This window comes from Hyla sarda, chromosome 4 (genome assembly GCF_029499605.1).
Source record: "Hyla sarda isolate aHylSar1 chromosome 4, aHylSar1.hap1, whole genome shotgun sequence".
NCBI classification, from domain to species: domain Eukaryota; kingdom Metazoa; phylum Chordata; class Amphibia; order Anura; family Hylidae; genus Hyla; species Hyla sarda.
In genome coordinates this window covers 219,602,804-220,756,236 of record NC_079192.1, presented here as the reverse complement: position 1 = coordinate 220,756,236, position 1,153,433 = coordinate 219,602,804, and the positions used below count along the sequence as shown (strand labels likewise).

Here is a 1,153,433-nt window from a genome sequence, read left to right as displayed (position 1 = left end):
TGGAGGCGGGGGGGACAGGAGTTCCGGAACAAGTTGTTTCACGCCTGTTTGGCGCTTCCTCAAGCCGGTGAATGAATTACGTCTCCGGGCGATACCTAAAATAGGCGTCACTTCCGGAGACGTCACTCATCACGTGATACATGTAAACAGAGGATATCATGTGACTCCCAAAGGTAAATCCTGGCTCTGCTCATAAAACAAACTGAAATATACAGTGAACGTGAATATATAGACCAAAACAAAATCATGTAAAAACATATATAATCTACATTAACATTGAATGATAGTAATGTAATACAAATAATGATACATTATAACAAAGGCGCTAGTTCAACCCGGTCATTAAAGCCTAAACTGCCCGTGGCTTCCAATTTTAGAATCCAGTGGGCTTCACGGCGCAAAAGGTAGGCCTGACGATCGCCACCTCCTGGGAGATCTCTCACCCTTTCTAAACCCGCAAATTTTAGGACACTAGGATCCTTCTGATGGGCTTCTTCCATGTGGGCAACTAACCTAGGGACTCCAACTCCAGTCCGTATAGAGCGTAAATGCTCACGGAATCTCACATGGACGGGTCAAATGGTTTTGCCCACATAGAAGAAGCCACAGGGACAAAAAATACTGTAGACCACAAAGGAGGTACGGCATGTAATCAAATCTGTTATTTCATGCAAAAAACCTCCCAAACGTAGATTTTTGGTGCACAGGAATTGGGAGCAATATGAGCAATTTCCACATCGGAAATTGCCCTTGGGCGTAGAACCAGAAAGCCATTCACAACCTTTTAAAGCAGGTCTCTGTCCAACAGATTGGACATGCTTCAATTTATCACCTAGTGTTCGATTTTTTCTATAAGTGATGAGGGGACAGTTTTTGGCCACATCCTTGAGATCAGTATCTGACTCAATGATGTACCAATTATTTCTAATGGCATTAGCGACAGTACGATTCATATGGGAATTAGCCAATGAAAATATAAACCTGCTCGGTTTAAGGTCTACTCTACCTTTTGGTCTCAATAGGTCCATCCGTCTTGCTGTCGTAGCTCTGTCAAAACCGTCCTCAATTACACTTACAGGATATAGTCGTTCAATAAGTCTTTTCTTTAAGTCAGTTGCCTGAGTCAAAAAAAACGTGTCGTCACTATTTACTTTACGTTACCGGAGAAATTGGGAGTAAGGAATGCTGCGCTTAACTTGTAAGGGATGGGAACTATTAAAATGAAGCAAGGAATTGCGATCAATTTCCTTGCGGTAGCCCTCAGTGGTAAGCGCACCATTCCTCACAACCAAAATATGTAATAAATATGTATAGGGTACAATAATATATCATGACTATTAAAAGAGAAACTTATCCCCTATCCTGCGGATAATCGGGGGTCAGGCCGCTAGGGCCACCCGCAAACTCCTGTACAGGGCCCCAGCTCTCTTTGGAAACAGTGGTGTTCTATGACCCCTCCTGTGAATCCTACTGAATATCTGTGGGAGGATCTGAAACATGCAGTTTGGAGAAGGCACCCTTCAAACCTGAGACAGCTGGAGGAGTTTGCTTTTGAGGAATGGGCAAAATAGCTGTAGACAGTCTTATCAAGAGTTACAGAAATCTCTTGATAGCAGTGACTGCCTCAAAAGGTTGTTCAACTAAATATTAAAGGGGTACTCTATTGGAAACATCTTATCCCCTATCCAAACGGTAGGAATAAGATGTTAGATCATGGGGGTCCCACTGCTGGGGACCCCCCCGATCTCCGGGCCGGCAGCGGTGGCGTCCAGAACACAGAATCTTCTATAAAAATAAATCGTAATCCTTGCAGTACTTATTAGCTGCTATTTGCTCCACAGGAAGTTCTTTTCTTTTTGAATTTCCTTTCTGTCTGACCACAGTGCTCTCTGATGACACCTCTGTGCATGTCAGGAACTGTCCAGAGTAGGAGAAAATCCCCATAGCAAACTTATCCTGCTCTGGACAGTTCCTAAAATGGACAGAGGTGTCAGCAGAGAGTACTGTGGCCAGACAGAAAGGAAATTCAAAAAGAAAAGAACTTCCTGTGGAGTATATAGCAGCTGATAAGTACTGGAAAGTTTAAGATTTTTTATAGAAGTAATTTACAAATACGTTTAACTTTCTGGCACCAGTTGATTAAAAAAAAAAAAAAAAAAAAAAAGAAAAGTTTTCCAGTGCAGTACTCCTTCAGAGTGCCATCATTTTTGTCCAAACCAGTTTCATTATTTTGTTTTTCAAAATGGATCTGTTGAACCACAATTCAATAGCAATACATTTTTATTCATTATTACTTTTGTAAATTTCAAGTACTTTCGGGGAGCATCGTGGGTTTTTGTGTCTTTTATTGGAGGGTACAAATTTTTTTTGTCTATGTCTTTATGTCTGTATACAGCAGGTGAAATAAGTATTGAACACGTCCCCATTTTTCGAACAAAATATATTTTCATATTTTATATTTTTATGGTGCTCCTGACATTAATTTTTGTGTTCCATATGTACAAAGAGACCAAAACAAATATACTCAGAAATTAGGTTATGTGTAATAATGGGAAACGACACAGGAAAAAAGTATTGAACACTTTTACTGATATTTATTTGATACTTTGTACAAAAGCCTTTGTTGGCAATGACAGCTGCAAGACGCCTCCTGTATGGAGAAACCAGTCGCATGCATCGCTCTGGTGTGATTTTGGCCCATTCTTCCACACAGTCAAATCTTAATTGTTCCATGAGATCTTCAGTTCTTTCCATAGCTTTAGTTTCTTTCTTTGAAACTATTTTAGAGTTTTCTTGACTGTGTGTTTGGGATGATTGTCTTCCTGAAATGTTCACCCTTGTTTCATCTTAACCATCTAGGTAGATGCCAGCTGATTTTTGTCAAGAATGTAAATCTGCTCTAAAGAAAACCATTTGCTATAAAGCATCCCCCACACCATGATGTTCCCACCTCCAAACCCAACTATTGGTATGGTGTTTTTCAGGTAATGTGCAGTGCTATTTCACCTCCAAACATGGGGGGAGATTTATCAAAACAGTGTAAAGGAAGAGTGGTGGAGTTGCCCATAGCAACCAGATTGCTTTTATTTTTCAGAGGCCATTTAAAAAGTAAAAGAAGTGATCTGATTGATTGCACTCTTCCTCTACGCCGGTTTTGATAAATCTACCTAACAGTGTGTAATATGAAACTGAATTTTGCTCACATCTGACCCCACTATATTCTCCCAATATTTCACTGACTTTTCCAAATGTTGTGCAGCAAACTATAACTAAGCTTCAGCATGCTTTTTTTTCAGCAATGGAGTCTTGCATGGTGAGCATGCATACAGTGCATTACTTACTGTTTACTTTAACAGTACCTGCTAATTCCAGATTCCAGCTCTACACAAGTGGTCCTTGGCTCTTGGATAACTCTCCTGATTATTCATTTCACTCCTCTGTTAGAAATCTTGTGAGGAGCACTTTGTGGCAAATTTAACATTAAGGAGCTTAGAAATGTGCCTGTGACCAACACCATCATTATGTTTTGAAATACTTAGGTCTTGAGACAGCTCTTTGCTTTTACACATCATGAGATGTCTCTTGTGTGACACCTTGGCAATGAGACCTTTTTGCAAGCCTTCAGTTGGGACTGAGCCAGCTAAAATTGATTTGCATTGACAAAAAGCTGGATTGCTTTTTAACTACTGATAGATTGCCACAGTTGTCTTGGCTTTCCATGCCTTTTTGCACCTTGTTTTTTCATGTGTGCAATACTTTTTTCCCATGTCATTTCACATCATTATGCATAACTTAATTTATTTGCTTTGGTTTCTTTGTATGTATGGAATACTTGGGTTGTTGCCAACACCTGGTAAATCGGTAACGGGAGAGATATAAGGATTGGCACCACCTCTTTAATACTCCAGGAGGATTCAACTCACAGTAATAGTGGAGACCGGTGCTCAGCAAAGAAATAGCAACAGCAATCAATCGTTTGAATGTAGAGAAGCTACGGAATTCGGTCAATCCAATGCACTTAAGATGTAATTGTGGCACAGATATTACATAGCAAACGATGTGAGACGCACTCCCAACAAGCACTGGTTTCACGTTATGTGACCCATCCTCAGGGTCTGCTAGGAGGAGACACAGCTGTGTCTATAAACCCCTCCATTACCCAACATTCATAGCATAAAACATACAAGATCACATAAACAAATAAAAACAATATAACAATCACAATACAAAATGTCAAATGTTACCAATCAAAAATTAATAAAAATGAGGAAAGATTATTACGATCATTAAGGCCCAACACTCCCACTGCACCCGTCCGGATGATGATTCACACTGCCTCCGCCTGGAGAAGTCTTGTATGATGGTCAATTCTACTATGTGATTGCATGATTCGCTGGAGCCCCAGGAAACTTAACCCTTTTGTTTTGCCTGCATGTACTGTCTTAACATGAGAAGACATCAAGTAGAAGCACACCTAGAAAATAGTGATCATAATGAGGGACATTTATCAATGTTTGCTTATGTATTCTTTTTTTTAGTAATTTTTTCCTTACTTTTTTTTTGCTTATGTGCGACGTATTTATCAACTGCTTTCAGCCTGTTGATAATTTTCTTTCACGTAAGCAATTTTCCCTTTTTTACTTTGGTAGTAGCTTTTTCTGCTCCATGTTTGAGCTGGAGTAAATTTAGTCAATTTTTAACGCTGTTGCGACTTTTTTTTGCGCAGTTGCGACTGTCGCAGTTAATAAATACCTGACTACCCGTAGTCCATTTTAAAATTATAACTACATAGTAAATTTTAGGAAAACTTGCTTTTCTCGCTTTCCAGTCAAAATGTCGCACGAAAAATCGTGTAGTCGCAGTTGCGACAATTTTGCGACAATTATAGTAAAGAAAACCTGACTAAACCCGTTGATAAATGTCCATAAATATGATACATTATAACTTGTTCTTCAATAAGGGAATCTCTCGAGGGGCCACAAAAACAATTAACTTTAGGAAGGCAAAGTTTGACCAACTCAGAGAAGCCCTTAACAATATAAAATGGGATAGTGTCCTCAAAAACAAGAATACTGATACTAAATGGAAGACTTTTAAAAATATCTTAAACTCTCACTGTAAGATGTATATACCTTATGGGAATGAAAGGGTCAGAAATAAAAGAAAACCAATATGGATGATTAAAAAAGTTAAAGGGGCAATAAATGACAAAAATAAAGCATTTAAACTACTAAAAGAGGACGGCAGTGAGGAAGCCTTAAAAAGCTATAGAGAAAAATGTAAAATATTTAAAAAACAGATAAAAGCCACAAAAATAGAGACAGAAAGACTCATTGCCAAAGAGAGTAAAACTAAGCCCAAAATGTTCTTTAACTATACAAATAACAAAAAGGTCAAAATGAAAGTGTAGACCCTTTAAAAAATGATAAAGAAGAAATTATAAATGGGGATCAGGCAAAAGCAAATACATTAACCCCTTAAGTACCACGAGTTTTTCAGTTTTTGCACTTTCGTTTTTTCCTCCTCACCTTTTAAAAATCATAACCCTTTCAATTTTGCACCTAAAAATCCATATGATGGCTTATTTTTTGCGCCACCAATTCTTCTTTGCAGTGACATCAGTCATTTTACCCAAAAATCTACGGCGAAACAGAAAAAAATCATTGTGCGCCGAAATTGAAGAAAAAACGGCATTTTGTAACTTTTGGGGGCTTCCGTTTCTACGCAGTACATTTTTCGGTAAAAATAAAAATTATCTTTATTCTGTATGTCCATACGATTAAAATGATACCCTACTTATATAGGTTTGATTTTGTTGTACTTCTGTAAAAAATCGTAACTACATGCAGAAAAATGTATACGTTTAAAATTGTCATCTTCTGACCCCTATAACTTTTTTATTTTTCTGCATATGGGGTGGTATGAGGGCTCATGTTTTGTGCCGTGATCTGAAGTTTTTAGAGGTACCATTTTTGTATTGATCGGACTTTTTGATAACTTTTTATTCATTTTTTCATTATATAAAAAGCGACCAAAAATACGTTATTTTGGACTTTGGAATTTTTTCGCGCATACGCCATTCACCGTGCGGTTTAATTAGTGATATATTTTTATAGTTCGGACATTTATGCACACGGCGATACCACATATGTTTATATTTATTTTTATTTACATGTTTTTTTTATGGGAAAAGGGGGGTGATTTGAACTTTTATTAAGGAAAGGGTTAAATCACATTTATTAACTTTTTTTTACAGTGTTATAGCTCCCATAGGGACCTATAACACTGCACACACTGATTGCCAGCACTGTTCACTGCAAAGCCATAACTTTGCAATGATCAGCGTTATCGCATCTCAGGCTTGGAGCAATCAATCGCCGAGGGGACACGCCGGAGGCAGGTAAGAAGACCTCCGCTCGTGTTCCAGCTGATCAGAACACCGCATTTTCACTGCGGTGGTCCTGATCAGCCCTGCTGAGCAGCCGGGCAGCTTTCACTTTCGTTTTAGACGCGGCGTTCAACGCCGCATCTAAAGGGTTAATAGCGGGCCGCGCGCTATTAGCCTCGGGTCCCGGCATCAGATACATTCCGGGACCGACCCGATATATCGCGGGAGTCGGCCAAGGACGTAAATATACGTCCTTGGTCGTTAAGGGGTTAAACAAATTCTTCTCCACTGTGTTCACCGAGGAAAATGAAATGCCAGGTGAAATACAGTGAGATAAGGTAAACTCCCCAGTACAGGTCACCTGTCTAACCCAGGAAGAAGTACAGTGCCGCCTACAAAAAATCAAAGTAGACAAATCGCCAGGTCCAGATGGCCTTCACCCTCGTGTTCTAAAGGAATTAAGTAATGTAATAGACACACCCCTATTTTTAATATTCAGGGACTCTATAGTAACAGGGACTGTTCCCCAGGACTGGCGCATGGCAAATGTGGTGCCAATTTTTAAAAAGGGATCAAAAGGTGACCCCGGGAATTACAGACCTGCTAGTTTAACCTCTGTTATATGTAAATTGTTTGAGGGTTTTCTAAGAGATGCTATTTTGGAATATCTTGATAAAAATAAATGTATGACCCCATTTCAGCATGGCTTTATGAGGGATCGGTCCTGTCAAACTAACTTGATCAGCTTTTATGAGGATGTGAGCTCCAGACTGGACCAGGGGGAATCGCTGGATGTCGTATATCTGGATTTTTCCAAAGCATTTGATACGGTGCCACATAAACGGTTGGTGCATAAAATGAGAAGGATTGGGCTGGGGGAGAATGTGTGTAAGTGGGTAAGTAACTGGCTCAGTGATAGGAAACAGAGGGTGGTTATTAATGGTACTTATTCTGATTGGGTGACTGTTACTAGTGGGGTACCACAGGGGTCAGTCTTGGGTTCTGTCCTATTTAATATATTCATTATTGAGGGGTTGAATAGAAAAGTAGCAATCTTTGCAGATGATACTAAACACTGATAAATGTAAGGTAATGCACATGGGGAGGAAAAATCTGGGCTGGGATTATGTATTAAATGGGAGCACACTTGGGACAACTGATGTGGAAAAGGACTTGGGAGTCTTAGTTAACAGTAAATTTAGCTGTAGTGACCAGTGTCGGGCAGCTGCTGCCAAGGCAAATAAAATCATGGGGTGCATCAATAGGGGCATAGATGCCCACGATGAGGAAATAATTCTACCGCTGTACAAATCACTAGTCAGACCACACATAGAATATTTCATACCGAGGACTGTATCTATAACAAGGGGGCATCCTCTACGTTTAGGGGAAAGAAGGTTTCTACACCAGCACAGGTGGGGGTTCTTTACTGTAAGAGCAGTGAGACTGTGGAATTCTGTTCTGGAGGAGGTGGTCATGGTGAACTCTGTAAAATAATTTTAAAGGTATCTGGATGCATTTTTGGAGCATAATAACATCGCTGGTTATATATACTAGATTTATAGGGACAGAACGTTGATCCAGGGATTTATTCTGACTGCCATATTTGGAGTCGGGAAGGAATTTTTACCTCTAGTATGAGTTTTTTTTTTTTCAACCTTATGAACTGTGTTACTATTAGAAATCAATCATGGGCATCCCTTGTCCTTTGAGTAGATGTGCTCCCGAAATCTATGGAAAAGGGGACAAATAGTTTTACCTATATAAAAATTATTGCATGGACACAGTATAGCATAAACCACGTAGTCCGAGCGACACGTAATGAAGTCTGTCACCACGTGGTTTATGCAACCTAGTTGGATGGTAAGTGAAATATCCATAAATGTGCAATATGAGCAGTGTTTACACCTATGGTTACTTTTAGGTAGTCCATTTTGAATCCTGTTGTCTCTCCGTGTCACCAATTGACCCTTCACTAATTCATCCCGCAGGTTTTTGCTTCTGCGAAACGATATCAGCAGAGGCTCACAAGCTATTTCAGACAATTCCTTGTCAGCTTGAAAAGTATGCCAGTTCTTTCTGATTGTTCTCTTTACTATCTCAGACATGGGACTGTGTTCAAATGAAAAGAGAGCTTGTCTATTCTGTACCCTAAATGTTGTATATATATGTTTCCTAAAGATTAATTCTCCCCTGTCTAGTCTCAATACTTTTTAAAATCTATTGTTAATAACCTGCTCATTGTATCCCCTGTCACGTAATTGGTCCATTAGTTCACATGTTCTAAGAAAGAGTCACAGTCAGAATTATTTCTACAGAGTCTCAAGAATTGTACGTACGGTAATGCCTTACATACGTGACCAGGGTGGGAACTCTTATAATGTAGTAGGGAATTCGTGGAGGTTGGTTTACAGTAAACCTTCACTTTTAATCCCTCCGTACTCGCAAATATTGTCACATCCAGGAATTCCACTGTAGTATTGACAAAATTAGAGGTAAATTGCATATTAACCCCTTAAGGACTTAGGACGTACCTGTACGTCCTAAGCCCGCTCCTGGTGTTAAAAATGCGGTCACGCCGTGATCCCGCATCACACCAGGTCGGTCCCGGCTGCCAATCATAGCCGGGACCCTGGGCTAACAACGCGCTGCATCAATCGTGAAAGTAAATGCTTCCCAGCAGCTCAGTCGGGCTTATCGGGACATCGCGATAAAATCGTGATGTTCCGATCAGCTGGGACGCAGGCGGAGGTCTCCTTACCTGTGTCCGTGGCGTCCGGGTTTGATTGCTCCAAGTCTGAACTACAGGCTTGAGCAATCGAGCCCCTATCTCGCTGATCCGTGCAGAGCTATGGCTCTGCAGGGATCAGCATAGGAGATCAGTGTGTGCAGTGCTAGAGCTCCCTATGGGAGCTATAACACTGCAAAAAAAAAGTGAAAAAAAAAGTTAACAAAGGTCATTTAACCCCTTCCCTAATAAAAGTTCAAATCACCCCCCTTTTCCCATAAAAAAAAAACTGTGTAAATAAAAATAAACATATGTGGTATCACCGTGTGCGTAACTGTCCGAACTATAAAAATATATAATTAATTAAACCGCACGGTCAATGGCGTGCGCGCAAAAAAAATTCCAAAGTCCAAAATAACGTATTTTTGGTCGCTATTTATATCATGAAAAAATGAATAAAAAGCGATCAAAAAGTCTGATCAATACAAAAATTGTACCGCTAAAAACATCAGATCACGGCGCAAATTAGCCCTCATACCGACCCATACGCAGAAAAATAAAAAAGTTATAGGAGTCAGAAGATGACAATTTTAAACGTATAAATTTCTGTGCATGTAGTTATGATTTTTTCCAGAAGTACGACAAAATCAAACCGATATAAGTAGGGTATCATTTTAATCGTATGGACCTATAGAATAAAGATTAGGTGTCATTTTTACTGATAAAATGTACTGCATAGAAACGGAAGCCCCCAAAATTTACAAAATGGTGTTTTTTCTTCAATTTCGTCGCACAATGATTTTTTTTTCCCGTTTCGCTGTAGATTTTTGGGTAAAATGACTGATGTTGCTGCAAAGTAGAATTGTTGGCACAAAAAATAAGCCATCATATGGATTTTTAGGAGCAAAATTGAAAGGGTTATGATTTTTAAAAGGTGAGGAGGAAAAAACGAAAGTGCAAAAACCGAAAACCCCTCAGTCCTTAAGGGGTTAACATTATTATTGTTAATATAAGTACAAAAATAATCAAACTCAGACTGGAAACTTCCCCAAAAAATTATACAGTCGTCTAAATATCTCGACCAATGCTTCAACTGATTACCGAATGGATTACCAGGATTATAGATGTACTGTTCTTCCCAGAGAGCCAGGAAGAAAAAGAAAATAGGAAGCGCTGGTGCCACTGGCGTGCCCAGCGCTGTGCCTGTGCGTTGGGCATACCAGGTGTCACCAAAGCAAAAGCCATTATGTTCAAGCACAAAAAGTAACGCATCAAAGATGAAGTCGGTGCATTCCTTTTCACGCCCTGACCTCCCTAGTAGAGACCGCACTGCATTAACCCCCTCTTGGTGGCATATCCGAGTATACAGACCAACGACATCCACAGTCGCCAGGCTGTATCCCGGATGCCACTCAAGCACTTCTATCAGCTGGAGAAGAGATTTTGTACCTTCCAGATATGAGGGGACAAACTTAAGTGGTGGTCGTAGGAACCAATCTAGGTAGCGTGATAGGGGCTCAGTTAAAAAGCCCCTACCCGCTACAATGGGTCTCCCAGGAGGATTATCTCTGGTCTTATGTATTTTAGGTAAATTATACCAGTATGGATTTTGAGGACGTGTGGGGAATCATTTTTCTGCCATCTTTCTTGATATTACATTATTTTCTACTCCCTTTCGTAAAAGCGATTGTAATTTAATAGAATATGCATTAGTAGGGTTCCTGTCAAGTTTCTCATATGTTACTGTATCCCCCAATTGATGGTGGGCCTCTTGAACATAGTCACTCTTATTCAGAATGACTATATTGCCCCCTTTGTCCGCAGGCTTCAATATAAGATTGTCATTATTTTTCAACCATGTTAAGGCTTTTCTCTCTGCTTGTGATAAGTTGTCTGGAGCCTCAGGATAAATCAGAATTTTTATTTCAGAGCAGACAACTTCACTAAAAATTTCCAAACTGGAGCCTGGGGGACAAAGGGGGGAAAAATTTAGACTGCACACCACCTGTACACAATTCCCCTTTCTGGTCACTCGGTTTACATCTTTCATTGAGCAATTCAAACAGATCTGTGACTATTGTTCGATCAACCTCAGAGTAATGAGGAAACCCAATGGACCAATACCTACTGGAATTTCTCCAGATGTAGATAATACATGATCTTGAGCAGGCTTATTCTTGAAAATCTTATATAGATTGAACTTACGCAATGATTTGGCTAGGTCGATCTGAAATCGCACCTAGTCAAATTTGTTGGTAATACAGTAATTGAGACCTTTAGACAGTAAGGACATACAGTCCTCAGAGATAGCTATTTTAGATAAATTAACAATATTATAAGCAACATTACCTGTCCTCTAATCTTGGGGTATGATCTCCAAGAGACCTGTTTCCGCTTGGCTCCAGTCCCCAGGGGTACTTGGTTTCTTTCTGCGCCGCCCTTGGCAGGTCCTGCACCTAAAGGGGCGATAGGTATGGAGGAACCTGAAACTCCCACCTTCTCTTGAGAGGTTCGGACAGTCCGGTAATCTTCGGTGTTGCTAGAATCCAACCCCGAGTCGATTATCCAGTAATCTGGTTTAGGACATTGATTTTTATTTCTACATTTAGTCCGTCTTGGGCGTCTTTGCCTCTGCTGTGGTTGTGAATATTTCCACGGGAATATTAGATCCAAATCAAAATCCATCTTGTCCCGCAAAAACTTATCCCGCTTTCTCTCTTTAATCTAATTTTGGACCGGGACCAGGCATGTCTCAACCTTACGTTGAAAAGCTATCCATTGAGCTTCAGTCATCCTGCTCCTTAAAGGGGTACTCCCCTGCAAAAAAAAATTTTTTCAATCAACTCGTGCCATAAAGTTAAACATATTTGTTAATTACTTCCATTTATAAATCTTAACCCTTCCAGTACTTATCAGCTGCTGTATACTACAGAGGAAGTTCTTTTCTTTTTGAATTTCTTTTCTGTCTGACTACAGTGCTCTCTGCTGACACCTCTGTCCATTTTATGAACTGCATTTTATGAACTGTCCGGAGCAGGATAGGTTTGCTATGGGGATTTGCTCCTAAACTGGACACTTCCTAAAATGGACAGAGGTGTCAGTAGAGAGCACTGTGGTCAGACAAAAAGGAAATTCAAAAAGAAAAGAACTTCCTCTGTAGTATACAGCAGCTGTTAAATAGAAATAATTTACAAAACTGTTTAATTTTCTGACACCAGTTGATTTAAAAAAAAATATATGTTTTCCAGTGATGTACCCTTTTACTCCTTTCGTGCTTGCTCCATATTAGATTGTATCATAGTGTATTCCAAATTCGATCGATCCAGGATTAAACGGGTCAAGTTCATAGCATGATTCAGATGAGCTTGTTGCCATTTCGCCTCAAAGATTTTATCATCTTAACATTGCCAGATTACACTCCACATGTTTTCAGAGTGTTAATTGTCCAGTACAGTTTTACTTCTTCCTCAGAGGCTGTTAATACCCTGCTCTCCAGGGATCGGGTACTTAAACTGGTACTCTGCCCCTAGACATCTTATCCCTAACCAAAGGATAGGGGATAAGATGTCTGATCGTGGGGGTCCCGCCGCTGGGGACCCCCGGGATCTCGGCTGCAGCACCCCGCTGTCATTACTGCACAGAGCAAACTCGCTCTGTGCTTAGTGATGGGCAATACAGGGCCGGAGCATTGTGATGTCACGGCCCGCCCCCTTAATGCAAGTCTATGGGAGGGGGCGTGATGGCCGCCATGCCCCCTCCCATAGACTTGTATTGAGGGGGCAGGCCGTGACATCACGAGGGGTGGAGCCGAGACGTCACAATGCTCCAGCCCCTGTATTGCCCGTCATTATGCACAGAGCGAGTTTGCTATGTGCAGTAATAACAGTGGGGTGCTGCAGCTGAGATCCCGGGGGTCCCCAGTGGCGAGGCCCCAGCAATCAAACATCTTATCTCCTATCCATTGGATAGGGGATAAGATGTCTAGAGGCGGAGTACCCCTTTAAGATTTTACATTAATCTTGTAAATTGCATTGGGCAAAAAACATACTTTTCTCTTCCTGCTTCAATCGCCGCTATGATGTGAGATTAAACCTCCTGTTCTTGCACTGCTTCCATGCTGGTTGTTGCTTCCATAATTTGAGTAGGTGTGCGCTGATCCATAGACACAGTCTAATAGTCAATAACAGGAGAGATATAAGGATCAGCACCACCTGTATAATACTCCAGCATATCATGCACTAGGTCTCCCTAGTAGTCCCCGGCCGCAAGCTTTTGCATTGATTTCGGACTCATGCCGGCCTGGCAGTGAGTCCAAAATTGCAGACCGCTGGCTGAGCACATGACCAGCTCAGCGCAGCTCCCTGCCTGTCAATCAGACAGGCAAGAGTGCTGTGCTCACTTGCATACCCCGCAGGGCTCTGTATACTGAGGCCAAGCGGCGATCTGTGCAGTGAAAACAAGCGGGGCTCTGTACGCTGAGGACAAGCGGCGCTCTGTGCAGTGAGGACAAGTGGCGTTCTGTGCAGTGAGGACAAGCGGGGCTCTGTACACTGAGGACAAGTGGCGCTCTGCTGGCTCACTCACACCCATCACCTCCCCCCCCCCGCTGCTCCTCTCCTCAGTAGAGTGAGAAAGTGAGGGCGGAAGCAGTCCCCCCAGCAGGCTTCAGTGACGTAGCGCCTGTCCACATGTAGCGTCTGTGGCATGCCCACATCCTCCTGCCGGGAACTCACACTATGTGAGCAAGGAGAGAGGTAAGATACAGAGCTTTTTAAAGCTCTTAAAAATTTGAAGGGCGGGGGGGGGGGGGGGGGGGTTTAGAAGTAGTTAGGGAACATAGCCTGAGTTAGGCTGCGTTCAAACGGCTGTCTAGATCTGTCCCGTTCTTCTCCCATCAAAAATAAATACGGACTTAAAAAAAACAGACAATAACGGATGCAAATGGATCTTCCTCCTCACCTTCTAAAAATCATAACACTTTCAATTTTCCACCTAAAAATCCATATGAGGGCTTGTTCTTTGCACCAACAATTTTACTTTGTAATACCATTAATAATTTCACTACGAAATGTACGGCGAAACCAGAAAAAAAATTATTTGTGGGGCAAAATAAAAAATAAAAAAGCCATTTTGTGATTTTTTGCAGCTGCCGTTTCTACGCAGTGCAGTATTCGGTAAAATTTGCACCTTATATTTATTCTGTAGGTCCATACGGTCGCAAGGATACTCAATTTATATAAGTTTGATTTTGTTTTACTACTAAAAAAAATTATAACTACATGCACCAAAATTTATACATTGAAAAATGTCCTCTTCTGACCCCTATAACTTTTACAATTTTTTGTACAAGGGGCGGTATGAGGACTCATTTTTTGCCCCATGATCTGAAGTTTTTATCGGTACCATCTTTGTTTTGATTGGACTTTTTGATCACTTTATATTCATTTTTTTATGATATAAAAAGTGACCAAAAATACGCTATTTTGGACTTTTGGAATTCTTTTACGTGTACGCCATTGACTGTGCGGTTTAATTAACAATATATTTTTATAGTTCGGACACGCACGCACATATGCTTATTTTTATTTACACAGTTTCTTTTTAAATGGGAAAAAGGGGTGATTGAAATTTTTATTAGGGAAGGGGTTAAATCACATTTATTAACACTTTTTTTTCAATGTTATAACCCCCATAGGGGACTATAACATTGCATACACTGATTTCCTACACTGATCACTGCCATGCAATAGCATGGCATTGATCAGTGTTATCTCCGCTCGACTGCTCCTGCATGGATCTCATTCGTCATTCGGCAATCGGACAGCGAGGAGGCAGGTAGGGATCCTCCTCGTGTCCTGCAAGCTGTTCGGGATGCTGCGATTTCACCACGGCGGTCCTGAACAGCACCACTGAGCTAACTGGCAATGTTAACTTTAGTTTTAGACGCGGCGATCAAGTTTGATTGCCGCGTCTAAAGTGTTAATGCCGGACATCAGCCCGATCGGCGATGTCCAGCATTAGCCGTAGGTCCTGGTTGCCTATTGCAACCAAGACCCACCAGGTATGATGTGTGCTCACCTGCAGAGTGCGCGTCATACCTCGGGAGCCGCACATGGACATTAATGAACATCCATTTGTGGCAAGGGGTTAAAGGGTCACGTGTTTCCCATAGACTTCAATGTTAAATTTACTGTATCCGCTTTTTCTTCCGTTTTGGGACGGGAGAAAAAATACTGCATGCACCGTCTTTTCTCCCGTCAGAAAAAAAACGGAAATGAGCGCAGATGGGTGCAAACAGATGTGAAAGGGTTATAAAAAAAATCCCATAACATCAATGGGATTATTTTACAACCATTTGTAATTTGTTTACATGCTGCAACAACGGAACCTAAACGGGGGAAAAAAATGATGTGGCACTGGGGATCAGAGGGGGGAATAGTCTGGCACAGGGGAATTAGAGAGGGGGGGGGGACAGTCTGGCGCAGGGGGATTAGAGGGGGGAATAATGTGGTACAGGGTCTGATAAAGGGAAGATTTAAATGGTACAGGGGGATAAAGGTGGAATGAATGATGTGCACAGAGGGGATCAGAGGAAGAGGATGATTTAGCACAGGGGCTGATAAAGGGGGATTGAAATGGCAAGGGGGATAAAGAGGGAAATTATGTGGCACAGGGGCGGAAAAGTGGGGGGGAATAATGTAGTACAGGAGAAATCAAAGGGGGAAGATGTGGCACAGAGGGGGATCAGAGGGGGATGATGTGGCACAGAGGAGGATCAAAGGGGGAAATGATGTGGCACAGGGGGAATCAAGAGGGGGGATGATGTGGCATAGGGGGAATCAAGGGGGGATGATGTGGCACAAGGGGGATCGGGAGGATTAGAGGGGGATGATGTGGCATGGGCTTATAAAGGGGGGGATTGAAATGGCACAGGGGATGAAGTGAGAAATGATGTGGCACAGGTAAGGATCCTGGGGGGGCGATGTGGCACAGGGGCTGATAAAGGAAGGATTCAAATGGCACAGTGGGATAAAGAGGGGAATGATGTGGCAAAGGTGAGGATCGGAGGGTAGGGGTGATGTATCCCAGGGGATGATAAGGGGGGAATGAAATGGCACAAGGGGGAAAAAGTGGGAAATTATGTGACACAGGGGCGGATCAGTGGAGGGGATGATGTGGCACAGGGGCTGATAAATGGGGGATTAAAATGGCACAAGAGGTATTTATGGGAGGAATGATTTGACACGGGGGGTCAAAGGGGGGAGGAATGAAGAGGCACAAGAGGTGATAAAAGGGGGTAAGTTAAATTGCACAGGGGGATCAAAGGGGAGATTAAATGGCACTGGATAAAGGGTGAATGATGTGTCTCGAGGTGACAAAAGAAGGGGATGGAAATTGCACAGAGAGGATAAAGGGGGCAATGTGGCACAGGGACGGATGAGAGGGGGGAATGATATGGCACAGGGGGGGTTCAGAGGGGGGAATAATGTGGCACAGGGGAATCAGAGGGGGGAATTGTGTGGCAAAGGGGCATTAGAATGGGGAAAGATGAAGGGAGGATTGAAATGACAAAGGAGAAGATAAAGGTGGCATGAATGATGTGCACAGGTGGGGTCCAGAGGGAGGGGATGATGTGGTACAGGGGCTGATAAAGGGGTATTTAAATGGCCCAGGGCATAAAGAGGGAAATTATATGACACAGGGGCAGATCATTGGGGGGAATGATGTGGCACAGGGGCTGATATGGGGGTATTGAAATGGCACAGAGGGGATTAAAGGTGAAAAATGTGACACAGGGGGATCAAAGGGGGTGGAATAAAATGGCACAAGGGGTGATAAAAAGGGGTAAATGAAATGGCACAGGGGATCAAGGGGGGATGAAATGACACAGTGGGATCAAGGGGGGAATTATGTGGCGTCATGTGGGGCATCAAGAAATAGAATGAGGTGGCACAAGGGTGGGAATGAAATGGCAGAGGGAGGAATAAAATGGCACAGGGGGCCAGAAGGGGGGTGATAAAATGGTATAGGGGGCCATGAAGGGGGAATGAAATGGCACAGGTGGTTATAAAGGGAGTATTAAATGGCATAGGGGAAGTAGCAGCCACATCTGTAATGCTGATGTTGGAGACTGGCATCATGCTGTGTGTCTAGGACGTGCAATGTGATACATGCAATTGGCGGTATGGTGAGGGACGTGTCACCAAACTATGCACATAAAAAAGGCTGTCGCCAACATGAAAAGTTTGGAAAGCTCTAATCAAGTCCAACTCAGTAGTCAAGTTATGACACTAATATGGCAACAACTATTTTAAATATAATAATATAGAATAATCAGATGTTACGCCCATTATGTTGAGCAAATATTAACATCCACTCCTTTTGGGGTATTGTTCATGTACCCTTTGATCAACACAGAAATGTTTTAACTTAATGGTTCCTTCGCTGTTATATACAGTATAATTCCACAACATTTGTTTTTTTCCATGGAAAAGCAGAAAAAAAGATATTATTCTTCAAGTACACATAACATGCAGTAAATAAACACTTATATTAATACCATTATACAGATGGCTCAGGGTAAAGGCTTAAACTTTATTAACATTCATACTTCTGTTGAAGGTTTTATCATACCAGAGGCTTACACATTATTAACATAATGCTCTTCTTAATAGGGGTTTTGTTCTGTTGGATTTCATATAACTTTGAATATTAGCATGTTTATAGGCTATACAGGATCAGTGTAAAGTATTAACAACTTGTGTTCTGTTTCTTAGAATTGTGTTACAAATTCTGGAGAGGACATTAGTATATAAGGCAACTGGTAAAGTCTACAAATTAATGCATAATGCACAGTATAGCAAAATCAAACAGTTAAAGCATAGCTGTACTTTCATAGATTTTTCAAGACTTTTCATAGCGGAGACAATGTGCTTCTAGTGTCCTCACTGTTATTACTCAACCCCCGAAAGTCCCCCTCCATTGTGCACAGCCATTTTTCAGGGAGTGGGATCATAGTCGTGTTATTTGCGAGAAGTGCTCACATAGGGGTTTCCTTTTCCATACTTGGCTGGTCAATTAAAGGACAGCACTTACTCCTCTCTGCTGTGTCGTGATATATTGCTGATGAAAGTGCACTGGACTGAACAGGCTGGAATTATTTACAATACAGTTCTATAGATAGCATGTGGGGGTGGGGGGGGGGTTGAGTGGGGGTTACTGTTGTACTGTTGCACTGGGTTTGCAAGGTGCTATATGAACAGAAAGAAAAGAAGCAGCAAAGCAAGTAAAGGGTTTTACTAAGCACTGATCTGCTGCTGATTATGATAAAGATGATAATAAGCCTTCATACTAAAGGGAGGAAGAAAGAGAATGCATTTAAGGGGCTGTATTGTGTATATACAGTGGTAGGAGCATGATTATTTATGGGTGGCAAAAGATGAGAGAAAAGCATTGATTTGATCTTAGAGACACAGAGTGGAGATTCACTAGCTAAGCCCTGCCACACTTCTTGTGTTGGTGTCTCTGTTACTAGAGACAAACTGAACCTAACAACAGGAAGTAGATAGCAATTTGTATAGAAGTGAGACACCTAGTGATCAAGATTAGAACTTTTTTCTGGGGTTGGGGTAATTTTTGGTAAACAAATATCTCTGTTCTGCTGCTCACTCATTCCGACATCCACTGCTCAGGAAGAAGTGTGTCCCAGGCAAGCACTGAGCCTGCCTTCACTCACCATGCATGTCTTCATCCCTAAGTCTGCTGTGCTGGGTGTCTTTATCCAATCACTCCAGGCTGCTCTTTAACACACTCCTCTTTGTTTCCATGCTGCAGTCTGATAGGCAGGACAGGATTGAGCACACAATAGTGTTAGTCATGTTCTCACTTACAGCACCTGGTCCCAGCCTGTGCTTTACCTGGGACAAAGATGATACTGCAGCAGGACAGGATAATATTCTGGTTGACATGGGGACCCCTAGTGGTCTTTTTTATAAGTCATGATTTATATAAAAAGGAAATAAAAAATGTTTTATTAAGTATATTAGAAATACTAATGAATTATAATATTCCTGATTCCTGAGGCATGGTCAACGGTTTAAACCCCAAAAAATACCATATTCCTAAATTGCTGATTTATTGTTACATCACATTCCAGAAAAAAATGTAATAAAAAAAATTATCAAAAAGTCAGATCTACGCATAAGTAATACTAATAAGAACTACAGATCATAGGTCAAAAATAAGCTGTAACACAGCTCTGTTGGCAAAAAATAAAAAATTATAAGAGCACATTTTTCTGAAAGTTTATTTTTTTAAAAGTAATAAAACATTAAAAAAAACTATACAAACTGGTTATTGCTGTATTTTTACTGGCCTGAACAGTAAAGCTAATGTGTCAGTTTTACCGCACAGTGAATGGTGTAAAACATAAAGGGGTATTCCTGGAAAAAAAACTTTTTTATTTATATCAACTGGCTCCAGAAAGTTAAACAGATTTGTAAATTATTTCTATAAAAAAATCTTAATCCTTTCAATAATTATCAGATGCTGAAGTTGAGTTGTTGTTTTCTGTCTGGTAACAGTGCTCTCTGCTGACATCTCTGCTTGTCTCGGGAACTGCACAGAGTAGAAGAGGTTTGCTATGGGGATTAGCTTCTAAACTGGGCGGTTCCCGAGACACGTATCATCAGAGAGCACTTAGACAGAAAAGAACAACTCAACTTCATCAGCTCATAAGCACTGAAAGTATTAAGATTTTTTTAATAGAAGTAATTTACAAATCTGTTTAACTTTCTGGAGCCAATTGATATATAGAAAAAAGTTTTTACCTGGATAACCCTTTTAACTCTTCAAAAAGCTGAAAAATTGCGTGTCTTTAATTTTCTTTTCATTACATTTTATGGTAAACTGAATGATGCCAATAAAAAGTATAATTGATTAGAAAGAAAACAGTGCCAAAATGGCTCCATCCATGGAAAAATGAAAGATTTAAGGCTATTAGAAGGCAATTAGGAAGAATTAAAAACACAAAAATTAAAAATTTCCCAGTTATTAAAGCGTTAAAGGAAATCTGTCATCAGTGTCACCTGCACTAACCTGTCGGTACAGACAGGTAGTACAGGTGAGACTGATGACAATGAAACTTACCTTGTCCCGTTCCATGCTGTGGTTCTCTGGCTATCCTCTTCGACATCTTCAGTTCTTGGACAGACATGGAGCATGGGTGGAGCTTAGTGACGTCACTACTGCTATTTGCTAGCTGCTGGACCCAGCAGAAAACAGCAGCGGTGACGTCACTAAGCTCCGCCTATCAGGTTAGTGCAGGTGACACCGATGACAGATTTCTTTTAAAGAAAGAACCCATTTTCAACTCTTCTTTCTACCAATTTAACTGGTCTGTCCTGGCGGCTAAGCTCAGTCAGCCTTTTCTGGCTATCTTCGCTTCTCCTGGCCCCAGGCTTGAGCCTAGCCTCCTGGACAGCAAACTTCTGTCTGCTCAGCCGACCTTACTAGCATAGCTGAAAGAAATGATACAAGTCTTTCCCACAAGAGCTGACCTGAATGCTCATACTGCCCGCTTTGAAACATGCCATGCCCAGAACATGGCAGAAATCAAGCAGTCCCTTACCACTTTGACTAAATCTGTAGCCTCTCTGTCCTAGAAGCATTCTGTACATGCACAGAGTGGCGGGCCAACTGCCAGAATGCAATGAGAGATCTCAATGCAGCTGGGACCATAGTCACCAAGAAAACGATTAGTAACACACTATGCCAAAAAGGACAAAAATCCTACAGCACCCGCAAGGTTTCCCTGCTCCAGAAAGCACATGCACAAGCCTCTGAACCTCTGAATCATTCATCATTCAAGTTCATTGGCAAAGTTCAGGCGTGCCTGTACATCTGCTTTCTTGAGCAGAGGGACCTTGCAGGCGCTGCAGGATTACAGTTCTTTACGGCATAGTGGTGACTATGGTCCCAGCTTACATAGTTAGTATGGTCGAAAAAAGACATATGTCCATCAAGTTCAACCAGGGAATTAAAGGGCAGGGGTGTGGCGCGATATTGGGGAAGGGATGGGATTTTATATTTCTTCATAAGCATTAATGTTATTTTGTTCCAGGAATGTATCTAATCCTGTTTTAAAGCTGTTAATTTTTCCTGCTGTGACCAGTTCCTGAGGTAGACTGTTCCATAAGTTCACAGTTCTCATGGTAAAGAAGGCGTGTCGCCCCTTGAGACTAAACTTTTTCTTCTCCAGACGGAGGGAGTGCCCCCTCGTCCTTTGGGGGGGTTTAGCCTGGAACAGTTTTTCTCCATATTTTTTGTATGGGCCATTAATATACTTATATACGTTTATCATATCCCCCCTTAAACGTCTCTTCTCAAGACTAAACAATTGTAACTCCTTTAATCGCTCCTCATAGCTAAGATGTTCCGTGCCCCATATTAGTTTAGTCGCGCGTCTCTGCACCCTTTCCAGCTCCACAGTGTCCCTTTTATGTACAGGCGACCAAAACTGAACAGCATATTCCAGGTGAGGCCGTACCAATGCTTTATAAAGGGGGAGTATTATGTCCCTGTCCCTTGAGTCCATGCCTCTTTTGATACATGACAATATCCTGCTGGCTTTGGAAGCAGCAGCCTGACATTGCATGCTATTCTGTAGTCTGTGATCCACAAGTTCACCCAGATCCTTCTCTACCAGTGACTCTGCCAGTTTAATCCCTCCTAAGACATACGACGCATGCAGGTTATTAGTACCCAGATGCATAACTTCACATTTATCCACATTGAACCTCATTTGCCAAGTGGATGCCCAGACACTTAGTCTATCCAAGTCATCTTGTAACTTATGCACATCCTCTATAGACTGTACCGTGCTACAAAGCTTGGTGTCATCTGCAAAGATAGAAACAGAGCTGTTAATGCCATCCTCTATATCATTGATAAATAAATTAAACAACAGCGTTCCCAGTACAGAACCTTGGGGTACACCACTAATTACCGGGGACCAATCAGAGTACGAATCATTGACCACCACTCTCTGGGTACGATCCATGAGCCAGTGTTCAATCCAGTTACAAATTAAAATTTCCAAACCCAAAGACCTTAACTTACCTGTCAGACGTCTGTGAGGGACAGTATCAAATGCTTTAGCAAAATCCAGAAACAATATATCCACAGCCATTCCTCTGTCAAGGCTTCTACTCACATCTTCATAAAAGCAAATTAGATTGGTTTGACAACTTCTATCCTTAGTAAACCCATGCTGGCTATCACTTATAATACAATTATCCCCTATGTATTCCTGTATGTAATCCCTTATAAGTCCTTCCAACAATTTACCCACAATGCACGTTAAACTTACCGGTCTATAGTTTCCTGGGGAAGACCTAGAGCCCTTTTTGAAGATTGGCACCACATTCGCCTTGCGCCAGTCCCTTGGCACAATACCAGACACCAGTGAATCTCTAAATATCATGAACAGGGGTACAGATATTACTGAACTTACCTCTCTAGGAACTCTTGGGTGCAATCCATCTGGCCCTGGAGATTTGCTTACATTTATATTACTTAACTTACCTTGTACCATCTCTACATTAAGCCAGTTCAGTACATTACATGATGTGTTACCAGCACTGACCTGTCCAATGTCAGCTCCTCCTTCTTCCCTAGTATATACAGAACTAAAGAACCCATTCAGTAGCTCCGCTTTCTCTTTATCGCCTGTGACAACCTCCCCATTATCATTATTAAGGGGTCCTACATGCTCTGTCCTTGGGTTTTTTGCATTTATATATCTAAAAAAATATTTAGGATTAGTTTTGCTTTCTTTGGCCACCTGTCTCTCGTTTTGAATTTTTGCTGTTTTTATTAAATTTTTACAGATTTTATTAAGCTCTTTGTACTGTTTAACCCCTTAAGGACCAATGACGTACCGGTACGTCATTGGTCCTGCTCTTCTGATATAACGCGGGGTTACACAGTAACCCCGCGTCATATCATGGCGGGCTCGGCGTCATAGTGAAGCCGGGACCCGCCTCTAATAGCGCGCAGCGCCGATCGCGGCGCCGCGCGCTATTAACCCTTTAGCCGCGCGCTCAAAGCTGAGCCGCGCGGCTAAAAGTGAAAGTGAAAGTTCCCGGCTAGCTCAGTCGGGCTGTTCGGGATAGCCGCGGCTAATCGCGGCATCCCGAACAGCTGACAGGACAGCGGGAGGGCCCCTTCCTGCCTCCTCGCTGTCCGATCGCCGAATGACTGCTCAGTGCCTGAGATCCAGGCATGAGCAGTCATCCGGCAGAATCGTTGATCACTGGTTTCTTATGAGAAACCAGTGATCAATGATGAAGATCAGTGTGTGCAGTGTTATAGGTCCCTATGGGACCTATAACACTGCAAAAAAAAAGTGAAAAAAAAAAGTGAATAAAGATCATTTAACTCCTCCCCTATTAAAAGTTTGAATCACCCCCCTTTTCCAATAAAAAAAAAAACACAGTGTAAATAAAAATAAAAATAAACATATGTGGTATCACCGCGTGCGGAAATGTCCGAATTATAAAAATATATCATTAATTAAACCGCTCGGTCAATGGCGTGCGCGCAAAAAAATTCCAAAGTCCAAAATAGTGCATTTTTGGTCACTTTTTATATCATTTAAAAATGAATAAAAAGTGATCAATAAGTCCTATCAATGCAAAAATGGTACCGTTAAAAACTTCAGATCACGGCGCAAAAAATGAGCCCTCATACCGCCCCATACACGGAAAAATAAAAAAGTTATAGGGGTCAGAAGATGACAATTTTAAACGTATTAATTTTCCTGCATGTAGTTATGATTTTTTCCAAAAGTCCGACAAAATCAAACCTATATAAGTAGGGTATCATTTTAATCGTATGGACCTACAGAATACATATCAGGTGTCATTTTTACCTAAAAATGTACTACGTAGAAACGGAAGCCCCCAAAAGTTACAAAACAGCGTTTTTTTTCAATTTTGTCGCACAATGATTTTTTTTCCCGCTTCACCATAGATTTTTGGGCAAAATGACTGACGTCATTACAAAGTAGAATTGGTGGCGCAAAAAATAAGCCATCATATGGATTTTTAGGTGTAAATTTGAAAGAGTTATGATTTTTTAAAGGCAAGGAGCAAAAAACGAAAATGCAAAAACGGAAAAACCTCCGGTCCTTAAGGGGTTAAATGTTATAGCTGACCCATCAGATTTGAATTTTTTGAAGGCAATTTTTTTGTTGTTTATTGCTCTTTTAACATCATTTGTCAGCCATGTAGGATTTAGTTTTAATCGTTTATATTTGTTCCCCTTTGGTATATATTTAGCTTCCTAGAGATCATTGACAAGATCCTCAAAATTATTAAAACTCCACAAAGTGAATGGAGCCCACAATTCAGAGAGATTGGTAGTTACTTTGGGTTACTTCCATTTGCTAAAATTGCACCAACTGTTTAACACATCTCACCAAGCTGCTTGATGATGGTCATGTTGTTTATTCCATCCTTATGTAGGGCTACAGACTTGTCCCTGACATGCTTGGACAGCTTTTTAGTCTTGGCCATGGTGGAGAGTTTGGAATCTGAGTGATTGATTTGATTGATTGCTTCTGTGCACGTGTCTTTTATACAGGCAACAAGATGAGATTAGTAGCACTACCTTCAAGAGAGTTCTCCTTATTGCAGCTCTTTAACTGTATAAAATACACCTGGCAGCCAGAAATGTTGCTGATTGACAGGGAATCAATGAGTACCTCTCATGATCTTGTTAAATTTTATGATCCTCCCAGTTAACTGCCCCCATCATGATAAACCACCCCCTGCCTTTATTTTTTATAATTTTTTAGTGTTCTACCTTGGTATTGCTCTGTATTTTCTGCTCAGTCTCAGTCAGATTGACAGACTGGGAAGGGGCGTTACCCAGCAGGCATGACATCATCTAAAGCCATACAGGGGAGAACTTCCTCCTTCACTCTGCTACACACAGCCCAGAGCAGTTCAGTGTGTGAGATGAGCTAAGGCTGCACACATACCCCTTAGCACTCCAGACTGCATTTCCTGATTTTGGACTTTTGCCAGGCCAGCAGGAGTCCAAAGTCTGTGCAAGAGATGGGGGGAAATGTGCTCTGGACAAGTAGGGAGACACCTAGTGGCACCTTTTTTAAACACAAATAAAACATTAAACAAAATTTGAAAGATTTTTTATTTACCATAAGGAGTCCAAAAGCAAAAGTTAGTTTTAATGAGAGTGCCCATTTAACCCCTTAAGGGCCAAGTGTTTTTCTGTTTTTGCACTTTAGTTTTTTCCTCCTTACCTTTTAAAAATCATAACCCTTTCAATTTTGCACCAAAAAATCCAAATGAGGGCTTATTTTTTGCGCCACCAATACTACTTTGTAATTACATCAGTCATTTTACCCAAAATCTACGGCGAAAAAAATCATTGTGCGACAAAATTGAAGAAAAAACACCATTTTGTAAATTTTGGGGGCTTCCATTTCTACGGGATAAAGGCACCTTTAGACGCTGCTGTCAGCTTTGACAGCAGCGATCTAAAGGGTTAATAGCCGGCCGTGGCGATCGCCGCATGTCAGCTATTAATGCCGGCCCCCAGCTACAAGAATCAGTTGGGGCCTGGCCGGCATGACGCGGGATAGAGTTGGGAGCCCGCGTCATACCCAGTTAACGGCACGTAGACGAGCATAGATGTCCATGGTCGTTAACAGGTTAAAACATGTTTTTCTGTTTTATTTTATGTTATTCTGTCTCTCACTGTTCAAACAAACCTACCATTGAAACTACTGTATAGACTGATCACTTCTTTGTCAGTGGGCCAACATATAAAATCAGCAAGGCATCAAATAATTTTTCCTTCACTGTATATTCCCTAACTAAAGGTTTCCAGACATTTCTCAAAGTATCACAAGTATGCATGGGTCTGGCTCCACTCATGGTATATTAGCATCTGTTTGTTGATTTGCTTAGGCTGTGCCTCTATTTGTTATTTCATATAGTGTTGCTATATTCCTTTATTCTCAGGCAGTAGTATTCATCTGCAAATCTGGTGTTTCTCCTAGCATCACTTAAGTATGTATTTATTATAGTTTTTGTATGTACTCTCTACCTTGGGTCACAGTGTTTTTGCCTATTCCTTGCATACTGTCCATTATGTATATATGTATTTTTACTGTGATCTTAGATTACAATTGTATAAATAAAGATTTTGGGGGTTTTATTTCAAATTTTCCGTGTATAGTTTATTTTTTATGTAATATTATACAATCTACACATCCAGTAACTGTATTTGGTCATTTATTTTGGTGACAAAATTTTACTTCTATAAAAGCCAAAGCTTCCTTAGTTAAATGCAATATATATTTTTCTTTGAATCTGGCAATGAGCTGGGCAAACGTTGGCTAGAGGTCTTAGACTGCAATGATCACATTCTTTATTCCTCATATACTGTATAATTAAATTATGGTGCTAAGCTTTCCTTCTTTTCTCAGATTGCGGAATCCGGATGCCTTTTGATCCTATTATTTTCCTCTGTATGATTTCACCTATTCCTAGTCTTGCCTCATCTGCTCCTTCTCTATGAGCTTTAGATGATTATCTTACCCAGTCAGGTCTGTCAGAAAGTGATGTTCCTCCCAAAATAACCTATTTTTGGCCTGTAACCTACTTGGCCGATCAAGCAGTAAAATTTGGACAGGGCTCTAGGACCTCACGTTCTCTCAGTGGCTACAAGGCCTTTCTTCCACTCCTGCAGGAAAGCTCTGACATTTTTTTTAAGGGTGGGAGGGGTGTTAGGAGTAGTTAGGGAAGATAGCCTGCGTTAGTTTAGAAAAGTTTATTTGGTGACAGGTACTTTTTAAGGAATTCATTTTTACAGGATCCCAAATATAGAACCTATTATGTTATTCCATACTTCCTTTTTTTTTTGTATAAAGATATAACCTGCCCAAGAGAGGCAAATAGGAAATAGTTTTTCTTCTTTACTTCCTCAGGCTAAAGTATCAGTATAGATATGTTTAGCAAGTACTTCAGTAGTATTTCCAGCATATGCACTAAACATTAGTGCGGGGTTGTGAGGAAGCACTTTCAGCAGCTCCCGCTAGTGCGACTCTCACACACCCTGCCACCAGCTACTACCCGCATTTAAACATTGCCAGAGGACCGGGGGAGTGCGGGGAAGGTGCCGTGCTCACTTACATGGAACGATATCTCACCAAACCGCCGGGCAGCCAAAGAACTCAGGACGGACCTTCTGCGGCCTTGGAGGGCTCCGGCTCCGTAATGGCCGCGGCAGCTGCAGAGAAGACGGCGGCTTGCCCACCATCACTCCCCTCAATCCAGCACAGCCATACCGACGCTGCAGACTGAGATGGACACTGCCATTCCATCTAGGCTTGCCGTCTCCAGGTACCGGGAGGGAGATAGAGGGAGCTTATTCCGGCATATACTTTAAACTACATGCCGCGGCCGTTGCAGAGCGCCTCTTCCCTGAACTGAGGGCGGCCATGATTGAAACCCTTTCGGCCACCTTGCAAACAGTGCAGGCGGACCTGCTCAAAGTTACCCAGCGGGTGGCAGAGGTGGAGGACAGGGTACAGAAAGCAGAGGACAGCACTACCACCTCCATCCCAGCAAGAAAACATGTCATGCAGGACACTGCTTACCTCAGGGACCGCATTGAGGACCTAGAAAATAGGTCCAGGTGCAACAACCTGCGCATGGTGGGCCTCCCTAAAACTATTAAGCCCCAAAGCTGCAGCAATTGTGTGAGACAGAGTTACCAGAGGCACTCGGCCTACCGCAGCGGAGGTGGGTGGAACGAGCTCATAGGGTCATAGGCCACCCAACCTGGAGATGGTCCACCCACGCAGCAACCTGGAGATGGTCGTTTGCAATCTGACCCTCGCTCGAGACAAGTGATAATGCGTTACCTTGACTATAATGACAAGGAAGAAATCCTGCGAACCTTTACAGCACGCAAATCCCCTCTGCTGATACGAGGGTTTAAAGTGATTCTATTTGCTGACTACTCAGTGGAGGTCACGAAGAAAAGAAAAGCTTTTAGCCCAATATGTTCTTTCTTGTGTAAAAAAGGCCTCAAATTCCGGCTTCAATACCCTGCTATACTGCATGCTCAGTTACCAGACGGCTCCACCCGTACTTTTCACCACCCTAAAGATGCCAATGACTTTTTCCATGTTCTACCTGACAGACAGGACCCCATGGAAGAAGGCCCTGTTAATCTCGATCCGACTGTGGGACTCCCTTCATCAGCCCTGAAAAGAAGAGACGGAGGCGTCATCCAAGATTTCCTAAAGTTCATTCATTTCAATGGCCTCCTGCCCATCCCACTGAAGACCCTGTTGAGGTGAAGCCTCCTGGTCATCCCATAGCGGAGGACTGTCACCCTGCGGACTCCCCAACCTGATAAGCGAGACGGTGATGAAGGACTTTACGTCTTCTCTATGTTCTACTACCCATAACCTCTGGTTCTCAGGCTCTGATGGCAGGGCCAGTTGATACTACCGGAATGGGTATTCACTAGCCTGTTCCTTTTTTTTTGTTTATACAAGCAAATGTATATATTGCACAGGCGGGAGCCTGTACTCTCCCCGAAAAAAGTGAAGTCATGTGCTCTTGGTGGCGTTTTGAGACACGCCCTTTTATATATTTTTTTTTTCACAGGTTGAATACTGTCACACTGTTCTCTGATGTTAATATTCTTTTTTTTCTCTTATTATATGTTAAGTGTTGTGTGTTTCCTTACATGTCGGCGGCTGTCGTCCTGGATCTACCCCTCTACCTACTGCCCCTATGACTGACCAGGTATGCACATCTGTTGTACTATATTTTATGCGGATAGTCTCTTGGAATGTTAAAGGGCTGCGCTCCCCTCAGAAGCGTATGATGGTGCTTAGACACCTCCGTAAGCTAAAAGCGGATATCGCTCTATTGCAGGAAACGCATCTGCCAGAGACTGACTTCTCTCGCATGAAAAAGTTATGGGTGGGTACTGTTTTAGGTTCCCCATCTGTTGACCGTAGGGCGGGGGTTATTACGTTAATCAGTAAACACTTACAGCACTCCGTTCTTCAATCGCAAACAGACACGGAAGGCAGACAACACGCTCTTTTACTGAGCTCCCCGAATGGCACGTACAGTTTATATAATGTATATGGCCCAAACAAAGTAAATGAACCCTTTTTTGCATCCCTAGAGTTGACAGTATTGGCGGACCCTGTCCCTGAAAAGATTGTGGGCGGTGATTTTAACTCTGTCCTGAATTTTTTGGAGGATAGGTCACTTACAACTGACAGGGGTGAGTCGAGGCGGGACCAGGTTTTGAAAACCTTCATCGACCACTCCTCTTTGGTTGATCCTTGGAGGATATACAACCCAGCAGAGAGACAATTCTCTTTCTATTCTCATGCACAGTCCACCTGGTCCCGTATTGACTATGTGCTGATACACTCCTCCCTGGGATCGCAGGTTCTTGATGTACAAATAGAAGATATGGTTATTTTGGATCACGCACCTGTTACACTCCATTTAGCTGATAGACACCAACACGGCACTGATATACTATGGCGATTTCCAGCCGCCCTCTATAAAGATGACTCTTTTGCTGAGTTGCTACAGGGGTGGTGGTTGGAATATATTACACACAATGGAGACCATTTACACCATACATTTTAATTTTGGGACACGGCAAAGGCGGTGCTGAGAGGTCATATCATATATCCCAGGAAAAAAGAGAGCTCTCGCTCTTAAATATGCGGCAGCTAGTGATTCTCTACAGAAGGCATATACGGCCTTCCTGTTAGATCCTTCGTCACAAAATAAGCACCATTGGATTAAGGCCAAAGACGAATTTGATGGCTGGCTGGCAGAGGGAGAAAAATACTATCATGCAAATTTCCAGGCTCTCCTACACAGATTTGGGAATAAATCAGGAAGATTATTGGCCTCTTTAGCCAAGGGCCAACATCCTCCAGCTTCTATATTGTTGCTCAAAACCTCAAGTGGTGCCCTTCTCACAAACCCTAAACATGTTTCGGACTATATGGGTAGATATTATGCGGAATTCTATTCTGATAGGTCATCGGATTTCTCACCTATAGGCACCATCCTTAGTAAAGTGTGCTTACCGAAGGTAGATGAGGAGCAACTGGAGTCCCTTAATGCCCCTATATCTCCGGAAATAATTCTCCAGGCTATAAAATGCCTTAAAAACTTCAAGGCGCCTGGTCCTGATGGAATAACTGGAGAATTCTACAAACTCCTCCAGGACCAGGTGCCAGAGGTACTCTCTAATCTCTATAATCAAGTTCTACAGGGACAGATTCTTTGGGAATCGGCCTTGATGTCTTATGTTAGACTTATCCCTAAACCACATAAAGATCCATTAGACCCTGGTTCATATAGGCCCATATCTCTCATAAATGTCGATTCTAAAATACTGTCTACCATTATGGCTGATAGACTAGCGACTCTCATGCCATACTTGATCTCCCCGGCCCAGGCAGGTTTTGTTAAGCAAAGAGCTGCTGTCATGAACATACGCATGGTCCTCACGGTTTTGGATACTGTCCAGCATCGCTCCAGTGTGCCTGGCAACCCTGCCTTGTTGACTTTGGACGCCGAGAAGGCATTTGACAATGTAAGCTGGGCATGGCTGGACGCGGTGTTGGATGATATGTATATCAGAGGGACTTTCCGAACCTTAATACATTCCATATATCACTCTCCGAAATCGAGAATATATACACCAGGCTTTTTGTCTCCTGTCTTCTTGTTGAATAAGGGCACTCGTCAAGGCTGTCCTCTGTCCCCCCTCCTGTTTAATATTGCTATAGAGCCGTTGGTGAGATATCTGACCACATTGCGCTGTTCCGGGGCATCAGAGTGGGAGACATGGAAGTTAAAGCGTCATTTTATACATGCATGATCCTGTGGCGGATGTGCCTGGTGTCCTTGATGCCTTGAAACAGTTCGGTACCTATTCGGGTTACAAGATTAATGCTCATAAATCATCCCTGTTACCTTTAAAACGACCTTGCCCTTCCACTGCCCTCTTGCTGCACTCCTTGGGGATCCCACTTGCTCCTCAGCATATCACTTACCTGGGGATAAAAATTGGTAAATCGCCCCGATCTATATATACCCTTAACTACCCTCCCTTGATAAGTAAAATTCAATCAGAGTTGCACAAATGGCATAATCTCCCTTTATCACTTCTTGGTCGATGTCACTTGGTTAAAATGTGTAGTTTTGCAAAATTGTTATATCCTCTTCAAACTATTCCTTTACTCTTAAAGCACTCTACTTTTGACCTCTACTTTTGACCTCTACTTTTACCAAATTCATATGGGCTGGAAAACAACCTAGAATTGCCTTGCGGAAGCTGATGTTATTTTCTTCAGCTGGGGGGGTGAACTTCCCTGATATAAGATGTTATAACCTAGCATGTTTATTACGCCACATTATGGATTGGCATAATCATTCCTTATTCTAACTTGCCCCTTGAACAAGCTTTTGCTGCCCCATGGCACCCTTTTGCTCTGCTGCACTCTTCGATATTGACTCTGCCGCCCCAGCCGTCAAGCGTTCTCTGCTGTTCAAAGATACGATAGCTGCATGGAAGGCTCTCAGGAAACGCCTTGGACTGCCTTTCTCGTGTTCCAAACACCTTCCCCTCTGGAGTACGCCTGATTTCCCTGCAGGTCATGATAGCCCATTTTTTCATATATGGCACCAACATGGCATTCATACGATAGGTGACCTTATTCACAAAGTAGAAAGGAGGTGGTATACGTTCCAGGAGCTTTCAGAGATCTATAATATCCCTCCCACACATTTTCTACAATACAGCCAAATACGCTCTTTTGTAGGTCTAGACTTAGAGAACTTAGTAAGGAGGCCACTCCCACAGAGTTTAATTCTATTCTTAACTCCACGTCCGATAGATCCATTTCAACATTATACTTTAAATTATGCAAATGGTATATCCCTCCTCCTGCGAAAGGGGTGGGTTCGAAGTGGGTATCTATCTTGCACGACACGGCAGCCACAGAGCATATCCTAGCAGGTTGGTCAGATTTCAAAAAACACATTGTAAATGAGAAATGGAGAGAGACCCAACTTAAGCTCATACATTCCGCCATTTATGCCTTCACTATCCCACCTTCATTGAGTAATCCATCCAGAATAGAGTGCTGTCCGAAGTGCAAACTTTTTCATGCGGATCTATACCATTGTATATGGACGTGTCCACAGACGCAAGGTTATTGGAACTCTGTCTCCCAGTTCTTGAAACCGCTGCTTCCATCCCCTACTGATTTTAATTTGGGCCTTTATTCCACATTACGGTAGTGGAATCGGACTCTGGCCTTACATATGTTCATTTATCTTCTATTGCTCATGCTACTATTTGTCTCGCCAAGCTCCACTTATTGCGAGAATGGCTTTCCCCCTCTCTACCTACAATACCTCATTTATTAGAAGTGCTGAAACATTTATTTACTCTAGAGAGGAAGGAGGCGTTACACCATAAAGAATATAGCGCTAAAAAACTCTTCCTGAAATGGAAGATATTTTTAAATAAATATTACACTGCCTCAGAGATTACATCTATTGTACGCCCCTTTGACTCCACCCAATGGTATGTCATGTCATCTCTTGCTGGCTCCTTGGGTGCGCTGAAGGTGCCTTAATGCCATACATGTTTCATTATTTCGGAAAAATATATGTTTCTCCTGATTGCACCGGATGACGCTCTTTCAACTAGAAGATTATTTGGGGTGGGGATGCGGGTCCTGGACGGTGGCTGCTGGTGTCCTATGTGATGTATATGTCTGAATTGTCTTGTTCGTTTCCCCATGTCTTGTCTGCGTACAGTGTTTCTTTTCAAGTTATGATCTGTGTGTATATTCACGGGGTATACGATTATTATTATCCGGTTACTACTGTTAATTCTATTATTCAGCTCTATGTATGGATGCACCGGAGACAGGATATCTACCGTTGTCACTTTGGAGACATCTGTTAGTATACTTTGGACTGACTGAATCACTTTATGTAGCCCATTCATCTAGGTTTCTTAAAGAGTCCTTTCAGATACTGTGATGTACCATGTCCACTCTTTATCAGTCATTGTCCGATTATGCTTCGTGTCTCATATGCTATAGCTCTATGTATGACCATCCTGACAATGGTTGTGTTTCTCCTTTACTTCAGTCTTTATTTGGTCGTTCTACTCTTATTGCTGAATTAATATGTGTTCTATTCCAATAAAACAAAATTGTTATTTAAAAAAAAAAAAAAAAAAAAAAGGTGATATAAACAGTTGATAAAAAAAAAAAGATCCAGTCCAAATCTTTCATTGAGGTCACTGATCTCTAGAGTAGCTGATGAAACATTTACTAATTTATTGCCTGCTACCGCTCAATTTGCAGCAGATAATGGTGCCAGACAATGTTTTTTACAAAGATTGTATCTGATTTATATTTAACCAAGTTGATTTATAAATCATTATTAAATGTTCTCTCAGGGAATAGAAATGTTTCACTTTGTTTTTAAGGCAGTTTTTTTAGATTACACAGTTTGAACACTTCAAATGCTTTAAAGGGGTTCTCCGGTACTTAGACAACTTATCCCTATCCAAAGGATAGGGGATAAGATGCCTGATCGCGGAAGTCCCGCCGCTGGGGACCCCCGCCGCTGGGGACCCCCGCCACTGGGGACCCCCGTGATCTTGCACGCGGCACCCCGCTTGTAATCAGTCCCCGGAGCGTGTTCGCTCCGGGTCTGATTACCGGCGACCACAGGGCCGGCGGCGTGTGACGTCACGCCTCCGCCCCCATGTGATGTCACGCTCCGCCCCTCAATGCAAGCCTACGGGAGGGGGCGTGATAGCTGTCACGCCACCTCCCATAGACTTGCATTGAGGGGCGGAGCGTGAGGTCACACGGGGCGGAGGCGTGACGTCACACGCCGTCGGCCCCGTGATCGACAGTAATCAGACCCGGAGCGAACACGCTCCGGGGACTGATTACAAACAGGGTGCTGCGTGCAAGATCACGGGGGTCCCCAGCGGCAGGACTCCTGCGATCAGGCATCTTATCCCCTATCCTTTGGATAGGGGATAAGATGTCTAAACACCGGAGAACCCCTTTAAGAAGATGCAAGAAAAGTATTTTATACAAATGAAAACATCCAGACTATTAACCTCTTAAGGACCAGGCCAATTTCACTGTAGGACCAGAGCGTTTTTTGCACATCTGACCACTGTCACTTCAAGCATTAATAACTCTGGGATGCTTTTACCTTTCATTCTGATTCTGAGATTGTTTTTTTTGTGACATATTCTATTTTATGTTAGTGGTAAATTTTTGTCCATACTTGCATCATTTCTTGGTGAACAATTCCAAAATTTGATGAAAAAATAGAAAATGTCTCTCTGCTTCTAAGGAAAATAGACATTCCAAATAAATTATATTTTGATTCACAAATACAATATTTCTACTTTATGTTTGCATCAGAAGCCATCAGAGGGCTTCAAAGTTCAGCAGCAATTTTCCAATTTTTTACAACATTTTCAAAAGCTGAATTTTTCATGGACCAGTTCAGATTTGAAGTGGATTTGAAGGGATTTCTTATTAGAAATACCCCACAAATGACCCCATTATAAAAACTGCACCCCTCAAAGTATTCAAAATAACATTTAGTAAGTGTGTTAACCCTTTAGGTGTTTCACAGGAATAGCAGCAAAGTGAAGGAGAAAATTCAAAATCTTCATTTTTTACACTCGCATGTTCTTGTAGACCCAGTTTTTGAATTTTTACAAGGGGTCAAAGGAGAAAAATCCTCTCAAAATTTGTAACCCAATTTCTCTAGAGTAAGGAAATACCTCATATGTGGATGTCAAGTGTTCGGCGGGCGCAGTAGAGGGCTCAGAAGGGAAGGAGCGACAACGGGATTTTGGAGAGTGAGTTTTTCTGAAATGGTTTTTGGGGGGGCATGTCACATTTAGGAAGCCCCTATGGTGCCAGAACAGCATAAAAAACCCATATGGCATACCATTTTGGAAACTACACCCCTCAAGGCACGTAACAAGGGGTCCAGTGAGCCTTAATATGCAACAGTTGTTTGACGACTTTTCATTAGACTTTTCACAAGTCGGATGTGTGAATGAAAAAAGAAAATTTTTCACTAAAGTGCAGTTTTTCCCCCCAAATTTACCATTTTTACAAAGGTTAATGGGAGAAAATGCCCCCCAAAATTTGTAACCTCATCTCTTCTGAGTATGGAAATACCCCATGTTAGGACGTAAAATGCTCTGCGGGTGAACTACAATGCTCAGAAGAGAAGGAATCACATTTGGCTTTTGGAAAGCAAATTTTGCTGAAATGGTTTTTGGGGGGCATGTCGCATTTAGGAAGCCCCTATAGTGCCAGAACAGCAAAAAAAAAAAAACATGGCATACTATTTTGGAAACTACACTCCTCAAGGAACGTAACAAGGGGTGAAGGGAGCCTTAACACCTCACAGGTGTTTGACAACTTTTTATTAAAGTTGGATGTGTAAATGCTGTTTTTCCCCCAAATTTTACATTTTTACAAAGGACAATAGGAGAAAATGATCACCAAAATTTGTAACCCCATTTCTTCTGAGTATGGAAATACCCCATGTGTGGACGTCAAGTGCTCTGCGGGCGAACTACAATGCTCAGAAGAGGAGGAGCGCCATTGAGCTTTTTGAAAGAGAATTTGTTTGGAATGGAAGTCAGGGGCCATGTGCATTTACAAAACCCCCCGTGGTGCCAGAACAGTGGACCACCCACATGTGACCCCATTTTGGAAACTACACCCCTCACAGAATTTGATAAGGGGTGCAGGGAGCATTTACACCCCACTGGCGTTTGACAGATCTTTGGAACAGTGGGCTGAGCAAATGAAAAATAAAATTTTTCATTTTCACGAACCATTGCTCCAAAAATCTGTCAGACACCTGTGGGGCGTAAATGCTCACTGTACCCCTTTAATACATTACGTGAGAGGTGTAGTTTCCAAAATGGGGTCACACTGGGGGGGGGGGGGTCCATAGTTCTCGCACTATGGGGGCTTTGTAAACACACGTAGCCTTCAATTCCAGACAAGTTTTCTCTTCAAAAGCCCACCTGTGGGGGATTAAGGCTCACTATACCCCTTGTTACGTTCCGTGAGGGGTGTAGTTTCCAAAATGTGGGTATTTATTTTTTTGCGTTTAAGTCAGAACCACTGTAAAATCAGCCACGCCTGTGCAAATCACCAATTTAGGCCTCAAATGTACATAGTGCGCTCTCACTTCTGAGCCTTGTTGTGCCTGCGCAGAGCATTTTACGCCCACATATGGGGTATTTCTGTACTCAGGAGAAATTGCATTACAAATTTTGGGGGTCTTTTTTTCCTTTTATCTGTTGTGAAAATAAAAAGTATGGGGCAACACCAGCATGATAGTGTAAACATTTATATTTTTTCACACTAACAGGCTGGTGTAGACCCCAACTTTTCCTTTTCATAAGGGGTAAAAGGAGAAAAAGCCCCCCAAAATCTGTAGTGCAATTTCTTCCGAGTACAGAAATACCCCATATGTGGCCCTAAACTGTTTCCTTGAAATACGACAGGGCTCCGAAGTGTGAGAGCGTCATGCGCATTTGAGGACTAAATTAGGAATTGCATAGGGGTGGACATAGGGGTATTCTACGCCAGTGATTCCCAAACAGGGTGCCTCCAGCTGTTGCTAAACTCTCAGCATGCCTGGACAGTCATTGGCTGTCTGGCAATGCTGGGAGTTGTTGTTTTGCAACAGCTGGAGGCTCCATTTTGGAAACACTGCTGTACAATACCTTTTTCATTTTTATTGGTGGGGGGGACAGTGTAAAGGGTGTATATGTAGTGTTTTACCCTTTATTATGTGTTAGTGTAGTGTAGTGTTTTTAGGGTACATTCACACTGGCGGAGGTTTACAGTGAGTTTCCCCGCTAGGAGTTTGCGCTGCGCAGCTCCTACTTGAAGCAGGAAACTTACTGTAAACCTGCCCGTGTGAATGTACCCTGTACATTCACATGAGGGGGGGGGGGGCAAACCTCCAGCTGTTTCAAAACTGCAACTCCCAGCATGTACTAACAGACCATGCTTTTGCAACAGCTGGAGGCACACTGGTTGGAAAGTCTTCAGTTAGGTTCTGTTACCTAACTTAGTATTTTCCAACCAGTGTGCATCCAGCTGTTGCAAAACTACAACTCCCAGCATGTACTGATCGCCAAAGGGAGATGTAGTTATGCAACAGCAGGAGGTACGCAACTACAACTCCCAGCATGCCGAGACAGCTGTTTGGGCATGCTGGGATTTGCAGTTTTGCAACAGCTGGAGGGCTACAGTTTGGAAATCACTGTGCAGTGATCTCCAAACTGTTGACCTCCAGATGTTACAAAACTACAAATCCCAGCATGCCCAGACAGCAAACTGCTGTGTGAGCATGTTAGGATTTGTAGTTTTGCAAGATCTAGAGGGCCACAGTTTAGAGACCACTGCACAGTGATCTTCAAACTGTGACCCTCCAGCTGTTGCAAAACTGCGAATCCCAGCATGGCCAAACAGCAAACAGCTGTCTGGGCATGCTGGGAGTTGTAGTTTTTTCAACATCTGGAGGGTTACAGTTTAGAGACCACTGTATAGTGGTCTCAAACTGTAGCCCTCCAGATGTTGCTAGGCAACTCACTGGCTTCCGTAGGATCCAGGGAGCCGCATCGCGGCGGTTGATCCAGGCTGGATGGACCCCAGCCCCTGCAGGACCCACACCTCCTCCACCATGCAACACATCACCTGGGTGCTGTCCAGGCACACCCTGCCAGCCCTGTGCACATGCTATAACAGACAGCCTGCAGCAGCCAGTTAGGTGCAGAGAGTTCTCCACCAAGCCGGTATTTTACATGCCTGGAGCTGGTGTTGGTATGTGCACTATACAGTGGTCCCTCAAGTTACAATATTAATTGGTTCCAGGATGACCATTGTATGTTGAAACCATAACTGAAAACCTGTTAATTGGTTCTGAAGCAACCAAAATGTCATCCAAAGGAAAAAGTGAGGATTAAACAAAAATAAATAGATAACTAATACAGATAAGCAAGTCCTTATATATAAAAGTAAGAAAGAGCTGCTGGGAGCTGTAATCACTGTCTCTGTAGAGAACAGGAGCTTCTTCGGGGTCCTGTACAGTACACACAATTTCCCCAAAAAGAAAAACGAAGCTGCACTTACTTGGTGTCCAAAGGAGCAGCTAACTGTGGCACAGGCAAATAGTACAGAACATGTAATACCTCCCTGTACTGTAGGGGGCGCTACCAGACAGCCAGTCAGTTTATGCACTTCAGGAATACAGGTGTTTTACCAGTGAATGCCCATTCTAATTGGTCAGATGTTCCAGCCATTGACACGCTTCATAGATCTGGACTGTCCGTAGAATTGTATGTTGAGTCTGGTTTCAAGTTACAATGGTCCAGAAAAGACTATTGTATGTTGAAACTATTGTATGTTGAGGCCATTGTAAGTTGAGGGATCACTGTACTAACAATTAGCACAAGGTAAATAGGACAATCATTACTGATGTATGTACCATTCCTACTGGGTTTGAAGATTACTAAAGTGTGGGCTAAAAGGGTGGATGGGGGAAAGGAAACTCCCTGCCTATGAAATTAAAAGACCTAAGTGTGTGTTCATACCTTTAGGTTTTTTATTGCAATTATTTAATACAAAGCCTGAGAATTAATTTGAAATGTGAAGAAGTCTTGGTCTATCCTTTATACATGCCCTCCATGTATGATCTGTTCCTAGCTTTGATTTCAATAACTGCAAATAAAAACCTAAATGATGGGTGCCTAAACACCTCTTACCATTTTACAGAGAACTTCTCAAGTCCTGGACTTTTTTTTCCCCCACCTTCAGGAGTTTAATTGTCACAGAAAGTTCTTCATCTGAGAAATTATATTCTAGGGTTGAAGTGTCTGTGTCCAAAATAGACAGAGGAAAAAAAACAAGAAAGGTAATTGATCAATACAATCAAAGGGAAGGAAGGTGAGGTTATGATGAAGTCCCACTGAATACTGTAAAAAAAAAAAATTATATTTTTCAAACATGGAGAGTGCTAAGATACTAATTTGGGAATATGTGGACCTAGCATAAACTTGTGGTAGGTAGGTTCACAGTGCCCTAGAGGGATATTCCCAAGAAATGTTAAAAGTTGCAATTCAGAAAAACCCCACAAATAGACTATATAACAATGGCAGTCAACACTAAACATACTATTGACAAAGCAGAAGTCCTTGAGAGGTCATAAAAAGTGCAATATCCAGAGGCAATCAAAGAAATCCCACCCAGGGTGCATCATATTGACAGGAAGATTAGAGTCATAATTTGAAATGTGCTGCATTCAGGAAGACCTTACCAACCAGTGGTATTTTAGCATTTGAAGTTCCATGGCACTTAAGAAGCTTGAAATATGTGCAAAACAAAGCAGACAAACATCGCAACTATGTGCCGTTACTCTGGTGGAGCGGTGGTTGCCACTAGCAACAGAGAAAGAAAGTGCTCACCTTTTGGTGTTATGCTAAGAGCACAACACCTCTTGTAGCCTGGTATACCCGATCCACGGGTGTGATGTCAGGTAGAGAATCGGAGTGCAGCCTGGATCGTGCTCGTCACTGAAGCTGTCAGGACGGTCAAGGAATCCACACGTAGGAAGTTGCAGATGGCCACTCAAAGAAAGGCGATCCTCCGGGCACTCATCCGATGACAAATAATATCCAATAAGGTCGCAAGTGTAAGGATAGTAATAGTACTTTATTGTAAGCGCTTAGACTACGCGTTTCAAGGGGTGGGACCCCCTCTCCATTAGGTCATCTGATTGGTTACAGGTCATACACGTCAGTTATATATTAAAAAAAAGAACCGCGAAAAAAGGTTCGGCGGTATGGTATTGGTTAAAAGAAATATCCCATATAAATAGCATATAAAACATTTTAAATATTAAAGAGTGTAAAAACATCAATAGTGTATATTATATAACTATGAAATTACTAAAACCTAAGTCCTTAGACAAATAGCATCTGTTGTGAATCGCATATTGCATAGAGACCCCGATGGTAATAGCTACACACGGAGCATGTAGTGCAACTAATGTCCCAGGGGAAACTAGAGAGGAATGTGCCAAAAAAGACATACATCTTAGGCAGCGGCAGCACAAGTGGATGGGAGGCCACCACCCTGTGGAAAAAATCTGTATCCAATGCATGGTGAGTAGTTAACTTATTAATCTCTATATAAACCAATAAATTGAGGCCAGAAACAAACAAGGTATAAACCACTGTTCGGTGCCCAGAAATACTAGAAAGCCTATATAGATGCACCAAACTGACACAATATTATGAGTAAGTATAAATCTTTATTATAATCAAATAGGATAAAACATGATAAAAAATCAGCAGCAGTTAGAAAGAAAACGACTCCGAACACAGATATTAGATAATGTCCAATAGGTACATGGAATGGCACATAAATATAGGTATACAATACTTAATGAAAAGTGGACTAAAAACAAGCCACAATACATGTATATATATAAAGAATACACCTAGAAGTGCCTAAGTAAACCCAGTACACTAATGTAAACAAGAAGGACATATGAAGAAGTATAGCTAGTATAGTATCATTTGCCCAGTGCTATCGGCAGTATGAATACAGGGAGACAAGGATGTTGCCCATACATATCTGAGGGGAAACAAACCACCTCAGTAAAAGTTGGAGCATCGGTTGTCCCTGAAAAGAGTTAGATTAAACATATAAGACTGTCCATGCACCTAGCCAACTGACACCCAGCTATACTTACACAGGTCGGGAGCCTACCCCTACGTCGTTTCGCTCACTCGCTTCCTCAGGGAGTGTCATATGGAGGGTAAACGGAAGTATATATATATGATATCGACCAATCAAACAAGTTCTATAAGGATTAGATACCTAGTACAGCTGTGCGCGCTGTAAGCGTGACATGCAATGGTCTGCGCCATCTTGTCTTCAACCGCGCATGCGCGCGGCACCACCGGAGTGTGTACATATTGACGTCACCACGATGGTAGCGGGCGCACGCGCAGTGAACACAAGAAGCTAGAACTGGTAAGGGAAAAACCAACGCATGCGCAGTCAGACAGGTAAACTGCGCGTGCGTGGAGAGGATAAGCCCGTATTCAACGGGCGCATATAACCAAATAGTGGTAATAAGGGGAGCGCAATATTAAGGACATAGACAACACAAACCACATGTGGTGATGACAAGAATGTGCAAAAGTGCTCGTGCCCAAAATAAAATAAAGTGATCATGCTCGTGAAAAAGTGAAACATAGTAAAGACACAAAGTCAAATGTAATAATGGTATCACATGATGAGGAATAAATTTGTAAAAAGTGACACATAAATATATAATGGATAAAGTGCATGTGTGCATATGCAAATATGTGCATGTAGGTGTATCCATATTGATTGTACTTATACATTAATTATGTGTAGAATGAATAAGTGAATGATGAAATGTGTTACAAAAATATTTATAATAATACAAAATCACAATGTGGTGTTGAGTCGGTGCATATAGTCCCGCGCTGAGCTCAAAATCCGCAGATATGCCAGGTACCTAAGAAGAAAAGGAAAGGAGAAAGAAAAAGGAAAAGAAAACGAAACAAAGAGAAAGAAAGAAAAACCAGGGTAAGGATATAGATGAGCCGGAAAACAGAAAAAAGAGAAAAAAGAAAAGAAAAAAAGAAGAAAAGAAAAGAGAAAAGAAGGAAAAAGGGGAAAAGAAGGGGAAAGAAGAGAAAAGAAAAGAAAAGATAAAAACAAGAAAGAAAAAAAAGAAAAAAAGAGAACAAAAGGAATATAAAACCAATTAGTCCATAAAATCTCAAAAAGTAATAAGAAAACCAACCACAGACCAGACGTGGTCAGTACAATATTAAATGGAAACTATATATGAAAATAAAGATGAAAATCTAAATAAATATAAATAAAACTATGGGGAACAACCATGATTACAAAAATGGAGCATAGTTATTGTGCTCGTTGAGGCCAAAGGGGATAACAGTTTTTAAATCAAAAATCCACCGGGTTTCCCTTTGTGCCAAGGTACGCTTCCAGTCTCCCCCTCTGGGTCCCACAATCACCCTATCGATTCCTCTTACCTTCAATAAATGTCCATTGCATGCATGATGCTCTTTAAAGTGCCTAGCCAATGTCTTGAGTTTAGTGGCATCCTGTTCATTCTTGGCTGCTTCAATACTCAGAACATGTTCCCTTACTCTTCTCCGTAGCTCCCTAGAGGTCAAACCCACATAGATCAAATTGCAGGGACAGACAGCATAGTAGACAACCCCAGTAGTACAACAATCTATAGCGTGGGTGATTTTATACTTTTTGGACCCTGTGGAGTCCCAAAAGTCTGTGGCCCTTTCAATGTTGGGACAAGCCACACATCCCCCACATGGTTTGCACTCCCATTTGGGGCCCCTTGTTCCAAAAATGCCTTTCATAGATGGTTTTTATTAATTAATTATTAATCTCTATGACAAGTAAATAAAATGTGACATAGGACTTTCCAATGTAATGTAAGTTGTTTATATAATTAAATAGATATGTAAATATCAGCAGATTAATTCCGTGGCTTCATTTAATCCAAATGGCTGCAGTGAGTGCAAAACAAAAATCCAGTACATTTCCTTGCGGCAAAGAATTTCGAAACGATTAGATATTGTTGCTGGGATATGTTCAATTGGAATGATTGAAATGGTATTTAGTTCTTCAGTTTTATGAAATAAGGTGTGCCGAGACAGCCCATGTTGTAGGAATCCTTTTTTAACCCCTTAACGACCACGGACGTAAATGTTCGTCCTGGTTTGGCGGGACTTCCCGCACCAGGACGTACATTTACATCCTGAATATGACTGCGAGCATCGGAAGGGTGCTCGCGTCATACACGGCAGGTTCCAGCTGCTAGCAGCAGCTGGGGACCCGCCCGTAATGGCCGACATCCGCGATCACGCGGATGTCCGCCATTAACCCCTCAGATGCCGTGATCAATACAGATCACGGCATCTGCAGCATTGCGGTACTTTGATTGGATGATCGGATCGCCTGCAGCGCTGCGATCCGATCATCCAGCATGACAGCCGGAGGTCCCCTTACCTGGCTCCGACCGTCTCCCGGGGTCTTCTGCTCTGGTCTGCAATTGAGCAGACCAGAGCAGAAGATCACCGATAATACTGAGCAGTGCTGTGTCCTATACATAGCACTACACAGTATTAGCAATCAAAGGATTGCTATAGATAGTCCCCTATGGGAACATAAAAAGTGTAAAAAAAAAAAGTTGAAAAATGTAAAAATAAAAAGGGAAAAATCCCCTCCCCCAATAAAAATTTAAATTGACAATTTTTCAAAAATGAAAATTGACAAAGCATAATTAAAAAAAAAACAAAAAAACATATTTGGTATCGCTGCATGCGTAAATGTCCGAACTATCAAAATATAATGTTAATGATCCCGTTCGGTGAATGGTGTAAACATAAAAAATAAAAAAGAAGTCCAAAAATGCTGCTTTTTTGTCACATTTTATTAAAAAAAATTTATAAAAAAGATCTAAAAGTTTTATATATGCAAATGTAGTATCTGAAAAAAGTACAGATGACGGAGCAAAAAATTAGCCCTCATACCGCCCTATATACGGAAAAATGAAAAAGTTATAGGTGGTCAAAATAGGGTGATTTTAGATTACTGATTTTGTACAAAAAGTTTTAGATGTTTTTTAAGCGGTACAAAAATATGAAAGTATCTAGCCATGGGTATCATTTTAATCGTATTGACCCACAGAATAAAGAACACATGTCATTTTTACCATAAAGTGTACAGTGCGAAAACAAAGCCCTCCAAAATGTGCAAAATTTGGGTTTTCATTAAAATTTCCTCCCTAAAAATTTTTTTTGGGGTTCGACGTACATTTTATGGTAAAACAAGAGGTTTCATTACAAAGTACAATTGGTCATGCAGAAAACAAGCCCTTATATGGGTCTGTATATGGAAATATAAAAGAGTTATGGATTTTAGAAGGCGAGGAGGAAAAAACGAAAACGCAAAAATAAAATTGGCCTGGTCCTTAAGGTGAAAATGGGCTTGGTTATTAAGGGGATTAATGTTATTGCGGTGTTGGTTAAGGCATGATTGCAACTGTTGAGTTGTACGGCCCACGTACTGTTTACCGCACTTGCATGTTATTAAGTAGATAACAAATGATGTTTGGCAATTCATATGGGATTTGATAGGGTATTGTTCACCCGTATGTGTACTTAAAAAGTTGTAACTTTTGTGTCTAATAGACAAGCAACATAGGCATCTTAATTTCCTGCACTTAAAAACACCCACCCACTCAAAAGAGAAAATAAATACTGACGGGCCTTCAAAATGCGAAGAATCTATAATAAAAATGTCGACTAAAGAAGAAAAGGTAATTCAACATAAAGAACAAAAATTTAAAAACAACTTTGTTACCACGTACTCTGGAGGACACAAACTAATTCAAAAAATTTTAACCAATCATTGGAGTATTTTGAAATCAGACCCCTATTTGGGCAAACTACTGCCGTCTAACCCAGGTATTACATTCCGTAGGGCTCCTTCCCTGCAAAATATTATTGCCCCCAGTCGTAATAATAAAAAACATCCAAGAATTCCCACAAGTACCTCCAGCATCTATCAGACAAAGGGTGTTTTTAAGTGCGGGAAATTAAGATGCCTATGTTGCTTGTCTATTAGACACAAAAGTTACAACTTTTCAAGTACACATACGGGCGAAAAATACCAATACCAAATACCAAATCAAATCCCATATGAATTGCCAAACATCATTTGTTATCTACTTAATAATATGCAAGTGCGGTAAACAGTACGTGGGCCGTACAACTCAAAAGTTGAATTCACGCCTTAACCAACACCGCAATAACATTAAAAAAGGATTCCTACAACACGGGCTCTCTCGGCACATTACCTTATTTCATAAAACTGAAGAACTAAATACCATTTCAATCATTCCAATTGAACATATCCCAGCAACAATATCTAATCGTTTTGAAATTCTTTGCCGCAAGGAAATGTACTGGATTTTTGTTTTGCACTCGCTGCAGCCATTTGGATTAAATGAAGCCACGGAATTAGTCTGCTGATATTTACATATCTATTTATTTATATAAACAACTTACATTACATTGGAAAGTCCTATGTCACATTTTATTTACTTGTCATAGAGATTAATAAGTTAACTACTCACCATGCGTTGGAAACAGATTTTTTCCACAGGGTGGTGGCCTCCCATCCACTTGTGCTGCCGCTGCCTAAGATGTATGTCTTTTTTGGCACATTCCTCTCTAGTTTCCCCTGGGACATTAGTTGCACTACATGCTCCGTGTGTAGCTATTACCATCGGGGTCTCTATGCAATATGCGATTCACACCAGATGCTATTTGTCTAAGGACTTAGGTTTTAGTAATTTCATAGTTATATAATATACACTATTGATGTTTTTACACTCTTTTATATTTAAAATGTTTTATATGCTATTTATATGGGATAATTCTTTTAACCAATACCATACCACCGAACCTTTTTTCCCGGTTCTTTTTTTGTATATAACTGACGTGTATGACCTGTAACCAATCAGATGACCTGATGAAGAGGGGGTCCCACCCCTTGAAACGCGTAGTCTAAGCGCTTGCAATAAAGTACTATTACTATCCTTATACTTGCAACCTTATTGGATATTATTTGTCATCGGATGAGCACCCGGAGGATCGCATTTCTTTGAGTTGCCATCTGCAACTTCCTACGTATGGCACTTAAGAAGGTCTTCTAAGGTTTTGAAGTTGAATTGTAATAATTGCCTGTACACTTAATTGGAAGAGGAAACCTAGTCTGTAGGGCATCAGCTATTCTCTAAAAAATAGCATACACCAAGTCAAATGTAGGACACTATTATTGAATTTCCCCCAATGTCTCATATCCACTATACTAACTATTCACATGCACTAGCTCATTGCATATAATCAAGCTGCCATAAGTTACAGTAGCTCTGTGCCTGAATATCACATATTTGCATAAAGTTACTAATATAGGGAGGCAAATTACAGCATTACAGACACACTAACGCAGTCTGTTGGATCATGTATTAAAGTGTCTTACCCATATTGGTAATATAAGGACTTTTCTACCCCCTAAGTACATTTCATATGGGCATTGGCTATGAGACAGTGTGAGGAGAACTGAGTTACTTATATCAATATGTAATATTATGCAGCACCCCCTGTTCATACTGGTACTGCTGTGAAGATTTACCTGTCAATGCATAATTAATTACTGTTATTTTGATTTGTCAATAAAGAGTTACGGTTTTAGTAAAAGGTGGTTGTTGAACATTTTTTCATGTTTGTTAGCAATAAAGAAGAAAACACAATATATAATAGAATAATAGTACTACTAATCCCATCATTTAATGACAAGGAGTTCATTTCTTGTAACCACCTACATTACAGAGTGTCAACACTTAGTACAAAGAATAATGCAATGAAATCACTTGAGAAGACCACCACTTATATAGACAGGATTGGGTGTGACATAACCACTATATATTATGAATAGTGGCCATTTTCTTTGAGAACTCTCTAACCCCCCCCCCCCCCTCCTTTTTGTACTTGAATCAACAAACATAAGATCCAGGGACATAGCTATGGTGGTGCATGTGAAATGTGCAAGGTGGATGGGCACAGTGAAGACTTTCTAGCCCCGGTGGGAGCTCCACTCCAGGAGGCTTGACTCATAGTCCCAAAAGAAGATGAAGTGGCACTCTAATTGCAATTCAAGCCTTGTATTTATTCACACATCCTAAAGCATGCTTGAGAAGGGTCCTAATTGTAGGACTGAAACATTGCACATTTTGGATGTGTGAATAAATTCATGTATTGGACTACAATTGGAGTGCTGCTTCATTTTCTTTTTTGTTATGGGGGTGCAGAGGTAGCAGTCAAACCTTGCCCATGGTGTCTGAGGGCTAAACAAAATCCAGTGCTTGCAGTGTAAAAGTGAATTATGGCTTCTTTATTTTAGAGTGGCAATTCAATCAGAAATGTGGTATAGCTGACGACAACATGATTCAGGCCTCTGTGGCCCTAAGTCATGCCCCAAAAGCCTACTCTAACATATGAGAAGATATCAGCTGGTGTAAATGGCATTGTAGCTGGAGGGACCTGACATTAATTCTGCACTGGAGCCCAGGAGGTTAAAGGGGTATTCCAGGAAAAAAAAAAAAAAATTTTATATATCAACTGGCTCCAGAAAGTTAAACAGATTTGTAAATTACTTCAATTAAAAAATCTTAATCCTTCTAATAATTATCAGCTGCTGAAGTTGAGTTGTTCTTTTCTGTCTGGCAACAATGCTCTCTGCTGACATCTCTGCTTGTCTCGGGAACTGCACAGAGTAGTAGAGGTTTGCTATGGGGATTTGCTTCTACTCTGGACAGTTCCCGAGACAGGTGTCATCAGAGAGCACTTAGACAGAAAAGAACAACTCAACTTCAGCAGCTCATGAATACTGAAAGGATTAAAACATTATAATAGAAGTAATTTATAAATCTGTTTAACTTTCTGGAGCCAGTTGATATATAAAAAAAAGTTTTAAAGTTACACCGCTGATAAGGTTACTGAGACACCTATAAATTACACATACTTACATTTTTGAATACTGAGGGGAAAGAAATTTACATATGAGACCTTAAGAGTCATGATTTCCCCATTAAGATCCCTCAGGATCAATCATTTATTTTTAGAAAGGTCATTTATCTTATCTAACTAGACACAAATAAGTTTCTCTTTTTTTTTCCAGAAATAATTACTCAAATGTATCCATTACCTCTGAATAAGTTAAAATCTAACTGTTTCTAAATAATATAACAAGGACAAAAAACAACCCATGGTTCCTGCTGTTTATGTACTTTAGCTGAGTATGATCCTTTACCCAATGCATCATTTTCTAATGCCAATATAAACAAGAATAAGTTTATTAATTTTAAATTGATTAAAGGGTTGTCCATGGTTAGATTAAAAAAAAAAGGTTTGTTTAACTTTGTTCCAACTAAGGTAAGAGATGTTGTTCTATATGGCTGTATCTGCTACTATCTAATTCAGTGTATTGGGCTGAGCTGCAATGCCAAGCATAACACACGGACAAGATGGCTCTATTTCTGAAAAATCTAACCCTGGAAAACCATTTAGCGTCAGTATAAATGAAAGCACCACACAATAGTTGCCTTTAGTGCCTTCACTCAGTTTGGTGCCTCCTTAGTGCTCCTATTAAAAAATAATGCTCCTTAGTGCTTTTCAGCAATGGTGTCCTTTAGTCCCCTCACTTAGTAATAGTGACCGCTTCAGGGAGGGGAATTTATCATTGGTTTTACTCTGGTTTTGTGGTGTACATTTGTTTCACAGTTTGTCTCAGTTGTTGTTTTGAGACTTTTCATTGCGACTTTTGCTTTAGAAGGTTTTTCAAAAGGAACATATCAAGTCATGATTCCAGTTGATATCATGCAGTGGTCAGGAATTTATCATATGCGACTTTTCAGTTTGTCGCATCTTTTGTCGCAACTATGCTAACTTTGGCGCAAATCTACACCAGCCCTGACTTGGCTTACAGAACTAACTGTGGACAGCATTTTTAAAAAGTCACACATTTTGTCGCACTGAATAAAAAGTCGCACAAAAAGTCACAAAGGAATCACCATACAAAGCGGAGTACTGAAGTAAGAAATGTGATCAGCACCAGATTTATCACATGCCCTGCACCATGTAATAAATCTGGTGCAGGTGCACAGTTTCCACCACATGAATTAATGGGTAAAAAGACGTTCACCTACCCCACTCTTGATGAATTCCCCCCCATGACTCTACTGAGTACTAATGCCCCTTAGTGCCCTCACTCTAACCATAACACCTATATTTCACCCCCCACCCTTGAGGTGAAGACGCAGATAGAGGACAGAGATCGCCGCTGACAGACTCAGCTTGGTGTGGGAGAGAGAAACAGCCAGACCTTGATGCGGGTGGAAGGATCTGTCGGCTCTGCCCTCCTCTTTAAGATGAGTGGGGAAAGCAGTACGGTCAGACCACGCTGGCAACTGATGCTGCAGTGCGGCATGTAAGAGATCGCACTGGAGAGGGTGAGTGAAAAATGGATGCAAACATTACTGCAATCATTACTGAAAAGATGCACTGGACATAGCTGGCTGTGTACAGAGGGGAGAAAAGGATGGACTATAGCATATTTGAAGCTCCAGGCTCCTCACATAACGGCATGTATCAGATATATAAGTGAAAGAGGGGAAGAAGAATAATAAAGGATAATGGACAAAATATCTGTAAGTTATTATGCGCCAATACTGCTTCAATGGCTATGTGCTAGCAAGTATATGCAATATATTTTGGGGCAGTTACTGGAGCCAGATATATGGTTTTGTTTGACCTGTGGTGGAAACATAATGCCATGGACTGATGAAAAGTTATACAGTACACTTTCTCACCCATCCTCTAACGGTACAGTGGGCAGGGCCAGATTAAGGCTGCCTGGAAGACGGAGCACTTCAGTATGATGGGGTCCCCCTCCCACTGAGACTTGTTCCCTTCCCACTGAGACTTGTTGCCGGCTAGCAGGGGTGGACTGAAAACTCATGGGGCCCCCCATGCACCCACATTCATATAGATGCCCTGCCCACATACAATAAATACATTTTTCAATTCATAAAGAAAGTATAGCAAAATAACTGTTACGTTATGCGCTCCGGCCGCACACGCTGGCCGTGAGCGCATGGTCCCCTTACCTGCTGCTGCCAACGGGGCTGGGACTCGCATCGCGAAATGCGCCTGCATGCGAGCCCCAGTCCGTCACTCTCCGGGTGTTTCTCCTGCCTCCGCCTCTCTGCTCCGACACGTGTGTCCACGTCCCCTAGAGCACACACGCACCGGACCTTTAAGATTTAAAGGGCCAGTATGCTCATTAGTGTAATTAACCTGTGGCTCATTTATAAAGTCCTCCACCCTCCTCACTCCCCTGCCGGATCCTTGTTGCCTTGTGCCTTAGAGAAAGCGATCCTACGTATTGCCTTGCCGTGTATCTGATCCCTTGCTTTGTGACTTTGACCTTGCTCCTCTGCCGCCTGCCTACTGACCTCCTGCTACGTCCTGACTATGCTACTGGGCCGCCCTGAGCTTTTGCCCTGACCTTCTGCTATCCAGACTACGAGCTGCCTTATCCCTCCTGTGCCTCGCATCTCCTCAGCCGCCGGGGTTCCACCGGGGGTTCCTGTCTTCAGAAACGTGAGTGTTACAGTAAAATCCGGCCATGGATCCCGCAGAGGTACCCCTGCCTGAAGTCGTGGATCTTCCCTCCGTTGTGGTAAGTCAGGTGCAGCAGTTGGCCGACAGGCGCAGCAATTTTCTCAACTTTTAGCAATGATGCAACAGCTTTTGGCCTTACAACAGCCGCAGGTACCACAATCTAGCCCACTCCCAACTCCTGCAGTGTCTTCTGGCTCTATACCTGCCTTTACCTCCCAAGTATGATGGGGATTCCAAGTCATGCATAGGCTTTGTTACACAGTGCTCCATGCACTTGGAGCTCATGTCTGAACTGTTTCCGATGGAAGGTACGAAGGTGGCCTTTGTCATTAGTCTACTGTCCGGAAAAGCCCTGGCTTGGGCTACACCCCTTTGGGACCATGTTGATCCAGTATCCTCCAATTTGTCAGCCTTCTTGGCCGAATTTCGCAGTGTCTTTGAGGAACCCGCACGTGCCTCTTCAGCTGAGACGGCGTTGCTGTACCTCGGTCAGGGAAATTTACCATTGGTGACTACACGGTCAATTCTGCATTCTAGCCTCTGAACTTGCATGGAATGAGGAGGCCTTGCGTGCCACATTCAAAAAAGGACTGTCAAGCAGGATTAAAGATGCCCTTGCAGCACATGATCCTCCATCTTCTATGACAGAACTTATCCACTTGGCCACACACATTGATGTGCGTTTTACTGAGAGACAACAGGAACTGCGCTTAGAGCGGGAACCCTGCCCGTCTGACACCCATGTTTCAACCTCCACCTCTTCAGTTTCATGCGCCCCTTACAGAAGAGGCTATACAAGGAGATCATTCTCGTCTTACGCAACAGGAGAGATCACGATGACGCAATGAGAATTTGTGCTTGTATTGTGCTAGCCCGGAGTAGAAGGACTGTACAGTTCGCCTGCACCTAGGGTACGTGGGAGAGGCGTCCCTGGGTGTGAAAACTACCTCTCCACACTTAACTATTCCTGTACAAGTATTCGTTTCAGCCAAGTCTTCCTTCAACGCTACAGTATTTTTGGATTCTGGATCAGCAGGTGACTTTATTGATGCGGCTTTAGTCCACAAGTATCATCTTCCCCTTACTCGGCTTGCCAAGCCCTTGTTCATCGCCTCTGTTAATGGACAAAATCTGGACTGTAAGGTTCACTTCCGTACTGAGTCTCTCTTCATGCAAGTGGGAGTATCACATAGAGAAAAGATTGAATTCTATGTTCTGCCACACTGTACTTCTGAGATTCTTCTTGGCCTTCCTTGGCTGCAATGCCATTCCCCGCAACTGGATTGGAGAACTGGAGAAATAATTTGCTGGGGACAAACCTGTCAACATTTTTGCCTCCAACCAGTTCTGCGTAAAGTTGTTTCTCGTCTTCCTCCTTTACCTGGCCTGCCGCCACCTTACCAAGAGATCTCTAAGTTTTCTGCAAGAAACAGGCTGAGTCTCTGCCTCCACATCATCCTTACGACTGTTCTATTGATCTTCTGCTTGGTACCACTCCGCCTCGTGGAAGGAGATACCCTCTATCAGTTCCTGAGACCAAAGCCATGGCTGAGAATATCCGGGAGAATCTCCAAAAGGGTTTTATATTGTCCCCACACCTGTATCCGGCTCTTCTGACGTCTACAAAGTTAAACAGATTCTTGCGACAAAAACTGTGAGAGGTAAACAAATTTTTTTGGGTTGACTCAGAGGGTTATGGTCCTGAGGAGAGATCTTGAGAGCCTGAGGAGAATATCCTGGACCGTGACCTTCTCAGAAGTTTCCCTGAACGCATGGCCCTGAACGCATGGTCCCCTTACCTGCTGCTGCCGACAGGGCTGGGACTTGCATCGCGGGACACGCCCGCATGCAAGCCCCAGTCCGTCACTCTCCTGCCTCTACTTCTCTACTCCGGTGTGCGTGTCCCCCGCGTGCCTGAGCTTTAAGATTTAACCCCTTCACGACGAGCGACGTACATGCACGGCGCCGCGAAGTGTCACTTGGCGCGCGGCGACGTACATGTACGTCGCGGGGTTCCGGGAGCGCCACGTCACCGGTAGCGGTGATCGGGCTGGGATGACTGCTGTTATCTAACAGCAGGCATCCCGGCACATCGCCGAGGAGGGTCCTGAGACCCCCCCATAACCACAATGGGCGCAAATCGCAGGTCAATTCAGACCGGTAATCTGCGCGATTCTGGTCATACGGGTCACTGGTGACCCGGCAAATAAGAGGGATCGGGGGTGTCTGAGACACCCTCGATCCCCCTGAAGGGATAGAAGTTTGGTGGCAGGGGTGCCACCCCTCCTATCCCTGCTATTGGTTGGCCGAGCGACCGACCGATAGCAGACCGGGGGAGGGGGGGTTAAAGTTCGGTTCCCCCGCTTTGCCCACCTATCGGTGTCCTTCCAACTTTGGGGAACTGTCCAGGGACCGGCGCTGAAGGTCCCTTACCTGGATCCCGGAGTGCGATCCTTCATGCGGGGATCCCCCACGTGCGGTGGCGGCAGCAATTCATCCGGGTCCTGCCAGGTGAGTTGTTGCCTAGCAACATCCGGAGGGCCACAGTTTACAGTGGTCTCTAAACCGTGGCCCTCCAGATGTTGCAAAACTACAACTCCCAGCATGCCCAGACAGCTGTTCGCTGTGTGGGCATGCTGGGACTTGAAGTTTTGCAATATTTAGAGGGGTTAAGGTTGTAGATCACTATGCAGTGGTCTCAAACTGTAGCCCTCCAGATGTTGCAAAACTACAACTCTCAGCATGCCCAGACAGCAGTTTGCTGTCTGGGCATGCTGCGAGTTGTAGTTTTGCAACATCTGGAGGACCACAGTTTAGAGACCACTGGACAGTGACTTACAACCTGAACCCCTCTAAATCTTGCAAAACTACAACTCCCAGCATTTAGGAACAGCATAAGGCTGTCTTGGCATGCTGGGAGTTGTACTTGCGTGCCTCCAGCCGTTGCATAACTACATCTCCCAGAATGCCCTTCCGCAATCAGTACATGCTGGGAGTTGTAGTTTTACAACAGCTGGAGGCACACTGGTTGGAAAATACTGAGTTACGTCATAGAACCTAACTCAAGGTTTTCCAACCAGTGTGCCTCCAGCTGTTGCAAAACTACAACTCCCAGCATGCATGGTCTGTCAGTCTGAAACGTGAGTGTTACAAGAACGCAATTTTCAAAAGTTTTTGAGGGTGTGGGTTCGTTTCTACGCAATATATTTTTTGGTTAAAATTACACATTATCTTACTTAAAATTACACTTTATTCTGTAGGTCCATATGATTACAACTATACCCAATTAATGTTGGTTTTGTTATATTTTACAACTTTTTGTGAGAAAATTGACATGCATAACATTTTCCCATTCTGAACCCTATAACACTTTTATTTTTCCGTATATAAGGCTATATGTGGGACCATTTTTTGTGCCATGATCTGTAGTTTTTATGGGTATCATTTTTGTTTAGATGGGAATTTTCAATTGCTTTTTATAAATTTTTTTATGGTATATGATGTGACCAAAAAGCAGCAATTCTAGACTTTGGTATTTTTTTTTACATTCACGCCATTCACTGTCATCTCCTAATCTCACCACTAAGTGCTCGCTGACATTAACACCCAACAAGTAATGTAATGTATGTACACAGTGACCCCACCAGCAGAATAGTGAGTACAGCTCTGAAATATAATACAGGATATAACTCAAGATCAGTACAGGATAAGTAATGTAATGTATGTACACAGTGACCCCACCAGCAGAATAGGGAGTACAGCTCTGAAGTGTAATACAGGACATAACTCAGGATCAGTACAGGATAAGTAATGTAATGTATGTACACAGTGACCCCACCAGCAGAATAGGGAGTACAGCTCTGAAGTGTAATACAGGACATAACTCAGGATCAGTACAGGATAAGTAATGTAATGTATGTACACAGTGCACTCACCAGCCTCCAGATGTTGCGAAACTACAACTCCCAGCATGCCAAAACAGCCTATGACAGCCTTTGGCTGTTGAGGCATGCTGGGAGTTGTAGTTGTGCAACACTTGAAGGCACCCTGGTTAGGAAACGCTGATGTACACAGTGACCCCACCAGCAGAAAAGCGAGTGCAGCTCTGGAACTCACATGTATATAATGTATATTAGTGTCTTACAAACAGGGTGCCTCTAGCTTGCTGGGAGTTGTAGTTTTGCAACAGCTGAAAGCACCCTGGTTAGTAAACACTGCTGTATACAATGACTTCACACCAACAGGTTTCAGGAATAACTCACCACAAACATTCTACTCTCCTGGCTGCTCAGAGAACTTTAGCTCGGCCCCCAAGTCACATGATCGTGACATCACCACAGGTCCTCAAATAAATCATCCCCTCCAGCATTCAAAAGGTACAAAGCAGGTCCTGATTGGGCAGTCACTGCCATTATGTTCTGTGTGGAGATCCCTGTTTTTAGTGACTGCCGACCAGGACCTGCATGATGCAGAGGGAGCGGGCTCCCTTTCTTTCCTGGCTGCATGGGCCCGGAGCATGAGCTCCAAAAGCTCCAATGCAACAGCAATGTTAATCTTGTAATAAATGCAATGTTAATCTTGTAATAAAATAGCCTCACGTAAAATATATGGGCAGCAGCTGCTAACAAAATCGTCTTGTGAAAAAGGATGGCTGACTTGCCCATGTGCTGATACTGAGTGATGGCAGGAATCTTGGAAGCATGGGACATGTATAAATGGAATATTGTAATTTACCTTACCTTCCTTTTATTCTTAAACCCTTAAAGCAGTACTCCCGTGGAAAACTTTTTTTTTTTTAATCAACTGGTGCCAGAAAGTTAAACAGATTTGTAAATCACTTCTATTAAAAAATCTTAATCCTTCCAGTACTTAATCCTTCCAGGGGCTGTATACTAAAGAGAAATCCAAAAAAGAAATGCATTTCCTCTGATGTCATGACCACAGTGCTCTCTGCTAACCTCTGCTGTCCATTTTAGGAACTGTCCAGAGCAGCATATGTTTGCTATGGGGATTTTCTCCTGCTCGGATCAGTGCCGCGCGCTAATAGCCACGGGTCCCAGACGTTGTTTTTTTTTTTTTTAAATCAACAGGTGCCAGAAAGTTAAACAGATTTGTATATTACTTCAATTACATTTGTAAATTACTTCTATTACTTCTTTCAGTACTTATTAGCTGCTGAATACTATAGAGGAAATTATTTACTTTTTGGAACACAGAGCTCTCTGCTGAATCACGAGTACAGTGCTCTCTGACATCTCTGTCCATTTTAAGAACTGTCCAGAGTAGGAGAAAATTCCCATAGCAAACATATGCTGCTCTGGACAGTTCCTAAAATGGACAGAGATGTCAGCAGAGAGCGCTGTGCTCGTGATATCAGCAGAGAGCTCTGTGTTCCAAAAAGAAAAGAATTTCCTCTGTAGTATTCAGCAGCTAAAAAGAAATTGAAGGATTAAACATTTTTAATAGAAGTAATTTACAAATCTGTTTAACTTTCTGGCACCAGTTGATTTAAAAAAAAAAAAAAAAAAAAACGTTTTCCACCGGAGTACCCCTTTAACTCCCTCCCTCACAGCCCCTCGGGACTACTAAGTCTTAAAAACTGTTGTCTACAAAGAAGTTGAAAATCTTCTGCATACATAAGAGGTAACAGGCACTCCCCTCTCCTGCGACATGCCTACAGAACTGTAAGTAATTGATCTACTCTCACCTTATGATCTATTTTTGGTTCCTGTCTTGTTAGGATCAGTAAAAGCCCAGTACATGGCCCCAAAAACAAATCAGAGGAGGTTGGGCGGAGAGAGCAAAGTGTCAACAGGGAAAATGAACAAGTTCCTCAAATCACCAGTTATTGCCACCACAACTAGAGGCCGCGGCCATAAAGACCATAAAGCACCAAATGACATTCCTTCAGGGTCCCAATATGCGCCATGAGGAAGAAAATGGGGCAGTGCAAGACATCTATGAGATGCAATCAGGGACTAACTGCCCAATGGTTTTGGAGGATATTCTGCTGGAAACCCAAAAAAACTCTCAAACATTGGGTAATCTCATCACTCAAGTGGGTGGCATTATTGCTGAAATATCTCTGGTTAAAGCCGGCACAGCTAAAATAAGAGATAAAATAAAGGGAATAGAAGCAAAAATTCCGTTGTTGGAGAAAAAAATTGCGAAAATTTGTAAATCTGTCAAAAAAAAAAATCAAACAGATAATGTTCAAATCCAGAAGAAACTACAAGATATGGAGGAACCATAGATTCATAGGTTTTTTAGAGGACATTGAAAATTGAAAAGTACAATGAAAAAACTGCTTGAATTTTTGGAGGACTGGTTGAAATTTTCTTTTGGGGCTGAGGTGTTAATTAAATTCTTCGGAATAGCCTGTTTAAAAAAAACACCCCTGGGTGTGCCTCCAAGAACAGCCCTGGCACAATTCTTCTGCTCCAGAGATAGAGACCTGGTCTTGAGACTGGCCAGACAGAACAGGAAGGGTTTATGTACAACAATAATAAAATTGCAATGTTTCCAGATTATTCAAGAGCAACACAATTGCAAAGGGTTGCATTTAATTTAAATCAGTAAAAAAACGGCTGACAGATATTAGGGTTCTCTCTGGTCTTTCCCTCAAGACTCAGGATAATTTATGAAGAGTCAGTTTTTTTCTTTGAGACACCGGCAGAAACATCCCTTTGTTCCTCTTGTTTGTAGTGCTGCCCCTTATTTCCCCACTGTTTGTGGATCTGCCCTCTTAGTGCCACAATTTTAATGCAGCCCCAACTCAAAGGTGCCTTGGTTGAACTTGATGGACGTATGTCTTTTTCAACTGTACTATATATGCAAGTAGAGTTTCCTGTGCTAAAAAAAAAACCTCACCTATCTATGTTCCCACAAGACTGCTCTCCTTTTATCAGGGCTGCAGCCTATGAGTCAGGTCTCCCTGGTGGGCATGTTGGCATTAAATTAGGCATCTTGTCTCTGCAGCTCATAGGCTGCAGGTCTGAAGTGCCTGCAGCTTATGTGAGTGGATGGTGTAGCAAGGAACCGACATCCCTTGGCTCCGCTATACTACTTAGCCTTACTACTCAACTCAGTATGCATGCTCAGGAAAGGAGAGGTAGTTGACAGTGGGGCACCAGGCCAAAATGTGGGTGCTAGTGATGACCATTGTTTTGGTTAATCAATTCTTGGGACTACAGGCCATTTATTACTTGGATTTGGTGGGTGTAGCGCACCAAATACTATTTACTAATATTCTAGCAATATGCAATGCCTTAATATTATAGGAAAAACCTATACAGTCAGAATTGTACCAAATAGAGAGTTCAGTTCTGCTAACAACTAATATTACAAAAGTGTTTCTTTGAGGTATGATAGCTGTTGGGCCAATGGTTATTCAAACAACATATGATAGCTGTTGGATAAATGTTTATTCAGATAACAGCTATCTTTCATAATCCCTTTTTACACATAAACAGTGTTACCTCCCCATGAACATTAGGTTTTAGTAGTTGAAACTACCTGATTCTTCCCTTCCCCTTCCCTTACAGGGGTACTGCATTTTTCTTTAAATCAACTGGTGCCAGAAAGTTAAACAGATTCGTAAATTACTTCTATTGAAACATCTTAAATTTTCCAGTACTTATCAGCTGCTATATGCTCCAGAGGATATTTTTTTAAATTTTATTTCCTTTCTAGTCTGACTCGCGCCACTTGAGAAATGTTGGCGTTGGTGTGCAGGCTCAGGTATGTCCTTCATCTAAGGATAAACTGGCTAATGTCTGAATTTTAACATCAGTTTTGAGGGATAGCCAATGTCATTTCCTACATCTACCAAAGTAGTGCATCTAAATTCCTGTTTTGTATTATTCTAAGTGTTATACATCCACACCTTTTTATCTGCTGTAGGATGCCATTGTGGTACTTGTGGTGTGCTGCAGGAATCCCCCATTGTATGCATTTTATGCTGTGGATCGCCCTTAGCAATGGACCACAAGTGTAGGATCCGCTCCCCCCAATATATATGCACAACTGCATTAGGGGTTGAGCACCTCCTGCCATTTGAGGCCACGTCTTTGTTGTTAAAATTAATACTAATGCGCCTGTATCATCACTATAGGTAGCATTAATTTGCACCTGTGAGGCCGGCAACATATCAGCCAACGTGGGTGGGGCTTATAGCCTTTCTGCCACCTCCCATTGTATGTGTGCCTAGCCACACTGGAGGTAACCTGGGAGCAGGATGTGAGCCGGACTTAATGCTGCCGTAATTGCCCACTGGCCCCTGGTTTTGCCCATATGGCACAGGTAGGTTTAGTGTTAGGTCCCGCGCAACTTGAGAAACCTTGGCGTTGGTGTGCGGGCTCAGGTATGTCCTTCATATAAGGATAAACTGGCTAATGTTTCAATTTTAACATCAGTGTTGAGGGTTAGCCAATGTCATTGTTTACATCTACCACAGTAGTGCACTTAAATTCCTGTTTTGTATCTTTCCAGTACTTATCAGCTGCTATATACTCCAGAGGAAGTTCTTTTTCTTTTCTTTTTTCCTTTCTAGTCTGACCACAGTGCTCTCTGCTGACACCTCTGTCCATTTTAGGAACTGTCCGGAGCAGGAGAGGTTTGCTATGGGGATTTGCTTGTACTCTGGACAGTTCCTAAAATGGACAGAGGTGTCAGCAGTGAGCACTGTGGTCAGACAGAAAGGAAATTCAAAGAGAAAAGAACTTCCTCTGGAACATACAGCAGCTGATATGTACTAGAAGGATTAAGATTTTTCAATAGAAGTAATTTACAAATCTGTTTAACTTTCTGGTACCAGTTGATTAAAAAAAAAAAGAATGTTTTCCAGGGGAGTATCCCTTTAACCACACTAGGCTTGGCACTTTGCTGTAAGTGCTGTGACGCTACACTCAGCGCTGCATCACAGTGCCTACAAGGGAGCACCGTTGCTTAACCCCTTAACGACCACGGACGTATATTTACGTCCTGTGGCTGGCTCCCGATCTGTGAAGCGCTTCATATCTGAGGGGTCTAGGTTGCTATCAGCAACCGGGACCCGCTGCTAATACCAGACATCGCCGATCGAGCTGATATCCGGTATTAACCCTTTAGACAACGCGATCAAAGTTGATCGCAGCGTCTAAAATGGGAGAATACACTGCCAGTCAGCTCAGTGGAGCTGCTCGGGACCGCCGCGGTGAAATCGCGGCGTCCTGAACAGCTGAGAGGACAGCGTGAGGTGTCTTACCTTCTTCTCGGCTGTCCAATCAGCGTTTGATTGCTCCAAGCCTGATATCCAGGCTTGAGCAATCAAGCGCAGAAAACACTAATCAATGTATTCCTATGGCAATGCATTGAACAGTGACTGCAATCAGTATATACAATGTTACAGCCCCTAGAGGGGGCTATAACACTGCATGAAAAAAAAGTTAAAGGGTACTGAAAGGTTCTCTGTCTACTCAGTACCCCTGGTACTGGTTCTCTGTCTTTTCCATACCCCTGGTACTAGGTCCAATTTGGCTTAAGGCTTGTACTGGCCAGGAGAGCGTCTTATCAGGTGTGGAAAAAATACATGCACACAAGATGCCGTCTAAGTACGCTCTGTTTTACTATTTGCCAACGTTCATATATATATATACCATGTTGCTTAATAGTTACAAGTCAGCAGAACAGAAGAACAGGATGTACGTGCACAACAGTTAGGAATCAGCAGTTGAGAAAACGAGAAGTACGATACGAGCCTTGCGGTTACAAACGGCAGAATCAAGATATATATCATACAAAATTACAGAATTAAGATATATCATACAAGATTACAGAATTATGATACACATCATACAAGATTACAGATCTGTATTATTCTATCAAGACTCTTGTACCCTTCAATCCCCTCTTAAAACCAGTTGTCACTTTAGACAACTTGGTTTTTCTTGTATTCTATTTTCTTTTGAAAAGTCTTTATGTAGGCAGTATATGTAGGCAGTATATGTAGGCAGTATAGCCTTCTGCCAAGTGACGGTGAAGTAGAGGGACTTGGGTGTCTGATGAGGTGGAGAGGAGGATTTTAGTATCTGCAGCAGGTCTTGGCTTGCAGCGTTTCATACATAAGAAAATAAGTTTTATTGATACATATACTATAAGGGCAATGACAGTAATGTGTATTATGAGCTGCAGAACGCCCCCTATCCATCCTCCTACGCCCTTGAGCCAGGTAGCGGGATTCAATATTGAAAAGGTATCCCCCCACCACTTATCCCTGTTGATTTCATTGTCTTTGGCATATTTGTCCCTCAATTTTTGTATGTTCTCAAGCTGGTGGTGCATCTGAATTGTTCCTGAAGTGTCTATGTAATGGCAACAAGTAGGACCTATGATTTGACACATCCCTCCTTGAGCTGCTGTGAGATAGTCCAAGACTATTGCGTGTTGGTTAGTCACTATCATCAGTTGATTTTGCACGGACACAGAGGTATTAGTAATTTCTAAAATGTCATATATTTGGTCGTCGAGGTAGTTAGTGGCTTCGACTAACTTATCCCATATTTGCATCACCATTGGATATATAAAAATGGTGCTAAAAAGCTTGTTGGTTATTCCCATTTGTACAACATGTTGCCTACCGTTTTCCCTTTCTTTGTTATCTGCTGCTCTTCGGTATAACATATGTTTAGGAGCTGCTCTCATGTCAATGTCGTCGTTGGATATGACAAAGGTGGAGGGGGTAAGTCTAGCTAGGGTCCATGTGCCTTTGACCCCTACCGGCAACCACTTGTAGGCTTCCCTACCACATACCCAATAGATGTCTCGTGGGAGCTCCCAGAAAGAGGAATGTTGATTGATAAGTTTTTAACTATGTCAATGAGTCTAGAGGCATTTGTTAAGTAACACCAGGAAGGTATCTGCCCTAATCTACCACAGTAGCCCACATCTGGGTTATTCCATGTTAGTTCAGTAAGTTGGTATTCTGACGTGTCATTGCATGGTTGGTGTCCTGTTATATTATAGCAGTCTACGTCTTGAGTAGCCTGAGTAAAGAGGGTGTTATTTGGCCATTTTGGGTCATGTAAGTACCTTTCTATCTGGCTGGGCTTAAGAAGATCAGTACTTGCGGATGTCCTGTGGAAACTAACTTTTATTCCTTCTGTGGGGATCGCTCCTAGGTCTAGTATATGTGTGACCACTCGAGTTACCCAGGAACCCCCTTTGAAAACCAACATTTGGTGTGGTCCTGGGCCTGGGCTGCTTAAGTTTCCCTGCCACCATGGCTGCCCCACCCATCCTACTATAGGAATACCCACTGAGGTGTTTCAGTTCTTTGCATATGGTGTCTCGTTGTCAGCAAGCATGTCAAGACAGTCTCCCTGAAATAATTCATATGAGGGCACAGGGATAGCAAAGTAGGGCATGCTTTGGGCAGACACAGGGGCATGGGTGCATATCCAACAATCCTTTGCAGTGAGGTTTTGTGCTAACATTATATGGTGTTTCAGGAACTTATCGTTTGGGTGTCTCTCTAATTCATTCTGCAGAGTCACCGTGGGGTGAATCAAAGTCAATAAAGTCATTAATGCAAACATCATGAGACTTAGTTTCTTCAACCATCTGCCAGAACAAGGCCAGGGCATCAGCGGGTACATCTTTCGGTAGGCTTTCAAGGTCAGGGCTGTCTGCCCCCGTTATTACCTCCTTTGGGTGATGTCGGACGAGTTTGATCCGAGAGGCGTGGATCCAAGAAGGGCTGTCTTCCGTGAGAACCGCCGTCCTCGTCACGGCAACAACTGTGGTTGGGGGTCCAAAGGTGAAGTCTCCGGGCTTCTTTCCTTTCGACAGAGTCTTAACCAGGACAGTGTCGCCTTCCTGGAACTGGTGTGTTGGTTCCTGTGGGAGAGAAGGAGAATTACAGACAACATTTTGTTCTACTTTATCAAGGGTTTGGATGAGGTCTGTGACATATTGTTCCCTTATCTGGTCGAGGTCCCCTTCTTCTGTTATAAGTGGTCGTTGGGCCCATGGAGTCGGGAAAGGCCTACCCATGAGAATCTCAAAAAGGGGAGAGTTTTAAAGTCGGGGGGGGGGGGGTCATTCTAATTTCTGAGAGTATGATGGGAAGGACTTGTTTCCACTTCTCAAAGGTGCTCCCTGTGGCCTACTCCGTGGAAATGAGCAATAAAACTGTGGCACTGTGTTGGGGTATGCATGGTGTCCCCTCTTTGTAGATCAATCCTGTTACAGGATTTTTCTGCAATACTGGATAACACCAATCATATTCCTCTTGTTTGGGAACAGAGGACTGAAGAGAGAGAAGAAGTTGTGTGTCTACGAGTGAAGGAGGTGTAAGAACTGGTAACATCAGTGATACAGGTTGTTGTGTAGCAGCCAGTTTGGCGGTGTGGTCTTCTATAATATTGCCCTTTGAAATGTGATCAGTCCCACGTGTGTGTGTCCTGCAGTGAATGATGACTAATTGTGATGGTAGGGATGTCCGTCATCACATCATCATGAATTTTCAGGCCAATTAGTGCGCAGGGCCAGATGTAGGGGAGGCATACACCATTTTCAAGTATGGATTACTGAGGAGAATTACCTCATATCCAGAGAGCCGTTGTGTTTACATGTGTTGTGTATGTAGGCCTTTAAGGAGAGAGATAACATCATGAGAAGTGTACGAGGTAGTGTCATGTCCTAAAGTAAGGGTGGTAGCGTGTTCAACAATCATAGCACAGGCAGCAAGAGCTCGCAGACATGCCGGCATCCCCTGTACAGAGACGGGCATCACCTTTGAGAAAAAGGGCACAAGGACATAGTTTCCCTCCATGAAACTGTATCAGCACACCCGCCATGGTTTTACAATTGTCTCGTGCATACATGTGGAAAGGCAAATTGTAATCTGGGAGGCCTAGCCCTGGACTTGTCATTAAAAGCTTTGTACATTTATGAGGACCATTTGATTAGATCTGGTTTGCCTGATAGGGTAGCATCTCTATGAGCAGTCGGGAATCCACTGTCTGCAGTAGTTTATCATACCCAAGAAAGATAGCATTTCCTTCTGGGCGTGCGGGGTGACCAGGCCCGCTACAGACTGGACTCTAGAATTGCTCAACTCCCTTTTCCCTTTTGGCAGAACAAAACCCAGATATTCAACCTGTTCACAACACCATCCTCAAGGCAGGCCTCCTCAGAGAAACTACACATTAACAAATCATCAACATATTGGAGGAGAACAGAACCCTGGGGGGTGTGCCATGATTTAAAAAGGCTTGGAGGACAATGCTGAACACAACTGGTGAATCAGCATACCCCTGGGGCATTCTACACCAGGTTAACTGTAGTCCCTCAAAGGAAAAAGCAAAAAGGAGTCTGGTCTCTTTGTCCACTGGGATCGAGAAGAAAGCATTCTTCAGATCGAGGACAGAAAAATGAGTTGCCTGTGCTGGGATTGATGACAACAGGTGAGTGACATCAGGAACTATAGGGGCAATAGGCACAATTAGTCTGTTGATGGCTCTCAAGTCTGGTACAAAACAGACAGTACCATCGGGTTTGGAGACAGCATGTTCTAAAACTCAAGTTTGTAGGAAATGTTTGATTATAGGGCGGATACCTTTCATTTTTTTCCCGTGACAAGGGGTATTGTTTTTGGTAGACCGGGAGGATGTCTGGTTTGAGTCTTGCCTTGTATGGTGTACAGTCAATATGTCCTACATCATGGTCACCATGTGACCAGGCAATGGGGTCTACCTCAGGTGGGACTTGGGTCGGGGACATAACAGGATAATGTCCAGCAGGATAGTACCCTGCAGGTGTGACTATGGGTGCGAGGTCAGACGTGACATGTAGCCTGGACTGGGATGAAGTGATATGTAATTTGAGTTTACATATGAGGTCTCTTCTCAGGAGGTTTACAGGGCATTCAGGTATGATGCGAAAGGAATAGAAGGTTAAATGGTCACCCTCGGGGCATTGTGTATACAGGTGCTATGAACATACTCAATTTCAAACAGTAGACATATATATACGCATATATACATATATACACATACACATATATATATATATACACATACACATGCACATACACACATATCCCCTGAAAAACAAAATTACACCAGATCCGAAGAAGAGAAAGAGACTGTCATGCTCCCTGTAAACCCCGCCTTACTCCTCCCAAACCTCTATGTCACCAGTCACCACCCCTTTGAGTCTGGCTTCTTGTCTTTCCCCATTTCTGGTCAGTCACCATGAAACGTCTATTATCACATGTGTTACTGACTGTTACTTTACATCAAGAGACATACAAGAAACATAACATGTAACAATACCGACATTTACAAATACTTAACGTACAACACACAGGGCCCACATTCTCACCAAAGATATAAAAATAAAAGTGTACACAGCTCTCTTAAAAAAAAATTTAAAATGATTATCTCCAATGCGCATTGTTTATAATCCAGTAAACCATTAGCTTGATTGTAAATGCCTAAAGTAATGTTTATCAATTAAATAGTGATCACTTTTTTATTTATTTTATCTTCTTGGCCAAATTTCTTCTCTTATTACTCCTGTAATATAATCAGACAATTAATCGCATTTCCTGATACATTTCATTTTTTTGGCATCAACCCTGTGTTACTGTGAAGGCAAGAAATTAATGAAATATCATCAAATAGTTCAATTTAATACCACGTGAATATATTTTTCTTTTAACACCATTTTCATTACAACACAACAGCTTCACAGGGAAAACATTCACTGGTCATTTTCTATACACTCCTGATTCTATACACCTCACACATATATAACATACTTTATATCATAAGAACCATCCTATAAACGCCATCATATGACCACATACACAGGGCTTTTCTAGCGATTTACCACATCACTCCATTCCATAGCATTGAACACTCATCTATCACTTCATTTATTCCAGCAGTGTCAGCTCTGCTCATCCTACATTCCTCACACTGCTTCACATGCTTTCTCCTTCACAAATCACCTGCTTTTCCACCAAAACTTTGAGTCTCTATTTCTGACAACAATCTCTAATCCTATTAAACAATTTACACAGCCCTGCATCATAACGCCAACATGCTGTGAACCTTTCCCAAAATTCAGTAACAGTTTCACCTAGTTTTTTTGTTTGCATGCCACAGCAATAGGCAGTGATGATTTTTGTTTGAAAACTTGGTTAAGTTCCTCTTCTAATTCTCTCCATATACGCTCTCTACCCTTCTTGAGATTACAAATGTAGTTGTTAGAGTGGGGGTCAGGTGGTATTTATCATTGACCCCCTCCCTTGGGAATGGGCTGGAGTCCTTCATGAATTCTGACCAACCAGCTATATCATCTATCCATTGATTCACTAAATCTTATCCTGTAGGGCTAACTTGGGCCACATAAGCCTTACATGTTTCACCGGGAAGGGGAGGAGGATAGGACTTAGATGATTTGGAACCCATGTTCCATAATTGGTGCAAAGCCTCAATCTCTGGATTTGGATTCCTCTCAACAGATTAGGGATTCTCTGATTTAATTGCACCAATCACTGAGCATGCACGGTATCTCTGAACAAACTGTCACTTGCTTTCACCACATCCCGGGTCAACAAGTTACCTCTAGCCGGGAGGGTGGGGCGTCTTACAGATGTTTTGAGAACCAGCAGATTATTACTATTATTATTATTAGTATTAATATTATAACAGTTATATGCACCTTACTCTAGACATTAAAGCAATGGGTAGTATACTCACGTGTCTTCTTAAGCGTAAGGGGAAAAAAAGGAAGTTACAAGTAAAACACTAAACAGAACTAAACAGAAATACAAGAAGTTTTTTGTAAGCGTTAAGCCAAATTGAAACAAGACAACCACCCTGGATTGTCAAATTACTCTTAGTTCCTCATTTCCCCTGTTCCCTGAACAGAAGTCAAATACTGTAATACTGTGTCCCAGACACGAAATTAAAGTAACTGTTATACTTACTGGAATCGAGACGTGGCCAGTGCCCCCCGGGTCGACAATACCACACAAGGATATGGTTCTTACCGGTCCGGAGGATGACCCTCTCGACCCCGGACTGAGCCCCCAGCTGAAAGGTTCTCTGTCTACTCAGTACCCCTGGTACTGGTTCTCTGTCTTTTCCATACCCCTGGTACTAGGTCCAATTTGGCTTAAGGCTTGTACTGGCCAGGAGAGCGTCTTATCAGGTGTGGAAAAAATACATGCACACAAGATGCCGTCTAAGTACGCTCTGTTTTACTATTTGCCAACGTTCATATATATATATATACCATGTTGCTTAATAGTTACAAGTCAGCAGAACAGAAGAACAGGATGTACGTGCACAACAGTTAGGAATCAGCAGTTGAGAAAACGAGAAGTACGATACGAGCCTTGCGGTTACAAACGGCAGAATCAAGATATATATCATACAAAATTACAGAATTAAGATATATCATACAAGATTACAGAATTATGATACACATCATACAAGATTACAGATCTGTATTATTCTATCAAGACTCTTGTACCCTTCAGGTACCTCTCATCAAAAAAACTTTTGATATATTATAGATTAATGTATGCAGAATAACTTTACAATTGCATGTTATTAAAAAAATATGCTTCTTTCTATTTAATTTTCCACTTTGAAGAAATGACCACTAGACGTCTCCCTACCAGTCCTGGCAGAAAGCATTTCAGACTCATGCTGGAGTCCTAAACACTACGAGCTTCCAGTCTGCTTTGTTCACAAAGGAGGACACTCAGCTGTTTGGCTGTGAACAAAGCAGGCTGGCAGCTCTGAGTGTTTAGGACTCCAGCATGAGTCAGAAATGCTTGCTGACAGGACTGATCAGGAAAAATACAATAGAAAGAAGCATATTTTTCATTAACATGCTATTGGAAAGTTATTCAACATTCATTCATCTAAAATATATCAAAAGTTTATTTGATGAGAGGTACCCTTTAATAAATGTGATTTAACCCCTTCCCTAATAAAAATCAGAATCACCCCCCTTTTCCCATTTAAAAAAAAAGTGTGTAAATAAAAATAAAAAGAAACATATGTGGTATCGCCGCATGCATAAATGTCTGAACCATAAAAATATGTCGTTAATTAAACTGCACATTCAATGGCATATGAGCAAAAAAATTCCAAAGTCCAAAATCTGTCATACACCAGTGGGGTGTAAATGCTCACTGCACCCCTTATTAAATTCCATGAGGGGTGTAGTTTCCAAAATGGGGTCACATATGGATATTTATTGTTTTGCGTTTATGTCAGAACTGCTGTAACAATCAGCCACCCCTGTGCAAATCACCTCAAATGTACATGGCGCACTCTCCCTTCTGGGCCTTATTGTGCGCCCCCAGAGCACTTTGCACCCACATATGGGGTATCTCCGTATTCGGGAGAAATTGCGTTACAAATTTTGAGGGTCTTTTTTCCCTTTTACCTCTTGTGAAAATGAAAAGTATGCGGCAACACCAGCATGTCAGTGTAAAAAAAATAATTTTTATACACTAGACCCCAACTTCACCTTTTCATAGGGGTTAAAGAAGAAAAAGCCCCCAAAAATTTGTAAGGCAATTTCTCCCGGGTACGGCGATACCCCATTTGTGTCCCAAAACTGTTGCCCTGAAATACGACAGGGCTCCAAAGTAAGAGAGCGCCATGCGCATTTGAGGCCTGAATTAGGGATTTGCATAGGGGTGGACATAGGGGTATTCCACGCCAGTGATTCCCAAACAGGGTGCCTCCAGCTGTTGCAAAACTCCCAGCATGCCTGGACAGTCAATGGCTGTCTGGCAATACTGGGAGTTGTTGTTTTGCAACAGCTGGAGGCTCCGTTTTGGAAACAGTAGCATACCAGACGTTTTTCATTTTTATTGGGGAGGGGAGGGGGGCTGTGTATATGTAGTGTTTTTTTGCTTTTTATTTTAAGTTAGTGTAAGTGTAGTGTAGTGTTTTTAGTGTACAGTCACACGGGCAGAGGTTCACGGCAAGTTTGCCGCTGGGAGCTTGAGCTGCAGCGCAACATTTGCGCCATCTCAAACTTGCAGCACTCACTGTAAACATCTGCCCATGTGAGTGTACCCTGTACATTCACATTGGGGGGGGCAAACATCCAGCTGTTGCAAAACTACAACTCCGAGCATGCCCTTTGGCTGTCCGTGCATGCTGGGAGTTGTAGTTTTGCAACAGCTGAAGGCACACTGGTTGCAAAACACGGAGTTAGATAACAAACTGGTGTTTCGCAACCAGTGTGCCTTCAGCTGTTGCAAAAAACTACAAATCTCAGCAGAAGGGCATGCTGGGACTTGTAGTTATGCAACAGCTAGAGGCATACTGCTACAACTCCCAGCATGCCCTTTGGCTGTCCGTGCATGCTGGGGGTTGTAGTTATCTAAAAGCTGAAGGCACACTGGTTGCAAAACACTTGAAAGTTTATTACTTAACTTAGTATTTCCAAACTAGTGTGCCTCCAGTTGTTGCAAAACTACAACTCCCAGCATGCCCAGACTGCCCAGGCATGCTGGAAGTTGTAGTTCGGCAATATCTGAAGGATCAGATGTTGCTGAACTACAACTTCCAGCATGCTTGGGCAGTCTGGTATGCTGGGAGTTGTAGTTTTGCAACATCTGGAGGTCCACAGTTTGGAGACCACTGTATAATGGTCTCCAATCTGTGCTCTTCCAGATGTTACAGAACTACAACTCCCAGCATGCCTGGACAGACTGAGCATGCTGAGATTTGTAGTTTTGCAACATCTGGAAGAGCACAGATTGGAGACCATTATACAGTGGTCTCCAAACTGTGGACCTCCATATGTTGCAAAACTGCAACTCCCAGCATGCACAGAAAGCCAAAGGCTGTCTGGACATGCTGGGAGTTGCAGTTGTGAAACTCCCAGAGGCAGCGGTGAGATCGCTTTACGGCGATCTCACTGCTGCCTATGAAGATGCCGCACTGCTGCTGCAAACTCACCGCCGGGACACACCACCCCCGGGACCGCCTGGAGGACGCTGCTCGCGCCGGGACCGCTCGGGACACCGCATGGCCGGGTAAGTGATGCCGGGGGACGGGTCAGGGACACTTTGCAGAGCGGTGTGTGTCCCGATCCCCGTGATCGGGACTCACACACCGCGCTGCTAAGTATTCTGATAGCGAAACGCTGCTATCAGCTAGTCAGATTTGACTAGCTGATAGCAGCGTTTGCTAGGGGGGGGTGGGGGATGAAACCCCCCCTGGTCGCATGGTAAGATGGCTGGCTATCAGTGATAGCCACCATCTTACCAGGCGCTGCGGGATGCCGCGAGTAGCGGCAAAAATGTTCATGACGTACCTGTATGTCATGGGTCGGGAACACCTTGCCACTCATGACGTACAGGTATACCATAGGTTGGGAAGGGGTTAAAATGTAAGGAGGAAAAACCAAACTGCAAAAACTGAAAAACACTTGGTCTTTAAGGGGTTGAATTTGTAGGCCACAGGCTGCTTAACCCCTTAAGGACTGGGTTTTTTTCGGTTTTTGCATTTTCGTTTTTTGCTCCTTGCCTTTAAAAAATCATAACTCTTTCAATTTTGCACCTAAAAATCCATATGATGGCTTATTTTTTGTGGCACCAATTCTACTTTGTAATGACGTCAGTCATTTTGCCCAAAAATCTACGTTGAAATCGACAAAAAAAATCATTGTGCGACAAAATTTAAAAAAAAACGCTGTTTTGTAACTTTTGGGGGCTTTCGTTTCTACGTAGTACTTTTTTCGGTAAAAATGACACCTTATCTTTATTCTGTAGGTCCATACGATTAAAATGATACCCTATTTATATAGGTTTAATTTTGTCGGACTTCTGGAAAAAATCATAACTACATGCAGGAAAATTAATACGTTTAAAATTGTCATCTTCTGACCCCTATAACTTTTTTATTTTTCCATGTATGGGGCGGTATGAGGGCTAATTGACGCCATTGACCGAGCGGTTTAATTAATGATATATTTTTATAATTCTATAATTCGGACATTTCCGCACGTGGTGATACCACATATGTTTATTTTTATTTTTATTTACACTGTGTTTTTTTTTATGGGAAAAGGGGGGTGATTCAAACTTTTAATAGGGGAGGAGTTAAATTCACTTTTTTTTTTCACTTTTTTTTTTGCAGTGTTATAGCTCCCATAGGGACCTATAACACTGCACACACTGATCTTCATCATTGATCACTGGTTTCTCATAGGAAACCAGTGATCGCCGATTCTGCCGCATGACTGCTCAGGCCTGGATCTCAGGCACTGAGCAGTCATTCGGCGATTGAACAGTGAGGAGGCAGGTAGGGACCCTCCCGCTGTCCTGTAAGCTGTTCGGGATGCTGCGATTTCGCCGCGGCTATCCCGAACAGCCCACTGAGTTAACCGGCAACTTTCGCGCGCGGCTAAAGGGTTAATAGCGTGCGGCGCCGCGATCGGTGCTGCGCGCTATTAGAGGCGGGTCCCGGCTTCACTATGATGCCAGGCCCGCCGTGATATGATGCGGGGTTACCGTGTAACCCCGCGTTATATCAGGAGAGCACGACCAAGGACGTACCGGTACGTCCTTGGTCCTTAAGGGGTTAAAGGGGTATTCCAGGAAAAAACTTTCAACTGGCTCCAGAAAGTTAAATAGATTTGTAAATTACTTCTATTAAAAAAATCTTAATCCTTTCAGTACTTATGAGCTTCTGAAGTTAATGTTGTTCTTTTCTGTCTAAATCCTCTCTAATGACACCTGTCTCAGGAAACGCCCAGTTTAGAAGCAAATCCCCCTAGCAAACCTCTTCTAAACTGGGCGTTTCCCGAGACATGTGTCATCAGAAAGGATTTAGACAGAAAAGAACAACCTTAACTTCAGAAGCTCATAAGTACTGAAAGCATTAAGATTTTTTAATAGAAGTAATTTACAAATCTGTTTAACTTTCTGGAGCCAGTTGATATATATAAAAAAAAGTTTTTTCCTGGAATACCCCTTTAATGCCTGTGACTACAATCAGTTGTGACAGCTGTGACTTCCTCTTCCTGACACAGGTGGCACTTACATGAAGGGGACCCAGCACCCAACATGAAAGCAGTGATGCAGAGGTGAGTGTTTACATTTTTGTTATGGTTATCTACTTGTGGGGAGGCAGGAAAGGGGCTATTTACTGTGTGTGTGTGGGGGGGGGGGGGGGAGCACATAGAGACCTAGTAAATATTATTAGTGTGTGTGGCTTTATTAACATTTGGGGCATTATGGGTGAGGAAAAGCTGAGAAGGGTGCTGGCAATGTGCAGAGCCTAAGATGTTTGTCGGGCAGGTTCTGCAGAGATATGTATAAGTTGGAGGAAGTCTACTACCTAAGGGAATCATAAGTCAATGGAATGTCTGCAATCAAATGTATTGTACAAGGTCTGTAGGTCTTGGAGCACATGAATTAGTAGTGAGTGATTCAATTACACGCAAGACAAACGATCTAGTTTATGCACTCTTATGTTATTGTGGTCCCTTCTACATAGAAGACAATTAAACCACTATACAACACTTTAGTGAGCATTTAAGGTAGTTGAGAACAGAATAGGGATGCCCACAATTAATTGAGAACACAAAAATAATGCAAAAGAATTCTCATCCTTTCAAGATGCCAGGTTGTTGTGATGTTAAAGAACGAGGCAATGTTGTATATGTGATTGGGTGTCTGGTTGTTCTGTTCTACTAATGCTGTTATTTTTGATACTTGTGGAGAAGTCGTTATCAAAGTCATTTATTGTCTTGCTATGATGACCTACTTATTATGTATTTTGGACTGTGTGGGTACTGCGTTACTCACATCTGCGTTACTCACATAGCGTACTTTTTCGCTGTTCTTATAAAATTGAAAACATTTAATAAACATAGTTTACAAAAAAAGTTAAAAATTAAGGCAAAGTTAAAGGGGTACTCTGGCCCTAATACATCTTATCCCTATCCAAAGGATAGAGGATAAGATGTATGATCGCAGGGGTCCAGCGACTGGGGACCCCCGCAATCTGTCTTTGCGCACCCACCTTTATGAGCTCTTCACAGTGTTGGAGGCTCCGAGTGTGTAGCGTGACTACAACAGGGCTGGAGTATTGTGATGTCACGCTCCGCCCCCTCAATGCAAGTAGATGGGAGGGAGCGTGACAAGATTTACAAGGTCTTAAAGACAAAATCAATATGAGCATCTTCTTGTAAATATTGCTGGATATGTTAATAGCTGATTTTTGTATTGTTTTTGTTTTTATGTACTTACTCTATGCTGACGTCAGAGGAGGTTACATACTTCAAGGCTGGAGCAGCAGAGCGCTGATAACACTGATCGAGGCTATGCTATGGCATAGCATTGATCAGTGTATGCAATCAAAAGATTTCATGGTATAGCCCCCTTAAAGTAGTACTCCGATTTTTTTTAAAGAACTGGTGCCAGAAAGTTAAACAGATTTGTAAATTACTTCTGTTAGAAAATCTTAATCCTTTTAGTACTTTTTAGCAGCTGTATGCTACAGAGGAAATTCTTAACTTTTTAAATAAAATTTTTGTGTTGCCCACAGTGCTCTCTGCTGACACCTCTGTCCCTGTCAGGAACTGTCCAGAGCAGCATAGGTTTGCTATGGACAGTTCCTGATACGGGCATCAGGTGTCAGCAGAGAGCACTGTGGACAACACGAAAAAAATTTTTTAAAAATAAAGATTTTCCTCTGTAGCAAACAGCAGCTAAAAAGTACTGAAAGGATTAAGATTTTTTAATAGAAGTAATTTACAAATCTGTTTAACTTTCTGGAACCAGTTCATTTAAGAAAAAAATAGTTTTCCACCGGAGTACTCCTTTAAGAAGGCTTAAAAAGTTAAAAGTGGTAAAGAAATAAGAGAATAAATGTGAATAACCCCCCCTTAATAAAAGTTTAAATCATCCCCTTTTCCTGTTTTTAAATAAAATAATGTAATAAAAAAAATAATCATAAATGGTACCGCCGCGTGTGTAAATGTCCGAACTATTACAATATAAGGTTAGCTAAACCACATGGTGGATGGCGTACACGTAAAAAAAAAATACCAAAGTCCAACATTGTGCATTTTTGGTCACTTCATAAATAAAGCAATCAAAAAGTACAGTCAAAACAAATATGGTACCGATAAAAAACTGTCAATACAAAGTACCAAACTCAATTAGACAGATATACCAGGCACTGCACAGAGTAGCATTCAGTGATCCCGTTTAAATGGAATTGGACGACTGCAGGTGCTGTTGTACAGCTGACTGTGTCTTCGGGTGCAGACTATCATATGAATAGAAGGTAACTTCAAATGCATGTGAATTATAGAAAAATGAAGTCGCACTCACCCGGACTGTTGCTTCAGCATACGATAGTTTTATTCCAATATCGTAGTTGTACAGACACATATCACATATCCATGGCGGGGAACGAGAGCCGAACACGACTCTACTAGTTTTGCGTCACTGACGACGCTTCTTCCGGCCTAGGTGTACGCCTCTTTCAGGTGTCTTATATATTGATGATCCGCTATGTTCACTAGACAAAGCGCAACTATAACTAGTATAGTGTGAACTATCACCAAAAAAGATATATATAAATAGACAAAAAACACATGAACACTTAAAAAAGTAAATGTGCAAATAAATCACCTGTGAACACATATGTTAAAACCACTTGAAAAAGACTAAGCAATCACAGGAACGAAGACAAGTCATTTCTTTCATTTAATCCAAGTGGACCTGTTGCGTTCAACCTAATTATCCAGAGTGCTTCTCTGCGTAATAGGTAGGTATCTTTATTTTCACTTGGAACATCTGTTATTCTCTCCAGACCCGCAAATTTTAGGCATCTGCCATCGCTGCCTTGGCATTCAGCCACATGAGCCACGAAACGGGGGTGCCTTTGTCGGTTCGGAGAGAGTACAGATGCTCTCTTACACGTATTTGCAGTTTCCTTTTTGTCTTGCCAATATTGTAAGATTTACAAGGGCATAGAATGGAATATACAATGTAAGTAGACTTGCAAGTAATAAGCTGATTTACATAGATATCATTGCCCCACAGAATGAAGTTTTGTTTTGCTAAATTAAGCTGGCAGAAATTACAGTTTCTGCACGGAAAATTCCCTTTGGGTTCTATGTTTTGCAGCCAATTTTTATTTTTAGTAGCCTGGAATTTTTGTTTATTTCGTATGAGTATATCGCCTATGGAGGTAGATTTTCTGAATGTAATTATAGGTTTTTCCCTTGCATTCTCACCCAGCTCCTGGTCTTGAGCAAAAAAATACCAATTATCCATAATACTTTTTCATATAATATGATTAATAGGAGGATTTGCAAAGGAATAAACTATACGATTATCATTTTTATTCTTTCCATATAACTTATTTTGTTTGCGTCTTTTAGGTTTTAATAATTCTTCTCTTGTTTTATTTTGTGTTTTTATTAAGGCTTTTTGTAAAATATCCGTTGGGTATCCTCTTTTCTCCCATCGTAGTAGGAGGTTGTCTGCTTGCTCATTAAACGTGGCTTGCTTGCTATTCACTCGTTTCAATCTAAACAACTGACTATAGAGGATATTGTCTTTTATGTATGTGGGATAGGAGCTGCGGTAATGTAATATGGAGTTCTTCGTAATTGTCTTTCTAAAACCTGCAGTTTTAAGCTGGCCGTTCTCTATAGACAATTTTACATCTCGAAAATCTAGGGTAGTGCCACCATATACATTAGTGAAAAGCATATTAACTAGATTTTTTTCATTTAAAAAGTTACAAAAGCTTGAAAATCGGTGTCTGAACTGTCCCAGACAACTAGGACATCATCCACATATCGCAGATAATATTTAATTTAGCGAATATAAGGGTTTTTTTGTAGATAAAATCTAATCCTGTTCCATGATGGCCAAGAAAACATTCACGTAAGTACATGACACAGGCAAGCCCATGGCCATGCCATGGGCTTGCCTGTACCATCTGCCATCATGTAAGAAATCATTGTTGTTTAAAATAAAGAGGAGAGCTTCGCATATGAAATCTATACATTTTTTGGATTTCCCAGAATTTTTGAGAAATCTGCGCATAGCCTGTACACCCGCATCATGCAGGATGCGGGTGTACAGGCTTTCAACATCAATCGAAGCAAGGCAATAGGATTCCTGCCATGTGAAGTTTTCAAATGCCATCAGGAGTTCACTGGAGTCCTTTAACAGCGTGGATATACCTTTAACCCCTTAAGGACGCAGGACGTAAATGTACGTCCTGGTGAGGTGGTACTTAACGCACCAGGACGTACATTTACGTCCTAAGCATAACCGCGGGCATCGGAGCGATGCCCGTGTCATGCGCGGCTGATCCCGGCTGCTGATCGCAGCCAGGGACCCGCCGGCAATGGCCGACGCCCATGATCTCGCGGGCGTCCGCCATTAACCCCTCAGGTGCCGGGATCAATACAGATCCCGGCATCTGCGGGAGTTCGCGATTAAAATGAACGATCGGATCGCCCGCAGCGCTGCTGCGGGGATCCGATCATTCATAACGCCGCACGGAGGTCCCCTCTCCTTCCTCCGTGCGGCTCCCGGCGTCTCCTGCTCTGGTCTGTGATCGAGCAGACCAGAGCAGGAGATGACCGATAATACTGATCTGTTCTATGTCCTATACATAGAACAGATCAGTATTAGCAATCATGGTATTGCTATGAATAGTCCCCTATGGGGACTATTCAAGTGTAAAAAAAAATGTAAAAAAATGTAAAAGTAAAAGTAAAAAAAAAGTGAAAAATCCCCTCCCCCAATAAAAAAGTAAAACGTCCGTTTTTTCCTATTTTACCCCCAAAAAGCGTAAAAAACATTTTTTATAGACATATTTGGTATCGCCGCGTGCGTAAATGTCCGAACTATTAAAATAAAATGTTAATGATCCCGTACGGTGAACGGCGTGAACGAAAAAAAATTAAAAAAGTCCAAAATTCCTACTTTTTTAATACATTTTATTAAAAAAAAAATTATAAAAAATGTATTAAAAGTTTTTTATATACAAATGTGGTATCAAAAAAAAGTACAGATCATGGTGCAAAAAATGAGCCCCCATACCGCCGCTTATACGGAAAAATAAAAAAGTTATAGGTCATCAAAATAAAGGGATTATAAACGTACTAATTTGGTTAAAAAGTTTGTGATTTTTTTTAAGCGCAACAATAATATAAAAGTATATAATAATGGGTATCATTTTAATCGTATTGACCCTCAGAATAAAGAACACATGTCATTTTTACCAGAAATTGTACGGCGTGAAAACAAAACCTTCCAAAATTAGCAAAATTGCGTTTTTCGTTTTAATTTCCCCACAAAAATAGTGTTTTTTGGTTGCGCCATACATTTTATGATATAATGAGTGATGTCATTACAAAGGACAACTGGTCGCGCAAAAAACAAGCCCTCATACTAGTCTGTGGATGAAAATATAAAAGAGTTATGATTTTTAGAAGGCGAGGAGGAAAAAATGAAAACGTAAAAATGAAATTGTCTGAGTCCTTAAGGCCAAAATGGGCTGAGTCCTTAAGGGGTTAAGTAACGAGGCAATAAGCCATTCAAGATAGCTAGACAGATATTCGGTAGGTGCCCCTATACCTGCCATGATGGGACGACCAGTGGGATGAGACAAGCTCTTATGCACTATGGGTAGTACATACCATTTTGCAGGTTTTGGGGTGGTAGGTATCAATTTTTCAGCTGTTTTTAATGATATAACTGATTTCTCAAAAGTGAACCAGGAGGCTCAGGATTCTCCACACGTCCAACAGATGCACCTGCCACCCCTTGAGGAGGCGCACAAGGCAGGGAGGAAGAAGCAAGAAAAACCGCCTATATGCGATCCAAGAAGAGAAAAAATATCAGCTGGAGATCATAGAGGACATGGACAATGTCATAAATCTCACAGATACCCCACTAGATAAGGACTGCTGTTACGCCTAGCGCTCCGGGTCCCCGCTCCTCCCCGGAGCGCTCACGGCGTCTTTCTCCCTGCAGCGCTCCGGTCGGTCCTGCTGACCGGGAGCGCCGCACTGTCATGGCCGTTGGGGATGCGATTCGCACAGCGGGACGCGCCCGCTCGCGAATCGCATCCCAGGTCACTTACCCGTCCCGGTCCCCTGCTGTCTTGTGCTGGCGCGCGCGGCTCCGCTCTCTAGGGCGCGCGCGCGCCAGCTCTCTGAGACTTAAAGGGCCAGTGCACCAATGATTGGTGCCTGGCCCAATTAGCTTAATTGGTTCCCACCTGTTCCCTGGATATATCTAGTCTCCTCCCTTGCACTCCCTTGCCGGATCTTGTTGCCTTGTGCCAGTGAAAGCGTTTAGTGTGTCCAAAGCCTGTGTACCTGAACTTCTGCTACCCATCCTGACTACGAACCTTGCCGCCTGCCCCCGACCTTCTGCTACGTCTGACCTTGCCTCTGCCTAGTCCTTCTGTCCCACGCCTTCTCAGCAGTCAGCGAGGTAGAGCCGTTGCTAGTGGATACGACCTGGTTGCTACTGCCGCAGCAAGACCATCCCGCTTTGCGGCGGGCTCTGGTGAAAACCAGTAGCCTCTTAGAACCGGTCCACTAGCACGGTCCACGCCAATCCCTCGCTGACACAGAGGATCCACTACCTGCCAGCCGGAATCGTGACAGTAGATCCGGCCATGGATCCCGCTGAGGTGCCGCTGCCAAGTCTCGCTGATCTTCCCACGGTGGTCGCTCAGCAATCGCAGCAGATTGCCCAACAAGGACAGCAGCTGTCGCAGTTGACCGCCATGTTACAGCAACTTCTGCCTCTGCTACAGCAGCAACCATCTCCTCCGCCAGCTCCTGCACCTCCTCCGCAGCGAGTGGCCGCTCCTAGCCTCCGCTTGTCCCTGCCGGACAAATTTAATGGGGACTCCAGACTCTGCCGTGGATTTTTGTCTCAGTGTTCCCTGCATATGGAGATGATGTCGGACTTGTTTCCTTCAGAACGGTCTAAGGTGGCGTTCGTAGTAAGCCTTCTTTCAGGAAAGGCCTTGTCTTGGGCCACACCGCTCTGGGACCGCAATGATCCTGCCACAGCCACAGTCCAGGCCTTCTTCACTGAACTCCGGAGTGTCTTCGAGGAACCAGCCCGAGCTTCTTCTGCCGAGACTGCCCTGTTGAACCTGGTCCAGGGTAATTCTTCCGTTGGCGAGTATGCCGTACAATTCCGTACTCTTGCTTCAGAACTATCCTGGAATAACGAGGCTCTCTGCGCGACCTTTAAAAAAGGCCTATCCAGTCGCATCAAGGATGTGCTGGCCGCACGAGAGATTCCTGCCAATCTGCAAGAACTCATCCATCTAGCTACCCGCATTGACATGCGTTTTTCTGAGCGACACCAAGAGCTCCGCCAGGAAAAAGACTTAGATCTCTGGGCACCTCTCCCACAGTATCCGTTGCAATCTACGCCTGGGCCTCCCGCCGAGGAGGCCATGCAAGTGGATAAGTCTCGCCTGACCCAGGAAGAGAGGAATCGCCGCAGGGAAGAAAATCTCTGTCTTTACTGTGCCAGTACCGAGCATTTCTTGGTGGATTGCCCTATCCGCCCTCCACGCCTGGGAAACGCACGCACGCACCCAGCTCACGTGGGTGTGGCGTCTCTTGGTTCCAAGTCTGCTCCTCCACGTCTCACGGTACCCGTGCGGATTTCTTCTTCAGCCAGCTCCTCCCTCTCAGCCGTGGCCTGCTTGGACTCCGGTGCCTCAGGAAATTTTATTTTGGAGTCATTTGTTAATAAATTCAGCATCCCGGTGACCCGTCTCGTCAAGCCGCTCTACATTTCCGCGGTCAACGGAGCCAGATTGGACTGCACCGTGCGTTACCGCACTGAGCCCCTCCTCATGTCTATTGGACCCCACCTTGAGAGGATTGAATTTTTCATTCTCCCCAACTGTACCTCTGAGGTTCTCCTCGGTCTGCCTTGGCTCCGGCTTCATTCCCCCACCATTGATTGGACCACCGGGGAGATCAGGAACTGGGACTCTGCCTGCCACAGGAAGTGCCTCTCCCCCCCTCCCAGTCCCGTCAGGCAAGCCTCTGTGCCACCCCATGGCCCCCGTCCTGGTGTCACACTGCCCCGTGCCAGGTCTCGCCCTCTGCCCTCCCTCCCCATTCCCACTCCTGTTGTACTGCCTGCCATTGAGGAAACCCTCCATTCTTTCCCGGTGTCCTCATCCCAGGGGAGGCAGTTACTGGACAAAGAGAAGGGGAGACCTAAGGGGGGGGGTACTGTTACGCCTAGCGCTCCGGGTCCCCGCTCCTCCCCGGAGCGCTCACGGCGTCTTTCTCCCTGCAGCGCTCCGGTCGGTCCCGCTGACCGGGAGCGCCGCACTGTCATGGCCGTTGGGGATGCGATTCGCACAGCGGGACGCGCCCGCTCGCGAATCGCATCCCAGGTCACTTACCCGTCCCGGTCCCCTGCTGTCTTGTGCTGGCGCGCGCGGCTCCGCTCTCTAGGGCGCGCGCGCGCCAGCTCTCTGAGACTTAAAGGGCCAGTGCACCAATGATTGGTGCCTGGCCCAATTAGCTTAATTGGTTCCCACCTGTTCCCTGGATATATCTAGTCTCCTCCCTTGCACTCCCTTGCCGGATCTTGTTGCCTTGTGCCAGTGAAAGCGTTTAGTGTGTCCAAAGCCTGTGTACCTGAACTTCTGCTACCCATCCTGACTACGAACCTTGCCGCCTGCCCCCGACCTTCTGCTACGTCTGACCTTGCCTCTGCCTAGTCCTTCTGTCCCACGCCTTCTCAGCAGTCAGCGAGGTAGAGCCGTTGCTAGTGGATACGACCTGGTTGCTACTGCCGCAGCAAGACCATCCCGCTTTGCGGCGGGCTCTGGTGAAAACCAGTAGCCTCTTAGAACCGGTCCACTAGCACGGTCCACGCCAATCCCTCGCTGACACAGAGGATCCACTACCTGCCAGCCGGAATCGTGACAACTGCCTATCTGTTCTACCAAAAGGACTAAAGTATGGGTTACATGACAGGTTCAATCGAGAGATGCTTGAAGTAGATCTACACAAAGCATTGAGAAAAATTAATGTAAAAACACTTTTTGCACTAGCTACTAACAATAAAAATAATACTGAACATAACACTCTAGAGGGTGAAAATCCCTGTCGTATATCTGAATTAGGTTTTATAGTTTCTAACGAATTTACCGCACAAGACAAGCTATGTGCCGATATGCTCGTAGAAATGACGGAGGATTATGAACATCCACCTAGTGATGTTAATACTGAACATGATTGTGACAGAAACATATCTTCATATCACTAGAGCTGTTAAGGGAGGAGCGGTGGTGGTATGGAGTTCTATAGATTATACCAACGAAGATTATTGCCAGTTAAATGATACTAACACCTATAGAATTTTAAAAGAAAATCCTACTATAAAAACCATTGACCACCTCTGCTCCCTCCCAAGACACTATGTTGAGAGATCAGTTATATCCTTAAAAACAGCTGAAAAATTGATACCTACCACCCCAAAACCTGCAAAGTACATAAGAGCTTGTCTAATCCCACCGGTCGTCCCATCATGGCAGGTATAGAGGCACCTGCTGAATATCTGTCTAGCTATCTTGAATGGCTTATTGCCACATTACTTAAGGGTATACCCACGCTGTTAAAGGACTCCAGTGAACTCCTCCTGGCGTTTGAAAACTTCACATGGCAGGAATCCTATCGCCTTGCTTCGTCTGATATTGAAAGCCTGTACACCCGCATCCCGCACAATGCTGGTGTACAAACTATGCGCAGATTTCTCGAAAATTCTGGGAAATCAAAAAAATGTATAGATTTCATATGCAAAGCTCTCCTCTTTATTTTAAACTATTATTCCTTACATGATGGCAGATGGTACAGGCAAGCCCAGGGCACGGCCATGGGCTCGCCTGTATCATGTACTTACGCAAATGTTTTTTTGGCCATCATGGAACAGGATTTGATTTTTTTCTACAAAAAAACCCGCCACATATATACACCACATTAAATATTATCTGTGATATGTGGATGATGTCCTAGTTGTATGGGACAGTTCAGACACCGATTTTCAAGCTTCTGTTAACTTTTTAAATGAAAAAAATCTAGTTAATATGCTTTTCACTAATGTATATGGTGGCACTATCCTAGATTTTCTAGATGTAAAATTGTCTATAGAGAATGGCCAGCTTAAAACTGCAGGTTTTAGAAAGACAATTGCAAAGAACTCCATATTACATTACCGCAGCTCCCATCCCACATACATAAAAGACAATATTCCCTATAGTCAGTTGGTTAGATTGTAACGAGTGAATAGTGAGCAAGCCACGTTTAAAGGGGTACTCCGGTGAAAACCTTTATTCTTTTAAATCAACTGGTCCCAGAAACTTAAACAGATTTGTAAATTACTTCTATTAAAACATCTTAATCCTTCCTGTACTTATTAGCTGCTAAATACTACAGAGGAAATACTTTTATTTTTGGAACACTGTGCTCTCTGCTGACATTAATATAATAATAATAACTATTTATTTATATAGCACTCACACCTATTTGTAGATGTTGTTCTTAGTGGGATTTGAACCACCAACCACAGTGCTGCAAGGTAAAAGTGCTAACCACTGAGCCACTGTGGTGCCCCAACCACATACTTGCTAAAATGGACAGAGATGTCAGCAGAGAGCACTGTAGTCATGATGTCATCAGAATCTCCTCTGTAGTATTCAGCAGCTAATAAGTACAGGAAGGATTAAGATTTTTTAATAGAAGTAGTTTACAAATCTGTTTAACTTTATGGCACCAGTTGATTTAAAAGAAAAAAGGTTTTCACCGGAGTACCCCTTTAATGAACAAGCAGACAACCTCCTACTACGATTGCAGAAAATAGGATACCCAACGGATATTTTACAAAAAGCCTTAATAAAAACACAAAATAAAACAATAAAATAATTATTAAAACCTAAAAGACGCAAACAAAATAAGTACAATGGAAAGAATAAAAATGATAATCGCATAGTTTTTTCCTTTTCAAATTCTCCTATTAATCATATCATACAAAAAAGTATTACGGATAATTGGTATTTTTTTGCTCAAGACCAGGAGCTGGGTGAAAATGCAAGGGAAAAAGCGTTAATTTTTAACGTAAATTTGTTTTCCCTTAGTCCTAACAGCAGCAAAAGTGGGGTGTTCTGCCCCTGTGAAGCTGGCAGGACGTTGGAATTTTTAATTCCGCCCAAGTAATTAAACATTTAATTAGTACCCCATATAAGGCCTCCTCCCTTAGGCCACATTGCTTTATAACAAGTAACAAACAAAAATATACGGGCGGGAAATTTGTGTGCTGCTGTTAGGACTAAGGGAAAACAAATGCACGTTAAAAATTAACGCTTCCCTTACGTCCTAACCAGCAGCACAAGTGGAGACTTAGCAAGTAACAACACAAATAGGGAGGGACTACGGCAGAGTGGCACTTAGGATTGATTGCCCAAAGGCCAACTCTTCCGATCGTTTGGCATTAACCCTGTAATGACTAATAAACATATTATGGGTGCCCCAGGAGGCAGCCGCACAGATTTGTTCAAGAGGAACAGCTTTCCTTTCTGCAAAGCAAGTAGAGACTGCCCTAGTAGAATGGGCAGTAACAAAGGCAGGAGGAGTTAAGTCTTCAGTTCTGGAGATGTAGACTCTGAGAATTCTTGAGATGTCCAGAGTGTGGTCAGCAACTTCCTCGGGAGAAGCTGGATTAGGACACAGAACTGGAAGGGATATGACCTGGTTGGTGTTGGAAAACGTCGGAACCTTAGGAACAAAGGTGGGTAAATATCTCAACAGGACTCTGTCCTGGAGAAACAATGTATAAGGCTCAAGGGCCGAAAGGGCCTGAAGCTCGCCAACCCTTTTGGCTGAGGTTATGGCCAATAAGAAGGTGACTTTAAGGGACAAATACCTAAAGTCGACTTCTTCTAGCGGTTCAAAGGGATGAGAGCATAACCCTTTAAGAACAGTAGGCAAATCCCATTTGGGAATGGGTCTGAGAACTGTAGGTTTAAGTCTTTCAGCTCCCTTAAGGAATCTTTTGATTAGAGATTCTTGTGATAAGGACCTGCCTAACAAGGCAGAGAGTGCTGAGGAGACTTGTACCTTTAGAGTGGATGGGCTAAGACCCTTGTCAAGGCCATCCTGAAGAAACCGTAGTATTGCAGAAAGAGGAGGAATTGAGGTTACTACCTCTTTCGTAGCACACCATTGAAGGAAAATCTTCTTTATCCTGGAATAGACCTTATTTGTAGACTCTGCTCTAGAGTGTGCAATGGTTCTCAAGACCTCCGCAGGAAGCCCACTACTTAGTAGGGTCCTGTCAATCTCCAGGCTGTCAGATTGAGTCTCCTCAGATCTAGGCAGGAGCCTGTGTTGTGAGACACAAGGTTCTGCACGTGGGGAAGCCTCCAATAACACCCCTGACTCATCCTCATGAGTTGGGTGAACCAGGACCTCTTGGGCCAGAATGGTATGATGGCAATCACTGAGGTCTGGTCTTGCCTGACTTTCATCAATACCTTCGGTATCATGGAAAGTGGAGGGAATATGTAGGCCAGCCTGAACCTCCATGGAATGGACAGAGCATCTATCGCCACTGGGTTGTCCTCTTTGTAAAGAGAGCAGAATTTGTTCACCTTGGCGTTCAGAGGAGTTGCCATGAGATCTATCTCTGGCATACCCCACCTTAAGGTTATCTTCTTGAAGATGTCTTCGTTCAGGGACCATTCTCCTTGGACCGGAAGCCCGCGACTTAGACGATCTGCCACTATATTGAGATCCTCCTTGATGTGGATCGCAGAAAGGTGGGTTAGATTGAGCTCTGCCCAAGAGAGGATCAGTCCGGTCTCCTTGTGGAGCACTTGGGACTTTGTGCCACCCTGTCTGTTGATGTAAGCTACTACAGTGGTGTTGTCTGACCGGACTCTTACCGCCTTCCCTAAAACAAGAGGCGTGAAGTGGAGGAGAGCTAGACGAACTGCCCTCAGTTCTCTCATGTTGGAGGAGAGAAGTCTCTCCTGAGGGGTCCAGGTACCTTGTACCGGAATCTCGTCCAGGTGGGCTCCCCAGCCCAGAAGGGAGGCGTCCGTTGTCAAAGTGATCCAACGAGGTTGAATCAAGGACTTCCCATCTGTCAGATCCCTCCACCATCTGAGGGATGCTCGGACTTCGGGCGACAGGGTGCATTTTCTGTCCAACCCTCTGGGGTTGTGGTTCCAGACAGTCAAGACCTGATCTTGTAGAGGTCGTAGATGCCATAGGGCCCAGGGAACTGCCTCTGCAGATGCTGACATCTTCAACATCTTCATCAGAGTTCTGATGGATACCCTGCGAGGGACCATTAGAAACTCGGCGGCTCTTATGACCCGTTCTCTTCTTTCTGTAGTGACGGACAAAGTCATCTGAGAAGAGTCGAGAACGAAGCCCAGAAACTTTCTGGAGGTGGCAGGGATTATTTCGGATTTTTCCCAATTTATAATCCAGCCCAGACGCTGGAGAAAATCTAGAGCCAGATGAAGATGGGATTGTAGCACGTCTAGAGTAGCGGCCTTTAGAAGCCAGTCGTCTAGGTAAGGTATAATCTCTAGACCTCTTAGTCTGAGGGCAGAGACTACCGGAGCCACCACCTTTGTGAAGGTGTGGGGAGCAGAAGTGATGCCGAAGGGCAAAACAGCAAACTGGAAATGCCTTCCACACCTCTTATGGAGACAGCAACCCTCAAGAATTTCCTGTGGGCAGGAAAAATAGGAACATGAAGGTAAGCATCCTTCAGGTCGATAAGATATAAGATCTAGAGGGGCCAGAATGCTGATGACAGAGCGAATGGTCTCCATCCTGAACCTTCTTTTCCTTATGAACCGGTTCAAATAGCGCAGATCTATGATCATACGCCAGTCGCCTGACGGTTTTGGCACCAGAAAGATCGGGGAGTATACCCCTGAACCCCTTTGATCGGGGGGAACGTTTTCCAAAGCCTGCTTTTCTATGTATTGGAGAACAGAGTTCTCTAGAATAGCCTGCTTTGGCTGAGGGAGTAGTTTTGTTAACACAAATTTTCTTGGAGGAAGGGACGTAAACTCTATTTTGTAACCTGACTGGATAACATCCAGTACCCAGGGATTTTGGATTTCTTTCATCCAAGCAGGAAGAAATAAACTTAAACGACCTCCTACCGGAGGGGGATCGGTAGATGACTTCTCTACCTGACAAAGAAGGGAAGGGAGAGGGGAAACGTTGGTGGGTTCTAGAGAAGAGTCACAGCTCGGCTTTTCGATCTTTACCACGGCCACGGCCCCCTCCACGCTTCTGGTTGGACTGGCGCTTTTGGGATCTGGAAGAGCCCTGGTACCTCCCTCCCCTGGCTCTGCCCTTACCCCGAAAGGATTGGACAGGTAAGGTTTTTCCTTTTCTTTCCGCATATCCCTCCATGATGCGGTCTAATTCGGACACAGAAAGCCAATTGGGCTCAAGAGGCATACCACAAAGATTAAATTTGGAGGTATTGTCCGCCATCCAGGGGCGTAACCATAAGGGGCGCCTACTAGCCGAAGAGAGTCCCATAGACTTGGCCGCAAGCTTGAGGTGCTGTTGGGTCGATTCACAGAGAAAGTCCACTCCTAGAAGCAGTGTTTTAAAACTGTCCAGGATATCTTCCCTGGCAACATTTCCCTCAATCTCGGACTGGATCCGAAGAACTCTATCCTTCACGAATTCAGCAACTTCGTTAGAAGCGATAGCCACAGTAGCAGAAGCTGAAGTTGCAGTGTAACTGCGCCTCAATAATGAGTCCACCTTTCTATCAAGGGGATCCATCGTCCGCTGGAACAAGGACCCTCCTAGATAGTCTATTGACCGCCATGTCGACCTTAGGTGGAGGAACCCAGGAATCTAATTCAGCTTCTGGCAATGGGTACATGAGTCTGAACCTCCGGGTGAGAACTGCTGGCTTGTCCGGATGTTTCCATTCAGTTTTCATTATTTTCCTGAGGGTATCATCCACCTTGAAAACCCAAGGTTCCCTAGCGGTGGATGTTGAGGCTTCCCCCTGATCAACATCCTGGTCCCCTGACCGGATGGATCCAAGTAATCTCTGAATTTTCTCTATTGGAAAAAGTGGTTGAGAGACTACTTCCTCTACAGATAGATTCGACTGATCTCCCACTGACATGGCGGGGTCTTCTACAACCGAAGGAGGGCTAGATGAGGTTCTAGGCCTTTTGGGAGCTAACAAATTCTTTATTTCTGAGATAGAATTGCCCATAAACTCTTTCATCCATACAAAGATGTCATGGACAGTGGGTTCCGCAGGGTTAGCAGGTGGACGACACCCAGGACACCTATTATACTCATAGGAATCCGGTAGCGGGGTGCCGCAATCAGCACATGTCAAATGACGCTTCTTAGAGGCGGATTTGCGACCTCCAGACAAATGGTCACTCAAGGAAGGAGTAGACATTGTCTAAGAGAAAAGAAATCAAAGGGTTAGAAACAATTCTACCTAAACCTGTTGCAGCGCAACCTACAAAATAAATACCTATTAGGTAAATAGTTTTGCTCTAGCAAAAAACACCCAAGGTATAGCAGAGGTTTAACCAGTGCAAGTACTCCAGCTAGGGTAGCAGCAAGAGACACACTAATGGTTGTTACGCCGAGCGCTCCGGGTCCCCGCTCCTCCCCGGAGCGCTCGCCACATCCTCGCTACTGCAGCGCCCCGGTCGGATCCACTGACCGGGTGCGCTGCGATACCGCCTCCAGCCGGGATGCGATTCGCGATGCGGGTGGCGCCCGCTCGCGATGCGCACCCCGGCTCCCGTACCTGACTCGCTCTCCGTCGGTCCTGTCCCGGCGCACGCGGCCCCGCTCCCTTGGGCGCGCGCGCGCCGGGTCTCTGCGATTTAAAGGGCCACTGCGCCACTGATTGGCGCAGTTGTTCTAATTAGTGTGTTCACCTGTGCACTCCCTATGTATACCTCACTTCCCCTGCACTCCCTCGCCGGATCTTGTTGCCATTGTGCCAGTGAAAGCGTTCCCTTGTGTGTTCCTAGCCTGTGTTCCAGACCTCCTGCCGTTGTCCCTGACTACGATCCTTGCTGCCTGCCCCGACCTTCTGCTACGTCCGACCTTGCTCTTGTCTACTCCCTTGTACCGCGCCTATCTTCAGCAGTCAGAGAGGTTGAGCCGTTGCTAGTGGATACGACCTGGTTACTACCGCCGCTGCAAGACCATCCCGCTTTGCGGCGGGCTCTGGTGAATACCAGTAGCAACTTAGAACCGGTCCACTAGCACGGTCCACGCCAATCCCTCTCTGGCACAGAGGATCCACCTCCTGCCAGCCGAATCGTGACAGTAGATCCGGCCATGGATCCCGCTGAAGTTCCACTGCCAGTTGTCGCCGACCTCACCACGGTGGTCGCCCAGCAGTCGCAACAGATAGCGCAACAAGGCCACCAGCTGTCTCAACTGACCGTGATGCTACAGCAGCTACTACCACAGCTTCAGCAATCATCTCCTCCGCCAGCTCCTGCACCTCCTCCGCAGCGAGTGGCCGCTTCCGGCCTACGACTATCCTTGCCGGATAAATTTGATGGGGACTCTAAGTTTTGCCGTGGCTTTCTTTCGCAATGTTCCCTGCACTTGGAGATGATGTCGGACCAGTTTCCTACTGAAAGGTCTAAGGTGGCTTTCGTAGTCAGCCTTCTGTCTGGGAAAGCTCTGTCATGGGCCACACCGCTCTGGGACCGCAATGACCCCGTCACTGCCTCTGTACACTCCTTCTTCTCGGAAATTCAAAGTGTCTTTGAGGAACCTGCCCGAGCCTCTTCTGCTGAGACTGCCCTGCTTAACCTGGTCCAGGGTAATTCTTCCGTTGGCGAGTACGCCATCCAATTCCGTACTCTTGCTTCCGAATTATCCTGGAATAATGAGGCCCTCTGCGCGACCTTTAAAAAAGGCCTATCCAGCAACATTAAAGATGTTCTGGCCGCACGAGAAATTCCTGCTAACCTGCATGAACTCATTCATCTAGCCACTCGCATTGACATGCGTTTTTCCGAAAGGCGTCAGGAGCTCCGCCAGGATATGGACTTTGTTCGCACGAGGCGTTTTTTCTCCCCGGCTCCTCTCTCCTCTGGTCCTCTGCAATCCGTTCCTGTGCCTCCCGCCGTGGAGGCTATGCAAGTTGACCGGTCTCGCTTGACACCTCAAGAGAGGACACGACGCCGCATGGAGAATCTTTGCCTGTACTGTGCCGGTACCGAACACTTCCTGAAGGATTGTCCTATCCGTCCTCCCCGCCTGGAAAGACGTACGCTGACTCCGCACAAAGGTGAGACAGTTCTTGATGTCAACTCTGCTTCTCCACGCCTTACTGTGCCTGTGCGGATATCTGCCTCTACCTTCTCCTTCTCTACTATGGCCTTCTTGGATTCCGGATCTGCAGGAAATTTTATTTTGGCCTCCCTCATCAACAGGTTCAACATCCCGGTGACCAGTCTCGCCAGACCCCTCTACATCAATTGTGTTAACAATGAAAGATTGGACTGTACCGTACGTTACCGCACGGAGCCCCTCCTAATGTGCATCGGACCTCATCACGAAAAAATTGAGTTTTTGGTCCTCTCCAATTGCACTTCCGAAATTCTCCTTGGACTACCGTGGCTTCAACGCCATTCCCCAACCCTTGATTGGTCCACAGGAGAGATCAAGAGCTGGGGTACTTCTTGTTTCAAGGACTGTCTTAAACCGGTTCCCAGTACTCCCTGCCGTGACCCTGTGGTTCCCCCTGTAACCGGTCTCCCTAAGGCTTATATGGACTATGCTGACGTATTTTGCAAAAAACAAGCTGAGACTTTACCTCCTCACAGGCCTTATGACTGTCCTATTGACCTCCTCCCGGGCACTACTCCACCCCGGGGCAGAATTTATCCTCTGTCCGCCACAGAGACTCTTGCTATGTCTGAATACATCCAGGAAAATTTAAAAAAGGGGTTTATCCGCAAATCCTCCTCTCCTGCCGGAGCTGGATTTTTCTTTGTGTCCAAAAAAGATGGCTCCCTACGTCCTTGCATTGATTACCGCGGACTTAATAAAATCACGGTAAAGAACCGCTACCCCCTACCTCTTATCTCAGAACTCTTTGATCGCCTTCAAGGTGCCCACATCTTTACCAAACTGAACTTAAGAGGTGCTTATAATCTCATCCGCATCAGGGAGGGGGACGAATGGAAAACTGCATTTAACACTAGAGATGGACACTTTGAGTATCTGGTCATGCCCTTTGGCCTGTGCAACGCCCCTGCCGTCTTCCAAGACTTTGTTAATGAAATTTTTCGTGATCTCTTATATTCCTGTGTTGTTGTGTATCTGGACGATATTCTGATTTTTTCTGCCAACTTAGAGGAACACCGCCAGCATGTCCGCATGGTTCTTCAGAGACTTCGAGACAATCAACTTTATGCCAAAATGGAGAAATGTCTGTTTGAATGTCAATCTCTTCCTTTCCTAGGATACTTGGTTTCTGGCCAGGGACTACAAATGGACCCAGATAAACTCTCTGCCATCTTAGATTGGCCACGCCCCTCCGGACTCCGTGCTATCCAATGTTTTTTGGGGTTCGCCAATTATTACAGACAATTTATTCCTCATTTTTCCACTATTGTGGCTCCTATCGTGGCTTTAACCAAGAAGAATGCCAATCCTAAGTCCTGGTCTCCTCAAGCGGAAGACGCATTTAAACGGCTCAAGTCTGCCTTTTCTTCTGCTCCCGTGCTCTCCAGACCTGACCCATCTAAACCCTTCCTATTGGAGGTTGATGCCTCCTCAGTGGGAGCTGGAGCGGTCCTTCTACAAAAAAATTCTTCCGGGCATGCTGTTACTTGTGGTTTTTTTTCTAGGACCTTCTCTCCGGCGGAGAGGAACTACTCCATCGGGGATCGAGAACTACTGGCCATTAAATTGGCACTTGAGGAATGGAGGCATCTGCTGGAGGGATCAAAATTTCCAGTTATCATTTACACCGACCACAAGAATCTCTCCTATCTCCAGTCTGCCCAACGGCTGAATCCTCGCCAGGCCAGGTGGTCTTTGTTCTTTGCTCGTTTTAACTTTGAAATTCATTTTCGCCCTGCCGACAAGAACATTAGGGCCGATGCTCTCTCTCGTTCCTCGGATGCTTCGGAAGTAGAGGTCTCTCCGCAACACATCATTCCTCCTGACTGTCTGATCTCCACTTCTCCAGCCTCCATCAGGCAAACTCCTCCAGGGAAGACCTTCGTTTCTCCACGCCAACGTCTCGGGATTCTCAAATGGGGTCACTCCTCCCACCTCGCTGGCCATGCGGGCATCAAAAAGTCTTTGCAACTCATCTCTCGCTTCTATTGGTGGCCGACTCTGGAGACGGATGTTGTTGATTTTGTGCGGGCCTGTACTGTCTGTGCCCGGGATAAGACTCCTCGCCAGAAGCCTGCTGGTCTCCTTCATCCTCTGCCTGTCACCGAACAGCCTTGGTCTCTGATTGGTATGGACTTTATTACAGACTTACCCCCATCCCGTGGCAACACTGTTGTTTGGGTGGTCGTTGATCGATTTTCCAAGATGGCACATTTTATTCCTCTTCCTGGTCTTCCTTCAGCGCCTCAGTTGGCAAAACAATTTTTTGTACACATTTTTCGTCTTCACGGTTTGCCCACGCAGATCGTCTCGGATAGAGGCGTCCAATTCGTGTCAAAATTCTGGAGGGCTCTCTGTAAACAACTCAAGATTAAATTAAACTTCTCTTCTGCTTATCATCCTCAATCCAATGGGCAAGTAGAAAGAATTAACCAGGTCCTGGGTGACTATTTACGGCATTTTGTTTCCTCCCGCCAGGATGACTGGGCAGATCTTCTACCATGGGCCGAATTCTCGTACAACTTCAGAGTCTCTGAATCTTCTTCTAAATCCCCATTTTTCGTGGTGTACGGCCGTCACCCTCTTCCCCCCCTCCCTACTCCCTTGCCCTCTGGTTTGCCCGCTGTGGATGAAGTGACTCGTGATCTTTCCACCATATGGAAAGAGACCCAAAATTCTCTTTTACAGGCTTCATCTCGCATGAAAAACTTTGCCGATAAGAAAAGAAGAGCTCCCCCCATTTTTTCTCCCGGAGACAAGGTATGGCTCTCCGCTAAATATGTCCGCTTCCGTGTCCCCAGCTACAAACTGGGACCACGCTATCTTGGTCCTTTCAGAATCTTGTGCCAAATTAATCCTGTCTCTTACAAACTTCTTCTTCCTCCTTCTCTTCGTATTCCTAATGCCTTTCTTGTCTCTCTTCTTAAACCACTCATCATCAACCGTTTCTCTCCCAAACTTGTTTCTCCCACTCCTGTTTCCGGTTCCTCTGACATCTTCTCCGTAAAGGAGATACTGGCCTCCAAGACGGTCAGAGGGAAAAAAATTTTTTGGGTTGATTGGGAGGGCTGTGGTCCTGAAGAGAGATCCTGGGAACCTGAGGACAACATCCTAGACAAAAGTCTGGTCCTCAGGTTCTCAGGCTCCAAGAAGAGGGGGAGACCCAAGGGGGGGGGGTACTGTTACGCCGAGCGCTCCGGGTCCCCGCTCCTCCCCGGAGCGCTCGCCACATCCTCGCTACTGCAGCGCCCCGGTCGGATCCACTGACCGGGTGCGCTGCGATACCGCCTCCAGCCGGGATGCGATTCGCGATGCGGGTGGCGCCCGCTCGCGATGCGCACCCCGGCTCCCGTACCTGACTCGCTCTCCGTCGGTCCTGTCCCGACGCGCGCGGCCCCGCTCCCTTGGGCGCGCGCGCGCCGGGTCTCTGCGATTTAAAGGGCCACTGCGCCACTGATTGGCGCAGTTGTTCTAATTAGTGTGTTCACCTGTGCACTCCCTATGTATACCTCACTTCCCCTGCACTCCCTCGCCGGATCTTGTTGCCATTGTGCCAGTGAAAGCGTTCCCTTGTGTGTTCCTAGCCTGTGTTCCAGACCTCCTGCCGTTGCCCCTGACTACGATCCTTGCTGCCTGCCCCGACCTTCTGCTACGTCCGACCTTGCTCTTGTCTACTCCCTTGTACCGCGCCTATCTTCAGCAGTCAGAGAGGTTGAGCCGTTGCTAGTGGATACGACCTGGTTACTACCGCCGCTGCAAGACCATCCCGCTTTGCGGCGGGCTCTGGTGAATACCAGTAGTAACTTAGAACCGGTCCACTAGCACGGTCCACGCCAATCCCTCTCTGGCACAGAGGATCCACCTCCTGCCAGCCGAATCGTGACAATGGTCCAGCTGCTTTTTATAGGGGAATGGGCGCCTAGATTTAAGTTAAGCCCCGCCCCCTACAGGATGTGATGTACAATACCGAGCAAAACATCCAATTCATGGAGAAATGCAGATTATACAGGATGTGTTCCTTCCCACCCTTGGAAGGGGCACATACACAATAGGATTTGCAAAAAATCCTAGAAATTAAGGTAATCTGCGCGTTAGAAGCGCAGACGCCGGACCGGAAGTCGTCAGACGACGCACTTCCGGTCCACGGAGCTGCCGCTGCAGCGATGGAGCGACGCAGACAGTGCTGCCAAATAAGGTAAGGGCCCAAACACAGAGGGATCAGCGGACCCCTAACAGTTAGGAGGGGCGCACAGCGCCGCTCACGCCAACTCTCGCAACTTCGGTCTGAGACCGAAGTCGCGGATCCACTGAGCTTGGGACAGAACGCTGTCCCGCAGTCAAAGAGGGGTAGCCATAAGGCTGCAAGATAGAAAAAAATAAGTAAACATATATATATATATATATATATATATATATAAAAAAAACCTCTGTTAAAAAGTAGCAGAGCCTGCACCGTCCTGCTGTCCGCACAGGACAGAAAAAAAGCAATGTGGCCTAAGGGAGGAGGCCTTATATGGGGTACTAATTAAATGTTTAATTACTTGGGCGGAATTAAAAATTCCACCGTCCTGCCAGCTTCACAGGGGCAGAACACCCCACTTGTGCTGCTGGTTAGGACGTAAGGGAACCTATAATTATATAACCCAATTAAGGACCAATATATGGAGGGTTGTTTTAAACCAATTAACCAAAAGATCACCAAGGAGGTGATCCACTAATCCCCTATATTTCCCATATATTAAAATACTATAATCTTTATTGAACACAAAAACACCAAAAAACTAATGGGTTAAAAGTATCAGCGTATTTCTCTTCCCATAGTATTAGTTATTAGAGTGCCATTCTGGCGTCACTGTATCTCCATCTGTCCGTGCGCATCTGCAGTATGCGCACTATACGGGAAGAGTGTGCACTGTATTTAAAACCTACTCGCGGCCCCCCTCGACATGTTTCGCCGTACTATACGGCTTTGTCAAGAGGTTTTAGGGCACTGAGCGAGGAACGCCAATTCAGGGGTTTAAATAACCTCCTATTGTGATGTCACTGTTGGGGGAGTACTCATCTCTGATTGGCAGGACGTAATTATATCCAATCACGACGCACTATTTCTGATGGATCTGTCTCTCCACCTATGACTGTGTTTTTGTTTTCACCAATCCACATCATTGTTTAGTTGTTACTATAGTGATGTATCACATGATCGTTTGCGTGCGGCGCCGTGACCCCTCTGCCAGCACTTCAACTATCTTCATTGCTGCGCCGTGACCCCTGCGCCAATTCTTAGCCTCGCAGCTATTCCCGCTGTGTCTTCCTACAGCGGGGCTGCGCGATTTCACATGCGCAAGAACTTAGTCTCCACGGGATCCAAGCTCACATCAACAGACTATCCTGCTTCCTATATAAGAGCTGCGCGATTTCACATGCGCAGGGACTTAGTCTCCACAGGTACTCCGGGCTATCTATGTGTCTCCACATGCAGTGGGGGTGTGTAATAGAATCTGTATAGTGCCAATGTTCTGGGTTTAGTAATCTTCATAGGGCAAGACACCACTTATGGTATAATTATATAAGAATAAGAGATTCATTAATTCTTCATTAGACTCTATGTTCATTTATCGATACGGGGGAGTTATTAAACTTCATGTATTCAACTTCATGCATTTAATGCATATAATATAATATTATATTCTGTAGTATGTATCATAGTAATATGTTGGGTTCATGCCATTGGACATTATGCCCACATCGTGATGTTCTATAATTGGACTTTATTCCAATTCATCTCCCAGTCACATAGCAGTCATAAATCACATGATTATAGATGATACCCATAACTACTTCAGAACATCCCCCTCTCACATTCTAGTGATGATGAGAATTATACATCTTCCACATTCATTGATATGCGCATTAATAGACAGATCTATATCAATGCACCACCCTCATTATCTGTGGATATTATTTATATCTTTCTTAATCCATATGTTTGATTCTTAGCCACATCAATTGGAGACCTAGTGGACCCTTCCAATTCATCCCCCTCATATCCATCTCCCGTCAACAATGACAGCTTGGCGGGTGTTACGGTAAGTGTGTATATGTATTTTTTCTCTCTCTTTTTTTCTACTTAATGGCAGTGACTGTACTTAGATAAACGCAGAGAAGGTAAACCCTTCATTTAATCCGTTTGGGCTCAATGTTTTGAGCCGTTGAATCCATCTCGCTTCCTCACGGAGTAATTTTCTGTCCAGATTTCCACGTCTAGGGCCTAATGTCATCTTAATAAGTCCCCAAAATTTTAGGGTCTGAATGTCCCCTTTATGGGTCATTCGAACATGTCTTGCCAGTGGGGTATCTGCTCCAGTGCGGACAGTGCTGAGATGTAGGGAGATCCTTCTCCTCAACTGTTGTGTGGTTTTACCCACATAGAGCTTACTACATCCGCACTGGGCCACATATATCACTCCCGATGTCTGGCAATTAATAAAGTCTCTGATGACATATTTTTTATTGTCCATTGGATTTATAAATTCCTTCGTCCTCGGTAGGAAATTGCAAAATGAGCAATTTCCACAGGGATGAGACCCTTTTATTGTGGACTTGAGCCATGTTCCCTCCGATTTTTCAACATATAGGCTGTGAACAAGATGTTCTCGGATATTTTTTCCTCTCCTATATGTAATAGAGGGAAAAGATGTAATCACGTCTTTCAGATCATTGTCTGCCTGTAAAATAGGCCAGAATTGGCGTAAAATATTCATGACTTGATGGCTGTTTTCATCATATGTGCCAATGCATCGTACCATCTTACTTGTGATCTCCGGTATCTGTCTGTTTTTCAATAATTCCTGTCTTGGAGTATCACGAGCCCTAGCAAATGCTCTGTGCAAGACCTTCTTAGGATAACCTCTACTAATAAATCTATTGTACAAGGTCCTGTATTCCCGTAGGAATGCTTCATCTGTAGAGCTATTCCTCTTAGCACGTAGATATTGTCCTACGGGAATGCCTCTCTTGAGTGGGCCTGGGTGGTGGCTGCCCCACTCAAGGAAGCTGTTGGTGGACGTGGGCTTTCTATTGATGCACGTTTGAACGCTACCTCCGGGCTGCAGTGAAATTTGTAAATCAAGGAAATTAATAGTGGTTTGGTGAATTTCAGAAGTAAAAAACATCCCTATCGTGTTATTATTAAGTGTAGTGACAAATTGTTGAAAGAGTGCCTCAGTGCCATCCCAGAATAATAAAATATCATCAATATATCGTGCCCAAAATAAAATGTGTGAAGTGTACTGGTGGTGGGTATCAGTGAATACAATAGTGTCCTCCCACCACCCAAGAAATAAATTAGCAAAATTTGGTGCACATGCAGTGCCCATAGCTGTGCCTTTGTGCTGTAAATAAAAGTGACCATCAAATATAAAGTAATTGTGTGTGAGTAAAAAATGAAGAAGTGATAAGATAAATTTGTTGTGCTCAGTGAATTGTGTCCCCCTCGTGTTCAGGAATTGTTCAACCGCCCTCAAACCCAATTCGTGTTTAATATTGGTGTACAAGGCCTCAACATCGAGGCTCGCAACATATGTATTGGGCGGGAACGAAATTTCCTGCAGCCTTGATACAGCGTCCCCTGTATCCCTAACATAAGATGGTAGTGCTTGGACAAAAGGGGTTAACATCTGGTTGACATACTGACTAATACCCTCCGTGAGATTTTCATTTCCCGATATGATCGGCCGTCCTGGGATAGGTACTTTTCTTTTATGAATTTTAGGCAATGCGTACATTGTCTCTATAGTAGGCTTAGAATTAAGCATGTACCTAAATTCATCTTCAGTGATCAATCCATTACTTTTTGCTTCCATAAGCAATCCTCTCAGTTCATTTACATATCTTTCTGTAGGATTCGACTCAAGACGTCGATATGTCGCCTCATCCCTGATCAGTCTCCGAACCATATCAAGGTACTCTTCTTTATTCAAGATTACTAAATTGCCCCCCTTGTCGGAGGGCTTAATAATTATTTCTTGATTTTCTTCCAGCTCACGCAACGCTTGACTCTCCTCACAGGTAAGATTGTTGTTTTTCCTTTTTCTAGGTTTGAGTTCCTCCAGTTTTGTACTCACCATTTGCACAAAGATGCTTATATTATCAAATTGTGTAAAATTAGGTGTTGTACGACATCTAGGTTTAAGATCCGAAAAGGGTGGGGTTGATCCTCTTACACCGCTTTCACCTTCCTCCAATAATTCATATAGATCACTCACTACTTGATTATTCAATCTCGCTTCTGCATCATTGGCTTGTGGTTTATGTACTTTATGTAGAGCGAGTTTCCTCGCAAACAAGTTGATATCCTTAATCCACTCGAAAGAATCAAATTGTGGCGTGGGTGTATAAGACAAGCCTTTTTTCAACAGTTTTTCTTTACCAATTTGCATATTTGCATTTCTCCTTCCTTCCTCTCATCTAATTCTTTTTGGTAGGATATGCCCATTTGCCCCTGTCTCTCAACTGGATGCCCTCCCCTAAAAAAAGGGGGGCCATATTTGGAGTCTGACCTCCCGATGTTATCTGGGCTGCCGTGGTAACTATAGGTGGCTGCATCAAAGGTGTAAACTGCAAGGCAGAGGAATACGATGTGGTAGAAGTAGATCCCTCGCCATTTCTGTTCATCATTATCACGGGCATATTTGGAAGCATTCCTGTTTGTGTCGAACCTGCTTGTTGAGGGTGACTTATCTGCATTGGTCCTACCTGTTGAGAATGATTTGTATTTTCTCCCCATTGTTGTGGATGGAGATTTGTAGGGTTAGAAGGATTACTCGCTATTTGAGGGTTAGTCAAAGTACCACCCTGTTGGCGCAGGGGTCACGGCGCAGCAATGAAGATAGTTGAAGTGCTGGCGCAGGGGTCACGGCACCGCACGCAAACGATCATGTGATCCATCACTATAGTAACAACTAAACAATGATGTGGATTGGTGAAAACAAAAACACAGTCATAGGTGGAGACAGATCCATCAGAAATAGTGCGTCGTGATTGGATATAATTACGTCCTGTCAATCAGAGATGAGTACTCCCCCAACAGTGACATCACAATAGGAGGTTATTTAAACCCCTGAATTGGCGTTCCTCGCTCAGTGCCCTAAAACCTCTTGACAAAGCCGTATAGTACGGCGAAACATGTCGAGGGGGGCCGCGAGTAGGTTTTAAATACAGTGCACACTCTTCCCTTATAGTGCGCATACTGCAGATGCGCACGGACAGATGGGGATACAGTGACGCCAGAATGGCACTCTAATAACTAATACTATTGTCACGATTCGGCTGGAAGGAGGTGGATCCTCTGTGCCAGAGAGGGATTGGCGTGGACCGTGCTGGTGGACCGGTTCTAAGTTGCTACTGGTATTCACCAGAGCCCGCCGCAAAGCGGGATGGTCTTGCAGCGGCGATAGCAACCAGGTCGTATCCACCAGCAACGGCTCAACCTCTCTGACTGCTGAAGATAGGCGCGGTACAAGGGAGTAGACAAGAGCAAAGTCGGACGTAGCAGAAGGTCAGGGCAGGCAGCAAGGATCGTAGTCAGGGGCAACGGCAGGAGGTCTGGAACACAGGCTAGGAACACACAAGGGAACGCTTTCACTGGCACAATGGCAACAAGATCCGGTGAGGGAGTGCAGGGGAAGTGAGGTATAAGTAGGGAGTGCACAGGTGAGAATACTGATTAGGCCTGCTGCGCCAATCAGTGGCGCAGCGGCCCTTTAAATGGCAGAGACCCGGCGCGCCCTAAGGAGCGGGGCCGCGCGCGCCGGGACAACACAGACGGGGAACGGGTCAGGTACGGGAGCCGAGATGCGCATCGCGAGCGGGCGCGTCCCGCATCGCGAATCGCATCCCGGCTGGGAGTAATATCGCAGCGCACCCGGTCAGCAGGTCTGACCGGGGCGCTGCGAATGAGAGAACGCTGCGAGCGCTCCGGGGAGGAGCGGGGACCCGGAGCGCTCGGCGTAACAGTACCCCCCCCTTGGGTCTCCCCCTCTTTTTGGAACCTGAGGATAAGACTTTTGTCCAGGATGTTGTCCTCAGGTTCCCAGGATCTCTCCTCAGGGCCGCAATTCTCCCAGTCGACCAAGAAGAATCTTTTACCTCTGACCGTCTTGGATGCTAGAATCTCCTTCACAGAAAAGACATCAGAAGATCCGGAAACTGGAGTGGGAGAAACAACTTTGGGAGAGAAGCGGTTAAGGATGAGTGGTTTAAGGAGAGAGACATGGAAGGCATTGGGAATACGGAGAGAAGGAGGAAGAAGGAGTTTGTAAGAGACAGGGTTGATCTGGCACTTGATTTTGAAAGGACCAAGATAGCGTGGTCCCAGTTTGTAACTGGGGACACGAAAGCGGACATATTTAGCGGAGAGCCATACCTTGTCTCCGGGAGCAAAAATGGGGGGAGTTCTTCTTTTTTTATCAGCAAATCTTTTCATCCGGGATGAAGCCTGTAAAAGAGAATTTTGGGTCTCTTTCCATATGGTGGAAAGATCACGAGTCACTTCATCCACAGCGGGCAAACCAGAGGGCAAGGGAGTAGGGAGGGGAGGAAGAGGGTGACGGCTGTACACCACGAAAAATGGGGATTTAGCAGAAGATTCGGAGACTCTGAAGTTGTTTGAGAATTCGGCCCATGGTAGAAGATCTGCCCAGTCATCCTGGCGGGAGGAAACAAAATGCCGTAAATAGTCACCCAGGACCTGATTAACTCTTTCTACTTGCACATTGGATTGAGGATGATAAGAAGAAGAGAAGTTTAATTTGATCTTGAGCTGTTTACAGAGGGCCCTCCAGAATTTAGACACGAATTGGACGCCTCTATCTGAGACGATATGCGTGGGCAAACCGTGAAGGCGAAAAATGTGTACAAAAAATTGCTTTGCCAACTGAGGCGCTGAAGGAAGACCAGGAAGAGGAATAAAATGTGCCATCTTGGAAAATCGATCAACGACCACCCAAACAACTGTGTTGCCACGGGATGAGGGCAAGTCCGTAATAAAGTCCATACCAATCTGTGACCAAGGCTGTTCAGGAACAGGCAGAGGATGAAGGAGACCAGCAGGCTTCTGGCGAGGAGTCTTATCCCGGGCACAGACAGTACAGGCCCGCACGAAATTCATAACATCAGTCTCCAGAGTCGGCCACCAATAAAATCGAGAGATGAGTTGCAAGGATTTTTTGATGCCCACATGGCCTGCGAGGTGGGAGGAGTGTCCCCATTTGAGAATCCCGAGACGCTGGCGTGGAGAAACGAAGGTCTTCCCTGGAGGAGTTTGCCTGATGGAAGCTGGAGAAGTGGAGATCAGACAGTCCGGAGGAATGATGTGTTGCGGAGAGACCTCTACTTCAGAGGCATCGGAAGAACGAGAGAGGGCATCGGCCCTAATGTTCTTGTCAGCAGGGCGAAAATGGATTTCAAAGTTAAAACGGGCAAAGAACAACGACCACCTAGCCTGGCGAGGGTTCAGTCGTTGGGCAGACTGGAGGTAGGAGAGATTCTTGTGATCAGTGTATATGATAACTGGAAATTTTGATCCCTCCAGCAGGTGCCTCCATTCCTCATGGCCAGTAGTTCTCGATCCCCGATGGAATAGTTTCTCTCCGCCGGGGAGAAGGTCCTAGAAAAAAAACCACAAGTCACAGCATGCCCGGAAGAATTTTTTTGTAGAAGGACAGCTCCAGCTCCCACTGAGGAGGCATCTACCTCCAATAGGAAGGGTTTAGATGGGTCAGGTCTGGAGAGCACGGGAGCGGAAGAAAAGGCGGACTTGAGATGTTTAAATGCGTCTTCCGCTTGGGGGGACCAGGACTTGGGATTGGCATTTTTCTTGGTTAAAGCCACGATAGGAGCCACAATAGTGGAAAAGGGTGGAATAAACTGTCTGTAATAATTGGCGAACCCCAAAAAACGTTGGATAGCACGGAGTCCGGAGGGGCGTGGCCAATCTAAGACGGCAGAGAGTTTATCTGGGTCCATTTGTAGTCCCTGGCCAGAGACCAAGTATCCTAGGAAAGGAAGAGATTGACATTCAAAGAGACATTTCTCTATTTTGGCATAAAGTTGATTGTCACAAAGTCTCTGAAGAACCATGCGGACATGCTGGCGGTGTTCTTCTAAGTTGGCAGAAAAAATCAGAATATCGTCCAGATAAACCACAACACAGGAATATAGGAGATCACGAAAAATTTCATTAATAAAGTCTTGGAAGACGGCAGGGGCGTCGCATAGGCCAAAGGGCATGACCAGATACTGAAAGTGTCCATCTCTGGTGTTAAATGCGGTCTTCCATTCGTCCCCCTCCCTGAAGTCCAGTTTGGTAAAGATGTGGGCACCTTGTAAGCGATCAAAGAGTTCCGAGATAAGAGGTAAGGGGTAGCGTTTTTTTACCGTGATTTTATTAAGTCCGCGGTAATCAATACAAGGACGTAGGGAGCCATCTTTTTTGGACACGAAAAAAAAATCCAGCTCCGGCAGGAGAGGAGGACTTGCGGATAAACCCCTTTTTTAAATTCTCCTGGATGTACTCCGACATGGCAAGAGTCTCTGGAGCAGACAGAGGATAGATTCTGCCCCGGGGTGGGGTAGTACCCGGGAGGAGGTCAATAGGACAGTCATAAGGCCTGTGAGGAGGCAAAGTCTCAGCTTGCTTTTTGCAAAAAACGTCAGAATAGTCCATATAAGCCTTAGGAAGACCGGATACAGGGGGAACCACAGGGTCACGGCAAGGAGTACTGGGAACCGATTTAAGACAGTCCTTGTGACAAGAAGTACCCCAGTTCTTGATTTCTCCTGTGGACCAATCAAGGGTTGGGGAATGGCGTTGAAGCCACGGTAATCCAAGAAGAATTTCAGAAGTGCAGTTGGAGAGGACCAAAAATTCAATTTTTTCGTGATGAGGTCCGATGCACATTAGGATAGGTTCCGTGCGGTAACGCACGGTACAGTCCAATCTTTCATTGTTAACAGAATTGATGTAGAGGGGTCTGGCGAGACTGGTCACCGGGATGTTGAACCTGTTGATGAGAGAGGCCAAAATAAAATTTCCTGCAGATCCGGAATCCAAGAAGGCCGTAGCAGAGAAGGAGAAGGTAGAGGAAGATATCAGCACAGGCACAGTAAGGCGTGGAGAAGCAGAGTAGACATCAAGAACTGTCTCATCTTTGTGCGGAGTCAGCATACGTCTTTCCAGGCGGGGAGGACGGATAGGACAATCTTTCAAGAAGTGTTCGGTACCGGCACAGTACAGGCATAGGTTCTCCATGCGGCGTCGTGTCCTCTCTTGAGGTGTCAAGCGAGACCGGTCAACTTGCATAGCCTCCACGGCGGGAGGCACAGGAACGGATTGCAGAGGACCAGAGGAGAGAGGAGCCGGGGAGAGAAACCGCCTCGTGCGAACAAAGTCCATATCCTGGCGGAGCTCCTGACGCCTTTCGGAAAAACGCATGTCAATGCGGGTGGCAAGATGAATAAGTTCATGCAGGTTAGCAGGAATTTCTCGTGCGGCCAGCACATCTTTAATGTTGCTGGATAGGCCTTTTTTAAAGGTCGCTCAGAGGGCTTCATTATTCCAGGATAGTTCGGAGGCAAGAGTATGGAATTGGATGGCGTACTCGCCAACAGAAGAATTACCCTGGACCAGGTTCAGCAGGGCAGTCTCAGCAGAAGAGGCTCGGGCAGGTTCCTCAAAGACACTTCGGATCTCCGTGAAGAAGGAGTGTACAGAGGCAGTGACAGGGTCATTGCGGTCCCAGAGCGGTGTGGCCCATGACAGAGCTTTCCCAGACAGAAGGCTGACTACGAAAGCCACCTTAGACCTTTCAGTTGGAAACTGGTCCGACATCATCTCCAAGTGCAGGGAACATTGCGAAAGAAAGCCACGGCAAAACTTAGAGTCCCCATCAAATTTATCCGGCAAGGATAATCGTAAGCCGGAAGCGGCCACTCGCTGCGGAGGAGGTGCAGGAGCTGGCGGAGGAGATTGTTGCTGGAGCTGTGGTAATAGCTGCTGTAGCATCACGGTCAGTTGAGACAGCTGGTGACCTTGTTGCGCTATCTGTTGCGACTGCTGGGCGACCACCGTGGTGAGGTCGGCGACAACTGGCAGTGGGACTTCAGCGGGATCCATGGCCGGATCTACTGTCACGATTCGGCTGGCAGGAGGTGGATCCTCTGTGCCAGAGAGGGATTGGCGTGGACCGTGCTGGTGGACCGGTTCTAAGTTGCTACTGGTATTCACCAGAGCCCGCCGCAAAGCGGGATGGTCTTGCAGCGGCGGTAGCAACCAGGTCGTATCCACCAGCAACGGCTCAACCTCTCTGACTGCTGAAGATAGGCGTGGTACAAGGGAGTAGACAAGAGCAAAGTCGGACGTAGCAGAAGGTCAGGGCAGGCAGCAAGGATCGTAGTCAGGGGCAACGGCAGGAGGTCTGGAACACAGGCTAGGATCACACAAGGGAACGCTTTCACTGGCACAATGGCAACAAGATCCAGCGAGGGAGTGCAGGGGAAGTGAGGTATAAGTAGGGAGTGCACAGGTGAGAATACTTATTAGGCCTGCTGCGCCAATCAGTGGCGCAGCGGCCCTTTAAATGGCAGAGACCCGGCGCGCGCGCGCCCTAAGGAGCGGGGCCGCGCGCGCCGGGACAACACAGACGGGGAACAGGTCAGGTACGGGAGCTGAGATGCGCATCGCGAGCGGGCGCGTCCCGCATCGCGAATCGCATCCCGGCGGGGAGTAATATCGCAGCGCACCCGGTCAGCAGGTCTGACCGGGGCGCTGCGAATGAGAGAACGCTGCGAGCGCTCCGGGGAGGAGCGGGGACCCGGAGCGCTCGGCGTAACAACTATGGGAAGAGAAATACGCTGATACTTTTAACCCATTAGTTTTTGGTGTTTTTGTGTTCAATAAAGATTATAGTATTTTAATATATGGGAAATATAGGGGATTAGTGGATCACCTCCTTGGTGATCTTTTGGTTAATTGGTTTAAAACAACCCTCCATATATTGGTCCTTAATTGGGTCATATATCAATAGGGGTGAACTCCCCCATTATTGGACCTAGCCATATACGGCTCAAAAAGGAAGTCTTCCATATTATTGCAGGATTTCTTTCGAATATGCTGAATCCAGAATCGTTTATGGCTGAAGCTCAACACGTATTCTCCTCCAATGAATTACCCCTAAATCAGGTTGATATTAACACAGCGTTCCGCAATCTACAGAGATTGTATAAAAAATATCTGCACTCCTGGTGGGAAGTGGCGAGTCTTGAGACCTACCTACAACAAGGGTTGGTCTATAGGGGACTACGTATTAATATAGTGCCCAACTCGCACCAGGAGGACCCTGAATTTATTGCAGGGTGGCAAAAAGTGCTCACTGAGAGTTCACTACACATGATTGATTATTTACTTTCCTATGAGAAAAAGGCGTTCAACTCAGTGAGTACTTTGCTGGAAACTAAATTGGAGGAGATACAAACTTTTAAAGGGAATCCTGATTTCACCAACTGGGAGCAGCGGCTACAAAGGAATATTCAGAATCTTCAATCAGAGATTAAAGAAAAGAAACACAAAAAGTATATATGGGATAAAAAGGACTTTGAGTCCGGACAAGTATATACTAAAAAACCTGTGGATAATTCTTACAATAGATATACTGATATCTCCGAATCTGACTATTCCGAATCAGACGATCAGTCTAAGAGTAATACCTCTAAATATCAGTTCAATAAACAGGTGAAAAACAAATATCGGAAAAGACCTGCATATAATAATAAGAAAACAGGTTACAGAGGATCAAATAATCCTAACCATTATCAGGGACCAAATAATCACGGTCAACAATACTCACAACCAGTTGGCTCATCAGCTCATCCCCTATCTCTGGGTATTAACCAACTCCAGATACAACAGGGTGGTACTTTGACTAACCCTCAAATAGCGAGTAATCCTTCTAACCCTACAAATCTCCATCCACAACAATGGGGAGAAAATACAAATCATTCTCAACAGGTAGGACCAATGCAGATAAGTCACCCTCAACAAGCAGGTTCGACACAAACAGGAATGCCTCCAAATATGCCCGTGATAATGATGAACAGAAATGTGGAGGGATCTACTTCTACCACATCGTATTCCTCTGCCTTGCAGTTTACACCTTTGATGCAGCCACCTATAGTTACCATGGCAGCCCAGATAACATCGGGAAGTCAGACTCCAAATATGGCCCCCCTTTTTTTAGGGGAGGGCATCCAGTTGAGAGACAGGGACAAATGGGCATATCCTACCAAAAAGAATTAGATGAGAGGAAGGAAGGAGAAATGCAAATATGCAATTTGTCCTCATGTGTTCTCACTATTGGTCAAGAAAAACTGTTGAAAAAAGGCTTGTCTTATACACCCACACCACAATTTGATTCTTTCGAGTGGATTGAGGATATCAACTTGTTTGCGAGGAAACTCGCTCTACATAAAGTACATAAACCACAAGCCAATGATGCAGAAGCGAGATTGGATAATCAAGTAGTGAGTGATCTATATGAATTATTGGAGGAAGGTGAAAGCGGTGTAAGAGGATCAACCCCACCCTTTTCGGATTTTAAACCTAGATGTCGTACAACACCTAATTTTACACAATTTGATAATATAAGCATCTTTGTGCAAATGGTGAGTACAAAACTGGAGGAACTCAAACCTAGAAAAAGGAAAAACAACAATCTTACCTGTGAGGAGAGTCAAGCGTTGCGTGAGCTAGAAGAAAATCAAGAAATAATTATTAAGCCCTCCGACAAGGGGGGCAATTTAGTAATCTTGAATAAATAAGAGTACCTTGATATGGTTCGGAGACTGATCAGGGATGAGGCGACATATCGACGTCTTGAGTCGAATCCTACAGAAAGATATGTAAATGAACTGAGAGGATTGCTTATGGAAGCAAAAAGTAATGGATTGATCACTGAAGATGAATTTAGGTACATGCTTAATTCTAAGCCTACTATAGAGACAATGTACGCATTGCCTAAAATTCATAAAAGAAAAGTACCTATCCCAGTACGGCCCATCATATCGGGAAATGAAAATCTCACGGAGGGTATTAGTCAGTATGTCAACCAGATGTTAACCCCTTTTGTCCAAGCACTACCATCTTATGTTAGGGATACAGGGGACGCTGTATCAAGGCTGCAGGAAATTTCGTTCCCGCCCAATACATATGTTGCGAGCCTCGATGTTGAGGCCTTGTACACCAATATTAAACACGAATTGAGTTTGAGGGTGGTTGAACAATTCCTGAACACGAGGGGGACACAATTCACTGAGCACAACAAATTTATCTTATCACTTCTTCATTTTTTACTCACACACAATTACTTTATATTTGATGGTCACTTTTATTTACAGCACAAAGGCACAGCTATGGGCACTGCATGTGCACCAAATTTTGCTAATTTATTTCTTGGGTGGTGGGAGGACACTATTGTATTCACTGATACCCACCACCAGTACACTTCACACATTTTATTTTGGGCACGATATATTGATGATATTTTATTATTTTGGGATGGCACTGAGGCACTCTTTCAACAATTTGTCACTACACTTAATAATAACATGATAGGGATGTTTTTTACTTCTGAAATTCACCAAACCACTATTAATTTCCTTGATTTACAAATTTCACTGCAGCCCGGAGGTAGCGTCCAAACGTGCATCTATAGAAAGCCCACGTCCACCAACAGCTTCCTTGAGTGGGGCAGCCACCACCCAGGCCCACTCAAGAGAGGCATTCCCGTAGGACAATATCTACGTGCTAAGAGGAATAGCTCTACAGATGAAGCATTCCTACGGGAATACAGGACCTTGTACAATAGATTTATTAGTAGAGGTTATCCTAAGAAGGTCCTGCACAGAGCATTTGCTAGGGCTCGTGATACTCCAAGACAGGAATTATTGAAAAACAGACAGATACCGGAGATCACAAGTAAGATGGTACGATGCATTGGCACATATGATGAAAACAGCCATCAAGTCATGAATATTTTACGCCAATTCTGGCCTATTTTACAGGCAGACAATGATCTGAAAGACGTGATTACATCTTTTCCCTCTATTACATATAGGAGAGGAAAAAATATCCGAGAACATCTTGTTCACAGCCTATATGTTGAAAAATCGGAGGGAACATGGCTCAAGTCCACAATAAAAGGGTCTCATCCCTGTGGAAATTGCTCATTTTGCAATTTCCTACCGAGGACGAAGGAATTTATAAATCCAATGGACAATAAAAAATATGTCATCAGAAACTTTATTAATTGCCAGACATCGGGAGTGATATATGTGGCCCAGTGCGGATGTCGTAAGCTCTATGTGTGTAAAACCACACAACAGTTGAGGAGAAGGATCTCCCTACATCTCAGCACTGTCCGCACTGGAGCAGATACCCCACTGGCAAGACATGTTCGAATGACCCATAAAGGGGACATTCAGACCCTAAAATTTTGGGGACTTATTAAGATGACATTAGGCCCTAGACGTGGAAATCTGGACAGAAAATTATTCCGTGAGGAAGCGAGATGGATTCAACGGCTCAAAACATTGAGCCCAAACGGATTAAATGAAGGGTTTACCTTCTCTGCGTTTATCTAAGTACAGTCACTGCCATTAAGTAGAAAAAAAGAGAGAGAAAAAATACATATACACACTTACCGTAACACCCGCCAAGCTGTCATTGTTGACGGGAGATGGATATGAGGGGGATGAATTGGAAGGGTCCACTAGGTCTCCAATTGATGTGGCTAAGAATCAAACATATGGATTAAGAAAGATATAAATAATATCCACAGATAATGAGGGTGGTGCATATTGATATAGATCTGTCTATTAATGCACATATCAATGAATGTGGAAGATGTATAATTATCATCATCACTAGAATGTGAGAGGGGGATGTTCTGATGTAGTTATGGGTATCATCTATAATCATGTGATTTATGACTGCTATGTGACTGGGAGATGAATTGGAATAAAGTCCAATTATAGAACATCACGATGTGGGCATAATGTCGAATGGCATGAACCCAACATATTACTATGATACATACTACAGAATATAATATTATATTATATGCATTAAATGCATGAAGTTGAATACATGAAGTTTAATAACTCCCCCGTATCGATAAATGAACATAGAGTCTAATGAAGAATTAATGAATCTCTTATTCTTATATAATTATACCATAAGTGGTGTCTTGCCCTATGAAGATTACTAAACCCAGAACATTGGCACTATACAGATTCTATTACACACCCCCACTGCATGTGGAGACACATAGATAGCCCGGAGTACCTGTGGAGACTAAGTCCCTGCGCATGTGAAATCGCGCAGCTCTGATATAGGAAGCAGGATCATCTGTTGATGTGAGCTTGGATCCCGTGGAGACTAAGTTCTTGAGCATGTGAAATCGCGCAGCCCCGCTGTAGGAAGACACAGCGGGAATAGCTGCGAGGCTAAGAATTGGCGCAGGGGTCACGGCGCAGCAATGAAGATAGTTGAAGTGCTGGCGCAGGGGTCACGGCGCCGCACGCAAACGATCATGTGATACATCACTATAGTAACAACTAAACAATGATGTGGATTGGTGAAAACAAAAACACAGTCATAGGTGGAGAGACAGATCCATCAGAAATAGTGCGTCGTGATTGGATATAATTACGTCCTGCCAATCAGAGATGAGTACTCCTCCAACAGTGACATCACAATAGGAGGTTATTTAAACCCCTGAATTGGCATTCCTCGCTCAGTGCCCTAAAACCTCTTGACAAAGCCGTATAGTACGGCGAAACATGTCGAGGGGGGCCGCGAGTAGGTTTTAAATACAGTGCACACTCTTCCCGTATAGTGCGCATACTGCAGATGCGCACGGACAGATGGAGATACAGTGACGCCAGAATGGCACTCTTATAACTAATACTATGGGAAGAGAAATACGCTGATACTTTTAACCCATTCGTTTTTTGGTGTTTTTGTGTTCAATAAAGATTATAGTATTTTAATATATGGGAAATATAGGGGATTAGTGGATCACCTCCTTGGTGATCTTTTGGTTAATTGGAACCTATAATTACATTCAGAAAATCTACCTCCATAGGCGATATACTCAAACAAAATAAACAAAAATTCCAGGCTACTAAAAATAAAAATTGGCTGCAAAACATAGAACTCAAAGGGAATTTTCCGTCCAGAAACTGTAATTTCTGCCAGCTTAATTTAGCAAAACAAAACTTCATTCTGGGGGGCAATGATATCTATGTAAATCAGCTTATTACTTGCAGATCTACTTACATTGTATATTGCATTCTATGCCCCTTTAAATTTTTCTATATAGGCAAGACAAAAAGGAAACTGCAAATACGTGTAAGAGAGCATCTGTACTCTCTCCGGACCGGCAAAGGCGCCCCCCGTTTCGTGGCTCATGTGGCTGAATGCCAAGGCAGCGATGGCAGATGCCTTAAATTTGCGGGTCTGGAGAGAATAACAGATGTTCCAAGTGGAGAAAATAACGATACCTACCTATTACGCAGAGAAGCACTCTGGATAATTAGGTTGAACGCAACAGGTCCACTTGGATTAAATGAAAGAAATGACTTGTCTTCGTTCCTGTGATCGCTTAGTCTTTTTCAAGTTGTTTTAACATATATGTTCACAGGTGATTTATTTGCACATTTACTTTTTTATGTGTTCATGTGTTTTTTTGTCTATTTATATATATCTTTTTTGGTGATAGTTCACACTATACTAGTTATAGTTGCGTTTTGTCTAGTGAACATGGCGGATCATCAATATATAAGACACCTGCCACCTGAAAGAGGCGTACACCTAGGCCGGAAGATGTGACCCTGGGTGGCGGGTGGCTGTAGCGCTGTACTCCTTGCTCCACTTGGTAAAGTATTTCGTTATTTCTGTCTAGTTCAGGTTTTGTCCCACCTATAATGCGTTATTGATCCCCTGAGGCTCCCTTATCTGCTCTTTGATTTTCTGTACTTACTTGCGATCCGAGCATATTTGCTGGATCCGACTCTAATATTTAATCCACAACCTATGAGCCGTAGCCTCCCTCATTAATCCACGGGAGTCAATACTTATTGTGCACTATTCATTTAACCCTTCCCCTGGCAGACAAGCATAGCCCCCGTTTCTCTCTCAGCACTTTTTGGATTCATGTTTACTACTATATATGTATTCTTTTAAATTATTTTTAAATGTCTTGTCATTTTGGATTCATGTTAATAAAGTATACTTTGTGATATCTATGTCCTGTTTGACACCTTTTTCTTTATGAAAAGACCCTATTGACCTCAATGGGGTCTGTGGCTAATTTTCCACAACGGAGATTTGGAGAGTGGGAAACGTGCTGCGAGTTCAAAAGGAAAAACACTTGTGTGAACAAGCCCCTAGGGTAAGTTTACAGCGAGTTTCCTATTGCAAGTTTGAGCCACACCAATGTTATCTACTGTGAATTTTCAGATATAACAGTGATGTCCCTGCCTATTAGTACAACTACTCCAAAACCATGGTAAAATGCATTGGTTTTGATGTGATAAAAGCATTTTGCCACATTTTGTCAGTTATTGTGGCAATAAACCAAGACATCATGGACAGTCTAAAAATAATAATACCCATTATATCCCTGAAAAAACCTGAAGCAGCCACTGCGCAAAGCTGGTGCCTCTTTCAGCATTTGTTTGTTGTGTATTTTATTTTTTTTTTTAAATAGAGTATACTCTAGGTATGACACTTTTTTTTTCAGCCATATTTAAACATGTGGTGGTATTGTATTTGGGCACAATATTTTACAGTATTATATTCAGCAGCATAGTATGTGTTAGAATGGAAATCAGGGGTACCACAAGTGGCAGTATTTTAATCGGGCACAAAATTTGGTAGTATTGTTTTCAGGTACATAGTATGTGGCAGTATTGTTTTCAGGGGCACAACATGTGGCAGTATTGTATTCAGGGGCACAGTGTGTGCCATTATCTTTAGGGTCCCAGCATCGAGAAGTATTATATTCATGGCACAGTATGTGCCAGCATTATTTTTAGGGGCACCATCTGTGGCAGTATTTTATGTAGGGGGCAAGAAGTTATCCAGGAAGAAGGGGCCCAAGCTGAACATTTGCATCAGGACCCATGAGCCTCTAGCTACGCCCCTGCCCCTGCCCCCACCCCCATATACCTGACTGAGGTCAAAAGTGTGTAATTTTGGCCTCTGTTTGGGAAAAATGCTGTGGGGTCTGCTGGAAGGAATAGCGTTGTCCTATTCCATTGACCTTGATCCCATTAAAAAAATAAAAATTTAAAATACCACACAGTATATATCGTTTTACTATGGGACACTATGTAGGTCTGATAGACACTGCTTAATGCAGTGTGAAATAAGCCTTAGACTTAAAGGGGTACTTCCGTGGAAAACTTTTTTTTTAAATCAACTGTGCCAGAAAGTTAAACAGATTTGTAAATTTCTTCTATTAAAAAAATCTTAATCTTTCCAGTACTTTTTAGGGTCTGTATACTACAGAGGAAATGGTTGTCTTTTTGGAACACAGAGCTCTCTGCTGACATCATGACCACAGTGCTGACATATCTGTCCATTTTAGGAACTGTCCAGAGCAGCATATGTTTGCTATGGTGATTTTCTCCTACTCTGGACAGTTCTTAAAATGGACAGAGATGTCAGCAGAGAGCACTGTGGTCATGATGTCAGCAGAGAGCTCTGTGTTCCAAAAAGAAAACCATTTCCTCTGTAGTATTCAGCAGTTAATAACTACTGGAAAGATTTTCTAATAGAAGTAATTTACAAATCTGTTTAACTTTCTGGCACCTGTTGATTTTAAAAAAAAAGTTTTCCACGGAAGTACCCCTTTAACCCGGACCAAGCCCATTTTAACCTTAAAGGGGTACTCGGGTGCTTACACATCTTATCCCCTATCCAAAGGATAGGGGATAAGATGCCTGATAGCGGGAGTCCTGCAGCTGGGGACGCCCGTGATCATGCACGCGGCACCCCGTTTGTAATCAGCCCCCGGAGAGTGTTCGCTCCGGGTCTGATTAAGGTCGACCACAGGGTCGGCGGCGTGTAACGTCGCGCCCCCGCCCCCCGTGTGAAGTCACACTCCGTCCCTACGGGAGGAGGCGTGATAGCTGCGGGACTCCCGCGATCAGGCATCTTATCTCGTATAAGATGTGTAAGCACCAGAGAACCCCTTTAAGGACCAGGCCAATATTATTTTTGCGTTTTTGTTTTTTCCTCCTCGCCTTCTAAAATCCATAACTCTTTTATATTTCGATCTACAGACCCATATAAGGGCTAGTTTTTTTGCGTGACCAATTGTACTTTGTAATGAAACCTCTCATTTTACCATAAAATGTACAAAAATCTAAAACTTTATGTACAAAATCAGTAATCTAAAATAGCCCTATTTTGACCACCTATAACTTTTTCATTTTTCCATATATAGGGCGGTATGAGGGCTAATTTATTGCGCCGTCATCTGTACTTTTTATCGATACCCCATTTGCATATATAAAACTTTAAAAAAAATTATGAATTTTTTTGAATAAAATATGACAAAAAAAGCTGCATTTTTGGACTTTTTTATTATTTTTTACGTTTACACCATTCACTGAACGGGATCATTAACATAATATTTTGATAGTTTGGACATTTACGCACGCGGGGATACCAAATATGTTGATTTTAAAAAAAATTACGCTTTTTGAGGGTAAAATGGGAAAAACTGACAATTTTTTTTTTATTGGGGAAGGGTATTTTTCACTTTTTTTTTTACTTTATTTTTTTACATCTTTCAACTTTTTTTTTACACTTTTTATGTCCCAATAGGGGACTATCTATAGCAATCATTTGATTACTAATACTGTTCAGTGCTATGCATAGGACCTAGCACCGATCAGTATTATCGGTGATCTTCTGCTCTGGTCTGCTCGATCTCAGACCAGAGCAGAAGACCCCGGGAGACGGCCGGGGCCAGGTGAGGGGACCTCTGGCCGCCATGCTGGATGATCGGATCCCCGCGGCAGCGCTGCGGGCGATCCGATCATCCATTCAAAGTACCGCACTGCCGCAGATGCCGTGATCTGCATTGATCACGGCATCTGAGGGGTTAATGGCGGACATCCGTGTGATCGCGGATGGCGGCCATTACCGGCGGGTCCCCGGCTGCTGCTAGCTGCCGGAACCTGCCGTGTATGACGCGAGCACCGTTCCTGGTGCGCGAAGTTCCGCCAAACCAGGACGTACATTTACGTCCGTGGTTTTTAAAGGGGTTAACCAGCGGGAGTTTGTTTTTTTTCTAGAACAATGCTAATACTACAGTATGTAGACAAAAAAATAAACCTGTACTCCCCTCCAGCACTCCCGTGGTGTCTCCTAGTGTCCTGCTCCGGTCCCTGGTGTGATATTCCTACTGAGAGAAAGTCGGGCAGGTGATTTCTCCAGGCATTTAGCCCTGCTTTGGTAAATGCCAGATTAATTCACATATGACTGCTGGCAGAGGTGTGTGCGATGAGTGACATCATCACACGTGCTGCGCAGGATGCCGGGACACTGACGTCCTGCACTGCATGTTCGATGTCGTCACTCACCACGCGCACCCCTGCCAGGAAGTCTGGGGCCTGTCTATCTATTGGGGAGCCCTACCTGATGGGGTTTCATATCTATCTTGGGGCCTGTGTACCTACTGGGGAGCCCTACCTGATGGGGTTCATATCTATCTGGGGTTCTAACTACCTACTGGGGAGCCCAACCTAATGGAGGTCATATCTATCTGGGGGCCTGGCTACCTACCAGGGAGCCCTACCTAATGGGGGACATATTTATCTGAGCCTCTGTCTGCCTACTGGGGGAGCCCACCTTCCCTACCAACTGGGGGGGACATATCTATCTGGGGCATATTTACTTACTAGGAGGGCCCTACCTGATGACGCACCTAGGTGAGACGCACCTACCTTATAAAAGGGACATACCTCCCTAAAGGGACTACCTACTTAATTGGGCGGACTTACTTATCAGGGGCTCTATCCACCTAATGGGGTGACATACTGGTTTGCCTTTAAGTTTTTATTTATAAAGACCTTACTTACAGACTATTTTGATTTAAATTATTTTATGTTCTAGGACAAGTGGATTGTCATGAGGGACAAGTAGATTGTGCTCCGTTTTAGTCCCTTGGACAAGTAGTTATTTAAAAAATTTCCACGCCCCTGCGTATACCACGGTATAAGCTTGGAAACATTTTTTCCAATATTGTGACATAGACATGTGTCAACATTTCAGATGTGACTAACATTTAGAGGGGCTCAAGTACAAAATGTATATTACTGTATATTGTGACATGTCACACGCCTGTATACTGTAGTATTTGTACCCCGCTGCACTATATTATACAGTGTACAAGAGGGTAACAAATTTCTACTATATGCAATAACATATCACCTGGTGGGGTATGATATATGTGCATATATCATCACATATCATATTATTACATCAATGCTGAAGAGTGGAGGGCCAGGGAGCGATAGGGGACAGATTGGCCTAGGGCAACACAAACACAAAATACTCTGAGAGAGATCTTCCCAAGACTAGACTCTGGATCCACCCCTGTATCTATTTTATTTTACAGGGTGGGCCATTTATATGGATACACCTTAATAAAATGGGAATGGTTGGTGATATTAACTTCCTGTTTGTGGCACATTAGTATATGTGAGGGGGGAAACTTTTCAAGATGGGTGGTGACCATGGCGGCCATTTTGAATCCAACTTTTGTTTTTCCAATAGGAAGAGGGTCATGTGACACATCAAACTTATTGGGAATTTCACAAGAAAAACAATGATGTGCTTGGTTTTAACGTAACTTTATTCTTTCATGAGTTATTTACACGTTTCTGACAACTTATAAAATGTGTTCAATGCGCTGCCCATTGTGTTGGATTGTCAATGCAACCCTCTTCTCCCACTCTTCACACACTGATAGCAACACCAATAGCATACATTTCAAACACATTCAGGTTTGTATTTAAAGAGAATGTATATTCTTCAGTTTTATATAAAGGATAGTAATCCTAGAATTATATATACCATTATGCAGAAAATTCAACCCATGTAGATAGATGCTAGAATGATCTCCCAACTATAACTCAAAAGCAACATGAAAATTTGGAGTCATTTGTTTAAAATGTAATGAAAGTACTTTATTGATACACAATGTATTAAAAACACAAAAAAGGGGATTCCACAAAAAATGGGGGAAAGAAGGAAACAAATACGTGAACATGGTACCCTGGCTACATAACACACAGACTAGGTAGAAAGTATGCAAAATGCTATATAATGTAAACTACAAGCTATTGGAGAAGGTGCACACAATATGCATGCTACATATAATTATCACCATCCATAAATATACAGTGAGCTGAATACATACACAGTAGAGCTTGAAGTAATTAAACCTGCGGTAGCCAGGGACCGACGTGACACCACCCCTACGCGGCGTTTCGGTATTAACCTTTATCCCTGGATAAAAAAAACAAGTATAAAGGTCAATGCTAGTAAAATAAATAGTCCATAACTATTTATCCCTCTAAAATGTTTTGGTGAAAGGAAATATTCAACCACACTTTAGTTTACTAGAAGATGCAATGAAAATTGAGTGTAAATTATTTTTGGCACGTTTGTAACTCCTCACCTTCTAAAAGCCATAAGAGCCAAATGAGGGCTTGTATTTTTGTAGGATCAACTGTACTTTTTAAAGAAATTTTACTATAAAATGTACTGTAAAACAGATATTAGGTTGAAATTGAAAAAACTGATATGTTATCTTTATCCTGCAGGTCAGTATGAATACAGTGATCCCCAATCTACATCATTTTTGTTAAAAATGCTTTGTATCGCTATATTCTGACTCCTATGACTTTGAAATATTTTTTTTTGTGTATTGAGCTGTTTGATGGCTCTTTTTTTGCCCCATGATCTAAAGCAGGCTGCACAAGCAGATCTGCCATGGCAGGCACAGATGCCTTTAGAGAGCCTTCAACTACCATGGTAACCCTTCGAAACTCCAGGATTGTGTCAGTACCTGTCAATTTAATTTATTCTGAAGTGGCCTTCTTTGAGCCCTCATAGTAGCCTTCTATCAGAATCATATTCAATATCTGTGGAAGGAGCTGAAACATACAGTCTGGAGAAGACACCATTTAACTGGAGCAGTTTGGTTATGAGGAGTTGGCCAAGATACCTGTAGACAAGTGCAGAAGTCTCATTGAGAGTTACAGAAATCACTTGATAGCAGTGTAAATAGAAACTAGAAAGTGCAGCTCACAGCTATACTGTCCAAGGTGACTTAGCATGTTCGCCAATACCCTATGGCACAAAAAGAATATACAATAAGACTATGAATTATACAATACAATTGTATAAAATGATCCAGACCTCAAGGACGTAGCCAGACCTAAAATATCTGGTATCATGATGAACCCAATAATGAGTATATGGTAAGGAGACCTGTCATGCTAATTATACGCCCCAAAAATGAATCACTATGTCAAATATGTTTAATAGCATGATGTCAGCCATTTTGTGTATGTGCTAAATAGACCACAGTGTTTTCTAAAGTTCTCCTATTCAAGTGCCAGTCTGGGAGTAGAATATTTGTCTCTTTAGATATTTATGCCTGTATAGATGTCAAAAATAATCCCTCAATTGTTAATTATGGCTCCATATGTCAAGTGTGGAAGGTGGGTTTGAAACCAACATTGGACAGTTAACCCTTAATGGTAATGATGCTAATTGCTTATGCAATAGCACCCCCTAGCGTATGAGTAGTTGACATTACACTGTCAGGAAAGGCATTATGGGTGATATGCTCAATGCATTCTGGGTATTATAGTGATGTCCTGGTCATTACCATATGTACACGCCCAAACAACATTCATTGGGGAATTACAATTTAGGAGGGTGTGTCTAACCAATTAAAAAGTCTGGTAAACCAGATGTTAGGGACTGTAGACTGTGCTGTGCTGTAGAGAACACAAAGAGACAGGAAAGAGGTCCAACCAGGTGGAAAAGCCATGTGAGATTCCAGCAGATGGTCTGATCACACGGTACCAGACCAATGGCTGTCCATGGCGATGAGATGGACCGTTCTATTTTCCTAGGACCAGAAGCGAGGTTCTTACATAGACTATGTAAGAGACACAAAAAATGGTATTTCATTTAATTAAGACCAATTTGGATAATGTGGATGGAATTATACCATTTAGATTGGCGAATAAATTAATAAAATAATTAATTACCTCCACATTTAGATTATAGTTTTAGGATATTGTGAGACTTCATTTCACCTGAAGAAGAATCAGGACTCATAATTGCTTAGACATTGATAGAATTCCTACTCACCAAACTGTTATAAGTATTTTTCCCACACAGGAAACTTGTTCCAAGTTCTTCCTCCTAAAATATAGTCTAGCGAGATCATAAAGCTCTGCTATTTGTCTTAATGTCTTACCTAGATCATGTATAGAAAAATAATCCAGAATGGGGTGGAAGTATATCATAATTCTTCCATCTTTATATCCTTAGATGGATTTCCCCATTCATGGAGTCATGTGATTTGTAGTTGGTTAGAAGGGGGCAGGGAGTGTATTTAGCATTCCATATTGATTTGTCTATAATTAGATATTGCCCATCTTGATATCATGAGGTTCCTCTGGATAGAGTCATATGTTACCTTTTTCTTATATGATATTCCTAACCTAGTAGCTTTTGTTTCATTGTAACAAGTTACTTACTACTCACATGTATTGTTCTACTATATGTAGTCAATTAACAAGCTTGTAATGTTTACTAATATATCTAATTGATATTCATTTGCATATATCATTGTGTTTGTTTATAACCAATAAATCTGCATACTTTTATAATACCTGTGTATTATTGTATATTGCAAAACTACATCCTTAAGCGTTAATGTCATCCCGTCATAAAAAGAACTTGTTGACATCTGAGGAAATAGTCGGACTCAGATGTGAATTGTATTGATTAGCTGTGTCTACAATTCACCAGGTCATAATTTTGATATTTTTAATCATTTTAAATGTTTCATAATTAATATTTTTATGACCATAATTCCTAATTCAGTTATTACCGCACAACAAGATGGAGGCACTGCTGAGATATGATTGTGCGATCTGATTGTGAGATGATATTAATGATTTAATGCTATTTTTGTTTGGAAGTAATTTTGCGATATTACTAAGTGTGGCTATGTTAAACTAACTCTGTGTAAATTCCATGCTAAGCATTGCATTCCAAATGTCAGGGTGTGGTTAAGCCATGTGTAGTTTGGTTATTGTAAACTGTTTTAATGAGTACGCCTTCTAGTGGTTGCTAAGGTAACAGTGAGTCCAAAATTGTCATGTATGTTTTTGCAGGCATCAGAATGCCTAAAGCCAGATCACGTAAACAAACCTGTAGAAGGGCGTGGTCTATACAAAGTCAATATCACTGTCTGGTATTGAAGGGGTTAAACCCATACCAGAACCACAGATGTGTTTGCTGCTATAAGGTGTTATTATACAAATGCAACTAGTGCATGACAAGTAAATCAACTGCAGGAAGTTGTTTTGTCTGTGCTAAACACAATTGATTTTTATATAGCCTGAAATTAATTGTAAAATTGTCCCAAGATGTTCAAGATGACATAGGGAACAGATATAAGTATCATTAGCCTAAGCGGTAGGGTCTGGTTCTAGTCTTTTGTTTGACTCAGAAGCCTTCCTATTAATTCCTGACCCACCATCTCCAATAGTATGAGACTTACCCCCATAAGTGTAATGGACTGAAATCACAGTAGTTAATTTTTTTTATTGCGGTCCCAGATTACAGGGAGATTGAGTTAAGTAGCTCAGGGCGTGGTAGAAGGATAATAGAAAACTTTATGCTAGAGTTTGACCTGATATATGCAAGTTGGAGTAAACATGTTCCTTGCTAACAATTTATTGCAGAATTCTAATTGTACAATCTGCAATTGTCGCAGATATATAAATCCCCAAGGGGGGGATTGTTTTGTATACCTGTATCTGATTAACCCCTTAAGGACGCAGGACGTAAATGTACGTCCTGGTGAGGTGGTACTTAACGCACCAGGACGTACATTTACGTCCTAAGCATAACCGCGGGCATCAGAGCGATGCCCGTGTCATGCGCGGCTGATCCCGGCTGCTGCCGCCATTAACCCCTCAGGTGCCGGGATCAATACAGATCCCGGCATCTGCGGCAGTTCGCCATTTAAATGAACGATCGGATCGCCCGCAGCGCTGCTGCGGGGATCCGATCATTCATAACGCCGCACGGAGGTCCCCTCTCCTTCCTCCGTGCGGCTCCCGGCGTCTCCTGCTCTGGTCTGTGATCGAGCAGACCAGAGCAGGAGATGACCGATAATACTGATCTGTTCTATGTCCTATACATAGAACAGATCAGTATTAGCAATCATGGTATTGCTATGAATAGTCCCCTATGGGGACTATTCAAGTGTAAAAAAAAAATGTAAAAAAATGTAAAAGTAAAAAAAAAGTGAAAAATCCCCTCCCCCAATAAAAAAGTAAAACGTCCGTTTTTTCCTATTTTACCCCAAAAAAGCATAAAAAACATTTTTTATAGACATATTTGGTATCGCCAAGTGCGTAAATGTCCGAACTATTAAAATAAAATGTTAATGATCCCGTACGGTGAACGGCGTGAACGAAAAAAAATAAAAAAAGTCCAAAATTCCTACTTTTTTAATACATTTTATTAAAAAAAAATTATAAAAAATGTATTAAAAGTTTTTTATATGCAAATGTGGTATCAAAAAAAAGTACAGATCATGGCGCAAAAAATGAGCCCCCATACCGCCGCTTATACGGAAAAATAAAAAAGTTAGAGGTCATCAAAATAAAGGGATTATAAACGTACTAATTTGGTTAAAAAGTTTGTGATTTTTTTTAAGCGCAACAATAATATAAAAGTATATAATAATGGGTATCATTTTAATCGTATTGACCCTCAGAATAAAGAACACACGTCATTTTTACCATAAATTGTACGGCGTGAAAACAAAACCTTCCAAAATTAGCAAAATTGCGTTTTTCGTTTTAATTTCCCCACAAAAATAGTGTTTTTTGGTTGCGCCATACATTTTATGATATAATGAGTGATGTCATTACAAAGGACAACTGGTCGCGCAAAAAACAAGCCCTCATACTAGTCTGTGGATGAAAATATAAAAGAGTTATGATTTTTAGAAGGCGAGGAGGAAAAAATGAAAACGTTAAAATTAAATTGTCTGAGTCCTTAAGGCCAAAATGGGCTGAGTCCTTAAGGGGTTAATCGTTTCAGATTGTAAAATGTCTTTTCACATATTTGTGAGTTTCTTCCAAGAAGGTACCTGGAGTGAAAAATGGTTTGGTGCTGGACAGCAGAACGCTATTTCCAAACACTTTTGCAAGCTAAGTCTGTTTGTATAGTAAGTGCTAAGGTGACGTTTTTAACACTCACCAGCCTTTGTAATCTAAGGGGGTGAGAAAAAGTTGTAAATTCCCTCTGAAAGGTTGTGACATTGTTGACCCTGTGCTGATAGAGCATACGGTCCCCCTAAAAAGAGTGACTGCATTTAAATAATTTGATTTTGTTTCTGCTGATATAGTTTTGGGCATAGTTAAATTATTTTGTTTTGGGCCATGGTATACTTTGATAATGTGTAAGATTATTTATATTTCTTAATCCAATTGTTAGTTGGAATTATTTAGTGAAATACTGGTCTAGCTTTCACTTAAATACCCGCCTAGATGTGGATGTCAATTCTAGTTTTGTCATTGTAAAATTTCTTAATAGACAAATTCTGCAGATTTATTAAGGGAGCCAGGATGACATTTTGATGACGTGCCATCATTTTGAGATTGGATGCACTATAGCTAAATCGGTAGGCTGGTAACTTGTTGTATAATTCCATATTGGGTTAATATTACCAAAGTATCATTAGATTGGTCATAGTCTTCTCAGTCCAGGCAGATATCCGGTAGCCATGGTATGCATGGTTAGATATATATGTGTTTTAAATGTGTTCATATATGTCCCAGACAGTTAGATTGCCATCTAGTATTGTTGTTTTTTATGTTACTCGGTTGCCATAGTAAGATTATAGTTAATGCTGCCATATTGTGTTAAATTTTGGTACGGATTGCTCTTTATTGTTGCATATTTTCTATCTGAATTATATATTCTTCTGTATTATAATTGTCAGCCATAAGATAGTGTGCACTGTCTTATGGGTTGTTTGCTGAGGCCAAATAAAGAGTGTTTTGTTGTGGAGACACAGGACAGTAAAGTTAGAAGAAACTTAATTTATTGTATGCAATTCAAAATAATAAGTAAAGATCAGAAATCTTTTACAGATTTTACCGACCATTGTTTATGCAGCATTGAAAGGCTGATACCTTTTCATAGAAAATATACCCAATATGCCCATATAGCAGTACCGTATATACTCGAGTATAAGCTGACCCAAATATAAGCCGAGGCCCCTAATTTTAACCCAAAAACCCAGGAAAAAAATAAAAATAAAAGTTATTGACTCGAATATAAGCCTAGGGTGGGAAACACATCATCCCCCCATGTAATCATCCAAACCCCGTCATCATCCCCCCCCCCTCATCATCACCGTCTGTAAATCCCTTCATCAGTGGTCTTCAACCTGTGGACCTCCAGATGTTGCAAAACTACAACTCCCAGCATGCCCGGACAGCCATCGGCTGTTCAGGCATGCTGGGAGTTGTAGTTTTGAAACCTCTGGAGGTCCACAGGTTGAAGACCCCTAGAGCCTTCATCATCATCCCCCCCACTTCATCATCACCGCCTGTCAATCCCTTCATCAGTGGTCTTCAACCTGCGGACCTCCAGATGTTGCAAAACCACAACTCCCAGCATGCCCCGACAACCATCGGCTGTCCAGGCATGTTGGGAGTTGTAGTTTTGAAACCTCTGGAGGTCCGCAGGTTGAAGACCACAACGGCCTTCGTCATCATCCCCCCCCCTTCATCATCACCGCCTGTCAATCCCTTCATCAGTGGTGTTCAACCTGCGGACCTCCAGATGTTGCAAAACTACAACTCCCAGTTGAAGACCACTGCGGCCTTCGTCATCATCCAGCCCCCCCCTTTTGTTTTGTACTCACCCCCCCCTCGGCGGGAAGTTATGGTGAGCTGGTCCGGGCCATCTATGCTGCAGGGACCGTCCGGTGGGGATGGTTAGTCATTGCGGGCTGTCCATTTTCACCGGGGGCCTCTTCTCCGCGCTTCGGGCCTGGACTATTGACGTTGCCTTGACGACGACGCACAGGGACTTGCACATGAACGTCCCTGTGCGTCGTTGTCAAGGCAACGTCACTACTCCGGGGCCGGGCCCAAAGCGCGGAGAAGAGGCCCCCCCCCCGGTGAAAATGGACAGCCCGCAATGACTAACCATCCCCACCGGATGGTCCCTGCAGCATAGATGGCCCAGACCAGCTCACCCTAACTTCCCACCGAGGGGGGGGTGAGTACAAAACAAAAGGGGGGGGGCTGGATGATGACGAAGGCTGCAGTGGTCTTCAACCTGCGGATCTCCAGAGGTTTCAAAACTACAACACCCAGCATGCCCGGACAGCCGATGGCTGTCTGGGCTTGCTGGGAGTTGTAGTTTTGCAACATCTGGAGGTCCGCAGGTTGAAGACCACTGATGAAGGGATTGACAGGCGGAGAGTTCACTCGAGTATAAGCCGAGGGGGGGCGTTTTCAGCACGAAAAATCATGCTGAAAAACTCTGCTTATACTCGAGTATATACGGTACCTGAAACCAATTAATTGTTTTGTGATAAAAAGTGCAAAACTGTATTTAAATCTTTCTGTTACTTAACCCTAAATGCCTTAAAAGTCTCCTAAGATTGGGGAGGGGTGAGGAGGACATCCCTCAGAACCACAGTATGCTTCTAGAGGTCACAGAGCTGTGTCATGTATGCAATCAGTTCTTGCAGAGGCTGTATGTCCCAGAATTTTGCCCACCATCCTAGAGATGGGAGGGGGGAATGAGCACATTCCTAAGTCCTAGGTACATGTCAGTAAGAGGTCAGAGGTCGCAGCACTGCACTGCAAGCTGATTTCTCAAGTCAATCTGATGGAAGGGAAGAGTAAATACTTAGCAGATTTCTCTCATAATCAATGAGATTTCTTTAATTCTTAAAGTGAATTAAAAGAAGAAAAGTTTTATAGCTGAGACATAAGTGTCCAGTGAATGAAATAAATTGCTTAATTTAATTCATAATTATAGCAAGTCAATCATAATAATTAATGATTATTGATTACTAATCAAATTTTTCCACAGGATTAATATGATGTTTGTGTGAGTTTTGTTTATTTCAGTCTTAAAGACAGCAAAGAAAAGTAGCTGTGCTTTGTGCCATGCACAACCCAGAGGGATCCATAAGAGCCGGAACTGGAAACAAAACAATTCCAAATTTGAAGATGGAGACACATCATAAATTTCATATAATTGGTGGTTGGTATCATCAAACTGAAAATGAGCAGTTATACTAACCCATGTTGTTTTTGTCTCTCATCTGTGACTAACTTGTTGTCACTGTGTTCTTTTGAACATATGTAACTCTGTTTAGAGGTAGTCTCAAAATATTGATTGGATTATTATCCTAAATAGACATAAAACCTAGAGCAGTAATAGTCTAACAGAGGATGAATAGTTATATCTATTCTTGATCACCCTGTAGTTTGTTTTTGGTAGAAACCGAAGTATCCTCAACTTAGCTATTAGCTGAAATATGGCATAAGTTAAAAGGCCTAAAATAAGCAGGTATATGGTCCGGCACAGGCCTCACGGTCCGGCAGTGCTGAAGTCATTCCACTTCCTGGGGACGGGGACGCTGCAGAGCCGTCGGTGTATCACCGGCCGTAGCGATGTCCCGCCCCAGTCGGTGATAGGCTGAGCCCACTGTCATGTAAGAAGCCGGCCAGAGCTCCTTACATGACAGTGGGCTCAGCCTATCACAGGCCGGGGTGGGACATCGCTACGGCCGGTGATACGCCGACGGCTCTGCGGCGTCCCAGTCCCCAGGAAGTGGAATGACGTCAGCACTGCCGGACTGTGAGGCCTGTGCCGGACCAACGGGGGCTCGTAGGAAGGAATGTATGAGTTTATTTTGTTTATTTTTGAGGCCCGGGCAAGGGCATATATAAATGTGTACCACTGCAGTTGCCCTTTAACCTGTTGGGGACGAAGGGCGTATGCGCGCCGACGTCCACTTACCCCTCCGGAGGCAGCGGAGCGACGGGGATCGGCGGCGGCGACGGAGATCTGCGGCGGCGTGCGGCAGAAGAGGACGGTTCCCGGATGCGACGGAAGCCGGTGAGTAGTTGCATAGCAACATCTGGAGGGCTACAGTTTGAGACCACTATAGTGGTCTCTAGACTGTAGCCCTCCAGATGTTGCAAAACTACAACTCCCAGCATGCCCAGACAGCTGTTTGCTGTGTGGGCATGCTGGAATTTGTAGTTTTGCAACAGCTGGAGGTCTGCAGTTTAGAGACCACTGCACAGTGATCTCTATACTGCCCTCTAGATCTTGCAAAACTACAACTCCTAGCATGCCCACACAGCTGTTTGCTGTCTGGGCATGCTGGGAGTTGTAGTTTTGCAACATCTGGAGGTCCACAGTTTGGAGATCACTGTTCAGTGGTCTCTAAATTGTAGCACTCCAGATGTTGCAAAACTACAAATTCCAGCATGCCCACACAGTAAACAGCTGTCTCGGCATGCTGGGAGTTGTAGTTGCGTACCTCCAGCTGTTGCATAACTACATCTCCCAGCATGCCCTTCTGTGATCAGACATGCTGGGAATTGTAGTTTTGCAACAGCTGGAGGCACACTGGTTGGAAAATGCTGAGTTAGGTAACAGAACCCAACTCAGTATTTTCCAACCAGTGTGCCTCCAGCTGTTTCAAAACTACAACTCCCAGCATGTACTGACAGATCGTGCATGCTGGGAGTTGTAGTTTTGCAACAGCTGGAGGCTCACTGGTTGGAAAATACTGAGTTAGGTAACAGAACCTAACTGAAGGTTTTCCAACCAGTGTTCCTCCAGCTGTTGCAAAACTACAACTCCCAGCATGTATTGACAGACCGTGCATGCTGGGAGTTGTAGTTTTGCAACAGCTGGAGGCTCACTGGTTGGAAAATACTGAGTTAGGTAACAGAACCTAACTGAAGGTTTTCCAACCAGTGTGCCTCCAGCTGTTGCAAAACTACAACTCCCAGCATGTACTGACAGACCGTGCATGCTGGGAGTTGTAGTTTTGAAACAGCTGGAGGTTTGCCCCCCCCCCCCATGTGAACGTACAGGGTGCATTCACACGGGCGGGTTTACAGCAAGTTTCCTGCTTCAAGTATGAGCTGCGGCAAATTTTTCGCCGCAGCGCAAATTCCTAGCGGGAAACTCACCGTAACCCGCCAGTGTGACTGTACCCTAAAAACACTACACTACACTAACACCTAATAAAGAGTAAAACACTACATATACACCCCCTTACACTGTCCCCCCCAATAAAAATGAAAAACGTATTGTATGGCAGTGTTTCCAAAACGGAGCCTCCAGCTGTTGCAAAACAACAACTCCCAGCATTTCCGAACAGCCACTGATTGTCCAGGCATGCTGGGAGTTTAGCAACAGCTGGAGGCACCCTGTTTGGGAATCACTGGCGTAGAATACCCCTATGTCCACCCCTATGCAATCCCTAATTTAGTCCTCAAATGCGCATGGAGCTCTCTCACTTCGGAGCCCTGTCGTATTTCAAGGAAACAGTTTACGGTCACATATGGGGTATTAATTGCACTACAAATTTTGGGGGCTTTTTCTCCTTTTACCCCTTATGAAAAGGAAAAGTTGGGGTCTACACCAGCCTGTTGGTGTAAAAAAAAAAAATTTTTACACTAACATGCTGGTGTTGCCCTTTACTTTTTATTTTCACAAGAGGTAAAAGGAAAAAAAGCCCCCCAAAATTTGTAACGCAATTTCTCCTGAGTACGGAAATACCCCATATGTGGGCGTAAAATGCTCTGCGGGCGCACAACAAGGCTCAGGAGTGAGAGCGCACTATGTACATTTGAGGCCTAAATTGGTGATTTGCACAGGGGTGGATGATTTTACAGCGGTTCTGACATAAACGCAAAAATATAAATACCCACATGTGACCCCATTTTGGAAACTACACCGCTCACGGAATGTAATAAGGGTTACAGTGAGCATTTACACCCCACAGGGGTCTGACAGATTTTTGGAACAGTGGAACGTGAAAATGAAAAATTCTATTTTATTGTTTGCACAGCCCACTGTTCCAAAGATCTGTCAAACGCCAGTGGGGTATAAATGCTCACTGCACCCCTTATTACATTCCGTGAGGGGTGTAGTTTCCAAAATGGGGTCACATGTGGGGGGTTCCACTGTTCTGGCACCACGGGGGGCTTTGTAAATGCACATGGCCCCTGACTTCCATTCCAAACAAATTATCTCTCTAAAAGCTCCTTCTCTTCTGAGCATTGTAGTTCGCTCGCAGTGCACTTGACGTCCACATATGGGGTATTTCCATACTCAGAAGAAATGGGGTTACAAATTTTGGGGGGCATTTTCTCCTATTACCCTTTGTAAAAAAGTAAAATTTGGGGAAAAACCAGCATTTTAGTGGAAAAATATTTTTTTTTCATTTACACATCCGACTTTAACAAAAAGTTGCCAAACACTTGTGGGGTGTTTAGGCTCACCGTACCCCTTGTTACGTTCCTTGAGAGGTGTCGTTTCCATAATAGTGTGCGATGTGGGGGTTTTTGCTGTCCTGGCACCATAGGGGCTTCCTAAATGGGACATGCCCCCCAAAAACTCACTCTCCTAAATCCCATTGTTGCTGCTTCGCTTCTGAGCCCTCTACTGCGCCCGCCGAACACTTTACATAGACATATGAGGTATTTTCTTACTCGAGAGAAATTGGGATACAAATTTTGAGAGGATTTTTTTCCTTTTACCCCTTGTAAAAATTCAAAAACTGGGTCTACAAGAACATGCCAGTGTAAAAAATGAAGATTTTGAATTTTCTCCTTCACTTTGCTGCTATTCCTGTGAAACACCTAAAGGGTTAACACACTTACTGATTGTCATTTTGAATACTTTGAGGGGTGCAGTTTTTATAATGGGGTCATTTATGGGGTATTTCTAACCAGAAGACCCTTCAAATCCACTTCAAACCTGAACTGGTCCCTGAAAAATTCCGATTTTGAAAATTTTGCGAAAAATTGGAAAATTGCTGCTGAACTTTGAAGCCCTCTGATGTCTTCCAAAAGTAAAAACTCGTCAATTTTATGATGCAAACATAAAGTAGACATATTGTATATGTGAATCATTATATAATTTATTTGGAATATCCTTATTCCTTATAAGTAGAGAGCTTCAAAGTTAGAAAAATGCTAAATTTTCAATTCTTTCATGAAATTTTTGCATTTTTCACCTAGAAAGGATGCAAGTATCGCCGAAAATTTACCACTAACATAAAGTAGAATATGTCACGAAAAAACAATCTCGGAATCAAATTTATAAGTAAAAGCATTCCAGAGTTATTAATGCTTAAAGTGACAGTGGTCAGATTTGCAAAAAATGCTCCCGTCCTTAGGGTCATAATGGGCTACGTCCCCAAGGGGTTAATAACTCTGGGATGCTTTTACCTTTCATTCTGATTCCGAGATAGTTTTTTCGTGACATATTCTACTTTATGTTAGTGGTAAAATGTAATCGATACTTGCATCATTTCTTGGTGAAAAATTCTAAAATTTGATGAAAAATGTTTAAATGTTGCATTTTTATCACTTTGAAGCTCTCTGATTATCAGGGAAATAGACATTCCAAATAAATTATATATTGATGATTCACATATACAATATGTCTACTTTATGATTACATCATAAAGTTGACATGTTTTTACTTTTGGAAGACATCAGAGGGCTTCAAAGTACAGCAGCAATTTTCCAATTTTTCACAAAATTTTCAAAATCTTAATTTTTCAGGGACCAGATCACTTTTGAAGTGGATTTGAAGGGCCTTCATATTAGAAATACCCCATAAATGACCCCATTATAAAAAATGCACCCCTCAAAGTATCCAAAATGACATTCAGTAAGTGTGTTAACCCTTTAGATATTACACAGGAATAGCAGCCAAGGGAAGGAGAAAATTCAAAATCTTCATTTTTTACACTCACATGTTCTTGTAAACCCAGTTTTTGAATTTTTACAAGGGGTAAAAGGAGAGAAATCTTCCTAAAATTTGTAACCCAATTTCTCTCGAGTAAGGAAATACCTCATATGTGTATGTAAAGTGTTCAGCGGGCACAGTAGAGGGCTCAGAAGGGAAGTGACACTGGCATTTTGGAGAGTGAGTTTTTCTGAAATGGTTTTTGGGGGGCATGTCACATTTAGGAAGCCCCTATGGTGGCAGGACAGCAAAAAACCTCACATGGCATACTATTTTGGAAACTTCACCCCTCAAGGAATGTAACAAGGGGTCCAGTGAGCCTCAACACCCAACAGGTGTTTGACGACTTTTCGTTAAATTTGGATATGTAAATGAAATTTTTTTCATTAAAATGCTGCTTTTTCCCCAAATTTTATATTTTTACAAGGGGTGATAGGAGTAAAATTTGTAACCCCATTTACAAATAAAATTTTTCATTTTCACGGACGACTGTTCCAAAAATCTGTCAGACACCTGTGGGGCGTAAATGCTCACTGTACCCCTTATTACATTAAGTGAGGGGTGTAGTTTCCAAAATGGGGTCACATGTGGGGGGGTCCATTGTTCTGGCACTGCACTATGGGGGCTTTTTAAACACACATGGCCTTCAATTTCAGACACATTCTCTCTCCAAAATCCCAATGGCGCTCCTTCTCTTCTGAGCATTGTAGTTCGCCTGCAGAGCACTTTACATCCACATATGGGGTATTTTCTTATTCAGAAGAAATAGGGTTACAAATTTTGGGGGGCTTTTTTCCTATTTTCCCTTGTGAAAATGAAAAATTTTGGGTAACACCAGCATTTTAGTGAAAAATAAAAAAATTTTTTTCATTTTCCCATCCAACTTTAATGAAAATTCTTCAAACGCCTGTGGGTGTTCAGGCTCACTATACCCCTTGTTACGTTCCGTGAGGGGTGTAGTTTCCAAAATGGGGTCACATGTGGGTATTTATTTTTTTACGTTTATGTCAGAACTGCTGTAAAGTCAGCCACCCCTGTGCAATTCACCAATTTAGGCCTCAAATGTACATAGTGCGCTCTCACTCCTGAGCCTTGTTGTGCATCCTCAGAGCATTTTACGCCCACATATGGGGTATTTCCGTACTCAGGAGAAGTTGCGTTACAAATTTGGGGGGTCCTTTTTTGTTTTTACCGCTTGTGAGAATATAAAGTATGGGGCAACATCAGCATGTTAGTGTAAAAATGTTTATTTTTTTACAGTAACAGGCTGGTGTAGACCCCAACTTTTCCTTTTCATAAGGGGTAAAAGGAGAAAAAGCCCCCCAAAATTTGTAATGCAATTTCTCTCGAGTACGGAAATACACCATATGTGGCCCTAAACTGTTTCCTTGAAATACGACAGGGCTCTGAAGTGAGAGAGCGCCATGCGCATTTGAGGACTGGATTAGGGATTGCATAGGGGTGAACATAAGGGTATTCTACACTAGTGTTTCCCAAACAGGGTGGCTCCAGCTGTTGCTAAACTCCAAGCATGCCTGGACAGTCAGTGGCTGTCCGGAAATGCTTGGAGATGTTGTTTTGCAACAGCTGGAGGCTCCGTTTTGGAAACACTGCCGTACAATACGTTTTTCATTTTTATTGGGGGTGACAGTGTAAAAGGTGTATATGTATTTTTTTTTACCCTTTATTATGTGTAAGTGTAGTGTAGTGTAGGGTTTTTAGGGTACATTCGCACTGGCAGAGGTTTACGGTGAGTATCCCGCTAGGAGTTTGCGCTGCGGCGAAAAATTTGCCGCAGCCCAAACTTGAAGCAGGAAACTTACTGTAAACCTACCTGTGTGAATGTACCCTGTACATTCACATGGGGGGGCAAACCTCCAGCTGTTTCAAAACTACAACTCCCAGCATGTACTGACAGACCGTGCATGCTGGGAGTTGTACCTTTGCAACAGCTGGAGGCACACTGGTTGGAAAACCTTCAGTTAGGTTCTGTTACCTAACTCAGTATTTTCCAACCAGTGTGCCTCTAGCTGTTGCAAAACTACAACTCCCAGCATGTACTGATCACCGAAGGGCATGTTTGGAGATGTAGTTATGCAACAGCTGGAGGTACGCAACTACAACTCCCAGCATGCTGAGACAGCTGTTTGCTGTTTGGGCATGCTGGGATTTACAGTTTTGCAACATCTGGAGGGCTACAGTTTAGAGACCACTGCACAGTGATCTCCAAACTGTGGTCCTCCAGATGTTGCAAAACTACAAATCCCAGCATGCCCAGACAGCAAACTGCTGTGTGGTCGTGCTAGGAGTTGTAGTTTTGCAAGATCTAGAGTGCTACAGTATAGAGATCACTGTGCAGTGGTCTTTATACTGTAGATCTCCAGCTGTTGCAAAACTAAAACTCCCAGCATGCCCAAACAGCTGTCTGGGCATGCTGGGAGTTGTAGTTTTGCAACATCTGGAGGGCTACAGTATAGAGACCTGTATAGTGGTTTCAGACTGTAGCCCTCCAGATGTTGCTAGGCAACTCACCGGCTTCCGTACGATTCAGGGAGCCGTCCTCTTCTGCCGCCTGCTGCCCCCGCCGATTGCGTTTCGCTGCCATCGCCGACGGGTAAGTGACCTCCGGTGCCCAGTCCTTGTGGTTTCCCTTTTCTGCCCCGCCTATTGTGGGTGGGCAGGACGGGGAAAGCGAAAGTTAACCCCCCCGCCCACGATCTGCTATTGGTCGTCGCTTCTGATGACCAATAGCAGGGATAGGAGGGGTGGCACCCCTGCCACCTCACTCCTATCCCTTCAGGGGGATCGTAGGTGTCTTAGACAACCGCGATCCCCCTTATATTCTGGGTCACCGGATCACCATAGACCCGTATGACCCAGAATCGGCGCAAATCGCAAGTGTGAATTCATTTGCAGTTTGCGCCGATCGCCGACATGGGGGGGTCTGATGACCCCCCTGGGCATTTGCACGGAGTGCCTACTGATCAATATCAGCAGTCACCCCGGTCTGGTCTCCGCCAGGCAGGGACCGAAATTCTCCATGACATACGCGTACGTCCTTGGTCCTTAAGTACCAGGGAGCTAGGACGTACGCGTACGTCCATGGTCCTTAACAGTTTAAGAGTCTCATCTATCCTCCACTTGTTACCTGTATTAATGGCACCTGTTTGAACTTGTTATCAGTATAAAAGACACCTGTCCACAACCTCAAACAGTCACACTCCAAACTCCACTATGGCCAAGACCAAAGAGCTGTTGAAGGACACTAGAAACAAAATTGTAGACCTGCACCAGGCTTGAAAGACTGCATCTGCAATAGGCAAGCAGCTTGGTGTGAAGAAACCAACTGTGGGAGCAATTATTAGAAAATGGAAGACATACAAGACCACTGATAATCTCCCTCGATCTGGGGCTCCATGCAAGATTTCACCCCGTGGTGACAAAATGATCATGAGAACGTTGATCAAAAATCCCAGCTAATGATCTACAAAGAGCTGGGACCAAAGTAACAAAGGTTACCATCAGTAACACACTACGCCACCAGGGTCTCAAATCATGCAGTGCCAGACGTGTCCCCCAGCTTAAGCCAGTACATGTCCAGGCCCATCTGAAGTTTTCTACAGGGTGGGCCATTTATATGGATACACCTTAATAAAATGGGAATGGTTGGTTGTCACGATGCCGGCTGGCAGGTAGTGGATCCTCTGTGCCAGAGAGGGATGGCGAGGACCGCGCTAGTGGACCGGTTCTAAGCCACTACAGGTTTTCACCAGAGCCCGCCGCAAAGCGGGATGGTCTTGCTGCGGCGGTAGTGACCAGGTCGTATCCACTAGCAACGGCTCACCTCTCTGGCTGCTGAAGATAGGCGAGGTACAAGGGAGTAGGCAGAAGCAAGGTCGGACGTAGCAGAAGGTCGGGGGCAGGCGGCAAGATTCGTAGTCAGGGGAGATAGCAGGAGTTCTGGTACACTGGCTTTAAACACACAAAACGCTTTCACTAGGCACAAGGGCAACAAGATCCGGCAAGGGAGTGCAAGGGAGGAGACTAGATATAGCCAGGGAACAGGTGGGAGCCAATTAAGCTAATTGGGCCAGGCACCAATCATTGGTGCACTGGCCCTTTAAATCTCAGGGAGCTGGCGCGCGCGCGCCCTAGAGAGCGGAGCCGCGCGCGCCAGCACATGACAGCAGGAGACGGGAACGGGTAAGTGACCTGGGATGCGATTCGCGAGCGGGCGCGTCCCGCTGTGCGAATCGCATCCCCAACGGCCATGACAGGGCAGCGCTCCCGGTCAGCGGGACCGACCGGGGCGCTGCGGAGAGAGAGACGCCGTACGCGCTCCGGGGAGGAGCGGGGACCCGGAGCGCTAGGCGTAACAGTACCCCCCCCCTTAGGTCTCCCCTTCTCTTTGTCTGGTAACTGCCTCCCCAGGGATGAGGACACCGGGAAAGGATGGAGGGATTCCTCAACAGCAGGCGGAACAGCAGGAGTAGGGATGGGGAGGGAGGGCAGAGGGCGAGACTTGGCACGGGGCAGTGTGACACCAGGACGAGGGCCATGAGGGGACATAGAGGTTTGCCTGATGGGACTGGGAGGGGGGGAGAGGTATTTCTTGTGGCAGGCAGAGTCCTTAATGACCTTAGGGGGACCGGATACAGGAGGAACCACAGGGTCACGGCAGGGAGTACTGGGGACCGGTTGAAGGCAGTCCTTGGAACAAGAGGGACCCCAACTCTTGATCTCCCCAGTGGACCAATCCAGGGTTGGGGAATGGTGTTGAAGCCAGGGTAGTCCAAGGAGAACTTCAGAAGTGCAATTAGGAAGGACAAAAAATACAATTTCCTCGTGATGAGGTCCGATGCACATTAGGAGGGGCTCCGTGCGATAACGCACGGTGCAGTCCAATCTGGCTCCGTTGACCGCGGAAATGTGGAGTGGCTTGACAAGACGGGTCACCGGAATGCGGAATTTATTCACTAAGGACTCCCGAATAAAATTCCCAGAAGCTCCAGAGTCCAGGCAGGCCACGGCTGAGAGGGGAGAGCTGGCTGACATAGAAATCCGAACAGGCACCGTGAGACGTGGAGAAGTCGACTTAGCATCAAGAGACGCCACACCCACGAGAGCAGGGTGCGAGCGTGCGTTTCCCAGACGTGGAGGACGGATTGGGCACTCCACCAAAAAATGTTCAGTACTGGCACAGTACAGACAAAGATTCTCTTCCTTACGGCGATTCCTCTCTTCCAGGGTCAGGCGAGACCGATCCACTTGCATGGCCTCCTCGGCGGGAGGCCTAGGCGCAGATTGCAGTGGAGACTGTGGGAGAGGTGTCCAGAGATCTAAGTCTTTTTCCTGGCGGAGCTCTTGATGCCTCTCAGAAAAACGCATGTCAATGCGAGTGGCTAGATGAATGAGTTCATGCAGGTTAGCAGGAGTCTCTCGTGCGGCCAGAACATCTTTAATGTTGCTGGATAGGCCTTTTTTAAAGGTCGCGCAGAGAGCCTCATTATTCCAGGAAAGTTCAGAAGCAAGGGTACGGAATTGTATGGCGTACTCGCCAACGGAAGAATTACCCTGGACGAGGTTCAGCAGGGCAGTCTCAGCAGAAGAGGCTCGGGCAGGTTCCTCAAAGACACTTCGAATTTCCGAGAAGAAGGAGTGTACAGAGGCGGTGACGGGGTCATTGCGGTCCCAGAGCGGTGTGGCCCATGACAGGGCTTTTCCAGACAGAAGGCTGACTACGAAAGCCACCTTAGACCTTTCAGTGGGAAACTGGTCCGACATCATCTCCAAGTGCAATGAACATTGCGAAAGAAAGCCACGGCAAAACTTAGAGTCCCCATTAAATTTGTCCGGCAAGGACAGGCGGAGGCTAGGAGTGGCCACTCGCTGCGGAGGAGGTGCAGGAGCTGGCGGAGGAGATGATTGCTGATGAAGTTGCGACTGAAGTTGGTGCACAATGGTGGACACTTCCGACAGCTGGTGGGTTAGATGGGCGATCTGTCGGGCTTGCTGGGCGACCACCGTGGTGATATCAGAGGCAACTGGCAGGGGAACCTCAGCGGGATCCATGGCCGGATCTACTGTCACGATGCCGGCTGGCAGGTAGTGGATCCTCTGTGCCAGAGAGGGATGGCGAGGACCGCGCTAGTGGACCGGTTCTAAGCCACTACAGGTTTTCACCAGAGCCCGCCGCAAAGCGGGATGGTCTTGCTGCGGCGGTAGTGACCAGGTCGTATCCACTAGCAACGGCTCACCTCTCTGGCTGCTGAAGATAGGCGAGGTACAAGGGAGTAGGCAGAAGCAAGGTCGGACGTAGCAGAAGGTCGGGGGCAGGCGGCAAGATTCGTAGTCAGGGGAGATAGCAGGAGTTCTGGTACACTGGCTTTAAACACACAAAACGCTTTCACTAGGCACAAGGGCAACAAGATCCGGCAAGGGAGTGCAAGGGAGGAGACTAGATATAGCCAGGGAACAGGTGGGAGCCAATTAAGCTAATTGGGCCAGGCACCAATCATTGGTGCACTGGCCCTTTAAATCTCAGGGAGCTGGCGCGCGCGCGCCCTAGAGAGCGGAGCCGCGCGCGCCAGCACATGACAGCAGGAGACGGGAACGGGTAAGTGACCTGGGATGCGATTCGCGAGCGGGCGCGTCCCGCTGTGCGAATCGCATCCCCAACGGCCATGACAGGGCAGCGCTCCCGGTCAGCGGGACCGACCGGGGCGCTGCGGAGAGAGAGACGCCGTACGCGCTCCGGGGAGGAGCGGGGACCCGGAGCGCTAGGCGTAACATTGGTGATATTAACCTCCTGTTTGTGGCACATTAATATATGTGAGGGGGGAAACTTTTCAAGATGGGTGGTGACCATGGTGGCCATTTTGAAGTCGGCCATTTGGAATCCAACTTTTGTTTTTTCAATAGGAAGAGGGTCATGTGACACATCAAACTTATTGGGGATTTCACAAGAAAAACAATTATGTGCTTGGTTTTAAAGTAACTTTATTCTTTCATGAGTTATTTACAAGTTGATCACTTATAAAATGTGTTCATTGTGCTGCCCATTGTGTTGGATTGTCAATGCAACCCTCTTCTCCCACTCTTCACACACTGATAGCAACACCGCAGGAGAAATGCTAGCACAGGCTTCCAGTATCCGTAGTTTCAGCTGCACATCTCGTATCTTCACAGCATAGACAATTGCCTTCAGATGACCCCAAAGATAAAAGTCTAAGGGGGTCAGATCGGGAGACCTTGGGGGCCATTCAACTGGCCCACGACGACCAATCCACTTTCCAGGAAACTGTTCATCTAGGAATGCTCGGACCTGACACCCATAATGTGGTGCACTATCTTGCTGGAAAAACTCAGGGAATGTGCCAGCTTCAGTGCATAAAGTGGGAAACACATAATCATGTAGCAATTTCACATATCCAGTGGCCTTGAGGTTTCCATTGATGAAGAATGGCCCCACTATCTTTGTACTCCATATACCACACAATACCATCAATTTTTGTGTTCCAACAGTCTTGGAGGGATCTATCCAATGTGGGTTAGTGTCAGACCAATAGCGGTGGTTTTGTTTATTAACTTCACCATTCACATAAAAGTTTGCCTCATCACTGAACAAAATCTTCTGCGTAAACTGAGGGTCCTGTTCCAATTTTTGTTTTGCCCATTCTGCAGCACCTGAAACTACGGATACTGGAAGCCTGTGCTAGCATTTCTCCTGCGGTGTTGCTATCAGTGTGTGAAGAGTGGGAGAAGAGGGTTGCATTGACAATCCAACACAATGGGCAGCAAATTGAACACATTTTATAAGTGGTCAGAAACTTGTAAATAACGCATGAAAGAATAAAGTTATGTTAAAACCAAGCACATCATTGTTTTTCTTGTGAAATTCCCAATAAGTTTCATGTGTCACATGACCCTCTTCCTATTGAAAAAACAAAATATGCATTCAAAATGGCCAACTTCAAAATGGCCGTCATGGTCACCACCCATCTTTAAAAGTTTCCCCCCTCACATATACTAATGTGCCACAAACAGGAAGTTAATATCACCAACCATTCCCATTTTATTAAGGTGTATCCATATAAATGGCCCACCCTGTAGAGAGCATTTGGATGATCCAGAAGAGTATTGGGAGAAAGTCATATGGTCAGATGAAACCAAAGTAGAACTTTTTGGTAAAAACTTGTGTTTGGAGGAGAAAGAATGCTGAGTTGCATCCAAAGAACACCATACCCACTGTGAAGCATGGGGTGGAAACTTCATGATTTGGGGCTGTTTTTCTGCTAAGGGACCAGCACAACTGATCCGAGTAAAGGAAATAATGGGGGCCATGTATCATGAGATTTTGAGTTACAACCTCCTTCCATCAGCAAGGGCATTGAGGATGAAACATGGCTGGGTCTTTCAGCATGACAATGATCCCAAACACACCGCCCGGGCAATAAAGAAGAGGCTTCGTAAGAAGCATTTCAGGGTCCTGGAGTGGCCTAGCCAGTCTCCAGATCTCAACACCATGAAAACCTTTGGAGGGAGTTGAAAGTCTGTGTTGCCCAGCAACAACCCCAAAACATCACTGCTCTAGAGGAGATCTGCATGGAGGAATGGGCCAAAATACAAGCAACAATGTGTGAAAACCTTGTGAAGACTTACAGAAAACGTTTGACCTCTGTCATTGCCAACAAAGGGTATATAACAAAGTATTGAGATTAACTTTTGTTATTGACAAAATACTTATTTTCCACCATAATTTGCAAATAAATTCTTTAAAAAAATGTTCAAGAAAATGAAGTATTTCTCACAGAAAAGGATTGCAGTAACACATGTTTTGCTATATACATGTTTATTCCCTTTGTGTATATTGGAACTAAACTAAATGTTACGCCGAGCGCTCCGGGTCCCCGCTCCTCCCCGGAGCGCTCGCTACACTCTCGCCACTGCAGCGCTCCGGTCAGATCCTCTGACCCGGTGCGCTGCGATACCGCCTCCAGCCGGGATGCGATTCGCGATGCGGGTGGCGCCCGCTCGCGATGCGCATCCCGGCTCCCGTACCTGACTCGCTCTCCGTCGGTCCTGTCTCGGCGCGCGCGGCCCCGCTCCATAGGGCGCGCGCGCGCCGGGTCTCTGCGATTTAAAGGGCCACTGCGCCGCTGATTGGCGCAGTGGTTCTAATTAGTGTGTTCACCTGTGCACTCCCTATTTATACCTCACTTCCCCTGCACTCCCTCGCCGGATCTTGTTGCCATTGTGCCAGTGAAAGCGTTTCCTTGTGTGTTCCTAGCCTGTGTTCCAGACCTCCTGCCGTTGCCCCTGACTACGATCCTTGCTGCCTGCCCCGACCTTCTGCTACGTCCGACCTTGCTTCTGTCTACTCCCTTGTACCGCGCCTATCTTCAGCAGTCAGAGAGGTTGAGCCGTTGCTAGTGGATACGACCTGGTCACTACCGCCGCAGCAAGACCATCCCGCTTTGCGGCGGGCTCTGGTGAAAACCAGTAGTGACTTAGAACCGGTCCACTAGCACGGTCCACGCCAATCCCTCTCTGGCACAGAGGATCCACCTCCTGCCAGCCGGCATCGTGACAGTAGATCCGGCCATGGATCCCGCTGAAGTTCCTCTGCCAGTTGTCGCCGACCTCACCACGGTGGTCGCCCAGCAGTCACAACAGATAGCGCAACAAGGCCACCAGCTGTCTCAACTGACCGTGATGCTACAGCAGCTACTACCACAGCTTCAGCAATCATCTCCTCCGCCAGTTCCTGCACCTCCTCCGCAGCGAGTGGCCGCTCCAGGCCTACGACTATCCTTGCCGGATAAATTTGATGGGGACTCTAAATTTTGCCGTGGCTTTCTTTCCCAATGTTCCCTGCACTTGGAGATGATGTCGGACCAGTTTCCTACTGAAAGGTCTAAGGTGGCTTTCGTAGTCAGCCTTCTGTCTGGAAAAGCTCTGTCATGGGCCACACCGCTCTGGGACCGCAATGACCCCGTCACTGCCTCTGTACACTCCTTCTTCTCAGAAATTCGAAGTGTCTTTGAGGAACCTGCCCGAGCCTCTTCTGCTGAGACTGCCCTGTTGAACCTGGTCCAGGGTAATTCTTCCGTTGGCGAGTACGCCGTACAATTCCGTACTCTTGCTTCAGAACTATCCTGGAATAATGAGGCCCTCTGCGCGACCTTTAAAAAAGGCCTATCCAGCAACATTAAAGATGTTCTGGCCGCACGAGAAATCCCTGCTAACCTACATGAACTCATTCATCTAGCCACTCGCATTGACATGCGTTTTTCCGAAAGGCGTCAGGAGCTCCGCCAGGATATGGACTTTGTTCGCACGAGGCGTTTTCTCTCCCCGGCTCCTCTCTCCTCTGGTCCCCTGCAATCCGTTCCTGTGCCTCCCGCCGTGGAGGCTATGCAGGTCGACCGGTCTCGCCTGACACCTCAAGAGAGGACACGACGCCGCATGGAGAATCTCTGCCTGTACTGTGCCGGTACCGAACACTTCCTGAAGGATTGTCCTATCCGTCCTCCCCGCCTGGAAAGACGTACGCTGACTCCGCACAAGGGTGAGACTGTCCTTGATGTCAACTCTGCTTCTCCACGTCTTACTGTGCCTGTGCGGATATCTGCCTCTACCTTCTCCTTCTCTACTATGGCCTTCTTGGATTCCGGATCTGCAGGAAATTTTATTCTGGCCTCTCTCATCAACAGGTTCAACATCCCGGTGACCAGTCTCGCCAGACCCCTCTACATCAATTGTGTTAACAATGAAAGGTTGGACTGTACCATACGTCTCCGCACGGAGCCCCTCCTAATGTGCATCGGACCTCATCACGAGAAAATTGAGTTTTTGGTCCTCCCCAATTGCACTTCCGAAATTCTCCTTGGACTACCCTGGCTTCAACACCATTCCCCAACCCTGGATTGGTCCACTGGAGAGATCAAGAGTTGGGGCCCCTCTTGTTTCAAGGACTGCCTTAAACCGGTTCCCAGTACTCCTTGCCGTGACTCTGTGGTTCCCCCTGTAACCGGTCTCCCTAAGGCCTATATGGACTTTGCGGATGTTTTTTGCAAAAAACAAGCTGAGACTCTACCTCCTCACAGGCCTTATGACTGTCCTATTGACCTCCTCCCGGGCACTACTCCACCCCGGGGCAGAATTTATCCTCTCTCTGCCCCAGAGACTCTTGCTATGTCTGAGTACATCCAGGAAAATTTAAAAAAGGGCTTTATCCGCAAATCCTCCTCTCCTGCCGGAGCCGGATTTTTCTTTGTGTCCAAAAAAGATGGCTCCCTACGTCCTTGCATTGACTACCGTGGTCTTAATAAAATCACGGTAAAGAACCGCTACCCCCTACCTCTCATCTCTGAACTCTTTGATCGCCTCCAAGGTGCCCACATCTTTACCAAACTGGACTTAAGAGGTGCTTATAATCTCATCCGCATCAGAGAGGGGGATGAATGGAAAACGGCATTTAACACTAGAGATGGACACTTTGAGTATCTGGTCATGCCCTTTGGCCTGTGCAACGCCCCTGCCGTCTTCCAAGACTTTGTTAATGAAATTTTTCGTGACCTCTTATACTCCTGTGTTGTTGTATATCCGGCCATGGATCCCGCTGAAGTTCCTCTGCCAGTTGTCGCCGACCTCACCACGGTGGTCGCCCAGCAGTCACAACAGATAGCGCAACAAGGCCACCAGCTGTCTCAACTGACCGTGATGCTACAGCAGCTACTACCACAGCTTCAGCAATCATCTCCTCCGCCAGCTCCTGCACCTCCTCCGCAGCGAGTGGCCGCTCCAGGCCTACGACTATCCTTGCCGGATAAATTTGATGGGGACTCTAAATTTTGCCGTGGCTTTCTTTCCCAATGTTCCCTGCACTTGGAGATGATGTCGGACCAGTTTCCTACTGAAAGGTCTAAGGTGGCTTTCGTAGTCAGCCTTCTGTCTGGAAAAGCTCTGTCATGGGCCACACCGCTCTGGGACCGCAATGACCCCGTCACTGCCTCTGTACACTCCTTCTTCTCAGAAATTCGAAGTGTCTTTGAGGAACCTGCCCGAGCCTCTTCTGCTGAGACTGCCCTGTTGAACCTGGTCCAGGGTAATTCTTCCGTTGGCGAGTACGCCGTACAATTCCGTACTCTTGCTTCAGAACTATCCTGGAATAATGAGGCCCTCTGCGCGACCTTTAAAAAAGGCCTATCCAGCAACATTAAAGATGTTCTGGCCGCACGAGAAATCCCTGCTAACCTACATGAACTCATTCATCTAGCCACTCGCATTGACATGCGTTTTTCCGAAAGGCGTCAGGAGCTCCGCCAGGATATGGACTTTGTTCGCACGAGGCGTTTTCTCTCCCCGGCTCCTCTCTCCTCTGGTCCCCTGCAATCCGTTCCTGTGCCTCCCGCCGTGGAGGCTATGCAGGTCGACCGGTCTCGCCTGACACCTCAAGAGAGGACACGACGCCGCATGGAGAATCTCTGCCTGTACTGTGCCGGTACCGAACACTTCCTGAAGGATTGTCCTATCCGTCCTCCCCGCCTGGAAAGACGTACGCTGACTCCGCACAAGGGTGAGACTGTCCTTGATGTCAACTCTGCTTCTCCACGTCTTACTGTGCCTGTGCGGATATCTGCCTCTACCTTCTCCTTCTCTACTATGGCCTTCTTGGATTCCGGATCTGCAGGAAATTTTATTCTGGCCTCTCTCATCAACAGGTTCAACATCCCGGTGACCAGTCTCGCCAGACCCCTCTACATCAATTGTGTTAACAATGAAAGGTTGGACTGTACCATACGTCTCCGCACGGAGCCCCTCCTAATGTGCATCGGACCTCATCACGAGAAAATTGAGTTTTTGGTCCTCCCCAATTGCACTTCCGAAATTCTCCTTGGACTACCCTGGCTTCAACACCATTCCCCAACCCTGGATTGGTCCACTGGAGAGATCAAGAGTTGGGGCCCCTCTTGTTTCAAGGACTGCCTTAAACCGGTTCCCAGTACTCCTTGCCGTGACTCTGTGGTTCCCCCTGTAACCGGTCTCCCTAAGGCCTATATGGACTTTGCGGATGTTTTTTGCAAAAAACAAGCTGAGACTCTACCTCCTCACAGGCCTTATGACTGTCCTATTGACCTCCTCCCGGGCACTACTCCACCCCGGGGCAGAATTTATCCTCTCTCTGCCCCAGAGACTCTTGCTATGTCTGAGTACATCCAGGAAAATTTAAAAAAGGGCTTTATCCGCAAATCCTCCTCTCCTGCCGGAGCCGGATTTTTCTTTGTGTCCAAAAAAGATGGCTCCCTACGTCCTTGCATTGACTACCGTGGTCTTAATAAAATCACGGTAAAGAACCGCTACCCCCTACCTCTCATCTCTGAACTCTTTGATCGCCTCCAAGGTGCCCACATCTTTACCAAACTGGACTTAAGAGGTGCTTATAATCTCATCCGCATCAGAGAGGGGGATGAATGGAAAACGGCATTTAACACTAGAGATGGACACTTTGAGTATCTGGTCATGCCCTTTGGCCTGTGCAACGCCCCTGCCGTCTTCCAAGACTTTGTTAATGAAATTTTTCGTGACCTCTTATACTCCTGTGTTGTTGTATATCTGGACGATATCCTGATTTTTTCTGCCAATCTAGAAGAACACCGCCAGCATGTCCGTATGGTTCTTCAGAGACTTCGTGACAATCAACTTTATGCCAAGATGGAGAAATGTCTGTTTGAATGCCAATCTCTTCCTTTCCTAGGATACTTGGTCTCTGGCCAGGGACTACAAATGGATCCAGACAAACTCTCTGCCGTCTTAGATTGGCCACGCCCCTCCGGACTCCGTGCTATCCAACGTTTTTTGGGGTTCGCCAATTATTACAGACAATTTATTCCACATTTTTCTACCATTGTGGCTCCTATCGTGGCTTTAACCAAAAAGAATGCCAATCCTAAGTCATGGCCTCCTCAAGCGGAAGACGCCTTTAAACAGCTCAACTCTGCCTTTTCTTCGGCTCCCGTGCTCTCCAGACCTGACCCATCTAAACCCTTCCTATTGGAGGTTGATGCCTCCTCAGTAGGAGCTGGAGCGGTCCTTCTACAAAAAAATTCTTCCGGGCATGCTGTTACTTGTGGTTTTTTTTCTAGGACCTTCTCTCCGGCGGAGAGGAACTACTCCACCGGGGATCGAGAGCTTCTAGCCATTAAATTAGCACTTGAGGAATGGAGGCATCTGCTGGAGGGATCAAGATTTCCAGTTATTATTTACACCGATCACAAGAACCTCTCCTATCTCCAGTCTGCCCAACGGCTGAATCCTCGCCAGGCCAGGTGGTCTCTGTTCTTTGGCCGATTTAATTTTGAAATTCACTTTCGGCCTGCCGATAAGAACATTAGGGCCGATGCTCTCTCTCGTTCCTCGGATGCCTCGGAAGTAGAGCTCTCTCCGCAACACATCATTCCTCCTGACTGCCTGATCTCCACTTCTCCAGCCTCCATCAGGCAAACTCCGCCAGGGAAGACCTTCGTCTCTCCACGCCAACGCCTCGGAATCCTCAAATGGGGTCACTCCTCCCATCTCGCAGGTCATGCGGGCATCAAGAAATCCGTGCAACTCATCTCTCGTTTCTATTGGTGGCCGACTCTGGAGACGGATGTCGTGGATTTTGTGCGAGCCTGCACTGTCTGTGCCCGGGATAAGACTCCTCGCCAGAAGCCCGCTGGTCTTCTTCATCCTCTGCCTGTCCCCGAACAGCCTTGGTCTCTGATTGGTATGGACTTTATTACAGACTTACCCCCATCCCGTGGCAACACTGTTGTTTGGGTGGTCGTTGATCGATTCTCCAAAATGGCACATTTCATCCCTCTTCCTGGTCTTCCTTCAGCGCCTCAGTTGGCAAAACAATTTTTTGTACACATTTTTCGTCTTCACGGGTTGCCCACGCAGATCGTCTCGGATAGAGGCGTCCAATTCGTGTCAAAATTCTGGAGGGCTCTCTGTAAACAACTCAAGATTAAATTAAACTTTTCTTCTGCATATCATCCTCAATCCAATGGGCAAGTAGAAAGAATTAACCAGGTCTTGGGTGATTATTTACGGCATTTTGTTTCCTCCCGCCAGGATGACTGGGCAGATCTTCTACCATGGGCCGAATTCTCGTATAACTTCAGAATCTCTGAATCTTCCTCCAAATCCCCATTTTTCGTGGTGTACGGCCGTCACCCTCTTCCCCCCCTCCCTACTCCCTTGCCCTCTGGTTTGCCCGCTGTGGATGAAATATCTCGTGATCTTTCCACCATATGGAAAGAGACCCAAAATTCTCTCTTACAGGCTTCATCACGCATGAAGAAGTTTGCTGATAAAAAAAGAAGAGCTCCCCCCATTTTTTCTCCTGGAGACAAGGTATGGCTCTCCGCCAAATATGTCCGCTTCCGTGTCCCTAGCTACAAATTGGGACCACGCTATCTTGGTCCTTTCAAAATTTTGTGCCAGATTAATCCTGTCTCTTACAAACTTCTTCTTCCTCCTTCTCTTCGTATTCCTAATGCCTTTCACGTTTCTCTTCTTAAACCACTCATCATCAACCGTTTCTCTCCCAAACTTGTTTCTCCCACTCCTGTTTCCGGCTCCTCGGACATCTTCTCCGTAAAGGAGATACTGGCCTCCAAGAAGGTCAGAGGGAAAACTTTTTTTTTAGTCGATTGGGAGGGTTGTGGTCCTGAAGAGAGATCCTGGGAACCTGAGGACAATATCCTAGACAAAAGTCTGCTCCTCAGGTTCTCAGGCTCTAAGAAGAGGGGGAGACCCAAGGGGGGGGGGGGTACTGTTACGCCGAGCGCTCCGGGTCCCCGCTCCTCCCCGGAGCGCTCGCTACACTCTCGCCACTGCAGCGCTCCGGTCAGATCCTCTGACCCGGTGCGCTGCGATACCGCCTCCAGCCGGGATGCGATTCGCGATGCGGGTGGCGCCCGCTTGCGATGCGCACCCCGGCTCCCGTACCTGACTCGCTCTCCGTCGGTCCTGTCTCGGCGCGCGCGGCCCCGCTCCCTAGGGCGCGCGTGCGCCGGGTCTCTGCGATTTAAAGGGCAACTGCGCCGCTGATTGGCGCAGTGGTTCTAATTAGTGTGTTCACCTGTGCACTCCCTATTTATACCTCACTTCCCCCTGCACTCCCTCGCCGGATCTTGTTGCCATTGTGCCAGTGAAAGCGTTTCCTTGTGTGTTCCTAGCCTGTGTTCCAGACCTCCTGCCGTTGCCCCTGACTACGATCCTTGCTGCCTGCCCCGACCTTCTGCTACGTCCGACCTTGCTTCTGTCTACTCCCTTGTACCGCGCCTATCTTCAGCAGTCAGAGAGGTTGAGCCGTTGCTAGTGGATACGACCTGGTCACTACCGCCGCAGCAAGACCATCCCGCTTTGCGGCGGGCTCTGGTGAAAACCAGTAGTGACTTAGAACCGGTCCACTAGCACGGTCCATGCCAATCCCTCTCTGGCACAGAGGATCCACCTCCTGCCAGCCGGCATCGTGACACTAAAAAAGGGAGGAAAAAAAGCAAATTGGACATAATGTCGCTTCAAAAATGGTCTGGACAAAATTATTAGCACCCTTAACTTGATATTTGGTTGCACACCCTTTGGAAAAAATTACTGAAATCAGTCCCTTCCTATAACCATTAATAAGCTTCTTACATCTCAGCCAGAATGTTGGACCACTCTTCCTTTGAAAACTGCTCCAGGTCTCTTATTGGAAAGGCGCCTTTTCCCAACAGCAATTTAAAGATCTCTCCACAGGTGATCAATGAGATTTAGATCTGGACTCATTGCTGGCCACTTCAGAACTCTCCAGCGCTTTGTTGCCATCCATTTCTGGGTGCTGTTTGGGGTCATTGGAGTAGGTGAATGTCTTTTTACTCCATTAATTCATGTGGTGGATACTGTGTACCGGCACCAGATTTATCACACGGTGCAGGGCATGTAATAAATATGGTTATGATAGCATAAGAAATCAACTTCCGACTAGCGGAAGAATAGCAAAAAGAAATACTTAAAGGGGTACTCCGGTGGTTAATTTTTTTGACTATATGGCATCTTCTTTATAAGTTTAGTTTTTTTGCAATATACATGTGTTATATGTTTTGGCAGCATGTGTGTGTTTTGCTTACCTGTTTGGCTGGGTTCACACTACGGTTTGTAAATACGGTTCCCGTATACGGCGAGGAGGAGGGGGGGCAGGGCTTAATCGCAGCGCCTGCACTCAGCCGTATTCGGGAACCGTATTTAATGCATGTCTATGAGCCGACCGGAGTGAACCGCAGCCTCCGGTCGGCTGCTTTTTCGTCCGTATGCGGTTTCCCGATTGCAGGCAAAAACGCGGTCGACCGCGTTTTTTCCTATGGTCGGGAAACCGCATACGGCCAAAAAAGCAGCCGACCGGAGGCTGCGGTTCACTCCGGTCTGGGTTCACACTACGGTTTGTAACTACGGTTCCCGTATACGGCTGGGAGGAGGGGGCGGGGCTTAATCGCGGCGCTCGCACTCAGCCGTATTCGGGAACCGTATTTAATGTATGTCTATGAGCCGACCGGAGTGAACCGCAGCCTCCGGTCGGCTCATAGACATGCATTAAATACGGTTCCCGAATACGGCTGAGTGCGGGCGCCGCGATTAAGTCCCGCCCCCCCCTCCTCCCAGCCGTATACGGGAACCATAGTTACAAACCATAGTGTTAACCCAGCCTTTGTTGGGCAGGAAGTAGTTCAGAGGGTTTTCTTTTACTGTTGTTCACAGTTCTGAGTCTGTTGTGGACAAGATGTCACAGCTTTTTTTTCTCTCTCTCTGTCTGCATGAGGAGAAATAAGCCATGCCCCCTCATCTCATCCAGCTGAGTACACAGCTCCTCACCTCCGCTCCTCTGTATTCTAAGGACACAGGTCTGCATAGGAGAAGGACCTCACAGAGAAGATAAGTGTTATCTGAAGAGGAGGATGAGGAGGTGCACGGCTGGGGCTGTATGGACTGCAGGGGAATAAATCTCATACTGGGAATGATCTCTATGGGGGAGATTTATCAAAACCTGTGCAGAGGAAAACTTGCCCAGTTGCCCATAGCAACCAATCAGATTGCTTCTTTCATTTTTCACAGGCCTACATAAAAATGAAAGCAGCAAGCTGATTGGTTGCTATGGGCAACTGGGCAAGTTTTCCTCTGCACATGTTTTGATAAATCTCCCCCTATATGTGAAGGGGGGACTCCTGAATGACACATGCTGGGAGTTGTAGTCCCTGTAGTGTTTACAAACCAGTGTGCCTCCAGTTGTTGCAAAACTACAACTCCCAGCATGCCCTGACAGACTTTGGGCATGCTGGGAGTTTTAGATTTGCTACAGCTGGAGATACACTGGTTGGGAAACACTGTTCTAGCCTATTCAGCATACACATCATTTAACACCAGTGTTTCCCAACCAGTGTGCCTCCAGCTGTTGCAAAACTACAACTGCTAGCATGCCCAAAGGCTGTCAGGGCATGCTGGGAGTTGGAGTTTTGCAACACCTGGAGGCACCCTGGTTGAGAAACACTGGTGTATGCCCTACAGAGGTGTGGTGAACTAAAAGCCCCAGGAGACTACAGAGGCAGCATGCTGGTGTTATACCACAGACTGAAGACTTCTGAATGACACATGCTGGGAGTTGTAGTCCCTTTTGTGTATGACAGTGTATAAAGTGGCGTCTCCAGCATTCATAATTAGGGGGGGCACATGGGTGGCCAGTGACAAAAGTGGGGGGGGGGGCAATTTTAAAACGTGTGTGTATATATGTATATATATATATATATATATATATATATATACACACACACACACACATATATACACACACACACACACCATGCAGAACATGTTTAACCCGATAACAACCATGGACGAGTATAGACGTCCAGGTTGGCGGCCGTTCCCGCACCTGGACGTCTATACTCGTCCATTATTGTCGTGGGTGCTGCCCAGTGCACCCACGAGATCGCGGCAGGGACTCGGCTGTATCACACAGCCGGGACCCTGCTGCACTGCCAGGACCGAAGTAAACTTCGGTCCCGGCAGTTTTAACCTTTACAGTCGCGGTCGGAAATGACCGCGGGCTGTAAGTGTTATGACAGAGGGAGGGGGCTCCCTCTGTCTCCTCTGCAGCACCCCGCATCGTGATCGCGGGGTGCTGTGTGTAAAACATGGCTGTCCGGGGCCTGCCACACTGCCAGGAGTGAAGTTCTCTTCACTCCCGACAGTTTAACCCTTACAGCCGTGGTCAGAAGTGACTGCGCGCTGTAAGGTGTTCTGACAGAGGGAGGGGGCTCCCTCTGTCTCCTCTGCAGCACCCCGCATCGCGATCGCGGGGTGCTGTGTGTGGCCACACTGCCGGGAGTGAAGTTCACTTCACTCCTGACAATTTAACCCCTACAGCCGCGGTCAGAAGTGACCGCACGCTGTAAGGAGTTCTGACAGAGGGAGGGGGCTCCCTCTGTCTCTCCTGCAACACCCCGTAGCACCCCGGGGTGCTGCTGCATACCTGGGCAGCCAGGGGTCCTACAAAGACCCCCAGGTCTGCCCTGGGTATTGCCTGTAGGACGTGCCAGAGGCACGTCCTGATATGCTGCCTGCTAGTGAAAACTGGCAGGCAGCATATAACTGCAATGCTTTGGAATACTAAGTATTCCAAAGCATTAAAAAGTGTAAAAAAATAAAAATAAAATAAAAGTGCAAAAATAAATAAAAATGTAATAAAAGTGTAAAAAAAATAAAATAAAATAAAATATTAAAAATACATTTATTAAAGGAATCTAATAAAAAAAATGCATAATGTGTAGGATCGCATTGGCGGACATGTGATCCTACACATTATGCAGCAGTCACGGTAATGAGCTCCCTGCTGCGGCTGGGTAGCTTTGTGTGTCCACTCATAGCGGCGGATTTCCCGCCGGCAGTCATGAGCGGACACACTGAGCTACCCAGCCGCAGCAGTGATGAATATATTCGCCATGAGCGGGTGCTTATTCCCACAACATGGCGGATATATCCATCAGGAGCCTTAACTGTCACAGACAGAGGCGTTATACTGCCAGCCGACCAAGGACCAATCAGAGAGGTCCCTAGTCCAGCCAATAACTTGTAGGGGTGCGGTATATAAATGGGGTCACTTGTGGGGGTACTGTTCTGCCCTGAAAGCCAAATGGCGCTCCTCTCCTTCTGAGTCCTACCACGCGGCCAAGGAACCATATATGGCCAAAGCGGGGGTATTTCCGAACATGGGACAAACAGCTAAATAAAATATAGGGTGCATTTCTTTCAATATCAGAAGTGATGTACAAAAAATATGCCCCCCAAATGATGCATTTGTGAAAAATTGCAAATTTCGAATTTTTAACACTGACTTTGTAATAATTTCTGCCAAAAAACTATGGTGTTAAAATACTCACTGTACCCCCTAGCGAATACCTTGAGGGGTCTAGTTTTTAAAATGGGGTCATTTGGGGGGGTGTTCCTATGTTCTACTACCTTTTAATTTCTGCAAACCTTGCATAGCACATAAAAAAAGATGTACTTTTCAAATTTTCTAAATTTTCTAAATTTCAAGTTAAATTGTTAGGCTTCTAACTAATTTAAAATGTTAATTAAAAACTAAAAAATAACGTCAAAATAAAGTAGACATCTGAAAGTATAAGTTTCATAAACTATTTGGTCAGTAAGTATAAATATATGCAACCTATTAGTGTTAAAATAGCAAAAAATCTTAATTTTTTGTAAAAATTTCATGATTTTTTTGCATTGTAAAAAAAAACTACAAATGATATCGGCTTACTTTTACTATGTACATGAAGGACGACTTGTGACAAAAAAACAATGTCAGAATTATCGTGATTGGCAAAACATTACCAGAGTTATTCTCTAATAAAGACAGACATCCCCGATTTGAAAAAATAGGCCTGGTCTTTCAGGGGCGTACAGGTTTATTTGCATTGGTCCTTAAGGGGTTAAATTACCTTACCTTACCACAATACAGACCCCTGAATCATCACCACTTACCAGAAAACAGACCCCATAATCAGACCCCATTATAATACAGACCCCAGAATCAGATCCCTGCATAATAGACCCCATCCCCCTGCATAATACAGACACCCAGTCGTGTTGCGCAATAATATACATACAGTTACATTAACTGACTCACAATTCACATCTTTTATGGTCGGCATCATCCTCTTTCCTTCTGTTCTCCATCTGGCTCAGACCGCCATGATGACTTCTTCCAGCCAAAACCCATCACTGCAGCATCTGCAAGACAAACATCTTAGTTTCTGCATTTTTTCCAGTGCCCTTCCCAGAAGTGCAGAAGTCAGTGGAGTTTATTCCATTCCAAACAGTGTTACAGAGCAAGCAACATTTCAGCGACCTGTCTTCACCTTTGCCAAGTACTAGAAGCGACGAATCGTAGCCTGCTTTGTAACTCTGTTTAGAATGGAATAAACTCCACTGAACTGCACTTTATACTTTGGTGTGCTGAGATTTTCCTTGGATATAGGTGGCTTGCTAGGTTGGTAGGCAGCCAATTAGGTAGGTAGGTAGCTATGTAGATATGGAGGTTCATAGGTAGGTAGCAAGGTAGCTAAGTAGGTAGCCAGGTAGGTAAGTGGGTAGCTATGTATGTAGGTAGGTAGCTGGGTAGCTAGCTAGCTAGGTAATTAGGTTGCTATGTAGGTAAGTAGCTATGTAGGTAAGTAACCAGGAGGCTAAGTAGGTGGGTAGGTAGCCAGTAATAAGGTTGGAAGCCAGGTAGGGAAGTAGCCAGGCAGGTAATTAGGTAGGTTTCAAGGTAGGGAAATAGCCAGGCAGGTAACTAGGTAGGTTGCCAGGTAGGGAAGTAGCCAAGCAGGTAATTGGGTAGGTAGCCAGGTAGGGAAGTAGCCAGTGCTCATTCACATCATCACCCCCCTCTCACCTACACGCCCCTCACCTCCTCCACATCATCACCCCCTCTGCTCCTCCACATCATCACCCCCCTCTCCTCCTCCACATCATCACCCCCCACTCCTCATCCACATCATCACCCCCCTCTCCACCTCCACATCATCACCTCCCTCTCCATTTCCACATCATCACCCCCCTCTACTCCTCCACATCATCGCCCCCCCTCTCCTCCTACACATCATCGCCCCCCTCTCCTCCTCCACATCATCACCCCCCTCTCCTCCTCCACATCACCACCCCCCTCTCCTCCTCCACATCACCACCCCCCTCTCACCTGCACACAACCCCCCTTACCTCCTCCACATCATCGCCCCCCTCTCCTCCTCCACATCATCACCCCCCTCTCCTCCTCCACATCATCACCCCCCTCTCCTCCTCCACATCATCACCCCCCCTCTCACCTGCACACCCCCCCTCACCCCTCCACATCATCACCCCCCCTCTCCTCCTCCCCATCCTCACCCCCCTCGTCTCCTCCTCCCCATCTTCACCCCCCTCGTCTCCTCCCCATCATCACCCCCCTCTCACCTGCACACACACCCTCACCCCTCCACATCATCACCCCCCCTCTCCTCCTCCACATCATCGCCCCCTCTCCTCCTCCACATCATCGCCCCCCTCTCCTCCTCCACATCATCGCCCCCCTCTCCTCCTCCACATCATCACCCCCCTCTCCTCCTCCACATCATCACCCCCCTCTCCTCCTCCACATCATCACCCCCTCACCTCCTCCACATCATCACCCCCTCACCTCCTCCACATCATCACCCCCCTCTCACCTGCACACACCCCCTCCACATCATCACCCCCCTCTCATCTCCTCCACATCATTGCCCCCCCATCTCCTCCACATCATTGCCCCCCCCATCTCCTCCACATCATTGCCCCCCCTCCCCCCTCCAGCTGATGCCAGGATGATTAAAACATTTAAAATACACTTTTACTCACCTATACGCAGGCTTTCCTCAGCAGCACAGGAGGCTGCGTTCTTCTCTCGCTATAGTGCAGGCGCCGATGAGTGACGTCATCGGCGCCTGCACTGCATGGGGGCAGAGTTCACAGGTCTCCTCTCAGTGAAGCGGCAGGTCCTGCGGCTCACACTGAGAGGAGGCTTAGCTGTGTGTGCGTGTGTGCACACAGCTGAAAGTGGCGCTCGCTCGCCTGGGGATCCGGGACAAGTGTCCTGGATCCCCATTAGCGGAGTGAGCACCTCTCCGCCCAGAGCCCCTCGTGCCATGAGTGGTTGCCGACCCCTGACTTAGTTTATTTTAAATTGGGGGGGCACAAGGGGGGGCACGGCCCCCTCTGGCCCCCCCCCTAGCGACGCCACTGAGTGTATCCCAACCAAGGCTGATTATATTAGTGTGCTGTGTATAAGGGGGCCAACCCGGGAAAATAGTAGGGGGGGTAAAGGGTGGAACAAACAAACAAAAAAAACAAAAAAAGGAGCTGCCCCAAACCAGAAAGGCATGTGGCATTCTGGGATTTGTAGTTTTCAGCACAGCAAGAAACAGAAGCAAAGATAGGAAAACAAAGTGGGGGATAAAAAGACAACAAAGAACGGAAATAAAGTAGGCTAAACAACAAGAATAGAAATGAAACAAAACAAATCGGGTAAGTCAAAAACGGAAAAACACGTTGACCACCGGAGTACCCCTTTAAACTAGAAAGAGTGATCAGCATCCGTCAAAGACACACAGGGAGACAAACAGCACAATGACAAGGAGGAGGGGCAGAGAGGAAGGAGGAGAGAGAAAAAAGAAAAGGAAAAGAAGAGGTCCAGGTCCAGAAAAAAGGAGAAGGGGAGTCAAGGGGGTTGCCTATCGGTGAATATGTCCCAGTGGTCCCAGACTGAGAGAAACTTGGGGATGGTGTTATTGAGGGAGGCAGTAAGGGATTCAAGAGAGCGTATCTCACACACTCTAGCAGGAAGAGCCTAAACGGGTCCTGGGCCAATACCCTGGTCATCGCGGCGATCCCGAACAGCCCCCTGAGCTAACCGGCAATGTCTTACTTTTACTTTAGACGCGGCGTTCAACACTGATGGCGGTGCCGCGCGCTATTAGCCACAGATCCCGTCCGTTGTTAGATGGCGGGCCCGACCCACTATGATGCCGTAGCCACGCGTTATAGAAAGGGAGTGGGCAGAGGGCGTATAGGTACGCCCTCCGTCCCCAAGAGGTTAAAGTCCCTACCATGAAAAGAGACACCTGAGATGTTCGGATCCCCCCGGATCATGGTAGCAAGCGGTTCCATACACAGGGCAAAAATCAGGGGGGATAACAGACAACCCTGTCAAGTACCATTGCGGAGAGTCTTGAGGGACGCAGTGGGAGAGGAGTAAAGACCCCGTAGTGCTGCCAGGAAATTGCCAGAGATTCAAAATTTTTGAAGAGTAGCAAACATAAAGGGTCAACCCAGCCTATCAAAGGCCTTTTCGGCATCAAGACTCAAGAGCAAGGCCTGTTCCGACCTCCAATTAACTATGTCTATGAGGTCAACAACCCTCCTTGTATTCTCACCTCCCTGACGACAGGGAAAATTTTGGAGAACAGCTTCAGGTCAGAATTGAGAAGGGCTATGGTCCGATAGCTAGAGCAATCATGAGGGTCCTTGCCAGGCGTGGGAATCAGGGTAATCGAGGAATGTAGAAAGGACTGCGGGATCCTCTCTCTCCACCCCCCCCCCCCCACCCCCAAGAAGGAGTTAAACAGGGGAAGAAGTCTCGGAAGGAGAATGGAGGAAAAGGTCTTGTAGTAAAGGTATGGGAAACCATCAGGGCTGGAGAACGCTCTGCTGGGAGTGATTTGAGGACCTCTAGAAGCTCCTCGGAGGTTACAGGAGCGTTCAGGGTCTCCCGGTCAACCACCGAGAGGGCCAGAAGGCTACACTTGGAAAGAAAGGAGTCAAGCGCCGCAGCGCGTTCTCCAGGGTCCGAGGGGAGTTGCAAGGGAAGAGAGTAGAGCTTGGAGTAGTAGTCATTAAAAAGACGGGAAATAGAATCAGGATGGTAGTGCAGAGTGCCTGAGGGGTCTTTCAGAGCAGAAGGGGCCTGAGCAGCAGCACCATCCCTTGATCACCGAGCAAGCATAGTGTGGGCTTTATTGCCTTTCTCATAGAAACGCTGCTTAGCATAAAGAAGTTTCCGTTCCACCTTGTGAAGAGCAAGCTCACTCAACAGGGATCGGACCGCTACTGAGACACCTCAGGACCGAGAGAGAGGGGGCAGACAATAGAGTAACTCCCGGGAGCGAGCCACAGCATCCCTCTTAAGTCTAGAGCCCAGAGCAATACAGTGGCCCCTGACCAACACTTTATGGGCTTCCCACAGAGTCGCCATAGAGGACACAGAAGCCCCCATTGTCAGCAAAATAGTTGGTGATGCTCATCTGGATTGAGTCCCGGGAAGAAGGGAATTTGAGAAGGGAGTCGTTAAAGCACCAATGGCAGCAGCGGAAAGAGGAAGAAAAGGGTAAGAAAGACACAAGAATGGGGCTATGGTCAGACCAAGAGATAGGGTCCAGAGAGGCGGAGGAGACCATGCGAACCATAGGGAGATTGCCAAAATAATAATCAATACGGGTGTGAAGTTTATGAGGGTGGGAGGAAAAGGAGTGGTCCGAGGGGTGATTAATGCGCCAAAGGTCGTAAAGCGACGCGGAGCGTATCAGTTGTTGAAAAGGAGTAAATAAATGCCATTGGGGAGGGGAAGGCAACGCACCTACCGTCGAATGACGGTCCATAGAGGGGGAGAAAACGAAATTAAAATCGCCGCCCAGAAGCCAGGCAGACGGAGAGTATTTGTGTAGGTGAGAGAGGACCCAACGCAAAAACTGGATTTGAGAGGTGTTGGGGGCATAAACATTACAGAGGAGCAGTTGTTTACCCCCAGGGAGCCCTGAACAATAAGAAATCGACCAGAAGGGTCAGTATATGCAGAGGATACCTGTAGAGGGCATGTCCTAGATATAAAAATAGCTACTCCCGCCACTTTCCTACCGGAAGAAGCAGAGTACGCTTGTGGGTATAGATGGTACAAGAAGAGGAAGGAGCAAGTCGTGACTAAGTGCATCTCCTGAAGGAAGACTATGTCGGCCTTCAAGGCTATCAATTCCCTCTGCAGCAAACACTGCTTAGTCTGGGAGTTCAAACCCTTCACATTCAAGGAGACACACTTGGCCATGATAAGGCAGAAAAAGGGGAGAGAGCGTGTGTGTATGGGTTCTCACTCAGGTCAACTATAGTGCCACAGGAAGTCCGGGATGGAGGGAGGAGCCAGCAAAGCCACCACAACCGAGTACTGGACCAGAGAAAAAGAAGAGCCAGTAGAAAAGGCAGACAAGACAAGGGTGAAGAGCAGCAGGGTCAGAAAGGAGAGAGAGGTATAAAAAACAGACAAACACGAACAAAAGGAAAGGGACAAAAGGGAGACACAATTGTAAATAAACCAGTGGCCCGAAGGCCAGAGACCTTGCATAAGAATATAAACCAATCATAAAAAAAACAGCATGAATAAATCAGCGTTTTCCATGGTCTCAAAGGGGGAGGTAGAAGAACGCTCCAGGTGGGACCACTCACACCAATGTGAGTCCCGCTCAGAGGCCAGGCAAAGGAACAGCCCTACAACTACACCCTGGAAGAAAGAAAATGGCCAAACAGTTAAACACAGGGTAGACAATGTAACAATTTTTAGCAAACAATGAAGAAGGATGACAATCCAACAGTCCCACAGATCAATGGTGAACCCCTCCGCAGGGGTCCAAGGGATGGAGGGACACTCAGGTGGGGCCAGAACGGGCCTGCACAGGTTGCCAAACAGAGGGCAAAGGATGGGGTGGAGGAGTAAAGCCCCAGTCCTGGAGCTGAGGGACTTGGAGGTCCAGTGTAGCACAAAACCCTGGAAGGTCAGCAAGGCATCGGAGAACGGCAGAGAGTCCGTCACGCCGGGTCTGCAGGGCAAACGGGAAGGACCAACGATAGGGCACTTGGGCAGATTGCAGAACAGACAGGAGTGATTGTAGAAGTCTCCGTTTATGCAAGGTGATCCAAGACAAGTCCTCGTATAGCTGGATAGGGTCTCCATCAAATCAAAGTTCCCGAGTGAGCGTGATTTGGCCATAATCCTCTCCTTCAACTGAAAGTCAGCCACATAGCAGATGACATCCTGAGGGGGACCATTAGTAGGGCGGGGACGTAGGGTCCGGTGAGCACGGTCCAGCTTAATTTTGTGGGAAGTGGGCTCCCCAAGGATCATGTTGAAGACAGTTTCTAGGGTGACATGGAGGTCCTCAGCCTGGGCAGCCTTGGGAAGACCACGAACATGGATGTTATTCTGCCTGCCCCTGTTGTCCAGGTCCTCCACATATGAGTGCAAGTCAGTGCAGAAGTCAGACTGCGCTGAAATGGTATGTGGAAGCTGAGCGACATATGATCGCCTAGAGTCGTGCGCCTCTAATAAGTCCTCGACCCTGTGAGAAACATGCTGAAGATCTTGTTGCATCACTGTAATCTCAGCTTGGCAGGCATTTTTGACCTCAGAGACGAGGGCTTTAAAGTCCTCCTTGGTGGGAATTTGGGAAAACAGCTGACAGAAATCCATAGGCAGGGGAAAGGGTTCCTGAGCAAGGTAAGTCCGAGTCCAGCCCAGCGTCCCAGGACAGGTGGTCAGTGGCTGGGCAAGCTGTCCCCCCGGGTCCTATGGCAGAGGAGGGACCCTGCAAAGGGGAGGTCCTAGGGGAGCCCCCAGTATGCTGGGTGGAGGACATCATGCAGGGCTGTGGAGGGGGTCACCACGAGGATGACCAGGAAGGTACCCAGGACAACTACCCCCAGGGGCACAGGGGGGGGGTAGAGGTAATAGAACCAGCTGCAGGGAGCCCAAATGGTGTAGCAGCAGGAGATGAGCAGTGGTGGTGAGGAGGCAATGGAGGCAGTTGGGTTTTCACTGCAACAGGAAGGGAGCCCCCAACCAGTGCAGCACAGGTAGCCAGCACACTCCCAGATGGTAAGGGAGCCTGGGTGGGCAGTGGAGACTGAGAGGAGCGGGGCTCCGGCAGCAGCAGGGTAGATGAGGCACTGACCTGAGTCACGCTGTAGCCGGCCAGAGTGGTCCGGGCAGCGCATTCCTGCAGCTGCGCGGGGAGAGCAAGGCCGCAGCGCACGTGGAGGCAGGAGAGGGTGATCCCACGGCAGCGCCGCTTTTGCCGGAGACCGGAGGTCGGGACCAGCGGCGGAGGCAAGGAAGGTAGGGCATCTGTAGCTGCAGCCGGATCATTTTGCAGGGAGAGGCTGTGGCAGGCACCCCTAGTGACGGTGCCCACTGAGTGAGAGCGGAGGCAGCATGCAGGGCCAGGGGAGGCCAGAGGAGAGCCCAGGGCAAACAAGAAGTGAGGGCTCAGGTAGCGGGCAATGCTGCCAGGGGGGATCTGAGAGGCCAGACAGATGGACGGGTTCCTCCTGCGGCGGTAGGCACCCCTCTTCATGGGGCAGAGGGCTAAGAGGAGCCAATGAAGCAGATATTACGGCCGTGTGGTGCGGGAGCTCAGGAATGAAGCGGCCATCTTCGGCAGCGGCACGCCATGCCCCCCGAAGCAGCTCCTTTTCATGCAGCAGTCCTCTTTAGTGCAGCCACTAGTGTTAAGTTAACAAAAACTAAACTCCCTGGCTCACCCATAGTCCTCAGCAGGGACTTTCTTCTTGCCTTCTACTCCGGTCTATGCTCTGGCACATGATGATGTCACTCATACACTGGAGCATAGAGCTCAGAGGATAGATGCTCGGGCCTCTTGTAGACACCTGCATACTATGGGTGGCCATAAGAGTGATTAACAAGGCGATGAGCCAATGGTTCTTCACTCTGTCAATCAGCCAAGCCCTGCATTTACCTATAGGTGCGTTTGTTAGACACACTTATAGTTAAATTTGTCCTGGACCAGCCAGCCCGGTGGCCAGTCTGGCCCTGATTTAAAGTGTCTCTGTTATTAGAAAACTTTTGACATGTTACAGTGACAGTTGGTGTCTGGGCGTATTAGAACAAGCCAGAAGAAGCACGCGGCTGTGTGCTGGACTCCGCAGCTTGCTGCGATATCTGTCACGCTGCACAAGTCTATGGCGTAATCGTGTGCACTGAGACAAAAAAGCAGCGAGCTGGGAAGTGCTCTACCGAATGCTTTCCTGGCTTGTTTTGGAGATGAGGGTTTGAACTCTCAGATGCCGACCAATCAAAACTTTTGATATGTCTCTCACATGCCTATAAGTTTTTCTAATGACGGCACTTAAAACTATAGCGGAAATCTTAAAAGCCCTTATTCTATGAAAGTAATGTGGTGCATTAAAGATGTTATCCAGCATTTTAACACTTATGTCATATTCACAGGATAGGGCATGTGTTTGATTGTGGAGGTCCAACTGCTGGGACCCCCCACAATCTTCTGAATGCTCTCCTTGTGCATGAAGCAAGGTCCTATTGGTCAAATCCCCGTAATCAGACACTTATTCCCTATTCTGTGGATTGGGGATAAGATTTAAAGTTGTGGAGTACCTCTTTGCTAAGTGTTAAAAATAATATATTAAAAAAGTAATGCTATTGACAAAAATATCTATATGTAATAAATCACATTGTAAAAAATGTTGTCCTTTCTGTATATTTTTCATCTGTACATTACTTGTTATGAAATGCCACAGTCAATGCAGAATTTAATCTTTGAACTGTGAAACCTTAATTTATCTTAACTTATCTACACTTGATATGACTTAACCTATCATGTTTATGGCCTTAATTATCAGAAAAAGAATAGGTTCAGAAGAATGGCATGTGGTTTCTATGGGGGAATTACAGTAAATTTTCTTCTTTTATAGTCTATTCACACGTACAGTATTCTGCGCATATTTGATGCTAAGGATATGAAGCAGCAAATTTTTAAAAAGTTTTATGTTTTGGCATTTTATAATAACACCATACGGGCTGAACAACACCATAACGGGCTGTACAATGTCTAACAGAGGCAATCAGGAAAGATCAAACATCAAATTATAAAGGAAGATAACACCCTATCACTCCCCCTGTATCAGACAGGAACAGGCCCACACCGTGCAGCTCCTCGAGTAAAGTAGCCCAACACCACAGACACACAACCACATACAAACATCACACAGCTCTAAGGAGCCTCCCACCCACCTCCCTGCACAAATTAGCATCAGGGGACTAGACTATGCTAAGCCGGGACCCTGTCCGGACTGCAGGGTCAGTCAAAGCCTCCAATAGCAACCAGGGCATCCAGACTTTATTAAACTTTTTAAGACATCTGCGACTTCCATACAGAGCATGGTACAGTGGGGCATACTTGTAAACAAGAGCTATCCAACAGGGAAAGAGGGGGAGTAGTAGTATCCTTCCAAGCCATAATGATCTGTGACCTTACGGGCACATAATAAAAGGAGAGACCCAGATACAATGCAATTTAACTAGAGTATAGTAGAGGTGTAAAATGAGGCATGACTGAATAAGCATATCCCGAGCACTAACTATTGACGAGTAATAAGTCAGTTCAACCTCCCTCCACTGCTCCTCCGAAAGATTTGGCATATCCTCCACCCATTTCAAATAGGCCAATGCGAAGGGATCAAGTCCCACAGATTAAATAAAGCATAAGCTTGTGTAAGTAGCTTAGAGAGGTCGGTGGTACCCAGCAGCAACTCAACATCCGAAAATGCCGGAGCTACATTCAAGGAGCCAAACTGCGTGACTCTGCTGGAGGTACCGAAAATGGCACTCCGAGGGAAATTGAAGGGGGCCTGCATATCAGAAAATGAGAGAAACAAAGCGTTCTCCCCAAAAAAGTGAACAGTAAATTTGACTCCATGGGAGCTTCAAAATCCAGCGAAGCAGCAGATTTAACCCCTTAAGGACCAATACAAGTAAACCTGTACGCCCCTGAAAGACCAGGCCTGTTTTTTTCAAATTGGGGATGCCTGACTTTATTAGAGAATAACTCTGGTAACATTTTGCCAATCACGATAATTCTGACATTGTTTTTTTTTTTTTGTCACAAGTTGTCCTTCATGTACATAGTAAAAGTAAGCCGATATCATTTGTATTTTTTTTTTTACAATGCAAAAAATCATGAAATTTTAAAAAATTTCGATTTCTTTGCTATTTTAACTCTAATAGGTTGCATATATTTATACTTTTTGACCAGATAGTTTATGAAACTTATACTTTCAGATGTCTACTTTATTTTGAGAGCATTTCTTTTGTTTTTTTTTATAATATAATTTTATTTTATCAATTGAATTATTAAATACAATTTGCATAGTCAAGCAAGAAAATATTACATTACCCCCAAAACATATAATACCTGAGGGAGGACTACCATTTTAATTAACCCTATCCTATCTGCAATTGAAAGAGGCAATTTGATCTTTTTCCTAAACTTACTCATTAGCGGATAAAGATTAAACTGCATAAAAAAATCTTTTGCCGATGCTATTTTAATACCCAAATAATCCATATTCTCATCTTCTTTCAGAACTTTTACCCCCATGGATCCATTAATGTTACCTGTTACCAAGGGCATTAGAGACGATTTTTCCCAATAAATTTTGAGACCAGAAACCCTCCCAAAAGCCTCAAAGACCCTTATTGCTGCTGGGACCCATGTATATGCATTTTCTAAAAATAGAAGGATGTCATCAGCATACATCAAAAATTTCTCTTCAACCCCCTTAATCCCAAATCCCCTCAGATCTTCCGCTTTTTTAAGCTTTGTCGCCAATGGCTCAAAAAAAAAAAAAGAACAAATAACATAGGTGAGAGGAGGCATCCCTGCCTAGTACCCCGTTTTATACTCAAATGAGGTGAAAGGGAGCCATTTACTGCTACCCTAGCCCTAGGATTCTTATATAACAACTTAAACCATTCTAACATCTCCCCCTCTACCCCAAATTTCTTAAGGACCCTCCATAAAAATCTCCACTCCACCCTGTCAAATGCCTTTATAACATCAAGTGACAGGGTGGAGTGGAAGGGATCCGATCCCACCTTTATATTAACCAATGCTTGAGCTAAATTACAATGAATTGACCGCCCCGGGATGAAACCAGTTTGTTCTACTCCTACAATACTAGAGAGGAGGGGGGACAATCTTCTGGCCAAAAGTTTGGCCAGAATCTTGGCATCTCAGTTTACAAAGGATATTGGCAGATCGGATTCTATTTTCCGCTGTCTTTCTCTTTTTTAAGAATTAGAACTATTTTTAGTTTCTAGCAATGAGGGAGGCAATTCTCCTCCCTTCTGAGCCTCCTCCAGAACTATACAGAGGATAGGTAGTAGAACCTCCTTATATTCCCTATATATTGAGTAGGGTAAACCATCCAACCCCGGGGCTGATGCAGTCGAGCAACTATCTAAGGCTTTCTCCAATTTTACTGTCATTTGTTTATTAATACCCTCCAGGCTTATCTTATCCACCACTGGAAGTTCAATATCCTCAAGTTATGCCTATATATCACTACCCCCTACATCCTTCTCTGAGCTGTATAGTTATTAATACTGTAAGGCGATCCTCTGTATCTCCTCTTGCGACATTTGAATAGTATCATTTTCATCATATAGGGCCAAAATATCACTCCTCTCCCTTTGAGCTCTAACTATATTCGCTAGAAGTTTCCCTGGACGAGCCCCTTCTACAAATTCCTTCTGTACTAAAAAGAAAATCTTATGTTGGGCTTTTTACAAAATAATACTCTGACAGCTTCCCTTGTCCTAGTTCTAACTCCCTAAAATTCCTTTCGCATCTCTCTGCCTGATATTTCTCTTCAGCCTCTCTGACCTGCTCCCTCAAATCCTGTTCTGCCTTACCAAATGCCTTCTTTTTTCTTTGAATCTCCCTATATAGAATCCCCCTCAGTACTGCTTTTATAGTGTCCCAGACTACCAGATAAGGGGCTGAGTTCTTATTCAGCTCCCAACATTCCCATAGCGCTTTCAAGATTTCCTCCTTCCCCCTATCGATTTCAACCAGTGTGGGTTCAGACTAAAGACTCTCTCCCTCTGATTTACCCGGTCCCCAATTCTGAGCTCCATTACCACTGGGGAGTGATCTGATATGGTCCTACTTTCGTACTTAAAGCGCAACTGTCATGAAATTTTGGTACAATAACCTGCACACAGCCTTTGTACTGTGTGCAGGTGGGGGGTATAGCAATATTTTTACCTGAAATTTGCAGGCTTTCATGACTGCAAAAAAGGCTTTTATTCAAAGCCACTGACGGTCGGATAGGCGCCCACCCCAAGCCTACCCCGTATGTCCGCGCTGGGTCCTCCGTGTGATTGACACACAGGTCCCAGCGCATGCGCCCTTCAGCAAATCTAACCTGCGCGCCGCTGTGTGTCATCCAGCAAGCGCTCGCTCCGCCGTCTTCCTCCTCTGTGCACCTCCACAGTGCTAGATGCAGAGAGCGCGGTTCCTCTCTGCACCTAGTATCGAGAACTAACCTGATTGCGCAGGCGCACTGAGGTGGAAGACGGCGGCGGGAGCGATCGCTTGCTGGATGACACACAGCACGCAGGTTAGATTTGCTGAAGGGTGCATGCGCTGGGACCTGTGTGTCAACAGAGGTCCCAGCGCGGACATACGGGGTAGGCGTGGGGGTGGGCGTGGCAGCGGGGGGGGGCATCGCGTACCTCGTGCCACGCCTATCCGACCGTCAGTGGCTTTGAATAAAAGCCTTTTTTGCAGTCATGAAAGCCTGCAAATTTCAGGTAAAAATATTGCTATACCCACCACCTGCACACAGTACAAAGGCTGCGTGCAGGTTATTGCACCAAAATTTCATGACAGTTGCGCTTTAACTCCTTCAATATACCGCAACCCCTTATCATTAGAAAGAGCAACATCAATACGAGATGCCACTTTGTAGGAGGCCGAGAAACATGAAAACACCCTCCTATCAGGATTCATTAAGCGCCATGGGTCCCTCCAACCCATCTCTTAACATAATTTATAAAGGGGGGTGTCAAACTTTCTTCCAACCCTAATTGAGGACCTGTCCTGAATGGGATTCAACACACAGTTATAATCTCCCAACAAATACAGAGGGAAATGTTCCTTCCCTTTGGAGAAAGCAATTAGGCCCAGAAGTGGCTGAATAGAGAATGGCGGGGGGGACGTAAAAAAAGGCCAGCAATACTTCCAAATCAAAAAACCTAGCGTGCAAAAAAACATACTGACCCCTTAGATCTATCCCCTTGTAAAAATGTTTTTAACTGGGATAGCTTTATGTATATACACAGAAACCTGGAGAATAACTAGATGCCGAGGAGTGAAACTCCAATTGGGCTTATCTTCTGGAAATTTTCCCCCCAGATTCCCTAGTGACATGGGATTCAGCCAAACAAACAATTGCTGGTAGATAATTTTGCACCCTGTCAAAAATTGCCACTCTCTTACGTCACTCCGCCATTCCCCTAAAATTCCAGAAAAATATCTTTACTCTATCTCTCATAGTCATATTGAGTCAAAGAAGAAAAGAAAAAGAAAAAAAAAATAATAATAATAATTTCCCTCTTCTGGCAGTCCCAATACCCCTCCTCTTCCCCCCTCTAACACGACCCGCTAACATTAGCCGGTCTCTAACCTATGTCATCCTACTCCTCCTCCTCCCACATCCCCCCCCCCACTCCTTTCAAAAATGAATACATACAAAACTCTTCCCCAAATTAATGAAAACTGTACTTTTGCTGCCGCCAGCCGCTTCTTAATCTCCCTAAAGGAGGCCCATTTAATCTGAGTGGCCCTGGCATAATCTGGAAATATTGCAACCTTCGCCCCACTGTATAAAAGCTGACCCTTTTCTCAGGCCATACGGATAATAATGTCCCGATCATTAGAACTAAGGAGCTTAGCAATTATGGTTCTGGGGGGAAACCCAGGTGGAGGCCTCCTGGCCGGAACTCGATGGACACGCTCCAGGCCAAAAAATGGGGTCAGCTCCTGACGACCTACCAGTACCTGCAACAAATTAGTACAGAAAGATCTAATGTCCCCATTCTCCACATCTTCTGGGAAACCCGCCATCCTGATATTTAACCTTCTCGCTCTGTCCTCTAGGTCAGTAACTTTTGTTTTCAACTCCCCCACTTCTTTCCTTAAAAATGTAGTCTCCTCTAATAGAGCAGAAACTTCTTTTTCAACTACCGGAAGTGCCTTCTCCATTGCTTTAGTGCGGTCTCGAATTTTATTAGTCTCGTCCCTTATTATAGAGAGGTCAGAGACAAGAGCTGGGTATGTAAGTCCACCAGGGATCTCTGAACTTCTTCCAAGATCCTCTCTATCTTGGATTTTTTAACTCCTTCCACCTCCTCCTCCTCTCCGTCATCAGTTATATCTTGTAATACTGTAAACTGAGACCCTGTATTCTCCATTCCAGCTTTAGGGGGAGAGGTCTTATTACTTCTTGTCTTAGTCCAAACTGGGGAGGCCTTTACGAATTTATCAATCTTGCCAGTCCCATTTGCCCCCTTGGGGGAAACAGATCTTCTTACATTAGGCTTGGGAGGCATATTCTCTTCTCCCTCTCCCCTGTCTCTCTCTAGATATATGTTGTTAGCAACCTCCGCGATGTCCTTGCAGCACCAGGTTGATTTAATTGCAGGTTCACTTCCGGCAGCGGTCACTTAAAGCTCCTCAGTGTCTCCCGGCACGGCCAGCCCTCAAGACTCTGTTGCAGTCACTAGTTTGCAGAGTTTGTAAACGAAGCAGCGGGATGCCTCACCAGCACGTCTCCACTACAAACAGGAAGGACCAGTCACGTGGACACAGTCAGCTGACCGGGACCGTGCAACAGTCAAACTGGTCCGGTCGCTGACTCTTATATGATGCTGGGAGGAGAAGGGAGGGGGGAGGAGGGGCAGCAAGTGGGGGAGAGCCGAACCACAGTTCCCCCCCGAGCCCCCCCAAATCTTGCCACTACTTGCTCCAGCAGCAAGCACCAGGGGTGAGTGCAGTGTCCCTGACCGCCGGCAGGGCCGGGATTCGCATTGCGGGACGCGCACGCATGAGAGTCCCGGCCAGTCTCTCACCACACTCTGCTCCTGCGGCTCCTTCTGTCTGTCAGCTCTGAAATTTAAAGGGCCAGTATGCCCATAATTAGTGAATACACCTGACACCACATTATAAGTTGTTTGCACCTCCCACACTTCCCTGCCAGATCTTCAGTGCCTATTGCCTGAGAGAAAGAGTTCCTATTGCCTGTTGCCATACCTGTGTATCCAGACCTTCCTGCTATGTTTTTTGACTACAAACCTTTGCCGCTTGCCTTGACCTTCTGCTATGTTGACTACGGTACTGCTTCTTCCTTTGGGACCGAGCCTTGCCCAGTTACCTGTGTGGTCGAGCCGTGTCGGGGGTAGTGACCTGGGTGTCGCCTGCCGCAGCAAGCCCATCCTGCCTTGCAGCGGGCTCTGGTGAAGACAAGCGGCACCTTAGACTCCGCTCCCCGACACGGTCCGAGTTATCAGCCACACAGGTAGAGGACCCACATCCAGTTCCGTTACAATTTTAAATGAATTAGAAGTCTAACAATTGAACTTTAAATTTATAAAATTTGAAAAGTACATGAGTTTTTTTATATGCTATGCAAGGTTAGCAGAAATTTGAAGGTGATAGAACATAGGAAATCCCCCCTCCCCCAAATGACCCCATTTTAAACACTAGACCCCTTAAGGTATTCGCCAGGGGGTAAAGTGAGTATTTTAACACCATCGTTTTTTGGCAGGAATTATTACAAAGTAAGAAATTTGTTTTTTTTCACAAATGCATAATTTGTGGGAAATATTTTTTGTACATCGCTTCTCATATTGAAAGAAATGCACCCTATATTTCATTGAGCTGCTCGGCCTGTGTTTGGAAATACCCCCGCTTAGGCCATATTTGGTTCCTAAGCAGTGTGGTAGGACCCAGAAGGAGAGCAGCACCATTTGACTTTCGGGGCATCATTTTAGGCCGAATGGATTATAGGCATCACTTCATGCCTGCAAAGGATTTTAGCTGCCAGAACCATACAGAACCCCCCACAAGTGACCCAATTTGGGAAACTACACTCACTAAAGTATTCACCTAGACCAAAAGTAAGTACTTTGAGTCCTTTTTTTATGGCTGGAATGGTTACAAAGTCAGTGGAAAAATTAACATTTTCTTTTTTTTCACAAATGCATAATTTGTGGGAATTTTTTTTGCACAATGCATCTGAAAAGTAGAAAATGTGCCCCATATTTTATTACGCTGTTTGTCCCGTGTTTGGTAATATCCCCGCTAAGGCCATATTTGGTTGCATGGGCACATGGTGGGACCCAAAAGGAGAGGAGCACCATTTGGCTTTCAGGATATCATTATACAAATTATAGAACGCACTTCATTTTGCAAAGCATTCTAGCTGTCAGAACAATACTGCACCCCCAGAAGTGACCCCATTTTCGAAGCTACACCTCCTAAAGTATTCACCTAGGGCAAAAGTGAGTAAGTTGAGCCCTTATTGTGTGGCTAGAATTATTTCAAAGTCAGTGGAAAAAAATAACAATTGGCTTTTTTCCCCCACAAATTCTTTATTTGTGGGACATCATTTTGGTAAGTCGCTTTTGAAATGGAGGAAATGCGCCCATATTTTATCACGCTGTTTGTCCCAGGCTGGGCAGTACCCCTACCTAGGCCATATCTGGTTGCCTGACCGCCTGGTAGGACCAAGAAGGAGAGGAGCCCCCTTTGGCTTTCAGGGCATCATTATATGAATTATAGACCCCACCCCATGCCTGCAAAGGATCGGAGCTGTCAGAACAATACCGCACCCCTACAAGTGTATTGGCTGGACCAGGGACCGCTCTGATCGGTCCTTCATTGGCTAGCAGTGACGTGCGGCTGTCTGTAACAGTTCAAGTTCCTGATGGATATATCCATCATGTTGTGGGAGTAAGCACCCCTCAAGGAACGTAACAAGGGGTAAAGTGAGCCTCAATACTCCACAGGTGATTAACAAACTATCATTAAAGTGGGACGCAAAAATGACAAATTTGTAATTTTTTCACAAGGTGTAATAGGATAAAATGCCTCCCAAAATTTGTAACCCAATTTCTCTTGAGTTAGGAAATGAATCATATGTGGATGTAAAGTGCTCTGTCGGTGCACTAGCGGGCTCAGAAGGGAAGGAGCGACATCGGGCTTTTGGAAAGTGAATTTTGCTGTAATAATTGTTGGGAGGCCTGTCACATTTAGGAAGCCCCTATGGTGCCAGAACAGCTTAAAAAAAAATGGCACTATTTGGGAAACTACACCCCTCAGGGAACATAACAAGGGGTATAGTGAGCCGTAACATCCCACAGGTGATTGACCAACTTTTGTTAAAGTGGGATTTAGATTGTTTTCACTAAAATGCTGGTGTTACCCCAAATTTTTAATTTTCTCAAGGGGTAATAAAAGAAAAACACCAGCAAAATTTGTTACACCATTTCTTCTGAGTATGGAAATACCCCATATGTGGACATAAAGTGTTCTGCGGGCAAACTACAATGCTCAGAAAAAAAGGAGTGCCATTGGGCTTTTGGAGAGAGAATTTAGTTGGAATGGAAGTTGGGGGCCATGTGAGTTTACAAAGCCCCCATGCTGCCAGAACAGTGGAACCCCCCCCCCCACATATGACCCCATTTCGGAAAGTGCACCCCTAACATAATGTAACAAGTGGTGCAGTGAACATTTACACCCCACTGGCGTGTGACAGATCTTTGGAAGAGTGGGCTGTGCAAATTTTTTCATTTTTAAGAACGACTGTTCAAATATCTGTCAGACACGTATGTGGTGTAAATGCTCACTACACCCCTTATTACATTTAGTGAGGGGTGAAGTTTCCAAAATGGGGTCACATGTGGGGGGTCCTCGGTTCTGGCACCATTGGGGGCTTTGTAAATGCATATGGCCTTCAATTCCAACCAAATTTTCTCTCCCAAAAACTAATTTTGTTCCTTCTCTTCTGAGCATTGTAGTGCGGCCGCAGAGCACTTTATGTTCATATATGGGGTATTTCCTTACTCAAAAGAAATGGGGTTGCAAATTTTGGGGGGCTTTTCTTCCTATTTCCCATTTTTGCGAAAAAAAAATCTTTTTTTCACTTTTCCGTCCAACTTTAACCCCTTAAGGACACATGACATACCGGTACGTCATAAGTCTGCTCCCGATCTATAACGCGGGGCCACGGCGTCATAGCGGGTCGGGCCCGCCTCTAACAACAGCCGGGACCCGTGGCTAATAGCACGCAGCATTGATCGTAGTGCCGCGCGCTATTAACCCTTTAGAAGCGGCGTTCAAGGTTGAACGCCGCGTCTAAAGTAAAAGTGAAAGCATGCCGGTTAGCTCAGGGAACTGTTCGGGATAGCCGTGGCGAAATTGCGGCATCCCGAACAGCTTACAGGACAGCTGGAGGATCCCTACCTGCCTCCTCGCTGTCCGATCGCCGAATGACTGCTCAGTGCCTGAGATCCAGGCATGAGAAGTCAAGCGGCAGAATCATCGATCACTGGTTTCCTATGAGAAACCAGTGATCAATGTAAAAGATCAGTGTGTGCAGTGTTATAGGTCCCTATGGGAGCTATAACACTGCAAAAAAAAAGTGAATAGCCCGGTTTCGGCCGATTAACTGCTAATATCCCCCCACGGGTGGGGTGTTGTGGGGGGAGGTTCGTTCGGTCCTGCGCCGGGACGTTCTTTTGTTTTTCTTCTTCTTTCTTTCTCTCTCTCCCCCAAGATCTCTGCTGCTTCCTTCCCCTTTATCTTTTTTGTCTCTACTTGTGTTCCTTCTTGTTTTGTCTTTGTGCCTTATGGGTGTGGACCTACTGCATTCATATATAATGCATCTCTTTTGTTGCATATTTCACTCTCTTATTTCTCACCCCTCCCCCCATCCAACGTTTTATTAGCTGACCTACTTGGCTTGGTTATATAGGGGTGGGGTAATGAAGCAGTTCTCCACCCTGTGCCATCTTATATTGCTGTTTGATTGTTATTTTTCTGTTATTTGATGGTATTGTTACCTTGCTTACCAAATTGAATTCTGTGCTCACTGTTAACCGATATTATGCCTAGGCCTCCCGAGGCCGTTTTGTCTACTGTATCCTCTCATGTCTTACCCATGTACTATTTACTATGTTTAATAAATTCCTTTCAAATTGGAAAAAAAAAAGTGAAGATCATTTAACCCCTTCCCTATTAAAAGTTTGAATCACCCCCCTTTTCCCATAAAAAAAAAAACAGTGTAAATAAAAATAAACATATATGGTATCGCCGCGTGCGGAAATGTCCGAATTATAAAAATAAATCATTAATTAAACAGCATGGTCAATGGCGTACGCGCAAAAAAATTTCAAAGTCCAAAATAGTGCATTTTTGGTCACTTTTTATATCATGAAAAAACGAATAAAAAGCGATCAATAAGTCCTATCAATGCAAAAATGGTACCGCTAAAAACTTCAGATCACGGCGCAAAAAATGAGCCCTCATACCGCCCCATACGTGGAAAAAGTTATAGGGGTCAGAAGATGACAATTTTAAACGTATTAATTTTCCTGCATGTAGTTATGATTTTTTCCAGAAGTACGACAAAATCAAACCTATATTAGTAGGGTATCATTTTAATCGTATGGACCTACAGAATAAACATAAGGTGTCATTTTTACTGAAAAATGCACTACATAGAAACGGAAGCCCCCAAAAGTTACAAAACTGCGTTTTTTTTTCAATTTTGTCTCACAATTATTTTTTTTTCCGTTTCGCCGTAGATTTTTGGGCAAAATGACTGATGTCATTACACAGTAGAATTGGCGCAAAAAATAATAACTCAACTGAAATCTACCAATGAGGCCACAGATAAACACATTAAGCTAAAGTATATATTTTTATTATTAAAGATGATACTAAAAGAAAAACAATGCCTCACAATACAGTGCTCAGAAAGGTATCAAATCAGATATAGCACTAAATAATAAACACAAAACCAGGGAAGGGGGTTTAGGGTACAGGTGAATAACCTGACCTAACCAACCCTACCTAGTCTAACCCCTTGCCCTCACTACAATAAGTGTGGACAGGAAATAGGGATACAAATGATATCCATAGTAGAAGTCACATATACATTAAGAATAAACAATGCAATGACTCAATATGTATATACTCTTACTCCTAATGACCTACGCGTTTCACCCTTACTTGTGGTTTAGGGTTCATCAGGGCTCAGGGGAGCAGTCAACATATCACAATAGATAATAATCAATAAAACACTATGTACAAAAAATTATAAAGAAACAAAAAGTGAAGCCAAAGGTATGTCACCCAAGAAATCACTGTTTGCCAAATCCTGGGTTACTGATAATACTGGAACCTAATAAATGAATAAACCATAAATGACCCAGGTAAAAATACCATAAGTCCATAACAGCACCAGAAACCATAAACCATTTTTATATTTTATTTTTTTATGGTTTTTATGGATTCTGGTGCTGTTATGGACTATGGGTCATTTATGGTTTATTCATTTATTAGGTTCCAGTATTATCAGTAACCCAGGATTTGGCAAACAGTGATTTCTTGGGTGACATACCTTTGGTACAAGGTTTGGCCACCTTATGTATACCTAATTTCATTTGGAGGTACACATTATTATATATATTTCCTTTTCTTGTATTTTTCATTATGCTAAATTATGGGACATTGACAGTTTTTTTTTTGTTATGATTTTATCTTTACAGTACTTACTCTGGGCAAGGAACGTATTCTTCATCTACTCATAGTACAATCAAGGATTCATATTTCTATCACTATGGCCTGAGTGGATTGATTTATCTATTTTCATTTATCTACTCATCATATACTCAGTATTATCGTGCGGTTATTACGCTTTTGTATCACGTGTGCTTCACTTTTTGTTTCTTTATAATTTTTTGTACATAGTGTTTTATTGATTATTATCTGTTGTGATATGTTGACTGCTCCCCTGAGCCCTGATGAACCCTAAACCACAAGTAAGGGTGAAACGCGTAGGTCATTAGGAGTAAGAGTATATACATATTGAGTCATTGCATTGTTTATTCTTAATGTATATGTGACTTCTACTATGGATATCATTTGTATCCCTATTCCCTGTTCACACTTATTGTAGTGAGGGCAAGGGGTTAGACTAGGTAGGGTTGGTTAGGTCAGGTTATTCACCTGTACCCTAAACCCCCTTCCCTGGTTTTGTGTTTATTATTTAGTGCTATATCTGATTTGATACCTTTCTGAGCACTGTATTGTGAGGCATTGTTTTTCTTTTAGTATCATCTTTAATAAAAATATATATTTTAGCTTAATGTGTTTATCTGTGGCCTCATTGGTAGATTTCAGTTGAGTTATTATTTTGTAAAATTGTCTCCAAGAGCATGTATATCATTGGCTGAAGGACCATATATTTCCTCTTCCTGGTTTTTGTTTTTTGGCGCAAAAAATAAGCCATCATATGGATTTTTTGGTGCAAAATTGAAAGAGTGATGATTTTTTAAAGGCAAGGAGGAAAAAACGAAAATGCAAAAACGGAAAAATCCTTGGTCCTTAAGGGGTTAATGGCAACTTGTCAAAGAAATGTGGGGTGTAAATGCTCACTACACCCCTTATTACGTTCCTTTAGGGGTGTAGTTTCCAAAATGGGGTCACGTGTTTTTTTTTTTTTGCATTTATGTCAGAATCACTCTAACTATCAGTCACCCCTGTGCAAATCACCAATTTAGGCCTCACATTTACATGCTGCGCTCTCACTCCTGAGCCTTGTCGTGCACCCACAGATCACTTTACATCTACATATGGGGTATTTCCATACTCCGCAGAAATAGCTTTATAAATTTTGGGGGTCTTTTTCAACTTTTACCACTTGTGAGAACAAAAAGCATGGGGCAACACCAGCATGTTAGTGTAAAAAAAAATTTTTTTTACACTAACATGCTGGTGTAGATTCCAACTTTTTCTTTTCACAAGGGGTAAAAGGAGAAAAAGCCCCCCAAAATTTGTAATGCAGTTGTTCCTGAGTACAAAATTTGTAATGCAATTTCTCACTCCGGAGCCCTGTCGTATTTCAAGGCAACACTAAACTGTTGTCTTAAAATACGACAGGGCTCCGGAGTGAGATAGCACCATGCGCATTTGAGGCCTAAAGTAGGGATTTGCATAGGGGCAGACCCCGGATGCAAGTGTTACACTTGCCTCCGGCAACCAAAAATACCCTACGGCAGTGTTTCCCAAACAGGGTGCCTCCAGCTGTTGCAAAGCTCCCAGCCTGCCTAGAGTCAATGGCTGGAAGTTGTTTTGCAACAGCTTTGTTTTGAAAACAGTGTCGTACGAGACGTTTTACTTTTTTTTTTTTTTTGGGGGGGGGGCGGTTTAATTGTGTAAGGGTGCGTGTATATGTAGAGTTTCACTTTTTATTTTGTGTTAGTGTAGTGTTTTTAGGGTACAATAAGTAAAGAGGAGAGACAGCACCGATCTTACACGATGTGTAAGTAATCATCCGGGAATGCCAACCTGGAAAGGAATACAAAAGTCCAAAGTGGATACAGCACCAAATAGCTGAGGACTCAGGCTAGTAGATGGAATGAGACTTTATTTGCTATCCATGTGCAACGTTTCGGCAACAAACTGCCGAAAACGTCGCTTGAAAAAGGCAGTTTGTTGCCGAAATGTTGCACATGGATAACAAAAAAAGTCTCATTCCATCTACTAGCTTGAGTCCTCAGCTATTTGGTGCTGTATCCACTTTGGACTTTTGTTTTTAGGGTACATTCACACAGACGGGGGTTTACAGTGAGTATTCTGCTGGGAGTTTGAGCTGCGGAAGTAAATTTGCTGTATCTCAAACTTGCAGCGGGAAACTCACTGTAAACCCCCGCCCGTGTGCATGTACCCTGCAGTTGTGCAAAACCTTGCGAGCGGCGGTGATCAGAAAAACGGAGGGATTACAGGAGGGCATACGCCCCTTCGTCCTTAAGAACCAGGACGTGAGGGCTTACCTGTACGCCCTCCGTCCCCAACAGGTTAAAATACCATTTGAAATCACCAATGCACCCATAAAGACAAAACCGCTGGGCCGTAGTCCGGAGTCACTAATACCCCTATTTGCTTCCCACCACAAAAAATGTAAGAAGAAAAGAAAGAAAATCCCTAATGTGAGATGAAAATCTTTTTGTGATGGTGCTATAATCTATACACCAAGTGGTAGAAAAGAACACCGTCCTTTGTGTAAACAAGTATTAGGCGCTGCAGTACACCTAATCATGCACCATACATAGAGGATACATAGAGGGATGAAATTACAGCATAATCTGAACATAGGCTGTGTTTTTAGTGTGTGACCTACAACCAGTACTTATATAAAGAAATATATAAATCATTGATTTTAAAGTAATCACAATAAAGTTTAAAGTTTTTAAGGGGGGGATTTTTAGTTTAGGGCTAGCCCCTCGGGGGTGACCCCTAAAGGTTGTTGTTAAAGTTAGATTATAGCACCATCACTGTCGTGTGGTAATAACGCAACTATGAATTATGGTCATAAAAATATTAATTATGAAAAATTTAACATTTTGAAAATTATCAAAAAATATCAAAATTATGACCTGGTGAATTGTGGACAAGCCTAATAATACAATTCACATCTGAGTTCGAATATTTTCTCAGATATAAAGTTACTTTTATGACGGGATGACATTAACACTAAGGATGTAGTTTTGCAATATACAATAACACACAGGTATTATAAAAGTATGCAGATTTATTGGTTATAAGGTTATAAACATAAATGAGTAACAAACACAATGATATATGCAATTGAATATCAATTAGATAGGTTAGTAAACATTACAAGCTTGTTTTACTACGTATAGTAGACGAATACGTGAGTAGTAAGTAACTTGTTACGATACAACATAAGCTACTAGGTTAGGATATCATAGAAGAAAAAGGTTATACATCATTCTGTCCAGAGGAAACCTCATGATCTCAAGATGGGCAATATCTAATAATAGAAATATCAATATGGAATGCTAAATACACATCACATGACTCCATGAATGGGTAAATCCATCTAAGGATATAAACATGGAAGAAATTTAATATACTTTCACCCCATTCTGGACTATTTTTCTATACATGATCTTGGTAAGATTATTAAGACTGATAGCAGAGATATATGACCTCGCTAGACTATATTTTAGGAGGAAAAACTTGTAGCAAGTTTCCGGTGTGGGAAATTTACTTATAACACTTAGCTTGGCGAAATAGGAGTTCTATATCTAAAGCAAGCGTTCAATGCTTCTTATAGATCTGGAGAATACAACCTTCTATAATACAAAACATCCTAAGGCTATAATCTTAATATGGAGATACTTTAATTTATTTAGCCAATCTAAATGGTACAATTCCATCCACATTATCCAAATTAGTCTTAATTAAATGGAATAACAGCTTTCTGGGATCTACATCTTGTTTTCAGGGGTAGGACTTCTTTGTCTTTGTCTAAGTCCTTTCTCTAGGTCTAGGTCTCTTGAACATGTGGTTTATTACCATGTTCTAATCAGTTAAACACACCCTCTTAAATTTAAATTCCCCAATGAATGTAGGTTGGGCGTGTACATATGGTAATGACTATGACATCACTATAATACCCAGAATGCATTTGTGCACATCACATTCTGTTGGTGTAATGTCAACTACCCATACGTGACAAATGGCTACTAAATTAGAAGTATAGGTATTAACTCTGACACTTCAGTAATCAACCATGGTGGACCCTATACATTTATTGGAAAGATAAGAATACAATGGAGGCTTATTCAACACAGATGTGTGAATCTGTATCTGTCCAGTCAAATGGTTAATTGTTAGTTACAATAACATTGCTTTCCCTAGCACAACTTAAAGGGGTTCTCCGGTGCTTAGACATCTTATCTTAGACATCCAGAGGATAGGGGATAAAATGCCTGATCGCGGGAGTCCCGCCGCTGGGGACCCCCGTGATCTTGCACGCGGCACCCCTCCAGCGATCAGGCATCTTATCCCCTATCCATTGGATAGGGGATAAGATGTCTATGCACCGGAGTACCCCTTTAAGACAGATACTCACTATCAAAGTCTATACTTGAGACGTTATCACCTTCCCACCATGTCTTAGGAATGCAACCACTGAGCAATACTGCTAGTGAGAATCATATATAATAGGTATGTATTGTTGTCCTTTAACCAATACTAACAGTATATGACAATATCATATGTCCTACCGATTACCTTATATATAAGGAACTAAGGTTCATTTGGATAAGACATAATTATAAGTTCCACAGTTTCTTCATGTCAACCCCCCTTCACTTGGACGAATTGTAGCAGTAAGAATGTAACTAGCCCTCTCATTACTTTATCTCAACAGTCATAATTATCTAAGGAGACAAGTACATTCCTCTCTCAGACTGGCACATTTGTAGAGAAAAACTTTAGAATAAACTGTGGCCTACTTAGAATATACACAAAATGGCGGAGATATACAAGATGTAGGTTTTAGGGGTGGGAAGCAAATAGGGGTGTTAGTGACTCCAGGCTACAGCCCAGAGGTTTTGAATTGAGTAAAAATTGCTCACTGGTAACCTTATTAAGTATACCTGTTCAACTGCTTGTTAACACAAATAGTTAATCAGCCTAATCCGTTAATCAGCAACTCAATACATTAACCCCTTAACGACAATGGATGTAAATGTACGCCATGGTGCCGTGGTACTTCATGCACCATGATGTACATTTATGCTCCACCATGACCACAAGATACAGATCAATACAGATCACGGCATCTGCAGCAGTGCGGTACTTTAAATAAATGATCAGATCGCCCGCAGCGCTACCGCGGGGGATCCGGTCATCCAGCATGACGGCTGGAGGTCCCCTCACCTGCCTCCGGCCGTCTCCTGGGGTCTTCTGCTCTGGTCTGAGATCGAGCAGACCAGACCAGATAGCCGATAACACTGATCAGTGCTATGCCCTATGCATAGCACTGAACAGTATTATCAATCAAATGATTGCTATAAATAGTCCCCTATGGACTAATAAAGTGTGAAAAAAAGTAAAAAAAAAATAGCTAGGAAGCAATCCCTGAGTTGTATTTCGAAAGGTGCTGTAACTCCTCCTTTCCTGTTTATTATCAAAAATAAAATTGGACTGGTCCTTAATAGGGGTACTCCGCTGCAAATTTTTTTTTTTTTTAAATCAACTGGTGCCAAAAAGTTAAACATATTTGTAAATTACTTCTATTTAAAAATATGAATCCTTCTAGTACTTATCAGTTCTTTTCTTTTTGAATTTCCTTTCTGTCTGACCACAGTGCTCCCTGCTGACACCTTTGTCCATGTCAGGAACTGTCCAGAGCAGGATAGGTTTGCTATGGTGATTTTCTTCTACTCTGAACAGTTCCTAAAATGAACAGAGGTGTGAGCAGAGAGCACTGTGGTCAGACAGAAAAGAAATTAAAAAAGAAAAGCATTTCCTCTGTAGTATACAGTAACTGATAAGTACTTGGAAGTAATTTACAAATCTGTTTAATTTTCTGGCATTAGTTTATTAGAAATAATTTTTTTCCCAGTGGAGTACCCCTTTAACCCCTTAACGACCAAGGACGTAAATGTACGTCCTGGTTTGGCGGTATTTCGCGCACCAGGACATACATTTACGTCCTGTGTATGACTGCGAAGATCGGAGTGGTGCTCGCGTCATATACGGCAGGTTCCGGCTGCTATCAGCAGCCGGGGACCTGCCGGTAATGGCCGACATCAGCGGCATCTGAGGGGTCCGCCATTAACCCCTCAGATGCCGTGATCATTACAGATCATGGCATCTGCGGCAATGTGCATGTTAAAATAGATGATCGGGTCGCCCGCAGCGCTGCCACGGCAATCCGATCATCTGTAATGGCGGACGGAGGTCCTCTCACCTGCCTCCGTCCGTCTCCAGGCGTCTCCTACTCTGGTCTGAGATCGAGCAGACCATAGCAGAAGATGACCGATAATACTGATTAGTGCTATTCTCTATGCATAGCACTGAACGGTATTAGCAATCAAATGATTCCTAAAGATAGTCCTCTATGGGGACATAAAAATTGTAAAAAAAAAAAAATAGTTTAAAAATGTTAAAATAAAATGTAAAATTGTCAATTTTTCCCATTTTACCCCCAAAAAGCGTAAAAATGTTTTTTTTTATTAACATATTTGGTATCGCTGCGTACGTAAATGTCCGAACTATCAAAATATAATGTTTAATGATCCCATAAGGTGAACGGCGTAAACGTAAAAAAAAAAAAAAAAGTCCACATCTTATTCCAAACAAAATGAATAAAAAATTATATCAAAGTTTTATATATGCAAATGTGGTATCGATAAAAAGTACAGATGACGGCGGAAAAAATTAGCCCTCATACCGCCCTATATACGGAAAAATTTAAAAGCTATAGGTGGTCAAAATAGGGCAATTTTAGATTACCGATCGCCGCAGCGCAAACTCCTAGCGGGAAACTCACTGTGCGAATATACCCTAAAAACACTACACTAACACAAAATAAGGGGTAAAACACTATACACCCCCTTACACTGTCCCCCCCAATAAAAATGAAAAACGTATTGTAAGGTGGTGTTTCCAAAACGGAGCTTCCAGCTGTTGCAAAACAACAACTCCCAGCATTTCCGGACGGCCACTGACTGTCCAGGCATGCTGGGAGTTTAGCAACAGCTGGAGGCACCCTGTTTGGTAATCACTGACGTAGAATACCCCTATGTCCACCCCTATGCAATGGCGCTCTCTCATTTCGGAGCCCTGTCGTATTTCAAGGAAACAGTTTTGGGCCACATATGGGGTATTTCTGTACTCGGGAGAAATTGCACTACAAATTTTGGGGGGCTTTTTCTCCTTTTACCCCTTATGAAAAGGAAAAGTTGGGGGCTACACCAGCTTGTTAGTGTAAAAAAATAATTTTTACACTAACATGCTGGTGTTGCCCCATACTTTTTATTTTCACAAGCGTTAAAAGGAAAAAAAGACCCCCAAAATTTGTAACGCAATTTCTCCTGAGTACGGAAATACCCCATATGTGGGCATAAAATGCTCTGCGGACGCACAACAAGGCTCAGGAGTGAGAGCGCACTATGTACATTTGAGGCCTAAATTGGTGATTTGCACAGGGGTGGCTGATTTTACTGCGGTTCTGACATAAACACAAAAAAATAAATACCCACGTGACCCCATTTTGGAAACTACACCCCACACAGAACGTAACAAGTGGTATAGTGAGCCTTAACACCCCACAGGTGTTTGACGAATTTTTGTTAAAGTTGGATGGGAAAATTAAAAAAAATAATAATTTCTACTAAAATGCTGGTGTTATGCAAATTTTTCATTTTCACAAGGGAAAATAGTAAAAAAAAGCCCCCCCAAAATTTAGTAGTTCGCCCGCAGAGCATTTTGCTTCCTAACATGGGGTATTTCCATACTCAGAGGAGATGGAGTTACACATTTTGGGGGGTATTTTCTCCCATTACCCTTTGTAAAAATTGTAAATTTGGGAAAAAACCTGCACTTTAGTGAAAAAAAATGTTTTTCATTTACACATCCGACTTTAACGAAAAGTCGTCAAACACCTGTGGGGTGTTAAGGCTCACTGGACCACTTGTTACGTGCCTTGAGGGGTGTATTTTCCAAAATGGTATGCCATGTGGGGGGTTTTCTGCTGTTCTGGCACCATAGGGGCTTCCTAAATGTGACATGCCCCCGAAAAACCATTTCATTTCAAAACTCACTCTCCAAAATCCCATTGTCGCTCCTTCCCTTCTGAGCCCTCTACTGCGCCCGCCGAAGACTTGACATACACATATGAGGTATTTCCTTACTTGAGAGAAATTGGGTTACAAATTTTGAGAGGATCTTTTTCCCTTTACCCCTTGTAAAAATTCAAAAACTGGGTCTACAAGAACATGCGAGTGTAAAAATTGAAGATTTTGAATTTTCTCCTTCACTTATTCTTGTGAAACACCTAGAGCAGGGGTCTGCAACCTTTAAGACAAAAAGAGCCACTTGGACCCATTTTCGAAGAAAAAAAAAAACTGGGAGCCGCAAAACCATTGCGACATTTAATACAAATATAACACTGCATATATTGTTTCTTACCTTAAAGGGGTTATCCAGGAAAAAACTTTGTTTTATATATCAACTGGCTCCAGAAAGTTAAACAGATTTGTAAATTACTTCTATTAAAAAATCTTAATCCTTTCAGTACTTATGAGCTTCTGAAGTTTAGGTTGTTCTTTTCTGTCTAAGTAATCTCTGATGACACGTGTCTCGGGAACCGCCCAGTTTAGAAGAGGTTTGCTATGGGAATTTGCTTCTAAACTGGGCGTTTCCCGAGACACGTGTCATCAGAGATTACTTAGACAGAAAAGAACAACCTTAACTTCAGAAGCTCATAAATACTGAAAGGATTAAGATTTTTTAATAGAAGTAATTTACAAATCTGTTTAACTTTCTGGAACCAGTTGATATATAAAAAAAAGTTTTTTCCTGGAATACCCCTTTAATGCTATATATACAGGATCGTGCAGTCAGCTGTCAATATGAAGAAAAAAAGGACCGTCACTTAACAATGTAAAATATATTTTTGCAAATTAATAGCTATAGGCCGGGGGTAGGCTTTTTTGGGGCCCAGGCCTGGGTTGGCCTTTTTTTGGGGGGCCCAGGCCTGGCGTGGACTTTTTTTGGGGCCCAGGCCTGGGGTGGGCTTTTTTGGGGGGTGGGCTGGGGAGAGGGGGGTTAATGCACTGGGGAGAGGGGGGTTAATGCTGCCGCGGGGTGAGGGGTTAATGCTACCGCTGCCATGGGGTGAGGGGTAACTTAACCCCTCACCCCATGGCAGCGGCAGCGTTAACCTCTCACCCCGCGGCAGCGATAACGCTGCCGCTGCCATGGGGTGAGGGGTTAAGTTACCCCTCACCCCATGGCAGTGATAGCGTTAACCCCTCACCCCGCGGCAGCATTAACGCTGCCGCGGGGTGAGGGGTTAACGCCCCGCTGTCAAGTGAGTAATGTACTTTACATACTCACCAACTCCTCGTGTGGCATCTTCCTCTCCCGGCAGCGCTCGACTGAGGCGCAGGCCGGCGACGTCATTGTCACATGACAGTGAGGATCCGCGCGGCCCCCGGAAGAAGAGACTCCGCTCCGATGGCACCAGGGCAGGTAAGTAAATCCGACGATGCCGTGATGGCGGCTCACGGGCTCAGATCATTCAGGGACACTGCATTGTCCCGGAATGAGGGTGACGGAGCCGCGACAAAGGTGTAAAAGAGCCGCATGCGGCTCCGGAGCTGCGGGTTGCCGACCCCTGACCTAGAGGGTTAACACACTTACTGAATGTCATTTTGAATACTTTGAGGGGTAAAGTTTTTATAATGGGAACATTTGTGGGGTATTTCTAATATGAAGGCCCTTCAAATCCACTTCAAAATTGAACTGGTCCCTGAAAAATTCAGATTTTGAAAATGTTATGAAAAATTGCTGCTGAACTTTGAAGTCATCTGATGTCTTCCAAAAGTAAAAACATGCAATCTCTGCTATATTATGGACGACATCCGGGGCGATCTGTCTATTAGAACAGGAACTACAGCTCCCATCATGGAACAGTGTGAGTAGTAGTACTACCTAAAAGTATTTAAAAAAAAAATGAAAAGTGAAAAACCCACACACTACATTTTTATTATTGCTCGCTACATTTTAAGTGCCCTGCCCACCCACATAAATTGATCCCTGTTTAAAAATAAATAAAAATTTTGTTCTAAAAAATATAAATTTAGTTAAATAATTTTTTTCCCCATCACTACTGTATCCTTTTTACATTTTTTTGGTACCCAACAAGTTTTGAAAAAAACGCAAAAGGGGCCAAAAATGCAATTTCCACTCAAATGCAAAAATGCCAGAAAAAACTTCAGACGCAAGAAAATGCACTGGCGTTTTTTTTCACACAAAAAAACACAGTGAAAAAAACGCAGGAAAAAAAAAAAGTGAAAACTCAGCCTTTCAGTTTTTTTCTGTTAGTTTGTATGCTTCCTGACTGTTCCCAACCTGTCTGTTTTTGTAGTTTATTGCGTTGACTGTGACTGCCATCACTTACATAGGAAGGGATCAGCACCGTGGTTACAAACCCGCTGCCTAGGGCGTGTACGTAAGTAGGCAGGGAAAGAGGCTGAGGGTGAGTTCAGGGCTGCACTCTTTCCCAGCCCAGACGTGACAATATAACCAGTGAGAGAGAGTTGTGTTGAATTGACAGAAAAGGCCAGAGTAACTAAAATAACCACTTGTTACAACCAAGGTATGTGAAAGCCTGATCTGCTTACATAGCCGGCATATCAGAGGCTGTTTTCAGGCCTCTGTTGACCCACAGAATAAAGCTAACATGCCAGTTTTAGCATACAGTACACTGCGTAAAAGCGAAACCCTCCAAAGATAGCAAAATTGTTGTTTTCTTTTTAAAAACCCTCAAGTTATATATTTTTTGTTTCGTCATGCATTTTATGGTAAAATAAGAGGTATCACTGATTGCAAAGTGCAATTGGTTGTCCAAACCAACAAACCCTCATATGGCCCTGTAGATAGAAATAAATAAAGGAGTTCACTTAAATGGCGAGATAAAAAAATAAATAAAAGGCATAATAGAAAATTGGCCGTGTCCTTAAAAGGTAATGCTAATATGTTCATCGCCAACTTGGTGAAATTGAGGTGGGACCCGGCGTGGATGCTGGGTAGGCCGAGTCCTGCCTCCATTGCACAAAGCCGGTGATTAACATATTAGCAATGCTGAATAATTATGGGTCTATCTTCACAACCGGACCACAGATCTGGGTAAATTGTACCTGATTTTTATCCAGTTCACCTGCACTATAACCCTTTGTATTGGGTTTAGTAAGGGTGAATCGGCTGTCAGTTTTTCTGTAAAGAAGGGAAAAGGTTTCAGTTTAGTTTTGATTGTGACAGGGCTCCATCTTGTTGGTTTTATAGTAGTTAATTTTTATGTCCTCTCAGATTGGCCTTAATTGATATTTATCTATCTGATTCCTATTACTGTTCTCCCCCATTATTGATAATGTTTGTATATTTTCTGGCTGACTAGTTCATTGTTTTTTCCCCTTCTCTTGGTAAACTGGTAAAACTTTTCCTCCTCTCCGTAAACTGGTGAAACTGGTGGAAATTTTACATCACTACTGCAACATAATTACCCCAAATAATAAAGGGATTGTCAAATTAGCAACCATACCAAACTTTGGAGGAACCAAAGTAATTGTTACAACAGAACAAAAAATAAAGTTTTGTTCCCAGGATGCCATATCTCTGGTGTACTGCAGAGTTTTACCTATTGAATTCTCTGGTCCTGTTGATGTCAGATATTTCCATTAGTCTGTGTTCTGTTGTGGTTTTTATTGTTTGCACTTTATCTAAGCCATGTTGCAAGACTAATTCTCCATTCAGCCAATGATATCAAATGACAAGTTTCTATTTGTTTTCATTTTTTATATGACATGCTACAAGTTTGTATGAATTTCCTGCAGCACTGCTCATTGGTCTCAGTATTCTGTCCTAAGGATATCTGAGTACTAGGAGCCATTGTTAGGACCCATTAAAAGTGACTTCTAAATGTGAAGCCTTCTTCTGGTGTCTAGCAATCTGTCTTTGTGTGGGCTACATAGGAGGTTAGAGTTAATATTAAAATATTAACTCCTTAAAGACGCGTCACATCGGGTCGGTCCCGGCGGCTATCAACGGCCGGGACCCGCAGCTAATACCGGACATCACCGATCGCGGTGATGCTTGGTAATAACCCTTCAGACGCGGCGATCAAAGGTGATCGCCGCGTCTAAAGTGAAAGTAAAAGTGTTCCCGGCAGCTGTCGGGCTGATCGGGACCACCGCGTTGTCCTGATCAACTGTATGGACACAAGGAGGGTCCCTACCTGCCTCCTCGTTGTCCGATTGCCGAATGACTGCTCTGTGCCTGAAATCCAGGCAAGAGCAGTCGAGAACTGAAAATACTGATCAATGCTATGCTATGACATAGCATTGATCAGTGCTATAACATTGCAAAAAAATTGCAAAGAAAAGTGAAATTGCAAAAAAAAGTGAAAAAAAAGTTAAGAGGATTTAACCCCTTCCCTAATAAAAGTTTGAATCACCCCACTTTTCCCATAAAAAAACAGTGTAAATAAAAATAAATATAAAACATATGTGGTATCGCCGCATGCGTAAATGTCCGAACTATAAAAATATATTGTTAATTAAGCCGCATGGTGTACACGTAAATAAATTCCAAAATAGCGTATTTTTGGTCACTTTTTATATAATAAAAAAAATGAATAAAAAGCAATCAAAAAGTCCAATCAAAACAAAAATGGTACTGATAAAAACTTCAGATCACGGCACAAAAAATTTGCCCTCATACATATCCGTATGCGGAAAAATAAAAAGTTATAGGGGTCAGAAGGGCACTTTTTTAAACGAATACATTTTCCTGCATGTTGTTATGATTTTTTCCAGAAGTAAGACAAAATCAAACCTATATAAGTAGGGTATCATTTTAATTGTATGGACCTACAGAATAAAGAGAAGGTGTCATTTTTACCAAAAAATGCACTGCCTAGAAACGGAAGCCCCCCAAAGTTACAAAATGGCGTGTTTTTTTTTTTTAAAATTTGTCGCACAATTATTTTTTTTTGTTTTGCCGTAGATTTTGGGGTAAAATGACTGATGTCATTACAAAGTAGAATTGGTGGCGCAAAAAAAAAAGCCATCATATGAGTTTGTAGGTGCAAAATTGAAAGAATTATGATTTTTAAAATGTAAGGAGGAAAAAACAAAAGTGCAAAAACGGAAAAACCCTGAGTCCTTAAAGGGTTAAGTGTTAACTGATTCTTTTTGTATTTCTTATGTTTGTCTTTGATTAAATATGATTATTTTTTTATTAGGTTGTGAGCTAGAGTTAGTTAAAGCCGCATTTCAGGATTTCTTTTACTTTTAAGTATGGTATTATGCCCCTGATGTCAAGTAATGTATTTTGTACATTTACTTGTGTCATTTTCTGTTGTTTCAAGCTTATCTTTTTGTCGTCTTGCCTGACAAGCCATTCAGCATGAAAATACAAAAAAAAGGGGATGATCCACCCCTAACAAGAAAACACAAGAATATGTACAAAATGCTTAACTTGGCATCAGGGGCACAATACTTAAAAGTAAAAAGTACCTACCTGGAGTTTCTCTTTATACACAGTTGTGCTTGTCAACAAACATCTTGAGTTTATCAATGAGATTGGCTGAACACTGTTTCATATAATGCATTTTAATATAGATCCTACAAGTGTCTAATAAGTTAAGTGATTTTATTCTCCAATGGTAAATACTGCAATTCTTTGTATTTAGCCCTCTAGTGGTAAGCAAAGAAAATGTTGCTTGTAAAGGAAAAATGCCATCCACAGTTGAATGAAAAGAAAAAAAAGAACAGGGAAAAAAGTGATATACCATTTTTATTGTAAAAATGAAATATGCGCAACATAGTGTCCCTCTTTAGATTAAAGTGTAAAATTTTAAAAACTGAACCTGATATTTCCAGACAAATTTACCATACAACTTACCATTGTAGAAAATAGACAACTTGTTTTGCTATAAACATTGTAAATGTCTTATCTGTGGAAACAGAAGCAAGCTATATTTAAAGGGGTACTCCGCCCCTAGACATCTTATCCCCTATCCAAAGGATAGGGGATAAGATGTCAGATCGCTGGGGTCCCGCTGCTGCAGCACCCCGCTATCATTACTGCGCAGAGCGAGATCGCTCTGCATGTAATGACGGGCAATACAGGGGCCGGAGCATCGTTGCGTCACGGCTCTGCCCCTCGTGATGTCACGGTCCGCCCCCGTCAATACAAGTCTACGGGAAGGGGGCGTGGCGGTCATCACGCCCCCTGCCATAGACTTGCATTAAGGGGATGGGCCGTGATGTCATGAGGGGTGGAGCCATGATGTCACGCTGCTCCGGCCCCTGTATCGCCCGTCATTACGCACAGAGCGAACTCGCTCTGTGCAGTAATGATGGCGGGGTGCCGCAGCGGCGATGCCCGGGGTCCCCAGCAGCGGGACCCCGGCGATCTGACATCTTATCCCCTATCCTTTGGATAGGGGATAAGATGCCAGGGGCGGAGTACCCCTTTAAAGATAAGATAACACACATATGAAACTTAAAAACTATAATATAAAAAAGTACATGAACTCTGAACACTATGGTAAATGGTTGATGATAATAAACACTATAAGACATATTTCTTATTTAAAAATGATCTGGGAAAAAGAGGGTCAAAATGATAAGTAATACAACTTTATACAGATAAAAACATAACAAATCAGCAACATCTATATAGCCTCTTTTACACACAGTATTTTGGTCACTACTGGTTGATATGCACTGATCCTTTGCACATGGTTTGATAAATCTTTCCCATAGTATTTGTAGCCAGGAGAGAGTTAAAGAGGACTAAAAAAAAAAGTATAAAAGCAAAACAGGACAATAAAAAACAATGAAGATGCTGCCATAATATTCCTAATCTCAACTGACCAAATAGAGACTCTTAAAACTAAATAGATTGCAGCAGTAGCTCCATGGAAGCAAAATTAAGGCACAACTCTATCTATAATGGAGTTTGCAATACAAACCATAGCAGTGAATAACAATATTCCAATTAGGTTCAGTTCACAACTGCATCAATGCCCCCTGTTATAATGGATGCCACAACGCTGTGCCAGATCCATCACTTCACTTTTAAACAGCAAAGTACACGTTAGCACCCAACAGGTTCACCATGCCATTTGACTTTGCCCTATATTGCTACTTACGTGTATGGAGTGACAGTGCATAATTGCTATTCCTTTATTGCACTGGATTTACTTTTAAACTCGCAGTGTGTTTCCCACTGCTAGTTTGAAAGGGGTTGGGTTCTACACAGCAGATTTTCGGCAGTGTATTTGCGCCGCAGACCCTATTGGCTTCAATGGGGTCTGTAGTGGATTTTAGGCTGCCGAAAAATTTCCTCAGACAGTTCGTCCCTTCTTAAACTCGCAGCGGGAAACGTGCTGCGAGTTTGAAGGTAACACTGCTTATGTGAACAAGCCCTAAGATTATAAGGGCACCTGACAGTCCCCACCAACTTACAGTGGAGTCTGTTCATTGTGGGGTCCATCATTTGTTGCCATGACATTGTGCAGAGCTATTCCCCCTGTCATATCTAACAGAACAGGGACAGCAGCTGCATAGGCCATCACATTCCATAGGTATCTTTTAAATAGTCTAAAACTGCTGACGTGCTAGACAGGACATTAAAAACCCTCTTCTCTTGCTTTGAGGTTATTCTCTCCATCATGTACATCAGGTGATGATGAAAACATGTGAATGGTGTGCCATGTTCCAGAGCAATGTCTACCCAGTCTTGAATACAGGCCAACGGCGTTTCCTCATATCCTGCAAACATGGCTGGGTTTGCCAAAAGGCCCCTTGCTGCCATAATACCTGAAATAAAAATGTAAGATATGTTCTAAATAGCTTAACATTATTTGCTTTTAAAGGTGTAATCCAAGATTAGAAAAACATAGGTGCTTTCTTCCAAAAACAGCAGCACACCGCTAAGGAAAAAAGAGGAGCTAATTCTGGAAGAAAGCAGCTATGGTTTCCTAATTTTGGTTAACCCCTTTAAAGCATTAAGATTCATGCAACATTTTATACTGTGCCATTGGACCATCAACATTGCTCTAACTAGGTTTATATGCAGTCTATGCATCTATGAAAAGACTATCATGGGATTCTGTAAAGCAAATGCATTTTTTTAACTGTCAGTATGCTGGATCTGTTTCATACTTGGATTGTTATTTTTACCAGTGTTCATAAGCTAATACAGTAGTAAATGTGTGTCCAAAATGATTGCCAGAAAATTTCTAGAAATTTGCCAGAAAATATAGGTTGTTTATAAGTAACTATCCATACGAGAACAAATAAAAGTTGTAAAACTTTTCGTCCACTTCCTGATCCTGAAAATATGTTTTCCATTATTTTGTTTTGTACAACATTTTGAGTAATAATGAATGGTTGTTATTAAAAAGTCAAGCAGTCAGTGGCAATATGGCTCATAATAGAGAAGATAAAAATAAATTACAATAAAAAAAACTCAAAAGGTAACCACCAGCCTTAACTCCTGTTTACTGCACCTACCATAAAGTACACTTTGCTGTACAGTACAGATACAGATAATCTTCAAGTGAAAATCTCCAGTATGGCAGCCCCAAATGAAATATTGAAAGATAATAAATAGTTATATCATTGAAAAGAAAAAGAAGAAAAAAACACAGTTGAGGTGGGAAAATGCTGTGGCCACTGAGTGGATGAGATGGCAAGTCCTTGTGCCAACACTGATACAAGGAAATGCAGCGCAGCAGGGACCATCACTGTGACAGTCGCGGTGGTGGGAGAGTGAGGGAGGTAAATATATGTTTTTCTATTTTATAGGATCCTGAGCCTGAAACTATATAAAAATTTGCCCTGGAATGCCCCTTAAAATAAAAATGGATTTACATCTAATTAATGAAACTAAGTTTATTTCTCTGATTTACATTTAATTATTAAAACTAAATTAAATAAATGATAAGTTCCCATTTAAGCACAAATATGAAAAAAGGCCCCTCACATTGGTAAGTATCTTAGAGAAATTTTCAGTAAATACAGATTCTATATTGGTGTTGTATAGGATACCACTTCAATCGAAGGGAACCCCCAAAAATCCTGATTTACTTTTAAATGGAAGCAATTATTAACTTTACCATTAGTGATGAGCGAGCCGAGCATGCTAACTGGGAGTGCTAGGAACACTGAGATGACGACAGGGTAGCCCAGCTAGCAGCAAGGTCATATGAACCCCTTTGCTTGCATTATGTGACGGACAGCTCCCAGGTCAATCTGGACACAGGATAGGGTGTGTTTAAGAGGCTGAAAAAACCCTATGCACTGCATTGCATTTGCAATCTTGGAGAGAAAGCTGAGAGAGAGCAGGAACAGGAACTAATGATTTCAAAAAGCCTTTACAAATACAATGCCTGCTGTCCGCTGGCTACTACAAATATCACCAGTCTACCAATGTCTGCTGTCCTCTGCCAACTATGAATACCACCAGTCTACCAATGCCTGCTGTCCGCTGCCAACTATGAATACCACCAGTATACCAATGTCTGCTGTCCGCTGGCTACTACAAATATCACCAGTCTACCAATGTCTGCTGTCCTCTGCCAACTATGAATACCACCAGTCTACCAATGCCTGCTGTCCGCTGCCAACTATGAATACCACCAGTATACCAATGTCTGCTGTCCGCTGGCTACTACAAATATCACCAGTCTACCAATGTCTGCTGTCCTCTGCCAACTATGAATACCACCAGTCTACCAATGCCTGCTGTCTGCTGGCTACTCCAACTACCATCAGTCCACCACTCTTGCTACTGCTACTACCAAACAAGCCTACACATACACAACCCTCTGTGAACTGAAAAAAGGGATTTTTTTTTTATTTTTATTTTTTTGCTTTTCTACGTAAAAGCTGTTTCTTCTTCACTTTTTGGGACATTAATCCTGTTGCAAATCCCAAAAGGGAGAATTTTTGGGATATTTGGAAAAAAAACACTTTATCTTCTTTACTTGTCAGCCACAAAACCTGTTGCACCTCCCAATAAGAGAGATTCTTGCAGAGAGATTCTTGAAACCTGTTGCAACTCAGCAAACAGAAAGTAAGGCATGTCCAGGGCCCAGGTTAAGGAATTACGACTCTACATAACCACATGGAGTGACATCACAAGGCCTAGCTACAGCAATCACTAGTTCACCAATGCCCGCTGTCCGCAGGCTACAGCTACCACCAGTTTACGAATGCCTGTGAACACTGACATGTCAATTTTGCGCATAAAGGAAAGAGTAATGGTAAGCCATACTCTTAGACCTTAAAGGGGTACTCCCCTACCACCATTTTCAATAGATTTTTTCAATTAAAAAATCTTAATCCTTCCAGTACTTACCAGCTGTTGTTAGGATTCACAGGATGTTTTTTTCTTTGAGTTTTCTTTCTGTCTTACCACAGTGCTCTCTGCTGACACCTCTGACCATTTTAGGAACTGCTCAGAGCAGGATAGGTTTTCTTTGGGGATTTGCTCCTACTCTGGACAGTTCCTAAAATGGACAGAGGTGTCAGCAGAGAGCACTGTGGTCAGACAGAAAGGAAATTCAGAAATAAAATAACTTCCTGTGGATCATACAGCAGCTGATAAGCACTGGAAGGATTAAGATTTTTTAATAGAAGTAATTTACAAATCTTTTTGACTTTCTGGCACCAGTTGATTTAAACATTTTTTTTTCCAGTGGAGTACCCCTTTAAGTATATAGCCAGAATGAGTGAATTTTTTTCACCTTCCGAGAAGGACACTAAATTGGATCTTTATAGGGATAAGCTACACAGTCAGCTTGCCACAGCTTCCTAACAGCAAACAACTGCTGAACAGGTGTCCACTCTCCGCAACCCGCTGAGATAACACCCCACTCCCTCTGCTGGCGCTACCCCAGCAAGAGGCAGAAGCAGCATCTTCACATTGGAGTACATGATGACAATGTTGTTTACATCCTGTACTCCAACCTGGCATGAATCATCACCAACGGGATGTACTGCTACCACCCAGGCCTGCATATACACAATCTGCCATGATTCCAATAAAAGGGAATTTTTTTTTTTATGTTTTAAAGTTTACAAAAGCTATTTCTTCTTCACTATTTTGAGACACACACCAATCTTGTTGCAACTCCTATATAAGAGATCATTTTTGGAAAACACTTGGAAAAGGCCATTGCAGCTTCCGATACCTCTGTGTGTAGTTTAACACTGGCAGGCACCAAAAAAGAAATACTTTCTGCAGCTTTAGGCTAGGTTCACACTGTGGAATCTCCAGACAGAAAAATTCCCTCTAGACATTCCGAGCGCGGACAGCACTGACTGGATCAGTGGGCACTAGTGTGGTGGATGAGGTAAAATGTAGATTTCAGAATATGCTTGCTGAAATGGTCACTCACTAAATCACTCCCCTGTTCCCATCGAGTTTGAAACAATTTGTACAAGATGGTGCCCGAACAGGGACTACACCAAAGATGATAAGACCACGTGCTGGGTGAGGAATGCCTGCAGATGGAAGAAACCAATCACAAGGACAGTTCTTCATGACATGTTACAGACTATAAAAATCCTTGTAACTGTTTTAAAAACAGAAAGTATCATCAGTGTGATTTCTTCTCTCGGGCATATGCTGAACCTGATACCTAATTAGGAAGGGGGCAGATACTCATCTGATATCGGGTCCCGTTACAATCCATTTCACTAGGATTCGCGAGTAGATCGGCCTGAAGAATGAGCACTACCATTCTTCAGGCTGAGATTTGAAAGCAATTTTTTTGTTTACAAATTCTGCTTAAAAAAATCACGAAGTGTGAATTGGTGGAAGGAAAACCCATTTACTCGCTTGTACATTTTAGTAAGCAGAATTTCTGTCTGCAATTTCAAAGTGGAATTGCAGGCAGAAATTCTGTAGTGTGAACCTAGCCTTATTATAGTGTGAAAAAGCATACAAAATCAGCTAGCTAGTTTAAACAAGCTGTTAGTTACCATGTCTTACTGTATATCAATGTAACTTTGACATTAATTTAGCTTTAAAACCACTTTAAGGAAACGTTCACATGTACAGGATCGGCTGCATATTTTGTGCATCTGATTTTGCTACCCATTAACTTCAATAGGTAGCAAAATCATCTGCAGAAAAAATATGCAGCAGATCCTGTATGTGTGAACGTACCCTAAAACTACTTTAATACATTCCTTGGTGACCCTAGTAGTATTATACAGGGCTTTAGATCTTTTAGGCAGAGTTATACAGTGTTTTGAGGCTTATTGTATTGCCGGTTGGTGGAAAACCTGTTCACCACAAACCACATTTTTTGTTTTAAAGTACTGAGATCCCAGCGAGCCGAACTTTTGAAAAGCTTGCTTAACTCTATTTACCATCTGCTCCAGTAATCTGATGAATATTCTCAGCTTCTTTTAAGCTCTTGATGTCTCCATTGGCCACCACAGGTATTGATAAGCTGTCTTTAATAGCTTTTATTGCATCATAATGCACAGGCTGATGCCTTTCTTCAGACAGCCTCCCATGTACAGTGATCCAGGAAACACCGGCAGCCTCTGCTTTCCGACAAAGGTCAACTGTTTTTGAAAGGTCTGCATGGATTCTAAAATGGCACAAAACATAAAAAGGGAAATTTTGACTATAAATGTAATTTTTTGATAACCAATAATTTCCTTTATGTCAGATGGTTTAATGAGCCTTTAGGCTGCTCTTACTCTGTGCAGCTTTACTGCAGTTTTTGCAGCAGCTTTAAAGCTAAAACCAGATGTGGATCATAATGAATTACATAATATAAAGGACAAATGCTACCTCTATCTAACATCTTATCCCTTATTCTTTTGATAGGGGATAAGATGTTTAGCGCCGGAGTACCCTTCTAAACTTTCGAATAAATCTTGATACTGTCAGCAGGAGGAATAAAATTAAATAAAAAAAAAGTAACAGTGAAACAGTTGCCCATAACAACCAATCACATTCCAGGTTTTATTTTCGAAAAAGGCCTCTGAAAAATTAAAGCTAGAATCTAATTGGTTGCTATGGGCAACAGCTTAAAGGGGCACTCCAGAGAAAAAATTAAAGTTTTCAAATCAACTGTTGCCAGAAAGTTATCAGCTGCTGTATGCACCTGAGAAAACTATGTAGTTATTTCCAGTCAGACCACAGTGCTCTCTGCTGCCAACTCCGTCCGTGTCAGGAACCGTCCATAGTAGGAGCAAATCAATAGCAAACCTCTCCTGACCTGGAAACTCCCTGAAACAGACAGAAGTCTGTGGTCAGACTGAAAAGAACTACACAATTTTCTCTGTATACAGCAGCTGATAAATACTGACAGGCTTAAGATTAGACATTATTTACAAATCTGTATAACTTTCTGGCACCAACTGATTTGAAAAATGTTTTTTTTCTGCAGAAAACCCCTTTAACTGTTCTTTCCACAAGGTTTGCTAAATCTCCCTCTAAGTTTCCAGAAGTAGCTTTTATAAATACTGTCAATGACCTGGTTAAACACACCAGTTGTTGGTGAGACATAGCTATTGGAACACTTCTGACCAAAATGATTATATGCAGCACAGTCCCATTTTTAGGGCTTCCATTTCTACGCAGTGCACTTTTTAGTAAAAATTACACATTATCTTTATTCTGTCGGTTCATATGGTTACAGGGATACCCAATTTATATAGGCTTCTTTTATTTTACTACTTTAAAAAAAATTATAACTACATGCACCAAAATTAGTATGTTTAATCGGTACCATTTTTGTTTTGATGGGACTTTTTGATCGCTTTTATTAATATTTTTATGGTATATAAAGTTTCCAAAAATTCACAATTTTTGAATTTGGTATTTTTTTACGTGTATGCCATCGACCGTACGATTTAGCGAATCTTATATTTTAACCCCTTAAGGACCCAGCCAATTTTCACTGTAGGACCCAGCCATTTTTTGCACATCTGACCACTGTCACTTTAAACATTAATAACTCTGGGATGCTTTTACCTTTCATTCTGATTCCGAGATAGTTTTTTCGTGACATATTCTACTTTATGTTAGTGGTAAAATTTTGTCGATACTTGCATCATTTCTTGGTGAAAAATTCCAAAATTTTATGAAAAAATTGAAAATGTTGCATTTTTTTTTTTACTTTGAAGCTCTCTGCTTATAAGGAAAATGAATATTCCAAATAAATTATATATTGATTCACATATACAATATGTCTACTTTATGTTTTCATCATAAAGTTGACATTTTTTTTTTTAACTTTTGGAAGACATCAGAGGGCTTCAAAGTATAGCAGCAATTTTCCAATTTTTCACAAAATTTTCTAAATCAAAATTTTTCAGGGACTAGTTCTGTTTTGAAGTGGATTTGAAGGGCTTTCATATTAGAAATACCCCAAAAATGACATGTTCTTGTAGACCCAGTTATTGAATTTTTACAAGGGGTAAAAGGAGAGAAATCTTCCTAAAATGTGTAACCCAATTTCTCTCGAGTAAGAAAATACCTCATATGTGTATGTCAAGTGTTCGGCAGGCGCAGTAGAGGGCTCAAAAGGGAAGGAGCAACAGTGGGATTTTGTAGAGTGAGTTTTTCTGAAATGTTTTTTTTGGGGGCATGTCCCATTTAGGAAGCCCCTATGGTGCCAGAACAGCAAAAAAAAACAAAAAAAAACACATGGCATACTATTTTGGAAACTACACCCCTCAAGGCACGTAACAAGGGGTCCAGAGAGCCTTAACACCCCACAGGTGTTTCACGACTTTTCGTAAATGATTTGTGTAAATGATTTTTTTTTCCCACTAAAATGCTAGTTTTCCCTCAAATTTTTTTTTTTTACAAGTGGTAATAGGACAAAATGCCCCCCAAAATGTTAGTATGGAAATACCCCATGTGTGGACGTCAAGTGCTCTGCTGGAGCACTACAATGATCAGAAGAGAAGGAGCGCCATTGAGCTTTTGGGAAAAAAAATTTTGGAATGGAAGTCAGGGGCCATGTGCGTTTACAAAGTCACCCACGTGACCCTATTTTGGAAACTACACCCCTCACAGAATTTGGAACAGTGGGCTGTGCAAATGAAAAATTAAATTTTTCATTTTCACGTACCACTGTTCCAAAAATCTGTCAGACACCTGTGGGGCGTAAATGCTCACTATACCCCTTATTAAATTCCGTGAGGGGTGTAGTTTCCAAAATGGGGGTCACATGTGGGTATTAATTTTTTGGCGTTTATGTCAGAACTGCTGTAAAATCGGCCACCCCTCTGCAAATCACCAATTTAGGCCTCAAATGTACATTGTGCGCTCTCACTCCTGAGCCTTGTTGTGCACCCACAGAGCATTTTATGTCCACATATGGGGTATTTCCGTACTCAGGAGAAATTGCGTAACAAATTTTTATTTTATTTTTTTCCTTTTAACGCTTGTGAAAATAGAAAGTATGGGGCAACACCAGCATGTTAGTGTAAAATTTTTATTTTTTTACACTAACAAGCTGGTGTAGCCCCCAACTTTTCCTTTTCATAAGGGGTAAAATGAGAAAAAGCCCCCCAAAATTTGTAGTGCAATTTCCTTGAAATACGACAGGGCTCTGAAGTGAGAGAGCGCCATGCGCATTTGGGGACTAAATTAGGGATTGCATAGGGGTGGACATAGGGGTATTCTACGCCAGTGATTCCCAAACAGGGTGCCTCCAGCTGTTGCTAAACTCCCAGCATGGCTGGACAGTCAGTAGCTGTCCAGAAATGCTGGGAGTTGTTGTTTTGCAACAGCTGGAGGCTCCGTTTTGGAAACACTGCCATACAATATGTTTTTTAATTTTTATTGGGGGGGGACAGTGTAAGGGGGTGTTATATGTAGTGTTTTACCCTTTATTATGTGTTAGTGTAGTGTAGTGTTTTTAGGGTACGTTCGCACTGGTGTGTTACAGTGAGTTTCCCGCTAGGAGTTTGCTGCAGCCCAAACTTGAAGCAAGAAACTTACTGTAAACTTGCCCGTGTGAATGTACTCTGTACGTTCACATGGGGGGGGAGGGGGGGGGGGGCAAACCTCCTGCTGTTTCAAAACTACAACTCATGTACTGACAGACCGTGCATGCTGGAAGTTGTAGTTTTGCAACAGATGGAGGCACACTGGTTGGAAAACCTTCAGTTGGGTTCTGTTACCTAACTCAGTATTTTCCAACCAGTGTTGGTTGTGCATGCTAGGAGTTGTAGTTTTGCAAGATCTGGAGGGATACAGTTTAGAGACCACTAGATAGTGGTCTCAAACTGTAGCCCTCCAGCTGTTGCAAAACTACATATTCCAGCATGCCCAAACAGCTGTCTGGGCATGCTGGGAGATGTAGTTTTGCAAGATCTGGAGGGCTACAGTTAGAGACCACTATCTAGTGGTCTCAGACTGTACCCTCCAGATGTCGCTAGGCAACTCACCGGCTTCCGTAGGATCCAGCCGCACGACATCAGCGCCCGCCGATCTCCGTTGCCCGCAGCCTCCGGATCAGTAAGTGGATCTTCAGCGCCGGTCCCTGTCGGGTTTCCCCATCCTGCCCCGCCTATTGTGGGTGGGCAGGACGGTGAAAACGAAAGTTAAACCCCCCCCCGCCCCTGCTATTGGTGGTCGCGTCTAGACCACCAATAGCAGGGATAGGAGGGGTGGCACCCCTGCCACCTCACTCCTATCCCTTCAGGGGGATTGTGGGTGTCATGGACACCCGCGATCCCCTTTCTATTCGGGGTCACCATAGACCCGTAATGACCCGGAATCGCGTAAATCGCAAGTGTGAATTCACTTGCGATTTGCCGCGATCGCTGACATGGGGGGGTCTGATAACCCCCTGGGCCTTTGCACGGGATGCCTGCTGAAATCATTCAGCAGGCATCCCGGTCCGATCCCCGCCCGGTGCCAGGGTGTCATGACGTACGCGTACGTCAAGGGTCCTTAAGGGGTTAATAGTTCGGACATTTATGCACACGGTGGTACCACATATGATTTTTTTTTTTATTACATTCTTTTATTTATAAAATAGGAAAAGGGGGTGATTTCAATTTTTATTGAGGGGGGGGGGCTTATTCACATTTATTCTCAGGCATGGAGCAGTAGATTGCCGATCGGACGACGAGGAGGCAGGTGAGAACCCTCCCGTTGTCCACTGAGCTGCCGGGATAGTTTTACTTTCAGTTTAGACGCCGCAATCAACTTTGATAGCGGTATCTACAGGGTTGATGCCGGGCATCGGCTCGATCGGCAGTGCCTGGCATTAGCTGTGGGTCCTGGCTGCCCGTAGCAAAGGGGACTAACAGGGTTTAACCCGTTCTCCACTCGTGAGAATGGTTTAAACCCTGTTAGCGGGATCAGGGTGTACAGGTATGCTCTGAGTCCTTAAGGACTCGGGAACGGGGGCTTACCCGTACGCCCTGCGTCCTTCACTGGTTAAATGAAATTAAACGCTATGGCAGGAGACCCAGGAGGACCCCACTGCTGACACAGAGACATAAATAACCAAGACTACATTGTGCCAAAATGAACCTGAGTAAGCCAAAATCCTTCTGGGAAAACGTCTTGTGGACAGATGAGACCAAGATAGAGCTTTTTGCTAAAGCACATCATTCTACTGTTTACCCAAAACAGAATGAGGCTTACAAAGAAAAGAACACAGTACCTACAGTGAAATATGGTGGAGGTTCAATGATGTTTTGGGGTTATTTTGCTGCCTCTGGCTCTGGGTGCCTTGAATGTGTGCAAGGCATCATGAAATCTGAGGATTATCAACGGATTTTGGGTCGCACTCTACAGCCCAGTGTCAGAAAGCTGGGTTTGCGTCCAAGATCTTGGGTCTTCCAGCAGGACAATGACCCCAAACATACATCAAAAGGCACCCAGAAATGGATGGCAACAAAGCGCTGGAGAGATCTGAAGTGGCAGCAATGGGTCCAGATCTAAATCCCATTGAACACCTGTGGAGAGATCTTAATATTGCTGTTGGGAAAAGGCGCCCTTTATAGTACTAAGAGGTCAAGATGCCTTTACAGTACAATCACTAACCGACTGGATAGTAGAATATTGCTACATTACATAATACTTTATTCACATGTAAATTCTGCAATGATAAAACATACCTTATTTTAATTGAGACGGAAAATCTTTCATTCTCAACTCTGCTACGTACTTGTTTCACCATATCACTGACTAGCAGAGGCTGGTTTATAAGGCACGCACCGTAACCTTCAGACATTGCCCACCTATTCAAGATAAAATTAATTTCATGTTAAGGCCAGGGCTACAGAGACTTTTTCTAGTGCAACTGATTCATTTTTACCATTGAGTGACAGTTACAGTCCACACGATTGCATGCAACTTATTGTATTGCTCTGTCCTGCAGCTGTAGCCCCAAAGATAAGATCAACTGGGAGCGCTACAAAATTGCAGTGAAGAACTGTAACCTACAGATGTGGCTTCATGATTAACTGTTATATTTCTCTAGTAGTGCGATTTGATAGAAGATCAAAGAAAAATCGTCTCAGATTCCCCCCACTGTTTGTCTCCCTTCCTATGTATGCGAGTATGTTTTGCATATGCAATAAAGCATGAAAATATGAAGTAACGGTGAGTGCCGATCTTTCTTTGATCTTCTATCAAATCGCACTACTTTGAACACTATGCAATCAGAGCACCACCACATACTTCACTACAGCTAGTTCCAGCAGTACCTTGTCTCACCGATCCCGTTTAACCGCAGTGCCGTACGCACCTCTTCACATATTGTTATATTTCTCTATTAGATCAGGAAAAAAGATGTCATTTCATATCCCACATGCCAGTCTCAGTCATTAGCTCTTCTTGTACATGAATAAAAATGTGATTCCCAATATTGTACAGGCTTGGACTGGTATATGTGCTACAAAGTTTAGCTGAACTGTAAAATTACTTTTTAAGTTTACAAACCAATTTTTCTCTATATTATAATTAACGGGTACCCCGGTGGAAAACTTATTTTTTTAATCAACTGGTGCCAGAAAGTTAAACAGATTTGTAAATTACTTCTATTAAAAAAAAAACTTAATCCTTCCAGTACTTATTAGCTGCTGAATGCTACAGAGGAAATTATTTTCTTTTAGAACACAAGCTCCTCTGCTGAATCATGAGCACAGTGTTCTCTGCTGACATCTCTGTCCATTTTAAGAACTGTCCAGAATAGAAGAAAATCCTCATAGCAAACATATGCTTCTCTGGACAGTTCCTAAAATGGACAGAGATGTCAGCAGAGAGCACTGTGCTCGTGATGTCAGCAGAGAGCACTGTGTTCCAAAAAGAAATGAATTTCCTCTGTAGTATTCAGTAGCTAATAAGTACTGGAAGGATTAAGATTTTTTTAATAGAAGTAATTTACAAATCTAAAGAGGATATGTGTGCAAAAGTAATAAATAATCTAGAATACATTTTAACCACACCTTAAGAATACGACCCTGCTGGGTACACAATGAAAGAAACTGGAAACAGATAGTTTGAAAAAAATGAAGAGATTTATTAAAAGTCAGTCTTTGTGCTAGTTTAGACTGTGCTGCCCATAGTCTATAGAAAGATGAATGGTTGTTTCTCACTCTAGCAGCTGGTATCGTTCTGCGATGGGCCGAAGATCATAAGTCCTGCAGTAGCTAAGATGTTACCGGCGGTGGATAAGCAGGGTCATCTTTACGAGCTTGTTCGATAAAGGGCACCGGCAAGAGACTCCTATGTGAGCGGTCCGCGATGTCGGTATGCATCCGTTCAGGTATCGGGCCCTCACTCAGTTGTTTGCGGCTGGATGCTCGTGGTGGAGGCAGCGGTCTTGCTGTGCGCTCAATAGGTGGAACTCTTAGATTAATGCAGCAGGTGCAAAGAATCAAAGAGTGCATTAATCTAAGAGTTCCACCTATTGAGCGCACAGCAAGACCGCTGCCTCCACCACGAGCATCCAGCCGCAAACAACTGAGTGAGGGCCCGATACCTGAACGGATGCATACCGACATTGCGGACCGCTCACATAGGAGTCTCTTGCTGGTGCCCTTTATCGAACAAGCTCGTAAAGATTACCCTGCTTATCCACCGCCGGTAACATAGCAGCTACTGCAGGACTTATCATCTTTGGCCCGTTGCAGTACGGGACCAGCTGCTAAGGTGAGAAACAACCATTCATCTTTCTATAGACTATGGGCAGCAAAGTCTAAACTAGCACAAATACTGACTTTTCATCTAACATTTTTTTTTCCGGATTAACAGTTTATTCCGGACCATCGGCATTTGCTAACATTTATTTTTGCTGGCATCTTCAATTGGTAGTTGCTCTTCAATATTCACTACAATCTGCCATTAGGGCCCAATGGCAGTAAATTTCAACATATATTTAATATTGCTGAGTATGATTTTATATGTTAACAGTTTCTTTCATTGTGTACCCGGCAGGGTGGTATTCTTGAGGTGTGGTTAAAATTTATTCTAGATAATTTACAAATCTGTTTAACTTTCTGGCACCAGTTGATACAGTCATAAGATTACAATACAAAGGTCAGTGCAACAGATAAGAAATATTCACCGCAATAACTTCTAAACTAAACAATTGACCAGATAAAATCTTATAGGCCAGGAGCCATTCACACCAGCATTTGGTTCTAAGAATTATTTATGAAGGGCAATAAACAAAACAGGCATTTAAATATTATTCAGCCTTTTAGGTGGCAAGTTTGTAACTTTGTAAGTACCTATCTGACCAATTTTGTTCCTTTTGACGAGCAGAGATGTCAGTTCGGCTTGGTGGACAAAGCGGCTTCCCAGATTTAATTGCCCAATGTAATTTCTTCATAATGTCCACAACTGGAGCATTGGTGCATCTGAGAACACATTCCTTAGCTCCAAAGCCCCCCTCCCCCCCCCCCCTCCTTATGATGACCCTTGCTGGGCCACGCTGACCATTGTGGTTCTTCAATTGCAATTTTTCTGCAACAGCAGATAATTGGATTTCTGCTCTGACTTCTCGATTGGACTATGTTTTCTGTGCCTCTAAAAGATTTGAGATTCAGTTTGGGGTTCCATCATTTTTGTCTTGTCTGTGAAATGATTCTATTCCCCTGTCATTGTTGGGATTTATACAGTGCTCAAAAAAATTAAGGGAACACTAAGATAACACATCCTTGAGCTGAATGAATGAACTAATCGTATGAAATACTTTCGTCTTTACATAACAAAATCACACAAAAATTATCAATGGAAATCAAATTTATCAACCCATGGTGGTCTGGATATGGAGTCACACTCAAAATCAAAGTGGAAAACCACACTACAGGCTGATCCAACTTTGATGTAATGTCCTTACAACAAGTCAAAATGAGGCTCAGTAGTGTGTGTGGCCTCCAGGTGCCCGTATGACCTCCCTACAATGCCTGGGCATGCTCCTGATGAGGTGGCGGACAGCACAACCCCCAACTGTAAGCACAACTCCTGGACAGCACAACCCCCACCTGTAAGCACAACCCCCACCTGTAAGCACAACCCCCACCTGTAGATGTTGTGCCCTCATACAACCCTCATGGAGTCTGTTTCTGACCGTTTTGCAGGGCTCTGGCAGTGCGTCTCCTGCTCCATCTTACACAAAGGCGAAGGTAGAGGTCCTGCTGCTGGGTTGTTGCCCTCCTACGGCCTCCTCCACATCTCCTGATGTACTGGCCTGTCTCCTGGTAGCACCTCCATGCTCTGGACACTAAGCTGACAAACACAACAAAACTTCTTGCCACAGCTCGCATTGATGTGACATACTGGATGAGCTGCACTACACGAGCCACTTGTGTGGGTTGTAGACTCAGTCTCATGCTACCACTAGAGTGAAAGCACCGCCAGTATTCAAAAGTGACCAAAACATCAGCCAGGAAGCATAGGAACTGAGAAGTGGTCTGTGGTCACCACCTGCAGAACCACTCCTTTATTAGGGGCATCTTGCTAATTGCCTATAATTTCCACCTGTTGTCTGTTCCATTTGCACAACAGCATGTGAAATTGATTGTCAATCAGTGTTGCTACCTGAGTGGACAGTGTGATTTCACAGAAGTGTGACTGAGTTACATTGTGTTGTTTAAGTGTTCCCTTTATTTTTATTTTTTTTAAAGTGTATTTTGTTCAAATATTGAATAAAAACAGCCCACAAAACTGCTTTAAAGGACATGGCAACCAATTGTACTTTGTAATGACACCCTTCATTCTACCATAAAATGTGCGGCGCAACAAAAAAAATATGTATGGGAAACTGAAAAACGGCAATTTAGCAAATTTGGGGGGGGGGGGTTGTTTTTACACAGTGTACATTACAGTAAAACTGACATGTTTTCTTTATTCTGTGGGTCAACATGATTATCGTACTGTTAAATATGTTTGAAATTGGCCTATTTAGACCCCTTATACCTTTCTTATTTTTCTGTATACAGGGCTGTTTAAGAGCCCATTTTTGCGCAGTGATCTGTAGGTTTTAACAGTATTTTTTTTTGCATATATGTGACTTTGTGATTACTTTTTTTTCTGAGATGTGATGTTACTGAATTTCAGCACTTTTGGACTTTGGTATTTTTTTACATTTAAGCTGAACATGATGATTAACACTATATTTGAATCATTTGGTAATTTCCGCACACAGTAATACCAAATAGGTTGATTGTTGTTTTTTTTTTTTTTTTTTTTTGAAAAATCAGAAAAAAATAGAAATTGTATTTTTTTTATTGGTGTGTGTGTTTTTTACACTTTTTCTAGTCCGGCAGACCAGAGAAGTAGATCGCAGCAGACAGCTTGGAGCGGGTAAGTGAAGCTCCAGCGGCCATCTTGATCCATCAGACCCCCATGATTACACCGCAAGTGGTCTGATTAATCCCCCCAAGACCCGCAGATACTTCAGATGATGTGATCGGCGTTGATCAGGGCAACTTAAGGGTTAATGGTGGGCATCAGCGTAAACACTGATGTCCGCCATTATCAGTGAGTTCCCGGATGCTATCAGCTCACATGCCATGTAGCAAGTGCTGCTCCTGCTCTTGCATCATAGCCTAGTCACAAATGAACGGTGCTGTGCGCAATGTTACTCGCTGCAGCACCGTACATTTACAGCACATGTTCTTAAGGGGTTAAAAACTACAAATCAGAGGTTTCAGCTATAGCCTTTGAAAATCACGAAGAGCTTAACAAAATTGGCAAAAAATTATAAAACCAGCAAAAGTTTACAAGGAATGGCCGCTACTATATGAAGCTACTGTAAGAAGAGGGAGGAACAGCTGTAGTTGGGGCCAGAGATGGTAACACATCATGTAATCCACTGAACTGACTTATAGGGGTACTCTGGTGGAAAACAATCTTTTTTTTTTTTTTTTTTTTTTTTTTTTTTTAAATCAACTGGCTCCAGAAAGTTAAACAGATTTGTAAATTAATTCAATGTAAAAACCTTAATCCTTCCAGTACTTATCAGCTGCTGTATGCTCCACAGGAAGCAAATCCCCATAGCAAACCCATACTGCTCTAGACAGTTCCTGACATGCACTGTGGTCAGACAGAAAATAAATAAAAAAAAGAAAATAACTTCCTCTGGAGCACACATCAGCTGATAAGTACTGGAAGGATTAAGCTTTTTAAATAGAAGTAATTTACAATCCTGTTTAACTTTCTGGCACCAGTTCATTAAAAAAAAAATTGTTTTACACCGGTGTACCCCTTTAATGTAGATATCGGCCTAGGTTAAATAAAATGAATGTATGCAAAGCTCCAGGACCAGATGGATTACACGAAAGAGTTCATCGAGAACTAACTTCAGTAAATTCTGTACTTCTGTTCATGATATTTAGAGATTCTCTGGTGTCTCATATTGAGCTTTTTAAAACGTGACTCTGCTACAGGGGCTGAAAAGTTAGCGTAGTTCATGATATAGTGTCTCTACCTGTGTTTGATGGCTGGTCTCGCATTTTAGCAGCACACAAAATGAGTGTTGTCTCCAAGGTTGCAGTGTGGCCCGAAACATAACATCACATTACTAGCCAGGTGTTGAAAGTTAGCCTGTCTGAGATTCAATGGGTGGAGCGACCGCTTGCATGCAATTGTAGTTTACAGTACAGCATGCAAGGCAGCTCAGGTGTGCTGCAATGGGTGGGGTGGCGGATGTGTGGGAGGAAGAAAAATGACCTCACCCTTACAAACAAGGGATCCTGGGACTTGTAATTAGAGGGAGGGAACTCCAACAGGAAATATGAATATGTGTATATATACGTCAGTGCAGGGGACCAGAGAAGAGTGGCCGGCCGCATCTATACATTATACAGGAGGATTGCAACGGGCTATCTGTCAATTAGTACAGGTACTACTACTCCCATCATGGAACAGTGTTCCATGCTGGGAGTAGTAGTACAACCTAAAAAATGTAAAACAAAAAGTGAAAAACACACACACAATAAATTTTAATTATTGTCGGTTACATTTTTACTGCTTTACCCGCACACATAAATTGATCTCTGTTTAAAAATGTATAAACATTTCGTAATAAAAAAGATAAATTTCGTTAGATACAATTTTTTCCATCAATACTATATCATTTTTATAATTTTTTTTTAGAGTACCCTACGAAATTTTAATAAAAAAGGTATCTCCATAATTTTTTTTGGATCGCTAAAGTCCAAAAAAGAATAAAAACCGCCTGCAAAAATGCAAAATTTAAAACCAACATGGCGTTTTTCTTGGCGTTTTTGCTCTCCCATAGACTTTTATGGGAGGAAAACGCCACGATTTTAGGGCAAAAAACGCCAAACTAGGTTTTGTCGGGCATTTTGAAAATCCAGCCTCTGAGCCCGAAATTGCTGAAAAACGCCAAAAGGATTAAAAAAAACGCCAAACTGAAAAATGCCAAGTGAATCTGGCATTTTGCAGTTTACTATTGACTTGCAGCTAACATCTGGCCGCGGCGTTTTTTCACTGAAAAAACGCTGTGCGGGAAAATTGGCGTTTTTAAAGGGGTACTCCGGTGAAAACCTTTTTTCTTTTAAATCAACTGGTGGCAGAAAGTTAAACATATTTGTAAATTACTTCTATTAAAAAATCTTAACCCTTCCAGTACTTATTAGCTGCTGAATGCTACAGAGGAAATTCCTTTCTTTTTGGAACACTGATGACATCACGAGCACAGTGCTCTCTGCTGACATCTCTGTCCATTTTAGCAACCATGCATAGCAGATGTATGCTAATCGCAGCATGGTGGTTCAGTGGTTAACACTGCTGCCTTGCAGTGCTGGGGACTTGGGTTAAAATCCCACTAAGGACAACAATAAATAAAGCGTTATTATTATTATAATAACGTCAGCAGAGAGAACTGTGTTCGTGATGTCATCAGAGAGCATTCTAAAAAGAAAAGAATTTCCTCTGTAGTATTCAGCAGCTAATAAGTACAGGAAGGATTAAGATTTTTTAATAGAAGTAATTTACAAATATGTTTAACTTTCTGCCACCAGTTGATTTAAAAGAAAAAAGGTTTTCACCGGACCCCTTTAATGGCGTTTTTGCTATAAAAAAAACCTCAGTGGAGTTCCAGCCTTTCTCTGTTTTGCAGAGGACACCAAGCTTTGTAGCATGGAACAGTCTAGAAGATATGCATAGGCTACAAGATGACTTGAAGACATTGGGTGTTTGGACAACCATTTGGCAAATGAGGTTCATTGTGGATAAATGTAAAGTAACGCATCTTGTTATTAATAACCTGTATGCATCATATGTCCAAGGGGGAGAAAAACTGGGAGAGTGACTGGTAGAGAAGGATCTGGGTGTACTTGTAGATCATAGTCTACAGAAAAGCATGCAATGTCAGGCTGCAGCTTCTAAGGCCAGCAGGATATTGTCATGTATTAAAACAAGAATGAACTCGTGGAACAGGGACATAATTTTACCGCTTTACAAAGCATTGGACTAACCTGAAAAATGTGGTTCAGTTTTGGGCACCAGTTCATTAAAAATATTTTCTGGATCAGGAAAAAGGTATGTAACTAAACTAATAAGGGTCATAGAACATCTAAGTTATAAGGATTGAGGCAAGACATTTAAGTTGGGATATGATCAACTTATTTCAGTCTATAAATGGACTATACAAAAAGACATAAAGGACACTCCAGAAAAATGAGTTTAGTCTGCAGGGGCGACAAGCCTTCTTTACCATAAGAACTGTGAATTTATGGAATAGTTTACCTCAGCAACTGGTCACATGAAAAAGAGAGTGCTTCAAACCAGGCTTAGACAAATTCTTAGAACAAAATAACTTTAATGTGTATATAGAAATATAAAATCACACCCCTCCCATTCATCCATCTTTTCCCCTATTTGGTTTAACTTGATGGACATCTGCCTTTTTTTCAACAATACTATGTAACCATGTAAGATATTTCATTTTGAAAACTACTTTAAAGTTATGCAAGAATTTAGAAAGCCCCTGATAAACTAACAACTGATGCCCTTTTGGTTTTCACCAGTAGTACTAATTCCTTTTGCAGCAGATGTATAGAATATGTTTTTGATTCTGAAAATTCTCTAATAATCCAGTCTCTATTCACTGATCACTGTATACATAGGAAACAATTTAATTGGCAGCTCACTCACTTAACAACCAAGTGCCCACTAATAGTAACACCTTATAATACTATATTAGAAAGTACAAACAGAAAAAGGGGAAGATATGGACTCCTTCAGGTTTCACAAACAGTCTTAATTTTTTTGGGGGGGTAGATTAAAAGAATATATATATATATATATATATATATATATGTATATATACGCACAGTCATGGCCGTAAATGTTGGCACTCCTGAACTTTTTCTAGAAAATGAAGAATTTCTCTCAGAAAAGGATTGCAGTAACAGTTTTTTTCACATTTTTTTCCCCTTTGTGTGTATTGGAACTAAACCAAAAAAGGGAGGAAAAAAAGCAAATTGGACATAATATCACACCAAACTCCAAAAATGGGCTGGACAAAATTATTGGCACCCTTTCAAAATTGTGTAAAAATAAGATTGTTTCAAGCATGTTATGCTCCTTTAAACTCACCTTGGGCAAGTAACAGGTGTGAGCAATATAAAAATCACACCTGAAAGCAGATAAAAAGGAGAGAAGTTCACTTAGTCTTTGCATTGTGTGTGTCTGTGTGTGCCACACTAAGCACGGACAACAGAAAGAGGAGAAGAGAACTGTCTGAGGACTTGAGCACCAAAATTGTGGAAAAATAAACAAATTTCAAGGTTACGGATGGTGGATAAGCAGCTCCAAACAAGTTCCAAAGATATTCAAGCTGTCCTACAGGCTCAGGAGCATCAGTGTCAGCGCAAACTATCCGTCGACATTTAAATGAAATATAATGCTATGGCAAGAGACCCAGGAGGACCCCACTGCTGACACAGACAAATAAAAAAAGCAAGACTACATTTTGCCAAAATGAACATGAGTAAGCCAAAATCCTGGGAAAACATCTTGTGGACAGATGAGATCAAGATAGAGCTTTTTGGTAAAGCACATCATTCTACGGTTTGCCGAAAACGGAATGATGCCTACAAAGTAAAGAACACAGTAACTACAGTGAAATATGGTGGAGGTTCAATGATGTTTTGGGGTTGTTTTGCTTCCTCTGGCACTGGGTTCCTTGAATGTGTGCAAGGCATCATGAAATCTGAGAATTACCAATGGATTTTGGGTCGCACTGTACAGCCCAGTGTCAGAAAGCTGGGTTTGCGTCCAAGATCTTGGGTCTTCCAGCAGTACAATGACCCCAAACACACGTCAAAAAGCACACAGAAATGGATGGCAACAAAGCGCTGGAGAGTACTGAAGTTGCCAGCAATCTAAATCCCATTGAACACCTGTGGAGAGATCATAAAATTGCTGTTGGGAAAAGGTGCCCTTCCAATAAGAGACCTGGAGGAGTAACACATGTTTTGCTATACACGTTTATTCCCTTTGTGTGTATTGGAATTAAACAAAAAAAAAAGGGAGGAAAAAAAGAATTTAAGAAAGGTGGTGTGGCTCACTCAGAGAGAAAATATACCTGAGGTGAACTGGTGTTACCTTCACTAGAGATGAGTGAACTTACATTAAATTCGATTCGTCACGAACTTCTCGGCTCGGCAGTTGATGACTTTTCCTGCATAAATTAGTTCAGCTTTCCGGTGCTCCGGTGGGCTGGAAAAGGTGGATACAGTCCTAGGAGACTCTTTCCTAGGAATGTATCCACCTTTTCCAGCCCACCGGAGCACCTGAAGGCTGAACTAATTTACGCAGGAAAAGTCATCAACTGCCGAGCCGAGAAGTTCATCTCTAACCTTCACCCAAAGGTCTATAGAATAGGAAAATATTGGTATAGTTGAATAGTTCAACTACATAACCAGTCCTCAAGGTATATAGAAAATAATGGAAGAAATATAGAAGAAATATAGAGTATGATCCAAGTAGATAAATAATGGTAGTTTATTAATAAATCACAAATAATTATTAGTCACTAATGTTCACTGCCCATGCAGGGCCCTTGGATGGGACATAGAACTCAGTGTGTGTGACAATAGGTATTAAAATATGATGTAAATAGGAAAAGATTAAAAATAAATCAAGATATATTGAAAATATATTAAAAATACAATGGACCCAATTCTTGCATCTATAAAGTTCAAATGTCGCCCAATGGTTGAAAAGTCTAGTGGTAAAGTTCAATGAAGTAGTGTCCTGATAGTCTTTGTGTACAGTATCAGTTACTGATGGTACAGTGTTACAAACTGTACAATGGCACTCTTGTGTAGATTATGTAGCAGTAATCGTTGATGGCACAGTATTGTAGAAAATAACATAGGTTTCTAGTTGCTACTGTCAGTTCAGAAATGTCATTGACTATAGAGCTATCGCAACAATCATTGGTGATACAGTGTTGCAAACTGTATCAGGATAATATCCTGATACAACCATTGGGCAACATTTGAACTATATAGATGCAAGAATTGAGTCCATTGTATTTTTAATATATTTTCAATATATCTTGATTTATTTTTAATCTATTCCTATTTACATCATATTTTAATACCTATTGTCACACACACTGAGTTCTATGTCCCATGCAAGGGCTCTGCATGGGCAGTGAACATTAGTGACTAACAATTATTTGTGATTTATTAATAAACTACCATTATTTATCTACTTGGATCATACTCTATATTTCTTCCTTTATTTTCTATATACCTTGAGGACTGGTTATTTAGTTGAACTATTCAACTATACCAATATTTTCCTAGGAAAAAAAAAATTGGACATTATGTCACACCAAACTCCAAAAATGGGCTGGACAAAATTATTGGCATCCTTAACTTAATATTTGGTTGCACACCCTTTGGAAAAAAAAAAAAAAAATTAAATCAGTCGCTTCCTATAACCATCAATAGGCTTCTTACATCTCTCAGAATGTTGGACCACTTTTCCTTTGCAAACTGCTCCAGGTCACTCTTTTCCCAACAGCAATTTTAAGATCTCTCCCCATGTGTTCAATGGGATTAAGATCTGGACTCATTGCTGGCAACTTCAGAACTCTCCAGCGCCTTGTTGCCATCCACTTTCACGTACGTTTGGGGTCATTGTCCTGCTGGAAAACCCAAGATCTCAGGCACAAACCCAGCTTTCTGACACTGGGCTGTACATTGCGACCCAGAGCCCAGAGGCAGCAAAACAACCCCAAAACATAATTGAACCTCCACCATATTTAACTGTAGTTACTGTGTTTTTTTTTTTGTAGGCCTAATTCTATTTTTGGTAAACAGTAGAATGATGTGTTTTACCAAGAAGCTCTATCTTGGTCTCATCTGTCAACAAGATGTTTTCCCAGAAGGATTTTGGCTTACTCAAAGTTCATTGTGGCAAAATGTAGTCTTGCTTTTCTGTGTCCCTGTGTAAGCAGTGGGGTCCTCCTGGGAGTCCTGCCATAGCGTTTCATTTCATTTAAATGTCGACGGATAGTTCGCACTGACACTGATGCTCCCTGAGCCTGCAGTACAGCTTGATTATCTTTGGAACTTAATTGGGGCTGCTTATCCACCATCCGGACTATCCTGCGTTGACACCTTTCATCAATTTTTCTCTTCCGTCCACGCCCAGGGTGATTAGCTACAATGCCATGGGTTGCAAACTTCTTGATAATGTTGTGCACTGTGGACAAAGGCAAATCTAGATCTCTGGAGATGGACTTGTAACTTTGAGATTGTTGATATTTTTCCACAATTTTGGTTCTCAAGTCCTCAGACCAGTGTTTCCCAACCTTTTTCGGCTCGGGGCACCCTTCCGAAATTTTGTTTTTCATGCAGCACCCCGACCAAAGTTGATGAGCAAAAAAAAAAAAAAAGGGAAAAGCACTGCAGGGTGGGGGTGCTACTGCACTGCTGCTTTAGACAGCGACTCACAGGTGACGTCTTCTCTACTCAGCGTCGTTCCTTTTTCTTCTCCATCTGGTCCGGGCCATCATGACAATTTCTTCCAGCCACAATTCTTCACTGTTAAACCTGCAAAACAAACCTATTAGGCTCCGCACTTTTTTTTTTTTTACATGGGTGACAGAGGGGTGTAGAAGAGTGTACATGGGTGGCAGATGGGTGTAGAAGAATGTACATGGGTGACGGGGCAAAGGGGGTGATAGAGGGGTGTACATTGGTGACAGAGGGGTGTTGGGGTGGACAGGAGTGTACATGAGTGTAGAGGGGTGTACATGGGTGATAGGTGTAAAATAGATAGGTGTAAAAGTGTACATGAGTAACAGAGGAGTGTAGAGGAGTTTGCATGGGGGACAGAGGGGTGTAGGGGGTGACAGAGGGGTGTAGAAGAGTGAACATGGGTGACAGAGAGGCGTAGGGTGTGACTGAAGGTGTGTAGGAGTGACAAAAGGGGTGTAGAGGAGTGTACATGGGTGACAGGGGTGTAGAGGAGTGTACATGGGTGACAGGGGTGTAGAGGAGTGTACATGGGTGACAGAGGAGTGTAGAAGAGCATACATGTTACGCTGAGCGCTCCGGGTCCCTGTTCCTCCCCGGAGCGCTCGTGGCGTTCTCCTGAGTGCAGCGCCCCGGTCAGACCCGCTGACCGGGAGCGCTGCTCTAATATCACCGGCGGCTCGCATCCCAAACCCCTCACCTGCCCCGTCCTCTTCCTGTCCAGTCGCGCGCGGCCCCGCTCTCTAGGGCGCGCGCGCGCCAGCTCTCTGAAATTTAAAGGGCCAGTGCACCACTAATTGGTGCCAGGCTCAATTAAGTGTAATCACTCCCTACACATAAAAACCCACTCCCCCTTCCTGTCCTTGCCGGATCTTGTTGCCCTAGTGCCCTGAGAAAGCGTTTTGTGTGTATCCCTAGCCTGTGTATCCAGACCCTTTGCCCCTGACTACGAACCTTTGCCGCCTGCCTTGACCTCTTGCTACGTCCGACCTTGTCTTCACCCTGTCCTTGTGTACCACGCCTATCTCAGCTGTCAGTGAGGTCAAGTCGCTATCAGGGGATACGACCTGGGAGTTACCGCCGCAGCAAGTCCATCCCGCCTTAGAACCGGTCCCCTGGTACGGCCCACGCCATCGCCTCACTGACACAGAGGATCCACTACCCGCATACCGGTCCGGTTCCTGACAGTACATGGGTGACAGAGGGGTGTAGAGGAGTGTACATGGGTGACAGAGGGGTGTACATGGGTGACAGAGGGGTGTATAGGAGTGTACATGGGTGACAGAGGGGTGTAGAAGAGCGTACACGGGTGACAGAGGAGTGTACATGGGTGACAGAGGGGTGTAGAAGAGCGTACACGAGTGACAGAGGGGTGTATATGGGTGACAGGGGTGTACATGGGTGACAAAGGGGTGTAGACAAGTGTACATGGGTGACAGAAGGGTGTACATGGGTGACAGAGGGGTGTAAAAGAGTGTACATGGGTGACAGAGGGGTGTAGAGGAGTGTACATGGGTGACAGAGGGGTGTAGAGGAGTGTACATAGGTGACAGAGGGATATTGGGGGGTGACCGAGAGGTATAGAAGAGTGAACATGGATGACGGGGGCATATGGAGTGAAAGAGGGGTGGACAGGAGTGACAAGGTGGTAACAGAGGGGTGGACAGAGGTGACAAAGGGGTGAATAGGGGCTGGACATAGGTGAAAAGGATGTAGTCAGAATGGTGGAAAATGGAGGGTGAACATGGGTGACAGGGGGTTGGATAGCGGGGGTGGACATGGGAGACAGGGGGTCAGAGGGGTGGACAAGGGGGTAAAAGAGGGGTGGACAGGAGTGACAGAGAGGGGTGGACTGGGGTGACAAAGGGAGAGAGGGGTGAATAGGGGGGTGGACGGGGGGGGGGGTGTGAACATGGGTGACAGGAATGGACAGGGGGTGGACAAGGCAGACATGGATGACAGGGGGATGGACATGGGTGACAGAGATGGACAAGGCGGACATGGATGACAGAAAAGTGGACATGGGTGACAGGGATGGACAGGGGGGTGGACAAGGATGACAGGAGGGTGGATATGGGTGACAGGGGGTGGACATGGGTGACAGGGGGTGGACATGGGTGACAGGGATGGACAGGGACAAGGCGGACATGGATGACAGGAGGGTGGACATGGGTGACGGGGGGTGGACATGGGGGTGACAGGAGGGTGGACATGGGTGACAGGGATGGACAGGTGGGTGGACAATGCGGACATGGATGATGGGAGGGTGGACATGGGTGACAGGGGGGTGGACAAGGCAGACATGGATGACAGGAGGATGGACATGGGTGACGGGGGGGTGGGTGGACATGGAAGACAGGAGGGTGGACATGGGAGACAGGAGGGTGGACATGGGTGACAGGGATGGACAGGTAGGTGGACAAGATGGACATGGATGACAGGAGGCTGGACATGAGTGATGGGGGGGGTGGACATGGAGGTGGACAAGGCGGGCATGGATGACAGGGGGGTGGGCATGAGTGACAGGGGTGGGAGGGAGGACATGGGTGACAGGGATGGACAGGGAAATGGACAAGGCTGACATTGATGACAGGAGTGTGGACATGAGTGACGGGGGGGGGGGGGGGAGGACAGGGTTGAGAAGGGGTAACAGAGGGGTGGAAAGGGTACAGTACCTTAAGCAAGCCGGCACGGGAATCCGGTGCAGCTTGCAGTTCCATGGCACAGGAATCCGGCGCCGACATCTTATAGATGTAGCAGGGCACCATTTTCAGCTTACTGCGCTGCAAGCAGGAGAGGGCGCTGGGGGACGCTGTGTGAGCACGCAGCCTTCCCTTCCCCCTTGTGGTGCCATGAGTCATAGGCACGCAGCCCGGGCCGGACATTTTAGAAAAAAAAAAACTGAAAAATTCATGGCAAAATCCTGCGGCAGCCCAAGCAGTGTCGAACCGCACCCCAGTATGCCGGGGCACCCCGGTTGGGAATTGCTGCCTCAGAAAGTTCTCTTCTCTTCTTTCTGTTGTCCATACTTAGTGTGGCACACACAGACACACAATGCAAAGACTAAGTGAACGTCTCTCCTTTTTATCTGCTTTCAGGTGTGATTTTCTTATTGCCCACACTTGTTACTTGCCACAGGTGAGTTTAAAGGAGCATCACGTGCTTGAAACAATCTTATTTTCCACAATTTTGAAAGGGTGCCAATAATTTTGTCCAGCCAATTTTTGGAGTTTGGTGTGACATTATGTCCAATTAGCTTTTTTTCAGCTAATTGGTTCCAATACACACAGGAATAAAACATGTGTATAGCATAACATGAAAAATGTCAAGGGTGCCAACATTTACGGCCATGACTGTATGTCACACTTACCACTCGTGGTTCACAGTCCGCACACCCCAGGAACGGCATCCCGATTCCCTGTTGTATGGGCTGCGGTGTGTAAGTGCGGCAGTCCAAATCGCTCGTCACCACAGGCTGCACATGTGCAGTAGGAGAGGAACTTCTGTCACTGGTTGGGGATTATCGCTGGTTCACTTGCAGGCATTCAGCAGCAGCCCCGCATTGAGAAACAGTTCAGTGTCAAATGTAAGTCCTGCAAAACTCTGTTTGCATGAAGGTTAGATGTCAATCATGTCGGGTATGTTAGGTTACCCCAACAAGGAAGGCTGGACGCGTTTCAGAGTTCCACTTGACCCCTTTTTCAACAATCTCAACAACTTCGCTTCACAACCACAGAACACTTTACATGGATCAGGACTTTCACTGTAACCGGCATGAGCAGTGACTAATAAGACCAGCTTGTTCGATTTTATTTATATATTATTTTAATTTATTTTTGTGTAAGCACATTTATATTTTGTATTACTTTTTTCCCTCTTCTAGTTATTATGAGTGCACTTTGAATTGTGTTTATGTATTGTCTTTTACAATAAACGTTGATTGACAGAAGCCATTATTGCAGCATATATTTCTTTTACTCATTTAGATATATATTTTTTATATTTATTACTATATAAGACTGTTTGTGAAACCTGGAGGAGACCACATCTTCCCCTTTTATGTTTGTACTGTATACATTGGACTGTTAATCTGTAGTATGGTATAGAACTACACCACACATTGCTACAGGATAATTTCAAAGATAATGTTTAACAGGTTTTGCAATTTCTGGACCAAGCAAGCTGAAAACGTGGTGCAATAAAATAGTCTCGTAAAGCAAGCGTAAATAGAGGGAATTCTTTAATGCATTACTCCGGTTTCTTTTGTAAACATTTTAAACTTGTTCACTGGTTTATTTTTGAAAAAAGTGGGCCTTCATAGTGCCCTGTATATGGAGTAATAAAAAAGCTATAGTGGTTGGAATATGGCATTTTTTAAGCACATTTATTTTCATACAAAAAGTTTACATTTGTAAAAGTTAAAGTATTAAAATAAAAAAAACTATCTAAAATTAAATCCATTGTTATTGTATGGATTCAAGAAATAAAGATAACATGTCAATTTAATTGTGAAATGCAGTGCATAGAAACCAAATCCCCAAAAGTTGCAAAATGAATTTTTATTTTTTTTGTTTAGCTGGTTGAAGGAATTCTTTTAGTAAAATGAGTGAGATCATTACAATGTAGAATTGGTCCCGCATAAAAAAGCCCTTAAATATTTCTGTATGTGGAAAATTGAAAGAGTTATAGCTACTGAAAAGCGAGGAGAAAAAATTTAAGACAAAAGGAAAGATCGTTGCATCCTAAAAGTGTAACAGTCATTAACAACAACTTTTGACATGACAATAACACATGTCAAAAAGTTGATGATCATGTCAGATCTCAGTCAGGGAAGCAGGCGGCATTGCACTGCACTCTCCAGCCGGCTGAGAGATCCATACATTTCTCTGTATAGATGTTTTGAATCCTTTTTATAGAAACATTTTTTAAATATGATGTGACAAAAAAAAATATCAACAATTCTGGCATTTGGTACTTTTCTTATTTGTTTATACCTTATGTGTGACAAAGGTGATTAAACTGCCCTAAGTTTTTCACATATATCGGAGTGCTGCTGGATTTCTATGTTGTGGATGTTTTCTGGGACCTGTGACCTAGGTCGATTATCTGAGTTCACCAGTCATTTTATAGCCACGCTTGGGTTGTGCTGTTTCTTCCTTTGCTTGAGATATATATATATGTATACACATCTCTATATCTATATACATACATACAGTGGGGCAAAAAAGTATTTAGTCAGCCACCAATTGTGCAAGTTCTCCCACTTAAAAAGATGAGAGGCCTGTAATTTTCATCATAGGTATACCTCAACTCTGAGAGACAAAATGAGAAGAAAAAAAATACATAAAATCACATTCAAGAAAAAGAAATCTATGCCAGCATGGAAATATGCAGAGTACCGTTTATTGGGAATAAAATCAGCAACACAGGTAAGTGAACAAAGGCATGACGCGTTTCAGGCGTGGACCCCCCTTAGTCATGACTAAGCCTTGACTCAGCCTCAGCCTTGACTAAGGGCGGTCGACGCCTGAAAGGCGTCATGCATTTGTTCACTTACCTGTGTTGCTGATTTTATTTTCAATAAACGTGACTCTGCATGTTTCCACGCTGGCATATCTTTCTTTGTCTTGGATGTTGGTGCTGCCAAACACCTGCCGCGCTGTGGACGGGATGTCTTACAGGTGAGCGGATCTACCCATTCTCTATAAAATCACAATGTCTAACTCTAAAAGAATTTATTAGCAAATTATGGTGGAAAATAAGTATTTGGTCACCTACAAACAAGCAAGATTACTGGCTCTCACAGACCTGTAACTTCTTTTTTAAGAGTTTCCTCTGTCCTCCACTCGTTACCTGAATTAATGGCACCTGTTTGAACTTGTTATCAGTATAAAAGACACCTGACCACAACGTCAAACAGTCACACTCCAAAATCCACTATGGCCAAGACCAAAGAGCTGTCAAAGGACACCAGAAACAAAATTTTAGACCTGCACCAGGCTGGGAAGAAAGAATTTGCAATAGGCAAGCAGCTTGGTGTGAAGAAATTAACTGTGGGAGCACTTATTAGAAAATGGAAGAAATACAAGACCACTGAATCTCCCTCGATCTGGAGCTGCACGCAAGATCTAACCCTGTGGTGTCAAAATGATCACGAGAACGGTGAGCAAAAATCCCAGAAACACACGGGGGGATCTAGTGAATGACTTGCAGAGAGCTGGGACCAAAGTAACAAAGGCTACCATCAGTAACAGACTACGCCACTGGGAACTCAAATCATGCAGTGCAAGATATGTCCCCCAGCTTAACCCCTTAAGGACCAAGCACGTATGAGTACGTCCCTGCGCCCTGGGTCTTAAGGACCAGGCACGTACTCATACGTCCATGGGAATTTCGCATCCTGCCGTGCCCCGGGAGGGTTGCGAAACCGGACGCCTGATGAAATCGTTCAGCAGGTGTCCGAGGCAAATGCCGAGGGGGGTCCCGGGACCCCCACATGTCGGCGATCACCGCAGATCGTCCGCGAAATCGCGCGGGCGATCTGCGGTGATTCCGGTCAGTGGTGACCCGATGACGCGGAACTAGATGGTGATCGGCGGTGTACGATACACCGCCAATCACCTGCCGTTGCTGGGGAGAGGTGACAATACTGTCACCTACCCAGCAACGCTACTATTGGCTGGCGATCATCCAGCCAATAGCAGTGCGGCAGAGGAGGGGTTAGCGGTCCCTTCCCACTGCTGCACCTGCTCTCTGTGTTCAATCAGTCAGCGGGTGCAGCAGTGAGGAGAAGACCGTGGATCCCCCCTCAGAGCTCCGGAGCCCCCTCCGGAGTCTTAGAATAGGGACAGCGGATTGCAGGGACAGGTAGGAGTTATTAAAGAAAAAAAAAAAAAAAGTAAAAATAAGGTTAAAAAAAAAAAAAAGGCCCCCTCGACCCCCTAATAGGTCCCCAAGGGTCCTATTAGGGTCTGATCCCTTACCCCGGGTCCTATTAGGGGTTCAGGGAGCTGTGTGCGCCACCCCTTTTTTGGGCTGCAGCTTTTTCTATTACTGTTGTACACTTTTTACAAGCACCACACACTACATACCTCCCTGCCCCCCCCCCCCACACACACACCCTCCCCCCCGACACTGCCCCCCCCCCCCCGCCACCGTAGAAAAAAAGGCTTACGCTTTTTTAGCATCCGAATCTGCCAGTGAGGACGAGGAAGATCCTACATTTTTGTGTTCTTCCTCGCCCTCCTCATCATCTAGTAGTGATGATGAGTCCCCTGTACGGCGGCGGAGACGCCGCCAGATGAGGCCACGCACCCCCCATGAGAGTGACCCAGTGGCCGACACTAGTACGAGTGGCAATGCCGCTCGTAATAGGAGTCCGGCCCCCCCAGACAAGTGCACCGGAGCCCCCTTCTGGTGACCTTGTCTGGAGCCCCCCAGAGGGTTATCAGCCACGGATCCCTGAGTTTCTTGGTGACTCAGGAATCCGGATTGACACGGCTGGCTTCACTGATCTGGACTTTTTAAAGCTTTTTTTCAGCGACAGCCTGGTCAATCACATGGTGGAGCAAACGAACTTGTATGCCCAGCAGTTCATTGCCCACCACCCCGATTCGCTTTTGGCCAGGCCCAATGAATGGCGCGCCATTGATGCAGCGGAAATTAGGACATTTTGGGGCCTCTCGCTGGATATGGGCCTGGACAAAAAACCAAGTGCTCGTCATTACTGGAGCGGGGACGTCCTCTATCAGACCCCGCTTTACATAATGGCAATGACACCGAGGCGGTTCAAGGCCATTCAGAAATGCCTGCATTATGCAGATAATGCGGCATGTCTGCCCCGAGGTGATCCCGCCCATGACCGGCTTTACAAATTGGGGCCAAATTTTAGGAGGCCTACGTACCGCTCAGGGACCTCTTGGTAGATGAGTCTCTCATCAGTTTTAAGGGGAGACTCATCTTCCGCCAGTATATTCCCTCGAAGCGGGCGCGGTATGGCGTGAAGCTCTATAAACTTTGCAAGAGTACCTCCGGGTACACTTACAAGTTTATAGTGTAAGAGGGATGAGATTCCCGTATTGAACCCCCAGAATGTCCCCCCACTCTGGGTGTTAGCGGGAAACTCGTTTGGTACCTTGTGCACCCATTGCTGGATAAGGGTTTCCATGTATACGTGGATAACTTTTATACCAGCATCCCTCTGTTCAAATCCCTTTCTGCCAGATCCACGTCCGCTTGTGGGACCGTGCGGAAGAACCAGAGAGGCCTCCCTCTAAATTTGGTCCAGACGCCTATCCCCAAGGGTGAGTCCCGTGCCCTGACCCATGATAACCTGTTGGTGAAGTATAAGGATAAGAAGGATGTCCTTATGCTCACCACTATTCATGGGAATGGCAGCACCCCTGTCCTCAAGCCCGATTGTATTCTGGACTACAATCGGTATATGGGGGGAGTTGATCTCTCAGATCAAGTCCTTAAGCTATATAACGCCATGCGGAAAACACGGGCATGGTACAAAAAAGTTGCAGTCTACTTGGTACAGGTTGCCATGTACAACGCTTTTGTACTATCCCAGTACGCTGGCAACACAGGGACATTCCTCCAGTACCAAGAAGAAGTCCTAAGGTTCCTGATCTTTGGCGACCGGGAAAGATCAGGCCGGACTTCTCAAGGGTCTGGAGTTCTAGGCGCCAGGATCGTCCCAGCCCAACACTTTCCAGGTGTGATCCCCCACAGTGGAAAGAAGGGACAAACACAGAAAAGATACAGAGTGTGTAGCAGGAGGGGAATACGGAAGGACACTACGTATCAGTGCGACACTTGTCCAGATAATCCGGGCCTCTGCATAGGCTGCTTCAGGGAGTATCACACTTCCATGGAGTACTAAATTTTCCCTTTTCAGTTTAATTTTCCATAATTTGACCAATGTACCAAGTACAGAGTACATTTCAAATTGTTAACCTCCTCAAACCACTAAATTGCCCAAAAAAAACTGAAAAAATAAAATAAAATATCTGATAAGACCTCTGGGGGTGTTTTTTCAAAAATGGGTCATAGGTCACTGAGTCACTATCATCGGGGACTTTTTTATGTTGCCTCAAATGCGCAGCGCTCTCTCTCCACCTGAGCGGGTGCGCATTTGAGGCAACAGGTTAGGGATGGCCACACACATCACATTCCCAGAATGATGACTCAGAGCATATGGTTTGGGGTGGGCATATTTTTTTTTTAGTTTTGGCTATGCTCTGGGTCATCATTCTGGGAATATTTCCTTTTTTATCATAATTTATAATTTTCTGTCCCACTGTACCCCATATTACGGGCCTCTGTACTCCACCTGTATACCCCAGTTACGGCCCGTTGTCCACCATAGTGTTCACCTATTTTAGGGCTCAGTGCTCCCCCCATTAACGCTCCTTGAGGGGGGGGGTCCCACATCCTCTGCTATGAAAAGCTCAAGGCCCCTGACTGACCTCATGCCTATACCAAGACCTGGTGTGCACCAGCGGAGCCAAAATCATCCAAAAATCAGGAATGTCCTTACTCCAAAGAAATGTATTTACAAATTGTGGGGGGTCTTTGCTGCTATTAACCCTTGTAAAAATGAAAAATTTTGGGGAAAACTCACATTTTAGTGAAATTATATATATTTTTTTACATATGCAAAAGTCGTGAAACTCCTGCGGGGTATTAAGGCTTACTTTACCCCTTGTTACGTTCCTCAAGGGGTCTAGTTTCCAAAATAGTATGCCATGTGGTTTTTTTTTTTGCTGTCCTGGCACCATAGGGGCTTCCTAAATGCGACACGTCCCCCCCCCCCATTTCAGCAAAATTTGCAAGTGTGACTCCTCTTCTAAGCATTGTAGAGCTCCCGTAGTGCATTTGACGTACACTTATGGGGTACTTCCATACTCATAAGAGATGGGGTTACAAATTTTGGGGGGTATTTTCTGCTATTAACCCTTGCAAAAATATGAATTTCTTTTTTACATATGCAAAAGTCGTGAAACCCCTGTGGGGTATTAAGGCTCACTTTATTCCTTGTTACGTTCATCAAGGGGTCTAGTTTCCAAAATGGTATGCCATGTGTTTTTTTTTTTGCTGTTCTGGCACAATAGGGGCTTCCTAAATGCAACATGCCCCCAAAAACCATTTCAGAAAAACGTACTCTCCAAAATCCCCTTGTCGCTCCTTCGCTTCTGAGCCCGCCGAACACTTTACATAGACATATGAGGTATGTGCTTACTCGAGATAAATTGGGCCACAAATACAAGTTTTACCCCTTGTAAAAATTCAAAAATTGGGTCTACAATAAAATGAAGATTGTGAATTTTCTCCTTCACTTTGCTGCTATTCCTGTGAAACACCTAAAGGGTTAAAACGCTGACTGAAAGTCATTTTGAATACTTTGGGGGTGCAGTTTTTATAATGGGATCTTTTATGGGGTATTTCTAATATGAAGACCCTTCAAACCTGAACTGGTCCCTAAAAAATAGTGAGTTTGAAAATTTTGTGAAAAATTGGAAAACTGCTGCTGAACTTTGAAGCCCTCTGGTGTCTTCCAAAAGTAAAAACTTGTCAATTTTATGATGCAAACATAAAGTAGACATATTGGAAATGTGAATAAAAATAGTTTTTTTGGGAATATACATTTTCCTTACAAGCAGAGAGCTTCAAAGTTAGAAAAGTGCAACATTTTCAATTTTTCCATCAAATTTTTGGATTTTTCACCAAGAAAGGATGCAAGTTACCACAAAAATGTACCACCATGTTAAAGTAGAATATGTCACGAAAAAACAATCTCGGAATCAGCATGATAACGAAAAGCATTCCAGAGTTGTTAATGTTTAAAGTTACAGTGGTCAGATGATCAAAAAACGCTCTGGTCCTAAGGTGTAAAAAGGCCTGGTCCTTAAGGGGTTAAAGTGTACCCGTCAGATCACTCAAAAAAAACAAAACTGTTATATGTTGCTCAGTATCTCATCCTGATCATGTACATGTACTTTTTTTTATGTGTCTATGACCTACATTTCTCTCAGAATAAGCTTTATTTCTGAAATATCTTAATTTTGTCCACCAGAAGCAGGGGGGTGGGTACTCACTGTGATAACCACTTCCCCTTCTCCCCCTCCCTCACCTCAGTCCAGTACTTCCCAACCAGGGAATGAGACAGCTCCCAGCATGCCCACACATCATTTGGCTGTGCAGGCATGCTGGGAGTTTTAGTTTTTCAACAGTTGAAGGCATATGATTGTAGTCCCCCTTTATTACACACACAAACACACACATACACACACACTGGCTTCATATATTCTTACACATACACATTAGATAGACACACTGATATACACACATACACATATTTCCACACATACATACGTGCAGGGACACTTACTTTTTTGTATGCAATGCAATGTTTCTGCCTTTCTCACACAGCAGACATCAGTGAGAGCCCGGCAGCAGTCTTCCTGCCCCTCCCCCTACCCTTCTCTTCACATGAGTCTGAAGTGTGTACAGCCCCTCCCCCTTCCAAAATGTCCAGGACGAAGCAGTGATCACAGAAGGACTGAATGCATTCCAGAAGGCAGGGGGGCAGTTCTTTGACTGACTTTTTCAGTATGACATACTGAAAATTTTCTAATGAAAGCAAGCCTATTGGTTTTGCATGCTTTACAACATATCAAAAGTTTTTATATCTGACAGTGCCTATTTAAGCCAGTACATGTCCGGGCCCGTCTGAAGTTTGCTAGAGAGCATTTGGATGATCCAGAAGAGTATTGGGAGAATTTCATATTGTCAGATGAAACCAAAGTAGAACTTTTTGGTAAAACTCAACTCGTCGTGTTTGGAGGAGAAAGAATGACGAGTTGCATCCAAAGAACAACATACCTACTGTGAAGCATGGGGGTGGAAAAAAAACATGCTTTGGGGCTGTTTTTCTGCTAAGGGACCAGGACGACTGATCTGTGAAAAGAAAAGAATGAATGGGGCCATGTATTGTGAGATTTTGAGTGAAAACCTCCTTCAATCAGCAAGGGCATTGAAGATGAAACATAGCTGGGTCTTTCAGCATGACAATGATCCCAAACACACCGCCCGAGCAACGAAGGAGTGGATTTGTAAGAAGCATTTCAAGGTCCTGGAGTGGTCTAGCCAGTCTCCAGATCTCAACCCCATAGAAAACCTTTGGATGGAGTTGAAAGTCTGAGTTGCCCAGCGACAGCCCTCAAACATCAACATGCTCTAGAGGAGAACTGCATGGGGAATGGGCCAAAATACCAGCAATAGTGTGTGAAAACCATGTGAAGACTTACAGAAAACGTTTGACCGCTGTCATTGCCAACAAAGGGCATATAAGAAAGTATGGAGATGAACGTTTGTTATCGACCAAATACTTATTTTCTACCATAATTTGCAAATAAGTTCTTTAAAAATCAGACAATGTGATTTTATTGATTTTTTTCTCATTATGTCTCTCATAGTTGAGGTATACCTATGATGAAAATTACAGGCCTCTCATCTTTTTAAGTGGGAGAACTTACACAATTTGGGTGGCTGACTAAATACTTTTTTGCCCCACTGTATATAAGTACACATTTTACACTCTTGTATAAGCAGTGATTAGTTTGTTTATACTGATCAATACAATGTTACTGCCTTTCATTAATCATTTTAATAAGCTCTTTGCTTATACAGCCTGCCTGAGTCCTTACTAGGAGTCAAAACAAAATGTTACATTACTGTATGTCGACACAAACAAGATCTGCTGCTGATTTTCTGCTGCAGATTTTGCTAAACATTGACTTTGGTAGCAAAATCAGCTGCAGAAAATATGCAGCAGATCCTGTTCATGTGAACATACCCTAAGTCAATGGGCAGATTTTTCTGCCCATTGACTTCAATGGGTAGCAAAATCTTCTGAAGCAAATCTGCAGCAGAAAACATGAACATGTGAACTGACCCTAAAGTAACGCAGTTTTTAAATAAAATTATGTTTCGACGTAATCTAATGCAAGTGGGAACATGGCCTAATGACTTTCATCAGAGCAATTTTCTAATTTGTCATCTCTGCTTGGCCTCCTGCATTTAGTATTGTAAACGCCTAAAAGTGTCAGATTATCACAGTTTCTGGATTACAATACTATTATTAAAATTTCTGTTCTCAGGAAAACATTGTAAAATGATAGCAGACAAGTGGCGTTTATACAGCAGGATGAAGAAATTTCAGCCTTACCTCTGAGGACATCCACAATTAAGATCAATACCTCCAGCAAAAGGGCAGACAAGTAGAGCTGCATCAGCTAATACCTGGGCATCCTTAGCAGCAAACTGTACAACAACTGGCTGATCTCCTGCAAAAACACATGAAATATGAATATTTAATTAAAAATATTAATTAATAGTGAGAATTCAAGTGGCTAAATATGCTGTGTTTTACTGAACTGTTACTCTTATGCATAACTTGTATTCTATTCTAAAAACTCTTTAATAAAAAAACCTTTTGAACCGTAAAGTGGCTAAATAGTTAACAATATAGGGAAACCCATAGGAAGATCACCCGTACTAACCTAAATATACAGGTTTATAGAGCAGATGACCCTTTTTCCAACGTTTTACCCGAGAAAAAAATCCTAAGAAATGCATATATGCAAATTAGGGTATAATAGCAACAGGGGTGCTATCACTGCTGTTTTAGCAATGATGACATTCCTCTCCCTCACATCCAACATGTCACTTCATAAACATTCTCCTCCTCCTCCTCATTTGAACGTCAGCGTGATGAGCCAAGCCTGGACTTATGGCACAGTTGTCTTTTGGCTATTGCGTATGTGTCATTCTGACATATAGATGAGGAGGAGGTGAATAATGATGAAAGGACAGGTTAGACGGGAGGGAGAGTACAATGTTATCATTGCAAAAACAGCAAAGATTTTAATTTTTGCTTTTTTTTCCATCCTCATCTTCTAAGAGCCATATACAGAACCATATGAGGGCTTGTTTTTTGCGCAACCAATTGTTATTTGTAATAAAACCTTTAATTTTACCATAAAATGTATGGCACAAGCAAAATATTATTTGTGGTGAGAAATTGATTGGCTGGTTAATGTTTTTACGCTGTGCATTTTACGGTAAATTTGACATCTGTGGGTCAATACGATTAAAAGGATACCCATCTTTCCATGCTTTCCTATACTGTACTACTTTTATACAAACTTTTTTTTTTAACAAAAGAAGTGTGTTTAAAATCGCCCTATTCTGACCTTCTATAACTTTCTTATTTTTCCATTAACCCCTTAAGGACGCAGGACGTAAATGTACGTCCTGGTGAGGTGGTACTTAACGCACCAGGACGTACATTTACGTCCTAAGCATAACCGCGGGCATCGGAGCGATGCCCGTGTCATGCGCGGCTGATCCCGGCTGCTAATCGCAGCCAGGGACCCGCCGGCAATGGCCGACGCCCGCGATCTCGCGGGCGTCCGCCATTAACCCCTCAGGTGCCGGGATCAATACAGATCCCGGCATCTGCGGCAGTTCGCGATTAAAATGAACGATCGGATCGCCCGCAGCGCTGCTGCGGGGATCCGATCATTCATAACGCCGCACGGAGGTCCCCTCTCCTTCCTCCGTGCGGCTCCCGGCGTCTCCTGCTCTGGTCTGTGATCGAGCAGACCAGAGCAGGAGATGACCGATAACACTGATCTGTTCTATGTCCTATACATAGAACAGATCAGTATTAGCAATCATGGTATTGCTATGAATAGTCCCCTATGGGGACTATTCAAGTGTAAAAAAAAATGTAAAAAAATGTAAAAGTAAAAGTAAAAAAAAAGTGAAAAATCCCCTCCCCCAGTAAAAAAGTAAAACGTCCGTTTTTTCCTATTTTACCCCCAAAAAGCGTAAAAAACATTTTTTATAGACATATTTGGTATCGCCGCATGCGTAAATGTGCGAACTATTAAAATAAAATGTTAATGATCCCGTACAATGAACGGCGTGAACGAAAAAAAATTAAAAAAGTCCAAAATTCCTACTTTTTCAATACATTTTATTTAAAAAAAAATTATAAAAAATGTATTAAAAGTTTTTTTTATGCAAATGTGGTATCAAAAAAAAGTACAGATCATGGCGCAAAAAATGAGCCCCCATACCGCCGCTTATACGGAAAAATAAAAAAGTTATAGGTCATCAAAATAAAGGGATTATAAACGTACTAATTTGGTTAAAAAGTTTGTGATTTTTTTTAAGCGCAACAATAATATAAAAGTATATAATAATGGGTATCATTTTAATCGTATTGACCCTCAGAATAAAGAACACACGTCATTTTTACCAGAAATTGTACGGCGTGAAAACAAAACCTTCCAAAATTAGCAAAATTGCGTTTTTCGTTTTAATTTCCCCACAAAAATAGTGTTTTTTGGTTGCGCCATACATTTTATGATATAATGAGTGATGTCATTACAAAGGACAACTGGTCGCGCAAAAAACAAGCCCTCATACTAGTCTGTGGATGAAAATATAAAAGAGTTATGATTTTTAGAAGGCGAGGAGGAAAAAATGAAAACGTAAAAATTAAATTGTCTGAGTCCTTAAGGCCAAAATGGGCTGAGTCCTTAAGGGGTTAAAGGGGCTGTATGAGGGCAAATTTTTTGGGACAGTGTAAAGTAGGGGTAGAGGTAGGGGTTAATAAAGAAAAAGCGTCCGTGCTACTAGCAACTGTTCTGTGAGGCCGGACTCTCCACTATGCAATTTTTTCTGCCATGTTGATAACTTTTACACCAGCATCCCTATTTTAAATCATTTCAGCCACTTTCCTGGTGAGATTCCCACACAGTGGAAAAAAAAGGACAAAACTAGAAAAAATGCAGAGTGTTTCAGAAAAGGGGATATGAAAAACACACCACTTATCAGTGTGACACCTGCCCTGACCATCCATATGTCCGCATCAAGGAATGCTTCAAGGTGTACCCTACATCTATGAAGTTTGAAAGTTATAATCTTTTTACCCAAATGTACCTGTACATTGTACATTTTCTCCAAAATTATTAACCCAAAAAAAACAAAACACTCTTTGATATAATACCCCTGATAACACTTCTTGGGGCGTATTTTTGAAAAATTGGTCACTTGCATGGGGTTTTTTAAGTTAGTTCTCAAATGGGCACAGAGCTCTCTACCCCTGAGCCCGGTCGTATTTTCTAGCAACGGTTTAGGGCCACATGTACCCTGTTCCAAATTATTATGCAAATTATATTTTTCTCATTTACCTAAATAACTGATGTAAATGACAGTCAGCCTAATTCTTATGTTATCAACAATTAAGAGTACAATTCAAATTACAATGCACTGTTCCAAATTACCGTATTTATAGGCGTATAACACGCACTTTTTAGGCTAAAATTTTTAGCCTAAAGTCCATGTGCGTGTTATACGCCGATACAGCCCCAGAAAAGGCAGGGGGAGAGAGGCCGTCGCTGCCCGCTTCTCTCCCCCTGCCTTTCCTGGGGTCTAGAGCGCTGCTGCCGGCCCTTCTCTCCCCCTTGCTATCGGCGCCGCTGCCCGTTCTGTCCCCCTGACTATCGGTGCCGGCGCCCCATTGCCGGCGCCGATAGCCAGGGGGAGAGAAGCGGCGCCGACAGCCAGGGGGAGAGAAAGGGCAGCGGCACCCATTGCCGGCGCCGCTGCCCCGTTGCCTCCCCCCATCCCCGGTGGCATAATTACCTGGGTCGGGTCCGCGCTGCTGCAGGCCTCCGGCGTGCGTCCCCGGCGTCGTTGCCATGCGCTGCACGGCGCATGACGTCAGTGCGCCGTGCATAGCAACGACGCAGGGGACGCGCGCCGGAGGCCTGCAGCAGCGCGGACCCGACCCAGGTAATTATGCCACCGGGGATGGGGGGAGTCAACGGGGCAGCAGCGCCGGCAATGGGTGCCGCTGCCCCTTCTCTCCCCCTGGCTGTCGGCGCCGCTTCTCTCCCCCTGGCTATCGGCGCCGATAGTCAGGGGGACAGAACGGGCAGCGGCGCCGATAGCAAGGGGGAGAGAAGGGCCGGCAGCAGGGCTCTAGACCCCAGGAAAGGCAGGTGGAGAGAAGCGGGCAGCGACGGCCTCTCTCCCCCTGCCTTTCCTGGGGGTATATCGGGGTATACACGCGCACACACGCACCCTCATTTTACCATGGATATTTGGGTAAAAAACTTTTTTTACCCAAATATCCTTGGTAAAATGAGGGTGCGTGTTATAGGCCGGTGCGTGGTATACCCCGATAAATACGGTATAATGCACAGTAAGTTTAAAAACACTTTATAGGTTGTAAAGAATTGAAAATTGTCATTTATTGTGTTTGCTGCATATCTACTGAAATCAAAAGCTATTTCAATCAAACTTTTAACAACATTTTAGCTTTTTAACAGGTCACTTTACATTATAACATAGAACCGCTTATTTGATAGCAGCTTCTCAAGTCTTGCATCCATTGAACTTGTGGGTTTTTGGACAGTTTCTGTTTGAATTTGTTTGCAAGATGTCAGAATAGCCTCCTACCCTTATAGATCTTTTGCTTGAGGATGCTCCAAACGTTCTCAATAGGATTCAGATCAGGGGAGGATGTAGGCTTCTCCTTTTAGCCCTATAGCAGCCACTGATGCAGAGGTATTCTTTGCAGCATGAGATGGTGCATTGTCATGCATGAAGATGATTTTATTACAGAAAGCATAGTTCTTCCTTCTGTATCAGGGAAGAAAGTGGTCAGTCAGAAACTCCACATACTTTGCAGAGGTCATCTTTACACCTTCTGGGACCCTAAAGGGGCCGACTAGCTCTTTTCCCATAATTCCGGACTAAAACATGACTCCTCCACTGCCTTGCTGATGTCGCAGCCTTCTTGGAACAGGGTGGCCGCCCAACAACAATCCACTACTCCATCCATCTGGACATCCAGGGTTGCACGGCACTCCTCAGTGAACAGGACTGTTTGACAATTAGTCTTCATGTATTTTTCTGCCCAATGCAGCCATTTCTGCTTGCCATTTTCTGCTTCTGGTTAGTGGTGGCAAAATAGAAGGTTTATGTACAGTTGCAAGACTCTGAGGACTCTACACCTTGATGTCCGTGGGACTCCAGAGGCACCAGCAGCTTTAAATATCTGTTTGCTGCTATGTAATGGAATTGAAGCAGCTGCTCTCTTGATCAGAAGCATGGATATGGCAGAAATATTCTTCAATGTGCCTTTATCTGCACAAACCCGCCTGTGCTCTGAATCAGCCACAAATCTCTTAATAGTGCGATGATCATGCTTACGTTTTTGTGAAATATCAAATATTTTCATACCTTGTCCAAGGCATTAAACTATTTCACTCTTTTCGGCAGCAGAGAGATCCTTTTTCTTCCCCATATTGCTTGAAAATGGTGCTCTGCTTAACAATGTGAAACACACACCTTTAGTAGTTTTTCCTTAAATTGGGTTCATCTGGCTATCCAATTATCACAGGTGTCCGAGATTGTTTTTGGTGATCAAAAGAGCCCTAGAATTTGCTTAATAATTCGGAACGGGGTGTGTGTTCCCAGAATGGTAAAGAAGAGCATGAGTTTTGGGCAGGCAAATGTTTTACTTTTGGCATGCTCTGGGTTCGTCATACTAGGCACAGAGATTAGGAGGAACATTGCAATTTTCAGTTGCAAAAATTTCTGCAACAAATCAGGTTCCATAATACTTATCAAAACGTGTAAATGTATGGTTAATAGGTCACATATACCTTGGTTTGTAGTGAATTCGCTGTCTCTGGCTTTAGCTGACTTGATGAAGTCTGCTGCAACTATCATAGGTGTATAGCACAAGTCACAGCCATACTTCCTCACTAGATTCCTGAATGCCAATCTAGCAGAGTAAAAAAAAAAAGAACAAAAATTGTATGATTTACTAAAAAGATAAATAAAGCTACACACACTACCATAATAGCTTATGTTCAGAATGGAAGACAAGATACTGTTTATGGGAATGTGTCATCAGAAAAAATCTATTGTTTAAACTAAATTTTTGTGCTAAACATATGTTCTAAGAATTTTTGGTGAGATCTTACAGTTTTTAGCCTGGCTTCTGGCTTCTAAGCCTCAAAATAGTCAGATACTTCCTGTTCTATAAAGAACAATTTTCAGTAGTTGCCTCCTTATCTCTAAATGCTATTACAAAAAGCTCAGGCAAGATGGCCGCCCCATAGTGGTGTACAAAAAAAAAAACTATTACAATGTGAAAATACAACCAACATGTTCCAGTATCAGGCTCTTATCAGTTTAAAACATAATAATAATAATTATATAATTATTTATGATCCAGAGAAAGACAAAAAATCGATGAGGCTGATGCCAACTGACCCATAACAAAGGAAAAATTCCATTGTGACAATACCAAACTGCTTGCCAGAACCACTGATAAAGGCTCTCAACACAGGGGTGAACCAAGCCTAACTTTACAGGGAGTAGGAAACAATCTTCTTTTACAGAACATAGTACATACCAGTTATGGATCAACTAAGGTTTAGATTTAGATTGATGTATTTGTGTACTAGATAAAAAAAAATTAAAAAAATCAAGAATTCTTAACAGTACTGAACAGCACTTACTTAGAATATCGTACCATGGGTGCACATATCTTTACTGTATTGTTAAAGGTGAATAAATCTGATGGGTTCTGTGGCAGACATGTTTCATTATGGCCTTGCTGAAGATGCATGGCAGAAGAAAAAGACCTACAGAATAGCAAGAATAAAATACCCATTAGTTAAATTACAAAAAAAACACCAATCTGTGTAAATTTGTAGAAAATAGAAGGGGATTCTTTACTGTAAGAGCAGTGAGACTATGGAACGCTCTACTACATTTCTAGAGTGTTCGGCTTTGTATACATGGGGGAATGTCTACAGAGAATCTCATAAGATGCCAGCGCTAGGACCTCCGGGAATGCGCTGTCTCATAGACGGCAATGCATTCCTTGTGTAGTCTGCAGAAAGAATAGACATGTCTATTCTTTCTGCAGACACTAGAATTTGAATTTCAGTGCCAGATGTTTCCGGTGTGGAAATTCTGCTATGTGAACAGAGCAGCAGAATCCCATTGAAGTTATTTGGACTCTGCTGCTGCTAAATCACACATAAATGTAGAACATTGTCTTATAATAATGCTGGGAGAGTTTTTTCTGCTTAACCCGATAACGACCACGGATGAGTATAGACGTCCAGGTTGGCGGGCGTTCCCACACCTGGACGTCTATACCCGTCCATTATTCTCGTGGGTGCTGCCCAGTGCACCCATGAGATCGCGGCAGGGACTCGGCTGTATCACACTTCCGACCGCGGGCTGTAAGTGTTATGACAGAGGGAGCTCCCTCTGTCACTCCTGCAGCACCCCGCATCGCGATCGCGGGGTGCTGTGTGTGGCCGCGGCTGGCCGCGACCTGACGCACTGCCGGGAGTGAAGTTCACTTCACTCCCGGCAGTTTAACCCTTACAGCCGCGGTCAGAAGTGACCGCGCGCTGTAAGGAGTTCTGACAGAGGGAGGGGGCTTCCTCTGTCTCCTCTGCAGCACCCCGCAGCGCGATCGCGGGGTGCTGCTGCATACCTGGGCAGCCGGGGGTCCTACAAAGACCCCCAGGTCTGCCCTGGGTATTGCCTGAAAGGACGTGCCGGAGGCACGTCCTAATATGCTGCCTGCTAGTGAAAACTGGCAGGCAGCATATAACTGCAATGCTTTGGAATACTAAGTATTCCAAAGCATTAAAAAGTGTAAAAATAAATAAATAAAATAAAAGTGTAAAAATAAATAAAAATTTAATAAAAGTGTAAAAAAAACAAACAAAAAAAAATTATATATATATATATAAAATACATTTATTAAATGAATCTAGTTTAAAAAAATGCATAATGTGTAGGATCGCATTGGCGGACATCCGCAGCATGTAATATGCTGCGGATGTCCGCCACGTGATCCTACACATTATGCAGCAGTCGAGGTAATGAGCTCCCTGCTGCGGCTGGGTAGCTTTGTGTGTCCACTCATAGCGGCGGATTTCCCACCAGCAGTCATGAGCGGACACACTGAGCTACCCAGCCGCAGCAGTGATGGATATATTCACTATGAGCGGGTGCTTATTCCCACAACATGGCGGATATATCCATCAGGAGCCTTAACTGTCACAGACAGACGCGTTATACTGCCAGCCGACCAAGGACCAATCAGAGTGGTCCCTGGTGCAGCCAATAACTAGTAGGGGTGCAGTATATAAATGGGGTCACTTGTGGGGGTGGGGGTACTGTTCTGCCCTGAAAGCCAAATGGCGCTCCTCTCCTTCTGAGTCCTACCACGCGGCCAAGGAACCATATATGGTCAAAGCGGGGGTATTTCCGAACATGGGACAAGCAGCTAAATAAAATATAGGGTGCATTTCTTTCAATATCAGAAGTGATGTACAAAAAATATGCCCCCCAAATGATGCATTTGTGAAAAATTGCAAATTTCGAATTTTTAACACTGACTTTGTAATAATTCCTGCCAAAAAACTATGGTGTTAAAATACTCACTGTACCCCCTAGCGAATACCTTGAGGGGTCTAGTTTTTAAAATGGGGTCATTTGGGGGGGTGTTCCTATGTTCTACTACCTTTTAATTTCTGCAAACCTTGCATAGCACATAAAAAAAGATGTACTTTTCAAATTTTCTAAATTTTCTAAATTTCAAGTTAAATTGTTAGGCTTCTAACTAATTTAAAATGTTAATTAAAATCAAAAAAATGATGTCAAAATAAAGTAGACATCTTAAAGTATAAGTTTCATAAACTATTTGGTCAGTATGTATAAATATATGCAACCTATTAGTGTTAAAATAGCAAAAAATCGTAATTTTTTGTAAAAATTTCATGATTTTTTGCATTGTTTGCATTGTAAAAAAAAACTACAAATGATATCGGCTTACTTTTACTATGTACATGAAGGACAACTTGTGACAAAAAAACAATGTCAGAATTATCGTGATTGGCAAAACGTTACCAGAGTTATTCTCTAATAAAGACAGACATCCCCGATTTGAAAAAACAGGCCTGGTCTTTCAGGGGCGTACAGATTTATTTGTATTGGTCCTTAAGGGGTTAAGTGAGGGGAGTATCACTATGTGAGGGCACAAGAGGGGCCTATTACTATGCAAGGGGTTCAAGAGGGGCCTACTACTATATCGGGGATGGACACAAGAGGTGGCATATCACTTAGTGGGGGGCATAAGAGAGGCCTATTACTATGCAGGGGGACAAAAAGGGCCTTTCACTATGTAAAGGGACAAAAAGGGGTCCTATTACTTTATGTGGGTCAAAAGAGGAGCCTATTACTATGTAGGGGACACATGAGGGGCCTAATACTATATTAGAGGACACAAGAGAGGTCTATTTGTATGCAAAGTGGTCAGAAGAAGGGCCTAATACTATGCATGGAGCCACAAGTAGGGCCTATCACTGTGTGTGTGTGTGTGTGTGTGTGGGGGGGGGGGGGGGAAGAGAGGGCATATTACTATATGAGGGGAACAATAGGGACCTCTTACTATATAGGGTGCACAAGAGGGGCCTATTAATATATGAGGGGGCCCAAGAAAGGCCTATTATTTGTTATTACAGGAAGTGATTACAGGGTGGGTCATTTATATGGATACATGGATACACCCAAGATTGGGAGACCTTGGGGGCCATTCAACTGGCCCACCACGACCAATCCACTTTCAAGATGGTGCACCACCACATTATGGGTGTCAGGTCCGAGCATTCCTAGATGAACAGTTTCCTGGAAAGTGGATTGGTTTTCATGGGCCAGTTGAATGGCCCCCAAGGTCTCCCGATCTGACCCCCTTAGACTTTTATCTTTGGGGTCATCTGAAGGCAATTGTCTATGCTGTGAAGATACGAGATGTGCAGCACCTGAAACTACGGATACTAGAAGCCTGTGCTAGCATTTCTCCTGTGGTGTTGCTATCAGTGTGTGAAGAGTGGGAGAAGAGGGTTGCATTGACAATCCAACACAACGGGCAGCACATTGATCACATTTTATAAGTGGTCAGAAACTTGTAAATAACTCATGAAAGAATAATGTTACGTTAAAACCAAGCACATCATTGTTTTTCCTGTGAAATTCCCAATAAGTTTGATGTGTCACATGACCCTCTTCCTATTGAAAAAACAAAAGTTGGCCGACTTCAAAATGGCCGTTATGGTCACCACCCATCTTGAAAAGTTTCCCCCCTCACATATACTAATGTGCCACAAACAGGAAGTTAATATCACCAACCATTCCCATTTTATTAAGGCGTATCCATATAAATGGCCCACCCTGTATATACTAGAGGCCCAAGGGTGTTTAATCCCTTAAAATCATCAGTTACTTATTTGTAATACACATAAGCAACTGGCAAGGTTGGCACCTATTTTCCTACCAATCCACAGTTTGTTCCAGGCTGGATACAGTTTGGTATTATGGAGGGATCCTTACTCTCTATATTCCCACTCTTAGGTTAGTGGCCCAATGGCTTTTAACCCCTTAAAATCATCAGTTACGTATTCAAAATACTGAAAATGTATGTAATTGGCAAGGGTGGTACCTGTTTTCTTGCCAATCCCCTTTTTGGGCCAGTCTGGAAGTAGTTGGGTATTATAGAGGAGCCCTTTTCATTTATATTTCCACCCCTAGGTTAGTGGCCAAATGGTGTTTAACCCCTTAAATTCCTCACTTATTCAAAATGTAGAAAATGTACATAGTTGGCAAGGTTGGCACCTGTTTTCTTGCCAATCCACTATTTGGGCCAGTCTGGAAGTAGTTGGGTATTATAGAGGAGCCCTTTTTCTTTATATTTCCACCCCTAGGTTAGTGGCCAAATGGTGTTTAACCCCTTAAACTCCTCACTTATTCAAAATGTAGAAAATGTACATAGTTGGCAAGGTTGGCACCTGTTTTCTTGCCAATCCACTATTTGGACCAGGTTGGTTACAGTTGGGTGTTATGGAGGGGCACCCTTAGGTTAGTGGCCCAACCGCATTTAACCCCTTAAATGCCTTACTTATTAAAAACACATTTTTTTTATCCATTGTTTACTATCGTGTTTTGTTTTTTCATCAAAAACACAAATAATCTAGATTTTCTTTTCTGAATTGGATTGTTCCCAAATAATACTCAACATTTATGTATAAAAAAACAGGTTTACTGCAGAGGAATAAGAGGAGAAAGGGTTTTCTGTCAGTCATCTCTATAAGAAAATGCTGCAATAAGAAACCAACTTCAGTGAATAAGAAACCAACTTCAGCCTCGTATAAAAACCTGCACTGTGAGGACATGATATCTAGTACCGGCGATCTGGCTGACATGTCATCACTGGTTTTACATTGGACTGTACATTTGCAGATGTAGCTCTGCCACACGTGTGTACAGCGCAGCGATAACAGACACACTGCATTGTTCCCTGGTAACCTATGGGGTCTCCCGCCCTGTGTCGGGGCTGAGCGGAGCTCCACAGCAGCCGAACACGCTGCACTCCCCAGCACTTCCTTCTACCTGCCCTGTACGCGTCCACAACTCCAAGTCTCAGGTCCGGCTTCTTCCTGAACACGTTGTTTACCAGTGACGTCACCGACGCAGGCTGATGACGTGGCTCCTGGTTGGCAGTGACAGTCCTGTAACCAACATGGAGGGGAAAAAGAGTTCTTCAGCCTTGATAGGGGGGCCGGAGTCAGTGAGGGAGATGATGCGGGAAGGTGAGTGCGGTGACAGGGAAGAGGTGGGAGAGACCGCCTTCCTCTTGTGTCATGTATGCCGGTCCTATGTGGTATCACAAGCCATGGCTATACAGTAGTCATATACTGGCATTTATACAGGGGATCAAGTCCTGGGAAAAACACCCCAAGATTTCCACCCAAGGGCTGGTCCTGCAAGACTCCAGCTAATGGGAACGGTGTTCTCGCTGTGGAAAGAGTGCAGGAACTCAGTTCCCACAAGCTCCTGCAGGACTTGAGCCCTGTGTGTGTGTGTGTGTGTATATATATATATATATATATATATATATATATATATATAACAATGGCGCAGCACTCCAAAATTGCAAAAAAGTGTAAAAATGTATTCCTTCATGTCAAAATTCAAAGCGACGTTTCAGCTCCCCACTGGAGCTTTTTTCAAGCATGCTTGAAAAAAGCTCCAGTGGGGAGCTGAAACGTCGCTTTGAATTTTGACATGAAGGAATACATTTTTACACTTTTTTGCAATTTTGGAGTGCTGCGCCATTGTTTTCTATTACATGGACTTTGATCGAGTCAGGGCGCTGGCACCGGGCATCTAATGGTGAAGTAGTGCTGCATTGTTTTTGAATATATATATATATATATATATATATATATATATATATATATATAATATTATGTATACACAACAAACACACAGGCTCCAGGGCTAACTGGTCCAAGATAGCTACACACAAAACTTACAGCTAGGTGTACTTGTACATAGTGTGGTACTCCACTGCCGATCCTTTTGACTACTATATGGTACCAGACTGTTCTGCCCTCTGCACTACTATATGGTACCAGACTGTTCTGCCCTCTGCACTACTATATGGTACCAGACTGCTCTGCCCTCTGTGCTACTATATGGTACCAGACTGCTCTGTCCTCTGCACTACTATATGGTACCAGACAGCTCTGCCCTCTGCACTACTATATGGTACCAGACTGTTCTGCCCTCTGCACTACTATATGGTACCAGACTGCCCTGTCCTCTGCACTACTATATGGTACCAGACTGCTCTGCCCTCTGCACTACTATATGGTACCAGACTGCTCTGCCCCCTGCACTACTATATGGTACCAGACTGCTCTGTCCTCTGCACTACTATATGGTACCAGACTGCTCTGCCCTCTGCACTACTATATGGTACCAGACTGCTCTGCCCTCTGTGCTACTATATGGTACCAGACTGCTCTGCCCTCTGCACTACTATATGGTACCAGACTGCTCTGCCCTCTGCACTACTATATGGTACCAGACTGCTCTGCCCTCTGCACTACTATATGGTACCAGACTGCTCTGTCCTCTGCGCTACTATATGGTACCAGACAGCTCTGCCCTCTGCACTACTATATGGTACCAGACTGCTCTGCCCTCTGCACTACTATATGGTACCAGACTGCTCTGTCCTCTGCGCTACTATATGGTACCAGACTGCTCTGCCCTCTGTGCTACTATATGGTACCAGACTGCTCTGTCCTCTGCACTACTATATGGTACCAGACTGCTCTGTCCTCTGCACTACTATATGGTACCAGACTGCTCTGTCCTCTGCACTACTATATGGTACCAGACTGCTCTGCCCTCTGTGCTACTATATGGTACCAGACTGCTCTGTCCTCTGCACTACTATATGGTACCAGACTGCCCTGTCCTCTGCACTACTATATGGTACCAGACTGCCCTGTCCTCTGCACTACTATATGGTACCAGACTGCCCTGTCCTCTGCACTACTATATGGTACCAGACTGCTCTGTCCTCTGCACTACTATATGGTACCAGACTGCTCTGCCCTCTGCACTACTATATGGTACCAGACTGCTCTGCCCTCTGTACTACTATATGGTACCAGACTGCTCTGCCCTCTGCACTACTATATGGTTCCAGACTGCTCTGCTTTCTGCACTACTATATGGTACCAGACTGCCCTGTCCTCTGCACTACTATATGGTACCAGACTGCTCTGCACTACTATATGGTACCAGACTGCTTCGTCCTCTGCCCTATATATGGTACCAGACTGCTCTGTCCTCTGCTCTACTATATGGTACCAGACTTATTCATCCTCTGCACTACTATATGGTACTAGACTGCTCTGCCCTCTGCACTACTATATGGTACCAAACTGCTTCGTCCTCTGCCCTATATATGGTACCAGACTGCTTCATCCTCTGCATTACTATATGGTACCAGACTGCTCTTCCCTCTGCACTACTATATGGTACCAGACTGCTCTGCCCTCTGCACTACTATATGGTACCAGACTGCTCTGTCCTCTGCACTACTATATGGTACCAGACTGCTCTTCCCTCTGCACTACTATATGGTACCAGACTGCTCTGCCCTCTGCACCTGGGGCAAAAAAAGTATTTGGTCAGCCACCAATTGTGCAAGTTCTCCCATTTAATAAGATGAGACCTGTAATTGTCATCATAGGTATACCTCAACTAAGAGAGATATAATGAGAAAAAAAAATCCATAAAATCACTGTCTGATTTTTTAAGAATTTATTTGCAAATAGTGGGGAAAAGTATTTTGTGAATAACAAAAGTTTATCTCAATACTTTGTTATATACCCTTATATTGTTGGCAATGACAGAGGTCAAACGTTTTCTTAAGTCTTTACAAGGTTTTCACACACTGTTGCTGGTATTTTGGCCTATTCCTCCATGCAGATCTCCTCTAGAGCAGTGATGTTTTGGGGCTGTCGCTGGGCAACACAGACTTTCAACTCCCTCCAAAGGTTTTCTATGGGGTTGAGATCTGGAGTCTGGCTAGGCCACTCCAGAGCCTTGAAATGCTTCTTACGAAGCCACTCCTTCTTTGCCCGGGCGGTGTGTTTGGGATCATTGACATGCTGAAAGACCCAGCCACGTTTCATCTTCAATGCCCTTGCTGATGGAAGAAGGTTTTTACTTAAAATCTCACGATACATGGCCCCATTCATTCTTTCCTTTAAACGGATCAGTTGTCCTGGTCCCTTAGCAGAAAAACAGCCCTAAAGCATGATGTTTCCACCCCCATGCTTCACAGTAGGATGCAACTCAGTGTTATTTCTCCTCCAAACACGACGAGTTTGAGTTTTTACCAAAAAGTTCTACTTTGGTTTCATCTGACCATATGACATTCTCCCAGTCCTCTTCTGGATCATTCAACTGCTCTCTAGCAAATTTCAGACTGGCCCAGACATGTACTAGCTTAAGCAGGGAGACACATCTGGCACTGCATGATTTGAGTCCCTGGCGGCGTAGTGTGTTACTGATGGTAGCCTTTGTTACTTTGGTCCCAGCTCTCTGCAGGTCATTCACTAGCCCCCCCACCCTCGTATGGTTCTTGGATTTTTGCTCACCGTTCTTGTGATCATTTTGACACCACAGGGTGAGATCTTGCGTGGAGCCCCAAATCGAGGGAGATTATCAGTGGTCTTGTATGTCTTTCATTTTCTAATAATTGCTCCCACAGTTGATTTCTTCACATCAAGCTGCTTGCCTATTGCAGATTCATTCTTCCCAGCCTGGTGCAGGTCTACAATTTTGTTTCTGGTGTCCTTCAACAGCTCTTTGGTCTTGGCCATAGGGGAGTTTGGAGTGTTGACTGAGGTTGTGAACAGGTGTATTTTATACTGATAACAAGTTCAAACTGGTGCCATTAATACAGGTAACGAGTGGAGGACAGAGGAGACTCTTAAAGAAGTTACAGGTCTGTGAGAGCCAGAAATCTTGCTTATTTGTAGGTGATCAAATAATTATTTTCCACCATAATTTGCAAATACGTTCTTAAAAAATCAGACAATGTGATTTTATGGATTTTTTTTCTTCTCATTATGTCTCTCACAGTTGAGGTATACATATGATGAAAATTACAGACCTCTCATCTTTTTAAGTGGGAGAACTTGCACAATTGGTGGCTGACTAAATACCGTATTTATCGGGGTATACCACGCACCGGCCTATAACACGCACCCTCATTTTACCAAGGATATTTGGGTAAAAAAAGTTTTTTACCCAAATATCCATGGTAAAATGAGGGTGCGTGTGTGTGCGCGCGTGTATACCCTGATACAACCCCAGGAAAGGCAGGGGGAGAGAGGCCGTTGCTGCCCACTTCTCTCCCCCTGCCTTTCCTGGGGTCTATGGCCCTGCTGCCGGCCCTTCTCTCCCCCTGGCTATCTGCGCCGCTGCCCGTTCTCTCCCCCTGACTATCGGTGCCGGCGCCCCATTGCCGGCGCTGATAGCCAGGGGGAGAGAAGCGGTGCCGACAGCCAGGGGGAGAGAAGGGGCAGCAGCACCCATTGCCGGCGACGCTGCCCCGTTGCCTCCCCCCATCCCCGGTTGCATAATTACCTGTTGCCGGGGTCAGGTCCACGCTGCTTCAGGCCTCCGGTGTGCGTCCCCTGCGTCGTTGCTATGCACTGCACGGCGCACTGACGTCATGCGCCGCGCCGTGCAGCGCATAGCAACGACGCCGGGGACGCATGCCGGAGGCCTGAAGCAGCGCGGACCCGACCCCGGCAACAGGTAATTATGCAACCGGGGATGGGGGGAGGCAACGGGGCAGCGGCGCCGGCAATGGGTGCCGCTGCCCCTTCTCTCCCCCTGGCTGTCGGCGCCGCTGCCCCATTGCCGGCGCCGCTTTTCTCCCCCTGGCTATCGGCGCCGGCAATGGGGCGCTGGCACGGATAGTCAGGGGGAGAGAACGGGCAGCGGCGCCGATAGCCAGGGGGAGAGAAGGGCCGGCAGCAGGGCTCTAGACCCCAGCCCGCTTTAAATCATTGAACTGCAGCAGCTTATCGGCGTATAACACGCACATAGACTTTAGGCTAAAAATTTTAGCCTAAAAAGTGCGTGTTATACGCCGATAAATACGGTACTTTTTTTGCCACATTGTATATGTAATTTCGCTCGTTTTGCTTAGGGGTGCCTTTACTTTGAATGGGTTGTCCAAGATTAACAAAAAATGTTACTTGTGCCCATGGCTTTGTCTGGTGTTGTAGCTCAGACACATTAAATTGTGGAGAACCCCATTAATAGACTGAACACAATGTAATGTTTTAAGGTATACATGATAGGTAATAAATGTGTAATGTTTGGGAGGCTGACTGTAGGGAGTCCTGTGTGGATGGAGAAATTGTGCTCTTTAGCAGCCACTATTTCCTTTCTTTGCTGTGGGACTCACAACAAAGGTGATTGTGATCCCAGACCCATAGAAGTGAATTGAGCAATGGCCATGAAAGCACATGAATGCATGTACAAGGTTGCACTTAGGGACCGTCATTTTCTTGGATAGGATAGATGATAAAAGCTAGGGAAACCATAATTACTTTTACCTTCATTTGAACTAGATGGTTCCAGTGATGTCTTCTTTTGGCTTTTGAGAACTTTTGATTATGGTCTGATAGCGTTCCTACTGAAAAAAGATGACTGAAGCAGAAATGCCTCAACCCCCTCTAGTGATCAGTGGGTCTATTAGAAGATTTTTAGCACACATTTACTATTGTGTCTGGGCAGTGTGTATGATCTCACAAGCTGGTTGGCGGCAAGCTTTTAAGTAGCTACTGCACTTCCACCACAAAAGGTGCGCATAAACTCCCGTTTGCATTATGTACATGAGATGTACAAAGAACAATTTTCTATAGATTCTTGTTCTTTACATAGTTTTTGTATACGCCTTCCAAATATTACACACTGCTTTGCACATCTTCTGAAGAAGCACAGATGATCTTACATCTTGATATGTTTCTATATTCTAACCTTTTGTATTTCAGATTGCTACACTGATTTTTTACGTGACGACTTTGATGTCAAAATCTATACCTCCCAGTCCATTCACCAGGCTGTGATTGCAGAACAACTGGCAAAGCTGGCACAAGGCATCAGTCAGTTAGATAAAGAGTTGCATTTACAGGTGGGTATGTTTTGTAGTACATGAATGCTACTTTGAATATATTTTTATTTTACATAATAATACTGCAATGCACAATTCTGAATAGTTAGCACAAGACAGTCCCACCAGATGTTCCTGACTTACTTTTCAGCCCTACGGCTTTTCCAATAAGGCATTTTTCAGTCCATTTTACAATCGGCACAGTCTCTTTCTAACTAGCAGGATAGTTCTGCATTACAGTAATTGCTTGCAGTGACATGCTAACTAGCTAAACCTCGCTGTTAACATAACAGCCATGGCAGGGCCAAATTATTTTGTGGGCCATATATGGCCTTTGGGCTGGATTCTAGTTGGCTAGAGAAAAACCTCTCTCAGTGATGTGTAGATTGAATATGCAGAGGAGGCCATGATGTTTCAAATGAAATCATTACAATAGTTAATATACCGGTAGCTCGTTCACTGCCAAATTCAATATGCATTGTCCAGTTAAATATATTTTACAGTAAGTATTATTTTCAGTAATATTTTTATTTTAATATTAACAATAAGTAATATTTTTTTCATTTTGGACATATTTTATCAGTATCGTTTGTGAGACTGTTCAGTCAGCATCTCAAGCAGCCAGTCAGAAGCCTGCGAGTGTACTGATAGCAGACAGTGCTGTCTACAGATTGGCCCTCATTTACTATTGTAAACCCGACCTGTTTTGTCAGGTTGTGCGCCAGAATTTCTGTTTGCGCCAGAATTTGCGCCCAAAAAATCAAAAACCCAAACCAACTCTCCATTTTACTGAGAGAACCCGAAAAAGGGGCGTGGCATCCAGGAAAAAGGCAAATGGTCACCAAAAAGGGGACCAACATATTTTCTAAGGTTTCCACAGGAAATGTGGTGGATTTGAGCTCTGGAAAACCCCACAGCTCAGAGCGTGTGTTATAAGAAAAAAATCAAAACATAGGGAAATGGTAGTAAATACCATAGAAAAATATCTGTTGGGGAAAAAACCCACAAAAAAAATTACACTCCACTCTTAGTAAATCAGGGCCAATGTCTCTGATTTAGTTTAAACCCTCTTATTGTGCTCATAGGGTGTCTTGTTGGTTGTGGTTGATGTATAGTTTTTTGTTTCTTTTTAAGGAGATCCATTTTGCATACAAGAGATTTACGTGAAATGAATAACATTTAATAGTTTCTCATTTGGTTGATGGTTGTGGTTGATGTATAGTTTTTTGTTTCTTTTTAAGGAGATCCATTTTGCATACAACAGATTTAGGTGAAATGATTAACATTTAATAGTTTCTCATTTGGTGGGTTCTTCAGTAGCTTATTAGTATACAAGTATTTGCTGAGTAAAGGTAATGTCCACAAGAGTTAATATTAATGTTCTTCTTTCTAGGTGGTTGCAAGACATGAAGACCTTTTGGCACAAGCAACAGGAATGGAGTCTTTGGAAGGTAACTTCTTGATCATTGGCTGTGACATGCTAGATTCTGTTTATTTTTTATGATCTGATTAACACTTACAGTGAAGCTTTTCATATGGTGCTGTAAAAATCTGTAATGTAAAGCAGTCTAACTTAGAGATACCTGCTTCGGTAAACATTTGCATACAAGAATGGGTCAAACTTCTTAATCACTGTCATGCCTAAAGCACCTAGCCATATATTAATATAGACCAACAAGGCCTCCCAAGGACTGCTGTATAGGCTCTGTCGTCATGGTTACATAATTCATAGTAACTTCCTTTTTGACAACTGAATATTAAGAGAGTTCACATCATACTCTTTGAATGACTTTGAAGCACCAGTTCAATTAAATCTCTTTGTCAAGGTGTATGTATTTTCTTTTTCAGTACTTTTACGATCACATTTTAATGGACATAAAAATTCTGGTTGTCTACTGTGGCTGTAAAATTAGTTGTTTTGTTTTATTTTATTTATTTATTTTTTCCATTTTGTGTTTATGGTGCGTACACATAAATAGCATCTTGGCATATTCCAAGAATCCTAGAAACTAAGTAACTGTCCTTCGGGCTATATTATGTTGTAAGGTTATGCTAGGGAGCCCAATGCCTGACCTTGTTGTAAATGTTAAATTGTGTAGTCACGTCTTATCTTTCATCTATGTTTATACTGATTCCTATGTTGCTGAATATACATAGACATTGATACTTTATGGCATTGGTCTGTTAATCAATAATTGTTACTTCAAGGTTGTTGTATGACATTTACATAACTTCACATGTCTAAGGGTTTATAACTGCCATTCATCTTCTGACTGGCCTAGTGACTACTGTTGCATGAAAAGGAATATATTTCCTGCTTGTATAGAATTTGCAAGTAGAGTTCAACAGTATATGTTAAATTCATAGTTTTTTACCTATACATCTAGAAATATAGTATTGGTAGCTTTTAACTTGCATTTTTCAGCAGCATAATGCTCCCCAAACACACATCAAGGGTTTTCCAGAAATGTATCTGCCAGATCACCATACTTCCTTGACCTACAGATGTGCCACAGTATGCAATATGAAAACTCTATGCCCAACCATATTCCATCTTGTATCCAGGCTAGAAGTGGCCCAACAGGATACTAGGGCCTCCTTTTGACTGTTCAGTTTTCCCAATAAACTTATCCTTATATATATAATGTCTCCATTTTCACGTTTGTGTCAATAAAGACCTAACATTTTGCACCTTATGGTAGTGCGGTTGCCTTTCCTTTACTCTATACATACATAATATTGTAATCACTTACATGTCATATCATCATTACATTCACACACACAAAGTTTGATTTGATTCCAACAACTGCTTCCTGGTGTGTTATTTATTATGTCAATGTGAGTATTTCTACAATTAGTGATATTTTTTTAAAGGGTACCTCCAATGATGGCCCAGCAGATCTATTTAAAATTCCCTGCAACTTCTGAGCCCAAGACTAAAGCGATCAAGAGACTTATTTGCCGGAAATCCCATGCAGGCTTAGAAGTTGCCAAGAATTTTAAACAATTCCATCTGCTGGGACCATCATCGAAGGTACGCTTTATATTAAAAACAACCTATCTTGTATTACAAATTCACATATAATATGGTTTTATTAGAATTCTCCTATAACATCTTCAGTAGAGTGCAGTAGGATTGGGGAATGCTTGTGCAACAGTGAAAATGGGTACACAATGACAAAATGCATAGTCATGCAGTCCTTTTGCTTTTTGGTGGTCTTAAATGTCAAGAAAATAGTTAAAGGGTTACTCCGGGATTAGAAAACTTATCCTCTATCCTAAGGATTGAGGATAAGTTTCAGATCGCGGGGGGTCCAACCGCTGGGGCCCCCCGCGATCTCCCGTACGGTGCCCCAGCAGTAAGCGGCCAGGGGGCCTGTCCGACCTACGCATGACACGGCAGCCGACACACACCCTCAATACATCTCTATGGGAGAGCCGGATCGCTGCAGTTTCAGCCTCTGCCATGGAAATGTATTGAGGGGGCGTGTCGGCCACCGTGTCATGCTGTGGTCGAAACATGATATTTCGGCAAAGAGCCGAGGGCCCCGTACGGGAGATCATGGGGGGCCCCAGCAGTCGGACCCTCTGCGATCTGAAAAGTATCCCCTATCTATAGGATAGGGGATAAGTTTTATATCCTGGAGTACTCAATGTAACTTCAATGTAATCAATGGCCCTCATTTACTAAGAAAATCGGGTTGTAAGTCTATGTTGCTTTCTTACCCGACTTCTTTTTTCCCCTGGTATTTATTATTATGTCGCATCCTGTTTGTCGCACGTGGGTTTTGTAGGTTTTGGTTTCCAACTCCTCTGAGCTGTCGGGAAAAAATCCACAACAATTCAACAAATTCGGGTTAAAAACCTTAATAAATACGTGGGAAAGCTCAGAAATGTCGGGTTACGCCCCTTTTTCGGGTTTGGGAGAATCCACATCGGGTCCGTCGGGAAAAAATGTCGCATAGTGTCGCAGACTGGCGCACGATGTCTGCGACATGGCGCAGACAAAGATGCGCCAAAAAAACCCGACAAAAGAGGTCGGGTTTAGAATAGTAAATGAGGGCCAGTGTGTTTGTTGTTTTGCATCATTAGGTTAAGCTAGATGAGATTTTCACCTGATTTGGAGCAGTGGAATGTTTTTTTATGCTAAATCAAGTTTTATCACAAAATAAACAATAATGCAAAACAAAGTGTACAAGAAACGGTTGTGGGGTGGGATGAGCAAGTAGGTATAGTCTAAGAAGGGTGTATAAGAAGGTTGCTTAGCTACAAAAGCAAAATGTAAACACACAGGTTGGAGAGGAGCACAACCCAAATATGGGCATGAAAACAAATGCGGACGAGTATAAGGACGAAACATGGAAACCCGAATAATAATTGCAACATTCCTCCTCACTAAATTTGTGCCAAAATCAAAACACAGACAACACAAGCAGGGCTGGACAATGAACATTACAAAGACTACTACTAATGGTGGGGGAGCAGAGGGGAAAGGAGAAGAGAGAATAGCAGAAGAGAAAATAGAAAGGAAAGAAAGAAACAAGAAGGTAGAGAATGGGAAAAAAATAAATAAATTGGCCAAAGCAGAGTGAGAGAGAGTGCCACCGGAATCCTCACAGAGAAGAAAGCCAGAGCGAAAGAGAAGGTGACTCTCGAAATCCCAGACAGACCAAGTCTTCCAAAACAAATCTGTGTTACCCCGATCAGTGGAGACCATCCTGCGGACTGATTAAGAGCCTGCACAAACTCTAGCTCAGTGGGAACTCGGGAAGCCTTCCAATAATGTGGTACTCATTGTCAGGTAGCGCCTAAAATGTGATGTAGAAGACACCGTTTGACACCAGAGAGAACTAGCAGAGATAAGAGTGCAATCTGTGAGGTCTGAATAATGGCACAGGTGCAAACCTGATTTTATAGATCAAACACTGCTGTCCAGAAAGGGCAAAGCAGCTGACAATTCCACCTAAAATGTAAATAGGAGCCCACCGCAAAGTTGTCCCTTCAATACCTATCTGGGACAGATGGGAAAATAAATATGTACCTGATTGGGGATTCTATACCACCTCAAGACCATCTTATTCTTACATTGAGACGTTCTGCAGTACAAAGAAGCCTTATGAGTTAAGAGGAACCTCTTATTTAGGTCCGCCACTAAGAAAGTCAAGTTCTGGTCACTTTACTTTTTCAGGATAAAGGGAGGCCTGGTTTCTGAAGACCTCAAATTCAGCAGCAATCTGTAAACAAAAGAAATGGTTTTGCATGGAGAGGAGGAGATAACAAAGAAGTTCAAAAGGTGTAAGGGACCTTTCAGTGACTCCTTGGGTTAGAGGAAGTCGTAAAAATTAGACAATTGGGAATACAAAAGCCAAGCACTGTAAGAAGAGGCATCTAAAGATAAAAGAGCATAACACAAAAAGGGAATAAGCTGGAAAAGCCGGCACTGCCTTGACCCTACAAGTCCAATACTGAAATGCACATGTGAGAGGTGTGACAGTGTCAATGATCCAGGTAGCGCTACATGCTGTAGAAACTACTAAATATGCAACACAAAAAGAGAGAGAAAACGGAGCACTCACCAATGCAGTTGTCAGACAGGCGTAGGAAGCTAATCCGTGGACCGGGTCGGTCCCGAGCAGGGAGGCGGCAGATGGATCCAGGGGAGTTCAGACGTCAGGCCACGGACCGTATCACGCCCCTAGGGGCTTCGTCAGGCCTCTTAGCCTAAGCTATCTAAATTCAGCATGTGAAATTCATTAAGAAATGGCACATTTCATTTCTGAAACAAAAAAAAATTTAAGATTTGTAGAATAGTGTTATCGACCAGATCCAAAAATGTAGTACAATAAGAGCTGAGATAATAAAAACGGAAGTCTGGCAGAGAGACTTGCTCGCCTCCCTATATCTGGAAAGAAAATAAAAACCTCGGAATCTCTGGACCCAGATATATTTCTGTACAAGAGACCAAAGTCTAGAGAAAAAAAGAGGCAGAAACTGGAAAAGTCTGGAAATGATACAAGAGGCGGGATACATCCAAATAGGACAGAGAAAGAGATCACCATGAGCAATGATCCCTATCTACCTGGGATAAAAGTGGAGCTAAATTAAAGGGGTACTCCTGTGGGAAACTTTATTTTATTTTATTTTATTTTTTTTAAATCAACTGGTGCCAGAAAGTTATACAGATTTGTAAATTACTTCTATTAAAAAATCTTAATCCTTCCAGTACTTTTTAGGGGCTGTATACTACAGAGGAAATGCTTTTCTTTTTGGATTTCTCTGATGTCACGACAACAGTGCTCTCTGCTGACCTCTGCTGTCCATTTTAGGAACTGTCCAGAGCAGCATATATTTGCTATGGGGATTTTCTCCTGCTCTGGACAGTTCCAAAAATGGACAGCAGAGGTCAGCAGAGATCACTGTGGTTGTGACAGAAGAGAAATAAAAAAAGAGAAGCATTTCCTCTGTAGTATATAGCCCCTAAAAAGTACTGCAACGATTAAGATTTTTTTTAATAGAAGTCATTTACAAATCTGTTTAACTTTCTGGCACCAGTTGATTTAAAAAAATAAATAAAATAAAAAAGGCATTGCGAGCAGGTATTAGTGAAGAGGTCTGGAGAGAGAAGAGAAGAAAACCTTCATGAGCTCAGACTTCTGTGTATTGACTTTAACCCTTTAAGGATTGAGCCTATTTTAGGAGGGGGCGTGACAGCTGTCACGCTCCCTCCCATAGGCTTGCATTGAGGGGCGGAGTATGACATCACCGTCGGTAATCAGACCCGGAGCGAACATGCTCCGGGAACTGATTTTAACTGGGGGGCTGTGTGCAAGATCACAGGGGTCCCCAGCGGCGGGACCACCGCGATCAGGCATCTTATCCCCTATCCTTTGGATAGGGGATAAGATATCTAAGCGCCGGAGTACTAGAGCTGGGCGGCCAGTGATAGGCTGACGGCTGTCCGACGTTCCAGTCCCCAGCGTGAGGCCGACGTAGGTAAGTTAAAGTTTATTTTCTTTATCTTTTGCAGCCCGGGCATAGGGATACAGCGTACAGCAGTGGTCTCAAACCTGCGGACCCCCATGTGAGACCATATGCTGGTGCGGTTGTCCTGGGTTCCTCCTAATGCAAGACAATGCTTGAACGGCAAACGGAGGTCCCCTCACCTGTCTCCTCCGCCTTCCACGGTCTTCTGCTCTGGTCTGAGATCGAGCAGACCAGAGCAGAAGATGACCAATAACACTGATCAGTGCTATACTGTTATCACTGCTATACTAATACTGTTCAGTGCTATGCATAGCGCTGAACAGTATTAGCAATCAAATGATTGCTATAAATAGTCCGCTATGGGGATTATTAAAGTGTAAAAATGAAAGTAAAAAAAAATTTGAAAAATCCCCTCCACCAATAAAAATTGCTGCTTTTTTGTCACATTTTATGAAAAAAACATTTATAAAGAAATTTAATAAGTTTTATATACCCAAATGTGGTATCAATAAAAATTACTGATCATGGCACAAAAAAATAGCCCTCATACCGCTGCTTATATGGAAAAATGAAAAAGTTTTATAGGTTGTCAAAATAGAAGGATTTTAAACATAATAATTTGGTTAAAAAGTTTGTGATTTTTTTTTTTTTTTTTTTAAGCATAACTATAATAGAAAAGTATGTAATCATGGTTATCATTTTAATCGTATTGACCCACAAATTAAAAACACATGTAATTTTTGCCGTAAATTGTACGGCGTGAAAACTAAACCTTCCAAAATTTGCAAAATTGCGGTTTTCTTTTTAATTTCACTACACAAATATAGTATTTTTCTGGTTGCGCCATACATTTTATGGTGATGTCATTACGTAGGACAACTGGTCAAGCAAAAAACAAGCTGTCATACTGGTCTGTGGATGAAAATATAAAAGAGTTACGATTTTTAGAAGATGAGGAAAAAAAAGAAAATGCAAAAATAAAATTGCCCAGGTACTTAAGGTCAAAATGGGCTTGGTCCTTTAAAGGGGTTATCCACCATAAGGGGATTTTAGTGCATACTTGGCAGACAGTAATGGACATGCTTAGGAAAGATCTGCGCTTGTCTTGGGGCTAAATGGCTATGTTGTGAGATTACCATAACACTGTGGATAGCTTTATGTGAACTGGTATTTCCTGTTTGTTTTCTTTTTTTTTTTTACTACAAATCCCGCAATTACATCTTCCTCCCTCCCACACATCAGCCACCCCACCCATTGAAACATAAATGAGCTGCATCCATCAAAAGACCTGTGGTTTTCTATCAGGATCCCTACAGCTGTTGTATTAGTTGCAGATTGATCTCTCTCCCACCAAGCGATCGCTCCACCCATTGAAGCAGACAGGCTCCCTGTCATCTGCTGACTAGTGAGTCAGGTCTCGGCTGCATTGCAAGCTGGGAAAAATCTGAGACAACAGTCATTTTGTATGCTGATAAAAATAAATATTGGAGTGAAAATTGTGAAGAATTGTGAGAAAACCGTCACACTCAGGTACAGACACTATATAATGAACTACGCTAACTTTACAGCCCCTGTAGCATAGTCAAATAAAAAAATTCCTGGAATACCCCTTTAACCCCTTAACGACGCAGGACGTATATTTACGCCCTGCGCCGGCTCCCGCGATATGAAGCGGGATCGTGCCGCGATCCCGCATCATATCGCGTCGGTCCCTGCGCTAATCAACGGCCGGGACCCGTGGCTAATACCACACATCGCCGATCGCGGCGATGTGCGGTATTAACCCTTTAGAAGCGGCGGTCAAGGCTTTGACCGCCGCTTCTAAAGTGAAACTGAAAGTATCCCGGCTGCTCAGTCGGGCTGTTCTGGACCGCCGCGGTGAAATCGCGGCGTCCCGAACAGCTGATCGGACAGCGGGAGGGCTCTTACCTGCCTCCTCGGTGTCCGATCGACGAATGACTGCTCCGTGCCTGAGATCCAGGCAGGAGCAGTCAAGCGCCGATAATGCTGATCACAGGCGTGTTAATACACGCCTGTGATCAGGATGAGAGATCAGTGTGTGCAGTGTTATAGGTCCCTATGGGACCTATAACACTGCAAAAAAAAAGTAAAAAAAAAGTGTTAATAAAGGTCATTTAACCCCTTCCCTAATAAAAGTTTGAATCACCCCCCTTTTCCCATAAAAAAAAATAAAACAGTGTAAAAAAAAATAAAAATAAACATATGTGGTATCGCCGCGTGCGTAAATGTCCGAACTATAAAAATATATAATTAATTAAGCCGTACGATCAATGGCGTACGCGCAAAAAAATTCAAAAGTCCAAAAAAGCGTATTTTGGTAACTTTTTATAACATTAAAAAATGAATAAAAAGTGATCAAAAAGTCAGATCAAAACAAAAATCATACCAATAAAAACTTCAGATCATGGCGCAAAAAATGAGCGCTCATACCGCCCCGTATGTGGAAAAATAAAAAAGTTATAGGGGTCAGAAGATGACATTTTTAAACGTATACATTTTCCTGCATGTAGTTATGATTTTTTCCAGAAGTGTGACAAAATCAAACCTATATAAGTAGGGTATCATTTTAACGGTATGGTCCTACAGAATAATGATAAGGTGTAATTTTGACCGAAATATGCACTGCGTAGAAACGGAAGCCGCCAAAAGTTACAAAATGGCGTTTTTTTTCGATTTTGTCGCACAATGATTTTTTTTTTCCGTTTCGCCGTGCATTTTTGGGTAAAATGACTAATGTCACTGCAAAGTAGAATTGGCGACGCAAAAAATAAGCCATAATATGGATTTTTAGGTGGAAAATTGAAAGGGTTATAATTTTTAAAAGGTAAGGAGGAAAAAACGAAAGTGCAAAAACGGAAAAACCCTGAGTCCTTAAGGGGTTAAGGGGTTAAACAAAGTTTGCTGAAACAACAAATTGAATTACAGATATGTAATACTGAACACAGCGTTCGGAGTAATGAACTTCCGGACGCTGTGAGCGGAGCTCTGAAAGTCAGGGCAGCGCACAACCCCTTTAAAACTTCTCATTAGACTCCTTATGCAACTCTACCATGTCAAGATAACGCCTCCAAGAGCTATTCATTTGGACCGTAATCTGGCCTGTCCATCAAGATTTGGGTGTAAATCGGCCCTTTTTTCCCATCACAACAGCAAACACCTCGGTGTGTGACAGATTGAGCATGCATGGTGGTTGAATAGAGCTTTGTAAACATGCCATCTTTTATTGGAGTTAGCATACAGCATATTAGTTATTTGCGCTTTCATTTAGCAGTGTAGGAGCTGTAAATAATTTCTTCCAGCCATATGTGTGCAGTTTTCTGTGTTTGTGTTAGAGGATGCTAGACAGCATATAATAGTCTGTCATTTTTGCTCACCAGCAGGTGGTGTTGTAACACAGGCTATACAGTTTTGTCTAATTATTTCTATTTACAGCAGATTTCTATATATTTTTTTTAACTTAAGTAAATTTTAAATTGCTCGGGTATGTACCTTAGAAATGAAATGAAGATGTAACAAATTAAAAATACAATTATTCAGAAGATGCAGTTATTATAAAAAATAAAAATAAAAAAAAAAGTTGGAATCACATATGGCCCTTTTTGTGCAGTTTCAGCCTTAGGCTGCATTCACATCGGGGCTATAGGCTTTGAAGCCTCTGTTGCAGATTTAAAAAAAAAATGCTGTATAAATGACCTTTAAATGATATGTGGTAAAATGATGGATGCATAGTTGGAAACTGGATGCATTACATTATAGCTTAAAGAGTTACTCCAGTGGAAAACACATTTTTTAAAATATACTGCAGATTTGTAGATTACTTTTATTTAAAAATCTTAATCCTTCCAGTACTTATCAGCTGCTGTATGCTCTAAAGGGAGTTGTGTAGTTCTTTTCTGTCTGACCACAGTGCTCTCTGCTGACACCTCTGTCTGTGTCAGGAACTGTCCATAGTAGGAGCAAATCCACATAGCAAACCTCTCCTGCTCTGGACAGTTCCTGACATGGACAGAGGTGTCAGCAGAGAGCAATGTGGTCAGACAGAAAAGAACTACACAAATTCCTCTGTAGTATACAGCAGCTGATAAGTATTGGAATGAATAAGATTTTTTAATAGAAGAAATGTACAAATCTGTTTAACTTTCTGCCACCAGTTGATTAGAAAAAAATAGTTTTCCACTGGAGTACTCCTTTAAAGAGCGCTGTTGGTGTCCATTATGTGATTGATACCACACTGCCTCTGGAACAGAAAAACTGAAATGCCAATGTGGATGTGAACATAGCATTATTCATATCCACTCCTGTACTTGGCTTAAAAAAGCAGCAACACAAACTTGCCTAAGTTTATTTTGCTGCTAAATTTATAAATCTAAGAGAGCTAAATCCATAACTACAAAAACTACAAAAAGTGTGCTTGTGTACAAAATGTCAAGAAATAAATGGTCTTGTCTTAAAGGAGTAGTCCAATATTGTAAAACTTATCCCCTATTCTAAGGATAGGGGATAAGTTTGAGCGCTGGGGGTCCGACCGCTGGGACCCCCTCCCCCCGCGATCTCCCGTACAGGGCCCCGGCTCTCTGGCCAGAGAGCGCGTGTCGACCACGTACGAAGCGGCAGCTGACACGCCCTCTCAATGCAGCGCTATGGCAGAGCCGGAGATTGCCGAAGGCAGCACTCCTGCTCTCCCATAGAGTTGTATTGAGGGGACGTGTCGGCCGCCGCTTCATGCAGTGGTCAACACTCCCCCTTACCGCGGACTGCTGGGGTCACGTATGGAAGATCGCGGGGGGTCTCAGCATTTGGATCCCCTTGATCTGAAACTTATCCCCTTTCTTAGGATAGGGGTTAAGTTTTTTAATACTGAACTACTACTTTAACCCCTTAAGGACCAAGCCCATTTTGGCCTTAAGGACCAGACCAATTTTATTTTTGCATTTTCGTTTTTTCCTCCTCGCCTTCTAAAAATCATAACTCTCTTATATTTCCATCCACAGACCCATATGAGGGCTTGTTTTTTGCATCACCAATTGTACTTTGTAATGACTTCACTTATTTTACCATAAAATGTAAGGCGCAACCAAACAAATATTATTTATGTGGGAAAATTGAAAAGAAAACCGCAATTTAGCAAATTTTGGAGGGTTTTGTTTTCACGCTGCACACTTTCCAGTAAAAATGACATGTTTTCTTTTATTCTGTGGGTCAATACGATTAAAATGATACCCATGTTATATGCTTTTCTATAATTGTACCGCTTAAAAAAAATCTCAAACCATTTTAACAAAATTAGTATGTTTGAAATTGCCCTATTTTGACCACCTATAACTTTCTCATTTTTCCGTATGTCATTTTTGCGCCATGATCTGTACTTTTTATCAGTACCACTTTTGCTTAGGTTTTACTTTTTAGTCATTTTTTATTCATTTTTTAAAATAAAATGTGACAAAAAAGCAGCAATTTTGGACTTTTATTTTTATTTTACGTTTACGCCGTTCACCGTACGGGATAATTAACAATATATTTTAATAGTTCAGACTTTTACGCACGTGGCGATACCAAATATGTGTATAAATTATTTTTTTTACGCTTTTTGGGGGTAAAATGGGGAAAACGGACGTTTTACTTTTTATTTTTTTATTTTTATTTTTTTTTACACTTTTTATGTCCCCATAGGGTACTATTGATTGCAATCAGTTGATTGCTAATACTGGGCTAACACTGCTCAGTATTATCGGTGATCTTCTGCTCGATCTCAGACCAGAGCAGAAGACCCCGGGAGACGGCCGGAGCCAGGTGAGGGGACCTCCGGCCGCCATGCTGGATGATCGGATCCCCGCGGCAGCGCTGCGGGCGATCCGAACGTCCATTCAAACTACCGCAGATGCCGTGATCTGTATTGATCACGGTATCGGAGGGGTTAATGGCGGACATCCGCGCAATCGCGGATGTCCGCCATTACTGGTGGGTCCCTGGCTGCTGATATCAGCCGGGACCTGCCGGGCAAGACGCGAGCACCGCTCGCGCGTAAATGTACGTCATGGTGCGTTAAGTACCACGTCACCATGACGTACATTTACGTCCATTGTCGTTAAGGGGTTAAGCATGTACAGTGGTCCCTTAATTGGTTAGTAATTGCTTTCAGGACAACCATTGTATGTTAAAACCATTGTATGTTGAGATCATAACTCAATAAAAACCTTGTAATTGGTTCTGAAGCCACCAAAATGTCATCTAAATATAGGAAAAAGAGAGGCTTAAACAAAAATAAGTAGATAACTAATACAGATAAAGCAAGTCCTTACATATAAAAGTAATAAAGAGCTGCTGGTTGCTGTAAATCACTGTCTATGTAGAGGTCAGGAGCTTCTTCAGGGTCCTGTACAGTACACACAGTGTCCTAAAAAAGTAAAACGGAGCCGCCCTTACTTGGTGTCCAAAGGAGCTTCTTACTGTGGCATAGGTAAAGAGTAGTACAGAACATGTAATATATTCCTGTACTGTAGGGGGCGCTACCAGACAGGAATTTAGTGCATATGCTTCAGTATTACAGGTGTTTTACCAGTGAATGCCCATTCTAATTGGTCAGGTCTTCCAGTCATTGACACGTTTCGCAGATCTGGACTGTCCGTAGCATTGTTGAGTCTGGTTGCAAGTTACAATGGTCCAGAAAAGACTAATGTATGTTGAAACTATGGTATGTTGAGGCCATTGTAAGTTGAAGGATCACTGTACTAGACTTATTTAAAGGGGTACTCTGGTGGAAAAAAATTTTTTTAAATCAACTGGTGCCAAAAAGTTAAATAGATGAGTAAATTACTTCTATTTAAAAATCCTAATCCTTCCAGTGCTTATTAGTCACTGCATACTACAGAGAAAATTCTTTTCCTTTTGGATTTCTTTTCTTTCCTGACACCTCTGTCCATGTCAGGAACTGTCCAAAGCAGGAACAAATCCCCATAGCAAACCTCTCCTGCACTGGACAGTTCCTGACACGGATAGAGGTGTCAGCAGAGAGCACTGTGATCAGACGCATCTAGAATTATTGTGGTGTTTTATTCACCCTATTATAGTAATTATCGTTTGTGAATATAATTTACCTTAGCGGTTTTATGGGCTCAAAATAAAAGTTACATTTTAATGAGTCTATTTTTCTGTGATTGAGCCCTGTGGTCAGACAGAAAAGAACATACAGCAGCTGATAAGTACTAGAAGGATTAAGATTTTATATAGAAGTAATTTAAAAAAAAACTTTTTTTTTCCCCTAAGGCTGTGTGTACATAAAACACAACTAAAACACTTTGTACGTGGTATATGTCAGCATACCAACAAAACAGTATGCCAACATATACAGTGGCATAACCTTGCCAACCTCGTTGACATCAATAGACCGAATACAAACTAATTTTATCTACGTTTTTAAAGGGGTATTCTGGGCAAAAACATCTTATCCCCTATCGAAAAGATTTCTGATCGCGGGGGGCCTGCCGCTGGGATTCATTTCTATGGGAGGGGGCGTAACGGCCGCAATGCCCCCACCCATAGACAGGAATGGAGGGGGCGTGGTGTGACGTCACGTCCCCGTCTCGGAAGACCGGCGGTTTCCAAAACTTCAGACGCAGCTACGCATAGAATGCGGGCTGCTCCCAGCGGCTGGCCCCCCGCGATCAGACATCTTATCCCCTATGCTTTCGATAGGGGATAAGATGTTTTTGCCCGGAATACCCCTTTAATCCATTTCTAAGCATAGGCAGTTTTTTTGTTTTTTCTAGGACTCGAAGCACAGCTGCCTGCGCTTTTGAGTCCCACATAAAACGGAATACTGTTTTAGAAATGAACAGAACATAGTCACTTTTAGACAAAGTTCTGCCAGTTTTTCAATTTATAACCCAAATGTAATGTCATTTTAGATGGCAACCTCCTATTAGTAGTATAAAACTCTAGATTTGTTAGTTTGTACTACATAATATCAATGCTGTATTAAACTAGCCATGGATATTTTTTGCTTATTTACGCATACTGCCCCTGGGTGCATTGCACAGTAAAATTACTTTACAAAATGACTTTACTGTACATAGAGGTCGATAAATGTATTTACTGTATACATGCACACTAATATAATACAAAATAATAAAAATCATAATAAAACACAATAAATGAACCCTTTTGAAAACAAGTTTTTGTAGTGCTTCTTAAAGTGGTCTACTAAAAAAATAGTATTACGTTTTAGTGTTACATTTTTGTTGCTAATTTAATTTGATATTTTTTGGAAATCTGTTTTAGGTGTTCTTCAGATGATGCAGACTCGTATTGGAGCGCTACAGAGTGCAATTGATAGGTATGTGTCAATGTCTTTTGTTAATGATAAACTGTGTTCCAAAGATGATATGGTTTTAAACATCTGTGTCTGCTCTTTACAGAATCAGAACAAAGATTGTTGATCCATATAACAAAATTGTATCACGCACTTCACAGTTGGCACGTCTTCAAGTAAGTACATTGCTCTCTGTGAAAAGTGGAGCTTTAAGTGTGTCATACGCATTAGAAAAGAAGTGCATGACACATAGATGTTCAGTCATATTTTATGTTCTTCATATGCCAGTCTCCAGATATTAGATAATAAGGCAAAAACTTAAGGCATAAGACATTTCACCCTATATCATTTTTATTGCCCTTCTTTGTAAATTAAAGTGGTACTCCTGTGGAAAACCTATTTTTTTTAAATCAAATGGTGCCAAAAAATTTAACAGATTTGTGAATTACTACTATTTAAAAATCTTAATCCTTCCTGTACTTATCAGCTGCTGTATGCTCCAGAGGAAGTTGTATAGTTATTTTCTGCCTGATCATAGTGCTCTCTGCTGACACCTCTGTCCATGTCAGGAACTGTCCAGAGCAGGAACAAATCCCCATAGCAAACCTCTTCTGCTCAGGACAGTTCCTGAAATGGACAGAGGTGTCAGCACTATGGTCAGACAGAAAAGAACCGTACAACTTCCACTAGAGTATACAGCAGCTGATAAGTACTGGAAGGATTAAGATTTTTATATAGAAGTAATTTACAAATCTGTTTAACTTTCTGGCACCAGTTGATTGTTTTCCACCGAAGTACCCCTCCTCTTCCTCTGTTTTGTGAAAAGGTTATGTTTTATTCCTATCCCTATGCTTTGTTTTATTACATCGCTGTATCCTGCTGGGGTCAGAAGCAGCAATTTGACATTATATGTTGTTATTCAGTTTACAAGTAACCCAGATCCATTATCAGTGAGTTTTATTCCTCTTAAAACCTATTGGGTATCACAACCATATCGGTCCATTTCTATTTTATAGAATATATGTATGGAATTTGCTGGGTGTCGTACAGTTGTCTCCACCTAGCATGGACTGTGTCTCCTAATGCCTGTTCAGAACAATGGACAGGAGTTCACCTTTATTGGTATCCTTCAAGCTATCTGTTGTGAGGTCAGTTTTAACACTTTTGGCAACATATTCACAATCGTCTCCTGTTAAATCTATCTCGTGGGCAGAGAGATCTCACATACTGTCAGCTCACAGTGACAATTGTGCATGCAACGATGGCTGCCACTGTGAACCAGTGCTGCTCACCACTTTGGCCACAAGCACATTAGCTGACAGTACGTGAAATCTCTCTGCTCGCAACAGAGATCTCACATGGGAGGAGCGTGAATATGCATGAAAGGGGGCGTTAGCATGGAAGATGCTGGTCAGATGTAAGTGCATTCAGGGTTAGAAAAATATAAGGTGTCCATAGGGGTAAGCAAATGGTTCAGTAGAAAAGTAGTCCAGAAAAGAATGGGACAGAATCCTAAGAACTGATCGTTGATGTAACATGTGGCACTCAATATGTCATGCATAATACTATTATACCTCTAATGGACCCCTATACAGTATCAAGACATGTAAAAACTAAAAGCCCCAAATAATATCTAGTACCACACAGTCATTTGCGGAAAAAAAATGCATACGGTAATTCTTTGTGATACCACTAATTAGCTGCAAAATGTAAACAGAGCCTTACAAAAGTCAAACTTTATTTTTATTTTTTTTAAACAAAAGAAGTATGCTTAAAATTGCCCTATTCTGACCCTTCTACCTTATTTTTTTTTCTGTATATACTGTATAAGGGCTTATTCAAAAGTCAATAGCACTCTGATAATACTTTTTGCCTCAGGCAGGCTGTATTAGAGGAGCAAAGATTGGTGGCATGGAGGTAGGACAGAGACTTCTGGGCACCATTTTAAATCATCTGACGCCTCGTGATGGCAGCACTGAGAGTGGTCCAATGAGTGGTCCGAACTTACCGGCACCTATCACTTTTATCTTTAGATGCCATGATCGGCATTGATCACAGCATCTAAAGGGTTAATAGTAGACATCGGTGGTCATTGACTGTGGAAATGCATGCCCTGGTGCATTAAAAACAGGTCTGTCATGGTGTACGTACATAGAGATTCCTGTTCTTCATCCTAGCACTAGCAGTGTCTGCTCAGTCAGTGCACTGTTGGAACAGCATCTGTGGGGGATGGGCAGCTGGTAATTGCATGCTTTCTCTCACTGCCACCCTGAGCACTTCTAAATGTAATGCCACCCCTGCTTCCAATCATCTGGGGTTGGAAATACCCATTGAGGGCTCGTCACACTGGCGGATTTTATTACACGCGGGCATGTCGCTGTAGATATTCCGATTTTTGGCAGTGGAATTTCTGCAGCGAAAAATCCCCTGCAGACCCCATTAACTTCAATGTGTTAAAGGCAGAAGTGGATCCAATTGGAAGGGGAACAATTGAGGAAGGTGTTATATGTCCCCACTCCATCAGAATTTTCAGGGATTCCGCTGCTGGAAACAGGCCCTTGCTCAAACTTGCAGCGAGAGACGCACAAGTAATATTCCCATGTGAAGGTCCAGACATGCATATTTTACTGCAGACTTTACTGCCCATTAAAGGCCAGGGGTAGCAAAATTAGCTGCAGGAAACCTGCATCAAAATACAAACCTGTAAACTTATCTTTAAAGTGTACCCGTCAGATCCAACAAAAATGTTTTATGTGTCTATTTATTTTTTTATTACACTTTTTATTTAGCTCACTTGTCTGAATTCCTCTCAAAGGGAGGGGGCGTGGGCTCATTGTGCAGGTCTCTGCCCCCTCCCTCAGTATGCTGTCTGCTCACATCTCCCCTAGCATTAGCAAAACTACAACTCCCAGCTTGTCCTCACTGACAGTAGCGGGACACAAACTGACAGTGGGAGGATTTTTCCTCTAGCTGTGAGCCCTGCGTTCACAGCTGTCAATCAAGGAAGTGTGTCCATGACATAGGTGATGATGCATGGACACAGCAGGACTAGTATGTGTCCAAGTAGGCAGGGGGGGGGGCAGTTGTTTGACTGGCTTTTTCAGTATGAAATACAGAACATTTTCTATTGAAAGCAATTGCAAAACCTATTGGTTATACATGCTTTACAACATATTAAAAGTTTTTGTATCTGACAGTGCCTATTTAACCTGATTTTCTGGTTGTATGAGAAGTTTTACTTGTAAGGTCCTTTTTCGTAGGCAAAGTATGCCACAGTTTATTGGCTGGTGAGAATGTCAAGATTTTTTTCTGTGAGGTGACGATAAGGAGCAGTCCCTGTACGATACCAAGTTTCATGGTCCAGCATTCTGTATGTTCCTTTATTTACAAACAGTAAACTGGATTCATTGTCATGTCATGTTTGCATTTAGTCCTTATCACTGTTAGAAGTCTCCTCTAAAAATATTAAATATGTTTTCATTTTCAGTCAGCTTGTGACTTGCTTCGGAGAATTATACGTATCCTGTATCTGAGCAAGAGACTTCAAAGTCAGCTGCAGGGTGGGAGCAGAGAAATTACCAAAGCTGCTCAGAGTTTGAATGAGTTGGGTAAGTTCATGTTTTTTAGTTTTGCTTCTATATGAACAGGATAAAGGATTTCTGTATTTCGATTATGGTAAAGAGGTTGGCCACTTTGTATGTAATGTGTAACAAATTGTGGGTTAGGGGCATAAATGTAATTTAATAATATGTAGGAGCAGTTTTATGAAACAGCAAGTCAGTCTCCTATTCTATAATAGTTTTCCTATATGCAAAGTATTACATGGTGTGCTTTACCAGGTTTATTCACTATGAATGAAGAAATTAAAAAAAAAAAATTTCTAAATCGATTCATTCGTAAGGGATTGTTTTTATTTATTTATTTTCATTTTAATGTGCTTTGTACAAAATACCTGTGTTTAAAATGGGGCTCAAAGAGATGGTCTTTTGGACAGGTTCCACTGTGTATTTGTAGATTTATGGATTTTTTTAATCGGGATGTTTGTGTGTGAGAATTTAATAATATTGGTTATTTATTATTCAACATTTTTGGTAAATTCACCTGGCAATCTCAGAAATTGAGTTAAATATCACGGGTTTCTTGAGGGTTTGTCTTGATTCCTTGTTCCTTTATTGGTTCTTTATAAATAAAATGAAAATGCAGTTGTTGTTTTAGAGCTGTAAGGCTGCATTCACACCTCGTTTTTTGCAAATGGGTGCCGAATCCGGCTGGGGGAGGGAAAACCGGGCGCTCCCGTACCCCAGCTGGATCAGCCCGTGACTCCATTTACTTTAATGAGCTGACCTGCGTCAAACTGTTACCCCGGTCGGCTCAGTTTTGACCCGTATGCGGTTTTGGACCGGACCTAAAACCGTAGTATACTAAGGTTTTAGGTCCGGTCAGGAAACCGCATACGGCTCAAAACTGAGCCGACCGGAGTCACCGTTTGACTCTGGTCGGCTCATTAAAGTAAATGGAGTCACGGGCTGATCCGGCTGGGGTACGGGAGGGCCCGATTTTCCCCTACCCCAGCCAGATCCAGCACCCATATGTAAAAAACGAGGTGTGAATGCAGCCTTACTCAGTCTTTGCTAATCTGTACTTCTGTTATTGATAGAAACATTGCATAAGTGATGGATTGCCATGGTAATACTAAACCAAAATATGTTCATAGAGGCAATGCATAATGAAATCAGATCTTCAGAGATCCTACACAGTGATATTCAGCTAGAACCATAGAAAATGTTCTTGGCGGTCTTTACTATATATATATATATATATATATATATATATATATATATATATATATATATACACTACTATTCTCCATATACTTAAAACTGTTTTCTTTTATCAGTGGAAACATTTTCAGTTATAAGATATACGTTAAATTTAATATCTGTGAAAATCTGCAACATAAATTCACATGCTACGGATTAAAAAAAAATGTATTGCAGGTCTGTTCCAGTGTAGCAAATTTTTTGCAACATGTTCATACACTTGCCTGGTAATTTAATCCACTGCAGATATTTACCTGTGTACATTCACAGTTAAAATTGCTAGCATTTCCACCCTCTACAAATTTAGTCTTAAAGAGTAAGTACCTCTCATTAAAAAAAGTTTTATATTTTATTGTTTAATATCTCTAGATTAATTTTCTAATTGGGTTCAATTTAAAAAAAAATTATGTTTTTATGTGTTTTTTGTGTTTAAACTTTTGTCCACTAGGGGTCTCCCTAGGAGACCCTGTTTTAGTGATTTCTGACTTACACCGGCCTAGCGGCTGAGTGCGCAATCTCATACTCAGCGCAGCTCCCAGCCTGTCAATCAAACAGGTGGGAGCGAGCGATGTGTGCACATCCCTGCAGGGCACGCTCCTGACTCTGCTGGCCAGCGGCGCTGACAAGGAGAGCAAGAGTAAGCCTCAGATGACGTCGCGCCTGTCGGGCCCCGCCCACTTCCTGCCATCGCAAACTGCTCAACACTGAGCTACCAAAGATGCTATATTAAAGGTATTTACAGGGGGTTTAACATTAAAATAAATGCAGGGCGGGAGATGGTTAGAGTCAGGGACAGATGGGAAGGGGGATTAGGGAAAGTTTAGTTGATAATAGGCACTCTTTAATAGCAGCTGTAATCCTGATTAACCCCTTCAGGACTATACTACAGGAGTATATCTGTACTACAAATGTAGTGTGAATCCACCCTTACACTGACACTTCCAAGTCTTTGGAGCAGTTTTAGCTAATTCCTCCACAATTCGCCAGCCTTTGAAACTCCCGCATCATCTTTACACCTAACGAAGAATGTGTTTTCTGCTTGGTTGCCTTAGTACAATCCGCAGTAATCAGGATCGAAAGTTTCTGTTATGTAATAATGTAGTAATCATTCTCATAATTGACAAGTTAACAACTTTATCAATATATAGTGCATTCAGAAAGTCTTAAGAACCTTTAACTTTTCACACATTGTTATTTTGCGAGCTTGTGCTAAAATAAAAATACCCCCTCCCCCATATTTCTGCACTTAATACCCTCCTCCAGACATGATGCTTTGAGTTGAGGCCAAAATTAATCTTGTTTCTCGCCATTTGAGTCCTGTAGGTGCTTTCATGTGCTCATACCCTCATGGCTTGCTTTTTGCTCTGATATGTATGATATTGTCAGCTGTGAAGACCTTATATAGACAGGGCGGTGTTTCTTCAGATCATGTCCAATCAACTGCATTTATCACAGGTGACTCCAGTCAAGGTGTAGAAACATCTCAAAGATCATTAAGACAAATGGGAGGCCCCAGAGCTAAATGTCAAGCAAAGTGTCTGAAGGCTTTTCAAAAGCATTGTATTTTTTGTGCATTTTTTAGACTTTGTTTTTATGTTATTCAAGTTTAAATGACTGTTTAACTGACTTTCTGTACCTCTGTCTATAGACATATGTTATAATAAGCAGCTATAGATATGTAGTCAGTCTTCAGCCAACAATGGGGACAAGACACTCATGTTATGGGTCAGAGAACATTTGTGACGTTCACATTTTTTTGGTTAACTGGTTAACGACCAAGGACGTGTATACACGCCCTTGTGCCGTTAACGGTGTATGGCGCAGCATACAGGCCGTCCCCCAGCTGATTCTTGTAGCTAAGGGCCAGTGTTAAAGGGGTACTACTGTGGTGACAATTTATCCCCTATGTAAAGTATAGGGGATAAGTTGCCTGATCGCGCGGGGACTCCGTGATTTCGCACGCAGCACCCCGCTCTCATCAGGCCCCGGAGCGAACATCCACTCCGGGTCTGATGACGGGGCCAGTGGTCGTGATGTCACGGCTCCGCCCCGTGTGACGTCACGCTCCGCCCCTTAATGCAAGTCTATGGCAGGGGGCGAGATAGCTGTCTTGCCCCCGCCATAGACTTACATCGAGGGGCGGAGATAGGGGATAAGTTGCCAGCACGGTAGTACCCCTTTAATAGCAGACATCGATTGTCAAAGGCACATTTAAACAGTCCCTGGTAGTCCAGTGGGGTGTCAGAGACAATCCACCCAACTGGACCACCAGGGACTGTTTAAATGTGCCTTTGACAGCAATCTAAAGGGTTAATAGCTGGCCGTGGCAATGTCTTCTATTAATGCTGGCCCTTAGCTAGGCTTTATCAATCGAGTGCAGAGCACCCAGATCAATGTAGTTTTATGAGATGATATTGATCTGTATGAGGAATCTAATGATTCCTCCTAAAAGTACCCTAAGGGGACTAGTAATGTGTAAAAAAAAAAAAAAAAAAAAAAGTGTAATAAAAGTTTAAAAAAAACACACATTAACCCCCGTATACGTAAAAAAAATACCAAGTACAAAATTACATATTTTTGGTCACTTAGCAAAAATTTATAAAACCGATGAAAAAGTCCCATCGAAACAAAAATGGTACAGATACAAACTTCAGATCATGGCTCAAAAAATGAGCCCTCACCCATCCCCGTACACGGTAAAATGAAAAAGTTATAGGGGTCAGAAATTTTTTACCTACTAATATTTGTGCATAAAGTTATAATTGTTTAACAGAAGTAAAACAAAATCAAACCTATATAAGTATGGTATCATTTTATTTGTATGAACTTACAGAATTAAGATAAGGTGTCATTTTTACAAAAAAGTGCTCTGCGTAGAATCGGAAGCTCCCAAATTTTACAAAATGGCGTTTTTGTTTTTTTTTTCAATTTAGCCCCACAAATATATATTTTTTCTCGTTTCACCGTAGATTTTGTGGTGAAATTATTGAGTCATTACAAAGTAAAATTGGTGGCGCAATAAACAAGCCCTCATATGGGTTTGTAGGTGGAAAATTGAAAGTGTTTTGTTTTTTTCCTCCTACCTTCAAAAAATCATAAGTGCAAATATGAAAAAACTGTGGTCCTTAAGGGGTTGAATCCCCCAAAAAACAAAAAGAACAAAAAAATATCTTGAATTCCACTGACTTTTTTTCTGAGCAGTTGTCAATATCATGAGTGAATAACCAATATATATTTTCTGTATGAGACTTTTCACCTTGCCCTGATGTACAGTGGGGCAAAAAAGTATTTAGTCAGTCACCAATTGTGCAAGTTCTCCCACTTAAAAAGATGAGAGAGGCCTGTAATTTTCATCATGAGAGACCTAATGAGAAAAAAAAAATCTATAAAATCACATTGTCTAGCAAGTTATGGTGGATTGAAATATTCAAACAAGCAAGATTTCTGGATCTCACATAGAGCTGGGCGGTATGACCAAAAATGTGTATCACGGTATTTTTGTAACTTATGGCGGTTCTATGGTATATAACGGTATCCCGCCCCCTGTCCTCCTGTCCGGTGCTGGAACTCTATACTGTACGCTGTATCCCTATGCCCGGGCTGCAAAAGATAAACAAAATAAACTTTAACTCACCTCCCGTTGGCCCGGTACAGGCCTCAGCCGGCTTCTTACATGACAGGGCGCTCAACCTATCACCGGCCAAGGCGGAACATCGCTGCGGCCAGTGATAGACTGATGGCTCTCCAACGGGGGAAAGTGAGTTAAAGTTTATTTTGTTTGTCTTTTGCAGCCCGGGCATAGGGATACAGCGTACAGTACAGAGTTCCAGCGCCGGCGGCCCGCAACAAACATGTGGACGACGAAGGCAGTGCTTGCGGGTGACATAAGTTCCCAGATGGGGACAGCGCAGCGCTGGGCTGATAATTAATTGGGGGGGGGGGGGTTTGAAGCAGAACCGCTTAGTTTCCTGATGTGGGGACAGTGCAGCGAGGGGGAGGGGCCCAACCGGTATTGCGATATGAGAAAAATTCATATCGTGCAGGACAAAAATTTCGGTATTCTGTATGAACCAGTATACTGCCCAGCACTACTCTCACAGACCTGTAACTTCTTCTTTAAGAGACTCCTCTGTCCTCCACTCTCTACCTGTATTAATGGCACCTGTTTGAACTTGTTATCAGTATAAAATACACCTGTTCACAACCTCAAACAGTCACACTCCTAAAACCACTATGGCCAAGACCAAAGAGCTGTCGAAGGTCACCATAAACAAAATTGTAGACCTTCAGCAGACTGGATAGACTGAATCTGCAATAGGCAAGCAGCTTGGTGTGAAGAAATCAACTGTAGGAGCAATTATTAGAAAATGGAAGACATACAAGACGACTGATAATCTCCGATGATCTGGAGCAAGATTTCACCCCGTGGTGTCAAAATGATCACAAGAACGGTGAGCAAAAATCCCAGAACCACACGGGGGGACCTAGTTAATGACCTGCAGAGAGCTTGGACCAAAGTAACAAAGGCTACCATCAGTAACACACTATGCCCCCAGGGACTCAAAACATACAGTGGCAGACTTGTCCCCCTGCTTAAGGCAGTACCTGACCAGGCCTGTCTGAAGTTTGCTAGAGAGCATTTGGATGATATAGAAGAGGATTGGGAGAATGTCATATGGTCAGAGGAAACCAAAGTAGAACTTTTTGGTAAAAACTCAACTTGTTGTGTTTGGAAGAGAAAGAATGCTCAGTTGCATCCAAAGAACACCATGCAGTGGGGATCAAAAGTTTGGGCTCCCCAGGTAAAAATTTGTATTTATGTGCATAAAGAAGCCAAGGAAAGATGGTAAAATCTCCAAAAGGCATCAAATTACAGATTAGACATTCTTATAATATGTCAACAAAAGTTAGATTTTATTTCCATCGTTTACACTTTCAAAATAACAGAAAACAAAAAAATGGCATCTGCAAAAGTTTGGGCACCCTGCAGAGTTAATATCTTGTACTGCCCCCTTTGGCAAGTATCACAGCTTGTAAACGCTTTTTGTAGCCAGCCAAGAGCCTTTCAATTCTTGTTTGAGGTATCTTTGCCCATTCCTCCTTACAAAAGTCTTCCAGTTCTTTGATATTTCTGGGCTGTCTGTCACGCACTGCTCTTTTAAGGTCTATCCATAGATTTTCAATTATGTTGAGGTCAGGAGATTGTGAAGGCCATGGCAAAACCTTCAGTTTATGCCTCTTGATGTAATCCCCATAGGATTTCAAGGTGTGTTAAAGGGGTTATCCAGGAAAAAACTTTTTCAACTGGCTCCAGAAAGTTAAACAGATTTGTAAATTACTTCTATTAAAAAATCTTAATCCTTTCAGTACTTATGAGCTTCTGAAGTTAAGGTTGTTCTTTTCTGTCTAAGTGCTCTCTGATGACACGTGTCTCGGGAACCGCCCAGTTTAGAAGCAAATCCCCACAGCAAACCTCTTCTTAACTGGGCGGTTCCTGAGACAAGTGTCATCAGAGAGCACTTAGACAGAAAAGAACAACCTTAACGTCAGAAGCTCATAAGTACTGAAAGGATTAAGATTTTTTAATGGAAGTAATTTACAAATCTGTTTAACTTTCGAGAGCCAGTTGTTATATATATATATATATATATATATATATATATATATATATATATATATATATATAAAAATATTCTGGATAACCCCTTTAAGGATCATTATCCATTTGTAGAAGCCATCCTCTCTTTTAATTTCAGCTTTTTCACAGATGGCATCAAGTCAGCATCCAAAATTTGCTGAAATTTTATTGAATCAATTTTTCCTTCTACTCATGAGAGGTTCCCTGTGCCACTGGCTGCAATACAACCCCAAAGCATGATTGATCCACCCCCATGCTTAACAGTTGGACAGAGGTTCTTTTTATTAAATTCTGTTCCCCTTCTTCAAACGTACCTTTGCTCATTCCAGCCAAAAAGTTCAATTTTTACCTCATCGGTCCACAGAACTTGTTTCCAAAATGCATCAGGCTTGTCTATATGTTAATTTGCAACGTTCAAACGCTGATTTTTGTGGTGAGGACATAGAAGAGGTTTTCTTCTGATGACTCTTTCATGAAGACCATATTTGTACAAGTATCACTTTATAGTGGAATACTGTACCACATCTCCAGTGTCTGCCAGTATCTTCCAGATCTTGTTTTAACTTTCACTGTTCCTGATGACTGCCATTTCTTAATTACATTCCGAACAGAGGATATTGACATCTGAAAACGTTTTGCTATCTTCTTATAGCCTTCTCCAGCTTTGTGAGCGTCAACTATTTTCAGTTTCAGATTTCTAGACAACTGCTTAGAAGAACCCATGGCGCTGATTGTTGGGACAAGGTCAGATGAGTCTGAGCATTTAAAACCTTTGAGATTGACATCACCTAGTCTACCCAGATGATGATTGAGAACAATCCATGACAATGGCAGGTCTCAGCTTTGCAAAGGGGGAAGTGTATGCTATAAATTCTGCAGGGTGCCCAAACTTTTGCAGACGCCATTTTTTTTCTGTTATTTTGAAAGTGTAAATGATGGAAATAAAATCTAACTTTTGTTGACATATTATAAGAATGTCTAATCTGTAATTTTATGCCTTTTGGAGATTTTTCCATCTTTCCTTGGCTTCTTTATGCACATTAATACAAAGTTTTGCCTGGGGTGCCCAAACTTTTGATCCCCACTGTACCTTCTGTGAAGCATGGGAGGAAACATCATGTTTTGAGGCTGTTTTTCAGAAAAGGACCAGGATGACTGATCCTTGTAAAGGAAAGAATGAATTGGGCCATGTATCGTGAGATTTTGAGTTAAAAGCTCCTTCCATCAGCAAGGGCATTGAAGATGAAACCTGGCTGGGTGATTCAGCAGGACAATGATCCCAAACACCCCACCTAGGCAACGAAAATCAGACAATGTGATTTTATGTATTTTTATTTTCTCATTATGTCTTTCATAGTTGAGGTATACCTATGATGAAAATTACAGGCCTCTCCCACCTTTTTAAGTGGGAGAACTTGCAGAATTGGTGGCTGACTAAATACTTTTTTGCCCCACTGTATCAGGGAAATTGGTTACATCAGTTAGCACGTGCGTCCCCAGATGGAGTGTGTCATTAGATTTGCACTCCAATTTCATTTGTTCTTGGCTTCTGTTTGGCTCTACAGTGTTTCAGAAATCTCTGTCTTTTTCAATTCTAATTAACATCAAATGTGAATAATTAACACATGCCTACAATGAAAGTTAGAAGGTAATACATGAGAGTTACACATTCTGGGTGACATTAGATGAGATGAAAAGTGTGAACAGACCTGAATGTATACAAATGCACCCAAAGTTGTTAACTTCCACTGAAATGTATAGCTGTGTTCTTATTTGTATCACCATAGAAATAGATTTTGTTACAGTAAGGTGACAGATTCTGATAATTAATTAACCATGAATTGTTGTAAGTTTAGCATTCTCTTTAACTCATTGTCAATGGACATACATCTACAGCTATACATATATAAATATGGGGTGTTAATTTGTTTCCATGGCATCTGGAGACCCCCATAATGGCCCCCAGGCCTGCCATCTTTGTTAGCATCGGTACCCTGGAATACAGGATTATTACACAGTTTTATATCAACAATCAATATATTGCATTGTCAAGGCCCCCTAGTGGGACTAAAAAAAATGTGGATAAAAGTTGTTGAGAACAACAATGGCTTAGTGCTGTGATTGGTTGCATTGGGTAAAGCAGTTAAAGATGACTAAAAAAAGAAAAAATTATATTTTCTTTATTTGAAAAGTTCAGCGTATTCAAATGTTAGATCATATTTAGTATTACTAATAGGATTATTTTACCATAAAACCCCCTACCATTATGTTCTATTTAGGCATATACAAGTCACAGAGGAGAGTCATCTGCTTGGGCTCCTCTCTGTGTGCCAGATTAGATAGCAGCTCTGGTGTACCTGTCACATTTATCTGAATGGCTGGCATGTATTGCTACTTATGTGGCTGAGGTCTGTCTCCCATGGGTATTAAAGCTGATCACAATGGGGACATTGTAGATGTGTTTAGATACATAAAATATATGTCTATATAGTGCCTATATATATATATATATATATATATATATATATATATATATAGTCATAATTTTGTTTTTATTTCCCTCTGTGAATGATTAAAAATAAGTGCAATCAGTCATATTATCTTGAAATAATACAGCTCTCTGTACGAATACCACATTCCAAATCATCGTGGTTTTTCATACATAAGTACTAATGGCTTCATAGTGTAATTGCTGTTACAGATGGAATTACAAGCTGTTATCTACTAGTACCTCAGCTTAAAATAAAAACAGAATATTGAAACTGAACCTCGTGATAAACCAAAGAAAGGGGAACTGTCAATAAGATACTTATGACGTTTATGTGGGTTGAGTATGCTTTAAGCATTCAGCACAAGAAAATCTGAAAAGTATTATCACATATGTAACTCTTTTCTGATCTTTGTTTCTCTTAATGGCTTCTTTGTCTCCTTTTCTTCTTTTTAATGGCATTCCATTACACAGAAAGTGTTATCAGTTTAGATCAGTTGTGCCAGTTACATAAAATAAGTTTATTTTGTTTTAATTATTGATGTGGCAGATATTCAGGAGTTCTGTACAGAGATTGTCATTACTCTAATGCAAATTTATGTGACATACATTGGAAGCCCAGGAGAATGGGGTGTCCGCATATTCCACTGCGTGACCCCGCAGGACCCATTCATTTGAATGTAAAGAGCATGGTTGACCTTGCTCCTGGGTATACCATTTAATTCTGCTCCAGATAGGTGTGAATCTAGCCTAAACTAGAGGTTAACCTATAAGTCTTAGTGTGGGATGATCAATGAGCAATACCATGTATATGGGAGTGGCCATTAAAACTTAACTTTTATTGGCTAAAAGGTACATCCAGAGTTTCAGGCCCATGTGGTCTTCAGCTCCAGAGTAGGGTGATGCAGGCACCACCAGGCAGTGCAGTCGCCAAGACAATCGCACAATGCTCAGTGAGTTTCAAGCTTCTATCAATTAGAAAATTAATCTTGCATGGAACTTGTTGGCAACTTTACTGGCCAGTGTTGCCTGCATCTCCCCGTTCTGAAGCTGAAGACCAGGCAAGCCTGAATTTCTGGATGTATGTGTGGACTTAAAAATAACCAATGATGAATGTGAAACCATCACCGCTGGATATCAGAAGTTACATGCAGTCGATCCACAGACTGACCGGGAGCTGGAACACTGAATTCTTCTATTTCCCAGCCTGCCACTGACGTTCAACCTGTTCAAGCTGCTCCTTATGCAGTCTTAGGGGTTGTGAGTAAGCCATAAATGCTGCACTCTACAGTTCCTTGTCAATTAGCAATAGCTTGTGAACTTTATATGAGGGACAACTTATCATTTAGGCCAGGTTCATACTGCGGAATCTCCGCACGGAATTTCCACCGGAGATCCTGCAGGCGGCGCTAGGACCCCACAGACTGCATTGCCGCCCCCAGAGACAGCATTGCATTTATGAGCAGATCTTTTGGCGGATCCACTCAGAAATTCATTCCTTTAGAGATGAGCGAAGTTGGGCTCCGGTGGGCTGGAAAAGGTGGATACAGTCCCAGGAGAGACTCTCCTAGGACTGTATCCACCTTTTCCAGCCCACCGGAGCACCTGAAAGCTGAACTAATTTATGTAGGCTAAAGTCAGCAACTGCTGAGCCGAGAAGTTTGTGACGAATTGAATCACTGTAACTTCGCTCATCTCTAATTCCCATCTATGAGGACAGCAATGTAGTCCATGCGGTCCTAGCGCCGCCCGCATGATCTCTGGTGGAAATTCTGTCCGGCGATTCCGCAGTGTGAACCCAGCCTTAGAAGGACCAGTCCCAGTATGCTGCATATATATGGTTTGTCTAACTTTTTCTGGCATTTGTTGTGCCTTACTCCATCAAACATACCGTATATACATGTTGGGTATATATTGTATCTTACATCCTGGTTCTTTTGTTACCCCATTAAATGGAATGAGTTTTGCTATTATAAATAAGTGATTTTATATTTGCTCCTTGTCAGAGCTTTTTTCTCCTGGTAGCTATATATGTGTTATTTATCAAATGTATTAAAGGGGTATTCCAGGAAAAAAAACTTTTTTTATATATCAACTGGCTCCAGAAAGTTAAACAGATTTGTAAATTACTTCTATTAAAAAAATCTTAATCCTTCCAATAATTATCAGCTGCTGAAGTTGAGTTGTTGTTTTCTGTCTGGCAACAGTGCTCTCTGCTGACATCTCTGCTTGTCTCGGGAACTGCACAGAGTAGAATAGGTTTGCTATGGGGATTTGCTTCTACTCTGGACAGTTCCCGAGACACGTGTCATCAGAGAGCACTTAGACAGAAAAGAACAACTCAACTTCAGCAGCTAAAAAGTACTGAAAGGATTAAGATTTTTTTATAGAAGTAATTTACAAATCTGTTTAACTTTCTGGAGCAAGTTGATATATAAAAAAAACGTTTTTTTCTGGATAACCTCTTTAATGACATTGTTCTTTATTGATAAATTTGAGTGCTGTTTATGTGTGCACTTTTTACATATGCACTTTGTTATACATAATAAAAAAATATTACACTTTGTTTTAGCCCCCATAGGGGATACACTGAACAATGCTGTGCCGTAGCACTGTACTGATCAGTGTTAACAGCACTCCACTTGTACAGGCTGTTAAGGCTGCTTGCACATTTGGAGCGCTGATCGAACAGGGTGGAGCTAGGTAAGAGACCTCTGTTCATCCTCGCAGCCGATCGGAACCCTGCTGTTTTACTGCGGTGCTCCTGATCAGCTACCCTAAGCTGCCGACAATGTATTTTCGGCACTTTTAGATGCCGCAATCAATTTGCGACATATAATGTCTGGCATTTGCCATGAGTATAAAACACGCTCAGCTCCTGAGGGCACTTTATAGACCAGGAGTGGGCACAGGACATACATGTACACGCTGTGTCCTCTAGGGGTTAATTCACCTCCCTTTTTGCATTTTTCAAATAAAATAATGTACATTTTTGAATGAGTGGTGTCATTACAAATACAATTGGTGGTGCAAAAAACAAGCTTTTATATGGGTCTGTAGGTGGAAAATTAAAAGGGTTATGGCTATTAGAAAGCGAAGAGGAAAAACCAAAAATGAAAAATCTCTGCATCTTAAAGGTATAATAAAGGCAGTCCAAGGATGAAATGTTGTGGTTATGTCACAGGATTACTATTTGAAAGAGCTAGATTGGCAACTATCGGTCTCGATTGTTTATTTAAAAAAAGAAAAAGAAAATTACAGTTTTAGTGCCCTATTAAAAACGTTTTTATGAGATAGCATTGAGAGGGGTGTGTCCTATACTACTGCACAAAAATTGCTTTCCCACGGTCTTTGAAAATCTTGCTCAGATTTTTGTCAAAAAGACTGGACTTTATCTCTCAGGTAGCCCTATTGTTGCAAGCATAGGATCATTGATCCAATCATTAAATATGTGGATTGACTTTTTCGTCCACTAATAGAAGCAGTACCCAATCTTATCTTAAGAATAGGCATGATTTTTTTTATTTTTATAAAACACTTGATAGCGTTTCATGGCAAGGTTTGCTTGCATCTGTCAATGTGTAAATTACTAGTTGAAGCCAAAGTTACATCGAATATAGTATTTTTTTAAAATTTGTGATATATTCACAAATGATACATTCACGCAACACTACTACAACTCCCAGCATGTCCCTACTGTAAGGACATACTGGGAATTGTAGTTGTGCGGCATGGGGGAGTGTGTCAGATGGGTGGGCGGATGACAAGCTTGCCACCCGCCCGCGCCGCATAACTACAGCTCCCAGCATGTCCTTACTGTAAGGACATACTGGGAATTGTAGTTGTGCAGCATGGGGGAGTGTGTCAGATGGGTGGGCGGATGACAAGCTTGCCACCCGCCCGCACCGCATAACTACAGCTCCCAGCATGTCCTTACTGTAAGGCATTCTGGGAGTTGTACTCATGCAGTGGGGCAGATCATGCAGTGGGGCAGCAAGCTTGTTACATCTCCCCCCAGCCCTGCTGCATGACTACAACTCCCATTATGTTCTTACTGTTAGTGCTGGGCGATATACCGGTTCATACCGAATACGTTTTTTTTTTTTTGCTGTACGATATGAGTTTTTCCCATACTGCAATACCGGTCGGGCCCCTCCCCCCTTCAAATTAATGAATTATCAGCCGCTGTGCTGTCCCCCACATGGGGGAACTAATTATATGTGACCCGCCGGCGCTTTAAATGAATTAGTTGCGTGTCGCGGCGCTGGAAATTATTAAAAAAGGACATCTGTACTGTGCCCGGGCTGCAAAAATAAACAAACTCACCTTCTTACGTTCCCCCGTAGCTCCGGTATCGGCCTCACGCTGCTTCCTGGGGACGGGAACGTCACAGAGCCATCAGCCTATCACCAGCCGCAGTGTTGTCCCTCCTCGACTGGTGATAGGCTGAGCGTTCTGTCTTTTAAGGAGCCGGCCGGCTCCTTACATGACAGTGCGCTCAGCCTATCACTGGCCGAGGTGGGACATCGCTGCGGCCGGTGCTATGCTGAGCGCTGTCCCCAGGAGGCAGCATGAACATCGCAGCAGAGAACAGTGAGGCAGATTCCAGAGCTACGGGGGAACATATGACGGTGAGTCAAAGTTTATTTTGTTTATTTTTGCAGCCCGGGCGCAGTACAGATGTCCTTTATTAATAATTTCCTGCGCTGCGGCACACTACTAATTCATTTAAAGCGCCGGCAGGTCACATATGATTAGTTCCCCCGATGTGGGGGACAGAGCAGCGGCTGATAATTCATGGGGGGGGGGTTAGAGAAGCAAAGCTGCGCTCGCGGGTACGATTAGTTCCCCAGCGTAGGGGGAAGAATACCGTTAAATACCATGGAACCACCATAACCTCCAAAAATACTGTGATATGCATTTTTGGTCATACCTCCAAGCTCTACGTACTGCAAGGGCATGCTGGGAGTTGTAGTCATGTGGTGCCATGCGGGCTGGGAATGTGCTTGTGGGTTACAATAAATGTTCTAACCTATTTTTTTTTCCTTCTCATTTCAGATCTGTGTATGCTGTGGACTACGACGATGACCAGTTTTTTTTTTCTTTTGTTTAATGTTAATAAAATGGTTAACGAGAGCTTGTGAGGGAGTGATTTTTGGAATAAAAGTTTTTTAAACATGTTTTTTTTTTTCCTTTATTTACTTTACAGGCTTGGTAGTGGAAATCGTCATTTAGACAGAATCCATTACTAAGCCAGAGCTTAACCTTAGCACCAAAAAACAGCTAGCACTAACCCACCATTATTACCTACGGTACCCACCGCCACAGGGGTGCTGGGAAGAGCCGCTACCAACAGGCCCGGAGCGTAAAAAATGGCGCTCCTAGACCTAATCGGTAACGGGCTGGCATTATTTAGGCTGGGGAGGGCCAGTAACAATGGTCCTCGCCCACCCTGGTAACGTCAGGCTGAAAATGAAAATATGGGGAACCCTATGCGTTTTTTGTTTTTTTCATTAACAATTAAATTATTAATGAATGAAAACCGCATAGGGTTCCCTGTATTTTTATTCTCAGCCAGATACCAACCAAACAGCAACAGCCAAACGTTACCAGGGTGGACGAGGACCATTGTTACTGGCCCTCCCCAGCCTAAATAACGGCAGCCTGTTACTGCCTAGGCCCAGGTGCACCATGTTTGACGCTCCGGGCCGTTGGTACCGGCTCTTGCCGACACCCCTGTGGTGGTGGGTACCGGGGTAATAATTGGGGGTTAGCGCTAAGCCCCGGCTTAGTAATGGACTCCGTCTATAAAATGGCTTCCACTACTAAGCCTGTAAAGTAAATAAATAAAAAATCACATTTAAAAAACCTATTTATTCCAAAAAACACTCCCCCACAAACCCTCATTACAAAATCTTGTTAATATTAAACAAAAAAATGCTGGTCATCGTAGTCCACCAAATCAGAAGTAGCCCACAGGATAGATTGATCTGAAATGAAAATAAAAAAGGGTTAGTAGATTTATGGTGTATTTAGACACATACAGGGCTTTACAGCCACCACATGGACCATGGGAAGCTGTAGTCAAGTGCTCCCTACCAGAGGACTGGGAGAATGCTAGGAGGACCTGTAAAGCCCTGTATGTGTCTAAATGATGTATAAAAAAATTGTGAGGGGATTCAAAGTCCAGTTTGTCCAGACATTCTTCCTTGCCCCCAAGCATCCAGAGGAGAGCGCCACTGACAGCACTACATTTTCGGGGGGATCTTTTTTCCTTCTTTTCTTCACATCAGTATGATAAATATGTCACACATAAGCATACCCAAAGCAAAAAAAAATGCCTACAAAACTCGCTTACAAAGCAAACAATGATAAATGTCCCCCTATGTCTTTTCAGGGAACAATTCCACACCAGAGGTTTATTTATAGGTATGTGTTTTGTAGATGATAACTATAAATAAACATCAAGTATGGAACCTATCCTTCCCTGCACCAGCGCAGAGTGGCAAAATTGCACCAAAAATGTTATGCAAGCCCAATGTGGATCATGTTTTTGTAGCGATTTTATTTATTTTATTTTTTTTCCTTCTAGTTATGACACTCACTGTTGGTAGTATTACTTGTACAGTTTATTAGTTGTAAGACTGAGTTAGTTGTGCATGTTGTATTCTACCCTTGTAGGAAGGAAAACTATTAGATACCTGTACAAATATTTTAATGAGCATCATTGCGCTGTTCATTCAGGCATTTGCTGTTCTCATCTTTGCTGTGGCTATAATTTGCATATGCTATTTAGCATTTTTAAATCACCTGTGACATCATTTAGTAATTATTGTTGTGAGTATTTAGTGTTGTATGTGTTTGTTTCGTCTGGAGATGTGTATTTGTATCCATGCAAAACAGCTATAGTTTACTTATTGGCTTGATCCTATACCTGCTATGCTTCTATAAACAAAACATTTGAAACCGGTAAAAACTTTACACAGTTGATGTTGATTTTGACTTATTTAAACACAGGACCCCAGTGCTTAACCCCTTAATATTCTACTTTATTTTGGTGGTAAATTTTTGTCGTTACTTGCATCCTTTTTTGGTGAAAAATCCCCAAATTTCATGAAAATTTTGCATTTTTCTAACTTTGAAGCTCTCTGCTTGTAAGGAAAATGGATATTCCAAATAAATGTAATTTTTATTCACAAATACAATATGTCCACTTTATGTTATTTTTACTTTTTAAAAAAATTAGAGGGCTTCAAAGTAGAGCAGCAATTTTCAAAAATGTCATGAAAATTGCAAAATCTGAAGGGACAGATGTTACAGAACTACAACTCCCAGCATGCCTGGGCAGTCTAGGCATGCTGAGGGTTGTAGTTTGGCAACATCTGGAGGGCTATCGTTTATGCACCACTGTAACAGTGGTCTTCAAACTGTGACCCTCCAGATGTTGCAAAACTACAACTCCCAGCATGCCCAGACAGCCTTTGGCTGTCTGGGCATGCTTTGAGTTGCAGTTTGGCACCCACTAGGAAGGGCAGCAGTAAATATCGCTTACTGCCCCATTCCTTCCCCCCCCCCACCCGCTGTCGCTTCCCTACCTGCACCGTGATCTCCGCTGTCTCCAGCGACGATCGGAGGTCCGCACGGCATCTTGTCCTCAGGTACCAGCATCATCTTCTCTCCCCATTCTGCCCGATATCCAGGGGTGGGCAGAACGGGGGGTTGCCAAGGCATTGTGTCCCCTAGAGAATAAATGTGGCTTTGCCAGTAATAAACGCTCCCGATATATGTTTGTAATACAGGTCTATTATTTAATCTCTTTAATGCATATGTCATGAAAAGCTCATGAGATATACATTTCACAGATCACTATGTTAATTGCTAAATTATTTATTACTTTGGGCTTTATTAATTTAAAAATCTGTCCCCTAAAATCCAGTCTGGATAAGGGGGTAATTATTTCAGAGGTTTTCTTTTAGAGGGGCTTTATTTTACATGCTACACTGAAAGCATACCTGTCAGGAAAAAAAAAACCTCCATACTTACCTGGCCTTGTTTACAGCTCCCCATGCATTAACCATCTACTCTGTTCCGCTGCTCAGTCCTTTTGACTTTACTGAGGAGGAGGGGGCATTCCTTTCTGCAAGTTTGATGCTTGTCAGCACACATCATGGTGGAGGTTCAGCCTTCTTCCTCAGTGCAGGACAAGTTTGTCCCTTCCTCACTTCCTGGACTTTGTCCCTGCAGCTGGGACACAGATGAGGTGCCCACTGGAGAAGATGGCATGAAGCTTGGAATAAGGAACCCTAGTGACCAAAGATATAGGTAAGTATATTTTAAAAACGATACATATTTAATAGTAAATGTTACAAATTTTAGGTGCTCTGAAAAGTTTTGATTTGTGACAGTGACCGTTTAACCCCTTCCGACTACAGGATGTATGCATACGTCCCAGCACATGATATCTTTGCGTGCTGGGACGTATGCATACGTCCTGCTGATCTCCTGCTCTGCCATGCGCAGCTTAGGAGATCGGCAGCGGAGGGAAACGGCATCTGCAGGGACCGGGAGTAAGTGAGCAGAAGGTTTTTTTATTATTCTCCCTGCGCCGTTTTACTTAGCCCACTATTTTTCTACCATGGTGCCTTCAGCTGTTGTGAAACTACAACTACCAGCATGCCCGGACAGCCTTTGCCAGTCCGGGAATGCTGGGATTTGTAGTTTTGCAACAACTGGAGGCACCCTGTTTGGAAAATTTAAATTTAGTATTTAAATTTGTTCTTACCTGTTCTGGCCGCCCCCCACCCGCAGCAGCACATGGGAGCCGGCTCTAGCAGATAATCGCAAGTTTCCCCGGGGGGCCGTATCGCTATATCGCAAAAAGCTAAAATTGCGATTCGATTTGTTTTGCAATATATCGTGCAGCCCTACTGGGCATTAAGGCATTTTTTTATTTTTTAAATCAACTGGTGCCAGAAAGTTTAACAGATTTGTAAATTACTTCTATTTAAAAATCTTAATCCTTCCAGTACTTATTAGCTGCTGAATACTACAAAGGAAATTATTTTCTTTTTGGAACACAGAGCTCTCTGCTGAATCACAAACACAGTGCTCTCTGCTGACATCTCTGTCCAATTTTAAGAACTGTCCAGAGTAGGAGAAAATCCCCATAGCAAACATATGCTGCTCTGGACAGTTCCTGACATGGACAGAGGAGTAAGCAGAGAGCACTGTGGTCAGACTGAAAGGAAATTCAAAAAGAAAAGAACTTCCTGTGGAACATAGAGCAACTGATAAGTACTAGAAGGATTAAGATTTTTAAATAGAAGTAATTTACAAATATGTTTAACTTTCTGGCACCAGTTGATTTAAAAGAAATGTTTTTTCCAGCGGAGTACCCCTTTAAGGACCAGTATCAGCACCTTTCCAAATACAACTCAGGTATTGCTTCCCAGTTCCTAAAATGGACAGAGATGTCAGCAGAGGGCACTGTGCTCGTGATGTCAGTAGAGAGCTCTGTATTTCAAAAACAAAAGAATTTCTTCTGTAGTATTCAGCAGCTAATAAGTACTGGAAGGATTAAGATTTTTTAATGAAAGTAATTTACAAATCTGTTTAACTTTCTGGCACCCGTTGATTTAAAAAAAAAAAAAAAAAAAATTTTCCACCGGAGTACCTCTTTAAGGGGTGAAGCGATAAGCATAGTGTGAACACTGCCCTTATGGTTTTTTTCCCCATTTTCCCATATGAAACTATATACATAGAGGTGAAGCTCTTTTAAATATAGTATAATATAGAGTAAGGGACATGGTTTCTGTATGTTAGTAATAATGCAAAGTAATTTTCCCAGTTGCTGCTTAGCTTACACTGAATGCACTTGAGCGGTCTGAGGAGAGATAATAACCCCCTACTCTATGGATAAAGAAAGAAAATGGAAAATGTTCTGTTCAGTAGACAACATTTTCTTAACACTTTTGGCGGGTTGAATAGAATGATTGAAAACAACACACCTTTGGTGCTAATCCTTGAACATAATAGCAAAAACATAGTTGAAAAGAGAGAACAGTAAGAAGATACTGTGTAAAGAAAGCATCATAGGCTGTGATGGAAATGTATGGAGGTTACTGTATATACTTGAATATAAGCAGAGTTCCGAAATATCGTGCTGAAAACGTCCCCCTCGGCTTATACTCGAGTGATGGAAAAAGTAAAAAATCGCAGGCATATCAGTGGGGGTGGCGAGGGGATGTGCCGGGCCGTCCATGGTTGCCCATCTATGTTGCAGGGACCATCCGACTTCCAGTGGGGAGGGTGGGCCGTCCATCTTGACCAGGAGGCCCTCTTCTCTTCTCCGGGCCGGCCCTGGACTAGTGACGCTGCATTGACTCCGCCGTGCAGGGACCGTCCGACTTCCAGTGGGGAGGGTTAGCCGGTCCGGGCCGTCCATCTTGACCGAGAGGCCCTCTTCTCCGCTGCGGGCTGGCCCCGGACTAGTGACGCTGCATTGACGCCGCCGTGCAGGGACATCCGTGCACAGCAGACATCAGGGGAGTCCCTAGTCCGGGGCCAGCCAACAGTTGAGAAGAGGACCTCTCGGTCAAGATGGATGGCCCGAACCGGCTCACCCTCCCTACTAGATGTCGGGCGGTCCCTGCAGTGATGTTGGACGGCTGCTAGGGAAGGACTGACAGAGCTGCAACTGGGGAGGTGAGTAGACAACAAGGGAGGGGGTTCTGGATGAGGACAGGGGGTATGATTGGGATCTGGATAATGATATGGGGGCAAGGGGGATCTGTATGATGGGGGGGATGAGGGGGGTCTGGATGATGACAGGAGGGATGGGGGGGGCGGTGGATGATGTATTTCCCATCCTAGGCTTATACTCGAGTCAATAGGTTTTCCTGAGTTTTTGGGGTGAAATTACGGGCCTCGGCTTATATTCAAAATGGCTAATACTCTAGTATATACGGTATACTTAAAGACAGTAAGGATTTAAAGTCAAATAAATTAAGCTTAAGTAATCTCTGGTTGATCATAAACAACAGGTGCCACTTTGGATTTTGCTACGGATACCTTCATATAACATTGATATTTGTGTTCTTTTGGTCATAAAAATGTTCCAGTTGCATTTTATTTGCTGCACAAATTGAGTGATAATGCTGTGTGTAATGGAGATGAAAAGTAATAAAACGTATAAAATGAATTTTAATTTAATATTTGATGACCGTTACAGATTAACTTTTATTGTGTGGCTTTTCTACCAATTTTAGATGATTATTGATACTTTACTCAAGTATGTGCTCTTTATGTATGCTGTCGGCTTCCTCTGCAGTTTCAAGTGAAGTCATTTGCTTGTGGAGTGTATTTTGTCCTATGATTGTTGTTAAAGTGGTACTCCACAGGAAAAAAATTTTCCCAAGTCAACTGGTGCCAGAAAGTTAAACAGATGTGTAAATAACTTCTATTAAAAATTGTAATCCTTCCAAGACTTGTCAGCTGCTGTATGCTCCACAGGAAGTTCTTTTCTTTTTGAATTTCCTTTCTTTTTGACCACAGTGCTCTTTGCCGACACCTCTGTCCATTTTAGGGACTAGCCAGAGTAGAAGCAAATCCCAATAGCAAACCTCTCCTGCTCTGGCCAGTTCCTCAAATTGACAGAGGTGTCAGCAGAGAGCACTGTGGTCAGGCAGAAAAGAAATTCAAAAAGAAAAGAACATCCTGTGGTACATACAGCAGCTGATAAATACTGGAAGGATTAAGATTTTTTTATAGAATTAATTTACAAATCTGTTTAACTTTCTGCCACCAGTTGATTTAAAAAAATAAAATAAAAATGTTTTCCAGTGGAGTACCCCTTTAATGAAATTTGGAGACTAATGTGAGCAAAAACTGTAATAAAACATCTTCATAAAATATCATCATCTTTAAGGTTGAATAGCAAAATAGGAGTAAGAGTCTTTAAATACATATTAGCAGCTGTCATGTCATGTTCAATCATGATTCTAGAAAAGATAAGTTTGCTTTTTTGTCTTCCTGTTGGTATCCTATTGTTATTGATAATCCTTAGCTCTGGTGTCTTTGAAGATTTAAGTAAGTAGTAGTTGGTGGGCCATGTTAGTTGGTTGGGTGCAAAAAAATCACCGATATAAACACAGGGCCTCAGCAATTTACTGAATTATTTACCATGGGTTAAGGAAAGCCTTGCTCGATTCTGCCTTCAGCTAAGAGGTTCCTATGGTAAAATATTAAAGGGGTTATCCAGTAGTTTTTTTTTTTGTTTTTTTTAAATAACAACTTTGCCATTACACATGATTTAAAAATTAAACCTTTACTTACCGACAGCGTTGCCACAGCTGGCAACCAGAGCAGGACACCGGAGGCACCGCATAAACACTGGAGGTAAGTAAAGGTTTATTTTTTTTACATCATGGGCAAAGGGCAAAGTAGTTTAAAAAAAAAATTACTCTCGCTGGATAACCCCTTTAAGTATCTAAAGATGTTATTTTATAGAATTGTTTATATTGCTATAATCTAATATTTAAACAGGGTGCTCTTTATTTATTTCCCCATAAAGTATGCATACTGTGCCCATGTATGAATAAATTATAAGTTTCATATTGTGTTATACACATTGTTTAAAGAGAGGCAGATATCTTCTATATTATCAGCGTTGCTCGGACATCTAAACATCCGTGTTATTATTTTGGATTTCCACTGCTACGTCACAGTATTAGTTTGGTTAGTCAACATGAACTTCTCAGTGGCCTCTTGTAGATTCTTTGGTTTATAGTCCAAAGCTTGTAGTTGAAAATTTTTCTTATTACTTTAGCATTGATATAAACTTGGCATAGATTGGGATTCCTGAGCTACAAGTAAAGCCTTATTTATTGATTTATTTGTTTTATATGTGATTTGATTGAAATTGTATGACATTAATTCACCTTATATACAAATTATGTATCATGATGCATAATGGTAGTATATTTGTCACTGATTCTGACTTCATAGTACGTGCAGCCCAGCATATGGGCGAGCTAAAGTTCATGCTGTGGCTTAAAGGAAAATTGTCACATATTTTCACCCGCACTATCCACAGGTATTTGTGGATAGTGCGGGAGACGCTGATTAAAACGAGCCCTACCTTGGTCTGATCCGCCCGGCCGTTCGCCCGCAATTGTAGTTTTAATCTCTGTGTATATTCTGCTGTAACTGGCAAAGGCGGTGCTTCTGCGGGCTAACGGACACTGACGTCAGCGCCGCTCATGAATATTCATCCCTCCTGTTCTCCCTCTCTTCGCCGCTCCTAACCAGAGGGAGGGATGAATATTCATGAGCGGCGCTGACGTCAGTGTCCGTTAGCCCGCAGAAGCACCGCCTTTGCCAGTTACAGCAGGATATGCACAGAGATTAAAACTACAATTGCGGGCGAACGTCGGCGCGTATCAGACCAAGGTAGGGCTCGTTTTAATCAGCGTCTTCCGCACTATCCACCAATACCTGTGGATAGTGCGGGAGAAAATATGTGACAGTTTTCCTTTAAGCTACTTGAGGTGGCCATCATAAACATATCAGCTAGCCATGTGCACTGCTGCTTACAAGCTCCAGAGATGTACACTACAGTGGTCTAATGGTTTCACCAGCCACTTCACCAAGATCTACAGCAGCACACAGCTCTATACAGGCAGTTCTACATTGTAGCTGATGTTACTTTCATTTTTACTTTATTCCACATATACCTAGTGCAAAGTGCCTTATTCAGAATATGTGCACTATGAATAGATGCACCCTGACAAGCACAGCTTGTATTACTCCAGATCATTGCGCCACAAAGACCACTATTCCACCCTCCTTTTTAAAGTAACTCAAATTTTGTCAACGATAATCATACTGGGGAACATGTATCATTGTTTGCTTTGGTAAGCAAGTTCTGAAGGCTTTTTTGCTTTAGTTCAGCTTATATGTTATATATTATACTATCACAGGGGGTTGATAAATTTAGATCACATAAGCAAAACAAAAAAGTCGCAGCTGAGACTTTTGTGAGACATTTTTGCAACTTTTTAGATTTGCTCACGTACAGGAGTTTTGTACTCTAGATTAGACCTGGGGCAGACTTTTTGTAAGGGGTTTGCGACTTTTTTTGCCTACGTGCGACTTTCACACATAATAAATTCGCCACCACGGCAATGTGAAAAAAAAATGAAATTTGCTAAGGTAACTTTTGTAACTTAGGTAATTGTTTCTATCTTTTTGCTTACCCATAAAACTCGCACTAAAAAAGTGCTTAGGTGCACGTGCAACTTTTTGGGTGCCCAGAGTAAGAAAGAAAATAAGGATCTCAAAACCTTGATAAATGTCCCCCACCATCTCTAAAGCAGCCAAATGTATAAAAGGGAGGGTATCTGTGTGGTGCAATTTTAGCAAGTATACATACTCGAGCCTACCATGACAACTAATCATGCACTAAAGACCAGCAAGAAAGTATTCCTAGTAAATAAGAATATGCTATATATCCCACATATATATATGTGTATATATAGGCATGATACAGTGTATATACTTCTTTGTTTGTCTAATACAGTTACATACATTGATACCACAATGCCAGTGATCAGTTATTTTTGCATTAACCGATGCAATATATTTACAAAACATTTAGTGGGAGGGAAAATAGTGGTAACATTCAACCTGGAGTAGCTGACTAGAGGTACCATATTCCTGAATCTTGTTAAAGGGGTACTCCGGTGGAAAACTTTTTTTTTTTTAATCAACTGGTTCCAGAAAGTTAAACTGATTTGTAAATGAGTTCTATTAAAAAAAATCTTAATCTTCCAGTACTTATTAGCTGCTGAATACTACAGAGGAAATCCTTTACTTTTTGGAACAAAGAGCGTTCCAGAGTAGGAGAAAATCCCCATAGAAAACATATGCTGCTCTGGACAGTTCCTAAAATGGACAGAGATGTCAGCAGAGAGCACTGTGGTCATGATGTTAGCAGGAAGCACTGTGTTCAAAAAAGAAAAGAATTTCCTCTGTGGTATTCAGCAGCTAATAAGTACTGGAAGGATTAAGATTTTTTAATAGAAGTAATTAACAAATCTGTTTAACTCTCTGGCACCAGTTGATTAAAAAAAAAAGTTTTCCACCGGAGTACCCCTTTTAAGGAGTATGGTGCACACAACACAGTTCCACACTTGCATACTGTGATCTGCTGGTACAGCAGTGCTAAAAAAAAACAAAAAAAAAAAAAAACAGTCCCTGTAATTTATCCTCTGAATAGTGTTTTATTTGCATACTACAGGACTTCTTTAGAAAACTAGTTCCAAGCATTTGGAGTATTGCTTTCAAAAAACATTCTGCTTCCAGATTTTAGTTTTCCAGTAGAACTGCATGGCAAATTTGTTTTTGCCAATGTATGGATCTTGTATACTGCTCCCAGACGGAAAGGTGCTTGTCCCGATCATCACGTTCAGGTGAAACTATGGCAACACCTGATGTCCAATAGTTGCATGATGTTGTAGTAACATGATACATTTATTGGACATGGGCATGATTTTGCCTGCACATGATGATCTAACAATCTTCTACCCCCTCCCATGAAGATCTGTAATTAAAGGCAGCATCAAAGCAAAAAATAAAGATTTTTGGCTGTTAAAGTTTGCAAGACGTTTTGACAATACAGCAAACTTTTCGGAATAAATTTGGTAAATGTACTCTACATAGAAACTGCATTTTGTATTTAGGTGTAGTAATTCAAAACCTTTAAATGTTAATGTTATGGGGAAAAGTCTGGGCCACCCAAAGACTTTGGAAGGGACAATGAACAGGATTCAAGCCATGTACAAGCGTAGTCCTAGAGAGTCATCTAGGCCAAATAGCATGAAACTACATGTACCACAAACCATGGTATCATACGAAAACATATGCGTTGTAAATTATACAGATTACATTTTTCAGAGCTGAAACCAGATGACAAACCAAACGCCGTGACTTTTGCATTGAGGACTGACTGACAAGACTGACAGGCTGGTGTTTAACGATGAGGCTACCTTTCACTTGAGTGGGAAGTTCAATCACACAAATTTAGATTTTGGGGCTGAGAAAACCCATTTGCCCTTATTAAGAACATGAGGGACTCAAAGGAAAGTATTCTCTCCAATGACAAAGGCACAAAGGCCCAGATATATCAAACTGTGTGAGTGAAAAAATAGAGGGATTTTCCCACTGCAGCCAATCACAGCTCAGCTTTCACTTTACCAGAGCTCATTAGCTGAGCTGTGATTGGTTGCTGTTGAAAAATCCCTCTATTTTTTCTCTCACACAGTGTGATAAATCTGGGCCAAAGTGTCTCGCATTCTTTTTTGCCGAGGTTACTGTCACTTGCCACTTCTATGTTGACATATAAAATGAATGGCTTATGTCACAGACTATGTTTGGCAGATCTTCCTCTATCAGCAGGATGGAGCACCTTCCCATTTTTCATTTGCATGTTTGCTGATGCCTTAATGAAATTCTACCAGAATGTTAAATCAGCCTTGCCAGAAACAACCATTCGAACAAACTGAAAACATTCATCGCTGCAACAAAGGACTCCATATCCATGGACATTCTGTCATGTTTCTGCAATGTCTCCAATGGAAATCACTTTAAACATTTGTAGTGTAAAAATAAAACCCTGATTGATAGTGTGCATTGTAGGCAGCATGAAACTAGTGACCAAGTCTCTTTAGCATTGTGCTCTATTACAATATGTACTAAAAAATGAGTTGGTACCGTGTTAGCCATAGAAATACAGGACATGAGTGTAGAAAAGAAGATAACTTTTTGGCTAACTGAGAAGATATAGATTGCAAGCTTTAAGGACCTTTAAGGTCTCTTCCTTGGCCATGTTGTACAAAATGAATGTGAAGCATCTCTATTAAACATATTTCCAACAGGCATAGTTAGGGTATGGTTACTCAGTGTTCTGCAGTGGGCATGGTATAGCAGTGGTTTTTTTTTTCTTGTTTTTTTTTTTTTTTTTTTTTTGTGGTATGTGACGGCAAAATTAAGACATTGTATAGAACTGTTTGCATTAAGTGGAAAAGACAAAACCAGCTCACCCCACCCCGGACAGATGGAGCACGGATCCAGGAGCTGGACAACACCGAAGAACAGGAAAAAGGCATGGGATCCAGCTCTTGTGCAAATAAAATCCACGTTTATTTCAGTAAGACCACACAGGAACACAAGGGGTTACGCGTTTCAAGCGCAAGGAGCACTCTATCATACCTACGTTTGACTAAGAGCGTGCCTTGCGCTTGAAACGTTTAACCCCTTGTGTTCCTGTGTGGTCTTACTGAAATAAACGTGTATTTTATTTGCACAAGAGCTTGATCCCATACCTTTTCATTTTCGTGTTTCTATAAGGTAATTTTTACTCTATGATGTAACATTATGTCACCAATTCTGGTAGAATTACTTAGCCACCACCAATGGTTTTTAAGAACAGCAACATTTTTGTGGGGCACCCCAACAAAAGATTTGGCACAGCGTGCCATCAAGGTGTTGCACAGGACACTATCTAGTCAAAGGTTGTCCTTATTTTTAATGAGATCAGCAAGTATCAAGCCTCCAGAACACCTCAGGAAGAGAGATTACCACAGCCATGGCGTTCCAACAGCAATAACTTGAAGAGACATTTTAAAATGAATATAATTGCCTACATTTTTTCTCAATAGAAATAGATGCTGGAACAAGTTTTTTTTTTTTCTAATCTCTTTCTATTTTATTATTGTAATTTTTTTTTTCATTTCATTTGTAGTACCTTATTATTGGGGCAACCATCTTGCCTTAGCAGTTTTAAACAGCACATTGCCTATTGCCTATTGTCTCTGTTTATTGTGACTATATGGTAGAAATGATATTTAAACTGAGGAAATCTTGACCAGTTGCCCATAGCAACCAATCAGATTGCTTTTTTAAAAGTTTTCAGAGACCTTGTTAACCCCTTAAGGACACATGGCATACCTGTACGCCCTGAGTCCTCTCCCTTTCTATAACGCGGGGCCACGGCGTGGTCTGACCCGGCTGGGACCCATGGCTAATAGGGCGCAGCACTGAACGCGGTGCAGCGCGCTATTAACCCTTTAGACACTGCGTTCAAAGTTGATCCCCGCGTCTAAAGTGAAACTAAACTACCCCTGGCTAACTCAATGGGCTTTTCGAGACCGATGCTGTGAAATCCGTCCCGAACAGCTGTAGGACACGAGGAGGGTCCCCATCCCTGCCTCCTTGTGTCCGATCGCCAAATGACTGCTCAGTGCCTGAGATCCAAGCATGAGCAGACAAGCAGCAGAATCATCGATCAATAATTTCCTGAGAAACCACTGATCAATGTAAAAGATCAGTGTGTGCAGTGTTATAGCTGCCTATGGGGGCTATAACATTGCAAAAAAAAAAAGTGGAAAAAAAGTTAATAAAGATCATTTAACCCCTTCCCTAATAAAAGTTTGAATCACCCCCCATTTAACCCCTTAAGGACCCTGGGTTTTTCCGTTTTTGCATTTTCTTTTTTTCCTTCTTACCTTTAAAAAATCATAACTCTTTAAATTTTTCACCTAAAAATCCATATGATGGGTTATTTTTTGCGCCACCAATTCTACTTTGTAATGACGTCAGTCATTTTACCCAAAAATGTACGGCAAAACGGAAAAAAAAATTATTGTGAGACAAAATTGAAAAAAAAAAAACGCCATTTTGTAACTTTTGGGGGGCTTCCGTTTCTACACAGTGCATTTTTTCGGTAAAAATGACACCTTATCTTTATTCTGTAGGTCCATATGATTAAACTGATACCCTACTTATATAGGTTTGATATTGTCGTACTTCTGGAAAAAAAATCAAAACTACATGCAGGAAAATGTATACGTTTAAAATTGTCATCTTCTGACCCCTATAACTTTTTTATTTTTCCATGTATGGGGCGGTATGAGGGCTCATTTTTTGCGCCGTGATCTGAAGTTTTTAGCGGTACCATTTTTGCATTGATAGGACTTATTGATCGGAATTTTTTATTTATATATTTATTATTTATTTGTATAATTCTGACATTTCTGCACGCGGCGATACCACAAATGTTAAATTTTATTTACACAGTTTTTTTTTTTATGGGAAAAGGGGGGTGATTCTAACTTTTATTAGGGGAGGGGTTAAATGATCTTTATTCACTTTTTTTTCTCCACTTTTTTTTTTTTTTGCAGTGTTATAGCTCCCATAGGGACCTATAACACTGCACACACTGATCTTTTACATTGATCACTGGTTTCTCATAAGAAACCAGTGATCGATGATTCTGCCGCTTGACTGTTCATGCCTGGATCTCAGGCACTGAGCAGTCATTCGGCGATCGGACAGCGAGGAGGCAGGTAGGGATCCTTCAGCTGTCATGTTAGCTGTTCGGGATGCCGCGATTTCGCCGTGGCTATCCCGAACAGCTCCCTGAGCTAACCGGCATGGTTTCACGTTCATTTCAACTTTGATCACCGCATATAAAGGGTTAATAGCATGCGGCCTGCGATCAATGCTGCACGCTATTAGCCACGGGTTGTTAGAGGTTAAATCGGGAGCGGACAGGTTAAAAAAAAAACTGTGTAAATGAAAATAAACATGTGGCATCGCCGTGTGTGGAAATGTCCGAATTATAAAAATATATTGTTAATTAAACCGCACGGTCAATGGTGTAAGCGCCAAAAAATTCCAAAATAGCGTATTTTTGGTCACTTTATATCATGAAAAAATGAATAAAAAGTGATCAAAAAGACTGATCAATACAAAAAATGGTACAGCTAAAAACTTCAGATCATGCCGCCCTCATACCGCCCCATACGCGTAAAAATAAAAAAGTTATAGGGGTCAGAAGATGGCAATTTTAAACGTATCCATTTTTCTGCATGTAGTTATGATTTTTTCCAGAAGTACAACAAAATCAAACCTATATAAGTAGGGTATCATTTTATTCGTATGGACCTACAGAATAAAGAGAAGTTGTCATTTTTATTGGAAAATGTACTGCGTAGAAACGGAAGCCCCCAAAATTTACTAAATGTTGTTTTTTCTTCAATTTTGTCGCACATTGATTTTTTTTTTCCGTTTCGTCGTAGATTTTTTGAAAAAAATTACTGATGTCATTACAAAGTAGAATTGGTGGCACAAAAAATAAGCCATCAAATGGATTTTTAGGTGCAAAATTGAAAGAGTTATGATTTTTTGAAAGGTGAGGAAAAAATGAAAGTGGAATAAACCCTGGTCCTTAAAGGGGTACTCCGCCCCTAGACATCTTATCCCCTCTTCAAAGGATAGGGGATAAGATGTCAGATCGTCGCGGTCCCGCGGGGAGCCCACGAGTTCGCTCTGTGCTTAATGACGGGCGATACAGGGGACGGAGCAGCGTGATGTCATGGCTCCGCCTCTCGTGACATCACGGCCCGTCCCCTTAATGCAAGTCTATGGCAGGGGGCGTGATGACCGCCACACCCCCTCCCATAGACATGTATTGATAGGGGCGGGCCATGACGTCACGAGGGGCGGAGCCATGACATTGGCTCCTAGCGCTATATTTATACATGTGATATAATGCTGTTGTAGGATACCGCTATTGTCTCAGGGGATTTACTGTATGCCATCTACTTAGATTTAAGATTTCTGTTACATCTACTGAGGCTAAGTGTTCATCTATCTGTTATACCTATATTTATACATCCTGTTCCAATTGACTTACAATAACAATTCCTTCATTAACTCATGGTAGTGATTTTCAATAATAATCTTTTTTGTCGAGACTACATGTTATTTTCTGGGCCAACCCATTCATCTATGTATTTCTGCGTTTGGATGGTTACATTTATTTTCCATTGTGTTTGGTTCCCTGATGAACCCGGTATATAACACGGGGGAAACGCGTTTGAACTGTTGTGCTTAAACCACATAAGGACGATTATTAGGTATTGTAGGTGTCAGTTCTGAGAACACCATTGGATATTTTATTCTATATGTTTTTAATTTTCTCATCCTACCTACCGATACTATAGTGATTAGAGCTGGTGGTGATCAGTGTTATTTTCTTTATCGAGGGTTGCCTCGGCTTGTTTCTATTCCATGATATCAGGCAATATTTTAGCTAATGTACTGTATATATTTTTTTTGTATACAATTCATTTGTGTTGGGGGCTTGGTGTTGGGAGTCAGTCTTCACTGTAGGTTTATATCTCTTCTATCTATATCTTGATTTTTTGTTTTATCCCTCGCTTATTTTAGGAAGGGAACATCATCATGGTTGAGGCCTACCTGTTAGGGAGGTGGGTCCCTCAAAAGGTAGGGAAAGCAGGTGGGGTATTAGAACTAGAGGGCACATTAGCTCCTTTTTCTCTATGTACTTCTGTTATCCCTATTTACACCGTAAGGAATACCATTTCATAGAATATATTGAAATTCTAGGTAGGTACCAACTCTCTCTTTGGACTGACCTGACACTCCTTACACTGCCTACCAGCTAATTATATGTTTATGGCCCATTTTTTTTCAGGTGGTAGCTTTGATTTAGTTATATAACATTGATTGCTTTTACCCATAATTTGAATAAAGGTTAAGTTTTATGGCCCTTATCATTGAGTTGATCTGATGTGTTGTTTTCGGAGACTTTGGTTGCTATGGGCAACTGCACCACTCCTCCTCTCTGCGGGTTTTGATAAATCTCCCGCTATGTCCTGAGTTCTTGCCTGAATACATTACTTGTATGTACAGCATTAATTTACAATTTGTGAAACCAGCTGTAGGTAAGCTACATTGGTCACTCTGTTAAAGGGGCTGGAAAACCAATTTTAGAGATGAGCGAAGTTACAGTAATTTGATTCGTCGCGAACTTCTCGGGCTGGAAAAGGTGGATACAGTCCTAGGGGAGCGTCTCCTAGGACTGTATCCACCTTTTCCAGCCCACCAGAGCACCTGAAAGCTGAACTAATTTATGCAGGCTAAAGTCAGCAAATGCTGAGCCGTGAGGTTCGTATCGAATCACTGTAACTTCGCTCATCTCTAACCAATTTAATTTTCTAATCAAATAGTGCCAGAAAGTTAAACAGATTTGTAAATTACTTTGATTTTAAAATCTTAATCCTTCCTGTACTTATCAGCTGCTGTATGCTTCAGAGGAAGTTGTATAGTTCTTTCCAGTCTAAACACAGTGCTCTCTGCTGACACCTCTGTCCAGAGTAGGAACAAATCCCCATAACAAACCTCTCCTGCTCTGGACAGTTCTTGACATGGACAGAGGTGTCAGCAGAGTGCACTGTATTCAAAAGAACTATACAACATTCTCTGTAGCATTCAGCAGCTAAGTACTGAAAGGATTAAGATTTTTTAATAGAAGTAATTTACAAATCTGTTTAACTTTCTTCCACCATTTGATTAGAATTGTTTTTTTTCCACAGCAGTACCCCTTTTAAAGTTTTTTTTTTTCTCATCTGGCACAGGATAGAGGATAACTATCTGATTGTGGGGGGGTCTGGCCACTGGGGCCCCCCCATGAGTTTGAGAACTGGGACAGCAGGTTATGCATTCATAGATGCCGCCATCCCATTCATTATCTATGGGAGCTGCCAGCATTTAGCTTTGTAAATACTCCCATAGAGAATGAACGGAGTGGCAACGTGTATGTGCAACCTACCACTCCATCCGAACAGGAAAAACTCCTCTCCATTGTCAAGATCGCAGGGGGCCCCAGCAGTCAGATGCCCTGCAATCAGATTGTCAAAGGGGATACATTTGCCAATTGAGAAAGCCCCTTTAAACGTTACCTGATACAGACTGTATAACATAAGTATCAATTCTTTTGAGTTGAGGTGGTTTAGATACACCAATTCAGGAGCACAGATTCACACATGGTAGACTTCTATACCCCATCTGGGCATTACATTATGACATGATAGGCATAGGTACCTAGGCTGATTACCATAGTATCAGACATGGTGTATTTAGATATAAGTGGATAAGTAGCACTAGATGAATTATCATAAAAGTAAATACAAGCTGAACTGGGCAATAAATGCTGCCACTGAAATGTTACACTCCTTTACCGTGCTTCTGCAGTGCACTGCACCTCTTTAACTAAAGAGTCTGCCAGCAAGAAATGCATGAGTTTCTCCTCTTTGGACACATCAGAGCAAGCTGCCTATCTCAAATTAGCACTTTTAATGAACTGTTGTACTGATGACACTAAATTGTTTTCATAGTCTTACCTTTAAAGATAATGGCCTAGATTTATAAACTGTGTAAGAGAAAAAGTTGAGTGATTTTCCCACAACAACCAATCACAGCTCAGCTAACGAGCTCTGGTAAAGTGAAAGCTGAACTGTGATTGGTTGTTGTGAGAAAATCACTCTATTTTTACTCTCACACAGTTTGATAAATCTGGGCTAATTTGTTTGTACATATTTATCTCCTTTTTACTGTAATATAACATAAGTATAATTCTAAACAAAGAAAATGCGAAAGTATGTGCATCTTATATTCAATGGACTGACATGCAGACATTATTTTTTTTTACCTCAGGCCTTTTAGTCTGCAACTTGTTCTCTGCTTGGAAATATGGAGGAATAACCGATGAGGGGCCAAAAAGGTTATGGGGCAAGGAGGTTAAATGGCTTGCATTAGCATCCACCTTTCTTGACTAAAATAATGTTCACACAGGAACTAATGTCATGGCTCAAGTTATTACTCTGATCTGGCGTGATTAATTTCTATTTGATGGATCTGTTATGATCCAGTAGGGTACTGTTGATGAGACCCCTGTTAATCTCTAAAATGAACAGACAGTGACTGTGGCTTTTGAATTTACAGATTAGCGGTATATTTGCACGATCCATATCTGGTGGGGATAAGCTTCAGCAGAAAATTTGCAGCACTTTTGCACATCAACCCCAAAAAAAAAAAATCTATTTAAATGATGTTGCAGATCAGCTGTGCCCTGTGTGAATAAACCTTAAGGGTAGGGTCCCACGTAGCGCATCCGCATCATATTTCACACTGCAAATGCGCCGAGGACTGCCCCTAGAGTGAGCTCCTGCGGTGCCCATGCATCCTGCGTCTCTGCTTGTAGCAGCAATCCCTTGGGATCTGCAAGTCTATAATAAACTGCGTCCGCATGCGCAGTTTACTCACAGACCTCACGGTCAATCCCCCTGCTCCCTGAGCTAAGTCATCATGTCTCAGAGTAACTGTGCATGGAATATCTCCTTACCATGTGCCTGGGATGCATACATATGCATATTTGATGGGGGATTTTAGTGCAAATTCCACATACGAAATCTGCAACAAAGTACAGTGTAATATGTGTAAATGGATTTGGGGATGTTGTAGATATAAAAATCTACAACTGACCTATTTTGTCACATTTTGCTGTTGATATGCTGCAAATTTTCACTGCGTGTTAATAAGCAAATGCACAAAAACACTATAAGGCAACTTAAAGGGGTATTCCAGTGAAAAACTTTTTTTTTTTTCATATCAACCAGCTCCAGAAAGTTAAACAGATTTGTAAATGACTTCTATTAAAACATCTTAACTGCAGTAGTTACATGGGTATATGGGCATAATGTCACTGCAGCAAAGTAAACAACGACTGGCAAGGATCATCAGAGTGCTGGAGCAGCAGAGGATTTATCATGGGAGTAATGGTTCTTATGTTTTGTTTTCTATGGTATTTTGACAATTGGCCATTTTTTTCACATCTTAGAAAAAACTTTTTTAGGGTGCATTCACACGTACAGTACCCTGCACAGATTTGATGCGCAGGATTTGAAACGGTCTTCAGTCATTTAGTTTACATTGAAATCTGCAGCAGAAAATCCTGCACATAAAATCTGTGCAGAATACTGTACGTGTGAATAGACCATTAAAGTGATTTTTCAATCTTTAGATATTGTTGGCATATCCACAGAATATGATGAATGTCTGTAAGGTGGCTCACACCTTATGTAGGCCTGTTAAAGAAGTAACATTTCCTGAAATTTCAAAGCCATGGGGAATTTTTTTTTTTATTCCTTTAAAAAAAAAAAAAATATATATATATATATATATATATATATTATTTATTTATGTATTTATTTATTTAAAAAAGCTTTCTACCTACAGCAAGTAACTCAAGAATGCACACTCTATTATTCCAAAATAACCTACCGTATATACTCGAGTATAAGCCGAGCTTTTCAGCTCGATTTTTCCTGCTGAAAACACCCCCCTCGGCTTATACTCGAGTGAACTCCCCCACCCGCAGTGGTCTTCAACCTGCGGACCTCCAGAGGTTTCAAAACTACAACTCCCAGCAAGCCCGGCCAGCCATCGGCTGTCCGGGCTTGCTGGGAGTTGTAGTTTTGAAACCTCCGGAGGTCCGCAGGTTGAAGACCACTGCGGCCTTCGACATCATCCAGCCCCCTCTCACCCCCCTTTAGTTCTGAGTACTCACCTCTGCTCGGCGCTGGTCCGGTGCTGCAGGGCTGTTCGGTGAGGAGGTGGTCCGGTGGGATAGTGGTTCCGGGCTGCTATCTTCACCGGGGAGGCCTCTTCTAAGCGCTTCGGGCCCGGCCTCAGAATAGTCACGTTGCCTTGACAACGACGCAGAGGTGCGTTCATTGCCAACGTACTTCTGCATCGTTGTCAAGGCAACGCCTCTATTCCGGGCCGGAAGCGCGGAGAAGAGGCGCCCCCGGTGAAGATAGCAGCCCGGACCACCTCCTCACCGGACGACCTACTCACCGGACAGCCCTGCAGGACCGGACCAGCGCCGAGCGGAGGTGAGTACTCAGAACTAAAGGGGGGTGAAAGGGGGCTGGATGATGTCGAAGGCCGCAGTGGTCTTCAACCTGCGGACCTCCGGAGGTTTCAAAACTACAACTCCCAGCAAGCCCGGACAGCCGATGGCTGCCCGGGCTTGCTGGGAGTTGTAGTTTTGAAACCTCTGGAGGTCCGCAGGTTGAAGACCACTGAGGGCGAATGATGACAAGGGGATGATGAAGGGGGGATGTGTGGGATGACAAGGGGATGATGAAGGGGGGATGTGTGGGATGATAAGGGGATGATGAAGGGGGGATGTGTGGGATGATAAGGGGATGATGAAGGGGGATGTGTGGGATGATAAGGGGATGATGAAGGGGGATGTGTGGGATGATAAGGGGATGATGAAGGGGGGATGTGTGGGATGATAAGGGGATGATGAAGGGGGGATGTGTGGGATGATGACAGGCGGTGATGATGATGATGAGGATGTTAATGACGGGTCTGGATGATGACAGGGGGGATGATGTATTTCCCACCCTAGGCTTATACTCGAGTCAATAACTTTTCCTGGGATTTTGGGTTGAAATTAGGGGTCTCGGCTTATACCCGGGTCGGCTTATACTCGAGTATATACGGTATTCCTTTTTCTTCACATTCATTATCTTTCTACTTTCTAGTTTGCCTATCTGCATGGAGGTTCCTTTGTTGCTCTCCATGTGACTGCCATTTTACATCCTCCTTCAAGCAGAGCTCATGGTTTGCTTATGCTTGCCCCATGCAGTGAGGACATGAAAAACCGCGTATGTGTGGTTTCCCAGCACAGCGAGATCCAGTAATTCTATATTAGAGGATGAACTATTGCTTAATAATGGATGGATGTAAACACTAAACATTGGTTATTTAGCAGATAGAGAAAGGCATATTAAGATTAAAGGGGTTACCATATCTGGGCAAATACTATTTATTTGTAAAAAAAAAAAATACTCACCTACCTTGGTTCCCCTGTAGCTCTGCTGGGATGTCATCTGCTTCCCCCACCCTCCCACTCATCACTCTGCTTCCTTCTTCTGAGACAGACTTGTCTTGGCTTTGATGGCCTTTGAGGTCTCTCACCTCAGTCATTAATTGGCTAAGCATGCCATTACTGTTGAGGTGAGTCAGTCTTGGAAACATAGAGACAAGCTGGGGACCAGATGACATAACAGCAGGAGCTTTGGGGGTGCCAAGTAGGTAAGTATACTTCTTTAATGGTGAAAGAAAAATATAAAATTATACATCTAAATTACCCTTTTAATATTAAAATTAGAACACACTAAACCGTTAATGTGGTTATGAGAAAACTCCTTTAATGTATCATCTTAGTTATCTGATTTTATATTATGTTGCACAGCAACTTTTTGGCTGATAGAAAGCACTGCTGTCTCTTAAAAACAATCTCTTCTCCAACCATTTGAATTTGTACCAGATTATTGCCACCACCTGTGTACTACTGTTAACGGCACAAATAAAAACCTAAAAACACACAATAAAATTTTTATTTTAGTTTGGTTCACTAGTCAACCATTTTAAACAGCAGGCTATGATTTATAAATATCCAAAGATTCTTGCACATCAAGAAATTCTGTATAGAATTAGAATAATTTTTCCAAATGTACCTTAGATTCTGCATCTGGATAGGTCATAATGCAAGTTTTACATAAAACCCAACATGGATTCATGTATTATTGATGAGGATACCCTATGTTTATTAAGGCGTCTTTTCATGTCACTGTTTTCTCTTGTATTATATATATTGTACTGTACTCAGAAGATGTCTGACCTTGCTTTTTGCATTTAGACCAGAAAAGATTTAAGACTATGCATATGAAACCTGTTAAACATTTAAGTAAGTAGAATATTATAGTGATGAGGGATAGGTTGTGTAATATTATTTGTTGTACACATTTCCTGTTGTTTTGATGTGACTACTTATTATTCAGCCTATTAATATCTGATCTTAAATGGGCACTGTCAGAATAAAAAATCTTTTTATATATTGTACATCTTAGCAAAACATTACCCTTTCTAATATACTTCATAAAACTTTTTTTTATCACTTTTTTTTAATTTTTTTTAAATAAAAATCATGGCTTATATAAAAGATCACTTAAGTCCCCCATACCATCCAGAACATAATCCTGTCCAGCTGCAGCATCATCTTTGTCCCAGTTTAGCCACTGACTGGGACAAAGTCCAGAATTGTGGAAGCATTGTGCTCACTCCTGTCCTGACTGCAGCATGAAAACAGAGAAGAAGGGGTTACAGAGCAGCAATGATTGGATAAGGAGACCCAGGACAGCAGACTTAGGGAGGAATTGAATGCATTGTCATTGAGGGCAGGCTCAGTGCTTGCCTCTGACATGCCCCTTCCTGAGCAATGAATGTCAGAATGGGTGATCAACAGAACAGAGGGATTTGTGAGCCAAATACAGAGGCTAGACACACAAAAAAGATTTGTAAAGAATCTGCATATAATAGAGTATATCATAGTATGATTTAGCATTTTTAGAAAGGCTAAAACAGAACTGGGCAAATTCCAGCAGTCATATGTGCCAAAACCATTACTTTTAGGAAACACTTTTGTAACTGCTCCAAAATGATTTTTTTTCCCTCCAAACTCCTTACTGTTTGAAAGATATATTTATTGTATAATTTTCTTTTCTTAAAAAAATCTGATACATATAAATGTCTCTCTGTGAACAAAATACTGACAGTATACACAATACTGGAACAATCAACCATGCCCAATGAACTATAAGGTAGTGAGGAAACTGAACACCTAGTCCAAGTATATTGTATTTAAAATATACAGTGTTGTTATTCATGAAAAAAAATGTGGGTGGTAGGATTTCTTTTCATATTCCTACTTGCGTTTAAATAGAAAAACAGAAACCTTAACCTAGTCAGTGACCACCTGAGGTGCTAAACATTTTTGTCTAGCTTCTTTATCATCAGTTGTTAACTGTTTACTCCTTTTAGGTTCTATCCATGAGTTATGGATCACTGCATTGTTAGGCATGGGATCCGCTTCCACAATTGAAACCACCCTTTTTTTCATTTTGCTCTTCAAAACTTTTTGGAATTTTTGTCTTGTGAATGCATACAACAGAGGGTGGAAGATGGTGGTTCCATAAGCCATGACTACAAAGCACAGTCTGAGTTTAACCAAAAGGTCACTTGGGCCAAGACATAAAATTGTTGTATTCAGTAAGGAAATAGGCGTCCAACAAAACAGAAAGGTTGAAATGATTAACAGTGACATCTTAAACACCCTTTTTTGCCTTTCCCGTCTTTCCCTGTGTCTCTTCACTGCTCGCCGTAGGGCAATAATAACAGATACAGAAGTCCTGACACCAAGCACCACATTTCTACCTCCACTGCTTTGCGATATATCCGTTGGCGGCTCGTGTTGTGGGGCCAAAGAAAGTGTTTTTTTCTTTCGTATTTTCTTCTTTTGCCCGGTTGAGAACCTTGTGCCTATACGAATGTTGAGTGCTTGAAGAATTTTGCTGTATGTGATCAACATCACAACTATTGTGAAAAAGAATATAGGAATCTGCACCAGAAGGTGATAATACATTCCAAGTTCAGTATGGTATTCATTTGTGCTAACACACAAAAGTGTTTTGTTTTCCCACTTGTTTTCACTTTGAAAGCTGAAAAAGCTGACTTCTATGAATGGAATCAGAAAAGAAAAAAAAGATACTATCCATGTTGATGTCATCAATATAACTGCACGGCCCATTGTCAGAATACGATTGGCAGGTTTGACGGAAATGTCATAACGATCCAGGGTAATCGCAAAGACATTAACAGCAGTTGAAACACTGGCGAATGAGATGCACGCTTCATGGAAGCAGCAGATCAGTGCACTATTGCTCTCCAGTGGCAGCAGTAGGATTACAATAGTTAGCGGAATACATCCTACACATATTATCACATCAAGAACATGGAGGTTCATAGTAATAATGTTGCTGACAGAGTTGATAAGGTTGGACTTCATGCAGTAGAGAACCAGTACGGTAAGATTGCTTCCAAGGCCCAGAACAATCTCCAGCATCAGGAAGCAAGTGAGGGAAATTTGGAAGCTAAGTGGGTATGACAGTGGTCTGTACATGTTGCTGCTGATGTCATTAATCTCATCGCGGACTGTTATATTGACCTCAGACTGCATGTTGGTTTCCAGCATAAAGGTGAAAAACATCCTTTTGAATTAGGTGGCATGAGTCCTAGGAAAAGGCAAAAAAAATCACATTTAGTTCAGCTGCATATTTAGGGTAAGACCCTAATAGGTCACACTGCATTTTTGTCTCAATTTCATGGTTTCCTTTACAGTCAGTTTAATTTTGCTGTATGCAAAATGAAGTCAACTACGCTATTGTGTATGCAAGAAAAGGTATGCTGTAATGCACACTTATGTCTAAGAAAATACAACTACTAAAAAGTTGTAATGTTATAAAGAATTTTGTAATTGATAGAATTCATAATGAGAAAAGTTTGAGACTGTTTGCTCATTTGTTTTTTTTGTTTAGTTTTTTGTATTTTTTATTTATTTATTTATTTATTTTTACACTGCAAGCAAACTCAAGTGAGAATTTTTCCTCCTGGAACAAGATACAGTAAAAATGTGATTCTGCTAGTGATGGATGCACAATTACATTGAATGTAATTCATGGTAAAATGCTCCACCTTCTAATGATTTGGCAAAGGGGGCAAATAAGGACAATTGTTTTGTAAGGCTATGTTTCCACCCAGGTTTGTTCTGGCATTTGTTTGGGAAACTGCCACTGCAGTTTTTTAGCAAAGTCAGAAGAGGATCCAAGAGGAAGGACAAGTATAAGCCTTCCTTTATACAGTATTTCCCATTCCTTTTAAGTACACTTCTGGCTTTGGCTCCTAAACAAAACCAGAAAAAACCCTGTGTGGGAAAACTAGCCTAAGAGTGGTCTACCTTCAGTATGTTCTTCTTACAACAATATTCAAACATACAGATTTGGGTTGGTTTGCTTCTACATCTATAAATCTAAATAATTATTTTTTGTTATGGTCTTAGCTCTACCAATAGCATATTAGAAATATTCTGGCAGTTTGAGCTTATTGGGGATGATAACAAAAAATTGTTTTTTTAGTAAATTAGTACTCTGCTTTCATTTTACTTGAGCATGTTAATATATTAAAGGTGAGCTCTGATCTATTACTGTGGACAATTAATATGTATTTATCGTAGGGTCATTTGTGACATATTTTGCTACGTACACTATTTTCCTACCCATTGAAGTCAATTGGTAGCAAAATCAGCTGCAATAAATACGCAGTAAAGATGGCATGTGTGACCCTACTCTTACTTTTAGTTTTTGATTACCTCCCCCACTGTGTTTTTCACACATTCCGTGTAACGCCACTTTAATCCTGTACATATATATATATATATATATATATATATATATATATATATACACACACACGTATAGGCTTTTTGTTTGGCTTCCACTGATTTGCAGTCTTTGTAAGTCCTTTAATTTATGCAAATACTCTTTAGTCTGTGCTGTAGTTGCTATAGCAACTAGCAGAAAGTTCTTCCAAGTTTAATGTTGCTAAATATTTTTTTGCAATATTGTTACATTTTTCCTACCAATGAGATGTTGCTTTCAAGAAATAGGTTTCTGCTATTTTGAATATCTAAAACATTAAGGCAATTTACACTTACTCCACTAATGCTCATTGTGGACAGATGGACAAATAATTGACATTTTGTCTAAATGTTATGCTTCTTGGATATACAAGTCCATTCAATCTAAAGAAATCAGACGGCCATACCAACCTTCGTTTTTTCCACTATTAATCTTTTACACCTGTGCTTTGCAGTATGTAAGTACTTATTGTTTGTACATGAGTAATGTAAAATACAAAGCTGGCTTTCAGTGATAACTTAAAACTTTGTATAATAAAGGTTAAATGTACATGGACATGCGATTTGGATTTGAATACGCTTTGTGTTGTGCATGTGCACGACTCGACTTTAGTTTAGTGATCTGGTTTTTGTGCTTCTTTAATATCATAGCTGTTCAAGTTAAATTATGCAGAAACTGGGGAGGGGGGGGGGGGATCAGAACAGATTTATCTAGAGTAACACTGTGGGATGTAAACAGCATTTGCTCTAAGATGATTCTTTTAACGGAATAGGTTCCATACTTTTTATCTTGACATTTCCGCTAAATTATAGTGAATGCAATACATAACAACAGTTTACAAATCAGAAATAAGTCAGCAAATGCATATCAGTATATGTCGTTAATACCTAAATGAAAGCCAAATGTTACGTAAGTTAGCGGCTTGTCTTCTGTCAAGGAAAAATGTTTTACTTCTCATTTCTATGTGTAACGAACTGAGAGCGTCTGCAGAAAATGGAAAATGTGAGTTCTGCCAGATCTCATGCTGGCCAGAGATAAAGCATCAGTCTTGTGTCTCAGGCATTACATTTCCTGTGACTGGAGAGAACATGTTGAGAGGAGAGTTAATGAAGGAAATTCATCTTTTCTATCTGTGAATGTATCATGCAGTTGTGAGGTGGGCTGCATAGAGCTATCTACCAAGCAACTGTGATTCCAGGCAATAAAGATGTGTGGTAGAGCTTGGCTTCATGCTGTTAAACACCTACCTGCTTCCTTCTGCCATAAGGGACCTTTAGTTCACTGAAGCATCTTTTTAGAGATTGAAACATGATGTCATTGTCATACTCTCAGTTGGCTGTAAAGATGTTCGGCAGCTCTGTTTTTCAGCAGGGGTGGAATCTATTTAGAGATGTACCGAAGCTCGCCAAATGGATATCAACTGACTGATGTTTAGTTATCCAGACTGCTGCTCATGTTTTTCACCCTATGATCATAGATCTGTTGCAGAAACTTTCCTTACACACTGATGATGGTTGGTCTTTTTAGTCATAAAATGTAACAAGAGGGAATCAGATCTTTCATCTGATACAAGTTATCCTTCTGAATGTTAATCAAATGAATTTATAATGGACTACAGGTGCAGAGGTCTACACCTACTGCATTATCCTTAAATCAAGTAGTGCAGTCAGAAATCAGCGCTTGTGAAAAAAAATCTAATTGAATACAACTTGTCGGAAAACACTCATGTAACTAACATGGAGCCTTAGGTGTGCTGGTTAATGGTTAATAAGACATAAAGTACGATATTAGTGTAAAGCCATCTTTTTCTATATAGATGAATCTTTTCTAGTTATTTAATGCTTTCCTGGCTCTAGTATGTGTAATCCAGTCATAAGAATGATTTTATAGTATGTGAGTATGTACTACTCACCATTTTGTTTTCAGGCAGACACACCTGCAAAGAATGAGTCTGGATGGGGACAGTCTTCATAGAGTTCTACTCTTTTTGCATTGAGTGCATTAAAGTTCCCTCCATAGTCTCTGCTAATCCTTTGATGTCTTCTGGAATAATAAATGTCCATATTGCAATTGTGGTGCTGTAACAGGAGTCATTGCACTTCTCGTTTTCTGAGTTGTAGGACTGTAGAATTTATATGACCTTTAAAGAAGAAGAAAACATATTTTCTATATTATGGGTGGTGTGTAATGGGTTATTTCTAAGACACCTTTCAACATCTAATTGTAATGTTATGTTCTGGAATGTGTTAATTCACATAGACATAGGAACGTAGATGCCTATCAAATTAGATGCATTGATCTCACATAAACTATACTATATATGGTTTCCATTTACCTGCATATTAATGTCTCCTCTGTAGACTGTATGTTCACAGCCTTCTTACAAGTAGACATGGAGAAGTTTACTGCAGACATGGAGAAGTGCACATCCCTGTGATAATGTCACGATCCCATCTGAATTGATTTCAGCTTCATTGTAGCCCTTTAAATGATGCATTTGTGTATCGTACCCCCCCCCCCCCCCCCCCCCCCCCCCGTTTTTGAATATCACCTTGGATGCAATGCAAATAAGTTCTTTCATGTCTGTTCTACTCGTGTCATGGCTATGTAAATAAATTGAATAATTGCTAGAATAATGCAAATGATGATAATACTGGCACGAAAACAAAGCTTCTTCATACAGATGAGTGTTAGGATGCATGTACCACAGCTTTGTGTCTGCTATCTAATATCTGTGCAGGGACTTTTTAGATTTACACTATTCAGTTTTATTTATAATGTAAGTGCAGACCCCAAATGTCTACATATTCAGTACTGTCTAGCAAATAAAAGCACATACCCTCCAAAATCTGCTAGAAATAAAGGTTTATTCTGCATAGACCTAATGTAAGACTCAGTGCCATGTGAAAAGTGGCTTACCAGCTCTTACCTGTGCCCAAGATTACAGATCCTTTGTGAGCTTCTTCCAGTTCCAGTTGCCTCATCTTGTTCACTTGTAGGCAGAATACACAGGAAGCCAGGTGCTACAAATCTCTCCATAAAATGACCTTAATGAAAAGATGTTCTTGTGCTGAGCCATTGTTTCAGCATAGTGCTAACGTGCAGAGCATATACTGCTGCTCCCAGGCTGCTGCGGCCATTCGCTCACTCAGTCTTCCCACTGTGAAATCAATAAGCAACTGAAAATACATGATGAAAGTCATTTAACATACTGAAGGATGTAGCTCTCAGGAGGCATGTGTGAGATCCCATCTTTGTCAGACGAGTAGCAGTGCTGCTTGTTAGGGTTGCTTTTGCAGAATGACAGCTTGCTTCTGTGCTTCCTTCCACTGCAGAGAGATGCAGTGCATTCACTAATTTTCATTGGCCAGATCTGCTCAGCTTTGGGACAACACTGCATTTTAAAATTCTCTTTAATAACCCGTTTCTTCGCCTCCTGTCTTAGACATTATGTGTAGTATTTTTACATTGACATAAATTTAGTCTTTTTATTATTGTCTTTCTATTCCTGCCACATTTCCAAAGAAATGTTATTGTATAGATGAGGCCAAAATCCAGATTCACCTTAAAGACATTCCATATTAAGCCACATAAAATGATGAATACGCTATAGTTGGATTATACAATTATGTATGTGTTCTCAGGTACCCTTTTCCCTACCATTCTAGCACCCATGTTAAGCCGGCTGCGATAACATCATAATTGTTCACCTGATGCAGCAGCTCGATAGTCATGTGCTACGGAGGCCATTGATTGGCTGCCGCATTACATTATCAATGTACGTAATGTCAACGCTGTAGGCCTAACTTTGAACACCAGAATAATGGTGGTAATGGGGTCTAGGGGGATCTACAGGTGAGGGTTTTTGTATTTTTAAATCTATGTTATGATGTATCCAGCTCTTAACCAATTTTCTAAAAATCCCTGATAATCCTTTTAATATTTGATTGTGACTGTAGGAATCGTAATGTTATTAGTGAGAAAAGCTCTTCTATGTTTTACTTAAATTCAATGCAAAGGATTACAGCAAAACCAGAGGTCTAGGATAGATTTCTGCTGCTTGTGTTTTTAATATACCATGAGGTGCAACATTTGGATGGGACAGAGTCTTTCTTTATCAGTGTAAAAAAAAAAGAAAAGGCAGACTGCTAAAACATTGCAGATAGATTGAATAAAGAAGCAGTGGAAATGTATCCTGGATATTGGCGTTTGCTATAATCCTTTGCTTTGGATATTTTTTCATCTGTAATGGCATTCCAATTTATTACTTGCAGAGTGGAGGGTCATCTGTGGTGGCTTTCTTTCTTTTTTAAATATGTGTTACTGTATTTTGCATCCTATATTTTTGTGCATCTTTATTGTAGGAAAATAAGCCAGTGTGACAATTACATAGTAAAGTTTAAAAAAAGACTCGAGTCCATTAAGTTCAACCTAAAACCCTACTGTGTTGATCCAGATGAAGGCAAACCCCCCCCCCCCCCCCCCCCATGAGGCTGATGCCCATTGCCCCATGACAGAGGAAAATTTCCTTTGCGACCTCAATATAGCAATCAGAATAAATCCCTGGATCAACGTTCTATCCCCATATATCTAGTATGCATAACCTGTAATATAATACTTTTCCAGAAAAATATCCAGGCCCCCCCTTAACCCCTTAAGGGCCCAGCCCATTTTCACCTTAAGGACCCGGGCATTTTTTGCACATCTGACCACTGTCACTTTAAGCATTAATATCTCTGGGATGCTTTTACTTTTCATTCTGATCCCGCAATAGGTTTTTCGTTCTTTGGAACAGTGGGCTGTGCAAATAAAAAATTACATTTTTCATTTTCACGGACCACTTTTACAAAAATCTGTAAGACACCAGTGGGGTGTAAATGCTCACTGCACCCCTTATTCAATTTTGTGAGTGGTGTAGTTTTCAAAATGGGGTCACGTGGGGGGGGGGGGTCCACTGTTCTTGCACCATGGGGGCTTTGTAAACACACATGGCCTTCAAGTTCGGACACATTCTCTCTCTAAAAGCTCAATGGAGCTCCTTCTCTTCTGAGCTTTGTATTTCACCCGCAGAGCACTTTACATTCACAAATGGGGTATGCTCTTACTCAGAAGAAATGGGGCTACAAATTGTCCCTTGTGAAAATGAAAAGTGTAGGGTAACACCATTTTTTTTTTTTTTTTTCATCTTTACATCCATCCGAAAACACCTGTGGGGTGTTAAGGTTCACTATACCCCTTGTTACGTTCCGTGAGGTGTGTAGTTTTCAAAATGGGGTCACATGTGGATATTTGTTTTGCGTTTATGTCAGAACCGCTGTAAAATCAGCCACCCCTGTGCAAATCACCAATTTAGACCTCAAATGTACATGGTGTGCTCTCACTTCTGAGCCTTGTTGTGCGCCCACAGAGCACTTTGCGTCCACATATGGGGTATTTCCGTACTCAGGAGAAATTCCGTTACAAATTTTGGGGGTCTTTTTTTTCCTTTTACCTCTTGTGAAAATGTAAAGTATGGGGTAACACCAGCATGTTAGTGTAAAAAAAATATTTTTTTCACAATAACATGCAAGTGTAGACCCTAACTTTGCCTTTTCATAAGGGGTAAAAGGAAAAAAAGCCCACTAATATTTGTAACGCAATTTCTCCCAAATACGGAAATACCACATATGCGGCACTAAACTTTTGCCTTGAAATACGACAGGGCTCCAAAGCGAGAGAGCGACATGCGCATTTGAGGCCTAAATTGGGGATTTGCATCCGCCACCAAAATACCCTACAGCAGTGTTTCCCAAACAGGGTGTCTCCAGCTGTTGCAAAACTACCAGCATGCCTTGACAGTCAGTGGCTGCCCAGCAATACTGGGTGGTGGTGATTTTCAACAGCTGGAGGCTCCATTTTGGAAACTATGCCGTACGATATGTTTTTTTTTTATTGGGGGGGGGGGAGTAACTGTGTAGGGGGTATGTGTATATGCAGTGTTTTACTTTTTATTTTGTGTAGGTGCAGTGTAGTGTTTTTAGAGTACATTCACACGGCCGGGGTTTAAAGCGAGTTTCACGCTGGGAGTTTGAGCTGCGGCGGAAAATTTGTCACAGCTCAAACTTGCAGCGGGAAACTCAATGTAAACCTCCGACCGTGTGAATGTACCCTGTACATTCACATGGGGGGCAAACCTCCAGCTGTTGTAAAAGTACAACTCTCTGCATGCCCCCTGGCTGTCCGTGCATGCTGGGAGTTGCAGTTATGCAACAGCCGGAGGCACACTGGTTGCAAAACAGTTTGTTACTTAACTCAGTGTCTCGCAACCAGTGTGCCTACAGCTGTTGCAAAACTACAACTCTCAGCATGCATTGACAGCCGAAGGGCATGCTGGGAGCTGTAGTTATGCAACAGCTGGATGCACACTACTACATCGCCCAGCATGCCCTTTGGCTGTTTGTGCATGCTGGTTGTTGCAGTTATGCAACAACTGGAGCCACACTTTTTCATAGAAAAAAAGTGCCTCCAGCTGTTGCATAATTACAATCCCCAGTATGCACAAACAGCCAAAGTGCATGCTGGGAGTTGTAGTTTTGCCACCAGCTGTTGCAAAACTACAACTCCCAGCATGCCCTTTGGCTGTGCATGCTGGGAGTTGTTGCTTAGCAACAGCAGGAGGCGAACAACTCACCTCCTGCTGTATCCTGCTGCCGCCACTGAGGACGCTGCTGCCACCGCCGCACGGGTACCTCAGCCGATGCCGCCGACTCCAGGGACCCTTCACGTCGATGCCAGGGACCCCCGCCTGCATCGATGGACAGGTAAGGGACCCCCGACTTGCTCTATCACCTACCGGCAGGATTGGTGATTGATTGTTCTTCCGGACCAATCAATCACGTGATCGTGAGGTGGCACCTGTGCCACCTCACTCCTGCTGGTAAAGGGAGATAGGTGGCGTCTCGGACACCACCTATCACCCTTTTTTTTCCGGGTCACCGGAGACCCTATTGACCTGGAATCGCCGCTAATAGCCGGTCTGAATTGACCAGCGATTTGCGGTGATTGCCAACATGGGGAGGGGGTGGTGTTGTGTCTCAGGACCCCCCCCCCCCCGGGTGTGCACGGGGTGCCTGCTGAATGATTTCAGCAGGCATCCGTCTGTGATGACTGTGAAATCTTCTTTCCTCTAGACTACCGGCATAGGTATAAAAAGATCACAAGAAAGATCTCTGTTCTGTCTGTTCATATATTTGTACATTGTGATCAACCCCCCCCCCCCCCCCCCCCCAATGACATATTTTCTCCAAACTTAATAACCCCAAGCTGTCTTGGTATTGTGGTCCACACATACCATTAATTTTCTTTGTCTCTCTCCTCTGCACCCCCCCCCCCCCCCAGTTCAGCCATGTCCTTCTTCTATACAGATGCCCAAAACTATATTCTCCATATGTGGTCTGACTAATGATTTATACAGAGACAAAACTACAGTCATGGCCGTAAATGTTGGCACCCCTGAAATTTTTCAAGAAAATTAAGTATTTCATACAGAAAAGGATTGCAGTAACACATGTTTTGCTATACACATGTTTATTCCCCTTGTGTGTATTGGAACTAAACAAAAAAAGGGAGGAAAAAAAGCAAATTGGACATAATGTCACACCAAACTCAAAAAATGGCCTGGACAAAATTATTGGCACCCTTGACTTAATATTTGGTTGCACACCCTTTGGAAAAAATAACTGAAATCAGTCACTTCCTATAACCATCAATAAGCTTCTTACACCTCTCAGCCAGAATGTTGGAACACTCTTCCTTTGCAAACTGCTCAAGGTCTCTTATTATTTTCCCAAATGCAATTTTAAGATCTCTCACACAGGTCTTCAATGGGATTTAGATCTGGAGTCATTGCTGGCCACTTCAGAACTCTCCAGCGCTTTGTTGCCATCCATTTCTGGGGGCTTTTTGACGTATGTTTGGGGTCATTGTCCTGCTGGAAGACCCAAGATCTCGGACGCAAACCCAGCTTTCTGACACTGGGCTGTACAGTGAGACCTAAAATCTATTGGTAATCCTCAGATTTCATGATTCCTTGCACACATTCAAGGCACCCAGTGCCAGAGGCAGCAAAACAGCCCCAAAACATCATTGAACCTCCACCATATTTCACTGTAGGTACTGTGTTCTTTTCTTTGTAGGCCTCTTTCCATTTTCGGTAAACAGTAGAATGATGTGCTTTACCAAAAAGCTCTATCTTGGTCTCATCTGTCCACAAGACATTTTCCCAGAAGGATTTTGGCTTACTCAAGTTCATTTTGGCAAAATATAGTCTTGCTTTTTTATGTCTCTGTGTCAGCAGTGGGGTCCTCCTGGGTCTCCTGCCATAGCGATTTGTTTTCATTTAAATGTAGACGGATAGTTCGTGCTGGCACTGATGCTCCCTGAGCCTGCAGGACAGCTTGAATATCTTTGGAACTGGTTTGGGGCTGCTTAGCCACCATCCAGACTAACCTGCGTTGACACCTTTCATCAATTGTTCTCAGGGAGATTAGCTACAGTGCCATGGATTGCAAACTTCTTGATAATGTTGCGCACTGTGGACAAAGGCAGATCTAGATATCTGTAGATGGACTTGCAACCTTGGTTCTCAAGTCCTCAGACAGTCCTCTTCTCCTCTTTCTGTTGTCCATGCTTAGTGTGGCACACATAGACACACAATGCAAAGACTAAGTGAACCTCTCTCCTTTTTTATCTGTTTTCAGGTGTGATTTTTATATTGGCCACACCTGTTACTTGCCCCAGGTGAGTTTAATCTTATTCTTCCACAATTTTAAAAGGGTGCCAATAATTTAGTCCAGACCATTTTTGGAGTTTGGTGTGACATTGGCCCTCATTTGCTATTCTAAACCCGACTTCTTTTGTCGGGTTTTTTTGTCGCATCTTTGTCTGCGCCATGTCGCAGACATGGTGCGCCAGTCTGCGACACAATGCAACATTTTTTCCCGACGGACCCGATGTGGATTCTCCCAAACCCGAAAAAGGGGCGTAACCCGACATTTCTGAGCTTTCCCACGTATTTATAAAGGTTTCCAACCCTAATTTGTTGAATTGTTGTGGATTTTTTCCCGACAGCTCAGAGGAGTTGGAAACCCAAACCAACAAAACGCACGTGCGACAAACAAGATGCGACAAAATAATAAATACCAGGGGAAAAAAGCAGTCGGGTAAGAAAGCAAGATAGACTTACAACCCGATTTTCTAAGTAAATGAGGGCCATTATGTCCAATTTGCTTTTTTTCCTCCCTTTTTTGTTTAGTTCCAATACACACAAAGGGAATACACATCTGTATAGCAAATCATGTGTTACTGCAATCCTTTTCTGTGAGAAATACTTAATTTTCTAGAAACATTTCAAGGGTGCCAACATTTATGTCCATGACTGTATGTCCTTGTCAGAAGCCTCTATGCCTGTCTTGATACATCCAATGACTTTGCAGCTGCTGTCTGTCACTGATCACTAAAGTTAAATTTACTGTCCACCAGTATCCCTAAGTCTTTTTCGGTAGTGGTTTTACCTAATGTCTTATTATTCAGCACATAATTGTACATTTAGTTTTTTCGGCCCAAGTGCATAACCTTACATTTATCCACATTAAACCTCCTTTGTCATGTCTGTGCCCAGGCCTCCAGCTTCCTCAAATACCTCTGTAATAATGTTATACTCCTCTCTGGTGATCACCTTACCCAATTTAGTGTTATTTGCAAATATAGAAATTCCTCTCATTCATTAAAATAATGAAAAGAAGTGGACCCAGTACTCACCCGTGATACCCCACTAGTAACTGTCACCCAATCAGAGTAAGTTCCATTGATCCCAACCGTCTGCTTCCTATCAGTTTATTACCTTGTTTAAATATATCCTCCCATAATGCCAGCATCCTCATTCTATGTAGTAACCATTTGTGTGGCACAGTATCAAATGCCTTAGAAAAATCCAAATACACAAAATCTACAGCTTCACCCCGGTCCAATCCCTAACTGAGCTCTTCATAAAAGCTGATCAGATTAGTTTGACAGGACCGATCCTGCATAAACCCATGTTGGCTCCGTGTTAGGCTGGGTTCACACCACGTTTTGTTAACTACGGTTCCCGTATAGGGCTGGGAGGAGGGGGGCGGTCGACCACGTTTTTGCCTGCGGTCGGGAAACCGCATACGGCTGAAAACAAGGCTCATAGACATGCATTAAATATGGTTCCCGAATACGACTGAGTGCGGACGGCGCGATTAAGCCCCACCCCCCCTCCTCCCAGCCGTATACGGGAACCGTAGTTAACAAAACGTGCTGTGAATCGAGCCTTAGAAGGTTAGTTTCATTAAGATATTCCAGAATAGCATCTCTCAGAAAACCCTCAAAAATCTTACCACAACAGATGTTAAACTTACAGGCCTATAGTTTCCAGGATCCCATTTTGATCCCTTTTTTAATATTGGTACCACATTTCACAATCCCTTTCATTATAGAATCTTTAAGGGGTTACTCAGGTGGAAACCTTTTCTTAATCCTTCCAGTACTTATAAGCAGCTATATACTACAGTGAAAATTCTTTTCTTTTTGGATTTCTTTTCTGTCACGGCCACAGTGCTCTCTGCTGACATCTCTGTCCATGTCAGGAATTGTCCAGAGGAGGAGGAAATCCCCATAGCAAGTATATGCTGCTCTGGACAGTTCGTAAAATGGACAGAGGTGTCAGCAGAGAGTACTGTGGTCATGACAGAAAAGAAATGGCAAAAGAAAAGAATTTCCTCTGTAGTATACAGCTGCTAATAAGTACTGGAAGGATTAAGAAATTTTTATAGAAGAAATATACAAATCTCAATTCAATAGATAGAGGAAGATAGTTCGGCACAGCTTGGATAGGGATCCTTGGGTAGTAAGCACTGTAGCGGCATGCACTTTAGAAGCAGGTGGTGCTCAGACAGTAGCAGATATGTAGAAAAAAGTCGGCGTTGTCGCCTCTCAGTGGTACCCCCCCGTTTGTCACCATCTATGTCTTCTCCCTGGGCAACATGGTTGTAAGTATGTGCTAAATAAAAGAATCTTGCTGAAATAAGAAGATTGGTGAGTGGCCGACTTTTTTCTACATATCTGCAACTGTAATATACAAATCTGTTTAATTTTCTGGCACCAGTTGAATTAAAAAAATAAAGTTTTCCACCGGAGTACCTGTTTAAATATAAGGAAAAATGGGTCCGTCTAGAACGATACTTAAAGATTACCTGTCACCTAATTAAACGTTTAATATAGTGTTCCCTGTGTAATTAGCAGACACTTTCCCATTCACTTGCTTTTAAAATTATCAACATAAATATGTTTAAAATGTAATAGAAAAAAATGTCCACTAGCTGGCTCTATTCTGTTCCCTGCAACAATTAAAAGAGTGCGTTTGGTCTCCTCCCGGCCTGGCAGGAGACCAAACTCAGAAAGTGCTTCTCTGCACTGAGCTTGATTGACAGCTGCACAGAGACTCACTGAAAGCTGCACAGAGTCTCAATGAAAGCTGCAAAGAGCCTCACTGAAACATGCATAGCAGAAAGCTGCACAGAGCTTGAGGTCTTCTCATTATCACAGTACTGCAACAATGTGGGGGCGGAAGTGGTGCCCCAACAGGCTTCAGTGATGTCCTGCCTGCTGGGAAATGTCCACTTTCTCCTGCAGGGAGATTACGCTATGTGGCAAGAATAAAGGTATTATACAGAGCTTTTTAAAGCTCTGAAATTTTTTTAAGGGTGGGAGGAGTGTTAGGAGTAGTTAGGGAACATAGCCTGAGTTGGTTTGGATAAGTTTATTTGGTGTCAGATACTTTTTATTTCTGCAAACCTTTGGATGGATTCCATCTGGGCCCAGTGATTTGTGTGTTTTTGTGCTTCAAAGATGGCACCGCAATTCATGTTGGGTTAAACAGGCGATATTTGCTGTATAATTTACTTCGTCCCTTCCCCTGTTAGAAGGCATTTAGTAGATTTGCCTTCTCCTCATCCACCATAATACCCAGATTATTTCTTAATCTGGGTATTATTTATTATATTTAGTTATATAGCTGAAGAATATTGTTCGGTCCTTTTTACTTGTCAATCGCAATTTTTGCTAGTTTTATTTACTTTTTTACAGACTTTATTCTTTTATAATTCTTTAACATTTCCTTACTACCTTTTTTTTTTTTTTTTTTTTTTTTTTTTAGTAGTCTGAATGCTTTCCTCTTATCATTTATCTACAACTGTTTTGATTAGCCAAATTGGTTTTCTCCTTTTTCTAGCACTTTTATTCCCGTGTGGTAGATGTCATTCATAAGATCTATTCAGGGTGCTCTAAAAATGTCACATTTAGCTTATGTACTTTTATTACTGAGGCACGATCCCAATCGGTGTCACTTAGGTCCTCTATTAGTTGATTAGAATTGGCCTTCCAGAAGTTTAATGTTTAGCCCCACTAGTACACATCCACTTATAAGATAAATGAAAACCTGTTATGCTGTGGTCCCTATTACCAAGGTGACTCCCGACCTCTAGTTCGGATACTATGTCTGGCCTATTGGTTAATATAAGGTCCAAAAACGCCCCACCTCTTGTTGAATCCTCCACTAATTGGCAATAATAAAGAACAATTACCTTTTCCAAACACTTATTTCCTTTCGGCACTTACAGGTTTCAGCTTCCCAAACAATTTCAGGGTAATTAAAGTCCCCCATAATATTGACTTCCCATGATCATTTTCCTCACCTGGGCCTCAGACTGGATTTTGCATATAAGCAAACCACTCCAACTTTTTTACTTCTACGTCCATTCCTGAACAAAATGTACCCCTGTTCATTAACTAGCCAGTTATAGCATCCAGTCATGTCTCATTTCACTACATCATAGTTTTCTTCCAATATTAATAGATCTTCCCCCCCCCCCCCCCCATCTTTTTATTTAGGCTTCTGGCAAAATGTCATCCAAAAATAGGAAAAAGTGAGGATTAAAGTAAAATAAGTAGATAGCTAATACAGATAAAGCAAGTCCTTACATATAAAAGTAAGAAAGAGCTGCTGGGAGCTGTAAATCACTGTCTATGTAGAGGTCGGGAGCTACTTTAGGGTCCTGTACAGTACACACAGTGTCCTAAATAGGTAAAATGAGCCACCCTACTTGGTCTTCTCTGGACCAGCTACCCCTGGCACAGGTAAAGAGTAGTACAGAACATGTAGTACCACCCTGTACTGTAGGGAGGCGCTACCAGACAGCCAGTCAGTGCATGCAGTTCAGTAATACAGGGGTTTTACCAGTAAAATGCCCATTCTAATTGGTCAGTTCTTTCAGCCATTGGCATGTATCGCAGACCTGGATTGTCTGTAGCATTGTATGTTGAATTTGGTTTCAAGTTACAATGGTCCAGAAAAGACCTTTGTATGTTGAAACTATTGTATGTTGAGGCCATTATAAGTTGAGGAATCACTGTGTGTTTGTATGTGTATATGTGTGTGTATATATACAGTGACCCCCCGACCTACGATGGCCCCGACATACGATAATTTCAACATGCGATGGCCTCTCAGAGGCCATCGCATGTTGAAGGCAGCATCAACATGCGATGCTTTTGTATGTCGGGGCCATCGCATAAACAGCTATCCGGCAGCGCAGACTGCTTCAGCTGCCGATGGATAGCCGTTTAATGTGCCCCGTGGGCGCATGATTAAGGGGATTCCCCCCTGGAATGTAACATCAGGTTCGACTATGGATGTGTGTGCAATGTCTCCGTGTTCCTTACTATTTTAAGTATGCTGTAATGTTACAAAGATGAAAGAATAAAAGAAGGGAACTGCTGAAACAGGTCTGGGAATTCCTCTTATTAATTCTATATATCGTTGAATCCTCTGTGGCTGTGTACCTAGATTAAAAGTATTATCATGAAGCATATGCCACAATTATCGTACGATCCGGCTTCACACATATGCTCAGGTGTTTGTTTTTTCGCTCTTAGAGCTCCCACTCTGTCCAATCTTTTTACCCCCAGGATGGTAATAGAGAGCCAGAATAAAAGTTCTTGGTTGTCAGTGAAGTGCTTTTATAAATGTGCAGAACCTTGTTGTGTTGTTTGCAAATATGCTGAGAATTGTACAATAGTGGAAGGCACTATTGATAACAAGATTCATGTTTTTATGAACTGGAATTCTAAATATGTAGTTTATAAGATCACATGTATGATTTGTCATCTCACATATATAGGTAGCACAAAAAAAAAAAAAAAGATTACAGGAACACATACGCCAATAAGTTGGGCCTATGACTAGAGATGATCGAACTTACAGTAATTAGATTTGTCACAAGAGAGTCTCCTAGGACTGTATCCACCTCTTCCAGCCCACCGGAGCACCTGAAAGCTGAACTAATTTATGCAGGCTAAAGTCAGCAACTGCTGAGCCGAGAAGTTCGTGACAAATCAAATCACTGTAACTTTGCTCATCTCTACCTATGACCAAAGTTTCCAGATTTTTCCCCCCCTTTTTCTTCTTTGTTTTTGTTTGTCAAGGGACAATAAAATTTGTCCTATGATGTGTTTTGGAACTCCTCCCCTTATAGGTGTTTCCTTTTGTATATAAGGGCACAGGTTAACACAAGGTGTATGACATGACTAAAGGTTCTTTTACCCAAAACGCATTGGAATGTTGAGGGGGAGTCTCCTATGCTGCATTTGTAACAAGTATCTGTATACGTTCCTATTCTGTCATCTATATAGAATGTTTTATGGATTTAAATAAATGAAGATGTTTTTATTTAGTGCTGGATAAAATCCTGTTTTTCCTCCCTGTTCCTCTGAGGATTGATGTGCACTCCGTACTATGAAACTTTGTACTTATATATTACAAAAGATCTTTTATTTTTATCAGTAACATATAAAAGTTTTTGGATCTGACCATGCCCATTTAAAGATGGCATAGGCTATAAGAAGGTTTCCAAGACCCTGAAACTGATATCCCACCAAGAAGCCACAAGCATATGGTGATGTCATAGTCACATAATTCAGAAGGTTGAAAAAAGACCAGAGTCCATCAAGTTCAACCTATAAACCTAATGAGTTGATCCAGAGGAAGGCAAAAAAAAAACTCATACTCTAGGTCAAAATTCCTTTCTGACTCCAAATATGGCCCCTGGATCAACCTTCTGTCCCTATTGATCTAGAATCCATAACCTGTAATGTTGTTATTTTCCAAAATTGCATCCAGACCCCTTTTCAATTATTTTACCGAATTAACCATGACCACCTCCTCTGGCACAGAGTTCCACAGTCTCACTGCTTTTACAGTAAAGAATCCCCGTCTGTGCTGGTGTAGAAGCCTTCTTTCCTCAAGACGTAGAGGATGCCCCCTTGTTATAGATACAGTCCTGGGTATAAATAGATCATGGGAGAGATCTCTGTACTGCCCCCTGAAATATTTATACATAGTTATGTCACCCCTAAACCTTCTTTTTTCTAAACTAAATAACCCTAATTCTGATAAGCCCATTGTAGAGAAGAAAAAGACGGAGCACTGACCGTATTGCTGCAGGGGGATTTCTTTATTCTTTGTTCCGTGAAGATTACATGTGGAGGGGAGAGCGGACTGACAGGCAGAACATCGGGCACCGGACCGTGTCACGCGTTAGAGCTTCCTCTGGCCCTATATCGTAATGTCCGCAGGTGTGCTCTTAAAATATCCAACCTGGTGGTCATGACAACCAACCACGCTGGACTAACAAACAGGTGGAGGGAGGTTCTGGATGACAAGGTAAGACTGGGAAGGATGGTAACTGGAGGGAAGAGAAAAGGAAATGGGAAGGGGGAGGGGAGAACAAAGAGAAGTGGAATGAGAGGGAGGATAAGTGGAAAAAACATGGATACATAAGGATTTTAAAAGCAAAACATACTGAAATGAGTCCATATGATATTGCACTGGTACTTTAGATTAATGTTAATACATATATTTAAATGAATACACTAATTTTGTTATGGTCGTTTAGACCTAAAGGACCAGTAGCAGTAGTATGTAAGATCCAACGTGATTCTTTCACCAGGAGACATTTGTGTCTGTCTCCTCCCTGGAAAAGGTTCTACTCGTTCTAATGCCGAAAATGTTATTGCTTTCGGGTCACTATTGTGTACATTAACCATGTGGGAAATTAATATTTGTGAACCACGTCCAGTTTGGAATGAATGTATATGTTCTCGTATGCGATGGAACAGTGGTCATATGGTTTTTCCCAGATAGTAATGTCCACAATCACACACAAGGCAATATACTACGAAATTGGATCTACAAGTGATGAACTGTCTGATTCTTTTGGTGTAACTTCCTAGAAGTTAATCTGTCCAATAGTGAACAGTACAATGCAGGGGCTGGGATGACGCCACTCCAACGCGCATTTCGGCATGCTGACCTTCGTCCGGGAGTGGCTACATCCCAGAACTCCAGACCTTAAATATACATGATGACCCAATGGGAACAAAGAACACATCATTTAACTAATTACTACTATGTCAGTGCATAGCCACTCTGTGGCTGTGTATGGCACATGCAATGCCGCTGACGTCACTTTCCCCGGCGTCCGGAGAGGCTGCGTCATATGACACCCCCACATAAGCATGCACGTGATCGAAGCCACACGTAGACGTGACCTCATGGACTACCGCGGGAGGACACAGCCGGGCATGCGCACAAGCGACAGATCCAGCTAATGTAAACCATACTAGCTGAACAACTGTGGCACAGTGACATCTAGTGGTGGGGGGACTAACAGGCTCAATGAAACATAACCTCTGATAGCCATAAAACCCGAGACCAGCGGAAAAGCATTTTGCTATTGGAAATATACAGTAGTAGGTAATACATACTTTCAACACATACATAGTTCAAAAAGTACATGATAAGTATAAATATAACAATATACATATACACATAGGGGGAGATTTATCATTATTTGTTTGTTATAGATACAGATCTACCCCTTTACACTGCTTGTCTAATTTACACTCTTACTCAGAATTTACAAAGGCTGTGCACTCCTTTGATAAATCTTGTGCAAATATAGAAACTTCCCCTCCCCCTCCCCCCCCTCGCTCTACCGTACACTCCTTCTCTACCTCACAGGAAAAGTGGACGTAGGGATTTTGTTCTATTGCTTTGAGGTCGGATTCCATTGAGTTTTTTTTGTCAATCAGCAAAAATGCCAGAAAAACTGTCCCAGCTTTTTCCTTGGTTTTGTCCGTTTTTCTTGCATTTTTTCTTGCGTTTTTGCTGGTGTGTGGAAACAAAAAATGTACTAAACTTTTTGTTGTTTTTTTTCTTCGAAATTTAAATACTTGAATGCGGAAGACTATGTCAGATTTGGTGGATTGCGACGATGAACAGCGTTTTTTTTTTAAATGTCAATAAAAGGGTTAACGAGGGCTATGGGGGGAGTGTTTCTTTAAATTAAAAAAATGCTTCAATTTTTTTTATAATTGAATTTTCAGGCTTAGTAGTAGAAGGCATCCTGTAGACAGAATCTAGGCCGGGCTTAGCGTTAGCCACCAAATCAGCTAGCGCTAACCCCCAATTATTACCCCGATACCCACCGCCACAGGGGTTCCGGGTAGAGCCGGTACCAACAGGCCCGGAGCTTCAAAAATGGCTCTCCTGGGCCTAGGCTGTAACAGGCTGGCATTATTTAGGCTGGGGAGGGCCAGTAACAATTTTCCTTGCTCACCCTCGTAACGTCAGGCTGTTGCTGCTTGGTTGGTATCTGGCAGATACTGAAAATAGGGGGAACCCAATGCGCTTTGTTTTTTTTATAAATAAATTTAAAAAAAGTGTGTGGTTCCCTCATTTTTTCAGTATCAGCCAGATACCAACCAAGCAGCAACAGCCTGACGTTACGAGGGTGAGCAAGGATCATTGTTACTGGCCCTCCCCAGCCTAAATAACGCCAGCCTGTTACAGCCTAGTCCCAGCAGCGCCACTTTTGATGCTCCGGGCCTGTTGGTACCGGCTCTTCCCGGAACACCTGTGGCAGTGGGTACCGGGTAGGGATCGACCGATATCGATTTTTTAGGGCCGATACCGATAATCTGTGGCCTCTCAGGCCAATAGCCGATAACTTATACCGATATTCTGGTATAAATTATCGGCTATTTTTCCCCCCCGGCTCCGAAGAAGCCGCTGCAGATCATTGATTTAAAGCGGGCGCTTAAATCAATGAGCTGCAGTGGCTTTTGCTGGGCCAGAGACCGCCGCCGCCATCCGATCCTCTCCCCCTGCCTGTCCGGGAGTCCTCCCAACCACCGCCGCTGAACCACCACCCCCCCACTGCACGCCACCCCCACCGCCGCTGCCCCCCCACCACACCGAACACCCATCCCCGGTTTTATAATTACCTGTTCCCGGGGCCCGTGCTACTTCTGGCTCCCGTCTTGAGCTGTCACTGTGCGCACTGGCGGTGACGTCGCGTTGAGGACATCACTGGTCATTGCGCAGCGCACAGCGTAACGCAGGACGCTGCAGGAGCCAGAAGTAGCGCGGGCCCCAGACCCCGGGAACAGGTAATTATAAAACCGGGGATGGGGGAGGCAATGGGACAGCGGGGGGCGGGGGATTATCGGCAAGGTAATTCCCGACCGATAACGTCCAAAATCGTGAATATCGACCGATAATATCAGCCAAACCGATAATCGGTTGATCCCAAGTACCGGGGTAATAAATCACATAAGAATTGTGAGAAAATGGTCACACACAGACACTATATTATGAACTACACTAACTTTACATCCCATGTAGCATAGTCAAATTAAAAAAATATCCTGGAATACCCCTTTAAGGTCTGGAGGTTTGGGATGTAGCCAGAACGTGCGTTGGAGTGGTGTCATCTTGGCCCCTGCATTGTACTAAGTTTTGGACTTGTGGGTATTCTTTGCTACTTTCTACTTTCCTGTCACTATTTGGTATTATCAGCACACGGCACTTTACTTGTCTTGCACCTTTATGTGCTTAAACACATTACATTCCATTGTCTGGATTCATTTAGCTTTGAATACTCAAATAAGTCATGTCCCCTGATTACCATCCTACTTCATGCAGGGTGTCCGGTAATGCCGCATTTTTTTGATGTTTTTTCTTCCTCTTATATATGTGTAGCTTTTTCGGTTTTGTAGTTTGTTGGGAGTTCACCTTATACTAATAGGCTTTACTTATATAAGGGGGTATTATGGTAGATTTAAATTGTACTACATACCTACAACCCCATTTCTCTTCTGTCTCATTTTTGGCTTAAAAAGGTCATTAACTAATGTATTAAATAGAACAGGACCCAAGACTGACCCCTGTGGTACCCCACTAGTAACAGTCACCCAATCAGAATAAGTACCATTAATAACCACCCTCTGTTTCCTATCACTGAGCACGTTACTTACCCACTTGCACACATTCTCCCCCAGCCCCATCCTTATCATTTTATGCACCAATCTTTTATGTTGCACCGTATCAAATGCTTTGGAAAAATCCATATATACGACATCCAGCTATTTCTCCCTGGTCCAGTCTGGAGCTCACCTCCTTATAAAAGCGGATCAGGTTAATTTGACAGGACTGATTCCTAATGAAGCCATGCTGATAGGGAGTCATACATATATTTTTATCAAGATACTCCAAAGTAGCATCCCTTAGAAAACACTCAAGCAATTTACATACAACAGAGATTAAATTAACAGGCCTATAATTCCCGGGGTCACCTTTTGACCCCTTTTTAAATATTGGCACCACATTTGCCATGCACCAGTCCTGGGAAACAGTTCCTGTTACTATGGAGTCCCTAAATATTAAAAATAGGGGTCTGTCTATTACATTGCTTAATTCCTTTAGAATACGGGGTGAATGCCATCTGGACCTGGTGATTTGTCTATTTTGAATTTTTGTAGGCGGCACTGTACTTCTTCCTGGGTTAGACAGGTGACCTGTACTGGGGAGTTTACCTTATCTCGCTGTATTTCTCCTGGCATTTCATTTTTCTCGGTGAATACAGTGGAGAAGAATTTGTTTGATATATTTGCTTTTTCTTGATCCCGGTTTATAATTTCTTCTTTCTAGTTTTTTAAAGGGCCAACACTTTCATTTTTAACCTTTTTGCTATTTATATAGTTTTACTCTCTTTGGCAATGAGTTTGTCTCTATTTTTTCAGGCTTTTATCTGTTTTTTTTTTTTTTTTTACATATTTTTCTCTATAGCTTTTTAATGCTTCTTCACAGCCGTCCTGTTTTAGTAGTTTAAATGCTTTATTTTTGTAGCTTATGCCCCCTTAACATTTTTATTCATCCATATTGGCTTTTATTTCTGACCATTTTATTCCCATAAGGTATATACCTCTTACAGTGAGAATTTAAGATATTTTTTAAAGTCTTCCATTTAGTGTCAGTATTCTTCTTTTTGAGGATATTATCCCATTTTATAATTGTTATATTTGCCTTCCTAAAGTTCATTGTTTTTGTGGCCCCTCGAGAGATTCCCTTATTGCAGAACAAGTAATAATGTATTATATTATGATCACTATTTCCTAGGTATCCTTCTACTTGCACATTAGTTACTCTGTCAGGTCTGGTGGTTAATATTAAGTCCAGTAGGTCGCCCCTTTTGGTCGGGCCCTGTACCATTTGGGACAGATAATTGTCTTTAGCTATAGTCAGAAACCTGTTTCCTTTATGAAATTCACAGGTTTCAGTCTCCCAGTTTATATCAGGATAGTTAAAGGAGATGTCCAGTACAGACTATTCCTATTCCATCCTGCCTTAGCTGCAAAAAAAAAAAATTAAAAAAAGAGCGAAAACAAACTTTCACTTACCTTCCTACATTCCCCCCGGAGCTCTGCAACAGCTGATCGGTCAGCTGGGCTGTCTACTTCCGTCTTCCCTTAGCCCGTGACGTCACGTGGTGCTTCAGCTCCCGGGGAAGGTAGGAAGGTAAGTGAAAGTTTGTTTTCCCTTTTTTTTTTTTTTTGCAGCTCGGGCAGGATGGAATAGGAATAGTCCTCCTTTAAAGTCCCCCATTATTATCACATCCTGATTTGCTGCCTTGTTTATTTTCCTCAGTAATTGATCTTCTGCCTCTTCCATTGTGTTGGGTGGCTTATAGCAAACCCCTATCAGTTTTTTCATTTTATCTCCATATATTTCTACGCATAATGATTCCACATTATCGTTTCCCTCCCATATATCCTCCTGCAGTGCGGCCTTCACACTCTCTTTCACATAAAGACAAACGCCTCCCCCTTTCTGTTTTGGCCAATCCTTCCTGAATAAACCATAACCCTGTATGTTGACCACCCAGTCACAGCTATCATCCAACCAAGTCACTGTTATACCCACTATGTCATAATTCTCCTCAGACATCAACCACTCCAGTTCCTCTGTTTTATTGGACAGACTTCTGGCATTAGTTAACATACAATTCAAAGGTGTATGTTTTTTCTTCCTATGAAGCCTATTCCTATTAATAATTGTAACTCCTACCTCCGCTCCACCCACAGGTACATTAATAAGTCCTCCCTCTCTATCTACACTATCTTCCCCCTCTATGTTGTAGGTTCCCTCCCCCCAGTCCCTAGTTTAAACACTCCTCCACCCTTCTAGCCATCTTCTCCCCAAGCACAGCTGCACCCTCCCCATTGAGGTGCAGCCCGTCCCTGCAGTAGAGCCTGTATCCGTCAGCGAAGTCGGCCCAGTTCTCCATGAACCCAAAACCCTCCTTCCTACACCAGCTTCTAAGCCACTTGTTTACCTCCCTAATCTCCCGGTGCCTCTCAGGTGTGGCTCGTGGTAGAGTTAATATTTCAGAAAATATTACTTTGGAGGTCCTTGCCTTAAGCTTGCAGCCTAAATACCTGAAATTATTTTTAAGGACACTCCACCTACCTCTTACTTTGTCATTGATGCCAATATGTACCATGACTGCTGGGTCCTCTCCAGCCCCACCCAGCAACCTGTCAACCCGATCCGCGATGTGCCGAACTCGAGTGCCAGAAAGACAACACACTGTTCGCCGATCCCGGTCTTTGTGACAGATCGCCCTGTCTGTCCCCCTAATAATTGAGTACCCCACTACCAGTACTTCCCCTGCACTCCTCCCTTCCTCCCTCCTTACTGGAGCTGACACTGCCCTGGTGGTCAGAGGCAGAGTCCTGCTGCAGTACTGCTAGCTCTGAAATGGCATCCTCCTCATCTGCTAACCGGGCAAACTTGTTTGGGTGTGCCAGATCAGGACTAGCCTCCCTGACACTTTTCCCTCTACCCCGTTTTTTAACTATAACCCAGCTAGCTGCCTGACTGTCCTGCACCTCCTTCCCACTATTCCCCCCCCCCTCTACCCCAGAGAGTACTTGCTCAATGAGCAGGAGACTCCTCTCCAAGTTGTCAATGTGTCTCACACAACAATATGCACCCTCAAACTGCTGTTCAAGGATTGCACACATTGGCCCAGATTTATCAAATTCTGTGAGAGAAAGAGTGGAGAGATTTTCCCACAGCAACCAATCACAGCTCAGCTGTGGTAAAGTGAAAGCTGAACTGTGATTGGCTGCTGTGGGAAAATCTCTCCACTTTTTTCTCTCACACAGTTTGATAAATCTGAGCCATTGTGCAAGATGCACACTGGACTGCCTTTTCGTACATAGAGGCCATACTAGATTTGGGGATTGCAAAAATTTACAGTAAAAACAAAACAAAAAAAAGATCAAATATTTAAATTAAACTCCCTGAATTTAAAGTCCCTCTCACTTTTATACTTCACACACAATATAAGTATACAGACACACAATCACTAGCTCAGACAATCACTTAGTATACTTTCTTTTATAGTTACCAGACACCACCTCTCTCTTCCACTGCCTGGAAGTGAATGCAAAGGGCTAGCTGGTTACAAAGAGCTGCAATGTATCAGCTGCTAATTAATTAATTACTCCACACACTCTCCACCTGTATTCCTCCCAGACTCTTTGACATAAGTTCCAGATGTCAAACAGTAATTGACTGAGAAATCCTTATATTTATAATTGCTTAAAGGGGTATTCTGACTTTACACATCTTATCCCCTATCCGAAGGATATAGGATAAGATGTATGATCGCAGGTGCAGCCCCCTAGTGACATGCCACGCCCCTTCCATTCATGTCTATGGGAGATGGTGTGATGGCTGTCCTGCTCCCTCCCATAGACATGAATGGAGGGGGCGTGGGGGTGATGTCACATCCCTGTCTCGGAGGCAGCGCCCGGCACAGAATGTTGAGGGGCTGCACCGAGATTGCGGGGGTCCCCAGCTGCAGGACCCCTGCGAACATACATCTTATCCCATATCCTTTGGATAGGGGATGGCATGTATAAAGCCAGAATACTTTAAATACTTTTTGAATCCTTGGAAAATATAGAGACTTTGTCAAAATTTCTGTAATTTGTAAATAGTTATTGGGATATTTTAATTTAACTGTTGTAGTAATACTCAAAATCTACATTTCAATCACATACAATGGTTTGTTTCAAATCCATTGTGGTGGTATACAGAAATTTAAAATTGTTAACTGTCCAAATATTTCTCGACCCAATTGTATTTCTTGAAAAAAAGTCATGTCCCACAAAAACAAATGGTGATGCCCAACGGTACTAGTCAGAAATCCAGAAGGATTAAGAACACAGTCCCACGCAGGGCTCTACGAAATATCAATAAGTGATAGATCTATAGTAGCATGGATAAAGGCAAATCATGAATTACAAGAAAGTACAAAAAATGCAACAGGTCGAATGTAGGCCAGCAAAATTAGAGTGAATTCTGTCTGTCTCTACTACTACTCCTACAATTGTCACCATGAAATAATCACCAATAATACAAAATTCATGAAAAAATTAGTATAAACTTTTATTAGATAAACAATTACAAACTTATGGACAGACAACCCCACCCCTAAAAAACATATACCCCAGAATAGCACTAGTGACCTGGTCCTGATTGTCAAGATGGTAAATATAAGGAACACTGCATGAGTTATGTTAATGAATCCCTCTGATTATCAGTACGGTACTGTATACCTCAATACAAAATCACAGCTAATACAAAAAATTATAAATATCCATAAAACACTACCTGTAATAGGCATGTTCCCACAGGCCATCCAGGGACACAGTGCACCCTCAACGGACGTCGTTTCGTGGGTCTCCCCAATTCGTCAGTGGGGAGACCCACGAAACGACGTCCGTTGAGGTTAACTGGATACCTCTCACCCAAAAGAGGAAAAAAGGAATTGAATCAAGGAAAATAAAATATACCAGTCCTCAGTGCACTAACTCACCATAGAGTTATATGGTTTCAGTCTGGGAAATGCCAAGAAAAGAAAAGAATTCAGTACGATATACCAAAAATTATAAATTTATTAATGTACCTCAATATATAAGATATGAATGTCAAATGACAATAAAATATAATTTTAAAATATTAATGTTAATAATGTGCCAAACGTGGGGCCCCACGTTGGCACCTGAATATGCTAAACGGATACCACCATATGACTTGATAAAACCAATATGTGGATATGGTCACTATTAACACCAGAAATAGAAAAATGCACAATAGCTCAAATAAAGCCTAGAAAAAATTGTGTCCCCTATAACGGGGTAAATTGTCCTACAATACAAGGAACAACCTGTAAATGAAAATACAGCCTACAAATAGGATATAGTGTAACAACCTGTAAATAAAATACAATGTGAATCCTGCAATGAATCCAAGATAAAACGCTGATGGTATCAAATGGTTGTGGTTTCCAGTAATAACCTGTAAATGAATATATCGCAGTCCTGATATAATCTTGTGTGAATAGTGGCCACTTTCAAAATGTCCCGCATGTGATGATGCAGTCTTTCTTTGCCAATTGTATCCACTTAAGTGTATCAATGTTTCCGTATGCTGTACTCTCTAGGATTGTTGTATTATAGCTATGTTGGTATAAAGCGTAATAGCTGTAAATGAATTGTCGGCACTTTCGTGCCACTCACTGCTCCTACGATCTGGTTGACTGTGTAACGCTCAAGCTGGGGTGGCGATGTACGGCCACGTCTCCCTCAGCGAGCTGCGAGGATAGCGGTGTTCGGCCGATCAGCGTGTGTCTCGGCGGCATCTGACGTCAGCAGGTGATTGCAGGTCAGCTAACTGTTTTGTGATGGACGTTTAGTTTGAGCAGATGTTAGAGTCTCTTAACTTTTCCAATAGTGTTTTTCAGCAAACGATCAGCATGTGATCAGCAATCCCAGGTGGACACAGGGCAATTCTTTCATTTCTGAGGTATCAATAGCAATAAGTCCTCATAGATATTAGCGGGTAAAAAACGCACCAAAATGGGTGCTAAATGTGAATATGGTTCAGTGGGATCCGTCTTCCAAATGCAGCACCAGACGCGTTCGGGGTATGACAAGTTGACACCCCTTCTTCAGTGGTGTATATAGCACTAGTGAGGTTGGTAGCCTTTTTTATAGTGGCTACAATCTGGGACTTAATTTAGTCATACAGAGACTGTGAAAACCTGTGAAAACAGATTTGTAAATTACTTCTATTAAAAAATCTTAATCCTTCCAGTACATTTTAGGGGCTATATACTACAGAGGAAATGCTTATCTTTTTAGATTTCTCTGATGTTATGACCACAGTGCTCTCTGCTGACCTCTGCTGTCCATTTTAGGAACTGTCCAGAGCAGCATGTGTTTGCTATGGGGATTTTCTCCTGCTCTGGACAGTTCCTAAAAGGGACAGCAGAGGTCAGCAGAGAGCACTGTGGTCATGACATCAGAGAAATCTAAAAAGATAAGCATTTCCTCTGTAGTATATAGCTCCTAAAATGTACTGGAAGGATTAAGATTTTTTTAATAGAAGTAATTTACAAATCTGTTTACCTTTCTAGCACCAGTTGATTTAAAAAAAATAAAAATAAGTTTTCCACAGGAGTACCCCTTTAAGGTACACCTGCATACTATGTAATATTTGACCTTTGTGGTAACAAAAAGAAAACTTGCCAAAGTATAAAGAAGCATAGAACTGCTAGTATAACATAATATAAGAAATAAATAACATAAATGTCTGCATGTGTTTACACTTGTAAGTTTAATTTTGATGGTTGTAGAATGCTAATTGCTTCCCAGGGTTGTATGTACTGTACTATAATTTTGTTACTGTCCGTGATTAATACCTATGTGCTTGATTTTTTTGTTATATATGACCATATAAATGTTTAGTAAGCCTTATCAGTATGTTTACTGGATGTAGAAAAAATGTTGTTGCTTCAAAAGCAAAGCCCAAGTCATGGTGTATTTATAACTTTTTTTGTAAAGAGTAGGCACTGTGTATGTCTACATATTTCTAAATATTATTCTGCTTAAACATAGCTCTGTTAGGCTACGCATATTCCGCTGGACAATTCCGCTGCTGCGGAGTCCCATTTAATTTATAGGGATTCTGCTGCACTGTACATACGACGGAAATCCTGATTCTGACGTCCGCAGAAACCTTGAACTGATTCAATGTTTCTACAGATCACGCTTGTAATGCGTTGCCGTCTATGAAGATGGTGCACTTCGAAATGATCCTATTGCTGCTGAATCAAGCAAATGTGTGGAATGTCAGTCCGTGTTTTCTGGGCGGACATTCCTCACATATTCCACTGTGTGAACATAGCCTAACACTGCTTGTGATGGAATAAATCTTTACTGATTTTAACACTTTATCTTTGGTGTGCTGCGATTTTCTTTGAATAAATATTATTCTGGTTATCTAGCAAAAGCTACGTAAAACAAAGTAAATTGTTAACACTATAAAGTTTAAAGAGACAAAATCATAGAACATTCTGAAGACAATATTAAGAGTCAACTTTTCAGTATCACAACTGACAGCGAATCTTTGCTTTTGCAATCTCCAAAAAAAAAAAAATATTAGTCTTCAGGCGCCCAAAGTCTTAGCACTTAGTGTTTTGTATGTCTAAGCCTCTCGTCGCTGCCATAACAGAATCACTTGCTCCCAGTGCAAGCGACATAATAGAAAGAGAAGGCACATGTGCAGCAGGACTGAGTGTCGAACAGACTGTCGGAAGGAGAAAGGCACTCTGGCTCTTGTTGAAAAAGAGAGGCTTGGCGGCCCCTGGCCACACCTCTCTGTCTGTTGCGACTGTAAATAAAAATAGTTTTTACAACATAGGTATGGCTGCTGTGAACAAGTGATCAGCTTGTAGACTTTTTTGACAGTTTATTGAACTTCTTTTCATATGACAGTTGTCCTTTAGGGTCAATTCACACGTACAGGATCCTGCACAGATTTAATGTGCAGGATTTGTAACTGCAGATTAGAAGCTGTGCTCACTCATTTAGTTTACATTGAAATCTACAGCAGAAAATCCTGTGCATCAAATCTGCGCAGGATACTGTTATTGTACGAGTGAACACACCCTTAAAGTCCATTTTGAAGATTAAATCTTCATCACAATTGTGATATATGCACAATAGTGCATATATCAAAACCTGTGCAGATGAAAAGCTGACTAGTTGCCTATAGCAACCAGTCAAATTACCTCTTAATTTTTTTTTTTGAAGGACCCCTGAAAAATGAAAGGAGCAATCTGGTTGCTATGGGCAACTTCTCCACTCTTTCTCTGCACAGGTTTTGATAAATCTACCTAAATCTACCCCATAATATCTATACTGTATGTGCAATGGGTTACACAAATCTTTTTGTACGGTAATTAGGTATGGGATTAATATAGTTTTTTCCCCTCTTTAAAGGGGTTTATTTAAATGGTGCAGTTATAGATTGGTCCTGGAAAAACTGCAATTGACATTTTGCCATTAGCTACGTCTTTAAATGCTAAGTTTACAGGTATGGAAATTGTATAGTTTGGTGAAAAACCCCAATACCTTTATTTATGTAATGCCAATATACTCCACATCTCTTTAAAATAAAGAGGTATAATGTACAAAGTCAAGCATCACCTTACAAATGAATTATTAGTTCAGTCAAGAACCTGTGAATGCAAAAAAAAAAAAAAGAGACCGAACACCAGTGTCTTATCCAAGGACAAAAGGAGAACAAAGCCACAGGGACTGATGTCTCTGATAGATGGCTGCTCACCTTAAGTGAGTGATAAGTGCACTTATCACCCCAGTTATGTATTGGGGTACTGAGAGCTTGGAGTATCTGCTTAGTTTGGCAGGTAACAGGGGCAGCCTGTCCTGTAGAATATCCAATATGATGGTACAAAAAAAAACCTTGTACCTGGCGCTGATCAGTTCAGTGTGATCAATCTGAAAAACCCGGGCACATCTGACCACTGTCAGTCACTAAGTATTAACTCTGGGATGCTTTAACTTTTCATTCTGATTCAGAGACTGTTTTTTTTTGTGACATATTCTACTTTGTTAGGTGTAAATTTCCGTCGATACTTGCATCATTTCTTGGTGAAAAATTCCAAAATTTGATGAAAAATATGAAAATGTTCCTTTTTTTTTAACTTTGAAGCTCTCTGCTTGTAAGGAAAATACATACCAAATAAATTATATATTGATTCGCATATACAATATGTCTACTTTATGTTTGCATCATAAAGTTTACATGATTTTACTTTTGGAAGACATCAGATAGCTTCAAAGTTCAGCAACAATTTTCCAATTTTTCACAAATTTTTCAAAATCGAAATTTTTCAGGGACCAGTTCAGTTTGAAGTGGATTTGAGGGGTCTTCATATTAGAAATACCCCATAAATGACCCCATTATAAAAACGGCACCCCTCAAAGTATTCAAAATGACATTCAGAAAGTGTGTTAACCCTTTAGGTGTTTCACAGGAATAGCAGCAAAGTGAAGCAGAAAATTGTAAATCTTCATTTTTTACACTCGCATGTTCTTGTAGACCCAGTTTTTTTTTTATTTTTCTCAAGGGGTAAAAGGAGAGAAATCACCCTAAAATTTGTATCCCAATTTCTCTCGAATAAGGAAATACCTCATGTGTATGTGAAGTGCTCTGTGGGTGCACTAGAGGGTTTAGAAGAGAAGGGGGATTTTGGACAATGGGATTTTGGAGAGTGAATTTTTCTGAAATGGTTTTTGGGGGACATTTCACATTTAGGAAGTCCCTATGGTGCCAGAACAGCAAAAAAAAAAAAAAAAACACATGGCATACTATTTTGAAAACTACACCCCACAAGGAATGTAACAAGGGGTCCAGTGAGCCTTAACACCCCACAGGTTTTTGACGACTTTTCGTTAAAGTTGGATTTGTAAATGAATTTATTTGTTTCACTAAAATGTTGTTTTTTCCCCAAATATCATACCCCAGAATTGCTAAATAAACTGAACCCAGACATTCATCCTCAGTTCTGGCATTATGAGGTTGGGCTGGGTACAGTCTTCCATATCTTCTGGTGTATCTGATGTGTTGGGGGTCCTGGTTCTCTTGGATCCTCTGGTTTAATTATTGCATCTCTCCAGTAGGGCCTTATCTAAGCGGCTTTTCAAGTTGTTTTTGCAAATTGTTCTGACGGCCAAAACTCTCATTGCTAAGTGTTGGAAGCAAACCCTTCCCCCATCTGAGATGGATCTTCTGGGGAGGAGTAGGGAGATCAGATCTCTTGAGTCCCTCACCGCCTCTCTCAACAATACCTCGCCTCTCTTTCTTTCTGTCTGGGAACCCTGGCACTGCTTCTCTAACCCCTCCCCCCCCCACCCCCTATTTTTCTCTTTTCTCTCCCTCGTAATTCCTTGTCTAACTGATGTGTGTTTTGTCTATTTATGCTTGTTGAGTTTATGTGATGTTTACATAAATGTATGTTCTGGCTCCTAGAGGGCCTTTTGGAGCTATTTTTTTTTTTTTGTACTATGCCGGATTCAGCTGGAGATTGCCTGTTGTGGGCCACATGAACGGAACACTTAGGGTCCTTTGCATTATGGTTGGCTTCATTGTTGCCCCTCATGTGTTACTTTATTACCTCTGTTTTGTTTGGACTTCTTGCTGGATTCTTTTCATTGTATTGTAAAACTTTAATAAAAATTTACAGTTGAAAAAAAAACAAAAAAAAAGTATCAGTTGAGGGACACACAGAATTCGTAACATAATTTATTTGTTGCAAAACTAGCCATGTAGTTTATGCTATTGTATGCATTTGTGGAAAGTTTTATATTGGTAGCACAATACGTGCACTAAATACCCGATTTAGGGAGCACATTTGGTCCATAAAATCTGGCAAGGGCTCACCCTGCCTGATAGAGCATGTAACTCAGGAACACACTGGTGATACTAAAGTCCTGAGCTTCATGAGAATCAAGCAGTTAACACAGCAATAGGGTAGTGATATAGTGAGAGCACTAAGAGAACATGAAGCCTGGTGGATCTTGGAAAGAAATGCACAAGACCGCGCCAGGTTGAATGACAGAATTGACCTGGGAATATTTTTGTAAGCTGTTGTTTTTAAAATGTTGTTTTTTTTTAAAACTTGTTTTCAAAACATTGTCTTGATTAACTCCTCCTTTTCCTGACATCACCTGGTTAGTATGCATTTAAAGGTGCAAGGAGCGTAGTGAGGGTCTGTTGAAGCGCGTAAGCACGTGAAACAATTGTCACCTGCATCAAGCGAACGCACTGGCATCCTAGTCCGGACAGACAAAGACGCTAAATGTAACCTGCACCTTAAGACGGAATAAAGATCAGAAGTTTCTTACCTGGTGAGTGCCACTGTTCATTTCTTCTTTGGACTGTATTTGAAGCTTCTAGCATTCTAAACAGTAGAGCACAACCAGTTCTTGTTTCCCTGAGACACGCTAAGACTCCAGTAGGAGGAGCATTTGCAAGGCAGTGCTGACCAGCTGTTTCTACTCTTTGAATACTATTTTATTTCATAAATCGCTTGGAAGTATCTCTGGAGTTGTTCCTCCTCCTTCCTTGACCAGAAGCAGCAGTGCCAGGTACAAGCGTTTTATTGGGTTTGTGCCCTGACTGTCAATCAAGTAGGGACAGAGATGGGAGAAGTGAGAATTTGAATCACCCCCCATTTCCCATAAAAAAAAAAAAAACTGTGTAAATAAACATATGTGGTATCGCCGCGCGTGGAAATGTCAGTTATAAAAATATATAATTAATTAAACCGCACAGTCAATGACGTACGCGCAAAAAAATTCCAAAGTCCAAAATTGTGTATTTTTGGTCACTTTTTATAAAAGCGATCAACAAGTCCGATCAATACAAAAATGGTACCGCTAAAAACGTCAGATCACGGCGCAAAAAATTAGCTCTCATACCACCCCATACGCGGTAAAATAAAAAAGTTATAGGGGTCAGAAGATGACAATTTTAAATGTATACATTTTCCTGCATGTAGTTATGATTTTTTTTCAGAAGTACAACAAAATAAAACCTATATAAGTAGGGTATCATTTTAATCGTATGGACCTACAGAAGAAATAAGATAGATAAGGTGTCATTTTTACCGAAAAATATACTGCGTAGAAACAGAAGCCCCCAAAAGTTAAAAAAAAAATTTCAATTTTGTCTCACAATGATTTTTTTTCCCATTTTGCTGTAGATTTTTGGGTAAAATGACTGATGTCATTACAAAGTAGAATTGGTGGCGCAAAAAATAAGCCAACATATGGATTTTTAGGTGCAAAATTTTAAGGGTTATGATTTTTTAAAGGTAAGGAGGAAAAAAACAAAAGTGCAAAAATCTAAAAACCCATGGGCCTTAAGGGGTAAAGAGTTTTTTCTATGTTACGAAAGCACAGACAAATATATGAAAGGTTTTTAACAATCTAACTGTGTCAGAAGTTTGGAACGTGATTTATTAATTTTTTTATTTTTTTCTGGCTTAAATCTGTTGGTGGACAATCCACAGGATAGGCCATCAGTAGTTGGCCAATGGGATGCCAACATCCAGCACGTCTGTAAATCGGCTTTCACATTGTGAATTCACATCTGTGGCCTGGAAGTAGTGTTTTGCAACCAGTGTGCCTCCAGCTGTTGCATAACTACAACCCCCAGCATGCATGGGCAGCCAAAGGGCATGCTGGGAGTGTTAGTAATATGCCTCCAGCTGTTGCAAACTACAAATCCCAGCATGGCCTTCGGCTGTCGGTGAATGCTGAGAGTTGTTATTTTTGCAACAGCTGAAGGTACACTGATTGCAAAACACTGAGTTTGTTATCTAACTCAGTGTTTCGCAACCAGTGTGCCTCCAGCTCTTGCAAACTACAACTGCCAGCATGCACTGATAGATGGTACATGCTGGGAGTTGTAATTTTGCAACAGCTGGAGGCCCACTGTTTGCGAAACACTGAGTTAAGTAACAAACTCTGTGTTTTGCAACCAGTGTGCCTCCAGCTGTTGCATAACTACAACCCCCAGCATGCATGGACAGCCAAAGGGCATGCTGAGAGTTGTAGTTTTGCAACGGCTGGAGGTTTGTCCCCCCCTCCCCCCAATGTGAAAGTACAGGGTACATTCACATGGGTGGGGGTTTACAGTATGATGTGCGGCAAATTTTCTGCTGCAGCTCAAACTCCCAACTGGAAACTCGCTATAAACTCCTGCCCATGTGAATGTACCCTTAAAACACTACACTACACCTACACAAATTAAAAATTAAAACACTACATATACATTTACCCCTACACAGTTACACCCCCCCCCCCCCCCAACCCGGCAATAAAAATGAAAAATGTCTGGTACGGCACAGTTTCCAAAATGGAGCTCCCAGCTGTTGCAAAACAACAACTCCCAGTGTTGCCGGACAGCCATTGACTGTCCAGGCATGCTGGGAGTTTTGCAATAGCTGGGGGCACCTTGTTTGGGAAACACGATTTTGGAATCGGCATCCGGGTCCGTCCCTATACAAATCCCTAATTTAGTCCTCAAATGCGCCTGGTGGTCTCTCACGTCGGAGCCCTGTCATATTTCGAGGCAACAGTTTAGGGTCACATATGGGTATTTCCGTACTCGGGAGAAATTGCCTATCAAATTTTGGAGGGCTTTTCCTACTCTCACCCCTTATGAAAAGGTAAAGTTGGGATCTACTCCAGCATGTTGTTGTAGAAAATTAAATTTTTTACACAAACATGCTGGTGTTGCCCCATACTTTTCATTTTCACAAGAGGTAAAAGGAAAAAAAGACCCCCAAAATGTGTAACGCAATTTCTTCCGAGTACAAAAATACCCAATATGTGGATGTAAAATGCATATTTGTAACACCATTTCTTCTGAGTATATAAATACCCCATGTGTAGAAGTAAAGTGCTCTGCGGGTGCACTACAATGCTCAGAAGAGAAGGAGCGCCATTGGGCTTTTGAAGAGAAAATTTGTCCGGAATTGAAGGCCATGTGTGTTTAAAAGCCCCCATAGTGCCAGAATAATGGACTCCTTATTAAATTCTGTGAGTTATGTAGTTTCCAAGATGGGGTCACATGTGGGAGGGTCCACTGTTCTGGCACCACGGGGGACTTCCATTCCAAACAAATTCTTTCTTCAAAAGCTCAATGGCGCTCCTCCTCTTCTGAGCATTGTAGTTTGCCAGCAGAGCACTTGACGCCCACACATGGGGTATTCCATACTCAGGAGAAAATGACCCCCAAAATTTGTAACCCCATTTCTTTTATTACCCCTTGTAAAAATGTTAAATTTGATGAAAAACATGCATTTTTTTTGTTTATTTACACATCCAACTTTAACAAAAAGTTGTCAAACACCTGTGAGGTGTTAAGGATCATTGTACCCCTTGTTACGTTCCTTTAGGGGTGTAGTTTCAAAAATGTTATGGCATGTGGGTTTTTTTCTGTTGTTCTGGCACCATAGTGGCTTCCTAAATGCGACATGCCCCCAAAATCCACTTCAGCAACATTTGCTTTCCAAAAGCCAAATGTGACTCCTTCTCTTCTGAGCATTGTAGTTCGCCCACAGAACATTTTAAGTCCTAACATGGGGTATTTCCATACTCAGAAGAGATGGGGTTACAAATTTTGGGGGGCATTTCCTCCCATTACCCTTTTTAAAATTGGTGGGGGTGGGGGGAACTGCACTTTAGTGAAAACATTTTTTTTTTCATTTACACGTCCGACTTTTACGAAAAGTTGTCAAACTCCTGTGGGATGTTAAGGCTCACTGGACCCCTTGTTACATGCCTTGAGAGGTGTAGTTTCCAAAATGGTATGCCATGTTGGGGGGTTTCTGCTGTTCTGGCACCATAGGGCCTTCCTAAATGTGACATGCCCCCCAAAAACCATTTCAGCAAAATTCATTCTCCAAAATCCCATTGTTGCTCCTTCCCTTCTGCGCCCGCCGAACACTTGACATTTGACTTGACACTTGACATACACATACACATATATACATATATATACATATATATATATATATACACACACACGCACATTTTTTGCTGTTATGGCACCAAATGGGCTTCCTAAATGCGACATGCCCCCCAAAAACCATTTCGGAAAAACTCACTCTCCAAAATCCCATTGTCTCTCCTTCCCTTTTGAATTCTCTACTGCACCCGCCGAACACTTTACATACACAGGAGTTATTTCCTTACTCGAGAGAAATTGGGTTACAAATTTTGGAGGGCTTTTTCTCCCATTACTCTTTGTAAAAATTCAAAAACTGGGTCTACAAGAACATGTAAAAAATGAAGATTTTGAATTTTCTCCTTCATATTCCTGCTATTCCTGTGAAACTCCTGAAGGGTTAACACACTTACTGAATGTCATTTTGAATACTTTGAAGGGTGCAGTTTATATAATGGGATCATTTGTGGGGTATTTCTAATAAGAAGGCCCTTCAAATCCACTTCAAAACTGAACTGGTCCCTGAAAAATTCTGATTTAGAAAATTTTGTGGAAAATTGCTGCTGAACTTTGAAGCCCTCTGATGTCTTCCAAAAGCAAATACATGTAAACGTTATGATGCCAACATAAATTAGACATATTGTATATGTGAATCAATATATAATTTATTTGGGATGTCCATTTTCCTTATAAGCAGAGAGTTTCAAAGTTATAAAAATGCTAAATTTCCAAACTTTTCATCAAATTTTGGAATTTTTCACCAAGAAAGGATGAAAGTATCGACAACATTTTACCACTGACATAAAGTAGAATATGTAACGAAAAAACATTCTCGGAATTAGAATGTAAATTAAAATCATCCCAGAGTTATTAATGCTTAAAGTGACAGTGGTCAGATGTGCAAAAAATGGCCGGATCCTTAAGGTGAAAATGGTCTGGGTCTTTAAGGGGCTAAGGTGAAAATGGGCTTGGTCCTTATGGGGTTAAGGGAATGCCTGAGCAGAGGTTACCATACAATTTTTATTTGTATACAAAAATGAAGATTACAGCAGCACACATTGGTCAAAAAATTGAGGCTCTTAGCGCACTTTTTTGATAAAAAACGTGTCCCCCATCCACCACGGGGAGGTGGCCTCATTCAGGATGGGACCCCTAACTCGTTTTTGATCAAAAAAGTGCGCTAAGAGCCTCAATTTTTTGACCAATGTGTGCTGCTGCAATCTTCTTTTTTGTATACTCTGTATCTGCCACAGCAGTGTGCACCCGTGTATTAGGTTGTTGTGCTGGCTAATTTTCTTTTTGCCAATTTTTATTTGTGGTGCCACAGTTTTGCTGATCATCAGGGTTGACAGGTGTCGGCACCCCGACGATCAACTAATGATACCCTATCCTGTGGATTGGCCCTAAATATTTTTAGACTAGAAAACCCTTTTAAGGCTGGGTTCACACCACTTTTTTTAAGTACGTTTCCCGTATACGTTTTCATTATTGAAAACGTATGGAACCGTATTGAAAACCGTATACATAGACAAATAATTGAAAACCGTATGCATTCGGTTGCGTATGGTTTGCTTGCAATACGTTTTTTTCCTGTACTCAAAACTGTGGTTGACCACGGTTTTGTCTCCGGTTTAAAAACCGTACTGCAACCGCATACTTTTTATTTTAACATGGACATCAATGGGAAATGGGAAACGCACATGGATATAGGAAACCATATACGGTTTGTACTTTGCGCAAGCGCATTTGCATCCTAAAGTCCCCAACCAACATTAAAAATTTTCAAAAACATATTTTATTTTTTAAGGATAAAAAACGTACGGAACCATATGCGGATTAGAAACACATACGGTTTACTTTTTCCCATACAGTTCCATCCATTTTTTTGCCATACGGTTTTCTTTAGAAAAACTGATTGAAAACAGTAGGGCAAAAACGTGATGTGAGCTAATAGCTGCTTACCCCTGCTCTCTGTACACTCTCCTAGACGGCCCCATAGAGTTACATGAGGCTGTCTCAGTCATATGACACAGAGGGGGAGAGAAAGAGCTTAGTGCAGTCTTCTCCTGGCTTATTATAGGGATCAATCGAGCCTGAAGACCTAGACCACTAACCGAATGGAGATTCCTGAAACCTCCATATGTGTAATTTTGTAGGTTTCCATGTAGTCCATACTTTTGTCCATGTAGTTTAAATCTGCATGAGCTAGTCATCCAGCCAGCAAAGGTGTATTCACAGAAATAAAGTGCATTTGGGTACAAGGAGTGTGGTTGTTGTGTGAATGATAGGATAAGGTACAATAGTGATGAAAGGACAGGAGTAAGTTTATGAAGTGTCTTTAGCCCTGGATAAAAAGATTTTAAAGGCATATTTAAAACTATGGTTGCTGTGAATTTCATTAACAACTAGCTGAGTACCCAACGTTGTCTGGTTATTCCTACCTATTCCTTGTGGGGGAGGAAAAGCGACATAGGAGGAAGTACTTGTCCTCATATCCTGTCCTCGTTTCCTGACTTCATGTCCCGCCCTCATGTCCCCCCTCGTCTCCTTTCATCATATCTCCTCCTTATATCCCAACCTCATATCCTGTCCTTATCTCCCATCCTCATATCCCGTCCTTACGTGGAGATGAGTTGTGATGAAAAGATTGTAGGCCTAAAATAGGAGGAGCTGTGGGTTTTGTGGAAGTGGGCATGACTTGCAAGCTGGATAAATGCACAAAAAGGGTAGAAAATAAAAGGGTTTTGGCTTAAATGGGGTGTGGCCAGACTGACGCACTCACCAGGAGATGCAGAGCAGAGCTTGAAGTCAGGTACTGGAATTCCTATATACTTGCATGGGACTTAAAGGGGTGCCCCCAATGGAAAACATTTTATTTTTTAATCAGCAAACAAAGAAATGATTGATAGGTGGCACTCACCGGGAATCCCAGCGAGGTGGTCACAGCTATTTTGTACTTCCGTACTTCCTCAGACCATGAATCCGGAGCAGGATAGGTTTGCTATGGGGATTTGCTCCTACTCTGGATAGTTCCTAAAATGGACAGACGTGTCAGCAGAGAGCACTGTGGTAAGACAGAAAGGAAGTTAAAAAAGAAAAGAACTTCCTCTGGAACATACAGCAGCTGATAAGTACTGGAAGGGTTAAGATTTTTAAATAGAAGTAATTTACAAATCTAATTAAATTTCTGGCACCAGTTGATAAAAAAAAATATGTTTTCCAGTGGAGTACCTCTTTAAGACAAAAATCCTATCCTTCAGGTAAGGGAGAAGCTTAGGGTTAATTTAACTATTATTATTATTATTTTTTCACATAAAAGTAACATGTGTACTAAGTTTCATCAAAATATCTCCAGCCATTTGGAAGTTATGCTGAAACATACATTTCCCATAGACTGGCATGGGACTTAAAACAAAAACCCCTACCGTCACAATTGGTGGTAGGTTAGGGTTGCATTATCTATCCTATATTTGTAGTTGACATATTAGTAACATGTGTACCAAGTGGCTCCCTTGTTGTTCCAGGTATGGTGCAGTCCCTGCAGGCAGTGCCTGCCATTAAAGGACATCTGCAGCGTCACAAACACATATCCCCTATGCTCTAGATAGGGGATAAGTGTTTGATAGCGGGGGGTCCGAACGCTGGGGCACCCGGCGATCTCCTGTACGGGGCCGCGGCTCTCCTGTGCAGAAGGCTTGCCAGCCGCAGCATGACATTGCGGCCGGCACGCCTCCTCCATACATCTCTATGGGAGAGGCGGGGAGGCAGCATTCGTGCCTCCCCGCATCCCCCATAGAACTGTATGGGGACGGGGAGGAGACGGGGCATCACCGTCGACCTTTAGGTCGACGCTACGTCACCATGAGCGCTTATGGCGGCGCCCCGTCAGGGAGATCGGGGGGGGTCCCAGCGGTCGGACCCCCCGCGATCAAACACTTATCCCCTGTGGATAGGGGATAAGTGTAATGCCGCTGCAGTTGTCCTTTAAGCATTAGGGCCCCATACGTCTGTTAGAAAATATTCCCTGCATACCCAACTAATGTGCTGTGCCCACTGCCCTAGCTGTCCCTTAATTCATACTTTAGATCATATTTTTACATATCCTCCTTGATGGTGTATATTTGCGATAAAATAGGGCATTGCGCAAAGTTGGAGTGCATAAACCAAAAAAGACGCAGTTTAAAAATTGATGTCCACTGCATAAACATCTCCACGGTGCACAGAGACATAAAATTCCAAATCAAAACTCTATAAAAAATTATGCACCAAAAACACGCAAAAAAAAGCACAACATTTTGCACGCACAGTAGACACTGAAAACGATGTATAAGCAATGATAATTGCCAGCCAAAGTGTGTATATGTGTATGTGTGTATGTTCCAGCATCACTTCCAAACAGCTGAAGATATTTTGATAAAACTTGGCACACATGTTACTCATATGTCAACTACAAACATAGAATAGATAAATTAACCCCTTACTTTTATGTCAAATAAACATATATGATAGTTACATTAATCCTAAACTACCATATTCACAGAAAGAATAACAGGTCTATCAACAATAGTTAGGTCACAGAACACTAGACGTAAATATAACTTCATTTTTAACCTATAAAACCAAGGAATACAAACAAAATGCTCCAAGAGCCAAAATAATTCACCACTAAACACAGTGAAAGAGCAAATTGCTCCCAAACCCGATAATACTACTGATCAAGCTCATAACACTGTACATATTAATCACCAATGTAAAACCAGTGCCACCGATAGATCAGTACGTATATACACAACAGTTATAGAAAGTATACAAAATGATAGTATTATCGTGCCCTATCCCCGGTGGCTCAGGGATTGATGCAGGGAGGGATAACTGGGAAGGCTGTGGGCGGGGAGCCTATTACTCCCTATGCTAATCCTGCTCTGGGCCCTAAGCCTATGTGAAATGATTGCTCTTATAAGGGCGGTCCCGCCCCAGAACCTCCCTCACCTAAACTGTCCTTACCCTAGGTAATGCTAACTTACTTACTAATAGTAAGAACTAGCTCACTAGCTAGGCAAATCCCTACAGCTATGTGTCAGTACACAGGTAATAAAGAAGATACAGATACCATGCGTAAACAGTGCTGTCATTAGCCATCCCCCTGCATCAAACAGGGCACTGCACTCAGATAGCAAGCCAATACAGCAGGTTTAACCCAATTGTTATTACCGATATAGGAAAATGGGCATCCACAATAAAGTTATTTTCAAAAGCAAATAGTAGGTAAGTATCTAGATGAATATATAATATAATACCGTACTAGATATATGGATAGATGGACATGTCATACTGAATATATAAATAGGCATCCATAGACAAGCTAAAAAAAAAATAGATATAGTAAAGTATTCAGGTAAGTAGGTGATGCCAGCTAACAAATGAAAGAAAAAGAGAAAAATAAGCACCACAAAAGTATCTAGATAAATATGTGATGCCAAACTCAGTGTAAGCATCCAGAATACTGGGGATAAAGCTAGAGGCGCTATAGAAAATCTATTCGAAGAAACATATACGTTATCTGCAAGGGAAATTGATGGGCTAGGAGATGCAGAAGTGATATATATGGTGCAATTATGATGAAAAATATATAATTCACCATAGATGTAACACAGTAAGTGCACAACTCTGTGCAGATGAGTCAGGGTCTGAACATAGGTTGGATCGGGTACACACAATGGGGGAGATTTATCAAAACCTGTCCAGACGAAAAGTTGCCCAGTTGCCCATAGCAACCAATCTGCTCGCTTCTTTCATTTTTAACAAGGCCTCTGCAAAATGAAAGAAGCGATCTGATTAGTTGCTATGGGCAACTGGGCAACTTTTCCTCTACACAGGTTTTGATAAATCTCCCCCAATATGAATTATAAACACCAAATAAGTTTAATTGGTGCTGTGAGACAAAAAGTCAGATAAAACAGCTAAAAGATAATGTCTCCTTCAGACCATAAGGGGAAAAAGATTTGATCTTAAAAATCCAATTGTAATTCCTTTTGTAAAAGGATTATGTCATAATTTTCTTTTCTGTGGGGAAAGTCGTAAAATTTCCAGCACAAAAAAATGCAAACTTACACCATCTCCTTTGTGGAATTCCTATACATGTTTAGCAATGGAGGTGTGTCTGTTATGGCGAACATCAGCCAGGTGTTCGCCAATTCTTCCTCTTAGTTCCCTTGTTGTTTTGCCCACGTAGTCTTTTGGGCAAGTGCACTGGCACAGGTATATCAAGCCCTTTGATTTGCAATTGGCAAAATCCCTTGAAAAAAAGGTTTGACCCGTGCTTGAACTTTTAATTCCATTGCATTTCACAACATGGGTTGTGACATACTGAGCCATCGGGGATAGGGCACGATAGTACTATTATTTTGTATACTTTCTATAACTATTGTGTATATACATACTGATCTATCGGTGGAACTGGTTTTATATTGGTGATTAATACGTACTGTGTTATGTGCTTGATCAGTCCTATTATCGGGTTTGAGAGCCATTTGCTTTTTCACTGTGATAATGACCCACCTCCCCTGCCCGCCCACAGCACAAGTTACAAACACTGCCAGTGGCAGAGGCGTAGCGTGGGGGGTGCAGGGGGGGCCGGCCACACCGGGCGCAACATCTGGGGAGGGGGGCGCGCTCTCCGGTATAGGAATACTTCTTTTTATGTGCCCGGGCCGGCTCCCGTGTGCGGCTGCAGGCGGGGGCCGACCAGGGCATATAAAACCTAATACTGTATACTAAAAACCAGGGGGCCTCCAGCTGTTGTGAAACTACAACTCCCAGCATGCCCAGACCGGCAAAGTCTGTCCGGGCATGCTGGGAGTTGTAGTTTCACAACAGCTGGAGGCCCCCTGGTTTTCAATATACAGTATATTCGTTTTTATATGCTCTGGTCGGCCCCCGCCTGCAGCCGCACACGGGAGCCGGCCCGGGCACATAAAAAGAAGTATTCCTATCCACTGACATCCCTGTGTCACGAAATATCTTTTCGGGACATAAGGATGTCCTCCCGTCACTCACCATTCCCCGGCATCCTCCTGCAATCCTCCTTCGGTCCCTCGTTTTCCGCCTCTATGGTCGTACACACGGGATGTCACTGATGTCCCGTGCGTACAACCATAGAGACGCAGGAGGACCGCAGGATCGTCGCAGGAGAACGCGTGCTGGCCGGGGCCTGGTAAGTGACCGTTGGCGCGTCATCTTCTTGAGTCTTCCGGTCACCGCTCCTCCAGTCCCGGCACCTACTGCTATGGTCCATAGGCCATAGCAGTAGATGTGACCCCGGGCCGGAGGAGCGGTGACCGGATCACTGTGGGGGCAGCAGTACAGACATACAGCCTCCAGCCATACACTGTATATGGCTGGAAGCTGTATGTCTGTGGGGTGGGGGAAGCTGCCTACTATTGTGGGGGAACTGCTGACCTAATGTGGGGGGGAGCTGCCTACAAATGTGGGGGGAGCTGCCTAATATTGTTGGGGGGGAGCTGCCTAATATTGTGGGGGGGAGCTGCCTACAAATGTGGGGGGAGTTGCCTAATATTGTTGGGGGGAGCTGCCTAATATTGTGGGGGAACTGCCTACTATTGTGGGGGGAAGCTGCATACAAATGTGGGGGGAGCTGCCTAATATTGTTGGGGGGAGCTGCCTAATATTGTTGGGGGGAGCTGCCTAATATTGTGGGGGGAAGCTGCCTACAAATGTGGGGGGAGCTGCCTACTATTGTGGGGAACCTGCCTACTATTGTGGGGGAACTGCTGACCTAATGTGGGGGGGAGCTGCCTACAAATGTGGGGGGAGCTGCCTAATATTGTTGGGGGGAGCTGCCTAATATTGTGGGGGAACTGCCTACTATTGTGGGGAACCTGCCTACTATTGTGGGGGAAATGCTGACCTAATGTGCGGGGGGGCTGCCTACAAATGTGGGGGGAGCTGCCTAATATTGTTGGGGGGAGCTGCCTAATATTGTGGGGGAACTGCCTACTATTGTGGGGAACCTGCCTACTATTGTGGGGGAAATGCTGACCTAATGTGGGGGAGCTGCCTACTATTGTGGGGGAGCTGCCTACTATTGTGGGGGAGCTGCCTACTATTGTGGGGGAGCTGCCTATTAATGTGGGGGAGCGTCCTACTATTGTGGGGGAGCTGCCTATTAATGTGGGGGAACTCCCGACCTAATGTGGGGGAGCTGGCAATCTAATGTGGGGGAGCTGGCAATCTAATGTGGGGGAATCTAATCTAATGAGCGGAGCGCTGCATTTTACCAGAAGACGGGGAGAAGTCATTTTCGGTTTTGGTATCTGTTTCGAACGGACATTTTTTTTTATTTCGGTTTTGTTTCGGTTCTGAAATTTCCATTTCGGTGCACCTCTAATTATTAGTAGAGATGAGCGAACTTACAGTAATTCGATTCATCACGAACTTCTCAGCTCGGCATTTGCTGACTTTAGCCTACATAAATTAGTTCAGCTTTCAGGTGCTCTGGTGGGCTGAAAAAGGTGGATACAGTCCTAGGAGAGAGTCTCTAGTCCACCGGAGCACCTGGAAGTTGAACTACCGTATTTATCGGGGTATATCACGCACTGGCCTATAACACGCACCCTCATTTTACCAAGGATATTTGGGTCAAAAAAGTTTTTTACCAAAGTATCCATGGTAAAATGAGGGCGCGTGTGTGCACGTGTATACCCCGATACACCCCCAGAAAAGGCAGCGGGAGAGAGGCCGTCGCTGCCCGCTTCTCTCCCCCTGCCTTTCCTGGGGTCTAGAGCCCTGCTGCCAGCCCTTCTCTCCCCCTGGCTATCGGCGCCGCTGCCCGTTCTGTCTCCCTGACTATCGGTGCCTCCAGTGTGCGTCCCATGCGTCGTTGCTATGCACTGCACTGCACGGCGCGGCGCAGGGGACGCACGCCGGAGGCCTGAAGCAGCGCGGACCCGACCCCGGCAACAGGTAATTATGCAACCGGGGATGGGGGGGGCAGCGGCGCCGGCAATGGGTGCCACTGCCCCTTCTCTCCCCCTGGCTGTCGGCGCCGCTTCTCTCCCCCTGGCTATCAGCGCCTGCATTGGGGCATCGGCACCGATAGTCAGGGGGACAGAACGGGCAGCGGCGGCGATAGCCAGCGGGAGAGAAGGGCCGGCAGCAGGGCTCTAGACCCCAGGAAAGGCAGGGGGAGAGAAGCGGGCAGCGACGGCCTCTCTCCCCCTGCCTTTCCTGGGGGTGTATCAACGTATAACACGCACAGAGACTTTAGGCTAAAAATTTTAGCCTAAAAAGTGCGTCTTATACGCCGAGAATTACGGTAATTTTAATAAATTGACTTATGCAGCATAAAGTCAGCAACTGCCGAGCCAAGAAGTTTGTGATGAATCGAATCACTGTAACTTTGCTCATCTCTAATTATTAGCAGAGGAATAAGAAATATTATGCCCTAAATAATTTGAAATGTGTGTATGGTAACTATATTGTTAAGATAAGTAATAATTATAGTGAATTACAGGAGATATGTCTTTTGGAAAATGAAGTCTTTCAAAAGTTTATTGATGCAATAAATTTGGTCTTGGAACAGAAAACCTTACTGAAATACAGTAGATTCATCAGAGCAAGTTAAGTGCTTTCCAGTATACTTCTCTGCATTTTGTATGTTTTGGTTTTACTTAGGCTATTGTTGTATATGCAAAAATAGAGAAAAAAGTGCAAAGTATGTACATTACAGTGTTGCCATGGACACCAAGGAGCTGTATATCCTCCGATACTGTAGCTCCAAAACCTCACGTCTAAGTTGCAGTTGATATTTTTTTTTTATAATGTGTAGCTCATAATAAGCTCTCAAATTAAGATCTTGGTTCAACTGAAATGTGAACAAATGTTTTGCTTATTTATATATAGTGTGTGTATATGTGTGTATGTATACACACACATATATATATATATATATATATATATATATGTGTGAATATGCAAAGCAGCTCATTACATCACCTTTTCAGGTAATGTTCCCTGGTATCAGCTTAGCTCCTGTTAAGGAATATAAAAAGCTGATCGGGATTTTATGCCAAGCCAGTCTACTCCCCAAAAGGGAAGTTTCTACCCATCTTCAGACAGCTGTTTCGTGGTTTTTGCCACTCATCAGTACAGAGCAGGGTGATCTGGCTTGGCTGGGGTAAGAGGCCTGAGAGCAGCTAAAGGGAATGAGTATTTGCCTCAGGGCGAGGCCACCACTCCTGGTGTAACGGAGCTTCAGAAGGCCATTAAGCACTCCGCAGGCATTCTGGGTAGGGGAATTCCCCTACCCAGAATGCCCGCGGAGTGCTTAATGGCCTTCTGAAGCTCCGTTACACCAGGAGTGATGGCCTCGCCCTGAGGCAAATACTCATCCCCTTTATATATAGTAGGGATTTCACTCAGGGGTTAGCTCTGGGATCGTCCTTGACACAGCCGCAAGACACGTTCCTACTTTATTCAGCAGGCAAACAACAGTTCTTTATGCAAGTCTGGCTCCTTGCCAGCTTTATTAGACAGGTTGCAGGATAAACAAATATATAACCAGGGGTGTGGAAATTTTATAAAAAAAAACTACTTGTCCATGGGACTAAAATGGAGCAAAATCTACTTGTCCCTCATGACGATCCACTTGTCCGGCCAATTTTCGCTTTTACGCTCTGATTTTTTCCTCCTCGCCCTATAATAGCCATAACTACCTACTATAATGATACCTTTAAATTTTTCAATAACATATTCTCTGGACCAAAAAAAAAATATATATATATTTAGGGAAGTGATATTGAGATAGTTAAAGATAATTTTGCAGATTTGGTGGTTTTCTTTTCTACGCCATTTACCTTGTGGTTGAGGTAACATGTTAGTTTTATACTTTAGGCCGCCTGATTACAGCAATACCATTTTGTATCGTTTACGTCATGTTTTACTAATTCTGGACTTTTTCTAATTTTTTTATTGCCATTTTTTAACCCCTGTAGCTTTATTTTTTTTCCACATGCCAGGCTGTATGAGGGCTAATTTTTTGAACCATAATCTGTATTTTGTATCGGTACCATTTTGGTATTGATCTGACTTTTTAATCGCTTTTTAACTTTTTTTTCTGGGATATTATAAAAATTGCAAATCTGTGGTTTGGTATATTTTTTTACATTTACCGTACGGATACATAATGTTATATTTTAATAGGTTGTACAATTACGCACGAAGCAATACCAAATATGTTTATTTTTATTATGTTTACGTGTTTTTATATAGAAAAAGGGGGTGATTTGAACTTTTAACATGGAAGGGGTTAATGCAGCGGTCTTCAAACTGTGGCCCTCCAGATGTTGCAAAACTACAACTCCCAGCATGCCTAAACAGCCAACGGCTGTCCTGGCATGCTGGGAATTGTAGTTTTTTTTGCATCTGGAGGACCACAGTTTGAAAACCACTGTGTTAATGTGTGTCTTTCAAACTTTTATTAAAACCTTTTTTTTTTTAACACTTTATTACACTTATATGAGGAATCATTAGATTCCTCATACAGATTAATAGAGTTCTATTGAACTCTATTAATCTGTGTGCTCTGTGATCCATTGATAGAGCTTGGTCCAGCCAGGATCTATCAATGACAGAGCTGGGACAGCAGGAAGCAGAGGTAAGCCCTCCGGCTACCTCCATAGTGGATTGCCCCCCTGCGATCGCGCTGCGGGGGGGCAATCCACCCCACTAGCCCACCAGGGAGCATTCACATCTCCCTTTAGATGTCACTGTCAGCTGTCACTGTCACAGATCTAAAGGGATAATAGCCAGCCGAGCCGATTGCCGCATGCTGGCTATTAGCGGCGGCCCCCGGCTACTGAGAACAGCCGGGGGCTGCAGAGTATCGAGCGGGCAGGAATCCCGAGCCCGCTCCATACTCCCCTGTGAGCGCCGCATGCATCTCCCCGTGCAGACGTGCCTCCTCCCCTCAGCTCCCCGAAGCTACAGCTGGGGGGAGTGAAGGCAGAGGACGCAGGTCTGCATGGAGAGCAAGAAGCCACGCCCCCTCATCTCCCCCCGCACGTCTGCAGAGCAGGGGAGAGAAGACAAATACACAGCCAATAAATTCCTATAGATCATCCAGAGATTACCCAAACATTACCCATTCTTCCCATACACCCTAAAGACGTGGATTAAAAGTGCAATCTTTATTGTATTGTACGCACACAAATTATATTAAAATACTAGGAGCCACGGCCCGCTTACCTCTTGATAAAGCTGGTGGTCCAGCGAAACATGTCGAGGGGGGCAGTGTGAAAGATTTTAATATAGGTAGCCATCTGTCCAAACATCCAGTTTAGTGGTGTTCTGCAGGCACCGCTATCTGGGGTGATCTATATCCAACACTGAACCAGTTGGTCATTTCACATTTATTAGGAAAGTGGATTACAGTGGCTCCTAATATTTTAATATAATTTGTGTGCGTACAATACAATAAAGATTGCACTTTTAATCTACGTCTTTAGGGTGTATGTGAAGAATGGGTAATTTTTGGGTCATCTCTGGATGATCTATAGGAATTTATTGGATATTGTGACCCTCCATACACCGGTCTCTCTCTTCCTTTTTGACAAATACACAGCTTCTCATCTCCCCTGCTCTGCATCCCAGGACACAGGTTTTTATAGCCGGGGGCTGCAGAGTATGGAGCGGGCAGGAGTCGGCAGCCCGCTCCATACAGACTGCAGAGGTCCGGGCGACTTGTCAGGTCCGGCACTGCTTGCCCGGGCTAAGGACAAATTCACCTGCCCAAAACTGCTTGTCCCGGGCGTCGGGCAATAGGAATTCCACAACTCTGATAACACAGGAACAAACAAATTCCTAGGCCGTCCAGCCACTAACTACACATTAGTCACTTCCCTCTCTCCACTGGTAAGCTTGTCTCCACCAGCTTAACCCCTTAAGGACCGGGCATTTTTCGGTTTTTGCTCTTTCGTTTTTTCCTCCTTACCTTTAAAAAATCATAACTCTTAAAATTTTGCACCTAAAAATCTGTATTATGGCTTATTTTTTGCGCCACTAATTCTACTTTGTAATGATATCGGTCATTTTACCCAAAAATCTACGGCGAAACGGGAAAAAAAATCATAGTGTGACAAAATTGAAAAAATACAGCCATTTTGTAACTTTTGGGGGCTTCCGTTTCTACGTAGTAAATTTTTCGGTAAAACTGACACCTTATCTTTATTCTCTAGGTCCATACAGTTAAAATGATACCCTACTTGTATAGGTTTGATTTTGTATTGCTTCAGAAAAAAATCATAACTACATCCAGGAAAATGTATACGTTTAAAATTGTCATCTTCTGACCCCTATAACTTTTTTTTATTTTTCCGTGTTCAGGGCGCCATGAGGCTTCATTTTTTGCGCCGTGATCTGAAGTTTTTGTCAGTACCATTATTGCATTGATCTGACTTTTTGATCGCTTTTTATTTATCTTTTCATGATATAAAAAGTGACCAAAAATACGCTATTTTGGAATTTGGAATTTTTTTGCGTGTACGCCATTGACCGTGCGGTTTAATTAGCGGTATATTTTTTTGACATTTCTGCACGCGGCGATACCACATATGTTTATTTTTGTTTTTATTTACACTGTTTTTTTTTATTATTGGAAATGCCGGGTGATTCAAACTTTTATTAGGGGAAGGGATAAGTCAAAGGGTTAATTATTTTTTTACACTTTTCTTTTGCAATATTATAGCCCCCATAGGGGGCTATAACATTGCATTTACTGATCTTTAACTGTGTTCAATGCATCTCCATAGGGATGCATTGATCAGGGTTTTCGGCGATTGATTGCTCAAGCCTGGATCTCAGGCTTGAAGCATTCAATCGGCGATCGGAAGGCAGGAAGGAAGGTAAGAGACCTTACTCCTGTAGTACAGCTGTTCGGGATGCTGCAATTTCACCGCGGCGATCCCGAACAGCTCCCTGAGCTAACCGGCACTTATTACTTTCACTTTTAGCTGCGTGGCTCAGCTTAGAGGCGGGTCCTGGCTTCACTATGACGCCGGGCCCACCGTGATATGATGCGGGGTCACCGTGGGACCCCGCGTTATATCACGGGAGCGGGACCAAGGACGTACTCATACGTCCTTGTTCCTTAAGGTGTTAAAACACAAGTTCCTGGTGGGGAGTGTCCGGACATGGCTGAGTGAGGACGTGCGTGTGTTGAGCTCCCGCTGGCCGCCGCTCAAATCCATCTACCGCCGCACTCCTAATGGGGAAAACTAACCGAAGGATCCTCACCCCAGGATCCCCAGATGTCCAGCCTGGATAGCTACTTCACGCGGTCCCAACATCTTCGCTCTGGGACCGCGGGCTCCTCTGCTCCTTTCGGCGCCATCTTGCCTAGGCCGCAGCCGGAACTACAGTTTTCTCTGCGCCCCATCCCTGCAGCAGAGACGGCGCTCTCCCACAGCCCGGCGCCTGCTACGCAGCACCCCGGACCACTGCGTAGCCGATAATCAGCAGCGCCCACCTCGCAGGACCGGAGCCGGGCCGCGCACATTACAGACGCTGCGCAGTTGGACATAGAAGCAGCGCCTACTGCAGACCTGGTGAGTCTGCAGGACCTGCCTGTTAGCTCTCGTCCCCCTGCCCTGGGACCTGAGAGCTCTCCTCAGCCTGCCATTACCTCTGTGGGGATTGAGCAGGGTCCCATGTTACTGGACCTTCTCATGGGTGACTGCCCATTAACCCCTGAACAGCCACTAGTGTTGCTCACGAATATTCGCAATTCGAATATTATTCGTGAATATCGCATATTCGCGAATTTGCAAATTTCGCGAATATAGCGCTATATATTCGTAATTACGAATATTCGGTTTTTTTTTTCACAGTACACATCACAGTGATCACCCCTCTCTGCTTCCAGCTTGTGTGGTGTAAAGAAGGCTGTAATACTACTGTGTGAGACTGGCGTGCGAAAATTCGCATATGCGAAAATTAGCATATGCTAATTTTCGCATATGCAAATTTTCGCGTATGCTAATTTTGTATATGCTAATATTCACATATGTTAATTTTCGCATACGCGCATTTTCGCATATATGCGAAAATAAAACGAGAATATAACGAATATGCGAATATTCGCGAATATATGACGAATATTCGCCCATATATTCGCGAATATTCGCGAATTCGAATATGGCCTATGCCGCTCAACACTAACAGCCACATCTGCAGCCCCCTCTTGGCCCTTCACCCCCTGCTGCAATGAGCCTCAGCAGGCAACATCTTCCCACTAACGCCCCCTATGGACTCCTCCCTGGAATTCAGTTGGCCTCAATGCGGATCACATGCTGCACCTTCCCCTCAGTGGTCCTCGGGGTCCCCCTGGTCTGTAGCTGTGGCTGGATCTCCCCAGGGCGGTGGGCGCCATCCATCATCCCCTTGCTCCTTATCTCCTCCTGAGGAGCTGACATCAGGGTTCTCTCGCCCTGGAGTGGACTCTCCCCCTGTTCTGCCCCTACCTTGCAGTCTGGACTCTACTCCTTTAATATTCAAACCTGTGCCTGTAGCTGTAGAAGCCAGTGTACATGCTCATGCATCATTACCCCATGCATCCAATGGACTGTGCTCGCCAATCCATCCTGCTATGTCTTCTCCTGTCACACTGGCTGACCTGCAGTCACTAGTACACTCGCTCCCATCTAAGGATGATATTACTAACTTAGCGAAGCAGTTGGTTGATGAGTGCAAACAGGAATTTGCCCAATTGACTACTCTAACCTGACTGACTACTCTAACCTCCAGAGTGACGGTGGTGGAGTCTACCCAGGACTCTATGTCCGCAACTGTTCAAGCCCTTCAAGCAGTAGTTATAGATCACTCAGCTCAAATGTTCTCGATGCAACAACATTTAGATGATATATAGAACCGCAGCCGACGGAACAATATCAGTGTCAGGGGTCTCCCTGAGGCAGTGTCTACACCTGAACTGTGGGATGCCCTTAGTGCTATCTTCAATGATCTCCTTGAACGTCCGTCGGGCACTTATATCGAAATGGACAGAGCTCATAGGGTTACAAAGGAGGACATCCTTTGTAACGCAAGGCTTAGACAAAAACTTTTTTTAAAGGATGTCCCTATAGAACTATACTCTGACTTATCTCGCCATACATTGGCGCAACGAGCCGCCCTCAAGCCCCTACTAATTGCCTTAAGGGGAAAGGGAATTCAATATCGCTGGGGGTTCCCCTTTTCCTTGAATGTTCGCCATAATGGCCGAAGCTACTCTCTTTACTCCCCAGATGACTTGCCCGGATTCTTGCAGGACTTGGAACTTCCAGACGTGGTGCTTCTGACGTGGCCTACATTGTTGCCTTTCACCGCTAAGCGGCCAATACAGGGCCCCTCTTCTCCCCCAGCTAAGACCTCAAGATCTGAATTGTCTACTAGAGGGCCCCGACCTGCACTGCCTAGGAGGCTTAATCCATCAACGCAAGTGATGAGAACGGTGCGGGAGGGGGTTGAGTCCCCTGCTCGCTGACGACTTTAGCATGTGTCTTATGTGTAGTTGCTGTGGGGGCTCAGTGAAGGGAGCTAATTGGCCCCACCACCCCCTTTTCTCTACTATGTTGCATGAGTTATACGATTATAGGACTGTTCACCTTCTATGACAACTGCCTTCCTATTATTCTTGGATGCTATGTTCTTGCTTTTCTTCTGCTTTCTGCCTGGGGCTTCTGTTTCTCCCTATTTGACTGCGGTGGCGCCCATTTTGGTCTGCTTCTTCCTACTCTATAGGTGGCGGCGGGGGTCCGCTTCCTCCGTCCTTTAGTGGTCTGACCGACTTCTTCCCCCACATAGGTATTAAGTCCAGGTGGACATTCGTTCCCTGGGTTCTTATGTAGTATACCTTCAAGTCTCTTAAGTTATAGCGACAGTAGTTCCCTCCTCTCCACTACTGCCTTTAGTGTTTTTTCCTTTCTCCACCTTTGTGTTTTTCCTTTTTCCTTTGTGTTCTTCCCCCCTCTGTTTTCCCCTCTTGTCTTCCCTTTCCCTTTTGTGTTCCCTTCCCAGGTTTCTTCCTTTTCCATTTTCCCCCTCCCTCCCCCTTGCATTCTCCAATTTTCATTGTCTATTCCTAACCCGAAGTTTTTTATCCTTTTATGATCCCCATGGCTGATTTCAAGATAGCGACATGTAACGCAATAGGTCTGTATACACCTGAAAAGCGCTCCCAAGTGCTCCATCATTTTCACAAGCAGAGGGTGCAATTGGTGTGCTTCCAAGAAATTCACTTTAAGGTAGGACATGCCCCCTCCCTCTGACACCCGCACTATTCCACCTGGTTTTGTGCAGACAACCCCCAGTCTAGATCTTGTGGAGTGGCGATTGCACCAGGTCTTGCATTGTTCGGTTGACCCTGAGGCCCGCTATGTTCTCTTGTCCCTTCGGGTGAGTGGACACGTACTAACTATACTTAATGTATATGCCCCAAACACACATCAAATCCCATTTTTCCTTGCGTTGGTTGACAAGTTCCTCCCTCTCCTCAGCGACACTGTAATTTTTTGTGGCGACTTTAATCTCACACTAGACCCCACGCTAGATAACTCGTCTGGCAGGTCCTCATTGTCCTATGCTGCTATTAAGCAATTAAAAAGAACTTTTGCTCTGTTGCAGCTGTGCGACACTTGGCGCATGCTCCACCCTGCTGATAGGGACTACAGTTTCTTTTCATCGCCTCACAATTCTTACAGTAGGATTGACTACGTACTGCTGAAGCACAATGCTCTACCTTGGTTGGTATCTTCCACCATGGGCAATATCCTATGATCAGATCATGCCGCTGTCATTTGCACGCTACGCTTGCCATCTCTCGTCAGGGGTGAGTGGACTTGGCACTTAAATGATTCCCTCTTGCTTGATTCCATCTGTGTCTCTGATGTGACGAGGACGATAGCGGACTTTATCCTCGATCATGCCCAGGACCCCACATCCCCCCTGAAGAAGTGGGAAGCTGCCAAGTGTGTTCTCAGAGGGACCTTTATAAAACATGGAACCCGACTCAAAAAAGAAAAAGCTCAAACACTTAAGCACGCTCTTAAAAAAGTAGCGGACCTAGAACTGGCCCACAAACGCGCACTCTCAGCTCCTGTCTTAGCAGAACTCCTATTAGCTCGCCAAGAAGCACGACGTCTGCTTAATGTGTCCTCCAAATGCTCCTTGCAACTCTGTCGAAGTAAATTATACGAATTTGGCAATAAGAGTGGGCGTATGTTAGCCAGAGCTTTGAAGGAGCGGGTAGCCAGGTCCCACATTCCTTGTATTCATCGTGGCTCAGGTGTTACAGTCCATACCACCCCCGATATTTCGCAGGTCTTCCATAAATATTATACTAACCTTTATAATATTCCTAACTTCCCTAGTTCTGCCTCGGAACCGGACTCTTTCCCTCTCTTGGATCTTCCCAAACTCGCCCCCACTGTGTCGGAGGAGTTGGATGCTGCTTTCTCCTTGGATCAGATCTTCGGGGTTATATCATCCTTGCCTGGGGGGAACAACCCGGGTCCTGACGGATTTACGACAGGTTTCTACAAAAAATTTGGGGATCTCCTTGCTCCATTGCTATTAGCTTCTTACGAAGGGGTAGGCCTTAGTGACCCGTTCCCGCCCCAGTCCACGATGGCCCATGTCGCGGTCCTCCCTAAACCAGGCAAAGACCCAACACTCTGTTCAAAGTATAGGCCTATTTCTTTATTGAATGTAGACCTAAAGATATTTTCCAAGCTCATTGCTAATAGACTTAACACTCATTTGCCGAAGCTGATACACCCTGACCAGGTGGGTTTTGTGCCAGGGAGGGAGGCTCGCGACAACACCCTCAAAACCTTAGATATTATGCATTATGCACAAACCAACAACATTCCCCTCATGATCCTGTCGGTGGATGCTGAAAAGGCGTTTGACCGCATATCATGGTCATCCCTCAAAGACACCCTGCACACCATAGGTATAGGTCCAGTCCTTTCGGGAAAAATGTTATCCCTTTACCACTCTCCCACAGCACGCCTGCGGATAAATGGCTCCCTCTCCCAAACCTTCTCCATCCATAATGGCACGCGTCAGGGGTGTCCCCTGTCCCCTCTGTTATACATCCTCATTATGGAACAACTCCTGGCCTCCATTCAACATGGTCCAGACATCACCGGGATAACTATAGGCGACACTGAATATAAATGCTCGGCATTCGCAGATGATCTCTTGGTATATGTTACCAACCCTCATGTTATTCTTCCTTCGCTGATGTCTGGCTTCGGTGAATGGTCCAACTTTAGAATCAACCTGCTAAATGTGTCCCTTCAACCCCCAACTGTGGATTTATTAAAGAGTAACTTCCCATTTGCTTAGCCCGCTATCGGGATCACATATTTAGGGATTGTAATACCCCCTGATCTGACTGTCCTATTTCAGCGGAACTTTAATCCTCTGTTACCCAATTCACCTCCCATTTAGATAAATGGCACACAAAATCCCTGTCTTGGTTTGGTAGAATAAATACCCTCAAGATGTCACTGCTTCCTAAATTGCTTTACTTGTTACAGACAATCCTGATTACGCTCCCTAATTCCTATTGGCGCTCTCTCCATAAACGGTTTGGGTCATTTATATGGGCAGATAAAAAACCCCGCCTTAACCGCCAGGTACTATTCCGTCCCAAAGAGTTGGGGGGTGTGGGCCTTCCCGCCTGTCGTATGTACTATCTAGCTGCTGTACACGCCAGACTGCTGGACTTATTGCATAGTTCTGAGTCCAAACTTTGGGTGCGGATAGCTCAAGATATTTCTCCTGCAGTACTCTCTGGCTTGCCGTGGTTGGGACCGGCACCCCCCACCTCTGCAAACACCCTGTCCTTCACCTCCTCACAGACATTTCTGGCCCTATCTAGATGTAATCCTCAGGACTCCTTGGTGGAGCTGAATGGCCCAATGCTACCTATCACCGGTAACCCCAAGTTTCCGCCGCGGCTTCCCCCTGGTGGTCCTCTGAGTCGCTTTGGGCATACACCCTTGCGATTCACACATGTTGTTTCTCCCACGGGCCTGCTGTCTGCGGAGGAACTGGGGTGGGCTGTAGCTTCTCGGGGTAGTGAATCTTTCCTATATCTCCAACTCCAGCACTTTTATGCTTCTATTAAGCATTCTGTGAATTTGCACAGGGGACTGACTGCCTTTGAGAGGCTGTCTCTGATGCCGCCGGTGCCTCCTCATACAATTGGCTTTTTGTACTCTCCCTCCACACTGCTTCATTGCCCCCCTTTTGCACTGCTTGGGAGCGGGAATTAGGGATCTCACTCACCCTCACTCAGTGGACTAGATGTTTTCACATTACACATAAATCAATAATAGCGACCAGAGCTCAGGAAACCAACTACAAGATCATGTCACACTGGTACCGGGTCCCTGTACAGCTTCATCGCTGGCACCCCTTGGTACCTGAGACTTGTTGGCGCTGCGAAGGGTCTGTGGGCACCATGTCCCACATATGGTGGGGTTGCCCACGTCTCTCCTATTTTTGGCCCTATGTACTCCGAACTATCCGGGAGGTCACTGGAATCTCTGTGCCTAATTCCCCTGAAGCAGTCCTCCTGTTCCAATTCCCCGTGTCTTCCACCTCATTCCGCAAATCCCTCCTATGCCTACAGGCAGCACGTACAGTCATCCCCCGTAAATTGCGCTCCGTGTCACCTCCTTCTATTGGCGAATGGTTGGAGGAGATCGCTACCACCCATCATATGGAGGAATTACTTGCCCTCACACCGGAGGAATATGACCGATATGCCAAGACCTGGCTTGAGTGGCTAACGTTTCAATCCTCTCCGGGTTTCCAAGATTTACTGACCCCAATCTCTCCCGCTAATCCATAATAGGCCATGCTCTCCTCCCCTCCCCCACTCCCCCGTTACCTTCATACCCTTGTGTAACTGCCCTATTGTTTCTGTCTTCTGTATGTGTGTTTTTCGCCCCTGCTTCTCCCTTGGTCTGTGTCTCCTTCCTCGCTACATCTGATTAATCTGACCATTCTTCTTCTCATTCTTTCCTTTTTTACTTTTTTCTCTTTGCTTTGACAGTTTATTTTGCAGTACTATTTTCTGGATTATGTTACAATGCTGATCCTTCCATATATTAATATGTTTTTGGCAGGAGTGACTTCCTCCCTGAATAACTTTTTAATTGCTTTTATTTAAACATTTTCCCTCCTTTTATGTTTTTTTTACTTTAAAAAAGTCTCCACTAGGGGTTTCCCTAGCAATCCTGTGAGCAAGCATTTCAGACTCAGTGAGTGAGTCTGAAATCTGCTCTGTGCAGCTCCCAGCCCTCAGTCAGACAGGCAGGAGGGAGGGGAGCACTCAGCTGATAAACAAGCAGGGAGCAAACAGAGGATACATTCCCTCTTCTCTTTTTCTCAGTTCCTCTCCCCTCTATCCACTTTCCACATGGCTAATTATACTGCTTATCTGCTCTCCCCAGGACTTGCAGTTGCTATGACAACTTCCTGTGCATTTTGGGTTGAATTGAGCTACTGGAGAGGATAGAAAAAAGGTATTTCTAGGGAGTTTTAAAGCAAAATAAATGCAGGGATAGAGTTAGTCAGGGTCAGGGACAGATGGGGAGGGGGATTAGGGAAAGTTTAGATGGTGATAGGTACTCTTTAAGGACGCAGCCTATTTTTGCAAATCAGCCTTTATACATTGATAACTCTGGGAACTCTGGGATGCTTTTACCTTTCATACTGATTCTGAGATAGTTTTTTCATGACGTATTCTATTTTAACATAGTGGTAAATTTTTGTCATTGCGACATCCTTTTTTGGTGAAAAATCCCAACATTTCATGAAAATTTTGCATTTTTCTAACTTTTAAACTCTCTGCTTGTAAGGAAAATGGATATTCCAAATAAATTATATATTGATTCACAAATACAATATGTCTACTTTGTTACCATCATGCAGTTGACATGTTTTTAATTTTTGAGGACATTAGAGGGCTTCAAAGTTCAGCAGCAATTTTCAAATTTTTCACAAAAATTTCAAAATCTGAATTTTTCAGGGACCAGTTCAGTTTGAAGTGGATTTGAAGGGCTTTCATCTTAGAAATACTCCATAAATTACCCCATTATAAAAACTTCACCCCTCAAAGTATTCAAAATGACATTCAGAAAGTTTGTTAACCCTTTAGCTGTTTTACGGGAATAGCAGCAATGTGAATGAGAAAATTCAAAATCTTCATTTTTTACACACGCTGTTCATGTAGAGCCATTTTTTTTATTTTTACAAGGTGTAAAAGCAGAGAAATCCGCCCCAAAATGTGTTACCCCATTTCTCTCGAGTAAGGAAATACCTCATATGTGGATGTAAAATGCTCTGTGGGTGCACTAGAGGGCTCAGAAGGGAAGGAGACGCATTTGGCTTTTGGAAAGCAAATTTTGCTGAAATTTTTTCTGGGGGGCATGTTGCATTTTGGAAGCCCCTATGGTGCCAGAACAGCAACAACAAAAAAAAAAAACACATAGCAAACTATTTTGGAAACTACACCCCTTTAAGAAACATAACAGGGGGTGCAGTGAGCCTTAACACTCCACAGATGTCTGACGACTTTTTGTTAAAGTCGGATGTGTAAAATGCAGTTTTTTTTCACCAAATTTTACATTTTTACAAAGGGTAATTGGAGAAAATGCTCCCCCCCCCCAAATTTGTAACCCAATTTCTTCTGAGTATGGAAATACCCCATGAGTGGACATCAAGTGCCCTGCGGGCGCACTACAATGCTCAGAAGAGAAGGAGCGCCATTGAGATTTTGGAGAGCAAATTTTTTGGAATGGAAGTTATGTGCGTTTACAAAGCCGTCATGGTGCCAGAACAGTGAACCCTTCCCCCCCCCCCCACATGTGACCCCATTATGGAAACTACACCCCTAACAGAATCTAATAAGTACAGTGACCCTTTACACCACACTGGCGTTTGACAGCTCTTTGGAACAGTGGGCTGTGCAAATGAAAAATGTAATTCTAAATGCTCACTGTACACCTTATTACATTATGTGAGGGGTGTATTTTCCAAAATGGGGTCACATGTGGGGGTTCCATTATTTTGGCACCATGGGGGGCTTTGTAAACACACGTGGCCTTCAATTCCGGACACATTTTCTCTCCAAAAGCCCAATGGTGCTCCTTCTCTTCTGAGCATTGTAGTGCGCCTGCAGAGCACTTTACATCGATATATGAGGCATGTTCTTACTCAGAAGAAATGGGGTTACAAATTTGGGGGGGCTTTGCTTCCTATTTTCTTATGTTAAAAGGAACCCTGTGGGGTGTTAAGGCTCACTATACCCCTTGTTACATTCAGTGAGGGGTGTAGTTTCCAAAATGGGGTTACACATGGGTATTTTTTTTTTGCATTTATGTCAGAACCGCTGTTAAATAAGCCATTCCTGTGTAAATCACCAATTTAGGCCTCAAATGTACATAGTGCTCTCTAACTCCTGAGCCATGTTGTGCGCACGCAAAGCTTTTTACGCCCACATATGGGGTATTTCCGTAATTGTGTTTTGGGGGTCTTTTTTTCCTGTATACCTCTTGTGAAAATGAAAAGTATGGGGCAACACCAATATGTTAGTGTAAACAATTTAATTGTTTTACACTAACATGCTGGTGGGGACCCCAAATTTTCCTTTTTATATGGGATAAAAGAAAAAGCCCCCCAAAATTAGTAAAGCAATTGCTCTCGAGTACGGAAATACCCGTACATAAGCTGTTTCCTTGAAATAGGACAGGGCCCTGAATGGAGAGAGTGCCATGCACATTTGAGGCCTAAATTAGGGATTTGCATAGGGTTGGACTCGGATGCAAGCGTTACAATTGGCTCCACTATCAAAAATATTCTACGCCAGTGATTCCCAAACATGGTGCCTCAAGCTGTTGCTAATCTCCCAACATGCCTGGACAGTGAATGGTTGTCCGGAAATCCTGGTAGTTGTTGTTTTGCAACAGCTGGAGGCTCTGTTTTGGAAACAATGCTGTAAGATACACTTTTCATTTTTATTGGGAGGAAGGGGGGGGGGACAGTGTAAGGGGGTGTATATATAGTGTATTTCCCCTTATTGTGTTAGTGTAGTGTAGTGTTTTTAGGGTACACTCACATAGGCGGGGGTTTACGGTGAGTTTCACACTACGAGTTTGAGCTGCAGTGCAAAATTTGCCACAGCTCAAACTTAAAGCAGGAAACTCACTGTAAACCTGCCCATGTGAATGTACCCTGTATATTCACATAGGGGGGCAAACCTCCAGCTGTTGCAAAACTACAACTCCCACCATGCACTGACAGACCGTGCATGTTGAGAGTTGTACTTTTTTAACAGCTGGAGGTACACTGGTTGGAAAACCTTGAGTTAGGTTCTGTTACCCAACTCAGTATTTTCCAACCAGTGTGCCTCCAGCTGTTGCAAAACTACAACTCCCAGCATGTATTAATTGCTGAAGGGCATGCTGGGAGTTGTAGTTATGCAACAGCTGGAGGTACGCAACTACAACTCTCAGCATGCCGAGACAGCCTTTTGCTGTTTGTGCATGCTTGGAGTTGGAGTTTTCTGACCGACCAATAGACCAACCGACCGACAGAATTCGTGTTCTTAATAAATCACTTTTACTTCATCTGTAAGTCTTCATACAAAAACTTAAAATACGGGAACAGTGTAAAAGAACACATCATATTCACCCCAGTGCTCGTCGCTGATAAGGTCTGCGGCATAAGATCTGGTTCTTTCGCTCCTGTCGGCGCTCCATGCTGATACTTCCATATCAGCCGTTCACCTTGCTTTCTGTGCGGACAGCGAATGGAAGCTCACCCACAAGTGAGCGTGATAGGTGACGTTTCAGGATCTCTCCCTTTCTCAAGCCAATATGATGTATACACTGTTCCCGTATTTTAAGTTTTTGTATGAAGACTTACGGATGAAGTAAATGTGATTTATTAAGAACACAAATTCTGTTGTAAGAGTGCAATTCTTATTGGACTGTGTTATACTGAGAAGTTGTGGAGGCTCAGGTGCACTACATCACACCCAGGTGCAGATTACACCCGTATCCTTGATTGCAGTGAGTATTTTATAAATCTCCCCCTGGGTCTTCAAGGACAGTATGCCCGTGCGATTTTGAGCACCAGCCAACAATTCGAGAGACACTGAGGTAAGGACACTAATATTATCCATTAAACCTGGCTACTCTATGTCACTAAGAGCTGGCTGCTCTGAGATTTGGACAGTTTTTTGCATATGATTCAGCAGGTAAAATAAATACGATTTGTAATTTACTCCCTGTAAAAAAAAATTATTTTTATGTCACTTTCATGGCCTTATAAATCTGGACCAGACAGCATTTCGTCTGCTCAAAAGCAGAGACTTTGGTCTCTTGCTGAACTGCCATAAGACTAAACTCAGGAAGTGCGGTCTGGCCATAGGCAGTAAATAGCACTCACTCTTTGCCAGTGTATAAATCAGCTATTCACTGCCTCATCACCATCACCAGACAGCACTTCCTGAGTTTGGTCTCCTGCCAGGAGACCAAAGTCTTCCTTTGAGCAGATGGAATGCAGTCTGGACCAGAAGGGAGACCCCTAGTGCCCAGATTTTTAAGGCCATGGAAGTGACATGAAAATACATTTTTTACAGGGAGTAACAGGGAGTTACAAATCTTATTTATTTTACCTGTATCATATGCAAAAAAATTATTTTAATGACATTGCCCAATTAACAATGAAAATGGAAAAAATTACAGCCTGGAAACTTTTAGCACTTTAAATTTTGTTTATCTAAAATTCAAATTCCAGCCCTGGAATTGGCAAAGCTTTACATCAATGACAAGCTTCATTATTAGAATACAGGACCTTGTTGTTAAAGATATGTGAGATATCTAATCGAAATGCTACTTTCATAAAATATAGGTTTACATCTTGTTCGGTCTTTTTAACTTTAACTTAAACTTTTTATTGGCAGATGTTCTCTTAGACATTTGTGGCCAGAACAAATTTCTCCTATATTATTGTATTACCAATACCATTTACTTTTGATTACAGTGATACCAAATTCATTGACTGTTTTTTTTTTTTACCTGATGACGCTGTGTTAGGGCTCATTTTTTAAAGGGAAAGCTTATAACTTACATTTATTTTTTTTTGTTTATGTATAAAAGGGATACAAAGGAAAGATAATATATACACTGCTCAAAAAAATAAAGGGAACACTTAAACAATACAATGTAACTCCAAATCAATTTACACTTCTGTGAAATCACACTGTCCACTCAGGAAGCAACACTGATTGACCATCATTTTCACATGCTGTTGTGCAAATGGAACAGACAACAGGTGTAAATTATAGGCAATTAGCAAGACACCCTCAATAAAGGAGTGATTCTGCAAGTGGTGACCACAGACCACATATCAGTTCCTATGCTTCCTGGCTGATGATTTGGTCCCTTTTGAATGCAATCAATTGGTAGCATTAGACAAAATCTACAACCCACACAAGTGGCTCAGGTATTGCAGCTCATCCAGGATGGCACATCAATGCGAGCTGTGGCAAGAAGGTTTGCTGTGTCTGTCAGCGTAGTGTCCAGAGCATGGGGGCGCTACCAGGAAACAGGCCAGTACATCAGGAGACATGGAGGAGGCTGTAGGAGGGCAACAACCCAGAAGCAGGACCGCTACCTCCGCCTTTGTGCAAGGAGGAGCACTGCCAGAGCCCTCCAGCAGGCCACAAATGGGCATGTGTCCACTCAAACGGTCAGAAACATACTCCATGAGGGTGGTATGAGGGCCCAACTTACAGAAGTGAGGTTGTGCTTACAGCCCAACACTGTGCAGGACGTCTGGCATTTGCCAGAGAATACCAAGATTGGTAAATTCACCATTGGCACCCTGTGCTCTTCACAGATGAAAGCAGTTTCACACTGAGCACATGTGACAGATGTGACAGAGTCTGGAGATGCCGTGGAGAACGATATGCTGCCTGCAACATCCTCCAGCATGACAGGTTTGGCGGTGGGTCAGTAACGGTGTGGGGTGGCATTTCTTTGGGGGACCGCACAGCCCTCCATGTGCTTGCCAGAGGTAGCCTGAATGTGATTAGGTACTGAGATGAGATCCTCAGACCCCTTGTGAGACTATATGCTGGTGCAGTTGGCCATGGGTTCCTCCTAATTCAAGACAATACTAGCCACCTCATGTGGCTGGAGTGTGTCAGCAGTTCCTGCAAGAGGAAGGCATTGATGCTATAGACTGGCCTGCCCGTTCCCCAGACCTGAATCCAATTGAGCACATCTGGGACATAATGTCTCGCTCCATTCACCAACACCACGTTGCACCACAGACTGTCCAGGAGTTGGCAGATGCTTTAGTCCAGGTCTGGGAGGACATCCCTCAGGAGACCATCCGCCACCTCATCAGGAGCATGCCCAGGTGTTGTAGGGAGGTCATACAAGCACGTGGAGGCCACACACCCTACTGAGCCTTGTTTTAAGGACATTACATCAAAGTTAGATCAGCCTATAGTGTGGTTTTCCACTTTGATTTTGTCTGTGACTCCATATCCAGACCCCCATGGGTTGGTAAATTTGATTTTCATTGATCATTTTTTTTTTGTGATTTTGTTGTCAGAACATTCAAATATGTAAAGACAAAAGTATTTTATATGATTAGTTTATTTATTCAGGATGTGCTATCTTAGTGCTCCCTTTTTTTGAGCAGTGTATATGTGTGTGTATGTTTTTTAGCGGGGGGGGGGAATACATTTTATTTTTTAATTTATTTATACTGCCTTTATTTTTATTATTTGTTAGTTTTCTAGCGCTCTTCATTTTCTGCTCAGTTAGATTCACAGACAGGGAAGGGGCGTTACCCAGCAGGCGTGACATCATCTGAAGGCATACAATGGAGAACTTCCTCCCTCACTCTGCTACACACAGACCAGGGCAGTTCAGTGTGTGAGATGAGCTCTGATTGGATAAGGCTGTACACCCCTCAGCACTCCAGACTGCATTTCCTGATTTTGGACTTCTGCCAGGCCAGCAAGAGTCCAAAGTTTGTGCAAGAGATGGGGTGAAATGTGCTCTGGACAAGTAGGGAAACACCTAGTGGCAGCTTTTATAAACACAAATAAAACATAGAAAACTAAATTTTTCTTCATTAGAAATATTTTTTATTTACCATAAACAGTGGAATAGCAAATATTAGTTTTAATGAGAGTGCCCATTTAAGCATCATGATATGACCGCAGCATGTGAAGGGTTACACTACCCGATTTCTCCGCTTATGGTAGTTACAGCAGGAGCCCAGCTATTTGACTTCCCACATTCCCGCAGGGGAGGGCTGCTAATGCTTAGTCTAACCTCCAAAACATTGAGAGCTATTTAAATAATAAACTTTTGAGTCAAAGCATCCATCCAATAACTCCCCCATTCCTTGCCCTGAACATTTTAGCTGACTATATAGGAAAATTATGCATCTTTTAATGCAGTATTCCAAGTAGCATAAATTATCTTTACTCACAAAATGATTCCATAAATGGGTTTTTATGTTTAATAAATATACTATGCATTGAGTCCTTATGTTTTATATTTATAAATATTGACCATTAAAAATACAGTGCAATGATTGACATTGCTAGATCACTTCCACTGTTTACATACAGCAAGATTGAATTTCTTCAAAGGACTTTATTGCAGAATTATATTTATCCATATTGCAATTTGTTTTTCTGATTCTGGTTCTGAGTTCATCATGGCACTAAGGGCATATCTCTATTGTTCTTGACATTGTAAAAAAAAAAAAATCACTACATTCTTAAAGTAGCATTTTTTTGTCACAGGAAATGGATCTTGTTGTCAAACGGAATTGTACCAGAGCGCTGCTGTATTCATGTTTGTCAGGATTCGACCGGCTGGAGGTGGATCCTCTGTGTCAGAGAGGGATTGGCGAGGACCGTGCCGGCGGACCGGTTCTAAGTTGCTACTGGTATTCACCAGAGCTCGGCGCAAAGCGGGATGGTCTTGCAGCGGCGGTAGCAACCAGGTCGTATCCACCGGCAACGGCTCAACCTCTCTGACTGCTGAGATAGGCGTGGTACAAGGGATTAGGCAAGAGCAAGGTAGGACGTAGCAGAAGGTCAGGGCAGGCAGCAAGGATCGTAGTCAGGGGCAACAGCAAGAGGTCAGGAACACTGGTTTGTGATACACAAGGAACGCTTTCTCAAGGCACAATGGCAACAAGATCCAGCAAGGAAGTGAAGGGGAAGTGAGGTTAAATAGACAGGGAGCAGGTGGAGGCTAATTAGACAGATTGAGCCAGGCACCAATCATTGGTGCACTGGCCCTTTAAATCTTAAAGAGCCGGCGCGCGCGCCCTAGGGAGCGGGGCCGCGTGCGCCGGGACAGCACAGACTGGGAACGAGTCTGGTAAGCGAGCCGGGATGCGAATCGCGAGCTGGCGTGTCCCGCATTGCGGATCGCATCACGGCAAGGGGCATTATTGCAGAGCTCCCAGTCAGCGGGTCTGACCGGGGCGCTGCGAACAGGAGAACGCTGCGAGCGCTCTGGGGAGGAGCGGGAACCCGGAGCGCTCGGCGTAACAGTACCCCCCTTGGGTCTCCCCCTCTTTTTGGAACCTGAAAATTAGTGAATTAGGTCCTTGTTGAGAATGTTATCCTCGGGTACCCATGACCTTTCCTCAGGGCCGCAATTCTCCCAATCTACAAGAATTTTTTTTTTTACCTCTGAGCGTCTTAGACGCGAGAATTTCTTTAACCGAGAAGACATCTGAGGACCCGGAGACAGGAGTAGGAGCAACAACCTTGGGAGAGAAGCGGTTAAGGATAAGCGGTTTAAGGAGAGAGACATGAAAAGCGTTAGGAATACGGAGAGAAGGGGGAAGAAGGAGTTTGTAGGAGACAGGATTGATTTGGCACTTGATTTTAAAGGGTCCAAGATAACGTGATCCCAGTTTATAACCGGGGACACGGAAGCGGATATACTTGGCGGAGAGCCACACTTTGTCTCCAGGAACAAAGACAGGAGGAGTTCTTCTTTTTTTGTCGGCATGCTTCTTCATCCGGGATGAGGCCTGTATGAGGGATTTTTGAGTGTCTTTCCAGATGGTGGAGAAGTCCCGGGAAACCTCATCAACAGCGGGCAAACCAGAAGGCGTGGGAGTGGGGAGGGGGGGTAGAGGGTGAAGCTTGGCACGGGGCAGAGTGTTACCAGGACGGGGGCTATGAGGAGGAGACACAGCATAGTCCTGATAGGCCTTGGGGGGACCAGGTAAAGGAGGAGACACTGAGGTTTGACTGACGGGACTGGGAGCAGACGTGAGGCATTTTTTGTGGCAAGAAACACCCCAGCTCTTGATCTCCCCGGTGGTCCAGTCAAGGGTAGGAGAGTGGCGTTGGAGCCATGGCAGACTGAGGAGGACTTCAGAGGTGCAGATGGGCAAAACAAAAAGTTCAATTTTTTCGTGATGCAGTCCAATGCTCATGAGCAGGGGTTCTGTGCGGTAACGCACAGTGCAGTCCAATATTACTCCGTTAACCGAGGAAATGTAGAGCGGCTTGGCGAGACGGGTCACCGGGATGTTGAACTTATTAGCAAAAGAGGCCAAAATAAAATTTCCCGCAGAACCAGAGTCCAAGAAGGCCACAGCTGAGAAGGAGGAGTTGGCAGAAGGAGAAATCCGTACGAGCATAGTGAGACGTGGAGAAGCAGACTTCAGACAAAGAGACGCCACTCCCAAGAGGGCTGGGTGCGTGCGTGTGTTTCCCAGACGTGGAGGACGAATAGGGCAATCCACCAAGAAATGTTCGGTACTAGCGCAGTACAGACATAAATTTTTATCTCTGCGGCGAGTCCTCTCCTCATGGGTCAGGCGAGACCGATCCACTTGCATAGCCTCCTCGGCGGGAGGCACAGGGGTAGATTGCAAAGGATACTGTGAGAGAGGTGCCCAGAGCGGTGTGGCCCATGACAGGGCCTTCCCAGACAGGAGACCACGGCAGAGTCTAGAGTCCCCATCAAATTTGTCTGGCAGGGACAGGCGGAGGTTAGGAGCGGCCGCTCGCTGCGGAGGAGGTGCAGGAGCCGGCGGAGGAGATGGTTGTTGCTGTAGCTGTGACTGAAGTTGCGGTAGCATGGCGGTCAATTGCGACAGCTGGTGACCTTGTTGGGCGATCAGTCGGGATTGCTGGGCGACCACCGTGAATATGTCAGCGAGACTTAGCAGCGGCACCTCAGCGGGATCCATGGCCGGATCTACGGTCAGGATTCGGCCGGCTGGAGGTGGATCCTCTGTGTCAGAGAGGGATTGGCGAGGACCGTGCCGGCGACCGGTTCTAAGTTGCTACTGGTATTCACCAGAGCCCGCCGCAAAGCGGGATGGTCTTGCAGCGGTGGTAGCAACCAGGTCGTATCCACCGGCAACGGCTCAACCTCTCTGACTGCTGAGATAGGCGTGGTACAAGGGATTAGGCAAGAGCAAGGTAGGACGTAGCAGAAGGTCAGGGCAGGCAGCAAGGATCGTAGTCAGGGGCAACGGCAAGAGGTCAGGAACACTGGTTTGGGATACACAAGGAACGCTTTCTCAAGGCACAATGGCAACAAGATCCGGCAAGGAAGTGAAGGGGAAGTGAGGTTAAATAGACAGGGAGCAGGTCGAGGCTAATTAGACAGATTGGGCCAGGCACCAATCATTGGTGCACTGGCCCTTTAAATCTTAAAGAGTCGGCGCGCGCGAGCGCCCTAGGGAGCGGGGCCGCGCGCGCCGGGACAGCACAGACAGGGAACGAGTCTGGTAAGCAAGCCGGGATGCGAATCGCGAGCGGGCGTGTCCCGCATCGCGGATCGCATCACGGCAAGGGGCATTATCGCAGCGCTCCCGGTCAGCGGGTCTGACCGGGGCGCTGCGAACAGGAGAACGCTGCGAGCGCTCCGGGGAGGAGCGGGAACCCAGAGCGCTTGGGCTAACAATGTTTATTTGTTATCGTGCTGCCTTTAAGTATCAAATTTTATTCAATGAGGTTTTTTTTTCTAGTTCTTTCTATTGCAGCTTGGTTTAGATTGTGACTGTACAGTATGTCTTTTGAGCTCACTGATCATTACAAGCCACATTTCATTAATGAAGGTGACAGAGCACCTGTAAAAGGCAGACATCAATTAAATAGATGGCCTCTTCCCATTCTAAAGCTCCTGTATCCCCAAGAGTGCACCTTGTCTGAACACTGAGAGGCCAACATCTTTAGATGTGCTTATTTGTTTACAAATTGGCCTCTCATTTCTTTATCAGTAATTCCAAGTAGCTTAATGCATATTTTACCCCTTAAGGACACGCACCATAAGGTGCTACAGCAAGTATATCTGCGCACAGCGCCATACATTTACGGCACCACTATGGACTGAGCGCAGGAGCTGAGCTTGCTTCATAGCGGGTGAGTTCTGGTGTTCGGGCCACGATGGCTGCCAATAAAAACAGCGGGGGACTCGCCGGTAATGGTAGACATCAGCGCTCATGCTGAAGTTCAGCATTAACCCTGTAGATGCTGTGATCAATGCCAATCACTGCATCTAGATACTGTTGGGTTTGATTGGGCACATCAGACCCCAGCAGTGCATTTGCCAGGGTCCAATGAGTGCAAATATCTGCCGAACGTCTTTTACCCTCTTTCAGTGTGCAGGATGGCCAATAGTACTGATCAGTGCTATGCTATAATATAGTACTGGACAGTACATTTCATTCTCATGATTGCTGTTAAATAAATGTAAAAAAAAAGGTTTTAACAATATATAAAAGCAACATTTCTGGTATTGCTGAAATGTCTGTTAAAATATTATGTTTGATTGTTTACGATGAACGCCATACATGTTGAAAAATAAATAGATAAAAAGCCCACAAAGTCCCAATAAAACAATACCAATAAAAACTACAACTCATGCTGCAAAAGATGAGCTACTATGAAGCCCATATAGATAAAAAAAAAAAAAGTTAGAGGTCAGAAGAGGACAATTTTAGCATTCTGTCAAACAAGTTTGGCTGTTTTTAAAAGTAGTACAATAATAGACATCACTCTGCTCCCTAAGCAGACGAAGCAGAGCGGTGACGTGATTGTGATTAATATTGTGATTGATATTGCTGTAACGCAAAATACAGTAGTTTTTTAATATGTTATCCCCTATATAAAGAATAGAGGATAAGATGTCTGATCGCGAGGGTCCCGCTGCTGGGAACCCTGCGATCTCTCCTGCAGCACCCTGTGTCATCTGCTGCACGGAGCGAACTTTGCTCCATGCGTGATGGCAGGCGATTGCCCCCTCGTGACATCACGGCCAGCTCCCTCAATGCAAGTCTATGGGAGGGTGCGTGGCGACTGTCAAATATACCCCCACCCCTGTGATCTCCCATACACACCCCGGCTCTCTTCCAGAATGGGCTGTGTGTGACCACCGCACGAAGCTGCGACTAAGACTCCCCATGAGTGCAGCTCTATGGGAGAGCTGGAGACTGCAGAGTGAAGCACTTCGGCTCTCCCATTAATCTGTATTGAGGGGGCGTGGTGGTCGAACATACCCCATTTAGGAGGAGAGCCGGGGCGCCATATAGGAGATAGGATAGGGGATAAGTTTTTGTATCCCGGAGTACTCCTTTAAGTCCCCTATTACTATATATGGTGCCTTAGTGGCTAGCAGACCCCATCCCCGTCAAGTATCATTTATATATTTTCTTATTATTTTTTTAATCGTGGCCCAAGCAACATATAAAACATTTTAGAATAATGAAATTATTCTTTAAGGGCAGCTCAAAAGTGGACAAAGTGTCTATGTGCAGTCCCTGTTTTTCCTTTATGTGGGTAAAGCAAACCCTGGAAATGCTGTCATTTAAATCCATCTGTAGCCATGAAGTAAGAGCATAATACATGTTTTGTCTGGTTTTCATCATCTTCCCACTCTCACAGGCTTCACCAGCAATGTAAACAAAGGAAGCTTTCACTTTTATTGCCTTGTATGTATTATAATATCGTAGCCTCATACAATCTCCTGTTATTCTCAAAGTACTTTATGCGATGCATGTCATTTTTATTTTATTTTGCATCGCATGTTCCCAGAGATTTTATTCTCCTGTGTCCAACATTTTGTCTTTGTACAGAACATAGGATGCACTTCCACTACCTGTAACAGTATGCTACATGCTTGCAGTTTACTTGTTGTGTTTTTTGGTCTATTTCTTTGTATTTGTAGACTTACTCTATATCCAGCATTCGGCTGTTGTGCAGCTGATGAATGATAACAATGTGGTAAATTATAGTTTATAGTTTTCATCAGAGAAAGTTTATTAAAGGGAAAAAGATTGCACAGATAATGCAGTGAGAATTGGGACGCAACCTGACACATCCAAAGGCTTTCCAAAGACACAGTAATAATATGACACATCACAGAGGGGCACTTATAAACAATGCACAGATATAGGGCAGAAAGCCAAAACAAGGTAAATACAAGACTTTTGGTATAAGGACATACAATAGGGAACATCAAGGTAACAGGAGGAGGACGTCCAGGCATCCCAGACACGATTATAACAATCAACCACTACTGTCATGGCATTCAGTTTTTAATAGAGCATTATAAGGTTAACTCAGTCTATGACCCAGACAAGGTGGATTGCTTCCAGTTGGTGGCTATATGAATTCTGGCTGCAAGGAGGGTAAACTGGGACTACCGGAATAGTCTATTCAGCATTCTAGAGGGATGTTTGCTTAGAAGACAGAAGTCAGGTTGGAAGGGGCAAGAGAACCTCGTGCCTTCTCTTAATAAAGCAATAATTGCTTTCCAAAAGTCTTGAGCAACTTTGCAAGTCCACTAGACATTATGTATGGTGCCAATACAGACACAGGCCTGAAAACAATCGGGAGAAGCAGAAGGGAAGATAGCGTGTAACCTAGCTGGGACATAAATCACTTTATGAAAAATTTTGAGGGAGATTTCAATCAGCGAGACCTGCCAGCTCCCTTTACTGAGAGTTTCACAACAAGAATGCCATATAGGGAGAGAGAACGCAGTGTGGACGTCCTCCTCCAATTTGGTTATGAAGGGCAACTTACAGTCTTTTGGGGGGGGAATTCAAACAGCAATAAATGATAGAGAGTAGACCTTTAAGGGATGGGGGATGGAGAACCAATCTTTCAAAGTTGGATAGAGAGATATCAGAGGAGGAGGGAGAAAGGGATTGGAGAAAAAGAAGACTTGTCGAGCCCTCATGAATTCTCACGCTGGAGGACTACAACAGAAATTAAATGCCTCCAGGGTCAAAAGTCGTTTGCGAAATAGAAAGTCATTAAGCCTATACTGTTTCTGAGAGTTCCACCAGGCATAGTCAGCAGCTCGCTGTCCAGGGGGAAAATAGGGTTATGTACAAGAGGTGTCTGAAGAGGGGAGTGAAGTAAGTTGTGTGTTCCTCATGGATCCTGTTGATAATTTGGGGGTTCATGAGAAGCACCTCATTGAGCCACCATTTAAAAGGGGTCGTTAGTCCATCCACAAGGTCCACCTCAGCAAAAACCATATCGTGGTCTGACCACGATGATACTACATGTTGTGCATAAAGTTGGAGGGGAAGAGAGGGGGAATTTGTAAGCAACCAGTTAATACGGGCATAATAACCCTGCGAAGGGGAATAATTTATAAGAATAGCCCCTTGCATTACCATTATGTTCCCTCCACATATCTGCTAGAGAAAGAGATTGAAATGAGGACTGTAGCAGACGCTGTTGAAGTTTAGAACACAAAATGAAAGTCCCCTGCCAATAACAATACATTATACATGAGAGAAGAAATAGGATTACACATGTCTACAAAAAGGTTGATGGCTGGGTCATAGACGTTTACTAAGCACACTTGTTTACCATACAAAGAGCCCTGCAATATAAGGTATAGCCCCTCTCTATCATCCTGAACATGGGTAATCTCAAAAGGGAATGCATTGTGTAGACAAACAAAAAACCCATAAAATTATAAATGATAGGAATGATTTGGGGTGAGAAAGGAGGGAGTGAAATGGGATTCCTGGTCACAGATAATATTACGACAGTGCTTTACAGTATACAGCTAAACAATCTAGATCCATATCTATACAATCAGAAGGGACAAATAACTTTTCCGTGTGTGCCAAAAAACATAGAACATAACAGAACAAAACAAAAAAGTCCGTAGTTCAATGGAAAGCCAAATACTATTAAAGTAGTCTGGCCTACTTTCATACCAAAGTCCAGAGGGTGGCATGGCGGTCCAGCCGTAGTCAACTCCATCTCATAGAAGTGGGTGACTGAAGAAGACACAACCAAGGTGAAACACAAGCGACAATCAGGGGGCCCAGCGGGCTGAAAGGCAGGTGGGTGCTCTGGATGCAGCGGAGAAGGAACTTTAGTCTAGGAGCGAGATGGAGGCGGGCCCACTGAGGCAACAATGGGGAGGGGGCGACCACCTAATGTTCTCCTTAGTGAGAGCGTCCTGTGCTTCAGAGAGCATTTTTCACCAGGTAGGAGCAGCTGTCCATTCGGAAGGCGTAGGTAGAGTGGAAATCTGGTATTTAATTTGCTCCTGGGCAAGAACCAGGGTGATAGGGTGAAAGTTACATTGCCTCTCGAGGGTGGAAGGTGCCAGGTCAGAGAACAGACGTACCTCTGCAGGCATGCCAGGAAGAACAGGTAAGTTTCAAGCTCACCGCTGTTGGAAGATCAGTCACAGATTCCGGGCGACCACGAATTCTAATATTTGCTCTGAGCAAGCGATTCTCAGGATCTTCTAATTTGAGCTCCAAAGTCTCCAACTTGTGCATCATTGGCCTCGCAGTTGGTCTCCGCTGCGTTTTGCGGGCTCATCCAGTCTATTTTCATTATCGTACACCCATTGGGAGAGTTCTTGAATTTGGGATGTAAAGTTTGTGACTGATTTCTGCAGTTCCTATTGAAAGAGCTGTTTTCTGCGAAACATGGCATCTGGATTCATCCACTCAGGGCCCTCCACCTCCTCTTCCTCATATGGATGCTCAGAGCTCTGTGGGGATCCACAGTGCCATGTTAGGCCCGGGGGAGGCATGGAAGAAATCTGGAATAGACTGTGATAGACCCTGTAAAAGTTACTGGGTCTTCTTCCTTGCTGACCGGGGCGTGCTGAGAAATCGACAGGAGCAATTCACACTTTGTAGGAGCCGAAATGACGCTAATAGGAGCTGATAATGACACGGCCGGCACGGACCAGTGTCCTTCCTTGTGAGCCACGTGCATGCGCCCGTAAATTATACTTTTACATTAGTTAAAGGGGTACTCCGGTGCTAAACATCTTTATCCCCTATTAAAAGAATAGGGGATAAGATGTTAATTTGCGGGGATCCCGCCGCTGGGAACCCCCATGATCTCTCCTGCATCACCCACGTTTTTAAGCTGCACAAAGAGGGGATCGCACTGTGGCTGATGACGGACATAGTATCATTGAGGGGGCGGGGTGTGACATCATGAGGGGTGGATCCTTGATGCCACGATACTCCGTCCCCTGCACCGCCCGTCATCAGCCACAGAGAGATCCTCGATCTGTGCAGCTGGAAAACAGGGGTGCAACAGGAGAAATCGTGGGGGTCCCCAGCGGCGGGATCCCCATGATCTAACATCTTATCCCCTATCCTATTGATAGGGAATAAGATGTTTAGCGCCGGAGTACCCCTTTAAAGAAATATCTGAAGACCTGTCTTAGAGTCCATGCACCCTGCAGAATCTCCACCCAGATAAGTTCCAGGTTGAGAGCACTAGGACCGCACAGGCATTGCTAATTCCCAAAGCTCTGTGGCGTTGAATTGAACTTTTTATATTATGTTTTTATACTAAGTAATTCAAATGTGATTGAGAGGAATAGCAGCAGCTTGCATTACCATACTAGTCTTTTTCTTTATTTCTTTTTTTATTTTATGCAATACATTACATAACAATCGTAAAGAACAAAACAAACAGAACAAACAAACGCACAATAAGCAAATGTGGTACATAAATCAGTCTCAACCCACTAATACTTCTGTTACAAACAATACTGTTACTCTTAAATCAAAATAATAAATCTAACAATTAAAAAAGAAAAAAAAAAAAAGGAAGTCTGGAGGACCACCATAGAAAGCCCATAAATCAAGCCGGTAGCTCATCTGTCAAGGGTCTGTATTTTAACTATTTGGACCATAAATAATAGAAGCGCGAAGGGTTATTAGAGGATTGTGCTATGTTATATTCCATTCTGCAAGTTTGGTGCATCGTATTCAATACATTAATGAGGTCGGGGAGTTCTATATTTCTCCATTTAGTTGCAATTTTGTTTTTCACAATTGTTACCAAATTCACAATTACAACTAAATCCGGGCAGGGAAGGTGGTCAAGACGTAAAAGTAATAGAGCCACCTCCGGTCCCCAAGGAAAAGAGCCTCCCACTATGTTATTTATCACTACCCTGATCTGATCCCAAAACCTAATTAATTTTTCGCACTCCCACCAAATATGAAGAAGTGTCCCCACTTTCAAGCCGCACCTCCAACACAAATTGGAGTGTTCCGGAAACATTCTTGATAATTTTACTGGGGTTAGATACCATCTGTATAGCAGTTTCCTAGTGGTTTCTATAAAGGAAATGCATTTAGAGGTTTGGCTGTTAAGTGTGAATGAATGCTTCTACTCACAGTCCGAAAAGGACTGCGAGAGGTCACATTCCCATCTCGTACAGTATGGAATTTTAACAATAGGTGTAATCAGTTCTGAATAAATTAAGGAGATTCCTTTCTGTAAGTGTTGTTTAACGAAAAGTTGGCTCATACGGGTGGTACGCCCCTTAATAGGTAAGTTAATAGAGAATACAAAGCTACGAAGTTGCAAATACTTATAAAAATCTGTACTAGGCAAGTCATATTTCTGTTTGAGATTCTCAAAACAAAGAGGAGAACCATCCTTCCCCGAAATGTCGCCATACCTGGCGATACCTCTGGATGCCCAACCTGAGCAGTTTGAACCTAGTATGAATGCTTCTATTACTGATAACGGCAGACTATTCATAGATAGTGATACATGTACATTTTCTATTTCTTTAAGGCACCAAGTATGTAATGTTGCTACAATAGTTGGATAACTCAAATCCACGTTTTTCCTACGTAATTTAGCAACCCATAATGTATCGCCCAAGGTTTTCTCTTTTAAAAGTTCCGATTCTATTTCAACCCACTGTTTTAGTTTATCGTTTTGCCACCAGTACCGAGCCTGATCTAAGATCACCGCATGTAAGTACCATCATAGAATCGGACAGCCTAAGCCACCATTATCCACAGGAAGGTACAATATCTTTACTGAAACCCTTGTTTTGTTTTAGTTTTTTGTTTTTTTGCCATATCAACTGCATAAATAAATTTTGTAACTTCTTTATCTCCTGATCAGGGAATGCCACTACTAGGTTACGAAAATAGTAAAGGGAGTAAAGTCATTTTTTACAACTGAAATTCGACCAAACCAGGAAAGTGGGAGTTTCAAAAAAGTGGTAACGTTTAATCGGGCACAATTAACTTCCACTATCCTGGAGAGAGGATGTGTAATAATTATCCCTAAATATATAATCTGCCCCCTAGCCCACTGGTATGAAAAAGTACTAGAGAGAGTTTCCTTCAATGTTTGGGGGATTGAAATATCCAAGATCGTTGATTTATCAACGTTAATTTTATAATAACTGATTCTAGCAAATTTTTCTAATATTTCTACTCCTCCCTTTAACGATTCCATTGGGTTAAGTAAACTCAAGATATTATCGTCTGCAAACAATCCCACCTTATATTCCCTTTTCACCACCCCCACTCCCTTTATAGTTGGCGAATCCCTAATACTCTGTGCCAATGGTTCCATTGCTAATACAAAAATCAAAGGGGACAAGGGACACCCCTGCCTTGTTCCGTTCAACATCTGGAATTCACTCGACCTAACGCCAGAAGTATAAATACGTTCCTATGGGTCCTGATATAATGCTATTATTACTGACTTAACTCCCCCCCCCCCAAAGCCAAATTTATCCAACACCTGCGAAATGTAATCCCAATGTTTTCTGTGGAACGCCTTCTCCGCGTCTAAAGTAAGAAGCAGAGAGGGTGCTCCTTTTTTCTCCAATACCGAAACAATATCAATAATGCGACATGTTCCATCGCTCACATGGCGCCCCCCTACAAATCCCACTTGATCATTCACTATCAACAATGGCAAAACATGGTTTATCCTGTTCGCCAATATTGAAGCATAGATCTTAAGAACAGTATTCAGAAGGGCTATTGGACGAAAATGTCCAGAGTCATCCGGGGTTTTACCTGCCTTTGGGAGAGCAATAATTAAGGATTTTAACATTTCTGGGGGAAATACCCCTTGTATAATAGTTTTATTAAATACTCTCTTTAACCCCTTAAGGACCCATGACGTATGCATACGTCTCCGCACCCTGGGCTTTAAGAACCCATGACGTATGAGTACATCATGGTGTTTTCCGGTCCCTGCAGTGCGCCGGGCAGAGATCGGAAGCGGAAGCCTGCTGAAATGCTTCAGCAGGCATCCAGGGCAAATGCCTAGGGGGGCCATGTAGGCCCCCCATGTCGGCGATTGTCGCAAATCCTGCGATCTGCGGCGATACCGGGCTGATCGGGTCTCTGGGACCCGACCGCCCGGTAATTTTGCATGATCCCAGTTGTCACAGACAGCCAGGACCATGCTGAAGTATAGGAGCGAGGTGGCAAGCCTGCCATCTCCTCCTATCCCCCTGCGATTCTTCGGTTAGCTACCGACCAATCGCAGGGGGGGGGGGGGGGCGGTTACTTCCTCCCGCCCTGCCCGGCCCCTGGAAGTCCGGAGGACACGGAGGAAGACCGGAGGACACGGCAGGGGATGGGGGAGTGCTGGGGACCGGCCCCGGTACTTACCTCGTCCCTGAAGACCCGGATCCCGGCGACGGAGACGGCGGCAGCGGCGACAGGTGAGTGGATCTTCGGCGGCGTTGCGGGACCTTTGCAGCAGTCCAGACCGCCGTAAAGCGATCTGGACTGCTCCATCTGGTCCCCTTACACTACAACTCCCAGTATGCCCAGACACCCCTTGGCGTCCGGGCATGCTGGGAGTTGCAGTTTTGCAACATCTGGAGGTCCACAGTTTTGGGACCACTGTGCCCTTCCAGATGTTGCAAAAGTACACATCCTCAGCATGCCCTTACTGTCCAGGCATTCTGGGAGTTGTAGTTCTGTAACATCTGGCCCTTCAGATGTTGCATAACTACAACTCCCAGCATGTCTGGACAGTTTTGGCATACTGGGAGTTGTAGTTTTGCAACATCTGGAAGGGCACAGATTGGGAACCACTGTATTAGTGGTCTGCAAACTGTAGTCCTCCAGATGTTGCAAAACTACAACTCCAAGCATGCTGGGAGTTGTAGTTCGGTAACATCTGGCTCTGAAGATGTTGCCGAACTACTATTTCCAGCATGCCTGAGAATGTTTGGGAGTAGTGGTTTTGCAACAACTGGAGGCACACTGGTTGGGAAACATTGTCTGCTTCCTAACTCAGTGTTTCCCAACCCGTGTGCCTCCAGCTGTTGCAAAACTATAACTAAGAGCATTCACTGATAGACTGTGCATGCTGGGAGTTGTAGTTTTGCAACAGCTGGAGGTCCCCCCCCTGTGAATTTACAGGGTACATTCACATGGGCAGGGGGCTTACAGTGAGTATCCGGCTGCAAGTTTGCGATGCAGCTAATTTTGCACGGCAGCTCAAACTCACAGCGGGAAACTCGCTGTAATCCCCCACCCGTGTGACTGTACCCTAAAAACACTACACTACACTAACACAAAATAAAATAAAAAGTAAAAAACACTACATATACACATACCCCTACACAGCCCCCCTCCCCTCCCCAATAAAAATGAAAAACGTCTGGTACGCCACTGTTTCCAAAATGGAGCCTTCAGCTGTTGCAAAACAACAACTCCCAGTATTGCCGGACAGCCGTTGACTGTCCAAGCATGCTGGGAGTTTTGCAACAGCTGGAGGCACCCTGTTTGGGAATCACTGGCGTAGAATACCCCTATGTCCACCCCTATGCAAATCCCTAACTCAGGCCTCAAATGCGCATGGCGCTCTCACTTTGGAGCCCTGTCGTATTTCAAGGCAACAGTTTAGGGCCACATATGGGGTATCGCCGTACTCGGGAGAAATTGCCTAACAATTTTTATTTTTTTTCCTCCTTTCACCCCTTATAAAAAGGTGAAGTTGGGGTCTACACCAGCATGTTAGTGTAAAAAAATAAATTTTTTTACACTAACATGCTGGTGTTGCCCTATACTTTTCATTTTGACAAGAGGTAAAAGGGAAAAAAGCCCCCCAAAATTTGTAATGCAATTTCTCCCGACTATGGAGATACCCCATATGTGGGCGCAAAGTGCTCTGGGGGCGCGCAACAAGGCCCAGAAGGGAGAGTGCACCATGTACATTTGAGGTGATTTGCACAGGGGTGGCTGATTGTTACAGCGGTTTTGACAAACGCCAAAAAAACAAAACCCCACATGTGACCCCATTTCGGAAACTACACCCCTCACGGAATGTAATGAGGGGTGCAGTGAGCATTTACACCCCACTGGTGTCTGACAGATCTTTGGAACAGTGGGCTGTGCAAATTAAAAATTTTGTACAGCCCACTGTTCCAAAGATCTGACAGACACCAGTGGGGGGGGGGGGGTAAATGCTCCCTGTACCCCTTGTTACGTTCCTCAAGGGGTCTAGTTTCCAAAATGGTAGGCCGTGTGGGTATTTTTTGCTGTCCTGGCACCATAGGGGCTTCCTAAATGCGACATGCCCCCGAGCAAAATTTGCTCTCAAAAAGCCAAATATGACTCCTTCTCTTCTGAGCATTGTAGTTCGCCCGTAGTGCTCTTCAGGTCAACTTATGAGGTAACTCCATACTCAGAAGAGATGGGGTTACAAATTTTGGGGGGTGTTTTCTACTATTAACCCTTGCAAAAATGTGAAATTTGGGGGGGAAACACACATTTTAGTGAATTTTGTTTATTTATTTTTTTACATATGCTAAAGTCGTGAATCACCTGTGGGGTATTAAGGCTCACTTTATTCATTGTTACGTTCCTCAAAATGGTATGCCATGTGTTTTTTTTGCTGTTCTGGCACCATAGGGGCTTCCTAAATGCAACATGCCCCCCAAAAACCATTTCATAAAACCATACTCTCCAAAATCTCCTTGTCGCTCCTTCGCTTCTGAGCCCTCTACTGCGCCCGCTGTACACTTTACATAGACATATGAGGTTTTTGCTTACTCGAGAGAAATTGGGCTACAAATATAAGTAGAAATTTTCTCCTTTTACCCCATGTAAAAATAAAAAAATTGGGTCTACAAAAACATGCGAGTGTAAAAAATGAAGAGTGTGAATTTTCTCCTTCACTTTGCTACTATTCCTGTGAAACACCTAAAGGGTTAAAACGCTGACTGAATGTCATTTTGAATACTTTGGGGGGTGCAGTTTTTATAATGGGGTCATTTGTGGGCTATTTCTAATATGAAGACCCTTCAAATCCACTTCAAACCTGAACTGGTCCCTGAAAAATAGTGAGTTTGGAAATTTTGTGAAAAATTGAAAAATTGCTGCTGAACTTTGAAGCCCTCTGATGTCTTCCAAAAGTAAAAACTCGTCAATTTTATGATGCAAACATAAAGTGGACATATTGTATATGTGAATAAAAAAAAAATTATTTGCAATATCCATTTTCCTTACAAGCAGAGAGCTTCAAAGTTAGAAAAATGCTAAATTTTCAAAATTTTCATCTAATTTTGGGATTTTTCACCAAGAAAGTTACCACACAATTTTACCACTATGTTAAAGTAGAATATGTCACGTAAAAACACTCTCGGAATCAGAATGATAACTAAAAGCATTCCAGAGTTATTAATGTTTAAAGTGACAGTGGTCAGATGTGCAAAAAATGGCTGGGTCCTAAGGTGTAAAATGGCTGGGTCCTTAAGGGGTTAAATAGGGAGCTACAAGGGATCCACAAATTTTATAATATTCATTAGAAAGCACATCTGGGTCAGGGGCTTTATGCATTTTCAAATATCTTATAACCTGGAGAATGTCTAACTCAGTAAATGGCTTAGATAAACTATGTAACTGGTCCTCTGAAATTTTTGGTAAACTCAGACTGTCTAAAAAGGATTTAATCTCTATTAGGGTTGGTTGATGAGTAGTAGTATCATCTTTTAAATTATAAAGTGTTCTATAATAATCAACAAATACCTCGGCAATGCCCTTGGGGTCTATTATTTTTGTTTTATCTTTATTGGAAACATAAGGGATCCTAGATTTGCTTTTGTGCGTTTTTATCTGACGCGCCAAAAGGGCGCCTGGTCTATTCCCCTCCGAATAGTGCTCGAACTGTAGTCTTCTAGTCGCTAGTTCATATTTATGATGCTGAAGGGCGTGTAGTTTATTGGTAAGCAAGGATATCTCCTTAGCGGTATTTGAATCGTATTTCTGTTTATTTACGATATGTAAATCGCCCAATTTTAGCTGTATTTCTAACACATGTTTAAGTAGTTCTTTCTTGAAATGAGAAGATTGATTTATAAAGTGGCCCCTAATTGTGGCTTTATGGGCACACCATAATGTAGAGTCTGCTACTTCTCCCTTATCGTTATTTAAAAAAATGTGCTTTTATGGCCTCTAATATACTAGGTAAGTTTTCTTGATGTTGAAGTACATGGGTATTAAGGCGCCAAACCATGTCGTATGAGAAGGAATTTTGTTCTATAAGAAAAAGAAAAATAGGACAGTCGTCTGACCAGGAGAGTAAACCTATAGATGTGTCTTTCACCCTATGAATATTATTTTTTTCGACCAAAAAAAAAAATCAATTCTTGAATACATATGGTAATTGGGTGAATAGAATGTATAATCCCTCTCCCCTGAATGCTGTGTGCGCCAGGGATCTAATAGTTGGTAGCGAGCCAAAGTTCTAGCATAGGAGGTTGGTTCTAGTTTATTCCCTTCTGTGGTTGTATCCATCGATGGCCAAACTGCCATGTTGTAATCACCCACCATCACCAACATCCCTTTTTTAACCTCTTGAATTCTTTTCAATACATTTTTATAAACCTATGCTGTTTATTATTTGTGCTGTAGAGGGCAACTAGCGTATAATCTAAATTATTAATTGTGCATACCAAAATAACGTAATGTCCTTCATCATCAGTTACCTGTAAATGAATTTTTACTACTAAAGTATATCTTAAAAAAATAGATACCCCTCCCTTTTTCCCCACAGCCGGAGAGGAAATTATTAACGGAAATGTTCTCTGCTGTACTCGGAACAAGTCTTTTGCATTGAGATGAGTCTCTTGTATACAATATATATCAGCCCTATTTGACTTAAAGGGGTACTCCGCCCCTAGACATCTTATTGCCTATCCAAAGGATAGGGGATAAGATGTCAGATCGCCGGGGTCCCGCTGCTGGGGACCCCGGGGATCGCCGCTGCAGCACCCCGCCATCATTACTGCGCAGAGCGAGATCGCTCTGCATGTAATGACGGGCAATACAGGGTCCGGAGCATCGTTACGTCACGGCTCCGCCCCTCGTGATGTCACGGCCCGCCCCCGTCAATACAAGTCTATGGGAGGGGGTGTGGTCGTCACGCCCCCTGCCATAGACTTGCATTAAGGGGACGGGCCGTGATGTCATGAGGGGCAGAGCCATGACGTCATGCTGCTCCGGCACCTGTATCGCCCGTCATTACGCACAGAGTGAACACGGTCTGCACAGTAATGATGGCGGGGTGCCGAAGCGGCGATCCCCGGGGTCCCCAGCAGCGGGTCTGCGGCGATCTGACATCTTATCCCCTATCCTTTGGATAGGGGATAAGATGCCAGAGACGGAGTACCCCTTTAAGTTTCTTGCACAAAAGAGAGCGCTTATAAGGAGAATTGAGACCCTTGACATTGAGTGACATTATTTTAACTACCATTCCCAATACATTTACCCTTCAGTATCCTGATGGCCATCCAAACCTCCGCACAGCAGCACAATTTTTTAACACCACTAAACTTGTTACAACAGACCTTAAAAAAAAACAAGAACAAAAAACAAAAACACAAAAAAACTTGCATCCTGCGGGTATGCTTCGTATGCCCTATAGGGAGAAAGTTGGATTTCTACCAACATTTTATTTTCTCAGGCTAGACTGGTCCTCTAACTAAACTGAAACTTAAGGATATATCCCTTTTTTTTTTTTTTTTTTTTACTAACATTTATAATTATATTTTATTTGGAATTTTATCCTCTTCCACTATTGGGAGCTTTTTTGGCCGGGGGACTATGAGCTTTATTTAATGGGACCAGCCTCCATCTCTCACATAAGTTCATCAACTCCGGTAGGGTGGAAGCCACATACTTCTCCCCATCATAATTATCACCCTGATGGGGAACCCCCATTTGTGTACAATATTATTGGCTCTTAGCAATGTAGTCCCAGTTGTAAATTCTCTATGCCTCACCATAGGAAATGCCGATAAGTCTGGAAAAATGTTCAAATGTTTAAACTTTTCCAGTAGAAGCGGCGGCCTTCTTGCAGCAGCTAGAATTTTTTCTTAACCTGAAAAAAATTAACTCGTAATATTGTGTCTCTAGGCGATGTTTTAGGTACCGTTCTAGGTTTTATCAGCCTATGTACTCTGTCCAAGGTCAAATCTAACTCTGTGGCCTGTGGCACTAAGAGTGAAAAGAATTCTTTCAAAAATGAGTTTAATTAATTTTCCTTGACAGTTTCAGGAATGCCTCTCACTCTTAAATTGTTTCTCCTTTCACGGTCCTCTAAGCTTGCCAGTTTAGATTTTAAAGCTTCCACTTCCTCATCGACTTTTCCATAGACTTATAGGCCACTGCCTGTTGGGCCATATTGTCCTCTATATTACTCGTACATGCATTAAGAGACACAATTTCCTTTTGAATGTTAACCACAGCGTCCTGAACCGTACCTATTATTGAGGTCTGAAGATCTTTCATCAATTGTCTCATAATACCTACTGTGACTGGGGCAGTATCTTCCAGGGAATTTGATGAGGGAAGATTGTTCTCCATTAATGAGATAGCATTGGGATATTCCACTGGGGATAAATTACTCATCTTGGGGATAGCTCCCAGATTTTTTGGGTCTTTGTAGATAGGTGAGGGGGATCTAAGGTTAGTGCCAACGTTGGTATTACGCATAGCCTGTGCAACTGGGCTAAAGTCTACAGGGGCTAACAATACTGCAAGAGATGGGATTGTAGCTGGATTCTGCAGTTTATGAGCCCTAGTACTTAGCAGATCACCCCCATTTCTACCATTCCATCTGTTTAACACTTGTCCACAAGCCAGATTTCCCCCATCATGACACCCCATTTTCAGTTCTCCACACTCCTCTGCCTTTCCACTCCTGACCTCAGCCGTGCATCCTCCTTTAATATTCCTCAAACTCACCCCTTTACTTCTAAGCACACAGCCCGATTCCTCCCCAGCAGAGTACCTTATTATTTCAGCTGTCCCCCCGCTCAGGGTTTGGTCTTTTTCAGCCGAGCAGCAGAAAGGGTCTGGCTCCTGCTCCAGTGCCGTTGACCCCCGAGCGTCTGCTTCACTGACCTGTTCCATCTCTCTGACTCCGGAAGGACTGCGCAGTCCCGCCATACTTGCGGCCTCCTGCTTCCGGGTCGCAGGAAGGTCGCGTCTCTCTCCAGTTGCTCGGTCGTGCCTTGGTCCAGGCGCAGGGATTCCCGAACCACCCTGTATGCGGCCACCTTTCTCCGCAGCAGTGATTGAATCGCGGCGGGATCCTCCACTCAGTGTCCACGTCATGCGCTCCGAATTTACAGCTGATGGGGTTCTTGTACCCGATCTTCCACCTCTGTCAGATGGTGAGTAATATGAGGTTAGTTTAACCAGAGTGTTGTTTTTCTTGGCAGTTTTTGAGAGCTCGCTGGTTAAAATATATTACAGGCTTAATCTCAAAGCCTCCAGCTCCGGCACTCTCCTCCTTCTATAGCAGAGTTAATATCCACTTTTACGGTTAGTGTTGGTAATGGACCGGTGAAAAAGCGGACCTACTCCATTGCACCTTCACATGCCCGAAGCAGCCGCCATGCTTCAACAAGCCCCTCCCCCACGCCCGTAAATTATACTTTTACATTAGTTAAAGGGGTACTCCGGTGCTAAACATCTTTATCTCCTATCAAAAGAATAGGGGATAATATGTTAAATTGCGGGGATCCTGCCGCTGGGGACCCCCATGCTCTCTCCTGCAGCACCCCCGTTTTTAAGCTGCACAAAGAGAGTATCGCTCTGTGGCTGATGACGGGCGGTGCAGGGGACATAGTATCATTGAGGGGGCGGGGTGTGACATCATTAGGGGTGGATCCTTGATGCCACGATACTCCGTCCCCTGCACCGCCCGTCATCAGCCACAGAGAGATCCTCGCTCTGTGCAGCTGAAAAACGGGGATGCAACAGGAGAGATCAGGGGGTCCCCAGCGGCGGGATCCCCGTGATCTAACATCTTATCCCCTATCCTTTTGATAGGGGATAAGATATTTAGCGCCGGAGTACCCCTTTAAAGAAATATCTGAAAACCTGTCTTAGAGTCGTTGCACCCTGCAGAATCTCGACCCAAATAAATTCCAGGCTGAGAGCACTAGGACCGCACAGGCATTGCTATTTCCCTTAGCTCTGTGGCATTGAATTGAACTTTTTGTATTATGTTTTTATATTAAGTAATTCCAATGTGATTGAGATGAATAGCAACAGCTTGCATTACCATACTAGTCTTAATGCAAACAGCCCTAGTATTTAAAAGGGCATAAGTGTACTGTATGAATTTACTGTTTTGTTTTCTTTTTATGAAAGTATTTTTTTTTCCCCAAAATGACTTTGTCTAACCAGTGTGGAGTAGAAAGTGTTACATATCTTCTGCTTTTTAAAGCCTCTTTATATTGACTGGAAAATGGGCATGACTTTACTGTCAAATGAGCTATGAACAGAAATAATTGCTTGGAAAGTATGCTGTTATGATATATGTGCACCCAGTAGGAAAATGCAATGCTAACCACAGGAAAAGAAAATCTACACAACCATTGATTTCTGGAAGAAATCTTTTAAGCCGGCCCTTATTGTTATGTAATTGTTTGGCAAAACTAGATATTATTTTAATAGCATTTTATTAGAACATTGGTATTGAATGTATGCGTTGCTAAAACCTCTATTAATTTCTAATGGTCTACTGTTCAATATTTTAGGACATCTCTTACATTGCATGCTATTTCATGCTACTTATCTCCTGGAGTCCAAACAGATGTTTTTGTGTATTACAAGGAGCCAAGTATCAAGTTAAAATTATGCTACCGAGAGCCTCTAAAGAATATAGAGAACAAGGTGCTATTAAAACAAGGTTCATGTGGCATGAGTCGGCATCAGTAGAAATTGGGGAAAACTATCATGACCATGGAGCGAGCCACAATGACAAGCCTGTCCCCTCTTTATTTTGTAACAACTAGACAGAACTTTAATCAAAATGTTGTCATTTTAAGAGTTGTATACTTTAGCAAGGTGCTGTATGTTTGAGGGGATATCGGCTTTCTGGGTAGTTAAGATATCATTTTCTGATCTCCGGTGCACTAAGAATAGTATTGTGGACAAAATGGGAATTCCTTGGGATTGAGTTGATTTAACAATTGACCTTTCTTTTTCTATCTGCAAGAGCCAGTGTTGCAGGTACTGTATGACAGGTATTACATTCTGACTCGCCCAAATACAGGGTCAGTCTATGATCAGCTCATGCTAAGTGAAGTATCATAAATGGCTTAGTGTGTATCTGACAAGTTTATTAAGTGCAAGCTATTGCTTCTGTCTGCCTTTCTAGTTGGAATGATCCTTTATATCTGCACATTTTCTTGCCTAGAAATATTTAATCAGATTAATTCTGTTTGTGAAGAATAACCCCATAAAGCACTGTGCACTGCTTCATGACTCATTTGGTACAAACAGATGCCAGCATGTTCTGTTTGTTTGAATTTCCATGCCACCAGTACAGGCTTTTTATGTGTTCTTCCTTTGTAGTCCTGCTGTGTTTTAATGTGTACTCACATATATTACAGCATGTGCACCAAATCATCTTGCAGTTAGTTTATTACAAGTATTTTGACTCTGTACAACTGTAAAGACTGTGGTTTGTTTTTGTCATACCAAGAAATGTAATACTGTCCCTTTTGTGCATAGGAAACAGGAGATTTTCAGATTTTGACCTAGTATCTTCACATATCAAAAGGCACTTTTTCAGGGGAGGGGCTTTATTTATAAATTTTAAAATTATTTTATGTCCACTTTTTAATTATAAATAATCATTGGATTGCTTATTCTAATCAATACAATGCTACTGATCAGTTGAATCAATGCTCTGCTAGTCCAGTGTGCTTAAGGGAGACTGGGTTAGCAGAGACAATATGGTCAGCACAGAAGCCTTCAGAAGGCCCCCACTGGTCATATTAACTGACTGCACCCCTCAATCGCTCTGGAGGGTGCCAATCATCCCCCCCCCCCCCCAAAAAAAAACCACCACCAGCTGTCATTACATTTTAAATGCTGTGATTATTATTGATTGCAACATTTAAAAGGTTAAATTATTGACATGAGCATTGGCTGCTTATAGCAGCTGCCACTCACCAGCTATGTAGCATGTTCCTCAGCTCCGCTGATTCTTAGTCCTCAAGTGTGCACATACCATATATACATTTTTTTACATTTTCGTTTTTTCCTCCTCGCCTTCAAAAAAAATCATACCTCTTTTATATTTTCATCCACAGACTAGTATGAGGGCTTGATTTTTGCGCGACCAGTTGTCTGTTGTAATGCCATCACTCACTTTACCATAAAATGTATGGCGCAACCAAAAAAAATACTATTTGTGTAGGGAAACTAAAAATAAAGCCACAGTTTTGCAAATTTTGGAAGGTTTTGTTTTCACACCGTACAATTTAGGGTAAAGTTGACATGTGTTCTTTATTCTTTGGGTCAAAACAATTAAAATGATACCTTGATAACATACTTTTCTATTACTATTGCGCTTAAAAAAAAATCGCTAAGTGTTTACTAAGTGATCTGAACTTTTTATTGACACCATATTTGCTTATATAAAACTTTTAATATACTTTTCTTATAAAAATTTTTGGACCTTTTTATTTTTTATTTTTTTTTTACATTCAACGCCGTTCACCATATGGTATCATTAACATTTTATTTTAATAGTTGGGATATTTACACACGCGGCGATACCAAATATGTATATAAAATATTTTTTTAACACTTTTTGGTGGTGAAATAGGGAAAATGGGACAATTTACGTTTTTATTGGAGGGTTTTTTTCACATTTTATTTACTTTTATTTTTACACTTTAATAGTCCCCAAAGGGGACTATTTATAGCAATCATTCGATTGCTAATACTGTTCAGTGCTATGCATAGGACATAGCACTGATCAGTATTATCGGTCATCTTCTGCTCTGGTCTGCTCGATCGCAGACCAGAGCAGAAGACCTGTGGAAGGCAGTGGAGGCAGGTGAGGGGAACTCCGGCTGCCATGCTGGATGATCAGATCGCGAGATCACGAAGGGTCCCAGCGGTCGGACCCCCCCACCATCAGACAGGTATCCCCTATTCTAAGTGTCTTACACTGCAGTACTCCTTTAAGTAATTCGACTGGAGAACCACAACAGCAAACTGCTAGCGCTAAGATATGAACACATTATATACATATATCTTCTTGCTAGCAGCATGCTGCTATAATTCTCTTGTTTGTATTTATATTTCAGCCACAGAAGTGTGCACTTGTAAATCATGTTATACATAATATCTATAATAGTTGGGCGAGATTTGTTTTTTGTATGTTAGACAAACATGTTTTGATCAGAATTTGAGTCTTTAGACCCCGAACCGATCTCTAGATATTTCCGGTAGCAGTGCAGTAGCACACTTCACTCCCCATCTTTGCCACAGTCTCTGCCTAGCTGCACTGAATGGGCTCCATAGACTTTAACAGAGCCTATCTAGTGTAGCTGAATGGGGAATTTGGCCATCTGGAGAGTGTGCTTCCCCTGGTGATATCTAGAAATCAGTCTAGGTCTGTTCACTAAGACCCCAAAGAATCCAAACTTTTGACATATCTGTCTGACATGAAATTTAAAATATGCTGGCCATCTGGTACTTTTTGTGGTTTTATTAAAATTGTTTAAGATATATGGTATGACATCCTATAAAACAGTGGTTCTCAACCTTTTTGGCGACTGTATGTCCGCGGGTACCCCCTCGCACAGAACTTGCGCACGAGGGGTACCCGCAGACAAAAGGTGTGTTCTTACCTTTATACTAATGCATCCCCCCTCCATATTTATCCCCTTGTGTTATTATTCCTCCTCCATCTTTATCCCCTTGTGCTATTATTCCCTCTCCCTCTGATCCCCTTGTGTTATTATTCCCTCCTCCATCTTTATCCCCTTGTCATTATTCCTCCTCCATCTTTATCCCCTTGTGTTATTATTCCTCCTCCATCTTTATCCCCTTGTGTTATTATTCCTCCTCCATCTTTATCCCCTTGTGTTATTATTCCTCCTCCATCTTTATCCCCTTGTGTCATTATTCCCCCTCCATCTTTATCCCCTTGTGTTATTATTCCTCCTCCATATTTATCCCCTTGTATTATTATTCTTCCTCCATCTTTATCCCCTTGTGTTATTATTCCCTCCTCCATCTTTATCCCCTTGTGTTATTATTCCCTCCTCCATCTTTATCCCCTTGTGTTATTATTCCCTCCTCCATCTTTATCCCCTTGTGTTATTATTCCCCAAACATCTTTATCCCCTTGTGTTATTATTCCCTCCTCCATCTTTATCCCCTTGTGTTATTATTCCCCCTCCATCTTTATCCCCTTGTGTTATTATTCCTCCTCCATCTTTATCCCCTTGTGTTATTATTCCTCCTCCATCTTTATCCCCTTGTGTTATTATTCCTCCTCCATCTTTATCCCCTTGTGTTATTATTCCCCCTCCATCTTTATCCCCTTGTGTTATTATGCCTCCTCCATTTTTATCCCCTTGTGTTATTATTCCCCCTCCATCTTTATCCCCTTGTGTTATTATTCCTCCTCCATCTTTATCCCCTTGTGTTATTATTCCCTCCTCCATCTTTATCCCCTTGTGTTATTATTCCTCCTCCATCTTTATCTCCTTGTGTTATTATTCCTCCTCCATCTTTATCCCCTTGTGTTGTTATTCCTCCTCCATCTTTATCCCCTTGTGTTATTATTCCTCCTCCATCTTTATCCTCTTGTGTCATTATTCCCCCTCCATCCTTATCCCCTTGTGTTATTATTCCCTCCTCCATCTTTATCCCCTTGTGTTATTATTCCTCCTCCATCTTTATCCCCTTGTGTCATTATTCCTCCTCCATCTTTATCCCCTTGTGTTATTATTCTCCTTCCATCTTTATCCCCTTGTGTTATTCTTATTCCTCCTCCATCTTTATCCCCTTGTGTTATTATTCCCCCTCCATCTTTATCCCCTTGTGTTATTATTCCTCCTCCATCTTTATCCCCCTGTTATTATTCCTCCTCCATCTTTATCCCCTTGTGTTGTTATTCCTCCTCCATCTTTATCCCCTTGCGCCATTATTCCCCCTCCATCTTTATCCCCTTGCGCCATTATTCCCCCTTCCTCTGATCCCCTTTTGCCATATCGGATAATAATGGTACAAGGGAATTAATATGGAGGGGGGGGGGGGGGGGGGTTGATTATCCCTCCCTCCATCTTATTCCCCTTGTGTCATTATTCCCCCCCTCCCTCTGATCCCCTTTTGCCATTTCCCCCCCCCCCTCCATCTTAATCCCCTTGTGCCATTATTATCTGATATGGCAAAAAGGGATCATAGGAAGGGGGAATGGCGCAAGGGGATTAAGATGGAGGGGGGAGAGGGATAATGGCGGAGGGGGGATGAGGGAGAAATAAAGCACAAGGCATTACAATGTAATGCCTTGTGCTTTATTACTTCCCCCACCCCCGCCGCCATTATCCCTCTCCCCCTCCATCTTAATGCCTCGTGCTCCATCCAATACACTTCTCCCCCCCCTCCAATACACTTCCCCCCACCTCGTCTAAAACACTTCCCCCCACCTCGTCCAATGCACTTCCCCCCCCCCGTCCAATACACTTCCCCCCCCCCGTCCAATACACTTCCCCCCCACCTCGTCCAAAACACTTCCCCCCCACCTCGTCCAATACACTTACCCCCCCACCTCGTCCAATACACTTCCCTCCACCTCGTCCAATACACTTCCCCCCGTCAATGCACTCCCCCCGTCCAATACACTCCCCCCCCCCCCTCGTCCAATACACTTCCCCCCCCCCTCATCCAATACACTTCCCCCCCCCCTCGTCCAATACACTTCCCCCCCCTCATCCAATACACTCCCCCCCCCCCCCCAATGCACTTCCCCCCCCGTCCAATGCACTTCCCCCCCGTCCAATGCACTTCCCCCCCGTCCAATACACCTCCCCCCCGTCCAATACACCTCCCCCCCGTCCAATACACCTCCCCCCCTCCAATACACCTCCCCCTCCAATACACTCCCCCCCTCCAATACACTCCCCCGTTCCAATACATTTACCCCCCCTCCAATACACTTACCGCCCCTCCAATACACTTACCCCCCCTCCAATACACTTACCCCCCTCCCCCCTCCAATACACTTACCCCCCTCCCCCCTCCAATACACTTCCCCCCTCCTCAAATACACTTCCCCCCCCCCTCCTCCAATACACTCCCCCCCCCCCTCCTCCAATACACTCCCCCCCCCCCCCCACCTCGTCCAATACACTTATCCCCCCCCCCACCTCGTGATTATAAAAGGATTATAAAAGGACTATTGGAAATAGACAAATTTGCTGACAGGATAAAGATAATGTAATCTGTGCTTATTTGCTGCTGTATGCTCCAAAGGAAGTTGTGTAGTTATTTCCAGTCTGACCACAATGCTCTCTGCTGACACCTCTGTCTGTGTCAGAAACTGTCCAGAGCAGAATAGGTTTGCTATGGGGATTTGCCAGTTCCTGACATGGAGGTGTCAGCAGAGAGCATTGTGGTCAGACCGGAAAGAACTACACAACTTTCACTGTAGTATAGAGCAGCTGATAACTACTGGAAGGATTAAAGAGGTTCTCCAGGAAAAAAAAAAATTTTTTTCATATATCAACTGGCTCCAGACAGTTAAACAGATTTGTAAATGACTTCTATCAAAAAAATATTAATCCTTTCAGTACTTATGAGCTGCTAAAGTTAAGTTGTTCTTTTCTGTCAAACAGTGCTCTCTGATGACACCTGTCTCGTGAACTGTCTAAAGTAGAAGCAACTCCCCATAACAAACGTCTTCTACTCTGTGCAGTTCCCGAGACAAGCAGAGATGTCAGCAGAGACCACTGAACTTCAGCAGCTGATTATTACTGGAAGGATTAAGATTTTTTAATAGAAGTAATTTAAAAATCTGTTTAACTTTCTGGAGCCAGTTGATATAAAAAAAAAAAAAGGTTTTCCTGGAATACCCCTTTAAGATTTTTAAATAGAAGTAATTTACAAATCTGTATATCTTTCTGGCACCAGTTGATTGAAAAGATTTTTTTTCCATGGAGTACCCCTGTGAAAGTCTTCAGTGCATGACTGGTCCATGTCTGGGATTCTTATCTCATTCTTAGTTTTATAGCCTGGTTTGATGATTTAGCCAGAGATATCCTGTGTCTGGGCCTCAAAAAGGTATGCAAAACACTTGAACAGTAGAATACATATACAGTGGTCCCTCAAGTTACAATATTAATTGGTTCCTGGACGACCATTGTATGTTGAAACCATTGTATGTTTGAGACCATGACTCTATGGAAACCTGGTAATTGGTTCTGAAGCCACCAAAATGTCATCCGAAAATAGGAAAAAGTGAGGATTAAAGAAAAATAAGTGTCACGATGCCGGCTGGCAGAAGGTGGATCCTCTGTGCCAGAGAGGGATTGGCGTGGACCGTGCTAGTGGACCGGTTCTAAGTCACTACTGGTGTTCACCAGAGCCCGCCGCAAAGCGGGATGGTCTTGCTGCGGCGGTAGTGACCAGGTCGTATCCACTAGCAACGGCTCAACCTCTCTGACTGCTGAAGATAGGCGCGGTACAAGGGAGTAGACAGAAGCAAGGTCGGACGTAGCAGAAGGTCGGGGCAGGCAGCAAGGATCGTAGTCAGGGGCAACGGCAGGAGGTCTGGAACACAGGCTAGGAACACACAAGGAAACGCTTTCACTGGCACAATGGCAACAAGATCCGGCGAGGGAGTGCAGGGGAAGTGAGGTATATATATGGAGTGCACAGGTGAACACACTAATTAGAACCACTGCGCCAATCAGCGGCGCAGTGGCCCTTTAAATCGCAGAGACCCGGCGCGCGCGCGCCCTAGGGAGCGGGGCCGCGCGCGCCGGGACAGGACCGACGGAGAGCGAGTCAGGTACGGGAGCCGGGGTGCGCATCGCGAGCGGGCGCCAGCCGCATCGCGAATCGCATCCCAGCTGGAGGCGGTATCGCAGCGCACCCGGTCAGTGGATCTGACCGGGGCGCTGCAGCAGCGAGAGTGTAGCGAGCGCTCCGGGGAGGAGCGGGGACCCGGAGCGCTCGGCGTAACAGTACCCCCCCCCCCCTTGGGTCTCCCCCTCTTCTTTGAGCCTGAGAACCTGAGGACCAGACTTTTATCTAGGATATTGTCCTCAGGTTCCCAGGATCTCTCTTCAGGACCACAGCCCTCCCAGTCAACCAGAAAAAAGGTTTTCCCTCTGACCTTTTTGGAGGCCAGTATCTCCTTTACAGGAAAGATGTCCGAAGAACCGGAGACAGGAGTGGGAGAAATAAGTTTAGGAGAGAAACGGTTGAGGATGAGTGGTTTAAGAAGAGAGACATGAAAGGCATTAGGAATACGAAGAGAAGGAGGAAGAAGAAGTTTGTAAGAGACAGGATTAATCTGGCACAAAACTTTGAAAGGACCAAGATAGCGTGGTCCCAATTTGTAGCTGGGAACACGGAAGCGGACATATTTAGCGGAGAGCCATACCTTGTCTCCGGGAGAAAAAATGGGGGGAGCTCTTCTTTTCTTATCAGCAAACTTCTTCATGCGTGATGAAGCCTGTAAGAGAGAATTTTGGGTCTCTTTCCATATGGTGGAAAGATCACGAGTTACTTCATCCACAGCGGGCAAACCAGAGGGCAAGGGAGTAGGGAGGGGGGGAAGAGGGTGACGGCCGTACACCACGAAAAATGGGGATTTGGAAGAAGATTCAGAGACTCTGAAGTTATACGAGAATTCGGCCCATGGTAGAAGATCTGCCCAGTCATCCTGGCGGGAGGAAACAAAATGCCGTAAATAATCACCCAGGACCTGGTTAATTCTTTCTACTTGCCCATTGGATTGAGGATGATAAGCAGAAGAAAAGTTTAATTTAACCCCTTCCCGACCTATGACATACCTGTACGTCATGGGTGGCAAGGTGTTCCCGACCCATGACATACAGGTACGTCATGGACATTACTGCCGCTACTCGCGGCATCCCGCAGCGCCCGGAAAGATGGTGGCTATCACTGATAGCCAGCCATCTTACCGTGCGACCACGGGGGGTTTCGTCCCCCACCCCCCCCCCAGCGATCGCTGCTATCAGCTGGTCAAATCTGACTAGCTGATAGCAGCGTTTCGCTATGAAAATACTTAGCAGCGCGGTGTGTGAGTCCCGATCACGGGGATCGGGACACACACCGCTCTGCTAAGTGTCCTTGTCCCGTCCCCCGGCGTCACTTACCCGTCGGATCGGTGTCCCGAGCGGTCCCGGCGTCCTCCGTGCGGTCCCGGCGTCCTCCATGCGGTCCTGGCTGCGCTGCGTCCCGGAGGTGAGTTTCCGGCAGCAGGGCGGCATCTTCATTGGCAGCAGTGAGATCACCGTAAAGCGATCTCACTGCTGCCTCTGAGAGTTTCAAAACTGCAACTCCCAGCATGCCCAGACAGCCTTTGGCTTTCTGGGCATGCTGGGAGTTGTAGTTTTGCAACATCTGGAGGTCCACAGTTTGGAGACCACTGTATAATGGTCTCCAATCTGTGCTCTTCCAGATGTTGCAAAACTACAAATCTCAGCATGCTCAGTCTGTCCAGGCATGCTGGGAGTTGTAGTTCTCTAACATCTGGAAGAGCACAGATTGGAGACCATTATACAGTGGTCTCCAAACTGTGGACCTCCAGATGTTGCAAAACTACAACTCCCAGCATGCCCAGACTGCCCAGGCATGCTGGAAGTTGTAGTTCAGCAACATCTGATCCTTCAGATATTGCCGAACTACAACTTCCAGCATGCCTTGGCAGTCTGGGCATGCTGGGAGTTGTAGTTTTGCAACATCTGGAGGCACACTAGTTGGGAAACATTGTCCGTTTCCTACCTCAGTGCCTCCAGCTGTTGCAATTGTTGCAAAACTATAACTCCCAGCATGCACTGACAGACCATGCATGCTGGGAGTTGTAGTTTTGCAACAGCTGGAGGCACACTGGTTTGGAAACACTAAGTTTGGTTGCAAAACACTTGAAAGTTTATTACTTAACTTAGTGTTTCCAAACCAGTGTTCCTCCAGCTGTTGCAAAACTACAACTCCCAGCATGCACGGACAGCCAAGGGCATGCTCGGAGTTTGCAACAGCTGGATGTTTGCCCCCTCCCCCCAATGTGAATGTACAGGGTACACTCACATGGGCGGAGGTTTACAGTGAGTGCTGCAAGTTTGAGATGGCGCAAATTTTGCGCTGCAGCTCAAACTTCCAGCGGCAAACTTGCTGTGAACCTCTGCCCATGTGACTGTACCCTAAAAACACTACACTCCACTGACACTAACCTAAAATAAAAAGTAAAAAACACTACATATACACATACCCCTACACAGCCCCCCTCCCCCCAAAAAATGAAAAACGTCTGGTACGCTACTGTTTCCAAAACGGAGCCTCCAGCTGTTGCAAAATAATAACTCCCAGTATTGCCGGACAGCCATTGACTGTCCAGGCATGCTGGGAGTTTTGCAACAGCTGGAGGCACCCTGTTTGGGAATCATTGGCATAGAATACCCCTATGTCCACCCCTATGCAAATCCCTAATTCAGGCCTCAAATGCGCATGGCGCTCTCTCACTTTGGAGCCCTGTCGTATTTCAGGGCAACAGTTTTGGGACACATATGGGGTATCGCCGTACTCGGGAGAAATTGCCTTACAAATTTTGGGGGGCTTTTTCTTCTTTAACCCCTTATGAAAAGGTGAAGTTGGGGTCTACACCAGCATGTTAGTGTAAAAAAATAAATTTTTTACACTGACATGCTGGTGTTGCCCTATACTTTTCATTTTCACAAGAGGTAAAAGGGAAAAAAGACCCTCTAAATTTGTAACGCAATTTCTCCTGAGTACGGAGATACCCCATATGTGGGCGCAAAGTGCTCTGGGGGCGCACAACAAGGCCCAGAAGGGAGAGTGCACCATGTACATTTGAGGCGATTTGCACAGGGGTGGCTGAATGTTACAGCAGTTCTGACAAACGCAAAACAATAAATATCCATATGTGACCCCATTTTGGAAACTACACCCCTCACGGAATGTAATAAGGGGTGCAGTGAGCATTTACACCCCACTGGTGTATGACAGATTTTTGGAACAGTGGTCTGTGAAAATGAAAAATAAAATTTTTGATTTGCACAGTCCACCGTTTCAAATATCTGTCAAACGCCAGTGGGGTGTAAATGCTCACTGCACCCCTTATTACATTCCATGAGGGGTATAGTTTCCAAAATGGGGTCACATGTGGGGGGGTCCACTGTTCTGGCACCATAGGGGCTTCCTAAATGGGACATGCCCCCCAAAAACCCTTTCAGAAAAACTCACTCTCCAAAATCCCATTGTCGCTCCTTCCCTTCTGAGCCCTCTACTGCGCCCACCGAACACTTTACATACGCATATGAGGTATTTCCTTACTCGAGAGAAATTGGGTTACAAATTTTAGGGTGATTTCTCTCCTTTTACCCCTTGTAAAAATTAAAAAATTGGGTCTACAAGAAAATGCGAGTGTAAAAAATGAAGATTTAGAATTTTCTCCTTCACTTTGCTGCTATTCCTGTGAAACACCTAAAGGGTTAAAACACTTACTGAATGTCATTTTGAATACTTTGGGGGGTGCAGTTTTTATAATGGGGTCATTTATGGGGTATTTCTAATATGAAGATCCTTAAAATCCACTTCCAACCTGAACTGGGCCCTGAAAAATTAAGATTTTGAAAATCTTGAGAAAAATTGGAAAATTGCTGCGGAACTTTGAAGCCCTCTGATGTCTTCCAAAAGTAAAAACTTGTCAATTTTTTAATGCAAACACAAAGTAGACATATTGTATATGTGAATCAATATGTAATTTATTTGGAATATCCATTTTCCTTTCAAGCAGAGACTTTCAAAGTTAGAAAAATGCTAAATTTTCAAAATTTTCATGAAATTTTTAGATTTTTTTGAAAGGATACAAATATCAGTGAAATTTTACCGATAAAATAAAGTAGAATATGTCACGAAAAAACAATCTCGGAATCAGAATGATAAGTAAAAGCATTCCAAAGTTATTAATGTTTAAAGTGACAGTGGTCAGATTTTCAAAAAATGCCCAGGTCATGAAGGTGAAAATGGGCTGGGTCATGAAGGGGTTAATCTTGAGTTGTTTACAGAGAGCCCTCCAGAATTTTGACACGAATTGGACGCCTCTATCCGAGACGATCTGCGTGGGCAACCCGTGAAGATGAAAAATGTGTACAAAAAATTGTTTTGCCAACTGAGGCGCTGAAGGAAGACCAGGAAGAGGAATAAAATGTGCCATCTTGGAAAATCGATCAACGACCACCCAAACAACAGTGTTGCCACGGGATGGGGGTAAGTCTGTAATAAAGTCCATACCAATCAGAGACCAAGGCTGTTCGGGGACAGGCAGAGGGTGAAGGAGACCAGCAGGCTTCTGGCGAGGAGTCTTGTCCCGGGCACAGACAGTGCAGGCCCGCACAAAATCAACAACATCCGTCTCCAGAGTCGGCCACCAATAGAAACGAGAGATGAGTTGCACGGATTTCTTGATGCCCGCATGGCCTGCGAGATGGGAGGAGTGACCCCATTTGAGGATTCCGAGGCGTTGGCGTGGAGAGACGAAGGTCTTCCCTGGAGGAGTTTGCCTGATGGAGGCTGGAGAAGTGGAGATCAGGCAGTCAGGAGGAATGATGTGTTGCGGAGAGAGCTCTACTTCCGAGGCATCCGAGGAACGAGAGAGAGCATCGGCCCTGATGTTCTTATCGGCAGGGCGAAAGTGAATTTCAAAATTAAACCGGGCAAAGAACAGAGACCACCTGGCCTGGCGAGGATTCAGCCGTTGGGCAGACTGGAGATAGGAGAGATTCTTGTGATCGGTGTAAATAATAACTGGAAATTTTGATCCCTCCAGCAGATGCCTCCATTCCTCAAGTGCTAATTTAATGGCCAGTAGCTCTCGATCCCCGATGGAGTAGTTCCTCTCCGCCGGAGAGAAGGTCCTAGAAAAAAAACCACAGGTAACAGCATGCCCGGAAGAATTTTTTTGTAGAAGAACCGCTCCAGCTCCTACTGAGGAGGCATCAACCTCCAATAGGAAGGGTTTAGATGGGTCAGGTCTGGAGAGCACGGGAGCAGAAGAAAAGGCAGACTTAAGCCGTTTAAAGGCGTCTTCCGCTTGAGGAGGCCATGACTTAGGATTGGCATTCTTTTTGGTTAAAGCCACAATAGGAGCCACAATGGTGGAAAAATGTGGAATAAATTGTCTGTAATAATTGGCGAACCCCAAAAAACGTTGGATAGCATGGAGTCCGGAGGGGCGTGGCCAATCTAAGACGGCAGAGAGTTTGTCTGGATCCATTTGTAGTCCCTGGCCAGAGACCAAGTATCCTAGGAAAGGAAGAGATTGACATTCAAACAGACATTTCTCCATTTTGGCATAAAGTTGGTTGTCACGAAGTCTCTGAAGAACCATGCGGACATGCTGGCGGTGTTCTTCTAGGTTGGCAGAAAAAATCAGAATATCGTCCAGATACACAACAACACAGGAATATAAGAGATCACGAAAAATTTCATTAACAAAGTCTTGGAAGACGGCAGGGGCGTTGCACAGGCCAAAGGGCATGACCAAATACTCAGTGTCCATCTCTAGTGTTAAATGCCGTTTTCCATTCGTCTCCCTCCCTGATGCGGATGAGATTATAAGCACCTCTTAAGTCCAGTTTGGTAAAGATGTGGGCACCTTGGAGGCGATCAAAGAGTTCAGAGATAAGAGGTAGAGGGTAGCGGTTCTTTACCGTGATTTTATTAAGACCGCGGTAGTCAATGCAAGGACGTAGGGAGCCATCTTTTTTGGACACAAAGAAAAATCCAGCTCCGGCAGGAGAGGAGGATTTGCGGATAAAGCCCTTTTTTAAATTTTCCTGGATGTACTCAGACATAGCAAGAGTCTCTGGGGCGGACAGAGGATAAATTCTGCCCCGGGGTGGAGTAGTGCCCGGGAGGAGGTCAATAGGACAGTCATAAGGCCTGTGAGGAGGTAGAGTCTCAGCTTGTTTTTTGCAAAACACATCAGCAAAGTCCATATAGGCCTTAGGAAGACCGGTTACAGGGGGAACCACAGGGTCACGGCAGGGAGTACTGGGAACCGATTTAAGGCAGTCCTTGAAACAAGAGGTACCCCAGCTCTTGATCTCCCCTGTGGACCAATCCAGGGTTGGGGAATGGTGTTGAAGCCAGGGTAGTCCAAGGAGAATTTCGGAAGTGCAATTGGGGAGGACCAAAAACTCAATTTTTTCGTGATGAGGTCCGATGCACATTAGGAGGGGCTCCGTGCGGAAACGTATGGTACAGTCCAATCTTTCATTGTTAACACAATTGATGTAGAGGGGTCTGGCGAGACTGGTCACCGGGATGTTGAACCTATTGATGAGAGAGGCCAAAATAAAATTTCCTGCAGATCCGGAATCCAAGAAGGCCATGGTAGAGAAGGAAAAGGTGGAGGCAGATATCCGCACAGGCACAGTAAGACGTGGAGAAGCAGAGTTGACATCAACGACTGTCTCACCTTTGTGCGGAGTCAGCGTACGTCTTTCCAGGCGGGGAGGACGGATAGGACAATCCTTCAGGAAGTGTTCGGTACCGGCACAGTACAGGCAGAGATTCTCCATGCGGCGTCGTATCCTCTCTTGAGGTGTCAGGCGAGACCGGTCAACCTGCATAGCCTCCACGGCGGGAGGCACAGGAACGGATTGCAGGGGACCAGAGGAGAGAGGAGCCGGGGAGAAAAAACGCCTCGTGCGAACAAAGTCCATATCCTGGCGGAGCTCCTGACGCCTTTCGGAAAAACGCATGTCAATGCGAGTGGCTAGATGAATGAGTTCATGTAGGTTAGCAGGGATTTCTCGTGCGGCCAGAACATCTTTAATATTGCTGGATAGGCCTTTTTTAAAGGTCGCGCAGAGGGCCTCATTATTCCAGGATAGTTCTGAAGCAAGAGTACGGAATTGTACGGCGTACTCGCCAACGGAAGAATTACCCTGGACCAGGTTCAGCAGGGCAGTCTCAGCAGAAGAGGCTCGGGCAGGTTCCTCAAAGACACTTCGAATTTCCGAGAAGAAGGAGTGTACAGAGGCAGTGACGGGGTCATTGCGGTCCCAGAGCGGTGTGGCCCATGACAGGGCTTTTCCAGACAGAAGGCTGACTACGAAAGCCACCTTAGACCTTTCAGTAGGAAACTGGTCCGACATCATCTCCAAGTGCAGGGAACATTGTGAAAGAAAGCCACGGCAAAATTTAGAGACCCCATCAAATTTATCCGGCAAGGATAGTCGTAGGCCTGAAGCGGCCACTCGCTGCGGAGGAGGTGCAGGAGCTGGCAGAGGAGATGATTGCTGAAGCTGTGGTAGTAGCTGCTGTAGCATCACGGTCAGTTGAGACAGCTGGTGACCTTGTTGCGCTATCTGTTGTGACTGTTGGGCGACCACCGTGGTGAGGTCGGCGACAACTGGCAGAGGAACTTCAGCGGGATCCATGGCCGGATCTACTGTCACGATGCCGGCTGGCAGAAGGTGGATCCTCTGTGCCAGAGAGGGATTGGCGTGGACCGTGCTAGTGGACCGGTTCTAAGTCACTACTGGTGTTCACCAGAGCCCGCCGCAAAGCGGGATGGTCTTGCTGCGGCGGTAGTGACCAGGTCGTATCTACTAGCAACGGCTCAACCTCTCTGACTGCTGAAGATAGGCGCGGTACAAGGGAGTAGACAGAAGCAAGGTCGGACGTAGCAGAAGGTCGGGGCAGGCAGCAAGGATCGTAGTCAGGGGCAACGGCAGGAGGTCTGGAACACAGGCTAGGAACACAAGAGGAAACGCTTTCACTGGCACAATGGCAACAAGATCCGGCGAGGGAGTGCAGGGGAAGTGAGGTATATATATGGAGTGCACAGGTGAACACACTAATTAGAACCACTGCGCCAATCAGCGGCGCAGTGGCCCTTTAAATCGCAGAGACCCGGCGCGCGCGCGCCCTAGGGAGCGGGGCCGCGCGCGCCGGGACAGGACCGACGGAGAGCGAGTCAGGTACGGGAGCCGGGGTGCGCATCGCGAGCGGGCGCCAGCCGCATCGCGAATCGCATCCCAGCTGGAGGCGGTATCGCAGCGCACCCGGTCAGTGGATCTGACCGGGGCGCTGCAGCAGCGAGAGTGTAGCGAGCGCTCTGGGGAGGAGCGGGGACCCGGAGCGCTCGGCGTAACAATAAGTAGATAACTAATACAGATAAAGCAAATCCTTACATATATAAGTAATACAGATCTGCTGGAAGCTGTAAATCACTGTCTATGTCAGTGTTTCCCAACAAGGGGGCCTCCAGCTGTTGCAAAACTACAACTCCCAGCATGCCCGGACAGCCAACGGCTGTCCGGGCATGCTGGGAGTTGTAGTTTTGCAACAGCTGGAAGCACCCTGGTTGGGAAACAATGGTTTATGTAGAGGACAGGAGCTTCTTCAGGGTACAGCTTCTTCCTGTAAAGTACACAGTGTTCCAAATGGAGCCACCCTCACTTGGTGTCCAAAGGAGCAGCTAACCCTGGCACAGGTAAGGAGTAGTACAGAACTTGTAGTTCCTCGCTTTACTGTAGGGGGCGCTACCAGACAGCCATTCAGTGCATGTACTTCAGTAATAGCGGTGATTTGCCAGTAAAATGCCCATTCTGTTTGGTCAATTCCTCCAGTTGTGACATGTCTCACAGATCTGGAATGTCCATAGCATTGTATGTTGAGTCTGGTTTCAAGTTACGATGGTCCAGAAAAGACCATTGTATGTTGAAACTATTGTATGTTGAGGTCATTGTAAGTTGAGGGATCACTGTACATAATTAAATAACATAATGATTGATTTCTCACTTAGGCCTTGGGCCTGACACACCCTACTTTTTCAAGCCCGCTTGCAGCTTCTCCGAGTGAGGAAGCTACGGGTGTAATGTCAGCGTGCTCCTGGAGTGCCGCCCAAATAAGGAGGATAACAGGCTAACTGGGCAACAATCAAGCATAATTCACTATCATCAGTGTCACCCACACTTCAAGCCTCTACAAACAGGTTAGTGCTGGTAACACTGATGATAGACTCTTTTCAAACTATTTTAATACTACCACCAAGTGTACCCGATAGCCAGAATCTTTTTATTTCTTGATACAGACAACTAGTGTTCAGTCTATCAACTTATATCTGGTTTGGAAAGTAAGAAATCTGAATCTAATACTTTGAAGCCATTTGTAAGATAATTGATTTCTGGCTAGAACGGCATACATTTTGGCCACCAGAATAGATGAGTTTTTCAGTATTATATTAGTTAATATTCTTTTTAGTATGCTAGATTCTGGAGAAGAGGAAATGGGAGCTCGATTTAACCTCAGCCATTGAATATCCATTTGCTGTTTGGAAATGTCACAAAGGTTTCCCAGTACTAACATTTTGAATAAAAGTACAAATCCTATTTGAACTATTAAGCAGCATTACTTTTATTTATCAAAACCTGTCCAGAGGAAAACTTGCCCACAGCAACCAATCAGATTGCTTCTTTCATTTTGCAGAGGCCTTGTTAAAAATGAAAGAAGCAATCTGATTGGTTGCTATGGGCAACTCGGCAAATTTTCCTCTGCACAGGTTTAGATAAGTCTCCCCCTTAATCTTTAAACCTAAGTTCTGCTCATATAAAATGTATGTTGGCTTTCCAGTCTGTAGACTAAACTTTAAATACCAATTGTGTATTTTATCATATAAACATTTGCTAATAGTTCCTTCAATAAATTCATAGTAAGGAAATGTCAGACTGCAGAATTCAACAGTCGTCACAGTTTTTTCTGCATCTGCCAAAAATAATGGCTAATAACAGTCATATGTGTAGCTGTATTGAATTCACATATACAAATGTATTTCAGCGACCCATTTCTATCAGATTTAAGGCTCTTATGCAAATTCTATTTTTGTCACAAAGATTAAATATTTTGTTTTTCAGTTTAACTCATGGATGGCATTGTGTCTCAGGGTTCTTTTAATCACTGAAAGCAATCTCAGACACCTGTGATAATTAGATTGCCAGGTGAGCCCAATTTAAGGAAAAACTACGAAAGGTGTGTGTTTTACATAATTAAAGGGATACTCCCGCCCTAATACATCTTATACCCTATCAGGGGCCGTCATGCCCCCTCTCATAGACTTGCATTGAGGGGGCAGGGCGGGACATCACACGGGGCGGAGTCATGACATCACGATACTCCAGCCCCGTGGTCGTCACTCTTCACACTTGGAGCCTCCAGCGCTGGAGAGAGTTTACAAAGGTCGGTGCAGAATGACAGATTGTGGGGGTCCCCAGCGGCGACTTTGAATAGGGGATAAAATGTATTAGTGCCGGAGTACCCCTTTAAGCAGAGCACCATTTTCAAGCAATATGAGGAAAAATAAGGATCTCTCTGCTGCCGAAAAGAGGGAAATAGTTCAATGCCTTGGACGAGGTATGAAAACAGATATTTCACGAAAATTTACGCATGATCATCTCACTATTAAGAGATTTATGGCTGATTCAGAGTACAGACGGGTTTGTGCAGATAAAGGCACATTGAGGAAGATTTTTGCCATATCCATGAATCGTACCAAGAGCAGCTGCTAAAATACCAATACATAGCAGCAAACAGATATTTGAAGCTGCTGGTGTCTCTGGAGTCCCACGGACATCAAGGTGTAAAGTCCTCCAGAGTCTTGCAACTATACATAAACCTATTCGGCCACCAATAACCAATGCTCACAAGCAGAAATGGCTGCATTGGGCAGAAAAATACATGAAGACTAATTTTCAAACAGTCCTGTTCGCTGGTGAGTGCCGTGCAACCCTGGATGGTCTTGATGGATGGAGTAAAGTATGGTTGTTGGACGGCCAACCTTTTCCAACAAGGCTGCAACCTCAGCAAGGCGGTGGTGGAGTCATGTTTTGGGCCGGAATCATGGCAAGAGAGCTGGTCGGCCCCTTTAGGTTCCCCAAAGGTGTAACGATGACATCTGCAAAGTATGTGAAAGGGGCCTTAGAAGTAAATTTTTTTCTATATGTGAATGATCTCAACAATGTGTACAATGATCACATCTATATGATAACCTTGAGTAACTGGAAGGCTACCATGTAGTGTTTTATGTGACACCTAGTCTATAAAGGGAAATGAAGCATTGAAAATGTCCCCTAACCACATATTATCTGAGCTGTGGAGCCACAGTATGGTTCAGTGCTGAGAGACTTTTTTGGGGGGTTTAAAATCTGAAGCTTTAAAACGCACCACCAATGTGTCAGCTGATAACTGTATTTTATTCAGGGCACTGTCACTAGCAGGGTCAAGCCGTGCCATTCGGTTGTGGCTTGTGAGAGCTTTTCTGGTAGCTAGATAACAGCTGCAAACAGGGAGTATGTTGCTTTTTCATGTTAAAGATAGGGGATACGTTTCAGATCGCGGGGGGTCCGACCGCTGGGGCCCCCCACGATCTCCCGTACGGGGCCCCTGCTCTCTGCATAGAGAGCGCATGTCGACCACCGCATGAGGCGGCGGCTGACAAGCGCCCTCTACTTACTGCTATGGGAGAGCCGAAGCGCTGCCTTCGGCATTTTCCGACTCTCCCATAGCAGTGTATGGAGGGGGCGTGTCTGCTGCTGCTTCGTGCGGTGGTCAGCACGCCCTCTCTAACCAGAGAGCCGGGGGGTCCGTACGGGAGATCGCGGGGGGCCCCAGCGGTCGGACCCCCCGCGATCTGAAACTTATCCCCTATCCTTAAGATAGGGGATACATTTTTCAATCCCGTAGTTCTCCTTTAAAGATTAACATTTTTCTTTTATCAGGCTCTGTTCATACTATCTTTTGTGTCTGCAGTTACATTTACAAAAAGCAAAGAAAAATGTTTCTGTTGATGCCCCCCAGTGATTTCATTCATTAGGATTTTAGTTTGCTTCAGTTAAACTGCTCCTTCAGGTTTCTTTTCATGTTCTTTTTCTTTTCTCTTTAAAATTCCATAGTTAGCTAATATATCATACCTTATTAAATTGAGACCTGATGATTCCCTTTAAACTCAATAGTATCAGTTTGGATCCCAGAAACAGCTGCCTTTAACCCCGGGCACTTTCACTTTTTACTCCTCATAACGATTTCAATTTTCCACCTACAGACCCATATGACGGCTTTTTTATTTTTATTTTTTTGCACCACCAATTTTAATTTGTAATGACTTCAATCATTTCAGCACAAAATCTACAGCAAAACCAGAAAAAAAAAATATTTCTGAGGCATAATTGAAAGAAAAACGCCATTTTATAATTTTGGGGGCTTCCGATTCTATGCAGTGCACTTTTCAGTAATAATGACACCTTATCTTTATTCTGTAGGTCCATACGATCACAAGGATACCTCATTTATATAGGTTTTATTTTGTTTCACTACGGCAGGGGGGAGCTAAAACCTTGCGCTCCCGTATGCTTTCGTATGCGCTCCCGTATGTAATTAATTTCAATGAGCCGGCCAGAGTGAAACGTTCGGTCCCGTCGGCTCATTTTTGCACAGTATTGACCACAGTTTTTGGTCCTGGGAAAAAGCGCATACAGCGCAAAAATGAGCCGACCGAACGTTTCACTCCGGCCGGCTCATTGAAATTAATTACATACGGGAGCGCATAGAAAAGCATACGGGAGCACAAGGTTTTAGCCCCCCCCCTGCCGTATGCGTTCCCGTATGGGAGAAAACGTGATGTGAACCCAGCTTTACCTGGGCATTCATATTGGCCGCACGCCTGACATGCTTTACTCACTCAATTATGCCCCCTCTTCTGCCGTATAGTTGCAGAATTGAAGAGATGGGAGAACCTGCCTCTCTCCTTCCTGGGTCGCTGCCACCTCGTCAAGATGATTAGTTTCCCTCACCTCCTGTATCCCCCTTCAAACCCTTCCCTTTCTCCTTAACACGACGATGTGCTGAATCTCTGCTTTCACACGCTTTTTGTGGCAGGTTAAGCGCCCGCTCATAGCCTTACAGAAACTTATGTTGTGTAGACCTGAGGGGGGGGTGTCAACTTCCTGAATATCCGGGGATACAACCTGGTGTATTTATTTTGCCACGTGATAGACTGGATCCATGGGTCCAACTATTTTTCTAATATACGAGTTGAGAGGGCACTGGCTGCGCCATGGTCATTTCCAGCACTGCAACACACATCCTTTGCCAAGCTGTCACCTGTCGTGAAGAGGTCGGTTTTACTTAGGGACACGATCACATCTTGGAAGGAGGTACGGCAGGCTTTTCACCTTCCCTTCCTTCTTTCTAAACGCATTCCTTCCCTCAGGGGTGCTCCTCCCCCTGGCTGCACCTCTGGGAGGCTAGGGGCTTTACCATGGTGGAGGCACTTATGTACATAGATACTCATAGGTGGCTAGCACCAAGAGTTATCATTGACATCTTCCCCAGTCACACATCCTCCATGCACATCAGGCACATGCTTTCTGCTTCTCTAGACTTCGGGACCTCACACACAAAGCTACATTTCATTCCTTAGATAATATCATTGGGCAGGAACTGCAGGATCTTCAATATCATCGCTTTACTTAGCCTTTCGGGCTCATTTTCTCAGAGTAAACCCTGACAAGGTATTCACTACCAGAGAGAGGTGGACAGGTGACGCTGACACTATCTAAGCGGGCTGGGGAGCTGTTTGCAAATACATCATTAATGAGAAATGGCGAGAGACCTATTTTAAGATGTCCCATGCTGCATTGTATGGCTTCAACATCCTCCCCTCACCTACCTTCCCAGATAGGATAACGAGTTGCCCCAAGTGCGACTCCCTGCTGAGGAATTTTTATCATGGGATCTGGAGCTGTCCCTTCACGGTTGACTTCGGGCAGTTGGTGCAAAACTATATCCAGGACCATTGGAGAATACTCCTTCCATTTACACCCCAGTCCCTCCTGTTTCATCAAATACGCCCTCCAGAGTGGGACACTGGATATCCCTATGCTGATATCACAATTAAAAGTTTTTCTGGGAGTTGACAGACTGGATGCCGAACGTCATCACAATTCGGGCACTAAGAGATTCTTCCAGAAATGGTTCCTTTATTATAACCCACTTTGACTCTCCGGGGATTGCTTATATAGTTCATCCTTTCAGACTCACAGTGTGGTATAACCTTGTATCCCTGAAGGGCACTCTGGAAGCCCTGCAGTTACCTGATGATTAATTACTTAGGCTTTTTACTTGTGTTGTGCTTGTTTCTCCGATCCTCTGGGAGTCGAGGTGGCACTTTTGGCACCGCTTGTTCCCCTATATCCAGACATGGTTTGGTGGGGATGTTGCGTGACAACTACACGGTGGACCAGAGATTTTCTTTTGGTTTCTGGAGGTGGCCTTTTTATGACTCTGGACTCCTTGCCCGGGCCATTACTTTGTTAGTTTTTGTTCTTTCTGTTTATTGATATTTTCAACCCCATGATATCTGACTATTTTAGATTTTGTATTGAAAACTGTATAATAAAAATATATTTAAAAAAAAATTGCACTGTATAGTAAAAACGGAAGCCTCAAAAAGTAACTAAATGTTTTTGTTTTTTTCAATTTCACCCCACAAATACCGTATTTATCGGCGTATAACACGCACTTTTTAGGCTAAAATTTTTAGCCTAAAGTCTGTGCGTGTTATACGCCGATACCGCCCCAGGAAAGGCAGGGGGAGAGAGGCCGTCGCTGCCCGCTTCTCTCCCCCTGCCTTCCCCAGGGTCTAGAGCCCTGCTGCCGGCCCTTCTCACCCCCTGGCTATCGGCGCCGCTGCCCGTTCTGTCCCGCTGACTATCGGTACCGGCGGCCCACTGCCGGTGCCGATAGCCAGGGGGAGAGAAGGGGCAGCGGCACCCATTGCCGGCGCCACTGCCCCGTTGCCTCCCCCCATCCTCGGTGGCATAATTACCTGAGTCGGGTCCGCGCTGCTGCAGGCCTCCGGCGTGCGTCCCCTTCGTGATTGCTATGCGCTGCACGACGCGGCGCATGACGTCAGTGCGCCGCGCCGTGCATAGCAACGATGCAGGGGACGCACGCCGGAGGCCTGCAGCAGCGCGGACCCGACTCAGGTAATTATGCCACCGGGGATGGGGGGAGGCAACGGGGCAGCGGCGTCGGCAATGGGTGCCGCTGCCCCTTCTCTCCCCCTGGCTGTTGGCGCCGCTTCTCTCCCTCTGGCTATCGGTGCCGGCAGTGGGGCGCCGGTACCGATAGTCAGGGGGACAGAACGGGCAGCGGCGCCGATAGCCAGGGGGAGAGAAGGGCCGGCAGCAGGGCTCTAGACCCCAGGAAAGGCAGGGGGAGAGAAGCGGGCAGCGACGGCCTCTCTCCCCCTGCCTTTCCTGGGGATGTATTGGGGTATACACGCGCACACACGCACCCTCATTTTACCATGGATATTTGGGTAAAAAACTTTTTTTACCCAAATATTCTTGGTAAAATGAGGGTACGTGTTATAGGCCGGTGCGTGGTATACCCCGATAAATACGGTATATATTTTTTGGCTTTGCGGTAGATTTTGTTATTAAATGATTGATGTCATTACAAATTGCAATTGGTGGTGCAAAAAACAAGCCCTTATATGGGTCTGTAGGTGCAAAATTTAAAACAGTATGATTTTTAGAAGGAGAGGAGGAAAAAACGAAAATTGGCCTGGTCCTTAAGGTCAAAATAGGCTTGGTCCTTAAGGAAAAAAAAATTCTTATCACTCCCCCTTTTCTCACTTTTTTAATAAAACACTGTACAAAAAAGAAAAAAATACAAGTATTTGTTATCACCATATGCATAATTTTCCGAACTATTAAATTGTTATGTTTCCGATTTTGCACGGTGAACGGTTACATTACATCCCTTAAAAAAGGTAATAAAAAATGATCAAAAATCCAGAACTGCACAAAAGTGGTACCATTAAAAACTACAGCTCGTGGCGTAAAAAACAAACCCTCACAGCTCCGCAGGTGGAAAAATAAAAAGTAATAGGGCCAAGAACATGGTAATAAACAAAGTTTTTCTTTCTCAAGTTTTCAATTTTCTTTAAACCATAAAACAAAAATTATTCAAGTATTTGGTATCATTGGAATCGTATTGACCCATAGAATAAAGATTGCATTTCAGATTTACTGTATTTTAAACTCCGATTAATTAATTGCCCTACAAATTTGTGCAATTCAATATTTAAAAAAAAATGTTGCCCTACATATAATTTTTTCTGGCTTCATAAAACACTGTATGGTAAAATTGTATCTGTGGAAAGTAAAACTTGTCACACAGAAAATAAGCCCTAATACAACTTGGTCAGTCGGAAAAAAAAATGTTATGGATCTTAGAATGTAGGGAGGAAAAAAAATGTGAACCAGAAAAAAAATTTGCTGGGTCATGAAGGGGTTAAAGTCTTGAATTTTAATCTTTTTTGGAGAGCTGGAACCAGAGGCTCAAACCCTCAGTGGAAAACACCCTGGTATCCTACCCGTGTGAATGTACCCTTAGGTATGCCCCCCATTCAAACTCGCCACAGGAAGCACGCCTCAAGTTCGCCATCAAATCACTCGTGTGAATGAGCCCGAACTGTCTAGAGCAGGAACAAATCCCTATTGCAAACCTCTCCTGCTCTGGACAGCCCCTGACATGGACAGAGGTGTCAGCAGAGAGCACTTTGGTCAGACAGAAAAGAACTACACAACTTTCTCTGTAGTATACAGCAGCTGAAAGGATTTAGATTTTTATATAGAAGTAATTTACAACTCTGTTTAACTTTCTGTCACTAGTCAATTAGAAAAAAAAATGGTTTTCCACCGGAGTAGCCCTTTAAGAGTACTCTCATTTAGACAAATCACATCATCACAGTACTCTGTAGCCTGTTGTTACACAATTATTAGCTATGTCACTTTATTAGTATCCGATGATTCGGTCCCACAGGGACCTTTCTTACCAGTATTTCTATAATGTAAAACTTTCTCATGAGTGTTGAATATTAGTATTTTAGTACTAGCACTGAATCTAAATAAATAAATAAATAAATAAACAGAAAGAAGGGTATGGGAAGCACAGAGTCAGCTCCATATATCATACCAATGGCATTCATTACAGTAACAATAGTAGCAACAAGAAAAGTACAAACAGAGCATTCACCTGGGTAAAATCACTTCTTGCTTGGTTTATTGGGTTTGTGATGGCATACAGGCGAGCAAGACAGATGGCACAGCGGGAGGAACAGAGGAGAAGGCATTGGTCTGTCGCCTTCTGCTCTGTACCCCACCCCCCTGCTGTGCCATCTGTCTTGCTCGCCTGTATGCTCCCACAAACCCAATAAACCAAGCAAGAAGTGATTTCCCCCCCCCCCGGGTGAGTGCTGCATTTTTACTTTTCTTGTTTCTACTAGTGATTACGGACTTTGTTTCTGCATGTGACCACCGCTCTGTCGGTTCACATGATTCCTGAGTTGAAAATAGGAATGTTTTCTTCAGTATATGCATCACAGTAGTCCCGCCAGTGTCAGGTGCCTGTCTCCTACTTTGTTCATACAGTAACAACAATGTTATCACACTGTGGAGCCAGGTATAACTGAATAGGTAGTGCTCAAGACCAAGAACCCACGGTAAATGTTCTTGCAAACTGTGTAAATCCATTGGAGGAGGTTTATCAAAACCTGTGCAAAAGAAAAGTTGTCAAGTTGCCCATCGCAACTAATCCCATTGCTTCTTTCATTTTTGAAAAGGCCTCTGCAAAATGAAAGAAGCAATCTGATTGGTTGCTATGGGCAACTGGTCAACATTTTCTCTGCACGGGTCTTGATAAATCTCCCCCATTGTGTTCCTCTTGTATTAAAGAGGACATGTCTATAATCCTCCCTGTTCACTGCCCCCATCATGATAAACCACCCCCTGCATTTATTTTTATAATTTTTTTCGTTTTCTACCTTGATATTGCTCTGTATTTTCTTTTCAGTCTCAGTTAAGTTCACAGACTGGGATGGGGCGTTCCCCAACAGGCGGGACATCCTCTGAAGCAATGAAGGGGAGAACTTCCTCCCTCACTCTGCTACACACAGCCCAGAGCTGTTCAGTGTGAGATGAGCTATGATTGGCTAAGGCTGCACACACCCCCATCAGCACTTCAGACTGTATTTCCTGATTTTAGACTTCTGTCAGGCCAGCAGGAGTCCAAAGTCTGTGCAAGAGATGGGGGGAAATGTGCTCTGGACAAGTAGGGAAACACCTAGTGGCAACTTTTTTAAACACAAATAAAACATAGAAAACTTTTTTTATTAAACAAAGTACATTAGAAAGATTTTTTAATTACCATAATAGCAAAAAAAAATTTAATGACAGTGCCCATTTAAGGAACAGGCTGTTCCACCTTTTTTTCTCATTGCTCCTTCCTCTTGTTAGAATTTCTTTAAGCCTGGGGATAGTGGTAGGAATGCCAGTTCTGCTCATTTGCTTTGGGGAGAACATGTGTGATCACATGAGAGATGAACTATGTGATTTCTTTTTAACAGGCAGCTGCACAGTGTCCTAGAAGGAGGTTTTATCTGCAAGAAATCAGTTTCACTCCATTGACTTAGCTTGTTCTGGGGTGCTAATCTTTTCTCTAATCAGTAAGATATGGGTAACTGGATACCCCAAGGGAAGACTGCTGTCACGTTGTAGCACATTAAATTAACCCACAGCGGATTGTGGTGCTTTCTGTGAGCTGGCCCTTAATGAAGAGTAGCGCTTTAATTAGAGAATATAGTGACAAAGTGCATAGGCATAATTGTAGATGGCTAATGATGTGCGAGTCTTTGTATGGGAAGAGAGAGAACAAGGATCATTTAAGGGGGAGTAGGCTCAAGTACCCTTCAGTTGTAAATGTTTGTTCATTGTTGTCAAATGCAGCTGTGTGATATTTACATACAATGGTGTCTAATGACAGACACATATTTGTTAAAGATGATACAGTGGTTGTGTGTTGAAAAACAGATACTAAATACTGAATATTATATGCCTCTGTCTGCTCTTTTCTTAAGATATTCAATTAAATTTGGTACATATGTCAACTAAAAATATAGGATAGTTAAAGTAACCCTAACCCTCCCTCATTTGCAAGGGTCAAGGTTTTTGTCTAAAGTCCCATGCAAGTCTATGGAACTTTACTCACCTTACTCCATAAGCTCCACTCTGCATCTCCTGGTAAGTGTGTCATCATGCCTGCTAGCCACCCCCCTCCCACAAGTAAAGTTCCTTTATTTAGCATTTTTGCTATCACAGCTTAGCCCCACCTCACTCCACAAGCTCTGCATCTCCTTGTGAATGTGTCGGTCCAGCTTGCACCCATTCCCCCTCACACACCAAACCCCTCTCTTTTTGGGCTACAATCTTTTTACCATAGCTCAGCCCCACTTGAGGATTGGACATGAGGTCGGGATATGAGAACAAGAGCATCATTTTGGCTTTTCTTCTCCCACAAGGTTTACTTAGGGAAATGCTGGGTACTCTGCTAATAATAATCAGACAAGTGATTAAAGTATCAATATGTTGGAGGAGGGGGTGGATTTAGCAGCTGGGGCTGTAGGTTGTTAGACTAGTACTTGGATAAGGTGTGTAAAAGTTTTATTGTTCTATGATGGAGGTCTGTCTGGTCCATTGTCTGAGGGGCACATTCCATAAGTGATGCATAAAGTCATAAATCCGTGTGACACATTGATCGAAGTGTTGGTGAAAGGATGGCATGAATTTGAAATCCCAGATTCTTCTGTCTCTCTAGCATTGGAATATCATTTTATTATTAATATTTTCATGGCTGTGATGTTTAGGTCTGAAAAAATGTTGTGCTACTGTAATGGCGTTTGTCTGTACTTTGCATTTTTATGCTTTGGGTCCTGTTCAGACATTGGCCCTCATTTACTATTGCAAATCCCACATGTTTTGTCGGGCATTGTGCCTGAATTTGCACCAGAATTTAGAAAAACCCAACTAACTCTCCATTTTACTGAGAAAACCTGAAGAAGGGGCGTGGTCGTCGAGGGAAATGGGGCATGGTCACAGAAAACGGGCGTGTTCCCGACATATTCACAAAAAAAGTATTTACTAAGGTTTCCACAGAAAATTAAGTCAATTTGAGCTGAGGAAAACCTGGCAGATAGTTAATACCGTGGCAAAAAAAATTGTAGGGAATTAAAACCCGCAAAGAAACCTACACACCATTCTTAGTAAATCAGGGCCATGATGTTTCTGTTTGAACAGTTTCTGCGTTTGTTCTCCATGGTTGGGTAGAGTTAACCTTCCAGCCCTTCTGCACTGGGAGTGTATGTAAGGCCTCTTCAGGCGCTATTCTGGGCTGGTTATTCCACCTGTTACTCTGTCCAAGCTTTTATTATTTTACTATGTCTGTATAAGCACATTCATCCTGAGTTTTCACCATGGTTATCTGTCCTGTCTGATATCAAGATTTTAGCCTGCTTTGTTTTAGTACCAATTTCGGGTGGTTTTAGTATTCTTGTATTGTTCATTATGCTTATGCTTTATGTTTCCTGAGTCCATATTCACACTGTGCGCTTTGTCAATCCTGTTTTGACCCTTGTTTGATCCTGGATCTCCTATGATAGAATCCTGTTCTGAGCCTTGTGTTTATCCGTCTATCTAGGAGTGAGTTAGCCTTGTTTCTGTACCCATGTTTGCTTGCATTTAGGATTTTTGTTTCCTCCTAGGCTAGTATCCTGTTCACACTGTGGAGTGTGCCTGTTAGCTATTTTTTTTTTTTTTTTTGCAGATCCTCTCTTGAGCTATGTCAACTCAGGGTTCTGGTCTGTCCGCTCTAGTATATTTACAGAGTTGACCCTAAGCCTCTCCTTTTAGCTTTTCCTCAACCCTGAGCAGTTTTGCTTTCCTAGCCATGAAAAAAACACCCCAACATCATAATACTCCTAGCACTATGCTTAACTGTAGGGAAGGTATTGGGCATGTAATGAGCAAGGTGTAGAAACATCTCAGATAAACAAAGAGAAAGGGATGTAACATAGAGTCTTATGTCCATGCAATTATTATTTTGTTTTTATTAAATGAACATATTTTTTTATTCGCGTTATGGAATATTAAGGTTTGGCGATTAATGGAGAAAATTCTTCCCTATCCTTCCAGTATATATCAGCCTCTGTCTGATCCAAAGGAAGTTCTTTTCTTTTTTTACTTAATTTTCTGTCTGACCATAGTGCTCTCTGCTGACATCTCTTTCCATGTCTGGAACTGTTCAGAGTAGGAGAAATCCCTATAACAAACCTCTTCTGCTATGGACAATTCCTGACATGGACAGAGGTGTCAGCAGAGAGCACTGTGGTCAGACAGAAAATACATTCAAAAAGAAATAAAACTTTCTGTGGAGCATACAGCAGCTAATAAGTACTGGAAGGATTAAGATGTTTTTAATAAAAGTAATTTGCAAATCTGTGTAACTTTCTGGCACCAGTTGATTTAAAAAAAATGTTTTCCAGCGGAGTACCCCTTTAATCCAGAATTCACTTAGAAAAGACTTCAGCACTCCCAGATGCTCCAATTAAGCAGTGATTTATTCAGCCATGCTAGTGCAGTGTTTCAGCTCTTTCATAGGGAATGGCCATATGTCACAAGCAAGCTTCGAGCAGCAGGAACATGGCACCTTCAGAATGTCAGCGGAAGGGAGGTATTGCATGTGAGTATGCATTACTTTTTTTTACTTTTACAGAACATTTACCCCTTTCAAAAGATTTTCCTTCCTACCTTCACCACATATACACTGCTCAAAAAAATAAAGGCAACACTTAAACAACACAATGTAACTCCAAGTCAATCATACTTCTGTGAAATCACACTGTCCACTCAGTAAGAAACACTGATTGACAAGCAATTTCACATGCTGTTGTGCAAATGGAACAGACAACAGGTGGAAATTATAGGCAATTAGCAAGACACCCCCAATAAAGGAGTAGTTCTGAAGGTGGTGACCAGAGACCACTTCTCAGTTCCTATGCTTCTTGGCTGATGTTTTGGTCACTTTTGAATGCTGGCGGTGCTTTCACTCTAGTGGTAGCATGAGACGGAGTCTACAACCCACACAAATGGCTCAGGTAATGCAGCTCATCCAGGATGAAACGTCAATGCGAGCTGTGGCAAAAAGGTTTGCTGTGTCTGTCAGCGTAGTGTCCAGAGCATGGAGGCGCTACAAGGAGACAGGCTAGTACATCAGGAGACGTGGAGGAGCCGTAGGAGGGCAACAACCCAGCAGCAGGACTGCTACCTCGGCCTTTGTGCAAGGAGGGGCAGGAGGAGCACTGCCAGAGCCCTGCAAAATAACCTCCAGCAGGCCACAAATGTGCATGTGCTCACTCAAATGGTCAGAAACAGACTCCATGAGGGTGGTATGAGGGCCCAACATCCACAGGTGGGGGTTGTGCTTACAGCCCAACACCGTGCAGGGCATTTGGCATTTGCCAGAGAATACCAAGATTGGCAAATTTGCCACTGGCACCCTGTGTTCTTCACAAATGAAAGTAGGTTCACACTGAGCACATGTAACAGACATAACATAGTCAGGAGACGCTGTGGGGAACATTCTGCTACCTGCAACATACTCCAGCATGACCGGTTTGGTTGTGGGTAAGTAATGGTGTGGGCTTGGCATTTCTTTGGGGGGCCGCACAGCCCTCCTTGTGCTTGCCAGAGGTAGCCTGACTGCCATGAGGTACCGAGATGAGATCCTCAGACCCCTTGTGAGACCATATGCTGTAACCCTGGGTTCCTCCTAATGCAAGACAATGCTAGACCTCATGTGGCTGGAGTGTGTCAACAGTTCCTGCAGGAGGAAGGCATTGATGCTATGGACTGGCCCACCCGTTCCCCAGACCTGAATCCGATTGAGCACATCTGGGACATCATGTCTCGCTCCATCCACCAACGCCACGTTGCACCACAGACTGTCCAGGAGTTGGCGGATGCTTTACTCCAGGTCTGGGAGGACATCCCTCAGGAGACCATCCACCACCTCATCAGGAGCATGCCCAGGCATTGTAGGGAGGTCATACGGGCACGTGGAGGCCACACACACTACTGAGCCTCATTTTGACTTGTTTTAAGGACATTACATCAAAGTTTGATCAGCCTGTAGTGTGGTTTTCCACTTTTGATTTTGTGTGATTTTGTTGTCAGCACATTCAACTATGTAAAGATGAAAGTATTTCATTCGATAATTTCATTCATTCACATCTAGGATGTGTTATCTTATTGTTCCATTTATTTTTTTGAGCAGACCCGTAGTTTCCCACTGGCTGTAAGCACTGCCATAGTGATTAAAATTGACCCGTCTGTGTCATTAAATTAACTCTATGTGTGACCATGTGAATTAAGGTTTTATTATAGGAATAACTCATCTCCCATTGTCAAACTGATAAATGTGAGATGATGTGTATTCCATCAAATAGTACTTAATATTCTTATATCAGTACAAGATAGATCTTCCCAGAATGACTGTGGATACACTTAACATTAGGCCTTAGTCAGGTTGGGACTTTATATGCAGAACAATTTAAACATCTCACCTATCTCAACTCTGTGGTTAGACAGAAAGGAATTTCAAGAAGAAAATAACTTACTGTAGAGCATACAACAACTGATAAGTACAGGAAGGAGTAAGATGTTTTTAATAGAAGTAATTTACAAATCTGTTTAACTTTCTGGCACCAGTTGATTTAAAAAAATAAAAATAAAATGTTTTCCTGGGGTGTACCCCTTTAAAGGAATTTCATAATTTTAATTTTTCTTTTAATAGTATGTATGTGTGTTTAAAATAAGATTATGTTACATTTTGTTATACATTAAACATTTTTGATAGTAAATACTTTCAGTGCCAATAAAATCTCCAGCACTACAGTGGAAAAATAAAAATCTGCTAAACCACTATAGAGAAAGAAAAATAGAAAAGATTTATAGGGATCACATTGCAAAACATTTTAAGTAATAAAATATATAAATTGAGTATCACTGTTAGGGCTCGTTCACATTAACATCCGCCCCTGTTAATTCATTCCCGTTCTCGAATTCGTTCTTGCCTTTTGCAAATGGCTTGTAAATGTCTGTAAAAGAAACCCACTGATATCACTGGGATTTTTTTTAACATTCCTTTGCAAGCCATTTACACCTGTTTGGTTCCTAATCCGTTATCTTTTCCTGCTAAAAGATGTTGCATGCAGTATTTTTTTCCCCATCAAAAATAACGGAATAGAAACGGATATTATAAATTTAACATTGAAGTCTATGGATGAGCCTGTAATGTCATCTGTTTGCACCCGGTTTTTAATATACGTTTTTTAAGCAATAATACTTCTGAGCCTCCTTTAGAAGAGGTGAATTCATTGTACTTCTGCAGTGCTGCGGGACTACTACTACTACTCCCATCATGGAACAGACTTATTTCCAGTATTAGAGTAGTAGTTCCCCAGGCAGCAGGTGGCTGGGGAGGCTACATTAGTGCTTGTACTACTACTCCCATCATAGAGCGGAGTCTGTTCCATGTTGGGGGTAGTAGTACCGGGCTGATGGATCATTTTTGAAACCCAGTGGGATCAGAAGTTATTAACCAGGGAAATAGGCGGCATGCTCCGCTCCCCTGCGATGTACGTACATAAGTGTCTTTACTTTGATTTTTTAATTCCCCTGCGGGGGCCCTGAATGCCCGGCACCAAGTGTCCATTCAGGGCTCCTAGTGGGGTTTTTAAAGTGGGCATTGTGATTGCGCTGCATGGGCCATATGTATAAAAGGGCCATATATATAGAAGCGCTGCGGGAAGCAAGACATATAGCGCAGCAGTGGACAAGACATAAAGAAGCGCTGCAGGGGGCCAGACGTAGATCGCTATATGTCTGGCCCCCCGCAGGGCTTCTATATTTCTTGCCCCGTGCTGCGCTATATGTCTTGCCCCCCCCCCTGCACTAAATGTCTTGCCCCCCACAGCACATTTATACACATATGGCCCCCGCAGCTCATTTCTATACATATGGCCCTGCAGCGCATTTATATGCATATGCCCTCCACAGCGCTATGTGTGAAAAGTATTGTTTCAGCAGGGCATCGGGGAAGCCGGCGACATTGCACTGCTCAAAGCCTCCTGATGCAATACTTTTCATACATAGCGCTGTGGGGGCCATACATATATAGAAGTGCTGTAGGGGCCAGACATTTAATGTTATACATCTGGCTCCCTGCAGCGCATCTATATACATATGATCCACAGCGATATGTGTGAAAAGTATTGTACCAGCCAACTGGCCGGAAAAGTATTGTACCAGCCGACTGGCCGGATGCGCTGCTGATATAATATTTTTCACACATAGCGCTGCAGGGGGCATATGTATATAGTTTTGCAGTTATTATTCTGGTTTCAATGTTTTGTCGTATTTGTTTTATTGCCCATGTTTAGGTTTTACTTCTTTCCAACCAATTTCTTTATATTTTGCTTTTATAGCTGTGCAACCCTTTTATACACCCTTTTTGGACTTCATTTTACCTGCTCATTTAACCGTTTCTTGTGCACCCCATTTTTCCTTATTGTTTATGATTGTTTATTATTCTGACAAAGCTTGCAATAGAACTTGAGTTACCATAACCTAAAGGTAGAGACTTATGTTGTATATGTTAAAAGATTTTCCCCACGGAATATCTGCACTGCAGTACAGGAGTAAATCTGCAGTGGAACTAGACCTGTGGAGTTTCAAATAGCAGCACATAGATTCCATTTAGTTAAGTATTAAAGTTTAAATCTGCAATAATGTTGTAGATACTGTGACTTTTGCTGCAGATTCACAGCAAATCTGCAGTTATGAATTAGAAATATATAACTGTTAATAGATTTAAATATTAGTATCAGTCCCCAAATTCAAAGTTAAGAGAGCTAAGCATAAATGAATATACTTTAAGGGTAGGGTCACACGGAACGGATCTGCGATGGCGGACCCTACAGTATGCCTCCAGCTGTGCCTGCTCTTAGTGTTCTGCGAATCACCACACGCATGAGCATTGTACTCTGTTAGGATCTGTTTCTCCCTGTGATCAGTCAACTCCAGCCGTGTTGATTAGCAGATAGATTTAAAGCACATATATACAGGTGGATGTTCTCTTACATGCAGAGAAACCGCTCCACAGAAGAAAATCATACCCCAAAATAGATTACAGCCCTTTTATATGACAACACTCTGTGTGAGCTGATTGGCTAAGGAACCCCAGAGGCTCATGGTGTATAACTTTATTACCAATCACAGGGTTCCTTTTACACTTTCTTTCTTATCATAGAAAAAGCTTGTTATCCAAAAAAAGCCTCATTATTTACCAAGGTCATTTGGATAGTTTTCGAGCATCACTGGCGCTGGCGAGAACGAAGACAATGGTCAATAGAAACTAGATAAAACCGGCCAACACCATCTAAAGTTAGACAATATATATATATATATATATATATATATATATATATATATTTTATATATATATATATTTTATATATATATATATATATATATATATATATATATATATATATATACACACACTGTATATATATAAATACAGAGAACATAGATATCAAAATATAATTTTACCAACATTCCCTCCTCTATTTTCACTCTCTCAGTTCAGTTCATCATAAGTCCCTTCCTCAGCTGGGTTTTTGGACTTTGCTTCATAGAAAGGGAGTATCATCACAGACATATTCTTCCAAAGAAATAGTTTGGTACATAGTTCTTGTCACAGCAGTCTCAATCAGTTTTGAGAGAGTCCTTGAATGCAGGGAATGCAACAACACCCACAGGTCACCAAGACTACCAACACAATTGTGATGGTATGAGGGCTGACGTCACCAGTCCATCTTCCAAACCAACCCTCAAGCCAGTCGGTGAATGGGTCACTTATTCCTGATTTGAGAATGCACACATTCCTTCGATTGATCGGGTCATGATTCCTCGAGGAGCTGTATTGTTGGGAATAATGCATACTGCCAAACATCTTGCAGACCCTTCCTCTTTCTGCTAGTACTAAATCTAGGGCCATCCTATTTTGCCAGGCCATCAAATAGGTGGGAGACAATTATTCTGCTAAGCCTTTGACTGCATCCCTTATATAATGTACAAACCTCTGTTGGTTATAGTAGATGTAATTTATTCAGTCAACATTTTTATTTACTGTACTCCACCAAAAGAACAGAGACTCAAACCCTGCTGCCACTTGATCTCTGGCTTTAAACCCATTAGGCACTCCACGTGGAACCCCTACCTCGTCAATGTACACCTGAGAATCAAAAGACCCTTTAGGAGAGGTGTCCATTCGGCTATGTGGGTGGCCACTTTTTTCAGGGTGACTCTGACCGGATATGGAGGGGCATAGCCAGTTGGACCACAACACAATCCCCTCGGGCATTGGCTGGGATCCTAGCTCTTAGTCATTTATCTCCGCATAAACACCAGACGTCAGCCCTTTGGGTATCATGCTCAACCTAGCCACCATCTTTCCCTTTCTTGTTAATCCTCTCCATACACTAGTCATCGGGCAACGATCCCAGGTTTGTATTGCTCTCATTCCCTGGGAGTGCAAAGAGTAAAATTGTAAAACTGCCAGGAAATGCTGTGACCCCTGGGGGTATCTGAGATCTCTGGACCTGAGGAAACAATAAACTCAATGTATGACAGGTTGTGTTAGTAGCAGGTTTGTATGCTTTTTTGAACAGTTTCATCATACAATTTAAACCTTTTGGATCTGTAATATTGTTTTAAAGGAAAGGGTGCTCTAGCTAAGTGGGGCCTGGCAATTTTCTCTTTTAAATGTTTTGGCTTTATGAATTAGCCATTCTAGCCACTCATTTTTATCTTGATACCCTGTCTCTAGGACTATGGCATCCTCTGTGGTGAGGTTGGTGAACCTTTATAGTTTTATTTAATATTTCAACTGTGGTATAAGGCACTTCCCTTTTCTTGGTCTGACTTCTAAGAAAAACCCTCCTATAGGATCTGTTCCTGATACTTCTACTCTCCTATAGGGTAATATCTTTGATCTGTGTTTTAGGCATAACTTCCCACTTATTATACACTGGGTATATACTAAGTGTACATCACAGGTTATACAATTATACATAGAATTTACCAGAGGACCCCTGCATGCTATCTAAGCCCATGGCCAATCTCCCAGAAACTTCTCAGCTACTGGTCATTCCTTCCTGAGGACTCATACACTGATACAAAGTAGAACCAACTTCTTTACTCAAATTCAGCTTATGTTCTAACAAATTCTGTACTTTAAGGATATTAACTGTTTAGTTTCCATAACATTCCATAACCCCTCCTTTGATTATATTGTTTGCCATATCTTCAATATCCCAATGACTATATTCCACAAGCAGATTGAATGCTAGAATTCATCATGCTGTTGGCAGGTACCTCACTTTTCATCACTAGGAAGAAGATAGAGCTCACACATATAGGCCCTCATTTACTATTGCAAACCCGACATGTTTTGTCGGGTTGTGCGCCAGTTTCGAGCGCATTGCGCCTGAAATTCTGTCTGCGCCAGAATATGCACCTGAAATTCTGTCTGCGCCTGAATTTGCGCCTGAATTGAAAAACCACAACTAACTCTCCATTTTGCTAAGAAAACCCGAAAAAGGGGCTTGGCCGTCTGGGAAAGGGGGCGTGGTCACAGAAAAAGGGGCGTGTTCTAGACATTTTCACAAAATCCCAACATATTTACTAAAGTTTCCACAGAAAATGTGGTGGATTTTAGCTGAGGAAAACCCTACAGGTCAGAGCATGTGTGTAAAAAAAAAAAAAAAAAGCAAAGTGTAGGGAAAGTGGAAAATGTAGGGAAACCTTAGTAAATACCATGGAAAATTTATTGTAGGGAATTAAAACCCACAAAGAAACCTACACAACACTCTTAGTAAATAAGGGCCATAATCACCATTTTCTCAGTAATTCCATCTGAGACAGAGGTATAACCCCTGAATTCTTCACTTTGCAGAATACAAAACAATTGGATATAGCACAGAGTATAAACAATATAAAAAAACACTATCATTGGGTGTATTGTTTAGTTAAGAATTTTTGTTTACACCCTACTTATTTCTAATGCCTGTACATGCCAGGTAGATGACAACATACGTTCTGTATCTGAAATAAAAGCAAATGTATCTTTATGCAATTTCAGATGAGTGATATTTACAAGACATCCTGAGAATGAATTAGAGACTTTCGGGGAATTTGTAGTTTTTGTATCATTGGTCACTATACATACATGCAAAGGGGCTTATTTCTATAAACATTGTGTAGTCAGTAGGTAATAAGGTCTATTGACACTCAAGAACTCCATCTTGTCGTACACAAGGCTTGTTGCCATAGGTTACAGTCCTTCCCAAATAGAGCATAACATATATATATATATATATATACAGGGTGAGCCATTTATATGGATACACCTTAATAAAATGGGAATGGTTGGTGATATTAACATCCTGTTTGTGGCACATTAATATATGTGAGGGGGGAAACTTTTCAAGATGGGTGGTGACCATGGCGGACATTTTGAAGTCGGCCATTTTGAATCCAACTTTAGTTTTTTCAATAGTAAGAGGGTCATATAACACATCAAACTTATTGGGAATTTCACAAGAAAAGCAATGATGTGCTTGGTTTTAACGTAACTTTATTCTTTCATGAGTTATTTACAAGTTTCTGTTTGTTTACAGCCATTGACATGCTGTCGAGGTTAACGTGAAGAGCGGATAGAAATTGTGTTGATGTCTGGTGAACGCAGTAACCGGGTCATTGCAGCAGATTTCAATGCAAGACACCCTACGAGACCACCCATCTCCCATGCTACAGTTAGCAAACTAATTGATAAGTTTCGTGAAACTGGTTCATTGTTGGATTTGCCAAAATGTGGACGCATGAAATCTTTCACTAATGAAGAAACATCAGTGGCTGTCCTAGATTCATTCAGCAAGAGCCCACAGAGTAGCACTCGCCGCATGTCACTGGAGAGTGGCATTAGTTGAACATCCCTTCGGCGGATATTAGTTACTCACAAATGGCACCCTTACAAACTCCAGCTACTGCAGCATCTCAACGAGGATGACCCAGATCGGCGCACTGAATTTGCATAATGGGCAAAACAAAAATTGGAACAGGACCCTCAGTTTACGCAGAAGATTTTGTTCAGTGATGAGGCAAACTTTTATGTAAATGGTGAAGTTAACAAACAAAACCCACTGCTATTGGTCTGACACTAACCCACATTTGATAGATCCCTCCAAGACTGTTGGAACACACAAATTGATGGTATGGTGTGGTATATGGGGTACAAATGGAAACCTCAAGGCCACTGGATATGCGAAATTGCTACATGATGATGTGTTTCCCTCTTTATGCACTGAAGCTGGCACATTCCCTGAGTTTTTCCAACAAGATGGTGCACCACCACATTATGGGTGTCAGGTACGAGCATTCCTAGATGAACAGTTTCCTGGAAAGTGGATTGGTCGTCGTGGGCCAGTTGAATGGCCCCCAAGGTCTCCCGATCTGACCCCCTTAGACTTTTATCTTTGGGGTCATCTGAAGGCAATTGTCTATGCTGTGAAGATACGAGATGTGCAGCACCTGAAACTACGGATACTGGAAGCCTGTGCTAGCATTTCTCCTGCGGTGTTGCTATCAGTGTGTGAAGAGTGGGAGAAGAGGGTTGCATTGACAATCCAACACAATGGGCAGCACATTGAACACATTTTATAAGTGGTCAGAAACTTGTAAATAACTCATGAAAGAATAAAGTTACATTAAAACCAAGCACATCATTGTTTTTCTTATGGAATTCTCAATAAGTTTGATGTGTCACATGACCCTCTTCCTATATAAAAAAGCAAAAGTTGGATTCAAAATGGCCGACTTCAAAATGACTGCCATGGTCACCACCTGTCTTGAAAAGTTTCCCCCCTCACATATACTAATGTGTCACAAACAGGAAGTTAATATCACCAACCATTCCCATTTAATTAAGATGTATCCATATAAATGGCCCACCCTGTATGTGTATGTATATATATATATATAATATATAAACATGCATACACACACATATATATATATATGTACATACACATATTACTATTTCTTATCGCCTTTGCCTGTCTTAAATCCCCACACTCAATCAACTGACACAGGTCTACTAGTATTGTACTACTGTTCCCTCTGGGAATGTCAAATTGAGAGGTCTACCTACAGACACCCAGTCTGTTAGTTGTGTCTGATCATGGTATTTTTTATGGTAAAGGTTAGAGATTATCCTTCAGAGGATTCCTGGGATTCCTACCAGACCCACCACAAGTATTATCTCTATCATCCTATTTAGCTGAAGAGCTCCAAGGGGTAGGGTATTGGAGGCTTCACCGGTTTGAGTCAGTTTCTGCCTTATGTAGATACTCCCTTTGTAGCTGGACTTATTGGAGTCCCCTCAGCCTTCTCGCCCTACAGAACCTTTTTACAGTTAGACTGATGGATCCAGGTATTCCTCTCAGCTATCCTTACTGCTGTAGGGTGGTTTGTAGGACTTGGTAGTGTCTCTTCTACTTAGGTGAAATTCTGTGTTTCTTCTTGATCACTTTTATGAGGACCCAGTCTACAATTTAAACTTTTTCTTCTTCTATGGCCCTTCTGGAATGGAACAAACTTGATTAATTTGTTTCTGCCCCATACCTCACCCCTCTTGAGACATGGGTCACCCCATGTATCAATACTGCTGCATAATTGAAACAGAGACTTGGGCAAGATTGGTGTGGTGTCAGGTGATCGGCAGATGCCATTAATTATACTACATCCTTTGTTCTTTGTTTGTCTAAAATCCCTCACCCCCTCCCTCCTCTAGAAGCTAGGGAGATCCTGCTTTCAAGGACATGTTCTCTAAGAATAAGATGTAGGGGTATAGATGAAGGGGTTTAGGCAGAGATGGGGACTTTGGTGTGCTGAGTTTGGAATTCCTGAAAGCACCAATGCCGCTACATGTAAGTGATTGATTGGAATCTTCATGTAACCCAATGGGACAACAATGTTTTAAAAGCAGCACTTTTAAACTGACAAACAGTACAGTATGTTCTACAGAGCCTTACAAGTAGTTAAGGCAAAATTATGCAAAACAGAACAAAAAGAAAACAAACACAAGAACAAATAGAGAAAAAAACAAAAAATAGGAATGGCGCTCTAACAGAGAACTATGAGAAAAACAGAGAAAGAGGCAGAGAGAGAGAAAGAAAGAGAGAGAAGGGACAAGGGTTACCAGCCCAGAGATGAAAGAGATCTGGATTTAAAACACCCCCTAACTCCTAACTCCAAGGGTATGTTCACACTGAGGAATTTCCACGAGTAATTCTGCTTGCTTTTTCCTCTCCAATTCATTCAGCAGTGAAAATCCCCATAGAGCTGTGCCGAATCTCTGCCCCTCAGTTCACACTGAGGAATTTCCTCAAGCAGAATTCTGACGAGGAAGTATGTTCCGCTTGAAGAAAGAACATGTTCTTTCTTTCAGGCGGAATCAGCGTCTTACTCCCATAGAGATCAATGTTAATTTTTTTTCAGTCAGAATCATTTCCGCGTGGAAATGGCGCGGAATTCGCACATGAAAAAAAAAAGAGGATAATATATATATATATATATATATATATATATTATACTTTTCTCCTCTGCTTGAAATTTTCATTTCCGCGTGTTGAATTCCGCTCGAATTCTGCGCCAATTCCGCATGAAATCTCTGTGAGTTCTTGTGGAAAAGTAACAATATTTGGAGGCAAAAATTTCAGCTTGATTTCCGCCCCAATTCCTCAGTGTGAACATACCCTAAGAGTATATCTCTTTTGATTGTTCCCGTATGAACAGGAGTTCAGTGTTGCATCTGGGTATGTGGGCTGCTATTCTCCCCCCTGTTACATATCCTTGAAAAAAACATAAGCAGGTTTGCATACTCCAGAATTTCCATTAATTCGGCAATATTTTATATTTAGTTACTGCAAATATTGATTACCTTTTTATCCCATGAAATTATATCTCTTGTTACCGCTCTTCATACATTCACAAAAGTTTAAAAGGATAAAATTATGCAAATATATTCACATAACATTCAATTAATACTACGTGGATTTTCCTTATCTTTTTGCTTGTTTGAAACGATTAATTATACAGGAATGTGGAATTCCTATCGCCCGACGCCCGGGACATGCAGTTTCGGGCGCCGGGCTTTGGGCAAGCAGGGCCGGACCTGACAAGCGCTGCGGCGCTCTGCAGTCTGTATGGAGCAGCTCCCGACTCATGCCCGCTCCATACTCTGCAGCCCCCGGCTGTGGAAACTTGCGTCCTCCGAATGCAGAGCAGGGGGTGGGGAGATTAGAAGCTGTGTAAGTCCTATCTTCCCTGCTCTGCCTTCTTTCTCCCCGTGGAGACCTGCATCCTCTGCCTCCGCTCCACACAGCTCTAACTTCGGAGAGCAGAGGGAAGGAGCGGACGCAAGTTTCCACCTCACACCGCTGCTAATAGCCAGCATGCGGCGCTCAGCAGTCTGTATGGAGCGGGTAGGAGTACGGAGCCCGCTCCATACTCTGCAGCCCCGGCTGTTTTCAGTAGACAGGGGGCGCCACTAATAGCCAGCATGCGGTGATCGCCGCGGCTGGCTATTAACCCTTTAGATCACCACTGCCAAAGCTGACAGCAGCATCTAAAGGGACATTTGTATTCTCCCTCATGGGCTAGTGGTGTGGATCGCCCCCCCCCCCCCCCTGCAGAGTGATCGCAGGGGGGGGCGATGCACTATATAGGTAGCTGGAGGGCTTACCTCTGTTCCCTGCTGACCCGTGGCTCTGTCATTGATAGAACCTGGCTGTGCTAGGCTCTATCAATGGATCGCAGAGCACACAGATCAATTGAGTTCAATAGAACTTTATTCATCTGAATGAGAAATCTAATGATTCCTCCTAAAAGTCTAATAAAGGGTAAAAAAAAAAAAAAAGTTTTAATAAAAGTTTAAAAGACACACATTAGCCCCTTTTGTGCTAAAAGTTCAAATCACCCCCTTTTCCTATATAAAACATGCAAACATAATAAAAATAAACATATTTGTTATCGCTTTGTGCGTAAATGTACGACCTATTAAAATATAACATTATGTATCCCGTACGGTAAATGTAAAAAAAAATACCAAACCACAGAATTGCAATTTTTATAATATCCCCAGAAAAACGTTAAAAAGTCAGATCAATACCAAAATGGAACCGATACAAAAAGCAGATTGTGGCGCTAAAAATTAGCCCTCATACAGCCCGGTATGTGGGGGGGAAAAAACTACAGGGGTCAAAAAATGACAATTAAAAAAAATTCGAAAAAGTTCAGAATTTTTTTAACATTTGTAAAACATGACGTAAACTATAGAAATATGGTATTGCTGTAATCAGGCCGGTCTAAAGTATGAAACTAACATGTTAGCTCAACCACAAGGTAGATGGCGTAGAAACAATCCACCAAATCTGCAAAATTATCTTTTACTATTTCAATTTCAATTCACCTAATATATATATATATATATATATATATATATATATATATATATATGAATTATTTTTTTTTTTTTTGGTCCAGAGACTATGTTATTGAAAAATTAAAAAGGTATCATTATAGTATGTAGTTATGGCTATTATAGGGTGAGGAGGAAAAAATGTGAACGTAAAAGTGAAAATTGGCCCAGACAAGTGGATCGTCATGAGGGACAAGTAGATTTTGCTCCATTTTAGTCCCGTGGACAAGTAGTTTTTTATAAAATTTTCACACCCCTGATTATAACACTTTTTATTTAGTAACATAGTTCAAAAAGTTGAAAAAAGACCAGAGTCCATCAAGTTCAACCTATAACCCTAATGAGTCCCTACTGAGTTCATCCAGAGGAAGGCATAAAACCCTCATACTAGAGGTAAAAATTCCTTCTTGACTCCAAGTATGGCAGTCAGAATAAATCCCTGGATCAACGTTCTTTCCCTATAAATCTAGTATACATAACCAGCTATGTTGTTATTCTCCAAAAATGCATCCAGACTCCTTTTAAATTCTTTTACTGAGTTCACCATGACCACCTCCTCAGGCAGAGAATTCCTCAGTCTTACTGCTCTTACAGTAAAGAACCCCCATCTGTGCTGGTGCAGAAACCTTCTTTCCTCTAGACATAGAGGATGCCCCCTTGTTAAAGATACAGTCCTGGGTATAAATAGATCATGGGAAATATCTCTGTACGTCCCCCTGATATATTTATACATAGTTATTAGGTCTCCCCGAAGCCATCTTTTTTCTAAACTAAATAACACTAATTCTGATAATCTTTTTGGGTACGTAATCCTCCCATTCCCCATATTACCCTGGTCTTTGAACCCTCTTCAGCTCCACTTTATCTTTCTTGTACACTGAAAGATATAGTGGAGCTGGAGAGGGTTCAAAGATGGGCAACCAGGGTAATAATGGGTAATAAAATTCTGCGGAATTCTGCAAGGAAAGCCGATAGTCAAGGAGAACAGATCTGTACGATCCCAAAGAGGAGTAGCCTAGGCTTAAGCTTTTCCAGAAAGTAGGCTGACCACAAATGCCACTTTAGCACGCTCCGTCAGGAACAGATCCGCCATGAGTTCTAGATGGATAGAACACTGTGTCACAAAGCCTCTACACAGCTTGGGATCTCCGTCATACTTAGAAGGCAAGGATAAACGAAGCTTGGTCCCAGGAGAAGCTGCAGACACAGGAAGAGGCTCAGGAACAAGTGGCTGCTTCTGTTGTTGCTGCTGAGCGGCAAGAAGCTGTTGCACCATGGCTGAGAGTTGATTCAGTTGTTTCGCCTGACGGGCTAACTGCTGCGACTGTTGAGCCACAACGGTGGAAAGATCCGAGACATCTGGCAAAGGCACCCTAGCTTGATCCATGGCCAGATCTTACTGTATCAGGTCATTGAAGATGGTGCATCCTCCGGGCTTGTGTGGATGATGACGAGAGCCGTGACAGGGGGCGGAGTCTAAGGTGCCACTGGTTGTCACCAGATCATGCCGCAAAGCGGGATGGTTTTGCTGCAGCAAGCGGCACCCAGGTCGGTACCCCTGGTATGACTTGTCCACACAGGTTTCTGGGATGTGACGTGGCACAAAAGGAAACTGGCAAGATGTGGTCAAGGTAGCAGAAGGTCAGGGCAGGTGGCACAGGTGCAGGGTCAGGTAACGGAACAAGGATCAGAAACATGGATATCAGGAACACAGAAACACAATATGCTTTCTCTAGGGCACAATGGCAACAAAGATCCCCGGCATGCACGCGCCCTAGGAGGCAGGGGCAGCGGGAACAGATGGACCAGGGAGGTGAGCTGGGATCCACATGCAGGCGCGTCCCGCGATGTGAATCCCAGCCCTGCCGGCAGCGGGGACATGACAAGAGAGCACTTACGGCCAGCGTGTCTGGCCGGAGTGCAGATGTTACAACCACCTTGTAAAAAAGCTTTCACAGAGAGGACCTGGGCTGGAGGATGTGGGACAGGGAGGAGCTGGGCGTGAGGAGCTGGGCTGGAGCAGGAGGAGACGCTTGCATAGGAGGAGGAGTCTGGGCTGGGGGCAGGGCAGAAACGAATAGTGGTACAAGAGGAATTTCAGGTTGTGCTATGGGTGGGGCATGGTAGGGCAGTGGCCGTCGTGCATTGCACATGGTGTCGTCCTCTTCATCTACCAAGGGCAATTGATTTTGAGGCTTACATAAACTACCCTTCGTTTTGTTCTGGTTTTCTATCCTATTCTGTGCCTGCTGCAGCCATTCTTCAAAGGGTTTCATTTTATCTACAAGTTCTTGGCACCCCTTAACAGTAAATTTCCCATTTGTGACAGTATTTGACATTATTTGGATCTTTGCTGTGCATAAATTGCTTATCTCCCTCTAAAGGAGCAGGTGGAATGTGGCAGCAACACAAACAAGTGCAAGCAGATCCCTTACACAACCTATTCCCCACGTGATCTATTCTAGGTGTCCGAAGAGCGAAGTAGAAAACAGGAATAACCCCCTCTCGAACTTCTAGAACAGACAAAGTAGTAAATAAACACGTACACAAAGAATAATAACAAAATTGTTCCAAAAATAACAGGAGCAAGGAAAGACAAATTAACCCGGGGTTTTCAACAGCTGGAGGAACAAAAGGAGAAGAAACCGGTAGACTAGTAGAATACATTCACTTCTTCTGTTAGATTACAAGCTGCACAGCAGAAAGTGACAGTAGCTTTTCCTTAATATTTTCTTTTACTTGTAGCTACTTGTACAGAATCAATAACTCAATGGGGGAGATTTATCAAAACCTGTGCAAAGGAAAAGCTGCTCAGTTGCCCATAGCAACCAATCTAATTGATTCTTTCATTTTGCAGAGGCCTTGTTAAAAATGAAAGAAGTGATCTGATTGGTTGCTATGGGCAACTGGGCAACTTTTCTTCTGGACAGGTTTTGACAAATCTCCCCCAGATATCTCTCAGGTACCAATCTTTTTGTTTTCTGTCCCAGACAGCAGGTAGTGTCTATTTATATTAGGCTACACCCCAAGAAAGCCTTTTTCGGCCCCTTTGTTATCCAGATCTCTCTATCTGGTATCAACACAGTCTTTACAAACAACAACAAAAAACGTGGTCTCAAATGGCTGGAGTTGCTCAACCCCAAATGCAGTTGTGCATATATACTGGGGGAGCAGATCCTGCCCTTGTAGTCCGTTGCTAGGGGCGATCCCCAGCATAAAAATGCATACAATGGAGGATGCCTGCAGCGGACTACAAGTGCCACAATAGAATCCTACACCAGATAAACGGTGTGGATGTGTAACAATTAGAATAATACAATACAGAAATTTAGGTGCACTACTGTGGTAGATGTATATAGTGACATTGGCTAATCCCTCAACACTGATGTTAAAATTGAGACATTCGCCAGTGTATCCTTATATAAAGGACACACCAGAGCCCGCACACCAACGCCAAGGTTTCTCAGATGGCACGGGACCTAACGCTAACCTACCTGTGCGTAATAAGCAAAAACCAGGGGCCAGTGGGCAATTACAGCAGCACTAGGTCGACATGCAGCCTGCTCCCAGTTCCCTCCAGCGTGACTGAGCACACATACAATGGAAGGGGGGAGAGAGACTACAAGCCCCACCCAAGTTGGCTGATATAGGTGCATGGCCTCACAGGTGCAACCCTAATGCTGCCTGGAAAGTGTTCAAGGCGCATTAACATATGGAGTTTACACACCTCCACGTATAAATTTACAAACAACAACAAAAAATGTGGTCTCAAATGGCTGGAGGTGCTCAACCCCAAATGCTTGTAGTCCGCTGCAGTCCGCTGCAGGCATCCTCCATTGTATGCATTTTTATGCTGGGGATCGCCCCTAGCAACGGACTACAAGGGCAGGATCTGCTCCCCCAGTATATATGCACAACTGCATTTGGGGTTGAGCACCTCCAGCCATTTGAGACCACGTTTTTTGTTGTTGTTTGTAAATTTATACGTGGAGGTGTGTAAACTCCATATGTTAATGCGCCTTGAACACTTTCCAGGCAGCATTAGGGTTGCACCTGTGAGGCCATGCACCTATATCAGCCAACTTGGGTGGGGCTTGTAGCCTCTCTCCCCCCTTCCATTGTATGTGTGCTCAGTCACGCTGGAGGGAACTGGGAGCAGGCTGCATGTCGACCTAGTGCTGCTGTAATTGCCCACTGGCCCCTGGTTTTTGCTTATTACGCACAGGTAGGTTAGCGTTAGGTCCCGTGCCATCTGAGAAACCTTGGCGTTGGTGTGCGGGCTCTGGTGTGTCCTTTATATAAGGATACACTGGCGAATGTCTCAATTTTAACATCAGTGTTGAGGGATTAGCCAATGTCACTATATACATCTACCACAGTAGTGCACCTAAATTTCTGTATTGTACAACACAGTCTTTGTTCACTATGTCACCAAGTTGTTATACGATCAACAATAGTGCCAGTGTGCAATACTGAAATCACCTCAAGCAAAGAGAAAGAAAGAGAGAAAAACAGTGTGTCTTACCTCTCAGATGACTTGGAGGACTGGATCAATCAGGCTCGGAACCAGAAGGTGGGCCTGGGTCCCGATACCAACCAGCCCCTGTTTCACAGCTAACGTTGAGCTGGGGGTCTTTTGACTTAAGACTCAATACTCACTGTGTATTTTGGTCTGTACCATTCGACCCAAAGTCCACTCTTTGTTTCCATCAATCGAAGAACCATTTGTTAGGATCTGTTTCTCCCTGTGATCAGTCAACTCCAGCCGTGTTGATTAGCAGACAGATTTAATGCACATGTATACAGGTGGATGTTGTCTTACATGCAGAGAAACCGCTCCACAGAAGAAAATCATACCCCAAAATAGATTACAGCCATTTTATATGGCAACACTCTATGTGTTAGCTGATTGGCTAAGGAACCCCGGAGGCTCAAGGTGTATAACTTTATTACCAACCACAGGGTTCCTTTTACACTTTCTTTCTTATCATAGAAAAAGCTTGTTATAAAAAAAAAAAGCCCCATTATTTACCAAGGTCATTTGGATAGTTTTCGAGCATCACTGGGCACTGGCCAGAACTAAGACAATGGTTAATAGAAACAAGATAAAACCGGCCAACACCATCTAAAGTTGATTGCTGCTACGAGCAGGCAGGCACAACTGGAGGCACACTTTAGGGTCCATCATCGGCGGATCCGCAGCGTAAAATACACTGCAGATCCGTTCCGTGTGACCCTACACTAACAAACTGAAGCAACTTGTAATAAAGAATTAGTCAAAATTTCTCCAGAAAGTTTTGAAAGACCAATAAAGTTATACAGAATAGGATTACTTGTTATTGGTAAATTATTATTTATTTTTTATACCGTCCCTGGTTTCAGGGTGTTGTACATATTATAATGGGTGAAAATACATATGACATATAGACTACAATAATTTGAATACAATGAATGTGAAACAGTAAATAACAGATTGATATAGAGGGTCCATGAGGGCTTTAAAATCTACAAGGAGAGGGAGACCGCTTCTCATCTGGCTTGTTCTTAGTTTTTGTCACATGGCTTTTCCATTTTGGCTTATTTTTGTTAAATAATAACATTGTGTAATTTCTTATATCTAGTTGTTCCTCTGAGGTTGTAGTTACCTAATTTTAGGACTTTTATGTCCTGAATCAAATAATTAAAAGAGTGTGTACTTTTTTTCTCGTAACTGTATGTTTGTACCATTTCAGATTTTCTGTATTATTACCACTAGAGATGAGCGAACTTACAGTAAATTCGATTTGTCACAAACTTCTCGGCTCGGCAGTTGATGACTTATCCTGCATAAATAAGTTCAGCTTTCAGGTGCTCCGTTGGGCTGGAAAAGGTGGATACAGTCCTAGGAAAGAGTCTCCAGCCCACCGGAGCACCTGAAAGCTGAACTAATTTATGCAGGATAAGTCATCAACTGCCGAGCCGAGAAGTTCGTGACAAATCAAATTTACTGTAAGTTCGCTCATCTCTAATTACAACTTTAATATATTTTTATTTATTTATATTTGTAAAAAAATATGCCAAATATTTTTTGTGACTATGATTTCTAGAATCTCCTCCCCAGTTTTTCCATCCTGCCTGTGCGAATTATCTTAAATGTTATGTTTAGACAGGATATATTTGGTATGTTCAGACAGGCTGGATTGTCTGCATAAAATTTGAAAGGCAAATTCACATTCACTCATTTAAATGTTAGTGTAAATTTGCTTTTACAGATTTTCCAAAGACAGGTGGAAAGAAATATTAAAAAAAAAGTCTATGCCTTCACTTCGCACTTTTGAATTTAGCTGTGGCTCCAAAAGTAGATTTTTCGTGCTGAAAATATCCCCCTCGGCTTATACTCGAGTGAACTCTCCGCCCTCAGTGGTCTTCAACCTGCGGACCTCCAGATGTTTCAAAACTACAACTCCCAGCAAGCCCGGGCAGCCATCGGCTTTCCGGGCTTGCTGGGAGTTGTAGTTTTGAAACATCTGGAGGTCCGCAGGTTGAAGACCACTGCGGCCTTCGACATCATTCAGCCCTCCCCCCCTCACCCCCTTTAGTTCTGTACTCACCTCCGCTCGGCGGGACGTTAGGGTGCGCTGGTCCTGGCCATCTGTGCTGCAGGGACAGTCCGGGGCGGAGGGATAGCCGTTCCGGGCTGTCCATCTTCACCGGGTGGGGGGGCCTCTTCTCCGCGCTTCGGGCCCGGCCCTGGAATAGTCACGTTGCCTTGACGACGACACACAGGGACGTTCATGAGTAATGTCCCTGTGCGTCGTCGTCAAGGCAGCGTCTCTATTCCCGGCACGAAGCGCAGAGAAGAGGCCCCCCCGGTGAAGATGGACAGCTCGGAACGACTATCCCTCCGCACCGGACTGTCCCTGCAGCACAGATGGCCAGGACCAGCGCACCCTAACGTCCCGCCGAGCGGAGGTGAGTACAGAACTAAAGGGGGTGAGAGGGGGGGGGCTGGATGATGTCGAAGGCCGCAGTGGTCTTCAACCTGCGGACCTCTAGATGTTTCAAAACTACAACTCCCAGCAAGCCCGGACAGCCGATGGCTGCCCGAGCTTGCTGGGAGTTGTAGTTTTGAAACATCTGGAGGTCCGCAGGTTGAAGACCACTGTATCAGACATTGACAAGCGGTGATGATGAAGGGATGGGGGGGGCTGATGACATGTGGTGATGATGAAGGGGGTGTGTGATGATAAGGGGATGATGAAGGGGGGTGTGGGATGATAAGGGGATGATGAAGGGAGGGTGGGATAATGACAAGGGAATGATGAAGGGGGGTGTGGGATGATAAGGGGATGATGAAGGGAGGGTGGGATAATGACAAGGGAATGATGAAGGGGGGGATGATAAGGGGATGATGAAGGGGGGGTGTGAGATGATAAGGGGATGATGACAGGCAGTGATGATGAAGGGGGGGTGGGATGATGACGGGGTGGGATGATGACAGGCGGTGATGATGAAGGGGGATGATGACAGGGTGATGATGATGAGGGTGTTAATGATGGGGGTCTGGATGATGACAGGGGGGAAGATGTATTTCCCACCCTAGGCTTATAGTCGAGTCAATAACTTTTCCTGTTTTTTTGGGGTGAAATTAGGGGCCTCGGCTTATATTCGGGTCGGCTTATACTTCAGTATATACGGTAGCTTTTGTAACAATTCATGCATTTGATTTTCTGTGTTGCTATCTGTTGGTTAACTGTTGGTTTTGTTATTAATTGATATCCCCACCTTCATGTCACCATTACTATTTTACTGTGGAAACAGGCAAAAATTATATTGTTACCCTAATTCATTTTTGACTGGACTATACCAATTCCTTTATTTTGTAAAGTCACAGCACTGGTTACCCATTCACAGGGCCGGATTAAGAGCATCATGGGCCTGGTGCTGAGGATTTTGATGGGCCTACAAGTGTCCGTGACCCAACAGCTGTGTTGCGGCCATTTGTGGGTTGTAGTGCAACTCCATTAACTTACATTATGTGCGACACGTATGACAAACATATGACATAGGTAGGTAGCCAGGTAAGTAGCTTGTTAACTGGATTGTTAGCTAACTAGGTAGATAGCCAGATAGCTAAGGAGAAGCAAGGTAGAGCAGCACATCCGAACAGTTTCAAGGTGATGTGGGTGCAAGCTGGCCCAATCGCAGCCCTGATCGCTGGCGGCAGTAATCGACACAAATAGAAAGCATCCCACAGCACTCCAATATAAGGTGAAAAGCAGTGTAGTTTACTTTCTCATATGTGGCAAGCAATGTTTCGACTGTCTGTACAGTCTTTATCAAGCATACAAAAGTGACCAGAGTACTGGTATTTATGTGTGAACACACACAAACTCAATTACATGGTAATTATAGCAAATCAAAGTGAAAAGGTTAAAAAAAAAAAAAAAAAAAAAACAATGATCCACTGCAAAAAAAATTAAATACACATACAGTGATCCCTCAACTTACAATGGCCTCTACATACAATAGTCTTTTCTGGACCATTGTAACATGAAACCAGACTCCTCATACAATGTACAGACAGTCCAGATCTGTGAAACGTGTCTATAGCTGGAAGAACTGACCAATCAGAATGGGCATTCACTGGTAAAACCCCTGTATTACTGAAGTGCATGCACTGACTGGCTGTCTGGTAGCTCCCCCTACAGTACAGGAAGGTACTACATGTTCTGTACAACTCTTTACCTGTACCAGTCAAAGCTGTCTATAATAGCTGAACCATGATAAGCAAATATGGCATTCAGGAGTATGAAAAAGCTAGGTGAGAAATTGTCATCTAACTTTTCTGGGCTCCTGAATGGCATATTTGCTTATCATAGTTGAGCTATTATAGACAGCTTTGACTATATGTTATAGACTATTATATATATATAATATGTTATATAGCTACTATAAGCAGACCTGCCATTCAGGAGCATGGAAAAGCTAGGTGAGACATTGTCACCTAGCTTTTCTGTGCACCTGAATGGCAAGTCAATTCATGCCTGGTGGACTAGTGATACCTTTGGGGGAACTCCTGGGGCAGAGGCAGAGCGTAATGTGCGCAGGCAACAGGACCTCAGGCAGGTGGCAGCTACAGCACACACAGTAGTTTTTTTAAACTTGGCGGGCGCTGGCCGAACGGGGGGGATGAGTCACATACGCTACCCATATGTCATGTGGGGCACGCAGGTCAGCAGATTACGCAGTCATATCACCAGGGCTGCCCCTTACACACTGTGGCACACGCTAGATTTTATAAACACAAAATATCGCCACTCCATATTATTTCTGCAGTGACTAAACAATACCACCATACTGTAAGGAAATAAAAGCCACTATACACAGACCAGTATCACTAATAACACCACAATACAAGGGACATATACAGTAATTCTGCCGCACCAAGACCACTACCATTACCACTAACACTGCTATATTGTTATTGAATAAAAACCAGTACAGTATACAAAAGATCAATAACCCTACACAGGAATAGATTTGAGCTGTACACAGGGGCTGCAGACCATATAAGTGATTATAGTTACATACTCCCAGGGGCGTCTACTCTGTTCAGAGTCGTTCACTTTTCTCTTTCTTCTCCATCTGTCCTGGGTCATCATGAAGATTTCTCGTCTTCAACGAATCTGCCAGACAAACATTTTAGGCTTCTCGCTACAGCAAAGTCCTCAACTCTTTACAAACTCCCTATATGTATTACACTCCTCCATATAGTAGTCCCTTCTGTGCCCTATATAGTATTAGGCCCCAACATTGTCCTTGTACATTATAATGCCCCCTCTCATTGCCCCATATAATATAATGCCCCTGTACATTGCCCTCATATATAGTAATGACCTCTCACATTTCCCCCATATATAGTAACGTCCCTGTACACATCCCCCATACATAATGCCCCCTCACATTGACCCCATATATATTAATGCCTCCTTACATTACCCCCATAGATTAGTGTCCCCTCATATGGTCCCCATATAATTAATGCCCCCTCACATGACCCCCCATATATAGTAATGCCCCCTCACATTGCCCCCATAGAGAGTAATGCCCTCTAACATTGCCCCATATATAGTAATGCCCTCTCACATTGCCCCCATATATAGTAATGCCCCCTCACATTTCCCCATATATAGTAATGCCCTCTCACATTGCCCCCATATATAATAATGCCCCCTCACAATGACCCATATATAGTAATGCCCTCTCACATGCCCCCACACATAATGCCCCCTCACATGCCCTCTCACATGCCCCCCACACATAATAATGCCCCCTCACATGCCCCCCACACAATAATGCCCCCCTCACATGCCCCCCCACACAATAACGCCCCCCTCACATGTTCCCCACATATAATAATGCCCCCTCATATGGCCCCAACACTTATTAATGCCCCCTAACATGGCCCCCACACTTATTAATGCCCCCTACACATATTAATGCCCCCTCACATGGCCCCCACACATATTAATGCCCCCTCACATGGCCCCCACACATATTAATGCCCCCTCCCACGGCCCCCACACATATTAATGCCCCCTCACACGGCCCCCACACATATTAATGCCCCCTCACATGGCCCCTCACATATTAGTGCCCCCTCACATGGCCCCCTCACATATTAGTGGCCCCTCACATGGCCTCCTCCTATATTAATGCCCCCTCACATGGCCCCCTCACATATTAATGCCCCCTCACATATAATGCCCCCTCACATCAATGCCTCCTCACATGGCCCCCTCACATATTAATGCCCCCTCACACACACACACACATATATATATATATATATATATATATATATATATATAGTAATGCCCCCCTCACAATGCCCCCATATATGGAGGTCATGTGAGGGCGCATTACTATATATGGGGGCCATGTGAGGGGGCATTACTTATTGGGGGCAAAGTGAGGGCGGCATTACTTATTATTACTTTGCCCCCATATAAGTAATGCCCCCTCACTTTGCGCCCATATAAGTAATGCCCCTGTCACTTTGCCCCCATATAAGTAATGCCCCCGTCACTTTGCCCCTATATAATAATGCCCCAAGCAAAAAACAAAAACACCACTCAAATCTGCCTCGTTCCCCCGCAGCTCTTGTTCTCTCCTCTTCTCTCCTGTGCTGACAGCCTCTACAGAGCCACTGCCGCACAGGAAGCCCGGGCTGGAGTGACAGGACGGAGCCGCCGGCTCCTTCCTGTTACGCCACCTGCCGCACCGAGCGCACGCTCAACGTTGTGTGCGTCTTAAAGGCGCACTCAGCGTTAAAAGCTGCGGTCGCTCGGAGATTCGGGACAGGTGTCCCAGATCCGCTGGCGTCCCGGATCCCTTCACCTGCTAGCCCAGTCGCAGGGAGAACGATGGGGCCCGCAGGTAAAGGGTCCGGTTATGCACATGCAGGGACCGTGCCAGCACCGGCCCCAGCATGTTGCAGCCCTAGGTCTGTGCGGCCGTTTGTGCGGGCCGCCGAGCCTATTTTAACGCAGGGGCTTGGAGCTGCCGCTCCATCCGCCCCTACATTAATTCGGCCCTGCCCATCCACATTAAATTACAGCCTAAGTACAGGGTCAAATGTGCAGTTCTTTGCTGGGCATTTACTTCAGCTGATTTTGCCACCCATTGGCTTCAATGGGTAGGAAAATATGCAGCAGCAAATACACAGCAAAATGCGGCACATGTCATCCTAATCTAAATGTATCACTTTCATCGATCACACACTTCATAGTGCTGCACCTTCCTACATCTCTCCCCTCCTTTGCGTCTACCAGCTCACCTGAGCCCTGACTGCCATCTCAATGATTTTGCTTGTGATGCATCTGTTCTCTTGAAAGAACTGGAACAGACAGATTAATTTCAACATCCAGTTTTTAAGTGTCCCCTAAAAGTACATCTTTTAAAGCAAACATTATTTAAATCTGTTTTCTGCCCCTTCCACATTACTCCTCATGACCTAAAAGGAAACCTGTCTACAACTTCATGCTGCCTAAACCACAGACAGCTAAAGTATGCCATCCCACACGGAAGTTTTACTTTTGTTTGTTCTTTTAACTGCTACTGTAGCTGTTTTTAGCCGGAGACAAAAGTGGATCAGTGAGGAAAGAGAAGTATAAGTTGATCCCTTATATTTCCCATTCCTTTTGATCTACTTTTGGTTTTGGCTTAAAAATTTCAGTGGCAGTTTTACAAAAGTTTAACAAAAGATACAGCCTTGTGTGATAGCAGCCAAAAACTGTGACAGGCTCCTTAATTACAATGGTATATGATTCATCCTTAAATGCTATACATGAGTTGTGCCAGGTACTGCCCCATGACTTTGAGCCCCTTTGTTTGCTGGTTTAGCAACAAATGAGAGTTAATAATACACTGTTGTATGGAGGTAGCCATGATTCGGGCAGCATAAAACTAATGACCCTTTAACGCTGTCTTTTAATTATAAATTTCACAGTCGATGCACTTCATATCTGTGCCTAAAGACACTGGCTGGATGTGTGTCTTCTCAGCTTTACACTTACTTTACTAAGACTGGAGTGTAGTTTTTTTAATGGGTTTTTATTCCCTACAATTTTTTTTCCACGGTATTTACTAAGGTTTGCCTACGTTTTGCACTCTTCCCTACATTTTGCTCTGATCTATGGGATTTTACAAGCTTAAATCCACCACGTTTTATGTGCAAACCTTAGGAAATATGTTGGGTTTTTGTGAAAATGTCGGGAACACGCCCCCTTTTCAGTATACACGTTCCCTTTACCAACGACAAAGCCCTTTTTCTGTGTTTTCTCAGTAAAATGACGAGTTGGTCGGGTTTTTTTCAATTCTGGCGTAAATTCTGGTGTAAACAGAATTTCTGTCGCAATGCAGCAGACTCTGGTGCACAACGTGACAAAGCATGTCGGGTTTACAATAGTAAATCAGGGCCATTAACTCATGTCTTACCTCTGTTTTCCCATAGATTGTAAGCTGTTGTGAGCAAGGCTTTTACTTTTGATGTTTGAGTAGTTTCTTTTCCTACTTTGCTGTAGAATATGTTACCTTTATTAATTCTTTATTGGTGGTATTATTATATGGGCACTATTAAATAACTCTGCATTTAAAAAAACTAAAATACTTTGACAAGTTGTCAGAATAACATTTCTCTGTTATTATCTGTCCCAAATGTTGAAGGGCCTGACCATAGGGGGCACCCTACTAGACTTAATATTAACCAACAGACCTGACAGAGTAACTAATGTGCAGGTAGAAGAATACCTAGGGAATATTGATCATAGTATAATACATTCTAACTTGTTCTGCAATAAGGGAATCTCTCGAGGGGCCACAAAAACAATGAACTTTAGGAAGGCAAAGTTTGATCAACTCCGAGAAGCCCTTAACAATATAAAATGGGATAATGTCCTCGAAAACAAAAATACTGACACTAAATGGGAGACTTTTTTAAGAATATTTTAAATTCTCACGGTAAGAGGTATTTATGTAAATTTAAAAAAATAACCAGGTAAGGAACCTCTAAAACATAACTTTTAATGTGCTCTTAAAAGTGCAAAAATAACAAAGATAATATCAAAAATATAAAAAATATGAATCGCCATCATACAGTCCACATGCTCTGTATATTGTAACGTGTCCGCACAATCCTATTATATATGCTGATAAACTTCAGTTGACATCATCAGTATTGTCCTCAGTCTCCTCTTCTAAGGTACTGTATGTATGTTGTCTGATGAAATATTTAATCACGAACTCCAATCCATATAGTGAAGAGAAAAAAAAAAATATATATATATACCTATGTGGATGAATAAAAATGTTAAGGGGACAATAAATGACAAAAATAAAGCATTTAAACTACTAAAACAGGACGGCAGTGAAGATGCATTAAAAAGCTATAGAGAAGAATTTTAATATGTAAAAAACAGATAAAAGCTGCAAAAATGGAGACGGAAAGACTCATTGCCAAAGAGAGTAAAACTAACCCCAAAATGTTCTTATAATATATATATATATATATATATATATATATATATATATATGTATATGGCAAAAAGGTCAATAATGAAAGTGTAGGCCCTGTAAAAAATGATGAGGAAGAAATTATAGACGGGGATCAGGAAAAAGCAAATATATTAAACAAATTCTTCTCCACTGTATTCACTGAGGAAAATTAATTGCCAGGAGAAATACAGCAAGATAAGGCAAACTCCCCAGTACAGGTCACCTGTCTAACCCATGAAGAAGTACAGTGCTGCCTACAAATGATCTAAATAGACAAATCACCAGGTCCAGATGGCATTCACCCCCGTGTTCTAAAGGAATGAAGTAATGTAATAGACAGACCCCTATTTTTAATATTCAAAGACTCTATAGTGACAGGGAATGTTCCCCAGGACTGGCGCATAGAAAATGTGGTGGAAAAATATTTAAAAAGGGATCAAAAGGTGACCCCAGGATTTATAGACCTGTTAGTTTAACCTCGGTTGTATGTAAATTGTTTGAGGGGTTTCTAAGAGATGCTATTTTGGAGTATATTGATAAAAATAAATGTATGACTCCATGGGTTTATGAGGGATCGGTCCTGTCAATCTAACCTGATGAGCTTTTATGAGGAGGTGAGCTCTAGACTGGACCAGGGGAATCGCTGGATGTCGTATATCTGGATTTTTCCAAAGCATTTGATACAGTGCCACATAAAAGATTGGTACATAAAATGATTGGGTACATTTTCTGATAGGGTGACTGTTACTAGTGGGGTACCACAGGGGTCAGTCTTGTTTCTTATTCTATTTAATATATTCATTAATGACCTTGTAGAAGGTGTAAGGATTTCTTCCTTTGGGATAGCTCTGGGATTGTCCTTGACACCGCCACAGGACATGTTTCCACTTCAATCAGCAGGCAAACAGTACTTTATGCAAGTCCAGCCCCTCACCAGCTTTATTAGACAGGTTGCAGGATAAATAAAAACATAACATAACCGGAACAAACAAAACCCTAGACCGTCCAGTCACTAACTAAACAATCCAGCATGCCCTGTCTGTCAACTGGTGGGCTTTTCCTGGCCAGTTAAACTTATGCCTCCTGCAACCTTCTCCCTGTTCACACACCTCTTGCTGTGTGTCTCGTCCACACCACTCTTTGGGGCCACTCACAGCTCGGGCTGTGTGTTCCTCAGCCACCTTGCTGTCTTCTAGGGAAGTATTGTGTCTGTCTTCTTTTTAAACACACTTCCCCTTTCTGCTACCTCATTAATAAGGCCACAGGTGGCGGTTTCTCCATGGTTAGCTAGGGAAATACACCCTTTACTTGCCACACTGTCACATATCACCCCCCCCCCTCTGCTCAGACCACCAAGAAGGAGTACTTGTATTCAAAAGGCAGAGTCCAACTGCCTTTCCTTTTCCTTGAACAAGTTTGTCCAACAGGTTTGAGGCACTTGGCTCACTTCTTCAGCAGATTTTATATGCACCACTTCAATGGCACACCCTTCTTTCATTTGCACTTTCATCAGCCACCAAGCACAAGAATTTTGGTCACCTTTGACAAATTCCTTGTAAACGGCTTTATTCTTGGTCTTCAGACTCCACCATTTCTCGAGTCCATTGCTTAGACTCCGCCACTTTTAGAGAAAGCATCTCAGTATCCAGTAGCTTTAAATGTTTTTGCTGCTCACTCTTGAGCATAGCAGAGTTCACCTTCTCTCTTTCCAGCAATTCTGTCAAGTTTTTGACAGTATCCCCCAAGGACAGCAGTTCTTCTCTCATCTGCTCATTGTCTTTATTCAGCTATGCCATATTGGACACTTTCTGCTCATAGATTTTTAGCTGAGCCTCTTGTTCAGAGCACTGCGTTCCCAGTGAATCCAAGGTAGCTGTGTGAGACTTAACGTGCATTTCATTCTGCGCCTCCAGGCTCTGCCCCTTATGAGCCATTATTACTTTCTCCTTCTCCACCTCTTCTTTGGCTACCAACCTAGCCTTGTAATCACTTTGTAGAGCCAGAAATGACTCACACAGGACATTCACTTCTTCATCCTTGAATGAGACCTGCTTTGCCAGACTCTGGAAATTCTCTCTCCTTGCTTGTCACAAGATCCTGGGAGCGGGACAGTTCATCCTACAGAGCCGCAAACTCATTTTTGCTTTGCTTCCTGCTCTTTCAAGCCAACTTGTTCCAACTCTTCTCCTCCTTTAGGGGTTGTCATCCCCTTCGCCAGGATCTTGGCCCCTTGGGCCTCAGGGTAGTCCCCCGACAGTCTCTGGACTGTTTCTCTGCTCTCCGGCAGACTTCTCTTCCACTGCACCACCATCTTTGCTCACTCGCAGAAACGTCAAGAACGCCTGGGTCTGCAGCAAAAATAGCTGGTACAGTGGTTCAACCTTCCTGGTCATGATCCATCTCTGGTCCTGACATCACATCTCCTTCTTTTTTGGAATACTGTGTACAGTACTGGGCACCAGTGTGCAAGAAAGATATAGTGGAGCTGGAGAGGGTTCAAAGACGGGCAACCAGAGTAATACGGGGAATGGGAGGACTACAGTACCCAGATAGATTATCAGAATTCGGGTTATTTAGTTTAGAAAAAAGAAGGCTTAGGGGCGACCTAATAACTATGTATAAATATACCTGGGGACTGTACAGAGATTTCTCCCATGATCTATTTATACCCAGGACTGTATCTATAACAACGGGGCATCCTCTACGTTTAGAGGAAAAAGGTTTCTACACCAGCACAGATGGTAATTCTCTGCCAGAGGAGGTGGTCATGGAGAACTCTGTAAGAAAGTTCAAAAGGGGCCTGGATGCATTTTTCGAGAGTAATAACATTGCAGGTTATGGATACTAGATATATAGGGACAGAACGTTGATCCAGGGATTATTCTGACTGCCATATTGGAGTCGGGAAGGAATTTTCACCAATCAACTAGTGCCAGAGAGTTAAACAGATTTGTAAATTACTTCTATTAAAAAAAAATCTTAATTCTTACAGTACTTATTAGCTGCTGAATACTACAGAGGAAATTCTTTTCTTTTTGGAATACAGAGCTCTCTGCTGACATCACGAGTACAGTGCTCTCTGCTGACATATCTGTCCATTTAAAGAACTGTCCAGAGTAGGTGAAAATCCCCATAGCAAACATATGCTGCTCTGGACAGTTCCTAAAAAGGACAGAGATGTCAGCAGAGAGCACTGTGCTCATGATGTCAGCAGAGAGCACTGTGTTTGAAAAAGAAAATAATTTCCTCTGTAGTATTCAGCAGCTCATAAGTACTGTAAGGATTATTTACAAATCTGTTTAACTTTCTGGCACCAGTTGATTTAAAAAAAAAAAAAAAGTTTTCCACCTGTGTACCCCTTTAATTTTAGTAAGGCTTTACATGCCTCCAATTTAAATTGGTATGTGTCCATTGGTTGTAGTTCAGAGTGCTGTCCTTGCTGTAGCATTTGGATCTAGAGTGTTGTCCAAACTAGAAAACCTATTTTAATTACTTTTGACTGCTCAAACATTGCTGAGCGATCTTAATAGTCAAGCAGTACAACTTGTTACATTGATTCAGTCTGCCATTTTCATTATATTTTTTGTAAAACATAACAAATAATACCTAATTTCTTTCTATTTTATAGTGTGTTAAGAGAGCCATTAAATCTTGCTTGTCAGCTTGTTAACATGTCTTGGTATTTTTCTGAAATTGGTAGGTTTAATACCATCTCATTAGTCATCTTAAGAAACACTTGCAATAAGTGCTCATACAAAGCCGCCTTACTTTTCAATGACTGTCATTATATTTGTAGAAACATTCTACTCATGTGGTCTCTTGGCTGGCATACATAATAGAGTAAAAACCTGGTGTAAGACCATCTGATAATGTATTGCTGTACTAAGAAAAAAAATTATAGGCCAACAAATAGACACTACATAATTTTTTTCTACTTCTCCTTACACAACAAGGTACCCTTTTTCACTGAAGCATTTTCAAGATATATAAATGAAAATGTTAGTCTGACATACATTACTATGAAAAGAAAACCTTCTTGTGTTCCAGAATGGTATTTACCATGCCTGACGCTTTTTCTGACACAAATGATTCTTCTTCTTTGTGTTACAGTGTGTGTGGCCTCCTAATAACTTGTACTGTGACCTATATACTAAGCCCATTAGAATAGAAAAGTGGTGATGAATATTGAGTATATGATGCACATTCTGACTGGCATCTTAATAAATGTGTAGTAATATTTAAGTGTCTCTTTTTTTTTTTTTTGGTCTGCATATGAAATTATAGATTCACTGTTGGTTTTATATTGATGGTAATCTATACTGTCCGCAAATTTTAAAATGTAAATAAAAAGAAAAGGACATGGTTCTTAATGTAAACTTTCAGATTATATGCCATATAGACTTTTCATGCTTTGCAGCTAAATTCACCAGTTATTTCAGTTTCATCTTTTGATCGTTTGTTCTGGAGGTGTCTGCCAGGGAAATAAGAAGTACTATTATGTAACAGACAGATAGAGACATAAACTTCTTTGACAGAATTCCTTGTATCACAAGGGATTTCAAGGCCTCTTTTCCTTTGTAAATGTGAAGCTTAAAGACATCCTGAAATTGTTTCGTCATTTGATATTTCAACACTATTGTTAACGTTGCCTTTTGGAATATAAAATCATAAAATGGCTTTCCTCTAAAAATTTCCTTTATTCTGTTAGTTGATTAGATCTTATGGCTAAAGTGGTTATCCATCATAAGGTGATTTTGCCAGACAGTTAGCCTACGTTTCCACTTGTTTTTTTTTCTGGCAGTTTTGAGCCAAAGCCAGAATTGTATTCAAAATGAATAGGACATATAAATGAAGGACTTACACTTCTCCTCCCTTATGGATCCACTTCTGATTTTGGCTCAAAAACTGCATTTTGGCTCAAAAAGACCAAGTGGAAAATTAATCTGCTTAGGAAGGATCTGTGCTTGTCTTGGGGTAAATGGCTATGTTGTGAAATTACCATGACGACGTGGCTATCTTTTTTTGAACTGGGTATTCCCTGTTTCAGTTCATTCTCTCGAACTACAAATCCCATAGTTCCTTGTTTTTAAGTGTGAGTTTACATTCCTCCCTCCCACACATCAGCCACCCCACTCATTAAAACACAAATGAGCTGCATTCCATTCAAAAGACCTTTATTTTCTAACCAGTGTGCCTACAGCTGTTGCAAAAATACAATTATTTGCAGAATGATCTCTCTCCCTCCCAGTGGTTGCTCCACCAATTTTAGCAGGACAGGCACTGACAAGACTGCAGCCTGGAAAAACATAAGACCTGAGTAATTTTGTATGCTTTTAAAAACAAATATTGTGGCGAAAATCACAGAAGAATTGCGAGACCACCATCAAACACAGATATAGACGCTATATTATGAACTACAGTAACTTTACAGACCCTGTAGCAAATAAAACTACCCCTTTAATTTTATTATTAAGCTTTGGTAACATCACCCTCTCTTTCCAATCACATAATATAACTGTTGGATTGGGCAACAACATTTCTAAAGCTGGCTATATGTGTAATATGTGTGTAAGCATTTGTTTTCAATGCAGAGAGGGGGTGAGCTTCTGGCAGGGGCTTATCTCCCAGAAACCAAAAAGATTTGGCAGTTGATATCCAACAGAGATTGTCATCTCAAACATCTTCTGTCCATGGAGAGGCCACCATAAACATTAAATGGTCAGCTGGTCCTGCTGAAATTAAGTTAAGCTGACATGTATCTAATGTGTATAGCAAACTTTGTATGGTCTTCCTTATAAGGGTTATTCCAAGATAAGATATAATTCCTCATCCAGAGAAAAAGGGATAAGAAGTCGATCAGTGGGGGTCTGACTGCTGGGACCCCACAAGAATTGCTATCAGTAAGCCTTAACTAACTTAACTTCACATTACTACCACTTAATTTAGAGGCTTGATATCCACTCTTCATTATAAGTTAGAATTACTCTTAAACGGGTACTCCACCCCTCGATATCTTATCCCCTATCCAAAGGGGATAAGATGTCTGATCGTGGGGGGCCCGCCGCTGGGATCCTTTGGATAGGGGATAAGATTTCTAGGGGCGGAGTACCCATTTAATGCTGGCATTGGTGATCTTGTGATTACTGTATATTTTCTTTTAGATTTGTTGCTTAGCTAGTGCATTGATTTTAGGTTCTTTTCATCAGTATAAAAATGTATGTCAGTTTGTGTCGTGGATCCTGCATCAAGGTCAAGTTCTCTGGAACCAGTACTACTATATACATTCACTATACTTATTACTTTTGGTGTTATGCTTAACATTATGTCTGTGTAATAAAATTATGAATTGGCAAGGAATTTAGTACAGGGTTTGGTCATGGTGTTTTCGCATGTGCTTAGTGCGACATTTCTGCAATCTTGAAGCAACATGTGCCAGAAATCCTGCATGTCCCAAAATAAATGCCACCAAAGGGCTGTGATTTCAATTTTGCATACAGACCCACATATTTATCAACTTTTCTGACTAAATTAAGAGTTTTCTGTTGGGAACATATCTGACATAGCTGAAGAAATAGAACAGAAAAACAAACAAATAGGTGAGAAAGCAACACACAAACAGAAAATTAACCACTCGCTTAACTTCTTGTCCTTTTTAATGTTGCTGGATTATGTTTTAGGATGATGTTATCTTGTTAATATTTTCCCTATTTGTAATGTGAGTAGAGTTATTATTATTTTTTCCCTAATTTAAACGTCATAGAAATATCATGAAATATTCAAAATTTAAACAATAGAAATATTATGAAATTTCCATAGTGGCATAAATTGTTTTGAATCGCCAAATGTTGAATGTGGGGAAAGGCCATTTTTTAAGGATTAATTTTTGCCATGCACATTAGTTGTCTCGTGCGCCAAATCTGTGCCAAAATTTCCTAACAAAAGTTACACTGTAAATAACCAATTAAAACATGACCCACTAAAGGAAACCCCACAAAATCAAAACCCGACCCTCTTAGTAAATGAGGGCCAATATGTTTTTGTTCATAATAAAGCTACTGTATGTCAGGTCATCTTTAAGCCTCCATCCCGGGGTAATGCTTACGTGTTACCTATTTTCTTCAGTGCTGGCTATTTCTTAGTTCTGCTCCATTAAAATTCCCCTATGATTAGTAGTTCCAACACAAGGAATATATAATGTATACAGGTTGATTGTTGGCTAAACAAGCACTTGTGGGTACATTTATGGTTATGGCTGCCGTTACAATTCCTGCAGTGGTTGTTATTCACACAGTTTAGTTGCCTGAATCATAGAAATCTATTAGCTGGGTCCTCTTTTAATGGTTTCCCCACAATGACAGTATCAACTGTTAATAGGTTAAGGTTTGACAGCTAGGACCCCCATGATCATGAATACAAGGGTCCCAAGTGCCCCTGTTTAAATGGAGCAGCATTTCAGTATGCGCAATCACACTTCATTCAAAGTCTATGCTATTGCTGAAGATAGCCGAGTATAAGTTGTCATTATAGGTTAAACTCTTTAATAGGAAGCAACACATTTTTGTCATTTATTTTGTATTTATTTTACATTTAATCATACAAAACAATCTGTTTTTCAGACTACCTTTCTCAAGGGGTGGACCTTTCAGGAATAGAAGTTATTGAGAATGATCTGCTGTTCATTGGTAGAGCACGCCTTGAAGTTGAAAACCAAGCAAAGCGCCTGCTGGAGCAGGGTGTTGAAACCCAGGTAAATACTCCTTTTTACTTTTATTTTTAGACCAATGCATTTTATTTGTACTAGTTTTCTTTTTTTGTGTTTGTTTTTTTTCTCCCCACAAAATTTTTGGGCATAATGAAAGATCACATTACAAATTACAAGTGGTTGTGCAAAAAAACAAAACAAAAAAAAACTCTCCTTATTAGGCTCTATTGATGGAATGTATAGGCAGGTTTTCACCAAATGAATAAATGGTGCAGGAAATGCAGGAAGGTGCAGGATAAATATGATGCTAGTACATTTATAAAATTTTGCTTCAGAACACTATTTGTGGTGTTCTTTTCTGCGACTGTGACTTTTTCCCCCGATGCACTTTTGTGTGACTTCTTCAAAATGGTCTCTACAGCAGTTCTGTAAGCCAGGTCTCGGCTGGTGTATGTTTGTAGTTTAATTGAGGGCATTGCTATTATTCTGTGACTTTTTTAAAGAAAAGTCACTCTTAATAAAAATGTAAAAAAGGAAAAAGTGTGTAAAAATCATTTTAGCCAAAGGCAAAAGGCCACGCATATTTTGGGCAACAGAGACATTTCTGTGACTTTTCTACACCAAAGAAGGCCCTAAACTTTTTGTTAAACCCCCCCCCCCCCATGTGTTTTAAAAGGCTAGAAGTAAAAAAACGAAAATGCTAAAAATTAGAGGTTAAAGGTCAATGTAAAATTTGCTGTACAATGAGCAGATTACAGGCTCATAAAACAAAGCAGTACAGGTGCATGCCAAAGTTCCAGAGAGTAAAGAACAGTTTAAGGCTACCCTAACAAAGAAACCAAAAATAACATAAGGGAAAAGTTAGGCTGGCTAATTTAATCCAAGCAAGGTAAGTAGAACTGGTGCTGCCATTTTATATACACAGTGAAATTTCCCTTAGCGGACTCCTCCCAAAAGGGGACACCTTCCAACAGCGGACAGTTTTTTATTCCCAGGCAGAGGCCCATAACACTTAATGTATTTGCACCCTCTGAATAGGGGACACTACTAGTAGCGGATGTGGACACACCCAATAGGGGACAAAATGCTCGAGATAAGGGACAACCAGGCTGATGTGCCGGCCCTACCTTGTACACAGGGCCGCCATCAGGGGGGTACAGCCAATACTCTAGGGGGCCCTGGCCCCCGCTGCACCCCCCCTGCAGGAGCCCCAGCACAGAACCAGAACACCACTGTTTAAACAGTGGTCTCCTGCTTCTGTTCCACTGTGTAATTTCTTTCCCCCTTTATCTCCCTATGCCATTTCATTCCTCCTTTATCCCCCCCGTGCCAAATCACCCCCCCCCCACCTTACCCCATGTGCCACATCACTTTTCCCCTTCCATCCTCCCCTGTTGTTCTTACCTGACCAGCAGGCTCAGATGCAGGGGCTCACAGCGGGTTAGATGTTCTCCTGACATCCTCTGCACTGTGCTTACTGTCACTGCTGGCAGTCGGTGCTGCTCACAGTCTCTTAGTGAGTGAAGAAGAGGGTGTCAGGACTTACTGGACAGATAAGAAGAACAGCAGGGGTTGTAGGGAAGAGGAAAATTGATGTGGCACAAGGGCTAAGGCGGGGATGATTTGGTACAGGGCACAGAGGGAATAAAGTGGCACAAGGGGATTAAGAGGGAACCAAATGGCACAGGGGGGTTATATGGGGGAAAGAAATGGCACCGGGGGTGGGGGGTTTGTAATGGTAAAGAGAGGTTGAGGAATTTGCACAGAAAGTAATAAAGGGGGAATGAAATGACACAAGGGGTGATTAAATGGCATTGGGAGATTCTACTGTAATACTGAATTACTTTTTATTGTGTTTTAAGTAATTACACTCTGGAGTGAGTACAGTATAGTATTCGGTCATTTAGAAAGATTTTTGAGCCTTTCTGGACATCTCTCAATAGGGCACGCTAACTGAGTGTCCACTATTGGGAGATTCTACCGTAGTATCATACACTGCTCAAATAAATAAAGGGAACACTAAGATAACACATCCTAGATCTGAATGAACGAACTAATCGAATGACAACAAAATCACACAAAATTTATCAATGGAAATCAAATTTATCAACCCATGGAGGTCTGGATATGGAGTCACACTCTAAATAAAAGTGGAAAACCACACTACAGGCTTATCCAACTTTGATGTAATATCCTTAAAGCAAGTCAAAGTGAGGCTCAGTAGCATGTGTGGCCTCCACATGCCCGTATGACCTCCCTACAATGCCTGGGCATGCTCCTGATGAGGACTGGTGGATATTCTCCTGAGGGATGTCTTCCCAGACCTGGACTTAGAGCAAGACATGATGTCCCAGATGTGATCAATCGGATTCAGATCTGGGGAACGGGCGGGCCAGTCTATAGCACCAATGCGTTCCTCTTGCAGGAACTGCAACACTCCAGCCACATGAGGTCTAGTATTGTCTTGCATTAGGAGGAACCCAGGGCCAACTGCACCAGAATATGGTCTCACAAGGGGTCTGAGGATCTCATCTCGGTACCTAATGATAGTCACGCTACCTCTGGCAAGCACATAAAGGGCTGTGCGGCCCCCCAAAGAAATGCCACCCCACACCATTACTGACCCACCACCAAAACCGGTCATGCTGGAGGATGTTGTAGGCAACAGAACGTTCCCCATGGTGTCTCCAGACTCGGTCACGTCTGTCACATGTGCTCAGTGTGAACATGCTTTCATTTGTGAAGAGCACAAGGCGCCAGTGGCAAATTTGCCAATCTTGGTGTTCTCTGGCAAATGCCAAACATCCTGCACAGTGTTGGGCTGTAAGCACAACCCCCACCTGTGGACGTCAGGCCCTCATGGAGTCTGTTTCTGACCATTTGAGTGGACACATGCACATTTTTGGCCTGCTGGAGGTCATTTTGCAGCGATCTAGCAGTGCTCCTCCTGCTCCTCCTTGCACAAAGGTGGAGGTAGCGGTCCTGCTTCTGGGTTGTTGCCCTCCTACGGCCTCCTCCATGTCTCCTCATGTACTGGCCTGTCTCCTGGTAGCGCCTTCATGCTCTGGACACTACGCTGACAGACACAGCAAACCTTTTTGCCACAGCTCGCATTGATGTGCCATCCTGGATGAGCTACACTACCCGAGCCACTTGTGTGGGTTGTAGATTCAGTCTCATGCTACCACTAGAGTGAAAGCACCGCCAGCATTCGAAAGTGACCAAAACATCAGCCAGAAAGCATAGGAACTGAAAAGTGGTCTGTGGTCACCATCTGCAGAACCACTCCTTTATTGGGGTGTCTTGCTAATTGCCTATAATTTCTACCTGTTGTCTGTTCCATTTGCACAACAGCATGTGAAATTGATTGTGCTTCCTGAGGGGACAGTGTGATTTCACAGAAGTGTGATTGACTTGGAGTTACATTAACTTGTGTTGTTGAAGTGTTCCCTTTATTTATTTTTTAGCAGTGTAGTTTGGCTGGATGCTGATATGTTTGCCAAACATGATATATAGTGAAAGGAATGACAGTGCAACCTTGTGCTCAGCATATTAAAAGGGGCTTTGACAGGTTTTTTTCTGTCTAGCTGACTAGTAATGATTGACATATTGATTCAACCCTCTCCTCAAATCTGTCTATTCAACTGTTGTAGATCAGATTGTTTGAGCTTCAGCCTTCTGTTCCCCACTGTGCTCCTCATTTATTATATTTTAACACCTTTTCAAATGTCTTCATCCAACGCTGCAGAAAAAGTAATGATTGTACCAGTACAGCTATTAATGTCAGACTCCTAACCTTTTGTATCTGAATAGAATTTCTACATTTTCTCCTTGTAACATGTGCACAGTAGCGTGCAGGAGTTTAAAATTACTAAGAACGCATTTACCTTAAAGAAGAAGTGTAACAAATTATGACTTTTATATAAATGATATAATCACTAAATAAACTTTTGTTTGGTAAAGTTAAAATTGTAGCACCAAAAGTATTACACCAAAATTTTATCCTTAAAGGGTTACTCCGGTGAAAACCTTTTTTCTTTTAAATCAACTGGTGGCAGAAAGTTAAACATATTTGTAAATTACTTCTATTAAAAATCTTAATCCTTCCTGTAATTATTAGCTGCTGAATACTACAGAGGAAATTCTTTTCTTTTTGGAATACTCTCTGATGACATCACAAGCACAGTTCTCTCTGCTGACGTTATTATAATAATAATAACACTTTATTTATTGTTGTCCTTAGTGGGATTTGAACCCAAGTCCCCTGCACTGTAAGGCAGCAGTGCTAACCACTGAGCCACCATGCTGCCCTTAGCATACATCTGCTATGCATGGATGCTAAAATGGACAGAGATGTCAGCAGAGAGCACTGTGCTCGTGATGTCATCAGTGTTCCAAAAAGAAAGGAATTTCCTCTGTAGCATTCAGCAGCTAATAAGTACTGGAAGGATTAAGATTTTTTAATAGAAGTAATTTACAAATATGTTTAAATTTCTGCCACCAGTTGATTTAAAAGAAAAAGGGTTTTCACCGGAGTACCCCTTTAAAATATTATTTTATTGAAGATATTTAAAATACAGAGATATTAAAATACAAGATACATGAATTGTGGCTAAGAAGTTACTGTATACAAAAAAGGAAGGTAAAAGTATGAGGTGGTCAGTATAGTGAACGTACTGGCATAAATAGGTGAGGTGTATATAAAATCACTTTCAGCTTGGAGCAAGCATGTAGAAGAAGAGAGAGGCAAAACATTATGCACAGACCCCCAACGTAACCCTCAAAGTAAGACAATAAGACAGAGAATAGTAAGAGAATAAGACAACAATAAAGTACATGCAAAACACTCCTAACAAAGGTAGAAAGCATAAAGAAGCACCATACAGACCAGCTCACAGACCCCCTGAAACATGCTGACCGCTTTATCCAAGGGAGATGTTAAGACTAGAGACTAGGTGGGGTATGTGTATGTATGTATACCGTGTATATATATATATGAAGTGTGACCAGTGATCACTCTAATAGTCAGTTGAGACCAATGGGTACATAATAACAATCAGGTAAGAGTATCCTCCCCTGTGCCTGTAGCTGATCCCCAGCCAATGAGAATTGATCCTCTTTAACATCTGATGCGCTTACTCTACCTATACTTGTGTATCAGCGTCATCTATCTGTTTTCCTCCCCGCCGTTTGTTGGGTCGTATGGTAACTCCCATCATACATGGCGTGATCTCTATAGTACTGGCGCATAAACGCGCCGTGGCTTTTATGCGCCAGGACTATAGAGGTCACGCCATGTATGATGGGAGTTAGCAGTTACCACCTGTTTTATGTACCCATTGGTCTCAACTAACTATTAGAGTGATCATTGGTGGTCACACGGCATATATAGATATATATATATATATATATATATATATATATATATATATATATATACATACACCACCTAGTCTCTTGTCTTAACATCTCCCATGGATAAAGCGGTCAGTGAAACATGTGTCAGGGGTCTGTGAGCTGGTCTGTATGGTGCCTCTTTATGCTTTCTACCTTTTGTTAGGAGTGTTTTGTATGTACTTGACTGTTGTCTTATTCTCTTATTACTTTGCGGGTTACATTGGGGGGTCTGTGCATGTATTTTTTGCCTCCCTCTTCTTCTACATGTTTGCTCCAAGCTGAGAGTGAATTTATATACACACCTCACCTATTTATGCCAGTACGTTCACTATACTAACCACATCATACTTTTACCTTCCTTTTTTGTATACAGTACCTTCTTAGCCACAATTCATGTATCCTGTATTTTAATATATCTGTATTTTTAAATATCTTCAATAAAATAATATTTTAAGGATCAAATTATGGTGTAATACTTTCGGTGCTATATAGAAACATGCTACACCTTATATTTTCCTTATTTGGATAGTATCATAATAGATTATCAAAGTTAAAATTGTGTAGATGTGTGCTCAAAGGAGTACTCTCCTGTAGCACTTTTTTTTAAACATTATCTCCAGGCTGCTGGCATATAGAATTAAAAACCTGGAGCTACCTGCCGCCGCTCCTCAGTGCATCGGTATCGCTTCTCCTGTCTTCCAGCATGGTCCTTTTCCTTGTTGCCGGTGGTCACACTGTGATTTAGCTAATCGCTGGCCACAGATATATCTCGCCCAGGCTAGCGATTTTCTGAATGGGAGTGTGATATATTGAGCCCTACATGCATAAAGACGGGCACCACCATATAAAATGAAAGATGGGGTGCTATCAGTGGATACAACAAGAACTGTATACCAAAAGAAAAGGAAAGCTATCCACTATAGATAGATGCACACCACAATAATAATAATGCTACCTCACCAACCAAGGGGGGGGGGGGGGACAGCAGCTCCACGCATTCTGCTGTCCTGCAAGACAGCTTCCTCAGACTCAAAAGGGAGCTGTATTGCAGGTGAGGTTGGTGAGGTAGCATTATTATCATTGTGGTGTGCATCTATCTATAGATAGGTTGGGGGGGGGGGGGAGGTGGTTATTTGGGTTATAATCCTCCACCATGGTTTTTGTGTTTTTAAGTGGTTTTAATGTCTGTACTTTTGTTGTGTGATTTAATAAAGATTTATAAATTTTTTACATTATTGTGGTGTGCATCTATCTATAGTGGCTAGCTTTCTTTTTCTTTTGGTATACATATTGAGCCCTGGCACTGGCCTTCTTCCTGGTGCCAGACCTAATACGTCACACTGCAGTTCATCCTTTCACCAGCCGAGGCAGGACATAGCTTCAGCCAGTGATTAGTAAGACGTGTCGACCACCGGCCACCAGGAAGAAGACTGCATTGGGGGATGAAAGGAGCAATACCAGGGCACCAAGAGAGCATTGCCAGGTAAGTCTAAGGTTTTTGTTTTTATGCCGACAGCCTGGGGTAATGTTTAAGAAATGTTCTTCAGTGGAGGTCTCATTTAAATGGATACGGGAATAGAAAAACAGAGCTGAATTCTTCAAAAAAAAAAAAAAAATGAAAAAAAAACCATCACACCTGTCCTCAGTTTTTTGTAAAGGTCATCCCACAAGAACTCATGGTGAGGATGAGATCTCAATGTCTTGCTGGCTAGTCCTTTAAATACAGTACTCCATTTCTTCCTGAAGTATGCTTCAGATCATGGTCTTGCTGCAATATTAACTTTGCACTAATCAAGTGATCACGAGAGATTGAATGGCATTGTAAGATCCCCCTCCCTGGTTCATTGCTCCCACATTACCAACACCAAAACTGGTCATTACTAGAGATAAGCGAACTTACAGTAAATTCGATTTGTCACAAACTTCTTGGCTCGGCAGTTGATGACTTATCCTGCATAAATTAGTTCAGCTTTCAGGTGTTCCCGTGGGGTGGAAAAGGTGGATTCATTTCTAGGAGACTCTTTCCTAGGACTGTATCCACCTTTTCCAGCCCACCGGAGCACCTGAAAGCTGAACTAATTTATGCAGGATAAGTCATCAACTGCCGAGCCGAGAAGTTCGTGATGAATCGAATTTACTGTAAGTTCGCTCATCTCTAGTCATTACCATGGAATTTGTACAACAGTGATTTAACGTGGCCATGTACATAAAGCTAGCAGCTACTTCTCATCTCATACCTCCATAAATATGCTCTACTTTGTTTAGGAAGCCCCTTTTTGGTACTTTTATGAATCCTGAATTGAACGTTAAAACTTTAAGTTCACAGAACATGTACATTTGCAGGCTTTTGAATAAATAAATGAATTAATGATTTAAGAAATGTGTTAGTTTAATTTAAAAAAATTGCAAAGGGTGTCTGTAGACCGAATAGAAGGGTTGAAAGCAGCAAAAGCACACACAGTATTAGGGCCCATTTAGATTGGCATAAGCATGCCTAGATGTAGTAGATCAGCGCTCGTGTTATGGGGTTATATCCCCTACCCTAGTTCCCCACACAGCTCCTCTTCCAATCCAAGAAGACAAGTTGTCCCAGCATGACCTGCCTGTCAAGCCACTAACTGGCTGAATCGATGTCTCGCCTCAGTCAGTGATTGGTAAAGTCTGCAGTTCCTGCTAACACGTGTCATCCTGGAAGTAGAAACAAGTCATGACAATTCTGGAAAGCGATAGAATGGGATTACTAAAGATTGGGGCAGCCGATTTATATGGAGATTGGAGAGGAAAACTTGCTTGTGATCTGCCCCATAGTGACAGCAAATGCTAGAGGGAGGGCCATAGAATCATTCTTCTCCCATGGTCCACACTTAAGAATAGGCTATCTATGAAAGTTTGGACATGCCGTCAACCCACTAAGGTCCTGGGATCCTAAATGAACCTCTGTGAGTTTGGACAATCTAGCAACTTTGCAGTATTTTATTACATTAGGCCTATCCATTCCTTCTTGATGATGGAGGGTGTATAAGATGGCTAAATCCACTTACCTTTCCCTAGATCACCAAACAAAATGAATGAATTCTCTAGAGATGTTTGAGGGAGTAAAATAATATGAAAAGCAAGACAGCTTTAATGTGTTTAATGAACTCAGTAGCTATGTTACCCAACCAGGAAATGTTGGAACCCAGACCATGTTTTGAGGTCCTCTCAGTTCGTCCTCAACCTGTTAAAGGGGTACTCCGGTGGAAAACTTTTTTTTCTTTTAATCAACTGGTGCCAGAAAGTTAAACAGATTTGGAAATTACTTCTATTAAAAAATCTTAATCCTTCCAATACTTATTAGCAGATGTATACTACAGAGGAAATTCTTTTCTTTTTGGATTTCTTTTCTCTCTGTCCACAGTGCTCTCTGCTCACACCTCTGTCCATGTCAGAAACTGTCCAGAGCAGGAGAAAATCCCCATAGCAAACAGATGATTCTCTGGACAGTTCCTAAAATGGACAGAGGTGTCAGCAGAGAGCAAAAAGTCCCATCAAAACAAAAATGGTACCGATGAAAACTACAGATCACGGCGCAAAAATTGAGTCCTCATACATCACTGTATGCCAGTGTTTCTCAAATGCGGTCCTCAAGTACCCCCAACAGGTCATGTTTTCAAGACGGAAGCCCCACACATAATTTTTTTTTTTGTTTCGCTGCAGATTTTGTTATAAAAGAAGTGATGTCATTACAAAGTACAATTTGTGATGCAATAAACAAGACTTTTTATGTATCTGTAGGTGCAAGATTAAGAGTTATGGTTTTTTAGACGGGGAGGAGGAAAAAATAAAAGTGCAAAAATGTAAATTAAATACACAATAGCTCTTCCTGGGTATAGACCTATTATTATCATGTCCATAGTTATATCATACGGCCCTATTCCCAGACTTTCATCCTATTCCAATATGCATTCCGCTCTATAACAATATGTATACCAAAGAAAAAAAGAGAGCTTTATCACTGCTTTACCAATAAAATCAATACATTTATTTATATGTCTATAAAACATGATTACCATTACGTATATTCGCATGATTAGTTCGTATAATACAACAATCCATTACTTAAAAGGCATAAAGGGAGAGGGATGTCAGTCACTGAACCATTCACTATTGTCCTGCTATCATATTTTACATACAATACCACAGGGTAAGTATATTATATGGTTGCTGATAATACAGCTCCCCGGGATTTATATCTATGTGTTAATGATCCTTACCAGGTGGAGTACGTTCGTAGCGCGTGCGCTGGGAATTTCCATATGCGACACTACGTCATTCCTTAGTGCCACCTCGTCAGCGCTCATGTCAGAGGCCGGTGTATTCCGGACAAGCGCGCCGCGATTTCTACTTACCCTATGGTATTGTATGTATAATATGATAGCAGGACAATAGTGAATGGTTCAGTGACTTACATCCCTCTCCCTTCATGCACTTTAAAAATGTAAATTAGCCTGGTCTTTAAGGCCAAAAAGGGCTTGATCCTTATAGATGTACTCCAGAAGAAAACATTTTTTTCAAATCAACTGGTGCCAGAAAGTTAAACAGAGTTGTAAGTTACTTCTATTAAAAAATTTTAATCCTTCCACTACTTATCAGCTGCAGTATGCTCCAGAGGAAGTTGTTCTCTTTTTGAATTACTTTTCTATCTGACCACAGTGCTCTCTGCTGACACCTCTGTCCATTTCAGGAACTGTCCAGAGCAGGAGAAAATCCCATTAGCAAACCTTCCCTGCTCTGGATAGTTCCTGACATGGACAGAGGTGTCAGCAGAGAGCACTGTGGTCAGACAGAAAATAAATTCATAAAGAAAATAACTTCCTCTGGAGCATACAGTAGCTGATAAGTGCTGGAAGGGTTTATATTTTTTAATAGAAGTAATTTACAAATCTGTTTAACTTTCTCCCACCAGTTGATTAAAAAAAAAAGTTTCCCACCAGAGTACCCCTTTAAGGGGCAATAAGCAGGGGGGGCGGTGTTGATAATTCACTAAATATGGGTAAAAGATACAATGGGTAAGCATTATCCCTAATTAAAGGAACCTGTCCTTATTCCATATTTTTAGCCAAAATCAGTAGTGGATTTACAAAGATATGCAAAGATATACACCTTTTTGTGCTTTTCACTCTGGTTTTAGCAAAAATTACTGAGCATAATAAAACCCAGCCTGTTTTGCTGTAATTTCAATTTTTTATCTTAATTTGTATCTACCGGTAATCTTTATTGCACCTAAAGACAACAGTTACTTTTTATACCTTTTCTGAATGTAAAACCTTATTTTATATCATTTTTTAAGGCTTTGACAGCAGTCTATCATGAAAACAGAATTTTTAACCCCCCCCCCTTATCAAGGCAATCTTTATTTTTACTACTTTGTATAAAATATAAAATGACACAGGAATGTTGTCTGGCTTATGTTTCTGTCATCCACAGTGGCCTTTACACTTACTGTTAATATGTTCTTTATTTTACCTTAAATATTTTGTGAAACTTTCATGAAAGCAAAATCTCTCCCTTTCGATAAAGACTCAGTGTCAAAAAAGTGGGACATGTGTAAATGACAAGGAAAAGGGCTTATCAAAAAACAGCTTTCACTTATCTAGGCAGACCTTTGGCACTTTTATATTGAGGGAGTAAAGCTTACTTATTTCCTTGTGTCGATATACGGCAGAGTGCTTGTAAAACAAGATTCTGAGGGAAATCTTTGCTTTTGAATATGGATTTAAGCCCTTCTTCCTGTATCACTCTTCCATCATCCATCCATGGTTAGTGGTTTTGTCAGCGTATAGCTTACCTATACACTTAGATGGGTTATGTAAGGGTCACTACGTTAAATGGAAGCAAAGCAATTTATATTTTTAGATGCCTTCCTGGAAAGTGGACAACATCAAAAAGGAGCTTTCATGTATATGCATTAAATGCTGCCATTTCACTGAAGCCTGCTTGAAGCACAAGCATATTTTACAATGTGGGGGATGGGATAGCTACTAGCAGGCAATGTGGTTCAGCATGTGCCAGAACACAGTTCTTTCTCATCCTCAGGCAGCAGATGGAGGTGCCTCTTGTTGAGACAATTGATTTTTCGATTGTACAGCTCTACAGCAACATCAACACTGTTTCAAACCATGCTTGTATTTTTCTAAACCAGCTGAGGGAATCAGATATTGTTTGTACAGTATGCAGAAGTTATAGCTGGAAATGTATTCACTGCAAAGCAAATGCTCTTATTATAAAAATGTCCTATGAGGCAGTTTTTTGAAATTGTACACTTTTCCTTGCACTACATTTTTAACAGTATGATTTTACTGTTTTATTCTCCAAGTATGCCCATGTCTCCACATCCTTCTCATCGGTCTTAAACTGAGCAATAAAACACATATATTTTTTCTTAAAAAAAATCTTCTCTCCCACATCTCAACCCTGACTCCCCCTTTTTTGACACTGTCATGCTCCAAAAAAAAAAAAAAAATGTTTTGAACAGCACTTTTTGATACTTGTTCTTACACACACTCCCCTATGCTTCCACATTTTCTTTTCTTCTGGCCAAAGCTAAGGAGCTTGTTTCCAGCCATCTTTATCCCAAGTGCCTTTTTGAACTTGGACCAACCTATCACTTTCTCCCATAAAGTGAATCTGCGTCCGATATTAAATCTTTCTCAGGATTCTGCTCAGTTTCTACGCTCGCATACACTACAAATCCCTTTACCCAATCCATGATTGACCTACATTTCCTTTAACTTAGCCACTATTTTTGCCACAATTTCCTCCATTCTCCTGCTTCCCATATCAGTTTAAACATCTAAACAAACTTTCCTCTTTTAATCTTTCTCACTGTCTTTTTAGATAAATGAAAATAGAATTTGACAATGCACTAGCATATGTTTCCTCTACTCCTACTGCCTTTGCCTGAACTACTGCTTGCTCATTTGTATGTTATGTCTAAATGTTCTCCCAACTGCTACTAAACTATGCTGGGACCCTGCTATGGGTCCAAATAGGCTGACTAACTGGGTGATCAAGCTATTTGGCATGGGAATGCCAGGGGTGGTGGTGTCCAAGAGTGAATGAGGGGTAATAGAGGAGCATAGCATAAGGCCATTATACCCCTGGCCGAGCTCCCACTGCTAATTAGCCCCAGGCACCTCGCAATGCTCCCAATTATAATTTCAAACTTAGGGAAGATTATTTATTATGAATGGACCTCTACTGACTAAACACCACAAGAACAAGGGCCATGATGCATATTTACCCCCTGCCCACTGGCGTGACATTTACTGGCTGCCCTTTACTTAATTAAAATAACCTGTTTATTTAGCAACATTTTATTTTAATGGGACAGACACTGGTTATGGATCATTGTTTGACATCTGTTAGATGTAACTAGCATATTTAGGAATGAAAAGATGACAGGAAGGATAGTAGTGATATGGTGGTTTGTTGGGTCTTCGAATAATTGGGAAGAGAGTGAAAAAAATTGTTTCTGGATTCGGAACTGGATTCGGCTGGGGGGAGTGAATATCGGGCGCTCCCGTATCCCATCCGGACCCGACCCGTATCTCATTCATTTTAATGAGCCGATCGAAGTCAGATAGTGACTCCGGTCGGCAGGGCCAGCATTAGGGCTGGACAAACCAGGCAATTGCCTAGGGCCCCCATCCCCCAGAGGGCCCCCTGCCGGCTGTTCAGCATGGGCCTAATCAAGACCAGGTGGGGGGGGGATCCGCGGCCACCACTGAGCAGCCCGCAGGGGGCCCCCGTCACATTCTGGACATCCCTGTGTCCCGAAAGATCTTTTCGGGACACAAGGATGTCTGTTACCTTTCTGCGGCTGCCCCCACGTTAACTTTGAAAATGCAGGGGCCGCCGGGAGGTAGCACACGCAGGGACATCACTGGCGTGCACCCATAGCAATGGAGGAGAGGAGCATCGAGGAGGACGCACGCCGGACGGCATGGTAAGTCACCAGCACCAGCTGGCAGCATGTCATCTTCAGTGTTCTGACCACCAATTCTCTGGTCCCTGGACCTACTGCTATGGTCTATAGGCCATAGCAGTAGATCGTGACCCCGGACCGGAGGACCCGGGGGTCCGAACACTGAAGTGGGGCAGTACACATACACTGTATATGGCTGAAGGCTGTATGTCTGTGGGGGAACTATACTGCACCTAATGTAATAGCTCCCCACATTAGGTGCAGTATAGTTCTCCACATTAGGTAACATAGTAACATAATTCATGAGATTGAAAAAAGACCAGAGTCCATCAAGTTCAACCTATATCCCTAATGAGTCCCTACTGAGTTGATCCAGAGGAAGTAAAAAATAAACTCATACTAGAGGTAAAAATTCCTTCCCGACTTACTATAACTATACTGCACCTAATGTGGGGGAACTATACTGCACCTAATGTGGGGAAACTGTACTGCACCTAATGTGGGGAAACTGTACTGCACCTAATGTGGGGAAACTGTACTGCACCTAATGTGGGGAAACTGTACTGCACCTAATGTGGGGAAACTGTACTGCACCTAATGTGGGGGAACTGTACTGCACCTAATGTGGGGGAACTGTACTGCACCTAATGTGGGGGAACTGTACTGCACCTAATGTGGGGGAACTGTACTGCACCTAATTGGGGAGGGGAATTGTACTGCACCTAATGTGGGGGGGACGGGACTGTACTGCACCTAATGGGGGGGGAACTGTACTGCACCTAATGTGGGGGAGGGCTGTACTGCACCTAATGTGGGGGGGGGGGGAACTGTACTGCACCTAATGTGGGGAAACTGTACTGCCAACCTGATGTGGGGAAACTGTACTGCCAACCTAATGTGGGGAAACTGTACTGCCAACCTAATGTGGGGAAACTGTACTGCCAACCTAACGTGGGGGAGTTTTTGTTTTGATGGGACTTTTCAATTGCTTTTTAGATACTTTTTGTGGTATTTGAAGTGACCAAAAATTAGCAAATCTGGTTAGTGCACTATTACTAATTTTGGGGCCCCTCTTTTGATTTTGCCTAGGGCCACGCTAAGCCTAAAACCAGCTCGGCCGGTCGGCTTATTTCTGCTATTTATCTGGTTTTGTGACCGGACCTAAAATTGCAGCATACTACGGTTTCAGGTTCCGGTCAGAAAACCGGATACAGGCCAAAATGAGCCGAGTGCATTTTAGTTTTTTCCTCCTTGCCATCTAAAATACATAACTTTTTTATTTTTCTCTCCACAGACATATATGAGGGCTTTCTTTTTTGAGTGACCAATTTTACTTTGTAATGACCCCTTTCATTTTACTATAAAATGTATGGTGCAACCAAAAAAAATATTGTTTTGTGGGGAAATCATAAAGAAAAACACACTTTTTTTTTGAGGATTTCGCTTTTACACAGTGCACTTTGCCGTAAAACTGACACGTTCTATTTATTCTATGGGTCAATACGTATAAAATGATATCCATGTTTACGTGCTTTACTATTATTGTACTACTTTAAAAAGTTAGATTGTTTTAGAAGTTTTAAATCGCCCTCTTCTGAACCTTCTAAGGAATTTACTCAAGTAATTCCTCGTGAAAAAAAAATCTCTTCTTCCCATAGACCTTAATGTATTTTGAAAAAAACATTCACACTGCGGAAATTTCGCTCGCGATGGAATTTTTTTCCGCCTGACACTGTTTTCGTGCAGAATTTGCGTAAAAATTCCACACAAAAAAAGGGAACTTCTAATTGGTGGTTGTCGTCCAGCAAAAAACCCAAAAACAGTTTCCTCCTATATATCCGCGTCAATTCCGCACAAAAAAAACGAAATTCCGCAGCGCAATTTTTAAGCGAGAATTCCTCTCCAATTCCTCAGTGTGAATGGGGCCATGCTCTAATTTTGCTGTGATCAGTAGCAGTTATTGGTACCACTTTTACAGTGGGGATCAAAAGTTTGGGCACTCCAGGTAAGAAATTTTATTAATGTGCATAAAGAAGCCAAGGAAATATGGAAAAATCTCCAAAAGGCATCAAATTACAGATTAGACATTCTTATAATATGTCAACAAAAGTTAGATTTTATTTCCACCATTTACACCTTCAACATAACAGAAAACAAAAAAATGGCATCTGCAAAAGTTTGGGCACCCTGCCGAGTTAATATCTTGTACTGCCCCCTTTGGCAAGTATCACAGCTTTTAAATGCTTTTTGTAGCCAGCCAAGAGTCTTTCAATTCTTGTTTGAGGTATCTTTGCCCATTGTTCCTTACAAAAGTCTTCCAGTTCTTTGAGATGTATGGGTTGTCTGTCACGCACTGCTCTTTTAAGATCTATCCATAGATTTTCAATTATGTTGAGGTCAGGAGATTGTGAAGGCCTTGGCAAAACCTTCAGTTAACGCCTCTTGATGTAATCCCCCGTGGATTTTGAGGTGTATTTAGGATCTTTATCCATTTGTAGAAGCCATCCTCTCTTTAACTTCAGCTTTTTCACAGATGGCATCAAGTTAGCATGCAAAATTTGCTGAAATTTTATTGAATCTATTTTTCCTTCTACTCGTGAGATGTTCCCTGTGCCACTGGCTACAATACAACCCTAAAGCATGATTGATCCACCCCCATGCTTAACAGTTGCATAGAGGTTCTTTTAATTAAATTCTGTTCCCCTTCTTCTCCAAATGTACCTTTGCTCATTCCGGCCCAAAACTTCAATTTTAACCTCATCGGTCCACAGAACTTGTTTCCAAAATGCATCAGGCTTGTCTATATGTTAATTTGCAAAGTTCAAACGCTAATTTCTGTGGTGAGGACGCAGAAGAGGTTTTCTTCTGATGACTCTTCCATGAAGACCATATTTGTGCAAGTATATCTTTATAGTGGAATAGTGTACCACAACTCCAGTGTCTTCCAGATCTTTCTGGAGGGATTGTGCAGTCAAACGTGGGTTTTGAGTTGTTTTTCTCACAATCCTGCAAGCTGTTCTGTCTGATATTTTTCTTGGTCTTTCAGATCTTGCTTTAACTTCCACTGTTCCTGATGACTGCCATTTCTTAATTACATTCCGAACAGAGGATATTGACATCTGAAAACATTTTCCTATCTTCTTATAGTCTTCTCCAGCTTTGTGAGCGTCAACTATTTTCAGTTTCAGATTTCTAGACAACTGCTTAGAAGAACCCATGGTGCTGATTGTTGGGGCAAGGTCAGATGAGTCTGGGCATTTAAAACCTTTGAGATTGACATCACCTGGTCTTCCCAGATTATGATTGAGAACAATCCATGACACTGGCAGGTCTCAGCTTTGCAAAGGAGGCAGTGCATGCTATAAATTCTGCAGGGTGCCCAAACTTTTGCAGACGCCATTTTTTTGTTTTCTGTTATTTTGAAAGTGTAAATAATGGAAATAAAATCTAACTTTTGTTGACATATTATGAGAATGTCTAATCTGTAATTTTATGCCTTTTGGAGATTTTTCCATCTTTCCTTGGCTTCTTTATGCACATTAATACAAATTTTTACCTGGGGTGCCCAAACTTTTGATCCCCACAGTATGTATATGGGACTTTTTTTCTGGAGTATGATGTGGCTAAAAAGCATTAACGTTTACTCCGTTCACCATACGGGATCATTAACATTATTTTTTGATAGTTCGGACATTTACTCAAGCGCAGATACCAACTATGTTTATTAATTAAGGGGAAAAAGGTCTATTAAAATTTTTATTGGGTGAGGAGCCATTACCGGCAGGTCCCTGGCTGCTGATAGCAACCGGGACCTGCCATACCTAAAACAAGCACTTCTCTGGTGCTTGCATCATGTACAGGATGTAAATGTACGTCCTGGCACGTCTGTTGTCCTTAAAGGGATGCTCCGCCCCTAGACAGCGGCGTCTAAAGGGACATGTGAATGCTCCCTGGTGGGCTAGTGGGGTGGATCACCCCCCCCCCCCCGCAGCTTGATCACAGGGGGGCGATCCACTATAGAGGTAGCCGGAGGGCTTACCTCTGTTCCCTGCTGTTCCGCTGTCCCCTGTCATTGATAGAGCCTGGCTGGACCAGGCTCTATCAATGGATCACAGAGCACACATATCAATTGAGTTCAATAGAACTCTATTGATATGTGTGAGTAATCTAATGGTTCCTCCTATAAGTCTAATAAAGTGTAAAAAAAAAAAAAAGTTTTAATAAAAGTTTTAAAAAACACACATTAACACTTCCATGTTAAAAGTTCAAATCACCCCCATTTCCTATATAAAAACATGCAAACATAATAAAAATAAACATATTTGGTATCGTAATTGTACGACCTATTACAATATAACATGTATCCGGTACGGTAAATGTAAAAAAAATACCAAACCACAGAATTGCAATTTTTATAATATCCCAGGGGAAAAAAAGTTAAAAAGTGATTAAAAAGTTACCAAAAGGGTGCTGATACAAAAAACTGATTATGGAGCAAAAAATTAGCCCTCATACAGCCTGGTATGTGGAAAAAAAAAAGCTACAGGGGTAAAAAAAAAAATGGCAATTAAAAAAAATTCAAAAAAGTTCCAATTATTTTTTGAATTTGTAAAACATGACGTAAACTATACAAATCTGGTACTGCTGTAATCAGGCCGGCCTAAAGTATGAAACTAACATGTTAGCTCAACCACAAGGTAAATGGCGTAGAAAAGAAAACTGCTAAATTATCTTTTACTATTTCATTTTCACTTCACCTAATATATATTTTTTGGTTCAGAGAATATGTTATTGAAAAATTAAAAGGTATCATTATAGTAGGTAGTTATGGCTATTATAGGGCGAGGAGGAAAAATGAGAGTGTAAAAGCGAAAATTGGCCTGGGCAAATGGATCTTCATGAGGGACAAGTAGATTTTGCTCCATTCTAGTCCCATGGACAAGCAGTTTTTTTAATCAAATTTCCACACCTCTGCACACTAACTAAAAGTGTATAGTATATCTCTAAAAATTAGACTTTTTGAATCATAGTAGTTTGATAAATGTGGTGTTTTTAATTTAAAGGGGTACTCCACTGGAAAACATTTTTCTTTAAATCAACTGGTGCCAGAAAGTTAAACAGATAAGTAAATTACTTCTATTTAAAAATCTTAATCCTTCCAGTATTTATCAGCTGCTGTATGCTCGAGAGGAAGTTCTTTTCTTTTTGAATTTCCTTTCTGTCTCACCACAGTGATCTCTGCTGACACCTCTGTCCATTTTAGGAACTGTCCAGAGTAGGAGCAAATCCCCATAGCAAACCTCTCCTGCTCTAAACAATTCCTAATATGGACAGAGGTGTCAGCAGAGAGCAATGTGGTCAGATAAAAAGGAAATTCAAAAAGGAAAGAACTTCCTGTGCAACATATAGCAGCTGATAAATATTGGAAGGATTAGGATTTTTAAATAGAAGTAATTTACAAATCTGTTTAACTTTCTGGTACCAGATGATTTTAAAAATAATGTTTTCCAGAGGAGTACCCCTTTAACATAACCAGTCCTTTTTAGTATCATTTATATAATTTATAAAAATATATATTTTTCTATAGTGATTTTGCAGTCATTCTCTTTAGAGAGTAGTGGAAATGTGAATGTGTGCATCCATGCATATTTAGAGCTTAGGACCGATGAGTTATTGCTGTATACTGTACTCTCTGTAATACTATTTTTATGCACATACAAAAAATACTGGACCTCTGCATTTTGCTGTACAGGAACAATGGCCACTGTTCACAGACATTTTATATGAATTGGTTTAGTTTTGTCTTCCATTGAAATGTCAAAAGACTATATGCAGTCATCTACGGAGTACTTTTCTCTCTTTGATATATGCTTATTAATAGCTGACTTGAATGATTGTTCAATGTGCCGTTATGCATCAAACTTTCAGGAACCCTTCATATAAACTAAGCAAGAAGTATAGTGCTTCTAATGGTAACTTGCCTAAGGGTTTAATTGTCCATTTTAAGGGTATTGTTAAATATTCTTGTTTCTTCTGCTAATAAAAACATTCTTTTTAAGGTTAGGGTCACAGAAATGAAAACAATCAGTTTGTTTTACAGTGAAAATTCTAATTCTCTGGTAAGCCTGAGGAAATAACAAGTGTTTCCATCACAGAACTATAATTACATTTCAACAGTAGGATTTTATGAATGAGTTAGGGTAAGGTTCACTCTGTGGAATTGGAGAGGAATTTACTCGAGTTATTCCACTCGCTTATTCCTCTCCTATTCAGTCAGCAGTGAAAAACCCAATAGAGTTTAACTGTATTTCCGCTCCTCAGCTCACACTGAGGAATTTCCGCAAGGGGAATTCCGACGCAGGATTCCATTCCACATGAATATTGAACATGTTTTTTCTTCATGCGGAATCCGCATTTTTGTCCCATTGAAATCAATGAAATATTTTTCAGCCTGATGCCGTTCCGTGCAGAATTTGCACAGAATTCGCATGTAAATTCCGCGCAAAAAAAAAAAAAGGGAAATACTAATTGGTGGTTGTCATCCAGCAAAAAAACTAAAACAGTTTCTTCCTATATTGATGCAGAATTCCGTGCGGAAAAAAAACGGAAATTCCGCAGCGGAATTTTTAAGCAAAAATTCCTTGCCAATTAGGGAGTGTGAACATACCCTTAGGTATGCTGGAAGGAGAGCTTTTGATACTTTGTAACTTTCTACTCTCTAAGAGTAAGAAAACTTTTGTTATAACAATATTGCCCTTATTACATTCCGTTAGGGGTTTAGTTTCCGAAATGGGCTCACATGTGGGGGGGTCCACTGTTCTGGCACCACGGGGAGCTTTGTAAACACACATGGCACCCGACTTCCATTCCAACAAATTCTCTCTCCAAAAGCTCAGTGGCGCTCCTTCTCTTCTGAGCATTGTAGTTCGCCAGCAGAGCACTTTACGTCCACATATGGGGTATTTCCATACTCAGAAGAAATGGGGTTACAAATTTTGGGGGGCATTTTCTCCTATAACCTCTTGTAAAAATAGTACATTTGCGGGGAAAAAATGCATTTTAGTGAAAAAAAATGTTTTTTCATTTGCACATCTGACTTTAACAAAAAGTCGTCAAACACCTGTGGGGTGTTAAGGCTAACTGTACTCCTTGTTATGTTCCTTTAGGGGTGTAGTTTCCAAAATAGTATGCCATGTGTTTTTTTTTTTTTGCTGTCCTGGCACCATAGGTGCTTCCTAAATGGGATATGCCCCCCAAAAACCATTTCAGCAAAATTTGCTTTCCAAAAGCCAAATGTGACTCCTTCTCTTCTGAGCATTGTAGTGCACCCGCAGTGCACTTGACATCCACACATGGGGTATTACCAGACTCAGAAGAGATGGGGTTACACATTTTGGGGGGCATTTTTTCCTTTTACCCCTTTTAAAAATTAAAAAACTGGGTCTACAGGAACATGTTAGTGTAAAAAATAAAGATTTAGAATTTTCTCCTTCACTTTAAGAGTTAACAAGAGTTAACAAACATTCTGAATGTAATTTTGTACACTTTGAGGGTGCAGTTTTTATAATGGGGTCATTTATTGGGTATTTATACTATGTAGACCCCTCAAATACACTTCAAAACATAACTGTTCCCTGAAAAATTCCGATTTTTAAAATGTTGTGAAAAATAGGAAAATTGCTGCTGAACTTTGAAGCCCTCTGATGTCTTCAAAAAGTAAAAACATGGGAACTTTATGATGCAAACATAAAGGAGACTTTTTCTAAATGTGAATCTATATATAATGTATTTGGTATGTCTATTTTCCTCACAAGCAGAGAGCTTCAAAGTTAGAAAAATGCTCCATTTTTAAATTTTTCATAAAATTTTGCAATTTTTCACCAAGAAATGATGCAAGTATTGACAAAAATTTACCACTAACATAAAGTAGAATATGTCACGAAAAAACATTCTTGGAATCAAATTCATAAGTAAAAGAATCCCAGAGTTTTTAATGCTTAAAGTGACAGTGGCCAGATTTGCAAAAAAATGCTCTTGTCCTTAAGGCCAAAATGGCCTCGGTCCTTAAGGGGTTAAGCAACATATTTTGCAGCACTTTACAGTGCACTGGGAAAATGTATATAGAATAAATATTAGGCATTACGGAAGGGCAAACTCTGGTAACTATAAAAAAAATGTAGAGACAGCCATGACAAAGCTTAAAGTTGTACTCTGCCCCTAGACATCTTTACCCTATCCAAAATAGGGGATAAGATGTCTGATCCCGGGGGTCCGGCTGCTGGAAACCCCCGCAATCTCTCTTACAGCACCCCCTGTTATCTGGTGCACAGAGCGAGCTTTGCTTCGTGCCTGATGACTAACGATGCAGGGGCTGGAGGATCATGAAGTAACGTCCCCGCCTCCTCGTGACAACCTGCCCCGCCCCTCAATGAAAGTCTGTGGGAGGGCATGGAGCCAGGCCCCCCTCTCATAGACTTGCATTAAGGGGTGTCACATCATGAGGGGCGGGGCTGTGACATCATGATCCTCCGGCCCCGGCATCGTTAGTCATCAGGAACGGAGCAAAGCTCTCCGTGCACCAGATGACAGGGGATGCTGCAGGAGACATCCCGGGGATTCCCAACGATCAGACATCTTATCCCCTATCCTTTGAATAGGAGATAAGATGTCAAGAGGCAGAGTACCCCTTTAAAATCTAAATAGTGATTGGTTGAGTGAACACTGCTAAGTGAGCTGATGCTAGGCTGGATTCATAGGGTTTTTTATTGGCAGATATGAAAAATAGTTTAGAAATACAGTTAAAGTACATTGAGTGAGTTAGTGAAGTGAAGATAACAAAAATAGAAAATTGAGCTGGTACTGTCATTTGTTTTTAAAGCTTGCTTATTCCAGGATTTTTTATTTATTTGACTATGCTACAGGGGCTGTGCTGGCTAGACATGTCCTCAGTAGTCAGGTGATGACAGGCAGCCTGTTCTGCTTCAATGGGTGGAGTGAGCACAGGGAATTTGCAACACCTGGAGGCACCCTAATTAGAAAGTACTTGGCTTTTGCATGAAATTCCGCTTGTTTGTGGTTCAATGGGTGGGGTGGCTAATGTGTGGGAAGGAGAGCAGTGGAATTATGGGATTTGTAGTAAAAGAGAAAACTCCAACAGGAAATAACCAGTTCACAGAAAGCTAGCCACGGCTGTATGGTAATCTCACAACATAGCCATTTAGCCCAAAGACAAGCACAAATCCTTCCTAAACATGTCAATTGCTGTCTGGCAGGTACGTACTAAAATCACCTTATGGTGGATAACCCCTTTAAAGTTAGAGTTAGGTAAGTTTATGGGTAATTGCTATGTCCTTTAAATGGGTACTCAGGTGGAAAAGATTTATTTATTTTTTTTATCAGAAGTGCCAGAAAGTTAAACAGATTTGTAAATTACTTCTGTTTAAAAATCGTAATCCTTCCAGTACTTATCAGATGATGTATGTTCCATAGGAAGTTCTTTTCTTTTTGAATTTCCTTTCTGTCTGACCACAGTGCTCTCTGCTGACACCTCTATCCATGTAAGGAGCTGTCCAAAGCAGAAGCAAATCCCCCATTGCAAACCTATTCTGCTCTGGACAGTTCCTGACATGGACAGAGATGTCGGCAGACAGGATAGAAATTCAAAAAGAGAATAACTTCCTCTGGAGCATACAGCAGCTGATAAGTACTGGAAGAATTATGATTTTTAAATAGAAGTAATTTACAAATCTGTAAGAAAGGAATAAGTCCGGCAACTCACCGTTCATACGCTGACTGCTGCGAGGCTCAAATCATATTCATGAGGCGGAGATCTGTAAGGGAAGCTCAGGAGGCGATTAACCAGTTGATTTCGTGCAATGGCACTTCATCCGGCCTCTAGGCTCTGAGAACCCCCATGTCGGCGATCGCCGATCAATTCAGACCGGCGATCTGCATCAATTCCGGGTCATACGGGTCTCCGGTGACCCGGAAAATAAGGGGGATAGTGAGTGTCCAAGACACCCACGATCCCCCTGAATGAATAGGAGTGAGGTGGCAGAGGTGTCACCCCTCCTATCCCTGCTAGTTTGGTTCCCCCATTCTGCCCACCCACAGTAGTGCGGGCAGAACGGGGGAAACTGTCCTGTGACCGGCATCGGAGGTCCACTTACCATCTGCGGAGGCGACGATCGGCGGCGGCAGCAGGCGGCGATGACGTACGGCTAGCTCCCTGGTGCAGACTACGGAAGCCAGTGAGTTGCCTAGCAACATCTGGAGGGCTACAGTTTGGAGACCACTATACAGTTGTCTCTAAACTGTAGCCCTCCAGATGTTGCAAAACTACAACTATCAGCATGCCCAGACAGCTGTTTGCTCTTTGGGCATGCTGGAATTTGTAGTTTTGCAACATCTGGAGGGCCACAGTTTGGAGATCACTGTGCAGTGGTCTCTAAACTGTAGCCCTTCAGATGTTGCAAAACTTAAAATCCCAGCATGCCCGAACAACAATCAGCTGTCTCGGCATGCTGGGAGTTGTAGTTGCGTACCTCCAGCTGTTACATAACTACATCTCCCAGCATGCCCTTCGGCGATCAGTACATGCTGGGAGTTGTAGTTTTGCAACAGCTGGAGGTACTCTGTTTGGAAAATACTGAGTTAGGTAACAGAACCTAACTGAAAGTTTTCCAACCAGTGTGCCTCCAGTTGTTTCAAAAGTACAACTCCCAGCATGCACGATCTGTCAGTACATGCTGGGATTTGTAGTTTTGAAACAGCTGGCGGGTTTACAGTAAGTTTTCTGCATGAAGTTTGAGCTGCAGCAAATTTTTCGCCGCATCGCAAACTCCTAGCGGGAAACTCACTGTAACCTCCGCCAGTGCGGATGTACCCGAAAAACACTACACTACAGTACCACAAAATAAAGGGTAAAACACTAAATATACACCCCCCCCCCCCCAATAAAAATGAAAAACGTATTGTACGGCAGTGTTTCCAAAACGGAGCCTCCAGCTGTTGCAAAACAACAACTCCCAGCATTTCCAGACAGCCACTGACTGTCCAGGCATGCTGGGAGTTTAGCAACAGCTGGAGGTACCCTGTTTGGGAATCACTGGCGTAGAATACCCCTATGTCCACCCCTATGCAATCCCTAATTTAGTCCTTAAATGCGCATGGCGCTCTCTCACTTCGGAGCCCTGTCGTATTTACAGTGAAACAGTTTAGGGCCACATATGGGGTATTTCCGTACTTGGAAGAAATTGCACTACAAGCTTTTTCTCCTTTTACCCCTTATGAAAAGGAAAAGTTGGGGGCTACAGCCTGTTAGTGTAAAAAAATAAAAAAATTATACACTAACATGCTGGTGTTACCCCATACTTTTTATTTTTAGGCCTATATTGGTGATTTGCACAGGGGTGGCTGATTTTACAGCGGTTCTGACATAAACGCAGAAAAAAAAAACACCCACATGTGACCCAATTTTGGAAACTACACCCCTCACGGAACGTAACAAGGGGTATAGTGAGCCTGAACACCCCACAGGTGTATGAAAATTTTTCATTAAAGTTGGATGGGAAAATGAAAAAAAAAAATTCTCTTAAATGCTGGTGTTACCCTATATTTTTCATTTTCACTAAGGAAAATAGGAAAAAAGCCCCCCAAAATTCGTAACCCTGTTTCTACTGAGTAAGAACATCCCCCATATGTGGATGTAAAGTGCTCTGTGGGCAAACTACAATGCTCAGAAGAGAAGGAGCGCCATTGGGCTTTTGAAGAGAAAATTTGTCCTGAATTGAAGGCCACGTGTGTTTACAAAGCCCCCATTGTGCCAGAACGATGGACCCCCCACATGTGACCCCATTTTGGAAACTACACCCCTCATGTAATGTTTTTTTCTGTTCTGGCACCATAGGGGCTTCCAAAATGCGACATGCCCCCCAAAACCCTTTTCAGCTAAATTTGCTTTCCAAAAGCCAAATGTGACTCCTTCTCTTCTGAGCATTGTAGTGCGCCCGCAAAGCATTTTACGTCCTAACATGGGGCATTCCCATACTCAGAAGAGATGGGGTTGCAAATTTTGGGGGGCATTTTCTCCCATTACCCTTTGTAAAAATTGTAAATTTGGGGGGAAAAATGCACTTTAGTGGAAATTTTATTTTTTCATTTACACATCTGACTTTAACGAAAAGTCGTCAAACACCTTGCCTTGAGGGGTGTAGTTTCCAAAATGTTAAGCCATGTGTGTGTGTGTGTGTGGGGGGGGGGTTCTGCTGTTCTGGCACCATAGGGGCTTCCTAAATGTGACATGCCTCCCAAAAACCATTTCAGAAAAACTCACTCTCCAAAATCCCATTGTCGCACCTTCCCTTCTGAGCCTTGTAGTGCACCCGCAGAGCACTTTACATCCACATATTTTCTTACTTGAGAGAAATTGGGTTACACATTTTGAGAGAATTTTTCTCCTCTTACCCCTTGTAAAAATTCAAAAATTGGGTCTACAAGCGAGTGTAAAAAATGAAGATTTTGAATTTTCTCCTTCACTTTGCTGCTATTCCTGTGAAACACCTAAAGAGTTAACACACTTACTGAATGTCATTTTGAATACTTTGAGTGGTGAAGTTTTTATAATGGGGTCATTTATGGGGTATGTCTAATAAGAAAGCCTTTCAAATCCACTTCAAACCTGAACTGGTCCCTGAAAAATTTCGATTTTGAAAATTTTGTGAAAAATTTGAAAATTGCTGCTGAACTTTGAAGCCCTCTGATGTCTTCCAAAAGTAAACACATGGCAACTTTATGATGCAAACATAAAGTAGACATATTGTATTTGTGAATCAAAATATAATTTATTTGGAATATCTATTTTCCTTACAAGCAGGGAGTTCCAAAGTTAGAAAAATGCAACATTTTCAATTTTTTCATCAAATTTTGGAATTTTTCACCAAGAAATGATGCAAGTATCGACAAAATGTTACTACTAACATAAAGTAGAATATGTAAAGAAAAAACATTCTCGGAATCAGAATGAAAAGTAAAAGCATCCCAGAGTTATTAATGCTTAAAGTGACAGTGGTCAGATGTGTAAACAACGCTCTGGTCCTTAAGCCTCAAAAAATGCCCGGGTCCTTAAGGTGAAAATGGGCTGGGTCCTTAAGGGGTTAAGTTCCATAGGCTTGTATTATCCAAATGATATATACCATTCAATCTAGAGTGAAAGATGCAGAGAAAAGATGAGAATCACAGGTCATTGACAGATTGGAGATCACATTTGTGCCAGAAGCTTTCTAGCTAGATATGGAGCCTGCACCTGCAGGATGATGATAAAGACATAGAAGATGCTGTCAGCTTTTGCCTACTGGGATGAATTATTTACAACAAATGACTCGATTGTCAAGAAATATGACACAGACCTGCACTTTGTAAAGCCACGATGAAAGACGAGAAATGATCATCACATGTAATGACATTTCTATATAAAAAAATTGTGTATATCTGTATCATGTAGGCAGTTGTTAAAGAAGATGATCTATTTTTGGTTTTATGCTTTCCTTTGAGGCTCGTTCAGAGGTGACTTTACAGGTGACTTATGGGTTTTCTGAGGTGAAGCCATCTCTTCATTTCACCATGAATATCACTAGAGATGAGCGAAGTTACAGAGATTCGATTCGTCACGAACCTCGCAGCTTGGCGGTTGCTGACTTTAGCCTGCATAAATTAGTTCAGCTTTTAGGTGCTCCGGTGGGCTTGAAAAGGTGGATACAGTCCTAGAAGAAAGCTGTACTAATTTATGCAGGCTAAAGTCAGCAACTGCAGAGCCGAGAAGTTTGCGACGAATCGAATCACTGTAACTTTGCTCATCTCTAAATATCACTGAGGCTTTGGAATGCAGTTTTTACCATTTAATCTAAATCTTACATTACATTTTGTTTTCTTTACCTATAAAGAACTGGTGTAACATTAATGCATAATTCCTTCAGAACAATTACAGCGAACATCCTACCAGCAAAAGGCAGATAATTCATCTATATGTACATTATATATCTTCAAGATAAATACGTTTATGCAAGATAAGCAGGCCATTCTTAATTTACCGTCATGGGTAGTATGGAGGATTTCATGTTGTGGTTGTGCTGGTCCTGTGTGGACTCTGTCAGGGCCAAATATTGCTTTTAGGTGATTACATATGGTAGATCTAATATATTCTCATTGTACAATACTGCATAATAAAGTATTTGGTGTTAAACCAGGGCATAATCCTATTTGCAGGTTCCTTGTAGTCTGCTGATAGTTAACAGGTTCTGTAATAATCTGTTTAGGGAGCTGCAGGATATATATCAAGCATTAGGGCGACATCTGTATGTAACTGTTAAGTTAGAAAAAACCTCAACTAATCAGAGAATCACATCTGATCTAATTATATTCGGATGGTTATGAAATAGGATATCTGCCTGTGCCGTTCACCTACAGTTCACTATCTTGTGAAAAAGCCTGCATTAAGGTCTAAAAGAGTTTTTTATTAGAGTTTTTACAAAGTAATACAAACACACAATCAAAATTGGGGATAAATTCCCCAGTGATAAGGAACACGCATAAAATAATAACATATGACATCCTGAGTAAACATATGAGCAATGCAATATAACGACTCTAAGGATCATTGAAATCTACTCTGTGTCCGATCAACGAGAAGGGGGGGGGGGATGACAACAACAAAGAAACATCCGCGATTAAGGGGGGGGGGCACAGAAGAAACACACAAAGGGAGAGTAGAAAACAAAGCAAGAAGGAGGGAGAAGGTCAATGAGAGATAAACAATTCAGGGAGGTTGTCTGTCGGTATAACGGTCCCACGGGTCCCATATGAAGAGAAAGTGTGGGAAGGTGTTATTCAGGGAGGCAGTGATAGATTCCAGGGAGCAGATTTCCTGGATCCTGGTCACGAGTTCCCTCTCAGGAGGGGGGTAATTTGTTTCCAATACTTAGCAATAAGAGTCTTAGCAGCCAGAACTATGTGTAAAAACAATCTGAATGGTTTCTTGGCCAAGGCTTTGGTGGACAAGTGCAGTAAATAGACCAGGGGATCCAAGGGCACCCTAATTCCCAAAACCTCCCTGAGGAGAACCTGTACCTGCATCCAAAAAGGGGTTATAAATGGGCAGTTCCAAAATATGTGGTAAATATCACCCAACCCCACATCTCCAACACTGGGGTGGTATGTCAGGGTTTAACTTGTTTAGAAGAGCTGGGGTGTGATACCAGCCCATAAGCATCTTATACTGTGTTTCTTTATAGGCAGTAAGGATTGAGGCCCGAGAAGCCCGGTCCCAAATCACCCTCCATTGAGGAATTGTAATAGTAGTGTTGAGAGCCTCCTCCCAGCACTCCATGTAGCGGTGAGAGGGGGCAGCTCCACCCAGAGGGGAAATCAAAAGGGAATAAATGCTGGAAAGAAGTCCCTTCATCTTGGGCCCACTCCTACATATCCTCTCGAAGCTCGTAGGGAGGGATACCATCAACGAGCCACGCTGTAAAGACAAGTAGTGTCTCAGCTGCATATATTGGGCCAGAGCAGAGCCAGGGAGGTCTGAACGGGATTGCAACTCATTAAAGGGTAATAGAACTCGGGTGACTGGGTTGACTACATCGGCCCAGAAAAATAACCCCCTCGACCCCCACATCCCCACCATATTAGAAGTGCCACCCGGGGGAAAGGCAGGGTGATACAAAAAGGACTGCATTGGGGAGAACGGGGAAAGTAGATGGAACCGCCTAGCGCAGTAGGTCCATGCATATCTCGTAAAGTACATTGGGCCCAGTAAAGGATGTGGAGGGGATGGGAGTGGAAAGGACCACAAGAAAGTATTGGGATGCACCGGTACCAGCCATAATTTTTCAACCTCCATCCATTTACTATAGGCCCAATGTGTAGACCATGCCGCCAGGTGACGTAAATGGGCCGCCCAGTAATATTTCAGTACGTCAGGCACTCCCAGACCCCCAGAGGAGCAACTCAACATAGGGAGTCTATGAAGTTTAGCATTCCAGATGAAACGGAAAACAGCTGACTGAAACGACCGCAACGTCGCCAAGGGAACCCGCACAAGCAGTAATATTTCACTACGTCAGGCACTCCCAGACCCCCAGAGGAGCGACTCGCCATCATCACCGACATAGGGATTCTATGAAGTTTAGCGTTCCAGATGAACCGGAAAATAGCTGACTGAAACGAGGAAGACAACGGCAGAGCGAGCGCTTGCTGGATGACACACAGCAGCGCGCAGGTTAGATTAGCTGAAGGGCGCATGCGCTGGGACCTGTGTGTCAATCACACAGAGGTCCCAGCGCGGACATACGGGGTGGGCGTGGCGGCAGCGGGGCATCGCGTACCTTGTGCCACGCCTATCCGACCGTCTGTGGCTTTGAATAAAAGCCTTTTTTGCAGTCATGAAAGCCGCCAAATTTCAGGTAAAAACATTGTTATACCCACCACCTGCACACAGTACAAAGGCTGTGTGCAGGTTATTGCACCAAAATGTCATGACAGTTGCGCTTTAAAGGAAAACTGTCACATATTTTCTCCAGCACTATCCACAGGTATTGGTGGATAGTGCGGGAGACGCTGATTAAAACGAGCCCTACCTTGGTCTGATCCGCGCCGCCGTTCGCCCGCAATTGTAGTTTTAATCTCTGTGTATATCCTGCTGTAACTGGCAAAGGCGGTGCTTCTGCGGGCTAACGGACACTGAAGTCAGCGCCGCTCATGAATATTCATCCCTCCTGTTCTCCCTCTCTTCGCCGCTCCTAACCAGTGGATAGTGCGGGAGAAAATATGTGACAGTTTTGCTTTAAGGACCTTTTACATGGACCAATTATTCGCCAAATGAATGTTTGTAAGGAACATTCATTTCTGATGTGTAAAATGTCCATTAATCAGCCATTGAATGAGAAATTGCTGGGCCTGTGTAAAAGACTGTGTAAAAGCCTATGTAAAAGACATAAACCAATCTGCTAGATTGTCACTCATTCATAGGCTGTTAGAGAGATTGTGTGTTTCACCTCAAGTACATGTTCCACCAAGGCTTCGTGTGAAAGTTAACATTTATGGACTGGACTTTTGTTCTATCTGAAATAAGTTTATAAAACATATACATTTCACTTTGTCTGTGCATACCACCACTACCAGCCAGAAACACTTTGCCAATCTTCAAAATAGAACATTTGACAATTAAAGGTGTTATTATTAGTTCCCATGTTTATTAAGTGTTAACGTTCCATGCATGGTTTTCAGATTTTTATACCATATCCATTACTGTTGCACTTTTAGAAGTAAACGCTATGATCATGAACCTTTTTTGCTTACAGTAAAGTTTTGTGGCACCACTCTTAAATAGGATTCTGTAGCACTTAGGTACTTTATAGACCAATGTGACAGCGCTCTATAAACATTTTTAGGTGATTTGCAGATTGTGATGCTTTCTTTTAAGGCGACACGCAGCAATTGCAGAAGGAAACCACGAAATGCAAAAGTATCACATTTTGACAGAAATGTTACGGCTTGACACTCTATTTTTTAAGCATATCTTTACAAATTCCAATATCAGAAAAATAATACAAAAATCATAAATTAAATTGAATGACCTGGTATAAGTGTATGATAGCTAAGATAGGCAACTACAAAATAAAACTTTACAGAGTTTCTAAGATGGATATGAAAAATCCCATGCCATAAGAGCGAGTTGACAAGTCAGTCCTCCCAGGCCTTCAGTAACTCCAGTGCTCCTTTAGTGCTTTAGGATAACTGCTGTAAAGGTTTTTAGGAGGAGAGGGTCCTCACATGGTTCAAGCTTCCCTCTTCTGCTCCCTGTTTGTGTATCTTTGTTTGTACTCATATCACTAATGTTAATGATCTTTGGATTCCTGTAGGGATTTTTAGAAGACAAAAGGGCAAACAAACATCAAGCCCATATGTCTGAAAATAGGATACAGTGGCTTATAATATGTTGGGTGATCTTTGAAATAGTACTCACTGTTGTGAGTATTAATTGTGAGTATTCATTGCTGCTAAGCCTTAATGGCAGAAGCCTTTTCAAAACTGTAGCAGTCAAGTTGTCGTAGAAAAGATTTCCTCACGTTGAGATTGAATTGATCAGTGAGATATTTTTAGAGAAGTCTGACCTTTTATAAATGTGGAGTTATAGATGTTATAGCAGATTTACTAATCCTTTTTAACCTAGCTAGGAAGTAAAGACGGCAGAAATGTATGGTATTCAACAACGAGGAGGTATTATGTCAACATCCTGAGATCAACCTACAGTACAGGGGAAATTGAGCCAGTAATGGAGGCAGAATTGAACCCTTACTGACTCCTAACAGACTGATAACAGCTGGTGTTTGTAGTTTTCATTATAGCAAGACTATGGATATATAAGAATGTGTTCCAAGAGGTGGAAAGAGCTAACGTTCTTTCCTAGAAAGCATATTAGTTCTTGAAGTGTTTTGCTGACCTGTTCTGTATTTATATTGGCTTTCCGTATGTGTAATTGTTCAAATTAATAAAAATCTGACATATAAAGAGATATTGGCCTTTGAATAATGTATTACCCTTGTTTCAGTACAATCACCAGAGTTTGCTTACATTCAAAAATGTGTATAGTTTAGTTCAAGTGTTAACGAAGGTTTGTGTAATTTTAGATTTTTATGAGGAAATAAAACAGGCAATTACTAACTTCAGTAACATTGTGTAAAATTAGATATGCCATAAATATTTGGTAGGTGGGGACTTACCTCTGGAACCCTTACAGTTAAACCAGATAGCAAGGACCCTGGTCTTGAAAATCCGAAGTGCTATGGTACCAATGAGCAGAGGGCTAATGGGCTATTTATTCCAGCCAAGTACATTCTTCTCAGTCACTTACTAAAGTAATACCAAGTAATTGCTTCTACAGGAACATTAGTGAAGAAGAAACCCAACACTGCTAGGAAATTACTTGCAGTCTTGTGTTCTTTATTTTTCTCTTCAATCTGTAGTCGCTACATTTTTGTTACAAGCTTACAAAAGATTGACATTTCTGAGCCATGTTCTAAATCCACAAAGACTTTACATGTCATTTATGAAATTGATTGTAAAACATTTGATTGCATATAATGCAAAGTATTTTAATGTACTCTTTTTATGTAACACATCACCTTAAAATGAAAGTGAATAACAGAACATGGCTTCTACCGCCCTGTAATAGCACCATTCTTGTTCTCAGCTTGTGTGTGGTTTTGCAGCTCAGTTCCATTAAAGTGAAAGGAGCCAAGTTGTAATTTCGCCCGTGGACCTCACTACTTTGAGAAAGCCCGGTCCACGGGCGAAACATTAGTTTAGGAGGCATTATTTTAATATCGGCATCCCCAGCGGCACAATAAATATCGGCACTTTCCAGCAGTGTTGCAGTGTTCTGCTGTGACTGAGAGGCACGGTGGCGCTGTCAGCAGCGGTACACTGATAAACTGTTGATTTAAATGATAAGCAAACTTGCACTTAATTTGGGCTGGCCAGATTTTTAATCCATAACCCCCCCCTCATTTCCTCACTGTACATACCACAAGCACTTTAAGTTCTTCGTTTACATAAAGAATGAATAAAAGCTAAGTTTTAATAAGACTGTAGGCAGTCTCTAGTTTAGGGCAGTCCTGAGGGGCCTGTCCCTAAAATTGTGATTTATATATTATTTGCCCTGAGACTCCTAAGGGACTAATTTGGTGTTGTAAGTTGTAATTCCACACATAAACAGAGGACAAGTGTTGCACAGTTTTTGCAAATAATAAGGAACAGCAAGCAAATCCCAATAGCAAACCTCTCCAGCTGCGGACAGTTTCTGACACGAACAGAGGTGGCAGAAGAGAGCACTGTGGTCAGACTGGAAAGAACTATACAACCTCCTCTGGACCATCCATAAGATACGATTAGAAAGCTTAAAGGGGTTATCCAGGAAAAAAACTTTTTTTTATATATCATCTGGCTCTAGAAAGTTAAACAGATTTGTAAATTACTTCTATAAAAAAAATCTTAATCCTATTAGTACTTATGAGCTGCTGAAGTTGAGTTGTTATTTTCTGTCTAAGTGCTCTCTGATGACACCTATCTCAGGAACTGTCCAGGGTAGAAGCAAATCCCCATAGCAAACCTCTTCTACTCTGTGCAGTTTCCGAGACCAGCAGAGATCTCAACAGAGAGCACTGTTGCTAGACAGAAAAGAACAACTCAACTTCAGCAGCTGATAATTATTGGAAGGATTAATATTTTTTAATAGAAGTAATTTACAAATCTGTTTAACTTCCTGGAGCCAGTTGATATAAGGAAAAAAGTTTTTCCCTGGAATACCCCTTTCATATTTTTTAATAGACATAATTAAAAGATCTGTTAAAATTTCTGGTAATGAGCCTGTATTGACCAACTTATGGTTGATGAGGGCTGTCGTGCTAACATCAGTCTTATTAATGCATTTTTTTTTTTATATATGTAAGTATGATATGTTGTACAATACTTTTACCTCCTGGCTAATGTTTTGTGTGAAAAGCTGTCTTGCCCTGTTTCATACACCGTTGTGGAATGAGATGTGAATTCCTGTGGATAAATAATTACATATAGTTTGAAGCCTGTTGAATAAATCTGAATGTGGGTGACCCAGAAAAATGATCATCTTAGTTTAGTGCTTAAGAGATTACAGGGATACCAGATGTACAAACTTTTTAACATTACATACTAAACACAATCCAAAGAGTCTTGAATGTGGCACAGTATTCAGGTCTTACAGTCCACTAGAATGATTTGTTTGCCAAATAACCTAAACAAGGTTATACATTTTTGAGTAGAGAACAACACTCCAAAGTGGTTGTGGGAGCAGGCAAAGTAGGCTCGACGATAAACATGCATATAATGACATCATAAGAGGTTGTGACATCAACAGTGTTTACAATGAAATATAAAATATTCAAAATGCATGGATCCATATACATGAGTGTTGTAAACATAGGTGCATAAGGTGTAACACAGAGCTTTTTATGATGGTGACACCCTTTTTAGACATATATGAGGAGATTTATAAAAACCTGTCCAGAGGAAAAGTTGCTGAGTTGCCCATAGCAACCAATCACATCACTTGTTTTATTTTTGAAAAGGCCTGTCAAGATAGGAAAGAAGCGATCTGATTGGTTGTTATTAGCAACTCAGCAACGTTTTCCTCTGGACAGGTTTTGATGAATCTCCCCCATAGGGTTTGGTGACACATTCCTCGATATACCGCCAGTTGCACATATTGCATCCTACAACGCACAATGTGATACCAGTATCCACTATCAGCAATACAAATTAGTAGCAGCACAAAAGAGTGCACATTGAAGAAAAGCATTTTTTTTTTTTTTTTATCTCTGAAACACTCTAAATTAATTTAACAGCATTTCACAATTTGGTATGATTGCGTCAAAGTATTTGGTATGACAGTGCTTAACTTAACAGAGAGTAGTGCAAGACTAAAAGGATGATAAGTGGCACTGGGTTGCCACAATTTTAAAATATCAGTTGTATCATAAGGCCTTGGCACCCTTTAAAAAACATAGTATTGCTTTATGCTTATAATTTTGGAATGGAATGTGATAATAAGGGTCCAGGACGGAATCATGCCTCAGAGAAGTTGTACAGTAAGGGGGAGATTTATCAAAACCTGTGGAGAGGCAAAGTTGACCAGTTGCCCCTAGCAACCAATCAGATTGCTTCTTTCATTTTTCACAGGCCTTGTTAAGAATGAAAGATGCGATCTGATTGGTTGCTATGGGCAACTTTGCCTCTCCACACGTTTTGATAAATCTCCCCCTAAGTGTGTTCCCATGTTTGAGAATCCTAAATAGCAACTAGTTTTTATAGTTTTTGACTCCAAACAAGAATGGTTCTATGATGTAAAGTGAGTTATATCATTTTATAATGCATCCGTTTGTGTCTGTTTCGCATCTTGTACGGTTTTGTCCATTTTTTTCCTGTACCCAAAACCGTAGTTTACCACTGTTTTTGGTCGGGTGACAAACCATATGGAAACCGTATGTTGTTTTTTTTTTTTTTTTTTAAACATGGGAGTCATTGGGAACCGTACAGAACCGTATGTGCGTACGGTTCCATGCAGTTTTCACCATACGGCTTTTGACACCGAAAGTTTTTTTTCTTGGAATTTCAATGAAACAAGTGAAACTTTATTCATAATGGAGTAAAAAGTTAAAAACATATAAGTTTTTTTCTTAAAAACGGATACAACCGGACATCATTTTTTCAAACGGCATATGGTTTTCAACCGTATATGGGTTAAAATTTGTACACACGTTTTGATACAGTTTAGTCCGGTTTTGAGGAATCCGTTTTTCATCAAAAACCTCATACGGGAACTTTATTGCAAAAACGTGGTGTGAACCCACCCTTATATGGGATCAGCACTGTCAATAACAAAATACAGCATGGTTCATCCAGTTACACCAGAAAATTGCGTTCATGTACAAAATGCCTGGCCCTGACTAAAATTCTTGTCCTCCTTTTTTTATACTCAGCTAACTGTTACAGAACCAGTACTGAGCAGTTTTCCTGTACTAAAATTAGGGGCATGTTTAGATTAAATGGTTACAGAAGTAAATCTTCTAAATTGGCAAGAGGGCTGAAAATTTACTACAGTTGGCAACTGCTCTAAATAGAAACACTTCAGTGATCTTCTGTTCTAACCTTCTCATTTTTTCTTCCTTAGAATCCAACACAAGTTGGGACAGCATTACAAGTGTTCTACAACCTGGGAGCTCTAAAAGATACCATTAGCGGTGTTGTGGATGGTTATTGCACAGCACTTGATGAGAATATCAACAACGCTCTTGATATAAAGGTTCTAACGCAAACATCACAAGCTGTTCAGAGAGGTAGGAAAGCACTCTTTACCACTTTAAGGGCAAATGTTTCAGAAGAGTATTGTTGCAAACTGTGAAGCATGAGTGTTTATCTTGCTAATGTATGCCTTTCTATTTTTATACACTGTGTTTTGATTTTTTTTCTATTGTGTATGCTTAGCATGAAACTTAAAACAGGTGCATTTGCTAGAGGTTGAGATTTTCACTTATAATTCTGCTTTCTAAAACTCATTAATGCTTTGTAAATGTTATGATATTGCCAGACTATGAGTTTTTGGTATGTGTTTTTAGTTTTCACTATAAGTAGCCCTCTAAACAATGCATTTGGAAAGTCTTCAGTTCCTTTCACGTATTTGATATTTTGTTATGTTGTTGACTTGTGCAAAAATAAAAATAAAATATCTAGTTTCCCCCCCCCCCCCCCCCCATAATTTTGCACCCAATAGCCCATAAAAGCAAAATGTTAGGAAACCAAAATATTAAAATGCTCACCTGCCCGAGGTCCGGTGCTAATCTTCTGTTCTTGCATCTTCTAGTTAGGCCTGGCCATGGCAGAATGATGCAAGCAGCACTAGTCGTGCCATCTGCATCATAGAGGAAGCAGCATGCTGGGAGCAATGTGTTCTCTTGCTCCAGCCAGCTCTCGGATATACACTTGTATTGGTTTCCTTAATGCACCAATACAAATGAATGCAGGGAGAAAGGATGTCTCCTGAATTTGGAGGTCCTGAACTTGGAGGTCCAAACAATTGGCGGCCAAGGTCTGGATCTGTGGTCTGCCAGTAGAGTACCACTGCTTTAGACAATATATTATCATATCATACAGTCCTAATTATTGAAGCTAAGACAGGTAATGTTTGTGGTATATGTGTAATAGAAGAAGCTGTCAACACCATCCTTATTAAATCTTCAGGGTAAGCCTGTTTATCTTTTTTTTTATCTGCCTATACTATACAGAAATTTCTTGTTTACATATCCATCTACCTCAATGCTATGGTATTGAATTGTCTGTGTACTAAAATGTCTTTTTTGTAATGTTTTAGATACATATTTAAAAAATAATAATTTTAGCACTGATTTGTTGGCTAATTTTGTTGAGAAAACCACTATGCATCTGTCACATCTTTTAGACTTCTTAAAGGTAACCTGTCACCAGATTCTACCCTATATATCTGGTGGCAATACATGATATAGTGTGTAATAAGGTTTCTCACCATGTTCAGATGTCCTCCTTCACGCCTGTCCACTATAGTCCAGAAAATCAGTTTTAAAAGTTTCTTGTGTATTCAGGCTTGGCTGACAGCTCAGGCATGGCCAATATCACTGTTTGCTCCTTCTGCTCAAGTCCTTAAGTCGCTGCACAAGACTTCAGAATGCCGCACACCCTGATGACTGCTTGAGGCTTATTAGCATATTGGCAGGACACTTTCGAAACTCATTTTCTGCACTATACAGCTTTATTTACAGTAAGGATGTCCTGATACCAACACTGGACATTTGCACGAGTACTTGTACTCGTGCCAATGCCCCCGATACGTAATCCAATACCTTCCAGCTGGACCCCGGCCAGCAAGTATCACGGAAGTGCCCTGTCCTTGCTACCGAACTGTGCAGCATCATAGCCAGAACCTGTGGCTAATTCCAAACATGACCGATCACGGTGATGTCCAGCATTAACCCTTTAGACTTTGGGATCAAAGATAAAAAAAAGATATTGACATTGAAAAAAGTATTGGTAATTGGTATCGGCAAGTACTTAACAAAAAAGTATCAGTGCTCGTACTCGTTCTGAAAAAAAAAATGGTTTCAGCACATCCCTAATTTACAGTATCCTAAAAATAGTGCCAATTGTGCTAAGCTGGTTCTGTTTAGTTCTAACAGTGATTATACGCTGTGCTGCACTTTAGAGATTATTCACATGGCCATAATAAATATCTTTGCTGTATGGATCCATAATATAGGAATACATATAAATCTATGGCTCCACACTATACCTATGTGTGCTTCTGGTTTAATTTAAGATTTATGAACCAATTGTGGAATATTCCTTTGCATGGCATGGGAAAAGACTAATGTCATATGAAGACATTACATCACCATATGGACTCTTTACAGGTCCATAATATGTGGGCTCAATAAAGCACAGCATAAGGACAGTGTGAATATCCCATAGAGGCATGTTACATGCCACGCTGTAGATAATTAGGATTATTGGGGTACTATTTTGTATGTGTCCCTTTATGTGCAGTTGTAAATGTATATAAATAAAAAAGTAAGCTTATTAATAGATTTTATTTTTTAACTGGTTAGGAGCACCAGGCCGTGCAGCTATGCCTCAGCCGGGGAACACTGCAGCTTTTCGAGCAGCTCTTTGGACCAATATGGAGAAACTAATGGATCAAATTTATGCAGCCTGTGTTCAGGTATCACAATGAATACGCTTACTGACACAGTCAGTCTGACTGAAAACCAAAATGGTCTGCTTTTGCCTGTAGTAGCCAATCACAGTTCAGCTTCCATATCTTGTCAATCTCTGGGAAAAATTAAGCTGGACTGTGATTGGTTGTCATTGGCAAAACCAGGCAGTTTTGGGTGTAGGCAGATTGATAAATCTGGGTCACACTGTCTGTACTGAGAGAGAACATGTCCTAATACAAAATATGTATTGCAGGTGCAGCATCTCCAGAAAGTTTTGACAAAAAAAAGAGACCCTGTGTCCCATGTTTGTTTTGTTGATGAAATTTCAAAGGTGAGTATTAACTTCCTTTCATTGGAAAAGCTCTTCTATGTAAAATTTGGATGCTACGATGGAGGTGGCTTTGCCAAGGCGGAAAATTTATATTATTGGCATCACTGTGGACCAGTATTCCAAACAAAATAAAGAAATGTTCAATCTCTTTATTTCAGATCTATATTTTCCATTTTTACATGGGCAGGTCATGATAGTAATGGTGGCTTAACAATTCTTTAAGGTGTTATCAAGAATTAGAAAAACTGATAATCTATTTAAAAAAACAAAATGAAAAAACATCAGCACCCCACCTGTCATTAGGTTGTACGCTGTAATACTGCTTAGTTCCATTGAAGTGAATGGAGCCAAATTGTAATAACACATACAACCTAAGGGATGGTGTGGTTCTGTTTTTGGAAGAAGTTAGCTCTGTATTTTCTATTCCTTTAATTAAGTGTACATAACTAAATTATTATCATAGCTCTTCTCTATATATGTTTGTTTACACATTTACTGTATTTTGTTTTTTTTTACAAAGTACAGTTGGTGACACAAAAAACACTACTATTCAAAATACACTACTATTTATGGTTTCATTGTTTTTGATTCTCAGCATCCTGTTGGCTCTGACAAAAACAGCTTCTTCTGTGATCGTAAACTTATCTCCTTTAATATCAAAAATTCTCAGCCTTCTCAGGCATTCTCACATATCACTAATGCAGAAATCTACATATCATTAACACAGTTATAAACCCTGCACAGTCTTCATTGGCCCCAATCTCTTACTTCTACATTCCTAGCCTGGCTGCCAAACATTACAGTGATTGATGCAGTAATAACAGGAAAAAATTTGCAGAGCGCAACATAGGATAAACACGTGTGCATCGGAGTATAGTAAGGGCCCATTCACACTAAGGAATTATCCTGTGGATTCTGCTTGCAAAATCCCTATGATTTTAAAGAGATTCTGCTGCTCAGTTTACCCTAAAGAGGTTTCATAGCAGAACTTCATCATCCTGAGAAATCCAATTCCACTATGGAACAAATTTAGTCTTCCAGCAGAATCGGCCAGATATATACTGGCACTATGCTGTGGTGAACAGGATGGCGCTTACTGTCCTTGGCAGGATGCCACTGACATTAACCTCTTGGGGAACGCAGGGCATATGCATACTCCCTGCATCCCCGATCCTTAAGGACTCAGTGCGTACCTGTACACACTGGTCCAATTTAAAGGGTTTAAACCATTCTCACCAGCGGGGAACGTGTTAAACCCGGTGGGTCCCAGTTGCTACGGGCAGCCAGGACCCACTGCTAATGCCGGGCACGGCCGATCAGAAAGATGCCCGGCGTCAACCCTTTAGACACTGCGATCAAATTTGATTGCGGCATCTAAAACTAAAGTATAAGAATCCTGGCAGCTCAGCGGAGCTGATCAGAACTATCGCGACAAAATCGCGATGTCCCGATCAGCTTACCGGACAACGGGAGGGTCCTCACCTGCCTCTCCTTCCCTATTAAAAGTTTAAATCACCCCCCTTTTTCAATTTTTAAAATAAAAATAATGTAATAAAGAATAAAAATAATCATATGTGGTACTGCCACGTGCGTAAATGTACAAACTATTAAAATATTAGGTTAGCTAAACCACACGGTCGATAGCGTACACGTAAAAAAATACCAAAGTCCAAAATTGTGCATTTTTAGTGACTTCATATACCATAAAAATATTAATAAAAAGCGATCAAAAAGTCCCATCAAAACAAACATAATACAGCTAAAAACTAAAGATAACGGCGCAAAAAATGAGCCCTCATACTGCCCCGTACACAGAAAAATTAAAAAGTTATAGGGGTCAGTAGATGCCAATATTAAACATACTAACTTTGGTGCATGTAGTTTTTATTTTTTTTAAGTATTAAAATAAAACCTATATAAATTGGGTATCCTTGTAACTGTATGAACTGTATGGACCTACAGAATAAAGATAAGGTGTCATTTTTACCAAAAAGCGCACTGCATAGAAACGGGAGTCCCCAAAATAGCAAAATGGTATTTCTTTTTTTTTTTTTACCCTACAAATATTTTTTTTTTTGTTTTGCCGCAGGTTATATTATAAAATAAGCGATGTCATTACAAAGTACAATTGGTGACACAAAAAACCAGCCCTTATATGGGTCTATAGGTGCTAAATTGAAAATGTTATGATTTTTAGAACAGAAGGAGGAAAAAACAAAAATGCAAAAAAACAAAAATTTGCTGAGTCCTTAAAGAAGTACTGTGGTGCAAAAAATGTTGCCGAAAATGTTCTCCCGTGACTGTACCTTTATGTACATGTCCTTCTTTCTTCAATCAGTCCAGCCTTTTTCCAGCTGCAGCGCCGCAAAGTTCCCGGTACTTCTGGGTTATGGTGGTGTGGAGGATGACGTAAAAATCGTCATCCCCCATGCTGCCTCAATCCAGTTTCTGTCCCTCCATGCCTCAGTTCTCCTCACCCCCTCCCCTACCTCATCCTTATCCCTCCCTAGTAATTATATTAAACCCGCCCCGTTAAAACGTTACACGTTGAAATCATGTGTAATTTGTTTGAAGAATATCCCTGTTAGTTATGGCAGTGTAACCAGCCGGGATATCATTGGCCAGGAGTGGTCACATGTTCGGTCCCGGGGAAATGCTGATTGCGCAGGCGGACTCAGCTTCATGTGATAGGCGGGAGGCATTCAGAGTCGGTCACTCTCATATTTTACATATTCATAGATTCCTCGTTTGCTCAGCAGTTATTGGCTGGACTGCGCAAACGAGGAATCTATGAATATGTAAAATATGAGAGTGACCGACTCGCGGCTAGGGGGGCCGTGCGAGAGCAGGGAGGATCTTTACAGTGATGACGTTTCGTTACCAAGATGGCTGTGGCAGGCTGAATACAGGGGTACAAAATTCATAATTGTGAGATACTGGCTGCACTTCCGGTTTTCCGAAAAGTAATATAGGCGTGCAGTTAGTGCAACGGAGGTAATTTAGGATACTATATAACTTTGGGCTAGCTTTACAATGGGCTATCAATATTTTTAGGGATGTCCCGATATTATTTTTTTAAGACAGAGTACGAGTACCGATATTTTAATTCTAATATTCGCTGATACCAATTACGAGTACTTTTATTTTAAAGGGAATCTGACACCAGGGTGACCTGGTTTCTGGCACTGCTTACCATGCTGATATGTGGGTTCTATGTTGTATGCAATGGAGGCGGCTGCTGTAGAATGAGCCAAGATTTCTCTCTTCTCCATTGGGCAGAACAAAGAATTTGCATTGGCAGCAAGACCGATGACCACATGGTGAGCAGGGATAGAAACTGGGTCACCTTCACTATCTACCTATAAGTTCAAGTTAGTGCAGGTGACTCTGCTGTAAGAGTGCCTTAAATATTAGGTAGTATCCCCTTGCAGACATTAGCAGCAGCCCCCTGTAGACATTAGTAGCAGCCCCCCTGTAGAACGCAGCTCCCCCTGTAGACATTAGTAGCAGCTCCCCTGTAGAAAGCAGCCCCCCCTTGTAGACAGCTCACCTGCGGCTGTCCTCTGACGGGTGCTGCTGCTCCGTTGCCCCGTTCCCCAGTCCTCCTATCTGCATCATGTCGTTCTATGGAGGAGCATGTGACATACACGTCACTCTGCTTACGCCGTAGCATTACGCTGGGCGCAGTGGAGGAGGGGTGTGTCACATGCTTCTCCATGGAAATCCATGATGCGGACGGGAGAACGGGGCAGCGGAGCTGCAGCAGGTATCATATTTGGTATCGAGGACATTGAACGAGTCCCCGATACCATGGAAATGGCTAGTAACGGCCCTGATACCGATACTAGTATCGGTATCGGGACATCCTTAAATATTTTTCTACCGAGTACTCTATTAAGGTGAAAATAGGCGGGGTTCCCAAGGGGTTAAGTGCCAATTAGAAGGAGGCTGCTGTAAGCGAAATCCGCTCTGAATTTACTTGGGTGAAAATTCTGTGGCGTGAACGAACCTTAAGACTGAACATCACCTGGTTGTATGTTGAGGGAACTATGCTTATTGCCAATCTTCAGAGCTGCAGGTGCAGACATGACAACCAAGACTTAATGAGTTTGTTGATAAAAAAAAAGCACACTTAAACGCTATCAGATTGCAGTCTATAATTTTGTTTTGCGTATTAAAAAAAATATTATGCCCTTCGGGTGAAGGCTGCTTTTTTCCATCTCAACACCCATGTGCCGGTCCCACAAACATAACAGTGAAACTCTCAAAGACACCCTGGAGGAAGAAGCACTACTTGTACAACTATTTGATACGAATGTCAACAACTTTGGCACACATCTCAATCTCATTTTCTACAGTGATGCTCTAGGTGGGTCAAATATCGGTTGGGAAAATCTAATTTGTTACTAGGCTTCTTCCATTACAAATTCATGCTAAAAACTTACAGAACCTTCACCTTGCCAAATATGCCTGTTTCACCTCTTTGATCTCCATATCATTTAATAACATAAATTGATATTTTCCACACACTCAACACAGTGACTTGCGCAGGACTGTATTTTTTTTTTTTTTTTTTAATAATCCCACTATCGCTGGCTTTCTGACCACTACCTCCCGCTCCCGTAAGGGGTTTGTTCCACTGCCACATGCTTCTGCATCATGTGTGTCCAATCCTGCTCACTCCTGCTAAAATTTGTGTCCAATCCCTCCCGCTAACATGCCCCCCCAGTCCTCCCTTCGCGATTTTATTCCCTCCTTTATCCCCTGTACCATTTTAGTCCCTCCCCTACCTTTTATCACTCCCTATGCCACATTATTCATCCCCCTTCCCCTCCCCTTCTCTTCTCCCTCTGATCTCCTTCTGTTTCTCACCTGTCAGATGTCCTCCACAGGTGCAGGGGCTTGGCGGGTCTGATGTCCTCTGCACTGCCCTGACAAGTGATGTCACTGATTTAAAGTGGCTGCTGCCCATGCAGCAGATCCTTATCAGGCTGCTGGCGCTGCTGCCACTTTAAATCAGTCTGTGACACCCAGTTTGCAACCTGGGTCTGCGGTGTGCGGGATTTGTAGGACCCGCAGGCATAGCGCCTGACTCCCCGCAATAGCCTCATTACTGCCCACTCCTGCATGTTTTGGATTGCATCCCACAGAATTCTGACCCCAATGTAGGGCTCTACTACACAGTCCTAAAGTGTCAGAAACCTTGGGGGCATAAAGTATCAGAAACCTTAGAGTTGAAGACTATTTAGAAGTTAAAACTGACAACATCCAGCAAGAATTTTCTCCCAGTCGCTAAATTGCATCAATTTTCCTTTTTACATTTGACCAAATAACAGAAGATGAATTCTCTTGGCTCCTTTCCATTTCTTATTAGAGACAGGTCTGCCCTCACCTTATGCCCCATCTCTCTGCCACAACTCTTTTCAATCCTTTAAGGTCTGGTTTCTACAAATGTTTTCTTGATAGCTAACTTGAAGACAGCAACTATTCTGCTTTTTTCTTCTGTATGTTTCTGCAGCATTTGAACGCTATAAATCACCAACTTCTTGTCAGTGTGCTCCTTTTTACTGGCTTAAAGGACAGTGCTCTGCCTTGGTTTTCTTTTTACCTCACTGGCCACTCATTTAATGTATAACTTATTGACTGTTCTTATCTTTCCCTTGATGTTTTAGCTTCTTAGGAATCAGTCCTAGATCTTTTGCTTTCAGTAGCATTGGCTTTCAGTATAGTGTAGATGATGACACCCAGTTATACATCTCTTCCACCCCTGCCCTACTACAAAACACCAATGAATGCCTGTCTGCTACCTGTAACATCATGTCCCCTCTCTAGTGGGGCGAAAAAAAAAAAAGATAAATAAATAAGCACATGAAGCTTTTTATATTTACAAAAGAGTGTAAATTACAGATATATTATTGCTGCAATCATAAAGACCCATATGATAACGTTACCTTGTTATGTAAACCATTTGGTAAATAGCACAAGATAATTGCAAAAAAAAAAATTCTCCCTTTTTTCCCACTGAAAGTTAGTATGTGCCGAAAAATAATGCTATGTAGACGGAAAAATAAGAAAACGGTTATAGCTCTTAAAATGCTTGGCCTGGTTGTTAAGGGGTTAATAAGTATGACAACCAGTGTATAACAACCAAACCAATTACTACAACTTTTAGTCCATTCACTATTAATGAGCTTTACACATGGTAAGCATGGAGGATAAAGATCAAAACATAATCAGATGCAGTCTTATCTTTTCAAAGCTAAGGATTAAATCATAGTGCTTCCCTTGTAGGGTAAATCTCAGATTTCCTTTCTGCAATTTATACCCATTAAAATTGTAGTTTTATGCCTAAACATGTAAACCATTTTTCAGCTTTGTATATTTTACCTTTATTTTAATGCAATTGTGGGTAGTTGTCTTGAATAGGATATATATATATATATATATATATATATATAGTTTTTTTTTTAATGTATTTATATTAATGTATTTATATAATGTTATAGAGAGTAGTCTCCATGGCTACAAAATATACGCTTTCAAAACACCAATAGGTTTGATTTATCATAAAACCAATATGAAAAGGGGCGAGAGGATACATGAGGCCTGTTTACATTTCTCAGAGATCTTCTTGGCCTCTGCAGCAGTGGTTAGTCACTTCCACTTTTATAATTAGCCTGTGACACAGTGTTTTTTAATGTATTAGCAACAATATACTATTTTTACTTCTCCTCCTCCTAAGGCTAACCTATTACTCACGGGCCTTAATTCTTGAAGTTGTAGAAATACATTAGTGTTTTCTGTGCTGTTGGGTGAGAAATATTTTAATAAATTTACTTTACAACTGGCTGAAATGTGTGAATTAAGAAATTAAATTAGACATGTTGCTTTATTTGTTATTTCTGAAATTCGTATAAATGCACAATTATTGCATTCGCCAAAGTGACTTGCGGTTGTTTTTGAAAAAGTGTGGCTATGATTTTAGAAGACTTTTCTAAATCATCTAAAGAAAAAGAGTCAGTTGCATTATTATGTTTTTATTTATATCTTAAATTCCACTTTTCATTTGGTTCATACTTTTGCAAAATCTTCTGACATACATACAAAATACAGTTGCTTATGGACTGTCCCCATATCCCAAAAGGACCAAGCTTTCTTGACACATAATAATGTGACATGGACTAAGACTACTATTACTACTTTTATAGTGTGTTGTTTTTCCTTGTTTATTATAAATCAATTATAGCAATGACTGTGATCTTGCAATTCTTCTGTGATTTTCGCCCCAATATAAATTTTCAACAGCATACAAAATAACTCAGGTCTAGAGTTTTCTCAGGTTTCAGTGGGTCGAGACGTGACATCACTAGTCAGGTGATAAAAGGGAGCCTGTCCTGCTTCAATGGGTGGAGTGAACGCTGGATGGGAGAGAGATATTTTTGCAGCAGCTGTAGGCACCCTGGTTAGAAAACACTCTTCTTTTGAATTGAATGTAACTCATTTGTGTTTCTATGGGTCGGGTGGCTGATATGTGGGAGGGAGGATAGTGACCTCAAACTTACCAACAATGAACTATGGGATGTGTAGTTTGAAAATCCAAGAGGAAATACCCAGTTCACAAAAAGCTAGCCACAGCGTTATGGTAATCTCACAACATAGCCACTTAGCCCCAAGACAAGCAAAGATCCTTCATAAGCATGTTTATTACTGTCTGGCAGGTACGTACTAAAATCACCTTATGGTGGAAAACCCCTTTAATATCATACAACATACAGCTTCACCCAAGATGATGATTGCTAACAAAAGCATTAATCTGAATATAATGTTCTAAAACTGTGTTTATACTAGTGCAGCATCCTTCCTTGTGATCTCCCTTCTGATTCTCATATAATTGGTCCAGTCAATTATCTGCTCTGCTGCACAGTAAATCCACCATTGTTCCTCTACTGCCTCTCCTCTTTTCCTGTCCCTTCACTTGTTACCTATTGCTTAGCAAACTCATTGCTGAATACTTGCAATAACATATATGCTCTTCTTATTTGCTCCTCACATTGTAGTCTCCCAAGATTTTGTGTATCCCCTATACTGACTACCCCCAAAATTGAAACTTTCAAAAAGTCTCTATTCCTTCATAAAAGCCTAAAATAACTTTTCCCCTTTCCTGTGAAGATTGTAAGCCCTTATGGACAGGGCCCTCTCTCCTTCTATACCAGTTAGTGTATGTTTATTGTATTTGCTTTTTTATTGTATATTTGTGTTATGTTTTTCAAACCCTGGTGGCTGTTTCACACTGCCACTTTAAATCAAATTTGTATTTATTTTAAAGGGTATGTACTCTTATTACATTACTTTTTACCACTCCTAATAACATAAAAAATAAAGACATTTTTCAGACAACATTGAGTAAAATATCTTGTAATTTTCTTGTGTATACATTCTCTATGCAGACCTATGAGTCTCTTTGATTACAGATAACAAACAAGCCTTATATGGTCTGCAATAGAGAATGAAAATTCATTGAAAAATTGCACATAGACCTTAAAGGGAAATTCTCTTTAAACAGGAATAAAATGAAAGCTTTGAAGATTATTATCTGTCATTTTAATGTCTCCGTTGTCTGTTTATATTTTTAGGATGGTCAGTCAGATATTTTATACACATTCTGGAATTCTGTCACACAGATACTTTCATCTCATTTTGAAAAAGCAACAACCTGTAAGTATAGTTTTCAACCTTGTTCATCCAGTTGTAGCACCCAGTTTTAGATTTTGCATTCTTTGTTCTTTTGTTACAACCACTCTTCATCTTACATATGGCTGCAAATGTTCTAAAGATTGGAATTTGATGTTCTTAATCAAGTTTACAACCAATATTTTTTAAGTTCGGTATACCCTTTTCTGCACATGTTTTGGTTTCTAGGTAGAGTAGGTTTGGCCTATGCTATGGATTCAGGGACATGGCTGTGGACATATTGTGGACAGTTTGCCAAAAAAATACTGCACCCCTGCCCCTAAAAGAAATAAAAATTAATTTCAAATACATAAATTTCATATATATTGGATGCTTCAGAAGGATTACAACACTAAGTGAAAAATAATGTATTTTTCACTTAAATATCAGGCCATGCTGTAGTAACTAAAATGTGTATGTTCCTTGGTAGACTTCACAAAGATTCCTTCTGGGTCTGCTTGATGGTTGCTGACCTACCTTTTTGTTAAATTTAACACTGTGAAAATGCACAAGCAACTTTGCATTATTATTATTTTTTTCATTATTATTTTATATCCTTTGTGGACATCAATATGTGATAGAATAGAACAAGACAATCTTTTGTCCTCAAACTAAAACTTCGTATCATACACCTTCCTTGGAGACCACTTTCCCTTATCCATTTTGACATTGCCCACATTTTTGTTCTGTCTTCTAGCTTCAACCTTCCTGAAACAGGCTTTTGAAGGCGAATATCCTAAACTATTAAGATTATACAATGACTTGTGGAAACGTCTCCAGCAATACAGTCAGAACTTACAAGGTTCCTTTACAAGTAGTGGGAACTCTGATTTTGTCCCTGAGATACAGCAAATTGAAGATGGCACACAAGATGTTTTCATGATGAAGAAACTAGATCACGAGTGAGTATGCATATTCTGAGTAGAATCCATTTTCATTGCTATTAGGTGAGAGAGTTCACATAAAAGTCTGCTCAAAGAAGGTAATTTGTTTGTCAATGCAAGTCAGACGACTTCCCTTCTATGTAATGGCTTGTTTCACATCCTTCACTTAGTTAGGTTTAAATATGTTTCAATTGGTAATAAACTGCTTTTCTTGATTCCTGGTAATGTAAGTTTAAATGTGAATAGCTATATGTATTTATTGTCTTATTCCACTGGTTTCAGAAACAGGTTGGCTAAAATGATTTCAGGGACTTAGGCAGCAAGCTTAAGGTGAGGGCCTCCAAGGTAATATCCTCTGAAATATTACTTGTACCACATGCCACACCAGAGAGGCAGTGGGAGATTAGGTAGTTCAACAAATGGCTTAGAAACTAGTGTAGGAATGAGGGGTTTGGGTTCATGGAGAACTGGGTCGACTTCTCCATCGGATACAGCCTTCGCTTGTAGGGACGGGCTGCAGCTCGTTGGGGACGGTGCAGCTAGGGGCGTAGCTAGATACATGTGGGCCCTGGTGCGAAAAATTGCCCTGGGCCCCCCTACTACCTGACGACCCGCTTCCTCAATCCCGGACGACCCCTTACTCGGCCGCACAAAGATATCAGTGACTACAGCATTGATGGTACACAGTCAGGATTATACACAATTATATAAGGGACTAACTGGCAGGGCCAGACAGACAAAACAGACATTTAAGAATAAGCAGGCCATTTTTCTAGTGGGGGTCCAACTACTGGGACCCCCACCAATCACCCAATCACCTTGGTTCCAGTTGCTCTCCAGCTGTTATAAAGCTATAACACCCATCATGTCTGGAGAGCCTCAGGCATTATAGGAGTTGTAGTTTTGCAAAAGATGGAGAGCCATAGATTAGGGTACAGCATCACCCATCATCACTGCAGAACTTACAAGTGACACTAGCTCTGATGGGACAGTAAGGAGAAAACACAATGATACAAATGACCTGAGTGACGTCTTCTCTGTTGTCTTTTCTTTTCTTCTTTATCTGGTCCAGACTTCAGGACGTCTTTCAGCTCCATCTTTTCTGCAGAGTCTGACACCCGGACATCATTAACTCCTCACTTTGTCAGTAGATCCTCATCCTCTGTACGAATACAATAATCATTATTATTCTGCTAAACACTGAACCCCCTGAATATAATACTGCCACACACTGTATCCCCTGAATACAAAACTACCATCCACTGTATCTCCTGCATATAATATTGCCACCCACTGTACCCCCTGAATATAATACTGCCACCTACTGTACCCCCTGAATATAATACTGCCTCCTGCTGTACCCCCTGAATATAATAATGCCTCCTACTGTACCCCCTGAATATAATATTGCCACCTACTGTGCCCCTTGAATATAATACTTCCACACACTGTATCCCCTGAATATAAAACTACCATCCACTGTACCTCCTGCATATAATACTGCCACCCACTGTACCCCCTGAATATAATACTACCACCTACTGCACCCACTGAATAAAATACTGCCACCCACTGTGCCCCCTGAATATAATACTGCCACCTACTGTACCCTCTGAATATAATACTGCCTCCTACTGTACCCCCTGAATATAATACTGCCTCTTACTGTACCCCCTGAATATAATATTGCCACCTACTGTACCCCCTGAATATAATACTGCCTCTTACTGTACCCCCTGAATATGATACTGCCACCTACTGTACCCCCTGAACATAATACTTCCACACACTGTATCCCCTGAATATAATACTGCCTCCTACTGAACCCTCTGAATATAATACTGCCACCCACTGTATCCCCTGAATATAATACTGCCTCCTAATGAGCCCCCTGAATATAATACTGCCACCCAATGTCCCCCCTGCATATAAAACTGCCTCCTACGGTACCCCCTGATCATAATACTGCCACCCACTGTATCCCCTGAATATAATACTGCCTCCTACTGTACCCCCTGAATATAATTCTGCAACATACTGTACATACACACACACATCATTCATACATACAGTACATACACACACAACATATATACACGTGCCCCCTCCACCCCCACACACATGCATAATACATACATACACATCATGCATACACATATCATACATACATACACCCGCCGCCTCCAGATCCCTCCCCCCCGCATAATACATCACCACACATCATACATACATCTTGTTCTATCATTCATACATACAGTACATACCCACTTCATTCATGCATCATGCATACAGTACATACACAAACATCATTAATCCCTTAATGACCACGGACGTAAATGTACTTCCTGGTTTGGGGGTACTTCGCGCACCAGGACATACAATTACGTCCTGTGTCTGACCGCGAGCATCTGAACGGTGCTCGCGTCATACACGGCAGGTTCTGGTGGCTAGCAGTAGCTGGGGACCCTTTGGTAATGGGCAGACATCCGCGATCGCACGGATGTCCGCCATTAACCCCTCCGATGCCGTGATCAAAACAGATCACGGCATCTACGGCAGTGCGGTACTTTAAATGGATGATCGGATCGCCTGCAGAGCTGCCGCGGAGATCCGATCATCCAGCATGGCAGCCAGAGGTCCCCTCACCTGGCTCCAGACGTCTCCCAGGGTCTTCTGCTCTGGTCTGAGATCGAGCAGACCAGAGCAGAAGATCACCGATAATACTGATGTCCTATGCATAGCACTGAACAGTATTAGCAATCAAATGATTGCTATAGATAGTCCCCTATGGGGACATAAAAAGTGTTTAAAAAAAAGTTGAAAAATGTAAAAATAAGAAGTAAAAAAAAGTGAAAAATCATCTCCCCCAATAAAAATTTAAATTGTGCATTTTTCCCATTTTAACCCCAAAAAGTTTAATTTTTTTAATAAACATATTTGGTATCACCGCTTGCCTAAATGTCCAAACTATCACAATATAATGTTAATGGTCCCGTACGATGAATGGCGTAAAAAATTAAAAAAAAGGCCATAAATGCAGCTTGTCACATTTTATTTTAAAAAATTATAAAAAATTATCTAAAAGTTTTATGTATGCAAATGTGGTATCGATAAAAAGTACAGATGATGGTGCAAAAAATGAGCCCTCATACCGTCCTATATAAGGAAAAATGAAAAAGTTATAGTTGGTCAAAATAGGGCGATTTTAGATTATTGATTTTGAACAAAAAGTTTTAGATTTTTTTTAAGCGGTACAAAAATATAAAAGTATCTAGCCATGGGTATCATTTTAATCGTATTGACCCACAGAATAAAGAACACATGTCATTTTTACCGTAAATTGTTACCATAAATTGTACAGTGTGAAAACAAAACCTTCCAAAATGTGCAAAATTGTGGTTTTCATTTAAATTTCCTCCCTAAAAAAAAAAAGAGGTTTCATTACAAAGTACAATTGGAAACAGCATACAAAGAGTCCAGCTCCCCTCCATGTCTCTGTGCACCCGGACTGGTGTGGACTACACCATGAAGTACATAGAGAAGAAAAGATGCCCAGCGCAGCTCCCGTAAAACGTAGCTTTTATTGTATATTCATCACCAGGTAGATAGACTGTCTACGATGTACCTGCTGATGAATATACAATAAAAGCTACGTTTTACGGGAGCTGCGCTGGACATCTATCTTTTCTTCTCGAAGTACAATTGGTCACGCAAAAAACAAGCCCTTATATGGGTCTGTAGATGGATATATAAAAGAGTTATGGATTTTAGAAGACGAGGAGGAAAAAATGAAAATGCAAAAATAAAATTGGCCTGGTCCTTAAGGTTAAAATGGGCTTGGTCCTTAAGGAGTTAATACATCATACATACAGTACATACACACACATCATTCATACATCATACAAGCAGTACATACACATCATACATACACATGCCGGCTCCGGACCCCAAATTCTATGATTACCTCATGAACAAGCAGATACCATTATTTAGGATGGCTGAATGTGTGCAGCCCACAAATCCGACCCCCCCCCCCCACCCAGACCACAGATTCCCCGCAAAACCGGTAATGCTGGATGATGTTGCAGGCAGCAGGACGTTCTCCACGGCATCTCCAGACTCTGTCACATCTGTCTCATGTTCCCAGTGTGAACCTGCTTTCATCTGTGAAGAGTACAGGGCGCCAGTGGCGAATTTGCCAATCTTGGTGTTCTCTGGCAAATGCCAAACGTCTTGCATGGTGTTGGGCTGTAAGCACAACCCCCACCTGTGGACTTCGGGCCCTCATACCGCCCTTATGGAGTCTGTTTCTGGCCATTTGAGTGGACATATGGACATTTGTGGCCTGCTGGAGGTCATTTTGCAGGGCTCTGACAGTGCTCCTCCTGCTCCTACATGCACAAAGGCAGAGGTAGCGGTCCTGCTGCTGGGTTGTTGCCCTCCTACGGCCTCCTCCATGTCTCTTGATGTACTGGCCTGTCTCCTGGTAGCTCCTCCATGCTCTGGACACTATGCTGACAGACACAGCAAACCTTCTTGTCGCAGCTCGCATTGATGTGACATCCTGGAAGAGCTGCACTACCTGAGCCACTTGTGTGGGGTGTAGACATTCAAGGTGTGTATAAAGAAAATATAATAATGAATAGCGCACCGGTGAAGAAGACTGAGATCCAGCGCGCACCATGACAATAATAGGAGCTGGATCGGAGCGCAATGCACCGCAAATGATGCCGAAAAACTAGCGGGTATTCTCAATGGTCTCCTCCAGACCATGCGGCACTAAAGTAGACAACTTGAATGTCCAGAAGGACTCACAGTTAATTAGATATTGAAAACGGTGGGGAGTGCTATCTGGTAAAAGTTTGAATCACCCCCCTTTTCCTATTTAAAAAACAAACAGTGTAAATAAAAATAAACATATGTGGTATCGCCACGTGCGGAAATGTCCGAATTATAAAAAGATATTGTTAATTAAACCGCACGGTCAATGGCGTATGTAATGGCGCATGTAGTTGTGATTTTTTCCAGAAGTACGACAAAATCAAACCTATATATAAGTAGGGTATCATTTTAACTGTATGGGCCTACAGAATAAAGAGAAGGTGTCATTTTTACCAAAAAATTTACTGTTGTGAATGACAGCTACGGGACAATAAATAAATTGCAAATTGTGTATCACAATTTAAAAATTGTGTGATGGGAAAAGTTTTTCTTGTTTGATAAGATTCGAAAAAAACGCTGATCATACACAACATAAGCAGCGATTTTTATTACAGGGGGCACAACCTTTTATTAACATTACAGTGGGTAAACTAATCTTATTAATAGTTTTCAATCTATTGGGTGCTAACACATTTTGTAAATTTTTTAACAATCTATATGATATTCCTGGAGTGTTTGGTACTAACTCTTTTAACCCGAACAGGACCTAGGGCGTATGCATACGCCTTCTGTACCTGGGTCTTAAGGACCCAGGGCGTACAGGTACGCCCGTGCTAATTCCGGTCCCTGCCGCGAGCCGGGCAGGGGTCGGACTGGGGTGACTGCTGATATCGATCAGCAGGCACCCCGCGCAAATGCCGAGGGGGGGGGGGGTCATCAGACCCCCCATGTCGGCGATCGGCGCAAATGGCAAATGAAATCACACTTGCGATTTGCCCGATTCCGGGTCTTACAGGTCACGTGTGACCCAATGACCCGGAGATACAAGGTGATCGGGGGTGTAGAATACACCCCCTATCACCTACTGTATCTATGGGGAGGTGGCGATTTCGCCACCCCCCCCCCCCCCCAGGAGAGCTGTGATTTCCCCCCCCCCCCTTTTTTTTTTTGGCCGCAGCTTTTTTTTTTTTGCTCACATAAGTGTGTGATTACTAATCACACACCGTTATACATAGTTACACCAAGCACTCACTACACAGTGACCGGCTTTACAAAGTGAGGCCGGTCATCGATCACTTTGGGGCCAAATTTTTGGAGGCCTACGTACCGCTTAGGGAGCTCTCGGTTGATGAGTCTCTTATCAGTTTTAAGGGGAGACTCATCTTCCACCAGTATATTCCCTCGAAGAGGGCGCGGTATGGCGTGAAGCTCTATAAACTTTGTGAGAGTACCTCCATGTACACTCTCAAGTTTAGAGTGTATGAGGGATGAGATTCCCGTATTGAACCCCCAGATTGATCCCCCACTCTGGGTGTTAGCGGGAAAATCGTTTGGGACCTTATGTACCCATTGCTGGATAAGGGTTACCACGTGTACGTGGACAACTTTTATACCAGCATCCCTCTCTTCACATCCCTTGCCGCCAGATCCACGTCCGCTTGTGGGACCGTGCGGAGAAACCAGAGAGGCCTCCCTCTAAATTTGATCCAGACACCTATTCCCAAGGGTGAGTCCCGTGCCCTTACCTATGAAAACCTGTTGCTGGTCAAGTATAAGAGGGATGTCCTTATGCTGACCACTATTCATGGTAACGGCAGCTCACCTGTCCCTGTGCGAGGTACCACAACAACGGTCCTCAAGCCTGATTGTATTCTGGACTACAATCAGTATATGGGGGGAGTTGATCTTTCTAATCAAGTCCTCAAATCATACATGGCCATGCAGAAAACATGTGTATGGTACAAAAAAGTTGCGGTCTACATGGTACAGGTTGCCATGTACAACTCTTTTGTACTGTACCGAAACGCTGGCAGCACAGGGACATACCTCCAGTTCCAAGAGGAAGTCCTAAAGGTCCTGATCTTTGCTGACCGGGAAAGAGCAGGCCGGACTTCCCAAGAAACTGGAGTTATAGGTGCCAGGATCGTCCCAGGCCAACACTTTCCAAGTGAGGTCCCCCACACTGGAAAGAAGGGACGATCCCAGAAAAAATGCAGAGTGTGTAACAGGAGGGGGATTCGGAAGGACACCACCACTCAGTGGGACACTTGCCCCGATCATCCGGGCCTCTGCATTAAGGACTGCTTCAGGGAGTATCACACTTCCATGGAGTACTAAATTTTCCCTCTTCATTTAAATTTTCCATAATTTGACCCCAATGTACCAAGTCCAGAGTATATTCCAAATTTTAACCCAAATTGCCCCAAAAAAACTATTTAATAAAAAAATAAACTGATAAGACCTCTGGGGGTATTTTTTCCAAAAATGGGTCATGGGTCACTGAGTCGCTATCATCGGGGACTTTTTATGTTGCCTCAAAAGCGCGGCGCTTTCTCTCCACCTGAGCGGGTGCGCATTTGAGGCAACAGGTTAGGGACGGCCACACACATCACATTCCCAGAATGATGATTCAGAGCATAGGGTTTGGGGTGGGCATATTTTTTAGTTTTGGCTATGCTCTGTGTCATCATTCTGGGAACATAATCTGTTTTATAATTTTATGTCTCACTGTACCCCTTGTTATTTATTAGTGTACCCCATATAATGCCCCTTGAGGGGCGGTCCCACTGTTCTGGCTCCATAGGCAGCTGTCTAGAAGCTCCAGGCCCCTGACTGCCCTCCTGTTCCTCCGTGACCAGTGAGCAGAGCCGATCTACGCCCAGGTATGAGGTATGTCCTTACTCCAAAGAAATGTATTCACAGCCCCCCCCCCCAAAACCATTTCAGCAAAATTAGATTTGCAAAAGTCAAATATGACTCCTTCTCTTCTGAGCATTGTAGTGCGCCAACAGAGCATTTGACATCCACATATGTGATGTTTCCATACTCAGAAGAGATGGGGTTACAAATTTTGGGGGGCATTTTCTCCTATTACCCCTTGTAAAAATGTAAAATTTGGGGGAAAACTAGCATTTTAGTGAAAAAAAAAATAAATAATCATTTACACATCCAACTTTAACGAAAAGTCATGAAACACCTGTGGGGTGTTAAGGCTCACTGTACCCCTTGTTACGTTCCTTGAGGGGTGTAGTTTCCAAAATAGTATGCCATGTGTTTTTTTTTTTTTTTTTTTTGCTGTCCTGGCACCATAGGGGCTTCCTAAATGGGACATGCCCCCCCAAAACCATTTCAGCAAAATTAGATTTGCAAAAGCCAAATATGACTCCTCTTCTGAGCATTGTAGTGCGCCAACAGAGCACTTGACATCCATATATGTGATGTTTCCATACTCAGAAGAGATGGGGTTACAAATTTTGGGGGGCATTTTCTCCTATTACCCCTTGTAAAAATTTAAAATTTGGGGGAATATTAGCATTTTAGTGAAAAAAAAAAATCATTTACACATCCAACTTTAACGAAAAGTCGTGAAACACCTCTGGGGTGTTAAAGCCAAATATGACTCCTTCTCTTCTGAGCATTGTAGTGTGCCAACAGAGCACTTTACATCCACACGTGGTGTTTCCATACTCAGAAGAGATGGGGTTACAAATTTTGGGGGACATTTCTCCTATTACCCTTTGTAAAAATGTAAAATTTGGGGGAAAACTAGCATTTTTGTTAAAAAAAAAAAAAAAAAAAAAAAATTTACACTTCCAACTTTAACGAAAAGTCGTGAAACACCTGTGGGCACCATAGGGGCTTTCTTAATGGGACATGCCCCCCCAAACCCATTTCAGCAAAATTTGATTTGCAAAAGCCAAATATGACTCCTTCTCTTCTGAGCATTGTAGTGCGCCCGCAGTGCACTTGACCTCCACATATGTGGTGTTTCCATACTCAGAAGAGATGGGGTTACAAATTTTCGGGGGCATTTTCTCCTATTAACCCTTGTAAAAATTTAAAATTTGGGGGAAAACTAGAATTTTAGTGGAAAAAAAAAATCATTTACACGTCCAAATTTAACGAAAAGTCGTGAAACCCCTGTGGGGTGTTAAGGCTCATTGGACCCCTTGTTACGTTCCTTGAGGGGTGTAGTTTCCAAAATAGTATGCCATGTGTTTTTTTTTTTGCTATCCTGACACCATAGGGGCTTCCTAAATGCAACATGCCCCCAAAAACCATTTCAGAAAAACTCACTCTCCAAAATCCCTCTGTCGCTCCTTCCCTTCTGAGCCCTCTAGTGCACCCGCCGAACACTTGACATACACATATGAGGTATTTCCTTACTCGAGAGAAATTGAGTTACACATTTTAGGAAGATTTCTCTCCTTTTACCCCTTGTAAAAATTCAAAAAATGGGTCTACAAGAACATGCGAGTGTAAAAAATGAAGATTTTGAATTTTCTCCTTCAATTTGCTGCTATTCCTGTGAAACACCTAAAGGGTTAACAAACCTTTTGAATGTCATTTTGAATACTTTGAGGGGGGCAGTTTTTATAATGGGGTCATTTGTGGGGCATTTCTAATATAAAGGCCCTTCAAATCCACTTCAAAACAGAACTACTCCCTGAAAAATTTCGATTTTGAAAATTTTGTGAAAAATTGGAAAATTGCTGCTATACTTTGAAGCCCTCTGGTGTCTTCCAAAAGTAAAATCATGTCAACTTTATGATGCAATCATAAAGTAGACATGTTGTATATGTGAATCAATATATAATTTATTTGGAATATTCATTTTCCTTATAAGCAGAGAGCTTCAAAGTTAAAAAAAAATGCTAAATTTGAAAATTTTCATCAAATTTTGGAATTTTTCACCAAGAAACTATACAAGTATCGACAAAACTTTACCACTAACATAAAGTAGAATATGTCACGAAAAAACTGTCTCTGAATCAGAATGAAAGGTAAAAGCAACCCTGAGTTATTAATGCTTAAAGTGAAAGTGGTCAAATGTTCAAAAAAAGGCCGGGTCCTACAGTGAAAATTGGCTGGGTTCTTAAGGGGTTAACATAGCATCGCTACCAATAATATGCAAATTGTGCTTGAGGATCATTTTGATCTCTAATTATAATTAGTAATAAAATTATATTTGAACCCATCATTAGTCACTTTTTTATTTTTATATTTAATCATATTTTTACTTTTATCGGATTTTGACGTATGAGCCCTCTTCACTATTAAGTTGTTCTGCTCCGTTCTTTTCCACAGGGTTAACCAAATGTATTTGTTTTTTGTTTTTAACTTTTTGATATGTTTGATCTAGTCTGCGGTACAGTTTTTACGTATTTGAAGGTATTGTGCATACGGGACGCCCTTCAACCAACTGGGATAATGTACACTACTATATTCTAAAAAGCTGTTAAAATGGTACTCCGATGGAAAACTTTTTTTTTTTTTTTCATTAACTGGTGCCAGAAAGTTAAACAGATTTGTAAATTACTTCTATTAAAAAATCTTAATCCTTCCAGTACTTATTAGCTGCTGAATACTACAGCGGAAATTCTTTTCTTTTTGAAACACAGAGCTGTCTGCTGACATCATGAGCACAGTGCTCTCTGCTGACATCTCTGTCCATTTTAGGAACTGTCCAGAACAGCATATGTTTGCTATAGGGATTTTCTCCTACTCTGGACAGTTCCTTAAATGGACAGAGATGTCAGCAGAGAGCACTGTGCTCATGATGTCAGCAGACAGCTCTGTGTTTTAAACGGAAAATAATTTCTACTGTAGTATTCGGCAGCTAATAAGTACTGGAAGGATTAAGATTTTTTAATAGAAGTAATTTACAAATCTGTTTAACTTTCTGGCACCAGTTGATTTAACCCCTTAAGGACCAATGACGTACCGGTACGTCCTTGGTCCTGCTCTCCTGATATAATGCGGGGTTACACAGTAACCCCGCGTCATATCACGGCGGGCCCGGCTTCATAGTGAAGCCGGGACCCGCCTCTAATAGCGCGCAGCGCCGATCGCGGCGCCTCGCACCATTAACCCTTTAGCCGTGCGCTCAGAGCGGCTAATCGCAGCATCCCGAACAGCTGACAGGACAGCGGGAGGGCCCCTACCTGCCTCCTTGCTGTCCGATCGCCGAATGACTGCTCAGTGCCTGAGATCCATGCATGAGCAGTCATGCGGCAGAATCGTTGATCACTGGTTTCTTATGAGAAACCAGTGATCAATGATGAAGATCAGTGTGTGCAGTGTTATAGGTCCCTATGGGACCTATAACACTGCAAAAAAAAAGTGAATAAAGATCATTTAACTCCTCCCCTATTAAAAGTTTGAATCACCCCCATTTTCCAATAAAAAAAAAAACACAGTGTAAATAAAACTAAAAATAAACATATATGGTATCACCGCGTGCGGAAATGTCCGAATTATAAAAATGTGGATATGGGCGCGAAGTTCTCCCCCTCTCTCGCCAACATTTACATGTGCTGGTGGGAGAGGGGGACAATCTTCTCCCTATCTAACCCATTTTTGTCGTCCATAGTCTGGTATGGCCGCTACATAGATGATATTCTTATCATCTGGAGTTCTGATGTGGCGGCCATACCGGATTTCTGCACGTACATCAATGAGAATTCTCTTAACTTGAGGTTCACTCTTAATTATGAGGTATCCATGGTAAGTTTTCTTGACTTGCATTTGGTGGGTGACAATGAGAGATGCTGTGTGAAAACTGCTATATATCGTAAAAAAACTGCAGTAAATTCAATATTACATGCGTCCTCTTGCCACCCATCACATGTAACTCGTAACTTGCCCACGGGTGAAATGGTGAGAGCCCGCAGAAACTGTTCGGCCGACCCCGATTTCAGACGGGAGATATGTGAAATCTCTTCTCGTCTCCAAGCCCGTGGGTATCAGTTTCGGGATATAGAGAGGGGTATCAACATTGCCTCGAATAAGAATAGGGCGTTGTTGATTTCTCCCTCTTGCAACAAGATGCGAGGTATCCAGAAGACCCCCGATTCTCCGGTGGTCTTCTGCACCAAGTACAGTCTTGAATACAAACGGATCTGTAACATCATACACAAATACATGCCAATTGTTTTATGTGATCCTGCCTTTCAAGGGGTGTTCCCTGCAGGATATAAATGTATATCTAGAAGGGCCCCGACTATCGGTCAGAGCATTTCACCCAGTTTATTTTCTACACAGCAGAAATCACAGCCAACCTGGCTACGTTATACAGGGTCCTACAGGTGTGGACATAACAGGTGCGTGTGTTGCGGTTTTATGCAGAATTCAGATTCGGTGGTTTTGACTACTACGGGCGATACCCATAAAATTAATGCATATATCAATTGCAACACACCGTACGTTGTCTATGTCCTTACCTGCAGAGGCTGTAATCTCCAATATGTGGGGTGCACTTCTACTCCTCTGAAAGTTCGTATCCGAAAACACATCTCGGATATACCCCATTTTAATTCAAGACATATTTCTATGGTCTCCAGGCACATAGCCGAGGTACATGCCGGCAATACGTCATCCCTTATGCTACAGGGGTTGGAACGAGTTAGCCCACCTGTGAGGGGTGGCAATGTCAAGCTAAAACTCCTGGACCGAGAGGTCTATTGGATTTTGAGATTGGACAGTCACGTCCCTCGGGGCCTTAATAAAAGGATGGACACCATTCTCCACTATTAGACATTTTGGTTGAGATTCATCTAGCTTTGTTCCTCCTGCTCGCTTTAACATAACACTTATTTGTGCATCTATATGGGTACCCCATATTTAAGTTTATATTTATGTTTTGATCTATTTTTGCTCTCTCCATCAAATTGGTGTTGTTATTCTTCTTTAATTTTCCTTTGTTCCTCTCAATCAGGATGCCCATGACCATTCTATTATAGGCTTTCTTTCCTCTTTTTTTTCCCCCGTCCCTCCCCCCCAGTTTTTCTCCCCTTTTCCTTGGCCGGTTTCAGTGTCCCAGATAGATTAGGATACTTGCTGATCCTGTAAGAGTATCTATGTTATGGTTTCATAGGATACAGTACTCTTTCTCTTGTGAGAAAGTGATTGGTATATACTATATTATTACATTATGTATCTTTTTATAAAAAAAATATTTTTTATTTATTATACAAAAAATATTAATACCATCTAATCTACTGTTTACCGTTTAACATTTTTTCCATATGAAACCTCAAACATAGCTCATTCCTTTCATTTTTTCTCTCCCTTTGGGGAGCAGTCTTAGAATATGATTATGTGTTTTATTATTGACCTTTTTAAAATATTTCACTTACATGTAATAAACATTTACTGTTTTTATATATTTTTGTATTGTCTAAGATTGTAACCTTTTTCTGTTACGTGAGGGTGACTACCCATGGTCCTCATTCCTTTTCTCCTTTCTTTTCCTTTTCTTCTTTTTCTCTTTTTTTCTTTTCCCCCTTTTTTCTTTTCTTTTCTTCCCCGTTTTTTCTTTTCTCTTCTCTTTTTTCTAAATTTTTTTTCCCTTGGTTCCTTCTTTGTCTCCGCTTTTTCCTCCTCACCTTCTTATCTTTTCTCCGGGTTTTACCTATCACCCCCACGTCACGGAAAGAGGAGGAGGACCCTATTCAGATGCGGCCGGATTACTGGTCGCTGTTTGAGGGGCCACCTATATAAGGTTTGTACTCACTGTATACTAGTGTATGACTAAGGTCCAGCCTTAGGACCGAAACGCGTCACCTTGTCATGTTCTCCTTGTCTTTTTGGCTATTGGAATAAACATCCAGTTCCTTCATATTCGCGCTGGACATTTTGCTTTGAATTATAAAAATATATCATTAATTAAACCGCTCGGTCAATGGCGTGCGCGCAAAAAAATTCCAAAGTCCAAAATAGTGCATTCGATCAATAAGTCCTATCAATGCAAAAATTGTACCGTTAAAAACTTCAGATCACGGCGCAAAAAATGAGCCCTCATACCGCCCCATACACGGAAAAATAAAAAAGTTATAGGGGTCAGAAGATGACAATTTTAAACGTATTAATTTTCCTGCATGTAGTTATGATTTTTTCCAGAAGTCCGACAAAATCAAACCTATATAAGTAGGGTATCATTTTAATCGTATGGACCTACAGAATAAAGATAAGGTGTCATTTTTACCAAAAAATGTACTACGTAGAAACGGAAGCCCCCAAAAGTTACAAAACTGCGTTTTTTTTTTCAATTTTGTCGCACAATGATTTTTTTTTCCGTTTCACCGTAGATTTTTGGGCAAAATGACTGACGTCATTACAAAGTAGAATTGGTGGCGCAAAAAATAAGCCATCATATGGATTTTTTGGTTCAAAATTTAAAGAGTTATGATTTTTTAAAGGCAAGGAGCAAAAAACGAAAATGCAAAAACGGATAAAACCCCGGTCCTTAAGGGGTTAAAAGAAAAGGTTTTCACTGGAGTACCCCTGTAACATCAACGGATTTGAAATGGGTTTTGGTGGATATACATCCTGCTCTATTTTGGATTTCTAAATCTAAAAATTGGAAACTATCTATAGATTATTGGAATTCAAATATGTAACAACATTTTTAGCCTAAGATTCAGTGCCAGTCCATAAAAAGAACAGATCTTCGATATAACAACAGAAAAATAATATATAAGGGGAATAGACCAGAGACTGTGCTATGTGGAGGGCTTCAAATGACCCCATAAACAAATTAGCATAACTTGGGGCAAAGCTTGTCCCCATAGCACAGCCTCTGATCTGTTTGTAAATCGTACCATAAAAGGAAAAAATAGGAAATGGACTGTAAAAGAAATTATGCTTGATCGGGGTGTAGAGTAGAGTCTCTACAGAGAAGTTCCTGGATTACCATCAGGCTGAGGTCAGTATTAAAGGGGTATTCCAGGCAAAAACTTTTTTTTATATATCAACTGGCTCCGGAAAGTTAAACAGATTTGTAAATTACTTCTATTAAAAAATCTTAATCCTTCCAATAGTTATTAGCTTCTGAAGTTTTCTGTCTAACTGCTCAATGATGATGTCACGTCCCGGGAGCTGTGCATGATGGGAGAATATCCCCATAGGAGCTGGACAGCTGCCGGAACGCGAATCATCAGAAAGCAGTTAGACAGTAAACAGCAACTCAACTTCAGAAGCTAATAACTATTGGAAGGATAAAGATTTTTTTATAGAAGTAATTTACAAATCTGTTTAACTTTCCGGAGCCAGTTGATATATAAAAAAAAGTTTTTGCCTGGAATACCCCTTTAATATTAGAATAAAGAGAACAAACATCTAAAGTTAAAAAAGAAAAGAAAGATGGTAAATTAATATCTTGAAGTTCTGAGATTAGTTGGGTGGAATCCTTCAAATAGGACGGCAACTGTAACTTATATGACTGTAAAAATAAATCTACATAATGAGATAAATTGGCAGTGATAGATCATATTCCCGAAATGATGGGACAACCAGGAGGATTAACAGAACAATTATGAAGTTACGGTAAATAAAAAAAAATTAGGAAGAGAATAATGTTTGATGGTGAGAAAAGAAAGTTCCTTTTTACTAAGTATATTTTTACCAGCAGGTTCATCAATCATTCTGGCGTAGGCCTGATGGTATTCAGGAGAAGGATCAGTACTGAGAATTACATAGTATTCTTTATCCGAAAGTGTCTCACATACATAATCATCTCAGTTTAGAATGGAAACGCCCCCCCCCCCCCTTTATCCGCTGGACGAATGATGATTTTTTTTATTGTTCTGCAATGTTTTAATGACTCTTCTCTCCGTTGGTGTAAGATTTTCAATGCTACAAAATTTTATACATGCATTATTTATTTTACTAAACTCTGCCATTACAACAGTGTAGAATGTATCTAAAAAACTACCACGATGGTGAAGTGGGTAAAATGATGAAGCAGGTTTTACTTCTACATGTCTCAATGGAATTATAGAATCGAGAGTGTTTGATTCAATGTTAGATACATCACTGTCAAGGTTAGGAACTATGTGGTTAGTCTGATTATTAGCAAGTATAGAGAAGTGTCTTGCAAGGGTAAGTTTTTTTAACATGTTGATTCAAATCCCCAAAAAAGTTGGAATTCATTAGGGCATGTAACAGGCCAAAAAGATAAGCCTTTGGACAAGAGGCTGACTTCATAAATAAGAAGAGAGGTTAAACAATTTTATTTTTTTATTTTTTTGTTGTTCCAAATTGAACCAAATTGGGTCTGCGTGATTTACCTCCTCTGCAACCCCTGGTCGTTCTTTTCTCTTCTTTTATACTTAAGAAAAAGGAACTTTCTTTTCTCACCATCAAACATTATTCTCTTCTTATTTTTATTATTTACCGAAACTTCATAAATGTTCTGTTAATCCTCCTGGTCGTACCATCATTTCGGGAATATCATCTATCACTGCCAATTTATCTCATTATGTAGATTTATTTTTACAGTCATATGTGTTACAGTTGCCGTCCTATTTGAAGAATTCCACCCAACTAATCTCAGAGCTTCAAGATGTTAATTTACCATCTTCCTTTTCTTTTTTAACTTTAGATGTTTGTTCTCTTTATTCTAATATTAATACTGACCTCAGCCTGATGATAATCCAGGAACTTCTCTGTAGAGACTCTACTCTACATCCCTATAAAGAATCATTTCTTTTACAGTCCATTTCATTCATTCTTAAACACAATGTTTTTTCTTTTTATGGTACCATTTACAAACAGATCAGAGGCTGTGCTATGGGGACACGCTTCACCCCAAGTTATGCTAATTTGTTTATGGGGTCATTTGAAGCCCTCCACATAGCACAGTCTCTGGTCTATTCCCCTTATATATTATTATTCCGTCGTTATATCGATGATCTGTTCTTTTTATGGAATGGCACTGAATCTCAGGCTAAAGATTTTGTTACATATTTGAATTCCAATAAGTGGGGACTCCAATTCACACTACATTATTCTATAGATAGTATCCAATTTTTAGACTTAGAAATCCAAAATAGAGCAGAATGTATATCCACCAAAACCCATTTCAAATCCGTTGATGTTAACAGCTTTTTAGAATATAAGTAGTGCACATTATCCCAGTTGGTTGAAAGGCATCCCGTATGGGTAATACCTTCGCATACGTAAAAAACTGTACCGCAAGCTCAGATTTTTTTAATCAAGCTATACTTTTAAGGGAACGGTTTGTAGCTAAGGGCTACCCGACATCATTACTAACTCAAACATATCAAAAAGTTAAAAACAAATACATTTGATTAACCCTGTGGAAAAGAACGGAGTAGAACAACTTAATAGTGAAGGGGCTCATACATCAAAATCCGATAAAAGTAAAAATATGATTAAATATCAAAAAATTTCAAAAAGTTTACAAAATATGTTTGCACCCAATAGATTGAAAACTATTAATAAGATTAGTTTACCCACTATACCGTTAATAAAAGGTTGTTGCCCCTGTAATAAAAATCGCTGCTTATGTTGTGGTATGAACAACGTTTTTATTTTTTTTATTTTAATCTTATCAAACAAGAAAAACTTTTCCCATCACACAATTTTTAAATTGTGATACACAATATGCAATATATTTATTGTCCTATAGCTGTAATTTACAATATATTGGGTGCACTATTCAAACAGTACGTTCTCGAATGTGCAAACATAGGTCCAACATTAAAAATAGTTTTACATTACACAGCATTTCCCGACATTTCACATTAATCCATAAATTACATGTTTTTTTTTGCGTTGAATTCTTCTCAAAACAATACCAGATAGCACTCCTAACCGTTTTCAATATCTAATTAAACGTGAGTCCTTTTGGATATTCAAGTTGTCTACTTAAGTGCTGCATGGTCTGAATGAGACCATTGAGAATGCCCGCTAGTTTTTTGGCATCATTTGCGGTGCATTACCCTCAGATCCAGCTCCTACTATTTTCATTGTGCGCGCTTTATCTCTGGTCAGTCTTCCACATCTGTGCGCTATTTGTTATTATTATTATTATTTTTTCTTTATACACACCTTATTCTATTTTTTCTACTTTCTTTTTATTTTTATGGCAGTTATTATATATTTATTTTGATCTTTATGTGCGGATGTCCAATGGATATTTGTAAACGTATGTATTCATACATATGTACGGATGCTTAATATATATAATATGTGCATTAGCGTTAAGACATGGATGTGTGCATTTTATCCTATTTATTTTTTGTTAAACAATAGTATTTTTTACCTTTCTATGTGATGTATTTGATGATCTGTTTTGTGTTACATGTAATATATTGTACACCCCCTTCTCACCCCGTCATTATACTGAATGGGTTGATTGTTGTTCCTATAAAGCAGTAACCCATATGCTTCTTGTTACGCCTGATGAAGCTGCAAACCTGTAAATCCCTGTAAAGTGGTTAACACCATAGAGGACAGTGCACTGTTACAAATGGATCTGGATAAGGTGGAGGTTTGGGCTGGGAATTGGCGGATGAAGTTTAACACTGATAAATGTAAGGTTATGCACATGAGGAGGAAAAATCCAGGCTGGGATTATGTATTAAATTGGAAAACACTGGAGACAACCGACATGGAAATGGACTTGAGTTTTAGTTAACAGTAAATTAAGGTGTAGCGACCAGTGTCTGGCAGTTGCTGTCAAGGCAAATAATATCATGGGGTGCATCAAAAGGGGCATAGCTGCCAACAACATGGAAATCATTCTGTACTCTGTACAAATTACTAGTCAGAATACACATGGAATACTGCACAAGAACGAAAAAGTTGCGCTGGAGAGGGTTCAGTACCCAGAAAGATTATCAGAATTAGGGTTATTTAGTTTAGAAAAAGACTGCTTAGGGGAGACCTAATAAGTATGTATATATATATCAGGGGGCAGTACAGAGATCTCTCCCATGATCTATTTGTACCCAGGACTGTATCAATAACAAGGGGGCATCCTCTACGTCTAGAGAAAAAAGTTTTCTACATTATTTACTGTAAGAGCTGTGAGACTATGGAACTCTCTGCTAGAGGAAGTGGTCATGACTAACTCATTGAAAGAGTTCAAAAGAGGCCTGGACATGTTTCTGGAGAGTAATAACATTATAGGTTATGGATACTAGATCTGTATGGACAGAGCATACATCCAGGGATTTATTCTGATTGCCATATTTGGAGTCGGGAAAGATTTTTTTCCCTTAGTATGGGGCAATTGGCATCAGCCTCATAAGGTTTTTTTTGTTGTTGTTTTTTTTGCCTTCTTCTGGGTCAACAAAGTAGGGACAAAATAGGGATATAGGTTAAACTTGATGGACTCTGGTGTTTTTTCAACCTTAAAGGGGTTGTGCGCTGGCCTGCCTTTCGGAGCACCGCACGCAGTGTCCGGAAGTTCATTACTCCGAGCGCTGTGTGTGGGCTTCCGTGTTCGCGGCCACCGGGCGTGACGTCACGCCCGGCCCCCTCGTGACATCACGCCCGCCCCCTCTACCAAAGTCTTTGGGAAGGGGGCGTGACAGCGGTCGCGCCCCCTTCCCATAGACTTTCGTTGAGGGGGCGGACGTGATGTCACGAGGGGGCCGGGCCTGACGTCACGCCCGGCGGCCGCGAACACGGAAGCCCGCACACAGCGTTCGGAGTAATGAACTTCCGGAAGCTGCGTGCGGACCTCCGAAAGAAAGGGCAGCTCACAACCCTTTTAAAGGGGTACTCCGGTGGAAAACTATTTTTTGATGTCAACTGGTGGCAGACAGTAAAACAGATTTGTAAATTACTTCTATTTAAAAATCTTAATTCTTCCAAGACTAATCAGCTTCTGTATGCTCCACAAGAAGTTCTTTTTTTTTTTTCTGTCTGACCACAGTGCTCTCTGCTGACACCTCTGTCCAGTTCCTGGATAGTTCCTGACATGGAAAGAGGTGTCAGCAGAGAGCACTCTGGTCAGACAGAAAAGAACAACTGAACTTCCTCTGTAATATACAGCATCTGATAATTACTGGAAGGATTACGATTTTTTAATAGAAGTAATTTACAAATCTGTTTAACTTTCTGGAACCAGTTATTATTATATTATAAAAAAAAAATATATATATATATATATATATATATTTAGTTTTCCACCGGAATACCCCTTTAACCACTTAAGGACCCAGGGCGTACCTGTACGCCCTGTGTCCTCTCTCTTTCTATAACGCGGGGCCACGTCCAGCGTCATAGTGGGTCGGGACCGGCCTCTGACAACGGCCGGGACCCGTGGCACTGATCGTTGATGGCCATGTCTAAAGTGAAAGTAAACTACTCCCAGCTAGCTCAGTGGGCTGTTCAGGACCGCCGCAGCGACATCCTGAACAGCTGGAGGGCCCCTACCTACCTCCTGCGTGTCCGATTGCCGAATGACTGCTCCGTATCTGAGCAGTCAAGTGGCAGAATCATTGATCTATGGTATCCTATGGGATAACAAAGATCAATGTAAAAGATCAGTGTGTTCAGTGTTATAGTCCAGTATGGGGGCTATAACATTGCCAAAAAAAAGTGGGGAAAAAAAGTTAATTAAGATCATTTAACCCCTTCACTAATAAAAGTTTGATTCACCCCCCTTTTCCCATTTAAAAAAACAACAACTTGTAAATAAAAATAAACATATGTGGTATCGTCGTGCGGAAATGTCCAAATTATAAAAATATATAATTAATTAAACAGTACGGTCAATGGCATATGTTCATAAAAATTCCAAAGTCCAAAATAGCGTATTTTTTTGATCACTTTTTGTATCATGAAAAAATGAATTCAAAGCGATCAAAAAGTCCGATCAATGGTACTGCTAAAAACTTCAGATCACGGTGCAAAAAATGAGCCCTCATACTGCTCCGTACGTGGAAAAGTAAAAAAAGTTTAGGGGTCAGAAAATGACAATTTTAAACGTATACATTTGCCTGCATGTAGTTATGATTTTTCCAGAAGTACGACAAAATAAAACCTACATAAGTAGGATATCATTTTAATTGTATGGACTTACAGCTTAAAGATCAGGTGTCATTTTTACTGAAAAATGTACTGCGTAGAAACGGAAGCCCCCAAAACTTACAAAATGGCGTTTTTTCTTCATTTTTGTCTCACAATGATTTTTTTCTCCATTTCGCCGTAGATTTTTGGGTAAAATGACTGACGTCATTACAAAGTAGAATTGGTGGTGCAAAAAAATAAGCCATCATATGGATTTTAGGTGCAAAATTGAAAGAATTACGGGGGAGATTTATCAAAACCTGTCCAGAGGAAAAGTTGCTGAGTTGCCCATAGCAACCAATCAGATCACTTCTTTCATTTTTGAAAAGGCCTCTGCAAAATGAAAGAAGCAATCTTATTGGTTTCTATGGGCAACTGGACAACTTTTCCTCTGCACAGGTATTGAAATCTCCCCCTATGATTTTTAAAGATAAGAAGGAAAAAACAAATGTGCAGAAATGGAAAAAACCCTGGGTCCTTAAGGGGTTAAGAACTATGTTAAGTTATCTTATGTCTTGTGCCTTTGTGAGTGCCTTCATTATCTTATGGGCAGAAGGATGTGCTGCTGCCCTACCAAGGTGACCCTCACACTGACACCTGAACATTAAAATCATTTTCATTATGCTGTCACACTTGGCTGTTTGTATGCAGTGAGCAATAGGCATTGTACTTACGGTATTATTTCTTATAGTAAATAATGATAATAATGATGCACAGAAGGCAATACTGGTGTGGACATGAAGTAAGACAGAAAAAATAAAAAAATTTTGAGAAATAAACTGTGAACTTCCGAAACTAGAAAATAATGCAATCATTTAATCTACAAGATCACCTATCTGTTTAGACTTCACATACTGTATAGGTAGAGGGGGTAATATAAAATGTTTATTTGGCGAATGAAAAAGTAAGATCATGATTATTTTTATGGTTGGTTGATAATGATATTTGTTTTCTTTTTAGTCCAGAAAAAACTTTGAAGGACTCCTTGCAACCATATGAAGCTGCCTACCTGTCTAAATCCCTGTCTAGGCTCTTTGATCCCATTAATCTGGTCTTTCCCCCAGGAGGACGAAACCCTCCTTCAGTTGATGAACTTGAGAGTATAATCAAAACTATAGCAAGGTATGTACTGTATAGTAAAATATGCTACTCTAATTCTCAAGGTTGCATGCATGTTTATGTATGCATATATTTGTTAGGATGTTCATTGATATTTTGTGCTGTACCACCATTAGTTAAATTTAAAATATTTTGTCAATTTTATGTCACTTTTGTTTATTCCTTCTTCAGATTGTAATGTTTTCTGACCATCACTGCTACTGCTGCCTGTATTTACTTCCCTGCTTTAGTTAAATGTGTAGATGAGTTATAGTCAATACTGCTGTTTCTGATCTTCCGTGGTTTTGAATGAATGTGAAACATCTTCCTGCTTTCCTTATAGATATGGGAATACATAAAGAATAGTTGACCAGTTGCCTATAGAAACCAATCAGATAGTTTGTTTAATTTTTAAAAAGGCCTCTGAAAAATAAAAGGAGCAATCTGATCAACTTTTCCTCTGCACAGGTTTTGAAAAATCACCCCAATAGTCCACAAATTTTGCCCTAAAGGGAATAGATCACGTTTGCATCTGTTATTATTTGTTGATTGTAGATTGTTTTATTCTGTTCTCTGTGCCTGTTAATGGGGACAGCATTTATAAATATGTCACATGCACCATTAGATCAGATGTTCTATGGAAGTGTGTTCTAGACATTCTCTGTGACCTGCGCAGAGGTCACTGTGCAAGCGAGGTGAAGCATTGACCATTAGCTATTGTGAACAGTAGAATCCTGTGTTATGGATAAATATTGATTCAAACAATATCTGTCCAGGAGACTACTGAAAAGGAAGCTCTATAGAACACAAAGTGTCAGCATTCAGTTAGACTTGGCCATAGTAAACACAGCAGGATTTCAGGACTTTTTTTCTAAAATACCTATATGTGAAAAAAACAATTATAACTTTATTGTCTGCGTCTTTGCAGTTACGGCAATATGACATTTTTTTTATTTGTTACTACTTTTAGAATACAGCAATCTTGGTGTACTGTTTTATACATTTTTACAGTGTTCACCAGATAATTGAGAGGATTTTATAGTTCATGTTGTTGTGGATGTAGCGATGGTAAATATGTGTAGTTTATTATGTTATATATTAAAAAATATTATGGTAAAATGTGTTATTTTAGTTAATTATATTTGATTGTTGGTATGATACACTACGCTACTACAATAGTACAGAGTATTATGCCTGAGACCCCCACCACCACCACTGGTGTCAATTCAGACCGGCGATTTCCGACGATTCCGGTTCAATCGGGTCTCCAGTGACCCGGAAAAAAAGGGTCATTGGGGCAGCCCCAATCACGTTTAGCCAGCAGGAGTGAGGTGGCACTGGTGCCACCTCACGATCGCCCTGATTCAGGCCTCCTGCTGTTCCGGAGGGCGAGAGCGGGTGCCGGGAGTGAACACCAGCAGCGGGGGCCTTCGTTCTCTGGCTTCGGGGGCAGGATCGGGGTCCCAGGACCGGAGGAGCGCGGCATGGCGGCAAGGGATGAACAGCAGGAGGTAAGCCTGTGCATCCTGCTGTTGCTTAGCAACAACTCCCAGCATGCATAAAAGGGCATGCTGGGAGTTGTTGGTTTGCAACAGCAGGAGGCACACCACTACAACTCCCAGCATGTCCTTTGGCTGTCTGTGCATGCTGGGAGTTGTATTTATGCAACAGCTACTGTTGCATAGCTACAACTCCCATCATGCACAGACATCAAAAGGGCAGGCTGAGAGCTGCAGTGGTGTGCCTGCGGCTGTTGCATAACTACAATGCCAAGCATGCCCTTTGGCAGTCAGTCCATGCTGGGAGTTGTAGTTTTGCAACAGCTTGAGGCACTCTTTACCTAACTCAGTGTTTCCACATCATTGTGCCTTCAGCTGTTGCAAAACTACAACTCCCAGCATGCTCTAACAGCCAAAAGGCATGCTGGGAGTTGTAGTTATGCAACAGCAGGAGGCACACCACTACAACTCCCAGTATGCCCTTTGGCTGTCTGTGCATGCTTGAAGTTGTAGGTATGCAACAGCTACTGTTGCATAACTACAACTCCCAGCATGCATGGACAAAAGGACATGCTTGTCGTTGTAGTGGTGTACCTCCAGCTGTTGCATAACTACACCTCCCAGCATGCCTTTCAGCATTTAATGCATGCTGAGAGTTGTAATTTTGAAACAGCTGGAGGCACACTGGTTGAGAAATGCCGAGTTAGGGTCTGTTACCTAACTCAGTGTTTCCGCACCAGGGTTTCTTCAGATGTTGCAAAACTACAACTCCCAGCATGCACTGACAGATCGTGCATGCTGGGAGTTGTAGTTTTGCAATAGCTGTAGGTTTGCGCCCCCCATGTGAATGTACAGGGTACATTCACACAGGTGGGGGTTTACAGTGATTGTCACTCTGCAAGTTTGAGCTGCGGCAAATTTTCCGGCGCAGCACAAACTCCAAGCATTTAACTCGGTGTAAACCCCCCACCTGTGTGAATGTACCCTAAAAACACTACACTACACAAAATAAAGAGTAAAGCACTATATATACACTACACACCCTTACACTGTCCCTTCCCCAATAAAAATGAAAAACTGAACTTTTTCCAAAATTGAGCCTCTAGCTGTTGCCATTGGCTGTCCAGGCATGCTGGGAGTTTTGCGACAGCTAGAGGCACCCTGTTTGGGAAGCACTGCCGTAAGGTATTTTTAGTGGCAGAGGAAATTGTTACCCTTCAATCCGGGTCCGCCCTATGCAAATCCCTAATTTAGGCCTCAAATGTGCATGGCGCTTTCTAACTCCAGAGCCCTGTTGTATTTCAAGACAACAGTCAAGGGCCACATAGGGGGTATTTTTACTTGTACCACTTATGGAATGGAGAAGTTGGGGGATACACCAGCCTGTTAGTGTAAAAAAATAATTTATTTCACACTAAAATGCTGGCTTTATATATATATATATATATATATATATATATATATATATATATATATATATGAAAGGTCTTTTGAAATGCTGGTGTTATCCCAAATTTTTCATTTTCACAGGGGATAATAGATGAAAAAGTCCCCCAAAATTTTTAGCACCAGTTCTAGAGTAAGAAAATACCCCATATGTGGATGTAAAGTGTTCTGTGGGCGCACTACATGGCTCAGAAGAGAAGGAGCAACATTTCTTTTTTGGAGAGAGAATTAGGCTGAAATTGAAGGCCATGTGCATTTACAAAGGCCCCATGCTGCCAGAACAGTGGACCCCCGCCCCACACACACACACATGACCCAATTTTGGAAACTAAACCCCTCAAGGAATGTAATAAGGGGTGCAGTGAGCATTTACACCCCACAGGTGTTTGACAGATTTTTTTGAACAGTTGCCCGTAAAAAAATAAAAATAAATACATTTTCATTTGCACAGCCCACTGCTCCAAAGATCTGTTAAACGCCAGTGGTGTGTAAATGCTCTAAATGCTCACTGCACCCCTTACTACATTCCGTGAGGAGTTTTTTTTCTGAAATGGGGTCACATGTGGGGGGTGAGGAGTCCACTGTTCTGGCACCATGGGGGCTTTGTAAATGCACATGGTCCCCGACTTCCATTCCAAACAAATTCTCTTTCCAAAAGCCCAATGGCGCTCCTTCTCTTCTGAGACCTGTAGTGCGCCAGCAGGCCACTTCACGACCACATATGAGGTATTTCCTTACTTGGGAGAAATTGGGCTTCACATTTTTGGGGCCTTTTTCTCCTATAAACCCATGTGAACATGAAAGATTTGGGGTAACACCAGCATTTTAGTGTTAAAAATCTAATGTTTCATTTTTACAGCCCACTGGTGAAAACAACTGTGAAGTGTAAGTACTCACTCTAACCATTGTTATGCTCCATGAGGGGAGTAGTTTCCAAAATGGTGTCACATGTGTGGGGTTTCTGCTGTTCTGGCAAAATGAGAGCTTTGAAAAACACACATGGCCCCTGACTTCAATTCCAGCCAAATTCTCTCTCCAAAAGCCCAATGGCGCTCCTTCTGTTCGGAGCCCTTTAATGTGCCAGCAGAACACTTTACGACCACATACTCCTATTAACCCATGTGAAAATAAAAAATTTGGGGTAACACCAGTATTTTTTTGCTCTGACACCCTGTGGACTTCCTAAACGCAACATTCCCCCCCAAAAATAAAGTGTAATATTTGTTTTCCAAAATCACATAGTTGCTTCTTCCCTCCTGAGCCATGTTGTGCGCTCTCAGAGCACTTTACATGCACATATGAGATATTGCCATACTTGAGAGGAATTGGGTCACAATTTTTGGGGGAATTTTTCTCCTTTTACCCGAGTGAAAATATAAAAATGGGGCTACAAGAATATGTTTATTTAAAAAATTGGAGATTTGGAGATTTCTCCTCCACATTGCTGCTATTCCCGTGAAACACCTAAAGGGTTAACAAACTTTCTGAATGTAATTTTGAATACTTTTAGGGGTGCTGTTATAATGGGGTCCATTATAGGGGATTTCTTACAGAAAGGCCCCTCAAATCCACTTCAAACTGAACCGGGCCCTGAAAATTTCAATGGTGTCGCATGTGGGGGGTTTCTGCTTTTCTGGCATCATGGGGGCTTTGTAAATGCACATGGCACGCAACTTAAATTCCAGCCAATTCTCTCTCCAAAAGCCCAATGGCGCTCCTTCTGTTCTGTCACCTGTAGTGCACCAGCAGAGCACTTTTCGTCCATATATGGTATATTTCTATACTCGCGAGAAATTGAATTTGGGGTAACACCAGCCTTTTAGTGTTAAAAATCTAATGTTTCATTTTCACATCCAACTTTAACGAAAAGTCATCAAACACCTGTGAGGTGTTAAGGCTCACTGTACTCCTTGTTACGTTCCTTGAGGGGTGTAGTTTCCCAAATAGTATGCCATGTGTTTTTGTGGGCTGCTTTGGCACCCTGGGGGCTTTCTAAATAAATCATGCCCCCCCAAAAACCATTTCAGAAAAATTTTCTTTCCAAAAGCCAAATTTTGCTCCTTCCTTTCTGAGCATTGTAGTGCACCCACAGAGCACTTTACATCTACATATTAGGTATTTCCATACTCAAAAGAAATGGGGTTTTAGATTTTGGAGGGCATTTTTTCATAACCCCTTGGGAGAATGAAAAATTTGGAGTAACACCAGCATTTTAGTGTTTAGTGTTTTCACGTCCAACTTCAACACATAGCTGTCAAACACTTGTGGGGTGTTAAGACTCACTATACCCCTTGTTACGTTCCTTGAGGGGTGTAGTTTTCCAAATAGTGGGCCATGTGGAGGTGTTTTTTTTTGTTGTTGTTGTTCTGGCACCATGTGGGCTTCCTAAATACAACATGGCCCCCAAAAGCCATGACAGCAAAATTCGCTCTCCAAAATCCCACAGTTGCTCTTTCCCTCTTGGGCCATGTTGAGAGCCCACAGAGCACTTTACATCCACACATGAGGTATTTCCATACTCGAGAGAAATTGGGTTACAAATTTTGGGGGACTTTTTCTCCTTATACCTCTTGTAAAAATTTTAAAAAAATGGGGTTAAAAGAACATGTTAGTGTAAAAAAAAGCAGATTTAGATTTTTCTCATCCACTTTTCTGCTATTTTTGTGAAACACCTAAAGGCTTAACAAACCTGAATGTCATTTTGAATACTTTGAGGGTGCAGTTTCTATAATGGGGTCACTTATGGGGGATTTCTCACAGAAAGGTCTCTCAAATTCACTGTAAACTTAACTGGTCCCTGAAAAATTCCGATTTTGAATTGTTCATGAAAATTTGGTAAATTGCTACTAAATTTTGAAGCCCTCTAATGTCTTCAAAAAGTAAAAACATGTCAACTTTATGATGCCAACATAAAGTAGACATATTGTATATCTGAATCAATGTATAATTTATTTGTTATGTCCATTTTCCTTACAAGCAGAGAGTTTCAAAGTTAGAAACATTTTACATTTTCTAAATTTTGATGAAAGTTTGGGATTTTTTACAAAGAAAGGATGCAAATTTACCACTATGTTAAAGTAGAACATGTCACGAAAAAACAATCTCAGTATCAGAATGAAAGGTAAAAGCACACAGAGTTATTAATGCATAAAGTGACAGTGGTCAGATTTGCAAAAAAAAGGGCTGAGTCCTTAAGGTAAAAAAAAATGGGCTGAGTCCATAAAGGGGTACTCCACTGGAAAACATTTTTTTTTAAATCAACTGGTTCCAGAATGTTAAAAGGGTAATCCACTATAAGGTGATTTTAGTACATACCTACCAGACAGTAATAGACATGCTTAGGAAGGATCTGTGCTTGTCTTGGGGCTAAATGGCTATGTTGTGTGATTACCATTACACTGTTGCTAACTTATTGTGAATTGGTATTTCCTGTTTGAGTTTTCCTTTTTTGTCTAGAAATCTCATAATTCCATTTTCCTCCCTCCCACACATCAGCCACCGCACCCATTGAAACATAAATGTGCTGCATCTATTCTAAAGACCTGTGGTTTTCAATAAGGGTGCCTACAGCTGTTGCATTAGGTTCAGATTGATCTCTTTCCCACCAAGCGAACGCTCCACCCCTTGAAGCAGACAGGCTCCCTGTCATCAGCTGACTAGTGAGTCAGGTCTCAGCCGCATTGCAACCTGGGAAAAATCTGAGACAACAGTCATTTTGTATGCTGTTAAAAATAAATATTGGAGTGAAAATCACAGAAGAATTGTGAGAAAACCGTCACACACAGGTACAGACACTATATTATGAACTACACTAACTTTACAGCCCCTGTAGCATAGTCAAATTAAAAAATTCCTGGAATACCCTTTAACCAGATTTGTAAATTACTTCTATTAAAAAATCTTAATCCTTACAGTACTTATCAGCTGCTGTCATGATCCACAGGAAGTTTTTTTCTTTTTGAATTTCCTTTTTGCCTGACCACAGTACTCTCTGCTGACACCTCTGTCCATTTTAGGAACTGTTCAGACAGGATAGGTTTTCTATGGGGATTTGCTCCTACTCTGGACAGTTCCTGAAAAAGACACATGGTGTCAGCAGAGAGCACTGTGGTCAGGCAGAAAGGAAATTCAAAAAGAAAAGAACTTCTTGTGGATTATACAGTAGCTGATAAGTACTGGAAGGATTAAGATTTTTAATAGAAGTAATTTACAAATATTTGAACTTTCTGGCACCAGTTGATTTAAAAAAAATGTTTTCCAGTGGAGTTCCCCTTTAAGGGTTTAATGACTGCTGTAAAAATATGCATGGGTAAATACTGACAATTGGTCATTTTCTGATCATACTTTCCTTTAAACAGATTATTTAAAGGTCATTGTAAGGTGCAGGTAGAAGGGTGACAAATAGACTAGAGTAAATGCAACAGACATACCTAAGAGGGATCTGTCAGCACTGTCATGCTGCCTGAACCACAAGTCTTTTGGGCAGCCCTTGTTGGTTTCGGCCTGCTACACTAGCTTTGATTGATACATCTCTCCCTTTATCCCAAAAGAAGAGATCTATATATCAAGGCCGGTTAGTCGAGAAAAGCCAAGAGGAACCACATTAATTACTTGTGATATGGATAGAAAGTATTGACAGGTTCTGTTTAACCGATTGACATTTAAACCATCCCTGGTGGTCCAGTGAGGTGTATTGCCCCCCCCCCCCCCCAACGGAAGCCCCCAAAAATTCCAAAATGGTGTTTTTTCTTCATTTTTGTCGCACAATGATTTTTTTTTTCGTGTCGCCATAGATTTTTGGGTAAAATGACTGATATTATTACTTAGTAGAATTGGTGGCGCAAATAAAAAACCATCATATGGATTTTTAGGTGCAAAATTGAAAGGGTTATGATTTTTTAAATGTAAGGAGGAAAAAACGAAAGTGGAAAAAACGCTTGGTCCTTATGAGGTTAAAGTGCAACAGAAATGACTTGCATATATAAATAAGATTCATATAGAATGTAAACATTCTCTATAATACTTGCAATGATGACATTACCGTGTCCCCATTTACTAAAACAGTCCAACTGGTGCCCTTTCTCATTGGTGGCTGCAGACTAGTTTCAGACTCTGTCTTGGTTTTTCCAGGGTACTTACATTGATTGCAACCTTCTCTGGGGCGTATGGTGTCAGGTATCTCTCACTATATGATGCAGCTTTTATCAAGCCGTTCTCTACCTAAAAAGCAGGCTATGTCACTCTTGCTCATAAAGGGGCCTGTCACCCTCACTGAGGCGCCATGCACCTGCCTGAACAGGAGCAGCTTTTTTCTTTCGCTGTGTCTTGGGGACTTTTATAACCACTGATCCTGTAGAGAGCAAAAAAAAAGGTTTTATAAAATGTTATAGCCTCAGGATTCCAGTCGTCTTTATGCTGTCAGATGGACTAAAACCTTATTACAAAATGGGATGTAAATGCTATGCTCAGGAGGTGTGAATTTGAGGCTAAAGGGGTGTGAATCATTTTTAGTGTGGCCATGAAGCTCCTAATCATAACCTTTAAGCCTAGCATTCACTCCCTGTTTTGCAATAAAGTATCCACCTTGTCATTTTATTCAATGAAAAATGCAGACAAACAAATTGTAAAACCCCTACATCTTAGGAGTGGGGGGAAAGCCTAGCGGGAAAGTAGTAAAACTGTTTTTATGGACTGGCCATAGGTCCTTTTTGCCGGCTTTTGCTTGTATCTGCTGGTTATACCAACAATGGATGCCTGCTAATATCTGTATTTGCATTGCTGTGTGACTCAAAATATACAGTCTAGTAGTGAAACTTCTGATCTTAGTGCTGATCTGATTCTGAGGGGGGGGTTTTTTTGTATCTTTTTCTGATAGCTAATACACTGTTCTAATTACAGTGGTCCTTCAACATACGATGGTAATCTGTTCCAAACGGACCATCGTTTGTTGAAACCATCGCATGTTGAGGGATCCGTGCAATGTAAAGTATAGGACAGTGGTCTACAACCTGCGGACCTCCAGATGTTGCAAAACTACAACACCCAGCATGCCCGGACAGCCGTTGGCTGTCCGGGCATGCTGGGAGTTGTAGTTTTGCAACATCTGGAGGTCCGTAGGTTGAAGACCACTGTTAGAGGAAGTTGTACTCACCTGTCCCCACCGCTCCGGACCATCACCGCTAGTCACCGCTGCCCTGGGTGTCGCCCTCCATCGCTGTCGCCGCGTCCCCAAGGTGTCCCCGAGGCTCCGGCAAGGCCTCTACTTTCCCCTCATCCGCGCTCTCCATCGCCGCCATCACGTCGCTATTCACGCCGCTCCTATTGGATGACGGGACGGCGTGCGCAGCGACATGATGACGTAGACGGAGAGCGCCGCTGGTGCAGAGGATCCTGAAGAGGAGCCCCGAGGACAGGTAAGTGATTGTCAGCAGAGCACACGGGGCACCTTAAACGGCTATCCGGTGGCAGCTGAAGCAGTCTGCGCTGCCTGATAGCCGTTTATACGATGGCCCGATATAAAAAGAATCGTATGTTGATGCTGCCTTCAACATGCGATGGCCTCTGAGAGGCCAACATATGTTGAAATGATCTTAAGTCGGGCCATCGTAGGTCGAGGGGTCACTGTATATTGAGAGCCAGCAATTGTGTCTTATGAATTTCTGCTTAGATCTAAACAGAGACCTTTAAAAAAAAAATGCTACATTTCCACCGTAACAGTGTTTTTATCCAAAATGTTTATTCACATTACAAGTGCCATTTTGTTGTCCTTTTGACAGTTCTTTTTATATGTTCTTTGAGCTGAATTGCTTGCTTGGACTCAGTCTGCATATGTTATTTCCACAACTGTGTATACATTGGATTGTGAGCATTCAGGATACAGTTTATTTGTAAGTGCCCTTAATTCGCAGCTGTGCTATGTACACACAGTTACAGAAATAACATCTTTCTGTTAAAAGAAATTCCGTCTTTACTATTAACCTTCATTGAGGCCAAGTGTTTAGAGGATAAGTTTATTGTAGGGATATGTCTGCATGCCTATTCCATTTTTTACAATACAGATGCACTGCTTACTGGCACACACTATAAATAGACTGTGCAGTGGCCGTATGAATTTGGGCCAAGAGAACTATTCACGATATTTATCTTGCAACAACTGTTCTTGTAATCCCAGGCTGAAAACTACTACTTACTGTCCTAAATCCAAAATGGAAGGAACGTTGGATTATGGCAAATATTCTACAGAGAAATATAAGCTAAGAACTGTAAACCACAAATGAAATACTCCATAAACCCTGATTTGCTCTCTTTAACTCATGAATATAAAACTGTGGATTAATGCATGACATTAAAAGGCATTGAGTGGTTTATTTGATTTTTTCTACATTTAATGAGATATCATTCTAAAATGTAAACTGGTTTAGTGCAGTCATAGAGAAACATAGCCACTACATTTCCTATATTTGAGGGATGTTTTCCTAGGCTGAAATGATAAATACAGATTCATGGAAGAATTTGCCTTACAATCCAGGCTGTAGATATCACAGAAAATGTAATGTGGGTTATTGGAAATACTAACCAGCAGTCTAGATGTGACAGGCTTATTGCATATTGCCAGCTGTTAAAAAATGAGCTAAAGTATAGTGATCCCTCAACTTACAATGGCCTCAACATACAGTAGTTTCAACATACAATCGTCTTTTCTGGACCATTGCAACTTGAAACCAGACTCAATATACAATGCTACAGACAGTCCAGATCTGTGAAACATGTCAATGACTGGAAGAACCGACCTATTAGAATGGACATTTCACTGGTAAAACACCTTTATTCCTGAAGTGCATGCACTGACTGGTGTCTGGTAGCGCCTCCCTACAGTACAGGGAGGTATTACATGTTCTGTACTACTCTTTACATGTGTCAGGGTTAGCTGCTCCTTTGGACACCAGGTAAGGGTGGCTCCATTTTACTTTTTTAGGACACTGCATGTACTGTACAGGACCCTGAAGAAGCTCCTGTCCTCTACATAGACAGTGATTTACAGCTTCCAGCAGCTCTTTCTTACTTTTATATGTAAGGACTTGCTTTATCTACTTATTTTTGTTTAATCCTCACTTTTATGGAGGACATTTTGGTGGCTTCAGAACCAATTACCAGTTTTTCATAGAGTTATGGTCTCAACATACAATGGTTTCAACATACAATGGTCGTCCTGAGACCAATTAATATTGTAACTTGAGGGACCGCTGTATACATAATTGCTAAACAAACTGCATAATACCCATTACAGGTGCCTTTAGCATTTCACCTTTTTAGGCCATTCTGACTGGTCTTAAGTTTTGCAGCCCAATATGCGGCAGTCTGCAATTTTCTGTGTCATCTGACATATTACTGTCGTAGTCAGAAGAAGTTTGGTTGATAGGGGTCTCCGTTACTCAGATGAAGAGTGATAGAGTGCATGCAGAACACTGGGGACCGTCGCACCATAATCGGATTAAATGAAGATTAAAGATCTTTGCCTGGGTTTATTCATCTGCCCAAGACTATACTAAAGTGATTTCCCTATAGCAACCATTCACAGCTTAGCTTTCATTTTACCTTATCATTCTGGGACTTCTCAATGTACTATATATTGCATTGCTTTGCAACATATCTTATGTGTCATTGTGTTTGTTTTATGTTTCCTAGTATTAACTTGTACTTTAAAACTCTTAATAAAATAAAAACTATTGAACCATAAAGATGGGCTGTGAGTGGTTGCTATGGGCAAACCACTCTAGTTTTTCTCAGACAGACCGATAAATCTGGGCCCTTAAATTGGTGCTGGACTTCACCCATTTTCTAAGGATTCTCATATTTTTATATGAAGGTTTGTCTCCCAGATTTAGGGTGGGTTCACACCACGTTTTTGCAATCCAGTTCCTGTGTCATGTTTTTTTTAAGGAAACGTATCGCTAAAAACCGTACTAAACCGTATGCAACCGTATATGCCGGATTCCGGTTAAAAACCGCATTCTAATAAAAAACGTATATACGGTTGCATACGGTTTTACACTAAAAACACTCCCAGATTGAAGATTCTAGAAGCTGGTGGAACTTTCGGAACCAACTGCGCATGTGCAGATTCGTAAACCGTATTGTGAAAACCGGATGTAACCGTAAGTGTATCCGGTTGAATACGGTTCTCATAGACCACCATTATATAAAAATCGGATACGGTTTAAATACGATTTTTCAAACGGACTTCAAACCGTAGTAGACTACGGTTTGAAGTACGGGAAATTAAACGCTTTTAACCGTAACGGATACAAAACGTATGCAACCGCATGATACGGTTAACATACGGTTTGCAATACAAGGTACTGTTTGCAATACGGTTCCATACGGTTTTGACGCTCAAACCGTATACAGGAACTGTATTGCAAAAACGTGGTGTGAACCCACCCTTATATGGCATCAGTTAGAAAAGAATGTATAGTATTATGTATTATTATGGCGAATATACTCTTGTTGAAGTATTGCTCCTTGGTGTGCTCCACAGCTTTTTCATGTGCAATCCTGCTGCGTGAATTACATTATGTTGCCCTCTCTTTATCAAGCTGTTTTAGAAGCAGTCTGTGGAGTGTGTTTTATCTAAGTAGCATGGCACCTGGTAGAATTAAGTTACAAATCGTTTGTTGGCAACAAAAAGAGGTAGAGTTAATCTGTAAGACCAGTTTAAATTCGGTATGGAATTGTGAAAGGTTTTTTGTACTGTTTTTGTTGTTTTGCATAAAAAAACATTTTCCCTAAATGTAATTTAATTTATTTTACCCTTGTTAATTGTAATTTACAGTGAAATGAATGTGGCTGCTGTGGACCCACATCTCTGCATTGCTGTCTCCAAAAATGTTGCAAAGACCATACAGCTTTTTGGTGTGAAGTCTGAACAGCTTGTAAGTCAATGCAAGTAAATGTTTTTTTTCACTATAAGTTAAAGAAGCACTGATGTTAAATAACCACCAGTATTCCTGCAATGTTGTTTGTGGCATCCCAGCTCAGCTGCATTGTTACTACTGCTGGTTCATGTGATCTCTAGTTTGACAAGCAGAAAATTGCATGTTCTAATCGGTAGACATATTAGTCTCTTCTGTGTGGCTGACTTCCTGTGAATTAAATAATGACTTCATCCCCTAGCACATGCCTTTTGGCAGCTCTCAGACCCCTCCCCACCATCCTTGTTCCTCTGTATGTCCTCCATGCACAGAATGCTGCAGAAGATAGAGTGTCTACCCTCTCTTAGAGACCAGGGATGCAGTGACATCTGCTGTCCTGTGTGAAACAGCTGCAGTGAGAACAGGGAGAAAAGGAGACAAATTAATGCTTTATATCATATTATACCCTTCACTGTGAGTTAGGGGACAGAACTTTCCCCCTCACCTGGAAAGTTGGGGCCAGAGCGTGCCAAGGACAGGTAAGTGACTGAAGCAAGTACAAGAGGTCACAAGGGACGAGGTCAAAGTGGTCATACCCCACACAATCAGACACTTATCCTCTATCCACAGGATTGGGGTTACGTTTTAGTTACTTCGAGTACTTATTTAAAGGGGTTATCCTGGAATTGAAAAACAGAAATAATTTATTTCAAAGACTGCTCCCTCTCTGTCTCCAAGTTGGGTGTGGTTCTACAGCTTAGTTCCATTGAAGTGAATGGAGCCAAGCTGTAATACCACACTCAAAGTGGAGACAGACAGGTCTTTGAAAGAAAATAAGTCTGTTTTTCGATTCCTGGACAACCCCTTTAACGTACGTGAATGATAATATTGCTAAGAGAAAATAGTTTCTATACAAGATATTATTCACTGGTTCAAATTTTACAGCCATAACACAAGTTTTAGTTTTCACAAAGTTTGTGCTTCAGTAATTTTAGATCTTTTATAACAATGTTTCTGTGATAAAGTGTGCCTCCAGCTGCTGCATAACTACAACACCCAGCATGCACAGACAGCCAAAGGGCATGCTGGGAGTTGTAGTTGTGCCTCCAGCTGTTGCATAACTACAACTCCCAGCATTCCCTTTGGCTGTGCATGCTGGGAGTTGTATTATACAACAGCAGGAGGTGAGTGCTGTGAAAGTTAGTTCAGCTTTCAGGTGCTCCGGTGGGCTGGAAAAGGTGACTACAGTCCTAGGAGAGTCTCCTAGGACTGTACCCACCTTTTCCAGTCCGGAGCACCTGAAAGCTTAACTAATTTATGCGAGACCAGACGAAGCACATCCTTGTGCGAAATACCAGTATTGTCTCTGAGCGCTTCCTGCGTCATGCTGCGCCTGTGATCCCGGACGCTACTACCGATACTTAGCTGTGAGTGCAGATGTTCTTTTTCTTTTACGTTTTATTCCGGCTAAGGTCAGCTGACCCGGGAGGTTTGTGCAGAATCGAAGTACTGTAACTTCGCCTATCTCTAAACACTGCCATGGTGGAGGAGGCAAGCGACATGCTTGCATCCGGCTCCGTCTCTATGCAAATCCCTAATTTAGGCCTCAAATACACATAGTGCTCTCTCACTTCGAAGCCCTGTTGTATTTCAAGGAAACAGTTTAGGGCCACATATGGGGTATTTCTGTACTCGGGAGAAATTGTGTTACAAATTTTGGGGGGGCTTTTCTCATTTTACCCCTTATGAAAAGGTAAAGTTGGAGTCTCCACCGGCATGTAAGTGTAAAGAAATTAAATATTTTACACTTACATGGTCAAACACCAGTGTGGTGTTAATGCTTATTGCACCCCTTATTACATTCCCTGAGGGGAATCATTTCGAAAATGGGGTCACATGTTGAGGAGTCCACTGTTCTGGCAGCATGGGAGCTTTGTAAACGCATATGGCTCCTTACCCCTATTCCAACCAAATTTTCTCTCCAAAAGCCCAATGGTGCTCTTTCTCTTCTGAACCCTGTAGTGCGCCCGCAGAGCACTTTACATGCACATTTGGGGTATTTCCATACTCAGAAGAAATGGTGTTCCAAATTTTGGGGGTATTTTTCTCCTATTACCCCTTGTAAAAATAAACAATTTCGTGTAACATCAGCATTCTAGTGAATTTTTTTTTTTTTTTTTCATTTTCACGTCCATCTTTAATGAAACTTGGTCAATCACTTGTAGGGTGGTTAGGCTCACTATACCCCTTGTTACGTTCCTTGAGGGGTTTAGTTTCCCAAATAGTGTGCCAGGTGTTTTTTTTTTTACTTTCTTTTTTGCTCTTCTGGCACCATGGCGGCTTCCTAAATGCGACATGCCCCCAAAAACCATTTCAGCAAAGTTCGCTCTCCAAAACCCGATTGTTGCTCCTTCCCTTCTGAGACCTGTAGTGCACCCACAGAGCACTTTACATCCACATATGAGGTATCTCCTTACTCGAAAGAAATGGGGTTACAAATTTTGGTGGACATTTTCACCTATTACCCCTTGTGAATATGAAAAACTTGGGGTAACACCAGCATTTTAGTGAAAAAAATCTAATTTTTCATTTTCACGTCCCACTTTAACGAAAGTTCGTCAATCAATTGTAGGGTGTTAAGGCTCACTATATCTCTTGTTATATTCCTCGAGGGGTGTAGTTTCCCAAATAGTGTGCCATGTGTCCGTTTTTTTTTTTGCTGTTCTGGCACCATGGGGGCTTCCTAAATAAATGCGACATGCCCCCCAAAAACCATTTCAGCAAAATTCGCTCTCCAAAATTCCATTGTCACTCCTTCCCTTCTGAGCCCTGTAGTGCGCTCGCAGAGCACATTACATCCTCATATGAGGTATTTCCTTACTCGAGAGAAATTAGGTTACACATTTTGGTGGCTTTTTCTCCTTTTAACCCTTGTAAAAATGTAAAAAAATAGGTCTATAAGAACATGTTAGTGTAAAAAATTAAGATTTAGAATTTTCTCCTCCACTTTGCTGCTATTACTGTGAAACACCTAAAGGGTTAACAAACTTTCTGAATACTTTGAGGGGGGCAGTTTTCATAATGGGGTCCATTATGGGGTATTTCTAACATGAAGACCATCAGGAGAGCTTGTGGTATGGCGGTAGGGGCGTGACCAAGCGGCAAACCCACAAAACTGGACCGTCATACCATGAGCTCTCCTGAGCTCTGTTCTTTCCTCCCTCCCTGGCTTCACTTTGTTCCTATGCCGATGTTGGAATAAATTCTTCACATGGTGGCTACTATCCAGGGTGAGTGCATTACTTAAAAGTCTCCTTTTTTGTCATTTTAACATATTTTTGTTCAAGTTAAGAGCACCCCCGTTCGCTGTCCTACTCTATTGGTCCTCATCCATCAGTGAGACATGTATACAATACCAGAAATGTGCAGTGCCGAGTCTGTATCCTCCTCGCATAAAGTAGAATATGTCACAAAAAACTATCTCTGAATCAAATTCAAAAATAAAAGCATCTCAGACTTATTAATACTTAAAGTGACAGTGGTCAGATTTAGAAAAAATACTCTGGTCTTTAAGGTCAAAATGGGCTCGGTCCTTAACCCCTTAAGGACTCAGGATTTTTCCATTTTTACACTTTCGTTTTTTCCTCCTTACCTTTTAAAAATCATAACCCTTTAAATTTTCCACCTAAAAATCCATATTATGGCTTATTTTTTGCGTCGCCAATTCTACTTTGCAGTGACATTAGTCATTTTACCCAAAAATGCACGGCGAAACGGAAAAAAAAATCATTGTGCGACAAAATCGAAAAAAAAAACGCCATTTTGTAACTTTTGGGGGCTTTCGTTTCTACGCAGTGCATATTTCGGTAAAAATTACACCTTATCTTTATTCTGTAGGTCCATACGGTTAAAATGATACCCTACTTATATAGGTTTGATTTTGTCGCACTTCTGGAAAAAATCATAACTACATGCAGGAAAATTTATACGTTTAAAAATGTCATCTTCCGACCCCTATAACTTTTTTATTTTTCCACGTATGGGGTGTTATGAGGACTCATTTTTTGCGCCGTGATCTGAAGTTTTTATCGGTATGATTTTTGTTTTGATCGGACTTTTTGATCACTTTTTATTCATTTTTTAATGATATAAAAAGTGACCAAAATACGCTTTTTTGGACTTTGGAATTTTTTTGCGCGTACGCCATTGACCGTACGGCTTAATTAATGATATATTTTTATAGTTCGGACATTTACGCACGCGGCGATACTACATATGTTTATTTTTTATTTTTTTTACACTGTTTTATTTTTTTTATGGGAAAAGGGGGGTGATTCAAACTTTTATTAGGGAAGGGGTTAAATGACCTTTATTAACACTTTTTTTTTACATTTTTTTTGCAGTGTTATAGGTCCCATAGGGACCTATAACACTGCACACACTGATCTCTAATGCTGATCACTGGCGTGCATTAACACGCCTGTGATCAGCATTATCGGCGCTTGACTGCTCCTGCCTGGATCTCAGGCACGGAGCAGTCATTCGTCGATCGGACACCGGGAAGGCAGGTAAGAGCCCTCCCGGTGTCCGATCAGCTGTTCGGGACGCCGCGGTGAAATTTCACCGCGGCGGTCCCGAACAGCCCGACTGAGCAGCCGGGTCACTTTCACTTTGACTTTAGAAGCGGCGGTCAGCTTTGACCGCCGCTTCTAAAGGGTTAATACCGCACATCGCCGCGATCGGCGATGTGTGGTATTAGCCGTGGGTCCCGGCCGTTGATTAGCGCCGGGACCGACGCGATATGATGCGGGATCGCGGCGCGATCCCGCTTCATATCGCGGGAGCCGGCGCAGGACGTAAATATACGTCCTGCGTCGTTAAGGGGTTAAGGGGTTAAATTGGTCCAACTTTATTGTATACAAACAATTCGGAAATGGAAAATCTTACATAGAATGTGTCTGCAGATAAGAACCATTTGGCCCATCTAGTCTGTACAGGGTGAGTGCACTACTATCAAGTCTCCTTTTTTGTCATATTCTATTTCATGTTAGTGGTACATTTTTGTTGATATTTGCATAATTTCTTTGTGAAAAATTCCAAAATTTCATGAACAATTTAGCATTTTTCTAACTTTAAAGCTCTCTGCTTGTAAGGAAAATGGACATGACAAATAAATTGTATATTGATTCACATATACAATAGGTCTACTTTATATTTGCGTCATAAAGTTGACATGTTTTTACTTTTTGAAGACATTAGAGAGCTTCAAAGTTTAGCAGCAATTTTCCAATTTTTCACGAAAATTTTAAAATCAGAATTTTTCAGGGACAAGTTCAGTTTTGAAGTAAATCTGAGGATCTTTGTTAGAAATCCCCCATAATGGACCCCATTATGAAAACTGCACCTCTCAATGTATTCAAAATGACATTCAGAAAGTCTGTTAACCCTTTAGGTGTTTCATAGGAATACCAGCAAAGTGGAGGAGGAAATTCAAAATATTAATTTTTTACACTAACATGTTCTTGTAGACCCATTTTTTTTACATTTTACCAGGGGTAAAAGGAGAAAAAGCACACCAAAATGTGTAACCTAATTTCTCTCGAGTAAGGAAGTACCTCATATGTGGATGTTAAGTGCTCTGTGAGCGCACTACAGGGCTCAGAAGGGAAGGAGCGACAATGGGATTTTGGAGAGCGAATTTTGCTGAAATGGTTTTTGGGGGGCATGTCGCATTTAGGAAGCCCCCATGGTGCCAGAACAGCAAGATAAAAACACATGGCCCACTATTTGGGAAACTAAACCCCTCAAGGAACATAACAAAAGGTATAGTGAGCCTTAACACCCTACAATTGATTGATGAACTTTTGTTAAAGTGAAAAAAATAATGTTCTTCACTAAAATGCTGTGTGTTATCCCAAATTTTTAATTTTCACAAGGGGTAATAGGTGAAAATGTCCCCAAAATTTGTAACCCCATTTCTTTCAAGTAAGGAGATACCTCATATGTGCATGTAAAGTGCTCTGTGCGTGCACTAGAGGGCTCAGAAGGGAAGGAGCGATATTGAGCTTTTGGAGAGCGAATTTTGCTGAAATGTTTTTTTTTTTAGTTTCTAAGACAACCTAACAACACATACTTAACAAGGACATTTAAAACTTACTCATATATTGAACACTGAAGTACAATTCATCACAATCTTATTTATTATAAAGAATTAAACACACTAAGGTCTCTGTTCTTTTAACCCTAGAAGGCCAAGTTCTTGTGTCTACAAGACTAAGGAGGGGTTAATTTTGTTGCAGTATCACAGGTTGGTCACCCTCACCCACTAACGTGTCTATGTGTACAAGACTCATAACCCCTTAAGGACTCAGACCATTTTGGCCTTAAGGACTAATTTTTTCCTCCTCGCCTTCTAAAAATCATAACTCTTTTATATTTTCATCCACAGACTAGTATGGGGGCTTGTTTTTTGCGCGACCAGTTGTCCTTTGTAATGACATAACTCATTATATCATAAAATGTATGGCGCAACCAAAAAACACTATTTTTGTGGGGAAATGAAAAAGAAAAACGCAATTTTGCTAATTTTGGAAGGTTTCGTTTTCACGCCGTACAATTTATGGTAAAAATGACGTGTGTTCTTTATTCTGAGGGTCAATACGATTAAAATGATACCCATTATTACATACTTTTCTATTATTGTTGTGCTTAAAAAAAATCACAAACTTTTTAACCAAATTAGTACGTTTATAATCCCTTTATTTTGATGACCTCTAACTTTTTTATTTTTCCGTATAAGCAGCGGTATGGGGGCTCATTTTTTGCGTCATGATCTGTACTTTTTTTTGATACCACATTTACATATAAAAAACTTTTAATACATTTTTATAATTTTTTTTAATAAAATGTATTAAAAAAGTAGCAATTTTGGACTTTTTTTTTTTTCGTTCACGCCGTTCACCGTACAGGATCATTAACATTTTATTTTAATAGTTCAGACATTTACGCACGCGGCGATACCAAATATGTCTATAAAATTTATGTTTTACGCTTTTTGGGGGTAAAATAGGAAAAAACTGACGTTTTACTTTTTTATTGGGGGAGGGGATTTTTCACTTTTTTTTTTACTTTAACTTTTACATTTTTTTTTTACACTTGAATAGTCCCCATAGGGGACTATTCATAGCAATACCATGATTGCTAATACTGATCTGTTCTATGTATAGGACATAGAACAGATCAGTGTTATCGGCTATCTTCTGTTCTGGTCTGCTCGATCTCAGACCAGAGCAGGAGACGCCGGGAGCCGGAAGGAGGAAGGTGAGGGGACCTCCGTGCGGCGTTCTGAATGATCGGATCCCCGCAGCAGCGCTGCGGACGATCCGATCATTCATTCAAATCGCGCACTGCCGCAGATGCCGGGATCTGTATTGATCCCGGCTCCTGAGGGGTTAATGGCAGACGCCCACGAGATCGCGGGCGTCGGCCATTGCCGGCGGGTCCCTGGCTGCGATCAGCCGCGCATGACACGGGCATCGCTCCGATGCCCGCGGTTATGCACAGGACGTAAATGTACGTCCTGGTGCGTTAAGTACCACCGCACCAGGACGTACATTTATGTCCTGCGTCCTTAAGGGGATAAACTGTATCGCGTATGTCCAACTACACCGATGGACTTTTTTGCATGGATTTAATGAGATGTGGGGATCCCTTACAAGTGTTAGTCAATTGAACATGTGCAGAAAAGCGGGTATCTAATTGTCTTCCCAACATAGTACATGCTGCATGTACCCTTAATAGTGTACACTACATATTTCCTGAAGCCTGCAATGTGCTGGCTGACCTGTATACTTTAAGACCCCATTTAATGGTAAGTGAAGGTTATAAGAGGCACATTTACATGATCCACAACAATAGTTGCCTTTAAGTATGACTTTATTAAGGCAGTTGTGGTTGACAATATTAATTGTGAGACTCATTGGTAAAATGTTGCATTAATACTGTCAACCATAAAGTACTGATTAGGCAATGATAGATTGCCCTCATTCAGAATTTGACAAACAGAAGCTGAAATTGGAAATTTTCCTATCTTAGGTGACGGAAAATGTGGATTTTATTAAAAACAAGACGCGAGTATTATGCTTTTAAACTTCTTTACTGAACTTCAGCAGCAAATATAAACTGTATGTATTAACAAGAAAAAATAATTTTTTGAGGCATATAAAGAGTATATGGCTGAACAATCTAGGGTGCAACCTAGTATCATGTCCTGTATCATTGGCCAATCAGACAGCAAGGCAGGTGATAAAGGTGACCGATTCCCAGGCATCTCCCTTCTTATTTGCAACGTTACATCAAACAGGAAATAGTAACCGGAATATCAACAAGTGGAGAAGATGTAGGATGAATAAAAGACGAAGAAATACGGGATCCATGAAGTCTTGTCAACATTGATGTTCAATGATGGTTGGAAATCACTGAGGAGCTGTTTGAGAAATAAACAAAAAACAACAAGTTATAGGGATGGGAATTGGGAGGGATAATACTCGCGTCTTGTTTTTAATAAAATCCAAATTTTCCGTCACCTAAGATAGGAAAATTTCCAATTTTATGGCAAAACAAGACGCTTCGTATTATGCTTAGTTTAAAGCTTAATCGTAATAAACATAATATATATTGAAACAACCAATTCTGAGTAACATTAGCAATTATTACAATAGTAACATAGAAACATGGGATTCGGGTCTGAAGTAAAAGGTTTTGAAAGTAGAGTCGGAAGACCAATCGGCCGCTTTTAATAGATCTGAAAGGGAAGCGCCAGATTGGAAAAGTTTGGTTGAGACTGCACTTCTGGCAGAATGGGCCGTAAATTTGGATACATCGATACTGGCTAAATGCATGGTTTGTTTAACCCATCTAGCTAGAGTGGGAGAGGATACAGGAGCGTGAGGTTTGCAGAAGGAAATCAGCAATTGGGAAGATGATGGAGACCGAAGAGATTCAGTTCTGGATTCATAGGAACGAAGACAGCGAACTACACAAAGTTTCTCCTGATGAGGAAAAGAAGGGTAAAAAACGGAATGGAGATTTGTTTTTGTACGACGAAATATGGAAAAAACAACACCTTGAGGTGTAAACTGTCTGCGAGAAATGTCTAGTGATCTTACATTAGAGACTCTTTTGATCGAAACAATACACAAGAGAGTGGTAAGTTTGAATGATAGGAATTTTAATGATAAAGAATCATTATCTTCCCAAGAAATGAACATGTCAAGAATAATATTTATATTCCACGTAGAAGTATATTTCGGTACAGGAGGTCTACGAAAGCGAATGCCTTTAAGGAGTTGACAAACTAAAGGGTGTCTACCCACCGGAATGGAGTCTATCGGAAGGTGCTTAGAAGAAATTGCCGAACGATAGAGATTAATCCTCCTATAAGCTTTGCCAGCATCAAAAGAGGCTGCTAAGAAATTCAAGATGTGAGATATAGATGTTCGTAAGGGATCCAGATGTCGTTGATCGCACCAATGAGACCATATTCCCCAGGCTGATCGGTAAGCTGATTTGGTACCCGGGGCCCATGCGTCTGAAAGGATGTCCTGAGTCGATTTTGAAAATTGGAGGTTAGATCTTGGTGACCCGAAATCATCCAGGCCACCAGAAGTAGTTGGCCTGACGTTATCAGAGGATGACAATTCCCCTGAGGGTCCAGGAGAAGATCGTGAGTAGATGGAAGGAGATGAGGAAAGTCTATGAGAAGATGTAGGATTTGGGGAAACCACGATTGAGTCGGCCAAAGAGGAGTGATAAGAACTAGAGTAGATTTCTGAACCGTGGTTTGGAATAAGACTCGAGGGATGAGGTTGAATGGAGGAAACGCGTATAGGGTTTTTTGAGGCCAAAATTGCAGGAAAGCGTCCACACCCAGAGCTTCTGGGTCCGGACGCCAACTGAAAAATAGAGGCAATTGAGTGTTCAAACGGGAGGCAAAAAGGTCCATGTGAAGAGGACCCCATAGAGAATTTAGTTCCTGAAAGATTGGAAGAAGTAACTTCCAATCGCTGGAATCTGTAAGGTAGCGAGAGTACATATCCGCTACTGAGTTGGAAATCCCGGGTAGATATTCCGCTTTTAGGGTTATCTGTCTGTCTAGACAAAAATGCCAAAAGTCTTTGACAAAGTTCGCAAGGGTCTTGGATGCTGTACCTCCCAAGTGGTTGATGTACTGGACAGCGGAAATGTTGTCCATGCGAAGGAGAATACAACAATGGGAGGAATTTTTTGCAAAACTTTTTAATGCAAAAAATCCTGCCATAAGTTCCAGACAATTTATGTGTAGTTGGGCTTCTGATGGGGACCATTTCCCTCCAGTGGAAAGAGAATCGCAGTGAGCTCCCCATCCGGAAAGGCTCGCATCCGATTCTATAATGATGTCTGGATTCGGATGGAAGATTGCCTTGCCATTCCAGGTCTCTATGTGAGCGAGCCACCAAAGAAGTTTTTCTTTGGCTTCTGAAGATAGGGGAATCTCGTCTGAGTAACCGAGACCTTCTCTCAAATGACGAATCTTTAGGCGTTGGAGAGCCCTGTAATGAAGAGGGGCTGGAAATATAGCCTGGATCGAGGCTGATAAAAGACCCACTATTCGAGCTATCGTCCTTAAAGATATTATGTCTTTGCGGAGAATTTGCCGGATTTCCTTCCGGATAGTCTTCAATCTCCTTGGGGGAAGGCTCAGAGTGGTCAACTGGGTGTTGATCATGAAGCCTAAAAATTCCAGATTTTGAGAGGGGGTTAAGATTGATTTCTTGTGATTTATAAGAAAACCCAGATGAGTCAGAAGAGTTAGAGTCCAACTCATGTGGAGCAAAAGTAACTCTTTTGATTGGGCCATAAGGAGAATATCGTCGAGATAGATGATAAGACGAACCCCTCGACTTCTGAGAGAAGCCACTACTGGTTTCAGTAGTTTTGTAAAACACCATGGGGCTGATGATAGACCGAAAGGGAGGCAAGTGAATTGCCATCTCTTGTCTTCCCACAGGAATTGAAGGAAGATTTGAGAAGAAGGATGAATTGGGACTGTCAGATAAGCATCCTTCAAATCTATTTTTATTAGCCAGTCGTGTTTCATTAGAATGTCCCTTAGTAAGTGTATGCCCTCCATCTTGAAGTGGCGATAGATCACTAAGTTGTTCAAAAGTTTCAGATTGATCACTGGTCTGTGACCACCGTCTTTCTTTTTCACCAGAAATAAGTTGCTGATGAAACCTGGTGAGTGGGACTGAGCTGGGATAATTGCTCGTTTGGCAATCAAATCTCTGATTTCTTGGTCTATAAGAGTCCTGTCTGCTTGAGAGAATTGAATTGGATGGGGTAGGTAAGTTTGGACAGGAAGGGAGACAAACTCTATTTGATAACCTTTGATTGTGTTTAGAATCCAAGAGTCGGATGTAATTGTATGCCAGTTGTGGAAAAAATACAGGAGTCTTCCCCCTATGGGAATATCTTGGGAAGAAAACTGTGATAGGCTTACCTGTGGGAGGTCTTGAGCGAGGGTATCCTCTTTGACCTCTAGCCCGCCATGGTCTGCCCCTGTAGGGAAAAAAGGGAGGGGGGGCGGAGGAGGACCCTGAAAATTGAGAGGATGGTTGGGTGTATTTATGTTGGTGTATTTATGTTGGGAGGATCGGCCGGAAAAACGGCCCCGTCCTTTTCCGGCCTTTCCAAAAACACGTTGGGAGAAAACTTTTTTCATAGATACTTGGGCCTTATTCAGTGAGGAGAAAAGGCCGACGTATTTATTTAATTCCTTAATAAAATCTTCCCCAAATAGCATGCCTTTGGTGGGGTTGGGAGGTTCCACCGTGGCCAAGTTAGTCAGCTGGGGGTCAATTTTTAAAAGAATGGAACGTTTTCGTTCATTAGAAAGGGAATTGTTTGCGTTCCCGAAAAAACATATGGCCCTTTGGGCCCACCCTTTGAGGGTTTCCGTATCTACCGGAGTATTGGAGATGGAAGCTACCTCAGCTAGGTCCAATATTTTAGTTAGTGGACCCATAAGATCCATCAGTTTGTCTTGACAAGACTGGAAGCTTCTATCTATCCCTTTTTGGGATTTTTCCCCGTTTTAAAGAGAAATTTGGAAATTAACGGGTCCAACTCTGGAGTGCAAGAAGCATTATTCGGCAGTGTTGGCCTAGGGCATTCTGCCTTTAACTTATTGCGTGATGGTTTATCCAGAGGTTTGTTGGCCCATAGGGAGAAAAACTCGGCCACTTTAGAGTTTGGAAGCCATTCCCCCGATCGGGGATGGCATATTAAAGCCGGGTCAAAATATGTATCTCCGGATTCAGTTAGCATAGCTTCTTCCTGACTTCCAGGGTCATCATGATTAGAATCACTGTCCTCCGAAACATAGAGTATTTGATCCACGTCCTCTATATCGGAGTCTTCTGACTCATTGGAGGAGGGAACTCGGTAGGAGTCTGGTTTAGCTCTGAAGCTAGATTTTCTAGTTTTGCTACTATGAGCCTCCTCATGGGATGAGGGTGAATTATGGGGCTTATGGGAATCACTACTGATGGATGTTTGCTTGCGCTCTGTAGAGTGAGATCGTGAAGAATCTTGGCGCATCCCAGAGGTAGTTTTATCACTCTTAGAGGGATATGGGCCGTCTGATGTGTGGCGTTTTTTAGATTTCGCCTTACCTGGTCCCTTAAGTCCCTTAGCTAGTTGGAAAACAGACTCTTTTGGGGACCAGAATTGATCTGATGGAGTCATGGGAGGTAAAATGTTCATAGGTAAGTTAGACATATTTGTGGGTTGTGAGCGTGCTAACGCCAGAGCCACTGACTGGTCAATGGAATTCTGCAATGCAGAGACCGCGGTTTGAACCGCTGTATTAATAGACTTTGATATTGAAGCATCTACCAGAGATTGTAAATTCTCTGGTAATGCATTCTCAGTAGATGGAGTCTTATTATCAGCAGACATTGTGAGGGTATAAGAGAGGTATTGAAACCAATATCTATATGAATATGGATAAGGAATAATAATAGGTGAAAGTTAATTAACTATGATTAATTATATACTAAAACAATGTATTATTACAATGGATAATGGACTATCAATGTAAGTAAGATTTATGAGAGAAAAAATGGAGGAAACTACTGAAAACTGCCACAAGGTGGCAGTACAGGATAAGGGATGAAACAGTTGTTTAACCTGAGGGGAAACAGATAATAAAATGGAGGATACTGAAGTAATGTTGTATCTATTTGTTGCCAATGGGCGACGCGTCCGCCGGGTTCTGTCACTCTGAGGAGAATGACGAGATCCCGCGGACGTTAGACAGAGGATGACCGCTCTGTCTGCAAGTCTCGCGAGACTTGCGCGTGCGCGCACGCGGCGAATATGAGAAAACGTTCGCGACGCAGTAATGGCGGCGGTCCGCCAAGGGAGAGGAAAAAAGAAAAGATAGAAAGGTATGTATAGTGGAAGCAATCGTGAAATTGAATATTATGAGGGTCGGGATGACCATAAGCACCGGAAAGAACAGGGAATAATAATTGGGTGAGATATAAAAGGAAGAATAGTTGAGGGAGGAATAAGTTAAAATAAAGAGTATTGAGGAAAAAATGTATTAATCTCTTCAGAATATAGAGAGAATGAACAAAGGGTATAGGACCCGGACAATGTATATAGCAGTACAATGTAAGAAATTCAATGTACAGAAAACCATTAATAGAATAAGGTATGAAATGGAAGGAAAAATAAATATGGAAAATGAAAATAAATGGTAAATAGTAATAAATGAAATTAGTAAATGAATTAATCAAAATAATAATGAAATAATAGAATATATGAGGTAATTGTTTGTGAGAGAAAAATGAACTTATCTTTGTCACACTGCTGAGCAGCAAAGAAGAAGGGAGATGCCTGGGAATCGGTCACCTTTATCACCTGCCTTGCTGTCTGATTGGCCAATGATACAGGACATGATACTAGGTTGCACCCTAGATTGTTCAGCCATATACTCTTTATATGCTTCAAAAAATTATTTTTTCTTGTTAATACATACAAGTTTATATTTGCTGCTGAAGTTCAGTAAAGAAGTTTAAAAGCATAATACGAAGCGTCTTGTTTTGCCATAAAATCCAGCATGTCAGGGTGAATTGCAGAGAGCTCTTGAAAAGGAAGGATCTACTCTGTAAATATTGAGTCTATGCATAAACCTGATTGGTCAATAAAAGTTCTGAGACTTATAAAATGCTGATAATTGTACTCCAGTTTACCATAGAAACACTAAAAAGTTAAAAAAAATAAAACTGAATCAAAGAAATTTTGTGAAAACAAAATGTGCATCAGTCTCAAAACTTTTGGCCATTGCTGTATTGCATGGACTTGCATTTACTTATGTAGCTTTCATGGCTAGTATTCTGACATTGTTAAAGAGGATAAAACTGGCAGTGAAGGCTTAATTGCTTAAAGCTCCCTAATTGGCTACATAGAGTAATTTGCTATTCAGAAACACAGTATTATTGTAGATAATATATACTGTATTTTTGTTTACATTTCTTATAACAGTTTTAATATTTGCAATAAGTAAAGCATTATTAATGAACAAAAAAATGTAAACTATTGATTATTTCAGCAATATGTTTGCTGTATGGTGTGTATTTTTGTTAATCTATATGCCTTAAAGGAGCACTCCACCCCTAGACATCTTATCTCCTATCCAAAAGATAGGGAATAAGATGTTTGATGGCTGGGGTCCGGCCACTGGGACCCCCTGTGATCTCTGTCTCGGAACCCCGTCGTTCTGAACATTATGTTCAGAAAGCTGGGTTCGAGTGGCTGTGGCGTCACGCCACGCCCCCTAATGACATCACATCATGACCCTTCATTCATGTGCCAGCACGGAGATCGCGGGGGGTCCCAACGGCTGGATAGGAGATAAGATGTTTAGGAATGGAGTACTCCTTTAACATAATACATTGTTCTTAGGACAAATCCCTATGTATTGTCACACGTTTTGCTGCTGCTTATTAACCCATTATAGTTAATTGATAACGAAATCAGCTGTGTATTTAGCTACCCATTTACTTCAGTGGGTAGGAAAATACACAGCAGCAGTGACCCTACCATTAATTGGACTGTGGCATATGATTACAGTTAGAGCAAAAATGGATCCTTTTACTCAAATTCTAAAAGCCTCTTCACCAAAAATATTACAAAATAAAAAACTACATATTTCTGACTTTGGAAAGCTAGTGGGTTGTCTTGGATCTACTGTATACTGCTGAAGCTTGGTGGGAACCCCTCCTAGAGCTTTAATGGTAAAACTTGGTGGCTAACCATAACTTTTTAATTATTACCTATCTTTTCCAAAAATATATAGAGAAAACCAAAACAAATTTAACAGCTTGACAAATAAGTATAAAGAATAACACTCTGTTCTTGGAACAGCAATAGATCTGCTTTGATAAACTTGAAAGATCCCATTGACTAAAAAAGGGTCTGTCAGGATTAGTGTTGAGCGGCATAGGCCATATTCGAATTTGCGAATATTCGCGAATATATGGACGAATATTCGTCATATATTCGCATATTCGTTATATTCTCGTTTTATTTTCGCATATGCGAAAATTAACATATGTGAATATTAACATATACAAAATTAGCATACGCAAAAATTCGCATATGCGAAAATTAGCATATGCTAATTTTCGCATATGCAAATTTTTACACGCCAGTCTCACACAGTAGTATTACAGCCTTCTTTACACCACACAAGCTGGAAGCAGAGAGGGGTGATCACTGTGATGTGTACTGTGAAAAAAAAAAAAACAAAAAAAAAAAACGAATATTCGTAATTACGAATATATAGCGCTATATTCGCGAATTCGCGAATATGCGATATTCGCGAATAATATTCGAATTGCGAATATTCGTGAGCAACACTAGTCAGGATTCCTATTGTCTTTGAAGGGCAGAGCAACACAGCATACTACCCTGTTATAGCCAAAACTTGACATAAGAGAGCCTATTGTTAGACTAAGTAGAGGCTAACAGGTTTACATTTTTTGGAATGATTTATGTAACTGCCAAGAGGCTAATAATGTAAAGTTTTTTGTTTTGGAATCAGCTGCTTTGCATACTTTTAAATGAAAATAATTTCTGCTGCTATAAAATTCATAAGCTTGTTTGGAATACATATTCCTCCTGGATTAAACCTACTTCTGAACTGCTGACTAATGCCACAGTAATATGAATTTCTTTTATTAATCATATTTCAAGCATAAAGATCTTACTTGCCTTCAGAAGTACACACTTGTTTTTTAACCTTCTTGTTGGCTTTTCATTTTTTAAGTGCTGCTTTTAGGATTTTCTGTTGTCTGTTGTACAATCCTTTTACATGTGTTGTAATGGAAAAACCAAAGTGCTGCTCAAATCAAGCTATTCAACATGAAATTCATTCTGACTAACTGGCTTACTATATTTTAACAGCGATCTATTTTTGTTATTGCAGTTGTCTACTCAGGGAGAAGCAAGTCAGGTGATTGGACCTCTTACAGAAGGTCAGCGAAGAAATGTGGCTGTGGTCAATTCACTTTACAGGCTTCATCAATCCATTCAAAAGGTGGTAAGATTTCAGTAAAGGTGAACATATGTTGCTAGAATAGAATAGGTTGACTTTATCCTAATTGATGAATGATTTTTAGTTATTTGCTCAGTTTTATGTAATGGCTATTGATGAATCACATCACAAACCTTCATTATTTTACAGTTCATCATATTGACACCCACCAGTTTTTTTTTTCTCTACTTAACAGGCTGGGCACTAACCTGTTGAGTGGGTCGAAGAGGTGGTCATCCTGTTAGTTGTATTTAAGAATATAAAACTTTTATGCTGAATTATTGGAATAGTTAAAGACTACCTGTCATGTGCTTGATAAATTTTTTTTATCCTCCCAGTTCACTCCCCCCATCATGATTACCCACTCCTGCCTGTATTTGTAATATTTTTTAGTTTTGAAGCCCTGCTGGGGAGAACTTCTGCCCCCTTTCTGCTATGCTGCCAAGAGCAGGTCAGTGTGTGATTGGCTGAGGACCCAACACCACTCCTGCTCAGCTCTATACACTAGAGGAAAGGGAGCAGAAATAGTAAGCACAATATTCGGCACTATGCACTGAAGGCATCATTACTCTACAGTCTAGCTTAGCTCAAAGGGAGCTGAAATATTCAGCTCTATACACTGTTCTGAGCTAAGGTCCTGACTGCATTTCTTGACTTTTGTATCTGCCAGGCTGCTGCAGGAGACAATCCTACAGCTGACTGCAGGCATGACTAAAAGGAAGACCCCTGGTTGCCAAACTTTTAGGGGTTAATTTAACACATAATGTTACAAAATCGTATTAAGAAATGTTTTAGCAAGGTAATTTAATTAGGCTAATCTATAACATATCATTTTTTTTTTTTTTTTTTACTAATGTACAATTTAATGAAGAAATAAATGGCTGGAACATGGTATTCCTATCCATGCACCCTTTTTTATTCTGTTACAGTGTTCATGTGTCCTTTAACCTCTTAAGGACAAAGCGTTTTTCAGTTTTGGCACTTTGTTTTTTTTTCTCCTTGCCTTTTAAAAATCATAACCCTTTCAATTTTGCACCTAAATATCCATATGAGGGCTTATTTTTTGTGCCACCAATTCTACTTTGTAATGACATCAGTCATTTTACCCAAAAATCTACGGCGAAACGGGAAAAAAATAATTGTGCAACAAAATAGAAGATAAAACACAATTTTGTAAATTTTGGGGGCTTCCGTTTCTATGCAGTAAATGCTTCGGTAAAAATGACACCTTATCTTTATTCTGTAGGTCCATATGATTAAAATGATACCCTACTTATGTAGGTTTGATTTTGTCGTACTTTTGGAAAAAATAATAACTACATGTACGAAAATTAATACATTAAAAATTGTCCTCTTCTGACCCCTATAACTTTATTTTTTCACGTACGGGGCATTATGAGGGCTCATTTTTTGCGCCATGATCTGACGTTTTAATCGGTACCATTTTTACTTTGATCTGACTTTTTGATCTCTTTTTATTCCTTTTTTATGGTATAAAAAGTGACCAAAAATACACTATTACGAATTTGGAATATTTTTGCGCATACGCCATTGTTGACCGTGCGGTTTATTTAATGATATATTTTTATAGTTCGGACATTTACGCATGCGGCAATACCACATATGTTTATTTTTATTATGTTTATATATTTTGTGTGGAATTTGGGAAAAGGGGGGGGTTTAATAAGGAAGGGGTTAATGTGTGTTTTTTTTATTTTATTTTTTTACAATTTTTGTCCCCTTAGGGGACTTTTAGGAGGAATAATTTGATTCCTCATACAGATCAATGGGGTTCCATAGAACCCCATTGATCTGTGTGCTCTGCGCTCGATTGATAAAGCCTGGTCCTGCCATGCTTTATTATTCTGAGCGCCGGAGCCGGCACAGGAGCAGAGGTAAGCCCTCCGGCTACCTCTATTGTGGTCGAGCCCCCCACCCGCAATCGCGCTGCGGGAGGGCCATCAACCCCACTGGACCACCAGGAATTGGATAAAGGCACCTTTAGACGCCCCTGTCAGCTTTTACAGCGGCGATCTAAAGGGTTAATAGCCGGCCGCAGCGATCGCCACATGTCGGCTATTAACGACACGGGAGCCCGTGTCATACCGAGTTAATTGCACATGGACAAGCATAGACGTCCATGGTCGTTAACGGGTTAATCTCCTGCACAGCACTCTGGCTCTCCTCATTCACCGCTTCGTACGGTGGTTGACACAGCTACCTATGACTTTTTAAGTGGGAGTACTTGCACAATTGGTGGCTGACTAAATACTTTTTGCCCCATTGTACATCTATATTACTGAATTGATCACGTATAAAGCATTTATGTTTATTTCACTGGTGACTTCATAGAAACCCTTTTGACCTGTAAATGTGAGGTACATACATCTATATCTGTCCTCTGCACTGTTCATTTAAAAAAAAAGCCTTGTTGAAATTCTTTCTCTTTTCTTCGTTTGTTCTTTTATTGTTCATGCAAGAATAAGTAAATAGGAAAATATGCTCAAATAGTTTTTAGATTATAATTTCTTTGTTAATCTGGTTTGCGACATTGAAATGATTGTGGTCAGCTCATCCCATTTACAGTATACATTGGAATCCTGTTTTCGGCGGGGCAGATATTAGCCTTAATTGTGGCGTTCAGCTTAAAGTATTAATTAACTCTGGAATCGGGAGTGTGGTGTGAATTTATTTTAGGATCCAACCTGGTTTGGTTTGTTAGAAAATGCACAGATTAGGAGAGACATCTGGTCAGTAAACACTATAGAGTTAAAGGGGTACTCCGCCCCTAGACATCTTATCCCCTACAGAGCGAACTTCGTTTCCTGCCTGATGACAATGCGTCGCTGATGTCACGGCCGTGTCCCCCGTAATGCAAGTCTATGGGAGGGGGTGTGATGACCACCTCTCTCCCTCCCATAGACTTGCATTGAGGGGGTGTGGCTGTGATGTCACAAGCCTCCGATGCTGCAGCCGGTGTTGTGAACGAACACCGGGTGCTGCAGGGAGATCTCGGGGGGGGGATGTCTAGGGGCGGAGTACCCCTTTAAGTCGTAGTCAGGAAGGAAATAAATACAAAAAGAGACCAATGGGTGTAAAAGTTTATTCTTCCTGCAGGGATTTCTACTGAGATTAGTACTGTTACCATATTTACTAACGGTTTTAGGTTCTGGTACTGTATATATGTAATATTTGATATTATGTATCATTCTTAGTTCATAATACAATGCAGATGGTGGTGGAGTGCTATTTCACTTTTGCTTTTAGGCAGCTGAAAGCCTAGGTTCACCCCTGCCTGTGTTAAGACATTAAAGGGGTACTCCGGTGGGAAAAAAAATGTTTTAAATCAACTGGTGCCAGAAAGTTAAACAGATTTGTAAATTACTTCTATTAAAAAAATCTTTACCCTTCCAGTACTTTTTAGCAGCTGTACCCCTTTAATATAGTTTATAGTGTATTTCTTAGTGTGTAACCATGATTGATTGAGAAACCTAATGTGTGGTTCTGAAAATGTTTCTTTCAATTAGACGTTATTATAGTTGTGACCATTTTTTTCACAAAGATTGCTGCTAAGCTTTTTATTATAGAAATTTGTGTTCACTTTACAGTGGTATAAATACATATTAGATGAATTGCAATAAATTGCAAAGTCATTCTTTGCCAAGAAAAATAATTTTATCCTTTCTTGCAAAAGAACATGCATGTACGGCCTGGAAGCAGCTGCATTCCCGCAACAGGCATTACACCTGCATTCTGTATAAGGAACTGTCACAGCGTGTGAAAATTCACTAAGCTTGACTGTGCTGCACAGCATAGCATTCCTGAAGCCTGAAGGAGATTGCCCCTATTGATCTGTCACAGATTAATAGGTTTCAAATGTGAGATGGGAACTTTGTCTTCTCCTCCCCTCCATCTCCATGCTTTATTCAGGGAAATGATCATAGGAGGAGAGGGCCGCTTTGTAGAGGCCCACCACAGCTGTCAGGATAGAAGCTGTGCTCTGATCCTAACAGTAAACCTTATAGATGCTGTGTTAAGTGTGACCACAGAATCTATAAGTGTGACAGAGGGAGAGGTGCTTCTCATCGCTGCTCCGCAAACCAGTCAAAGGGCACCGATGGTAGACATGGCAACTGGAGGTCTGACAATAGCCTCTATTGTCATGGCTATGGAAGCTGATCAGGCTCTGCCTGAGACAGATCCAAGGAAAATGAACGGATATCCGGCTCAGGTCAGGATAAAATCCAAACTTTAATGAAAAATAATTAAAACCTTACAGTTACGGCATGTAGAAAAAAACAAAACCAAGGGTAAAAACACAAACGAAACGCCATCAACGTTTCTTTTGTGTTTTTACTCTTGGTTTTGTTTTTTCTACACTCCTTACCTGTATGGTTTTAATTATCTTTCATTAAAGTTTGGATTTTATCCTGATTTGGAAGACGGATATCCGTTCATTTTTCTTGGATCCTACCTCACCTGGGGACTCTGCTCTAGTGTTTCCTTCCGTGCTTCCAATACGAGCTACATGCTGCTACTGCTAATCTGATTGATCCATGTTGGAGCGATGAGCTGATCAAACTTTCTTTAACTATATATATCTGCCTGAGACAGTCTAATCTGCTGTACTATGCCTGTCACTGTAACTCTAACAGACATGTGAATAATACAGTGCAGTGTAACATAATTGTGATCAGTAATAAAAATGTGTAAAAAAAAATAAATTTTATGAACCCTTTAATTTAAGGGGTACTTCGGTGGAAATGTTATTTTATTTTTTAAATCAACTGGTGCCAGAAAGTTAAACAGATTTGTAAATTACTTCTATTAAAAAATCTTAATCTGTCAAGTACTTATTAGCTGCTGAATACTACAGAGGAAATCTTTTCTTTTTGGAACACAGAGCTTTCTGCTGACATGATGAGCACAGTGCTCTCTGCTGACATCTCTGTCCATTTTAGGAACTGTCCAGAGCAGCATATGTTTGCTATGGGGATTTTATCCTACTCTGGACAGTTCTTAAAATGGACAGAGATGTCATCAGAGAGCACTGTGTTCCAAAAAGAAAATAATTTCCTCTGTAGTATTCAGCAGCTAATAAGTACTGGAAGGATTAAGATTTTTTTATAGAAGTAATTTGCAAATCTGTTTAAAGGGGTATTCCAGGAAAAAACTTTTTTTTTTATATCAACTGGCTCCAGAAAGTTAAACAGATTTGTAAATTACTTCTATTAAAAAATCCTAATCCTTCCAATAATTATCAGCTGCTGAAGTTGAGTTGTTGTTTTCTGTCTGGCAACAGTGCTCTCTGCTGACATCTCTGCTTGTCTCGGGAACTGCATAGAGTAGAAGAGGTTTGCTATGGGGATTTGCTTCTAAACTGGGCGGTTCCCGAGACACGTGTCACCAGAGAGCACTTAGACAGAAAAGAACAACTCAACTTCAGCAGCTCATCAGTACTGAAAGGATTAAGGTTTTTTAATAGAAGTAATTTACAAATTTGTTTTACTTTCTGGAACCAGTTGATATATAAAAAAAAAGTTTTGTATGGCAGAACTGTATGGCAAAACTAAAAAAATAAAATCATTTATGTGGGGAAATTGAAAAGAAAACCACAGTTTTGGAAATTCAGGAGGGTTTCGTTTCCATGCTGTACATGCTAATGATATGTTTTCTTTATTTTGTGGGTCAATGCGATAACAAATTTACCCATGTTTAAATACTTTTCTTTTATTGTGCTGCTTTAAAAAAAAAATTAATTATAGCTTTTGTATTTTTCCATATGCAGGGCTGTATGAGGGCTCATTTTTTGCGCCATGATCTGTAGATTTTATCTAAGGGGTTAATGGCAGACATCAGCACAATCGCTGATATCCGCCATTATCGGCGTGTCACCTGCCATTCATAAAGCAAACACGACTCCTGTGCTCGCTTCATATACAGGACGTAAATGTACATCCTGGTGCGTTAAATACCAGGGCATCAGGACGTACATTTACGTCCTATGTCCATAAGGGGGTAAAGGAAAGGATGCAGGGATTTTTTTTATTTTAGCACTTTCGTTTTTCTTCTTATAGCCATAACGCTTTTAATTTTCCACTTACAGACCCATGAGTTTTTGTTTTTGCACCACCAATTTTATACGTACATCACTCATGTAACCACCAAATCTACAGTGAAACAAAAAAATATATGTCGAAAATGTCGAAATTGCAAAAAAAAACAAACAAACAACAAAAAACTGTTTTGTAACTTTTGGAGGATTCAGTTCCTACGCAATGCACTTTTATCTTTATTCTGTAGGTCCATATGATTACGACGATTTATATAGGTTTTATTTAGTTTTACTTCTTTTAACCCTTTAATAATGCAGGGCGTACATGTATGCCTTGTGCCTGTATGCCTTATACTTAGAAAAACACAGTTTTATAATTGCTCCAGCAGTCATGCAACAGTCGGAGAGGCAGAGCCTGGAGTCCGCTCTGCTCCGGGCCGCACCGCCTCTCTCTGCTTATGTAGCACAGCTGAATAGCATACAGGGTTTGCCGGCCTGTGGCGTCCCCATGTAGCTCTCCTGCGTGTGCATCGGCTGTCAATCAGCTGCGTGACGTAAGCAAAGACAAGCAGTGCGGCCCAGAGCAGAGCGGACTCCAGACTCTGCCTCTCTGACTGTTGCCTGACTGCCGGAGCAATTATAAAACTGCGTTTTTGTAAGTATAAAACAGCCGAATTTAATGATAAATATATACCAAGAATATGCTTGTGAAGCCCTAGTGCACTGTGTGTGCAGCTTCACAAGCATATTCTTGTTGACAGTTGCACTTTAAGGTGTTAAAAAATGATTACTTTTTGTAAGAAGATTTGTATGCTTAAAATTGCCCTTTTCTGACCTGAAGTTTTTATCACCATTTTTGTTTTAATGGAACTTTTTGATCACTATTGATAATATTTTTTTTTTTTTTTTGGTATATGAAGTGACCAAAAATATGCAATTCTGGATTTTTTTTTACATATACACTATTAACTGTGTGGTTTATTTAACATTATGTTTTAATAGTTTGGACATTTACATACATGGCAATACCACATGTGTTTTTGTTTATTTCTTTTTACATTATTTTATTTTTAAAAATTAAAAAGGGGTGTAATTCAAATTTGTATTAAGGAAGGGGCTTATTAACATTTATTAACATTTTTTCTTTACCTTTTATTCACTATTTTGTTCACATAGGGCACTATTACATGCAATCTTTTAATTGCGTGCACTAAACAATGCTGTGCCGTAGCATTTTAGACATCCCAATTAACTTTGATTGTGGTGTCTAAAGAGTTAATGCTGGACATTACCCTGATCGGTGATGGCTTGCATTAGCACCAGGTCTTGGTTGCTTATAGCAGCTGATACCATACCGCTATGACGTACGCACAGCTCCTGAGTGCGCTTCATAGCACGGGGGCAGTCGTAGGGGCATACATGTATGCCATGTGTCCTTAAAGTGTTAGAGATGGGAAAAATAGATAAACAATATATAAGTGAATATACAAAATTATAAATACCCCAAAATAATACTCCTTAAAAGTGTCAACTCATCCCATAATAAGAGTCCTCACACAATTGTGTCGTTAAAAAAAATACTGCTCTCAAAATATGTCGATGCACAAAAATATATATATATATATATATTTTTTTTACAAAAAGTACATTTTGCAGTGTAAATTTAAGGCTGGGTTCACATATGTCTGGCATCCGTCTCAGCCTAAACTCTCTGCAACTGATGCCACAACTGAACATCAGCGCATGAGTTGTTTAAGATCCGACATTTATTATTGTGAATGCCGGAATGCCGGAAAGAGAAACGCTGCAAGATGCTTCCCCCTGTCTGACACCAATGCCTTGTGTTCGACTGTCTGGCTTTCAGCTTGAGATGCCGGATGAATGTGAATTGTCCCATTCAAATGAAGTTTCCCTCCAGTGCTTTTTCTACAGTGTTGGAGAGACAACAGCAGCAGACGCTCTACATATGTGAAGGGGGGCCTCATAAACCATTATAAAAAGTCTATAAATTAATTATCACCATAATAGTAGTGGCCTGCAGAAAAAATACCATGGCATTTAAACCACATGAATATCGTAAGGAATTATTAAAATTGTTAATACTGCCTCCATAAATATGTAGGAAAAAGTGATCAAAACCACTTTACTTACAAAAAACTTTTTTTTTTTTAACAAAATAGTTTTTACAGTATAAATGTAATAAACCATAAAAAGGTATAAATTTGATATTGCTGTAATCTTATCAATCTGCAGAGTAAAGTTAACATAACATTTATATCACATGAAGAACAGCGTAAAAAATTAATTATTAAAAAACGCCAGAATAGATTTTTTTTTACAATTTACCACCTCGTAAAAAGTAGGGTAAAAAACCCTCAGGGTGTCACTTGTACCTCAGATTGATAACATTGAAATCATCAATTTTAGAGAGATGAATATTTCGATTTGTCACAAACTTCTCGGCTCGGCAGTTGCTGACTTTAGCCTGCATAAATTAGTTCATCTTTCAGGTGCACCGGTGGGCTGGAGACTCTCTCCTAGGACTGTATCCACCTTTTCCAGCCCACCGGAGCACCTGAAAGCTGAACTCATTTATGCAGGCTAAAGTCAGCAACCGCCGAGCCAAGAAGTCCGTGATGACTCGAATCACTGTAAGTTCGCTCATCTCTAGTTAATTTGTCTCTAAAAAATCTTTTGGCACCCAAAAGCCTCTGCAGTTTGATATGATGACAAAAAAATATCACACCCCCTCCCGTAGGCTTGCATTGAGGGGCGGAGCGTGACATCACACGGGGGCGTGACATCACACGCCGCCGGCCCTGCGGTCGACTGTAATCAGTGCCGTAGCGAACACGCTCCGGGGACTGATTACAAATGGGGTGCCGAGTGCATGATCACGGGACTCCCGCGATCAGGCATCTTATCCCCTATCCTTTGGATAGGGGATAAGATGTGTAAGCACCGGAGTACCCCTTTAAGCTCAAAACAGGCCAAGGCGTGAAGGTGTTAAATGGGTACTCCGGCCCTAAGACATCTTATCCCATAAGATGTCTGGCCACAGGGGTCCCGCCACTGGGGACCCCTGCAATCTTGCATTCAGTATGTGTGGTGGGTTGAATCTTGCATCATTATGTGTGGTGGGTTGAATCTTGCATTCAGTATGTGTGGTGGGTTGAGCTTCTGATTGTCATATATTTTGCTTTAAACTTCATTTCCCAGCAGTCATTAGTGCAGATGCTTGTTCCTTTGCGGCATCGAGAATCTTATTTTCATAATCGTAATGCTATCCCTTTGCGGGACTCCCGCAATCAGGCATCTTATCCCCTATCCTTTGAATAGGGGATAAGATGTGTAAGCACCGGAGTACCCCTTTAAGCTCAAAACAGGCCAAGGCGTGAAGGTGTTAAATGGGTATTCCGGCCCTAAGACATCTTATCCCATAAGATGTCTGGCCACAGGGGTCCTGCCACTGGGGACCCCTGCAATCTTGCATTCAGTATGTGTGGTGGGTTGAATCTTGCATTCAGTATGTGTGGTGGGTTGAATCTTGCATCATTATGTGTGGTGGGTTGAATCTTGCATTCAGTATGTGTGGTGGGTTGAATCTTGCATCATTATGTGTGGTGGGTTGAATCTTGCATTCAGTATGTGTGGTGGGTTGAGCTCCTGATTGTCATATATTTTGCTTTAAACTTCATTTCCCAGCAGTCATTAGTGCAGATGCTTGTTCCTTTGTGGCATCGAGAATCTTATTTTCATAATCGTAATGCTATCCCTTTTTCCAACTCCTAACACAGCATTCAGTGTTATTATAGTGAATAATATCATTTTTCCTCCTTTGCTGCAAAGTGAATAAAGTGTTACAGACTGTAATATAAACTGCTATAGCAGATTATAATGTATAGTTACCTTATCTTGGACAGCAAAACAGTCAGGCAAGCAGCCTTCCTCATACATCAAGTATAAGTGAACTTTATGAAATGTAGAAACTGTATACTGCAGTGTATTTGGTATTTATTCAGTGTCTGTGCTGCGATGCAGACTGTCACTGTGACCGTAGTATGGCTGGAAGGCCAATCCGGGATGGCTCTTACTGGGAATGGTCAAGTGTAGGGTGGGGGCCATTCCCCACAATCCAGGCCATCTTTTTGCTGGCCTTAAAGCTAGGCTGCCTCACCAGCTGAGGGGGATTTGCTAGTTGCAGCTCACACTGCCCGAGAGAGCTGTGTGTGGAGTTCTTCCCTGAGAGTTTGGAAGCTGGTCAGCAGACTGCCTGGAGGCTTGGAAAAGACTTGCTTGATGCCCCATGGCATGGACTCCGGTGTGGACAAACACCTAAGGAGTACAGGTGGACTTCTGTAACGTTTTCCTTTGTTCTGCATTTAAAGACTGTCTGCTGTGTGAATGAAACACTGATCTTTGAGTTGAAAAGTCCTGTTTCCATGCCTCTATACTGCAACCGCACCCGTCTGCGAGAGCTAGTAATCACATATATATATATATATATATATATATATATACACACATATACAGTGGGGCAAAAAGGTATTTAGTCAGCCACCAATTGTGCAAGTTCTCCCACTTAAAAAGATGGGAGAGGCCTGTAATTTTCATCATGGGTATACCTCAAATATGAGAGACATAATGAGAGACATTGTCTGATTTTTTTAAAGAATTTATTTGCAAATTATGGTGGAAAAGAAGTATTTGGTCATTAACAAAAGTTAATCTCAATACTTTGTTATATACCCATTGTTGGCAATGACAGAGGTCAAATGTTTTCTGTAAATCTTCACAAGGTTTTCACACACTGTTGCTGGTATTTTAGCTCATTTCTCCATGCAGATCTCTAGAGCAGTGATGTTTTGGGGCTATCGCTGGGCAACACTGACTTTCAACTCCCTCCAAAGGTTTTCAATGGGTTGAGATCTGGAGACTGGCTAGGCCACTCAAGGATCTTGAAAGGCTTCTTACGAAGCCACTCCTTCAGTGCCCGGGCGGTGTGTTTGGGATCATTGTCATTCTGAAAGACCCAGCCACGTTTCATCTTCAGTGCCCTTGCTGATGGAAGAAGGTTTTCACTCAAAATCTCACTATACATGGTTCCATTCATTCTTCCCTTTACATGGATCAGTCATCCTGGTCCCTTAGCAGAAAACCAGCCCTAAAGCATGATGTTTCCACCCCCATGCTTCACAGTAGGTATGGTGTTCTTTGGATGCAACTCAGCATTCTTTCTCCTCCAAACACAACGAGTTGAGTTTTTACCAAAAAGTTCTACTTTGGTTTCATCTGACCATATGACATTCTACCAGTACTCTTCTGGAGATTCCAAATGCTCTCTAGCAAACTTCAGATGGGCCCAGACATGTACTGGCTTAAGCCGGGGGACACGTCTGGCACTAAATGATTTGAGTCCCTGGTGGTGTAGTGTGCTACTGATGGTAGCATTTGTTACCTTGGTCCCAGCTCTCTGCAGGTCATTCAGAAAGCAGGGCAGAACACGTTTGGGTGAGGTGGATGTGAACATGAGATCACTGCCTGTCATCTCTGTCTTGCTAATACCTGGCCGGCCTGTATCTTTAACTGTTTGTTCATGCTTGATACAATGAATGTACAGTTGTCAGTTTTTTTTTAATGGTTTTATTAGTTAGTAAAATTGCTATTTTTTTCTAGCAGTATTGCATCTATGGACCTTTGTTGTGTAGCATTAATTCTGTTACTTTCTATCTATCTATTGCATATTGCTTCAATCCTAAACATAAACGTCAGCTTTTTATTATATACCATCTCTGGCAATGTGCACTAGGGGGGAGATTTATCAAAACCTGTGTAGAGGAAAAGTTGACCAGTTGCCTACAGCAACCAATCAGATTGCTTCTTTCAGTTTTTAGAGGCCTGTTTGAAATGAAAGAAGCAATTTGATTGGTTGCTATGGATCTGACCATGCCCATTTAACTTTTTTTTAACATTTAGCCCATTTAGACAAGACAACTTTGATTGCGACGTCTAAAGTGTTAATGGCGGACATTGGCCCATTCAGCGATATTATTGAGCATAAGTTGTGGGTCCAGTTTTCTGCTGGGATCAACCCGATATGAAGCATACATAATACATACATAAACCAGGTACAGAACGTACATTTACAGCCTTTATCCTCCAGAGGTTAGTTATGTCTTCTGTTTTTATGGGGGGGGGGGGGGGGGGAGCATGGTTGATTTTTGTCTAAAGGGCAACAATACAATGAATTATGATACTACTTTGGTTTGTGTGTATTTGATTTAGTAAGTTTTGTGGCTTTATGTTGGATTTCTTGCCTTTGCATAGTATAGTCTTTTTTTTATATAGGTGTTGTGTTCACATGGTGTGTTTTTCGTGTGTTTGATGTGTTCACCAACTCGAAATCCCTCTTTTCCCATCGCCATGAAAGCACCACCTGAGAGACGGACTCCGCCCCTAGGGACAGGAAACCTTGGAGAATAAAAGGAAATCCCCTCCTCTACATCCTCAGCGGTTTCCTGTCCCTATGGGAAGCCTGGAGGAGCCCCAGTCTCAGGGGGGCTTTAGTAATGTCTGAGGGATTTATTTATGCTGGGCCCCTCGGTGTAGGTGGTGAAGAATCCCTTATGATCCCTGGTTGGGGATCCTAGCTGCGCTCACAGTCTATCCTGAGGTTTTAAATCTACCGCCCTCCCCCCACTCTCCTCCGTCGGCAGCCCGGGGTTAACTTACAAATTTATTGTGTCCGCCGTCGCTGGTTTGCGGGTGGGTTGCTGAGGGCTGCTGGCGGAGGATCCCGGCGTCTGAGTGCAGTCACGTGGACGACTGTGGATAGCTGCGGCAAGCATAGGAGGCGGGGATTAGCCCCGTCACTGCCGGCAAGTGACGATGCAAGAGGAAGCTGGAGGTCAAAAGGGGGCGGATGCGATGTCACACGTCGGGCCTCTGATTCGTCGGGCGGCAGATTTAAAAGGAGACTATTTTTTCTGCCATTCTTCCTCCTGTGGTGAGCTGGCCAGCCATTCATACCTGTCCAGCATTGGAGTGGGGGATTTTTTTCCTGGCTTCCAGCATGAGTACCAGCGGTGACAACCCAAGGCGTACTCCATCTGACTCATCTGCAAAGACGCCATCTTCGGTACCGGCGGTTTCTGAGTGAGTGTATTCTTTCTATGTTTTCAAGTTTGTTTTTTTTTTTTTTTGCTAAGTTGTGGTCTTTTTGGTTATTTTCAGCATGATGCACCTATGAAATCTTCCACAAAGACAAAATAATTGTGAAAGTAACGTGTAGAGAAATATTACCTCCTGAATATGGAAAAGCTTCATGTCAGTCCTGTATTAATAAGCTGATCACTTCAGAAGTTCCAGCCTTAGTTCTGTCTCTTCTGGCACAAATGCAGGATCTTATTAGAAAGGAGATCCAGTCATCCGTTCAGAGTTTAACAACAGCGGCCAATCCTGTGGTTACTGATTCCGCACCTATTCCCACTGCTTCTACTGTTATTACTAATCCAGTGGTTTTAAATCACTCTGATTCTGAAGAAGAGGGTATTATTGTGCCAGATGGGTCGGACTCAGGAGAAGAGTCAGAGGAAGACTCCTCAGGGAAAGCATTTTTTTCCCCCTGAGGACACTGACCAATTTGTGAAGGCTGTTCGTTCCGCTCTAAATATGGAAGAGCCCAGGGAACCAAGGTTGGTTCAAGACATTATGTTTGATGGTCTTGATTCTAAAAAAAATATAGGGGATTCCCCATACACAAAATTATTTCAAAAGTTATTCTTAATGGAGATGTCCGGTGCTCACTTTTCTTCTTATGGTATCCGTTCCGGGCTGCAAAAAAAAAGAAAATAAGCTTTCTCTTGCCTGCCTACGCTCCCCCGGTGCTCCGGTACAGGCGTTCGGTCCCCGGGCTGTATTCTTCTTACTTCCTGTTAGCCCGGCATGTCACACGGAGCTTCAGCCTATCACTGGCCGAGGCGGGACATCGCTGCGGCCGGTGATAGGTTGAAGCTCCGTGTGACGTGCCGGGCTAACAGGAAGTAAGAAGAATACAGCTGGTGACCGAACACCTGTACTGAAGCATCGGGGGAGCCTAGGCAGGTAAGAGAACATTTGTTTTCTTTTATTTTTCAGCCCGGAACGGATAAAATAAGAAAAGTGAGCACCGGACATTTCCTTTAACCCCTTAAGGACTCAGCCCATTTTGGCCTTAAGGACTCAGACAATTAAATTTTTACGTTTTCATTTTTTCCTCCTCGCCTTCTAAAAATCATAACTCTTTTATATTTTCATCCACAGACTAGTATGAGGGCTTGTTTTTTGCGCGACCAGTTGTCCTTTGTAATGACATAACTCATTATATCATAAAATGTATGGCGCAACCAAAAAACACTATTTTTGTGGGGAAATTTAAACGAAAAACGCAATTTTGCTAATTTTGGAAGGTTTTGTTTTCACGCCGTACAATTTATGGTAAAAGTGACGTGTGTTCTTTATTCTGAGGGTCAATACGATTAAAATGATACCCATTATTATATACTTTTATATTATTGTTGCGCTTAAAAAAAATCACAAACTTTTTAACCAAATTAGTACGTTTATAATCCCTTTATTTTGATGACCTCTAACTTTTTTATTTTTCCGTATAAGTGGCGGTATGGGGGCTCATTTTTTGCGCCATGATCTGTACTTTTTTTTGATACCACATTTGCATATAAAAAACTTTCAATACATTTTTTATAATTTTTTTTTTTATAAAATGTATTAAAAAAGTAGGAATTTGGGACTTTTTTTATTTTTTTTCGTTCACGCCGTTCACCGTATGGGATCATTAACATTTTATTTTAATAGTTCGGACATTTACGCACGCGGCGATACCAAATATGTCTATAAAAAATGTTTTTTACGCTTTTTGGGGGTAAAATAGGAAAAAACGGACGTTTTACTTTTTTATTGGGGGAGGGGATTTTTCACTTTTTTTTTTACTTTTACTTTTACATTTTTTTCAAATTTTTTTTACACTTGAATAGTCCCCATAGGGGACTATTCATAGCAATACCATGATTGCTAATACTGATCTGTTCTATGTATAGGACATAGAACAGATCAGTATTATCGGTCATCTCCTGCTCTGGTCTGCTCGATCACAGACCAGAGCAGGAGATGCCGGGAGCCGCACGGAGGAAGGAGAGGGGACCTCCGTGCGGCGTTATGAATGATCGGATCCCCGCAGCAGCGCTGCGGGCGATCCGATCGTTCATTTAAATCGCGAACCGCCGCAGATGCCGGGATCTGTATTGATCCCGGCACCTGAGGGGTTAATGGCGGACGCCCGCGAGATCGCGGGCGTCGGCCATTGCCGGCAGGTCCCTGGCTTGCGATTAGCAGCCGGGATCAGCCGCGCATGACACGGGCATCGCTCCGATGCCCGCGGTTATGCTTAGGACGTAAATGTACGTCCTGGTGCGTTAAGTACCACCTCACCAGGACGTACATTTACGTCCTGCGTCCTTAAGGGGTTAAAGAATGGGAGAACCCTGACTAAAATACTTTTTTGCCTAAGGTTTTAAAAAGAAAATATCTATTTGCTGACACTGAAACTAAAACCTGGGATCACCCACCAAAAATTGGTGTCTATTTCTAAAATCTCTAGGAAGGGATTGCTTCCCTTTGAAGACCTTGGGACCCTTAAGGATCCAATGGATAAGAGAATGGACATGTTTCTTAAAAGAATATGGGAAGCATCAGGGGCAGCCTTGAAACCTAATGTACCTCTGTGGCTAGATCTGTCTTAGTTTGGTTAGATCAGTTAGCCTCTAACATACAAAACAAGGTACCAAGGGAACAGCTCTTAGCCTCCATCCTTACTATCTGTAAGGGGGTAGCCTTCATAGACTGCTTTCACACTACAAAATCCTCAGTTTTTAAAAATCCGTAGGAAGATCCGTGTGAAAATCAGCTGAAAACGGCAGTAACAAAATCCTATACGTCCGTTAGAAAATCCCATTATAGTCTATGGGATTTTCTAATATCCGTATTAATCCGTTATAGTCCGTTATTGATAACGGACATTAGTTTGTTACGGAAGATAGTTACGGAAGAATTAGTTCATGAACGATTTCTTCCGTAACTATCTTCTGTAACAAACTAACGTCCCTTATCCTGTTCTTCTGTTAATGGAAAAAGGGGTTCTAATACAGGTACCGTCAGGTCAGGAGTGTCAGGGATTTTATTCCACACTGTTCCTGGGGAAAAAAAACAACAACACCTTTCGGGTAATTATAAATTTAAAACCTCTAAACAGATTTATAAAATACCAAAAATTCTAAATGGAAACACTAAGATCAACTGTAAACCTGCTTACAAAAAATTGTTTCATGGCCTCACTGAACTTAAAGGATGCCGATTTCCATATACCCATACATCCGGACTTTCAAAAATACCTAAGAATTGCTGTGCACCTAGGCCCCAACCTAATGCATCTTCAGTTTTGTGCCCTTCCCTTTGGGATCTCAGTAGCTCCATGGATCTTCACGAAAGTGATATCAGAGATGGCAGTACACATAAGGGAGGAGGAAGGAATATTCATCCCATACCTGGACGATTTTCTCCTGGTGGCGGACTCAGCTTCAAAGGTACGGTCTCTTGTTTCTCGCACCTTACAAATTCTAGGAAAACTAGGCTGGATAGTGAATTGGGAGAAGTCGTCTCCATCCCAACCCAGCAAAAAAAGTATTTTTGGGCATTATTTTGGTTTCTATACAGGAAAAATCCTTCCTTCCCCAGAATAAAATTGATAAAATTGAAAATTTTGTGGAAGAAGTTATGAGTTCCCCTCAAATTACCATTAGGAAAGGAATGTCTTTATTATGTTTATTTAAAGCCTCATTTCATGCAGTGCCCTGGGCTCAGTTTCATTCCCGCTGCCTTCAGGCCGAGCTTCTAAAAGTTTGGAATGGGTCACCTGTAAATCTTGATAGAAGTTTTATTTTGTCTCCCGAGACTCTGATGTCTCTCCTTTGGTGGCAGGATAGAAAAAACTTATCAAGGGGGTTAGATTGGAGAATTATGCGCCCCACTATTGTTACAACTGATGCTAGTCCTTGGGGTTGGGGAGCTCATGTTGGTGACCAAGATTTTCAGGGGCTCTGGGAATCTTCTTTACGGTGTGAGTCCTCTAATTACAAAGAATTACTGTCAGTCCTTCATGCCCTGCAGACAATTGGGCACAATATCTTTCAGAAAGATGTTAAAATTCTTACAGATAATTCAACTGCTGTGGCCCTTATAAACAGACAGGGTATGACCAAGAGTCCTCATTTAATGTCTCTCTCTTCCCAGGTCCTCTCTTATGCAGAAAAACACCTAGCATCAATATCAGCAGTTCATCTAAAGGGCTCCCTCAACACCAGGGCAGACTATCTGAGCAGACAATGGGGGAGATTTATCAAAGGATTTAGACTGTTTTTTCCTGTCTAAATTTGTCGTACAGAAAGTCGCAGTCTAAATATGTGCGACTTTTCTGCGACTTTTGCTGTAGAGGATTTTTAGAACATGATGCATGCAAGTCTAGTTTAGATGGAAATGCATTGGAAAATGCATTGGTGCTGAATTTATCAAGTGCGACTTTTGTGCGACAAGTCGCATCTGCCCAAAATACACTGAAATGTCAGACCATGTTGGAGCAGGTCTAAATGCAGCTTAAGCTGTAGACCCTGAAGTCTGAGCACAGAATTTATCAAGGGCTGTGAGACCTTTGATAAATTAGGAGCACAATAGACAGGAGACTACCACATACGCTGGTCTATAAGCATACCCAGAATAGACTAGATTAGTAAATGTCCCCCATTGTCTCCATCAGGGAGAATGGCGCCTAAACAATGACATATTCAGATAGATCTGTTTGCCACAAGAGAGAATCGCCAAGTAAACCAGTTTCTCTCCCTGTCTCCCTCAGAGAACCCTACAGCAGTGGATGCACTGTCCCAGCATTGGAAGTGGAGTCTGAGCTATGCCTTCCCTCCACTAGCATTAATACCGCAAGTTCTAAAAATGCTTCGGGAGGACATGGCGAGGGTCATTCTCATAGCTCCGTTCTGGCCCCGCAGGGCATGGTTTTCCTGCCTCCGGGAGATGTCATTAGACCCTTCGGTCTTACCATAACAACCAGATCTTTTGTTTAAGGGTCCTATATTCCATCCAGATACTCACAGTCTGCACCTAACTGCATGGAATTTGAAAGGGTAGTTCTGAGAAACAAAGGTCTTTCTGATTCAGTCATCTCTACATTGCAATCAAGTAGGAAGCCGGTGACCTCAGCAATCTACTTCAAGATCTGGAAGGCTTACTTAAATTTTATAGACCCATCCTTGATGGACTTTAACAAACCCAATATTGCATCAATCCTGGATTTTCTTCAGAAAGGATTAGAAACTGGTCTTAAGTTGGCCACTCTCAAAGTGCAAGTATCATCCCTAGGATCCTTGTTCTCTCAATCTATAGCCACTCATCCATGGATTGTAAGATTTTTTTAAGGCAACCAAAAGGCTCCAAATTCCAAAACTCCCTAAAACTCCTTCTTGGGATTTAACCTTAGTTCTCAATATATTATGTGGTGAACCCTTTGAGACAGTTTCTTCTATTTCCATCAGAAACCTGACTTTGAAGACTGCTCTCCTGGTAGCTGTTACCTCTGCTCGTAGAATAGGTGAAATAGCACATTTTTCCTGCCTTGAGCCATACACTAATATCCTAGATGACAGAATAGTTCTTAGGACTGACCCAGCATTTTTGCCAAAAGTGGTATCTAATTTTCATTTGTCTCAGGAGACAGTTTTACCTTCAGTTTGAAGCAATCCAGCAAATGATAGGGAAAAGTCTTTTCATATGCTGGATGTAAGGAGGTGTGTTCTTTCTTATTTGGAAAGAACAAATTTTAGGTAATCAAATAGACTATTCGTGCAATTCTATGGCCAGAATAAGGGTAATAGTGTTAGAAGTGATACCATAGCTAGATGGATCTGTTTGTCATATGTCTCTTCTGGCCTTTCTCCTCCTGTTGGTCTCAAGGCTCACTCTACCCGTGCAGTTGCATTCTCTTGGGCCGAGAGGAGAGGGGCCTCGATAGACCAAATTTGTAAGGCGGAAACCTGGTCGTCTCCCCACACTTTTTTTCGCCACTATAGGTTGGATGTGGGGAGCTGTTCTGATTTATCCTTTGGTCGTAAGGTTCTCAAAACTGTTATCCCATCCTAATCTTGGTCTCTGGTATTCTCTCAGGTGGTGCTGTCATGGCGATGGGAAAAGCCGGTAATTACTCACCGGTAATTCTGTTTTCACGAGCCATGACAGCACCGCTGCATTCTCACCCTTTTGTCTTTCTAAACTGTGTATCACATGGGTGTTTAGATCACTTGGGTGTAGCAAAAAATAAATAAATATAAAAAATATTATATATTTCCTTGTTCAGTTATTATTGTTTATTGTTATGACTGTTATTACTAACTAAGTAGGAAGGCTCTTCTAGGTCTCTGTAACTCACTGAGGATGGAGAGGAGTGGACTTCCTTTTATTATCCATGGTTTCCTGTCCCTAGGGGTGGAGTCCCTCTCTCAGTTGGTGCTGTCATGGCTCGTGAAAACAGACTTACCGGTGAGTAATTACCGGCTTTCATATCAACAAAAAAGCATTCTGACATCATTCATTTGTGAGGTTGTGTTTCACACTGCCATGAATGAGGCGTGGTATATAAACATCCTCAAAGAGCACATTCTCGCAGTTATCCAGGAGCAATTTGATGATGTACAATGCTTTACCTTCAGGATGAAGCACCATGTCATAAGACAAAAGTAATAACTAAATGGCTTGGTGAACAAAACATTTAAATTTTGGGTCTATGGCCAGGAAACTTTCCAGATCTCAATGCCATTGAGAACCTCTTGTCAGCAAAAATGGGTTGTCATCAGTCAGGATTTGGCCTATAAACTGATATCAGCATACCAGGACAAGTTGCAGGAGAGAGAAAAGGGGGTCAACACTGCAAATATTGGGTCTTTACATAAACTCTGTTTTAATTTTTTATTTATTTCTATAAAAATGTAAAAACATATTATACTTGTAATTTTGCTTCAGTTTACCATAAAAACATCCGACTAAAAGATCTAAAACCTCTGAAGAAGCAAACATTGTAAAAAACTAAATTGTGTCAGTCTCAAAACGTTGGGCCACGACTGTACATTGGACAGATACTAGGTTACCCTTCTTGACAAGAAACACCCACAGCTGATAATGTCCTGTTTTTTTTTTGTACCTTGGTATGTTAAAATTACTTTGACAATCTTTTCTGTGCAGTTCAGAATAGTTTGCAAGTGGAACAACCATCTGTTTGTCCATGGAAGTTAATAAGTCCCTTTAGAATTCATATTACCGTACTTTCAGAAACTATTTGTTTTGTTAAAGTATTATCTCTTTTATCGTCTAAAGTATTATGTTTCCTAATCTGCTAACCTCTTGCTGGTTGCTTAGCAAAGTCACAATGCTTATTTTAGTAAGATGCTAAGGTTTTGTGTAGTAGGTCTCAGACAGTTATTATCCAATTAGCCTCTAAAAAATTGAGTGTCTTAAAAAAAATAATGTTTACCCTCTATTTTTTTCTTTTCTTTTTTTTCTTTGGAAACTTAGTAAACTGGCTTATTTCTATAAGCTAAAATATACTCTAGCTGAAAAAAATTTGGATATTGGCTTTTGAGAACCACTCCATGTTTTTTGGTTCTCTGGTGCTCATTTCTTCTACATTCTACTATATCTGGCATAGCTACAATAACACTATGGCCTTGATTTACTAAAATCTGAGTGTTCTTTCTGGAGTGTTTTAGATTTCACTCTTCTTTTTTCTGAGAGCTGATTTACTAATCTGTTGCACGTGTCGGTTCATTTTCTGTCGCATGTTTTTTTTGTTGAGTTTAAAAAAAAAAAAAAAACTCGGGAGAAATTGCCTAACAAATTTTGGGGGGCTTTTTCTCCTTTTACCCCTTATGAAAAGGTAAAGTTGGGGTCTACACTTGCATGTTGTTGTAAAAAAAATTAAAAAAAATTTACACTAACATGCTGGTGTTGCCCCATACTTTACATTTTCACAAGAAGTAAAACAAAAAGACCCCCAAAATTTGTAAACCAATGTCTCCTGAGTACAAAAATACCCCATATGTGGGCCTAAAATGCTCTGCGGGTGCACAACAGGGCTCAGAAGTGAGAGCGCACCATGAACATTTGAGGCCTAAATTGGTGATTTGCACAGGGGTGGCTGATTTTACAGCGGTTCTGACATAAACGCAAAAAAATAAATACCCACATGTGACCCCATTTTGGAAACTACACCCCTCACGGAAAGTAACAAGGGATATAGTGAGCATTAACACCCCACAGGTGTTTGACAATTTTCGTTAAAGTTGGATGAAAAAATGTTTTCATCCCATAGAACATACCCCATATGTGGATGTAAAGTGCTCTGCTGGTGAACTAAAATGCTCAGAAGAGAAGGAGCGCCATTGGGCTTTTGGAGAGAAAATTTGTCCAGAATTGAAGGCCACGTGTGTTTACAAAGTTCCCATAGTGCCAGAACAATGGATCCTCCCCACATGTGACCCCATTTTGGAAACTACACCCCTCATGTAATGTAATAAGGGGCGCAATGAGCATTTCAACCCCCCCAGGTGTCTGACAGATTTTTGGAACAGTGGTCCGTGAAAATGAAACATATAATTTTTCATCTGCACAGCCCACTGTCCCAAAGATCTGTCAAACACCAGTGGGGTGTAAATGCTCACTGCACCCCTTATTAAATTCTGTGAGGGGTGTAGTTTCCAAAATGGCATCACATGTGGGGAGGTCCATTGTTCTGGCACCATGGGGGGCTTTATAAACACACATGGCCCCCAACTTCCATTCCAAACAAATTATCTATCCGAAAAGCTCAATGGCGCTCCTTCTCTTCTGAGCATTGTAGTTTGCCTGCAGAGCACTTTACATCCACACATGGGGTATTTCCTTACCCAGAAGAGATGGGGTTACAAATTTTGGGGGGCATTTTCTCCTATTACCCCTGTAAAATTTTGGGAAAAAACAGCATTTTAGTGCAAAATTTTTTTTTTTCATTTACACATCTGACTTTTATGAAAAGTCATCAAAAACCTGTGGGGTGTTAAGGCTCACTGTACCCCTTGTTACATTCCTTGAGGGGTGTAGTTTCCAAAGTAGTTTGCCATGTGTTTTTTTTTTTTTTTGCTTTTATGTCACCATAGGGGCTTCCTAAATGCGACATGCCCCCCAAAAACCATTTCAGCAAAATTCACTCTCCAAAATCCCATTGTCGCTCCTTCCCTTCTGAGCCCTCTAGTGCACCCACAGAGCACTTTACATCTACATATGAGGTATTTCCTTACTCGAGAGAAATTGGGTTACAAATTTTGGGGGGATTTCTCTCCTTTAACCCCTTGTAAAAATAAAATGGCTCTAGAAGATTTTTTATTTTCTCCTTCACTTTGCTGCTTTTCCTGTGAAACGCCTAAAGGGTTAACAAACTTTCTGAATGTCATTTTGAATGCTTTGAGGGTTGCAGTTTCTATAATGGGGTCATTTTTGGGGTATTTCTCACAGAAAAGCCCCTCAAATCCCTTTCAAACTTAACTGGTCCCTGAAAAATTTAGATTTTGAATTTTTCCTGAAAATTTTAAAATTGCTGCTATACTTTGAAGCCCCCTAATGTCTTCAAAAAGTAAAAACATGTCAAGTATATGATGCCAACATAAAGTAGACATATTGTAATAATGTGTATATATAGTAATAATGTGGTATTGTAACAATAATGTATTTGGAATGTCCATTTTCCTTACAAGCAGAAAGTTTCTAAGTTAGAAAAATGCTAAATTTTCAACATTTTCACAAAATTTGGGGATTTTTCACCAAGAAAGGGTGCAAGTAACGACAAAAAATTACCAGTATGTTAAAGTAGAATATGTCACAAAAAATCTATCTCGGAATCAGAGTTATTAACCCCTTAAGGACCAGGCCAATTTTATTTTTGCATTTTCGTTTTTTCCTCCTCGCCTTCTAAAATCCATAACTCTTTTATATTTCCATCTACAGACCCATATAAGGGCTTGTTTTTTGCGTGAACAATTGTACTTTGTAATGAAACCTCTCATTTTACCATAAATAGTGCGGCGAACCCCACCAAAAAATTTTAAGGGAGGAAATTTTTATGAAAACCTCAGTTTTGCGCATTTTGGAGGGTTTCGTTTTTGCACTGTACAATTTATGGTAAAATTACATGTGTTCTTTATTCTGTGAGTCAATGATTAAAATGATACCCATTGCTAGATACTTTTATATTTTTGTACCGCTTAAAAAAAATTAAAAACTTTTTGTACAAACTCAGTAATCTAAAATCACCCTATTTTGACCACCTATAACTTTTTCATTTTTCCGTTTATAGGGTCGGTATGAGGGCTAATTTTTTGCGCCGTCATCTGTACTTTTTATCGATACCACATTTGCATATATAAAACTTTTATATTATTTTTTATTAATTTCTTTTTTAAATGTGACAAAAAAATCAGGATTTTTTTACTTTTTAAAAAATTTTTTTACATTTATGCTGTTCACCGTACAGGATCATTAAAATTATATTTTGATAGTTTGGACATTTATGCATGCGGCAATACCAAATATGTTTATAAAAAAATTATGCTTTTTGGGGGTAAAATGGGAAAAACAGACAATTTTTATTGGGGGAGGGGATTTTATTATTTTTTTTTACACTTTTTATGTCCCCATAGGGGACTATCTATAGCAATCATTTGATTGCTAATACTGTTCAGTGCTATGCATAGGACATAGCACTGATCAGTATTATCGGCTATCTCCTGCTCTGGTCTGCTCGATCTCAGACCAGAGCAGGAGGCGCCGGGAGACGGACGGAGGCAGGTTAGGGGACCTCCGTCCGCCATTACAGATGATCGAATCGCCGTAGCAGCGCTGTACAGATCACGGCATCTGAGGGGTTAATGGCGGACATCTGCGCGATCGCGGATGTCGGGCACAATTTTTTACATTTAGGCTGTTCACCGTGCAAGATCTATAACATTATATTTTGATAGTTCGGACATTTACGCACGCGATGATACCAAATATGTTTATTTTTTTTAAATGTTACGCTTTTTGGAGGTAAAATGGGAAAAACTGACAATTTTCATTTTTATTGGGGATGGGGATTTTTCACTTATTTTTGTAACTTTTTTTTAACTTTTTTTTTTTAATTATTCAACTTATTTTTTTTACACTTTTTATGTCCCCATAGAGGACTATCTATAGCAATCATTAGATTGCTAATACTGTTCAGTGCTATGCATAGGACATAGCACTGATCAGTATTACTGGCTATCTCCTGCTCTGGTCTGCTCAGTCTCAGACCAGAGCAGGAGACGCCGGGAGACGGGCGGAGGCAGGTGAGGGGACCTACGTCCGCCATTACAGATGATCGGATCGCCGCAGCAACACTGCGGGCGATCCGATCATCTATTTCATTATGCGCATTGCCGCAGATGCCATGATCGCAGATGTCAGCCATTACCGGTGGGTCCCCAGCTGCTGATAGCAGCCGGAACCTGCCGTGTATGATGCGAGCACCGCTCTGATGCTCGCGGTCACACAAAGGACATAAATATATGTCCTGGTGCGCGAAGTACCGCCAAACCAGGACGTACATTTACATCTGTGGTCGTTAAGGGGTTAATGCGAGTGAGAATGGTCAGAATTGCAAAAAAGGGCTGAGTCCTTAAGGGGTTAAAGTTTAAAATACATTGCATATTCTAAAAATCCTTTTGTAGAACTGTAAAACAATGAGAAAAAAAGAAAAGAAAATAGTTTACCGTATATACTCGAGTATAAGCCGACCCGAATATAAGCTGAGGCCCCAAATTTTACCCCAAAAACCCAGGAAAAGTTATTGACTCGACTATAAGCCTAGGGTGGGAAATACATCATCCCCCCCATGTCTTCATCCCCCCCTTCATCATCACCGCCTGTCAATCCGTTCATCAGTGGTCTTCAACCTGCGGACCTCCAGATGTTGCAAAACTACAACTCCCAGCATGCCCAGAGAGCCATCGGCTGTCCAGGCATGCTGGGAGTTGTAGTTTTGAAACCTCTGGAGGTCCGCAGTTTGAAGACCACTGCGGCCTTCGTCACCATCCCCCCCCCTTCATCAGTGGTCTTCAACCTGTGGACCTCCAGATGTTGCAAAACTACAACTCCCAGCATGCCCGGACAGGCATCGGCTGTCCGGGCATGCTGGTGTTGTAGTTTTGAAACCTCTGGAGGTCCGCAGGTTGAAGACCACAGCTGCCTCATCATCCAGGACCCCCCCACCCCCCTTTTGTTTTGTACTTACCCCCCCCCCCCTCGGCGGGAAGTTAGGGTGAGCTGGCCTGGGCCATCTATGCTGCAGGGGCCATCCGGTGGGGAGGGTTAGTCGTTGCGGGCTGTCCATTTTCACCGGGGAGGGCCTCTTCTCCACGCTTCGGGCCCAGACTAGTGATGTTGCCTTGACAATGACGCACAGGGACGTTGCACATGAACGTCCCTGTGCGTCGTCGTCAAGGCAACGTCACTGCGCCGGGCCTGAGGCGCGGATAAGAGGCCCCCCCGGAGAAAATGGACACCCCGCAACGACTAACCATCCCCACCGGAAAGGTCCCTGCAGCATAGATGGCCCGGACCAGCTCACCCAAACTTCCCGCCGATGGGAGGTGAGTACAAAACAAAAGGGGGGTGGGGGGGCTGGATAATGACGAAGGCCGCTTGCTGGGAGTTGTCGTTTTGCAACATCTGGAGGTCCGCAGGTTGAAGACCACTGATGAAGAGATTGACAGGCGGAGAGTTCACTCGAGTATAAGCCAAGGGGGGCGTTTTTCGTGCTGAAAAACTCTGCTTATACTCGACTATACAACGTAAGCTGTGCCTTTGCCAAAATCACTTGCTTTTGGCAGTTTTCACACATCCTCTTGGCTGTCGGTTATTCTGTGAGCCAAACTCATGCTTTTTCAGGAGTGATTTTGGAAGTACTCCGAGTAATTTCTGCTTTTTGTCGGGAACACGCCCATTTTCTTGTACTAAAAAACACTCCACGTGTTTTCAAAAGTGTAGGTTGAGCGGTGTAAAATTTGGCGCAGAATTAGTCACATGGATGGTGCAACAAAGATTTAGCCGCATACACAGAGAAAATAAGTCGGTTGGACTTTAGTAAATCAGGGCCTGTATCTGGTTATTATATTACATTATGTTGTATATCGAAAGATACAAAAAAGAAAAAACAGGAGAACGGACATTGAATTCATCTTCAAACTATACTCATTCCTTTCATTTATAAGTGAATACACTTACTTCACTGAGTGGAGTATGGACTTCATTACTCTCCCCAGGCCGGCATACTTGGTTTAAAGTCTCCAGACCTCTATGTCTCGTCACAATCTCTGCTCCACCATGCACCACACCTATTTCTACTCCATAGTGCAGCAAAGTCCTCCACCTCACAGTTTCAGGAAAGGATATTTATTGCAGTTATTACAAAACAATACAGACAATAAAAAAACATGAATAGAATCCGACGAGTCTCGGAGTCACCCCCTTCCTCAGGGATTGTCTGTGAGTCTGTGCACTGAAATGTTGGAACACTGCAAGTATATACCAATGAGACCAGTGGGTTGAGTTTTTTAATCTTTAAAAGGCATATACAGTAATTTAAAGTTTATTTTTATTTATCCTTAGTGAATGGAAAATCTTAGGTTTTAGTAACCACCTTAAAGGGGTATTCCAGGCCAAAACTTTTTTTTATATATTAAACAGATTGTAAATCACTTCTATTAAAAAATCTTAATCCTTCCAATAGTTATTAGTTCTACTTCTGAAGTTGAGTTGTTGTTTTCTGTCTAACTGCTCTCTGATGACTCACGTCCCGGGACGTGACATCATCATTGAGCAGTTAGACAAAACATTTCAGAAGCTAATAACTATTGGAAGGATTAAGATTTTATAATAGAAGTAATTTACAAATCTGTTTAACTTTCCGGAGCCAGTTGATATATAAAAAAAGGTTTTGCCTGGAATACCCCTTTAAAGGTCAATTGTATATATGCATGGGGAAGTTCTGGCTCATACTTAACAGCGATATAGAGAAGCAGATAACAGAAAGAAAGGCGCCTGTTTAGGTAATGCATCAGATTTGGATAAATGACTATTGTGCACAGTGCTGCAGGATAGTCATTTGTCAAAGTAGCACTAGAGATATGCTTTGAGACATCAGTGTTATGCTCAGGATCTCCATGTATTGTTTTCCCAACTAGTTGTTAGAAGATTACAGTTACCACATGAAAATATTGAAGGGGTACTCTAGTGGAAATCATTTTTTTTTTTTTTTTTTAAATCAACTGGTGCCAAAAAGTTAAACAAATTTGTAAATTACTTCTTTAAAAAAATTGTAATCCTTCCAGCACTTATCAGCTGCTAAATACTACAAAGGAACTTTTTTCCTTTTTGGATTTCTTATGCCTGTCCACAGTGCTCTCTGCTGACACCTCTGTCCACTTTAGGAACTGTCCAGAGCAGCATTGTTTGCTATGGGGATTTTCTCCTGCTCTGGACAGTTCCTGACATGGATAGAGGTGTTAGCAGAGAGCACTGTGGACAGACAGAAAAGAAATCCAAAAATAAAAGATTTTCCTCTGTAGTATACAGCTGCTAATAAGTACTAGAAGGATTAAGATTTTTTTAATAGAAGTTATTTACAAATCTGTTTAATTTTCTGGCACCAGTTGATTTAAAAAGTTTTCCACTGGAGTACCCCTTTAAGTAGCCCACAAAGGCACTTAAGTTATTTATATTTTCTAATTAAGATTTATATGGGTACCTCTTTTATTTGTCCTTTGTGCCATCACAAGGCATATTACTATGCTGCAGTGGGCAGCAGTGACCATTGATGAGACAGGTTGACATCAGTCAAGTGCATATCATGTTCACCTGTCAAGATCTATTTGTATGCCTACCTGTATGTGTCTTCTCTGGCTTTAAAAGCCTTTTTTTCACTACCTTACACTTACAACAAATAAATAAAGAGAAGCATGAATAAATATAACAGAACACGCCATTAGATGGTGCAGGTGTCCATAGCTTTTAGGTTTAAATATTGTTCTTGTATAATTTGTAACTTACACGGTATGAGGAGGGCTTGACCTTCGCCAGCTCCAAATCTAAACCTGATTATTCAGCTTTTAGTAGTTGCTGCTGGAGAAAATGTAATTATTCTGCTGATCTCATTGAAATGAAGTCTGTAAATTCAAGCCATATGAGCCTTATGATGAATGAGGTTTTCCTCCATGCTTCATTATCAATATAAATAAATGTAATCAAAAGATGAACATTTTGCAACACTTATATGCATGGTTACTAGGCATGGTTTATTATCTCTATTAACACAGATAATTTTGTTCTTGAAATTTTGTTTAACCAGTGCAGTGCTCACATTATCACATTATGACTTCTATGTCTTGCATGCCAATGTAACCTCTGGACAGGATTACTTGTATGCAATGCTGATGTATCCGTAAAGTTTGGTCTTTATGTATGGATTACCAGTGCTCAGTGATATTATATTGTATGCAGGAAGAATTACTAAATAGTTTCTTTGTAACAGTAATTAGCTAAACAAAACCAGGTCCCTCTATACATAGAAGAGTATGTACTAACCAGATGTAGCCACTAGTCCACTGCTGAGATTTGTAGGTGTAAATCAATACAACATCCAGTATACTTATATACAAGTTGTTTATTATACCTTACCATCAGCAGTCTAGCTTTTTGCTGCTCCTATGTCCGCCTTTAAGTATTTTTTTGTTAAAGCGAATCTGTCAGACATTTTGAGGCACCCTATTGGTATGGGCTGGATGGAGAAGAAATATTTGCATTTGCAATATATCTACAGTTATAAAAGATATCATCTGAGAGTCGCTGGATTTATAGAGAATCTGTCACCTCTACTGACATAAGTTATAGTCATTAGGTAATTGTGCCCCAAAATCAGTTATTTCATGGGAATTTCAAGAGTTTGCTAAAACAGACATGTCTAAAGTGGTGAAAGTGCCCCTATGATTGTTATGCCTTCTGTGTCTGATCAGTGTTGTAGAGTACAATATAATACTCTTGTACTCTACTGGCTGCCTGTGTATACCTGGTATCTGACTATCATATAAGGGCCTTTTACACAGAGATATTATTGGCCCTATAAATGTTTGTAGAAATCTTATTTTCTGATAACTGACCCGTATAAAAGGTTCTTTGTGGTACAGTGGTAGTGTATGCTTAACCATGTGATTAAGTGTTCATATGTTTTCCATTTAATTTCATTGTTGTATTAAAGGGAAACTGACAGGCTGTTCACCAGCACTAAACCCACACTAATCCCAATACTCTGGGTTATAGTACGGGTGAACCGGAGTAAAATCGGGTAGATATTGTGCGAGTAGGTTTAACTCAAAGAAATTGGTCCAGTAACCCCCCCCATTTCTGGAATGCAGATCAGGTTTGCTGCGCAATGGAGGCGGGAGCAGGCTTGCCAGCTTCCCTTCCTACGTCTTGCCAGCTTTCCTGCCTATGTCTTGCCAGCTTCCCTGCCTATGCATTGCCTTGCTTTGCCTGCCCATCTTCTGAATATTCCCTATTATTCAGTCTCATGTCCACGTGCATGCTCTGATATTGTGGTTGACAGTTGCTGTTTTGCGGTATTTTTTATTGCCGTTGACAGCAGATAATAAGCAAAAAAAGGTCCAACCATGGCTTTATAGGGAATCTGTCACTGGGTTCATGCTGTTCTATCTGAGGGCAGCATAAACAAGTGACAGACGCTGATTACATTGATGTGTTCCTTTACATCATGTAATGCAGCTGTTCTTGTAATATGCAGGAGAACGAGTGACATGCCGCCCCACTTTACAGTCTTCCTAGGCACAGTGTAGTCAAAGGCTATCCACTAGAGGCCACTGGGTGGAGGGAAATGGTCCACATGAATATTGCAGGCTACCTATTTGCCATTTATTTCTGCCAGAAAACTTCTCTATCTATTCATTGCTTTAATACAAAAGTAGTAGTGAGTCTTTAGACATGAACAAAGCACCACTGCTTTGCTCCTCCAATTCATTGTCAATAGTTTGCCAATAGTGTTAACACGGTTAAAAGATTTCCATTGATACCATTATAGAATGCAGTATTTAGTATTAGTAATGGTTACACCTACTTCATGTAATAACTTTACATTGATCCATCATACTACATTAGCACATCGGTTATGTTTTTGGTGGAATCACTGGGGATTCTTTCATACATAATTAAACTGTGCAGACAAGACTCTTAAACCTGAATTTCACATTGCCATATTCACTTGTTCTCTGACAGATTGGTTTGTTTTTACATAAGGATCTTCATTCTCTGAACTGTGAAGTAGTGGAAGGTGCCATTTAAATGTCAAGGAGTTTTTAACAAGTAGCAATATTGCTAATTGTTTAAAGTGAAAGTAAACCCTAACATGTTAGATAGATGGTCTGTACTGTAATCTCCCAATAGAAAACTGCTTTACCTTAGGTTTATCCTGGGTTAATATAGAGAAGTACAGTGACACATTCTCAAAAGAATTGTTGTATCCAAACTGCATGACAATATAGTGTTATATTATATACCAGGAGTTTTTATCTACTTAGTTAAGGGCCACTTACCAAGTCTGCCATCAGGTAAAGTTCCAAACTGAACGCTTAGGCATGATTCACACCTAGCGGCTGCACTGCCACGCAGGAAAGAGTCACTGCCTGTTATGAAAAATTATTACTACCCTAATAATAAGTCACAGGTTAAAACATGCTAGTAAAGTGTATTGGGTGTTAATCTACAGCTACCAGTGTGACCTGAACAACGTTAAAGTGTAAATCCCAAGTTTTATGAAACTCATGGCCAAATTGTAGGATAAAAACTGAATATTGTGACTTTTTTTTTGCTGCGCCCATGCACCCTGCCCCACCAACCTCTGTGCTTGCAATGGTACAGTATCAGAATGAAGTTCCAACAGTCTCCATAGCAGCCGTACATATCGCGTGCCCTAGTGTAAAGCGATCCTATGGAAATGGATCTCGTGCTAGTCATTGCTGCTATGGAGACATCAGGAGCCTTGTTCTTAAACTGCACAGATACGAGTAGCTATATTCAGGTATTTATTAAATGATTTGACCATGAGTGTAATTATAAAAAATGAGTATAGTACAGAATGGTGTGCTATAGTAATTTTCCATAAATGTGGGATTTACACTTTGGAAATTTGCTGGGAGATATACTGTAACGTTACAAACTAGAAAGGTGCCAGCCATTATCTCCCTACATCATACAAGAACTACAGGACTCAAATGCAGTCATAGGCAAAATAAACATTTACATCCAGGGACTGCTCGGTAATGTCTTCTCCCATTGAAGTCATTCTGCCATGATGACTTCTTCCAGCTATGTCTCAACTATGCAGAGTTTGCTGCCCTTTGGATCTTCACTCTCTATATTGGCTCCAAATATTGTTACACTGTGCACCTAATATTGCCATACACTCCACCCCTAAATATAATATTGCCACATACAGTACCTTGAATACAACACTGCCAAATGCTGTGCCCCCCCCCCAAAAAAAATAAAAAAATAATATATATATATATATATATATATATATATATATATATATATATATATATATAATGTTTTACACTCTGCCTTGGAGCAAATAGTTATGCTACTCAGCCATCCTAAACAATTAGATCACAGCAGAGATTCTAGAGATTCACAAGAAAAGATACTTGGATGGTGCTAGCCAGCAATAATTATTAACTGGTGCATGGATGAATGGATATAAAATACAAAACAGATGTTTATTCTACAGATAAAGGAACTAGTTTTGACAGGGGACACCTCTTTCCTTAGGCCCTCTCTCAAACAATGAATTATGCTACTGTGCCCCCTAATGAACTTTGCCCCAGTTTCTCCATAATTAATTTAGACAGTCCCCTAATGAACTGTGCCACTGTCCACATAATGAACTGTGCCTCTGTCCCCCAATGAACTGTGCCACTGTTCCAATAGTAACCTGTGCTCATGCCATTTTTTGTTCCCCTAATGAACTGTGCCTCTGTCCCTCAATGAACTGTGCCATTTTCTGTCTCCCAGTGATCTGTGCCAATGCCATTATATCCCTTTAATCAACTGTGTCCTTAAATCATATTTTCTCCATGGTTGCAAACTACAACTCCCATAAGGGCAGGGAAAGAAGGGCGTGGTGGGAGTTTTGCAAGCACTGCAGAGCCTCAGGTAAAGTAACCTGTTCCCCTGAGAATACTCACCTGTCTCTGGTACCATGCTTCTCAGCTAGCTGCTCTAGCTTATTGTAGTCAGGACTCACCATAACAGTATGATGCAGGCATCACTATTGGTGCTGGCTGCATCATAGGGGAAATACCGGGCTGATGTGCAGGGAGCGGAGTGTCCCCTAGCTGTGGCCAGCGCTAAGCTATTTCATTTTAATGGTGTCTCATAGACACTAACATAGTGGAATGCAGGGAGAGCAGAAGCCTCCTCTTCCTGGTTCCTTCAACCCGTTGGAGATGATGAAGGTGCCCTCCCTGCAATCCAGTGGTGCTTGCCAGTCTGGACAATTGGCGGCCAGGGTCCAGGTTCGGAAGTCAGTTAAGGACCCCTATTATGTACATTATATTTGTGCTGTGTGTGTAAATATATAACATATATTGTGAAACCTTTGCAGGGTTGGTTGTGGAGAGTAGATATATTTTGCCTAGATTCCTCTCCTATGTGAGGTAACCTTTTTGATACACCTGACTGTGTTAGATTACACATATCCATTGCTTTTGACCAGACTTACACATTTCCTTTGACCCTAATTTATATATATATATATATATATATATATATATATCTCACAGTGTGATATAAATACACAATATTTAATTTTATTTTTCAGTAGCAGTGTCCTGAGGAGTAAATTTGTGAATCAGTTTAATCTTTTTCGGCTAATTATCTGAAATGTGATTAAGAACAGTATTGGTGGTACAGATGGTGCCTAGTTATCAAAGCACAGTTGAAATTTTTTTGATGTTCTAGCTTTTTGTAGCTGAGTTACTTTAAGCCAAGTTAATAATTGTCTTAAAATCTTTAAGTGCACAAATTTTAGGTTTTTAGTATTTTATGATTACTATGCAAGTTAAATAGTGCATAGACATCACTGAAAACATTGACAAAACTTTTATTGACATGACAGCATGTTTTCCAAGATATTTCTAAATATTGAGATATTGGGAAATGGCATAACTGTTGCTGTTATTACATCCAGTGAGATATTAAGGGGGTATTCCAGCCCAGATTGTCCTACAGCCTCCTATTCTTCCCTTGATCTTCTTCCTTCTTCTGAGATAAGCCCTGGGTGCAGGACCTGCTGGCTCAGCCAATCAATGGCTGAGATGGGACACTGTGGCAGCCATTGATTGGTCGAGCTGGCAGGTCCTGCTCCAAGGGTTTATCTTGGAAGCAAGAAGAAGATTGAAGACTGAGCACACAGTAGAGTTCAGTGTAGAGCTAAGGGAGGGTGGGTGAAGCCTCAGCCAATCCCATCCCATCTCACACTGAACTGCTCTGGGCTGTGTAGCAAAGTGAAGGAGAAAGTCTGTGAAGCTCAGTGAGACTGAACAGAAGATACAGACCAATATCAAGGCAGAAAACTAAAAAAATAAAGGCAGGGAGTGGTTTATCATAATGGGAGGAGTGACATGACATGACAGGTACTTTTTAACTATTATTTTATATAAAAAGCCAAAACAATCTGAGCCTGACCACTATATAAATATGAAGAGTCAGACTTCAAATACAAACCAGACAGATTGTTTGTGTCTGTGTGAATATGCATAGCAATCATTAATATTTACTATAGTGTTTCTCCTTTCCAGGTGGTTGCTATTTTTGTAGCCTGTATCTCAATCTGTACATTTTTCTCTTAAAGTTAATATCAGGTCAGAGTTCACTTCCTGGAGCAGCAGAACAGAATATAACTGCAGCCATGAAGGTAATAGACCCCATTGAATATTTAATATCATGAAATTCAATATCATGAGTTCAATATTTATTTAAACAACTAGCTGAATACCCGGCGTTGCCCGGTTCAACAAAGGAGAAAGCTTTTGACTTCATATCCCGTCCTCATATATTGTTGTCATATTCCAACCCCATATCGCGTACTCATACCCCAACCTCCTATCCCGTCCTCCTATCTCGACCTCCTATCCCGTCCTCCTATCTCGACCTCCTATCTCGACCTCCTATCCCGACCTCCTATCCCGACCTCCTATCCTGTCCTCCTATCCCGTCCTCCTATCCCGACCTCCTATCCCGTCCTCCTATCCCGTCCTCCTTTCCCGTCCTCCTATCCAGACCTCCTATCCCGTCCTCCTATCCCGTCCTCATATCCCGTCCGGAAATTATATGAGAACATACATTTCCCATTGATTTGCATGAGACTTTAAACAAAAACCCCGACCCTCACACATGGTGGTAGTTAAGGGTTAAATTAACTATCCTATATTTTAAGTGGACATATAAGTAACATGTGACCAAGTATTATCAAAATATCTCTAGCCGTTTGGAAGTTATGCGGTAACATATATTTCCCATTGACTTGCATGGGACTTTAAACATAAGCCCCGCCCCTGGCAAATGGGGATGAGTAAGGGTTAAATCACCTATCCTATGTTTGTTGTTGACATATAAGTAACATGTGTGCCAAGTTTCATGTTAATATCTTTAGCCGTTTGAAAGTTTTTGTGGAACATACACACATACATACATACATACACACGATGAGTTTTACATATATATATATATATTATAATTATGATCTGCAGTCCTTATTTCCATACTGGTTTCTTTTATTTATCAGACTATAGATAATCTAATGGGAAATGCTGTGCAGCCTCTAATAAACTCAGTGGGTGACTCTGTTGAAGCCATTATCATAACTATGCACCAAGAAGACTTCTCAGGGTAAGTTATTTTCCGTCCATTGTTTATTATTTTAAGCAGCATTACTTCATGTTGTTTTTCATGTATGTGGACTTTGCATTGAGAATTTTCGGAGGTTTAATGGAAAGCCTGTTCCCTCTGTTTATATTGCAATTCTAAAGAACAAACACATTTATATAAAAATATGAACACAGTTTTCGTGCTTTTCTATTTTATGATATACAGTATACAACATCTTAGTTATGCAGAGTAACAGCTGAATTTAGTGTTAAGGAAGCATCAAGCATGTACATGTTTTACCCCCCAGACTACCCACATGAGCTTACTGTTGTGAACACATGTAATGCAGCAATACCTTTGGTTGTGCTTCTGGATGCTTTATCCGTGCGAAAATACTGTTTGGATGCCAGTCAGCAACAGTCGCATAGCCCCCCCTGTCGCCACTAGAACCACTGCCAGAGAGACAGGGATCCTCAGCACATGTGCCCCTGACATCCTGGCATGCACACGGCCTGGCGTGACTTACCAGAGCTCACTTTCTGCTTCTAGCAAAGCACGGGCACACAGAGGTTTCAGCGGCTGGAGCCAGTGCTCGCAGAGGGAGCAAGTGCTCGCTCTGGTAAGTCATGCCAGGCCGTGCTCACGTCCAAGATGTCAGGGGCACATGTGTGGAGGACCTCTTTCTCTCTGGCAGTGGTCCAAAGCGCTTTTGACCGCTGCCAGAGACTGGGGATAAGCAAACTTTTTCTATTAAAAGTCACCAGGCGGAAGGGTCCCAGGGCAAAATCACATCAATCTTATTGTGACCACTGGCAATTCTGTATGATGCACACTTTAGCATGGGGAGAACAGAGTTAACCGGATTTTGCACTGTGGCCCTTCGAGTATAATAAATACATCAAAATTTTTGTGTAATATATACATATTTTACACAAAAATGTGGATGTAATTTATATATATATATATATATATATATATATATATATATATATTTTTTTTATTTTTTTTATTTTTATTTTTTTTTTTGCACCACCTATATTTGATATTTGAAGGGGTTCTTTGGAGATGAAAATGCTATTACTTATGGCTGAAGATTGTGTAAAAATGAAAAAAAATAAAAATAAAATAAGTGATGCCCACCTATCCAGATCTTCCATAGCTCCTGTTCCAGTGACTCCTGGTCCCCTGCAGCCTTAGTCACTGACTAGCTGTGGGCAGAAGCAAAGACTAGCAGGGACCAGGAGTCTTCGGAATAGCAGCTGCAAGGGCTCAAGGTAGGTGATCATTTTTACAAAACCCCTAGCCATATACAAATGCTGCCTCTTTTGATTTCTTCTTAGGCGTTCATATTTCCGATTGTCTGGTCAGACAGGCACTATTTAAACTTTTCCAGGGGTGCTTTTTTCTTACACTGTGGTCAGTTTCATACTCACTGCAAAATGGTTTATGATTTACTCTGAAATCCATTCTTTTTGCTTGGCTGGGCCTAATTGATATATCCCTCCCTATTTTATGTAGGGTAGATCTATTAATGAAGCACTGCAGGGCAGAAAGCCGTTATGAAACTGATGAGAGGTTCCCTTTTTAATGAAATCATGTAATACAGTACTGTGAAAAAAGTTGTAAATGTGGGGAAAATGCTGCAGAGCAAGTATGTTTTTTTTTTAAGAGCAGAAGAGAGTGGTTATCTTTATGTAAACAATCATTGACACGCGGCTCTGCTTCTTGTGTGCAAGCTGTACAGTGTAAGTTAGTCATCTAAATGCTAGTAGCTTGCACAAAACTAGCAAATTCTTTGTGCCTGATGTGTCATATAGAGAGCAAGAGCCTTCGCTGCTGAAAGCGGGAAGAGAGAGAGGAGGCTCTGCTTTCAGCTGAAAAAGGCAGTTTATTTATCTTTTTATCAGTTTACAAAGTGAAAGTGAATTAACAAAAAATAAATCTACATCAAATAAGCATGATGTGTCTTTGATCTGCTGCACTAAGTTCCCTTTGCCAAACTACAATGCTCAATGTTTCCTGTTTCTCAGTTTTTTAAACCCTGCTCTGCTTTGCAATCTTTGTCTAGGCGTCCTTGCTGATGCATTGTAAAAAAAAAACCCTGACTTATGTGCAACTATACCTAGAAGAATTGATGCTGTTTTGATGGCAAAGGGTGGTCAAACCAAATATTCATTATTAGATTTCTTTTTTGTAAAATGATAAAATATATATATATATATATATATATATATATATATATATATTAACACTTTTATTTTTTAAGCATTTTTAACTTGCAATATGTTTTTCCCACCTGTGCAATACTTTGCACAGTACTGTATATTATGCACAGCATCGAATAGCCATTGAAAAACATAAAAATACACCAGGAACTTCCATATATTTATATATGCTTACTTTCCAGAAGCCTAATGAATTCAGGAAAGCCAGATGTCCCATGTTCATTGTACATGAAAGAATTACAAGGCTTTATTGCAAGAGTCATGAATGACTATTTTCGCCACTTTGACTGCACTGATTTTGTGTATGATAATACTGAAGCCATTGCCCAAAGAGCAATAGAACTCTTCATACGCAATGCAAGTCTGCTGAGGCCACTTGGTGAAGGAGGCAAAATGAGATTGGCTGCTGACTTTGCGCAGGTAAGAGATTAAACATAAATTGATTAATACAATAGAATTTATTGTTTTGTGCAAATATATAATTAAATAACCCTTTTGCCATGGACATAAGCGAACAAAAGAATACGTAAAACATTTAAATTTGCCTATTTGATGTATCTTCTTTTCTCAAGTAAGTCAGCAAATACAGTATGAGCAGAACAGTCAGCGTATTAATGTCTCAAATTACCTTTCTATATTAAAGGACATCTGCAGCCTAAATACACTTATCCCCTATCCACAGGATCGGGGATAAGTGTTTGATCGCGGGGGGTCTGAACGCTGGGACCCACCACAATCTGCTGCACGGCGCCACGGCTCTCCCGTGCAATGTCGAACACTCCTCCTCCATGTAGTTCTTTGGGAGAGGCGAGGATGCAGCGTTCATACATCCCCCCCCCCCCCATAGAGCTGTCAACCTCAGTAAGGTCGATGCCGCAGCACAGCACGGCAATGCCGGAGCCCCATTCAGGAGATCACAGGGGGACCCAGCGGTCAGACCCAACCCCCCCCCCCCCCCCCCCTGCGATCAAACACTTATCCCCTATGGATTTAGGCTGCAGATGTCCTTTAAGTACATTGGGTAGTCAATACATTTTTTTTTTTTAAGAATCCCTCATTTTATGCACGAACCTTAACAAAAGGAAAAATAGTAATTTTTTTTGTATGGAATAAATACATTCAATGTGAAATCTGGCATTATAGTGGTAATTTGGTTCATTTATGTGTTCTTAAAAAAGAGATATGTGGTACATATTGGGTTCTTAAAAAGGACATATGTGATCCATATTAGGTTCCTAAGAAAGTGATACAGTGGGGCAAAAAAGTTTTTAGTCAGCCACCAATTGTGTTCTCCCACTTAAAAAGATGAGAGAGGCCTGTAATTTTCATCATAGGTATACCTCAACTATGAGAGACATTATGAAAAAAATCATAAAATCACATTGTCTGATTTTTAAAGAATTTATTTGCAAATTATGGTGGAAAATAAGTATTTGGTCACCTACAAACAAGCAAGATTTCTGGCTCTCACAGACCTGTAACTTCTTCTTTAAGAGTCTCCTCTGTCCTCCACTCATTACCTGTATTAATGGCACCTGTTTGAACTTATCCGTATAAAAGACACCTGTCCACAACCTCAAATAGTCACACTCTAAACTCCACTATGGTCAAGACCAACAAAATTGTAGACCTGCACCAGGCTGGGAAGACTGAATCTGCAATAGGCAAGCAGCTTGATGTGAAGAAATCAACTGTGAGAGCAAATATTAGAAAATGAAAGACATACAAGACTACTGATAATCTCCCTCGATCTAGGGCTCCACGCAAGATCTCACCCCGTGGTGTCAAAATGATCACAAGAACAGTGAGCAAAAATCCCATAACCACACGGGGGACATAGTGAATGAACTGCAGAGAGCTTGGACCAAAGTAACAAAGGCTACCATCAGTAACACACTACGCTGTCAGGGACTCAAATCATGCAGTGCAAGACTAGTCCCCCTGCTTAAGCCAGTATTTGTCCAGGCCCATTTGCTAGAGAGCATTTGGATGATCCATAAGAGTATTGGGAGAATGTCATATGGTCAGATGAAACCAAAGTAGAACTTTTTGGTGAAAACTCAACTCATCGTGTTTGGAGGAGAAAGAATGCTGAGTTGCATTTTAAAGAACACCATGACTACTGTGAAGCATGGGGGTGGAAACATCCGTGAACCGTGTAAAGGAAAGAATGAATTGGGCCATGTATTGTGAGATTTTGATTAAAAACCTCCTTCCATCAGCAAGGGCATTGAAGATGAAACATGGCTGGATCTTTCAGCATGGCAGTGATCTCAAACAAGCCGACTGGGCAACGAAGAAGTGGCTTTGGAAGAAGCATTTCAAGGTCCTGGAGTGGCCCAGCCAGTCTCCAGCTCTCAACCCCATAGAAAACCTTTGGAACGAGTTGAAAGTCCATGTTGCCCAGCGACAGCCCCAAAACATCACTGCTCTAGAGGAGATCTGCATGGAGGAATGGGCCAAAATACTAGCAACTGTGTGTTATATACCCTTTGTTGGCAATGACAGAGGTCAAATGTTTTCTGTAAGTCTTCACAAGGTTTTCACAAAGTATTGAGATTAACTTTTGTTATTGACCAAATAGTTATTTTCCACCATAATGTGCAAATAAATTCTTTAAAAATCAGACAATGTGATTTTTATGTATTTTTTTTCTCATTATGTCTCTCATAGTTGATGTATACCTATGATGAAAATGACAGGCCTCTCATCTTTTTAAGTGGGAGAACTTTCACAATTGGTGGCTGACTAAATACTATTTTGCCCCACTTTATGCAGTACATATAAGGAACCATTTAAACCAAATGGGATGGATCCTGATATTTCCTAGAAGAATGTAGAGACACTGGAAAGTAACCAAGAATGGAGAACATTTCTAATTACATCCTATTTACATTTATGCCAATAGTACATTTTAATGCAGTCTTTTGGAATAATGTAGATACTGAAGGCTGCAAAAGTCTATAACCTATTTACATTTGCTTTGCTGATCTGAGGACAATTCCTGGCCCTTCTGCACAATTTTCGTATTGGTTGATATCGGCAATTCACACTCTGGTTCTCTGAATTACTCATTATGCTGTATTGTGTTATAGTTATCCTGCCACTTTATAAATAGCAGTTATTATACTGCATTTCCATAGATTCTTTTCTATTTTTGTTGTGTTTTTTTTCTCTCTCCTAGTTAGAAACTTTTGTGAACTCTACTATGTGAGAGAAAATCCATTTTTCCTTGCTGTTATTTCTTTTATGTCTTTTCTGTGTATGTGACATTTGGAATCTTGCAGTCATCTGTAAAACAACCATATGAATAAATTCACCTGCTCATCCATCTCTCCAGTACATTGTCTCTGAGGTATACATTGGGCCTGATGCAGTTTTATTCCCTTAATCCTGGCACAATTACCGGAGAATGTCACCTTGAGAACTCAGTTTATACATTGATTATTTTAGGCAGCTGGGAAAATGTCCTGTGTCGGTTGTAAGACACAGTTAAGGGAACACTTACCTACTAATTGAATAAACATAATTGTTTTTATTGAAAAGCTGATGGCCACAAATCTAATAATAATGCTTGACTAGTGGAGTGTCCAAGAGGTTGTCAATGTTCAAAGCTGTGCTTATTTTGTGAGATTTGTATCCCCTGCTTACTTTACTGGATGCGGTTTTACAGTCACATATTTAGTAGCATTATTATGCTTAAATGGTAATATAGCTGTAGTTCTTAAAGGAATTTAGCACATAAAACCCTAAAAGGATATTGAATGCATTGATAAACCTTACCATACAGTCAAGGGGTCCAGAAGCAAAGAAGAAACACCTTTTGCAGTCACAGTAGATCTTTACCTCAATAAAGAGTGTAGATTAGTAATTGAAAATGGCACCCAAATTTAGAACACCACTACTAAAAACATGCTTGGTTTTCTGGTGCAGCAATAGTAACTGTGTTGGAATCAGATGTAATAACAACAGATGCTCCAAACCTCTGATAAGAATGTTTGAGGGCCACGGGCCAACATGTTGAGACTTAGGACTGTTCTGTTGTTTAAATGGGCACTCTCATTAAAACTAATTTTTACTATTGCACTCCTTATGGTAAATAAAAAAATCTTCCTAAAATTTAAAGTTTTCTGTGTTTTATATGTGTTTTAAAAAGCTGCCACTTGGTGTCTTCCTACTTGTCTAGAGCACATTTCCCCCCATCTCTTGCACAGGCTTTGGACTCCTGCTGGCCTGGCAGAAGTCCAAAATCAGGAAATGCAGTCTGGATTGCTGAGGGGTGTGTCTGCAGTCTTAGCCAATCATATCTCATCTCACACACTGTACTGCTCTGGGCTGTGTGTAGCAGAGTGAGGGAGGAAGTTCTCCCCTGTATGGATTCAGATGATGTCACGTCTGCTGGGTAACGCCCCTTCCCAGTCTGTGAATCTGACGGAGACTGAGAATTAATCAGGGTCCAGTGTGGCAGCAGTCCCGAGCGGCGGCGGTCCCATCAGTCTTCGGCGGAGGGATCTAACAGCAGGAGGTAAGCGCTGTTTGCCTCCTGCTTTACAACCAAAGGGCATGCTGGGACTTGTAGTTTTGCAACGTTTGGACGCACAACTGCAACTCCCAGCATGCCCTTTGGCTGTCTGGGCATGCTGGTAGTTGTAGTTATGAAAAATTGTGCCTCCAGTTGTTGCATAACTACAACTCCCACCATGCACGGACAGCCAAAGGCATGCTGTGAGCTTTAGTAGTGTGCCTCCAGCTGTTGCAAAATTACAACGCTCAGCATGCCCTTCAGCATGCTGAGAGTTGTAGTTTTGCAACAGCTGAAGGCACACTGGTTGTGAAACACAGAGTTTTTCTTTACCTAACTCACTGTTTCGCAACCAGTGTGCATCCAGCTGTTGCAAAACTACAACTCCCAGCATGCATTGACAGATGGTACATGCTGGGAGTTGTAGTTTTGCAACAGCTGGAGGCACACTGGTTGTGAAACACTGAGTTAAGTAACAAACACTGTGTGTTTTGCAACCAGTGTGCCTCCAGCTGTTGCATAGCTACAACCCCCAGCATGCACAGATAGCCAAAGTGCATGCTGGGAGTTGTAGTAGTTTGTCTCTAGCTTTTGCATAACTAAATGCAAAATCTGCTTTCCAAAAGCCAAATGTGACTCCTTCTCTTCTGAGCATTGAAGTACGCCCGCAGTGCACTTGATGTCCACACATGGGGTATTTCCATACTCAGAAGCGATGGGGTTACACATTTTGGGGGGCATTTTCTCCTATTACCCAAAAAGTCGTCAAACACCTGTGGGGTGTTAAGGCTCACTGTACCCCTTGTTACGTTCCTTGAGGGGTGTAGTTTCCAAAATAGTATGCCATGTGTTTTTTTTTTTTTTTTTTGCTGTCCTGGCACCAGAGGGGCTTCTTAAATGTGAAATGCCCCCCAAAAACCATTTCAGAAAAACTCTCCAAAATCTCATTGTCGCTCCTTCCCTTCTGAGCCCTTTACTGCGCCTGCCAAACGCTTTACATACACATATGAGGTATTTCCTTACTCAAGAGAAATTGGGGGGAGGGGGGGGGGGATTTCAATTTGAAGCCCTCTGATGTCTTCCAAAAGTAAAAACATGTCAACTTTATGATGCAAACATAAAGTAGACATATTGTATATGTGAATCAATATATAATTTATTTGGAATGTCTATTTTCCTTACAAGCAGAGAGCTTCAAAGTTAGAAAAATGCACATTTTTCAAATTATTCATGGTATTTTGGAATTTTTCAAAAAGAAATTATGCAAGTATCAACAAAAATGTACCACTATTTTAAAGTAGAATATGTCACAAAAAATTAATTCATAAGTAAAAGCATCCCAGAGTTATTAAAGGGGTATTCCCGTGGAAAACTTTTTTTTTTTAAATCAACTGATGCCACAAAGTTAAACAGATTTGTAAATTAGAAAAAACAAGGAGGTTGTGCAGCTCACAATTAACTAGCCGAGGTAAGGAGGTTGTACACCTACACCAGGTGCTGGAAATTTAAAACAATATTTTCAAACAATAACCAACCCCTCAAGACTAGTACCAGTTGCCTGATACATGGATGAAAAATAATATGAATAAATAGCTGGATCGTGCTTCAAATATAGGATACAATTTTATTGAAATATATAAAAAGTCAATTGATGTAACTTAGCCTCGTTGCACAGGGCTCTTGTGCCGAGGAAAAGAAATAGATTTACTTAAACATACACTTGCAATATATAATAAACACCGATATTTAGTATTTCTACAAAAATATAAAAAATATTAAATATAGTAAAATATGTCACTTTCAATAGTCCGGTAACTGAAAATCCAGAGATGTGTTAAAGTCCCGTAACAGATATAGAATCCTGATATATTGAAAGGAATGGGTGGGTTAATAATTACCAGCTTAAATAGAGTCCCACTGTAACGTCACCTGAGGACAACTGATGAGGTCCGCAAATCTCGGGTGGTGAAAAGACGCTGGCATGCGTCACTGCGGTGGTCTGCCTGCCACAGAACAGTGTGAATGTTAGCCGCTCCCGTGATCTTTCGCTGCAGTTGGAATCTTAGCGGTGCAGACCTAGTGGTATCCTGATGGCGTGTGATGTCTCAGGCGCTTGGCAGTGCCGCCTGGATGTGTAGACTTAGATGGTATTGCTGGTTTGACCCACAATAAATGTCCGCGGTTTTGAACTACCACATCATGTGTAAAAGCATATAGACACCAATCATAAGGACATCATAAAAATAGACAAAATTTAATACACAGTGTATTAAATCAATAGACTTACAGAATATATCTTATACAAATAGAAATAAAGAGAATAATGAAATAAGAAAAAAAAAATGCCAATAAAAACATAATAATTGTAAAATAAAAATAAATATAAATAAAATAAAAAATAATAATAAAAATGAAAATAAAAAATAAAATAAATGAATAAAAAATAATAAATTAAGTTGTAAATTACTTCTATAAAAAAAATCTTAATGCTTCCAATACATTTTATGGGCTGTATACTGCAGAGGAAATGCTTTTCTTTTTGGATTTCTCTGATGTCACGACCACAGTGCTCTCTGCTGACCTCTGCTGTCCATTTTAGGAACTGTCCAGAGCAGCATATATTTGCTATGGGGATTTTCTCTTGCTCTGGACAGTTCCAAAAATGGACAGCAGAGGTCAGCAGAGAGCACTGTGGTCATGACATCAGAGAAATCTAAAAAGAAAAGCATTTCTTCTGTAATATATAGCCCCTAAAAAGTACTGGAAGGATTAAGATTTTTTAATAGAAGTAATTTACAAATCTGTTTAACTTTCTGGCACCAATTGATTTAAAAAATAAATAAAATAAATTCCACGGGGGTACCCCTTTAATGCTTAACCCCTTAAGGACCAAGGACGTACTGGAACGTCCTTGGTCCTGCTCCCGTGATATAACGCGGGGTTACACAGTAACCCCGCATCATATCACGGTGGGCCCGGCGTGAAAGTGAAGCCGGGACCCGCCGCTAATAGCGCGCAGCGCCGATTGCGGTGCCGCGCGCTATTAACCCTTTAGCCGCGCGCTCAGAGCTGAGCCACGCAGCTAAAAGCGAAAGTAAAAAGTGCCGGTTAACTCAGTGGGCTGTTCGGGATAGCCGTGGTGAAATCGCGGCATCCCGAACAGCTCACAGGACAGCGGGAGGGCCCCTACCTGCCTCCTCGCTGTACGATCGCCGAATGAGTGCTCAGTGCCTGAGATCCAGGCATGAGCAGTCAAGCGGCAGAATCATCGATCACTGGTTTCCTATGAGAAACCAGTGATCAATGATAAAGATCAGTGTGTGCAGTGTTATAGGTCCCTATGGGAGCTATAACACTGCAAAAAGAAAGTGAATGAATATCATTTAACCACTCCACTATTAAAAGTTTGAATCACCCCCCTTTTCCCATAAAAAAAAAAAACACAGTGTAAATAAAAATAAACATATATGGTATCACCGCATGCGGAAATGTCCGAATTATAAAAATATATTGTTAATTAAACCGCTCGGTCAATGGCGTACGCGCAAAGAAATTCCAAAGTCCAAAATTGTGCATTTTTGGTCACTTTTTATATAATTTAAAAATGAATAAAAAGCGATCAAAAAGTCCTATCAATGCAAAAATGGTGCCGTTAAAAACTTCAGATCACGGCACAAAAAATGAGCCCCATACACAGAAAAATAAAAAAGTTATAGGGGTCAGAAGATGATAATTTTAAACGTATTAATTTTCCTGCATGTAGTTATGATTTTTTCCAGAAGTACGACAAAATTAAACCTATATAAGTAGGGTATCATTTTAATCGTATGGACCTACAGAATAAAGATAAGGTGTCATTTTTACCGAAAAATGTACTACGTAGAAACGGAAGCCCCCAAAAGTTACAGAACCGCGCTTTTTTTTCAATTTTGTCGCACAATTATTTTTTTTTCCGTTTCACCATAGATTTTTGGCCAAAATGACTGACGTCATTACAAAGTAGAATTGGTGGCGCAAAAAATAAGCAATCATATGGATTTTTAGGTGCAAAATTGAAAGAGTTATGATTTTTTAAAGGCAAGGAGCAAAAAACGAAAATGCAAAAACGGAAAAACCCCCGGTCCTTAAGGGGTTAAGGACCCAGCCATTTTACACCTTAGGACCCGGCCATTTTTTGAACATCTGGCCACTGTCACTTTAAACATTAATAACTCTGGAATGCTTTTAGTTATTCTGATTCCGAGATTGTTTTTTCGTGACATATTCTACTTTAACATAGTGGTAAAATTTTGTGGTAACTTGCATCCTTTCTTGGTGAAAAATCCCAAAATTTTATGAAAAATTTGAAAATTTGTCTAACTTTGAAGCTCTCTGCTTGTAAGGAAAATGGATATTCCCCCCCCCCCCCCAAAAAATGTTATTCACATTTCCAATATTTCTACTTTATGTTTGCATCATAAAATTGACATGTTTTTACTTTTGGAAGACACCAGAGGGCTTCAAAGTTCAGCAACAATTTTCCAATTTTTCACAAAATTTTCAAACTCACTATTTTTCAGGGACCAGTTCAGGTTTGAAGTGGATTTGAAGGGTCTTCATATTAGAAATACCCCACAAATGACCCCATTATAAAAACTGCACCCCCCAAAGTATTCAAAATGACAGTCAGCATTTTAACCCTTTAGGTGTTTCACAGGAATAGCAGCAAAGTGAAGGAGAAAATTCACAATCTTCATTTTTTACACTCGCATGTTCTTGTAGACCCAATTTTTGAATTTTTACAAGGGGTAAAAGGAGAAAATGTCTACTTATCTTTGTAGCCCAATTTCTCTTGAGTAAGCACATACCTCATATGTCTATGTAAAGTGTTCGGCGGGCGCAGTAGAGGGCTCAGAAGCGAAGGAGCGACAAGGGGATTTTGGGGAGTATGTTTTTCTGAAATGGTTTTTGGGGGCATGTTGTATTTAGGAAGCCCCTATGGTGCCAGAACAGCAAAAAAAATACACATGCCATACCATTTTGGAAACTAGACCCCTAGTTTTGTAACCCCATCTCTTCTGAGTATAGAGGTACCCCATAAGTTGACCTGAAGAGCACTGCGGGCAAACTACAATGCTCAGAAGAGAAGGAGTCATATTTGGCTTTTTGAGAGCAAATTTTGCTCGGGGGCATGTCGCATTTAGGAAGCCCCATATGGTGCCAGGACAGCAAAAAAAAAACAAAAAACACATGACATACCATTTTGGAAACTAGACCCCTTGAGGAACGTAACAAGGAATAAAATGAGCCTTAATATACCCCACAGGGGTTTCACGACTTTTGCATATGTAAAAAAAATATTTATTTTTTTCACTAAAATGTGTTTCCCCCCAAATTTTACATTTTTACAAGGGTTAATAGCAGAAAAGACCCCCCACAATTTGTAAATACTTGTACCCCAATTGAATTGAACAATTTGTAAATTCTTTGGAGTAAGGACATACCTTATTTTTTGATGATTTTGGCTTGGCGGGTGCACAGCAGGTTTGCTTGAGTGGGTGCGCAGTCAGGGACCTTGAGCTTGATATGGAGCCAGGATGTGGGACCCCCCTCAAGGAGCGTTAATGGGGCGAGCACTGAGTTAGTGGGGCAAGCACCACTTTTAGGGGAACATTATGGAGGACAATGGGCCGTAACTGGGGTAGACAGGTGGGGTACAGAGGCCCGTAATATGTGGTACAGTGGGACAGAAAATGATAAAACATAATAAAATAGGATATGTTCCCAGAATGATGAGCCAAAGCATAGCCAAAACTAAAAAAAAATATGCCCACCCCAAACCCTATGCTCTGAATCATCATTCTGGGAATGTCATGTGTGTGGCCGTCCCTAACCTGTTGCCTAAAATGCGCACCCGCTCAGGTGGAGAGAGAGCGCTGCACATTTGAGGCAACACAAAAAAGTCCCCGATGATAGTGACTCAGTGACCTTTGACCCATTTTTGAAAAAAAAAAAACCAGAAGTCCTTATCAGGTCCTTATCAGGTTTTTTTTTTTCCCAGGTTTTTTTGGGCAATTTAGTGATTTATGGGGGTTAAATTTTGGAATTTACTCTGGACTTGGTACATTGGTCAAATTATGGAAAATTAAACTGAAAAGGGAAAATTTAGGGCTCCATGGAAGTGTAATACTCCCTGAAGCAGCCTATGCAGAGGCCCGGATTATCTGGGCAAGTGTCACATTGATATGTGGTGTCCTTCTGAATCCCATTCCTGAAACACACTCTGCATCTTTTCTGGGATCACCCCTTTTTTCCACTGTGGGGGACCTCACCTGGAAAGTGTTGGCCTGGGTCAATCCTGGCACCTATAACTCCAGACCCTTGGGAAGTCCGCCCTGATCTTTCCCGGTCAGCAAAGATCAGGAACCTTAGGACTTCTTCTTGGTACTGGAGGAATGTCCTTGTGTTGCCAGCGTACTGGGATAGTACAAAAGCGTTGTACGTGGCAACCTGTACCAAGTAGACCGCAACTTTTTTGTACCATGCCCGTGTTTTCCGCATGGCGTTATATGGCTTGAGGACTTGATCTGAGAGATCAACTCCCCCCATATACCAATTGTAGTCCAGAATACAATCGGGCTTGAGGACTGGTCCCACGGTACCTCACATAGGGACAGGGGTGCTGCCGTTCCCAGGAATAGTGGTGAGCATAAGGACATCCCTCTTATACTTCACCAACAACAGGGTATCATGGGTGAGGGCATGGGACTCACCCTTGGGGATAGGCGTCTGGACCAAATTTAGAGGGAGGCCTCTCTGTTTCCTCCACACGGTCCCACAAGCGGACGTGGATCTGGCGGAAAGGGATTTGAACAGAGGGATGCTGGTATAAAAGTTATCCACGTACATGTGGTAACCCTTATCCAGAAATGGGTGCACAAGGTCCCAAACGAGTTTCCCGCTAACACCCAGAGTGGGGGGACATTCTGGGGGTTCAATACGGGAATCTCGTCCCTCATATACTCTAAACTTGTAAGTGTACCCGGAGGTACTCTCACAAAGTTTATAGAGCTTCACGCCATACCGCGCCCGCTTCGAGGGAATATACTGGCGGAAGATAAGTCTCCCCTTAAAACTGATGAGAGACTCATCTACCGAGAGGTCTCTGAGCGGTACGTAGGCCTCCAAAAATTTGACCCCAAAGTGATCGATGACCGGCCTCACTTTGTAAAGCCGGTCATGGGCGGGATCACCTCGGGGCGGACATGCCGCATTATCTGCATAATGCAGGCATTTCCGAATCGCCTCGTACCGCTTCCGTGTCATCGCCATACTGTAAAGCGCGGTCTGGTAGAGGACGTCCCCGCTCCAGTAATGACGAGCACTTGTTTTTTTGTCCAGGCCCATATGAAGTTTGAGGCCCCAAAATGTCTTCATTTCCGCTGCATCAATGGCGCGCCATTTGGACCTGGCCAAAAACGAATCGGGTGGTGGGCAATGAACTGCTGGGCATACAAGTTCGTTTGCTCCACCATGTGATTGACCAGGCTGTCACTGAAAAAAAAGTGTGTATGTGGTGCTTGGTGTATCACAGTATATAACGGTGTGTGATTATCAATTACACACCGTTAGAAAAATTTTAAAAAAAGCTGCGGCCAAAATAAAAAGGGGTGGCAAATGCAGCTCCCTGAACCCCTAATAGGACCCGGGGTAAGGGATCAGACCCTAATAGGACCCTGGGGTACCTATTAGGGGGTCGGGGGGGGGATTTTTTGTAACTTTTTTTTTCAACCCTTTTTATCAGGGATAAAAAAAAAAAAAACTGCGGCCAAGAAAAAAGGGATGGCGCACGCAGCTCCCTGAACCCCTAATAGGGCCCAGGGTCAGGGATCAAGCCCTAATAGGACCCTTGGGGACCTATTAGGGGGGAGGGGGTGGGTTACTTTATTTTTTTTAACTTTTTTTTAACTTTATTATACTTTATTACACCTACCTGTCCCTGCAAGCCTCTGTCCCTATTCTAATGGCTACTGAGGGGGCTCCAGAGCTCCGAGGGGGGGATCAACGGTCCTCTTCCTGCTGCTGCACCCGCTGACTGAACACAGAGACACAGCGGTACAGCGGCGGGAAGGCCCGTTAACCCCTCCTCTGCCGCTCTGCTATTAGCTGGACGATCGCCAGCCAATAGCAGCGTTGCTGGGGTGGTGACAGTATTGTCACCGCTCCCCAGCAACGACAGGTGATTGGCGGTGTATTGTACACCGCTGATCACCTTGTATTTGCGGGTCACTTGTGACCCGAATCACCCGAATCACCGTAGATCGCTTGCGGGGGTCCCGGGACCCCCCTCGGCATTTGCTCGGCATGCCTGCTGAAGGATTTCAGCAGGCATGCCGTTCCGATCTGCGCCCGGTGAGCGGCAGAGACCGGAAAACGCCATGACGTACTCATACGTCATGGGTCTTTAAAGCCCATTGTGCGGAGACGTATGCATACGTCATGGGTCCTTAAGGGGTTAAAGTGACAGTGGTCAGATGTGCAAAATACACTCTGATCCTTAAGGTGAAAATGGGCTTTGTTCTTAAGGGGTTAATGAACCAAGACTACAGTTTAAATCTCCCGCCAGAAATTGTTTATCAAAAGCTAAGAAACTAAATGTGTGAATGTCACTAACCAGTCACTGCTTTCTTAATATTCAAAGGGAGAGGAGGGGTTTAAAAAATTATCTTGGTATTAAAACTTCTCTAGCCACAGTTGACCACACTGGACTTGTACTCAAGCTGGAGTAAAAATTTTGTGTGCACTGTTGGACATAATTTCAAATGCTGGCTGTCAAAACCCAGTGCATATGGCAACACTTAGAGCAGAAGAGGACCTGAAATGTGAGACACATTCATTTCATTTTATTTCAGTAGGACAGTTCACAATCATCCAGCATCTCAGTTTGGACACTGGATGGTTGGACACATCGGACGGCACCAGACAGGGGAATGCCAAATGCTACACAACTGATGCATGTTATCATCAGTTGTGGCATCAGTTGTATCGATATGCAGGCTGAGTTCACCTATGCCGGGCACCAGACATATGTGAACCCAGCCTTGCTAGAGTTTATGGAACAAGGATGGACAATTTAAGAAGCTCTAAAGTTTATCATGCTATATTATGAGCAATCATTATGTATATTTAGCATTCACAGAATCTTTTTAGTATTTTCTTGTATAATTTATACCGAGGTCGGTCTTGTCTTTATACATTTCAGTTATAACCTTTTAACAGTGTGTAGTCAATCTGACCTGCCTTCTGTGGGTCAATCAAAGATTCGTTGACATTTATCTGGCATTTTAATAGACAGTAAATGAAGTGCATGTTTGTTCTATTCATTATAGAATATTATATTAATAGAATATTATATACTGGTATTGGTGACTTAACAGACAATTGCACATCTTCTAAATATCTTATTACAACTTCCTTTAACCTTACAATCAGTAATACTACAGCTTTCTTCATGGTGATTCTTAATAACCTATATTATTTTGGGCGCAATTCATATCTAAGGAAATCTAAGATGCTAATAGTAATTATTTTATTCTATGATCAAGGGTTCAAAGCATTGGGTGTCCTGCAATTTGAAGTGTCACATCTGTTATTGACATTTAAAAAAAAAAAAAGCATTGCTGTTACTGAATTAATGTGATTCTTATTACAAATATATTTCATTAACATTCTCATTTACACCATGCTGACATTTCAGCTCTAGTTAAAGAGAAACAACACTCATTTATTGATATACCAATGGCATTAAACTTACTGCTGTAGACATCTTTATCAGGTCAGTAGTACCGATTTTATGCTGTATTTTATGGGCAGCCAACAATAAAGTTAGAGAATGGAACATTGTCCGTTGGACAATTGTCACAAAGTGAGAGCAGCAAAATGTAGATAGGAGGTTACAAGGAGGCTATATTCACACTGTTTTTCAACTGTTTTTAAAGGGTGACTCTGGTGTCAGGAACTGTCTAGAGCAGGAGAGGTTTGCTAAATGGATTTGCTTCTATTCTAGACAGTTCCTGACACAGACGGGTTAAAATTTTTAAATAGAAGTAATCTACAAATCTGTTTTACTTTCTGGTACCAGTATATTAGAAAACATTTGCTTTCCACCGTAGTACCCTTTTTTTTTTTTTAATTCGTTTTATTGAAAAGTAAATAACTTTAGACCACAGGCCCATTAAAGTGAACACGAAGCATATCTACAGTACATAGAAAAGGGTCATGAGACCATACATCAAAATACAGAATGCAAGCGACAGGATACTCCAGGTTACATCACATGGTATACATCGAAGTCATAAAACACTACCCAACTGAGGTAGGTAAACTGAAAACAAAATAGAACAAGAAGGCGAACATTCGCCAAAATTAGCAATCGTATACCATCCCGCCCGTAGTACCCTTTTTAAGCCTCATATCCTAATTTTGCTCAAATTTTTTACCAGAACCATAAGTTGGACCCTCTCCTGGTATTGTTAAAAATACTGATCAAAATGAGGCTCAAAAAACTGAGTGGGAAGCAAAAAGGTATTACCTTCCGCCTTAACCACCACATGGGGATGTGGTTTAACCCTCATGGCATGATCAAAATAAAGTGCCCGTCCCTTACCCGTACCTATCTCAAAAGTTATAGTTTGGAAAAGGACCAAGGCAGAAAATCATTGTTGGAGAACAAGGAAAAGTGATACTTTTGTGAATGAATTACAGATATTATTATCCATACATTTTATACAACTGAAACAATTACATTGCACAGCACAGCACATAATTATAGAGTTGCGTATTCTTTTGCCTCAGCATTTTTTCTATTGTTATTTGTTATTTTCATACATTAACATGTCCTAACATGACAAGCACTCAAATATATTTTCACAGAAGACCTTAAACCGTTAGGAAAAATCCAGATAAATCCATTACTTGTTGACCTTTATTATGCATCCCATATATTCAGTTATATTGTTAGATATATACTGGAAAAAACAGTGCCTGCAAAAAACAATGTTTGTGTATAATACTTATTTTCCACTTCATAATCTTCTCTTGGTCATTCTCCTTATATGCTGTATAAAATTATATTTTTGTAATTTATTTTATTAAACATTGTGAAAAGATAAAGCAAGGCACACAAGGATACAGTTGCAAATGACATAATAGAAATAAAGTACTGTTAATCGGTGCTATGTGTGTGTATACAACTGTATATATATATATATATATATATATCGGGCTTTAAAGCTGAAATCCTTTATCATTATGTATAGGGCTTAACATGGTTATTTGTATTCTGTCAACTAAACTCTTCACATCAGGCACAGTATCATAATCGGTCATAAGAAAAAATAATCATTTTTAGAATCCAGTGTGTAGATTTCTTTGACTCATAGGAGTGGCACAAAAATATTAAAGTGGGAATGACATGAGTAAAATATTTGTATTATTAATATCATTGTTTGACAGTCATCATAAGGAACAAACATGTATATTTTTCTTCTTTTAGATGGAATTGGCTGTGGCTCCTCTGTGCAGAAGAGTTGCTGATCTTGGAAGGTCATACAGGCTTTTGAGATCTTTCAGGTAAGTATCTACTTTTTGTTTAGGAAGGGGGGGGGGGGGGGGAGGTTCTAAGGACCAGGCTCTCTATTCATGGAATCTGTGTAGTTGTACCCACACTGATTTATACAGCAGTGGTAGTCTTATTTAACTTGAAAATATGCATTAATAAAGGACACTAGCAAGGGTGAAAGGGGTTTTCCAAGCTTTAAAGCAATTTGGCAGGGGTCCAGGGCCACTGCTGCTCAAAGTCGCCAGAGGATGGGAATGCTGCGGTCAATCATTGACTTCAGCAGTCCCATGTACAGTGACATGACGAGATCACTTCCACCATAGACACCCGAGCAGCAGTGGTGCTGGATAGGGAAAGATTAGACGGGTGAGTATAAGTTTTTTTTTAATTTACCCTCCCAATCCCTGCACTTTTGTAAAGCCCCCCAAAATCTTTAAATCCTATTTCAAATCACTGTGTGCATAGATGCTGCCTATGATATGAAAAGTACAGACATATTTAGCTGCCTCTTTAAAGTTCCTTTTTTATTTTTATTTATTTATTTTTTGCTTACCATGATGGTTTTTCAACACATCAATGACAAGTTATTGGCCAACCCAGACTAACAGAAATTTTTTAAGGGATATTCCCATCTCCATAATTGTTTTAAATTGTGCGGCATGTAAAGTTGTAGAAGGACATTTATCATTGTTGCTTTGGTAAGCGAGTTCAGTAGTAATTTTTTTTATTTTTTTTTGCTTTGGTTATTACTTATGTGTGACATATTTATCATACTATCACAGGAGGTTGAAAATTTGGGTCACATAAGCAAAAACAATAAATCACTTTAGAATACAATTTTTTAAGCACACATAAGCAAAAGCCAATAAATTACTTCAGAACACGCAGTTGTGGGAAAAAATTTTAAAATTTGCAATATATATATATCTTTATATTTATATGTGTCTATTACAGTTTTTTTTACCACTTTTTCCCCCTAAATGTACAAACCTATTCTTTGTTTTTTTTTTTTTCTCATTTCAGATCCATGTATCCTGTGGACTACTTCAGATTCAGATAACGGGGTGCTGCTTGCATGATCAAGGGGGTCCCCAGAGGCGGGAACCCCCGCGATCAGGCATCTTATCCCCTATCCTTTGGATAGGGGATAAGATGTCTTAGCGCCAGAGTACCCCTTTAATGAGGACTTGTGGGGGGAGTGTTTATAAAAAATAAAAAAAAGTTTTATAAGCGTGTTATTTTTTTATGTTCTTTACTTTACAGGCTTAGTAGTGGAAGCCATCTTATAGACGGAGTCCATAACTGATCCGGGGCTTAGCATTAGCCCCCAAAACAGCTAGCACTAAGCACCAATTATTACCCTGGTACCCACCGCCACAGGGTTGCCGGGAAGAGCCGGAGTGTCAAAAATGTAGCTTCTGGGCCTAGGCGGTAACAATGTTCCTCGCCCACCCTGGTAATGTCAGGCTGTTGCTGCTTGGTTGGTGTCTGGCTGAGAATGAAAATAGGGGAAACACCACACATTTTTGGTATAAATAATTAAATGTTAAAAAAAAAAAAAACAACGCATAGGGTTCCCGCTATTTTTGGTAGCAGCAACAGCCTGATGTTACCAGGGTAGGCAAGGACCATTGTTACTAGCCCTCCCCAGCCTAAATAATAGCATCCTGTTACCGCTTAGGCCCAGGAGCACCATTTTTGACACTCCGGTTGGTACTGGCTCTTCCCGGCACCCCTGTGGCGGTGGGTACAGGGATAACTATTTTTGGGGCTAAGCCCGGCTTAGTAATTGACTTTATAAGACAGCTACCACTACTAAACCTGTAAAGTAAATAAAATAAAAAAAACACAACACGTTTAAAAAAAATTTTTTATTTAAAAAAACACTCCCCCACAAGCCCACGTTAACCATTTTGTTAGTGTTAAACAAAAATAAAGCTGGTCATCGTAGTAGTCCATCGAATCCGAAGTAGTCCACAGGATACACGGATCTGAAATGAGAAGAAAAAGATAGGAAAAAACCCCCCAGAAAATAGGTTAGTACATTTATTGTCACCCGCTTGCACATCTCCTGCCGCCCGCGCCGCACTACTACAACTCCCAGCATGCCCTTGCAGTAAGGACATGCTGGAAGTTGTAGTCGTGCGGCTCAGGCAAGAGATGTGTGGGCGGGTGACAAGCTTGTCACCTGCCCCTGCTGCATGACTACAACTCCCAGCATGCCCTTACAGTAAGGACATGCTGGGAGTTGTAGTCATGCGGTGTGGGCAGGTGGCAAGCCTGTCACCCGCCCCCGCCTCAAGACTACAACTCCCAGCATGTTCTTACTGTAAGCACAAGCCGCCCGCTACCCTGGCTTCCTTGTCACCCTCGCCGCAAGACTACAACACGGGCGGGCGGAAGATGTGTGGGCGGTGACAAGTTTGTTAACCGCCCACACATCTCCCGCCCTCACCGCAGGACTACAACTCCCAGCATGTCCTTATTGTAAGGACATGATGGGAGTTTTAGTCCTGCGGCACGGGCGCGTGACAAACTTGTTACCGCCCACACATCTTCTGCACGCGCCGCACCACTACAACTCCCAGCTTGTCATTACAATTAAGACATGCTGGGAGTTGTAGTCCTGGCATGGGTTACAAGGAAACCAGGGAAGCTGGCTTCCCAGCGGGGGAAAATGAAGTTACGGCACTGTAACTTCATATTTTCCTCTGGCAGCTGTGATTGGCCAGGGGGTCTAGACCAATCACAGGTCTGCCCGGGAAATATGAAATTACAGTGCTGTCACTTCACATTCCTGTCGGCCGACTCCGTTCCCCGGCCACCTGCCCGCAAGCTGTTGGGACTACAACTCCCAGCATGTCCTCACTGTAAGGGCATGCTGGGAGTTGTAGTTCTGCAACAGCTAGCGGGTGAGTGATAGATGCGGGCGGGTGGCCAGGGAGCGGAGCTGTGCAAAAAGTAGCATTTTTAAAAATGCTGTCAAAAGCAAGTTTGTAAGCCAGGTCTGACCTGGCTTACACTTGTGACTTTTTGAAGGGGGTTTGCAACTTTTTTTTGCTCACGTGCGGCATTCGCACTTGATAAATTCCCGACCACTGCAAAGTGAAAACTGAAAATTGTTTAGGTAGGGCAGACTGGTATTTTTCGCACAAAAAGTTGCTTACGTCCACGTGCGACTTTTGTAAGCAAAAAAATACCTTTCTAAATCCCTTGATAAATCTCCTTCATACAGTTTTGTAAATATCTATACTTTTCAAACTTGGCTTCTTTTCATTTACAGCTGCTTTTCTCTGCCTCTTGTTTACTGATGGTTGTCTAGGCTACATGCCACCATTCCTTACTCTAAAACAGTGAACTGGCTGCTGACATCACACACTTTCTCTGTACAAAAAAGAGTAGGGACGCTATCTGCTGGGAACCTTATCTTTTTGTTTACATCACCTGATATTTCAGAGACACAGGCTCTGCTGCTTGTGTGCAAGCTGTACTGTGTCAGTGAGTCATGCAAAGTGCTAGTGCAGCAATCAGTGTGTCTGACGTGTCAATCACAGATTAAAAGCAGGAAGAGAGGAGGCTCAGCTCTAAAATAAAAATGCAGATGAGAAAATCCCTCTAATATAATTTCCTTTACCTGGTTAAACTTTTGCTTGTTGTAAGAAAATAACAGTCAGCAGTTCATAATGCAGATTTCCTATATATTGAAGTGTCCCTCACTTATGTTTTCCTGACTGATCTGACATCAAGCTTAGGGAGACTTTACTGGAGAAGAACCATGGTCATTTCGCGGTGATGCATGGTTGCCTTGACAACAATAACGTAAAAAAAAAACTCTGCATGGTAGATTTCTAACAGACAGAAGAGAACCTTTATTTTTTTATTTTTTTTATTTAGCATTTTCAATAAAGTGAACAAACAAAAATGCAGAAAGTCTGCCTAATGAAGGAGTTCTTGCACTAATACAGAGTCATTAGTATAGCCAATCCACAATTGCATATACAGCAGGGTACAGTGAGGTGTACATACGTTATACAGATGTCCCCAAATTCCACTGGTGAACAACTCCAGCTAGGCAGGCAGAACTATACATAATATAAGTATATAAAATGATCAGCTCACCACCTTTTGTATGAATCAGTCCTTATGACAGCAGCCCAGAGATTAAAGGGGTACTCCACTGGAAAAAAAAAAAATTTCAATCAACTGGTGCCAGAAAGTTAAACAGATTTGTAAATTACTTCTGTATAAAAATCTTAATCCTTCCAGTACTTATCAGCTGCTGTATGCTCCACAGGAAGTTATTTTCTTTTTGAATTTCCTTTCTGTCTGATCACAGTGCTCTCTGCTGACACCTCTGCCCATTCTAGGAACTGTCCAGAGCAGAAACAAATCCTCATAGCAAACCTCTCCTGCTCCAGACAGTTCCTAAATAGGACAGAGGTGTCAGTAGAGAGCACTGTGGTCAGACAGAAAGGAAATTCAAAAAGAAAAGAACTTTGGGTGGAGCATACAGCACCTGAACAGTACTGGAAGGGTTAAGATTTTTATATAGAAGTAATTTACAAATCTGTTTAACTTTCTGGCACCAATTGATTTAAAAAAAATGTTTTCCAGGGGAGTACCTCTTTAGCACTGGTGCTGAGTCTCCAGGTGTAGCAGTCCACAGTGAAGAAAAAAGGTGTACATTCAGCTCCCAGTAGGAATTTTTTCTTTAATTCATACTGTGAAGATAATGTTTCGTTTGCCATTTTATCTTCACTATTTTTTTCTAATTATGGATCCACCTGTAATTTTAAGAAGTATGAATTAAAGATAACATTTTACTTCCTACTGGGAGCTGGATGTTCACCTGTTTTTTTGTGGAGAACTATACAAAACAGCGGGAACATAGATCCAACAAAAGTGGCCACAACACATACACTCAAACACCCACACACAATGTAAAACAACTTAACTACTTGTGTCAGCCCAATAAATGTCACTAATGGAACATCCAACAGAAGCTGTGACAACCACATTTTATTGAATTTCTCAGGACACTTTCTATTAACCAAGTGGAGCCATCTTGCAACCGAGGGGGTTAAGCAAAATAAACAAACTTGAGGGTTAAGTATAAAGGGGAAGTCTAAATGGTTGTGCAGAAACTGTATAATTGCTTGCCAGAAAGTAGCAATGTGTGGACACCCTGATACTGCATGAAACATCTCCACATCTGAAATGCATCTAAAACACATGCATGAAGTAACCCATAGTGTCTCTAACTTTACTGAGGAGATCTCAAACACCAACCTTGTTGGCCTAATAAAGAAAGTTTTCTACTTCCTTTCACAGGTCAGGAGTTGGTTTGTCCATCACCCACTTCAAATAGGCTCTCTTAAACGGACTTGGTCCAGCCAACTACAGTCACGAGTAGGCCTGAGTAAGCAGTACCTTGAGACAACCAAACTGTGCTCTAACAGCATGTCTCAGTTGGAGATATAGAAAAAGGCAGTTCTAGGGGTATAAAATCTAGCCAGCATATTCTCAAATGACAAAAAAATTATGATCTTCAGAAAAAAGATGGGTTATAAATCTATCTTTTTGCCTACCCCTTAAATAAGCATAAGATGTTGGCCAACAAAGGTGCTTTAGGAGTGGAAAACATCTGAGATTACTCTTGGCTACTGTTTTAAAGGGGTACTCTGGTAAAAAAAAAAAAAAACTTTTTTTTTTTTTTAAATCAACGGATTTGTAAATTACTTCTATTTTTTTTTTTTTAAGTATTCATTTAAGTGTTGCAATTTTAATAACAAACACCGCCAGCATGGAGAAACAAGAGCAACATGGACAATAAAATTCTCTGAGGGTTCCAGAAACCAGCACGGTAATAAGGATTCAAAATACACCAGGATGAGCACCAGTTGAAGAAAAGGGTATATCTGAGACCCGACCAGAGGAGGCCCAACACAAACAAACACTCATACATACAAACAAGCACACTTCCCGGCAATACCTATAAAAGGCACTTCCATGGATGCCATAATCTTCCCTCATGTCCAAAAAGGATAGGAAAACCTGATCCTCCCCAAACAAGTGGATCACAAATTTGACACTGTGAGATCCCCAGAAACTGGCCTCCTGTAACCCATGTAGGTGAGGTAAATGCACGTTCCCCCACAAGGGTGCCCTAGGAGATACCAGAGGCTGCGGAAATTTACTCGACACCACAGACCACACTTAAGCTATAGTTAAAAGAGGAGTGGGAAAAGAACTAGAGTGATACCTGTAGAGAGTATTAGTGAGTGCTTCATATGAGCCCATAAGTGCACCAGCCAGGGCTGTCGCTGAGTTCAACAGATCCATATCGATCCACCACGCTGCATAGTTGGGAGACAAGAAAATAGTTATATACATCAGGGGCAGCTAAGCCACCATGCCACTTGGGAGCCTGGAGAAGGGCCCGACAAAGTCTGGGAGGTTTTCCCTACCAATAGAAGGATCCCAGAGTGTATTCAAATATTTCTTGGGGGGAATAACTGGGGCTAAGTGAAAAAGATAAAGGAATTTTGGAAGGTAAATCATTGTAAACATATTGATCCTGCTAGCTAGGGAGAGAGGGAGTGCGGACCAGGCTGTCAGTCGCTCCACAGTGGAGCGCAAAAGCGGCTCTAAGTTCAGAGGTAGGTAGTCTAACAGGGACGGAGTTACCTCCACTCCCAAGTATCTGAAGCGAGAAACCAACTGCACCCCAGCCAGAAGAGAGGGAGGGAGAGGGACCCCAGATGAAGGTGCCATTAGGGAGGATTTAGCCCAGTTGACCTGTAAGCCTGAGATCTCACCAAATTGGTCAAGTAAATCCATAAGGGACAGGAGAGAACCCCAAGCATCCGCCATGTATACCAGAGTATCATCTGCATGAAGGGAAACCTTCTCTACAATAGACCCCCTGGGAATATCAGAGATATCCAGATCTTAAGAATGGCTGCTGCCAAGGGTTCTATCACCAGCTCAAACAGGAAGGGAGAGAGCGGGCACCCCTGTCTTCTCCCGCGACCCAGAAGAAAGGGAGCAGAAACGTTGAATTTAGTGCGGATATGGTCCCTAGGACTATCATAGAGCAAGCAAACCCAGGCACAGAATCGGGGACCAAACCCAAATGCACCCAGCACCTCCCAAAAATATGGCCACAATGCCGAGTCAAGGGCTTTATAAATATCCAAAGTAACAACCACACCAGTAGGAAAGCCCTCCACCACCACTGCTATGTTGAGCTGCAGACACTTCACATTGACATCAGTAGCTCTACCTGGCATAGACCCCGTTTGGTCAGGATGAATGATAGCACAAATAACCCTGTACGGACGAGTGGCCAGTACGCTAGCCAAAATCTTGATATCAACATTCAAAAGGCAAATAGGTCTATATGAGCCAGGTAACACTGGATCCTTTCCAGTTTTAGGAAGCACAACAATGAGCGCTTCCCTCATAGAGTCTGGAAGGGCATCAGCAACAGCTATCGAGTGAAACAGATTAAGAAGAATAGGGGCCAGTTGCTCCTCATTCATCCTGTACCACTCTCCTACCATCCCATCCAAACCCGGGGTCTTCCCATGAGGAAGATCACGTATAGCATGTGCCACCTCCTCAACCGTAAAGGGGCTATCTAACCCCACTGCCTGAACACGACTAAGCCTGAGGAGGGATAAATCTTGCAAGAAAAAGAGAATTTCCCCCTGACAGGGCTTAAAGGGGGCATTATATAAAGAGGAGTAAAAGTCCCTAAAAACAGAATTAATCAGCTGAGGATCAGCCACCACCACATCATCACTGCCTTTAATACAAGGGATAGAGGCCGCCAGGTGACTAACCCTTGCTAAATATGCCAACAGTTTACCATTCTTATCCCTGAATTCAAACAGGGCAGCCTCCTTATCCGCTAACCGCAACTGGACCTTATCTTTCTGGACAACCCACAGAGACCTCTGAGCCTTAGCCCATGCCCTCTCATGCTCATGGGATGGATTCCTAACATACTCAGCCTCCAAGACACTCACCTACTGCAATAGTTTGCACTCCATAGCCAACCTAATTTTCCGTTGACCCGCAACCCCTGCTATAAAGGCTCCTCTAACTCTAGCTTTGTATGCATCTCATTGCACTAAGGGGTCAGGATAAGAAGCATTGTTTTTCCAATACTCAGTAGGGGCAACCCCTAGAGCCTCCACAACTGCCTCAGCCTGCAGCCAGCGAGGGTGCATGCACCAGATACGGGAAGGGGGACTAGGGCCTAAGTGCAAAACTACCAATACAGCAGAGTGGTCTGAGATCCCCCTAGTGGTGTAAGAAACTTCTCCTACCGCTGAAAGGAGATCTCCAGACGCAAGATCAATACGATAGGACAACCTATGGGCTGCAGAGTAAAAGGAGAAGGAGGATGCAGTAGGGTATTTCCACCTCCAAAGGTCAGTCAGGCCCAACGCCAAACACCAGGTATTAAACAAAGAGGAGCTGGGATCAGCAGCAGTGGTGCGGTCGAGAACTGGATCAGGAACCACGTTGAAATCTATGAAGAGGACAGGGTCAGAAGGAAAAGATAATAATTTGTTAGAAATGAGCTCCAGCACAGAGACTGAGAAGGAGGGGGCACATAAACAGAGACAAGAACAAAGGAGAAAGAACCCAGGGAACTATGTAAAATGACAAACCTCCCAAATTGGTCACAGGCTGCCTGAGAGACCACCAACGGTAGGGCTTTGGTGATCAACACAAAGACACCCCTAGCATAAGTGGAGTATGAGGCATGGTAACCTCACGCTATCCAGGCCCTTTTTAGTGCAAGGACTTTCTGACCTGTAACATTAGTCTCTTGTAGACAAATAATGTGAGGAGACTGGCATTTCACAAAGTCTAGACATAAGGCCCTTTTAAACTTAGAATTGAGCCCCCGAGAATTCCAACTAACCATCTTCAAGGTCCCCATCATGAAAAGGTACAATACATAGAAACAGGAGAGACCAACATAGGACCAGGGAGGGCTGAGCACTGGGACCACACACACCCCAAACAATTAACAAAAAGACTAACAGGGCACAAACACAAAACAAAATTACAAAGGCAACAAGACCGAAGCAAAATATCCCCAAGAAAACCCTGTCTAACACTAAATGGGACATAGTAACCAGTTGTTCCCTAACACAGTGTAGACCTAGACCCAGAACTCAACTACTACAGGGCACTAAAGGATGCCAATTAAGACTGAAACTACTAGTACACAATCCCTCCCACCAGGAACTAAGGCGGCCGGTAACTAAAGAAACTACCCTAAGAGACCTTAATGGAACCGGAACCTATGGAGGCTTTAAGCAAGCTGACTCCCTAACCACTAACTAAAGACCTTTCGTGGAGAGCAGTCTTCAGCAGGGTAGTCCAAAACAGTTCAATTTGGCGTTCTGACAGGGGGGCTGCATCCACCCAGTGAAGAGTATCAGACGGAGAAGTAAAGAACTTAGTGGAGGCCCCATCCACCATTCTCAGGGGAGCAGGATACAATATCGAGTAGCGATGGCCTTTAGCTCACAGCATTGCTCGGACCTCTGTGAACTGCACCCGCTGCTTACGAAGTGCAACCGAAAAAATCAGGGTAGAAGTACACTCTGCTTCCATCACAAGTAACTTTGCCCTTGATACGCACGGCCCGGGGGATGGCATCTCTGTCCTTGAAGTCTCGGTGGGCCCGTTCAACAGAGAAATAAGAAGAAAAAAAGTTAATTGGAAGAATCTCCTTCAGCCATGTTTCAGGAACAACACAGGATCATTCCCTTCCACCTTCTCAGGAAGGCCCACAAGGTGGATATTATTGCGCCTAAGGCGGTTTTCCATGTCATCCAGATGACTCAGGAGCCCTGTGACCTGACGCTGCAGCGAGTCAACCCGCTTCTGGAGCGGGTGTAAAGTGTCTTCCACCGTAGAGACCCTGCGCTCCACCTCTTCAGTGCGTTGACGGAGGTTTTGTGTCTCATGTTGTAGAAAAAGAAACTCTTGCCACAGTTCATCCACTTTGGTCACCATAATTGACTGACAGGAGGTAAAGGCAGCCAAGAGTTCAGTAAACCGCTGATCAAGAGCAACAGCATCATACACAGGACGATCAGGAGACTGTTGTTGCGGGGGAGTTGGAGATCCCTCAAATAAGGACAGTGGAGGGTCAGGAGAATCACCCTTAGGACGGTCCAGAGCCCTGGAGAACTGGCTCAGCACTTTCACCGCCTGCACAAATATTTTAGCAGCAAGCAGGGTCTGAGCACGAGGAGCCCGGTGAGAAGGGCCACAGGAGCGGGAAGACCCATCATCAGAGGAGGCATTCTCATCTGAGGTCGGCCTTGAAGCCCCAGCATTCAGTTTCGATTTCTTATTGCTGTTGCTACCACGGGAGCCACCCATAATCGACAGGACCAGACAGAGAGCAGGTAGAAAGTCACTAGACTGATGAATGCAGGAGATGAAGCACACAGGACAGGAGCAGGGCTCCCCATGTATAGCAGACTGTGGATGTCAACCATAAGGCACCACAAGTCCCAGCAATACAGCAACAAGTCTCTAAAGTACTCACAGGCCCTGTGAAGTATGTAGTATCCAGCAGTGGAGAGCTCCCGCACGCAGGAAGAGGCCCCAAAACAGCAGGTGCACCAGTATGGAGAGACAGTCCAGTAATACAGGAGACTTTAAGGCACCCTTAATGGTAGAGCCGGAGGCAGCAGAGGCAATGCAGATGAGTGCACTTAGATCCAACACACTTGCAGCAGCAGACTCGGCGTAAAGTTCTAGGGATGCCGCGCCAGGCCAGCACTGAGGAGCCCGTGAGTATCCTAGGCGACGGGGAGGCCACGCCCATGAAGCCTGTAATAGCGGCACCCCGTCCTTACCGCCCAGCAAAGACGCAACTCAGCTCGCGGATGAGAGGGAGCAGCCAGCGGTGCGTAGAGCAGCAGGGATGCCGTCCGACAGCTGCAGCAGACAGGACCCCGCACTGCACCAGGGGACCGCCGCTCACCGAGTCCACCGTCCACCTTCACGGGAGCCCACCACGGAACTGCTGCTCCAGCCTCCACCACACTCCAACGAAGTCCCCAGGTCATCTACCAGGCCCTGAGAGCCACAGGGGTAACTACCGGCCGCAGTTCAGGGGAATTAGTCAGGGTTTTCGGTGCCAAGTGGCGAGAGCTTCAGCATGCCTCCTATAATGTTAATTACTTCTATCTATAAATCTTAACCCTTCCAGTACTTATCCAAGATAAGAGCAGCAATTAGTCAGCAAAGAAGAGTCCGAGTTGGGCGTCTGCAGGCCAGAACAAGACCCCCTCCACACCTGACCCCAAGGGAACAATAGTAAGGCAACAATCAGGTACTCTCCGAGCCCAACCTGAACCAGATCGCATGAAACTTGCTGGTAGCTTTATGCTTTTCATAAATACCTCTCTCTAAGCGAACTATTTCGAGTAGTCAGGTCTGCCACCACTGGAGGACTAGCTCTTATCCAGTACTGGGCACTGTTTCCTAGCCTGATGCAATACACGGAGCATCCTGATTTCAATCCTGGAGGGCTTAGACCCACACCCTGTAAGGCCAGCAAGCACAACTTGGGTTCCAATGACAAAGTAATCCCGTAAGTAGTGCAGATAAGCTGGAGCACCTCTCTCCAGTACGGCTTCAGGAGAGGACAGTCCCACATCATGTGAAATAGGTGAGCCCCCATTTGACCACACCTTTGACAGGCGGAATCAGAGGAGACCGATCTTATGCAGGAGGACTGTGGTCTTATATACCCTGTGTACCAGGAAGAACTGCGACAGGCGAATATCCTCTGAGAGAAACATATAGGGTGTAAGAGTCAGGACGGTTACGACAAACTCTTGAGACTATCATGTAAGCTAAGCAGTGCTACTGCCAGCGCAGTGTTACATTAATAAGATGATCAATCAATTAGCATACACTAGCTAAAAAGCTAAATTGTTATACATATTAGAGGCAGCCAAATCCCCTTGGTGCTTGGACATGTGTAAAAGAGCAAGACTGCGCCTGGGAGCCTGAGCGTGCCAATATAAGGATCTCAACAGCCCATCACTGACAAAAATTGTTACTCATATGGGTCTGTAGGTGGAAAGTTGAAAGCGTTGGGATGTGGTGAGGAAGAAAAAAATGAAAGTGTATAAATAAAAAATTCCTGCCTCCTCAAGGGGTTAATGCTGATCACAGTGGTATACTGGTTACCTAGTGGTTTTCGACTTTCTTGTTAGCCCTTTTTTACAGTCATATGTTTCTATTTTCAAGGGGTACTCCAGTGGAAAACTTTTTTTTTTTTTTCATCAACTGGTGCCAGAAGGTTAAACAGATTTGTAAATTACACAGTCTGATAAAGAGTAGCTCGGCACCACTAAATTGTCTCCGTTAGATGGAAAACCCGTAGGCACCTGGTTAATCCCCTTGCAACTGCTGGAGGTACTAGGTTGGTGCTACCACGCTTAAAGAGACAGATTCTCATATATCCACTGAAGAGAAAGAAAGCAGAGCACTCACCAGCTTCCTCTCTTGCAAGCAGCTTTTATTTCGGTGTGCAGGCTACAACCATCAGGTCTCAGGTACACATTGGGGGAGTACAGACAGGGGAGTGCGACAGTGGAACGCGGGGGTATCCTCTAGGTGACGGGCCGTTGCGCGCCGAAGCGCTTCTCCAGACCAGGAATTAAACCATCATTCCCGGTCTGGAGAAGCGCTTCGGTGCGCAACGGCCCGTCACCTAGAGGATACCCCCGCGTCCCACTGTCGCACTCCCCTGTCTGTACTCCCCCGATGTGTACCTGAGACCTGATGGTTGTAACCTGCACACCGAAATAAAAGCTGCTTGCAAGAGAGGAAGCTGGTGAGTGCTCTGCTTTCTTTCTCTTCTGTGGATATATGAGATTTGTAAATTACTTCTATTTAAAAATGTTAATCCTTCCAGTACTTATTAGCTGCTGAATACTACAGAGGAAATTCTGCTGACATCATGACCACAGTGCTCTCTGCTGACACCTCTGTCCATTTTAAGAACTGTCCAGTGTAGGGGAAAATCCCCATAGAAAATATATGCTGCTCTGGAAAGTTCCTAAAATGGACAGAGATGTCAGCAGAGAGCACTGTGGTCATGATGTCAGCAGAGAGCTCTGTGTTCCAAAAAGAAAATAATTTGTTCTGTAGTATTCAGCAGCTAATAAGTACTGGAAGGATTAAGATTTTTTTTAATAGAAGTAATTTACAAATCTGTTTAACTTTCTGGCACCAGTTGATTTTATAAAAAAAATAAAAAATCCACCTTTAAGTATGACAAAAATAAAATATAAATTTTGGATTCCTGTTTGTGAAGTATATCTGATACTACAGTATTGTAATTTTGTGTCATATGTATTCCCCTTCTGGGTTTTCTGCATAGTTTACCATCTGACTACTTTAAGAAATATGGATACTTTTCATAATTTTTTTTTTTTTACGTAGGACTGAAGGATTATCTCATTTATAGGCTACTGTTTTCCTGTTCATTTGTCAGTACCTGGTGTTGATGTAGACTTAATAGGTACAGATCCTAAGATCAGTATGGTCAGGTGAACAGAATAGGTGGTTACAAACATTATCTGTGTCATACGCAACTGTGATATACGCAACGTGTATATGCCTGTGTATCCAGTACTATGTGTGTCATTTGCAGAGGTGGGATATATACCTAGAGATCTTTAAATCTGTTCTTTAGTAAATGTGCAGTTATAAAAATGATAGTAACCTCTATAGTGTAGCCAAATCCCCAATAACATTTTAGTTCTATAGTTTTTATTAAAAGTTTTAACAGTTTACAGTACAACATACGCCGGGCATACCCAGCTGGGAAATAAAGTCAGAGGTACCAAGATATCCACATTACAATAGTACTGTGTAATTCAGCATAACGTCTGAAGGAGAAAAACAAGGAACAAAACAATACAGTGATCTATGAAATTCTCCTTTCTACGTATAATAGGATACATGTTCGCTATTTCCATATATTCTATATGGGATCCACCAGTGTAATGACAAGTGTCTACATTTAGCCCTTGATGTTATCCTGTAAGATGATGATGCGTGGTGTGCAGTCCTGTATGCTATGCGATGTGCCCCATGTGCCCTTCTTTAAATGTTTGAGAGCGTGCAAAATGGAGATTTCAACCAAGGCTCCCACAAATTCCGAAATCTGCCATATGTGTCATTCCCCAGTGCTATTATACGTTCATAGGAGCAAGTGGAATTGATAGAGGTAAGTATCTCTGCCTTGACTGGAATAATTGAGGATTTCCAATGCCTGAGTAATACATTTTTCGCTGTGATGCATAGAATACATGTAAAGTTACGCTCTTTCTGGAGTAAGGAAGACATGTCCAGGAATAACAATGCAAACTGGGGAGACCAAGGGATTCCTCTGCATAACACACTTTCAAGTAAGTCATGGCAATCTTTCCAGTATGACTGTATCAGAGGACACGTCCACAAAATATGTAGCAGAGTTCCTCTGCCTCCGCACCCCCTCCAACAGCCGGCCGAGATTGTAGGGTATATAACAGCCAATCTGTCCGGCGTATAATACCATCTTAACAAAGATTTCACAGCTGACTCTATGTGGGATATACAGTGCAGATGTTTGTGTATAGATTTGAACGCTACTAGCCATTCCTCCTCCGAGAAGGACAGCCCCAGCTCCCTCTCCCAGCTTTTCAAAGGGTGTGATTTTTTGAATTGCCTCGATTGAGTGGAAATATCATATAGCATTTTCAATCCCCTCCTATTAGATCTAATGTGTACAAAAATCAGTTCATTAATGCAAATATCTGAAGGTGTCAGCTGCTGCAAGAGGTGGCGTACCTGTAGATATAAGTAAAAGTCTGTTTGAGGCAAGGAGAACTTATCTTTTAGTGTAGCAAATGTCACCAGTTTGTTGGAGTCATAAAGATCTGATACTCTATTTATTCCTTTAGCCATCCATAAGATGAACATGCGGCAGCTGAGCTAGTAGAAAGGACATTGGTAGTTGCTGTGTACGTGTGGTCTGAGTGCTGTGCGTCCCCTTATGAATACATCGCCATGCTTCTAAGGATGTCTTAATTGTAGGGCTCAGAGTAATAGGGGTCAAGCCCTCCCAAAAGGGTGTATACAGTAGGTCTCTCAGTGTGTATGGATGTACAATAGCTTGTTCAATTTGTACCCATGGAGTGTCATTCGGCATCCGCCACCAGTCCTTTAGCATATTCACTAATGTTGAGATATAGTATTTTTGGATGTCTGGTAGACCCAGACAACCCACATGTTTATGCTTGATCAGTAATGAACGTGCTATTCTTGGTTGTTTGTTTTCCCACAAGAACTTAGACAGCATCGATTGTGCTTTAACAAAATAACTGTTAGGTACCGGAATAGGAAGAGACCTGAAAAGATATAAGTACTTAGGCAGGAGTAGCATCTTAAATGTAGCTATCTTTCCCATCCAAGAAATGTCATAAGTCGCTAATCTGTTCATTTCCCTTTCCATATCTCCCAACATAGCCACATAATTAAGATTGTATATGGCCGAGGTGTTAGTATGCAATATAGTGCCTAGGTATTTTATGCCTTCCGAGACCCAGTCAAATGGATACAATTCTTTATATTTAGAAACATCCATCAGGGACAGGTTTAGGGGTACTGCCTGTGTCTTCGCTGAGTTCAGATGATAATAAGAAAAATGTCCAAATTCTTCAATTCGGGACATAATTTGTGGGAGGGAAGTGTTGGGGTTAGTTAATGATAAAAATACGTCATCTGCATATAATGAAATAACATATTCCCGACCCCCTATTGTCACTCCAGATATATGGGAGTCCTGTCTGATAGACTGGGCCAAAGGTTCCATGGAAAGTATAAATATTAGCGGGGAGAGTGGGCAGCCCTGCCTGGTCCCATTAGTAAGCGCAAATCCATCCGACAGGGTCCCGTTCACATAGGTCCTTGCTGTAGGATTAGCATATAAAGCCCTGATAGCTGTTAAAATAGAGCCCGTAAAGCCCATCTTCTGAAGGGTTGCAAAGGCGAATGACCATCTCAGGTGGTCAAACGCATTTTCCGCGTCTAATGCCAAGGCCAAGGCTGGCAATTTGTGTGTAGATATGTGATACAGTATCCCTAATGTTCGTCTGGTATTGTAGTATGTCTGCCTCCCTGGTACAAAGCCAGTTTGGTCAGCATGTATAATGGATGGTAGAATTTTGGCTATGCGTGTTGCCAGTAATTTTGCATACATTTTTACATCCTGATTTAACAGGGAGATGGGTCTAAAATTTTGAGGTCTTTCCGGGGACTTTCCGGGTTTGGGTAGTGTGACAATGAGAGCCTGGGTGTTTTCCTCTGGAAAACCTTCCCTTTCCACTGCTGCTGTGCAAAAGTTCTGTAGGTAAGGGGACAAAATAGTACAAAATTTTTTATAATAGTGACCGGCAAAGCCGTCCGGGCCTGGGGCTTTATCACTAGGTAAGGACTTTATTACTGCTATAATTTCCGCCTCTGTAAATGGGGCATTTAGAGCTTGAACATCCAATGCAGTTAACAAGGGTAGGTTCAGGTTAGATAAAAAAATTTGAGTGTCTACTTCTATGGAGTCAGGTGTTGGTATTGATTCCTTTAAATTATATAGGCGGGAGTAATATGTTTCAAATCCGTTGGCTATATCTCTTGGGGAGTACAGTTTATGATCAGTTTCTGGATGATGTAAGTAGGGGATTTTGCTTCTCATCTGTCTAGCTTTAAGTCTAGAGGCCAAAAGTTTTCCTGATTTGTTATTTTGACTATAATACGAAGCTTTGAGTTTCCGAAATACCTTCTCAAAAGAGTCCAACAGGAGGCCCCTCAGGTTCTGCCGGAGAGTTTTCAGCTCTGCTGCCGAATCTAAAGAGGGGTTAGCCTTGTTCTGGACCTCCACCTGTCGTATCTCCTCCAAGAGTTCAGCAAGTCGTAGTTGTTTTTGTTTTTTAAAGATAGAGCCCTGCTGAATAAAGGAGCCCCTTAAACACGCCTTATGTGCGTTCCATAACATTATTGGGTCTATATCAGATGTGGCATTTACTTCAAAGAATTAATTGAGGTCCCTTTCTATTTTTTTCCCATGTACATTGTGTGATAAGAGAAATGCACTACTTCTCCACAAATATGTTGGAGATGAATTGATTTGTTCTGATAAAGAGAGTGTGATTATGGCATGATCTGACAACTTTATCATGTCAATAGTAGTCCCTGCCACATACGTCAGTGCCTCTCTATCTGTGATGAACATATCTATGCGAGAATACATATTGTGCACCTCTGAGTGGAATGTATAGTCCCGGGATGAGGGGTTATGTATTCGCCACACATCATATAGGTCATGTTTCCACAGAGATGGTGCTAAGGATGTGGGTGACTTCCTATAGGATACTGTCGTGTCCACTGTTGGGTCAGATGTGATATTGAAATCCCCACACAAAATCAGTCTTCCCTGTTTCATCTTGTTAACCTTGGCCATAACTCTACTAAAAAAAGTCAACTGAGTTTTGTTCGGTGCATAAAGCGCCACTTAAGTAAAAGGAGCATTATTAATTGTACACACCACTATAATGTACCTTCCATGTGGATCTATAAGTTGTTGTATAGGATTATAAGCAATCGTATTACGAAACGCTAGTAGTACTCCTCTGGATTTAGCGTGGTAGTGTGAGTGAAGTATTACAGGAAAATTGGTGTGTCTAACCCTGTTAGCATCTCTCTCTATAAGATGAGTTTCTTGAACTGCCAGTATATCACATTTAAGTAACATCGCATCTTTCCACAAGCATGAGCATTTCATTGGGCTATTCAATCCATTAGCATTTACACTAGCTACATTGATTACCATTATATAGTAGTAGAAAAATTATGTATAAACATTCAAAAAAATATTCATCTATAAGGTGTGGAACACCTCCCAGCGAGGGCGTCCACCACCGGTGTGCACAGGTGGCATAGCTATACACAACATGTATTAGATCACCATAACTGGAGAAAAAAGAAAGTAAAAAAAAGGAACAACAAAACATCAGGAACAGATATAAGTGTTCTCATGTCCAGTAAAGTACACAACATTAAGGTAAAAAATACCTTACAGAACTATTGGGGAAAATTTCAGCTCGTAGCCTCAGGCCAAGGCAGGCACAGACCAGGTCACGAACAACTTTTACACCTAGGTGTCTGAAAAGAGAAAGGAAAACACACAGTCACCAGCCTATCAGGTAGCCTGTCGCCAGGAGTCATGCACTTTGCGTGGCGATGAGGTCGGGGGTCCCCCCTTATCTCGTACAGGGAGACAGATGTTCCAGAGTTTGAGCAGTTCTTTTCCTTCTTCCAGTGTTTTAATGACGTGCAGTTCATTTTTATGATGGATCAATAGGCGGACTGGGAATCCCCATCTATACGGCATCTTAGCCTGTCTCAATGCCATGGTGATCGGGGAGAGTGAGCGTCTGAGTTGCAGGGTCATGGCAGATAAATCCGCAAACAGGAGTATTTTGTGAAACGGTGCTGGAAGCCCCCCATTTTTCCTGGCGTAAGTCATCAATTGATCCTTTACAGAATAAAAGTGGACCCGAGCGAGGACATCTCTGGGCACTGTGTCAGATAAATGCTTGGGTCTGGGCACTCTGTGAGCTCTGTCTATTTCAAGGTCGGCAGGCGAGCAATTAGGAAGAACCGCTTTGATTAGATTTTTTACATAGTTCGGAATGTCCCCTGGTGGGACAGATTCAGGTATACCCCGCAGTTTGATATTATTATGCCGGCTTCTGTCTTCGAGGTCGTCCATTTTGGTTTTCAGCGCAGCTAGTTCCTCCTCCACCTCAGTGTGCGCATCTATAAGGGTATTATGAGATTGGGCAAATTCCCCGAACTTCACCTCCAAATGATCAATCCTAGTTCCCAGTCCATTAATTGTGGAGTTTAGAGGGTTAATCAAGGCTTGAATGTCCAACAGCATAGATTTACGTTGGAGCAGGAGCATATCTTTCATCATAGTATCTGTCAATGCTGTGTTAGCTACCGGCAATGATAAAAGTGCCGCCTCCCCAGGCATCTCTGCCACCTCCAGCTCTCCTCCACTTCTCTGGGGGGGAGACCCAGCAGGAGAATCCAGTCTGGGCCTATGCTTTTGTGGGCTGTGCGATGGTGATGGCGCATCGCAGGGAGAGCGCGCACCATTCTCCGCGCTGTTCACCGGACTTACCGGACTCTCTTCCTCATCGCCCGGTGAAAGTTGCCTGCCGCAGCCTCGTTCCATGAAGCCCCCACGGTCTGAAAGGCGAGCCAAGGATGCCGGGTCTGATGTGGATCTCCGCAGCTCCCGGACAGGTGAGTGGCTCGGTGATGCAGGCCCCGCTGATTGAGCCGGGGAGCGCCGTCCTCGCTGCCCTCCGCCATCTTGGGAACTTCCCGCGTCTCTTGTAAAGTGGAATTTCGCCAGAGTGGCTTGTCCTGCGGGCTTCCTTCTTCTGCCAGGCATGACAGTGAGTATTCCCCCAGGTTTGGGGAAAGTTTGGTGCTGCTGGTTGCTATATATTAGTCGCTATCTAGGTGCAGGGTCCGGAGCTCAGAGACTATGCGTGCATACAGCCAGGCAGCCAAGCCACACACCCCAAATCCCCACTAACATTTATTACGTTGATCCAAAAGATTGTTTCGGGGTCCCATACTTTGTAATGTGATATTCTGAAGGCTGAGCTGCAAAGCTTATAGTCTGAAAGGAAAACTGTATTTGAAACATTTTGGCTTCTCTTTTCTGTCTGTCCCTTTTGAGAAGTTTTTCATTCATTTCCACTCATTATGTTCGGTTAGATGCATGGAAATCTTAGCCGTATTGCAAGAAAGGCTAAAAATGAAGGCAGCTTACAATTATAGCACAATTAGTCTGTTTTGTTAGTTGCAATCTTCATGCTGATGCCGCTAAGAAAAGATGTTATTTATTTCAAGGAGCAGCTTTAATTTATGAAGAAATGTCACATTTGATTAACATGTCCAAAAATGGCATTTAACGTCAGCTGAGAAGCAGGTTCATAAACGGCCTATATATTGTGGTCTTTTCCTTTACTGCTATTTAAGATGCATTGGTCTGCTCATGGGTGGGATAAAGGCATTTTATTATAATAAAAATGTAATATAGTCACAGTTGCAGTTGTGTTCTCTATTTAGCTATTTGCATATAGAATGATGGGATTCCTTATACAATCCTTCTGTAAAGCTTCCTTCTTGTAATACATATGGAACAGCCTTTGGTAGGCTTATTAAATAGCTGTGTGCATAAATCATGCTTTCTGCTATATTGTACACATAGAGGGGCATTTATCAAAAGTGAACTTGGTTTTTGTTTACTTTAGGTTAAAAAAAAAAAGTTGCGGGGAACTGCCACGTCCGTGTGCCAAATTTACCAAATGGCGCACGGACGTTGATGAATGCCCACTGAACTGCTCTGATTAAATGTAGCAGAGCAGTGGTGGGCCATGCGACAATTGTATTAAAAGTCGCACAGACCTTCATACAATTGTCGCATGGAGACATATAAGGCAAGGTTGAATTGCCCTGTGATTTCTTCTATATATGGTCCCTGCGACTTTGTTTGTGACTTTTCGCAGATAAATTAGTGACCACTGCACAAAGTGTTCTAAATCAGATCACTTCATGTCATAAAAATTGTTCTAAATGAAATTTTGCAGGAAAAGTTGCACAGGACCAGCCTGCGACTTTTCCTACGACAAATTTAAACAAAAAAAAGCAGTCCAAATTGTTTGATAAATTCCCCTCAGAGAGTAAATAATATATAAAGTGTGGGTTATAATGCAGAATAACTTGCTCCTATTGCAATTAATGCAGATATTCTGGAGGTGTCATTTAGTTTGGCTTATGTATTTCATTTTTTTTATTTCTTTAGGCCTTTACTGTTTCAGACCAGCGAGCATATTGCCAACAGTGCTTCTGTCGGAGATATTATTCCTTACAGTGTCATCCTACAGTTTCTCTTCACTAGGGCTCCTCCAGAACTGAAATCACCCTATCAGGTATGATGAATACAGAGTACAAGACAAAACTGCGTGGATTTAGTAGATTCCTTATGAGACAAATGTACACACATTTGAATCATAGGAGCTATAGGAAATAAGATTTTGGTGCAGAAAGTGTCTACTCACATCCAAGGTCTAATACATCAAACTCCCAGTACACTTTCTATTCCTAAGTTGTGTCGATCTGGCTTTCATTTTCGTGTTACATTAATAGTCAACACTTTTTGACAGTTGTTCACCAAGTAGATTAGATTTTATTATGACAACTAAAGAATATTGTATGACAAAAATCTAGCATGAATCATAAAAATGTATTTAAAAAAAACCTCTGATTTTTATGTGCAAAGTTTTATTGAAAACAAGGAGCACAGACCGCATGTTGCAGCAGATCCATCCAAAACACAAAATCCCCCTTTTTTTATCCATGCATTATATTTGCAACTACTGTAATGCATTATTTTCCTATGCTCAGATATTAAAGGGGTACTCTGCTGGGGAAAAAAATTCTTAAATCAATTGGTGCCAGAAAGATCTTTTATCCCTGCCATTCCAGCTGGTTGGTAACTGTTAATTACAGCTGGCATTTTCTAGTGATGTTGCAGGTGTATCTTCTGTGCCCTCTTCCCCACTATGACATAATAGTACATTGTTTTGTGGGAATGACCCGCTTGTAGTGATGTACCCATGCCAAAAAAATGCAATCATTTTTGTTTGATATACTAAATAATACCCGTCTTCTGTGACTATTAGGCTGCAAAAAAAAAAAAAAAAGGAAGGGGACTGAAGCAATGTCTTAGTGAGTTATTATTACCAAAGCACTTCTACTATATCTGTATTTCTGTTTTGTTCTCCAGAGGGCTGAATGGTCAATTGCACGTTACTCCCAGTGGCTGGATGATCACCCATCTGAAAAGGACAGGCTGGTTCTAATAAGGTAAAATATACAATAAAAGAATAAAACACATATGGGGAAATTAATCAAGGGCAAAATAATAAATATTCTTTGGAAAAAATATGATAATTGATTGGAATTTGAAATTTACTGAATTTATGAAATTTGCACAAAAACTGCATGCACAAACCTCTGCAAAAACAGCACGAATTCCTCTAATGATACATCCCCCCATAGCATCCAAATAATGAAAAATGGCTTTGTATGTGTATATATATATATATATATATGTGTGTGTGTGTGTGTGTGTGTGTGTTTTAGGCTACTTTTAGAAATGTCCAGTCTAACCATAGATACTTGTATTAAACAACAATTTGTGTGTTTTCTATGTTTTTTGATGGACATTGTTGTAAGGGCTAGACATACACATAAGAGTACATCAAGTAGGTTGATATTTGAAAAACTGTTAAACATACTGTAACTTTATGACAATGCTATACAGAAAAAATCAAATACATGATAGAGATGGTATATAGCAAAGACAAATGAAGTGAAGTATACCAATTGTAAAGTGCCATAAAACAAATGCAACTATGAAGCAGAAACATCTTCAGTGGTTACAAAATAAGCAGTATGAATATAAAGAAAATAAATGGCACCCACACACTTAACATTGTATATTCAGTATACATTGGGGTCTATTTTATATAGTTTAACTGGTTTACTGTAAGTGTATCCTCTGACTAATGGCCAGTTTAATAGTGAATTGGAGAGAACAGTACACTGCCGCGCAGCCACATCCTACAAAGATTTACATGAGTCAAATAGCGAAGGGCGAATAAGGTATGAAAAAAATGGTTGGTGGAAGCGCTGCACAACTGTGGTTACCACAGTTGTGCAGCGCCTACCACAACAACCTTTTTTTCATACCTCATTCGCCCTTCGCTATTCTCTATCGGTCACCATCACTGGGGTCCGATACCGGTAAGAGTGCAGCAGCCAACAACTGCGACCACCCTAATTACTCCTATTGCTGCAAAGTCCAGCACAGCGTCATAAAAGGTGGGTATCTCACCTTGGTGTGGTGAAGGGTACACACCAGTAGATACCCCTCATCAGGGAGTGCCCCCTGTGTTTTTTATCCTTTCTTCTAAGCACACGAGTCAAATGAATGAATGATGAGCAGTTTATTAGAACTTTATACTACATTTCTCTTCCAGCGCTGCCCCTCCCGTCGTTTTTGGGGCAGTGTAGTTTTGAACACCTGTATATAAGAAGGACATGAAGTCCTGAAATGTAGCATATTCTCCTACAGCGCCCGGCCGCAGCCCTTTGTGCACAGTGAGGTTTGAAGGCAGGCCTGTATGTCAGTTACTTTAGCTTGCTGGCCCTGCCTCTACACCCCCCTGCACACACAGGGCTGCCGCTGGGAAGCCCTGTGTTTGCTTATAGAAGTCAGTTTCATTTTTGGGCTTGTTTTTTAATTTTTTCCCCCACAGACTTATATTAGGGCTTGTTTTTTGCGTGACCAATTGTACTTTGTAGTGACACCTTTTTATTTCATCATAAAATGTACGGCGTAACCAAAGAACTATTATTTTGTGGGGAAATTGAAAAGAAAAATTATATTTTGCTACTTTTAGAGGGTTTGTTTTTACACAGTGCACTTTGCGGTAAAAATGACATGTACTATTCTGTGGGTCACTACAATTAAAATGATACAACAAACATAGCCGCATATCCACCATTTGTATTTTGATCTACTTGCTTCTCAGCATAATGTAAAACACTAACAGGTTGTTAGTATGCACTTTGATCAAAAAGTACAAGCCCATTCTCCACGTCAAGGCCACCTAGTCAGAGTGGGTCCCAAACCTGACACTGGTGTAGCGCCGGGCAGCGACCACTGCCTCCGAGACACCAAGCCCACCGGGGGAATGACCCAGTGGCCAGGCAGCCCCACTGCTGCCCTAAAAAGCCCCTGGCTTGTATTATTGGTGATATTCTTCTCTGTTCTACTGGAAAGTAGACCAGAGAAGTAGACGCCAAGAGGCCGGACGGAGGCAGGTTGAGGGTACCTCTGTTCATTATAGCCATGCCGCGGGCATTTGGATCAGCCATTAGAAGTGCTGCATTGCAGCAGATGCCATGATCTGTATTGATAATGGCATCTGAGGGGTTAAGGTTGGACATCAGTGCGATAGTTGATGTACCCCATTACCGGCAGGTCCCTGGCTGCTGATAGCAGCCAGGACCTGCCGTGCATGATGCAAGCACCGCTCTGTACATTCTAGTGCGTGAAGTCCCAGCGCATCAGGACACACATTTATGTCTGTTGTCCTTAAGGGGTTAAAATGGGACTTAGAGGATTGGCGCTCATTTGCCGAGTCAAAATTCTTGTTCAGTCTTTTTACCCATTACATTCTTCATTGTTTGCTGCACACCACCTTTTTTTTAGAGGGTGATGTGTGATAGACTGTGATAATTTAAATGGCCGCACAAAAGATCCGATTGTCTGTTTGCCTGATTGTTGACCCTTTTTACACAGGCTGTGTATTGAAAACAAGAATTCCTAGGAACGCTCGTAATTGGCCCATGTGAAATTGCTTTGTTTATTTTTTTGCAAAAACACCCAAAGAAAAACCACCCAAACTGACCCGGAGGGAAAACGCTGCAACCAGATGTTAACAGGGAGTCAATAAGGAAAGTTTGTTTTTTTCTCTGACCCTGGCATATTGCTATGATTTGGCAACTTTGCCAAATCACAGCATGTTGAGACCATGGCTTTTTTTTTACTAAAAAATGCCATAGTTTTAGCATCGGATAATATGCATCACTACTTCCCTCTGTCACCATACAGTTTTCAGCGCAGTATAGCGCAGCGATGTATACTGTCCCTGCTATCAGCAAGGATGAGCTGTGTCTGCGGCTAAACAGCTCCGAGCACAGCTGATGCTGAGCAGTGGATATACGTAAAAACAGCAATCAGTATAGATCACTGGTTTACTGTAAGCCCTTGATGGGCTGAGTGCTATGCGCCAGCTCAGCAAGTAAAGAGTTAAAGGGGTATTCCGGCTTTATACATCTTATCCCCTACCAAAGGATGTATGATCACCGGGGTCCCGCTGCTGGCGGACGTTATGACCACACCCCCTAGTGACGTCACGCCATGCCACTAGGGGGAATGGCCATGACTTCACGTCCCTGTCTCGGAGGCAGCGCCTGACACAATGCTGGGGGTCTGTACCGAGATTGTGGGGTCCCCAGCGGCGGGACCCCTGCGATCATACATCTTATCCCCTATCCTTTCAATAGGTGATAAGATGTGTAAGGCTGGAATACCCCTTTAACTTGTGTGGCTGAGAAGTGCTGGTTAACTGTTACATAGTTAGTACGGTCGAAAAAAGACATATGTCCATCAAGTTCAACCAGGGAATTTTTGGGGAAGGGATGGGATTTCTTCATAAGCATTAATGTTATTTTGTTCCAGGAATGTATCTAACCCTGTTTTAAAGCTGTAAATTTTTCCTGCTGTGACCAGTTCCTGAGGGAGACTGTTCCATAAGTTCACAGTTCTCATGGTAAAGAAGGCGTGTCGCCCCTTGAGACTAAACTTTTTCTTCTCCAGACGGAGGGAGTGCCCCCTCGTCCTTTGGGGGGGGTTTAACCTGGAACAGTTTTTCTCCATATTTTTTGTATGGGCCATTAATATACTTATATACGTTTATCATATCCCCCCTTAAACGTCTCTTCTCAAGACTAAACAATTGTAACTCCTTTAATCGCTCCTCATAGCTAAGATGTTCCATGCCCCATATTAGTTTAGTCGCGCGTCTCTGCACCCTTTCCAGCTCCACAGTGTCCCTTTTATGAACAGGCGACCAAAACTGAACAGCATATTCCAGCTGAGGCTGTACCAATGTTTGTGGGGTATATACAGCCATCTATAGATCTATACAGTAGGCAGATGTGTACTTACCAACATGGCTCCTGTCACTGCCTAATCCAGTGTAGCTCCGCCCCCTAGTGATGACATCATTAGAGGTGAAGCTACTGACCGGAGTCATAGTGTTGAGTATGGCTCTGTGTTTTGCGAGAAAAACTTCCAAAATGCAGAAAATAAGCTGTGGTAGTTTTTCTGGCATTTTTGCTGGTGGAAAAAAAAAAAACAAGTGGAAACCCAGCCTGACAGTGGGAGAAGTTGCCTTTTGTAGTCTGTGTTTTTTCCATTTCAAAATGAGTAACTTTGAAAAGCTGAATCATTGTAAATGTTTATTGTTCCTTTGTGGAAATTGGCTGTAACAGACATGTTGTTGCAGTGTGCCTTATATTACTCCTTAGGCGATGTTCACATAATGATTTAAAAACTGACACTCATTTCCACAGCAGAAATCCAAAGCTCAGCTTTAGATTTCTGCTGAGACATGGAGAAGATTCTCACAAGGATTAGCCCCAATGAGGCTATTTCTCTACGGTTCTGTCCCCAAAAAAGTGAAATGCCTTATTTCCACATCTAATAATTTTCAAAAAATCTGCTGTGGAAATGTTTTTATCGTATATGAACGAGGACGCGGGATCCTCATTGACATGCATGGGATGTGTGGATTGTCATCAGATTTTACACAGATTACAGTGTGAATAGTCTCTGGTGATGGCTAAAAGTTTACTTTAAACTTTTTTTCCATGTACAGAATTGCGACTAAGATTTTTTGTTGTGTATCTTAAAATAAGGCAGTAGAATTACATTTGACAAATAATGTAAATGCCAACTGCGCTATAAAAAATTGAAAATTGTCACCTAGTCTTATGAATATGAATCCTCCTTGATGATGGAAGGTTGAGTATATGGCAATGCTGTATATACCTTCCTATATGAATCCAAAAGAAGACAGCAACACCCCAAGGTAAGGTGAATAACGTAGGTAGCATTTATTCCATCTAGTTCAGAAGGGCAACCATGGTTGCCCTTCTGAACTAGATGGAATAAACGCTACCTACGTTATTCACCTTACCTTGGAGTGCTGCGGTCTTCTTTTGGATTTCTTAACGTTCATCCCATGACCAAGGCTTTGCACTGATAGCACCCACATCTTTAGGTGTGCTGCTCCTCTCTTGGCTTTCTACCTTCCTATATGAATACTCCTTACATTTGTTCTGTTACTCGATATTTCAAAACATTCTTGCTAATGTGGTATGTCATTTTACTGCTATCTTTTTATAGAAGCAATGCATATGGATTGTGTTTTCATGTTGGCACCATCACTGTAAAGGTTACTTAGCTTCAGTTGTTGATGGTCTTTTCTTTTGGCATGATGCGGATACACAACTGAATGGTCCAGAACAGGTTTTGATAATGACACTTCTTGATGGATAGTCTACTTTCTTTTTCCCATGCATTTATTTCCTTATGCGCAAGCATTTAAACATATTATAGTACAGAAATCTTAAAAGGGGGTGGGAGAGTTGCTAAATAAAGGAGAGAGCATTTGGTTGTAACACCTCTGGCAACCAATCAGATCTACGTTTGCATCTGATTGGTTGCTGTGGATAAAAGACTGTGCCTCATCTATGAAAACGAGTGCGGGAAGATGGCACACATCTCACCATAACAACCCGTTACCTTCTATCATTTTATGAATAGAATAGTGTGTGTGAGCCTTAGTGTTTGTTTGTTTGTTCTAAAGCTTTGTTGGCTGTATGGCTTCTTTCCCCTAAAAAGAAAGTCTATCTGCAAGGCAGAGAAAAACATTATTGTCTCACTATTCTAATATTTTCTAGGAGTCTAAATGTTTCATCCTAAGAAAACTCAACATCTTCCACAGACAAATGTGTTGTTGTGGTAGATGTGATCTTGCCTTTCTTCCTTCTCTGCTACACAGTAAATGTCACCGAGCTGTGATGAAATAATAATGGATTTGAGTCAAGTAATGGTATTCTTGTGCTCAATATGCTAATTTCTATCACTGCAGTAAATTCTCTTGTAGCCAATGATGATCGGCTTAGTTTAAATTCTAAAGTATAGCACTCACCCTCCCAGCCACAAACATAAGCCCAAAAGGAAAGGCGGACTGCCAAGGGGAGCATATTAAGACAACATTCTTTGAATTATTGTCCTAAAGGGGATATCTAGAGTTAGAAAAATGGCACCACACGTCCTCAGGTAGGGGGTGGTGTTACAACTCAGTTCTATTCACTTTAATGGAACTGAGCTGTACAGGTGTGCCACTGTTTTTAAAATAAATTTGCTCAGTTTTTCTACTCTTGAATAAATGGTACCGCTATAAAATTCAGCTCACGGCGCAAAAAATGAGCCCTCATACCGCCCCATACGCGTAAAAATAAAAAAGTTATAGGGGTCAGAAGATGACAATTTTAAACGTATAAATTTTCCTGCATTTTTTTCAGAAGTACGACAAAATCAAACCTATATAAGTAGGGTATCATTTTAACCATATGGACCTACAGAATAAAGAGAAGGTGTCATTTTTACCGAAAAATGTACTATGTAGAAACGGAAGCCCCCAAAATTTACAAAATGGCGTTTTTTTTTCAATTTTGTTTCACAATGAATTTTTTTCCGTTTCGCTGTAGATTTTTGGGTAAAGTGACTGACGTCTTTACAAAGTAGAATTGGTGGCGCAAAAAAGAAGCCATCATATGGATTTTTAGGTGCAAAATTGAAAGAGTTTTGATTTTTTTAAAGGTAAGGAGGAAAAAAACGAAAATGCAAAAACAGAAAAACCCCGGGTCCTTAAGGGGTGAAACATACTAATTTGGTTAAAAAGTTTGAGATTTTTTTTAAGTGGTACAAGAATAGAAAAGTATGTAATCATGGGTATCATTTTAATCGTATTAACCAAGAGAATAAAGAAAACATGTTATTTTTACCGCATGAAAACAAAACCCTCCAAAATGTGCGGATTTCGTTTCAATTTCCCACACAAATAATATTTTTTTTGGTTGCACCATACAGTTTATGGTAAAATGAGTGATGTCATTACAAAGGACAACTGGTCGTGCAAAAAAAAAAAGCCCTCATACTAGTCTGTGGATGAAAATATAAAAGAGTACCATTGAGAACTAGACAGGTGTCCTGCACTCACCACATAGATACTGGTCACTCGGCTTCCATCTCGGGCTGCTCTTCTGGATCGGCTGACTAGGTAGCGTGGGGTGCTCCAAATATAAAAAAGTTATGATTTTTAGAAGACAATGAGGAAAAAAACAAAAATGCTAAATTAAACTTGACTGTGTCCTTAAGGGGTTAAGCATGCAGGGATACCACATATGTTTATTTTTGTTTTTTTAATGGGAAAAGGGGGGTGAATGGGTTAATTGACATTAACTTTTTTACACAATTTTTTAATCCCCATAGGGAGTTATTACATGCAATCCCTGTAGTGCATACACTGTTCAATGCTATGCCATAGTATCGCATTGATCAGTGTTATCAGTGCCACCGACCGGATGGCAAGGAGGCAGGTAAGGGCCCTCCCACCGTCCTCTCAGCTGATTGGGACACCGCGGTTAGCGACACGGAGCTCCCAGGACGGTTTTATTTTCATTTTTTATTATTAGACGCCGCAATCAACTTTGATTGCCGTGTCTAAGGGGATAATGCCGGGCATCACCGCGATCGATGATATTCAGGATTAGACACGGGTCCCGTTGTGATTGGTGATGTTGGGCATTAGACACGGGTCCCGATGGCTGTCAGCCCGCTATAACGCATGCTCAGGTCCTGAGCCCAAGTCATAAAAGAGGAGCGAGTGCAGGGCATACAGATATGCCCTGCGTCCTTAAGGAGTTAAAGGGGTTATCCACCATAAGGTGATTTTAGCACGTACCTGGCAGACAGTAATGGACATGCTTAGGAAGGATCTGCGCTTGTCTTGGGGCTAAATGGCTATGTTGTGAGATTACCATATCACTGTGGCTAGCTTTTTGTGAACTGGTATTTCCTGTTTCAGTCTTCATAACTCCATTTTCCCCCCTCCCACATATCAGCCACCCCACCCATTGAAACATAAACGAGCTGCATCCATTCAAAAGACCTGTGATTTTCAATCAGTGTGCCTACAGCTGTTGCATTAGTTGCAGATTGATCTCTCTCCCACCAATCGCTCTACCCATTGAAGCAGACAGGCTCCCGGTCATCAGCTGACTTTACTTAAGCTAGGTTTCCACACAGGTTTTTTTTTCTGGTGTTTTTTGAAAAACTGTCACTGCAGTTTTTGAGCCAAATCAAGATGTTTATTCAAAAGGAATGGGAAATGTAAAGGAAGGACTTTTACTTCTTCCAACTGGATAGACTTCTGGCCTTTGCTCAAAAAATATAGTGGCAATGCATGAAAATAAAAAAGGGCCAGAAAAAAACCTGCATGGGAACCTAGCTTTATTTTGTGAAATATGCAGTAATAGGAAAGTGTGTATCCATAGGTATCGCTTTTATCGTATTGACCCATAGAATAAAGGGAACATCAAGTCATGGTCATAAATGTTGGCACCCCTGAAATTTGAAAATGAAGTATTTCTCACAGAAAAGTATTGCAGTAACACGTTTATTCCCTTTGTGTGTATTGGAACTAAACCAAAAAGGGAGGAAAAAAAGCAAATTGGACATAATGTCACACCAAACTCCAAAAATGGTCTATACAAAATTATTGGCACCCTTAACTTAATATTTGGTTGCACACCTTTTGGAAATCAGTCGCTTCCTTTAACCATCAATAAGCTTCTTACACCTCTCAGCCGGAATGTTGGACCACTTTTCCTTTGCAAACTGCGCCAGGTCACTCTTATTGGAAGGGCACCTTTTCCCAACAGCAATTTTAACCCCTTGGGGATGGAGCCCATTATGACCCTAAGGAAAGGAGCATTTTTTGCAATTCTGACCACTGTCACTTTAAGCATTAATAACTCTGGGATGCTTTTACTTATAAATTTGATTCAGAGATAGTTTTTTCGTGACATATTCTACTTTATGTTAGTGGAATATTTCCGTCAATACTTGCATCATTTCTTGGTGAAAAATTGTAAAATTTCAGGAAAAATGTTAAAATCAAAAATCTGAATTTTTCTAACTTTAATGCACTCTGCTTGTAAGGGGACATGTCAAATAAATTACATATTGATTCACATATACAATATGTTAACTTTATGTTGGCATCATAAAGTTGACATCTTTTTACTTTTTGAAGACATCAGAGGGCTTCAAAGTATAGCAGCAATTTTCCAGTTTTTCAGGAAAATTTCAAAATCATAATTTTTCAGGGACCAGTTACGTTTTGAAGTGAATATGAGGGTCTTTATGTTGGTAATCCCTTATAATGGACCCCATTATGGAAACTGCACCCCTCAAAGTATTCAAAATGACATTCAAAAGGTTTGTCAACCCTTTAGGTGTTTCACAGGAATAGTAGCAAAATGGAAGAGAAAAATCTAAATCTCAATTTTTTTACACAAACATGTTCTTGTAGCCCAATTTTTTCATTTTTACAAGGGGTAAAAGGTAAAAATGCCCCTCAAAACTTGTAATTCATTTTCTCTCAAGTAAGGAAATACCGGCAATACTGAGAGTTGTTGTTTTGCAACAGTGAGTTTTCCGCTGGGAGTTTGAGCTGCGGCGGAAAATTTTCCGCAGCTCAAACTTGTAGAAGGAAACTCACTGTAAACCACCGCCCGTGTGATAACCTTCAACTGTTGCAAAACTACAACTCCCAGAATGCACTGACAGACTGTACATACTGGGAGTTGTAGTTTTGCAACAGCTGTAGGCACACTGGTAGGGGACCACTGAGTTAGGAAACAGACTCTAGCTCAGTGATTCCAACCCGTGTGCCTCCAGCTGTTGCAAAACTACAACTCCCAACATGTTCGGTCTGTCAGTGCATTCTGGGAGTTGTAGTTTTGCAACAGCTGGAGGCACACAGGTTGGAATCACTGAGTCAGGAAAAACTCTAGCTCAGTGTTTCCCAACCAGTGTGCCTACAGCTGTTGCAAAACTACAACTCCCAGCAAGCACTGACAGCCGAAAGGCATGCTAGGAGTTGTAGTTATGCAACAACTAGGGAAGAACAGTTTGGAGACCGCTAAGTAGTGGTCTCCAAACTGTAGCCCTCCACATGTTGCAAAACTACAACTTCAAGCATGCCTAGACTGTCCTGGCATGCCTGGGAGTTGTAGTTTGGCAACATCTGAAGGGCCAGATGTTGCAGCACTACAACGCCCAGCATGCTTGACTGTCTGGGCATGCTGGGAATTCTAGTTTTGCATCATCTGGAGGTCTACAGTTTGGAAACCACTGTATAGTGGTCTCCAAACTGTGCCCCTCCAGATGTTGCAAAACTACAACTCCCAGCATGCCAAGACTGTCCAGGCATGCTGGGAGTTGTAGCTCTGCAACATCTGAAGGGACAGATGTTACAGAACTACAACTCCCAGCATGCCTGGACTGTCTGGGCATGCTGAGAGTTGTAGTTTTGCAACATCTGGAAACCACAGTTTGGAGACCACTGCACAGTGGTCTCCAATCTGTGGCCCTCCAGATGTTGCAAAACTACAACTCCCTGCATGCCCAGTCAAAGGCTGTCTGGGCAGGCTGGGAGTTGTAGCTTTGTAACTTCTAGCAGGCTACAGAGAAGATCACTCACCAAAGAGGATTCTCACTGTCACCCGCAGTCCCCTCCTCTGTCGCCGCAGCTCTTTATATGCATGCCGTCGCTGCCCCTGCCAGATAACACCCTCGTGGCCCGTTCAAGTTCATTTTGCAAAGTGTAGTCTTGCTTTTTTATGTCTCTGTGTCAGCAGCAGTGGGGTCCTATTGGGTCTCCTGCCATAGTGCTTAATTTCATTTAAATGTCGACCAATAGTTCGCGCTGACACTGATGCTCCCTGAGCCTGCAGGACAGCTTGAATATCTTTGGAACTTGTTTGGGGCTGCTTATCCACCATCCTGACTATCCTGCATTGTCACCTTTCATCAATTTTTCTCTTCCGTCCACTCCCAGGGAGATTAGCTACAGTGCCATGGGTTGCAAACTTCTTGATAATGTTGCGCTCTGTGGACAAAGGCAAATCTAGATCTCTGGAGATGGACTTGTAACCTTGAGATTGTTGATATTTTTCCACAATTTTGGTTCTCAAGTCCTCAGACAGTTCTCTTCTCCTATTTCTGTTGTTCATGCTTAGTGTGGCACACACAGACACATAATGCAAGACTAAGTGAACTTCTCTCCTTTTTATCTGTTTGCAGGTGTGATTTTTATATTGCTCACACCTGTTACTTGCCCCTGGTGAGTTTAAAGGAGCATCACATGCTTGAAACAATCTTCTTTTTCCACAATTTTGAAAGGGTGCCAATAATTTTGTCCAGCCCATTTTTGGAGTTTGTTGTGACATTATATCCAATTTTGCTTTTTTACCTCCCTTTTTTGGTTTAGTTCCAATACACATGAATGGAATAAACATGTGTAGAGCAAAACATGTGTTACAGTAATCCTTTTCTGTGAGAAATACGTCATTTTCTAGAAAAATTTCAGGGGTGCCAACATTTATGTCCATGACTGTAAGTTTTACCATAAAGAGCACTCCTTTTGATGCACCCTCCCTTGGACAAGATGGAAAAGACATTGAGCAGCTGTAATATGCTAAATATGGGTGATAGAGACATAAAAATGACACGTATATGATCAGAATGAGGTACTGAGTAACACTTTTTTTTTGTGTGGGATCTGAGAGGTATGCTTTAAACCCCTATAGGACCCATGACGTACCGGTACATCATGAGTCCGCTCTCGTTCTATAATGCTGGGCCCCGCATCATAGCTGGTTGGGCCGGCCTCTAACAATGGACGGGACCGGTGGCTAATAGCGTGCGGCACTGATCGCGCTGCCGCGCGCTATTAACCCTTTAGATGCAGCGTTCAAAGTAGAACACCACGTCTAAAGTGAAAGCATGCTAATGCCGGTTAGCTCAGGGAGCTGTTCGGGATCGTGGCGATGAATTCGCAACATCCCGAACAGCTTACAGGACAGCCGGAGGGTCCCTACCTGCTTCCATGCTGTCTGATCGCCGAATGACTGCTCAGTGCCTGAGATCCAGGCATGAGCAGTCAAGCGGCAGAATCATTGATCAATGGTTTCCTATGAGAAACCAGTGATCAAAGTAATAGATCAGTGTGTGCAGTGTTATAGGTCCCTATGGGAGCTATAACACTGCAAAAAAAAAAAAAAAGTGAATAAAGATCATTTAAGTTTGAATCGCCCCCCTTTTCCCCATTTAAAAAAAAAAAGTGTAAATAAAAATAAAGATATGTGGTATCGCCGCGTGTGGAAATGTCCAAATTATAAAAATATATTGTTAATTAAACCGCACGGTCAATGGCGTATGTGCAAAAAAATTCCAAAGTACAAAATAGTCCTATCAATAAGTCCTATCAATGCAAAAATGGTACCGCTAAAAACTTCAGATCAGGGCACAAAAAATGAGCCCTCATACCGCCCCATACACGGAAAAATAAAAAGTTATAGGGGTCAGAAGATGACAATTTTGAACGCATACATTTTCCTGAATGTAGGTATGATTTTTTTTTCCAGAAGTAGGACAAAATCAAACCTATATAAGTAGGGTATCATTTTAATCGTATGGACCTACAGAATAAAGATAAGGTGTCATTTTTACTGAAAAATGTACTGTGTAAAAACAGGAGCCCCCAAAATTTGGTGTTTTTTTTATTTTTTATATTTTGTCTCACAATGATTTTTTTTTCTGTTTCGCCGTACATTTTTGGGTAAAATTACTGATATCATTACAAAGTAGAATTGGTGGCACAAAAAATAAGCCATCATATGGATTTTTAGGTGCAAAATTTAAAGAGTTATGATTTTTTAAAGGTAAGGAGGAAAAAAACGAAAAAGCTAAAACCCTGGGTCCTTAAGGGGTTAAGGAGTTAAAGGCTTTGTACATGTTTGCTACTTTTAGAGATGAGTGAAGTTACAGTAATTTGATTCGTCACAAACTTCTCGGCTCGGCGGTTGCTGACTTTAGCCTGCATAAATGAGTTCAGCTTTCAGGTGCTCCGTTGGGCTGGAAAAGGTTGATACAGTCCTAGGAGAAAGCTTAACTAATTTATGCAGGCTAAAGTCAGCTGATGCCGAGCTGTGAGGTTTGTGACAAATCGAATCACTGTAACTTCGCTCATCTCTAGCGATTTTATATTATTCATTTGTTTCCTGAAAGCAAAATGAAGGAACTTTTAATATAGTCTTCATTAGAAATTTCTGTTCTATGGAGGAGTCATCAAGAGTGAGAGAGAGAATAAAAAAAAAATTTCAATCAAGTCCAAAGCCTTCAATGTCTATACTTTGGCTTAGTTTATTCTTTTTCAGAGCAATTTAAGTCATGAACACACTTTTTTAATGTAATTAGATCAAAGTCCTTTTTATTGCAAATTTATATTCTGTTTGAGGCTCTGTAGAATTTTTTTGTGCAAGGCTTTAGCAAAAATTACTAATATTTTACATTTGTCTTTGGTTCCTCTTATGTAAAAGATTCAGTACCGAGCCTGTCAAACACCCGTATTGTATATGTTGTTCCTAACTAATACAGTTCCTTCTCTTTTCAGGGGTGCATTGGAAGCCTATATGCAGTCAGTAAAAGCTAGAGAAGGCAAGGAATTTGCACCTGTGTATCCAGTCATGGTCCAGCTTCTTCAGAAGGCAATGTCATCTCTACAATAGCTTCAAGAATGACATAAAAGTCTGTACAGTGAATATAATTATCTGTTTTCTAGAAATGGGACTGTAAATGAAAGGGCAAAATATAGAAACCAAATCCAGTGAATCAGAATGTTATTATGCCTCCTATTCCCCCAGCTCCATAGTGCATCTGTGTAAGGGTCCATTCAGATACTAGCTGCCTTTCTTAGACTGGGTTCACATATACTGGAATAAATATCACCAATGTGCAATATAGTAGGTTGGAGGAATGTTACAGATCTTTTGCAGCATGCTTAGCTATTCCATTTTGTTTTTTCACTCACAGCCAAGGGGAATAGTTGTGGCCAAAGATTTACAGGTAGTTTCACCTCAGTGTGTTAAGCTGAAATATTTTACTGGTTGATAATTCCAAGAAGAGATGACCGGGCACTGCCTGCGTGAACAATGCAGGAGGGGGTAGGTTTGGCTAAGGCTGTAACAGGGTGCGCATCAAAGCAGAGCCAAAAACATGGATGGTGCTGCATGAAAATAGTGATTCAAAGCATAAACGCGAAAGAGGACTAGAGAAGAAATTGGAGCACGCACCTGGAGATCCTGCTGCAGCACTTTATTCTTCATTCATGGTGAGAACATAAATCATGCTGTACCCAGTGTCATGAGCAGAGCTAGGACAGCAGGAGCATACACCCGGATGACCAAGTGTATGCTCCTGCCGTACAACCAGCAGGTAGACAGGACCACGCATCAATCTTCCTGTGAAACTGGCTCAACAAGGGCAACAAGTTATCCGAAATGAAGTCTTTCAGTTGCACTGTAACCATTACTCCCAAATACTTAAAACGGGTCACTAGTTGTAAAAGGGGTAGGGGTATTATCGGCAAGGTAATTGCTGATAACGTCCAAAATCGTGAATATTGGCCAAACCCTAAATTGCACCCAGCTTAGAGAGTTCCAAAGCCCATCCAACGCATGTCAGCCCACAGGAATTCCTAGTCAACGCTGTTGAAAGCCTCCTCCCCTCTAAAGGACTGAATGTTAAGATGTAGACGTCTTAAATTATGGGAAGTGGACCTGTTTGGCATGAAGCCAGACTGATCCGGGTGGTTCAAATCTGTAACTACACAGGAATGTCTGTTCACTAACACCCGAGTTAGCAATTTGACGTCAGAAGCGAGATCGGGCAATAGGAGTCCAGTAGGCGAAAGGCCTTTCCGAGTTTGGGCAAAACAGCTATGATCGCCTCTCTCATAGAGGGGGAGCAATTCTCCAACTCTTAAAGCATCCTCAAAGACCTCCAATAATTGAGGAAGTAACACCTCACTGTGCATCTTGAAGAACTCCCCTGGTAGGCCATCCACCCCTGGAGCCTTCTCATTGGCTAAGGACTAGAGAACCAGCTCCAAGTCCTCAGCCGTAAGGTGCTCGTCTAGGTACCATATTTCATCCGGGGAGAGGGTAGGCAAATGGATGTCAGCTACGTAGGTGTCCAAGTCAGCAGGAGAAACAGAAGAGAGTCTACTCTAGCCTACTAGTATACAGGTGTTTATAAAAATCATGGAGGCAACCCGGAATGTTGGAATCAGTATGTGTCCCCAGCAAAATTAGTCAGTTCAGTTATATATGGAGAACCCGACAGTGCCCGGACGATAGTAGCCAGCGCTCTCACCATTCTGAAAGAAGGATTGCTTAGTGAAGAACCTTTTATTGTCAGCAACATTAAGGAGGTGATCGTTCAAAAGGGTCTGCACCTCCCTACAGTGTGCTTCCGCAACAGCGGAAGAATCCGCCACATACAATGCTTCCATCTCGAGCACGCTATGTTGATGGGTCAGCATCAATTACCTGGACTTAGTCTTACGTCGGCTAATCCTCTGAATATACAGTCCCCTGACATACACCTTCATCGCCTCCCATATCATAGAAACCGATGAGGTACCTAAATTAAGGGAGAAGTAATGTCTAAGGGCCTGGTCTATGTCACCCCCCACATCAACTAGTTGTAACCAGAAGGGGTGTAACGCCACAAAGTAGACATGGAACGGAAGGAGCCGCCCCAAGCAGTCTCCGGTGTATAGGGGAATAGTCAGAGATACTGCAGGGAAGGTATTCCAAGTCCCTCACTAAAGGCAATAAGGAGTAAGTGACCAGTGCTAAATCAAATCGGGAAAGGGTCCTATGGGAACAAGGGGATAAGATGGATAAAGCGGGAATACCCATTTAACCTTTATTCGCTACCTGTGAGGTATATAACTTAAGTACCAAAAGTCATTGGGGCATTACACAGAATTTCAAGGCGTCCTCTCTCTGCATTTATCTTTCACCATGTTGCAAGCATGCCTCCAACCTGAGGATTGATAGCCCTCTCTGCAGTGACAGACTGTCAATCACACAGGAGGTGTGCATGCAACAGGGTGAGAAATGAATGCAGAGAGAGGACTCAGATCTGCTGTGTAATGCCCCAATTACTTCAGGCACTTCAACTTACATACAACACAGGCAGCAAAGTCTAATATTTAAAAACATATTACTCAGACACATAATGGGCATTAAATGACCTGTATAACACTGACAGAAGCTTTGAAAAGGCTGCTGCCAGCTTCCCTGTAAAGGGGTACTCTGGAGGGGAAAAATTTTTCAATTAACTGGCGACAATGTTATGCAGATATATAGTATAAGTATATTTTTTTTAAAACTCAAATATTACTGTACCTATCAGCTGCTATGTACTCAGCAGAAAGTTGTATTGAATAGTCTATACTCAGACAGGGTGCTCCCTGCTGCCACCTCTGTATATGTCAGGAACTGTCTAGAGCAAAAGCAAATCCCTATAGCAAACCTCTCCTATTCTGAACAATTCCTGACAGGGACAGAGGTGGCAGTAGAGAGCATGGTATCTGACTGGAAAGACACTACTTTCTCCAGGGCACACAGCAACTGATAAAGGACTTGTTTAAAATCGTAAAATTTTCTGGCACTAGTCCATTCGAAAACTTTTCTCCAGAGTACCCCTTTAAAGGGGTACTCCGGCCCCAAGACATCTTATCCTCTATCCAAAGGATAGAGGACAAGATGTCTCATTGCGGGGGGTCCCACCGCTGCGGACCTACGCTATCCCGCATGCAGCACCCACCTCTGGGAGCTGCACACAGCGCTGCAGCCTCTGAGTTTGCCGGGTCACGACTACGGGGCCGGAGTATTGTGACATCACGACTCCGTCCCCGTGTGACATCACGCCCCACTCCGGCAATGCAAGTCTATGGGAGGGGGCGTGATAGGGGATAAGATGTCTTAGGGCCAAAGTACCCCTTTAAGGTGGCCATACACATTAGAAGATAGAAGAAGGCTGATAGTTGGCAGTATTCGATTGTCCAGTTGATTACTGTTTCTACAATGCAGCAACAGATTATAGTCAGTATAAGCCATAACAACCGTTAAGCCTGGCTCTGTAAATATTCAGTCATCTTGGGTGAATGTTAAACAGTCTTTCTGGGGATTAGACTTTCACAGAAAGACCATTTGTTAATTGGCAACTATTGTCGTACATGGCTGAATTCATTTGATGTTATGGTTTTCCGTTAAAATTATTACTCAAATTCACTCGATAATTGTATTAGTTCATATTGGTCAACCATAATCTAAAGTGTATGGCACACAAACCCTGGCAAAATGATGACATCCCCCCCCCATACTCAACTGATTGTCACCCAGCTTTTTCACTTAATAGCAAATACATGAGTAGATGATGTCAAAAATGGTTTAATTCCTGAACATTTCATGAAACACACCTCAAAGTCTGGTGATTGTCCAATTGTTGCCAGGGGTTGTATATGCATATCATAGAGTCAGCTCTAGAGAAATGAATCATTTAATTTTAAATCCCTTTGCAATAACCTGTCAAAATCCGCTAAACACCCTTGATGTTCATTTGGAAAATGAAGCAAATCATAGTTTTAAATTGAAATCATTAAAAATAAAACACTCCTGTGCTAACATACTTATTATGGTGACACACACACACACACACACACACACACACACTGCTGCCAATGATGAAAATGAAATGGAAAGAAGAATTGAATAAAACAAATCATTTCTTTTAACTTGTGTTGTGTATTATTTGGTGGAAAAATGGCAAGGACAGTGAACGTGACCATTTCAACAACATTTATTTGAAATATACAAGAATATAGTGTGCAAAATTACTGGGCCAATATGATGCTGACAGACCAATTTACAGCTGTGATCCAGGAGCAATACTTTCCACATATCACAGTCATACAGCTGCAACACAAAACAATGTACGTGTCTGTTTATTTTGACAGACATAAGAAAAAGTAAAGTGCAAGTGTTGCACCAGAGTTAAGTGCAAAGTCAACCCTCCCATCATAAATGACATTTTTCATAGCAAAATAAAATCTATCTGTAGATTCTGTAGCAATCTAAATTACTAAATCATATGCTTCATCACCTTAGCATTTGTAGGGGTCTGTAGGAACTTCTTGGCTCCTCAGTCTATAAGGAAGCAAATGATCCACTTGCCAAAATATAAATGTAGCTCAGTGGCAATGAATAGTCAGTTAGTGCTCATGCACTTTGCATTAAAATATCACGTCAGAAACATACACATTCTAACGTAAAGGTAATTACATTTGTGCAATACATATTAATAAGCAGTAGGGTCGATAAACAGCAGTTATATGTTCTATAAATTCCCATTTTTTTTAATTATATATTTACCTGGTTCTTTTTAAAACGCTGATACACACCTCATTGTAGCACCACAGGATATCCATTTTTCAAGCCTATATTACCTGATATATAATTTTTCAAAAATAAGGCAATTTGGTTTAAAATATTGATATTTTTTGCATATGTAATGCTATATTTAAAACAAGAAAGCCTTCAGTCATGTCCGATTATTTCTGTGACATTGCTGCTAATACGGTCCGGTCAAACATTCACAACATTGTAATGTCACTTTCTTCTTTCATCCAGCCGAACAGCATGTTCCGACACAATATCCCACTACATTCATATTTAATGTTGCTGTGAGCCCTGAAAAATCAGAATTTCAGAATTAATCACCCATAATTAGTATTTCTTTTCAGACTGGGCTATAAAAATAGCCTGAAAAAAAGTTTCTTCTTAAAGGGGTACTCCACCCCTAGACATCTTATCCCCTATCCAAAGGATATGGTTTAAGATGTCTGATCACGGGGGTCCCGCCACTGGGGACCCCCACGATCTCAGCTGCGGCACCCAGTTGTCATCACTACAGAGCAAACTCACTCGGTGCATAATGATGGGCAATACAGGGGCCGGAACATCGTGACATCACGGCTCCGCCCCCATTGTGATGTCACGGCCTGCCCCCTTAATGCAAGTCTAAGGGAGGGGGCGTCACGCCCCCTCGCATAGACTTGTATTGAGGGGGTGGGTGCCGCAGCAAAGATCGCGGAGTCCCCATCGGCGGGACCCCCGCGATCATACATCTTATCCCCTATCCTTTGGATAGGGGATAAGATGTCTAGGGGCGGAGTACCCCTTTAATTGTTTTTAGACAGTTTTTCTGGAGGAATGAAATATTAAAGGGGTACTCTGCCCCTGGCATCTTATCCGCCATCCAAAGGATAGGGGATAAGATGTCAGATCGCCGGGGATCGCTGCTGCAGCACCCCGCCATCATTACTGCACAGAGTGAGTTCGCTCTGTGCGTAATGACGGGCGATACAGGGGCCGGAGCAGCGTGACATCATGGCTCCGCCCCTCATGACATCACGGTCTGTCCCCTTAATGCAAGTCTATGGCAGGGGGCGTGACGACCGTCACGCCCCCTCCCATAGACTTGTATTGACGGGGGCAGGCCGTGATGTCACGAGGGGTGGAGCCGTGACATAACGATGCTCCGGCCCCTGTATTGCCCGTCATTACGTGCAGAGCGATCTCGTTCTGCGCAGTAATGATAGCGGGGTGCTGCAGCAGCGATCCCCAGGGTCCCCAGCAGCGGGACCCCGGCGATCTGACATCTTATCCCCTATCCTTTGGATAGGGGATAAGATGTCTAGGGGCAGAGTACCCCTTTAACAGGTCTGGTATCAGGCTGTTATGGTGGGTACATATAACTATCATACTACTATAAACATACACAGCAACTGTACTAGTATTTTTCAGCTGGCCCATTTAATAGTTGTGTGTAAATATTTGGTACCTTAGACAATCTATAGGACAAAATTTCATCCAGTGACCTAAAATCATGACACAAGAAAGGTAAACTAACCAACAGTGTTCTTTCTCTTTACATGTATGTCGCCATGCTCTAGAATTTAGCAAACAACAAGATGGCTGCTGATGATAGCAGACGGAGACCTGCCAGTCATGGTGGACATCAGCGACCATGCTAATATTTGCTATTAACCCTTCAGCATCTAAAGTTTCTATGCAGCTTTGCGAGACTCATCGGACCTCCTGCAGCATGATTCCTGGGTTTGGTGAGTCAAGATGGTGACCGTCTGTCTTCCGGTAGATTATACAAGTGGGTTGCCTATATTTCTAATCAGTTCCAAGCCAGTGCATAGCACTGGACAGTAATAGCATTCAAATTATTGCTAGAAATTGTCCCCTATGGAGCTTTAAAAAAAAAAAAAAAAAAAAAAGTGAAAAGAAAAAAGGAACAGGTTTTTAAAAAAGCGAATAAATTCCTCCCCCAATAAGTTAATCCCCCCTTTTACAAATAAAAAAATTGGAGCTGGTAAGTGGAGCTCCAGGCACCATCTCGACCCATCAGATCCCCATCCGTGATTGTGCATCGGGTAATCCATGTACGCCCCCCCTCCCCCCCCTTAATACTTGAGATGCCATGATCAATACCTGAAGTATAAGGGGGCATACAGAAACTGGAGGATTAATGGCGGGCATCAGCATGATCGCTAATGTTTGCCATTACTGGCTCCTGCACTCACTTCCTAGTCCAGATTGGAATCAGAGCGTACGCTTACAGGTATGCCCTGCGTCCTCTAAGAGTTAAATATGGGTATCGATTAATCATATTAATCCACAGTTTTACTGTAAAATGCACTGCAAACGAGAGCCCCCAACGTAGCTTACTGACGTCACCGCTGCTGTTCTCTCACAGTGGGACCCAGCAGGGAGCAGCAGCGGTGACATCACTAAGCTCCGCCCGTGCTCCAAGCTGGGTGCCCAGAGCAGAGCTAATGTAGGAGATTACCGAAGATCCCCACCACGGAATGGGACAAGGTGAGTACCGTTGTCATCAGTGTAACCAGCACTATCTGTCGGTACCAACAGGTTAGTGCAGGTCACCGTACCCTGGGCTGTATTCACTACTTAAAAGAAAATCTAACTTTTTAAACACAGTTTGTATGTTTTAAATCACCCTATTCTGACCCCTCTAACACTTTCATTTTTCTGTATACCAAGATGTTTGATGGCTCATTTTTTGTTTTGTGATCGGTGTATCTGTGCCTTTTTTTTTTTTGAATATGTGAGTTTTTGATCCTTTTTTATTTCTTTTTTTTTTCTGGGATGTGATGTGGCCAAAATGCATCAATTTCGGACTTTTTTATTTTTACGCTTACGCAGTTCACCGTACGGGATCGTTAACATGACCAGAGAAGAAGGCTCCAGGAGAGCAGCGGAGGCAGGTGAGGGGACCTCTATTTGCGATCAGATCAGCTATTAGAAGCTCTGCACTGCCGCAGATGCCGTGATCTGTATTGATCACCGCATCTGAGGGGTTAATAGCGGACATCAGCGTGATCGCTGATGTCCGCCATTACCGGTGGGTCCCTGGTACTGATAGCAGCCAGGACCTGCTGTGCATGAGGCGAGCACCACTCAGGTGCTCGCTTCATGTACAGGATGTAAATGTACGTCCTTGTGTGCTAAGTCCCATCGCATCAGGATGTACATTTAAGGGGTTAATACTCTTAATTATTGTGAATTGCATCAAGTTAAAGCCTCTCTGTTCTTAGGTCAGAAAATTAAATCTACACTTGCTATGAGCAGGTTTAGGTGTTTTGGCACACCTGATGATGTGCAACAATTTTTGGCAAGTCGCTCAAATACATTAATAAATTCTCCCAATGTGTTTGTACAGCATATTATGTGCCTCCAAATAACATACATGGCAATGATGAGAACAGTAGACTGATGCTGAGTAGTGACCAGATCACAGTTAATATTCACACAGCAGTCTGCATGCTCATAAATCAAGTATATATAGCCATATATTGTTATTTTATGGTAAATAATAAAATAGACGTTCAGAAATCAGCCCCATATCCTGAGGGAAGAGAATACAGACTACAGACTACATACTGAATTTGTTCTTTTTCTTTTCCAACAGTCAGGATTTAAACGTTTTTGTTCTTCAGCCAGAGCTTTAGCTTCTATTGTGTATATTCTTCTTTCCTCATTCTTCATCTTTTTCCATCTGTCGCCAAGTATCACACTTATGGCTCTGGAAGAGAAATCATTTCGGAACATAAATAGATTTATGCTTAAGGTACAGCTAGGGTGGTGTTCACACCATAGTTTGTCAGTATAGATTTATATTAATAATTAGAATGTATAACTGGTGGAAAATAAAGATTCTTTTGTACTACCCTCTTCATTTAACATTAATATATATTATAATGATTTGTTCTTACCTAGATTTATGGTCTCTAGTCAAGCAATTCAGGTTGAAAAGTAAGAGGTGTATAGGTATTTAGTATACTTCAAGTCCAGATGCATTATTGACAGAACAGCCAGAAACCTTACTAATCTGTTTAAGAGCGTGTTATACTGAAGCCTCCAGCATATTTGCTGAAATGACACGCACATTGTGACACTTAACAGACTTTCAGAGAATTAAATGAACTCCGTTATGTGACCTCTTCAGCAAGTGCAGTTAAATTTATCTGACATTAACTATATGACCTAAAGCAATTGACCCTTTCTATAATCAACCCATTTCCCCCCAGGATGCTCTATAATAATGTTCTTGCTTTAAGGTCACCACATTGGGCTCGCCTATTGCTTGTTCTGAAATCAACCTATACTACAGTCTGAAATAAACCTTGTGTTGTAGTAGAACAATGGCCCTCATTTACTAAGAGTGTCGGGTTTATCTCTGAGTGTTTCTTCATTTTCTCCCTGATTTACTAATGTGTTGCACGGATTGTGTCGCACGGGTTAGAAATTGTGTCGCACGGTAAATTTTATATATGCCCCCGGCACAGCGCAATCAGCAGTGCATGTGTGTGTATATGTATGTGTGTGTGTATATATATATATATATATATATGCCCCCAGCAGCGCATGTATATACAGTATATATGCCCCCCGCACAGCACAAACATATGCCCCCGGCGCATCTATATACATATGCCTCAAGCGCTATAAAGGACAAGCATTTTATTAGCAGAGCAGCACTCTGGGAAGTCGCTGCACGATGCTCTGCTAATGCTCCGCTTGTCAATCATAGCGCTTCAGAGGCATATGTGTATAGAAGTGAAGTGGGGAGCAGACATATAGCGTTATCTGGTCCCCACTTCGCTTCTATACACAATCCTCAGCAAACACCTCAGCTGCCCCATCGCCTCCCCCATCCCCGGTGTTATAATTACCTGTTCCCCTGGCCCGCGCTTCTTCTGGCTTCAGCGCTGTGGCTGTGCGCTGCACAATGACGAGTGACGTCACCGTAAGTGTGCACAGTGACAGCGCCGGAGCCAGAAGAAGCGCGGGCCAGGGGAACAGGTAATTATAACACCGGGGATGGGGGAGGTGATGGGGCAGCTGAGGTGTTTGCTGAGGATTGTGTATAGAAGCGAAGTGGGGACCAGATACGGCTATATGTCTGCTCCCCACTTCACTTCTATACACATATGCCTCTGAAGCGCTATGATTGACAAGCGGAGCATTAGCAGAGCATCGTGCAGCGACTTCCCAGAGTGCTGCTCTGCTAATAAAATGCTTGTCCTTGATAGCGCTTGAGGCATATGTATATACATGCGCTGCTGGGGCATATGTTTGCGTTGTGCGGGGGGCATATATACTGTATATACATGCGCTGCTGGGGCATATGTTTGCGCTGTGCAGGGGGCATATATACTGTATATACATGCGCTGCTGGGATCATATGTTTGCGCTGTGCGGGGGGGGCATATATACTGTATATACATGCGCTGCATGGGGCATATGTTTGCGCTGTGCGGGGGGCATATATACTGTATATACATGCGCTGCTGGGGCATATGTTTGCGCTGTGCAGGGGGGCATATATACTGTATATACATGCGCTGCTGGGGCATATGTTTGCGCTGTGCAGGGGGGCATATATACTGTATATACATGCGCTGCTGGGGCATATGTTTGCGCTGTGCAGGGGGCATATATACTGTATATACATGCGCTGCTGGGATCATATGTTTGCGCTGTGCGGGGGGGGCATATATACTGTATATACATGCGCTGCATGGGGCATATGTTTGCGCTGTGCAGGGGGCATATAATATATATATATATATATATATATATATATATATATATATATATATATATATACATACATATACATATACACATACACACACATGCACTGCTGGGGGCAATTGATTGCGCTGTGCCGGGGGCATATATACTGTATATACATGCGCTGCTGGGGGCATATGTTTGCGCTGTGCGGTGGGCAAATATATATATCTCTTAACATAAAAACTACTTTGTACAAACGTGAACATGTTTTTTACAACAGCTTGCAGCTGTCGGGGAAAAAAAAAAAAGGACAAAACCCAAATAATGTGGTCGGAAAAATTGGTAAATCTGTGTGAAAGTAAGGTTTTGGTCGGGAAACGCCCCTTTTTTCAGCTTTTCAGCAAGCCGAGTCGGGTGGTTCGAGAATTAGTGTCGCAACATGGGGCACATTGTCGACAACATAAACCCGACAAATGCTGTTGGTTTGGTGATAGTAAATGAGGGCCAATATGTTTCAGTCATGAGGAAATCTAAACACACCACAATTTTAGTACTGCACATGAAAAAAACCACATGGCACCTATAAGGCCAGATTCACACTAGCATAACACATTTTGGTCGCAGTTTCTAGACTAACCATGGGTCTGAAGACCTGAAAAGACAACACTGTCAGTTTGGGTATTAGACCCATGGTTGGGCAGGGACTTGTGGCTATAATACAGGAATAAACATTTGCTTGTTTTATGCTAGTGTGAATCCGGCTTATGTCTATTCACTGCAGTGTTCATATGACATCCACTGACTTCTCCTTTAACATGTTTAATTTGGCAGAACATGCATGTTATTAACTAGAACCAGGAGGAAGAATTTCACACGTCATTTGGTGAAGAAGTAGATTATTTCCTATACAGTCATGGCCGTAAATGTTGGCACCCCTGAAATGTTTTGCTATACACATGTTTATTCCCTTTGTGTGTATTGGAACTAAACCAAAAAAAGGGAGGAAAAAAAGCAAATTGGACATAATGTCACACCAAACTCCAAAAATGGGCTGGACAAAATTATTGGCACCCTTTCAAAATTGTGGATAAATAAGATTGTTTCAAGCATGTGATACTCCTTTATACTCACCAGGGGTAAGTAACAGGTGTGGGCAATATAAAAATCACACCTGAAAGCAGATAAAAAGGAGAGAAGTTCACTTAGTCTTTGCATTGGGTGTCTGTGTGTGCCACACTAAGAATGGACAACAGAAAGAGGAGAAGAGAACTGTCTGAGGACTTGAGAACCAAAATTGTGGAAAAATATCAACAATCTCAAGGTTACAAGTCCATCTCCAGAGATCTAGATTTGCCTTTGTCCACAGTGTGCAACATTATCAAGAAGTTTGCAACCCTTGGCACTGTAGCTAATCTCCCTGGGCATGGACGGAGGAGAAAAATTGATGAAAGGTGTCAACGCAGGATAGTCCGGATGGTGGATAAGCAGCCCCAAACAAGTTCCAAAGATATTCAAGCTGTCCTGCAGGCTCAAGGAGCATCAGTGTCAGCACAAACTATCCATCGACATTTAAATGAAATGAAACGCTATGGCAGGAGACCCAGGAAGACCCCACTGCTGACACAGAGACATAAAAAAGAAAGACTACATTTTGCCAAAGTGAACTTGAGTAAGCCAAAATCCTTCTAGGAAAACATCTTGTGGACAGATGAGACCAAGATAGAGCTTTTCGGTAAAGCACATTATTATACTGTTTACCGAAAAAGGAATGAGGCCTACAAAGAAACGAAAACAGGACCAACAGTAAAATATGGTGGAGGTTCAATTATGTTTTGGGGTTGTTTTGCTGCCTCTGGCACTGGGTGTCTTGAATGTGTGCAGGGCATCATGCTGAGGATTACCAACGGATTTTGGGTCGCACTGTACAGCCCAGTGTCAGAAAGCTGGATTTGAAAAATACATATTTGATAATAAAAAAAAAAGCTGGGTTTGTGTCCCAGATCTTGGGTCTTCCAGCAGGACAATGACCCCAAACATATGTCAAAAAGCACCCAGAAACAGATGGCAACAACGTGCTAGAGAGTTCTGAAGTGGCCAGATCTAAATCCCATTGAACACCTGTGGAGAGATTGTAAAATTGCTGTTGGGAAAAGGCGCCCTTCCAATAAGAGAGCTGGAGCAGTTTGCAAAGGAAGAGTGGTCTAACATTCCGGCAGAGAGGTGTAAGAAGCATATTGATGGTTATATGAAGGGATTGATTTCAGTGTGCTACCAAATATTAAGTTAAGGGTGCTAATTATTTTGTCCAGCCCATTTTTGGAGTTTGTTGTGACATTATGTCCAATTAGCTTTTTTTTCCCTCCTTTTTTGGTTTAGTTCAAATAGACACAAAGGGAATAGACATGTGTATAGCAAAACATGTGTTACTGCAATCCTTTTCTTTGAGAAATACTCCATCTTCTTGAAAAATGTAATGGGTGCCAACATTTACGGCCATGACTGTATATCTTTCCCTTTTTTCAATGGCATAAAAAACTGCATTATAATAGCATATATAAAGCCCTCCGTAAGCAGGTTAAAAGGGGTACTACGCCCCAAGACATCTTATCCCCATCCAAAGGATAGTGGATGAGTTGTTTGATAACGGGATGAGATGTCTGGCTGTGGTCGCTTGACCTCAGATGTCACGCCACCTCCCATAGACATGAGCGGAGGCACTATGAACACCTGAAACCAGCATTCTGAACATTAATGTTCAAAACCTCAGGGTTCCCGGGCTGGAAATCTCAGGGGTTCCAGCAAACAGACACACCCCGCCCACCCCCCTCCGTGATCAGACATCTTATCCCCCTATCCCCGATCCCTAAGTGAACTTTAATTAGATCAGTTGTCTTTATCTAGAGTCACTGTCATGTGTCAAGACATGTCAGTGACTCTAGATAAAGACAACTGATCTAATTAAATTGAGAAGTCTGTCCCCTCCCTTTCCGAAAGTATCTCCATGTCTGAATTTCACACCAAATGCGATACATGTCCTGTTCTAACCCCTTAATGACCACAGATGTAAATGTACATCCTGGTTTGGCGGTACTTCGTGTACCAGGACGTAGATTTACGTCCTGTGAATGACCGTGAGCATCAGAATGGTGCTCGCCTCATACACGCCTCATGCTAGCAGCCGGGACCCGCCAGTAATGACTGACATCCGCGATCGAGTGGATGTCCACCATTAACCCCTCAGATGCCGTGATCAGTACAGATCACGGCATCTGCGGAAATGCACGTTAAAATAGATGATTGGAATCGCCCGCACGCTGCCGCGGCGATCCGATCATCTCTAATGGCGGACGGAGGTCATCTGCCTCCGTCCATCTCCCGGCATCTCCTGCTCTGGTTTGAGATCGAGCAGAAGATAGCGATAATACTGATCAGTGCTACGTCCTATGCATACCACTTAACGGTATTCGCAACCAAATGATTGCTATAGATAGTCCCCTATGGGGACTATTAAAGTGTAAAAAATAAGTGAAAAATCCCCTCCCCCAATAAAAATAGTCAGTTTTTCCCATTTTACCCCCAATAAGCATAATTTTTTTTTTTATAAACATATTTGGTATCGCCGCGTGCGTAAATGTCCGAACTATCAAAATATAATGTTAATGATCCCGTACGGTGAACGGCGTAAACGTAAAAAATAAAAATAAAAAGTCCAAAAATGCTGCATTTTTGTCACATTTTATTCAAAAAAATTTATAAAAATGATCTAAAAGTTTTATATATGCAAATGTGGTATCTAAAAAAAAGTACAGATGACGGCCCAAAATATGAGCCCTCATACCGCCCTATATACAGAAAAATGAAAAAATTATAGGTGGTCAAAATAGGGCGATTTTAGATTACTGATTTTGTACAAAAAGGTTTCAATTTTTTTAAAGCGGTACAAAAATATAAAAGTATCTAGCCATGGGTATCATTTTAATCATATTGACCCACAGAATAAAGAACACGTCATTTCTACTGTAAAGTGTACAGTGTGAAAACGAAATCCTCCAAAATGTGCAAAATTGTGGTTTTCATTTCAGTTTTTTGGGTTCGCCGTACATTTTATGGTAAAATGAGAGGTTTCATTACAAAGTACAATTGGTCATGCAAAAAACAAGCCCTTATATGGGTCTGCAGATGGAAATATAAAGGAGTTATGGATTTTAGAAGGCGAGGAGGAAAAAATGAAAACGCAAAAATAAAATTGGCCTGGTCCTTGAGGTTAAAATGGGCTTGGTCCTTAAGGGGTTAAAGCTATTTGAAAATGTGGGGGGGGGGGGGGGAGGAGGATGTCTGCTCTGCATTTTTTTTTAAATCCCATCTAGAAGTCAGAATAATTTTAGCTTTAAAGGGGTTATCCAGCCTCTTAACCCCTTAACGACACAGGGCATACATTTACATACTGGTTGTGCTGTGTGTTTGAAGCGAGAACTCAACGCTAATATCTGGCATTAACCTATGAAATGCCAAGATCAAAGTCGATTGTGGCATTTAAAAGTGATAAAATGCAGTTGCCAGTCGGTTAGGCGGGCTGATTGAGACCTATGCAGCGAGATAGCGGGGTCCCAATCAGTAAAGACGACAGCCAATTACCCTCCTCTGTGCCAAAAATGTGTAAAATAACAAATACATTTATAAATATGAAGCCCTGACCCTAAAAATTTTAAACCACCACTTTTCCCATTAAAAAATATTTGTTAGTGTTTGCGCAAAAGTTTAACAATAATTTTAAAAAGTTGAAGTTGATAAAATCACTTTACTGCAAAAAGTTAGCCATGATAGACTACATTTAAGTTGTTTTCTTGACAGTCTAAATGAGTTCCACAAAAAGTTTAAAGGGGTATTCCAGGCAAAAACATCTTTTCAGATAAGATGTCTGATCGTGGGGGGCCTGCTGCTGGGACCCCCCCCCCCCAATCTCCCTGCAGCACCCACATTCTATGTGTCTGAGCTGTGTCTCTAGATTCGGAAACCTCCGGTTTTCCGGGATTGGGGACATGACGTCATGCCCCCTCCATTATTGCCTGAGCTAGAGCCTTTAGAAGCAGCCTCCTCTGTAAACATGTTACCGCTGCATTGTGCTTGGTTTAAGCCCAACTCAGGATAGACTTAATGGTAGTTAGGAGGAAGACTAGTTTTCGCAGCAATTCTAAGGAAGTTGTCTCAAAAGAGGTCTTACTGTATAAATATTGTTTAAAAGCTAAACATCAAAGTAAAACCATCTGCACAAAAGTGAGACAGAGAAACACAAGAATAGGTAAATAAAGCACATGTTTTGGTTTGTTTCAGGCTTCCCAACTTGTTCCCATAGGAGTCCTATGGATAACTTCCAAAAGAAAGCCCTCACAAAACTGATGTAAAACAAGTCTAGTTCCATCACCAGTTATATTTACCATAACATTTTAATTGTGATCTTCAACAGTGGGTGCTGGCTGCAATGTACAATTGACACCCCACTGCAAAATGGGATCTGCATGGGTAAAGCAAGAATGGGAGCAACTATAATAGCCTGACTATAAGGATTCAGGCACCAAAAGACCAAGTGGATCAAAGAGAAACCTGTAAGGCTCCTTTCACACTATACATTCATCCCTTTTAAAGATCCGTTATAATGTTCCATTATGAAAACCCTGAAAATCGGCCGTTAGAAAATCCCATTATAGTCTGTGGGATATTTACATTATCCATTTTAACCCGTCATAGCCCGTTATTAATAACGGACGTTATTTTGTGATGGGAGAAAGAACGGAAGATATAGTGCATGCACTATTTCTCCTGTTACTTTCTCCCGTCACAAAATAATGTCAGTTATTAATAACTAGCTATGACGGGTTAAAACGGATAATGTAAATATCCCACAGACTATAATGGGACTTTGTAATGGATGATTTTCAGGGTTTTCATAATGGAACATTATAACGGATCTTTAAAATGGATGAATGTATAGTGTGAAAGGAGGCTAAGTAAAATTTTTCCTAAACGGATACGATATTTATACTGCAACACATGCAACCTTCTTCTGAAGAGGTATAAATTAGTTACCGGTTATCTTTTCCTGGGTACATCTGTGTGTATTCAACTCTATATTTTTTGGCAAAAAGCATGAAGGCGTTCATTGGTCTTTTGCACTTATTGGGAGATGTGGCCATCACAGAGTTTGCAGTCCCTGAGCTGTGACTCCTGCCAGTTTTATTATATAATGAAGTGTAAGAAGTTTGTGGAGATGCACAGTCCTTGATGTAATCTGATCTCTCTGAATCTGGGCTGCTTGCGCCACCATTGGATAAGGAAGCCCGACGTTGACGTGCCATGCTGCTCAACACATACACAGCAGAGGAATCCATTGGCGTGAAGTCATAACTGCAAACAAGGGAAGATCAATGATATGTTGTATACAGCCCAATATACAACAATTAGCAATAAATAACCTATGTTGCACCTTTCTACAGGTCAAAACTGTATATGGGACAGATTTGAGTGTAAATCTATCTCATACAGTTGTGACCAGTAGAACATTGCAGTATAGGTATACACAAACAAGTCAATGGCTATTGAAGATTACCTTTTAAATGTATCAAAAACACCAGAATCATCAAAATTTATGGCATCAGGATGTCCTGGAGGTAGACACATATCACCAATGTGCATCTCATAGCAGGGAATGCCATGCTGAACCACGGTTAGACTTGGGTAAAATGATGACCAGCCTGGAAATGATCAAAGCTACATTTATTTATTTACTTTTTTGAGTATGCTAACTCTGTATAAAGACATTTTTTGGGGTCACAACCACAAAATCTTACGTGGTCACCATTACCTGCATTCTTAGCAAAATTTCTAGCATAGTGTAGTTTCATTGCTTACCTTAAACTCTGTCACCTTTATATAGTATAGGAACTAGAAAATAATGAACTCATGGCAGCAGGTCAGAAGGACAAATGCAAAGTAAGCTGTTAAAAGGGAACTCCGGTGAAATGTTTCATTATCCCATTATGACCAGGCTGGTGCAATTAGAAAATAAACCTTGAGTTACCATCTGTTGCTCCCCAATGCCACAGTTCTCGGGTGTTCCGTTCTCGGGTGCGGTCTACTTCCTGCTTTTGGGGCCTGACACAGTGTCCTGCCTCAGCCGGTGATAGGCTGAACAGCAGTGTGAAGTATTGGGTGTGGGCACCAGGAAAAAGACCAAGACCAGGCCCAATACATCGCACTGCTGCTCAGCCTATCACTGGTCGAGGCTGGACATCGCGGAGACCAGCGTTTAGCTGAGCGGCAGTGCAATGTGACAGGCCCCTAAAAGCAGGACAGGACACCAAAAGACAGGACAGACATACCAGCGTCATTGGGGGAGCGGCAGGAGGTAAGTCAAAGTTTTGTTTAGTTTTTTTTTTTTTTTAAATGTGGCAGCCTGGTAGTTTTCATCTTACAGTCACTGTTTATAAATATATCATCAATACAAGTCTCTCCTATGATCTATTAATACCAAGGACTGTATCCCTAACAAAGAAGGAAAAAAGGTTTGTATACTAACACTGAAGGGGATTCTTTACTGTAAGAGCAGTAAAACCTTCCCAAAGGTGCCTTTTGATCCGCTTTTTATTGTTTTGTACCCACAAGGTGGCGGTTATGACCTGGAAGCATGACCATGCGTATGTTGTATCAGACCCTGTATGTAAGTAGGAAATGTCCAAAGAAGTTTGACAAGATGTGGATGCCTTGGCTGGTCTTGGATGCCTCGACTGATTCCCCGGTTCATATGTCGCAAATGTAGTGGGTCAATGCTGAGTGTTGGGGGGGGGGGGGGGGGGGGGGGGGGAGGGGGGGAGTTGGGGTTTGGGCTGCGGAGAGTGTGTGTGTGTGTGTTGTATGCGCGTGATGTCTGTCTTCTGTGGTCGGGCTGTTTGCATTCTGGGGGAGCCATGGCGCTTGTCTCCCTCTGTGGAAATGTATCCTGGACTCATGTTCCTGCCTATCTCATTACCAATTGTGGCTATTTGGTGACATGGCCCCCTATTAGCTTGTCTCAGTTGACTCCTTCTACAAGGACTGGTGCTGTGCCCCCCAGGAGCTTTGTTTTGTTTGTATTTTTTGTGGTTTTCCACTTGTTATTATAAATGCAGAAATAAAAACTTTATTTAAAAAAAAAATTAAAAAAATAAAAAAAAAAGAACATTAAAACCATGGAACAAAACAAACTCAATATGGCCTGGATACATTTCTGGAGTGTAAAAATATTATAAGTTATAATTATTAGATTCTGGAGAAGAGTTATTGATCAAGGGATTTATTTTAGATTGTGAAGTTGTGAAGGATTTTTTGTTAAATAGGATGTGGAAAATTGGTTTCTACCTTCTACCTCAGGGCCTTCCCCCTCCCCTCATTTTAAATACTTCCTCTGGATTAACCTTGCTGAGTAATAGGCTGAGCTGAACTGGATGGAAATAGATCTAATTTTTTTATCTTTACAAACTAAGTTATGTTAATAAGAAGTCAATTCAGAGCATACAACTGCAGTATGTGAACTGTCAATAATACCAAGTGCTCTTGATTGGCCTTACCTTTATTTTTCACATAGAAGGGGTGATCCAGTTTGCACTCTACTGTTAGCAAGCTCTCTTGTGTACCTGGGTCAAAAGTCAACTGCAGAACAGATTCGCCACATGACACACTCTCTTCATGAGAAATCAATTTCAACCCATCTGATCCATAACCCTATAAAATGGAAGAAAATGACACTTAAGAAGTGCATACTGAGAAAAGCGATGTACTACCAGCATGAGACAAGCCAGAAAATATTACCCAGTGGTTAGTACTTCATCTATGCTGTTCAATAAGCAGGGTCTGTATATATGAACATCACAGACCGTTGGTGACAACAGCATCCTCAATGCTCCTCTGGTGTACATGTAATGAATGTGTGTCTGTGTGAAGCACTGAGCCATTGGCTTAGGCTGGGTCCACACTACGTTTTCTCCCATACGGGAGCGCATACGGCAGGGGGGAGCTAAAATCTCGCGCTCCCGTATGTCACCGTATGCGCTCCCGTATGTCATTCATTTCAATGAGCCGACCGGAGTGAAACGTTCGGTCCGGTCGGCTCATTTTTGCGCCGTATGCGCTTTTACAACCGGACCTAAAACTGTGGTCAACCACGGTTTTAGGTCCGGTTGTAAAAGCGCATACGGCGCAAAAATGAGCCGACCGGACCGAACGTTTCACTCCGGTCGGCTCATTGAAATGAATGACATACGGGAGCGCATACGGTCACATACGGGAGCGCGAGCTTTTAGCTCCCCCCTGCCGTATGCGCTCCCGTATGGGAGAAAACGTAGTGTGGACCCAGCCTTACTCGTAGCTGCAATCAGAGCAGGGCGGGTCTGCCCTAAAGCGACATGCGACTTTTTGTGGCTTTCTTTTATTAAAGTGAATGGAGGAGATTAATCAAAACTTGTGCTGAAGAAAAGTTGTGTAGTTGCCCATAGCAACCAGATTGCTTCTTTAATTTTTAAAAAGGCCTCAGAAATATGAAAGAAATAATCTCATTGGTTGCTAAAGGAAGCTGCTCCACTTTTCCCCTGCACAGGTTTTGATAAATTTCCCCAATGAGAGCTATTTTTTTTTTTAAACAGTAAACCACATGGTTTTTGACAGGTAAACCAGTTTACACTGCCTGTATGAACATATTTTAAATGGCCACTAATCCCAAGTGTTGTGTCATTATGGACTGATTTGTCATTATTTTCATACTGATTAAAATTGTGAGATAACGTGTAGGGCATAAAAAAAAATTTTTTAACAAAAAACTAAAGCAAACATAAAAATATTATACAAAATTTTTGTGACGTATATTCAGGAGAGCAGATAGGTAGCTATCCTTAAACAGAACATCCACAGCATTATTACAACCCACTTAAAGGAGTACTACAGTGCGTTGTTTTTTTTTTTTTTTTTTTTTTTAAACCCTCTGTGTCCGGGCTGCCAAGTGAAACAAAACAAACTGTAACTCACCTTCCTATGTTCCCCCGTTGCTCTGATATCGATGTCCTGTTCTCTGGTCCCTGACTTCTTCCGCTTCCTGTAAGTGAAAGAGTCATGCAGATCACCGGCCGCAGCAGTGTCCCCCTGCGGCTGGTGATACACTGAGCATCATGTGACTCTTCGATTTACAGGAAGTGGAAGAAGTCGGGACCGGAGAACAGGACATCAATATCAGAGCAACGGGGGAACATAGGAAGGTGAGTTACAGTTTGTTTTGTTTCGTTTGGCAGCCCGGACACAGAGGGTTAAAAAAAAAAAATGCACCGGAGTACTCCTTTAAGTGGGTTGTAATAATGCTGTATGTTTTACTCTCTGTGGATGTTCTGTTTAAGGATAGCTACCTATCTGCTCTCCTGAATATACGTCACTCAAATTTTGTATAATCTTTTTATGTTCACTTTAGTTTTTTGTTATGCACCTGAAAACAATGCACCTGAGTATATCTCTAACACAAAAATGTATACAGGTGCATAGGTTCAAAAACAAATGACTTATAAACATTTAGTAAACAACCTTCTGGGAGCCAACGTTGGTGTCATGCTCAGATCTACAGCGGACACTTTTGGAAAAGTCTTCCACATCCTGCCATACCTTCTTGCGTCCTTTATGAAAACACAGACGTGTGCCTGAATGAAATTCATGAGAAGAAAAATGTGAGGATTGTGGAATTAAGAGCAAAGCTATATATAGCTACGGACACACAGTGAGATATTCTGGTACTGCTAGTCATTTTGACCCCATGCCAGGGCAGTAAAATGAAAGTGATGGCTCAATCACTTGATAGTTATGACTTGATTGTCTAGTGCATCTCTCAAAATAATTGCACTTGGCAGACAGGCACATAATGGGTTGATTAGTATAACTGGCAGCTGAGGATGAAGTGCACTTTTACATATACTATAGTCCTGCTTTACTCCGAACGCTCAGCACTAAGGATTGGCTAAAAGCAGAACACAATATCTAGGGTAGCATCAACACACAAATGTCAACAAGTCTTCATTAATATGCATCCAACATCCAAAGGTGTTACCCCGACCTTTTAAAATTAATGGCCTATATTTTGGATAGGCAATCAATATCAGATTGGTAGGGTTTGACACCTGTCACCCCCCATCAAACCTGCTGTTTGAAGAGGCTGTGTTATTTGTGTGAGTGTCACAGCCTGTTCATGGTTTACTGCTGCTCATCCTGCAATCTCTGTTTTTTGGGGACTTCTTAACAATAAGGGTGTGTTCTTACAAGTCATAAATTTCTGCGACAAATATGTGACTGTCCTATTTATCCAATTAGAGTTTGTAGAAATTCATGCTGCAATCAATCCCACCTTTTTTTCAGGTGCAGATATTTTTTAAACAATTCTGACACGTGCAAATATCTCCTTGAGGGAAAGCTGTGGAGCAAACTCCATCAAAATATGGAAATTTCTATTGAGGCTTCACTTACCTTTTAGAAAGCAGTGCCAAATGGTATGAGGCCATGAATGACACCATCCTAAATCATCATCATCAGAAAATGATGACATGCAGAAAATGCCAGATTCCGACTCACTGTTTACCTGGAATAAATATTAACAATGATTTGATGTTGGAGAAATGCTTAAATTAAATAGGTGTAATACCTTAAAACAGGTAAAACCCCATAATAAGATAGGTCTGACCGGAAAACTATTAGAGCAATTATTTTAAAGCTTACGTAATAAAATAAAAAGTGGGATGGATCACAAGCTACATCAAAAATGACAGTATCACCTATAAAAAAGAGGCAATTTTCTGCAGCACAAAGCTGTGATTGAAGCCCAGTTTAGGCTGGAAGCACACATGTATTTTGGGAGCTTAATATCTGCTTGTGGAAATCCAGGGGGATCAGCGTATAGATTTAAAAAAGGGCTGAATAACTCCATATTTTTAGTTCTAGTGGCATTGATGCAAACTTGTCATTCAGTCAAAATGAAAGACAGTGCAGCTGCTAGTGGTGTATACAACACCATGGATGTATTATGGAGACACAGCAGCTGACTGGCTCACAAGTTTTAATAAATATACATATACAATATTTCACAATTTTGCATTATGCCAAACAATTACTTTCACAATCCATAAATATAAAAATAAGATCTAGCAATGCAAAAAAAGTTTCCCTTTCCCTTGTATGTGTGATTCAGGGGCCAGTCCACAGCAGACAGAACTCCTTTATAGTATTACGAGATCCAATGCCCCATCTTACCCCAAATTGACAGAAAAACAAATATACTTAATTGTGAATATGTCGTATATACAATGTATAAAAAATGTTAAACAAATCTCAATCCTTCCAGTACTACTTAGCTGCAGTATACTACAGAGGAAGTTTTATAGTTATTTTCTGTCTGACCACAGTGCTCTCTGCTGTCACCTCTGTCTGTGTCAGGAACTGTCCAGAGCAGGAGAGGTTTGCTATCGGGATGTACTCCTACTCTGTACAATTCCTGACCTGGACAGAGGTGTCAGCAGAGAGGACTGTGGTCAGAATGAAAAGAACTACACAACTTCCTGTGGAACATACAGCAGCTGATAAGTACAGTAAGATTATATAGAAGTAATTTACAAATCTGTTTAACTTTCTTGCACCAGTTGATTTGAAAAAAAGTTGTTTTTGGGTGGAGTACCCCTTGAAAAGCATGCCCTGTGACCTGTACAGAGGTCATTCTACTATGGAGGGTCGACTGAGATCCTACTGTTCCTCTATCTACTGGCATCACCTCTGACTGTAATTCTGTACATATCACATTCCAGCAGCCCCCCCCCCCTTATCACAGACAAAACAGGAGGTGACAGCTTCATTGCAGGCTCAGTGGCAAGAATGAATATTGCAAGATTTTATGATAACTAAATATAGAAAACTACATCACGAAAACATCTTTAAAAATACGTTGAACATAACGATTTAAACAATAAGACATTTTTCTGATAATACATTCCCTTTAAAAAAAAAAAAAGGCATATTCAACTATGCCAATTTAATTATTGCAATGAACAGAAACTCACTCGCTCATGTCTTACTGGTGGTTCTTCTTTCCAATGACTTCTGGATACATTCGACTCATTTTCTGAGGAAACTGGTGGAGGGCGGGCATAGGAATGTAAACTTTTGCTGGTGGCTATTATGTGAACAGGTGATGATCTAAAATAAAGCCATACAACACAAGTCACACAGGGAAGGGTGTGAGCAGACATACATAATAGCTATACACATTTACATTTTTAAAACAGCAAAAACTGCATTTTTAACATGAAATACAAATACAAAGTTTAACAGTAGTGTCTTCTTTATGAAAATGTATTATTGAAAGACCCATTTATGATATGGGAGAAAATCTGTTTAACTCTTTAATGACCACGGACGTATATTTATGTCCTGTGGCCGGCTCCCGATCTGTGAAGCTTCGTATCTGCTATCAGCAACCAGGACCCGTGGCTAATAGCGGAAATCGCCAGTCAGGCTGATGTCCAGTATTCACCCTTTAGACGCCGCGATCAACTAAAACCGGAGAATACAGTGCCGGTTAGCTCAGTGGAGCTATTTATTATTAACTTTTTTTTTTTTTTTTACTTTTTTATGCAGTTTTATAGCCCCCTCAAGTGGCTATAAAACTGCATGCACTGATCTCTTACACTGTTCAATGCATTGCCATAGGAATGCATTGATCAGTGTTTTCTGCGCTTGATTGCTCAAGCCTGGATTTCATTCTTGGAGCAGTCAAATGCCGATCAGACAGCCGGGAGCAAGGTAAGACACCTCCCTCTGTCCTGTCAGCTGTTCGGGGCACTGCAATTTCACCGCGGCAGTCCCGAACAGCTGACAGGACAGAGGGAGGTGTCTTACCTTGCTCCCGGCTGTCTGATCGGCGTTTGACTGCTCCAAGAATGAAATCCATGCTTGAGCAATCAAGCGCAGAAAACACTGATCAATGCATTCCTATGGCAATGCATTGATCAGTGTAAGAGATCAGTGCATGCAGTTTTATAGCCAATTGAGGGGGCTATAAAACTGCATAAAAAAGTTTAAAAAAAAAAAAGTTAATAAATGTCATTTAATCCCTTCCCTAATAAAATCTGAATCACCCCCCTTTTCCCATAAAAAAAATAAAAATAAAAGTGTGTTTGGGGGGTGTGGCACCCTCTTTAGCCGTGCACCCCACCCCTCTCAGACTGGAGGTGGTTTAGTCAATGGCTGATCCAACATGTCACACAGTCAGAGGCTATATGCACAGCAGAGGTGAGTTATCATGTTAGGGTCCCATCCGATATGAGGCCACCTCCGCGTGGTGGATGGGGGGACACATTTTGATCAAAAAGTGCGCTGAGAGCCTCCATTTTTTGACCTAGAGTGCTGTTGCAACTTTCTTGTTTGTACATTCCTATGGCAATGCATTGAACAGTGTAAGAGATCAGTGCATGCAGTTTTATAGCCACTTGAGGGGGCTATAAAACTGCATAAAAAAGTAAAAAAAAAAAAAAAAGTTTATAAATGTCATTTAATCCCTTCCCTAATAAAATCTGAATCACCCCCCTTTTCCCATAAAAAAAATAAAAATAAAAGTGTGTAAATAAAAATGAAAACAAACGTGGTATCGCCGCGTGCGTAAATGTCTGAACCATAAAAATATATTATTGATTAAACCGCACTGTCAATGGTGTACACACCCAAAAAAATTAAACGTTCAAAATAGCGTGTTTTTGGTCACTTTTTATACCATAAAAAATAAATAAAAAGCGATCAAAAAGTCCGATCAAAACTTCAGATCACGGTGAAAAAAATGAGCCCTCATACCGCCCCTTATACAGAAAAATAAAAGGGGTCAGAAGATGAGAATTTAAAATGTATACATTTTCCTGCATGTAGTTATGATTTTTTTCCAGAAGTACGACAAAATCAAACCTATATAAGTAGGATATCATTTTAATCATATGGACCTAAAGAATAAAGATAAGGTGTAATTTTTTCCGAAAAATGTACTACGTAGAAACGGAAGCCCCCAAAAGTTACAAAATGGCGTTTTTTTCTTCAATTTTGTCATACAATTATTTTTTTCCCATTTCGCTGTAGATTTTTGGGTAAAACGACTGATGTCATTACAAAGTAGAATTGGTGGCGCAAAAAAAGCCATCATATGGATTTTTAGGTGCAAAATTGAAAGGGTTGTTTTTTTAAATGTAAGGAGGAAAAAACAAAAGTGCAAAAACTGAAAAACGCTTGGTCCTTAAGGGGTTAACATTGCAGTTCGCATCCGACCCGTTAAGGGTCAGATTGTCTCTCTCTTTTTTTTTAGCCAATCTGACCAAAAAATGGGTTGGATGCAAACGGCCGCTATCGGGTCCCTACAGACCCCATTCACCTGCATGGGGTCTGTCAGTGATCTGGTAATTTTACAAGAATTTTGCAGAGAAAAAAATAGTGCTTTCACTATTTTTTTTCTCCGCTAAACTCCCATCCGGATTGCCGACAGAACTCCGAATAGCGGAGTCCGACGGCAATGTGAACGAGGCCCTAGGAAGGCAGCATTCCATGAGTGGGCCATGTTTAATACCCTGAAATAAGTTCCCTTCAGTCTAATAACAGTTCTCTCCTAATGGTGAAACACTAGAGGCAGCAAATTCCTAACAAACAAATCATCTCTCACCAATTGCTTCAGTCTCCATGACAATGTAGCAAAGAGCTGAGGGCATAGAAAGGCTGAATGGTGTTAGCAGTAACTAAACCAGGATTTTCTCTTTTATTAATAAGATTTTTGTCTAGGGAACCTATTGAATAAATAGGACAAGGTTTATCTGGGTCAGCGCACATATAAATAATGTGTTGCATGGTGTCAACCACTCACAGAAGAAAAAAATCCCAACATTCTCTCACTGGATATTAACAGTTTTATACTGATGTGGGACATTTTATTTTTCCTAGCTACTTGGTAAAATGGCCAACAATGAATAAAGGCCTTACCTATTATAGAATGAACATTGCATTAAAGGGCTCTGGGGACTTGTGGCGATATTGGCCAGCTCAGTCAGCCAGTTCATCCTGTCTCCACATGAAAAGGCACTTTCAGACATATTTGAGGTACTATGACTCCATGAAGGCACTGTATATTCCTGATGTGATACATCTGCATCAAGGTGGAAAACCTCTGGTTGTGATGTAGAATCAGTGTGAACAGCTTGCAATTCTGGAAGGTCATCTATAAAAAAAAAAAAAACATTAAAAGAATCCAAAACATAGTTTAAAGTGGTTATCTGGGCACCAAAATATATATTTTTTTCATAATTAAGGTAAGGGAGCTGGTAAAAAACAAAAACGCACACACATTTAACTTCCTTGCTCCACCATTGGGATCACAGAACTCCAGTATCTGTTGTGCAGCGTTTCCAGGTTCAGGGACATGATGTCATAGGCCTGCTCAGTGGTCGCAGCGGAGTCCCATCTTAGCCAATAATTGGCTGAGCAAGCCTAAGATATCATATCGCAGAACCTAGAAGTGCTGCGCAACAGAAACTGGAGAGCCATGACCAGGGCCGCCATCAGGGGGGTACAACCCATACACTTGTATGGGGCCCCGGACGTCCCTGTACCTTTTTTTTTTCCGGCTCGTCAGTGAGTGACTCCTGGAAGAACTATGACCGGGCCTCATCATAGTCCGGGGGGCCCGCAGTACTAGGAGGCCCGCTCTTTCTAGGGCGCGGGCCCCTTAAGAAGTACGGAAGGGCCGGACAGGCCAGGGGCTGATGGGAGTCGACGTGCCCCGCGCAGGCACGCACGTCTACTCCAGTCACCTGACCTGTCCCGGCGCGATCTCCAGTCCAGCATCCTCCCGACGGATCCTCCCCGTGCAGTGGAACACTGTGACAGGAGCAGCAGCTGCACCGAACCCCGCGGCAGGGTAAGTGAAGGGGCGGGGGGGTTGTTTGCAGACTACAATGGTGATGAGAGGTGCTTGGGGTGTTATAGGGGTGCATGGTTAGGTTATGGGGGTGATGAGAGGGGAGGGTTATGGGGGTAATGAGAGGTGCATGGGGGGGTGATGAGGTGCATGGGGAGGTTATGGGGGTGATGAGAGGGGGGGTATGGGGGTAATGAGAGGTGAAGGGGGGTGTTATGGGGGTGATGAGAGGGGGTGTTATGGGGTAATGAGAGGTGCAGGGGGGTGTTATGGGGGTGATGAGAGATGCAGGGGGGTTATGGGGGTGATGAGAGATGCAGGGGGGGGTTATGGGGGTGATGAGAGATGCAGGGGGGGTTATGGGGGTGATGAGAGATGCAGGGGGGGGGTTATGGGGGAGATGAGAGATGCAGGGGGCTTATGGGGGTGATGAGAGGGGGGGGTTATGGGGGTGGTGAGAGATGCAGGGGGGGTTATAGTAGTGATGAGGAGAGGTGCGGGGGGGGGTTATAGTAGTGATGAGGAGAGGTGCAAGGGGGGGGTATAGTACTGATGAGGAGAGGTGCAAGGGGGGGTTATAGTAGTGATGAGGAGAGGTGCAGGGGGGGTTATAGTATTGATGAGGAGAGGTGCAAGGGGGGGTATAGTACTGATGAGGAGAGGTGCAAGGGGGGGTATAGTAGTGATGAGGAGAGGTGCGGGGGGGGGGGGGTTATAGTTGTGATGAGGAGCGGTGCGGGGGGGTTATAGTAGTGATATGAGGAGAGGTGCGGGGGGGGGGGTTATAGTAGTGATGAGGAGAGGTGCGGGGGGGTTATAGTAGTGATGTAGTGATGAGGAGAGGTGCGGGGGGGGTTATAGCAGTGATGAGGAGAGGTGCGGGGGGGGTTATAGTAGTGATGAGGAGAGATGCGTGGATGGTTATACTAGTGATGAGGAGAGATGCGGGGGGTTATAGTAGTGATGAGGAGAGGTGCGGGGGGTTATAGTGATGAGAGGTGCGGGGGGGGAGGTTATAGTAGTGATGTGAGGTGCGGGGGGTTATAGTAGGGATGAGAAGAGGGTTGGCGGGGGTTATGGGGTGATGAGGAATGACGAGGACACAGAGGATAAGAGGTATTATATTTAGTGGGTATAGTGTGTGGCAGGATTGTATTTAGTGGGTACAGTGTATAGCAGTATTATATTCAGGGTACAGTGTATAGCAGTATTATATTCAGGGTACAGTGTGTGGCAGTATTATATTCAGGGTACAGTGTATGGAAGGATTATATTTAGTGGGCACAGTGTGTGGCAGGATTATATTTAGTGGATACAGTGTATAGCAGTATTATATTTAGCGGGTACAGTGTACAGCAGTATTATATTCAGGGTACAGTGTGTGGCAGGATTATATTTAGTGGGTACAGTGTACAGCAGTATTATATTTAGTGGGTACAGTGTACAGCAGTATTATATTCAGGGTACAGTGTGTGGCAGGATTATATTTAGTGGGCACAGTGTATAGCAGTATTATATTCAGTGTACAGCAGTATTATATTCAGGTTACAGTGTGTGGCAGGATTATATTTAGTGGATACAGTGTATAGCAGTATTATTTTCAGGGTACAGTGTATAGCAGTGTTATATTCAGGGTACAGTGTGTGGCAGGATTATATTTAGTGGGCACAGTGTATAGTAGTATTATATTCAGGGTACAGTGTATGGCAGTATTATTCAGGGTACAGTGTGGGGCAGTATTTTATTTAGGGTACAGTGTGGGGCAGTATTATATTCAGGGTACAGTGTGGGGCAGTATTATATTCAGGGTACAGTGTGGGGCAGTATTATATTCAGGGTACACTTTCTGGCAAGGTTATAGTGATTACTGTCTTCATGCAGAGGATGAGGATCTGCTGACAGTGAGGAGCCAATGATGTCTGGGTGTCAGACTCTGCAGAGAAGATGGAGCTGGAGAAAGACCTGGTCTCTGGATCAGATGAAGAAGAAAAGATAACAGAGAAGATATCACTCAAGTCAGAAGACGTCACTCAGGTCACTGATATCATTGTGTGTTCTCCGGACTGTCCCATCAGAGCTGTAGTCACTTGTAAGCTCTGCAGTGATGATGGGTAAAACTGTGTCCAATCTGTGTCTCTCCAGCTATTACACAACTACAACTCCCATTGCCTGAGGCTCTCCGGAATGAAGGGAGTTTTAGCTTTCCAACAGCTGGAGAACCACTTCAACTGAGGTGATCAGTGGGGGTCTCAGCAGTCAGACCCTCACCAAAAAAATTAGCTGCTTATACTAAAATGCCCGGGCCTTGGAAGGGGGGGGGGGGCTGTTAAAGGAGTAGTCTGGTGAAAAATAACTTATCCTCTATCCAAGGATAGGGGCTAAGTTATAGATCGCGGGGGGTCTGAGCAATGGGCCCCTTGTGATCTCCTGCACGGGGCCCCGGCAGTTTGCCGGAAGCTGATGCCTGTACCCCGCAGGAAGCCGCGGCCGGCACACCCCCTCCATGAATGCTCTAATCTAATTAGAAATATATATCTAGAAGATAAAATAAAATTGGGGGCCGGCCACAGGGGTTTGGGGGGGGGCCTTGAGTTGTGTAAGGGGCCCCGAAATTTCTGATGGCAGCCCTGGCCATGACACTGGTGAGAGTCATATAGGTAAGTGCATAGGGTTGTTTATTATTTTTATTGATTTATTTATGACCCTGGCCCTAATTATAAAAAAAAAAAATATTGCTGCTCAGATAGCACCGTGCTTTGTTTCATACATATATAGTGAGAGTATATCAGAATATAAACTCTTCAGACATCCACAAGTAAAAACTTAATATACATTGGCTTACGTAAGGCATTCTGCCAGCTTATATCCTATATCCTAGTACACTATAGGGGGAGCAAGTCGCAGTGGACGGCTGATGGACTTCTTACATCAACTGCTACTAAATAAAATGCCTAAGTGACTAATCAGTATGGCCTCTTTGGGCAAAGGGTGCCAGTACAGAATACTCTAAAAATAATGGGGGAGATTTATCAAAACCTGTCCAGAGGAACCAATCAGATTCCTTTCATTTTTTAAAAGGCCTCTGAAAAATGAAAGAAGCTATCTGATTGGTTGCTATAGGCAACTCAGCAAATTTTCCTCTGAACAGGTTTTCATTAATCTCCCCCAGTGTGCATGTGGTCTGCCGCGTGATCTCTCCTGCAGCACCCCCGTTTTTCAGCTGCACAGAGCAAGGATCTCTCTGTGGCTGATGACGGGCGGTGCAGGGGGCGGAGTATCGTTATGTCATGGCTCTGCCCCCTTGTGACGTCCCCGCCCCCTCAATGCAAGTCTATGGGAGGGGGCATGACGACCGTCCTTTTGATAGGGGATAAGATGTTTAGCGCCAGAGTACCCCTTTAAAGTAGATTGGAGTTATGCAAACTGCATCCCGGTCACCACAACCAGGCAAGACACTTTTTCAAGATATGGGCAGGTCCCAGAGGTGTGGCCTGCTTTAAAATGTTTCAGATGGAAATTTGCTAGACTAGTATATTGTAGACCATCAATATCAGATCAGCGTGAGTTGGAAGCACCTCTGCGAATCAGCTGACTAAAGGGGCTGGGTCCCTTGAGTTTATCAGGTTCAGTTCAAATATAGGGGGAAGATTTATCAAAACCTGTCCAGAGGAAAAGTTGCTGAGTTGCCCATAGCAACCAATCAGATCGATTCATTTTTCAGAGGCCTTTTCAAAAATGAAAGAAGTGATCTGATTGGTTATGGGCAACTCAAGCAACTTTTCCTCTGGACAGGTTTTGATAAATCTCCCCCAATGTGTTTTGGGTAAAAATTTTGTATAGCCTGTAAATGATCATTTGGAATTTCTGGTCATTCTGAGGTTAAGTGTCCAGTGGGTGGTCCCACTCACAGACTGACAGCTCTCTCTATATGCAGACTCATACTGGAGAGTGTGTCAATCATTAAAGGGGTACTCCAGTGGAAAAAAAAAACATTTTTTAATTAACTGGTGTCAGAAAGTTAAATCGATTTGCAAATTACTTCTCTTTAAAAATCGTAATCCTTCCAGTACTTCTCAGCTGCTGTATACTCTAGAGGAAGTTGTATTTCTTTCTGGAGTGCTTTTCTATCTGACCAGAGTGCTCTTTTCTCACACCTCTGTTCATGTCAGGAACTGTCCAGAGTACAAGCAAATCCCTATAGCAAACCTCTCTTGCCCTGTACAGTTCCTGACATAGACAGAGACAGAGGTGGCAGCAGAGAGAAAACTTTTTTTTTCCTTTATTTTATTAACTGGTGCCGGTAAGTTTAACAGATTTGTAAATTACTTCTATTAAAAAATCTTAATCATTCCAGTACTTATCAGCTGCTGTATGCTTCACAGGAAGTTCTTTTCTTATTCAATTTCCTTTCTGTTTGACCACAGTGCTCTCTGCTGACACCTCTGTCCATTTTAGGAACTGTCCAGAGAAGGAGCAAATCCCCATAGCAAACCTCTCCTGCTCTGGACAGTTCCTAAAATGGACAGAGGTGTCAGCAGAGAGCACTGTGGTCAGACAGAAAGGAAATGCAAAAAGAAAAGAACTTTCTGTGGAGCATACAGGAGCTGATAAGTACTGGAAGGATTAATATTTTTTTTAATAGAAGTAATTTACAAATCTGTTTAACTTACTGGCACCAGTTAATAAAAAAAAAAAAAATATATATATATATATATATATATATATATATATATATATATATATATATATATAGTCAGGAAGGAACCGGCACTGTGTTCAGGACTCCAGATCCAGGTGGGTGCTCTGCTGCTAAGGATAGGACTCAATATCCCATGAGAATCCGAACCAAGAAAGAAGAAGCGGTACTCAAAAGTTAGCTGAAAAATCACTGTGATTTATTCACCCATCATGTGAATGGTGCTACGTTTCGGTCTTCTCAATGAGACCTTTCTCAAGCCTTGAGAAAGGTCTCATTGAGAAGACCAAAACGTAGCACCATTCACATGATGGGGGAATAAATCACAGCCATTTTTCAGCTTACTTTGGAGTACCGCTTCCTCTTTCTTGGTTATATATAAAATATTCCAGGTGTTGAGTGGCACTGTGTGGGATTCAGATCCCCGATTCAGGCAGGTGCTCAGTCCTATGTTAGACTCGACCAAAGTGTCTCAACCAGGAATGTATCCAAGAAAAAATAAGGCGGCACTCCAGTGATCCAAATGTACAAAAATAACTTTATTCACCCAATAGTGAAGCAACGTTTCAACCTTCTCAAGGAGGTCTTTCTCAAGCATGGATGCATATATATATATATATATATATATATATATATATATATAAATATGTGTGTGTTTTCCAGTGGAGTACCCCTTTATGATTTTTTTAAATAATGTCATTTACAATTCTACAAAACAGCAATAGCGATAAAATAACTTTATTTTCATCCAGATTAAAACATCGACATGGATTCATCTCAGACACAAATACAATGGTATAAAACTCCGGTGGCAGATACGTCCAGCATGACGCGTTTCAGATGCAAATCTGTTTAACTTTGTGGCACCAGTTGATTTAAAAAAAAATTTGTTTTTCACCAGAGTACCCCTTTAACTCCCTCCCACAAATGGATGTATATAAAAGTCCATTTTAGCAGTGCCTTCCTGCGAAAATGTGTGTGTGACAGCAGGGGGAGGGAGCTTAACATAATAAGGCTGTACATTTCTGACAAACTGATTGAGAGGGGTCCCACTGCCTACTCTTTTCAGCTGGGAAACTTATCACTTCAGGCTCTCTTCCTGCAGGGTCAGCATTACATCTTCTATCCCTCTGAAATCAGTCGTCCACTGAGTGGAAACTGAATCCTGGATAAAATGCCTTCATAACATTAATATGTTATATGAAAACCTTAAACCATGTCAAATACATTTTGGGCATGTATCAAAGTTGTTAGTGTGCAAAGTTGTAGCGAAACACATACCGAGTTCCATGTGATCATCAGAAGACTCGTATCCTGGAGAAGATGGGAGACGTTCATCACACTTCAGTACTTCCAGAGATTCATTCATTGCTTTAGGTCTTTTGTCCATTACCAACTGGACTTTCTGTACTGTATTGGAAATGTCCTTTGTCTTAACTTCCCAAACCATATTATAGCTCTTAAACAGACAATAGAGACAGAAGTGTTAACCTTTTGGTACTTTACGTCTAGCACATTGACAGACTGTAATTACTATTTAGACTATTTAAGTACGGTACTCTACAAAGAAATGCAGACTCTTCAAACTATTGTGAATGACTACCCCATAGCTGTAATGGTTGTACAGTCAAACAGATGCAGGTAAAGGCAAAGCTATATGCAGTCTTAGCCGTAAATGTTGGCAACCCTGAAATTTTTCAAGAAAATGAAGTATTTCTCACAGAAAAGGATTGCAGTAATACGTTTATTCCCTTTGTGTGTATTGGAACTAAAACAAAAAGGGAAGGAAAAAAGCAAATTGGACATAATGTCACACCAAACTCCAAAAATGGTCTGGACAAAATTATTGGCACTCAACTTAATATTTGGTGGCACACCCTTTGGAAAAAATAACTGAAATCAGTCGCTTCCTATAACCATCAATAAACTTCTTACACCTCTCAGCCGGAATGTTGGACCCCTCTTCCTTTGCAAACTGCTCCAGGTCTCTCTTATTGGAAGGGCGCCTTTTCCCAACAGCAATTTTAAGATCTCTTCACAGGTGTTCAATGGGATTTAGATCTGGACTCATTGCTGGCCACTTCAGAACTCTCCCGCACTTTGTTCCCATCCATTTCTGGGTGCTTTTTGACATATGTTTTGGGTCATTGTCCTGCTGGAAGACCCAAGATTCCGGCCGCAAACCCAGCTTTCTGACACTGGGCTGTACAGTGTGACCCAAAATCCATTGGCAATCCTCAGATTTCATGATGGCTTGCACACATTCAAGGCACCCAGTGCCAGAGGCAGCAAAACATCATTGAACCTCCACCATATTTCACTGTAGGTACTGTTTTTTCTTTGTAGGCCTCATTCCGTTTTCAGTAAACAGTATAATTATGTATTTTACCAAAAAGCTCTATCTTGGTCTCATCTGTCCACAAGACGTTTTCCCAGAAGGATTTTGGCTTTCTCAAGTTCATTTTGGCAAAATGTAGCCTTGCTTTTTAATGTCTCTGTGTCAGCAGTGGGGTCCTCCTGGGTCTCCTGCCATAGCGTTTCATTTCATTTAAATGTCGACGGATAGTTCGTGCTGACACTGATGCTCCCTGAGCCTGCAGGACAGCTTGAATATCTTTGGAACTTGTTTGGGGCTGCTTATCCACCATCCAGACTATCCTGCGTTGAAACCTTTCATCAATTTTTCTCTTCCGTCCACACCCAGGTAGATTAGCTACAGTGCCATGGGTTGCAAACTTCTTGATAATGTTGCGCACTGTGGACAAAGGCAAATCTAGATCTCTGGAGATGGACTTGTAACCTTGAGATTGTTGATATTTTTCCACAATTTTGGTTCTCAAGTTCTCAGACAGTTCTCTTCTCCTCTTTCTGTTGTCCATTCTTAGTGTAGCACAAACAGACACAAAATGAAAATACTAAGTGAACTTCTCTCCTTTTTATCTGCTTTCAGGTCGGATTTTTATATTGCCCACACCTGTTACTTGCCCCAGGTGAGTTTAAAGGAGCATCACATGCTTGAAACAATCTTATTTTTCCACAATTTTGAAAGGGTGCCAATAATTTTGTCCAGACCATTTTTGGAGTTTGGTGTGACATTATGTCCAATTTGCTTTTTTTCCTCCCTTTTTTGGTTTAGTTCCAATATACACAAAGGGAATAAACATGTGTATAGCAAAACATGTGTTACTGCAATTCTTTTCTGTGAGAAATACTTAATTTTCTTGAAAAATTTCAGGAGTGCCAACATTTACGGTCATGACTGTATCTATCCATATAAAGCTGAGCAAACAAAAAAAATTGTGCAAAGGGACATGTTCTAATGGAAGTCAAGAAAGTAGTTTTTGAGATAGGCTATATTCTGCTCGGGAATCATCACATATTTGGGTGCTTTTAGATGGCTTCTTCCATGCATCTTACCATCCATTTTATGGCTGAAAAACAGAATTTCATGGTTTAACTGAACTTTTGTTATAATAGAACCAACTGGTGATGTAGTTTTGGCTAGTAGAACCATGGGAGGAATAGGTTTTATAGTGATATAATACAGACAGCAAAATGTACTCTTATTTTGGCTGCTGAAAACAGCCTTTGTTGTTAGGTCTAGGGCTGCAACTAACAACTACTTTCATAATCGATAAGTTGAACGATTATTTTTTATTAATCAGCTAAACATAAAAACTGAGTTTTTATTCACAGGTTATATAACGCATAACTGATATCAGGTAGGGTTTACAGCCTGCTTTGAGCAGGCACCGGAGGCCTCTAGGGTTTTGGCTTGCTTCTGGGGGGTCTATGCTAGATTGGGCAAAACTACAAGTCAGGCACGAACTTATCAAACTCTCATATACAAGCTATCAGGGCATGATGGGAATTTTAATTGAAGCAGTTTGAGAAATGCATGTTGGGAAACTGTTAAATAGGTTGTCAAGGCATTCTGGGGAGTTGTAGTTTTGTAACAGCCACGGTGATAGGTTTGGGTGAATACTGACATGCAGGCTATTAGGCATGATGGGAGTTGTAATTTTGTAGCAGTTGAAGAGTTTCATGTTCAAGAACTCATATATAGGCTGTCAGGGCATGATGGGAGTTGTAGCTTTATGACCGTGACAGGTTAGGGATGACTGATATACAAGCTGTAGGGGCATGATGGGAGTTGTAGTTTTGCAACAGCTGGAGAGTCACAGGTTGGGGAACATCAATGTTGACACTTAAATAGGTAGCACCCCACCCTTGTAGAACCAGCTACTCCATAGAAAAGCTAATATACACTGAAGGGCAAAGTAACCGGCATGGGAAGCAGGCCACAAACCCTAGAGGCCTCCTAAGCACGCTGGAAACAATGCAAACCATGCCGGAGACCTCTTGGGTTTGTTGTCTGCTTCTGCCACCGGAGTGGGGATTGCTATAGGCCCTGAGGTATCATGCACAGAGGTGTCTGTGGGATCAGGCAAATCTACAGGTTGGGTGCAACAACTAAGGGGGGGGGGGGGGGGGAGAGAATGTGACATGGAAGGAGAATGTGACAAGGGGCAGAATGTGACAAGGGGGGGGAAGAATGTGAGGAGGGGGGGGGGTGAGATGTGACCATGGGGAGAGAATGTGACAAGGGGGGGCGGGATGTGGCAAGGGGGAGAATGTGACTGGGGGGGATTTTAAGTGAGGAGAATGTGACATGGGCAGCGGACATGAAATGGTTGGCAGATGTGAAATGGGGGAGATTGGACATGACATGGGGGGGGATTTCACCATTTGTTTATTATGTGGCATCGCATATAGATATCGCAATAGTTAGGCCCATAATCGTAATTTCCCAATATCATGCAGCCCTAGTTACTATTATCAATGTTCATGGATTAAAGGGGTACTCCACTGGCAAACATTTTTTTTCTAAATCAACTGGTGCCAAAAAGTTAAGCAGATTTGTAAATTACTTCTATTTAAAAATCTTAATCCTTCCAGTAATTATCAGCTGCTGTATGATCCACAGGAAGTTCTTTTCTTTTTGAATTTCCTTTCTGTCTGAACACAGTGCTCTCTGCTGACACCTCTGTCCTTGTCAGGAACTGTCCAGAGTAGAAGCAAATCCCCATAGCAAACCTATCCTGCTCCGGACATTTCCTGATATGGACAGAGGTGTCAGCAGAGAGCACTGTGGTCAGACAAAGGAAATTCAAAAAGAAAAGAACTTCCTGTGGAGCATATAACAGTTGATAAGTACTGGAAGGATTAAGATTTTTTTTATTTTTTTTATTTTTTTTTATTGGAAGCAATTCACAAATCTGTTTAACTTTCTGGCACCAGTTGATTTAAAAAAAATAAAAATTCCGTCAGTGTTAACAGTGTTCAACAGAATGGAAGCGCAGTAAAGTTGCCTACAAAAGCTTACAGTCATTTTATGAGAAGCATTCTGGACATATATGATACCTGGAGTAGTCCCAGCATACCATGACAAGATCTGACATAGAAGTAGACTACCAAGGCTGACAACAATGGCCTATTATATTTAGGACGTCCTGTACTACACAGTTGCTGCTCTGCTCCACAACAATGTTAGATGATGAATATAGATGATATTTGATGCCAAAACCTTCATGAACCTATTGAGAATCACGTCAAGTCCATAACCAACCACCCTGAATATGGACACTAAGTACAGTTAAAACTGCTTTGGTGTTTCCATTACATGACCATGGACAGTTTTCAAGTAAAGAAAGCACCTATTAAATGACAGGAAGCAGAGATATCGAAAACTGTTATGGATACAGAAAGATATTGGAAATGTGTACATGTTTTCATTGTAAAAAGAATAGCCTTTGGTTGCTGAAACTGTAATACCCCTTAGATAACCTTATTGAAGCAGATTTATAATAACTCAAGATTTTTTTAGAGTAATCGTATCTGTAAATCTAGCCATTTATTAACTTCTATATGAATAATGAAAGATTGAGGCTAACATGTAGTAACGCCTTCCATCTTGTGCCCTTCTGTACAACTAGCACAGTGGGAATCCGACTAGCTTTCTTTGTATTCGCGCAGTATGTACTGGTAGAAATCACCTGTCCCAGACAATGCAACCCTGTGTGAACAATCCTCCACCTACAGGCACCTGAAGTCATATTTATCTTGAGCTTAAAACAACATTGGGGGAGAAAAAAGAAAAGAAAAAGCAGCCATTTCTAAGCCAATAGCTACCCCTAGTGGTTATTATTTAATATTACATGTTGAGTTTTTAATTCTCATTATAGGCTGTATTGGAGAGTTTGCATTGATGGAAATTTGCTGGCAGAACCATTATTGGTGCATTTCCCTTTTAGAAAGCATGATGCAACCTCAGACTGTCAGCTGGAAAGTAGATAACTCACAGGCGCTAACTAAGGCTTCTTTCACACCACCGTTAGTACAAGGCAGTGTGACAGCCGTCGGGAGAGCCGGACAGAATTACTGCTTGTCTCGTCTTTTTCTCCCGCTATTCCCTTTACTACTACAGCCGCCACAAGTTCCCCAGTGGTGGGGTCATCTTAGTCTGTGCACAAGGCTCACTGTTTTAGGTGTTTTTCCAGGCCCTCCCACTCAAGACATGATTGACAGTTCCAGCAGTCTTCTTACTGGATGCTAGATATATAAATCATAGCTAAGGAGAGGGGCCAGGAAAACCCCTTAAACAGTGAGCTCTGTGCATAGAACAATACCCCTCCTCCAGGAAACATGTAGAGGCTGGGGCCTTAAAGGGGTACTCCGGTGAAAACCTTTTTTCTTTTAAATCAACTGGTGGCAGAAAGTTAAACATATTTGTAAATTACTTCTATTAAAAAATCTTAATCCTTCCTGTACTTATTAGCTGCTGAATACTACAGAGGAAATTCTTTTCTTTTTAGAATGCTCTCTGATGACATCACGAGCAGAGTTCTCTCTGCTGACGTTATTATAATAATAACTTTATTTATTGTGGTCCTTAGTGGGATTTGAACCCAGGTCCCCAGCACTGCAAGGCAGCAGTGCTAACCACTGAGACACCATGATGCCCTTAGCATACATCTGCTATGCATGGTTACTAAAATGGAGAGAGATGTCAGCAGAGAGCACTGTGTTCGTGATGTCATCAGTGTTCCAAAAAGAAAGGAATTTCCTCTGTAGCATTCAGCAGCTAATAAGTACTGGAAGGATTAAGATTTTTTAATAGAAGTAATTTACAAATATGATTAACTTTCTGCCACCAGTTGATTTATAAGAAAAAAGGTTTTCACCGGAGTACCCCTTTAAACAGCTATAGCTTTGAAAACTGCATGACAGACTACAAGAATGCTTCCACTTCATCAACATCTTTCTGGGGCTGTCAGAAGCTTTCATGCCTCAAAACTGCTAAGAGTGTCCACATAAAGGGAACCCATCACTTTCCTGCTGCCTGGACCAATAGTCATCGGGGCTCTCCCTGCCCCACCAGCCTTGACTGATTGATTCTCAAACAGGTAGAGATCTGAGACAGAACTATCATTCAAGGCCAGTAGAGCAGGGAGAAGTCACAGGGGACTGCACCAATGACTTGTGGTTCCCTTTAAGTATAAGACACAGCCCATGGACAGATGTGGCAGTGCTACCAGAAAAAAAATCCTTTATTCTAACCAGGGCTGTGGAGTCGGTAGATAAATGTTCCGACTCCGACTCCAGAGTTATCTGTACTTCCAACTCAGACTCCCCGACTCCTCTGTATTAATATGTGAATGTATTTTATACATTCCTTGAAGGAAAGAAAGGCAACATACATGTCATTTCCACAGGACTACTGGCTGGGAAGCCAACAGTCTACTGTATTGAACAGTTTGTGTGCTGATCTGCTGCTGAAGATAGGGCAGTGGGAGGATCCAGGGGGCATTTATTATAAAACATGATTTCCTTAGTAGAATCCTATAGTCAAGTTTAAAGGGGTACTCCGCCCCTAGACATCTTATCCCCTATCCAAAGGATAGGGGATAAGATGTCAGATCTTCGGGGTCCTGCTGCTGGGGACCCCCGGGATCGCCACTGCGGCACCGCGCTTTTTCATTACTACACAGAGAGAGTTCGCTTTGTGTGTAATGATGGGCGATACAGGGGCCGGAGCATCGTTACATCACTACTCCGCCCCTCATGATGTCACGGCCAGCCCCCTTAATGCAAGTCTATGGCAGGGGGCGTGATGACCCCCACGCCTCTTCCCATAGACTTGTATTGAGGGGGCGGGCCGTGACATCATGAGGGGCGGAGTAGTGATGTAACGATGCTTCGGCCCCTGTATCGCCCGTCATTACGCACAGAGCGAACTCGCTCTGTGCAGTAATGAGTGCGCAGTGCCGATCCCGGGGGTCCCCAGCAGCTGGACCCCGGCGATCTGACATCTTATTCCCTTTCCAAAGGATAGGGGATAAGATGTCAGATCGCCGGGGTCCCGCTGCTGGGGACCCCCGGGATCGCCGATGCGGCACCGCGCATTGTGCATAATGATGGGCGATACAGGGGCCGGAGCATCGCTACATCACGGCTCCGCCCCTCGTGATGTCTAGGGGCGGAGTACCCCTTTAAGCTAACAATCGAGTTTACAAGTTTTTATAGCCTTAGCTGAATGGCAGCAGTTTTTCCAATGGTTTACAGCTTCAGTCTTGAACTATTGACCCTCCATTCCCTTCACTTATGCAAGTGTCTCTAGTCCTGCAAAAAACATATTTCCTTAATCCCTTATCAGTGAGAGGCTAGGTTACCCATGGGTTCCCTGTAACAGCAGGACACAACACTATGGAAAGTATAAGTACTGCCGCTCCTAATTGTGCATTGTGTGCCAAATAGTAAAGCACATGAAAAGCATGCTTCTTCACAGTCACTTAACGTGTTCGTTTTGCGGTTACATGAGGCACTGCATGCATTGATCTTTATTCTTATAGTAGAGAATTCATTAATTATAACTTTTTGTGAATTGGGACATTTAAACTTGCTTTTTTTTTTATTCCAATCTAAATTTAGTAGGAGTCGGAGTCACTGCACTGTTTGCCTTCTCCGACTCCAGGTACCCAAAATTTCGTCCGACTCCTCGACTCCGACTCCACAACCCTGATTCTAACCATGAACAACCTTCTCCCTCAAATGTCTTCGAAGGCTATGGATCAATTTTTATTTACATCAGATGCCTCAATTACCAAGCCTGTGTTCCGTTCACTTGAAGCAGCTGTAATACGGGCTGGAAAAAAATTCTGAAAAGTGAAGGGGGGGGGGGGGGGGGGGGGTTCATCAAATACACAAGGTGAAAGCAACCTACGGTAATTCCAACTAATTTCTACAGACACGGGGAGATTTGTCAAACCTTGTGCAGAGGCACAGTGGAGTAGTATTCCATAGCAACCAACCAGATTAGAACTAGGGATCGACCGATATTGATTTTTTAGGGCCGATACTGATAACCTGTGAACTTTCAGGCCGATAACTTATACCGAAATTCCGTGCATTTTAATTCCCCCCCACAAATATGCTTGGTAAAATGAGGGTGTGTGTGCGAGTATACCCTGATAAACTGTTTCTGGCCCCGCAGAAGCCGCTGCAGATCAATGATTTAAAGCAGGCGCTTTAAATCAATGAACTGCAGTGGCTTTTGCGGGACCAGAGACCGCCGCCCGCTTCTCTCCCCCTGCCTGTCCTGAGTCCAATCACCACCGATGCTGCCGGATTGCCTCCCCCTGCCTATCCTCTGGCCAGAGACCGCCACCGCCCTATTGCCTCCCCCATCCCCGTTTTTATAATTACCTGTTCCCGGGGTCCAAGCTACTTCTGGCTCCGGCAGCGTCCTGAGCTGTCACTGTGCACTGCGCAATGACGAGTGACGTCCTCAACGCGACATCAGTGTCCCGGCGCACAGTGACAGCGCAGGACACCGCCGGAGCCAGAAGAAGCACGGACCCCGGGAACAGGTTATTATAAAACCGGGGATGGGGGAGGCAATAGGGCAGCGACGACAGCTGTCTCTGGCCAGAGGATAGGCAGGAGGAGGCAATCGGGCAGCGGCGGTAGTTGGACTCCGGACACGCAGGGGGAGAGTAGCGGGTGGTGGCAGCGGTCTCTTGCACCGCAAAAGCTGCTGCAGTTCATTGATTTAACCCCTTAACGACCAAGGACGTATATTTACGTCCTTGGCCGGCTCCCGCAATATAACGCGGGGTCACGGCGTGACCTCGTGTCATATCGGGTCGGTCCCGGCATGTATCTGATGCCGGGACCTGGGGCTAATAGCGCAAGGCAGCGATCGCGGTGCCGCACGCTATTAACACTTTAGACGCGGCGTTCAAAGTTGAATGCCGCGTCTAAACCGAAAGTGAAAGCTGTCCGGCTGCTCAGCGGGCCTGATCGGGACTACCGCAGTGAAAATTCGGTGTCCCGATCAGCTGGGACACGAGCGGAGGTCCTCTTACCTGCCTCCGGCGTGTCCCCTCTGAGATCGATTGCTCCAAGCCTGAGATTCAGGCTTGAGCAATCGACCGCCTATAACCCTGATCACGGCAAAGCTAATAAATGTGATTTAACCCTTTCCTTAATAAAAGTTCAAATCACCGCCCTTTTCCCATAAAAAAAAAACAAAAAAAAATGTAAATAAAAATAAATATAAACATATGTGGTATCGCCGCATGCGTAAATGTCCGAACTATAAAAATATATCATTAATTAAACCACACGGTCAATGGCGTACGCGCAAAAAAAATTCCAAAGTCCAAAATAACGTATTTTTGGTCGCTTTTTATATCATGAAAAAATGAAAAGAAATCAAAAAGTCTGATCAATACAAAAATGGTACCACTAAAAACTTCAGATCACGGCGCAAAAAATGAGCCCTCATACCGCCCCATATGTGGAAAAATAAGAGTTATAGGGGTTAGAAGATGACAATTTTAAACGTATACATTTTTCTGCATGTAGTTATGATTTTTTCCAGAAGTACGACAAAATAAAACCTATATAAGTAGGGTATCATTTTAACCGTATGGACCTACAGAATAAAGATAAGGTGTAATTTTTACCGAAAAATGTACTGCGTAGAAACGGAAGCCCGCAAAAGTTACAAAATGGCGTTTTCTCTTCAATTTAGTCGCACAATGATTTTTTTTCCGTTTCTCCGTAGATTTTTGGGTAAAATGACTGATGTCACTGCAAAGTAGAATTGGTGGCGCAAAAAATAAGCCGTCATATGGATTTTTAGGTGCAAAATTTAAAGGGTTATGATTTTTAAAAGGTGAGGAGAAAAAAACGAAAGTGCAAAAATAGAAAAACCCATGGTCCTTAAGGGGTTAAAGCGCCCCCATTATCGGCAGGTTAGATGCAGATACGATAACTTACAAAATCGTGAATATCGGCCGATAATATCGGCCAATCCGATAATCGGTGGATCCCTAATTAGAACTTTCAGCCTCGAAAAAATGAAAGCTGCAATCTGATTGGTTGCTGCTATACTGTAAATTAAGTCAAGAAATCTGTTTTGTGGCATTTGGTACTTGTCCTAAGCAGGTCTGGACAGGCAGAATTCAGCTCAAAAACCTCAAGAACCAATAAGAGTATCACAATACTTCTCAAAAACCTCAGACAAGAAGTCTACTTTGTCTCCTGAAGCAATGTCTTTCCTATTCATACACTGTACAGTAATGCAGCTCAAGCTCTTCACTCACTAAGTGTGCGCCAATACCACCTACATACTGGTGTCAGCCATCTGCATGGATCATCACAGTACAAACAAAAAAGGTAGAGGGTATACGGAAGTAACTATAAGAGAGGTCAAAATAAGAGAGTACTCTTCTTTACCCAGACACTGTGCCTATCCTGTTACCACAACCAAAGCAGTTTAGAAGGATATCCCAACTAACCCTGAAATAGGTAGGGAGCATATAATCCTCACATTCACTCCAATGAGAATCAAATTGTAGACCAAAGGGTGTTTTAGAGGGTTTTCCGTTGAGCTGTTTAATTTGTATGCACAAAATGTTACTTAGCCATCAAGGGATTTACTTAAAATCAAACACATCTTTGATGTTCCTGTTTTATTTGTATTTAGCCATTCCAAATTAAAGACTGTGGGGGAGATTTATCAGAACCTGTCCAGAGGAAAAGTTGCTGAGTCGCCCATATCAACCAATCAGATCGCTCCTTAAATTATTATTATTTTTTTTTTTTAAGGCCTCAGAAAAATTTAAGTAGCAGTCTGATTGCTATGGGCAACTCAGCACCTTTTCCTATGGACAGGTTTTGATAAATTCCTGCGTGTTCACACTAAGCATTTTTTGCTGCAGTTACACTTTTTTTTTCTTCTGAGGTCTATTATGAACACTGTTTTTCAAAAGCGACAACAGAAAATATACAGTCATGGCTGTAAATGTTGGCACCCCTGAAATTTTTCTAAAAAATGAAGTATTTCTCACAGAAAAGGATTGCAGTAACATGTTTTGCTATACAATTGTTTATTCCCTTTGTGTGTATTGGAACTAAACAAAAAAAAGGGAGCAAAAAAGCAAATACGACATAATGTCACATCAAACTCCAAAAATGGGCTGGACAAAATACTGGCACCCTTTCAAAATTGTGGAAAAATAAGATTGTTTCAAACATGTGATGCTCCTTTATACTCACCTGGGGCCCTATTTCTCATAGCTTTTCCCTTTATTGAGTAGCCATCCATTGTGCCACTAGTGGTACCCACATTGTATATCTCTCTACTTGTATCTTTCTTGCCTCTCAGTAGCCATGAGTTCCTGTTATCTATATTCGTGTACCCTATACCTTCTCAATGTCAAAGTGTATGCGACACTGACTGATTATTGTGTTCTATTGTTTTTGTGCTTCCCTACGGGGATTGATTTTATGGTTATCACTTTGATGCTTTGCCATATGATATGCCATCTTTTTCCTCAATAAAAAGGGTCTTGGTTTGACTGTTAAAGTCACCTGGGGCAAGTAACAGGTGTGGGCAATATAAAAATCACACCTTAAAGCAGATTAAAAGGAGAGAAGTTCACCACATAGTCTTTGCATTGTGTGTCTGTGTGTCCCACACTAAGCATGGACAACAGAAAGAGGAGAAGAGGACTGTCTGCAGGTTCAGGGAGCATCAGTGTCAGAGCAAACTATCCGTCGACATTTAAATGAAATTAAATGCTATGGCAGGAGACCCAGGAGGACCCCACTCCTGACACAGAGACATAAAAAGCAAGACTACATTTTGCCAAAATGAACATGAGTAAGCCAAAATCCTGGGAAAACATCTTGTGGACAGATGAGACCAAGATAGAGCTTTTTGGTAAAGCACATCATTCTACTGTTTACCGAAAATGGAATGAGGCCTACAAAGAAAAGAAAACAGTACCAACAGTGAAATATGGTGGATGTTCAATGATGTTTTGGTGTCATTTGCTGCCTCTGGCACTGGGTGCCTTGAATGTGTGCAAGGCATCATGAAATCTGACGATTACCAATGGATTTTGGGTCGCACTGTACAGCCCAGTGTCAGAAAGCTGGGTTTGCGTCCAAGATCTTGTGTCTTCCAGCAGGACAATGACCCCAAACATACTTCAAAAAGCCCCCAGAAATGGATGGGAACAAAGCACTGGAGAGTTCTGAAGTGGCCAGCAATGAGTCCAGATCTAAATCCCATTGAACACCTGTGGAGAGATCTTAAAATTGCTGTTGGGAAAAGGCGCCTTCCAATAAGAGAGGTGTAAGAAGCTTATTGATGGTTATAGGAAGCAACTGACTTCAATTATTTTTTCTCCTTTTTTGGTTTAGTTCCAATACACACAAAGGGAATAAACGTGTATAGCAAAACATGTGTTACTGCAATCCTTTTTGTGAGAAATACTAATTTTGTTAGAAAAATTTCAGGGGTGCCAACATTTACGGCCATGACTAGGGATAGACCGATTATCGGTATTGGCACCTTGCCAATAAGCCTATAAAGCCCCCCCGGCCCCATTGTCTCCCCCATCCCCATTTTTATAATTACCTGTTCCCGGGGCCCACGCTACTTCTTGCTCCTGCTGCGTCCTGCGTTACGCTGTGCGCAATGACGAGTGACGAGACGTCAGTGCGCACAGTGACAGTTCAGGAGGACGTCACCGGAGCCAGATGTAAAGTGGGCCCCGGGAACAGGTAATTATAAAACCGGGGATGGGGGAGGCAAAGGGGCCAGGCCGGGGCGGTCGCGGTGCGGTGGTGGTGATAGGTCTCAGGACCCCCGGACAGGCAGGGGGAAGAGAAGCGGGTGGCGGCGGCCTATGGCACCGCAAAAGCCACTGCAGTGCATTGATTTAAAACGCCCGCTTTAAATCAATGACCTGCAGTGGTGTCGTGGGGGGATAAATAGCCGATAACTTATACCGGAATATCGGTATAAGTTATCGGCTATCGGACCTACCCTCCACCGATTATCTGTATCGGCCCTAAAAAACGATATCGGTCGATCCCTAGCCATGACACTATTTATGAAGGTTATATGCCTCCCTCTGTGCCGCTGGTTAACCATTAAGTCCAGAATAAAGTACAAAATGCTCAGTCTTACCCACAAAGCTCTCCATAATGATGCACCTCTCATCTCTGTCTACCATCCTACACGTTTTCTCCGCTCTGATAATGATCTCACACGGACATCTTCCATAATGTGAACCTCTCACTCTCGTTTCCTTTTCTCGTGCAGCACCAGTTCTCTGTTATGCGATATCTCGATCCCTCAGACTCGACTCCAACATCCACAGTTTAAAACGTTCCCTAAAGACATCTTTTCATGCCGGTCTCTAACATCCCCTAATTGGCTTCCACTACTACCACTTTGCCTCTTTTGAGACCTCTGGGTCTTGGAGATGTCATAAGCTTCATATTTCAGTCTCTACCCTACTCTCTATGCACTTTAGACATTTGGAGATTAGCTAATGACTGGTTCACCCTACTGTATGTAACCTATTTATAAAATATGGCTGGACCATTGTATCAATAAAAGCACTGTCTCAACTCCATTCCTCGTAGTCTGTAAGCTTTCGCGAGCAGGGCCCTCACTGCTCCTGTTTGAATAGTTAGTGTGTAGTATTGTTGGGGGAGATTTATCAAAACCTGAGCAAAGGAAACGTTGCCCAGTTGCCCATAGTAAACAATCCGATTGCTTCTTTCATTTTGCAGAGGCCTTGGTAAAAATGAAAGAAGCAATCTGATTGGTTTCTATGGGCAACTTTTCCTCTGGACAGGATTTGCTAATTTTCCCCCCATTATGTCTGATACTAGTCTTGATTTGAACCCCAAAATTGTAAAGTGCTGCGGAATCTGTTGGCACTATATTAATAAAATTATGTATTTAAAAAATAAAAATACAACACCCATATAATAGCAGCATGGAGCATTCTGTACACCGCTCCTTCCAATGTGTGCAATGTATGAGCCTCCTGTACTTCAATCAGAAAAACTTATTTAAAATGACCAGATCAACCAGATTTTTTTTATTTTATTTTTTTACTATTTACAGAAATCTACTGAAACATGATCAATTTGTTTCTGTTTTCAGACTGCCCATTTTTCTACTGCATGGCTGTTCATGGCATGGGTTTCAGTGGCTACCAGTTGCATGCAAGCTTTAACTCCTTAAGGACGCAGGACGTAAATGTACGTCCTGGTGAGGTGGTACTTAACGCACCAGGACGTACATTTACGTCCTAAGCATAACCGCGGGCATCGGAGCGATGCCCGTGTCATGCGCGGCTGATCCCGGCTGCTGATCACAGCCAGGGACCCGCCGGCAATGGCCGACGCCCGCGATCTCGCGGACGTCCGCCATTAACCCCTCAGGTGCCGGGATCAATACAGATCCCGGCATCTGCGACGGTTCGCGATTTAAATGAACGATCGGATCGCCCGCAGCACTGCTGCGGGGATCCGATCATTCATAACGCCGCACGGAGGTCCCCTCTCCTTCCTCCGTGCGGCTCCCGGCATCTCCTGCTCTGGTCTGAGATCGAGCAGACCAGAGCAGGAGATGACCGATAATACTGATCTGTTCTATGTCCTATACATAGAACAGATCAGTATTAGCAATCATGGTATTGCTATGAATAGTCCCCTATGGGGACTATTCAAGTGTAAAAAAAAAAAATGTAAAAAAATGTAAAAGTAAAAGTAAAAAAAAAAGTGAAAAATCCCCTCCCCCAATAAAAAAGTAAAACGTCCGTTTTTTCCTATTTTACCCCCAAAAAGCGTAAAAAACATTTTTTATACACATATTTGGTATCGCCGCGTGCGTAAATGTCCGAACTATTAAAATAAAATGTTAATGATCCTGTACGGTGAACGGCGTGAAAGAAAAAAAAAAGAAAAAAAGTCCAAAATTCCTACTTTTTTAATACATTTTATTAAAAAAAAAATTATAAAAAATGTATCAAAAGTTTTTTATATGCAAATGTGGTATCAAAAAAAAGTGCAGATCATGGCGCAAAAAATGAGCCCCCATACCGCCACTTATACGGAAAAATAAAAAAGTTAGAGGTCATCAAAATAAAGGGATTATAAACATACTAATTTGGTTAAAAAGTTTGTGATTTTTTTTAAGCGCAACAATAATATAAAAGTATATAATAATGGTTATCATTTTAATCGTATTGACCCTCAGAATAAAGAACACACGTCACTTTTACCATAAATTGTCGTGGAGACATCAAGCGTTCCATATTCTCCCTTATGTACTTTAGACATTCAAAGATTAGCAGGTAACCGGCTCACCCATCTTTATGTAACCTACCATATTTTTAAAAACATAGCTGGACCATTGTATCAATAAAAGCACTTTTGGCTTTTTACCTCAACCCCATACCTCATAGTATGTACTCTCTTGCAAGCAGGGTCCTCACTGATACTTGTCTTTACTTGTATGCCTAAAATTGTAAATATTATCCAGCACCTTTGGGATGAACTAGAAGAGATTGCAAGTCAGTATCTCATCCAATATCAGAATCTGACCTCATGATGAATGGGCACTAATTTGCACAGACACCCTTTAAAATTTAGCAAAAATTAAGGTGGACATTATGGTGTTTAGCCTTTTTTGTGTGTAAAGTTACTGCTGCACTTGGAAAATACAGCCAGAATATCTCCAGGCAGATATTCCGCAGTGTGAACTTAGCCTAAGTGTCATCTTAATATTAGAATCATCAGAATTAAAATTTCAATGATTTCTAAAAAATATAGTTCAACTGAAGATTACAAGAAAAACCATCAGACATAAAAATATAAAAATAATAAAGTTTAAACAAAACAGGATTCAAGTAATTTTCTGATTACACACTTCCTAAGGATATGACTGCAGTGCCCTGTACTCAGGATATAATAGAAGAATCATTCTGCCATTAATCTGACTGCATAGGGCATTGCTGGCAACTTGTAAACAAAGAGGGGGCTAATAGTGGGACTACTGATCGGTGTTTTGTTGTAGAGATGGGCCCCTCGCCCATCTCTGTACATGACTATTCCCCACACTAAGATCTGACTGAGCATTAGAGCCCTGGGCCTCATGGTTGTTGTGTAACTCGTCTGTGGTGCCCACCCTGTGAGCCTGCTCTGGGGTGGGGGCAGACAACTCGTAGGAAAATAGGAAAGTCAGGAAACAAGGGGAAAAGAAGAAAAAAAACAAGCAGCTCCTCGCATCACGTGACCGCCCTGTTTATAACCTGACCGCGCATGCGCACGTGCTTCCTTCATTCATTCACTGTACACTGCGACATCCAGGCTGGGCTGTATGTATGAAGCAGCATAACACCAGCTACGTCACCATTGTCACTGACAGACCGTACTCTAGCGGTATGGCGATTTTGGGGAAGTTTTCACTTTCTTTAACACAAAAGCAAAACCCCCTCAGATAAGTTACATAAGCGACTAGGCACTCCGCTAAAGTAAAAACAGCCATGTTTACAGCGCCCCCTCTGGTGGAACCATTTCAGCTATAGATTGCGGAATATAGAGTATAAGGTAGTGGGGTATATATCTATAACGTCACCCTATAGGACGGCCATAAGACGTGTCCCCACTGACAGCCGGACACGACTGGCTTATGTATGAATGACAACAGCTGTGAGGCGAGCCCGGAGCGGACGTCGTGTGGAGCAAAGCCCGGACATAAAGGGTACACAGGGCCGACTCGGGCCCGACACCGCCCCCAATGAATGAAGTTTCCCAGACCGAGTCAACAAGACCGACAAATAACAATGAACGTCATAACAGTCTACGTCCAGCAGCGTTACCGAGCGCCCTCCGCCCCGTCAACGCGCACTCCCCAGAGCCCCAAAGCGCCCTCGGCAATGTAACCCCAGCCCGCCGCCCCCTGTCATGTCACTGGCTCCACTTGTCAACACAAACTTTCTTTATCTACTTACCAAACCCGTCGCCATTACCTAATCGCTACCCTTATAAAATGCCTTTGGGGGCAGGCGTTACACAACAACTCGAACCCGCATTGGCTGCGCAGCAAATCAGTCAAGCGAAATCCACTTCTTATTGGTGAAAAGTTATGCCCATCAGCTATTGGCTGTCGCTGTAGCGGAGGAGATGTTTACTAATTGGTCGGGCGGCGTGACAATCAGCTGGATTCCTGTCACGGGATTGGCTGGTTCAGGAATGTTTTGTCGGAGTTTCTGGACTCTGGGGCATATGGGGGATGTAGTTTACCCGTCGTCTGGCGTGGGTATGTGTCTAATGAGAAACAACTACAAGTCCCATAATACGTAGCGGGCTAGGTTACTGATTGTAAACAAGAGTCACTGGGACACGTGGATCAGATTGTGCTTGTTACGATTCTAAGAATGAGCTGGAAGAGGGCGCTGGTTGTACACTTCTTCATATTTTCCACTGTCAAAAGCGAGCAAATAAGAACAGATGTTTTGGTCTCCTGCAGGCAATTCAGAGAGAGGAATATACAGATAGATGTGTCATTACAACAGGACGAATTTAGGCCACCAACTACAAACCAGTTTTTTTCCTAACCTGGGTACCTTCAGCTGTTGCAAAACTACAACTCCCAGCATGACTGGACAGTGGTAAATAGCTCCAGGCAACATCTCTCTCATGAAAATGGTTCTGGAAGCCTACTAAAAAAAAAAATAGTAATAGTTTAGACCAGTGTTTCCCAACCAGGGTGCCTCCAGCTGTGGCCAAACTACAACTCCTAACATCAGTCTGTGGCTGTCTGGGCATGCTGGGAGTTGTAGTTTGGCCACAGCTGAAGGCACCCTGGTTGGGAAACACCGGTTTAGACAGTTCTGTACATAGCGGTGCAAAATAGAACATACACTTAAGTGTCAGGGAGACATAGGCCCACAAGCCTGGGCTCCAATGACTTCGAGAACACCCACAACCATGCTGTTTGTAACAGTGCAGTTATATTTATAGTGCACACAAATACTATTCCCCACAAGACACATCAAGGAAAAAAAATGGACAGACTACAGTCAGGAAATTGCCATTTGCCAAAAGCTGAAATTGAGTTCTGTTAGGGTTTTGGCCATGTGGGTACCATCAATGTTTGAATTCAAACCAGACCCGAGGACCCCCAATTCCAACATTCACCACTGGCAAAATGCCTTCATCTTCTCCATGACTTCATTGACTTCTGGCATCACATCCTTGCCATCCACCAGTATAGGAGTGTTTGAATCATTCCACAAAGCGATGTGCAGTACAGCACGGTCCTCAGTTAAGTTTAACCCTTAACACCTCTAGACTGGGCCATTCCATGAGCAGCTTGAACACATCTTCAGTGATCAGGTTCCTCAGGTTGAGGCTGGCATGGTTGGCTTCATAGAACTTGGCAAGTTTCTGGTAGATGGGGGTCACTGGTGAGAGTCATGGCTGAGCTATGTATGCCCTAAGAAAATAACAGAAGGGTCAGCGCCGGCGGAGACATGGGACCCGGAGAGTTGACACGATACCAGCTTTGTTTTATTTTTGTAAATGGGAAACGGGGGTAATTTGAATTATTCTTGTGAAGGGGAATTTTTTTATATAAAAAATTAAACATATATATATATATATATATATATATATATATATTGGCCCATGTTCAGATACAGATGCTTCAACAGCATCATGGTTTTATTTTTGTTTCATTTTTCAACATTTGATCTATGAGGTCGGCATATTATTGCTACAGACTGCCATAAGCCGGCCGACTCACAGCATGCACTGAGGCCTAGTCAGGTCTGAAAACTGATCAGCACCCTAGGATTACATTGCAGGGGGAACGATCAAACCACTGGACCATCAGGCATGCACACCAGATAACTGTTTAAATGCCTCATTTAAACAGTTAAATTACGACATCAGAGTGATCTCTGCAGATAGCAGCTGGTACCTGTTTGGTATGGCACAGGCCTGGCTCCCAGGTGCGCCTCATACTCCCCCATCAGACACATTATATAAATGAATGTTTTCGTTCGGGAAAGGGAAAGACCCTTCACACGGAAGACCTGCAAAAGGGACAAGGGGCACCTCACTATTTCCCCCAGGGGAATATTGAAAGCTATTTTGCCATTCTGCTGCTCCCGCCACTGCTGTACCTGCTAAGAAGACCCTGGAAGGTGGCTGCCTGACTGAGAAGTCCTCCTTTGCTTCCCCAGCAACACAGTGCAGGAATGCAGTTTCCACCTAGCCTGAAATAAGCCACGGTATAGGCACACAAAGGCAGATTTATCAAACCTTGTGCATTGGAACAGTGGTGCAGTTGTCCATAGCAACCAGCTGTCATTTTTTTGTGACCTTTTTAAAAATTAAAGCAGCAATCTGGTTGCTATAGGCAACTGTTACTAAGGTTTGATAAATCCGCATTGGAATTCTGCATGGAGATTCTGGAGCAGCAGAGTCCTGTTGAATTCAACGAGATTCTGCTGTGCTGTGCACACAGAGGAATTTTGTGTCCGCAGAAAGAAGGAACATATTCATTCCGCACGGAATGCATAGCAGTCTATGCAGGCACCCGCAGTCTCTGGAATGTCCACACAGAAAATCTCTGGAAGTGTGAACATAGCCTGTGTGAGTGAACAAGCTGTCAGATTCTCGTTAACGTTAGTGATACATTTCGGTCGATACATTCTGCATTTTTGAGTAAAAGACAAAATTATATGAAAAATTATAAATATGACTAAACATGAACCCTCGATCGCATTGCAGTGTCCCGATGAAAAACAGTGGGAGCTCCCTCACTCCTATTGATGCTGCAATCACACTGACCACAGCATTGAATGGGTTAACTGTAATAATCAGAGTTCTGCCTGCTCCTGACAGTTGCCCAGCAATACACAGTAGCCAGCTCCCACAGCCGATCACTGCCCGCAGAGCATATGTATACGGTATATGTTCATTTGCATCAAGACACTGCTAAAATGGACATTTATATATATATATATATATATATATATATCCATCTGTGGGCAGGGGTTACTATATGAATAGACACATAAAAGAGCACATCACAAAAAAAAAAAAAAAAAACATGCTTATAATGAAACCTGATTTGAATAATGGCGAGAACAAAGGCAAAGTCCAGCATGGTAGTTCAAGCAATACTCAATGGTTTATTCAGCAATTAGCCAACATGGAAATCAGGTGACGCGTTTCAGCCACAGTGCGCAGCCTTAGTCGTACATGATTTGAATAATGTTCCGCTCTCAAAATACGTACTATGTGTGATTCTAAATGGACAGCTAAACACTTGTTAAAGACTCCAGTAAACAGAAGCCCATGCTTGTATTGTCCACCAAAGGAATCCAACTTTATCTTAGTTTGTGAAACTGCAATACAATACAATTACAACATATCAGTACACATGGAATCATTAGTCTACCATAAATGACAAATGACACAACAGAAAGGCACTTACAGGTGATGATGTCCCAAACCTCATGGGAGAGATATAGACATACTGCTTTCACAGAGAATGGCAATGTAAAATGGCTGAAGAACTTCCTAGAACAAAGGCCATTTCGTGACAGTGGTACACTACACAACCTATTAAGTAATTAGAATTCAATTAACCTGAAAAGGCAGCACACTCCCTGCCTTATATAATACATTATATCACTACGTATACATATCTACTCTACAGGGGAAAAACACATTAATATGAAAATACATTCCCGACCAGAACTGGTAACATAAAATATAACATAAGTCCACAATATCAGTGTCTCCTGACTGTGGCACTTCAAGCTGGTAGTCCACATGAAGAAATAGTTATGTCCATAAACCCATCTTCGGATCGGAGAAGCCACACTAAGCCAAACTATCTCCAACCCCAATTGTAATCCACAGAGTAGAAATGCATACTCAAAGGATAACAATGACATCTGAAACTGGTCTGAAACTGGTCTGACAAAACAGTCCCTTGTTTTGTCACTTTAACTTCAACCTTTCTGACATTACCATCTTTATTTGGCAACATATTTGTGACAATTCCCATAGGCCAGTTGTTTCTCCTTTCTTGAATATCTTTCAATAACACAACGTTTCCGCTCTTGACATTGGGACTAGTCTCAGCCCATTTATTGCGACTTTGTAAGGTAAACGGGTAATGTCTCCTCCATCTCTTCCAAAATGTATCAGCCAGGCATTGGACTTGTTTCCATTGCTTTACATGAAGTTCTGTTGTTCTAAAATCTTCACAGGGGGCCGATAAAGAGTCTACCTTATGGGTCAAGAGCATAGCAGTGGTAAGAACTGTTGGGTTATCTGGATCTGTAGATATTGGCACCAAAGGTCTTGCGTTAATGATGGTCATAACCTCTGTCATACAGGTACTCAAAGTCTCATGAGTCAAACGAGTAGGTTTGGCTTGGAGCAACATTGCATCTAAAATGCGGCTAGCTACACCTATTAATCTCTCCCAAGCACCTCCCATGTGAAAAGAGTGTGGAGTGTTAAAGAGCCATGTGCACAGTGGCGTTGTGACCAACCTAATGGGGTGACACCTAGACGCTCCGCAGCACCCCCCCCAGCTACACCGACACCCCCGTCTGTACACATCCGACAGAACCCCCCCCCCCCCGGCATTCACCTGCGCTGTGCGCCCGTAAGCACCCCCGCCCTTCATCGCCGATGTGCGCCCGTCCGTCAGCTGCCCCCCGGCCTTCATCGCCGCTGTGCGCCCGTCCGTCAGCACCACCGCATGGGACGTCAGTGACGTCACTCGCAGGGCGCCAGGAGAGAAGGAGCGCTGCGCTGGATGGGTGAGTGTGCGTGTCTGTCTCTCTGTCTGGGTGGGTGTGGATGGGTGTGTGTGACTGTGTGTGTGTGTATGTGACTGTGTGTGTGTGTATGTGACTCTGTGTGTGTGTGTATGTGACTGTGTGTGACTCTGTGTGTGTGTGTGTGTGTATGTGACTGTGTGTGTGTGTTGCAGGGGGACCCAGGAGCGCTACACCTCTGCCCACAATCATTTCTTGTATTGGAATTATGTAGGAGGCCTTCTGGTGTGCCAAGTATGCCTTATTTTCTGTGTGTGTGTGTGACTCTGTGTGTGAGACTCTGTGTGTGTGTGTGTGTGTGTGTGACTCTGTGTGTGTGAGACTGTGTGACTGTGTGTGTGACTGTGACTCTGTGTGTGTGTGTGTCTGTCTGTGAGTGTGTGTCACTCTGACTGTGTGTGTGTGTTTGTGTGTGTGTCTCTCTGTGTTGTATGTGTTTTTTTTTTTTGGGGGGGGGGGGGGGGTTTAAACAGCGATCTAATGTGGGGAGACTTTGACCCATTGTGGGGAACCTGCAAGGGAACCTTCGGCCTAATGTAGGGTAACTACTACCAAATGTGCGGAGTCTATGCTACCTAATGGGGGGATTCTATGCTACCTAAAGTGGGGAGTCTATGCTACCTAATGTGGGGAAACTGCTACCTAATGTGGGGAATCTGTGCTACCAAATGTGGGGAGTCTATGCTACCTAATGTGGGGAATCTGTGCTATCGAATGTGGGGAATCTATGCTACCTAATGTGGGGAAACTGCTACCTAATGTGGGGAATCTGTGCTACCTAATGCGGGGAAATTGCTACCTAATGTGGGGGAACACGTACCAAATGTGGGGAATCTATGCTACCTAATGTGGGGGAACTGCTGCCTACCTAAAGTGGGGGAACTGCTGCCTACCTAATGCTCCCCCCTGGCAGTAGCACCCTCATCATCCACCAGCAACACCCCCCACCCCCAGCAGTAGCACCTCCATCAGCAGATCCTGATGGTGGATGATGGCGGTGCTCCTGCCAGGAGGATGATCCTGCGGATGGATGATGGGGGTGATACTGCCAGGGGGGATGGCCAGTTGCACCCTCATTATCCTCCAGCAACACCCCCCAGTAGTAGCACCCCCATCATCCACTAGAAACACCACCAAAAAAAACCTCCCGTGGTAATAGCATCAGCTAACGGATGTTGAGGGGTGTTACTGCGGTTGTGGTATTATATTCAGAGGGTGCACTGTATGGCAACGTTATATTCAGAGGGCGCAGTTTGTGGTAGTATTATATTCAGAGGGTACAGTGGGTGGTAGTATTATGTTCAGGGGTACAGTGTGTGGCTGTATTATATTCAGGGGTACAGTATGTGGTAGATTTATATTCAGAGGGTACAGTATGTGATGATGGTATTATATTCAGAATGTACAGTGTGTGATAGTATTATATTCAGAGGGTAAAGTGTGTGGCGGTATTATATTCAGGGGTACAGTATGTGGTAGATTTATATTCAGAGGGTACAGTATGTGATGGTATATTCAGAATGTACAGTGTGTGGTAGTATTATATTCAGAGGGTACAGTGTGTGGCGGTATTATATTCAGAGGTACAGTATGTGGCAGATTTATATTCAGAGTGTACAGTATGTGTTGGTATTATATTCAGAATGTACAGTGTGTGGTAGTATTATATTCACAGGGTATGGTGTATGGAAGGTTTATAATCAAAGAGTGTAGTGTATAGTAGTATTATATTTAGAGGATACAGTGTCTGGCAGGTTTATAATAATACTTGTTTTCATATAGAGGATGAGAATGCGCTGACATAGTGAGGAGACGTCTGGGCGTCACATTCTACAGACAGAAGTTTTAGCTGGAACAAGTCCTAGCGGTATGTACCATCTGAATTAGATGAGGGAAGACTATAGAGAAGACGTCACCTGTAGTCACTGATATCATTGTGTATTCTCCTCACTATGTCCTATCAGAGCTGTAGTCACTTGTAAGTTCTACAGTTATGGTGAGTGAAACTACAACTCCCAGCATAACCTCACCACTGCTCAAAGGGGTACTCTACTGGAAAACATTTTTTTTATATCAATTGGTGCTACAAAGTTAAACAGATTTGTGAATTACTTCTATTTAAAAATCTTAATCCTTTCAGTACTTATTAGCTGCTGTATAAGTGATTCACAGGAAGTTCTTTTCTTTTTTAATTTATTTTCTGTCTGACCACAGTGCTCTGTGCTAACACTTTTGTCCATGTCAAGAACTGTCCATAGTAGGAGCAAATCCCCATAGCAAACCTATCCTGCTCTGGACAGTTCCTGACATGGACAGAGGTGTCAGCAAATAGCACTGTGGTCAGACTTGAAAGAACTACACAACTTCCTGTGGAGCATACAGCAGCTGATAAGTACTGTAAGGATTAAGATTTTAAATAGAAGTAATTTAAAAATCTTTTTAACTTTCTGGCACCAGTTGATATAAAAGTAAATGTTTTCCAGTGGAGTACCCCTTTAAGTAATTCTGGGAGCTGTATATTTAAATGGTGAAAACTTCTTTAACACTTTCCTATTCTGTGGCAACTGGTATATCTGATTATTATACTGGAATTTCTCACAATGCGCTACAACAGTGGTGTCTGTCACAACAGGCTAAAAACTTACTGGGGGGAGGTATGGGGGTGACACCATTTTCTACCGCACCGGGTGACACCAACCCTAGCAACGCCACTGCATGTGCATCCTTTGTCTTGAAGATAGTCTAGAAGTTCTGAATCATTTGAGCATATTTGCAGCTCCTTGCATGCTCCTACAAAGTTAGTACCTCTATCAGAACGAATCAACTTAGCCGGACCACGAACAGAAAGTAATCTATTTAGAGCATTGATGAAACTGGATGCTGACATGGACTCAATCAATTCTATATGCACTGTTCTTATAGAAAGACATGTGAAAAGAACAGCCCAATGTTTGCTGTCAGCGCTACCTCCTCTAGTTTGGCGTGTTACAACTTCCCAGGGACCAAACATATCAACACCCACACTAGTGAATGGAGGTTCAGGATTGACTATCTTTTTGGTAACTCTGACATCTTTTGGCTTTCCAATCTCCCTCTGAACTTATGGCATATGACACATTTGTGAATGATTGCAGACACCAGATGTTCTCCACCAAGGATCCAGAAACCTGCAGCTCTAATTGTACCTTCAGTAATATGGTGCCCTTGGTGTACTATTTGATTGTAGCAATGTGGTGATCGTGAGGAATGATGACAGGCTGCTTCTCCTCATCTTACATCGTGGCAAAGGATAAACGCCCACCTACTCTCAATAGTCCATCTTGGTCAATAAATGGACAGAGTCTTGTAAGACGGCTATGTTTTGGAAGTGTCTTTTGTTGTTCAATACAGTCATATTGTTGCCTGAAACATGTGTGTTGTACAGAAGAAATTGTAACTGTCTTGGCTGTCTTTCATGGAAAACTCCCCAGCTTCCAGGTAGATCATCATTAGTTTTATTCTGGAAGCTTTTGGCAACATGGATTAACCTTGCTATAACCCTGCTCAGTCTCTTCCAGTAAGAAAATCTTACAAAACAATGTGGCTGCAATCTAGCGTCATAGGCTTTTGTACTGAAGCTTACTACTTTTGACCTAATTTCAGGATCAGCTTCAGGCTCCACTAAAGGGTAAACATTGGTGTCATTGGGATTATCTACAGCTATCTGATACAGAAAAGGTGGGCCTGAGAACCATATAGAGTTCTGAAGGCAAGCTATTTGTGTAGGCCTGGTAGCATAATCTGCAGGATTTTGTTCTGAGGACACATAGAACCATTGCTCTGATCCTATTCACCCGATTGGAAACATATAAGAAGCATCTCTTTGTAGTGTTGCAGATATAGCCTAGGACTGTTTTACTGTCTGTAAAGAATTTCACAGCATCTAGGTCTATCTCTTCTCTCACTAGCTCATACAGTTCAACCGCTAGTACAACTGCACATAACTCTAGACGAGGAATTGTATGTACTGGCCTAGGGCTTAGCTTAGATTTTCCCATAACAAATCCAACATGGCAGACATTTCCTGCATTGCTCACTCTCAAGTAAGCAACTGCACCTATTGCTACAGTTCTTTTTTGCAGGCTTGTGACAATGAAACAGGAACATAACATCCGGATATTTGTAAACATTGTAAGGCTTGTAAAGACTCTGTCCATTGGACCCACTCATGGAGTCTTTCTTGTGGAAGTAAGGCATCACACTCACTTTCTCCACATGACAGTTCACAAACTAAGGCCTTACCGTTTATGGTGACTGGTGCTACAAACCCGAGAGCATCATAGAGACTGTTAACAGTGGATATAATCCCTCTTCTTGTGAATGGCTTTTCTGCTGAAGAAACCTGAAACACAAAACAGTCTTTATCTAGATCCCAGCTTAGGCCTACACTCTTCTGCAAAGGAAGGATGTCTGTTCCCAGGCAAAGGTCATTGAGGTCTTTAGCTTTGTCTTCTGAGGTGAAAGCTTCCATGACTTGTTTGCTGTTAGAGGCAATCTTAATTAGTCGCAGATTAGATTCTGCTAGCATTTCTTTTGCTTTGCTGAGAATGTCGACTGCTCCTTGAGGTGTGTTAGCTGAAGCAAGTCCGTCGTCTACATAGAAATGTCTCATCATAAAGTGCTTGGCATCTTGACCATAACATTCTGCACCTTTCTGGGCAGCCTTGCGCATACAGTATATGACAACAGCAGGAGAAGGGCTGTTACCAAAAACGTACTCTTATTCTGTACTCTGTTACCTCTTTATCTATGTCGTTATCCTTGTACCACAGGAAACGCAGGTAATCACGATGGTCCTCTCTCACTAGAAAATAATAAAACATCTTTTGCATATCACCTGTGAAGGCAATAGGCTCTTTCCTGAAGCGTAAGAGGACACCCAGAAGTGTGTTGTTTAGATCTGGGCCACTGAGCAGTACGTCATTTAATGAAACGCCTTTATGTTGGGCACTTGAATCGAACACAACTCTTATTTTATCCGGCTTGTGTGGATGGTATATGCCAAACATTGGCAGATACCAGTGTTCTTTACCTTTATCCAGAGATGGTGCTACTTCAGCATGATTATTGTCCAGAATCCTTTTGATGAATTCTGTAAAATCTTTTTTCACTCCAGGTTTTCTTTGCAAAGTTTTATGTAGTGTGTTCAAGCGCTTCATGGCTTGCCCTCTGTTACTAGGTAAATAACACCTGGGTGTGCGAAAAGGTAAAGGGGCTACCCAATTGTTGTTTTTATCTTAGAAAGCCTCTTTATCCATGATTTGGAGAAAGGCTTGATCATCTATAGACATTGCTTGTTTGTCAACATCTTTTGTCCTCTGGAACACTGAGTTTCCTAAAGTGTCAGTCTTCATGCCACTACTAATGTCTCTATTATAACTAGAAGGAGATTCACAGTATGGTTTTAGGGTTTCTTTAACAACAAGAAGTAGAAGAATAGAGGCATCCATCTGGAAAGCTGGAATAAGGTGAGATTCTGAATTGAGATGAGGATGATGAAGGGCCACTTCTGGTGAAGGGATCTCTGCTTTATCGTCTGGTATCATATCACACTCTATCAAAGTAGGAAGTGAGAGATGGACTCTCTTGTCAAGAGATTCAATAGTAAAGTCAGTAGCTCTTCTCCTTGAAGTTTCTATGACTCTTGCACATGTCTTTAGGGTGTATGGAACTACACTCAATGTAATGTTGAAAGCATAAAAAAAAGTCTGACCTTGCCAGTGACCTGTTAGGCTGGGTTCACACATTTTCGGCCGTATGCGGTTTCCCGACCGTAGGCAAAAACGCGGTCGACCACGTTTTTGCCTGCGGTTGGGAAACCGCATACGGACGAAAACGAAGCCACCGGAGGCTGCGGTTCACTCCGGTCGGCTCATAGACATGCATTAAATACGGTTCCCGAATACAGCTGAGTACGGGCGCCACGATTAAGCCCCGCCCCCCTCCTCCCAGCCGTATACGGGAACCGTATTTAACAAAATGTGGTGTGAACCCAGCCTTACTCTGTTCATCCAGAACCACATACATCTTAACTGCCTTCTCTTTTTTTCCCTGTGAGGTATACTGTTGCTAGGCAGATCTTGGAACATGAGCGTGGAATTCTACTGTCACCACAGATTTCAGTGCATTTGGACATTACTGGGTTAGCTGATTTATCTTTTTGTTCCCTGCCTTCATCTTTTGGGGTTTCAGTGACCTCTAGTGGTTGATGCAAAGTATTGGGGTGTAAAGCTGTGCTGTGTCTGTTACTGCCACATTCTGAGCAATTTGCTTGTATTTTGCAGTCTTTGGCTATATGCTTGGTGGATTCACAACACTTGAAGCAGATGCTGTTTTGTCTAAGAAAGACTAACCTTTCCTTGATAGGTTTACTTTTGAACCCTTTGCATTTGTCTAGAGGATGGGGCTTTTTATGAAGTGTGCAAAGTCTGTCAGGACCTTCAAAGGTGTTTACCTTGTAGCTGCTTGGACCTCCTGGGTCCTCAGAGGGAACCATTGTCTTGTGGGCGGTCACTGAAGTCCTATAGTAGGATCTAGGTGGCTTTTCTGCATTCGGCAGTAAACTGCTGGTTATGAAGGAAAAACTGGGATAGCACCTCATCTTAGTTTGCTGCTGTACAAACCTAGAAAACACAAAGAAAGGGGGGAAGGGGACATCATGTTCTTCTTTGTATTTAGCTCCAACACTCTTTTACAACATTTCTCTTACAGGTGGTGAGGTAGTTTCTCCACTATAGGCTTAGTACCGTTGGCGGTATCTAAATGTGCTAGTCACCTTAAATAACCTTCTTCCTTGGCACACTGGACTTCCCAAAGAATATCACCCAGCTATTGCAATTTCAAATTGTCTTTTCTGTTTAGCTTAGGAAAGGACTCCAGTCTTTTCATTAGGGCGCCTTCAATTGCCTCTGGTGAATCATATCTTTCCTCTAGCCTTTGCTAGGCCATATCGAGTCCTACTGAAGGGTTAAATAGGTGTATTCTGCGCATCCTTCTAGCATGCTCTGCGGACTCAGACGCAAGCCACTTTACCATCAGGTCTAGTGTCTCAGCTGCTGTTAAGTCCAAGTCTTTGACTGCATTCAGAAAAGAAGCCTTTCATGCCCAGTAATGTTTGGGGCAGCCATCAAACTTTAGGAAACCTGCATTAACCATTTCTTTATGGATAAGATATTTAGTGACTTCTTGCATGCTCTGGTGTTTGGATTGCTGCAGTGAGGATTCATCTTTTATCACTCTGGTACTGCCGGCCTCATGGGTTTGTTTTTGTACACTCAGGAGTTCTGCTGGTTTTGCTTTAAATTCAGCTGACTCTGGATTGGGAAACTGTATTGTAGGACTGCCGCTTGAAAGTTCTTGGACATACTGCCTAGTGCGTTCTGCTGAGGAAAGGGGTTTCTCAGGCACATCTGGGCCTTCATAGATAGACTTCCTTCCAGACCGCTCAATATCCGCATAAGCTGCGGCTTCTAAAAGGGCACTTGCTGATGAAATCTGACTGGACCTTGCTAATCTAGATGAGTGTGAGCATGTATCATCCTGCTGGACACTTGGCTTGCTCTCCCTGCCTTGATGTGTCCCGGATAGCTGATCTTCAGCAATATACTGACTTCCTGATTTTAGACTCATTGGGGCAGATTTATCAAAGGATTTAGACTGGGTTTTCCTGTCTAAATTTGTCACACAGAAAGTCGTTTTTTACGACATTTGCTTTAGAGGATTTTTAGAACATTATGCATTCTAGTCTATTTTAGACAGAAAAATGCATTGGTGCTGAATTTATCAAAAGCGACTTTAGTCGCATCGGCTGAAAGTACGACGAAATGTCAGACCATGCTGGAGCAGGTTCAAATACAGTCTAAAGCATAGATCCCAAAGACTTTGCACAGACTTTATCAAGAGCCGTGCGCCTTTTGATAAATTAGGCGCACAATAGACCAGCCTTAACTCTGTAGTTTGGTCTATATTGATGCGGGACATAGACAGCTTTGATAAATCTCCCCCAATCTGTCTATGCAGCGACTCCTATCTCCAGGCTTGTTGCACCTTTTCACTGTTCTACTCTCAAAACACTATGTGTGATTCTAAAGGGACAGCTAAACACTTGTTAAAGACTCCAGTAAACAGAAGCCCATGCTTGTCCACCAAAGGAATCCAACTTTATTTTAGTTTGTGAAACTGCAATACAATACAATAACAACATATCAGTACACATGGAATCATTAGTCTAGCATAAATGACAAATGGCACAACGGAAAGGCACTTACAGGTGATGATGTCCCAAACTACAAGGGAGAGATATACACATGCTGCTTTCACAGAGAATGGCAATGTAAAATGGCTGAAGAACTTCCTAGAACAAAGGTCATTTCCTGCCTTGGAAATTTACATACCAGAGTTAAAGATGCTACTAACTTCTGCCACTAGATGGCAGTGGTACACTACACAACCTATAAGTAATTATAATTCAGTTAACCTGAAAAAGCAGAACAAATAATGTAATTTCCTTATGATACATTCCCTAATAATAGAAAGGACAGTTATCATAATATCTTAATATTAAGTGTTACCAAGAAACTAGAATAAAATCCTAAATTAACAGTTATAATGAATCAGGCCAAAATGAAACACTGTTGACATTCTTCTTATGTGTAACATATTTGAACTATTTCTACAAGACCATGGTCCAGTTTTCACTAGTTTATCAGCTTTTATCAAAATAACATGTAATTAAAGGAGACCTCTGGATAGAAAAATTAGGGTAATTTATCTGCCTATGAAAATTTTATATCAGTAATGCAATTACGTTGTCAATATTGCCACGTTTGTCTTCTCCCCTGCATTTTGTCTTCCTACCGGATGTTCAATAAGTGCCCAGTAACTCAATATTTCGACCACCATTAGTTTCTATTGCGGCAGCCATCTTGTGGTCGAATCTCTTCCTTACCCAGCATGCTACACGTCTTTTTTCTCCCTGCCCTCCCCATTTTCATGCACTCCCACCTATTGAATATTCATCCCTGCTCATCTGTGATTGGTTGTGCGTGCCTCGCTTCCCTCTTCCAATGTGGTCACTTCAATGACGTCAGAGAAAGAGCAGTGTGTGAAGTAAGCTCCGCAAGCCTCTGGCTGTGAAATGGAGCTCTGCACCTGCGCTGTTCACATGGCAAAGAAGAGGGAGGGGATTGCATTTGGGGAGTGGGGACATACCTGGGCCTAGGTGTGGTTATCTTTGTGGTAGTGGGTGTACATTTTGGGATTAGGGAAGAGAGCAGACAGCAGGAAGCCAACTTGAGGGATCATGGGAGATGGAGTCCATGAACCAGGAGATAACCGAAGCTTTCAGCGCGGAGCCTTCAGCACGGGAGAATGGCTGGACCGATTTTGATGTAACAAAGTGCGGACGATTGGTAAGTGGATTAGCTACTTTATGAGTTAAACTTATTTTTTTGCTATCCCATCTCGGAGGTCACTTTAAACATTAATAACTCTGGAATGCTTTTAGTTATCATTCTGATTCCGAGATTGTTTTTTCGTGACATATTCTACTTTAACATAGTGGTAAAATTTTGTGGCAACTTGCATCCTTTCATGGTGAAAAATTCCAAAATTTTATGAAAAAAATGAAAATTTTGCATTTTTCTAACTTTGAAGCTATCTGCTTGTAAGGAAAATGGATATTCAAAATACACTTTTTTGGATCACATATACAATATGTCCACTTTATGTTTGCATCATAAAATTGATGAGTTTTTACTTTTGGAAGACACCAGAGGGCTTCAAAGTTCAGCAGCAATTTTCAAATGTTTCACAACATTTTCAAACTCACAATTTTTCAGTGACCAGTTCAGTTTTGAAGTGGATTTGAAGGGTCTTCATATTAGAAAGAACCCATAAATGACCCCATTATAAAAACTACACCCACCAAAGTATTCAAAATGACATTCAGTAAGTGTTTTAACCCTTTAGGTGTTTCACAGGAATAGCAGCAAAGTGAAGGAGAAAATTCTAAATCTTCATTTTTTACACTTGCATGTTCTTGTAGACCCAATTTTTTAATTTTTGCAAGAGGTAAAAGGAGAAAATTTTTACTGGTATTTGTTGCCAAATTTCTCTTGAGTAAGCACATACCTCATATGTCTATGTAAAGTGTTCGGTGGGTGCAGTAGAGGGCTCAGAAGGGAAGGAGCGACAAGGGGATTTTGGAGAGAACATTTTTCTGAAATGGTTTTTGGGGGGCATGTCACCTTTAGGAAGCCCCTAGGGTGCCAAAACAGCAAAAAAAAAATAAACACATGGCATACCATTTTGGAAACTAGACCCCTTGGGGAATGTATCAAGGAATTAAGTGAGCCTTAATACCCCACAGGTGTTTCATGACTTTTGCAAATGTAAAAAAAAAAAATTTTTACCTAAAATGCTTGTTTTCCCAAAAATTATACATTTTTACAAAGGGTTAAAGCAGAAAATACCCCACAAAATTTGAAGCCCAATTTCTCCCGATTCAGAAAACACCCCATGTGGGGGTGAAAAGTGCTCTGCTGGCGCACTACAGGTCTCAGAAGAGGAGTAGTCACATTTGGCTTTTTGGAAGCAAATTTTGCTCTGGGGGCATGCCACATTTAGGAAGCCCCTATGGTGCCAGGACAGCAACAAAAAAAAAAACACATTACATTATATTTTGGAAACTAGACCCCTTGGGGAATGTAACAAGGGGCAAAGTGAACCTTAATACCCCACAGGGGTTTCACGACTTTTGCATATGTAAAAAAAATAATAATAATTTACCTAAAATGCTTGTTTTCCCCAAAATTTTACATTTTTACAAAGGGTTAAAGCAGAAAATACCCCCCAAAATCTGAAGCCCAATTTCTCCCGATTCAGAAAACACCCCATGTGGGGGTGAAAAGTGCTCTGCTGGTGCACTACAGGTCTCAGAAGAGGAGTAGTCACATTTGGCTTTTTGGAAGCAAATTTTGCTCTGGGGGCATGCCGCATTTAGGAAGCCCCTATGGTGCCAGGACAGCAAAAAAAAAAACACATGGCATTATATTTTGGTAACTAGACTCCTTGGGGAACGTAACTAGGGGTAAAGTGAACCTTAATACCCCACAGGGATTTCACGACTTTTGCATATATAAAAAAAATATATATTTTTTCACTAAAATTTCACATTTTTGCAAGGGTTAATAGTAGAAAAGACCCCCCAAAATTTGTAACCCCATCTCTGAGTATGGAGGTACCCCTTAAGTGGATGTCAAGTGCACTGCAAGAGCGCCAAAATGCTCAGAAGAGAAGGAGTCACATTTGCAAACTTTGCTGAAATGGGGGAGACATGTCGCATTTAGGAAGCCCCTATGGTGCAGGGGCGGAGCCTGACCGCTGAGCTGGATGGCTGCTTGACTGAGCTGCTCTCCACAGCCGCGACGTGAACCTGCACTTTACAGCCTTTTAGCTCTTGCCAACATGGGCAAACCGGGCAGAGAAAACACCAGTGCCACCCCTGGCCCCGAAAAAGCTAACAAAAGCCAGGCGGACATGGCCAAATACCTGAAAGCTAAGTCCCAGCAGAGCCTGAGGATGAAAGCTACTGCGGCAGCCAGGCGGACTCGGGTGGTGAAGATCTGAAGCTACATCTGACTAAAGCTTTTCTACGAAAGACAGTACAGCAAGCGGTGGCTAAAGCTATACTGGCTGCTTTCGTTCCGGTGCTGCAGGAGCTGACAGACATAAAGTTGGAGGTCCGCCATGCTGTGTCCCGCACAGAACACCTGTAGGGGGCACTGACAGACACGGTCTCCTTCTGCGACTCCGCCGCACACCAACTCCAACCCCACGAGAATCAGCTTAACAAGGCTTTCTTGATGCTGGAAGACCAAGAAAATCGCAGTCGGAGGAAAAATGTGAGAATTAAAGTGGTCCCCAAATCCTACGCCACGGAGGCCTTACAGAGAGTCGACGAGCAGATATTCGCCTCCTTGCTGGGAGACGAGAGGGCCGCGACCATCGTTATAGAAAGGGTCCATAGGGCACTTAAACCCAAGCCTCAACCGAACGAACCTCCCAGGGACTTAGTATGCGGTCTGCTCAGTTACCTCGACACTGCTGCTATACTCAGAGCGAACAGAGGGACGGAAGACCTGCGATTCAAAGGTACGCAGATACAGATCTTCCAAGACATAGCCCCATCTACGTTAGCTAAAAGAAGGCTTCTTAACCCCTTGCTGCAGCTTAGAGGGTGCCACCTACCCTACATGTCGCTATTCCCTTTTGGCATTTCCATCCTGAAAGATGGGCAGAGAATCTCCGATTGCTATCCCCTCCTGGCTCCCGGTGAATATGTGCCACACGCTGCCACAGCTGCCGAAGCAGATAAGGGGACCAAAGGCGGAGAAGCCTAAATCGCCTAAAGCACGCAAGCAAGCGGCAAGACCCCAGAAGGACTACGATACTACCTGAACGCCACTGGTGACCATGTCTGTTAAGTGTAATGCTTTCACGTTTACCTGTTGTTTCTCGATTATATGTCCTGCCTGATTGATCCCCTTTCGCAGAGCACCTGACTTGTCACTACACATCCGGGACTGGTGGGCACTAGTTGACTCTATGTGCAGGGGCTGAGCGTTGATACGGGTCCTCAGTTCATTGCTGTTTGCTATCCTCTTACCCCATCCCACCTCACAGCTTCCTACGTCTGGACGCTGCCCGACTGCAACAGTTCAGATGCTCGCACTGTGACGTCCAGGTGTGCCCTCCATATCCTCCCTCCCCCCCCAACCACCTGTGCTCACCCCTGTGCACTGCTGTTCGGGACATGTTCCCTCTGTATTGAGTTCCCCCTGTTGCTACCCACCCTTGCCCTGCGGTATGGATTGCTGTGGAACTACACCCTTTGATGGCTGCAGTTGCTCATCCTTCACCCACCCTGGGTGATACGAGACTTTTCTGGGCCAGCGACTTCATTCTCTGCTCTTTTAGTGGTCGATGAGTTGTACCCCAGATAACAGTCCCATCATGGACTGATGTGGAAGCAGGTGTTAAGTTCTGATGGACTGATGGATACAATTCAGCTTTATGATGTTTGGTGTATCTTTCCATTTTACACATAGGCCACATGTACAGATTCTTGCTGTTTTGGGGGGCGGGGGTGGTGGGCTGCTGGGGTTGTTCTTACAGTCAAGTCACTAGGTCCTGGATGCTCGTAAATGTCCATGGGAGGTCTTCCTGGTTATGGAGGCCCTCGCATGGCTTCGTTGTTTGTTTAACCTTAGGTGCTCTGTATATATTTTTGTTTCGCTATGGGCTGTATTTCTTAAGCTAAACTGTTTTATTATCTTAAGGTTCTTGCTCAGGTCGAACCGGCTGTCGGTTCGGGAATCTATCCGTAACCTTCACTTAACACCTCCTTTCTTCGTAGAAAAACTATCTCCTCCGTAAATCCACCCCACCTAACCACTTTCTGCGGTTACCCTTTCCTAGGTTATCTGTTGCCTTTTAGGGACTCTCTTGCTCTCCTTCTTCTCTCTTCTCTTTTATTCTTTTTCTTTTTTCTCTTTTCTTTTCTCCGTTCGAACTCCTCTCCTCTCTCTCCTGCCCTCCCCTCCTTCCTTCTCCCCCTCACGTGTGTTGTTCCTTGTCTCCCCTCCTCTCTGTTTGTTCGTCTCCCCCCAGTCTAATCGTGTCTTGTTGGTCTTGTCCTGTCTTCGTCCTAACCTTATCCTTACCCTCGGCTCAATACCCAGAGCACCATGGCCTCCCTTAAGTTTATGACTTACAATGTTAATGGGTTTAATTCTCCGTGCAAACGGCATAGTGTCTTGTCCTTGTTGCAGGCAGAGAAGGTGTCTGTGCTATTTTTGCAGGAAACGCACTTTAAAAAGAACAGGATCCCTAAGCTGCCATCTAACTATTTTTCTCATTGGTTCCACAGTGGAAGCTCAAACTCCTCATCTAGGGGAGTGTCTATTACGTTACAGCGGGAGGTCCCTTTTACACTTCTTGACTCCTATGATTCGGCGGACGGGAGGGCACTGTTCATCAAAGGTAAGGTTGGAGCTGTGACATACACTCTGGCCTCTTTGTATGCGCCGAACAAACAACAGGTTTCTTGGCTGCTGGGGACCTTGGAGAGATTGAGGGCCTTCGCGGAGGGTCCTATTATTCTGGGGCCTGACTTGAATGTCATGCTGGATCCTCAGTTGGACTCCTCTACGCGGAGGTCGGCAACTCGACCAATTGCCTTACGCACTCTAAGAAACAAACTACATGAGCTAGGTCTTGCTGATATCTGGCGCTTGCATAATCCAGGAGTCTGCTCATACACTTTCTTCTCCTCACCCCATCAGTCTGCCCAGCGCCTGGATTACCTCCTATGCCACGAGAGCCTCCTTGCCTCATTTCACCATTCCACGATAGACCCTAAGATGCTATCGGACCACTCGCCCGTCACCGCGTCGTCCACCCTCTCGCACCTTCCCAGACGGGACTGGACGTGGCGGCTGAATGATTCGCCGAGCGAATCATACGGTCTCGAGCCTCGCATATTAAATTCAGGCATTCTTTGATATAAACCTAACCCCTGACGTCTCTTGGCCAATGGTATGGGAAACGCACAAAGCCTACATGCGGGGCATTCTAATTGCTCTAGGTTCTAAACTTAAAAGAAAAAGGGCTCAGAAGGTCTCATCCTTGTTGGGGAAACTAACTGAGCTTGAGAGGCGATTCCGAGCACCGTTTTCCTCTGCCGTTGCCCAGGAACTCTCTTCCATTAGGGAACAATTACGGGACATACTGAATCAGAAACATGCAGATTCAGTGATTCGTTTCTGCCAAAAGTTATTGCAGCACGGGGATAAGGGAGGGAGACTAATGTCAGCAATGATTAAGAAACGCAAAGAGAAAACTTTCATACCTGCTATTAAATCTGACTCCCACAAACTACTCACAGACACCAAGAAAATTGCATCGGCCTTCACGGACTACTATACTGCCTTATACAACATTCCCTCTCACTTCCCAGATCACTCGCAACAGACACAAGCAATAGAGGTATTTTTGAACTCTTTAGGCCTACCTACCCTAACGACTGATGAAGGGGCGTCCCTATTAGAACCATGTACCACGGAAGAAATACTGAGAGTACTCCAATCTTTTCCCAATGTTAAAAGCCCGGGCCCAGATGGGCTGAGCCTGACCTATTACAAGACATTCAAGGAGGTCATGGTCCCTAAAATAACGCACTGGTGTAACGCTTTGTTGACAGGCAGTAGCCTACCCGCTCAAGCACTTGAGGCACACATCACTATCCTTCCCAAAGAAGGCAAGGATCGTCTCTTGTGCTCCAGTTACAGGCCCATATCTTTGCTCAACTTGGATGTAAAGATGTGGGCCAAGGTGCTGACATTGAGGCTGGGACAATTCTTGCCATGACTCATTCACCCAGATCAAACGGGATTTGGGCAGGGAGGGTAGACACAATGCCCTCAGGGTGATGCATGCGATGCATTACGCACAATCCACGCAGACTCCACTTTTCCTTCTCGGCACAGATGCCGAGAAGGCCTTTGACAGGGTCTCTTGGACATATCTGGACCGTGCTTTGACCTCCTTTGGTGTCCCCCCAGCATTTATCATGGCTATCATGTCCCTATACTCGAATCCGAGCGCACATGTCAATGTAAACGGCACACTATCCCCCACGTTTCTGATTAGAAACGGCACACGCCATGGGTGTCCTTTATCCCCCTCCTTGTCCATACTTGCTATGGAGACATTGTTACAGGCTTTGAGGCGAGACGAGGCGATTAAGGGATTGGTGGTGGGAGAGCGTGAACATAAAGCTTATGCTTTCGCAGACGATCTGCTTCTTCTCATCACGAATCCGGAAACGGCCCAAGGTACAAGAGATACTTGACTACTATGGTACACTCTCTAACTTTAAGGTCAACTACACGAAGTAGGAGATATTGAATGTCTCCTTACCGACAGCAAGAGCTGCCTTGCTACAGACCTCTTCCCCTAACAAATGGCCGACAGACCATATCATGTACCTAGGCATTGCCTTACCCCCGTCATTGTCCAATCTATTTTCCACCAATTACATACCTATGTTTTTGAAAATAAAAAGACAGTTGGAACATTATCAGTGCCCTTCCTGTCTTGGATCGGCAGACGTAACCTATTGCAGATGTACATAATGCCCTCCATCCTGTACCCATCTTGCTGCCGACTAAACACCTACTCCAGTGGAAATGTTTGTTTTCTGCGTTTCTTTGGTCCGGTAGAAAACCACGTCTACCGTATAAACTTCTGCTCCGGCGCAAAACACAAGGGGGCTTAAATCTCCCTGATGTAGAACAGTGGTACAGAGTGGTGCATTTACAAAGATGGACGGAAATTCTTTCTAACACTAGTCTACTACAAGGCACTTCCCTAGAATCTCAACAACTGACAATACCCCACACACCCCTGGAAAAGATAATTTGGCTTCCCTCGAAAGACGCAACTTCCCGAATCACTAACCCCTTGCTGCAGTACGCTCTTGCTTAAGAAGGCATTCAATAGACTGGACCAACGCCGAGATGCTGGCAGACCTGTTCTGTCCCCGGCCTTTCCTAGCTCACTGATCCCCTACATTCTAACGCCCCGAACCTCGGAGGTGGATGAGGTGTGGAGGCATCTCAGATCTGTGCCATTGAAACTTTTGTGCAGGGATGCTCACCCACCAACTCAGGAGGTGATCCAGGAACTGATTCCAGAAACCACCCTAAACTTTATGCAATGCTATCTCATAAGACGCGCTTGCGCCTCACTATTAAGAGTGTATGTCATTGGTTCCGACCTGCCATGGATTGAAAGGTTAGCTTTAGCAACCACGGGTGTAGTTACAAAACCGAAGCTCTCTACATTTCGTTCACACTTCTTAGAGGAGGATGGGTCGGCTTCTCCGCTATTCCTCACCTCTTGGGAAAAAGAACTAAATGTTACCCTCACGGACACTGATAAGCGAACTATCCTGGATAAATCACAGGGATTCTCTAAGTGTGTTAGACTGCAAGAGGGACATTATAAATTATTGACGAGATGGTATAGGACCCCGGAACTACTTTGTCACCAGGGATTATCCCCGACACCAGAGTGTTGGAGGTGCCAAGGTGGTGTTGGATCTCTCTCACATATATGGTGGCATTGTCAGCTTTTAAAAGACTTCTGGACGGGTGTAGAGGAGACCATGACAACAGTGACTGGTACAAACGTTGACTTGACACCACTCCAGGTCTTTCTTGGACTTTCAGGCCCCGGGTGCTCACTCATCTCAAAATCACTAGTGGCACATTTACTTACAGCAGCTAAAGCCCTCATCCCATTGCATTGGCGACAGACCACCCCACCCACTGTAGACGAATGGAAGGGTAGGGTGTCCCAGTTATGCCGCCTAGAGGAGTTGTCGAGCTGGGAAAACCACTTACATGACCGATTCTTACAGACATGGACCCCGTGGAGGAAGTACCTAGCTACTACCTAGGTTAACGCATCACACCCGACTTAGACCTCTTTATCCCCCCCCCCTCTCCCTCCCTGCCGCCGGCTTTCCCTTCTATGTTCCTCTCCTCACCTAATGTGTCTTATCCCTTCCCATTTCCCCCCCACCCACCTCTCTTATGTGGTCCTCTTCCTTCTCTCTTCTCTTTCTTCTTCTTCTTTTCTCCTCCCCTCCTTCTGTCACCATTACTTCCCCTACCCTGCTCTGCCTTTCTCACTTCCTCGACTGACACCTCCTGTTTACATATTCCTTCTTCCTACTCCCCTACACTGTTCTTACTGTACAGTAGAACATTTCCCTCCTGGGACGAGATACCCATTGTCTCTGAGCGTGATTAACCGCGCCCATAGTCCTCTGGTCATCGTATCAGTTCCCTCTTTGGAGCGTAGTCGCACTTATTAGTATTGTTTCACATTGGCTTCCTGAGGGAACCTTGCATAGATCAAGATTCTACTTACTTATCTGGTATCTCAGGTCATTGTGCATTTATTGAACTGTATGGTTGTTGTTCACCCTATTTGTTTCATTTAATTGTCGCTCTTATAAAACTTTTAAATAAAGAATTGATAAAAAAAAGCAAGCCCCTATGGTGCCAGGACAGCAAAATACCCCCCACATGGCATACCATTTTGGAAACTAGACCCCTTGAGGAATGTAACAATGAGTAAAGTAAGCCTTAATACCCCACAGGGGTTTCACAACTTTTGCATATGTAAAAGAAAAAAAAATTTCACTAAAATGTGTGTTTCCCCCCAAATTTTTTATTTTTATAAGGGTTAATAGCAGAAAAGACACCCCACAATTTGTAAATACATTTCTTTGGAGTAAGGACATACCTTATTTTTTGATGATTTAGGCTTGGCGAGTGCACAGCAGGTCTTCCTTGAGTGGGAGCGCAGTCAGATAACTTGAGCTTGATATGGAGCCAGGATGTGGGACACCCCCTCAAGGAGCGTTAATGGGGGGAGCACTGAGCCCTAAAATAGGGGAACACTATGGGGGACAACGGGCCATAACTGGGGTAGACAGGTGGGGTACAGAGGCCCGTAATATGGGGTAAAGTGGGCCAGAAAATTATAAAACATAATAAAACAGGATATGTTCCCAGAATGATGACCCAGAGCATAGCCAAAACTTTTAAAAAATATGCCTGCCCCAAACCCTATGCTTTGAATCATCATTCTGGGAATGTGATGTGTGTAGCCATCCCTAACCTGTTGCCTCAAATGCGCACGCACTCAGGTGGAGAGAGGCAACATAAAAAAGTCCCCGATGATACTGACTCAGTGACCTATGACCCATTTTTGAAAAAACACCCCCAGAGGTCTTATCAGGTTTTTTGTTTTTTTTTAAGTTTTTTTTTGGGCAATTTAGTGATTTATGGGGGTTATATTTTGGAATGTACTCTGGACTTGGTACATTGGTCAAATTATGGAAAATTCTAATAAAAAGGGGAACATTTAGGGCTCCATGGAAGTGTGATACTCCCTGAAGCAGCCTATGCAGAAGCCCGGATTATCTGGGCAAGTGTCACATTGATACCTGGAGTCCTTCCGCATCCCCTTCCTGTAACACACTCTGCATCTTTTCTGGGATCGTCCCTTCTTTCCAGTGGGGGGGGGGGGGGGGGATCTCACCTGGAAAGTGTTGGCCTGGGACGATCCTGGCGCCTATAACTCCAGACCCTTGGGAAGTCCGGCCTGATCTTTCCCGGTCAGCAAAGATCAGGAACCTTAGGACTTCTTTTTGGTACTGGAGGAATGTCCCTGTGTTGCCAGCGTACTGGGATAGTACAAAAGCGTTGTACATGGCAACCTGTACCAAGTAGACCGCAACTTTTTTGTTCCATGCCCGTGTTTTCCGCATGCCGTTATATGGCTTGAGGACTTGATCTGAGAGATCAACTCCCCCCATATACCGATTGTAGTCCAGAATACAATCGGGCTTCAGGACCGGTCCCACGGTACCTCGCACAGGGACAGGGGTCCTGCAATTCCCATGAATTGTGGTGAGCATAAGGACATCCCTCTTATCCTTATACTTCACCAACAACAGGTTATCATGGGTGAGGGCACGGGACTCACCCTTGGGGATAGGCGTCTGGACCAAATTTAGAGGGAGACCTCTCTGGTTCTTCCGCACGGTCCCACAAGCGGACGTAGATCTGGCGGCAAGGGATTTGAACAAAGGGATGCTGGTATAAAAGTTATCCACATACACGTGGAAACCCTTATCCAGCAATGGGTGCACAAGGTCCCAAACGAGTTTCCCGCTAACACCCAGAGTGGGGGGACATTCTGGGGGTTCAATACGGGAATCTCGTCCCTTGCAAGTGTACCTGGAGGTACTCTCGCAAAGTTTGTAGAGTTTTACGCCATACCGCGCCCGCTTCGACGCAATATACTGGCGGAAGATGAGTCTCCCCTTAAAACTGATGAGAGACTCATCTACCGAGAGGTCCCTGAGCGGTACGTAGGCCACCAAAAATTTGGCCCCAAAGTGATCGATGACCGGCCTTACTTTGTAAAGCCGGTCATGGGCGGGATCACCTCGGAGCGGACATGCCGCATTATCTGCATAATGAAGGCATTTCCAAATGGCCTCGAACCGCTTCCGTGTCATCGCCATACTGTAAAGCGGGGTCTGATAGAGAACGTCCTCGCTCCAGTAATGACGAGCACTTGGTTTTTCGACCAGGCCCATATCCAGCGAGAGGCCCCAAAATGTCCTCATTTCCGCTGCATCAATGGCGTACCATTCATTGGACCTGGCCAAAATCGAATCTGGGTGGTGGGCAATGAACTGCTGGGCATACAAGTTCATTTGCTCCACCATGTGATTGACCAGGCTGTCACTGAAAAAAAACTTTAAAAAGTCCAGATCAGTGAAGCCAGCATGGTCAATCCAGATTCCTGAGTCGCCAACATACTCAGGCTGATAACCCTCTGGGGGGTATATAACTTTTTTTTAAACCTATTAACTCCTACCTGTCCCTTCAATCAGCTTTCCCTATTCTAAGGCTCCCGAGGGGGCTCCGAGGGGGGGGGATCCATGGCTTCTTCTCACTGCTGCACCCGCTGACTGAACAAAAAGAGCAAGTGCAGCAGTGGGAAGGAGCCGTTAACCCCTCCTCTGCCGCTCTGCTTTTGGCCGGACGATCGCCGGCCAATAGCAGCATTGCTGGGGCGGTGACAGTATTGTCACCACTCCCCAGCAACGGTAGGTGATTGGCGGTGTATCGTACACTGCCGATCACCGTTTATTACCGGGTCATCATGTCACAAAAGACCTGAATGACCCGAATCGCCGAAGATCGCTTGTGTGATTTCGCAAGCGATCTCCAGCGATCGCCGACATGCGGGGGTCCCGGGACCCCCCTCGGCATTTACACAGCATGCCTGTTGAAGGATTTCAGCAGGCATGCCCTTCCGATCTCTGCCTGGCGCGCGGCAGGGACCGGAAAACGCCATGACGTCCTGGGACGTCATGGGTCCTTAAAGCCCAGGGTGCCATGACGTCCCAGAACGTCATGGGTCCTTAAGGGGTTAAATATATCAGCCGTAATGTCTTTTCAGACTTTCAATTAGTTATCTGGCAGCTGCTTATAAGAATATACTGCATTATTGAATTTCTCTATCCCTTTTGCACCTCAACATATCTGTATATTGTATGGATGAGTAAGAAACAAAAATCCGGCACATGCAGAACTAGGGTAAATAGAGAAGGTAGGAGGGATAACGCTGTAGTCTGGAAGCGGGTGTGGATCCAGGTGGTGCAAATCACAACGAGTATGCAGTACAGGTCAAAGAATCCAAAAGAGACTGCACTTGGCGGCAGGGGCACAACGGGACAAGTTGTTTCGCGCGGTCTTGCGCTTCTTCAAGCCAGAATGCCAATATCTGTATATTGTGATGACTATCTTTGGGAACCATGAACTGTAGTTATATCAACAGATGATATGAGCAATGCCTTTATTGTGGAGCGGTTGCCCATAGCATTTTTATAAATTTTTTTAATTAAAGGCCTCTGAGAAATGAAAGCTGGAATTTGATTGGTTGCTATGGGCAACTGCTCCACTATTCCTCTCCAGAAGTTTTGATAAACTTCCCTTAGCCCCTTAATGAAGGACCCATTTTTTTTACCTTAATGACCAGGCTCTTTTAAAAAAAAATTGAAATGTATCTCTTTAAATGGTAATAACTTTGGAACGCTTTTTCTAAGCGGAGCAATTCTGAGATTGTTTTCTCGTGACATATTGTACTTTATATAAGTGGTGCATTTTTGTTGACACATGCAGCATTTTTTGTGAAAATCTCCAAAATGTTGTGAAAAACATTTTTCGGCGTTGAACCCCTTAACGACGCAGGACGTATATTTACGTCCTGCGCCGGCTCCCACGAGATGAAGCGGGATCGCGCCGCGATCCCGCATCATATCACGTCGGTCCCGGCGCTCATCAACGGCCGGGACCAACGGCTAATACCACACATCGCCGATCGTGGCGCTGTGCGGTATTAACCCTTTAGAAGCGGCGTCCCGAAATCGCGGCGTCCCGAACAGCTTACAGGACACCGGGAGGGCCCTTACCTGCCTCCTCGGTGTCCGATCGGCGAATGACTGCTCCATGCCTGAGATCCAGGCAGGAGCAGTCAAGCGCCGATAACACTGATCACAGGCGTGTTAATACACGCCTGTGATCTGTGTAAAAGATCAGTGTGTGCAGTGTTATAGGTCCCTATGGGAGCTATAACACTGCAACAAAAAAAAGTAAAAAAAAAGTGTTAATGAAGGTAATTTAACCCCTTCCCTAATAAAAGTTTGAATCACCCCCCTTTTCCCATAAAAAAAATAAAACAGTGTAAAAAAAAAAAAATAAACATATGTGGTATCGCCGTGTGCGTAAATATCATTAATTAAACCGCACTGTCAATGGCGTATGTGCAAAAAAATTCCAAAGTCAAAAAAGCGCATTTTTGGTAACTTTTTATACCATTAAAAAATGAATAAAAAGTGATCTAAAAGTCTGATCAAAACAAAAATCATACCGATAAAAACTTTAGATCACGGCTCAAAAAATTAGTCCTCATACCGCCCTGTACGTGGAAAAATAAAAAAGTTATAGGGGTCAGAAGATGACATTTTTAAACGTATAAATTTTCCTGCATGTAGTTATGATTTTTTACAGAAGTGCGACAAAATCAAACCTATATAAGTAGGGTATCATTTTAACCGTATGGACCTACAGAATAATGATAAGGTGTAATTTTTACCGAAATATGCACTGCGTAGAAACGGAAACCCCCAAAAGTTACAAAATGGCGTTTTTTCTTCTATTTTGTCGCACAATGATTTTTTTTCCCGTTTGGCCGTGCATTTTTGGGTAAAATTACTAATGTCACTGCAAAGTTGAATTGGCGACGCAAAAAATAAGCCATAATATGGATTTTTAGGTGGAAAATTGAAAGGGTTATGATTTTTAAAAGGTAAGGAGGAAAAAACGAAAGTGCAAAAACTGAGTCCTTAAGGGGTTAAAAAAAATTTATGGTGTACACTGTGCGGTAAAAGTGATGTTATATTTATTCTGTGGGTCAGTACGATTATGGCGATACCCATTTTATATAGCTTTCTATGTTCTTTTTCCTTTTCTGAGCAAAATTCTTTTTCTGCCATTCATTTTCCAATAGCTGTAACTTTTTTATTTTTCAACTGATGCCATTGAGTAAGGCAGTGATTCCCAACCGCGGTGCCGCGGCACACGTGTGTGCCGTTCGCCACTGGCCGTGGTGCCGCGGGATTTTGCTGTGATTTTTATTTTTTTTATTTTTAAATATCCCGCCCCGGCCTACGCGCTTATGACTGGCGGCGCAGGGGGGAAGGGAAGCCTGCGTGCGCACTGCGCACACAGCGTCCCCCTTCTACCTTGCGGTGCAGTGGGCCGAAAATGGGTCCCTGGGGCGGAACGATCTTCACCTGCGCCAGACTCCCGTGCCTGCCGTGGACCTGCAAAGCTGCGCGGACCGGCTTGCTTAAGGTACTGTACCCTTTCCACCCCTCTGTTACCCCTTCTCAACCCTGTCCAACCCCCCCCCCCCATCACCCGGGTCCACCGTATACCCCCCCCTGTCACCCATGTCCACCCCCCCCCCCTGTCACCCATGTCCACCCCCCCCTGTCACCCATGTCCACCCCCCCGTCACCCATGTCCACACACCCCCTGTCACCCATGTCCACACCCCCCTGTCACCCAGTCCGCCCCCCTCCTGTCACCCATGTTAACCCTCCTGTCATCCCTTTCACTCCCGTTCACCCCCTCCTGTCACCCATGTTCACCCCCTCCTGTCACCCATGTTCACCCCCTCCTGTCATCCCTTTCACTCCCATCCACCCTCCTGTCACCCATGTTCACCCTCATCCACCCTCCTGTCACCCATGTTCACCCTCCTGTCATCCCTTTCACTCCCATCCACCCTCCTGTCACCCATGTTCACCCTCCTGTCATCCCTTTCACTCCCATCCACCCTCCTGTCACCCATGTTCACCCTCATCCACCCTCCTGTCACCCATGTTCACCCTCCTGTCACCCCTGTTCACACCCATGTTCACCCCCTCCTGTCACCCATGTTCACCCTCCTGTCACCCCTGTTCACACCCATGTTCACCCTCCTGTCATCCCTTTCACTCCCGTCCACCCCCTCCTGTCACCCATGTTCACCCCCTCCTGTCATCCCTTTCACTCCCGTCGCCCCCCCTGTCCACCCTCCTGTCACCCATGTTCACCCTCATCCACCCTCCTGTCACCCTTGTCCACCACCCTCCTGTCACCCCTGTCCACCACCCTCCTGTCATCCCTTTCACTCCCGTTCACCCCCCATCACCCATGTCCACCCCCGTCCACCCTCCTGTCATCCCTGTCACCCCCGTCCACCCTCCTGTCCACTCCTCTGCACCCCTGTCCACTCCTTTACACCTCTCTGTCCACTCTTCTACACCCGTCACCCATGTACGCTCCTCTATACCCCTCTGTCCACTCCTCTACACCCCTCTGTACACTCCTCTACACCCCTTTGTCACCCATGTACGCTCCTCTACACCCCTCTGTCTGCTCCTCTACACCCCTGTCACCCATGTACGCTCCTCTACACCCCTCTGTCCGCTCCTCTACACCTCTCTGTCCACTCCTCTACACCCCTGTCACCCATGTACGCTCCTCTACACCCCTCTGTTCGCTCCTCTAAACCTCTCTGTCCACTCCTCTACACCCGTCACCCATGTATGCTCCTCTACACCCCTCTGTCCACTCCTCTACACCCCTGTCACCCATGTACACTCCTCTACACCCCTCTGTCAACTCCTCTACACCCGTCACCCATGTACACTCCTCTACACCCCTGTCCACTCCTCTACACCCCTGTCACCCATGTCTGCTTCTCTACACCCCTGTCACCCATGTACACTCCTCTACACCCCTCTGTCACCCATGTACACCCCTGTACACTCCTCTACACCCCTGTCACCCATGTATGCTCCTCTACACCCCTCTGTCCACTCCTCTACACCCCTGTCACCCATGTACACTCCTCTACACCCCTCTGTCCACTCCTCTACACCCCTGTCACCCATGTACACTCCTCTACACCCCTCTGTCCACTCCTCTACACCCCTGTCACCCATGTCTGCTTCTCTACACCCCTCTGTACACTCCTCTACACCCCTGTCACCCATGTACGCTCCTCTACACCCCTCTGTCTGCTCCTCTACACCCCTGTCATCCATGTACGCTCCTCTACACCCCTTTCACCCATGTACGCTCCTCTACACCCCTCTGTCCACTCCTCTACACCCCCCTGTCCACTCCTCTACACCTCTGTCACCCATGTACCCTCCTGTACACCCCTCTGTACACTCCTCTACACCCCTGTCACCCATGTCTGCTTCTCTACACCCCTCTGTACACTCCTCTACACCCCTGTCACCCATGTACGCTCCTCTACACCCCTCTCTCCACTCCTCTACACCCCTGTCACCCATGTAGGCTCCTCTACACCCCTCTGTACACTCCTCTACACCCCTGTCACCCATGTACGCTCCTCTGCACCCCTCTGTCTGCTCCTCTACACCTCTCTGTCCACTCCTCAACACCCCTCTGTCCACTCCTCTACACCCCTGTCACCCATGTACACTCCTCTACACCCCTGTCCACTCCTCTACATCCCTGTCATCCATGTACGCTCCTCTACACCCCTCTGTCCACTCCTCTACACCCGTCACCCATGTACTCTCCTCTACACCCCTCTGTCCACTCCTCTACACCCGTCACCCATGTCTGCTTCTCTACACCCCTGTCAGCCATGTATGCTCCTCTACACCCCTCTGTACACTCCTCTACATCCCTCTGTCACCCATGTACACTCCTCTACACCCCTTTGTCACCCATGTATTCTCCTCTACACCCCTCTGTCCACTCCTCTACACCCCTGTCACCCATGTACGCTCCTCTACACCCCTCTGTCCACTCCTCTACACCCCTCTGTCCACTCCTCTACACCCCTGTCACCCATGTACGCTCCTCTACACCCCTCTGTACGCTCCTCTACACCTCTGTCACCCATGTACGCTCCTGTACACCCCTCTGTACGCTCCTCTACACCCCTCTAAACCCCTTTGTCACCCATGTCCACCCCTCTACATCCCTCTGTCACCCATGTACACTCTTCTACACCCCTCTGTCACCCATTTATAAAAAAGTTCGGCGCCTAATAGATATTTTTTGCAGGTTTAACGGTGAAGAATTGTGTGTGAAAGAAATCGTGATGATGGCCCGGACCAGATGGAGAAGAGAAGGCAACATTGCAAATTAGAGAAGACGTCATTGGTGAGTTGCTGTATAAAGCAGCACTTTAAACTACATACCCACTGATAAATAGATATAGTACATTGCATTTTTTACCATTTTCCCCCTTCCTTTTTTTTTGCTCGACAACCTCTGTAGCGGTGCCCCGCGTAAATTTTTTTTTTTCGAGGTGTGCCCCGACCCAAAAAAGGTTGGGAAACACTGGAGTAAGGACTTATTTTTTGCAGGATGAGCTGTACTTTTTATTGGTATTATTTTTGCGATATGTGCTACCTTTTGAACTTGTTTTTTCGTGATATATTCTACTTTATGTCAGTGGTAAATTTTCGTCAATATTTGTATAATTTCTTGGGGAAAAATTCCAAAATTTGATGAAAATTTTTAAAATGTTGCATTTTTTTAAACTTTGAAACTCTCTGCTTATAAGGAAAATAGACATACCAAATAAATGATATATTGATTCACATATACAATATGTCTACTTTATATTTGCATCATAAAGTTGACATGTTTTTACTTTAGGTAAACATCAGAGGGCTTCAAAGTTCAGCAGCAATTTTCCAATTTTGTACAACATTTTCAAAATCTGAATTTTTCAGGGACCAGTTCAGATTTGAAGCGGATTTGAAGGGCCTTCATATTAGAAATACCCATAAATGACCCCATTATAAAAAATTCACCCCTCAAAGTATTCAAAATGACATTCAGAAAGTGTGTTAACCCTTTAGGTATTTCACAGGAATAGCAGCAAAGTGAAGGAGAAAATTCAAAGTCTTTGTTTTTTTACACTCGCATGTTTTTGTAGACCCAGTTTTGTAAACCCCCCCAAAATTTGTTACCCAATTTCTTTTGAGTAAGGAAATACCTCATATGTGGATGTCAAGTGCTCTGCACTACAAGGCTCTGAAGGGAAGGAGCGACAATGGAATTTTGGAGAGTGAGTTTTTCTGAAATGGTTTTTGGGGGGCATGTCACATTTAGGAAGCCCCTATGGTACGAGAACAGCAACAAAAAAAAAACACATGGCATACTATCTTGGAAACTACACGCCCCCAAGGAACAGTGAGCCTTAACACCCCACAGGTGTTGGATGACTTTTCGTTAAAGTCGGATGTGTAAATTATAATATTTTTTTTTCCACTAAAATGTTGGTTTTTCACCAAATTCTACATTTTTACAAGGGGTAATAGGAGAAAATGCCCCCCAAAATTTGTAACCCCATCTCTTTTGAGTATGTAAATGCCCCATGTGTGAACGCCAAGTGCACTGCTGGTGCACTACAATGCTCAGAAGAGAAGGAGTCACATTTGGCTTTTGGAAAGCAAATTTTGCTGAAATGGTTTTTGGGGGGCATTTAGGAATTGGGTCGCAATTAGGAAGCCCCTATGGTGCCAGAACACAAAAAAAAAGCCCCACATGGCACACTATTTGGGAAACAACACCCCTCAAGGAACGTAACAAGGGGTACAGTGAGCCTTAACACCCCACAGGTGTTTGACAAATTTCCGCTAAAGTTGGACGTGCAAATGAAAAATTTTATTTTTTCACTAAAATGCTGGTGTTACCCCAAATTTTTCATTTTCACAAGGAGTAATAGGAGAAAAATCCTCCATAAATCTCTAACCCCATTTCTTCTGAGTATGGAAATACCCCATATGTGGATGTAAAGTGCTCTGCGGGCAAACTACAATGCTCAGAAGAGAAGGTGCGCCATTGGGCTTTTGGAGAGAGAATTTGTTTGGAATGGAAGTCAGGGGCCATGTGTGTTTACAAAGCGGCGCAGCTGCTTGCATATAAGCCACGTGCCGCCTTGCTCAGTCAGACGGCGTCCTCGTGGCTTACGATGTGTATCATCCTCTGACAGCACCAGTTTTGACTTATTTACCTACCTGTTTGATATTATTTATCCAAATCCTTTGCTCTTTGGGGGCTTTCTACTGACAGGTGCTCTTTCTCTCCTAGTGTATATTCATGGGACACTGTCACCATACAGGTCCAGCCCACTAGGTGACCCCATTATCATGGCACCCACTTGTTTATGCTTTATCTGAATTGTTATCAGGTAATCCTTTACCTTCTTCTTTATCTATGTACTTTGGGTTTGGTTTTGTATACCTGACAAAGTATATAGTCCATTATATACTTCTATATGATTTTAGGGAGGGATCCTCCTTCCGTAAGGGCCATATCTACATACACCTGTACCTATACCATCCACCGTCTATCACCTTTTGCATCCTATTATTAGGTAAGCTTCTCCTTGTGACTTTGGGAGTCTTTACATTTTGGCTATGATCATTTTACCACATTTTGGCTGTACTGCTATTCTTGATTTGTATGAGACTGACATTATTGTAGGGCTAGGCTTTGTTATGTCTGCCTTTACTCTAAGTCCGTTATAATCTTGTTCATAGGAGTCTGAATGATGTTAAATACACTTGAGGTCACATCCTGAAAACTATGATATCTTGAGAGATCATATCTTGAAAACAGCTGTATTACGGGTAAGCTCAGCCTCTCTTTCAAACAAAAATAAAAATAATAAAAAATAAGCTTATTAAGGGCCTGCATGGAAATGTATATCTTCTTTTTGTCTTTGCAGGTTGATTATTAATAATCTCTCTTCAGTGAAGCTCATCTATAGCTTTAAGCTTCTAGGCTGCATGCCACAATATTGATTGAAGTTATTGTGTGTGAGAGTTTTGCCTTAATACTGTTTGCTCTCCTAATGTGACCTCTCATCTGACTCTGACAGACACAGATTCCTCTAATCTACTGACAATTATTCACTACTCTGGACGTCTATCTAATATTTTATCTTTGTGGTACACTATATCTCTCTATATCATGATCAATGTGGTTTCCTCTTATCCCTGATGAGCCCCTACAATTTAAGGGGTGAAACGCGTTGGCAAGAGAGGTCTGCCACTTGCTACTCTTATTGTCATGTCTTTTTGTTAAACTATCCCTCTTCCCTTCTCCACACTTAGGAATTAGGAGTGTTCTTTGTATTAGGACTGGTAGGTAGGGCATCACCTGTATTCCATTTCCCTATCCCCAATCGTCATTAATGTGTTTTTTTTAAAGTAAAAGTAAGTTTTAATCTTTATCAAAGCCTTATTGGTATTTCTCAAGTTGGTTCTATATTTGATACAATTCTACCAAGGGCACAGTATCAGAGTGGGTCCTGGTACCCCCAGGGTCCTGGTACCCCCACTGTTTGCCTGAAGTGTGTTTAATAAAGCCCCCATGGTGCCAGAACAGTTGAACCTCCCACATGTGACCCCATTTTGAAAACTACACCCCTCACAGAATTTAATAAGGGGTGCAGTGAGCATTTACACCCCACTGGCATTTGAGAGATCTTTGGAACAGTGGGCTGTGCAAATGAAAAATTAGATTTTTCATTTTTATGGACCACTGTTCAAAAAATCAATCAGACACCAGTGGGGTGTAAATGCTCATTGCACCCCTTGTTACATTCCTTGAGGGGTGTAATTTCCAAAATGGGGTCACATGTGGCGGGGGGGGGGGGGGTGCACTTGGCGCTTCTCCTCTTCTGAGTATTGAAGTGCACCGCGGAGCACTTTACGTCCACACATGGGGTATTTATACACTCAGAAGAAAAGAAGGAATGGTGTTACAAATTTTGGGGGCTTTTTTCCTATTACCCCTTGTGAAAATAAAATTTTTTCATTTTAGTGAAAAAATAAAAAATTTTCATTTTCACGTCCAAATTTTACGAAAATTCTTCAAACACCTGTGGGGTGTTAAGGCTCACTATACCCCTTGTTACGTGCTGTGAGGGGTGTAGTTTCCGAAATGGGTTCACATGTGGGTGTTTTTTTTTGCGTTTATGTCAGAACCACTGTAACAATCAGCCACCCCTGTGCAAATCACCTCACATGTACATGGCACTCCTGAGCCTTGTTGTGCGCCCGCAGAGCATTTTACGTCCACGTATGGGGTATTTCCATACTCAGAAGAAATTGCGTTACAAATTTTGGGAGTCTTTTTTTTCCTATTACCTCTTGTGAAAATGAAAAGTATGGGGAATCACCAGCATGTTAGTGTAAAAAATTAAATTTTTTTTACAATAATATGCCAGAGTAGACCCCAACTTTACCTTTTTCATAAGGGTTTAAAGGAGAAAAAGCCCACCAAAATGTTTTATGCAATTTCTCCCGAGTACGGAAATACTCCATATGTGGCCTTAAACTGTTGCCCTGAAATACGACAGGGCTCTGAAATGAGAGTTCCATGCGCATTTGAGGCCTAAATTAGAGCTTTGCATAGGGACAGACCCGGATGCAAGAATTGCACTTGCCTCCTATACCAAAATTACCCTACGACAGTGTTTCCCAAACAGGGTGCCTCCAGCTGTTGTAAAACAGCATGCCAGGACAGTCAATGGCTGTCCGGCAATACTGGGAATTGTTGTTTTGCAACAGCTGGAGGCTTCTTTTTGGAAACACTGCCGTACCAGACATTTTTGATTTTAATTGGGGGGGCGCAGGTGTAACTTTGTAGGGGTATATGTATATGTAGTGTTTTACCCTTTATTTTGTGTAGGTGTAGTGTAGTGTAGTGTTTTCAGGGTACATTCACACAGGCGGAGGTTTACAGCAAGTTTCCCGTTGGGAGTTTGAGCTGCAGAGGAAAATTTGCTGCGTCTCAAACTTGCAGCGAGAAACTCACTGTAAACCCCCGCCCCTGTGAATGTACCCTGTACATTCACATTGTGGGGGGAGCTGAGGCAAACCTCCAGCTGTTGCAAGACTACAACTCCCAGCATGCTCTTTGGCTGTCCGTGCATGCTGGGGGTTGTAGTTATGCAACAGCTGGAGGCACATTGGTTGCAAAACACTCAGAGTTTGTTACTTAATTCAGTGTTTTGCAACCAGTGTGCCTCCAGCTGTTGCAAAACTACAACTCCCAGCATGTACGGTCTGTCAGTGCATGCTGGGAGTTGTAGTTTGCAACAGCTGGAGGCACACTTGTTGCAAAACACTGAGTTAGGTAACAAACTCTGTTTTGCAATCAGTGTGCCTTCAGCTGTTGCAAAAGCTACAACCCCCATCATGCACGGACAGCCGAAGGGGATGCTGGGACTTGTAATTATGCAACAGCTAGAGGCATACTACTAACACTCCCAGCATGTCCTTTGGCTGCCCATGCATGCTGGGGGTTGTAGTTATGCAACAGCTTAAGGCACACTGGTTGCAAAACACAGAGTTTGTTACTTAACTCAGTGTTTTGCAACCAGTGTGCCTCCAGCTGTTGCAAAAATACAACTCCTACCATGTACGGTCTATCAGTGCATGCTGGAAGTTGTAGTTTGCAACAGCTGGAGGCACAACGGTTGCTAAACACTGAGATAGGTAACAAACTCTGTGCTTCGCAACCAGTGTGCCTTCAGCTGTTGCAAAACTACAACCCTCAGAATGGACTTACAGCCGAAGGGCAGGCTGGGACTTGTAGTTATGCAACAGCCGGACGCACACTACTGCAACTCTCAGCATGCCCTTTTGTAGTTTGTGCATGCTGGGGATTGTAGTTATGCAATTGCTGGAAGCACATGTCCAACACGGCACCTATCACGCATTTTTTCCGGGTCACCGGGAACACGATGGACCCGGAATCGCTGCAAATCGCCAATCTGAAACAGGGGTCTGCACGGGGTGCCTGCTGAATGATTTCAGCAGGCATTTCGGTTCAGTCCCCGCCCGGCGGTGACCAAAATTCCCATGGGCGTACAGGTACGCCCTGTGTCCTTAAGTACCAGGGTGTGAGGGCATACCTGTACGCCCTGTGTCCTTAACGGGGTAAAAAAGAGAAGAAAAAAAAACTTTGTTCATTGCCATGTTCTGACCCCTATAACTTTTTATTTTTCCACTTATGGAGCTGTATTATTGTTTACTTTTTGTTCATTGAGTTGTATTTTTTAACTCTCTCATGACCCAGCTAATTTTTTTTTCTGGCTCACGTTTTTTTCCTTCTTACCTTCTAAGACCCATAAGTTTGTTTTTTCAACTGAGAAAGTTGTATTAGGGCTTATCTTCTGCGTGGCGAGTTGTACTTTCCACTGATACACTTTTTATCATATAATGTATTACAAAGCCCCAAAAAAATTATATGTAGGGCAACATTTTTGAGTAGTTCTGGCTTTTTGATGACTTTTTATTACATTTTATTTGGGATGTAATATAACCAAAAATCAGCAATTTTGGAGTTTTGAATTTTTTAGCGTTTACGCTGTTCACCGTGTAGGATAGAAACATAATAATTTAATATTTCGGCCAATAATGCACGCTTCAATACCAAATATGTGTATTTTTTTTTGTATGAACAGTGTTTTACTTAAAAAATGGGAAAAGGGGGGTGATTTGAATTTTTATTAGGGGAGGGATTTTTTTAAATATTTTAAAAAAACTTTTACTATACACACTTTTTGGCCCCCCCTACGGGTCTATCATAAGCCATCATCAGATAGCTTACATAGATTAATGTAATGCTATTGCATTACATTGATCCATGAAATCTGTACTCCCGCCCTCCCCCATAGATTTGCATAGTGTGGGGGGGGGGGGGGTGACATCACACGGGAGCGGAGTAGTGACGTTGTGATACTCCGGCCCCATGGTTGCCACCCGGCTGTTTGTGAGCTGGCACCGCGGCGTGCAGCTCAAACAGGTGGGTGGCGAATACAAGATTGCAGGGGTGGGGGATAAGATGTCTCAGGGCTGTATCCACAGCGAAGTGGAAATTTCTTTATTATGCAACAAAATTGAAGGAAGAATGCAATTTTGTAACTTTTGAGGGCTTCCGTTTCTACTCTGCATTTTTCGGTAAAATAATTACATCTTATCTTATTCTGTAGGTCCAGAATGATAGGTTAAAATGATACCCTACTTATATAGGTTTGATATTGTATTACTTCTAAAAAAAAAAATCATAACTACATGCAGGAAAATGTATACGTTTAACCCCTTAACGACGCAGGACGTAAATGTATTTCCTGGTGAGCTGGTACTTAACGCACCAGGACGTACATTTACGTCCTATGCATAACCGTGGGTTGTCACGCCCCCTGCCAAAGACTTGCATTAAGGGGGCGGGCCATGACGTCAGGCTGCTCCGGCCCCTGTATCGCCCGTCATTACGCACAGAGCGAACTCGCTCTGTGCAGTATAATAGCGCGGTGCCGCAGTGGCGCAGCAGGACCCCAGCGATCTGACATCTTATCCCCTATCCTTTGGATAGGAGATAAGATGTCTAGGGGCGGAGTACCCCTTTAAGGCCCAAATGGGCTGAGTCCTTAAGGGGTTAAAATTGTCATCTTCTGACCCCTATAACTTTTTTATTTTGCCATGTACGTGCCGGTATAAGGGCTCATTTTTTGCGCCGTGATCTGATTTTATCTGTACCATTTTTATATTGATCGGACTTTTTGATCGTTTTTTATTCATTTTTTTTCATCATATAAAAAGTGACCAAAAATAAGCTATTTTGGACTTTTGAATTTTTTTGCGCATACGCCATTGACCGTGCGGTTGAATTAACGATATATTTTTATAGCTCGGAGATTTCCGCATGCATCGATACCACATATGTTTATTTTTAAATGATCTTTATTAACTTTATTTTCACACTTTTTTTTTTTTTTTGCAGTGTTATAGCCCCCCTAGTGGCTATTACACTGAACTTACCGATCTCAAACACAGATCATTGCCATGCATTGCCACGGCAAAGATAAGTGTTATCAGGCTTGGAGCAATCAATCGCCGATCGGACGCGACGAAGGCAGGTAAGGGGATCTCCGCTCGCGTTCTAGCTGATAGGGACATCGGTGCCGCACGCTATTGGTGTCCTTAAGAGGTTAATGGTACTATTTATTTAGTACTGTCTTTTTGATCTCTTTTAATTCAATTTTTCTGGGATGTGATGTGACCAAAAATCAGCAATTTTGGCATTTGAAATTTTCTATTTTCTTTTGCTGACGTTGTTGATCATGAATGTAATAATTTAATAGTTTGGACAATTATGCATGCGGCGATACCAAATATGTTTATTATCAGTATTATCTTTTTTTTTTTTTTACAAAGTTTTTTTTTTTTTTTTATGGGTGTGATTTTAATTTTATATTTTTATATTTTTTTTATGTTTTTTACACATTTTTTGAACTTTGAACATATGCTTCCAGTCACACTTCCACCCTTCTCCCTTCTAGACAAGCTTAGATTGACAGCCTGAGTGCTTGAATATTTCATGATTGAAAATCTAGGTAATTTAGTTTGCCTTTTTTAATGGCATTCCAAGAAAACTTAAGTATCTCCCCTTCTAGATTTTGCTGAATGGATATTACATTATTAAATTTCATCTAAACAATGACTTATATAGTACATTGCTCAATGCTTGGTTTTCTATATCAATAATACCCATTGATGAACCTACCTAAGTCCCTTGGGCTAAAATAATGACGGTCAAATTAAATAGATTGTAATCACTTTATTAAATGCATGATACTGACACAAGCACCACATATCATTAAAAAAAAGTCATAGAAAGTAACCAAATTTATTATGTTGTATTTTTTAAATATGCTCTTCATCTTCACCCTGACTTCCATCTCTAATAGTATGTGTGTGGCACATCATCAGATAAACAAAGTGGTAAGTTTATTTGGTTACCTTCTATGCAACAATGCATCTGGCGTTTATACACCCAGTATCGACCTTTCCCACCAGAAGAGTCACAAGCAAAGTGTGTTAGAGTCTGAGGTAGAGGCCCCTTACTGGTTTCTTTTGTATTATTCTATACTGCTTAGTATCTTTTGTATATTTTGATTGTACTATATACAATGGCACTTGGATAAATCTCATTGGTGTATAGTCCATAAATGTTGTGCGGCTAATATTAATTGAACTGTCTATTCATACTTTTTATTTTATTTGTCATTATTTCAGCCTTATGAGCTTGATAGATTTAATATTTTGTTGTAAATTCTCCTTAGTTGTATCCTTGGAGATTTAGTGGATTATAGTCCATAATCCACAATGGGGGAAATTTGTCAAAACCCAGTGGGGTTGCCCCGTGAAACCAGATAACTTCTTTAATTTTTTCAGTAGCCCTTTTAAAAAAAATAAAAAGAGGCAATATAATTGGTTGCTATGGGTCCACCTATGAAAATACATATTTAGCCATTGTTATAGCACTGTATATTCATAGAACATTCCTCTACACTTCACTAAAGTACTACTGTCAGATTAATTTTATACGTCACTGTGTTTTGGGACATTTTAGCATTGCTTTCTGTCAGTTTATATGCTGCCATTTGCTCGACACTGCTGTGTTCTCCACTATGTTTAAATCTAAAGTTCTCCTGGCAATCTGACAGGCCATGTGGAGTTTGCTACAGTCCATTCATTTTAGATCTATTTGGCTGAATGTTGTTCTGTGGCACTATATGTACACGTCTACTTGGTATAATGTTTTTTTCTTTTACATGTGGCTCTTAGTGAAATTATTTTGTAGTGAAGTTTTACTTTTAAACTTATTTTACATGTACTTGCTTGTTACTGTTATACTTAATAAATCATCTGCTAAGGTGGACTTTGTTCACATGATTTCCCGTTGCTAAATCAACCTGGGATTTAAAGACTGAAACTAATTTCTCCTGTTATTTAACTAAAATGGCATTTTTCTGCATGTGAAATACACCAGTTTATTTTTTACTCTCTAAAACATCATAAAACAATTCCCACTGAATTACCTTTTAGTACTTCAGAAGCTGTAATGGGAGCTTATGTGAATGTTAGGCTATTAGAAACTACACTTCAAAAGAAAACAAAAAACATACACACAAGCACTAAAACCTGACATTCACATCAAAAAGAACCAAAATAATAATTTTAAAAAATGCCTTTGATAAAGTCATACATTTAATTTATGTTTGCTTTTGTTTAATATGAAAATATATTCATAGTTAAAATTTGTCAATATTAAAAGTTAGGGGGAGATTAATCAATGGATTTAGAGTTTTTTTTTTTTGCTTACAAAAGTCGCATATGTGCGTAAGCAACTTTTTGATGTGGACGGGTGGCGGAGAAGTGGAGCTTTACAAAAAGTCCACCTGCTAGCTATTGCAGGACTACAACTCCCAGCATGCCCTTACAGTGAGAATATGCTGGGAATTGTAATCCCAACAGCTTGCGGGCAGGTGGCCGGGGAGCAAAACCGCCCGACAGGAATATGAAATTACAGCATTGTAATTTCATATTTCCTGGGCAGACCTGTGATTGGTCCAAACATCCTGGCCAATCACAGCTGCCAGAGGGAAATATGAAGTCACAGAGCCGTAACTTAATTTTTCCCGCTGGAAAGCCATGGACTGGAGCACAATGCCACCCACTTCCCTAGCTTCCTTGTCAGCCATCTGCGCCGCACTACTACAACTCCAAGCATGCCCTTACAGTAAGGGCATGCTGGGAGTTGCAGTCGGGTGGGGCGGGCGGCAGATGTGCGAGCGGGTGACAAGCTTCCCTGACTTGCTTGTCACCCGCCTGCACATCTCCCACCAGCCCATTGTCGCACGACTACAACTCCCAGTGAGGACATGCTGGGAGTTGTAGTCATGCGACGCGGGCGGTTGACAATAAATGCACTAATCTATTTTCCGAGGTTTTTTTCTTCTCATTTCAGATCAGTGTATCCTGTGGACTACTTCGGATTCGATGGACTACTACGGTGACCAGCATTTTTTTTTATGTTAATAAAATGGTTAACAAGGGCTTATGGAGGGAGTGTTTTTTTTAACCCCTTAACAACCAAGGACATAAATTTACGTCCTGGTGCTGCGGTACTTAGCGCACCAGGACGTACATTTACGTCCTGTACATGACCGCGAGCATCGTCGCACTGATGTCTGCCATTAACCCCTCAGATACAGTGATCAATACAGATCCGATCCAGCGATCCGATCATCCAGAACGGCGCACGGAAGTCCCCTCACCTGCCTCCGCCGCCTTCCACGGGTCTTCTGCTCTGATCTGAGATCAAGCAGATGAGAGCAGATGACCATTAATATTGATCAGTGCTATACCCTGTGTATAGCATTGAACAGTATTAGCAATCAAAGGATTGACATAAATAGTCCACTATGGGGACTATTAAAGTGTAAAAAAAAAAAGTTAAAAATAAAAATAAAAGGGACAAATCCCCTCACCCTTTTTTTCCCATTTTACCCCCATAAAGTGTAAGAAAGAGATTAATACACATATTCAATATCGCCGCATGCGTAAATGTCCGAACTATTAAAATATAATGTTATTGATCCTGTGCGGTGAACGGCGTGAACATGAAAAAAAAAATTGCTGCTTTTTTGTCACATTTTATTAAAAAAAAAAATTATAAAAGTTTTATAATTACAATTGTGGTATTAATAAAAAGTACAGATCATGGCACAAAAAATTAGCTCTCATACCGCCGATTATACGGAAAAATGAAAAAGTTATAGGTCGTCAAAATAGAAGGATTTTAAACATACTAATTTGGTTAAAAATTTTGCGCAACAGTAATAGAAAAGTATGTAATCATGGGTATCGATTTAATCGTATTGACCCACAAAATAAAGAACACATTTCATTTTTACCATAAATTGTACGCGTGAAAATGAAACCTTCCAAAATTAGCAAAATTGCGAGTTTTTTTTTTATTTCCCCACACAAATAGTATTTTTTTGGGTGCGCCATACATTTTATGGTAAAATGAGTGATGTCATTATGCAGGACAACTGGTCATGCAAAAAACAAGCCCTCATACTAGTCTGTGGATGAAAATATAAAAGAGTTACAATTTTTAGAAAACGAGGAGGAAAAAACAAAAATGCAAAAATAAAATTGGCCTGGTCCTTAACCCCTTAAGGACCAGGGTTTTTTCCGTTTTTGCAGTAAAATGTTTTCCTCCTTACCTTTAAAAAATCATAACTCTTTCAATTTTGCACCTAAAAATCCATATGATGGCTTATTTTTTGGGCCACCAATTCTAATTTGTAATGACATCGTCATTTTACCCCAAAATCTACGCCAAAATGGGGAAAAAAAATCATTGTGCGACAAAATTGAAGAAAAAACTTTTGGGGGCTTCTGTTTCTACGCAGTACATTTTTCGGTAAAAATTACACCTTCTCATTCTGTAGGTCCAAACGATTAAAATGATACCCTACTATATAGGTTTGATTTTGTCATACTTCTGGAAAAAATCATAACTACATGCAGGAAAATGTATACATTTAAAATTGTCATCTTCTGATCCCTATAACTTTTTTATTTTTCCAAAAAAGGGGCGGTATGAGGGCTAATTTTTTGCATCGTGATCTGAAGTTTTTACCAGTACCATTTTTGTATTGATTGTACTTTTTGATCGCTTTTTATAAATTTTTTCATGATATAAAAAGTGACCGAAAATACTCTATTTTGGACTTTGGAATTTTTTTGCGCGTACGTCATTGACAGCGTGGCTTAATTAATGATATATTTTTATAATTTGGACATTTCTGCATGTGGCAATACCACATATGTTTATTTTTATTAACACAGTTTTTTTTTAAATGGGAAAGGGGGTGATCCAAACTTTTATTAGGGAAGGGGTTAAATGATCTTTATTAACTTTTATTTCACTTTTTTGTTTTGCAATGTTATAGCTCCCATAGGGGTCTATAACACTGCTCACACTGATCTTTTACATTGATCAATGGTTTCTCATAGGAAACCATTGATCGATGATTCTGCCACTTGACTGCTTATGCCTGGATCTCAGGCACTGAGCAGTCATTTGGCGATCAAACACATGGAGGCAGGTAAGGAGACCCTCCTGCTGTCCTACAGCGGTTCGGGATTTCACCGTGGCGATCCCGAACAGCCTGCTTAGCTAGCCAGGGGTAGTTCCGTTTCACTTTAGACGCGGTGATCAACTTTGAATGCCGCATCTAAAGGGTTAATAGCGCGCAGCACCGCGATCAGTGCTGCGTGCTATTAGCCACGGGTCCCGGCCAGGGCCGTAGCCCCGCATCATAGAATGGAAGCGGACTCAGGGCGTACAGGTACGCCCTTGGACCTTAAGGGGTTAAGGTCAAAATGGGCTTGGTCCTTAAGGGGTTAAATAAAAGGTTTTTTTCAAATGTGTTGTGTTTTTTTAATTTTTTTAATTTTATTTAATTTGCAGGCTTAGTGGTGGAAGCTGTCTTATAGACAGAATCCATTACTAAGCTAGGGCTTAGCATTAGCCCCAAAAACAGCTAGCGCTAACCCCTAAATATTACCCCGGTATCCACCGCCACAGGGTTGCCAGGAAGAGCCAGTACCAACAGGCCCGGGACGTCCTGGACCTAGGTGGTAACAGGCTGGCGTTATTTAGGCTGGGGAGAGCCAGTAACAATGGTCTTCGCCCACCCTGGTAACATCAGGCTGTTGCTGTTTGGTTGGCATCTGGCTGAGAATAAAAATAGGGGGTACCCTAAGCGTTTTATTTTTTTATTAATATTTAATTATTTATGAAAAAACGTGTGGGGTTCACCATATTTTCATTTTCAGACAGATACCAACCAAACAGCAACAGTTACCAGGGTGGGCGAGGACCATTGTTACTGACCCTGCCCAGCCTAAATAATGCCAGCCTGTTACCACCTAGGCCCAGGTGCGCCATTTTTGATGCTCCGGGCCTGTTGGTACCGGCACCCCTGTGGCGGTGGGTACCAGGGTAATAATTGGGGGTTAGCCTTAGCTGTTTTTGGGGTGTATGCTAGGCCGCTGCTTAGCAATGGATTCTGTCTATTGTTACGCCTAGCGCTCCGGGTCCCCGCTCCTCCCTGGAGCGCGTACGGCGTCTCTCTCTCCGCAGCGCCCCGGTCGGTCCCGCTGACCGGGAGCGCTGCACTGTCATGGCCGTCGGGGATGCGATTCGCACAGCGGGACGCGCCCGCTCGCGAATCGCATCCCAGGTCACTTACCCGTTCCCGTCCCCTGCTGTCATGTGCTGGCGCGCGCGGCTCCGCTCTCTAGGGCGCGCGCGCGCCAGCTCCCTGAGACTTAAAGGGCCAGTGCACCAATGATTGGTGCCTGGCCCAATTAGCTTAATTGGCTTCCACCTGCTCCCTGGCTATATCTGATCTCCTCCCTTGCACTCCCTTGCCGGATCTTGTTGCCTTGTGCCAGTGAAAGCGTTTTGTGTGTCCAAAGCTTGTGTACCAGTACTTCTGCTATCCACCCTGACTACGAACCTTGCCGCCTGCCCCCGACCTTCTGCTACGTCCGACCTTGCTTCTGTCTACTCCCTTGTACCGCGCCTATCTTCAGCAGTCAGAGAGGTTGAGCCGTTGCTAGTGGATACGACCTGGTCACTACCGCCGCAGCAAGACCATCCCGCTTTGCGGCGGGCTCTGGTGAAAACCAGTAGTGACTTAGAACCGGTCCACTAGCACGGTCCTCGCCAATCCCTCTCTGGCACAGAGGATCCACCTCCTGCCAGCCGGCATCGTGACAGTAGATCCGGCTATGGATCCCGCTGAGGTCCCTCTGCCTTATATCTCTGATATCACCACGGTGGTCGCCCAGCAATCCCGACAGATCGCCCATCTAACCCACCAGCTGTCGGAAGTGTCCACCATGGTGCAGCAACTTCAGTCGCAACTTCTGCCTCTGCTACAGCAGCAACCATCTCCTCCGCCAGCTCCTGCACCCCTTCCGCAGCGAGTGGCCACTCCTAGCCTCCGCCTGTCCTTGCCGGACAAATTTAATGGGGACTCTAAGTTTTGCCGTGGCTTTCTTTCGCAATGTTCCCTGCACTTGGAGATGATGTCGGACCAGTTTCCTACTGAAAGGTCTAAGGTGGCTTTCGTAGTCAGCCTTCTGTCTGGAAAAGCCCTGTCATGGGCCACACCGCTCTGGGACCGCAATGACCCCGTCACTGCCTCTGTACACTCCTTCTTCTCGGAAATTCGAAGTGTCTTTGAGGAACCTGCCCGAGCCTCTTCTGCTGAGACTGCCCTGCTGAACCTGGTCCAGGGTAATTCTTCCGTTGGCGAGTACGCCATACAATTCCGTACTCTTGCTTCTGAACTATCCTGGAATAATGAGGCCCTCTGCGCGACCTTTAAAAAAGGCCTATCCAGCAACATTAAAGATGTTCTGGCCGCACGAGAAACTCCTGCTAACCTGCATGAACTCATTCATCTAGCCACTCGCATTGACATGCGTTTTTCTGAGAGGCATCAAGAGCTCCGCCAGGAAAAAGACTTAGATCTCTGGACACCTCTCCCACAGTCTCCATTGCAATCTGCGCCTAGGCCTCCCGCCGAGGAGGCCATGCAAGTGGATCGGTCTCGCCTGACCCTGGAAGAGAGGAATCGCCGTAAGGAAGAGAATCTTTGTCTGTACTGTGCCAGTACCGAACATTTTTTGGTGGATTGCCCTATCCGTCCTCCACGTCTGGGAAACGCACGCTCGCACCCAGCTCTCGTGGGTGTGGCGTCTCTTGATGCTAAGTCGGCTTCTCCACGTCTCACGGTGCCTGTACGGATTTCTCCTTCAGCCAGCTCTTCCCTCTCAGCCGTGGCCTGCCTGGACTCTGGTGCCTCTGGGAATTTTATTCGGGAGTCCTTGGTGAATAAATTCCGCATCCCGGTGACCCGTCTCGTCAAGCCACTCCACATTTCCGCGGTCAACGGAGCCAGGTTGGATTGCACCGTGCGTTACCGCACGGAGCCCCTCCTAATGTGCATCGGAACTCATCACGAAAAAATTGAGTTTTTGGTCCTCTCCAATTGCACTTCCGAAATTCTCCTTGGACTACCCTGGCTTCAACACCATTCCCCAACCCTGGATTGGTCCACAGGGGAGATCAAGAGCTGGGGTACCTCTTGCTTCAAGGACTGCCTTAAACCGGTTCCCAGTACTCCCTGCCGTGACCCTGTGGTTCCCCCTGTATCCGGTCTTCCTAAGGTCTTTATGGACTCTGCCTGCCATAAGAAGTGCCTCTCCCCCCCTCCCAGTCCAGTCAGGCAAGCCTCGGTGCCTCCTCATGGCCCTCGTCCTGGTGTCACACTGCCCCGTGCCAGGCCTCGCCCTCTGCCCTCCCTCCCCATTCCCACTCCTGCTGTACTGCCTGCCGTTGAGGAATCCCTCCATCCTTTCCCGGTGTCCTCATCCCAGGGGAGGCAGTTACCGGACAAAGAGAAGGGGAGACCTAAGGGGGGGGTACTGTTACGCCTAGCGCTCCGGGTCCCCGCTCCTCCCCGGAGCGCGTACGGCGTCTCTCTCTCCGCAGCGCCCCGGTCGGTCCCGCTGACCGGGAGCGCTGCACTGTCATGGCCGTCGGGGATGCGATTCGCACAGCGGGACGCGCCCGCTCGCGAATCGCATCCCAGATCACTTACCCGTTCCCGTCCCCTGCTGTCATGTGCTGGCGCGCGCGGCTCCGCTCTCTAGGGCGCGTGCGCGCCACCTCCCTGAGACTTAAAGGGCCAGTGCACCAATGATTGGTGCCTGGCCCAATTAGCTTAATTGGCTTCCACCTGCTCCCTGGCTATATCTGATCTCCTCCCTTGCACTCCCTTGCCGGATCTTGTTGCCTTGTGCCAGTGAAAGCGTTTTGTGTGTCCAAAGCTTGTGTACCAGTACTTCTGCTATCCACCCTGACTACGAACCTTGCCGCCTGCCCCCGACCTTCTGCTACGTCCGACCTTGCTTCTGTCTACTCCCTTGTACCGCGCCTATCTTCAGCAGTCAGAGAGGTTGAGCTGTTGCTAGTGGATACGACCTGGTCACTACCGCCGCAGCAAGACCATCCCGCTTTGCGGCGGGCTCTGGTGAAAACCAGTAGTGACTTAGAACCGGTCCACTAGCACGGTCCTCGCCAATCCCTCTCTGGCACAGAGGATCCACCTCCTGCCAGCCGGCATCGTGACATCTATATAACAGTACTTCCACTACTAAGCCTGTAAAGTACAAAAAAAAACACAACACGTTTATAAAACTTTTATTTTAAAAAACACTCCCCCACAAGCCCTTGTTAACCATTTTATTAGTATTAAACAAAACAAAAAAAACACTGGTCATCGTAGTCCACCAAATCCGAAGTTGTCCTCTGCATACATGGATCTGAAATGAGAAGAAAAAAAATGGTTTAGTACATTTAGGGTTAAAAAAGTGGTAATAAAATGTAATAAACACATATCTATACAAATCGCAAAATCGCAAATTTTTTTTACAGCAGCAACTTGAGGTGGGGTTACAAAGTGGTATTCTGAAGTCATTTATTGTTTTTTGCTTATGTGTGCTAAAAAATGGTATTCAAAAGTGATTTATTGTTTTTTGCTTATGTGAGCCAAATTTATCAACCCCCTGCGATAGTATGATAAATATGTCACACACCGAAAAAAAAATTATGACTACAGAACTCCCTTACCAAAGTAACACAGGAAAGTCTTCAATAGGCACGGTCACTTAAAAAAGCTTTAGAAAAAAAGTTTTGATTGGTCTGGGTCTCAGTGCTGAGAACCCCACCAGTCAGGAGAATGTGCCAGAAGAAGTGCATGGCATTCCGGTTCACTCCCCAGCTCTTAGCAATCTTTGTCTCGCTTTTCAGAGACTTATGGGAGCAGAGAGACAAAGATCACTTTGAGCCAGGTAGTGAACAGCAATGCCATGCACCTCTCCCAGCTTGTTCTCCTGATCGGTATGGGTCTCAGCACTGAGACACAGACCGATTAAAATCTCTACCTAATTCATGTAGTAAAACAAAAAAAAAACAACTGTGGAAAACATATTACAAAATGAAGAAGAGACATAGATAGAAACCAAGTCATCTCATAAACTCTATAAAAAAATAAAGGATCCTGTTGTGAAAAATAAAAAGACTTCCATCTTTAATTGATATGTAAAGAAAAGATGCAACAGTTCATGGATGTTGTGGATGCAGTTGGATCTTTATGACATGTCAGAGCTTTGTGAAAATGATAGGTACCATTTAAGGGTACAACCACCACGGCGTAAATGCTATGGTTTTCTAAGTGACAGTAACACTTTAATAGAAAACCGTTGGGCAGCATAGTCTGGACATGGCAGCATGAAGTCACACCTTCTATGAACTCTGGAACCAGCTCACATTAACTGGGACTTTCAGCTACCCACTGCTCCTTACAGCATATACAGGACCTGCAAGACTGATCCTATGCCTCCCAAGACCCCTGCCCTTTCACTTGCACTCGCTCTCCCCTGGCTTGTTTCTCTCCAACATCGGATCCAACTTGACGCTGCTTTCTTCTGTGGTGCGCCCAGGCCATGTGACCTCCCCTTCAGAGCTCAGTCTGCCTTTCCCGCTGCTCTTCTCTGTACGCCCTTTCCTGCGGCTTCTCTGTACCCTATGCTGTGATGGCACGCAGGTAACTGGTTCTCACAGTATGCTGGACTCTCTCCAGCCGGCTGTACAACCACAATGGCTGGAGGAGATAAAATCAATAATGCAGGCCCTACCTACTAAAGCAGATATGAATGCACACAATGCCCATAAAGAGGAGCACCATGCTCAGGATGTCACTGCTATCAATGGCATGCAAGGTCCATTTTTTTTTAAACAAAAAGAGGCTATCCTGTGCTATCCCTGACGTTTCTCGCCAGACCTTGGCTATGCAACACCTGCTAAAACCTTTGCTGGAGGCTGCCAATCTGTCTGAAGCCACTTACCACTGGGGTCATGCCTTCTATCTCGTTCTTTGCTAATCTGGGGCCGAATTCCTACTCAAATCTCCTGCTGACCTGCTGGAAGCCTTTCCTGGATGTTGCACTAATTACCATCCCCAACTGGACCTTGCCTGTTCTTTCTTCCCTGGTGTTTCTCGCCAGACCTTGGCTATGCAACACCTGCTAAAAACCCATGCTGGAGGCTGCCAAGCTGTCTGGAGTCATGTACCACTGGGGTCATCCCTTCCATCTCGTTCTGTTAATCTGGGGTGGAATTCCTACTCAAATCTCCTGCTGACCTGCCGGAAGCCTTTCCTGGATGTTGCACTAGTGACCATCCCCAACTGGACCTTGCCTGTTCTTCCTGTTCATTGCTGTGTGGTCATTGGGACCTGTTTTTCTTTTTGGGGGTGGGTGGCCCTATAGGGTGGTGTTTATGTTGGGAGGGGGGTAGGTTTATGTGCCTTCTCTATCACTGGGTCCATCTTGATATCTGTACTTTATATGGGACTTATGTGGTTCAGGACTGAATAATCTGCTACATATGCTTAAAAGTAAAGGCTGATGTAGAAATGGGCTGCTGTCTATTGTTTCTTTTTAGTCCAACTCCCTGCTCATTCTTAGCCCCCTTTTCTCCTCCTCAACTTACTTTCTGATGTGCCTCTTTCTTTCTTTTTTGTGCCTTTCCTCCTTTGGTTTTTGTATTCTTGACCCACGATTTCCCGTTTATGTCCCTCTTTTGTTTCTTTAGGATTAGAGGGCAGGAATCCTGGGCTTCTAAATTTTATACAGTTAGGTTCTTTCTGGTTCCTTCCTCTCCTTTTGGGGAGTCCCCCTCCCTTTCTTTCATCCCATTCTTCCTCTTCTCCTTTCTTGGACAGTTTTTGGCTTTCCTGTACTTTTCCCTCTTTCCTTTTATGTGTTTACCCTTCATTTCCCTTCCTTTTGTCTCATTTCCCATCTCGTGGTTTGAGTTTTTGTCCTTGTTGGTTTCCTGTAGGAGAGGTGACTTCTGATGGCTTCTATAATGGTGGTCACATTGAACGCCCAGGGTCTGAATATCCATGAAAAATGTTCTGCTCTCTTGGGGCTACTGTGGAGTACACACACTTCTCTTGCATTTATTCAGGAAACCCATTTTCGTGCTCATCAATTGCCTTATTTTTGTCTGGATGCTTACCACAGCTGCTCTCCTGAATCTAAGATGAAGGGGGTGCCAATTCTCCTGTCTAAATCAGCTCAGTGGGAATACCTTTTCCATTGATCAGGTAGGAAGAGATAAAAATAACCAGCGCTCAGAAGGACATTAGTTAAAAGGTTAGGGGAGAAAAGGGGATATACATGAATCAGTTTTGACTTACTCCATGTTGGGGGGGATGCAACATTTATTGCAAAAAATCCCCCCTCCAAGTTGGCATATAGTATTTCTGGAGTAAAATGGTCGGTCATAAAGCAGAACGATGCGGCATGTACTCTTCACAAAGTTTATTCGCGACGCGTTTCCGAGGTTACAAGGGCTTTCGCCACCTCCATCAGGCACAACACAATAAATATTCACTTAGTTTATATACTTCTTGGTAATCACTTACCATCAACGTCACCGTCGCTCTCCGCGCTCCATCCAGTTCCCGGTGTCTCTCTGTGTTTCCGGTTTGTCACATGATCAATCTCTAAGGTCACGCGGCTTCCGGCTAGCGCTAGACTCATTGACACGCATTGCATTCCACGACTCGGAGCCGATCCGCCCTGTATTCCTCCATCGTCATTTCCGGAATCGTGGAACGCATAAGAGAGACTTAGTTCCGGAAGTTTGGAGCGCAGAGAACGGTAGGTGTAACAATTTGCTAAAAATTCATCATTATAACAATTATAATATTAATAAAACATTAATAAAAAAAAGACCTCTAAAATTATCTTCCTATAATAATCTATAATAATTATATAAAAAATATATGTATACAGAAGGCAGCAGGCGCATATGGTGCCCAACTCCACCCTCAATAGATGTCACGGCACCACATGTGCCCAGTATCTCCCTAATAAGACCCTGAGGGATTAAGGTATTTCACTTAAAAATCCCAAACATTTCCTTCCTTATTGCATAGTGTTTTGTAATTATGATCCCTCACTTTTTCCAATGGTGTCACTTTCATTTCCTTATAGTTTTTTTGATGGTACAAAAAATGGCGTGACACACTATGTGTCACGATTCGGCTGGCAGGAGGTGGATCCTCTGTGCCAGAGAGGGATTGGCGTGGACCGTGTTGGTGGACCGGTTCTAAGTTGCTACTGGTATTCACCAGAGCCCGCCGCAAAGCGGGATGGTCTTGCAGCGGCGGTAGCAACCAGGTCGTATCCACCAGCAACGGCTCAACCTCTCTGACTGCTGAAGATAAGCGCGGTACAAGGGAGTAGACAAGAGCAAGGTCGGACGTAGCAGAAGGTCAGGGCAGGCAGCAAGGATCGTAGTCAGGGGCAACGGCAGGAGGTCTGGAACACAGGCTAGGAACATACAAGGAACGCTTTCACTGGCACAATGGCAACAAGATCCGGCAAGGGAGTGCAGGGGAAGTGAGTAGATATAGCCAGGGAGCAGGTGGAAGCTAATTAAGCTAATTGGGCCAGGCACCAATCATTGGTGCACTGGCCCTTTAAGTCTCAGAGAGCTGGCGCGCGCGCGCGCGCCCTAGAGAGCGGAGCCGCGCGCGCCAGCACATGACAGCCGGGGACCGGGACGGGTAAGTGACTTGGGATGCGATTCGCGAGCGGGCGCATCCCGCTATGTGAATCGCATCCCCGCCGGCAATGTCAGTGCAGCGCTCCCGGTCAGCGGGTCTGACCGGGGCGTTGCAGGGAGAGAGACGCCGTGAGCGCTCCGGCGTAACAGTACCCCCCCCTTAGGTCTCCCCCTTTTTTTGTCCGACAACTGCTTTACCTGGGACGAGGACACCGGGAGTGAATGGAGGGTTTCCTCAAAGGCAGGCAGTACAGCAGGAGTGGGAATGGGGAGGGAGGGCAGAGGGTGAAGCTTGGCACGGGGCAGTGTGTCACCAGGACGGGGGCCATGAGGAGGCACTGAGGCTTGCCTGACGGGACTGGGAGGGGGGGGAGAGCCATTTCTTATGGCAAGGGTGGGAGAATGAAGCTGGAGCCATGGCAGACCGAGGAGGACCTCAGAGGTGCAGTTGGGAAGGACAAAAAATTCAATCAATTCGTGATGGGGTCCAATGCACATTAAGAGGGGTTTTGTGCGGTAACGCACGGTGCAATCCAATCTAACTCCGTTGACCGCGGAAATGTAGAGCGGCTTGACGAGACGGGTCACCGGGATGCAGAATTTATTCACAAAAGAATCCAGAATAAAATTCCCAGAGGCACCAGAATCCAAGCAGGCCACGGCTGAGAGGGAGGAGTTAGCAGAAGGAGAAATCCGCACGGGCACCGTGAGACGTGGAGAAGCAGACTTTGAACCAAGAGACGCCACACCCACGTGAGCTGGGTGCGTGCGTGCGTTTCCTAGACGTGGAGGACGAATAGGGCAATCCACCAAGAAATGCTCGGTACTGGCACAGTACAGACAAAGATTTTCTTCCCTACGGCGATTCCTCTCTTCCTGGGTCAGGCGAGACCGATCCACTTGCATGGCCTCCTCGGCGGGAGGCCCAGGCGTAGATTGCAAAGGATACTGTGGGAGAGGTGCCCAGAGATCTAAGTCTTTTTCCTGGCGGAGCTCCTGATGTCTCTCAGAAAAACGCATGTCAATGCGGGTGGCCAAATGGATAAGTTCTTGCAGGTTGGCAGGAATCTCTTGTGCGGCCAGCACATCCTTGATGTTACTGGATAGGCCTTTTTTAAAGGTCGCGCAGAGAGCCTCGTTATTCCAAGATAATTCGAAAGCAAGAGTACGAAATTGGATGGCGTACTCGCCTACTGAAGAATTACCCTGGACCAGGTTCAGCAGGGCAGTCTCGGCAGAAGAAGCTCGGGCTGGTTCCTCAAAGACACTACGGACTTCAGCGAAGAAGGACTGGACTGTGGCTGGATCATTGCGGTCCCAGAGCGGTGTGGCCCAAGACAAGGCCTTTCCTGAAAGAAGGCTCACTACGAACGCCACCTTAGACCGTTCTGTAGGAAACAAGTCCGACAACATCTCCATATGCAGGGAACATTGAGACAAAAATCCACGGCAGAGTCTAGAGTCCCCATCAAATTTGTCCGGCAGGGACAAGCGGAGGCTAGGAGCGGCCACTCGCTGCGGAGGAGGTGCAGGAGCTGGCGGAGGAGATGGTTGCTGCGGTAGCAGAGGCAGAAGTTGCTGTAACGTGGCGGTCAACTGCGACAGCTGCTGTCCTTGTTGGGCAATCTGCTGCGATTGCTGAGCGACCACCGTGGTAAGGTCAGTGAGACTTGGCAGCGGCACCTCAGCGGGATCCATGGCCGGATCTACTATCACGATTCGGCTGGCAGGAGGTGGATCCTCTGTGCCAGAGAGGGATTGGCGTGGACCGTGTTGGTGGACCGGTTCTAAGTTGCTACTGGTATTCACCAGAGCCCGCCGCAAAGCGGGATGGTCTTGCAGCGGCGGTAACAACCAGGTCGTATCCACCAGCAACGGCTCAACCTCTCTGACTGCTGAAGATAAGCGCGGTACAAGGGAGTAGACAAGAGCAAGGTCGGACGTAGCAGAAGGTCAGGGCAGGCAGCAAGGATCGTAGTCAGGGGCAACGGCAGGAGGTCTGGAACACAGGCTAGGAACATACAAGGAACGCTTTCACTGGCACAATGGCAACAAGATCCGGCAAGGGAGTGCAGGGGAAGTGAGTAGATATAGCCAGGGAGCAGGTGGAAGCTAATTGGGCCAGGCACCAATCATTGGTGCACTGGCCCTTTAAGTCTCAGAGAGCTGGCGCGCGCGCGCCCTAGAGAGCGGAGCCGCGCGCGCCAGCACATGACAGCCGGGGACCGGGACGGGTAAGTGACTTGGGATGCGATTCGCGAGCGGGCGCCTCCCGCTATGCGAATCGCATCCCCGCCAGCAATGTCAGTGCAGCGCTCCCGGTCAGCGGGTCTGACCGGGGCGCTGCAGGGAGAGAGACGCCGTGAGCGCTCCGGGGAGGAGCAGGGACCTGGAGCGCTCGGCGTAACACTATGTAGTGTGTATCCATTTTTTTTTATATTAGATCTATGTTTATTGATTCTAATTCTTAGGCTATTTATTGTCCTACCAATGTACCTTAGCCCACATGGACACTCTATCATATAAATAACATAATTACTGCTACAATCTAAACGCTCTTTTATAAAAAATGGTTTTGATCCATCTAAAATATCCACCTCGGTTCTCCTATTGCAAATTTGTTCACAACATTTGCAACGACTATTTCCGCATTTGTATACCCCTTTACATCTCCCAAACCCCCTTTATGTTGTCTTTTAACTTACCGTTGTTTCCTAGGTATAGAAGGTGCTAAGAGGTTTTTCAAGGCTTTACTCCTTCTAAAAACACACCTAGGATTTTCAGTTATAATTTTCTTTAAAATAGGATCTCCCTTAATTATATTCCAATTGGCCCGTAATATCTTCTTAATTTCAGAATGAGAGTTATTATATTTAGTGATAAAAGCCACATTAGACATATGATCATCCCCCTGATCTATTTTAAATTTATTATTTTCTGGGAGACAATCTATCTGGGATAGGGTGTTGACTCTTTTAATAGACTCATCTACCAGGGGTTTAGGATAACCCTTTTGTCTGAAGCGTTTTTTTAAGACCAGGGTTTGTTGTTTGAATTCTTGGTCAGATGAACAGTTTCGTCTAATCCTCTTCATCTGACCATAGGGAACATTGTTTTTCCAACTCGTACTGTGGCAACTATCATAACTTAGGGTGCATTCACACCACGTTTTTGCAATACAGTTCCTGTATCAGGTTTTTGAGGAAAAACGGATTCCTCAAAACCTGACTAAACTGTATCAAAACGTGTGTACAAATTTTAACCCGTACACAGTTAAAAACCGTAAACGGTTTGAAAACTGACATCCGGTTGCATCCGTTTTTTAAGAAAAAAACGTAGAATTTTGGAAGCGGAATTTTCGCAGCAGAATCCCACTGACTTCAATGGGGCTCTCATTTGAAGGCGGATTTTTACCAAATGTGGCATGGAGGCAGATTGACTGAAAATAGGCTTTGGTGGCGGAAATTACCAAACTTTTGCAAGCAGACAGGTGGAATTTCAGTGGTGTGAACCTAGCCTAAGGGTCTATTCACACGGGGGAATTCCCGCACCAATTGCGCTTCCGCAGGTGGTTTCTGGCTTGTGCGGATTTTGTGTGTAATTGGTGCAGAAATTCTGCATGCTGAAATTCAGAAGTGTGGAATCCCATAGAAGTCTATTGGACTTTTATTTGAGGCGGAATTCTGAAAGCAGAAATTCCCCCTGAGTGAATAGACCTTAACTCTTGTTTTCCTCCTTTCTATACTCCATTAAGTCTTCTAATTTCATGCCTTGTGAGGCGTTACCTGACTGGCATGGGTCATCCGGTTTTCTTACTGGTTGGTAGATTTCTGTTTGTTATGCCCTTTGAAAGTTATGCCTTATGGGATGGTTATACCTTATGAATATCATTTGAAACTTGAAAATAAAGAATTATAAAAAACTGGTACAGGCATCATGATGTGGTACAATATCAATTGTCCTGATACCCTGAAAATAATAATAGTTTCAAAATTCTGTCTGGACCCAGGCAACTAGTCATTGCGACAGGTCCTAGTGCCTGCTCTCTGCCTCTCCAGTACTGAGTGATGCATCTCTCTCTATACACAGATTGTGTATATCAAGTTGGCCAGTCAAGCCCCTGTGAACACTTACCTGGGTCCTGGCAGCATTTTTAAACTATGATTACTCTGAAATACCTGGATTTCTCAGAGTAATTCATAGTGTCCAGGGACAGCACTACATGCATCAGTTTTAGGTTGCACCTGATTTGGGTTCCCTTTAAGTTATGGATGGATTATAAAACTACACTATACCACATCTTAGGTTCAATTAAAAAGTCTTGTCTTTATTTATGCTTAAAGAGTACCTGCCCTCAAACCATATTGTCTAAACTAACTCAAATTATATTACCTAACTACTCTAATAATCCTCTTGCCCTTAAAAATAATTTTCCAAGCTTGAAAAATGTCTGTATCATACCTTTTCCCTTGCTCACAATGTGTGAGCTCCCGGCAGGAGAAAGTGAGCATTCCCCAGCAGGCACAACGTTTGACTTGCTGCAGGGAATAGAACAGAGCCACCTAGTGGCCATTTTTTCAATCACATTAAAAACATATAAAGGTTGAGAATTTTAACAGCAAGTAAATAGCAAAGTGTCTTTTAATTACATAAGGAACAATATATTAAAAGTTTAGTTTGGTGACTTTTTTGACATACAATGGTCTTTTCTGGACCATTGTAACTTGGAACCAGACTCAACATACAATACTACAGGGAGTCAGGATTGGTGCAGTGTGTGAATGGCTAGAAGATCCATAGTGCCCAATCTTAGTAGTCAATTTAGTGGTAAAACCTCAATATTACATACATAGATGCATACAGTGACTGGCTGTCTAGTGGCATCCCTCTGCATAACAGATCAATAATACATGGTGTGCACTTCACCTGCTGCTTTGGACAACTATGAGGGAAGTACCATTTTATTTTTCTGGTATGCTTTGGAAAAAATACAGGCAGGTTAGCACACGTACATACAGTAAATTGAAACGCACAGAAAAAGAGATTCCCATGCCTGATGCCTGGGGTACTCCGGTGGAAAACATATATTTTTTAAATCAACTGGTGCTAGAAAGTTAAACAGATTTGTAATTTACTTCCATTAAATAATCTTAATTCTTCCTTCCTTAAGTACTTTTATTTCTTAATTTATTTTCTGTCTGTTCACGGTGTTCTCTGCTGACACCTCTGTCCATGTCAGGAGCTGTCCAGAGCAGGAACAGTTCCCCATAGCAAACCTATCCTACTCTGGACAGTTCCTGACATGGACAGAAAAAAATTTGAAAAAGAAAAGAACTTCCTCTGTATTATACAACAGCTGATAAGTACTGGAAGGATTAGGATTTTTTAATAGGAGTAACTTGCAATTCTGTTAAACTTTCTGGCACCAGTTGATTTAAAACATTTTTTTTCCACCGGAGTACCCCTTTCATTGACCTGAAAATGCATTAGACGTGGGGGTCTCTTTTCAAGTGCATTGTTCTGTACAGAACCCAGAAGAAGTTCCTGTCCTCTGCATATTATACTCCAGGGTACAATCATACATACCATTTTTTGCAGCTGCAAATTTGATGTTGTGTAAATTAATGTAACTAGATGAACATAACATCACATCTGAGGCATTATATCTGGAGCAAACAAGGTAAATGAATAAACCCTTAATTTTTTTTATTTTTTAATCCAAAGACATTGTGCGAGGGCTTTTTTGTGTGGGACAAGCTGTACTTTTTATTGGTACTATTTTTGCAATTCATGCTACCTTTTGAGCTTTTTTATTACACTTTTTTATTTTACAATTATCGTTTTATATTACAAGTCATTACTGACGTAGCAATACCTATTATGTGTAAGTGTCACGATGCCGGCTGGCAGGTAGTGGATCCTCTGTGCCAGAGAGGGATAGGCGAGGACCGCGCTAGTGGACCGGTTCTAAGTCACTACTGGTTTTCACCAGAGCCCGCCGCAAAGCGGGATGGTCTTGCTGCGGCGGTAGTGACCAGGTCGTATCCACTAGCAACGGGTCACCTCTCTGACTGCTGATGATAGGCGAGGTACAAGGGAGTAGACAGAAGCAAGGTCGGACGTAGCAGAAGGTCGGGGGCAGGCGGCAAGGTTCGTAGTCAGGGTGGATAGCAGAAGTTCTGTACACAGGCTTTAGACACACAAACGCTTTCACTAGGCACAAGGGCAACAAGATCCGGCAAGGGAGTGCATGGGAGGAGGTGAGATATAGTCAGGGACCAGGTGGAAACCAATTAAGCTGATTGGGCCAGGCACCAATCATTGGTGCACTGGCCCTTTAAGTCTCAGGGAGCTGGCGCGCGCGCGCCCTAGAGAGCGGAGCCGCGCGCGCCAGCACATGACAGCAGGGGACGGGAACGGGTAAGTGACCTGGGATGCGATTCGCGAGCGGGCGCGTCCCGCTGTGCGAATCGCATCCCCAACGGCCATGACAGTGCAGCGCTCCCGGTCAGCGGGACTGACCGGGGAGCTGCAGGGAGAAAGACGCCGTGAGCGCTCCGGGGAGGAGCGGGAACCCGGAGCGCTAGGCGTAACAGTAAGTTTGGGCTTTTTTTGGGGGGTGGGGGTGGGGGGTGATAATATAGGGTTTTATTGGGAAAGGAGCGTTTTTTTTCCCTCACTTTATTAATTTATTTAAAAACCTTTTATTTTTTTGCAGTTTGTACTATGCTGCAGTACACCTGTACTGCAGCACAGTTTAACAGTCAGTACTACACTGACTAACAGCCTGTGCGATCCAGCCTATGGCTGGTCCTTACCGGCTGCCGTACTAGGCAGACAGGAGGTCATCAGCTGGCCTTCTGCTGCCATGGCAACCAACAGAATCCCGCGATCGCATTGCGGAATCGCCGTTGGTGGACAGGGGGAGCCCCCTGTTAACCCCATAGATTCTGTGATCAGGGTTAATGCTACCGAGACTGTCGCAATGGCGCTGTGAAGGAGATCGCTAGGACATATGCATATGTCCAGTTGCGCTAACTAGCTAACAACTCGGACGTATGCATATGTTCTAGGGCGAGAAGGAGTTGAACAGATCTGCTTGTATATGAACAGCAAGTCAGCGTTGCTAGGTGTCTAAAACACCAGAGGCTAAAGCCCATAGCCCCAGCCACGTCCCCTGACCACACACATACTTAGCCCTAACCACGCCTTTATCCATGCCTTATGGCACCCAGCCTCGTACTTTAATATATTCACTAATACCAGCAGGCAAGGGCACACTGTGGTTGCAGAAATCACACTTTATTACCCCTACACAACCTGTACATACTCAGGTGGCCTTTACATGCTGAAATCTCAGAGTGATAGGAGTATTATTGCTGCAACCACTCACACAACCTGTACATACTCAGGTAACCTGTAGATGCTGAGATCTGAGCATGATAGGAGTGTGATTGCTGCAACCACACTGCTATCATCCTCAGGCAGCCTGTATGAACTTAGGAAGCCTGTACATGTTGGAATCTCACAGATTTTTTTTTATTTGTTTTATTGAAAAGAGAAAAACCATTGGCAGCAATAGTACAAAACATATCAAAAAAGAGGAAGACATGGATCAGTATTAAAGTACAAATATCTGTCTAATGTACATACACACCAGGGTAAGCGCATACTCGCCAACACCAAAATAAATAATAACAAACAGATAAATAAATAGAACACAAATAAATATTTGAGAAACAGTTAAACAAATTCCATTACTTCCTCCATCATGTATCAACCACTGTCACATAAAAGGCAAATGAGGGACACTGCTGTAGAATAATTGAGTTGAGATCTCACAGATAGTTAAAAAAAATCTCTCTAAGTTAAAAGAGAAGACTATATATGTGACATGAAAGGGGGAATTCTCCTCTGACCTATTACCTTTCTTTCTGCTTCTCCTGTCAGCTCACATTCCCTGGTGGACAGAGCTGGGGTCAGAAACAGGTCATCTACTTCTGTGACAGCTTTCAAGTTAAAGTAAAGAGGGGAGATAAGAAGAGATATCTACATAACCTGGCAAGTTTGCTAAATGAAGCCAATTGCAAACCTGTTTATGTTGGCATGATTAAAGAGATGGGACTACCCTTTTAAGTGCCTTGATCAATAGCGATCGCAGCGTTTAAAATTTAAGAGCCTGAAGGACAGGCCTTGTGCCTGATTGGCACCTTTACAACAATTACAACTAGGCCTCCGAGCCTGCCACAGGGGGGCAGGTGTCTATATATATATATATATATATATATATATATATATGTTCTGTCCTCGCTACACGTTACCCTGTGGTGTGTGTAGTCTGACATGCAGATAAACCGCCCTATTCTTCAATAGACAAGACTGTATGGTGAAGTCTGTAGATTTATTGAGTCATAGGTAATAAGCATGCGGTGAAACTAGAAAACAATAGAGCAGAAAACATGAATAAACACATGTTCATATACAACTAACATATCAGCATTGCAACATATCAGCATTACAACATATCTGAAACATAACATGTAATAACATGGATGACATGTAGAGAGCTGGTCTGCTAATTACAACTTAAGACAGTGCAGCTGGAAGAAGCTGTGGCTGAGAAATACTGTAGGGCAAGTCCATAAGCTTACCAGCGATGCTGCCACATAGGACAATGGAGGATGCAGTCTATCTCTTCTTAGCACAGTCTGTAATGGAGTTCTTCCTCCCAAGATGCTTCACTTCACTGAGGAGGGATGGAAGGAGCAGAGGGACAAATCACTGACAGGCAAAGTCAGCCACTAGATGGAGTGCTGTGTAATCAGGCTCACTTTACAGTACATAACCCCTTAAGGACTCAGCCCATTTTGGCCTTAAGGACTCAGACAATTTAATTTTTACGTTTTCATTTTTTCCTCCTCGCCTTCTAAAAATCATAACTCTTTTATATTTTCATCCACAGACTAGTATGAGGGCTTGTTTTTTGCGCGACCAGTTGTCCTTTGTAATGACATCACTCATTATATCATAAAATGTATGGCGCAACCAAAAAACACTATTTTTGTGGGGAAATTAAAACGAAAAACGCAATTTTGCTAATTTTGGAAGGTTTTGTTTTCACGCCGTACAATTTATGGTAAACATGACATGTGTTCTTTATTCTGAGGGTCAATACGATTAAAATGATACCCATTATTACATACTTTTATATTATTGCTGCGCTTAAAAAAAATCACAAACTTTTTAACCAAATTAGTACGTTTATAATCCCTTTATTTTGATGACCTATAACTTTTTTATTTTTCCGTATAAGCGGCGGTATGGGGGCTCATTTTTTGCGCCATGATCTGTACTTTTTTTTGATACCACATTTGCCTATAAAAAACTTTTAATACATTTTTTATAATTTTTTTTTAAATAAAATGTATTAAAAAAGTAGGAATTTTGGACTTTTTAAAATTTTTTTCGTTCACGCCGTTCACCGTACGGGATCATTAACATTTTATTTTAATAGTTCGGACATTTACGCACGCGGCGATACCAAAAATGTCTATAAAAATTTTTTTTACGCTTTTTGGGGGTAAAATAGGAAAAAACGGACGTTTTACTTTTTTATTGGGGGAGGGGATTTTTCACTTTTTTTTAACTTTTACTTTTACATTTTTTTACATTTTTTTTTTACACTTGAATAGTCCCCATAGGGGACTATTCATAGCAATACCATGATTGCTAATACTGATCTGTTCTATGTATAGGACATAGAACAGATCAGTATTATCGGTCATCTCCTGCTCTGGTCTGCTCGATCACAGACCAGAGCAGGAGACGCCGGGAGCCGCAAGGAGGAAGGAGAGGGGACCTCCGTGCAGCGTTATGAATGATCGGATCCCCGCAGCAGCGCTGCGGGCGATCCGATCGTTCATTTAAATGGCGAACTGCCACAGATGCCGGGATCTGTATTGATCCCGGCACCTGAGGGGTTAATGGCGGACGCCCGCGAGATCGCGGGCGTCGGCCATTGCCGGCGGGTCCCTGGCTGCGATCAGCAGCCGGGATCAGCCGCGCATGACACGGGCATCGCTCCGATGCCCGCGGTTATGCTTAGGACGTAAATGTACGTCCTGGTGCGTTAAGTACCACCGCACCAGGACGTACATTTACGTCCTGCGTCCTTAAGGGGATAAAGATGCTGGAGGCATGACAATATATATATATATATATATATATATATGTATATATATATATATATATATATATATATATATATATATATAAAAGCCCTTCTCCCCAAAAAACTGAATTGCTGATGACACAAAATAAAAAAGTGCAAACTAAACCAAAATGGTACTTATAAAAATTATACATCATGGCACAAAGAATGAGCCCTGAAACAGCCCCATATGCAGAAAAATGAAAAGGGATATCCATATATGCCTTAGGATATATGCTGACTTAGTGAGGGGTACCATTGTGCCATTCAGTATTAAGACTACTGTCCGTTACTCAATGTTGTGCCACTTTTTTGAATATTTTAAAAGTAGGTATTGCCTTATATCACCAAGTCTGTCACACTGTGGTTCTCACAATTGCTCTACTAGCAAAAGTTACAATAAAAAGCTAAATAAAACCAGAGCAAGATGTTGCAGAAGACTGCAAGTGGCTCAGGACCAGACTTTCAGAACAGGCAATGGTTCAGATCTACAACTGCAAATGCAATGAAAAACTGTCTTAGGCTGGGTTTCCACTTGGCAGTTTTTGGAAAAGCACTGCCAGAGCCCTACAAAATGACCTCCAGTAGGCCACAAATGTGCATGTGTCCATTCAAACGGTCAGAAACAGACTCCATGAGGGTGGTATGAGGGCCCAATGTCCACAGGTGGGGGTTGTACTTACAGCCCAACATCGTGCAGGACGTTTGGCATTTGCCAGAGAACAACAAGATTGCCAAATTTGCCACTGGCGCCCTGTGCTCTTCACAGATGAAAGCAGGTTCACATTGAGCACATGTGACAGACGTGACAGAGTCTGGAGATGCCATGGAGAATGTTCTGCTGCCTGCAACATCCTACAGCATGACCAGTTTTTAGCGGAGGGTCAGTAATGGTGTGGGGTGGCATTTCTTTGGGGGGCCGCAGAGCCCTCCATGTGCTTGCCAGAGGTAGCCTGACTGCCATTAGGTACCGAGATCCTCAGACCTTGTGTGACTTTATGCTGGTGCGGTTGGCCCTGGGTTCCTCCTAATGCAAGACCTCATGTGGCTGGAGTGTGTCAGCAGTTCCTGCAAGAGGAAGGCATTGATGCTATGGACTGGCTCGCCCTTTCCCCAGACCTGAATCCGATTGAGCAAATCTGGGACATCATGTCTCGCTCCATACACCAACCACAGACTGTCCAGGAGTTGGTGGATGCTTTAGTCCAGGTCTGGGAGGACATCCCTCAGGAGACCATCCGCCACCCCATCAGGAGCATGCCCAGGCGTTGTAGGGATGTCATACAGGCACATGGAGGCCACACACACTACTGAGCCTCATTTTGACTTGTTTTAAGGACATTACATCAAAGTTGGATCAGCCTGTAGTGTGGATTTCCACTTTGATTTTGAGTGTGACTCCATATCCAGACCTCCATGGGTTGATACATTTTATTTCCATTGATAATTTTTGTGTGATTTTGTTGACAGCACATTCAACTATGTAAAGACGAAAGTATTTCATACGATTAGTTCATTCAGATCTATAATGTGTTATTTTAGTGTTTCCTTTATTTTTTTGAGCAGTGTATAAACGAAAGACTTGTACTTCTCCTTTCTGCTGGATCCGTTTCTTGCTTTGGCTCAAAAACTGCAGTGTCAGTTTTCTAAAAATTTGTTAAGTGGAAATTTAGCCTTATAATGACTTGTGTCATATTTTATATGAGTTTTAGACCCTATGAGGGAGATTTATCAAAACTAGTGCAGAGGAAAAGCTGCCCAGTTACCCATAGCAACCAATCAGATCGCTTCTTTCATTTTTCACAGGCCTTGTTAAGAATGAAAGAAGAGATCTGATTGGTTGCTATAGGCAACTGGGCAACTTTGCCTGTCCACAGGTTTTGATAAATCTCTCCCTTTGTGGCCTTTTTTGACCAGTTTGACTAAAGGTGCTTGGCTTAAAATGGGGATTGACTCCAGTTAATTGGGATGTAGACTTAATGTGCCAAAAATGCATCAAAATGTTGTCATGGATTCTGGTTTAAAGTAAGTCATCCACTTATAGGATCCTTTTAGGTGATACTTTGGTGCCATCACTCATGATGCTCCCTGTGTTTCCATTAAGAGTACTGGCCTTGTTCATGTAGCACCACATTTTGCCACTCTTATTGCTCCTGCCTTTCATTGCCGCTTTGTTGTACTACGATTGCTATGATTATACTTGACTATGCGAGTGCTTTTATATTGTTCTACTATCATTTACTTTCATTTTTTCACCTGTTATTTGCTCTGTATTCTGTATTGGTTCCTCAAATAAACCCTTTTTATTAAAATTTAATCCAAAAAAATGTAGTCAAAGCACATCAGAAATCAGCAAAACATGTTATGGAGAGGCACTGTACAAGTCTCAGTTTGTGGGACTAAATGCAAGAGTGAGGAGGATACACATAAAATCATCAGCCAGTGAAAATAATAATTTCAGCTAGGGTGATTGTTTGACGGATGCTGTGAAATTTGGCAAAATAACCACAGTAGGTCATATAACAATTCTTCCTAGTGATATAAAAAACATTATTAATATATAAAAGACACCAGCAAAGGTTCTATAATAAAAGTGGTGCTGTTTATTTATAGATATTATTCATTGATAATGAAAATTCTTATTAATTGTGAAAGGTGTAATACTCCTGTAATCCAGTTCACATATTTCTTTGATGCACAGATCAACTATAATAAACATAAATTTAGTGCTATAATATACAATATTTCTAACGGCATATGAATATAGGCATATGAATCAATGGATCAATTATTACACTTCTAGTCTTTCAATTAGTCTTACCATGTGTGCAGAAGCTAACAAGTCTAATAGCGCTATTTTCTCTGTAAAATGCTTTTTTCTGTCTGGATAATATTCTGCACACCATAATCCTCCATCCATTATCATTCCAGGTCTAATGTGACATGTAAATAACATGGGTACACAGCAAAAGCAAATTGTACAGACACAATACTTTTGAAAAACAGTTTTGAAAAACAGTTTAAAAAATGAAAAAGAATAACAATCTGATTTGTTGCTATGGATAACTTCACACTAAGCATTTACCTTTTTGTAAAATACTTTCAACAATAGTAATTCCCATAAGTTTCTTGTGTTCAAAAATAATATAGTCTTACACTTTTAGGGCATATTCACACTTACAGGACCTGCTGTAGATCTGAAGCTGTGTTCAATCATTTAGTTACACTGATACTGTCATTAGCAAATCTGCAGCAGATCCTGTATGTGTGTATGTACTCTTAAACTTAAAGTGGGTGATTTTACTACTTTACCTGCAAAGGTTAAAGGAGTACTATGGTGCTTTTTATTATTAACCTTCTGTGCCCGTGCTGCAAAACGAAACAAAACAAACCTTAACTCACCTTCCCCCCCCCGTTGCACAGATATCAGTTTCCCGTTCTCCAGTCCCTGTCTTCTTCCCCTGCCTGCGGGATGGTGAGTCACACATGCTCAGTATTATCACCGGCCCAGAGGGACATTACTGTGGCCGGTGATACGCTGAGCGCAGCGTGACTCACCGTCCCGCAGGAAGTCAGGGAGCGGAGAATGGGACACCGATATTAGCGCAATGGGGGAACGTAGGGAGGTAAGTTAAAGTTTGTTTTGCAGAGGGTTAATAAAAAAAAAAAAAGCACCATAGTACTCCTTTAAAGGTGTCACTCATTGTGGATATCCTTCACTTTGTACTTGTGTATTTAAGCCCATATCAATTCTACTACTTAGTTATGCTTTTCCGGATTTGCAAATAATTACCATTTGAAAAAAATCATAGACATGGACATTGTTTATGATATGATTTTAGGGTAAGGTCACACGTACTATATTTTGCTGCATATTGTCTGCTGTGTACTTTGCCACCCATTGAAGTCAATGGATAGGAAAATATGCAGCTTATTTTGCAACCCATTGACTTTAATAGGCAGTAAAACATTCAGCAGCATATACACAGCAAAATACTGTATGTGCGACCTTACCCATAAAGTGCATTGTTCTTCTCACCACTCGTGTTTTTTTTAGCTGTGTTTGTGTTAAAATCATTCCATTTTATAGTTCATTATAATTCAGCTGAGAACACATGAAGCAGTGCTTAATGGACACACACACACACACACACACACATCCATACCTACTAATGTACCAGACAGATCTACAAAGCGGTAACTTTATTTTGGGTGCATGAACAATACAACCAGGGAGGCTGGAGGGACACAGACCAGGGCAGTTACCTTTCTGTGTCTGTCTGGTGTCCTCGACTCAATTGTTCAGGCACCGAAAAAAGTGACCACTTCGTAGATGGGTCTGGTGAGTGCTTCCCTATCGTCTTCTGTCTATAGAGTCCCCTATGTAGTGATCTTCTGTTCACTCACCAAAAGAAACAAATTTCTGCTTGCATGGGAAGGGCCAGAGCCTCTGCAGTAAAAGACACCTTCTCAGGGTGTTACAACTGTAAAGCTGAGTTGGAAAGAAAAGAGTGACTAATTTTAGCTGCCAGATCGGAAAGGAGACTGATTCTTTATAGCTCTCGCCTCCAGCAGCACAGACTATGAGTAGCACCAAGGGAAACACTTGTAAGCAAACAGAAAACTAAAAAACAAAAAAGAAAAAGGTTATTTTTTTAAAGCAACAATGACTGCCACTTACTTTAAAACAGTGGGCAGAACTTCAGGATGTTCGGCATGAAAAAGATTCATGGGTTAACATTTTAATGCTTTTAGTGATGAAATGACAGCAATTCTTACATACTGAAGAATTCCCACAAATGATACCCTGACATTATGTAGCAGCACATATAGTTCTACGTCATTCATTGCCCTGTAATGTTTTCAGGAGTTTCTTAATGTGTACAGGTCAAAAAACGTCTGTGTTGCCTCAAAAGTGGATTAATAATGCTAAGAGGCCCAGGAAGTAAGCTTTTGTATTTGGTATTTACTGCATACTTTACAGTATGCTTGCTGTAGGCAATCATGCTTCCCTTTCACAGAAGCACATCTCAAAACATATCCAGTAAAATCCATTGAGGAATCATGTATATTATAAATAATGGTATTTAAAAAGAAAGATGAAATAATATACATGAAAAAGAAAGATGAAAAAATAATGGTATTTAAAAATATGAAAAAATATACATATATAAAATCATATATACACCAAAAAAGAACTGATTACAAAAATATTTGCAAAGAAAGTCAAAATACTTTATTAGAGACATTAATGAACATACAAAACCAAAAAGAAACAAACAAACAATCATAAAACAATGGCACCCCACCCATCCCTACAGAAAAAAACATGTAATCACCAGCAGGAAAGGAAAAAAGCATTATAAGGTGTCAAACACCAGGGTTGTTAATGGAACACAAGTAAAAAGATGAGTCTACAAATACATTGAAGAAAGATGCAAATGTAAAGATGTACATACAAACATAGACGTCACAGCATTTCTTTGTAGACTCAACTTTTTAACTGTGTCCCATTAACAACCCTGGTGTTGATACAAGTCCACCTTATCATGCATTTTCCTTTCCCCCAGTAAATATGTTTTTTTTTTTCTGTAGGGGTGGGTCGGGTGCTGTTGTTTTATGATTGTTTGTTTTTGGTTTTGTATGTTCATTAATTTTTCTATTATTCTGATTTTCTTTGCATATATGTTTTGTAATCAGTGCTATCCTCTTTGGTGTATATTCTACTCATATATCACAGGAGTGTTGGATATGGATTTGATAACTTGTTGCCTTAATTTCGTTTTTGGTGGTAATATATAAAATGATACCTAAACATTTTTGCCCTTATACGTCTACTAATGATGGCCTAACAGAAACATTCTCAACTTTCTCAATAAAATCTGTATCAGGTAAACATTAACCATATTCTTTTTTTCTTTGTAATTGTATTTTTTACTATCATCATAATACAATAAAATTGTATTAAAACAAATCTGCTGAGTGTGAAAATCTCCTTAAAGGGGTATTCCAGGCAAAACCTTTTTTTATATATATATCAACTGGCTCCGGAAAGTTAAACAGATTTGTAAATTACTTCTATTAAAAAATCTTAATCCTTCCAATAGTTATTAGTTTCTGAAGTTTTCTGTCTAACTGCTCAATGATGAAGTCACGTCCCGGGAGCTGTGCATGATGGGAGAATATCCCCATAGGAACTGCACAGCTTCCGTGACGTGAGTCATCAGAGAGCAGTTAGACAGAAAACAACAACTCAACTTCAGAAGCTAATAACTATTGGTAGGATTAATATTTTTTAATAGAGGTAATTTACAAATCTGTTTAACTTTCCGGAGCCAGTTGAAATATAAAAAAAAGTTTTGGCCTGGAATACCCCTTTAAATACCGTATTTATCGGGGTATACCACGCACCGGCCTATAACACGCACCCTCATTTTACCAAGGATATTTGGGTAAAAAAAGTTTTTTACCCAAATATCCATGATAAAATGAGGGTGCGTGTGTGCGTGTGTATACCCCGATATACCCCCAGGAAAGGCAGGGGGAGAGAGGCCGTCGCTGCCCGCATCTCTCCCCCTGACTTTCCTGGGGTCTAGAGCGATGCTGTCGGCCCCTTTCACCCCCTGGTTATCGGCGCCGCTGCCCGTTCTGTCCCCCTGACTATCGGTGCCGGCGCCGATAGCCAGGGGGAGAGAAGCTCCCCCCATCCCCGGTGGCATAATTACCTGAGTCGGGTCCGCGCTGCTCCAGGCCTCCGTCGTGTGTCCCCAGCGTCGTTGCTATGCACGGCGCGGCGCTCTGACGTCATGCGCCGCGCCGTTCAGCGCATAGCAATGACGCCGGTGACGCACGACGGAGGCCTGGAGCAGCGCGGACCCGACTCAGGTAATTATGCCACCAGGGATGGGGGGAGGCAACGGGGCAGCGGCGCCGGCAATGGGTGCCGCTGCCCCTTCTCTCCCCCTGGCTGTCGGCGCCGCTTCTCTCTCCCTGGCTATCGGCGCCGGCACCGATAGTCAGGGGGACAGAACGGGCAGCGGCGCCGATAACCAGGGGGTGAAAAGGGCCGACAGCAGCGCTCTAGACCCCAGGAAAGGCAGGGGGAGAGAAGCGGGCAGCGACGGCCTCTCTACCCCTGCCTTTCCTGGGGGTGTATCGGCGTATAACACGCACACAGACTTTAGGCTAAAAATTTTAGCCTAAAAAGTGCGTGTTATACGCCGATAAATACGGTAAATACATGGTTATCTATATTTTACCCTATGACAGTGATTGTGTGTCTAGGTACAATGACTGGCTATACCTTAACATGTAGCAACTGCATGCACCTAATATTATAATTTATACACCGTTAAACAATATTAGCACAAAATTTAATCTCTATGTTTTCCTAATACCCAAAACTATTCACATGAAAGGTTTAGTGGAGTCAATATTAATTAATAAGTGATCAATGTGTGACATACATAAAACATACATACAAGTGCAACATTTCAGTGGTCTCACACCACCATGCAAGGGGCCAGGGGCTTGGAGCCACCCCCCGCCTCACCGGGTAAGTGAAAAAACAATGAGTAGTGGAATTTCACCGGCGGCATCCCCGGCAGCGGTGGCGGCCTCCCTCTTATCCTACACCTCTCATGTCTGAAGGCCCCCACCGCCGCTCGCCGGAGAACCTGGCGGGGCAGGCCTAAGGGGATTCCGTCGGGGAAATACCACTACTCATGTTTTTTTTCCCTTTTTCAAATTTTGGATGGCTACTAAGGCTAATTTAGACCATTTTCTGCCAACATACAACTACAACTACTGATGGTAGATATCTGTTGGATCTGCTGTGTTGGGATTTTTTTTACCCACTGTCAGAATAGCACCTCATAAATGAAGAAAGAATTGCACCTCATAAATGAAGACCACACCAGGCCAGAGATCATGAGAGCGGTAGCAACATGGCAGCATGGTTTACTACTTGCCTGGCTGCCCATCCGACTCGTGCTCCATTATAGTCTATGAAGTGCATTAGTCAGATCAGTAACACTTCAACTTATGGTATTATAGTCTAGGACAACAGCCTTCACTGATCAAGAACGAACATTTGTTCAGAAAATGTCAGTCTGAAATCCTTTAAAAAATAGGCAAGCTTTAGGATCCACACAAGTGTAAGCTTACATGATGTCCGCACAGCAGTATCTGCAGATGCCAATTGATGAGGAGTAACATACAAGCCACACTTCCTTTATTTAGATCCTGTTACTGCCATGTTCTAATGGGGCATACTTTTGGCACTTGTGTTATTTGGAGTTAAATGTCTTGCCTTTAACAATACTATGCTATTTTTTAATTAAACTTCCCATTGCCCTTTTATAAGTCTACTGTGGCTTCAAATTGCAGAACTGCATAATGATTACAATTAACATACTATTTGCTAAACATGTCTTGTATTATTTATTGTATTCTTCATACGCTTAGTCACATTGAACTTATCGCCAGGTCAGGCCTACATAAACTGGGTCAATTTTCGTATCCTTTCCTAGGGAACATGTGGATAGCCACCATATGGACCTCCAATCTATAAAACAGGTGGACTCTACTTGTGTGGTTGGGATGATGTGTAAAAGAGCAGTTGTGCTCTTATCTCAGTATTCACAATAAACTCTGCCTAATTTGGTTTGGTAGATTCCTAACAGGGAGTATGTAATTATCTGGGTGCTCACTAGGACCCAACACAGATTTGATAGAATGGAAACACTGTGAAGACAGAACTGGGTCACTTCTAAAATGAGGTGGGAAAAATAGGGAAACAAAAACTGCCACATATTCTACACTCTCAAGTCTTGTACAACATGCGTATTTATCCACCTAATCAAACTCATTACACTAAGACATACAAAAGGTGTTGCTTTCCTCTATACTCACTGGATAGCTCCTGCAGCTTGTTATTGATCTTCTGCTCTCACATCTCTGTAAGGAATTAGTCCATTAGCATAATTTCCATTCAGCTCTATTGTGTATCATATGTATGCACTTATACTGTGCTGTACTGTGCTTTTATTCTGTGGAAAACTCTGTACCTACCAATCCCTCTACCATATATGCCATAAAACAAGAATTTAAATGTCAAAATTTGTAGAGAAGCGGTACATATATATATATATATATATAAACTGCATCTGTCCTGCACCAGTGACTACGGTCTTTTTCAGATGGTTACCCACATTACATTACATGCAATTTCACCACAGCTATTTCACCCAACTCACCATAAATATGCACGTTCTCCCACTAAAACAAAGGGTTGCATATGTTGAAATCCAACATGACCAAACCCCCCCCCCCCCCCAACATCTGGTTTTGGGGATAGTGAGGAGGCCCTATATGCACAAGTGGCCAACCCACTGAAACTGGCCAACTTGTCTAATGTGTATAGCAGCTTTATAAAAAGCTTTAGATGCTTATCCTGTTTTACAAAGGTTTTATAAATTCTTCTTAAATTTATCATTGTAAGCAGTACATACTATTTTATGTGGCCACAAATCTGGACTCTACCTTCTGACATAGCACCACAAAATAATCTAGGATCTCCGAAGAGAAGCAGAAGGCTGAACACAGATATCAAATTACAAGGCCCATAAAAAACAGTATCCTTTATTTTCCATTATTTTCCTGGAGGTTGTCAAACCTTTCAAGCAAGTTTTGCTCTGTTATCGATTAACCATTTGACAATTTTGTTGCATTTTCTCACAACATTCATCGCTTATTCACAGCACATTGTTCAGAAAAAATAAACGAATATGACTACGGTGTTATGAGCTAAAACATTGTGATTTGTACACAAACTATCCCATATAATGTGTTCTGTATTTGCAGGAGTGCAGCTAAGATCAGCCATAGGTGTCTTCATTTAGCGTTACAAATTAATTACAATTTAATGACTAAATGTCACAGAGGGCCCGTGTATAACAGGATTTTGGAGCCATTCATATCACTAAAGTGTTTTTATAGGCTGACTAACAAATAACCTATAAGACCTTATTGATGGAATATTAAGCCTATTGCAATAATAACACCAGAAATTTGCAATTAAACAAGGCTTGCACATATTCTGTATAGACAGAAGTCGGGCTCCATTAATCCTCTTGTTTTTGACTAGATCTAATGGCAATAAAAACTGGGATGGCCAGACCCCAGCATTAACATTCTAGACAAAAAAGGATCCTCCACTATCTTATAGATAAGTGATGTTAGAAGAGTTTGACAGTAGAGGGGGCTGATGGCAGAGATCACGGTTGACGTACCAACATGTTTTACTTGGCACTTGTTGTAAGTGTATGGTTATTAGATACAGCATCTGTCTAAAAACAAATAGATTGCTGCAAAAGTTGTTACCTTACATTAAAGGGAAGGTCTTTTTACAAGATAAATGTAGATATCCCCTTAATCTCATGATTATGTGAAGACATACATACTCTGGGTCTGAGAGCACTGCTTTGTATTATAGATAGGTGGAGATCTCCATTAGATTTTCTCAAGTTAATGAAACTTTTACACATGATTGGAAGTGACTCCAGTGACATCACTGATAAATCTTGTTTGTAGTAGGTTTGTCAGTGACAGGTTTGTTTCTACACTAAAAATCACAGTGGATTTAACTCGCTGTATGTGTTGTGTTTGTACTGTTTGATATTGTTTCTTATGGTTTCAGCAATATTTGATGTGTTTATTTGTAGTTTTGTGTCCGTTGTTTACACAGCAGAAAAATTGGCGATATATTTTATGGGTTGATTCTTGTCTGTAATCGGCGAAAAAAGGGCAGCAAAAAGAATGGCTGGCGTCTTAACACAGATTATGGACAAAAATCAGTGCATAACAATTTTCTGCTGTGTGAACTCGGCACGAAACTGGATGTGAAAATAAATCAAGGTACAGTCACACAATATAAAACGATATAAAAATTGGTGTCCTGTATTCAGTGATGTGGCATGCTTACTGGTTTATTTAGTGTATTGATTTTCATTCTAAATGAGGCAATGCACAAAACCATGCTAAGTCTATCAGAATATTATAACTGCTGAGATACTTGTTGGAGGGAAGCCATTGCATATGATTACCCAACAAGTAGCAGATGTATTTGATCCATTAGCTTAGCATCTACAGTTTGGAGAAGATATAATACTGGTCCATCTAAATCAAAATACTGATTTTTAAAAAAAAATCTAAATGTTTACTTAGAAAGAATTGCAAATTAACTATATTGGCTATAAAATCAAACTTTTCACTGAGAAACCTGCTGTAATAACTTTAAAAAAATCTGTTAAAAATAACACAACCTTAAGTGTGATCAGCAAGCTATTGCAAAGCAGTCATGGATTGCAAGCTCGTCTGCCACTAAAGGGGCAAAAATTAAAAAAAATCACAGAAAATGCTTGGCATCTACACAAAAAAACAGACACATTCTCTGTGGACCGACCACAACTGTGCTATTTTATTTCTCTTCATGTCTTCTGCATTGCTGTTATTTACTCAGGAACTTGGGTCAGTTAAGTCCATGTTTGTTCCAAACAGTGCAACCAGCTGTTCTTCATAATTTGCAATGTTCCTTTTCATTATCTCCATGCATGGTCCCAAGAGCCTTTCAAAAGCTTGCACGTCCATAACTGCCAGAAAGGAGAAAACACATTGGCTAATTCTTCAGTAATATTTTGTCATGAGGACTGTTCCTGGACAAATAATATTTAACTCCTTGATGACTCAGGTTTTTTTTTTTTCAGTTTTGCACTTTTGTTTTTTCCTCCCCCCCTAAAATCATACATTTTAAAGGCTTGTTTTCGTGCCACCAATTGTACTTTGTAATGTCATTAATCATTTCGTAACAAAGTCTATGTCAAAATCAAAAAAACTTTATTTGCGGGGCGAAATAGGAAAAACTTTTGTAACTCTTTGGGGCTTCTGTTTCTATGCAGCGCACCATTATTTAGGTCCATACAATTAAAAGGGTACCCAATATATATAGGTTTTATTTTGTTTTACTATTTTGAAAAGATTATAACTTTGTGAACGAAAATAATTATGCTTAAAATTGCCCTCTTCTGATCCCTATAACTTTTTTACTTTTCCATATACAAGGATGTATGAGGGATCAGAAGTGGTCAAAAATACACAATTCTGGACTTTAGTATTTATTTTACATGTACGCCATTGACCCGACAGTTTAATATTAACATAATATTTATAATAGTTTGGCCATTTAAGCATGTGGCAACACCACATTTACATTATTTTATTCAAAATATAGGAAAAGGAGGGTGATTCACAGCATTGATCAGTGATTGACTTACTGGAGCATTGGAGCGCCGATCGGACGGCATGGAGGAGGTAAGGGCCCTCCTGCCTTCCTCTCAGCTGACTGGGTCCGAATCAGCCCAACTGAGCAGCCGAGATTTCATTTTTTCATTTTAGACTAAAGAGTTAATGCTGGACATCACCTGAATACGAACCATCCCACTCTGATGTATGCCCAGCTCCCATAACGTGTTAACACTGAATATGCATGTAGCTGTGTACTCCCTAGAAAAATACTAATAATACTTTGATGCAACATAAGAATATTTGTATTACCTAGACACTTTACACTTCCGACAGCATATGCTGAGGCAGCTCTGGGTTTGTTGGTCACCAAGGCAAGTTCTCCAAAATACTGCCCTCTGGAGTACCGAGCAATTTCAACTGCTTCATTCTGTTCTGCATCTGCTTTACTCTGCAAAAATAAGGAGACACTTTGATCAACTGAATGATTCAAATAAGTATATTTCCTATCTTCGATAGATTACTTCAGTTATACTAAAACAGGAAAGTACAACAAAACAACATGCAATATTTGTAATTATAATAATAATAATAATGCTTCTGTGGTCAACGTAATGACTAACAGGTCAAATGATGACTCTAAAACAGCATGATATTAAACATTCAAATACTACATAAGAATGTATAATTTTTGACACTAGTCAACAGACCACATGCACACCAAAAAACACTGAAAGATACCGTAATTGTAACTGTGTTTTTTCATAAATTTTTTTTTATTTACCAATACACATCCCAAAATATATAAAACACTTATCAAATCAAACAATGGTCTTCTAATGATAAGATACATTGACTAACAGCAAATGAACCTTACAGAAACGACATAACTTCCTTCTATGTATTCTGAATAATAACCCTTTTTTATGAGCTCTTGTTTTGACACAGAGAAAAATGGGAGGTGAATTTGGCAAGTGTAGACTATAAACAAAGCATACTGTAAACTATGATTCACAAAACCTGTCACACTTATTACATTGTCATGTTTTGCATTATACAATATAAAGCATTACGAGCAGCATGCATAGCATTTGTGACATGCCAGGAATATAAAGAGACCAGAACACAAGAAACACTAAAACTGGTATACCTTTCAGATCTCTCCTGGAGGGGAACTGAAGGTAACTGTAATCTATATACTTGTCTTTCTCCTTTTTAACTTTACTGCCAATACACCTTTACACAGCAGTCATTAACCCAATAAGGACCACAGGTTTTTTCATTTTTGCACTTTTGTATTTTCCATCTCACCTTATAAAAATCAGAACGCTTTAAGTTTTGCAAAATTTGGGCAAAATTGGGAAAAAAAACAAACACATTTTTAAACTTTTGGGGACTTCTGTATCTACGCAGTGCACTTTTCTGTAAAAAGAACACCTTTATTCTGTAGGTCCATATGGTTACAAGGATACCTAATTTATGTAATTTTTATTTTTATTTTACTACTTGAAAAAAAATATAACTACATGCACCAAAATTAGTATGTTTACTACTGACCACTATAACTTTTTTTTATTTTTACGTATACAGGGATATATGAGGACAAATTTTTTGCGCTGTGATCTGAAGTTTTTATCGGAACCATTTTTGTTTTGATGGGACTTTTTGATCGCTTTTTATACATTTTTTTAGGGTATACAATGTGACCAAAAATACGCAATTTTGGACTTTGGAATTTTGTTACGTGTACGTCATTGACCGTGCAGTTTAATTAACATGATATTTTTATAGTTCGGACATTTACACATGCGACGATACCACATATGTTTATTTTTGTTTACATATTTTTTTTTTTAATGGGAAAAGAGGGGTGATTCAAACTTTTATTAGGGAAGGGGTTAAATCCCATTTATGAACTTTTAAAAAAACTTTTTTTTACACTTTTTCCCATAGGGGACTATTACATACAATCCTTAAATTGCATACACTGAACAATGCTATGCCATAGCAAAGCATTGGTCAGTGTTATCTGTGCTCGATTGCTCCAGCCTGCAGAGCCTGGCTGGAGCATCGAGGGAAAGATCGGACGGCAAGGAGGCAGGTAAGGGCCCTCCCGCCATCCTCTCAGCTGTTCGGGAAACCGCGATTTCACTGATCCACTTATATTCAACCATTATTCTTAGGAATGTGAGGGCCAGAGAAGAAAATGTAAGAGGGTGTGTGGTTAGGGTACCCTAAAATATTAAATTATAATAAAATGTAATTTGACAGGACAGGAGCGCTCCAGACCGCTGGCATAACACTGCCTCGAGGCTCCAGGACACTGTAGATCAACATTAGCACTTATCAATACATTCTTTTACCATATGTACCCACTAGTTTTTATATTTTTGTTTTAGTGAGATTTGTTTCTTTTAACATGATATTAATGTATGTATTTTACACCCTGCATTGCTGAGTTACGTCAGTTGTTTCCTCTCACTGACAGCACCAAGAGTTGGCGCAGTTTTTTTACTTTAAATCTGTAACATTCCTGTTCTTTGCAACGCCAGACTCACATTGAGAAAGAGGTTGCTGTACCTCGAAACGCATTTGTGTACTTTTGGCTAATAAAAATTTTTCTATCTTAAACATGAATGTATTTTCCTCTCTATACATCCAGATGTTACTTTGAGTTCATCGGTCCGGAGATTCCGCAGCACTGATATCCGGGAGGCAGCACCACCACACGGATCTTCCGTCATGCTTTTATAAGTTGTTGTGTCTTTGGAAACACAACAACTGAAGGTGAGCAACTTTATTTTGGAAATGATCACTTTCTTCTCCCAATCAATACAATACTACTCTATGGGAAGCTCTGCACTCTTTTCTTTTTTGCCCCCCTTTTTTTTCTGCCCAGTATTTATTTTTTAGAAGCCTTGTTAAACATCAAAGAAGCGTTCTGAGTGGTTGCTATGGGCAACTGGTCAACTTTTCCTCTTCACGGGTTTTGATGAATCTCCACCCTTATTTTCACTACTACGGCCCTGCACAAATAGCCTTGTAAAGTATAGCAAGTTCTTGGCATTTGCTCCAATGGTTTGTATTGGAAAAACCTCTGAACTCAGCTGTTGAACAATTTAGATTCCGAAGTCAATAGTGATCACGGCCTATATATAGGTAATATAAAGTAGACCACAGCATATGTTGGTATTGGATACACAAAGCTCCTTTGGAGCATTATTTGTAACCAAAGTTACACAGTTTCGGTGGTACACTATCCCTTTTCTCAAGTGCTTCAAAAAGGTGGTGCTCCAAAACCTGTTGTGTAACTTATAAAGCTCTATGTAGCATTTTGTATCTGCTACCAACTTGTGCTAGATCTATAATGCCTGGATTTTGCTGGGACCATTGGGACAGGGCCTGACACCACGAGCACTACAGATGAAACATTAATTTAGTGAAGTAGTTTGTGCTGTTTCACTTTTATTTTGGATCATGGTATATATATATATATATATATATATATATATATATATATATATATATATATATTTGTCATGTCAGAGGTACCGATGGGTTTCCCTTGCAGCAAGGGGCCTAATAAAGGCTTCTGGGTATGCCATGTTTGTGCTGCAATAGACCATGCTAATAAGATACTTGTCTTTTGTACACAAAATACACTGTGCTACATTAATGTTCTACACATGTGTTCAGTGACCACGTAAAAAAATATAAAAACTAAACATAATTGGTATTAGTGCATTCAACCCATATTATGAAATTATCATGTCATATCTTACATGGTGATCGCCATAAAAAAAAAATACAACAACTAGAAATTGTATTTCTTACTATCATCATAATACAATAAAATTGTATTAAAACAAATCTGCTGAGTGTGAAAATCTCCTTATTCCAGGCAAAACCTTTTTATATATATATCAACTGGCTCCGGAAAGTTAAACAGATTTGTAAATTACTTCTATTAAAAAATCTTGATCCTTCCAATAGTTATTAGCTTCTGAAGTTGAGTTGTTGTTTTCTGTCTAACTGCTCTCTGATGACTCACGTCCCGGGAGCTGTGCAGTTCCTATAGGGATATTCTCCCATCATACACAGCTCCCGGGACATGACATCATCATTGAGCAGTTAGACAGAAAACTTCAGAAGCTAATAACTATTGGAAGGATTAAGATTTTTTAATAGAAGTAATTTACAAATCTGTTTAACTTTCCGGAGCCAGTTGATATATATAAAAAAGGGTTTGCCTGGGATACCCCTTTAAAATTGTAAAAATTTTCCAAAAAACAAACAAAACTGTAAGAAACCTAGCATAAAAAGTTTACCCTAAGATTTCACCCAAGTCATCACCAAGCCACAGGAGAGGTGAGAACAGATGTCCCTTGTCCCCAAAGTAAATGGAGTGGCAGTACACGTACTAAGCCACTGTTTCACTTACTCTCTTGCACTTACAAACATAGCTGAACACTGTATTCAGCTATGTTTGGAAGTCCTATAAAGAGTAAATAGAGCAGTGGCTCAGCATATGCACTGCTGCTCAAATTACTTGGGACCTCTATTCTCTTGATCGGTGGTGGTATAAGTGGTCTAACCCCCACTAATAAGCTAGTTAATACCCATCACGGGGATTGGTAATATCTTTAACTGACATGTCCTGTTTTGTCATTCATCAATCAAATCAAAAAATTGTCCCAGTGGGTCCCAGGATCAGTAACTTCAAATCCAATCCCCTTATAGGAGGGTAACCCCTCCGGGGAATAATACCCTAAACTAAAGACCCACCTAAAATATAACTTTTATTAATTCCCTTTAAAAACATATTTGTTCAAACACATATAAGGATTAAAATAGTCAGGTAGTGTGGTGAGGCACTTTCAGTTTCAGCCCACTAGGTGGTGCTATTGTATAGATCTCAACTCCTGATGCCAGTTAGCATCAATTTATCTAGCATATGCATGCTTTTTTGTTGAGACTATGTCCCAGCATCTCATCCCATACTCCTGTCTAAAAACTGCACACCCCACCTTAACGTTTCGCTAGATAACTAGCTTTCTCAAAAGGACACCAGTTAACATGATGAGAGAGCATGGCTGGTCTTGGGTACACCAGTTAACACGATGAGAGAAAAAACAATATTGCCAGCTCACCAGAAAGGTCCAACATCGTTTTATTATTCACACAGCAGCATATAAAACAATGGAATCTTAGGAGATCCGATCCAAAGACTCCATTTACATCAGATCTCCTAGGATTTTATTGTTTTAGATGTTGCTGTGTGAATAATAAAACAATATTGGACCTTCCTGGTGAGCTGGCAAAATAGTTTTTTCTCTCAAGACATTCTGAGAAGTATAAAAGTGAATAAAAATAAATTCATGATCTTTCCCCGTTTTTTTTTTATATATCAGCTGGCTCCAGAAAGTTAAACAGATTTGTAAATTACTTCTCTTAAAAAATCAGTACTTATGAGCTGCTGAAGTTGAGTTGTCCTTTTCTGTCTAAGTACTAAGTACTTAGACTGTCTAAGTACTCTCTGATGACACCTGTCTCGGGAATTGTCCAGAGTAGAAGCAAATCCCTGTAGCAAACCTCTTCTACTCTGTGCAGTTCCCGAGACAAGCAGAGATGTCAGCAGAGAGCACTGTTGCCAGACAGAAAACAACAATTCAACTTCAGCAGCTGATAATTATTGAAAGGATTAAGATTTTTTAATAGAAGTAATTTACAAATCTGTTTAACTTTCTGGAGCCAGTTGATATATATAAAAAAAAGTTTTTTCCTGGAATACCCCTTTAAGTCTGATACAGTTGCAGGCAGGTGTCAGCTGTAATATAAAGCTGACATTTACCGCATATAAATAGGGCTCAGCTCTACATGAAATGCCTGCCGAACACTGTAAAATGTCGTATTGGCATTAAGAGGTTAAAAGGTCATGAATGTTTATTCTGAGAAAATTTCTATTTACATTTAAAGTAAAACTCAACATAGAATGCATGTTTAAGGTTTTTAGTTATGTTTTTTTTCCCACAGAAATGAAAGACAGCAATGTCAACAATACCTTGCTTTTCATTGTTATTTTTACTTCCCCTGACTCAACAATAAAAAAACTGTCTGCTCCATCACCCTGGGAAAACACAAGAGATTGTATATTATTACTTTTGACAGCAATGTCTACAAGGTCCACATGCATTTCCTTTAATCCAATAACAATAAATAATTTGTGGTGAAATAACACATAAACTCTAGATCTGTCACAAGGACAGGTATGCTCTCCTATTAGTCTATATGGCAATTAGGAGATATCAAAGAATACAGCAGATTTATGGTTATGAGTCTATTGTATTTATGAGGGAAATGCTGTGCACGTGTCACCAACAGGTGCCAGAGTCCTCCCAAATCAAATGTAGAAGCTAAAATTCCCTAGATATCAAATTCTCTAAAATCAAACATCTATAGAGAGAATTTCTACCACAGAAACAGAAAAAGATAAAAAAAGATAATAACAAAAATACCTGTGCAATAATTTGTTCTCCATCACTGTAGGTGTTAGTGTCGATGACATCTACCACCTTTAAGCGTTCAGAAAGCTGTGGATAAAAAAATAAAAAGGGAACATCATTCCTGCAAGGTCACATTTATGTGCACACTTAAAGGGGTTCTCCGGTGCTTACACATCTTATCCCCTATCCAAAGGGGATAAGATGCCTGATCCCGGGAGTCCCCCCGCTGGGGATGCCCGTGATCATGCACGCGGCATCCCGTTTGTAATCAGTCCCCGGAGCGTGTTCACTCTGGGTCTGATTACGGGCGACCACTGGGCCGGCGGCGGCGGCGTGTGACGTCCCACCTCCTACCCCGTGTGACGTCACGCTCCGCCCCTCAATGCAAGCCTATGGGAGGGGGCGTGATAGCTATCACGCCCCCTCCCGTAGGCTTTTATTGAGGGGTGGAGCGTGACGTCACACGGGGGCGGAGGTGTGAAGTCACACGCCGCCGGCCCGGTGGTCGTCCGAACACGCTCCGGGGACTGATTACAAACGGGATGCAGCGTGCATGATCACGGGCGTCCCCAGCAGCGGAACTCCCGCGATCAGGTATCTTATCCCCTATCCTTTGGATAGGGGATAAGATGTGTAAGCACCGGAGAACCCCTTTAATTGCAGATTTCCTTTTCTTACCCCCAGAACTTACTTCTAAAGACTTTAAGAATGGCAGGGATTCAATAAAGTTTTCATACATTCTTCTCTTTTTAGCATTGTTTTTCACAATAATTCTTCGGAAAGTCACTCTGTCCTATAATTCACATAAAAGAAAAATAAAGGTTTATCAACACTGCATCTTTAAAGGGGTAATCCACTGGAAAAAAAAATTCTTAAGTCAACTGGCTCCAGAAAGTTAAACAGATTTGTAAATTACTTCTATTAAAAAATCTTAATCCTTCTAGTACTTATCAGCTGCCGTATGATCCGCAGGAAGTTCTTGTCTTTGTGAATTTCCTTTCTGTCTGACCACAGTGCTCTCTACTGACACCTCTGTTCATTTTCGGAACTGTCCCCATAAAAAAAGCTATTGGATCATACAGCAGCTGATAAGTACTGGAAGGATTAAGATTTTTTTATAGAAGTAATTTACAAATCTGTTTAACTTTCTGGCATCAGTTGAATTAAAAAAAATGTTTTCCAGTGGAGTACCCCTTTAAGAAAATATTGTGAAACCAGACATGCTATAAGTATTAGAGAACATGCACATCACCAAATTATGGATATGTGTTGTAAAATTCCATAACGTAGCATTCACAGAATATTATGAGCCCATACAATATCACTACATGCATCTGAGATTGACAGGCACACTTTTTTTTTCATGAGAAATCTGTAAGAAGAAAAAAATCATAAAGTATTCCATCTCATGCTGTATTACAAAAATAATCTTCATTGGTAGCATGCATGTATTGCTGTGTGTTGTGTCTTTATAGACAATAGGGAGCTTTATCAAAACCAGTGGAGAGAAAGAGTGGTGCAGTTGCCCATAGCAACCAGATTGCTTCTTTCATTTCTCAGCCTTTTTCAAAATAAAAGAAGGGATCTAATTGGTTGCGACCTTCCTCTACACAGATCTTGATAGATCTCCCCCAATGCTCTTTCATCCTACATGACAATGGTTACATAAAACTAAAAAAAAATTAAGGATGTTGTACTTTAGCTACACTATTAAATATTGTTAACATTCATAATCATTAATATATTAATATATTTAATCAAATACAAGATTTATCAAAATGTAAATACGATATATATATATATATATATATATATACACATAGTCAGATAAATATTTCTTATTAATGCAGACTATAGCAGAAGAAATTGGGGAAAATACTTGGACAAGCTCTCATTAAAACTATTTTTTGCTATTGCTCTCCTTATGGTAAATGAAAAATATTTCTAATATGCTTTGTTTAAAGAAAATGAAGTTTTCTATGTTTTATTTGTGCTTAAAAAAGCTCAAGAGCACATTTTCCCCCATCTTATACACAGACTTAGGACCGAGGTCCAAACACAGGAAGTGCAGCCCAGAGTGCTGAGGGGGTGCGTCCAACCAGCATATGGTAGTTAAGTGTGAGAGGAGCTATGATTGGATGAGGCTGGACACCCCCCCCCCCCCCCCCCCTCAGCACTCTAGGCTGCACTTTCTGTGTTTGGACTATGGTCCAAAGTCTGTGTATAAGATGGGAGAAAATGTGCTCCTGAGCTTTTTTAAGCACAAATAAAACATAGAAAACTTATTATTATTAGTATATTAGAAATATTTTTTATTTACCATAAGGAGTGCAATAGCAAAAATTAGTTTTAATGAGAGTGCCCATTTAATGAAATGACAGGCGGTACCAATGTTTATCTTTGTGTTCTGAACTGTGAATCTCCTTTCCCAAGCTGCCTAGCGTGCTCTCATGAAAAGCTGGGGGTCTTCAGAAGCTCACATTGGGGCATTATGAACAATATGGTAAACCCCTTGAGAATAGTTTTTATTTATTTATTACTAGGGAAGGGTCTTATTCACATTTATTACCTTTTTTTAATCCTTTTTCCACTAATATTTGTGTCCACAAGAGACTTTTGCGTGCAGTCTTTGTACACAATTGTACACACTGTTCAATGCTGTTCGATAGATCCGGGTATGAAGCGCACTTCATATAATGGGAGTGGGACTAATTTGATGAGCATGCGGCTGCTAAAGTAGTAATTGCTCTCAGGGCTTTAAAGGGGTTATCCAGGAAAAAACCTTTTTTTTATATATCAACTGGCTCCAGAAAGTTAAACAGATTTGTAAATTACTTCTATTAAAAAATCTTAATCCTTCCAATACTTATGAGCTTCTGAAGTTAAGGTTGTTCTTTTCTGTCTAAGAGTTCTCTGATGACACGTGTCTAGGGAAACGCCCAGTTTAGAAGCAAATTCCCATAGCAAACCTCTTCTAAACTGGGCGTTTCCCGAGACATGTGTCATCAGAGAACTCTTAGACAGAAAAGAACAACCCTAACTTCAGAAGCTCATAAGTACTGGAAGGATTAAGATTTTTTAATAGAAGTCATTTACAAATCTGTTTAACTTTCTGGAGCCAGTTGATTTATAAAAAATTTTTTTTTTTCCTGGAATACCCCTTTAATCACGGCTCAAATAATTCCTATCTAGATATGATTGAAAAGCTCAGTGAGAGCCTGATGTCAATGCTCACAGCTAGTCTGTCATTCATGCCTGGATAGGTGTTATAAGTACCTGAATAGGTGTGATTACAGCCCAGGGTGCCATGACTGCTTCAGCAAGCTGCATGTTTGGTGATTACTTTAGCATGCCTGGTGACTACTTGAGCCTCATTTACATACTGCGTGTGACATTTATAAAAGTTGTTTTCTACACATTTACAGATGTACCAGCAGACAACCATGCATGGTAGAACACATGATATCAACCTCTATTATGTGTTGCCACTCGTTATATGGGGGAAAACTTAGTGACGGGTTCCCTTTAATTATGTGGCTCTGCAGTGGCTATTTTAAATAATGTATTCATATAGGCTTATGACTGAGGGTTTAATTCTACAACGCATGTATCTAAAAAGCTGTATTTTTTCTTGACTTGATAAACATGAGGTGTGCCATATTTTGATGCCCATGTGAACCCTATGTGCAAGCAGGACCAATAGCCTCTTTTTACCCATTAATTCATGTGGTGGAAACTGTGCACCTGCACCAGATTTATTACATGGTGCAGAGCAAGTGATAAATCTGGTGCTGATCACATTTCTTATGCTGGGTTCACACCACGTTTTTCAAATACGGTAACCTTATACGGTTTTCCGCAAAAAAACGTATATGACCGTATCCAAAACCGTATGCATAGAGAATGCATTGTAAACCGTATTCCAAATGTTGTGTACGGTTGCATCCGATTTGCCTCGGATACGGTTTTGCCGATTTTTCAACCGTAGGCAAAAACGCTGTCGACCACGTTTTTGCCTCCGGTTGGAAAACCGTATGCGGTTCTTTTAACATTGTTGTCTATGAGAACCGTACACAGAATTTCAGAATACGGTTGCACACAGTTTTTCTAATCCGTTTTTGGAGTTGACACATGCGTAGATTGGAATTTCAATAGAACAATAATAACTTTATTAAATTGCTGGAAAACTAATTCCAACAAAATATCAAAACCGTTGGCAAAAACTGATGCAAACGGATAGAACCGTACGGGGAAAAAACATATACGTTTTAATATGGAGTCATACAGTTGTATACGGTTGCATACGGTTTTTGCCATACGTTTTTTAGCGGAAAACCGTATATGGTAACCGTATTTGAAAAACGTGGTGTGAACCCAGCCTTACTTCAGCACTCCACTTTGTATGGTGATTCCTTTGTGACTTTTTGTGCGACTTTTTATTCCGTGCGACAAAATGTGCAACTTTTAAAAAATGCTGTCCACAGTCAGTTCTGTAAGGCTAGGATTCCACTTGGTTTTTGTGCTGCGTTTTTTTGGATTAAAAAAACGCCTGAAAAAACACGTAAAAAAAACGCCAATGCAATGTCCTGCGTCTGGCGTTTTTTCATTTGTGTGGAAATTGCATTTTTGTCACCTTTTGGCATATTTTTTTGGTACCCAAAATTTGTTGGGTACCAAAAAAAAAAAAAAAGGATGCAGCAGTGATGGAAAACATTTTATTAAACGAAATGTAAATATTTTATAACAACTTTTTTTTTTTTTTTTTAAGAAAGTGTGTGTGTTTCACTATTTTTTACATTTTTTAGGTAGTACTACTACTCCCAGCATGGAACAGACTGTTCCATGCTGGGAGTAGTAGTACCTATAGTATTATATAGTATATATATATATAGTATATATCATGAGTGACATCCACTGTGATGTGTCCTTAGCTGCAGGCACTAATACTCCCAACATGGAGCACACTCTCTATGCTGGGAGCTCTATGCTGGGAGCTCTATGCTGGGAGCTGTAGTATCTGCATTAATAGACAGATCCCAGCGAGTGTAACTTCTGACACCCGCTGCGATCTGTCTATTAATGCAGGTACTACAGCTCCCAGCATGGAGCAGAGTGTGCTCCATGTTGGGAGTAGTAGTACCTGCAGTTATGGAAAGATCACAGCGGGTATTACTCCTGACATTCGCTGTGATCCTCCTGTATAATGTATAGATGCGGGCGCTCTCCTGTGGTCCCCTGCACTGACGTATATATACACATTTTCCTATAGCTGTGATTGGCTGGAACCTTCTGGCCAATCGCAGCTCTCTGCGGGAAATATGAATATGTGTATATATACAGCAGTGCAGGGGACCATAGAAGAGCGGCCGCATCTATACATTATACAGGAGGATCACAACGGGCGATCTGTCAATTAGTACAGGTACTACTACTCCCATCATGGAACAGTGTGTTCCATGCTGGGAGTAGTAGTACTACCTAAAAAAATTAAAAAAAAAAAGAAAATTAAGTGAAAAACACACACACTACATTTTTATAATTGTCGGCTACATTTTTAGGTCCCCACCCGCCCACATAAATTGATCCCTGTTTAAAAATTTATAAAAAATTTTCATAAAAAAGATACATTTCGTTAGATACAATTTTTTCCTTCACTACTGTATATTTTAGATTTTTATTTTTAATGGTACCCTGCAAAATGTTATTAAAAAAGGTATCTCCATCACTTTTTTGGATCGCTAAAGTCCAAAAAAGAATAAAAATTGCCTGAAAAAACACCAAAGTTAAAACCCACATGGCGTTTTTCTTGGCGTTTTTTTTTTTTACTCTCATAGACTTCTATGGGAGAAAAACGCCATGATTTTGACTAAAAAAACATGAGTGGCTCAACATGCTGCGATTACCAACGATTTCCAAAACGCAAGAAAAGAGTGAAAAAACGCCAAATGGATAAAAAAAAAAAAAAACGCCAAAGTGAAAGAATTTTGCGATTTCTCATTGATTTACAGCTAACATTTGGCCGAAAAAACGCCATGCGGCAGAATTGGCGTTTTTCTTGGCGTTTTGCAAAAAACAACAAGTGGAATTCCAGCCTAAACCAAGTCAGGGCTGGTGTAGATTTGAGCCTAAGTTAGCACAGTTGCGACAAAAGATGAGACAAACTGAAAAGTCGCATATGATGAATTCCTTACCACTGCATGATATCAACTGAAATCATGACTTGGTATGTTCCTTTTGATCCTAAAGCAAAAGTCGCAATGAAAAGTCTCAAAACAAACTCACAAACTGTGAGACAAATGTACACCACAAAACCAGGGTAAAACCAATGATAAATTCCCCCGTTATGCATTTATTCCATACTTTTCTGATAGATGCAGATCCTATATACAAGGACATGTCTACTAATTTCTGTAGGAGTTGCGGAAACCATGAAGCATGCTTATTCCCGCCTCTGTGCTTTAGAGATACGTTCCAAAAGATAAGTGTGGGTCCCGCCATTTGTGGATATGCCATAAATGTCTGTAATAGGAAAACTCCAAAGAGCAGCCTCCTGAATTACAAACAGAAGGAAGATAACAGCAGGGTGCCCGAGTGGTAACATACAACCTTCACATGAGCATCTTAATGGGAATCTGACAGCTGATTCACCCGCACTAAACGCAATACACAGTGTTATTGTGTGGGTGATCATGATTAAAACAAGGTATTACTTCCTCAGATCAGTGCTGTCATTGCAGAGTTAAAGCCCTGTTGTTAATATGCAAATTTCACCCTGTGCGCAATAGAGGTGGGAGCTGCCACTCCCAGCATCCCCTCTGCTCCCATATGCCCTCCCACCTTGTAAAAATGCACAAACTCTTCACTTTCATGTCTTTATGACGTGAGAGACTTCCGGTTGTAGTGAGGCAGTGGCACCGGTGGTCACGTGGGTATCATCTTTCATGTCATGAAGACATGAGCCTGAAGTGTTTATGCATTGGGGCTATAACTGCAATAGCAGCATCAATCTTGGTAAGTAATATAGCTTATTAATCAGGTTCATTTGCACTATAACCCTGTGTATTGGGTAAATGTGGGTGGATCATCTGTCAAATTCCCTTTAAGGTAAATTGCTGCTTATCTTCAACTCATAGACTGAAGGAAAAAATATTTTCTTATACAAACAGCCAAAAACGTAATAACTCTCTTTGTCAGAAAGGTTATCTCCCTTTCATTTGTATTCATACTCTCTCCTTTATATTAGGCACATGGGAGGGGTGCCTGTGTTTTGTTTTTTGTACTTTGGGCTCTGATCTGTCTATTACGCACCGCTCTCGACTTTCCCAAGCTACCTAGCATGCTCTCATGAAAAATTGGGGTCTCCAGAGACTTACTTTAGGGCATTAGAGGCTCCAAGGTGTGACAACAATAAGAAGGCTAGCGGGTGAAAAGTTCTAGGACAGTCAGGACTGTATGTACTTACATGGAGCCAAAGTACTAGAACAGAGTTTGCAAATTCACATGCCATAACTATGCAGGCAGGCATCAGGGACATACAATAAGGAGTAAATGAAGAGTAATTCACGCCGAAAAATTTACAGCCGGAAAAAAGATTTTTTTTTTCGTGGGAAATTCGCGCGGAATTGCGCTCGGACATGGGGGAGAAAGAAGTGAAGGGTTTTTCAGCCATTTCCGCACAAATTGCCCACGAATTGTGCGCGAAAACGATGTCGGGCGGAATTTATTTTTTTTTTACCATTGACTTCAATTGATTTCTGCTAGCGGATTTCGCTTGAAGAATGAACATGTTCTTTCTTCAAGCGGAACAGAATTCAGCATCGGAATTCCGCTAGCATAATTTCCGCAGTGTGAACAGGCCAGCAGAAATAACATTAAAGTCAATGGGCAGAGGAGATGTGCATTAGTTTGGAGCGGAGAATCCAAGAGGAATTACTCAAGTAAATTCCTCTTGAATTACTCCGTGTGAACGCACCCTAATACAGCACCCAACACAGGGATACAGGAGATGACTGAGTTGGTCTGAAGCTTAATGGCCCATTTATGTGTACAGTATCCTGCACATATTTGATGTGCAGGGTTTGAAGCTGCAGATTTGAAGCTGTGTTCAGTCATTTAGTTTACATTGAACCCTGAACAATGAAAGTTTCTTCTATTCCTTCACTCTTCTTACAGAGGCAAACTCAATAAACATTACAGTTGAGCACTACTTACCAGACACCATACTGCTCCAACAGATGTAGCAACAATTGTAGCAGCTCTAGGTGTATTGTACATTAATGCCAACTCCCCAAAACTTCCTCGGTTGTCGTAACAACCAACGCATCTACCCACACCATCTATCTTTACATAAATGTCGTATGTCCCCCTGTAAATACAAAAAAATAAAAAATATACTGACACACTTATAAGAACAGACCAAAAAGCAACAAGAAACCATTTTAACTTTGCTCTTCCAGGTGTAGGAATAAAAACTCAGAAACATAATTCACATTTCCTGGTGGTTTTGTAAAACTGCAGTATATATAGGCCCAGATTGTCAGATTTTCAAAATTGCTACGCATTATGGTTTTGCTTTCACATTCTGTCATATTTACTATCAATCTGCTAGTTGTTTAGTGTATTTGGTTGGAATTTAATGTATGTCTCTCAGCACTGCGTTGTGCCATTATGAGACAATTAGAATTATCATGAGTAGGAAAGGGTTAAAATCTTAAGCCATCAAGTACTGTATGCTCCAGGAAAAGTTGTGTAGTTCTTTCCAGTCTGACCACACTGCTCTCTGCTGCCAGGAACTGTCTGGAGCAGGAGAGGTTTAGTATGGGGATTTGTTCCTGCTCTGGACAGTTCCTGACATGGACAGAGGTGGCAGAGGAGAGCACTGTTGTCAGACAGAAAAGAACTACACAACTTCCTCTAGAGCAAACAGGAGCTGAAGGTTTGAAATTTTTAAATATACTATAAATCTTTACAATTTTATTGAACCAGTTGATATTTACTCCCCCGGTGTACCCCTTGAACCCCTTAAGGACCAGGACAATTTTCGTTTTTGCACATTTGTTTCTTCTCCCCATCTAAAAATCACGCTTTTAATTTTGCACCTACAGACCTATATGAAAGCTTATTGTTTGTGCCACCAATTGTACATTGTAATGACATTAATCATTTAATAACAAAATCTACAGCGAAACCAACAAACAAATATTTGTGGGGCGAAACAGAAAAAAACAACCATTTTGTAACTTTTGGTGGCTGCCGTTTCTACGCAGCGCACTTTTCGGTAAAAATGACACCTTATCTTCTGTAGGTCCATACAGTTACAAGAATACCCAATTTATGTAGGTTTTATTTTATTTTACTACTTTAAAAAACTTAAAACTACAAGCACCAACATTAGTATGCTTAAAAATGTCCTCTTCTGACCCCTTAAACTTTTTTTTTTCTCAGCATATAGGGCTCATTTTTTGCGCTGAAATCTGTAGTTTCTATTGGTTTTATTTTGATGAGACTTTTTGATCGCTTTTTATTAATATTTTTATGGTATACAAAGTGACCAAAAATATGCAATTTTGGGCTATGGTATTTTTTTATGTGTACGGCATCAATTGTGCGGTTTAACTAACCTTATATTTTAATAGTTCGAATATTTACGCACGCAGCGGTAAGACATATAATTATGTTTATTTTTTCTTACATTATTTTATTTAAAGGACAACTGTAGTGGTACACTTTTATATATGCCCGTGCCTCAAAAATAAACAAAATAAACTCGTACATACCTTCCTACAAGCCCCCGTTGGTCCGGCACAGGCCTCACGGTACGGCAGTGCTGACGTCATTCCACTTCCTGGGGACGCCACAGAGCCGTCTGTGTGTCACCGGCCGTAGCGATGTCCCGCCCCAGCCGGTGATAGGCTGAGCCCACTGTCATGTAAGGAGCTCTGGCTGGCTTCTTACATGACAGTGGGCTCAGCCTATCACCGACCGGGGCGGGACATCGCTACGGCCGGTGATACGCCGACAGCCTTGCGGCGTCCCCGTCCCCAGGAAGTGGAATGACGTCAGCACTGCCGGACCAACGGGGGCTCGTAGGAAGGTATATATAAGTTTATTTTTGAGGCCCGGGCATGGGCATATATAAAAGTGTACCACTACAGTTGTCCTTTAACCTCTTAGGGACGCAGGGAGTATGCATACCCGTTCCGGGATGCCTGCTGAAATCATTCAGCAGGCATCCCGTGACAACGCCTGGGGGGTCCTGAGACCCCCCCCATGCCGCAAATCGCTGATCAATTCAGATCAGTGATATGCGGCAATAACGGGTCATTTGGGTCCCGGTGACCCGGAAAAAAAGGATGATAGGTGCTGTCCGAGATGGCACCTATCATCCCTTAGCAGCAAGAGTGAGGGGGCACTGGTGTGGGGGTGTCCCTAACGGCACCCGCTCCGCCCCTGTTCCGGACGGCAAGAGCGGGTGTCGGGAGCCCTCACCTGAGCCTGGGGTCCCCGATCCCCGGCATCGGGATCAGGGCCCTAGCAGCGGAGGTGGCGACAGGCGGATCTTCACTGCGCAGCAGCAGGAGGTACGGCTGGCCTCCTGCTGTTGCTAAGCAACAACTCGCAGCATGCACACATGGGCATTCTGGGAGTTGTTATGCAACAGCAGAAGGCACACCTACAACTTCCAGCATGCCCTTTGGTAGTTTGTGCATGATGGGGATTGTAGTTATGCAACAGCTGGAGGCACATTTTTGTGCCTCCAGCTGTTGCAGAACTACAACACCAGCATGCACGGACAGCCAAAGGGCATGCTAGGAGCTGCAGTAGTGTGCCTCAGACTGTCCCAGCATGCCCTTCGGTCGTAAGTGCATGCTGAGAGTTGTAGTTTTGCAACAGCTGAAGGCACACTGGTTGCAAAACACTAAGATTGTTACCTAACTCAGTGTTTCACAACCAGTGTGCCTCCAGCTGTTGCAAACTACAATTCCCAGCATGCACTGATAGACCGTACATGCTGGGAGTTGTTTTGCAACAGCATGAGGCACACTGGTTGCGAAACACTGAGTTGAGTAACAAACTCTCAGTGTTTTGCAACCAGTGTGCCTCCAGTTGTTGCATAACTACACCCCCCAGCATGCATGGGCAACCAAAGGGCATGCTGGGAATTTTAGTATTATGCCTCCGACTGTTGCTCCAAGCATGGCCTTTGGCTGTCACTGCATGCAGAGAGTTGTAGCTTTTTGCAACAGCTGAAGGCACATTGGTTGCAAAACACTGAGTTTGTTACCTAAATCAGTGTTTCGCAACCAGTGTCCCTCCAGCTGTTGCAAACTACAACTCCCAGCATGCACTGACAAACACTGAGTTCAGTAACAAACTCTCAGTGTTTTGCAACCAGTGTGCCTCCAGCTGTTGCATAACTACAACCCTCAGCATGCATGACAGCCAAAGGGCATGCTGGGAGTTGTAGTTTTGCAACAGCTGGAGGTATGCCCCCCCCCCCCCCGATGTGAATGTACAGGGTACATTCACACTGGCATGTTTACAGTGAGTTTCTCGCTGCAAGTTTGAGATGCAGCTAATTTTTCGCTGCAGCTCAAGCTCCCAGCGGGAAACTCGCTGTAAACCTCCACCTGAGTGAATGTACCCTAAAAACACTACACTACACTACACCAACACAAAATAAAAAGTAAAACACTACATATACATAAACCCCTACACAGTTACCCGCCAATAAAAATGAAAAATGTCTGGTGCGGCACCGTTTCCAAAACAGAGCCTCCAGCTGTTGCAAAACAACAACTCCCAGTATTGCCGGACAGCTGGCTGGGAGTTCTGCAACAGCTGGAGGTACCCTGTTTGGGAAACACTGCCGTAAGGTAATTATGGTATCGGAGGCAAGTGTAATTCTTGCCACGGGTCTGTCCCCATGCAAATCCCTAATGTAGGCCTAAAATGCGCATGGCACTCTCTCACTTCAGAGCCCTGTCGTATTTCAAGGTAACAGTGTAGAGCCACATATGGGGTATTTCCATACTCGGGAGAAATTGCCTAACACATTTTTGGTGGCTATTTCTCCTTTTACCCCTTATGAAAAGGTAAAGTTGGGTCTACACTTGCATGTTATTGTAAAAAATTTTTTTTTACACTAACATGCTGGTGTTGCCCCATACTTTACATTTTCACAAGAGGTAAAAGGAAAAAAAGACCCCCAAAATTTGTAACACAATTTCTCCCGAGTACGAAAATACCCCATATGTGGGCGTAAAATGCTCTGCGGGCGTACAACATGGCTCAGAAGTGAGAGCGCACTATGTAAATTTGAGGCCTAAATTTGTGATTTGCAGAGGGGTGGTTGACTTTACAGCGGTTCTGACAAACGCAAAAAAAATAAATACCCACATGTGACCCCATTTTGGAAACTACCCTCAGGGAACGTAACAAGGGGTATAGTGAGCCTTAACATCCCACAAGTGTTTGACAATTTTCGTTAAAGTTGGATGGGAAAATGAAAAAAAATATATAATGTCACTAAAATGCTGGTGTTACCCTAAATTTTTCATTTTCACAAGGGGTAATAGGAGAAAAGTCCCCCCAAAATTTATAACCCCATCTCTTCTGAGTATGGAAATACCCCATGTGTGGATGTAAAGTGCTCTGCAGGCAAACTACAATGCTCAGAAGAGAAGGAGCACCATTGAGCTTTTGGATAGAGAATTTGTTTGGAATGGAAATTGGGGGCCATGTGCGTTTACAAAGCCCCCCGTGGTGCCAGAACTGTGGACCCCCCCACTTGTGAACCCATTTTGGAAACAACACCCCTCACAGAATGTAATAAGGAGTACAGTGAGCATTTACACCCCACTGGCGTTTGACAGATCTTTGGAACAGTGGGCTGTGCAAATGAAAAATAAAATTTTTCATTTTCACGGACCACTGTTCCAAAAATCTGTCAGACACCTGTGGTGCGTAAATGCTCACTGTACTCCTTTTTATGTTCCGTGAGGGGTGTAGTTTACAGAATGGGGTCACATGTGGGGGCTTTGTAAACACACGTGGCCTTCAATTCCGGACATTTCTCTCCTTTTACCCGTTGTCAAAATTCGAAAAATGGCTCTACAAAAACATGTAAAAAAAATTCAGATTTTGAATTTTTCGTGAAAATTTTGAAAATTTCTGCTATACTTTGAAGCCCCCTAATGTCTTCAAAAAGTAATAACATGTCAAGTTTATGATGCCAACATAAAGTAGACATATTGTATTTGTGAATCAATATATAATTTATTTGGAATGTCCATTTTCCTTACAAGCAGAAAGTTTCTAAGTTAGAAAAATGCTAAATTTTCATCAAATTTTGGGATTTTTCACCAAGAAAGAATTTACCGTATTTATCGGGGTATACCACGCACAGGCCTATAACACGCACCCTCATTTTACCAAGGATATTTGGGTAAAAAAAGTTTTTTACCCAAATTATCCATGGTAAAATGAGGGTGCGTGTGTGCGCGTGTATACCCCGATACACCCCCAGGAAAGGCAGGTGGAGAGAGGCTGTCGCTGCCCGCTTCTCTCCCCCTGCCTTTCCTGGGGTCTAGAGCCCTGCTGCCGGTCCTTCTCTCCCCCTGGCTATCGGCGCCGCTGCCCGTTCTGTCCCCCTGACTATCGGTGCCGGCACCCCATTGCCGACACCGATAGCCAGGGGGAGAGAAGCGGCACCGACAGCCAGGGGGAGAGAAGGGGCAGCGGCACCCATTGCCGGCGCCGCTGCCTCCCCCCATCCCCGGTGGCATAATTACCTGTTGCCGGGGTCGGGTCTGCGCTGCTTCAGGCCTCCGGCGTGCTTCCCATGCGTCGTTGCTATGCACTGCACGGCGCACTGACGTCATGCGCTTTAACCCTTGTCCACTTTCTTGTCATCCATGTCCACCTTGTCCGCCCCTGTCACCCATGTTCACCACCCCTCTGACCAACCCCCAGTCTACCCCAACACCAATGTCCAACCCCCACTATTTACCCCTCTGTCTCTTTGTCACATCTCTCCACCCGTCTGCTACCACCTTGTCACTCCTGTCCACCCCTTTTTCGCCCCCATCACCCATGTACACCCCTCTGTCACCCATATACACTCCTCTACTCCCCTCTCTCACCCATGTACACCCTCTGTCACCCATATACACTCCCTTACACCCATCTGTCACCCATGTACACTCCTCTACACCCCTCTGTCACCCAGGTAAACCCCTCTGTCACCCAAGTAAACTCCCTTACACCCCATTGTCACCCATGTACACTCCTACACCCCTCTATCACCCATGTACACTCCTCTACACCCCTCTGTCACCCATGTACACTCCTCTATACCCCTCTGTCACCCATGTACACTCCTCTATACCCCTCTGTCACCCATGTACACTCCTCTATACCCCTCTGTCACCCATGTACACTCCTCTATACCTGTCACGATGCCGGCTGGCAGGAGGTGGATCCTCTGTGCCAGAGAGGGATTGGCGTGGACCGTGCTAGTGGACCGGTTCTAAGTCACTACTGGTGTTCACCAGAGCCCGCCGCAAAGCGGGATGGTCTTGCTGCGGCGGTAGTGACCAGGTCGTATCCACTAGCAACGGCTCAACCTCTCTGACTGCTGAAGATAGGCGCGGTACAAGGGAGTAGACAGAAGCAAGGTCGGACGTAGCAGAAGGTCGGGGCAGGCAGCAAGAATCGTAGTCAATAAGGCAAAAGCAGGAGGTCAAGTACACAGTATGGACAAACACAGTAACGCTTTCACTAGGCTCTAAGGCAACAAGATCCGGCAAGGGAGTGCAGGGGCAGTGATCAGATATAGTCTGGGAGCAGGTGGAAGCCAATTAAGCTAATTGGGCCAGGCACCAATCATTGGTGCACTGGCCCTTTAAGTCTCAGGGAGCTGGCGCGCGCGCGCCCTAGAGAGCGGAGCCGCGCGCGCCAGCACATGACAGCAGGGGACCGGGACGGGTAAGTGACCTGGGATGCGATTCGCGAGCGGGCGCGTCCCGCTGTACGAATCGCATCCCCGACGGCCATGACAGTGCAGCGCTCCCGGTCAGCGGGACCGACCGGGGCGCTGCGGAGAGAGAGACGCCGTAAGCGCTCCGGGGAGGAGCGGGGACCCGGAGCGCTAGGCGTAACAGTACCCCCCCCCTTAGGTCTCCCCTTCTCTTTGTCCGGTAACTGCCTCCCCTGGGATGAGGACACCGGGAAAGAATGGAGGGTTTCCTCAACGGCAGGCAGTACAGCAGGAGTGGGAATGGGGAGGGAGGGCAGAGGGCGAGGCCTGGCACGGGGCAGTGTGACACCAGGACGAGGGCCATGAGGAGGCACCGAGGCTTGCCTGACTGGACTGGGAGGGGGGGAGAGGCACTTCTTATGGCAGGCAGAGTCCATAAAGACCTTAGGGAGACCGGTTACAGGGGGAACCACAGGGTCACGGCAGGGAGTACTGGGAACCGGTTTAAGGCAGTCCTTGAAACAAGAGGTACCCCAGCTCTTGATCTCCCCTGTGGACCAATGCAGGGTTGGGGAATGGTGTTGAAGCCAAGGTAGTCCAAGGAGAATTTCGGAAGTGCAATTGGAGAGGACCAAAAACTCAATTTTTTCGTGATGAGGTCCGATGCACATTAGGAGGGGCTCCGTGCGGTAACGCATGGTGCAATCCAACCTGACTCCGTTGACCGCGGAAATGTAGAGTGGCTTGACGAGACGGGTCACCGGGATGCGGAATTTATTCACCAAGGAATCCAGAATAAAATTCCCAGAGGCACCGGAGTCCAAGCAGGCCACGGCTGAGAGGGAAGAGTTGGCTGAAGGAGAAATCCGTACGGGCACCGTGAGACGTGGAGAAGCCGACTTAGCATCAAGAGACGCCACACCCACGAGAGCTGGGTGCGAGCGTGCGTTTCCCAGACGTGGAGGACGGATAGGGCAATCCACCAAGAAATGTTCGGTACTGGCACAGTACAGACAAAGATTCTCTTCCCTACGGCGATTCCTCTCTTCCTGGGTCAGGCGAGACCGATCCACTTGCATGGCCTCCTCGGCGGGAGGCCTAGGCGTAGATTGCAATGGAGACTGTGGGAGAGGTGTCCAGAGATCTAAGTCTTTTTCCTGGCGGAGCTCTTGATGCCTCTCAGAAAAACGCATGTCAATGCGAGTGGCTAGATGAATGAGTTCATGCAGGTTAGCAGGAGTTTCTCGTGCGGCCAGAACATCTTTAATGTTGCTGGATAGGCCTTTTTTAAAGGTCGCGCAGAGGGCCTCATTATTCCAGGATAGTTCAGAAGCAAGAGTACGGAATTGTATGGCGTACTCGCCAACGGAAGAATTACCCTGGACCAGGTTCAGCAGGGCAGTCTCAGCAGAAGAGGCTCGGGCAGGTTCCTCAAAGACACTTCGAATTTCCGAGAAGAAGGAGTGTACAGAGGCAGTGACGGGGTCATTGCGGTCCCAGAGCGGTGTGGCCCAAGACAGAGCCTTCCCAGACAGAAGGCTGACTACGAAAGCCACCTTAGACCTTTCAGTAGGAAACTGGTCCGACATCATCTCCAAGTGCAGGGAACATTGTGAAAGAAAGCCACGGCAAAACTTAGAGTCCCCATCAAATTTGTCCGGCAGGGACAAGCGGAGGCTAGGAGTGGCCACTCGCTGCGGAAGAGGTGCAGGAGCTGGCGGAGGAGATGGTTGTTTCTGCTGTAGCTGAGACTGAAATTGCTGTAGCTGTGACTGAAGCTGCTGTAGCTGCGACTGGAGTTGCTGTGTCATGGTGGTCAAGTACGACAGCTGGTGATCTTGTTGGGCGATCTGTCGGGCTTGCTGGGCGACCAGTGTAGTGAGGTCGGCGACAACTGGCAGAGGAACTTCAGCGGGATCCATGGCCGGATCTACTGTCACGATGCCGGCTGGCAGGAGGTGGATCCTCTGTGCCAGAGAGGGATTGGCGTGGACCGTGCTAGTGGACCGGTTCTAAGTCACTACTGGTGTTCACCAGAGCCCGCCGCAAAGCGGGATGGTCTTGCTGCGGCGGTAGTGACCAGGTCGTATCCACTAGCAACGGCTCAACCTCTCTGACTGCTGAAGATAGGCGCGGTACAAGGGAGTAGACAGAAGCAAGGTCGGACGTAGCAGAAGGTCGGGGCAGGCAGCAAGAATCGTAGTCAATAAGGCAAAAGCAGGAGGTCAAGTACACAGTATGGACAAACACAGTAACGCTTTCACTAGGCTCTAAGGCAACAAGATCCGGCAAGGGAGTGCAGGGGCAGTGATCAGATATAGTCTGGGAGCAGGTGGAAGCCAATTAAGCTAATTGGGCCAGGCACCAATCATTGGTGCACTGGCCCTTTAAGTCTCAGGGAGCTGGCGCGCGCGCGCCAGCACATGACAGCAGGGGACCGGGACGGGTAAGTGACCTGGGATGCGATTCGCGAGCGGGCGCGTCCCGCTGTGCGAATCGCATCCCCGACGGCCATGACAGTGCAGCGCTCCCGGTCAGCGGGACCGACCGGGGCGCTGCGAAGAGAGAGACGCCATAAGCGCTCCGGGGAGGAGCGGGGACCCGGAGCGCTAGGCGTAACAATACCCCTCTGTCACCCATGTACACTCCTCTATACCCCTCTGTCACCCATGTACACTCCTCTATACCCCTCTGTCACCCATGTACACTTCTCTATACCCCTCTGTCACCCATGTACACTTCTCTATACCCCTCTGTCACCCATCTACACTCCTATATACCCCTCTGTCACCCATGTACACTCCTCTATACCCCTCTGTCACCCATCTACACTCCTATATACTCCTCTACACCCCTCTGTCAACCATGTACACGCCTCTATACCCCTCTGTCACCCATCTACACTCCTCTACACCCCTATGTCACCCATGTGCACTCCTCTATACCCCTCGGTCACACATGTACACTCCTCTACACCCCTCTGTCACCCATGTACCCTCCTCTACACACCTGTCACCCATGTACACCTTTCTGCACCCCTCTGTTACCCCTTTACACCTATACGTCCCTTTATTCCTCCTCACTTCTAAAAAAAAAAGAATCTGGAGGCTGATGCTGGAAAAGTGCGGGTTTGTTTTTCAGGTGTAAGGGTAAAGAATTGTGGCTGGAAGAAATCGTCATGACGGCATGGACCAGATGGAGAAGAGAAGGAAACCACGCTGATTTTAGAAGACTTCAAATGTGAGTAGCTGTATAAAGCAGCACTGTAACCTACACTACCTACCCACCACAGATAAATTGATATTGTGCATTGCATTGCGGCTGTTTCTCCCCCCCCTTTTTTTTTTTTTTTTTTTTCTGCTCATCAACTTCGGTAGGGATTCATTGCGAAAAAGGTTGGGAAACACTGTCTTAGACAGTCTCAGACATGTCTCAAACACTCAAATAACTTGAAAGAAAAAACAGACAAAAACTAGTGGGTTTTAGCTTAGTAAATGAAGGCCAGTGTGTGTGTATGTGTGTGTGCATGTTACAGCATTACTTCCAAACGGCTAAAGATATTACCATGAAACTTGGTACACGTTACTTATATGTCAACTACAAACATAAGCTAGAAAAATTAACCCTTACCCAACCCCATTTGGGACAGCCAGGGTTTTTGTTTAAAGTCCCATGCAAGTCTATGGGAAATGTATGTTCCATAACTTCCAAATGGCTGGAGATATTTTGATGAAACTTAGTAAACATTACTTTTATGTCAAATAAAAATATATGATAGCTCAATTAACTCTAACTTACCCCCTTACGTGAAGGATGGGTTTTTTGTCTTAAACCCCATGCAAGTATATGGGACTTCCAGTACCTTACTCCACAAGCTCTGCATCTCCTGCTGAGTGCGTCATTCACCCCTCTCGCAAGCCACACCCACCATTTAATCCCTTAAGGACCAAGCCCATTTTCACCTTAAGGACCAGAGCATTTCTTGCACATCTGACTACTGTAACTTTAAGCACTAATAATTCTGGGATGCTTTCACTTATGAATTTGATTCCGAGAATTAGTTTTTTTGTGACATATTCTTCAAAATTTTCGTCGATACTTGCATCATTTCTTGGTGAAAAATTCAAAAATTTCATGAAAAGTATGAAAATGTATAATTTTCCTAAATTTGAAGCTCTCTGCTTGTAAGGAAAATAGACATACCAAATAAATGATATAGCAAATAGTAGAAACACGATCCGGCACTGCTGTATATACGGTAATTCATAAGACAGCTACAGGTGGAAATGCGAAGCAAAACCAAATATTGCGGTGCTCAATCCAAAGATTGATAGACAAATCCAAATGTGCACGAAGAAAGAATGGAGGATGGCACACCCAGATGGAAGCTTCAAATATTCTTTATTATACAAACACGGTGGCCGTGTCAGGCAGGTGAACAGACAGGAACACCGAGGGCCTCAGCGTGCAGGTAACAGCTGTGTCGTACTTCTGTACTTCATCAGACCATACCGCCACTGACTAGGCCCAGGTAAAATACCTGCATGACCTCATCAGGGGGCGGCAACTACAAGCGTAGTTAGTAGCGTCACCAAAACATATACAGTGAACTAGTGGGTTAAAACAATTTTAAAACCAAAATTTCGCTGGAAAAACTATATGCAAACCAATGAAGCATCTAAATAAATATACTTAAATCTAGTTTATCATTCAAACCTAGTTTTCCTTGAGCTTCCGTACACATAATCCAGCGTGCTTCAATTTGGAGGAGGGAAAATAAATTATATATTGATTCACATATACTTTATGTTTGTATCATAAAGTTGACATGTTTTTACTTTTGGAAGACATCAGAGGGCTTCAAAGTTCAGCAAAAAAAATTCAATTTTTCACAAAATTTTCTAAATCAAAATTTTTCAGGGACCAGTTCAGGTTTGAAGTGGATTTGAAGGGCCTTCATATTAGAAATACCCAATAAATGACCCCAATATAAAAACTGCACCCCTAAAAGTATTCAAAATGACATTCAGTAAATGTGTTAAACCTGTAGGTGTTTCACGGGAATAGCAGCAAAGTGAAAGAGAAAATTCAAAATCTTTATTTTTTACACTTGCATGCTCTTGTAGACCCAGTTTTTGAATTTTTACAAGGGGTAATAGGAGAAAAAAAATTTGTAACCCAAATTCTCTCGAATAAGAAAATACCTCATGTGGATGTAAAGTGCTCTGTGGGTGCACTAGAGGGCTCAGAAGGGAAGGAGCGACAATGGGATTTTGGAGAGTGAATTTTGCTGAAATGGTGTTTGGGGGGCATGTCACATTTGGTGCCAGATCAGCAAAAAAACAAACAAACACATGGCATACTATTTTGGAAACTACACCCCTCAAGGCACATAACAAGGGGTACAGTGAGCCTTAACACCCCACAGGTGTTTGACGACTTTTCGTTAAAATCAGAGGTGTAAATGAAAATGCCCCCCTAAATTTGTAACCCCATTTCTTCGGAGTATGGAAACACCTCATGTTAGGACATAAAATGCTCTGCGGGCAAACTACAATGCTCAGAAGAGAAGGAGTCACATTTGGCTTTTGGAAGGCAAATTTTGCTGAAATCGTTTTTGGGGGGCATGTCTCATTTAGAAAGCCCCTATGGTGACAAAAGTCGTGTAAATGAAAAAAAAAATGTTTTCACTCAAATGCAGTTTTTTCCCCAAATTTTACATTTTTACAAGGGGTAATAGGAGAAAATGTCCCCCAAAATTTGCAACCCCATTTCTTCTGAGTAAAGAAATACCACATGTGTGGACGTCAAGTGCTCTGCTGGCGCACTACAATGCTTAGAAGAGAAGGAACGCCATTGAGCTTATGGAGAGAGAATTTGTTTGGAATTGAAGTCGGGGGCCATGTACATTTACAAAGCCCCCCGTGGTGCCAGAACAGTGGACCCCTCCACTTTAATAAGGGGTGCAGAGAGCATTTACACCCCACTGGCATTTGACAGATCTTTGGAACAGTGGGCTGTCCAAATAAAAAATTACATTTTTCATTTCCAAGGACCACTGTTCCAAAAATCTGTCAGACACCTGTGGGAAGTAAATTCTCACTGCACCCCTTATTAAAGTGGAGGGTTCCACTGTTCTGGCACCTGTTTCATTTTCCCATCCAACTTTAACGAAAATTCGTCAAACACCTGTGGGGTGTTAGGGCTCACTATACCCCTTATTACATTTCGTGTGGGGTGTAGTTTCCAAAATGGGGTCACGTGTCCATAGTTCTGGCACCATGGGGCCTTTGTAAACACACGTGGCCTTCAATTCCGGACAAATTTTCTCTCCAAAAACCCAATGGCGCTCCTTCTCTTCTGAGCATTGTAGTTCGGTCGCAGAGAACTTTACATCGACATATGGGGTATGTTCTTACTTAGAAGAAATGGGGCTACAAATTTTGGGGGTCTTTTCTTTCCCTATTTACCCTTGTGAAAATGAAAAATGTAAGGTAACACCAGCATTTTAGTTAAACATTTTTTTTTCCCCATTTAACTTTAACGAAAATTCGTCAAACACCTGTGGGGTGTTAGGGCTCACTATACCCCTTGTTACGTTCCATGAGGGGTGTATTTTCCAAAATGGGGTCGCATGTGGGTATTTATTTTTTTTGCATTTATGTCAGAACCACTGTAAAATCAGCCACCCCTGTGCAAATCACCAATTTAGGCATCAAATGTACATAGTGCACTCTCACTCCTGAGCCTTGTTGTGCATCCGCAGAGCATTTTACGCCCACATATGGAGTATTTCCGTACTCAGGAGAAATTGTGTTACAAATTTTGGGGGTCTTCTTTTCCTTTTACCTCTTGTGAAAATAAAAAGTATGGGGCAACATCAGCATGTTAGTGTAAAAATTTTCATTTTTTCACACTAACAGGCTGGTGTAGACCCAAACTTTTCCTTTTTATAAGGGGTAAAAGGAGAAAAAAAAACTAAAATTTGTAGCGCAATGGCTCCCGAGTACGGAAATACCCCATATGTGGCCCTAAACTGTTTTCTTGAAATACCACAGGGCTCCGTAGTGAGAAAGCACCATGCACATTTGAGGACTACATTAGGGATTGCATAGGGGTGGGCATTAGGGATTGCATAGGGGTGGACATTGGGACACCGGTGTAGAATACCCCTAATAGGGTGCCTCCAGCTGTTGCTAAACTCCCTGGATGCCTGGACAGTCAGTGGCTGTCCAGAAATGCTGGGAGTTGTTGTTTTGCAACAGCTGAAGGCTGGAGGCAGGAAACACTGCCGTACGATACGTTTTTCATTTTTATTGGAAGGGGCAGTGTAAGGGGGTGTATATGTTGTCTTTTACACTTTATTATGTGTTAGTATAATGTAGTGTTTTTAGGGTACATTCACATAGGCGGGGGTTTACGGTGAGTTTCCCGCTAGGAGTTTGCACTGTGGCGGATTCAGCAGGCATCCCGGTCGCTGCCCGGTGAGCAGGGGGGACCGGAATTCCCACGGACGTACAGGTACGCCCTGGGTCCTTAAGTACCAGGGAGCCAGGGCGTACCTGTGCACCCTTGGTCCTTAAGTGGCTAAATCACGCCCGTTTTATTTTCTACCCTTTTTGTGCATTGGTCCAGCTTTCAAGTCATGCTAACTTCCATAAAACCATGCCTCCTTCTATTTTCACGTTACAATCTCTTCATCACAGCTCAGCCTCAGCTCTTCATCACAGCTCCGGATGGGATATGAGGTTGTGATATGAGGATTAGATATGAGGTCGGGATATAAGGATAAGATATGAGGACAGGGTATGAGAGTGGGACATGAGGACGGGATATGAGGTCGGGATGTGAGGTGGGGGATGAGGATGGGATGTGAGGAAGGGATATGAGGTGGGGATATGAGGTGGCGATATAAGGTGGGGATATAAGGTCCGGATATGAGGACTGGATATGAGGTCCGGATATGAGGACAGGATATGAAGTCGGGATTTGAGGTCAGGATATGAGGACAAGTACTTCCTTCTATGTTGCTTTTCCTCCACCACAATGATTAGGTAGGAAAAACCGGCCAACGCTGTGTACTCAGCTAGTTGTATATAAAAGTCGCCTATGGAGACTTAAAAAGTGCAAAATAAAAAAGTCTCTAAAATGTACATATCTGGTATCACCACATACGTACATGTTCAAACTACTAAGATATAATGTATATGATCCTGCATGGTAAATGCCATAAACGTAAAAAAATACGAAACACCAAAAATACAGATTTATTTTATTTTATCATATATCAGAAAAAAGGTAATAAAAAGCGATCAGAAAGTCTCATCAACACAAAAATGGTACCGATAAAAACTACAGATTATGAAAAATAGAAAAATGTTATAGGGGTCAAAAAAGGACAATTTTATGCATACCAATTTTGCAATTTATTTTTAAATAGTACAATAGAAAAACTATATAAATTAGGTATTGTTTTAATTGCACTGACCTGCAGAATAAACATTATGGATAATTTTTACCATAAAGTGCACTGCGTAAGAACAAAACCCCCCCAAACGTTGCAAAAGTGCAGTTTTCTTATACATTTCTGCCCACAAATAATAATATTTTGGCTTTGCAGTACATTTTTTGTTAAAACTATAAAGTTTTTATTACAAAGTACAAATGTTCTCGCAAAAAACAAGCTCTCGTATGGGTCTGTATGTGCAAATTTTTTTAAGAGTTATGGATTTTAAATGGAGAGGAGGAAAAAAAATGAAAAAGGTGTACTCTGGTAAACTGGTGCCAGAAACTTAAACAGATTTGTAAATTACTTATATTTAAAAATCTTAATGCTTCCAGTACTTTCAGCTGCTGTATACTACAGGGAAAGTTGTGTAGTTCTTTCAAGTCTGACAACAGTGCTCTCTGCTGACACCTCTGTCCGTGTCAGGAACTGTCCAGAGCAGGAAAGATTTGCTATGGGGATTTGCTTCTTCTCTGGACAGTTCCTGACATGGACAGAAGTGGAAGCAGAGAGCATTGTGGTCAGCCAGTAAAGAACTACCCAACTTCCTCTGAAGCATACAGCAGCTGAAAAGTACTTGAAGGATTAAGATTTTTAAATAGAAGTAATTTACACACCTGTTTAACTTTCTGGCACCAGTGGATTTGAAAACATTTGTTTTCCACCAGTGTACCCCTTAAAGGGATTAAAGCAACATATGGCTCTTTGGCCGATAGCAACCAATGTTTTTCTGGTGCTTTACACACCTTTAGTTACATTTGTGTGAGGCCACTGAAACGCCTTGGTTGCTACTAGTGAAAGAGCAGTATGTTATTTTAATGGGCCAAAAGTATAGTTTAAAGATTTTACATTACATTAGTTTTTCCTTGTTTTTAAGTCATTATATGATTACATAACGAAAGTTACAGTAGTAAAATGGAATGAAACAGTGCTGCAGAACTAGAGATGATGAGTGTGCAAACAAACCTGGAGTCCTTCATTAATGATAAAATTAAAGGTTGAGATTTATCAATCTGCTCTCTAGAGGCAGACTGTAAAAAGTCACAAAATTTCTGGGGTGTGACTTTGCATGAAAGAGCTTAAATATTGAAAAAATCGCCTGGCATCAGGCGCTCGGGGATCCAAAGAGATCTCACAACCAGTTCATGGAGGTGGATAGGGATTCAAGCTTTATTAGTATACAACAACGCGTTTCGGGGTTAGCATACCCCTTCTTCAGATTGACAGATTTGTCAATCTGTCAATCTGAAGAAGGGGTATGCTAACCCCGAAACGCGTTGTTGTATACTAATAAAGCTTGAATCCCTATCCACCTCCATGAACTGGTTGTGAGATCTCTTTGGATCCCCGAGCGCCTGATGCCAGGTCGATTTTTTCAATATTTAAGCTCACCCACAGGATCCCCTCATTGGATCTATCCTGAAGACCTGTAGGCTTGCACGGAATCCTTCATTACCTCAGACTGAGGTTACATGCGTATTATTATACGCTCCAGGTGAGCGGCCATTCATTAGACCCCTTACGTTTCCCCACTTACGTGGGCCTCTGTATAAATTCTTAGGGTAATGCACTAGGCGCCTCTTTGGGCCTTCTTTCTTTTTTTCTATTTATTTACAGTTTGCATGAAAGAGGCGTGGCTTTCAAGCACACATCACAATTTAAGCGTGCTTGCAGATGAAAATAGAAGAAGAAATTTACACCATCTGCAAGATGGCTCAGATTTCTGCACTTGGCTCATGTGCAGCCTCAAATCCACTTCAAAAAATGAGAGGGGTGTCTCTCAGTGAATCAAGCGCAGTGAACAGGTAGAGTTTTACATTAGACCGATGTATGAAAACACCTGTCTTAAAAAAATCTCCCCCATAATCATACAATCTTCGTTTTTTTTTTTTACACAATGTTAAGAATATAATTTTGACCTCTCAGATGGTTTCTGTAGTTTATTATCTGTATGAAATAGCACAGACTGCTGTGAGTACTGCATTAACCCCAATGTATACCAATGGATACTTACAGGGATACTTCCCTGGAAAAAACAATTTTTTTATTCAACTTGTGCCAGACAGTTAAACAGATTTGTAAATTACTTCTATTAAAAAATCTTAATCCTTCCAGTACTGCTGTTATGATCCATAGGAAGTTATTTTCTTCTTGAATTTCCTTTCTGCCTGACCACAGTGCTCTCTGCTGACATCTCTGTCCATTTTAGGAACTGTCAGGAGGAGAGGTTTTCTATGGGAATTTGTTCCTACTCTGGACAGTTCCTGACATGGAAAGAGGTGTCAGCAGAGAGCACTGTGGTCAGACAGAAAAGAAATTCAAACAGAAAATAACTTATTGTGGATCATAACAGTAGCTGATAAATACTGGAAGGATTAAGATTTTTTATTAGAAGTAATTTACAAATCTGTTTAACTTTCTGGCACCAGTTGATTTAAACAATTTTTTTTCCAGTGGAGTACTCCTTTAACAATTTAGTGTGAAAAGAGGCAAAGACACATGATACTTTTCTTCTTTTCTCTACTGCAGGTATGCTTGGCTTGACAGCATCTTCAGTATTAATACTTTAATCCTTTCCTGAAGTGTTAAGAACTCTGTACCTTTCAATAACATAAAAGTTGTCCCCGTCATCACCTTGATCAATTATGTGATCTCCACATTTGAGCAGCTTTTCAAACATTGCATCCAATACTTGAGACATCTGTTCCTGAAAATAGATAACCACAAATTAAAATCCTGAACAAAATGACAGAAGTCATTAAACACATAATTTGATCATAAATTGCTCTTCGGGACTATATTAGGATTATGCTCGAAAATAGTGATTACAATACAAAATAGTGATTAAAATGAATCAAATATGGTGAGAAACTATTCCATATTTATACTAGTCCACATTATATCAGCAATAATCAGCCATATGAATAGCCTAGTGACAAAAATGTCATGATGTCTATCACTACAACATTAATTTGATATTTATAGCTATATCAAATAATGACCGATGTAGCCATGGGTTTATCTACACCACTATACAAAATTATACAAGTTGCCATCAGGTGGCTACTTCTTTCTCCTAGATTCAAAGCGTTTCCCGCTGTTGGGTTAATCAGGAATCATGTTAGAACAGCATTTGTTTAATGTGGAATGCTCCTGATGTAGCCTGTGAGACATGACACTGATGTCGGCCATGTATCCCTATGCTGCCTGAGCTACTCTTATATATCATGCTAAATCTTTCATAATGACGTCAGTCTGGCATCGCACATGACCTTAGGGGCGGGTGTGATATGCAGAGTCAAGGGAGCAGTGACGCACTATTACACGTCTAGTTTTCGTATATCTGTTGTCTGGCAACCTCGGTGGCTTGCGCATCTCACATGCACAATTTAGTCACAAGGTGTATATTAGCTTAACCCTGCAAGGTACTAACAACGATCCTATATCTATGGTTTATTAGAGTTCTATATACCCTCGCTTCTCCTCTTCACTATTTTCTTTCCTTTCATTGGCACAATATCTCCAGTCTAAAATTGTTCAATTTTCTATGTAAGCCTTACTATATAGAACGAGTTTAAGTATACAGTTACAATCAAATGCATTTGCTGGCAGTATATGCCGTAATGTCTTCCCATTGAATAGTGTATGATATAACAACGTGATGGTGCTGCTTGGGCAAAGCACGATTATTACCAATACTAATTTCATGTGATGAACTCTAATAAACAATAGATATAGGATTGCTGTTAGTACCTTGCAGGGTTAAGCTACAATACACCTTGTGACTATAGTGTGCATGTGTTACACGCAAGCCACTGAGGTTGCCAGACAACAGATACGAAAACGAGATGTGTAGTAGTGCGTCACTGCTCCCATGACTCTGCATATCACGCCCGCCTCTAACAGGTCAGCTGATACACTGGTCAGGTGAGATGCCAGACTGACGTCATCATGAAAAATTTAGCATGATATATAAGAGTAGCTCCGACAGCATAGGGATACATGGCCGACATCAGTGTCATGTCTCACAGGCTACATCAGGAGCATTCCACATTAAACAAATGCTGTTCTAACATGATTCCTGATGAACCCAACAGCGGGAAACACTTTGAATCTAGGAGAAAGAAGTAGCCACCTGATGGCAACTTGTATAGACGAATAAAGAAAGTTTGGGGCCACAGGTTTTCTTTATCAATGTTGCACCTGTTATGTATGCTGAACTGTTTGAACATTACCTATGTAATTGGCACACCACTGTGGAGAAGTGCAATATATATCTTCTGTGGAATAACCTATATGTGCAATTAGTATCATTCATTGTGCAATAAGACTGTGAGCTCTTGGATAAAACAAACGGATATACCAGGACATTGTATATAGGAGCAGCACTTCTTTGCCAGTCTATGAGATATATGTCATTGACTTATTTATGCAGCTACGCCTGGAATCTATCTGGCTTTATGCACTTGATGTTGTGCCCTATATCATAAGTTCCTTGAGGACATATGTGCAATAGGAACAAGTGCTTGAACCGGTGTGATGCAATGGAGGCATATGGACACTAACCAATTAAGACTGTCTTATGGTCATTAAATATAGACAGCAATAGGCCTCTGGGATACTCCCATTTTTGATGAATACTGTAATGGGACATTTATCCACATCGATGACAAGAGATATATATTAAAGTGAATTGAGTCCCGCACTGTGTAATAATATATTGCTCACTAATTGCCTAATATAGTGAGTACACTAGGATGGTGGCCTATGTGTATGGTGATTGAATTTGTATTATAAAGAGGCGTAGTCATTGGTCAACAGGGTCCACGCCGTCCCCAATTTACAATTTAATCATCCAGCATAATTCACATGTAGTCAAAGCAACTATTGGCGCCTGGGTGCTTAGACGTGTCCCCGCTCTCCGCCGGGTGCCGGAAGTGTCCGGACACTCTCACCTGGTACGGTGAGATGTGGCGTCTGTCCAACAGATGCCACATCTCACCGTACCAGGTGAGTGTGTCCGGACACTTCCGGCACCCAGCGGAGAGCGGGGACGGGTCTAAGCACTCTGCTTACAACCAAACGTGGAGATCACGGAGGCAGATTGCTACAGACCGCAATTGTATACCACATGTGACTGTTAGGGAAAGCCTTCACTCTTTCTCCCTACAGGTTATCAAGTTGCACAAGCTCTGAATGAGCAAACACCGTAGGGATAGAATACTTTTTTCTTACAGGCACCCAAGTCACTTCATGGTATTTCATTATCTATTATGATAGCGGTCTTAATGTAAAGGTATGATTTAATTTTAGCTGATTTTGTGGAGCTAGAATGGATGTTCTAGTCCTCTAGCTAATTGTTAACTTGATCACTACCTATACCTCCTGAGGACACCTGCTCAGTACCAGCAGGTAGAAACGCATTGTGGTTTAATACTGTGGTCACCCTATGGTGTGTTTGAGCCACCTAGGGTGATTGGTCACACTGGACTGGCTGGGCCCTGCAGAGGCCAGTGTAGACCAATGATACTAGTGATCTACAATAATCATATATACATCACTTAAACACTGTTATATATACTATAATTTTTAATCAATTAAAAGTTAAGTTTTATATGCACATCCCAGGCACCAATAGTTGCTTTGACTACATGAGACTTAATTTGTACTCTTTTTTCATTTATTTCACAATTTGCAGTATTAAAAGTAGGGATCGACCGATATCGATTTTTTAGGGCTGATACCGATAATCTGCGGAGGTTAAGGCCAATAGCCTTTACCGATATTCCGGTATAAGTTATCGGCTATTTATCCAAACCCGCCCACCCAAACATAACCCCCCCCCGGCGACGCCGCTGCAGATCATTCAGGGCATTATCGGATTATCGGCAAGGTAATTGCCAATACCAATAACGTCCAAAATTTTGAATATCGGCCGATAATATCGGCCAAACCGATAATCGGTTGATCCCTAATTAAAAGTTAAGTTTTACATGTGTGTGTGTGTGTATATATATATATATATATATATATATATATATATACATATAAAATTTATATATTTATATGAATACTGTATATACATACAAACAAACACACACACACACACCATTCCTGCCACCAGTAGAGTGAAGAGTTCTGCAACCTAGGCAGCGAGTGGTCAACAAGGGGAAGAAAGAAACAGGAATACCTATTGTTTAAATCAAGTTTTTTAATGTTAACCATATTTTTAAGAATTTTTGGTGATTTTACTCAATTTTTACTATCAATATTTTATAATGATCTTGCAGTTTCCATTCTGGCCACTAGGCCTAAAACATAGCTGATAATTCCTGTTCTGTGCAGAAAGTTTCACAGTAATGCCTTTATACTGAGCACAGACAGGAGTACAGTGAAAAGTGAAACCAGTATATAGATAACACTGGATCAACCACCAGTCACAGCACAGATCAGAATCCCCCTCCCTATAGAATGACCTCTGAAATGGTCACAGAGAATGTATAGTAGAGTCTCCACATCATCCTAATAGGACAGGTCCTGTCTATTGTCTATAGTCCATGGGTCCTGCTGTAAACCACTAAATGGTGTTAAAACAGCTCAGGCTAGATGCAGATCCAAAGCCTGCTTTTCCTAATTTCTTATTAAAACAATTCTCTTTTGTGTTCCTGTTCTGACTCAGTGTGTCATCAGTGCATTGTATTGTTTCAAATTACTATTCACATATATACACTGTAGGATCTGTGCATGTGGGGGTGTGCATGGCAATTACAATTCATTGGTTTAAAAGTCCAAACCTGGTTTTATTTAGTCCAAAATAAAAGTATCATTTGAACTGTTCAGGTACTTTTCAACATTTATCACATGCAGCAAAACTGAAAATAAATACCTGATTTGTGAGTACATCTACTGCCCTCTACTGGCCATGGCCCAGTCTACCCAACAAAGCTGACAAGTAAAAGCTGCAGTAAATCGCACATTTTATTGTATCTGCTTTAGAGGCCAGTTTGAAAACCAGAATATTACATTGTTTGTACATTATTGGTTACATGAAAAAATAAAAAAGGATTGAAACAATATATTTATAATTTTTTTTAGATTTAAAAAATATATTTTCGACATTCATAGCTGCGCAGGGGAACCTAACATGAGTTACTGCTATCATATACAAACATTTTCAACATTTCCTTTCCACCTACTTACAGAAACACCCTCTGACTGTCAGACACAAATGGGAAACAGATGTGGAACCCCTGTCGGATAAGCAACTGTCTGTGATTCTGGAGCTCACCCCTATGCTGTTGTTGGGAGAAACCCAAAGTGTTAGGGGCAGCGCTCCGGCCATCCATCCTAGCCGTGACATACTAACCCCAGTACCTCTGGGACCCTATCCTTTTTTCTCCCTGTGGTGATCCTTTTTAATATTTGTCTTTTTGATTTACTAATAAAAGTGGTTGTACATTTTTTATGTTATAATAAAATTTATATACGTTTATACACATAGTTACCCCACAATGTGTGACTCTCTGTAGGCTGTAGTAGTTTGTGCATTGGACAGTATTCATACTGTGTGGACGCTTAGTTTTGGCTTAATTTTTTAAGTTACCCTATATATGTCTATGTGCCACCATACTCTATCAGGGTTGTATGTACAAAGCTATCTTCCTGTAGAAGCAATATTTTTAGGTGGGAACACCACCAAACATAACGCATTTCAAGGAGAATAAAATAAAAAAATATTTATTTCGGTTTTGAACAAATGCTACTTCAATACTGTATGTCTGGTGGAAAAAAAAAACATCTTAGCCTCTCACCTTATTCTGACCGCTCAACAGTATGATAGCTTTTTATTCCTTCAGTGTTTGCTGTCCTCACAAAACACATTTTATTAAAAGTTATATCACAGAAAGACACATACATGTCTTGTTTATTAAGTTGAGAGTAAATATACTTACTTGATCTAAGTTCTTGAACAGGAGGATGTCTTTGCAAGCTTCTTGCAATCTGTATCGCTGTTCATCTGTTTTGGGGTTAATAATCTAAATTAACAGAAAAATATATTAAGATCAATATGTTGTGACAAAGTAGTTAGATTAAAGTGATGAAATTGCACCATTAAAACTCCCTACTCGGACACTGAATTGCATGTTTGTGTTGCTTGTTTTCTATTTAAAGGGGTACTCCGGTGGAAAACAAATGTTTTCAAATCAACTGGTGCCAGAAAGTTAAACAGATTTGTACATTACTTCTATTAATAAATCTTAGTCTTTCCAGTTGCTGTATGCTCACAGGAAGTTGTTTTTCTTTCTGGAGTTCTTTTCAGTCTGACCACGGTGTTCTCTGCTGACACCTCTGTCCATGTCAGGAAGCATCCAGAGTATAAGAAAATTCCCATAGCAAACCTGTCCTGCTCTGGACAGTTCCTGATACGGACAGAGGTGTCAGCAGAGAGCATTGTGGTCAGTCAGAAAAGAACTCCAGAAAGAAATACAACTTCCTGTGGAGCATACAGCAGCTGATAAGTACTGGAAGGATTAAGATTTTTTAATAGAAGTAATTTACTAATCTGTTTAACTTTCTGGCACCAGTTCATTTGAATAAAATAAAAATAAAAAACAGTTTTTCACTGGAGTACCGCTTCAATATGTAATATTTTTACATCTTCAATACCAATTTATCCATTAGCTACCCTCCAAATCCCTGCTCACTAAATATAGACAAAACTAATAAAAGAAGTCCTACATTTGAAAAATGATCTCAAATCTTTATTAAACACATAAAAAATAATAATAACAGGACATACATAAAGTTAAAAACAAATAAAAATGAAAGCTCCATACAAGCTCTCTACAGCCGGGGGGGTGGGGGGGTTGGTACATGGCCCACCCCTAGGCACCTGTCCCGCAGATGACAAATACAGACATCCCACTAGACCCCACGCTTTCTGTCGCCCACTGGCGGGGGAAAACTAATTTCTGCCTATCTATATTTGTTCTGGGTTATTTGACACATAGACATTAAAAGCTATGGACACCTGTAAATGCATTTTTTATTCTTGCTTTGTACTTATTATAGCACAAAAACACTTTTCCTTAGGTCTTTATAAAAAAAAATGTTTTTTTATTAGCCCTTCTTTACTCTCCCCAAGAAGCGTATAGGCTGATTTCTTGCCACAGAGTTGACTATTAATCAGGTAAAAAAAAAATCACAGGAAAGATAAGCAAAGGACTAAAGGGATACTCTTAAATCTAGCTTTACTGATGGACTTCACTAAAAACAGGACACAACAGGCAGCTGTAGAACAGAGGTAAACTATGCAATAAATAATCTTTAAGAAAAATAAACTGGTTTGGATCTTACCCTATTTTCTGTTTCATCATCTTCTTCATCTGGATTATATGCTTCTGCACACACTAAAATAAATAAAAAATGGATTAGGCATAAGTCCTTGGTCAATATTTTCTATGATGTCAGGCACTAGCTGTTTAAAAAAATTGCTCAGTGGCTCTGGAATATTCTCCCAGACGGTCACTGTGTGCACGGGCGTTGCCTAAATCCGCACTAGGACCACACAGATATGCGCCATTCCCATTGACAGAAATCCAATCCAAACGTCCATACTTTCAGTGCAGTCCAGAGTTTTAATTTCTGCAGAGGAAATTCTCCAGAATGGATGGTGCAGCAGAATCCTATTGAAAACATTAGGCTGCTACAATAGAACCTGCTTAACTAGAATTCTGTAGTGTGACTGGGTCTTTACCCAGGATATATTAAAAGTCAGCACAGGGTATATAAAAAAGACAGCCCATTTAGTCGATATTCAATCACTGGTCTGATGAGTACACATGGGTTCACATGTATCATGACAAGTGGCATTCTTCACAACATGGGTTTATTGGCTGCATTTCATCATTTTAAAAAGTATAGTATTTGACAGATCTACGTTTAATGTTATTGGTGTTATTTATTTCCGTCTGTGCCAGAAGTTCTTTAGTTTTGATGGCCAATACTACCTACGGGTTGAGGGTGCACTTATGGGATTAAAAATTTTACCAACCCTAGTGAATTAATACATGTTACGGTGTGAGATGATTTAATTTATAGTGTGCAACCTCCATTTTCTGTGAAATGATATAATGGTATGGACACTATATTTAAATGAAAAGAAAAAAAAAGAAGACCGAAAGGCAGTGCCTTGTGAATTGCCCTAGGTGCTTTCAAGACCCTGGCTGAGGTCAACAGAGTACAGACACAGCAGACTGGGTCCAAGATGGCCTCTTACATCAAAAAGGTAAAATTGAGCCAAATGCCCCTATAAAGGGGTACAGTTTCACAGACGTAACATAGTGAGCTGCTAAAGCCTTCAAGGTCACAGGAAACAGAATAAACAGTCCTGTTGGGATCAGCAGTGGGAAGGAGAAAAAAGCAGCTTGATCCAGAGAAAAAATTCAGAATACTCCAAAAGTACCAGTGGTGCTTCTTTATTTACTAAAATTTGCAAGTGTATTCTGGAGCAAGCAGCTCCTGAATGTGTGTGAGGTAGTTTTTTTTCTCCTTCCCACTGCTGGACACTATATTGAGGAGTTCCTAGCTGGGATGGTGATGTTATGTCCATACCATTGTTCATGGAATAAAATAAATACAATGTACCGTTTTTTCCAACGTATAAGACGCTTTTTAACCCTGTCAAAAGTCGGGGGTCATCTTATATGCTGGGTGCTGCAGTTGGCCGGGACTCCCGGGGTATGGATTTATCTCGGCATCCCAGCCTAAATTAACTTCCCCCGTCACATTGGGGACATCCCTGTGTCACGAAAGATCTTTTCGGGACACAAGGATGTCCCGGTTACCTTTCTGCTGCCCTGCGTTAACTTTAAAACACAGGGGCCCGCCGGAAGGTAGTGCACGCACGGACGTCACTGACGTAAATTAAGTCTTTGGGGCATGGGCCGGAGCTAAGGGCACCCCTACGTCATCTTCGGCAGGGCGGGCGCTCCGCCCAGCTCATCCCTATGCATCACCTCCCCTCCCTGCTCTTGCAGCAGGTTTACTCTACGGCGCATGCTCCACTTCACCCAGGAAATGGCCCATGCGCGGTAGAGTAAATCTTCCACGCGAGCAGGGAGCTGATGCATAGGGATGAGCTGGGCAGAGCGCCCAGCCAGAGAAGACGTAGGGGTGCACAGAGCTCCGGCCGTAGTTCCGCCCATGCCCCAAAGACTTCATTTACATAAGAAGAAAAACAAGAATAACGGGGGAATGGCTGGACAATTTGGGACACGGTAGGCATCGTTTTGATCAGTATCCCCTGCACTACAAGTCTGTATGACGGTTTAGTGTGGGTGATACTGATGACAGATTTCCTTTAACTTGGATACTTTTTCGTCCTTTTTCCTCCTCACCTTTTAAAAATCATAACCCTTTCAATTTTGCACCTACAGACCCATATGATGGCTTATTTTTTGCGCTACCAATTCTACTTTGTAATGACTTAATTTTACCCAAAAATCTACGGCGAAACAAAAAATAAATAAAAAAATCTTTTTTTTTTGGGGGGGGGGTTGATTTGAACTTTTATTAGGGAAGGGGTTAAATCACATTTAATAACTTTTTTAACACTTTTTTTTTTTTGCAATTTTATAGCCCATAGGGGGCTATAACATGCAGTACATTTATTACCAGCACTGTTCAATGCTATGCCATAGAATTGCATTGATCAGTGTTATCGGCGGTCGACTGCTCAAGACTGGATCTCAGGTTTGGAGCAATCCATCACCGAACAGACACGCCGGAGGCAGGTAAGGGACTGCGCCTTTGCAATGTTACTCTGAACTCCAGCCCCCGATCACTTGACGTCAGTCACCTGACCATCGGTGATCATGTGACTCAACTCCCCAAATAACATGGACGCTAAAAGCTGTCAGTGTCACACGGCAAGAGAGGAAGAAGATCTCTCTGGATTATAAGTGCAGTTAACTATAATTTTATTACAAGACAGAGACTCCTATTATGCATATCTACTACTATTATGCATATCTATTTACTAGCTCACTTAGTAGCAAACAAAGGGTTAAAAGTTTAACAGTATCATGTGGTGCAAAAAACTTAAGAACAACCAAAAATATAACAGGTACACATTACCCAATCCATATGGAGCATAGGTAATATAGTGTCTGTTCTCCAACTGTTAATCCTTCTTCTTTGCTGCTCACTCTGAAGATAAGTATTGTATTATTTTTCTAAGATATTTTCCTTATTTTCCGTATAATTCATTACTTTTTACTTCCAAATTTGTCTTAAGATTTATTTTATTCCTGATTTCCTTATATACTTGTTATAACCGTACAAATGCATGTATGTCTTTTTACATATATGCATGATTCACATGATATATTTATTTTCTTTATTTATCACTGATCGATATTATCATATGCATTTTCGTTCATAATATGTTATTTTATTTATTTCCCTTTATTTTTTCCCCTATAATTTCTCAGTCTTTCATTTATACATAATTCTTTTTTACTTCCGTTTTTCTTACATCACTTTTTCCATATATATTTCTATATACTTTTTATTTTACCTAATTTTATATTAGGTACCCCCGATAAGACTCGACGATACGACTCGACCACATGGATAGCTGGGTAAAGACGAGGTACAGAAGGGTAAGGCAGAGGCGTAGTTGGACTTAGCAGAAGGTCAAGGCAAGCAGCAAAGGTGCGTAGTCAAAAACATGGTGGAATGGTCAATAAAAACGGGCAAGGCAACAGACAATAGGGAACACTTAATCTCAGGCTAGGGGCACTGAAGATCTGGCAGGGAGAAAAGGGAGGAGCTGCTTTATATAACATAGCAGTGGGACCAGGCACCAATCAGTGGTGCACTGGCCCTTTAAATTTCAGGCAGGGGGCGCACGCGACGGTAACCAGAGGGCCGAGCGGAGGCAGATGAGATGCGGGTCGCGATTCGCATGCGGGCGCGTCCCGTGATGCGAATCGCACCCCGGACAGAAGAGCGGGGAGGTGAGTGCTCAAGGTCAGAGCGCCAGACCGGAGCGCTCACCATAACTGTACCCCCCCTTTTTTGATCTCCCCCTCTTTTTGGAGGACAAGAATTTCTGAATGAGGTCTCGGTCTAAGATATTGTCGTGCGGCTCCCAAGACCTCTCTTCCAGCCCAAATCCTTCCCAATCCACAAGGAAAAATCGTTTTCCTCTGATAAACTTAGAATCCAAAATCTATTTAACAACATAAACATCAGAAGTACCTGAGATGGGAGTAGGAGAAATATCTTTTTTTTAGAAAAGCGGTTAAGAATGACAGGTTTCAAGAGGGAGACAAGGAAGGAATTCGGGATCTGGAGAGAAGACGGCAAATGGAAAGAATAGGCCATGGGATTTAAGCGTTTCTTAACTTTATAAGGACCCAGACATGATCAAGACTTATCTCAAAGCTCACTTAGGAAAAGCAGCACTCAGCGTGGTGCCCTTAGGTTGCACAAAAGACCCTCCACCCAGGAGGAAGTAATGTCAAAACGGGTACGTAAAGCCTCTCACCGCAATAACCAGATTCTTTTGTTCTTTCCAATCAATCTTTTTCTTCTGCATGTTCGGATTCCTCAGATGCAGAACTAGAGTCAGCATATGAGGATATTTCCAATGAAGAAGAAGAAACGATATCCACTCCGTACAATTCTGATAATGCTATTGTAGATTGTATGGGCAAACCTTTTTTTTGACCCATGTCACATAAAGCACCCAAGATATAGTGAATGGGTACCAGAACCTTTTTTAAATAATGGCTCAGAAAACCCCTTGATAAATTAGCTAGAAATAAACTTCGGGCTGAATGCCCCATACAAACTCTTATTAGTCAAATACCTCCTGGGACCACTGACAAAGCTACTAGATTTGTCAGAAGAGGCAATTGCCTACAACACCACTGTAGATGTCCATATTTTAGTGGTTGAATTCAGCGTGCCGTATGTTTTTTCGGCAATGCTAATGCCGCACTATGTACGGAACGCTGGCGATCCATTCGCACAATCTGAACATGGCGCTTCCTGTGAAGGTTTACTCTTTGGAGAAACATTTCTAAAAGACATCAACAAATATGTTGGTCTCTTTTCTTCAAAGAGTAAACTTTCAGAGGAAGCACTATGTTCAGGGTAAGGTTTTTACCAGGGCTGGGAGAGGCAAAGGCCACTTTCCCAGTCACAATACCCAAGACAGACAACATTTCAAAGGGCCTTCACAATCTCAGACACAACCAACCGGCAGAACCTTTCCAGACCACATTATTCTTCCCATACTGAGGAAGACCATGGAGATCCAGGGGCCAACAAGGTTATCCAAGATCCAGACCTTCATCGGGTAAGTGTAAATCTTTCTCTTTTTTCCCACATACCATTAGGGAGGGAGAATAACAAATTTTTTCCACAATTGGATGTTGATTACTGCCGATTCTTGGGTCCTGAATACCATAACTGGATATCAAATAGAATTAATTTCTCTCTCAATTCAGACACAAATACCGCATCCTATAATGTTCTCAAAATCAGATTGAATCCTCATAGAATCAGAAATCGGGGAATTATGGTCCATAAAAGCAATTTTCCTGGTTTCTCCTCAATCTCCGGGTTACATACGCAACCTATTTCTGATTAAAAAGAAAGATAGAGGTCACAGACCAGTAATGCATTTTGAATCCCTCAACAATGTTGTCAGATACCAACATTTCAAAATGGAGGGAATTCATTTACTAAGAGATCTTTTGATTCAAAAAGACTGGCTAATCAAAATAGATCTAAAAGGTGCTTATCTGACGGTTCCCATTCATCCGTCATCTCAGCCATACCTTCCGTATTCATGGAAAAAACAGAAATGGCAATTCACCTGTCTGCCGTTCGGCCTGGCCTTGGCAAAAAGGGGTTTCATAAAACTCCAAAACTAGTGATGGCTACTTTAAGGAGTCGGGGTGTTCGTCTTATTTCTCTAGACGACATCCTTATCATGGCTCAGTCATTGCATCTCATTCATCTCAATTTACAATGGACTCTGTCCTTACTTGTAGATCTCGGATTTCGGATCAATTTCAAGAAAACTGTATTGACTCCTTCCAGGGAAGTAGATTTTCTGGGTTTCCTTATCAATTCCTCTGCCACTTTAAGTCTTCCATCAAGAAAGTTAAAGACCATTTGAAGAGAGATTTGATCTGTCCTAAACAAACAACTAATTTAGCTGAGAACAATTGTTTGAATTGTGGGATTATTGTCAGCTTCAATCCAGACGATATTTCCGGCTCCCCTTCATTACAGAGCCCTACAATGTCTAAAAGGCCAACATTTGAGAAATGGTCTGGGTAACACAGACACAATATATCTCACTCCAGAGACCAGACAAGAACTGATTTGGTGGTTACAACACATCAAGGAATGGAATGGGAAAATCATTTTTAATTCCATTCCGAATTTCACCATCCAATCCAAGGCGAGTCGCCTAGGTTGGGGTGCTCGCTGCAGACATCTCAAATAGTCAGAAGAAGAATCTCGTTTACACATCAACTGTTTAGAACTCCTAGCAGGTTCTTTTACTCTAAAGAGTTTGGCGAAAGAGAAATCTCAATGTTGTATCCTTCTCAAGATATATCAGCGGTTCAATATGTCAATCGAATTGGAGGCACAAAATCAAAACTTTTGGCCAACATCGGAAAGAATTCTGGCATTTCTGTCAGGACAAGAATATTGTCCAGAAAGCAGAATATTTTCCAGGCCTTTCAAATTCAAAATCAGATTGGAATACTCATTTTCTGACAGACACCAGTGATTGGCATTTGGATCCGAAGATTTTTCTTCAGATCAATTCACTTTGGGGCCCTCTTCACATAAATCTATTTGCCTCTCAACTGAACCGACAGCTTCCTTGATCTTTCAGTTGGCGTAGATGCCTTTATTCAAACATGACCTTCGGAAACCCTTTATGCTTTCCCTCCATTTGCACTAATTCCGAGAGTTTTGCTTCATACTCTAACTCAAAGATCAACGTTAGTGTTGACCATAGATCTTCCACAAGTTCTCCCGATGTCTCAGTTCACTCTTCAGGATCCCTCAGGGAATCCTTATCCTCTTATTCTTTAAGGGAATCTTCCTCTTGTCACATGGTTAATCTCAGGTCTTCCACGTTTAATTCTGAATTTTCACACACAACTAGGACTATCCTTTCAGATTTTTTTGACTTAGGTAAAGCATATTGTACCATTAATGTTTATAGGTCAGCCATTTCATCTAACCTTGTACCAATTGACTCCATTCCTGTAGGAAAACATCTATTAATTTGCAGACAAATGAAAGGCATTAGGTTTAAAAGACCTCCATTGCCTAAATACTGTTCTACTGTCAATGTAGTATTAAATTTACTTAATTCCTGGGGGGATAACAAATCATTATACCTTAAAGGGGTTATCCGGCCAAAGTCATCTTATCCTCTATCCTAAGGATAGGGGATAAGACGTCGGTTACACTATGCGCTCCGGCCTCACACGCTGGCCGTGGTCCCCTTACCTTCTGCTGCCGACGGGGCTGGGACTTGCATCGCGGGACGCGCCCGCATGCGAGCCCCAGTCCGTCACTCTCCGGGTGTTTCTCCTGCCTCCACCTCTCTGCTCTGGCATGCGTGTCCCCGTCCCTTAGGGCGTGCGCGCGCCAGAGCTTTAAGATTTAAAGGGCCAGTTCGCTCATTACTGCAACCACCTGTGGCTTGTTTAGAAATTCTTCCACCCTCCTCAGTTCTCTGACGGATCTTTGTTGCCTTGTGCCCTAGAGAAAGTGCTCCTTTGTACTGCCTTGCTGTGTACCAGATCTCATGCTCTTGTGACTTGACCTTGCTCCTTTGCCGCTTGCCTACTGAACTCCTGCTACGTCCCGACTATGCTACTGTGCCGCCTACCCTGATCTACTGCTATCCTGACTACGAGTTGCTTGATCCCTCCTGTGCTTCGCATTTCCTCAGCTGCCTGTGTGGTCGTGCAGTGCCAGGGGTGGCGACCTGGGTGACGCCTGTAGCTGCAAGCCCATCCTGCTTTGCGGCAGGCTCTGGTGAAGACCAGCGGGACCTTAGACTCCGCTTCCTGGTACGGTCCGAGTCATCTGCCACACAGGTCCAGCGGATCCACATACACTGGAGTTCCTGTCTTCAGAAACATGAGTGTTACAACGTCTGATCGCAGGGGGCACGCCGCTGGGACCCCCCGGGATCTCCGTGCAGCACCCGCATTCTACGCGGGGCTGTGTCTCAAGTGTCGGAAAGCTCTTTCTTTCCGGCACTGGAGACGTGACGTAACGCCACGTCCCCTCCTGGCGTCACGCCATGCCCCCTCCATTTATGTCTATGGGAGGGGGTGTGAGCTTTAGATATATCTCATCAACAATTCCTTCCTCATGGGGTACAATTTACCATTCATAAACATACTAAAACTAATTTACATACTTTTTTTTATCCTCCTAATCCTCACAACACCAATTTATGTGCAGTACATTGTTTAAAATCTTATGAACATAGAACTTTCTCATTTAAAAATAATTATTTTTCCAATTATTGATCTTTTTGTAAACCATACTTACCAGTTTCTTCCTCTACTCTAGCAAGATGGATTAAACAAACTATGTGTTAAGCTGGTATCGATACCTCTATGTTTGGTGCTCACTCCACTAGAGGTGCTATGTCTACCAAATACTTGCAGGCTGGTGGCTCTTTATCTGATATTCTTAAAGCAGCTATCTGGTCTTCTGAATCTACTTTTAAAACCTCTTGTATCAGACCAGAATCACATGTTTCCATGGTTATTCTTTAGTTTGTTTGATTCTCAGTTTTTTTAATGTAATTACTTATAATTTATGTAAACATGCATAATATGAGCCTCCGTCTGGTAATAAAATTAGAGATTTTCCTAACTTTGGTAACGGAAAATATAGATTTTATTAAGGACAGGAGGCGAATATTATCCCACCCTCTTTTACCCAATCCTACACTAATTTTCTTTATTTTTCAGCTTAATCTACTCTTATGGAAAACTCTTTGACTACTGTGTTTCCTGTAGTTCTGTTTGATTGGACTTTAGGATTATTGTTATCTTCTCTATGTGACACCTTCGCACAATTGGTGGCTGACTAAATACTTTTTTCCCCACTGTATATGTTTATATATATATATATATATATATATATATATATATACTCTCTCCAAAGGAAACAGCAGCAATCGCCAGGTCTAGTATAGTAGCAAACTGATATTTATTGCATCAATAACAGCAACGTTTCGGCTAAAAGTGAGCCTTTCTCAAGGCTCACTTTTAGCCGAAACGTTGCTGTTATTGATGCAATAAATATCAGTTTGCTACTATACTGGACCTGGCGATTGCTGCTGTTTCCTTTGGAGAGAGTGTGAAGTGTACCCGTCTTTGGCGTTCGGGTGGATTACGGGCACATCCCCAGTGGTCATCCAGTGCTGGCTCCCTTTGTGTTTATATATATATATATATATATATATATATATCTATATATATATACACACATACACAGGCATACACATATATTTTTTTTGGATTAACTCAGTAGGGACACAATAGACATATAACCATCACAATAGACATAAATCAACAGTTTGATGAGACAACCCCACCAGAATGTTGCAGGCCTAATTGATTGATTATTGATTATAATTATATTATGATTATAATATATTATAGAGGGGCACAGAGGAGGCTTAATACTATACAGGGGTACAGGAGGGATCTGATACAATATGGGGTATCCTAACTTCTTAATGGGAGCATATAGTAAGCACTACTGTGTGGCGCAATACAGATGGAAACAGGGCTGTGGAGTCGGAGTCGAGGAGTCGGACGAAATTTTGGGTACCTGGAGTCTGAGTCGGTAAACAATGCACCGACTCCGACTCCTACTAAATTTAGACTGGAATAAAAAAATAAATAAAAAAAAAGCAAGTTTAAATGTCCCAATTCACAAAAAGTTATAATTAATGACTTCTCTACTTTAAGAATAAAGACCAATGCATGCAGTGCCTCACGTAACCGCAAAACGAACACATTAAGTGACCGTGAAGAAGCATGCTTTCCATGTGCTTCACTATATGGCACGCAACGCACAATTAGGAGCGGCAAAACTTACACTTTCCATAGTGTTGTGTTCTGCTGTTACAGGGAACCCATGGGTAACCTAGCCTCTCACTGATAAGGGATTAAGGAAATATGTTTTTTGCAGGACTAGAGACACTTGTATAAGTGAAGGGAATGGAGGGTCAATAGTTCAAGACTGAAGCTGTAAACCATTGGAAAAACTGCTGCCATTCAGCAAAGGCTATGAAAACTTGTAGACTCGATTGTTAGCTTAAAGGGGTACTCCACTCCTACACATCTTATCCCCTATCCAACGGATAGGGGATAAGATGTCAGATCGCCGGGGTCCCGCTGCTGGGGACCCCCGGGATTGCCGCTGCGGCACCAGGCTATCATTACTGCACAGAGCGAGTTCGCTCTGTGCGTAATGACGGGTGATACAGGGGCCGGAGCATTGATACATCACGGCTCCACCCCTTGTGATGTCACGGCCAGCCCCCTCAATACAAGTCTATGGGAGGGGGCGTGGCGGTCGTCACGCCCCATACCATAGACTTGCATTAAGGTGGTGGTCCGTGATGTCACGAGGGGCGGAGCCATGATGTCACGCTGCTCCGTCCCCTGTATTGCCCGTCATTACGCACAGAGCGAACACATTCTGTGTAGTAATGAAAGTGCGGTGCCACAGCGGCGATCCCCAGCAGCGGGACCCCGGCGATCTGACATCTTATTCCCTATCCTTTGGATAGGGGAAAAGATGTCTAGGGGCGGAGTACCCCTTTAAACTTCAAACATGACTATGGGATTCTACTAGGGAAATCATGTTTTATAATAAATGCCCCCTGGATCCTCCCACTGCCCTATATTCAGCAGCAGATCAGCACACAAACTGTTCAATACAGTAGACTGTTGGCTTCCCAGCCAGTAGTCCTGTGGTAATGACATGTATGTTGCCTTTCTTTCTTTCAAGGAATGTATAAAATACATTCGCATATTAATTCAGAGTAGTCGGAGTGGGGGAGTCGGAGTTGGAAGTACAGAAAACTCCGGAGTCGGAACATTTATTTACCGACTCCACAGCCTTGGATGGAAAGTTTATATAGAGGTGCTAGAGTAAAGAGCCTAAAATGTTTGGCTGGCAAATTCTGAGGAGATGAGTTGTGGCCAGTGGCAGAGAAGCCTTCATGATGGTTTGTGCCAGAAGTAGAAGAGAAAAAGTGATTAAACAGGATATCACCTGTGAGTAAATAAATCTAACTACACTGTAATCACTTACAGTATACAATCTGCTGAATCTGTGTAAAGCTAGTATCTATCAATATTATGTCACCGTATGGGGTAATATTGGTGTTGTACAGTGGATTTCATTCAGAAGCAGGATGGTGGCACTAGTTATTATGTTGTGGTAATATGTGGTGATGGTGTGATGTTACAACAATGATAGAAATTTACAGTATTGACTGATATTTATTGTGTAAGCAACAGGTTCAATACATGTCTATTTAATGACTTAGTAATATGTCACACTTACAATGGTGAATGCACAGGTCTTTAATTTGGTAAAGAAGCTACCATAACACAGTGATACAGTAAAAATCATGGTAGTATTTTTTATTGGATTTCCATCAACATCATATGAATTTCTTAAAAGACAAAACAGTGGCACAGTCACAGCATGTGGGGCAAGTCAGATTGCTGAATAATTCATGATCTTTTCTGCTGTCAGCGGGCAATTCAACAATTAACCTCTGACTGTGCCATGTTTAGCTCTATCAAACTGCACTACAGAACATCAGCAATAAACCAAAAATAAAACCAGTCTAAGGTGTGCCTGGTATATGGGTACAGGTTGTTGGCTTAAAAGAACAATCCTTTCCTGATAAAGAACAGAAAAAAAGCCATGATCATCACTTGTGATGACTTCAATATATATATATATATATATATATATATATATATATATATATATATTATACAAAAAAGAGTATTGCAGCAGCTTTTTGCTTGTATCTATATATATATATATATATATATATATATATATATATGGGAATATGTAAAGCAGCTCATTACACAACCTTTTCAGGTAGTGTTCCCTGGTATCAGCTTAGCTCCTGTTAAGGAATATAAAAAGCTGAACGGGATATATGCCAAGCCAGACTACTCCCCAAAAGGGAAGTTTCGACCCATCTGCAGACAGCTGTTTCGGGGTTTTTGCCCCTCGTCAGTACAGAGCAGGGTGATCTGGCTTGGCTGTGGTGAGAGGCCTGAGGCTTCAAAAGGGGTCAGTACTTTCCTCAGGGAGAGGACACCTCTTCAGGTGTAACGGAGATTCAGGTTAGGCCATTTAGCACTCCGCAGGAGTGCCTGCGGAGTGCTAAATGGCCTAACCTGAATCTCCGTTACACCTGAAGAGGTGTCCTCTCCCTGAGGAAAGTACTGACCCCTTTTGAAGCCTCAGGCCTCTCACCACAGCCAAGCCAGATCACCCTGCTCTGTACTGACGAGGGGCAAAAACCCCGAAACAGCTGTCTGCAGATGGGTCGAAACTTCCCTTTTGGGGAGTAGTCTGGCTTGGCATATATCCCGTTCAGCTTTTTATATTCCTTAACAGGAGCTAAGCTGATACCAGGGAACACTACCTGAAAAGGTTGTGTAATGAGCTGCTTTACATATTCCCCTACCCAGAATGCCTGCGGAGTGCTAAATGGCCTAACCTGAATCTCCGTTACACCTGAAGAGGTGTCCTCTCCCTGAGGAAAGTACTGACCCCTTATATATATATATATATATATTTTTTTTTTTTGTGTTCGGGTCTTCACACTTATGCTCGTAACTACAACAATACATACCTAGCTGTCATGGAAGACATTTAAAGTGGTCAGATTTGTGCCCATAACCACGACGGAGGGCACGCCTTTAGTGGTCATACCCTGTAATGGATAATTGAAAAAGGGGTGGTTGGGAGGGGTCTGCAAAACGTCACATACACCCCGCCTGTAGGAGCAGGGGGCGTCTATATACACCCGCCCCTACCCACAACTTCCTAACACCCCGCCTAGAAGTGCAGGGGGCTGAGATACTCCTGCTCCTCACACAAATACAGCCATTAAAGGCTTAACACATGTGTTCAGGGCTTCACACACAACTCAACTTCAGCAGCTGATAATTATTGGAAGGATTAAGATTTTTTAATAGAAGTAATTTACAAATCTGTTTAACTTTCTGGAGCCAGTTGATAAATATATTTAAAAAAAAAAAGTTTTTCCTGGAATACCCCTTTAACCTCTTAAGGACCCATGACGTAAATGTACGTCCTGAGTCCGCTCCCGTTCTATAACGTGGGGCCATGTGGCTAACAATGGCCAGGACCCGTGGCTAATAGCGTGCGGCACTGATCGCGGTTGAACGCCTCGTCTAAAGTGAAAGTAAATCACGCCCCCTCCCATAGGCTTGCATTGAGGGGGCTGAGCGTGACATCACACGGGGGTGGGGCCGTGATGTCACAATGATCCGGCCCCCGTGATCGCCATTAATCAGACCCGGAGCGAACATGCTCTGGGGACTGATTATAACGGGGAGCTGCGTGCAAGATCACTGGGGTCCCGAGTGGCGGGACCCCTGCGATCAGGCATCTTATCCCCTATCCTTTGGATAGGGGATAAGATGTCTTAGCGCCGGAGTACCACTTTAAGGGTTAAGTTGGGTTTACACACAGTCTTTTGGCCAGTAATGTTAGCCAAAGCCAGGAGTGGAACTGACACAGAGAAAAACTATAATGGTAAGATTTGCAGATTTGTCTGTGTTTTGAACACATTCCTGTTTTGCATGTAAATACTGACCAAAATACTATGCGTGAACACAGCTTTACAGTGAAAAGGTGACACAGTATATAGATAAGACAGGATTTACCACCATTCAGAATAGCTGACACTCAGAGGTCCGCCTCTATCTCCTTGTGGAATAACTTCTGCACAGGTCACAGCTGAGTAAACTATCCCTTTCATGTTAATAGGTTCTGGGCCATATTGTGTCTATGTCCATGGGGCTTGCAGTAAAGTATACCTTAAAATGCTGTTAACCCCTAAACGACCAAGCCCATTTTGACCTTAAAGGGGTACTCCGCCACACACATCTTATAAAATGTTAGATTGCGGGGGGTCCCGCGCTGCTTGCAGCTTCTGCGTTCAGGACATTGCGCCACTCCGCCTCCATTCAAGTCTATGGGAGTGGGCGTGACGGCTAGTGTAATTTTGTGTTAGTGTAGTGTAATGTTTTTAGGGTACATTCACACGGGCAATGGTTCACAGCGAGTTTCCCGCTGGGAGTTTGAGCTGCGGCGGAAAATTTGCTGCAGCTCAAACTGAAATGGAAACTCGCTGTAAACCCTTGCCCGTGTGAATGTACCCTAAAAACATTACACTACACTAACACAAAATTACACTAGCCGTCATGCCCACTCCCATAGACTTGAAAGGTTGGGAAACACTGAGTTAGGAAACAGACAGTATTTCCCAACCAGTGTGCCTCCAGTTGTTGCAAAACTACAACTCCCAGTATGCCTGGACAGCCAAAGGGCATGCTGGGAGTTGTAGTTTTGCAACATCTGGCCCTTCAGATGTTGCCGAACTACAACTCCCAGCATGCCTGGACAGTCTTGGCATGCTGAGAGTTGTAGTTTTCCAACATCTGGAAGTGCACAGTTTGGAGACCACTATACAGTGGTCTCCAAACTGTAGCCCTCCAGATGTAGCAAAACTACAACTCCCAGCACGCCCAGACAGCCTTTGGCTATCTGGCAATGCTGGGAGTTGCAGTTGTGAAACTATGCAGCAAAGCAGCAGTGAAGATCACTTACCAGATTTTCACTGCTGCATTCTGCTGCCGCAGCAGGTCCCCCACTGTCCCGCTGGTAACCGCCGGATTCCCAGAGCGTGGATCTCAAGCTCGAACAGTCAAAGCTTCCTCTTACTCATCCACAGTGAGGGAGAGAGACGGACATTCCCCCTCCAGAAGGCAAGATAACAAAGCAAGTGAGCAACATATAAATGCTATTTGTAAAGGATGTGTCCTAGACACATAAAAATATGTACATGATCAGGATTAGGTACTGAGTAACATCACTTTTTTTTTTTTTTTTTTGCACTATTACAGTTATCCTTTAAATAAAATGTGACAAAAAAGCAAAATTTTTACTTGGATTTTTTTTTTATCTTTTACAATTACACCGTTCAGGATCATTAACACTATATTTTGATAGTTCGAACATTTACGCACATGGCGATACCACACGTGTTTATTTTTATTTTTTTATGCTTATTGGGGGTAAAATGGGAAACGGACAATTTACATTTTTATCGGGGGAGGAGATTTTTCACATATTTAACTTTCCTTTCTTTTATTTTTTACATTTTTTCCCTTTTTTTTTTTTTTTTTTTTTTTTTTTACACTTTTAATGTCCCCATAGGAGACTTAGACTTTTAATGTCCCCATAGCAGACTATCTATAGCAATCATTTGATTTCTAATACTGTTCAGTGCTATGTATAGGACATAGCACTGATCAGTATTATCGGCGATCTTCTGCTCTGGTCTGCTCGATCGCAGACCAGAGCAGAAGACCCCTGGAGACAGCCGGAGGCAGGTGAGGGGACCTCCGGCCACCATTCTAGATGATCGGATCCCTGCGGCAGCGCCGCCGGCGAGCTGATTGTCCATTTAAACATGCGCATTGCCGCAGATGCCATGATCTGTATTGATCACGGCATATGAGAGGTTAATGGCTAGCATCAGTGCAATCGCTGATGCCCGCCATTGCTGGCGGGTCTCCAGCCGCTGATAGCAGCCAGGATCTGTGGTGCATGACGCGAGCACCGCTCGGATGCTCGCGGTCATGTACAGAAGGTAAATGTACGTTCTGGTGCGCGAAGTACCTCCGCATCAGGATATACATTTACATCAGTGGTCATTAAGGGGTTAAGCTGTGTAATAAGCTATCCACGATAAAAAAAAAAAAAAAAAAAAATATTTCTATTATGTTGCAAAAAACAGTGCCAATCCGGACTTTAAGTTGTGTGTGGTATTACAACTTAGCTCCATCCAGTTCCAATGGAACTGAGCTACAATATGCAAACTGAGGACAAGGTTGGCACAGTTACTGGAAGAAAGCAGCTATGTTTTTTTTTCCAATCCTGGGTAACCCTATTAAATGAAAATGAAAAGGCTGTTCACACACACTAAACCCAATACACGGGGTTATAGTGTGGAGGAACGGATGTAGGGATTACTTCTATAAATTTGGCCAGTACTTTAGAATTTATATTCCCCCCCCCCCCCCCATGGCTTGACTGCAGAGCCTGCTAGAGCTTCCCTATCTCCTTCTGTATGCAGCGCACTGCTCTCCCATAGATTAAATATTCATTAATATTTACTCTCAGAGTACGTCATAGAATGGAGGATCTCCCGTCACTAAGACGTAAGAGTGAATATTAATGAATTTTCTAATAAATATTAATTAATTAAGCAAGATAACAATAAAGTAACATACATAATAGCACTTGTCATGCAATTTAAGCTGGCGTGCACCATCACATAATAGCACAGTCCTTTTATAATGTGAAGTTGTCCATTGTGACGTGGTTGGGCCAATTCAGAGATGTTACACATACACATCTTATGCTCTTATCTCACTCCATATTGAGATGGCAGGGTGCAGTGTGCGCAATTTGTGCACTTGTAATTGTAAGCAACAATATATTGTAAGAGTAGACAGAAAGAAATGTTCATGACAAAGTAAAAATGTATTCTATCATTCTACTTTAAGCATCAACTTGATATTAAACTGAATTGTTTTCTTTAACATGGACGAGCAATATGCTGCACATGGGAGGAGGCAGGGGAGCGCAAGCAAGCTCCATTGCGCTAGCTATGGAGGCCCATAACTTCTAAAGTGCTGGACAAATTTATGTAAGTGACCCTCCATTCTACCTCTGTTCACGTGCACTGTGACTTAGTGTACTCAGTTTGGTGTGGGTGAACAGCCTGATAGTTTTCCTTTAAAAACTGCCCTCAGATGACAGTCCCCATAATAATGAACTAAAAATGGGAGGGAAAAAAACTGAAAAAAAATAAAAACAGAATCAGAAAATACCAATGGATTAGATAAAAAAAAACATGTTTAAGTTTCTGGCTCTAATCAGTAAAAAAAAAATCTAGGCAATACATTCAATTAATGGAGCCAGTCAAGTAATAAGCTGCGTAATAAGCTGTCTAGGTGTTACTAGGTGAACATTGTTACATAATATGGGTCAAGAAATAACACTCACTAGCTTAGGCTGGGTCCACACTACGTTTTGTCCCATACGGGAGCGCATACGGCAGGGGGGAGCTAAAAGCTCGCGCTCCCGTATGTTACCGTATGCGCTCCCGTATGTAATTCACTTCAATGAGCCGACCGGAGTGAAACGTTCGGTCCGGTCGGCTCATTTTTGCGCCGTATGCGCTTTTACAACCGGACCTAAAACCGTGGTTGACCACAGTTTTAGGTCCGGTTGTAAAAGCGCATACGGCGCAAAAATGAGCCGACCGGACCGAACGTTTCACTCCGGTCGGCTCATTGAAGTGAATGGCATACGGGAGCGCATACGGTCACATACGGGAGCGCGAGCTTTTAGCTCGCCCCTGCCGTATGCGCTCCCGTATGGGACAAAACGTAGTGTGGACCCAGCCTTACTGTTATTTAAGCATCTATATAACTTTACATTATCATTTAAAGGAAGCTGACTAATGGCATCCTCCTTTTAATGTGAAATTAAAGAACTATGTTGACTGCAGAGTTCAGGCATTTTCTTAGTTTCTCTCTCTCTCTCTTGGAATACAAGCAATGTGCAGATGGCTTGATTAGCAAAACATGTTCTATTGGAAGGGAATTAACATGCATTCAAAAGGAAAACTGAAATAACAATTCAAAATATTTGTACATTTCATTATAAAAGGTCAAGAGTAAAACTCTGTTTACTAACATGCTGTTCTGGAACACCAGTGTATAAATACCACACACAATGAAATACAGTAGGGCACATTTATCAAATAAAATGTGTCAGAAAAGTGTTGGGCATTATATTAAAGAAATATACTTGTTATTTCTACTTCTGTTCTGTGACGTAAACAACAAATTTGAAAAATAGATCCATTTAAAGGGGTACTCTGCCCCTAGAAACAGCAGCAGCACAGCAAGCAATGGGTTAATCACTGAATTGCTGATGATAATTATGATGACAGGCTAAAGATAGGGGAGAGAGAAGATTACATTTGGAAGAAAGCAAGTACTGTATGTTTAAAGTCAAATCAGCAGCTTGTTTGCAATAAAAAAAATGAATAAAAGCATTAAAAAGACTTGAGTTAGGCTAGGTTTCCACCTGGATTTTTTTGTACACCTAAAAAATGCCAACAAAAACGCCAGAAAAACTGCCACAGGTTTTCCTGAGTTTTGGCAGTTTTTCTGGCGTTTTTTCTGGCGATTACCCTGGTGTGTGGAAACAGCCAAATTTGTCCCCTGTTGCAGTTTTTTCACTGCCTTCAGGTACCACTCTGTGGGTCGGATGCTGAGCGCCCGGTCCACAGAGTGTAAGGAGATGAGGAGTGATGTACAGCATCACTACTCACCTCCCCCGGCCGTATATACTATACAGGAACCAGGACTCCTGTCACCAGACTGACAGGACTCCCTGCTCCTATAGCCCCTCTGGGCGGTATACAGTATATACAGCTATCTATAGATAGCTGTAAATAATGTATACAGAACAGGAGGTCCACTTACCTCCCTCGTTTCTGTCACCGCCGCCAGGTCCGTGTAGCTCCGCCCCTAATGACGTCAACAGACGAGATCCAGGCTAGTAAGTCTGAAGCTCTGTTAACATTGTACGTTTTGGATAATGTGAACAGACCCTTCTGGCAGTGTCTACCCAGACAGGGAGACTCCAGCTGTTGCTAAACTACAACTCCACAACTTCCAGCATGCCCAGACAGCCAAAGGCTGTCTGGGCATGCTGGGAGTTGTAGTTTTGCACCAATTGGAGGCTCCCTGTTTAGGTAGACATTGCATTATGGGCGCTCTCCCCTGCGGAGAGTGCAAAAAAATGTCCTAACCCATTTTTTGTGGTTTTATTAATTTTATCTTCTCATTTCAGATCAGTGTATGCAGAGGATTACGGCGGATTCGATGGATTACGACGGATGAACTTGATTTATTTGAATAAAATGGTTAACGAGGGCTGTGGGGGAGTGTTTTTTTTAAATAAAATAATTTTTCCAATGTGTTGTGTTTTTTTTTTTTATTGAATAATCATGCTTAGTAATGGAGGCTTTCTAATAGATGGAATAAATTACTAAGCCGGGGCTTAGCGTTCGCCCCAAAAACAGCTAGCACTAACCCCCAATTATTACCCTGGTACCCACCGCCACAGGGGTGCCGGGAAGAGCCGGTACCAACAGGTCCAGAGCGTCAAAAATGGCGCTCCCGGGCCTAGGCGGTAACAGGCTGGCGTTATTTAGGCTGGGGAGGGCCAGTAACAATGGTCCTCGCCCACCCTGGTAACGTCAGGCTGTTGCTGCTTGGTTGGTATCTGGCTGATACTGAAAATGAGGAAAACCCTATGAGTTCTTTCTAAATTATTTATGAGGAAAAAAACGCATAGGGTTCCCTGTATATTCAGTATCAGCCAGATACCAACAAAGCAGCAACAGCCTGACGTTACCAGGGTGGGTGAGGACCATTGTTACTGGCCCTCCCCAGCCTAAATAACGCCAGCCTGTTACCGCCTAGGCCCAGGAGCGCCATTTTTGACGCTCTGGGCCTGTTGGTACTGGCTCTTCGCGGCACCCCTGTGGCGGTGGGTACTGGGGTAATCATTGGGGGTTAGCACTAGCTGTTTTTGGTGCTAACACTAAGCTCCGGCTTAGTAATTGATTCCATCTATTAGACAGCCTCCATTACTAAGCCTGAATATTCAATTAAAAAAAAAAACACAACACATTGGAAAAATTATTTTATTTAAAAAAACACTCCCTACAGCCCTCGTTAACCATTTTGTTAAAATAAAAAAAAAATCTATTTCATCTGTCGTAATCCATCGAATCCGCTGTAATCCTCTGCATACACGGATCTGAAACGAGAAGAAAAAATAAATAAAAAATGGGTTAGGACATTTTTTGCGCTGTCCGCACAGGAGAGCGCCCATAATGCAATGTCTTCCCAAACAGAGAGCCTCCAATTGGTGCAAAACTACAACTCCCAGCATGCCCAGCCCGACTTTGGCTGTCTGGGCATGCTGGGAGTTGTAGTTTATATAGCCAAAAACAAAGAGACCCACAATACTAATATAATTTCAAAAAGTATAGCAATCTTTATTAGACAATAAAAAACAAACAATTTAAAAATAATTAAAAGGCAGAGGATGACCTTACGCAGGAGACAACAAGTGCCAGTGGACCTGGTATGGGCGATGTAGGTATTCAGTCAAGAGCATACATAATGTAAGACTGGCACGGCTGCACACTTATAATATCGTAAAAATAGATATAATATCTAACATACATTGATATAACATAGGGAGCAGCAATGCAATATAACAAACATGAATAGGGACCCAAGATGGGTGATACCTAAAGAGACTACCTGTCATATACCCAAAGGCCAGGAACACCAAGCACCAACACCCCAACGCACGTTTCGCGTATGGGCTTCGTCAGGGGGCGTGTCCTGATTCCCTAAAGAGGCAAGTATATAAGGGCTAACATGCCCAATCAACAGCTGCATTTTTTTATTTACTTTTTTAATCCTTTTGGCGTTTTTTCACTCTTTGCTTGCGTTTTTGAAATCGTTGGTTGTAGTTTAGTAACAGCTGGAGTCTCCCTGTCTGCAGAGACACTGCCAGAAGGGTCTGTTCACATTATCCAAATGTTAACAGAGCTTCAGACTCACTAGCCTGGATCCCGTCTGTAGCTCTGCCCCTAATGACGCCATCACTAGGGGCAGAGCTACAAGGACCCGCGGAGACTGGAGGGAGGTAAGGGGACTTTTTCGTCTTCTGTATACACTATATACAGCTATCTATAGATAGCTGTATATAGTATATACCGCCCAAAGGGTTAACCTACACTGTCCAGCAGGGGTTAAGTGAGCCAGCAATGTGAATACTGTATACACATTGCAGGCTCACTGTAAGTTCTTGCTGGGCAGTAGGTATAAGTATAAGTATGTATATCTAGTGCTCAGTATCAGCTGTTCTCCCGGCTCTGTAGCCTTGAGAACAGCTGATCCCGACATTCAGGAAGATCGCAGCGGGTGTCAGGAGGAGTGACATCCGCTGTGATCTGTCCCTTACTGCAGGTACTACTGCTCCCAACATGGAGCACACTCTGCTCCCTGCTGGGAGCTGTAGTACCTGCATTAATAGACAGATCGCAGCGAGTGTAACTTCTGACACACAATGCGACCGTCCTGCATAATATATAGATGCGGTGACCGCTCTTCTATGGTCCCCTGCACTGGCGTATATATACACATATTCATATTTCCCACAGAGTTGTGATTGGCTGGAACCATCTGACCAATCACAGCTCTCTGCAGGAAATATGAATATGTGTATATATACGGCAGAGCAGGGACCATAGAAGAGCGGCCGGCCGTATCTATACATTATACAGGAGGATAACAACGGAACCCGGCGATCTTTCAATTAGAACCACTACTCCCATCATGGAAGTGTATGTTCCATGCTGGGAGTAGTAGTACTACCTAAAAAATGTTTAAAAAAAAGTTTAAAAACACACACACACACACTACATTTTTATTATTGTCGGCTACCTTCTTAGTGTCCTACCCACCCACATAAATTGATCCCTGTTTAAAAATTTATAAAAATTTTGTTATAAAAAAAAAAATTTCGTTAAATACTATTTTTTCCATCACTACTGTATCTTTTTTATTATTATTTTTTAATGGTACCCTACGAAATTTTTAGAAAAAAGGTATTTCCATCACTTTTTGGATCGCTAAAGTCCAAAAGAGAATAAAAACCGCCTGAAAAAACGCCAAAGTTAAAACCCACATGGCGTTTTTCTTGGCATTTTTTCACTCCCATAGACTTCTATGGGAGGAAAACGCCAAGATTTTCCCGAAAAAACGCCAAAGTCTCGACAGGAGGACGTTTTTTAAAACCTGCCAAGTAGCCCAAAAACGCCAAAAGGATTAAAAAAAACGCCAAGTGGATTTGGCATTTTGCAGTTCCCTATTGACTTGCAGCTAACATCTGGCCGCATCGTTTTTTCACAAAAAAAAATGCCATGTAGCAGAATGGGCGTTTTTATTGGCGTTTTTGACAAAAAAAAACAAAAACAAGTGGAAACTTAGCCTTAACCATACACATTTTTCTTAACATCATTATTTTTGTATTTCTATATCTACCCCAAAAAACATACTACCTGATTTAAAAAAATACTTAGAAACATGTTTCTTATAACCTTAGAAACATGTTCTTTAGAGACATCTCTAAACATTACATACATGGAATAACTAGTGACAATGTAACGTATATGTAATAAATTCTGTAAACCAAAAGGTGTAAAAATAGTTACTGAAATTTCTAATAGATCAAAAACAGGCAACATAATAATTTTTAATACAGTATTATGAAGCCAGGGTACATATTTATTAACTGATCTTTAGACCACCCCTTAAGGGGCAGCTTGACAGAGCTACAGCATGACAAGCACTACAATCAATAACTAAATAACAGTGATGCCAATACTACCATCATGGACTTTAGTAAAGCATATTTAAAAAATATTTTCATGTAAAATTCTTACCAGATGCACGCCTTGAAAACCTGCTTATGACTGGAGCTGTAAATAAAAAATTAAAATAAATCAATATTAATAGTTGCATTCCATTAAAAGCTTAACTACACACCATTTAGCATAATTTCTAATAGGAACATTATAACATTTTTCATAAATAAATAAATAAATAAATAAATAAATAAATCCTCTCCTTATTCATGAAGCAGTGACTCACTGAAAACATACATGTAACAATATGTTACCATAACCTTAAAACCACCAACAGGTGAAGTTTCACTTAATTGATTATCTTGTGACAATGACATTTGTCAAGAGGGGGGATAAATTAGGCACTGAGAGGACAATCTGTTGTTGAAGTTAATGTGTTGGAAGCAAGAGAGATAGCCAAACTTAATGAACACATTTATGGACATTTATCAACTGGTTTAGTCAGGTTTTCTTTACTATAATTGTCGCAAAATTGTCGCAACTGCGACTACACGATTTTTCGGGCGACATTTTGACTGGAAAGCGAGAAAAGCAAGTTTTCCAAAAATTAACTACGTAGTAATAATTTTAAAATGGACTACGGGTAGTCAGGTATTTATTAACTGCGACAGTCGCAACTGCGCAAAAAAAAGTCGCAACAGCGTTAAAAATTGACTAAATTTACTCCAGCTCAAACATGGAGCAGAAAAAGCTACTACCAAAGTAAAAAAGGAAAAATTGCTTACGTGAAAGAAAATTATCAACAGGCTGAAACCAGTTGATAAATACGTTGCAAATAAGCAAAAAAAAAGTAAGGAAAAAATTACTAAAAAAAAGAATACATAAGCAAACATTGAGAAATGTCCCTCATTGACTCTGACTAGAACCACATTGAGATGGCTAGATGACAGAGCACCTTTACAGTGACAAGTCGAGAATGGTGTTCCCAAAATGCAGTGGCTGAACCTGAAAAGATTCAAGGATTGACAACCATGGAGCCAGCAACATGATAATGAAACGCAGTGCATGGAGTGGAAAGGCTATCCCATCTGCTTTTATACGGGGCGGTCAGACTTGGTGTGACTTAGTCAACAAATGTGGTCCATTTTGCATAAATTGCCAATACGTGACCACTGCACTGATGACCACTGCAAAAAAACAAACTTCTATGGTAAACAAAAAATGCAGTGGTGTGAAAAGTTGCAAAAAAAAAGCAGCAGTTCAGCTTGCTGCAACTTTTTTAGGGCCAATTTTACACAGGTAAATACCCTAATAAATGTCCCCCTATGTGTCTAGCTGTGGCAAAACTAGAGGAGTTGCACCAGATACAATTGCAACTTGGCCCCATAGTTCAGGTAGCCCAATGTGCCCTGTCATATCAAGCCCTTAAAAGCTGAGAACTCTTAAAGGACATCTGTAGTGCAATATAACCGAAGGATAAGGGATAAGTTATAGATCGCGGGGGTCCGAGCGCTGGGGCCCAAGGGATCTCCTGGACGGGGCGCAGCAGTATTCTGGAAAGGGGGCGTTCCGTCCCCGCATGATGCGGCGGATGACACGCCCCCCTCCATGTACCCGATAGAGATACATGGAGGGGGCGTGTCTGCCGCGGCTTTCTGCTGGGGACGAAACTTCACTTCCTGCAGACTACCGTGGCCCCGTCCAGGAAATTCCGGGGGGCCCCAGCGCTCGGACCCCCCAGGATCTATAACTTATCCCCTATCCTTTGGATGGGGATAAGTTATTTTGCGCTGGAATACTCCTTTAAGTGTGCTGCAGCACATACAAGGTCATATTGCTAGTTAGGATCACAACGTTGTATGTGGTATTCATACAATGTCCAGTAAGTACAAGTACGATTGCAACTTTTGAGACTGAACGCAGGGGGAAACTAGAGAACATTCATTGTAAACAACTTAAAAAAATGTATTGCACCTGGTACTATTCACTGGAGAAAAAGGCATCTTAAGTAGTGGTGGGCAGGTGATATAGGAGAGGAGGCTCTCGTCTGCTCTATTTGCACCACCCAGTCAATCATCCCATGTAGAAGAAGGAGAGACAAAGCTAGAAGAAAAGGGACTCTAAAGTCTACCTCAAGGCACCCAAACCTACAGTCCTCCATAATCATTACAGTCTTTCTGCTGCCTGTACAGTAAGTAGCTTGTAGCTTCTACACAATAGTCTGTGCTGTATTGTATATTGTCACACTAAGCTGTCACAGATGAAGGCTGACTGCTCCTCATGGCAAGCCATAAATTGAATAATAACACATTTATACAATAGAAATAAAACAATACATCATTATCCATTGTATATAAACAGTACATTTAACTTTGAAGGACAAAGCCCATTTTGGCAAATTTAAATGTTAGCGTTTTTGTTTTTTTCTCCTCGTCTTCAGAGATATAACCATTTTATCTTTCAATCCGCAGACCCATATGAAGGGTTGTGGTCTTTAGGTTATATTGGTACCTCTTTTGCATTTATGTGAATTTTTTATCACTTCTTATTTTATCTTTTCTAGGATGCAATGTGACCAAAAATCATAAATTTTGGACTTTGGTATTTTTTTACATTTACACCATTCACCATACAAGATCATTAACATTGTATTCTAATAGATTGGAAATTTCCACATAAGGCAATACCTAATGTTTGTGAAGCCAACTAGGAGCAACTATAAAATGGAGAAACTATCAACTGGATGCACCTATACACTGGGGAAACTACCAACCAAGGGACCTACATTTAGTGGGAAAACTACCTACTAGGGACACCTAATAACTGGAGGAACTACTTACTGAGGGACCCATATACTGGGTAAGCTTGCAACTGGGGGCACCTATGTACTAGGGAAACTAGCTACTGGGGATCTATGTACTGGGGAACTACCTACTGGGGAACCTATATGCAACATTTCAACATATGCAACTTCATTGAGAGGCTAAATCATTGTTCTGCATATGGATGAATAAGCTTTACACATTTTTCCACAGAATGGAGAGCCACCTTTCTATCTGAGGCTATTGGAGAACCTATATAGTCTGAGGAAACAACCTACTGGGAAAACAACTTACAGGGAAACCCCCATATAATGTGGTAAACGAACTACTGAGGGCACCTGCATACTAGGGGCACCTAATTACATAGAGGGAACATACCTAAAGTGGGAAACTACAAGAAATAAGTGGAATGACAGTAAGGATCGGCTATTAACTGATTTAGTCTGCAAAAATTACTGCTACTCTCAAAGGGCTAAGCTTGCCTGGAAAAGTCAATAATGGAAGTCTGAGGTTTTCTAGGACCGTATACATCTTTTTTCTGGGAAACTAAAGCACTTTGAAAGGGACACTAATTTTTGCAGACTAAACCAATCAACAGCCTGTTGTTCCACTTATTTCTTGTAGTTTCCACTGTGTCCCATTAGTTTAAATTTGGACAGCCTTACTGTAGTTTCACTCATCTCTAGAAACTACATACTAGGGGGCACCTACCTATGGAAGGATTAAGCTAAAGGGGAAACTACCTACTGGAGCTTTTACCCACCTAAAAAGGAGCCCTAGCTACTCCTACTCAACCCACTTATTCCTCTCCTACAACCCACTTACCTACCCACTTTACTGTGCAGGACACCAAACAAGGCATTATTATTGTTTGAGGCCCTAAAAGTGGTTAAAAGGTGAGAAGGGGTTTGGCAAATTCTGAGGTGGATGGAGAAGAAAAATTAAATATGTAGGGGTATCAGTAGTAAGATCTCTCTGTGTATAAAGTGTTTTGTTTAGGAGCAGTGTGTAGTACCCCCCACCCCCTCCAAACTTCTCGGTGCATCCCTGGACTCGTTGACTTTGAAGTGAATACTATTGGACATGCTGAAGTGCTGCTTTCTCCAAAGTTACCCCTCCAGTGGTCATACAGTGAGGAATGTTCGGTGGGGTACAAAACCCAAATCTAGTGAATCTTCGGTGGTCCAACTGTCCCCAGTAATCAGACATTACTAGAACTTCTTATAGGTGATAAATGTCTATCATGGAAAATCAGTTCAGCTGGTAAACAATCCAATATGACTAGTGATTTTTCAAACCTTCTACTACTCTAGTACGAATACTTTCGTATTGCCCCACTAGTCTCTGTGCACATAAAAACCGGGATGCCATATTTACTAGCACCACTGAAGAAATATAAATAGGAGCTATTTTATTTTTAAGTAGAGGTCTTGGTTTTGTCATGATTGGAGGTGTTGTAGTTTGTGCGGTTGGCCCAACCAAAACTTTTTAACTAGGGCCCATAAGTCACTAACTATGCCCATGGGTCTATGTGCAAGAACCATATGGTGAGAAAAGTATAAATCAGGAGAATGTTCCATAATATTATGCATTGCTGCAAAACTAGTTCACCTTAAACAGTATTGCCTTCCATTGATACAATAAGCTCATTGTGAGAGAGTGATCAAACTTAAAAAATATATAAAATAAGTGATCTGATTGCTTACCATGGGCACCTGGTCAACTTTCCCTCTGCACAAGTTTTGATACATCTCCCCAATTGCCCCCTTAAGAAAAAAAAAAAATATATATGAAAATCCAGTTAAAGGGGTTATCCAGGAATAGAAAATCAGAGCTACGTCTGTCACTAGGTATGTGTGGTATTTCAACTTGGCTCCATTCACTTCAATAGCACTGAGCTGCAGAACCACACCTACTCTGTAGACAGACAGGGAGCAATTTTTGAAAGAAATAAGCTCTGTTTTTCTATTCCTGGATAACCCCTTTAATATTATGATGTATAGTATTAAAAATGTGATTTTAACACTGGTTGTAAGTGCAATCTTGGTGCTGCACCTAAAACCTGCTGTATGATCCAAGCATCCTTCAGTGCGGCAGTTATGCTGCGTTTAAAAAAAAAAAAAAAAAAAAAGGCAAACCTAGAAAAGTATTCACTTTTTTAAGTGTTAAAAATGTGAACACAATTTTCTACAGATCATTGACATTTGTTAATCATGCATTTATAGCTGACACAGTCCATGAAATTAAAGAAGACCTGTGGTCAGTTTTAAAAAATCAAGTTATTTATATAATTTTTTAGCTTCCTGTGCACTGATTCCAAAATCCCCCTAACTTTCTCCTAATAGTCAAGGTGGCTGTAAACTTTATTTAAAAAAAGGGTGTGGTGAGGCTGAGGATGTGATTAAGGAGAATCACTAGTAATAAAAAAAACACAGGAGATAAAACGCCATTTTTGGAATAAATGCACAATATAAATAAATAACTTGTGGGGTAGTTCCCTTACTCCCTCACCCGGAGTTTTGCCGCCTGGCTGACTCTGGCAAGCTGAGAGCAATGGACTACATCTATAATGGCTCCATATTATCTCTGGAGGATCTCCGGAATTTAGGATTGCAGGGGGAGCTGAGTTTCTGGTGGGCTTAAAAGCTTGTTCGCTTCTTTTCCTCGCTACCCTCGGTGCACGCCTATGCCATCGCACTCCAACATGTACTTTTAACAGATTTTACCTCTTTGGATGTTCATCAATAAAGTACCTACAGTCAAGAATTGGGTGAGTGCTCCAGATTTCATTTCTTTTGTTTTCTTATGGAAAGCTGAGGTGTGATTGGGTGTTATTGGGAAAATCTCTCCATTTTTTTCTCTCACACATTTCAATAAATCAGGGCCATTATGTCAATTAAAGAAAAAATAAGTCTGGGTTCACATTACAAAATTTTCAAGTAGAGAAATTCTGCTCAGAAATTCTGATGCAGCAGCCTCCCATTGTTTTCAATCTCCATGCACACTACAAAACTTTTTTTTATTTTATATGCCCCAAAGGTCTGCAGCTGTTAGAACATGATGGGAGTTGTAGTTTTCCAAAATATCAATGGAGGGTCATAGGTACCTGAGCTGAGCAATCCAATGTGCTGAAACATTATGAAAGCCACCAGTCCTGACTACTAATAGAAAAAAGAGCTGTTGTTTCCCACTTCCCTGCAGGAACCCACAAATATTAGGAGCTCCAAGAATAGCAATCTACTTGCCTTTCAAAGAGTTCCCTTCCCCCGATGTTTCTCTAAGGCTACGTTTCCACTTGGGTTTTTCTCTGGCAGTTTTTGGAAAACTGCCCCTGCAGTTTTTAAGCCAAAGTCAGAAGTGGATCCATAAGGGAGGAGAAGTATAAGTCCTTCCTTTATATGTCCTATTCCTTTTGAATACATTTCTGGCTTTGGCTCAAAAACTGCTGTGGAAGTATTCCAAAAACTGCCCAAAAAAAACCATGTGAAAACTTAGCCTTAGGGTGCATTCACACCACTTTTTCTTTATATGGTCACCGGATCGGGTAGTGACTTCGGTTGGCTAATTTTTGCCCTGTATCTGGTTTTGTGGCCGGACTGAAAACCATAGAATTCCACAGTTTTCAGTCCGGTCACAAAAGCAGAGGACTCTGGTCAGCTCATTCAAATGGGTCCGGCTGGGATACGGAAGCCCACGGTTTTGACACTCCCCAGCCGAATGCGGGGATCGCATGAAGAAAAAGTGGTATGAATGCACCCTTATATTACCCACCCGAGTTCGTGCAGGCTGAGAGACAGAAGTCTTTAAAGCACTGACACTGGAGTGGAGGATCCCAGTCCTGTTCATTCAGAACTACAAAATCAACTTCATTCAGCAACTGCATCTATTAGTGCTGCATACTCCCCTGCAAGGAATCCCCTGTAAAATTGGTAACATCTGTGCTATTACAATGAATAACATCTGCAGATGCTTACATGTGGTTCCTGTGATTGTCACAATGCAAGCTTCATTCTGTACTGTGCTCTTCTGGCTTTCTGTGCCACATGCCACTGTTCCAAAGAACCGCTCTGCTTTTCCACAGGTACCATTACAGTGCATAAGAGCTGTTGATGATTTCATATTCTCTATGCATTGTAAAGGTACTAATGGCTTTGCAGGGGGGTTCTATGGAGCAGGGACACGTGCAGCAGGGTTCTACACTGAAAAGGATCAAAGCTTTAACATCTCCATGATGCATATAGAAATAAAATGTTAGGAGAAATGGATATTTCATCTATTTGTGCCCAGTAATTGCTCCATACTATTTTGGGTAAACACAGCTGCCTTCGCTAATATTCTAATTAACAGAATCGGCAAGACCAGTGCATGTTATCAGGATGAAGATTGTAAAATAGATTGCTCGGTTGCTATGCAGACCATAAGTGATACCCCAGGGGCAATGCCAGCTGCTCAGTAAATGTTTAGTATCCAGAACTGCATCTCTAAGGAGAGCAACAATGATGAACTATTTGAGTTTTTCTCAAGTTCTACTGTGTATTATATAATGATAATTTACAGCTTAAACTTTGCAGTTAGGCACAGTTTTATTCGGTCAGCTGGATTTACTAAGAAACGCATGCCTCTTATCGACTCCTTGTCAATTGTTGCACAAATATACAGTACCTATTGAGGTGGTGTATTCTTCTTAAACTTAAAGGGGTACTCCCCACCGCTGGGGACCCCCGGGATCTTGCACGCGGCACCCCGTTTGTAATCAGTACCTGGAGCGTGTTCGCCTCCGTCCCGTGTGACGTCACGCTCCGCCCCTAAATGCAAGCTTACGGGAGGGGGGGAGGGGGTGTGATAGGTGTCATGCCCCCTCCCGTAGGCTTGCATTGAAGGGCGGAGAGTGACATCACACGGGGGGCGGGGGCGTGACGTCACACGCCGCCGGCCCAGTGGTCGCCGGTAATCAGACCCGGAGCGAACACACTCTGGGGACTGATTACAAACGGGGTGCCGCGTGCAAGATCACAGGGGTCCCCAGAGGCGGGACTCCCGCGATCAGGCATCTTATCCCCTATCCTTTGGATAGGGGATAAGATGTCTAAGCACCGGAGTACCCGTTTAAGGTGTCGCATATGAGCCTAAGGCACCCTCCTCCATGTGAGACAGAGCCCTCTTTCAACCGAGCCCTCTTTCAACCTCCTTTACATTCCCTTGGTACAAGTGGCATAAATCATCGCAATCACCCCACTTTTTTTTTACAGAAATTGTGATTTATTTTTTTTTAGCAAACATCAACATTTCTGAGCAAAATGATGCTGGCATTGCTTGGTATGTGTCCCACAACTGTCTTAGTAGATGATACAAGTTCACACCTGAAGTGAGTTTACTGCACCCTTTCTGCCCTATTGCTATTTAGTGATCCCTTCAATGAACTTCTGTTTAGTGCTCCTAGGCACCTTTCTGTCACAAAAGGGCAATAAATGGCAACTGGGCAGGAAGGGAGCACCAATCAAAAGGAAACTAAATGGGAAAAAAACGCAAATGGGAATTTCAATGCATTAAAGCTGCCTGCTGGGCTTTGTGCTTGTGACGTGCACCACACTTCACCTCCCTGTTGCGACACTGAGGTTTTTCAGAGAAAAGAAGATTTTCTGTGTAGCACATCTGCCCTATGTTATGTTTCTACTCCCAAATGCTGATGCAGACTAGTAGTCTGAAGTTATTGCGTTAGGAGTCGTGCCACGGTCAGACATGCTGGCTGCGGACGCACTCCTCCTCCGCTGCTTGGCTTACCCCGTGCTGCTTGTCGCATCCCGCGATGTAATCGCAGCCTGGCCACTGCCTCATACCTCCCCCCTGCTCCATACACTTCCTGCTTGCCGGCGGGCGCACCCCCACCTCCTAGGGCACGCGCCCCGGCTCTGTGAAATTTTAAGGGACAGTACACATTTAATTGGTTTTTGATTTCCTATGACCCTATAAGTACAGGCACTTCCTATTGACACTTGCCGGATCTTTTTGCCTTATCAGCCAAAGAAAAAGTGTTCCGTTTGTGCATTGCCGTGTTCCAGACCCTGTTGTTACGTACCCTGACCTTGCTCCTGTGCCACCTGCCTGCTGACCTCTTGCTTCGTGACCTGACCTTGCTACTGTGCCGCCTGCCCTGACTATGAGTTGCCTTATCCATCCAGTGCCACGTTACATCTCAGCCGCCTGTATGGACGAATCATATCAGGGATAGCGGCCTGGGTGCCGCCTGCAGCTGCAAGTCCATCCCACTTTGCAGCGGGCTCTGGTTAAAACCAGCGGCACCTGGTAGGTAGGTGGGCTGGCACTAAAGACTGGCTGTCTTACAACAATGTTGAGCACAAGTGTGTGTTCTGCTGTATTGGCACTGATGCAGTGGTGCTACGCCTCCTGGTAATCACGATAAATGAACATCAAGTAGAAAGAGAATGAAGCTGCACTCACCGAATCTTCTTACAGTGCTTTTATTTCCTCGCTGAACAAACAGGGTTAGGGTACAGGTGCAGGTGCGTGCTCCAGCACGTACCTGCACCTGTACCCTAACCCTGTTTGGTCAGCGATGAAATAAAAGCAGAGAAAGAAAAGAAGAAAGAGGAGGTAGAAAGGGGATCAAGGTGGTTGCCGGTCCAAGAAGCAATCCCATGGCTCCCAGAAAGAATGGAAAGAAGGGATAGAATTATTTTAAGAAGTGGTAAGAAATTCCAGGGAGCGGATTTCACGAATACGAGCCAGCAAATCAATCTCAGAGGGAGGAAGAGTTCTTTTCCAGCACTTGGCCATAAGTGTCTTGGCAGCCAGGACAATGTGCATAAAGAGTAGAAGCTAAAAGAGCGCTCTGTCAGGTGGTTGGTCCTCCACAGATCGTATAAGGACGAAGCCCATATCAACTGCTGAAAAAGGGAAGCCAGACGCAATTGGGCAGGTGCGGGGAGAGCCGCCGAGAGGCTCTGGTGTTTTAGCGACATCTTTGCCATCTTGCGAAAAGCACATGCAGATGGATTGTGCTCACCTGTCTCCACAAGAGAGGTCACGCCGTCGGGAAGAGAATCTGTGCCTATACTGTGCCAGCCTGGAGCATTTTTGCATTAACTGCCCTCTTTAGCCTCAGCGACCATAAAACAAACGCACCTAGGGCATGTGGGAGAGGCGTCTCTAGGTTTGAATACTTCCTCTCCTTGCTTATACATGCTTGTCCGGTTCAATCCTCCTCTGGTTCCTCATTTTCTGCTTTTGTGGACTCTGGTTCTGCAGAGAACTCCGTGGATGCCACTCTGGTCCGTAACTATCTACTCCCAGTCACACAGCTTGCTAAGCCTCTGTACATCTCTACCTGAATTCCGCGGTGAAGTTTATCATGGAACCTCTGAAGATGCAAGTGAGTGCTATGCACAAGGAGAAAATTAAGTTCTGTGCTTTTCTTCCTCGGTCTGCCTCTTACACACCCTCCCCCTCCCCCCCCTATCGTCTCCAAACACTTTCTGCTTGTCGGTGCGCGCGCCCCCGCCTCTGTGAAATTTAAAGGGACAGTAAGCATTTAATTGGTTTTTGCTTTCCCATGACCCTATAAGTACAGGCACTTCCTTTTGACCCTTGCCGGATCTTTGTGCCTTATCAGCTGCAGGGTACGTTCACACTAGGGAATTTCCGGGCGGAATTCCACGGGCGCAATTCCGCAGTGTGAACTTTAACATTAGTGTGAACGGGTCTCCGCGAGACCCGTTCACACTGCGGAATTTCAGCGGCAGACTTTTCCGCCGCTGAAAGTGTTCCACGCAAAGAAAGAACATGTTCATTCTTTGTGCGGAATCCGCGAGCGGACCATAGCCGTAAATGGTGACGGCTCAGTGCCCCGCTGCCCTAGCGCCGAAGTATTCGGCCAGGCGGAATCTCCGCTCGCTGAATTCAGCGAGCGGAGATTCCGCAGTGTGAATGAGCCCTTAGAGAAAGCGTTCTGTTTGTGCCTTGCATTGTTCCAGACCCTGTTGCTATGTACCCTGACCTTGCTCCTGTGCCACCTGCCCACTGACCTCTTGCTTCGTGACCTGACTTTGCTACTGTGCCGCCTGACCTCCTGCCTGCCCTGACTACGAGTTGCCATATCTATCCAGTGCCATGTTACATCTCGGCCGCCTGTGTGGACGAATCGTATCAGGGGTAGCGACCTTGGTGCCACTTGCCGCTGCAAGTCCATTCTGCTTTGTGGCTGGCTCTGGTGAAAACCAGCAGAACCTTAGACTCTGCTCCCTGATACGGTCCACATCATCATCCACACAGGTAAAGTGGATCCACTACACCTCAGCTGTAACATATTGTGGTTCTCTGGAGACACAAGATGGGTGTTAGATCTCCTTTTTCACAGAAGATCTTTGGTCAGAGGCAGCTGATAGGCAGAGGGCTGTGCACAAAGTAAGTAGCACCAAACCTGCTGTTGCCCCACCATAAGCTGGCAGCTAGAGTCCTGTGCAACTGCATGGATCGCACACAGCTAAGGCAGGCATGCATGTCTTTTATTGACCACATGGAGTAAGCATCCACAGTTTAGGGAGAAAAAGTAAGTAAACCTTTGCTAGACTTTCTTCTAGGCCTTCGTCACACATGCTTTTTGCACTGCGTTTTTTTTTTTTTTAGCTGAAAAAACTTCACAAAAAGACTGGCCACCCTTCATGATGCAGATTCTCCAAATAATGTATAATAGTGTAAGCATTTTTATGTGGCTATTTTCACTTGGGTTTTTCTCTTAAGAAGTAATTTAAACATCTGTATTTTTCTTTGTGTAGAGGTCTATGAGAGGTAAAATGCCACAAACTAGTTGAAAGAAATTCCATGGAGTATAATGTATTTTTGGAAAAACTGACAATGACTCAAAAAAGCCACTAAAGAGAGAAAAAACTTCACAAACAAAAACACCATGGGGGGATTTTCAATGTGCATGCAACCCGCAAACTGTCAAAAGCTGTACGATTTTTTTTTTTGCAAACCTCGGTTAGGAAGGGGTAAAATATCAACAATACAGAACTAAAAAACAGACTGGAAAGGAGCCCTTACACTGTAGTTCAGCAGAGTTTGCTTCAAGTTTGAAAAGGGGCTGGGTCTCTGCAGGCTGTCCGCAGCAGAGTTTTGGCAGCGGAAGACCCTATTTACTTTAATGGGATCTGCGGCAGGTTTTCTGCTGTGGAAAATTTGCTGCGGATAGCCCGATGAAACACTGCCTCTTTTCAAACTTGCAGCGGGAAATACGCTGGGAGTTTGAAAAGAAATGCGCCCGTGTGAACGTATAAAAAGGGTATACTTATCTAGGAATGAGGGCTCCCAGTCGGCTTGTGGCTCATGGACGCGGTTGCGAAGTTAAAAAGCTGAAAACAGCCAAGCCAGTTGATTTACACAACTGTGTAACTCCCATTAACTTAAATGGAAGTTGTGTAAACACATTAGCACCATAAGCTTAAATGGGCACTGTCATCAACTTTATTTTTTGATATGTTGTAGTACGTATGTACTACAACATCTCTAATATACTTCTATTATTTATTTTTTATTTTTCGTGGTGATATTTACGTTTAAAAACCAGCCACTAGGGGTCACCCTCCTAGTGGCCAGCTGCAGCCAGGCGTGACGTCACGCCAGAAAAAGGAGTTTTTGGCTGGGCAAAATCAGTCCTTTTTCTTTTCGGCTGCGCTCGCTCCCTGCCTGTCAATCAGACAGGCGGGAGCGAGCGCATTAAACGCCGTGGCTGCGCGCATTGGCTGGTTATAATCGCGCGCAGCCCATTCATCCCCGCCCCCGACATGTACACTGTAGTGGAGACGGCGCGCGCACACTAGTTATCAGTGCCGCGCTGATGCTCCACTACTGTCGCTATACAGGCTACTCCTATACTCCTCCTCCCTGGGTATCACATGTACAGATAAACAGGGAGGAGACCCCGGAGCAGCCTGCCATGAGATTGGCAGATCATCTATGCGCGCTCCCGACGCGAGCGCAGCATAGATGAAGTGAGGGCGGAAGTCTTTGCCTAGCAGGCGTCAGTGACGTGACGCCTGCTGGGAAAGCCGGCTTCCGGTAGAGGAACAAGCAGCCAGCAAGAAGACGTGCAGATGACCGCTATGTGAGTGCCAAACATTTTTTTTAAAGGCAGGGAGGGGGTTAGGGATAGATTACCTATAGGTAGGGACAGAGTAAAATAAATGTGAGATGGTGGGAGCTACTCTTTAATTGTTTACATACCTACTGGAGTTCCGTAAGCAGCATAGCTTGCAGTGCTATATTGTTTTCATAACTCCCATTAAAGTTAATTGGAGTTATACAAATTGAACCTAAGTTTTTTTTAGCTTCCTGACCACATCTAGCTGCCACAAGAAGGCCTGAAAGTGCTAGACAGCATTCATTCTCAAGATAGCTACAGGTGAGACCCATATCTATGAGACATATATGGTATATTCTGTGGAAATGCCTTTAAAAGGCATATGTGTAGATTGGTTGTCTGTCTCTCTATTGTTTTTGATATCATGTGATCTACTGGATTACATAATCACCTATCAGATCCCTCATGGTAGCTCTCAGACCCCTTTCCACCCCACCAAGCTCCACAATTCTGATTCCTCTGTATTTACAGATGCTGCTGAAGATAAAGTGCTAGCTTTCTCCAGAAGACTAGGAGACCGGTGATATAGAAGGGGAGTTCAAACAGTAACTAACTACAGAGTCACATAAATCCCCGGACTCACACTGCCTGTCTGACTCTCTAGTGTGACTTGACAGATGCAGCCTTACATCTGCTCTCCTGTAAGAGCTAATAATGAAAAAGGGGAAAAGCTAAAGCTGCATATTATATAAAACTCTATACTGTGAGTAAAAAGACATTGCATATCACTGATCTATCACTTGGCTGTAACATAGAGCTCAAAGCATGTGCAGTAATAGGACTCCACCTTCTCTGCCAAGCCAGAAGCATCATGAGAGATGTGTGCTGCATATGAAGAAAAATGGAAGTCAACCCATGCATGCCATATCAACTAAACTAGATATACACAAAAGCATCTAAGTTATTCTGTCATAATAGCCTAGGCTGCACTATATAAGGTATTTTAATACCCCAGATGGGAATACTCTTTTAACCAATTGGCATCATGTGCTAATGGACCACTTCATTCATGATAGTAGCACTATACAGTTAGCATGAAACTTTGTATTTGAATGGCTTTAGGGATGGTGCAGATTATACTTGTTTTATAGCCGACACTGAAAAGGTTGAAATCTGAGATGAAGGCAACGCTAGTTGTTTAACATTAAAGGGGTATTCCGTCTTTAGACATTTTATCCCCTGTCCAAAGGATAGGGGATAAGATGTCTGATAACAGGGGGCCTGCCGCTGGGACCCCCCGCGATCTCCCTGCAGCAACTGCATTATGTGCAGAGCTGCGTCTCCAGGCTCGGAAACTGGAAGGGAGGGGGTGATAGGGGATAAAATATCTAAACCGGAATACCCCTTTAAGATGCCACAAGAAAAACTGTGGCATATCAATGGCTAGACAGAGAGCTACACAGCAGGCTTCAACCCACTGTATTCTGATTTGTTTCTAACATAGTCAGCATTAACTAGTCTTTACCACAGCCTTGGGTGTTTGGTACATATTAAAAGTTCAGGAATGGACAAGGTCACAATCATTGCATACAAGTAGAACCCCACAAGCCACCGTTTTAGAGAAGTTCCAACACATTAGTCCAACTTAGATCCATGTGTCTCGGGAACCGCCCAGTTTAGAAGAGGTTTGCTATGGGGATTTGCTTCTAAACTGGAGCAGTCCCCAAGAGCAGTCATCAGAGAGCACTTAGAAAAGAACAACCTTAACTTCAGAAGCTCATAAGTACTGAAAGGATTAAGATTTTTTAATAGAAGTCATTTACAAATCTGTTTAGGTTTCTGGAGCCAGTTGATATATAAAACATTTTTTTTTCCTGGATAACCCCTTTAACCCCTTAAGGACCTAGGGCGTATGGAAATACCTGAGTACGGAAATACCCCATATGTGGGCCCTGGCTTTCTGGTACTTAAGGACCATGGACGTATCCATACGGATCAGGGTGACTGCTGATAGCTATCAGCAGGCACCCCGAGCAAATGCCCAGGGGGGTCATCAGACCCCCCCCCCCCATGTCGGCGATCGGTGCAAATCGCAAGTGAATTCACACTTGCGATTTGCGCCTTTTCCGGGTCATACGGGTCTATAGTGACCCGGTGACCCGGAATATAAGGGGGATCGCGGTTGTCTAAGACACCTACGATCCCCCTGAAGGGATCGGAGTGAGGTGGCAGGGGTGCCACCCCTCCTATCCCTGCTATTGGTGGTCTAGACGCGACCACCAATAGCAGATCGGGGGCGGGGGGTTAACTTTCGTTTTCCCCGTCCTGCCCACCCACAATAGGTGGGGCAGAACGGGGAAACGAAGGGGACCGAATGCCGAAGATCACTTACCCGTCCGGAGGCTGTGGGCGACGGTGATCGGCGGGCGGTGACGTTGTGCGGAAGAAGACGACGGCTCCCGGGATCCTACGGAAGCCGGTAAGTTGGTATGGAAGTCTACAGTCTGAGACCACTATAAAGTGGTCTCTACACTGTAGCCCTCCAGATGTTGCAAAACTACAACTCCCAGCATGCCCAGACAGCTGTTTGGGCTTGCTGGAAAATGTACTTTTGCAACAGCTGGAGGGCTACAGTTTGAGACCACTATGCAATGGTCTCTAAACTATATCCCTCCAGATCTTGCAAAACTACAACTCCTAGCATGCCCAAACAGCTGTTTGCTGTCTGGGCATGCTGGGATTTGTAGTTTTGCAAAATCTGGAGGTCCACAGTTTGTAGATCAATGTGCACTGGTCAAGAAACTGTAGCCCTCCAGATGCTGCAAAACTGCAAATCCCAGCATGCCCAGACAGCAAACAGCTGTCTTGGCAAGCTGGGAGTTATAGTTGCGTACCTCCAGCTGTTCCATAACTACATCTCCCAGCATGCCCTTCGGTGATCAGTACATGCTGGGAGTTGTAGTTTTGCAACAGCTATAGGCACACTGGTTGGAAAATACTGAGTTAGTGTGCCTCCAGCTGTTGCAAAAGTACAACTCCCAGCATGCAGGTCTTTCAGTGCATGCTGGGAGTTGTAGTTTTGAAACAGCTGGAGGTTTGCCCCCCAATGTGAACCTACAGGGTACATTCACACATGCAGGTTTACAGTAAATTTCCTGCTTCAAGTTTGGGCTGCGGCAAATTTTTCGCTGCAGCCCAAACTCCTAGCGGGAAACTCACCGTAACACGCCAGTGCGAATGTACCCTAAAAACACTACACTACACTAAAACAAAATAAAGGGTAAAACACAACATATACACTGTCTTACACTGTCCCTCCAATAAAAATTAAAAACATATTGTATGGCAGTGTTTCCAAAACGGAGCCTCCAGCTGTTGGACAGCTACTGACTGTCCAGGCATGCTGGGAATTTAGCAACAGCTGGAGGCATCCTGTTTTGCAATCACTGGCGTAGAATACCCCTATGTCCACCCCTATGCAATCCGTAATTTAGTCTTCAAATGCGCATGGCGCTCTCTCACTTCAGAGCCCTGTCGTATTTCAAGGAAACAGTTTAGTGGCACATATGGGGTATTCCCGTACTTGAGAGAAATTGCACTACAAATTTTGGGGGGCTTTTTCTCCTTTTACCCCTTATGAAAAGGAAAAGTTGGGGGCTACACGTGCCTGTTCGTTTAAAAAAAAAAAATGTTTGCACTAACATGCTGGTGTTGCCCCATACTTTTTATTTTCACAAGCAGTAAAAGGAAAAAAAGACCCCCAAAATTTGTAACGCAATTTCTCCTGAGTACGGAAATACCCCATATGTGGGCGTAAAATGTTCTGCGGGCGCACAACAAGGCTCAGGAGTGAGAGCCCACATGTACATTTGAGGCCTAAATTGGTGATTTGCACAGGGTTGGCTGATTTTACAGCGGTTCTGACATAAATGCAAAAAAATAAATACCCACATGTGACCCCATTTTGGAAACGACACCCCTCACGGAATGTAACAAGGTGTATAGTGAGCCTTATCAACCCACAGGTGTTTGACGAATTTTCATTAAACTTTTATGTATTCACAAGCGCTACTGCATGGATTTTTAGCAGCTGCCCAGGATTACGGGTGGGTCCCTACACACCACCCAGTGCTAGTCAATTAATTAACTAATACAGTAATAATGCAGGTGTATTGTAATCAGGCGCTTGCTATAATGAAATGTATATAGATATACAATATAGGTTTGAAAAAGATATATAAAAAATACAGTATAACAATTGTGCTTACATGTATTGATTTATTGAAATAAATTGAAATTTCAATAAATCAATACATGTAAGCACAATTGTTATACCGTACTGTATTTTTTATATATCTTTTTCAAACCTACATTGTATATCTATATACATTTCATTATAGCAAGCACCTGATTACAATACTGTAATACTGAGGGTGCACTGTGTCCCTGGATGGCCTGTGGGAACATGCCTACTACAGGTAGTGTTTAATGGATATATATCATTTTTTTGAATTAGCGGTGATCTTGTATTGATGTACACACTACCGTACTTATATATAAGAGGGATTTAATAATATTTCATGCAGTGTTCCTTATATTTACCACCTTGATAATCAGGACCAGGGCACTAGTGCTATTCTGGGGTATATGTTTTTAAGGGGTGGGGTTGTCTGTCCTTTAGTTTGTAATTGTTTATATAATAAAGTTTATACTATTTTTTGCATGAATCTTGCATTATTGGTGATTATTTTATGGTGACAATTGTAGGAGTATTACCATAGGTGGTTTTTGTTGCCATTTCTATTGGTGTCACATTTCAGAGGAAGAGTGTAGGTTACATTAACCTGATTACAATACACCTAAATTTTCATTAAAGTTGGATGGGAAAATGAAAAAAAAAAATTTTCTTCACTAAAATGCTGGTGTTACCCTAATTTTTTAATTTTCACAAGGGAAAATAGGAAAAAAATCCCCCCAAAATTTGTAGCCCCATTTCTTCTGAGTAAGAACATACCGCATGTGTGGATGTAAAGTGCTCTGCTGGTGCACTACAATGCTCAGAACAGAAGGAGCTCCATTGGGATTTTGAAGAGAAAATTTGTCCGGAATTGAAGGCCACGTGTGTTTACAAAGCCCCCATAGTGCCAGAACAATGTACCCCCCCCCCCCCCCACATGTGACCCAATTTTCGAAGTGAGCATTTATGCTCCACAGGTGTCTGACAGATTTTTGGAACAGTTGTCCGTCAAAATTAAAAATTAAATTTTTCATTTGCACGGCCCACTGTTCCAAAGATCTGTCAAACGCCCGTGGGGTGTAAATACTCACTGCACCCCTTATTAAATTCTGTGAGGGGTGTAGTTTCCAAAATTGGGTCACATGTGGGGAGGTCCACTGTTCTGGCACCACGGGGGCTTTGTAAACGCACATGGCCCCTGACTACCATTACATACGAATTCTCTTTCCAAAAGCTCAATGGCGCTCCTCCTCTTCTGAGCATTGTAGTTCGCCATCAGAGCACTTGACGTCCCCACATGGGGTATTTCCATACTCAGAAGAAATGGGGTTACAAATTTTGGGGGTCATTTTCTCCTATTACCCCTTGTAAAAATGTAAAATTTAGGGGGGAAAAATGCATTTTAGTAAAAAAAAAAATTTTTCTCATTTACACATCCAACTTTAACAAAAAGTCGTCAAACACCTGTGGGTGTTAAGGCTAACTGTACCCCTTGTTACGTGCCTTGAGGGGTGTAGTTTCCAAAATGGAATGCCATGTGTGTTTTTCTGCTGTTCTGGCACCATAGGGGCTTTCTAAATGTGACATGCCCCCCAAAAACCATTTCAGCAAAATTCACTCTCCAAAATCCCATTGTTGCTCTTTCCCTTCTGAGCCCTCTACAGCGCCCGCTGAACACTTGATATACACATATGAGGTATTTCCTTACTCGAGAGAAATTGGGTTACACATTTTGGGGGGCTTTTTCTCCTATCAAAAAAATTCAAATTCAAAAACTGGGTCTACAAGAACATGCGAGTGTAAAAAATGAAGATTTTGAATTTTCTCCTTCAGTTTGCTGCTATTCCTGTGAAACACCTAAAGGGTTAACACACTTACTGGATGTTATTTTGGATACTTTGAGGGGTGCAGTTTTTATAATTGGGTAATTTGTGGGGTATTTCTAATATGAAGGCCCTCCAAATCCACTTCAAAACTGGACTGGTCCCTGAAAAATTCCGATTTAGAAAATTTTGTGAAAAATTGGAAAATTGCTGCTGAACTTTGAAGCCCTCTGATGTCTTCCAAAAGTAAAAACATATCAATTTTATGATGCAAACATAAAGTAGACATATTGTGAATGTGGATCAATGTATAATTTATTTGGAATATTCATTTTCCTTATAAGCTTCAAAGTAAAAAAAAATGTAAAGTTTTAAATTTTTTCATCAAACTTTGGAATTTTTCACCAAGAAATGAAACAAGTATCGACAAAATTTTACCCCTAACATAAAGTAGAATATGTCACGAAAAAACAATCTCGGAATCAGAATGAAAGGTAAGAACATCCCGGAGTTATTAATGCTTGAAGTGACCAGTGGTCAGATGTTCAAAAAATGGCCGAGTCCTTAAGGTATATTTGGGCTGGGTCCTTAAGGGGTTAAGCATGCATGGGATAGGCATAAGGCTATCCTTCATATAAGATAAGGCCAAGGACTATCAATTTTATTCAGAAATTTAGGAAAATAGAAGGGCCAAATGATTCTTATCTGCCAACAAATTCTATGTTTTTATCTTAAGATAGGTGGTCCCAGAAGTGGGATCCAAATCTATCAGACATATTTAAAGGATGTACCATAAATTTTCAAATGTGAATACATCTTTAATGTGCCATAGCCTGGTGATCCATTTATGTGAAAAATGTTTCTAGATTCCCTTATGCTGTAAACTGCCTTGGAATGCATACCCACACCCAGGAGAAAGCCGATCTGCCTACAGTAACCTATTCAGTTAAATGGGCTATATACTAGTCAGCCTCTTGTTTGCAAGATGAATCCCTATGCTTGATAAAGACCTTATTGTTAGGTCGAAACGTTGCATCACCTGTATGTTCTGGGACCAATAAACTCACTTATTTTTTGGACACCAGCCGGAGTGCCGTCTTCCTATGTTTTTGTACTAGTCAGCCTCTAATAGCAGTCAATGACATACATGACTTGTCACCAGCGTCTACCGCACTAACCTGCTGGTATTGGGTGATGCTGATTCCAATGTGGTTTTCCTCTTTGTTTTTGTTAATTTAAGTGGCCCGTTTCCAGGTTATGTCTGAAAATCCAAATATGCAAATGAAGTGTTTTAGTGCAGTGGGGGTGTTTCCAGCTCCTTGGTGTGCTCTTGCCCACCCGACTAGGCTATGTGTAACACCCTCTTCATAAGTACTCATGGCCCTGAACTCCACTCTACAGAGGGAGCATGTGTTAAATCTAGATCTGCTTCTTCCACTTCTGTCACATGATCATCATCATCACAAGTTCTTCAGCCATATTCTCTTCTATCCTGCACTGCTCTTCCCTGCCCACACATGTACTGCATCTAGCCGATATAAAAACATGTCCAGGTATGGCAGTTACTGAGGAGCAGAGATCTCCACACAACACAACAACAGTGATTTTCTGATCAGAAGCTGCTTTGCATCTGCTACATGCTGGAGGTGTAGGATCTGTAATGATGTCACAATCATGTGACCCATACATGTAAAGGTGGAGAACAGCAATTTCCATTAACAGTGTCTGGAAACATAGAATTGAGACTTTGATTTAACCCCTTAGGGTCTATTCACTTGGCAGAATTTCCGCTCATTTGCCCCAATTCAACTTGTGAAGATTTTGTGCTGAATTGGTGCGGAATCCAAGTGGAAATTCTGCAAAAGTGTGAATGGGAGTGTGGACTCCCATAAAAGTGATTTGGGCTTATTTTTGAGGAGGAATTCCTCAAGCGGAATTAAATTCTGCCGTGGGAATAGACCCTTAAAGGCATTGGGCGTACATGTACACCTTAGTCCTGCTCCTGTTATATGAAGCGAGCTCAGGAGCTTTATATGTGCTTCATACCCTGTGGGTCCCAGTTGCTATGAGCAGCTAGACTCATGGCTAATGCCAGGCATCACCGATCAGGCCGATGCCCAGCATTTTCCCTTTAGGCTTCGCAATTAAAGTGTGTGTAAAAGTCTGAACTATTAAAATATAGAATTAGTTAAACCAAACTGTCAATGGCATACAAGTTAAAAGAAATACCAACGTCCTGAATTGCGTATTTTTGGTAGCTTCATAGTCAAGAAAAAAAAAAAGTGATCTAATAGTCTTATCAAAACAAAAATGGTACAGATAAAAAAAATACAGCTCACGGCACAAGAAATGTTTAAGAAAACAACACTTTTCTAAAGCAGTGAAACTATACAGATGATAGAGCGTTATGTGGCCTAGCGCTGAAGCAAAGCCAGGTTGTTTATATAGAGAAAAGCCTTTTTCCTCCAAGCAGGGAGCACAGGAAGCAGCTTAACATAATGGCATAGAATAAATAAAGAGCAAATCTAGTCAGTGACATTTACAGACTCTCCCAGCAAGCATGGTTGAGACTCATGTTGTGATAATCTCTTTGAAGCAGACCTACTTGTGGCCTTGTGCAAACCATATTCCTTTCTCTGCATATATGTCATTGGTAATGCACCTGACTATTAAGCCTTTAATGAAGTGGCACTTTAATTAAACACTTTTAGTAATGAGGGCATAATACAGTGTGTGTGTACCCTAGAAGTGCTATGTCCAGAGAAAATCCTGCAAATGGACAAAATAACGCACATGGTCAGCGCTGAATACAGTGCACGTAGAACTGAAAAAAATCAATGTTTCTTTAAAAATTTTTTTTTTACAAATTTAAAAGAACTTGTCAGAAAGAGGAGTTGGTGGAATCCAGTAGTGCTTTTAAGGACTTTTTTCAGACTGATGAAGCAAAACCTCTGTGAAACACGTTGCATTATGGGAAAAAAAAAGTTGTTCATACCAGAAGACTCTCAGCACCTGATTTATCCAGCCTGCACCTGAAGGAAAGTTTAGAGCAAGCTGTTCATTTTAGGGTAGGAATGGCTGCAGGGATCTTCATCTGTTTATTGCCTTTCCAAAGGTCTAATTGGGTTGTACAACATAACCCATTTTTTAAACAACTCCAGTGCACATGTATGGAATTCTAACGGAAGTCATCCTTCCCAATTTCCCATTGGACAAGTGATTCTACGTCATGCCCTTACCCTCACTTGATCAACAAGACTGACAGAGCCTGTGCTGGAAGTCAGTGAATGCGTAGTCTCAATCTATTATTGGATTCTGTACGAGCTTCAGTAATGTCTCAAAGTCTCAGTTACTCACTGGGCTCAATGGTAATATTGACCATTGAATATTGCCGTCAAGGTAATGGCATTGACCATTATTATCCATAGAGAAATGCATAGAATAATAAAGTGATGAGCATTGCAATACATAAGGGGAGACAAGATGGAAATACATAGAAAAGGTACATATTACACATAATGGACTCAAAGAGGATCAATCAAGTTCGTACATATTGATACCATTGGTGGGTGTATACATGGTTGTCTTTAAAGTCAGTTATATATAGGTTGGCGTAAGTGGGCACCAAGTTTAATTCCCAATGCAGTTTCCTTTACCTTGACATAGAAGTCATCCCCAAACAGAAAATAATTCTGGATGACTACCACTGACTTAACTGCCCCCTTCAGTTTCAAGCATTTTTTTTTTGTCTTTCTTTGTATATTTAGTTTTCCTGCTCAGTTTTTTCTTGTTTATGCATGTTTGTTGAAATTAAAATATTTTTTCCTTTTTTTTTTTTTTTATAGGTTTTGACTATATATGTGATATCACAATACGCAGAAGGCAGAAGACACTTTGCACCTTGATGCTTTTACTACAGTGTAGTTGCTATTCTTTTTATTTTGTTTTGCATCTACAATTGAATTAAAAATTGTTTGTCTTGTATATATGTTGTCTTTTGATCCTCTTCAAGTCTCTTATATATAACCACCCCCCCTTTTTATTCTATGTATTTCCCCCTTCTATTCCCTTATGTATAGCAATGTTCGTCACTTTATTCTATGTATTTCTTTATGTATGATAGAGTTCTTTATCTTTGATATTTAATATTGCCATTGAGCAATGGGTGTAATTGAAACTCCATTACTGAAGCCAACAGGTTTGCTCGTACAGAGTTCAATTTTAGATTACGAATATGCATGTGCGGATTTCCATCACAGGCGCTGTTAGTCTTGTTGATCAAGTGTGGGTGACGCGGAAGAACCTGCCCAATGGTCAATTGGGAGGGATGACTTCCGTTAGCATTACATACATCACACTCAAAGGGGGAGATTTATCAAAACCTGTCCTGAGGTAAAGTTTCTGAGTTGCCCATAGCAACCAATCAGATTGCTTCTTTCATTTTCCATAGGCCTTTTAAAAAATGAAAGAAGGTTTTGATAAATTTCCCCCAAAGTGTATACAAACAGGGTGTCTACGTATCTGGTAAGATTCTATTTGGCAATATAATATTGTCTAAGTATCTTTTGACTGTAGATAAAGGCTTGTAATATTATGTATATTGTTATATTTTATATTGCACGGTTATAACACTGTTATATTATGTTTTATATTGCACTGTGTGTAGTGTAGTGTGTAGCGTGTTTGTGAATTCATAAGGACTTGACTTTCCATGACTACAGAGTCATGTGCTAAACACTGTGTATTCTTACCCAATTTATACAGGGTGGGCCATTTATATGGATACACCTTAATAAAATGGGAATGGTTGGTGGTATTAACTTCCTGTTTGTGGCTCATTAGTATGTGAGGGGGGAACTTTTCAAGATGGGTGGTGACCATGGCAGCCATTTTGAAGTCGGCCATTTTGAATCCAACTTTTGTTTTTTCAATAGGTAGAGGGTAGGGATCGACCGATTATCGGTATGGCCGATATTATCGGCCGATAATCACGATTTTGGGCATTATCGGTATCGGCAATTATCTTGCCGATAAGCCGATAATGCCCCGCCCCCCGCACCGCCACCCCCCCGACCCGCCGCACCGCACTCCCGACCCACCGCACCGCGTCGCACCCCCCACCGTGATGCTGGGCGGTATACCGGTATGGATTTTTGCCCATACCGCTATACCGGTCGGGCCCCTCCCCCACCCTCCGAGTCAATAAAAAAATTAAACTTACCCGTAATGGGGGTGGTCCGGGCCATCCATCCTTCCTTCCTGTAGTGTCCGGGGGCGTTCCGGGTGAACCGGTCCGGGCTGTCCTTCTCCGGCGGTCATCTTCTCCACTCCGGGCAGGCTCCGGCCTAGTACACTGCATAGACGTCGCTACGCCGTGACGTCAGGTGCGTCGCTGCGCACGGGCGTCACTGCGCAGCGGCGTCTATGCATCGTACTAGGCTGGAGCCTGCCCGGAGTGGAGAAGATGACCCCCGGAGAAGGACAGCCTGGACCGGTTCACCCTCCACCCGGAACGCCCCCGGACACTACAGGAAGGATGGATGGATGGCCCGGACCACCCTGGCAGGTAGGGGAGAGAAGCGGGTGGTGGCGGCGGCGGTCTATGGCCCCGCAAAAGCCACTGCAGATCATTGATTTAAAGCGCCCGCTTTAAATCAATGATCTGCAGCGGTGTCGCAGGGGGTTAAATAGCCGATAACTTATACCGGAATAACGGTATAAGTTATCGGCTATCGGCCCTAACCTGCACCGATTATCGGTATTGGCCCTAAAAAAACGATATCGGTCGATCCCTAGTAGAGGGTCATGTGACACATCAAACTTATTGGGAATTTCACAAGAAAAACAATGATGTGCTTGGTTTTAACGTAACCTTATTCTTTCATGAGTTATTTACAAGTTTCTGACCACTTATAAAATGTGTTTAATGTTCGAATGCTCGGACCTGGCACGTCCCCTGAGTTTTTCCAGCAAGATGGTGACACCCACATTATGGGTGTCAGGTCCGAGCATTCCTAGATGAACAGTTTCCTGGAAAGTGGATTGGTCATCGTGGGCCAGTTGAATGGCCCCCAAGGTCTCCCGATCTGACCCCCTTAGACTTTTATCTTTGGGGTCATCTGAAGGCAATTGTCTATGCTGTGAAGATACGAGATGTGCAGCACCTGAAACTACGGATACTGGAAGCCTGTGCTAGCATTTCTCCTGGGGTGTTGTTATCAGTGTGTGAAGAGTGGGAGAAGAGGGTTGCATTGACAATCCAACACAATTTGAGCAAGCTGTCCCCCTATCTCGTGGTGGAAACTGTCCTATGTCTGTGCACCCTTATATCTTTTCTATGGGTCCAAGTCTTTAAGTATATATTTCCTCAGTTATTTTCTTTAATTAATACTACATATTTCTTTTTTTGGTTAGGAGTATAGGCTTGTTATACACACATATATTTTTTGGTGCCTTCTGCACTTTGGTGTTGTATTGTTAAGTATATAGTGGCACTGTATTAATTATTGTCCAGGATTATTATCTATATATTATTTATACATACATTTCCCTTGTGTCACATTTTTGGTATTTTTCTGTGTGAGGGCATTGCTTATATTATATTCATTTTCTATGCATATTGCTGTATTCATTCTTTGTGGACTTGGTAGGGTTTATCTGCATTGATTTTGTGGACAGTTTTCCACCGATACGCTATTTAGCGTCAGCTAGGGGGTTGAGGTAGGGTTACATCCCTTCTCTCTGTACATCAATATTTCATGTTTTTAAGTGTTTTTAAGACGGTCTCTCCCTTTGTGGTTTTTCTAATAAAGTAATATTTATATTTATTTGTACATATGGTGGTGTGCATCTTTTGTGGTTGCCAGTCTTTTACTTCTTTTTTCATTTGAATCCAACACAATGAACACATTTTATAAGTGATCAACTTGTAAATAACTCATGAAAGAATAAAGTTACGTTAAAACCAAATACATCATTGTTTTTCTTGTGAAATTCCCAATAAGTTTGATGTGTCACATGACCATCTTCCTATTGAAAAAACAAAAGTTGGATTCAAAATGGCAACCTTCAAAATGGCCACCATGGTCACCACCCATCTTGAAAAGTTTCCCCCCTCACATATACTAATGTGCCACAAACAGGAAGTTAAAGGGGTATTCCAGGAAAAAAACTTTTTATATATATATATATATATATATATATCAACTGGCTCCAGGAAGTTAAACAGATTTGTAAATTACTTCTATTAAAAAATCTTAATCCTTTCAGTACTTATGAGCTTCTGAAGTTAAGGTTGTTCTTTTCTGTCTAAGTGCTCTCTGATGACACCTGTCTCGGGAAAGGCCCAGTTTAGAAGAGGTTTGCTATGGGGATTTGCTTCTAAACTGGACATTTCCCGAGACAGGTGTCAGAGAGAGGACTTAGACAGAAAAGAACAACCTTAACTTCAGAAGCTCATAAGTACTGAAAGGATTAAGATTTTTTTAATAGAAGTAATTTACAAATTTGTTTAACCTTCTGGAGCCAGTTGATATATATAAAAAAGTTTTTTCCTGGATAACCCCTTTAATATCACCAACCATTCCCATTTTTTTTTAAGGTGTATCCATACAAATGGCCCTCCCTGTAGAGATGTGTCTGTAATCAATTTGGATTTTTTTCTAGCTAATGAATGCTGATTCATAAATTATTTTATAAATAGAGGAAAGGTGCTTCTTTAGAGTAAGGTACGCACAGTGTACTGAAGATGCAATATGCAGCTGTCTCATCTGGTGTCCATAGGAGTAGCTAGTCTTGGCACAGGTAAAGAAAAGTACAGTAGCACACTATACTTTAGGGAGGCACTACTAAACAGCATATCAGTGCATGAAATGTCCATTCTGATTGGGGGGGGATCATCTAGCCATTTACACACGCCATGAATATTGTAACCAGAGACCATGGGAATTGACGGATCACTGTATATGATTAATCAAAGTTCTAGTTCCTTAGTGACGATAAAAAAATCTAAAAGAAAAGTGAAACATGCTTTAAATAATTATAAATAAATTATTATAATAATGGTATAAGTTTATTTAGATCACTTGTAAAGTATGGAATCAACGTGTCATTTAAAGAGTCAATGCGTACAAGCTGAAAGACATGAAAGAAAACACTGGTTCCCAATCAGTTGAGTGTAAAATGTGGTGGAAGTATAAACCAAATGGGAAGATTATAAAAGGAAGACATGTGAGTAGATCAAGGAAGATGTCAAAGCGTCAGAATAAAAAACTCAAACAAATATGTCCTGGAAATAGAAAATACTTAACCAAGTAAAAAAAACTAACAAATGGGGGTGTCACATTTCTCTATTTCTGATATGGGTGGTACATGTAAACTAGCAAGGGAAATGGCAATCAATTCTTTGGTAGGATATACACAGGCGTAAAGAGAAATTTAGGGATTTTTTCTTTTGATGATTCCATCATTTTATCTCTACTTGATCTTGAATAACACATGCTGTTTATTTGAATTATTTACTTTACTTCATTTGCTTTAGGTTTGATTTACAAAGCCAGAATGTTTAACCTGTTGGGGACGGAGGGCGTATGGATACGCCCTCGCGTCTGGGTACTTAATGATGGAGGGCGTACCTGTACGCCCTCCACATTTCCGATCTCCGTCGCTCGCCGGGCGGTGATTGGACCGGGATGATTGCTGATATCTATCAGCAGGCATCCGGTTGCAATGCCTTGGGGGGTCCTGAGACCCCCCCATGTTGGCGATCGCCGCAAATCGCCGGTCAATTCGGACCAGGTTGGCCAATTGGGTCACTGGTGACCCGATCGCCTGGAAAATAAGAATGATCGGAGCTGTCAGAGACAGCTCCGACCTTCCTAAAAGATAGGAGCGAGGTGGCAGTGTTGCCACCTCCTCCTATCCCCTGCCATTGGTCGATCAGGCTGATGACCAATGGCAGTTGGGGGCGGGGGGGGGGGGGTTAGAGTTAATTTCCCCCGCTCTGCCCACCGATCGGGAGCATGGCCGGAGCGGTGGCGGGAGGGGGAGCTGGTGCGTAACCTAGCCTTGTTGGAATTGTTCCCCATTGTTGTTGCCGTGGTGGTCTGGGGTGATTTTCTTTGCAATAGGTGTATTTGTTTACATTGCAACAACATGGGGGTGGTGCAAGCTATCAATTCCCAAATTGCAAATTCTCAGAGGTTAGAATTCAATGCCCAATTTGTGGCTGTACATGTCCCTGGTGTTGAAAACTCTATTGCTGACGCCCTTTCTCTGGTTCAGTGGGACCGTTTCCGGGAGCTGGCGCCAAAGGCGGACAAGCAAGGGATCCCCTGTCCGGAGTGGATGTGGAATGTGGTATAGCTGTTGCTTTGGGTTTATTGCAGCGGTTTGTGTGTGCATCTACGTGGGAGGTTTATCGGAGATGCTGGTTGGATTGGGAAGGGTTGTTGGGGCGTTTGCCAGTCATACAGGGTGTGACTGTTGGTCAAGCTTTTGGGGAAGGGGTGTCTCCGCTTGGTATCAGTCGCCGGCTGGCAGCTTTAGCACTTTGGTTTCAATATAAGGGTTTGCAGGATGCTATGAAGGATTTTTTGGTTAGACAGGCGGTTAGGGGTTTCTGGAGGGGGGTGGTTAGTAGAGATACTAGGAAGCCGGTGTCCTCCCCTTTATTGCTTCCCTTATTTGCTTTGTTGGAAGGGGTTTGCTATTCTAGTTTTGAAGTATCTTTGTTTCGGCTGGCTTTTTCCTTGGCATTCTTTGGGGAGTTTCTTATTTCGGAACTAGTGGCTCCTAGCTGGCGGGTGGTTGGAGGGCTGTTTGGGGATGTTAGGTTGTTGGAGGGGGGGGGGGGTAGAGTGTTTGCTTAGGAGATCTAAGATGGATCAATTGGGCCAGGGAGTGGTGGTTAAGTTAGCCGAGTTATCTGATTCTGTTGCATGCCCAGTGGCGTGGTTTAGGGTTTTTTGGAGGTTCGCCCGGTGGGGGAGGGCCTTTATTGATGCATGTTGATGGTGGTTTCTAATCTCGATTTCAATTTACTAGGGTTTTCAGGAAATGTTTGGGGTTATCGGGTTGTGAGCCTGGGGACTTCTTTCAGGATAGGGGTGGATACGGAGGCTGCTAGGTGGGGCCAGGGCTCGGATGTGATAAAACGTATTGGGAGGTGGGAGTCTGAACGTTTCCGTACTTATGTCAGGCCTAATTTGTTGTGATTGTTTTCTGTGTAGTTGGTTCTTTGTATTTCCCTGTTTCTTTTTCAGGTGCTGCTTCCTGCCTTATCTGGATTGTTGGACATTCGTATGTTACCAGAGGGGGATGCTGAGCGGGTGTTCGGCTGAATAGCAGTCAGTTGGGCTTACCTAGGTCCGAGGCGCGTGTGCATTGGTTGGGAAAGAGGGGTTTGGTGTGGGCTGGGCTGTTGCCTATGATCCAATTATATGTCCAGATGGATCAGGCCACTAATGTGCTGATTGTGCAGGCCGGGGGAAATGATCTGGGTGTGCGCCCCTCCCGGAAAATTATGCTGGATATTAAGCTGGATCTCTTGCGGTTGCAGTCTTTTACGGCATTATTCTAGTTTGGTCAGATATAGTGGCCAGGAGCACGTGGCGGGATGCTAGGTCAGTCTCCCGTTTGAATAGGGCATGGGCTAAAATCAATAAAATAGTCAGTAAATTTGTGGACCGGAGTGGTGGGTTGGTGGTGCACCACAAGGAGTTGGAAGTTGGGTCTCCTTAGTTTTTGGCCCTGGATGGGATGCATTTGAACCCAATAGGCATAGATCTGTGGACTCTGGGCCTCAGGGAGGCGGCTGAACGTGCTGTGGTATTGTGGCAAAACGGCGGAGTGTGAGGTGTTCCACTCGCTGTTGTGGCGATAGTGGGGGAGGAATTTGGAGGCATGCTAGAAAAAAAATGGTGGTGTGGGATGGAGATGGTATCCAGCTTGGCATGGGGCCCTAGGGAGAGGTGTGTATTATTTTTGGATGAAGGTAATAAGTTAGTTGGGGTGCTTTTAGGTCAGAGCAACTAGACTATCCCCCTAGTCAAGTAAGCACTAGAACAGAGAACATCGGCATGGAGGGGCACAAGACAGGGGTAGGCTGTGCTTGTGGACTGAGGGGTTAAGTCTGAACAGCGGGAAAATAAGGTGGGGGCGAAGGTAGGAGTTTTGTAGGGTTTATAGGTAGGGGCTAAAGAGGGAGTGGGCCAGACGGCACGTGGAGAAGAAAGAAGATGTCGCCCTCTGCCCTTGTTTTGGTGTTCTTGACGCAGCAGTGGTAGTGGGGAAGGAATATGGAGGCATGTTAGAAAAAATTGGTGGTGTGAGCTAGAGATTGTATCCAGCTTGGTGGAGATTTTCCTTGGGGCATGAGGCATCGGGGAAAAGTGCGGATCTCTGAAATTGGTACCCGTGTCCTGTGCCTTTCGGCTAAGGGTATAGTAGGAGGATCATACAGAGATCTAATTATGGCCACGGATTTTGATGCCTCCATTTTCTTCTCCTACTTGAGATTTCTGATGTTTACATTATAAGTTGTTTGATGTTCATACGTGGTTTATATTTAATAATATGTTAATTGTTTATTTTGTTATACGGAATAAACATGTGTCTGCTGTGGCCTTTAAACTCCAATAAGTGTGTGGTGTATTATTTTTGGATAAAAATAAGAGCAACTAGACTATCCCCCTAGTCATGGGTTTAGTGTTGGTGAACAGGCTTACAGTTTTCCTTTAACCACTTAGGGACCACGGGTGTACAAGTATGCCCTGACACCCTGGTACTTAAAGCGTACCCATCAGATCCAACAAAACCAATTTTTTTTTAAATATATCACTCAGTACCTAATCCTGACCATGTACATCTAATTTTTATGTGTATAGCACCTTTATTTATTTTTTTATTACACTTTTAGTTTAGCTCACTAGTCTCAATTCCTCTCAAAATGAGGGAATGTGGCCTCACTGTGCAGTTCTCCACCCCCTCCCTCAGTATGCTGTCTGCTCACATCTCGCCTAGTATTAGCAAAACTACAACTCCCAGCTTGTCCTCACTGACAGTGGTGGGACACAAGCTGACAGTGGGAGGATTTTTCCTGCAGCTGTGAGCCTTGCGCTCACAGCTGTCAATAAAGAAAGTGTGTCCATGACATAGGTGATGATGCATGGACACAGCAGGAGTAGAATGTGTCCAAGCAGTCAGGGTGGGCAGTTGTTTGACTGGCTTTTTCAGTATGAAATACTGAAAATTTTCTAATGAAAGCAATTGCAAAACCTATTGGTTTTGCATACTTTACAAGATATCAAGTTTTTGTATCTGACAGTGCCCATTTAAGGACCAAGGGCGTACCTGAAGTCCGTGGGAATTCCGGTCTCAGCCGCTAGCAGGCACCCCGTGCAAACCCCTGGGGGGGGGGGGGGGGGGCCTGAGACCCCCTATGTCAGCAATAAATTCAGATCGGTGATTTGCGGCAATTCCGGGTCAATCGGGCCCCTAGTGTCCCGGAAAAAAGGGTGATAGGTGCCGTGTTGGATGGCACCTATCACCCTATAGCAGCAGGAGTGAGGTGGCACTGGTGCCACCTCACGATAGTCCTGATTCATCATCCGTTACCGGCAGACAAATCAGGACTCCTGCTGTGGGGGTGTCCCTAACGGCACCTGCTCCGCCCCTCTTCCGGAGGGCAAGTGAGGGTGCCGGGAGTGTTAACCTGGACTGGGGGCCCCAGACCCCCGACATCGGCGACGGGATCGGGGCCCCCCTGAGCGGTAACAGTGGCGCCGGCGTGTGCGCAGCAGGAGTTGTAGTTTGCAGCAGCTGGAGGCACACTGGTTGCGAAACACTGAGTTAGGTAACAAACTCAGTGTTTCGCAACCAGTGAACCTTCAGCTGTTGCAAAACTACAACTCTCAGCATGCACGTACAGCCGAAGGGCATGTTGGGAGTTGTAGTAGTGCCTTCTGCTGTTGCATAACTACAAGAGCATAAGGCAATATTACAACTCCCACCATGCCCTTTGGTAGTTTGTGCATGCAGGGGGTAGTAGTTATGCAACAGCTGGAGGCACATTTTTTACCTCCATTGCATAACTATATAACCCCAGCATGTACAAACTACCAAAGGGCATGCTGGAAGTTGCAGTAGTGTGCCTCCAGCTGTTGCACACCAACTCCCAGCATGCACTGATAGGCTGTACATGCTGGGAGTTGTAGTTTTGCAACAGTTGGAGGCACACTGGTTGTGAAACATTGAGTAAAGTATCAAACTTTGTTTTGCAACCAAAGTGCCTCCAGCTGTTGCAAAACTACTGAGATGCAGTAAATTTTCCGCCACAGCTCAAACTCCCAGCGGAAAACTTGCTGTAAACCCCCGCCCGTGTGAATGTACCCTAAAAACACTACACTACACTACACTACACATGTTACGCCGAGCGCTCCGGGTCCCCGCTCCTCCCCGGAGCGCTCGCTTCTCTCTCGCTACCGCAGCGCTCCGGGCAGCTCCACTGACCCGGTGCGCTGCGATACCGTCTCCAGCCGGGATGCGATTCGCGATGCGGGTAGCGCCCGCTCGCGATGCGCATCCCGGCTCCCGTACCTGACTCGCTCTCCGTCTGTCCTGTCCCGGCGCGCGCGGCCCCGCTCCCTAGGGCGCGCGCGCGCCGGGTCTCTGCGATTTAAAGGGCCACTGCGCCGCTGATTGGCGCAGGGGTTCCGATTAGTGTGTTCACCTGTGCACTCCCTATTTATACCTCACTTCCCCTTCACTCCCTCGCCGGATCTTGTTGCCATTGTGCCAGTGAAAGCGTTCCTTGTGTGTTCCTAGCCTGTGTTCCAGACCTCCTGCCGTTGCCCCCGACTACGATCCTTGCTGCCTGCCCCGACCTTCTGCTACGTCCGACCTTGCTTCTGTCTACTCCCTTGTACCGCGCCTATCTTCAGCAGTCAGAGAGGTTGAGCCGTTGCTAGTGGATACGACCTGGTCACTACCGCCGCAGCAAGACCATCCCGCTTTGCGGCGGGCTCTGGTGAAAACCAGTAGTGACTTAGAACCGATCCACTAGCACGGTCCACGCCAATCCCTCTCTGGCACAGAGGATCCACTACCTGCCAGCCGGCATCGTGACAGTAGATCCGGCCATGGATCCCGCTGAAGTTCCTCTGCCAGTTGTCGCCGACCTCACCACGGTGGTCGCCCAGCAGTCACAACAGATAGCGCAACAAGGCCAACAGCTGTCTCAACTGACCGTGATGCTACAGCAGCTACTACCACAGCTTCAGCAATCATCTCCTCCGCCAGCTCCTGCACCTCCTCCGCAGCGAGTGGCCGCTTCTGGTCTACGACTATCCTTGCCGGATAAATTTAATGGGGACTCTAAATTCTGCCGTGGCTTTCTTTCCCAATGTTCCCTGCACTTGGAGATGATGTCGGACCAGTTTCCTACTGAAAGGTCTAAGGTGGCTTTCGTAGTCAGCCTTCTGTCTGGAAAAGCTCTGTCATGGGCCACACCGCTCTGGGACCGCAATGACCCCGTCACTGCCTCTATACACTCCTTCTTCTCGGAAATTCGAAGTGTCTTTGAGGAACCTGCCCGAGCCTCTTCTGCTGAGACTGCCCTGTTGAACCTGGTCCAGGGTAATTCTTCCGTTGGCGAGTACGCCGTACAATTCCGTACTCTTGCTTCAGAATTATCCTGGAATAATGAGGCCCTCTGCGCGACCTTTAAAAAAGGCCTATCCAGCAACATTAAAGATGTTCTGGCCGCACGAGAAATCCCTGCTAACCTACATGAACTCATCCATCTTGCCACTCGCATTGACATGCGTTTTTCCGTAAGGCGTCAGGAGCTCCGCCAGGATATGGACTTTGTTCGCACAAGGCGTTTTTTCTCCCCGGCTCCTCTCTCCTCTGGTCCCCTGCAATCCGTTCCTGTGCCTCCCGCCGTGGAGGCTATGCAGGTCGACCGGTCTCGCCTGACACCTCAAGAGAGGACACGACGCCGCATGGAGAATCTCTGCCTGTACTGTGCCAGTACCGAACACTTCCTGAAGGATTGTCCTATCCGTCCTCCCCGCCTGGAAAGACGTACGCTGACTCCGCACAAAGGTGAGACAGTCCTAGATGTCTACTCTGCTTCTCCACGTCTTACTGTGCCTGTGCGGATATCTGCCTCTGCCTTCTCCTTCTCTACTATGGCCTTCTTGGATTCTGGATCTGCAGGAAATTTTATTTTGGCCTCTCTCGTCAACAGGTTCAACATCCCAGTGACCAGTCTCGCCAGACCCCTCTACATCAATTGTGTAAACAATGAAAGATTGGACTGTACCATACGTTTCCGCACGGAGCCCCTTCTAATGTGCATCGGACCTCATCACGAGAAGATTGAATTTTTGGTCCTCCCCAATTGCACTTCCGAAATCCTCCTTGGACTACCCTGGCTTCAACTCCATTCCCCAACCCTGGATTGGTCCACTGGGGAGATCAAGAGTTGGGGGCCCTCTTGTTTCAAGGACTGCCTAAAACCGGTTCCCAGTACCCCTTGCCGTGACTCTGTGGTTCCCCCTGTAACCGGTCTCCCTAAGGCCTATATGGACTTTGCGGATGTTTTTTGCAAAAAACAAGCTGAGACTCAACCTCCTCACAGGCCTTATGATTGTCCTATTGACCTCCTCCCGGGCACTACTCCACCCCGGGGCAGAATCTATCCTCTGTCCGCCCCAGAGACTCTTGCTATGTCGGAGTACATCCAGGAAAATTTAAAAAAAGGCTTTATCCGTAAATCCTCCTCTCCTGCCGGAGCCGGATTTTTCTTTGTGTCCAAAAAAGATGGCTCTCTACGTCCTTGCATTGACTACCGCGGTCTTAATAAAATCACGGTAAAGAACCGCTACCCCCTACCCCTCATCTCTGAACTCTTTGATCGCCTCCAAGGTGCCCACATCTTTACCAAACTGGACTTAAGAGGTGCTTATAATCTTATCCGCATCAGAGAGGGGGATGAATGGAAAACGGCATTTAACACTAGAGATGGACACTTTGAGTATCTGGTCATGCCCTTTGGCCTGTGCAACGCCCCTGCCGTCTTCCAAGACTTTGTTAATGAAATTTTTCGTGATCTCTTATACTCCTGTGTTGTTGTATATCTGGACGATATCCTGATTTTTTCTGCCAATCGAGAAGAACACCGCCAGCATGTCCGTATGGTTCTTCAGAGACTTCGTGACAATCAACTGTATGCCAAGATAGAGAAATGTCTGTTTGAATGCCAATCTCTTCCTTTCCTAGGATACTTGGTCTCTGGCCAGGGACTACAAATGGATCCAGACAAACTCTCTGCCGTCTTAGATTGGCCACGCCCCTCCGGACTCCGTGCTATCCAACGTTTTTTGGGGTTCGCCAATTATTACAGGCAATTTATTCCACATTTTTCTACCGTTGTGGCCCCTATCGTGGCTTTAACCAAAAAAAATGCCAATCCCAAGTCTTGGCCTCCTCAAGCGGAAGACGCCTTTAAACGGCTCAAGTCTGCCTTTTCTTCGGCTCCCGTGCTCTCCAGACCTGACCCATCTAAACCCTTCCTATTGGAGGTTGATGCCTCCTCTGTAGGAGCTGGAGCGGTCCTTCTACAAAAAAATTCTTCCGGGCATGCTGTTACTTGTGGGTTTTTTTCTAGGACCTTCTCTCCGGCGGAGAGGAACTACTCCATCGGGGATCGAGAGCTTCTAGCCATTAAATTAGCACTTGAGGAATGGAGGCATCTGCTGGAGGGATCAAGATTTCCAGTTATTATTTACACCGATCACAAGAACCTCTCCTATCTCCAGTCTGCCCAACGGCTGAATCCTCGCCAGGCCAGGTGGTCTCTGTTCTTTGCCCGATTTAATTTTGAAATTCACTTTCGGCCTGCCGATAAGAACATTAGGGCCGATGCTCTCTCTCGTTCCTCGGATGCCTCGGAAGTTGAACTCTCTCCGCAACACATCATTCCTCCTGACTGCCTGATTTCCACTTCTCCAGCCTCCATCAGGCAAACTCCTCCAGGAAAGACCTTCGTCTCTCCACGCCAACGCCTCGGAATCCTCAAATGGGGTCACTCCTCCCATCTCGCAGGTCATGCAGGCATCAAGAAATCTGTGCAATGCATCTCTCGCTTCTATTGGTGGCCGACTCTGGAGACGGATGTCGTGGACTTTGTGCGAGCCTGCACTGTCTGTGCCCGGGATAAGACTCCTCGCCTGAAGCCCGCTGGTTTTCTTCATCCTCTGCCTGTCCCCGCACAGCCTTGGTCTCTGATTGGTATGGATTTTATTACAGACCTACCCCCATCCCGTGGCAACACTGTTGTTTGGGTGGTCGTTGATCGATTCTCCAAGATGGCACATTTCATCCCTCTTCCTGGTCTTCCTTCAGCGCCTCAGTTGGCTAAACAATTTTTTGTACACATTTTTCGTCTTCACGGGTTGCCCACACAGATAGTCTCGGATAGAGGCGTCCAATTCGTGTCAAAATTCTGGAGGGCTCTCTGTAAACAACTCAAGATTAAATTAAACTTTTCTTCTGCATATCATCCTCAATCCAATGGACAAGTAGAAAGAATTAACCAGGTCTTGGGTGATTATTTACGACATTTTGTTTCCTCCCGCCAGGATGATTGGGCAGATCTTCTACCATGGGCCGAATTCTCGTATAACTTTAGAGTCTCTGAATCTTCCTCCAAATCCCCATTTTTCGTGGTGTACGGCCGTCACCCTCTTCCCCCCCTCCCTACTCCCTTGCCCTCTGGTTTGCCCGCTGTAGATGAAGTGACTCGTGATCTTTCCACCATATGGAAAGAGACCCAAGATTCTCTTTTACAGGCTTCATCTCGCATGAAAAAGTTTGCCGATAAGAAAAGAAGAGCTCCCCCCATTTTTGCTCCCGGAGACAAGGTATGGCTCTCCGCTAAATATGTCCGCTTTCGTGTCCCCAGTTACAAACTGGGTCCACGCTATCTTGGTCCTTTCAAAATCTTGTGCCAAATTAATCCTGTCTCTTACAAACTTCTTCTTCCTCCTTCTCTCCGTATTCCTAATGCCTTTCATGTCTCTCTTCTTAAACCACTCATCATCAACCGTTTCTCTCCCAAATTAGTTTCTCCCACTCCTGTCTCCGGTTCTTCTGACGTCTTCTCAGTGAAAGAGATACTGGCCTCCAAGACGGTCAGAGGAAAAAGGTTCTTTTTGGTGGATTGGGAGGGCTGTGGACCTGAAGAGAGATCCTGGGAACCTGAGGACAATATCCTAGACAAAAGTCTGCTCCTCAGGTTCTCAGGCTCTAAGAAGAGGGGGAGACCCAAGGGGGGGGTACTGTTACGCCGAGCGCTCCGGGTCCCCGCTCCTCCCCGGAGCGCTCGCTTCTCTCTCGCTACCGCAGCGCTCCGGGCAGCTCCACTGACCCGGTGCGCTGCGATACCGTCTCCAGCCGGGATGCGATTCGCGATGCGGGTAGCGCCCGCTCGCGATGCGCATCCCGGCTCCCGTACCTGACTCGCTCTCCGTCTGTCCTGTCCCGGCGCGCGCGGCCCCGCTCCCTAGGGCGCGCGCGTGCCGGGTCTCTGCGATTTAAAGGGCCACTGCGCCGCTGATTGGCGCAGTGGTTCCAATTAGTGTGTTCACCTGTGCACTCCCTATTTATACCTCACTTCCCCTTCACTCCCTCGCCGGATCTTGTTGCCATTGTGCCAGTGAAAGCGTTCCTTGTGTGTTCCTAGCCTGTGTTCCAGACCTCCTGCCGTTGCCCCCGACTACGATCCTTGCTGCCTGCCCCGACCTTCTGCTACGTCCGACCTTGCTTCTGTCTACTCCCTTGTACCGCGCCTATCTTCAGCAGTCAGAGAGGTTGAGCCGTTGCTAGTGGATACGACCTGGTCACTACCGCCGCAGCAAGACCATCCCGCTTTGCGGCGGGCTCTGGTGAAAACCAGTAGTGACTTAGAACCGATCCACTAGCACGGTCCACGCCAATCCCTCTCTGGCACAGAGGATCCACTACCTGCCAGCCGGCATCGTGACAACACATAATAAAAAGTAAAACACTACACATCCCCCCCCCCCCCCCCCCCCATAAAAATAAAAAAACCTCTTGTACGGCACTGTTTCCAGCTATTGAAAAACAACTCCCAGTATCGCCGGATAGCCACTGACTGTCAAGGCATGCTGGGAGTTTTGCAACAGCTGGAAACCCCCTGTTTGGGAAACAGTGCCGTAGGGTATTTTGGTGGCGGAAGCAAATCCCCAATTTAGGCCTCAAATGCGCATGGCGCTCTCTCACTTTGGAGCTCTGTCATATTTCAAGGCAACAGTTTAATGCCACATATGGGGTATTTCTGTACTCAGGGGAAATTGCGTAACAAATTTTGGGGGCTTTTTCTCCTTTTACCCCTTATCTACACCAGCATTTTATTTTTTACACCAACATGCAGGTGTTGCCTCATACTTTTAATTTTCACAAGCGGTAAAAGGAAAAAAAGACCCCCCAAATTTGTAACGCAATTTCTCCTGAGTAAGGAAATACCCCGTGTGGACGCAAAGTGCTCTGTGGCGCACAACATGGCTCAGAAGTGAGAGCGCACCATGTACATTTGAGGTATAAATTGGTGATTTGCACAGGGGTGGCTGATTTTACAGCGGTTCTGACATAAATGGAAAATAAATACCCACATGTGACCCCAATTTGGAAACTGCACCCCTCATGGAACTTAACAAGGGGTATAGTGAGCCTTAACACCCCACAGGTGTTTGACAAATTTTTGTTAAAGTTGGATGTGAAAATAATTAAATTAAATAAATAACTAAAATGCTGGTGTTAACTCTACATTTTTCATTTTCACAAGGGAAAATGCCCCCAGTGAGCATTTACACTCAACAGGTGTCTGATTTTTGGAACAGTGATCTGTGAAAATGAAAAATTTAATTTTTCATTTGCACAGCCCACTGTTCCAAAGATCTGTCAAAGGCCAATGGGATGTAAATGTTTACTGTAAACGCACATGGCCCCTGACTTCTATTCCAACCAAATTCTCTGTCCAAAAGCTCAATGGCACTCCTTCTCTTCTGAGCTTTGTAGTTCGCCCGCAGAGCACTTTACATCCATATATGGGGTATTTCCATACTCTGAAGAAATGGGGTTAGAAATTTTGTGATGCTTTTTCTCCTATTACCCCTTGTGAAAATGAAACATTTGGGGTAATACCAGCATTTTAGTGGAAATAAATTTTCATTTTCATGTCCAAATTTAGCGGGGTGGGGTGTTAAGGCTCACTGTACCCCTTGTTACATTCCTTGAGGGGTGTAGTTTCCAAAATAGTATGCCATGTGGGTTTTATTTTTTGCAGTTCTGGCACCATAGGGGCTTTCTAAATGTGACATGCCCCCAAGAAACCATTTCAGCAACATTTACATTTTCTCCTATTACACCTTGTAAAAATGTAAAATTTGGGGAAAACCCAGCATTTTAGTGAAAAAAAAATGTCAGTTACACAGCCAAATTTAATGAAAAGTCATCAAACACCTGTGTGGTGTTAAGGCTCACTGTACCCCTTGTTACGTTCCTTGAGCGGTGTAGTTTCCAAAATAGTATGCCATGTTGTTTTTTGTTTTTTTTTGTTTTTTTGCTGCTCTGGCACCATGGGAGCTTCCTAAATGTGACAGGCCCCCCAAAAACCATTTCAGAAAAACTCACTCTCCAAAACCCATTGTCGCTCCTTCCCTTCTGAGCCTTCTAGTGCACCCACAGAGCACTTTACGTTGACATGAGGTATTTCCTTACTCGAGAGAAATTGTGCTTTTCTCCTTTTACCCCTTGTAAAAATTCAAAAACTGGGTCTACAAAAACATGTTAGTGTAAAAATGGAGATTTTGAATTTTCTCCATCACTTTGCTGCTATTCCTGTAAAACACCTAAAGGGTTAACAAACTTTCTGAATATCATTTTGGAATCAAATTCATAAGTAAAAGCATCCCAGAGTTATTAATGCTTAAACCCTTAAGAACTGAGACCTTTTTCACCTTAAGGACTGAGCCCTTTTCGCAATTCTGACCACCGTCACTTTAAGCGTTAATAACTCTAAAATGCTTTTACCGAATATTCTGATTCTGAGATTGTTTTTTTTTTGTGACATATTCTACTTTATTTTGGTGGTAAATTTTCGGCGTTACTTGCATCCTTTCTTGGTGAAAAATCCCAAAATGTCATGAAAATTTTGAAAATTTAGCATTTTTCTAACTTTGATGCTCTCTGATTGTAAGGAAAATGGATATTTCAAATACATTTTATTTTTATTCACATATACAATATGTCCACTTTATGTTGGCATCATAAAATGGACATATTTAAACTTTTTGAAAAAATTAGAGGGCTTCAAAGTAGAGCAGCAATTTTCAAAAATTTCATGAAAATTGCAAAAATCTGAAGGGACAGATGTTACAGAACTACAACTCCCAGCATGCCTGGGCGGTCTAGGCATGCTGAGAGTTGTAGTTTGGCAACATCTGGAGGGCTACAGTTTGGTCACCAATGGAACAGTGGTCACCAAACTGTGACCCTCCAAATGTTGCAAAACTACAACTCCCAGCATGCCCAGACAGCCTTTTTTTGTCCATGGCAACCCCCTGTCCTGCGCTGCCATTGGTCAGAACTCAATTCTGACTAATGGCAGGGGATAGGGGGAGATCGCAGCACTGCAACCTCACTCCTATCCCTTAGGATGATCGGGGCTGTCACTGACAACTCCGATCATCCCTATTTTCCGGGTGATCGGGTCATGCGATTTTGAATTGACATGCGATTTTCTCCAATTGCCAACATGGGGGGGGGGGGTCTCAGGACCCCCCTCGGCGATGTGACGGGATGCCTGCTGAACAGGTTAAAGTGACAGTGGTCAAATGTGCATAAAATGCTCTGGTCCTTAAAGTGAAAATGGGCTTGGTCCTTAAGGGGTTAAACAGATTTGAAAATTACTTCTATCTTTATGCTTTCAGTACTTATCAGCTGCTGTATATTACAGGGAAAGTTTTTTAGTTCTTTCCATCTGACCACAGTGCTCTCTGCTGCTACCTCTGTCCTTGTCATAAACTTTCAGGATCAGGAGAAGTTTGCTATGGGGATCTGCATCTGCTCTTGACAGTTCCTAACACAGACAGAGATGTTAGCAGAGAGCACTGTGGTCAGACTAGAAAGAACTACTCAACACTCTGCAGTATACAGCAGCTGATAAGTACTAAAAGGTTAAATATTTTTAAATATAAGTAATTTGCAAATCTGTTACACTTTCTGATTTGTTTTCCAGCAGAGTACCCCTTTAAAAGCTGTACAATAATATGAAAGCATGTTACCATGGGTGTCATTTTAATTGTATTGACCCCAGAATAAAGAAAACATGTCAGTTTTATTGTAAAGTGCACTGTGTAAAAAATAATCCACCCCCGCTCCAAGTTGCAAAATTGCACTTTTATTTTTAATTTTCCGTCACAAATATTTTTTTTGGTTGTGCCATACTTATAGTAAAATAAAGGTGTCATTGCAAAGTACAATTGGTCGCGGAAAAAACAAGCCCTCATATGGCTCTGTGGATGGAAAAATTTATCAAAACCTGTCCAGAGGAAAAGTTGCTGAGTTGCCCATAGCAACCAATCAGATCGATTCTTTCATTTTTGAAAAGGCCTCTGAAAAATGAAAGAAGCAATCTGATTTGTTGCTATGGGCAACTCTGCAACTTTTCCTCTAGACAGGTTTTGATAAATCTCCCCCATGGTTCTTAAAGGGTAAGGGGGAAAAAATTTTAAATTTGCTGTGTCCTTAAAGAGTAGCTATCATTAACTAAACTTTCCGTAATCCCCCTCCCCATCTGTCCCCTGACACTATCTACCTCTGTCCCTGTATTTATTTCTATGTTAAACCCCATTAAAATAACTTTTTAATAGCCTCTTCGGTAGCTCAGTGTTGAACTCTCTGCAGGGGGCAGGAAGTGGGCGTGGCCCGGCTTGCGCAACGTCATGTGCAGCCCGGCCGGCTTCCGCCCATCTCTCTCTCCTGTATCTGAGTGACTGCAGCCAATGAGAAGAGAGAGATGCAGGGGGCGGGGATATTTAAACTACGCACGCCGCACTTGCACAAGCACTGTGCTCGCTCTCTGCGGAGGACGCGCATTTCGGACCCCGCTGGACCACGCTGCCCAGCCCGCAGTGGTCCGAACGTGCCCGACGTGAGGGGGGGGAATTATTCCTGGACCACATAGGGTGACACCTAGTGGCCAGGATTTCAAATGTAAAATAAACAGTGTAATATATGTTATTAAAAAAAAATATTTCAAAGACTTTTATTTAGGCATAATCAATTTAATTAAAAAAAATGTGTTTAATGAGAGTACCCATTTAAGGGTTAAGCTCCATTTAAGGGTTAAGCTATTAAATCAACAGCGCTCTGTGTTATATCTGTGAATTGCATATTTGCTACAAAATAGGGAGAAAAAAACAACAAAACAAAACTGTAAGTGATGCTAAAATTTCTGCCAGGTGTTGTACTTTGTCACATCAAACAGAAAGAAATGGTGACATATGAATAATACAGGAGGTGTAGTTCACGGAAAATGTTAATATAATCATTCTAGAATGTAAGTTGTAAAAGAGCCTAGAAGACCACTGCTGCAATGAGTTATCAAGTTTAAACACTAATATCCTGATATGAATAGTGTATGAAGGAAAAGCAATCTTTATGTCTGAAGGCAAGGGAGCAGAACTTTGAAGAGAAAAACTTTTACATACTAGTTATACAATGAAACCTCTGTTTCATTATTGTTTCATCGTTGCATTTTAAAGTGATCTTCTTAAAGAAAATTGTAACCATACTGCACCTAATGTGGGGGAACTATACTGCACCTAATGTGGGGGAACTATACTGCACCTAATGTGGGAAACTATACTGCACCTAATGTGGGAAACTATACTGCACCTAATGTGGGAAACTATACTGCACCTAATGTGGGAACTATACTGCACCTAATGTGGGGGAACTATACTGCACCTAATGTGGGGAGCTATACTGCACCTAATGTGGGGGAACTGTACTGCACCTAATGTGGGAAACTATACTGCACCTAATGTGGGAAACTATACTGCACCTAATGTGGGAAACTATACTGCACCTAATGTGGGAAACTATACTGCACCTAATGTGGGAAACTATACTGCACCTAATGTGGGAAACTATACTGCACCTAATGTGGGAAACTATACTGCACCTAATGTGGGAAACTATACTGCACCTAATGTGGGAAACTATACTGCACCTAATGTGGGAAACTATACTGCACCTAATGTGGGAAACTATACTGCACCTAATGTGGGGGAACTATACTGCACCTAATGTGGGGGAACTATACTGCACCTAATGTGGGGGAACTATACTGCACCTAATGTGGGGGAACTGTACTGCACCTAATATGAGGGGAACTATACTGCACCTAATGTGGGGGAACTGTACTGCACCTAATGTGAGGGGAACTGTACTGCACCTAATGTGAGGGGAACTATACTGCACCTAATGTGGGGGAACTATACTGCACCTAATTTGGGGGAACTATACTGCACCTAATGTGGGAAACTTTACTGCACCTAATGTGGGGGACTATACTGCACCTAATGTGGGGGAATTATACTGCACCTAATGTGGGAAACTATACTGCACCTAATGTGGGGAACTATACTGCACCTAATGTGGGGAACTATACTGCACCTAATGTGGGGAACTATACAGTACCTAATGTGGGGGAACTATACTGCACCTAATGTGGGGGAACTATACTGCACCTAATGTGGGGGAACTATACTGCACCTAATGTGGGGGAACTATACTGCACCTAATGTGGGGGAAGTATACTGCACCTAATGTGGGGGAACTATACTGCACCTAATGTGGGGGAACTATACTGCACGGGGGAACTATACTGCACCTAATGTGGGGGAACTATACTGCCAACCTAATGTGGGGGAACTACAACCTAATGTGGGGAGACTATAAACTTTCAAAAAAAAAACAAAAAAAAAAAGTTTGGATCATTGAACTCTGTTGTGTTCTTCTTTTAAAACAAAATATGTTAATTAGTTATGGAAACTGTAGGAGTTGTTTTTTCTAAACTTCAGTATTCTGATTTAATTTCTGTGCTGGCACTTTGAGGGGAAAAAAATGTTGGCGTGCATTACGGTTTGGGCAATCGGGCTCAAAAAGGTTCGCCATCACTGCTATATATGTTGATTTTGGTGCAATGTGAAAGTATTGTTTGGCTCAGAGGTATGCATTCAGGAGTACTATACCTAAATGCACAACATTTTAATATGGTAGCAATGAATAGGAAAAAGGTAAAGACTGTGCAACTAAGCTTACTTCCCCCTTCCATGCCTTAATTCAGTATTCAACTTGGATTTGAGGAAAATACATGAGTAAGGCTCTCATTACATCAGCATTGTGACTTCCATTCAAAACAAAACTCCTACACATATATAAATGTAGCCCCACGAAGAATCATTTAAATAGTTATTTACAATGTCCAAATATACTGTTACTAATTCGCAAAGTCATGTCTATTGTATATTTTGGTGACCAGATAATCTAAAGCTGTAGAACAATCAAGGATATCTGTCAAAGTAAAAAAAAAAGTGTATAATCTTAAAGAAGCCACTAAAATGAAGCTCTATGCATCTCCGAGCTGTAGTATGCATTCAAATTAAGGTAAATTAAACTTACAACTAATAGTTAAAGCTGTTGTTTTTTTCATAATTCATAGTTTGGCTGTGGCAATTTCAGGATTTCTTTAAAAATATATAATAATACAATAAATAAATGAATGAAAATAAATAATAAATACATTAAAAACAAAAACATAACTATAACTGCCATTAGGCAAACAAATAAGAGAAAAGAGTCACCTGGATAACAAAAAAAATAAAAGGAAGAAGACACTATTTTCCCTCTTTTTAAAGATAGCTTCCGGGAATAACTAATAATAATTACGGTATAACACACATTCACAATTCCAGCAAAATATGTCTCCAGCTGAAAAACTGTAGGAGAAATATCAACATTCCCCAGAGCCTCTTAATCTCCCCAGTCTGGAGTTTCATTCAGCACTTACCATTTGATGGGGTGTCCTTTTTCATGCTGTTAATTCCGGATTTAGAAGTCATTTTTAACAGTAAAAAAAGGACAATAGCATTGATTCCCCCAGCATGATCATTACTCTTTTCTCTTCGATGCCAGTATCAGGTCCTTGCAACTGCATGGACTGTGATGTAGTCAAACCTAACTGTGTCTAGAATCACCCGTCATGTATTCTATGGCCAATCCAGGGCCAGGGATTTTCATTAACTACATACCTAACACGATGACAATACAGAAGCAAATTGCTGCCTAAAGAATCTGCCTGTCTCACTGTGAAGCATGGCTTGTTCAATATTTCCTGCACTAAATGTATTTTTAGCCAAGGAGAACTCAGGTTACACATCAATAACAATAGGATGATACATCTTGTGAAGCCTGGACATTTTGTATTCTCTCATAAAGATTATCATATGATCCAAATGAAGGTTGTAAAATTGCTACAATTTTACAGCTGTTACCATGATGGCCGACATCTCAAATTATGACAAGCTAGACATTTAGAACAAAATGAAATATATAGGATACATTAGTAGTGCATGGAAGGTGTTATTGCTACCAGGGCTGTGGAGTCGGTAGATAAATGTTCCAACTCAGACTCCAGAGTTATCTGTACTTCCGACTTCGACTACCCGACTCCACTGTATTAATATGCGAATGTATTTTATACATTCCTTGAAGGAAAGAAAGGCAACATACATGTCATTACCATAGGACTACTGGCTGGGAAGCCAACAGTCTACTGTATTGAACAGTTTGTGTGCTGATCTGCTGCTGAAGATAGGGCAGTGGGAGGATCCAGGAAGGGGCATTTATTATAAAACATGATTTCCCTTGTAGAATCCCATAGTCATGTACTCCGCCCCTAGACATCTTATCCCCTATCCAAAGGATAGGGCATAAGATGTCAGATCGCCCGGATCCCGCTGCTAGGGACCCCCTGGATCGCCGCTGCGGCACCCCGCTTTCATTACTACACAGAGCGAGTTCGCACTGTGCGTAATGATGGGCGATACAGGGGACGGAGCAGCGTGACATCATGGCTCCGCCCCTCATGACATCACGGCCCGCCCCCTCAATACAATAGACAATAGACTTGTATTGAGGGGACAGAGCAATGACGTAACGATGCTCCGGACCCTTTATCACCCGTCATTACGCACAGAGCGAACTCACTCTGTGCAGTAATGAGAGCGCAGTGCCGCAGCGGCGATCCCAGGGGTCCCCAGCAGCGGGACCCCAGCGATCTGACATCTTATCGCTATCCTTTGGATAGGTGATAAGATGTCTAGGGGCGGAGTACCCCTTTAAGCTAACAATCGAGTTTACAAGTTTTTATAGCCTTTTTCCAATGGTTTACATCTTCAGTCTTGAACTATTGACCCTCCATTCCCTTCACTTATACAAAAAACATATTTCCTTAATCCCTTATCAGTGAGAGGCTAGGTTACCCATGGGTTCCCTGTAACAGCAGAACACAACACTATGGAAAGTGTAAGTATTGCCGCTCCTAATTGTGCGTTGCGTGCCATATAGTGAAGCACATGAAAAGCATGCTTCTTCACGGTCACTTAACGTGTTCGTTTTGTTTTGCGGTTACGTGAGGCACTGCATGTATTGGTCTTTATTCTTACAGTAGAGAAGTCATTAATTATAACTTTTTGTGAATTGGGACATTTAAACTTGCTTTTTTTTATTCCAATCAAAATTTAGTCGGAGTCGGTGCATTGTTTGCCAACTCCGACTCCAGGTACCCAAAATTTCCTCCGACTCCTCGACTCCGACTCCACAGCCCTGATTGCTACTGTATGTCAAAATCATGGAACAAGGTCACAGTGTTTTTTCTTGCTCTATCTAGAATATGAACTTTTTGCCTAGTGTTTTTTCTTGCTCTATCTAGAATATGAACTTTTTGGTGAATTAGATCTCTTCAACTAGAGATCTATCAAATATCCTTTTTGTTTTTCATTGTATACCTTGATTGCATTTCTCTTTTCCCCACCAACTCTTCTTCCCCTTTCTCTTAATCTCTTTCCCTTATTTTCTACTATATTTTCTATTCTGCCCTTTAAATGTTATTCTTGTCATATTCTGAAGGTTCTTATTCTTGAGGCAAAAATCCCCTTGTTTTTTTGTAGACTCCTGCAGCAATGTTACAATATTATGTGTAGATGACAGTTACATAGTTTATGATCGATACATGGTTTATTGTACTCCTGCAGCACCCCATGTCATCTGGTGCACGGAGTGAAGTTAGATGATGACTGGCGATGCAGGGGCCGGAGACTCGTGATGTCACAGCCCCGCCCCCTCGTAATGTCACGCCCACCCCCCTCAATGCAAGTCTTTGGGAGGGGGCATGGTGGATGCCACGACCCCTCCCATAGACTTGCATTGAGGGGGCAGAGCATAACGGGGCATGCCTCCACGCCCCTCCCATAGACTTGCATTGAAGGGACGGGGCATGACGAGGGGGAGAGGGCATGATGTCATGAGTCTCTGGTCCCTGCATTGCCAGGCACGGAGCGAAGTTTGCTCCGTGCATCAGATGACAGGGGTGCTGTAGAAGAGATCACTATCAGACATCTTATTCCCTATTCTTTGAATAGGGGATAAGATGTCTAGGAACGGGGTACCTCTTTAACTTAACCTCTTAAGGACGTAGGGCGTATGCATACGCCCTGCATCCCGAGTCCTTAAGGATGTGGGGCGTATGCATACGCCCGTGTAAATTCCGGTCCCCGCCGCTAGCCGGTTGGGGACCGGACCGGGATGACTGCTGATATCTATCAGCAGGCATCCCGTGCATATGCCCAGGGGGGTCCTGAGACCCCCCCATGCCAACAATTCAGACCGACGATTTTCGGCGGATCCGGGTCATACCGGTGTCCCAGAAAATTAGGGGGATCGGGGTGGTCCAAGACACCCCCATTCCCCCTGAAGGGTTAGAAGTTAGGTGGAAGGGGTGCCACCCCTCCTATCTCTGCTATTGGTCATCAAGACGCGACAACCAATAGTAGATCGGGGGGGGGGGGGGGTTAAAGTTCGGTAGCAGGTGAGTAGTTGCCTAGCAACATCTGGGGAGGGGCTAAACTTTGGAGACCACATACAGTGCTCTCTAAACTGTAATCTTCCAACCAGGGTGCCTCCAGCTGTTGCAAAACTACAACTCCCAGCATGCCCAGACAGCCGATTGGGCATTCTGGGGTTTGTAGTTTTGCAAGATTTAGAGGACTGCAGTTTGGAGATGACTTTGCAGTGATCTATAAACTGTAGTCCTCCAGACTGGGCATGCTGTGATTTGTAGTTTTGCAACATCTGGAGGAGCACAGTTTGGAGATCACGCTGCAGTGGTCTCTGAACTGTGGCCTTGCAGATGTTGCAAAAGTGCAAATCCCAGCATGCCCAGCTGTCTCGCCATGCTGGGAGTTGTAGTTGCGCACCTCAAACTGTTGCATTACTACATCTACCAGCATGCACTTCGGTGATCAGTACATGCTGGGAGTTGTAGTTTTGCAACAGCTGGAGGCATCCTGGTTGGAAAATACTGAGTTAGGTAACAGAACCTAACTGAAGGTTTTCCAACCAGTGTCCCTCCAGCTGTTGCAAAAGTACAACTCCCAGCATGCACGATCTGTCAGTACATGCTGGGAGTTGTAGTTTTGCAACAGCTGGAGGTTTGCCCCCCCTATGTGTGCCTCCCCATGTACAGGATACATTCACACAGGTAGGTTTACAGTAAGTTTCCTGCTTCAAGTCTGGGCTGCGGCAGATTTTCTGCCGCAGCCCAAACTCCTAGCGGTAAACTCACTGTAAACCTGGGCCAGTGTGAATGTACCCTAAAAACACTGTACTACACTACACTAACACAAAATAAAGGGTAAAACACTACATATACACCCCCTTACACTGTCCCCCCCCCCCCCCCCAATAAAAAAAATAAAAATAAAAATTGTACAGCAGTGTTTCCAAAATGGAGCCTCCAGCTGTTGCAAAACAACAACTCCCAGCATTTCCGGACAGCCACTGACTGTCCAGGCATGCTGGGAGTTTAGCAACAGCTGGAGGCACCCTGTTTGGGAATCACTGGAGTAGAATACCCCTATGTCCACCCCTATGCAATCCCTAATTTAGTCCTCAAATGCGCATGGCGCTCTCTCACTTCGGAGCCCTGTCGTATTATTTTTTTTCTTACACTAACATGCTGGTGTTGGCCCATATTTTTTATTTTCACAAGAGGTAAAAGGAAAAAAAGACCCCCGAAATTTGTAACGCAATTTCTCCTGAGTACGGAAATACCCCATATGTGGTCGTAAGGATAAGGAGTGAGAGCGCACTATGTGTTAAGCCTAATTGGCTTTATTTGTGGGAGTGGCGTGGGGAATATAATCACCCCTCTCCCACATGGCCACAGTAGACATCTTAAGGAAAGGGCGTTCTAAGTCCCCGCATATCATGCGTTTTGTCAGGAAGTTTGTCTTGATCGCTCTTCAGCACAATTTTCACTTTTGTGTTGAGCACATTGAGGGTACTAAAAACACAGCAGCTGACGCTCTGTCACGAGGTAACATGAAGCTGTTCTTTCAGGTACACCCAGAAGCAGACATCGTCGGGGTCCCAGTTCCCTCAACACAGTATCTCCAGATGGACTAACAGACTTCATCACGGTGGCAAATTCTTTAATCAGACAGTACCTTGCACCCAGCACCAAACGGGCGTATGACGCAGATCTAGCCTCTTTTTCCACGTTCATGCACAAACAAGGTCTCCCTGCCACAATTTCGGTTCGTTCCTCTCTTGCTTATGTCGGTTTCTGCCATTCTTCTCTTCACCTCTCCTACAACACCATCAAGCTTCACTTAGCAGGGTTACAACACCATAGATCCCTCTCACATCCCGACGCACTTTCTCTACTGTCCACTAACCCCATTAAGGCGGCACTCAAAGGCATCCTTGTCCTGTCACGTCCCAAACCACCCTCCCGTGCACCAGTCACTGGCGACCTTTTCCGATCCATGTCCTCACTCCTGGACACTCACCCGTTTGGTCCCAGACTCAGCACTGTCATCAAAGCAGCGATCTACTTGGCCTTCTACGGATTCTTGAGGCCGGGGGAGTTCACACGCTGCGGTCGAAGGTCACGGGGTCCTCTCCTGAGCCAACTATCACTGCACGGGGCAGGGTTTGCACTCACTCTGTCTTCCACCAAAACCTGTAGATGGGGAGCCACCATCCGCTATTTTCCCACTTTTCACCAATGGTGTCCGGTCCTGGCCCTCACACAACTCCTTTCCACGTTCCCTGGACGGCCAGCGGACAGCCCTCTTCTGCCGGTCAATGGGTCAGCACTCTCCTCTTCACAGTTCACCAAACACGTGCGGTCCCTTGTCAGAATCCTGGGACACGAGCCTAGTGGCATTTCAGGTCACTCGTTTAGGATCGGAGCAGCCTCTGCAGCGTCTAAACACAATGCCCCTGCACACGTCATCAAGAAGTTGGGGCGCTGGAATTCTGGCTGCTTCGAGCGCTACGTCCCTGACCCGTCCACCGAGATGGCGGGGGTGTTTAAAGTGTTGGCTCTGTAAATTCAAATAAAACTCAGTTGTACCCTACCTCCGACTCTTTGCCCTCTATCAGGCATGCCCACGGTCGCGGTAATTGGGCACACCTCATCCGCTAGTTTTCCCTCTTAGGTCCTCTAGATGGTCTCCTGTTTCCAGGTCGGTAAGTACGGTCAGTATTATACAGTTTGTACAGGTCCCACTCTAGGCTCTTCGAGCCATGACCACAAGTGTTAAGCCTAATTGGCTTTATTTGTGGGAGTGGCGTGGGGTATATAATCAACCCTCTCCCACATCTGGGGGCGTGTGTTACGTTGGCGTCACCCACCCAGCCCTCCCTCATTCTCATAATTCCCACCAGGGTATGCCCTCTATCAGGCATGCCCACGGTCGCGGTAATTAGGCACACCTCATCCGCTAGTTTTCCCTCTTAGGTCCTCTAGATGGTCTCCTGTTTCCAGGTCGGTAAGTACGGTCAGTATTACACAGTTTGTACAGGTCCCACTCTAGGCTCTTCGAGCAATGACCACAAGTACATTTGAGGCCTAAATTGGTGATTTGCACAGGGGTGGCTGATTTTACAGCGGATCTGACAAACGCAAAAAAATAAATACCCACATGTGACCCCATTTTGGAAACTACACCCCTCACGGAATGTAATAAGGGGTGCAGTGAGCATTTACCCCCGAAAGGTGTCTGACAAATTTTTGGAACAGTGGTCTGTGAAAATGAAAAAATACTTACTGCACCCCTTATTAAATTCCGTGAGGGGTGTAGTTTCCAAAATGGGGTCACATGTGGGGGGGGGGGGGGGGGTCCACTGTTCCGGCACCACAAGGGGCTTTGTAAATGCACAAGGCCCCCGACTTCTATTCCAACCAAATTCTCTCTCAATAATCTCAATGGCGCTCCTTTTCTTCTGAGCATTGTAGTTCACCAGCAGAGCACTTGATGTCCACACATGGGGTATTTCCATACTCAGAAGAAATGGGGTTACAAATTTTGGGGGGCATTTTCTCCTATTGCCCCTTGTAGAAATGGAAAATTTTGGGGAAAACCAGCATTTTAGTGAAAAAAAAAATAAATGTATTTACACGCCCAACTTTAACGAAAAGTTGTCAAACACCTGTGGGGTGTTGAGGCTCACTGTACCCCTTGTTACGTTCCCTGAGGGGTGTAGTTTCCAAAATAGTATGCCATGTGGGGGTTTTCTTGCCGTTCTGGCACCGTAGGGGCTTTCTAAATGTGAAATGCCCCCCAAAAACCATTTCAGAAAAACTCACTCTCCAAAATCCCATTGTCGCTCCTTCCCTTCTGAGCCCTCTACTGCGCCCGCTGAACACTTGACATACACATATGAGGTATTTCCTTACTCAAGAGAAATTGGGTTACAAATTTTAGGGAGATTTTTCTCCTTTTACCCCTTGTAAAATTTCTAAAACTGGGTCTACAAGAACATGCGAGTGCAAAAAATGAAAATTTTATAATGGGGTCATTTGTGGGGTATTTCTAATATGAAGGCCCCTCAAATCCACTTCAAAACTGAACTGGTCCCTGAAAAATTCTGATTTTGAAAATTTTGTGGAAAATTGCTGCTATACTTCGAAGCCCTCCGATGTCTTCCAAAAGTAAAAACATGTCAACTTTATGATGCAATCATAAAGTAGACATATTGTACTTGTGAATCAATATAAAATTTATTTGGGATGTCCATTTTCCTTATAAGCAGAGAGTTTCAAAGTAAAAAAAAAATTTTTCATCAAATTTGGGAATTTTTCACCAAGAAATGATACAAGTATCGACAAAATTTTACTGCTAACATAAAGTAGAATATGTCACTAAAAAACAATCTCGGAATCAGAATGAAAAGTAAAAGCATCCCAGAGTTATTAATGCTTAAAGTGACAGTGGTCAGATTTGCAAAAAAGGCCTGCGTCTCTAAGGTGAAAATGAGCTGCGTCCTTAAGGGGTTAAACCTAAAACCCTACTGTGTTGATCTAAAAGTGGGTAAAAAAAACCTTATCAGGCAGGTGCCAATTGCCCCATACCGGGGGGGAGGGGGGGGGGGGATTCCTTGTTGGCTCCAAATATAGCAAATAAATCCCTGGATCAATGTTCTATCTTTGTAAGTCTAGTATCTATCAATTGTAATATTATATTTTTTTATTAAAAACATACAGGCATTTGATCTTGTATACTGAATAAGCCATCACAACTTCATGTGGCAGATTTCCATAGTTTTACTGCTGTTACAATAAAGAATCTTTGCCTGTGATGATGGTGAATCTTTCTTTCCCCTAGATGTAGAGGATTTCCCCTTGTCATGATTATATGCATTGGCAAAAAAAGAGCTCACTTAACTGTACATTCATATATTTGTCCATTGTAATCAAATTACAGGTAAAATGTCTTTTTTTCACACAAAATAAACCTAAACTTGATAATCTGGCTTGGTCCTGTAATCCTCCCATACCACTAAATACCTCTGTTGCCCTCCTTTGTACCCTATACAGATCAGCAATGTTCTCTTTATATACAGGTGCCCAAAACTAAACCCAATACTACATATGTGGTCCGACTAGTGATTTGTACAGAGGAAAATCTAGATTCTTGTCATAAGCCTCTATGTTGGCCCTACAATAGGCATAACTACACAATGGCATAGATTTACTATTGGCATGTCTTGGGAAAAGTGTGGCACAGTGATAAAAACAATTCATTACCAGAAAAATGTTAACACAAAAACCACAGTAATTTTCCCTGCCTACAAAACAATATTTATGACCACAATTTCTGACTTGTGGGAAAAAAAAACTGCCAATATTATGTAGCTGTTTATGTTTTAACCCCTTAAGGACCCAGCCATTTTACACCTTAGACCCGGCCATTTTTTGCACATCTGACCACTGTCATTTTAAACATTAATAACTCTGGGATGCTTTTAGTTATCATTCTGATTCCGAGATTGTTTTTTCGTGACATATTCTACTTTAACATAGTGGTAAAAAAATTTGGTAACTTGCACCCTTTCTTGGTGAAAAATCTCCAAATTTAATGAAAAATTTGAAAATTTAGCATTTTTCTAACTTTGAAGCTCTCTGCTTGTAAGGAAAATGGATATTCCAAATATAATTTTTTTTGATTCACATATACAATATGTCCACTTTATGTTTGCATCATAAAATTGACGTGTTTTTACTTTCGGAAGACACCAGAGGGCTTCAAAGTTCAGCAGCAATTTTCCAATTTTTCACAAAATTTCCCAAATCACAATTTTTAAGGGACCAGTTCAGGTTTGAAGTGGATTTGAAGGGTCTTCATCTTAGAAATACCCCACAAATGACCCCATTATAAAAACTGAACCCCCCAAAGTATTCAAAATGACATTCAGTCAGCGTTTTAACCCTTTAGGTGTTTCACAGGAATAGCAGCAAAGTGAAGGAGAAAATTCACAATCTTCATTTTTTACACTCGCATGTTCTTGTAGACCCAATTTTTGAATTTTTACAAGGGGTAAAAGGAGAAAATGTATACTTCTATTTGTAGCCCAATTTCTCTCGAGTAAGCACATACCTCATGTCTATGTAAATTGTTCGGCGGGCGCAGTAGAGGGCTCAGAAGGGAAGGAGCGACAAGGGGATATTGGAGAGTACGTTTTTCTGAAATGGTTTTTGGGGGGCATGTTGCATTTAGGAAGCCCCTATGGTGCCAGAACAGCAAAAAAAAAAAACACATGGCATACTATTTTGGAAACTAGACCCCTTGAGGATTGTAACAAGGAATAAAGTGAGCCTTAATACCTCACAGGTGTTTCACGACTTTTGCATATGTAAAAAAAAACAAAAAAACATTTCACTAAAATGTGTGTTTCCCCCCAAATTTCACATTTTTGCAAGGGTTAATAGCGGAAAATACCCCCCAAAATTTGTAACCCCATCTCTTCTGAGTATGGAGGTACCCCATAAGTTGACCTGAAGTGCACTACTGGTGAACTACAATGCTCAGAAGAGAAGGAGTCATATTTGGCTTTTTGAGAGCAAATTTTACTCGGGGGCATGTCGCATTTAGGAAGCCCCTATGGTGCCAGGACAGCAAAATAATCCCCACATGGAATACCATTTTGGAAACTAGACCCCTTGAGGAACGTAACAAGGGGAACAGTGAGCATTTACCCCCCAATTGGTGTCTGTCAGATCTTTGGAACAGTGGGCTGTACAACATTTTTAATTTGCACAGCCCATTGTTCCAAAGATCTGTCAGACACCTGTGGGGTGTAAATTATCACTGCACCCCTTATTACATTCCGTGAGGGGTGTAGTTTCCGAAATGGGGTCACATGTGGGGTTTTGTTTTTTTTGCGTTTGTCAAAACCGCTGTAACAATCAGCCACCCCTGTGCAAATCACCTCAAATGTACATGGTGCACTCTCCCTTCTGGGCCTTGTTGTGCGTATCTCCGTAGTCAGGAGAAATTGCATTACAAATTTTGAGGGGCCTGTTGTCAAAATGAAAAGTATAGGGCAACTCCAGCATGTTAGTGTAAAAAAATAAGGAAATAAGGACACTGGGGGGGGGAAATAAGGATAAGCCCACCAGGGTCAATGAATTATTATAAACACACTGGGGCCAATTAATTATTATAAATATGCATTGTGAGCATACATTTGGGGGTCAAATTAGTAGTTTAAAAACCCCGCCGGGAGCCCTGAATGGCTCTTCCGTGACGACCATTCAGGGCTCCCGGCGGGGAATTTAAAAGTAAAAGTGAAAATACACCGTACATCGCAGGGGAGTACGGTTTAATAACTTCTGATTGCATCGGGTCTCAGAAGTGAGACCCAGTGCGATCAGTCTCTCAGCCCCTGTACTACAACCACCATCATGGAACAGAGTATATTCCATGAAGGGGGTAGTAGTACAAACACTAATGTAGCCTCCCCAGCCACCAGCAGACTCCCGCAGCCGAGGAAAAACTACTCGCATCATGGAAAGTCATCCGTTCCATGATGGGAATAGTAGTAGTCCCGGCTGCGGGAGTCTGTAGGCAGAGGTGTTAAAACGGCCATAAAATAACGGTTCATGACGGATGTTATAATGGGTCTTAACTAGGGCTGAGTGGTATACCGGTTCACACCGAATACCAAAATTTTTGTGCTTCACGATATGGATTTTAACCCATACCGCAATACCGGTTGGGCCCCTCCCCCTCAGGAATGAATGAATTATCAGCCCAGCACTGCGCTGTCCCCATCAGGGAACCAATCATATGTGTACCGCGAGCGCTGTTATGCCCCCCCCCCCCAATTAATTATCAGCCCAGCGCTACTACTCACATAGGTCACCTGCAAGCACTGCCCTCCTCGTCCTCCTGTTTGTTGCGGCCGCCGGCGCTGACACTCTATACCAGCCGTTGGCTGTCCGGGCATGCTGGGAGTTGTAGTTTTGCAAAATCTGGGGGTCCGCAGATTGCAAACCACTGCTCTATACTGTATCCCTATTAGGGATCAACCGATTATCGGTTTGGCTAATATTATCAGCCGATATTCTCGACTTTGGGCGTTATCGGTATCGGCAATTACCTTGCCTATAATCCGATAATGCCCCGCCCCCACCGCACCACCCACCGCGACTGCCCCCACCCCCAACTGACCCACCGCGCCGCACCACGACCGCCCCCCCATCGACCCACAGCACCGCGCTGCACCCCCCACCGCACCGCCCCGGCCTCATTGCCTCCCCCATCCCCGGTTTTAGAATTACCTGTTCCCGGGGCCCAGGGTCCACGCTACTTCTGGCTCCTGCTGCGTCCTGTGTTACGCTGTGCCCTGCGCAATGATGAGTGACGTCCTCAACGCAACGTCACCGTCAGTGCGCACAGTGACAGCTCAGGAGGACGCCACCGGAGCCAGATGTAGCGTGGACCCCGGGCCCCGGGAACAGCAGTGCGGTGCGGCGGTGGGGGGCACGGTGCGGCGGTGGGGGGGGTTCGGTGCGGGTGATAGGACTCAGGAGGACCCCCAGACAGGCAGGGGGAGAAAAGTGGGTGGCAGCAGTGGCCTATGGCACCGCAAAAGCCGTTCAGTTCATTGATTTAAAGCGCCCGCTTTAAATCAATGATCTGCAGCGGTGTCGGGGGGGGGGGGGGGGGGGGGTTGATGGGGGAGATAAATAGCCGATAACTTATACCGGAATATAGGTATAAGTTATCGGCTATCGGCCCTAAAAAAAAAAAATAATAGATATCGGTCGATCCCTATGCCCGGGCTGCAAAAGGTAAACAAAATAATCTTTATAGGAAAACAGTCAGATATTTTCTCCCGAACTATCCACAGGTACTGGTGGATAGTGCATGAGACGCTGATTAAACCCTACCTTCATCGGATCTGCACCGCCATTCTCCCGCAATTGTAGTTTTATTATCTGTTGAAATCTTCCTGTAACTGGCACGGGCGGGGCTTCTGCAGCTAACTGGCATTGACGTCAGCGCCGCTTATGAATATTAATCCCCCCTCCCTACAGTTCTCCCTCTCTTCCCCGCTCCTAACTGGGGGAGGGGGGATGAATATTCATAAGCGGGGCTGAAATCAGTGCCAGTTAAGCACAGAAGCCCCGCCCCTGCCAGTTACAGAAGATTTAAACAGATAATAAAACTACAATTGCAGGAGAACGGCCGGGCGGATCCGACGAAGGTAGGGCTCGTTTTAATCAGCTTTTCCCGCACTATCCACCAGTACCTGTGGATAGTGTGGAGAAAATATCTGACAGTTTTCCTTTTTAACTCACCTTCCCCGTTGGTCCGGACTTGCTTCCCAGGCAATGGAACGTCGGACAGCCGTCAGCCTATCACCGGCCGCAGCGCTGTTCCGCCTCGGCCGGTGATAGGCTGAGTGCACTGTCATGTAAGAAGCCGGCCAGAGCTTCTTACATGACAGTGGGCTCAGCCTATCATCGGCCGAGCCGGAGCTTCGCTGCGGCCAGTGATAGGCTGACGGCTGTCCGACGTTCCGTTCCCCAGCGTAAGGCCGACGTCGGAACATGCGTGAGTTTGTTTTGTTTACCTTTTGCAGCCCGGGCATAGGGATACCGCACAGTATAGAGAGTGTCAGCGCCGGCGGCCGCAACAAACAGAAGGAACAGGAGGCAGCGCTTGTGGGTGACATGTGAGTAGTATCCCGATGGGGACAGTGCAGCGCTGGGCTAATAATTAATTTTGGGGTGGGGGAATACCGTTATATACCGTGGAACCGCCATAAGTTACAAAAATACCGCGATACACATATTTGGCCATACCACCCAGCCCTAGTCTTAATGGATAAATATGCCCGTTATTTTGACGGATGTTATTCAGCCGTTAGCACCTGTTACTTCAGCTTTTTTTACTGATCTGTTAATAAAGATAACAGACGTACAATAACGGGTGAATACACTGTAGTGTGAAAGCAGCCCAAGAAAAAAACTGTGGACATGCTAACTTTATATGTTTCCATTTGCTAGAATTTTGGCACAAAAAAAAAACCTGTGCCAAAATAGTGTAAAAAAAAAAAGCTAACAGTATACTGAAAATGGGATGAAAATGGTAAATCATGGCCTGTGTATCAGCTTACCTGGGTCATTTTGAGTATTTCTAAACTATCAGTACATATTTCTGTGCCTCCACAATTTGGGGCCACAGTGATTAGTACTACAAGTAGAATTCTTTCCTTAAATTCAATGAAATATAAACAGAAGTTTGAAAATACATATTTGATGTAAACTTTTCTATTTGAACAGGGGTAATTATATATAAGCATACGTGAATCAATGGCTATTAAAGGGGTACTCCAGCCGCGGCTGGCTATTAACACTTTATATTAACACTGACAGCGGCATCTAAAAGGGACATGTGAATGCTCCCTGGAAGGCTAGTGACGTGGATCGACCCCCCCCCCGCAGTGCGGAGGGCTTACCACTGTTCCCTGCTGTCCCGTGGCTCTGTCATTGATAGAGTCTGGCTGGACTAGGCTCTATTAATGGATAGCAGAGCACACAGATCAATGGAGTTCAATAGAACTATTGATCTGTATGAGGAATCTAATGATTCCTCCTAAAAGTCTAATAAAGACACACATTATCCCCTTCCTTGTTAAAAGTTCAAATCACCCCCTTTTCCTATATAAAAACATGTAGACATGTTTGAAAATAAACATATTTAGCATCGCTGTGTGCGTAATTGTACGAACTATTAAAATATAACATTATGTATCCCATACGGTAAATAACGTAAATGTAAAAAAAAAATACCAAACCACAGAATTGCAATTTTTATAATTTCACAGAATTTTTTTTTTTTAAAATGATTAAAAAGTCAGATCAAAACCAAAATGGTACCAATACAAAAAACAGATTATGGTGCAAAAAAATAGCCCTCATACAGCCTGGTATGTGAAAACATCTATTTATTTATTTATTTATTTATTTTTTAACCCCTTAAGGACTCAGGGTTTTTCCGTTTTTGCACTTTCGTTTTTTCCTCCTTACCTTTTAAAAATCATAACCCTTTCAATTTTCCACCTAAAAATCCACATTATGGCTTATTTTTTGCGTCGCCAATTCTACTTTGCAGTGACATTAGTCATTTTACCCAAAAATGCACGGCGAAACGGAAAAAAAAATCATTGTGCGACAAAATCGAAAAAAAAACACCATTTTGTAACTTTTGGGGGCTTCCGTTTCTACGCAGTGCATATTTCGGTAAAAATTACACCTTATCATTATTCTGTAGGTCCATACGGTTAAAATGATACCCTACTTATATAGGTTTGATTTTGTCGCCCTTCTGGAAAAAAATCATAACTACATGCAGGAAAATTTATACGTTTAAAAATGTCATCTTCTGACCCCTATAACTTTTTTATTTTGCCACGTACGGGGCGGTATGAGGACTCATTTTTTGCGCCGTGATCTGAAGTTTTTATTGGTGTGATTTTTGTTTTGATCTGACTTTTTGATCACTTTTTATTCATTTTTTAATGTTATAAAAAGTTACCAAAATACGCTTTTTTGGACTTTGGAATTTTTTTGCGCGTACGCCATTGACCGTACGGCTTAATTAATGATATTTTTTTATAGTTTGGACATTTATGCACGCGGCAATACCATATATGTTTATTTTTTTTTTTTTTTACACTGTTTTATTTTTTTTATGGGAAAAGGGGGGTGATTCAAACTTATTAGGGAAGGGGTTAAATGACCTTTATTAACACTTTTTTTTAACTTTTTTTTTGCAGTGTTATAGGTCCCATAGGGACCTATAACACTGCACACACTGATCTCTCATCCTGATCACAGGCGTGTATTAACACGCCTGTGATCAGCATTATTGGCGCTTGACTGCTCCTGCCTGGATCTCAGGCACGGAGCAGTCATTCGTCGATCGGACACCGAGGAGGCAGGTAAGAGCCCTCCCGGTGTCCGATCAGCTGTTCGGGACGCCGCGATTTCACCGCGGCGGTCCCGAACAGCCCGACTGAGCAGCCGGGATACTTTCAGTTTCACTTTAGAAGCGGCGGTCAGCTTTGACCGCCGCTTCTAAAGGGTTAATACCGCACATCGCCGCGATCGGCGATGTGTGGTATTAGCCGCGGGTCCCGGCCGTTGATTAGCGCTGGGACCCACACGATATGATGCGGGATCGCGGCGCGATCCCGCTTCATATCGCGGGAGCCGGCGCAGGACGTAAATATACGTCCTGCGTCGTTAAGGGGTTAAAGCTACAGGGGTCAAAAAAATGGCAATTAAAAAAATTTGAAAAAGTAAAACATGACGGAAACTATACAAATCTGGTATTGCTGTAATCAGGCCGGCCTAAAGTATCAAAACAACATGTTAGCTCAACAACAAGGTAAATGGTGTAGAAAAGAAAACCACCAAATTTGCAAAATTATCTTTTACTATTTCAATTTCACTTCTCCGAATATATATATAATATATATATATATATATATATATATATATATATATATATATATATTGTAAGGAACCGTCCTAGGGGATTCACTCTGGGATCGTCCTGGACTACACCACAGGAATGCGTTTCTTCTCAATAAACCACCAAACAAATGTTTATAATGCAAATCTGGCACCTTGCAGGGAAAAATTAACAAAAAGCAGGAACAAAACAAAATCCTGGACCGTCTGGTCACTGACTAAACAGATCAGCTTGTTCTGACTAACATCCGCTGAGCTTCCCTCAGTCGGTTAAACAAATGTCCCCTGCAACCTTCTACTCACAATTCATGTCACTCTCTTTGAGCCACTCATAGCTCGGGCTGTGTACTCCTCAGCAGGCTCTGTCTCTCCCCTACAGCCCACTTGCTGTCTCCTAGGAAGAGCACAGATTAGACTGACTCTCCATCTTATATACACACCTCCCTTCCCTCCTGCCTCATTAATTAAAAAGCAGGTGAGAGATACTTCAGGGTGAGCCAATACACCCTTTCCTTGCCACCTCATCACAATATATACACACACGCATTTATTAGTTTTTTTGGTTCGGAGAATATGTTATTGAAAAATTAAAAGTTATCATTATAGTAGGTAGTTATGGCTATTATAGGGCGAGGACAAGTGGATCGTCATGAGGGACAAGTAGATTTTGCTCCGTTTTAGTCCCGTGGACAGGTTTTTTATTAAATTTCCACACCCCTGAGCTAGTAGAACAACTGAAGGCTGCCACTTAAGGCTCCTTTCACACTATATGTTGCTCCATTTTAAAGGGGTAATCCAGGCCAAAAATTTTTTTTATATATCAACTGGCTCAGGAAAGTTAAAACAGATTTGCAAATTACTTCTATTAAAAAAATCTTAATCCTTCCAATAGTTCTTAGCTTCTGAAGTTGAGTTGTTGTTTTCTGTCTAACTGCTCTCTGATGACTCACATCCCGGTGATGAATATCCCCATAGGAACTGCACAGCTCCCGGGACGTGACATCATCATTGAGCAGTTAAACAGAAAACTTCAGAAGCTTATAACTATTGCAAGGATTAAGATTTTTTTAATAAAAGTAATTTACAAATCTGTTTAACTTTGCGGAGCCAGTTGATATATATATATATATATATATATATATATATATATAAAAAAGGTTTTGCCTGGAATACCCCTTTAACCCCTTGGGGACGGAGCCCATTATAACCCTAAGGATGGTAGCATTTTTTGCAATTTTGACCTCTGTCACTTTAAGCATTAATAACTCTGGGATGCTTTTACTTTTCATTCTGATTCCGAGATTGTTTTTTTGTGGATATTTCATATTAGAAATACCCCATATTAGAAATACCCCATAAATGACCCCATTATAAAAACTGCCCCCCTCAAAATATTCAAAATGACATTCAGAAAGTTTGTTAACCCTTTAGGTGTTTCACAGAAATAGCAGCAAAGTGAAGGAGAAGATTCTAAATCTTCATTTTTTTACACTCGCATGTTCTTGTAGACCCATTTTTTGAATTTTTACAAGGGGTAAAAGGAGTTCTCTTGTGGGTGCACTAGAGGGCTCAGAAGGGAAGGAGCAACTGGGATTTTGGAGAGTGAATTTAGCTGAAATGGTTTTTGGGGGGCATGTCACATTTAGGAAGCCCATATGGTGCCATAACAGAAAAAAAAAAAAAAACACATGGCATACTATTTTGGAAACTACACCCCTCAAGGCACGTAACAAGGGGTCAAGTGAGCCTTAACACCCCACAGGTGTTTGACGACTTTTCGGTAAAGTCGGATTTATAAATGATAATTTTTTTTCACTAAAATGCAGTCTTTCCCCCAAAAATTTACCATTTTATACAAGTGGTAATAGGAGAAAATGCCCCCCAAAATTTGTAACCCCATTTCTTCTGAGTATGGAAATACCCCATATGTGGACTTCATGTGCTCTGCTGGCACACTACAATGTTCAGAAGTAAAGGAGTCACATTTGGCTTTTGGAGAGAGAATTTTGCTGAAATGTTTTTTGGGGGGCATGTCGCATTTAGGAAGCCCCTAAGGTGCCATAACAGCAAAAATCACCCCACATGGCACACTATTTTAGAAACTACACCCCTCAAGGAACTTAACAGGGGGACAGTGAGCCTTAACACCCCACAGGTGTTTGAAAGCTTTTCGTTAAACTCGGATGTGTCAATGAGAAAAAAAAAATTCTCACAAAAATGCAGTTTTTTCCCCAAATTTTACATTTTTACAAGGGGTAATAGGGGAAAATGCCCCCCAAAATTTGTAACCCCATTTCTTCTGAGTATGGAAATACCCCATGTGTGGATGTCAAGTGCACTGCTGGCACACAGGAGAGAAGGAGCGCCATTGAGCTTTTGGAGAGATAACTTGTTTGTAATGGAAGTCGAGGGCCATATGCATTTACAAAGCCCCCCGTGGTGCCAGAACAGTGTACCCCTTCCACATGTGATGCCATTTTGGGAATTACACCCCTCACAGAATGTAATAAGGGGTGCAGTGAGCATTTACACTCTACTTGCGTTTGACAGTTCTTTGGAACAGTGGGCTGTGCAAATGAAAAATTAAATTTTTCTTTTTCACGGATCACTGTTCCAAAAATCTGTCAGACACCTGTGGGGTGTAAACGCTCAATGCACCCCTTATTACATTATTTGAGGGGTGTAATTTCCAAAATGGGGTCATATGTGGGGGGGTGCATTGTTTTGGCACTCTGGGGGCTTTGTAAACACACATGGCCTTCAATTCCAGACAAATTTTCTCTCCAAAAGCCCAATGGCGCTCCTTCTCTTCTGAGCCCGCAGTTCGCCCGCAGAGAAATTTACATCCACATATGGGGTGTTTTTTTGGGGGATTTTTTCCTATTTTCCCTTGTGAAAATGAAAAATTTAGGGTAAAACCAGCATTTTAGTTAAAAAAAAAATGCTTCTCATTTTCCATCCAACTATGTGGGGTGTTAAGGCTCACTATACCCCTTGTTAAGTTTCGTGAGGGGTGTAGTTTCCAAAATGGGGTCACACATAGGTATTTTTTTTTGCGTTTATGTCAGAACCACTGTAAAATCAGCCACCCCTGTGCAAATCACCAATTTAGGCCTTAAATATACATAGTGCGCTCTCATTTCTGAGCCTTGTTGTGCGTCCGCAGAGCATTTTACACCGCATATGAGGTATTTCTGTACTCAGGAAAAATTGTGTTACAAATTTTGGGGGTCTTTTTTTCCTTTTACCTCTTGTGAAAATAAAAAGTATGCTTTTCCTTTTCCTTTTCATAAGGGGTTAAAGGAAAAAAAGACCCCCAAAATTTGTAACGCAATTGCTCCCGAGTACAGAGATACCCCATATGTGGCCCTAAACTGTTTCCTTGAAACACGAGAGGGCTCCCAAGTGAGAGAGAGCCATGCGCATTTGAGGACTAAATTAGGGATTGCATAGGGGTGGACATAGGGGTATTCTATGCCAGTGATTCCCAAACAGGCTGCCTCCAGCTGTTGCTAAACTTCCAGCATGCCAGAACAGTAAGTGGCTGTCAGGAAATTCTGGGAGTTGTTGTTTTGCAACAGCTGGAGGCTCCGTTTTGGAAACACTGTCGTACGATACGTTTTTATTTTTATTGGGGGGGGGGACAGTGTAAGTGTCTGTGTATGTAGTGTTTTACCCTTTATTATGTGTAAGTGTAGTGTAGTGTAGTGTTTTTAGGGTACATTCGCATTTAGGGTACATTCGCACTAGCGGAGGTTTACGGTGAGTTTCCCGCTAGGAGTTTGCGCTCACTGTAAACCCGCCCGTGTGAATGTACCCTGTACATTCACATTGGGGGGGGCAAACCTTCAGCTGTTGAAAAACTACAACTCCCAGCATGCACTGACAGACCGTGCATGCTGGGAGTTGTACTTTTGCAACAGCTGGAGGCACACTGGTTGGAAAACCTTCAGTTAGGTTCTGTTACCTAATTCAGTATTTTCCCACCAGTGTGCCTCCAGCTGTTGCAAAAGTACAACTCTCAACATGTACTGATCGCCAAGGGGCATGCTGGGAGATGTAGTTCTGCAACAGCTGGAGGTACGCAACTACAACTCCCAGCATGGCGAGACAGCCGTTTGCTGTTCGTGCATGCTGGGAGTTATAGCTGTGCAAGATTTACAGGGCCATGGTTTAGAAGCCACCGCACAATGATCTCCAAACTGTGGCCCTCCAGATGTTGCAAAACTACAAATCCCAGCATGCCCAGACAGCAAACAGCTGTGTGGGCATGCTGGAAGTTGTAGTTTGGCAAGATCTAGAGGGCCACAGTTTAGAGACCACTACATTGTGATCTCCAAACTGTAGCCCTCCAGAAGTTGCTAGGCATCAACTCACCGGCTTCCATAGGATTGCCGCACGTCATCGCCGCCGCTTCCGATCGTCACCGGTAAGTGACCGCCGGCGCCGGTCACTTCCGGTTCCCCTGCTCTGCCCTTACTACAGTGGGTGAACAGAGCAGGCAGCTGAACTTTAACACCCCCCACCCCCTGCTCGCCCCCAATCTGCTATTGGTCGGTCGCTTCTGATCGACCAATAGCAGGGATAGGAGGGGTGGCACCCCGGCCACCTCACTCCTATCCCTTCACTCCTATCCCTTTTTTTCCAGGTCGCCGTAGACCCGTATGACCCGGAAAAACAAAGCTAATTTCTTTCACAAATAGCTCCACGTCTGTCCCGAGGTTGTGTGTGGTTTTACAACTTGGCTCCATTCACTTCAATGGAACTAAGCTGCAGAACCACACCCAACCTGAAGACAGACAGGAAGCATTTTTTGAAAGAAATTAGCTCTGTTTTTCTATTCCTGGATAACCCCTTTAAATAGGACATGAAAAGCCAGTGTCTTAACAGTAAAAGAGGAAACTTCACAATATTTACCTCCTAGGTGTATGTGTATGGTCGATAAAAGAAAAAGGTTAAAATATGCATTCTATTTTAAACTACTCCCCATCAAAAAAGACTTAATGTCTATATCTGAAACTTTGCAACTAAAATAAAAGAGGCCTTGTCCCCTGGAAATTGCTGCTATCCGCCAACACCTTCGCCATATCACATTGAGGGTTGAATCCCTTGAAGGATGACCAAGATGGGACCCATGAGTCTGTATAAGCCCTGCAACCTTCTGTGGCAGAACAACATGTGACTATATAAGAATATCTTACACACTAGCGAGACCAGTGTGTGGAGGGTTAATTAATTTCTTATTTTATCTCATAGACCAACTTATTAGGTGGCCCAAGAAAACCCTTTTTAAATCCCACACCACTTAAAATCGTAAACTTTATTATTTAACTCACACACCAAGTGACTTAAAAACACAGGAAAAGCCCTACATATAATATGCCTGTATTAAGTGCCTGTTATACAAGCCGCCAGACTTGCGGTGTTTATATCATATAAGTACACAGTCTCAGCGTCTGCAGTACGCTAGGACATGTCGGGCTATCCTGCTATTTAAAACTCGTAAGTTCAGGTCCCCCTCAACAGTTTTGCCACATCCGTGGCTTTGTCAAGAGGTCCGGGATAAAATAAGTATATAAGAATATCAGCACCATTTGGAGGACCTGGATAATATAAAATGGAGACACAATATCCACGTCAGAGGTCTCCCTGAAGCTACCACTGATGCTAAGTTGAGGGTAACTCTTGAAGCTATTTTTAATATGGTTTTGAAAGCTCCTCATGACCTCAAGATCCTGCTTGATCGTGCTCACAGTGCTCTGCTATCTAAGAGTTTCTTTGCTTTGTCCAGGGCTGTGAACTGTTGTGCGATTTAATATACTTTAACCCCTTAACAACGCAGGACGTAAATGTACGTCCTGGTGAGGTGGTACTTAACGCACCAGGACGTACATTTACATCCAATACATAACCGCGAGCATCGGAGTGATGCTCGGGTCATGCGCAGCCAGGGACCCACCGGTAATGGCCGACATCCACAATCACGCGGATGTCAGCCATTAACCCCTCAGATGCCGTGATCCGATCATCCAGAACGGCAGAGGGAGGTCCACGGGTCTTCTGCTCTGGTCTGAGATTGAGCAGATCAGAGCAGTAGATGACCGATTACACTGATCAGTGCTATGCCCTATGCATAGCACTGAACAGTATTAGCAATCAAATGATTGCTATAAATAGTCCCCTATGGGGACTATTAAAGCGTAAAAATAAAAGTAAAAAAAGTTTTAAAACATCTGAAAAATCCCCTCCCCCAATAAAAATGTCCCATTTTCCCCATTTCACCCCCAAAAAGTGTAAAAAAATTTATAATTTTGCGTAAGGGCAGCTGTGGTCATGACGTCACACCAATGCCCCCTCAAGATGTCACACCACTCCGCCCTCCATTTATCTCTATGCTGCATGATCGCGGAGGTCCCAGCAGCCAGACCCCTTTGGATAGGGGATAAGATGTCTAGGGGTCGAGTACATCTTTAAGGCTTACCTTGTGTTTGTTCAAAAGATGCACCATGATGGTATTGTGAATTTAAACTTTGCCTTACGCCATTATTGTACCATTTATACTGTGGTCCAGGACAAGAAGCAAGGAAGTGTTGTAATTGCCTGTAACTGCCTGTACCAAGTGGATTCAGCTGATTCAGAACCAAATGGGTGCCATATTATTTTACAAGGCTTACTGCAGAATGTACCGGACTCTGTTTACTCTAATGCAACCAAGTGCTGTTTCTTAAACGGCTTCTAGCCAAACTTTCTAAATTGAGCCCCTCAACTTGTTGTTGGGCGGTGACTTAAATGTGACCTTCTTTACTACATCTCATAGCCACTCTATCTTCCTGCCTGCCCCCTGCCAGTCTCTTTTCTACTATTGGTGGCTTTTCATAAGCTCATCCATCAACCTTGTCTAGTTGACATTTTTAGTGACTATGTTGACCAGTAGGGAGTTCACCTTTTTTTTTTTCTACCGGCACCTGCATAAAATTTTTTCTAGGGAATCTTCTGAGGCTCCAGCTCACAGCTGGTACTGACATCCATCTTATTTCATGGTCTGATTATGCACCACTCTCAATCGACCTTAAGCCCTTCACCACTCCATGGTGAGTTTGCCATTGATAGCTTTAAGGGAACATTGTAGTTGGCTTTCATTTCCATGCCTTGAGAGAAAAATGCTCAACGTCCCACTGTTGCTACTTTGAGGCACTTGACTCTCATGTAGGCTTAGCTAAAGAATGCAACAGTGGCAGATACTGAGCACCTCCTTACCTGAAAAGGGCATTCCAGGATTCTTCTTTATTTGACTGTGCTATGGGAGCTATAAAATTAGTGTAGTTCACAAAATAGTGTCTGTACCTCTGTTTGATGGATGGTCTCGCAATTCTTATGTGATCTTTGCTCTGATGTTCATTTTTAGCTGCATACAAAATTAGTGTCGTCTCAGGTATTATTATTTCACTTGTATTACATTATTATTGGGCAGCCATCTTGCCTGAACTATTTTCAAGAGCTTTTAGAGATAAGCTTTACAGCAAGCCACATGGACATAGACAAAAGACTATCTCATACCCTATTCACTAGAATAGGAATGTTTTCTAGGCATGCTGGGTGACCAGTGCAGAGGTAATTCCTCAGTGAAGGGGAGGCTGACCTCTGGGAAGTGATCTGTACAGAATATGAAGTCTCAAGCTTAAAATATTTGTCTGGTTGGTATCATGTATTTGATATCTGCTCTGGCAGGGGGTAATTTAAAAAAAGTACAAACATTTACTTTCCTCGCTCTCGTGCCATACCTGGTATTACAGAGCACCAGTCCCTGCTATGTGGTACTTCTGAGTTCAGGAACATGACATTACACACTTACTAAGCCAATCAATGAGGGGGTATACTGCTGTGACCGCTGAATGAATAAGCAGGAATTAAGCACATTTAAGGCTCTTGCACACTATGGATTTTCCGCTCAGAATTACTCCAAATGGAATCAGCTTGAAGCAGAATCCCATTTACCTCAATGGGATTTTGCTGGTCAGTGCACACTATGGAAGTTCCGTAGCGGAACATAAAACGAGGAACCATTTTCTACTGAAGGAATAAACATGTTCATTCTTTCAGGGGAATTTTGCCCTGAAAAGTACATTGTCAATGGGATTTTAACATACAATATAGTATGTTATACGGGAAATAGAATAAACAGTGGCCAACATGGCCAAAACATAAATAACAGACAGGTACATAAAACAGGTAAGATGACACAGGAAGGTATGCCGGTAATATGGACATATCAATAAGTTCGGTTCACATAAGCGAAAATAAGCAATAGCGGCCAGTCCCTAGAATTAAAAAGGAGACATCACAAAAAGGACACTTCGTCACTGCCTCTCAATGTATTGAAGTGGGAAGGGGACTAAGTGCTGGACAATGGATAGAGGAAATCCACGGTTCCCACATCCCTTAACCCCTTAAGGACCACGGGTTTTTCCGTTTTTGCACTTTCGTTTTTTCCTCCTCACCTTTTAAAAATCATAACCCTTTCAATTTTGCACCTAAAAATCCATATAATGGCTTATTTTTTAACGCCACCAATTCTACCTTGCAGTGACATCAGTCATTTTACCCAAAAATCTACGGCCAAACGGAAAAAAAAATCATTGTGCGACGAAATTGAAGATAAAACGCCATTTTGTTACTTTTGGGGGCTTCCGTTTCTATGCAGTACAAATATGACACCTTATCTTTATTCTGTAGGTCCATACGGTTAAAATGATACCCTACTTATATAGGTTTGATTTTGTCGTACTTCTGTAAAAAATCATAACTACATGCAGGAAAATGTATATGTTTAAAATTGTCATCTTCTGACCCCTATAACTCTTTTATTTTACTGCGTATGGGGCGGTATGAGGGCTAATTTTTTGGGCCGTGATCTGAAGTTTTTAGAGGTACCATTTTTGTATTGATCGGACATTTTGATCGCTTTTTATTAATTTTTTCATGATATAAAAAGTGACCAAAAATAAGTTATTTTGGACTTTGGAAATTTTTTGCGCGTACGCCATTGACCGTGCGGTTTAATTAATTATATATTTTTATAGTTCGGACATTTACGCACGCGGCGATACCACATATGTTTATATTTATTTACATGTTTGTTTGTTTTTTATGGGAAAAGGGGGGTGATTTGAACATTTATTAAGGAATGGGTTAAATGACATTTATTAACTTTTTTTTTAAAAATTTTTTGCAATGTTATAGCTCCCATAGGGACCTATAGCACTGCACACACTGATTGTCAGCACTGTTCACTGCAAAGCCATAGCTTTGTATTGATCAGTGTTATCGGAGGTCGATTGCTCAAGCCTGCATCTCAGGCTTGGAACAATCAATCGCCGAAGGGACACGCCGGAGGAAGGTAAGAGGACCTCCGCTCGTGTCCCAGCTGATCGGGACTGATTTTTACTGCGGTGGTCCCGATCAGCCCCACTGAGCAGCCGGGCAGCTTTCACTTTCGTTTTAGATGCGGTATTCAACTTTGAACGCCATGTCTAAAGGGTTAACCTGTTAAGGACCCAGGGCGTCCTGTACATCCTGAGTTCGCTCCCGTCCTCTAACAACGGCCGGGACCCGTGGCTAATAGCGTGCGGCATTGATCGCGGTGCCGTGCTATTAACCCTTTAGATGCGGCGTTTAAAGTTGAACGCCGCGTCTAAAATGAAAGTGAAACCATGCCGGTTAGCTCAGGGAGCTGCTCGGGATCGCCACGGTCAAATCACGGCATCCCGAACAGCTTACAAGACAGCTGGAGGATCCCTACCTGCCTCCTCGCTGTCCGATCGCCGAATGACTGCCCAGTGCCTGAGATCCAGGCATGAGCATTCAAGCGGCAGAATCATCGATCACTGGTTTCCAATGAGAAACCAGTGATCAATGTAAAAGATCAGTGTGTGCAGTGTTATAGGTCCCTATGGGAGCTATAACACTGCAAAAAAAAAATAAGTGAAAAAAAAGTGAAGATCATTTAACCCCTCCCCTAATAAAAGTTTGAATCACCCCCCTTTTCCCATAAAAAAAAAACCCAGTGTAAATAAAAATAAACATATGTGGTATCGCTGCGTGCGGAAATGCCCGAATTATAAAAATACATTGTTAATTAAACCGCACAGTCAATGGCGCGCGCACAAAATAATTCATTTTTCAATCCTATCAATGCAATAATGGTACCGCTAAATGGTACCGCTAAAAACTACAGATCACGGCGCAAAAAATGAGCCCTCATACCGCCCCATATGTGGAAAAATAAAAAAAGTTATAGGGGTCAGAAGAGGACAATTTTAAACGTATACATTTTCCTGAATGTAGTTTAGATTTTTTCCAGAAGTACGACAAAATCAAACCTATATAAGAAGGGTATAATTTTAACCGTATGGACCTACAGAATAAAGTGAAGGTGTCATTTTTACCGAAAAATGTACTGTGTAGAAACAGAAGCCCCCAAAAGTTACAAAATTGCGTTTTTTTCTAAATTTTGGCTTACAATGTTTTTTTTTTCCGTTTTGCCTTAGATTTTTGGGTAAAATGACTGACGTCATTACAAAGTAGAATTGGTGGCGCAAACAATAAGCCATAATATGGATTTTTAGGTTAAAAATTGAGAGAGTTATGATTTTTTAAAGGTAAGGAGGAAAAAACGAAAATGCAAAAATGGAAAAACCCGGGTCCTTAAGGGGTTAACAGCGCGCGGCACCACGATCGCTGCCGCGCGCTATTAGCCCCGGGTCCCGGCTTTAGATACATGCCGGGACCGACCCGATATGACCTGGGGTCACCGCATGACCCCGCGTTATATAGCGGGAGCCGGTTAAGGACGTAAATATAAGTCCTTGGTCGTTAAGGGGTTAAAACATCGTGAAAGTATCATCCCTGATAGCGGACAACTTTTCATTAAGCATGATAAGATTAACCCTATCTATTACTCTTGTGTAGTCTAGAACTGACTGCTTCCATTGTGAAGTAATATAAATGCAAGCTGCTATTAAGACAAATTTTGTAAAACGAAAGGTTTTATATGGCATCCTACTCGGCTTAGAGCCAAGGAGACAAAAAGCAGGAAAGCGAGGTAGCTGAGATGAGAGCAGCCAATAAATCTAGGATACGCATCCAGAAACCAACCACTGTCAGGCAGCTCCACCTAACATGATACATGGTTCACTGTTGACCACAACCACGGAAGCATAGTGGAGAAACCTCGGGATATATAGAGTGAAGCCGTGAGGGGACCATGTATGTACGACGTAGGACCCTCAATGCTGTCTCCATGAGCGATACGTGCCAGCTACCCTTACCCAGTGCCATGCATCTGTCTCTCCATTGAGACAAAGAAAGGGAGGTATGCAAGTCTGCCTTCCAATCTTATTGGCCTTCAAATGGGCATAAAGCATAGAGAGAAGGCCAGGTGTAAGGGGTCTATAGAGAAGATAGGCTTCGAAGAATGTGGGTCAAGTAGGGATAGCCCTAGAGGTATGGGTGTGATAAGAAAAGAGTATTTGATTAGCTCTAAACACCTCCCTATCGGGCAAATCAAACCTAGTTCGAAGAGAGGTTAATGAGTGGAGGACTCGGCCATAAGTAGCGTCATGTAACCGAAGAAGTTTCTTCTCTCTCCACCACTGGTATAGGGACCGGGAAAGGCCAGAGGAGAAGAGGGGGTTAGAAAGAAAAGAAAGCAGGGGAGAGACAGATGCATGATCGCGGGAGTCCCGCCGCTGGGGACCCCCGGGATCTTGCATGCGACACCCTGTCTAATCAGTCCCCGGAGTGTGTTCGCTCTGGGTCTGATTACAGACGACCACAGGGCCGGCGGCATGTGACGTCATGCCTCCGCCCCCGTGTGACGTCATGCCTCCGCCCCCGTGTGACGTCGCGCTCCGCCCCTCAATGCAAGCCTACGGGAGGGGGCGTGACAGCTATCACGCCCCCTCCCGTAGGCTTGCATTGAGGGGCTGAGCGCGACGTCACACGGGGGCGGAGGCGTGACGTCACACGCCGCCGGCCCTATGGTCGTCGGTAATCAGACCCGGAGCGAACACACTCCGGGGACTGATTACAGACAGGGTGTCGTATGCAAGATCCCGGGGGTCCCCAGCGGCGGGACTCCCGCGATCAGGCATCTTATCCCTTATCCTTTGGATAGGGGATAAGATGTCTAAGCACCGGAGAACCCCTTTAAGATTTTTAAATAGAAGTAATTTACAAATATGTTTAACTTTCTATCACCAGTTGATTTAAAAAAAAATATGTTTTCCTTTAAGGTGAAAATGGGCTGCGTGCTTAAAGGGGTTGTTCAGGAAAAAACTTTTTTTTATATATCAACTGGCTCCAGAAAGTTAAACAGATTTGTAAATTACATCTATTAAAAAATCTTAATCCTTTCAGTACTTATGAGCTTCTGAAGTTAAGGTTGTTCTTTTCTGTCTAAGTGCTCTCTGATGACACGTGTCTCGGGAACCGCCCAGTTTAGAAGAGGTTTTCTATGGGGATTTGCTTCTAAACTGGGTGGTTCCCGAGACACGTGTCATCAGATAGCACTTAGACAGAAAAGAACAACCTTAACTTCAGAAGCTCATAAGTACTGAAAGGATTAAGATTTTTTAACAGAAGTAATTTACAAATCTGTTTAACTTTCTGGAGCCAGTTGATATATAAAAAAAAAGTTTTTTCCTGGATAAAGGGGTTAGAAAGGAACTCACACCCCTTTACGATTTTATTTTTATTTTCACTGTATATATGATGACACAGGGTTTTTATTTAGTATATTTTAAATGAAAATCAACTAAGATAAATTTTAGGGGGGTTCTCTAGAGATAGGGATTTAGTCCCTGAGGGGCTTTGGCCCAGAGGGGTTTTATTTGAGAAGTTGTAATATCACACACAACCTGGGGACAGATGTGGAGCTGTTTTTGAAAGAAATTAGCTCTGTTTTTGTATTCCTGGATAACCACTTTAAAGCAATTCAATGAGAAACAATTGTGAAAAAATGATGCTTCTGCTGGTTGCTTGATCAGCACTAATAAAATAAAACATTATTGATCCTGCACGGTGAACAAAGAAAATAAAAAAATGCCAAACTTTAAAACTCCATTTTTTGGTCACATCATATATCCAAAAAAATTGGAAAAAAAAAAGATACAAAAAGTCTCATCTATTGTGAATACTTTTGAGCACAGTCCCATTCATTCTTAATACATTTCCTGCAATATAGTCCAGAGACTAGATTAAGTGCATTGTAATGTCCTATGTCATAAAATTATATGCATTGTCATGATCCCATATTATAAATATATTGTATTGGCCACTGGGACACATTGGGCCATAAACTGGAAATTAATTAACAAATACATATACTACAAATGCATAATTGTAGTATATGTAAATTGTAGTATATGCTTAATGTTTAGAAATCTAAATCTCATATTTACCATAAAAAAAAATAAAAAATAGATGGATTTCCACATTTGACCAATATCATGAGGAAACAAATAGTTAGACTGCAAACAGCCTACTACTAGGGATTTGTATCTATATATATATGTGTGTAAATATGTATGTATGTGTGTTCCAGCATCACGTCCAAACGGCTAAAGATATTAACATGAAACTTGGCACACATGTTACTTATATGTCAACAACAAAACATACGATAGGTAATTTAACCCTTACTCACCCCCATTTGCCAGGGGAGGGGTTTTCGTTTAACCCCTTAAGGACCGGGGGGTTTTCCGTTTTTGCATTTTCCTTTTTTGCTCCTTGCCTTTAAAAAATCATAACTCTTTCAATTTTGCACCTAAAAATCCATATGATGGCTTATTTTTTGCGCCACCAATTCTACTTTGTAATGACGTCAGTCATTTTGCCCAAAAATCTACGGTGAAATGGAAAAAAAAATCATTGTGCGACAAAATTGAAAAAAAACCCGCAGTTTTGTAACTTTTGGGGGCTTCCGTTTCTACGTAGTAAATTTTTCGGTAAAAATAATACATTATCCTTTATTCTGTAGGTCAATACGATTAAAATGATACCCTACTTATATAGGTTTGATTTTGTCGGACTTCTGGAAAAAATCATAACTTCATGCAGGAAAATTAATACGTTTAAAATTGTCATCTTCTGACCCCTATAACTTTTTTATTTTTCCGTGTATGGGGCGGTATGAGGGCTCATTTTTTGCGCCGTGATCTGAGTTTTTAACAGTACAATTTTTGCATTGATAGGACTTATTGATCGGACTTATTCATTTTTAAATTATATAAAAAGCGACCAAAAATGCACTATTTTGGACTTTGGAATTTTTTTTTGCGCGCACGCTATTGACCGAGCGGTTTAATTAATGATATATTTTTATAATTCGGACATTTCCACACGCGGTGATGCCACATATGTTTATTTTTATTTACACTGTGTTTTTTTTTTTATTGGAAAAGGGGGGTGATTCAAACTTTTAATAGGGGAGGAGTTAAATGATCTTTATTCACTTTTTTTTTCACTTTTTTTTTGCAGTGTTATAGGTCCCATAGGGACCTATAACACTGCACACACTGATCTTCATCATTGATCACTGGTTTCTCATAAGAAACCAGTGATCAACGATTCTGCCGCATGACTGCTCATGCCTGGATCTCAGGCACTGAGCAGTCATTCGGCGATCGGACAGCGAGGAGGCAGGTAGGGGCCCTCCCGCTGTCCTGTCAGCTGTTCGGGATGCCGCGATTAGCCACGGCTATCCCGAACAGCCCGACTGAGCTAGCCGGCAACTTTCACTTTTAGCCGCGCGGCTCAGCTCTGAGCGTGCGGCTAAAGGGTTAATAGCGCGCAGCGCCGCGATCGGCGCTGCGCGCTATTAGAGGCGGGTCCCGGCTTCACTATGACGCCGGGCCCGCCGTGATATGAAGCGGGGTTACTGTGTAACCCCGCGTTATATCAGGATAGCAGGACCAAGGGCGTACCTGTACGCCCTTGGTCCTTAAGGGGTTAAAGTCCCATGCAAATCAATGGGAAATATATGTTACCACATAACTTTTGTACGGCTGGAGATATTTCAATACCTGGTAAACATATTACGGGTCGAGATATGAGGACAGGATAGGAGGTCGGGATAGGAGGTCGAGATAGGAGGACGGGATAGGAGGGCGGGATAGGAGGTCGGGATAGGAGGTCGGGATAGGAGGTCGGGATAGGAGGTCGGGATAGGAGGTCGGGATAGGAGGTCGGGATAGGAGGACGGGATAGGAGGACGGGATAGGAGGACGGGATAGGAGGACGGGATAGGAGGACGGGATAGGAGGACGGGATAGGAGGTCGGGATAGGAGGTCGGGATAGGGGGTCGGGATAGGGGGTCGGGATAGGGGGTCGGGATAGGGGGTCGGGATATGAGGACAGGATATGGGGTTGGGATATGACAACAATATATGAGGAGGGGATATGAAGTCAAAAGCTTCCTCCTCTATTGATTTTCCTCCACAACAAGGATTAGGAAGGAAAAACCGGGCAAGGCCGGGTACTCAGCTAGTACTGATATAAATGTAGATGATGACTCGTGGATTAGAGACTGCTCATTTATTTATTCCTTATATAAATAAGGGTGCGTTCACACGGCCGTCTGTCCCCGTTTTGGTTCTTTTCTTGCATGCTGTAAACGGATTAAAACTGTTTAAAAAAAAATCCCATTCATGTCAATGCGATTTTTTTTACAATCAGTTTACATCCGTTTGTACCCGTCTGCACTCATTTCCGTTTTTTGACAGCAGAAAAACGGCACATGCAGTATTTTTTCTTCCGTCAAAAAGACGGAAAAAATCGGATACAGTAAATTTAACATTGAAGTCTATGGAAAACGGAAGTCTATGGAAAACGGATACAAAGCAAGATCTGACACACTGTGGCCCAAAATGATCAATGCTTCTGAGACTAAAACTATCTGTTTTGACCATAGCAACCAGGTTGCTATGGGCAAATCAGTTTTGTCTCAGACACATTGATAAATCTGGGCCACATGCGTTCTGCTTCTCCTAAGGGGGACTTTGTCAGCAGTTTCACCCCTTTCCCCCCACAACTTCTCACAGCATAAGATAGGTCAAATGGAAACCATTCACATGCTATGATGTTGTGTCCAATGATGCCAGCTGACACTTGGCAATGTGGCAAACGACTGCTGCCCGCCTGCGTGGTTAAAACTTCTTTTTCTCGGCCATACACCTGCTACAAACATTACTACAGTTATGTTTAAACAGTTTCCACATTACCTACATAGCTATTGGGCAGCTGACAGGTTCCCTTTCACTTTTTCAGCATTGTGTGTTTAGCTCTAGGATGTAAGCTTCTGCTCTCTACAAACATAAATGAGGGATCGTATGTTGAGGGATCCGTGCAATGTAAAGTATAGGACAGTGGTATACAACCTGCAGACCTCCAGATGTTGCAAAACTAACGGCTGTTCAGGCATGCTGGGAGTTGTAGTTTTGCAACATCTGGAGGTCCGCAGGTTGAAGACCACTGATATAGGAAGTCGTACTCACCTGTCCCAGCCGCTCCGGACCGTCACCGCTGCCCTGGATGTTGCCCTCTATCGCTGTCGCCGCGTTCCCGGGCTGTCCCCGACGCTCTGGACGTCTCTGCTTCCCGAGGATCCTCGCTCTCCATCGCCGCCATCACGTCACTACGCACGCCGCTCCTATTGGATGACTGGACGGCGTGCACAGCGACGTGATGGTGACGATGGAGAGCGTCGACAATGCAGGGGATCCCGAAGAGGACGCGTCGGAGCCCCGAGGACAGGTAAGTGATCGTCAGTGGACCACATGGGGCACCGTAAATGGCTATCCGGTGGCAGCTGAAGCAGTCTGCGCTGCCGGATAGCCGTTTATGCGATGGCCCCGACATACAAAAGCATCGTATGTTGATGCTGCCTTAAACATGCCTCTGAGAGGCCATCGTATGTTGAAATGATCGTATGTCGGGGCCATCGTAGGTCGGGGGGTCACTGTACACGCACGCACAGATGCACACACCACATGTTGCCCACACATTATCCACATAGACATGGCACACACAGACATACCCACTCCTGAATTATTAACAGCCCCATGATGTGCATCAGTAATGGCACTCACCAATAAATTCCTCCTCCTCCTCGTCATCCTCGTCCCCATTCTCTGAGTCGGTCTGCATGGGCTCCTCAGCAAAGTTGACCCCTTTGGGATGCCTGAAGGGTAGGTCCGTGCCATGGCTGAGGGCAGCCCCCTGGCTCTGGGACTCCTTTAACTGGGTGAAGTACTGCAGGGCGAATTCCAGAAGGTCCTCCGGCTGCTTCCTCAGCACCTCCACGGTAAAGCTCTGCAGCAGCTCCGTCAGCCCCTCTGGGATTTCTATACTCATCCCTGGGGCAACAGTCAGGTGGGGAACGTAGGGGGGCAAGTGAGGGGCACTCTATACCTGTACACTGAAGACCAATTGGGAAGGTGTGTGGAGAAGCAGGACTGTGGGCAGGCACCCTACAGCCAACTGCACAATGGCAGCTCCAGCAGGTAGGGAGATTGGCACACAATCATAAGGAAGAGACAAAAGCACCACTGCAATGAATGCTCAGCTGGCACACGGGCCGGCAGCTCTACCTGGTGGGCACACACCTTTGTTGTCAGTGCATACATGCAGATGGATGGAAATTGGCCAATGAGCGATCCCCTGCAGCACTGCAAGAGGCAGGAATCACTCCGCTGTAATAGATGTAGTCCTGAAGTTACCAAGCCTCTAGAATCCAGCAGGCCGCACCGCGGGGCATCAATCCTCACAGCTGCTCCCTCTGCAGGAGGGCGGCCTATCTTCAGCTGCGGTAACGCTGCCGTCCGCTCCCCGCGCCGCACATCACATATCTCCGGGGACACGCTCCAAGGAAATCCGCGCGCGGGAGGCGATGACAAGCTGCAATCAGCGGCTGCCCCCCACCATTATCTGCATTTACGCCCGGTCACTGTCACCACACACAGCCGGGGCTCAGGGTAAAGCATTCCCCGCCTACCGCAGTCACCACCGTATTGTGTCAGCCAAAGAGGAGCCCGCAGCTACATGTGACCCCAGAAACCATGACAACCACCTCTCTCCGAAGGGGCCGCTTCTACTATAGCGCGGGAGTCTGCAGCTAGGAAAGATGCTGGGGCATTGCAGTTATCATTGTGTACCTCATAACCGGAGTCTATCTTAGGATACAGAGCACGGAGGGGACAGGCATGACCTGGTGCTGATGGAAAAGAAGCCATATTACCCGCCCAAAAAGAGTGTAGATAGGTACTACCCCATAACTACCGAAGGCACACATGTCTGTGCCCCCCTCCTCCCACGCCTACATTGTAGTGTAGATGGGCACTACCCCATGGATAAACGCCAGGGCTGACATTGTAGTGTAGATGGGCACTACCCCATGGATAAACGCCAGGGCTGACATTGTAGTGTAGATGGGCACTACCCCATGGATAAACGCCAGGGCTGACATTGTAGTGTAGATGGGCACTACCCCATGGATAAACGCCAGGGCTGACATTGTAGTGTAGATGGGCACTACTCCATAGATCAGTGATGGCGAACCTTTCTGAGCCCGAGTGCTCAAACCGTAACGCACGCCAACCTTTTTTCCTTCAAAGTGCCAGCACATCAATTCAATCAGAATACTGATGTGTGTGGGGTGATTTATGTTTGAGGGGTGCTGTGTGTGTCTGAAGGGTGCTGTGTGTGTCTGAAGGGTGCTGTGTGTGTCTGAAGGGTGCTGTGTGTGAGAGGTGATGTGTGTTTGAGGGGTGCTGTGTGTGTGTGTGAGGTGCTGAGTGTGGGGGTGATGTGTGTTTGGGGGGGTGCTGTGTGTCTGAGGTGCTGTGTTTGGGGGGGGGGGTGCTGTGTGTCTGAGGTGCTGTGTTTGGGGGGGGGGGGGGGTGCTGTGTGTGAGAGGTGATGTGTGTTTGAGGGGTGCTGTGTGTGGGAGTGATTTTGTGTGTGTGTGTGTGTGTGTTTGAAGGGTGCTGTGTGTCTAAAGGTGCTGCGTGTGTGTATGTGTGGTGCTGTGTGTGTGAGGTGCTGTGTGTGGGAGTGATTTTGTGTGTGTGTGTTTGAAGGGTGCTGTGTGTCTAAAGGTGCTGCGTGTGTGTATGTGTGGTGCTGTGTGTGTGAGGTGCTGTGTTTGGGGGGGGTGCTGTGTGTGAGAGGTGATGTGTGTTTGAGGGGTGCTGTGTGTGTGTGTGAGGTGCTGAGTGTGGGGGTGATGTGTGTTTGGGGGGGGTGCTGTGTTTGGGGGGGTGCTGTGTGTGAGAGGTGATGTGTGTTTGAGGGGTGCTGTGTGTCTAAAGGTGCTGTGTGTGGGAGTGATTTTGTGTGTGTGTGTGTGTGTGTGTTTGAAGGGTGCTGTGTGTCTAAAGGTGCTGCGTGTGTGTATGTGTGGTGCTGTGTGTGTGAGGTGCTGTGTGAGGGGTGCTGTGTGTGTGTGTTTGAGGGGTGCTGTGTGTGTGTGTGTTTGAGGGGTGCTGTGCGTCTAAAGGTGCTGTGTGTGTGGGGGTACTGTGTGTGTGAGGTGCTGTGTGTGTGTGTGTGTTTGAGGGGTGCTGTGCGTCTAAAGGTGCTGTGTGTGTGGGGGTACTGTGTGTGTGAGGTGCTGTGTGTGTGTTTGAGGGGTGCTGTGTGTGTTTGAGGGGTGCTATGGGTGCTGTGTGGGGGATTGGGTACATAATACATACATAGGCCCTCATTTACTAAGAAAATGGGGTTGTAAGTCTATCTTGCTTTCTTACCCGATTGCTTTTTTCCCCTGGTATTTATTATTATGTCGCATCCTGTTTGTCGCACGTGGGTTTTGTTGGTTTTGGTTTCCAACTCCTCTGAGCTGTCGGGAAAAAATCCACAACAATTCAACAAATTCGGGTTGGAAACCTTAATAAATACGTGGGAAAGCTCAGAAATGTCGGGTAACGCCCCTTTTTCGGGTTTGGGAGAATCCACATCGGGTCCGTCGGGAAAAAAATGTCGCATCGTGTCGCAGACTGGCGCACGATGTCTGCGACATGGCGCAGACAAAGATGCGACAAAAAAACCCGACAAAAGAGGTCGGGTTTAGAATAGTAAATGAGGGCCATAATGTTATTTCAGCTACCGGGTTGGATGCTAGGGTGGTGCTGTAATAGTTTTTAGTATATTTGCTGGTAGAAGAGCACGGACTGCAGAGAGGGGTGCTGTGTGTCTGAGGTGCTGAGTGTGGGGGTGATGTGTGTTTGGGGGGTGCCGTGTGTGTGAGGTGCTGTGTTTGAGGGGTGGTGCTGTGTGTGAGAGGTGATGTGTGTGAGAGGTGATGTGTGTTTGAGGGGTGCTGTGTGTGTGTGTGAGGTGCTGAGTGTGGGGGTGATGTGTGTTTGGGGGGGGGGTGCTGTGTGTGTGAGGTGCTGTGTTTGGGGGGGTGCTGTGTGTGAGAGGTGATGTGTGTTTGAGGGGTGCTGTGTGTCTAAAGGTGCTGTGTGGGGGAGTGATTTTGTGTGTGTGTATGTGTGTTTGAAGGGTGCTGTGTGTCTAAAGGTGCTGCGTGTGTGTATGTGTGGTGCTGTGTGTGTGAGGTGCTGTGTTTGGGGGGGGGGTGCTGTGTGTGAGAGGTGATGTGTGTTTGAGGGGTGCTGTGTGTCTAAAGGTGCTGTGTGTGGGAGTGATTTTGTGTGTGTGTGTGTGTTTGAAGGGTGCTGTGTGTCTAAAGGTGCTGCGTGTGTGTATGTGTGGTGCTGTGTGTGTGAGGTGCTGTGTTTGGGGGGGGTGCTGTGTGTGAAAGGTGATGTGTGTTTGAGGGGTGCTGTGTGTCTAAAGGTGCTGTGTGTGGGAGTGATTTTGTGTGTGTGTGTGTGTTTGAAGGGTGCTGTGTGTCTAAAGGTGCTGCGTGTGTGTATGTGTGGTGCTGTGTGTGTGAGGTGCTGTGTGTTTGAGGGGTGCTGTGTGTGTGTTTGAGGGGTGCTGTGTGTGTGTGTTTGAGGGGTGCTGTGCGTCTAAAGGTGCTATGGGTGCTGTGTGGGGGATTGGGTACATAATACATACATAGGCCCTCATTTACTAAGAAAATCGGGTTGTAAGTCTATCTTGCTTTCTTACCCGACTGCTTTTTTCCCCTGGTATTTATTATTATGTCGCATCTTGTTTGTCGCACGTGGGTTTTGTTGGTTTTGGTTTCCAACTCCTCTGAGCTGTCGGGAAAAAATCCACAACAATTCAACAAATTCGGGTTGGAAACCTTAATAAATACGTGGGAAAGCTCAGAAATGTCGGGTAACGCCCCTTTTTCGGGTTTGGGAGAATCCACATCGGGTCCGTCGGGAAAAAAATGTTGCATCGTGTCGCAGACTGGCGCACGATGTCTGCGACATGGCGCAGACAAAGATGCAACAAAAAAACCCGACAAAAGAGGTCGGGTTTAGAATAGTAAATGAGGGCCATAATGTTATTTCAGCTACCGGGTTGGATGCTAGGGTGGTGCTGTAATAGTTTTTAGTATATTTGCTGGTAGAAGAGCACGGACTGCAGAGAGGGGTGCTGTGTGTCTGAGGTGCTGAGTGTGGGGGTGATGTGTGTTTGGGGGGTGCCGTGTGTGTGAGGTGCTGTGTTTGAGGGGTGGTGCTGTGTGTGAGAGGTGATGTGTGTGTGGGTGTTTGAGGGGTGCTGTGTGTCTAAAGGTGCTGTGTGTGGGGGTGCTGCGTGTGTGTGAGGTGCTGTGTGTGGGGGTGCTGCGTGTGTGTGAGGTGCTGTGTGTGGGGGTGCTGTGTGTGTGTTTGAAGGGTGCTGTGTGTGTGTTTGAGGGGTGCTATGGGTGCTGTGTGGGGGATTAGGTACATAATACATACATAATGTTATTTCAGCTACCGGGTTGGATGCTAGGGTGGTGCTGTAATAGTTTTTAGTATATTTGCTGGTAGAAGAGCACGGACTGCAGAGAGGGGTGCTGTGTGTCTGAGGTGCTGAGTGTGGGGGTGATGTGTGTGTGTGTTTGGGGGGTGCTGTGTGTGTGAGGTGCTGTGTTTGAGGGGTGGTGCTGTGTGTGAGAGGTGATGTGTGTTTGAGGGGTGCTGTGTGTGTGGGTGTTTGAGGGGTGCTGTGTGTCTAAAGGTGCTGTGTGTGTGGGTGCTGCGTGTGTGTGAGGTGCTGTGTGTGGGGGTGCTGTGTGTGTGTGAGGTGCTGTGTGTGGGGGTGCTGTGTGTCTAAAGGTGCTGTGTGGGAGTGCTGCGTGTGTGTGTGTGAGGTGCTGTGTGTGTGTTTGAGGGGTGCTGTGCGTCTAAAGGTGCTGTGTGGGGGGGGTGCTGTGTGTGTGGGGGTACTGTGTGTGTGTTTGAGGGGTGCTGTGTGTGTGTGTTTGAGGGGTGCTGTGTGTGTTTGAGGGGTGCTATGGGTGCTGTGTGTTGGATTGGGTACATAATACATACATAATATAAAATACATACATAATACATAAAAAAATGTTATTTCAGCTACCGGGTCTGATGCTAGGGTGGTGCTGTAATAGTTTTTAGTATATTTGCTGGTAGAAGAGCACGGACTGCAGAGAGTGGGCTGTGTCCCGTGTATCAGAACAAAGGAAAAAAGAAAGTTGCCTCTTTCAAGGTGCTTGTAGTATTAAAACATTAAACCTTGAATCTGTATACATTAAAAATAGAAAAAGGTGGACATCAATCAAAAGAGAAGCGAAACGCCAACATGTTTTGAGCAAAATGTAGCTCTTAATCATGGCTATATGTCGCCCAAAACGCACTGGAGTTTCACTTTTCTTTTATGATGTCCAACTTTTTCTATTTTTAATGCATAGTTATTAAAGATTTGATGTTTTAATACTACAAGCACCGTTATCCTTGGAAGAGCTGGAGGAAACTTTCTTTTTTCTTTTGTTCTGATTCATAATACATATATACATACGTCATAAATACATACACACATCATACATGCATAACCTACACACACACACATATATATATATATATATATATATATATATACACACACACACACACATCATACATGCATAACCTTCATATATATATATATATATATATATATACACACATCATACATACATATGCACACCATACATAATACATACACAAATCCATAATATATACATGCACATCATACATAAATACATCATACATACATAACATACAGTAAATACATAACATATATATGTTATGTATGTACTGCATGTATGATGTATTTATGTATGATGTGCATGTATATATTATGGATTTGTGTATGTATTATGTATGGTGCGCATATGTATGTATGTATGTATTATATATGTATGATGTTTATGCATTATAGGGGGGATTAAACTGGCAGAGTCACTGGTAGAGAAGGATCTAGGTGTACTTGTAGATCACAGACTACAGAATAGCATGCAATGTCAGGCTGCTGCTTCCAAAGCCGGTGCATTGCCGTAGAATGAGATTTGCCATAGAATGAGATGGTCCGCCTCCATCACATCCTATTGGCTCACTCTTGTCACGTGACATATTTAAACGTCACGCATCGATGCGCACAGTAGTCTCAGTTTGGCTATCACAGGGAGAGGATCTCCTCACCCTGTGATAGCTGAAGCTGCACGGAGCTCTCATGGGCTCTGTGGCCCGACAGAAGCTCACACATGTACGCAGCTCATACGGCTGCCTCATATACATTTACTCTATTATTACATGTACTGTTGATCCACAGCGCTATCGGGATCTCTATGCCCGATGGTGCTGTCATCAGTGTGCGTCCCCGCGAGCGCCCCACGCCCGCAGCTCTACTCCCCGTCCCCCGCAGCTCTACTCCCCGTCCCCCGCCCCCCGCAGCTCTACTCCCCGTCCCTCGCAGCTGTACTCCCCGTCCCCCGCATCTCTACTCCCCGCCCCCCGCAGCTCTACTCCCCGTCCCCTGCAGCTCTACTCCCCGTCCTACGCAGCTCTACTCCCCATCCCCTGTGAACGCTCAGGGAGCGATCCACAGCGCTATGGGGATTCCTACGCCCGATTGCGCTGTCATCAGTGTACGTCCCCGCGAGCGCCCCACGCCCACAGCTGTACTCCCCGTCCCCCGCAGCTCTACTCCCCGTCCCGTTAACGCTCAGGGAGCGGGGAACAGAAAGTAGAGCATCGGGCGCAGGTAAAGTAGTACTGCGCATGCGCAGCACTACGCGAATAACTTTACCTGCGCCCGATGCTCTACTTTCTGTTCCCCGCTCCCTGAGCGTTAACGGGACGGGGAGTAGAGCTGCGGGGGGCGGAGGACGGGGAGTAGAGCTGCGGGGGACGGGGAGTAGAGCTGCGGGCGTGGGGCGCTCGCGGGGACACACACTGATGACAGCGCCATCGGGATCCCGATAGCGCTGTGGATCAACAGTAAATGTATATGAGGCAGCCGTATGAGCTGCGTACATGTGTGAACTTCTGTCGGGCCACAGAGGCCATGAGAGCTCCGTGCAGCTTCAGCTATCACAGGGTGAGGAGATCCTCTCCCTGTGATAGCCAAACTGAGACTACTGTGCGCATGGATGCGTGACGGTTAAATATGTCACGTGACAAGAGAGAGCCAATAGGATGTGATGGAGGCGGACCATCTCATTCTATGGCAAATCTCATTCCACGGCAATGCACCGGCAGGATATTGTCATGTATAAAAAGAGGCATGGACTCAAAGGACAGGGACATAATACTCCCCCTTTATAAAGCATTGGTACGGCCTCACCTGGAATATGCTGTTCAGTTTTGGGCACCTGTCCATAAAAGGGACACTGTGGAGCTGGAAAGGGTGCAGAGACGCGCGACTAAACTAATATGGGGCATGGAACATCTTAGCTATGAGGAGCGATTAAAGGAGTTACAATTGTTTAGTCTTGAGAAGAGACGTTTAAGGGGGGATATGATAAACGTATATAAGTATATAAATGGCCCATACAAAAAATATGGAGGAAAAACTGTTCCAGGTTAAACCCCCCCCCCCAAAGGACGAGGGGGCACTCCCTCCGTCTGGAGAAGAAAAAGTTTAGTCTCAAGGGGCGACACGCCTTCTTTACCGTGAGGACTGTGAATTTATGGGACGGTCTACCTCAGGAACTGGTCACAGCAGGAACAATTAACAGCTTTAAAACAGGATTAGATACATTCCTGGAACAAAATAACATTAATGCTTTTGAAGAAATATAAAATCCCATCCCTTCCCCAATATCGCGCCACACCCCTACCCCTTAATTCCCTGGTTGAACTTGATGGACATATGTCTTTTTTCGACCGTACTAACTATGTAAATTATGTGTATATATATATATATATGTATTATACATACATAATGCATAAATACAAACATACATATATAATACATACATAAATATACACATGCACACATCATACACAATACATCCATAATACATACATAATACACACCATACATACATATTACACACACCATACATAATACACACCATACATAATACACACCATACGTACATATTACACACATACATATTGTAAGGATTCCTCCTTGGGGATTAGCTCCGGGATCGTCCTGGACACTGCCACGGGACACGTTTCCACTCAATAAACCCACAGACAACGGTAATTCATGCACGCCTGGCACCTTGCCAGCTTTATTTAGACAGGTTGCAGGTAAAACAAAACATAACTCAGGAACAAACCAAAGTCCTAGACCGTCTGGTCACTGACTACACATATCAGCATGCCCTGACTACTGTCTGGTGAGCTACCCTCAGCCAGCATAAAACATGTGCCCCTGCAACCTGTTACTCACAGTTCACACCACTTCTTCACTTCTTGGACCGCTCACAGTTCGCTGTGTGTTTCCTCAACAGGGTCCGTGTGTCTCCCCCTACAGCGTCATGCTTTTACCCAGGGAGAGCCCCAACTATTCTGTTTCTTTTCCTTTTAAACACACTTTCCCTTCCTGATACCTCATTAATCAGGCCACAGGTGGAGCATTCTGCAGAGATAGCAAGGGAAATACACCCTTTCCTTGCCACACTGCCACAATATACACACCATACATACATATTACACACATCATACATACATAATACACATCATACATACATATTACACACATCATACATAATACACACATCATACATACATATTACACACACCATACATACATAATACACACCATACATACATATTACACATATCATACATACATATTACACACATCATACATACATACATAATACACACACCATACATACATAATACACACACCATACATAAATATTACACACATCATTCATACATACATACATATTACACACATCATACATACATACATAATACACATACCATACATACATATTACACACATCATACACACACCATACATACATATTACACACATCATACACACACCATACATACATATTACACACATCATACATACATACATAATACACACACCATACATACATAATACACACACCATACATACATATTACACACATCATACATACATACATATTACACACATCATACATACATACATAATACACATACCATACATACATATTACACACATCATACACACACCATACATACATATTACACACATCATACACACACCATACATACATATTACACACATCATACATACATACATAATACACATATTGCACACATCATACATACATACATAATACACATACCATACATACATATTACACACATCATACATACATAATACACACCATACATACATATTACACACATCATACATACATACATATTACACACATCATACATACATACATAATACACATACCATACATACATATTACACACATCATACATACATAATACACACCATACATACATAATACACACCATACATACATATTACACACATCATACATACATACATAATACACATACCATACATACATATTACACACATCATACATACATAATACACACCATACATACATATTACACACATCATACATACATACATATTACACACATCATACATACATACATAATACACATACCATACATACATAATACACATCATACATACATAATACACACCATACATACATATTACATACATACATTTCACCCCCCTCCCGTCCTCGGTCTGTGCACTTTTCTCACCTGAGGCAGCCATGTTGGGGTCAGAGGCCGGGCGCGTCCACTCCCATCTGCTGCACACTTTGCACCATCGCCCACTTCTTCCTCATGCCGAGGAATGGACACTCGGTGCCAGGAGTTGCGGCCAGGAGCATCTCAGGAATGGAAGGAGACGTGCGCAGCTGCGGGGCAGCACCTGCGCCTGCAGTTAACGCAGCAGTGTGCGCGGCCGGGGAAGGAGGAAAGAGAGTCCCAGAGGAAGGGGGGATAGAGCGTCCGGAGGACGTTGGATAGAGCGTCTGGAGCCGCAAATTTTTAAAAAATGCATTTTTAAACATTCCCCAGACGGCCCGGCCATCCGGTGTGCCCTGAAAGACATCTATGGCAAACTATGGCGACGTGCCCACAGAGGGGGCTCGGCGTGCCACCTGTGGCACGCGTGCCATAGGTTCGCCATCACTGCCATAGATGAACACACATGTCTATATACCCTCTTCAGAAGCCTATATTGTAGTGTAGATAGGTGCTACCCTGTGGATAAACGCCAGTGACACACATATATCTACACTCACTTTCTAAGACACCTACATTGTAGTGTAGATAGACGGTACCCGGTGGATAAACGCCAGTGACACACATGTCTATACCCCCTCATCAGAAGCCTATACAGTGGTCCCTCAACATACGATGGTAATCCGTTCCAAATGGACCATCGTTTGTTGAAACCATCGTATATTGAGGGATCTGTGCAATGTAAAGTATAGGACAGTGGTCTACAACCTTCGGACCTCCAGATGTTGCAAAACTCCAACACCCAGCCTGTCCGGGCATGCTGGGAGTTGTAGTTTTTCAAAATCTTGAAGTCCGCAGGTTGAAGACCTGGTATTGGAGGTTGTACTCACGTGTCCCCGCCACTCCGGACCATCACCGCTGCCCTGGATGTCGCCTTCCATCGCTGTCGCCGCATCCCCGGGGTGTCCCCGACGCTCCGGCAAGGCCTCTGCTTCCCAAGCATCGTCGCTCTCCGTCGCCGCCATCATGTCGCTACGCAAGCCGCTCTTATTGGATGACGGGACGGCGTGCGCAGCGACGTGATGACGATGATGAAGAGGATCCTGAAGAGGACGCGCCGGAGCCCCGAGGACAGGTAAGTGATCGTCAGTGGACAACACAGGGCACCGTAAACGGCTCTCCGGTGGCAGCTGAAGCCGTCTGCGCTGCCGGATAGCCGTTTATGTGATGGCCCGACATACAAAAGCATTGTATGTTGATGCTGCCTTCAACATGCGATGGCCTCTCAGAGGCCATCGTATGTTAAAATGATCGTATGTCGGGGCCATCGTAGGTCGGGGGGGTCACTGTATTATAGTGTAGATAGGCACTAACCTTGTATAAACGCCAGTGACACACATATCTATACCCCCTTTCTTAGACACCTACATTGTAGTGTAGATAGACACTACCCGGTGGATAAATGCCAGTGACACACGTCTATACCCCCTCCTTAGAAGCCTATACATATGTCTATACCCACTCCTCAGAAGCCTACATTGTAGTGTAGATAGGCGCTACCCGTTGGATAAACGCCAGTGACACACATGTCTATGCCTCCTCATCAGAAGCCTATACATATGTCTATACCTACTCCTCAGAAGCCTACATTGTAGAGTAGATAGGCGCTACCCTGTGGATAAACGCTAGTGACACACATATTTATTGCCCCTTTCTAAGACACCTACATTGTAGTGTAGATAGGCGCTACCCTGTGGATAAACGCCAGTGACAAACATCTATACCCCCTTTCTAAGACACCTACATTGTAGTGTAGATAGGCGCTACCCTGTGGATAAACGCTAGTGACACAAATGTCTATACCCTTTTGTAAGACACCTACATTGTAGTGTAGATAGGCACTACCCGGTGGATAAACGCCAGTGACACACATGTCTATACGCTAGAGCTGGAACGATTATTCGATAAAATCGATTAAATTAGAAAACGGGATTTGTTGTCGACAAATCCCGTTATCGAATAATCACGCATTTCGTTGTCCGCGGTCAGGAGGCTGCTGCAGGCAGGAGGGTGGTCAGGCGCGAGTTCCGAAAATCCCGCAACAGCCTCTGACAGTTTTAGGCTAAGCCTCTCAGCTCCACCCTCTGATCAGTGTTACCAGTTAGGAGGTTGCTGCTCCTCCTGTCTCCTCCCCCGCTGCCATTTTACCTGTACTTCCCCCACTCAGCCCATGAGGATCAGTGACCCTCCATTTTCTGCTGCCGTCCACCGCCTCCAGGGTAGGTTGAGGTTCCAATAGAGCACACACTCACTGTACTGCGGCCCTGGCCGCTGGTGATCCTCCCAGGGCCTCCATCTGTGTGTGTCTGCTCTGCACTGCACTGCACTCCTGTACACATGGGGGTGTCTGCTCTGCACTGCTATACACATGGGGGTGTCTGCTCTGCACTGCTATACACATGGGGGTGTCTGCTCTGCACTGCTATACACATGGAGGGTGTATGCTCTGTAGATATCACAGGCAAAATACAGAAAAATTCAGCTCACCGTTATAATTCTCAGACCCACATCATGTATGTGGTAACACACCTCTCCAGTTGGAAGACTCGGAGTGAGGCAAGGGCCGTGTTGCCAGGTGCAGCAATTAGGCATAGGAGAAAGTGGCATCCGGCTCCCAAACTGGATAAAATACTGGCTTTATTGGAAAATATTAAAAACCAAACTGGAACATAATGTGGATAAGAACAAACGAAACGCAACCAACGCGTTTCGACCTGTTAACAAGTCTTAATCATGGTAAGTATAATAGACAAGAAATGCATGTTAAATACTGTGGTAACCGGTGACATCACATAAGGTTTCTGGAAAATATGGAGCTGGGAGAGTGGGTAAAACCCGTAATGGAGTGAACATATAAATGAATAGTAAATTGGACATAAACTATATCTTATTCAAGTGATTAATATATGTAACTTAAGTCATGTCTGTAATTAAGTCCAGACGGGAAGCGCGTGTCTAAACACAATATCCAAAAGGCCTCTCGTCTGAACACGGCTTTACTCCAATCTCCACCTCTCCTGGGCGGGCGTATTCTTTCTATACCTGTCACTGAAATGTTCGGAACGATACCTGCATGATGATCGATAATGTGTTTAGTGAAGCCTGACACAGACCTACTGCCGATTTTATTACTGTCGGGTATGTATAGATGTTCTTTGATCCTAACTTTAAGTTTTCTGCTCGTACATCCTATGTATTGAAGGTTACATGGTATGCAAATGATGGTATAAACAACATGGTGTGTTTGACAATTGATGAAACTTTTTGCTTGAAATTCTTGTCCTGTGGTACATGAATGAAATTTATCAGTATTGGGCATGTATTGGCAGACTGTACATCTTGGGTGGCTACATTTGTTAGCCATGTATCCGTGTGGGGAGCTGTACTGAAATCGCTGGGAGAAAGTTGATTATGTAGTGAACGTGCTTTGCGGGGTACTACCCGAACACCTTGTCGCACAATTTCAGACATAGTTTTATCAAGATGTAATACAGGTAAATGTTTGAATATAATATGTTTAATATCTTGAAATTGTCTAGAAAATGGTGTGGTGAAGGTGGGAAGCGATTTAGTATTAGATTGGATATGTTGCCTGTCACAAAGATAGTAGTTAGCCGGTTTTGAATTAACAATATTTTCTGCTCTATTTATGATGTATGGTTGATACCCTCTAGTAGATAGGCGTTCTCTAATATCCTTGCATGTCTCCCTGTATGTATGTTGTTCAGACGATGCGCGTCTTGCTCGTACAAATTCCCCAATGGGTAGATTACGTGTTACATGTTCGGGATGACAACTTGATGAGTGGAGTAAACTATTACCTGCACAGGTTTTACGGAACAATTTAGTGTGAATAACATGTGATGTACAGTCACCTCTCAGGGTAATGTCTAGAAAATCTGTTTGACTAGCTGAGATACTGCCCGTAAAAACTAATGACAGCATTGAACCCTAGTGTATTCTACAGACCTTAGGGTGCAATGTTCTGCAGCCTGCACATACCCCCCCCCCCATGTGTATAGTAGTGTGTGTACATTCCTATACAGGTCGGGGTATGTGCAGAGCATTGCACCTAGTCTGTACTACAGATACATGGCTGCAATGCTCTTCATATACCCCTATGTGTATAGCAGTAGATGCAGAGCATTGCACCCTTGTGTCTGCAGTACAGTGTGCAATTCACACCGCTATACCCATGGGGGTATGTGCAGAGCATTGCACCCTTGTGTCTGTAGTACACTGTGCAGAGTGTGTGTGTAGGGCTGGGCGGTATGACCAAAAATGCATATCACAGTATTTTTGCAAGTTATGGCAGTTCCACTGTATTTAACGGTATTCCCTCCCTCCCAGGAACTAATCATATATGACCCCCAGGTCGCTGCTATATTTCTCTAAACTCAATCCCCCCCCCTCTCCCAGGCCGTGGTGCTTTAAATGAATGAGATGCGACCGCGGTGCTGGAAACGATTACAGGAAAACTGTCAGATATTTTCTCCCGCACTATCCTGGTGGATAACGCGGGAGACTCTGATTAAAACGAGCCCTACCTTACCCGGATCCGCCCAGCCGTTCGCCCGCAGTTGTAGTTTTATTCTATGTGTGTATCTTGCTGTAACTGGCACTGACGTCAGCGCCACTTATGAATATTCATTCCCACCTCCCTCAGCTCTCCCTCTCTTCGCTGCTCCTAACTGGAGGGAGGGGGGATGAATATTCATAAGTGGCGCTGACGTCAGTGCCAGGTAACCTGCAGAAGCCCCGCCCGTGCCAGTTACAGCAAGATATACACATAGAATAAAACTACAATTGTGGACGAACGGCGAGTGTATCCAGGTAAGGTAGGGCTCGTTTTAATCAGCGTATTTGACAGTTTTCCTTTAAGTTGCGAGCCGGAAGCTGTCACCTCCCCCTGCAAGCGCCAAAAGCCAGGCTTGCCGGCGGCCCGCAAGTCATTCATTTAAAGTGCCAACGGCCCGCAGGTCATTCATTTAACCCCTTAAGGACTCAGCCCATTTTGGCCTTAAGGACTCAGACAATTTAATTTTTATGTTTTCATTTTTTCCTCCTCGCCTTCTAAAAATCATAACTCTTTTATATTTTCATCCACAGACTAGTATGAGGGCTTGTTTTTTGCGCGACCAGTTGTCCTTTGTAATGACATCACTCATTATATCATAAAATGTATGGCGCAACCAAAAAACACTATTTTTGTGGGGAAATTAAAACGAAAAACGCAATTTTGCTAATTTTGGAAGGTTTTGTTTTCACGCCGTACAATTTATGGTAAAAATGACATGTGTTCTTTATTCTGAGGGTCAATACGATTAAAATGATACCCATTATTATATACTTTTATATTATTGTTGCGCTTAAAAAAAATCACAAACTTTTTTAACCAAATTAGTACGTTTATAATCCCTTTATTTTGATGACCTCTAACTTTTTAATTTTTCCGTATAAGTGGCGGTATGGGGGCAAATTTTTTGCGCCATGATGTGTACTTTTTTTTGATACCACATTTGCATATAAAAAACTTTTAATAAATTTTTTATAATTTTTTTTAATAAAATGTATTAAAAAAGTAGGAATTTTGGACTTTTTTTTTTTTCGTTCACGCCGTTCACCGTACGGGATCATTAACATTTTATTTTAATAGTTCGGACATTTACGCACGCGGCGATACCAAATATGTCTATAAAAAATGTTTTTTACGCTTTTTGGGGGTAAAATAGGAAAAAACGGACGTTTTACTTTTTTATTGGGGGAGGGGATTTTTCACTTTTTTTTTTACTTTGACTTTTACATTTTTTTACATTTTTTTTTTACACTTGAATAGTCCCCATAGGGGACTATTCATAGCAATACCATGATTGCTAATACTGATCTGTTCTATGTATAGGACATAGAACAGATCAGTATTATCGGTCATCTCCTGCTCTGGTCTGCTCGATCACAGACCAGAGCAGGAGACGCCGGGAGCCGGACGGAGGAAGGAGAGGGGACCTCCGTCCGGCGTTCTGAATGATCGGATCCCCGCAGCAGCGCTGTGGGCGATCCGATCGTTCATTTAAATCGCGAACTGCCGCAGATGCGGGGATCTGTATTGATCTGTATTGATCTGTATTGCGAGATCGCGGGCGTCGGCCATTGCCGGCGGGTCCCTGGCTGCGATCAGCAGCCGGGATCAGCCGCGCATGACACGGGCATCGCTCCGATGCCCGCGGTTATGCTTAGGACGTAAATGTATGTCCCGGTGCGTTAAGTACCACCTCACCAAGACGTACATTTACGTCCTGCGTCCTTAAGGGGTTAAAGTGCAGCGGCCGCAAGTCATTCAATTAAAGCGCCGGCGGCCCGCATGTCATTCATTTAAAGCACCGCCGCAACTCATCTGCAGGTGACAATTTATTCATTCGAGGGGGGGAGGGGCCCGACCGGTATTGCGGTATGGGAAAACTTCATATCGTGCAGAGAAAAAATTTCGGTATGAACGGGTATACCGCCCAGCCCTATGTGTGTGTACTACATACACACTGCTATACAAATGGTAGTATGTGCAGAGCACTGCATCCTAGTGTCTGTACTACAGACACAAGGGTGCAATGCTCTGCACATAACACCATGGGTATAGCAGTGTGTATTTAGTACATATACACTGCTATACACATTGGGGGGGGGGGGTGCAGAGCTTTTGCACCCTAGTATTTGTAGTACTACAGAGTCTGTACTCAGACATGAGTCGGGTGCAATGCTCTGCAGTCTGTATAGGAGTGCTATATAAAAAGAGTAAAGTAAAAAAAAAAAAAATTAACTGCTGCCCCAATAAACAATTAGCTCTCCCTTTTCCCTTTTCCTATTGCTATGCATGGCTATCTGTCTGAACTATTAAAATATTAGTGAATAATTAACATTTTATTTCAATAGTTCAGATAGTAACCTGTGCGGCAATATCAAATTTACACTGGTTTCTGTACAGGATCATTAATAATGATCCTGTACGGCAACCGGCGTAAACATTAAAAAAATAAAAATTAATTACTGCTGTTTGGTCACATCACATGCTGGAAACTTTTAATATGGCCATTGTACATCATTTTTCAAGTAGAATCAGCTAAACCCCTTTTTGGGAATTATTAAATTTTTTTCTGATTAATCAATTAATCGATAAAATAATCGACAACTAATCGATTATTAAAATAATCAATATCTGCTGTCCTACTATATGTCCTCCTCAGAAGCCTGCATTGTAGTGTATATAGGCACTACCCAATGTATATATGCCAGTGGCACTCCCATGTCTATTCTCCCGTCTTCAGACACATACTTTGTAGTGTAGAAAGGCACTACCCTGTGGATAAACACCAGTGATATGGAATATGGAGGTGGGACTGACCAATCATTAGCATTAGAGAATACACAGGAAAATTGAGTAGTCCAGATTGCTCTGAGCATAATGCTGCTTATTAGAAGAAGTTATACATCCTTTATACACCAGATATACGTCATAGATGATATTGCTTTTGGATACATAGAAACGAAATTGAAGACATTAAATGGTCCTTTGGCTACTTCACAAAAACTCCTCAGATATCTGTTATCAGGGGATCCAAAACACGTCAGCGTTATGTCCTGTGTATTTCCATTGATCCATGAATAAAGAGTTCCTGATTTTCTTTATACACCATGCTGGATATTCTTTTCTATATATATGCTATTCGGTCAAAGAGCGCTGCCGGCCAGTCCGAGTGCAGGTGGTTTGGAGTCTGCAGTGGTGAGCTGTTGATTGTACCTAATTCGTTTCTAGATGGGCACTAACCCATGTATAAATGCCAGTGTCAACCATATCTATTCCCCCCTCCTCAGACACCTACAGAGATTTATAATTTTCTATAAGTTTATCTCGGTGTTTCCCAACCAGTGTGTTTCCAGATTTACATAAACGCCATTCTCCACAGTCTCTGCTCATCTCCACGTGCCGGTGCATTGCCGTGGAATGAGATTTGCCATAGAATGAGATGGTCCACCTCCATCACATCCTATTGGCTCTCTCTTGTCACGTGACATATTTAAACGTCACGCATCGATGCGCACAGTAGTGTCAGTTTGGCTCTCACAGGGAGAGGATCTCCTCACCCTGTGATAGCTGAAGCTGTACGGAGCTCTCATGGCCTCTGTGGCCCGACAGAAGTTCACACATGTACGCAGCTCATACGGCTGCCTCATATACACGTACTCTATTATTACATGTACTGTTGATCCACAGCGCTATCGGGATCCCTATGCCCGATGGCGCTGTCATCAGTGTGCGTCCCCGCGAGCGCCCCACGCCCGCAGCTCTACTCCACGTCCCCCGCAGCTGTACTCCACGTCCCCCGCAGCTCTACTCCCCGTCGCCCGTAGCTCTACTCCCCGTTGCCCGTAGCTCTACTCCCCGTCCCCCGCAGCTGTACTCCCCGTCCCCCGTAGGTCTACTCCCCGTCCCCTGTTAACGCTCAGGGAGCGATCCACAGCGCTATGGGGATTCCTATGCCCGATGGCGCTGTCATCAGTGTGCGTCCCCGCGAGCGCCCCACGCCCACAGCTGTACTCCCCGTCCCGTTAACGCACAGGGAGCGGGGAACAGAAAGTAGAGCATCGGGCGCAGGTAAAGTAGTACTGCGCATGTGCAGCACTACGCGAATAACTTAACCTGCGCCCGATGCTCTACTTTCTGTTCCCCGCTCCCTGAGCGTTAACGGGACGGGGAGTGGAGCTGCGGGCGTGGGGCGCTCGCGGGGACGCACACTGATGACAGCGCCATCGGGCATAGGAATCCCGATAGCGCTGTGGATCAACAGTAAATGTATATGAGCCAGCCGTATGAGCTGCGTACATGTGTGAGCTTCTGTCGGGCCACAGAGGCCATGAGAGCTCCGTGCAGCTTCAGCTATCACAGGGTGAGGAGATCCTCTCCCTGTGATAGCCAAACTGACACTGCTGTGCGCATCGATGCGTGACGTTTAAATATGTCACGTGACAAGAGAGAGCCAATAGGATGTGATGGAGGCGGACCATCTCATTCTATGGCAAATCTCATTCCACGGCAATGCACCGGTGTGAGGTGCAAAACTGCGCCCCATGCAATTTTGTGTCTGCCCCTCCCTTCAGCTATCTGGAGATTTCCGAACATACAGCGAGGGGAGGGGGAAGGCAGAGCTGTGCAGGACACAGTTCTGCACCTCCCTCAGCCCTGTACACAGCTCCCTCCTCCCCCTCCCTCAGAAGGAGGGTCGTAGATTCTCACAGCCCCACTCCTGGACGTAGATTTTGACAGCTGTTAAAATCTACCTCCAGGGAGCTGTGGGAATCTCTCTCCTCTTGAGGGAGGTGCTTGAAAATTTACATCCAGGAGTGGGGCTGTGAGATTTTCTCTCCTCCTGAGGGAGGTGCACAGCCCCGGTCACACAGCCCCCTGGACGTAGATTTTCACAGCTGTCAAAATCTACATCCAGGAGCTGGGGGAGGGAGGTGCAGAACTGGGGATGATTGGGGGGGCAAGTTATCGTTGTGTAAATCTAGTTCTTTTTAACCCCATTTGCCTGGGCGTAGGTCATGTGTACTTCCACCATATTTATCAAAGAGGTGCAAGTTCTTTACAAATAGCAAAGTAGTTTGGTCCGTGCGTAAGATTGGACAAAAGTTTTTGTCACAATTTTAAAAAAAATGTCACAGTTGATAAATCAATTACCACTTCAAAGCAAAACAGGAAAATTATTGTAAAACCCCACTTTCTAAGTGATAAGTCACACTGCACAAAGGGTTCACACTGCAATTATGTTTGCATTTGACATCATTGAATCATCCAAGTGGGCAGGGACAGGGGTGTGGCTGGAGTATAGGGCTGCCTGTCCTTAGCCCTGTTCTTACATTGTATTAAAAAAAAAGTCTGACAGACGTTTTAGAAGACTCATTAATGCTTCAGCATTCCAAGATATTTTGGATGACTGTGATTCTTACTTTGTCAGCACAATTTGGGGAAAGCTCTTTTCTGTTCTGTATCTATGCCCCAAATCACAAGTAAGGTCCTTAAAGGCATATTTGGGTTACTTTGGTGTGGACTAACTTGAATGAGGCTAGCCACCGCAACGCCCACTATTTGGCTAAGCAATTAATACCACATGCTGACCCCAAACCCAGAAGTTCAGCGGAGACCGCAGCTTCGTGATACCAGCTGCAACAAGGAAGTGAAGAAGGTGTGTAGTATTGTTTTTCTTTTAACCACCACTAAGCACCAATATAAGAAAACAATATTGATTACTGAAATACCCCTTTAGGCTATGTTCACATGGTGGAATTTCTGTTCTTCTGCTCGGATTTTTTGCAGTTTTGCAGATTCCTTGCGGAATGTGTGTGGAATTTGTGCTGAATTTATGCAGAATTTCTTGCGCTGAACACACAGATTCTGAACAGAACTCAGAGTCCCCCTGACTTCAATAGGATTGCTGCAGAATTCAGCAAAATTTCAAGATTCACTATGTTCATACGACAGAATTTCCCCATTGAATTTTTTCTACTTCTCCATTCAAAAGCCATGGCATACAAGTAATTTGAAGCAGATTCCAAATAGAATTTCCCTGTGGACATTCTGTCTGGAATCAAAGCCCCCGAATGGAAGGTCCTGACAAGGAGTATTTTCTGCTTCAAGAATTGACATGTCACACTTCGGGAATTCCCGGACAGAGATTCCGAGTGAGGCCAGTGCTGACTGAATAAGTTGGTACTAGGACCACGCAGACATTGCTGTCCCCATAGACTGCGAAGAGGTAGAGAAAAAAGGACCAAAGATTTCCAGGCGCTGCTAGCTCAAAGACACCGGAGTCACGAGTTATAGATGAAAGATCCTTGCAGGGATCATATTTCTAAAAAAAAAACAAAGTATAGATGACGCGTTTCGAGGGTAACCCCCTCTTCTTCAGATCAACATCGACAGATGTCGATCTGAGGAAGAGGGGGTTACCCTCGAAACGCGTCATCTATACTTTTGTTTTTAAGGATCTTTCATCTATAACTCGTGCCTCCGGTGTCTTTGAGCTAGCAGCGCCTGGAAATCTTAGGTCCTTTTTTCTCTACCTCTTCGCATGCTTCAACAGGACAGGTTTACCTGAGCCCTGCGGACCCTCCGGCTGAGCAGCCTGCTCCACCAATATACCTCTTATTGAGGTGATATGCACTATTTCTTCTTCTTCAAGGTGAGCAGCCACTTTTAACCCCTTAAGGACTCAGCCCATTTTGGCCTTAAGGACTCAGACAATTTAATTTTTACGTTTTCATTTTTTCCTCCTCGCCTCCTAAAAATCATAACTCTTTTATATTTTCATCCACAGACTAGTATGAGGGCTTGTTTTTTGCGCGACCAGTTGTCCTTTGTAATGACATCACTTATTATATTATAAAATGTATGGTGCAACCAAAAAACACTATTTTTGTGGGGAAATTAAAAAGAAAAACGCAATTTTGCTAATTTTGGAAGGTTTCGTTTTCACGCCGTACAATTTATGGTAAAAATGACGTGTGTTCTTTATTCTGAGGGTCAATACGATTAAAATGATACCCATGATTATATACTTTTCTATTATTGTTGTGCTTTAAAAAAATCACAAACTTTTTAACCAAATTAGTACGTTTATAATCCCTTTATTTTGATGACCTCTAACTTTTTTATTTTTCCATATAAGCGGCGGTATGGGGGCTCATTTTTTGCGCCATGATCAGTACTTTTTTTTGATACCACATTTGCATATAAAAAACTTTTAATACATTTTTTTATAATTTTTTTTTAAATAAAATGTATTAAAAAAGTAGCATTTTTTTTTTCGTTCACGCCGTTTACCGTACGGGATCATTAACATTTTATTTTAATAGTTTGGACATTTACGCACGCGGCGATACCAAATATGTCTATAAAATTAATTTTTTACGCTTTTTGGGGGTAAAATAGGAAAAAACGGACGTTTTACTTTTTTATTGGGGGAGGGGATTTTTCACTTTTTTTTAACTTTTACATTTTTTTAACATATTTTTTACACTTGAATAGATCGCGGGCGTCGGCCATTGCCGGCGGGTCCCTGGCTGCGATCAGCAGCCGGGATCAGCCGCGCATGACACGGGCATCGCTCCGATGCCCGCGGTTATGCACAGGACGTAAATGTACGTCCTAATGCGTTAAGTACCACCGCACCAGGACGTACATTTACGTCCTGCGTCCTTAAGGGGTTAAGGGGCTTTACTACTCCACACCTACTCTAAGGGTAATACACGAGGCGCCATTTGCTGTCTTCTTTTTTTCTATATTACCACATGTCCCCATAGACGGCAATGTTTGTGGAGCAGAAACAAGTTTAATGTTCTAGGAGAGGAGATTTTTCGAGCGAAAAGTCTGCCTCCAAAACGCTGCAGTGTGCACTGTGCAGCGGAATCCCATTGCCAGCAACGTGAAATTTCAAAACGGAATTCCTATCAGAAATTCTGTAGTGTAAACTCAGCCTTAGTGTCTATGGAAATAGAATAGGTTATCCTAGAATTTGGGGATAAAAATGGTAAACTCCTGGCCTATCTGTCTCGGGAAAGCCGTCCTGTGGCTTCAATTCCCTGTGTTCATGCTCGAGACGGGTCCCTTAGCTCTGACCCGTCGGTCATTAATGAGGTATTTCTTTCCTTCTATAGCTCCTTATATTCCTCCTCCTCTGGGGTGACCCCTGAGACGATCCTGTCCTTTCGGAGAGGTCTCCCCCTTGTCCCGCTGACCGCACTCCAGTCCTCGGGACTGGAAAACCCATTTACAGCTGAAGACATCTCTAGGATTATTGAAGACTTGCCCTCTGGGAAGACTCCGGGACTAGATGGCTTGGTGGGGGACTTTTATAGGCTGAATGAGGAGAAACTAATCTCCATTCTCCTCAATTTGTATACAGTGGCCTTTGAGTCTGGCATTGCCTGATTCTATGAGGGAGGCACTGATTGTGGTACTGCCTAAGCCGGGGAAGGATCTGACCTTGCCGGACTCTTATCGCCCTATTTCCCTCCTCAATGTGGATATCAAAATTTTAGCGAAGGTCCTAGCAAACAGACTCCGGGGGGGGGGGGGGGTCATTTCTATTATAGTTCACCCTGACCAGACTGGGTTCATGCCGGGGAGGGCGACTTATGGAAATGCAAATGACTTCAGCTCAACATCTCCGCAGCGGAGGAGAGTGTCTCCCCTGGTTATGTGGTTAGCCTTGATATTTATAAGGCCTTTGATTCCCTTGAGTGGCACTATATTTGGGACCTGATGCGAATCCTCCGCTTCGGACCTGTTTTTCCGAAATGGGTTCGACTGTTGTATGATTCCCCCAGGGCCCAGGTACGTACTAATTTGGAGATCTCTGAGTCGTTCCCCTTGGGTAAGGGAACTAGGCAGAGGTGCCCCCTGTCACCTTTTTTGTTTGCTTGAGCTATGGAGACCCTAGCTGCGGCTGTTCGCTCCTCTGCTGCGATTAGGGGGGTCACTAGGGGTTCCCTGACTGAGCGGATATTTCTTTATGCTAATGACATCTTAGTATACTTAGATGACACTGGGGAATCATTGAGCCTGTTGGAGATATTTGGGGAGGTCTCGGGTCTACGGGTTAAATGGGCTAAGTCGTCTCTAATGCCCTTGTCCCGTACAGGGATTTTGCCCTCTGTCCTTCCTAACGGGTTACAGGCGGTGACCCACTTTCGTTATTTGGGAGTGGAGGTGTCCCCTAGCAATTCTGAGTTTATGGCCCTTAACTTAGATCCCCTCCTCGATGCTACACTCACTCGCTTACAGGCGTGGGACTCCCTGCCTTTGTCCTTTGTTGGTAGGATTCATATATTCAAAATGATCCATCTCCCCAAGTTTCTTTACCTGTTTCACTTATCCCCTATTATTCCTCCCAAGTTTTTTTGTTGAACTTAACCAGGCTCTGAGATCCTTCTACTGCCAGAATAAACCTCCGAGGTTGGGACAGGCTCTGCTCCATGAGCCTAAGTGGGGGGGGACTAGCCGCCCCTAATATGCATAACTACTTTTTAGCTTTACAGCTAGTGTACGCAGCCTGGTGGCTCGACCTGGACCTTTCTAATGCTTGTACGGCTTTGGCGGGGCCCTCCTGGGTTCTTATGAGATGCTGACTAATACTTTATACAGGTATGTTCCCTCTCTATCTTTACCGTCCCCTATTAAGACGGTGGCTGCAGTCTGGTCGGTGGTTACTAGACGCTTTCCTCAGCTGGTTGTCTCTCCAAGAGCACCCCTGTGGGGTAATCCACATTTGGCACTCCTACAGGGGTTGGAGGCAGCTGGATTTTGGAGCTCCCGGGGAGTCAAATTTGCCATGCACTTGTTTGGAGGTGACTGTGTTTTTCCTTCCTTTGCTGAGCTTAGAGAACGGTTCAATGTCCTCAGGATGCCCATTTCCGGTATTTTCAGTTGCGACATGCGGTCTCTGCGCAGTTTGGCTCCCTGGAGGTTACCCCTGTTTTTACTGATCCGGAGTTGCTTCTGGGGACCGCTGATCTGACAAAGCCGCTTATACAGAGTTATTCTTTATTGCAATCTGTAGGTCCGGATCCGTTTGCTGTGGCACGGGTGAAGTGGATTGAGGTTTATCCTTCGTTTGTACTATACCCCTGTTAGACTGCATCGAATGGGGGTCTCTGGGTCGGAGGTCTGTTTTAGGTGTGGGAAAGAGAGAGGGACCTTTCTACATGCGGTTTGGACTTGCTCTTGTGTTACGCCTTTCTAGAGGGAGGTGATGACTTTCTTGTCGGATCATTTAGAATTCCCCTTTGTCTGCTTGGGGTTATCAATAGGTTGAAGAAGGGCTCTTATAGATGTATATTGGTCTGCTTCCTCTTGTTGTAGTTGTTGTAGTGATGGCCTGGAAGGATGTGTCCTCACCCCCTCTGGCTCAATGGATAGCTCTAGTAAATAAATATGTCCCCTTATACCACGCTCTTTATGTCAGTAGGAAATTTCCCAAAAAATTTGACAAAGTTTGGGTTCCATGGATATTGCTAGATGTCTCTACGGATCCTCCGACTCGGGGTGCCTCTCTGAGTGAATATGGCTATATGGGTGCTGAGGAGCTCTTGAGGTATGGCTGATTAAGTGTGTGTGAATGGAATTGTCTGTGGTGTTGTCCTCGTGTGGTGTTCTCTTGTGTGGGTTCCCCTCTTCACTTGGGTGGGGAGGGGAGGGAGAGGGTTTATGGGAATTGTTTATGTGTTTATTCTTCAGTTAATTGAAAAAATCAATAAAAATATGTTTAAAAAAAAAAAAAGAATAGGTAATCCTAAAAGCTCATTTAGGCGAAATGTTTAGTTGTCCCAATACTTTTGTCCATATAGTGTAATTATGATCAGCCAAAATAGGAACTGTCAGGTTCAAAAATGTATATATATATATATTGTTGTAGATCTCGGCAAAACATTTTTTTGTAGAAATCATAGCTTGTAAAAAAGATCACTAGGGGTCCCATTACCATTTAGAACATAATCCTGTCAGACTGCAGGATCATCTTTGTCCAAGCTAAAGCACAGGCTGAGATAAAGTTCAGTAAGTAAGGGTGGGACTAGCACTACTCTGTGCTCACTCCTGTCCTATCAGCCTTCAGCATAAAAACAGAGAGGGGGGATTTACAGAGCATAGGATGAGGAGTACAACAGACTCAAGGAGGAAGATGAGTAATGCTGAGTGTGGGCACGCCCCATCCAATGCACATAATGAAAAGCCAAGTGAGTAACAGATAGAAGGTATTTGTGAGTGAAATATGTTAGACACATAAAAATTATGGGGGAAATTTATCAAAACCTGTCCAGAGGAAAAGTTGTTGAGTTGCCCAGAGCAACCAATCAGATCATTTCTTTCAGTTTTAAATGGCCTATGAAAAATGAACCCAGCGATCTGATTTGTTGCTATGGGCAACTTTTCTTCTGAACAGGTTTTGAAAAATCTCCCCCAATATGTTCCAGATTAGGTACTAAGTAAGTTATAAAAAAAATTGTGGGATATGACAGGTACTCTTTAAGTGCATTACTTTTTTTTTCTTTAAAGTATTTTTTTCTGATCTACTTGTATTCCTCTTGGAATGGACCCTATTGACTGTGGAGATAATAATTAGAGATGAGCGAAGTTACAGTGGTTCGATTTGTCACGAACTTCTCAGCTCGGCAGTTGCTGACTTTACCCTGCATAAATTAGTTCAGCTTTCACATGCTCCGGTGGGCTGGAAAAGGTGGATACAGTCCTAGGAGATAGTCTCCTAGGACTGTATCCACCTTTTCCAGCCCACTGGAGCACCTGAAAGCTGAACTAATTTATGCAGGCTAAAGTCAGCAACTGCCGAGCCGAGAAGTTCGTGACAAATCAAATCACTGTAACTTTGCTCATCTGTAATAATAATGAGACTGCTAAAAAGCTTTGCTACAGAACAGGCAGTGTTGGCTTATTATTAGGCTTAGTGGCCAGAATGAAAACTGCAATATTTTTTTTTTAAATATGTTTAACATTAAACTTGATTTGAAGAATAGGTCATATTCTGATTATACAATTCCTTTAAAACTGGCCCTACATGTAAAAAATAGAAGTGCAGTTCAGTATTATTAGAGCATTGGTAACTTCCATACACTTCAGAAATTATCCTCCCCAGATTTTCCAGTAAATCTGCAGTGAAAGCACAGTGAAATCTGCATGTGTTGCATACAGGTTTTTGGTATAATTTTAACCCTGACACATTGGCAATAGTGAAATACTCCGAAAAAACCACAACGGAATGAATATGCTACAGATTTCCAAATCGAAAAACTACATAGCATCTCAGTTCAAAGGGGGAGATTTATCAAAACCTGTTCAGAGGAAAAGTTGACCAATTGCCAGTAGCAACCAATCAGATTGCTTCTTTAATTTTGAAAAAGGTCTCTGAAAAATGAAAGAAGCAATCTGCAATCTCGTTGTTATGGGCAAATGGTCAACTTTTCCTCTTTGGGTTGTTACTAACATCTGGTGAAAATTCCCTATCAATATCACCTTTAACCCCTTAACGACAATGGACAAACACATCCATTGCCGGCTCCCATTATGTGAAACGCACTCAGGAGCTGAGCGTGCTTCATACCTGGTGGGTCCTGGTTGCTATCAGCAACCAGGACCCGAGGCTAATACCGGACATCGGCGATCGGGTCGATGTCCGGTATTAACTCTTTAGACACCACAATCAAAGTTGATCACGGCATCTAAAACGGCAGAGATCACTTGCTGGTTAGCTCATCGGGCTGTTCGGGGCCACGGCGGTGAAATTGCTGTGTCCCGAACAGTTGAGAGGATGACGGGAGGGTCCTTACCTGCCTCCTCGCCGTCCGATCGGTGTTCTATTGCTCCAAGCCTGCCATGCCGGCTGAAGCAGCAGAGCACTCATAACACTGATCAATGCTATGCTATGGCATAGCATTGATCAGTGTATGCAATCTAAAAAAAATACGTGTAAAAAAATGAATTAAAAAAGTTAATAAATGTGGTTTAACCCCTTCAGTAATAAAAGTTTGAATCACTCCCCTTTTGCATTTAATTTTTTTTTATATGTACACAAGAATAAACATATGTGGTACCGTCAATTGCTTAAATGTCTGAACTACAAAAATATAACATTAGTTAAACCACACGATCAATGGAGTACACGTAAAAAAATTCCAAAGTCCAAAATTGCATATTTTTGGTCACTTTGTATACCCTATAAAAATTTATAAAAATCAATTACTTCAGGGAGATCATGTCAAACAAATCTTATTGATTTTTTTTTGACTGGCTGACTAAAATAATAGAAGGCGGAGGGGCAGTAGACATTGCATATCTAGATTTTAGTAAGATTTAAAAGAAATTTTTGGCAGCACACATAGGCAAAAAGGGGGTGCACGCTGGATAACCCGGTCCCAGGTCCAAAGTAGTTATGCAAAAAAGGCAGCGGCACACCAATTTCCAAGTGAAAAGAATGAATGGCTTTTATTTCAACCAGACATCTATAGAAGCGACGTTTCGCCTGTCTCACACAGGCATTGTCAAGCAATGACTGATATTCAATGTGAGGTTTAAATAGTGTACAGGTGACAGCTAGTAAATCCCGTGATTGTTTACAAAATACAAGGAAAACGGTATAATGTGAGGACGATCATACTATACAGGGCGATATACACAACATATCTTAACATAGGGCACCTGGTAGTAATGAAAAATATGTGCAAACACAAGAAAAAGAAAAACATATCCGTATCCATAAATGCGCAAAAAAGTTATCATAAGTATAAGTGTCCATGTGACATAAGTGTACCTTCCTTGTAGGAGGAGTTCCATTGCGCGCGCTTCACACAACCCAAACACACGAGGACGCCACATCCTGGGGTCTTCACTTACGTCCTGGCTCAGATCTGAGCCGGAAATGACCTCAGTGTAAACAAATTCATGTGTGTGAGTCCGCGCATGCGTGCACTCACTTGTTACCATATGTGCCATCTTGGATCCTGGCATCCCTGTTTTCTAGCCTCTCGCTACTGTATAGTGCAACTTGCTGGATATACCAGCGCATCGTGGGGGTGGGGATGTCGTTTAACTCTGGAGCGCTGTCTCAGAACGGGGAATCCGTTCCAATTGACATACCGGTCCTCCGTCACCACGATTGGAAGTCCATCCGGGTGTCGGTCTCTTGGTCCGCTCACAACAGTGTAGAAGACATCCGGGCGTCCACGTCCCCATCTTTGCAAATGTGCACATTCCTCATGGGATTGGGGTGCTCAGGTGTCCAAGTGGTTAAAAAAATAAAAATGAAATAAAAGAAAAATAATAAAAGAAAAAGAGAAGAAAAAATGGCGTGGATGTCCTCTGTTTCAGGTGTGGTCGCGTATGCATGGTACTCCTTTTACATCTATGGAAGGTAAAGAAAAACAAAATGATTAGTATATAATATCACACATACACCAGGTTCTATTGAAAGCATTCTATGGCATAGATGTCACTTATGGAGGTATTAAGGGTTACATATTTTGTGACAAATTTTATATACCATATTTAAACCTGCTGGTCTAAGAGTATTTAAAGTATAAATCCACTTTAATTTGCACCGCTTCAGTTTGCTGGTCCGATCCCCTCCCTTCTTAAGTGGGGGGACATGGTCCAACAGCATGAACCGTAATTCACGTTCAGTATGACCAAGTTCATCAAAATGTTTAGCCACTGGGAGATCTTGCCGTTTTTTCCGGATTGTATATCTGTGATGGTTTATTCTAGTTTTAAAATCCCATGTAGTTTCTCCTATATACAGGAGTTTACATGGGCACCATAGTACATAAACCACATAGGTGGAGTTACATGTCAAATAGTGCTTAATCTGGAATTCCTCACCCGTAGTAGGGTGCGTGAACTTGTTACCCCTGTGCATAAGGGAACAGTTCACGCACGATCTACAGGGAAAGGACCCCAGGTTAGCACTAGTAATGTAGCTTTGTTTGGAGCGTTTTCCACTTACATCTGCCCTTACGAGGCGGTCTCTGAGATTGCCTGTTCTCCGGTATGACATGAGTGGAGGGGATGAAAATTCCTCCACCTTGTCATAACCATCTCTTAAAATATGCCAGTGTCGTCGCAATATTCCCGGTACCCTCGCCGAGACACCAGAGAGAGTGGAAACAAATGCGACCCTGTCATGTCTGTGGGAGATTCGGATGTCTGCACAATCTTTTGTCTACTTAGTTCTATCAATTTGGGTAACCACGTTCTGTGAAATTTGATGCCATCTTGTTAAGGGCTATTTCCAACCTGTCATCCGAACTGACATTCCTTTTTGCTCTAAGCATCTGGCTTGTTGGTAAGGAATTAAGCATATGCTTTGGATGTTGGCTATCATACCTTAGAATAGCATTGCTATCTGTAGGTTTGACAAACAAGTCTGTCCGCAGATAGTTCTCCTGTATCTCTACTGTAGTGTCCAGAAATTGTACACTACTGGTAGAATAAGATAACGTGAATTTAATGGTTGTATGAATGGAATTCAATTATTCGTGAAAGGCCTCAAGTTGGTCTGTGTCTCCTGACCATACGAGGAAGACGTCGTCTATGTATCGCCACCATCCCAGCACATGGCTGAAATGGTGGGACACATAGACGACATCCTCCTCTAAATGGGCGACGAACAAATTTGCATATGTTGGTGCGACGTTCGTCCCCATTGCGTGCATTGGATGAAAAATTGCTCATTGAACTTGAAGTAGTTTTTGTTCAGAATCAACCCCAGTAGATCAATGAGCAACTTTGTCTGTCTGTCCGAGAAGTCCCCCGAGATCGTCTGTCTCACAGCCTCAATACCCTCAGTATGGGGGATTGAGGTGTACAAGCTCACAATATCTAATGTAGCTAGTATGGCACCCTCCGGTACAAAAATGGTTTGAATTTTTTCGAGAAAGTCTGATGTGTCTCGAATATATGATTTTGCTCTACTTGCGTAGGGGCGTAAAACTCTGTCCAAGAATATAGAAATGTGGCTTGTCACGGATTCCCTCCCGGAAACGATAGGACGTTCTGGAGGGTCCTGTAGTGAATCTTGGGTAGTATATATAAATAAGGTGTTAAAGGGTGTTTAACAATAAGAAATTCGAACAGAGGTTTATCAATCAGGCCCTCCTCCAATGCTGGAAGCAATACAGACTTGATCGTTCTCTCGACTTCCCATCTTGGATCAGTACAGGTTTTTTGATAGGTCGAAGTATCGGCCAATTGTCTATTCACCTCTGCAATGTATTTGGACTTGTCCAGAACCACAACCGCCCCACCCTTATCGGCTGGTTTGATGACCAGGCTGTGGCTCTGGACAAGTCCAACCATCGCAGTCCTCTCTTCCCTAGATAAATTAGGGTGCACCAAATTAGAACAAGTGTTTTTAAGGTGATCAACCTCCTTTTTTACCAAGGTAGCATAAGTGTCCAAAATGGGAGAGTGCCTCTCAGAGGCCATCGCATGTCGATGTCAGCATCGACATACAATGCTTTTTTATGTTGGGGCCATCGCATTAAGTGCTATCCGGCAGCGCAAAATGCTTAAGCTGCTGCCGGATAGCAGCTTAATGTTCCCCGTGTGGTGCGGTAAGTATTACTTACCCCTCCACGATGCTCCGGGGTGCCCTCCGGGTCCAGCGCTGGTCTTCCGGTGTCTTCTCGGCCCTCTCTGATGACGTCAATACGCTGCTGTGCACATCATCCAATAGGAATGGCGTACGCAGCGGCGTAATGACGTCGCTACGCAGGCCCAGTAAGGCCTTGCGAAAGACAGCAGAGGACCGGAGAAGACCAGGAGAGCCCAGCAGAGGCCCAGGGTCACCATCGGGAGCGGCGGGGACATCATCGCGAGCAGCGGGGACAGGTGAGTACAGCTCCCTATACTTTACATTGCACGAATCCCTCAACATACGATGGATTCGACAAACGATGGCTCGTTTGGAACGAATTACCATCGTATGTTGAGGGACCACTGTATGTGCTTTTAGGCCCCTGCACTTTAGTTCAGGAAGGGACCGGCGCCCAGTTATTGATCCACTGTTTAGGGTGGATTGACAAGTAGGCAGGGAAAGCAGTTTAAGGGTCAGTTTGTGGCTCACTCTCCCTGTCCCCTGGTCGCTCCCTGACACTAGTTGTACCAAAATTTATCAAAAACTCGGCGAGTCTGGCAAATGGAACTTTTCAAAAGTTCGCTCATCTTTAATTAATAGCAAATCAGAGACCATGCAATGACGAGAGTGTTGGTCATAGGATGGGCACTGTAATCATTAAGTACATCAGGATAATGTACACAAAATGTCTATAACATTGGGTACACCTATGAAAACGAACAGAAACATGAGCTTTTACACGCAATAACGATCAAAAAGAAAAGAGTACTAGAAAAAATAACAACCCATTATTCTTTCCCGTTATTGAGGGGCCGGTAGTAAAGCATAACGAAAGTCAAGAAACCTATCAGTAGTATAACAGGTGATAGAGGTTTGACAAACTTTACTAAACTTAGCAGGGCACTTCCTTTGCCTAGGACCCATCCACTTTAGGGCAATATTTTTACAAGCGAGGAAGAGCATGTCCCTCAGAAAAATAAACTGTAATTTTTAATTTTAAGCACAATGGGGGAGACTTATCAAAACCTGTCCAGAGGAAAATTTGCCCAGTTGCACATAGCAAACAATCAGTTTGCTTCTTTCATTTTTAACAAGACCTCTGCAAAATGAAAGAAGCAATCTGATTGGTTGCTATGGGCCCCTGGGCAACTTTTACTTTGCACAGGTTTTGATAAATCTCCCCCAATGTGAACAGTGTTTAAGACCAGAGATAATTAAAATACCTTCACAAGAATCTAGCTGATATAAACAACTTATTTGTAATTTACAACTGTCACTCTGAATCATTGTCTACTGTCGGGATAATAACTCATTTATGAATTATGAATTATGGTCAACAAAAATATTACAAATATTATGACCGTTATGAATTGCCAAAAATATACAAACAATGCAATTCACCATATCTGGGTCCGATTATTTTCCCAGATATGAGTTCTTTGAAGTAGAGGTAGAAGTAACTTTTGCAATATAATAAAATAATAGCGCAGTTATTATAAAAATGATATGTACATTTATTGGTTACATTTGATTAACATTAAAGAGTAATAAAAACAGACCATAATATAAATGAAATTATATAAAGTATATCAATGACGTAATGTCAGATATAACTCAATGATGTATTAGTATGTTATTCAATAATATTAAGCTTAGTGTTACGCCGAGCGCTCTGGGTCCCTGCTCCTCCCCGGAGCGCTCGCGGCATTCCTCTCTCTGCAGCGCCCCGGTCAGACCCGCTGACCGGGAGCGCTGCACTGACACTGCCGGCGGGGATGCGATTCGCATAGCGGGACGCGCCCGCCCGCGAATCGTATCCCAAGTCACTCACCTGTCCCGGTCCCCGGCTGTCTCGTCCTTTAAATCTTAGAGAGCTGGCGCGCGCGCGCCCTAAGGAGCGGAGCCGCGCGCGCGCCAGCTCTCTGAGATTTAAAGGGCCAGTGCACCAATGATTGGTGCCTGGCCCAATCAGTCTAATTAGCCTCCACCTGCTCCCTGTCTATTTAACCTCACTTCCCCTTCACTTCCTTGCTGGATCTTGTTGCCTTGTGCCAGAGAAAGCGTTTATAGTGTTTGCCTTACCAGTGTTCCTGACCTCTTGCTATTGCTATTGACTACGAACCTTGCCGCCTGCCCTGACCTTCTGCTACGTCTGACCTTGCCTCTGCCTAGTCCTTCTGTCCCACGCCTTCTCAGCAGTCAGCGAGGTTGAGCCGTTGCCGGTGGATACGACCTGGTTGCTACCGCCGCAGCAAGACCATCCCGCTTTGCGGCGGGCTCTGGTGAATACCAGTAGCAACCTAAAACCGGTCCACCGACACGGTCCACGCCAATCCCTCGCTGACACAGAGGATCCACTTCCAGCCTGCCGAATCCTAACAGTAGATCCGGCCATGGATCCCGCTGAGGTCCGACTGCCAGTTGTCGCTGACCTTACCACGGTGGTCGCCCAGCAGTCCCAACAGATAGAGCAACTTGGACAACAGTTCGCCCAACAAGGACAGCAGCTGTCGCAGTTGACCGCCATGCTACAGCAACTTCTGGCACAGCTACAGCAGCAACCATCTCCTCCGCCAGCTCCTGCATCTCCTCCGCAGCGAGTGCCCGCTCCTGGCCTCCGCTTGTCCCTGCCGGACAAATTTGATGGGGACTCTAGACTTTTCCGTGGTTTCCTGTCACAATGTTCCCTACATTTGGAGATGTTGTCGGACCAATTTCCTACAGAACGGTCGAAGGTGGCTTTCGTGGTCAGTCTCCTGTCTGGGAAGGCCCTGTCATGGGCCACACCGCTCTGGGACCGCAATGATCCTGTCACTTCCTCCATACAGTCCTTTTTCGCTGAGATTCGAAGTGTCTTCGAGGAACCAGCCCGAGCTTCTTCTGCCGAGACTGCCCTGCTGAACCTCATCCAGGGTAATTCTTCAGTAGGCGAGTACGCCATCCAATTTTGTACTCTCGCCTCCGAATTGTCTTGGAATAACGAGGCCCTCTGCGCAACCTTTAAAAAAGGCCTATCCAGTAACATCAAAGATGTGCTGGCCGCACGAGAAATTCCTGCCAACCTGCATGAACTTATCCATTTGGCCACCCGCATTGACATGCGTTTTTCTGAAAGACACCAGGAGCTCCGCCAGGAAAAAGACCTTGATCTCTGGGCACCCCTCTCACAGTATCCTTTGAAATCTATCCCTGTGCCTCCCGCCGAGGAGGCTATGCAAGTGGATCGGTCTCGCCTGACCCATGAAGAGAGGACTCGCCGCAGAGATAAAAATTTATGTCTGTACTGCGCTAGTACTGAACATTTCTTGGTGGATTGCCCTATTCGTCCTCCACGTCTGGGAAACGCACGCACGCACCCAGCTCACGTGGGAGTGGCGTCTCTTGGTCTGAAGTCTGCTTCTCCACGTCTCACTGTGCCCGTACGGATTTCTCCTTCTGCCAACTCCTCCTTCTCAGCTGTGGCCTTCTTGGACTCTGGTTCTGTGGGAAATTTCATTTTGGCCTCTTTTGTTAATAAGTTCAACATCCCTGTGACCCGTCTCGCCAAGCCGCTCTACATTTCCTCGGTCAACGGAGTGAAATTGGACTGCACTGTGCGTTACCGCACAGAACCCCTGCTCATGAGCATTGGACTACATCACGAAAAAATTGAACTTTTTGTTAATAGGTTCAGCATCCCAGTAACCTGTCTCGTCAAACCACTCTATATCTCTTCTGTTAACGGAGAAAAGTTGGACTGCACTGTGGGAGCACTGCACTGACACTGCCGGCGGGGATGCGATTCGAATAGCGGGACGCGCCCGCTCGCGAATCGCATCCCAAGTCACTCACCTGTCCCGGTCCCCGGCTGTCTCGTCCTGGCGCACGCGGCTCCGCTCCTTAGGGCGCGCGCGCGCCAGCTCTCTAAGATTTAAAGGGCCAGTGCACCAATGATTGGTGCCTGGCTCAATCAGTCTAATTAGCCTTCACCTGCTCCCTGTCTATTTAACCTCACTTCCCCTTCACTTCCTTGCCGGATCTTGTTGCCTTGTGCCAGAGAAAGCGTTTATAGTGTTTGCCTTACCAGTGTTCCTGACCTATTGCTATTGACTACGAACCTTGCCGCCTGCCCCGACCTTCTGATACGTCTGACCTTGCCTCTGCCTAGTACTTCTGTCCCACGCCTTCTGAGCAGTCAGCAAAGGTTGAGCCGTTGCCGGTGGATACGACCTGGTTGCTACCGCCGCAGCAAGACCATCCCGCAATACCAGTAGCAACCTAGAACCGGTCCACCGACACAGTTCAGACATCATTTATATTACTTTGCATAGAGATCATCACATCAAATCATATCAAATGGGCATTTTACATATATAAAATGGGAGTAAACCCCGCCCAGTTCTAACCACAACTATCTCTGGTAAGATATGGTACTAAATATATAATTTATAGGACACTACTAATTAGGAAGACTTACATTAAGTTTCCTCGTGGGAATTATTATATCATGTGGGGGAGCAGAGGAAGATCCCACCAGACTATGCTAATATGCAATATGATCATTGCATTGATCATTGATCCCCATAAGACGCGCCCCATTCATCTGCAGTAGAAGAGAATGTGGCTTGTAAACTACTATTACCATCTCAATATGGAGAGTTTATATATATATATATATATATATATATATATATGCCAGGTCCGCTCCTATACATAATATAGTTCCGTCCACATAAAAAATGAGGTAACTTAATCAAATAAGAAACCTGTGTATCTTACCGATTTTAGGCATAGTTTTACTTCTGGATAAAAGAAAGATGGCTGCCCAGGGTCCATGTTAACGCCTGTAGTCATAACCGGTTATCAGAGAAGAAATGACTTATGGGCTCCAGTTCTCTCCCTGACTCTTCATGGCTCCGCCCCTTCAGGTAGTCTCTAGGAACTTCTGTGATGTTTCTATGACGAGGACCCTCTTTCTGTGTTTTTCAGTTCTCTCCTTTCAGTTCTCCCTCCTCTGTTCTCCTTACACCTGCTTTTAGCTTGTTTTCTGACTTAACCCCTTAACGACAATGGATGTAAATGTACGTCATGGTGCCGTGGTACTTAACGCACCATGACATACATTTACACTCCGCCATGACCGTTCCGGTGCTCGCGTCATGCGCAGCAGGTCTTGGCTGCTATCAGCAGCCAGGGACCCGCCGTTAATGGCAGACATCCGCGATCGCGCGGATATCCACCATTAATCCCCCTCAGATGCTGTGATCAATACAGAGCGGTACTTTAAATTGATGATCGGATCGCCCGCAGCGCTGCCGCAGGGATCCAATCATCCAGCATGGCAGCCAGAGGTCCCCTCACCTGGCTCCGGCTGTCTCCCGGGGTCTTCTGCTCTGGTCTGAGATCGAGCAGACCAGAGCAGAAGATCACCGATAATACTGATCAGTGTTATGTCCTATGCATAGCACTGAACAGTATTAGCAATCAAATGATTGCTATAAATAGTCCCCTATGGGGACTATTAAAGTGTAAAAAAATAAAATAAATAAAAAGTAAATAAATGTCAAATAAAAAAGTAAAAAAATGTGAAAAATCCCCTCCGTTTTTCCCATTTTACCCCCAAAAAAGCGTAAAAAAATAATTAATACACATATTTGGTATTGCCGCATGCGAAAAAGTCTGAACTATTAAAATATATTGTTAATTATCCCGTTATGATGAATGGCGTAAAGGTATAAAAATAAAAAGTCCAAAATTGCTGTTTTTGTCACATTTTATTAAAAAAAAATGTATAAAAAATTTATAAAAAGTAAAACCTTATCAGTGGTACTGATAAAAACTACAAATTATGGCGCAAAAAATGAGCCCTCATACAGCCCCATATATGGAAAATTGAGAGAGTTATAGGTGGTCAAAATAGGGCAATTTCAAACATACTAATTTTGTTAAAATGGTTTGAGATTTTTTTTAAGTGGTACAATTATAGAAAAGCATATAAAATGGGTGTCATTTTAATCGTATTGGCCCACAGAATAAAGAAAATGTCATTTTTATCATAAAGTGTACAGCATGAAAACAAAGCCTTCCAAAATTTGCTAAATTGTGGTTTTCTTTTCATTTTTCCCACATAAATAATATTTGTTTGGTTGCACCGTACATTTTATGATAAAATAAGTGATGTAATTACAAAGAACAATTGGTGACGCATTAAAAAAAGCCCTCATATGGGTCTGTGGATGGAAATATAAAAGAGTCATGATTTTTAGAAGGCGAGGAGGAAAAAACGGAAATGCAAAAATAAAAATTGGTCTGGTCCTTAAAGGGGTACTCCAGCCCTGATACATCTTATCCCCTATCCAAAGGATAGGGGATAAGATGTCTCAGCACGGGGTTCCCGCCGCTGGGGACCCCCACAATCATGTATTCGCCACCCACCTGTTTGAGCTGCATGCCAAGGTGCCAGCTCACAAACAGCCGGGTGGCGACCATGGGGCCGGAGTATCGTGATGTCATGACTCCGCCCTGTGTGATGTCACCCCCACTATGCAAGTCTATGGGAGGGGGCGTGACAGCATAGACTTGCCCCCTCCCTTAGACTTGCATAGCGGGGGGGGGGGGGGGTGATGTTACACAGGGCGGACTCATGACATCATGATACTCCAGCCCCATGGTCGCCACCCAGCCAGCTCAAACAGGTCAGTGGCAAATACAAAATTGCAGGGGTCCCCAGCGGCAGGACCCCCACGTTGAGACATCTTATCCCCTATCCTTTGGATAGAGGATAAGATGTCTCAGGGCCGGAGTACCCCTTTAAGGCCAAAATGGGCCTGGTCCTTAAGGGGTTAAAGATCCACCCAAACAAATATCACATCATCCAATGATGACAGGGTTGGGTGTGTGTATAGAGATCAGGGCTGGTCACATGTTTAGTCCCGTGACACCACAGCTAATCATTAATTATAACTGTATATTTCTATATGTGATTACATTCACCATAAGTGATAGATATATCTATATCATGTATCATGGCTACTATATATTATCATTATATGATATACTATTCCTGGATAACTTATCAGGCAACTCAAATTACATGATTGGACATCCCACACATTATTTAGACAATTGAACAAAGAATTTAGCTACATAGTTGTATACATAATAATAATAATCGTTATAATGCCACTATCTATCATATATATATATATATTCATATACAGTGGGGATCAAAAGTTTGGGCACCCCAGGTAAAAATTTGTATTAATGTGCATAAAGAAGCCAAGGAAAGATGGAAAAATCTCCAAAAGGGATCAAATTACAGATTAGACATTCTTATAATGTGTCAATGTGTCAACAAAAGTTAGATTTTATTTCCATAATTTACACTTTCAAAATAACAGAAAACAAAAAAATGGCGTCTGCAAGACTTTGGCACCCTGCAGAATTTATAGCATGCACTGCCCCTTTTGCAAAGCTGAAACCTGCCAGTGTTATGGATTGTTCTCAATCATCATCTGGGAAGACCAGGTGATGTCAATCTCAAAGGTTTTAAATGCCCAGACTCATCTGACCTTGCCCCAACAATCAGCACCATGGGTTCTTCTAAGCAGTTGTCTAGAAATCTGAAACTGAAAATAGTTGATGCTCACAAAGCTGGAGAAGGCTATAAGAAGATAGCAAAACATTTTCAGATGTCAATATCCTCTGTTCAGAATGTAAGTAAGAAATGGCATTCATCAGGAACAGTGAAAGTTAAAGCAAGATCTGGAAGACCAAGAAAAATATCAGACAGAACAGCTAGCAGGATTGTGAGAAAAACAATTCAAAATCCATGTTTGATGGCGCAATCCCCCCAGAAAGATCTGGCAGACACTGAAGTTGTGGTACACTATTCCACTATAAAGAGATACTTGTACAAATATGGTCTTCATGGAAGAGTCATCAGAAGAAAACCTCTTCTACGTCCTCACCACAAAAATCAGCATTTGAACTTTTCAAATGAACATATAAACAAGCCTGATGCATTTTGGAAACAAGTTCTGTTGACCGATGAGGTTAAAATTGAACTTTTTGTCCAGAATCAGAAAGGTACGTTTGGAGAAGAAGGGGAACAGAATTTAATGAAAAGAACCTCTGTCCAACTGTTAAGCATGGGGGTGGATCAATCTTGCTTAGGGGTTGTATTGCAGCCAGTGGCACATGAAACATCTCACGAGTAGAAGGAAAAATAGATTCAACTAAATTTCAGCAAATTTTGGATGCTAACTTGATGCCCTCTGTGAAAAAGCTAAACACACCTCAAAATCCACGGGGGATTACATCAAGAGGCGCAAACTGAAGGTTTTGCCATGGCCTTCACAATCTCCTGACCTCAACATAATGGAAACTCTATGGATAGACCTTAAAAGAGCAGTGAATGACAGGCAGCCCAGAAATCTCAAAGAACTGGAAGACTTTTGTAAGGAAGAATGGGCAAAGATACCTCAAACAAGAATTGAAAGACTCTTGGCTGGCTACAAAAAGCATTTACAAGCTGTGATACTTGCCAAAGGGGGCAGTACAAGATATTAACTCTGCAGGGTGCCCAAACTTTTGCAGACACCATTTTTTTGTTTTCTGTTATTTTGAAAGTGTAAATGATGGAAATAAAATCTAACTTTTGTTGACATATTATAAGAATGTCTAATCTGTAATTTGATGCCTTTTGGAGATTTTTCTATCTTTCCTTGGCTTCCTTATGCCCATTAATAAAAATTTTTACCTGGGGTGCCCAAACTTTTGATCCCCAATATATATATAGTTAGTTATAATAGGGCAAGATTGCATATTCATGCTACAGAGATCATATTATAAGATCATATATAGGAATGGTTTTATGAAGACATTTATATTAGCCTGTAGTTCACCTTTTGGCTGGCTGAATCTGCTCATTGTAGACTAACTCCTCTCAGGGACATGTGTTTTGTTTACAGTCCCCCGGTATCACTAGCTTAGTAAATATGAAGCTATTGTGTTGTATACCAGCTAACACGGTTAACATTTAAAGATCTCAAGTATTTGCTTCTCTCAAGACTTTCGGCATTGTTTCTGTAAAACACTGTCAATAGACCATTGTCTGACTTGTTTGCCAGACCCCTAACACCTTTGTAAACATTCAAAGTATACACATTTATAGAGAGATACTGTGATCGTTCAATGAACTCCACTTAGGCCTATTTACTTGGGGCCTTCTGAGAATTCATACAACATGGTGGCCATTTTGCCATGTTTTATCTTTCATATACCTTTCATATTATAACATCTTATTATATCAGTACCAAATAACCCGACACTACCTGGCAATAAGCTGCTTTGACACTATTTTTAACTCTTATATGAAAATTACAATGAGATGAAAAATCACATGAAGACAGTGGCCCTAATTTACTAAGAGTGGAGTGTAGTTTTCCTTGTGGGTTTTAATCCCCTACAATATTTTCCTCACTGTATTTATTAAGGTTTCCCTACAGTTTGCATTTTTCCCTACATTTTGCTTTTTTTACACATGCTCTGATCTGTCGGGTTTTCTTCAGCTCATATCCACTACATTCTCTGTGGAAACCTTAGTAAATATGTTGTTTTTTTGTGAAAATTTGGAGAAAACGCGCCTTTTGGTGCCCACCCCCAAATGGCCACGCCCCTTTTCAGGTTTTCTCAGCAAAATGGGGAGTTAGTTGGGTGCACAACCAGATAAAAAATGTCGGGTTTCCGATAGTCAATCAGGGCCAGTGTGTTCATATGCTTGCAGCAATTTCTTGAAGGATAAATCAACAGAATCATTTGTCCAATATTACACCTAAGATGATCATTTAAGGTCATCAAGAATGTTTGCTGTCAAAATTAACATGAATTTCTCATAAATGAAATGGAAAATCAATATGGGTAAAATAGAGGTTAATAGCCAGAGCACTGTTGTGCACAAGCTACTGCTGTGAAGATTTTTAGGGATTATCAAAAGATTACATATTATCACTTACATACCGGGTGGTTGATAAGTGATTGATAGGGGTCCATCTGCTGGGACCCTCACCAGTCATAAGAACGAGGGTGAATTAAAACTCTAAGATGAGTAAAATGTGTGGCTATGTTCAGTAGTCCCATAAAGTTTGAATGAACCAGGAGTGCACTTATTCACCACCGTTTCACTCAAACAGGGGCATTTGAGACCCTTGTTATTATGATTGGTGGGGATCCTCTCCCCCCCCAAGGTTCAGACACCATCAGCTGCATTGGAGATATAGGGAATGCAGCATTAAATCTGCCCCTTTTTCCAACTGTAAAGCATCCTAGATGGCCCTGGTAATGGTACTGGGACACTTATACATTAGGAGCTTTTAGGACATCACATTCTGTATTCATAGGCATTAATCTGGAGTTAGTCATGCAGTTATAACAGCTCCTCTGGGAAAACTACACAATTTTGGAGTGTGTCTGTGAGAGCTTTTACCCATTTATCCAGAACAGCGTTTGTGAGGTCAGATACTGATGTTGAATGAAAGGGCCTGCCTCACAATTTCTGTTTATCCCAAAAGTGTTTCACCCCACAACCCCATTCAGTAACTTTCCAACTTTGCACCTTAGTTGCTGTGATTTCTTATGACTTCCACTTTTCAGGCTATGTGCATGTTTAAGAAGGTCCTACACTTTCCCTACACTGTTACTATAACTGTAACTATTACAGTCAAATGGAAGAATTAATCATGGTGTGTGCGGTGTACACATTTTTTTTACCCTGTTTTCCTTGCCATGTATTTGATTTGGCTCAGACAAATTTGTTAAATTGTTGCAAGTCCTTTCATGAATTGTATGCAGAAGCATCAGTGAATATGATGATTGGAAATATTATGTGGACACTTTTTACCATGTGGTCAGACTTGGTATGACTGTAATTTAGTGACTTTTAACAAAACTAGCTTAATCGATGACCACTGCAAAAAAACTTCTACAGTACACACAAATGCAGTAGTATGTAAACATGTCTCTATGAGAAAAGTTGCATGCATTAACCTGTTCAGGACGCATGCCAGGTGGTGATCGGAACGGGATGCCTGCTTAAATCGTTCAGCAGGCATCTTGTGACATCGCCCAGGGGGGTCCTGAGACCCCTCGTAACGACGATCAACATGATTGGACGGTGAATTCTGACCATTCAGAGCATTTCTGGGCTACTCGGGTCTCTGGTGACCTGATCGTCTGGAAAATAAGGGTGATCATTGCTTTCTGAGACAGCACCGATCACCCTGAAGGATAGGAGTGAGGTGGCAGGGGTGCCACCCCTCCTATCCCTGCAATTAGTCGGTCAGATCGGGGGGCAGGGGGGTGCAAAGGTTAGTTCCCCCACTCTGCCCACCCATAATAGTCAGAACAGAGTGGGGGAACCAGTGCTAAAGTGGCGGTCGGCAGGCAGCAGCGGTGATCAGCGGTGTGGGTGTCTTCATTGGTGAGTGGTGGCCCTCTAGCAGTTGCAAAACTACAACTTCTAGCATGCCCATGCAGCTCTTGGCTGTCTGTGCATGCTGGGAGTTGTAGTTTTGCAACATCTGGAGGGCCACAGTTTGGAGACCACTACACAGTGGTCTCCAAACTGTGGCCCTCCAGATGCTGCAAACTACAACTTTCAGCATGCCCAGATAGTCCAGGCATGCTGGGAGTTGTAGTTCTGCAACATCTGGCCTAGGGTGTTTCATTTTCCCAAAGATGTGATTTTCATATGACTTTGCTTACGCCCCGAGTCTTAGTGATGTAAAAGATATATATGCCAAATTTCAAGAAGATTGGATATTTAGAGGTTGCACACATTGATCACTTTTATCTCAAAATACAATGCTCAAAAAAATAAAGGGAACACTTAAACACCACAATGTAACTCCAAGTCAGTCACACTTCTATGAAATCACACTGTCCACTCAGGAAGCAACACTGATTGACAATCAATTTCACATGCTGTTGTGCAAATGGAACAGACAACAGGTGGAAATTATAGACACCCCCCAATAAAGGAGTGATTCTGCAGGTGGTGACCACAGACCACTTCTCAGTTCCTATGCTTCCTGGTTGAAGTTTTGGTCACTTTTGAATGCTGGCAGTGCTTTCACTCTAGTGGTAGCATGGGACGAAGTCTACAACCTACACAAGTGGCTCAGGTAGTGCAGCTCATCCAGGATGGCACATCAATGCGAGCTGTGGCAAGAAGGTTTGCTGTGTCTGTCAGCATAGTGTCCAGAGCATGAAGGCACTACCAGTAGACAGGCCAATGCATCAGAAGATGTGGATGAGGCCGTAGGAGGGCAACAACCCAGCAGCAGGACCGCTACCTCCACCTTTGTGCAAGGAGTAGCACTGCCAGAGCCCTGCAAAATGACCTCCAGTAGGCCACAAATGTGCATGTGTCCACTCAAACAGTCAGAAACAGACTCCATGAGGGTGGTATGAGAGCCCGACGTCCACAGGCATTGTGGCCGCTCTAGGCCTATAGCTCAGGGAGCAGGAGTAGCGACTGCAATATCTGTGAGTACAATGCACATGTCTTGACAAAATTCCATTTTGAGGATTCAGTCTTTGTTCATAGTAAGTCAAAGGATAGATTTCAAAGAAGTGCAGTGTTTTAACACTGCGCAATACAATTTTTCTGGAATAGAAATCAAATGATCTATCTTGTATAGACCTGGACTTCTGTTGATATCCTTCCAACATCTCACAAAGGGCTCTGTGTTTTAGGGTTCTGGATATTTCTCCAACAACACCATTTCCTTCACAAGCTCGTAGTGGTCTATCTTTATACAGAGCCCTTTATACATACAGTCTGCTTATTATACTTTGTATTGGTATCCACCCTCCAAACCTCTCCTCACCCTCCTTCCTCCAAACTCACCTCTTTTTCTGTCCCCATAGTCGGCAACCAGTCATGCCATCCACATGCTGAAAATGCTTATGGGAGAAGACACCATGTCGCTTCACCCATTTCAAAACGTTTCAATTAATTTGCAGTCAACAATTTTTTGCTGCATGATTACATGTTATTGTATTGTTTTTTTTAGTTTTTTTTTAGTTCTTCTGTAAGATAGGAGTATATTTTAGTATTATTTATCTGCTCTTGACTACAACAAAGTAACATAGTAGCACAATTTGTAAGGCTGAAAAAAGATATACATAGAGTACATCCACTAAATTCTGCATGTAAATTTTATTGCAGCAGAGTCCCATTTTCTGCTTTATTGTGCACATGGAGGAATTTCTGCGGGCAGATGTTTCCACCGTGGAAATTCCTATTCTGGTCTCTGCTGAAAGAAGAACATTTCAATTCTTTCGGCGAAATCCATTTGGAAATACATTGCTATCTATGGAGACGGTAATGCATTTTGAAGCTATCCTAGCGCTGGCAGAACATGCTATTTGCAGAATGTCCGGCCGTATTTTCGGGGTGGATATACAGCAACATTTACATCATGTGAGCATGGCCTTATACAAACTTGCGTTGAACATTATGTTGAGTTCATTTATGTATAAATGCATCCCTTCTATGTCATTGCATTAATGCATCCTCTATTACTGGGTATCACTGGTGGACATAGTAGTCCATTTCAGAATACTGCACATATTTTAAGCAAGTCTACTTGCCTTGTTTGCTGTACTATTGTGGATGCTCTTTTCACTTTTCCTTCAAACTCTAATTTCTCTCTCTTTTTTTTTCTTCTCCATGGTGCCCTATTTTCCACTTCGCTTCCTCTTTTGTTCTTATGCCTGCAAGCTAAAAATAGTTTTAAAAAAAATCTATTGCTTCGACTTCATGGGACAGTTTCCTAGCGGCCCACACACCCAATTATTCGTTAGTTACTCTTTGAAATACAGATGTTTTTACACTCTATGTAACAACGGCTCTTTACATTCTTTTATATTTCCTGCACTTCTCTCAGAATTACATCCTACTATTGGTTGAGTGTGTGTAAATAAACAGTTAAAAAAAAAGTGCACATCACTCTTATACCCAAACCTGGATAATATCATCAAGACTGCTCTAACTATGGGCCTTTTGCTATATTGAACTCAGACCTTAAGCTTTTTACTAAAATGTTTTCCATTAGGTTGTGCTTTCACCTCCCTGATTTGATTCATAAGGAACAAGTTGTTTTTTCCCTGTGCCGTCAGGGTGGCTACAACATACACAGGTCATCGATCTTATTGAGGTGGTTAATCGTCGGTAGGAGCAGGCTCTGCTGCTTTGTTTGGATGCATAGAAGACCCTTCATAGGTTGGGTTGGCCCTTTATATTTGCCATTTTGCATAAATTTGGTATCACCGGACAGTTGTTACAGTCTTACAAGGCCTTTACTCCACCCCTATGGCATCCATTAAGCTTCCTCAACACACCTTTGGTAGGTTTCCATTGCATAATGGTACAAGTACTATAATGCCATGGAAACCTGCCAGAGGTCTGATAAAGAAGCTTAATGAGTGCTGTAGGGGCCGAGTATAGGCCTTGTAAGACTGTGAGAACTGCCCCGTGATACCAAATTTATGCAAAATGGCTGCCCCCTCTCCCCTTTAATCTTTGTATTATGCATTGAACCCCTGGCTGCTCTCATTTGTGATCACTCAGACATCTTTAGGGTCTTAAACATCTGTTTATTTGCTGAAGATGTCCTTCTGACTTTTACCCATCCCATGACCACTTTGGGATGCTGCCTCTTCATGTTCCTATATCTGTCCCGAAATCTTTTCTGTCTGCTATTTTTCAGTTTATCTGGAACATGAAGCATCATCGGCTCCTAAAGACACAAATTACAGGGATCAGGGAGGGTTGGTGATATTCAATTAAGTGTAATTGACCAGGAGGAAGGTGAATTACCCCCATGAGGCTGATGCCCATTGCCCCACAACAGAAGAAAAAATCTTTTCCAACTCCAATATGGCAATCAGAATAGAGCCCTATAAATCTAGTATTCTTAACTTGTGTACTGTATATTTTTCCAACAAAACATCCAGGCCCCCTTGAACATGTTTATTGAGTCAGACATCACAGCATCCCATGGCACAGACTTCCATAGTCTTCTAGGGGTTAAAATGTTCCATTTAGCTTGTGTACTTTTATTACTGAGGGCAAAGTTTCAATCTATGTCACTTAGGTCCTCTCTTCGTTTGTGAAAATTGGTCTTCCTAAAATGTGAGGATTTTGTAGCCCCGCTAATAGACATCTTCTAAAAGAAATTTTTTTGTTGTTGTGGCCACAATTATCAAGATGACCCCCTACCTCAAATACCATTTGGAAACTATGTTTGGTCTATTGGTTAGTATACGGTCCAGAAGTGCCCTTTCGTGTTGGGTCCTGCACTAGTTGGAAAAGGTAATTGTCCAAAAATGGCAAAAACCTGTTTCCCTTTCTGGACATGCAGGTTTTTACTTCCCAGTCTATATGAGGATAGTTAAAGTCTCCCATGATAATGACTTCACCCTCCCCCTTGCTGCCCTTATCTATTGTCTTATTAACACCTTTTTTTTTGCTGCTTCCATTAGTAACTTATTGTTCTTACCCCCTCTCTTTAGTTTCACTCATAGAGACCCCATATGATCATTTTCCTCACATATGTCTTTGCACAGAATGAGCCTAAGACAAGATTTTACATGTAAGCAAGCCACTCCCCCTTTCTTACTTAAACAATTATTTATGAACAGAATGTACCCCTGTATATTAACTGCCCAGTCATAGCTCACATCCAGCCATGTCTTACATATCCCCACTATATCATAGTCTTCTTTTAACATATGGTTCCATTTCTTCAATCTTATTATTGAAGCTTTTGGCATTGTACATACACCTCATGTTTTTTTTCATATTTCCTATCCTCTTATCAGTTATGTCTGATCTAACCCCTCCCCTTGCTCTACCCCCAGTTTAACTACCTATCCCCAGCTTTCCACCCACATTGTCTTTCCTCTCTATATTTGATTGTGGCATCTAAATGCGGTTAATTTACTTCCCAGCTAGCTCAGGGGGCTAAAAGGATGGGGGAGGGCCCTTACCGGCCTTCCCGCCATCCGATTGGTGCTCCTATGCTCCAGGAAGCCATGGTAGCAAAAAATCACGTATGCAGATGGAGTTATACGTAAACCAATAATATAAACCCTACGGATCACATTAAGTTGAAAAAGCTAAGTAAGGTGCAATAAAATATAACTTTTAATCTAGATGGTAAAAATTACACCAAAAATAATAAGGTCCGGGTATATGTCTTTAAGTGGTACTATTACCAAACAAAAAAAGAAAAATGGGAGGGGATTTAGATACAACTCCCCAGTCAATCACACTAAAGTTCCAAAAATTCTGTACAGCAAATATAAGTCTAGACCCCTTGCTTAAAGACTCAACGCATTTCTGTTCAATCAGAACTTCATCAGGGATATAGGAAGAGCAAAGGTTAATAAATATATTCAGAAAATTACACAACAAGGTGTCAGAACAGAAGCAAATAAGTTTTTTCATGTAAGCAGCAGTAGGCCCAGATAAGTAATTGCAATAAAAAAAATCACGAAGGGGTATACATATGTATGTATAGTACCCCGGCAGGATTGATAGCCTGCCAATTGGATGATGCCAGATGCCAGGAAATACATTTGTGGATTCTTCTCCTCCTACATATCTTTGAGGAGACCATATAAGTCATCCACCATAGAAAGATTAAGGACCATACATCGGCTGCTAGATATGAACGAGGTGCCGAGAGTGGCTCTGCAGTGGCAGAGCGCCCGTCTGATGCCGGGGAGCAGAAGAATCCATAAATTTATTTCCTGGCATCGTCCAATTGGCAGGCTATCAATCCTGCCAGGGAACTATACATACATATGTATACCCCTTTGTGATTTTTTTTATTGCAATTACTTACATCTGGGCCTACTGCTGCTTACATAAAAATACTTATTTGCATCTGTTCTGACACCTTGTTGACTAATTTTCTGAATATATTTATTAACCTTTGCTCTTCCTATAACCCTGATGAAGTTCTGATTGAACAGAAACGCATTGGGTCTTTAAGCAAGGGGTCTAGACTTAAAGGGGTTATCCAGCATAAGGTGATTTTAGTACGTACCAGGCAGACAGTAATGGACATGCTTAGGAAGGATCTGCGCTTGTCTTGGGGCTAAATGGCTATGCTGTGAGATTACCATAACACTGTGGCTAGCTTTTTGTGAACTTGTATTTCCTGTTTTCAGTTTTCTTGTTTGCCTACAAATCCCATGAATAAATTTTCCTCCTTCCCACACATCAGCCACCCCACCCATTGAAACATAAATGAGCTGCAGACCTGTGGTTTTCAATCAGGATGCCTACAGCTGTTGCATTACTTGCAGATTGCTCTCTCCACCCATTGAAGCAGACAGGCTCCATGTCATCAGCTGACTAGTGAGTCAGGTCTCGACCGCATTGCAAGCTGGGAAAAATCCGAGACAGCAGTCATTTTGTATGCCGGTAGAAATAAATAATGGGGTGAAAATCACATGAGAATTGTGAGAAAACCGTCACACACAGGTAAGGACACTATATTATGAATTACACTAACTTTACAGCCCCTGTAGCACAGTCAAATAAAAAAAATTCCCGGAATACCCCATTAAATTTGGTGTAAAGAATTTTTGGATCTTTAGTGTGATTGACTGGGGAGTTGCATCTAAATCCCCTCCATTTTTCTTTTTTTGATTGGTGATAGTACCACTTTAAGACACATACCCAGACCTTATTATTTTTGGTGTAATTTTTACCATCTAGATTAAAAGTTATATTTTATGGCACCTTACTTAGTTTTTTCCACTTTTCCTTAATAAAAGTTTTAATCACTCCCCGTTTCCATTTTTTAAATAAAATAACGCAAACAAAAATAAACATTAACATATGTGGTTTTGTCATGTGCGTAAATGTTCGAATGTAATGTTAATTAATCTGCATAGTCAGTGATGTGAATGTATAAAAAAAGCAGAGAAATGCATATTTTTGGGTCAAAAGGTCCCATCAAAACAAAAATGGTATAGATAAAAACGACAGACCTTGGTGCAAAAAGAGCCCTTATATATTCCTATCTACAAAAAAAATAAAAGAGTTATAGGGGTCAGAAGAGGACAATTTAAAGCATGCTATTTTTTTGTACAAAAAGTTATAAATTTTTAAAAAATTGTAAAATAAAACAAAACCTGTATAAATTGGGTATCATTTTAATCATATGAACCTACATTATAGAGATAACATGTCATTTGTACCGAAAGGTGTACTACATAGAAATAGAAGCCCCCATAAGTTGCAAAATGGCTTTTTATTTTAAATTTTGCCCCCACACATATTATTTTTTTGTTTGTTTCACTGTAGATTTGGTGGTAAAATGACTAATGTCACGGCAAAGTACAATTGGTTATGCAAAAAATATGCAAAAAATATCACCCAAGCACTCATATGGGTCTGTAGGTGTAAAGTTGAAAGCATTAAGGCAAGGAGGAAAAAACTAAAGTGCAAAAATGAAATATTGCTGCATCCTCAAGGGGTTAAAGCAGTTTAATCCCCAGTCAGAATGGAGTAGCTGCTATTTACTGTTTCTCCTTGTAAAGGGCCAGAAGATCTCAGGGGGTTCCAGCGGTCAGACCCCCACGTTCAGACACTTATCCCCTATCCTGTGGATAGTGGGATAAGATGTTATGTACCAAAGTTTCCCTTTAAGGTGTTTCAACACCCTGATTGGAGTCTATCTGTGGTAAATGTAGCTGATTGGTCATGGTTTGGAAATACATGCCCCTGTCTATACAAGGTCTCACAGCTGACAATGCAGATCAGAGCAAAAACCAAGCCATGAGGTGGAAAGAACTGCCTTTAGAGCTTAGACAGGAATGGTTGGAGGCACAGATCTGGAGAAGGGTATAAGAAAATGTCTGCTGGACTGAATGTTGGGGTTGTTTTTCACCAGCTTGGACACAGAGATTGGTCAGGGTTGAGGGAAAGCTAAAGGGGCAAAGTACAGACATGTCATTTCTTGGAACAGGAAATACTCTTTGTCAGGACATTTCATTGATATCAATGGGGCTTTGATTCCAGGCAGGAAAGAATAGGTTTGGGCAGTAAAGAAAACTTAGGTTCGTTTTTGTTTGCTCACATCAAATGAATCAAACAGAAAAGATATTGATAATTTAGGATGGGGATACTGCTGTGAATGTCAAATACACAAGTATCAAACAGTTACAAACAAACTTGTTTCTTTTGTGGCTAAACATAACGGGGGGAATTTATTATACATTTAGTCTAGGTTCCCGATTTTTTTTCTGCAATTTTTTTTTCTTTGGCATTTTTTCCCCTGCGTTTTTATAATGACATGTCATGTGATTCTTTCATAATATGACTAAAGGCTTTCTATTGAAGAAATGAGGAAAAAAATTGAGAAAAAAACTCCAATGCTAAACCCAAATGGCAATTTGTATGGCATTGATTTTTTGTGTTTTTTTTTTTTGGGGGGGGGGGGGGGGGGGGGACACTAAGATTTTGTACAAAATAAGCCCACAGTCTCAACATGCTGATATTTTGAAAAACTGCCGCCTAGCTCAAAATTGCAAAAAAACGCCAAAGATGAGTGGAAAAAGGCTTAAGGGAAAAATTACAAGTGGGGTTGGCATTTTATAAATCCCTATTGAATTTTAGCTAACATCTGGCAAGTCCCAAATGTTTAAACAAACCTTGCTAGTTACTTTTGACAAACCTGTTTGCCTGGGCGTTTGTCATTTACCAAAGAGGTGCAAGTTCATAAATAGGAAAGCAGCTTAGACAAGTAGACAAGTTTCTGAATGTGGCCTGGGCTGGCATGAGATTACGCAAACATTTTGCCACAATGATAAATCACCAACCACTGCAAAAAAAAACTAACCATGCCATAATACATTTAAGTTATTTTCCTAATTTATGTATGGACCAGTAAGGTGAATGGACTGGCTTTCATGTGCTTCAGTATACGTCGGAATCTTTTTTACGAGATGTCGATATACAGCAACAAAGCTAGGTGAATCTGACCTTACATTCAAAAAAAAATGAGTCCTCATTATTATATGGTATCTTCAGCATATTATACTGTCGGCATCTCTTTGATAGCTGTGATGGAAATAATGTATTACATCTAGTCTTTAAAAATGTATTTCTATTTTGGTGTATAGATAGTGTGACACTGTGGCAAGGGAAGGGTGTTTTTCCCTAGCTAACCCTCCACCTGTGGCCTAATTAATGAGGTAGCAGAAAGGGGAAGTGTGTTTAAAAGGAAGTCAGACAGAATAGTTGGGGCTCTCCCCAGAAGACAGCAAGGTGGCTGTGGGGGAGGCAGGGGTCCTGGTGAGGAACACACAGCCCGAGCTGTGGGTGGCTCCAAGTGTAGACAAGACACACAGCAAGAGGTTGCAAACGCTGTGTGTGAACAGTGAGAAGAAGGTTGCAGGAGGCATAAGTTTAACTGGCCAGGAAAAGCCCACCAGTTGATAGTTAGGGCACGCTGGATTGTTTAGTTAGTGACTAGACGGTCTAGGGTTTTGTTTGTTCCTGTCTTATGTTTTAATTTATCCTGCAACCTGTCTAATAAAGCTGGCGAAGGGCCGAACTTGCATAAAGTACTGTTGTTTGCCTGCTGATTGAAGTGCAAATGTGCCCTGTGGCGGTGTCAAGGATGATCCCAGAGCTATCCCCAGGGAGAAATCCTTACAATAGATAGATCAATAGATAGCTAGATAGATAGAGGTAAAACATAATGTAAGAACAAGGTTTGAACAAGAAAAAGTAAATGTGGAAGGGCCTGATGGCTAATAACTGGCAGAGCATGTATTTATATAGAGGTTATTTGCATGTATAATACTTTTAATCTATAGTATTTCTAGAATCCATTATTAATTTGTTATGATGTAAAGTAAATGGGGATTGTGATAACCTCATTTACTTAAATTATACTGTTCCTTATTTAGGAAATTATAGTCAAAGTAGTCAACTACTGCGCAATCATTACTACTTTTAGATTTATTTTTCTCAGGACTTTGTTCTCAGAGATAGAAGATGGAATTGTCAAGTTTCATTTTAAACCTCTGGCAATATGCTATTTCATTGTTATTAGTTGAGCCTGTGAAATATATTTATTTTTTTAAATAACCCTTAACCCCTTAAAGGGGTACTCCGCCCCTAGACATCTTATCCCCTATCCAAAGGATAGGGGATAAGATGTCAGATCGCCGCGGTCCCGCTGCTGGGGAGCCCTGGGATCCCCGCTGCGGCACCGCGCTCTCATTACAGCACAGAGCGAGTTCGCTCTGCACGTAATGACGGGCAATACAGGGGCCGGAGCATCGTTACGTCACGGCTCCGCCCCTCGTGACATCACGGCCCACCCCTTTCAGTCCAAGTCTATGGGAGGGGGAGTGGCGATCGTCACGCCCCCTCCCATAGACTTGCATTAAGGGGACTGGCCGTGATGTCACGAGGGGCGGAGCCATGACGTCACGCTGCTCCGTCCCCGTATCGCCCGTCATTACGCATAGAGCGAACTCGCTCTGTGCTGTAATGAGAGCGGGGTGCCGCAGCGGGGATCCCAGGGCTCCCCAGCAGTGGGACCTCGGCGATCTGACATCTTCTCCCCCATCCTTTGGATAGGTGATAAGATGTCTAGGGGCGGAGTACCCCTTTAAGGACCAGGTCAATTTTCACTGTAGGACCAGAGTGTTTTTTGCACATCTGACCACTTTCACTTTAAAGGGGTACTCCGCCCCTAGACATCTTATCCCCTATCCAAAGGATAGGGGATAAGATGTCAGATCGCCGCGGTGCTGCTGCTGGGGACCCCCGGGATCCCCGCTGCGGCACCCCGCTATCATTACAGCACAGAGCGAGTTCGCTCTGTGCGTAATGATGGGCGATACAGGGGACGGAGCCGCGTGACGTCATGGCTCCGCCCCTTGTGACATCAAGGCCCGTTCCCTTAATGCAAGTCTGTCAGGGGGCGTGACGACCGCCGCGCCCCCTGCCATAGACTTGTATTGAAAGGGGCGGGCCGTGATGTCATGAGGGGCGGAGCCGTGATGTAACGATGCTCCGGCCCCTGTATTGCGCGTCATTGCATGCAGAGCGAACTCGCTCTGTGCAGTAATGATAGCGCAGTGCCGCAGCGGGGATCCCGGGGATCCCAAGCAGCGGGACCGCGGTGATCTGACATCTTATCCCCTATCCTTTGGATAGGGGATAAGATGTCTAGGGGCGGAGTACCCCTTTAAGCATTAATAACTCTGGGATGATTTTACCTATCATTCTGATTCTGAGATTGTTTTTTCGTGACATATTCTACTTTATGTTATTGGTAAAATTTTGTCGATACTTGCATAATTTCTTGGTGAAAAATTCCAAAATTTGATGAAAAAATAGAAAATTTAGCATTTTTCTAACTTTGAAGCTCTCTGCTTGTAAGGAAAATAAACATTCTAAATAAATAATATTTTGATTCGCATATACAATATGTCTACTTTATGTATGCATCATAAAGTTGACATGTTTTTACTTTTGAAAGACAACAGAGGGCTTCAAAGTTCAGCAGCAATTTTCCAATTTTTCACCAAATTTTCAAAATCAGAATTTTTCATGGACAAGTTGAGGTTTGAAATGGATTTGAAGGGCCTTCATATTAGAAATACCCCATAAATGACCCCATTATAAAAACGGCACCCCTCAAAGTATTCAAAATGACATTCAGTAAGTGTGTTAACCCTTTAGGTGTTTCACAGGAATAGCAGCAAAGTGAAGGAGAAAATTCAAAATCTTCATTTCGTACACTTGCATGTTCTTGTAGACCCAGTTTTAAATTTTTTTACAAGAGGTAAAAGGAAAAAAACCCTCTCAAAATTTGTAATCCAATTTCTCTCGAGTAAGAAAATACCTCATATGTGTATGTCAAGTGTTCGGCGGGCGCCTTAGAGGGCTCAGAAGGGAGGGAGCAACAATGGGATTTTGGAGAATGAGTTTTTCTGAAATGTTTTTTGGGGGGCATGTCACATTTAGGAAGCCCCTATGGTGCCAGAACAGCAAAAAAAACACATGGCATACTATTTTGGAAACTACACCCCCTCAAGGAATGTAACGAGGGGTACAGGGAGCCTTAACACCTCACAGGTATTTCACGACTTTTTGTTAAAGTCGGATGTGTAAATGAAAAAAAAATGTTTTCACTAAAATGCTGGTTTTTCCCCAAATTTTACATTTTTACAAGGGGTAATAGGAGAAAATGACCCCCAAAATTTGTAACCCCATTTCTTCTGAGTATGGAAATACCCCATGTGTGGACGTCAAGTGCTCTGCTGGTGCACTACAATGCTCAGAAGAGAAGGAGCGCCATTAAGCTTTTGAAAAGGGAATTTGTTTGGAATGGAAGTCAGGGGCCATGTGCGTTTACAAAGCCCCCGTGGTGCCAGAACAGTGGACCCCCCCACATGTGACTCCAGTGGTTGTCCGGAAATGCTGTGAGTTGTTGTTTTGCAAGGCTCCGTTTGGAGGGGGGGGGGGAAACCTCCAGCTGTTTCAAAACTACAACACCCAGCATGGACTGCCAGACAGTGCATGCTGGGAGTTGTACTTTTGCAACAGCTGGAGGCACACTGGTTGGAAAACCTTCAATTAGGTTCTGTTACGTAACTCAGTATTTACCAACCAGTGTGCCTCCAGCTGTTGCAAAACTACAACTCCCAGCATGTACTGATCGCCGAAGGGCATGCTGGGAGATGTAGTTATGCAACAGCTGGAGGTACACAACTACAACTCCCAGCATGCCGAGACAGCTGTTTGCTGTTAGGGCATGCAGGGATTTGCAGTTTTGCAACATCTGGAGGGCTACAATTTAGAGATCTCCAAACTGTGGACCTCCAGCTGTTGCAAAACTACAAATCCCAGCATGCCCTGACAGCAAACTGCTGTTTGGGCATGCTAGGAGTTGCAGTTTTGCAACATCTGGAGGGCCACAGTTAGAGATCACTGCCAGTGATCTCAAAACTGGGGCCCTCCAGCTGTTGCAAAACTACAAATTCCTGCATGCCCCAACAGCTGTCTGGGCATGCTGGGAGTTGTAGTTTTGCAACATCTGGAGGGTTACAGTTTAGAGACCACTGTATAGTGGTCTCACACTGTACCCTCCAGATGTTGCTAGGCAACTTACCAGTTTCCGTCGGATCCAGGGAGCCAGCCGCACGACATCGCTGGACTCCGATCTCCTCCACTGATGGTCGCCCGCAGCCTCGCCCGCGGGTTAAGTGGACGTCGGCGCCGATCCTCTGTCCGTCCCCCGTTCTGCCCCGCCTATTGTGGGTGGGCAGAACGGGGAAACCGAAAGTAAAGCCCCCCGCCCCCGATCTGCTATTGGTGGTCGCGTCTAGACCTCACTCCTATGCCACCTCACTCCTATGCCTTCGGGGGATCGTGGGTGTCTTGGATAACCGCGATTCCCGTTATATTCCGGATCACCGGGTCAACATAGACCCATGTGACCCAGAATAGCCGCAAAGCGCAAGTGTGTGGTATGTTCCATTTGATATAGGTTTTTCTGTACAAATGGCACCAGATGTAGCATGTCTGGTTTCCACACACTGCCATAGTCTTCACAAACCTTTTAGTACTGTGTAAAATTTTAATAAGGATTACTATATTGTATTTTTTTTTTTGCAACAGAACAGCTTCTAATGATAAAAAAAACATTTTAGAACCCATATACTTTATTACAATAAGAAAAGATTGTAATACAAGTTTGCAGATTTTTACACTCATCCTTTTATAAATATACTCGTCTTCTAAATAGGAATTATTTTTGTTAATTCCAACTTTTTTAATATTTTAAATACAGTAAGAGGGAATTTAATTATAATCCATTTTTTCTATTTTTAAGTGTTTATTTTGTTAGATATTAGAATTCCAACAATTTACAGTATTGTCAAGAAATACACTAATATATAAAGCATTTATAAATCAGTGCCATTCATTAAATGTTTATTGTGTGTTAATGCAGCTTTAGATCGGGTGAGGGAAAATATTATACCAATTCATCCCAGTCATTATTGGAAGAACCTTATGTTCATAAAAACTATTTTCTGTTCCATTGTCCCAGTAGATTTAAGCAGAATGCTTTTCAACTCCTTGCTTAATGCCTAGAACAAGATGAAGGAACCAGTTGAACTGCACAGTCCATCCTTTATCTCTACAAACTTCAATTTGGTCAAGAAAATGTTTTTTAGCATTGTCTTCATTTTTCCCAACAGTCAATGACTCTCTAATATATTCAATGTCCTCTTTACTTGTTAATTGAGGCATTCCTGTCATGAGCATCATGGAGAACAGGATGATCATAAGGTTTGTATGATGTCGAAGAGCCAAATAGGCTTTCACACATACGTCCTAAAAAAAATACAATCAGTTAGTCAGCATAACAATTCAAGAAATTTCATTATTAAAGAGTTCCCCCATACAAATGTAAATATACTTTACTCATAACAACATTTATAAAAAGAAATTTCTAATATTATTTGTACTTCAGTTAGTTTGTATGATCTATATATTCTTAAATGCAGACCTGATGATACTGCCTTTTAGTTTCAAAGAAGTCAATGTCAGAAAAGGAAAATTGTCATCACAACGATGGAGAATGTAGATACCTCTTGCTTTATTCAGGAATCCATATAAAAGGAAAAAAAGGTACAGGTGCATTGTACACCTGACACGTTTCACGCTACATACACTTAGTTATAGGGTGGCATTCTATAGCAAAGCGCCTGTAGCATGAAACATGTCAGGTTATACTGTCCTTCTGCTTGGGGGTATAAGCATCAGCTATTGTGAAGGTGTCTTATCTATCTACTAGTGCCATCTTTCACTGTACTCCTGTCTGTTATGAGAAGAAGGGCACCACTGAAAAGTGATCTGTACAGAACAGGAAGCCGCAGTCTAGTTTTAGGGTTAGGATTAGGATTTTTTTTGTCAAGAGCTCTTCATGTAGAAGAGAAAAACAAGTCATATCCAAGCACAGTTGGAGGTATGTTATTAAAGTAGCACAGAACACTAAAAGGCAATAAAAGAGTAGATAACCAGTCTGGTAGAACATGTCCCAAGGAAGAGAATGTGCCAGCAGTACATGGGACGTTTTCTTTCTTCCAGATAAGATCTCCTTTTCTTTGCCATTCTTCTTTCTGTTATGGATGCTATATTCTTCATCCATGTTCATAGGCTTGTGTGTTAACACACATTCTGGATCTCTTACAGCCTTTTGCCTTTGTTATTATCATTAATTGATAGCTCATCCAAGTTTCTTTAGGCTTGTTCACATAATATTTTGGCCCCACATCCAATGTTTGCAGAAAATTCTGTGCATCAAATCCTGCGCATCAAATCTGTGTAGGTGTGAACGTACCCTTAAATGTAAATGCATGTCCTCCAAAGTTTATTATTGAAAAGCATTGCTAGTGTTCTAAAGTCTTAAAGTGTACCTGCCATTAACAAAAACATTTAATATAATGTAGATAATACAATTATATGTATATTTGTAATATACATTGATTAAAAAATCTGTACATTTTTGGGTGAAAAAATGCTGTCCCTGCAGCTATTGCATGTGTGTCTCTATGAGAATTCCAAATACAGGAAGTGAGGGCAGGACAAGCAGGGCTCTGTGCAAGCTCCTGGCTTGTCAATCATCCTGATGTGTGAGCCAGGAGCATGTCACAGAGCCTCACTGCACAGAACCCTGCTTGTCCTCAGTGTTCAGATCCTGCTTGTCCTTAGTGCACAGATCCCTGCTTGTCTTCAGTGTACAGAGCCCTGCTTGTCCTCACTGCACAGAGCCCTGCTTGTCCTCAGTGTACAGAGCCCTGCTTGTCCTCAGTGCACAGAGCCCTGCTTGTCCTCAGTGTACAAAGCCCTGCTTGTCCTCTGTACACTGAGGACAAGCCGGGCTCTGTGCACTGAGGACAAGCAGGGCTCTGTGCACTGAGGACAAGCAGGGCACTGTGCACTGAGGACAAGCAGGGCTCTTTGCACTGAGGACAAGCACGGCTTTGTAGACTGAGGAAAAGCAGGGCTCTGTGCACTAAGGACAAGCAGGGCGCTGTACACTGAGGACAAGCAGGGCTCTGTGCACTGAGGACAAGCAGGGCTCTGTGCACTGAGGACAAGCAGGGCACTGTGCACTGAGGACAAGTAGGGCTCTTTGCACTGAGGACAAGCGGGGCTTTGTAGACTGAGGACAAGCAGGGCTCTGTGCACTGAGGACAAGCAGGGCTCTCTACACTGAGGACAAGCAGGGCTCTGTGCACTGAGCCCTGCTTGTCCTCAGTGCACAGAGCCCTGCTTGTCCTCAGGGTACAAAGCCCTGCTTGTCCTCAGTGCACAGAGCCCTGCTTGTCCTCAGTGTACAGAGCCCTGCTTGTCCTCATGGTACAAAGCCCTGCTTGTCCTCAGTGCACAGAGCCCTGCTTGTCCTCAGTGCACAGAGTCCTGCTTGTCCTCAGTGTACAGAACCCTGCTTGTCCTCAGTGCACAGAGCACTGCTTGTCCTCAATGTACAGAGCCCTGCTTGTCCTCAGTGTACAGAGCCCTGCTTGTCCTCAGTGTACAGATCTCTGCTTGTCCTCAGTGTACAGAGCCCTGCTTGTCCTCAGTGTACAGAGCCCTGCTTGTCCTCAGTGTGCAGAGCCCTGCTTGTCCTGAGTGTACAGAGCTCTGCTTGTCCTCAGTGTACAGAGCCCTGCTTGTCCTCAGTGTACAGAGCCCTGCTTGTCCTCAGTGTACAGAGCCCTGCTTGTCCTCATTGTACAGAGCCCTGCTTGTCCTCATTGTACAGAGCCCTGCTTGTCCTCAGTGCAGAGCCCTGCCTGTCCACCCACACTTCCTGTATTTGGGTGAAAAAATGCTGTCCCTGCAATAGCTGTAGAGACATTTTTTTAACATTTCTTAACCAATGTATATTACAAATATAAATAAAACGGTATTATCTACACTATATAAAAAGTTTTTGTTAACAACAGGTACACTTTAATATCTGCCATGCTGTAGGATGTAAACGTTCCTCTCATGATTCTAATTATTAGAGACTGTTAAGTGGTGACTTAGAAATGTAGTATGTAATTTCTATGCAGATGGTTATTTCCTCCCTATTCATTAAAGTATAAAATAACTCCATGTTAACTTGTTATTAAACAACTACTCTAATGAAAAAATACTTAATAAAGCATGAATATAGGATAAAATATATACTGAATTCTATGCATTTTTAATAATGTCTACACATACCTGTTCATGCTCTAGTGCCCTTACAATTGCTGGTGGAGTGTTGTTATGAAATTAATTTCTTTTTCCTTTATAGACAGACATGTATTCTCTGAGAATCTATCTAAAGCCAATTGCATATAAATGCAATTCACACTACTGCAATTTTTATCTCAGGATTATACAATTTTGCTAATTTATTTCTATAGATAGATGTGTTAGTTCATAGAGCAGTAAATATAAGGCTATGCTTTACACGCCACTTTTTGGGGCTCATTTTACAATGCAAAAAACTTTTAGATGTGACTTCAGCTTTCTCTTTGCGTTTGAGCCTTTTTATGGCCTTTCTTTTTGCCATATTTCCAGACATTTTGGGGCACAGTAATAGCCCAATTTACATTGCTGTTTGCAGACCTGTTTACATACTAAATATCTCCTAAATTACAAGCCAAAATACAGACATATTTTAGCATATAATTGCCTAAAAGAAGTCCCTTGCATTTATTTTTTATAGCTGATACAATTACTTATAACTGTCAGGTTTTCCTATTTATTTCCATAGAATTCACATGGAAAAATATGGGCGTTTTTGGGGCAATTTTTTGAAACTTAAAAAGGCTTGCTACAAAATGGCCCAAAAAATGTGTATGAACACAGTCTTTTATTGCCACATTCATATACAACAAAAAGTAATTACCAGTACCATATTATTTCTTTCCGCTTTGCTTACACATTTTATTTTGGTGTACATTGTATTCAACTTATTTAGTTTGTAATTTTTACATAAAATGTAGTAATACCTGGAATTTAAGAAAGTATTCACTTGTTTTCTTTCCTGAAGTTCCCATTACATGTAAGAAATCAGGTGTTAAAACAAACGGCACCCTTTCCTTATTTATGCCAAGAAAGCTTTTATAGTTACCAAGGATGTGTCCAAAATCAATGTGGAATAAATTACCTAAAATCAAAAAGACGTTACAGGTAAAAGAAAAACAAAAAAACATTTCAATCTGTACCATTAGCACTTTGACTTTGATGTAATTCAGGATAATTTGTGATTATTCACATAAGATTTTGTAGTTAGTGTACACATACACATCAACATACTGTGTACCTGCAAAGACAGAAGGACTGCATGTGGTGTCCTTAATGAACATTGTCCAAATATATATTATACAAAGAATAATACACACAGTATATCCCTTACAAAACAAACTCAAGCTAATATCTCTAGAATAATGTTCTGGCCTGCAACAGTAAATGTTGTAATGATATTTGGGGGATGTGAAAAGAGAACATTCTAGGCTTAACTCTAATCCGTTTTCATTTCCCATGTCACTGAGCCATTATGAGTTGTTAAATATTTTAGCAGAGATTAAATATTCAAAGCAATTCTGTGTTGGAAAAAAATGACACTTTCAGTTCATGTTCACTTAAAAAATAAAAACTGTATTTGTTGTCAATTTCATTTGTCATTGTTGTTTCCAAACCAATTCAAAGTCTAGCAGTAAATACTGGAGACAGAAATCTTATAATCAATGGTCCACAATGTATGATCTTACCTGTTTCAGTTACCATTATATTGTCATTGTGTCTGTCCCCAATTCCAAGCACAAAAGTTGCCACACAGTATCCAGCACAGGAATAAACAAACTTCTCCACAGCTGCATTCAGCTATTAAGAAAATAAATAACAGTAAAAGATCCTTTATTTAAATTTTGTGTATTTTTTTAAAATCTGTAGATGAAAAAGGATATACATGTGTTCCCAGGCACCATAGTGCAATCACAAGGGTCTGATGACCCAAAATGGTGGCCGGTGGCCTGCAACTCACCACCAGTACACCCGCTCACAGGACCTCTGATACAGTCTGCCAGAGGCAGACTGTATCAGTAGAGTGCCAATTTCACTGTACAATGCAATAGTCCAGCATTGTAGAATTAATGCAATACAATGATGATATAATAGATCCCTATGGGGACAAAAAAAAGTGTAAAAATAAATAAATAAATAAATGTTAAATTTAGGTATATATACATTTTTTATTATATAAAAACCCCTCCCATAATAAAATATAAATACTCCCTTATATATAAATACATAATTGATATCACCGCATGTGGATTGCCCGAACTGTTAAGTTAAATGTTTATGATTGCAAACAGTGAAACACCAAATCACAGAAGTGCAGATTTTTTTTTTTTGGTGATCAAAAAGTCCTATCAAAACAAAAGTGGTACTGATAAAAACTACAGATTAAATGAGCCCTCATACAACCCTGTATACAATAAAATAAAAATTTTATATATAGGAGAAAGGTTTAAAAGTAATATCAGGAAGTATTACTTTACTGTTAGAGTAGTGGATGCATGGAATAGCCTACAGTTTTACTGTAAAGGACTCTGCATAAAAATAAAACCACCCACAAGTTTTTTTTTCACATTTTCTCATACAAAAAATATATATATTTTTTGTTTTGCTGTACAGTTTATGGTAAAATGAAAGGTGTCATTACAAAGTATAATTGATCGTGCAAAAAGAAAAAACAAAAAATAAAAGTAGGGAAAAAACTTAACACCTTAACCTGTATGCCCTGCTACGATGCGAGGTGATGAGCAGGGTGGTCCAGGCGGCTATCAACGGCCAGGACCTGTGAATAATGCCAGATATCACCAATCGTGGTAATGTCCAGCATCAACCCATAAGATGCCGTGATCAAAGTTGATTGTGGCATCTAAAATAAAAATAAAAACATACCCGGCAGCTCAGCGATCAGCTTGAAGAATCTCCTCCTTGATGCTCCAGCCAGGCTCTGCAGGCTGGAGCAATCAAGCACAAATAACACTGATCAATGCTATGTTATGGCATAGCATTGAACAGTGTATGCAATCAAAGGATTGCATGTAATAGCCCCCTATGTGGACAAACAAAAGGTGTAAAAAAAAAAAAAGCTAATAAATGTGAATTGACCCCTTCCATACTAAAAGTTTAAATCACGCCCCTTTTCCAAAATCTGTAAAATATAAATATAAACATAGACAATCAGTGGGTTGGCTTCTTCTCCAGGGCTAGATATGCTACGAGTGTGTTGGGCTGTATTGGGTGGTAGATAGAGTACCTCCATGCTTTAGTGTTTCCCATAAATATAAACATATGTGGTATCACCGCATGCGCAAATGTCCAAACTATAAAAATATAATGTTTGTTAAACTGTGTGGTCAATGACATACGTAAAAAAATTCCAAAGTCCAAAATTGCGTATTTTTGGTCATTTTGTATACCCTTAAAAAAGGTGTAAAAAGAGTTCAAAAAGTCCCATCAAAATAAAAATGGTACCCATAAAAACAACAGATCACGGCATAAAAAATGAGCCCTCATATAGGTCTGTAGGTGGAAAACTGAAAACATTATGTTTTTTAGAAGGTGAGAAGGAAAAAAATGAGAGTCCTTAAGGGGTTGAAAAATAAATAAATAAAACTGTCTGTGCCCTCAAGACAAAAAACAGCTGTGTCCCTAAGGGGTTAAAGACAATTTTGGCCTTATGGAGGGTTTGTTTGTTATTTACGACCATTTGTACTTTGTAATGACACCTTTCATTAAAATGTACCGCAAAACAAAAAATGTTTTATTTATGGGCAGAAATGTATAAGAAAACAGCAATTTTGCAATTTTTGGGGTGTTTGATATTACCGTATATACTCGAGTATAAGCCGAGTTTTTCAGCACGATTTTTCGTGCTGAAAACACCCCCCTCGGCTTATACTCGAGTGAACTCCCCCACCCGCAGTGGTCTTCAACCTGCGGACCTCCAGAGGTTTCAAAACTACAACTCCCAGCCATCGGCTGTCCGGGCTTGCTGGGAGTTGTAGTTTTGAAACCTCCGGAGGTCCGCAGGTTGAAGACCACTGCGGCCTTCAACATCATCCAGCCCCCTCTCACCCCCTTTAGTTCTGAGTACTCACCTCCGCTCGGCGCTGGTCCGGTCCTGCAGGACTGTCCGGTGAGGAGGTGGTCCGGTGGGATACTGGTTCCGGGCTGCTATCTTCACCGGGGAGGCCTCTTCTAAGCGCTTCGGGCCCGGCCTCAGAATAGTCACGTTGCCGTGACAACGACGCAGAGGTGCGTTCATTGCCAACGTACTTCTGCGTCATTGTCAAGGCAACGCCTCTATTCCGGGCCGGAAGCGCGGAGAAGAGGCGCTCCCGGTGAAGATAGCAGCCCGGACCACCTCCTCACCGGACGACCTCCTCTCCGGACAGTCCTGCAGGACCGGACCAGCGCCGAGCGGAGGTGAGTACTCAGAACTAAAGGGGGTGAGAGGGGGGCTAGATGATGTTGAAGGCCGCAGTGGTCTTCAACCTGCGGACCTCCGGAGGTTTCAAAACTACAACTCCCAGCAAGCCCGGACAGCCGATGGCTGCCCGGGCTTGCTGGGAGTTGTAGTTTTGAAACCTCTGGAGGTCCGCAGGTTGAAGACCACTGAGGGCGAATGATGAGAAGAGGATGATGAAGGGGGGGTGTGGGGATGATGAAGGGGGGTGGGGATGATGAAGGGGGGGGGTGTGGGATGATTACAAGGGGATGATGAAGGGGGGATGTGTGGGATGATAAGGGGATGATGAAGGGGGGATGTGTGGGATGATGACAAGGGGATGATGAAGGGGGGATGTGCAGGATGATAAGGGGATGATGAAGGGGGGATGTGTGGGATGATGACAAGGGGATGATGAAGGGGGATGTGTGGGATGATAAGGGGATGATGAAGGGGGGATGTGTGGGATGATGATGAGGATGTTAATGACGGGTCTGGATGATGACAGGGGGGGGGATGAGGTATTTCCCACCCTAGGCTTATACTCGAGTCAATAACTTTTCCTGGGATTTTGGGTTGAAATTAGGGGTCTCGGCTTATACTCGGGTCGGCTTATACTCGAGTATATACGGTACATAGTGCACTTTATGGTAAAAATAATCCATTATCTTTATTCTGTAGGTAAATGCAATTAAAACAATAGCGAGTTTTTCTATAGTTGAAGTTAAAAAATTGCAAACTTTATTTAACAAAATTGGTATGCATAAAATTGTCCTTTTCTGACCCCTATTACTTTTTTATTTTTCCGTATACGGGGATGTATGAGGTATAATTTTTTTGCCATGATCTGTAGTTTTTAACGGCACCATTTTTGTTTTGATCACTTTTTATTAATTGATTTTTATTTAATTATTTCTGATATATGATTATTTTTATGTTTACGCCGTTTACCATGCAGGATCATAAACATTATATTTTAGTAGTTTGGACATTTATGCATGCAGTGATACCAAATTTGTGGTTTTATATAATTTTAGAGACTTGTTTATTTTATTTTTTACACTTTAAGTCCCCATAAGAGACTTTTATATGCAAACATTAGATAGCATTCACTGTAACGCCTATGGCAAAGCATTTCACATTGAGATCAGCGATCCACTAATATAGCCTGGCCAAGCCAGGATACATCAGTGAATTGGCGGCAGGATGCAGGTAAGGGAACCCTCCTCCTCCATTTTAGCTTACCAAAACCACCAATCACATCGCAGGGGTTCTGTAAGCTCCTCTGAGCTACCGAAGGTGTTTGCTTTCACTTTAGATGCCGTAATCATCATTGATGCCGTAATCATCATTGATCTAAAGGGTTAAATGACAGGCAGCGGGGGATCACTGCTGACCACCATAAGCAGTGTCTGGCTACTGATGGTAGTCGACACACACTGCTCTGTAGCGAGCGCAGCTTCTTTGCTCGCTTTAAAGGCAGTTAAAGTGTCGGGGCATAAAAGTACACCCTTGGTCCTTAAGTACCAGGGAACGAGGGCGTACCTGTATGTCCTGCGCCCTAAAGGGGTTAAGGGGTATGCCAGGGAACGAAAAAATATATATTTTAAACTAACTGGTGACAGAATACTATAGATTTGAAACTTACTTCTCCTATTTAAAAATCTTAAGCCTTCAAGTAGTTACAAGCTACTGTATACCCTGAAGAAAGTATTTTCCAGGCAGAAACAGTGCTCTCTGCTGACAACTCTGTCTGTCCAGAGCAGGAGCAAATCCTCATAGCAAACATTCCCTACTCTGGACATTTTTACCACCTCTAAATTACCAGTAAAATCAATAATATAAAAATACCTTTTCTTCCAGAGGACATTTTTCTTTTAACCACTGACTCAAAACTTCATCTTTAAATGCACCAGTGTTTCCAACTGTACTCTGCTGTATTTGAGCAATGGTGGTAGCATCCTTGACTATTTCAATCATTCCTTAGAAGTGAATAGGTATAAGGAAACAAATGTTACTGCTATGTACATGAATCAATGTTTTATCAGGCAGAAGCAGGACAACTAAGTGCACTTATAATAAAATTACATAGATAAATCTTACTAGTTCATATTTAATACAGCAGCAATAATTATTGTTAAAATACATAAAGTAAATACACTACATGGTACAAGCAATTCGCCTATTCTGTACAGCTGCTTTTCTCACTGAATTCAATGTACAGGGTGGGCCATTTATATGGATACACCTTAATAAAATGGGAATGGTTGGTGATATTAACTTCCTGTTTGTGGCACATTAGTATATGTGAGGGGGGAAACTTTTCAAGATGGGTGGTGACCATGGCGGCCATTTTGAAGTCGGCCATTTTGAATCCAACTTTTGTTTTTTCAATAGGAAGAGGGTCATGTGACACATCAAACTTATTGGGAATTTCACAAGAAAAACAATGATGTGCTTGGTTTTAATGTAACTTTTTTCTTACATGAGTTATTTACAAGTTTCTGACCACTTATAAAATGTGTTTGATGTGCTGCCCACTGTGTTGAATTGTCAATGCAACCCTCTTCTCCCACTCTTCTCACACTGATAGCAACACCGCAGGAGAAATGCTAGCACAAGCTTCCAGTATACGTAGTTTCAGGTGCTACAGAATGGGCAAAACAAAAATTGGAACAGGACCCCCAGTTTACGCAGAAGATTTTTGCAAACTTTTGCAAACTTTTATGTGAATGGTGAAGTTAACAAACAAAACCACCACTATTGGTCTGACACTAACCCACATTGGACAGATCCCTCAAAGACTGGAACACAAAAATTGATGGTATGGTGTGGTATATGGGGCACAAAGATAGTGGGGCCATTCTTCATCAATGGAAACCTCATGGCCACTGGATATGTGAAATTGCTACATGATGATGTTTCCCTCTTTATGCACTGAAGCTGGCATGTTCCCTGAGTTTTTCTAGTAAGATGGTGCACCACCACATTATGGGTGTCAGGTCCGAGCATTCCTAGAGGAACAGTTTCCTGGAAAGTGGATTGGTCATCGTGGGCCAGTTGAATGGCCCCCAAGGTCTCCCGATCTGACCCCCTTAGACTTTTATCTTTGGGGTCATCTGAAGGCAATTGGTAATGCTGTGAAGATACGAGATGTGCAGCACCTGAAACTATGGATACTGGAAGCCTGGGCTAGCATTTCTCCTGCAGTGTTGCTATCAGTGTGTGAAGAGTGGGAGAAGAGGGTTGCATTGACAATCCAACACAATGGGCAGCACATTGAACACATTTTATAAGTGGTCAGAAACTTGTAAATAACTCATGAAAGAATAAAATTACGTTAAAATCAAGCACATCATTGTTTTTCTTGTGAAATTCCCAATAAGTTTGATGTGTCACATGACCCTCTTCCTATTGAAAAAACAAAAATTTGGATTCAAAATGGCCAACTTCAAAATGGCCACCATGGTCACCACCCATCTTGAAAAGTTTCCCCCCTCACATATACTAATGAGCCACAAACAGGAAGTTAATATCACCACCTATTCCCATTTTATTAAGGTGTATCCATATAAATGGCCCACTCTGTAGATGTAACCTGCTTGCTCGACTCTCTTTGTATCTTCAATTGGTTGAGGGTCATTACATTAATAAGAAAAATAGCCACACAAATCCGGCAAACATTTGTTAAGCTGTAAAGGACTTAGTACACAAGGCGATTATCGGTCAAGCCTTGCCCTGTGTAGTTAGGCCAGCGATCAACCGATTTTGACAAGTCCAAAAATCATCATTCGTCGTCTGACATCAACCTATACAATAGTCGAGGTGTGGCCATTGAGTGAAAGCAGTTAAACCCACAAGAATGGTGTTGCACTTCCCGCACAAAACTTGAGCCTTGTAATAGGCTCTGTATAAGGATACTGATCTACAAGATGGGTGCTCATTTACAGCAAGCATTGGGGCATCTAATAAGGCCTTATGTCCCAGAGGTAGGTCCTGCACCTATCAAAGCTAAAGAGCCCTTTTTGTATAAAGTAATGAAATTAGTAATTAGAAAAACACATCTGTGACGAACTGGCAGACGATTTATCCAATCATGTTCAAAATCTATTGGAAAGTATATCTAAAAAGGCTCTTATAGCAAATAAATTTGGCCCAACCACATATTAATTCATATTTACATATTCATATATGTTTAGGAAAGCGTACATGCAACGCAGAACAGTTATGCACATTTACAATATGAACATCATAAACTGATAAATGCTATTAAGTGATAAAATAACCATTTATTCAGTTTTGCTGAGGTTCCCAAACAATTAATAGCATACCTAAAGTACAATTTCTATTGGTGCCATACCATGGTATTGTCCTTACTCTACAAATAAAAATCCATCCTGAACTTTCCAGTCATTGCTAGGTCAGATATTCATCCAGCTAATTGAAGGTATTCATAACTCCTAATAAAAACATATTGGGGGAGATTTATCAAAACCTGTTGTAAATGAGCAACTGGTCAAGTTTGCCTCTCCACAGGTTTTGATAAATCTCACCCATTATTAACCTGCTAACAGCAAAACTTGGCATTCAACATGCAAATTGTGATATATTGCACTACATCCTCAGTAAAAAAGTGGAATGGTAAGAGCTATGCCTACATAAGCTGTAGAGTATTAATAGTAACTAGTGAAAATTAGATAAATATACACACTGAACACCACACAGAAAGGTAAAAAAGCTATGACAATATAGATCTATCACTATCACACCCCATCACTTACCTATCTTGTTTCCTGTAGAAATGCAGCCGTAGGGCAACAAGCAAAGATCTAGTGATTCCGCTTCCCAAATTGATTCCATAATACGAAGTATCTAAATAACATTAAAAAAAACTTTAAAGGGGATTTCTGCTATAAATATTTTGGCATATTAATTTAATGAACCATAAATGTCTTGTAGGTAAGTTTCCAACCTCCAGGACACCCAGGATCACAGAACAGTGAAGGAGATGTTGCGATCCTGGTTTAAATCTGCATAATATGTATTATACAATATTGCAAATCAGATGTTTAAAGCATACTATAGGGTATGTCGAATCTTTTATAGTAGATATAGTGGTTACCAGATGCGGGTGCAAGGTATGGATCCGAATGAAATGTGAAACCTATTTGGTGAAAAACAAAAATAAAGTGTAGGTTTGCTTTTTGCTGAACCAACCGAAATGAATGATAAAATAAAGAAATAAATGGTGGTGTAATATGTATATGTAAAGATTGGTGTGTAGTGAACATGACAATGAAAAGAGGCAGATGGTAATATAAGAATAAAAATAAGAATAGAGATAAGGATTAAGTAATAAATATTAAATAATAGAAACTATTATAAAATAAATAGATGATAGAATAAAATAGAATAAGAATAAAAATAGTACTAATAAAAATAAAAATTGAAAATAGAAATCGAAATAAAAATAGAATAAAGGTAGGTGTTTATGTTCTAGTATGAGGTTTGAGTTCTAATATCTTGGGGGCGGAAAGCACGTAGGATTTATTAAGTGTAAGAAAAGATTCTGCATATGGATGCACAAATTGCCTAATGAGATCAAAATATAGAAATATAGCATTATGCCCTTAAAATTTGCCGTAAAAAACATAAAAAATATAGACGAGGGGGAAATATATGAATAAAACTGAAATATGGATAGTAAAACTATTTATAAAAATATCTATAAAAAGCCAAATAATTATAGTTCTGCATTGAGGCCTTTGGGTTAGAGGCTACCAAACTCGTAGATTTTTCTCGATTCTGCTTTAGACATTTGGAGTACATAGTTACTTCCTCTCCAATTTCTTTTGACTGTCTGAATGGCTGTTAAGGTGAGATCTGATGGGTCTTAGTTGTGATATTTATGAAAGTGGGCCGACAGGGGGTGTTTATCACTACTCTTTTTTATGTCATATATATGCTCTGCGATTCGGGTCTTTAGGGAGCGTTTGGACCTACCAATGTATTGTTTATGGCAGCTACAGGTGATAACATAGATAAAACCTTTGGAATTGCATGTTAAAAACAGTGTGATCTCCCACTGGAAGGTGTTTGAGGTAGAAATGACCTTTTTGATCGATAGAAACCTTTAATAGACAACCATGTGTCCAGTTTTCCCTCCCTTGTGTTGCGTATTGAGGGGGCTATTTGTATACTTAAATTAGGTGCTCTTGTAAAAACAATAGGTGGTGTGTTGGGTAGAGATGATCCTATTCCAAAGGTGTCATCTATGTTATCACCTGTAGCTGCCATATACAATACATTGGTAGGACCAAACGCTCCCTAAAAACCCGAATCGCAGAGCATATATATAACATAAAAAAGAGTAGTGATAAACACCCCGACGGCCCACTTTCATAAATATCACAACTCAGACCCATCAGATCTCACCTTTACAGCCATTCAGACAGTCAAAAGAAATTGGAGAGGAGGTAACTATGTACTCCAAATGTATAAAGCAGAATCGAGAAAAATCTACGAGTTTGGTAGCCGTGAACCCAAAGGCCTCAATGCAGAACTAGAATTATTTGGCTTTTTATAGAACTTTTTATAAATAGTTTTATTATCCATATTTCAGTTTTATTCATACATCTCTCCCTCGTCTATATTTTTTATGGCAAATTTTAAGGGCATAATACTATATTTCTATATTTTGATCTCATTAGGCAATTTGTGCATCCATATGCAGAATCATTTCTTACACTTAATAAATCCTACGTGCTTTCCGCCCCCAAGATATTAGAGCTCAAACCTCATACTAGAACATAAACACCTACCTTTATTCTATTTTTATTTCTATTTCTATTTTCAATATTTAGTTTTTATTTTTATTATTACTATTTTTATTCTTATTCTATTTAATGTTACTCTATCATCTATTTATATTCTTATAGTTTCTATTATTTAATATTTATTACTTAATCCTTATCTCTATTCTTATTTTTATTCTTATATTACCTCTTTTCATTGTCATGTTCACTGCATACCAATCTTTACATATACATATTACACCACCATTTATTTCTTTATTTTATCATTCATTTCGGTTGGTTCAGCTGAAACCAACCTACACTTTATTTTGTTTTTCACCAAATAGGTTTCACATTTCATTCGGATCCATACCTTGCACCCGCATCTGGTAACCACTATATCTACTATTCTACATACCCTATAGTATGCTTTGAACATCTGATTTGCAATAATTATAATACATATTATGCAGAGTTAAACCAGGATCGCAACATCACACTATCCACGTCTTATACTGTTATATAACTTCTGTACAATAGCGCTAGTTCACAGTAACCATCCCTATCTCTGTACTTTTCTTCTTTCTACCTATGCTTGTTTTTTTTCTTTTCTATTTGTGTCTAATAACTTTATCAGGCTGAATTAGCCCTAACACTTCCCAGTTAGGATACAAGACCAGTTCTTGTATCTTACCTGAATGGCATTGCAAAAAAATGGCTATATAAGGCTGGAATACCCAGCCCAGTTCACACACTCTTTGCATATCGACCATTGAAAAAGGCTACATGCCTCCCCGAAATGCATCTGGTCCAAGACTGCCTTTGCACAAGAAGTCGGAACTATCTGGATTATTCTTCCACCACTATTGGTCTTTCACTGCCCTCTCATCTTCTCCCCGCGCCGTTGGGGTAAAGAGGGATCCAACACCAAAGACCTCCAGCGCTGCCATACGCTACAGACTAACATTACCCTTTACAGCGGACCCTGCATTAATCATCTGTACCGGACATCTTCACCTCTCCTACACCTTCCCCGTGCTGCCGGGGCAGAGAGGAATCAATTCGGATCATCACCAAGCGCTGCTATGCGCATACAACAGTTTTTGCCAGAGCCGGTAAGAGGCACTGAGTGCCTAACTTTGATCTATTTACCCTCTTGTACTTAGCCGCCGTGCCATTGGGGTATAGAGGATAGATCTTTAGCGCTATTGCGCATATAAGTATTCTTAGTGGGCTCATACCTGCGAGCCTCCAGCGCTACCAAAAAACGCTTATTGGACTTATCGTATCACGTGTATTGGAATATAAACCCCTACCATTGTTCCTCCGTTTAAGTGCAATACCATTTTAACATCATGTTTTAAATGTTTATAATTAACTTTTAACACTTTATTTTAGCAACTATTATATCTATTTTAGTCTGCTTGGTTTAAGTACATCTGTCAGCTTTTAGTACCTTATATCTTAGTCTGTGTTCACACTGTGTGCTTGCTTGTACCCGTGCTCTGTATTTAGTATTCCTGTTTAGAGTCCTGACCCGTATTCCTCCATGTTATGGAGTTTGGTTTTGTATATTCCTGTTTTGTATCCTGACCCGTATTCCTCAATGTTATGGAGTTTGGTTTTGTAATATTCCTGTTTGGTATCCTGACCTGTATTCCTCCATGTTTTGGACTTTGGCTTTTGTGGAGTCTGTTCAGACTCATCTCTGGTTCTCAGTCTAGTGTTCAGTGTATTATATTTCTGTTTCCTTCTAGGCCAGTATCCTGATCACACGGTGGAGTGTGCCCGCTGGCAAAAAGTTTATTTGGCATTTGTATTGATGTCCCTCCATGTTTGGAGTGTCGAGTCTAGTTTGTTCTTTGTTCAGTGTCCAGTGTGAACAGTGTTCTATGTTTCCTGACCTGTTTAGTGTTTTACATTCAGTTCATCTGTTCATACCCTGAATCTCCTGGTTTTTGCTTTATATTTATTCCATATCTAGTCTTGTTCATTTATTCATATCTGCCGTTTATCTTTATTCTAGTTTCTGAACTTTATGTTAGTACACTATATCCTGCCCTGTTTGTATATTTATATCCTGTCTGGTTTATCTGGTTGTTTTCCCGTTAAGTTTATGGTCTGTCCCCCACAATGTGCAGTATTATTTGTGGACCTTTACGCCCATTGCACTTTAGCGCAGGGAGGGACCAGCTCACTCTCCCTGTTCACCCCCCGGTCATAACACTTGCACATGTTTAGAGCCTATCTGACAGTACACAGTGACCATGCAGTGCCATATGGGCTTTGTTGGGTGCTGTATGTACAGAGATATTTTCCAATAGAATCAATGCTTTTAGAGAAGTGTACTTCTGTACATACAGTATATGTTAGAGTATAGCACAACTGTTTGTGTTCTGTCAGATTTGTGTTACGCCGAGCGCTCCGGGTCCCCGCTCCTCCCCGGAGCGCTCGCAACATCCTCGCTACTGCAGCGCCCCGGTCAGATCTACTGACCGGGTGCGCTGCGATACCGCCCCCAGCCGGGATGCGATTCGCGATGCGGGTGGCGCCCGCTCGCGATGCGCACCCCGGCTCCCGTACCTGACTCGCTCTCCGTCGGTCCTGTCCCGGCACGCGCGGCCCCGCTCCCTCTGTGATTTAAAGGGCCACTGCGCCACTGATTGGCGCAGTTGGTCTAATTAGTGTGTTCACCTGTGCACTCCCTATGTATACCTCACTTCCCCTGCACTCCCTCGCCGGATCTTGTTGCCATTGTGCCAGTGAAAGCGTTTCCTAGTGTGTTCCTAGCCTGTGTTCCAGACCTCCTGCCGTTGCCCCTGACTACGATCCTTGCTGCCTGCCCCGACCTTCTGCTACGTCCGACCTTGCTCTTGTCTACTCCCTTGTACCGCGCCTATCTCCAGCAGTCAGAGAGGTTGAGCCGTTGCTAGTGGATACGACCTGGTTACTACCGCCGCTGCAAGACCATCCCGCTTTGCGGCGGGCTCTGGTGAATACCAGTAGTAACTTAGAACCGGTCCACTAGCACGGTCCACGCCAATCCCTCTCTGGCACAGAGGATCCACCTCCTGCCAGCCGAATCGTGACAGTAGATCCGGCCATGGATCCCGCTGAAGTTCCACTGCCAGTTGTCGCCGACCTCACCACGGTGGTCGCCCAGCAGTCGCAACAGATAGCGCAACAAGGCCACCAGCTGTCTCAACTGACCGTGATGCTACAGCAGCTACTACCACAGCTTCAGCAATCATCTCCTCCGCCAGCTCCTGCACCTCCTCCGCAGCGAGTGGCCGCTTCCGGCCTACGACTATCCTTGCCGGATAAATTTGATGGGGACTCTAAGTTTTGCCGTGGCTTTCTTTCGCAATGTTCCCTGCACTTGGAGATGATGTCAGACCAGTTTCCTACTGAAAGGTCTAAGGTGGCTTTCGTAGTCAGCCTTCTGTCTGGGAAAGCTCTGTCATGGGCCACACCGCTCTGGGACCGCAATGACCCCGTCACTGCCTCTGTACACTCCTTCTTCTCGGAAATTCGAAGTGTCTTTGAGGAACCTGCCCGAGCCTCTTCTGCTGAGACTGCCCTGCTGAACCTGGTCCAGGGTAATTCTTCCGTTGGCGAGTACGCCATCCAATTCCGTACTATTGCTTCCGAATTATCCTGGAATAATGAGGCCCTCTGCGCGACCTCATTCATCTTGCCACTCGCATTGACATGCGTTTTTCCGAAAGGCGTCAGGAGCTCCGCCAGGATATGGACTTTGTTCGCACGAGGCGTTTTTTCTCCCCGGCTCCTCTCTCCTCTGGTCCTCTGCAATCCGTTCCTGTGCCTCCCGCCGTGGAGGCTATGCAAGTTGACCGGTCTCGCTTGACACCTCAAGAGAGGACACAACGCCGCATGGAGAATCTTTGCCTGTACTGTGCCGGTACCGAACACTTCCTGAAGGATTGTCCTATCCGTCCTCCCCGCCTGGAAAGACGTACGCTGACTCCGCACAAAGGTGAGACAGTTCTTGATGTCAACTCTGCTTCTCCACGCCTTACTGTGCCTGTGCGGATATCTGCCTCTACCTTCTCCTTCTCTACTATGGCCTTCTTGGATTCCGGATCTGCAGGAAATTTTATTTTGGCCTCTCTCATCAACAAGTTCAACATCCCGGTGACCAGTCTCGCCAGACCCCTCTACATCAATTGTGTTAACAATGAAAGATTGGACTGTACCGTGCGTTACCGCACGGAGCCCCTCCTAATGTGCATCGGACCTCATCACGAAAAAATTGAGTTTTTGGTCCTCTCCAATTGCACTTCCGAAATTCTCCTTGGACTACCGTGGCTTCAACGCCATTCCCCAACCCTTGATTGGTCCACAGGAGAGATCAAGAGCTGGGGTACTTCTTGTTTCAAGGACTGTCTTAAACCGGTTCCCAGTACTCCCTGCCGTGACCCTGTGGGTCCCCCTGTAACCGGTCTCCCTAAGGCTTATATGGACTATGCTGACGTATTTTGCAAAAAACAAGCTGAGACTTTACCTCCTCACAGGCCTTATGACTGTCCTATTGACCTCCTCCCGGGCACTACTCCACCCCGGGGCAGAATTTATCCTCTGTCCGCCCCAGAGACTCTTGCTATGTCTGAATACATCCAGGAAAATTTAAAAAAGGGGTTTATCCGCAAATCCTCCTCTCCTGCCGGAGCTGGATTTTTCTTTGTGTCCAAAAAAGATGGCTCCCTACGTCCTTGCATTGATTACCGCGGACTTAATAAAATCACGGTAAAGAACCGCTACCCCCTACCTCTTATCTCAGAACTCTTTGATCGCCTTCAAGGTGCCCACATCTTTACCAAACTGGACTTAAGAGGTGCTTATAATCTCATCCGCATCAGGGAGGGGGACGAATGGAAAACTGCATTTAACACCAGAGATGGACACTTTGAGTATCTAGTCATGCCCTTTGGCCTGTGCAACGCCCCTGCCGTCTTCCAAGACTTTGTTAATGAAATTTTTCGTGATCTCTTATATTCCTGTGTTGTTGTGTATCTGGACGATATTCTGATTTTTTCTGCCAACTTAGAAGAACACCGCCAGCATGTCCGCATGGTTCTTCAGAGACTTCGAGACAATCAACTTTATGCCAAAATGGAGAAATGTCTGTTTGAATGTCAATCTCTTCCTTTCCTAGGATACTTTGTCTCTGGCCAGGGACTACAAATGGACCCAGATAAACTCTCTGCCGTCTTAGATTGGCCACGCCCCTCCGGACTCCGTGCTATCCAACGTTTTTTGGGGTTCGCCAATTATTACAGACAATTTATTCCACATTTTTCCACTATTGTGGCTCCTATCGTGGCTTTAACCAAGAAGAATGCCAATCCTAAGTCCTGGTCTCCCCAAGCGGAAGACGCATTTAAACGGCTCAAGTCTGCCTTTTCTTCTGCTCCCGTGCTCTCCAGACCTGACCCATCTAAACCCTTCCTATTGGAGGTTGATGCCTCCTCAGTGGGAGCTGGAGCGGTCCTTCTACAAAAAAATTCTTCCGGGCATGCTGTTACTTGTGTTTTTTTTTCTAGGACCTTCTCTCCGGCGGAGAGGAACTACTCCATCGGGGATCGAGAACTACTGGCCATTAAATTGGCACTTGAGGAATGGAGGCATCTGCTGGAGGGATCAAAATTTCCAGTTATCATTTACACCGATCACAAGAATCTCTCCTATCTCCAGTCTGCCCAACGGCTGAATGCTCGCCAGGCCAGGTGGTCGTTGTTCTTTGCCCGTTTTAACTTTGAAATTCATTTTCGCCCTGCCGACAAGAACATTAGGGCCGATGCTCTCTCTCGTTCCTCGGATGCCTCGGAAGTAGAGGTCTCTCCGCAACACATCATTCCTCCTGACTGTCTGATCTCCACTTCTCCAGTCTCCATCAGGCAAACTCCTCCAGGGAAGACCTTCGTTTCTCCACGCCAACGTCTCGGGATTCTCAAATGGGGTCACTCCTCCCACCTCACAGGCCATGCGGGCATCAAAAAGTCCTTGCAACTCATCTCTCGTTTCTATTGGTGGCCGACTCTGGAGACGGATGTTGTTGATTTTGTGCGGGCCTGTACTGTCTGTGCCCGGGATAAGACTCCTCGCCAGAAGCCTGCTGGTCTCCTTCATCCTCTGCCTGTCCCCGAACAGCCTTGGTCTCTGATTGGTATGGACTTTATTACAGACTTACCCCCATCCCGTGGCAACACTGTTGTTTGGGTGGTCGTTGATCGATTTTCCAAGATGGCACATTTTATTCCTCTTCCTGGTCTTCCTTCAGCGCCTCAGTTGGCAAAACAATTTTTTGTACACATTTTTCGTCTTCACGGTTTGCCCACGCAGATCGTCTCGGATAGAGGCGTCCAATTCGTGTCAAAATTCTGGAGGGCTCTCTGTAAACAACTCAAGATTAAATTAAACTTCTCTTCTGCTTATCATCCTCAATCCAATGGGCAAGTAGAAAGAATTAACCAGGTCCTGGGTGACTATTTACGGCATTTTGTTTCCTCCCGCCAGGATGACTGGGCAGATCTTCTACCATGGGCCGAATTCTCGTACAACTTCAGAGTCTCTGAATCTTCTGCTAAATCCCCATTTTTCGTGGTGTACGGCCGTCACCCTCTTCCCCCCCTCCCTACTCCCTTGCCCTCTGGTTTGCCCGCTGTGGATGAAGTGACTCGTGATCTTTCCACCATATGGAAAGAGACCCAAAATTCTCTTTTACAGGCTTCATCTCGCATGAAAAAGTTTGCCGATAAGAAAAGAAGAGCTTCCCCCATATTTGCTCCCGGAGACAAGGTATGGCTCTCCGCTAAATATGTCCGCTTCCGTGTCCCCAGTTACAAACTGGGACCACGCTATCTGGGTCCTTTCAAAATCTTGTGCCAAATTAATCCTGTCTCTTACAAACTTCTTCTTCCTCCTTCTCTTCGTATTCCCAATGCCTTTCATGTCTCTCTCCTTAAACCACTCATCATCAACCGTTTCTCTCCCAAACTTGTTTCTCCCACTCCTGTTTCCGGTTCTTCTGACATCTTCTCCGTGAAGGAGATACTGGCCTCCAAGACGGTCAGAGGGAAAAAATTTTTTTTGGTTGATGGTTCTGAAGAGAGATCCTGGGAACTTGAGGACAACATCCTAGACAAAAGTCTGGTCCTCAGGTTCTCAGGCTCCAAGAAGAGGGGGAGACCCAAGGGGGGGGGGGTACTGTTACGCCGAGCGCTCCGGGTCCCCGCTCCTCCCCGGAGCGCTCGCAACATCCTCGCTACTGCAGCGCCCCGGTCAGATCTACTGACCGGGTGCGCTGCGATACCGCCCCCAGCCGGGATGCGATTCGCGATGCGGGTGGCGCCCGCTCGCGATGCGCACCCCGGCTCCCGTACCTGACTCGCTCTCCGTCGGTCCTGTCCCGGCGCGCGCGGCCCCGCTCCCTAGGGCGCGCGCGCGCCGGGTCTCTGCGATTTAAAGGGCCACTGCGCCACTGATTGGCGCAGTTGGTCTAATTAGTGTGTTCACCTGTGCACTCCCTATGTATACCTCACTTCCCCTGCACTCCCTCGCCGGATCTTGTTGCCATTGTGCCAGTGAAAGCGTTTCCTAGTGTGTTCCTAGCCTGTGTTCCAGACCTCCTGCCGTTGCCCCTGACTACGATCCTTGCTGCCTGCCCCGACCTTCTGCTACGTCCGACCTTGCTCTTGTCTACTCCCTTGTACCGCGCCTATCTCCAGCAGTCAGAGAGGTTGAGCCGTTGCTAGTGGATACGACCTGGTTACTACCGCCGCTGCAAGACCATCCCGCTTTGCGGCGGGCTCTGGTGAATACCAGTAGTAACTTAGAACCGGTCCACTAGCACGGTCCACGCCAATCCCTCTCTGGCACAGAGGATCCACCTCCTGCCAGCCGAATCGTGACAATTTGTACAGAATCTGACAGAAAAGAAACCTTTGGATCAAACTTGAAGCATACAGATACACTGTATTCACCCTTATGCACCATCACCATAAAGTCCAAGATTACTTTCTAGGTAAAAAAGGATTGGGTCATAGTTAGGATGTTAAAGATTATTTTCTGATGATAAAGGGCTCCCCTGGCTTTGCAGCTGTCATAACCTTCTTTCCCCACTCCTGTGACTTCCACTTCTTCCTGTCACATTCTCAGAGGGAAATATAAATGAGTGATGTTCTATTCATATCACTGGCTGGCTGGAGTACAGAGCAAAGATGCAAGTGCTGTATAGAGCCGCTCCGCATCTCTGCAATAGATAGGACGATTGCATCAAGTGTCAGGAGTGACACCCGCTGTGATCTGTCCTTAACTGCAGGTACTAATACTCCCAACATGGAGCACACTCTGCTCCATGCTGGGAGCTGTGGTACCTGCATTAATAAAGAGATTGCAGTGAGTGTAACTTCTGACATATGTTGCGATCTGTCTATTAATGCAGGTACTACAGCTCACAGCATGGAGCAGAGTGTGCTCCATGTTGGGAGCAGTAGTACCTGCTGTTAAGGAAAGATCACAGCGGATGTCACACCTGACACTCGTTGTGATACTCCTGTATAATATACTCCTACAAAGTGGTAGACTGAAACAACTATACAGCAAACATATTCTTTATTTGAGATCACAGAAATGACAATAAAAACACATAACAAGCACAGAACAAACATGGCAGAAAAAGTACCCACAGGTAAATGGCAAAGACTCCTGGGTGGAGAAAGGAAATTTTCCTCCCGGGATGCCAGATGAAATGCAAAAAATGCAGACCGTGACCCTGTGATCAAGCGTAACGTGAAATGCGCATTAGGGAAACGTTCTGTATGACCCACAGGTATTTTGTGCAACTCTGGGGGGACTTGTCTACAGATTTACTTGGGGTCCCAAGGGTGTGTGCACTAGGTCCGGAGGTATGACAAATGTACTTTATTGTGATGTTTTCATGCACCATAGCGCTTTCTTTGCCGGGACCTTTTTGCAATATATTCCCCTTAAAGGGGTACTCCGCCCCTAGAAAATCTTATCCCCTATCCTAAGGATAGGGGATAAGATGTCAGATCACCGGGGTCCTGCTGCTGGGGATCCCCGGGATCGCCGCTGCAGCACCGCGCTATCATTACTGCACAGAGCGAGTTCGCTCTGTGTGTAATGACGGGCGATACAGGGGACGGAGCAGCATGACATCATGGCTCCGGCCCTCATGACATCACGGCCTGCCCCCTTAATGCAAGTCTATGGCAGGGGGCGTGACGACCGCCACGCCCCCTCCCATAGACTTGTATTGAGGGGGCGGGCCGTGATGTAACGATGCTCCGGCCCCTGTATTGCCCGTCATTATGCACAGAGCGAACTCGGTCTGTGCAGTAATGATAGCGCGGTGCCGCAGTGGGACCCCGGCGATCTGACATCTTATCCCGTATCCTTTGGATAGGGGATAAGATGTCTAGGGGCGGAGTACCCCTTTAGTAGTACTTACCTTTTTGTGCCTGTAAGAATTACACTGCATTTTTTACATTCCATCTGGCATCCCGGGAGGAAAATTTCCTTTCTCCGCCCAGCAGTCTTTGCCATTTACCTGTGGGTGCTTTTTCTGCCGTGTTTGTTCTGTGCTTTTTATGTGTTTTTATTGTCATTTCTGTGATATCAAATAAAAAATATGTTTGCTGTATAGTTTTCAGTCTACCACTTTCTTTGTAGGAGTATATATTTATGTGGGTAACATTGACTGGTTGGCGATTGTTTGTAGGATTATAATCCTCCTGTATAATGTATAGGAGAGGGCGGCCGGCCGCTCTTCTATGGTCCCCTGCACTGATGTATATATACAGTGAGGATCAAAAGCTTGGGCACCCCAGGTAAAAAAAAGGAAAGATGGAAAAATCTCCAAAAGGCATCAAATTACAGATTAGACATTCTTATAATATGTCAACAAAAGTTAGATTTTATTTCCATCATTTACACTTTCAAAATAACAGAAAACAAAAAAATGGCGTCTGCAAAAGTTTGAGCACCCTGCAGAGTTAATATCTTGTACTGCTCCCTTTGCAAAGCTGAGACCTGCCAGTGTCATGGATTGTCTGTCAGTGTCAATGGATCTCAATCATCATCTGGGAAGACCAGGTGATGTCAATCCCAAAGGTTTTAAATGCCCAGACTCATCTGACCTTCCCCCAACAATCAGCACCATGGGTTCTTCTAAGCAGTTGTCTAGAAATCTGAAACTAAAAATAGTTGACGCTCACAAAGCTGGAGAAAGCTATAAGAAGATAGCAAAATGTTTTCAGATGTCAATATCCTCTGTTCGGAATGCAATTAAGAAATGGCAGTCATCAGGAACAGTGGAAGTTAAAGCAAGATCTAGAAGACCGAGAAAAATATCAGACAGAACAGCTTGCAGGATTGTGAGAAAAACAATTCAAAACCCACATTTGACTGCACAATCCCTCCAGAAAGATCTGGCAGACCCTGTAGTTGTGGTACACTATAAAGAGATACTTGTACAAATATGGTCTTCATGGAAGAGTCATCAGAAGAAAACTTTTTCTACTTCCTCACCACAAAAATCCGCATTTGAACTTTGCAAATGAACATATAGACAAGCCTGATGCATTTTGGAAACAAGTTCTGTGGACCGATGAGGTAAAAATTTAACTTTATGGCTGGAATGAGCAAAGGTACGTTTGGAGAAGAACTGTCCAACTGTTAAGCATGGGGGTGGATCAATCCTGCTTTGGGGTGGTATTGAAGCCAGTGGCACAGGGAACATCTCACGAGTAGAAGGTAAAATGGATTCAATAAAATTTCAGCAAAATTTGGATGCTAAATTGATGTGAAAAAGCTGAAGTTAAAGAGTGGATGGCTTCTACAAATGGATAATGATCCTAAACACACCTCGAAATCCACAGGGGATTACATCAAGAGGCGTTAACTGAAGGTTTTGCCATGGCCTTCACAATCTCCTGACCTAAACATAATTGAAAATCTATGGATAGACCTTAAAAGAGCAGTGTGTGACAGACAGCCCAGAAATCTCCAAGAACTGGAAGACTTTTGTAAGGAAGAATGGGCAAAGATACCTCAAACAAGAATTGAAAGACTCTTGGCTGGCTACAAAAAGCGTTTATAAGCTGTGATACTTGCCAAAGGGGGCAGTACAAGATATTAACTCTGCAGGGTGCCCAAACTTTTGCAGACGCCATTTTTTTGTTTTCTGTTATTTTGAAAGTGTAAAAAATGGAAATAAAATCTAACTTTTGTTGACATATTATAAGAATGTCTAATCTGTAATTTGATGCCTTTTGGAGATTCTTTATGCACATTAATACAAATTTTTACCTGGGGTGCCCAAACTTTTGATCCCCACTGTACACCTATTCATATTTCCTACAGAGAGTTGTGATTGGCAGGAACCATCTGGCCAATGACAGCTCTCTGTGGGAAATAAGAATAGGTGTATATATACGGCAGTGCAGTGGACCATAGAAGAGCGGCCGGCCACATCTATAAATTATACAGAAGGATTGCAACAGACCAGGGGCGATCTGTCAATTAGTACAGGTACTACTACTACCATCATGGAACAGTTTATTCCATGCTGGGAGTAGTAGTACTACCATAAAAAATGTAAAAAATTAAGAAAAAAGTGAAAAACACACACAACATTTTTATTATTGCCATCTACATTTTTAGTGTCCTGCCCGCACACATAAATGAATCCCTGTTTAAAAATTTATAAAAATTTCATTATAAAAAAGATAAATTTCATTAAATACTATTTTTTTCATCACTACTGTATCCCTTTTATAATTTTTTTTTAATGGTACCCTACGAAATTTTATTAAAAAAAGGTATCTCCATCACTTTTTTGGATGCTAAAGCCCAAAAAAGAATAAAAACCGCCTGCAAAAATGCCAGTTAAAACCCACATGGCGTTTTTCTTGGCGTTTTTTTTTTTTTTACCCCCATAGACTTCTATGGGAGAAAAATGCCACGATTTCAGGGGGAAAAAAACACCATATGCTCAACATGCTACAACTTTGCAAAACCACCAAGGAGATGAAAAATGCCAAAAAAAGAGTGAAAAAACACCAAAGGATTAAAAAACACCAAACTGATAAATGCAAAATGGAAAAAGAATTTTGCGTTTTTCCATTGATTTACAGCTAACATCTGGCCGCAATGTTTTTTCAATGAAAAATGCCATTGGGGCCATTTTGGCATTTTTAGGGGGGCAAAACGGCCACAAAAAAAACCAAGTGGAAACTTAGCCTAAGAGCTTTTTACTGAACATGGGTAGAAAAGTTCTATAAAACCTGAAAAATAACCAGTCATTAGAAAAGAAGAACCAGTACTAAATGTGTGCCCTGGATGCCATCCTTTTATTTTATATACATATTCAGTAAAATAAACAAACCATGACAAGACGTATTCTGCAGTAGTATAAGTCAATGTAAAATAACTTTTTAGTTTCACACATTTTACCTGTAAAATAAGCATATCTTGGCGAAGGTCATCTCCATGTTTAAATATTATTCCTATAGTCTCATTTGTCAATGCGGTTGTGTCAGCACATTTAAATTCCAGCCACAGTGGTTTCTTTTTTGAGGCCATTACTTTGCACTTTTCCACCTTTGATAAAGAAAAGACATTATTTAGTATCTCATTAATGGTACTAGCCATCATAATTATGTCTGCTTTAGGCTTTGTAACAAACAAATCTTAAACATATAGCTGGCTATATTACTCATCTTGCTGTCTATGAAGCTATAGGGATATTCCCAACACCAAAGGTTTGTTCACTAGTCAATATATTGGAGCCCCATAAAGAGTTAATGGATTACTGGCTGTGCATACATGGTGTGCTCCATTTAGTCAGGGAACAAGTTTGCACTTATCAGCTTTCATTGCCTATTCTGAATTCTAGACATTATAACTTGGCTCTTGTTAAGTCGCCTAGTTGATCTTTACACTTACACATTATTTATGCTTCCAACATATCATCTCAAGAGCTCCGGTGGAAACAAATGTTTTCAAACCAACTGGTTCCAGAAAGTTAAACAGATTTATAAATTACTTCTATTTAAATATCTTAATCCTTCCCCTTCCAGTATTTATCAGCTGCTGTATGCTCCAGAGGAAGTTGTGAATTTATTTTCTGTCTGACAACAGTGCTCTCTGCTGATAGCTCTGTCCATGTCAGGAACTGTCCAGAGATTTGCTTCTACTATGGACAGTTCCTGACACTGACAGAGGTGTCAGCAGAGAGCACTGTGGTCAGAATGAAAAGAACTACACAACTTCCTCTAGAGCATACAGCAGCTGATAAGTACTGGAAGGATTAAGATTTTTAACTAGAAGTAAGTTACAAATCTGTTTAACTTTCTGGCACCAGTTGATTTGAAAACATTTGTTTTCCACCGGAGTACTCCTTTAATGTTGTTCACTTCACCTTTAATGTTATGACAGAGCAGTGTACATGTTTTATTAATAAGATACAAATGATACTGATAAGAAAAAACAGATATGACTTACAACCAGTGCTCCAGCTCTTAGTCCAGGATCATAGGGTACTCGAAAGCTCTCTGGAAGAAGAGATCCCTGTAGTTTTTCAAGCTTCTGTCGTAGCTGTGTTATAACTTAATAAAAAAAAAAGTACTCTGTATATGAGGGATATTATATAGTTACTAATTTTATAAACTGACATATTCATAGACATATTGGTCTCTGATATGCAATTTAATGAATTATATCTGTTCATTTCTGAATGACAGTACATAGGATGCTGCATAATGCTTATTCTTTTGTAAAAACATTGCTTCTAGAGGAGAATATCTCCATAATTGGTGCCAATGGTTTTGTGTAATGGATCCATCAGGTCTCTGTTTGCCTCCATATGGGCTCCATGCAAATGGCTTTTGTGTGTACATGATGTCTAAGTCTGCATAATATGATATAGTGCAAATATCCTCAAAATTTCTACCTCTGGCTCTAAGTGCATATTCTGTGTGAGAAGATAGAAGGGACAGGCAAGCAGTTTTTATCTGTCATGATGCCACAGTCACTTCTGATTGCAGCAACAAGATGGTCCAATGGCCAGGATAGAAGATATGTCTGTTCTCAGATACTGGAGGTGACCGCCAGCTACAAATAGCAGCCAACATCCATTGTATGTAAAGTTCCTAAGCCTGCTCCATACTCCCTGATCCAACATTTGATGTGCATGTACATCAAGGGGGAATTTATGATGCATCGGACTGGCGTACGCTAATATAATTTTTTTTATCCGTGTATTAGAGAAGAAAGTACAGGCAACTCACCACGTTGTAGTAACTTCGTGTTTATTACTGGGACATGCAGGCAAAGCGGCTCCACTAGTGCGTTAACCGATGACAGCTGTTTCTTTCCGTTCAGGAACTTCAACAGATCGTCGATCTGTTGAAGTTCCTGAACGGAAAGAAACAGCTGCCATCGGTTAACGCACTAGTGGAGCCGCTTTGCCTGCATGTCCCAGTAATAAACACGAAGTTACTACAACGTGGTGAGTTGCCTGTACTTTCTTCTCTAATACACGGATTTGCATTCACCTTGTTACTACTTTAGTACATGAGCACCACCACACGAAGATACGCTGCTAGCTAGAATGTGAACCATTCAAGGGAGAGTATAGAGGGAGAGCAGTGCCAGCACTTCACTTTCTGTTTGGAAGCCTTGTGATAATTTTTTTTATGTAAGCACCCACTGTGGGCGTGGCATAAAGTGGATGGGTGTGACTTTATGGTAAGGGGCATGGTTGCCCCTGTGTGCCCAATTTATTACAATTTACTGTATGCCTGCTAGCATATTTTCCAGGACACACAGCACATTTGTCATAACAGGGCAGCTCATAACCACATAAGCCTTGAAAATATTTTTTAAAAGACTGTTTTTTATCATGGAAAAGTGCACATCATTTACCTTGTGAAGTAACATCATACTTCTCTGCAGAAACACTTTTGATCTCCATGGTGACTTTATGAAGAACCTCTGTAACTTGAACCTGCTTCATGAAATCATTTAACATTGAGGTGCCACAGCCTCTAAGGTAAGCCTCCAGGATTACAGCAAAACGCTGCTGATAATGCATAGACTGCGCTATCTCACTTCTGAGAAACCAAAACAAGAAGTGGCCAATTCGTTTACTCTGCAAACAAAAACAGGTTAAGAATACAAATGAAGTTTATACATATTTTATACATATTTTTATTATCCTGAAATGTGGACTTTGATTTACTAAAGCTATGAGTGATTTTTATCCTTGTACACAAACCTAACTTAGGGGGAGCCCCAGCAAGCCTAATGAGAGGAGGAGAATATACAAACGCCATGAAGATGTTGTCCTATCAGATGGCCTTTTGATAGGCCTTTTTTATCAGGCTGGCAGGGGTGCCAGTGTTTAAAGAGGCTGCAGCGCTCATGCAAATGCTACGGCTTCTTCACAGTTTACTAAGACTAGCACCACAGCCTCTTTAAACAGTTGATCAGCAAGGGTGCCTTAAATTGGACCTCCGCTGATCTGATACTGGTGGCTTACATGGAGGACAAACCATCAATTTTAAAAGGGAGGATAAGGCACTTAAATGGGCACTGTCAGATACAAAAACATTTGATATCTTGTAAAGCATGCAAAAACAATAGGTTTTGCAATTGCTTTAATTAGAAAATTGTCAGTATTTCATACTGAAAAAGCCATTCAAACAACTGCACCCCCTGCCGGCTTGGACACATACTAGTCCTGCTGTGTCCATGCGTCATCACCTATGTCATGGACACACTTGATTGAAAGCTGTGAGTGCAGGGCTCACAGCTGGAGGAAAAATCCTCCCACTGTCATCTTGTGTCCCGCTACTGTCAGTGAGGACAAGCTGGGAGTTGTAGTTTTGCTAATGCTAGAGGAGATTTAACCCCTTAAGGACAATGGGCGTACTCCTACGCCCCCGTTTCCGAGTCCTTAAGGACCGAGGAGTACGTCCTGTCCTTTCCCGGCCCCCCGCCGCTAGCCGAAGGGGAGCCGGTGCCCGATGCCTGCTGAAATCGTTCAGCAGGCATCGCGGCATATCGCCCAGGGGGGGTCATTATGTCCCCTCATGTCGGCGATGGCCGCAGATCGCTGGACAATTCAGTCCAGCGATCTGCGGCGATTCCGGGTCAATCGGGTCTCCAGTGACCCGGTGACCCGGAATTACTGGCTGATCGGGGCCGTCAGAGACGGCCCCGAACAGCCAGAGCTCGCAGGGGTGAGGTGGCACTGGTGCCACCTCACGATCGCCCTGATTCGTCGACCAATCAGGGCGCCTGCTGCGGGTGTCACTCCCGCACCCGCTTCGCCCCTCTTCCGGAGGACGTGAGCGGGTGCGGGACGTGCACCCCTGGTGCTGGGGATCGGGGCCCCAGGAGCGACGACGGCGGCGGCGGCGGGACTGACCTGTGCGGCGATCAGCAGCAGCAGGAGGTGAGTGACAGCCTCCTGCTGTTGCTTAGCAACAGCTCCCAGCATGCAAAAAGGGCATACTGGGAGCTGTAGTTATGTAGTTAACAGGAGGAGGCAGACCACCACAACTCCCAGCATGCACTTATGGGCATGCTGGGACTTATGATTTTGCAACAGCTGGAGGCACATTCTTTCTATGGAAAAGTGTACCTTCAGCTGTTGTGTAACTACAACTCCCAGCTTGCACAAACAGCTTAAGTGCATGCTGGGATTTGTAGTGGTGCATCTGCTGGTTGCATAACTACAACTCCCAGCATGCCCATTGGCTGTCGGTGACTGCTGAGAGTTGTAGTTTTGCAACAGCTGAAGGCACACTGAGTTAAGTAGCAAACCAGTGTCTCTCCAGCTGTTGCATAACTACAATCCCCAGCATCCCCAGCCAAAGTAGTATGCCTCCCGCTGTTGCATAACTACAACACCCAGCATGCCCTTCCGCTGTCCGTACATGCTGGGGGTTGTAGCTTTTGCAACAGCTGAAGGCACACTGGTTGCAAAACACTGAGTTTGTTGCCAAACTCGGTGTTTCACAACCTGAGTGTCTCCAGCTGTTGCAAAACTACAACTCCCAGCATGCACTGATAGACCGTACATGCTGGGAGTTGTAGTTTTGCAACAGCTGGATGTCCCCCCCCCCCCCCCAATGTGAATGTACAGGGTACACTCACATGGGCGGAGGATTACAGTAAGTATCCGGCTGCAAGTTTGAGCTGCAGCAAATTTTCTGCTGCAGCTCAAGCTGCCAGCGAGAAACTACTGTGAACCCCCCGCCAATGTGACTGTACCCTAAAAACACTACACTAACACACAATAAAATAAAAAGTAAAAAAACACTACATATACACATACCCCTACAATAAAAATGAAAAACGTCTGGTACGCCACCGTTTCCAAAACGGAGCCTCCAGCTGTTGCAAAACTACAACTCCCAGCATGCACTTATAGACCCTACATGCTGGGAGTTGTAGTTTTGCAACAGCTGGATGTCCCCCCCCCCCCCCCCCCAATGTGAACGTACAGGGTACACTCACATGGGCGGAGGATTACAGTAAGTATCCGGCGGCAAGTTTGAGCTGAGGCAAATTTTCTGCCGCTGCTCAAACTGCCAGCGAGAAACTACTGTGAACCCCCGCCCGTGCGACTGTACCCTAAAAACACTACACTACACTAACACAAAATAAAATAAAAAGTAAAAAACACTACATATACACATACCCCTACACAGCCCCCCTCCCCTCCCCAATAAAAATGAAAAACGTCTGGTACGCCACTGTTTCCAAAACGGAGCCTCCAGCTGTTGCAAAACAACTACTCCCAGTATTACCAGACAGCCACTGACTGTCCAGGCATGCTGGGACTTTTACAACAGCTGGAGGCACCCTATTTGGGAATCACTGGCGTAGAATACCCCTATGTCCACCCCTATGCAAGTCCCTAATTCAGGCCTCAAATGCGCATGGCGCTCTCACTTTGGAGCCCTGTTGTATTTCAAGGCAACAGTTTAGGGTCACATATGGGGTATCGCCGTACTCGGGAGAAATTGTGTTACAAATTATGGGGGGTATTTTCTGCTTTTACCCTTTTTAAAAATCAAAAATTTTTGGGAAACCAACATTTTAGGTAAAAATATATATATTTTTTTTACATATGCAAAAGTTGTGAATCACCTGTGGGGTATTAAGGTTCACATTACCCCTTGTTACGTTCCCCGAGGGGTCTAGTTTCCAAAATGGTATGCCATGTGTTTTTTTTTTGCTGTCCTGGCACCATAGGGGCTTCCTAAATGCGGCATGCCCCCAGAGCAAAATTTGCTTTCAAAAAGCCAAATGTGACTCTTTCTCTTCTGAGACCTGTAGTGCGCCAGCAGAGCACTTCTCACCCCCATATGGGGTGTTTTCTGAATCGGGAGAAATTGAGCTTCAAATTTTGGGGGGTATTTTCTGCTATTACCCTTTTAAAAAATGTAAAAATTTTGGGAAACCAAGCATTTTAGGTAAAAAACATTTTTTTTTTAACATATGCAAAAGTCGTGAAACACCTGTAGGGTATTAAGGTTCACTTTACCCCTTTTTACGTTCCCCGAGGGGTCTGGTTTCCGAAATGGTATGCCATGTGTTTTTTTTGTGGTTCTGGCACCATAGGGGCTTCCTAAATGCGGCATGCCCCCAGAGCAAAATTTGCTTTCAAAAAGCCAAATGTGACTCCTTCTCTTCTGAGACCTGTAGTGCGCCAGCAGAGCACTTTTCACCCCCATATGGGGTGTTTTCTGAATCGGGAGAAATTGGGCTTCAAATTTTGGGGGGTATTTTCTGCTATTATCCTTTTTAAAAATGTAAAATTTTTGGGAAACCAAGCATTTTAGGTAAAACATTATTATTTTTTTTTTTACATATGCAAAAGTCGTGAATCACCTGTGGGGTATTAAGGTTCACTTTACCCCTTGTTACGTTCCCTGAGGGGTCTAGTTTCCAAAATGGTATGCCATGTGTTTTTTTTTTTGCTGTCCTGGCACCATAGGGGCTTCCTAAAGGTGACATGCCAGCCAAAAACCATTTGACGCTCCTTCCCTTCTGAGCCCTCTACTGCGCCCGCCGAACAATTAACATAGACATATGAGGTATGTGCTTACTCGAGAGAAATTGGGTTTCAAATACAAGTAAAAATTTTCTGCTTTTTACCCCTTGCAAAAATAAAAAAAATTGGGTCTACAAGAACATGCGAGTGTAAAAAATGAAGATTGTGAATTTTCTCCTTCACTTTTCTGCTATTCCTGTGAAACACCTAAAGGGTTAATACACTTATTGAATGTCATTTTGAATACTTTGGGGGGTGTAGTTTTTATAATGGGGTCATTTATGGGGTATTTCTAATATGAAGACCCTTCAAATCCACTTCAAACCTGAACTGGTCCATGAAAAATAGCGAGTTTGAAAATTTTGTGAAAAATTTCCAAATTGCTGCTGAACTTTGAAGCCCTCTGGTGTCTTCCAAAAGTAAAAACTCATAAATTTTATGATGCAAACATAAAGTAGACATATTGTATATGTGAACCCAAAAATGTTTTATTTTGAATATCCATTTTCCTTACAAGCAGAGAGCTTCAAAGTTAGAAAAATGCAAAATTTTCATTTTTTTCATCAAATTTTGGGATTTTTCACCAAGAAAGGATGCAAGTTACCATAAAATTTTACCACTAAGTTAAAGTAGAATATGTCACGAAAAAACAATCTCGGAATCAGAATGATAACTAAAAGCATTCCAGAGTTATTAATGTTTAAAGTGACAGTGGTCAGAATTGCAAAAAACGCTCTGGTCCTTAAGGTGTAAAATGGCCTGGTCCTTAAGGGGTTAAGCAGACAGCGTACTGAGGGAGGGGGCGGAGACCTGCACAGTGAGGCCACACCCCCTACCTTTGAGAGGAATTCAGACTAGTGAGCTAAATTAAAAGTGTAATAAAAAAATAAATAAAGGTGCTAGACACATAAAAATTAGATGTACATGGTCAGGATTAGGCACTGAGTTATATATTTAAAAAAAATTGTTGGATCTGACGGGTACGCTTTAAGCCTTCATACAGCTGAAGAGTGCAGTTCCATATGAATGTACCTCTAAGTCTGTCCCTTAGGAAAGCAGCTACACCCTGATAATTCTAGGGTTTATTGCTTGGCAGTTTACCTTGGTGTAGAAGTGAAAATTGACTTATGTATGGACAACCTAATGAAGATTTTCATGTGCTTGATGATGCTTTCGAGTGCAATAGATCAGCTATGAACAGTGACGCTGGCAGGTGGATAAATACCCTTCCATACCTTTCTCTAATCCCAGCAGTATCCAGTGCCAATATACTCTCATTCAATACATTCTGTAACTCCTATTCAAGTGAATGTTGAGCAATGCATGCTTGTCTTGTTTTTCACTAGCAGGTGGGACAAAACCCATCCCTTTAATGAGTTCTAAGCAGATTTCAGCTGCAGGATGCTGAACAGAAAGTGTTTTATATGACCAATTGATAAATCATAAAATACTATGTCAAACTGCTTTATTAAAATGACAACTAATACCTTGTTTATATAGAATTAAAAGTATGTATTAATAAAAAAAGATATCTTACCCTTAAGGCACGTCTCAATAAAAACCTGGATAATGTGCTGTCATGATATGGCTCAAACTTAACAGCCTACAAATGAGAAAAATATGTTTGTTTACCCATTTTAGATTATAGAGTTGTATATATGTCTGCAATCCATGTAACGGTCATTAAAAACTGCAGGAAAGTAGGAATACCATTGTTATAGCTTGCGTTATACCACTTTGATGAGTGATTAAGATGGTGGTATAGTGATATGATCTTTTTTCATAATGCAAGACTAAGACTCGTACCAACTAAACTACAGGCATTTGCTGGCCCATATAGATATTCAGCTGTCAAATTTTTATTGGTGATGTCTCACCTCTTTTTTTTTTTAAACACATTTTATTGAAAATTTTCATATATATAAACAACGAAACAATGGTGCACTGTCCAAGTACAAAACAGGAGAAGGATGTGCACTCTGCATGTAAAAGAGAGCAAATCAGACATCAAGGTTATCACAGAATAAATGTCCGCATATATTACTGAAAAAAGAACAACATATCAGGGTCAGGAAGGGAGTTGTGAAGCCCCAAATGTATTTCCCAAGACCCCCAGACAGTACCATTCTGTTGAACTAAACGTTTTTGCAATGCGTTTGAACTAAGCGGTTTTTCTGGGGCTGTGTAATAAGAGATAATAAACACTACCATTTAGCAAAGAATTTGACCGTGTTTGTATTCTTATGATGTTCTGTGTCATGTCTGTCAATTCCACAGAGTAATTTAAGTTGTGTAATTACCATAGGAAGAGTGGGGGTGGTCTGGGACAGCCAGTTGGCAAAGATGCATCTAAGTGCAACCAGAAGGACAATGTGCACCATCTGGGGTACCTTGAGAAGAGGTTGTTGGCTTGAGTCAGGGGGTCTAAATTGATGGAAAAATAAAGCCCTCATTGTATGGGGTAGTGAAATAGTCCAGTTGTCCCTAATGTAAGATTGTATCTGACGCCAATACGTCTCAGGATGAGAGCATGTCCATACTACGTGCCACAGATCAGTTAATGGGGTAGAGCATTTGGGGCAGGCAGTAATGCAGTCCGGGAAATCAAGGGAAGGTAAAATATTGAATCCATATAGAGCCCTGTGGGCCAATTTGTAATAGGCTTCACGCCATCTCTCATTAATATTACAGTGGTGGACAGTATTCCAACTGTTCAGTATGCATTCGGAGATATCGTCACCTGGCACCCAGGTGGACCAAGAGGAGAAAATAGTAATCCAGTCCAATTTAAGGAGCGCTCGCCTGAGGGATGGGTATATCATTGATATCATTTGTCTAGCTCGTGATCCCTAGCCTCACCTGTCAGATGACGCAGATGGGTCTATAAAGTGCCAAGCTGTTGTCAGACCCTTCCCTTCCCAGGTCAAACACCTGTGATGGAATGCTCTGAGGGAATTCATGGTGTTTCACCAATGGGAAGTGTTTGGATACCATAAATGGCAAACCGAATAATTTCCGGACCTCCTTCCATGACACTACCGTGTCTCGCAACAAGATAAAACGCTTCACCAAGGGAGGAAGCTTCGAGTAAGATGTATGCAGAAGGGCTGCCAGATCCCATGGGGCTGCCAGTTCCCTTTCTAGGTCACAGATGGCATGGAAGGAGGAGCCGTGGATCCAATTGTAACACTCATGTTTCTGAAGACAGGAACCCAGGTGGATGTGGATCAGCTGGACCTGTGTGGCAGATGACTCGGGGCTTTCCAGGGAGCGGAGTCTAAGGTGCCGCTGGTTTTCATCAGAGCCCGCCGGAATGGGTAAAGGCTTTAAGAGTCCTGCAGGACCAAACAAAATCAGAAACATCACGTTCAAGATGGGGCCACCAGTAATGCCGGGAAATAAGAAGTAGAGTCTTGCGTATTCCAGCATGTCCGGCTGTCAAGGAAGATTGACCCCATTTCAGGACCTTGCGTCTCAATCTGGTGGGCACAAAGGATTTTCCTGGAGGAACTTGCTGAATCTCGGCAGGAGCGGCAGGAATCAAACGGTCAGGAGGAATAATATGCCTAGGCGTGGAGTCCAAACCAATGATGTAAGAGGAACTGGAGAGAGCATCAGCCCTGATGTTCTTGTCTGCTGGACGGAAATGAATGAAGAAGTTGAACCTAGAAAAGAACAGTGACATCTTGCCTGGCGGGGGTTCAAACGCTGAGCAGACTGAAGGTATAGAAGATTCTTAAGATCGGAGTAGATGCTGACCGGATGAGAAGAACCTTCCAATAAATGTCGCCATTCCTCCAAAGCTAGCTTGAAAGCGAGGAGTTCACGATCTCCTATGGAGTAATTCCTCTCAGCAGGAGAGAATGTCTTGGAGAAGAACCCACAAGTTACACTCTTGCCCTTGGTGTTTTTCTGAGTGAGAACGGCACCCGCTGCAATAGATGAGGCATCAACCTCCAAAGCAAAGGGCATCTCCGGATGAGGTCTTGTAAGCACGGGAGCAAAGGCAAACGCAGACTTTAAACGGGAGAAGGCCTCTTCAGCCTCTTGAGGCCAAGATTTAGGATTAGATGCCTTTTTAGTAAGGGCCACAATAGGATGAAAAATGTGGGATAAACTGACGATAATAGTTAGCGAATCTCAGAAAGCGTTGAATAGCACGTAGGCCCGACGGACGAGGCCAATCCAATACTGCAGACAACTTATCTGGATCCATCTGCAGGCCCTGATGAAATATGTTGCTCCTCTAGGTTGGAAGGTATACGACAACACAGGTGTAGAGAAGATCACGGAAGATATCATTGACGAACTCTTGAAAAACGTCTGGAGCATTGCAGAGACCAAAAGGCATTACAAGATACTGAAAATGTTCGTCAAGAGTATTGAAGGCCGTTTTCCATTTATCTCGCTTGCGGATACGAATGAGGTTATTTGCACCACGTAAGTCCAACTTGGAGAAGACCTTGGCACCACGTAGACGGTCAAAAAGTTCTGAGATAAGAGGTAGAGGGTAACAGTTCTTGACCGTGATTTTGTTAAGTCCCCTGTAGTCAATGCATGGATGGAGTGAGCCATCCTTCTTCCCTACAAAGAAGAAACCTGCTCCAGCAGGAGAAGAGGACTTACGGATAAATCACTGGATATACTCAGCCATGGCTTTGGTCTCAGGAACTGATAGAGGGTATATCCTCCCACGAGGAGGAGTGGTACCAGGTAGAAGATCAATAGGGCAGTCATAAGGACAATGTGGAGGCAGAGACTCAGCCTGTTTCTTGCAGAAAACGTCAGAGAACTCTTGGTAAGGTGGCGGCAGGCCAGGTAAAGGAGGAAGACGAGATACAATTTTACGCAGAACAGGTTGGAGGCAAAAATTTGGACAGGATTGTCCCCAGTGAATTTATTTCTTTATGTGATACTCCCACTTGTATGACGAGAGATTCAGTACGGAAGTGAACCTTACAGTCCAGATTTTGTCCATTAACAGAGGAGATGAACAAGGGCTTGGCAAGCCGAGTAAGGGGAAGATGATACTTGTGGACTAAAGCCGCATCAATAAAGTCACCTGCTGATCCAGAATCCAAAAATGCTGTAGCGCTGAAGAAAGACTTGGCAGAAGCGAAGACTTGTACAGGAATAATTAGGCGTGGCGAGATGGTATTCACACCCAGGGACACCTCTCCCATGTACCCTAGGTGCGGGCGAACTGTACAGTCCTTGAGTTGGCCGGGTTGGCACAATGCAAACACAAATTTTCATTGCGTCGTAGTGACCTCTCCTGTTGCGTAAGAAGAGAATGATCTCCTTGTATAACCTCTTTGGCAAGAGGCGCAAGAAACTGAAGAGGTGGACATTAAAACACGGGTGTTACTGGGGCAGATTTCCTCTCTAAGCGCAATTCCTCCTGTCTCTCGGCAAAACGCACATCAATGTGTGTGGTGAAGTGGATAATTTCTGTCAAAGAAGATGGAGGATCACGTGCTGCAAGGGCATCTTTAATACTGCTTGACAGTCCTTTTTTGAATGTGGCACACAAGGCCTCATCATTCCAGGCAAGTTCAGAGGCGAGAATGCGGAATTGGACCGCGTAGTCACCAACGGTAGAATTCCCTTGACAGAGGTTTAGCAACGCCATCTCAGCTGAACAGGCACGTGCGGGTTCCTCAAAGACACTGCGAAATTCTGCCAAGAATACCGTGAAATTGGAGGATACTGGATCACCATGGTCTCAAAGGGGTGTAGCCCAAGCCAGGGCTTTTCCAGACAGTAGACTAATGACAAAGGCCACCTTACTACGTTCTGTCGGAAACAGTTCAGACATGAGCTCCAAGTGCATGGAGCACTGTGTAACAAAGCCTCTGCACGACTTGGAATCCCCATCATACTTGGAAGGCAAAGGCAGGCGCAGCTAGGAGCCAGAAGACACTGCAGGAGCTGGAGGTGGGAGTGGGCCAGATTGTGGTACCTGCTGCTGTTGCAAGGCCAAAAGCTGTTGCATCATGGCTGAAAGTTGAGAACATTGCTGCGCCTGTCAGGCCAACTGCTGCGACTGACGTACCACACTGGAGGGAAGATCTGTGACTTCAGGCAGGGGTACCTTATCAGGATCCATGGCCGGATCTTACTGTAACACTCACGTTCCTGAAGACAGGAACCCCAGTGGATGTGGATCCGCTGGACCTGTGTGGCAGATGACTCGGACCATACCAGGGAGCGGAGTATAAGGTGCAGATGGCTTTCACCAGAGCCCGCCGCAAAGCAGGATGGACTTGCTGCGGAAGGCGACACCCAGGTCACTACCCCTGGTACGGCTCGACCACACAGGCGGCTGAGAAGATGCAAGGCACAGGAGGGATAAGGCAATTCGTAGTCTGGATAGCAGAAGGTCAGGGCAGGTGGCAAAGTAGCGTAGTCAAGACATAGCAGGAGTTCAGTAGGCAGGCGGCAGAGGAGCAAGGTCAAGTCACAAGAGCAAGAGATCTGATACACGGCAAGGCAACACAGAGGAAAGCTTTCTCAAAGGCACAAGACAACAAAGATCCGGCAGGGAACTAAGGAGGGTGGAGGAATTTATAAATGAACCACAGGTGGATTACACTAATGAGCGTACTGGCCCTTTAAATCTTAAAGCTTCGGCGCGCGGGTGCCAAAGGGGACACACGTGCAGGAGCAGAGAGGCAGAGGAAGAGAAACACCTGGAGAGTGACGGACTGGGGCTTGCATGCAGGCGCGTCCCGCGATGCGAGTCCCAGCCCCGTCGGCAGCAGAAGGTAAGGGGACCATGCGCTTAACGTTTGCGCTTGCGTTTCAACAATAAAGGTAAGGTTTGTAAGGGGTAAAGGAGTCTGGCAAAGCTTATCATTTTCATTAAGTGACATTTTCCTATAAATGAGAGTGGAAGTCCCCCCCATTTGTGTAATTCAGCCTTCAGCATTCATAAGTGATAGAGGAGGCCATGCTAACATCCATGTCTAGAACATCTGGGAGCCAATGCGGCCAGAAGGATCCCAATGGAAGCAGTTCTGATTTAGAAACGTTGATTTTATAACCAGAGAATTTCCTAAAAGCGGCTAAATGGTCAAGAATGCTCTGTAGGGAGGCTGCCAGATCGTCAAGAAAGAGCAAGACATCATCCACAAACATAGTAAGTTTCACTTCTCTCTCCCCCACCTTAATACCTGAGTATATGTCCGAGGACAGAAGAGGGGGAATGGAGCCGATAAAACTCCCAGAGTGTGAATTCTAGCCATGGGGGCAGCATAGACACCCGAAATACAATTACGAAAGGGTCCATGTAAGCCTATTTTGTCCAGCACCAGCCCCAGCCAGTCCCAACGAACATTGTCAAATGCCTTTTCAGCATCCAAGGTTAGCAATGCCAGCTGTTCCCCTGGAAGGGGCTGGTGCTGTTAACAGTCTAGAACTGCCATAACTGTTCTGAGATTCATAGTAGCCAATCAGTTCCTAATAAAGCCCACCTGGTGGGATCCGATCAAGGTCCGGCATGAAGCGAGACAAACGGTCAGCTAAAATGTTGGATAATATTTTAATGTCTTGATTAATTAAAGAAATGGGGCGGTATGAGCCTGGGTCACTAGCGTCCTTACCTGGTTTTGGCAACAATTTTATGTAAGCTAAGGAGGCTTCCTTAGATAACGATCTTGAGGTCTTAATTTCCTTAAAGGGGTATTCCGGGTATAAACATCTTATCCCCTATCCTTTGGATGTCTGGTAGTGGGGGGGGGGCCCGCTGCTGGGACCCCCGTGATCTCCCTGCAGCACCCGCATTCTATGCGGGGCTGCGTCTCTAGTTTCGGAAACCTCTGGGTTTCCGGGACTGGAGACGTGACGTAATGCCACGCCCCCTCCATTCATGTCTATGGGAGGGGGCGTGATGGCCATCATGCCCAATCCCATAGACGTGAATGGAGGGGGCGTCGAGTGACGTCACATCCCCAGTCCCGGAAACCCAGAGGTTTCTGAAACTAGAGACGCAGCCCCGCATAGAAAGCGAGTGCTGCAGGGAGATTGCGGGGGGTCCCAGCAGCGGGCCCCCCGCGATCAGACATCTTATTCCCTATCCTTTGGATAGGGGATAAGATGTTTTTGCCTGGAATACCCCTTTAAATACGTCTCTTAAGACTGGTGAGATCTGAGTTAAGAGAGATTTATAAAATTCACCCAAGAACCCGTCTGGGCCCGGTACTTTACCATTATGCAGGTTCTTAACTACACATTGAATCTCTTCCTCCATCAACAGGGCATTAAGAACTTCCCTCTGGTCCTCCGTCTGCGAAGGGAGATTCAACCTCCTCAAAAAGGCTTCACCAGCGGATAGGTCAGAGGGAGAATCCTGGTAGAGAGAGAATCAGATACAAATTTGTTAATACTATGTTATTTTTTTTTTTTAAAGTATACCTGAAGGGTTCCTGAAGTGCGGTGATATGGGAGGGGGTAGCTTTCCCTTTCGCCAAGCGGGCTAACAAACGCCTGACTTATTCCCTTGTCTAAAGAGATCGACTTCGAATTGGGAGCATCTAAGGCGTTCCTTCCTGTCCAAGCATAGTTCAAATCGGGCTCTAGCAGCTTTCCACTCTTCCCTATTTTGTTCGGTTGGGGAACTAAGGAAAAGGGTATAAACATCCCTCAGGCGGGCACTAGCTTCATAAAATTTTGTAAGCGAGGTGCTTTTTAATGTAGACATTTGGGCCATCAACCGACCACTAACTACTGCCTTCCCGGTTTCCCAGAACAATATCGGATCAGAGTGGTGGGCAGAATTATGCACCGTAAATTATAACCACCAACCCCGTATTTGTTCAACAAAGGTTTAATCTTTGACGGGAAGGGAAGTGCCAGAGAATGTCAGTTCTCTTAGGGCAGGAAGGATAAAATCGTAGACATAAAGGGGCATGATCCGATAGTGTCAATTCTCCAATGTCCACCAAGCAAACTTTAGGACAGAGGTCTTCTGTAGTCAAAAAATAATCTATGCGAGACCATGAAGAAGTGGGTGGATTCCCTATCATCAGGGTGAGATAGTCGCCAGCATCCCACAGTCCAAATTGGTCTATAAATGTGGGGAGAACGCAATCCCTACTACGCACAGGAATCAAGAGAGGGATAGAGCTTTTCCTGTCGACTAACGGGTCAAGTACCGTGTTAAGGTCGCCCCCCAGCAATTTATTCACCGTCCCATCATTCTGTAACCTAGCTGCAAGGTCTTTAAGGAAGCTTTTGTTCTCTCCATTGTGGCCATAAATATTGTAGATACTAAGGAGCTCCCTCCTGTGTTCCAGTTGTAGGTGAGAAATCCTACCCTTGTCGTCTGCGGTGTGGGAGATAAGCGTGAATGCAAAAGGCTTGTGTATCAGTGTAAGAACCCCTGCTTTCCCATCTTTGGCCGGCAAGCCATAGACATGCCCAACCCATTGCTGCTGCATCCTAAAGAAATCAGTTGCAGGGAGATGGGTTTCCTTAAAGGGGTACTCCACCCCTAGACATCTTATCCCCTATCCAAAGGATAGGGGATAAGATGTCAGATCGCCGCGGTCCCGCTGCTGGGGAGCCCCGGGATCGCCGCTGCGGCACCGCGCAATCATTACTGCACAGAGCGAGTTCGCTCTGCACGTAATGACAGGCAATACAGGGGTCGGAGCATCGTTATGTCACGGCTCCGCCCCTTGTGACATCACGGTCTGCTCCCCTGAATACAAGTCTATGGGAGGGGGCATGGCGGTAGTCATGCCCCCTGCCATAGACTTGCATTAAGGGGACGGGCCGTGATATCACGAGGGGCGGAGCCATGACGTCACGCTGCTCCGTCCCCTGTATCGGCCGTCATTACGCACAGAGCAAACTCGCTCTGTGCAGCAATGATAGCGGGGTGCCGCAGCGGCGATCCCGGGGCTCCCCAGCAGCGGGATAGGGGATAAGATGTCTAGGGGCAGAGTACCCCTTTAAGTAGGACAGCGTCTGGGCGGAATAGTTTCAGATAGTGTAAAAAGAGTCGTTATTTCTGTGGAGAGCGTAGACCTTTAACATTCCACGAGACTATAGTAGCCATAAGGACGACTTAGAGTGGGATCTCCCTAGGGAGATACTAGCAGATTAGCCAACAGTGTGTGGAATATGAAGGATACAGCAGCGATGAGTGAGGCAGATTCCCTCCCCTAACAAAAAAAGAAATATCATGGAATATGACATAAGACAGATAAGACAAAGTAATGCACCATAAAAAATACAGTAACCCATCCCTGATGCCAGCAAATAGACAGTGAGGCCAAGAAAGAAACAGAAAATAAAAATAAAAACAATACATGAACAATGAAAAACCCAGGAGATGCCACTGGAACATCAGCACTCTTTAATCAGGTAAAGGACCTCCTATTTTCGGACGACATAGGGAACAAGGAAGTAAAACTATTAGGAATTGAATGGTCACTCCCCCCCCCCCCCCCCAACCTAATCTATGTGAGATGGTCCCTCTCACCCCGAGAGACTACAGTATGTGCAATGACATTTAGCAATATATGTGCATATAATCCAAATAAATGAATGAGACCCCCTAAGACCATTAAGCCCTGGACAACAGATGCAAAAAGAGAAAAACCTGAAATACATCCATGGGAGCTCAGTTCCACTAGGAGTGTGGAGGCAACAGCGTGAGAGAGTCAGTAGAAGGAGAAGACTGCCGGTCCCTTCCATATCTGCGTCTGGGAGGGAGATGACGGCTTTGACGGTGTCTCGGGCTGGGTGAGTATGCAGAGTCCCTGGTGGCCGAGCGGGAGTGATGAGTTCCTCTTGGTGAATGGGACCTGCGGGCAGGGGTCCGTGCGGATCGCTGTAAAGAGGAAGACAGGAGCTGGTCCAGCTAAGATGAGGCTGCTTCTAGAGTTCCGTAAATGCATATAGTCCCGTCAGGGTGGAAGACCTGCAAAATGGCAAGGTACTGCAGCTGGAACCGATATTTAGCTTTGAATAGTGAAGTAAAAATAGCACTAAAGGCCCTCCAGCGCTTCGCCAGCTCAACGGAGAAGTCCTCAAAAAGTAACAGGCGCATGCCATTAATCACCATGGGTCATGACAGGTGGCAGTAAGCTTGCAGTATTTCCACCTTATCGTTGAAGTCTAACAGATGTAGAATAACCTGGCGAGGATGGTTCTCTAGTGCTGCCGGTAGCCCGCGTGACGTAGCTGGAGCAGGACCAATTCTATGGGCTCGTTCCACCCGGCAGGGGTGAGAAAGTCCAAGGGATTTAGGGAGATTATGCTCACAGAAGTGTTGCAGATTAGGGGGCATTACTGTCTCCTTAACCCCCCAAGATATGCAGATTATTGCACCTAGAGCGGTTCTCTAAGTCCTCAAGTTTTTCACTCATTCTGGCTAATTCTGATTCAGCAACCTGCAGGCGTCACAGTCTCCCCATCTTCTAGTTGGGAAGTTCTTTGTTCCATTTCAAGTAAAAAGATGGAGTGATCTTGCACTTCTAATTGCAGATTCTGTAGGGTGGCTTTACGGACCTCCTCCACTATGTGTTGCACATTTGGGGTAATACAGAGCACCACTTCTTTGGCCAGGCGCTGATAATCTATATGTATAGGGGCCTCTGAGGGCATGGGAGAGAGTGCATCCTTGGGAGCTGCTTGGTCATGGGTGCCCAGGGGAGAGGCTGGTACCTTATGTAGGAGGTCAGCCGGCACACTGACCTCCACGGCTGCCTCTGAGTCCATCCTTCATTGGTGGCAGTGCAGGGATCCCTGGAGAGGCTGCTGCTGAGACTGTCGCCATGCCACGCCTGTGCATAGAGAGCGGGCGGTGCAGATGTTTGAGAGCCGCCGTGCTGAAGAAGGCGCTCCATGCCCCGGCTGTTGCTGGAGCACAGGGAGCCGCCGGGACCTTCCGCCGCCAGTGTCTTCCCCGTTACTGAGCAGTAAGGTGCTGGGGGGTACGGGAGCTCATGTCAGAACCGGAAGTATGTCTCCCCTCTTTTATGCTGTGGGACTCTATTTAAACCATTAATTCAATTACATTAAAATATATATTTTTATTGTTTTGTATACCTATGGTATTGAAGACTTCATTTTTTTTTTACAAAGGTTGTAGTTAGTTCATTAGAGCATTTTTTATGATATATGATAAATATAGGCAGTATCTGGTACTGATGTTTAACACTAATCCCTACATATGATGTGGCAACAACACTGGAGTATCACTTCCTTGTTTCCCACACTGGTTTGTAGACATTTATAAAGCAGAGTAAATGGCTTATTACCAAATTACTGTGGCCATTCTGCATAAGGAATGATTTAACTCTTTCAGATTCATTCCTCTTCCTGGGAATAAGTGTGAGCTACTTGAAGGTGAATGCAGCATCCCTCTATATTATGCCATTTACTTAATATCCTTCTGTTACTAGCAGATCATAAACTACAAGAAAATAGACAAACACATCCCTGCAATAACAGAATTTAGCTCACTTTATGCTGACTTGGTGGCAGAGGGAACAGATGAGCAAATGGAAGGAACAAAACAGCAGCCTGAGCCAGGAGGTAGATTTCAGACTACCTCAGATTCCCAATAGGCAATGCAGCTATCCCAGAGCTACAGAACACAGTTATGGCACATTAGCATAGCCTGTCATGAAGTTGCTTAAGTCTTTCACTGAAAAACCATATATCAAAACACAACTGATACTGAAATGGCATACGAGTCCCACCAATAATAAACTACAACTCCCAGCATGCACGGTCTGTCAGTGCATGCTGGGAGTTGTAGTTTTGCGACAGCTGGAGGCACACTGGTGAGGAAGCACTGAATTTGTCTGTTACCTAACTCGGTGTTTACTCACCAATGTGCCTCCAGCTGTAGCAAAACTACAAACTCCCAGAATGTACTGACAGACAGTGCATGCTGGGAGTTGTAGTTTTGTAACAGCTGGAGGCAAACTGGTGGGGAAGCACTGAATTTGTCTGTTACCTAACTCGGTGTTTCCTCACCAGTGTGCCTCCAGCTGTGGCAAAACTACAACTCCCAGCATGCACGGTCTGTCAGTCCATGCTGAGAGTTGTAGTTTTGCAATCGCTGGAGAGGTTTGTGCACCCGCCCCATGTGATGGTACAGGGTATATTCACATGGGTGGGGGTTTACAGTGGGTTTTCTGCTGCAAGTTTGAGCTGCGGCAAATTCTCCACCGCAGCTCAAACTCCCAGCGGGAAACTCGCTGTGAATCCCCGCCCGTGTGACTGTACCCTAAAAACACTACACTACACAAAGTAAAACACTACATATACACATTCCTACACAGTTCCCCCCCCCCTCCCATCCCCCATAAAAATTTTAAACGTCTTGTACAACAGTGTTTTCAAAAAAGAGCCTCCAGCTGTTGTAAAACAAGAGCTCCCAGCATTACCGGACAGCCATTTACTGTCCAGGCATTCTGGGAGTTTTTCAACAGCTGGAGGCACCCTGTTTGGGAAACACTGCTGTAGGGTATATGTGGTGGCGGAGGCAATTGTAGTGCTTGCATCTGAGTCCAACCCTGTGAAAATCCCTAATTTAGGCCTCAAATGTGCATGGCACTCTCTCACTTCAGAGCCCTGTGGTATTTCAAGGCAACAGTTTAGTGTCACATATGGGGTATTTCCGTACTCGGGAGAAATTGTGTTACAAATTTTCTCCTTTTACCCCTTATGAAATGGAAAAGTCGGGGTCTACACTAAGGATCGACCAATATCGATTTTTTAGGGCCGATACCGATAATCTGTGGAGGTTAAGGCCGATAGCCGATAATTTATATCGATCTTCCGGTATAAATTATCGGCTATTTCTCTCTCCTCCCCCCCCCCTGAAGCCGCTGCGGGATCATTGATTTAAAGCGGACGCTTTAAATCAATGAACTGTAGCGGCTTTTGCGGTGCCAGAGACCGCCGGCGCCACTTTCTTCTCCCCCCCTGCCTGTATAATGCCCCCCTGACTTATAATACCCCCTGTCCTGTGCCCCTCATATATAATGCCCCATGTCCTGTGCACCTCACATTTAATGCCTCCTGAGGGTGCAGAACAGGACATGGGGCATTATATATGAGGGGCACATGTCAGGGGGCATTATATGTGGGGGCACATGATGGGGGCATTGTATGTGAGGAAGACAGACATGGGGCATTATATGTGTGGGTCACAGGACATGGGGCATTATATGTGGGGGTCACAGGACAGGGGGTATTATGTATGAGGGGTACATGACGGGGGGGATTATATGTGGGGGCACATGACAGCCCACCCCTGTCATGTGCCCATATAATGCCCTCCTGACTTATAATACCCCCTGTCCGGTTCCCCTCACATATAATGCCCCATGTCCTGCCCCCTCAGGGGCATTATATGTGAGGGGCACAGGACAGAGGGTATTATAAGTCAGGGGGGCATTATATGGGAACATGACAGGGGGGCCTGTCATGTGCCCCCACATATAATCCCCCCTGTACTGTGTTCCTCACATATAATACCCCCCTGATATGTGCCCCTCACTTATATTTGCCCCCCTCACTTATAATTTGCCCGTCCATCCATACAGCGCCCGAGCAGTGCTCACCTTTCTCACACGCTGCTACGTTCTTGTACTGTGAGTGAGAGCTGCAGGGACGTGATCTCCGGGCGTCGGCGCGATGATGTGATGTCATCACGCCGGCCTGCCGTGGATGGCGCCCCGTGGCTCTCACTCCCTCTGCAAGAATGAAGCAGCGTGAGAAAGGTAAGGGAGTGGAGGAGCGGGACAGCTGACAGCTCCCTCACCACCATGCTGTCAGCTGTCAGGCAATTGCTCCGCACGGCAAAACAAGGCGTGGGCATGAATCGTGGGACTTCAGTCCCGGGCTGAAGTTCAGGGCCAGGACTGAAGTCCCGCGATTCGTGCGCGCACCTTGTTTTGCGCATTATCGGCAGCTTAGAAGCCGATACCGATAACGGGAAAAAACGGGAATATCGGCCGATAATATCGGCCGTGCTGATAATCGGTCGATCCCTAGTCTACACCAGTATGTTAGTGTTAAAAAATAAAAAAAGATTTACACTAGCATGCTGGTGTTGTCCCATATTTTTCATTTTCACAAGAGGTAAAAGGAAAAAACGACCCCCAAAATTTGTAACGCAATTTCCCCTGAGTAATGAAATACCCCATATGTGGGTGTAAAGTGTTCTGCGGATGCACAACAAGGATCAGGAGTGAGAGCGCACCATGTACATTTAAGGCCTTGATGATTTGCACAGATGTGGCTGATAGTTGCAATGGTTCTGACATAAACGCAAAAAAAAAAAAAACACCTACATGTGACCCCATTTTGGAAACTACACCCCTCACGTAATGTAAGAACAGTTGCAGTAAGCATTTACACCCCACTGGTGTTTGACAGATTTTTTGAACAGTGGTCCATGAAAAATAAAATTTTTAAATTGCACAGCCTGCTGTTCCAAAGATCTGTCAAACGCCAGTGGGGTGTAAATGCTCACTGCATTCCTTATTACATTCCGTGAGGGGTGTAGTTTCTGAAATAGGTTCACATGTAGGGAGGGGGGGTTCACTGTTCTAGCACCATGGGGGCTTTGTAAACGCACATGGCCCCCAACTTCTATTCCATCCAAATTCTCTCTCCAAAAGCCCAATAGCGCTCCTTCTGTTCTGAGACCTGTAGTGCGCCAGCAGGGCACTTTACATCCACATATGGCGTATTTCCTTACTCAGGAGAAGTTGGGCTTCAAATGTTGGGGTCCATTTTCTCCTATTTCCCCATGTGAAAATGAAAAATTTGGAGTAACACCATAATTTTAACCCCTTAAGGACCGTTTTTGCATTTTCGTTTTTTGCTCCTTGCCTTTAAAAAATCATAACTCTTTCAATTTTGCACCTAAAAATCCATACGAAGGCTTATTTTTTGCGCCACCAATTCTAATTTGTAATGACGTCAGTCATTTTGCCCAAAAATCTACGGTGAAACGGAAAAAAAAATCATTGTGCGACAAAATTGAAAAAAAACGCAGTTTTGTAACTTTTGGGGGCTTCCGTTTCTACGTAGTACATTTTTCGGTAAAAATGACACCTTATTTTTATTCTGTAGGTCCATACGATTAAAATGATACCCTACTTATATAGATTTGATTTTTTCGGACTTCTGGAAAAAATCATAACTACATGCAGGAAAATTAATACGTTTAAAATTGTCATCTTCTGACCCCTATAACTTTTTTATTTTTCCGTGTATGGGGCGGTATGAGGGCTCATTTTTTGCGCCGTGATCTGAAGTTTTTAACGGTACAATTTTTGCATTGATAGGACTTATTGATCGCTTTTTATTCATTTTTAAATGATATAAAAAGTGACCAAAAATGCACTATTTTGGACTTTGGAATTTTTTTGCGCGTACGCCATTGACCGAGCGGTTTAATTAATGATATATTTTTATAATTCGGACATTTCCGCACGCGATGATACCATATATGTTCATTTTTATTTTTATTTACACTGTGTTTTTTTTTTTATTGGAAAAGGGGGGTGATTCAAACTTTTAATAGGGGAGGAGTTAAATGATCTTTATTCACTTTTTTTTTGCAGTGTTATAGGTCCCATAGGGACCTATAACACTGCACACACTGATCTTCATCATTGATCACTGGTTTCTCATAAGAAACCAGTGATCAACGATTCTGCCGCATGACTGCTCATGCCTGGATCTCAGGCACTGAGCAGTCATTCGGCGATCGGACAGCGAGGAGGCAGGTAGGGGCCCTCCCGCTGTCCTGTCAGCTGTTCGGGATGCCGCGATTAGCTGCGGCTATCCCGAACAGCCCGACTGAGCTAGCCGGCCACTTTCGGTTTCACTTTTAGCCGCGCGGCTCAGCTCTGAGCGCGCGGCTAAAGGGTTAATAGCGCGCGGTGCCGCGATCGGCACTGCACGCTATTAGAGGCGGGTCCCGGCTTCACTATGACGCCGGGCCCGCCGTGATATGACGCGGGGTTACTGTGTAAGGGGTTAATGTTAAAAATCAAATTTTTCATTTACACGTCCAACTTAAACGCAAAGCTGTGAAACACCTGTGAGGTGTTAAGGCTCATTATATCCCTTGTTACGTTGCTTGAGGGGTATAGTTTCCCAAATAGTGTGCCATGTGTTTTTTTTTTTGCTGTTCTGGCACCATGGGGGCTTCCTAAATGCCACATGCCCCCCAAAAACCATTTCAGCAAAATTCTCTCTCCAAAACCCCAATAGCGCTCCTTCTGTTCTGAGACCTGTAGTGCGCCAGCAGGGCACTTTACATCCACATATGGCATATTTCCTTACTCGGGAGAAATTGGGCTTCACATTTTGGGGTCCATTTTCTCCTATTACCCCATGTGAAAATGAAAATTTTGAGTAACACCATCATTTTAGTGTTAAAAATCAAATTTTTCATTTTCAAGTCAAACTTCAATGCAAACCTGTCAAACACCTGTGGGGTGTAAAGGTTCACTATACCCCTTCTTACGTTCCTTGAGGGGTATAGTTTTCCAAATAGTGTGCCATGTGTTTTTTGTTTTTTTTACGGCACCATTTCAGCTAAACTCGCCCTCCGAAATACCACAGTTGCTCTTTCCCTCTTGAGCCATGTTGCGAGCCCGCAGAGCACTTTACGTCAACATATGAGGTATTTCCTTACTTGAGAGAAATTGGGCTACAAATTTTGCAGGGCTTTTTCTCCTTATAACCCTTGTAAAAATGAAAAAGATTGGGTTACATGGACATGTTAGTTTAAAAAATTGAGATTTTGATTTTTCTCCTCCACTTTGCTGCTGTTCCTGTGAAACACCTAAAGGGTTAACAAACTTTCTGGATGTCATTTTGAATACTTTGAGGGGTGCAGTTTCCTTACAAGCAGAGAGTTTCAAAGTTCAAAAAATGCTAAATTTTCATGAAATTTGGGGATCTTTCACCAAGAACGGATGCAAGTAACAACGAAAATTTACCACTATGTCAAAGTAGAATATGTCACGGAAAAACAATCTCGGAATCCGAATGAAAGGTAAAAGCATCCCAGACAGTGGTCAGATTTGCAAAAAAGAGCTGTGTCCTTAAGGTGAAAATGAGCTGCGTCCTTAAGAGGTTAATGAACATAGTTCGGATATTTACGCATTCGGCGATACCACATAGGTTTATATTTTTTTTTGTTTACATATTTTTTTTATGGGATTAGGGGGGTATTTGAAACTTTTATTAGGGAAAGGGTTAATTCACATTTATTAACTTTTTTCCCCACTTTTTTTTACACATTTATAGCCCCCCATTGGGGACTATAACATGCAATCTTCTGATTGCATATACTGATGAATGATATGCCACAAAATAGCATTGATCAGTGTTATCGGCGCTCCATTGCACCAGCCTGGATCTCAGGCATGGAGCAATCACGCGACGATCGGACGCCGAGGAAGAAGGTAGGGACCCTCCTCGTGTGTCCTCAGCTGACTGGGGCACCTCGGTTTTACCCGACTGAGTTGCCGGGAAGCATTTTTGTGCTGTATACAAACGGCATTCTGCGGCAAGGGGTTAATACAATTATTCCTAAGGAGTATTAGTAATAGGAAACATATTATTTTAATTTAAAAAAGGGTCAACAAAGATGGTAACTAGTGTACTAGTGTATTGTTCTATATAAACAAGCCACCATAAGAAATTAATTGAGAGAGAATTTAGTCAGCACACCAGAAATAGGTTGCTTATGTTGAGGATTTCTTATTATTCAAGTGCAATAATTTACATCACTGTGCTGAGTGTTTGTAGCCAGGGACGGACTGGCTGGCCGGTCCGTGAGGGCTCGGCCGGGTAAAGGGCCCGTCGCTATTGAAGATCCAGGACACTTGTCCCGGATTCCCATGCAGACAAACGCTGCTCTCTGCTGTATGTCCAGCTCACACACATACAGCAGAAAACATCCTCTTTGTGTGAGCCGCTTCTGCGGCCTACAGAGAGAGACAGAGAGAGACGTGACCTCTGCCCCCACGCAGTACAGGCGCTGATGGCGTCACTCATTGGTGCTTGCACTGTGGAGGATGGAAGACGCGGACCCCTGCTGCAGAGGAGATCGCTGCGTGGGACACATTCAGGTGAGCACATTTTTTTTCCATCAGGGGGGGGGGGGGGGTGACAATGCCGCCTGTAGTTAATGTGGAGGAACTCTGCTGCCTGTAGCTAATGTGGGGGAACACGGAAACTCTGCTGCCTGTACCTAATGTGGGGAAATCTGCTGCCTGTACCTTATGTGGGGGAACTCTGCTGCCTGTAGCTAATGTGGGGGTACTCTGCTGCCTGTACCTAATGTGGGGGAACTCTTCTGCCTGTACCTAATGTGGGGGAACTCTGCTGCCTGTACCTAATGTGGGGGATCTTTGCTGCTTGTAGCTAATGTGGGGTAACTCTGCTACTACCTGTAGCTAATGTGGGGGCACTATGCTGCCTGTATCAAATGTGGGGGGACTCTGCTGCTTATAGCTAATGTGGGGGAATGCTGCTTCCTGTACCTACTGTGGGGGACTGCTGCTGCCTGTACATACTGTGGGAGAATGCTGCTGCCTGTACCTACTGTGGGGGAACACTGCTGCCTGTACCTAATGTGGGGGAACGCTCCTGCCTGTACCTAATGTGGGGGAATGCTGCTGCCTGTAACTACTGTGGGGGAACGCTGCTGCATGTACCTAATGTGGGGGAACGTTGCTGCCTGTACCTAATGTGGGGGAACATTTCTGCATGTCCCTATTGTGGGGGAACATTGCTGCCTTTACCTAATGTGGGGGAACTCTGCTGCCTGTACCTAATGTGGGGGAACGATGTTGCCTGTACCAAATGTGGGGGAACTCTGCTGCCTGTAGCTAATGTGGGGGAACTCTGCTGCCTGTACCATATGTGGGAGGACTCTGCTGCCTTTACCATACGTGGGGGAACGCTGCTGCCTGTACCTACTATAGGGGAATGCTGCTGCCTGGACCTACTGTGGGGGAATGCTGCGGCCTGGACCTACTGTGGGGGACTATGACACATTGCCTACAGCTTCAAAGCCTGTCTGCTACCAATACCTGTCCTTGTTCAGCCTTTGACTGGACATAAGTGAGATGCATTTGGTTAATTAAGGACCTATAGAGCCTGAAATGTTACTTTAAACATTGTAAAATAGTGATGTAAATGATTGTCTTAGGATAATAATAATAAATCCTTAACATAACAATCCTTAACATCTTTCTGGCAACCTACAGACCATACATCCATGGATAAGTGCTGCCCAACACTTACTACAACTGAAATTATTTGGGCACTGCAGTTTAGCAGTAAGTTAAAAATGTTGCTGAGTTTACATATGCAAAGCCAAAAATGGAGAACTGGGTTTTCTGCATATTCAAGACTGGTTCTCATTTGCCCTATGTACTCCTGGCGGGAGTAATAAATAATAAATAAATAAACAAACAACTAATTGAGAGCCAATAAAAGAAAAGAAAACAAAGAAAAGTGATATTACAAAATAGAAGAAGTATTTGTTTATGAAACATAAATACACCATTGTGCTTATGCAAATGAAAACTCTGTATGGAGGAACAAGATGAGCAAATATGAAAAGTATTACCTGTACTAGCTGTAAAAGATAATGCAATACGTCATCATCCTGTAAGCTTTCCAGTTTCTGGACTGCCATAGCTCGTACATTTTCATCAGAAAAGTTGCAGTCAAGAAGCTGAATGGTCAGTCCAACATCTAGGGAGCAGTCATCCCATGCTTCTCTTTTATTTAGCAGCTGGTATGTTTTGGCCACCATTTCCTGCTGTCCCCATTTTACAGAACTCAGTAACTTGGGGTAGGCATCGGGGTTCTTCATAACTTCATATCTGAAATGCCACAAAAGCTCTTTGTCCTCAGGAGTGAGAGGATGCAGTGGGTCAGTAGATATAATTTCTTCAAGTTGTTTTCGTAGTTGGTTAGGCATTTCAGATCTTGCCCTGTCTAGTTCAGGATCTGACACTGACTTGTGTTTTGGGAGAGCAACAGGATGGCAGTATTTGTCCAGACTTATTGAAATTGCCATTGATGTATCTTTGTCCGGGTTTGTTGCAGATGTTAGCTTATCTGCATTAATGCTTCCTTGATCCTCTCCTTTACCAGGTATTCTCCACATATGAAGAACAAACTCCCCTTGTCTTAACAAGGACCTGTGATCAATTAATAACAGATTTACATAATATAGAAGCTGATTTTTACATTTTGAATCTGAGCTAGTAGAATCTGGTGACTGTATGTTGGCTTTCCCCGTGGCAGTCTGAGCTTTGCAGCAAAATATCTGCAAATTTAGAAGAGCTCCTTTAGGTATATCTTTTATTTTGATATCAAATTCAAGCCATGTGTTCCATAGAACTTCTTCTGTAAAGGGCTTACACAATGTCCTTTGTTGAGAGAGAACCTGTTGTCCATGAAGAATGTTGGCTTCTACAAAAACAATAAGCTCAGAATTTCTTGGTAAAATTGGTATATCAATCCCAATTATTTTTACTCTAAACTTTCGATTGCAATCCCAAAGAGATATGGTGAAAATTTTCTCATGATCTTTTCCATCAATCGTAAGCTGCTCATGAAAACCGGTTACACCAGTACAATCATCAACCAGGGGCCACTCTTCGTTCTGGACCTTGTCTTCTGCAGGTTCAGGTGGAACATCCAAAACAAAATGTATCTCATCATTACTCTTAATACACTGCCTAATGTAATGGAAGTCTTTGATTGGCGCATTCCCAATTATATACTCATCTCTCCCACATACTCGAAGTACAAAATCCAGTTCACTGTGTTCCTCTGAAATTTCCAACAAAGATTTTTTCTTGGCCATTTTTGTAAAGAAGCTCTGCAAGATTACATCTGGTGTGTCATCGATGTTGACTCTTATTGTATGGCTTGTCATACCTTTGTGTATTATTATGAATATATTATTAGAGGAAAGTTTTTTACTCAAATGTTCTGGAAGCGGTTTAGATGTGACCCAAGGGTCCATTGAATACAACCTGGCATCTCTTTTCACCAACTCAATCATTCGTGGTGTAAGCAATCTACGGCGGGTAAACTCTAGCTCATCATCATGTACATTAGATACGTCAGTAACATCATATCCAATTAGATAATTTAATTGCTTTTGATACTCCAGTGTTTCCTCTGAGGGTTTTTCTTTCTGGATAATATAAATTTTTCCCACAGTTTTTTGTAAAACCTTCCAATACACTATACAGTCCAGAGTTTGTATCACCTGATGTTTGTCATAAATTTCATACCATTGACCCTTCTTCTGATATTGCAAGAGAAATTGGTCTGGAGCAAGCCTGTGGTAGAAATCACTGTTGTGACTTTTCTCTATTGCACTCATCCATACCTGTGCTTTCATTTGTTCAATTGTACAGTTACCAGCAATTTCTAACAGAATTGTATCTTGAACTTTACTACTTTTATGACTTGTAGGCAAGACGAATTCTATAGGAATTGCCTCCATTGAAAACATGTTTGATGTCGCTGCTGAGTGAGGTCTCATTTTTCTCCTTCTACGTTTATTTTCATCTCTTAGAACAACATGCTGCTCATAACTCTCCAGTTCCATGCCAGCTGCAAGCTTCAAATAAAAAAGAAAACAATGTATTAATACAATTGAAATTTTTTTGGCATTTCTATAGTTTAGTTAGTACCAAGACATACATATGGATTTTTTATGAAAATCTGAATAAAATGATGCACCTAACTCAAAAGCAAAGACATATGGGGAGATGTATCAAAACTTGTGTAGAGAAAGAGTGGTGCAGTTGCTCATAGCAACCAATCAGATGGCTTCTTTCAATTTTCACAGGCCTTTTTAAAAATGAAAGAAGCCATCTGGTTGCTATGGGAAACTCTTCTTCTGGACAGGTTTTGATAAATCTCCCCCATAATGCACAGCTCACCTAAGATTATATGTTAGATGCATTCCATGGCCATTCAGAGGACGATGATCAACATATTATAAGAGTGTATGTGATGATATTACAGAGCATTGGTTTTCTAGCTATGCAACATATACAAGCTGTAATAAGCAACTATACTTTTGCCAAATGTTAACAGCCTGGAGATTGTTGTAAGCAATAAAGGGGCCCATACACATTCTAAGGAAGATGAAAATAAACAATTTTGACGATAACAAATACTTGTCCGGTGAAATGTAACAACAACTTATCATTTTAACCAACTTATGATAGATTGACATTGTCTAAAAAGAAGTCTGAAGCATTTGAAAATTTAGTTTGAAAATTTAGTTTGATAATTGGACTAATATTTTTTATTCATAGATAAAAATGTAAGGCCAGTTTCAACAATTTTAACAGCCAATATGGACTAAAATACAATTGTGTCAGTGAAATTATCATTTAAAAGATAATAATATGTTAAACAGTTACTCAACCATCAATCTACCTTTAACTAATGTGCATGGCCTCCTTCATATGGAGAAAGACTGTCTATAGTATTTTTTAATATGATGCACTTATCATCCAGAAAAACATGGTCAAAAGTTATCCACACAAATATTGAATACAACCACTATCCAAGCAATAGTGACTTTTGGGAAAAATGTGAACATTTTAGCATGCTGTATCCCATCTCTCCTACTTACCCTTTTTTATGGTTTAATGCAGATATTGGAAAACTGTAAAGCTGCAGCAAAAATTCAGGTTAGGAATTATACTTGAATATTGATATTATGATTCAAAAACAAGTCAACATTTTTTCAAAATTAAGATATCAGTAATGTAGTCTAATGTAGGCTGGATGGATGAGTTGTTACAGCTAAAGAGATAAAATACACATAGACTAGTTTTTTTTTTAATAACCATGAATGTTTAACAAAAGACACTTTGAGGTTGCAGCTGTGGCAGTGATCAGCTGATTGTTTCCAGCAACCCTGGCAAAATCAGTCATGGCCAATAGGACATTTCTCCTTTTGTGGCTGCAGAGGACATGAAGTAATACATAGCAGCCATTCAGTGAAATAGCAATCCATGATATAAATGGATGGCTCAAATACACTACAGCCAGATAAGTAGCACCAACCAGTACTTGAATTAAAGCCCTTTTAGTTGTACAATAAGTACTGGGGGAATCTCCCAACATACATAAACTTGGTTCTCTTTTTAAATGTACCTTGTAAATTTGTCCCGATATTATAAAAATCTCCTCCCTCAACTATTCAGGAGAACGCCAGAAAAGAAGGATCCCGTTATCCCTATCCATTTCACATTTCAGACATATTTCTGATTTTTAAAATCCTATTTTGTAAAACCTTGTAGAGGTTTATTACAACCCATGCAAAATGTAACAAATATAATGGTCTACAGGACTCAAGTCCCTGAGGGTAATTTCTCTCCTTAGGTATCAGTATAATTATTACTTCCAGCACAAGTGATTAAAAGTTTGTAACAGGTCCTGAAGTAGGGTTTCACCATATATTTTATACAATCACCATATTTTCTTGTAATTCTTTTAAATGTAAAAGGGTTACCACAATGTTTATATTTCACTTAAAAGTTTGGTTAATCCCAACCCCCAAATACTTCATAGGTTAGGGTCACACACTGCATATACGCAGTGTATTTCATGCTGTGCAAAATCCACAGACAAAAGGTGAGACCCCTTGTTTGGGGATCATAGTTAAATATTACCATGACAAAAAGGTTGCAACCTGGGACCCTGTAACCACTGTCTCTGTGACTAGCTTATGGTGCCATTAGAAACTGCAGCATAAACCTAGTGACACAGGGGGAGATTTATTAAAACCTGTGCAGAGGAAAAGTTGCTGAGTTGCCCATAGCAACCAATCAGATTGCTTCTTTCATTTTGCAAAAATGAAAGAAGCAATCTGATTGGTTGCTATGGGCAATTCAGCAACTTTTCCTCTGGACAGGTTTTGATAAATCTCCCATACAGTTTCTTAAATACTTCTGTTGTTCCCCTGTAATATGTATTATAAAATTAATGATTCCTGTTTTTGATCCAAGTTTTGTTTAGAGTTCTTGAACAATCAGAAGTCAAATGTGTTTTCTTGAAGACAAATTAATGCTGGCAAATGACTTCATTACATGTAGCCTGCCTTTTTATCTTGTCTGCAAGACTCATAACATTGCATGATATTATTCTAATTTTGGATTATGGTATTTCCAAATGAGATAACAAGACAAACAAGAAAAGAGAATAATAAAGAAAACATACGAAGCCAACAACATTAGCATGTCAACGTATATAAACATAACTCTGTTAGCTCCACTACCTCCTTGTCACCTCCGGCAACCTACAGATGCCACAGCTACAGCTATAAGTCCTCTGATTTTCCCATCACAAACTAATTTTAGCTCTCTAAAAAAAAGGAGGCGGATTGCTAAAAAATAATATGTTTGGATTGGGGTTAGGGTTGACAACACAATGCCTGTTTAAAAACCAATAATATCCAGTTTACAATAATTGTTCATGCTGGCCATGGCTTTTTTTTTTTTTTCCAAACAGACCACATGTGGTCAACAAAAAACTCCCATTGCCCATGTGAGCAGCCTTGAACATTGAATATTCTCAAACAAAGGCCCACATTTATCATTAACTTTAGACTGTTTTTTGTGTCTAAAAAGGGGCAAAAAAAGGAGCAAGCAGGGTTTTTTGCACCTTTTTGTTTACACATTTCTGCTGATTTGCAATCCACTGATTTTGGCAATACACATGATATGGACGGGATTTATCAACTACTCCTGTTTGTGATAAGGAGCAAAAATGGTGCAAAGCCACTGAAAAGACTTTAAATTCTCACTCTCATTAAAACTAATTTTTGCTATTGCACTCCTTATGGTAAATAAAAAAAATAATAAACTTTGTTTTAAAAAAAATGAAGTTTTCTATGTTTTATTATTTGTGCTTAAAAAAGCTCAAGAGCACGTTTTCCCCCATCTTATACACAGACTTAGGACCGAAGCCCAAACACAGAAAGTGCAGCCTGGAGTGCTGAGGGGTGTGTGTCCAGCCTCATCCAATCATAGCTCCTCTCACACTTAACTGCCATATGCTGTTGGTTGGACACCCCCATCCCCCCCTCCTCAGCACTCCAGGCTGCACCTCCTGTGTTTTGACTTCGGTCCAAAGTCTGTGTATGAGATGGGGGAAGATGTGCTCTTGAGTGTTTTTTTTAAGCACACATAAAACATAGAAAACTTTATTTTTTTAAACAAAGTATATTAGAGATATTTTTTATTTACCATAAAGAGTGCAATAGCAAAACATTTTTTTAATGAGAGTGCCCATTTAAAGTCAGATGACTGACTCAATTTCTTTGCCTTAAAGGAGTTCTGTAGTGAAAAATAACTTGTCCCCTATCAAAAAGAAATGAGGAATAAGCTATAGATCACGGGCAGTCCAATCTCCTGAACAGGGCCCCAGCAGTCTGCTGGAAGGGGTGTGCTGACCCCGCACGGAGCCAGGGAACTGTTTTAGGCTTAGCGTGGCCCTGGGCAAAATCAAAATTGGGGCCCAAAAAGTCGTAATAGTGCACTAACCAGATTTTCACTAACCCCCACATTAGGTTGTAGTTCCCCCACATTAGGCTGGCAGTATAGTTCCCCACATTAGGTTGTAGTTCCCCCACATTAGGTTGGCAGTATAGTTCTCCCACATTAGGTTGGCAGTATAGTTCCTCCACATTAGGTTGTAGTTCCCCCACATTAGGTTGGCAGTATAGTTCCCCCACATTAGACTGGCAGTATAGTTCCAACATTAGGTTGGCAGTATAGTTCCTCCACATTAGGTAGGCAGTACAGTTCCCCCACATTAGGTAGGCAGTATAGTTACCCCACATTTGGTTGTAGTTCCTCCACATTCGGTTGGCAGTATGTTCCCCCACATTAGGTTGTAGTTTCCCGACATTAGGCTGGCAGTATAGTTCCCCCACATTAGGTTGGCAGTATAGTTCCCCCACATTAGGTTGTAATTCCCCCACATTAGGCTGGCAGTATAGTTCCAACATTAGGTTGGCAATATAGTTCCCCCACATTAGGTTGTAGTTCCCCCACATTAGCTAGGCAGTATAGTTCCCCCACATTTGGTTGTAGTTCACCCACATTAGGTTGGCAGTGTGTTCCCCCACATTAGGTTGTAGTTCCCCCACATTAGGTAGGCAGCATGTTTCCCCACAGTAGGTTGGCAGTATAGTTCTCCCACAGTAGGTAGGCAGTATAGTTCCCCCACAGTAGGTTGTAGTTCCCCCACTAGTGGGGCCCCAAAATTTGTTATAGTGCACTAACCAGATTTGCACATTTTTGGTCACTTCAAATACCATAAAAGAATATCTAAAAAGCTATTGAAAAGTCCCATCAAAACAAAAATGGTACCGATAAAAACTACAAATCACAGAGCAAAAAAAATGACCCTCATACATCCCCATATACAGAAAAATAAAAGTTATAGGGATCAGAATAGTACAATTTTATAATTTTTGTGTAGTTCCCCCACATTAGGTTGTAGTTCCTCCACATTAGGTTGGCAGTAAGTTCCAACATTAGGTTGGCAGTATAGTTCCCCCACATTAGGCTGACAGTATAGTTCCAACAATAGGTTGGCAGTATAGTTCCCCCACATTAGGTAGGCAGTACAGTTCCCCCACATTAGGTAGGCAGTATAGTTCCCCCACATTTGGTTGTAGTTCCCCTACATTAGGTTGGCAGTATGTTCTCCCACATTAGGTTGGCAGTATGTTCCCCCACATTAGGCTGGCAGTATAGTTCCCCCACATTAGGCTGGCAGTATGGTTCCCCCACATTAGGTTGTAGTTCCCCCACATTAGGTTGGAAGTATAGTTCCCCCACATTAGGTTGGCAGTATAGTTCCCACACATTAGGTTGTAGTTCCCCCACATTAGGTTGGCAGTAAGTTCCAACATTAGGTTGGCAGTATAGTTCCCCCACATTAGGCTGGCAGTATAGTTCCAACATTAGGTTGGCAATATAGTTCCCCCACATTAGGTTGTAGTTCCCCCACATTAGGTAGGCAGTACATTTCCCGCACATTAGGTAGGCAGTATAGTTCCCCCACATTAGGTAGGCAGCATGTTCCCCCACATTAGGTAGGCAGTATAGTTCCCCCACATTTGGTTGTAGTATGTTCCCCCACATTAGGTAGGCAGCATGTTCCCCCACATTAGGTTGGAAGTATAGTTCCCCCACATTAGGTTGTAGTTCCCCCCCCCCCATTAGTTTGGCAGTATAGTTCCCCCACATTAGGTTGTAGTTCCCCGACATTAATGGGGCCCCAAAAGTCATAATAGTGCAGGGATCCGCCACTGAGCAGCCTGCTCAGGGATTCGCCACTGAGCAGCCCACAGGGGGCCCCTTGGGGGATGGGGGCAATTGCCCGGTTTGCGCTGCCTTAACGCCGGTCCTGCACGGAGCGCTGGTGGACACATCCCCTCCATGTATCCCATAGAGATACATGGAGGGGGGTGTTGGCCGTGGCTTCCTGTGGGGGTCGCAATGACCGCTTCCGGCAGACTGCCGGGTACCCGTTCAGGAGATCGCAGCCAATGGATAGGAAATAAGTTATTTTTCGCTGCACTACTCCTTTATAGGGGTAGTCCGGTTTAGAAAAATGTATCCCCCCCAAAGGATAGGGGATGAGTGTCTGATTAAGGGGTGTTCCGATCGCTGAGATGCTATCTCCTGCACAGTGCTCTGGCTCTCCTCGTGCACAGACACGCCACCTGGAGATACACAAGCCCTGTACTCATGTATCGATGGATCTACCACAGAGATGATTGAAATGGGTGTGTTGAAGAAAGACGAGACAGATATGATAGAAACTTTTAAATACATAAAGGGAATCAACAAGGAGGAAAGTATATATAAAACTAAAAAACTATCACAAAAGGACATAGTTTTAAATTAGAGGGGCAAAGGTTTTATGCAGTAATATTAGGAAGTATTACTTTACAGAGAGAGTAGTGAATGCATGGAAAAGCCTTCCTGTAAAAGTAGTAGCTACAAATAAAGGGAAAAAGTTTAAAGGGAACCAATCATTAGATTGTACCCTATATAACGCTTGGCAAATCGTTATATAGGGTAAAATCTTTATCCTCACAAACCCCGATGGACGTTCCTGCCCCTAGGAATAATGAGGATATGAACTAAAAAACTTATCTCTGCCGGCCCCTTAAGTAGTCCTCTGGGCGGGGAGCTCCTCTCACTTAGTCTGGTCTCTTCAGCTGGCAGCGACGCCCCCTCTGCTTGATTGATGGGGCCACGTCATTGCTCTGCTCTGTCTGTTCAGTGAGCAAAGCAATGACGCGACCCGTCAATCAAGAGGAGGGGGTGTTGCTGCCAGCCGAAGACACAGGACTAGGTGAGAGGAGCTCCCCGCCCAGGGGACTACTTACGGGGCCAGTGGGAGCATCTTATAAGTTCATATCCTCAACATCCCTGGGGGCAGGAGAGTTTCCCGGGGATGGTGAGGATAAAGATTTTACCCTATATAATGCTTTGCCAAGCGTTATATAGGGTAAAATATGATGATTGGTTCCCTGCATTCGGTAGGCATAAGGATATCCTTCATCTAAGATAGGGCCAGGTTTAGCTTTTTCACATACTGACACAAACATATATCATTCAGCAGTCAAGATGTAATTGTAAATATGTAATATTGCCCATGGTCTCCATCAAATGAGTTGGTGGAAAAAGATAGGGGAACTTCAGAATCAGAATGGCTTGCAGTAGACTGTGAGGGATATCTCTACGTTTAATACATTTCTAATTTTTAAATATACAATTTAACATATGTACTGTATCAATTTTCCCCAACCTAATATAAACACAAAACATGAAAAATATGTGTGGGTATATGTTTATTTATCGACATTAACTAGTGAGGTGTACAGTCTGAATGTACTCAACGTTAAAGGAGTACTCCACTGGAAAACATTTTTTATTTTAAATCAACTGGTGCCAGGAAGTTAAACAGATTTGTAAATTACTTCTATTTAAATATCTCAATCCTTCCAGTTCCTAAAATGGACAGAGGTGTCAGGAGAAAGTACTGTGGTCAGACAGAAAGGAAATTTAAAAATAAAAGAACTTCCTGTGGAGCATACATAAGCTGATAAGTACTGAAAGAGTAAGATTTTTAAATAGAAGTAACTTAAAAATCTGTTTAAAGGGGTTATCCACCATAAGGTGATTTTAGTATGTACCTGGCAGACATGGACATGCTTAGGAAGGAACTGCGCTTGTCTTGGGGCTAAATTGCCATGTTGTGAGATTACCATAATACTGTGGTTAGCTTTTTGTGAACTGTTATTTCCTGTTTGAGTTTTTATTTTTTTGACTACAAATCCCACAATTCTATTTTCCTCCCTCCCACACATCAGCCACTCCACCCATCGAAACATAACTGAGCTGCATCCATTCAAAAGACCTGTGGTTTTCAATCAGGGTTCCTACAGCTGTTGCATTAGTTACAGATTGATCTCTCTCCCATTAAGCGATCGCTCCACCCACTGAAGCAGTCAGGCTCCCTGTCAGCTGACTAGTGAGTCAGGTCTCGGCCGCATTGCAACCTGGGAAAAATCTGAGACAACATTTTGCATGCATATAAAAATTTATATTAGGGTGAAAATCACATAAGAATTGTGAGGAAACCGTCACATACAGGTATAGACACTATATTATGAACTACACTAACTTTACAGCCCCTGTAACATAGTCAAATAAATAAAATTCCTGGATTACCCCTTTAACTATCTGGCACCAGTTCATTTTAAAAAAAAATGAAAATGTTTTCCAGGGGAGTACCCCTGTAAGTATGTTTGTTTTCCTCCTTTCTTAATGGCCCCATATCAAAATATATTTTTAATCTCTCTCTGACATATATTTATCAGTCTAACTTGTGACCTTAAATGATGAGGTTTTGTATATACATCCTATTTTTTTTCACCTGTAAATTTTTTGTTGGAAAGGTTTATACAAGTTTGATAAAGGACAAAACAAAAAATGCAAAAAAAACATTTAGGAATAACAGTCATATAAACAATATTATGCAAAGTACACAACAAAACATATCAGGAAGCAAAAATCCACCATCCTAATTACTTTTAATAACTTAAAAAAAATAAGGACAACTCATTGTTTAATCATTTTTCCTGATACCTCATCTATTGTCTCTTGTAAGTTATCTCTGAAGATGCTATTCAGGTTTAGGAACAACAGCCCCTTTTGCCTCTACCTGCAGTTTTTTTGTTTGTCTTATGTGTCACTACAGGTAAGTTGTAATAACAGAATTTATAAAAAAAAAAGAAATAAAAGTGAATATATGCTGAGTTTCATCCAAATCTCATAAAAAATGATAAACCAAAAAAACATACCTGCGTTGCTTAGGAAAGTAATGCCACTGAAGACTCATTTGTTTAGGGTACATACAAGTTGTCAGTAGTGCTGTCTGTCAGAAGAGTGTCTCTGCTTTAGTATCTGTTCTACTGTGTTTCTCGCCTTTCCTACTAGCTACAGAGGAAGTACTGCTGGCAACAGGAAGGAAGCCTAAACCACATTGATTATTCATTTGATTACATATTTAGAAAAACTACTGAGCACTTCCCTTAGCTACAGCACGAATGAATAGAGGAGAGTGTAAAAGCATAGTATTTATTATACTTTATGCGAGGGACATATGTCAAAGACAAAAAATATGTGTGCAAAATACTATGGCACTGCATGAAATTGGAACAGCTGCCCAGACAGTGATATCTCCAAGCATCTGAAGTGTTACACTAGGGTGCAGCTTTAAAAGAATGAAAAACGTAACATAAAAGTGCTGTGTAAAGTGCTCAAAACTAACATACACATCTACAGACCATTTTTCCTTCTTTTTATAAAATTGTCTTGTATTTTACTAAAATTTTCCATGTATACATTTTAACATATATGACTGTATGTCATCTATCTATCTCTAAAGTAACAGAAGTTTATATATGAAATATGTGATGTTTCAGCTCCCTCATTGAGCCTTCTTTAATCTCTGTGAGGGATCTGGAATATGGAACCACATCAGAAGACTAAAGCACTACTTTAACCCCTTAAAGGGGTACTCCGGTGAAAACCTTATTTCTTTTAAATCAACTGGTGGCAGAAAGTTAAACATATTTGTAAATTACTTCTATTAAACAATCTTAATCCTTCCAGTACTTTTTAGCTGCTGAATGCTACAGAGGAAATTCCTTTCTTTTTGGAACACTGATTACATCACGAGCACAGTGCTCTCTGCTGACATCTCTGTCCATTTTAGCAACCATGCATAGCAGATGTATGCTAAGGGCAGCATGGTGGCTCAGTGGTTAGCAGTGCTGGGGACTTGGGTTCAAATACCACTAAGGACAACAATAAATAAAGTGTTATTATTATTATTATAACGTCAGCAGAGAGAACTGTGCTCGTGATGTCATCAGAGAGCATTCCAAAAAGAAAAGAATTTCCTCTGTAGTATTCAGCAGCTAATAAGTACAGGAAGGATTAAGATTTTTTAATAGAAGTAATTTACAAATATGTTTAACTTTCTGCCACCAGTTGATTTAAAAGAAAAAAGGTTTTCACCGGAGTACCCCTTTAAGGACCAAGCCCATTATGACCTTAAGTACCCGAGCATTTTTTGCACATCTGACCACTGTCACTTTAAAGGGGTACTCCGCCCCTAGACATCTTATCCCCTATCCAAAGGATAGGGATAAGATGTCAGATCGCTGCGGTCCCGCTGCTGGGGAGCCCCGGGATCCCCACTGCGGCACTGCGCTATCATTACAGCACAGAGCGAGTTCGCTCTGTGCGTAATGACGGGCGATACAGGGGACGGAGCCGCGTGACGTCATGGCTCCGCCCCTCGTGACATCACGGCCCGTCCCCTTAATGCAAGTCTATGGCAGGGGGCGTGACTACCACCGCGCCCCCTCCCATAGACTTGTATTGAAAGGGGCGGGCTGTGACGTCATGAGGGGCGGAGCCATGACGTAACGATGCTCAGGCTCCTGTATTGCGCGTCATTATGTGCAGAGCGAACTCGCTCTGTGCTATAATGATAGCGTGGTGCTGCAGCAGGGATCCTGGGGCTCCCCAGCAGCGGGACTGCGGCGATCTGACCTCTTATCATAAGATGTCTAGGGGAGGAGTACCCCTTGAAGCATTAATAACTCTGGGATGCTTTTACTTATGAATTTGATTCTGAGATTCATAAATTTTAGTTGTTACTTGCATCCTTTCTTGGTGAAAAATCCCCACATTTCATAAAATTTTGAAAATTTAGCATTTTTCTAACTTTGAAACTCTCTGCTTGTAAGGAAAATGGATATTCCAAACAAATTATATATTGATTAACATACACACCGGCCCTCATTTACTAAGAGTGGAGTGTAGGTTTCTTTGTAGGTTTTAATTCCCTACAATTTATTTCCCACGGTATTTACTAAGATTTCCCTACATTTTCCACTTTTCCCTACACTTTGCTTTTTTTACACATGCACATGAGGGTTTTCCTCAGCTCAAATCCACCACATTTTATGTGGAAACCTTAGTAAATATGTTGGGTTTCTGTGAAAATGTCGGAAGCACGCCCCTTTTCAGAGACCACGCCCTTTTCCCGGTGGTCACGCCCCCTTTTCGCAATGTGACAGAATCTGGTGCACAACCCGACAAAACAAGTTGGGTTTGCAATAGTAAATGAGGGCCAATATGTCTACTTTATGTTGGCATCATAAAGTTGACATGTTTTTACTTTTGGAAGACATAAGAGGGCTTCAAAATTCAGCAACAATTTTCCAATTTGTCACGAAAATTTTAAAATTCAAATTTTTCAGGGACCAGTTCAGTTTTGAAGTGGATTTGAGGGGCTTTCATGTTAAAAATACCCCATAAATTACCCCATTATAAAAAAAACTGCACCCATCAAAGTATTCAAAATGACATTCAGAAAGTTTGTTAACCCTTTATGTGTTTTACAGGAATAGCAGCAATGTGAAGTGAAATTCAAAATCTTCATTTTTTACACTCGCATGTTCTTGCAGCGCCATATTTTGAATTTTTACAACGAGCAAAAGGAGAGAAATCCCTCAAAATTTGTAACCCCAATTCTCTATAGTAAGGAAATACCTCATATGTGGATGTAAAGTGCTCCGTGGGTGCACTAGAGGGCTCAGAAGGGAAGGAGCGACAATGGGATTATGGATAGTGAATTTTGCTGAAATGGTTTTTGGGGGGCATGTCGCATTTAGGAAGCCCCTAGGGAGCCAGAACAGCAAAAAAAAAAAAAAAAAAAACAAACACATGGCATACTATTTTGGAAATTACACCCCTCAAGGAACGTAAGAAGGGGTACAGTGAGCCTTAACACCTCACAGGTGTTTGACGACTTTTCGTTAAAGTTGGATGTGTAAATGATTTTTTTTCTCACTAAAATGCCAGTTTTCCCCCAAATGAAAAATTTATGCAAGGGGTAATAGGAGAAAATGCCCCCCCCCCCCCCCAAAAAAAAAAATTTGTAGCCCCATCTATTCTGAGTATGGAAATACTCCATGTGTGGACATAAAGTGCTCTGCTGGCGCACTACAATGCTCAGAAGAGAAGGAATCACATTTGGCTTTTGGAGAGCAAATTTTGCTGAAATGGTTTTTGGGGGGCATGTCGCATTTAGGAAGCCCCTATGGTGCCAGGACAAAAAAAACACATGGCATACTATTTACGAAACTACACCCCTCACGGAACGTAAAAAGTGGTACAGTGAGCCTTAACACCTCACAGGTGTTTGACAACTTGTTAAAGTTGGATGTGTAAATGAAAAAACATTTTTTTTTCAATAACAGGCTGGTGTAGCCCCCAACTTTTCCTGTTCATAAGGGGTAAAAGGAGAAAAAGCCCCCCAAAATTTGTAGTGCAATTTCTTCCGAGTACGGAAATACCCCATATGTGGCACTAAACTGTTTCCTTGAAATACGACAGGGCTCCGAAGTGAGAGAGCACCATGCGCATTTGAGGACTAAATTATGGATTGTATAGAGGTGGACATAGGGGTATTCTACACCAGTGATTCCCAAACAGGGTGCCACCAGCTGTTGCTGAACTCCCAGCATGCCTGGACCTTCAGTGGCTGTCCGGAAATGCTGGGAGTTGTTGTTTTGCAACAGCTGGAGGCTCCGTTTTGAAAACACTGCCATACAATACATTTTCATTGGAGGGACAGTGTAAGGGGGTGTATATGTAGTGTTTTACCCTTTATTATGTGTTAGTGTAGTGTAGTGTTTTTAGGGTACATTCACACTGGTGGGTTTACAGTGAATTTCCCGCTAGGAGGTTGCGCTGCGGTGAAAAATTTGCTGCAGCTCAAACTTCAAGCAGGAAGCATACTATAATACCCGCCCGTGTGAATGTACCCTGTACATTCACATGTTGGGGGCAAACCTCCAGCTGTTTCCAAACTACAATTCCCAGCATGTACTGACAGACCGTGGATGCTGGGAGTTGTACTTTTGCAACAGCTGGAGGCACACTGGTTGGAAAACCTTCAGTTAGGTTCTGTTACCTAACTCAATATTTTCCAACCAGTGTGCCTCCAGCTGTTGCAAAACTACAACTCCCAGCATGTACTGATCCCCAAAGGGCATGGTGGGGGATGTAGTTATGCAACAGCTGGAGGTACGCAACTACAACTCCCAGCATTCCGAGACAGCTGTTTGCGCATGCTGGGATTTGTAGTTTTGCAACATCTGGAGGGCTACAGTTTAGAGACCACTGCACATCTCCAAACTGTGGCCCTCCAGATGTTGCAATACTACAAATCCCAGCATGCCCAGACAGCAAACTGATGTGGGCATGCTAGGAGTTGTAGTTTTGCAAGATCTAGAGGGCCACAGTTTAGAGACCACTGAACAGTGATCTCCAAACTGTAGCCCTCCAGCTGTTTCAAAACTGCAAACCCCAGCATGCCCACACAGCAAACAGCTGTCTGGGAATGCTGGGAGTTGTAGTTTTGCAACATCTGGAGGGCTATAGTTTAGAGACCACTGTATAGTGGTCTCAAACTGTAGCCCTCCAGATGTAGCTCACCGGCTTCCATAGGATCCAGGGAGCCGCATCGCCGTCCTCTTTTGCCGCCGATCACAGCCGCTGATCGCTGCCCGCTGCCGATGGGTAAGTGGACCTTCGGCACCGATCCTTGTCGGTTTCCCCATTCTGCCCAGCCTACTGTGGGTGGGCAGAACGGGGTAACCGAAAGTTAACCCCCCCCCCCGCTCCCGATCTGCTATTGGTTGTTGCTTCTAGACGACCAATAGCAGGGATAGGAGGGGTGGCACCCCTGCCCCCTAACTCCTATCCCTTCAAGGATCCCCTTATTTTCCAGGTCACCGGAGACCTGTATGACCCGAAATAGCCGAAAATCGCCGGTGTGAATTCACTGGCGATTTGTCTAATGACCCCCCTGGGCATTTGCGTGGGGTGCCTGCTGATCGATATCAGCAGTCACCCTGGTCCGGTCCCCGCCCGTGGCAGGGACCGAAATTCCCACAGGCGTACATTTACGTCCTTGGTCCTTAAGTACCAGGTTGTCAGGACGTACCTGTACGCCTGTCAGGGTCCGGATGGGTATACTGTGAGGATACTGGTGGTGGATCCTCTGTGTCAGTGGGGTGATGACGTGGGCCGTACCAGGGGAACGGAGTCTAAGGGGTTACTGGTTTTCACCAGAGCCCGCCGCAAAGCGGGATGGACTTGCAGCTGCAAGTAACCCCAAGGTCGTTCCACCCGATAGCGACTCAACCCCAACTTACGGCTGAGACAGGCGCGGTACAAGGGATTAGGCAAGAGCAAGGTCGGATGTAGCAGAAGGTCAGGGCAGGCAGCAAGGATCGTAGTCAGGGGCAACGGCAGAGGGTCTGGAACACTGGCTTGGAACATACACAAGAAACGCTTTCACTGGCACTGAGGCAACAAGATCCGTCAATGCTAGGAAGGGGAAGTGGGTTTTTATAATGAGGGCACAGGTGTGAGTACTGATTGGGCCAGGCGCCAATCAATGGCACACTGGCCTTTAAATCTAAGAGAGCCAACGTGCGCGTGCCCTAGGGAGCGGGGCCGCGGGCGCTGGGACTGAGCCGACGGAGGACGGGACAGGTGAGGGGATTGCATCCCCGCCGGTGAGACTAATGCAGCGCTCCCGGTCAGCGGGTCTGACCGGGGCGCTGCATGGAGATGAACGCCGCGAGCGCTCCTGGGAGGAGCAGGGAACGGGAGTGCTCGGCGTAACAGTACCCCCCCCCCCCTTGGGTCTCCCCCTCTTTTTGGAGCCCAGGAACCTGTGAATGAGCTCCTTGTCGAGGACATTATCCTCGGGTTCCCAAGACCTCTCTTCGGGGCCACAATTCTCCCAATCTACGAGAATTTTTTTTTTACCTCTGACCACTTTAGAAGTGAGGATTTCCTTTACAGCGAAGACATCAGAGGAGCCAGAGACAGGAGCTGGAGCGACAACCTTGGGGGAGAAACGGTTAAGAACAAGAGGTTTGAGAAGTGAAACATGAAAGGAGTTAGGAATACGGAGAGAAGGGGGAAGAAGAAGTTTGTAGGAGACAGGATTCATTTGACTCTTGATTTTAAATGGTCCAAGGTAACGTGGTCCCAGCTTGTAGCTGGGAACGCGGAAGCGAATATACTCGGCAGAGAGCCACACTTTGTCCCCAGGAGCGAAGACAGGAGGAGTTCTTCTCTTCTTATCGGCATGTCTCTTCATACGAGACGAGGCCAGTAGGAGCGACTTTTGAGTCTCCTTCCAGATAATAGAGAAGTCCCGGGTAACTTCATCTACAGCAGGCAATCCAGAAGAAGTGGGAATGGGGAGGGGGGGCAGAGGGTGACGGCCGTACACCACAAAGAACGGGGATTTGGCGGAGGATTCAGAATTTTAGAAATTGTACGAGAATTCAGCCCAGGGTAGAAGGTCGACCCAATCGTCTTGGCGGGAGGAGACAAAATGTTGCAAATAGTCACCAAGAATCTGGTTAACTCTCTCTACTTGCCCATTGGATTGGGGGTGATAGGAAGACGAGAAATTTAATTTGATTTTTAATTGATTACAGAGATCTCTCCAAAATTTCGATACAAATTGAACACCTCTATCCGAGACGATATGCGTGGCTAGCCCGTGAAGGCGAAAAATATGCATAAAAAATTGCTTTGCCAATTGTGGCGCAGAAGGAAGACCTGGAAGCGGAATGAAATGTGCCATTTTGGAGAAACGATCAACGACCACCCAGATGACGGTGTGGCCATGGGATACAGGCAGATCCGTAATAAAATCCATAGCAATTTGGGACCACGGCTGCTCAGGAACGGGTAAAGGATGGAGGAGTCCAGCAGGCTTCTGGCGAGGGGTCTTATCCCGGGCGCAAACTGTACAGGCCCGAATTAAATCAGTGACATCACCCTCCAGCGTAGGCCACCAATGTAAACGAGAAATAAGCTGGATGGACTTCTTGATGCCAGCATGGCCAGCGAGGTGAGAGGAATGTCCCCATTTGAGGATCTTTAGGCGCTGGCATGGAGGGACAAAGGTCTTTCCAGGAGGAGTTTGACCAATAGAAGCTGGAGCAGAGGAGACCAGGCACCCAGGAGGTACAATATGCTGTAGAGGGACTTCAGATTCGGTGGCATCAGAGGAACGTGAAAGGGCGTCAGCCCTGACGTTTTTGTCAGCAGGACGAAAGTGAATCTCGAAGTTAAAGCGGGCAAAAAACAACGACCACCTAGCCTGGCGAGGGTTCAGACGCTGGGCAGACTGGAGGTACGAGAGATTTTTGTGGTCAGTGTAAATGACAATGGGGTGTTTGGAACCCTCCAATAGATGCCTCCATTCTTCGAGTGCTAACTTGATGGCTAGAAGTTCACGATCACCAATGGAGTAATTTTTTTCTGCCAGAGAGAAGGTTTTAGAAAAGAAACCACAAGTAATATTACGTCCGGTTGAGTTTTTTTGGAGAAGTACGGCTCCGGCTCCGACTGAGGAGGCGTCCACTTCATGCAAGAAAGGTTTCCATGGATCATGTCTGGACAGCACTGGAGCAGAAGCGAAGGCAGTTTTGAGGCGATTGAAGGCCTCATTCGCTTGAGGAGGCCATGATTTAGGGTTGGCATTCTTCCTAGTCAGGGCCACAATAGGGGACACAATGGTGGAAAAATGGGGAATAAACTGTCGGTAGTAGTTGGCAAATCCTAGGAAGCATTGGATAGCATGGAGTCCAGAAGGGCGTGGCCAATCTAAAACCGCTGACAGTTTGTCTGGGTCCATTTGAAGTCCCTGGCCAGAGACTAGGTAACCTAGGAAAGGAAGAGATTCACATTCAATGAGACATTTCTCCATTTTGGCATACAGGTGATTTTCGCGGAGTCTCTGGAGAACTTGGCGGACATGACGACGGTGTTCCTCTAGACTAGAGGAGAAAATCAGGATGTCGTCCAGGTAAACCACAACACAGGTATATAACAAGTCCCGAAATATTTCATTAATGAAGCCCTGGAAGACTGCAGGAGCGTTGCAGAGCCCAAAGGGCATAACAAGATATTTTAAATGTCCGTCTCTGGTATTGAATGCGGTTTTCCACTCATCCCCTTTCCTGATGCGAATAAGATTATATGCGCCTCTTAAGTCCAATTTAGTGAAAATATTGGCGCCACAAAGACGGTCAAAGAGTTCAGAGATCAAAGGCAGGGGATAGCGGTTTTTGATGGTGATTTTATTTAAACCGCGGTAGTCAATGCATGGCCATAGTGAACCGTCTTTTTTAGACACAAAGAAGAACCCCGCTCCAGCAGGGGATGAGGACTTTCGAATGAATCCCCTCTTTAGATTTTCCTGGATATAGTCAGACATGGCTTGAGTCTCTGGGGCGGACAGAGGGTAGATCCTGCCCCGGGGTGGAGTAGTACCAGGAAGGAGGTCAATAGGGCAGTCATAAGGCCTATGAGGTGGCAAAGTCTCTGCTTGTTTTTTACGGAAAACATCGGCAAGGTCCTGGTAGGCCTTGGGAAGACTTGGTATAGGTGGAGCCACAGAGGTTTGACTAATGGGAGCAGATGTGAGGCATTGTTTGAGACAAGATGAACCCCAACTCTTGATCTCCCCGGTGGTCCAGTCAAGGGTAGGAGAATGACGTTGGAGCCATGGCAGACCGAGGAGGATTTCAGAGGTGCAGTTGGGTAGGACAAGAAATAAAAAATTTTCGTGATACAGTCCAATGCACATTAGCAGGGGTTCTGTGCGGTAACGCACAGTGCAGTCAAATTTTTCTCCGTTGACTGAAGAGATGTAGAGTGGTCTGACGAGACTGGTCACTGGGATGTTGAACCTATCAACAAAAGAGGCCAAAATAAAATTTCCTGCAGAACCGAAGTCCAAGAAGGCCACAGCTGAGAAGGAGGAATTAGCAGAAGGAGAAATCCGCACAGGCACAGTGAGACGTGGAGAAGCAGAATTCACACCTAGAGCTGTCTCACCTTTGTGAGGAAATGGAGTGCGTTTCTCCTGACACAGAGGGCGGATAGGACAGTCTTTTAGGAAGTGTTCGGTACTAGCACAGTACAGGCATAGATTCTCGTTACGGCGGCGAGTCCTCTCTTGTAGGGTCAGGCGGGACCGATCCAATTGCCTCCTCGGCAGAAGGCACAGGAACAGATTGCAGTGGACTTGAGAAGAGAGGAGCCGGGGAGAGAAATCGCCTGGTGCGAACAAGATCCTTCTCCTGTCGGAGCTCCTGGCGTCTTTCAGAGAAACGCATGTCAATGCGGGTAGCCAAATGGATAAGTTCAGACAGGTTAGCAGGAATTTCTCGTGCGGCCAGTACATCCTTGATGTTGCTGGATAAGCCTTTCTTGAAGGTCACGCAGAGGGCCTCATTGTTCCAGGATAATTCAGAGGCGAGGGTACGAAACTGGATGGCGTATTCGCCTACGGAAGAACTTCCTTGGACTAGGTTCAGCAAAGCAGTCTCGGCAGAGGAGGCCTGGGCTGGCTCCTCGAAGACACTACGAACTTCAGCGAAGAAGGACTGGACAGTGACAGGATCATTGTGGTCCCAGAGCGGTGTGGCCCATGACAAGGCCTTACCAGACAGGAGACTAACCACGAAAGCCACATTAGACCGTTCTGTGGGGAATTGGTCCGACATCATCTCCAAGTATAGGGAACATTGAGACAGGAAACCACGGCATAGTTTAGAGTCCCCATCAAATTTGTCCGGCAGGGACAGGCGGAGGCTGGGAGAGGCCACTCGCTGCGGAGGAGGTGCAGGAGCTGGCGGAGGAGATGGTTGCTGAAGCTGTGGCAGAAGTTGTTGCAGCATGACGGTCAGTTGGGTCAGCTGTTGTCCTTGTTGCGCTATCTGGTGAGATTGCTGGGCGACCACCGTGGTAAGGGCAGCGACAACTGGCAGTGGGACCTCAGCGGGATCCATGGCCGGATCTACTGTCAGGGTCCGGATGGGTATACTGGGAGGATACTGGTGGTGGATCCTCTGTGTCAGTGGGGTGATGACGTGGGCCGTACCAGGGGAACGGAGTCTAAGGAGTTACTGGTTTTCACCAGAGCCCGCCGCAAAGCGGGATGGACTTGCAGCAGCAGGTAACCCCCAGGTCCTTCCACCCGATAGCGACTCAACCCCAACTGAAGGCTGAGACAGGCGCGGTACAAGGGATTAGGCAATAGCAAGGTCAGACGTAGCAGAAGGTCAGGGCAGGCAGCAAGGATCGTAGTCAGGGGCAAGGGCAGAGGGTCTGGAACACTGGTTTGGAGCATACACAAGAAACGCTTTCCCTGGCACTGAGGCAACAAGATCCGGCAATGCTAGGAAGGGGAAGTGGGTTTTTATAATGAGGGCACAGGTGTGAGTACTGATTGGGCCAGGCGCCAATCAATGGCGCACTGGCCCTTTAAATCTCAGAGAGCCGGCGCGCGCGCACCCTAGGGAGCGGGGCCGCGCGCGCCGGGGCTGAGCCAACGAAGGATGGGACAGGTGAGGGGATTGGCTACGCGGGTCGCATTCCCGCCGGTGAGACTAATGCAGCGCTACCGGTCAGCGGGTCTGACCGGGGAGATGCATGGAGGTGAACACCGCGAGCGCTCCGGGGAGGAGCAGGGACCCGGAGAGCTGGGCGTAACAACGCCCAGGGTCCTTAACTGGTTAAAGGTGTACTCACATGGAAAACTTTTTTTTTTATCAAATGGTGCCAGTTAGTTAAACAGATTTGTAAATTACTTCTATTAAAAAATCTAAATCCTTCCAGTACTTTTTAGGGGTTGTATACTACAGAGGAAATGTTTTTCTTTTTGGATTTCTCTTCTGTCACGACCACAATGCTCTCTGCTGACCTCTGCTGTCCATTTTAGGAACTGTCCTGCTCTGGACAGTTCCTAAAATGGACAGCAAAAGTCAGCAGAGAGCACTGTGGTCCTGACAGAAGAGAAATTCAAAAATAAAAGAATTTCCTCTGTAGTATACAGCCCCTAGAAAGTACAGGAACGATTAAGATTTTTTTTTTATAGAAGTAACTTACAAATCTGTTTAACTTTCTGGCACCAGTTGATTTAAAAAAAAAATAAGTTTTCCACGGGAGTACCCCTTTAAACAGATCTGGATTTTTAATTGGAAACCTCTTTTTGTATAAAGTGCCACACACGGCGGTTCCCATGCCACTGAAGTAGGGCGGCCAATGGCCAACAAGCTTGCTGGAAGAATCACACAGCCATTGGCTGCTGCATTTCAGATTGCTGGATCGTTCATGCTTTTACTTTCACCATTCAATTTTTGCTAAACTTAGTTTTTCACAAATGATAGCTGAAGGTATTGACAAAATTTACCACTGACATAAAGTACAATATGTCATAAAAAATAAAGTTTATGGCCCTTCGTCCTTAAAGGAGAACTGCGGCGCAAAATGTTTAACTTCCCCTGTGCCCAGGCTGCAAAAAAGAAAAAAACAAATTTTAACTCACCTTCCTACGTTCCGTCGATATCGGTGTCCCGGTTCTCTGGTGCTGGTCTTCTTCCTGCTTCCTGGAGATGGTGAGTCATACTGCGCTCAGCGCATTACTGGCCGCAGCTATGTCCCGCCACGGTCGGTGATAGGCTGAGCGCACTGTCATGTAAGGGGCCCGGGCAGCAGGGAGAAGGTGGGGCCCGAGCTCCTTACATGACAGTGCGCTCAGCCTATCACCGGCCAAGGCGGGACATCGCTGCAGCCGGCGACACGCTGACTACAGTGTGACGTTCCGAACCTAAGAAGCATGCAGCCAAGCAGCGCCGGAGGAACAGGACGCCGATATCGGAGCAACGGGGGAACGTAGGAAGCTGAATTAAAATTTGTTTCTAGTATTTGCAGCCTGGGCACAAGGGAAGTTAAAAGTTTTGCGCCGCAGTTCTCCTTTGAGGCTGAAATAGGCAGCATCATTTAAGGGTTAAAGAAGTAGGAATTTTTCATTTTTTCCCTCCCTGTCTTGTTATATCTATAACTATTTAAATTTTCCATCTACAGACCCATATGAGGGCTTGTTTTATGTGGAAACAATTGTACTTTGTAATGACATCTCAACATTTTTCAACAAAATCTACAGAGAAGCCCCTATACAGTGCACTTTACGGTTAAAATGGCTTATTCTTTTTATTACAAAGATACCCAATTTATGTAATTCTTTGCTTTATTTTAACAAAAAATTGGGGGAGATTAATCATATCCTGTGCAGAGGAAAAGTGGAGTAGTTGCTCATAGCAACCAGTATTGCTATCAGATTGCTTCTTTAATTTAGAAAAAAACCAAAAAGGCTTTTGTAAAATAAAAGAAGCAATCTGATTTATTGTTATGGGCAACTGCACCACTTCTCCTCTGCAAAGTTTTGCAAGAAAATGAGTATGCTTAAAATTGTTCTCTTTTGGCTCTTGCAATTATTTTTAATGTTTACATCATTGACCGGGTTGCGGTTTTATTAGTGCTATATTATAATATTTTGGACATTTCCGCACACGATGATATCAAATTTATTATTTGGGGATAAAAATGTGTTAATTATTTACATTTATTAACACTTTTTTTATTATTAATTTTTTATTCCTCATAGGAAACTATTTGATGCAATCTTACAGTTGCAAAAATAGCAAAGCATTGATCAGTGTTATTGGCGCTCTGTATGGCTTGCCTGTGACATCCTGTATAAGAAGAGGATCACTGAGGGACACGGAAGTGAGCAGAGGGATATCAGCACCATCTTGACTGATTAGCTCCACACAATTGCGCTGCGGAGGTCCCAATGACAGACATCTGTTTATTAGCACTTTTAGATGCCATGATTCACTTTGATTGTAGGATCTAAAGTAGGATCTCTAGAGGTTAAAAATGTTTTTCACATGCCAATTTCATTCTAAATACCTGCTGGAAACAACTGGTCCAGGAAGTCAAAAACACAAAGTGAACAAATAGACTCCCACAACTCTGCTCAATTCAGAATGGTTTATATAAGCAACATGAAAAGCCTTGACCAGTGAAGAGATAACATGAACCATCTTTCTCTTCTTCTATAACACGCACCATCTTACTATTCTTCTAACATACACCATCTTACCATTCTTATAACATACACCATCTTACTATTCTTCTAACATACACCATCTTACCATTCTTATAACATACACCATCTTACTATTCTTCTAACATACACCATCTTACCATTCTTATAACATACACCATCTTTCTCTTCTTCTATAAAATACACCATCTTACTCTTCTTCTATAACATACACCATCTTACTATTTTTCTAACATACACCATCTTACTCTTTTTCTATAACATGCACCATCTTACTCTTCTTCTATAACATACACCATCTTACTATTCTTCTAACATACACCATCTTACTCTTCTCCTATAACATGCAGCATCTTACTCTTCTTCTATAACATACACCATCTTACTCTTCTTCTATAACATGCACCATCTTACTCTTCTTCTATAACATACACCATCTTACTATTCTTCTAACATACACCATCTTACTCTTCTCCTATAACATGCAGCATCTTACTCTTCTTCTATAACATACACCATCTTACTCTTCTTCTATAACATGCACCATCTTACTCTTCTTCTATAACATGCACCATCTTACTCTTCTTCTATAACATGCACCATCTTACTCTTATTCTATAACATGCACCATCTTACTCTTCTTCTATAACATACACCATCTTACCCTTCTTCTATAACCTATACCATCTTACTCTTCTTCTATAACATACACCATCTTACTCTTCTTCTATAACATACACCATCTTACTCTTCTTCTACAACATACACCATCTTACTCTTCTTCTATAATATACACCATCTTACTCATCTTCTATAACATACACCATCTTACTCTTCTTCTATAATATACACCATCTTACTCTTCTTCTACAACATACACCATCTTACTCTTCTTCTATAATATACACCATCTTACTCTTCTTCTATAACATACACCATCTTACTCTTCTTCTATAATATACACCATCTTACTCTTCTTCTATAACATACACCATCTTACTCTTCTTCTACAACATACACCATCTTACTCTTTTTCTATAACATACACCATCTTACTCATCTTCTAAAACATGCACCATCTTACTCTTCTTCTACAACATGCACCACATAGATGAAAACTCACAATAACTACACCAAACTTAGACTATCACCATTTATGGTCCAAAATACAATAGCAGTGGGGTGAGAAAGAGGACTGTGTACAGTATGCCACAGAATGCTTGAGCTGCTGTACCTGTATTAGGTGGCTCCAACAAATAAATGTCACCTATTCACACCTGAATGGATGTAATGTGTTTTTTATAGTGAGGGCTCACTAACCCACTAAGAATCCATGTAGCAATAAAAATGAAACGACAAACACCACATTCTTGCTTTTTTCAATTGCTTTAGTGAAAATCTTGCATAAATTCACAATGTCTTCAGCAAATATTGTAAAAAGTTGACATTACAAAATATCAAAAAATAATAATTCACCCAAGGTGCACCTTCTACGGACACGCTAGACACTCTTCGAGCTGCAGGAGATTTTCAGCCCATGTCCGGGCTCCCTTTAGCTGGACGACCTTTCTCTCACGAAGGGGAACAGACTGGAGCTTGCGTCAACACTTTACGACGTTTTGGAGACCACGCCTCCTTTTTCAAGTACTTCAAGTTCATATTTGAAAAAGGAGGCGTGGTTTCCGAAACGTTGTAAAGTGTTGACGCAAGCTCCAGTCTGTTCCCCTTCGTGAGAGGAAGGTAATCCAGCTAAAGGGAGCCCGGACATGGGATGAAAATCTCCTGCAGCTTGAAGAGCGTCTAGCGTGTCCGTAGAAGGTGCACCTTTGGTGAATTATTATTTTTTGATATTTTGTAATGTCAACTTTTTACAATATTTGCTAAAGACATTGTGAATTTATGCAAGATTTTCACTAAAGCAATTGAAAAAAGCAAGAAAGTGGTGTTTGGCGTTTAATTTTTTATTGCTACCTGTATTAGGTGGCATCTGCCATCTAGAGGACAAAAGTGGCATTATGTGACAACCTTATTGACATAGCCCACCCCTCTCCCTGTCATTCTGCGTTACAAGATCCTGGTGCCAATGTAACCTTCTGCCACCTATATATGCCAGGTCACAGACCCTCATTAACCCATGCAGACTGATGGCACAGAGATCACAGCCCTGCTTCCTACCATTGCCACACATCTGCTGCCTGTGACACTGTATACACGTGACTGGCACATGACTATCAATGTAGACTAGGAAGCCTGGTCTGCTCACACATTACTGGCATCACATCGTGCCCACACCAGCTGGCATGCCCACCTCTGGGAACACAAAGGCTGGCAGTGCCAGTCTGCGCCTCTTATTGTGTCATCACACAGCGACACAATGATACAGGGAAAGCCATTGCTGCCGGGGACAGACAGTCTCCTCTTCCAAGACTGTCACTGCTCGTCTACACCGGGGAGGATTGAGGGGGCTAATGGAGGAACCTCCGCCCTAAGTTACTTACCATATTCCGCCGCCGCACTGCCCCTTCTAGTTTATTGTGCTTGATCTTCCGTTGCTGTGTAGTGTGACTGTGGAATTACTGCGGTTCAATGTCGCCATCTAGTGGTCACTGTGGGTTAATGACTATTTTTTTTCTTTTGAACTTACGCTTGTATTAGCTTGTGAGAAAGCTGCAAGTAGTGAAGTTTCCACACAAGACTAGCTTTCTAGGCACTGTAATTTATGGACTAATACATGGTGGCACTTCTGTTAAAAGGTAGCTCCCACTATCCTATTTTTTTTTTCCATCCCTGCCTATTGCCCATCTATCCCTAACCCCCTCCCTGCTTTTAATTTTTATTTTTACTATATTAAAAATGCCTTTTGTCTGCCTGCCAGTGTGCTCACTACCAGGCAGACTTCCCCAGCAGGCACCACGTCACTGATGCCTGCTGGGGGGGGGGGGGACTTCCACCCTTAGTTCATCTACACAGGGTGCCTCCAGCCGTTTCACCACTACAACTCCCAGCTTGCCCTGACATCTATTGGCTGTCAGGGCATGCTGGGAGTTGTAGTATTGAAACAGCTGGAGGCACCCTGTGTAGATAAACTATTAGTAAGTTACATGCGGCGCTAGCCCGTCCCCTCCGTCTCCCCCGCACCATACCCCGTTCTCTCCATGACAGGCAGGGAGCGAGTGCAGCCTAACTGAAAAAGGACTGATTGCCAGGCCAAAATCAGTCCTTTTTCAGGCGTGACTTCACGCCAGGCTGCAGCCGGCCACTAGGTGGGAGACCCCTAGTGGCCGGTTTTCAAATGTAAATTAAACCATTTTAATAAAAAAAATAAAAAAATAATAAAAGTATATTAGAGATATGTTGTAGTACATAAGTACTATAACATATCAAAAAATAAAGTTGGTGACAGTGCCCATTTAACCCCTTAAGGACCGGGGGTTTTTCCGTTTTTGCATTTAAATTTTTTGCTCCTTGCATTTAAAAAATCATAACTCTTTCAATTTTGCACCTAAAAATCCATATTATGGCTTATTTTTTGCGCCACCAATTCTACTTTGTAATGACGTCAGTCATTGTACCCAAAAATCTACGGTGAAACGGAAAAAAAAATCATTGTGAGACAAAATTGAAAAAAAAACGCTGTTTTGTAACTTTTGGGGCTTCCATTTCTACGTAGTACATTTTTCGGTAAAAATACACCTGATATTTATTCTGTAGGTCCATACGGTTAAAATGATACCCTACTTATATAGGTTTGATTTTGTTGTACTTCTGGAAAAAAATCATAACTTCATGCAGGAAAATTAATACGTTTAAAATTGTCATTTCTGACCCCTATAACTTTTTTATTTTTCCGTGTATGGGGCGGTATGAGGGCTAATTTTTTGCGCCGTGATCTGAAGTTTTTAACGGTACCATTTTTGCATTGATAGGACTTATTGACTTATTTATTCATTTTTTCATGATATAAAGAGTGACCAAAAATGCACTATTTTGGACTTTGGAATTTTTTTGCGCGCACGCCATTGACCATGCGGTTTAATTAACGATATATTTTTATAATTCGGACATTTCCGCATGCGGCGATACCATATATGTTTATTTTTATTTACACTGTGTTTTTTTTTATGGGAAAAGGGGGGTGATTCAAACTTTTAATAGGGGAGGGGTTAAATGATCTTTATTTACTTTTTTTTTCTCACTTTTTTTGTGCAGTGTTATAGCTCCCATAGGGACCTATAACACTGCACACACTGATCTTTATCATTGATCACTGGTTTCTCATAAGAAACCAGTGATCGATGATTCTGCCGCTTGACTGCTCATGCCTGGATCTCAGGCATTGAGCAGTCATTCGGCGATCGGACAGCGAGGAGGCAGGTAGGGGCCCACTGAGCTAACCGGCATACTTTCAGTTTCACTTTAGAAGCGGCGTTCAACTTTGAACGCCGCGTCTAAAGGGTTAATAGCGTGCAGCACAGTGATCAATGCCGCGCGCTATTAGCCACGGGTCCCGGCCGTTGTTAGAGGCTGGGCCTGACCCGCTATGACGCGGGGCCACGCCGTGGCCCCGCGTTATAGATCGGGAGTGGACACATGACGTTCCAGTACGTCATGTGTCCTTAAGGGGTTAAAGTGTTTTCTCTGTGAGCTACAGATAACTGTGTGGTGGTGGCGGGGTGTGTTGTGCAGGGCAGATGATGTTACCCTAGGTAGAGATGAGCGAATCGCATCGGATTAAGTCAAATTTGTTCCAAATTTCAAAATTAGTTTGGGATTGAACTTCGACTCGATTTGAAATAATGAATTTATTCATTAGCGAAACGCCTGCAATTGTCCTGTATAATGTATAGATGCAAGCGGCTTTCTCCTGCACCTCGCATCTCTGCAATAGATGGGACGATCGCATCGGGTGTCAGGAGTGACTCTTGCTGTGATCTGTCCTCAACTGCAGGTACTACTGCTCCCAACATGGAGCCCACTCTGCTCCATGCTGGGAGCTGTAGTGCCTGCATTAATAGACAGATCGCAGCGAGTGTTACTCCTGACACCCAATGCAATCATCCTGTATAATGTATAGATGCGGGCGGCCGGCCGCTCTTCTGTGGTCCTGTAGTATGAGTTTATGCCATATATATACCTATTATTCATATTTCCCGCAGAAAGCTGTGATTGGCTGGAACCATCTGGCCAATCACAACTATCTTTGGGAAATATGAATAAGTGATGTGAATTCTATTCACATCACTGGCCAGACGGAGTATAGTGCAGGGATGCGAGTGCAGGAGAAAGCCGCTCCATCTCTGCAATAGAAAGGACAATCTGTTCCATGCTGGGAGTAGTAGTACTACCTTAAAAATGTTTAAAAAAAATAGAGAGAAAAAAGTGAAACACACACTTTATTAAACACATTATTAAAATTCATTACTAATAAAAATTTGCCAAGAATTTATTCGGATCAAATCGATTTTTTTAAATAAATTTGGCCAATTGTCCGAATCAAATTTTTCAAAAAATTCGCTCATCTAACCCTAGGGGAAGATAGTACTAACCCCTTGTGTTCGTGACACCAGGGAGTGGTTTAACCTTAATCAGCCGAAGATATACCGCTGGATCCTGGGCTTGGCACGGGGGCAATGAAGACACCGACGCCAAGTTACGAACAACGGTAGCTTTACTGAGGGTAGACAGTTGTTACAGTCTATGCAGTACAGCCAGGGCCCAAGAAGGTGACCAGGGACACAGAAACCTTGCAGGTTTGCTGAGACTTGTAGTAGACAGGAGAATTTAGTGCAGGTCATGCTGGATAGACAACAGACTTGACTTGACTGACAGTGCTGTGACTTTAGCATAATGTGCACTTGACTTGTGGCTGCAGGACTTCATTTAGGCCTCCAATGTTCTGGACACACACACTAAGATGAGTAGACTGGACTGGACCTCAGGAACAAGAGAGAGAAGCTAGCTCCACCCACGGTTTATATAAGGGAGACAAGCAGGGAGCCCATAGGTCACCTTTGGGGTCAGCTGGTCACTAGTACCTCCTGGGTAACAATCACATGGTACATTTATTAAAGTCACAACACACAATAAAATGCATAACATATTTACATGGGAAAAACAACTGCAGGGTGCCCTGGGGACACTGAGGGACACTGCTTGACAGGGCAGGAGAGTACAGGGAAACACCATCCCATTCTGGGCCACCACAACTGTGTCAAAATGACGATTTTCTTATATAAATAGTTACTCTTGACAAGTATGTGAATATACGGGTCATTATGAGTAAAAACACTGTCTCTGTTATAAAAGAACTTAGATAACCCATACTCTTAGATAACCCACTTTTCTGTTAGCTATAGAGGAGGAATTGGTGTTTTTTTTCTCTCTCAGCTTATATATGCACCAGCTTGTGAGAAAGCTATAAGTAGAGAAGAATTTATACATAATTAGTCACTTAAGCACAGTTATTTAAAGGGGTTGTGCGCTGCCCTAATTTTCAGAGCTCCGCTCACAGCGTCCGGAAGTTCATTACTCCGAACGCTGTGTGCGGGCTTCCGCGTTCGCGGCTGCCGGGCGTGACGTCACGCTCGGCCCCTCGCCCGCCCCCTTGTGACGTCTCGCCTGCCCCCTCGGGACGTCACGCCCGCCCCCTCTACCAAAGTCTATGGGAAGGGGGCGTGACAGCGGTCGCGCCCCCTTCCTATAGACCTTCGTTGAGGGGACGGGCGAGACATCACAAGGGGGCGGGCGAGTCGTCGCGAGGGGCCGGGCGTGACGTCACGCCCGCCGGCTGCGAACATGGAACCCCGCACACAGTGTTCGGAGTAATGAACTTCCGGACGCTGTGAGTGGAGCTCCGAAAATTAGGACAGCGCACAACCCTTTTAAGGAGCAAAGTGGTATCTCTGTTAAAGTTACTGCTCTGTTCGTGGAGGAGGGGAACACTTTACATTACTATTTGTTAAAGGGGTACTCCACTGGAAAAAAAACAATCTAAATCAACTGGTGCCAGAAGGTTTAACGGATTTGTAAAATACTTCTATTTAAAAAATCGTAATCCTTCCAGTACTTATCAGCTTCTGTATGCTACACAGGAAGTTCTTTTCTTTTTAAATGTTCTGTCTGACCACAGTGCTCTCTGCTGACACAGCTGTCCAGAGTAGAAGCAAATCCCCATAGAAAACCTCTCCTGCTCTGCACAGTTCCTAAAATGGACAGAGATGTCAGCAGAGAGCACTGTGGTCAGACAGAACATTTAAAAAGAAAAGAACTTCCTGTGGAGCATACATAAGCTGATAAGTACTGTAAGGATTAAGATTTTTAAATAGAAGTAATTTACAAATCTGTTTAACTTTCTGGCACCAGTTGATTTAAAAAAAATGTTTTCCAGTGGAGTACCCCTTTAAGCTAGTTTTTAAATCAACGGGATTCTGCTGTGCAGGTGGCGGAATTCTGTTTTCTGTGTCCGCAGAAAGAATGAACATGTTCATTCTCTCTGCGGACTCTGCATGGAATGCATAGCCGTCTATGAGATGCCACATTCCTGTGCGGTCTTAGTGCCCAGGGTCTCCAGAAAGTCTGCACGGAGATTTTCCATTCGGAGATTTCGGACGTGTGAACATAGCCTCGGGCCATGTTCACATGACAGAATTTCCGAGCCAGATTCTGCATTGGAATTCTGCAGGGAGATTACACTGCAGCAGAGTCCTGTTGAATTCAATGGGATTCTGCTGCGCTGTGCACACGGTGGAATTTTTGTGCCAGATGTTTCTGGCACGGAAATTTTATTTTCTGTGTCCACAGAAAGAATGAACAAAAAATTCATTGTAGCAGATAGCTATGTATCGGGGAGAGACTAAACTAGTGTGCTACATCTCTGCTGTATCAAACTAATAGTAAGGATCATACAGACTCTGCCATAATGCAATATAGAAAATGCAAAACCTACAAAAGAAACTAATTGCAGCAGCAAAAAAATCTGATAAAAATATTTATATTATTGAAATCCATAAAATATTCATAAGCCATAGGCAAAAAACAATTACAAGACATACAAACAAACAACAGATGGCGGCAATTGGAACACAGGGGCGGTCCTGGCTAATACAGATAAAGTGCTATGTAGAATGTAAAATGCAAATGCCTCCCACAACTATATAGGTATACATGAGACATATGATGAGGTACAGGCTGAAAGTGTAAGCTCCAAAAAAATAAAGTGCATGTGCAACAAAAAAATTATAACTGAGCATATATCAAACTCAGAAAGAAATACCCATATAAGAGAAGCAATCTGGAAAAGCCTCAGGACGCCCACCCCTACAACCGTTACGGATAACTTTCTTATTCCGGGGGTGTTGCTACATGGTTTAGGAGGGTATACATACAATTATCATCCAATCATAAATATTACAGACAATGCAAACACTTACATCAAGTGCAAGGCATTAATAATATCCACTGTTACGCGTCGTGTGCCGGACAGTGACCCGTGATCGCTGACGGCACACATAAAGACTGTTACGCCGAGCGCTCCGGGTCCCCGCTCCTCCCCGGAGCGCTCGCTTCACTCTCTCCGCTGCAGCGCTCCGGTCACGTCCTCTGACCCGGGGCGCTGCGATCCCGCTGCCAGCCGGGATGCGATTCGCGATGCGGGTAGCGCCCGCTCGCGATGCGCACCCCGGCTCCCCTACCTGACTCGCTCCCCGTCTGTTCTGTCCCGGCGCGCGCGGCCCCGCTCCCTAGGGCGCGCGCGCGCCGGGTCTCTGCGATTTAAAGGGCCACTGCGCCGCTGATTGGCGCAGTGGTTCCAATTAGGGTAATCACCTGTGCACTTCCCTATATTACCTCACTTCCCTTGCACTCCCTTGCCGGATCTTGTTGCCTTAGTGCCAGTGAAAGCGTTCCTTGTGTGTTCCTTGCCTGTGTTTCCAGACCTTCTGCCGTTGCCCCTGACTACGATCCTTGCTGCCTGCCCCGACCTTCTGCTACGTCCGACCTTGCTTCTGCCTACTCCCTTGTACCGCGCCTATCTTCAGCAGCCAGAGAGGTGAGCCGTTGCTAGTGGATACGACCTGGTCACTACCGTCGCAGCAAGACCATCCCGCTTTGCGGCGGGCTCTGGTGAATACCAGTAGTGGCTTAGAACCGGTCCACTAGCACGGTCCACGCCAATCCCTCTCTGGCACAGAGGATCCACTACCTGCCAGCCGGCATCGTGACAGTAGATCCGGCCATGGATCCCGCTGAAGTTCCTCTGCCAGTTGTCGCTGACCTCACCACGGTGGTCGCCCAGCAGTCACAACAGATAGCGCAACAAGGCCAACAGCTGTCTCAACTGACCGTTATGCTACAACAGTTACTACCACAGCTTCAGCAGTCATCTCCTCCGCCAGCTCCTGCACCTCCTCCGCAGCGAGTGGCCGCTCCTGGGATACGCTTATCCTTGCCGGATAAATTTGATGGGGACTCTAAGTTTTGCCGTGGCTTTCTTTCCCAATGTTCCCTGCATCTGGAGATGATGTCGGACCTGTTTCCCACTGAAAGGTCTAAGGTGGCTTTCGTAGTCAGTCTTCTGTCCGGAAAAGCCCTGTCATGGGCCACACCGCTCTGGGACCGCAATGACCCCGTCACTGCCTCTGTACACTCCTTCTTCTTGGAAATCCGAAGTGTCTTTGAGGAACCTGCCCGAGCCTCTTCTGCTGAGACTGCCCTGTTGAACCTGGTCCAGGATAATTCTTCCGTTGGCGAGTATGCCGTACAGTTCCGTACACTTGCTTCAGAATTGTCCTGGAATAATGAGGCCCTCTGCGCGACCTTCAAAAAAGGCCTATCCAGCAACATTAAAGATGTTCTGGCCGCACGAGAAATTCCTGCTAATCTACATGAACTTATTCACCTAGCCACTCGCATTGACATGCGTTTTTCTGAAAGGCGTCAGGAACTCCGCCAAGATATGGACTCTGTTCGCACGAGGCGTTTCGTCTCCTCGGCTCCTCTCTCCTCTGGTCCCCTGCAATCTGTTCCTGTGCCTCCCGCCGTGGAGGCTATGCAGGTCGACCGGTCTCGCCTGACACCTCAAGAGAGGACACGACGCCGTATGGAGAACCTCTGCCTGTACTGTGCTAGTACCGAACACTTCCTGAGGGATTGTCCTATCCGTCCTCCCCGCCTGGAAAGACGTACGCTGACTCCGCACAAAGGTGAGACAGTCCTTGATGTCTACTCTGCTTCTCCACGTCTTACTGTGCCTGTGCGGATGTCTGCCTCTGCCTTCTCCTTCTCTACGGTGGCCTTCTTGGACTCTGGATCTGCAGGAAATTTTATTTTGGCCTCTCTCGTCTACAGGTTCAACATCCCGGTGACCAGTCTCGCCAGACCCCTCTACATCAATTGTGTAAATAATGAAAGATTGGACTGTACCATACGTTTCCGCACGGAGCCCCTTCTTATGAGCATCGGATCTCATCATGAGAGGATTGAACTTTTGGTCCTCCCCAATTGCACCTCAGAAATTCTCCTTGGACTTCCCTGGCTTCAACTTCATTCCCCAACCCTGGATTGGTCCACTGGGGAGATCAAGAGTTGGGGGTCCTCTTGTTCCAAGAACTGTCTAAAACCGGTTCCCAGTAACCCTTGCCGTAACTCTGTGGTTCCTCCAGTAACCGGTCTCCCTAAGGCCTATATGGACTTCGCGGATGTTTTCTGCAAAAAACAAGCTGAGACTCTACCTCCTCACAGGCCTTATGATTGCCCTATCGACCTCCTCCCGGGCACTACTCCACCCCGGGGCAGAATTTATCCTCTCTCTGCCCCAGAGACTCTTGCCATGTCCGAATACGTCCAGGAGAATCTAAAAAAGGGCTTTATCCGTAAATCCTCCTCTCCTGCCGGAGCCGGATTTTTCTTTGTGTCCAAAAAAGATGGCTCCCTACGTCCTTGCATTGACTACCGCGGTCTTAATAAAATCACGGTTAAGAACCGCTACCCCTTACCCCTCATCTCTGAACTCTTTGATCGCCTCCAAGGTGCCCACATCTTCACTAAATTGGACTTAAGAGGCGCCTATAACCTCATCCGCATCAGAGAGGGGGACAAGTGGAAAACGGCATTTAACACCAGAGATGGACACTTTGAGTATCTGGTCATGCCCTTTGGACTGTGCAATGCCCCTGCCGTCTTCCAAGACTTTGTCAATGAAATTTTTCGTGATCTGTTATACTCCTGTGTTGTTGTATATCTGGACGATATCCTAATTTTTTCTGCCAATCTAGAAGAACACCGCCAGCATGTCCGTATGGTTCTTCAGAGACTTCGTGACAACCAACTCTATGCCAAAATTGAGAAATGTCTGTTTGAATGCCAATCTCTTCCTTTTCTAGGATATTTGGTCTCTGGCCAGGGACTACAGATGGATCCAGACAAACTCTCTGCCGTCTTAGATTGGCCACGCCCCTCTGGACTCCGTGCTATCCAACGCTTTTTGGGGTTCGCCAATTATTACAGGCAATTTATTCCACATTTTTCTACCATTGTGGCTCCTATCGTGGCTTTAACCAAAAAAAATGCTGATCCCAAGTCCTGGCCTCCTCAAGCAGAAGACGCCTTTAAACGACTCAAGTCTGCCTTTTCTTCGGCTCCCGTGCTCTCCAGACCTGACCCTTCCAAACCCTTCCTATTGGAGGTTGATGCCTCCTCAGTGGGAGCTGGAGCTGTTCTTCTACAAAAAAATTCTTCCGGGCATGCTGTCACTTGTGGTTTTTTCTCTAGGACCTTCTCTCCAGCGGAGAGGAACTACTCCATCGGGGATCGAGAGCTTCTAGCCATTAAATTAGCACTTGAGGAATGGAGGCATCTGCTGGAGGGATCAAGATTTCCTGTTATTATCTACACCGACCACAAGAACCTCTCCTACCTCCAGTCTGCCCAACGGCTGAATCCTCGCCAGGCCCGGTGGTCTCTGTTCTTTGCCCGATTTAATTTTGAGATTCACTTTCGTCCTGCCGATAAGAACATTAGGGCCGATGCTCTCTCTCGTTCCTCGGATGCCTCAGAAGTTGATCTCCCTCCGCAACACATCATTCCACCTGACTGCCTGATCTCCACTTCTCCTGCCTCCATCAGGCAGACTCCTCCAGGAAAGACCTTTGTTTCTCCACGCCAACGCCTCGGAATCCTCAAATGGGGTCACTCCTCCCATCTCGCAGGTCATGCGGGCATCAAGAAATCTGTGCAACTCATCTCCCGCTTCTATTGGTGGCCGACTCTGGAGACGGATGTTGGGGACTTTGTGCGAGCCTGCACTATCTGTGCCCGGGATAAGACTCCTCGCCAGAAGCCCGCTGGTTTTCTTCATCCTCTGCCTGTCCCCGAACAGCCTTGGTCTCTGATTGGTATGGATTTTATTACTGATTTACCCCCTTCCCGTGGCAACACTGTTATTTGGGTGGTCGTTGATCGATTCTCCAAAATGGCACATTTCATCCCTCTTCCTGGTCTTCCTTCTGCGCCTCAGTTGGCGAAACAATTTTTTGTACACATTTTTCGTCTTCACGGGTTGCCTACGCAGATTGTCTCGGATAGAGGTGTCCAATTCGTGTCTAAATTCTGGAGGGCTCTCTGTAAACAACTCAAGATTAAATTAAATTTTTCCTCTGCATATCATCCCCAGTCCAATGGACAAGTAGAAAGAATTAACCAGATCTTGGGTGATTATTTGCGACATTTTGTTTCCTCCCGCCAGGATGACTGGGCAGATCTCCTTCCATGGGCCGAATTCTCGTATAACTTCAGGGTCTCTGAATCTTCCTCCAAATCCCCATTTTTCGTGGTGTACGGCCGTCACCCTCTTCCCCCCCTCCCTACCCCCTTGCCCTCTGGTCTGCCCGCTGTGGATGAAATTTCTCGTGACCTTTCCATTATATGGAGAGAGACCCAAAATTCTCTCTTACAGGCTTCTTCACGCATGAAGAGGTTCGCGGATAAGAAAAGAAGAGCTCCCCCCGTTTTTTCCCCTGGAGACAAGGTATGGCTCTCCGCTAAATATGTCCGCTTCCGTGTCCCTAGCTACAAGTTGGGACCACGCTATCTTGGTCCTTTCAAAATTTTGTGTCAAATTAATCCTGTCTCTTATAAACTTCTTCTTCCTCCTTCTCTTCGTATCCCTAATGCCTTTCACGTCTCTCTTCTCAAACCACTCATCCTCAACCGTTTTTCTCCCAAATCTGTTCCTCCCACTCCTGTTTCCGGCTCCTCGGACGTCTTCTCGGTCAAGGAGATTTTGGCTGCCAAAAAGGTCAGAGGGAAAAAATTTTTTTTAGTAGACTGGGAGGGTTGTGGTCCTGAAGAGAGATCCTGGGAACCTGAGGACAACATCCTTGACAAAAGTCTGCTCCTCAGGTTCTCAGGCTCCAAGAAGAGGGGGAGACCCAAGGGGGGGGGTACTGTTACGCCGAGCGCTCCGGGTCCCCGCTCCTCCCCGGAGCGCTCGCTTCACTCTCTCCGCTGCAGCGCTCCGGTCACGTCCTCTGACCCGGGGCGCTGCGATCCCGCTGCCAGCCGGGATGCGATTCGCGATGCGGGTAGCGCCCGCTCGCGATGCGCACCCCGGCTCCCCTACCTGACTCGCTCCCCGTCTGTTCTGTCCCGGCGCGCGCGGCCCCGCTCCCTAGGGCGCGCGCGCGCCGGGTCTCTGCGATTTAAAGGGCCACTGCGCCGCTGATTGGCGCAGTGGTTCCAATTAGGGTAATCACCTGTGCACTTCCCTATATTACCTCACTTCCCTTGCACTCCCTTGCCGGATCTTGTTGCCTTAGTGCCAGTGAAAGCGTTCCTTGTGTGTTCCTTGCCTGTGTTTCCAGACCTTCTGCCGTTGCCCCTGACTACGATCCTTGCTGCCTGCCCCGACCTTCTGCTACGTCCGACCTTGCTTCTGCCTACTCCCTTGTACCGCGCCTATCTTCAGCAGCCAGAGAGGTGAGCCGTTGCTAGTGGATACGACCTGGTCACTACCGCCGCAGCAAGACCATCCCGCTTTGCGGCGGGCTCTGGTGAATACCAGTAGTGGCTTAGAACCGGTCCACTAGCACGGTCCACGCCAATCCCTCTCTGGCACAGAGGATCCACTACCTGCCAGCCGGCATCGTGACAAAGACATCAGACTCAGGGCAGTCACAGGGCCGAAAAACAGCACATGCACATTGCAAACCATATACACAGAAATTACTAAGTCCCTTACATGAATATATACCATCTAGTGGCTGAAAAAATAAAGGGATCAATGGAAATCAAATTTATCAACCCATGGAGGTCTGGACAAGGAGTCACACTCAAAATCAAAGTGGAAAAACCACACTACAGGCTGATCCAACTTTGATGAAATGTCCTTAAAACAAGCCAAAATGAGGCTCAGTAGTGTGTGTGGTCTCCACGTGCCCGTATGACCTCCCTACAATGCCTGGGCATGCTCCTGATGAGGTGGCGGATGGTCTCCTGAGGGATGTCCTCCCAGACCTGGACTAAAGCATCCGCCAACTCCTGGACAGTCTGTGGTGCAACGTGACGTTGGTGGATGAAGCGAGACATGATGTCCCAGATGTGTTCAACCAGACTCAGGTCTGGGGAATGGGCGGGCTAGTCCATAGCATCAATGCCTTCCTCTTTCAGGAACTGCTGATACACTCCAGCCACATGAGGTCTAGCATTGTCTTGCATTAGGAGGAACTCAGGACCAACTGTTTCCTGGTAGCGCCTCCATGCTCTGGACACAGCTCGCATTGATGTGCCATTGGTGTGCTATCCTGGATGAGCTGCACTGTCTGAGCCACTTGTATGGGTTGTGGAGTCCATCTCATGCTACCACTTGAGTGAAAGCACTGCCAGCATTCAAAAGTGACCAAAACATCAGCAAGGAAGCATACGAACTGAGAAGTGGTCTGTGGTCACCACCTGCAGAACCACTCCTTTATTGGGGTGTCTTGCTATTTGCCTATAAACTCTACCTGTTGTCTGTTCCATTTGCACAACAGCATGTGAAATTGATTGTCAGTCAGTGTTGATTCCTGAGTGGAGAGTGTGATTGACTTGGAGTTACATTGTGTTGTGTAAGTGTTCCCTTTATTTTTTTGAGCAGTGTATATTACACATAATAGCGACAAAGTCCCTTGCAGAGATTATATGCCATCTAGTGGATGAAAAAAATATATTGCTGGCCATCTTGAAAAAAGTAATGCAAATAATAAAAGAACAATTTTCAATGCTGCATACTGTTTATGACAACACAAAAAGGGAAATCCCAAACTGCACAAGAAGAATGTAAGGGAAAAGTAAAAATGGTGAAAAGTGGAAATTTAAAAGTGACATAAAAGATATATAGAGAAGTGAACTGCAATGGACAGGGTGAAGAGCGTGTGAAGGGTGAAGAAGTGGCAAGTGGGAGTGAAAAAATCAAACAGGTTGAATGAATGAGACCTGAATGAATAAACAGGTAATAGTATGTGTATTCAGAAATGTATAAGACAAAGTAAATAACAAAATAATATAAAATTCACTGAAGTATAACACACAGTAAAAAATACCAATAAATCAAACCCTCAATAGGTGATATTGAAAAATATATGTGTGTGTATTATAACATATTATATTATGATATATTATAACATATTATATTATTATTATATTAGGCTGGGTCCACACTACGTTTTGTCCCATACGGGAGCGCATACGGCAGGAGGGAGCTAAAACCTCGCGCTCCCGTATGTGACCTTATGCGCTCCCGTATGCCATTCACTTCAATGAGCCGACCGGAGTGAAACGTTCGGTCCGGTCGGCTCATCTTTGCGCCGTATGCGCTTTTACAACCGGACCTAAAACCGTGGTTGACCACGGTTTTAGGTCCGGTTGTAAAAGCGCATACGGCGCAAAAATGAGCCGACCGGACCGAACGTTTCACTCCGGTCGGCTCATTGAAGTGAATGACATACGGGAGCGCATACGGTCACATACGGGAGCGCGAGGTTTTAGCTCCCTCCTGCCGTATGCGCTCCCGTATGGGACAAAACGTAGTGTGGACCCAGCCTTACCTGTTTAATCATTCAGGTCTCATACCGTTTTCCACCTAGAAGAGCAGAAAAAACTACGAACACTATTTCCCATTACAACAAAAAACAAGTTCACATTGTAAATTTAATGGCCACAAACAAACAAATATACTCAGAGTGTATTTTGACAATGCGTTTTCAAGACCATATAATTCCAATCTTCAGGTTTTTTTTGTTTATTTTTTTAAGTTTCAATTTTGACATGGCATTTACAATGTGTTCAGTGCAGTTTAACAATTGAATTGTAAACTCTGGTTGCTATAGATAACAGGTACACTTATTTTCAAGATTTGTTTTAATATATACTATAAACCGAATAAACAGATATTACGTCTTCCTATAGTAACCTTCTTACTTGCTTCGGATAAAGAAATGAAATGGAGACTAAAGGGCCTTTTACATGGGGCGAATATTGGCAGAACAGACTAATTCTTTCCCTGTAATTGTCCCCAAGATCAGCAATCGCTTATTTTTTGACTGATCAATGGGATTGTGTGACACATTCATTCAGCTAAGCAAATGGCTCATTAAATGAGTGTATTGGAGGAGGATATGCCCATTTAAAAGTACTCTAAAGGTTTTAATATATAAAAGATAACTGTTTGCTAAACACTTGTTTAACCAACAGTTATCCATCCCGATATTCCTCTATACACAGACATGCATGACCACGTGTTCACGTATTGGAAATAAAGAGAGAAATTCAACCTGACTGATCCTTCTAGCCCTCTACATCTTGTCAGGGGAAAGTCAGAAGACCGCCATACACATTAGACAGTTGGCTTGTCCTCTTGAAATCGTCAGGCTCTTGTAACATGTCTAATGTACTGTATAACAGTACAACAGGGCCACAACAATGTAGTTTTATATAGAGCAGCTCTCTGCCGTAACTTTTGGGTGATATCAGGCATTAGCAGGGTTCTCTTATCTGTCCTGTCTGAAATGTGACCACCACTAGATACTTAACCGCCTTTATAGTAATGAAAGGTTTTAGGAAGTAAATAAATTACATTTTCACAACTGCTTTAAAAACTCCTTTAGAGGTCAATTCAAGCCCCCCTAAAACCCTCCCCCCCCCCCGATATTACATTTTTTTTAATACTTTAATAAATATATTGGGTTTTTGTGAAAATGTCGGAGACATGCCCCCTTTTCAATGGCCACACCCTTTCACTGACGACCATGCCCCTTTTTCGGGTTTTCTAAGTAAAATGGAGTTGGTCAGATTTTTTTCAATTCTGGGCAAATTCTGGCGCAGACAGACAAATTTGGTGCACATGCCGACAAAACATGTCAGGTTTACAATAGTAAATCAGGGCCAATATGTGCATTGTCATAAGTAATCCGTCTTCATTCAATGTTTAATGGGGCAGCAGCTCTTTGTGTGGTGACATCTTCCTGGGTTCCTGCAACACCCCCGATTTCTAGAACAAGAAAAACCCATGCATACCTAGATGCATGTTGCCCTTTTTACACAAAACATGTTAATTTATTATTTTTAGAACTAATAATTTAATCCCAGCTGCAACTACCTAAAATGTTCTCTCAGCATTTTGCATCCTGCACAACTGCACTAAACACACATGGGTAGCCCTAATGTGCACTAATAGCATGTCAGAATTGAAAATAGTAAACAGACAGGGCCGTCTTTAATGCGGGGCAAAAGAGGCAGCTGCCCTGGACCCTGTCATTCCTGGGGGCCCAAAGCAGCTAGCCCTTTATAGCCCCACGCTAAGCAGCTAGCTGCTGCTCCCGGTCCAGGCCATGCCGCTCAGCACCCCCGCCGCCCGGCCTCAGCATCTTCACAGCAAAGCCCCCCTCTGGTCCTCAGCTGCGACGCCCAGTGGCACGTCCTGTAGCAATTTCAGCTGCGTGGGCGGAGTTTGTTAGTCTGTGAGTGGCTGCACTGCGCTAACGTTGACGTCCTTTACGCAGGCTGCATCCTGGAAAAGCAGCCCCGGCACGGTAGTGAGGAATACACCCCCTGCCTGATGAGCCATTTGCAGAGTAGGCGGTGGGTTGATGGGTGTCTGGGGGGAGATGCATGGATGATAACTGTCATGATAACTCACAATAATGGAGGTGACAATGCAAACATGATGACAATAATGGGCATGATAATGCAGATATGATGACAATAATGGGGGTGATAATGCACATATGATGACAATAATAGGGGTGATAATGCAGCATGTTATGATAACTTATAATAATGGGTATGATAATGCAGACATGATGACAATAATGAGGGTGACAATGCAGACATGATGACAATAATGGGGGTGATAATGCAGACATGATGACAATAATGGGGTGATGATGCAGATATGATGAGCCACAATAATGTGGGGGTTAAAAGGCTGACATGAATCATATCAGCCTTTTATCCCCCACAACCCGCATATTATTGTGCATCATCATGTCTGCATCATCCCCCCCCCCATTATTGTCATCATGTCTGCATTATCCCCCCCATTATTGTCATCATGTCTGCATTATCCCCCTCCATTATTGTATCTTATCATCTATGCTTCATTAGCCCCCACATTACTGTGCATCATATGTTATGATGCACAGTAATGTCAGAGTTGGGGTTAATGATACAGACATATGGCACAGTAATGGAGGTTATAATGTAGCCATGATGAGGCACAATAATGTGGGGCTTTTTATGGGCTACAGTATGTCACTGTATTATATTTATAGGGTACAGTGTGTGAAAGCATTATATACAGAGGGCGCATTGTGTGACGGTATTATATTTAGAGGGGCAGTGTGTTGTGGTATTATATTCAGAGGCTGCAGTGTAGTGCGGTATTATATTCAGAGGGCGCAATGTGTGGCAGTATTATATTCAGAGGGTGTGTTGTGTGGTAGTATAATATTCAGAGGGTACAGTGTGTGGCAGTATTATATTCAGAGTACGCAGTGTGTGTCAGTATTATATTCAGCAGGACCAGTGTGTGGATGTATTTTTATTAAAAGGTACAATGTGTGGTAATATTATATTCAGAGGGAACAGTGTGTGGTAGTATTATATTCAGAGGTTACAGTGTGTGGTAGTATTAAATTCAGAGGGTACAGTGTGTGTCAGTATTATATTCAGAGGGTGCAGTGTGTGGTGGTATTATATTCAGAGGGTGCAGTGAGTGGTGGTATTATATTTAGAGGGTGCAATGTGTGGTAGAATAATATTCAGAGGATACAGTGTGTGGTAGTATTATATTCAGAGTGTGCAGTGTGTGGTGTTATTATATTTAGAGGGCACAGTGTGTGGTAGAATTATATTCAGAGTGTGCAGTGTGTGGCAGTATTATATTCAGAGTGTGCAGTGTGTGGTGGTATTATATTTAGAGGGCACAGTGTGTGGTAGAATTATATTCAGAGGATACAGCGTGTGATAGTATTATATTCAAACGGTACAGTGTGTGGTAGTATTATATTCAGAGGGAGTAGTGTGTGATAGTATTATATTAATTATTGTTTTCATAAAGTAAGTGACAAAGTGAGGAGCCAATGCCATCTGGGCATTAAGTTCTGCAGACAGAAAATAAGCCTGAAGAAGTCACGCTGTATGTACCAGCTGAATTAGACAATGGAGAAGATGTCAATAACTGTGAGTCACCTATATCATTGTCCTATCAGAGCTGTAGTCACTTGTATGTTCTGCAGTGCAGAGATGATGGGTGAAACAACAACTCCTACTCCAACATAATCATACCACCATTGGGTTATACTGGGAGCTGTCATTTCACATGGTGAAAATATCTGTACCACTTTACCCTAACTTGTCTATTGGTATAGTTGATTATAATATTGATATGTATAATCAGACACAAGAGGTAGAGTGTAAATTTCTACAAATACATTTAAATACCTTCTCTACTGCTATGAACTCCCAAAATGCAGCATACATACAAAAATTGGAGTAATTACAAAAACTTAAATTGTACAAAAAGTTACTTTAATAATCAATGCAATATACATAAACATTTGAGGTATTCCACCCAGAGGGGAAATGAAAGAGGGAGACACTCCATATCCTAGAAAATGCCTAAAACAGTAGAGTATATTATATGTATAATGCAAGATCCATGCATCAGAGTCAAATGACGTTATCCCAGCATCACACATACACAGAAAGTCACAGCAATGCAAAACATGCTGCAAGACACAGGAGTGGCACCACCCAAATGCAGTGTTTTGGCAAAAACCTTTGTCAAGGATGGGTGTCGGGTACAGCCAGGGGTGACACGATTCTCTACCGCACCAGATGACCCCAACCCCAGCAACACCACTGTAAGTCTGTAAGTGTATGTCTGTTAGCGTGTCCGTAGGTCAGGTAAGTGGTGGTGGGGCTGGGGGGGGGGGGGGGGGGAAATAATTGCTTGCCCAGGGTCCAATCAAAATTAAAGATAGCCCTGTAAACAGAGTGCATATAGAAGCCAAATTCTTCTTTTTCAGCTCTATAGAATGTTTTATATGATCTGCTTCAATTGCTTTGTCCACTCTATAAACTCCATACTTGGTCCTATTCAAAAGCATCTTTGTAAAATTTGGTATCCCACAGATGTGTTGCATTTAAATAGCCTTTGAGTTCCCTAATACCTCTACCAGTTAAGTTTTCCTATTATTGTATGTAATAAATAGGACATTTTCCTAAATTTCACACATTAAGAGTTCATTTAAAGGGGTAGTCTGATATATACAAGTTTATTTTATTTGATAGTATAGGGTACAAAATAAAAATCCTCAATATATAGTAATTTAACCCCTTCATGACCCAGCTAGTTTTGGCCTTTATGACCCAGTCCGTTTTTTCAAATCTGACATGTGTCTCTTTAAGTGGTAATAAATCTGGCAAAGTGCTTTTACCTGGCAAAGTGATTCAGAGATAGTTTTTTCGAGACATATTGTACTTTATATAAGTGTTAAATTCTTGTTGATACATGAAGTGATTTTAATGAAAAATATTGGGAAAAATTTGAAAAATTTTCATTTCTCTATGTTTGAAATCCTCTACTAAGAGAAATAGTCATGCCAAATAAATGTCATTATTAATTCACATCCACAACATGTCTACTTTATGATGGCATCATTTGTAAAACATTCTTTATCTTTTTTACGACATTAGAAGGTTTATAATAATATGAGCATTTTTTCTAATTTTCTATGAAAGTTCAAAATCAAATTTTATTATACCACGCACGTTGGTATAATATTACATTATGTTGTCCCCGATTATCCCTACACACATCTAGTACTAGTCCTTTTGTCCATTTTTCTTCAATATATCCTGTCATAATATTTCATCCAACTTTTTTGTATAATTTTGGTACAGAGGAGTGTTCACACTAGATGTGTTTTATAAGCGGTTTCCAATATGTAAATATTGAATTATATCTTTTAATGTGTCTTATATAAGAATGACAAATGACAAACGGATATTTCCGCAAATAACGCAGCATACGTGTCCCGTTGTGAACACTCCTCTAGGATATACACACCAGACTCATCATGGATTTCCAGTACCGTGTCTTTGTTTTCACCTGTTTTAATTAAGATGTATTCGGTCATGTGACCAAATTCTTGTGTATTTTAACGGTGTTGTGAATGTATGTGCATCTACTATTAAGCACTCTTCAGTGCGAAACGTGTCAGATCCTGTCTTGTGTTGGTTGTTGTGAATAAAGCCATACCAAGTTTTTACCTGCAAACACCTGAGTGCCGGACATTTCTTTCTTCTGATTTTGGTTGAACCGGGGGCGGTACCGGTGTCCGTGGCACAAGGAGGCGCAGTGGACGGGGGAGTGGTGAGCGGCTCTACCTTGCTCGCATACGAATATATATATATATATATATATATATATATATATATATATATTAAGCAAGTAAAAACGGCACAACCAAAATCCAGCGTATAGATGAAATTCGGGGTGCCTGCTGGAGCCTGGGTCCGCCGGTTCCTTAATCCAGACAATAGCAAATATAATGCAGCACTCCACAGGTAGCAAATAAAGGTGGTTTTATTCCATCATGTGCATAGACAACGTTTCGCCAGCCTCACACTGGCTTTTTCAAGTGAATCATAGTGATACAGGTGGGTATTTATAGACCGCCCACCAAGTCATGTGACATAGGTAATACATGATTTGCATATGTAAACACAAAGGAGATAAATGTCCTAAGCCTATCGGGTCCTGCATTCAGGGAGTGTCTTATGAGTATTGTCCATGGACGATACTAGTCTGGTGCGGAGATAGTCCATGTCCATGGACGATACTCATAAGACACTCCCTGAATGCAGGACCAGATACGCTTAGGACTCTGTAATCTGTGTCCAAAGATGAATGCTCTTGCCTGATGTAGTTATTTGGATTATTCCAACACTTTATACTTTCCTATTTTCCAGCTGTTACTCCTACAGACCATCACGATACAGATATCGGTCCATATACACCGATGAAAAGGTCCATGCATGCTGATGGCAAAACGGCTCCGGTTCAAACACACCGGTAAATTCATAGATATGTGTCTGGAGAGCGGAGTCTGCTCATGTACGCCGACTGGAGTCAGTTATTACCCTTCTTTCATACTTTTTACCTTTACAGTTTGCTGCTACACCTGTCGGTTTCCAAGGGCAACCACAAGATAGCAAAGTGGACCATCTATTATCTACATAGAACCTCTGAGTATCGGTGACTGCAACTGACTACTTGCTTTCTTTCATCATGCTGTTCCTACTATTTCCTACTTGGATCCAATGTGCTGTCCCCAGGAGTTACTACATCCTTTTCCTATATATGTGACCTGGACGCTTATACACTATGGGACAAGATACATGGTCTGTCTACTATGCGATTATATGGACATTGTCTGTATTCCGGCGCTATTATGTGCATGAGCATTCTTTACTGACACACAGGAACCTTCTGAGCATGCGCCAGCCACGGCACGATCCGGAGTCGGGTTACCATGGATGTGAGGACGCGCTCCTGGTATCCTGTTCTCCCCCGACCCGGAAGTACTTTTCCTCCATCGCGATGCACACTACACAAACTGTGTCTGGCATCCGGAATCAGGAGGCATCGCGGCGGGACCCCGGAAGGCTTTCACAGCTATGCACGTAATTATTGATTACTATCACTGCACTATTTTTATGTATCATGAAAAACACACTTGTTTAGATACTGGATGTTTATTAGATGTCTGTATACTAAATGAGCACTATGTACATGATGATCTGCATTCTCGATTGCACAGTTTACATTGATTCCCTTTGTGTTTACATATGCAAATCATGTATTACCTATGTCACATGACTTGGTGGGCGGTCTATATATACCCACCTGTATCACTATGATTCACTTGAAAAAGCCAGTGTGAGGCTGGCGAAACGTTGTCTATGCACATGATGGAATAAAACCATCTTTATTTGCTACCTGTGGAGTACTGCATTATATTTGCTATTATTTATATATATATATATATATATATATATATATATATATATATATATATAATGCACTGATCTGTGTATCACACAGTAGGTCCAATATTCCTCACTTAGACATATATCAAGCACTGATGAAATAGCGAGGTAGTTATAAAACTTCACTTTTATTTTATCCAGTTAAAAAGGCAAAATAGTGAAAACATTATTAAATACCAAATGAAAAAAAGTTTTTGGGAAAAATGATGATGTGCATAAAATATTCGTCCGCCATCAAGTTGAAGTCAATAACATACACAGCACTCTTCACCAAATAATAGGCTGAGCCAACACACATATAACGCACCCTTGATGTATTTGCACGGTCACACCGACATAATATGTCCACCAAATCCTGTTCACAGGTCTAGATCGTGATTAGTTAAGCTTGTTTTACTAGCCTGGTGTATAAATTCAGAGGTATGACTGCTAAGTACTAATATTGACACAGTCCCGTACCCCAGAATATTTTAATGGAACCTGATATCCCGAACTTGCTTCAGCGGTTGTTTCTCCAGTAAAGTAGCAGTCCTTTCGGTTGGTTCTCTGTATGATAGATTCTGGTGTTGTACTGTTTTTGTCTCTATGTTCCTTAAGGATTTTGTCACCATCTCCACAAATGTATCAATTTTGACATAGTCCCCTACTGGGGGTGCCATCATACTTTTGCATTTTAGTTGTGTAAAAGGTCCCATACCCTCGGCTTGGTTGGACTCCCTGGAGAGGGCAAACATATCCTGGAACAGAGAGACATCATTTAATTCTATACCTTGGGCTTCTGCTGTTCTTGTATTCCTCAATGTGAAATATTTCCTCCATTTCAATTTCCGTGCATATAGATTAATGTCTTTGACCCACAGGAAGGAGTTAAACTTACAGAGACAAGCCCTAAACAATTTAGAAACAGACTCCTCCCTGGTCATAAAACCGTCCAATATAGGAGGTAACATTGTGGGAGAAGTATAAGGAGGGAGAAGTATAAGGAGATGTGTATGGACATTTTACTCCATCAAGAATGCTATGAGGGGCTGGCAAGAGACCCCACAAAAATGTTCAGTATGGAATTAACGAATATTTTACAGGCTGCTAAACAACATCAATTAATCAATGAAGCAGAATGGGGGTACATGAAGCCTGATTGCCCTAAAATAGCCTCTTTATATAGCATCCCCAAAATTCATAAAGGGATTTCCCCCCTAAGAGGTCGCCCCATAGTTTCGGGGATATAAAGTCTCACCCAAAATCCCAGCCAATATGAGGACTCCATACTGCATTGTTTGTCTATGCCCTGCCCTCTTATGTGAGGGACACAATGGATGTACTTAACAGGTTGGAAGGTCTACATGTCGAGCAGAATACCTATTTGGCTTCCCTCAAAGTGGAGGTCCTCTACTCATCCATTCCTCATAGGGTAAATTGGATCGTTTGTTATTTCAATGGGAAGCAGAACGGACTTATAGGCTGCAAACGGTGCCGTGGGCCTAAATGATTTTATTTCGTATACTAGTTTTCTGTAAAAAGAATATTTGTAAATTAGCTATTCTCCCCCCCCCCCATGTTTAGAATTATGAATCTCACAATAGGGAACAAAATAGGGGCCTTCTTTTGATGTGTATCAGCTCCTGCACCCATGAACGTTTTGTTATAATATCTGTTGGATCAGATGTTTCACTGTTTCCAACAGATATTGTTCAAAATCTAAGTACATGGATTCCCTTTTCTCCCGTTATACCTTGTATTAAGGGGCAACCTTTATGGGGTTAACCCCTTAAGGACGAGCGCCGTAAATGTAGAAGTACTTAGCGCACAGGGCCGTACATTTACGGCGCAGCTTTCCTGGATCACCGTGTCTCCGGACACGGTAATTGGAACGGGATGACTGCTGTTATCTATCAGCAGCCATCCCGGCATATCGCCCAGGGGGTCCTGAGACCCCCCCATGTCGGCAATTGCAGCAAATCGCCGGTCAATTCAAACCGCGATTTTCCGCTATTCCGGGTCAATCAGGTCTCTGGTGACCCGGAAAAAAAGGGTGAATGGGGCTCTCCGAGACAGCACCCATTCACCCTTACCCAGCAGGAATGAGGGTGCCACCTCACGATCACATGATTGATCGGTCGGAACGACCGACCAATCATGGACCTGCTGGGCGGTGATCGGTACGGCGATTGGAACGGAGAGGGTCTCCTACCTTGCCCTGGTCCGGCGGGGGTCCCCTCAGGATCGGTGGCGGAGACAGGAGCAGAGCCAAAGCCAAAGGGCATGCTAGGAGTTGTAGTTTTGCAACAGCTGGAGTTCCAACTACAACTCCCAGCATGCCCTTTGGTAGTCTGTGCATGCTGGGGGTTGTAGTTTTGCAACAGCTGGAGGCACTTTTTTCTATGAAAAAGTGTGCATTCAGCTGTTGCATAACTACAGCTCACAGCATACACAGACTACCAAAGGGCATGCTGGGAGTTGTAGCAGTGTGCCTCCAGTTGTTGCAAAACTACAACTCCCAGCATGCCCTTCGACTGTTAATGCATGCTGATTGTTGCAGTTTTGCAACAGCTGGAGACAAATTGGTTGTGAAACCGAGTTTGTTACCTAACTCTGTGTTTTGCAACCAGTGTGCCTCCAGCTGTTGCAAAAATACCACTCCCAGCATGCACTGAGAGACTGTACATGCTGGGAGTTGTAGTTTTGCAACAGCTGTGGGCACACTGGTTGCAAAACACTGAGTTAAGAAACAAACACTCAGTGTTTCGCAACCAATGTGCCTCCAGCTGTTGCATAACTACAACTCCCAGCATGTATGGTATGTCAGTGCATTCTGGGAGTTGTAGTTTTGCAACAGCTGGAGGTTTGCTGGGTACATTCACACGGGTGGGTTAACAGCAAGTTTTCTGCTGCAAGTTTTCTGCTGCAAGTTTGAGATGCGGCAAATTTTCCGACGCGGCTCAAACTCCCAGCTCAAACTCACTGTAAACCCAACAGTGTGAATGTATCCTAAAAACACTACACTACACTACACCTACACAAAATAAAAAGTAAAACACTACATATACACATAGCCCTCACAGTCCCCCCCCCCAATTAAAAAAAAAAACGTCTTGTACAGCACTGTTTACCATACGGAGCCTCCAGCTGTTGAAAAACAACAACTCCCAGTATTGCCGGGCAACCACTGACTGTCCAGGCATTCTGGGAGTTTTGCAACAGCTGGAGACACCATGTTTGGGAAACACTGCCGTGGGGTATTTTTGTGGCGGATTCAAATTCCCAATTTAGGCCTCAAATGCGCATGGCGCTCTCTCACTTCGGAGCCCTATCGTATTTCAAGGAAAAAGTTTAGGGCCACATATGGGGTATCTCCGTACTCGGGAGAAATTGCGTTACAAATTTTGGGGGGCTTTTTCTCCTTTTACCCCTTATGAAAAGGTAAAGTTGGGGTCTACACCAGCATGTTAGTGTAAAAAAAATTTTTTTTACGCTAACATGCTGGTGTTGCCCCATACTTTTAATTTTCACAAGCGGTAAAAGGAAAAAAAAGACCCCCAAAATTTGTAACGCAATTTCTCCTGAGTACGGAAATATCCCATATGTGGGTGTAAAATGTTCTGGGAACGCACAACAAGGCTCAGGAGTGAGAGCACACTATGTACATTTGAGGTCTAAATTGGTGATTTGCACAGGGGTGCAAAGGATAGGGGATAAGATGCCTGATCGCGGGAGTCCCGCAGCTGGGGACGCCCGCGCTCATGCACGCGGCACCCCGTTAGTAATCAGTCCCCGGAGTGTGTTCGCTCCGGGTCTGATTAAGGTCGACCGCAGGGCCGGCGGCATGTGACGTCACGCCCCCGCCCCGTGTGACGTCACGCTCCGCCCCTCAATGCAAGCCTACGCTCCGGGGACTGATTACAAACGGGGTGCCGCATGCATGATCGCTGGCGTCCCCAGCTGCGGGACTCCCACGATCAGGCATCTTATCCCCTCTCCTTTGGATAGGGGATAAGATGTGTAAGCACCGGAGTACCCCTTTAAGTAAAAATTACATATCTACAGAGGAGGTCTCAGGGTGTGTTTAAATTCAAGACCGCAAAACCAGTTAGCATACGGCCGCCATCAGAGCTGAATCCGCAAGAACTCATCTATGAACAAGAATACGGCGAGTACCACCAATAGGCTGAACACATTGAAATTAAAGCAAGTCCATGGATACCGAATCTAACCCACAGTACATGAAGTGAACCAACCGAATGGACTGCTACTTTACTGGAGAAACAACCGCTGAAGCAAGTCTGGGATATCAGGTTCCATTATCAATAGCTGTATTCATAAGATTGCTATCCTTACACAAGGAACTTTAACCAATTGTTCAAAATCTTTACATGCAGTGATATGCGATATGGGGACTTAAAATTTCCTGGGGTACGGGACTGTGTCAATATTAGTACTTAGCAGTCATACCTCAGAATTTATACACCTGGCTAGTAAAACAAGCTTAACTAATCACGATCCAAACCTGTGAACAGGATTTGGTGGACATATTATGCCGGTGTGACCGTGCACATACATCAAGGGTGCATTATATGTGTGTTGGCTCAGCCTATTACTTGGTGAAGAGTGCCGTGTATGTTATTGACTTCAACTAGATGGTGGCCGAATATTTTATGCACATGATAATTTTTCCAAAAAACTTTGTTACATTTGGTATTTAATAATTTTGTCACTATATTTTTTACAAAGTGTAATCATTCCTAGGTACGTGGTAGGCGGCACATAACAAACAAGAACAAAACTATCAAATTAAAAAAGGTGATTTATTCACAGTAATCTGAAACCATATTGTTAGTGTATATACTGAAAAACTTGCAGAGTTGTCTTAGCCACCAGACCATGCGCAGTTCTGCAAGAAAAATTAAAAAAAATTAGAAACAGGTCATCTAATACCCATATAGTTGGACAACGAGAAAACACTGGGACAGCATCACACTCTAATGCCCCCTTCAATTATGCATTATAAATTTGAGATGTTACAATAAATTCCTCATTCAGACCCCTCGGTCAAAGGGTCTGAAGGGTGTGTATCCAAATCAATTCTTTACGTTTCAAAATACTATTACGGTCACCTCCTCTCTTAGGAGGAGGTACATGATCAAGTAATGTAAATTTGAGGTCTCTGTGTCCTGCTTCCACGAAGCAACCAACATCGATATAGCATTGGGAAAGGTAAACTAGATTTCCCAGTGTCCAAACACTTCGTGGAAGCAGGACACAGTGAGATAGACCTCAAATTTACATTAATTGATCATGTACCTCCTCCTAAGAGAGGAGGTAACCATAATAGTATTTTGAAACGTAAAGAATAGATTTGGATATACACCCTTCAGACCCTTTCACCGAGGGGTCTGAATGTGGAATTTATTGTAACATCTCAAATTTATAATGCATAATTGAAGGGGGCATTAGAGTGTGATGCTGTCCCATTGTTTTCTCGTTGCCACAACTAAATGGTATTAGATAAACATAGTGACCTGTTTCTAATTTTTGTATTTAATTATTTTTCCTTTTTCTTGCAGAACTGCGCATGGTCTGGTGGCTAAGACAACTCTGCAAGTTTTTCATCCCCTTCTTCATCCCCACCATCTACCCCCTTTTTTATTATTTTGCTTTTTATTTGGTTCTATTTCATTTTATTTTCCACTTATTGTTTAATATTCTTAATTATTTTTTATTTATTTTTTATTATTTTTTTCACTATTATTCATTTTTGTTTTTTATTTATTTTTTATTATTATTATTATTTTTTTTCTATTTTTTTATTTTATTATTACTTAATATTACTTCTTTTTAGTTTTCTGTGAATGCGTTTTTTTCACTATCAATAGATAGCCCAAGGTATGACTGTTCTTTGAATGTGGCAACCCTGACCCCATGTATGGGAGGGGTCACCCCAGATATGCTGGCCCTATTCTGCCTGCTGGGTGCGAGACCTATTGTTCCTGCACCAGCACACAGTACCTCTGCTGCCTCCTTGACACGGAGACAGCTTCGAGTAAGGTGCCAGCTAGGGGAGGGTTAACAATGCCATCGAATATATACAGAGTGCATGCTATGGGGCGCTTCTCCACATACATAATATACCAGCTGCTTTGATGACTGGCCACACTACAAGTGTGTTTGTATGGATTTCCCCCAGTTATTTTATTATTATTTATATCTATTTTTATTTATTTTCAGTTTGTTTCTACCTTTCCTCTTCCCTCTCCCTTTTCAAAGATGGCGCTCTGTGCCTTAGCTACCCTATATACGCATGAATGGTTTCCTGGCTCCGATCATGTGACCCTATTGCTTCCGGTCACGTCAACGGGAACGGGATGTACGTGATTGGCTGGCACATCCGAACACACTTTGTTACTTACTGCGCAATCACAGTTCCTTCTTAACCACGTTGACTGGCACCATGATCACATTAAATACAAAAGGGTGAATCTGGCCACCGCCCATCCGCGTTCTACTGTAATTATGCATATGATTATTAATTGTTTCTCGTTAACTCTGCGTGATCTGTTTTCATGTGATCGCTAAATGCTATATGGTTTTAAAAGCACTACACTGCCTCCCGGATGTTATATTAATGTCCCCTATATTACACTATAATTGTTGCATATGCACTTTATGGTTTTTATTATGTATCGATTTGAATTACTTGATGATTTGAAATTTTTTTTACTTATTGACACTGTACTTTGTACTCTTTATAAATACCCTGTTATGGTCACTATTCATTTGCTTGAGAATGGTGTTGTGAGAACACCTAAACGTTGCACTTGCACTTTGTTCATGGAATAAACCACCGTTTTTTTGGATACTCCAGTGTGCTGCGGTCGCCTTTTATTTTTCCTATATATGTATATATATAGATAGATAGATTTATTTTATTTTTTTACTTCTGAACAACAGCTCCCCCTAGTGTCTGTCCTGCCAAGCACAAGATGCAGTAGCAGGTTTAGGACACTAGGGGGAGCTGTTGTACAACTAAACAGCTCATTTCCCCCCAAAAATAAAAAAATTACTGCACTTTTTTCACCTGGAAGTGAAGCATGCAGGAGGGCACAGCTGTGGGAGCTCGGGACCTGTAAGGGACATCGGGGAAGGGGGACAGGACACTAGGGACACATAGCAGAGCAGTGTGTGTCTCCCAATCCCCATGATCGGGGCACACACACTGCACTGCTCAGGATGGCCCTAGGTCCTGAGGCAAGATGGCTGGCTGGAAAAACCTTCCCGGTCATGACATACATGTATGTTATGGGTCAGGAAAGGGTTAATATTTGCCATAATCCCTCACCATTTACTGCCCAAAAATGTACATGTTCTTAACAGGTTACTTAGGGTTATGACCTCTGATTTAACGTTAGCTTGTTGGTCGCACATGCTCAATTGCAGCACTAGGAGGTTTGTATTTAGCTTATCGCCAGCTGCAGTAATGTTCTGCCCCTCAGAATACTATGTGTGAAGGAATTGGCTCCTAAGGAAAACTCAGCACAAAAAAAAAGGGCCCTGCCAGAATAATGTCACATATATTAAAAAACTGTGGTAAGATGTTCTAAAATATATCCTTTAATTAAGCCATAAAAAATCCATATAATGGCCCCAAACTTTAAAAGATGCCACTGTACAGCAATCAATATAAAGATGCCACTATACACCCAAAAATTCTTAAATGTTAAGGCACTTATGTAAACAAAGGTAATTTTTGCAAACATTTTTATCTATTACCTCTAGCAGAGGTAACAGAGAGCAGAGGGCGAGTGCTGTGCTAAGATCAGGTCCCATCTACATTTCCTGATTTTGGTCTCCTGCCAGGCCAATAGGAGACAAAAACCCCAGCATGAGAAGACAAGGAATGCGGCGGGACCTGAAAGGGAGATACCTAGTGGCCAAAAGTTTACAGTGAAATGAAACATTTAAATACTCATTTTTTTGTATTTAAATATATTGCAAAGTTGTTTTATGCTATAATTTCTACAATATATAAAAAATTACTTTTAATGACAGGTAAAATTGAAGATAACTTTCTCCTTGCTGCTACAGCTAAAAAAAAAGTGAAGGACCAATAAGCTCTAGGTTCTGCCGAAATAAAAAAAATTTTTTTTTTACCAAATAAGGTCACTTTGAGGTTCCTCCCCTGCTTTATAGCCACATGTAAGATATACAGATATCAAATATTTGCTTACAATGTGTTTCAGTATAACAAAATAGAGAATCAATGGGCTAGCCAAAGGTCTTCGAAAGGTTTCAATAATCAGTGTTTCAGGAGTAATTGTTATTGTCATTTGGCTTCTACATTGTTAATCAGGTTGCACAGATAATGTAACTTACATTTCAAAGGCTCTTGAAAGCAGAAGGGCTTTTCCATTCAAGTGCGAGCATAAGGTGTGATAACAGCTGGTCAGCACGTCTCCAGTCTTTGTGATTTGTGCAAACAAGGAGATGAGAATGCCAAACCTTGCTAACTACGTTAAGATATGGTACCATAGTTCTTCTTAAGCATGTTTGTAGGAATGTTAGTAGGAAAGAGCTATAATGGCTGTACTTTCTATGTGCTAGTTGTCGTTTTGCTTTATATTATTTTAATATGATTTTTCTGTATGCTTTATACATTTTTACACAGTTCTATTTTGTGTATAGCATAAGTTCTTATTATCTCTACATACACTTTGTTGTGGTGCATTATTTGCTGTTCTTACACCACTTGTCAAATGCCCAGTTTTACAATTTTTCTTTACCCCTTAACGACCACAGACGTGGCCGGCTCCCATTATGTGAAGCTTCATACCTGCTGGGTCCCGGTTGCTATCAGCAACCAGGACCCGCGGCTTATACCGGACATCTTCGATCGGGCTTCTAAACTAGGAGAAAATGCCGCTGGTTAGCTAGGCAGAGCTGTTTGGGATGATCGGCGCTTGATTGCTCCAAGCCGGAGATCCAGCCTGGAGCAATCGAGCACAGATTACACTGATCAATGCTAAGCTATGGCATAGCATTGTTAAGTGTATGCAATCAAAGGATTGCATGTAATAGTCCCCTATGTGGGCTAAGAAAAAATTAAAAAAAAAAGTTTTTAAAAAAAGTGTATATATGTGATTTAACCCCTTCCTGAATAAACCCCCCTTTTCCCATTTAAAAAAATAAATAAATAAATAAAATGTAAACAAAAATAAAAATAAACATATGTGGTATTGCCGTGTGCGTAAATGTCCAAACTACTAAAAATATAATGTTAATTAAACCGCACTGTCAATGGTGTAGAAATAATTACAAAGTCCAAAATTGTGTATTTTTGGTCACTTTGTATAACCTAAAAAAATTTATAAAAAGCGATCAAAAAGTCCCATCAAAACAATTATGGTACTGATAAAAACTTTAGATCACGGTGCAAAAAATGCGCCCTCATACCGCCCCAAATATGGAAAAATAAAAAAAGTTATAGGGGTCAGAAGATGACAATTTTAACTCCTTAACGACACAGGACATATATTTATGTCCTGCACTGGCTCCCACGATATAATGCGTCATATCGGGTTGGTCCCGGCAGCCATCAACGGCCAGGACCAGCGGCTAATACAGAACATCACCGATCGCAGTTATGGCCAGTATTAACCCTTCAGATACAGAGATTAAAGTTGATCGCCAAGTCTGAAGTGGAAGTGAAACCTTCCCGGTGTGAGGTGGATTTTTGCGCCCCCGTAGATCCATGCATCCGCTCCTCCCCCAGCTCTCCGAACATTTCCGAAGCTAGAGCTGGGGCAAGGGGAGGAAGGAGGTACACGTCCCCTCCCTGAGCTTGGCTGGACGCAGATCTCTACGGCACGCCCCCTTCCTGAGGACATAAATCTCCACGGCAGGTCCCCTCCCGCATCTCCCCGAGCTGAGGACGTAGAGCAGTGCTCCCAATGAGCTCTATGTGTAAAGGGGGACATACTGCACGGGCTCTTTAGCCCGTGCAGTATGTCCTCCTTTAGCCTGTACAGTTTGTCCCCCTTTACCCCGTACAGTATGTCCCCCTTTAGCCCATGCAGTATGTCCCCCATAAGCCCGTACAGTATGTCCCCTTTAGCCCGTACAGTATGTCCCCCTTTAGCCCGTGCAGTATGTCCCCCTTTATCCCGTGCAGTATGTCCCCCTTTAGCCCGTGCAGTATGTCCCCCTTTACACATAGAGCTCATTGGGAGCACGGCTCTACGTCCTCAGCTCGGGGAGATGAGGGAGGGGACCTGCCGTGGCGATCTATGTCCTCAGGGAGGGGGCGTGCCGTAGAGATCTGCGTCCAGCTGAGCTCAGGGAGAGGAGATGAGGGAGGGGGCGTGAACCTCCTCCCTCCCCTTGCTCTGCCCTCCCCCAGTTCTAGCTTCGGAAATGTTCAGAGAGCTGGGGGAGGAGCGGACGCATGGATCTACGGGGGCGCAAAAAACCACCTCACACCGGCAGCTCAGTGGTGCTGTTCGGGTCCACCGCGGTGAAATTGCGGCATCCCGAACCACTTGCAGGACGCTAGGAGGATCCCTACCTGCCTCCTCGCTGTCTGATCACTGAATGACTGCTCCATACCTGCGATCCAGGCAGGAGCAGTCGAGCGCCGATAACACTGATCAATGCCATGCTATAGCATGGCAGTGATCAGTGTAGGAAATCAGTGTGTGCAATGTAATAGTCCCCTATGGGGGCTATAACATTACGGGGAAAAAAGCTAAAATAAAGTGTTAATAAATGTGATTTTACTCCTTCCCTAATAAAAGCCTGAATCACTCCCCTTTGCCCATAAAAAAAATATATATGTAAATAAAAATATATATATAAACATATGTGGTATCGCCGCATGCATAAATGTCCGAGCTATAAAAATATATTGTTAGTTAAACGCATGGTCAATGGCGTACACGTAAAAAAATGCAAAAGTCCAAAATAGCGTAATTTTTGATCACATTTTATACCATAAAAAAAAAATGAATAAAAAGCGATCAAAAAGTCAGATCAAAACAAATATGATACCGATAAAAACTTCAGATCACGGCACAAAAAATGAGCCCTCATATATCCCCATATGCAGAAAAATAAAAACGTTATAGGGGTCAGAAGAGGACATTTTTAAACGCATAAATTTTCGTGCATGTAATTATGATTTTTTCCAGAAGTAAGACAAAATCAAACCTATATAATAGGATATAATTTTAATTGTATGGACCTACAGAATAAAGAGAAGGTGTCATTCTTACTGAAAAATGCACTGTGTAGAAACAGAAGCCCCCAAAAGTTACAAAATGGCGTTTTATTTTTCAATTTTGCCACACAATTACCGTATATACTCGAGTATAAGCCGAGTTTTTCAGCACGATTTTTCATGCTGAAAACACCCCCCTCGGCTTATACTCGAGTGAACTCTCCACCCGCAGTGGTCTTCAACCTGCGGACCTCCAGAGGTTTCAAAACTACAACTCCCAGCAAGCCCGGGCAGCCATCGGCTGTCCGGGCTTGCTGGGAGTTGTAGTTTTGAAACCTCCGGAGGTCCGCAGGTTGAAGACCACTGCGGCCTTCGACATCATCCAGCCCCCTCTCACCCCCTTTAGTTCTGTACAGTACTCGCCTCCGCTCAGCGCTGGTCCGGTGCTGCAGGACTGTCCGGTGAGGAGGTCGTCCGGTGGGATAGTGGTTCCGGGCTGCTATCTTCACCGAGGAGGCCTCTTCTAAGCGCTTCGGGCCCGGCCCCAGAATAGTCACGTTGCCTTGACAACGACGCAGAGGTACGTTCATTACCAACGTACTTCTGCGTCATCGTCCAGGCAACGCCTCTATTCCGGGCCCGAAGCGCGGAGAAGAGGCGCCCCCAGTGAAGATAGCAGCCCGGAACCACTATCCCACCGGACGACCTCCTCACCGGACAGTCCTGCAGCACCGGACCAGCGCCGAGCGGAGGCGAGTACTGAACAGAACTAAAGGGGGTGAGAGGGGGCTGGATGATGTCGAAGGCCGCAGTGGTCTTCAACCTGCGGACCTCCGGAGGTTTCAAAACTACAACTCCCAGCAAGCCCGGACAGCCGATGGCTGCCCGGGCTTGCTGGGAGTTGTAGTTTTGAAACCTCTGGAGGTCCGCAGGTTGAAGACCACTGAGGGCGGATGGGATGATGAAGGGGCGTGGGGATGATGACAAGAGGATGATGAAGGGGGGTGGGGATGATAAAGGGGGGCGCGTGATATGATTACAAGGGGATGATGAAGGGGGGTGGGGATGATGACAAGGGGATGATGAAGGGGGGGGTGTGTGATATGATTACAAGGGGATGATGAAGGGGGGTGGGGATGATGACAAGGGGATGATGAAGGGGGGGGTGATATGATTACAAGGGGATGATGAAGGGGGGTGGGGATGATGACAAGGGGATGATGAAGGGGGTGTGTGATATGATTACAAGGGGATGATGAAGGGGGGTGGGGATGATGACAGGGGGATGATGAAGGGGGGGGTGTGGGATGATGACAAGGGGATGATGACAGGTGATGATGATGAGGGTCTGGATGATGACAGGCGGTGATGATGATGAGGATGTTAATGACGGGGGTCTGGATGATGACAGGGGGGATGATGTATTTCCCACCCTAGGCTTATACTCGAGTCAATAACTTTTCCTGGGATTTTGGGTTGAAATTAGGGGCCTAGGCTTATACTCGGGTCGGCTTATACTCGAGTATATACGGTATTATTTTTTTGTTTCGCCGTAGATTTTGGGGTAAAATGACTGATGTCATTACAAACTAGAATTGGTAGTGCAAAAAATAAGCCATCATATGATTTTTAGGTGGAAAATTGAAAGGGTTAAATCCTTAAGGGGTTAAACATACTAATTTTGGTGCATGTAGTTATAATTTTTTTAAGTAGTAAAATGAAAAAAAAAAATATATAAATTGGGTATCATTGTACCCGTATGGACCTACAGAATAAAGATAAGGTGTCATTTTTACCAAAAAGTGCACTGCACAGAATCGGAAGCCCCCAAAACTTACAAAATAGCGTTTTTTGTTTTTTTTATTTTGCCCCAATCTTTTTCTTGTTTCGACATATATTTTTGGGTGAAATGATTAATGTCATTACAAAGTACAATTGCTGGTGCAAACAAGCCCTCAAATGGGTCTGTAGGTGCAAAATTGAAAGCGTTCTGATTTTTAGATGGTGAGGTACAAAGTATGAAAGTGCAAAAATGGAGGGCGTGGCTTGCCGCGAGCAGAGATGGCCGCCTGAGCTGTGAGCTCCGTAAACCCTGAGGCCATTCATTCGCTTAATTTGCACTTCCAGCCTGTGCTCTCATGCCGAGGGGCACCCGCCGGCGCCGGAAGACCCCGCCATCCTGCACGGACCCTCAACAGCTCCCTGGGGCCATTACACGCTACCTGCGCCAAGTCTCTGCCTCGGCCCCGGCCTCTCCTCCGGCATCACCAGGCCACGAGCGCGCGCTCCGTTCCCGCTCAGTCGGCCCTGCGGTGGTGCGCTCTGCTATTGGATCGGACCTGCCCAGCTACCCTCCTGACTCTACGGGGACCCCTGCACCGTCACCTTTGCTGCCGCTGACTGCTCCGGACCTCGGTGTGCTGCCTGGAGGGACAGTCTGCCCGCCATCTTCCTCTCCCCCTGAGGTGGGGGTGTCTGCAGGGGACCTGGGCTCCATTCTTGTGGATTGCTGCACTGTGGAGGTAGGTGCCTCTCCGGCCCTGTTTCACCCTATACCTCCATCTGGGACTGCCTCTCCTCCTCTGGACCCCCTCATAACATCCTCGGCCCTGCTAGGCCCGGACCCCAGGGACTCAGGGTATTCGCCTGGAGCTGTGCTGTTTAAAGGGCCATCGCCTCAGTTCCTGCCCCATACCCAGACACAGGGCTTGTCACCTACAGTCCCCTTGGCCTCCTTCTCGGCTCCTCTAGTGCCTGGGCCCTCTGCTGGAGTTCCAGGTTCTGACAACCTTGTTGCTGAAGTTGCTGGGACTGATCCCCCTGGGGCCCTTGTCCCTTGCACCTCTCCTAAACCGCAGAGGAATATGTCTGCCTCCAGGAGCTCGGCTGGGCGCCCTGGGGCACCCACCCCTTGGAACACACTCACACAGCCTCAGGAGGCTCCTTCTTTGTCTGTTGCGCCCGGTGGCTGGGAGGCTGGCCTGGATTCCGAGTTGGAGTGTTCGGGGGTCCCTGCTCCTATCCCGGCTACCCCTGACCTCTCTCTATTGCTTTCTCAATTACCGACAAAGGGGGACTTCAAGATTCTTATTGCTGAAGTCAGAGAGGCCTGCAGGGCCGAAATAGCGGATATGCGCCAAGATCTCCAACATGTCTCAGGCCGAGTGGACGATTTAGAAGAAGCTCATGACTCTACTAGGTCCTACATTGCTAACCTGCATGAAACCGTCTCTGCTCAATCTGCGTTTCTGGGTGACCTGCATTCGCATGTGGAAGACCTTGACAACAGGGGTAGGAGAAATAATATTAGGGTCCGTGGATTGCCTGAGGCTACCCAGGACGAAGATCTTCATGCTACTCTGGAAGCTATCTTCAACTTGATCCTGGGTGAACCCTCGTCCCACAAGATTGCACTGGATCGAGCCCACCGGGCCCTCCGCCCTCGCCCTACCTCTGGCCCTCCAAGGGATGTGATTTGTTGTGTCAATGACTTTCAACTGAAGGAGAGAATTATGGCTAAATCACGCACCCTTCGGGACTTTGATTTTGATGGGGCACCTATCCAGCTGTTCCAGGATCTCTCCTGGATTACCCTACGTAAGCGCAAGATGTTGCAGCCTCTCCTGTCATCTCTACGCTCGGCACAGATTCCCTACAGATGGTCCTTCCCGTTTGCTCTCCAAGCCCGTCGGGATGGACGCTCTGCAGTTCTACGTTCACATGCTGATATCCCGGAGTTCTGTGCAGTCTTAGATCTCCAAATCCCGAAGCTTCCCGACTGGGCTCTACAACCCCTTCCCCCTCCGCCTCCTCCTGTATGGCAGCCAGTTCGAGGGAAACGTCGTGGAGGTGGTAGGGGCCAGCCTGCTCAATCCTCATCTGGATCACGTCATGACCCTACCTGAAGGATATATTGGAACTAAGTTCTGGGCCCACACGTTCTGTGACTACTTGTCTGGTTCTCGTTTCACCTGGCGGGGTGCTGTGTTCTTTTACTTGCAATTTACTATAGTTGTCTTTTACTGCTGCCTCTAAAATAACGGGTGCCCTTCTGGCTCCCTTTGTACAGTAGGGATTTGGCATGGCCTTTGGGTGGAAGGGGTTTCTATTCTTTGGTGTGACCTCCCTCTGACGCGTACTTCCACTTCCCCCAACGAGGCCATGACAAATATAGTAACGCTGTTGTTTATTCTTCTTGCATTATTGATTTGTTTTACTAAGGTCTCCTCTCTGGCTCTAGTGCCAGTGGTTTGTTTACCGTTTTGTATCCCTGTTTGTCTTTCCCTTTTGTCCCCCCCCTTTTGTGTCCTGCTCTTCCCCTTTCTTTCTGGGTCTCTTCCTGTTCTTTGTCTCTGCTCTTCTTTTAGGTCCAGTACTGAACGATGGTGGTCTTTGGACTCGGGCTGGCCCGCTGATGCGTTTTCTACTTCTCTGAGTGAGTACTTACCATGGCACCTTCCTTACACCACACCTACCCCTCATGGCTAAGTGCGTTTCCCTGAATGTGGAAGGCCTTAACTCCCTCCCTAAAAGGCGTCTCCTACAACGGGAGCTGGTGGCTCTCAAGGCGGATATCGTCTATGTTCAGGAAACGCACTTTGACAAGACGGGCTCCTTTCACTTCCTACAACACCTTTACCCTCAGGTATACATGGCCTCCTCGGACAGGAGGGTAGCGGGAGTAGCTATCCTAGTCTCACGACACTGCCCCTTGCAGGTTTCCTCCTCCTTTGCTGACCCCTCAGGGCGGTTTGTAATTTTATGTGGCACCCTTGGGGGGAAACCTCTGCTACTTTGTAATGTTTATGCCCCGAACTCTGCACAAATCCCCTTCCTCCGACGGGTCTTGAAGCGATTGTCTGCATACCCAACCTCCGCCTGGCTGCTGGGCGGGGACTTTAACTTGGTTTTTTCTCCCTCTGCCGATCGCTACTCCCTAACGGACTCCCCACCGCCTGCCCCTCAGTTGCGTCTCTCTACGCTTTTTCGTCGGTTGGTTCGTTCGGCAGGGCTCTATGACCTCTGGCGTATTAATCATCCATCCGATCGCTCTTTTTCTTTTTATTCCCACCCTCATAAACTCCATACGCGAATTGACTATTTTTTCGGGAACCTCCCAATGCTGCGTATGCTCTCCTCTGCTTCCATGGAACCTATCTCCTGGTCTGATCATGGCCCTGTTCTTGTGTCTTTTTCCCCTTTCACTTCTTTCTCCCGCCGTTGTCATTGGCGTCTCAATGACTCCTTGCTTAAAACTCCTTCTTCCCGGGACTCGATCCTGCATAGCATAACTACTTACTTTGCGGAAAATGAAGGCTCTGTGTCCTCCCAGGCTGTACTATGGGAGGCACATAAAGCGGTGGTCAGAGGCCATTGTATTGCATTGGGCTCTAGACTGAAGCGAGATGCCTTGGCCCGCTCCCGGGAACTTAAGGACCGAATTTCTGCCCTGGAAGCTCTCTTACTAACTAACCCTTCCCTCCCGGTACTGAGGCGGCTGGTAGTTGCACGGTCCCAATTGGGTGACTTGGCCCTTCATAAAGTTGAACGTCAATTGCTTTATGCCAAACAGAGGTTTTATGAAAAGGGCAATAAGGCCCATACAATGCTGGCTAGACGTTTAAGGGATCGTGCGGCTGCTCAGTCTCCTTTTGCCCTGAAGGATGCTGCGGGGACACTACACTATCATCCTAACACCATCTCCCGCCTTCTCCATGATTACTACTCCAAGTTGTACTCTTTACCCTCACAGCTCCCCTCGGATCCGGGAGGGCGTGACGCTGTGTTGGAGACGTTCCTATCCAGGTGCAGCCTTCCGACTCTCTCTGCGTCTGACAGGGAGTCCCTGAACGCTCCCATAGTATTGGAGGAACTCATTGAAATTCTCAAGTCTCTCCCATCTGGGCGCTCTCCAGGACCTGACGGATTCACCTATTTATACTATAAAACCTACTCGTCTGTCCTTCTTCCTCGACTGGTCCCCCTGTTCAATTCTTTTCTACGGGGGGAGGGGATTCCGCAGTCCTTTTTACATTCCTTGATTACGCTGATTCCTAAACCTAATAAAGACCCACATGATTGCTCCAGCTTTAGGCCCATAGCCCTGTTGAACTCGGATCTGAAGTTGTTCTCTAAGATTTTGGCAGCTCGTCTCTGTTGTTTCCTCCCCGCCCTTATTCATAAGGACCAAGTGGGTTTCATCCCCTGTCGTCAGGGAGGCGATAATACTAGAAGGGTTGTCAATCTTATAGATATTGTTAACAAGCGATCTGAACAGGCTTTAATATTGAGCTTGGATGCCGAAAAGGCTTTTGATAGATTGGGCTGGCCATTCATGTTCGCTACTCTACAGAAATTTGGGATCACTGGTGACTTCCTCACTGCGCTGCGGGGTCTCTACTCCTCCTCTACTGCCTCTCTCAAGCTCCCGACTGACTCCTCCCCTCCCTTTACCCTTTATAACGGCACTAGACAGGGATGTCCGTTGTCCCCACTGATTTTTGCCCTTTGCATAGAGCCGCTGGCGGCTCTGATCCGGGGGAGTTCGGATGTTTCTGGAATCTCCCTTCATGGGAAGACCTTTAAGATTTGCCTTTTTGCAGATGACGTTTTACTTACCCTCACTAACCCTCTCTTGTCCTTACCTACGCTGTACAAACTCTTGCATGAGTATGGCTTGGTATCGGGCTATAAGGTCAACCTTTCTAAATCTGAAGCAATGTCTGTAAATCTCCCACCCTCTCTGGTCTCCCAACTTCGCTCTAACTATTCTTTCCGCTGGTCTCCCTCTGCCATTAAATATCTTGGAGTCTCCATCACCCCTACATATGCCTCGCTCTATTCTGTAAATTTCCCTACTTTGTTCAGAGAGCTACGTTCTTTGCTAGAAAAATGGAGATCGCAATACATATCCTTTTTCGGGCGAATTGCTGCGGTTAAAATGACCATCCTTCCTAAATTACTTTATTTTTTCGAAACGTTACCGGTGCGGGTTCCGTTGGCTATGCTACAGTCCTTTCAGTCGGCTATTTTCCGGTTCATTTGGGACGCTAAAAGACATAGGCTCCCTATGACGGTCATGATGGCGAACCGAGTTTCTGGAGGTCTGGGGGTCCCAGATGTCACAAAATATTATTGGGCCGCACACCTCCGTCACCTAGCTGCATGGTCTACTCACTTTGCTTATAGTAAATGGATGGAACTTGAAAAATTATGGTTGGCACCTGTCCATCCTAATTCTTTCCTATGGTCCTTCCCGCTTCCGTCCCCTGCATGCACCCTTTTAGGTCCTATGTCTTTCACGAGATATGTCTGGACTTATTGTTCCAGGCGATTCCGACTCCTGTCCCCTTTCTCCCCATTGCAGTCTTTTCTCTACCACTCTGACTTCCCTCCTGGAGGCACCTCACTTATGGTTCGGGAATGGGGCTCGAGAGGTTTGTTCTGCTGGGCTGATGTGGTACATCCTATTACTCGGACTCTTCTGTCTTTTGATGACCTGAAATCTCGTTGGGAACTCCCAGCCTCTGCGTTCACTCACTATACCCAGCTCCGACATTACCTATCCTCTCAGAGGGGCTCGCTAGTGGTTTCGCTCCCTACGAGTTTTGAGAGGTTGTGTAGGAGTGGACCACAGACGAAGGGACTGCTCTCGAGTATTTACTCCCTTTTAATCTCCCCCGTGGACGGAACCCCCCCCTCCCACCGTTATATGGGTCGCTGGGAGGAAGTCCTTAACGCTTCTATTACAATTCCTCAGTGGAGGGTAATTTGGGATAGGGCTTCTCGGGCCTCCATATGTACAGCTTACAAAGAGACACAATACAAATTGCTTATGGGTTGGTACCATACCCCTGTCCTCCTCAATAAATTGAACCCTGACATCCCCCCGCAATGTTGGCGATGTGGTGTGGGACTGGGGGACACTTACCATATATTCTGGTCCTGTCCGCTGATCTCTCAATTTTGGGTAATGGTGCAGCGGCTCATCCGTGACATATTGGGAGTTGGGGTGCCCCTAGACCCTTTAATCTATCTCTTACATTTGTCGACTAGGGCCTTGTCTGGTCGACCATTTAAGCTATTTCTACACATCGTCCTGGCAGCGAAAACTCTCATTGCAAAACATTGGAAACAGACTTCCCCCCCGTCTGAGGGTGAACTCCTGGCCCGGGTCCGTGAAATTCGCTCTATGGAATCTCTTACTGCCTCTTTGAATAACACTATCTCACAATTTCTTTCAGTATGGGACCCATGGGACAGATTCACGGATAGGCAACCTCCTTGATCTTTTAGCTCCTTTTGGACCTTTTCCTCTCTTCTTGCTTCTCTCAACCCACTTTCCTATTTCTTTGTACGTTTCCTTTTCTGTTCCCTCGCCCCTCTGTTTGACGTTGTTGTCTTAGTCACCCTCTCCACCCCCCCCCCCCTCATGTCTAGGACTACTTGATCCAAATGTGCGGTTGTTAACTATAACATTACTGTGTCACAATTGTGACTACCTGACTTGATTGTTGTGATTTGGAGTATTACTTGCTTGCATTTCTCATTTACTGTGGGGTACGTCACCCCGATCATTCCTACTGGTGTGTATTTTTCTGTCTGAATATAATAAAAATTTACAGTTGAAAAAAAAAAAAAAAAGAAAGTGCAAAAATGAAAAAAATAAAATAAAAATAAAAATGGTGGTCCTTAAGGGGTTAAACAAGAAACTACCATCTCATAGCTGAAATAGATTTCAGTCTGTAGTGCACTGCCAGTCAAAGATGCACCACAGTTGATGAAACATTATTGTCATTATTAAGAATTTTTTGGGAAAAAAATGCTCAAGTCAATGTGGTAAAGTGCCCTAAGACTGTAATGCATAATAAAATGCATGTATATAAACATACATTTATATGTAAAATAATCTTTGATGTACCATATTTATTGGGGTATACCACGCACCGGCCTATAACACGCACCCTCATTTTACCAAGGATATTTGGGTAAAAAAACGTTTTTTGCATGCGTATACCACAAAACACCCCCAAGAAAGGCAGGGGAGAGGCCGTCGCTGCCCGCTTCTCTCCCCCTGCCTTTCCTGGGGTCTAGAGCCCTGCTGCCGCCGCTTCTCTCCCGCTGGCTATCTGCGCCACTGTCCGTTCTCTCCCCCTGACTATCGGTGCCGGCGCCGATAGCCAGGGGGAGAGAAGCGGCGCCGGCGCTGCTGCCCTGTTGCCTCCCCCATCCCCGGTTGTATAATTACCTGTTGCCGGGGTCGGGTCCGCGCTGCTTCAGGCCTCTGGTGTGCGTCCCCTGCGTCGTTGCTATGCACTGCATGGCGCGGCACAATGACGAGTGACATCATTGCGCCACGCCGTGCATAGCAACGACGCATGGGACGCACACCGGAGGCCTGAAGCAGCGTGGACCCGACCCCGGCAACCAGTAATTATACAACAGGGCCGGCAATGGGTGCCGCTGCCCCTTCTTTCCCCCTGTCTGTCGGCGCCGCTTCCTCATTGCCGGCGCCACTTCTCTCCCCCTGGCTATCGGCGCCGGCAATGGGGCAGCTGCACCGATAGCCTGGGGGAGAGAACGGGCAGTGGCGCTGATAGCCAGGGGGAGAGAAGGGCCGGCAGCAGGGCTCTAGACCCCAGCGACGGCAGGTCTATGTTGTAAGATTACCATAACACCGTGGCTAGCTTTTTGTGAACTGGTATTTCCTGTTTGAGTTTTCTTCTTTGCCTACAAATCCCATAATTCCATTTTCCTCCCTCACACATCATCCACCCCACCCATTGAAACATTAATGAGCTGCATCCATTTAAAAGACCTTTGGTTTTCAATCAGGGTGCCTACCGCTGTTGCATTAGTTGCAGATTGATCTCTCTCCCACCAAGAGATCGCTAGCTTTTTGTGAACTGGTATTTCCTGTTTGAGTTTTCTTCTTTGCCTACAAATCCCATAATTCCATTTTCCTCCCTCCCACACTATCATATCATAGCTGAAATAGATTTCAGTCTGTAGTGCACTGCCAGTCAAAGATGCACCACAGTTGATAAAACATTACTGTCGTTATTAAGAATTTTTTTGGAAAAAAATGCTCAAGTCAATGTGGTAAAGTGCCCTAAGACAGTAATGCATAATAAAATGGATGTATGTAAACATACATTTATATGTAAAATAATCTTTGATGAATGTTTAAAGGGGTTATCCACCATAAGCTGATTTTAGTACATACCTGACAGACAGTAATGGACATGCTTAGGAAGCATCTGCGCTTGTCTTGGGGCTAAATGGCTATGTTGTAAGATTACCATAACACCGTGGCTAGCTTTTTGTGAACTGGTATTTCCCGTTTGAGTTTTCTTCTTTGCCTACAAATCCCATAATTCAATTTTCCTCCCTCCCACACATCATCCACCCCACCCATTGAAACATAAATGAGCTGCATCCATTTAAAAGACCTTTGGTTTTCAATCAGGGTGTCTACAGCAGTTGCATTAGTTGCAGATTGATCTCTCTCCCACCAAGCGATCGCTCCACCCATTGTAGCAGACAGGCTCCCTGTCATCAGCTGACTAGTGAGGTCAGGTCTCAGCCACATTGCAACCGGGGGAAAATCTGAGACAACAGTCATTTTGTATGCTGTTAAAATAAATATTGTGGTGAAAATCACAGAATTGTGAGAAAACAGTCACACACAGGTACAGACACTATATTATAAACTACACTATAACTATGCTCATTCTTCTGGCACCCCTTCTGGAGCTTGGGGGCGTTTCCTCAGGAGCATGACAAACTGCTCCTTTCCTTCCCCCTCCCCATTCCCTTGTCATAGGACCTGCACAAACATTTTACATTTGCAAAGCTTTGTGCCTAAATTGCATGCTTTATATTACTTTAATGCAGCCATGTGGAACCTATATGTGCAAGTACACAAGATAAACCTCCATTGGGTGCAAAAAAATGAACATTTTTACAATTGCAAAGCTTATTGCCCAAATATGATGCTTTTTTTTAACCCTTGTGGATCCTATATATTAGGTTGTGGAACCTATATTTTGCTGGCCGTTGGTGGGGGACGCATGGAAAAAAATATACATATCTCAAGCTTTAAAGGGGTACTTCGGTGGAAAACTATTTTTTTTTTTAAATCAACTGATGCCAGAACGTTAAACAGATTTGTAAATCCTTTCTATTTAAAAATCTTAATCCTTCCAGTACTTATCAGCTGCTGTATGGTCCACAGGAAGTGCTTTTCTTTTTTAATTTCTTTCCAGTGTGACCACAGTGCTCTCTGCTGACATGTCTGTCCATCTCAGGAACTGTTAAGAGCAGAATAGGTTTTCTATGAGGATTTGCTCCTGCTCTGGACAGTTCCTGGCATAGACAGATGTGTTAGCAGAGAGCACTGTGGTCAGATAGAAAATAAATAAAAAAAAGAAAAGAACTTCCTCTGTTGTATACAGCAGCTGATAAGAATTGGAAAGATTAAGATTTTTTAAATGGAAGTAATTTACAAATCTGTTTAACTTTCTGGCACCGGTTGATTAAAAAAAAAGGTTCTCCACTGGAGTAATCCTTTAAGCATCCCATGGAGCACCATAAAATCCATCATGACAAAATGTAAAGATGCAGCAAAATGAAGAAGTGAAGACTGCTGCACCCACTTTTGTAGCTCTGAGCAGGAAGTGAGAGACACTGCTCTCAGGTGTAGGGGACGTACCACTGAAACTAGTTTTGTGTCATAATGAAGTTTCACCTAACAGGAAGAAGCATCATCATGACACGAATCTAGTCTCAGTGGTACACCCCCCTCTACACCTGAGAGCAGCGTCTCTCGTTCTCCGCTCCTGCATTTCTTTCTAGGAATGTATTTTACTTCTTGGATATTGCAATAAAAGAAAATAAGAATAAGTTTATATTGGTTGTTTTAGAATTCAAATTCAACGTGGTATTGACGAATATTTGCTATGTGGATAGCAGTGCCTGAGTGTTAATTATCTTATCTATTCATTTAGATGTGGCATCAGGGTGTGAGGTGCAGGGTAGATGCAAGGCAGATGTTATGGCCCAAGTGGCAGATGGTATTAACCCCTTCTTGTTGTGACACCAGGGCGTGGTTTAACCTTATCCACCCGAAGGTAATACCACTGATCTTGGGTTAGGCAGGGGCAATGAAGATTAAGGATAACGGCAGCTTTACTGAGGCAAGATAGGTGATATAGTCTTTGCAGTACAGCCAAATATCCCAGGGAGGTGACCAGTGAGAAGGACCTTGCAGGCTTGCTGGGACTTGCAGTAGTTAAACTGACTTTAGTGCAGGCCACGGTGACTACAGATTAACTCGACTTGACAGAGATGGTGACTAACAATAAGATGACTTGACTTACTGATGACCGACTTGTGGCTGCAGGACTTTAGGCTTGATGCCTCCAATGCTCTAGACAAAGACACTTTAACAACTTGACTGCACTGGACCTCAGCAGGAAAGAGCATGGAAAGAGAGAGATTGCAGCCCCTCCCCTGGTTATATAGGGGGGCTGTGCAAGGAGCAAATAGGTCACCTGATCACTGGAGCCTCCTGGGTAATAATCATGTGATCCAAACATTAAAGCAACAGTACATTATATATACGAAACCTATGTACAACATGGTGAACTGTAAGGGGGACCCTGGGGACTTGCAGGGACTCTGCCTGACAGGGCAGGATGGACAGTACGGGGCCACATCATCCCATACTGGGACACCACACAGACAAAATGGAAAGAATATGACACAACCACAAAACTACCAAGACAAGGCTGTCCACCCAAGCTGACAAGCCAGGCAAGGAGAAAATGAATTTAGAGAAGCAATCAAGAGGTCCATTGTAACTCTAGAGCAGCTGGGAGAATCTGTCCACAGTAAAACTTAGTTGTGTACTTCCCAAATCTGGCCTTTATGCAAAAGTGGCAAGAAGTAAGAGGTTGTTGAAAGAAAGCCATAATAAATCCCATTTGTAGTTTGCTACAAGCCATGTAAAAGACACCGCAAAGGTGGAAGAAGGTGCTCTTGTCCACTTAAACCAAAATGTAAATTTTTGGCGAATGTGCAAAATGCTATGTGTAGTGGAAACCCAACACTGCCCATAACCCTGAGCATCCCATCCCAACAGTGAAACATGTTTGTGGTAGCATCATGCTGTAGGGATGCTTCTCTTTAGCAGGTACAGGGAAACTGGTCAGAATTAATAGATAGATGGAGTGAAAGGGCTACAGGAGCTACAGGGCAAATGTTGAAGAAAATCTTATGCAGTATGAAAAAAACTTGAGACTGGGATGGATGTTCATCTTTCTGTAGGGCAATGACCATAAACATACAGCCAGAGCTACCATGGAATGGAATATATATCAAAGCATGTTTATTTCCTAAAATCGACCAGACAAAGCCCAGATCTGAGTCCAATTGAGAAATAATGGCCAAACTTGAACATTCTTCATCCAGTCTGACTGAGCTTCAGCCTTTTGCCAAGAAGAATGGGCAAACATTTTTATCTTTAGATGTGCAAAGCTGGTAGAGAAACACACCAAAAATATATGAATTGGAAAAAAAAATGGACTGGCAGTCTGGAATGTTAAAGATCCTTTATTGTTCATCCATGAAATCGAGTACAGTTGTCACAGGTGGAGCAAAGCAGGTATATAGACAGATAATGTAAAACCAATGTGTTTCAGTAGGTAACCAGCCCTTAAGGTCAAGGGTATTATGCGCTGGGTAAGCCCAGAAGAGGTGGAAATTGGAATAGACTATTGACAAGTCTGGAGACATTTTATATTTTCATGGTTAATACAGTTTCTCCCCATGGTTGAGATTATAAATCAAACCCTTACACTACATTATTTATATATATTTTTTTCAGTGGTCCTTCAAGTTACAATATTAAAGGAGTAGTCCAGTGGTGACTCAGTGGTGAGCAACTTATCCCCTATCCTAAGGATAGGGGATAACTTTGAGATTGCGGGGGGTCCGACCGCTGGGGCCCCCTGCGATCTCCTGTACGGAGCCCCGACAGCCCGCGGGAAGGGGGCGTGTCGATCTCCGCACGAGGCGGCGGCCGACACGCCCCCTCAATACAACTCTATGGCAGAGCCGAAGCGCTGCCTTCGGCAATCTCCGGCTCTGCCATTGAGATGTATTGGGGGGCATGTTAGCCGCCGCTTCGTGCGGGGGTCGACACCCGCTATCTGGGCAGAGAGCCGGGGCCCCGTACAGAGAGATCGCAGGGGGCCCCAGCGGTCGGACCCCCCGCGATCTCAAACTTATCCCCTATCCTTAGGATAGGGGAGAAGTTTTTCACCACTGGACTACCCCTTTAATTAATTCCAGGATGACCATTGTATGTTAAAACCATTATATGTTGAGACCACAACTCTATGGAAACCTGCTAATTGGTTTTGAAGCCCCTAAATTTTAACAAAAAATAGGAAAAAATGACAAATATAGAAAAATATAAGTATTTACATATATAAGTAAGAAAGAGCAACTGGAAGCTGTAAATCCCTGTCCATGTGGAGCATATAAAGTTTTCAGGGTCCTATACAGTACACACAATGGGGGAGATTTATCAAAACCTGTGCAGAGGAAAACTTGCCCAGTTGCCCATAGCAACCAAGCAGGTCGCTTCTTTCATTTTGCAGAGGCCTTGGTAAAAATGAAAGAAGCGATCTGATTGGTTGCTATGGGCAAGTTTTCCTCTGCACAGATTTTGATAAATCTCCCTCAATGTTCCAGAAAAGTAAATTGGAGCTACTCACCTGGTGTCTAAAGAAGCAGCTAACCCTGGCACAGAGAAAAAGAGGTACAGAATGGCCCTCATTTACAAAGACTGGAGTGTCGGTTAGGTTTTTTTTCAGTGTACTCGTCTTTTTTTTCCTTGTGATTTACTAATCTGTCGCAGGTTTTTTTTTCTGTCGCACAAAATGTATTCTGTGCAACAGAAAAAAATCTCTGCAAATTCTGACTACATTAGTGCTTGTACTACTACCCCCATCATGGAACAGGGTCTGTTCCATGTTGGGGGTAGTAGTACAGGGGCTGAGGGATTGATCGCACCGGGTCTCACTTCTGAGACCTGATCCGATCAAAAGTTATTAAGCAGGGGAGCGGGCGGCATGTTCTGATCCCCTGCAATGTACTGTAAACTTTCATTTTTAAATTCCCCACCAGAAGCCCTGAATGTCCGGGGCTGAGGAGCCAATCAGGGCTCCTGGCAGGGTTTTAATATAGAAGCGCTGTGGTGGGCAAAGATGTATAGAATCGCTGGGGGGGGGTAATATATCTGGCCCCTCCAGCGTTTCTATATATATTTCCCCCTGCGGCGCTATATCAAACTTAGTGGCCGCTGCGCTTGAATAAATGTACTGCCCCCCAGCGCTATTATATATCTATACTGACCCCCGCTGCGAATACACTGACCCCAGCTGCCCATATTTATATATATATATATATACTGCCCTCCCCAAGCTGCGCATATTAATCTTCATCTTCTCCCTCCCCTGGCTGCCAATGAATGAAAACTCTATTAACGGGGGAGTGGAGGGCTGCTGGCCGCTCTCGCTGCTAAGAGTTTGTCATTCATAGCGGGCAGCAGCTGCACATCATGCTGTGGGGGTCAGACATATGGATATATGTCTGACCCTCACAGCATACATATACAAATGCCGGCTCACCGCTATGAATGACAAGTAAGCTATTGGCAGCAGCAGCGCGAGCCTCCGCTCCCTGCACTGCTTTACTTGTCATTCATAGTGGTGAGCCGGCACCTGTATATATAGATGCGCGGTAGGGGTCAGACATATGGATATGTCTGACCCTGTGCTGCTCCGTCGCTACCTGATGCTGAGATGTTGACTGCGCTGTTTTGCTGATGCAATGTGGAATTGCAAACCGGCTACATGGGCATACAGTTGGCTAGAAATTCACTGGTAGCATCCAGATAAAATTAAAATCCAGCTAATTTTTGGACTGTATACCTTTCTTTTCTTTACATCGTAATTAGGGAAGCCATCTTTATTTTCCAGTGCTCACACAATGCCAACAAATACCATTAAGAGATTGTCATTACTCAAGGGTGACATTAACCCCTTAAGGACCAGGCCATTTTACACCTTAAGGACCAGAGCGTTTTTTGCAAATCTGACCACTGTCACTTTAAACATTAATAACTCTGGAATGCTTTTACTTATCATTCTGATTCCGAGAAAGTTTTTTCGTGACATATTATTCTTTAACATAGTGTAAAAATTTTATGGTAACTTGAATCCTTTGTTGGTGAAAAATCCCCAAATTTGATGAAAAAAATGAAAATTTTGCATTTTTCTAACTTTGAAGCTCTCTGCTTGTAAGGAAAATGGATATTCAAAATAAAAGAAATTTTGGTTCACATATACAATATGTCTACTTTATGTTTGCATCATAAAATTGACCTGTTTTTACTTTTGGAAGACACCAGAAGGCTTCAAAGTTCAGCAGCAATTTTGAAATTTTTCCCAAAATTTGCAAACCCACTATTTTTCAGTGACCAGTTCAGTTTTGAAGTGGATTTGAAGGGTCTTCATCTTTGAAATACCCCACAAATGACCCCATTATAAAAACTGCACCCCCCAAAGTATTCAAAATGACATTCAGTAAGTGTTTTAACCCTTTAGGAGTTTCACAGGAATAGCAGCAAAGTGAAGGAGAAAATTCTAAATCTTCATTTTTTACACTCGCATGTTCTTGTAGACCCAATTTTTGCAAGGGGTAAAAAGGAGAAAATTTTTACTTGTATTTGAAACCCAATTTCTTTCGTGTAAGGACATACCTCATATGTCCATGTAAAGTGTTCGGCGGGCGCAGTAGAGGGCTCAGAAGGGAAGGAGCGACAAATGGTTTTTAGGGGGCATGTCACCTTTAGGGGGCATGTCACCTATGGTGCCAGGACAGCAAAAAAAAAAAAAAAAACACATGGCATACCATTTTGGAAACTAGACCCCTCGGGAAATGTAACAAGGGGTAATGTGAACCTTAATACCCTACAGGTGTTTTACGACTTTTGCATATGTAAAAAAAAAATATTTTTTTTTACCAAAAATGCTTGGTTTCCCAAAAATTTAACATTTTTAAAAAGGGTAATAGCAGAAAATACCCCCCCAAAATTTGAAGCCCAATTTCTCCCGATTCAGAAAACACCCCATATGGGGGTGAAAAGTGCTCTGCTGGCGCACTACAGGTCTCAGAAGAGAAGGAGTCACATTCGGCTTTTTGAAAGCAAATTTTGCTCTGGGGGCATGCCGCATTTAGGAAGCCCCTATGGTGCCAGAACAGCAAAAAAAAAAAAACACATTACATACCATTTTGGAAACTAGACCCCTCGGGGAATGTAACAAGGGGTAATGTGAACCATTATACCCCACAGGTGTTTCACGACTTTTGCATATTTAAACATTTTATTTTTTTTTTTTTTACCTAAAATGCCAAAAATTTTACATTTTTAAAAAGGGTAATAGCAGAAAAAAAAAACACTGAAATTTGTAACACAATTTCTCCCGAGTACGGCGATACCCCATATATGACCCTACACTGTTGCCTTGAAATACGACAGGGCTCCAAAGCGAAATAGCAACATGCGCATTTGAGGCCTAAATTAGGGATTTTCATAGGGGTAGAAATAGGGGTATTCTACGCAAGTGATTCCCAAACAAGGTGCCTCCAGCTGTTGTAAAACTCCCAGCATGCCTGGACAGTCAGTGACTATCTGGCAATACTGGGAGTAGTTGTTTTGCAACAGCTGGAGGCTCCGTTTTGGAAACAGTGGCGTACCAGACGTTTTTCATTGTTATTGGGGAGAGCAGGGGGGCTGTGTAGGGGTATGTGTATATGTAGTGTTTTTAACTTTTTATTTCATTTTGTGTTAGTGTAGTGTAGTGTTTTTAGGGTACAGTCGCACGGGCAGGGGTTCACAGTAGTTTCTCGCTGGCAGTTTGAGCTGCGGCAGAAAATTTGCCGCAGCTCAAACTTGCAGCCGGATACATTCACGTTGGGGGGGGGGGGGGGGACATCCAGCTGTTGCAAAACTACAACTCCCAGCATGTACGGTCTATCAGTGCATGCTGGGAGTTGAAGTTTTGCAACAGCTGGAGGCACACTGGTTGTGAAACACAGAGTTTGGTAACCAGTGTGCCTTCAGCTGTTGCAAAAGCTACAACCCCCAGCATGTACGGACAGCGGAAGGGCATGCTGGGACTTGTAGTTATGCAACAGCTGGAGGCATACTACTTTGGCTGGGGATTGTAGTTATGCAACAGCTGGAAACACACTGGTTTGCTACTTTTCCATAGAAAAAATGTGCCTCCAGCTGTTGCAAAACTATAAGTCCCAGCATGCCCATGAGTTGTGGTGGTCTGCCTCCTGCTGTTGCATAACTACAGCTCCCAGCATGCCCTTTTTGCATGCTGGGAGCTGTTGCTAAGCAACAGCAGGAGGATGTCAATCACCTTCAACTGCTGCTCCGCTGCAGGTCAGTCCCTCGCCGCCGCCGCCGCTCCTGGGGCCCCGATCCCAACATTGACGCCAGGGATCGGGGTCCCCAGCTCCCGGGGTCTTCTTCCCGCACCCGCTCACGTCCTCGGGAAGTTGGGCGGAGCGGGTTGCGGGAGTGACACCCGCAGCAGGTGCCCTGATTGGTCGGCCGGTAAACCAGCCGACGAATCAGGGCGATCGTGAGGTGGCACCAGTGCCACCTCAACCCTGCTGGCTATGACTGTTCGGGGCCTTCAGAGACAGACCGATCAGCCAGTAATTCCGAATCCGCCGCAGATCGCTGGGCTGAATTGTTCAGCGATCTGCGGCCATCGCCGACATGGGGGGGTCATCATGACCCCCCTGGGCGATATGCCGCGATGCCTGCTGAATGATTTCAGCAGGCATCGGGCACTGGCTCCCCTCCGGCTAGCGGCAGGGGGCCGGGAATGGACAGGACGTACTCCTACATCCTCGGTCCTTAAGGACTCGGAAACGGGGGCGTAGGAGTACGTCCATTGTCCTTAAGGGGTTAAAGATGGCTATACACATTATATTAAAGTAGGTCAGTTGTTGGACAACCTTAGAAAAAAAAATTGTGTCTGGTGAACAATCATACACATTTTAGTCCATTATTGGCTGTTATAGGTGTTCATATAGGCTTTACATGATTAACCCCTTAAGGACAACGGACATATGAGTACGTCCCTGCGCCCTGGGTCTTAAGGACCAGGGACGTACTCATATGTCCCAGCGAATTTCGCATCCTGCCGCGCGTCAGGCGGGTTGCGAAACCGGACGCCTGCTGAAATTCTTCAGCAGGCGTCCCAGGCAAACGCCAAGGGGGGTCCCGGGACCCCCACGTGTTAACAATCGCCGCAGATCGTCCGCGAAATCAAGCGGGCGATCTGCGGTGATTCCGGTCATTCGGGTCAGTGATGACCCGATGACCTGGAAATAAATGGTGATCGGCGGTGTACAATACACCACCAATCACCTACCGATGCTGGGGAGCGGTGACAATACTGTCACCGCCCCAGAAACGGTGCTATTGGCCGGTGATCGTTCCAGCCAATAGCAGAGCGGCAGAGGAGGGGTTAACGGCTCCTTCCCGCTGCTGTACCCGCTCTCTGCATTCAGTCAGCGGGTGCCGCAGTGAGGAGAAGCCGTGGATCCTCCCTCGGAGCTGGAGCCCCCTCAGGAGCCGTTACAATAGGGAGAGCAGTGTATAGAGACAGGTAGGAGTAATAAAGTTACAAAAGTGAAAAAAAAAAAGTAAAAAAAAGAAGAAAAAAAAAAAGTACCCCCCCCCCCTAATAGGTCCCCAAGGGTCCTATTAGGGGTTCAGGGAGCTGCGTGCGCAACCCCCTTTTTTTTGGCCGCAGCGTTCCCCCCCCCCAATTATAGCACACCGTTATATAAAGTAGTACACCAAGCACCACATACACACTTCCCGCCCCCGCCACCGTAGAAAAAAGGCGATGGCCCGCCAGGCAATTTCGGCAGCGGAGGCTTACGCTTTTATAGCCTCCGACTCCGAATCTGCCAGTGAGGACGATGAAGATCCTACATTTTTGTGTTCTTCATCGCCCTCCTCATCATCTAGCAGTGATGATGAGTCCCCTGTACGGCGGCGGAGACGCTGCCAGGCGAGGCAATGCCGCTCGTAATAGGAGTCTGGCCCCCCAGACAAGTGCACCGGAGCCCCCTTCCGGTGACCCTGTCTGGAGCCCCCCAGAGGGTTATCAGCCACGGATTCCTGAGTTTGTTGGCGACTCAGGAATCCGGATTGACCATGCTGGCTTCACTGATCTGGACTTTTTTAAGTGTTTTTTCAGTGACAGCCTGGTCAATCTAATGGTGGATCAAACGAACTTGTATGCCCAGCAGTTCATTGCCCACCACCCAGATTCCTTTTTGGCCAGGTCCAATGAATGGCGCGCCACTGATGCAGCTGAAATGAGGACATTTTGGGGCCTCACGCTGCATATGGGCCTGGACAAAAATCCAAGTGCTCGTCATTACTGGAGCGGGGACGTCCTCTACCAGACCCCGCTTTACAGTATGGCGATGTCACGGAGGCGGTTCGAGGCTATTCGGAAATGCCTGCATTATGCAGATAATGCGGCATGTCCGCCCCGAGGTGATCCCGCCTATGACCGGCTTTACAAAGTGAGGCCGGTCATCAATCACTTTGGGGCCAAATTTTTGGAGGCCTACGTACCGCTCAGGGACCTCTTGGCAGATGAGTTTCTCATCAGTTTTAAGGGGAGACTCATCTTCCGCCAGTATATTCCCTCGAAGCGGGCGCGGTATGGCGTGAAGCTCTATAAACTCTAAGAGAGTACCTCTGGGTACACTTGCAAGTTTAGAGTATATGAGGGACGAGATTCCCGTATTGAACCCCCAGAATGTCCCCCCACTCTGGGTGTTAGCGGGAAACTCGTTTGGGACCTTGTGCACCCATTGCTGGATAAGGGTTTCCACGTATACATGGATAACTTTTATACCAGCATCCCTCTGTTCAAATCCCTTTCCGCCAGATTCACGTCCGCTTGTGGGACTGCGCGGAAAAACCAGAGAGGCCTCCCTCTAAATTTGGTCAAGATGCCTATTCCCAAGGGTGAGTCCCGTGCCCTGACCCATGATAACCTGTTGTTGGTGAAGTATAAGAGGGATGTCCTTATACTCACCACTATTCATGCGAGGTACCGGTCCTCAAACCCGATTGTATTCTGGACTACAATCGGTATATGGGGGGGAGTTGATCTCTCAGATCAAGTCCTCAAGCCATACAACGCCATGTGGAAAACACGGGCATGGTACAAAAAAGTTGCGGTCTACATGGTACAGGTTGCCATGTACAACGCTTTTGTACTATCCCAGTATGCTGGCAACACAGGGACATTCCTCCAGTACCAACAAGAAGTCCTAAGGTTCCCGATCTTTGGCGACCTGGAAAGATCAGGCCGGTCTTCCCAAGGGTCTGGAGTTATAGGCGCCAGGATCGTCCCCGGCCAGCACTTTCCAAGTGTGATTCCCCCCCCCCCCCCCCACTGGAAAGAAGGGACGAACCCAGAAAAAATGCAGAGTGTGTTTCAGGAAGGGGGTGCGCAACGACACCACATATCAATGCGACACTTGCCCAGATAATCCGGGCCTCTGCATAGGCTGCTTCAGGGAGTATCACACTTCCATGGAGCACTAAATTTTTCCTTTTCATTTGAATTTTCCATAATTTGACCAATGTACCAAGTCCAGAGTACACTCCAAAATTTTACCCCCATAAAATCACTAAATTGCCCAAAAAAACCTGAAAAAAAAAACAAAACCTGATAAGACCTCTGGGGGTGTTTTTTCAAAAATGGGTCATAGGTCACTGAGTCACTATCATCGGGGACTTTTTATGTTGCCTCAAATGTGCAGCGCACTCTCTCCACCTGAGCGGGTGCGCATTTGAGGCAACAGGTTAGGGACGGCCACACACATCACATTCCCAGAATGATGACTCAGAGCATAGGGTTTGGGGCGGGCATATATTTTTTAGTTTTGGCTATGCTCTGTGTCATCATTCTGGGAACATATCCTGTTTTATTATGTTTTATAATTTTCTGGCCCACTGTACCCCATATTACGGGCCTCTGTACCCCACCTGTCTACCTCAATTATGGCCCGTTGTCCCCCATAGTGTTCCCCTATTTTAGGGCTCAGTGCTCCCCCCATTAATGCTCCTTGAGGGGGGTCCCACATCCTGGCCCCATATCAAGCTCAAGGTCCCTGACTGCGCTCCCACTCAAGCAAGACCTGCTGTGCACCCGCCAAGCCTAAATCATCAAAAAATAAGGTATGTCCTTACTCCAAAGAAATGTATTTACAAATTGTGGGGTGTTTTTTCTGCTATTAACCCTTGTAAAAATGTAAAATTTGGGGGGAAACACACACTTTAGTGAAAAAAAATATATATTTTTTTTACATATGCAAAAGTGGTGAAACCCTTGTGGGGTATTAAGGCTTACTTTAAACCTTGTTACATTCCTCAAGGGGTCTAGTTTCCAAAATGGTATGGCATGTGGGGGGTATTTTGCTGTCCTGGCACCATAGGGGCTTCTTAATGCGACATGTCCCCCCCCCATTTCAGCAAAGTTTGCAAATGTGACTCCTTCTCTTCTTAGCATTGTGGCGCTCCTGCAGTGCACTTGACGTCCACTTATGGGGTACCTCTATACTCAGAAGAGATGGGGTTACAAATTTTGGGGGGTCTTTTCTACTATTAACCCTTGCAAAAATGTGAAATTTGTGGGGAAACCCACATTTTTGTGAAAAATTTTTTTTTTTTACATATGCAAAAGTCGTGAAATCCCTGTGGGGTATTAAGGTTCACTTTACCCCTTGTTACGTTCCCCAAGGGGTCTAGTTTCCAAAATATAATGCCATGTGGGTTTTATTTGCTGTCCTGGCAACATAGGGGCTTCCTAAATGCGGCATGCCCCCAGAGCAAAATTTGCTTCCAAAAAGCCAAATGTGACTACTCCTCTTCTGAGACCTGTAGTGCGCCAGCAGAGCACTTTTCACCTCCATATGGGGTGTTTTCTGAATCGGGATAAATTGGGCTTTAAATTTTGGGGGGTATTTTCTGCTTTAACCCTTTGTAAAAATGTTAACTTTTTGGGAAACCAAGCATTTTAGGTAAAATTATTATTATTTTATTTTACATATGCAAAAGTCGTGAAACCCCTGTGGGGTATTAAGGTTCACTTTACCCCTTGTTACGTTCCCCAAGGGGTCTAGTTTCCAAAATATAATGACATGTGTTTTTTTTTTGCTGTCCTGGCACCATAGGGGCTTCCTAAATGCGGCATGCCCCCAGAGCAAAATTTGCTTCCAAAAAGCCAAATGTGACTACTCCTCTTCTGAGACCTGTAGTGCGCCAGCAGAGCACTTTTCACCCCCACATAGGGTGTTTTCTGAATCGGGAGAAATTGGGCTTCAAATTTTGGAGGGTATTTTCTGCTTTAACCCTTTGTAAAAATGTAAAATTTTTGGGAAAACAAGCATTTTATGTAAAAAACATTTTTTTTTTTTTTTTACATTTGCAAAAGTCATGAAACACCTGTGCGGTATTAAGGCTCACTTAATTCCTTGTTACATTCCCCGAGGGATCCAGTTTCCAAAATGGTATGCCATGTGGGTTTTATTTTTTTTTGCTGTTTTGGCACCCTAGGGGCTTCCTAAAGGTGACATGCCCCCCCCAAAAAACCATTTCAGAAAAATGCTCTCTCCAAAATCCCCTTGTCGCTCCTTCCCTTCTGAGCCCTCTACTGCGCCCGCTGAACAATTTACATAGACATATGAGGTATGTGCTTACTCAAGAGAAATTGGGCTATAAATACCAGTAAAAATTTTCTCCTTTTACCCCTTGAAAAAATGCAAAAATTGGGTCTACAAGAACATGCGAGTGTAAAAAATTTAGATTTTGAATTTTCTCCTTCACTTTGCTGCTATTCCTGTGAAACACCTAAAGGGTTAAAAAAACACTTACTGAATGTCATTTTGAATACTTTGGGGGGTGTAGTTTTTATAATTGGGTCATTTATGGGGTATTTCTAATATGAAGACCCTTCAAATCCACTTCAAAACTGAACTGGTCACTGAAAAATAGTGAGTTTGAAAATTTTGTGAAAAATTTGAAAATTGCTGCTGAACTTTGAAGCCCTCTGGTGTCTTCCAAAAGTAAAAACTCAGCAATTTTATGATGCAAACATAAAGTAGACATATTGTATATGTGATCCAAAACAAATGTATTTTGAATATCCATTTTCCTTACAAGCAGAGAGCTTCAAAGTTAGAAAAATGCAAAATTTACATTTTTTTCATCAAATTTTGGGATTTTTCACCATGAAAGGATGCAAGTTGCCACAAAATGTTACCACTATGTTAAAGTAGAATATGTCACGAAAAAACAAATCTCGGAATCAGAATGATAACGAAAAGCATTCCAGAGTTATTAATGTTTAAATTGACAGTGGTCAGATGTGCAAAAAACGCTCTGGTCCTATGGTGTAAAATGGCCTGGTCCTTAAGTGGTTAATGACACCAGATGAAGGCGGAACAATCTTTCTGGCAATGCATTGGAAACATTTGTGAGAAAATTTTGAGAATACTAGACCTCATTTATCAAAACTGTATAAAATAAAAACTGTCTTTGTTGACAAAGCAGTTAAAGAAATGAAAGCTAAGCTACAATTGGCCCAGAACAGGAACAAATCCCCATAGCAAACCCCTCCTGCTCTGGACAGTTCCTGACATGGACAGAGGTGTCAGCAGAGACCACTGTGGTCAGACAGAAAAGAACTATACAACTTCCTATACAACTTCCACTTAAGATTTTTAAATAGAAGTAATTTACAAATCTAGATAATAAAATGAAAGAAAAACTGTCTGTGCATATAGGGACTTTGTTAGTCAAATAATATACTCAATGAAGTTATCATTAACATACCTGGGTGATCTGACTGCTATGGAGAAGTAGGAGACTTAACGGCTGGTGGTATGTTAAAATCCACGAACTTTCTGGAGGGTTTTCTGAAAGTGAATATTGTACAGCGGAAGTCCGGTGTCCAGATCAATAAATGTCCTGGTGAGGTTTTTCAGGAGAAGAGAGCCGAACACAGCTTTCGAAACGCGTTGGTTGGAATTTTGGACCTCTGCTGCATCCGTAGCTAGTTCCATAGTGACGTCACGAACCGGAACTCACTACTATCGAAAGAACCGGGAACTGAGGTGAATACGGTTGAGATGCAGCCGGCCGGGGCGTTCTCCTGAAAACCTCACCAGGACATTTATTGATCTGGACTTCCGGTGTACAATATTCACTTTCAGAAAACCCTCCAGGAAAGTTCGTAGATTTTAACATACCACCAACCGTTAAGTCATGTTAATGATAACTTCATTGAGTATACTATTTGCCTAACAAAGTCCCTATATGCGCAGACAGTTTTTCTTTCATTTTATTATCTATCTTTGTTTTTGTGTGGAACTCGGGAGACACACTAACTGTGTTGCAGCTTGGGCACATCACTCTATTTTTCCTACCGCAACGCGCTTTTCTACTCTAATTTATTATATAATTTACAAATCTTCTGGCACCAATTTATTAGAATTTTGTTTTCCACCAGAGTACCCCTTTAATGTGTATATGTAAATTAAGGAGGAGGGTTGAGGTGTTTCCATCTTTTTGTCAAAGGTTTTATCCTGAGAAACTTTTATAATAGAGCTGTTACCTTTCATTGTAATCCTGCTTGTGATGATAATGGGAATGACTCATCACCATGCCTCCAGCATACAAAGGCCAAGCTAACAAAAGACCTTTTAACACAGGAAGTTACAGCCTATTCTTAGGGTCATATTACACAGGGCGATAATTGGCCAAACAGGCCGTTACTGCCTTTTGTAGTAGGGCCAGCGATCAGCCGATGAATTAGCAAACACAACTGGTGAGCCTTGTAATAGTCTTTTCTAACGATCTGTAAGATTGGTGCTCATTTGCAGCATATGTTACCAATCAAATAGGTCATAAACAGCCATAGTAAAATTGTAAAAAACTGGGTACTATAACATATCACACAGTGCCATGGAAAAAAGTAACACTTTTAAATATATAATTAAGTACTTTTTAATATAACATCCCAAACAGAGGGGTTGTCTGGGAATTTTTTTTATATTTGTCTGGGGGCACATTAACCCCTTAAGAACCAAGTGTTTTTCTGTTTTTGCACTTTAGTTTTTTCCTCCTTACCTTTTAAAAATCATATCCCTTTCAATTTTGCACCTAAAAATCTATATGAGGGCTTAATTTTTGCGCCACCAATTCTACTTTGTAATGACATCAGTCATTTTATCCAAAAATCTACAGCGAAACTGGAAAAAAAAACATTGTGTGACAAAATTGAAGCACAGGGGCTTCCGTTTCTACGCAGTACATTTTTTGGTAAAAATGACACTTCATCTTTATTCTGTAGGTATATATGATTAAAATGATACCCTACTTATATAGGTTTCATTTTGTTGTACTTTTGGAAAAAATCACAACTACATGCACGAAAATTTATACAATTTAAATTGTCCTCTACTGACCCCTATAACTTTTTTATTTTTTGTTGTACGAGGGCAATTTTTTTGCGCTGTGATCTATAATTTTATTCGGTACCATTTTTGTTTTGATCTGACTTTTTGATCGCTTTTTATTCCTTTTTTTATGGTATAAAAAGTGACCAAAAATAAGCTATTTTGGAATCTGGAATTTTTTTGTGCGTACGCCATTGACCGTGCGGTTTCATTAATTTTCATAGTTCGGACAATTTCTTTAACGGTGAAGAGTTCGGAGGAGCCAGAGACAGGAGCTGGAGCGACAACCTTGGGAGAGAAACGGTTAAGGACAAGAGGTTTGAGAAGGGAAACGTGAAAAGAGTTAGGAATACAGAGAGAAGGGGAAAAAGTTTGTAGGAGACCGGATTGATTTGACTCTTGATTTTAAAGGGTCCTAGATAACGTGGTCCCAGCTTATAGCTGGGGACACGGAAGCGGATGTACTTGGCAGAGAGCCATACTTTGTCCCCAGGAGCGAAGACAGGAGGAGTTCTTCTCTTTTTATCGGCATGCTTCTTCATACGGGATGAGGCCAGTAGGAGGGACTTTTGAGTCTCCTTCCAGATGATGGAGAAGTCCCGGGTAACTTCATCAACAGCAGGCAGACCAGAAGAAGTGGAAATGGGGAGGGGGGGCAGAGGGTGACGGCTGTACACCACAAAGAACGGGTATTTGGCAGAGGATTCAGAGTTTTTGAAATTGTACGAGAATTCAGCCCAGGGTAGAAGATCGACCCAATCGTCTTGGCGGGAGGAAACAAAATGTCGCAAATAGTCACCAAGGATCTGGTTAACTCTCTCTACTTGCCGATTGGATTGGGGATGATAGGAGGACGATAAATTTAATTTGATTTTTAATTGACTACAGAGAGCTCTCCAAAATTTCGATACAAATTGAACGCCTCTATCTGAGACGATATGCGTGGGAAGCCCGTGAAGGCGAAAAATGTGCACAAAAAATTGCTTCTCCAACTGTGGCGCTGAAGGAAGACCTGGAAGCGGAATAAAATGTGCCATCTTGGAGAAACGATCAACGACCACCCAGATGACTGTGTTGCCATGGGATAGGGGCAGATCCGTAATAAAATCCATGGCAATTTGAGACCATGGTAGCTCAGTGACAGGTAAAGGATGAAGGAGTCCAGCAGGCTTCTGGCGAGGAGTCGTCCCGGGCACAAACTGTACAGGCCTGAATGAAATCAGCGACATCAGTCTCCAGGGTAGGCCACCAATATAAACGAGAAATTAGTTTGATGGACTTCTTGACGCCAGCATGGCCAGCGAGGTGCGAGGAGTGACCCCACTTGAGGATCTTGAGGCGCTGGCGTGGAGGGACGAAGGTCTTCCCAGGAGGAGTTTGTCTGATAGAAGCTGGAGCAGAGGAGATCAGGCGCTCAGGAGGTATAATGTGTTGCAGAGGGGCTTCAGATTCGGTAGAATCAGAAGAACGTGAAAGGGCGTCAGCCCTGACGTTTTTGTCAGCAGGACGAAAATGAATCTCGAAGTTAAAGCGGGCAAAAAACAACGACCACCTAGCCTGGCGTGGGTTCAGACGTTGGGCAGACTGGAGATACAAAAGATTCTTGTGATCCGTATAGATGACAATGGAATGTTTGGAACCTTCCAGTAGATGCCTCCATTCTTCGAGAGCTAGTTTAATGGCCAGAAGTTCACGATCACCAATAGAGTAATTTTTCTCCGCCGGAGAGAAGGTTTTAGAAAAGAAACCACAAGTAATATTATGTCCGGTAGAGTTTTTTTGGAGGAGTATGGCTCTGGCTCCGACCTTAGGAGGCGTCCACTTCCAGCAAGAAGGGTTTTGATGGATCAGGTCTGGAGAGTACTGGTGCAGAAGCGAAGGCAGTTTTGAGGCGATTGAAGGCCTCATCCGCTTGGGGAGGCCAGGACTTAGGGTTGGCATTCTTCCTGGTTAGGGCCACAATTGGAGCCACAATGGTGGAAAAATGAGGAATAAACTGTCGGTAGTAATTGGCAAATCCTAAGAAGCGTTGGATAGCCCGGAGTCCAGAAGGGCATGGCCAATCTAAAACGACTGACAGTTTGTCTGGGTCCATTTGAAGTCCCTGGCCAGAGACTAGGTAACCTAGGAAGGGAAGAGATTGGCATTCAAAGAGACATTTCTCCATCTTGGCATATAGTTGATTTTCACGGAGTCTCTGAAGCACTAGGCGGACATGACGACGGTGTTCTCCAAGGCTAGAGGAAAAAATCAGGATGTCATCCAGGTAAACCACAACACAGGTATATAACAAATCTCGAAATATTTCATTAACAAAGCCCTGGAAGACAGCAGGGGCGTTGTAGAGCCCAAAGGGCATAACGAGATATTCAAAATGTCCGTCTCTGGTATTAAATGCGGTTTTCCACTAATCCCCTTCTCTGATGCGAATGAGATTATATGCGCCTCTTAAATCCAATTTAGTGAAGAAGTTAGCGCCACAAAGGCGGTCAAAGAGTTCCGAGATAAGAGGCATGGGATAGCGGTTTCTGATAGTAATTTTATTTAAACCGCGCTAGTCAATACATGGCCGTAAGGTACCGTCTTTTTTAGAAACAAAGAAGAACACCGCTCCGGCAGGGGATGAGGACTTGCGAATGAATGCCCTCTTTAAATTCTCCTGGATGTAATCCGACATGGCTTGAGTCTCAGGAGCGGATAGAGGATAGATCCTGCCCCGGGGTGGAGTAGTACCAGGAAGGAGGTCAATAGGGCAGTCATAAGGCCTTTGAGGAGGCAAAGTCTCTGCTTGTTTTTTGCAAAAAACATCGGCATAGTCCTGGTAGGCCTTGGGAAGACCTGGTATAGGAGGAGCCACAGGAGTTTGACTGACGGAGCCGGGGGCATGCGTGAGGCATTTTTTGAGGCAAGAAGAACCCCAGCTCTTGATCTCCCCGGTGGTCCAGTCAAGGGTAGGAGAATTACGTTGGAGCCAAGGCAATCTGAGGAGAATTTCAGAAGTGCAGTTGGGTAGGACCAGAAATTCAATTTTTTCGTGATGAAGTCCAATGCACATTAACAGGGGTTCTGTGCGGTAACGCACAGTGCAGTCCAATTTTTCTCCATTAACTGAAGAGATGTAGAGTGGTCTGACGAGACTGGTCACTGGAATGTTGAACCTATTAACGAAAGAGGCCAAAATAAAATTTCCTGCAGAGCCTGAATCCAAGAAGGCCACAGCTGAGAAGAAGGAGTTAGCAGAAGAAGAAATCCGCACAGGCACTGTAAGACGTGGAGAAGCAGAGTTCACACCTAGAGCTGTCTCACCTTTGTGCGGAATCGGAGTGCGTCTTTCCTGATGCGGAGGACGGATAGGACAATCCTTCAGGAAGTGTTTGGTACTAGCACAGTACAGGCATAGATTCTCATTGCGGCGGCGAGTCCTCTCTTGTAGGGTCAGGCGAGACCGGTCTACTTGCATAGCCTCCACGGCAGAAGGCACAGGAACAGATTGCAGTGGACTTGAGAAGAGAGGAGCCGGGGAGAGAAATCGCCTGGTGCGAACAAAGTCCATATCCTGACGGAGCTCCTGGCGTCTTTCGGAAAAACGCATGTCAATGCGGGTGGCCAAATGGATAAGTTCATGCAGGTTGGCAGGAATTTCTCGTGCGGCCAGCACATCCTTGATGTTGCTGGATAGGCCTTTTTTGAAGGTCGCGCAGGGGGCCTCATTGTTCCAAGATAATTCAGAGGCGAGGGTACGAAATTGGATGGCGTATTCGCCCACAGAAGAATTTCCTTGGACAAGGTTCAACAAGGCAGTCTCGGCACGAACCTCAGCGAAGAAGAACTGGACAGTGGCAGTGACAGGATCATTGCGGTCCCAGAGCGGTGTGGCCCATGACAAGGCCTTCCCAGACAGGAGACTAACCACGAAAGCTACCTTAGACCGTTCTGTGGGAAATTGGTCCGACATCATCTCCAAATGTAGAGAACATTGCGACAGGAAACCACGGCATTGTCTAGAGTCCCCATCAAATTTGTCACTTACTGCGGAGGAGGTGCAGGAGCTGGCGGAGGAGATGGTTGCTGAAGTTGTGGCAAAAGTTGTTGCAGCATGACTGTCAGTTGGGACAGCTGATGTCCTTGTTGCGCTATCTGTTGAGATTACTGGGCGACCACCGTGGTAAGGTCAGCGACAACTGGCAGCGGGATCCATGTCCGGATCTACTGTCAGGATCCGGGTACTGTGAGGATACTGGTGGTGGATCCTCTGTGTCAGTGGGGTGATGACGCGGGCCGTACCAGGGGAACGGAGTCTAAGGGGTTACTGGTTTTCACCAGAGCCCGCCGCAAAGCGGGATGGATTTGCTGCGGCAGGTAACCCCCAGGTCGTTCCACCCGATAGCGACTCAACCCCAACTGACGGCTGAGATAGGCGCGGTACAAGGGATTAGGCAAGAGCAAGGTCGGACGTAGCAAAAGGTCAGGGCAGGCAGCAAGGATCGTAGTCAGGGGCAACGGCAGAAGGTCTGGAACACTGGCTTGGGACATACAAGGAAACGCTTTCACTGGCACAAGGGCAACAAGATCCGGCGATGCTGGGAAGGGGAAGTGAGGTTTTATACAGAAGCCACAGGTGAGAGCATTGATTGAGCCATGCGCCAATCAGTGGCGCACTGGCCCTTTAAATCGGAGAGAGTCGGCGCGCGCGCGCCCTAGGGAGCGGGGCCGCGCGCGCTGGGCCTGAGCCGACAGGGAACAGGAGAGGTGAGGTGACTGGGACGCGAGCCGCGAACGGGCGCGGGTCGCGTCCCCGCCGGTGACATCGATGCAGCGCTCCCGGTCAGCGGGTCTGACCGGGGCGCTGCGAGAAGGTGAACGCCGCGAGCGCTCCGGGGAGGAGCGGGGACCCGGAGCGCTCGGCGTAACAGATGCAACTCAGCATTCTCTCTCCTCCAAACACGACGAGTTGAGTTTTTACCAAAAAGTTCTACTTTGGTTTCATCTGATTATACGACATTCTTCCAATCCTCTTCTGGATCATCCAAATGCTCTCTAGCAAACTACAGACGGGCTCGGACATGTACTGGCTTAAGCAGGGGGACACGCTTGGCACTGCATGATTTGAGTCCCTGGCAGCGTAGTGTGTTACTGATGGTAGCCTTTGTCATTCACTAGGTCCCCTTGTGTGGTTCTGGGATATTTGATCACCATTCTTGTGATCATTTTGACACCACGGGTAGAGATCTTGCGTTAGGCCCCAGATCGAGGGAGATTATCAGTAGCCTTGTATGTCTTCCATTTTCTAATAATTGCTCCCACAGTTGATTTCTTCACAACAAGCTGCTTGCCTATTGCAGATTCAGTCTTCCCAGCCTGGTGCACGTCTACAATTTTGATTCTGGTGTCCTTCGACAGCTCTTTGGTCTTGGCCATAGTGGAGTTTGGAGTGTGACTGTTTGAGGTTGTGGACAGGTGTCTTTTATACTGATAACAAGTTCAAAAAGGTGCCTATAATACAGGGAATGAGTGGAGGACAGAGGAGACTCTTAAAGAAGTTACAGGTCTGTGAAAGCCAGTAATCTTGCTTGTTTGTAGGTGACCAAATACTTATTTTCCACCAAAATTTGCAAATAAATTCTTTACAAATCAGACAATGTGATTTTATAGATTTTTTTCTTCTCATTATGTCTCTCATAGTTGAGGTATACCTATGATGTAAATTACAGCCCTCTCTCATCTTTTTAAGTGGGAGAACTTGCACAATTGGTGGCTGACTAAATACTTTTTTGCCCCACTGTGTATATATATATATATATATATATATATATATATATATATATATAAAAACAGAAAAAGAGAAATCTGCAGCACACAAAATTAAAGTGAAAAAAACTTGTGATTTATTCCATATCAAAAAGTGTTTTCACAGCAAGCTTGATATGGAATAAATCACAAGTTTTTTTCACTTTAATTTTGTGTGCTGTGGATTTCTCTTTTTCTGATTGTATCAATGGTGAGCCCCTAACCAAGGCTCCAATATCTGCGTGCACATCAGCATTTTTGGGGGAATTTTTTCTAACTTTTTCAAGTTTGGACGTGCTGTTCATTTTTCCAATTGCTATATATATATATATATATATATATATATATATATATACAGGCCCATCTGGAGTTTGCCAGTAAACTATTTAAATGAAAGTTTATTGAAATAGCTTGGGTAACCATTCAGTCGTCATTACAAATCACACAATAAATTTTGTTAGGGTTTTGTATTCTTTTACTCTTATGCCATTTACCGTACGGGATTAATAATGCTTATGTTTTTTAAATGAAAAATCGGAAAAGGGGTGGTTATTTAAACTTTTAATATGGAAGAGGTTTTAAAAAATAAAAAAAAACTTGATCCCAGTCCAGCCAGGCTCTATCAAATGCAGAGCCGCAAGGCGGGCAGGTAGGAGAGGTAAGCTCTCTGGCTACCTCCACAATGGATCAAACCACCCCCCCCCCCCCGTGATCGCGCTGTGGGGGGTGATCCATCCCACTAGACCGCCAGGGATGGTTTAATGCTACCTTTAGACACTGCTGTCAGCTTTGACAGCGGCGATCTAAAGGGTTAATAGGCGACTGTGGCGATTGCCACATGCCGTTTATTAGCGGCTGCCCCCAGCTACTGAAAACTATTGGGGGTCACCGGGTATGGAGCCGGCTCGAATCAGGAGCCCGCTCAATACACACTGAGTGGCACCATGACGGACTAGGTCTATCATGGGTCGCGAAGGAAGGGGTCAAAAATCTTCTTGGGCGGCAATGTGCCACCCCTCTAAATGTGCCGCCTGGGCCCAATAGACCCACCAGGACCCATTGTAGGGCCGGCCCTGAGTACAAAATACCGCACAGGTTCCCAACGCTATACATTATACCACATGCTACACTACCATTCTGCTTCATCACTCATTATGAGAGAAACAAAGTAAAAAAAACAATGCATTACAATCTGTGATCAGGGAGGGGTGTGGGGTCTATGGGGGTAGGGAGGGGCGGATCACAGGGCCAAACTACTCAGCAAATGCATGGGGAGGTGGGGAAGTAGAGGGGCGTTAGTCCTCTTCTTCATCGACGTCCGGACTGTCGAAGATGGAATAGTCTCTAAGCTGGCTGTGGATCAGCCTGCAGCAGTTCCGGACCGACATGTCCTCCCTGCTGAAGATGAGGCGGTTCCTGGCCAGCCATATAGCATCTTTTAAACAGTTAATAATGCGGCAGACCTCCTGGATGGCCTCTAAATCGTGAACCCCAGGAAAAAGTTCATAAAGCACCGAATGGTACGATAAGTTGTTCCTGCTTGGCGATGGTCCTGTAGCCCATTCCAGCACTGTGTAGGTCTACAAACTTTTCTCTGACATCCTTGGACTCTTCTTTAGCTATTGTGGAGTTTGTAATCTGATAAATTTTTCTGTATTTTTATTGTTGTTATTCTGTCTCAAATAAACTGACATACTGTTCAAATAAACTGACCATTAAAATGATAGTATGATTATTTCTTTGTCAGTAGGCAAATGTACACAATCAGCAGGGGATAAAAAAAAATCTTCACTGTATGTGTTTTAGCTCATGTGACATGCATGGGATATGTATGTCACATACAGTGTTTCTGACTCTATTTCCATTACAGTCCATTTAATTTAGCTGTATGCAAATGCTAATGCTACCTGGCTGTGCAGAGAGATTGGGTGTGGTGTTTGAAAATGTGTTCATCAAATCAGGCTGCTAATGCTGGAGTCCAAGTGGGTTGAGGTCAGTTCAAATTATTTGTAATGTGATGCACCACCAATGGTACTTTGCAATGAGATCACTAATTTTACAACCAAATCTACAGTGAAACAAAAAAAAAAAATCATTTGTGGTGCAAAATTGAAAAAAAAAAACTCACCATTTTTTTTTTACTTTGGGGGTCTGTTTCAACGCAGTGCATTTTTCTGTAAAAATGGCTACACTTTATTGTCCTTTTCTGACCCCTATAACTTTTTTTTATTTTTCCATATATGTGGATGCATGAGGGCTCATTTTTGGTGCCATGATCTGTATCTTCTATCTGTACCATTGATGGAACTTTTTTTATAGTTTTTTTTTATAAATTATTTTCTATTATATGAAGTGACCAAAAATACACATTTCTGGACTTCAGTATTTCTTTACATTTGCGGCATTGACCATGCGGTTTACTTAAGACATTAACCTGTTGGGGACGGAGGGCGTATGGATACGCCCTCGCGTCCCAATACTTAAGGAAGGAGGGCATACCTGTACGCCCTCCGCATTTCTGATCACCGCTGCTCGCCGATAGCCCAGAAAATAGGGATGATCGGAGCAGTCAAAGACAGCCCCGATCATCCTAAAGGATAGGAGCGAGGTTACAGGAATGCCACCTCCTCCTATCTCCTGCCATTGGTCAGTCAGGACTGACTAACTGACCAATGGCAGGAGGGGGGCGGGGGTTAAAGATTAGGTCCCCCGCTCTGCCCACCCATAGAAGTCGTGGCAGAGCGAGGGGGGGTGGGTACTGGAACGGGGGTCTTACCCAGCAGGGGCAGCAGCGGCAGGCAGGTCAGGAGCAGCGGCAGCAGGCACATGAAGTGCTGCGCAGACACTGCGGATGACAGTTAGGATCCTCTTTGGTGAGTGATCTTCACTGTGGCCTGCTAGAAGTTATAAAACTACAACTCCCAGCATGTTCAGACAGCCTTTGACTGTCTGGGTATGCTGGGAGTTGTAGTTTTGCAACATCTGGAGGGCCATAGATGGTCTCCAAACTGTGCAGTGGTCTCCAAACTGTGGTTTCCAGATGTTGCAAAACTACAACTCTCAGCATGTCCAAACAGTCCAGGCTTGCTGGGAGTTGTAGTTCTCTAACATCTGGCCCTTCAGATGTTGCAGAGCTACAACTCTCAGCATGCCTGGACAGTCTTGGCATGCTGGGACTTGTAGTTTTGCAACATCTGGAGGGGCACAGTTTGGAGACCACTATACAGTGGTTTACAAACTGTATACCTCCAGATGATGCAAAACTACAATTCCCAGCATGCCCACACAGTCAAGCATGCTGAGCATTGTAGTGCTGCAACATCCGGCCCTTCAGATTTTGCAGAACTATAACTCCCAGCATGCCAGGACAGACTGGGCATGCTTGGAGTTGTAGTTTTGCAACACCTAGAGGTCCACAGTTTGGAGACCACTACTTAGCGGTCTCCAAACTGTTCTTCCCCAGTTGTTGCATAACTACAACTCCTAGCATGCCTTTTGGCTGTCAGTGCATGCTGGGAGTTGTAGTTTTGCAACAGCTGTAGGCACACTGGTTGGGAAACACTGAGCTAGAGTCTGTTTCCTAACTCAGTGATTCCAACCCGTGTGCCTCCAGCTGTTGCAAAACTACAACTCCCAGAATGCACTGACAGACCATGCATGCTGGGAGTTGTAGTTTTGCAACAGATGGAGGCACACAGGTTGGAACCACTGAGCTAGAGTCTGTTTCCTAACTCAGTGGTTCCCCACCAGTGTGCCTACAGCTGTTGCAAAACTACAACTTCCAGCATGTACTGTCTGTCAGTGCATTCTGGGAGTTGTAGTTTTGCAACAGTTGAAGGTTAGCCCCCCCCCCCCCCCCCCATGTGAATGTACAGGGTACACTCACACGGGCGGTGGTTTACAGTGAGTTTCCTTCTACAAGTTTGAGCTGCGGAAAATTTTCTGGCGCAGCTCAAACTCCAAGCGGAAAACTCACTGTGAACCCGTGCCCGTGTGAATGTACCCTAAAAACACTACACTACACTAACACAAAATAAAAAGTTAAACACTACATATAAATATACACCCTTACACCTCCCCTCCAATAAAAATTTACAATTTCTCATACGGCAGCGTTTCCTAAACGGAGCCTCCAGCTGTTGCAAAACAACAACTCTCAGTATTGACTGTCCTGGCAGGCTGGGAGTTTTGCAACAGCTGGAAGCACCCTGTTTGGGAAACACTGCTGTAGGATTTTGGTGGAGACAAGCGCCAATCCGGGTCCGCCCCATTGCAAATTCCTAATTTAGTCGTCAAATGTGCATGGTGCTCTCTCACTTCAGAGCCCTGTTGTATTTCAAGGCAACAGTTTAGGGCCACATATAGGGTATTTCCGTACTCGGGAGAAATTGCGCTACAAATTTTTGGGGGCTTTTTCTCCTTTTACCCCTTATGAAAATGAAACGTTAGGGGCTACACCAGCATGTTAGTGTAAAAAACATTAGCATTTTTACAAAAACATGCTGGAGAAAAAGACCCCCAAAATTTGTAACACAATTTCTTCTGAGTACGGAAATACCCCATATGTGGATGAAAAAGGCTCTGCAGACGCACAACAGACACCCCATTTTGGAAACTAAACCACTCAAGGAACGCAACAAGGGGTATAGTGAGCCTTAACAACTCACAGGTCTTTGACAAATTTTTCGTAAAAGTTGGACATGAAAATTAAAAATTTAAATTTTTTCCTGAAATTCTGGTGTTACCCCAAATTTTTCATTTTCACAAGAGGAAGTAGGAAAAAAGCCCCCCAAAATTTGTAACCCCATTTTCTTCTGAGTAAGGAAATACCCCATATGTGGATGTTAAGTGCTCTGTGGGCAAACTACAATGCTCAGAAGAGAAGGAGAGCAATTTGACTTTTGGAGTATTTTTTGAATAGTCATTCCGTGAGGGGTATAGTTTCCAAATTTTTTTTATCTTTACGTCTCACTTTAACGAAAGTTCGTCAATCATCTGTGGGGTGTTAAGGCTCACTTTACCCCGTGTTACATTCCTTGAGGGGTGTAGTTTCCAAAATAGAGTGCCATGTGGGTTTTATTACTGTTCTGGCATCATGGGGACTTCCTAAATACGACATGCCCCCCAAAAACCATTTCAGCAAAATTCGCTCTCCAAAAGCCCAATGTTGCTTCTTCCCTTCTGAGCCCTCTAGTGCACCCATAGAGCACTTTACATCCACATATGAGGTATTTCCTTACTCGAGAAAAAAGGAATTACAAGTTTTGGGGGGCCTTTTGTAAAAATGAAGCAAAAATTAAGCAAATGGGGCTACAATACCATGTTAGTGTAAAAAATTGAGATTTTGATTTTTCTCTTCCGTTTTGCTGCTATACCTGTGAAACACAAAGGTCCTGATTTATCAATCTGTCTGAGACAGAAACTGGAGTGATTTTCCTAAGCAACCAATCACGGCACAGATTTAATTTTACCAGAGCCCCTTAAGATATAAAACATAAGCTGTGATTGGTTGCTTGGGAAAATCACTCCAGTTTCTCTCTCAGACAGATTGATAAATCAGGGTAAAAGTGTTTATACCTGTGAAACACCTGTTAACACAAAGTGTTAAACTTTTTGAATGTCATTTTGAATACGTTGAGGGGTGCAGTTTTTCAAGAGCACATTTTCTTCCCATCTCATCCACAGACTTTGGCCCGAAGCCCAAACACAGGAAGTGCAGTCTGGAGTGCTGAGGGGTGTGTGTCAAACCAAAAGCATATGGCAGTTAAAGGGGTACTCCGCCCCTAGACATCTTATCCCCTATCCAAAGGATAGGGGATAAGATGTCAGATCGCCAGGGTCCCGCTGCTGGGACCCCCAGGATCTCGGCTGCGGCACCCCGCTATCATTACTGCACAGAGCAGACGTCTCCGCCCCTCGTGATGTCACAGCCCACCCCTTAATGCAAGTCTATGGGAGGAGGCGTGATGGCCACCACGCCCCCTCCCATAGACTTGTATTGAGGGGGCGGGCCGTTACGTCACAAGGGGGCGGAGCCACGATGTAATGATGCTCCGGACCCTGTATCTCTTGCCGCAGCCGAGATCCCTGGGGTCCCCAGCAGCGGGACCCTGGCGGTCTGACATCTTATCCCCCCCCTCTCAGCACTTATCCCCCCCCCCCCTCAGCACTCCAGGCTGCACTTCCTGTGTTTGGTCTTTGGTCCAAAGCCTGTGTATGAGATGGGGGAGAATGTGCTCTTGAGCATTTTTAAGCACAAATAAAACATAGAAAACTTCATTTTTTTTAAACAAAGTATATTAGAAATATTTCTTATTTACCATAAGGAGAGCAATAGCAAAAATTTGCTTTAATGAGAGTTACCCTTTAACCCCTTAAGGACTCAGCCCATTTTGGCCTTAAGGACTCAGACAATTTAATTTTTACGTTTTCATTTTTTCCTCCTCGCCTTCTAAAAATCATAACTCTTTTATATTTTCATCCACAGACTAGTATGAGTGCTTGTTTTTTGCGCGACCAGTTGTCCTTTGTAATGACATCACTCATTATATCATAAAATGTATGGCGCAACCAAAAAACACTATTTTTGTGGGGAAATTAAAACGAAAAACGCAATTTTGCTAATTTTGGAAGATTTTGTTTTCACGCCGTACAATTTCTGGTAAAAATGACATGTGTTCTTTATTCTGAGGGTCAATACGATTAAAATGATACCCATTATTATATACTTTTATATTATTGTTGCGCTTAAAAAAAATCACAAACTTTTTAACCAAATTAGTACGTTTATAATCCCTTTATTTTGATGACCTATAACTTTTTTATTTTTCCGTATAAGCGGCGGTATGGGGGCTCATTTTTTGCGCCATGATCGGTACTTTTTTTTGATATCACATTTGTATATAAAAAACTTTTAATAAATTTTTTATAATTTTTTTTTTAATAAAATGTATTAAAAAAGTAGGAATTTTGGACTTTTTAAATTTTTTTTCGTTCACGCCGTTCACCGTACGGGATCATTAACATTTTATTTTAATAGTTCGGACATTTATGCACGCGGCGATACCAAATATGTCTATAAAAAATGTTTTTTACGCTTTTTGGGGGTAAAATAGGAAAAAACGGACGTTTTACTTTTTTATTGGGGGAGGGGATTTTTCACTTTTTTTTTACTTTTACTTTTACATTTTTTTACATTTTTTTTTACACTTGAATAGTCCCCATAGGGGACTATTCATAGCAATACCATGATTGCTAATACTGATCTGTTCTATGTATAGGACATAGAACAGATCAGTATTATCGGTCATCTCCTGCTCTGGTCTGCTCGATCACAGACCAGAGCAGGAGACGCCGGCAGCCGCACGGAGGAAGGTGAGGGGACCTCCGTGCGGCGTTATGAATGATCGGATCCCCGCAGCAGCGCTGCGGGCGATCCGATCGTTCATTTTAATCGCGAACTGCCGCAGATGCCGGGATCTGTATTGATCCCGGCACCTGAGGGGTTAATGGCGGACGCCCTCTCCCGGACTATGAAGTGTGCTCAGCAGCTGAGCGCACATCATAGCCAGTTGGTCCCGACTGCTATCAGCAGCCAGGACCCATGACTAATGCCGGACACTGCTGATTGGGCCAATGTCCAACATTAACCCTTTAGCTTTGATTGCAGTGTCTAAAAGAGACACAAATCTAATGCCGGTAAGCTCAGGGTAGCTGATCCCAACACCCATGCCATATAGGGTCCCGATCAGCTGAGAGGACAGCGGGAGGGGCCTTACTGATTGGCACTCCTAATTCTGCAGCCAGCCATGGCAAGCTGTAGCAATGGAGCGCCGAAAACACTGATCAATGCTGTTCTATCAGTGTACTGCAAGGTGAAGATTGTCCCCTATGGGGAGTAAAAAATATTGAAAAGTGTAAAAAAAAAAAAAAAAATTATAATAAATGTGAATAAACCCCTTGCCTACTATAAGTGTGCATCTCCCTTTTCCAATTTTTTAAATAAAAATAAGTATACCCCTATGTGTTATTGTTACTCGCGTAAATGTCCAAACGATTACATTTTAATAATTAAACCGCATGGTCAAAGGCTTAAATGGGCACTCTCATTAAACTAAACTTTTGATATGTTATAGCTTAATTAAAAAATAAAAAAATCTAATATATTTGATTTACAAAAAAAAAAAATAAAAAAAAAATGTACCGTATATACTCGAGTATAAGCCGACCCGAGTATAAGCCGAGGCCCCTAATTTCAACCCAAAATCCCAGGAAAAGTTATTGACTCGAGTATAAGCCTAGGGTGGGAAATACATCATCCCCCCTGTCATCATCCAGACCCCCGTCATTAACATCCTCATCATCATCACCGCCTGTCATCATCCAGACCCTCATCATCATCACCTGTCATCATCCCCTTGTCATCATCCCACACCCCCCCCCTTCATCATCCCCCTGTCATCATCCCCACCCCCCTTCATCATCCCCTTGTAATCATATCACACCCCCCCTTCATCATCCCCTTGTCATCATCCCCACCCCCTTCATCATCCCCTTGTAATCATATCACCCCCCCTTCATCATCCCCTTGTCATCATCCCCACCCCCCTTCATCATCCCCTTGTAATCATATCACACCCCCCCTTCATCATCCCCTTGTCATCATCCCCACCCCCCTTCATCATCCCCTTGTAATCATATCACACCCCCCCCCTTCATCATCCCTACCCCCCTTCATCATCCTCTTGTCATCATCCCCACCCCCCTTCATCATCCCACACCCCCCCTTCATCATCCTCTTGTCATCATCCCACACCCCCCTTCATCATCCTCTTATCATCCGCCCTCAGTGGTCTTCAACCTGCAGACCTCCAGAGGTTTCAAAACTACAACTCCCAGCAAGCCCGGGCAGCCATCGACTGTCCGGGCTTGCTGGGTGTTGTAGTTTTGAAATAGGAGGTGCTGCAGGACTGTCCGGTGAGGAGGTCGTCCGGTGGGATAGTGGTTCCGGGATGCTATCTTCACTGGGGGCGCCTCTTCTCCGCGCTTCGGGCCCGGAATAGAGGCGTTGCCTGGACGATGACGCAGAAATACGTTGGTAATGAACGTACCTCTGCGTCGTTGTCAAGGCAACGTGACTATTCTGGGGCCGGGCCCGAAGCGCTTAGTAGAGGCCTCCCCGGTGAAGATAGCAGCCCGGAACCACTATCCCACCGGACGACCTCCTCACCGGACAGTCCTGCAGCACCGGACCAGCGCCGAGCGGAGGCGAGTACTGTACAGAACTAAAGGGGGTGAGAGGGGGCTGGATGATGTCGAAGGCCGCAGTGGTCTTCAACCTGCGGACCTCCGGAGGTTTCAAAACTACAACTCCCAGCAAGCCCGGACAGCCGATGGCTGCCCGGGCTTGCTGGGAGTTGTAGTTTTGAAACCTCTGGAGGTCCGCAGGTTGAAGACCACTGCGGGTGGAGAGTTCACTCGAGTATAAGCCGAGGGGGGTGTTTTCAGCATGAAAAATCGTGCTAAAAAACTCGGCTTATACTCGAGTATATACGGCAGTTTTAACACTTTTTTTAATCTTTGAAATGCTAACCACTAGGGGTCTCCTTACTGGGTCCAGTATGCATTTTCTCCCCCTCATTTGCCGCAGCACAAACTTGTAGAAGGAAACCCACTGTAAACCTGCCCGTGTGAATGTACCCTTTTAGAAGGCCACAAAGAAGTTCACTTACCGCGATCTTCACTGCAGCCTTCTGCACGTCGCACTTTCCGTCCGCCACTCCTCCTACTGCCGTCGATGCCTCCGCCGCTCCAGGATGCTGCCTCCACTGGTCCGGGTAAGCCGGCCATGCTCCCCACCTTGCCGCCCGTGTTCCCCCCGCTCTGCCCCGACTTCGATTGGTGGGCAGAGCGGGGGAAAAGAACTTTAACCCCCCCGCCCCCCAACTGCCTGATCGACCAATGGCAGGGGATAGGAGGGGGTGGCAACACTACCACCTCACTCCTATCCTTTAGGATGGTCAGAGCTTTCTCTGACAGCTCCGATCATTCTTATCTTACGCGCGATCGGGTCACCAGTGACCCGATTCGCAGCAAATCGCCGGTCTGAATTGACCGGCGATTTGCTGCGATCGCCGACATGGGGGGTCTCAGGACCCCCCTAGGCATTGCAAAGGGATACCTGCTGATAGATATCAGCAGTCATCCCGGTCCGATCACTGCCCAGCGAGCGGCGGTGATCGGAAATGCAGAGGGCGTACAGGTACGCCCTCCGTCCTTAAGTACCGGGACACGAGGGCATATCCATCTGCCCTCCGTCCCCAACAGGTTAAGCCAGGGATCTCAAACTGTTGGCCCTCTAGATCTGGAGGTCCACCAGCTTGCTTTAAGCTTAAGAAAATACCAAAGTCAAAAATTGTGTATTTTTGGTCACTTCATATGGCATAAAAAAATTTATAAAAAGCGTTCAAAAAGTCCTATCAAAACAAAAACATCTTCGCATATAGAAAAATAAAAAAGTTATAGGTGTCAAAATAGGACAATTTTAAGCACACAAATTTTTGTACAAAAAGTCATAATTGGTTAAAAGAAGTAAAATAAAACCAAACCTATATATATATACTGGGTGTTATTGTAATTGTATGAACCTACAGAATAGAGATGAGTGAGCTGATCGCGGCGAACCCAAATTCAACCTAAATTTTTAATTTTGCTCAGCTCGCTGAACTCTCGAACTTTTACCAGTTTGGTTCACACAAACCAGTAAAAGAGCAGAAAATACGTAGAAAGCATGGCATGTTGGCGCCCAGAGGAAGTGGGATGACCAGCATATCACATCATAACCTCAGGTTATCATATGATTTGATGGTTTATGTGTTAATCAGCCCAAAGGCCAATAGAACAGCTCACACGCTGCTCCCTGCAGTCAGTCTGAGTGTAAAAAGAGAGGGACAGACAGGCAGACAGAGAGAGATGGGGATAGAAATAGGACAGAGATAGGGAACAAAGAAAAACAGACAGTGAAGTTTATTTACTAAGAGTGGAGTGGAGTTTTCTTTATGGGTTTTGATTCCCGAAAGGTATTTTCCAAAAGGTATTTACTAATGTTTCTCTACATTTTGCACTTTTCCCTACGTTTTGCTTTTTTTTACAACTGTTTGATCTGTTGGGTTTTTCCAAGCTAAAACTGTCAGGGACACGTCCCTTTTGTTGGGACCATGCCCCCTTTCTCCCATAGTCACGCCCCCTTTCAGGGGGTTTTCTTCGAAAATAGAGGGTTTTGGGTTTTTTGGTCGCAAATTGTGATGCATGGAACGTGCAACACAATTTGGGCGCAAAACCCGATAAAAAATAAAAGTCAGGATCATGTTAGTAAATAAACCCCATTCTTGATCTATAACATCTACAGTGCACAAATCCTATAGGGGCTATACAAGGATCCACAGCAAAGAAGTGCTTATACCCAGTCTGTTTGTGTGTGGGCTAATCATAGGGGGATCTCCTGTCCATTCGTATAACCCTCATCATGTACCACAAAGCCCAGTAAGCCTTTTTACAGGCTGATATAAAAGGGAAAAAACACAACAGTGAACTGAGCAAAGCTGTGCTGTGGCAGACCTATATGATAGCGATACACATGACCGCACCTTAACCCCTTGGGGACGGAGCCTATTATGACCCTAAGGACGGGAGCATTTTTTGCAATCTGACTACTGTCATTTTAAGCATTAATAACTCTGGGATGCTTTTTCTTATAAATTTGATTCCGAGACAGTTTTTTCGTGACATATTCTACTTTATGTAAGTGGTAAATTTTCGTCGATCCTTGCATAATTTCTTGGTTAAAAATTCCCAAATTTTATGAAAAATTTGAAAATTTAGCATTTTTCTAATTTTGAAGCTCTCTGCTTGTAAGGAAAATAGACATTCCAAATAAATTATATATTGATTCACAAATACAATATGTCTACTTTGCATCATAAAGTTGACATGTTTTTACTTTTGGAAGACATCAGAGGGCTTCAAAGTTCAGCAGCAATTTTCCAATTTTTCACAAAATTTTCTAAATCGGAATTTTTCAGGGACCAGTTCAGTTTTGAAGTGGATTTGCAGGGCCTTCAAATTAGAAATACCCCACAAATGACCCCATTATAAAAACTGCACCCCTCAAAGTATCCAAAATGACATTCAGTAAGTTTGTTAACCCTTTAGGTGTTCCACAGGAATAGCAGCAAAGTGAAGGAGAAAATTCTAAATCGTCATTTTTTACACTCTCATGTTCTTGTAGACCCAGTTTTTTTATTTTTACAAGTGGTAATAGGAGAAAAAGCCCCCCAAAATTTGTAACCCAATTTCTCTCGATTAAGGAAATGCCTCATATGTGTATGTCAAGTGTTCGGCGGGCGCAGTAGAGGGATCAGAAGGGAAGGAGCGACAATGGGATTTTGGAGAGTGAATTTTGCAGAAATGGTTTTTGGGGGGAAGCCCGTATGGTGCCAGAACAGCAGAAAAAACCCCACATGGCATACCATTTTGGAAACTACACCCCTCAAGGCACGTAACAAGGGGTCCAGTGAGCCTTAACACCTCACAGGTGTTTGCCGACTTTTCGTTAAAATCGGATGTGTAAATGAAAAAAAAAAATTTTCACTAAAGTGCAGTTTTTTCCCCCAAATTTACCATTTTTACAAAAGGTAATGGGAGAAAAATCCCCCCAAAATTTGTAAACCCATCTCTTCTGAGTATGGAAATACCCAATGTTATGATGTAAAATGCTCTGCTGGCGCACTACAATGCTCAGAAGAGAAGGAGCGCCATTGGGCTTTTGGAAAGCGAATTCGTTTGGAATGGTAGTCAGGGGCCATGTGCGTTTACAAAGCCCCCCGTGGTGCCAGAACAGTGGACCCCCCCACATGTGACCCCATTTTGGAAACTACACCCCTCACAGAATTTAATAAGGGGTACAGTGAGTATTTACACCCCACTGGCATTTGACAGATCTTTGGAACAGTGGGCTGTGCACATGAAAAACTTAATTTTTCATTTTCACGGACCACTGTTCCAAAAATCTGTCAGACACCTGTGGGGCGTAAATGCTCACTGCACCCCTTAATACATTACATGAGGGGTGTAGTATCCAAAATGGGGTCACGTGGGGGGGTCCATTGTTCTGGCATTATGGGGGCTTTGTAAACACACGTGGCCTTCAATTCCGGACAAATTATCTCTTCAAATTCCCAATAGCGCTCCTTCTCTTCTGAGCATTGTAGTTCCCTCACAGAGCACTTTACATCCACATATGGGGCATTTTCTTACTTAAATGGGGTTACAAATTTTGGGGGGCTTTTTTCCAATTTTCCCTTTAGGGTAACACCAGCATTTTAGAGAAAACTTTTTTTTTTTCATTTTTACATCCAAATTTAATGAAAATTCGTCAAACACCTGTGGGGTGTTCAGGCTCTCTATGCCCCTTGTCACGTTCCGTGAGGGGTGTAGTTTCCATAATAGGGTCACATGTGGGTATTCATGTTTTTGCGTTTATGTCAGAACCGCTGTAAAATCAGCCACCCCTGGGGAAATCACCAATTTAGGCCTCAAATGTACATGGTGCGCTCTCACTCCTGAGCCTTGTTGTGCGCCCACAGAGCATTTTACGCCCACATATGGGGTATTTTTTTTTTTTTTTTTACACTAACAGGCTGGTGTAAACCCCAAACTTTTCCTTTTCATAAGGGGTAAAAGGAGAAAAAGCCCCGCAAAATTTTTAGTGCAATTTCTCCCGAGTACGGAAATACCCCATATGTGGCACTAAACTGTTTCCTTGAAATACGACATGGCTCTGAAGTGAGAGAGCGCCATGCGCATTTGAGGACTAAATTAGGGATTGCATAGGGGTGGACATAGGGGTATTCTACGCCAGTGATCCCCAAACAGGGTGCCTCCAACTGTTGCTAAATTCCCAGCATGCCTGGAAAGTCAGTGGCTGTCCAGAAATGCTGGGAGTTGTTGTTTTGCAACAGCTGGAGGCTCCGTTTTGCAAACACTGCCGCACGATACGTTTTTCATTTTTATTGGGCGGACAGTGTAAGGGGGTGTATATATAGTGTTTTACCCTTTATTATGTGTTAGTGTAGTGTTGTGTTTTTAGGGTACATTTGCACTGGTGGATTACGGTGAGTTTCCCGCTAGGAGTTTGCGCTGCGGCGAAAAATTTACCGCAGCCCAAACTTGAAGCAGGAAACTTACTGTAAACCTGCCCATGTGAATGTACCCTGTACCTTCACATGGGGGGGGGGGGGGGGCAAACCTACAGCTGTTTCAAAACTACAACTCCCAGCATGTACTGACTGAGGAGTTGTACTTTTGCAACAGCTGGAGGCACACTGGTTGGAAAACCTTCAGTTAGGTTCTGTTACCTAACTCAATATTTTCCAACCAGTGTGCCTCCAGCTGTTGCAAAACTACAACTCCCAGCATGTTCTGACAGACCGTGCATGCTGGGAGTTGTACTTTTGCAACAGCTGGAGGCACACTGGTTGGAAAACCTTCAAGTAGGTTCTGTTACCTAACTCAGTATTTTCCAACCAGTGTGCCTCCAGCTGTTGCAAAACTACAACTCCCAGCATGTACTGATCGCCGAAGGGCATGCTGGGAGATGTAGTTATGCAATAGCTGGCGGTACGCAACTACAACTCCCAGCATGCCGAGACAGCTGTTTACTGTCTGGGCATGCTCGGATTTGCAGTTTTGCAACATCTGGAGGGCTACAGTTTATAGACCACTGCCCAGTGAGCTCCAAACTGTGACCCTCCAGATGTTGCAAAACTACAAATCCCAGCATGCCCAAACAGCAAAGAGCTGTTTGGGCATGCTAGGAGTTGTAGTTTTGAAAGATCTGGAAGGATATAGTTTAGAGACGATTGTATAGTGGTCTTAAAGTACACTGACAACAAGCAGGGCTCTTTACATGGAGGACAAGCAGGGATCTGTACCTGAGGTCAAGCAGGGCCTGTACGAGAGAGAGCAGGGCGGTGGGCACACTGCTCGGTGGCACAGTGAACACCGACATGGTGGGCTGCTGCGCTTAGACGCAAGGTCACGTCCCCCCGGTGACGTGACCTCACGTCTGAACGTAGCAGTGCGCCACGCCGGAGTTCAAAGCGCCTCTCCCAGGCAGCCACACTGACAACCCAGGGCCGTAAGTAAGATCCAGCCGTAGAGTTGCTAGGCAACCGACGCCGTGTGGGACGCCGCGCCGTGTGGGACGCCGCTTACGAGTGAGTTGGGCACCCCTTTACGGAGCCTCGCGCCCCCCCTGAGAAGTACTGCTGTGGGGCATCATGGTGGATGTGCTGAGGGGGAACAAAGAGGCCGTGATCACACATAAGAAGTTCTTACTAAGAAGAGAGGTGGGGATGATGAAGAGGAGTTCAGAGAGCAGGATATCAGCAGGACTTTTGGTCTGAGCAGCTCAGGAGCAAGTGACGGTGGCACTGGTGATAAATCTGAAGGTTTGAGAAAAAAACGTGCTAGAAAAGGGGCACAGTCGGATGTTGAAATACCTAGCTATTTATGGTATTCTGCCGTGTGGAAATTCCTTACTATGTTACCAGATACAGGACAGCAGGCACAGAGAAAGTAAGGCACATGCAGGGTCCAAATTTAGGAATTAGGCCTCTACATCTCTATTGCCAGACGGCAGCAGTGGTCTATACTGCCCAATGCGGATGCCCAAAGATATATGTGAGCAAAAGCACACAACCATTACGAAGGAGGGTATCGAAACTCCTTAGTACCATCCGCACGAGGGCAGACAAATCCCTAGCATGGCATGTCATAGAATATCATGGAAATGTCACAAACCTTAAAGGGGTATTCCAGGCCAAAACTTTTTTTATATATATCAACTGGCTCCGGAAAGCTAAACAGATTTGTAAATTACTTCTATTAAAAAATCTTAATCCTTCCAATAGTTCTTAGCTTCTGAAGTTGAGTTGTTGTTTTCTGTCTAACTGCTCTCTGATGACTCACGTCCCGGGAGCTGTGCAGTTCCTATGGGGATATTCTCCATCATGCACAGCTCCCGGGACGTGACATCATCATTGTGCAGTTAGACAGAAAACTTCAGAAGCTAATAACTATTGGAAGGATTAAGATTTTTTAATAGAAGTAATTTACAAATCTGTTTAACTTTCCGGAGCCAGATGATATATATAAAAAAAGGTTTTGCCTGGAATACCCCTTTAAATTTAGGGGATTAGTGAAGCCAAGACAAGGAAATTTTGAAAAAAAGCTACTCCGTGAGGTGGCTACATGGATACACAGATTGGGGACGCTTAGCCCCCAAGGCCTACATGAGGGGTTTACCTTTTTGGCATTTATTTGACTTTTAAATAACAACCTTTCCTGCCAGTCTTTCACTAATAAGTATGTAAAAGTTTAGATGTCACACAGTCGGATATTTATTGACGTCAGGGCGGCAAAGATCAAAATGGTGACCTTTACCCTTTATCCTTAAATTTGATTGGTTCCTTCATTATCTACAAGATAGATGATGTGGTGAGGTCCTAGATTTCTTTACAGGGACAATATTAGATTTTATTAGGAGACATGTGATCTATTAGGATACCCATGGACATATTGGGAGATGTATAATATATTATGCTAACTCTTGTTAACATCTGTAATTTGGATATAGAGACATCAAATTGATATATTGACACAACAATGATTTTTTGTTGGTCTTTATTACTATGGTCTTTATTACTATGTGTTACCAACTTATTTCACACATATATGATATTCATTTTTAATTGACATTGATCTTTTCAAACAATTCTCTAATATATATATATATATATATATATATATATATATATATATATATATATACTTCCCCTAGTAGAAGTACTTCCCTTAGTGGAAGTTTATTTGAGAATAAAATCTTTGCACATATTGGTCCACTTAGTTACAGTAATGTTCCCCCATTTGGATTATACCATCATACTGTTAATTATCTCCCAACCCTGTAATAATTTATGTTGCTTATAATATTAGATCAAGATTGAGTGTTATACTTAACTCCTTAAGGACATTGGACGTAAATGTATGTACTGATCAATTGGGACTTAGCGCACCAGGACGTACATTTACGTCCTGTACATGACGGTGCTCACATCATGCACGGCAGGTCCCGGCTGCTATTAGCAGCCAGGGACCCGCCAGAAATGGCGGACATTAGCGCGATCAAGCTGATGTGTGCCATTAACCCCTCAGATGCTGTGATCAATAAAGATCTGCGGCAATGCAACACTTTAAATGGATAATCGGATCGCACTGCCGCGGGGATCTGATCAACCAAGATGGTGGACGGAGGTCCCATCACCTGCCTCTGCTGTTCTCCCGAGGTCTTCTTCTCTGGTCTGAAATCGAGCAGACCAGAGAAGATCACCGATAATACAGTACTGATCAGTGCTATGTCTAAATGTCACTTCGCGCACAGCGCCGTACATTTATGGCGCTGGGTTTCTTGATTACTGCGTCTCCGGACGCGGTGATTGGAACGGGATGACTGCTGATATCTATCAGCAGCCATCCCGGCATATCACCCAGGGGGGTCCTGAGACCCCCCTTGTCGGCGATCACCGTGACCCGATAGCCCGGAAAATAGGGATGATCGGAGCTGCGGTTACCAGCGGGACAGCGGGGGACCAGGATCGGCGGCAGACAGCGGGGGAGCAGGACCAGCGGCAGATAACGGGGGACCAGCGGCAGGGAGGACTGGCGGTGGCAGCAGTGAAAATCTGGTAAGTGATCTTCACTGCTGCATAGTTTCACAACTACAACTCCCAGCATGCCCAGATGGCCAAAGGCTGTCTGGGCATGCTGGGATTTGTAGTTTTGCAACATCGCGAGGGCTACAGTTTGGAGACCACTGTATAGTGGTCTCCAAACTGTGCACTTCCAGATGTTGCAAAACTACAACTCCCAGCATGCCAAGACTGTCCAGGCATGCTGGGAGTTGTAGTTTTGCAACAACTGGAGGCACACTGGTTGGGAAACACTGTCTGTTTCCTAACTCAGCGTTTCCCAACCTGTGTGCCTCCAGCTGTTGCAAAACTACAACTCCCAGCATGCATTGACAGACCATGCATGCTTGGAGTTGTAGTTTTTCAACAGCTGGAGGTACACTGGTGCGGAAACACTGCGGTAGTCTGTTACCTAACTTAGTGTTTCCCAACCAGTGTGCCTCCAGCTGTTGCATAACTACAACTCCCAGCATGCTCGGTCTGTCAGTGCATGCTGGGAGTTGTAGTTTTGCAACAGTTTAATGTTAACCCTCCACCCCCTATGAATGTATAGAGTACATTCACACGGGTGGAGGTTTACAGCGAGTTTCCCTTTCAGTTTGAGCTGCAGCAAATTTTCCGCCACAGCTCAAACTCCCAGCGGGTAACTCGCTGTGAATCCTTGCCCATGTGAATGTACCCTAAAAGCATTACACTACACTAACACAAAATAAAGGGTAAAACACTACATATACACCCCCTTACACTGTCCCCCCCCCAATAAAAATTAAAAAACGTCTCATACGGCAGTGTTTCCAAAACGGAGCCTCCAGCTGCTGCAAAATAACTCCCAGTATTGCCGGACAGCCATTGACTGTTCAGGCATGCTGGGAGTTTTGCAACAGCTGGAGGCACCCTGTTTGGGGAACACTGCCGTGTCCGTCCCTATGAAAGTCCCTAATTTAGGCCTCAAATGTGCATGGCGCTCTCTCATTTCAGAGCCCTGTCGTATTTCAAGGCAACAGTTTAGGGCCACATATGGGGTATTTCCGTACTCAGGAGAAATTGTCTAACAAGTTTTGGGGGGCTTTTTCTCCTTTTACCCATATGAAAAGGTAAAGTTGGGGTCTACACCAGCATGTTAGTGTAAAAAAATAAATTTTACACTAACATGCTGATGTTGCCCCATATTTTTCATTTTTACAAGAGGTAAAAGGAAAAAATAGACCCCCAAAACTTGTAACGTAATTTCTCCTGAGTACGGAAATACCCCATATGTTGGTGTAAAATGCTCTGCGGGCGCACAACAAGGCTGAGGAGTGAGAGCGCACTATGTACATTTGAGGTCTAAATTGGTCATTTGCACAGGGGTGGCTGATATTTACAGCGGTTCTGACATAAACGCAAAAAAAAAATAATCACCCACATGTTACCCCATTTTGGAAACGTCACCCCTCATGGAATGTAACAAGGGGTATAGTGAGCCTTAACACTCCACAGGTGTTTGACAAATTTTTGTTAAAGTTGGATGTGAAAATGAAAAATCTGATTTTTTTTCACTACAATGCTGGTGTTACCCCAAAGTTTTTATTTTCACAAGGGGTAATAGGAGAAAAAGTAGTATATAAATCCCCCATATGTGGATGTAAAGGAATCTGCAGCGAACTACAATGCTCAGAAGAGGAGGGGCGCCATTGGGCTTTTTGAGAGAGAATTAGGCTGGAATTGAAAGCCATGTGTGTTTACAAGGCCCCCATGGTGCCAGAACAGCGGAACCCCCCCATAGGCGACCCCCTTTTGGAAACTACACCCCTCATGTAATGTAATAAGGGGTGCAGTTAGCATTTACACCCCACAGGTGTCTGACAGATTTTTGGTGAAATGGTCCTTGAAAATGAAAAATGTAATTTTTCATTTGCACAGCCCACTGTTCAAAAGATCTGTGAAATGCCAGTGGGGTGTAAATGCTCTCTGCACCCCTTATTAAATTCTGTGAGGGGTGTAGTTTCCAAAATGGGGTCACGTGTGGGGGGGGGGGCGGTGGGGGGGGGGTCCGCTGTTCTGGTAGCACAGGGGCTTTGTTAACGCACAGGGGCTTCGATTCCAGCCTAATTTTCACTAAGAAATGATGCAAGTATCGACAAAAAATTTCCACTAACATAAAGTAGAATATGTCACAAAAAAATCTCAGAATCAAATTCATAAGTAAAAGCATCCCAGAGTTATTAATGCTTAACGTCACAGTGGTCAGATTTAAAAAAACGGCTGCATCCTTAACCTCTTAAGGACCAAGGACGTATCGGTATGTCCTGAGTCCGCTCCCGTTCTATGGCGGGTCGGGCCCGGCCTTGTTAGAGGTGCCGTGCGCTATTAACCCTTTAGATGCGGCGTTCAAACTTGAATGCCGCATCTAAAGTGAAACTAAAACGTTTCCGGCTAGCTCAGGCTATCCCGAACAGCTGAGACACAGCAGAAGGGTCCCTTTCCTTGCCTCCTGGTGTCCAATCACCGAATGACTGCTCAGTGCCTGAGATCCAGGCATGAGCAGTCAAGCGGCAGAATCATCGATCACTGGTTTCCTATGAGAAACCATTGAACAATGTAAAAGATCAGCATGTGCAGTGTTATAGCCCCTTATGGGAGCTATAACACCGCAAAACAAAAAGTGGAAAAAAAAAGTGAATAAAGATCATTTAACACCTTCCCTAATAAAAGTTTGAATCAGCCCCCTTTTCCCATTTAAAAAAAAAAACAGTGTAAATAAAAATAAACATATGTGGTATCGGCACATGCGGAAATGTCCGAGTTATAAAAATATATAGTTAATTAAACCGCACGATCAATGGCGTACGCGCTAAAAAATTCCAAAGTCCAAGATAGCGTATTTTTGGTCACTTTTTATATAAAAATGAATAAAAAGTGATCAAAAAGTCAGATCAATACAAAAATGGTACCGCTAAAAACTCACGGCAGAAAAAATGAGCCCTCATACCACTCCATACGCAGAAAAATAAAAACGTTATAGGGGTCAGAAGATGACAATTTCAAACATATAAATTTTCCTGCATTTAGTTATGATTTTTTTCAGACGTACGACAAAATCAAACCTATAAAAGTAGGGTATAATTTTAATCGTATGGACCTACAGAATAAAGAGAAGGTGTCATTTTTACCAGAAAATGTACGGTGTAGAAACAGAAGCCCCCAAATGTTACAAAATGGCGTTTTTTTTTTCAATTTTGTCTTACAATGATTTTTTTTCCATTTCGCCGTAGATTTTTGGGTAAAATGACTGATGTCTTTACAAAGTAGAATTGGTGGCGCAAAACATAAGCCATAATATGGATTTTTAGGTGCAAAATTGAAAGACTGAGCCAACCAAACTGTCACCTATGCCCACGGTGACTCAAAATTAGAAATAAATGGTTTTGGGGCTCAAATTCAAGGATACTGAGCCAGTATAGTAAGTATAAAAGCATTTTGTTGTATAAGAAAACTGAAATCAACAATAAAATAATAATGCACATATTATTAGTATAGTATAGTATAATATGACTCGTGGGCCACAGGGCCCTTGTCAACCGCTATAGTCAATATATTATTTTATTGATTGAACGAAGAAATTGGGGCTCAGGGTCATGAATATTGAACCAAATAGTATTTAATAATGTTTAAAAAATAATATATTAATCAGCGTTATGTGCTTTGACTCACAGGTCCCTTGTGAGTCAACAGGGACACAAGACAGCAATATAATATAAAATATATGTAAAATATATAATGGCAAAATTGGGCTAATAAAATAGGGCTAATAAAATATGGCCACACACTATAATATACAACCTGGATAAAATACTGCGCAGTATATTGTGCTTTTTGTTCTGTTTTAGAGTGCTCACTCTTATCATGCGACTCAGTTCAGTAAGCCAGTAATGTCCAGGTATGGTGACAAGTCTATGACTCCCTGATTCGGGAGTGTGGAAAGATGCTAAGTCTCTGTGCAATGTTATTAGTTGTACTGAAATATTAGGTAACAGTTGTGCAGGTAGGTGGATGAAACCTTGAGATGCGTGTCAGTTGTAGTCCATGTTCCGGTGTCTTCTGGCAGGGAACACGCTGCTAGAGACTCGGCCATCTCCTTGATTCACAGCGCGAGCGGCAGTGGGCTCCAGTTGTGTGGACTGCAGCGCTTTTCCTGGATGCAGCAGTAGCAGCTCCCGGCAGCGTCCTCGTGTTTGAGGTAGCGTGCGTTGTGAAGGGTTGATTGACAGGTCTAATGATGCCAGTGAGATGGACAAATATGTTTGAGACTTGTGCTATATCTCAGTATTGTAGGTAGTGGTGGTCACTGTGGTAATAAGTAGCTGGATGTGTTTGGTGACCTCCTTAGGTCCTTTCTTCAGCAGCTATGTATAGTGTGACTACTAGTGTCACTATACCTAGCTTCTGAAGAAAGGACCTAACATATCCAGCTACTTATTACCCCAGTGACCACCACTACCTACAATACTGAGATATAGCACAAGTCTCAAACATATTTGTCCATCTTACTGGCATCATTAGACCTGTCAATCAACCCGTGACAACACGCGATACCTCAAACACGAGGACACTGCCAGGATCTGCTACTGCTGTAGTCCACACAATCAGAGCCCACTGCCGCTCGCTGCCTGCCAGGAGACACCGGAACGTGGACTACAACTGACATCAAGGTACCATCCATCTACCTGCACAACTGTTACCTAATATTGCAGTACAACTAATAACATTGTACAGAGACTTTGCATCTTTTCACACTCCCGAATCAGGGAGTCATAGACTTGTCACCATACCTGGACATTACTGGCTTACTGAGCTGAGTCGCATGATAAGAGTGAACACTCTAAAACAGAACAAAAAGCACAATATAATGCGCAGTATTTTATCCAGGCTATATTTATTATAGTGTGTGGCCACATTTTATTATTATATTATTATTTGGCCTTCTTGTGATATTGCTGTAGAGGAAAGGACCTAATGGGGTTTTAAAATGCGTCTAGCCGTAACTCTGATATTACCACCTCCACAAACTGCATTTTGGCACCTTTACCATCGCGCTGACATACCCCGAATCAAGAAACCACTTTTTTCTGTCTATCTCGGAGCGCGCGCTCCAATACCGTGAAGATGCCACCACTGGAGAGCACTACTCACCATACAGCACTGTTCTGTTCTTCCTACAGCCTGACTGAATACCTCTGCGCTGCAAACACAGGAGAGACCATCGTGTCCCCCAGCAGCGATTACCTGCTTCTACCATGCGCTACACTAACTTGCTGCACTAACAGAGGAGACCACTGTGACGCCTAGTGGAACTTGCTGCACCAACAGAGGAGACCACTGTTTCCCCTAGCGGCACTTGCTGCACCAACAGAGGAGACCACTGTTTCCCCTAGCGGCACTTGCTGCACCAACAGAGGAGACCACTGTGTCCCCTAGCGGCACTTGCTGCACCAACAGAGGAGCCCACTGTGTCCCCTAGCGGCACTTGCTGCACCAACAGAGGAGACCGCCGCCTCTCCGTGCAGTGATTGTTCTATACAATAAGGAGCGCGATTCTAAGATCAATACTAGCTACTAAGGCGAGTGACATTTACTCCGCTACCTCTGTTTAGCAGATAGCATCCACACATCTGGACGGGTGAGTGGTGTTCTGCACCGAACTTCCATTTACAAACTGTGACTGCTTGAACTGTGAGATATTACCAGTGACTGTTTTAACATCGGAGGTTATATTGGATATATATACATATATATATATATATATATATGTATATATATATATATATATGTATATAAAAACGGGTGCCAGCAGCTACGTTACCTACAAGTGACTATTATACCCAATACTGCTTTTTTCATAGATTTTATAATTTTTTAATCAAGTTTCATAGGTGGTTTTATAATAGTGTATAAACTAATATCTTGACAATAGCGGTTCACAAGGGTCCTGTGGACCGTGAGTCCTATTATACTATTAATCATATGGGCATAATTATTTTATTGTTGATTTTAGTTAGTCAATACAATAAATTGTTTTTATACTTACTATACTGGTCCATTATCCTTGACTTTGAGCCCCAAAACCATTTATTTCTAATTATAACTTATCCCTATCCAAAGGATAAAGGATAAATTATAGATCGTTGGGAGTCAAACCGCTGGGACCCACCGCAATATTCTGATAACCCCCTTAAGGCTAAAATGGGCTGTGTCCTTAAGGGGCTAAAGATATATATATCCTTATCTCCGTTTAAGAGAAGATTAAGCAGTACATAAGGATACCTTTGCTGGCCCTATAAACTTACCGTTTCCAGGTGTCAGCCATACACCGACACAGAGGATTCTTTAGGGCACTGTCACGATGCCGGCTGGCAGGTAGTGGATCCTCTGTGCCGGAGAGGGATTGGCGTGGACCGTGCTAGTGGATCGGTTCTAAGTCACTACTGGTTTTCACCAGAGCCCGCCGCAAAGCGGGATGGTCTTGCTGCGGCGGTAGTGACCAGGTCGTATCCACTAGCAACGGCTCACCTCTCTGGCTGCTGAAGATAGGCGCGGTACAAGGGAGTAGACAGAAGCAAGGTCGGACGTAGCAGAAGGTCGGGGCAGGCAGCAAGGATCGTAGTCAGGGGCAGGCAGCAAGGATCGTAGTCAGGGGCAACGGCAGGAGGTCTGGAACACAGGCTAGGAACACACAAGGAAACGCTTTCACTGGCACGATGGCAACAAGATCCGGCAAGGAAGTGCAGGGGAAGTGAGGTGATATAGGGAAGTGCACAGGTGATCAGACTAATTGGAACCACTGCGCCAATCAGCGGCGCAGTGGCCCTTTAAATCGCAAAGACCCGGCGCGCGCGCGCCCTAAGGAGCAGGGCCGCGCGCGCCGGGACAGGACCGACGGGGAGCGAGTCAGGTACGGGAGCCGGGGTGCGCATCGCGAGCGGGCGCTACCCGCATCGCGAATCGCATCCCGGCTGGAGGCGGTATCGCAGCGCCCCGGGTCAGTGGATCTGACCGGAGCGCTGCAGTGAGGAGAGTGTAGCGAGCGCTCCGGGGAGGAGCGGGGACCCGGAGCGCTCGGCGTAACAGTACCCCCCCCCTTGGGTCTCCCCCTCTTCTTAGAGCCTGAGAACCTGAGGAGCAGACTTTTGTCTAGGATATTGTCCTCAGGTTCCCAGGATCTCTCTTCTGGACCACAACCCTCCCAATCCACTAAAAAAAAGGTTTTCCCTCTGACCTTTTTGGATGCCAGAATCTCTTTGACGGAGAAGATGTCCGAGGAGCCGGAAACAGGAGTGGGAGGAACAGATTTGGGAGAGAAACGGTTGATGATAAGTGGTTTAAGAAGAGAAACGTGAAAGGCATTAGGAATACGAAGAGAAGGAGGAAGAAGAAGTTTGTAAGAGACAGGATTAATCTGGCACAAAATTTTGAAAGGACCAAGATAGCGTGGTCCCAACTTGTAGCTAGGGACACGGAAGCGGACATATTTAGCGGAGAGCCATACCTTGTCTCCAGGGGAAAAAATGGGAGGAGCTCTTCTTTTCTTATCCGCGAACTTCTTCATGCGTGATGAAGCCTGTAAGAGAGAATTTTGGGTCTCTCTCCATATGATGGAAAGGTCACGAGAAATTTCATCCACAGCGGGCAGACCAGAGGGCAAGGGGGTAGGGAGGGGGGGAAGAGGGTGACGGCCGTACACCACGAAAAATGGGGATTTGGAGGAAGATTCAGAGACTCTGAAGTTATACGAGAATTCGGCCCATGGAAGAAGATCTGCCCAGTCATCCTGGCGGGAGGAAACAAAATGTCGTAAATAATCACCCAAGACCTGGTTAATTCTTTCTACTTGTCCATTGGATTGAGGATGATATGCAGAAGAAAAATTTAATTTAATCTTGAGTTGTTTACAGAGAGCCCTCCAGAATTTAGACACGAATTGGACGCCTCTATCCGAGACGATCTGCGTAGGCAACCCGTGAAGACGAAAAATGTGTACAAAAAATTGTTTAGCCAACTGAGGCGCTGAAGGAAGACCAGGAAGAGGGATGAAATGTGCCATTTTGGAGAATCGATCAACGACCACCCAAATAACAGTGTTGCCACGGGAAGGGGGTAAATCAGTAATAAAATCCATACCAATCAGAGACCAAGGCTGTTCGGGGACAGGCAGAGGATGAAGAAAACCAGCGGGCTTCTGGCGAGGAGTCTTATCCCGGGCACAGATAGTGCAGGCTCGCACAAAGTCCACAACATCCGTCTCCAGAGTCGGCCACCAATAGAAGCGAGAGATGAGTTGCACAGATTTCTTGATGCCCGCATGACCTGCGAGATGGGAGGAGTGACCCCATTTGAGGATTCCGAGGCATTGGCGTGGAGAAACAAAGGTCTTTCCTGGAGGAGTTTGCCTGATGGAGGCTGGAGAAGTGGAAATCAGGCAGTCAGGAGGAATGATGTGTTGCGGAGAGAGTTCAACTTCAGAAGCATCCGAGGAACGAGAGAGAGCATCGGCCCTAATGTTCTTATCGGCAGGCCGAAAGTGAATTTCAAAATTAAATCGGGCAAAGAACAGAGACCACCTGGCCTGGCGAGGATTCAGCCGTTGGGCAGACTGGAGGTAGGAGAGGTTCTTGTGATCGGTGTAAATAATAACCGGAAATCTTGATCCCTCCAGCAGATGCCTCCATTCCTCAAGTGCTAATTTAATGGCTAGAAGCTCTCGATCCCCGATGGAGTAGTTCCTCTCCGCCGGAGAGAAGGTCCTAGAAAAAAAACCACAAGTAACAGCATGCCCGGAAGAATTTTTTTGTAGAAGGACAGCTCCAGCTCCCACTGAGGAGGCATCAACCTCCAATAGGAAGGGTTTGGATGGGTCAGGTCTGGAGAGCACGGGAGCCGAAGAAAAGGCAGACTTGAGCCGTTTAAAGGCGTCTTCCGCTTGAGGAGGCCAAGACTTGGGATCGGCATTTTTTTTGGTTAAAGCCACGATAGGAGCCACAATGGTAGAAAAATGTGGAATAAATTGCCTGTAATAATTGGCGAACCCCAAAAAGCGTTGGATAGCACGGAGTCCGGAGGGGCGTGGCCAATCTAAGACGGCAGAGAGTTTGTCTGGATCCATTTGTAGTCCCTGGCCAGAGACCAAGTATCCTAGGAAAGGAAGAGATTGGCATTCAAACAGACATTTCTCTATTTTGGCATAGAGTTGATTGTCACGAAGTCTCTGAAGAACCATACGGACATGCTGGCGGTGTTCTTCTAGATTGGCAGAAAAAATCAGGATATCGTCCAGATATACAACAACACAGGAGTATAAAAGATCACGAAAAATTTCATTAACAAAGTCTTGGAAGACGGCAGGGGCGTTGCACAGGCCAAAGGGCATGACCAGATACTCAAAGTGTCCATCTCTGGTGTTAAATGCCGTTTTCCATTCATCCCCCTCTCTGATGCGGATGAGATTATAAGCACCTCTTAAGTCCAGTTTGGTAAAGATGTGGGCACCTTGGAGGCGATCAAAGAGTTCAGAGATGAGGGGTAGGGGGTAGCGGTTCTTAACCGTGATTTTATTAAGACCGCGGTAGTCAATGCAAGGACGTAGGGAGCCATCTTTTTTGGACACAAAGAAAAATCCGGCTCCGGCAGGAGAGGAGGATTTACGGATAAAGCCCTTTTTTAAATTTTCCTGGACGTATTCAGACATGGCAAGAGTCTCTGGGGCGGACAGAGGATAAATTCTGCCCCGGGGTGGAGTAGTGCCCGGGAGGAGGTCGATAGGACAATCATAAGGCCTGTGAGGAGGTAGAGTCTCAGCTTGTTTTTTGCAAAAAACATCCGCAAAGTCCATATAGGCCTTAGGGAGACCGGTTACAGGAGGAACCACAGAGTCACGGCAAGGGTTACTGGGAACCGGTTTTAGGCAGTCCTTGGAACAAGAGGGCCCCCAACTCTTGATCTCCCCAGTGGACCAATCCAGGGTTGGGGAATGAAGTTGAAGCCAGGGAAGTCCAAGGAGAATTTCAGAAGTGCAATTGGGGAGGACCAAAAGTTCAATCCTCTCGTGATGAGATCCGATGCACATTAGAAGGGGCTCCGTGCGGAAACGTATGGTACAGTCCAATCTTTCATTGTTTACACAATTGATGTAGAGGGGTCTGGCGAGACTGGTCACTGGGATGTTGAACCTGTTGACGAGAGAGGCCAAAATAAAATTTCCTGCAGATCCGGAGTCCAAGAAGGCCATAGTAGAGAAGGAGAAGGCAGAGGCAGATATCCGCACAGGCACAGTAAGACGTGGAGAAGCAGAGTAGACATCAAGGACTGTCTCACCTTTGTGCGGAGTCAGCGTACGTCTTTCCAGGCGGGGAGGACGGATAGGACAATCCTTCAGGAAGTGTTCGGTACTAGCACAGTACAGGCAGAGATTCTCCATGCGGCGTCGTGTCCTCTCTTGAGGTGTCAGGCGAGACCGGTCGACCTGCATAGCCTCCACGGCGGGAGGCACAGGAACAGATTGCAGGGGACCAGAGGAGAGAGGAGCCGAGGAGAAGAAACGCCTCGTGCGAACAGAGTCCATATCCTGGCGGAGCTCCTGACGCCTTTCGGAAAAACGCATGTCAATGCGAGTGGCTAGGTGAATGAGTTCATGTAGATTAGCAGGGATTTCTCGTGCGGCCAGAACATCTTTAATGTTGCTGGATAGGCCTTTTTTAAAGGTCGCGCAGAGGGCCTCATTATTCCAGGATAATTCTGAAGCAAGAGTACGGAATTGTACGGCATACTCGCCAACGGAAGAATTACCCTGGACCAGGTTCAACAGGGCAGTCTCAGCAGAAGAGGCTCGGGCAGGTTCCTCAAAGACACTTCGGATTTCCGAGAAGAAGGAGTGTACAGAGGCAGTGACGGGGTCATTGCGGTCCCAGAGCGGTGTGGCCCAAGACAGGGCTTTTCCAGACAGAAGGCTGACTACGAAAGCCACCTTAGACCTTTCAGTGGGAAACTGGTCCGACATCATCTCCAAGTGCAGGGAACATTGGGAAAGAAAGCCACGGCAAAACTTAGAGTCCCCATCAAATTTATCCGGCAAGGATAGGCGTAGACCAGAAGCGGCCACTCGCTGCGGAGGAGGTGCAGGAGCTGGCGGAGGAGATGATTGCTGAAGCTGTGGTAGTAACTGCTGTAGCATAACGGTCAGTTGAGACAGCTGTTGGCCTTGTTGCGCTATCTGTTGTGACAGCTGGGCGACCACCGTGGTGAGGTCAGCGACAACTGGCAGAGGAACTTCAGCGGGATCCATGGCCGGATCTACTGTCACGATGCCGGCTGGCAGGTAGTGGATCCTCTGTGCCGGAGAGGGATTGGCGTGGACCGTGCTAGTGGATCGGTTCTAAGTCACTACTGGTTTTCACCAGAGCCCGCCGCAAAGCGGGATGGTCTTGCTGCGGCGGTAGTGACCAGGTCGTATCCACTAGCAACGGCTCACCTCTCTGGCTGCTGAAGATAGGCGCGGTACAAGGGAGTAGACAGAAGCAAGGTCGGACGTAGCAGAAGGTCGGGGCAGGCAGCAAGGATCGTAGTCAGGGGCAACGGCAGGAGGTCTGGAACACAGGCTAGGAACACACAAGGAAACGCTTTCACTGGCACGATGGCAACAAGATCCGGCAAGGAAGTGCAGGGGAAGTGAGGTGATATAGGGAAGTGCACAGGTGATCAGACTAATTGGAACCACTGCGCCAATCAGCGGCGCAGTGGCCCTTTAAATCGCAAAGACCCGGCGCGCGCGCGCCCTAAGGAGCGGGGCCGCGCGCGCCGGGACAGGACCGACGGGGAGCGAGTCAGGTACGGGAGCCGGGGTGCGCATCGCGAGCGGGCGCTACCCGCATCGCGAATCGCATCCCGGCTGGAGGCGGTATCGCAGCGCCCCGGGTCAGTGGATCTGACCGGAGCGCTGCAGTGAGGAGAGTGTAGCGAGCGCTCCGGGGAGGAGCGGGGACCCGGAGCGCTCGGCGTAACAGGCACATCAATGACATTGCTAAGTTTTCAGGCACACTTGTTTGCGCATGGAGAGCAAGAGAGGATGCCTATCCCTCCCTCTTCATAACTAAGTGAGAGGAAGTGTGAATCCTCTGCTATCTGTGTCTAAGTGCTAGAGCAGGAGTTTTCTGCACAGAACGTCATATGAGCTCATGACTGGATTAGTTCTGGATGGCTATTGTGGAAACCGTATCTGGCTTAAACAAATTTCTAAGTGCAACCTCCAGCTGGCTGGGGCAAAATAAAAATAAAATAATCTTTACAATCCCGCTGTACGCTGTCTACTACAACTCACACTAGTCAACCACTATGTCACCACCATCACACCCCTTAAGGACCCAGCCCATTTATACCTTAAGGACCTGGACATTTTTTGAACATCTGACCACTGTCACTTTAAGCATTAATAACTCTGGGATGCTTTTACCTTTCATTCTGATTCAGAGATTGTTTTTTCGTGACATATTCTACTTTATGTTAGTGGTAAATTTTCGCGATACTTGAATCATTTCTTAGTGAAAAATTCCAAAATTTTATGAAAAAAATGAAAATTTTGCATTTTTCTAACTTTGAAGCTCTCTGCTTGTAAGGAAAACAGACATTCCAAAAAAATAATATTTTGGTTCACATATACAATATGTCTACTTTATATTTTCATCATAAAGTTGACATGTTTTTACTTTCGGAAGACATCAGAGGGCTTTAAAGTTCAGCAGCAATTTTCCAATTTTTCACAAAATTTTCAAAATCTGAATTTTTCAGGGACCAGTTCAGGTTTGAAGTGGATTTGAAGGGCCTTCTTATTAAAAATACCCCATAAATTACCCCATTATAAAAACTGCACCCCTGAAAGTATTCAAAATGACATTCAGAAAGTTTGTTAACCCTTTAGGTGTTTCACAGGAATAGCAGCAAAGTGAAGGAGAAAATCTTCATTTTTTACACTCGCATGTTCTTGTAGACCCAGTTTTTGAATTTTTACAAGGGGTAATAGGAGAAAAAGCCACCCAAAATTTTTAATGCAATTTCTCTTGAGTAAGGAAATACCGGTACCTCATATGTGCATGTCAATTGTTCGGCGGGCGCAGTAGAGGGCTCAGAAGGGAAGGAGCGACAATGGGATTTTGGAGAGTGGATTTTGCTGAAATGGTTTTTGGGGGGCATGTCACATTTAGGAAGCCCCCCCTATGGTGCCAGAACAGCAGAAAAACCCCACATGGCATACCATTTTGGAAACTACACCCCTCAAGGCACATAACAAGGGGTCCAGTGAGCCATAACACTCCACAGGAGTTTGACAACTTTACGTTAAAGTCGGATGTGTAAATGAAAAAAATAAATTTCCGCTAAAGTGCAGTTTTTTCCCCAAATTTATCATTTTTACAAGGGTAATGGCAGAAAATGCCCCCCAAAATTTGTAACCCCATCTCTTCTGAGTATATAAATACCCCATGTTAGGACGTAAAATGCTCTGTGGGCATACTACAATGCTCAGAAGAGAAGGAGTCACATTTAGCTTTTGAAAAGCAAATTTTGCTGAAATGGTTTTTGGGGGGCATGTCACATTTAGGAAGCCCCTATGGTGTCAGAACAGAAAAAAAAACACATGGCATACTATTTTGGAAACTACACCCCTCAAGGAACATAACAAGGGTACAGTGAGCCTTAACACTCCACAGGTGTTTGACGACTTTTTGTGAAAGTTAGATGTGTAAATGAAAAAAAAAACAAATTTTCACTAAAATGCATGTTTTTTCCCCAAATTTTACATTTTTACAAGGGGTTATAGGAGAAAATGACCCCAAAATTTGTAACCCCATTTCTTCTGAGTATGGAAATACCCCATGAGTGGAGGTCAAGGGCTCTTCTGGCGCACTACAATGCTCAGAAGAGGAGGAGCGCCATTGAGCTTTCTGAAAGAATTTGTTTGGAATGCAAGTCGGGGCCATGTGCGTGTACAAACCCCCCCCCGTGGTGCCAGAACAGTGAATCCCCCCCAAATGTGACCCCATTTTGGAAACTACACCCCTCATAGAATTTAATAAGGGGTGCAGTGAGTATTTACACCCCATTGGCGTTTGACAGATCTTTGGAACAGTGGGCTGTGCAAATAAAAAATTCAATTTTTCATTTTCACGGATCACTGTTCCACCTGTGGGGCGTAAATGCTCACTGTACCCCTTATTACATTCTGTGAGGGGTGTAGTTTCCAAAAAGTGGTCGCATGTGGGGGCGTCCATTGTTCTGGTGCCTTCAATTCCGGACAAATTTTCTCTTTAAAATCCCAATGCACTCCTTCTCTTCTGAGCATTGTAGCTCGCCTGCAGAACACTTTACATCCACATATGGGGTATTTTCTTACTCAGAAGAAATGGGGTTACACATTTTGGGGGGCTTTTTTCCTATTTTCCCTTGTGAAAATAAAAAATATAGGGTAACACCAGCATTTAAGTGAAAACATTTTTTTTTTCATTTTCCCATCCAACTTTAATGAAAATTCGTCAAACACATGTGGGGTGTTAAAGCTCACTATACCCCTTGTTACATTCTGTGCAGTCACATGTGGGTATTTATTTTTTTGCGTTTATGTCAGAATCGCTGTAAAATCAGCCACCCCTGTGCAAATCACCAATTTAGGCCTCAAATGTATATAGTGCGCTCTCACTCCTGAGCCTTGTTGTGCGCCCGCAGAGCATTTTACGGAGAAATTGCGTTACAAACTTTGGGGGTCTTTTTTATGCTTTTACCGCAACACCAGCATGTTAGTATAAAATGTTTTATTTTTTTTACACTAACAGGCTGGTGTAGCCCCCAACTTTTCCTTTTCATAAGGGGTAAAAGGAAAAAAGCCCCAAAATTTGAAGTGCAATTTCTCCTGAGTACGGAAATACCCCATATGTGACCCTAAACTATTTCCTTGAAATACAACAGGGCTCCGAAGTGAGAGTGCGCCATGCGCATTTGAGGACTAACTTAGGGATTGCATAGGGGTGGACATAGGAGTATTCTACGCCAGTGATTCCAAAACAGGGTGCCTCCAGCTGTTGCTAAACTCCCAGCATGCCTGGACAGTCAGTGGCTGTCCGGAAATGCTGGGAGTTGTTGTTTTGCAACAGCTGGAGGCTCTGTTTTGGAAACACTGCTGTTCGATACATTTTTCATTTTTATTGGGGGGGGGGGGACAGTGTAAGGGTGTGTATGTATGTAGTGTTTTACCCTTTATTATTTGTTAGTGTAGTGTAGTGTAGTGTTTTTAGGATCACACTGGCGGGCATTTATGGTGAGTTTCCCGCTAGGAGTTTGCGCTGCGGCAAAAAAATTGCCGCAGCCCACACTTGAAGCAGAAAACTAACTGTAAACCTGCCCGTTTGAATGTACCCTGTACATTCACAAGGGGGGTGGGCAAACCTCCAGCTGTTTCAAAACTACAACTCTCAGCATGTACTGACAGACCATGCATGCTGGGAATTGCACTGTTGCAACAGCTGGAGGCACACTGGTTGGAAAACCTTCAGTTATCTAACTCAGTATTTTCCAACCAGTGTGCCTCCAGCTGTTGTAAAACTACAACTCCCAGCATGTACTGATCGCCGAAGGGCATGCTAGAAGATGTAATTATGCAACAGCTGGAGGTACGCAACTACAAATCCCAGCATGCACAGACAGCAAACTGCAGTGTGGGCATGCTAGGAGTTGTAGTTTTACAAGATATAGAGGGCCAAAGTTGGATCACTGCACTGTGATCTCCAAACTGTAGCCCTCCAGCTGTTGCAAAACTGCAAATCCCAGCATGCCACACAGCAAATAGCTGTCTGGACATGCTGGGAGTTGTAGTTTTGCAACATCTGGAGGGCTACAGTATAGAGACCACTGTATAGTGGTCTCAGACTGTAGCCCTCCAGATGTTGCTAGGCAACTCACTGGCTTCCGTAGGATTCAGGGAGTCGCATAGCCGTCCTCTTCTTCCGCTGATCGTCACCCGCTGCCGCCGTTGATCATCGTCCACTTCCGTCGCCGATGGGTGAGTGGACTTCGCCCCCCCGGTCCCCTTCGGTTTCGCCATTCTGCCCCGCCTATTGTGGGTGGGCAGAATGGGGAAAACGAAAGTTAACCCCCCCCCCCCCGCCCGATCTGCTATTGGTCATCGCGTCTTGACGACCAATAGCAGGGATAGGAGGGGTGGCACCCCTGCCACCTCACTCCTATCCCTTCAGGGGGATCGTAGGTGTCATGGACAACCACGATCCCCCTTATATTCCGGGTCACCATAGACCTGGAACTGGCGCAAAACGCAGGTGTGAATTCCCTTGTGATTTGTGCCGATCGCTGACATGGGGGGGTCTGCTGACATTTACGCGGGGTGCCTGCTGATCGATATCAGCAGTCACCCCGGTCCGGTCCCCGCCCGGCAAGGACCGAAATTCCCACGGGTGTACAGGTACGCCCTGGGTCCTTGAGTACCAGGGACCGAAGGCGTACCTGTACGCCCTAGGTCCCTATGTGGTTAAAGGAGTACTATGGGAGTACTAAAGGAGTACTAGGAGTTTTTTTTTATCATCGCTCTGTGCCCTGGCTGCCAAACGAAACAAAACAAACTTTAACTCACCTTCCTGCTCGGCGTATCACCGGCTGCAGTGGGACATTGCTGCGGCCAATGATACGCTGAGCGCAATGTGACTCACCATCATACAGGAAGTGGAAGAAGGCAGAGACCGGAGAACTGGACACCGATATCAGCACAACGGGGGAACGGAGGAAGGTGAGTTAAAGTTTGTTTTGTTTGGCAGCCCAGGCACAGAGGGATAATCAAAAAACACACCATAGTACTCTTTTAATGGTGTAACCTCCAGCCAGGCCTGTGCTGTCTGGCTGGGGCAAAATTCAAAGAAAAAAAAAAATAATAATTTTGTCTCTGTATTGCACACAAGCTAAATCTTGTCGTCAAACGTTTCTTAAGAAATGCTGGGTATGTGCAGGAAACTGTGTGTTAGGTTTAGCCATTGGTATGCTTTTAAACATGCCTTCGTTGACCAAAAGCGCCAATATGGTTAGCCTCCGCACCGCTTCCTCTTACTTTTAACCAGGTCTGGGTCACCTGGCTGGCAAAATTGGAAAAAAATATATTTTAGGAACCTGTTACTGGGTCGCCTGGCTGGCAAAATTGGAAAAAATATGTGTCAAGTTACACTGATTACACAGTACTACCGTCACACCTTCTGTACGCTAGGTACTACTATTAACATCAGTTTGCCATCTCATGCTGTATACTAGTGATATGGAAACTAAATAGTTAACAGTAACTGGATGATTAAATACCAGAAAAACAATGATTCTATGAGCATGACCATGAGATATGGTTGTATGTGGGGAGATGTGGGGGTCTCCAGTGATTATGAGGGCTGAGGAATGTTTCCTTGTTATCGTATGAGAAAATACTGTGTACGTATCCAAAACAATATAATCTATGATGTATATCTAGTGTATAAAAGGTGGGTTGCTTCTCATTTGGCCAAATTATACCTCTCAAACCTAATTTGGACCCACACAGGTGACCTGTAAGTGGATATTTTATTGATCCAGCTGTACACTGGCTACTACTAGTCACAGCAATCCACCATCACTCTAATTCCAGCCAGGCCTACACGTACACAACCCATCATCCACAAAAAAAGCGAAAATTAGTTTTTCGTACAAAAGCTATTTCTTTTTCACTATTTTAGAACACCAATTCTGTTGCTACTCCCAATAAAAGGGATCGTTTTTGGAATGCTTGGAAAAATTCATGCCGTCTTCACTTGCCAGACTCAAAACCTGTTGCTACTCCAAAGAAAGGGATAATTTTTGGCACGCTTGAAAAAAGCCTTTGCATCTTCCAATACCTCTGTTTGTATTTTAACCCCTTAAGGATGCCGCGTCTAAAGGGTTAATAGCGCGCGGCACAACGATCGGTGCCGCATGCTATTAGCCCAGGGTCCCGGCTATCATTAGCCGCCAGGACCGACCTGGTATGTAGCGGGGTCACGGCGTGACCCCGTTTTATTTACCGGGACTGGGCGTAGGGTGTACAGGTACACCCTACATCCTTAAGAGGTTAACACCGGCAGATATTTACCGACAACCAGGGATACTTTATGCTACTTTATTTTGGTGTGATTAAGCCTAAGAAATTTCAATCTGTAGTAGTTACCATGGGTTACCGCATGTCACCATAACTGAGCCTTTAAACCACTTTAACCTGTTGGGGATGGAGGGAGTACAGGTACGCCTTGGCGTCCCGGTATATAAGGACTGAGGGCGTACATGTACGCCCTGGTCCCGTTACCAGGGTTTGAAGCACACTCACGAGCGGAGCACGCTTCAAACCTCTATATGGTGCAGCCAGGAGCCAGGGGTAATGCCGGGCATCACTGATCGGACCGATGCCCGGCATTAACCCTTTAGATGCTGCAATCAAAGTTGATTGTGGCGTCTAAACCGAAAGTAAAAGTATCCTGGCAGCTCAGCTGAGCAGGACCATCGCAGTGAAACTGCGATGTCCCGATCAGCTGAGAGGACAGCGGGAGGGCCCTTACCTACCTCCTCGCTATACGATCGGTGATCTGTCACTTCCAGCCTACTATGCAGGTACCAATAACACTGATCAATGCTATGGCAAAGCATTGATCAGTTTATGCAATCAAAAGATTGCATGTTGTAGCCCCCTCTGGGAGCTTAAAAAAAAAAAAAACTAATGTAAAAAAAAAAATCCTCCCTTTTCCTATTTTTTTTTAAATTAAATAAAAATAATGCGCAAATGTCAGAACTATTAAAATATAAGGGAAGTTAAATGGTCGATGGCGTACACGTAAAAAAATACCAAAGTCTAAAATTGTGCATTTTTGGTCACTTCATAATAAAAACGTTCAAAAAGTCCCATCAAAACAAAAATGGTACCGATAAAAACTACAGACCACTGCGCAAAAAATTTGCTCTCATATAGCCTCGTATGTGGAAAAATAAGAAAGTTATAGGGATCAGAACATGACAATTTCAAACATACTAATTTTGGTGCATGTAGTTCTAATTTTATTATTGTATCTGTTCCGGGCTGCAAAATAAAAGAAAACAAACTTTCTCTTACCTGTCTACGCTCCCCCAATGCTCCAGTACAGGTGTTCGGTCCCTGGGCTGTATTCTTCTTACTTCCTGTTAGCCCGGCACGTCACACGGAGCTTCAGCCTATCACCGGCCGCAGCGATGTCCCGCCTCGGCCAGTGATAACCTGAAGCTCCGTGTGACGTGCCGGGCTAACAGGAAGTAAGAAGAATACTGCCCGGGGACCGAACACCTGTACCGGAGCACCGGGGGAGCTTAGGCAGGTAACAGAAAGTTTGTTTTCTTTTATTTTGGAACGGATACAATAAGAAAAGTGAGCACCGGACATGTCCTTTAAAGTAGCAAAATAAAATAAACACCTACATGAATTGGGTATGCTTGTAACCATATGGACCTACAGAATAAAAACAAGGGCCCTTATTTACTAAGAGTGGAGTGTAGGTTTCTTTGTGGGTTTCAATTCCCTACAATTTATTTTCCACAGTATTTACTAAGGTTTCCCTACATTTTCCACTTTCCCTACACTTTGCTTTTTTTACACATGCTCTGATCTGACTGGGTTTCCTCAGCTCAAATCCACCATATTTTATGTGGAAACCTTAGTAAATATGTTGGGCTTTTGTGAAAATGGCAGGAACACGCCCCTTTTCGGAGACCATGCCCCTTTTCCCAGCGACCACACCCCTTTTTCAGGCTTTTTTCAATTCTGCCGCAGACAGAATTTCTGGCGCAGTGCGACAGAATCTGGAGCACAACCCGACAAAACATGTCAGGTTTGCAATAGTAAATGAGGGCCAAGGTGTCATTTTTACCAAAAAGTGCACTGCATAGAAGAGGAAGCCGCCAAAAAGTTACAAAATTATGTTGTTGTTTTTTTATTTCACCCCACAAATAAGTTTTTTTCTTGTTTCGCCACAGATTATGTTATAAAATAAGTGATATCATTACAAAGTACGATTCTGTAGATGCAAAATTGAAAGTGTTATGATTTTTAGAAGGGGAGGAGGAAAAAACTAAAATTGGCCTCGTCCTTAAAGGGGTTATCCACAATAAGAGTACTTTAGTACTCACCTGCCAATACTGGGTATTTCCTGTTGGATTTTGTTCTCTAAACTACACACCCCACAGTACTATGCTTGAAAGTTTGAGATCACACCCATTGAAACAGTGTTTTCTATACAGGGGGCCTACAGCTGTTGCTAAATTGAAGCAGACCGGCTCCCTCTAATCACCTGACTAGTGATGTCAGGTCTCCATGCGCTGCAACCTGGGAAATCCAGAGACATGAGTAATTTTGTATGCTGTTAAAAATAAATATTGGGGCAATAATCACAGAAGAAGTGCGAGACCACTGTCACACACAGGTACAGACGCTATATTATGAACTACACTAACTTTACAGCCCCTATAGTATAGTCAAATAAAAAAAAAAGATCCTGGAATACCCCTTTAAAAACTGCGGACAAAAATGTACGTCCTGGTGCGGCGGTACTTAGCGCACCAGGAGGTACATTTACGTCCTGTGTATGATTGCGAGCATCAGAGCAGTGCGTACACGGCAGGTTCCGGCTGCTAACATCCGCGATCGTGCAGATCACGGCATCTGTGGCAGTGCGCATGTTAAAATAGATGATGATTGCCCGCAGCACTGCCGCGGGGATCCGGTCACCTGTGAGGGACCTGCCTCTGTCCGTCTCCCGGGGTCTCCTGCTCTGGTCTGAGATCGAGCAGACCAGAGCAGAAGATAGACGATAATACTAATCAGTGCTATGCCCTATGCATAGCACTGAACAGTATTAGCAATCAAATGATTGCTATAGATAATCCCCTATGGGGACACAAAAAGTGTAAAAAAAAGTTTAAAAATCTAAAAATAAAAAGTGAAAAGAAAGTGAAAAATCCCCTCCCCCAATAAAAAAGAAAATTGTCCTTTTTTCCCATTTTACTCTGTAACACTCACGTTTCTGAAGACAGGAATCATGGTGGATGTGGATCCGCTGGACCTGTGTGGCAGATGACTCGGACCATACCAGGGAGCGGAGTCTAAGGTGCTGCTGGTTTTCACCAGAACCCACAGCAAAGCGGGATGGACTTGCTGCTGCAGGCGGCACCCAGGTCGCTACCCCTGGCACGGCTTGACGACACAGGTGGCTGAGGAGATGTGAGGTACAGGAGGGATAAGGCAGCTCGTAGTCAGGATAACAGAAGGTCAGGGCAGGCGGCACAGTAGCGTAGTCAAAAGCGAAGCAGGAGGTCAACTAGGCAGGCGGCAGAGGAGCAAGGTCAAGTCACAAGAGCAAGAGATCTGATACACGGCAAGGCAATACAGAGGAACGCTTTCTCAAAGGCACAAGGTAACAAAGATCCATCAGGGAACTGAGGAGGGTGGAGGAATTTATACATAAGCCAAAGGTGGATTACACTAATGAGCGTACTGGCCCTTTAAATCTTAAAGCTCTAGGGGACAGGGACACACGCACCGGAGCATAGAGGAAGAGGCAGGAGAACCACCCAGAGAGTGACGGACTGGGGCTCACATGCCGGCGCGTCCTGCGATAGGAGTCCCAGCCTCGTCAGCAGCATAAGGTAAGGGGATCATGCGCTCACGGCCAGCATTTTTTTTTTATAAACATATTTGGTATCGCTGCGTGCGTAAATGTCTGAACTATCAAAATATAATGTTAATGATCCTGTACAGTGAACAACGTAAATGTAAAAAATAAAAAAAAAATAAAAAAAATGCTGCTTATTAGTCATATTTTCCAAAAAAAATTAATAAAAAAATTATCTAAAAGTTTATAATATGCAAATGTGGTATTGATAAAAAGTACAGATGACAGCGCAAAATATGAGCCCTCATACCGCCCTATATACGGAAAAATGAAAAAGATATAGGTGGCCAAAATAGGACGATTTTAGATTACTGATTTTGTACAAAAAGTTTTTGTACAAAAATATAAAAGTATCTAGCCATGGGTATCATTTTAATTGTATTGACCCACAGAATAAAGAACACATAATTTTTACCGTACAGTGTGAAAACGAAACCCTCCAAAATGTGCAAAATTGTGGTTTTCATTTAAATTTCCTCCCTAAAAAAATAATTTTGGGGGTTTGCCATACAATTTATGATAAAATAAGAGGTTTCATTACAAAGTACAATTGGTCACACTAAAAACAAGCCCTTATATGGGTCTGTAGATGGAAATATAAAAGAGTTATGGATTTTAGAGGGCAAGGAGGAAAAAACGAAAATGCAAAAATAAAATTGGCCTGGTCCTTAACCACTTAAGGACCAAGGACGTACCCGTACCGGTACGTCCTGAGTCCTTTCCCTTTCTTTAATGCGGGGCCACGACATGGGACCCGTGGCTAATAGCACGCGGCAATGATCGCGGTGCTGCGCGCTATTAACCCTTTAGACGCGGCGTTCAAAGTTGAACGCTGCGCCTAAAGTGAAAGCACATCACTGCCGGCTAGCTCAGGGGGCTGTTCGGAATGTCCGTGGCGAAATCTCGGCATCCCGAACAGCTGTGGGACAGGAGGAGGGTCTCCTACCTTGCCTCCTTGTGTCCGATCGCCGAATGACTGCTCAGTGCCTGAGATCCAGGCATGAGCAGTCAAGCGGCAGGATCATTGATCACTGGTTTCCTATGAGAAACCAGTGATCAATGTGAAAGATCAGTGTGTGCAGTGTTATAGGTCCCTATGGGAGCTATAACACTGCAAAAAAAAAAGTGGAAAAAAAAAAGTGAATAAAGATCATTTAACACCTTCCCTAATAAAAGTTTGAATCACCCCCTTTTCCCATTTAAAAAAAAAAGTGTAAATAAAAATAAACATATGTGGTATTGCCGCGTGCGGAAATGTCCGAATATAAAAATATATCATTAATTAAACCGCACAGTCAATGGCGTACGCGCAAAAAAATTCCAAAGTCCAAAATAGTGCATTTTTGGTCACTTTTTATATCATGAAAAAATTTATAAAAAGCGATCAACAAGTCCGATCAATACAAAAATGGTACCGCTTAAAAAATTCAGACCACGGCGCAAAAGATGAGCCCTCATACTGCCCCATATGCGGAAAAATAAGAAAGTTATAGGGGTCAGAAGATGACAATTTTAAACCTATAAATTTTCCTGCAGGTAGTTCTGATTTTCAGATTTCAGAAGTACGACAAAATCAAACCTACGGTATATTAGTAGGGCATCATTTTAATCGTATGGACCTACAGAATAAAGATAACATGTAATTTTACCAACAAATGTACTGCGTAGAAACAGAAGCCCCCAAAAGTTACAAAACGCGTTTTTTTTTTTTTTCAATTTTGTCGCACAATGATTTTTGTTTCCATTTCGCCATAGATTTTTGGGTAAAATTACTGTCATTACAAATTAGAATTGCTGGCACAAAAAATAAGCCAGCATATGGATTTTTAGGTACAAAATTGAAAGAGTTATGATTTTTTTAAGGTAAGGAGGAAAAAATTTAAGTGCAAAAACGGAAAAACCCCTGGTCCTTAACCCCTTTCCGTTTTTGCACTTTCATTTTTTCCTCATTACCTTCTAAAAATCATAACGCTTTCAATTTTGCACATAAAATTCCATATGATGGCTTATTTTTTGCGCCACCAATTCTATTTGCAATGACATTAGTCATTTTACCCAAAAATCCACGGCAAAACAGAAAAAAAATTCATTGTGCGACAAAATTGAAGAAAAAATTTCATTTTGTAACTTTTGGGGACTTCTGTTTCTACGCAGTACATTCTTTGGTAAAAATAACACCTTATCTTTATTCTGTAGGTCCATACGGTTAAAATGATCCCCTACTAATATAGGTTGGATATTGTCGTACTTCAGAAAAATATCATAACTTCATGCAGGAACATTGATATGTTAAAAATTCTCATCTTCTAACCCCTATAACTTTTTTATTTTTGCGCGTACGGGCTGGTATGAGGGCTCATTTTTTGCGCAGTGTTCTGAAGTTTTCATCGGTACTATTTTTGCATTGATCAGACTTTTTGATCGCTTTTTATTCATTTTTTTATGATATAAAAAGTGACCATAAATACGCTATTTTGGACTTTGGAATTTTTTTGCGTGTACGCCATTGACTGTGCGATTTAAATAACTATATAGTTTTATAGTTCGGACATTTCCGCACGCGGCAATACCACATATGTTTATTTTTATTTACACAGGTTTTTTTTAAATGGGAAAAGGGGGGTGATTCAAACTTTTATTAGGGAAATGGTTAAATGACCTTTGTTAACTTTTTTTTTGCAGTGTTATAGCTCCCATAGGGACCTATAACACTGCACACACTGATCTCTTATGCTGATCCCTGGAAAGCCATAGCTTTGCATGGTTCAGCGAGATAGGGGCTCGATTGCTCAAGCCTGTAGCAAAGGCTTGGAGCAATCAAACCCAGATCGGACGCCACAGAGACAGGTAAGAAGACCTCCGCTCGCGTCCTAGCTGATCGGGACATTGCGATTTTATTGCGATGTCCCGATCAGCCCGACTGAGTTGCCGGGAAGCATTTACTTTCAGACATGGCGGTAAACTTTGATCGCCACGACTGAAGGGTTAATAGCGTGCGGCACAACGATCGGTGCTGCGGGCTGTTAGCCCAGGGTCCCGGCTATGAATAGCAGCCGGGAGCGACCCGGTGTGATGCGGGGTAACGGTGTGACCCTGTTTTAAACACCGGGACTCCCTGAGTCCTTAAGAGGTTAATGGAAAACTTTTTTTTTTTTAATCAACTGGTGCCAGAAAGTTAAAGAGATTTGTAAATTACTTCTATTAAAAAATCTTAATCTTTCCAGTACTTTTTAGGATCTGTATACTACAGAGGAAATGGTTTTCTTTTTGGAACACAGAGCTCTCTGCTGACATCATGACCACAGTGCTCTATGCTGACATCCATTTTAGGAACTGTCCAGAGCAGCATATGTTTGCTATGGGGATTTTCTCCTACAATGGACAGTTCTTAATATGGACAGAGATTTCAGCAGAGAGCACTGTAGTCATGATGTCAGCAGAGAGCTCTGTGTTCCAAAAAGAAAACCATTTCCTCTGTAGTATTCCGCAGCTAAAAAGTACTGGAAGGATTAAGATTTTTTAATAGAAGTAATTTACAAATCTGTTTAACTTTCTGGCACCAGTTGATTTAAAAAAAAAAAGTTTTCCACGTGAGTACCCCTAAAATGGGCTTGTTCCTTAAAGGGATAAGGTAAAAATGGGCTTCATCCCCAAGGGGCGAAAACTACTTGAAAATATTCCTAGCAGTGTTAGGGCTGGTTCACATCACGTTTTCTCCCATACAGGAGCGCATACGGCAAGGGAGAGCTAAAACCTTGCGCTCCCGTATTGCCTTTCTATGCGCTCCCGTATGTAATTCATTTCAATGAGCCGACGGCAGTGAAACGTTTGGTCGGCTCATTTTTGCACCGTATGCGCTTTTTACCCGCACCTAAAACCGTGGCGCAAAAATGAGCCGACTGGACAGAGCGTTTCACTGAGGTCGGCTCATTGAAATGAATTACATATGGGAGCGCATAGAAAGGCAATACGGGAGCGAGAGGTTTTAGCTCCCCCCTGCTGTATGCGCTCCTGTATGGGAGAAAACGTGATGTGAACCCAGCCTTAGACAGGGCTTTAGAGCTGCTATGCAATGTTTTGGAAAGTGTTTGGGGATTATTTAATTGCCGGTTTGAGTCAAACCAAGCCGAATTGAACCGCAGATTTTGAAAAAGATTGGCGGAACCTGTGAGTCGAGCTTTTCAAAAGTTTGCTTATCTCTACTACAAAATAAAGATAACATGTCATTTTTTACTTAAAATGCACTGATTGCATAGAATGGAAAGTTAGAAAATGGCATTGTTTTTTTATTTTGCCCCACAAATATTTTTTTGTTGCGCCATAGATTTTGTGGTGAAATGATTGATGCAATTACAAATAACAATTGGTGGTGCAAAAAAAAAGCCCTCATATGGGTCTGCAAGTGGAAAATTGAAAGCGCTATGACTATTAGAAGTTGAGGAGGAAACAAAAGTGCAAAACCAAAAAAATTTTTTCAATTTTCTTTTAGTCCCCATAGGGGACTATTACATGCAATATTTAGATTGCATACACTGTTCAATGTTGTGCCATAGAACAGCATTGATCAGTTATCGGCGCTCCATTGCTTTAGGTTGCTATTGCTTCCTGCAGCATTGGAGCACTAATCGGACAGAGCCAGGCAAGGGACCTCCTGCAGCCCTCTCACCTGATCGGGACCAGCTCCCTGAGCTGACCGGGAATGCAATTTACCACATTTAGGGTGAATGCTGGACATGGGCCCAATGGGAGGTAAAATCTGCAGCAGAAAATACACGTGTGAATGGACCCTAAGGCTATGTTCACACAGCCGAATTTCCAAGTGGTACTCTGCTGGAAGATTTTGCTCAGGAATTCTGCTGCAGCAGAGGCCCATCGATTGATATCCAGCATCCGCATAAACATTGAAACTGTTCAATGTTTCTGTGGATTCTGCTTGGAAATGCATTGCCATCTATGGAGAAGGTGCATTTCCGATCAGTTCTAAAAATACTGAATTGAGTAAATGTACGGAATGTCTGCCCATATTTTCCAGTGCAAATTCTGCACATTTTCAGCCGTGTGACCATGGCCTAAGGCAGTGAACATTGTAGCCTTCACCTGGTGATCTCTAGATGTACACACGACCAGAAGTGCGAAAACAGTGAAACTGGACTTATGGAGGGGAATTTATCAAACAATTTAGACAACTTTTTTCATCTAAATTTGTCCCAGGAAAAAGTTTTTATAACCACGAAGTGATCTGATTTAGATCACTTTTTTGCAGTGGTAACTATTTTATCATGTGTGACTTTTCTGCAAAAAGTCACAAAAATTTGCACGGACCAGATATAGAAAAAATAACAAAGTAATTCAACCCTGCCCTATATCACTCCATGTGACAATTGTATTAAGGTCAGTGCGATTTTTAATACAATTGTCACACGGCCTGCCACTGCTCTGCAACATTTATTCGGAGCAGTTCATTGGGCATTCATTGATGTCCGTGCGCCATTTGAGAAATTTGGCACCACTTTCCCCGCAACTTTTTCTGATCTAAAGTGACCAAGACCAAGTTCACTTTTAAAAAATGCCCCTCATGAAGTTGCAGAAATATACACCAGATCATAGCGGTTATATATTTCTACATCGGACACAACAGCCGCCACAGAGTCGTTGAATATAGTAATAGGCATGCGCCTGGGCGGAGCTTTACATACGTTCATCATACCAAAAAGCAGCACATGGTAAATCTCCTCTATTATTTGTGGGATACATAGGTATAGTCTACCCTGATTATCTATCCTACAAATAAAACATATTCTTGTAAAACAGACCAATTGTAATAAAAAGTAAACTAGGTTGGTTTGTTAAACCTTATGGCTATGCCACGGTATATGTTGGAATATCTTTATACCGTTATCACGTCGTATACTCACGGCATACAGACCTAAGGAGGAAACAGACACAAATGCACCCATATATGGCACTTGTGAGCGGAGTGGATGTGGCCATGGTGTGTCAGGCAACATAAGAGACAATGGTCTTTTCTTCCATTCACCTGATTTTGTAGGTAGCGTTGGCCCCACATGAAGATTTTAGGCTGATACCCCTCTCGCTACGCTACCAAGTTTTGTATTGGGAGTGATTTATATGGGTTATTGGAGAGTTATGCCCCATGCCCATTGTCATGGGTACTACTGTTCATACTGCCCCAGGGGTAGGGCAGGACACCTCATGGCTCAGCCTCCACATATAGGCAAGGCTATGGTTGGCCATGACTGGTTACAGACGTCTCAATAACCTTTCATCCATTCAGACACACTTTCCACTGAAAAGAAAGCCTTGGAGCTGGGCACCACAACAATAAAACAATGCCAAACAAAGTGAGACCTTCTCGAGCCGGGAAAGTAACATGGCCGACGTTACCACACCGCTCGGGATCGGCATCTATTACTCCACTTTAGGCACCCCTACACGCCCGTCACAGCCCCGCCCATTGTCTCGCCGCCAGCCAATGCTGAAACGACTATGCTGCGGCAAGCCAATAGCCACAGCGGATCTCCACGATGTGGGCGGGCCTGGGGTATGTCGTATTTCAAAGAAGCAGTTATATAGCCAACGGTAGAGGCTGTTCAAAGAAGCCATTTTGTTTCTCGCTTGGTATTGGAGCGCCCTGCGTTAAAGCCGGCGGCAGAAGGGGGCGCCTCATAAAGCTTTGGCAGCAGCAGCTAAGTTTTTTTTTTTTTTTCCTCGGTGATTAACTCTTCGCTTGCCCGAGCCGGGAACAGACAAAGGCGGCGGGAGTCATGGAAGACGAGAAAGTTGTGTACTCACGGTCGCAGCTGGTGTTCGCGGGCATGAAGCCGCTGGAAGACGCCTTGGAAATCTTCGTGCCGGAGTCGAAGCAATTCATGAGCTCGGACACGGAGCTGTGGAACTTCCTATGTAGTCTGAAGCGAGACTTCTCCCCGGTCATCCTTCGCAGCAAGGACGTGTACGGCTACTCTTCATGCCGCTCCGTGGTGCCGGACCCCAGCCAGTTGAAGAGAACCAAGGAGCCGCCGCAGTCCGCCGCCCAGCCCAAGAAGCCGCCGGTGAAGAGAAAGCGGAGAGGCATGAGGCTGAGCTGCAGGAAACGCCGGCGGGGCAAGACCGCTGCCAGCGACGAGTCCGGGGCCAGCAGTGGCTGCAGCAGCCCGACCCCGTCCGAGACCCCGTTGCTGCTGGGCAGGTCGCTGGAGGACATCTGGAGAGCGGCGGCCCCCAAGCTTACAAGCTTCCCAACCATCCGGGTGAGAGACGTGTCCTGCCAGGCGAAGGCGGCCGCTGCCTGCCGGAGGGCGCAGGAGATCCTCCAGGTAAACCTCCAGCCCGTGGTCCTGATCCGCCGCTTCCCGCTGGTGTCGCCCTGGTCGTCCTGATGTGGCCGGGCTCTGGCCAGGTCCTGTGCACTTTCGCTCAGCCTGTTTACATGTCTCCGGGATCCCTCGCCTGTGGCTGCACTTTACTATACAGTTTTACTACTAGAAGAGCGGGATCCTCCGCTGGTCAGGAGAGATGATCCCGGGATCCACCACGTCTGCTCCGCTCTCCAGGCACTATGGACTTGATCATTGTGGAGTAGTTGCAATATGGGGGGCAGAAGCTGCATTCTTCCCTGGAGTTGGGTGTCCGAGTAAGGTCCGGAATGCAGCAAGCATGGACATGAGCCTTCGGTGGCTTCCCTGATTGCCCCTGGCAGTGCCAGGTCTGCTGAGGGTGGCAACAGGTTTACTTGTATGCAAAGACTTGGGGACCCTTGGGTGATCTACTCGTGTGGCAACTACCTCAGTACCCGGAGCTCCTCTCCCCCTATCCAAAGACTTGTTTAGTATCTTCTCACTTTCTTTCAACTTTTTGTTTCTTTGGTGCCAAGTATTTTCAAAATGTCTGGATGGCGCCAAGCCGCTGCAGGCTGGATGCCCGTTTATGCAAAATGATTATTTTTTATTAATTGTCAAGGGAATTGCAAGAACATAAGTGTCTGGTTCTGATCCATGTGGTTGCTTGTCTGTGCCAAGCCTCATGAACAAACTAGCACTAGTGTCTTTCTATAGGTGTTGAATAAAGTCAGGCTTTTCTGTACAATCTCCAGTCTTGTTTTCCGTGGAGCAGACGTTGGATAGCTGTAGCTTTTGTGGTCTGACTTTTTAGTGGCATTCGTGCAAGACACAATATTGTTACATTTTGTAGAAAACCCAACTTCCAAGGAAGGATATTTATTCCCTTATTTTTAATGTGACTGGTGCTCACAGGATGGGTAACTTGTGACATAATGTTACGATTGGTGCCACCTATGCCAGATGTATGTGCCTTTCTACAAATTAAGCTGTCAACTTCCAGATGTTGGTGGCACAGGAAGTGTGAGACTGTTGGACAGTAACTGGTGCTATCTTGATTATTCTATTCTGGATTTCTTCTAAAATTCAATTTCTACTTTGTTACAAAAGCTGACTACACTTCCTGTATGCACTGGACATGGTCTGACCCTGTGATACCCTCTCATTCCCTGCAGTCCTGTGCCACAAAGGACCAAATGTATAACATCTAGTGTAGTCCAATAAAGCAGCTGCCTATAAAGACGGATGACATTCCTCCTTTCTTTTTACCAGTGCTGGTAAATTTTATTTTATATTTAAATAGCAGTCATTGGTTGCGATTAGAAAAGGCCTAGAGCCTAGGGGGCCAGGTAGCAAGAAGAAATGACCTATTAGGCTGGCTTCACATCACAATGTCAGGTATCCGCCGCACAGATACAATTTCAGCCGATTTGAGCTTCTGAAATTGTATCTATGCACAGACATGTAAGGACCCATTAACTTTTATGGGGCTGCGGACCCGATCATAGCCAGCTAGTGACTACGATCTGGTCATTTTCTCGGCATGTCCATGATTTTTAGTCCATGTCAAAAATCTGACATGCGAGAAAATGACCAGATCATAGTCTCTAGCTGGCTACGATTGGGTCCGCAGCCCCATAAAAGTTAATGTGTCCTTACATGTCTGTACACAGATACAATTTCAGCCGATTTGAGCTTCCAAAATAGTATCTGTGCAGCGGACATTCAAATCCCTATGTGAAGCCAGTCTTACTCTCGTGAATACATTCTACCTCATATGTTGCAGTGCTTATTTTGCCCAATACAGGGTTTTATAGCACATAGAATAAGTGGCCAGATATCGTTTTTTTTTTTTTTTTTGGGCCGATACTGATAATCTGTGGAGGTTAGGGCCGATAGCCGTTAATTTATACTGATATTCCAGTATAAATTATCGGCTATTTAAGCCCCCCAACACCGCTGCAGATCATTGATTTAAAGCGGGCGCTTTAAATCAATGAACTGCAGCGGCTTTTGCGGTGCCATAGGCCGCCGCCACCCGCTTCTCTCCCCCTGCCTGGCCGGGGGTCCTCCTGATTCCTATCACTGCCACCGCGCCCCCCCCCCCACCGCCGCGTCGCACCCCCCACTGCACCGCCCCGGCCCCATTGCCTCCCCCATCCCCGGTTTTATAATTACCTGTTCCCGGGGTCCACTCTGCAGCCACTAAATCCATCTGGCTCCGGTGGCGTCCTCCTGAGCTGTCACTGTGTGCACTGATGGTGGCATCGCATTGAGGACGTCACTCGTCATTGCACACAGTGTAACGTAGGACGCAGCAGGAGCCAGAAGTAGCATGGACCCCGGGAAAAGGTAATTATAAAACTGGGGGGGGGGAGGGGGGCATTATCGGCAAGGTAATTGCTGATACAGATAACACCCAAAATCGTGAACATCGGCCGATATCGGCCAAACCGATAATCTGTCGATCCCTAGTGTTTACACTTTCAGATTTTTTATTGCAATTATTAAATAAAAGGCCAGGAATGGATCATAAATATATAGGACATGTATAATGGAAATTTTCTGATTTACATTCACATTTCTGGATTTATATTCAATAATTGCAATTTTTAAACCCGAATGAGTGACCGTAACTGCATGTAGCCTAAAACTGGCAGGAATTGCAATCCCAGCACACAATTAATTGCTCTGAAATGACTATTTCAGAGAAATCATAGTTTACAAATGCTCCTAAGACCTGCGTAAGAAGTCATTTGGGTAGGTCCTAGCGACTGAAGGCCTCCCTGCAAGCACTGAGTGATACATAGGTGTATAGAAAGGGACATGTAACTCAGGGACAGTGGGGTGGGAAGCAGGCCCCAGGACCACCCCTGTGACTACTTATCCAGGTCATCGTGGCATTTTTAAGCTATGATTTATCTGAAACTCCTGGGCGTACCAGAGTAATTCATAGTATCCTGGCATCACGCTGGCTGCACTAGTTTATGCTGCCTGCTGTTTGAGCAGCAGAACTTTGACACATGCTCTTTATAGTCCAGAGTTCTTAACCCTTTTAAAGCAGAACTCTGCTGAAACGTTTTATCCATCCATTGTGCCTTTTGGTTGTAAAAAGTAAAACAACAAACTTTTAAAGGAGTAGTCCGGCGTGCACTTTTCTTATTTTTATCTGGTCTGGGTCGCTGGTCTGTTTGCTTCTTACTTCCTGTTAGCCCGGCATGTTCCCCGGAGCTTCAGCCTATCACCGGCTAAGGCGGGACATCGCTGCTGCCGGTGATAGGCTGAAGCTCCGTGTGACTTGCCGGGCTAACAGGAAGTAAGAA

At 43.1% G+C, this 1,153,433-nt stretch overlaps 7 protein-coding genes and 2 long non-coding RNA genes across 26 annotated transcripts; 3 read left to right on the top strand and 6 right to left on the bottom strand.

Annotated features, from left to right (window-relative positions):
* Positions 1-184,841: 184,841 nt before the first annotated feature.
* DUS4L (dihydrouridine synthase 4 like) lies at positions 184,842-233,561 on the bottom strand. 5 transcript variants are annotated; one of them, XM_056573623.1, is made up of 7 exons: positions 233,478-233,561; positions 228,520-228,645; positions 227,656-227,777; positions 222,135-222,252; positions 196,541-196,663; positions 190,805-191,031; positions 184,842-186,238 (listed from the first exon to the last, which is right to left on the bottom strand). In XM_056573623.1, exons 2-7 carry the CDS (start codon positions 228,627-228,629, stop codon positions 185,991-185,993), a joined length of 948 nt encoding a protein of 315 aa, XP_056429598.1. In that variant the 5' UTR covers positions 228,630-228,645; positions 233,478-233,561; the 3' UTR covers positions 184,842-185,990. The 5 variants fall into 5 exon arrangements, with proteins under 5 accessions (XP_056429598.1, XP_056429597.1, XP_056429595.1 ...); XM_056573622.1 differs by having other exon boundaries at positions 233,474-233,557; XM_056573620.1 differs by lacking the exon at positions 233,478-233,561 and adding an exon at positions 233,240-233,358.
* On the top strand, positions 233,417-638,621 carry COG5 (component of oligomeric golgi complex 5). Of its 3 annotated transcripts, none has more exons than XM_056573589.1 (22): positions 233,417-233,673; positions 239,464-239,603; positions 240,976-241,033; positions 254,865-254,919; positions 255,002-255,071; positions 258,383-258,503; positions 446,617-446,747; positions 482,828-482,993; positions 485,292-485,404; positions 485,653-485,730; positions 494,364-494,445; positions 495,158-495,362; positions 517,014-517,175; positions 529,929-530,028; positions 546,545-546,655; positions 580,846-580,908; positions 581,779-581,882; positions 584,269-584,506; positions 600,142-600,218; positions 621,197-621,323; positions 622,181-622,260; positions 635,844-638,621. In XM_056573589.1, the coding sequence occupies exons 1-22, from the start codon at positions 233,562-233,564 to the stop codon at positions 635,956-635,958; spliced, it is 2,508 nt and encodes an 835-aa protein (XP_056429564.1). In that variant the 5' UTR covers positions 233,417-233,561; the 3' UTR covers positions 635,959-638,621. The 3 variants fall into 3 exon arrangements, with proteins under 3 accessions (XP_056429564.1, XP_056429565.1, XP_056429563.1); XM_056573590.1 differs by having other exon boundaries at positions 546,545-546,658; positions 584,272-584,506; XM_056573588.1 differs by having other exon boundaries at positions 546,545-546,658.
* Positions 295,166-302,422, bottom strand: GPR22 (G protein-coupled receptor 22). 5 transcript variants are annotated; one of them, XM_056573612.1, is made up of 3 exons: positions 302,024-302,422; positions 301,007-301,234; positions 295,166-297,912 (listed from the first exon to the last, which is right to left on the bottom strand). In XM_056573612.1, exon 3 carries the CDS (start codon positions 297,885-297,887, stop codon positions 296,583-296,585), a length of 1,305 nt encoding a protein of 434 aa, XP_056429587.1. In that variant the 5' UTR covers positions 297,888-297,912; positions 301,007-301,234; positions 302,024-302,422; the 3' UTR covers positions 295,166-296,582. The 5 variants fall into 5 exon arrangements, with proteins under 5 accessions (XP_056429587.1, XP_056429588.1, XP_056429590.1 ...); XM_056573613.1 differs by having other exon boundaries at positions 302,014-302,419; XM_056573615.1 differs by having other exon boundaries at positions 301,031-301,234; positions 302,024-302,419.
* On the bottom strand, positions 325,563-339,191 carry LOC130369005 (uncharacterized). The gene is made up of 3 exons (XR_008892642.1): positions 339,093-339,191; positions 336,375-336,487; positions 325,563-326,302 (listed from the first exon to the last, which is right to left on the bottom strand). It is a non-coding gene; the product is annotated as an uncharacterized LOC130369005 (long non-coding RNA).
* A 1,432-nt stretch (positions 638,622-640,053) lies between the features above and the next one.
* Positions 640,054-687,105, bottom strand: HBP1 (HMG-box transcription factor 1). Its single transcript, XM_056573611.1, has 11 exons — positions 686,492-687,105; positions 669,378-669,555; positions 662,467-662,701; positions 659,517-659,652; positions 657,937-658,048; positions 657,007-657,119; positions 655,014-655,167; positions 653,018-653,162; positions 652,498-652,815; positions 644,275-644,416; positions 640,054-640,992 (listed from the first exon to the last, which is right to left on the bottom strand). The coding sequence occupies exons 1-11, from the start codon at positions 686,504-686,506 to the stop codon at positions 640,975-640,977; spliced, it is 1,566 nt and encodes a 521-aa protein (XP_056429586.1). The 5' UTR covers positions 686,507-687,105; the 3' UTR covers positions 640,054-640,974.
* Positions 687,106-749,719: 62,614 nt separating this feature from the next.
* LOC130369004 (uncharacterized) lies at positions 749,720-767,896 on the top strand. The gene is made up of 3 exons (XR_008892641.1): positions 749,720-751,489; positions 764,427-764,551; positions 767,798-767,896. It is a non-coding gene; the product is annotated as an uncharacterized LOC130369004 (long non-coding RNA).
* On the bottom strand, positions 756,667-902,429 carry PRKAR2B (protein kinase cAMP-dependent type II regulatory subunit beta). Of its 2 annotated transcripts, none has more exons than XM_056573619.1 (11): positions 868,814-868,916; positions 823,750-823,785; positions 801,111-801,163; positions 799,706-799,789; positions 794,354-794,460; positions 776,479-776,632; positions 768,959-769,060; positions 768,280-768,354; positions 767,826-767,891; positions 762,077-762,215; positions 756,667-761,115 (listed from the first exon to the last, which is right to left on the bottom strand). In XM_056573619.1, the coding sequence occupies exons 1-11, from the start codon at positions 868,863-868,865 to the stop codon at positions 760,982-760,984; spliced, it is 1,002 nt and encodes a 333-aa protein (XP_056429594.1). In that variant the 5' UTR covers positions 868,866-868,916; the 3' UTR covers positions 756,667-760,981. The 2 variants fall into 2 exon arrangements, with proteins under 2 accessions (XP_056429594.1, XP_056429592.1); XM_056573617.1 differs by lacking the exon at positions 868,814-868,916 and adding an exon at positions 901,511-902,429 and having other exon boundaries at positions 756,668-761,115.
* Positions 902,430-957,517: 55,088 nt separating this feature from the next.
* PIK3CG (phosphatidylinositol-4,5-bisphosphate 3-kinase catalytic subunit gamma) lies at positions 957,518-1,149,212 on the bottom strand. Of its 7 annotated transcripts, XM_056573584.1 has the most exons (12): positions 1,038,455-1,038,564; positions 1,014,958-1,014,998; positions 1,011,910-1,013,928; positions 992,809-992,874; positions 987,128-987,353; positions 985,706-985,809; positions 984,656-984,802; positions 970,145-970,235; positions 967,215-967,345; positions 962,614-962,725; positions 961,852-962,009; positions 957,518-958,189 (listed from the first exon to the last, which is right to left on the bottom strand). In XM_056573584.1, exons 3-12 carry the CDS (start codon positions 1,013,914-1,013,916, stop codon positions 957,908-957,910), a joined length of 3,324 nt encoding a protein of 1,107 aa, XP_056429559.1. In that variant the 5' UTR covers positions 1,013,917-1,013,928; positions 1,014,958-1,014,998; positions 1,038,455-1,038,564; the 3' UTR covers positions 957,518-957,907. The 7 variants fall into 7 exon arrangements, with proteins under 7 accessions (XP_056429559.1, XP_056429554.1, XP_056429561.1 ...); XM_056573579.1 differs by lacking the exons at positions 1,014,958-1,014,998; positions 1,038,455-1,038,564 and adding an exon at positions 1,149,122-1,149,212; XM_056573586.1 differs by lacking the exons at positions 1,014,958-1,014,998; positions 1,038,455-1,038,564 and adding an exon at positions 1,042,296-1,042,371.
* A 318-nt stretch (positions 1,149,213-1,149,530) lies between these two features.
* CCDC71L (coiled-coil domain containing 71 like) lies at positions 1,149,531-1,151,513 on the top strand. The gene has a single exon (XM_056573587.1). It carries the CDS (start codon positions 1,149,538-1,149,540, stop codon positions 1,150,150-1,150,152), a length of 615 nt encoding a protein of 204 aa, XP_056429562.1. The 5' UTR covers positions 1,149,531-1,149,537; the 3' UTR covers positions 1,150,153-1,151,513.
* Positions 1,151,514-1,153,433: the final 1,920 nt, after the last annotated feature.

Coding starts and splice junctions, on each gene's coding strand:
- PRKAR2B (XM_056573617.1), bottom strand. CDS start 901,775: ATGAGTATAGAAATCCCAGAGGGGCTGACGGAGCTGCTGCAGAGCTTT. Junction 794,461..799,705: donor TGTTCAAGAACTTAGATCAA/GTAAGTATATTT, acceptor ATCTATTTTCAG/GAACAGATGTCTCAAGTATT. Junction 762,216..767,825: donor AAATAACAATGAAAAGCAAG/GTATTGTTGACA, acceptor TTATTTTTGCAG/AGTAAAGCAGATGCAGAACA.
- CCDC71L (XM_056573587.1), top strand. CDS start 1,149,538: ATGGAAGACGAGAAAGTTGTGTACTCACGGTCGCAGCTGGTGTTCGCG.
- PIK3CG (XM_056573579.1), bottom strand. CDS start 1,149,178: ATGCCGATCCCGAGCGGTGTGGTAACGTCGGCCATGTTACTTTCCCGG. Junction 987,354..992,808: donor TATTGAGACGTGCCTTAAGG/GTAAGATATCTT, acceptor TTTTGTTTGCAG/AGTAAACGAATTGGCCACTT. Junction 962,726..967,214: donor AATGTCCTCTGGAAGAAAAG/GTATTTTTATAT, acceptor TTTTCTTAATAG/CTGAATGCAGCTGTGGAGAA.
- COG5 (XM_056573588.1), top strand. CDS start 233,562: ATGACGTGGCTCCTGGTTGGCAGTGACAGTCCTGTAACCAACATGGAG. Junction 517,176..529,928: donor ATAATCAAAACTATAGCAAG/GTATGTACTGTA, acceptor TGTAATTTACAG/TGAAATGAATGTGGCTGCTG. Junction 584,507..600,141: donor TGGCTGCTGACTTTGCGCAG/GTAAGAGATTAA, acceptor TTCTTCTTTTAG/ATGGAATTGGCTGTGGCTCC.
- DUS4L (XM_056573620.1), bottom strand. CDS start 233,286: ATGTCAGCCAGATCGCCGGTACTAGATATCATGTCCTCACAGTGCAG. Junction 227,778..228,519: donor CCCATGGTACGATATTCTAA/GTAAGTGCTGTT, acceptor TTACTCTGCTAG/ATTGGCATTCAGGAATCTAG. Junction 222,253..227,655: donor CGAATTCACTACAAACCAAG/GTATATGTGACC, acceptor GTGTTTTTGCAG/GAGATCAGCCAGTTGTTGTA.
- GPR22 (XM_056573612.1), bottom strand. CDS start 297,887: ATGTTTTTCACCTTTATGCTGGAAACCAACATGCAGTCTGAGGTCAAT.
- HBP1 (XM_056573611.1), bottom strand. Junction 653,163..655,013: donor CTTCTATGTGAAAAATAAAG/GTAAGGCCAATC, acceptor GATCATTTCCAG/GCTGGTCATCATTTTACCCA. Junction 652,816..653,017: donor GTTTTTGATACATTTAAAAG/GTAATCTTCAAT, acceptor CCTTGTTTGCAG/TTATGACTTCACGCCAATGG.